Source organism: Hippopotamus amphibius, chromosome 10, assembly GCF_030028045.1.
Source record: "Hippopotamus amphibius kiboko isolate mHipAmp2 chromosome 10, mHipAmp2.hap2, whole genome shotgun sequence".
NCBI classification, from domain to species: domain Eukaryota; kingdom Metazoa; phylum Chordata; class Mammalia; order Artiodactyla; family Hippopotamidae; genus Hippopotamus; species Hippopotamus amphibius.
In genome coordinates, this window is record NC_080195.1 from 69,905,563 (window position 1) to 71,019,007 (window position 1,113,445).

Genomic DNA, 1,113,445 nt, shown 5'->3' on the forward strand with positions numbered 1-1,113,445 from the left:
GACAGACTTGGCCTTCATGGTAACTTGCCACTAGCCTACGTTGGGAGGAGGAATAGATGAACTTTCCATGGCTGCCTTCAGAGTGGAGGCCATAGGGTCTGGGATGTCTCGTAATCTGCTCAGAGCTGATTTGCATGAAACATTTCCTTAATTTACTAGACCAAATGTGGGCATGGTCTCAGACCAGATCTGAGCTCCCCTCTCCAGACCACCTCCTGGGCTTCTCATCCTCCAACAGCTTGTTGTCAAATCGTCAAAAGGCTTGTGACTGAGGGGCTCACTGCTCAGCTTCAGCTTTTCTCACTCTGAGTAGAGCTTGGTTTATTTGCTAAGTAGCCTTTAGAGGCCAGAAAGATTTGCATTCTTGCCTTTCCTGGATTAAAGCAATGATCTCAGAGGGAGTTTATTTGCAGTGGGAAAGACATAATACTTGAAAGGGCGGCAAAATTGAAGACCTGCATCTTTGGCTCTTCACTCTTTTTATTATATGGTTCACAGGTGCCTGGCAGTCATTTGGTCTCGCCTCTCCTCTCGCCTCTACCAATCACTTGCTCGGTACTCTGCCAGCATAAAAAGCTCCTGACTTTGCCAGGCCCCTATAAACAAATATGGCTGAACTGACCGGTGTGAGAGTGATTGTCCTCAAGAGGGAGAAGGGGTGCATAAAGCCACCACACAGAGGGTCGATCCCCATTTGCACCTGCCAGCTGGAAAAGAGATGCTCCAGTCTCATCTAGGCTGGGTTCTCAAACTGACCACTCTTTTAAAATAGTCCCAAAGCTGAAAATTCTTACAAATTGCATTAAAAATGTAAGATGGGACAAACCTCTACTTCCTTGGTGGTCTTTGCAGACAATAGAAGGATGATGCCCACTCCAAGGCAGAACACTCCCGTGGCAAAAAAGCCAGAGAGGATTGCATTGGCTGAGAGCTGTAGCCTGTAGGCAGGCAATTGCTGCTGCTTCACAGCACTGTTGTCTGGCAATCTGGATGGGCAGTCCTGGGATTTCCTCTTCATTTCAGTCCTGCAGGTGACTCAGATATATTTTTGAGACATTTATAACATTACTGCTCTTAGTAATACCACATAATGGTTATACTGAGAATTACATGAATCTTCCTTTGCAGTTGCAAAGTCTTTCTGCTTCCTGGAATTATTTCTTAACAAGACCTGATATTCAGCAGGAGCACAGCTCCCTTCAATCAGACTTTGCTAGGTATATTTCACTTCTGCTCAAAAAGCTTGTTGTGCTAAGTGGCATGCCTAGGAGTAGCCCCCAGCAGGTCTGTATAACCAACATATGGCAACACTGGGAAGCAGCTGCAACAGGTTATTTCCGGGATGTGGTAACTAATTCAAGGCAAGCCCTTTCTAAAAGGGGCAAAATGGATTTATCTTTAAGAACTTGCCCAAATCGTTGGAGATTAATACAAAAAACAGAAGTGAGTGGCTGTCAGCTTTTCCCAAATGTGGCTGTCCCTTAACATGAATATAAACTAAATTGGGAAAATGCTCTCAGTAGCTACCGTTGCTATTTGTGATAATGAGGGAGAAGCAAACAGGGATTGTAGAACACAGATGTCTAATCTCAGTTGTTTCCAATATTTTCATCCATAAGAAAGACTCTGGCAGAAAGCGTAGATGAAAAACATCTCCTCCTAACCTTTCCCCAAGCACACACTTTGAAGTAGCCCACATGAGGCAAGAGAAAAGAAGAGCAAAATAGATAATCACTTAAATGTTCAATATTGCAATATGGCATTATTGGCTTGGTTTGTTTTTTTTTCTTCACGTATTACAAATCCACTAACATCATTTCCATTAGGCTGTTAATAATTACTTCCTCTTTAGGATACATTTAAGATGTAGATGTGGGGTTTAAAAAAAATTAGGTAGCATGTAAGTTTTTAATCTTCCTTTTTTTCTTAACATTCAGCAGAGAAACCATGCTGGACTATTTTTGTATTAAAGATGACAATGACTTTGGCAAATCTACCTAGTTTAAAAGAATCCAAAACAAATGCAATTACTTACACTGGGAGGTTTCCAATTCAGAGCCAAAGCTTCCCCTTGCGAAACTGGAAAAAAAACAGAATACCAATGGGAATTTTTCAGCAAGCCATTTGAATCTGGCTTGGAGGTGGTGACGAGTACAGCTGTTGCTATCAGACAGATCTGTGTGAGAAGACGGCAGTGAACACTTCTAGTTCACATCTACTATTTGTTTTACTAAATAAACATGGTCAAGAACTTGAGTTTAAAAGGCAATTAACAGCCTGTGAGATTAGATTATGTGTGCAGAGTTGGCCTACAAAATATTGGATATGTTTGTGACCTAGGTACTTGTTCCAACGTTGGGTGAGATTACAGTACATAGGTAACACCTACCAGAAGGGTCATTACAGTAACAAATCAAGAACAGTATTTCTCAGGCTTTTTATAAAACAACAAAACCAACCTAACCCAAATCCCAAACTAAAAGGTGCTTCAAGCAGTATATTAGGGTTTTCCAGAGAAACAGAACCAATAGATATGTATGTATATATAGACCTATCATGAAGAACTGGCTCATGTGATTATGGAGGAGGCTGGCAAGCCGAAGATCTGCAGAGCTGATGTTCCTCCAATTTGAGTTTGAAGGTCAAAAGCTGCTGTAGAACCAGGAAGAGCTGAAGTCAGTTTGAAGGTCATCAGACAGGAAGAGCTGATGTTTCAGTTGGAAGGCGGAATTCTCTCTTACTTGGGGGAGGGTCAGCCCCCAAAGGGGGTATAGCTTGAATGAATTATCATTCTGTGGTGGCTTTCTTTCTTTTTCCTCTAACTTGTTGAGCTTGAGCCGGGGTCCTGCAGGATGGAACTTGAGCTCCTATCCTTTGAATCCTTATGTGTGGCTTCCAGCCCACAGAGGCGCACGAACAGCAAGTCGCTGGTGTGTGGAAGCATGTGATCTGCTGGGGTGTGATGTGCTACACTGTACGCTGCTAGACTCATTTAAAATTTCACAATATTTGAATGTTGAATTTCATATACCAGTAATGGCATTTGTTTGCTTTATTACCTCATTTGTTTTAATATGCCTAACTCCCCAAACAGATAACCATGGTGTCCTGAAGTGAACATGGGAGATCTGGGTTCTGCTTCTGCTACTTAAAGTACTGTGTGTCCTTTCTGAGATTCAGTTTCATCATCTGTAAAATATAAATAAGATGTTTCCTCCAGAACTATTTTAGTGATTAAATGTGACAGACTATATATATTCTTCTTAGGAAATTTAAGGAGAATGACAATTATATGCAATGTGGAATCCTTGACTGGATCCTGGAATAGAAAAAGGGCATCAGTGGAAAAACTGGTAAAATCCAAATAAAGTCTGCAGTTTAGTTAACTGTATTGTAGCCATGTTGATTTCTTAGTTTTGATAACTGTACTACAGTTATGCAAGATGTTAATACTAGAGTATGCTGGGGGAAGGTAATATGAGAATTCCTTATACTGTTCTTGCAACTTTTCTGTAAGTGTAAAACTATCTCAAAACAAAGAGCTAAATAAATGAATAAGACAGTTGTAGTTACATTGTTGTCTTTTATTCCTTTACAGAGTACCCCACATACTTGCAGCTCTCTCCACCAGTACCACCACCACCCTTCACACTGGGACCAGGCATCACAGTTTACAAATCTGTTCCACACGTACCATCTCATGCAGTCCTCAGCAATCCTGCAAGACAGTCTTCCCATTTCACAGCTGATGAAACTGAGGGTCAGAGAGGGAAGGGGCTTGCCTGAGGCTGCCCAGATGCTTTTTCCCTTCTCTTGTACAGTCACATCAGAGGCCAGTTGGTGAAAGAAAAACTCAGTTTGCTTAACAAACGTCACACACAAGCCAGTGATACTTTATTACACAAGGGAGTTGGCAAAGGACAGATTCACTTTTGTAAAAGAATCCCCACCTAAGATTCCCAGTGATCCATCTGGTGATACAGTCAACTTAATAAAACAATAGTTGCTATTTACCAAGTGCTTGCAGTGGGCCAGAGCCATGCAAATCCCACCATGAAAACAGGAATTTTCATTAGGATCCAGACTTAGTAAAGGCCCAGCTTCAAAGATTCTGACTTGCATAGACTGAGGACTCCCATTTCCAGAAGTTCAAAAACCTCCTTTCTTATCTAAGTGAGAGAAAAGAAAAAAAAAAGTTTAAGATCAAGAAAAAATGGTCTTGGTGAATAAATTCAACCATCTGGATTCCCTGGTATATATGCAGCTGTTATGGCCGGAATCAGGAAGAGCAAAACCTTCATTTTATTGAGAGTTAAAATACTTACATAAGTAAAGGAAGAGGTACTATATAAGACATCAATTTCATTAAGATGTCCTTTTGTTTGTAGCCATTCAAAATAAAATCTCACAGAAAAATCTTATACAAAGGTGTTTCAATATACCCAAAGTGTGCCTAGACAATACACAATATTTTAATACAGGATAACTGCTAATAAAGACATCATCACAATAAAAATAAGTATGGGTTAAAAGGGTTTTTTGAATACTATTTCTCTTTCATTATTATAATTAGAAAACTAGTGGTGGCTTAGATTTAACATTATAACTGAAATCATCAAACATGAGCTCACGTGTCTGACATCAAGTTGGTTAAACTAGTTTTAAAAAACCAGTCAGTTCAGGGGACTGTGTGTGTGTGTGTGTGTGTGTGTGTGTGTGTGTGTATGTGTGTGGTGTGTATGTGTGTAGGGACTGAGAAAATGGTTTTTAGCCTAACTTGCCAATCAATTATCATCAGGTTTGGTCATTCTGAGGATATAGTTGTATATAGTAAATTAATTCATTCAGCATGTTTGGAGGAATGATTGCAAGCCTCTTTGATAGTTACTGCCATGATTTATTGCTGGTTGGTGACTGGCAGCCATGTTTACTACTACACAACCCTATTCTCCCCAATAGCTACTTCTAAGCATCAGGCTAGACTGAAAAATTAGCCCCATGATAACACAGTGGGTGGCAAATCAATTTTTCACATGATGATGATAATGGATTACTTTCATAAATATATAATGAGCTAGCACTGTTCCCACAACGGTATTCAATCAGTCCACTGAGACATCAAAACAATTTCCCCACTCCCCAAAACCAAGATAGCCCTTTAATTTAAGTAAGTGGGTTTTGGGTATGTGGAGATGCAAGCAATGAGAATGAGGCCAAGCTGGTGCCCCCCACCTCCAAGTGCACTTATAAGGATGAAAAGGCCAAGATGATTGTGTCTCTAAAACAAGGTACAGGGAAATATGCCAAGTCCCCCAGATCTTCCTGTTTCTCAAAGGTACAGTATGGATGCGGTCCCCAGCGGGGCAGAGGCCACTGGTCATTTAATGAAGAAACAAAGCCGATTCCTATAAAACACATGGAAAGGATACAGTTATGTGTAAGTGGTGAGATGGCCTCTATAACTGTCGTTACTTCAGAGTTAAAAGAAATCATTTCAAAGGCCAGAATGTGCTGGCTCCCCATGTCAAAGACTTTATTGCTGTGTTTGAACTCAAGTTCAAACTGAAAAAAAAAAAAAAAAAAAGATTAAAGGCAATTGCTAGATTGCTGGTTACATGGTACCTCGGGAATGTCCATCATCCTTCTCAACTTCTGATCTCTCCAGTTCCAGTCAAAAACCAGAAACTTTAGGGGGTTCAAATTAAGGCCACCTAAAAGAGACAGGGAGAGAGTTGCTACATTAAAGAACTCATGACATAAGCTTATTAAAATGATTTTTTATTCCTCTGGTTGCTTTTTTGCCTTATTTGCTCTTTTCTCCCCGGCAACTGATCTCTGCATATTAAGTGCTAGCCCTGTCTGATGGAAAACAAATGCAACACTCAGAGACTTACTCTCCTTACAGTCTTATCACTGACTCTCAGGGAAGCAGGGAAGCTGCTCTTGCTAAGCTTGTGAAATGCTCAAGTGTTGACAAAGAATCAATCCCAAACCTCCATTTCACCAAGCCCCAGAGGGTAAAGTCTCATCCCCGAGGGATTTGATAAGATGTATCCTGCAGTTTGGGATAGTGACCCTTCAGAGGAGTTGAGTCCAACAGAGTCTGCGTGACTCTGAGGAGGTGAGTCGGCAGAAGGATGAGGACAGGGTTGGGAGGTTAATTTCAGGCAGAAAAGAAAGTTAAAATGAATGGGCTCTATTCAAAGTCTGCTATCCTTTGAGGAGACTGGTAAACCACTTAAGGACTCATTCCTGCTGTCTTCCTGTCTATCTAGAGACAAGTATGGAATGTGGGGTCAGAGGGGACCTCAGAGGTTGTCTGTGCCTCAGAGGTCTCAGAGTTGGGCAGTTAGTTTTTCCCACTCCCCATGTTCTGCCCACTGCCCCAAGGTGTCACACTTGGAAACATAACGAAGCCTCACTTTATCCTGCAGCACTTCCCCTCAATACTGGTTATGTCAATGATTTCCTCTCTGCCCTAAAGATTTTTTCATGCTTCTTATAACTATAATGCCTCTTATTTAAAACTCTCTCTGTAAATGAGAAATGATATAAGTTAAGAAAGACAATGGGTTGACAGTGTTGCCTTAAAAATAATTGCCTGCTGATCGGACAACAAACAGGCATAGCCTCTCTGGAAGGCAACTGGACATTACATAATAGAAGCTTTAAAATGCTTACTGTTTGATAAAATAATTCTCCTTCTCTGACATATCCCAATAAAACATCAGAAACTTAAGCATAGTTACTTATAAAGATGATCACTGTGCATTACTTAAAATGGGTAAAAAATTAGAAACAACCCAAACACTCTACCATAATAGAATTGCTAAATACCAATATAACTTGGGGTCAATATCCAAAATACATAAAGAACTCGTACAACTCAAGGGCAAAAAAACCCAAATGATTTGATTTAAAAAATGGGTAGAGGAACTGAATAGACAGTTTCTCCAAAGGAGACATCCAAATGGCCAACAAGTACATGAAAAGGATCTTGACATCACTAATCATCAGGGAAATACAAGTCAAAACCACAAGAGCGATCACCTCATACCTGTGAGAATGACTGTTACCAAAAAGGCAAGAGATAACAAGTACAGGCAAGGATGTGGAGAAAAAGGAACCCTTGTGCACTGCTGGTGGGATTGTAAATTTGTGCAGCCATTATGGAAAACAGTATAGAGTTTTCTCTAAAAATTGAAAATAGACCTACCCTATTACCCAGCAATTCCATTTCTGGGTATATATCCAAAGGAAATGAAATCACTGTCTTGAAAAGATATCTGCACCCCCATGTTCACTGCTACATTACTTTCAAAAGCCAAGACTAGGAAACAACCTTAGTATCCACTGACAAATGAATGGATAAAGAATACATCTCGCACACTCACACACACATGCATATTATTCAGTCATAAAAAGAAGAAAATCCTGCCATTTGTGACAACATGGATGGACCGTGACAGCATTATACTAAGTGAAATGTCAGATAAAGACACATACTATATGAACTTATTTATATGTGGAATCTAAAAACAAAAACAAAAACAAACTCACAGCTACAGAGAATAGATTGGTGGTGATTGTCAGAGGTAAGAGGTGGGAGAATAGATGAAGGTGGTCAAAAGGTGAGAACGTCCAGTTACAAGATAAATAAGTGCTGGGGATGTAAAGTACAGCATAGTGATTATAGTCAACAATACGGCACTGTATATGTGAAAGTTGCTGAGAGTAGATCTTAAAAGTTCTCATGAAAAGAAAAAAAATTCTAACTAAGTGAAGTGACTGATGTTAATAAAACTTACTGTAGTAATCATTTCATATATATCACACACACCAAATCATGTCATACACCTTGGCCAATACGTTATATGTCAATTATATCTCAACAAAACTGGAAAAAGACTCAATAGAATATTATACAGCCATTAAAAATGAAAAATTAAAACTATTTCATGACAAGCAAAGTTCTCATGAGATATATTAAGTAGAGAAGACAGGTTACAAAGTTATGATATGCAGTATGATCTCCATCTATAAAAAGATATAGATAAATGCACAGAAAAAAGACTGAAAGGAAATATATCTAATATTAATGGACAAGAGATTATCTCTAAAGTGACTTATTTTCTTTTCTGTACCTTTTTGCATTTTACAAAGGCTCTTATAATTGAAAAATTCCCTTCTTATTATATAAAACAATACAAATTCTGTCTATAAATGTACTGATCCCAGTGTTATGGAATATCTTTTGACGTTTGGAAACGCTACTTAATATATCATATATATAAACATCTTAAGCCATAAACAGCTACATAAAATGAGCTATGTGCCATTTGTCTTGCTTTGTTAGACTTTCAGTTCTTAGAGTTCTCTTTAAACACTTTGTATGTAGCCTAACATCTGTAGTCGATAAATATCAAACCATTCATCCAATCAGAATCAAAAGTAAGAGTTATTTTCATTAGTATTATAAAAAAATCAATAGCTCCTTAAATGATTTTTCCACTCCTTAGATGAAATAAGCCTTCACAGTGAGTTTTCACAACTCTGTGAAATTTCAACAACCTGGACAACTTCGTTTTCTCTCTCTCTCTTTTAAATGTTAAATATGGAGAAGAGAGACCCTGTTGCCTGGGGGGCCTAGTGACACTCATAAAACATGTGGAAACCAGGAAGGGGCTAGGTGAGTGTTTGGCCAAGAGCTGTGGGAGAGGGACGGCACATCCCTGGCCTCTCCGGCTGCCCAGCCAATCTCTCCCAACTCTGTGTCTCACTGACGGACTATGAACACCTCTCATCTGCGCCTTCACTTTCAACATCCTAGGGCAACAAGGCAAAAATCCAGCCTATCACTGGGCAAGGGCCTTCCTCCCAAATCTGACTTTCTTCCCAACTGAAGCACAGGCTACCGCAGCCCATGAAGTCTCCAACCAAGAAAGGTGGTCTCTTTAATTAAAGTAATAAGTAGTATTTGTTGAGTTCTTAAGGTGTGACACTCAATGTGTTTAGCTTTTTAGTGGCATAACAATCTTTTGAGGTAGGTGCTAGTACTATCTCTGTCATTCAGATAAAGAAACAGTTTTAGAAAGGTTAAGAAACTTGCCAGGTCACAGAGCTGGTAAGATGCCAGACCTGGGATTTGCATCCAGAGATGTGAGTCCGTCATAGGGACTCTTAACCTCAACATGTATTGACTACTTATTGTCTCCTCTGGATGTAGCCCATGTATCTGCCTGCCCGCTTCTGATTCAGCTCTTGTCCCATTCCTGAATGCTTTTCTCACATCTCCATACTTCAAAGATCCTATTTTAATCCTACCCATACTTCAAAGATCAGTTAAAGATCCTTTCCACTGTAAAGCCTTCCTTGCAGATTCAGCCATCATAGCAATCTCTCCCTCATTTCAACTCCTACAGGACTTAGAAGCGCTTGCTTGGACCTTGACATTTACTGCCTCATGTTGTCAGTCACATCCTATGCACATTTATCTCTTCAACTGGATCAGGAGCTCCTTGAGGGGGAAAGGCTCTGGAACCAGGAAGGCCTAAAACGAGAGATCTTGGGAGGGGCTACGTGACCCAAGCCTGCAAGGATGCTATGAATACTAAATGAGACATGTGAGGGTGTCCAGCACAAAAGGGAGTACAGGTAGGAACTTAAAAAATATTTGCTTCCCTTCCTTGTCTGGGACCACCAAGTTTGCTACTTCCTTGTGATTGCACAGACCTCTGCATATAGTGGGTTCACTTACCCAAGGTTTTCATCTGGAGAGAAACACCAGTATTTTTAGCTCTTGTTTGCTTCCTTGCAAATGACCATCTCTATACTGAGATACTATACTGATGAACACATTATTTTTAGGTACACAAAAATCCAGGAATAGCTCCAGTTATAAAATAAAGTTATTAAATGAGTAATTTGGAGATGAGTATTTAATAGCAATCTTTATTCTGTCTGGCAGGTAGAACACGTACTAAGATCATCAGCAGGTCAGCAGGTTTTTAGGCTACTGGCTTTGAGAAAGTCAACGAACTATAAAAACCTGTTGGTGGATGCTGTCTGGAATACTTTCTGGGTAAAGCACTAAAAGAGAAATGCATTCACAAGAACTGTTCTAGAAAACTTGTATTTCATCCATAGAAACTGCATTTTTGTTTCAACACATTTTCTATACCAGCCCTCAAATGAAATGGGAGTCTTGGGGAGCTAAGACTCAATTAAGTGAGAGAGAACTACTCAACACATTCTGCTATCCAAATTCCAGAGCTGTAAATCGGTGAAATAGATTGTGAACCAACTAACCTGCTTAAAGCAACTGGAATTTGAATATATTTAGATGGGCACTTGCACTGCAGTTTGCCACAGTCCTTATCATTCTCTATTGCACTATACCTGCTGGCTGGCTTTAGACACAAAAGGCGAAGTTTCCAACTTCTGAATTAACAGAGGTCTGGTTTCACTACATCACACATGTGGTTTCTCAAACTCACAAGGGGGTAAGGCAGATACCCAGCTCTGAGTAGGAGTATCACTACCTCTTTTCATACCTTGTTTAATGAGTTCTTTAATCCTCCCTGGAGTTCCTACACCCAGGTGTACCACACGCTTCTCCAGCAATTTTACTTGCTCCTGGACCTATTCCAAAATGGAAGAGAACAAAGAAAAGAAGAGTCATTAGAAAGTTCAATCATAGCCCAATTGAGAGCATTTAATCTAAAAGCTGAGAAAGTTAAAAAGCAAATGGGGCTACTCTTATTTAGGATCAACTTCCAGGGCAAAGAAGGTTAACATTAAGACAGAAAAGCATCTCCCTAGAAAACTGGTAAATCTCCAAAGAGTCCAGGGGTCAAACCTCAGCTTCTGTACAGAAATCTCAGAACACAGAGGAATGGTGACTGTTGTGGGGGCAGAAGCAGGGAATGCAAAGAAAATCAGAATGGTTGTTAAATATGCTACATGAGGAAGGCGTCAAAGAACATGCTTGCTAAGGACATAAGGAAAAGAGGCTGAAGTGGAAAAACTGAGGTCTGGAAGTGGCCCTTAAGGATTACTTCTACTCCCCACCAGGAACCACAGGCCCTTGCTTACCTTTATGTGTTTTGCAAATAATTTCATAACTTTGCTGTCTCCTCTGAATGCGGTCATCGACCTGATGAAAAACAATAGATTTACACATAAGAAAACTCACTCATTCAGGGCCATGTGGACTACTTATTACATCTTAAGTATTATATCATATTTATTCACAAGAATATGCACATTTATGTGTGTATATATGTGCATATATATGTGGATATTCACACACACACAATTCTGATTTTCAGGTTAGCCCATCTCTGGAATGAAAGTGGGGTGGCCTTTAATCAGGCATGCATCTGGGTGGGCTTCTCACTCTCAGGCACAAGGTTAACTTTACTTGGCTTCCTTGATTATTGACACATGTGGATTTGTCCTTCACTTGTGTTAAAATGGAAACCACAGTCCCAAAATGGTGTCACTCATGCTAAAAGCCCATGATACCAAACCCAGATTTAATACTTCATCTAATTGCAGTTTCAACTTCTCTCAGAAATGTAATCTTAATCAACTAGTCTGGAATTTCTATTCAAGCACCAGTAAGGTAAGCTGTCCTGTGGGCCCTCTGCACCCCAGAGGAAGATAAAACCCTTGCCATTTCCTTCCCTGCCAAAAGAAGATGTCCTTGCCTAAAAAGAAGTCTTCCTTTTCTTTTGTTAATGGCTCCCTTGCTCCACCCATTTTCCATTTTTTTTTTTTTGGCTGCACCTTGCAGCATGTGGGATCTTAGTTCCCCCTGCATTGGGAGCACAGAGTCTTAACCACTGGACCACCAGGGAAGACCCTCCACACTTTTTCCTATAAAAACGTTCATTTTGCACAACCCTTGGAGTGCCCTTCTAGTAGCTAGATAGGATGCTGCCTGATTCATGAATTGTTAAATAAAGGCAATTTGATCTTCAGATATACTTGGTTGAATTTTGTTTGTCTAACACCTATAATACAAAAGTTCTGTATTTTAGGTTGCCAGCAGAGAATTTATCTTCAAACTCTGTAGTATAGTTCTCATAAAAAATTTGGTTGTGAGAAATATCTTAGCAGTGATGTCAGCCTGCGCTCTACAGAGCCCAAAGGCATGTACAAAGGTCTGTGTGTGGCTGCCCTAAGGGGACAAGGATAAGCTGGCGGGGGGAGCAGGAGGGCTTATGTCCTTCATTCAGCGCAGTCCCCCTACTTTTATTGACTTTGCAGAGTGAGCTTATCTGTAAAAATTTATATGTGGAAATGCTTCAGGTATAAATGGGTATAAAACAGGTATAAAAGAACTATCTTCTAGTTGATGTTTGGGAATAGAACATGGAATACTGCTCAGAATATTACTTTCCTTTATATATCATTAATATACTGAGAAATATTACTGACCAGTAAGAACAAATGAATTTACAAAATAGTGACTCATGCTACACAAATTCTGTTGTGTAAGTCTGAACTTACACATGAGCTTTCTCCATGGCGAGGTTAACTAAGAAGACAATTTAGGGGACATATTTAACATAACTCATGGTTCTCAAGAAAACAGACATTCTCACAAAAGTTAGAATTATTCAATATTAGCCTTTATGAATAGGGTTTGTTGTACCTGCTCAGAAATCACCTTCTGCAAATCACCTAACCTTGAAATGGATCATAATATTACTGAAGACACAGAAAAACACTGAGAATTGGCAAATGAAGTAGGACAACACAGTGCTTCTATGCCTCTCAGAAAGGCATTTATGTAAGGTAAGAACTCAAATCAATGTGACAACTTGTTTTTAAGAGGCCACCTCCAGGCCAAATTCTTTGCCATTAGTGTTTGAATCTGAAATGACTTCTGTGGTGGTAGTTTTTAAAACACTGAAAAGTCTATGTGAACTCTTAATGATTTCAGAATCAGCAAGTATAGCTGTCCAGAAGCAGGTGGAGTCCTTAAGATCAATTCTGTTTAGAGCAGAAACAGTTAAAAGAAACACTTTCGTTTTACTGAGATTGTATGACATACACTTTAACGTGTACGCCTAGCAGGAAAGAAGGATTTGAAGGACTATTTTTTGTTTGTTTGTTTTTTTGGCACACGAGCTTAGTTGCTCCGTGGCATGTGGGATCTTCCTGGAGCAGGGATCGAACCTGTGTCCCCTGCATTGGCAGGCAGATTCTTAACCACTGCGCCACCTAGGAAGCCCGTGAAGGACTATTAACAAAGCTTAAAAACCCACTTTTCTAAATTCATGCTCAGATTAGCTCATTTAGAAAAAATAGATGCTAAATAACTACTGAGAGTCTACTTTGCACGTTAGTCTATTTGATAAAGTTCCTTTATCTTCAGGACTTGGAGTTTCCTCTGTTTTGCCTCCAGTTAAAGCCTAGAGCAGAGCCTGGCCTGGGGAGAGGGTGAGTCCCAGGAAATCCCATTTTACTTTGACAGCTCTTCTCTGAAAGCTGAATGTTACTACAGATCCAAGGGAAAGCTTTTTGTTTACTCTACAAATGCTACAGTAAATGAACAGGTATGTGAAAGCACTTAGTAAAGCACCAACAAATTATCTTTAAAACATAATTCTTACATATAAATTTTTGGTCCACTTGGCATTTATCTTGGTATAAGAAGTGAGATACAGAATCCAGCTTAACTTTTTCAGATGGCTACCTGGTTGTTCCAATACCAGTTATGAAATAATCCATCTTTCCCTACTGATTTGTCACTTTGCCATATCCTTCACTTTCATATGCATATGGGTCTATTTCTGAACTTTCAGTTCTGCTCCACTGTTCTGATCTCTCTGCCACACATGTGCCCATTCCATACTTTTTTAACTATTGAGACTTTGTAATATGTTTTTTTAAAAAACAATCTGATATATTCTATTGGCATCGTATCCACACTAGCATTCTTTTTTAGAATTTTGCCAGCTATTCTTTCTTCTGTATTTCCTCATATGAACTTAGAACTAGTTTATCTAGTTTAAAAAACAATAGTATAGGAGTTTCATTGGGAATCTGTGATATTTGTAGATTATTCTAGGTAAAACAGACATCTTTACACTGAATCTTCCTATTCAACTATATGGTATGCCTTTCTGTTTAAGATCTTCTGTGTCCCTTATGTAATATTTTCTGTCTAAATTTTGGCAAGCGTATTCCTTGGTGTTCTATTTTTTCTTGTTACTATTTTAAATTAGATCTTTCCTTTCATTTATTTCTCCCAACTGGTTATTGCTTGCATAATCTCCCTGCTTTACCCTTGCATGTTCTCCACACAGCTGCAAAGTGATCCTGCAGAATGATTATTCAGATCGCGTGACTCCTCTGCTCAAAATCCTCCAATGACACCCCATCTCAGGGCCTTTTGAACCTACTGTCCCCTCTGCCTGAAGACTCTTCTTCCAGATATCTGCTTGGTGTTCTCATTTACTTTGTTCAAGTCTCTGCTCAAATGTCAGTCTCCTAAGAGAAGCTTTCTGTGACTACCCTTTTAAAAGTAGCCCCCATCTTCTTCTATCCGTTTGCCAAGCTTTATTTTTTTCCTACATAACTTTATCACTACTTGACATTATATTGTGTATTTATTCGTTTATTGTCTGTCTCCCTCACTGGAAAGTAAGTTCCATGGGAGAGCGGACTCTATGTATTTTTTTCATTGCTGTATCTCCAGCATATAGAACATATCAGCTTGGCAAATATCAGTTATTCAGAAAATATTTACAAAATAGAACAGGTAAAGCTTCCAACCTAATGAGCTCCAGGGCTCGGGTGGCAGAGCTACAGATAATCAGCATCAGGACTGATTTCTTCTCACTGTGATTTTTCCGAAGTTTCACCCACTTAGGGCAGACTGCAAAAAGACCATAAGAAAAATGTTACCCTAAATATAGCAAAATAAGGCCTCCAAAGTTGAATATTCTCCAATTACTTCTTTGTTATTGTTTAAGTAAAAAAAAATATAATAAGCATTGTTTAGAGCACATTCTCTGGTTATTCTAGATAGTAAATTAAAATGAAACATCATTAACTTACACCACAAAACATATAATATGCCAAGTAGCTAAATGTTCCCAGTTTCAGGACTAAGTTTGTATGAGATAAAAAAAAAAGAAAAAAAGAAAAAGAAAATTTAAAAAGCTTGTAATAATACATTTTCTATATTTTAATTTATGTTTGATGCTTAAAGGCAGTGTTGACTAAACAGGAAAAGAACTGACTTAAAAATGCTATATTTTAAAGGGACACAGCATAAGATATAAAATGGAAATGATATTAAAATAGCAAACATTTATTAAACACTGACGTTATGCTGAGTACTTTACATAATTTTTTTTTTAGTTCTCATAATCCAGTGAGATTGATTCTATTATTACCTACATTTACATTTGCTGAATTTGAGGCTAAGAAAGGTTTATGAATTTGAGTGTCATTAGAATTGGTTAGAATTTGAAAAAAGAATGTTAAATCACCATATCTAAACTATTTCATTGTTGGTCACAATAAATGACTACCTAGCATGAATAATCCAGTTATTACTGCCTACATACAGTCGAAAAGATCAAATTAGATTGTCTGTGCAATTGCCATGGTCTGAGTTCTGAACATGGGAACAGAATTTCAGAATCTCAGAGATGGGTTCAAGATCACATAGCCCAACTTCCTTGTCTTTCATATAACAAAATAGAGTCCCAGAGGAGTCCTCAGCGATTTGTGTCAAGTCAAACAGCAAATTGATGGGGCACCTGGGACTAGAACACATAATTCTCTGGATTCCAGGAGCAATACTTCTAATGTGTTGTAAAACAAAAACAAGACCAAAACCCAAATCCCCAATACCAGAGAAAAACAAGAATAAATTTAAATAAATAAAAACTAATATCAAGATGGACCTAAAAAACCTTCATTTAAAATCCATTTAAGATGGAAACTTGATTTTAAATGCATTTTTAAAAGTTTTTATTTTAAAGAGGTAGACCTAATGTTTTAGTGGAAATAGTAAAATGATTAATCACTTTTTAAAAAGTGAGTTTACTTACTTTCTTTTAGATATGATGAAAGACTGTGAGTCAAATCATTGGCCTTGAGGAAGCAGGAGTCTAGAAATATGAGAAACATGCTTTGTAGAGGATTTTGCAAACACACATACTCAAAATAGATTACATGTGAATGGTGTATTTTTTTAAAATTTATATTAATTAATTTATTTAATTTGGTTGCATCGGTCTTAGTTGCAGCACTCAGGATCTTGTGGCTTGCGGGATCTTTTGTTGAGGCATGTGGGCTTCTCTCTAGTTGCGGTGCACGGGCTCAGTAGTTTCGGCATGCGGGCCCTCTAGCTGTGGTGTGAGGGCTCTAGGGCACGTGGGCTTGGTTGCCCTATGGCATTTGGCATCTTAGTTCCCTGACCAGGGATTGAACTCGTGTCCCTGCATTGGAAGGCAGATTCTTAACCACTGGACCACCAGGCAAGTACCGTGAGTGGTGTATTCTTGAACAGGCTGTACAACAATGAATTGGGGACACATATTTTAAGGTGTTGTCTAGCATTTAAAACAACAGCAGCAGCAACAATAAGTAAACTTGTAGCTGTCCATCATTTGAGCAGTGAAACAGAAGCTTGTATCATTCAATGGACTAATGAAGCATCTTTATTTTCAAATCTATGGAATAGAAAATATACAAAGGCAAAGTTGAAGTAGCTAACGAATCTATGTGGAGATGCTCAAATTCACTAGTCATCATGGAAGTGCAAATTAATACAAGATGAGATAACACTCTGCACACACGTTAGAATGGCAACTGTTAGAAAGATGTATAATACCAAGTGTTGCTGAGAATGTAGGATAATGGAAACTCTTTGTGAACTGTAGGTGGAGGTGTAAAGTGGTACTGCTATCCTGGACAGAAGTAAAAATTAACGTGTATATACCCTATGACCCCAGGATTACATTCCTGAGTAAATAATGGAAAGAAATTCTTGTATAGTCTGTAAAGAGACATACTCAAATATATTCACACTAGCATTATTTGTAACACTGGGGAAGGAGAAGCAGCCTAAAGGTCCATATAGGAGAAAATGGATGAGCAACATGTGGGAGATGAAATCACTGGAATACTATGTAGCATTTTAGAAGCAATGAGCTAGATGTACATAAAGCTATACAGGTATCTTGAAAAAGTGTTAAGTGAGGAAAGAGAATGAGAGGTTCAGCACATCATTTAAATAAATTGTAAAATGTACCCACATGCAACAATATGACATATTTTACAAGAACATATGGACATTTAAAAATGTATAGTAACACATTATGCCTATGGATAAAGGAGTTTGGAGTGTGGATGGGGAAGAGCGGGAATAATGCATCAAAATACAACATTAACACAACACAGCAACACAATGAAAGACAATGAAACAAACTACAATAAAATATAGGGGCCTTGCTCAACCAATGATGCTCACGGTCTAGCAATTACGTAGTATTATTAACTCTGTACATAAGATGTATAAAAAAGTAACATCATGTTTAGCATACTAAATCTTTATGCGAGAAAAAGTCTGTCTATAAACACAGCAGAGTGTTAGGGAGTAAACTATTACTAAATTAAAGAAAACTTACTTTGTGCTCCAGCATATATGAGGGTGAGTCAAAAATTATCTGCACTCCGGTTACATTAAAACATTTGTTGGCTGCGCTGTCTTATCAGCACTTTCCATTCAAGGCTACTGTCTCCCCAGTCACTGCTGTGCAGGTGTGAACATGTTACATCAGTTCATTTGTAACTGCAGTGCGAGCAAAAATGGATGCCCCACGTGTGATCTGCATGAAAGAAGAGCAGCGTGCAGTGATTCGTTTTTTGTGGTCTGAGAGTGTGCCTGATGCCGTTATTTATCGAAGACTTTGTACGCAGTATGGAGAAAATGTTTTGTTGTGCAGAAGTGTGTGTGAATGGACAGAGAAGTTCAAGGAAGGTAGCACAAGTGTTAGCCATCAAAAAGGAGCCGATTTACTTCTAATAAAGTGAAGACAGAGGTGCATTCAGCGGCTCGCAGCTCAGCCTAAAACATTTTTTAATGAGGGAATACGAAAGCTTGTTGACAGGTGGACAAAGTGTATTGAAAAGTAAGGAGATTATGTCAAAAAATGATATATTTCTCTTTTCTAAAAATTAATTAAAATAAATTCTACAGCCAGAGTGCGGATAATTTTTGACTCACCCTGTATAACTCACAATATGTGAGTAACTAACTTCAAAGATATTGCCCCTATATTGTTGTAGAGCCTTTGGTGGTCTTTAAAACTGTAATCTCCCAAGCCTGGATATGATCAGACTCACCTGGAGAACTTAAAAAAAGATACAGATTCTTGGAATGGACTCCCTTTTGCTTAGTGAGTCAAAATTCCTTGGGGCTGGGCCTGGGAATTTGCTTTTTAAGCGCCTGGGTGATTCAGTTGTGGCTAGCTTACAGGCATTTAGCACTGATCTAAACCACACTGCAGTTCTCAGGAGGACAGCTGAGTTAGCTCTAAGCGATTCCTGCCTCAAAACTCTAATTAAGTTCCCATGTGTATGACATTAACAATGTACAGTGCACAGTATTAATTGAAAAGACATGTTCCTGCCCTACAGACACAAACAACTTCAAACCACAACCAAGTCAGACTCTCAGCAAACTAAATAGGAACAATATTTTATTACTTATATCCATCTTATATTTATGCCCCTTCCTGAGACTGTTCCAGATAACCCATGGTGTGTCCCTCTTCTCAAATAACAAAAACCTCCTCTGTGTCCTTGGTCCTGACACAGTAGTGATGGGCCTTTTCTCTAAAACTTTCCTACGATGCCTTCGTTCACTGTGGCTCAGAACGGCCTAATTTCTTAACTGAAAATGAAAACCTGTTCCTTTTTGGCTATAACAGTATTTTTTAACATATTTTAAACATTTTCCCCTATGCCAACTATGAGCACACATTCTTGCCTAACTATATTACTGAACTCTAATGGTGATATAATATAATGTAAACTCACTATGGAACTCAAATGACTCCTTAAAGGTTTCTTCTGACTTTTGACTCTCTACGATTCTAGTAAATTACGATGTTCCATGAGGTTACAGAGTAGCAGTGGTCCCATTATCTTACAAGTCCTTCTTCAGGTGAAGGTAAACTCTAACAAAGAACTAGAAAGGAAAATTGACCACTGAGTCACAGTAAAATCAAACTTCAGTTAAACCTTGAAGTTCCTGAGGCAGAAGAGCCAGAACCTAGCTTTTCTCCCGAGGAACTGCTGTGCTGAGAAGAGTGTTCTCTGTTGTTGGGCTTTCTAATCTCAGTAAGTAGAAAACTGCAGAACTTGCTCATGTGGAAATGAGTTCCTTAGGGTATTCTTTTTGGAAAAGGAACAGACAGGGGTACTGATGTCTCCAACCCAATATGCTTTAAAAAAAAAAAAGCACCACACATCCTTTTATAAAAGAATTATAAAAATTCAGGGTACAAGCTGTTTTTCAGCTTCTCAAACCTCTAGAAAGCATAAAGTTGTAATGGAAAAAGGAAATCAAGTGACCCCTGACTTTCTCCAAAAGCAGTGTTAGATATCTCTAGTAGTCTACAGATAGCGCATCTGAAGCAGTGGTGCCCAAACCTTTTGTGGTTTGATTTTATGACATCTTTTCTTCAATCTCTATACAAAAGAGTAACAGGCTATATCATTGTTTTGAAATTAGAATTGGTTTTTTAAAGAATTTTCCAATATCTTCTAACTTAACTATAAATACTCTAAGGCAGTAGATCTCAAGTGATAGTAGGCTTAAGAATCACATGGAATGAGGTGTCAGCCTTGCTAAAAATGCAGAATTTTGTCCTTGTTTTAGATGGTTTACTGGAAAAGGCTTGGCTGGCACCCAAAACACTACCCTAAAAGCAAAACCATGACTAGATATCCATGATAAGGGCAACAACAAAACTAAGATGCTATTAAAACTAAAGTTCTTATCTATAATGAATGAGTAAATTAATTACCTATATATATTTTTATACATTTATTTATTTATTGGCTGCACTGGGTCTTCGTTGCTGTGCATGGGCTTTCTCTAGTTGTGGTGAGTCGGGGCTACTCTTCATTGTAGTGCACGGGCTTCTCAATGCAGTGGCTTCTTTTGTTGCAGGGCAGGGCTCCAGAGCACAGTCTCAGTAGTTGTGGCACACAGGCTTAATTGCACTGTGGCATGTAGGATATTCCCGGACCAGGGTAAAAACCTGTGTCCCCTGCAGTGGCAGGAGGATTCTTAACCACTGCGCCGGCAGGGAAGTCCTAAATTACCTACATTTTTAAATGTGTGCTTTACCTTTATTTTTATTTAACTTCTATCCTCATTAAAGATTTTTATTCATTGAAGAATCTTCACCCTGCCATGTACATCTAATCCCTTTTGCATAAAAAATTACAAATCTTTCTCTTAGATTGAACAAATACCATTTAGCATCGAAAGAAGAAATCTTCCAACAGTTAAACTATTAGGCTGAGGAAAGAAGTACTAGCACGTGGAAAATATATTAATTAAAAGAAGAACAACAAGGAAGCCTGGTTGTACCTGGTAGGGTTAGTTCTTCTAATTCAATCACTGAGTGAGTGCTGCTGTAATGGTCCTTCATCAGTTTCTGTAGGTCTTCAGGTGTCCCTGGTTTTGGCTCTGATTTTGCAAGAACATCAGTAATTTTCTTCTGATGACAAAGAAGTAAAAACAGGAAGACAGATTTTAGAATGGCATTTGGCTTAGGACAGGTTGATTCCTCTGGCATTTAAACTGTAAATAGGTGCTGGTGATAGCTGAGTGTGAATAGGAATTCTAATAAATACACCTGAGAAAACTTAAAAGATACTTCTTAGACAGAACTACTGCTTTGAAAAATGAATGGATGATCTGAAAGACTTCTTGTAACTCCTGGTCTCTGACTTCTAGAAGAACTAAAAACTTTGCAGGAGTCTATAATGGGGTACTCTTTTCTGTTAAAAGCCAATAAATCTTGTCGCTTCTGGAAACCCTTTTTAAATCTCAGAAAATGTGTATTCCTGGGAGAGCAGAATTTTGAGAATTTCTTGCATAACCTGGTTCTTAAGGCACTGAGTTTCAGTTTGGATTTCTGGGATTAAAGTATAAGCTGCAGCAGTAATCTCAGCAAAGGAGCACACTAAACAGGGGCACTTAAGACCCTCAATTCTCAAGTCTTGGGAGAGAGATCGTGAATTGGCCCTATGGAAAGCAGAACAGGAAATACTTTACAACATCTATTTTGATTTGGACTTATTTGTGTAGCATTTACTGAATGCCTGCAATGTACTAGGATCACACAATTGTTCATTTAACTTTCATCTTAAACTTTCCCTCTTATTTCTTTCTAATATTTCACCCAAAATCCAGAAACAGCCCTTCCTTGACTTCTACCCTAGCTTTCCCCCACCACTCTCCCGCCCCATGTCCATACTACCTTTCTTTTTATACCACTGCCAAGAACAGTCAAAGTTCTGTCAAATGAATTCACTTGAAAAAAATATGTCATCAGTGGGCACATTTTAGCATGACCTCAGCCAAGGTTAAACTATCTTGCTGGAGTTCTGACCTTGAGCCCCAAGAACTTAACACTCTTGAAGGCCATTAGTGTGCAAACTATCAAAGAGAAGTTAAAGTCATTTCTTTAAGGACTTGCCAAACCTCAGCCAATTTGGCACCTCCCACCTTCCTATTTGGCCATTTGCAGGCAAAGAAAACATATGCACACACACTCTCAGTTTTCTAAAAACTTGCTGTTAAGTAATTGGTTTGAGTCCGTCTTCTTTCCTCTAATCCTAATCACATTTCCTCTGCTAACTACAGCAGTAGACCCTTCTTGGCAGGGAGAGAATTACACTGCTGTTTTCACAACTGTGGTGGAAGGTCAAAGCTAACCACACTTTCTTCAGGCTGAGCCATAAGAAAGTTTGTAAAGGAGCAACAGAGTTTTCCCTATGTTCACAGGCAAGTCTTAAAATGCAAGGGGAGCCTTTTGCTTTAAATATGGTTTGAAATTAGAGTCAGAAATGCCTTATACTTGCACTACTTTCATCTGCTTATTATTTTCTTTTTATTAATATTCTAAGACATAAGGTCTTTAAAAAATGAAACGGGTAAGAAAAGAAGGTTGGTAGATTTCTTTTCTTGGACAGAACCAGAGAGGCCAGAGGGCAGGATAGCTCTGGGCCCCTTCTAGAATTAGAAACCCCTGTCTGACTTCTAACCACAGTGAAAACACAGGGTGGGTAACAAAAATGTTTGGTAATCCACAAAGCTGAAATAGGAATTAGAAGAATTTTTTAGCTCCAACAGAAACACTTATTACTAGTGACCTTAGGAAAGTCACCAAACCTCAATGAATTTTACAATCTTTGTAACTCTAAAGTGGGGATTACAATAATTGCCTCATCAAAGTACACTATATAACAATGTGATGGAAACCATGTGGGGTGCATACCATTGTAAAAAATTATTTATATTACCTTTTTCCTTTTCCTGGTCTTGGTGGCATCTTCATTTGCTTCCTTTGGTTGTATCAAGAAACATTCTTTAGGCTATAAAGAAACATAAATGAGAAAACTTTCATCTTAGCATGATGAGGTGTCAACTAATGGTATGAATCCCAAAGTATCAATACCTACTGTCATGCATGTATTCTTCAGAGTATCTTGGATTAATATGGACTGAGAAATGTTGGAAAACCCACTGAAGACTATTATGCAGGGGCTGGGCTTAGAGAACTTGTAAAAGTGAGAAAGTGCAGATGACTTAAGACTGGAAAATCTTTGAACAAAGGTCAAAATGTGTGAGTGAGTGTATATATGTGTTCGAGGTGGTGGTACAGGGTATAAAGATGGAAGACAGTGGCCAGGTTTGTAAAATACAGGCAGAAAGAGATGTGATTAAAATTAAGATGTAGTAAAAAAGTTTTTGACTAGGATGACTGGTGTTTCCATGAATTAGCAATGTATGAGTCTGTATTTCCAAGTCACTGACTTATTTTGTTATCCATTCCTTTCCTCTTCTCAATAGGCATAGAACATCTGAAGCAGGATATATTTACTTATATTTTTATAAAACAAGCTGCACCAAATGTCTTATCTATAGAAACTACAAAATGAATGTTTCTCCTAATGGTCTGACAAAAGCCTCAATAGATGGCATCCTGAGTAATTGATTTTGCCTGTTGCCTTGACCCTTGGAGTACCCTATACAGTTTAGTGCTATTTTTACCCTAAGGGGTTTTTTTTTTTTAGTGTAGAAAAACAGGATATTTGGACTTAGACCTTGATTTATAAAATAGAATGCTTCAGATTCCATATTTATTAATCATAAGCGGTTGTATAAAATGTTTCCTGTATTGGATCTTTTATGCAACATTTTCAAACAAGTTGCCAAGAAAGATATAAAATATAAGTGAAAACTTATTCTGACTTTTTCTTGATTAAGTTTCCATTCCAACTAGAGATTACTCAGTTTAAGCCTGTAAACTGGTAAACTACTAATTAAAGCAATCTTGTCTTCTCTGGCTCTGTTTAAAATGATTACAGATGAAGCTTTCTATTAAAGTTTGCAGATAGCCTGCAGGTTAAGAATGCCTATGGCCTGAAGCCAGAGAGATACAATGCTATATAATTTCTTCATGATACAGGGCCAAGACCAGCAGTTTCTAGACTCTGTTTCAGTTGTAAATAAGTAGATTCAAAAGGCTCAGGATTAAAGTAACATGGAAATCTTGAAATTTCAGCTGCTTCTCAGTTAAAACAAAAAACCTGCAAAGTACAACTGCATCACAGCTAAAGAAAATAAAGATATTATGACCTCTCTTATTTAGAAAGTTAAGCTGTCTTGTGGATGCAGATACATGCTAATTTGATGGCAATTAGAAACGGCCAAGGCCACTAATATGTCACAGAAGCTGCCATAGGGTCATAGAGTCCAATTACAGATCAGGCCAACATCAGCTCATGCTCCTATGGTAAAGGCCTGGATACAATTAGTAGATCCCTAGATCCCTCAAGGCATACTTCAGTGTCTTGTCACCAGTATCAGGGTTTGGGGAAAGCAAATGTAGAACCTGTTTCATTTTCTTATTTAGCAAATGGGGGCACCGTCTAAGAGTATGTTCAATGTGCAGGGTTGAATTTATGCTAGGTTTACAAAGCCAATTAAACATGACACAAATTAAATGTGGAAATGAGCTCAGTTATAAGGATATGGACTCTCCAATTCTGGAAGAAAAAATAAAAACACAATTCTAAATCATGTAAAAGAAAAAAAGAAACGGGCTTGACAACTGCTTTTGTCGAGGTCCTGTATCAGGTTTACATGCTGGGTTCAAATTCTTACATCATCTTAAAGGAAATGCAGTATGATACTTGTTTTTTGGGAGCAGTCACTTTAGCTGGTTGCAGCTGGGTGCTAACGAGGAGCAAGTTTATGGGGTCAATTTCCATAGACGTGATATGACTTTAGGAAGAAATACAAATCCCATAGTACTGGAAATTCCTAAACTTTGCCAGCTGCCTTACAATGCTGATGTTACCCTCAGAGAGACTAGGTAAGAAGATAAGGAAGACCCAGGGTAGGCCAACTAACCATTTCTAGAAACCGATTCCAACAGTATCTGACTTTGGCAAATAAGTAATATTTCTTTATGCAGTGATTTTTAAACATGTACCCTAAGTATGAAGTTAAAGATTTAGAAGACTCACACGTGCCCAAAAATATACCAAAAAAACGTATTAAGCTTTCAGTGAAGCAATTAATTGGGGCATGTTAAAATGTCAAAAATTATATCTTTTAAAGAATGAGTCGTCTGGTTTTATCCTTGGCAAATGATTTTCAAAACACTACTAAAATGAAAATAAAGGAAACTGAAAAGATATGTCTATAAGGACCAAGAAGCCAGGAGAGGGGACAACAGTAGTGGAGAGATTTCAGCAACTTTTTGGAAAATAGAAAGGGCTGAAACAGGATGGAAGCTATTTAGCAGAGGGAGAGAGACATCTAGCACCTGGGTTTCTAGACAGGTGAATGCTAACAAGTGTGTCTGTTTCACCCACCGACTCTGAAAAGGTTCAGCAGTGGGTGGCACAAGATACTACAGAGGGGAAAGGGCTTGAAAGAAAGAGACTGGTTGAAAGTTTATGTTTAAAATGATTAGCCACCTTCCTACTCCCACCTGGCTATATCTTCTGCCCAGACAGCCAAGCAACTATCCTATTACTGATTCCTCTCATCTTGCTCTTCCTGACAGAAGACTGGAGATTTATGCTCTGGAGAGAATAAGACCAAGAAGCCTAGCACAAGGGAGACAGGGTAGAGGTGAAGGTTCATTTCCTTTTCCTGTCTTTGTTTCAGGATGTCTCAAGCCAGGCTTATATAGTGTAGGCAGGACACTACTGAACTGTTCTCTGGAGAAATAAAATGGCCTAAGAGAAATGCCATAGAGAGTGACATTTGGGGGTTCCATAGTAAAAGTCCAGCTTTGATATCACATCACCCTACCAAGAGGTCCCCTAATTAACAAGCCCCACGTATGCACAATGGTTTTCCATCAGCTTTTTAGTGTGTCTCTCTTTAATATGAATACACAGCTAAGGTTCATCAGACGTCTAAGGAAAGTCTCCAACATGAGAGCAAATACACAACAAAAAGAAAAAAGAACCCCGAGGAAACAGAGACTGTACTTCAAAACAATTGCAATTAATATTCTCATAAAGATAAGGGAAGAATTTTCAGCCATGAAACAAGAACAGGATGCTATAGAAAAGGAAAAAAATTAAGAAAATATTTAAACATTAAAACAAATAAGAAAGCTGGAATCATAATGTAGGAGGAAAGCTTGAAGATAAAGTAGAAAAAATCTCCCAAGAAAATGAAAAACGATAAGAAAAAAATGGTAAGAAAATTAGAGAATCAACCCGAGAGTCAACATGACAATAAAAGAAATTACAGAAAATAAGTCATATAAAACAGTGGTAAAGAAGTGATAAAATATATATACACGCAAAAAACTTTCCAGAACTGAAGGTAACTTTCTAGAACATGAAACTCCAAACTGAAAACCCATTAAGTATACAGTACAATGGATAAGAAAAATAATCACACTAAGGAAAATCACTGTGAAATTTCAGAACATCCTGGACAAACAAAAGATTCTAAAAACTTCTGAAAATAAAAACGGTAACATACAAAATACAAAAGGTCAAAGAAAAGAATGGTGGCAGACCTTGCAAAAGCAATAATGGATGCTAGAACTCAGTGGAACAAAGCCTTCAAAATTATAGGGAAAATTTATTTGCAAATTAGATTTTTATACCCAGAAAAAATCAAGTTAAGATGAAAAATTTCAGATTTCAGTAAACATTCTCAGATACTTAAGGTCTCAAAAAATTTACTTCCTACCCACAGATACTCAAGGCTCTATTCCAGCACAATAAAGGGCTAAATCAAGAAAGAGGATGATATAGGATTCAGCAAATAGGGAGACCAATCCGGGAGACTACTGAAGGGTCAGTAAAGAGACGTCTCAATTGTTCAGCAGACCTAGAGAATAACCAATTCAGAGTGGAATAAAAGTGTGGAGATAAATAATAAAATAATAAATAATAAAAGTCTGTAGGAAAGAACAATAACTAATCTACTTGAGCATATGGAAAATATTATTCATGGGCATATGGAAGAGATGTCAGAACACATGGGAGCAATTAACAATAGGAACACAGCAAGCTAGGCAAATGAAGAAATGAGGTAATTATTAATGCCATGAAAATAAAGTTTGTATAAGAAAGGAGGCATGATTATAGCTTCTCTTTTTCTCAGCATTGAACAATGTGTCCATGGTCATAATAATGAAAGAGTGACAGCTGTTTTAACCAAAATGTATTATTATGTTGGCAGAGGAGGCAGCAGTTGGAGAGGGAATAGAGCATAAGTGAGAGAACTATGTCCTCATATGCTACCTCACGAAGATAATGTCAGACATTGGTAAATCAAGAAACTGTAGTATAAAATATAAGGTAGCAAATAAGAAAAACAGCTGAAGACTGAGGGTGGTGCCTCTGCGGAAAGACCTAGATAAGAGTAGGGAAGGGGACTGCTGTTTTTCCACTAAAAATCTTTAATAGTGTTTGATTATTACTTTGGTAAAAATAAAAATATTTAAATTGTCATTTTATAACAAAAACAAGCATGTTTATTGTAAAAATAAAAACAACTTAGAAATGGCTTTTGGGTTTGGTCAAAAGTTATTCAATACACACTCACCAAAATGTCTAAAATTAAAAGACTGATAACTCCAAAAGTTGACAAAAATACAAAGCAAGCTGATAGTGGGAGTGGAAAAATGGTACAATCATTTTTGAAAAGAGTCTAGCAGTTTTTATAAAACTATGATTCAGCAATTCTATTCCTTTGTGTTTACTCAAGAGAAATAAGAATATATGTTAACAGAAAGACTTGTACATGAATGTTGATTGTAAATTTATTCATTATAGGCCCTAACAGAAAATAGCCACAGGTATCCATCAATAGAAGAATGGATAAACTGTGATATATTCATATAATTGAATATTACTTAGTGTTATGGACTGAATTGTGTTCCCTGTAATTCATATGCTAAAGCCCTAACCCCCAATGTGACTATATTTGGAGATCGGGCCTTTAAAGAGGTAATTAAGGTTAAATGAGGTCATAAGGATGGGGTCCTAATCCAATAGGACTAGTGTTCTTATACGAGGAGGAAGAGACACTAGGAACATGCATACACAGAGAAAGATCATATGAGGACACAGTGAGAAGGCAGCCACCTACAAGCCAAGGAGAAAAGCATCAGGAGAAACATGCCAACACCTTGATCTTAGAACCGTGAGAAATAAATTTCTGTTGTTTACACCACCCAGTCTGTGCTACTTTCTTACGGCAGCCCTAGCAGACTAATATACTCAGCAAAACAAAACAAAAAACAAAAACAAAATAACCACTATCATCAACATGGATGAATCTAAATAATATTGTGCTGAATAAAAGAAGCCTTGAAAATACCCTGTACGGTTTCATTTGCATGAAATCCTAGAAAAGGGAAAACTAATTTCTGGGGAAAAAACATCAGAACAGTGGTTGCCTCAGGGGCAAGGAGTTTGAAATGTGATTAACAGGGAGATGGCATGAAAGGATTCTGGGGTGATGGTAATGTTCTTTACCCTGTAGGGGTCCATGTTACAGAATTCTATGAATTTGTCAAAACTCATCGAATGGTACATTTGACATTTGTGTATTTTATTGTATGTTAACTTTACCTTAAAAGAAAAAGAACTTTAAAATAAATATTGAACTTTTAAAAATAATATGTATGCTTGAAGCATCTGAGGGGAGTGTACTGATTTTGCAAGTTACTTTGAAATGTGTCAAAAATAAGGTGATTGATAGATGGATAGTGTCTGAATACACTGTTCAAAAATTTTGGACACAGTCACAGTCACATGGAGATCTTTAAAGGGAATTCCCTGGAGGCCCAGTGGCTAGGACTCTGTGCTTTCACTGCTGAGCGCCCAGGTTTGATACCTGTTTGGGGAACTAGGATCCTGCAAGCTCCAGGGTGCAGCCAAATTAAAAACAAACAAACAAACAAACAAAACAGTAGTCTTTAAAGAAATTAAAGGTGTGCCTCACAGATTCTCTCAAACATGAGTCTAGGAAGCTTTAAGGGGTCTTTCCCTGTAACTGTCTCAGCTGAGGCCCAAGGTACAGAAGGGTTTATCTGGAAAAGATTTGTGGGTGTGACTTCTGCCTAACAGAGTAAATCCCCAGAAGAATCATAGGAGACTCACACAATTCTTAAAGCACTTATATATTCAGAAACTGAGAGGGTCAGAGATGAACCCTCAGAATTCTATTGCCAAGAAGCAAGCTGAAAGGGCTGCTTAGTTGCAAATACATGGTACCTTTCATTTAAAGAAAAAGGGAGGATGACTCAGAGGACAGAACAAGAACACAAAGAGCAGAGCCAAGAACCATGAGACCCTGGGCCTTAAGACTTAAGAAACTCCTAACACTTTCTGAATGTTATGGACCAATGACTCTTTGTTCCTCCTATTTGAATAGAAATGCCTACAGAGGTTATCCAATGCTTGTCTCACCACTTGGTGTTGGGTACGTAGGGATGAGATAACTTTTTTCTTTAGTTTCATAGGTTGAGAAGAAATATACTCAAAGAGCTATACTTAAAGGTCTACACCCAAGGAACCTGGACTACACCTGGACCTGATCTAGACAATGAAATTCTGGGCACCAAACTCATGCTGTAATGTCATGAGATTTTTGCAAGCCTTGGGAGGGGTGAACATATTCTGCATATGGGAGGGGGCCAGAGGGCAGACGGTGGTAGCCAGACTCTAGGATAGCTACCAGTGATCACTACCTTCCAGAGTTCATCCTCTCCTCTTGGATGTGGACTGGATTTACTGATCTGCTTCTAACAGAATATGGCAGAAGTGATGTGATGTCCGTTCTGAGATTAGGGTATAAAAAGACTGTGGGTTTGGTCCTGAGTGCTCGTGATTGTTCCCTCTTGGGTCACGTGGCCTGAAGGAAGCCAGGGGCAATGTTGTGAGGCAGCCCTGTGAGAGGCTCACACGATGAGAGACTGAGGCCTGATAACAGCCACCGGAATGAGCTTCGAGGAGCATTCCTCACAGTGGAGCCCCTAACGCCCAGCTTACAACTGGACTGACAACTGATGAGAGATGTAGAGCCAGAGGATGAATTTAGCTATGCCTATGAAGTAACAGAAGCTGAGATAGGAATCTTTTCCGTTTTTCCGTTTTAAGTTACTAACTTTGGGGGTAATTTGTTATGCAACAATAGATTTTTTAAAATTAATTAATTAATTAATTAGCTGCGTTGGGTCTTCATTGCTGTGCGCAGGCTTTCTCTAGTTGTGGCGCGTGGGAGCTACTCTTCACAGTTGCTCTGCGGCATGTGGGGTCTTCCTGGAGCAGGGATCGAATCCCCTACATCGGCAGGTGGATTCTTAACCACTGTGCCACCTAGGAAGTCAAACAATAGATTTTTATTGCATAAAGGAAAACAGAATTGAGACACTAGCAGGAAAGGAAGAAGGTAAATCAGAGAGTGAACAGGACACAGTCCTCTTTTCTCTTAATCAAGAATAATCTTGAAGATAAAGAGTAGGAGAGATATTAAATGATCAATGTGAAAATAAAGAATTAGTAAGAGGACTTCCTAGGTGGCACAGTGGTAAAGAATCCGCCTGACAATGCAGGGGACACGGGTTCGAGCCCTGCCCTGGGAAGATTCCACATGCCACGGAGCAACTAAGCCCGTGCGCCACAACTAGTGAGCCCATGTGCCACAACTATTGAAGCCCACGCACCTAGGGCCCATGCTCCACAACAAGAGAAGCCACTACAATGAGGAGCCTGCGCACCACAATGAAGAGTAGCCCCCACTCTCAGTAACTAGAGAAAGCCCATGTGCAGCAATGAAGACCCAACGCAGCCAATAAATAAATAAAATAAATAAATTTATATAAAAAAAAGAATCAGTAAGAAAATACAGTAGTGAGAGAGGTAAGCAAGGAGGGAAAGGGATAAGTACTCTTGCTGAAGATTCTTTTATGATCCAAGGAGATAAACAAAAGGCTAGCTTAAGAAAAAAGAAATCCAGTGTGGTCTCTGAGGGGGGAGACGATGGCTCATGGAACCATTAAAAGGCTACTGACATCATGGAGGCATCAATGAAAAGTCACGAAATCCCTCATAAGGGATTATATTCTGGGAACCATAATTACAAAGTCACTAGGGCTGGCTCTGAAATGACTGATGTTGAGGAGGGAAGGGAGTGATGCAATCTCTAGGAGTAGGGGAATTCATCATTTATTTTGGAAGCAGTATTTGGAAAAAAAAAAAAAAAAAAGGAACTGCTGGCAAATCTTTATACTCAGACTATTAAAGAGGCCAAGGATGATTATTTAGATGTGAAATGGTTGCTAGAGATGATGTAGTTGCAAGGGTAAAAAACTTTTATAAAGTTATAAATCTGCTGCTGGAAACACTGGACAGATGGGAGGTGTGGACTCAGTAGTAAAAATGTGAGGCCCAGCTATGGCAAAGGGAACACCATCTAACTGGACAGACACTCTCACCTGGTGATATGCATATTACTGCTAGCAGCATAATGCCAGGCAGTTCCTATGCAAGCATTAAAAAACAAAACAAACCAACAAAAAACAGCAAACAACTGAGCAAATCTGAAAAAAACTCAAAACTTAAATATAGTAAAAAATAATTTCTTTTTCTTTTTTTTTGATCCAGAAAAAAATATAATTACTATTAAAAAACAAATATTTGGTCACACGTGCCAAATGAATGATGTGCCTATGGCTGTGCTAGGTACCACAGTGAACACAAAAGAACCCTGGCCCTAGAGGTGCTTATGGACTAGTTGGAGACGCAACCTCTATGTGCATAAACAACTAGAAAAGGACTCAAGAAAGGACAGTCGGCCTGACAAAGAGGCAGTCTCTGGGGTGATGAGTTCCAAGGGAGAAGAGCAGTGGGAGACAGAACGGGGAGGCCACAGAGGAGCCCAAAGGACTGTGTGGTATTAGGGCTGGAGGGGGAGAGACTCCCAGCTCTAATGTCAAGGTGGGGGACCCTTCAAGGAGCTGAAGGAGGGACAATGGTCACAGGGCTCCAAGAGGCCTCTGCCGGCAGCAGTGCCAGGGACTGATGGCTCACAGCTGGGATGTGAAGGGTTGAGATGGGAAGAGTGGTAAGAAAGCTGGGATACCATCCATTCCTCCTTTTCACAAATGAGTGCCAGTTTGGGGACGGTTCTGTGCCAGGTGCAGTGAAGATGCACAGAGCGGTACAGCCCGGTGGGGAGACCAGGGAGGTACATGGATAACACTCAAACAAGGCGAAGGGGCACAAGGAGATTCCGGTGTGAAGTCTCTGGCCAGGGCAATGAAGATAGGCTTGGAGAGAGTGATTAGGGCACTGTGTCTACCTAGGACTTTGATTTTTTTTTTTTTAATTTGTATTTATTTATTTATTTATTGGCCACACAGCATGCAGGATCTTAGTTCCCTAGCCAGGGATCGAACCCGTGTGCCCTGCATTGGAAAGGTGGAGCCCTAACCCCTGGACAGCCAGGGAATTCCCAGGACTTTGATTCTTTAAAGCAATTTGTTAGTGAAAGAAATCAGAGCAAGATGAAGGTGGTTAAAATGAGCAGCAAAATCTTAACCTTTTGTGATTTTTTTTTTCTTAGCAGAAAATAGCGGTGGCATTTGACCAACAAACTATTTGATGACATGGTAAATCCCATTTTCCCAAGTTGAATGAGGAAGGACAGGTGGAAAGGGAAATGGAAGCAGTGCCATCCTCAGGGTGTGGCTTAAAGGCAGTCAAGTGGGTCAAGACTCCCGGTACCCACCTCTCTGAGCTTCAGGTTCTTTGTAAAACGGGGCAGCTGTGATGACTGTGAGTCATGGTGCCTTACACAGTGCCTGTGGCGAGTGCTCAATAAATGGTCTCTACTACTGTCGAAACTGGGGTTGCTGAAAGGTAGGTGCATGCTCATGGAAATGAAGGATGTATTTAACTTTTTCTTCCTTGATCTTTCTCTTTTCTTCCTGTGGTTCCCTGCCATCTATCTAACTTGCTGGTTGTGGGAAAAGAAGACTCAATGAGGAAGGAGGTAAAAAATAGGCGGAAATTCAGCACAGCGAATGCTCCGCCATTAAGAAGACAGTAAAGATGCAGGCTTGGGTGAATTTATTAATGCAAATTTATTCTTTCACCAAAGAGTCCAGAAAAAGTGAGGAACAATCAAAAAGAAAATCAAGAGAGAAAGTAAGAAAAAAGAAAGCCAATGGGGGTATAGAGAATATTTGGAAACAAGTTCTGTAGGTAGGCACTGATTAGAGGCAGAAGTCAAAGAAGGCATGACTATGGTGTGGTTAATGGAGTAAGTTAAGATTAAATCAAACCCCATGCTGGTGAAATAAATTGAAAAGCTAAAGATGTTAACCTGTAGGTCTTAGAAAGAATAGTTAAAACTAAAATTGAGTTAAATATTTAATGGCTGGAGAGAAAACCAAGACTGATTATACATTAAATACACATATCTTTCCGCATTCCCCACCTCACAAAGAAAAAATAGCAGGTAAAAGACTTGAAGTATATTTTACTATAATTATCACTTCAGTGCTTAGTCTTTGCCAACCACTGTTCAAAGAGCTTAACAAGTGTTAATAATTTAATCCCTACTGTAACCCTGTGAAGAAAAGACATGTATTGTCACCATTTTACCAATACGGAGACTGGGGCACAGAGAGTTTAAATTGCCCAAGGAATCACAGCTTGTAGGTAACCACAATGCTAAACGGCTTCTCACAATTATCCTGAGTCTGGTCACAATCTTTGGGTAGAGTCACCCTCTAGTGGAAAGAGTTTAGGGTCATCTACAATAAGAATAAGACCACAAATCGTTACTATGAAGAAGATGGTAACTTTGGACTGACAGTAGGTAGTCCTTTAAAAAATCACACAAGGTTACCAATTAGGTTTGAGGCACACATAATGTGAAAAAGGTGCAAATGGATGTGAGTGGCCAGTAAGAAGATTAAAAAGGCAATAAAAGGTCATAAGTCCAGGGAGCAAAGTTTATCAAATGGCCACTTGTGATAATATGAAGGAAGCAACTCCCCAACAAGAATTCACACAACAGACATGATGCTAGGTAGACATGTGGCCCTGGGAGCCTGCTCACAGCACGGCCTGGCACTGTAATCTGTGCATCGGTGTGGGGGGTCATCTTGCACATCTTTATGCTACCTGTCTTCTCCTAGGAACTATACCCAAAGGAATAAGACTGGGTCTTTGGTAAAAATGTAATACGAGAATCTAAGATATCATTATTGGAAAATACATTTATATTGTAAAAAAAAAAAGTAGGGGGAAAAATAGACCTTGCTGTTTGTAATTAATGAAGCATGGCTCTTTCAAAGGCAGAAAAGGTAAAGGCTTCCCTTAAATCCCACTAATAACTGGTAATGGAGCACAGGGAATGCTGTAGAGGGGTTAGAAGAGGCTGATTTCAGAGCCAACAGTTGTGACTCTCCCACAGTGACTGTCACCTGTTTGGTTTTCTTTGACAGGGCAGGTACTGGAGCTGTCTCCTGCTGCGTCATTTCTGTGTCTCCTCCTCCTTCACCATCTGAGGCTTCTAGGAAACAAAGTTTAAAAATTAGAAAAGTGCCTCTCTCTGGGAATGTAAATTGATACAGCCACTATGGAGAACAGTATGGAGGTTCCTTGCAAAACTAAAAATAGAACTACCATATGACCCAGCAATCCCACTGCTGGGCATATACCCAGAGAACATCATAATTCGAAAAGACACATGCACTCCAATGTTCACTGTAGCACTATTTACAATAGCCAGGACATGGAAGCAACCTAAATATCCATCAACAGATGAATGGATAAAGATGTGGTATATATATACAATGGAATATTACTCAGCTGTAAAAAGCAATGAAACTGGGACATCTGTACAAACATGGATGGACCTAGAGACTGTCATACAGAGTGAAGTGAGTCAGAAAGAGAAAAACAAATATTGTATATTAACACATATATGTGGAATATAGAAAAATGGTACAAATCAACTAGTTTGCAAGGCAGAAATAGAGACACAGATGTAGAGAACAAACATATGGACACCAAGTGGGGAAAGTGGGGAGGGTTGTGGGGGATTGAATTGGGAGATTGGGATACCAAATTGTACACTCTAAATATATGCAGTTTATTGTCTGTTAACTGTATCTCAATAAAAGTTCTTTAAAAAAAAGAAAAAGAAAAGCACCTCTCTCTTTCTCCCATTGCTAGCGTAATCTTGGTACCACCTTTTTAGAAGCTTCTATCCCTTGACTCATTAATTTCACCTCTAAGAAGCTGAATTTAAGAAAATGATCAAAAATGAAGATAGAGATTTAAGAACCAAGGTGGCAGTGTTATTTGTAAGACTGCAGAAATGAAGATTATTTAGATGGTTAAATTTGAGAATGTTTAATAGTGGAACACACACTGATTTTTACAGATTTTTAAAAAAATAAATTTATTTATTTACTTATTGGTTGTGTTTACTTCATTGCTGCACGCGGGCTTTCCCTAGTTGTGGCGAACAGGGGCTACTCTTCGTTGTGGTGCTCGGGCTTTTCAGTGCGGTGGCCTCTCTTGTTGTGGAGCATGAGCTTTAGGTGCACGGGCTTCCGTAGTTGTGGCTAGTGGGCTCTAGAGCGCAGGCTCAGTAGTTGCGGCGCATGGGCTTAATTGCTCTGAGGCATGTGGGATCCTCCCAGGCCAGGGATTGAACCTGTGTCCTCTGCATTGACCAGCAGATTCTTCATCACTATGCCACCAGGGAAATCTTGATTTTACAGATATTAAACTCCCCATTTTCATATAAGAAAGTTACAACTTACAGGGACGAAGTAATTTGCCCTAGGTCACACACCTGGGAATCCTATTTGAGTCCTCACAAGCGACATGGCTTGCACTGAGAACTAGCCAGCTCTTGACACTTGTGTGCTGGTCCCAGGAGTAATGTTAAGAGAGTGTGACAAAAGGATTATAGATAATGAGAAACTCTTATTTTGAATTTATAAAATCTTTCAACACTGGAAAAAAAGTAAATTCTTACTCTAAGAATCAGAAAAAATAAAAGTTTTAATAATTTTTCTGTTAAAAAGCTCTTTTAAAGAAACACGGCAACCATAAGTTTCTTATTTCCCATAATGCCATACTGTCTTCCAGATTTTAGTGGCTGTTCTCTTTGAACACATTTTTGAATCTTTGAAAGGCTTTACTCACTCCCTTTGAGTTTTTCTGTATATCTCAAAGCCCAAAATGTGAATTTGTGAGTAATGTTGGTCAGAATTCATATTTAGGTACAAATTAACTAGTTTGGTAGTCCTGAGCTTTTAAATCTTTACATTCTGTGATGGTTAATTTTATGTGTCAACTTGATTGGGCCACAGGGTGCCCAGATATTTGGTACAACATTATTCTGGATGCCTGTGTGTAGGTGTTTTTGGTTGAGATTTACATTTGAATGGGTAGACTGAAGAAAGGAGATTGCCCTCCCTGATGTGGGTGGGACTCATCCAGTCAGATACGGCTGGAATAGAACTAAAAGCATGACCTCCCCTGAGTAAGATAATTTTTTCTGCCTTTGGACGTGAATTGAAACACTGGCTCTTCCTGGATCTGGAGGCTGCCAGCCTTCAAGCTGGCACTACACCATCAGCTCTCCTGGTTCTCAAGCTGTCTGACTAGGACTGGAACTAAACAATTCACTCTCCTGGTTCTCCAGCCTGTCAATCCACCCTGCAGATCTTGGGACTTGACTGTCTCCGTAACTGCATGAGCCAATTCCTTTATACACACACACACATACATATACACATACAGAAGGGGAGGGGATAAATATAGATAGACAGATAGATATCTATTCTCCTGTTGCTTCTGTTCTTCTGAAGAACCTTGATTAATACCCCTACTTTTAACAGTACAGCATGAAAATAAGGACTCTACCCAATGAAGCAGTAGCAGGCAGAGGATTAAATGGGCTTTTTAAATGAGTGATTAAGTTGGCTTTAAAAAGTATTTATAGAACTGCTTCTGGGAAGAGAGTAGTAGTAGTCATATTTTCCCCTATTCCTCCTGCTAAGTACAGCTAAAAATCCTGACCATTATATACAAAACAAACACAGGAAATCTCTGAAAGGTGGTGAGAAGTCAGACGTGATGGGGGCCCAAGGAACAACACAGTGGTGTGCTCCGTGGGTTTTCTTTTTGCCTCATTATCTCAGACTTGGAGCTAAAGAAGCTAGTCACTTGGAAATGCCAGTGAGAGCAGACAAAAAAGCCCCAACAAACGTCTCCTCTATTTAACATGATGACCAGGAAAAGGACAGCCTAGCAAGACTGAAAACCTCTAGACAGTAAATACTTGACTCCAGCCAAACACAACAGGAAAGCTGTTTCCTTTGCTGCCTACACCAGCAAAGGCTGAGTGGGGAACCCAGACTTCCACCTTTGTCAGGCTGTAATGAGGCACCCCAGCTCCTCCTGCACCTTCCATCAGGATGGTGGTGTCAGAGGTGATCGAGTAGGGACTGAACCCCTGAAAAGATTTTCATCCTTGAAGGGTGGTAACAAACCTTGTTCTCTACCTTTACCGCCAGTGCAGTATCAATGGAGAATACACTGTGAGCCTGGACTTCCACCTCCTCCTGGTAGTAATGAAGGGCACCTCTCCTTTCCCACTAGGGTCAGAAGAAGCCTAGTAGAGAATTAGGACTTTGCCTACTGCCCAGTTTAATAAGGTCAACACCCACACTAGTGTTTTAGCAACCACTAAAAAAACTATACAAGGAGATATACTCAAAAATACTAAGACAAATCAAAACAGAATTCTAAAAATGTTCAAGTAACCCACAGGAAGGCAGGAAAGATAAACAAGAAACAGCAAATAAACAGAAAAGACACAATAAAATGGCATATTTGAATCCCAACATATTAACAATTACATTAATGTAAATAATCTAAACACACCAACTTAGAGACTGACACAGTGGATTAAAAAACATGACCTAACTATATGCTGTTTACAAGAAACAACTCAAATATAACAATATAGCTAAAAGGAAAATGATGGATGAAATATAACATGTAAATATTGATAAAAAAGCAGGAGTTATATTAATATATTATACTCTATTAATTAATATAAGATTAATTATATTAATATCAGATATTAATTACATTGTATAGTATTGTATTATATCTGATATTAATATTAGACAAAGGTTGAATAAATTAGTTGTTTCTTTAGCCTGTGATGTTTTTTGGTTCCAAAAAAGAAAACTGCTTTTCTGAAGTGAGGATGCTAGTTCTGTGATTTCCATTAAAGCAGTACTAAAGGGACTTCCTAGGTGGCACAGTGGGTAAGAATCTGCCTGCCAATGCAGGGGACATGGGTTCGATCCCTGCCCCAGGAAGATACCACATGTCGCGAAGCAGCTAAGCCCATGCGCCACAACTATTGAGCCTGTGCTCTAGGGCCCATGAGCCACAACTATTGAGCCCATGTGCCGCAACTACTGAAGCCCACGCACCTAGAGCCCGTGCTCTGCAACAAGAGAGGCAACCGCAATGGGAAGCCTGCACACCACAATGAAGAGTAGCCCCGACTCGCCGCAACTAGAGAAAGCCTGTGTGCAGCAACAGACCCAACACAGCCAATAAAATAAATAAATAAATACATACATTAAGTTTATATATAAAAACAAACAAACAACAGTACGGGGACCCAACCTAGCCATCCTGGCTCCAGCATCTAGAGTCCTCTAGAACTGCTGGCATTGGAGGAAGTTAAGCTAGGCCTGTGCCACTCAGTCTCAGTGGCTGATTCAGCCCGTGGAGTGGAGTCACTAAACAGTGCCACCTTGTTTTCAACTCCCCGAGGATCTACTTAAAAAAAAAAAAAAAGATACCATCAGATGGGGTTGGTTGAATTCTTCCAGAAGTGGAGTCAAGTACACTGTTCTTTTTCAACCCCAGGCAAAAAGAGCAAAAAGCTAAAATTAAAAGTTGCACATATCTTCTCTTTCCTTCAATCCCTGCCTTTGTCCTCTTTATGAAAAGTATCAGAAATCCAATTTCTCAGCAATTTCCTTAAGCTTCTGCATAGTTGCTTGCATGAACTTCTTCTAGGCCCTAGGGAGAATACTGGCAATGAATCATACAGTTAATTTTTCTTAAAAAATTTGCAGAAGAATGACATATGGTGATTAAAATCAATACAATAGACCACTGTCTATTTCCACTCATAATTCACCTCTGTCCCTATTCCCTAGTGAGTGGTTAGAAGGAGATGGTTGGACAGACATTGAGTTTGAGTTTAATGATATTATAAAGTTCATAATCATAAAGCCTATAGTTAAATTATTGCTAGCTGTCCTAGTATAGAAATACTTCCAGGAATATTCCTACTATCCTGTGCCAACTCACCAGACATCTGACACAAAGTGTGCAGGGCTACAGGTTGTGGATTGTGACACAAACATGACTGTAGCCCCCCTTTCCTTACAACTACGTGGGAAGTGGAGGAGAAAGCAGGTTTGGGATGAATGAAACCAGAAACTAGTCAATGGAAAATTCTTCCAGTCATCAAAAATGTAAAACTGTAAGCAGAAAATTAGATTTCCATTTTGTCTATTCAAAATGGAAAGTCTGTCCTGTAGGAATAGAGTAGATGCTACATTCTACAGTTTAAAAAACCCATTTTTTTCTTATCTGATGGGGAGGAGTAAAATAACACTTTTCAGAATTCCTGTGTTTATAACAGTCCTGTTGTGATTTCTTATTTACAACAATTTCTTTCACACCTAATTTTGTATTGGTAATTTTGTATTCTTTTTTAAAGAGAGGGCCCCCCAAACTGCGAAAGCTTTAGGCCTCACAAAAACCTAGATCTGCCCTGGCTATAGACCTGCTTAACTCTCCTATAGTTCTCATAGTTTCTCAACAGAATGAACTACTGAAACACACAACCTGGTGTTTCAAAAGCACCATGCTAAGCAAAAGAAGCCAGAATCAAGAGGCTGTATGGTACGTGATTCCATTTACTTAAGAAACTGGAGAAGGCAAAACTATAGGGATAAAAAACACAGATCAGTAGTTACTGGGGACTGGAGATGGGAAACTTCCAGGGGTTGTTGGAAATGTTCTATATCTTAACTATGGTAGTGGCTACACAACTGTATGCATTAGTAAATATTCATAGACCCATACACAAAAAGGAGTTAATTTTACTATGTAAATTATATACTATATAAATTATACTTCAATAAGCCTGACTTTAAAAAATGATAGAAGCTAACTTTCATCAAACAATTTGTAACACTTGCCCAATGTCACACAACTAACAGGCAGAGCTGGGATTTGAATCCCAAATATTTTAACGTCAGAGTCCACAATCTTAACCCCCACACTACCCTTGCCTGAGAAGATGCTGCTTATAGCCAAATGATGTTTCCTTCTATTCTGTTTGCTAAGAGGTTTATTGTTTTATTTTAAAATCATAAATAGTTGTTAAATTTAATGCAATGCCTTTTGTTTCTGCATTTACTGAGATGATTATATGGGTTTCTCCTATAATCTGTTAATGTGGCAAACTGTAAAAGTAGGCTGTCTAATGTTAAACCATTCTTGCTATTCCTAGGTTAAATCTCTATTGGTCATGATGTATTTCTTTTTTTAATAATGTTGGTTTTTATTTTGGTTACCATTTCATTTAGATATTTATTTACACAGCTTTCTTTTCTAGTATTGTCCTTGTTTGGTTTAGGTACTGAGGTTATATTAGCTTCATAAAAGAGTTGGGAAATGTCTCCTTATTTTCTGTCCTCTGAGATAGCTGTATATGTATAGTTAAGATGATCTGTTTCTTGATAGTTGGTAAAATATGTTAGTAAAGGCAGTGTAGTATTGTTTTGTGGGTAGGTTTTAACAAATGCTTCAATTTTGAACAGTTATATGATTATTTAGGTTTTCCTATTTATTTTAAACTCAGTTTTGGTAGATATTATTTTTCTAGGTAATTGGCTATTTAACTTTTCAAATTTATTGGAGAGGTGTGATCATTATATGTAGCTATGTCTTTTTCTTTGCTTCCCATTTTTTATTTGCACCCTTTTTTTCCTTGTATCTTGGAAAGGTCTTTCTTTAAAATAATAACAACAACTAGGTTGTGTATTATAGATGCTTTCTATTGCTTCTCTGATTTCTAGCACACTAATTAACATTCTTTACTTTCTTTAGGTATACTCTATTGAGTTCTTAATTTTTGTAGTTGGATATTTAGCCCACTAAGTTTTTCTCTTTGTGATGTAAGCATTAAGGATATATATATATATTTAATTAATTAATTAGTTAATTAATTAATTTATTGGTGGTGTTGGGTCTTCGTTGCTGCGCATGGGCTTTCTCTAGTTGCGAAGAGCGGGGGCTACTCTTTGCTGTGGTGTGCGGGCTTCACATTGTGGTGGCTTCTCTTGTTGTGGAGCACGGGCTCCAGTAGTTGTGGCTTGGGAGCTCTAGAGCACAGGCTCAGTCGTTAAGGCGCAAGGGCTTAGTTGCTCGGAGGCATGTGGGATCTTCCTGGACCAGGGCTCGAACCGGTGTCCCCTGCATTGGCAGGTGGATTCTTAACCACTGCGCCAACAGGGAAGCCTGGGATATATATTTTCTTAACACTTTATAACTTAACCTGAATACCATATATTTTAAAATTATAGTATTTTCATTACCATTTAATTCTAAGTATTTTTAAGGACTCTATAATGACTTTTCTTTGATTTCTGAGTTATTTAGAAGCGTACTGTTAAATTTCCAAACAGATTTTTTTTTTTAAATTGGGCTATGGGGGATGGGCTGGGAAATATCTCTGCAAGTTATGCCCCAGTAGGGAACTGTCCATTCTAATTTTCCTGGGAGAGCTTCTGGAGCTTTTTCTTTTTCTTGGAGCCACTGCTTTTGCCGGCAGCAGCCTCTTCAGGTCCACTGCTGAGGGGCTCTTCCTTGGAAGATAATTTTCTTTTTCTTGGGAACCCTCTTGTTTCCTGACTCTTCAGGGTCACTAACTGGCTCCTCTTTAGGAAAAGATTTCTTCCTCTTGGGAAGACGTCCACTGCCAGCTGTCTCTTCAAGGTCACGACTAACCAGCTCCTCCTTGGAAAAAGATTTCTTTTTTTTGGGTTTGGAGGAGACAGATGGATCTTCCATTCCATTCTCCTGAGGAGCCTCCTGGGGCTTTTGCTTTTTCTTCTTTTAGGGTCTTTCACGTGTCTCCTCACACTCCTCCGGGGTACTACTGCTGTTTTCTGACGATGCCAAGGCAACTGCAGCCAGCCTTTTCTTTTCCTTCTTCAAGCATTTCTTCTCCTCCAAGCAGATTTTTTAAAGTTACCTGTTTGGTATATTGCGGTTAGAACAATGGCTTGCATACCAATTCTTTAATATTTGTTAAGACTTGCTTTATTTTCTAGCACAGGGATCAGTACACTTTTTAGGTTTTTACAGCCACATAGTAAATAAGTGTAGGGTTTGCAGAGCAATATGGTCTCTGTCAGTAATTACTGGATTCTGCTGTTGTGGAAAAGCAGCCCTAGACAATATGTGAATGACTGGGTGTGGCTGTGTTCTGATAAACTTTATCTATAGAAACACATCTTGGCTGGATTTTGTTCATGGGTCATAGTGTGCCAGCTCCTGACCTAGTACATAACTATGTATGCATATATGTATGTATGTATTTATTTTTACTGAAAATAGTTGACATGCAATATCATGTTAATTTCAGGTGTACTACCTAGTACTTCGACATTTACACACATTACAAAATCATCATCATGATAAGTCTAGTAACCATCTGTCCCCATACATAATCAATTAGAAAACAATTTTTTTTTGACTAGAATATGCAATATCTAATTGTTAGGTGCACAGTTCTATACATGATTACAGATAAACTTAATTATGTTTTTCAAATCTGCTATGTTTATGCGTTTTTATGTTTTATCTATCAATTATTGACATGTATATTAACACCTTTCACTCATTTGAATTTCTCCATGTTTTCTAGTAATTCTATCAGTTTTTGTTTACACATTTCATAGGTATGTTAGGTGCATGCAAGTTACAACTGTTACAACTTCCTGTTGGTTGACTTTTCATTTTATCATTATATAGTGACCCAGTTTTAAAAAAATCCATCTTGTTTAACTTAGTTCACTTTCACTTATTTGGAGAGGGGTATTCTATATTTCCAGAGGCGGTCAGCTGTTCTTTGGGAAATCTAACTATACACACTGAAAACTAATGTTGGAGACACAGCTGTACTTCAACCGTCTAAAGTGTTTTGCTAAAATTACTCATCCCTAGGAACCAGAATGTTTTATTTGGTCAGGAGAAGCAAGGCTGGGAACTACTCTTCAAGAACCATGTTCCCAGCTCATTAAGGGACTCCCACCAGCATCACTGAGAAAGAACACAATTCCCACATCCAAAGAACAGGATCCTGTGAAAAGTGAACTCAGTGAAGGCCCTAAGGCCATGCCAGCAAAACAACACAGGACAGGAGGACGGGAGAGCACAGGAGGAGAGAGCAGGGGAGGGGAGGGGGGAAACAGAAAGAAGTGTAGCCAATGAAAGAAAAGGGCTCTCAATTCTGACTCCACTTATACTAACAGTGGTCATGCAGTGAAGGAAGCTCCATCCTTTATTGCTTCTGCACTCTTTTCAAAATAATTACTACCGGTATGCCATGACTGAAAAATAAGGGCTTACACTCCATTAGACAATGCCAGAAAAGAATCATACAACTGTAAGTGTACCTCTCATTTACCCTTACTGTTTAGAATACCTACTCTCCCTTTATCTTTGTCATCTCCACTTTTCTATCAAAATCTTAGTCCCATCCTCCAAAATTCAGCACAAGCTTCGCCCTCTGTAAGATCTTCTAAAAGTAGAAAAAAGATGATTTTAGGGCTATAATCTAGCAAATAGTTGCAAATTTCACTGAGAAAAGAAAATGCTGAGAAAAAGAAAACAGGATGTAGTGTGCAAATGAAGTATTAAGTGACCAGCAGCAGGAGGAACAGCAAACCCAAGGCCAGGTCTATTGTGTCCAATCCAGGGCACCTGGTTGTATTGAGAGGGCTGTTCAGAGAAGCCTGGGCAGGCGCAACCTTTAGTTTCCTGACCTTTTCTGGCCACACCGTTCCTGCTCTGGGTACAGGGACACCGGACCACTCAAAAGTCTTCTGTAGCCTTGTGGTGGGTCATCAGGCTTTATATTAGCATGGCGTACGCCTTTCTGATTCTGTTTCATTTTTCCTAGGTACCATCTTTTGCTTTTTGCTTTTTTATTCTCATATGTAGCAAGAAACTGGGCATGATCTACCTTTTCCATTTCTCAGGCTCCTTAAGATGTCCTCTCCCTCACTCCAAAAGATTTGACAAAACAAGTATTTCTGAATATAAGTCCCCCGTGAGTTAGTTCTTGCCATCAGAAGTTTTTTTATCATTCTGAACTGGAATAGGGAGTAGGTGTGGGGGTGGGGAATCCCTTTTCCCATTGAATTTTGCTGTTTCCAGTGGCAACTGCTATAGCCTGGTCTACATTCCAATAATGCTGCTATTTTCAGAGCTGAAGATGTCCCTAGCAACAGATCCAGACTTTGCTTATAAAATATGTTTCCAGTTCCCACAGGAAACTTTAAAGTTTGAAAATTTGGAATAAGATGGCACAACTCTGAACTGTTGTCACTTTATGGGTCCTAAAACTCTGAAAGAAGGTAAAGTACTAAGACCATTAACATCTTCTCAAAAAACATACAACAAAAAAAAACAACAAATGAACACATGACTAAAGAAAAATATTTCACCTTCTATCTGTGGGGATCTAAACGCTACATAATTTGTTGCCAGTTACATGTCAGCAATTGTAATGTACAGAAATATCTAACCACTATGTTGTATACCAGGAACTAACATAGTGTTGTAGGTCAATTATACTTCAAAAACAAACTCATAGAAAAAGAGATCAAATTTGTGATCACCTGATGCAGGGGGTGGTGGGAGAGAGAACTGGATGAAGGTGGTCAAAAGGTACGAACTTTCAGTTATATTAAGCAAGTATTAGGGATGCAATGTACATCATCATTAACATAATGAACATTTCTGTATGTTATATATGGAAGTTAAGAGCATAAATCCTAAGAGTTCTCATCATAAGAAAAAATATTTTCTTTTTCTTTTAGTTTACATCAATATGAGATGATAGATGTTCACTAAACTAATTGTGTTAGTTATTTTGTGATGTACGTTAAGTCAAATCAGTATGCTGTACACCCTAAACTTATGTAGAGCTGTAACGGGGCTTCTCATTTCCTCCCCTCTGCCTGGAAGAGGTGTGGACATGACCCATCTTTAGCCAAGAAGACCTGAGCTGTGTTCTGATAGCAGAAAAGGTTTACTTTTCCCTTTTATCCTATTTTACTTTTAGCCTAAGGGAAAAAAAAAATAGACAACTCAGCTTTGGCAACAGGACTTCAACTTTAGCCTTGAGTGTTAGAGCTTCACCCTTCTTCCTTTCTAGTTTATTTTAAATGTTGGAACATTTACATATTTGGGGGCAGTCTTCAAACTGTGAGTAATTTCAATTTAACCTTTTCTGGTCAAACTTTGCAGCTGGAGTTAGGTGAATAGAGTCATGGATGCTGGCAGTGGCATTTTGGGTCTTATTAGAATTATGTTTATTGGGTGAGCATACTTGATACATTCGGAAGCACTGCTATATAAATTCTCCATTCCTGGAATAGAAACTAATAATAATGATAATAACTCTTACACAGTCCTTATTTTCAGTAAGACAGTGTTCTAAATGCTCTACACATATTAACTCATTTAATTCGCATGTCAATCTTATGAGATGGGTACTGTTACTATAATTTCTGTTTTACAGAGGTGGATATGGAAGCACCTGCCCAAGGTTAATGTGAGAGAGCATCAGGATTTGGATCTAGGCAATTTTGATTCATTTTGCTCTTAACCATTATGCAATACTGCCCCTCTAACTTAGAAAACTAGGTGGCTCTCAGGTGGTACTAGTCTTTAAGCTGGGTACTGGATCCACAGGGCTTTGTATGCAGAGCCCAGTTTAACAATAAGGTATGTTCTTACATGTGAATAACACTCATCTAACTGGGGCAGAAGCTGCTGCATGTGGTGAATGGCTCCTCTCCTCCAAAACAAACAAACAAACACACCCAATTAGTCTAGATGTCTGTTAGTAACTCTCCCCCCCCACCCCTGCCTCCATCCTACATTTTAGCTGCGGAGAAAAATATACCCTGATTTGCCGAGGCTAGTCCTGGTTTATGCTCGTCATTCCCACGTCCCATCTGATTTACTACCTGTCTTGTTGCAGGGATCCTTTAATATACGCATATGCATTACTACTCTGCAAGTCTGAGAATGGAAATGAGGTCATCCTCAGGTTTATATAACTCTGCTCTTTGCAGCACAACTGTTAACAGCTCCCAGAACAGCACTCTGTGCACAGTATAGAGGAGTGACAAAGGAAGTCACTCCTAGAAGTCTTAGATTCTAGTTCCAACTTTTGTGATCTTGGGCAAATCATTTATGCCACAGTCTTCCCATTTGTGGAATGATGAAGTCATACTGCTATGATTCATGATTCTCTTCTGGTTCAGGCCAATTTCTATTAAGAATGCTGTATACCCTGTACAAGTCAAAATTTCCAGAGTGAGGTGAAATGTTGAAGTACAGAGGTAGAGGGTAACATTTAAAAAAATATAGATGAACATGGCCCGTTATATGCGTATGTGAGTTACGTCATGTCCCCTGAACAGAAATTTCATAAGGAAAAGGCCTATGAGGCTGCAGTTAGACCATCTACCTACTCACCCTTGATATAAAGTGTGAGTCCAAGGAAGAGAAATGTTACAATGGAAAAACACACTGTTTCTGTTAAGACTGCCCTATAGACTTCACAGAGACTTCAACTACCTATTAGATTACTTAATGTATGCCTTTAATGTGCATCTTGTGAATTGTTAAATGTGGGTGTAATGTTCACATGCCCTGCTTCAGAATGCTTAACTTTCCTGCCCAGCTTCTCAGTGGAAAACTCAGATCTTAACTGCCTTTTTGTGTAGCTCAGGAAAAGGTACTTTATTGCTTTATCCTTAAAGTTTCCTGCTGGTAAACTAGGCTTAAGGATATTAACCTATCAACTAATTACCAACTGCATAGGAAATACACAGAGAGGGGTTTGTGTTTGGAATGATCTTCAAGAATTGTAACTCTGAGGTCTTACATGATAGTGCGGTATAAAGTTGACATAAAGCTGAGATATAACGGTCTAATGGAGTAAATAAATAAGACTAAAACATGACTTGATTTGTCAATACTATACTATCAATTTGATGGGGTCATCATTAAAAATTTTTTTTACCCTTTTCCCTGATATAAAGTAACCATACTAATCATGGTGATTTTAGAAAATAAATAAAAGTAAAAAAACAAATAAAAATTTGGCACTACCATAAAAAGATGGCCCCACTATAAGAGATACATCCTTATAAATTTGATACAGTTATTTCTACCTTTTGTTCTGTCTCTCTGTGTATATGAGTTTATGTATGTATATATACACATATACATACCTGGAATTACATGTTGTATATAAATACTTTATCTTTTAATATTATACCATGAGCATTTTCCCATGTCAATAGTCTTGAAAAACATTTTTTTAATAGGTTTTCTTTCCCTCCCTTTTTTTTTTACTTTATTTATTTACTTATTTATTTATTGGCTGCGTTGGGTCTTCGTTGCTGGCACGGGCTTTCTCTAGTTGCAGCGAGCAGGGGCTACTCTTTGTTGCAGTGCGCAGGCTTCTCCTTGAAGTGGCTTCTCTTGTTGTGGAGCACAGGCTCTAGGCACATGGGCTTCAGTAGTTGTGGCACGTGGGCTCAATAGTTTTGACTCGCGGGCTCTAGAGTGCAGGTTTAGTTGTTGTGGCACACAGACTTTGCTGCTCCGTGGCATAAGGGATCTTCCTAGCCCAGGAACTGAACCTGTGTCCCTGCATTGACAGGCAGATTCTTAACCACTGCACCACCAGGGAAGTCCCTTGAAAAACATTTTTAATGGCTATATGACCAACTGTTGTTTGCCAACACTATGTTTAATTTGTTCTTTGATCATTACTTAGATTATTTCTAAAAGTTGCCTTTGTAAATTTATTGTAATAAAGACCTTTATAAGTTTTACGCATTTCTGATTAGAACAGAATTCTAAAAGAGAAATTACGTTGTAACAAAGTATGCATATTTTTTAAGGGTTTTAACAACTTCTAAACTGTTTTTCAGATGGTTTGAGGTCAACTATAAAGTCATCAACATGTATAAAAACACCTGTTTTCATCACACTACATCAAATACTGAATTTTTAAACATGGCTAAGTGGTAAAAATAATATTGCATTTTAATCTGCATTCATTTGATATGACCAAGAGTAAATATTTTGCTCTTTTTATTAGCTATGTGTATTTCTTATATGAATAGAATGGTCTTAACCTTTATTTGTCAAGAAGGGTTTTAATGGTTTCTTTACCAATTTGTATAAATCTTTTAATATTAAGGTTAATTTAAGAAGTTGTTTTATCTTTCAATTTTTAAAATTATTTTTGACCTAGAGATGCTTTAAATTGTAATGAGATCAAATGTATCATCTTTTTTCATTGCAGTTATGCTTTGCAAAGTTCACCCTACTCTAAAGTAGATACTTTTATCTAGTTAAAAAAAAAAATCACTATTTTCTTTAACATTTAATTTAAATCCTATAGGGTAGCAGATTTTGTTGTATGGTATAAAGTAAAGCTCTAACTTTATTATCTTTTCAAATATTTAATCAATTGTCCTAACATCTCACTGAAGGATTCTTCTCTCCCTCATTACCTTACTGCAGCACTTTCATTTAATCAAAACACAAATCATACATATGTTCGGGTCTGCTTCCATTGATCTGTCTGTGAGTCTTCTACGGGCACCATACCATCATATTATTTTAAAAAACATACTGAAGTTTCTTTTTTATTTTCTACATGACTATCCCATTGGGGTGCAGGGAGTAACAAAAGAGGGGGTGCCGGACTCAGGCCAAAATCTCTGAGAGAGGTAGAAAGCACCAGGGATGGACAGAGGTCAGCAAGAATGTCGGGACAGAAGTTAAGCTGTTTGTCTCCAAAATTTCACTTCACACCTCTGTCACTCAATAGCTGTTTGGCTTTGGGTAAGTTAACTCACCTTTCTCTGCTGTGATTTCCTTACATGTAAAATGAGGTTGTTAAGAGGTTAAATGAGTTAGTGTAAAACTCTTAGAAAAATGCACAGCTCATAGCAAACATTATTATCAGTTAGTTATTTGAAGCTATCTTCCACTTCCATCATGCCACTGAAATTACTCTTCTAAGGACATCAATGATTCCTTAATTGTCAAATTAATATGGGACAGGGATTAAAATTACAGGCTCTCTAGAATCAGGCTGCCTGGATTAGAAAAATACCTCTGCCATTTAAAGCTGTGTGACCTTGGCAAAATCACTCAGTCATTCTGTGCCTTAATTTCTCCATCTATAAAATGGGAATATTAATAGTGCCAACCTTATGAGGTATTACATGTAGTCTTGACATAATAAATGTAAACTGCTTAGTGCACAGTCTACCACACAAGTAAATTCTCAGGAAATGGTAATTACAACCATCATCTTACCTGATTGTCTTGGGGCATTTGACACTGATGTTGACCCTCAACTTTCTGACGCATTTTCCTTTGTGTTATGGTTTGGTTCTCAACCCATCACTTCATGTGCTTTCTTCTTTTACCTATCCTGTAAAATGCCGGCATTCTCCAAGGTGTCCTCCACTTACCCTAATCTTTGGTGACCATACAGTTTCTTGGTGTTCCTTCTTTTAAGCCAAGAGTTGGCAAAACTTTTATTAGAGGACCAGATAGTTAATACTTTAGGCTTGTGGACCCTATGATCTCTGTCACAGCTACACACTGAATGATGAAAGCATTCATTGAAAGTACATAAATGAGCAGGCATGGTTATTTTACAACAAAACTTTGTACACAAAAACAGACAGTCAGAAAATGGACCATAGTTTTCCAACTCTTCCTCTAGGTAGTTGTTACAGCTCAGGTATGCCTGGATTAGACTACTCATCACACTGCATCTATCCTCCCTCCTGGACTGTGGGCTACCTGAGAGCCCAGTGTCCTTCCATTCTTGCATGCTCTGCATGCAGCACACAATCGGGCTGATATATTAAATCAACATCTGCCGAAACACTGAATGAGATGAGCATATAATATCAATCTTAACAGTTAAAAATTCTGTAAGGAAGAAGGCATTTCTTCCATGTGAACCCTTCAGTAGCTACCAAAACAAACTATAGAGAAGACCTCATGGCCTGTAAAACACACTGAAATGCCTAGTAGAATTAATCTTTCTTTCCCAAATGTGAAAGGGAAATTCAGGTCCAGGAAATTCATAATTTCAAGGACCAAGTAATATTGCAGACATCAAAATAGAGCTGTCCAGCATGATCTATAAAACAGGACACACTTTATAGGAATTGAGAAACAGCTGTTTCCCCATTTCTGTCTTAAAAAGGGGAATAGGCTACAGGGCTCAGGGGTATATGCTAAGCATATGGAAAGAATTTATTTGCTTAAAGAAATGTGACATGGAGCTGGCAAAGTGCTCAGTTTGTAAGAGATAATGTCCTGGTGGGTGAAATTAAGAGGATAAGAAGGATATATACAGAGTCATTTCAGCATTGTGATTAATGAAAAAGGAAACACCAATAAACACTGAAGGGAAAAAAAAGAAAAGTAAAGTTGAAGCTGAAAAGAACTGAATATGCTCTAGGGAAGACACTAGCTGCAAGAACCAAATATCACTTGCAATAATAATGACTTTAGTAAAATAAATTTTAGATAAAGACGACACTGGTTTAGGGGAAAATATGGAAACCAAAACTCGAGTCACAAGTAACAATGTGAATATTGAGTTTCTCTAAATATAGTGTAGAGAATACTTATAGACCTAAGAATACCTGGAAAATATATTAAAGACTCTAGGGAAGAAGTTTAGACTTTTGGAATATCTTTAGAGTAGGTAATAGACAAAGAAGCATGTTTAACTTTTTCCTTTTAATTTCCATGTTTAAACTTAACCAGTAGTAATATTTTAGTATAATTAAACATTTGCTGAACTCCTTTTATGGGAGATTACTCATTCTGTGTGACTCAACATATTCTCTCAGGTGGCAATTACCAGGCAGCACTCTTTAGAATTTTGTAAAATTATAAAATCATTATCGCTGTGAAAAAAGGACCTAAGATTTTCTTAGAAAGAAACACAGTTAATGTTAATTTTCTTCAGCTTTCTACTTCCTCCTGCCTCTTAAGAATTATGAGAGTATTCATTATGTGGCTGCATGGACATTAATTCAGTCATCCTTCAAGTATTTAATGAGCACTTGCTATGTATCAGGTACTGTGCTAAGCACAGAGGAGGCAAGAGGAATAAGATACAGTCCTTACTCTGAAAAGCTGACAATATAGTGAGAACAACAGACGTGTGTAAGCCATTAAAATGCAATGTGATGTTATAGTGATAGAGAACAGACATAAAGTGGTCAGGGACTTGGGCTGGGGGGAAGGTAGGACTGTAAAGGGAGCACCAGGGAATTTTCTAAGGTGACGGGACTGTTTGCATTACTGATGGTGGTGGTGGTCATACACATCTGTAAGTGTGTTAAAATTCACAGACCTGTATGTCAGAAGAGAAAAAAAGGATAATTTTAGTGTACAACAATTTAAAAAACAAAATGAAAAACAATGTGACGGATGCCTGACAACTGGAGAACAGATAAATAAACTGGTATATTCGCTGGAACACCATTCAGCAATAAAAGGAATTGACTACTGGTTAAGCACAACAACATGGATGAGTCTCAAAAGTAAGAGTGAAAGGTGAGTGAAAGAAGCAGAATACAACGAAACATGGCCTATATGGTTCCATCTATATGAAATCTAGAGTAGGCAGCATTAACACAGGACAACAGAAATCAGATCAGTGGTGCTTCTGTATGGGAGGGTGAGGGTGGGGTAGGGATTGACTGGGAAAGGAACTCAGGGAACTTTCAGGTGTGACTGAAATGCTCTAGGTCAAAACTGATGGAACTTCAGATTTGAGTTTCTCAATACATGTAAATTATATACCTCAGTAAGTAATATGCATTTAGCTATCTTAGCTTGTCTTGCACAACACAGAATTGCTAATTGTGTTTAAAGTCGTAAAAAAAATTAACAACCTTTCTACCATATGTTAGCATTTTCTCTTTAAAATAAATTAAAATTTCTTTTGATTTCTTAATGAAATACACACAATATCCAGTAATAAACCTCATGACAAACATAATTAAAATGCAGGTGCAGAGTATGCAGAAGTCCGGGGACAAGGAGGCCAGAGCTCTGCTTTCTGTTGGGGTGAGGGTCTGTTACCAGGGAAGGCATTCAGAAAGAAGTGAATCTCACTGGGATGCTGAAGAGAGAGTAGAAGTTCAATGCAAAGATCAGGAAAAGAAAGGCTTTCCAGAACAACATGTGCAAAGTCACAGATGTGAGAGGGCTGCAGTATGTCCTTCTGGGTGAGGTGCACACAGGGGAAGTGAAGCTGTAAAGGAGAGGTGGGTCCAGACTGTAAAGATTACTCTGTCCCCTCCCCCACCCTCCAATGCACCCCGTGCTAAGTACTTGATGTGGACTGTTTAATGTAATCATAACCATCTCCATTCTTCAGAACTGGGGCTTGGCAAGGTACAGGGCCTCACCCAGGTCCCCTGCCCAGCAAGCATTCCACACAGATAGCTGGGGCTTTCAGTCTCTTGCTCAACAGTGTGTTGCCTCCTATTTGCCATGCTAAGGAGTCTGGCCTTGACTATGATGCTGATGGGACCTAATGGAAGCTTTTGTCTGTCCAGAATCTGCTTTAAAGAGGTAACTGGCCTCTGACAAGAATGGATCATTTCAACTGTGGTTCTTAGTCTTTTTTTTTCTGCCTCAATTCTCTTGAGGAGTACTTTTAATATCATTAGTAATGATGGCTAGCCAGTGATCATCAAAGGCTGTCTGTCTCCATTCCCCTCCTGCCCACCCCAATTCTACAAACACTGCCTTTTGCCAAGAGGTTCTAATTTTGGAATTGGGTCAGCAACTAGATGATCATTCTATAAGTCTCTGGGTGGGAGATGGTATACTCTTGGGATCCCCCAAATGGGAACATGTATGGAGTGGAGGAGCTGGTACTAGAGAATTTTGTGCAGATGTCTAAGATCCTGAGGTAAGTAGATTTGCTGATCTGTTATTTTCAGGTCTTCCTGATGATCTAGATTTCTTGGCCCCTGGACCACGTGAGTATGGAACTCTGTCAGGCTTGGTGGTTTTAGAGACATCCTTGAAGACAGGACATTGCCTTGGTGGTGCTCTAAGGATTATGCTTCTCTGCTGAGGGGACCCCAAGAAGGCTCTCAGAAGAAGCCACGCCCTGATTTCAGGACAAACACTTCCTAGGAAGCTCCATCTATGGACGGAGATGAAGACTGAGTAAAGGGCTTGGCACTGGCATTGGAGAGTTGCCTTAATTGATAATGGATTTAAAATAATCATAACAGAGGGGCACAGAGCTCTGTAACCTGTCAAGTGTGTTCACATTCCTTATCTAAAAATAATTTTGAACCCGACAAAAATGCTGGAGGTCAGATGAGGAAACTGAGGCTTAGGGAGGTTAAATTGCTGACACTTGCACAGTTTGCCTGCCTGCCTACTTTTTTCCCTTAGTTTTCTCCCTTCCTCTCTGCCTAACTTCCTTCTTCCAGTTTTAAAAAATATCTAGCTATTAGAGTTAACTATGGGCCATCTTATTCTAGAAAGGATTTAAGGCAGCTTACAAGGTTACAAAAAAAAAAAAAAGATAGTATAAATTAACAGTGGGAGTGAATATGAAAGAAAAATAAGAATTAGAACTGAAATCAATCCAACAGTTACACTAAAGATGTTATAATGACATATATCTGCTATTGATGGGGCACAAATTGGATTCCGAGTTTCTAGTTGCCAGTGTGAAAAAAGGAAACATTATTATTCAGAGTGGCAAATGGCTAAAAACAATAATAGCAACAACAACAACAAAACAATTCCTCAGGAGAAGTACAATTTTGTGTTCTTAATAATCACAAGTCAAAATGCACAGCAACTTCCTTTGATAATTTAACAGCTTTGAATTAGGCCTAAAAGATAATTCTAGTTTTCACACAAGAGAAACTACCATGTCATATTTTAAAGAACATGAACAGTAGACCATCTCTTTGAACTGCTACAGCAAACTCCATTTACAGAAACCAAAGCAGGTGAGACCCCAGTGAACTCATTAGTTGTTGAAACAATTTCAAGACCAAGGGAGATAGGCAGGGTGACTACTTCCACATTTGCTGCAGTGGAAGAGAAAAAAGCCCACCTACCACGCTACCGGAATAAATAGGTCTTTATAGAGATATTTCATCTTTTTTGTAAATTGTTTTAATTTCATGATTAGGACTTGGTGGCAAATATTACACAATCTTTCTACATCTTACGTCTCTAATGATGACTATTCCGGAGCGCTACTTTCTATGTTGTACAACTTGCTGCCTTCAGGCCCCAGGCTCAGGGTTTATTTATATTGGCTATTTTATACTTTCTTCACTCAACCCTCCAGTTTCCCTTACTTTTATGCCAAGGAACGAGCACAGAGTTTTTCCTTTTTATAATTTATATATGCAGAAAATATATCCAAGTCAGGAATGACCCTTTCATCCACAGGAAGAGTCTGGGGCCACCTGACTCATTGACACGACAAGCCCAGAAATAGAAAAAGCGATCTGGCTGAGAGACAAAGACGAGTGGAAACTTCTAAGCCAGCATACAGCTAAGGTGCTATGTCATACGAAGTTAATTCTCTGAGGTCAGCGATTAGAGTCAGGATACAGCCCAAACATAATTCTACCTGCTAATTACTTGACCCAATATTTATTTCATTGAGCGAGATGCCCAGCCACGACTTCCAAGTGAGGGCTTGAAGGCAGAGGGAAGGAAGCAGACAGCCAGAGAAATAGCAACTCCTTTCTTTTACAAATAGATGTGTATCCCAGGCTCCTAACTGAAATGACTTTCCTACCTTGTTAAGTGAGAGATCAGACGTGTCATCCTCCTCCCTTCTGAGCATGATGAGCCACGTGAGATCAAGGAGCTGCTTAGCAAAGTGCGTAAGATGCCTGAAGAAACTGAGCTGTGTTCTCTCATGAGAAGCCTGGAGGCGAGATGGTAACAAAGCCACCTTTTATATGAGAAAGAGGAGAAAGCCAGGCAAGAGCAGAGTGGCTGGAATGGTGTAGGTATGCATCTTTGGACTTCTGACGACGTATATTCTCCCCGATAAAGACATTCAGAGTGGCAGTAAGAAGGAACGCCACTTGCCAGATGGAAATGTTGGATTAATGACAGTACCAAGAACAGGAATGACTAAAACACAGGGAGTAAATTAGGACAACAGCCCTTATTTAAAGGAGGTGTCAAGCAGTGCCCAAAGGATTGGTGGGCGTGTGGAAGAGTAGAATCTGAAACAGTGGATCTGAAAGCCAGGACTTGCCCATGTGAGACTCAACAACAATAGAAATAACAGCGTCAGCAGGTGCTGTCACCTTACACCGAGTGACTGCTCTGTGCCAGGCACTGCACCAAGAGCTTTATGTCTATGACCTTGCTGAGGAGTGCTGTCGCCTCCCTTCCCTGGTGGCCCTTTGCCATTTGGGGCTTTTTTTCCCCTTATGGGATGTCCTTGATGTTCAAACAAGCTAATGGCACCTGAATAACAAAGCCGGGTGGTGAGGACTGTAAGGATGGGGAGGTATCTACCGCATCACTGGTCTGCTGCCGACCCTGAATCACGAGGCTGCTGAGAGGGTCAGGGTCACCAGGTGTGCGACCTGGGGGCCGATGGGAAGGCCCAACCTCCCCAACCTCTTGCTTTCTCCCATCGTTCCTATTTCTTCCCCACAATCAACACACGGTGAAAGAAAAGAAGGGAAAGGCTGATGCCTATGGCTGAAGTGTGTAGTTTAATGGCCAGAAACCAGACTTGTCACATGTAATCAAATCATTGTAGTGTTGGTGACAGAGTTAAGACAGTTGAAAAAACAGTTGCTATTACAATTTCCAATTTTCAAGTTATTGTTGGGGCTGAAATTTCTCTCACCTCAGGAGTTTTTATTCTGGAAAATCTCCAAAGCACACTTTTAGCCATATTCGGGTAATTGAAACATGAAAAAAATAGCAATGTTTTTCAGCCATATTAAACTCTAACCAGATGCTCTTAAAAACCTTTTTGCACATACATAGCACCTTTTATTCTAGAGGAGAGACATTTTATTTGTCCTGAACTGTATCCACCATAGACTGAAAATACTAACAACTCTTTAAGAACCATGGTAACCCACTGACACATACCATCTCCAGAGAGGAAGTAAAGAGGACCCCATCGACCTTTCTAATTCGCCCTCTCCACTCACACCACTGGGAATCCAAGTCAAATCAATTTAACATTTACTGAATACTTTCTGCATACCAGGAACAAAGCTGAAGAACAGTGGAAAGTTGGCATGAATTTAACCAACATGCAAAGTGAAAATGACATGTAGGATTCCTATAAAGAGTATGAGGGCCAGGATCCTACCTGAATAGCTCACCTGATTGTTTGGCTCATCTAAAAGACAGTGCACTTCTGGCATCTTCTATTAACCACTAGGCAAAGAGAGAAACGACTTGGGCATTTGGAGAAAAAGCAGCGTGGAGAAAAATTAATGAGAGATTGCCTAGAGTCCATGAATTCTCAGGTCACCACCCTCAGGAAAACCCCAGAGCATGACCCAGCAGTACCTTGCTTGCTTCCCCACTAACCATTTGACCCCTTCCATTCTCTACATGAAGGCCAGAAAGACCTTTTAAAAATGTAAACAGGACTATATAACCTTCCAGGTTAAAACTCCATAGCAGTTTGCTTTTATACTTAGAATTACACCCATACCTCCCTACCACAAACCACAGGCCCTGCCATGACTGGGCCTCCCCGTCAGCCTCTCCTGTTCTCCTTGGCCCACTACACCCCAGCCACACTGACCTCCTGGGGTTCCTAAAACATGCCAACCCCCTTCTCGCCTCAGAGCATTTATGTTTATTGTTCTCATACCTGGACTGCTCCTCCTGGTCTAGATCCTTCATAATACTCAGGTCCAGCTTACATGTCACCTCTTCAGAGGTCTTCTCTGACATCCAAAGTGGGCCCTCCCCTCCCTCTCCATTCTCTGCCACTATCTTCTCTTACTTTCTACCACAGAGATATCACAAGCTGTAATTATCTGAGTAATTTGTTAACATTTAATTTATTTGATCCCTCCCATAGACTTTAAATTCCAAGATGGCAGGAACCAACAACATCTGTTCTTTTGGTCATATCCTCAGTGTTCGGGATAGTCTCTGGACACAGCAGAAAGGCAGTAAATAATGGTTGAACGGATGAATGAAGTGAATATAACTGCAAATAGTAAATTAAAAAAAACAAGAGAAGGGGGTCATTTTTTTATTTTATGTTTTTACTACCATAAATACTATTATACTACTGTAAATCTTGGGTTTCTGTTTGAGGTTTTTTAAGTATTCATTTTAACCAGGACCACCCTGACTGAACTTAAGAGGCTAAAAGAATGGAGACCCAACTTATGGCTACAATTAGAAAGTTTCAAAATGATTGCTTTACAACACCAGGTTTGGCATACAATACATTTTGAATAAGGGAGGATTAGCCATTTCTCATTTAAAGATATTTGTGGTTGAAAACAGAGCTGCTATTATCTATGTAGAACAACGTTTCTTAAGAATAATTACAAAATAACCTTAAAGTCAAGCACCAGAACACTAAGAATGGAGATAACACAATGTATTCCTGGAAAGCTATTGTGAGGCTGGTCCGAGTGGAACATCCTTGTCATCCTGCCATTTGGCCCTGGCCTGGGATGCTGAACAATGAGTTGCCTGGAAACTCAGAAGTACCCTGGGTACAGGCCCTCCTCCCCAATCCTGCCAGTGGCTAAAAAATAAGATCTGGAGTCTTCAGACTGTGTTCCCTCTGGTTCTTTGGCCCATAAGAACCATGACTGGTCTGACCACACAAGAAAAAAAGGCCTAGAATTGTCTTCCTGTGTAGGGATGTTCTCTGGGGGCCCGGAGTGGGCCCTGGCTACTCATCTACTGGATGCACAGCAGTAGATCACCTCCTGATTTGCTCAACCCTTAGGATCAATCTTTCTCCTTGATTTCCTCAGTGTGTTTAATTTTTTCTGCTAGGACTCTAGGTGCTCAGCACCTAGTTTATCTGGATGGCATTCAGTTTTCTTGCATAATTCTTGTCTTTCCATGTCTCCTGCTCCCCATTCCCTAGCTGCTGCTTGGGATCTGGCCCCAACTCAGGCAGCTCACTTGGAATCACACTGCAGCCACCTACTCAGATTCTCCCTGCGGGGTTGAAATACCCCATCTGTAATGTATGCTGCTGGTCCCCATGCTGGTGCAGCCTCACCCATTGCTCATCCCGACTCCACCGAGGTCCTAGCATCTTTCATCAGTAAAGTGCATAGAGGTGACACGAGTAGCCCCCTCAGCTCACAGGGATAACCTTGCTTAAACCGAGGGATGACTTTGGGGAATCTGTGATACAGTGGCTTCTTTAAGGCTTTATGTCAAGGAGAGGGCACCCAGTGGTCTGAAATTTAAACCTGAGTTACACAATTTTCATGAATAAAACAAGAGGCTAAAGTTAGATGAGCACCAAGTTTCTTTTCAGGAGAAATATACCAGAGTCCCACAAAGAGGCCTTCCGGTTCCAAATCCTGAAGGTTTCCCACTATACCTCCCTGACCATAATTTTTCTGCTAAAATGCCTCTGGTGCCTCCCCACTGTCTATGGAATACAGTGATAACATCTGGCATCAAAGCATCAAGGCTCTTAACATTTTGGACCCAAATAAAGATTCCACTTTACCTAAGACAAAGCTGGACACCACACCCCTGTCCTCCAGGCATGGGAGCAGCTTGCCATTGCTGAGCCCACCATGTGGTCTCCTGCCAGCATGCCTGTGCTCACATCATGTCCTCTGCTGAGAATGCTCTCCTTCTTATCCTTCTCCTGGCAGAAACCTACTCCTCCTCCCCCAAGACATTCAGTTCAAATATTTCCACCCCCACCTCCACCCATGCAGCCTCCCTGCCCTGCAGTTCACTTAGACTCAGACAGCATTATGTTTACCCTTATGTTATAATGTACAGCCCATTAAAATTAGAATTTTGATGTGTGCCTCTCCTACTACATTCTGAGTTTTGCATGGTACGTTGTGGGTACTCAGTAAATATATGTTGAAGTAAACTGAAAATTGTGTGCTTATACTTGTATACCTGTCCTTTATGTTATTAAGACAAAAGTTACTAAGCCAAGATTTGAGCTGAAAAATTAAACAAGCTTTCTGCTGATATAACATGTCTTTAATAAGATATGTCATTAGAAAGGAAAACAAGATTAGAATGAAACAACACTTTAAAGAGAAGAAGGACTGAGAGGGAAGAAACACTTCTAACTCATGTATTTTCCTATTCACAAAGGAACTTTCTAGCCAAGGAGAAAACGTTGGTCCAATCTGAGATGTTGCTAGAATTATTCCTTCTCTCCTTTTTCCTCTAGTTTTGGGAGAACTAGTACCCATTTCGAAAAGTAATGGGGATGCAAAAGTAAAGAGAGCTATGCAGTGACATATACCAACACAGCTACTGAGTGATGATACAGCTATGCCAAGAGAAAAGCATTACATAATGATGTCAAAATAGGACACTTGAGGAATGTCTTAGAGCTAAAACAGCTGTCACCTGATATTTTGGCACTCCTGAAGTATATGAAGAAACAGCCTGGAAACCAAAAAGTACAAATTATTTGTAACAACAAGATTCCTAAGTAAAAAATATGTTTTCCTCATCTTTTTAAAAAAGTTAACCTGTTAGGATCATTTTCACTTTAGAAAAATATGAAACCCTAAAATATGTATAATTCTAAAACATTGCCCACAGGTGGGTTTCGAAGGAAGAGCGAGCCATCCCTCCCTCATACAAGGTTTTCCTAAACAGACCTGTTTACCTGGAGATACTTATCTATTTTGTGGATTACCCAGACCTCTTTTTTTTCTCTTTCTCCCCTTTTTAAAAGAATTTTTTTTTGGAGTATAGTTGATTTACAATGTTGTGTTAGTTCCAGGTATACAGCAAAGTGAATCAGTTATACATATGACCCAGGCCTCTTATTATCATGTATAAATCAGTAATCCCATCCTTAGGGAAGATGGAGAGGATAATATGTGAAATTTAAATCTGTAAATTTTGCTGCTGGTAAATGTCTGTTATGAAAAAGTTTAAAAGCCTGGAATTTAAAAATGACTGACAGGTTTAATATGTGTGCTTTCTTCTTTCTTGACCTTCTGACTCATTGAGATGCTGTTCTAAAGTTGCTTTACTCTAGGGTTGATTCTTTCCTCTGTCCACTTGCTCAAAGTGGTTGGATGCTTGGTCCATATGATACGTATTTATTGTGCTCTGACTGTGTGCTTGGGGCTGGGCTACAGGGTTGGAAGGTGCACTCTGCTCTAGGAACTGCCAGCCTAGTGGGGGAGAGACAAGTATGTTGCAGTGCAATTGAAGTGGGATTGAGGGTAAGGTGCAGTTGGTACTGCCTTGGGAGTACCAAGGAGGAACATAATCCACATGGCGCGGGGACAGAACAGTGGGAAGGATGAGTCTGGAATCTGAGTCAGGAAAAAGTGAGGCATGCCCAGGGAACACTGTCTCTGACGTCCTGTGACCCAGCTCTGCTACTGAGACCCCTGCATTTCTTTTCACAATTCACAGAAACAAACAAAAAATGAGTTCAAACCTCACTAAATTTTTAAGAACTGATATATCTTTCAAAATCCTGCAGACATCTGCAGTGATAACCATTACTAAGAGTTGAGCAAAAGGCACTCAGTTAGGTTTTCCTGTATCATTTTCAGTCATCAATTGACATACTCACAGAATATTAATACTTAAATAGAGCCAAAATATCTTTCAGTGCAAAACCTGCACAGAGGAGGAAACTGAAGCTCAGGGTCAGTGAAAAAATGACCACTAAAAGACTAGGAATATGTTTCTTCCCCCTGCTATTTCCCTTCTTTACTTGGTTGCTTGGTCACCCGAGAGTAGGTGGAAATAGGACCCTTTACAGAGTCTGTTCTGTTTATGTACACATACAATTCCATCAGCTGTCTGTTGTACCACAGAACTACGACTCAGCCCAGCTTTCCTCTCTTTCCTTCCCTGCAGATACCCATTTGCAGTAGACACGGTGACAGGAAGGCTCTAGGAAGGGGAGAGAATGCCTATCCTTGGGGCTCAGTTTTAAAAATTTAATTGACTGGCTAATGTTAATTCCATGGACCCAAAGAAACTTTAATCATGATGGAATTTATGATAATTATTTTTGAGGATATACACAAGAAGAAACAATTACGTTAGTTCTGGAAGGAGGCCTAGTGGATACTGTGCAAACGGAAAATTAAGAATTATTAAAACAACAAACGGCTATTATTTCATAAAGTTGCTTAAATGTCAAAAGTCTATATTACTAGTATAATTTTAACTGAAAAGCTGTCCTTTAACTCTTTCAAAGCTGACTGAACAAAAAGTGAAAAGTCTGATTTAGGCCCACTGTGCTATGTCAGAATCCCTTCAATATGCCACGTGAAAAGGGAGACTTTGATAAGGAAGTTACTTCTCTGTAGTCATAAATACAATACAACAGCAATGCTGTCTAACCGAGATACATACAAACCAGCTACATAATGTTAAGTTCTCTAGTAGTCTCACTAAAAAGTAAAAAGAAATGGTAAAAATAATTTTTAAAAATTGTGGTAAAATACAAATAACATAAAACTTACCATCTCAGCCATTTCTGAGTGTATAGTTCAGTGGTTTTAAGTACATACATTCAGAGTGTTGTGCAACCATCATCACGATCCATCTCCAGAATTTTCATGTCATCCCAAACAGAAATTCTATACCCACGAAACAGTAACTTCCTGTTCTGCCTCCCCCAGCCCCCGGTAACCTTATTCTACTTTCTGGCTCTATAAATCTCACTATTCTAGGTACCTTATACAAGTGGAATCAGACAGTGTTTGTTCTTTTGTGTTTGGCTTATCTCACTTAACATTTGTCTTCAAGGTTCATCATGTTGTAGCATATATCAGATTTCCATTCCTTTTTAAAGGCTGAATAATATTCCACTGAAGGTATATATCACATTTTGCTTATCTATTCATCTGTTGTTGGACATTTGAGTTGCTTCCACCTTTTTGGCTACTGTTAAGGTAAAAATAATTTTAATGTGTTTTACTTAACTCAGTATATCCTAAATACTAACATTTCAACACGTACTCAATATAGCAACAATTAATGAGATATTTCACATTTTTTTGGTAATAAGTCTCTGAAATTCAATGTGTATTTCATAATCATAGCACAACTCAACTTGAATTAGCCAATTCTTGTACTAACTAGCCACATGTAGCTAGCCATTAACATAGGAGGGCTTGCAGTCAAGATTTGGTAAATCATGACTCCTCCTGGAATACATCAGAGTGGATGATTCTACTTTATTGGTTCTCACACAGCCCAAGTGTTCAGAACCGGGGCTCTGAAGTCATACCAATCTAAATGAAAATTTCAGATCTCTAATTAGCTCAGTGATGTTAGAAAGGGTGCTTAATATTTCCAGATGTCAGTACTTTCATCTGTAAGGTGGAGAAAAAATACTACTTCTCCCATAGGGTTCCTGTGTGAATTAAAATTAAGTAACACAAAGTGCTTAACACAGTGCTGCCACAAAGTGTTACTAATAAGTAGTAAGTATAATAAAAACAATCCACTAGATAATATAGTCACAAAGGCAAGTATCATGTCTGTCTTTTTTTTTTTAATTGTTCTTTTCTCGTGGGCTCCTCACTGTCGTGGCTTCTCTTGTTGCAAAGCATGGGCTCTAGGCACGTGAGCTTCAGTAGTTGTGGCACATGGGCTCAATAGTTGTGGCTCATGGGCTCTAGAGCACAGGCTCAATAGTTGTGGCATACGGGCTTATCTGCTCTGTGGCATGTGGGATCTTGCTGGAGCAGGGCTCGACCTATATCCCCTGCACTGGCAGGCGGATTCTTAACCACTGCCCCACCTAGGAAATCCTTCATGGCTGTCTTTTAATGTGCCCTACACATAGTGGGCACTCAGTTAATTAAGTGAATTAATATTTGAACTTTTCTTTCAGTCATTATAAACTTCAACTTGTTTGCATGACATCTTCACAGAAGTAGCATAATGATTTGCCATGAAGATACAGATGCCTTGAGGTTAGAAAGAGTATGAGATTCTTCTTTTTATCTTCCTTTTCATTAAGAAAACATTATTTTTCTTCCCTCTCCTTGAGGGCGTAGGGCTGATGAGGCTTAAAAGACTGTCAAGGAGGAGGAAGCAGCCAGCAAGTTGGGAAGACTGGTTACATGTGGAGCAGTGAGCAAATAAGTGAATACTCTGAGGATGACAGAGACCAGGTTATCTTCACTGTTGGGGGAGGCAGTTACAAACATGGAAAGGTTCAAAGCTAGAATGCTTCATGGGCTTCCCTGGTGGCACAGTGGTTAAGAATCTGCCTGCCAATGCAGGGGACAGGGGTGTGAGCCCTGGGCTGGGAAGATCCCACATGCAGTGGAGCAAATAGATCCATGCGCCACAGCTACTGAGCCTGTACTCTAGAGCCCTCGAGCCGCAGCTACTGAGCCCACATGCCACAACTACTGAAGCCTGCATGCCTAGCGCCCATGCTCTAGAAGAGAAGCCACCTCAATGAGAAGCCCACACATTGTGACAAAGAGTAGCCCCCACTCACCAGAACTAGAGAGAGCCCGTGCAGAGCAACAAAGACCCAATGTAGCCAAAAATAAATAAATATATATATTTTTTGTATATGAATATATAAATAAAAAGAAGGCTTCATGGTGTTAGATTAGAACTGGAGCTATCAATTTGATCTCTCTGGTATTTGACAGAGATAGAGCAACAGATATGGCTGTGAGTGTATGTCTATTTCCTAGTTCTTTTGGCTGAGAGGGCCTAGAGGCAATGAGCACACCCTTGTCCAATGAGCACAACCAGTGCCCAGATCTTGGTTTCCATATACTATTTTCCGCAATGGACCCAGGTCTCCTTGAAGATGTGGCTAATTCCAGGGCTGGGTAAAGAAAGTACAATATGTGCATGGAACATTTTCTTGTGCTAGAAAGTAAGGAAGTATTTAGAAAATGATGAGGACTTGTCAAAAGGACACAAAAGCCAGGTGAAGGAGCTTCCACTTGCCAAATCTGGGATCATTTGAGCATCAAAATAAATAATGATATTAATGGATTATAAGTCTCTGGATAAAATAGGAATCTGTAACTGCATATTGATATAAATAAATACAAAAATAAATAGGGGAGAAGGGAAAGCTCTTCCCTACAGTAGAAAGTTTACTTAGGAGCAATATATTTACATAGTCTCAAATTATCCCAGAAAAATACCAATTGCAAAGGGAAAAACTGTATCTTTACAGTGGAGAAATCCAGCAGATACCACCTTAACAAAGTGGGGATGGTATGGACCAGCTCCATTTATGTGTCTCCTCACATGATTAACTAAGAACAAAACAGCATTGCTTCTGTTGTATTCCTGCCAAAAAATGCACAGACTCAGTCTCATAATAAGGAAATATCACGCAAACCTAAGTTGAAGAACATTTTACAACATGTTCTCTTCAAAAATGTCAAGTCACAAAAGACAAGGAAAGACTGAAGAACTGCTCAAGACTGAAGGAGAGTCATGACAACTAAATGCTACATATAATCCTGGACCAAAAGAAAGAAACAAATAATCCCCCTCCAAATATTATTGAGACACCTGGTGAAAAGTCAAATGGGAACTATGGATTAGAAAGTAATACTGTAACAATATTAATGTCCTGAATTTGATAGTAATACTATAGTTATGTAGAAAAGCATAGTTACTTTTAGGATAACACTGAAGCATATAAGCTGATTCAGAAAATACACACACATATATAAACACAAGGGGGTGGGTGGGAAGAGGGAGAGTGGAGGAAAAAAGGGGGAGGGGAACGGAGCGAGGGAGGGAGAAGGCAAATGTGGTGAAATGCTAAAAACTGGAGAACCTGAGTGAGGAGGATACAGTAGTTCTTTATAATTCATGTACCTTTTCTGTAAGTTTGAAGTTACTTCAGTGATAATAGCTAAAAATAAAGAGCATAGGTTTTGCTGTGACTCTGATCCAAGTTTGAATTCCAAGTCTGATATTTATCATTCATGAGATTCCAGGGAAATTATTTAATTATTCTGAGCTTTAGTTTTCTCATTTGATCACCAATACAGGACTAACTTAAAGGGATGCTGTGAGGATTAAATAAAATAATGCACAGATTGAGCACCTGGCTGGTGGTGGGTTTGCCTGGTACAGGACCTGACAGCTAGCCAGTGAGGCGGTACATACTTGCTGAAGAAATGAACAAGCTCCTTCCTCCTGCCATCCCCCCCCCCCCAATCAGAATAAGTGATGCCACTTAGAGAAAATTGGATTCTTCAAATTTTAGCAATGTAAAGTATGAGATTTTTCTTAACACCTGAGTAATGTAAACCAGAAACGTTCAATAAGCATAATAAATACCATCATGCATTTGAATGTTGCTCTGAAGTTTCCTCAGCACTTTGCACTCATGTCTCATGTGACACTGAATGGAACAGGCAGGCATTCAAGTTAAAGTTCAACACTGTTAATAACAGCGAATCTCTGCAGTGCCTTGGGTTATGACTGTCAAAGAAGAGGGCATGCCCTTGTTACTTAAATCTCAAACAAGGCTTGCATCAGTTCTTGGTTGCAGGGTACAAAATGAGGTGCAGTCTAATGTCCATCTGGGCATTTGTTCTTGAGATGCTGGCAGTGCTGTTTGTTTGTGGTTGACAGTGTATCTGGGGCAGTGACAAGGCAGAGAAGGGGACCCAGGTTGTGCCTGGGAGGTTTCTTCTCTTGGCCAAGATGTGCACATGAATTTGAAATTACCCAAGAGGGTGGTTTCAGTGTTGCCTGCCAAAGAGTGGTGTCTCCTAATCTGGACAGCAGCTGCTGGGCACAGGCATGCAAACACACACGCAAACACACACACACAGACACGGAGCCTATACCTGCCTTTACTTGTCTGCTCTGGGCAGATGGCTCCTGGCTTTTGGGTCGCCTCATCCTGCAGCTCAGTCCAGTTAGACCCTTTCTTCCGTGGAGACTGGCAAGCTGTGGGGTGAGGGATTCTGCAAGGTCGCCTGTCTGCAGAGTATGAAGGACACTGCCCGGAGAGGGAGGAGGGTTATATTTAGTGTTTGGGCCCAGTCAGTGTTGGGCTACCCACTGTCTCTCCTCTGCGGAACTGTCAGGGGTCCCTGGTTGCAAGTTTTCCGTGGCTTTGAAGCCCACAAAACAAAAACTGAGAGAGTGTCCAAAAAGAAAAGAAGAAAACGTTGTTGGTCCCTGGATTCCACTATTGGATTTTGGTGGGGATGAGAAGAGAGGACCACCGGGTGTGATCAAGCAAAGGCACCTGCACGGTAAGGTAAGTGTCCCTACTGCTACTGAGAAGAGGCTTTGGGGATGTTTCTGTGTTATCCAACATCCGGCAACTGCCAACACTGCTCTCCAGGAGCAGGAGCTTCTGGGTATTATGCAAGGGAATAGAGTAAATCTCAGGTGTGATTAAGGGCTTATGAAGGATGATGACTTTTAGGCTAATATGAATAAGAGCTGCTTGCAAAATAGAGGAACTATCCTGACAGTAGGTATGTTTCGATAAATTGATAGGTATGAAAGAAGACCAAAATAAAATCTTAAATTGTTACCCTCTTTAGAATAAGACAACAGGTCAAAAATTTTTAAAAATGGTTTGGGCAAATGACTTTCCTTGTTCATAGCTTGATATTGTAAAGTGATGTAAATGATTAATACATAATTTCAAAATCATCAAAAATGTGATAACAATGGAGAAGTATACTGGAAAGGCTAGACTGGGGAAGAGGAATTCCCTTTTCTATGGAAAGACAGAAGAAACCAGCATCTTAAAATGGCAACTAGAAGTATTCTTTTTTCTTTACTTTTGTTCATTTTCTTTGATGTTAAGATTTGATGAACGGGGGCCAGAGGCAGATTATTGAGGTAGGGTTTTGGAAGGTCTTGGAAGATACCTATCACCCCAAAGAACATGATTGGATATCTATGGCACAACAAATCTCAATGTCAATGGTAAATGATGCCAGATTGCTGCCAAATGATACCAGAGAAAGTTCTGCTCACTGTACTTGCTCAATGGGAGTATTAGTATTTAGGGTGGATGCATAGTTTTGAATACAGATCCACATTCAAGAGAGAGACTTGTTCAGCTAAAATTCTTGTGACATATTCAATCACTCTCTTTTCATTACAACTGATGATCACCTATCTTTCTTCAATACCTATGCAAGTCTCAGAAAGGACTGCAAGAAAAGCAATACATACGCCATGTTCCATGTATGTATTAGGTTTGTTACAAAGGAGGCCAGGGGGTAGGGTACTACTGGAGAAAACTTCTCCAAACGGTGGCAAAGTTTCTCTGGCTGCAACTAAAAATGCTTTTCCTATGATGACACTTTCCAGCATATCAATCCTCTATCCCTCAAAACTAAATATTCCAGGTAAATATATCTCTACATTTATCAGTTGATGCTGTTATGAAACTCACATTAATTAAAAATCAGCATAAACACTTTAAGAGCTCTTTACTATTGAAAATTTCTAAAGGCAGCAATAATATTCACGGGCTACTTCTACTTCTTTAAAAGAAGTATGTAGGGCAATTAAGACAGGTCTACTTTTAGAAGAGTTTTTCAGGTAACTTCCCAAAGCAATATAGAGTTTGGGTTCTTATAATACCCCGTGCAAAAATACTCTGTAAAAGTTCTGGGATGAAGAAAAGTATAGATTATAAACAAAGAAGTGCAAAAAAAAATTTTTTTAAGAGTTTAGCTTCTGTTAAAGTTCATATGTAGTTGTCTTTTCTGTTTCAACTGCTATTGAAGTAAAAAATTTGTTAGCCTAGAATTGGTTTTAGGTAGTAGCATTGTCATTGGAGATGGAGATACTTTACTGTGGCTTCAAAATGGTGATACATTTGCCTACTGTAGGAGACAGATGTTGCAGTGTGCCAAGAGTTTGGCAGGTCCAGGGATGGGGAAAAACTAAAGTAAAGGGCCCTGTATTCTTCAGAATAGATTCCATGTTATTCTTTGTCCTAAAGTAAAATTTTCATTACTACTGAAATACATGCCTCGCCTCTTCAGTATGTTACATTAAAAAACATTTAAAGAAAAAAATGTTAGTTGCTTTTATTTGCCTTAGGACAGAACTAGTGGCCACCAGCATTTAATAGCCATTCATACTGAGCACAGAATAATTTTTTTTGTTTCATTATAATTAGGTAGAACACTTTTATAGTAAAAGGGCTTAATTAGTTTGCTCATTTGTTCATTCATTCAACAAATGTTTACAAGCGCCTACTATGTGCTGGGTTACTGGGGATACAGCAGTGAATGGAGCAAATGTGGTTTCCACATGCTCTGAGTATCGAAATGTTCACAGAGAGGCTGATTATTAGTGATTTGAACCTTTATATTGTTCAAACTGTTTACCATGGTATTTTCTCCTTTATTTCTAATTAAAAGCAAAAGACCATAAAAATTTTTTTCCTACTTAAAAAAGTTTATTTAGTGTCGACAAGACAGGGAGACAATTCCAGGGACCAAATAATCAGATTGGAATATACATTTTAGTGCAAATACTTGAGCCTTCTTTGAGGGATGTTGACATTTCTGTTCTAAACTATAGAAGACAGACAAAAGGCTCACATACTGTTAGCCTGCTCCTTCAGAACTGGGTCGGACAAGAAGTCCCTAAGAAGGACATTAGAGCAAAATTTGTATTATAGCCTCATAGCTTTCTGGGGCTCAAATCTGATGAAAGTTCAAGATGTTTCTGTCTAATCTGTCTGACCAGAGGCTACAACTAAAAGAGTGGCAGTACTGCGTTTCTCACCTGGGTTGAGGAAATTTTGTATAATGGCATTAATCATAACAACAGTGTCATTTTACCCAGCAGGTGTCCAACAGTGTTTACAGAATTTTCAAATATCAGTCACTCACTTGATCCTAAGGTGACCCTGTGTGATAGGAAAGGCAGGTATTATTCCTTGTTCAGCAGATGGAAAAACTAGGTTTTTTAGGACCAGTCCAGCTAATGTTCTCTCTAATGCACATTCTCATTAAGTACTTTCTCAAATGAAGGACTAGAAAAATTCTGAGTTTTCAACATAAGCACTCACAGTTCTGGCTACTGTTTGAAGGTGGTAGCAGCCAACTGGAAACTGCTGATAGGAGAGTTTCAAGCCTCCCCATACCCCATCCTCTTCCTGCCTCCATTTCCCTTCTACATACTCACCCTACAGTTCTTTCCTCTGGCCCTCAAAAAAATCAGTTTAGTTCCTAAAAGAGATATAAGCTACTACTTTTTTCTTCTTTTTAGGAAGGGAACAGGTTAGTATAATTGTATACTCACGTACACGTGAATGCGAATGGAATTTTAAACTGCTTGTTAGTGTCAAAAGCCTGGCAACATAAAAAGCTGTCAAATTAGATTAGACCAATTGTCTACCCAGTCCAGATCCTGCTACTGGTGGAACATAAGTGGGCCCTTGAGAGAAGCAGTGTATCATGGGTAAGAGAAAATATCACAGGAAAAAAATTCTTTATGAGGGAAAATGGTAAGCTGAGAGCTATATCAACTGAGATATATCAGTTAACTGAGAACTATATCGAGATAGGCAGAGCTGAACAGAGCAGTCTTGAGTGAGTGAAGAAGGCCTTCCTGGTGGATTTTAAGAGAGTAAACTGATCTGTTGGTAACTGAGATACTGAGGGTAACAGTGCGTAGCGTACCACTCACACTCAGGGTACTGTCTGTTACTACTAGCTGTGATCAATCAAATACTTTATTTCTTCCTTAAATTTTTTCCTGGAATTTGTTGTGCACCTATTTAAGGTTTATTGTAATTGTTTGGAGGCTTTTAGCTACTTTTCTCTCATGGCTTGGAAGGAATGTCTTAGATCTCCCTGACGGATCTAGGGGTGAATCTTTGACTAGGGAAGTAGAATTCAGGGGAGGATAGGAGTGTGAACAAAGCAGAGGCTGCTTTTGTGCTTCTTCTAGGGGCTGCTGCTCCAGGCCCTGAAACAGAAAGAGACAGAGGCAGCTGCCTCTGAGCCATAGTATTAAACTGCCGGGTTGTAATCAGGGACACCAGCTCCTTAGTTTTCAGCTGCTCCAAACATCTTCACACGTAGCTATTTTAAGAACCTTTGCAGTTGATCAGGGAGCATGTGGGGTTAAGCCTTGTGTTTTCCATTTCAGTTTTAGATACTAAGCAGGTGCAGCTGGCAGTTCAGAATTTAAAAACTTGTATTTCCCTCCAACCAATGCAAAAATAGCTTCATATTAGGGGAGAAAATGATATAATTGAGATGGAGACTTATTTCTTAAATAAAATTAAAAGTATTTAGAACTTGAATTTTTTAAAAAATCACTCACATTTTCCATCATAATTCTTGTTTGGCAAATTTGGCTAAAAGTATGAAAGAATAAATAAAATCATTTGGCTGCAGTCAGGACAATATTTGTGCTAGTGCCCATTAATCTAACCCTATATTCTACTTATTATGCTTGGAATATTGCTGACAAGGACACCTTTGTATATTAGGGACATTAAGGATTGTCTGACAACATCAAACGATGATTTATCACTTGAACTTTGACAATCAGAGAAAGGTATCCTCTAAGACTCACCCCACTCCCTGACGAGATAGAGTTGAAACAAAAGTGCAGGCGATATAAAACAAAAAATTCTTTCTTTAAAAAATCTCTTAAGCTAAGTATCTGTAAATTCTCTAAAATTTATACAGGTATATATAATTTATACAGGTCCTGGGCAAACCAGGGCAGTAGGTCACCCTGAATGAAGAACACATACCTGAAATGATCAAATTATAGAGGCTTATTGCTGTAGAGGATTGGGGTATAGAAACCAGGTGCCCTAATTCTCAGTCTGGCGTTCTGTATACATGGCGGACTCCTTGTTTAGGGAGCTGGGTGGAGATGTTTGGTCACAAGATTCACTTGCTTATGGAGTTTCACCCTTCCTAATACAAGAGGAGATCTGAAGGCACAATAACAGAAGTGTCATCTTGAAGCTTGGGAAGTTCAAGTTTCCCAGTGAATTGGCCCAGTGTCCCACCGAAAACAACCAAAATCAAGACTCCAAGATTATACAAGTATTCCATAGTTATATCTTTTGTTTAAGACTTTACAAGGGCAACACATATATGTTCACACAAATTCAAGGGGAAACAGTGCACAAAGCATAGTCTGCTGAACCACTAGAATAGAGTAAGAACAGAGTAAGGGCTGTCTGAATATATCAATATCAAACAAAATCCCAGTTAGAAATAAACCACTAAATGGATGTATTTCATTATCCTAGATTTTCAGTGACAGAAAAATAAAGAAATTTTAGGGTAGTAAAATAAACAAAGGGAAAAAAATCCTTAGAAAATAAACCAATATGGTCTGCTGCCCTCATTTTACAGATGAAGAAATCAGGCCTGAGGAAGTTTTCCCAAGGACTTAGAACTAGTTAGTGGCAGAGAAATATGATTGTTTTTCTGAGATAGTTAAAAATGATCAACCTACAGAAATTCAACTCTCTATTCTTGTGCAACAATGCCTGTCAAAATTGCACTGTCTAATGAAAAAAGCCACAGGGCAAAAAAAACATGCAAAAAACTTCAAGTAGCTGCCTCCAAATGTACATAGTCGCCTGACAAATACAAAATTACAAGGGAATATCAGCTGATTTTAGTAACAGAGACACTACTGCATGTCCAATATCTGTTGAAACCAACAGGCACCACTGCTGCACCACCATAGCCTATACTCAGTATGGGAGGGTATCACAAAAGAAGATGACTCGGGCCACATTTGGAAGGGGCATATACTTGTTCATTTGTTTACTTATTTATGTAACAAGCAAATGCCAGGCAACCCAATTTTGATCTCAGAATTATAATATAGTAGCACTGAGATACCGAAACCACTAGAACAGAGTAAGAACAAAGTAAGGGCTGTCTGAACTGAATATATCGATATCAAACAAAATCCCAGTTAGTACTAAACCAGTAAATGGAAGTACTCATCATCATAATGCATAAGAGCATGGATTTTTCCAGATGGCACCATGGGTTTTAATTCTAGTTCTGCGTGATCTTCAAAAAGCTGCTTAACCTCTCAAAGCTTTAAGTTTCCTCAATCATAAAACGGAGATAATAATTGTACTTGCCTTTCTGGGAACAATAAATGAGAAATACAAAGTGTTCAGTACAATTTGTAGCAAATAATAAGTGCTCAATAATCAGGAGATAGTAACATCATTATCAATACTATGGAAAACCCCCACCGTGGTGTTACAGATTGGGTCTAACAAAATTCAGTCTTGAAAATGTGCTATGTCAGGTCTTTCTGAGAAGCTGATAAATGTTACAAGACCCAGAATACACACAGACACAAAATTTGGATCCCCTGGACCAAATTAAGAAGTCTTGGGCTAGAAATGTTACCTAGAAACCAAGGGAACTGGCATTTGAATGATGTGTTTTCTTTGGGACTGTGAGAACCACTGCTTTAGACACTACATGCTCACAGACAGATATGAATTTAAAATGCTAAATTTTGTGGTTTGGGCATTAAAAAAAAAAAAAACTCCATAAAGTTGATTATTAAAAGGAAACCACAAGTTTCTTTGACCTATGTTAAACAAGCAGGAATATGCTTTTCCCTTCCTTGAGATTCTTTAGCCATAAGTAAGCCACTTTTTTTTTTTTGCAATTCTCTTGTTTTCTCTTCCCATAAAATTTAGATCATGTAATGTAAGTTCCAGCAAAATGTGATAATTTATGGGCCCACAGCCCAGAGGATTTTGAGGAGACAATGAAATTCCTAAATGTGTGCAAATTATTCCAGAATGGGAAATGACGCTTCCTGTGTAGCAATAATTATTTATGTAACACTACCTTGGGAGAATGTTAATGGTAGAGCATTAAATTACTCCTTTTAAAACAAAGCACTTCTACAGGGTTTTATATCTTCTTTCCTAATTTGGAAAGACAGCATTTGTACACACAAAATAGCAAGTTTTACTATTTTACTGTTAAGTGGCTAGGTCAGGTTTCAGACAGACCAACCTGTCAATTGTGTGGAAGCAAAGCTCCAGTTCAAACCATGACAGAGTTGTGGAACCTTCACTCTTAAAGTAAGCAAAGTAACCAAATTCCAATACCAAAAAAGAGCCAAAAGAGGCCATAATGCCTACCGAAGGAAGAAAAACTTTAGTTTGCCTCAAATTCACATGCACTTAGTAATTTCCCCAGATGGCATCATAAAACTGCAATCATGACCTAAATAATCTAAGTTATTTCAGCAAGTAATTCTATTATTATGTTCCCATCCACATCTGGATAGTTCATTTGTAAAAGGCAATTTCAGTTGAAAAAAGAACTCAAAAAGTTCAGCTAGGTCTAGTCTAATCTGTATATACACAAGGATTTTTTTTTTTTCTTAACAGTATGGAAGAACATAAAGATTTTCACCTGTACTTGCAGCACTGAAACAGTAGTTCACTCTGAACTGGTAGCTACAAATTTACTTCTCTTGGCTCTGTCACAAAATCCATAAGAACTTAATGCTTTCAAGGGTAGATCAGATACATGTTAGTGGCAAAATGCCAGTCACCATTTTAGTGGGGCTTTTGCATTTCAACTCACTGCCCTAGTGAGCAGAAAACATTTTCCTTAGAGTTTCCTTCAGCATACTTCTGCTGTCTTACTAACTTTTAGCAGTTTTTTTAAACAGCAAAATAATCTCTAGTATTTCAAAAGTTCCAAACATGTGAAAACATACTATAGGGATCAGAGTATCAGCCTGGGATTAGTGGAACAGCCAGTCAGATACCACCTGAATGAATCAGATGGTGTTTAACTCCTCTAAAGGATTCCAAAGGAAGCTCGCATTCCCATCAGGAAGGTAAGCAACATGCCCTAGACATGCAAGGGTACAAGCTTCCAAAACTCTCACAAGGACACACAGTTACAGAAGATGATGCTCATGCAGGAAAGCAGATTTTTTTTTTTTTTTTTTAACTAAGTGATCATTCTCTAGCTCTCTACTGTTCTTTGGGTAAAAACTCAGAGTAGGGCATCTTGGAAGACCCCTCCACCAGGTAGCTCTAGATCCTCTGTCGCTGTTTCTCACTATCTCCACCAGAGTCCTTGCCCCAGCGGTCCTACTGTACCTTGCTTAATCCCGAGATTAATAAATCTGTCCAGATGGGAGGACTGTTGGAACAGATCCAGATAAGCAGACATGCAGAATGGGTGCAGCCTAGACTGGCCTAGAGGAGGAATGAGATTCCACAAAGTCTGACATCACCGGCAAGTGTACATCTCTGGTGGTATTCTGCAGTCTGGAAGCATGCACTTCTGCTTTTAATGGTATCCTGACTGTCCTGACTTGTTTCTATGTCCTTATGATGAATCAACCTCTTGTGATTTACTGAGGTGATGTCTAGGTCTGATTGTTCCATTAACCCCAGCCTACCACTGACAGTAATTTCATATTTCCTGCATATCTTATGCCTAGCACACATGGATATGTTAATTGAAACCATAGTATATTCTGACTGCCTTGGTTTCTAGACTCCCAAGCACAACTCTGTTCACACCAATAAATGAGTTTGATGGTGAGAAACTATGTGAAAACAAATGACTTTCAAGATGAGTTTTATGTGAGAAAGAGTGAGAAGAGGAAGCTCATTGATAAAAAGGGTTTTGTTTGTGGAGAAAGGGGAGCGAGAACAGTAGTTAAGTATGGGCTTCTGCAAAGGTAACTAATCTTCTGAAATATCTCCTAGGATTCTATCATCTTGACCTAGCAGCTGTTTTTCATTCCTACTTTCCAAACTACCTTTGTGTAAGGATTAATGACCTTCCCTCAGCCCATTAACTCAGACCATCATTAATCTCCAGGAAATACCTTGTCAGTACTGCTTAAAGGATACATGAGAAACGCTGTGTTTCACATTAAAAATGGTTAATTGGACAGCTCTTTACCCTCTTCAATGATTACTGAGTCTTCTTGGAATTCCCTTTGCCCCAGAATTTGTTAATATTTTAATCACAGTCTTACTTGTAAGCTGTGAAGTTGTTGAATAGAAACTGCAATTGATCCAAAAGAAATGCCTTCCTGGAGAGTAAACTGAGTTTTCAAAAACTCATGTAAAAAGGATGTTACTAAACTAAATTCTTATAATTCATATGTGTTTTCTGTACTTGGAAACTGAACGTTGCCAACCCCAAATCTACATTATTGGTCAGCTCCAATTATGGGCTATTTCAATTTTAATCTTTGGTCAGAGAATACATTATCTACTAAATCAGCTTTGTAAAAAGTCTAGAAAAATTGATATAAGTATAAACATTCGTATACTTTTAGAGGAATGTTTATGAGACAATATTTCTTGTTAAATGTTCCTGTGGACACTCCAAGAAAAGGTTAAAAGAGTAATAGCCATAGCCAATTATAGCAGGAAAGAAAACTCATAAATGAGGTTTCCTATAAATACAAATTATCTCATAAGGAAAAAGTTAAGTAAAGGCAGATATTTTAATAGAAACAAGTGAGGTTTTGCCTGTTGTAGAGAGAAGTGATGACAGAAGCTGAAAACATAGAAGGAAAGAAACAAGGATGCCAATGGCTGGGCAGTGAACTAGCTATGCTAAACACCATGGCTCCGCCTCTGAAGTGAGGGAAAAATAACAGAAGTGATTGTTTTCATCCTCAATTTTCCTGAATTTCTCTTCCACTTGAGGAGAGTTAACAAGCTGAGGGCACTGGTGTAAATCACCAAAGCAACAGGGCCAAAGTCACTGCCACTCCTGAAAAATGGGAAAAGGCCCTCAACACTAACACTTGGATTCCTGGTTTTTGCCAAAGCAGGCCTTGGTCAGCCAGCTCTGCACTAAATTCTTCTCTGCCTTGGTCACTGTCCTCTGGGTCTTGAGAAGACCGGCCTGTGCTCCAAGCCATTGTTCTTTAAACAAAGCTCTGACCGCTAATAGTTTTGTTTAAAAGTTTATAAACTGGTAACCACATTGCTACATCTCTCTGGAATATCTCAAACAAAATGTGGTTCAAATTTCTTGTTAAAAAAAAACCAAACAAACCCAAAATAATAATAATAATAAGTTCAGAGTTCCTGAATAAACACATAAAGACAGCCAATGTAGTCAACAGGCTTTGTGTGACCACAGCTATGTCATCTTGGTCTTCTATTTCTTGCTTCAGGCAGAGGTCAGTGTGGGCCATTCAGCAAAGGAGCCCCCAACCAGTCCAGAAGCTTAGAAGCTGCCTGAGCAAGCCCCCACCCTGCCACTTGGCAGGACTGGTGGTGGGGTGGGTAGAGAAGCTACCTTCAATAGAGCCTGCCCTCTCCTACCCAGACACACAGACAGCAGTTATCCTCATTTCAGGGAAGAGAGAAGCCAGCTCTTTGCAGAGGACAACTAGGAGCCCCAATCTGGTAACTTGACCTCTGGGCCTATAAGCAAATAAGGGGCACAAATGCACATTCTACTAATTGAAAACCTCTGCATTAATACAGCTGATTAAACAAACTATGGGAATCTTGGCAGGGTCCTGATCATGGCTTTTATTAGTAGGGGTTGATCTTTATGCAAAGATCCCCCTCAAACACACAGGGTACAAAGATTTTTTTCTTTAGGGTAGATGAGACAGAACCATCTTAGTGCAACAATTTATTTGGACAAACATGCTTACTGCAAAGCCAGGCAGGCCAAACCCAAATGTTTTCCTGTTTAAATTTTCCAGCGGCATTTTGTAATAGCCACTGGAAGTGACCATTCTGGAGCTCCTAATACAGTCCACGCTGGTAGCCAACATGTATCTCCGCATCCCAACTTTGGTCCTTTACTGCCCATGCCTCCTTTTTGCTTGACACTCAGAATGATTGCTGTCACCTGCCTGATCAGTGCTTCCAATTTTCCAAGAAAGGCCAGATTCAAGATTTGAGGGAAAAAACCCTAAAGACTCTAGATCTCTCTTTACACAGAGGGACTCATGCTTAGAGTAGATTTTGTAAACACTGAAATCGCTATCCTATCACTGATTTGGCTCCCTGTCAATACCGGTGTAGCACTTCCCAAAGGAGCACCAGCAGCCTTCAGAAAGGATCTGCTCTGCTCTGCTCAGGACTCAAGGTTCCACATGTGTCTTTCTGGCTGGCTCTCCCCTGTTCCCTCTGCTCTTGCCATTCTGAGCTTCTGCCATCTCCATGGTCTAAGTGGGCCCCTCTTAAAGGGCCACTTACTTTGCTCATACGGCGAGATTTCTAATCACCAGTTGCTTTTTTGAAGACTCCTAGCCTGGGATCACAGAGTGCACAGGAATATACAAAGGCTGGGGAAGGTATTTCACAAAATATAGCTCTATGCACCCTGGTCAGTTGGTCGGCTCCCTGTTTACAGCACTGAGCACCCTGAGCCTCAACCACACACATCTTCCTCCTCCACTGGCACCTGCACCGCCATGAACAGGAGGCATTACATTGCTTTTTCCTTTGAACTCCCCTTGCCAATCTGTTCTGCCCTGACAGAGCCTGGACGTAGATGGAAAGGCTATTTTTGATGAGAGGGCTTAGCAACATTCCCTAAACAGAAAATATCTCTCCTACACACTCAAAGCATTATAGAACACTTTTTATATATGTTAGTCCCTGATGCCAGAAAAAGAAGAAAGCTGGCTTTGTGAGGTGTCACCTTTAGAGGCCAAGTAAAGAGCTAACAAATTCAGAGGAATCACAGTGTCCCTGGGTTCATTCTTTCAGTCCAACACCGAGTAGCTACTGGATGCAAAGCACTGTGGGGTGGGGGGGGGGTGGTGGGTGGTGGTAGAGAATGGAACACAATCCTTGCCTTTGAAGAATTACTGGTTTAGTAAAAGTAGAAAAAACATAAAAACTATAAAACAGTGTAGAATATGAAAAATGTCGCAACTGAGGTACAGATAAAGTGCTGGCATGATTTAAGGGAAAAAGAAAACCTTCCACCTGTGAAGAAGTAGAAATCACATTTACAACAAGGATCCAATTTCTTCTGTAAGCATTCTACGCGAAGCACAGGCTTTTAAGGTTACTTCCACTTCTCTTTCCTTACTATCCCCTTTCTGAGGGCATTTCTTTATCCTCTCACTGTCCCAACCCCTCCTGTGATGAAATGAATCAGATGGCACATGTGTTACTTTGAAGGGCATGTTTATTTTTACCGCAATCGAGAATTCCAGCAGAAGCACTTAACTGAAAGCAAGGTTGTGAGAGTCATAACTTTTCTTCAGTTACTTATTCACCTTCTGCCTTTTCTTTCCTTCTTCTAACCTGACCCCCCTCACCTGAGGCCACTCTTACCTGGCTGCAGAGAGGGACTGCTACTCCCCTCACGTGTCAAAGTTTAGTTCCAGAAAAGTCTCTGGTCCTGGCCTGGGCCCATAATCAATGTACCGCCTTTCCTCAAGGGACATAGGGAACTGCTATTTCAGCTGTAGCATTAACTGTCCCCTAGTAAAGGAAAGTAGGACATTTAGCTGTGCCATGATGGTGAGGAAGGAAAAAATATTTTCTTCCCTAGACTCTGTTAAAAAGCTATCTTGGACAGTAACTGGTAACTGCCACCTGGGAGAGGCTGATACATGTGTTTGATTTGCACCATAGTCTCATGAAAATTCCAGTTTACACCACACAGCTCCAGAGGTCCCCAAGTACGAAGTGGCCAAGGCACCCCAATAACGAATTTGTTTCTACCCTTCATGCAAGTGAGAGGTCATCCCACACTTTCTTCTCTGCTCTCTATTACCTGGGCTATAAGACTGACCACTGACACTCAGGAAGCTAAGCCTCTTCAGACCATACCACCAGGAGTGGAGGAGTCAGGAAAGGCTGACCCTCTCTGCTAAATGCCTGGGGGGATTCTCTTCAAAAGACATCAGAACACCTTCACAACAGCTCTCCCCATGGGACACGCAGCAAGGCAGCTACTAACCTCACCAGGCCTCAACTCTGCAAGAGGTCTTAGTGATGTCAGTCCTCACAGCCCTGGCATTTTCAGCCACCAGCAAAAACGCATGCCTCTCTGGTCAACAGTCCTCTCATCGACTGTATTTCATTCCCATGTGACTCTGCTTCCTCCCTCGGATTCTTCGCTTCTTCTCTGATTTCCCTACAAATCCCACCCATGGTGCTCTCCGAATCTCTCTGCAGACATGTGGAGCAGTGCAAAAGCACAGCTTTGCCGTCAGGCAGACGTGGGCTCAGAGATTCGAATGTGGACTTGCTGTGTGACCCTGAATGATGCACATGGCCTCTTTGTACCTTGTGCCCTTATCTGTAAAATCCAGATGACAGTAATTAGTTTGTAGAATCCTGTGAGGACCAAATGTACAAAACAGCCAAGTATAGTACCTGGCACATCCCAGGTGCTCAGTAAATGACAGCTATTGCTATTACTGGAAGCCCCACGTGCTTACCCTTTCACATACTCTTCTTCCCTCCTCCTGTTCCACCTGTTGTCCAGCTCTTCCCCCAGGACTTACACCCTTTCAGCCTCTCAAGAGAAGACTGTTCATACTCCCACAGCCCAAGCCCTAAGCCGGGGGCAGTACCATTCTCCAGGCTCCACAGTGCTGCTTCCAGGCCATTCCTTGTCATTTTCACATCCCTTTCCCTCGAGGCTCATACCATCTGCCCATGCCACACTTGTCCAATCCCCAGTTAGGCTATTTAGTGACTTTTCCTCATCATTTCACCTATTTAATAAGGACTCTGGCAACTGGGTCAAACTTTTTTCCTCTTAATTCCCTCCCCATTGTGTGTAGCCTCAACTTGAACATAGATATCTTTACAACAATCTGTCTTCAGAACTTCTCAACTCCAAAAACAGTTTGCACATTCCACCTCAGCAATCCAGTCCCACAGTTACACCTGGAATATTCTACCTCTGCACACCTATGATGCTTTACTGTACTTAAGTGGTTCCCATGTCTGTCTCTCCTTGGTGAACTGTTAGTTCCTCACCAACAGAGATCACATCTTTTTTGATTGTTTTATCCTTATCCCTAGGACAGTGTCTGGTACACAGTAGGTGTTTCATAAATATTTATGGAATGAATAACATGGTATATTTGTATAGTTTTTTAGAGCTTACAATATGCTTCTCTATCTATTATCTTATTTGATTATCACTTTAGGAAGGCAGAAACATTACAATTTCCTTGTGTAAATATGGAAACAAGGCTCAGAAGAACTAATGACTTACTCAAGGTTACATGGTTAGAGCACAACAAATACCTCTATGTTACCTCACTTAGAGGCCAGCTGGGGATTTTCCTACCATCCTAGCAATAAGAATAGCCCTGTTCTTCCTTGCCTTCCTTACCCTGTGTACTTGTTTCTTTTGAAAGCTTAAGAGAAAATTTGGAAAGATGATAGCTTATTCATCTTATGTACATATGAACAGTTCTGAGAAGAATATGCATCTCTGTGTTCCCGAGGGTCTCCTGCCATCAGACTGTACATTAGAGTCTCAGGATCTTCTTAAAAGAATTATGTAATGTTATATTTCATTGCCCCAGTGTGAACACTAACATGATAAACGTTCAGTCTGTTAACAACATCATGTAGATTTCAAAACTGGAAAATGCAGAAACCCAATCATGCGTACTGTGATTAATTCAATCCTGGATTTAAGCTTCCCGATAAAGTCCACAAACTGACAACTCAAAACTCCTCTGGGTTACCAATGAAAAATGATCATTGGCAGAAATCTGAAAACTCTCTTTTAATACATAAAGATGAGCTCTGCAATTGGCAAAGCATAAACAGCTTCCTGAACCACTCTATGCCACATTCCATACACAGCTGAATCCAATAAGTTCTTAACTAAAATCTGATTTACAATCCCAAACTGCGAAGTATCTGTTTCAGGTAGCGAATGAAGCCTTTCTTATCTGGGTCATTTGCTATCTTTAAAGTGCTTTCCTAGTTTAAGGAAGTCATTTTTAAAAAGGGATTATAGCTGTTTCTTTTTGTGGTAAGTTTCCACTCCTGTATGTGGCAATGATTTTCCTGAAATTCAACATTCTTTAGGAAGGTACTACTGTGCCAGACACTGAAAGGGATACAAAATATGTACAGTACTTCCACGCTGAAAACTACAAAATGCTGATTAAAGACATCAAAGATCTAAATCAACAGAGATACATACTATGTTCATAGATTGGGATACTTAACATAGCAAATATGTTGGTTTGCCCCCAATTGATACACAGGCTTAATGCAATTCCAACCAAAATTTCAGAACATTTTTTTTGGATATACACAAGATAATTCTAAAATTTACACAGGAAGGTAAAGAACCTAGAAAGCTAAAACAATGTTGAATAAGAAGAAAAAAGTGGGAAGTTACCAGTGTACCTAATTTCAAGATTCATATAGCTGTAGTAATCAAGACTGTGTGTATTGGTGGCGGGATAGACTCATAGATCAATGGAACAGAACAGAGAACCCAGAAATAGACTCACACAAATATGCCTGACTGACTTTTTAAAGTTAATTAATTAATTAATTAATTAATTAATTTTTGGCTGCTTTAGGTCTTCATGGTTGTGCACAGGCTTTCTCTAGTTGTGGCAAGCGGGGGCTACTCTTTGTTGCGGTATGCAGGCTTCTCAGTGCAGTGGCTTCTCTTGTTGCAGAGCACAGGCTCTAGGCGCCCGGGCTTCAGTAGTTGTGGCATGTGGGCTCAGTAGTTGTGGCTTGTGGGCTCTAGAGCACAGGCTCACTAATTGTGGTGCATGGGCTTAGCTGTTCCCCAGCATGTGGGATCTTCCTGGCCCAGGGATTGAACCCATGTTCCCTGCATTGGTAGACGGATTCTTAACCACTGTGCCACCAGGGAAGTCCCTGCCCCGCTTAAAGGCACAAAAGCAATTCAACAACAACAAAAAGATACACCGTTTCAATAAATGGTCTTGGAGCAATTGGACATCCAGAGGAAAAAAAATGAACCTCAACCTAAGTCTACCACCTTACACAAAAAATTAACTTAAAATGGATCATGGACTTAAATATAAAATATACACCGGTAAAATTCTTAGGAAAAATAATAGGAGAAAACCTTTGGGATCTAAGACTAGGCAAAGAGTTCCTACACTTGATACCAAAAGTGCAGTCAATGAAAGCAAACATGGATACATCATATTCAATCAAAACGAAAAACTTCCGCTCTGAAAAAAAAACCTTTTTAGAGGATGAAAAGAAGCCCCTGCACCACAACAAAGAGTAGCCCCTGCTCACTGCAACCAGAGAAAGCCCTCGCACAGCAGTGAAAACCCAACACAGCCAAAAAAAAAAAAGAATATTGAGATTGGAAACAAAATTTGCTAACCACACATGTAACAAAGAACCACTGTCTACAATATATAAAGAATCCTCAAAATTTAACAGTAAAAAACCATACAATCCAAATAGAAAATGGGCAAAAGACATGAACAGACATTTCATCAAAGTGTATATACAGATGGCAAATAGGCACATGAAAAGACATTCAACATCATTAACCATCAGGGAAATGCAAATTAAAACCAAAATGAGGTACCACTACACACCTATCAGAATGGCTAAAATGGTGACAACAAATGCTAGTGAGGAGTCAGAGAAACTAGATCACTTGCATTGCTGGTGTGAATGTAAATTGGTATAGCCACTCTGGAAAACAGTTTGGCAATTTCTTAAAACTAAAATATGGCCCAGGAATTGTACTTCTGGGCATTTATCCCAGAGAAATGAAAACTTAGGTTCACAGTACAAGTTATACACAAATGTTTATGACAGCTTCATTTGTAACAGCTAAAAACCAGAAACAATGCAAATGCTCTTTAACAGTTATACCCACACTACAGAATATTACTCGGCAAATAAAAGGAACAAACTATCTAGACACACAACAACCTAGATAAATCTCCAGAAAATTATGCTGGGTGGAAAAAGTCAATCTCAAAAGGTTATATATAATTCCATTCATATAACATCCTTGAAATAATAAAATTATAGAATGGAGAACAGAATACTGGTTGCAAGGATTTAAGGAGGTGGTGCAGGTGGGGGGGAAATGGTTGTAGCTATAAAAGGTCATCATCCTTGTAGTTAATCTTTACCCCTAGGTAGTAGTGAATCAGTGACTTATTTTCTTCTTTTGGATTATCTGACTTTTTCTACACTGAACATTAATTGTTTTGGTAATTAAAAAGTTAAGGAAGATATCGGCTATAAGCACAGAACTAAGCTCTAATGACTAAGCTGTCCAACTTGGAATACTTGGTTATATATCAGATCAGGGGTCCCTGTTTTGATTTTGAGATTTTAAAGGGTCTAGTTTAAAATGAGCTGTCCTTTCTTTTTCAAATTTCACATTTCAATTTTTTCAATTCAGTATCCTATTTCTTCAGTTATCCATTAATGACTAATCTATTAAGGTACTTATGAAATTGCAGAGAGTCCTAAGTTATGTACTTTCAGCATTAGGCTAGACCTATACATAGAGAAAATTATGTGTATCTAGGAGAATAAAACATTTATAGATAGCCAAACTAAATGGAATTTGACCAGAAAGTTCTAGTAACTTGGAGTGAGTTTGTCTCAGGAGAAGAATGAAACTGTGATTCTAATACTGAGGTAACAGATTTTTCTGATACTTAGTGGATTAATTCTAAAAGATGCTGAATGCAGGCAGGTAAGTCAGTCCCGAGGACAAGGTAGGAATTCTTTCTGAAGGGGGAGGCTAAGAATAATAATTGCCACAGGGCTTATTAGATACCAGGAAATGTTCTAAGAGCTTAACATTTATTGACTCATTTAATCAACTAGTAGTCTTCATACTGGGGTACTAGGCATACAAACATTTTAGAAGATGTGCATATGCAAGGGTATTTTAAGGAAATTAGTCTCCAGATCTTAACCTTCATTTGTACTTTATTTTTTAACTGCTTGAGAATCCACCTTGCATTCATATCAGTCCTTTCTCTTTACTAAAAGGCAAACTCCTCATCCAAGACAAATATTATAGTTCATTGCCTTGGACCCCATTGTCTTTGGAGTACACAAACTTCCTTGGATCTAAAACACGTTGTGATTAGCAAGAGTCCTGTCTACTCACACTCATTTTTATAAAGTGTGAAGCTTAGTCAATATTGAGATGTTCTGAATTCTTAACAACAGACAGAGAAGAATAGGTAAAGGATACGGATTTTTTCACACGTTATATGTATGTTTTCTGAGAATGATAAGTAATTCAAATACAGAGCTAAAAACATATGAATACCCTTTTTCATTTCTTTCCAATTTCTTTTGAGTTACTCAGCAAGGTAGGTCAAACTTATTTTTTCAAATTGTGTTAATTATTTCAGCCATACCAATTCTCATCATTTCATGTTATACTCCTTTCTACATTTACCAAAAATATGCTTTGAAACCTAGGATGAAAAGTTTTAGATTTCAACTTGAAAATGTGTGGAGATGTATACAGTTTTTCTTAATTATTTTGGGAGTACATTTTTCAAGACCTCTATTCATAACAACTCTATGAGGTAGATATTAATATCTTCATCTCCACTTTACAAATGTGGCACAAATGAAGCCCAGAGAGGCTAAGCAACTTGCCCTAGAATACACAGCTATTAATGGTCAGAGTTAAGATTCTAACTGGAGGAATCTGGCCCCAGAACCTGAGCTCTTCACCACCACACATACTATCTTGAGTTTCAATTAATATTAACTCAGGCCTGACATGGAATTATGTACCTCTGATTCATGAGAGGAGATACTGAAAAAAGACTGTCAATGAAATGTTGGAAAATGTCCACAAGGAAAAGTTAAGCTTGTACCTAATGATACTGGTAGAAAATTGTTAGTTTTCCAATATTATTTTTATTCTCTTTCAGAGACAGCAGAAACGGGAATTTGGGATACTCAAGTGGGTTCAAATACAAGGATTATATGGGAAATTGAGGAGCCAGTATGTTTTTCAAACACGTCAAGGCTCCTAAATCAGAACATATTTATACATCTAGTGACAGAATAACTTACGATTCCCTACCATACAATGCTAAGTATCTTTAAAACTGGATGCTCTTTCCTTGTTACATACTTTTCCACACTGTGCTTCTTCCCTTACAAAACATGAGGTCTTTCCAATAAAATTCCATAAAGTTTATTTATTAAAGCATTTTGTTTTAAGGGAAGTAGACACACATGGACACACACACACACAAATCCGCCCCACCCCGGCAAAGACAGGGTTCCAAGAATGGCATTTTCCAAATGACCATGGGTTAAAATTACTTGTAAGCCCAAGCTGCTTTGTAAATGTTTAACCTCTACACTAAGTTCAAGTTTTCTTAAAGTATACTTTAGACATCATGGGATGGAATGAAGCAGGCCAGGCTGGGAGGGTTGGAGACACCACATTCTCAGGGTAAGGCTGGCCTATCACACCAGCACACCTGCAAAGAGCTCCTCAGAGACTGGTGGTGAGACAACCTGTGTGGTTCCTTTAGAGAAGTTTCCCTCAGCATTCAGATGGGCTAATGATGTAGATCTCATTCTTCCCTTTGACATAACTCATCCTCAGGGTGAGGCAGGGAAGGCAATGGGAAACGCTACAGAGAATATGACTGCAACTCCCAAACGGTCTGCTGTGGGTTTGGAAAGGCTGAGGTTGGTAACACAGGCAAAGAGCCCAGGCAGGGGATCCTGGAACAGCTTTACAACCTACCATCCTGGAGTCCCTGGGCAAGTCCCCTATCTCCAGGGCCTGTCTTGCTCTCAAAGTCTATGACTCAGAAAATCTGAGGTGGAACTACTTTCTCTAAATTTATTAGAAAATGTTACAAAGTAGAGAAATAATCTCTTCTGTCAAAAACCACGATCAGCATGACGGAATCACATGCTTGCACTCCCAGCTGCACTTTTCCAAAAGGTGTTTTCAATTATTTTCAGTGAGCTAATGTTCCCTAGACTATCTTAAAGTCTTAGAAGAGCAGGACAACCAAATTTGAATCTTGAAGAAAACAAGCAAACAGCTGCACAGTGGACCGAGGTGGACACGGACACCTGGGGCTGGACTGGAAGTGGCCCTCACAGAGTGCTTCCCAATCCTGGGAGCCACTGGCCTGTAGCAAGCGCTCCATGAAAGGAGCTCAAATGGGGCAACCACAATGACAAAACAGAGCAGAAAGAGCTTTGAGAAAAAGTGAAAGTTTTCTGTGGCCACATGCACCTGTACTTTTATTATGAGAAACACTGGCTGGCTTTGGGGTGGGTATAGAGTAGGGAAGACAGTGTGCGACTTCTACCCTCCTTGAATTTTATTTAGAACGAGGAGACCTTAGAGATCATCGATTTAATTCCCACATTTCACAGTTGAGGAAATGTAAAATGAAGGACTAGCTGACTTGGCCTGGGTCAGCTAGCCAGCTAGTTAGCAGGTGGCTAAATGGAGACTAGAATCCAGGTGTTTCTACTGCACTTGCCACTTAAAAAGCCTGTCCAAATCTTCCTCAGTTACGCACTGAGGGTCTTCTTCAGATTACTAAGGAACAATGAAGTCTTACTTTATACAAATGAAACTGATATTTATTACTATAAATAATACTATACATATTACTTCCGTAGAGAGGTATCTTTCCCATCAAAGGTAAGATATCAAGAATATGATTGTTATAGAAAACCATATAAATAATCATAATGAAGAATGCTTAATTCCACTCTGTCAAACGAAAGCATGATTATTTTAGAAATGTTTCCTGCTTCATATGCTTTTTGGTTGACATAATGCTTTGACCTACAGGTAAATGCGGAAAAATCTTCATATCTCCATCTCCTCTTAAAGGCTTTTAATTAGGTTACTTCATTATTTGTATAAAGTTAGTTAAACAAGATTTAATTTTTAAGAAATTGGCCATTGTTAAGTAGGAAAGAATTGGAAAGTCACGTAAATTTCCTGGATGGTTTAGCTTGTGGACATGTATACATGTAGTATGAGGCAAATGTAACTGAAGCCCAGTAAGTAAAATAATTCCTGTAGGGCAAATGTAGTCCCAAAATTGGAAAGCAAATCAATAAAGTGACTAAGTTACTTCAAGTCACCAAAAACAAGGGTTAGATATTGGAATGTATTAACAAAGTAACTGTGTCTAGATACTGTTAAAAAAAAAAAAAGGAATGAAGAGAGTCTATCATCATCCAGATATTCAAAGGGTTAAATCACAAGCCACAGCAGTTGCCCACCAACAGGGCAGGGCACCCCAGAAGGGAATTCAGGTGGAAAAACACAGGATAAGGCATTCACTGCTTTGAATAAATGGGCCTGCAGATAGTCAAGATGCATATCTCAGGAAGAACTTCAATGACAACAGAGTTTTGCATCTTCCCATACAAAGAAAAGCACTAAAATCATCAACCTGAGATATCTTTTCTTTGTGAATAGCTGTAACCTTTTACATGCTTGACTACATGCTTTTCCTAGCCAAAAAAATTCATATACTTACTGGGGCTGCTCCCCTAGCTCTTTGGGACAGTTTACTCTGAGCTACTGAGTGGCTGTCTCCCAGGCTACAGACCTAAGTAAGACCCTGAATAAAACTTAAACTCACAACTATCATGCTGTGTGTTCTTCTTTAAGTTGACAATACCTAATGTTAATTACATCAGGCAAATTTTTAATCTGGAATGCTTTACTGGCAGGAAATGGATAAAATGGTCCTTGATGTGCTTTCTAATATTGATGCTTTGCAGAGCAGAATGGCTAAAAAACAAAAGAAAACAAAACCCAACCAACCAACCAACCAACCAACCAAACAAACAACTGGCAATACCAACTGTTGGTGAGGATATGGAGCAACTGGAATTCTCATACACTGTGGGAATACAAAATACTACAGCCCCTTTGGAAAACACTAGGAAGTTCCTTATAAAATGTTAAACATAATTCATAATAAAATATAATATTACTCTTAGAGAAACAGCCCAGAGAAATAAAAGTTATGTTTACTTAAAAACCTGCTCATGGGGACTTCCCTGGTGGTACAGTGGTTAAGAATCCGCCTGCCAATTCAGGGGACACGGGTTTGATCCCTGGTCCAGAAAGATCCCACATGCCACAGAGCACTAAGCCCATGCGCCACAACTACTGAGCCTGTGCTCTAGAGCCTGCAAACCACAACTACTGAGCCCATGCGTTGCAACTACTGAAGCCCCTGGGCCTAGAGCCCATGCTCCACAACCAGAGAAGCCACCACAATGAGTAGCCACCACTTGCCACAAGTAGAGAAAGCCGGTGCGCAACAACGAAGACCCAATGCAGCCAAATAAACAAATAAATAAATAAGTAGAAAACAAAACAAAACCTGTTCATGAACACTTATAGTGATTTTGCTCATAATTACTCCAGCAGGAAACAACCCAAATGTCCTTCAGCTGGTGAATGGATAAGCAAACTGTGGTATGTCTATATGATGGAATATTACACAGTGGCAAAATGGAACAAACTATTGGTATACACAACAACCTGGGTGAATCTCAAGTATGTTTTGCTAAGTGAAAGAAACCAGATTAAAAATGCTATTATTCTATTCGCATGACATTCTGGAAAAGGTGAAGTTAGAGAAGGAAAAAACAACGTGGTTGCCAAGGATTAAGAGTGGGGCTAGGGGTTGATTTAAAAAGCCAGCAAGAGGGAATTTCTTGGGGTGATGAATGTGTTCTGAATTTTGATTGTGGTGGTGGTTACATCATTGTATGCATTCGTCTATATCACAGAACTATACACAAAAAAGTGAAAAAATGGGTTACCCATTGCTCTTAACTCTGCAGTGATTTTTATTAAATATTTAGAGGTTCTACACTAAATGGTTGTAATCATCCATAAGAACAGACACCATATTTTGGACTGTAGCCTGCTCAGTAATACATTAAAATTAAAAAAAATTATTTAAGTTGAAAAAAAAGTACCAAGTGTGTCAATTAGGAGTCAAGTACTAAGTGGTAAAAATACAGACGTTAATAGGATTTGTTTTGTGCCTTGTACACGGTTAGAACTAGAAAGGGCTGTACAAATGGGGAAGCTGAGTCAATGGTATTTCTCTGTAGCAGCACCTGAAATGACAGTCAATGCTGTGGATACCCAAGCAAGGCAACGTTGTGGCTTTCCCGTTCCTTTCATCTGTGGTGCTGACAATGACTCTGAATTGTTCTGCTGTTCAGCTCAACAGGTTAACTACGTGAGACTGAATAAAATAAAGCAGCCTGTGGCTGGTTAAAGATTGCCTACCCCTGCCAGTATTCTGTGTGCTTTATGCAGGTTTGCTGCAGAGAGGTATACACATTTATTTCATTAAAAGCTGTTTTATTACCTGGGGGAACCAAATGTCACGTTTAGCCCTCTAACACGAATCGTATTTTATCCAAATGCAGATGCACTTTTGAACTATGGCAGCCATTTGATTAACTCGTCTAATGACTACACTCATGACCTTCTTTATTCAATGTAGGGATCTTTATGCCAAAGAATCTAACCTGGAGCTAAGTGATTCATTAAAATCCAACTTGGGAGTATGTTACTCTTCACGAAAAAGTAACCTCCTCTGTTCCTGCTAGTGGAGGTCTCCAGAGAAACACAGAATGCGTAAGAGACACACGTCATTTCCTTTATCTGGAGGCTTAGGAAGGGGGTCATCAACACGCACAGCTCTGACTCTCCGGTGACAGACAAAAATGACGGAACACCGAGGTGGCTGAAGAATACTTCAGAGGCACTTCAGTTAGAGGAAAGGTACTTAGTTCCCTCACGAGGGTTGCAAAGCCTGTGTATGAGGATGTTATTTGCTCCCATCGTAGGGCTGTGCTGACATGCAGGACAGAAGAGGACCATAGAGGGGCCTCAGTGATAAGAGAGGAAGGAATAGGTACATTTTTGCTTCTGAGACAAAAGGGGAAAGAAGCTTTGGATTGACATACAGTTTTGAGAAATTATAAATGCCTAGAAAAAGCATAGCCCCTAATGGGCAACATATATTTAAAAAAAGACTCTGCTATACAGTAAAACTCAGTCATTTTTCCCCAAGTGAGGAAACATAGGAAGAAATGAATTCTTAAAGAGAACTCACAACATCATCTGTCTTGGTGTGAAATAAGCTGTCCCAAAATATCAATGTTCTCTTCAGGCACACAGTTACCAACTCTGCCTGCATAGTAGAATCACCTTAAATACTTTAAAAAATTCCACCACCAGTGATTCTAATTCCATTGATCAGGGTTGTGTCCAAGCATCCATAGTTTTAAAAGTTCCTCTTGTGATTCAACTGAGTGGTCAGTGCTGTGAACCGCCTTAGGGGATATGAGTTGGTTATTAGGAGGCTCAGCTGAGACCTTCAACCATCCATACACATTTAAAGGGGTGCCACAATTCAACAAACTTGACAGAAAAACCTGTAGCTAAAGAAATGGACATGGAATAAACTTCTACATTATGAAATAATTCTTGGATTAATTCCTTAAAAGTGGTCCTTCATATAGTGGCTACTTTATAATTCACTAACTTGAGGCTAAGCTGGGGTTAATTGGGGATAGGTGTTTTAGCAGCCATATTCCAGCTAGGCTAACAAAAGGGAAGATATAACTATGACTTGATTTATAAATATTCTGTTTTTATCTGACTTTTTAGGAATACATCTAAGTGGAAAAAGTAAGGTCAACCTGTATATCCATATGCTTGTGCTTATATATAAGCGATGATTTCTCTAACTTATGATTTTTATAATCAAATCCCTTGCAAATATAGAGTAAAACCACAGCAGTTCCTATTTATAAAGCTTCCCTGAATAGACACAGCCACCATAAGGTTTTTATTTCCCATTAATATCATGTTGTCTTCCACTTTTTGGTGGATGCCCCTTTTAAACAAACCTTTGAATCTTTGAAAATCTTTACTAATTCTCTGAGTTTTTCTATGTATATAACTCAAAGTGAATGCAAAATGTGAATCTGCAAGCAACCTTGATAAGAATTCATATTTAGGACCAAATTAACCAGGTAGGTTGACCTAAGCATATCACTGCTGGCATACTTTTTTATTATTTAAAAAAAATGTATTTATTTATTGGCTGCATTGGGTCTTTGTTGCTGCACACCAGCTTTCTCTAGTTGTGGCAAGTGGTGGCTTCTCATTGTGGTGGCTTCTCTTGTTGCAGAGAACAGGCTCTAGGCAGGAAGATTTCAGTAGTTGTGGCTCGTGGGCTCGTGGGCTCTGGAGCACAGGCTTAGTAGTTGTGGCACACGGGCTTAGTTGCTCTGTGACACGTGGGATCTTCCCGGACCAGGGATAGAACCTGTGTCCCCTGCATTGGCAGGCGGATTCTTAACCACTGCCCCACAAGGGAAGCCCACTGCTGGCATACTTTAAAGAGTGTAGCATGAAAAAAAAAAAAAATCTCTACCTAATGGGATAGTGAGAAAAAGCAGGTGGGAAAGTAATGGGGCCTTTTAAAAATGGGCCATTCAAAAGGTTGGCAAAGTGCATGAGATAACAATATGTATGGAGCTTTTGGTTCACATGCAGAATCTGGAAGCCCAGATATGAAGTGCATGAGGTGGGTCTCATGGTCCAACATTTTTCTTTAAAACTGAGCACCTTTCTGTTGTCGTGAAGTAACTAGAATCTTAATGCAAGTATTATTATTATTACTTTATGAAAGGAAGGAGTAACACAAATTACCTATGACTTCATGAAATGAACCTTGTAAACCAGCTGTAAACTTCACAATACATAATTTTTATAACTATGTTCATAACCTTAATACTTTTGTTCAAAAAGCTACTGTAGATCATCTATGGCAAGAATCAAGGAAATGATGATTAAAAATTTTTTGTAAAGTTGAAAACAGAACTCAGTTAAGACTAATTATTCTAGTACCCTTTTTACATGTGACAGTAAATGTAGACCTCATATTACAAAGGAGATAAGAAGCATGCTTCTAAGCAAATAATATTTTCTTCTTGGTAAAAATCATCTGCTTTTTATGGCATCAGAGACAACCATCAAATCAGGCAGAAAAAAAAAATTCACAATGATTATGACAGTCTAAAACAATGGTTATAAAAAAAATAAAACAATGGTTATGAAATTTTGGTGTGCACCAGAATCACCCAGCGAGTTTGCTAAAATACAGATTTCTGGGTCTCACCCCCATAGTTTCTGGGGTTGGGCCCAGAAATTTTCATTTCTCACAAGCTCCCAGGTGATGCTAATACTGCTGTTGCAGGCAGCACACTTTGAGAACTGCTCATCTACAATAATCCTTTTGCAATGAACTAGTTGGTAAATATCAAAAAAAAAAAAAATAGCTACAGGTTCAAGCACTCCTGAGATTCAGTAAAAATCCTTTCCTTGAATCATTTTCTAGACAACTTTGACCCTGTTAGGCACTGACCGCGAGTATATCTGACCCTGAACAATAAAACCCACACATAACTTTTTAAGAGATTTAAACTGCTGCTAAAGAATTGTTATTTCATAAACATACCTAGTCAAATGTATATGTTCTAAATTACTAGATTAAACTGGAACTTTTCTAAACATTAAATAAAACCACAAGGGCAAGAGTTCTCCATTTATTCTTCTTTCAAAACCACAGGCAAGCCAATTCTACAGATTGTGGAATGTATGATAGGTCATTCTCACAAAGTAAACCCCAAGGGGTGAATTATCTCTTCAAACTAGGTGGTGTCTTAAGTCAACAAGAGTAAGTCTCTGAATATCATGCTGACAAGCAGATTTTTGTGACACTTATGGACCTCACAGAAATAGAAACGTAACAATAAATTTAAACAAGGGCATACAAAAATGAGTGTTTGTGTGGTGTCTCTAAAGTTTCCCTAAAGGAAATTCGTTGGAGTTTGACTATAACTAAAAAGTGGCTACCGTGGGGCACTGTGTTTCCCAGAGCCATGAAACATTTATGCCATGTCGCTATTGAGGGCCTTCATAGCTGGCTCATGTCTCACCCAGATTTTACAGGCCATCTTCTCCAAGGTGTTTCTGGCAATGAATAATATTTTACTGACAGAAAAGAATAAAAACCATTAACCAATTACCAGCCTTCAGTGGTATTAACGAATGAGTTTTCTCACCTATAATGATAAAATTTTTTTTTCTCCCTAACAGTATAGAAGAACTCCTTTAAGTGTCTGCTATACTGTATTTGTAAATTCTTGCCCATGAGTTATATAAGTACTAGGTAGTATTTACTTTTTACATGTGCAGTTTCAGTAGGTTAAACAGAATAAATACTATTTTATGAATTCTATGTGGCATACTTTATTCTATGATATAGGGCTCCTTAGTTTAACAATAATGTTCTTGGCTTGTTACAAACAACATAATGAAGCATCAAGTGGTTCTGGTATTTTGTAACTCCATTCTAAAGATTCAGTGGAACTAATAAAGTCTAGAAGTGTGCCATCGTTGGGTAATTATACTTTCAGAATACTATGCAGTACTTTTTGAAGAAGGAGAGGGACTATCATAAGTTCTTTTTCAGACAGCCTTACGTCTAAATATGCCAGGCCACATACTCTAAAATAGTGGTTCTCAGTTGGAGGTGATTTTGTCCCTGGCAGACATTTGGCAATATCTGGAGACATTTTAAATGGTCACAATGGGAGTGCACTGCTCACTTCTGGTGGGTAGAGGTCAGGGATGCAGCTACACATCCTACAATGCACAGGACAACCCTTCACAACTTAGGTATGTCCAGCACAAAATGTCAGTAGTGCTGCTGCTGAGAAACCCTGCTCTAGAACAACTAAGAGAAGATACTAATAATAAAAAGAAATGATGTAATATAGTAACAGAGCCAACTTGACCATCCTGCTAAACATTCTATTATTTTCTTGTGTTAATGTATATAAAATGCTCACTTCCTAGAGAACTTCTGGTGACAGTCACACTAATAAAATCAAACTACACTGGCAATGTAGGCTGTAAGGACGCAACAATTACGTGCAGAAGCCAAGCTACAAGAAGATCTCAGTCTGGAAACAAGGAATCTTCATGAACTGTTAAGCCATAAGCTATGCACAGAGAGATCTTTCTACACAAATATATATGAAAGATAAGGGGTGCCAAGTACTCTTCCAAGGGGTTAACATTGAAAAATAAGATTAGTCTAAACAAGAGTACGACTTGGGCTTTCAAAGAATACTGTTAGGTTTCCAAGGACCTACATTAACTATCAGTATATCTGTTGTATGATAATACAAGGTGGTATATGACTTGCTTAAAATGAAAGGTCATTCACTGTTCTCCATTGCTATTGCTGAGAGAAAAGAGAAAGCCTTCTTTAATTGCACCAATGTGGATTAAGACTGGTAGAAGACAGGCAGAGATTGTGAAAATGTCAAAATGTAAATTATTCTAAAGAATCTGCATCTCCTAAAAATGTTAAGAGCAGAAGAAGGACTCTTGGGTGGTTTAGGTAAGATTCATCTTAAGAGCAGATTATGGACCATGGAAGTGGTTTGAAGTCCCACAACTTTTTTCTAAAATTAAGGAGCATCAAATGAGGGTCTAGAATATCAGCAAGATTAATGAATAAAACACTGGCTACTGACAGCACCTAAACAACACCTTCCACATACAAGATGCTCAATAGACATTTCTTGAATAAATAAGTGAAGAATGACAGAAATATGTGAATTTATCTTTTGCAAACAAACCTAAAAGCAATCCATATTCTAAACTCACATTTTAAGACAGCAATATGAGCCAGTTTCAAGTGGACTGGTTTAGTAACCATGGTAGGAACGCATACATATGTATCCCAAAATAGGACCAAGCAAGAAGATTCAGTCCATGCCTTACTCAGGTAATGAACAGCGAAAAATGATAGCATTCCTCATCTATTTTCACAAGTCTTCCAGCTCCAATGCAAATAAATAATTGGCTGATTTTGCCCAAGAAATGACATCAATTCTAATTACTCATAAACCCATATAGTCTTCCTGCCACCTTAACCGCTTCTTGCCAGTGGGGGAACAGGACAAGACATCTACCTGTCAAATCTCACCCGTTTCAGCCTTTCTAGGATTGATAGGAGGAAATTTAAGAGGGTTTCCCAAAATGTGGCCCACAGATTACCCCATCTGCATGACCCTCAGTACTAAGTTCATATTCCTGGGCTCCACTCTCACTACAGAAATGGAATTGTCCAGGAATTCCTTTCAGGAATTTGCATTTTGACATGTTTCCTGGTGATTTCGATGAAACTCCCTGTAAAGAGAGTCTGTTCAGGGAGAGTCAGAACCCTAGAATTAAAAAAATATTTTTTCCGCTATATGCTAGCTTATGAAAGCTTTAAGAATAGTGGCTAACTTATTTTAGCAGAAGGATGGAGTAAAGATTAAAAAAGACTGCGGGAGACCCAAAGCTGAGACTATGAATTTTGTAATGCATTTAATTTCTCACATGGTTGCTTGATCCATCCGCTCTAAGCTTCTACTCTGTTTCTTAACATACCATGGGAATCTTTGATGGAGATTACATTACACAATATGGGAGTTTATTATACTTTAATAATATGAAAAAAAAAAGAAAGAAAAAGAAAACCACATCCATGTCCATTTTATTCTGTGTGAATTCTTTTTAAATTATGGGGATATCAAACCTTGGTTTTTTTTTTTTTTTAAGGTTAACATAAGGGTAATGAGCCATAGAAGTTGTAAAATGGCAGCAACTGCTTCAATCCAGGCTTCCTCAGGGAATTAATTTTTGTTCTGAAATGTGAATACACATATCTAATATTTTGGGAATTCATATAATCTCACTTAAAATAATAGAACCCCAGACTTCCCTGGTGGAGCAGTGCTTAAGAATCTGCCTGCCAATGCAGGGGAGACGGGTTTGAGCCCTGGTCTGGGAAGATCCCACATGCCGGGAGCAACTAAGCCGATGTGCCACAACTCCACTCTAGAGCCTGCGAACCTAGCCTGTACTGTAGAGCCCGCGAACCTAGAACCGGTGCTTGGTAACAAGAGAAGCCACCGCAATGAGAAGCCCGAGCACCGCAGTGAAGAGTAGCCCCCACTCGCCGCAACTAGAGAAAGCCCATGCACAGCAAAGAAGACTCAATGCAGCCATAAATAAATAAATAAATAAATAAATAAAACCCCTAAATGAAGAGAAAATAAGAAAAATTTGGAAGACCTCATTCCACACCCTTAAACCCTTATAAAGAGTTTTAATAACCAGAAGTGACACTGGCTCTATCTATCCAAAAATTTTTAAAAAATTTACTTTCTTGCTTATATGATAAAATACTTCTTTTGATTTTTTCATGAACTACAAAATAAATTCTTCTATAAAATGACAACATAAACATCACCTCAAATGTAACCAAGGACATAAAGAACTCCAAACACAATACTCATACAGTCAGTCAACAAATATTTACCAAGCAACATTGGTAAACTAAAGATGACCACAAATTTTTGCCATTCATCCTGTCAAGAAGTGTTGACTATTTCCTTTCCCCTTGGATCTGGGCTGGCCTTGTAACTGTTTTGAACAACAGAAAGCATCAGTAATGACCTTCAGCCATTTCTGGCTATGTTAGCCTAAAATGGCTTGGTGCTTTCACTTTTGCTCTCTTGGAGGCCTATCACCACACTGTGAAGAAGTCTGCTCTAGATTGCTGGATGCTGAGAAGACCATGGAGACAGACCTTGGAGGATGAGGGGCTTTTTTGTGTGTTTTTAATCTCAGCTAAATTCTCAGCTGAATACTGCTTCAAGAGATCATGGCCACACCATGTGGAGAAGAGCCACTTAGCTAAGCCCAGTTAATAAATAAACTGTTGTTCTAAACTACTTGGAGTGGTTTGCTATGCAGCAATACAGAACTAAAATAACCACTATATACTACATTAGTTGCTGTTCTAAGTCTTAAAACTAAAACAGAAAAAAGTAGACAAGGTTTCCATATTTGCTCTGGATTGATCAACTGTTAGCTAAAATAAAAATATGTTAATATGAAAAGCTGTATTTCTATTGAGCATTTAATTTCAATAAGAACTATTATTTTCTCTCCAATATACTGAGACTTTGAAAAGTTCATTTATTTTCTTTCTTTGGTTGTTCCAACTGAGAAGTGGGACTAAATATATTAACACCAATATAATGTTCATATCCTAAAATGCTGAGATGAAATTATCAAACTAGTATTTATTATTATGTTGAAAAAAGCCCAATTCTAAGTTATAAATAGAATACTAGTTAATCTTTTAGCTGGCCATTTATACCACTGACATTTTCTTTTAGAGTCTGAATAAATGAAACTAGGTTTCCACAATCTCTAATTTAATAATTCCCTATTATTAAAAAAAATCCATATTCTTCTTTTATATATATATATATTTATTTATTGGCTGCACTGGGATTTCATTGCTGCATGTGGGCTTTCTCTAGTTGTGGAGAGCGGAGGCTACTCTTCATTATGGTGCGTGGGCTTCTCATTGCGGTGGCTGCTCTTGTTGTGGAGCACGGGCTCTAGGCGTGCAGGCTTCAGTAGTCGCAGTGCATGGGCTCAATAGCTGTGGCTCGCAGACTCTAGAGCACAGGCTCAGTAGTTGTGGCACATGGGCTTAGTTGCTCCGTGTCATGTGGGATCTTCCCGGACCAGGGCTTGAACCCATGTCCCCTGCATCGGCAAGTGGATTCTTAACCACTGCACCACCAGGGAAATCCCCATATTCTTCTTAATAAACTTATTTCATTCTGTGTTATTTACATATCAACTCTTGGGGATAAAGGTTATCTTGTAATTCCTCTGCCTGGAATGTTATTCTCTCCTTTCATTTAGCTAAATCCTCCTTACCTTAAATACACACCACCTTGTATTAACTTTTTACACAATATACTCCTTGAAGGCAGCATCTAGCCGTGGTCTAGTAGCTAAACACCTACATGTTTAACTGCTTTCATTTTTTAAGTCTGGTTGCTGCCCTGAAACACTCCAGTGATAACATTTCTGCTTCTTCAGATTTTAACAGAGAGACAATTCTGGTAATTTCCTAGGGGTCTGCTTCTTAAAAATACCATGCATCACCATGTGGGAGCTCACAGGGTAATGGCAAAGCCTCTGCTTGATGGTGTGTTGTCATTTGCTCCCATGAACCTATATATATCTGTGAACAATGTGTGAAATGTCTGGTTTTCCCAAGGTCTTTGCATGTCATATAAGAGCTATTCCAGCATCCACTCTTCTTTCAAAGGGCGCAAATTTCAAAACACAGCTGTCTGTGACGTTGGGACACCTAACCAGAATTTTCAAACAAGCTTATGTAAGCATACCCTGGCCAGCCTTGTACTGAAAGGTCTATGTGAATGAGAGTTTTGATTTCTCATGTGGAAAAGGGTCTTCTGGGAAGAGACATCCCCTGTCTGAGCCATAATCTGACGAGTACCCTTTGTATTTTATCCTCAACTGTACAGGGCATAATGCTGGGCAAGAAACAACAGCAGACCTGTAAAACGCGAAGCCTGCGTAATGCCCAGGCTGCATAATGGTCTCAGGAACAACTTTATTGATGACCTGGAAGCTTGAGTGGACAGTACATTAGTAAGTTCCTCAGATGACACTAAATATGGAGATAGTAGGGGAGACAGAGGTAAGGCCAAATAACATTAATGGACCTGTGGAGATTATGGGCAGTAAAGCACACTATGAGTTTAGTCTTGCAAAATACAACCAAGTGCAAGTATCCAGGAAAAAAATAACACAGAAGACTGACATTCATTGGGCAGATGGAACCTCAAATACATGTCAAAAACAACTAGATAGATGTTATAACCCAAAGAATAGATAGGATTTTGCTGTGTAACAGAAATGGCAAAGTATAAAGCTTATAACAAGCTGCCCATCAGAGGGCCTCAGCAAATGCTGATGGTGGTAAAAAGCTAGTAAAAAAACTCAGTTCTTGGGTACAAGAGTGTGAGTACCTGGACTTCAGCTTGGATGTAAACAGTCTTTCAGGAAGATGAAAAGCACCTGAGAAATTTGAGGGAATTTTTCTTTTTTAATAGAAATAAGCGTATGATGAGAGATTAAAGAAATCAAACAGACAAAATTCTGCTGAGCAATGACAAAAAGAGGTATTTAACTCTGATCAAAATTATTGTTTACATTTTAAAGGTTTTCCAGATGAGATCATTAACAAATATTTTTTTTAGTTATACATATGGCAGATGAAAAAGTGAATTTACAGGAAGCATCAGCCCTGCACAAAGTCATGTAATTGAAAGAAGACCCAGGATCACAGAATTTTAGAGATAAGGGATGTAAGAGATGATCTAGTTTGGTGTCTTCAATGTGAGGTCTTAGGGCCACCTAATCCAGAACTGCCTGGAGAACTTGTTAAAAATGATTTCTCAGCTCCTACTCAGCCCTCCTGGATCCTAACACTGAAGGGGGATTGGCCTGAGAAGCTTGCAGAGTTTAAGGGCCTTTTTTTAAACTTTTGCAGAGTTTAAGGAAACTGAGACCCAGAGAGGTAAGCTGCTCAAGGTCAGGGACTAGTTAGTTCTAGTTTCTGGTCCAAGGTTGTTATCACCACTCTCAGGTGAAACTTTCCCAAATCTATAAATTGCCTTTATTTTCATATTATGTAATTTTCTGAGAATATAATTTATATTCTAGATGTCGCTTCAAATATAAAGGAAGAAAAAGGAAAGAAAATAGAGAACAAAGATTGGGGTAGGAGATAGAAAGGAAAAACTCAGAAAGGCAGGAGCAGGAGTCACAAATAACTAGTCTCTGATTAAGATGACATAATATCTACATGTGTGAAGTTAAATCATGGTCTGAACAGAAAGGCCTTCCATCCACTCCACAGCTAACTAGCCCCCTACCCCCCAACGAAATACTAAGTTATATGAAAAAAATCAGAGAAACTGGCCCTAAAAGAAACCTGAGGTTAATAAGTGGGTTTTGCTTAATCCCCTGGGCCTTGTCCAAGTTCATCTTGAAAGAGATGGACGTGAGATGGGTAAATGGATATGCTCCCTCTGGGCCACCACACAGCGATGGCACTATGAGGACTTACTCTCCAAATCCTAAATTATTTCTAAATACATATGTAAAACATACAAAGACAGAGCCAGACGATGTGCTGTATTCAAAGGTTTTTCTTATAGTTTCTCAACTCTCACAGACTTATTGTTTTTACAACTCAAGAACTACTGGCCAAAGTTTTAAAGAAATTAAACCAAACCTCTCATCTTCCTATTCCCATAATCGCATGACAGTTTTAGAATTCCCCCACCTTTTAGATTCCCTGATTTATACTGGCTTTTAACTTCTGTCTTCTTTCACTTTGACTATCAAGAAAAAAAAATTACGTTAAAAATATAACAAAGCTTCCATGGAAAGAGAACTTAGAAAAGGAAGAGAACCTAAAAAAAACTGAAATCTTGGCCTCATTATCGTAAACCTTTTGCTCCCATGGAGTGAAGGTCCTGGGGATAAGAAGGAGATTGCGGCTTGTCCCTGTAACTATTTCTGTGGCAGTGATTGGCATGTTCTGGATAGTTCTCCCGTCTCATTAGCAGCCTTTTAATTGAAAAGTGATCATGTTGCATTGATATGGCATCTTTAAGCAAAAGCCGGCCAGGGAGTGTTCCCAGGTTGGCCATTTCTTGTTTGACAGTTTCTAATCCTATAATGGGAATCTGGGTCTTCCCCCAAGGCAAACCAAAACAAAAGAGAACTAACATCGATCAATAACATATATCAAGAAAAATATAATAGGTTAAAATAGCTTTATATAAATACAGCTTTATAAAATAAATCCTTATTATAAAAGAGACCCTATATTTGACATGCATAGAAAATGAGATTAAAAAAAAAAACTGGAAACTGAGCTTTAAAAGAAAGATGTATTACCAAAGCACAGTTTTTATTAGTTTTCAGAAAAAAGAAAACTCATTTTATTACAATTTGCCAAATTTACTGTCTATAAAATGGATTTGGGAAAAGATTTCTGGAACATGATAAAAAGAGCTATAGAGAAAATAGTGGAAGGAAGATTATGCATTCAAGTTACATTTTAGAGTGCAAAAGGCCTCTGGAAAACAGATTTCCAAGAACATACTCATACAAAGGAAGAAGACCCTTGATTTCTTACAAAGGCACAACTCTGACATCTTGTCTGTTCCCGGAGCACAGGGAGCAGATTCAGTAGCAGAAATCTTTGCCTTACATTTTGGAGCAGCCTTGGGAGAGCAGCAGAGAGCTCTCCGCAGTCTGCTTGGAGGGCCCAAGGGGGCTTTCCAATTTAGAGTTCTGGTACTCTTCTGCAGGATAAACAGCTCCAGATTCTTCTTTAATGACCACAGCATATCAGCTCCTTTTGAGGTTACAGCATACATAAACAGGATCTGCCTCATATTTTCCAGTTGTGGAGGAGGGAAGGCCAAAAAAAAAAAAAAAAAAAAAAAGCCCCCACAAACCTTTTCCTGCAGTTAACCGTGGAAGATGACTTGCTTTCATCCATATGCAAGACTGAAAAAAGGAAAGAAAGGAGAACCACAGAATGGAAAATGTTCCCAGAAAGGAAACAGGAAAGGCATTACTTCCTCTGCGTGTGAGAACATCAGTGGGCAATCAGAGAGGAGAAAGGTAATGCTGAACTCCAGGGTTTTAAAAGAAAAGGGATGCAAGCTTAAGAAAAATGAGTAGAAAGGGTTCTAAATAAAGTATTCTTGCTGCCAAAACCCAGAGACATCAACTGGGGGGTCCTGCCCAGCACGTGTCCTGCTCTTCACTTTGAATGTCAAAGTTAACAGTAGCTGTCAGGTTAGGGAGACAAGTAGGCTATTTCCCAGGATCCCCTGAAGGATCAGCTTGGCACTGAAAACGTCTTGGCCTTCAAAAAACCCTAACAAAATGCGCCAACTGAGGATATTTGCTCACAGAACTCCCTTTCTTGCACCCTGAGCCCAAATTCCTTACTTGGTTTGGAAAAACCTCAAGATTTTTGTTTTATTGAGCTAGGCCTTCCAGTCTCCCCCCTCCCCTCCCCTAATATTTTCTAGAAAGCCTCAGAGGAAAGATACTTCATTTGTATTTAAAGGTGTACTTTAGTGATGTGAAAGCTTGCTTCATTTTTCTATCGGTCAGTGGTCAGCAAACTTTTCGACATCATTCAAAACACAAAATGAGAGTCGACAAAATGAGAGCCACAAGAGAAAATGAGAAACCTGTTAGTCAGGGTCAAAGGTAAAGGAGAAGCCAGCCAGAGACAACTCTGTTATCAGAATCCCAAGCTCGAGTCAAGGAAAGTTCTCAGAGCCATGGTCAAGTTTGAGTCTGGATTTGGAAATGCAGGGAATCAACTAGGACAGGTGGCTACTGAGATAACTGTCTCCCATTTCTAGGCACATTCCACTCCCAGCTAAATAATCCATGGGTTTGGGGAAATAACAGCTGAAGGATCTTGGCATATGATATTTGAAGTAGCTAAGATCAATGGACCTTTAATTCACGGTTTACTGCCAAGTGTTTTGTCCTAAAATATGGTCCATGCAACACTCAATAGAGTGGTAAGTACAACTTGCTCGTCTAAAACAATGACAGTCCTGAGACCATCAGGGATGACAGTTTTATCCTGACACATGCTAATTAGCCCACCACAGGAAAGACTAGTCCTATCAATCTCTGCAGGTAAGAGTTCTTTGTATTTCAGTTTCAGTCTGTGGATCAAGATATCAAATTATAAAAATGCAATTAATTAGCTGAAGTGGTAAAGCCCTCCTGAAAGCACCTCATTGATAGATCATTGGTTCACACCTGGGAAATTATGCAGTTGGGTGCCCCATAAGTGTGACTCTTGAGAACTTTAATCACCTCTCTGGATTGAAAGTTGTCATAAAGATTCTCTTGTGAGGAAACCAAGAGCCAATCGCAGCTAACAGAAAAAGAGACCAGGGCAGGAAAAAGAAGACAGGAGGGAAAGCTAGACATGGATCATCTGGGGTGGAACAGTCTTGGCCAGGATAGGTGAAGCAGAATGATAGAAAGGCCTGAGCATGGACCAAAAAGGTATGTTCAGGGTCGGCCTCCAGGGCCACCAGCCCCAGCACATCAAAGATGTGGTTTGGCTCTGGCTGGAATCAGGAGTACAAAGACCCACACCTTGGGATTTTCTGAACTTCCTCTATCCCTTCTCCCAAGTAAGTTTCAGTGAATGCTTGGAAACTGGGGAAGGTTTAGGAAGAGGCTGAAACAATATCGACTCTGACTGCTTTGCTCAGGTGGGGCCCCAGCTACAGCAAGATGGGAGAGGTTGATAGCCTTAGCAGGGACTAAACCCCTACTGAAGCAGTTCTCCCCCAGAGAACAGGAGGTCATGATCCCTATTTCTGACTTTCTCCTGGGCCGATAAGTTTTTCCATTATATCCAGCTAGTTGTGTAGCAAGTGCAGGCTTTTAATTAAAAGATGGAGTAGGTGAGAGGAAATCAGGATAAAATCTATTTTTTCTCTACTTTCCCAACATAAATTGATAGTGATATGTCTAAACTAGGGGCAATTAGAAGGACTTGACATAAAAAGGAAGTTTAGAAATGTTAGTCCAACCAGTCCAACCAATAAAACGAGTAGTTTCTCTTTAAAAACCAAAGTTTCTTAAATCTGAAAATGGGGCATTAGGGACTTCCCTGGTGGTCCAGTGGCTAAGACTCTGTGCTCCCAATGCAGGGAGCCTGGGTTCGATCCCTGGTCAGGGAACTAGATCCCACATGCTGCAACTAAGAGCTCTCATGCTGCAACTAAAAAAAGATCCTGCATGATAACGCAGATCCTGCGTGCTGCAACTAAGACCCGGCGCAGCCAAATAAATAATAAAAATAAATAAACACATTTAAAAAAAACAGGGGCATTACATAGGCGAGAGTTTAATGAGCAAAATCACACAGAGAGAAAACCGCAAGTTTTGATGGGTTTGGGGCAGCATCTTATTACAACCCCATATATTCTCTTAGATTGGCACAATTGATCTTTAGGTTACATACCTTACAATGTACTTAGGTTGAAGCTTAAACAGATTAGGAGAGTAAAGCAACATTATTTAAAACTCTAGTCCTAAGAAAAAGCAGAGTATTTGAAATCAGTACTAGTGTGAGAAACTATTTTTAAATCACTGTTTAGAAGAGAGCAGACACTCTTTTCTGATGACTTATTGGTTTTACTCTTATCACATTCTTTTAGCATTATGTTGATCAACCTCCCTCAAAAACTTGCAAGGGAAAAGCAGTGATCCCCGCCCCCCCATCCCTACCCTAGCCAAAAACTAATTTCAATCAATGTCCTAGAGCAACATTTAATATTTCTTACATTAATGAGATTCAGATCCATGCTCTGGCCATAAGAGGGGTGAGCAAAGAGCATCTAGAGTTAGCCATTTGGTAACAATTATGCAAAGCCATGGCCTCTTTTATGCGCACCTTATGGCAATGCCACGTGCGCATCCATAATCAAATGCTATTAATTTTTAATGTGTGAGTTTCTATCTGAGGATCAAAAGAGTTCAGAATTGTGTTTGAAATGAGGGAAAAAACCTCCTAATGTACCACTGACTTGAATTACCTTCTCACATCAGATTTTTTTTCTTTAAAGTTTGCCAAAATGAGCTGGAATTTCTTTATAGCTATAGAGCCCTCTACAGCTCATGTCCAGGGCAGACATCACCTCTCAGTCTTAGGGCAAACGCAAGCTTTCTCCGAACGTACCAAGCGGACTGGTTTGCCACCCCCCCCACCCCCCACCCCAATTCTGAAATTTCTGGCAGAAAAGAAATCTGTCAAAACAGGTTACTTGTATTTTTATTGGTTCCTCCAGACCATGACGACATTTCCTGAAAGGCAGTGCCAGGAAACTATTAATGTCTGTGAAAAAGAAGTGAAAGTTCTTATGAGCATAAACTGTCTGGTGCCCCAGGAGACTACAGCCCGAAGGAACCACTGGTCTTAGACTGCGACACCGATTCAATTGGCTGATACGCTGGCACTCCAAAATACCACCATCAGAGGACAGGAGGAAAGTGTCTTTCCAAAAAGAGAGGTCTGGGAGACACAACAGGCTATTTCATCTCCCTTTCTCTTAACTGCTTGCTTACCTAGAGTATATAAGCAGGCAGCTAATGACTGGCTCAGTCAAGGCTGTAACACCAATTAGTTAATTCATTCAAGTAGTTAACGGATCCCTTCCCAAGCAGGAGGGGTAATAAGGCCCACACCTGGGAGAGGAGAGTGTGGCCTTCTCCACAAATGGGAAGAAAGAGTCCATTCTAATAGCCAGGTGCAGAAACAGAATTGCACTTTTTTTTTACAGTACCTCAGCAGTTTTGCTAAGGCTAGAGTTACACTGTGTGAGCACTTCACATGGCTGATCTTAAAGGAAGCGGAAGCTTTACAGAAGACTGGAGACTATATTATTAATGCCAAAATCATGTGGGTACTTGCTAAGATTATAATTGGGTTTGTGGAGCAAAAAGGCAGCTCACGCCACTGTCATATCCTTCTATTTCACAGCGCCACCTGCTGGGTGAGGGTGGAAAGAGCGGAACCTTGTTTCTTGGATTGATAACCTATGAATTCAAAGAAAGAAGAAAAGTCTTCACCCTTTCCACTGTACACAAAATACTGTGCAACAGTGCTCTTTACGGTGGCAAGTTCACAAAGAAGGGGAAAGCTCTGATCATCTTTGCTGCTGTCCTAGCCACCCACAGTCCAGTGATGAGTGTTTTCTTTGAAATGCACAAACATGAAACAGGAGCATTAAAATCAAGAACATAAAATATGAGCCTTGCATGTTGTTTAGCTACATGCCTGTCTTAATAGCCAGGTCAGCTGAATCATGACCTTTAAGAGCTGGATGGTCATTATTGTAAGTGTCCTTTACAGATGAAATTAATTATATTTTCATAATTAACCCTCTTCAGGAGAACATTTAATATCTGGCTTCTGCATATTAAATACCTAAACTCAGGGCAGCTAAGAAAAAACTGTGGCTAGAGAAACATTCACTGTCACATAAAGCATTAGCTTCCATACCTGGAATGTTAAAAAGAAATTAACTCATATCTTAAGCATTGTTCATTCAACCTTGAACAGAAACGTTGATATCTCCTTGCTGAAGAAGCTACAGGCCCAAAACACCTCATCAGAAACTTTTAGGCCAAAAGTATTCCAGAATTTTTCAGATTTTAGAAAGGTAAAATCGTACATACATGTATTATATAACACTTCCAGAGGGTTCTTGGGCAGGACCCACTAATCAAACAATATTTCTGCAGTAAGATATATGAATATTCACAGCCAATGATTAAAGACTCCATAGACTTGTGACAGTTCAGATCAGGTTTTGTTTTCAAATGAGTCTGTATAAAACTTTGGGGGGGGGGGTTTGAATTTCAGAATTGAGGATAAAGGATTATGGACCGGCACAAGTCCGTCTTGATTTTAATAAGAAAAGAGGCAAAGCAGTAGAAAAGGATTCTTTAGAAGGCTGAAACCCAGGTGTTTATCTTTGTTATTTGATTTTGGGGACATTACTTAATATTTTTATCCTTGGTTTTCTTACTTGTTGCATTGTAGTGGGGATGGTGGTGGGAGTGTCAGTGGATGGGTGTTTCAGGATAGGTAGGAGGGAATCAGTATTCATTCAATGCCTACAAAGTTCCAGTCCTATGCTCACTGCTTCTGGTTCTTCAGTGTTATAAATAATGTGATAAACAGTAGCTAAATCTTTATGATACATGTCCCTTATGATTTATTTGGGATAAATACCTTAAAATGTAATTACTGGATCAAAAGACAATCTATAACTGTCTGTTTGACCGGTCTGTCTGTCTGACCATTGTCTGCCCACCTGCCCATCCATCCGTCGGTCCATCCATCCACCCATCCAGGTTTACGCTACCATCACAAAATTGCCTTAAAGGTAGTTTACACTCCCGACAGCAGTGTGCAAGAGCGCCTATTTCCTGTGCCTTTGTTAATGACCATTAACAAAAATTTTGCCAATTTGAAATGTGAAAAATGGTATTTCTTTGATTAAACATGCATTTCTCTGATTGCCTTGCATTTCTACATAGGCTCCAGCTAATCGTTCACAATTGCATGAAGCAGTTATTCCTAAATTTCCATCATTAGTGGCAGACCCAGGTCTCTTTGACTTCAGAGCTTATCGTCCTTCCAGGACTCCCTGGTGAGTTTTAAACTGTATTGTGGAAGGGTTTGAAAGGGACCTTGGAGGCAAATTTGGTCTTTGGAACACAAGGGCACAAATAAGTTGCGCGACAGCTTTGACTGTATCTGTTCACTATGTCGTGCTTCTATACAGCGCTTCTCTACTGTATTAAGCCTAGAGGCTTCCTAGGTGGCCGACAAAACCTCTTTGAAATAGCAGCCCTCGTGGCTTAAGGCTTGGGGAGAGAACACAGGGGATGTATTTTAAATTACCACTCATCACCACTCAGAGCACAGTACACAGTTTTTAAACTAGCTAATCATTAACCAATTTATTAACCAAAACCAGTATACTACTGACTTGGATAGCCTAGATAATTTTGTTAATTCTAGACGTTCCTCCCTCCCCATATGGGCTTATGTTGGCGTTAAGTAAACCTGTATTCAAATAACACATCTGCAAAACTCAGATGATATGACAGAATTTTAGATAAAGTGACTTCAGGTCAGACTTTATCTGCAAATTACCCACTGTTCTCAGTCACATATACCCATGGAGGAATGGGGTGATCTAGACCCAGGAATTCGACAGACATTCAAAAAGCCTTCATTTTTCTTACATATAAAACCCTCACGAGGGTCTTAGCTACTAGCTTTCCAAGGTATGAGTGTCACATTCTTTCTGTACTCTGACCTGCCCCACAGGAGAGGCACAGATAACTTGTGAAAACGCTGAGAAAGAGCAACAAGGTAAAGGGTCAGTATACATCAGCCTGAACAGAAACCCTCCACTGTAGGTCAACTGTGAGCACTGGAAATTTCTCTGTTTCACAAATGCAGCCAGCGCTACCGAGGTGCAAAGCTCCTACATTTAATCAGACTGGGAGTGTGCCTCTTGGTGACCCTGTGATGGATAACCCAGTCACAGTCCAGGCTTGCTCTTCTGTATACAAGGCACACTAGAGCAGGAAATCTGTGTGGCATACACATCTTCAGGTGTCTCTCTGAAAAAGACAAACAGATTTCTCCTGAAACAGAATATCCTGAGAGAAAACAAGAAACGACTGGCTGTAAATATGTCAAACAAAAATCTTTAACTGTGACCCAGGATTTCAGGAGTTCGTCTGGCCTCAGGTTGTTTAAGAAGCACAGCCTTCTGCATTATCCTGGCTTTAATCCCCACTGTCCAAGACATCACCATCCAAACCATTTATTTAGTCTGTTTTCAAGCTCACCGCATGGCAAATGACTGCCTTCATGAACAGAACAATTCAGTTCTATAAGAATTCTTTGCAACTGAGAGCCCTGCAGAGAAAAAAAAAAAGTGTAACTGTCATCTAAAACATACTGAAATTTCTGTAAGTGGTGTTATAAATACGTGACTGTCTCTCATTAAAAGAGGAAGAAAAAAACCCACAGAGAGCTACAGAAGGCATTTCTGAATCTTGCAGACATAGTAAAGCAAAATCATAATACCCCCATGAGCTCTTAGTTATCAGAAATCCCAGTTCGAATTTAGCCACTGACAGGTAAAACAGAGGATAATATCTTTCTGAGTAAAGACTATGTCTCTAACTTCTCATACCCCTTACAGTAGTGGTTTTCAAACTTTGGTATGCATCAGAATCATCTGGAAGAATTTTAAAAACAGGCTACTGGACCCACCCCCAGAGTTTCTGACTCAGAAGGCCCACATAGGGCCCAACAAATTTGCATATGTAACAAGTTCCCAGGTGATTCTGCTGGTCCAGGGACCACATTTTGAGCACCACTGCCATATAACGCAGAGCCCACTATTAGGCAAATGGTAGCTGGAAAATAAATGTATATTAATTAAATCAAATTCACCTTCAAAAATGTTTTCTTCCCCACCCCAAATTTAATATGTACTGACATGCTGGTGGACTGCTTTTTAGAGGGCATAATAATTACCTGGAGAGTCTTGTTAAAACATAAAAGCTTCTTAAAACACACATTACTGGGCCATCCCCCGCCCCCCACCCCATTCACATTCAGCAGATCTGGAGTGGGCCTGAGAACCTGCACTTCTGATGCTACTGCAGCCAGTTCTCAGACTACACTTTGAGTAGCAATGGGGCAGCAATCCACTTTCAGCTGCCACTAAACATCACACCAAGCCGATTTCTTGGTGTAGAGCTCAATTACATCACTTTCCATATTCTACTCTGTCATCTGGGCTCATGGTTTTCAACCCAATCAGACTTACCCTAAAGTCTTGGTCCTCCTTGTACTGAACACAATGCTTATCAGTGTTCTGCTATGCACACAGGCGTGTGTGTGTGTGTGTGTGTGTGTGTGTGTGTGTGAGAGACGTGTCGATAGATTGATATATACTGCGTACATGAGTAGCAAGAGGAATACCTATTTGTTTGTTTATTTAGGTTTCTTTTTGCTCAAATCTGCTCTCTACCAATCGATTTACCGTGTGTAAATCTAACCGCTGAATTTCTTAAAAAATTAGTTGTTTGGCAAAATCAGTCTTATATGGTAAATGGCAACACGGAACTTATTAAAAGCATTCTTACGTATGAGTGTGATTTGCCAACATGCCCTCAATGAATCTGAGGCTAAAGAAAACCAGCAAGTGGAAATCACAAGTTCCATTAGGACTGTAAGCATTTTCCAAGCCCTCTGCCAGAGTCTCCCTTCCTCCACTCCAGGGCCTTTTATTCCCTAGAGTGCCAAGGGGTTTTTAAGTTCTCTGCATTTGATATTGGGCTGCATATGTCAAAACATAAAGAATGAAAACTGGCTTATACCATAAATTAAGCCAATAACTTACAGCACACTTAATCCAGCATGGTGCTGGCAAACACATACACCAGTTCCACATCTGATGAGTGGCTTTAATGTTAAAAAGAAAGTGTGTGTGTGTTTGTATGTGTGTAATGGTAGGGGTGGGTAGTTGAAAAGAGACAGGCAGTGGGCCTGGGGATCTGGTGACAAATTTGTCCCTTAAGATATACAGGAAATAGTCTGAAGTTTTATCTACTTAGTAAGGTAAATTGCAAAGCAGAAGCTCATATAATGTTTACTTTGGTATATCCTCTGTCTTCTCAATCTGCTACATTCCAAACACATTCTCAGAAGAAAAGAAAATCCTGTAATTATAGAAGAAAGGAGAGTCCTGGAAGTTTTTTAAAGCTGACTAAAATTCATTTTCAAAATCTCCATTCCTTAAAAAAAAAAAAAAAAATTCCATTCTTCTGGGATCTCTGAAATCAGAAATAATAAAACTAAACTCAAACAAACAAACAAAAACAAGGGCTCTACCACATGCTTCTAGAAGGTTGAGGTTTGAGAGGAGGACTAGAAACAACTTTTCCAGCCTTTAGTATGAGCATTCAGTACTGGCAATGGTTACTTTCTACAGTATTGATTTGTGACAGTCTTGGGGGGAAACGTGGAGAGATTTTAACATTTGATTAGGTTTCATCTCCATACTTCAAATAACAGGACAAATCAGTTTATCTCTTCAATTGGAACCCTCTTTACAGACAGAAGAAATGAGATGCTTTTCAAAATTTGTTTTCTCACTGTGCCCTGAAGTCCAGAGTTCTGATGAGGTTTTATGCAGGTTGACTTCTTCTCTTATGACCTTGTAAACTAGAAAAAAAAAACAACTAGCTAATCAAGTTTTTTAAAATGAAAAGTCAAACCCCCCAAATTAAAATGATCCTTAAAATAACTTCTAAAAGACTGTCAAACTCTGGACAAGAAAGTATCCATCTCTGCACATTAGTTGCTAGCTGTTCAGGGTAGAGTAGAAGCTCAAGAGCCTTTAAATTTTGTTTATGAAGTTCATTAAAAAAAAAAAAAGTGTGTGTGTATATATATATATATATATATATATATATATATATATATATATATATAAATTCGCCCAGAGAAAACTAAAGTCATCATTCTTTGAATTACAGTAGTAAGCTATTTGGATAATACAATAATGATAATAATAATAATATAGTAACAATAATTACACTCATAGTAATAATACAACTATTTGGATATACAGTAATAAGCCATTCAGATCCTTACTGGTTGACTGAAACCATTATTAAGGATGAAGACAACTTTATATTTTAATTTTATTTTTTTCAAAGATTTCTTTGGTTTTTTAATTTTATTTTTAATTTATTTTATTATTATCATCTTTGGCTGTGTTGGATCTTAGTTGTGGCATGCAGGATCTTTGTTGTGGTATGTGGGATCTGCTGCAGCACTCGGGCTTCTCTCTAGCTGTGGCGTGCAGGCTCAGCAGTTGTGGCACGTGGGCTTAGTTGCCCTGTGGCATGTGGGACCTTAGTTCCCTGACCAGGTATCGAACCCACATCCCCTACATTGGATGGTGGATTCTTAACCACTGGATCATCAGGGATGTCCCGGATGAAACCAACTTTAAAATTTTCTGTTAAAAAAATTTTTTTTGACTGGGAAGACAGGGAAAAAGGAGAAGAAATACCAGATGAGGGCACTGGTATTTCAGCAGTAAAGAAAACAAGGTACTAAGTGGTAAAATAATAACAAAGAATCATTTAATCTAGCTTGAAGTTCTTTTGATTTTGGCAGCAAGCTCTTCAAATTCTATTTTGAAGATGCCTGAGAACTCCTAGAATCTTAGTCTCATGACTCAAAAGGAAACACCTATTTTTATGCTCCTCTCCTGTTGAACAAACTGCCTACTGGCTCAGAGAGATTAAACGAGGTGCTCAAGGTTACAGGACTAGAACCAGGTTTCATGATGTTTAGTCTGTCCAAGCAACTGAGAACGGGGAGGCCATTTACGGCAGTAATCTAGCCTGGAGGGGATGAGGCTTGGATCAGAGTGGTCGTAGGGGAAATGCTGAGGAACCAGGACAAAGCTCCTTCAAGTGACATCTCATCTTGGAAGAAGACTGGATTTCCTCAAGCCTAAGATACATGGCTTTTAAATTTCTTTTACAGTTTAAGAATTTTTGAGGTCACGATGCAGCCTACAGTCAATGTTAAAAGACAGGCAGAAGAGGTGATGTAGCTGTCAGTGCCCATGCAGGTGCCAACAACACAAATCTCCAGGAAGAGACAGTGGCATTTTGAAGCTTGGAGGGGCTGGTGTGACTGTGTGAGGGGCTGACTGCAATGCATGCTGTGGCACAGAGGACAAGTGAGGAGTAACAGATGCTATGACTGGAAAGGTATTACATTTTTTGTGTTAAAAGACGACAGGATTACCACAGATAGTGGACTGTTCCAGATCTCTAAGTACTATTAGGGAGGCAATACAGATGGTTAAAGTGAGGAAAGGCAGTAGTAAAAATAAGTAAATTAAGGGCCTCAGAAAATTAACACCATGCATGATCAGATCTGGAATAACCAAGAATTGCCTACATCGACCAAACATTTGGATTCCAATCTCTAAGAAAAATTGTGTAGCGTCCTGAACCAGCTATGAAGATGTTCAAAAGTCCACAAGCTTGGCCCCACCTGAGACTAACCAACTCTGAGTGTCTGAGGTGGGGCACAGTCCAATGATATACAGGGAGAGCCCATCATCTCACAAGCACACTGTGTACTTAGGGACAACTAATTTTTGGTACGTTAGGTTTATCTGCAAGACTACTATATATTTTAATATCTAAAAAGGCATGCCTTCCCTTTTCTAACAGCACCTTTCTGCTTTCTATGTGCACATCTATTAGTCACTTAAGTAAGAAAATTTTGCTAATAAATGTTAGGGCAAAGTGTGTGGTTTCTGACTGTGGCTATTGCTGAGCTATTCCTGATCAACTCGTGTATCTAATGAGAATGTAGTTCTGCACCTTCCCATGCCTGTTTTAGAGCCACACAGGTCTTGCTTGTTACATAGATCTCTATGGATCAAAGAGATGCTCCATTTCTTTTTAAAACCCGTTTTTCTTTGTTTGTTTGTTTGTTTTTTTCCTTCCTCAGTGAGAGGTGGTGGCTGAAGTTTTTTCCCTTTTTTCTTCCTTGGTGAAGGTGCCATTCTAATTTGGTCCGATTTCATTTTCCTGTTCTGATTTAGGGCACTGGCATACTTTAAAGCTACCTTGCTAGAGGGAGGCTTCTTCTCTTAGAAGCGCATTAGGTGGAAGCTTTGGGGATGTGTTGCAGAGAGGTGGAAAAGGAAGTGGAGTGGAAGATGGGAAAGCACTACCGCAAAAGTCTGCTGATGGTTTCTTCTTGCATGCTACTTTACCCCTTTATTCACCAACATCTTTTAGTTTCTAAAACAACAGATCAACAAATCCTCAGTGGCTCCCTAAGACATAGAAACTAAAGTTCAATCTCTTCAGGCTGGCATTGGAGGACTTCCACCACATGGCCTCAGTGGGTCTCCCAGATTCCTCACACACTTCCTCCAGTTACCTCACATGCCTTCACATGCCTGGCACAGCTGAGGCCACAGTACCTGGAGCCCATCTTCCTCCCATCTCCTCAGTCCTTATTCTCCTTTCTCTGAACTCCTCTAACAGGAACTGTCTGTGTCACTCATTAGGGCTCTTAGTCATACTGGCCGCATTTTAAATTAATGATTTCATACATGTATGATTTACCTCACTAACCAGACCAGAACTCCCCAAACTGGAGGCCTATGGGTTGAATTCAGCCCACATACATGTTTTTTTTGGCCCACACAATGTTTTTGAAGAATCTGAATTAGCTGCCAGCATTTTTTAAAAAAATCAGGGGATGGCACATAATAAAAATCTGGATTTCTGACTTCTCTTGACAAGCTGGAAGCTCTGACAATGCTGGGCCAGCATTCCAGGATGGTTCCAATCAGCTGGAGCTGCGTAATGATGATCCCTTCAGAGTGATGTATCCTTTCCACTTCGGCAGAGCCCCAATCACTCCTCTGTCCTGGGCTTGGCCCCTTCACGCTCTCACAGACCTTCCTCCTGCAGTCGTTTAAACTTGCAACCTCTGAACTACACCCTATATCCTTGGAAGACACGGTCTTTACCTTCATCTCCTCACCTCCTCAGTGCTTAGCATACTGATATTTACATAACAAGTGCTGAAAAAACACTTCCTGAAAGGAAGGAAGAAAGACCAGAACTGAAGGAGCAGATGAAAGTGATGGATCAGGGAGATGAGGGTTAAAGGAGGCCAAGGGTAAGGACAAATGCTGAAAGTGTTTTCCAGTGCCTCAAAAAGGATGTGAAATGAAAGACCTTGCTCCTTTATAGCTTCAAATGGCAGTGATTTTTAAAGTTCTTTAGAAAATTTAGAGGTATTTCATTTTCAAAATGATAATTTCCCAGAAGCGGAACAAGAGCAACAACTTAGATTATCTACTGAGGCTCTTCGACTCTGAGTATACTTTATTGTGTCAATAGTGAAGTGAGTCAGTCTGTCCTTTTTTAAAGAAAAACCACAAAACTTTAAGCCATATTTTGTACTGCTGACTAGGTAAAAGAGAAATTACCCTAAAGGCTGCCTTCACTTCACATCCATCTACAAAATCTCAAAAGAAATACACTGTAAGAGATGCATGTTACCAAGGACGTTTTCCTGAACTTGCACCAAATCCCTTCTGGGTGTCATCCAATCTTCCCTTTTCCATTCAAATAAGAGTGAAGTTCAGAAGGTTAGGAAGAGCAGGGTTCCAAAATACTGAACACATGATTCAATGACTGAACTTTAAGTTAAACTTCACAGATGAAACTGTGGCTCCAGAGGAGAAGTCAGGCCTTAACTCAGTGTTCTAACACTGGAGGTTTTACAGCTTCCCCCTTCTACTAAAAAGCCTCTGAATTTTATTGCTGAGGGAAAGGAGGGAAAACCTGTCTTACTGACCTGCTGATGCCTCTGGGTTTGAGGGTATGAAGTGAACTGAGCTGGTGCTGGGGAATTCAGAAAAGAGGTGGAGAGACATCAACTTGTCCACTATGAGAGTTTGTGTGTGAACTAGAAGTTTGAGGAACTAAAGCTGAGCAAATCTTTAGATTTGGGATGTGAGTATCTCAAGCTGCTTGGACAGAGAAGAGATCACTAATGGGAAATTTGTAGAGGCATCCAAGAACAGACATCTGCCTCATTTGACTATTTGTCAACTATTTTTTGTCTGCCTGCAGAGTTGACCTCATTTTTCATTTCAAGAAATTATAACTTAAAACCCATACCCACACAGAAGCATCAAATTATGGAAAGTTTCATTCTGTAGGCAGCGGCTTATCACAGTTTCTAATCTGCTCAATGTCCTGTGCAGTATCCTGCGAGACAGCGGAGTGTGGTGGGTTATAGCATGGGTTCTGGGGTCAGACAAGACTTAGATTGGAGTCCTAACTCTGCCAGTCAGTGGATCTGGAGCCCTAGGAAAGTCAGATAACTTCTTCCAGCCACAGTTTTCTCACCCTCAAAAGGAGAGTAAAAATAGTACAATTGCATGGGATTATTTTGAGGTGTGAGTGAGAGAGTACATGCAAACTACTTAGCAGAGCACCCTGCAGAGAGTCAGCCTCCAATAACAAGTTATTTTCATCAGGAAATGTAGAAAAATTTAGATGGTCAGTCGGGTGAAAGATCATCAGGATCTTTGAGAAGTACATAAATTGGCTTGGCATTGTGCTCACAGATCGTAATTCTAAACAAGGTTGAGGTCAGTAACTCCTCTCAGAAGAACTTGGGCTCTGAATGATTTTTCCAGTAGGAGGGCTATTATGCTGAGCCGGCCCTGCTCACACCTCTGCCCTCTGTGATCAAGCACGTGCATTTCTGAACCAGCCGGACAAGCGGGGGCTGCTTTGCATGAAGCCAACTGTCCCATATGGGGCCTGATCCCACAGCCTTGAATTTTAACCAGTTCAGCTAACTGGTAACAGACAACTAAAGGCATGCTCCCTACTTGCAGAAGGCCTGCAGACTTTTACGGGGACACATCACGAAAACTTTAATAAGATGCAGAACACAAAATGCATTTTAGTAATACCCAAGAACATGTAATGTTTCAGAGTTTTGGAAAAACCACAGCTACTCTGCCTATTCCAATTTATAAGCAGATTCTACAGCCTGAGAGGTCTGGGCTTTCATTGGCCTTTTTCCCTGATGATGTAATGAGTATCTGAAACTGACAAACCTAAAGCTGGACGAGAAGCTCAGAACTAGAGATCACGTCATCTTTCCTTAAAGTAACATCTAACTTCCTGCTTGCTTTCTTGTAGAAACACTGGACACTTGAGGAACGTAGAGTCGCAGAATATTAGAACTAGAAGAGTCTTCAGAGTTTATCTAGCCCACTGGAGGAGCAAGGAAACCATGTGATACACAAAGATCATACAGCTAAATATTGGCTCTGCCAGTACCAGTTTCCCTGACTCCAGGTCCAGAACTTTCCATTAAAATTGTCACCCTGAGCCATCTAAACATCAGTTCCTCTCACAAAGTTATCCTGAAATTGAGGGACAAACCACTTGTTTATTTTTTTAATGGTCTAGTTGTATGGATGTCCAAAGGAGATATATATTTATAGCTGCCTATGAACACAACATTAGCTGTGTTAATTATATTATGCCACACCTGTTAAACTCTAGCACATAAACCAGCAACTGCTAGAAGCATTTCTCTCTTAGATGCTAAAATGTTAGCATGATACCTCCATTTAGCTCAACTAGAATATACTATGAATATCCCTTATCTTTGTATCACCAGCTAGTAAGCACTCAGTAACTGCAATTTATTTATTTTAATATTGAGTTACTTTTGTTTAAAACAGACATTCCTAGGTTATTAAACAAAAGTTTCTAAAAAACCTTTCACAAAAATTTATAGAGTAGATGTGAGGTCTAGAATATTTAATAATATTTATGGAAGTCAGTGATTTGTCAGTTCCTCAGTGAGAAATGTTGTGAGGAAATCTCAGAACTAAGATTTATCACAGTAACCAGAGTCTTGCCACACTTTCAGCCAGAAATAATTCTTGGTACCCTAACATTTTTCTATTTTAAATACACCTAAATAGCTTTCCTTTCTATGCCCTGTCTTTTTCTCTTTAAGCCCCAGCTTAAGATCTTGGTCCACCATAGCTGACACTCATGACCTACGATTCACCTGGTACCTACATATTACCTTGGGCAAGTATGAATCTTCTTATATTTGTGTCTTATATCCACAACCAGACCAGTCAGGATCTCCTTCCTTGAATACTGTCTTAGTTCAGGCTGCTCTAAGAGAATACCATAGACTAACTGAGTGGCTTATAAACAACAGAAATTTATTTCTCACAGTTCGGAAGCCTGGAAGTCCAAGATCAGGGTGTCAGCATGGTCAAGTCCTAGTGAGGGTTCTTCTCTGGATTGTAGATTGCTGACTTTTTATATCCTCCCATGGTGAAGAGCAGAGAGAGGAAGCAATCGCTCTCATGATTCTTATAAGGGCACTAATCTCATTCATGAGGATGCCACCCTCATGACCTCATCTAATTCCAATTACCTCCCAAAGGTCCTACCTCCTAGTATCATCACATTGCAGGGAGGGAGTAAGGGTTCAACAAACAAATTTGGGGTGGGGGAGCACATCACTCAGTCTATAACAAAGGTCTGAGACTAAGCCAGGGCTCTGCACACATGGGTTGTCCAGGATACAATCTATCCTATGAGAAAAATGAGGGAACTGTACAGATAATCTTTAGACTCCTTAAGGGCAGTCATGAAAAACCTAATACTATGTTGCAGAAGGGTAAAATAATTTAACAAAGAACAAGCAAAAATGTATACAATATTGAGAACATTCTAAAATGTTAAGGCTAGAATTTTCTTGAGTTACATAATTCTCTTCTAAATTTTTGGGATAATCACAAAAATTACCCTTCTCTCAAGAGTGTCTGAGGACTAAAGAAGTGGGAAAGGAAAAGATTAAAATGTAAAAGAGATTAAAATTAAAATGAAATTAAAATGAAAACAAACATATCAAAATGCTAGCAGTGGTTATTTCTAGGTGCTACAGTTATGGGTAATTTTGATTTTTTTCTTGCATCTTTGTGTATTTTCCACATTCTCTACAATGAACATGTGACTCTGACAAGCAGAAAGAAACTCCAAGAAGCTTTAAAATAAAAGTGCTTAAGTGTAGACCCCTGAATGCTCAGGGGAGTGAGAGAATTTAACAAGATTCTTACTCTCTGTACCAGGTTGATTAGTTCCCCTCCTCCCTCCATTCATGTTCACTAAGAACCTGTGAATGTGACTTTATTTGGAAGTATGGTCTTTGCAGATGTAAACAAGATGAGGTCATACTGGATGAGTGTAAAGATGAGGTCTTTAGGATTTCCAAATATTTAAGGAGAGACAAATCAGGGTGCTTCTAGCAAAAGTTTCTAGACAGGCCTGTGCTGTGATTAATGAAGTCCAAGCTTAAGAGAACTATAAGGCTGAATTTGAAACTAATTTCCACTTTTGAAAATTTCAGTTCTTGTAAATGAATTCAACTGTAACACCAGAGATGGTGAGGAAAAGGGTGGGAAGACTATGGAAGGCTATTCAGAGGCACTGTGATTAAAGGTGTACCTCTCACCCCTGAGCTTGAAGGATATTGGTGGAAATCTGCCAAAAGGTGTGCAAAACAGAGGGAAAGGAAACCCCTCCTTTGCTACAGTGTGTTCAATATAGTTTCTTTGAAAAACTCGGGAAGAAAATTAAGGTTAAATTCCTAAGCCTTGGGCCAGATGCGACAGCTCAAATGCCAACACGGGTGAGTCAGGTAACATAAACAAATGAAGTGGTCCAGTCCAGAGAGGTCCCCAGTGTAGGCGAGAGCCCATGATGCTCTGTCTGAAGGGACAGATGCAGAAATGTGGGCTTAGTTGCCAAATCTGAGTTTTCAAGAAAAATGGATTTATCTGGATTTCTCTGTGAAATCTGCTATTGTTAGTAACTAATTACATTTCTTTAAAAAACCATTAAGTAGATCAAAGAAAAAATACATGGGGAGGAACATGGTGCCTGAGCTAGTTTGTGATTGTTTCTCTGGACCCCTTCCTCAGTACAAGTGCAACTTTGGTTAAGGAATGGATTTAAGCACACAAATATCTGACCTTTGGCCAGTCCTGGGAATGCTAGGGACACTCAACTGGCAAAAGAAAACTGGTATAATGAAACTCTTCACAGCTAATGCCTTGGGGAGAATATTACACAAGTTTAAGTAAGCCTAATGTCTGGATGTACAAAGAACAAAGTATAGAATTTGGGAAGAAGTTAAGTGTGGGCCAGAGTCAATGCCTGAAAACCCTTGCAAGCAATTTACTTTGATTCCAGTAGGAAGCTGCATTTGAATACTGGAGCACAAAACCCGGCCTTGAGGGGCAATTTTATAAAATGATATAGAGTCAGCATGCGCTTACGGCAGTGACCTGAGAATTGATTAGTTAGAATTCATTAGCTGTGACTCTGGATACACAGGTAAGAGAGATATTATAATGAAAACAAATATCCACGTTCTAAGTGGATGGAAGCTCAAGACTGCTTTGTTTCAGATTAGAAACATAAAAGTGCTTAAGGGCAGACCCCTAAATGCTCAGGGGAGTGAGAGAATTAACAAGATTCTTACTCTTTGTACCAGGTTGATTAGTGTGCCTCCCTTTCTCCCTCCATTTGTGTTCACTGAGAACGTGCGAATGTGACTTTATTTGGAAATATGGTCTTTGCAGATGTAAACAAAATGAGGTCATATTGGATGAGGGTGGGCCCTAATCCAGTGATTGGTGAGAGAGAGGGAATGTGGACACAAATACACGTTGCAGGAAGACAACCAGGTGAAGACAGAAGCAGATTTTGGAGTTACCACCACCACTACCCAAAGAACACCAAGGACTACTGGCATTCACCAGATGCTACAAGAGTCAAGGAAGGATTCTTCCCTAGAGCCTTTGGAGGAAGAAGCAAGGCCCTGCTGACATCTTGATTTCAGCCTTCTAGCCTCCAGAACTGCGAGAGAATAAATTTCTGTTCTTGTAAACCACCCAGTTCATGATAATTTGTTATGGCAGCCCTAGGAAACTATGTTTTTTTTCAAGCCACTTCTGGAATCGGAGGCTTGCTGTGGTGAATTATACAATGACTTATAATTATGCCCCAAATTGGAGCAATATGTAGGATATAAGAGATAAAGGCACAGGAAGCATTCTGTCAACAGAGCATGAAAACCCTCATTTTTGGAGGGAATGGAAATGATAAATAATGACTAGTAACCAAATGGAGAGCAAAAGAACTTCCAGTTCCAGTGGTGTTATACATAGCATTTATCCCACAGTTGAACTAAGTTAACTTCATTTAGGGGAAATTATACATTATAGATTTAAAAAATATCAGTCATCTTATCCTTGCCCAACTTAGTTTCCTTTCTGTGAAAAAAAACCCAAGCTGTAGAAAATAACTATGAGACATTTTAGGTTCTTTATGTATCTAAAGAACATGATTAAATATTAAGTTACTTATAACTTTGTCCTACTCCATAAGCAGAAAGTTTTCCCAATATACACTTACTTGATTTTTGGGGAGTGGTGCCTTTCATTTTTGCCTCTGAAAAATTTAAAGTATAGTTATTTTGAAATCTGGTTATGGAAATAAACATAGTATTGATTTATCCATGGGTTCGCAGTGTTAATACTTTTTCTTTGGTTTTATATCTTCATGTCTCAGATCTCTTTTTTCCCATACGAGCCTGTAATTACTCATATAGCCTAGAGAAAGGAAGGAGAGGCTTCATCTGTCTCTCTTAAAGATTCAATTAATAAAGCCACAATAATAACACAAATGATACCATAAGGCCTACTGTCCAACTAGATGCACTCAGTTTTAGATGGATACATACACACATCCACATATCACCACCAACTATCATTACCACCACCACCAGACCTTGGATCAAAAGCCTCCCCTACAATTTTGGTACATATAAATGAACTTCTTTTCAAAGTGCTGTTCATTAGGAAGGGTATTGCTCTATATCATTGTTGGATGATTTCTAGACAATGGATGTCTGCTCATGTAAAACTCCAATGGAATACATTACCACAGCACACATGAGCCATACTCAGTTACATATCAAGAAAGTTTAAACACATCTGCTCAATACAAGTGTACGTCATATGGTCCTGGTCAGCTCTGTGGGAGCTGAACTCTCAGATCACAAGTTACGCCCACTGGTAGCCTAAATAACATGACAGACAACACATATGTCATGATAATAATATTTACTACTCTTGTTTTAAAAGATTCTGGATTAGTCTAATTGTATAGCATACACTGAGGTACAAAAATAAGCTTTTTATTTATTTTTTAATTCATTATCTTTTTTTCTTTTTTCAAACTAATTTTTACAGGAGTATAGTTGCTTTACAATGTTGTGTTAGTTTCTACCGCACAGCAAAATGAATCAGCCATACATATACATATACATCGCCTCCCTCTTGGATTTCCCTCCCATTCAGGTCACCACAGTGTATTGAGTAGAGTTCCCTGTGCTATACAGTATGTTCTCATTAGTCATCTATCTTATATATAGTATCAATAGCGTGTATGTGACAATTCCAATCTCCCAATTCCTCCCCCCACCCCCTGGCGACCTTTCCCCCTTGGTATCCATACATTTGTTCTCTACATCTGTGTTCTATTTCTGCTTTGCAAATAGGATCATCTATACCAAAAAGGAGGTTTTATTTTTTTTAATTTGTTTATTTTTAATTTATTATTTTTTGGGGGTACACCAGGTTTAATCATCTGTTTTTATACACATATCCCCGTATTCCCTCCATCCCTCGACATCCCTCCCCTCGAGTCCCCCCCACCCTCCCCGCCCCAGTCCTCTAAGGCATCTTCCATCCTCAAATTGGACTCTGTTATACAACAACTTCCCACTGCCTATCTGTTTTACAGTTGGTAGTATATATATGTCTGTGCTACTCTCTCCCTTCATCTCAGCTTCCCCTTCACCCCCCGCCCCCCCAAACCTCGAGTTCTCCAGTCCATTCTCTGAATCTGCGTCCTTGTTCTTGTCACTGAGTTCATCAGTACCACTTTTAGATTCCATATATGTGAGTTAGCATACAATATTTGTCTTTCTCTTTCTGACTTACTTCACTCTGTATGACAGACTCTAGGTCTATCCACCTCATTACATATAGCTCCATCTCATCCCATTTGATAGCTGAGTAATATTCCATTGTATATATATGCCATATCTTCTTTATCCATTCATCTGTTGATGGGCACTTAGGTTGCTTCCATGTCCTGGCTATTGTACATAGTGCTGCAATAAACATTATGGTACATGTTTCTTTTGGGATTATGGTTTTCTTTGGATATATGCCCAGAAGTGGGATTATTGGATCATATGGTAGTTCTATTTGTAGTTTTTTAAGGAACCTCCAAATTGTTTTCCACAGTGGCAAAAAGGAGGTTTTAAAAAAGATTCTGGATTATTCTAATTGCATAGCATATACTGAGGTATAAAAAATGAGCTTTAAAAAATTGCAACAAAACAGAAGGTGGGAAAAAAAATACTGGGGCTGACAGAGAATGATTAACCATTCAAGTTTCTGATTTGTGGAAAGGGTTTCATCAGCCTCAACATCTGTTTTGATAATAAGGAGATACGTGACAATTTAAAATTAAATTTACACTAATAAAATATCACTTATGTGTGTTCTCTATATTGAAGGTAGACATAAGATTGTTTGCAAGAAAGGATCTTGCTGGCTAAAACATTTGAAAACCATGAGTTTTCTGGAGGGCATTTCAGAGCTGACTCTGGACCAAATTCTGACTGAATGCTTTCATCCACAAGAAACCACCGCTATGCTCCAAGAAATGAGTCTCACAGAGGCATCTTCCAGGGTCATAGGTGATAATTTAACAAGACCTGGGGGGGAATTTACAGAGACTTTTCTAAAAAAAAGGAAAATCATGAAAACATGCTTGATCTAATTTGGATTTATGCATAATCAGATAAACATTGCATTTTAGCATTAAAACATGGTTAAAATCAATTTTAAGAGATTTCACATTTTCATACAGAGCATTTCACATAAATCTAATAAAGATATGCCCTTCTCTGAAACTGCCCAAGCTCTCTGTCACTATAAGCTCCTAATACATTAGATGGTGCTCAAGAAACGCTGGTAAATGAATGAACATTTGCTCCTGAACACTGCCCTATGATGCCTTTAATAATTTCATTCCACAGGAAGAGTCCGGGTGATCAAAATAGCATGTTCTTTTTCACTTAGGCCAATAGAAAGCTTAGAGCTAAATCTGTGATTTACTTCTAACAACCATAAAGGACGATAAAGTATGTTTTTCGGTTTTCCACTCTTATCTCTGGCTTTATATTCCAATTACTCCAATTCCCTCAACTAATTATTTTATTCTTCTGTATCGCATGTTCTCTGGAAATGAGGTATAAATAGACTAATAAATAAAAAGAAGAATCTTTCTTAAAACCATAACACCTTACTAACCTCTCTTATAACACTGACTGATTTTTTAAAAAGCTCCCCCCAAATGAACCCTTTCTATCTTTGGTAAATTCTGGAAAGCCCTAGGCTTTCATGGCAAAGTGAGAAAAGCAATGGCCTAACCTCTGATCTGTGTTGGGTCTGCCTGTCCTTCAAAAGAGGGGCTATTCCTCTGAGGTAGTACTAAATTAAACAAGAGACTGATCCATTTGCTACCGCGCCTTATACTTGCCACTTTTCTAGAGTGTAGAGAAGCTACATGTTCCCAAAGACTTAACTTTAAATACTAGGGTGAGAAGGTGAAAGAAACAAATGAGGAAAGAGAACTGTTTGTGTCAGAGGCAAATTTCTACAGTTCTTTCCCACTGAATTTAGACATCAACTTTATTTTGGCCTAACAAATTTATGCCTAATTTTTGATGCTCTTTTATCCTCTTTAAGACGTAACCCATTTAGGTTTGAAAATAGTCTATTGTGTGTGTGGTAATTTTCATTCCAAGACACAAACAAAAGTGCTTTTCAACAATTGTCCATGTCCATATTTAAGCAATTAGTTTAGACCATCATGTCAAGCCTTATACAATTCTGCGCAACAGATTTTCTTTAAAGAGGAGAATACAATTTAAGAAGCTGAAAGTAAGTTTAACCAGGAGAAAAACCCAGGGCTAGACAGGAAATTCCGGAATCCCAGTCTTGTCCATGTACAGGAGTTAAGAAACGTAAAACCCACCTGGACCTGAAGGCTTCCTTCAGCTGAGGTGTCAGCAGGGTGGAATGGATTCCTGACTTGGGTTTTGTTTTCCCTCTCTAAAAGGCAGTCCAAAAAAGTAGTGCCAGAATCATCTGGCACCTCTTTTGCCATGCACAGTTTCTCTCCTCACACCCCATGGTGGGATGTGTCACAATAACTTTGCACCCACAGATATGGCTTCAGGGTGGCCCCTGAAATGGAGTGAGCTGGCTGTGCTGGAAGCTTGCTTTGGTTAGCTGCAGCTGCGGGGAAGAGTCAGCTCCACTCTCCCTTCCTCCTCTTCTCCCCCTCATTCCCTCCACCCAAACAAATGCTTCAGGCAGCTGCCACACTGGAGTGATGGCAATGCCCAAGGTTCTGAGGGTGAGGGAAAGGGAGAGATAACGGGTGCTCTGTGATTAAAGCATAACCAAACAGGGATGAATAAGTGAGCTAACTTTATCTCTGCTGCTAGTTTTCCTGGTAAAATTGAGACCATGGAAGAAGGTATGTGGTCCAGATTTGTCTGTACCCTTCCACGAGGGCTGCTTAGCAGAACTTGGGATCCTGCCGTTTGAGAGAAGGACAGGACAAGAACGGAGGAAGACGACGCAAGCAAAAGTAGACATGGGGGGGCTTCCCTGGTGGCGCAGCGGTTAAGAATCTGCCTGCCAACGCAGGGGACATAGATTCGAGCCCTGGTCCAGGAAGATCCCACATGCTGAGGAGCAGCTAAGCCCACGCTCCTAGAGCCCGTGCTCCGCAGCAAGGGAAGCCACTGCAATGAGAAGTCCGCACACTGCAATGAAGAGCAGCCACCGCTCGCCACAGCTAGAGAAAGCCTGTGTGCAGCAACGAAGACCCATCACAGGCAATTTAAAAACAAAACAAAACAAAACAAAAAAGTGGACTTGGACTGTGGCTAGGCAGTCCATACATCCCAGTTTGCCTGAGACAGCTCCATATTATTAACTGTGTCCCTTTCTACTCTCAACAGCTCTGACCCAGTGTTTCTTAAGAGGGCATACTTATGCTGTAGGGGGCCAATTCTTCCTTTCAGGAGACTGCTTTGCTCACTGTAGAAAACTTAGCAGACTTACCTCTGTCCACTAAATGCCAGCAGCATACCTCCCTCCACCCTATCATTTTTCGCCCACCCTGTCATTTTGACAAGCATAAATGTCCTCCCTCTTTTCAAATGCCTTCTGGGGAGAGTAGTAAAGCCCTCATGCAGAGCCACTGAGTCTTCTCTCAGTGAAGAAACGAGTAAGGTTAGGCTAAGAGAAGTGAAATGATTCGATTAAGGCCATTGCTAGAAAATGACCCAGGAATTAATTGTTTCTCAGTTTTATATACTGTGCTATTTCCAGGACAAAACCCCACTGTCCCATGACACACTTATAGTTGAATCACTGTCTGTAGAGGCCCAAACTGCAGGGAAAGAATTTACATGTGGTAATACCAGTGTTTTATTTGTGACCACTTATTCATATGCAGTCAGTAGTTTCATAGTCCTTGCTAGTTTCAGAGGTTATTAATAATAATGACATTTTTCAAGGAGGACTTGTACTTAAGATTTTTAAACACAACATTTGGAGCTAAGTCATAAAAGCTTTCCAGAAAAGGAGAGTAGTGTTGTCATTATTTTTTAAATAAATGAAGCTTAAAGAGGGATTAACAGTTAACAACAATGGCACCAATAAATATGCTTTCGAAGAATCTTTTCTTCAAGGGATTAAAAATCTTTTTTTTCTTCTAAAAATGTTTAAGGATATAGTATTTTCAAATGAAGCCAATAACAACACCTTACCTACTACAGTTCTTACTAGTTTCACTTCCTTAATAAGATTTAATCCTGAAAATAACCCTAGAAGGCAGGAAGAGAAAGTATTATTCCCATTCTGCTGACCAAGGAATTGAGGTTGAGAAATTTTGGTGGCTTGCTAGAGGGTCGGACCTCCAGTCCAGCATTCTTATGTTATACCTTGGAAACTCAAGTCAGGATCACTGTTGAGAGCTAACAATTACACTTACTTAAATAATTCCGCCTCTTTCTCCAGCATTTAGAAGAAAATGTTATTTTTTCCTCCACGTAATTACTCATGGTCATTTGTAGTTGCTAACAGCAGGACTCTGAACGTTGGGGAACAGGCACACTGGGTCACCTGCACACTCACCACTCACTGAGCACTTACTTTGTGTCAGGCCCTGGCTTAGGCACTGAGGCTGCAATGGCTCATCAGACCTGGCCTTGCCTTTGATGGGTTCAAAAATAGCTTGAGAGCACCTTTAATATTTTTGATCAGAGCTGACTCACTTCTATTACCTTGAGCAGATATGGCCAAATGGTTCATTGTGACTGGCTGGTTGTGCCCAGGCCAGGATCCTTCCCTAGGATGCCAAAGTGACCCCTCTTTCACTAAGCCCTCCCCTCACAAAAACTCTCAACGACAACCAGCTGTAACATCAAACCCAAACCCAGGGGACACAGTCTTTGTGCAGACAAGTTCTAGAAATAAACCTATGGTATACCAGTTGGACTACTACTGCTACACTGAAAAAAAAACCTGTTTATTTGGTTTTGGTGACGACATTGAGAAGTAGATGAAGAACGATTTGACACTTCTATTTACACTGCCAAAGAATAATAATTTTCAATTTCTCTTTTTTAGACATATTTGTCGCAGGAGGAGGAACAGAGTGCCTAGAACTAGACTTCTATACAACTCTAAAGTAGTTACTGGGATCTAAATTGCTGTAATATCCTGTTCTGAGCAGTTTCAAATATTCTAGAGATTAAATTCATAGGCTTATCAGTACTCTGGAGATTTGATTAGCTTGTTACTGTGAATACAGACAACTGTGCAGCTTTGGGGATAACCCCACATGTAATAGTTCCTCACCATCCCCTAGCCTCTCCATTCCCTCTTCTTAATAAATAAATAAAGCAAGCATGTGGCAAATATGTTTCTGTTTTTCCACCAAGAACACAGATGTGACAGCTTCTTCCCCTTCTCTCTCTCATCCTCCCCAGCTCTGTCTTCCCCCTCCCTACCAAATGACCTCATCCCTGTGCAGAAAGGACACCAGCTGCAGGGAGGGTCTGCCTCCACCAAGCGGGGTCATTATCATCATTAGTAATGCCAAGAAGCCCAGACAGCTTTGTCCACATGTGCAGTGTGTTATAGCTCTGCGGTCTTCCCACATCCACAACCAGGCTGCTGTCTGGAAATGGAAAGGCTTTGCTTTCCTAAAAATAATGTTACCAAAAGACCATTTAGATATTTCTTAACAAATCCGCCAGTGACTGTAGCAACAATAAGGAGAACCTGCCAAGATGATGAACCTGGTGGCAGCCTCAAAAGTCATTAGGGTACAAAAGTCCCATTTAAGAAAAATGAAGACACGTGATTTTTCAGGGTGAGAACTGTAAGAGCTAGTTTGCAAGAGGAGGGCTGCCTAGAAAATAAAAATTAGAAAAAAAAAATTCTAACATACTGGCAAAGTAAAAGCTAACGTTATGACCTCTATTTTTACAGGCATATCTCTACAGATTCATGTTCATTTCTTCATGCACTCACTCACTCTTCTTCATTCTCCTGTCTGGCAGTGCCAACTCATTCCAGAGAATGAGGCTGTGAGGTTTTATTGGACACAGTAATAGCAATTACCGTATACTGAGTGCCTACTATAAGTTGGACACAGGGCTATGTGCTAAATGCATGCCTCTCAACCTCTTTGCACAGATAGATCATTATTTCCATGTTACAGATGAGACAACTGAGGCTCAGAGAGGCTTCCTGGGCCCTCTTCGAGAAGCATGTGCTCTTTCCAGGTGGTCTTGTCCATACTAATAGTTTTAAATATCATCGATAAGCTGTTATCCAATTTATATCTCCAGCTTAGACATCTCTTCTGAGCTCTAAATCTGCTCTTATAATTACCTGCATGACATCTTCATTTGGATGACTCAAAAGCATCTTAAATCAAACGTGTCCAAAACTGAATGTGGGATCTACTCCGGCCCCCTGTCTCACTCCAACCCCAGGCTAGGCTCTCCTCCAAAAGTTCTCACATCAGGAAGTAGCACCTCATATCAGAAACTGGAAGTCATCAGTGACACCCTCTTCTTATGCAATGCCACCAATCCAGGGAGCCACCAAGTCTGGTAAACTCTACCTTCTAAATCTGTCTTGAATCCATCTATTTCTCCATTGACAGCCACCATCATCTCTCACTTGGAAAATATCATTAGCCTCACTGGGTTCCTTCTTGCCCTCCTCTAAACCACTGTGTGATGAGATAAAGAAAATTAGAGTCAAACATGAATATGACCATGTTTAATATCCCCCCCCCCCCCCACAAAAAAACTTTTCAATGGTTACTCGTTGCTATTAGAAAAGACCAAAACTCATCAGTGCCTACAAGGCCCTGCTTAATCTTGGCCTCCCCCACTTTTCTAACTTTCCATGTTCCTCTCATTCACTGGGTTCTAAGAGTAGCTTGTCTTCTCTCATTTCTCTTTTGCACCAACTTCCTTCTTGACTCTGGTCTTGGAGGCCTGGCCTTCAGCCTGTGATGCTCTTGCACTTCCTCTTTATCTGGCTAACTCCTACCTATTCTCCTATTCTTTGAGCCCATTCCCTGCAATTAAATTCTCCACGTGTTTCTTCTTCTTTGTACTTACTATGGTTGAAATATTTATTTGAATGCTTGTTTTTCTTTGGCTTGCCCGAGTGGAGTATAAACATGATGAGGTAAAGAAAGACCATGTCTGTCTTGTAAACAACCGTATTCACCATGCCTAGCATAATGCCTGGAACATGGAAGATGCTTAATCAATACCTGTTAAATGAATAGATGATGCAAGTAACCTGCTCAAGGTCACAGGATCTGAACTCAAATCTGTCTGTCCTAAAGCACATTCTGTTTGTAAATCTTGCAAAGCACAAAAGAGTACTTTATAAATTCAACATGTCATAATCAATTTTAGGGGTGTAAATTTCCCAAGTGTCAAAGTTCTGATTGACTAAAATGGGTAGATGTATGGTTAGATGGTTGAAAGGAATGGGGTCTGAGAGTGTGGTGGGATTGGGAGGAACCTATCTCCCATAGTATATGTGACATAAAAACATCTACTGGCCTTCAGTAGTCATAATAGAGAAATAAGAATATGGATGAGAGAGAGTAGATATTAGAGATTGCTGAGCTGCCACAAGCCTGAACAAAATAAGATTTAAAAATCAAGGGAACAAATCTTTAATATGGCTGAAAAGAGCAAAGGCAAAGAGATTTTGAAAAGACAAAATACAATCTTTTATGAGGAAAGAAAAATTAGTGAAGGTAGTTTTTGCATATATCTTTTCTCCTTCCTCGTGTGTGTGTGTGTGTGTGTGTGTGTGTGTGTAGGGCGTGGTGCAGATAATGCAGAATGGGGTGAAGAATGGACTATTGGGAATACCTGAAAAAAGCTTCTTTGAGCTTTGAGGACTGGGGAGTAATTCTTTTTCATCTGAGACCTAAGCTATTTGCCTCTGTCAGTACTATTCTAAAAACATTCTCTGCTGGGTAGTCTGGCACTGACCCTCAGATGGAATGAGGAGAGATGAGTACAGAAGAGTCTGACCAGCACAGTCTAAGTTAGGCCCTTATTCCTTGATTCTGTTCATGCAGTCCAATTTTCTTCTAAAAAAAGTGCAAGACTTCACATTTTCCAACAATGAATGTGGACTTGTTACATTTGCCCTAGTTGTCAAGGTCTGGGAACTTTCACTTTGTTCCTCTCCTTCAATCCATTTATTTTCTTGAACAGTCCCAGCTTCTCACAAATTCTCAATTACTAGGAACTTTAAAAAGTTTCTTTCTCATGTTGCTGTCCCTTTGTGTGGATGAAATGGTAATAACAATTAGGTTATCAGCTTTTTGGCAAAAGGGAAAAACAAAAACAAAACAAAACAAAAAAACCCCAAAAAACCCTGTTCTCCACTTCCTCCTCATGTTCTCCATAAAAGGCAACAAAATTCTTCAGTAAATTCAGTATCATTCAACATGGCTGGAATTTTTCTGATTAATTACATACTCTGGTTAATAGTGCCTGAACCACACACGGAGTCCCACTTTTCAAAGAATTAAAATAAAATACACTTAGTAGTAAAATGATAGAGGATTCTAACATCTTTCTTTGATGAATCAGAAGGTGCACAAGGATCTTGTAGTTTTGAACAATTTGGTCATTTTATTGCATGGTGGTGCTTAGGGGCTGGCTAATGAAATATTAGATAAGAGTTCACAGTATCTATTACTGGCTGGTCACAGAGCCAACTGTATTTGTTATTACCTGGTTTTCTACTAGAAAACACAAAAAAATGAAGCTTCACATTGAGTTAGACACTTACAGTACTAAGTTCTTCGATCAGATAATTCTGTTTGTTTCAAAGCTTTGAGGGTGTTTTCTGATTTCAGTGACTATTTTTTTCCCTCCAGTGTCATATTTTTTGCCCTTTTCAGCTCCTTTAATATTTAATATAACTTTAAAGACAAAGGTCTAGCATTTCTGTTGATCTCACATTTTAGGAAAGGATCAAGATCCTAAGCTTATGGCAAAAGAAAAAGGGATGCGAAAGGAGACCCATGTTAGAGGAAGAGGAAGTGACAAAGACAATGTAACAGAGAACAGAGGAAGGAATGGCTCATGCCCTCACAGTTCGTGAGCAGCAGGCCATGCCTTTCTATCAAATCTTTCCACGGCCATTATTTTAAAAATCAAATTGTAGCCGAGGCCAACATATGAGACACTATCATTTTGAAAGAAGAAAAAGCTGAGAGAAACCAAGGCACAGAATGAATTATTCTTTCTCTGAATTTTACAGTTTAAAAAGATCCCCAGAAGACCTAAAACCATGCCATAGCCGTAAAATACTCCATTTCACCCCATAGCTGGGCTGTCTGCACTCACTCCCCACTCCCCAAAACGAATACATACAACAAGTTCTCTTTTTTTGTAGGGCAATTGTTGATTAATGAATCATCTTTCCTGTAATTTTTATTTTTTTGTAGACTTAGTTTGGCTAGGTTCCCTGGCATTCCTGTTGAGGTATGTAATGGAAAATTTGACCTCACACTCTTTGCTTTTTTGTAACATCACAAAACACTGATATAAGAGGGTTACAAAAAAGTAGCCTGGAAATGAAGGGATGCACAGAAAAAAGCTCAGTGTGGAAAGGAACAAAGATACATTAAATCATCTGAAAAGTAAATATTTAGCTTCATAGACATGAAGTTACATTTATCTTCAAGAACAGCTCACTTGTTACAGCTTAGGATGTCACAGTGTTTCCATCATAATTCTGCTTTTCTAAAGAGATTATAAACCAGACATAAAAAGCCATTCTCAAAATTAAGTTGGAACACAGGCAGACCATTTTGTAGATTCTATAATTTTTTCCCCAAATGGTGATTTAGGGAGGGGCAGACAGAATAAAGGTGTCAGTAAGTGATTTCTTACATTTAGTCATATCTGAGTTGAAATAAAAGCTTGGCAATCACCCTTCTGTGATCACATCCAAGAGTCTATGGAAAACGTAACAGGTCATACAGAGTCAACTATGGTTCTGTGAAACTTGGGATTTGGCAGTAGAAACATGCTTTAGGATGGTTCTGTCAGCAGAATTCATAGTGGAATGAACAAAATGGTTGTTAAAAGTGTATTTTTACATTTTAAAATAATGAGACTATACTTTTTAAGATGAGACTATACTCTCTCTCCTAAGGCAAAAGAACTATTTCTTTAAATGCATAACCCAAACTCAAGAGGACACCGACCCAGCCACACTGACTATGACCTGAGAAATAATCAATGTGACCAAGATGCGAAAAAGGGTCCCATATAGCGCCAGCACCAACCTCTCAAAATGCCACAGTACCCTGGTATAGGGCATCCAATGAGGTGTTTCATGATAACAACATATGGTGATGTGTATACTGTTAACCCTCACAGTCCCATGGTTGTCAGAATGCTTGTACAGAGTGTTCAGTTTATTAATCATCTAGATGTGCTGAAAAAAGGAAGAGGGCAAAGAGTAGATGCAGGGAAGGCTGTACAAATCACTACTTAGTTACTCAGGCTGCTGGAAAATGTGCAGATGCTTCTTGATGTTACCTAAGCTGTTTCCAAAACCACTGTCACATCTGTGTACTCTTCCCTATAAAAATGCAGCATTATTAACTGGAACTATACAAATAATTCTCAGTGGAAAAAGCTTTAATATACCACTTATGGGTTGGATGAGTAGTCTTTATTTGAATAATAATGATTTTTTTTTTCTTTTAGAAGAGGGAGTTAAACAGGAGAACCACAAACTATGCAAATAAGCCACAAGAGAAGAGTTTCTCTTTGTTAAATTTTATGTTGTAAGTGGTAACAGATGGCTACCTATTCCAGAGACTGTCTTAGGTTCCTACTTCTGACTTTGGCAGATGCAGGGAGGAAAAAAAAAAAAAAAAGAAAAGAAGTATTCAGACAGCTTGGAGTAATTCTATTTATCCACTTATAAAATGCAGGTGGACTGATAAAGAAAGCTTTTAACTACAAAGAGAACCATTAGGGAAAAAAATTATTACGTGGCATTTAATATCCTGTTTAAGGGAAGTATGAAATCTTGGTTGAAAAAAATTGGTGATATATAAAAATATCATCTCCAGGGAGGATGTTCTTTTAGATTCTTTTGGATTCCTAAAAAATTTTCTAGGTCTTATTTGGTTTCTGGCTTCCCTATTTACTTACACTAATCTTACATTAATTTGAAATAAATTTTACCCCTCTACTTCCCATGGGGGTATTAAACCATATTGGCATTTTGGTAGAACTCCACTGAAATCAGCTTTAGACTTTTCAGCTCTTTAATATTCCCGTAGCAGGAGAGTCTTGTGTTCATTCGTAGGATGTACTCCTGTGACTAAGAACACAGGAAAAAAACACTGACCAATTTTTTGAGATCAAGTTAATAAGTGAATCAGAATAATTGAATCAGATAAAATGCATAATGGTTTTCATCATTACAGTGAAAGATCTGGGAGTGTCTCTGTTTTTGATAAACTTTTTTTAGACGAGATTGGGCACGTTCAGGGTGGTATGGCTGTAGACTGGGCTTAGTTGCTCCACCCTGTGTGGAATCTTGATGGATCAGGGATTGAACCAATGTCCCTTGCCTCGGCAGGCGGATTGTTAACCACTGTGCCACCTGGGAAGTCTAAATTATCTTTTTAGAACAGAAATTTCAATAGCAATAAAACAGGGGTGAAAAGTACCCATTTCTTACTTTCTTCTATAAGCATTACATTTAGGAGTTTTCCAATATCTATTAATGCTGAAATTAATCACCCTGTGCCCCAACACCAAATTCTCATCTCCTTACACAAACAATTTTGTGTGCATGTGTATCTTTTCAGAGACGTTTCATTCATATGCAGGCAAAACCATATACTGTATATATATATTCTTTCCTCCTTTTATTACATGCAAATGGTAGCATTCAATATACACTGTTCTGTACTGTGCTTTTTGGACTTAACAGTATACCTTGGAGATCTTTCCACATCAATACAGAAAGACTTTTCCAGTCTTTGTTTATGGAAGCACTGTATTCCACCAGTATTAAATGTCCTTATGGAAGTACATTTAGGTTATTTCCAATCTTTTGCTATTACAGACAATGTCTGTTAATTTTTAAACTAAACCAAACCATTTATAAGAAAATACATTTGACTGACTAGTTTTGCTTGTTTCTACTTCCTACCCCCATTCCCTATGAGTAGAAAATGGCAAGAAGAATTAGAAGAAGAGGTAAGATGGGGTCTTGGCTAATCAGCTTTTGGATAATTGAATATCTTACTCTTTAAAAAATTCTTTAATTTTTTAATTTATTTAATTTGGCTGCGCTGGGTCTTAGTTGCAGCACGCGAGATCGTCATTGTGGCCTGCAGGATCTTTTAGTTGCAGCATGCATGCAGGACCTAGTTCCCCGACCAGGGATGGAACCCGGACCCCCTGCACTGGAAGCATGAAACCTTACCCACCGAACCATCAGGGAAGCCCCCTTACTCTTTTTCTTTTTGTGATTAGTAAAGTAATATTTTTAGGATAGGCTCAAAATAATAGACTCATTATCATTATTCTTATTATTTCTGTAAAAGTTACATTTTAATGAGAGGAAGATAGAAAAAAGAGAAAACTCAAGAAGCTCACAGCCAGTTAGTGGAAAGAGCAGCTTCCTTAGAGCCTGGCTTCACATGTCCTAAAAAGCTACTCAGGTAACTGGGAGAGAGAAATCAGAAGTACAGTCTCAGTTCTGCAAAGGTCTTACTCTGTATTGTAGAGCAAGATATCATCACCCTTGTTTTCTTCAAAAACATTTAAGCCCATACTCACAAAGAGCTCTATCTGAGGAGCTTTGCAAAGCAAGCCAGCCAGTTACAGCAACTCTTAGCGGAACAGAGATAAAATAAATGCAGCTATGCCTCTCTTTACAGATGGAGGATTGGGAAACTATTTTTATTACATTTTTATAAATTTTATAATTTTAACAGAAAAATTGTTTCTGTTGAATAATTTCTGAAGCAAATTTGTTGGGAGAAAAATGTTTATATTCCTCAGTTCATCTTTGGGTATGACTTTTAGATTTCCGTATTTTGAGTTGGCTTTATTTAAAGTGAAGATAACTAACTCTGGGTGTCTGTGTCTGTGTGTATGTGTATGCATATGTGTACAGTTGCTTTGTTTTAGCATTTAAAATTTTTAAATTTTGAAATAACTTTAAACTTAAGAGAAAAGTTGCAAGAATAGCATAAAAAACTCTTCCATGTTCCACTGAGATTCACCAAGTGGTAAAAATCTGCTACTTTTCAAATTTATTCTCTCTTTCCATATATACATTACTTGTTTTTCTAAGCCATTTGAGTTGCAGACATCATGTCTTTTTGCCCCTGAATATTTCATAAGAACAAATGTAATCATTGAGTTTATGACAGTACAATAAAAATTAGGAGACTTACATAGTCACATTATTATTATTTAATCCACAGACCTTATTTGAATTTTACCAACTGTCCCCATAATGTTCTTTCTGCAACTTTTTTCCCAGTCCAGGATCCAAACTGGGAACACACATACATGTACATTTTCATATCTCTTTGGTTTTCTTTAATCTGAAATAGATCCTCAGCTTTTCTTTGTGTTTCAGGTCACTGACATTTTTGAAGAGTATCTTTTAGTTTGGGTTTGTCTGATATTTCCTTAACAGTAATTATGCATTTGGGGGAGGGCAAGAATATCATGTCTTTATCAATGTATAACATCAAGAGGCACATGATGTGGGACTTCCGTGGTGGTGCAGTGGGTGAGACTCCATGCTCCTAATGCAGGAGGCCCAGGTTCAATCCCCGGTAGGGGAACTAGATCCTGCATGCATACCGCAACTAAAGATCCCGCATGCCGCAACTAAACATGCCGCAATGAATATCCCATATGCTGCAACTAAGACCCAGCACAGGCTACCCCCCCCCCCAAAAAAAAAAAGAGAGAGAGAGAGGTATATGATGTCAGTCTGTTTTATTATTGGTGACTGTAATTTTGATTACCTGGTTAAGGTGCGACTACCAGGCCTCTCCACGCTAAAGCTACTATTCCCCATGGCTATTAGTAAGTAATTTGTGGAGAGATTCTTTGAGATATATAAGTATCCTGGTCCTTACTACCTTTTAATTTCTAGTTTTAGTATCCACTGATACTACTTCTTGCTTGAATCAATGTAACTATTGGTTGTAAAATGGTAATTTTCTAATCTAAGACTCATTCCACATTTACTAATCGCCATTCTACTATAAAAAAAGCTTTTCCTTCTTATGCATGTAGATTTATTTATTTATTTATTTATTTGGCTGTGTTGGGTTGTTTTTGCTGTGCGTGGGCTTTCTTTTTAGTTGCGGTGAGTTGGAACTACTCTTCGTTGTGGTGCATGGGCTCCTCATTGCCATGGCTTCTCTTGTTGCGGAGCATGGGCTCTAGGTGCGTGGGCTTCAGTAGTTGCAGCACATAGGCTCAATAGCTGTGGCTCATGGGCTCTAAAGCGCAGGCTCAATAGTTGTGGTGCATGGACTTAGCTGCTCTGCAGCATGTGGGATCTTCCTGGAGCAGGGATCGAACCCGTGTCCCCTGCATTGGCAGGCAGATTCTCAACTACTGCGCCACCTAGGAAGCCCTACATGTAGTATCTTTTAAATTTATTGTCACTACGGACTCAGACTTTTTTAAGTGAAGCAGTTGATTTACGATATTTTGTTAGTTTCAGGTATACAGCAAAGTGATTCATACACACACACACACACACACACACACAAGATATATACATATATCACATTATTTTCCATTATAGGTTATTACAAGACATTGAATATAGTTTCCTGTACTATACAGTAGCTCCTTGTTGTTTATTTTATACATAGTAGTGTGTATCTATTAATCCCAAATTCCCAGTTTATCTCCTCCCCATTTCCCCTTTGGTAATCATAAGTTTGTTTTCTATATCTGTGATTTTATTTCTGTTTTGTAATTAAGTTCATTTACATCACAATTGGCATTATTTCATTCTTATTTATGGCTGAGTAATATTCCACTGTATATACATACTACATCTTCTTTATCCATTCATCTGTTGATGGACATTTAGGTTGCTTCCATGTCTTAGCTATTATAAATAGTGCTGCTATTAACACTGGGGTATCTTTCTGAATTAGAGTTTTTATCTTTTCTGGATATATGCTCAGGAGTACGATGCTGGATCATATGGTAGCACTATTTTTAGTTTTTTTAAGGAATCTCCTATACTGATTTCCGTACTGGCTGCACCAATTTACATTCCCACCAACAGAGTAGGAGGGGTCCCTTCTCTCCACACCTTCTCCAGCATTTATTATTTGTAGATTTTTTGATGATGGCCATTCTGACTGGTGTGAGGTAATACCTCATCATGGTTTTAATTTGCATTTCTCTAATAATTTGTGATGCTGAGCATCTTTTCATGTGCTTGTTGGCCATCTGTATGTTTTCTTTGGAGAAATGTCTTTTCGGGTTTTCTGACCATTTTTTAAAAATTGTGTTTGCTTTTTGTTTTTGGATATTGAGTTGTATAAGCTATTCACTCATAGACTTATTTTATTCAATGGGTTGTACTCCATTATTAGTAATAATTTTGTTGCTCAAGTTGTTCCAGATTTGGCTAGCAGGAGTCCTTTCAAGGGGTTCTTGTGTCCTTTTGACATGTCCCCATCATTTTCTGAGTATCTGCAAACTTCCTGGCATGAAAAGATGTTCCAAGGCTCATCCTGTTTTATCTCCATCAACCATGCAGTCAGCCATTTATCCAAGGAGCACTCGTTCCTTTTAGTGGGAAAGGAGACTTAAGAGCCAAAAATCTAGGTGCTATGTATGCTCGTTGCTACTGGATTTCATTGCTTCAAGGCCCTGATAGTGTGAATGGAACTAAGAAATTTTTCATGTTTTAAAAAGATCTTCAGAAAATCAGTTCTAGGGAGTCACATTATAAAATTGTTCTTTAGATTTTTGCCATGTTGAAAGCTGGTTCAGGAGTTTTAGTGTTTGGGTCTATGTTACAATGAACATACATTATAATTAAAACACACTGACTACTAAACAGTATCATCCCAGATGGATCTGATGAGATCTCTGAGACAAGGACCATGTCTCTCATTTTTTGAATCTCAAAGTCCAACAAAGTTCAAATCACATAATAGGTAATCAATAGAAATTATATGATATCTGGGATTTGCTTCCTAAGAATCCAGTGTGGAGGAAAAAGTATAGATGTAACAAAGGTGACCATAAGTTGATGACTGCTGCAGCTGTCATGGTCCCCCCCCCCACTCTTCTCTATATTTAAAATTTTGCATAATAATGAAACAATTTAAGTGGCAATTTGTGACTACATGGATGGACCCCAAGCGCATTATGCTAAGTGAAATAAGTCACACTGAAAAAGACAAATACCATATGATCTCTCTTACATGTGAAATCTAAAAACAAATAAAAAAGGCCCAAACCCCAAGCTCATATATACAAAGAATAGATTGGTGGCTGCCAGAGATGGGGTGAGGGGAGTAGAAGAAATGGGTGAAAGGGGTCAGTAGGTAATAAATTAATGAATGAAGTTCAAATGTGTAACTTAAACGTAAGAAGCACATAGAAATTTTAGCTGATGCTTATATTTTTAATTTATTCCCACAGACATGGCTCAAGACCACTGCCCTAGTTCTCGGTAGGATTTCCCGAGATACCCTTGGCTCAGGAAGAAAGGAGAACTAATGATCACAATGTTATGCAGTTCTAAAATCTCTGTTCATAGAAACTCCAGAATCTTTCAGGCATTTTTTTTTTTTTTCTGGAATCCCAACAGAGTGACCCCATATATAAGCTCGAATTCCAATCCCTGGAATTCTAAGTACATATGACAGGAATAGGGCAGGTTGTCATTCCAATGTCATTCCTAGAAATACATACCATAACTCCTTTCCATCCTATTTTAGCTAATGGAGTGGGTAAGATGTGTAACCAATTCACATATATTCACCATGGTCTTTTAATTAAGAGGTTAACAGATGTTCAGCTTTTGAGTAAAAGGGAACCATGCTTTTTGCAGGAAAGTTTCAACATTTCCCTAAAATTTGGGGGCAAGCATTAAAAATTATTCTGAAGAATATGGCCATGATCTTTCCTTGGCATTTTATTTTATCTGTTTTTGGTTACACAAAACTCAAGAAATTCACTTTAATCCCATAAATACAATTGAGGCTTTACAAACGTTGATCACATCAAAATACTCTAAGATGGACTTCCCTGGTGGCACAGTGGTTAAGAATCCGCCTATCAATATAGGGAACAGGGGTTCAAGTCCTTATCTGGGAAGATCCCACATGCTGCGGAGCAACTAAGCCCGTGCATCACAACTACTAAGCCTGTGCTCTACAGCCCAAGAGCCACAACTACTGAAGCCTGAGTGCCTAGAGCCTGTGCTCCACAACAAGAGAAGCCACCACAATGAGAAGGCCAAGCACCACAGCAAAGAAAAGCCCCCACGCAGCAATGAAGACCCAATGCAGTGCCCCAAAACAAAACAAAAACCCGGCAAATACTCTAAGATTTATCCTTTGATTTTATGGGTGTTAGAACAAATACTTTTCCAGGTTACTTAGATCTCTCTAGTTTTATAAACATGTTTTTCTGAGGCACTGAAGGCCCATGACCCTGCCACACAGCTCAGAATATCACGGTCTAGAGTTGCACCATCCATTAGAGTAGCCACTGGTCACATGGTACCAAGTACTGGAAATGTTGCTGGTTCACATTAAGATATTTTCTATGTATAAAATACATAGCAGATTTCAAAGAATTAATAGAAAAGGAGCATGTAAATATATCATGAATAGTTGTTTTGAAATGACTACATGTTGAAATTATAATATTTTGATATAACAGGTTAAATATAACATTAAAATGAAAAAAAGGGATGACAAAAAAGCTTTCTCCCAAAGCATTACATGACAGTGATAGGAAAAAAATTAATGAAACAATTTAAATGCAATCAAGAATACTTCTGGGACTTCCCGGGTGGCACAGTGGTTGAGAATCCACCTGCCAAGGCCAGGGACACGGGTTCGAGCCCTGGTCTGGGAAGATCCCATGTGCCATGGAGCAGCTAAGCCTGTGTACCACAACTACTGAGCCTGCGCTCTAGAGCCCGCAAACCACAGCTACTGAGCTCACATGCTGCAACTACTGAAGCCTGTATGCCTAGAGCCCGTGCTTCACAAGAGAAGCCACCGCAATGAGAAGCCTGTGCACCACAACGAAGAGTAGCCCCCGCTTGCCGCAACTAGAGAAAGCCTGCGCACAGCAACGAAGACCCAATGCAGCCAAAAATAAATAAATAAATAAATTTATATATGTAAAAAAAAGAATACTCCCTTCTCTGAATGAAAAAAGTTTCTGCCTCTTCTATGGGTCAATTTCTTTATCAATTCAGTGTGGTTAAAAAATAGTCAAGGCATTTGCATTACCAGAAACCAGAGGCAGTATAAGGTTCATGTGAATGCCTTTTCATTTAAAATTTAAGAAAAAAATTTTTATGGAATGCTCATTCATTTATGAATTTAATTTTTTCAATATATGTGGTCTAAAGGACTTGAAAATGTCTATGATTTTTACTGTCAAATCACTAGTCTAATCATCTTGGAAAGCACTAGCTTGAAACATAAATAATTTGGATAGTCATTCTGAATATACATTTATGATATTAGATCAACCTCTAAAAAATAAAATAAAATAAACAGGCCTTAGAACTTTCTGCAGAAAGATAACCCAGAGCATTTTGCTAAACAAATATATGAAGAGGGTTTTTTCTTGACATCCCAAGTTGTTTTCTGATCCTTAACTGACAGTCAAAACATTAAAACAGGAAAGTAGAAAACTGCAATCATTGAGATACCCTACTCTAGGGGGAAAAAATTAAAATGTGTTTATATGTTTACATATATATATACTGCTCACTGACGAGAAGGCTGCTTATGTAACAGAAAGTCCTGGCTTGTAAAGCATGCCGCTCCTCCCCCTTAGGAAAACTGACACTCACATTCTTTATCAACATTACTTCAAGAAAGTCTCTTTTGAATTGAGGGTTTCCCCACCATAAATCTGAACTCACTGACTTACCTAAATAGTCAATATTTTCTGTCAAATTAAAAAAAAATGTGTGTCTGCTTAGTTTTACTGATAAGAAAATATACTTAAGTGACCAAGAACAGTCAATTTAGATGGGATTTGAGACCCTAAATCATTTTCTCCTTATTCCGGCAACAGAAAGAACCTTTTAGGGTTATTGAAACTAAATGACAACCTTTTAACCAATGTTGATTTAAAAGGTGCAGTCCTTACAAAAGCTAGTGTGAAAATGCTAGTGAATTCTTTCCATTATGTCTGGGTACAATCAGAATGCTCAGATTCTGTAGCCTGCACATTACAAATAAATACAGACGAAATAACTTCGTATTGCTGCCATGAGCATAGATTTTCTCCAGACAGTAAGTGGTACATTAGCACATATGTGTCTCCTGGCTGCAGCGTTTTTTCTCCCTGATTTCCTGGACATACTTGTGGGACAGTCTAGAAAAATCAATGTTGTGATACATACAGATCAGGAAATTATCTCTTGATGGAGTCTTGTGTCCCTAATCACCAGCATCCGGTCTTGCCAATGTCAATGGATGATGATACAAAATTACTTTTTCTTCCTTAAGTGTATTAATGGGTTATTAATGCAAGCAAAATAAAGCATGGCAGGGTGAATAATAGCAACCATATTTCTTCAACCAAATATCCATACTGTATGTCTGGTTGTGGTTTCAAAGAAATCTGGATTAAATAACATGATTCACATTTGAAAAGGCTGCTAAAAACTGGGTTTTGGTATCATTCAGTCATACATAAAACAGCCACTTTTGCACTGTATCTCCACATTTAGGAAAAATGAAATTGTTTCCTCTGAGACAGGTATACTAGACACTTGAATTGTGAACACAATTCATGGAAAGAATAAAATTTAGAGGGACAAGAACAGGGCTAAGTCACCTCATATTCTCAATATACCAGGGATTTTTATTTAATTCTGATCTGTCAAAGAGGCACTATCCAAAATTCATTAAGCTTTCCAGTTTTCCTACTGAATATCTGAAACACTCTCATTGTAATACCTGCTTTCCAGGTTACTGAGTAAGAATTCAGGGTATAGCAGTTGAGGGGCAGTGAAAATTTTGGTGCAGAGAAGTTAATATGGAGCTCAAGTTAAGGAAGAGCTCAAGTTAAGGAAGAACTCAAGTTGCAGACAGTGTCTGCAGTGGAAGTTTTACAATGTTACAAACATTAGTCATGACCTTCAAGAAGATAACAGCAAGCTCTAGGAACTGTGATTTTCAAAGGGGATGTGGGAATGAAGGTTTTGATGGAAGCTTTCCAGAGCTGCAGCTGCTGAGCTTGTGGGTTTTTCATTGGTTGTCACTTGATAGAGCTAGGGTGGGAGAATTCTTTGAGGGCAAGTTCAGACAGTGAATAGTTCAAGGCTGCAGCCTGCCTAGGAACTGTGAGCACTGAATGGACACACAAACCATAAAGGTTAAAAGACACAATTGGTTTTATTTTTCAAGGTTTTAAGGGGTTGAAATCATTCTATTACTGTACAATAACCATGCAGAGTAAAATTAACATGAGGTAATAACAGTCAGCAACAGAACTGAGGATGGTTTTTCCAAATTCTGTTCTATTTTGCCACCATCTCTCATCATGGTAATGGTACAGTGGAAACAGCATAAACCTTTGTGTCAGGGAGACACAGATTCGGCCCTGCTACTTTGTGTGCATGTGGCTGGGCCTCAATTTCATCTTCAACCCGAGAGTAATACCTACCTTGCAGGGTTGTTGTGAGAATTAATGAGATAATTTATGTTAGGTGGTGGTAGATAGCAGTAGTGGCTCAAAAAATGGTAATTGCATTACCATGATCATAAAAATTGATGCTCCTTTGTTATAAATAACTACACTACCATCTATGCAATTGTTATAGGTGAGCTGACATACGGAGCAAGAAAAGCTGTATTCAACTGCATGTAAATCATTCATACTATTAAAAAAAAAGGTCCTTTATGGTTTTGAGTTTATAGGACTTTTTAATTTAAATTTTATCAGTATAGCTTTTATGTCATTAAAATAGAGATTTTTATGGGTTTTTTCAGCATAGTAGAAAACATATTCTATGAGAGCTTTACAATGTCATGAATTAGCTTTTGCTAAAGAGGAATATAGTTAGCTGTTTCCTCCCTGCCTCAGACAGATTACACAATGATTCACCAATAATGAAAATCACCAACTGCCATTCCTAATAAAATAGTCTATTGGAACTGCATACCTTATGACAAACTCCAAGTCACATGTCCTCTTCGTATTTCTGCCTTTCTTCTCTAAGGCCAGTTAAAACCTGCCTTTCATAAATCTTAAGAGAGTAAATCAAAATAGCCAATCTGGAATTTGACTAAATACCAACCAAGATTACTTAAAATAGAATCAAGGGTCAGGACATCTCTGGATACGAATACCTATCTGTCATTTCCTCTTTGACATTTAAATCACCTGTCCTTCAGGTATCATATTTTGTCTCCTCATGTTTTAACACCTATGGTCTTCCTTGTATTTCATTATTTATTCCCCTAAGGTAGGGGTTAGCAAACTGCGGTCAATGGTTCAAAATCCAGTGCACAATCGGTTTCTGTATAGCCCACAAGAATGATTTTTACATTTTTAAATAGTTGGGGAAAGAAATCAAAATTAGAATAATTTCTAATGACACGTGAGAAATATCAAATTGAAATTTCAGTGACCATAAATAAAGCTTTGTTGGAATACATCCATGTTCATTTGTTCACGTATTATCTGTGGCTGCTTTTGTGTTATAATGATAGAGATGAGTAGTTGCTTTAGAGACTATAGGGCTAGCAAAGCCTAAAATATTTACTTTCTGACCTTTTACAGCAAAAGTTTGTTGATACTGCCGTAGGGGGTCTTTCTCTTGGGAGAGAGTGAGGCAAATACACATAAGCTTGACCTCCCTGTCCAGTCAGCCTTGGAAAGGAAATAGAGCCTAGCCTGACTTTTCAGTAAGGGTGGAATGGAGCAGTAAAAAAAAAAAAAAGAACTGGCATAGGAGGCAGGAGAAGTGGGTCTCAGATTTTGTTTTTATGGTGGTTCTGAACAATTATGTATTCAACTTTCCTAGTCCTGTAACATGGCTTCACCCTTGTTGCGTCAGTTTCTTTTGAGAAAAAAAAAAAAAAGTCCTTCACTGCTTTACTGGTACACCATGTAATATGGGAAACACTACCCCCATCTCCTCCCTTACTCCATTTCCCAAATCAATCCAGGGTTAGTGGAAGCGAGGAGAATAAGGTATCCTCAGAGGACTACAGGATGGAAGTTTAAAACCCAGTTTCAAACCTATGGAGATGAGCCCTCAGTGTGACCACATATCTACAACAATGAATAATTCACCCTGGTCTCTACTATATAATGGCAGTACTTAGGGCATATGAAACTGAATCATTTGTTTTCTGGAAATTCCCTATTATAAATATGACTGTTAACTACATAGTCTGAAAATGTCTATGTTTGGGAAAATACCTTCTAAATTATAGCAGAAAAAAATAGGATCTAAAGCTGGACAAAGGGATGGTGATGGAATGGACAGATAATTTTATATTCAGAATAGAACAGTATGCAGAGATATGTATATTCACATAGATATTATCAGATGGCAAATACATCTCTAATCAGAGTTCCTATCTCATGTATTTTCTACTGCAAAGCAAATCTACACATTCGCATTCCTAAGCCAAGACTAGGCTATACAGTTGCACTGTAAAGAATTTTACCATAATTTATTTTAAAAATAATTTTTATCTTATTGGATTATGAAATAACTAAAACTTTTTACCATTCTAAGTCCTTGCTATAGGGTAGGAAAGCTGATTGATTTCATTGCCATAGATCTCCATTTTGCTAACTATACAGCTGATTTATATTAGTGTGGTAAAAAAAATTAGCAGTTATTGGATACTGGTATAATGTAGAAGGTTAAATTAGTTATGGGTACAACGATTACTCATCATTAAAAGTGGTGAAGACAGTTTGGAGTCTTGGCCTACTTTTTGGTCACACTGCATTACTAAATCACTTTGGAAAGGTGCTCTCAAAGGGAAAACAGGTTGAGAAAAGGCCAGAGTGAATGAGGCATGCATGAATGAGAATGAACAATAATTTTTGTGAGTCTGGAGGACAAATAATTACTCTACTACAAATATGATTAAAATTATCTAAACTCATTAAAATTAGAGTTGGAAAAGCTCCTAGAGGACTTTGAACCCAAATTTCCTTCATGGAAAATTAACATACATGTCAGGGAGCCATTGTCCAACTTCTGCCTCATCATTCATTTCTGGTGGCAGTCAGCTTCCCTCCCTCATCCATACCAACTCACTCCGTTTTGGTACAACTCCAATGACTACACAATCAAAAATGCACAAGAAAGTAGATAAAAGAATACTGAAATAGAAAACAGGAGTTCCAAATCCCAACTTCAGCCTACATTAACTCTGGTTGTGTGACACTGAGAAAGTCTTTGGTGCTTTCTGGACCTCAGTTTCCTCATTGTAAAACAGGGTCTTTTCCAGTTCTGAATTTCTCTGTGTCTATAATGTCCATCTCATGCTACAGAAATGAAAATCAGCTGTAAGAAAGCTAGAAAGAGCTGCAGATTTTCTTCCTACATTTTTTATGTATGACACACCTCTATATGGGCTGCCTCCGTATACTCCAACACTTTCTAAACTTCATCCTAACACTTGGTCTTTACCTCAGCTTTCCAGATTACCTACAGCTTGATTTTGCTTTGACTATTGATATCTCAATGTTACCATGACTCAGAATTTGCCCTTTATAGTTACTCAATAGCCAAGACTGAGCTACAAAACCTCCCATGTGGCTTAGTTTGGTTTGCAGAATTCTGAAGTTAAAAAACAAAAACAAAAACAAAAACAGGGCTTCCCTGGTGGTGCAGTGGTTAAGAATCTGCCTGCCAATGCAGGGGACATGGGTTCCATCCCTGGACTGGGAAGATCCCACATGCCGCGGAGCAACTAAGTCCATGTGCCACAACTACTGAGTCTGCACTCTAGTGCCTGCGAGTCACAACTACTGAGCCCACGTGCCGCAACTACTGAAGCCCACGTGCCTAGAGCCCGTGCTCCACAACAAAAGAAGCCACCACAATGAGAAACCTGAGCACTGCAATGAAGAGTAGCCCCACTCACTGCAACTAGAGAAAGCCTGTGTGCAGAAACAAAGATCCAATGCAGCCAAAAATAAAATAAATAAATAATAAAATAAAATCTTTAAAAACAAAAACAAAAAACCCCAAAGAAAAAAACCATGAGAAATGTTTTACTGTTCTTACACATAACTAAAAAAATTCTTCGATCTTCAGTAGAATGTTAGTAAGCTGTTCAGTATTTGATTTCATTCTTCTTTATGATGAGAACATACAGGCTGGAATAAACTTTGAGCTCAAAGAAATGTTACACTTTTTATAAAAATGACAATGTACATTTGGTACAGTCTAAATATATATACAGTTTTTTCAGAAGCAAAAATGCTACATACTTTAATATGATAGTAACTTGGCAAAGGGTGAAAATGCAACAGTAAAATGAATGACTATTTAGCATTTTATTTACGTAACTAAAGTGGATACAATTAAAGAGACTGAATGTGTCTGGGGAAACTTTCTTTACTAAACAATCATTATAATGCAAATCTATAGTGTTCTGTATCTAAAACAAAGTTTATTTTTTGTACAAATAAATATGTTTAATTATTTAAGATATTTAAAAATTAACATTTTAGTTATAACTGTGAAAAAAAACAATATTTTTTTAGCTACTTGAGTCCAAAACCGATTTTTTTTTTTGAAAAACAAAAGGAATGGAGTCTAGGTGATAAAATGACTGCTAACAATTGACAGACTTATTTGAAAAACATCAACAGGACATAAATATGTCATACTTCAGTAGAAAGTTGCATTAAAGATATTATCATTATGGGACTTCCCTGGTGGCACAGTGGTAAAGAATCTGTCTGCCAATGCAGGGGACATGGGTTTGAGCCCTGGTCCAGGAAGATCACACATGCCATGGAGCAACTAAGGCTGTGCGCCACAACTATTTTTTTTTTTTTTGGGCACACGGGCTTAGTTGCTCCGTGGCATGTGGGATCTTCCTGGAGCTGGGATCAAACCCATGACCTCTGCATTGTCAGGCGGATTCTTAACCACTGTGCCACCTAGGAAGCCCCATGCGCCACAACTATTGAGCCCGCATGCCACAGCTGCTGAAGCCCACGTGCCTAGAGCCTGTGCTCTGCAACGAAGAGTAGCCCCCACTCGCCGCAACTAGAGAAAGCCTGTGTGCAGCAACGAAGACCCGACGCAGCCAAAAATGAATGAATAAATAAATATTAAAAAAAAAAGAAATTACCATTATGAATAGCCTACCACTTTTCTCCTTCACTCCCTACTCTAGTTTCGCTTGATCTCTTCCAAAGCATCAAACCTGTTTCTGCCTAGGTGTCTTTATATATGATTTTCCCTCTGTTTGTAATGCTCTGCCTCTTAACCACTGCTCATCTAACTCTAAACTCTGTGTTGTGAAAAAGCAAGCAAAATTGTTCAAATGTTTCCTACCTTCAGAGGTTTGAAAGTTCACACAGGAAGCTGAACTAATTCACTTAACATTCTCTAGTTTCTAAACAGTGTATCAGGAAAGACAGTGTTGAGGCAGAAAATAATAAGCATGCATTAAATTTCAGCAGGGTGGAGTAGGAGGACACCATGGGTAGGGGTGGAATGGAAGAGCTCTTCTGCTGTTTCCTGAGCAGGGCAGGTGTCATGATGCCTGTCATGAAGTCTGTCCCCAAGCTACTAGGTCCAGCTGAAGAAGTGCTCACCCTTCTTCTTGACCCTGGGTCAAAGAGGGTGTAGGCTGGGTTTGGCCCACTGAAGTGTTTAGTTTGGCCTGAAGTTGGAAAAGATTTTTTTTTTTAAAGATTCATTCATTTATTTATCAAACATTTATTGAGCATCTACCATGTGTGAGGCACATTTTTTAAATGCTAAGTATACAACACGGAACAAATACACAAAAACATACAAAGTCCCCACCTTTTTGGAATGTATATTCTAATGTGGAAGACAGGTAGTAAACAAGAAAAATATGTAGTATTTTAAATCATGATACATGCTAAATACAAAGCCAAGAGGGAAGAGAAAGGGTGTGTGTACGTGTGTAGGGGGCTACAAGTTTAGATAGTGTGGCCAAGGAAGGCCTCATGGGGAAGGTGACATTTGAGAAAAGGGCTGGAAGGGATGAATGGGTCATGGAAATACCTGAGGAAAGAGCATTCCAGGCAACGGAACAGCAAGGGTGAAGGTCACAACGACATAATGAGCTGGTGTATTTGAGGAACAGGCAGGAGGCCACTGTGGCTGCATAGATGAGGTCAGAGAGCCTCATGGAGCACCGGGAGGCCTCTGGTTTTCACTCTGAGTGAGATGGGAAGCTGGAGGGTTATGAGCAGAGGAGCAGCATGATCTGACTTATGCTTCTAAATAGATCCCTCCAGCTGTAAGAGAGAAAAGCATGGAAGGAAAACCAGTTGGGAGGCTACTGCAATAATCCTGGAGAGAGATGATGGTGGTTTAGGCTACAGTAGTGCAACAGGAAATCACTAACAAGTGATCAGATTCTGAATATATTTTGAGGGTAGAGCCAACAGGATTTCCAGATGGATTAGATGTGGGTTTTGAAAGGAAGAGAGGTGTCAAGGACAACTCCAAAATTTCTGGCTTGGGCAAGTAGAAGAAAGGAGTTGCCAACATTTAAAATCAGAAGATTTAATAATCCACACTTCCAACTTCTCTCAAAATACTAGAAGATATGGTCAGAGGTATATCTGCATTTTTCACAACACAAAAATCAGCTGGCGCTGGGAAGCAGCTGTCCCCTGGAGAGAGGACACTGGCCCTTTGGTGCACTTTAGGTCTCACTCCCCGTTGTCTTAAACCTGGCCTTTTGTATAAACTGCTGTTTGGACCTGCTGCACGCAGCTTGGGTTTGGGACCCCTGCCCGAAGTTCTCTCATAACTCCACTGTCATAAAAGTACAACATAAACTTGCCCATAATTCTAACTGAAGAAAGTAAGGTTTTGACAAAGCATTTATTTAAAAACATGGTATAAACAGGACATCTCTTATTCTAGTTTTCCCCTCCATAGTGATTTGACAGCAACCTGGGACAGGGGTCTACCTTCTGTCGCTCTTCTCAGTGAAAAGAGAAGCTCCTTGAAGAAAACCCTCTGACCCATATCTGACTTCAAGTCTAGATCCCACTCACTTGACAGTCTATGTGCCCAGTGCCCAGTACTGAGGTATAGTTCTGAACCATACTGGGTCGAGTACCACATCTCCCTATACCCGTGATTTCTAAATAAGGGTACTCTGAGGCACCTAGGTTGGGTCAGAGGGGTATTGGCTCCAGGCTGGTGCTATCACCAATAAGCCCAGTGACCAGCAAATTACTTCTCTTCTCTGGGCTTCTGTTGCTCATCAACAAAGAATGGAGATGGACCACAGTAGGGCTTCTCCAACTCTAACATGCATATGAATCCCCTACTGTAGATGTTTATTCAGCTTCACTTACAAAAGGGTCATTGGCTTAGAATAAAGTGCCTGGTAACAAAGGCTCTGTGGAAGACCTGATATATTTCCCTTTAGCAAATAAAAATAATGTGAACCTCAATGTCTTGTTTTGCTTTGTCGATCAGGAAGCTCAGAGCTAAAAACAATGTTCAATAATAACAAAAACAATAAAGCTAACTCAGGGAGTTGAGTACAACATTTTCCCCTTTCCTTTATATTCACCCTAATGGTTTTGATTTTATTTTTAGCTGCTTAGTTTTAAGTACATTTTGACTCCAGGCAACATCAAATCTTTCCAGATAGGGGGTGGGGCAGGAGGGAAGCACTGGAAGGAAGGGGAGGGGAAAAGGAAAGTGATTAAAAAAAATCTTTCCTACTTGATATTAGAAAAGTCAGCATATACGGTTTGTGAAAGAGCTCAAATAGTATAAACCTTATTGCCCTGCCACAACCCCAAAGCAGCTTTGTCTCACAAAAGCAACCACGAACAGTACAGGTCTGTAGACTGGTGAGGAGAATAAGTCCTACCAGGAAAATTCTTCCGCACAACCTCTCTCTCTCTTACCTAATTATGGTCATTTAGATACAGAAACAATAAATCTCATGACCTGGATTAACTCCCTATAATAAAGAAGGATCATTTTTGATACCAAGGAGAATTTAAAGAAAAACATGTGCTAATCAGTAACCCCAAAAGCTGTGGGTAAAATAAGCGTCAAGACAGATACTTTGTGGTAATAAATCAAAGTGCACTTTATAAACCTGCATTCAGCCAGCAGCCAGACAAGCACAATGAAGGGCTATGTTATCAGTCTTCCTCTGGTGTCATAGAAAAACTCTGGCTTGGGAGTCAGGACATCCAGCTTGGCTTCTATCTAGTTTTATGACCTTGCAGAAGTCCTATAACCAGCCCAGGTCTCATTTGTAAAATGAAGAGAAAGTGGAGAGTTCAGGTTCAGAAGTTCTCACACCTTACAGCTCCACTCACTCAATTTCATCCCTTTGTTTAACTCAGGAGAGAGCCCACACATACTGAATTCTGGAGGCTAGAAGGCTATTCTCCAGTGAGCCCCCTGCAACTTCTTCCAACTGTTTAAAGAGTTTTGTTTTCTCCCAAACCCAGTAATGCCTATTGGACCTGCAATTAGAAATATATAATTTAATCAAATATTATGTAAGTTTATGAAATATGACAGTGAAAGGCAGGTGCTATTTTCTACATGAAGTACTCTGAATAGTTTGAGAAGACCTGATAAAGGCAAATCACTTAAAATGGCTCTCAAGGCAGGTACAGGTCAGACAACTCTAAAAGAATGAATTGTAAACTGTGAAAGTCTAGGATTCCTTCTAAAGTCTTTTTCTACTTTAACAAAATTGAAATGAGAAACCATAGAAAAATGCAATCACTAAGGTATAATTAATGCAAGGAAAATGTTAGGAAATTATAATCAGCAGAACTATTGATATAATCAAAGAAAAGACCTTGGTTCTACATCAAGGTTTCTACAATAGGAAAATGCATAAGAACCATGGTGAAATGTTACAGAGGCCCCATGCTCTTATTTAAAACCAGATGAGATAACATAGGGAGAGCAACTCGATGATGGGTGATAACTTAGAGGGCCAGGATTGGGAGGGTGGGAGGGAGTCGCGGGAGGTAGGGAGTCGCGGGAGGTAGGGAGTCGCGGGAGGTAGGGAATATGGGGATATACGTATAAATACAGCTGATTCACTTTGGTGTACCTCAAAAATTGGCACAACAGTGTAAAGCAATTATATTCCAATAAAGAGCTTAAAAAAACCCAAAAAACCCCCCAACCCCCCCCCAAAAAAACAGATGAGATGGGCAACAATGATACTGAAACAGCTTTCCAGGAAGTGGTTAGGGAGGAAGAGGGAAAGTGGAGGATGGGGTTAGGGTTGTGGGAGGGAGGGGCAGACAGACATACAGACACTACTTTTGGCAGTCTGGCATGTCCTTGAATCTACTTCTGCAGAGAGTCATAGGTTCATGTCCACTAAGTTCCCAAGTAAAGATTTCTTTAACTACTAGAGTTAGTAGCTAAACTCTGCCCGAGTTCTCAGTTTTTTTAAAAAATATATATATTTGATAAATTAATGAGTAATAATGTTTGTTGAATTTACCTGGGCAATGGGCATTGAGAACAAGAACCCAGGATGCTTTGGTTTTATAAAAGTAAGGCATGCAGAGTATGAGTAGTCCTAGGTAGAAATAATAGTTTTCAACTGCAAGACCAGGCCTATAATTTTCTGCAGCACACCATGACATCATGGCTTATATGAGGCCAACTCCATAAATCAAGCTTTACCTAATTAGAGATTCTTTTGCAGATCTACATTATTAGAGCAAATAATTAAAACTGCCTAGGCAATAATACAAGCCAGATTTGTTTACAAAAATCTGCTTTTCCCCTCCAAAACTCTTTTAGTCTCACTACCACTTACAGATCTTTCACATTTAGTAAATTATAGACTTAGAGCATTTCTTTTAGTCTGACTTCACTTTCAAGGAATTCTTCAATTAACTTTACGTTGCTTTAAGCTGTTCATCCAACGAGAAAACAATCTGTGGTTTTTGACTCCTTTGCGTGCCAATGGCTGCCATCCATGTTTGACTTTCAGACACACTGTCTCTTGAGAGCCAGGCTCTGTTTGCATAAAACCAGCCAGTTGTCATAGCATTTTGACAAGCACTATAGAAAAACAAGGAACAGTACTCCATAGTGGCTAAACTGGGAGAATTACCACCGCAATGGTGACTGCACCGGGGACACACATGACATCCACACCCAACCACCTGGCCTGAGCCAGAAGGTAACACATACTCCACTTTCATCTGTGAACTTTTCATTTTCAGGCTCCATCTCTTTACCATCAATTCCTTCTTGTCCCTTCCCCTCTTCTTCCAAAATGGCTAAAACACCCAGCAACGCATGGAAAGGTGTGGCTACTCTAACAACAAGCAAAAATGCCAGTGGAAATCTACAAAGCAAGAGATTGCACTGCCTTTCCAATGGCTACAATGCGTCCAGTGTCAGATCTTCAGCCAAATACAGTGTAATAAAAAAAGAAAAAAAAAAAAAAAAAAGAGCTCACAGGTGGGACCTTAATCCCAAACTTTGAATCTTCTCAGACTCTGGCATAGCACCTCAATTTTCTTTGCTTCTTAAGGCTCACTGATGTTTTTAAAGAAGTACAAATAACAATTGGGCAGTGGAAAATAACCATGGGAACAAATGATGAAAACAAATGATTATCACTGAAGAAAAAAATCCTTCGGTTTTCTACCCATTAGAGCTGAGTCAGGCAGAATGGAATCTCTCTCACTTTTCTTTCCCCTGTGTTTGGCCAGTTTCTGGGTGTCCCTCACCTATGTCTGTCCTACGGAAACACCTGTGAAGCCAACAGAATAATAAACTGAGAGTGATATTGTGAAGGACGCTTGAATACCCAGGCTCAACATAAGATGCACAAGAGATATTTTTTCCCTAAATCATGCTCAGTGCTGTTCCTGCAACAGGATGTGCAACTGTTGAAACTGCAGGTCTTTCCAAAACAATAGAATGAACACTCTGGCAGAGCCAGGCCATAATAAGCATGCAGGCTGAGCTGGAGGGACAAGAATGAATGCGCAGGCCAGGTGAAGCTCAAGGGCTTATAGCAGACTTGGGAGTGGTTCAACATGGGCTAGCATGGGTGGAAGGACCTATGGAAGGTCTACGCTTTTCTTAAGAACAGAACAGTACCTTGACTCCCTCTTAATGTTACTGCTTCTGCACCTGAATCAAAAGATTTGTAGGATTTCTGAGATACCTAAAGTTATTCTAATACCATTCTTTCTCCCTGGTTTTCCTTCTCTATTTTTATTTAAAATCCCCATGTGAATTTTTTCAAGTTTTTTCTAAATTAATTTTTATTGGACTATATTTACTTTACAATGTTGTGTTGGTTTCTTGCGGTACTGCAAAGTGAATCAGTCATACATATACATATATACACTGTTTTTTTAAGATTTCCTTCACATTTAGGTTATCATAGAGCATTGAGTAGAGTTCCCTGTGCTATACAGTAGGGTTCTCATTAGTTACTTATTTTATACATGGTAGTGTATATATGTCAGTCTCAATCTCCCAATTCATCCAATCCTTCCTTTCTTCCTTGGTAACCATAAGTTTGTTCTCTACATCTATGACTGTATTTCTCCTTTGCAAATAAGTTCATCTCCACCATTATTCTAGATTTTAGATATGTGATATTATACAATATTTGTTTTTCTCTTTCTGACTTATTGCACTCTGTATGACAATCTCTATATCCACCCATGTCTGTGCAAATGGCACTATTTCATTCCTTTTTATGGCTGAGTAATATTCCATTGTATATGTCTACCACATCTCTTTATCTATTCCTCTGTTGATGGACATTTAGGTAAAAATGCCCATGTGAATTTTATTATGGTTTATTTCCAAGCTATTACAGCTTCTTTATAGAAAAAGAAGATGGGTATAAAATAACTGTATCTGTCTCATGTCTACTCTTTTTCTCTCTTTCTCCCTCTGAAAAACAGACAGACAGACAAATACAGACACAGACAGAGACAGAGAGACACACACACACAGAGAGCTAGCATCCAGGCTATTATTCCTTCTCCATTAAAAAGATAAGAGTTTTGGGGGCTTCCCTGGCAGTCCAGGTTAAGACTCCGAGCTCCTAATGCAGGGGGCATGGGTTCAATCCCTGATCAGGTAACTAAGATCCCATATGCCACACAAAAAGATAAGAGTTTTATAAAGTATCAGATATTTTTTCTTTAACTTGCAAATCATTGTTTCTACAGAATTATCTTTTTTTTAAGTCTGTTCTGAAATTTTAAAAATACAAACCAAAGATACCTGATACAAAATACACTAATCTGTCCAAAGCGTTGCTTCATGGACTACCAACGCTTTTCTAAAATGGGGTCATAATGTAAATCTTGCTTCAAAGAGCTCAACATAGCTCCTCTCCAGCCTCTTTGTTCTCTCTAATATTTAGATTCTACAAATAAAACAAAATATTATAGGAATTTTCTCTGCAATGAGGCAGTCCTGAAATTTGGAAAAGGATTGCTTTCTCTTAAAACTTCTTGCCTGATCCTGTGCTCCATTAGCTTACTTCTTGAAGTAAAGGTGGAATTATACTTGGAAGGAAAAAATGAACCAAGAGGGATACAGTTGAGGGTATAAAAACGTTAAGTCTCACTTCTTAGAAACTCCAAAGAAGAATGCACTTATTATGTATAAGGAGAACTCTAGAGTGTATCACCAGAAACTCAAGTACTTTTAACAGTTTTGTTCGATTCCCAGAAAAACAGTGGCAAAGGGATGACTGTGTTCTCAAGTTCTAGGTGAGAGAAGTGAGCTGGGAAATTCCGCATTAGGATCTGAGGTGTAGGTAATCAACAGGCCTTGAAAAGTAGAGCATAGTGACACAAAGAAAACCCTAAATTATTCTACTTTTTAATAAAATAGCTCTTAGTAAGTAAATAGCAACATGTTTAGTGGCTTGGTAAGTTTTAAATTAAATCATTAAAAATAAACAGTCTTAAAACACTTTAAAACTATGTGAAAAAAATTGTTATCAGTTATTATTTATTTTTAACCTGATGTTCCTATGTTCCTTTTTTTTTATTTTTATTTTTTTTATTTTTTTGGGGGGGTACACCAGGTTCAATCATCTGTTTTTATACACATATCCCCGTATTCCCTCCCTTCCTTGACTCCCCCCACCTCGAGTCCCCCCCACCATCCCCACCCCAGTCCTCTAAGGCATCTTCCATCCTCGAGTTGGACTCCCTTTGTTATACAACAACTTCCCACTGACTATTTTACAGTTGGTAGTATATATATGTCTGTGCTACTCTCTTGCTTCATCTCAGTTTCCCCTTCACCCCCCGCCCCCTCCCATACCTCGAGTTCTCCAGTCCATTCTCTATATCTGCATCCTTGTTCTTGTCACTGAGTTCATCAGTACCATTTTTAGATTCTGTATATGTGAGTTAGCATACAATATTTGTCCTTCTCTTTCTGACTTACTTCACTCTGTACCTATGTTTCTTTTGATGAGAGTCGGGTGAGAGAGGCTCCTTCCTTCTAATTTACTTCTTTATATCTTTTAGGCTTTGGCAAAAGATACCACCCCATCTGAAGCTCTCAAAAAAAGAATGGCCAAAACAATGTTGGGCCTCACATGCTCTATCTCAGGCCTTCAAAATACCCAGAGCTTAATAAATCAATTCTGTTTCTCTGCTGATGGCATCTAACTTCCTTTGGAAATTCAGGGACTAAGGAGAAAATATTTTGGCTTTCTAGTGTAAACTTGTACAGATTTTGAACTTACAACTTCTGGCTATAAACTTGTCTTTTACCAAGAAGCCACAGTACTAGACCATAAGTGAGATAATCCAGCTTTTAGAAGATCTGCAAATGATTTACTTGAAGAACAGCAAAGTGAATTGCAAAGAATTATCTGAAATAGGAAAGAGGGTGTAAAAGCAAAGAGAATAAGTGAGGATACAAAGTTTTTAAAAGGTTGCATAGGGGAAATGAAGACATCAAAGCCACATAATTTTAGAAAATAAAATTACAAGGTACATGATACACTAGCAAAGTTCTCGATTATAGTAAGGCTTTCTAGGAAATAAGAAAACTTTATGGCTATTACCCAGAGTGATTACTGAATCAAAGATATTACTCAGAGAGTAAAATTGCATATAATACATAGACATTTCAAGCCAGTTTCCTTATGCCACGTTTCCCCTGCCCTTAATCTCATACTGGCCACTTCCCTCTAACTGAAAACAAAACAAAACAAAACAAAAAAAACCACTGTAGCTTTCTGAAATTCACCTATAAATTCCAAGTGAATAAAAAAAAAATCAAATGAAAATAAGCCATGAAGATGATAATATTATGAAAATTCTCTTATTCTTTAATGTTGCAATAACAGCTTGAAAGATTATACTCCTACAGAACGTAAATGACACTCTTACACAAACACTCATCAGCTTACCTTTATATTATTTAAAAAGAGAAGACTTTTAAATAGAAAAGGGATGGAAAGATAGTCAAGCGCTACACTTATGAAACCTAGAAATAATTTTAGAGAAAAAAAGGATCTTTATTTAAGCAGACCAAAACACCACAAATTAACTTTAAATGGCAGCGAATCCAAGGATTCTTAGGTTTCTTTATTAATTGACTCTTCAGAAAAGACCTTAGTATACATATTGTTGGTAACACAAAGTACATATAGAGGAATTTCACTCTTCGGTTACTATGGTGCTTCTTGCTCTCATATGGTAAGGTGGGTGCCAGGTAGATTTGAGCACATAAATAGGACAGAGGGTTAAAGAGGATAAAAAAGGTGTTGAAGGGATGCGATAAGCTAGCAGTTACTAATAATGTACAGGTATGAGAGATAATTGCAGTACAGGTATGACTAACATATATTAACCTCATCTAGCTTTACTGTTTTAACCTGTATCAGAGCCTCAGAAACCTTTGCTGATGTAACACATTAGTTGTTTCAGCTCCGTATAACATACAGACTGAGTTGGATTTCTCTCCAGCACTTGCTTCATTTTCAGCTTAACTGGTAATCAGAGCCATAAAATTTAAAAAATATTTTGTAAATACTGCTTTTGAATGATAGACATTTTTAGGACATATTTTGACAAAGGAGAATATCAAAATGAACCTTCTACAGAAGCCTATTTTAAAAATTGAAGTATATTTTATTTATAATATTATGTTCATTTCAGGTGCACAGCATAGTAATTCAGTATTTTTGCAGATTATACTCCATTATAGGTTATTACAATATAATTTGTTATAATTCCTTGTGCTACAAAGCATATCCTTGTTGCTTATCTATTTTATGTACAGTAGTTTGTATCTGTTAATCCCACACCTCTAATTTGTCTCTCCCCCGAAAGTCTTTATTAAGAATATAGTACATATACACACACACACACTCACAAATTGTGAATCTGAAAAATGAATACAAATCCATTTAAAGGTCTCCACTGCAGCTTAAAATGAAACCAAATCTCAGGCAAATATGAAATGGTTCACAAGGAAGCTGTGGACTATAATTAGATGAGAACACTCAGATTAACATTTCAGACACACTAATTCTCACTTGGTCACTGGATAACAAAGACCTAGGTGTTATAAAACCTGAATCTGTTCCTACAAGCACTGTTAAGAAAGGGAATGAAGGAAATGTGTGCTTCGTAAATTTATGTGTTCTGCATATCATGTAGAACAACTCAAGAGATTCAAAAAATAAGCAAAAGGATAAAAAGGAGCCTTGAGCAGCCACAGTCTACAAATTTCATGGACTTTACATATTAAAGCACCTCTTAGTGTGCTTTTAATTTATATGCACATTTGTATGAATGGTTATTTTAGCATCACACTCACAGAAGATTAGAAGTATCACATTAGGGAGGAAGGTTCAGAAAGGTGCCCTCATAAGAGTCTGCCAGTCTTCACAGCCAGAAAATCAGAGAGCTGTAAGAAGCTGGCCCAATAGCCCCAAAACACAGCAATCAGAAGCTGTATAGTAAAGCGGTAAAAAGATCTATGTATCCAAAAGAGCCTGAGAGGACCATCACACGTAGGAGGTGCTAAACAAACACACGCTGAAAAGACGTGAACTGAATGATGACTCTGAGTCACGAAAAAAAGTTTAAATATGGTTAGCATATGTTCTTTTAAGGCAAATAAATGGAAATATTTTAGAAACACTTTCACCTAAACCAGTTAAAATAAAATATATATTTAAAGGCCTCACAATGTGGTTGAGATGATTTTACACTTATGGTACCTCCGCTCATTTATCAGATACTTAGTGAATGACTACTGTGTACCTTCACTATGACAATCGTCATAGGTGCAAAAATGAGCAAAAGCAGGTAGTCCCTAAATTCATGGGGCTTCAGCCCAGTGAAGGCAAATAAATGGGAATACTGAGGCACAGGGCATTTAAGAGCCAAATGCTCCTCTGTAATGTCAGTCACAGCTGCAGCAATTTTTACTTCAATAAATCTCAGCATTCATTTTCAAGGACCAACAGAATTCTAGAAGCAATGAACTTGAGATTGAGAATATTTTAAAAATATTTTTCAATTGTTTAGAAAGAACTTATTTTAGAAAAGAAACAAAAAGAATATGGTCATTCCATTTTCTATTAAATTTAATTTCAAGTATTTTCTGTACACTTTAATAAACTTTATTGACCTTGGAATGGGACTGCTGTCAGAATATGCTTAATGGATACAGAAATCAATTCACCACTGGTGTCTTAGTCTTGATACCAACTCATTTTATAGTTATTAGCCACATAGGTTTGCCTTTTCTGACGGCAGTTTAGCTGAGCTGAAACTGAACTGAGTGTATGAGATACTTAATTTGGCTTTGGGTGGGGAATTGGAATTCCTCTTTCAGCGTCAGAACTTCCCCGGTCTTCGCAGTATTAGGAAGGACTCTCATCTCCAGATGCTCCTGTCCTTTACTAAGTGACATATATTCTTCAAAAGGCTTCTGATTTTCTCTAAAGTTATAAAACAATATACTAAAATGCGGGAATTTTCTCTGGATGACCAATTTCTTTGGAAATACAAAGAATATTTTGTTTAGTTTTGAGCTTTTTATGACATTAATGAGAAACTAGAGAGATTCTCAGGAAGAAAAAGGGAAATCAGCATTGAAATTAATTTATTTTTATACAATTCATATCTAGCAGACCTTATGAATGGTTGACAAGATAGTAATTCTACCAGTCGCCTTTCTAATAAAAGGACCAGAATGAATTTTTAAATATTTTACCCTTTTGGAATATAGAAAAGATGAAGGTGTTAAAAATCCAACTAAAGTATAGAATCAACCAACATTTTGGGTTTTTTTAAATTGTTTTTGGAATACTTTGAGTCAAAGGATACTATTCATTCCTGCTCCTCACCTACTGCTGCCCTCACAAAGGTTTTCAAAAGAAATCTAATTTAGGTACATGATTATTGGCATAGGAATAATCAGAGTCTCAATATGAGAAAGCATCTACACAATATCATATGTTGCCAAACATAAGGTAGCTGTGACTAAAATGAGAAGTTCTCCATTAAAAAAAAACCTCCAATATTAAAATATTAAAATTTGCATTTAAAAGTCTAATACGAATATGTATGTATCCATCCATTCATTAATCAAAACACGGTGCTTTGCAGAGCATAAATGGTCATCACCCTATGTATTCTTGGATCTGTGGGGTGAGGCCTATCTCTGGGTAGAGACGGGGCAGCCCTCTGATCTAGAAGGAACTTTGCTTTGACCACTAAACTTTTTAAATAGAATGTCAATATCATCCTTTCACTGTTTTATCCTATATCCAAGGATTGTGACTTCTCTCAATCAGCAACAATATATGCCAATGTTCCATGGTCTCAATAGGATTTACAACTACCAGGTATTAAGGTTAAAAAATTAAAACTGAGGAGAGGGAAGAAAATAGAGGAGTAGAGTGAAAGGAATATGGCATCCAACTGGTTCTCTGGGTATTTAAAGTTCTATCTTTTTATCAAGTTAATCTTTAGAAGAAAACATACAAAAAATTCCCAGTCAAGAAGCACTGGAAAAGTCATAATGCTGGGAACAGGGTTTTTTAGGCTCTGGTTGCTTGTTATTCAACATGTACCTAGTTCTACAGAAAGAAAAACATTCCCCCAAGGGGAAAAGAATTGCTAGAATTCATGACCCACCTACCTTTGCAGAAGGTGTACCAAATACAGACATCCGTCTTACTAGTGAAAAGATCCAGAATATCAAGGAGAAGCCATTTGATATTATGATGTGCCCCTTTGTCCCTCTCATTATGCTCACTTTTGGAGGCTTCGATCTTCTATTATTATGAACTGTAAGCCCAGGTACCATCTCTGTGTCAGAGAATCCTGGTTTTGTACTTCTAAAATTATATATTTTTTCTTCTATTTAATAACTGTGTTTTAAAATGAACAAATTCTGAAGACTTAAAACTCTGATTCAAAAGAAAAGCTCTCGGGCTTCCTAGGTGGCTCAGTGGTTAAGAATCAGCCTGCCAATGCAGGGGACACGGGTTCGAGCCCTGGTCCAGGAAGATCCCACATGCCGCAAAGCAGCTAAGCCCATGTGCCATAGAAATAAATAAATAAATAAATAAATAAATAAATAAATAAAAACAAAAGAAAAGCTCTCTGATGATACAGAACCCTTTTCCCAAGATGTATTGCAGATCAACATTTTGACAAATGTTAGATTTTCACCAAATACAATCAGGAAGTCACTGCTTTAAACTTGGTTGGATTTTCTGAAGTAAGCCCAATACTTTCTAAATACAATTAAATATAATAACTCTTCTAGTTCCTGAAGTTCTAATAAGCAAAACTGATGAAAATAGCTATAAAGAAGTAGGTTTCTTTCAGCAGTGTTTTTTTTTTTTTTAAACAGAGAAATATATTTAGTTATATGCCTTTCCCCTTGTTTCCTAGTTTCTCTCTCTTTCTCGCTCTGGCTCTCTCTCTCTCTCTCTCATATTTTTTGTCTTCAAGACAGAGCATACTCCAGAGGTCAATGTTGTGGGAAAATACAAATTGAGAAATCACAAAAACCAAAGTTTATATCATTTGATAAAAATAGTAATACTTTACCAAATGGAAAATTCCATTAATGAAACATCACTCCAATCAGACGACTTACCTAAAAACAAGAGTATTAGAAGAAAGTGAGAACTTAGTATTGTATTCAGCCCTCGACAGACTAGATTTCAAAAGACATGGCAGGTATCTTAAACTGATGGACTGCCCAAAACAAACAAAGTATACCAGGTCAGGAAACACCAATGTCTTCAGAAATGGTAATTAATGTTAGAAAGGAAATGGCAAACAGGGAGCAAAAGCAATGAAGAAAGGAAGTGGTATTTACTTTCAAATCACTTGAATCATATATATACATTTTAAGAGGCCAGTTTTGAAAATGTGGACACATATGTGTATAAAGGCCATGGTTAAACTGTGGCCATATACGCATATTACTTTCTCTCCCAAGACCTCTGGTTACCACCTTAAAGAGAGACTGCCAAAGCTGCAAGCTTTCAAATAATTTCACCTCATATGACTCAAGAAAAAGGTGCCACTGTATCAAGTGCTACTGTAATTTCCTCTTGATTTTCTCTCCCCCTTAACACTTAGATGTTTTGGCTGTTTGCTTTTTTATTTTCCAAAGTGAACACTGATGTTCACGAAAGGCGCCAGATTAACAACCAGGGGAAATTAAGGGCTTGCTCTATCAAGAGAAAGGGCTCAGTGTAGTGGAGGTGATGAAAGTTTCGCCTATACTGTGCTTGCCTATGTATGTTAGTCCTGACCCATGGTCACCCCAGCGCTCCAGTTTTCACGGTCCATTAATGCCTTTGATTACTCACGTTGCTAACAGGGGCAGGCAATCTTGTTCCTACTTTTAATGCTATCATTATTATTACCACTACTGTGAGCTCTAACTTCCTCAGAGAAATTATGTCGGAATCTGTATTAGCCATCATTTTGTTTCAGGACAACAGGATAATAAAATGAACTGAAGATGAATCTTATTAAGTAATATTGCAGGTTTGGTTAAAATCCATTAATTTCTTCAAACAGGAGGCAAAGTCTTGAGTGGTCAAATTGAAACAGGCCTTGCTAAGTTCAGTCACCTGCACTCAATCTGAATTCCCATTCAGGGACATTCTAAAAACTAATGGCCACAGATCTTTTATTTTTCTTTTGAGTCTGCCATAAACCAGTCAACTTTATTATTCATTAGCAACTATAGTAAAGGTTTGGTGGATGTTGAGGCTAAAACTATCATTATATATGAGATCTGGAAGTCAGTGTCAGTCAAACAGAGAAAAAGATCTTTCTTGTGTTTATAGGTAGGTGTTCCAGGTTTCTGAATTATCTGAGTATTTTGTAAGTATTGATCATTAATTAATCTCTCCTATATTCAGGGATCTAGAAAATCATTTTGGTCCATCCAGTCAATTACCCTACAACTATTTCATGTTGGTACTCTCTGTGCTATACTAGTTCTTCATGCAAAATATAAGGGCCAGAGTAAGACAGTAATGCTTTTCCTATCTATAGTTTATAACAAGAAGGGAAGCAAAGCCAACAAACACATGCAAAATATTAATGTAACAATGAAGTAATACACTGACTGCTGCTGACAAACAGACCAATAATTACTTGGTCATTATTTGAAATGATCGCAGTATTAATCCCACCGTCTTTCCCTTTTTGTCAAAGACCAAATTCTTTGTAGCTAGAGCAGATGTCCATTTGACATAGCTAGCACTTCCTATAATTCCTAATCTCTAGAGCTGAAGATTGAGAATTGCAGGGTGCCAATGGCTACAGCAAACACATGGTAACAATTAGATGAAGGGTGCCCTAACTGCATCTCATATGGAAGTCTTGGAAAAATTTTAGTTTGGGAACTTTGTTTTTTCCTTTGCCATGCGCAGCCTTTATCAAGTGAGTCCTTATGGTATTAAAACATTTTGGCACTAGCTCAAGTCTATGCTATTGCTGGCAGGGGATCTAACCGGGAAGGAGGGGTGGAGTAGTTACCTCTATCAGGAAAGACCTTAACTTTATGGAAAAGCTCTTTCCTCCCCACTGCTTAAGTAGCTTTACTGAAAGACTTAAACCCAGATGTGAGAAAAGAGATTATCTCCAAGAGCAGCAGCAATTTATTGTAATTATGTTAGTACAAAGATTAGGAAGGTGGAAAATATTATGCTAACTTAGTACATGAGAAGGGCAACACCCTGTATATAGGTCCCGTAGCAAGGTTGTGCTAGAAAAATCAACTAACCCCTAAATCCCAAGGAGGCCTCAGTTTCCCAAATTGCAAGAGAATCAGAACCTAACTACTTATAAAACCAATAAGCCCATGGTAGGTAATAATCAATGGGTGGGAGGCCACGAGAATCTGCTCACCAAAAGATATGAACTGATATCTGCCTCTGTTCTCTCAGAGGCCAGCTCTTGCCAACTTCCCATTGCCATCAAACGACTAATACATGTATCCCAATGATTCCTGTCAGCCCTATATTACAAGTCATAAGAGTGGCAGTCAAAGTAACAAGGCCCATTTTTGCCTGCACAACACTCTAGCACTTGTCTGATTTAAAGCCCTTTGGAGACTGGCCTTGTAACTAGAGCAAAATCTGTATTACATTCTGGGCCAATTCTAGGCCTCACTGTGCCTCAACCACACAACCGAGAGTGTATTTTGTCCCAAACCCCTTTCCGCATTGTATAATTGATCTCTTTTTGCATCCTTCATAGTTTCGTTTGTCTCACTGAACCACCTTTCTATGGTGGGAGATGTATAAGCATGAATTTTCAGAATTTGATATTTCATACGAAATGGATTGCTGAACACAGCAAAAACTTTCTTGTGGACGTGTCACTCTGCTCTACATGGTCTTCTAGTCAAATGAAAATTTCAGGCAATATGACATTTTGACCTCAGTAAAGGTTCAATCTGAGAGACTCAACTTATTGACTCTCATGGTCATTAAGAGAAAAACAGGAAAAGTAACAACGCCTTTAGAGTAGAAAACAACAGGTGATTTCTTCTTTTCTTCCCATTACAAACATCTGACAATAGCCTAATGAATGCCAAGGACACAAGAAACATAGCGAGTCAGGGCCACAAAATGGTATAAACCTCATGTGAAAAACACTAGCTAAGTCACTAAGAAAGCCATTAAATACTGAAAAAGTTATGAAGATGAATATGCTCAGGTTCTGGACAGAGTACATAAAACAAGACTAGACAAAAATACTTTAAAAACAAGTTTGTTTTTTGGTTTGTTTCTCACAATGCACATTAGCGATAGCTCAATTTTAAGAGCTTGCAGTGGTTTAGTAATCAAACAGCTCAAGACAATGCATCATGGTTCTACCTATCAAGAACGCTTGCTTACTTTGGCTGACATGTTGCAATTATTAATTTGGTTATCTGATTTAAAACAGAGTCAGGCACATTTGCTCTTAGCTTTAATTTCTTCACTTAAGTAGCAAATTGTAGGAGTTACTATGCTAAGGGCTGAGTGCATCTCAAGTTGGAATTTTCTTACGGGAAGAGAAGTTATAAGATAAACAAGCTGAATTCTCATCATTCCAAAGCTAAGTTTTAATAATATAAAATTAAAAGGGTAAAACTAAAATGTCTGGAATTCGAATGATGCATTCTATGACTATGTAGAAAAAATATTTTTTTACAAGGAGCCTTTATAGCAGAAAATTACAGAGGATCACCTCCTGAAAAGGGGTGAAAGGAAGGACTCAAACTGATCAATCTGTGGGTAGCAGTGATGATGATTACAGGGAAGGATGAAAGAAGCGTGCTGGTGAATGTTCTCAAAGGAAATACATAACTTGAGGAAATTTAGAGATTATTTAGGGAAATGAATTATACAAAGATAAAAATCAAAGACAACAAAAACAAAATTTAAATAAGAGCCAAAGAATAGATGAGAGCTGAGGAAAAGATTAGTTTGGGTTAGTTCCTGAGGTTATCTCAATAGGACAGTGGAATTGGAGCCAGCCTCTCTTACTGCCCCTCCCCTAGCACTTCCCCAATATGCCTACATCCTACACAGTTTATAACCACAACTAGTGGTTTTACCCAAAGAGCTATGGCTAAGGGCTTTCTGGTTTAAGGTTTTAGGTCTTTTTTTAGAAACTAGAAAACCTGCTTCCCTCTTTTCTAAACAACTTCAATTCTATTTCCTATCAAATTACTTTTTTCTTTTCTACTATTCTCCATTCTAGTTCTGGTGTATCAGGGTTGAAAAAGCAGTAGTGAAGGTGGGAATGAATGGAACACAGGTGGCCTGTGGAAAAAGGACTGTGAGTAGGAAGCAGCTGTACTTTGGAGGCAAGAAGAACAAAAAAGAATTAGGATCTTCAAAGCTAAGGAAACCTTCTCCCTGTGTTCTTCCCTCCTTTCACCTCTTCTCCTTTTTGGGAAATGATATAAATTTCACAGAACATACAGCTTTTCTGAATTCATAACAATCTGCTTTTCTTCATACCCAAGTGTGTTTAACTTATTACTGCTGCTAACTTTTTGCATGTATTTTGTATTAAAACTTTTCTCCTAAGAGTTTCAAAGAGGTTTATAAATTTTCATTAAAACAAATAAGCCTGGGCATATTTTTATATTAATAAAATTTAACTTTAGAATAATGAGTATCGTGTTTGTTAAAATGATACTTTTCTAGAATTTGGTTTATTATACTTCACATACATTTCCTAGACCAGGGTTTCTGAAATTTTAGGCTTCATGAGAATCCTCAGGGGCACTTATTAATATGCATACTCTTGAGCTACATCTGATCATGGATTTATATTTAGTTGGTCTAGAGTGCGGCCCTGGAATCCATATTTTTAAGAAGCACCCAAGGGGATTCTCATACACATACAGTGGAGGTATAGGGGCCCCACTGAGACCCTGTCCTAATTGGGGCATCCTAGCCTCCCAGCTTCAACTTTCCCAAGGCAGCCTATTTCTTATTTATTTATTTATTTATTTTTTGGGGGGTACACCAGGTTCAATCATCTGTTTTTATACACATATCCCCGTATTCCCTCCCTTCCTTGACTCCCCCCCCCCCTCGAGTCCCCCCCCACCCTCCCCGCCCCAGTCCTCTAAGGCATCTTCCATACTCGAGTTGAAGGCAGCCTATTTCTTAGGGGCAGCAGTCAAGCATTTTCCTGTAGTACACACTGAAGAGTGAGTCAAAAATACAAGGTGAGCAATCTGAGAGAAAGAAAATGATCAACAAGATTTCACTTTTAACAATGCATGCAAGGTGCTATTAGTTACACAAACGCAGGAAAGAAAGGGAGGTGCCCCGGCTTTAACTCCACTTCCTTTGATATGATGAGGTTTGGTATTATGAATGAGCGGCTTTTCTATTCATGAGAGTTGAACCTTTACTGGCTCTCCAGTTATGTATGCTGCATTCTGGCACCCTTTTCCCCTGACTCCATGAGAGCCTTACAGAGCCAGCTTTGATTTCCCAAATAGCAAGCAAATTGGAACCTAACTACTTAGGAAAGCAATTGTGTGAAATGAGGCTATGAGAAGCTGCTTGCCCATAGACACTAATGACTCTCCTGCCTCTTCTCCTTCAGAGGCTGGCTCTTGCCCACCAGCACCACAGGGGGAATCTCAGATAAGCTCAGAAGCCAGAATTCTTCTTGAGGACACCATGTACTTCTGCTTCTAACCTCCAAATCCTACTTTTTAAGTACTTCTGTCACCCAGCCCTGGTACTCAGACCTCAATTCTGTGACCCTGTGCCCTGTCTTCCTGCTGAGCCATTCTTGGAGTCATGATATCTTGCAGACTTCTGACCTAATATCAGATGATGTTTAACTTCTTGCATCTTGCTTCGGACCTTATGGTTGATCACAACAATTCTCTCAAAGGTCACCAGTGGCTAAACACAGTGGGGTTTTCTTAATCCTCTCTCTCTCTCTCCACCACTCTGTTGAGTGACCCAATCACACTTTTCCTTCCATTGATTCTCCTCCCTTGGTTTTAGCGACAACCCAATTCTCTTATGAATACAGTGAGCATCTGATCTGCCTGGTATTAATACTTCCAATCTGGCACAACACACAAAAGATGAAAGACATAGTCACCAGTATATATAATGTTGTTGAACCCAGTTTCAGCTCTGCCTAATTATGTGCAAGCCAATGTCAACCTAGAGGAGTTGCATTTTACTTGGGGTTCAGATTTTTTAAAGAATACATAGGGGAAAAAAAAAACCCAAGTTTTGTCAAAATTACCTTGAAAATTACCCCTAGGAAGGCCCCATGCTGGAAGCCAACATACTGTCTTTCAGTAGGCACAGCCCAGGTGGGTTTTTCTTCCTGTGTTGGTATAGATTACTATGTCTTTGGTTGACTACAAGATGGACTAGTTGGCGTGTATTTAAGATGCAGGTTATACAAAACAGGACAACTGAGCAAGGCAAGATACTCACCCTGAGAGAGAACACAGGAATAGACATGGACTGAGAAAAAACAATATACATCTCAGGTTCACTCCTGGGCATAGACTCATTGAATATAACTTACAACTGAGTAGACTTGTCTGCACAATGTAAATTATTATTCCTCCTCTTTTTATATCCATTTGCTGAGCAGATGTAGTTGAATTCATGTAAATTTAGCATCTACATGATACAACTCCATCAAAGAATTTGAGTGGTTATTTCAATAAATATACATATACCTATTCTCTTGACTTCCAGTATCCCAAGGATAAAGAACAGAGGCAGATACTAGATCAAGTATGAATATCAACTAGAGAGAACTGGACATTTTTCTTGCAAAAAACTTTTTGATTACATAAATCAAAGATATTTGGGATGTAGTGGAAAAAGTACTGCACTTGGTGTTGAGACCAGGATTCCAAACCCAATTCCACCACATGTTAGGTGAACTGGGCCAGTGTCCTCACCTCTAAAATGGGTAGAAGTAGTAACTGCTTTGAAGTCTGTAAGAAAAAGCATAAAGTATGCATCATAGTCACTGACATAGGTAGGCACTTGCTACAGGTTTGTTTGCTGTGAATATGTTGAACTAAAGCTGAGAGACAAAACAGCCATGTAAGGAAGAAAACTATCAGCGTTGACATTATGGGGCACGTAGTAACTACTACGTAAATATTTAATGAACCAAGTTGAGAGAGATATCAAGACGATTTGACCAAGTCAATACATAATTTTCCTATTCTAACATTCTTTTATTTTCTCCACATGGTCATTGGTACAAAGTCCACTTATGGCTTCATAAACATGGGCTCAAAACAAAAGTGCTTCTAATCAGATTTGGCAAGAAAAGAAGAGAAACATAGGGTGAGGTAAGTGTGAGGCTAAAGTGCTGAATAACAGGGATGGCAGTGCCTCAGTATATGAGTCACACAGACACAGAGCAGTACACAGCTAGAGATAATTCGCAGGTAAATGCTGCATGAGCCATTATGTCATCCCTCCTTTGCCCTTTCTTCATCAATCATGTCGCCTGGACTCTGATGCAACCTAGCAAGAATGTCTGATTTGCAGACAGCAGAGAGGGCCTTAGAACACACACATACTCATCACAGAGAGCAACATGAACCCAAATGAAAGCTGCTGGCATTTCCTTTTGTTTAAATCATGCTTTAAATGGGAAGTCTTATGGGTGGGATGTGTAACTATAGGTTAAGCCATCTGGTCTGAAAACCTCAAGGACTAGGCTTCATCATTTCAGACAAGCCACTCCAGGTCTATAGGCCCTTTCCACATCTGTACAATTAGATGGTCATTAAGGTCCCTCCCAATTCTGTAATTTCATCATTAAAAATTCAGACCAAACACACCCATTCAATAGGCAGATAAACATTTAGTTGTCTAAGTCAGCTTTATTTATTCTCAGCTATACAAGTCATTCAAATATTTGGCTACCTTCATTCCCACTCTGAATTACTGAAAGAGTGTGTAGCTATGTACAAATTTTGTTAAAGCAGGAAAAAGTGGTAGGTAGGAACTGGTGGTTCTAGAAAATGTGTATGTTCATATCTGAGGTTATAGGGATGCTCTAGTCTAAATCACAGAAGTGTAAAAGCAGGTGGCCAACAAACACATGAAAAGATGCTCAACATCACTAATCATCAGAGAAATGCAAGTCAAAGCCACAATGAGGTATCACCTCACACTGATCAGAATGGCCATCATCACAAAATCTGGAAACAACAAATGTTGGAGAGGGTGTGGAGAAAAGAGAACTCTCCTGCACTGTTGGTGGGACTGTAAGTTGGTACAGCCACTATGGAAAACAATTTGGAGGTTCCTTCAAAAACTACAAATAGAACTACCATATGATCCAGTAATCCCACTCCTGGGCATATACCCAAAGAAAACCATAATCCCAAAAGAAACGTGTACCATAATGTTTATTGCAGCACTATTTACAATAGCCAGGACATGGAAGCAACCGAAATGCCCATCAACAAATGAATGGATAAAGAAGATGTGGCATATATATACAATGGAATATTATTCAGCTATCAAATGGGATGAGATGGAGCTATATGTAATGAGGTGGAGAGAACTACAATCTGTCATACATAGTGAAGTAAGTCAGAAAGAGAAAGACAAATATTGTATGCTAACTCACATATACGGAATCTAAAAATGGTACTGATGAACTCAGTGACAAGAACAAGGATGCAGATGCAGAGAATGGACTGGAGAACTTGAGGTTTGGGAGGGGGCGGGGGGTGAAGGGGAAGCTGAGACGAAGCGAGAGAGTAGCACAGACATATATATACTACCAACTGTAAAACAGATAGGCAGTGGGAAGTTGTTGTATAACAAAGGGAGTTCAACTCGAGGATGGAAGATGCCTTAGAGGACGGGGGCGGGGAGGGTGGGGGGGAATCGAGGGGGGGGGGAGTCGAGGGAGGGAGGGAATACAGGGATATATGTACAAAAACAGATGATTGAGCTTGGTGTACCCCCCCAAAAAATAATAAATAAATAAATAAAATAAAAAAAAAAAAAAGAAGTGTAAAAGCAAACGCTCATCAGGGGATATAATATATTAACACCTATTTTTCTGTTGGGGCAATGGTTTGAACAATAAAGAAGAGTCACAAGGGATGCAAACAAGAAAAAGGTACAAAAAGGGCATTCTAACTCCCAAATAATTCAAGATGGATGTCATAACCCTAACGCTAAACCAAATGCAGGGCCAGTATGTACATGATTTACTCAAGAGCTATCACTTTGTGAGTTCACACACCACCAGTCCAAAGGAGGCACTCATCAGAGACCAATCCAAAGCAAAGAGGAGGTGGCTGGCTCCTGGTAAGCCTGTTCTGCCATAATGCTTTCCACCTGTCATGGCACCATGTCTTTCCAAACTGGCCAATGCAAACACTTAAAGACCTATCACTGCAAGATTTTTGATGCAATCTCCAAAGAGGAGCATTTCCAACAAAACTTGGGATTGGGGAAAATACACAAGACCAGTGGAGATGAAAACCAAAGGTCTTGTACTGCTTCATTCACAGCCGACACTGTGTGGGGTCCCCTATTTTGCATGCTGAGTGGCTGGGGCAGGGGGGTCACCCGACTGCACCTGGAGCAGCATTCAACAAAGCGCCCAGCCCTTTAATTGTTCAGCCAAATGATTTGTGAAACTTGGCAGCAAAGACAGGGCAGACTGGTTTAAATTCAAAGGATCCAACCTTCAGGTATTCTGAAAATCCTGGCCACCTCAGTGACAAGTACTGTTCCCCTTTGGAGGGGAGAGAATAGAAAGGAAGAAGATGTGACCTGCCTAACAGGAAGATGGTACCCAGCTAGATGGAACATGCCTCCCCACTCCTTTCCTATCCTATCACTCATCAATGCTCTGTCAGACTTCCTTGCTAAAAAAGCAAACAGACATATACAGTCCACTCTTTCTTTAGCTAGAAATGTAAAACCCCAGAACCATCAACACATTTTTAAACACTGGGCTCATGTGGTTTATTCAGATTGTTTACTGACTGTATAATCTTTTTGGTCAACTAAGGCAGAAGTCAGCCAACTTTTCCCCCAAAGAATCAGAGAGTAAATATTTTAGAATTTGTGGGCTTTATGTTTTCTGTTGCAACTACTCACCTCTACCATTACAGCACAGAAGCAGCTATCGACAATAGGTAAATGAATGAGCATAGCTCATTATTTATAAACACAGGTGAATGGTTAGATTTGGCTTGCATGGTTCACTGATCCCTGGGATTCCAAAGAGCTAAACTGTGATAAAGTGAGAAGGTACTACCGAACATATCACCCCTTAAAACAATTTAAATCTAAGCCTCAATTTTGGGAGAACTCACTTTTAAAATAACCTTCATTAATGGTAGGTATAATAAGAACCCATTTTCAGGATGTGTGTGTGTGTGTGTGTGTATGTGTGTGTGTGTAAAATACAGGGTGATTCAAATGAAATTGAACATTTTCAAAAACTTATCACGCAGTAACTAGGTTTTGTTTTTTTTTATGAAAATGTAGTTTGCACTAAATCATCAAGTTACTCTTACAGGTGTCTTGCTAAAGGGCAACTCCAGGCTTTGACTGTATGTTTATATACATCATAGTTACTGAGTAATACATTTTTGAAAGTATTCAATTCTGTTTTATTCAGCCTCCATATTATTTGTGTACACATTACAAAATAATTTAAATGATAAAAACTGAACTATAAACAGTGGTTACACCTGGAGAAGAGGGGTTAGAAGTTTCACTTTTAGCAGTGTTGCTTGAATTTTTAACAAGCATACAGTAAGTTCCCTACATAAGAACAAATTCCATTCCGAGAGGCGTTCATTAAGTCCAATCTGTTCATAAGTTCAACACAGTTAGCCTAAGTACCCGACTTACACAATTGGCTATATAGTACTGTACTGCAATAGGTTTATGATACTTTTCACACAAACAATACATAAAAAACAAACACAAAATAGAAAACATTTTTAATCTTACAGTACAGTACTTTGGAAAGTACAATAGCACAGTACAACAGCTGGCATCAAGTGAACAGGCAAGACGAGTTACTGACTGGAGGAGCGAGAGGAGGTGGGGAATGGGAGAGGTGAAGGATGGTCAGTGAAAGGAGAGGCAGGGCAAGCTGCAATTTCACTCACGTCTGACGTTGATGGCGCAGCTTCTGGCTCCTTGCTGGAACTAGATGCATCTTTGAAAGTTTGCAACTTGAAAGTTCGTATGTAGGGGACTTACTGTATGTTACTTACTGAATAAAAAGGTGTTTTGTTTTTCTTTTGTAAAGAAGTGGTAAGGGTAGGCAAGCTTTGGCACTGCAACTTAAAATATCTACTGAAGGCCAGCTGCGACTCTCTTCTAATAGTAGATGCCAACAAATAACTCATGAAGTTCCTAACCTAGTAAGAGGGACAGATAATAAACGAACAAACAAAAATCCATAAATATAGAAGTTATTTTCAGATTATGGTGTAAATGCACTGAGCCACAGGGTAATGGGGAAGGCCCACCAAAAAGGTGACATTTAGGTAGAGACCTGAAGGATAAGAAGGAGGCAGTCATGTAAAGTTAATTCCAGGCTCAGTGTAAGGTTTTCTGGCCTGAACTGTAGGCCAAATCCTGGTTAAACATTAAAAACAACTGCGGCACTTTCAAAAATAGTGATGCCCGGGCCCTGCTGCAGGTCAGTAACTCTCCAGATGTGGAGTTGGGTATTGCTCTCCCTTTTTTTAAAGCCAGGACTCAGAACCACTGTTCTAGAGTGTACACTTTTATGTCAGCATGAACAGAGGCCTTTAGAGATCAGAGGGAATAAAACCATGGGTGAAACTGAACTATTAACTTTTAGAATTGCGTGGCGCTTTTTTGTTGTTGTTGTTGTTGTTTGCTTGTTTTACTCTAGTAAGATTAACTGGATGCATTGTTCAGTGATATGATGAAGGCCTTGGGATTCTCCCCTCACCGTTGAGCAAGAGACCACAGAAACACACAGATATTTTAATTGGGACCTTTTGCCTGAGCCTCTGGCAAACTGTAAAGCAAATGAACCATCAAGTGACAGACTTCTTTGATGTATTTAGTAAAGGGCTGACTGAAAAGGCTAGGCCCTGAGCTCCTCCCTGAAGGCTAACAGATTCAAAACTGGCTGAAACAAAAAAAGAAGTTCCCATGGCAAGGATTTATCCTATACAGTGTAAGGATATATACATTCTCATATTCATACACCCCCATTCACCCAACTCTAAAATAAAGTTGGTAACAGATGACAAAAAGAGTAAGGATCACTGGAATTTGTCGATCATCTTCTAAATAATTTTAGGCAGTTGTTGCAATTTCCTTTCATTAATCTATCCATCTGTCCATTCATTCATCCAACACACACCTACCACTGCACACCTACTCTGTACTTCCCACTGTGGTACGTGGGATATACATGCCTCCCATTCCAGTGGAAAACACAAGCAATAATCACAAAAGATTGTAATATGTGCTATGAGACAGTGCTCCTGTTCTTCCTCCCTGTTATTTCTGTGCCTTGCTTCTCTTCTGCAGTGCAGAACTTACCACACTTTCTATAATTTGCTTAAATATGTTTTCTCAACTAGAGATCCTTAAAAAACAAGGACTGTTTTACTCTGTATTCTCAAGGCCAAACATAATTCATGGCATAAAGTAGGCATTCAACAACTGTAAATTGAATCAAATTACATATACTTGATCAAATCATATTATTATACAATATAGACATATATACAGTGGAAGACGTGCCTATGGGAGCCAGGGAAGGCTTCAGAGAGGAGTTATATCTGAGAAAAATCTTAAAAGATGAACCAAAAATCTTCTGGTAGAGGTTTCCACTGGTTGTGTGTTTGGATTTTGTTCCAAAGGCAATGGTGAACTACTGAAAGTTTTAAGCTGAAGGGAAAGATAGTGTGATAGAATCAGATTTGGTTTTAAGAATCACTTCTCTGGAAACAATGTGGGAAGTGAATGGAAGGCTGGGAAAGCAGTAAGTCTGGGGGCAGGGAGGGTGAATAGGGAGGCTGTGATATTGCCTTGCTGGCAAAGAAGAATCCAGAGCAATTCAGGATGTTGAACTAACTGGCAGGATGTAGCTGGCTGGACTTCATGGCATGTGTTTTGTGTACCTACCTCACTTCTGAGTTCATCTATTTTCTTGTGCTTATTTCTCTTTTGCCCAGATCCCCTCCTTTACTACCACTGTGAGAAAAATTATTCTGTCCTGCCTTACTATGTATATTATTGAACTAACTTAAATCTTTTGTGAAACACGGTGGAGACATACAAATATCCAACGATTAGATGCGGTGGTTTAGGGAGAGAGAAGTTTTGGCTTTCTGCAAGGATGACAGAAGAACGGTGGGGCTGTTAGCCAAAGCATGGACTAGTGCAGGAGAGCACTGGTTTGGGAGAAGATAATGAGTTCCATTTGGGCATTCAAGAGGAGCTGGCCAGAAATCAGCTGGAAATAATGGCTGGAGCTCAGAAAGTGTGAGGCACAGGTTTGGAAACTGGCAGTGTACATGTCATTGCTGAAGCCAGTGGTGTGCTATTAAACTACCACTCAGAAAATAAAACAAAAAATTCCCTCCTCCCCAATTTGTAGCATTTGCCTGTTTCTGTGGCATACATACTCCCACCCTGGCCAATTTCAAACTATCAAGATAATGGTCACTGAACAAAAAGTGGAAAAGAGATGTGCACAACTGGTTCTTAGGAACTGGCTCTAACATATCACTGGCTGAAGCCAAAGATGGACAAAATTATCCAGGGACAAAATGAAGAGCAAGAGAGCTGGGAATAAAACCCTGGGAAGTATGGACATTTATGAGACAGAAGATGAGCCATCAAAGCAGCTTATGAAAAAGCAGACATAGGAGTAGGGAGAAAACAGGAGCAAAGAAGTTATAGAAGGCAAGAGAAGAATTAGTTCAAGATGGATAGATGGTCTACAGTGTTAAATGTTGTTAAAAGGTGAAGTAAGATAAACAAGGGCAGAAAGTATCCACTGGATGTGACTAAAAGGATACTGGAGGTGACCTGAGTGGTGAGAGCCCAAGTGCTAAGATGCAAAAGTCTTAGCAATGTTTTTAGGTTGAGTGGATGCTGAAGAGAAAAGGGGAGGCTGAAGATACACAGACAAGAAGGCCAACTTGAAGTTGGCTGTTCTAGAGTAAATCAGTTGCTATGGAATTGAGATTATAGATTACAGATGAAATGAACTCACCTTAGGTAGGAGAAAGAACCCTTCTTTTTCTGGAAATGGGATACCAAGCGATTATTAGGAAGATTAACAACATTGAGTTTTATCTCTCTTTAGCCCAAAGAAATCTCAATAAGTTATATGATCAAAAGGCATCAGGAGATGAAAGGAACAAGAGGATAACAAAAGGTCTGTACAAGCTACAAGAGAATTAAATTGTAAATTTAATTGTAAATAGGCTGCACTTTTTCCCTGGAAAAGTAGCACCACCCACAAATCCTACTTCCCTTGGAAACTATGGTTGATAAATGTCTAATTAAAAGATGAACATTCTTTGGATATGTATATAAATATAGCTCCTCCCCTCCAATTAGAGAATATATTTAGAGACTATGTTGGTACACATACATTTAAACACGTGCAAAATGGATTAAAACTCATCTTATTTAAAGATGTTTTCAATGGGCTACCATGATAGAAAACATTATTAAAAAACCCCTTCAGATCTAAAATAGGACTATCTAGGATAGATTTAACTTTTAGAAATAGTTTTATTTTATGGAATTAAGCAATTTTTCAGACAAACAGATCTTGCTTAAATACTCTCACTCTTTTTTTGGATTACATACTCTTTCAATAGTGCAGGATAATTCTGAATTTCCATACAAGACGAACTGGTTTCAACTCTATTGTCTAGCAAGAACCTGGAGTGACTGGTCTGCAAAATTTTATTCAATTTGATTTTGACTCATGATGTGGAAAGCCTGAGCCCACATTTTCGAAACAATTTGCCTCAGGATTACATTACATTTAATTTACATTTTAACACGGTTTGTGTAATAAGAGAGTGACATGAGTTAGCTTATCAAATATTAGGTATTTATGAGATATCAAAACTCTGTTACCTTATGCTATTCTTATTCAATCTTTTCATAAAAATTCTCTAGTGTCATAGCTATGTACAAAGTTTTTAATTATTAACAAATCTATTCTAATATTCACTTCAGAGCAGGTAACCATAAGGATCATTGGAATGATATATATTTTTGAAGCACCTGTGTTATCTCCCTGCCACCCTCCCCTTCTTCATCCCCCACTGCTCCCTCCACCGACTGTAAGAACTACTGGTGAGCTGATCCCTGGCAATTTTGAAAAAGCTCCCTGAATATTCTGATGTGTAACTAAGACTGAGAACCACTGGGTATTTGAAAGAACAATGGACTTGGAAGACTTAAGCTCAAAACCTGAATTTGTTATTTAATAGTGACATGTGGTTCATTTTCTCAATAATGTATATTTGTTGAGGATTAAATAAGATAATATATGATATCACACATATTTTCAACAATGGGAGTATTTCTTGAAATAATTATTATATTCCTAAATGTATTCCTTTCATCATTATTATTATTTTCTTCAATAAATTCCTGTTTATTCCTAAAAACCTCACTGGAGACATTCACTGACTGTTCTCAGCCTTCAGAGAGGCATGTGTCCCTACAAGTGGACATCACAATTCACAAACTGGTGGATCAGCCATTTGAAATGGCATCCTCTCTTTAAATAAGACATGGGCTCCTTATTTGTAAATGAGAGTAATTTTCTGCTGCAAAACTAATGAGTATATTTAACTTTTATTGAGTGTTAATGTGGGGGTGAATGATTTTCTTGGTTTTGCATCAGAAAAGCTGTGAACTCTGGAGTGTCCTTTGCCCTTAGGAAACTCGTAGACCAGATTATGTGTGTCTTTTGCCATTTGGAGACATTTCTTGAGCACTCATATTTTTAATTCTCTAGACTCCCTGCCTTTTATTTCTAACCATAATTTAAGCTCCTTGAGGGAAAGGGCATGCTTTATATTTTTTCCAACTTCCCTCCACTCATAGAAGGAATCAAATATTTATTTATTGGATACAAATATTAAGGAAAGCTCTCGGCCTTAGCGCCATCTTCTGAGAAATCTCCGCGCCATGAGAGTGAAGTGGAGGAAGAAGCGAATGTGCAGGCTGAAGCGCAAAAGAAGAAAGATGCGGCAGAGGTCCAAGTAAACGTGTACATTCATGGAAGCCACAAGAGCAGAAACAAGGGAAGCCAGAGGCCAGGGATGCTGGTACAAATTGTTGGGCTGCATGCCTCCTGTCTAGAACCTGTTTCAGGGGATGTGGAACATCTATGGCCATTCTGATCACCTTGACCACCTCTGAGAGACCCACCTTGCTCATATCAAAACGGTCCCTTTTGGTCCTCTGCCCTGGACCTGTGACACTCTGGACTAGTTCTGTTCTCAGTTGTGGCTGAATGTAACATGTGTACAATAAATCATCTCTTTTGCTGTCTTAGCTGAAGAAAAAAAAAATTAAGGAAAAATAAGCATTTGCTCCCCCCACCTTTGTTATGAAATTCCAGAAAGGTACTATCTTTTACAAACTTGGGTGGACTTTTCTTCTTTTTTTCTTTTATTCTCCCTTTGAGCACTTGATGGGAAGTGGGTTCTCAGCTCTCTCTGTATATTAGAATCACACAGATTCTGATTTAATTGGTTTTACGTAGAGTATAAGCATTGTTATTTTTAAAAGATTCTGCTGTAATTCTAATTGTAGCTAGGAGTGAAAACCTATAGGAGCACACAATTAGGTGTTCACTAAATATGTACTGATTACATTTGAAGTTGAGAGGTGTGGTTGGGAATTAGGGGGATAGAATACTCAATGTTCACCTTGTTATCTCCTCAGCCCTGATGGTAACAGCTCTCAGGGTAACTCTGTTGGGAGAGTGAGCGGGTAGGTGAATGGATCAGTGTTAAGTTCTCTAATATGCTATGGTTCAGCTGTGATTATGGGTTCAAGTCCTGATTTGGAAACCCAGGGTCTTTGCCTTTCTCTCTTCTTTGACCTCCTTCTCCCACCTCCCAGTGGAAATGTCATTAGGGCTGGAACTTTCTGTTTTGTTCATCATTCTATTTCTAGGGCTTAAAACAGTATCTGGCATGCAATAGCTACTCAGAAAACATGAGTTCAATATAGTTCTGTTTCTCTCACACATAAACATACAAATACAAATAAAGAATTGCAAAAATAATCATTTTATGATATTTTAAGACCCAGCCTGCTTAATAGGACATTCAGAAACAAAGCACTGGCATTACTACTTTTGTTGGGTATAATTATTTCTTCTACTAGCAAGAAGGTGCTAGATGCTTAGAACTAAGGGAAGAACTACTCCAGTTTCTTTACCTGAAATCTTAATATTGACTATGAATAATATGAGTTTTGCTAAAACCAAAAGTAAAAATTTATTTCCACTTTCCTTTCTATCACATTAATGCCTAACCTTTAATATTAACATATCAATAACATATTAGTGTATTAAAACATGATTACCTTACTCTTTGCACTTTAAATGTTTTTCTCAGGAAAAGATATTAAGGAGAATAAACTGATGAATATTTTTTAAAAACTGCTTTGAATGTAATAATTCCACAATTAAAAAAATGTTTCATTATAAAGGCAAAGTGCCTTGCAGGAACAGTGAAATGCAGGAATAGGAGGACTAAGAGAACAGGGTCACAGCCTGGATCACAGAATGCAGTTGCAAGCTGGAGTCAACTGGAGAAACTGGCCAAAACAGAAGTGCTGCAGTACTGGGGCTCCAGAAGAAATAGGTTTATTAAATATGAAGAGATGCTCTTCTTATCTAGGGAATTTCCCCCTGTTTCTCCCCTCTGGTCCCTCTCCTAGCCCACTTAATTGCCTACAGTCCTAGACACATGGCCAGGAGTCCCTCAGAAAGCAGAGCAGAACTCAGGACTGGAGCCCATAAGGCAGGAACCTGAACACCTGGCTGTTAATTTCCGGAGGCTCACTTCGGAATTTGTGAGCTTCTGAGCCACAAGCCTCACTTAAACTGACAGTTCATTTATCTCCAAGAAGAGTATAATGATAATACTCACTTCATACAGTTGTTGCTAGATAATGTATATGAAAATGTTCTGTAAACTGTGAATCATCAGGTAAACGTTATTCTGTTAGACTGAAGAATTTCTTGAGAAAAAAAAAAATCACTGCTAATTTTTCCTTCATAGTCCACGAGAAAATGTACCTGTGCTAAAGGTGTAATTACAGTTACACCACATTTCTAACAATCCATACAAAAATCTGGAAACACAGAAAGTTCCCAATTACTTGGTACTATGAAACAAGTTTTGATAGAAACCAAGATAGATGCTTTTAGCCAGGAAAATGAAGGCACCTGTCAGATTTAGGACTAAGGCACAAATTACTGAGTGGAAGAACTGGTCCCAAGAATGAACAACTGGCCATTAGTGGGAGTTAAAGTGTATATGTAACAGGCGTTTCTGTAAAAAGTACAGAGCTAATCCAGACAATTCCACTTTTCCATGTTTCAAGGAAGCAAATAGAAAGGATTATTTTTGTTTGTTTGTACTATCTAGCAACCAGTCAGAACTGAACTAAAAAATAGAAATGGCTTTTAAAGCAGTTTTTCTTACAAGAGAAACTCAGAAGATTGAAATTTCAGACTTTCTAAAAAGAAAAAAAATATGGTTTGGATTAAAATCAAAGACCTCATAACAATGCTTTTAGTTTTTATTCATTTATTGTAGGAATAAAAAAGTTGAAAAAGAACAATAGTAAAAACAAGCTTATTACAAACGTGTACTGACAAACAATGAAATTACAACTCATCTTTGCATTCCGGTATACCAGTTCTTTTTTACTTTGATTAGCAAAACATAGATATTCTTCAGAAAGAGAATAATGATCTGGGAGAATACGACCCTCAAAATCTTTTAAGAACCCAACAGGAGGGGCTTCCTAGGTGGCGCAGTGGTTAAGAATCTGCCTGCCAATGCAGAGGTCACAGGTTTGATCCCAGCTCCAGGAAGATCCCACATGCCGCGGAGCAACTAAGCCCGTGTGCCAAAAAAAAAAAAAAAAAAAAAAAAAAAGAACCCAACAGGAAGAGAGATTAGTGGCTCTGTTTTAAAACTGTGTGCATTATTGTTTGCCAAATCAAGTTAATGAAATGTTTATTGCTAGAGTGTTATTTCTAAGTTAACAAAAGCATTTTTGCTGACTTGCTCATTGGTCATAAGCATGCAATTTAAAATGGAATTTCAAAATACTTTTATTACATGCACCCATGAAGAGAATAACTGAGGTCTCAAGACTGCTAAGCTAATTCTGACTTTCAGCTCACGTTAATAATAGAATTGTTAGTCTTGTCAAACATGTGGCTTCCCGTTTTAATAAGATTAAGGCCATAGGGTTCAAGCTTCTTTAGTTTAAATCTCTTACACCTAAACATTTCTTTGTACACTCCCCCAATATATTCTTGCTCTCCCAACTGGAGCAGCGTTTCTCAACCTTGGCACTATAGACATTGTGGATAATTGCTTTTTGTAGCGGGCTGCCCTGTGCATTGCAGGATGTTTAGCAGTGTCCCTGGCCTCTCTACTCACTATATGCCACAGCAACACCCAATCGCAGTTGTGACAACCAAAATTGCTGCCAGACATTATAAAAGAAAATTTAATATCTTATAGCAATTAATTTTTCTGTGAATACATTTCTTGCTGTTGATTTTGGTCCATGTGCAATTGTATCTCATGAGGTCCTATTAGTATCAAAACTTTGTGATACAAATGTGTTCTGGGGTCACAATGGTTTTAGCCTTCAATGTGCTTCATGAATGTATGCAACAGGGCCTTAGAAATGGCCTTTGAAGCAAAGCTTTTCTTATGATTATAAGAGACACTCAGAAGGCTGAAGGGAAATTTCAGACATTTTTATTTATTTATTTATCTATAAATTTATTTATTGGCTGCGTTGGGTCTTTGTTGCTGCACGTGGGCTTTCTCTAGTTGTGGCATGTAGGGGCTACTGTGGTGGTGCATGGGCTTCTCATTGCAGTGGCTTCTCTTGTTGCAGAGCAGGGGCTCCAGGCACACGGGCTTCAGTAGTTGTGGCACACAGGCTCAGTAGTTGTGGCACACGGGCTCAGTTGTTCTGCAGCATGTGGGATCTTCCCGGACCAGGGATCGAACCTGTGTCCCCTGCACTGGCCAGCGGATTCTTAACCACTGCACCACCAGGGAAGTCCCCAGACTTATTTTTAAAAGTACAGTTTGGCCAGTTTACTTTCCTGGGACTTATTATCTTACTAAACAATAAGTAATATCTTACTGTTCTGAAGCAGCGTTTCTCAACCTCTTTTTTTTTTAAAATAAACTATGACCTCCACTAGGATTTTTCACTCAATTCTCTCCCTACTCCAATTAAACCAAGTCTTACTGAGCTTTAATTTTGGTAGTCCATATTTTACAAAGAAAAAGACATACTGAATATGCTATCTCTAAGTACATATCCTGCACTCCCACCTCCTATAGCTTCCTTGTGGCAAACCCTTTAAATATTTATATTTAACAAGATTTATCTTGTCTCCACTAATTTTTTTCTTCCAAGATCAAACTCCTCAGTTTATTTAATTCTGGAATCCTAGTTGTACAAATTCCTTATCACTGTGGTCATTCGTTTGTTAACATACCTTTTAAATAGGTACCCAGGTCTAAATGTGTTATTTCATAGGCACATTGAATTAAGGGACTATTTCAGTTTTTATTCTGTACACTGTGCCTTGGGCTGGTGTTTGGCAACACAGAATGTCCTCAATAAATATTAGCTGTATATATGATTTTAACTTAACGTCTCAATCAGGCAGGATTTTGAGTAAAAAATAGGTTTTTCTGTTACTACTATACAAGTCTTTCCTTTTTACACACTGGGATCCCTACCCTGTAGTGGTTAAAGTGGTTGGCTAGAGAAAAGGTTCATTCTTTCTAACACACACCCAAAGGGGGAAATTCTTGGCAAAGATACTGAGAGTAGAAGCCCCTTGCAGTGACCAGGGATAGAGGACAACTGACCACATCAGAAATTTATAAGAAAGTTAAAGCAAGTGATACAATTTCACAAACCTTTAGAGTTCACAAAAAAGTTATCCAGGACTCATGAGCTAATGCAGACTAACTGGTGCCTTCTGTTTCTGCTCTGCCATTATCTATCAGTAATAAATGGTTTAATCCTAAAAATATATTATGTGGTTTTCATTCTTGGCTCTAGATTACTGGTGGAGAAGACAAAATATAACCTTTAATTTGGTCTGATAAGACATCCTACATAATAAATAAATGAATTGCTACTAGTAAAATTGCACTCAAAGAATGCATTTTTGGCTCCCAAACAATCACATTCCAATTTCACTAAAACAAAACAAAAAATCCCAAGAAACTGCTTAAGCCAATTTGTGATGTACTTCCAGAAATGTGGATCAATCATACCATATCTGAACATTTGGTAGAACTCAGTTTTATGTTACCCTGTGCTTTATACCTGAACACGTGCGCACACACACACACATCTCTTTTTTATTCTGATTAACGTATCACAGAAAACAAAACAATAAGAGAAAATCTATTAGGCAACTGATTTATATAATGTAGTATAGGATTTTTTCCCCTTTTGGCCTTCCTCCAGGCTATTCAGACCAAATCCACATTCTTATTTCTTTTGGCAAGTTGTTCTACATTCTGATATTATTCCATCAGATGGTCTATTCTCCTTTATATTCATCCTCTGATTTTACTTTCCTCAGTAACTACTGTAGATTCACACGGAATACTGGTTTGAACAGTTGGGAATGGAGATTCTATGTGAACAATGGGATGCTTCAACTTCCCTACATCAATACTAGAGAAATCTTTCTTGGCTAATTCAATAATTCACAGAAGTTAGAGAAAAATGTCCTTGAGAAATTCTTTTCAAAAGGCTCTAAAGGCAAGTGAGATAATTGCTGTAAAAAGGTTCTGAACTGTCTGAAAGGCATTTTTGATAAGTTCATTATTGTGTTTATCCTTCCTCATGGACATAGAGCAATGAATTCCCTCATATTTGTAGAGTGAGTACAAAAGCTCAGCTAATATGGGGGTACTTCAAAGACGTCCGCCCTACACATTCTCATACAGCACTATATGTATTACTTTGATGTAAGAGACTAAAAAACGTGCTTAACACAGCTGCCTTCAGCTGCAAGCCAACATTACATGGATTTATTTATTTTTTATTGCTGCATAAATTACCATTTCATAGGGTTGGGTTGTTCAATTGTCATCACAAATTTTATAAGCATATTTTTGAAAAACGAGGAAGGATCTTTCTATGAAATACTACATATGGCATTAACAGAGTCATACAAATGAATGGTAGTCTGGATAGTTCCATGGCTACACAATTTAATGTTTCAAAAATAGTTTTAAAAATCACCTGAACAAAAATGTGCACTTGCTCATAAACACAAGGCCTCAGATTAAATTGGTGGATGCAAAATGTATAAGTATGGCTGGCATAAGAAAAAACATGATACAACAAAGAACTGTTAATATTTATTCTTATCATTAAAGAACATATACTAAACTACATATATCAAAACACTTCTGTGGGGTACTATCCCCAATTTCTACATGTCTTCACAGGAATAGAATCTTTTCAACTAGACTAGTATTATCAATTAGTACTAGAATAAAACATGGAGAATGAATTGCTCTTAAACACCACTGGCCTGAGCACTCATCTCTGATTTCTGATAAAGTATGAAATGTTCTGGATTCTAGAAAGGATGAAATGTCTAGAACAAAAGCCTTAATTATCTATGAGGCATTTTAGTGCAGGATATGTTCAGATATGAAATATACATTTTATGTATTCTCAAACTCTTTAGTTTCTATGTAGCAATCTCCTAATAGTAGCAGGTTCAGAAACATATAGGAAGAGCCAAGGCTCTTCAGTTGTCTTTTCTGTAAAAAGTGAAGATATCTGCAGTTCTAATTAATGAGCTCACTAAAGAATTCATTAGCTCATATAAGTTTACTAAACAAGGAGATGAGAGAGCCTTGATTAACCAGCTACAAAGCTGTATTCAGAACTCTTTGTTCTTGTAACACTTTCATTTTTTCAACAGGACCGATTTGAATGCTTATGTATTGGGCACTGCTGTAGATGCTTCATGTACATTTTTGTACATCATGAACAACACTTACGAGAGACATAAGGGATATGTCAACAAAAGAGAAAAATCTCTACCTCTATGGAGCTGATATTCTAGTGGAAAAAACAGACAATAATATAATAAGCAAATAATATTGTAAGTAAGAAGGTAGTAAGTGTTATGGGAAAAAAAGGAAGAGAAGAGCAGTCTGAGAAAGGACAAAGTGTAAGGGTGGGTTGGTCAGGCAGACCTCACCAAAAAGGCCAGCTCTGAGCAAAGCTGGAAGGAGTCAAGAACATTAGTTGAGTTGTTCTAGGGGACAGAAATCTACAGAGTAGGGAGTAACTGGTCCAGAGGTGGGAATACACATGGCATGTCTGCGGTTTTTTAAGAGAAAAGGATTCCAATAAAAATGTATTGCAGGGAGGGAGGGGATATGCGGCGGATAAATGTATAAATACAGCTGATTCACTTTGGTGTACCTCAAAAACTGGTACAAGAGTGTAAAGCAATTATATTCCAATAAAGAACTTAAAAAATGTATTGCAGGTAAAAACTCCCTATTTTATTTCTAGAAATACCATAATATCCCACTTATGTAAATTATGAACATAGGTCTTTATGCATGAAGAATTATCTAGAATGAAGCTAACTAACATCTTATAGGAGGTTATTTCTGGGTAGTGGGTAGTGGATGGGTGGTTTTTACCAATTTCTTTCCATTTCTCTGTACTGTTTTACTGTTTTAAACTAATGATCACACTGGATTTACAGAAACAAGATTATTTAACAACTACTGCAGGGACTTCCTTGGAGGTCCAGTGATTAAGACTCTGCACTTCTACTGTAGGGGGCACAGGTTCAATCCCTGGTCAGGGAACTAAGGTCCTGCAAGCCATGTGGGGCGGGGGAGGGGAGAGAGAGAGAGAAAGGAAGGAAGGAAGGAAGGAAGGAAGGAAGGAAGGAAGGAAGGAAGGGAGGAAGGAAGGGAGGAAGGAAGGAAGGAAGGAGGGAAGAAAGGAAGGAAGACAGAGAAAGAAAAAAGAAAACTATTGCAAAGCATAAAAGCATAAACTTCTATTTACGTATATTTACAAATGCCTAAAAGGGCATACTGCATTTGTCAGGAAAGTACAATGTGAAAAGCATTATGCTTGGCTTTGGCTTTGTAATATCCTCTTATGTACCTTCACTAGTATTTACACCTGTACATATATGAATAAACATCTATACACATTTTTCCCTCCTTTAGGTGAAGATGAGAAAATAACATGGACTTTAGAATCAGGCATACCTGGTTTAAACCCCAATTCCAACCAAACTGCACAATGTTGGACAAGTTATTGAAATATTCTGATTTTCCACTTTGGAAAGTAGGGATTTGCACATTCATTAAATCTGTTTTAAATGTCAGTTATGCATTATTGAGGGTGCTGGGAATACTAATGGGAATGACCAGGGAGACAGACACACAGACGAGGAGCTAAGGCAACATGACAAATGCTATGACAGATATGTGTGCCACAGAAGTCTGGATGGAGGAAGGAGCATTTGACTATTCTGAAATCATTTAAGGAAGGCTTCACTGAAGAGGTAACATTCAAACTTAGTCCTAAGGATTAAGTAGGAGTAGGCCAGGAGGCTAGGGGCAGAGTTAGGGTTGGGGCAGCAGAGGCAACACGGTTAAATGTAAGGTGGTGTGAAAGGACTAGGGTCAGGTGTCAAAAACATACAAGCACCGCACCCCAGCATATAGTGCTTGTTAGGCTCACCAAAGCAACGCATGAGACAACGCTCTAACAGTATACCCATGCAAACGTGAGAGGTCATTTGTTTTCCAAACCTTGGGGTCCTTTCGCCTCCTCCCTCACCCTTATATCTCCTTAGCAAGCCCACTATCTCTTTGTTCTCACTATTCTACAAAGTTCATGCCTTCATTATGCTTCATTCGGTTGGAAGGGTTGCAACTGTCCAGCAAACATAGTATGTACTTCACCAGTATCAAATGCTTTCAAATACCTGACTCTAGCCTACCTAGAGACGTTGGAAATGTCACTTACTCTCTCATGTCACTTGTAACTAGTAATGCAGAAAGAGTAACAGTGAACACCTACCAAATACCAGGCAGGGTATGAGGCCTGTCCCATTTGAGTCTTACAACAATCTTAGGAGAATGGTACTACTATAGACGCCCAATCCCTCATCCATAATTTTGAGATCTAAAAAGCACTGAAAGTCAGTAGTTTTTCCTTAGTTTGCAATAAATTCATTTGGATAAAACCTGAGTTGAATGTATATAAGGCTATGTATCATTTTTATTCCACTTATAAATTCCCACATTGTCTGCTGTGAAAACACAAATGTGTTGGTTATGAGACCTTGTTGAGGAAATTATCTAACACATCTAATTACTATACAATATAATCTTTCTGAAAAACATCTGTTAAGAGTTTCACCTCTTATCATGGATGAGCAAGCTGAGACACAAGAGAGGTTAAGTAACTTGTCCAAAGTTACAATGTTAATATTTAGTAGATCTAGGTCTCAAACCCAGGCAATCTGTCTCTAGCTCCTACACTCTTAACCTTTTAGTTAAACTTGCTCTGAGTGTCCAAAAAATTCCAAAGGTTTCCAAAGACAGCTTTAAGGTATTCTAAGTCTCACTTTATTATCCTTACTGTTTCATCTGAAGTAGGCTTCTCATCACTTATAAGACATACTCTCTGCTTTCCAACTTCTAAGTAATCTTTGCTTAGAATTCTCTTTCCTCCAATGCTCCCATCCCTTCAGGTTCAACTTCAATGCCAAGTTCGTCAAATAATGTTCTGGTTTCCCTCAACCACAATTGAGTTTACTATCTCACCCTTATAGTACTCTGTATTTCTTCTTTTCAGGCACTAGATAAATTCATCCTCATATGAGGGTGAGTCAAAAATTATCTGCACTCTGGTTATATTAAAACATCTGTTGCCTGCACTGTCTTATCAGCACTTTCCATTCAAGGCTACTGTCTCCCCAGTCACTGCTGTGCAGGGATGAATGTGTTATATCAGTTCATTTATAACTGTGGTGTGAGCAAAAATGGATGCCCACGTGTGATTTGCATGAAAGAAGAGCAGTGTGCAGTGGTTCGTTTTTTGGGGTCTGAGGGTGTACCTGGTGCCATTATTTACTGAAGACGTGTGCAGTATGCAGAAAGTGTTCTGTTGCAAAGAAGTGTGCATGAATGGATAGAGAAATTCAAGGAAGGTCGCATAAGTGTTAGCCATCAAGAAGGAGCTGGACGCCATGGCTCCTTCCACGTCCATGGCTGATGACAACATTGAGCGTACATGTGATATGATTCTGTTGAATAGATAAGTGACAGTGGATTATGTGGTAAATCATTTGCAAATCAGCCATGGCTCTGCCTATGAAATAATCCACGAACGACTCAGGTTTTGAAAAGTTTGTGCTGAGGCCTGAATTTCGGATTAAATGTAGAGGACTGCTGTCCCAGGGCGTTGTGCTCTTGAATCACAATGCACGCCCACACACTTCTGCCTACACTGTCAACACTCTGCAAAAACTTCATTTTGAGGTGTTAAAGCATCCTCCCTATAGTCCTGATCTTGCTCCATCGGACTTTTACCTGTTTGGTGCCCTGAAAGCAGCCCTAAGAGGACAAAAATTCACTTCTGATGAAGTGAAGACAGCAGTGCATCTGTGGCTTGCAGCTCAGCCTAAACCATTTTTTTAATGAGGGAATACGAAAGGTTGACAGATGGACAAAGTGTATTGAAAAGCAAGGAGGTTATGTCAAAAGTGATGTATTTGTCTTTCTAAAAGTTAATGAAAATAAATTCTACAGCCAAAGTGACTCATCCTCATATAATAGCTATTTGTGAGCCTGTCTCCCAACTAAATTGTGCCCTCTTTCAGAGCTGGCAGGAACCATGTCCCATTCATCTTTATGTCCCCATAGCACTGGACCAGTGCAATGGTTATCATCATTGTTCCATAAATGTTGGCTGTAAGAATAAGTCGCTAACAATATTTTAATTAATGAGTTTTGTATTGATGTATATAGGTGATGTTTTAACACACACAATGACAATCTTTCCCTTTTTAAAACGTTACCATCATCAAGTGGAATTTTCATGAAGAATTTTTTCCTGTTTCTCATGAGATTGAACTAAAACAACAATAACAAAAAAACAGGGAAAGAAAAATAAACCATTCTACTTATAAACATCTAGACTCCAATGCTCGCTCATCACCTTGAACTTTAGTTCCCACAAAGAAATTATCCTGTTAGGAAAGTGAACATGATATAACATCTTTAGAATCTTTCCATTCTGATGAATTTGGTTGGTAGAGGGAATTACTGAAGGGAACATTTCATATTTATATTTTATTCTGAGTATACAAATTCTAAATGCTTTACTATTAAGAATTTATTTCTAATATTTTCCAGATAGGGCTTAACAAAAGTATTTTCTTTTGAAATGTCTATTTCTTATTTTATGTAAAGGATGGCTGTAGGTAGAATTATGAGCAGCTACAAAATAGAGTATTAATCTTAAAGAGGACCAGCTGACATAATAACTTGCACATGGAAATTGTGGCCTGTTTCTATTTTTCTTGCAGTTTTTCCTTTTAGGTTAATAATGTATATATGTATATTATGTGCTTTGAACTGGCTTTCTAGCAATGGTAATGGAGTCCTCTTATTCTTTTCACATTTGTAAATGACTGGCTAGGATTAGGGCATTAAATAAGCTAAGTTAACTGTTCCATAAAGAAACCCACCCAGAAACCCAGTTCTGATCTCAGCAGTCTCACGTGCCATTCAAAAGATTCCATTCTATTATTTTTCTAATAAAATTTGGAAGTTAAATAAGTTTGGTTAAGCCATACTATTTGTGATGTACATTTTAGGGCCTCTATACGAAAGTCAACTTTTTTGTTGTTGTTGAAATGTATTTCATGGAAACACCAAAGAAGAATTTTATTCCTTTTAAAGGCAAAATCCCATGAAAACAAATCACTTAGGTATATTTATTATCTTCCTTAGCATCTCTCCTATTTGATCCATCCACCTCCTCTCCAACTCTACTTCGATTGCCTATAGGCGCTCATCATATCATGCTGAGCCACTGGAATATATCCTTAATTTGCTTCCCTGCCTTGGATCTCTCTACCCTCCGAAGTTGTCCTCCACTTAGATGCTAGGATGACTTTCCTAAAATGTGAAGCCATTAATGTTATTTTCTGGCTTCTCATTGTCTCTGGGATGGTCAGCTGCATTGTGTGACTTACCCTCTTTCCATGCTATGCTGCCTACCTGCTCATCTAGCCCTGTGGTCCTTATAAGGAAACTGTACAGTTCATGCCAGGTTGCTTCATCCCTCCGTGCCACTGCCCATGCTGTTCTCTCTATCCAGAAAACAAGAAATAGCAGGAAATGTCAACATTTAACTAGCTCTCTTGACATTTGTTGATTGGGGTTGGTTGGTGTGGAGCTTCTGGTAAACACTTTATCTCAACTCAAGAGGTCCAACCTCTGGCTCCCCTGGATTCAGGTCGTCATCATCATGGCAACTTATGTTGGTCCCTATCTCATATGAAAACTCATCAGGATAACTTTCATTAGTGCTTGTAAGCCAGGCATTTACTTAGAAATGACTTTCAGGAGAAGCCCACCAGAAATAACAGATGCCATATACACTGTTCTTCTCTAAACTAACCCAGGTTTTAGTATTTAGTACAAGTAATTCTGAACTGCCCTACAGTAACAAATCACACTATCATAAAAATACTCAGTTTTTAAATTCATTTAACAAGGTTTCACAATGTAGCCAGGTTGTTTTTTTTTTTAATCATTATTTGGGAAAAAAATTAGGCAAATTTTTCCTATGGAAAATGTTAGCCAAATGTTAGAACATTTGCTATAGCCAAATGCTCTACAGCAGAAAGAAATTGTCAAATTAAGAATGAAGTTTCTTAAAAAAGTGTAGAGTGTCTTCAATTTATGCTGCATATACCAAATAACAAGGGCCAATCTTTTGAAAGAAATATGACTTCTCTAAGTATACATTTATTTTTATTATTACCATCTAAACCTAATGAACTTTAGCCCTATAAATCCAGTCTCTTAAGATGAGAAGATTTCAAATGTGCTTTATGCAAAATATAGCTTTCTATGAAAGTGTCCATTTTGACTACTTTGTGATGTTTTATATCAAGGATAAACCACCAGCTGACATTCAGAATGAAGATGTCTAGAACTACAGAGGAATACCTGACAGCATGAAATGCAATGTGCCTTCCTCTCCTTTCCATTCTACCATGTTTAACAAAAATAAAACCAATAGGCATATTTCAAAAGTGAATAATTTTAAAGGCCTTTCAAGTCCTGGTCATCCATAGTTTAATTTAATATGATTCTCAATGACTTGGCTTTTATGAAATGCTATTTAAAAAAAAAAAAAGCCCTTTGCTTAATTTCATCATCCTAGAAATATCATTTTTCTATTTAAAAAAGCCCAAGCCAAAAACTATAACCATTAAAATTAAATACTATTCCTTACGGACTTTTCTTCTACAGCAAAGATTTTGACTGTCACTTAATAAGCACATACAATGCTTACAAGGCCTCAACTGTGAGCACCAACACCCATGACCCGGGCAGGGAATGCCTACAACTAAGGGAACATGTCAAGCTACTTAATTTTGCAGGCCTTGCTGCTCAGTGCCTCTGGCACATAGTGAATGTTCAGTGAGAATATGTTCAATGAAGAATGAATGAAAATGTCCACAGTAGCAAGTGGAGGTAGTGGAATGAATAAGACTGTTGATACATACAATATCTTAAATTTACTCAGAAAAGAAAATAGGAACAGACCAAAACAAACCTACTTTTGACAATTATGCTACAGTCATTTGGCCTTTACTTTTCAACCCCTAAAGCACTTTTAAAAATATTTACTGTATTAAGTCTCACTGCATCCTGAAGGGTAATAAAAACAATTATCACTTAAACTGCAAGTGGAAAAATGGAATTATAGCTAGAAAAAAGAAAGACTGAAAGACACACACACAGAAACATACACTGTACAAAGGAAAAGAAATAAAATTTCACAATGAATTCAGACTCCACTCTAACATTCTAACTACCAGTACAGTTCATGGTTCACGGTTTGAAACCCACACTCTGGAACCAATCTGCCTAGGTTTGAATCCTGGGTCTGCTCTTTATTAACTGTGTTATCTCACATATACCATGTGTCTGTTTCCCTCATCTGATTAATAGGGATGATAACAGTATTGACTTCATAGGATTAATATAAGAATAAAATTAAATAATATATACGTAAAATGCTAAGAAAAGTATGATTCATTGTAAGTTCTATTTAAGTGTTTGCTAATAAACAATTATTATTCTTTCCATTAAATCAGTGAAAAGTAAATTTATTTTTTGGGGCAGACATATTTTACCAGTGGAATTATTTCTTGAAAACCAAATATTATGCAGAACCCCAATAAATAAACAGATAAAAGCAGTTTTGATTTAAAAAAACTGTCTCATACATTTAAATGTACAATGTAGTTTTAAGTTAATCGTGTTCATAATGAGGATGCTTTGGCATAAAAATTTATAATTTGTAAGATGATAGTTACACACTTCAATTATCCTCAACCTCCATTCTAGTTATTTCTGTATTTCTTTTTGTTGCACAGTGTCAAGAAAAGTTTGATTTACACAGCTAAATAGTTTCAAAAGTTTTTTTTAAACCCTTCAGTGAAATTGACCCAAGGTCTTGAAACAGGAATAGTGAGAACTTTTTTCGAAGAAGAATTATTAGAAACATATAAAACTGCTTACATTCCTTATAATAAATCAAGAAAAGAGCAATCTGTGCTAATCACATAAAGTCATGATGTCGCACGCTAGCCATTCACTTGTTACTGCATAACCAACTGGTGTACAGGGAAGACAGGTGTCACTGACACTGCCTGGCATTTAACTGACTTCTGTGTATATGTGCTTGCAATAGTGAGCCCTGCCTTTGCAATTTTACATGTGTAGACAGGAACAGGGCTGAATTTGGATATGCAAAGCCACACCTTTCCTAATCAGTGCCATGCGTACCAGAAGTTCAAAGATAGTGTGAAGTGGTGGCAGGAATGTCATGACGTCTGAAAAAAAAAAGTTAACAGAGCAATACAGTTACTTAAGTTGATAGTTCTCCAATGTGACTTTCGTATATAAGACATTTTAGTGTGATTTATCTTATTATTTTTTGACAGTTAAAATATTTATAAAATAAAATTTGAATCACGTTTATGGAACTCCTGAAGCACATCTGTAGAACAATTTAAAAACCACTAGACTAGGATTCTAATTCCACCTAGCATACAGAAAGCTGGAAAGAGTATCACACTCACCCTAAAAAGAAGAAAAAAAGTAGACTAAAACGTAAAAGCATAACTTTACTTGAGTCCAGAGAGCTCAGGTAACAGGATAAACAGCCTGAAATCCAAGAAGGGACAGGTTCCTCAAAGGGAATTTGGAATCTGTAGACTGACTCACTTGTGGCAGAACACAAAGCAAGAAACACCAGGCACTACAAGCAGTTAAGAAGAATTCAGCTAAATATTTAAGAGATTGCTAAAGGATAAGCATAGGCTAGAGTGAGAGTTACAGGACTCTTGGACTCTTGGGAGCTGCTATCACAAGGACATTCAAACCCACTCTCCACCAGGTGCTCATGAGAAAGATGGAGAAGGGTGGGAAATCAGAGAATATTTCTGAACAGGAGAGAACAAGTCAGAAGAAAATGGTCAGATTTTTTTCCCTCAAATAATTAGACATAAAACAACAGGTCCAAGAAACCCAGAGAACCCTGAGTAAGATAAACAACAACAACTACAAAATCATATATTCAAACTACTGAAAACTAAAAATAAAGAGGAAATCTTGAAGGCAACCAGCAAAAGAAAAGACAGTATACAGAGAGGAACAAACATAAGAATTGTACCAAACTACTTCTTGACACAATTTATGTAAGCCAGAAGACAATCAAGTGACATCTTTAAAGTGCTGAAAGAAAATCATTGGGCTAAGACTGTACTTGGAGTCAAGCTTAGATTCTGCAAGAGTCCTACTAGTAATCTGGCTGCAGTTTCCTTGAGGAGTTACTTTTCCCAAGTTCATGGTGTCTATATATTTGTCTTAGGCATGGCTTAACAATTTACCTAAAACATCCAATAAACAGACACCACCATATTACCATTCAATTCTATTCGATATGCATGATTTCTGTATGATTGTTGTTTAGTTATAAGTAGAAATGAGTAGTGTCTGTAGGTCACAGTATCTTTTTACTCTCCTCAAACAGACTAACAACAGCACATACTTATATAGCCTCATTATGTTCTACTTTCTAAGTGCTTTATACTTATTGAAAGAGACACTGTATTACTGTTTGCATGCTAGCCCAAAGAAAATATGCACTAATGCATGTTGTTGATTTTTCTAACCTTTCTTTTTACTGCATATTTGACTTCCACACCTGAGTAAGAATGTTACTTTTGGAATGACTTTGAGTCTCAAGATAGCTGAAATGTCGCTTTCCCTAGATTATACCACTCAAAATAGAACTTTCTTCCTCCTCCATGTCTCCTGGTATTGCAGTTACTTTCTATCTGCTTACTCTACTCTATTTTTTTTCATAGCACTTACTACATGACATATAACATTTTAAATATATTTGCCTATCCATTGTCAGTCTCCTGTGCTAGAATGTACAACAGTAGGGACTTTGTTTCTCTTGGTCACTCATTGCTGTATCTCCAGCACTTAGAACAGTTCCTGGAACTAGATGGAATTCATTATGTATTTGTTGAATACATGTGCAAATGAATGGGAGAATACATGAACAAATAAGCAAAATCCCTTTTGCCTAAGGAATCTGGTAAACTTGGGGTGGGGAAGAGCAGAAGTAGGTAGAAGTTGAATCCCTGCTATGTGAAAGGGGGTTCAATGGCTTCATCTAAGATGTCCAGCACAGTCCTTGGAGTATTAGCAGACACTCAATATTATTAATTGTAATTACTGACTGCTGTTCTTATCTCATGAACTCATCTCAACAAAGCTGTAAGGATGCTACCATTTTCTGGTTTTGCAAATTCAAAAAAGTCCAACAACACGCCTATGTTTCCAGAGCTAGGAAGTGGTGGTGCTGAATCCACCCAGGTGTGGCAGGGAGCAGAGCCCATACCCAGAGGTGGAAAGAGAACACTGAAGTGTTCATTGTCCATTTCCTTGAAGCTTGCTTCATGTGCTCATCACTTCGTCTTGCTTCCTGAGGGCTAAATTATGATCTTTAGTTGAATAAAATCGAATGAATTTTTATTATATATCATAAAATAATTGGCTCTTTCCTCCAAATTTGGGTTCTTATTCTTGTTTCTAACTTGTTTGACCCAACAGTGATAACTCTAAAGTCAACAAGGTAAAAAAATGGACTTTATTAAAGTTACCAAAAAAATTCAGTTAATGAAACCCTCTAAAAACTGCAGGTCCGCACCGTAATAAATCAACCTGTGCTTGAAAGCACAAACTGTATATACTGGCACCCGATTCAGCTAAGATAAAAATGACAAGTCCTTCAGTGATAAATTGTCCTCTCCATATTATCCAATGGAAATATGCACATTGTCCAATACCTACAAGCAATTAGAAGGATTGAGTTTAACTTTCAAATTAAAAGGCCATTAAGATGGAGCACAGTCCCCCAATTTGTCTCTGAAAAAGCTTGGGAGGAATATGGTACATTTTCAGATTTCCTTTTATCACAGAGCAACTCAGCCAGCTATTGGAACTGCAGACTATAAGAAACTATGGAATAAAATAAAATGAGAAACTATGCAGGATCTCTTCAAAGCTATTTAACAACTATACATTATCAGTCAAGGAGAGCTAACCTTTGAGCACATCTGCTCGCTACCTCCACCCTAGACTACAAAACCAGGCCTAGGAAAAGAGGTACTGAACATCAGACACAATACCTGCATCTCAAATCTCTGTCTTCCTCACTGCTACCAAAACTGGGAAAGATGTGTACTCAAAAAGAGGTTTAAGTATAAGTCCATTTATCTCTCATCAAATGTGTAGTGTGTTCATTATCTCCCTTACCATGGTGGGGTTTTGCTTTTCAGTCTATCAGTTACCTATAGGATGCGAGTATGAATTCTATAAGGCCTGAGGGGAGATGTTGATAAGTTCCATATAATAAAGCAGATATTAGATGTCAATACATTTATTTATTTATTTAAAAAAGTTTTTTTTAATTTCTTTTTAAAAAATTAATTAATTGGCTGCGTTGGGTCTTCGTTGCTGCGCACCAGCTTTCTCTAGTTGCAGCAAGCGGGGGCTACTCTTCGTTGTGGTGCTGGGGCTTCTCATTGCAGTGGCTTCTCTTGCAGAGCATGGGTTCTAGGCACGCGGGCTTCAGTAGTTGTGGTACGTGAGCTCAATAGTTGTGGCTCATGGGCTCTAGAGCACAGGCTCAGTAACTGTGGAGCACAGGCTTAGTTGCTCTGCGGCATGTGGGATCTTCCCGGCCCAGGGCTCGAATCCGTGTCCCCTGCATTGGCAGGCAGATTCTTAACCACTGCACCACCAGGGAAACCCTCAATACAATTTAAAATGTCAAAATAAGCAAGATAAAAGAGAAGAATTTACATATGTATTTGTATATTTTAGATTTGTTTTTATGAATATATTATGGTTTAATATTTATAAGGAGAGTGAATTAATAAGCATATTGAAATGGGATTTGCAGAATTAAGGCATTAAAACAGACCGTTTTTGAAATGCACACATAAAAATGAGTGTCTACCCACTGTCCTCTTATGAAAAAGGAATTCTCAAACCAGTATTTAAAATTTATTACCACACCCACTAACTCCTATAGAGACCACAGGAAGAGAGAGAGAAGTTTTCTTTCCTTTATGCTGTGTCTACATAATGCTCCTAAATTCTCATGAATTTCATTGCGTTCTAACACAGATCTTGAAATCCAAACGTCAGCTTTATCATTCAGGTAGACTTGTTTTGCCCTTCAACCTTCTCAGTAATTGTCATTCCATCCTTTACTCTTATAGTTCTGCACCTAATTTTGTGAATAGAGAAAAGGGAAGCATTTAGTGGTTTCTACCCCAAATTCTTTGGCCTGTTTCTGGCTCTCAGCTTTTATTGCCAAAGGCGTGAAGATCAAAAAGATGCTCTTTGCTGAAGTGTTTACTGCCTTGTAACATACCCTCTCACAACAAAGGAGTTCTTTATTTACATGAAACATGAAAGAATAAGTTCCAAAGTAAAAGGCCTGCATCAGACAGATGCAAGTGATAGAATTTTCTTGCCCCACATGCAAGAAAATTCACATCATTAACATTAACATAAAGAAAATCTAAATGTTCTCCAGAGCAAAAATTACCTCTTGGGGAGGGGGTGCAGCTATGGTTTTCTTATGGATTTCCTTGGCTTCACCCATGCCTTCAATCTTCCCCAACAGGGTGGTGACATGGGCTCATTTCACAAGCACAGAAACATCTCGCGACAGCCCTGGAAACATGAACCATTATTTACACTGGAAAGAATGACTGGGAGCAGCTGTGCCCAGCAGCAGACAGCTCTAGAGGCAGAAAATGGGGCTGTGTCGCCAATCTGTTATTATTGTAATAGCTAATGGAGAGGAATAAAATGGATTACCAGTGCTAAATCAAACTGGGAGGTTTCTGATGCTGTAGCAGGACATTGGCTTCTCACAGTTTATGATATCATCAGGCTTCTTGATGAATTTACAGTCTGGTAATCCTGCCATGGCATTAGTTTTCCACATGCAAATCCCTGGAATATAAGTCAACTCAGCAAATGAACAGGACTAGGGAACTCCATTGGGTCAAGTTTATTTCAACCTCGGGGAAAGCTAAGACTGGTTGTCTTCCTATTTCTTACCACATTTATGAAGCCCATTAAAAGACTTGTTTGAATGACATATTTTTCCATGCTTTGCATATTCATCAATACTTATTATGTCTCTGCTATATTATTCTCTTCCTGACAGAACCGGATCCCTTCTCATTAATAACATTCACATTGATTCACTTACTGCTTAGCTGAACTGTATTATTTATATTTTACCATTTTACCCATTTGTCCACTATATTCCTTGTTGGTGTGCTAGTTATATGCCTAATCCTCAGTTTCCATCTAGTCTACATACACCTAGGCCAGGAACTAGGTCTATATAATTAAATTTGTACAAGACCCACGGAAAGAGTATACAAGTGGCTTTCTAGGATGACTTAAATTCAGTGACCCCAATGTGATCATTCATTCATTCATGCTAGCGTAAAAAAGGGAACAAAAAGTGTTGCTCATCATCCAGATATATGAAGGGTTGAATCTCAACCCATTGTGCCCTGAGGGGAATTCAGGTTGGAAAAAAAACAGACTGATACATTTCATGCTATGGATAAAAGGCCCTTAGATAGTTAAGATGCATATCTCAGGAGGAATTTCAATGACCCAAGATTCTTGCATCTTCCCACACTTAGAAAAATACTAAAATCATTAACTTCAGATAACTGTTCTTTGTGATTAGCAGTAAACTGTCTCCTCCTCTACCTCTTTGCAAGAGCTCCTCAGAGGTATTTGAGAGGCTGTTTCCCAGGCTGCAGTCCTCAGTAAGAACCTGAATAAAACTTAAACCGTCAACTTTCATGTTGTATGTTTTTCTTTCAGTTGACACTAGGAAGCCACTCTACCCCCTTTTATGGGAACGATGTTGCAGGGAGAGGGCTGCTCTCGGCAGCTGGAGCGTTACTGGATGCCGTAGACCCTGCCCCAGACCTTTCATGTTTCCACAGGGTGAGGCCCTGATGAAGGCCCCTAGCCCAAAGCTAGAGCCCACTCCGGTTCCTGTCCCCACACTCTGTGACTGACTTCGATCAAGGAGTGGTCACAGGATAGATACTGATGGGGAAGTGGCAATTTTGGAAGTCAGTCTCAGAGAGATCAGGGGATGCAAACATATTTCCATCTGCATTCCCTGTGAAACGTGGTTCCTGAATCCCAGGCCTGTATTTCTACCTGGATTCTAGAGACAGCTAGTACTCAACATATAGAAAAAGAGGATTCCTTCCAAATTGACTTCTTTTCTTGCATGGTGATCTTAGTTGTTGATTTCAGCAACCCACACTCTCTCAGACACCAAAATCTGCCAATTCTGGCTGTTAAATATCTTGTGAATACACCCCTCTTCAGTCACATGCCTAGGACCATTGCCAAGTCCTTTTCCTTCACATGGATAATTGCAGCAGCTTCCTAACTCATTTTCCTGCCTCTAGTCTTTCCCCCCTTTAACTGCATCCTTACATTTATCTACAGCTGATTCTTGAACAACATGGGGGGATAAGGGGAACCGACCCTCCCCAAAGTTGAAAATTTATATTTAACTTATAGTTGACCCTCCATATTTGCATTTCCTCCATACCCACATTTCTACGACACTGGATTCAATCATGTGCAGACTGTACTATTTATTACTGGAAAAAAATCCTTGAATAAGTGGACTCGTGCAGCTCAAACTGTGTTGTTCAAGGGTCACCTGTATAATTTGTTCCTGACATTTTGCTGCTTAAAATCTTTCTTATGGTTGGCTACAACATGGAGGATAATGTTAAAGGTCTTCAAAATGGTAACAGGTCCTTTAAGACCCACCCCAGCTTCTGGCTTAACCTCTATCACTCTCTCTTACAAACTCTACCTCTTCCACTGTCCTGACAATGTCCCATATAAGAATGTCTTGTCATTTCCTGAATGAACTCTGTTCACTGCTCTTTCTCAAACTCCTGTGACCCTGTATGTAAAATGTCTAGAATTCCCTACCTTGCTTGTCTACTAGTAAACTCCTGCAAGGAAACCAGGGACATATTAGGTTTCAGTTAGGCAAGGGGATAAGAGAAAGTAAAGTATTCTGCCATTAAGAAGTTTGAGAGTGAAGAACACAATAGAAAGGGTGGGGAAGCACAAAGCATGTGGGTATCAGACTTTGTGAATGACTAGAGAACCATGTTCATTTCCTTTGCGGCATTTATCTCAGTTCATTATACACTTGGAAGGAGTTCAGTCTCATACATCTCACACTCTGTTAAGGCTTAAAGGGCAGTGGGGGAAGTGTGGGCATTCCCTACTCAGAAATAGACTGCAAGCTCTGGAGCCAGACTACCAAGGTCAGAAACTGGACTCCACTACTTATCAGATGACCTTGGGCAAGTTACTTAAGTTCTGCTAAATGTGTTTAGCTGCTAAATGGTAATCTACTTCAGAAGGTGCCTGTGAGAATGAATGAGGTAATATATATACAGTATGAGGTTGAACAGTATGATATTACCATTTTTATAGGTCAAAATGCTCAAATAAAAGCAAGTGCATATGGTTCAATCAAACATTTAAAACAATGCCTAATGAACTGTACACACCCCAAAAGTGTTATTATTTCTCCTCACAGATGATTCTAAACCATTTGTCGAGGTTTATATCATCCAATGGTCTTTTCTCATTGATGTCCTCTTATTAGTCTGGTTCCTTTAAAACAAGATTAGGCTACTTGGCTACAATCTTTAACACATCACTTGTCCTATCACCATCCTGGGTGACTTCAGTATCCATCTTGTCAACTTATCCAACTCCTCACCTTCTTCACCTCCAGGGTCACCCACATCAAGGTCATACCCTGGAATAAATCAAGTGGTGCTGCTTCCCATCCCATATCCAAAGATGATGACAATCTCCAGTCCTTCCAGTCCTCTCCTGCCTGTGCTTTAACTACTCTTCTTCAGTCTCAGGAGAAGCATAGTTTCTTGACCCTCTCCCGGACTCAATGCTTTACCCAGCAGGCACAGCATGGCCCATCACCTTAACCACTCTCTCACCAACAGCTTCGACCACATTGGACCTCTGTCCTTTTGCTTCAATTGTTTAACAAAACCTCAATACAGGATCAATTCAAAAATATACTTTCTATATTTCATGACACAGTTGTTAAACACAGTTGAAGAAAATCAGCTTTCAGACTGATGCCACTATAAATTTACAGCCCTCAATCTCTGCTCAACCTCTCACTCATCCTTGCTTAGCTTGCTTTTACTTTAACTCAGCAACATTTCAAAACTGTCATTATGCTCAAGACTCCAACGAAAGCCACATCTCTCTCAGCAGATGACATCATCTTCTACTTCAATGAGACAATTACATACATTATCTCAGCATTCTCCCCTTCCTAGATATCTCTGGACCCATTCTTACACTCTTTCTTCCTGTTCAGAAGATGACGTATCCCTACTCTGGTTCAAGGCTCTGCTCTCCACATATGGCCCCAATCTTCTTTAATCTCTCTGAGGATCTTGTTCTATCAATTATCCCCACCCCCTTTCCCTAAATATTCAACCTCTCACTGCCTATTTGCTTTTTCCCCTAAGCCCAGAAGTCTACTTAAATCTTTCATCATATTAAAGTTAATTTTTTCCCCTTCTTGAACCTGGGATGCCGCCTAGGAACCATCACCTTCCTTCTCTTCTAATCCAAATGATTTGAAAGAGAGGTCTGTGCTCAGTATCTCAACTTTCTGACCCTTCCCATTTACCTCACAACAAACCACAATCTGACTTCTGCCCTGGCCATTGCACTGAAAACTTCTTTCATGAGCCTACTAACGAACTCCTTAATGCCATCCCAATGGACAAGGGTCAAATCTCTGTTTTTTCTGCTTTTCCTTTCCAGTCTCCCTCATGGGTTCCTCTTCTTTTGTTTGCCCTTGAATGTTTGTATTTCTCAAGGCTTCTCCATTGGTACTTTACTCTGCTCATTTTACATACTCTACTTAAACAATTTCATTAGCTCTTGATTTTAAATATCAATGATAAGGGGTGACTTCCAAATCTGTATTTCTAGTTCAGATTCTCTTCCAATGTCTGCCACATTTATTTACTTGGATAGTCCACAGGGACTTAAACCTAACATTCATTCAGTTTTTCGAAAAATATTTACTGATGACCCACACTTCATACTATTACTCAGTAGTAAATAAGACAGCAAGATAGACCCTTTATCTTAAGCCTTGTTTCTCTTTATCACCTCCAATTAACCTTTAGGCCATAATAATACCAAATTTTCTGTAGTCTGCCATTTTCTGTTGAAAGAAGACTAAACACTGGGGGCCTTTGGACATGCCAATCTTCCAGCCTGGAAGTCCCTTTCCATGTTCTTTTCAATTTTTAAGACTTTAAGGGAAGTCTTTCCCTCCAAGAAGGCTCCAAGAAGCCTTCTCTAAATTCCCAACCTGGGCTAAGTGCCTTTGATCACTGCACTGGTCAGGATGTGATAATACTATGTATTTGCACCTATCTTCCCCACTGGATCTCCAGCGCAGGAATTATGTCTCTCCAATGAACATGCTTGGTACCTAAGTGATAAATGTTTGGGATTATTCAGCTAAATGTAATCTTTCCCCTCTTGAAACACCTGAAATACTATGATGCTTTTCTAACTCTCTCCAGTATGGCTGCATATCTCTACTTATAAATCTCACTCCCCTCTCCTTGTTAATGCCCATATAACTTTCTTGAGCATGCTGTGCCTCTTTCATTCTCTGCACTTCTCAAAATCATGAAATGGGCACTCAGGAAACAATGGTTGAATTGAGCTGAAATGAACAGAGAAAATACTCCCATATTATCATCTTCTACCTCTGGAACCCTTTAGCAGCACTATGTAGTTCCAGGCTAAGATTTCCCAGGTGTCTTTCTGCCACCACCAAGGTCTAAGAGTGTTATCAAACATGTTTTGACTGCTCTTCAAGCTCTGGATAAGTTCCAAGAGACCACTCTGATTATACATAGGGAATCTCCCATCCACGTATACAGACTCACCGTATTTTCTCAATTCACGAAAGAAGAAAGATGGAACTCTTAGTGGAATAAAAATTCATTTGACCACTGGATCACTATGTACCATACGTCCTCCTGCAATGCGTTAAATTCAGACTCATGACTTAAGTTCATTTCTAAAAAATGAATACTTATATTTATTTCTCACAAGAAGCTTCATTCTCAATACGTATAACATGCTTTGAGCTCTCTGTGAAACGAATGATGTAAACGCAAGACATTATTACTAACATTCTAGATAACCTCATGAGGTAAGTATTAATGTCAGAGGGAATATTATTTTACAGGGGAGAACTCAGCTGACTTGCTCAGAGTCAAAGCAGTGGTAAGAGCCAAGAACATACTCCAAGAGTTCTGTGCCAGACCTGTTCCAAGCTTTTCAATAAGTGTTTCTTATGGTGTGAAGAGAGTCTAAGAACTTTATCCTTTCGTTTTTGGACTGTTTTTGCCCCATCTCTCTTTCCCTCTTATCAATTTTTCCTCCTCAAAAGGGAACCAAAAGAGAATGCAATGGTCACCTAGCAGCCATCCAATCCCCCACCTGTGCAGCATCTGGTGTAGGACAGAGTGTCTGTCAGGCATACTCCATCTAACTTCTTATCCATGGCTCCCAATCAAGGCAGCTCAGAGTTCTGCCAGCTTGAGTTAGTTCAGTTCTAGTAAATCACTCTATTGTCCAAGTATAGTATGCTCCACTGAATTCATTCTTCAGTTACCTCTCATACAGGTGGTCTGTATAACTTAACAGAGATCCCACTCTCTAATCAGTTTTTCAAATCTGACACACTACGTTTATTAGGACAATTCTGACTAAGTCTCCAAACTATTTTGATGGGCCCTGCACAATAGCAATCATTTATGGAGAAGCAGAAATCTGGTAGACTGAATTATATCTAGTTCCATGCTCTAAAACCTTATATAGCTAAAAAAAAAAGTCACTGTTATCTGGAAGGATGCATGCCTTAGGTTGAGAACGAGAGGGGAAAGAATAAGAAAGTGAAAAAAATAAAGAAGATGAGGGGAACAAGAATTTTCTTGGTAATAAACAGAAACAAAAACAACAAAAACTGATAACTTGTTTCCTATATTTAAGGAGAGGTGCAGAAAAGTGCTATAGGTGATCAATGATATGTTTAGATTCTGGGAGAAGGGCATACACATCATTCATTTATTTATAAATTATTAAGGACTGATTATAATCTATGTACTGGGGATACAAAGATAAATAGAAATGTAAACTATCACAATTCACTGAGATAACAGCTTTAATTGCCATCAGGCATATGTACACTCAATGGAAACAGAGAGGAAGAAACTTGAAAAGTCATTATGCCTTCATTTTGTCTTTTTAAACCTCAGTTCAGGTAGGCAGCATAGTCTAAGATTAAGATATGTAACCTTGAAGTGACAAACTTGGTTTCACTGGGATAAATACCACATTCCTCCTTCCCACTGGTTGGCACATAATCATAACATCCACTGGTGTGCTGGCAAATGGTTAACAACTGGCTCTCTGAGGAAAAAAATCCTGATCTGTTGCATCTGCTGATTTCCATGGTGCAAATATTCCCATGATGGCTGATTTCAAGCTACCAACATGACATCACTGAATACAGATCTGGGAAGAGAACAGGCATAAATAACCTTGAGAGCACAATGTAGTAAAATAGGAAACAATGAGTTTTGAGCGCTTATTATCCCTGTTTTCAAGAACTTGTCTATTTACTTGCAATCAAAATAATTTAACTTTTAATAATGACTGCGTTTAACAAACAGCTCACATAATTCTTAAAAATTTAATTGTCGTGAGCCGGTAAGGACCAGCTGCAACATGCCACTGGACTCACACCCTTGCCATGCCAGGGGGCAGGGGTCGTGATCCAGATCCATGTTTATTAAAAAGGTGTGCCTCATTTCGCTTCCTCCTGTCCTCTTCCCATCCTACCCCAGACCAAGACAAGAAGCAACTATCCCAGGTTCACTGTGCCCCTCTCTTTGCCCTCTTCTCTGCTTCCAATGACCTTCAATAACTTACACCACTCTCCACCAGGAAAAGATACCTCGCATTCCAGTGCTGAAATCTAACAGACTCGGTTTGGTGATCACTATTAACTTTATACACATTCGGCAAATGGGGCTATTATTATTACTGCTACTCAATGCCCTTCCTTCTATATTTACAGTTTGATTCGAGACGCTGCCATATTTAAGTGGCATTTTCAAGCTTTAAAGTATTCTTAGTATCAGCAAATTTTCAGTCAAGGTGGGATGGAAGGTGCAGAAGGAAAGGGCCACTGGCGAGGGGGCCTACTTCACTTCAAGAGATCTGTCCAGAGTTGACCACTTCAACTCCCAGCCCCTTTCAAGCTCCTAAGCCCAGCCTCTGCAGCCTGCTTAGATGCCCTCTCAATCTACTTGTGAGCTAAAAAACAATTTCTCTGTGGACTTATTTACTAATAAATTGTGAAAATTTTATGCAGCTGTTTTAAGAGATATTGTGAAGAGATGTCTCTATAAATTTCTATAAATAAGCCACTTCTCTGTTAAAACACAAAGGTATCCAGAAAAGTACCCAAGAGACACTCAGAGCTGCAAATTGATTATTTACCTCAATTCTAAAGGTCTGGAAAATCAGTCATGACCTTCAAAGAACATGGTGCTACATCCACAGAACACACACGATGCTGGAAGGAGCACATGCCACACACCTGACTGAGCAATACAGATAAATGCAATAGCCTGCACTGATAAAAAAGTATTCCAACCTTCCTTCCTTGATAAAAAAAATTATAAAGAACACAAGAAAGAAGGTCATGAACTGCTTAGCCTCGAGAGAAAAATAACTGACTAATGTATTTGCTGTTTCACAATTTAAGGTTATATCCTGTATCTCATGGTGGGGACTAAGTGATATATTTGGCTACTAGGATTTAAATTTCTTCAGAAAACATATTCTCTGGGACCAATGTAATCTTTTGAGGTATATAACAGAGAAACTGGGTCCCACAGAGCTAATGTTAACTTAGGGATGTGGTTTCCAACTGTTGCTGGAAACTCAGTGGATGAGAAGTGTATGAAGACATGATCCCCTGGGCAGCCTGGTGGTGCCTGGGCCAGTGAGGGTACTCCTTGCTTCAGTTGCTCTCCAAAAGCCTCTGTAGTTTATACCTTAATGTCCTGAATAAACATCACCATTTCTCTGTGAGCCATATGCGGAAATACAGGCTGGGAAGCACTAGCTTAGGGAAACTCAACTTCCTATGGTTGCCAACACAAACAAAGGTCACTGCAAGAACTTGACACAATGAGCTGTGTCAGTGTGACAGGGTGCAAAGAGCACAGGTGAGAATAAAACTTGGGTTGTGGCTCAGGCTTCCTCACTACCTAGCTCTGAACCCTTGGCAGATCACTTTACCTGTCAGGACCTCGACTGCTTCAGCTGTAACGTAAGCTGATGGGCCTAGATCCCTATGACTATGAGCACTGTAAGCCTCATACTGGGCTAGGTGCTGCAGTGGAAACTTAGGGGAGACACAGACACTGCTGCCCCTAATCTCAAGAAAACTGTAATCCAGCTAGAGATAAGATTTATTAATAAAGATAAACAGTAATCAGTAAATACAAAATCTAACTCAATTGTAATGAGTTTGGAGGCCTAAGAATTATTATTGCTTGTAATACCTCAATGGCACTTCCTACTGGGCATATAAATCTATAGAGTAAATTTGCATCACAGACTACTCTATGACCTCTGATTTTATTTAGTCACGCAGCAGAATAATCATCATGTTCAAATATTCAAGTCATGAGCTCCAAGATTATAAAGTCATGCGAACTTAAAAGATCAGCTTCATTTTGGCTGTACCTAGGAGCTCTGCCCTGGCCTATTCAACATTTTCATTATGACAAACTTTAAGTTATTAACAAATTGATATATGTTCAGATAACACTGACCAAGGCAAGTATGAGGGCTGAGTCCTCTTCTGAAAAAAAAAATTTAAACATCCTGCTCATTCAACATTCTTTACTATTTTTCCAGTCCTTTCATGCAGTTGCTCCTACCTCACTTCTTCTATCTATCTATCCATCCATCCATCCATCCATCCATCCATCCATCCATCCATCCACCCATCCATCGCTGTGTTGGGTCTTCACTGCTGCACGCGGGCTTTCTCTAGTTGTGGCGAACGGGGCTACTCTTCATTGCAGTGTGCGGGCTTCCCATTGCAGTGGCTTCTCTTGTGGAGGAGCATGGGCTCTAGGCATGTGGACTTCAGTAGTTGTAGCATGTGGGCTCAGTAGTTGTGGCTTGCAGCTCTAAAGCACAGGCTCAGTAGTTGTGGCGCACACGCTTAGTTGCTCCACAGTATGTGGGATCTTCCCGGACCAGGGATGGAACCTGTGTCCCCTGCACTGGCAGGCAGATTCTTAACCACTGAACCACCAGGAAAGTCCCCCCACCTCAATTCTTTTTGGACCCACAGAGACCCTAATCCCTTTACTCCTCCACTAGATCCTTACGCATCAGCCTGCTTCTACTTTCACTTCTTTTCCTATCTAACATCGGCTCGATGGATCATCTCTTCAACCTCTCTGTTAGTTACCTTCATCCCTTCTGTCCCCAAGAAGTACTTGTCTGCACATACTCAACACAAGATCAATTAATTTAACAAAAAAATCACACATATTTGAAAACTGGGGCAACTGTACATTCATAGTTGCCAGCACTGCCTGGCCTGGCAATTCTGTTTCCTTAGAATTAAGGGTATTTCAAAACTTCTCTGGTTTACTGTTACCCTAATTATCCTACTCTCCCTTGGCAGCCCAAACCCTCTTTAAAAGTGGCAGGAGGCAGGGAGATCAACTGAGGTTGCAGGCAGCCATATCTGCTAGTAAAACACAGGCCAACCCCTGAAAGCCATGAGGAGAGAGGTCTCCTCCATATAATCATGCCTGTGGGTAAGGTATGAAATGTGGAACTATGAATATTTGCTTTATTTATTCTGGTTATGACCACACCAGTGAGTGTGTGGTTGTGACCATCAACAGTGGGCAGGAGCCATTTCTAAAGATGTTTTTAATTTTGCAGGCTCAGTGCACTTCCTCTATCTAGAACTTAAATCTTTCCCCAGATGCTCTTAGGGCCTGGAATCAAATTCTAGTTCTGCCATTTAGCTTTCTAACCTCTGGTAAGTTACTTAAACTCTCTGTATCTAGGGATAATACTTAACTCATAGAGTTAATGTGGGCATTAAATCTGTTAATGTTAAAAAGACCAAGCTCATAGTACTGTAGAAGTGTTTGCTATTATTATTGTTGCTGTCCTATGTTATAAAAGTCACCCAAATTTTCTCAGTCATAAGAATGTTAAAAATGTATTATCTCTTTCTTCCTCTTGTTCCTTTAAATATACTGTTGATAGAGAAATGGTCTTGCTACTGAGAGAGCCTCGTATCTGTCTAATCCTAATCACTGACTACATTCTTTCTCTAACAGCAAACCATAATATGCAAGGTATTTCCAAACCTATATGACCTCATACAGAACCTGTTCTGTTTCCCACAGCTATTGTGTAACCAAGAGAACAATAAATATTCTTCCTAATCAGGACTATCCATCATTCTCTTCTCTCCTGTAATGTCTGACCCATCCCCCCATCCTACCACCTGTCAGCCCTGCTTTCTGCTCCAGCACTTTTGCATCTTTATCCCCACTCACCACCTTCCCATTTAGAGCCTTACCTGGACAGAACCACCCTCACTTCCCTGAACTCCCCATGCACTCTCTCACCTTCAGCCTTTCCAGCAAGCTGGTTCCTCTACCTGGAACACCGTCCTCACTTCATTCATCCTGCTCCCTTGGGCAACTCACACTACCCCTCTGGACTTCAATTACATGCTGCTTCCCCAGAAACCTTTCCTTGACAACCTCAATCTCCAATCACCGAGGCTGGATTTGGTGCCCCTCCTATAGTCCTTATCACTCTATTATCAATTAGACCAGAAGTTCCCTAAGGGCAGGGATCACAGCCTACTTTATCCTCACTGCTTCCCTAGTTTCTAACTGTGTCTAAGATATACATAGTTTGTACTCTACAAATGGACAAATGAACTAACATAGCAGTTTCACAGACCTAGGGATATGTGACACCTAAAAAGGGGATAGGGCAAGATCACTGTCATTGTCTTCAAACATCTGCAAATATCATGGAAGGAGAAGAACATTTCTTTTATGTAGCTTCAGAAAGAGACATCCGGACCAACAGTGCAGGCTCTGGGGAGCCACATTTTAAAACAGTACAACAAAGAACTTTCTAAAATGTAGAGCATGAGATACTTTAGTCAGTATTTGGCTGCATATAGCTGGACAGGTTTATACAGGAGCTGGCAAAGTGAACTCGTCACAAAGTTGAGAATCTGACTCATAAAATTATACTTCGAGCACCTGGGGCATGCGTGTGTAGGATAAGAGTCATCCTGAATACATAAAAGAGAAGATCAAAGGTTATATATTAATGTCACAATAGGCCTGCCACACCATGGGGTACCATGCAAAGGAACAGTCAGAGAAGTTTAAATAAAACAAAGTAATACAACCCAAACCCAGCATTCCAGCACAGGGGACAAGACTGGCAAGGGGCAAAGCCAGGTCCCCTGGGGCATTCTTCACACTACCTCCCTCATTCTGGAGGAGGCAATTTAACTTTACAACTTTCAAGAAACTTCCCATTAGAAGTGGTTTCGACTTTAGATTTATTGCATTTTCCAAGATTACGTCATTTGGGCTGTGCATAATCCAGAGGCACTCAAGGGGCTACGCTGTAAACTATTACAATAAATATTAATGAATATTGTGCCTGATAAAACCTGCAATCTGCACACACGCACACATGCACCCACACAAAAAGGGACTTTTCACCTTACATGGTTACTTTAAAAAAGCGACTCTTTTTACGTTCCACTTTGTTGGTCTGCCAAACACACAGAGTACATCTACTTTAAAAACACCAATTAAAAATATTAACAACACAAAAATATATAAACAGTGGTTCCAAGCCAAGGGCACATAAATTGACATGGATTCAGACAGTAAGTAAACACAAAATGGGTAACAGAAACTACTACAACATCCAAAAGAAAGCAGGACCAATAGCCCTAAATGTAAACGTGATCCTCCCCACCTCCATCCCAGCAATCCAACTCTCCCACTGCAGAGGGCCAGGTAGTGATTAGGAGGCAGGCAAAATGACTGAAAGAGGAAGGGACAGAGGACGGGGCCCAAGAGTGATTGGGGCGAGACCTGCAGGAGATGGGGAGAAAGGGGGAGGCAATCTCATTTCACACTGTAACCTCAGACAGCCCCACAGGCTTTTTTATTCCTTACCAGAAATGCTGCATTCCAAGTGCTCAAAACCTCAAACACCAGGATGGCGTAATTGAGAAGCAGCTGTGGAAAGCGGGCTGGGCTGGGAGTTACAGTCTTTGGATTGATATTACTATCATTATCATCATCTAGTTTCTGTCACTTAACTTTTCTAAGCCTTAGTTTCCTCATCTTTAAAATGGGGATCCTAAAACCTACCTCAATACATCCTTGACAGGAATAACTAAAACCAGGTATGCAAAACTGATGAATCTAGCTAGAAAAACACAGAATCCCTCAATGATTCTGTTTGTCTGTTCAAAGAGAAAAGAACTACTTCCCTCTCTGGTACCTGGCAGGTTGAGCTACCACTATTTTTCCAAATCTGAATGCAGCCCAGATCATGGCGAAGATCATCAGTAAAATATTGAGAGGCGTGATGCTGTACACACTGAAGACAATGTATGAAGGAAGGAGGGAGCCAAGGAAAGATGAAAGGTGAAAGAAAGAACTAGGCATAATCCCAACACTTCTTTCTGCAAGAGGAACAGAAATGCACCCTCAAGGCCATTCCCCTGCACTTCCTGGGGGTAGTTTGAATCTTATTCCTACCACAATGAATGAGCTTGAGGTCTCAGCCAGACAACTGTGCTCATAATCTTACTGTTGGATAATTCTAAAAGAAATTATATTAATACAATTATTTCCTTTAATTGTTCTCTACACAATGACCCCATACCCTCTGGGAGCTAATTTGGTAGCTCACTAGAGACTTACTACTACTCTGTCTTTGGAGTCTGTTAGAAATAAAGTGTCTTTATCAAATCTAATTTTGCTTCTTCCATCTCTAAAGCCTCTTTATGGGCTGTAGCATTCTGATCTATGGATTACTAAATTCAATTTATCAGTCTGGAAAAGAAATTTTATATGTGGAAAATCAAGGCTCAGTAAAGTCCAGAGAATTGATACAACCCTTATAATGAATTAAAACTGCCCAAACATTTATACAATGTATTTTAAAAAATTATGATCACATCCTAATATGCTTTCTAATTCTATTAGATTTATACTATTTTTTAAAGCACTATTTCCCTTTTATTGAATTATAGTTGATTCACAATGTTGTGTTTGTTGCAGGCGTACAGCAAAGTGATATACACACACATACACACATACCTACTATCTATATATCTATATCTATTCTTTTTCAGAATATTTTCCATTGTAAGTTTTTACAAGATATTGAGTATAGTTCACTGTGAATAACATATTTCAGTAATTTATCTGATGGAAAAAAATAAAGGATCATATGTTTATTAAGGCATGATAATTTGCTATACTATTACTCATAAGATCTCAGTAATGCAGAGTTCATTATCCCTATCTTACAGATAAAAAGACTTGCTTGGGTACATCTGATGACTTCCCACTACCTTAAGCATAAAGTAATGACTCCTTAAGATGCTATGTGAGTCCCACCCAGTATGGCTCTCTCTCCAGTTCATTCTGACATCTTCCTCCATCCCTCCTCAGCCTCCTCTGCCTCCCTCCTCCATATCACAAGCCTTTCCATAACCTGTAGTCCCTGATCTACTCTCAGTAGGTCAGAGTGAGCCTCTATACCTCACTCTGCTCCCAGTTATTTTCTTCCCCAGGATAGACAATGAGATTCAAATGAAGCTTCACTTAAGTATTTAGTGAAATGCTACCTCAGTCTAATTGTAGATGCCCCATGACAACTTCCCTTAGAGACCCCTCCTACCCTTCTGTGGCACATCCATCGTGGCACAGTTCTTCTTGGTTCAAAAACATCTCCATTCTCTGTTAACTTCGGTGTTGGATGGAATCCTATGGAGGCGCTTCTCTGCGGGGACTTAGCAACACACGCTTTCATGTTTGGTGTGACAAGCCCTAGTTCTATACATTCATAACTCTGCCCAAGTCGGGGCAGTGAAAACACTCTGGGTAGCTGATTATTTCCTCCTTTTGTTATTATTTCCCAAGTTCAAATTAAACCTTCTTCATTCTACTTCAAATATCAAACTCATAGAGTATAAGGGTAAATGAGATCAAAGGGGCATATGACTCAGTTTTGTAAAAGGAAGAGGGAGAGTGACAGGCAGGCTGACTACTGTAGCTTCACTTTCAGGCCAAGGACTGAATAGGTTTGCAGAAGTTCATGGATGGCCCCAAAGTGGAGTGAGGGGGGATTCCAACTAGATGTATGAAAAAGTGATTAAAAGCACTGCTTTGTTCATTAAAAGACTTCTGATGTTACTACAACACAGAAACATGAGGATCTTGTATACATGTGTAAATACATAAATTTTGTGTTGGTATTTCAAAAAAATGTCATAACTATTTGTGAAAAACCAGAACATTCTGGCTCCAAGTCTTGGTTGGGTTGGCTTTTCTTCAACTAGATACTTTCTGTTAGTGCTTAGAATGTGTGGAAATTGGAACTTTTAAGAATCGACTGCTATGCATACAATGCATGTGATTCATTCACTACTTCTACTGCTTTCCATACTTTCTCACTGGCTTGGCCTTTTGCATGTACCAACATCTTACTGCCAAATGAGAACACCCTGATGAATATTTTTCAGTCCACTCCTCTGCTTTATACAATATCTTCTGTTGCATACCACCTAAAAAATAAACTTACAAATACAAACACGAGTATTTTTATTCTTACAGAGGAGAGTATGTTAAGGGGAGAGGGGTGAGTGGAAAATGACACCAAGATTTCTAGCCTGGATAGCTGGGGAAAAGATAGAATAATTAAATCTAGCTAGAAGCTTGGGCTGGAACATGAAGACTAAGAGGAGGTTCTTGGATCTGGAAATTAGGAAGCCACTGGTAAGGACAGAAGCTGCGTGACAAGTAGGGGGATGGGAAGTTAAGAGACTAACAGAATGAGGTAACACAATGTGAAGAAGAAGATAAACCAGCAGTTAGCTGTGGGAGCAGTGAAAGCAAAGATACTAGAAAAAAGGACAGCTGGACATGTTATGAAGTTACAGAAAGATTATCAGCAGTGAGAAAAAGTAATATGTACAACAAGGGAAAGGAGGTATCTGAGGGGGCAAGATTCCAGAGGTGAGGCCGATGATTCAAAGCTGAAATGAGGGAAATGACCTGGAAACCAAGAGGAATATTCTTTTAAGACAGAAAGATAAGAAAATGTGTAAAGAAGGGGAGAGGCTTTGGGGGCAGAGGAACAGGGCAAGAGAGGTGAGGGAGTCAGTAGAAAGGAGGCAGTGAGAAGAGTGAAAATTTTAGATTTATGGAATGAGAATGAGATAGGAATAAGGAATAAGACAGATTCCAGCAACAAGGAATGAATGGATCTATTATTAATAGTAAGGGCCCACCAAAGCTGGAAGCTTAAAAACATGCTCTTTAAGTCAGTCAGCCAGTCAGTCAGTCAGTGGGTCCACGAATATTTACTGAGCAACTCTGAAAGCCCAGGCACCACGTAGCCCTAGCCAAGAAGGACTCTAGGATCCAGCCAGGAAGTCAGGCAAGTAAACAAATCATAAGGCAATGTAGCAAGCTCTATGTTAGAAGTCCATGGGAGAAGGGGGAAGATGCATTTAATCCAGGGGTGTAGATTCCTGGAGGGGGAGTTGCAAATTATTAAAATAGTCCTATCTATAAACTGTGAGAATGGGCCATTGGGAACTCCATCTCATTACCCTGCTGGATATACTAATGAGGAAGGTATATAACCATACCCCATGTGAAATCAAGTAATTCCACACATTAGCACTGAAGGATCTTGACCATCAAGGGTTGAGGATGTAATTTTCATAATCACCAATAAGTTAGACAGGCAAGATCGATAGAGCTCCTCAGGATTATGATCAAAACAAAAACTTTCACACACCTTCCCAAGCAACAGAGTGTCTGGCTATGGCTGAATATCTTGTTAGAGTTCTCAAGCTTTGCTGGGAACTACTCTAGGGAACTGGCCTCCTGATTCAACTTGGGCTACTAAATTCCGGTTTAATAATTACTCGTATTCTATTATCCCCTGGAGTCAAGCACAAAACAAATATTTTCTTAAATGCCTTTGCTAAAAAAATCAATTATCTGGGTTTTGCTTCTATCTTAAAATGCTGTAGGTATCTTATCTTTCCATGAGAGATAAATACTCCAAAATCCTCACTGTTTATACTCCTTGTCATTTACAGCTCTGAAAACCAGTCTTGCACTCAGCTTTACTAATGGGCTCTGTTCCGTCTTCTGTGGGAGCATACCACATCTTTACTGTGGAGAGGACTTGAGGTCTGACTTAAGATTTCTTAAGAGAAAAAACAGCCCTCCATTGCTAGAATAGTACAGTTACAGAATTGGAAGGCACCTCAAAGCCGCTTGTGTAATTGCTTAGCTGATGAAGGATGAATTACCCAGCGTTTGATCTAACTTTTTGTTTTAAATAAGAGAAGACACCCTTTCGTTTACCATTAATATAATACAATCTTTGTAATGGTGAAATAGATAGTGGAATAGAAGCATTTTTCTACTCAAAGTGATTCTGCCTTTGCTGTGCTAAACTAATTATAGCTAACATTTACTGAGGGCATATTATGTGCCAGGCACTATGCTAAGCACTTTTCAAGAATTACCTCATTTTAGCCTTACAATAATCCTAAGAGATTGGTGCCATATTGTTCTTATTTTACGAGGAAATTAAGGCTTAGAGAAGCCGAGAGAGTTCCTGATTGTGCCCTTAACTGATGTGTGACTATCACCAGGTTACCTAACCTCACACATCTGTGAGTAAACTGGGAATGATTACGAAACCTACCTCACAGGGTGGATGGGAGGATTATGTGAGATATTGGCCCAAAGCACATCTACCATGAATCTATTTTTCCTTCTTGGAGGTACTGTGGGGGTATTAGAAAGAACCTGGGCTGTGGAATCAGAAGATCTGGGCTCAAAGACCAGCTCTGCTTCTAGGTAAGTTATGTGATATTGGGCATGAGCCTCAGTTTCCTCACCTATGAAATATGAAGACCAATACCTCATGAAGTTACTGAAGGATTCAGTGAGATGATCCCTCATAAAGAGCTTAACTAGCCTAAGGCTGCTACAAACTGAGATGCCATTTCCTTTTCCTCTTTAAGGGTCACATAGTAACTCTCTTAAGCTTACAACAAAACTAAGGAATGCAGCTTCTAAGAAGACTGCAGGGGAAGTTTAAGAGACCTACTATGTGAGAAAGGACGCATTGGTTAACCAAAGAGCAGGTCAGTGTGGAAGGTGTGCCTTGTTGCCTTCTGATTCCGGCATGGGCAAATTATTTGGGCATCAAGGAGGAGACAGGAGTCCCCATAAAAGGGTATAACTGAACAAGCTGTCTAATTGTCCACGTGGACTGCTTTGCTTGAGGCAGTTCTCTCTCTACATCAATGGAATTCCTAGGAAGGCTCTCACTGTGATTTCATATCTATGAAAAGTACATTCCAGTAGACATTTCTACTGGAATGAGTAAGAAGTGTTTCAAAGATATTTATAGCATCTTCCTATGAGCAGGACAATTGAGACAGTCCTTACAAAAACATGAATAAAGTCACCTTAAAAAGACTGGTTGGATTTGATATATTCTTTTGAAATGTAGAAATTTTGGACCCTACTCAAAGGTAATATGGTCCACTGTGTCATGAAATAGACACAGATCAACTGCCACCTTTCTGGGACACAATTTTCATACAACTCCAATCTAGAAAAAAGGAGGTAAAGACATCTGTACTTCGAGTGACTCTCAAAACCTCTACACCCAAAACACTACTTCACACCTTAGAACCTTGTTGGTTACCTGATTTCTCAGTCCATGACAGATCTAAAAGCAAAAACCAGATATAGGGTGGAAGGTAGAAGAGGTAAGAGGAGCAAATAAATGACTGACTACAATATGATATAGAGGAGGCAGAAAACAAACAAAAAATATTATTTAATACTTCAAAGCTGTTCGTATAACTAACACTGAACTTCAAGTGGGGTGTTTTTTTTTTTCAAGTGAAAAAAATCACATCTACAGGAGACCATGGTCTATGCAGTATCATGGCTCTCACAGCCTCTGGTGGTGCCTGTGCCACATCTATATCTTCTATTTAACAGCTTCAAAGTTGGCCCTAGATCTTAGGCACAGTTATACATATCTCACAGGAATAAATAATTCCTATTCACATATATAACTCTGTGAATAAATTTCATCTAAGGGGGTGGAGAATCATTCTTTCAGACTGACTTATTCATAGGTTCCCTCATGATTGCCTCATAATATCATCTAAGGCAGGGGTCAGCAAAATAAATATTTGGTAAATAAAGTTTCATTGAAACACAGCCATGGTCACTCATTTGTACACTGTATTATGGCTGCTTTCTGGCAAGACAGAACTGAGTAGCTGTGGCAAAAACTATATGGTCTGCAAAGCCTAAAATATTTACTACTTGGTACTTTACAGAAAAAGTTTGCTGGCTGCCAGTGTTAAGGGCACCTGTTGGACCAATTAGTGACTGAATGTCATTAAGAAAGAGATGTTATACAGTCAAACTCAATATGGTGGGGTGTATGTGTGGTGGGGGAAGTGGTCAGGAAGAAACAGTGCCATATAAGTAATGGCTTCATTGCTTTTTCCCATATTTCTCCATTTTTATATCCAACAGCTTTGTAAACATATGAACTCTGCTAGGTTAAGTCTGTGTGAATTTTGCCAGAAAGACTGGACTAAAAATCTGGTCATTTGATGATGAAACAAACTCATTCATTCAACACACTGAGTACACACTATGTGCAAAGTACCAGGAACATAATGGTGAGTAAACAGACTATGTCAGTACTCATGGAACTCACAGTCCAGTGGGGGAGGCCAAAATTCTCTAGATAATATGGATGTATATAAAATCGCTACTGTAATTGGTGTAAGAAAGAGGTTATGGTAATAGGGTCATGACCTAGTCAAAAAGGTCAGGGAGGGCCTCCTCAGGAAGTGCTACTAGAGCTGAGGGTTGAGGGCTGAGTGGGAGGAGTTAACTGGGTGAAGAACAGAGCGAAGGTGTCCAAGCAGACAGCACAATGCAGGCCTGGAGGTGGGAGGGAAAACGGTGAGTGAAAACTACTAAGAGAAGGCCAGCCTATTCGGAGCAGAGAGAGAAAAGAAGGGAGGAGTACAAAGTGAAATTGTGGGCCAGATCAAGCAGGGCCTTGGAAGTCCTATTAAGTTTTGAGTTATTCCAAGGGCAGAGTTAAACCTAGCAATCCCTGGGTAATATTCTTTCTCCTTTGGGACCCTACTGTCTTCCTGATCAGTTAGTTTTTTCTCCTTTCCTTTCTTCTTTTTAAAATCCTGAGCCAAAAAACACTCTGTTTTGAATATTCACTTGTCTTCATCATATTCAATGAGCAAATAAAAAAAAAAGGCGGGGGGACAAGATGATAAAGAATTTACTTGTACATCTTAAACTAATACAATGCCACATACCAACTATCCCTCAAAAAAAAAAAAAAACAAACTAGGAAAAACAATAAAATAAGTTGAAAAGCAAAAACAAGAACTTACTAAGCAGCTTTTTGTGAATACATTAAATATGTATAAAGGGAGTTATGTAGGCTCCTCCATCCCTCTTTCTGTCTGGGGAGGTGAGTGGGTATTAACCCAGCCATGGGCTGCTTCCTGTTGGGAACAGCACATTTTTTAACTTTAATTATACTACTTGATGAATAGTACTTTGTAGCTGAAAGGCAAGGAAAGGCACCAGGAGAGAGTAAAGAAAATTGGAGGTAATACAGAGAAGTGAAAAAAATCCTGGAAACAAGACATATGAACCATGGCTCAGCCACTTAATAGTAACTGTATGATCTTGGGCAAGTTACCTAACTTTTCTGAGTTCTGGATCCCCCTTTTGTAAAAATGAGAATAATCAGGTATCCATCACAGAGTTGTTACAAGAATTAAATAAGATAATGTAAAGGTTTCTAACACCTAGCAGAAGATAGATATCATTTTCTTCCTTTCCTAATAGTAAAGTCTATTTCTAATATATATTATGGGACAGAGAAACCAGGGTAAGTGGGATTAGAAGATATAAATAAGGAAGTAAAGGTGGAAAAAGTCTTATCTGTAGTTATAGTATGGCTTCCTTGTTGGTTTATAGTGCTTTGTAAACTTTACTGACTTTTGTTCTCTCATCTAGTGACTCAAAATGACTAATACCTTAAAATGACCTGATCCTCAATCCTCCTAAACAGGTCAAAAAAAAAAAAAAGACATCACGTCAAAGGTAGAGATGTACCTTTGATTATGGAATTAAAAGTTATTATGGCTAACATACAATGACATATTTGAGAATATTTATAAATTAAAAAACAGCAACAACAAAACTCAGTCTAACACCTCCCCCTCTTCTTAACATGTGTACATATGCTGCACACCGGCTGCTAAGAATGTCATTGGTAATCATTGTGATTGGCTTTAAGTAAAGATTAGCAATATCAAAGGAAATAATTATTTCTACATATGAAATCAGTCTTACTCTGATTCTCAGAACTAAAAATAAAAATTATGCTTTAGACATAGAATGGCTTAAAGAACCACTACAAATGTCTTATTGTGCAACTCTAACCATCTTTTAAGTGTGTTATACCTTTTTGATTAGGAAATGCTAACATAAGCACCATGCAGTTCTCTGTACCTTTTAGGAAAACATTAAGTACTCTGAAATGTAGCCAAGTTAGTGCTCTGAGAAGGTGCCCAAGGTTGCTATTGGATTGTTTGTTTTTCATTCCTTCAACTAATTAAGGGCACAAGAGAGTGAAGTGGGCTGTTTAAGGTGGTATTATGGGTGGAAGCATGGACAGTCATGGATTTCCGGCTTCCCCAAATGAAGACTCGAACTATGCCGTACAGCTGAGCATTTAGTCAAAGCTGAATGACAAAAATCTAAAGCAAATTTAAATATTTAAGCAAGAAACCAGTTGTCAATTATGGAAGGTCTTAGTTAAAGTTATCTTATTAAAAACAAATAAACTGAATAGCACTAATAAGTCAAAACAGAATTTGGGGAAACAGCCTAAGGTTTCTTCTTACGCCTAGCCTTAGCATTTGTAGAACCAGGAGCTTACAACGGCAAAATTTTCTTTACTTATATCCTTGGTAAACCACTCTGGCCACTTTCTCAGTTTGGGAGAGACTTTTCCATGCTTTCACATTTAGGAAATCTTGCTTCTAACTCCTTGAAATTTACTCATCATAATTTATATTATCAGGTGGCATTCAGCTAATAACGGTGTCAAGGGAAATAAAATGGCACAAGACTTCTGGATACATTTTGAAAGAATTGGCTATGTGTTGTAAGACCACAGAGTTATGAAAAATGAATGCTCACAGACTGCATGAGTGCTTGTCAGAGAGGCTGTACAGCTAGGGTGCCCTCTCCCCAGTGCCTGCCGGGGAAGAGCTGCGCAAACCCACCTCCAAGCTCTTCCCACTCTAATGATGTTTTATGATTCTGAGACTCTTTTCTAGACCAGTTTGGTCCTTCTCTGCAGGTCCTAAGCCATATAACAATTTAATTTTTCGTACATTGCTTGGTAACCATGTTTTATGCACAAAGTGCTGTCTTTTGGTAACAAGGGATATTAAAATGAGGACACTCACTCCAAAGATCAGAAATAGAATGCTGTTGTTTTAAACGGAAAAAATATTTCTTATATTACCACCACCAGTATCTAATCAGCTTTGCTTCTATTTTGTTTGAAATATACTCCCAAAGTTTGATTCTCATCTTTGGAATTCAAGTCTACATAAGGAAGTAAACTGTAAACACAATAACAGCTTCTTCCATAAAGAGAAAACATTTGTAAAAGTAAACATCCTTCCACTGCTAAAGATGAATTACTTGAGCAGGGAGGGCTGGGGGGGAAGAATTGGAAGATTGGGATTGCCATATATACATTACTAATAAGAAAAAAAATACCAAATTGTACACTCTAAATACATGCATTTTATTATATGTTAACTATCTCAATAAAAATTCTTAAAAAAAAAAGATGAATTACTTGCATACATATTCCAATTCTTACTTCATTTCCAAACTGTCAACTTTCAAGGCCTGAAGAGGTGGTACAGTGGTCTATTCTAACAGTATCTAATTATTTCTATATATATTTTTTATCTTCTTAAAAGTATTCAAACATTTTTCATATTTTTAATTTGGTAAAGGGGAAAGAATTCAGAGGGGAGATAGAGTAACAATTATGAGTTGTGATTAAATCCCGCAGAGGCCAAAATCATGACTTTAAAACACAAACATATTTTTCTGAGCCAGATAGTTCTCATGGATTCCAGCCAGTTTCATAAAGTCCAGACAGTGGTCAAGGTTCCTTGTTAGCTCTGGATCCCTTCTGGATCCGTAGGGTACATGTCTCTAAAGTGTAAGTTGGGGAGGAGGAAAGGAAGGACTCAAAAGAGGATGAAAAAAATAAAAAAGATGGTAAATATCCAGAAATAGGAGAAAGGTTATTAATAATGGCACCTTCATATAATGAAATTCTATGCAACCATTAATAACTGTGGTATGGAAAAATGACAACAAATAATATTCCCCAAACAACAAGCACATTATAATAGATACAGCAGAGAAGAAAGTATGGAAGAAACTACACAAAACGATGAAGAGCATGGTTGGATTAAGGATGAATTTTTTTAAAATAAATTTATTTGTATATTTATTTATTGGCTCTGTTGGGTCTTCATTGCTGCACAAGGGCTTTCTCTAGTTGCGGCGAGCGGGGGCTACTCTTCCTTGTGGTGCGTGGGCTTCTCATTGCAGTGGCCTCTCTTGTTGCAGAGCACAGGCTCTAGGCGCGTGGGCTTCAGTAGCTGTGGCACATGGGCTCAACAGTTGTGGTTCGCGGGCTCTAGAGCACAGGCTCAATAGTTGTGGCACGTGAGCTTAGTTACTCCGTGGCATGTGGGATCTTGCCAGAGCAGGGATTGAACCCTTGTCCCCTGCACTGGCAGGCAGATTCTTAACCACTGCGCCACCTAGGAAGCCCAAGGATGAATTTTTTAATTCTTTACGTTTGTTTCCCCATTTTCAGTGCTTAACATGTATGCTGCTTTTTAATTAGGACATTTTCCCCCCTCTTATTTAAAAAAGAGAAATGTTGACAGAAAAGGAAGAAAAACAATGCAACAATAATAAAGAATAAATCACTCACAGCAGAAGGCAGGCATTTGTTAGTGCCTGTGCAACAAACGTGCTACATCCCTCTGATGGAGAAAAGTGTCTATGCTTGGCAATTTGGTGTTTTATATTATAGAGCTAGCAAACTTCTATTTTAGAAACTATAGCCAATATGCTAGAAGAAGCACTCTCTACTAAAGGCTAAAAATAAAAATACTCTGGATCCAGGCCTCAGCATGTAGCCACCACTAACTTAAACTGCAATAATTTCTCACCTGAAAGTAATTAGTGTATGGTAACTTGTACTGAAGAGAGTAGGGTGGATGCGTGAACTCTCTTATGACACTACTAACAACAACAAAAAGCACCCTTTATAATTTTTAAGATCAACATTTTGAAAGATCAAATGTCTTCAGCCCACTCCTTAGCTGCAGACATGAAACCATGTAGATCAGGAAACATAGTGCTAAAAGGTTCAAAAACAAGAAAACAGGAGCCTCCTGTTTCGCTGTTATGAGAAAGAGGTTCAGACTACTCATCCTTTCCAGGATAACTGTTTTTCCGTAACAAAAGTTTCCTAATTCCCCACTGATAGCAGTTGTAGATTTTCCTATCCATGGACTGAACAAAGATATAACCACAAAAGCCTGCAACAAATTTGGAAAACATTCAAATGGCTTGTATGCTATCAATCACAACAGTCTCCATTCTGGAGACACATCACACTCAGTTTCTCACATTGCTTTTGGAAGATGACTGGAAGGCCCCTTGGACAACTCTGAAAGTTCCTAGGGGTTCTGGGTTCACAGGTTGAGAACCACTACTGCAAAGCATATATTCCATAAGGGCCAAGGCCATAATCTCTTATCTTTCCAATGGTTATCACTAGAAATACAGCTATTAACCATCTTCACACACACACTAACAAAAGCAATACAGAATTTCATGGTGAGGTGCTAAGCAGAGGAAAAGAAAACAGCCATGAATGAGTCACATGCTGTGGACCCCGAAGTGTGCGTGGCACTTCTGAGGGGGTTCTTCTGTTGGCTCTGTGACAGAGGTTTTAGCCAAGGAGGTAGGGACTAAGAAGCCTGACAGGGTTTCTTTTCTAAAAAGTATAGGGTAAAGTTGCCTTCTTTTTCCTTATAAAGCCTTCCTGTGTCAACAGGCTACCCGCCTCCAACCGCCCAGCAAAAACAGGGGCGGCCCCTAAATGCCAAAAGAATAATTGTCTGGGCTTTGCATGCTGAAAATGACTTGGCAAGCTTTCCATCTTGCAAAGAACACAAAGAGCTTAGTTTAGTCTGTGTGTAAATGCTTTACAATCATTACCAAAATATCCAAAGCAAAATGCTCAAGGGAGGGTAATGATTCTTTGTCTCTCCCCCCACTCCCCTTAACTGTAAGCTCTGACATCCATTTATTTACATATAGCTCCTAGCAGAAGCCACCCTCCTTGGTCAATACGAACTCTTGCCTGCCTTTAGGCGCTTTCGAACAAAGTGTATGTGGAACCACACACAGTGGGCAGAACCCTCAAGCTCAATCTATCCCAGTCCCACATACTCTGGAGTGTCTGACGTCCAGATATACTCAATGGGACTGGGAAGGGGGTCTCCCCTAATTAAAGAGCACTGGAAATGCACGCCTTCATAAAGGTTAACAGGGCTAGGGGCTTGGGAAAGGGCTTGGTGGACCCTTCTTAGAGGACACAAGGAGAGCCCTGATATCAGTTAGAAGAACCCTGATAATTGGTTTGATCCAAACTCACAGAATCTAGCCCAGGCCACACTATCTAGGCCAAGTGTTCACCTTGCTACATGTGGTCTTCTTGATGCTTCTGGATGCTCCTTGATGCTTTCTGACTTAAGCAGACCTCCTGCTCTGTATAACTCCCTACCACCCAGAATGAGTGAGTAATGGAGAACAGTGAAGGAGCATGAACTTGATTCACACTGTGCCCTAATCTGATAGATGATCAAGCCTAGGTATTTTTTCTTACTCTCCAGTGCTCTGTATGTTCTCTTCCCTCACTACTTCATGATGCAGGTCTTTGGTGAAAGGGCTCTGGCTTTTTTTGATTTTGGCAGTATAGTCGAAGTTACACCATGATGGCTGAGGAGGTTTCTCTCCCACCTTTAAATAGATCATTATTCTGAATGAGAAAGAAGTCAGGCAATAGAACACAAGCCTGCAAAGACTGGGTAGGTTCTAAAGCAGGCTAGAATTCCTGCTCTGCCATAGTGTTCTGTGGCTTGGGGCAGACTGACTTTACCTCTTTCAATTTAAGTTTCCAATAAAGCATAGCTTAATAGTGGTATTTACCTGATAGGTTGTTTTCAGTATCAAAGGGAACAGTATATTTAAAATGCTTTAGCAGAGTGCCTGGCTAGGAAGACAGTAAGTTGTTTTTTTTGTTTGTTTGTTTTTTTGACAGTAACTTTTATGTTGCTGTGGTATTAAAGAAGATTTTAAAAGCCTTGGTTGGTGAAAGAGGCACACCAGTAAGAGCTTGGGTGAGCCTACCCCTTTGAATCAGCAGCCTTCGTCATCTTGTTCGGAATAGTTATGGCCAGTTTGGACCAAGAAGCCAGTCACTTCATGTTAAGTCCCTCCAGACTGGCAGGATCATAGTTCCCTATCACCTCTCTGCTAAATAACAGGCACTGGTTTCTGGCCAAATTCCAATTCTTCAGCTTGCCAATCTCCATCTTGGCAAGGAACAAAATAACACACTCTCCGAAAATACAGGTTTAGCACTGACTAAAAGAACTCCCCTTGCCTTCAGTGATTTAAGGCTGAGTAATATATTCTCCTCATGATGCTAATAAGGCTAAAGTTCATTAGTTATTTTCTTATCTCACTTGATGTCCCAAGAGGGAAGGTATGTCTGATGAACCAAAAGATAAAATTGTATCATTATGTCTCTACCAAGATTAAGTTATGTGTTCCTGTCATATGTCAGGCACTGGGCACAGCATTTTATACATATGATCTCAAATCCTCCCAACAACACTGCGAAGACACTGAGTCCTGAAAAAGCGAAGTAACTTGCCCCAAACTGGACAGTGTGTAGGGATGGGGATTGGGCTGTAACTTGGCTGGCTAGCTCCAGAGCCTGTGCTCTTTTCCCTGCCATATACCATACTGTCTCCTGCGTTTTTGCTTACATTGGGATTCTAGAAAACAACCAGTAGCTTCATGACACCAAAGATTTGACATAACTAAAGTAGATGTAATATTAAAAACAAAACAAAAGCTCTAAGTTATAAATCCACTTGTGTCATTTTGTCAATAGTTTTCATGTATGAAGCTTATTCCGAAAATGTGTCATGGCTGACACATTTGGAAACGTCTTCAAAATCCGTTCAAAGGCCACATACAAAAACCAATCTCATTATTTTAAGGTCACAACTGGTTCTTTGACCAAAAACAGTATTAGCTGACCCAAATCCTGACCTGATTCACTAGATTTGGTTCCAAAGAACTTTTCCCTGTTGTCAGAAGTCAAATTCACCTTCAATGAACCAGATTTTGTCACGGCTGAGGAATATTTCGAAAACAGAAAACTCCAAAAGTAAAGTTCCAGAATTGTTCTGAGCAGTGGCAATGTTGTTAAAATGAAGTCACAGCAGCCCTCTGCTCTTTGAAATCATTTTCTCTCTTGGCTCTTGGGACACAGCTCAGTTTTCTGCTTCTCTGTCTCTGCTGGACACCCAAAGATTAGTGTCTTCTTTCTCTTTTCTCTTCCTCACACCTTTTGTCCCCCCTTTAAAGAGAACCACTTGTTAAAATGTTTATGTATTCAGCACTATGTCACTAGTGCTATTTAAATCTTTTCTCATGAACATTTCCAATATACAGAAAGTAAAAAGAATACAACAAAGACAATGTACTCACCTACCCCTCAACAACCCTTAATACCTTGCCATACTTATTTCTCCCCTACCCTCTGCCTTTATTTTTTTCTGAAACATTTAAAAGTAAAGTCCAGGATATCACATCATTTCACACTAAGATAATTATGTATCTAGAAAAATAAAAAGAAAAGGACATTCCCTCACATAAATATGTCATTAACACATCTAACAAAATTAACAGTGACTTTTTATTATCATCTAATACATAGTATACACATTCAGATTTCCTTGGTGGTCTCAGCCGTAAGGAATGACTCGATATTTGCCACACGCTGTTTTTCATCCACCTTCAACCAGTACATATGAGCCAAATACTCTTTCCTCCAAGGCTCAACTTACCTCTTAGGTGCTTTCACTAAGTCCCTTTGGCAAAGTTAGACATTTCCTCTCAAATGCTCCCAAAACACTTTGTACATTGGACATTATAGTATTTATTGGTATTTTCTATTTAGTTTTGAACCTATATTTCTACCACACTAAACTGTGAATTTCTCAATGTCTCAGTTTTTTCATCTGTAAAATAAGGAGAATAATACCAACTCCACGTGTCTGAATTTTTTAAAAACATATAAAGAATAGAAATCATGAATCGTATTATCTGGCAGATAATTAGAGCTTTACAAAAGTTAGTTTCCTTCTTCTCCCCTAATAAGAGAAAGTGTAAATGTGTCAGACTAGTCTCAAATGCCGGGGACACAAGGAGGGGATTGTTCCCCAGTACAGGAAGATAGAATGAGTAAGGGAAGATGTGGGAAAGCAGAAGTAAAATGGCCACAAGGTCAAGTACTGCCCTGGGACTTTACCAGTTATAACATTTTTTCTGTAACACACAATCTCTCTATTCCAGTCACAGGTCCTTAGATAAAAGAAGAGAAAAGAATGATATCATTTGGAATCTATAGATAGTAACTCTTGATCTCTGAGTTTCTTGTTGACCTCTGAGCTCTTTATTATGCTAGGTTGGTCTAGCCAAGAGGAGGCCTAAAGACACTCAGTGTGACCTATTATCAATTAATGGGTGACGAAGAGGTTGAGAAAGCCGACAAAAATTTGTGGGAGACTTTGGGTTCTCTAAAGATGCATTTTTATTTTAAGATTCACATCTTTCTAGGGCTGGAAGAATTAGGGGTTGGCCTATGAACATGCAGTGTTGCTATGGAAACACAGGGGTAGGCAAGAGATCTGGGTTCCGGTGCTGGCTCTGGGCATGACCACGGGCACACCAGTTAACTTCAACAGGCTTCAGTTGCAGAATAAGGGGATTGGAGGAAACTGGCTCCAAGATCCAAAGAGACAAAAATTCAATGAGAATAGAAAGGTTAAGTGACTGGCTCAGTATCACCGTGCTTCTAAGAAAAAACAGAGAGCAGAGTTGGAAGAAACATGAAAAGTGATGTAGTTTGAAAACTGTTAAAAGAATCATAAGATTTTCAAGACCTCTGTTCTAGTGCTGGGAGTGTGGCATTTTAAAATGCATTTAAAAGCTAACTTGGACTATATGAAAATAATTTTCTTCTTCTGTTCTATTCCACAAAGATCTGGAAAACATTCCCAGCCCTGTGTCAACCTTAAATGAGAAAAGAATCTTTAAAGAGCCACTGATTTGTAATGGAAAACTTGGATAAATCAACTATTTATACTCTGAGATTTTTATATTTCTTTTTTGTCCTTTCTTCAGAACACACAGCTAAGAAAAGCCATGATGTAAGTCTGCTCTATTAGACCCCACTGGCAGGCTGTTTATTCTGTACTACAGACTAGTAGCTTCTCTGACTATAGCCCTTCGTGGACAAGCAACCAAAGAACACATTCAAGCTTAAAAAGAAGTGCAATTGTTGATTAATCTAGCATGAGCCTGGAGAGAAAGGGGTGTTAGAATGCCTAAGTTTTCATTTCTGGTCCAAGGTTTATTAGCCAAAGTTATTTAAGCTTTCTGAATCTCAAATTCCTCATCTTGAAAAAACAGGGTGAATAATTACCTATTTACTGATATAACAAGCAACACACACATGAAAGGTATTACAAGCACTCACCTGATAAACGAAACTGGAATAAGTCTTCATTAAATGCCTACTATCAAATGTCTTGATCTATACTTCACATTCCAAGTGAGATCCAATATCAGAAGACTTACTGAGATCTTCCCTAAGTATATACTCTTACCATTTCACTGTTTTAGTTGGGTTTAATATCTGGGAAATCACGCTGACTCCATGCATTTCTTTAAGAAACACCTGGCCTAATGAAGAGTAGGTCTAAAGGGGTATAATCAAAGTGGTGTGTGAGGTGGTGTGTTGGGTGAGGGACACTAAAAACCACATAGTATGAGGAGTTGTGGTTAAAGAAACTGACAGTGTTACATCTGGAAAAAAGAATAGAGCTCTTTCCACTGAAGGACCACAGTGTGGCAAGAGAAGTAGACTTGCTTGACTTAGCTCTGGAGGCAGAAGAAGGTTAAATGAATAAACATCCTGGGAGCTGGATTTCACAAGGAAGCACTTTCAGACACTCAGAGATGGAGTAGATGAGCACAGAAAATACTTAGTGCCTGGTACTATAGGGAATGGATGAGATGACTATGCTGCCTTCTGAACCTCATATTTGATTTGAAAGTAACTTTGACTTTCTCTTAGGACTCAGAATTCTTAAGAATATGGGCCTGAATCAGATCCCCAAGTTCTATTCCCCTCTCTGAAGCCCTATCCATGCCCTCCCTACAAGTAAAAACACCATTAAGGGAATGTTTCAATGATTTTTACTGAAAATGGAAGAAAAAGATAAACGGGGCAATTGCTAAATTAGGTTATCTGGTTTCCAACATGTCTTTTTTTAGCCATCAGATAGCTTTACTGCAGCTGGCTGAATTTAGTGTCTTCAAATGTGGGTGACTAGGGCAATAAAAGGAAACAAACTTATTTTGTCATTTTAAGAGAAACCAAATAAAAATACTCAACAGGATTTTTTTCCCTAATGTGGCCATGCAAGCACAACCTGGCTGATTTGCAACTGAGCACTATTAACATCTATTTATAGCCAGTATTTTCATAGATGAATCACATTTACCATAAGACAGTTAATATTAAGGGCTCAACCAGCTCTGCTGAGAACCCCATAATCTTACTACATCTCTTTCCATTCCCCTTCCAGGGAACTAAGTTACAGCTTTATGGTTCCTTGCAGAGAGAGGGGGACCCAAGTGGAGCCGAGAGCCTGCTCCCTAAATTCGGCAAGTGTGGGATGTTAAACACATTCAAACTTAAGGCACTGAATCACTTCCAAGTTTTTCCCTTGGTGAAGATCATCCTACAGTTAGCACAGACTCGCTCTGCATTATGCAGCCATCTTGCCATCAAAACAATTCATCCCTCAAATTTCCTACCAAACAAGTTTAAATGACATTGTTTTATAAAATGTCACATACATAAAAACAGGACTAATGACTGCTCAAGGTGCTATCAAATAAAAAGGAGGAGTACAGCGGATGTTCAGCTGATTTTACGCATGTGAGAGTGTATTCGGGGAGGTGGGGGTGAGAGACAGCCAAAAGTCAGGGTATTTATTATAAAGGTTTTCAAAATTCAGGGACATTAACTGGAATTTTCTAGTAAGTCTCGGGGATCCAGTGTCCATTCTCCACATGCATGCACACACTGAACTCTGTGTAGGTACCAGCACTACCCTGATATTGATATTAATTTCTCTGTCTTTGATGTCTCCTATCAGAGTCCCCACCCTTAGTTTACCTTTACCAAGCCCTTTCCTACAATGTTTACTACAGGCTAAAACTCTTTAAGATTAAAAAATAAACACAAAGCACAAACAGTGCTGGGCATGTGGTAAGAGGTCTATACATATTAGCTACTTCCACACACTCTAGCTACTTCTATTAGATTCTCAGGACCATTCTTCTGAATTTCTAGCCAGTGGTTCACAGACAATTCATCTTTACCATGAGGCAGATCCTACTTACAGCCAATCAGCTCTGTTGAAAACTGTGTGATTCAGTTTTTCAAATAAACTCCTGCTGAGGTACAACTCTGCTGACAACTGGGGAGACAGACATGAACAACAGGGGCCCTAAGCTCACAGAGCATGAACAATAAACCCATTACCAGGTACCATTATCTCCATTTTACATTTGAAGGCTGGCAGCATTGTCCAAGACCACAGAGTTAACATACTGGAGCAGCAATGTAAGTCCAGATCCATCTGATCCCACAATCTCATAGTCTTTCTATTATGCTATGCCCCCAGCCCAGCCCCCAAGATGCCAGCAAAATGGCTGAGAAAAGTCACTTTGTGGCTTTTAAAGTTTAAGAATAACAGTACATTCAGTTAAGTTTCTACACATAAATAATGCATGAAAACAAAACATCTTTATTGAGTAGACCAACTGCTGAAAGGGCCAGGGAGTTGTGACTTCATATTATTCAGATTTTTGTGTAATTCTGGGTAGTCAGAATTAACTGTACTCATATCAACAAAAGGGACATTAGTCCAGATACAAAAATAAGCTTCCACAAATAGGCTAATATGATAACTGACATGGTAGGTACTTCATAAATGTTTGTTGAATAATTTAATGTTGAACCAGGGTTTTTTCCTTTACTATGTATGCCTTCTTATAAGACCCTAAGCAGATACAGCATGATTTGCTGGACTCTGGAGCCAGAATGCCCAAGTTAGGATCTGGCTCTGCCACTTTCTAGCAGTACAAGCAGCAGAACGACCTTCAGCAAGTTACTAACAGCTACAAGCCTCAGTTTCCTCTTTTGCAAAATGGGGATAAACAACAGTTTTTGAGAAGACTAAATGAGTTGATTAAAAGAAAGCATTTAGAACAGACCTGTATTGGTAAGCACTGAATTTAAGCTATCATTATTATTACTTTCTTCTTTAAATTGGAGTAGTTTTGACTGGTTACCTCAATATCATAGTAAGTGATAGACCTAAAACAATTTCTTTCACTGAACCTTTTTGAAGTTCTTTTATACAAGCAAAATATCCTCTTTCCACCATTCAAACATGAAAATAAACAGGTACACAGAGACTAAATTATGTCTAAATAGCACCCAATTATGTAGAATAAGCAGTTTTTGCTACACAGATTAGTAAAGAACGATTAAGAAAATTCAATGTTTATAGTAAGGAGTATAGGGGCATGTATGCTGGGGGGAGGTGGTAGGCAGAAGAGGCCTCAATTGACATTTGGCCATTCCCTGTAACTAAATTAAGTAAATAATTGCAAATTATCTACTTGTCCTTCTTCTGTATGAACACATCCTTACCAAGATACACCACAACTTCAACCAGCTTAAGCCAAAGAAAAACTGACCGAGGTCACCACACAGGAAAACAAAGCAGAATCTGCTTCTCAGGGCCAACTGCACTGTATTTGCTAGATACAGGACAACAGAGAAGCAGAGAATTCTAAAATGGGAAGTCCCGGGACCTCAGAGATCATCTGGTCTCAGGCACAAATCTTGCAGTCAGGGGGACCCATTGGGTAGAAAGGAACAGGGTAGAGGTCAAGGGAAAGAACCCCTGGTCCTTGTTTCATCTTGAAAGACCTCGTGGGGCCAACCTAGCCTAATATCCTCATTTTACAAGTGACAACCAGAGCTCATTTCACAAGTGACGACCAATTAAAAGCAGAATTGAGACCAGAAGCCATGTTTCCTGATTCCCAGTCTATCGCTCTCTTACACTCCTAAAGGCTGCCATTCTATGGCTCTGAGAGTCACAGGTAATCAATACATTAGGCTGTGTTAAACTTCACAGCTAAGTAGGTTTTCTCCTTGCAAAACCATCACGCATTCTGTCACTACTGACACTTTATGAAAAGAGTTAAGGCATCATTATTGGGTATAAACAAAAGCAACTTTCCATTCCTTTTTTTTTTCTTTCCTTTGTAATCTGAAAATCCCAAACCACTGTTGCTATTACAAAATTTTTCTTTTCCTCAGTATGCACCCCTGAGCCAAGCACAGATCCATTAAAAATTTGCCAAGAGAAACAATGAAGTCACTGATAATACAAAGCATGAGAGTATCATGAAATTCATGTCTTTGTTTTCTTCCTCTCGATACTTAATTACTTCTCATTACCAATCATTTTGTGGTTGTTGGCAGAAGGGCAAGGAAACGCCACCACTGTAAACATGTGGAGACACACACTCCTCAGTAGACCAGAAGTCTGCACACGATGGGTCTGTTCACAAAGCCAATGTGAGTGCCAGCAAGAATGTTGATGCTATTTTCCCTAGCCCCCAAAGAAGACTGGTGGTTTTAGAAAAACGCTAATCAATTTAAAAAGAATAAACACAGTATAAAAATGTTTCAGGTCATTCCTTTTTTATCACTTATAAATATCATCATTGGCAAGTGATCTGTGCTCTCCTGGCAGATTTCACTCAACTTGGGGGAATATAACCAATATTTTATTATAACTATAAATGGAGTATAACCTTTAAAAATTATGAATATTGTACACCTATGACATATAATATTGTATATCAACTATAGCTTAATTAAAAAAAAGAATGAGTTGAGGGAAGACAGAACATATACAGAGATCCATTCAGTTTTCTGTAGCAGTTCAGGGTTGCCTTAAACTCAAAGAGCACTACTTATGAGCAATGCTTAGCAAGCTACCCTGCTGAATAGAAACCTACATTATCTTGGAATTCTGGAAGGTATACTTTGGATAAGATTAATGGTGGCAGAGGAATCCTTATTGATTAGTAGCAGAATACAAGTTGATTCTTATCAGTAGGCTATTGTTCCACATATGAATATGTGGGTAAGAGGAAAGCACAGGAATGCATCACAGAAATAGTAAAAATAACCTTACGCTTCCAGGAAACTAAAAGAAGTAAAGAACCAAATATATTTTACCCCTCTTTTAAAATAAACTTTTATTTGATTTTCACAGACATCTGAATCTGTAAGTGTGACAGACCTAGAGTTTTTCAAAGATGACTGCAGTTAACTCTTCTCAGTCCTCTGCAATGTGACTCTGCAGCTCCTTCCATGGAGAGGTGGGAATCTATTTCCCCACTTCCTGAATTTGGGCTGGCCTTGTGACGTTCTTTCACCAATAAAAATGAGGCCTTGGAGTCTCACATTCTTGGGATGCTGCCCTGAGACTGCCATATGGGGAAGTCTGGTCTAGCTTACCAGAGGCTGAAAGCCCAAATGGAGCAGAGATGAGATGATCCAGCCGAGATCTAGGCCAACTAGTTGACAGTCAGGTATGGGAGTAAGCTCATCATAGATCATTCACACCCAGCTGAGCGGCAAGATGACTGAAAATGCAGAGTGACTCACACAATTTTGAGCCACTGTTATTTAGCAATGTTACCGAAGTTGTGGGATAGGCCACAAAATAGAAGAAGTAAACCATTCACTTTGTTGAACAGCCATTAGGTATGAAGTACCAGGTCAGAAACCCCATGGGACACATGAATGGAGACTATTAATATGTGATGGAAGACACAGCTCTTTCATGTGAGAATATATCTGTAAATAAAGTGGTATACAATATTTATGTTTCAAACATATCTAATCTACATTAACAACTTTCCATTATTCCTATAGGCCAGAGCAACGATATTCCTGAGGTGTTCAAGACAATCCAATGGGGTGGGAGAAAAATAATCAGATATCTTTTTTTTTTAATTAGTATTTTTCCTTTTTACTTGCTGAATATGTTTTTGTAAGGTACATAGCATATATTAATATGCTAGTGTATGAACATTATTTACAAATACATAAATACACATAATGGGGTTTTCCACAATCATAAATCCTATACATCCTCAACCTTCCATCCCTACATAAAAATGTACTCTTCCTATGCCTTTGCTTTTCTCAAATAAATAAATCCTTCCCTGGCTGTGCAGGGGAGAGTCAGTGACAACTACTGTCACAGATCACTGTTCATCTATACTGTAATTATTGATAAATAATCTCTTCAGCAAGGCTATAAGCATTTTTCACATATGGTGTCCATATCCATTTCAGACAGGGTGTCTATAACCATCTGTCTTTGGCAGTATAGTATAATAACACGAGACATGATTTTTAAGAGCACAGGTTCTGGAGCCAGCTTGCCTGGATTCAAATCCCAGTTCTGCCACTTATTAGCTGTGCAACCTTCATCTGTTCTTTGTTGTAGGTGGAGTTAATAATATTTCCTACCTCATAGGGTTGTTGTGAGAATTGAATGAGTTAATAAACATAAAATGCTTAGAAGAATGCTTGCATGTTGTAACTGCTCAGTAAATATTAGCTACCATCATCATTAGCACCACCATCACCACCATCAATGTCTATCTCCAGCACCTGGTAAAGTAAATGTGTGATGGTGGAGGGAAGTAAGAAAGAACATGAGTTGTACAGAAAACATATATGTGACTTGTTTACATTTTGAAAGTGAATGTTTTAAATTTCTCCAGATGGACAATGTAACTTTAAGGCAGGGTGTCCCCCTGGTATCACTTGATAGTTGGTTTGTTACTGACAAATAAAATACGTAAATACTAAACACGTAAGGCAGTAAACACCTTCAAGTTCTGCTTTTACATCCTGATTGTTATGATGAGGCTACTGAACAATTCTCAGATGAAAATTATTGCTGGGATTATTTCCTTTAAGCATTGTCTTTTAACTGGGATCACTCCTTTGGTGAAAATCATCAGTCACAGGTTTACTGTATATCCATATGTAGCATTTAGATTTCTGTGAATATCCTATAAGATGCAGACTCACAAATTCATATCTTTTAAATATACTATTGATAATCTATGCTAAAAGAAAGGAACGGTAGCAAGAATCATTATATACCCTAGGGGAAAGGGGGTCATGGAGATAGCCTCTTAATCCCCCTCACTTCACAAATCAGGGCACTGCCCTCAGAGAGGGTCACTGTCTTAACTAACTCCCACAGCCGATTTGTGACAGAATTCTTTTCACATGACTTCTGTCTAGTTCAGTGCAATTTTTATGACTCCAGATTTACAAACTATTTCCATAAACCTTACACTTGTATTACACTTGTATTGAGAATGTATCACTTGTATTAAGGGAAGTAAAGAAGCCACACCATAAAACCAATTTATGGTGCACGATACACAGTAGGCCTTCAATAAATGCTTATTGAAAGATGGGTGGAGAGATGAATGGAGAATTAGCTGGTTGGCTGTGAAGTCCTCACGGTTCCTAAACTGTTCTACACTCAGGTTTCTCATGTGGCGCCAGCAAGCTGGGACTGGTAAGAGTCACTTCTTAAACAGAGTATCCATGAAAGACACAAAGTCATTCTTTCAATCTTCTTTCCTTTCCTTCTGTATTCATGGCTCACAACTTATTAGATGAAAGAGACAATCAAATAAACTTGCTTCAGTTCCTAAAATTTCTTTCTAACTATAAAGGTAATACAGAATCACTATAAAATTGGGGGGAATAAAAATAAAGTTAAAAATAATGTTAATAATAAAAGCTAATGTTTATTGAGTGATAATTTTGTATGAGGTATGTTGCAAACATCTGACGTGTTGACTCATTTAATCCTCACAGCAACTTTAGGTTATAAATATACACTACTATCATCCTCATTTTATAGATAAGAAAGGCACAGAGGTATTAAGTAACTTGCCCAAAGTTTTATAGCCAATAAATAATGGAGTAGAGATTTGAACTCAGGCAGAGTGGTTCCAGAGACCATGGTCTTAGCCACTCTTTTATACCACCACTGTTCAAATTCTGGTTTCCAATGCAAACTATAAAGAAAAGACTGATTTAAAAATTGATAAACTTGACTAAATTAAAATGTAAACCTTCTATACCTCAAAAGATGTGAAGTGAAAATGTAAGCTAGAAGACCAGAAAAGATAACAGCAAAACATATAATCAATAAAACAGTAATTTATAGAATATGTAATGAATTCCTACAAATTCATAAGAAAAAGACAACTAATACAAAAGAAAAATGGGCAAAGACTATGAACAAGCAACTTATGAAGAAACTCAAATGGCCTCTAAACTCATTAAAGGATGCCTGCTCTCATTAATTATAAGATGCAAATTAAAAAGTCAGATACTATTTTACTTATCAAATTGGTAAAAATTATAAATTCCATAATAGCAAGTGCTGATGAAGATATGGAGCAACGAGAACTCTCATATTCTGCTGTAAATTGGTACTTCATTTAGAAGAGCAATAATCCCTAGTAATGCTGAGAACACATGTACAGCACAGTCCAAAAATCCCACTGCCGTAAAGAATACCACCTGAAGAAATGCATGTACACAGGGAAAAAAATGTACGAGAATGTTCACAGCTGCATTTTTTTCCCCTAATACTACAAAAAGTAAATTATTTAAATATCCAACTATAGTAAAATGGATAAGTAAATGGTGGACTATTCATATAATGCAATAGTATATAGCAGTTAAATATGTAAAATAAGTAAAATGGAGCAAGGAAGAATCTCAAAAATATAGGATGAAAAACATTTTCAAAACGATACATTTAATATGCTACATTTACATTAGGTTTGAAAATCTGCAAAGCAATACCATATATTGCTCAGCAATATATACACACGCATTAAGAGTACAAAGTATAAAACATACATGGGAATAATAAACACCAAATTCAAGATGGTTACTTCTGGGGTAGGGTGGGTATAGAATGGGTTAAGGAAGAGTAATACAGGGGTTTCTACTGTATCTATAATATCAATATTTCACTTAAAAAACTAGGGACTTCCCTGGCGATCCAGTGGTTAAGACTTCACCTTCCAGTGCAGGGGGTGTGGGTTTGATCCCTGGTGGGGGAGCTAAGATCCCACATGCCTCCCGACCAAGAAACCAAAACATAAGCCAAAAAACCAAAACATAAAACAGAAGCAATACTGTAACAAATTCAATAAAGACTTTAAAACTGTTCCATATTAAAAAAAAATCTTAAGAAAACAGTTTGCTAATGTTTATAGTACATCAAGATTTTACAAATCTATGTGGTAGCATGCAGTGATTCATTACATTTCTATACTTTTCTGTATGCTTGAACTTTTCCGGATTTTTTTTTTTGGCTGTGCCGCGCGGCATGCGGGATCCTAGTTCCCCAACCAGGGATCGAACCCGTGCCCCCTGCAGTGGAAGTGCAGATTCTTAACCACTGGACTGTCAGGGAATTCCCCCCAGATTTTTAAAGAAATATTATTACAAATGAAAAGCAAGGTACCAATTATGATGAAAATTTCATGATTTGTAGGAATGAGTAAAATTAACAATCTGCTTGAAAATCATTGAAGTAAACTATAAGTTCAATTGATATTTTCTCTTTTCATCAGAAATCTCAAAGGTGCAACAAATTATCTTGCTATGTAAATTAATTTGGATAATTATATAATCAGATGTGGAGCCAATATGTTCCTCAAATATTATTGTATATTGTTTTCATATGGTCAACTACTAAAGGCACTAATATTCTTATTTTGGAGATAAGGGTCCTAAATATAAAGCCTCGACTTATCAGAGGACAGTTCTGGAATTTTAGCAGAATGTCAGGGATACAGCCAGGGATCAAGCCTTCATTCCTTTAATATTAGACTTTACCATCATAACAAAATAATCCAAAGTATTTTGTAATTCTGATGCTTCTGTCTTAAAGCACCAAAAGCTAAGAAATTTAAAAACTCTTTTTAAACTTCCACAAGGGAACACTATGTGAATCTGCAGAAAGTTACAACAATCAGCAAATTTACCATTTTACAATTATGTTAAGTACGTCTTAAGTAAGCACTTAGGCCGAGGTTGGAGGTATGACCCAGGTCCCTGAGGTGGAAGGCCTGGCGTATGAAGTTCAAATACAGTCTGTTTACCCACGGACATAAGTGGCCTTAATCAAAGCAGAACACATATTTTAAAATGTTGATTTTAAAAACAGAAGTGTAAATAAGAGTGTGATTTATGAATCTGCTAATGTCCTTCTCTGCTGTAGACTTCAGAAAGATTGAGTCTTTGGCTGTGGTAAATATAACAAGAGTGCAGACTTGTCAAAGCAGTAATAGGTGCTCTTACTAAAACTCCACTTCCACTAAGAGTTACAAATTGTTTTCCTTCTTTCCAGCCCTTAAAGAATGCGTTCCAGAAGCAGTAACACAGAGGGCTCAGCCGAAAAGCAATTTCCAAGACATAGTAAAGACCACAATTTCCAAGAGCCTGAGGACATGAAGCAGAGACAGCAAAACAAAGACCCCACCAGTGAGTCGGATGCAATCCTTCCATATCCTAAGTCACACAGTGGTAATGGCCACCAAGGAGAAGACCTCTCAAGAGATGACCTATTATTTCTTCTCAGCATTCTGGAGGGAGAACTGCAGGTCAGCTGGGTTAGAATTATCCCCCTCATGCTTCAAGGGGAAGGCTGCTTATGAATTTTGTGTGCAGGCTGACACAGAAATAGATATCCGTGCTTCATACTTGTACGTACATGAAAGCAAAGTGTAAGTACACATACAGAGAATTCTCTTCTGGCAACATGAGCAATTAATCACATTTAAAAGGGCTGTCATTATGACATGAGACTGGCATGCACATTGCGAAAGGTCACATCCTCTGCCCATGCTGCTCACAAGCTTCAGTGTACAGGCACGTATGGGTAACAATCATAGCACATGATTTCTGTATTGGTTTAAATAACAATAGGTGCTTTTGTACTTCACATGAACCGGTTCCTAGACTTGCCCTGGCATTATTAACCTACACAAAAAACTAAAAACAGCTGCTACACATATAGGAGAATCTTATTTCCTATCCCTGAAAATGAAAATGCCAGTCCATTGAACAGTATCATGTTATCTGCTTGTCGAACACAATAAAAAATGTAGAGTCCCCCGGATGTTGTATAGTGCTCACTTTTAAAAACATTATTACTGTATAACTAGATTGTAAGAAGGATGAAGTGAAGGGACATAGCTTTGCTACCTTTTCTAAAAGGTGCTATAAGCAAATATGATTTTATATTTGAAAGAGAAGAGAAAAACACTATACACAAGAAATCACTTGCAGAGACTGCTGGTAGATAAAGTGAGCTTTCTGAAATGCTTTTTGTTCCTACAGGCTCGAGATGAAGTCATATGCATTTTAAAGGCTGAAAAAATGGACTTGGCTTTGCTGGAAGCTCAGTATGGGTTTGTCACTCCAAAAAAGGTGCTAGAAGCTCTCCAGCGAGATGCTTTTCAAGCAAAATCTGCCCCTTGGCAGGAGGACATCTATGAGAAACCAATGAATGAGGTATGTATCACATCAGGGGTGTACACCTAGGGAGGTGGAGTAAGCTCACCAGCCAGTAAAGCACTAGGCCTGGCAGGTGAGCAGGACATGTAACTCCTTTTTTGATTATTTATAGTTGTATGTTTAAAATCTACTCCAGGTAGATAAACCCTACATCTTCTACAGGAAAGAAAAGGAGAATAAATCATAGACAGGATGTTCCCACTAGGTTTGTTTCTTGACATCAGCCTAAAACCTAACAAAAACAAGAGAATTCCTCTCTTTCTCGCTTCCCTTTTCTCCCTCTTGTACAAACACAGACACACACACACATACAAATACACACAGAGAGACACAGACACCCAGACCCAGGCCCCGCTGCCACGGGTCTGCACTTCTTTTGGGGATCGAAGGCAATAATAAAAAAACAGATAAAGTTTAACCATGGAGGTTTATTTCTTTGAAAACACTCAAGTATTATGTCACAGAAATTCTGAGCATGAATGGAAATGATCTGAAGAACTGTCCAAGAAACAGAGTTTTAGAAAGCATACATTGTAGATGAGCATTTATCCTTTTTCCTTCGAAAGTTTAACGGCAGTAGAGACTTTTCGCCCACCAAGTATACCCAGCAATGAAAATGGCAAAGATGAACAGTCTCAACATGGTCACCACTGCATAAGGATACAGTACTGCTTGCTCTCTTACTTGCTGACATTTCTGAAACTCCTTGGCATCCTTATTTTATTCTTCTATTTTCCTCTGAGACCTCAATGGAAAATTTCATAACTTTTCATTTTTATAAAAAGGAAACAACTAGGAGCATAAGTTAAGGCTAGAGAGAGTGAAAGCAAGTTTTGGACAAATTTCCCCCACATACGCTCTGGCAACCTACCTCAGGACTGACCTCTAATGTCCTTGCTATTCTTGTCTTGGGTGTCTCATGAGAGAAGCCTACTGTCTTGCCAAATTGTGAAGGAGTTTGGTCATATGGATCTGTTTCTCTGAAGGGTGAGGATGAGACCACCCAAAGTCTGTTGATTGCGCTTTAATCCAAATTTTAAACAAAAGGAGCCAAAGCCTCATTCAAGTCAATAGTGTTAAAACTGTATCCTGGCTCCCAACACAGTGATTGTAAAACAGCATTAAGCACAAATTCTCCAACCAGTATAAATGCTAATGCAAATTAATGATCACTGAACATATCCTCACAAAACTCCAAAGACAACACAACCTCTCAACACTTCATTGTAAAATGAAACAGAATAATTTCAAACTTATCCTGAAATTAGTAGGAAAAAGTTTTAGTTACAAAATAATTCTATTGTGCACACGCAAAATTGGAAATACCCTCTCTGCAAATGCTTGCAATCCTAACTCTGCAAAGTGTCCCTGAAAGTTATTTCAGCAGAATTTGGCCTTGCTTTTATAAATCCAACCTTCCTTGATTACTCAACCAACAGCTACACACACACAAACACACACACGCACTTTTATTTCCACCTCCATGATTTGCACAGTTTTCTTCTCTTGTCTACTGCCTCCCCCTTATAGATTTCTCTCTCCTCAGCTACCAGTCTCTCCAGCTCCTTGAAGCCCATATAACTGTATCTACTCAACAATCTGGTTGACTACCCTCTTCCTCAATCTAGGAAGTAATGGGTAAGGGGGGATATCCAGAGAATAAACAATAAAGGGAAATTCTGACTGGGGTCCCTAGATAGGGCTGAGGAAAAGAAAGAAAGTGGGGTGTTCCCACTAAGACGATACTGGGGGGCACTCTAATTACATTAGGATAAGGTATGCATGCTAAAAATTTACTATTATTTTGTTTTCTTCCATCCTCCTTTTATTTTCCTTATAATGTTCTTTTTAAAAAATGTAAAAAGTCTCAATCACGTCTAGGGTAAAGTAAAGGGGATTTATCTATTCATAAGGCAAAATACCTTAGAAAAATAAACTGTTCTCAGCTACATCACGTTAGGAACATTGACTTTAGGTGAAGGTCTGCAAGCTAGAATAAAGGATATGGATGGGGAGAGAGGGAGGAAAAAACTCAAGAGTCCAGAACAGTTTTAACCTCCTATTCCTTTCCAACCTACGGTTCTATACTAGAAGTTACCTTAAAAGAGATACTTGAGTTAATGGCCTAACATATTCTTAGTTCTTCCAAAAAATATATCAAGAAAAATATAAGTTTGGATTTATCAAGGTGCTATAATAAAAGAATCTGCATAGCTTATTAGCATTATCTTAGGGCAATTCTTAAAGTACTGATTTTAAGCAACTGTATAGTTTAGCATTTAAATTTCATTTCATAATTTTCATTGTATAAAAATAGTTGTGGTTCCTGTCTTCAGGGTGCTTAATGTCTAAAAGAGTGACAGATAACAAATGATCACACAAAAAGTATATAATACACACTATGTTAATTTCTGTGGTAAAAACCACAAAGCACCATGAGAGAGTAAAATGGGGGATCAAAGCTAGACAGAAGAATCGGGAAAGACAAGTTCCAGAGAATGAGTAGTGGTTACTCAAGTAGAACATAAAGAAATTCCATTTCCAGTAACACTGTGGATGACATATCATGAAATCACTAAAAAATACACAAAAACATTAGATAAAACATCTAGCATATTCTTTTTTTTTAAATAAATTTATTTATTTATTTTATTGGCTGTGCTGGGTCTTCGTTGCTGTACTCAGGCTTTCTCTAGTTGCGGCAAGCGGGGGCTATTCTTCATTGTGGTGCGTGGGCTTCTCATTGTGGTGGCTTTTCTTGTTGCAGAGCATGGGCTCTAGGCGTGTGGGCTTCAGTAGCTGTGGCACATGGGCTCAATAGTTGTGGCTCGCGGGCTCTAGAGCACAGGCTCAATAGTTGTGGTGCACGGGCTTAGTTGCTCCACTGCATGTAGTATCTTCCTGGGGCAGGGCTCGAACCCGTGTTCCCTGCACTGGCAGGTGGATTCTTACCCATTGCACCACCTAGGAAGTCCCTCTAGCGTATTCTTTTTTGTTGTTGTTGTTAATTTTATTTATTATTTTTTTGGGGGTACACCAAGTTCAATCATGTTTTTATACACATATCCCTGTATTCCCTCCCTCCCTCGACTCCCCCCACCCTCCCTGTCCCAGTCCTCTAAGGCATCATCCATCCTCGAGTTGAACTCCCTTTGTTATAGAGCAACTTCCCATTGGCTATCTATTTTACAGTTGGTAGTATATATATGTCTATGCTACTCTCTCACTTCATCTCAGCTTTCCCTTCACCCCCTGCCCCCCCAATTCTTGAGTTCTCCAGTCCATTCTCTGCATCTGTGTCCTTGTTCTTGTCTTGTCACTGAGTTCATCAGTAGCATTTTTAGATTCCGTATATGTGAGTTAGCATACAATATCTGTCTTTCTCTTTCTGACTTAACTTCACTCTGTATGACAGACTCTAGGTCTATCCACCTCATTACATACAGCTCCATCTCATTCCTTTTTATAGCTGAGTAATATTCCATTGCATATATATGCCACATCTTCTTTATCCATTCATTTGTTGATGGGCATTTAGGTTGCTTCCATGTCCTAGCTATTGTAAATAGTGCTGCAATAAACATTATGGTCCCTCTAGCATATTCTTAAGTGCATGGATGGGCTTTACATGGAGCTAGAGAAATCCCGAAGCCAGGAACTAGCTTTTGGCTCCACATATTTTGAAACTTTCTCTTCCATAATCCACAAACATCCAGTGCTAGGAACCAAAGGCATATTCATTTTGCAACATAGCCTCTGGCCTTTCTCTTCTGACAATGGCTGGGTGAGCTGGCAGACCCAGAATGCTACCAAGATTGACAGTAGAAAGGTAGATTGTGAGAGTGACCTGAACCTCAGTAGATGACCAAATAAGAATGAAAGAAGACTATCACCATTCAGGGTGACAATAAAACAAAGAAGAGCTTTCAGAAGAGCCTGGCAGTGGTAATGCAGAGACATAGGAATCATGCCCCCATTTCCAGTATTTGCGATACTGAGGCATTGTGAGAATAAGCAGTTTCTATTTTAGGATTCTAGTATTATCCAGGAAAACCAAGTTTCAGTAAAGACAGGGAAGAAGATGGAACATTTTATGAATAGCATATTTGGTTACCTTCGATCTACTAAAACAGCCAAATAATTTCTCTGCTGTCTGAACTAGCTTTATCTCTACCCGTATATTCAGTGTAATCAAAGAAAAAGAAAATCTTCAAAGAGCCAACGAAAAAGAACAAAGAGAACCAAAATCATAGCTCAGAAGGAAGATCAAACCCCCAATTAGGGTGGTCTGTGACTCAGGAGCTATTAAAACAAAGGTCATTATTCTTTTCTAAACATGTATTAAACGACCAAAAGCAAAAAGATTGACAGTCTCTCTGTTCTTCATTCTCTTTGACCACGGGAGAATCCAATCTACTGGATCACACTGGACTTCCTTCGTCCTAGGCAAGGAGGTGGATTGTGTTAGGGGTTACTGGTAGCATATGACATCAGGGAGGCTAAAATGATAAGCAGGAAGCTTGTCATTGCACGGTAACCATTAAGGAGTCATCTTTTTAATCTTTCTGCCCCTGACTCTCCTTAAAGTGACAAAGTCTTCCTGTTTTCTTCCCCAAGCTTCATTCAATCTGCAAGTAGGGATAGATCAAAAAGGGGCAGTGGCTCTCTGATAGTCCCGTAGTGCTTAATGATATACCACCTAATTACTTCGTGTGTATATCTTATCTGCCTAGTAAGAGTATAAGCATTGAGACTTTAAAATTCTCTCATGGCAACTATCATAGTACTAAGTACATATAGCATAATAGACACTTAATAAATAGTCGTTGCCTTGAGAAAATTGTGGCAATACAATTGATTTTAGAAATCAAGCCCAACCACTACATTTATAATCGAAAAACCTTAAGTACAGAATGGTTAAATGGCTTGGCCAAGGACACACACACAACTGGTAGAAAATGAAATGAGTTCAGTCAAGCCCAGGTCCATCATTTGATCTATCAGGAATGAAGAAGAGACTGAATTGAGAACCACTGAATTGAGAACCACTGGCATATTTTCGAAGAGGCATTCTGGGTATGGAGAAATAAAGGCACACAATAAAACTTCAAGCATAAGCTAAAACATCTCTAGAATCACTTACACTTTCTTTGGGAACCTTCCGTCTGCAAGGTCACTATTCGACATCTTTCCAATTCCTGCTGTTGACAAACATGAGGCACCAAACAGCATGCAGTAAATACAGGCCATCCTTCAAGAGTGATGGAAGGTGAGAGAAAGAAAACCCAGAGAATTAGACATTTCACTGATGTGAAGGAACAAACAATTCTACCCAAGAGTGATCAGAGAAAACTATAAAGGAAGAAAAGGAAAAGTTTTGGGTGGAAGGGGAAAAAGGTTTCTAAGTCCCAGCACCGAAAAAAGCAGTCTTGAAGCACCGTGGTGTGTTCTAAGAACTACCTGAAGTCTGGTGTGGCTAAACGCTGGGTGAGAAAGCCAGGAATGAGAATGCGGTGGAAGTGTCAGGAGGCCAGATGGTGAGAGACCTTTTGGCTCTGATCCCACTGGTGGAAGATCGAGCTGTCACTGATGAGAACAGGCTGCAAGGGAGTGAGGCTTAAAGCAGGGAGAGGTTATAAAAGAAACAATGGGCAATGATTCTTTCCTACCCTCCTTCCTTGTCCCTACTAACAAACAAACAAAATAAAGAGGAAAAAAACACAATGGAAACCAACAGTAGATTAACTAAACCTTCTCTTTTCTCTTTTTGGGATGAACAAAGTTTAGTATTTATGTCCATACAACTACAAGAAGCTATCTGAGGAAGCTTCCTTTATGAAGCCTCCCTTAGTCATTCATTTATGCTTTACTATTATAATCATTCATTTATTAATTCTAGGGCCGATCCTGTGACAAATTAAATGTTTCCTTAAGTCAAATGTCAAGTTCCCCAAATTAAGGCTGATTCTATCACTATTTCACTCTCAAATTCTAAAAGCAGTTGAGCACTTCCCTGGTGGTGCAGTGGTTAAGAATCTGCCTGCCAATTCAGGGGACACGGTTCGAGCCCTGGTCCGGGTAGATCCCACATGTTGCAGAGCAACTAAGCCCGTGTGCCACAACTACTGAAGCATGCACTCTAGAGTCTGTGCTGCCCAACAAAAGAGGCCACCACAATGAGAAGCCTGCGTACTGCAAGGAAGAGTAGCTCCTGCTCACCCCAACTAGAGAAAAAGTAGCCCCCCACCCCCATTCAACACAACTAGAGAAAAGCCCGCGAGCAGCAACGAAGACCCAACCCAGCCAATAAATAAATGAATAAATATTAAAAAAAAAAAAAAAAAAAGCAATTGATTTGAATTTCCCTTATAATGCAGTCTAATGTTTGGGCAACTGGAAGAAGTTTTCAGAGAACTGTTGTTGCTTGAGACCCAGAACAATTAACACTACAAACTCCCTCTCAGAGGAGGGTTTTTAGTTAAAAGTGACTCTGCCAGCAAGCAATACAATTTAGCAAATTCAGCTTCCACAAAAGGATTGGTCACATTAATTAAAAATCATCAACACCTGTATGACATAATGAAGTATTTTGTGTGTGTTAAAGCACCATTATAAACCCATATTGGAAAACCAGACAACCAGCCTAAGTGTTTAGAGGTCTGTTGGGTTCTGCATGCTGAGACACCTTTATTCTCTTCTACTTCTGAAGAGATTTGGCCATTTTTGTGCTTTGGATTCCTAGTTAAGTATGTGCTTTTTAAGGATGTACGATTTAAACTGGCTTCAAATTCAGAATCACAAATTTTCAATCTTTTACGATAAAGGCAAAGGGCAAAAACAACCAATATTATCAATTATAGTTTAATATTTAACTAATCTAGAAAATCACATGCTTTCAAAACCATGTTCTTAAATGGATTTTAATTTATCAGTGGTCAAAGATCCTGAGCCATTTTTGTTTTAATCAGTCTACTTCCCTCTTTCTTGATTCCTTGCTTGCTTATGTTGTTTTCAATCTGTAAGCATATACTGGGCACCTACTATAAGCAAAGCACTCTATCAGATGTTAAGAATTTAACAAAAATAGAATGTAGGCCTTGCTTTCAGGGAGTTCACAGTCTAGTGGAGGAGACACAAGTAAATAAGACACAGGGTAATTGTGTTTTATAACAGAGATATAAGTAGGCCATGGAAACCAGAAAGGCCTTGGGGTTTATACTGGGTCACATTCGCACCCTATACCAACACAGAATTGACTAACAAGAATTTGAAAAAAATACACAAACACCTTCATGCATAATACACTGAAAAAAAGACCATGGATCCAAGAGACATACTCGGGCAGAGTACTTTAGGGAGGGCTGTGGCAGCAGCGATCAGCTAGGGGAGTGGCAGAATCAAACACTGCAGGGATTCCTTCACTTTCCATCATTCCTCTGATACGGTTTCTCTGGAGGGAAAAGGAAGTGACAGAAAGAGGGTAAGGAGAAATTGTTCAGATATCTACAGAGGCACCAATTTTTCTTTCTGGTTAAAAAAAAATGATGACATGGGAATTAAGATCCCACAAGCCATGTGGGACAGCCAAAAAAAAATGATGACAGTAAGAAAGTTACATTTGTGTTGAAACACATCAAAAAGTATCAACAAGAGTAATGATAAAAATTAAACAAGGAAATCAGAGACCCATAGTTGAATTAGTTTGTTAAAACTTGGACATTTCTAAAAGTGGGAGAGATGGCAATATTATGAATGATTTGTACTTAGACTATTAATGTATTTTCTTTTGTAGTTGGACAAAGTTGTGGAAAAACATAAACAATCTCACAGACGAATCCTGGAACAGCTTTTAATGGTAGAAAAATCTCACAGGCAAACCATATTAGAGTTGGAGGAAGAAAAGAGAAAACATAAAGAATACATGGAGAAGAGTGATGAATTCATAAGCTTACTAGAACAGGAATGTGAAAGGTAAGGCTACTTTGGACAAGACAATGACCTATTCTGCAAATTCTTACTAACCTCTCACTACGCACTAGGCATTATACCAAGGAATACAGGGATACGAGGTGAATATGACAACCTCTGGTCTCAAAAATATCACGGTCCAGAGTGAGGAAAAGGATATGTTTAAAAACAATATCAATACAATGTCAGAATAACTGGGTGTGATAGGACTGTGGAAACATAAATGCTGGGCACTTAATTCTTCAAGGGAGTGCCATGTGAAAGCTGCAGAGAGGAGGTAACGGGTCTAGTGCCTATGCAAACAAGAATGGAAAACATACAAAGGCAGGGGCAGAAATAAGTGTCACAGCATAGAGGTAAGACAAGAGTATGGGTACTGAGGGAACTCAAGCTTTCCCTTGGCTACAGCAAGGGGTATGAGAAAAGGAACCGGTAGCCATAAGCAGCTGATTTTATACTGTTGGCAAAAAGGAGCAAATGAAAAATTATGAGGAGAATGAGTTATCAGGGATGCTTTCTTAAGGAACCACTAAGGAAAGATGGAAGAAAGACAGGAGGAGCTTTAAACTGGGGGCAGGTATGTGTTCCAATGGCTATAGGGTTAGGGAGGATGGGGTGTAGCAAGAATTATTTATGAGGTATAGTCAGTATGAATTAGTGACTAATGTGACTAGAGAGCAGAGCAAGAAAAACAGGAAGTTATACTCCTGGTTATTCACCAAGGTACAGAAAGCAGGAATGGAGCACAGCCTTTCGTTGTTGCAGGATTTCTGATGGGGGAGACGGTTCAAAAGGGGGAGGGGGTCCTGTTCTAGACAAGTTGAGCATGAGGTACCCGGTGTATTCCAATGTCCAGTGGGGAGAACGATATGTCTAAATAGACAACCCATGGTTAGAAAAATAGGTCTGGAAAAGGTTGGGCTGCTGATGTGTATTTGCAGCCAGTGATAGCTGAAGCTATGGTGTTACTGTGGTGAGGGAGGAGAATTTTGAGATGGGAACTCTAGAAAACATAACCACTCATAAAGTTAGGGTTTTCCTCCATAAAAATGGATCAAGAAAGGAAGCTGAGAAGGAATAAAGAATGGTGGCAGATCAGAAGAACCAGAAGAGAAAGAAAGCAAGGAACCAAGCCAGGAAAGACTTTCAGGAAAGAGTGAGCAGTCAAATAGCACCAGATAATATAGAGAAGGATGAGCAAACGTCCCAAGCTGGCAACAAGGAAGACACTGAAGAACTTAATGAGCCCTTTCAATAAAACAGTGAAGGCAGAAGCCACATTGCAATACTTTGAAGAAAAAATAAGACATGAGGACACAGAAGCTTAAAATGTGAACTAGTATTTAGAGAAGCTTGGTTACAAAAAGGGAGAAAATGGTTGGTAAACATTTTATGACCACATGGAAAGCAGGTTATTTTACTCAACTTTGACCCTCTGTTCTGAATCACCTTAGAAAGTATGAACATCCATATTAAATTGAAAGAACAATGACTCCTCTCTATTAATACTGTAAAGACAAAAAATAACCAATCTTAGCAATGTCAAATTTTTACTGGATCTTCATTTCACTTTTGTTATTCCATGTATACTCCTCTTATGAATTACAGAGCTAATGATGCTAGATTCTAACAATCACAGAAAAATACAGAAAAAAATAATTACCTGGGAGCTCTCTTTTCTAAAATACTGGTAGTCTCAACTGTTTTGTTTGACTACTTACAATTCATATTTTAACTAGGTAACCAAAGTTACATGATAGCTACTCTAACGGCAAACTTTCACTTCTTTTCAGTGCACTTCATGGTAGACAGGTGGTCAGAGCACTAGAGAATCAATGGCCCTCACATCAAGTTTCTTTCTCCACATTCATCAGGGATTTGTTTTCTACTCACTACATAGAGGGGGTCTTGTTGCCTTGCCCCTCATGAACCTAAAGTATCTTCGGGGGCATATTAAAGGAGCAAAACAGGCCTGGCACCAAGGGAAGATGTGACTCAGACATTACAGTATAAGAGTTGTTATTCAATGAGACGTCATATTAAATATTATTTCGAACCCCTGTGGCCTGGCACCTGTGGCCTCTTTTGGCCTCCAAAACTTATTTGGTACTAATTTATTGAACACAGACACTTCCTTTTATCTCTCATTATTATGAACATTTATTGACCATGGTCAGAATGCTGCCTGCCATAGAATAAAGAGGTACTGGCTGTCCCTGCCCAGGGGGCTTAACCACATTAGTAGAGAAGGCAAGAGGACACAGATTTAGGGTGGGAATGTGGAAAGCTGTTGGTAGTATAGTTCTAATGTTCATGGTTGTTTCTCTATTATCTTCTGGAGGAAAGCTGAAGAGGGGTATCCAGAAGTAATGCTGTAAAGCTGGGAGGCAGATGGTGAAGATTATTTACATCAAGAGAGAGCAAAGAGGAACACTGAGAAATGAGAACAAAAGAGCAGTAGGCATAAAGGCCATGGGCTAGAGGAAAAGGAAAATAGTGGGATGAATGTAAATTGTACACCATCAGTGTATTACGAATGGTATTTCTACATGTATCAAAGTAGTTTAAGACGGAGAATTTAAAAGATCATATTTTTTTAGCCATAAAGGACACAAAATTTTTTTTGTCTTGAAGAATAATGAAAGTAAACAAACCATTACCAAAAAATAGGAAAAAAATGACTGGAGTGATTCTCATTCCCTGTTTAGCCATTCCAGAAGATATGGGAATATTCACCTCTTTCTGTTTGCTCAGGAACAGCTTCCAGATGGAACTCTTGGGGTGTGAGAATGTTAAGCCTAGTCTTGACTCACATGATACACAGACAATTCTGCTCCACCTGTAGATCACAATTCCCATATCTTGGCACTGTTAGTGCACTGGTTCTTCCTGCCCCCTCTGCTTGTAGCAGGGAGACTGTGGGCCTCATGAGGCATAATTGACTTCCACTTGCTTTAAGGCCATGTGGATAAAAATACTAAATGAACACCATCTAACAAAAAGGAAATGGGGAAACTAATAATTTCAGGTAAATTTATATAGAGGAGATGCTTACACAAGACAGTAAAATACCACTCGTATCTCATTCTCTGACAACAAATGACAGAACACAAACCTAACTTTAGTGAGAGTACTTCCTTTCAAACATGCAGCCACTCCTCACAACAGTAAGACTAATTTGTTGAGTCAAAGAATAATGTTTACTTCCTTCCTCAAAGTGATGTAAGCCACTCCCTAGTCAGTGACCCTCAGTACAAAGAAACAAAGAAAGATATCATAACCCCCATAAAAGTGGTTTGAGTGAATATAGCTATAAAGAACTATCTGATTGAAACTCTGAAAAAACACTGTGAAAGTCTAGTGATCCTATTTTTAGTGTTAGATAATATCTACTTGGAAATAAAATAAAAATTAAGAAATACATGACTGAGATAGTTAATGAGACCTTAGAGGGTGTAATAATAGATTTCAAATTGAGGCTCAATTTCTGTGTTTTCTTTGGAGAATTCATTTTATGTGGAAAACCCTAAAGGAGACTGATGTCACACATTGAGTTTGGGCCAAAATGTTTGCCAAGTGATGTCGTTGTCGTAATCAGTAAACAATTGGCTTTCCCACTGCAGGAGGGTGGGGGCAGGGAACAGCTCAGGAAACCCTGTTCCCAAGCATGTTAATGCAAAGTTTCCTTCGCTGTAATCTGTGCAGTTTGGTCTGCCCATAAAATAATATTTTATCCTCATTTCATGACGACTTTCTGCTCACTGACCAGTTTCAATGTGCGAATATATGTGTCACTGATGACCTGAATTATGTACTTGGCTGAATTACAAATAGCGTCTATGTGAAAGGTTTTATACAAAAGCAATGCCAGTAACTTTTGGCCTTTCTGAATGGCTTCACAGGAAAGCCAAAACAAAAATCACTTTTAGTCAGTGCAATTTTGCAAAATTTTCCCATAAGTGAAAAGCCAATTTTGTCTGTACTTTCAAAAAAGCTTGCATAATTTTTATTTTTTCAGTTCAATGGGGGAAAAGGCTGTGAAGGAAAAAAAGTTTCCTTTTTTGAAACCATGCTTTCTTTTTTAGAACACTAAAACAAACCATGTATACTAACCATATATATTACTGCATTTCTGGCCTTGAAACAACCACTGAAGTGGGAAACAAATATTGTTATGGCAACTCTGTCTAAAAATGAGGCTTCAACTTGTGGATTTTTTTAAGGCCTTAAATTATTTTTCATAATATCTTGGCCAAGTAGGTTGGTGCTGATAATTCTGATTTTATAAAACAGGACTTCAAATGGTAGCTTCTCGACAGCCACATAGTAAGGAAGGAGTCACAAGCAGAATTAATTTCTCGTTCCTGTCCTGCCCAGGTGTGATTAGACAATAATGGCTCGGGGGCAGAAGGGTCTTTGCAGGAGAATCAGCAGGGACCCAGCTTCAAAGGTTGTTGTCTTGACCACACCTTGGGCTAAGTCCTTAGTAAAGAACAAAGCGTTTCCACCTTTCCCTTTAGCTGAAGCAACTTGATAAAGAAAGATTCCCATCATCAACTCTTTCCTACTATGACAGGCCTGTTTTCTAGATGGGTATCAGGAAAGGTGAGTGAAACACTAAGCCATATTTGACCCTTCTGTTAACTAAGTATATTGAAATACTTTCGAAGGCTTCTCTCAAAAAACATCAAATCTTCTTTCTAGAGGCTTTGGATACACCCTTGAAATATAAATATATAAACGAATGAGTGTATTAATCTACTTAATCTTTTAGTTAAACTAACTAGCTAGCTATTTAGTGCTGCTTGCCACTCATTCACTCACTAAAATAAAAAATAAAAAAACCCAAAACCAAAAACAAACAAAAACACCCCCCAATTAATGAAATGCCTGCTACCTGTCAGGTCTGCTAGACACTAGGTGAAGGAGGTAGCTGTGTTCATCACTGACATAAAACCTCAATTCATTTGTGCATGTGTAAAACAGAGACACCACTGTAGACTTTATGATTTGATACTAATGCTTCTAGGGCACTATGAGATCATGATGGGTAGGGAAAAAAAAGGCACCAGTATGGTACAAAAACATAATACATGAATACTCATGAAAATAAAACATTCAGGAGGGCTCAATAAACACATTAAACTAGAGTACTTTACTAGAGAATTCAATAACTTGCAACAATTGCCATTGAGACTTTCAATTTCTTTGGTCTTAAATCTCAGCTTTTAAGAATATCCCATGAAGCATAACACAGTGGGCATAATGTTTTTTAAAAATAAAGTCTACTTTTTAAAAATCATATTTGGAAAGCCAGCAGTTTTAAATTTCATGCACACTAAACTATTGCTGTAGAATGCATTGTACTCAAATGCAATCATTTCCTTTCAGTTTTCTGGCAAGGAGTTATATGTATTACATATTCTCAAGGCTATGTCTTGCAAGTAGTGAAATGGATGCCAGATCTCCACTTGACCTTGTCATTGGTATCCAGTTCTTTGTTAGAACAAAATGGAGACCACCTCAAACACATATGTTGATATCATAATTCTACAGAGAATCACAATGTAATCAGCCTAGTATACATATACCTCAAGACCTAACATAGGGTCTGGGTAGGGATGCAGAGTGATTACCTCACAAGGATACCAAGAAACCCATTTAGGACTGCATATCATGACTTAACTTTCAACAGATGTCACAAAACCATACTCTTGTAACTGCACAATTCAGTGGTTTCCATACAACACCATTTAATTATAGAGGTTAAAATTCGGATACAGTGATGACACTATTTAATTGCTTTCCCTTCCCAGAAAGCTGAACTAAACTTTACAAATAATTTTGGGTGTGTACTTGGATATACAATGATAAGTGAATTTACTGCTCACAAAAAATACTACAAATGTTAAAAAGCAGTCTAAAAGAAAATATAACAAGCACAGTGAGGGATGAACCGGAAACTTGGAGACAGGGGACTCTGGTCTGCAGACTGGATCTGCAGCTAGTGTGTAACTCTGGGCAAATTCCATTTCTCCAAAATTGTATGTAAACAAATAGGACAGGCTATATCACTTGTGCGTCTCTTTCAGATCTAAAAATCTGTGATTACGTGATTGTTACAAATAAGTAACTTTTACTTCAAGTCTATTATTCTAACCCACACTATCAAAAGAGATCAGTGAGAATGACAGTACCTCAACCACCAACTTCAAATCCAAGTCTGTATATCCATTCTTAAAGGATATCTAGATTTAGGTGTGTCCTATTGCTTCCTGAATGTCACATATTCAAAATCCAGGTGAATTTACAACCTTTCTATTCCTGTTTATTCTACCACATTGAATAAATCTATCAGATAATCATAAAGACTACAGAGATCTCTGAATCCTAAATTTAAATGAGAAAAGACCTAGCAATCTAGACCAACCCTCTAATTTTTGAATTGTGAAAAGTAAGGCCCATCAAGACTCAGCTAGAAACTCCCAAATCTTGCTGCTAAACACCTGTAAAGCCAGACCAGAAGCTAGCTCTCCTGATAACATATTCGGCACTGTTCTCCCCAGAATCATTACTAGGTGCTCAAGCCTTGTGCTTGGTATTGTGGGAGGTCCAAAGAAATTTAAGGCATAATTACAATACAACTGAAAAGAGAAGACGCTCATAATGTAACCTATAGATTATTCAGGTGTTCATTCTGTGGTACTGTCACTGCTGTTGCAACATTATGAAAGGTCAGTCAAAAAGGATATTAAGGACTATAATTATCCAATGGCCCACATGGCCCTAGGAGAATGCAAGATATACAGTAAGCCCTGGATAAATATATCTAACTGGCTCATAGCTACTAGCTTAACAGCCCTATAAAACAGGAAGCCAAAGACTGAATGTGGAAAGGCAACCTCAAACTTTTGTTCCATCTAAGTATAAAATATAAAGAGGAAGAAGAGTCATTAAACTATATCAAAATGGAAAATTTTGCCACATAAATGGAAACAAAGGTAGAACATTAGAATTAAGCTGTATCCTGAGTTTGCAACTTGTAGGTAAACTTTCCTGGCAAATATATATTATTCCTCATGAGAAGATGAAGCCAAACAGCTCTGGCCAGCCATGAAAATGGGAGATGCCTGGCACAAATGATGAGTAAATATCATTGCACAGAATGGCCTTTCCTTGGAAGGATGTAGCGTATTGGAGTTAAAAGCATAGACTCTGGAGTCAGAACCAACAAGAATTTGAACCGTGGTCCCATCCTCTCAGCTGGTCCTACTAGCTATTTGACCTTGAACAAAGGACTTAGTCTCTGTAAGTCTCAGTTTCACCATCTGTTAAAAAAATGATATGGATCTCACAGGTTCTTGCAATTAGTAAATTTTATAATGCATAGGAAGTGCTAAGTATGGTGTCTGACACTCAGTAAACACTAGCATCTCTCTCCAAATCTGCCTTTCTTCAAATCACTTAATTTGCATACTCTGTACCACTGGGCACTTTATGGACGGCCGGGAAGGCACCTGATTTGACCCTATGCTGGGTGCTAAGGATGCGATGATGAATAAAAGCTTTCAAGGGATGTACCCTTCAGTGTGGGGACCAAAGACACAAAAACAACTGCAATGTTGTATTGTAGATGCAACGACAACTGAGAATACAGAGCAGGCACAAATGAGGGATCACTCTCTAGGCCTGGTTGTATCTTACTTCCTTCAGAGTAGGGGTACTGCTAAATGTCCTCATGATCTAACATTCTAACACCGAACTGGACACTATAGTACAGAATAACTTTTTTATTTTTTAATTTATTTTTATTTCTAATTTTTTAAAAAAAGTTATTGGCTGCATTGGGTCTTTGCTGCTGCGCACGGGCTTTCTGTAGTTGCAGAGAGCAGGCGCTACTCTTCATTGTGGTGTATGAGCTTCTTATTGCGGTGGCTTCTCTTATTGTGGAGCATGGGCTCTAGGCGTGTGGGTTTCAGTAGTTGCGGTACATGGGCTCAGCCGTTGTGGCACACAGGCTTAGTTGCTCCATGGCATGTAGGATCTTCCCGGACCAGGGCTCGAACCCGTGTCCCCTGCTTTGGCAGGCGGATTCTTAAACCACTGCACCACCAGGGAAGCCCCTCAATAACTTTTTTACCCCCTAAACCCTGATGACCTATTTCCCCCTTTTGGAAATCATAAACAGAAAGGTTAATGTAATGATATTATGAAAAGCACAGCCTACCACATACTCAAAGTTAAGACTCACCCATAATGATGGTTTTTAAGTGCACCAAAAGACTCCACTGTTCCTTGGGCCTGTCACTGTCACAAGATCCCCACACTAATCACATCTTCTTGCCTAAAGGGATTAAGTGGGCTTTTGATTTATTTTGTCCACATCTCCTTCTGCAGGGCCAAGAGCACGGAGAAGTATAATAAATATTTGTTGAATAAGTGACTAAAATGCAGAAAACGTTGTTACACTAATTATTTTCCATTAATATCTTCTCATAAGTTAGCTTCTCGATTAGGTCTTTTCACTTAGCCCAGCTTTTGAGAACAGTATATAAAACAAGTCAATTTTGATAGGGGAAGCAAAATAAGGTTAAGAGCTTTGGGATTATCCTAGAGACAGCAGATATAAAACAAGATGGGTCCTTCATCAAGGCACTGGAGGAGAGAATGATCCAAAAATGGGATTTTAAAGTTAAAAAACATCAGAAACATTAACTATTAAAAAAGCTAAAAATAACTCAGTTCATACTTTGAATAGTTTTTGTATACTATTTTTTTCTCTAACAAAAACATCATGAACTTTTTCCTAAATCACCAACTATTCCTCAACACCATAATTTTAATTTTTATTATTATTTTAAAATTATGATTATTATTTAATATTTACTTATTTGGCTGCACTGGGTCTTAGTTGCGGCACAGGGATCTTTTGTTGGGGCACGCAGGCTCTTCCTTGCTGCACATGGGTTTCTCTCTAGTTGTGCCACTTGGGCTCCAGAGTGCACAGGCTCAGCAGTTGCAGTGTAAGGGCTTAGTTGCCCCGTGGAATGTGGGATCTTAGTTCCCCGACCACGGATTGAACACATGTCCCTTGCACTGGAAAGCGTATTCTTAACCACTGGACCACCAAGGAAGTCCCAACACCATAATTTTTAAGTACGTGAATACTACTGTGTCATACAAATGTAATTTACTTAATAAGTTCCCTATTGTGGGCATTTAGATTCCTTCTAATTTTTCACTTTTATAAAGAACACTATGATGAATAGCCTCATACTACAGTTAATTTTTACACCTTCCTGATTGTTGCCTTAGAATAAACTTTTAGATGTGAAGTTGCTGGGTCAAAAGTTATAAAACTTTTAAGGATTTTGAAAACTGTAGCTAAATTGCATTCTATAAATACACTATTTATACTGTCACTAGTAATGAAGGAGAGAGTACCCATTTCCTACTTTTTAACTTTGCCTGGGACTAATCTTAAATCTGACCTCATTTAAAACATGCTGTTAAAAAGTATGTAAAGTGAATGAATGTTCATAACATGATTCAGACTTTCCCATTGACTTGGGCTTTGGTTTTAGAGATGTGCTACTCCTGACAAAAAAAATTCTAACATGTCATCAAAAACATACTCAAACATAACATTTTCTTGCCACTGTCAAAATAATTTCATTATATTTCCTTTTCTCTATCAAATTCAGATTCTGATGGCCAACCATCACTGTTCTTCCAAAACACTGCTTCTGTTGCTCTTTCTCAGAAAGGTCTGAAACCTCCTCCCTCTGAATAATCCCACACAAGCCTTAGAGTCCAAGTTCAGGATCCTAGTTCCCCTTTCCCACTACATGATGAATTTGGCAATAATTCATAATGCTTATAGTACTGGCCTTACATAGATAAGTTTGATTTGTTTAACACTGTGAAATCCAAAGTTCACGTTGTCAAATTCCCCCTTTAATAATGTGGTTGGTTAGGAGTATGTGAGACTACCACATCAATTTCTCCTATTTAATTCAATTTCTTCTCACCAATTCTCACTTCCTCACGTATCCTCCCTATTTATCATGCATAATACATTATGCCCATAGCATTTTCCCATTTATTTCCATGACTTCCCTAATGACAGCATGAAATATTTGACATGACTGGTGAACAGGTACTTTATATCTTCAGAAGATGTTTCAGAAGAAACATACATGCAGGATTTATGAGACTGAGTATGTGTTTTCTTCAAAATAAGTAATTTCTACCTCATAGTTTGTCCCTTTATATCATGCATTTTTTTTGTTCTGAGTACATATGACATTCAAGGCATTTCATGCCATTAATAAACAGTGGAATGAATATGTGTGTGTGTGTGTGTATACACGTAAAGAAAAATACATTTTAAACATATATGCAAAATATGTATCTTTACATGTATATATAGATATGTAAAGAAAAAATTTGGGAAAAAAGAGAATCACGTCTGGCTGTCACAGCACTGTTTAGTAAACATTTCCTTCAAAGATATATGAGAGATCTCAAAATGCAATATTTATCAGTAATGCTGTTAGTGAGGACCAAATATAAGTGGCTATTAAAAAGACCATTTCCCTGTGGGGTGCATCTGTCATTTACTTTATGTCAAATTACTTCTTACTCTAAACAGATTTATCGATTAATCAAAACTCCAGCTAATAATCTACTCAAGAACACTCCAGCTGTTTTACAGACATACTTACAAACATAATAGCATTTAGCCATTAGGACAGCACTTAGATTAAATGAATGGTCTTTTTATATGTTTATTTGTGGAGACAAAGATGGAGAACTCCCATGGCTTCTTCATGTAGCAGAATTCAGTGGCTTACTCTCACCATTCCTTTGAAGGATAAGATTTTTATCAATAAACAAAGCAAGAGGCACAAAATAAAAATGTTGGAAGGGGGAAAAAATCACTCCTTAATTTTCATGTGTGTTGAAATCTAAGCAAGGCATGCCTCAATGACAAAGCAGAGCAAATCAGATAAAACTTCATCCTGAAAAAAAAGCCTCTGGATGGCAAAAAATGAATTCTCTTCTAGACTGGAAGGGTTTAATCTTGAAACATGCCTCCTTGTCTCCTCTGAATAAGCCTGAATTTTTTCAAATTGATTTTATTTTGTTTGTTAGGGAGCATGTCGGGCAATCACTTAGTTTCCACTTTCAGTTCCAGAAAGAAGCCTCAGGAATCCAAAGAGGTTTGTAGCTTCAGAATGAACTTTTCTTGTACCATGACTGAACGCTCACAACTCACCAAATCATACAGAGAATCAAAGAAAGTTGGTTAGTTTCTTTGGACTGTAGATATACCATACAAAGGTGAGAGAGAAAAAAAGTACAAATATACAATCATAGACAATTCAGATGAACCTAAATTTCAAAACGTTTCAGAAACAGTGTTCAAATTCTGCTTTTATTAAATGATGATAGCTACTTCATACTTTCTTATAGATGCTGTATTTATTAACAATTATTTTCATTTAAAATATATCTGATAAAGAAGATGTGGCACATATACACAATGGAATATTACTCAGCCATAAAAAGGAATGAAATTGAGCTATTTGTAGTGAGGTGGGTGGACCTAGAGTCTGTCATACAGAGTGAGGTAAGCCAGAAAGAGAAAAACAAATACCGTACGCTAACACATGTATAGGGAATCTAGAAAAATGGTACTGATGAATCTAGTGGCAGGGTAGGAATAGAGATGCAGACGTAGAGAACGGACTTGAGGACACCGGGGGGAGGGGAAGCTGGGACGTAGTGAGAGAGTAGCATTGACATATACACACTACCAAAGGTAAGATAGATGGCTAGCGGGAAGCTACTACAGAGCTCAGGAGATCAGCTTGATGCTTTGTGAAGACCTAAAGGGGTAGGACAGGGAGGTTGGGAGGGAGGCTCAAGAGGGAGGGGATATGAGGATATATGTGTAAATACAGCTGATTCACTGTTGTACAGCAGAAACTGACACAATACTGTAAAACAATTATACTCCAACAAAGATTAAAAAAAGAGATTACTTTTAGCTCTATGTGGAGAATAGATTGCAAAGATATGAAACTACCTTGTACAGACTTCTACTGCTTAACAAAATAAACGTGTGGTGTTTTCTTTAAATAAAACGTGTAAGTCAGTGTTAAAAAAATAATAAAATAAAATAAAATATATCCGAAACATAAAAGGGTATGCGGAGGAAGGGTGTTGCAGCCTCAAATGCCTTCAGGGGCCAGCAGCGTAGGGTAAATGACAGGAACAGGCTGGGTGTATACAATAGAAAACAGTGAAGACCTTGAAAACCTGCAATGCTCAAGCCCATCTAATTAGCTTTCTAAATAATTACTTCAGTGTTACCAATAAACAAGAAATAGGCCCTATGATGCAGGTGATCCAGAAATGAAGAAGCAAGACTTCAGGAGTCCAGCTCTGAGAACAAGGTATGTATGGTGAGGAAAGGGAACCAATATTCTCTGGAATCTTGTAACAGAAGATGTGTACTGAATCAGAAGAATAAGCACTGGGCACTCACACTAGGAAGTATAGGTGAGGTGGACAAGCCTGTTTATCATGGATTCTTTTCTGCCTTCTCTTTCCTACTCGTGTGTAAGCTCCTCGAGAGCTGAGACATCTTGTTTTGTTTATCTCTGTATCCCTAGCTCCTTGAAGAGAGTGCCCAATGGATATTTATAGAATAAGTAAATGTATTACTCTCTCCAAACACAGTCACTAACATGAGCTCTATAAGTGGTAGCAGCAGCTATAGGGACTTCAAAGGAGCTGTTTGTTTTAGTAGAGACCCCTCCTCAAAGGTCCCCTGCTTTTTTTTTTTTTAATTGAAGTATAGTTGACTTATGAAGTTGTGTTAGTTTCTGGTGTACAGCAAAGTTATTCAGATTTTGTGTGTGTGTGTGTGCATTTTTTTTCAGATTCTTTTCTGTCACAGTTTTTTACAAGATACTGAGGACAGTTCCCTCTGCTATACAGTAGGACCTTGTTGTTTATCTATTTTATATATAGTGATATGTATCTGCTAATCCCAAACTCCTAATTTATCCCTCCCCTCTTTCCCTTTGGTGACCATAAGATTGTTTTCTGTCTGTGAGTTTGTTTCTGTTTTATAAATAAGGTCCCCTGCTTTTTGATGGCAAGAATAGAAATGTGTTATTCTTTGTTTGTGCTTCTAAATGTTTTTATACTGATATATATGTCACACTGTTGAATTAATATAAAAACATTAAATTTCTTCAAGTTCTATACACACATACACACACACAGATGCACGTACCACGCATTATAAAACAAACCAGAATAATAAAATGACAAAGGTGCAACCAGCAAAATCAATATTGTCAGAATTCTGTATAACAAACAACTTGCTTTCATTAACAAATAACGTACAGGGGAAAGATACAGAGGGGAAATTTTAAGTTAAAAGAAATTTTAACATTTCCATAAAGTGTAAAGTATGATCTTATTTGAATCTTGATTTGAAGACACTATAAGAGAGAAAAGGAGAGAGAGACAGACTATATGAATGTCAGGAAATTTGAACACTGTGATATTTCATGATATGAAAGAATTATTCCCCATGTTTGGGTATGTTAACGGTATTGTGATGTATATTTAAAAAGAAACCTTATCTTTTTTTTTTTTTTTGGCACACGGGCTTAGTTGCTCCGTGGCATGTGGGATCTTCCTGGAGCAGGGATCGAACCTGTGTCCCCTGCATTGGCAGGCGGATTCTTAACCACTGCGCCATCTAGGAAGCCCCCTTATCTTTTAGACATATATTCTGAAAATATAAAAAAATGAAATAATAAGATGTTTGGGATTTGCATCAAAATAATCCAAATTGGGGAGCATAGTATAGGGGAGGCAAAATAATTCCCCCTCTACCCTTTTGCCTTCTTGGCTGAGATCCACTTAAATAAAAGACAGGTTAACAAGAGAAAACCAAATAGAAGTTTATTAACATGTATACCTCACGTATATATGGGAGATACCCAGGCAAAATGAGTAACTCTATGAGATGACCTAAACTACAGTCTCAAATATTGAAACTGTCTTCAGCTAAAGACAAAAGAAAGAAGAGGGGTGGGGAGTGGGGAAGCCGGTAGCAAGTTATGGGAAGTTACCAGAAAAAGCACAGGTAAGGTTGTTATGCAGATTTAAGTTGGTGCCTTCTCTGCTGGTAAGATTCTCCTGTGATTTAGTCATCCTTCTCTTCTTGGTACTAAGAGGGAGACACCCTTATAAACCTCTGTTTCCTTCATAAAAGTAAATTTCCCTTACAAAAGAGTAACTCTACTCTTGTCTTCAGAACTTCTTCTGTACCTGCTGTTTATCAAAATAATCAGCTCAAAATAACTTTTATGTTAAGAGACATATTTGGGGTGGCATAATCTGCTACCCTTCAGTAGGGTGGTAGAGAAGAAACAAGACTGGCCAAGAGCTGATAATTACTGAAGCTGTAAGAAGGACCCATAGGAGTTCATTTACTATCATCTCTACTTTGATATGTGCTTGAAATAATTAAAAAACAAGTGAACAAAAAATAACACAAGAAAATAGAAATTTTAAATAAACAGAAAAGTATAAGATGAAAATTAACATCTTTCTCTGACTTTACCTCACTTCCTACTCTCCAAAAGTAAACTGTAATTAATAGTTTTCTGTGTATATTTCTAAAAATTTACTGTAAGCATCTACCAGCAATTCGTAAAGGAGATCTTCCCAACTCAAAAAAAAAAAAGTGGATGCACATTATTTCATTTTAGAGATGCAATTCCTTTGGCCAGGCTCCATGTATGGGCTTTAGATTGTATTCTTTTTTTATTTTATTTGCTACTAAACACTGTCCAGTTAATTGACTCTCAGTAACTTCAGATGCATGTTAATTCCAAACTTCTTTCAGAAATAAGTTACTCCTTGGTAACTTTGTGTTTTTTGCATAATGAAGAACTAAAACCCACAAGAAAGGAGGCCTTTGTGCAGGACCCTAAAGACAACACATAAAACTATAGCGGGGCGGGGGACAGCACTGAGATGACATTTCCAGGGTCAGGTCCACAGACCCCACTCATGTACTTGTTAGCACCTTCCCCAAGAGGTCTTCAGATCTCCTAGCAGGACAGCGCTATAAAAGCTACAGAAGCGGGGATCTGATGCAAGAGCAGCATCTCTGGCAGCTCACATGACATTTGTACTTATTCGTAGTAGTCGCCTGATGAAGTGAACAAAGTGACCACAGAAGAATCAAAGGTAACAGAATTCTAAAAGCAAAGCCCACATATACTTTCTTTATGCTGTCCCAAATACATGGGATGCTCCTTATTTGGATAGGGCACTTCCATTGAGGGGAACAGGACATGATTCATGAACTCCAAATTTTCCCTGGAAAGTTTCTGGGGAATCAGAAATAAAGCAAAATAAGAGGTAAAACTATTATCAACCTGTGAGCTATTGCCATCTATGGTCACTTTCTTCTTCTAGAAAAAATGATATAGTTTTTTTCTTTTCCAAACTACTTTAAGTTTTACAATAAGGCTATAAATCTCAACAGATAATGGTTTTAATACATGCTAATACAGCTTACAGGTGGAATAAAGTTTCTCTTCAAAATATAGAACTAAGATAGCACACAAGGTCATCATAAAAACTTAGATCTAGGCACAGATCAAATAAAATCAATGCTTTGCTTTTTAGAAAACATACCAATCTCAGAACATTTTTACTTTGGAAGTTAAACTAATACAGTTCTCCAAAGAACATATACAAATGGGCGATAAGCACAGGAAAAGATGCTCAATATCATTAGCCATCCGGAAAATGTAAATCAAAACTATGAGATATTACTTTACACCCACTAGGATGACTATAATAAAAAAGATCATAACAAGTGTTATTGAGGATGTAGGGAAATTGGAACCCTCACACACTGCTGAGTAGGAAAGTAAAATGAAGAAGCTGCTCTGGAAAATAGTCTGTCAGTTCCTCAAACAGTCAAATACAATATTAGTATAAGACCAGCAATTCCACTCCTAGGTATATATCCAAGAAAAAGGAAAACCTATGTCCACACAATAACTTATACATGAATGTTCATAGCAGCATTATTCAAAACAGCTAAAAACAGAAACAACTCAAATGTCCATCAACTGATCAACACAACTGTGGTATATCCATGCAATGGACCACTATTTTGCAATGAAAAGAAACCCTGTGTCCATTAGCAGTCATTCTCCATTCCCCCTCTCTGCCCCCTGGAAACCATTAATCTGCTTTCTGTCTCTTTGGACTTGCCTGTTCTGGATATTTCATAAAAATGGAATCATAATCATACAATATGCAGCCTTTTGTATCTGACTTCTTTCACTTAGCATAATGTTTTCAAGGTTTATCCAATTTGTAGCACCTATCAGCACTCTATTCCTTTTTATGGCTCAACAAAACTGAAGGGTCCATATGGGTAAAACTTGACTGATCTAAGTAATCAATATGATAGATACAAAACTATTAATGATAATGGATATCTCTCATGAGATATAGGTTAGCTATTTTCTTAGAATTTTACAAGGAAGGCCTTTTAATGTCAGATCACACTCATGAACCAAAGTGCAAAGACTTGAAAATAAGCTAATTGGGATATTCCAAAGGGAAGTGACCAAAGGCAAATGATTATTTGCTGGGGAAAAACAAAGGAGGAAGCATTTTTGTTCTACATAGAAGAAAAAAGAAAAAGGACAATGAGGATATCTATCATTCATTCATTCACTCATTTCACATTCATTTAACCTAACACTATGCATGGAACAAGGAACTGGGAAAAAAAACAATAAGACATGGATGCTGTCTTTGAGGTCCCAGTAGAAAACATAAGTAGGATGAGGTAATTAATTGTGGGCTGCAATAAAAGCATGTATAGCGGCTCAGGGATCCCATTTGAGGGATGGATTAGTTCTGCATGGAGGGAATGGGAAAGCATCCCAGCAGGGAGCAATCAGCTTGAAGGCTGAGTGGACTCTTAATCAGGCAGCGAAGAGGAGAAATGGTATTCCAGGCAGAAAACTGTACCGACAGGTACAAAAGACTGAAGAAGAGGAGTTTGTGGAATTAAGTCTGTTGAAGACGGGTAGCTTAGGGCCAGGGTATACAGACCCTATGTGCCATTACTCTAGGATTCCCCTTTATCCTGAGCCCAAGGGAAATCTGTCACACAAAAAAAGCTCAACTTGCCATGGGTGATTTGTCAGAGAACATATGCCATACACAAAGCACTGTGTTAGGTGTGTTCAGAGTCAAGTTTGGAAAGAATATATGTAATAACAATATTAACAACAACACCCAGAAAACTACTACTATAAGGAAAACACGAAAGAGGGCAAAGCTCTTCAGAAATGGATTCCATGCTACCCACTGCTGTACTACTTCCTGATAAAGATTTACAGCAAAATGGGATAGGAGAAGTACATGCTCATTTGGCTACAGTAAATGGAAAAATAAATCTCATTCCATCCTAAATCCCAGAAAGGGAGACGTGGGTGTGTAATGTGCTATCTAATCCCTTTTGCCTGGCCTAAAATTGGCTAATTACTGCAACATTTGAGTAAATGGCACAGAGATATAACTAACTGGAAAAGAGAAAGGAACAGGAGCATCTATTTATTTTAACTGTATCCTGAGCTCTGCCAAGAAGACGTTCCAGTCTCCATCCCTTCATCCTTGAAAAGAGCTACTTAGCTAACCTTACTTAGAGAATATCACTGTCTTTGGCCATCTTTTGAGTTTGGTCCCAATTTTCTTGAGCAAACTTGCTTAAAACTAACTAACTAAATAAATAAATAAGTTCTGGGCTGATGTTTCCTTCTGCAAAATGGGCGGAAATAGTCTTCCTACCTACTACCTTCCTTGCACAAGAGCTAATTAAGAAAAATATGGGCAACTATTTGGGTAAAGAATTTGAGATTTATGGATCAAAAGTGAAATATTAACCAAATGAAGTATTTATTTACATATGGGGATATTTTGAATTACAGAGCATTACTTTTATCAATCCAAGGGCTAACTACTAATATTTCCCAGATAACCTTTAAAAATTACTTCCTTTAGAAACCATAAACAAAATGAAAAGACAACCCACAGAATGGGAGAAAATATTTGCAAATGAAGCAGCTGACAAGGGATTGATTCCCCAAATATACAAATAGCTCATGCAGATCAATATTAAAAAAACAAATAACCCAATCAATAAATGGGTGGAAGATCTAAATAGACACTTCTCCAAAGAAGACATACAGATGGCCAAAAAGCACATGAAAAGATGCTCAACATCACTAATCATTAGAGAAATGCAAATCTAAACTACAATGAGGTATCACCTCACACTGGTCAGAATGGGCATCATCAAAAAGTCTACAAACAACTGGACTTCCCTTGTGGCGCAGTGGTTAAGGATCTGCCTGCCAATGCAGGGGACATGGGTTCAATCCCTGGTCTGGGAAGATCCTACAGGCCACGGAGCAACTAAGCCCATGTACCACAACTACTGAGCCTGTGCTCTACAGCCTGCAAGCCACAACTATTGAGCCTATATGCCACAACTACTAAAGCCTGCATGCCTAGAGTCTGTGCTCCACAACAAGAAAAGCCACCGTGATGAGAAGCCTGCACACCGCAACGAAGGGTAGCCCCTGCTCGCCACAACTAGAGAAAGCCTGCACACAGCAAAGAAGACACAACACAGCCAATAAATAAATTTTAAAAAAAAATCTACAAACAATAAATGCTGGAGAAGGTACGGAGAAAAGGGAACCCACCTACACAGTTGATGAGAATGTAAATTGGTACAGCCAGTATGGAGAACATTATGGATGTTCCTTAAAAAACTAAAAATAGAACTAACATATGATCCAGCAATCCTGCTCCTGGGCATATAACTGGAGAAAACCATAATTTGACAAGATACACACACCCAATGTTCACTGCAGCACTATTTACAACAGCCAAGACATGGAAGCAACCTAAATGTCCATAGACAGAGGAATGGATAAAGAAGACGTGGTACATATACACAATGGAATATTACTCAGCCATAAAAGAGAATGAAATAATGCCATTTGCAGCAACATGGATGGACCTAGAGATTATCATACTAAGTAAGTCAGACAGAGAAAGAAAAGTATCATATGATATCACTTACATGTGGAATCTAAAAAGATGATACAAATGAACTTATTTACAAACAGACTCACAGACTTCAAAAACAAACTTAGGATTACCAAAGGGGAAAGGTGGGGGAGAGGGATAAATTAAGAGCTTGTGATTAACATATATATACTACTACATATAAAATGTATAATCGACAGGGACCTACTGTATAGCATGGGGAACCCTACTCAATATTCTGTAATAACCTACATGAGAAAGGAATCTGAAAAAGAATGGATGTATGTATATGTATAGCTGAACCACTTTGCTGTAAACCTGAAACTAACACAACATTGTAAATCAATTATACCCCAGGATAAAATAGAAGTTAAATTTAAAAAAATCACTTCCTTGCAGAGTGGCAAAGAGGTACTGGATACGGTAGTATGCCTATGCCACCTCACCCAGCCTAACAACTGTAAAGACATGTATTTGTTTATTTTGAAAGCTCTTAGTGATAGGAAGATTTATTAGAGAAATGAAACATTTCACCTCTAAAAGCTCAAAGAACTCTATTTTTGTTGCATTAGTCTCGCCAGGAGAATTCTGAATGTTTGCTTTCTATCAGTCGACAGTGTGAGTCAGCCTGTCCCAAACCGGTTTTCTAACCAGAAAACTGAGAAGTCTGATGACACATTTAGGTAAACATGCTCACTGGATGAAGTTATTTAAAATTTTATAGTTGTTTTAATCCTCTGTAAGCCTCTGAAATCCATATAGGTTTTTAGACAAGATTTAAGTTCATATGAGTCAAAGAGTAGAAATTATATATAAACCAACTCTATTAAGAATTCCATGGATTCTGGATAACTAAGAATGTCATGCTTGAAAGAGCAATGAGGATAATCTGACCCCAAAATGAAGTCTTTAACTGTTAACTAATCAACCTTATTTCTAATTAAAACTTCAGCTCTAAATACAGGTCTTACCACAAAGAAAGAAATTTCTCATCTGTTCTGGTCAGATGACGACAGCTCTTTGTTGACAGTGATAAATGAACTCTGACTGTGAAAGGTTTACTAAAGTGAGAGTTGTAGACCACGACTCTCATCACCTACTCTCCAGGCAATCTGAGAATTCAATAGGCAGTTAAAAGCAAATGGTACCAAAATGTGGCAAAATATAAGTCAGTTATCTAAATTAACTAGAACTGATAGCAACAGTGTTATTATAAGAGCTAACCAAAATTTGCAGTGTGATGGATTTTTTAATCCACGTAGATCAAAGGCATATAACACATGAGCCACGTGTAGAAAGCACTGACTATAAACCTATACAGGGATTTTTTTTTTTTTCTTTTTTTATCCTGTGGAGGGTTGGTGCCCCAACCCTGTATTATTCAAGGGTCAACAGTATATTCCTCTTTTGACACCCTATTTTTAGCCATAGTATTACTTCTTTATGCAAAGAAGACTCCTCAGGTGAATCGACCCATTCTCTTGTTCTGGAGAGTTTCTTCTTTACCTAAAAAGAAATCTTGCTCTTGCCACGAAAGAGTGTTTCTGCTCTAAAATTTAACTTTCAATTATTCACTGTTACCCTGGGGAGTAAATTCATAACAAATAACTAAGGTACAAGGGAGTGGCTCTAAAACATTTTGATGCTGTGTCTCTCACTACTCCTAGTCCCTCCCTCCTGCTCCAAGGGTTCCACATTACTCCTCCACTGATATATGAAACACACACACACACACACACACACACACGCATACCCCAGAACTCACTTTACCTTGAAGGTAGCACCACCAAATCCTAGGTCAGATTACCTCTGCTCCCTTCTCTGATGTTAGACCAGACAGAGAATTTTATAAACAGAGACCAGAATTTGAAATAGGTGGCTCTCTGCATTTCTTTTACCCACAGTCTCAACTTCAAGCTCCTAAATTTTGACACATTATCTACTTGTGTAAGAAACGACGCTTCAATAGAACATTCAGTTCTTAAACATTTCCAGGAAATCATTTCTTTGTAATACTCTCTTACACCCCCGCCCCCCTCCCCCACACAGTAATAGTCCCTCAATAATTTTTAAAAAAAGCAGAGTGGCTAATTGGTAAATTATTCATGAAGAGGAACCGGGATCAGAGTAATCCCCCACAGACCTTTAATTAAATGCCTGAAACTAAGAACTCCATTAAGAGAAAGGCCACACGCATCCACATACAACATGAATCCTTTTTTTTTTTGGTAGAGAGAGTAGATTCTACTTTGCACATTCTATACAAAAACAATGCAAAGAAAAATTCTTTATAAAGAATTTGATAATTAGTGATAATATTAATAGTAACAACAATAGTTATATTTCACTGAATGTTTACCGTCAAACACTGTGCTAAGCATATGAGATGAATTATCTCATATAATCCTCATAACAACCTTTTAAAGTAGATGCTGTTATTGTTCACCTAATATTCAGATAATCAAACTGAAGCTTAAGGACATTACATAACTTTCCCAAAGTTACACTGCTAGTAATTGCACAGAAGAATTAGAACTCAGGTCTGACTCCTGAATCTGAGCTCTTAACCTTTCTCTGTCAGTGGTTCCCAAAATTAAGTAAGTGATCAGAGCTGCCAAGGGGAACTATTTAAAAGTACAGATGTCTGGGCCCAACCCCAAATATCCTGAATCAGAATCTCCAATTGGGGCATTTGGAAATAGGAACACAATGGCATCTCAAACATGGTTTAAATGTTCTTTTAAGATGCCAAGAGAACCCAACTGAAGCCAGTTGTCACATAGTTGTCTATGTCAAATCATCAGCTTTGAAAAGAAAATAGCATCTCTTTTACCATGTGAACCTCTTACTATATAGCAGTCAGAAAGGTCTTGTTTGCTGAAAGGTCAAATGAGGCCATGGTCACACTATGTCAGAAATTAGTATCAGGATAGCCAGCTGCACAGGCTGTTATAGAAGGTGAAAATGATACAGCACAGCAAATCTGCTGATTCAGAACTGCTGATTCAGAACCTCATCAAAGAGAAGGCACAGAACCAATGTGGAGAGAGCTTAAATTCCCAGCTAGGCTACACTCATTACATGACCAGCCTGACATTTCTTAATATTAAATATACAGTTTCACCTCCTGAGAAATTCACTTATTGTCTAGTTTATTTATTCATTTATTTCAAAATACTTACTGAGCGCCTACTATGTGCAAGGCACTAGACCAAAAAAATGATCCTTGCCCCTCGGAAGCAGAAAAGCATTCAGGTGGTAGAAAAAGAGGTGACAGAGACAGAGATGTGGAGAACAAACATATGGACACCAAGTGGGGAAAGTGAGGGGGGTTGGGGTGGGGTGAACTGGGAGACTGGGATTGTCATATACACATTACTAATAAGAAAAAAAATATCAAACTATACACTTTGGATATATGCAGTTTAGTGTATGTCAACCGTATGTCATAAAAGTTCTTAAAGAAAAAAAGAAAAAGAGGTGAGCACTGATTAGGGGATAGGATTAGGCTTCACAGAAAAAGCAGCATTTGAGCTACCTTTATTATTTAAATAATTTAAAATATTTAAATACACTTAACTGAGCTCTACTCTATGAGATCATTCAGAGTGTTGTCTTCATCTGCACGATCAAAGGTGAAACCCTACTATGTCTCTCTTGCAGAGCATGGGAGATGGAGAGGATGGGGAAGAAGGGTAAATACATAAAAAGTATCTTGCTTTCCAGTTGGAGATGACCATCTCTTCTATTCACATTCCACGGATCCAATCCAAACTCACAGTCTTGTCTCATTACAGGGAAAGCTAGAAATGTCTAGCTGGGCAGCCATATATGCCCAGGAGGAAAAAAAACTAACTGATGTTTTAAAGATAACTAACAAGTCTGCCATAATCTTAGCACAAACCACTTAACCTTTCTGTGCCTCAGTTTATCTTTATGATCTTTAAGAGGGTAACGATTTCTTGAAAAGGACACAAGAGCACCAATCATAAAAGATTAACAATTAGACTTTATTAAAATTAATAACTTCTATTAATCAAAATATAACAATAATCAGATGAAAAGGCAAGCCACAGATTGGGAGAAGATACTTGCATATGTATAACCAACAAATGACTAACATCCAGAATATATAAAGAACTCCTAAAAATCAATTAAAAAGAAAAGACTGGCAAACGAACATAAAAAAGGACAAGACTTAAGGACACTTATTTGGATATCCAAATAAGCATGTGAAAACAGGGAGTTCAGCATTATTAATCACCAGGGAAATGCAAATTAAAACTATAATGATACCACTACAGCCCTACCAGAAAGGCTAAAAATAAAAGGACAATATCAAATATTGAAGAAGCAGTGAAGCAACTGGAACTTGTATATATTTCTGGTGGCAATATAAATTCCATTTATATGAAGCTAATTTCCATTACTATGAGAGTTCATTTGCATGAAGTTCAAAAGAGCAAATTAAACTATGGTAATAGAGGTCAAAATGGTGGTTACTTCCTGGGAAAAAAGTGGGTATCAACTGCAAGATGGCACAAAGGAGGCCTGCTGCAGACTTGGATCTGGATAGTGTTTACACAGGTATATACATATTTAAAAACTCATCAATCCGCACATTTAATATTTGTGCACATTTAATATTTGTGCACAATAATAAATATACCTCAATAAAATTTTGAGAAAATGGAAAAATAGTGCTTATAAGTTGTGAAATGAGGTATGCTACACATTCTAAAGATGCAAGAGGTAGAAATGACTGGACTCTGCAACTCTTATCAGCCTTGGTGACAAGAAGATTGGTTCTAATAACAACTGGTTCTAACAACAGCAACAACAGGAAGGTTGGGAGAGGCAGATGAATTTGGTTTTGGAATGCTGTGCTTGAGAAACTGAGGAGACATCTAGGAGTAACTGCACACATGAGACCAGACAGAACTCAGGCAAGCAGTGGCTAAAGACAGAGATTTGGGAGTTCTAGCATGGAGAGGTAAATTGAAACAGCAGGAGTAGATTAGAATACCTAGGGGGAAGTAGTATAGAAAGCAAAGGGCTAGACTGCCCTAGCAAATGCCTACACTCAGAGGGAAAAAAAAGGGAAATGAATTATCTAGGAAGGTAGAAAAGCAGCAGCTTACGACACAGAAAGAGAATTTAAAGAGCACAATGTCTTAGCAGCCAAAGGGAGAATTTCAAGGAGTGGGTAGGTAGCTAACTGTATTAACTGGCCTAGAGAAGCAGCAGAGAGGATGAAGCTCGTTGGACCTGATGATGAAGTCACCAATGACCTCCTCTGAGAGAATAATTTCATAGGATGGCAGGTGCTGAAACCAGATTTGAAGGAATCAGAGAGTGTGGTGAGGATGTAGACACAGTGAATGTAGCAATATTTTTTCAGGAAGTTCATCAGGGATGGGAAGGGAAAAGAGAGACTGTTCACTTGTAGAAACAGTAAAATTGAAGGAAAAGGGCCTACTGAGATTGAAAGATGATGGAACAAGAAAGGACGAATAGAGAGCCAAGTCCCAGAGACAAGTGGGCAGGGAAGGCAAGGAAGAGAGAGTCACTACAGACACTGATGAGGAGTTAAAATAAGCATGAATCTCAGGCTGACTGAGAAGCCAGGAGCAGTCATAAAGAAAAGGAAAACAACTGCAAAAGAAAAGCACAGAAACCTCTAAGCTTCCTAGGTTTGGAATAGGAAGATGTGGAACTAACAAAAATTAATGTTTGGAAGGTTCTTTGACCTCATTTTAATGGAATAGCCTATGTTAAAGGAGCATGTTAAATATATTTTTAAAAGGTCCTATTTTACATAAACAAGACAAGAAGACAACCCTCAGAATGGGAGAAAATACTTGCCAATGAAGCAACTGACAAAGGATTAATCTCCAAAATGTACAAGAAACTCATGCAGCTTAATACCAAAAAAGCAAATAACCCGATCCACAAATGGGCGGAAGACCTAAATAGACATTTCTCCAAAGAAGACATACAGATGGCCAAAAAACACATGAAAAGATGCTCAACATCACTAATCATTAGAGAAATGCAAGTCAAAGCCACAATGAAGTATCACCTCACACCAATCAGAATGGCCATCATCAAAAAATCTAGAAACAAGAAATGTTGGAGAGGCTGTGGAGAAAAGGGAACTCTCCTGCACTGTTGGTGGGAATGTAAGTTGGTACAGCCACTATGGAAAACAGTTTGGAGGCTCCTTAAAAAACTAAAAATAGAACTACCATATGATCCAGTAATCCCACTACTGGGCATATACCCAGCAAAAACCATAATCCAAAAAGAAACATGTACCATAATGTTCACTGCAGCACAGTTTACAATAGCCAGGACACGGAAGCAACCTAAGTGCCCATCAACAGATGAATGGATAAAGAAGATGTGGCACCTATATACAATGGAATATTACTTAGCCATAAAAAGGAATGAAATGGAGCTATATGTAAAGAGGTGGATAGACCTAGAGTCTGTCATACAGAGTGAAGTAAGCCAGAAAAACAAATACTGTATGCTAACTCATATATACGGAATCTAAAAAAACATAGTACTGATGAACTCAATGACAGGGCAAGAATAAGGATGCAGATGCAGAGAATGGACTGGAGGACACAGGGTTGGGAGGTGGGGCAAAGGGGAAGCTGGGACGAAGTGAGAGAATAGCATTGACATATTTACACTACCAACTGTAAAATAGATAGCTAGTGGGAAGTTGCTGTATAACAAAGGGAGATCAACTCGATGGGTGATGCCTTAGAGGGCCAGGACAGGGAGGTGGGAGGGAGTCGCGGGAGGGAGGGGATATGGGGATATATGTATAAATACACCTGATTCACTTTGCTGTACCTCAAAAACTGGTACAAGAGTGTAAAGCAATTATATTCCAATAAAGAGCTTAAAAAATAATAAAAGATCTTATTTTAATTTGGTCATTGAAAAATACCAGTGCTAAAAAAAACTGCCTTGATAAAAATGAATTTTTACCAGGCAGGTTCTACTATATACTTAAAGTGGTTATAAATACTTGATTGGAAAGCAATGTTTTTCTCTTTCTACTGAAAGATCTATTCCAAGATTAGGAACAAAAATACCAGCAAATGATGGAAATAACAAAATGAGCACATTCTAATGGTTAAACAATCTGGTCTATGGTCCTTACAGACCTTTCTTTATAGTGAGAATAAAAACCACACACATCATTAAGAGCAACAATAACAAAAACATTCATCACCCTTACTGCTGCCAGAAATGCAAAGTGCTTGTCTGAAAACTGGGCAACTCAAACCAGGTAAACAGATTAAAGCCCACTCAGACTCTGAAGTAGGAGCATTTGCTTGGAAAAACAAGATGCATATCTCAATAGTTACTTATCCTGGCCAAAGATCTTGCTTAACTCATTTAGCTTTGGCTTGTTTCTGTTACTTGAAGCCATACTTTTTTATTAACAAATTAAGAGTTTTTCATTTATGACAAATTAGTACAAGCAAATGAAGCAGCAGGGATGAGAGCTTTATTTCATTACTTTAGCCTGGGAAATAGCTGCGTAGTTTTCTGTGTGAAGCATCTTAGTAAGAACAGAAGCAAATATTTTTTTGGGTCAGGTCACTGATTCAACCAGCCCAGATCCCTGTCTGTTAAGGGATCTTGTAAGGGCCTTGTAAGGGCCTGTGAAGATGCAGTCTTAAAAGATGAATTACTCTTGGTGGTTCAGTGGTAAAGAATCTGCCTTATAATACAGGGGATGCAGGTTCTATCCCTCCCTAGTCAGGGAACTAAAATTCCACATGTCTTGGGGCTACTGAGCTCACGTGCCTCAACTAGAGAGCCCATGTGCTGCAAACTAGAGCCCAGGCACTGGAACCCGTGTGCCACAACTACAGAGCCCACAGGCCCTGGAGCCTGCACACCACAACTAGAGAGAATTCCGTGAGCTGCAACAAAAGATCCCTCACGCTTCAATGAAGATCCTGCATGCCACAACTAAGACCCAATGCAGCCAAAAATAAAATAAAATTAAAAAATAATAAATAAATCTTAAAAAAAAAAAAGATGAATTACTCTTGATAGCCAATTTGTCAATTTTGGACTTCATCTGTAAGTAATTCTTCTAAACCTACTTCTTTTTTAACCCACCTAACCAATATGGCAAATGCTTTAAAACAAGCACATGTACACACACACACAGTGCTTACTATATGCCAGCTACTGTTTTAAGTGCTTTTCACTTAGTCCTTAATCCTCATAACAGTCGTACGAGATAGGTACCGTTATTAGCAGCATTATATAGATGAAGAAACTGAAGACTGGGAAGATAAGGTGCCTAAGGACACAGAGTTAGAAATGGGCAGGGAGCTGAACTGAAACCCAGCAGTTTGACCATTTGTCTATATTCTTAACCACAAGGCCATATCGCCACTAGTGCAGACTCCAATTCTAACAATTCTAGGTTTGGGTAAACAAGTGTGTTCGCCTTGCCACACTGCTTATGATTTTATACATTTTAGTCATATCCTTTTTTCTTCCAATTTTATTGAGATATAATTGACATACAGCACTGTGTAAATTTAAGGTGTACAGCATAATGATTAGACTTACATCATGAAATGACTATCACAGTAACTTTAATGAACATCCATCTCCTATAAATACATTAAATAAATAGAAAAAAATTTTTTTTCCTAGTGATGAGAAGTCTTAGGATTTACTTTCTTAACAACTTTCATATATAACATATAGCAGTGCTAATTATATTTATAATGATGTACATTACACCCCTAGTACTTGTCTTGTAACTGGAAGTTTCTATCTTTTGACTATCTTCATCCAATCCCCCTCCTCTGGTAACCACAAATCTGGTCTCTTTTTCTATAAGTGCGTTTGTTTTTGAAGTATGACTGACCTACAACACTTAGTTCCTGGTGCACAACACAGTGATTTGATATTTCTATATATTTTTAAAAGATCACTATGACAAGTCTAGTTGTCATCTGTCACCAAAGATATTATGTAATTATTTACTATATTCCCACACTGTACATTTTATACCTGTGACTCTTTTATTTTGTACCTGAAAGTTTGTACCTCTTATTAATCTCCCTCACTTATCTCACCTATTTCTCTCCTCCCCCCACCTCCCTCCCGTTTGTTCTCTGTATCTGTAACTTTGTTTCTGTTTAGTTGTATCTGTTCATTTGTTTTGTTTTTTAGATTTGACACATAAGTGAAATCATACAGTATTTATCTTTCTCTGTTTGACTTACTGTACTTAGCGTAATACCCTCTAGTCCATCCATGTTGTTGCAAATGGCAAGACTTCATTCTTTTTTATGGCTGAGTAATATTCCATTATGTATATACACCACATCTTCTTTATCCATTCATCTATTGATAGGCACTTAGGTTGTTTCCATGTCTTGGCTGTTGTAAATAATGCTGCAATGAACATATGTGAGTACATGTATCTTATTGAATTAGTGCTTTCTTTTTCTTTGGATAAATAACCAGGAATGGAATTGCTGGATCAAATGGTAGTTTACCACTTTGTTTGCACTTATGTGAAACCTCCAACTCAGGCTAAACTTTTTTTCAGGACAGGTAACTAGTATGGCAGAAAATACAATGTTTGGATATGCTACATTTTAAATAAAAAATAAGATCATGCTATTAATTTAATGTGAATTCCATCCCATTCTGTTGACTTGTTAGCCCTTTCTGGCTGTCCAGTTTCTTCCATTGATCAAAACTATAGTTTTCAGATGCAGCTTGAATTACCACTCTTCACACCATTTTCCATCTTAGAATGGGCTAATAGCTAGATACCCTTATGTATCAGGATAATTTCCTTAGGAATGATAGTCTATCACCCTATTATAGAATTACTCTGAAGGTACTTAATTTTCACTACCTTTTCCATGTCCTCTCATGGAACTGCACCTAAGAAATTGGTTATCACATAAGAGATAAGTATGAGTAGAAAGTCTGTTCAACAAATACCTTTGAGCGCTCACACTTTCCTAGGTGCTGAGTGTGCCACAAACTGTCACGAGTAGCCCCATACCTCTGGCTGTCAGGAGACCATGCCTCCAAATGCCTACTCAAAAAATGCCACAAGGTACTGAGACTGTCTTGGTTACTAATACTGAGTAAATCATACTGATGAAATGTTTCCTAAAAATGTCTAATCTAACATTATAAATATCCTCATTACTTAGGAGGTCGGTGAAAGCAAGCCAATCATTTAAATAAAATGATTGCTCCTAAAAAGTAAAATGTAACTAGCTTAAACTGATTCTTAAAAAGCATCATATTCATATAACATTGGCAGACAGACCACAGGAAATTAATGAAAATGTTTTGTTTTGTTTATTGGTATCATATATAATCAGTAAAACATATATATACACTACACGCAAAACACTAATGCTGAGCTCTACTGGGGACAAGATATTTGGGACTACTTACACAAACAAATACATAAATCTTAAAAAAGTATATATGTATATTTATGTATATATGTATACACACACACACACACACACACAGACAACTATTCTTAAGCTTGTTGGAATCTGTGCTACTTACCGACAAGATAATATAGAGAAAAATACTTTATCCATTAGGTATATCCTGTCCAGAGTTTAACAAAGAAAAAAATGACTTGGCTGAGAGTGAAGTTACACAAATTGTTTAAGCAAAAAGACCGAGCTTTGCTTGACTGTTTAGCTTTAGAATACACACCGCTGGTATTTAAGCGGCATAAACTACGTAGTATCATTGTCAGCGCAAATCACAGGTCTTTATGTGCAATAAACTTTCCCAAAGAACATCTGGCTAATAGTCAAGCAAAAGTACATAATTTAAAACACTCAATCAGTTTCTTCTGAGGCATTTTTGTTTAGTGTTTAATAGCTTCTCCAGGGACAGAAAAATTACAAAAGTGAATTGTTTTGACATGAGCTAAAATGAGTCATCGCTTGTCACTACATTTTTGAGGATTTGGCATTACTCTTCTGAGACGATAAACCATAAACATTTGAAAAAAATATCAATTTTCCTAAACAGTTCAGTAAAGTCAGCCTACTCTTCTCATTGGAGCAATAAACTGGTAACCCTAAAGGAAGGCACAATCCTTTTCCCACTTGTAGCCATTTTGTTTTTTCCAAACATTTCCTGAACATTTTCAATGGCCATGTAAGGCCCATGACTAAAGCAATGGTAAGGCCTAGTTGATTTTTTTTTTTTTTTTTTGGTAACAAGTTAAAAGAATAGTATATACAATGTAATCCCTGGGTAACTTCCAAATTCATTGTTACTTAGTATTTCCATGAACTATTCCTTGAATACAAAAGAAGGAATTCTTAACAAGAATTCACCCAAACTGCCTTAAGTTTCGACTTCTGGATGCTCCAACGCCCAGATCCTACTACCTCCATGCCCTGCTCCCTCAGACATGCTCTCCGGCCTAGACAAATTTCATTTTCCTTTAGATCAATGGACCTAAAACTTTCCTAGATATTAGAATCACCAGAGGAGCCTTTAAAAAATCCCAATGCCCAGGGTGCACCAATTAAGTTAGAATCTCTAAGACCTAAGCATCAATAGTGCTGAAAGCCCTCCAGGTAATTTCAATGTGCAGCTGTTTGAGTATCAATGCTTTTAGACTTCCGTGGGAGAGCAGAAAGAGGCAGGGTTAGGCAATGATCAACACCTTTGGTACTTAATGGTTGTTTTGATTTACATTAAATATGGAAAAAAAGGTTGGACTAAATAACTGTTACGAAATTATAGCTTATTCATAACAGAGTTAAGAGCACAGATTCTGGAGCCAAACTTCCTGGGTTGAATCCTGGTAATTTGTAACCTCTCAGACTCAGTTTCTTCATCTATTTAATGGGAATAATAGTAGTACCCACCTTATAGATTGCTATAAAGATTAAACGAATTAACCTATGTAAATGTAAAGTGTTTAGAAGAGTACTTTACACAGAGTTAGCACCAGGTATGTACTAGTTATTAATATCCTCATTATCATCATCTTTGTTATCCACCGTTTTAACATAGATGAGAGTTGAATGATCTCTCCTAAACCTAAAAGAGCTGAATGGCTTTGATTTCCAGAATTTAGTCACTGTGAATTTTAAGAATTGCATCACCATTTTATGTACATAATATTTTCAATTTTAACTAATTCTTTATTTTAATAAGTATTTACTGAGCATCTACTATGTGCCAAACACTGTTCTAGATGTCCATTAAATTGTAACTTTTCAAAACGGTTTCATGCATTCATATTTATATTCCTAAAATACTGTCAAGTTAATTCTGACCTTAGAATTAATAGGGTTTGAAAGATTCAAAACAACCAGAACACCACAGATGGCATCTGGAATGTATAAGAGCTATATGGGATCTAAAAAAATGGTACTGATGAACCCAGTGACAAGGCAAGAATAAAGATGCAGAAGTAGAGAACTGACTAGATAGAGGACACGGGGTGAGGGGTGAAGGGGAAGCTCGGATGAAGTGAGAGAGTAGCACTGACATATATACACTACCAAATGTAAAATAGATAGCTAGCTGCTGCATAACACAGGGAGATCAACTCGATGATGGGTGATGACTTAGAGGGGTGGGACAGGGAGTGTGGGAAGGAGTCGCAGGAGGAAGGGGATATGGGGATATATATATAAATACAGCTGATTCACTTTGTTGTACAGCAGAAACTGGCACAACAGTGTACAGCAATTATACTCCAATAAAGAGCTTAAAGAAAAAAAATAGGGCTTCCTAGGTGGCGCAGTGGTTAAGAATCCACCTGCCAATGCAGAGGTCACGGGTTCGATCCCAGCTCCAGGAAGATCCCACATGCAACTAAGCCCGTGTGCCAAAAAAAAAAAAAAAACAAGAGAAAAAAAGAAAAAAAAAAGAGCTAACTAGTTGAATACTTCCTATGTATAGGTGCTACTCTAAGCACCTGTAGGCTGTAAATCATTTAATACTCATAACAACCCTGTAAGGAAAGTACTCTCACTATCCCCATTTTATAGAAGAGGAAACAGAGGCACAGAGAACTTACAAAACCAATAAATGAAGAACTTAAGATCAAATGCAGGGAGTCTGGCTCCAGAACCTTGCTCATCATCCTTGGGATGTTAATGTGCACTGGGGAAAAATACCCTGAAGGTGAACTATGGTGGAGTCACAGTCAAGACGGAAGTGAGAGTCCAAAATGTCCATCATAATAATTTTAGGAACAGTGCACCTCATATGTTATTCCTCACACTTTGTCTTAGAAATATTTTGTTAAAAGAATGCAATAGAAGCTAGGAAACTGCTAGGAAAAAAGCAACAATAGTAATCACAACAGCTACCACATAGATTTCACAAAAACCTAAAAACTTTATATAGAATAACTTTTAATTGTTTTAATGATATAGTCAATATAACTTATAGACAACTTCTTTGTAGAAAGAGTTACTTGGAATATTTCTTATATGATCTTAAAATATGTGAATCCTGGTTAAAAAAAAATATGTGATTTACATTTTTAACTCTAGGATGTTTGTAATGCTCATTAAGGCTAAAAGGATATAACAGAGTAAGAAATCACCAAAACACCTGCAAAGTGTAAAAAACTGGTATTGGAAACCAGCAATCTGCTTTTGAAAACTATAACCAAATGTTCTGTTCAAAATAAAACTGAACAGACTTTTTATATGATACAAAATAAACATCAACGGACACTAGAAACTACTTTCTCTAAAAAGATATTTTTTAGATGAAAAGAAATGAGTTCCTAGTTTAGGCCTCTAAATAAATGCACACATAACATCTCTATTTAATTTAACCAAAGCACATGTATTGCAGCTGTCTCTAACGCCCTAGATACAAAGGAGTGTTTGTATTTTTTCTTTATGCATATTCAGCCTTTTTCAGGTGATCTGAAATACCAAGAGAAATCTGATTTGTATTAATATTAATAATCATCTAATAACAGATATCTTGAAATGTACCTAAATGTCTATGAAAGCTTCAGACTCAGTGTTCATGGAATATACCTCATTTAATTGTACTTTATTCTGACATTCTTGTGTAATAATCCAAGTCATATTAAAACAAAGCAAAACTACTAGGATGATAAGAAAAATGCATACATGTTTATGTGTGAGTATATTCATGTCAAAAGTTGATCTGCAAGAAATCTGTCACTATAGAAGAAAAATTTTGTTTAGCTGATCTCCCTAGGTTTCTATTTTTAAAGGAAGAGATTTTGAAAATGATGAGATTGGACGTAAAGAATCAGAGCAAACATAACCCCTGGACGTTGTGTACTTCCATATAAAACAATTTATTTGAAATACCTTTCATTCTATATATACCCATACCATACCTCTAAAAATAATGCTATCTACAGTATAGAAATACAGTTTCTTTCTCTAACAACATTTTTAAAATGTCTAAATATACAACAAAAATAATGTATCACATCTAAGCTCTCAAGCAACCAAGACTTCTTTTGAATGTTTCCTTCTTTTTGAGAGTCTAAGTTAGATTAAGTCTATTAGGAAATACATTTTGATGGCTATTTCAAGGGATAAAAAACCCAATATTAGAAAAATAAATACAACATTAGTATCAGGAATCCAAATTAGAGTCAGGATATCTTTTATTAATACCATCAGCCCTCAATTATTCATGGTGATTAGACAACAAGGAATACTTTATTTAGTCATGAGCACTGGATACTTCCATGGTGGTTTGTTTTGCCATGTACCCTTAAGCAGAAAGCTCTGACACACTATAGGGGTGTCTCTTACAGAATTCCCCTATAATCTCCATCACTGATTCTAGACATCCCCTTTCTGGAAAAGGCAAAATAAGAGAAAGTGATATGTCCAGAAAATAGGAAACTAAATATAACCAGTTCAGAACCTCATTGCTTCCCATTAGTCTCAGAAACAAAATTTTGGTTTTCTACTTTCACTGTTCTAGATTTCTCCTCAAATATACATCACCTCAGTACTCCACCAAAAGGCATCCATTATCTTGGTAATGACAGATTAGCAAATCTTCAGGGAATATAAACGATCCAAGATCTAAAAAAGTACTAGTACAGAAAATTCAAAATTTGGTGTCAGGCAAATGAACACAAATTAGTTGAGATATAGAAAGCCAAACACCCAGTTGTGCCCCCACCTCCCTTTTAATTTTGTATGGAACTGTACTTATTGCCAAAGCTGTAGAACTGTGGTCAACAACCTTTTTTTTGTAAAGGACCAGGTAGTAAATACTTTAAGCTTTGCAGGCCAGACAGTCTTGTTGCTACTATTCATTTCTGCTGTTAGAGCAGAAAAGCAGCCAATAATATGTAAACAAATGGGTGTGGCTGTGTTCCAGTCAAACTCTATGGACACTAAAATTTGAAATTCATATAATGTTTGCATATCATGCAATATTATTCTTATTTTCCAACTATTTAAAAATATAAAATCCATTCTTAACTTGTAGGCAGTATAAAAATTGATAGTGGACAGTCTATAAAACTTAGTCATATCTTCTCTCTGCCATGTCTTGCTTTATTATACATATAAATATATATAGAAATTTCTGACTACAAACAAAACACTTTGTTTACATTACCTTCTTAGGTATCCATTTTTAAAGCACGAGACCAGACATTAAAAAAAATATACCATTGATACCAATCATAATAAAACAGGATAGTGGGAGAGAAGGATAATTGGGTTCTGCAGCACTGACACATGTTTAAACCATATTTACAGATATATACATATTAGTAAGTTCTTTGTTCATGCTAATATTATTTATTGTCAAGGCCCAAATCAATAATAACACCAACGGATTTTTTTCCCCACAACCTGAACAACTAAAGTCTTATTAAGAAGTTAATTAAATCTCAGACACACAAAGGCTAGTATTATCCTTTGCCATAATCATTTCTGAGCAAACAAAGCAAAAAATAAAAAAAATTGTTCTGAGAAACAAATTATGTCTCCCTCCAGTACTTTTCTCTAATATAACAGCAGACTGTAATTAAATTTTAGAGACTTAAAAACACAGTTCTTGTTCATTAGCCATGTATGATATAAAATTGGAAATGGGCTTCAGTGCACTTAGTATACATTGATTTCTTTTTTGATGTTGAGAAAATTACTTTTTCAAAGTAAATCATTGTGATTTCAGTTTGTAGACAGTAAATATTGATTAATGTGAAACCAAAACAACAAACACTTGCCCTTTAGGTTAACTTGTGAAATCTCAAACTACTGAGCAAAGGTTTAGTTGCTATGGCAACAAATAAACATTGTCATTGCAGAATTATCATTTAAAAGAAAAGCATGCCTGAAGACAGTAATTTGAGGGCCATTCTTCTATTGTCAGGCCTTCAAAGTGACTGTTCATAAGTGCTTCCCCACTTTTCGTTTTTTGCTACTTTAATAAAAGGTCCTACTTTCTGACTAAATTCTGTCTTTCCCCTTTGGGAACCTTTCCCTCAAGACCTCTGTATGGAGTGAGAACCGCTTGAGGTGATGGCCATTTATGAAAAAACAAAACAAAAACCGTAGACAACATATACATTCCACACAGAGAAATGCTGTACTAATGGGGCATGCAGGCTTTTTAAAGTAAAATAGCCCCTCTATGGAAGAGCACACCAATTATGCAGCTAACATTAGTGCAACAAATTTTCCTTTGCCTTCCTATTGCCATATGCCTGTCATTTTCTCCCTACAGTTTCCATTCACTGTTTCAAACATATGTTGCCACTTAGTTGCCAAGAAAGGAATCTCTGAACTACCCCCTTTATGTATGATGAAATGGCAGACGGAGCGGAGTCAGAGACAGCACCATTAGTGGTTATTCACACTTCTGTTTTCTCTTAACTTCCTTTTCTCTAAAGTTTATTCCTCATATGTTAGGAAGGATGTGTAATCATAAAGACATCCGTGACTCATACTTTAGAATATGGAAGCACAGCAATTCCCTGTAGAAGAAAATGGTTCTCTCTTCCACTGAGCTGCATGCCTCTGCTACAGAAAGCCTATATTTATAGCTTAGAGCCTGACAAACACAGGTGAGGGGCTCCTTTGTCAAACCCTCACCAACTATCAACATTCTTTTCTTTTCTAGTAATTACTGCTAGAGTTTACCCAACATTTAACCACAGTCTTTGAATAAGGCACCTGTTCCATGGGTTCAGGTTGCTAGGTGATCAACTGCCCTCAGTCAAGAGGAGAAAACACCATAGAGATTAGTTAAGAGGAAGGGGTTTTCCACTAAAGATGAAGGGAATTTATGGAGATAAAGTGGGTAAGTCTGATGTCATAGTACAGTAACAAGAAATGAATGCTATTTCAGTCTGTATTGATTATCCTCTTTTGGCTTACTGAAACCAATCTATAGGCCAAGAAACACTGCCATGGATTAATAGTTATGTTACTGTTGAACTAAAAATTCCTTAAACTATATCTGGCAAACACTACCAGGAACTTGGCCTCTTCCGGAAAAGGAGGCAAAAAAATAAGCTCTTGTCCATAGCAGAAAGGAAATACAGTACTGTGAAGCACCCACAAATACTACCATTCATATGTTATGGGATATGGTAAAAAATAAAAAACAGTCCTGCTGAGCGACAGCCCACTAAATCTATGAAGCCAACTGCAAAGCTAGTTGAATTATGATTCATTCTTTAAAAGGGGATGTTTTCAGCTTTTCCAGTCATGAACATGGGTGACTGCAAGTTGCTTAAAAGAACATGTTGTCATGCTTGAACCTGGGAGAGCTAAGAATAAAATATATTAAGCTTAACCCTCCAGGCCACATAAAATACATACAAGCATTCTCTGGCTTATGAACACCTGACTCGTGAACGTTCCCTCTATACAAAAAGCCAACCTACATTCTGCTCAAAAGGATGACACCTGGAGGGTAAGAGTATTTCCAGAGCTACTTAATTTTCCTCAGGCTAGTTGGCCAGGGGCTGCATGGATATGGCAGGGAGGTACTCACCTGGAATCCAAAGTGGGAACCTGGGACACATTTACTAATAAATATCATGTTTTATGTAAAACATAGGCTCCCAGCTAGTGCACAAAAACTAGCTGACCCAAACTATAGTTTAAATTCTATACATCTGCAAGAATATTGTTCTCTACTACATGCTGTAATAATCACATTACGTACAAATTTGTGAGCTATGACTGCTCTACAGTATGACCATACTATCACACCTACCTAAGTACAGGTTTTCAGCTTTCTTATGGGTTTAGTAATTCTCCTGTGCTAATCTGGAAACCGACTCTCTTCTTAATAATTTAATAACTGTTTCTATGGGGAAACATCTTACAAATGAACCTTTCAAATAATCTTTTTGCAAGATGGGGAAACTCCTAACATTTTGAAGATTAAAGTATTCACTTTCCTTCTTGCTATATGAATACAAATTGCCCTAAAATCTATATAAGTTCAGCATTATCCCATGTTTTTTCCATGAGCAAAAGAAACCATAAACAACACAGACTTTAAAAGCATAAAAAACAAAAAAAACAAGAAATGGTTATTCATAGAAAGAAGAAATCAGCACATGAGCACACAAGAGTAATGTGGATAGTAAATTTGCCCCCCAGCCCCCTCTGGGGCCAGATCTGACACCAGACCAGCTCCTCCTTAGTGACTATACATTTTATGTGCCCACAGCAGAGAAGCAAATTGAGTGGAACTTTACCTGAACTCCTAAGTGCCACCTTGCCTCACACCTTTTCAGATGCGTAACTTCTTCCTCCGCATGGAAAAGGCACTTCATTTATGTACCTTGTGTAATTCACTTAGTTTTTAACCAGTATATCTTTTCTGCCATATTAATACTCCCTAACCAAGTCCTAGCTGTAAATTCACTGAAACAAGGGATCTGCCTTAGTTTCCACCATGTAGCACAAAACTTTGGATATAACAGCACAGAGGAAAGGAACTAAGTTTACCGGAGCCTATTATATGCTGGTTCTATGTTAAATGGCTTTCTTCCCCTCAGATTTGTCTCACTTAACATACCAGGTACTTAATAAATGAATGCTGAATATCTAGTCACCCAGCTTCAATAGAAAGAAAACTGTAAAGAAATTGACAGAAACATCTGTGGATTCAGTAAAGAGGGAATCAGATTTTTTACCTTCAAAATGCCTTTGGGGTTGGTGGTAAACTCTAACTATAAAATATCTATGTACTCTATGAGGAATGTTGGTAAACAAAAACTTTTTAATTAGCATGGAACTCTACTTCTATTTTACAGAGATAAGTATAAATCAGTTATCTATAAAGAGTTGTGGAGAGTCTACAAAATGCAAAACAATATTTTTGGGGCATACCATCCAAAAATACCTAGATTCTGAAAATATTGTTACTGGAGATGGAGATACTTGAAAGCAGAAGGATGTGTCTTGAGACTCCCCAGATTTCCTCATAGGAACACCCGGAGAGGACAGACACAGAGCATGCTGCATTCACCTAAGCAAGGCACTGCCACTCCTAGTCACCACTGCACATCCCACCCACTCAGCATCCTTTGAAAACAGGCCACAGGCTTTGTCTGTATGAAGGCTGACCAAGGCCATGAAACATGAAGACCTGACTTGGGATGAGGGCTGCAAATCGATACACCCAATGGTTAAGGACTTCAAGTCATTATCTCCTGAAAATCATCTTCAGAATCTCATTCCCCCAATTCTTAGCTGAGGATAAAGCAAATACAATACAGTGATAAGGAAAACACAGCACACACCCAAGCAGCTACTGTAATAAACACTTGCACACATGCATACACTCACATCTATCTAATGGTATACAAACAGAAATAATAGTTTCTATGATATTTAATACAAATCACCAAATTATATAAAAAAACAATGATCTGGCAATAAAATATGGTAACATCCCAACAAACAGCCTTAGGTAGGTGCCTTGTTTCCCCCAACTAGAAAGTTTAGACTTTATCAAAATTAGAAAACACTTGTCAGCAGAACCCTCCATAACATTTCTAATCCATTGAACCTCTTCAATTTTGTTACTACTTTGTTTCTATTCCAAAACTAATTTCCATTTTTAAGGGTAAAAAGAATGATAGTGAGTTAAGAGCAAGGGAAACTCTGGGGAGACGGAAAACAGGTAAACTGATTACATGAATTTTTTTCTAAATCATAAGTATAGCAAGGTACACAAAGAACCCAAGCTGGCTTTTGCTTTGAGAGCATTTTTTGAACACTGTGAATTTAAATTTACTTTTCATGGCATCATAGGGCAAAGAGGACAAAGCCCAGGGTCCTCCCAGCCCCACATAAATTTAGATTTGCAAAAAGCTGAACCATCAAAAGGTGACTAAGAAACAAAACTAACCTCCAGGAAAGATAAGGAAAACTACTTTCCTTAAACTATGGCATTGGGAGAAAGGGAAGAAATAAACTCCACTGAGAATTTATAATAACGAGCTACCCAAGATGAGAATTTGCAGCCCAAATTCACACTACCTGGGTGGTCCAAAAACAAAAAAAATTAAAAGCCTAGAGATTCTGGGCTGACAATACCCGGTGGCACCTGGCAAAAACAAATGTAAATCCTCTCTAGAGAAAGCCACCTTCAACACAGGGTTCAAATTCCCACATATAAAGTCTAAGATGTATGACTTCATATTTTAAAAAAAAAATCCAAAAACACACTAGAAAATAATGCATAATGATTGAAAGCCAGAGAAATCAGAACTGTTGATATTTAAAGACCTCAGATATTTAAATTATCAGAGAGCATGTAAAACATACTTAATGTTAAAGATAAAAAAGGGGATTGAAATTTCTAGGTAAAAGAGTAACAGACGATAAAAGGCCAAACAAATTAGGAAAAAAAGAGAAAATTTTGGAAGTGAAAACTGTAACTGTAGATCAGCAATGAGAATTAGTGAACTGGAAGAAAAATATGAAGAAATAATAAAATGCAGCTTGAAGAGCTAAAGAGATGGAACAAGTGAAAGAATAGTTAAAGGATATGAAAAACAGAGTAAGAAGGTCTAACATGTGTCTAAGTTTTAAAAGGTAAGGAAAGAAAAAATTATTCAGAAGCCATATTTGACAAGTTAACACTGACTGAGAATTTTCTACAAGTGAGGAAAGACACCATTCACACACATAGGACTCTTAATGAAGCCCAGAAAGTATAAAGCAATCTATATTTAAGTATATCATAATGAAATGGCAGAATATCAAAAGACAAAGGAAAAATCACAAAAGCAGCCAGAGAGAAAAGGAATGACAATTAGAATGACTTACTTTTCAACAGTAACATGGGAAGCCAGAATTCAGTGGAATAATACTGTCAATGTCCTGACAGAAATGGTGTCAGCCTAGGAGTCTATACACTGTAAAAATCTTCCTAAGAACAAGGGTAAAATAAAGACATGTTCAAATAAATAAAAAAAAAAAGAGTGTGCAAAAAACACACTTCCACTAAAGGAATTTCAAAAGTATGTATGTAGATTGAAGGAACGTGACCCCAGATGGACATATGGAACAAAAGAAGGAATGACGAGCAAAGCAGGTGGTAAGCATGTTGGTACACCTAAAACAGCACTGACTGGAGAACAGCGGATGACAACATCTTGTAAAATTTAAAAAAAGAACTAAAATATATTTCAAAAGCAATATAAAAACTGGGAGGGTATGCTTAAAGTGTTCTGAAGTCCTTAAAGTTTTTGAAGGGTTAAAACAGTGATTAGCTTTAGACTCTGATAATTTAACTTGTGAGGCAGAATGTACAGGCTAATTAATTCCAAACAGAATAGAAACAGTGTATAACTTCCAAGGCAGAGAGAACAAAAATGAATAAAAATAAAATCCAAAGGAAGCGAAAAAATGAGATAAAACAACAGCAAAAAAGGCAGTAAAAAATAAAACCATCAAATGAGATGACAAAAGTAAAACCAAATACATCAAAAATCACTGGAACACAGACTAAAGACTCACGTTAAAAGATAAGACTGTCAGACTGGATTAAAACAATTCTAACAATAATAATTATTCCCAACTATATTCTGTTCATAAGTTACTCACCAAAACAGAAGAATATAGCAAAACTGAGAGTAAAAGTTTGGAAAAGAGACATCATCATGCAACCACTAACCAAAAGAAAGGTTATACACCTATGTTAATATGAGACAAAGGGGACCTTAAGATGGAAAGCGTCTATAAAGACTCACTGTATAATGTGAAGAGATTCCATTTCCTAGGAATAGTTTGAACTTACATGCGCATAAAAAATATGGTCTCAAAAAAGTAAAGCAAGAATTGACAGAAACACAGACTAATCCACCACCACAGTGGAAGAGTCTAACACACCTCTTAAGTCATAATAAATCAAGCAGATAAAACTCAGCAAGGTTACAGACGATTTTAACAACATAATAAGCAAGGTTTATTTGTAGTGAGAATGCTGTTCTTAACTCCTACAGAATATACATTCGCTTTAAGTAGATAGCGAACTTGTACAAAAACTAAACACAGTGGGACCATAAAGCAAATCGTAACAAATTTCGAAAGGCAGATAACAACTGACCATATTTTCTGACTACAATGTAATCAGTGACAAAAAGATCTCTCCCTCCTGCCCCAAAATATATGTTTAAAAATTAAGAAGCACAACTTTAAATAACTCAGGAGCCAAAGAGAGGGATCAAAGCCCAATAAGATCATGTGGAGAAAGGAAACAAACTAAAGTTCTTAGCAAAACTATTTTTTGTAATGAAATTTATGAAATCTCAAAACTGACCCAATGAAGACAATCAGAATTTCTTTTCCTTGGAAGATGAAAAGTGAAGATAAAAGTGTCTGTCTCAACAGAAATCATTCTGAGAAGATTCTTTTCTCAACTTTACGTTCCACAATCAGTAAATAAAATTGCCGATAGCTAAGTAGTTAAGACGGTGAACCTAAAACATAAAGAGCCTCCTTCCAGTGTCAGTAATGGATCAAACAGGCACCTCTGCAAAGGACATCATCAAAACAAACAAACGAGCAAACAAACCAATTCATTCACTCATTCAGGCAGCCATTCATTCATATTCATAGTTTGTGTGTATGATATAGGCAGCCTTGGGAGATCTTTACCCAGCTACCAACTTTTTCTCTGGGGAGAAGCTTTGATAAATCATAATTACTTGTCAAGTAAATGGTTTAAGAGAGACATTCTTTGAGCAGCCATTCTAACATTTAATGAGACTCAAAGAAATCCTCCTACTTAAGTAAAACATTATACATCTATCTTATTTTCATTCTCAGAAAAAACCTTTAAAATTTTTCAGTAGAAGCTGCTCCACACCCTCACTTGTCCATGGATTATACCTAAAAGAAGCTTAACATATGAATGTATAACAAGGTTGGAGTACTTCTAATTCTATGGATACTGCACTTCAGTATGTAACTGAAAAGAAACTTTCGAACAATGCCACTTACAACTGCTTTCAACATATTACTCAACTGCTCAAAAGCTTCCAATGTCACCCTACTGTCTACAACATTAAGTTAAAACCCAAACCCCACTGCTTCAATTTTAAGACCCATTTACAGTCTGGCCCCACCCTATGCGACCACTCTCTCCTCCAGGGCTACAATGTACACCACTTGCACAACTGTCTGCAGGGGCCCTGTACTGCTCAACAAGAGTCAGTCAGTGACTACAGTCAATCCAGAGTCCCTTTGCTCTGCCATTCTCCTTCCTGGAACTACTTACTCACCTTTCAAGGTCCAGATGAACCTTATCTTCTATTATGAAGACCACCCAGATATATTTCTAAGTCTAACTGAAACTTCTGTAAAAATTCTTACTTCACCAAACTCAGCATCCCAATATTAATTGGTTTTTGGCTTTTGTTCATTTGTTTGTTCTATCTACCCAACATAATTTGGGCAGGGTCATACTTTATACTCTCTGCTCCTCATCACCATGTACTCAGCCTAGTGATAAATACTCACAGAAGGTGCTCAACAAATATATGTTGAGTGCTTCTTAAAAGAACATGGTAGATGCAGACTACCACGTCTGCATGTAGATGCCTAACTCCTGTATAACCATAAATCATCACAAGTCCCCCTCCCCACAGTATGCCCTTTGACATCCTACCTCCTTCAATTTAGGAGGGAAAATGTAATATCTTTTTCATCCACTCAATTCCATTCCAATGAGCAAATATTATGAATTTCATCATATCTTCTCACTGACACTACCTAATTGGAGAACATAGGCCCTTTTATCCTATCAGGAGCATAAAAATTCTTCAGTGTTGTACATGCAAAAGCCATGCATCAGCTGCCAATCCCCCTCCCCCCAATCTTACTACTAATATATTGGCATAAATGACTGATGTTAATCCTCACTCATGAAAAGTGTTATTAGTTGTTGAAGGTCACCATGACTGGACAAAAAGATAACACACACGGCCTTTGGGAAGCAGATGCCCATTCCTGATCTAAAAAGTTAAATTTTATTATCCTTCATTTCCTCTTGTAGTTGTTAGTGAGCATACATAAAAGCCTGAAGGTGTACTTGTGTAGTGTGTGTGTGTGTGTGTGTGTGTGTGTGTGTGTGTGTGTGTGTCTGGTTGTGAGCAAAGATGAGGGAAGAAAGAGGAAGAGAGTTAGACATCTGTTCCACAAGGTTTCAGCAAACAACAGCCATAGATAGAGGATGGATGGATGGATGAATAGTCTGATTTTAAGCAAAAGTCAGTCAGTACCTATCGGAGGTGAAGCAAGACCTAAGCTATTTTCGTATTTTGAGTCTACTGATATGCTAAAAAAATAAAATGAAGAAATGTCAATGTAAGTTTATGAATGCATGCTAATTTCAAATACTTGCACTTAGCAAAGAACTTTTAATTTTTGTAATGAAAGGTAAGGTAATGAAATATAATGGAGCTATTCATAGGATTTATTTGAAAATTGACAGCACACTCTAAGTGGCACAGACTAGTAATGAGACAAATAAGCAATCTTATGATAAACTTATCACTTCTGTCAATCTTAGAGTATATCAGCATTTGGAGATAAATCTCAGAGTCCAAATTTGAAGTCACTCAGAGTCAACACCAGTGACTCTCCAGATTCCCGGTGTGAATAAGTGAGCTGGAACATGGACATTCTGGTATCACTAGAGCAGGAGCCATTCATGGTAACTGAAAATTGATTCTATGTGTTTCAAAACTCAGCTGGATCAGTTTTCATTAGAATTGATTATATTTGAAAAGAAATCAGCTCTATTTTAAGTTATGTTTTGCCAAGAGGCAAGCATTAGGAGGAAACTCTGTCCCTCCTCAAGTCCTCAGGTCGTCAGAGCGCTATCATGATAAATACTTGCATGATTAAATACACCCCCATGGGGAAACTTCCCTAGCAAATAATACTTGCGATCAAGGAAATTAAAGAAATGATTAAATGGAAGAAAGAACAGTTTCCAGATCAAGACAATCAGTATCATGTTGATTTAAAAGTACAAGGTCAAAATCTATCACTGCAAATAGCACTGCAAATAGGATCCCACAGCATCCTATACACACACACTTGCCTCCATGGATATGAAACAAATGGCACATAAAATGGACCAAAAGCTAACAGTCAATGAGTGGGAGTAGTGTACATGTGATCATCATCTCTTTTTCTTGCTGGATCCAAAGCACTTCTTTCCAGTCATTTCTTCTTTCAGCAGGTTTGTGGAATACCCACTCTCTGCAGGGTATTGTGCTAGTCCTCACATACTTGTAGAATATCATAGAGCAGGAAGGAGGTTTGCAACATCAAGGTAGAGGGCTGGGCAGAATAATCACCTCATATTAGGCTCTCAATAAATGATAGCAATTCCTTTCCCTTTCCTTCCCTCCCCTTCTTTGAACCATGAAACTTAAGTGAGAGGGATTTTGAGAATATATTTGATAAGACTCTTAAATCTATGTCATAATCTGAAAAGATAAAGTTAAAGAACTTACAGATTCAGACGTTGGCAATAAATGATAATAGTTTAAAACATAGTATGGTAGTATTTTTAAGTGATCCTTTCAATGTGATTTCTATTACTGTTACTGCTGTGTTGATGCTTATAAGTGCCATAAATAATTAAAGAGGCAGAGAAGAAGACAGGAAGGAAGAAAAAAAGAGAAGAGGGAAGCGAGGGAGGAGAAGACAAAAGAGAGAGAGAAGAAACTGTACAAAGCAGAAACACTTCAAAGTTCTGCAGCAGAAAAGGCACCGCACACTGGCCAGAGCTTTGCCCCATTTGCAAGTCCCTGTACAGGCTACTGCACAGCTTGAGTTTCAGTTATACAAACTATAAAATGAGGGAAGCTGACCAGATGATCTCCAGTGAGATGATCCATTCTCACTCTACTATCCCATAGTGCAAGCCTAATGAACTAGGTGGCAGATAAGAGAGATACAAAGTCCTATGACTCCAGGCTTAGTACTGTTTACCCTCAAGACCAAAATCTACTACAACACATTAAGTGTGATTTCTACCAGAGGTTGCTGAAGTCAGTCTGCACTTCAAACTGTGGTACCACTCTTTACTTGCTCTGTGATCTTGTACAGGTTGCTTCATCTCTCTGTTTCTCTGTTATCTATCCCACAGGGTCATTATGTGGATCAAAATTGATGTTACATGTAAAGCACACAGTTCATGGCATCCATTAAACAATAAATGTGCTATATATTATTGTTGTTATTATAACAAAGATATAATATAAACAAAACCAACATAGGATAGAAGTGATTAACCCAGATTATCATGGGAGCAGCACATGATGAAAATACTGTGTGTGGTTGTTCATTAGGATATTGGTGATCAGTAAGCTCAATGACATAGTAGTTTGATGTGGTTGCCTAAAATGCTGAGATAATTTAGGTTTACACACACACACACACACACACACACACAGAGTCTGTAAGTCTATAAAGGGGAAGATGATCCTAACATGTGGAAGTAACTTATTCACTCTGAGCACCAAACCATTAGACACAGGCTGTGAAAGGACTCAAATAGGAACAGCGGACAATTGAGGACAAACTGTCTTCAAATATTTAAAAAACTGTCATGCCAAAGCAATGTATTTGTTCAATATGGCTTCACAGAAAGATCAGGAATGTCAGTGAAAGTTAGAGGAAGCCAGTTTTTAGTTCAGAATGGAATGGATTTGTTGAGAAAGTAACAAATCACTTGGAGCTGTTCAGCTCTGACTAATGACAACTGGACTGTGTATGCACCAACTCCTGGAAGAAGGTTGAAATTCTCACTTGAGAGAGATTTCAATTTCAGGGTGAACACAAGACTTTTGACCTCCCTTCCAAACCTGTATTTTATGATGTAGATTGGATGCCTAGTGGCGTAAATTATAAAAGGATTTCTCATATACAGAATAACCAATTGGGAAGCATGCAAGACAGTGGTGTTAAGTGATAACACAGAATTAATATTAAAAGCTCAAATCTCGCCATTAAATTTTTGACCAGAGTTGTCAACCCATTACCAATCTTGGTGGCTTGAGTTGATTACCAGCAATATACAGATCTTTAAAAGAAATGCAACAAAAATATTGCATTTTTAATCCATAAAGCAGATAACTTGCTCATTAATATTCCAAATTAGTTCTAGGTACATTACACTAATATTAATTAGGATTTCAGACACATTCATTTTGATAGTTCTAATCACACTGTTTAATTAGGTATTTTTGATTTTTCATGTTTCCCAGCAGAGATATGCAGACACATGAAACATAGTGGCTGGATTGGCAATTTACTGTTTGACCTTGCTTGGGACAAGTCCTTTAATCTCTCCAAGCCTCAATTATCATCTACTTAAAAAGGGAGAATGAAGAGTGGTAATAGGCAGAGTAGATGTTTTTTAGGGCCTTTACACTATAAAATGTGATTTTATGAAATGATCATCCTTCATAATAAAATTCAAAGCACATTTGTTATTTATTAATTTGTTCACCATTTTTCCCAGTGGAGACATCTTTAGCCATAATGTAGGGAAGTGAAGCATTTAGTCTATAACACTACCACTGACTGCTCTGTGAGACAGTTTTAATCTGTCCTTCTGGGGTTTGGAAAAAGTTGCCTGACCAAAAGGATTTTACAACTAGTAGCCACCTTCACATCAAGCAATAATCAACTATAAATAATGAACAAAGCAAAATCAGGGACAGGAAGGAAGATCATAAAATATCTCCTTCATAAAAATAACCAAATAACTGTAGAATAAACCTCTTACTTTTTTTTTTTTTTAACTTTCTAAATGCTTTATTTCCTTAGGTCTTCTAGATCCATTTCAATAAGTTTATATGATTAAAAGTTTATACTCATGTATTGTTATATTTGAGTTTCCAATGATAAAAGAAAACATAAATTCAACTTACCCTTACTTGGTCAACTATTCCAATAACACCCTAAACTGTTCCAATGAATTACAACTAAAAAACCTGTTCAACTGTACTTTGAACCTATAGGTCTTCCTCCAAAAATATTTAGCCTGAAATCAGGCTCCACAACTATATAGAAAAATCTGTCAGAGTAGTTTCTTTTAAAACACACTACTTAAAAAAGACATGGAATACAAACTAGTTTACAAGGTCCCTTTAAAAAATGGACTGAACAAAGTATTGAGAACAATCTGTACTGGCAAGGGACAAAGAAGATGACCTAATAGGTCTTTTCCGTCTAATTTTTGTGATTCGAGGATTTTTTTTTTTTTATACTCTTGCAGCAATACTTGTGAGTTCAACAATTTCGCAAAACTATTATTAGTTGTCAAGGAAACACAAAATGTTTGCAGGAATAAATAAGCAAATGGACTGGACCTAAATAGCAGGCTTTTCCTGCTTCCCATTTAATAATCTTATGGTGATGTCATATTATCAATTCCTCATTCTCTTCAAGTCATTCTGTTTACCTACTGGTATGCTCACTAGAGGCCCATAGGCAACTCACAGCATCCCACATAAACCAAGAACAGGAAGTCTCTGATCAACAGAAGAGTCTCCATTAAATATGGACTTCCTTATTTCATTTGTTGAAGAAAAAACCATGGTGGTGTCAGCAGGTGGCTTTGTGACCACCATTTCTAGGGAAAATATGCAAATACATGCTTTTAAATGACCCAATGTCTACAGAAAAGCCAGGAACATAATTAAAATAATATAAAAAGTTAAAACATAAGAAATAAAACACAATTACGGTCCACAGCATAAAAACAATTATGCTTTACAAATGCTTAGAAAAAGACTAAAAGGAAACACAGTCCATGGAATTGTTACTAGTTGGCAGTATTCATGTGGTAGAACTAGTTGTAAAATGTCTTTTTGACTTTTCTGCATTTTCCAAATTATGACATGGGCACTTAACTATTTTTAAATTAATTTTTAAAGCCATAAAATAGCATTCACTTTAATGTTAATAAAGGGCTTCCCATTGCCTAACATTACCACTGACACTGTTGCTATCAGCCCAAATTAACTCTCAAGAGGATTGGTCCCTTTCTAAAATCAAAGTCAGCTAAAGTATGAATCGGAATAGTTGAGAAGCCTCTGGAAATGTCAAGGACTAGGAGGCCTGGGACAGGAGATTTGGGCTGCAGGTGATAGTGAGACAGTCTATGTGTAAATTCAAGTTCACTGCAGCCCATTAACTGCTGGTTAAGGCTCTCAACGCACAGTGTAAGTACTGTGCTGCCTCGGAGGTGGTATATTTCATGCGGGCATTTATGTGTACAAAGAGAGGTAGTTACCACCTGGGGAACAGAAAGAAGAGTAAAAGGAAGAGGTAGGTTAGAAACTGTCTCTGGCATGCAGAGAAGTTGCGTTCACCCTTAGACTATCCTTTTGGTTCCAAGTTCCACAGTTGCCCACCTGTGGTGCTCAGTCCCTTTAGCCTTCCTACTAAATTGTGTAGCAGCAGAGAAGCGATCAGCACCACATCCATGGCAGGCTTGCCCAATGCTCAGAGGCAAAGCCATTTTGCAAGACATCTGCGTGTGAGATGTTAGAATGTTCTGTCAGGAGGAATATCTTAGAACCAAAGATTCACACTATGGCCAATCCAACTGCAGCCTGATGCAATGCAGGACCACAGCATTCTGCTTCTCTCCATGCCATCCTGGATCTATCCCCACTTTGTTCAGCTTCACCTAACAGGACCATGACCATAATAAGAACTGTTGTTTTTCTTTGCCTGTTATAGTGTTTCCACATATACTCTTTTAGAGGCAAAGGAGCAAACGTATCACATGCAAAGTTAGTGTTACCATCCCAAACTTGCAGCAGAGCTTCTAGAGAGCGGTGCGTATCATCCCTTACCTGATGAAAGAACCAACAGTAAAATTGTGGGTGGCTCTAGAAAAGGTTCAGCTAATTATGAATACTGCTTCTCTGGCACTTATTCAGATGACTAAAAGACTTTACCAGTCACAAGAAGAAATAAAGGCAGTGAGACAGGACAAGAAAGAAAATAAGAGCAGTCACTTCACAGAGAAAAACTGGCTCTGACCTGCTTAGTAACATGTTAATGGTATTTTAAAACAGTTAAATAATGATGACACTGTGGACAGTACTAATACATTGGTTGCTGTGGTCACTGTAATAACCTCCTGGCAATAGCTTGAACTATGGGGAACTGCTGATATTTAACTGTTTTTGACTACCTAATGAAAGTGACCTCATACAGTTCAGTTGAATCGATGCATCCTAGTTTTCAGCCTTGTCCTCTACAAAGCCTTCTTCCACATTAGAAAGCAATTAGCTTGGTAGAAAAATTCCCTTGTACCATTTCCAAATGATAACTTAAAGCTATTGCTGATTTAGATCATAAATTCAGCTTACTAATTGCAGAAAGGACTTTTATTTGCAGGTATACTTATTTGTAGGAAATTTCTGATTATAAAATGAGAAGAGTCATATAGCAACTGGACAGTAAAATTCTCAGTAAAAAGTAAAACTTTCTCTGCCAACACTGAGGCACAATGGTCATAACTCTTTTCTTTTCATAATAAATATATATCAGAAGCTAAGAGAACAAAAATTATATCACAAAGAGAATGTTGATGGGAAGAGGAAAGGAGATAAAAGTCTACTCATTGACTCATGTGGCTGGTGGAGCACAATGCCAATGGCTGGCTGGAGTGTACAGTACAAGACCCAGTGTGCCCTTGTGTCAGTTAGATAAAGATTCCCCTTCTTCAAGACCTTTGACTTTCAGCTGTTGGAAAATTGTTATAATATTCTAACTTTATTAGCACATGTTGCCAACATCCTCAAGAAAACTATCTTAGTAAATATACAAATCCATAATGTCTCCAATGTAGGCAACACTCCCTAGGTTATTCAGCACACAATCAGGGTGGCTCTGGTGTGTGGCCTATGAAAATCGTGAATTTTAGTTTTCCTAGTTCAATACTCAGTCTTGAAAATAAAGATATAAACTTCTCGATTAAATGAGAATACTTCTAACAATGGCTCTGAGAGATTCAGAGCAAATCCTTAACAGAAGACAAGACTGAGGCTGTATATACAAACACTGGTTCAAATTTTTGCTTTCACTACTTTACTAGCAGTGTGACCTTGGTCAAGCAATTTTATCCTTCTAAATGTGTTTTGCCATCTGAAAACTATGGATACAACCACCTCAAAATGCATTATGCAGATTAAATGATGGAGTGCATGTACAGTATTAAGCACAGTGACTTGTCTGAACTAAAAGCTCAACAAATGAGAGTTATTATTGGTTCCTGAAGAGAGTAGTCACATACCATGACCTCAGTTGGAATGCTGAGTCATAGCTGGTCACAGACCAGTGCTTCAGAGAGTAACAGCACAAGCAAGGAACTTGGGACTAGGAGTAACCTTTTCTCTTGCTTCAAGAACCCTAGACAAGTCTTGTAGCCATTTAACTTCTCTACTCTTCAGTTACTTCGGCTAAAGAAAAAGAGGAAATAATGCTGACGTATTTTACAGGGAAACTAGGGAGTCAAAAGCATGAACATAAATGCAAAGCATGAGTACAAAACTATAAAAAAGAAATAAAAGGTAGTGTCAAATGCTAGGAAGCCCCTGTATCCATCAGAAGGGAAAGGAGGCAGAAGAAGTTGCAAAAATGCTAGCTTTGGGTTGAGGTACACTATGCTACCGGAGCTGAGATTCAGGTGTTTGTGCTTCACGCAACTTTCATAAGTTATTTTATCTCATCTGTAACAAATCAAAGCTAGTATAAAAATCTCAAAGGATGTTTAATAAGTACAAGGCAAGCATAGGAGACAAAAGATTTAAATGTACTTCACAAGTGTATTTAACAAACCAATATCTAAAATGTCAATACAAAACTGCAAATCAAATATTAAAATTTAAATTCGGCTGACAAGTATGGTCATTCACTTCTCTTAAAACACTATATACAAAAAGCAGGGGTTAGTTTAATACGCTTCTCAGTAGACAGGTAGAGTGATGAAGAACTGTTAAAGTGAGCCCACAGTTTAATAAAGATGATACATGCTTATTTTTGTGCCCTGTATCTTTTCTCCACGCCATTTCTGCTAACCATAAATTCTCTGCAACCAACCTTTCTCCACTCCACACTAAAAAAAAGAAACAAGCGGACTATTTTGTTATCTGACAAAACACATGGAAACAATAATTCTACAGACATGTACATTATAATAGGAAGCAATCCTATTTTAATGTAATTTTTAAAATTAAATACTCAAGTTATTGGAAACTCACAAATGAGGCAGTCACGTCTCTAATTTACTTAGCAGATTAATATAGTTGGCTAGGACTTTAGAGATTACTTCGCTTATTGATATGCAAAGCACTTAGGGTGCTAATTCTCATTTACCAGAAAAAGTATTTATACAAGCAAATCTGCCCCAGAGTAAAGGGTAACAAGCTTAATTCAATCGTATTTGATCAGTTTCTTTTTTCTTCTCAGGTCTTTTTGATTTTGTTTTATTTTGTGTGCTGGTAGGAGAGAACAGATGAATTAAAACTGGTTCTAAAATTCTATTTTTATACTTTGTCTTGAAAGTACAGCACAAAAAATCACATTTCTTTAATAAATATTTTCCCTGCCAAATAAACTGATTGGTTTTAACTACTTTCGTTAAAACGCAGGCACGCAGAAGTGAGGAACAAGGAGGTTCTCTCAGGAAAAACACTGAAAAAAATAAGATTTCATCTGGCCTTCCCATCATCACTTGAAGAATTGTTTGGTAGTTACATCATCAGGAAATAAAATACTATCCTCTGAGGACCCCTACTCTTTACAAAGAGAAAAGAGAAGTTTTGAAGTCTAAATCACTCCCGGAGATGTCTCCAAAAATAAATAAATAAATCAAAGCGCGCAAGAGAGAGACTTCTGGCTTCCCTCTCCCACCTTCTCCCCCAGCAACCAAAAAACAAACATAACAAAAACATATTTACAAAAGTATAAATAAGAATAACATGATGTGTATTTAAGAATCCCAAGCAATAACAGAAGCTTTAGAGCCCCAGAGGGAGAAAAGTTACAAGCAGATCGACCATGACCCCCAATGACTCCATTAGCCCGGCAGGAGGGCGCCAGCGTCCCCGGCCCGCCGCCCATTCCCCTCCGCGGGGAGCCCGGACCGACCGTCCGTTCACACGGTCCGAGCGTCGGCAGAGCCGCGGCGCGCTATAGCGCCGCCGCCGCGGGTCTGGCTGTCACCGGCGCCCCCGCCGCCCGCGCCGCACACGCGGAGCGCCTTATAAGGCAGCACAGTGACGTAACGCCCCTAGGCCGGGCGCGCTCGGCGCCCCGCTCGCATTGTTCGGGCGACTCCCGGAGCGCTCACAGCCCGCTCACAGCGCCGCACGACTGCGGCCCCCGCCCGGCCCCCGCACAAGCGACTCAGGTAAGCCCGGGAGAGCCGCTCCGCTCCAGCAAGGGGATTGCGGTCTGAGAGCCAGGCAGTCTGTGGGTGGCTTTTAAAGTTATCAGCATCACGAACTGCAGACAGGTTTCGAAAAGAGCGTCCAATGAACTCTAGGTTCAAAACCTTTCCCAACTCACACAAAACTTAAGTTTTCTCCGACAGAGAAAACAGATTTGGGATTTAATTTTATAGAGAGGTGAAGGATGACTATATATTACAGACGCCTTCCAAGTAAGCTGTACACTGTATCTTGCCTGTATTGAGAAATCTTTGGGGAAAGGGTGGGGGGAATATATTGTAATATAACAACTCTATCTCCTGATCTCTCTCCTAGGACTCAAACTCCTTTAAGTCTTACAAGAGCACAGTGCGAAACACTACCACAAGGTAGTGGATTTGTTCCCCACCCAGTGCCCTCCCTCTTTTGTAAATCTTCATATGAAAGACTAGAAAACCCCTATTAGGAATACATCCTGTAATTAGGATGAATCTAACTTAAAAAGTAAAGCACTTTTTAAGCTTCAAAAAAATCCTACAAACGCTATTGTCTTAAAAGCAAATGTTAATTATTACAAGAAAGTAACTATCACAGTTTTGATTTCTAACTTTTACTTCAACTGCAGTCAATGGGTAAATGACAAACTGCACTGCAAATTAAAGTTAGTTTCTCTACAGTAACATGTTGGACAATAGTTTATTATGTAGAAATACTAATTTAAAACGTAGAGCCTACGGAAGAATTTTGCTAATTTGTGGCATTTTGAACCATAATTTGTCACATCTAAACCCTGAATAGACTATCGCTATAAATGAACCCTTATAGTATGATAATTGAACCACTAGCAGATGCTGAAAATCGTAATTTTACTTTACTTTTCAGAATAAAAATCAGCAGAGGAATTAAAAATAAAATATGCTTTGTCAAATTTAAAACACTGGAATAGGAGATGAAAAAAATGATTTATCACTCAAACTTTATTTGGTCTGAACATATGTTGTAAAACAAAACTTAAAAAATGTGTGAAAGAATTACTTCCCTTTTAAAATAGTCTCTATGTTTTACCTATCATTTGAAACATAGTTTTTTACCTGCTCAAAATTCAGGATATATCCATATTTCTAGTAATTCCTGTGGTTGAATTTTTTTTAAAGTATATGACATTGGTGCCTGCCATTTTTGCTTCAGAAGAGTTTTGTTTTGTTTGCTAATTTTGTTTGGAGCAATGCAAGGCTTTGGTTTTAGTATTCTAAAAGAAAAATTATATGTTACTTGGCCTGAAGATAGGCTTTATAAACTGCAGGTTAGTATACTGAGAATTAGGATTTCCTCAAAACTATTATTTCAAATCTAGAGAAGCCTACCATAATGAGAAGAGAAAGGGGGCAACACCCAGGTTACTGTGGAGAAGTACAGAATATGCAATAGAAAAGTTGTTTATTCGATATAGGCTGTAATTGGAAACTGAAAAAATTCCTGTCTTGGGAAAAAGGTATTCCACTCTTTTCAATCTAATAGAGGAGGAGGGAAACAGAAACCATCAATTATTGTTTCAGCTATATCCAAAGTACCATCTGTACCATAAACTATAGCTCAACTGTTGAAAATCATAACTTCTATCAAAGCTCTAACAGCTGTGTTTCCCAGAGTGTGCATTTTATTTTTTTAAAACAGGCAAGCATCAATTAAAAAAATTTTTTAAATGAAACACTTCAATATTCCAGACTTTTTTCCATTTATTAACGTTAAAGCATAGTTCAAAGAACAATCAGCCATTAAAACCCTCTTTAAAATTGAAAGTTAAAAAAGATTTATCGTGGATGCATTATCTCACAGTGAGCTCTCAAAGTGAGCATTTCTTAGTCCTTGTGACAGTTTATATGATGGAAAAAATGTTTTGGATTGAGTGAATGTGAGTTTTTACATCTCCAGATAAAGCATATGTTAATTTTATAATTAATAAATTCATTTACCTTTCTATGGCAATTAACCTTACCTGTTAAGCCCTGGTATTTTTCTGATATTTTCCTAATGTTGTGATGGAGTCTATAGTAACAGTCAATATGAAAATACAAATCAAGCTTAGAGCTTCTCAATTTTCAAGTCCACTTGCAATTCCCATTAATCTGCTTTCTCAAAACGCTGTGAATTTTACTTTAGGGTTCTTTGCTACCTCTTCCCCTCCAGAAAAGTACCTTTGGTAATAAATGGATTTTGAGGTAAAAAAGTGAAAATGGGGGAGAAGAAGAATAAAATTCCAGTACTTCTTCTTAGGTCATGTTCTGTCTATATCTAGTGCTTTAAGGCAAAGTGAACGCTTTTACAAGGTAAATAGAAAAAAAAAATGTATCTATTTATCTATATATCTATCTATATATAGATAGATATATATACAGCCTCCTATTAAAGGGAAAAAGAAAGGGGGGGCAGGAAGGGAACTGTTTATGAGAGACTGGATATTGTGAAGTAATAAACAGAGGATGTAAAGCAATATTGGTCTCAACCTGCTTCAGGAACTGAAGTCTGTTACCCACACTGCCAGTCACTATCTTTGAAAAATCTAACACAACTTATCCTCTTGGGCATATCATTAATTTTAAATGACTTTTAGAGTTTAATTTGCATTTGACTGTGAATTTAGCTCCAATATAAACTGATTTAGTTTCTGTAAATTATGTTTAAATAAGGATTTAAAGATGAGACACTGCGTATGCAGTGAACATCACAAACTTTCAAAGAAATATTTCTATGGTTGCCTCTGCCATCACTACAGTCTATACGGGCTACCAATTCAATCACTTATGTTTAATGTGTACTGCAAAGACTTTAAGAAACTCCTCTGGCTAGTCAGTTTCTACTTTGAGTGTGAGGTGCACTAATTCCTAGCAGATCGTCACCAACATTGTTGTAAACCCTCCTACATTCCTTTTCTTAAAAACAGAGTTGAGATTCTCTCTCCCTGGCCTTCTTCAGCACTAACATTACCTCAGACTGGGAAAGCTAGGCAAAAAAAAGTGCAGGGACTCTCCAAGGAAAGTTGCTTGGTTCTTTTTCAGGTATTGGAGAAGGACTCCCTTTTCATGCTTGTTTCATGAGATTCTAATTTAGCAGATTAGATAGGACAGCAGCAGTTTTCATTCTGAGCCCAAGAACAGAGAATAACACATTAGCAGCGTTCTTTCTCCAGTCTGACCATCCTCACATTCCTATGCCCTACTGGTTCCAAAATAAGATTAACTCTTAAAGATACAATTACTATTTTTTAAGGACTAGCTTAGGAAATGATATGTTTGTGTGGGGGGAAGGGTGAGGAGGTATGTAGAGGAGAAGTACGTAAGAGTATCTATCATTGGGACAGGTAGAAGTGCAAAAACCTTGTTTCTGTTTATGATAAATACTGATTCTAGCCTAAAGGACAGTTATTATCAATAAAAGAGAGTGTATATTATGTCAGAATAGCAAACACTCAATCCCACAGATGTGAGTTTGAGAAGTGCCTTGATAAGTTCTTTATGGACAGTGGGATGCCCCAGGCCCCAGAGTGCGTACGTGTACACACACACACACACACACACACACACACACACACACCTGACAGGGAATGTTCACAGAACTTTATAGCTGGAAGAGGCCTTGGAGGCCATCTGACCCAAATGCCTCACCTTGCAGAAGAAACTGATGTCTACAGTGTGACTTACCTCAGAGACACAGAGCTACTCAGAGGCAAAGCCAGGGCCCCCTGCATTCTTAGGCTACAGACTTTGGTTTCTCCTTAAATTAATGGTAGGAAATGAGAAAAGATGAGAACAGAAGACCCAGAAGACGCCTTGGTACTGTAGGTGTTAATTTGGATATAAAATCCATTAAAAAAAGGAAGTAGAAAGGTTCAAAGTTCTTGTTAATAAGTACAAGCAGTAAAAGAAAAAGGGAAAGGAGGAAGGTGAAAATCAATACAGTTCAACCAGGCTACAACAACAGAAGTACGGTGATAAAGAGACGACAAAGAAAACAAACAATAAATGTACTTAAAGGTCCTCTGGGTGGCAAAGCTCAATCTCTGCCTAAAAGCTGAGAGGTGCCCTGCAAAGAGGGTATGCTCTATATAGTTAAAGCCATTTAGGTCTGAACCACTAACTTGACAAGTGACCTCTTCTCAGTGTCTTCCAACTAAACATTCTGCATTCCCTAGACCTCTCCAGCTAGCAGGTTCCCTTTCAAAACTCGAAGTGACTCGATACCTTTAAAACAACCCTCCCAAAAACTTCAGAGGAAGTCACTGTGGGCCATAAGCTCCTGGTGATACTGCTTTATTTTCTTTCATATCATGCATTGCTACATGACATTAAATTACACATTAACTGCTTATTCGTTTATTGTCTGTCTCCTGGACTGTAAACTCCTTGAGGGTCAATTTTGCTACCAACTTTATCCCTAGCATCTAGAGAAAGATCTAGCTATAGTTAGTAGGTATATCACCAGGCCAAGAAGGTATTGGATAAATTTATGAACAAATTACACCCTGGAAGCTTCCCATTTGGTAAGAAAAGAGTATTTCTGGAAACAGTGGGTTAGGAAGGGGCCCTTCTTCTAGATTTTGATCAGGAGCCCAAAACAAATCTCTGCCACTATTTGAAGTAACCACATAGAGTTGACTTACAAACACAAAAACCAGAAAACAAATTAGGCTCAGATGAAGTCAAGGCAGTGAAATCTGCTTTTACTGTGCAGTATGTGTTGTGTAGGCAGACTTCAAATCAGATGCTTCTCTGTCTACCCACCTCCATCTACCTCACTTCAATGTCCTCCCCAAAATGAGAATAAAGATGGTAAAAGAGTACAAGGTGAATTGCCCTGGGGCACAGAAGGACAGGAAACAAAATATGAAAGAGCAGAGTGTAGTGCTTTTGTCCTTAATGAAGGGTATTCCTGATTTTCCCTAATCTCTGTGCCTCAGCTGAATACCTGGAAGTTGCACTCATAGGATCCAAAATTTGTTCTTGCAGTAACTAGAAATTAGCAAATTGTCTTTCCCAAGTATATACTTTGATTCCAAAGTTTCTATGGGTAGTCCAGTGCATCTGCCAGGTTTTACAGAAAAGGAATGATTTTTCTCTAGTTTCAAAGTTAGGCAACACCAGTGTCAACCTGTGAAGCCAGCCTAGGACTTGTAACTCCTCATCAGCACCAAACATTTACTGAGTGTCTACAGGGCACTGTGCTAAATACAAGGCAGGACAAGCCCAGCAACTAAGTTCTCCACACACCACGCCATGTCACTAACACAGCTACACCTACTGTCTTGATGACAAGGGCTCAGATCATCAGCAGCTCGAGCACAATGGTTTCAATCATTGATCACTGTCCTGTTTCAGTTCTTTTTTAATGAACTGTTAAAGCAATATAGATAATACAGGTTAGCTGTACATAAAAATTAAGTAAAGATAATGTGGGACTGGTTAAAAAAAAAACCAAACCACAAATGTAGTCAACCTCCAAGCCTGTTTACTAGTGACACTAAATTGATATGGACAAATAGTATTATCTCAATGCCAAGACTGAAGAGTAGGAATAATGATTCGTAAATCAAGTTCTACTCTCCTTGGCTCTGCCATCCATTCTCTGCGTAAGCCTCCTGTAGCCTTGGCTTCCATAAACCTAAAAAAAGGAAACAATGTCATCCACTATAAGTATCTCTCAATACTGGGTAAGGACAGAATAGTGCACAATAACCCCTGAGGGAACTCTGATCAAGTAGAGCCAAAGACTATATAATAATACAAGCTACTGATCATATCATTACAGAGATGAATCAGCTAAAGAAAATGGGAAGAATGTGAGGATACAAGTCCACTCTTAAGCCAGAGGCAAAATTCACATAACTATAGCCCTTAAGCCTGTGAGAGCTCGAAATCATCCTACCAAGAGCAGCCTCAAAGATAAGGTCAGACCTTCGAGATGTGCAACTCTGACAGGAGTAAATCTGCTAGATTTATCGTATCTCATGGCCCACCAGTCTTGGAACAAAAGTTTAAAGGTGAACTAAGTTTTCTCTCTCTTTTTAAAATTCTTTTTTAAGTGATTCAAAACAAAAACAAATCTCTGAGCAGAAATCATAAGAGGAATGTAAAATATTCATCACATTTGGGCTGACAAGACTTAAGTGACTGTTGCTGTCACATTTGAAGAAAAGAACTGCTTAGCCTAAGAGCTTGGGGAGAGCATGAGAAAGTTCCTTCTTGCTGAAGACAAAGTGCCTGCAGTGAGATGCTGTGCAAGTCCCTTAGCCTTGGCTCATTAGTTAGTTAACTGGGAATGGCGGAGGGCGTGAATCACTCTGTGGAGTTCTGTGGAAAGTAATCCTTTGCTGCTAATGAGAAGACTATTCTTTAAAAATAGTATCAATTCATTTATTATCAAGATAGTTAAACACTCTTTTTATTAAAAGAAATACATTATGTTTGAGGTTCCATATTATCCTTCAGGCTTTCATACAACTGCCTGTATGTGGCAGGCTGAGATCTTTTAGATAAAGATGAGAACAACTTTGTTAAGTGATTGGGGTTCTGCTCATCTCCCCTAAAATTATCCCTCACAAGAATCTTCTTACAATCCCATACAATTCATTGGGCTGAGCAAAGATGCAAAGAATCACAGGCAAAGTTAAGATTCTCTGGCTAGTTTTCCCTCGTCTGGACTTTATTTAAATTTGTCTCCAAGTGAATTCACTTCACTGAATGGTTCTCCCTCCTCAAAAGTGACAAGAACAAGTGAAACAAAACTCTACTTCTTCTGCTCTAATAATAATTAGAGTAAATTCTGAGAACTTTAGGCATCATTCAGCCTAAGAGGGAGTTATGCTTCCCTAAGAAATGGGTCTTCTCACCTCTCAAATCATTTGGTCATCAAATATGTACCAAGTACAGACCTATGTGGAGGATACAGAGGTATCAGATTCTTTAAGGAGCTTACACTTAGTTCAAGAGCAAAACTGATATAACAAATTAGAAAGTGGTATAAAACAATACAGCATATTCTGTCACAAAACTGTAAGGGCTATGGGGACTCAGAAGGGGGAAGCTGCCAGGGTTAGACAAGTTAGGAAACATTCATGGAAAAGATGGAAAATGAAATGTAAATGTAGCATTCCAAAAAAGGATGGCATATTTATTCCTTGGAAGTCTACTGTGGAAAGGTAATCTGAGGTAAAAAGAGAAAGAAGGCTTGACCCAGCATCAGAACACCCGAAGTCTGATTTTAAATTCCATCGTTCGACCTTTAAAACAACCTGGACTTCCATAGTGATTTCAATCCTTAAAATGATGATTAAAAGTGATGATAAAGCAGTTGGCACAATGCCAGACCCACAGCAGACACTCAGTAAATGGTACCTATTGCTCTTCTGGATATTATGCTAGTCTGCCCATAAGAATGATGCTTCAACATCATCTGGTGCTATTGGGTTCCAGCAGGCTGAGGCACAAGGGGTTGTCTCAGGGCCAAAGAGAAGGTGCTTTGTAGAATGCATTCCCAAAGAACTCATGTTCTCTTAATCCAGCCATAAAGTGAAGTAAAGGATTAAGCTTATTGGAGAAGATCCATGTCTCTAGTGCTTAACTTCAGCCACTCTGAAAAGTGAGGTTATCCTTTATCCTAATTTCCCTGCTAGAAAGAAATCCCTCCTATGTGAAAGCCACATGAGCTTTCCTAAAGAAGTCTTAGTCACCTGAAATAAAAACAAGTTTCTGAGTAAAGAACCAAGGAGAGTAAAAGGCTTAAAAGCTAACCTGGAATCTGCCTGTTTTACCTTGAAACTCCTACCATGCTGGAGAGGCACACATAATAACACAAATAGGTGAGACAAATCTTACAACATGGGCTAAACAGCTTATATTAGATCCTAGCCACAGACAATGAAGATTCCCTTTTAGAAACTACTAGTCTAAATACTAAATACTTCTTCCTAGGTGCTCATTTTCAGTTTAATTATACTTTCAATTTAGCATAACATTTTACGTGTCAGACACTAAAAAGATTTACTTCTGTACTTTTACAGCACACTTATAATCTTGAACTACAACATATGCTTGATGTATAAAGAACCAAAAAAAATAATCTGAATCCCATGAAATTCCAATTAAGGTTCCTGTATAGTTATGAACCATTGAGACTTGACGAGTTGTAAAATCTCTTCTGATAGAACGGAATATACATTTTTGACATGTGAATTTGTATACAGTACTATATAGGAAAGAAGGGAGGGAAAGGATTTTAAAGGTTGGTAGTGGTTTTTATCCTGTGGAACTGAGATTTGAGGATCATTAAAGGCTTTGTAAACCTTACGGATGAAATTGTATTGCTTTCCCTGTGTTGCAGCTGAGGTAACAGGTAGATGAGGCAAGGTCACAGAATTAGGTCAATGGCAGATTTTGGTCCAACATTCCCTGTCCATTGAATACATGGCTCTTCTGATGTTTGAGAATCGGGAGTTTTGCTTTTTTCTTTGTTTAGCTGTGAATGAGTGAACTTTTAAAAGTGAGGGAAAGTGAAGTTAGTGCTTTTTCAACAACATTTTTTCAACTACTGCAAACGTGAAATAGTTTGCCCTCTCTCAAAATTCAAATCTTAAAATTAATTAAAATTCAAAAGTAAGATATGATCAGGGCAAAAATGGATGGGTATTCATATAGCACGCACACAAGGTATACTATATAGCCTTTTCATCAATTCTGCTACAAACAGAATTTCTCATACAGATAAACATAACAATGGGTAAAACTTTTGCTAAGGGATAAAATCAGCTGCAGACAGGCCGAGGGCCAAGGGAAGTAAAGTATTGAGTTATCGCTCTCACCTCTAGCAGGCCTGTTACAAACCACTGTTAACATCTTGAGATGGAATTGCCCCCTACTACACAAGCTAAGTATTCTCTAGAACACATTTATCTTAGAAGAACCCAACTTAGAGAGAGAAAATAGGATCAAACTCTGTGTTCATGCTATGTTCTCAATGCTCAGAAGTGGCAGAAAAGGAAAATGTAACCCAAATGCTCTAAACTGTTAGGGAAAATTAAACAAGGTTAGATTTACCAAAATAGTTTTAATTTTTAAAACGTATGCAAGAGGACATGCAAAGATCACAAGAAAAATGGTCATTTATATTCCACCAGATTTTAGAATAAAACTTTCCCACCTATCTGTAATTAAATTTTACATATGGCCCAAACTCTACTTCTCCAAAACATCATTTAGGAAACAGAAACCAATCACACTCAGGAACTAGGAAAAGTAAGTGAGGGTAGATGCAGGATGTTCACTGTGGTTCATGATCTAATTGTTTGCTAAGCAGGCAGTCAGACCAAACGTCAACCTTCATCTTCCAACTGCCTTGACCTCCAAATACTATTTAATGGTATTAAATGTTCCTACTTCCTTTGTCCTTCTTATTTACTGATTTACTACAGCTAAAATGGAAGGGGAAAAAGAAGGTAGTTCTCTAGGGATCAAAATGTTTCACATTTTACACTCTTTGGGCTCCTATCTAGCCCGTTTCTCATGGCAAATTGTGTGACTTAAGTAGTCACAATAAAACATAAGCCTCTGTTGTTGTGGTTTCTAAATTTCTGAAGTCTAAATTTCCCACTAACAAGTTAGGAAACGTTTGGTTTCCCAAGCATACCATGTTAGCCACTGCCTCTGTGCAGGCAGCCAGACTACAGGGAGGTGAAAACCAGTGAACTCATCTACTCTGGCACATGACTGCTCCCTGCTTTGTCCTTTTATGTTAAATCTACAAACTGAGCACCAGTGAATTAAAGTATGAAAGCCAAATAAAAGAGGAAAGACTTTTCTTAAAAAAAGACTTACAGGAACTAGGAGCTTAAAAAAAAATTTTTTTTTTTTTGGCTCAGAGTAAGATTTGGAAAAGGATATATTTTTTGTGACTTTTTAAAAAAAGAATAAAAGAAAGAAAAACAATGTACCAAAGAATAAGTGTTAAGAGAAAAGGATTATACTAATCCTCCAAAATACCTATTTGCAATATCTGAATGAAAATAACCTGTGATCTGGGAAGAGAAAAAAGGGATGAAAGGAGATTAAAAACAAAATTCTGTAGCTACATCAGAATGCTTTTCTAAAGGTTCTATTTCTGTTTTCCTCAATGCACTGAAATACAAAAAGAACATCTAAATATAAATGGACTTTGCAATAAAAGAAATACATATAAATATGCTTAATAAGATAAAACACAACACACTTTTAAGGGTATAACAGCATTATGCCCTTGAAGTCTGTCTGAGAAAAGACTGCCTGTTAAAAATATTTTCCGAGAACTTTAAGTTCCTTGAAATGTTCTACGGAAATGGTACTTATGACAAACCCACCTCCTCTAGGGAACATGAGATGTTATTACTGGCAAAGTCACAATTTTTTAAACCATCCAAAAATAATCATAAATTTATGCCAAATGACTAAACTTGTTTTGTTATTACAGTGATTAAGAGAATATTTGCTAATGTCTCATGATCAAGCTCAAAGTAGCCATGGACGTACAGAAAATACAGTGACAAAACAGCGGATTGCAAATGGTAGTCATTTTTCTGTGCCTTTCACAGGCAGAATATTACAGCACACAAATTCTCTGGAGAGTATGGTACATGAGATATATGAGATAGGAGGTGTGGATGTATGTCATGGTAAGAAAGAGGAAACTTCTGAGGTCAGTACTCTGTCTGGGCTTTCTAACATGTAGACCGGTTACGCTGAAAGAACACATGCTTTGCAGACAGTGAATTTTTATTCTGGTTTGGTTATCTGCTATTTGGTAATTATTTAACCTCTCTAAATTTTAGTTTTTTGGTCCTTACGTCATCTGTAAAATAGGAATAATACTTATCTCATAAGGTTATTTTGAGGATTAAGTAAGATCAAGTGAAACAGAGCAGACCCTCTCACTATACTTGTTTCTTTTTCACTATAAGCTAAATCTCACACTAGATGGCAATTGGGAATGGGAGTCTGTGTTCCAGTACCAGGGCTACCATAACAATCGCCTTGCATGTTATTTAATCTTCCCGGGCTTCAGTTTCTTAACTAAGAAAATGCAGATGCTACACACAGACATTATAAAAACAGATATAAATCAGTTAAGTTGTTGTTATAAAATTATAATCAAATAATATTACTATTACAATTTATCAATATTAAAAATTCAAAACAGCGTAAGTATATGACTCCTGTTTCTCTATGTTACTTCATCTCAAAAATCCTGTAAATTTTAATTTTTTAAGCATGAAGTTGTAAAGATTTATTTAGCAGCCACGCTGACTTTTATTCCCTTTTCCTGCCCCTGCTTAAGAGTCTGATCTAATAGAAAGATCTCTGGGACTTCCCTGGCGGTCCAGTGATTAAGACTTCATCTTCCAGTGCAAGGGATGAGCATTCAAACTCTGGTCAGGGAGCTAAGATCCCACATGCCTTGGGGCCAAAAAGCCAAAAAATGTAAAACAGAACTAATATTGTAACAAATTCATTAAAGACTTTAAAAATGATCCACATCAAAAAATCTTAAAAAAAAAAAAGATCTCTAAGAAAATGTTTAACTGTAGAAGTCAAGGTGAAGGATGAAGAGTGTTTATAGTAAGCTATTTTTTGTATAAAAAAGAGAGAGACTAAGAATATTTGTATTTGCTTGTTTACTCATAATGACACTATAGAAGTACATGTAAGAAACTAATATCAGTACTTATAAGTTGGGGAAGAGGAACTGGCAGATGAAGGATGAGGTGGGACCCTATACATTTTAATATACATATTTTGAAATATATATTATATATTTAGGAATGATAATCCAAGACTGAAATTCAGACTTGCTTGAAGAGTTAAAACTGAGCAAATAAACTTTGTATAATACAAAGTTAAGTATACAACATTATAAAAACCTCAAATGACTTCTTTCTCAGATAATTTGGGTATCCCTCAACCTGTGGCTTGTATTTTTTTCTGAAATGCTCAAAAAACATTATAAAATATCCTCAATAGTCTTCTCCACATTTTCCATTATGGAAACTAAGCCCAGCAGTAGCATATACAGAAAAAGACTGTAGGCTGTGCCAAATCAGTCAGCCCACCCCACCTCTAAGTCCCCAGGTAGACAAGTCTAGGAGCATATTATCTCAGCAGAGAAAGTCACTGCACATTTACACTCAAGGAACAAAGAAGAGAAAGATGAACAGAAAATCAAAGAGGCTTTGGGAGAATCAGCTAAGAGCATTCATTGTGATATGCTGGCATTTCACTGGATAATGCACATTCAAAGCATCGTTCTCTTTCAGGAAGGGAGAAGAGCTGTGGTGTATATCTGTGAGCAAAAGAGAAATGGAAAATACTGATCCCAAATATATATAGCAGCAAACAATGAAGAAGAGTTATGAATGTCAGAGACAACTAATACAAAGAGATTTAGCAGAAGTTTTCAAAAAAATCAGCTATGTCCTAGAAAGTTCCTTAACTGACAATACAGCACTAAAGAAGTAACAACATATAATTCAGGCTCTAAGTAATTATCGTGGTACAGATTTACACGTGCTGTCCTTATTGTCACTCCCTTGTTGGTTCCCATTTCCTCTCCTGGGCCTAGACTGAGCACCTTTTTAAGTCTCCACCTGGCCCTTTGATTTGAGTATGCAGAGTCTCCTAGCCCAGATTCCATGGTCTCAAAATGAAAATATTCTCCTTGTAGCCTTACTCCCCAAGCTCTGTGTCAGTGAGCTCTCAGACTGACCTTTGTCTCAGTTTCTTTGTTCTTTTTCCCCCTTAAAAATAAAAGATTTGCCCCAATCCTGGTCCCTCTCCTCAATTTGAGGATTTCATAAGCTCCTCTTAGGATCCAGTTTCTCTGCTAAAAGCTCCCAAACTCCTTATAATTAGTAGGTCATTTGACGATTTGCATCTTATTAATTCACTTCCTCTGACCCTTAGGGAGCCAAACAAGATTGTTCAGATGTTGCAGAGCTCTGACTCACCGTGCCCCATTTTTACTGTATATTCCTCTGACACCAGCTAATGCCTTCTCCATCACTTCATGCCCTAATCCTTGTTTCACAGTGAAGGAAAATAGCAACCCAGTTTTCTGGATCTGGACCCATTTACAGTGTCTCTAAATGATCTCAATGATGATGACAGTATCTTCAGTAACAAGGACATAAAGCAGACACAGATTTATACTCATACTTGGCTAGCAGATGCCAAAAAAAGTGTTACTGTTCTTCTAGATCTTGCTGACCAAGTCAGATGAATCAAGCATTACATTATGACTATGGTATGCTGTAGCTGTAATTTTTTTTAAAAAACCTTTAACTTGTGAGAGAAATAAAAAGAAGCAGCATACATAGAATAAAAAAGACTAGTCATAGCTATTTTTATGAGTGCTCCTAAAAATTAGACTAAACAGTGAAAAGTCCCATTGAAAAAGCAGAGAGTAAGCAAGGAAACTTAAATTACAGGCCTGATTACCAAGAACCTATCTCAACCTAAGGAAGCTTTCTAACAAATTCCATGTAATTACTTGGGAAACTGCTTAGAATTTTTTATTTTACCATAAACATGGCTGCTTTCAATGCAATGCAACAATTAAAATTACATATTAGATAAAAACTGCTTAAAGATAGAGGGATAGCATCATAATCAGATTGTCAAAGTCTAGCCATAAAAGCAGATATAAAAATGAATAAAGCAGTGTATGTAGTTTTCTGTTTATTAATTAACATGTTAAATCAAGAGGAAAAAGTAATGCATTAAACTAGTGCTGGAAGAATGAAAGCAAATATAGGAACTGAGGCCCATCAAGGTGAAGTTACACGGTTAGGACTAGAATGAAAGAGACACTCTTTCATACACCTTAAGAAAAGACCAAACAGGATTTGGTATCATCACACTATTTGGTTGTTGATTGGAAACTATTATGAGTTATGACCAGAGTGACGTCTGGAAGTATACAGGCAGATTTTAATAGAAAAAGGTAAACTGACAAATAACAGGCACAGTACTTTGCACATAGTAGGTGGTCAATGTCATTGCCTCATAAAAGTCTGAAGTGAATTAAAGGTCAGCTGACCTGCACAGCACTGTGGATGAACCCATTTAAGAACCAGGTCACTCAGTGGTTTCCATGCCCTTATTTCAAATTGTGATTTCAAACAAAACATGATGTCTTATGGAGGCAGTTTTGTCATTCAGGATTTTTCTAAGAACTTGGAAAGAGGTATTTGAAGGCAGGGAATCTTCCATTATCTATGATGGGGAGCAACTTGTCGTTTGTTTTATTAACGATGTAAACACTAAAGCAGTGACTAGGCCAGAGAATCTGGGGACTTCATCAGTATGAAGCAAAGGGCTCACTCAGTAACAGCCTGAAAAAGGTGATAGCCTAAGCCAGACTTCCAGAGAAAGACATATTTGCCTTTTATGCTTCAACTGTCTATCCTCAAGATGAACAGTGATTCTCAAACTATGGGCCCTTTCAAGAGGTCTATGAGGTCAAAGCTATTTTCATAATACCACTGTCTTTTTCACTCATTCTGTCACAAGCATACAGGGAGTTTTCCAAAGGCTACATGACATGTGGTGATGTCACTGCTCTGACAGCTGATGGAATGTGTGAAACAGATTTGAGAATCCAGCTGCCTTCAATTAAGCCAGGCATTACAGTTTGCAGAAATATAAAACAATACAACCCTTCCCACTAAGTTTTTGGGTTAGAAAAAGTTATTTTTCCTAAAAATGTTATTTATGTTAACATATAGTGGGTTTATTATTTTTAATGAATAAGTATATAAATATTTTAAAATATCTTGGTCTGAATTTCTAATACTATAAGTATTGATAGACATAACCCACACAATCAAAAGCTCTTAAGAGTCCTCAATAATTTTTAAGAGCATGAAGGAATCATGAGACCAAAAAGTTTGAGAACCACTACCCTGGAGGCTTTCTTGAGTCGCACTGAAATTATAGGCTCATTGTTTCCCAAAAGCCTACAAACTATGAAGAACAGGAAACCCTCCCTGTTCATTTCAGTATAGCCCCAGTATAATATTCCTTTGTTGTTTGCAAATTAAATGAACAGAAGTGTTGCCATATTCATGACATCAAAAACTTTAAAGTGGGACTTCCCTGGTGGCGCAACAGTTAAGAATCCGCCTTCCAATGCAGGGGACATGGGTTCGAGCCCTGGTCCGGGAAGATCCCACATGCTGCGGAGCTACTAAACCCATGTGCCACAACTGCTGAGCCCATGTGCTCTAGAGCCCGTGAGCTGCAACAAGAAAAGTCGCTGCAATGAGAAGCTCGCACACTGCAACGAAGAGTAGACCACGCTCACCACAACTAAAGCCCGCATGTAGCAACGAAGACCCAATGCAGCCAAAAAATAAATTAATAAATAAGAAAATAAAGAAAAACTTTAAATTCAAAATCCACATAGTAAATACAGTGGACATTTGTCTTCTAAAAGATGACAGGTGAGAAGCTAAGCTGACTATGAGGTTGTTCACTACTACCAGAAACAAAACAATGCCATTAATGGCTTGTGGAACTGGTTTTATTGCTTGATAATCATGCTAAGGTTATTTATTTGGGCCAACTGTCTGAAAAACTGGGAAAGTATCTAGAAAAGGAGAAACATAATTGATGTGTTAGGGTGGTCAGATCATAGATGAATATTTCCTTTTCAGTTTCATTGTTGTTGATGTAATGTTGCTTGTGTAATAAACAAACATATTTGCCCAGCAGAGCTCTGGCTCTGAGCTAAAAATAAAAAGGACAACTCCTTTGTCTGCAGAGATGAAATAACCAAAGGAGAATGAGGGGCTAGGATGTGGACATTTACCATTCATCTCCCTTCTCCTCAAAGAAGCAAGCACATACAGTTCTAATGCAGGGATCTGAAGAATGAAGAACAGTCTCAATTCTTTCCAGAGGCCAGTGTACTTGCAGAACACCAATGGGAAAACAATTTACACCTAATTTTCTTAAAAACATAAAACCATGTACCTGGTAAACACCAGAGCACCTTCTTTTAAAAGTGAATAAAATTACTTAGGACAATACCACAGTATTTCCCACAGGAAAATGTTCATTCATTCATTCATTCATTCATTCAAAAAACCATTCATTTGGTACCTTCTACATGTAAGGGTTTTGTAGTAGACAATATAGAAGACACAAATGAATTAGATATGTGTCCTCTTAAGAAGTTTATATTTTAGTAGTATTAATTGTAATGTACATAAATAAAACAAAAATCAAAAGTGGTGAGAATTATATATAAATTATTATGGGTATGACTGGCATTAGAGCATTTAGACACACCATCTGTTTCATATGTGTTATATGACGCATATTACTAACACTCAGTGTCTTACATAGAGGAGATAAAATCCAGTCACACGTGTGCTGACATGCATGTGTAAATAAAAGCTGAAAAGATGCTCTGAATGTATAATTTGTAATAAGGAACCAGCATTATGGTTAATACCAAAGAACACTCAAGATGACGTGATTACGTATGAAAAAACAAGGAGCTGGCATCGCACATAATAACGGTGACAAACTAGAGTAAGTTACAATAGTTCTTAGCCATATTAGAAACTTTAAAGAAGAGCTGTCATAAGCCACTGCTGTAAGCCAGTTTGGATTTAACCATCTCATATTTATGTACATTAAACCAGCTTCTTACAACCTGTTTTACTGGACAGGATTCAATGAACGTTCTTATAATCCTCTCATGTCAGTACCTGAACATGAATAAGAGCACTCCAAGATGGTATTCTTCAAACTGGAGTACATATACTCTTGAGGGTACACAAAGAATTTCCAGAGGTACAAACACGGAGAGCTTTAAGGGAATCAATGTCTACATCTGCAGTTCACACACATGCTTTCCGAAACTGATCTGCCAGAAGAAAAGTGCTTGTGCTCTTCAAGTTTCCTTTTCTAACAACCCTTTCAAAAGTCTTCTTCTTACTTAACAAAATCTTACCAAATGTATCTTCCTGGGTGGGAAACCCCTCTGGAGCACAGACAAGGGAGAACTATGGAAATAGTCCTCATAGAGTCCCCTGAGAACAGAGCAGCAGCAGCTTCAGACCCAACCAATGGATGGAAATAGGCAAATAACAGTGCCTGTTATTGCATCTGGGCACAACTCAGGGTAAGCCCTTGTGCCTCATCTCTTTTAGAAGTGAAATGATTGCCAGAGGGATGTGTATTTATACATTTACTTAAGTTGAAAAATGAGCCAGACTTTTCCTGAATATCTGATTTGGTTGACTGGTTTGCCAGTGATGACTTTTAGATTATATGGCAGATGTGAATATATATCTTTTGCAGTTATTTAAACCCTGAATAAAAAATCCTAGATGCCAGCTTTAAAATGTGTGAAGGGGTACTTAGTTAAAAAAAATTCTTTTAGAACAAATTACCAAAAGAGAATTAAGAAAATCCCATTTGCAGTAGGATCAAAATGAATATAATGCTTAGGAATAAATTGAACCAAGGACGTAAAAGATCTGTAGAGTAAAAGCTATAAGACATTGAGGAAATAAAATGAAGAAGATACAGATCAATGGATTGATGTTCCATGTTCATGGATTGGAAGAATTACTGTCGTTAAAATGTCCACAGATTCAATGCAATTCCTATCAAAATTCCAATGTAATTTTTCACAGAAATAGAAAAAACAATCCTAAAATGCATATGGAACCACAAAAGACCCTGAAGAGCCAAAGAACTCTTAAGGAAGAACAAAGCTGGAGGCACCACATGTCCTGATTTCAAACTATACTAGAAGGCTATAATAATCAAAACAGTTGGTACTGACATAAAAAAGACACAAAGACCACTGAAACACAAAGGAGAGCCCAGACATAAAGCCATCCATATATGGTGAATTAATTTTTGACAAAGGAGCCAAGAATATACAAGGAGGAAAGGATAGTGTCTTCGATAACTCGTGAATATCCAAAAACAGAATATTCACATGCAAAAAAATGAAGCTGGACTCCTATCTTACATTATACACAAAAATCACCTCAAAACTGATTAAAGATTTGAACCTAAGACCTGAAACTAAACGTTCTAGAAAAGAAATATAGGGGGTAAGCTCCCTGACACTGGTCTTGGCAATGATTTTTTTAATTTGACACCAAAAGCAAAGGTAACAAAAGCAAAAATAAGCAGTTGGGACTACATTAAATTAAAAAGCTTCTGCACAGCAGAGGAAAACATGAACAAAATGAAAAGGTATCCTATGGAATGGGAGAAAATATTTGCAAACCACATATATCTGATAAGGGATTAATATCCAAAATATACTAAGAACTCAAACAATTCAATAACAGAAAATCCAAATAACCCAATTAAAAAATGGGCAAAGGACCTGAACAGACATTTTTCCAAATAAGACATACAGAAGGCCAACAGGTGTATGAAAAGGTACTCAACATCACTAATCATCAGGGAAATGCAGATCAAAACCACAGTGAGCTATCACCTCACATCTGTGAGGATGTCTATTTTCAAAACGACAAGAGATAACAAATGCTAGGGAGGATGTGAGAAAAGGGAACCCCTGCACAGTGCAGATGGGAATGTAAGCTGGTACAGTCACTATAGAAAACAGTATGGTGGTTTCTCAAGAAATTAAAAATAGAACTACCATGTGATCCTTTGGTATATATCCTAAGGAAATGAAATCACTATCTTGAAGAGATATCTGTACTCCCATGTTCACTGCAGTATTATTCACAATAGCCAAGGTATGGAAACAGCGTAAGTGTCTGACAATGGATGAACGGATAAAGAAAATGTGACGTGTATGTGTGCATACATACAAATGTATTTTACATATATAAATATGCAAATACTTTACATATGTAAATGTATATGCCCAAATATGTAAAGTATATTTTATACAATGTATATATAAATGTATAAATATATAACATAATGTACACATATATTGTACATTATATATGTTATATATATTATATCTATGGTACATGTATACACACACATATATGTGTGTGTATGTATATATGGTGGAATATTATTCAGCCTTTAAAAAGAAGGAAATTCTGCTATTTGCAACAACATGGATGACCCTAGAGGGCATTATGCTAAGTGAAATAAGCCAGGCAGAGAAAGACAAATAGTGCATTGTATTACTTAAATGTGGAATCTTAAAAAAAAGTTGAACTCAGAGAGAGAGTAGAATGGTGGCTGCCAGGGACTGGGGGAGATGAAGGAAATAGGGAGGGGCTAGTAAAACTACAGTATAAGATGAATAAGGTCTGAGGTTATAATGTATAACACAGTGACTACAGTTGATAATACCGTTATTTTACAATTGAAATTTGCTAAGAGAGTAGAACCTAAGTATTCTCTCACACACACACACACACACACAAAGGTGAATATGTGAAGTGATGGAACTATTAACTTGGTGGGAATCCTTTCATAATTCATATATATGTATATCAAATTATCATATTACATACTTTAAATATCTTATCATTTATTTTTCAATTATACCTCAATAAGTAAAAAAAAAAGCATTTGCTAAAAGAAAGTGCTATAATTACTCTTTACAGGAGCACATTAATTGTACATAATAGAAAATTATTTTATGAGATATGAGCAAACATTTGAAAACCACTGCTCTATGAGATATGAACTAAAAAGAATGTAAGCACAATGATAAACAATTTTTCTTTAGGCTGATACGTTTCTCTAATACACAGAGTGAGTGTTCTTTGAGAAAGACACTTAAGATGTGGACCAGGTCCATGAAATAGTCTGTGTTCTTTGTTGGAAAGACAGTGTGGTATGGGGAAAGAGAACAGGCTCTGCCCTTCCTGACCTTTCTGACCCTCAATTTTCACGGCTGCAAAATAGAGAATAATCTGAAACCCTATAGGCATACCATGAGAATTAGAACCAATAGTTGCAGTACAGACTTAGCTCAGTGCTTGGCAGCACATCACTGGCACTAAAAGAATGTCAGCTATTTATACAGTCTCATATATTTTAGTCTTTGGGCTGGAACTAAAGTTATTTACTGCCTTCTTTAAGGTGAAAATTTAGCTGCTAACCGAACACCTATGATATGCATTTTAAGTCCTTTTTCCCTGGTAATGATGACAGATTTTAGATTAGTCATTAGTCCTACCTGATGTTCTCTGTGAGGAAAATGGATGGCCCTGTAGGTCAGGAATGCAGGCTATGCCCACAGTTTGGGGTATTATCAATAATGAACAATTGGCTGAGTTAATATTCAGCTAGAATACCACTTCCAGAAAACATCTGACACATAAATAGTAAAGCCTTAGTCAGTCCTGGCATCACCTGGGAGCTTGTTCTAATGCAAATTTTGAGGCTCATCCCCAGCCTACAAAATTGGAATCTGGCATTTAACAAGATTCCCAGGTGATTCAAATGAACCGTAAACTGTGAGAAGCACTGGTAAAGAACAGGCTATGAGCAGGGAAGACACAATCACCAGGTGTATATGTGACAGGTGGGAAAGCTGAGTAAGGCAGGACCATAAAGAGTCTAACTTCTAATGACAGACTGACATATACACATGTCTATAAACACACAACACACACAGGCGTAGATCAGTGTCTCTTAACTGGGGGTGATTCTGCACCCCGAGAAGACACTGGGTAATGTCTGGAGATATTTTTGGTTGTCACAACTGGGGAGATGCTATGGGCACCTACTGAGTAGAGACCAAGGATGCTGCTAAACATCTTACAAGCCCCCCCCCCATAAAGAATCAGTTGACCCAAAATGTCAATAGTGCTGACATTGAAGAAACCCTAGCACAGATTATACAAACATATTAATTGGAAAAGGCACAAAGGCATATTAATTGGAGCTATTCATTGGAAAAGGAGCAATAATTTGACCTCACAGTTCTGAGGGGAAGAATTTCATATGTGAAAATCTCAAGGTCTATGCTGCTTTTAAGATTATGAATACCGTGGTTAAAAGCTCTCAAAATCACTTATCTGCCATACTAGCAAAACCAGCGTCAATGATAATCTGTATTAGCATATAAAGTCAGTCACCATCAATGCCTAAAAGCTGTTAATATACAAAGAAAAATAATGGAGACAGAAAATTGTTACTATTTGGTTTAAAACCCAATCCTACTGAAGAAGGAAGCTTCCTTAGGATCCTTGAACTCCACACCCTCCTTACCAAAAAGATACCAAGTCTGCAATTTCAACGATCTAAAAATTACACAAAGTTTTTGCTAAGCTGTGGCAGCAAAACTTCTTATCTGAACTCATTTGGCAGCAAAACCTGAATAGATGTGAGGCTATTTATTATCTTAATTATCCCACTTAGTGTAACTATTGACATGGTTCACTGTAGAAGTATTCAGAGGTTTGCTTACGAGGTGGTGCCACAAGCCTTACTGGAGCTGTTATATAATATATGGCGGATGCTCCTTACTGCCTTTCTAAAATTTGAAAACTCTACAATTTTGGAAACATTTGGCTTCAGATGTTCTAGACAAGTGATTGTGGACCTCAAATGACTAAAATGCAGTCAACACTCAGCAAAATGTTGCTGAAAACATTCACATATATATTTGAAAGGAAAAAAATACACTTAGTTGACTATATGTGTGTATATACACATAAATACATACACTTATATTACACACTCACATACATATATACACCCCTGCATTAGTAATTTGCACTGTGATAGTTAGCTTCCTTGTTAAGGGCACTGTGCACAACAGGCCAGGCTTGCAGCTTCAAATCTTGTAAGACCAGCTAACTTTACAAAGAAACACCTTTCTTCAAGACTACAAACTAATCTCAAACTTTATCCTCCAAAATGCTTCTAGATATAAGGCAAGAAAGAGTGAATGATTTAGGATAAACACATTTGCCATACCAGAAGAAGTGCTGATTTCAATTCAGTAGCATAACCAGTGTCTCTCTCTCTTTTTTTTTTTCTCTCTCTCTCTCACTCACATACACAACTCTGCAATGTGTAATAGCATTGCAAGCATCCAACTGACTCTGGAAAGGTTCCATCAGGGCTTCCCTCCTCCTGGATTCACACTGATTGATGGTTGGGGGTGTAACTCTTTCTGCATATAAATTCCTATTTTCCTCCCTGAAAGGCTTTACCTGACTAGCCTAATGATTGTCCTAAGGTGTGCTCCTGGGATTGGCCCAGGGGAATAGCGGGTTATTAGGAAACAAGTAGTAAGGAAATGCTGAGGGCAAATGTATTCAAATTGTCAGTTTTATGTGTCTAACGTGTAAGATGGGGCTTGGAAACAGATGGGGATACCAGCCGATTTTCAGAAACTATGAAATAGATAAATGAACGTGCGCCATGCTGAAAAAGATGCATCATGCTTGCTGCTGAAAACACTGAACACAACGGAAACAACTGAAACTTCTTCAAAATCTTTTTTGCCACTTATGGCAATGCCAAGAATCACTGATGACCATTCAATTTTTTTTTAATTTATTTATTTTTTATTTATTGGCTGCACTGGGTCTTCGTTGCTGCGCGCGGGCTTTCTCTAGTTGCGGGGAGCCGTGCCTACTCTTCATTGCTGTGTGTGGGCTTCTCATTGCAGTGGCTTTTCTAGTTGTGGAGCATGGGCTTTAGGGCGCAGGCTCAGTAGTTGTGGCACACGGGCTTAGTTGCTCTGTGGCATGTGGGATCTTCCCAGACCAGGGCTCAAACCCATGTCCCATGCTTTAGCAGGTGGATTCTTAACCACTGCATCACCAAGGAAGCCTGACCATTCAATTTTAATGTTCTTTGCATTATACTCTAAACAATCTTCCCTCCCTTGTATCCTAAGAAAACATATCTTCTTCTCATGAAAAGGAAATAGCACATGGTATTATTTAATAAGTTGAAAAGAAATCCTGAAAAGTTTTTGTGAAACTGTTCTCTAATAAAATTCTAGGAACTGTGATGTAGAGAGGGGAAAATATTTTGCTGCAGTATTGTTAAATACCATTCTAATGCTAAGGTGGAAGGAAGAAGCACTCTGTCAAAGTTTCTGTAACTACTTTGCCACCAATGCAGTTAACCCATGGGCTCTGCCACTGGGTTGTAAAGTCCCATTACCTTTCAGGAGGGAGCTGCCGTATTTCTCTTCTCAGGTTCCCATGTGTCTCAAATAGGGAGTGGGACAGGGTCAGAAGCCATGGGCAAGCCTCTTGCTAAGACTGTGGGTGAGATCATCAACCACCCCACCCTGGCATCCAGACCAGCTTCCTCAGAATTTCATAGGCCACAGCCCTTGGGCCAGCCTGTCAGGTTCGCAAAACAGGAAAAACTCAAAGTGGATCCTCCCCATAAAAAAGTTTGAACATTCTTACATTATACAATTATTTTAAACACGTTCCTCTTGTGTAGTGTAATTACAGAAGAGCAGTTAGAACCTCAAAAAGGACTCTATTTCCAGGAATACCCCAAGTTAATTTCCTTGTAAAATGTCCTCTCAAATCCTTAAACAACTTTTAAAAAGAAAGTTCTGTGGCAAGGATTAAAGACATGCATTGGATAATTAACTCATTCCTAGCAGAAAAGATATATTAAAATAGCATGAATTCTCTATGCTTGATCAGAAAACAAACATTTATAACTTTTCATCCATGACATGTCCTTTAGTTCATTTCTTCAGGGATTCCATCTTATTTTAGCTTCTGTATAACAATATTGCAAAGCTGTAATTACATCCTCTATAATCAGCCCATTCCCAGTGTAATTAGGAGTGCCACAAATTTAAAACTATAACCTCAATTCTGAGGGAAAATGTGTGGAAGAGAGTTTACATTGCATGTAAAATGTCCTCCTGTTTTGTTGACAAATTCAAAATGTAAAGAAAACAATAACATGTTATCAGTCATCATTCAAGAGGGACTCATTATGTTCCTGATAAAGAGTTTTTCCTCCATCATTTCTAACATCTGTCACTCATCAAGCTCTTCTGTATCAAATCCCATCTCTTCCCATATGTTATGAAAACTCTAAACCCCTTCAGGTGCCTGTCAGTTCCTCTCATTAAACTACCATCCGCTGTGGGAATAAAGATATATGTGAATTGATTCCTGACACAATGTCAGTCTAGTGTAAACCAAATTTAAACTGGCAAATAGGTCCATCAGTAAAGTGCCTAACTTCTAAGCAATGTGAATAAATTTTATCTTAACTACGAAATCAGGACATATCACCAAACATTAATGTATCACATTATGATGGTTCAAGCAAACCATTAGATAAATACAGTAATAGCCACATTAATAAAACAGATCAACAGCAACAACACTTAAATGCTTATTATGTGCCAGCACTGTGAGAACCTCAGACGAATTATCTCATTTAATTTTCACAAATGGCCCCTGAGCTAATACAATTATTGCCTCCATTTTTCACGGAGGAAACTGAAGCCCAGGGGATGTTAAATAACTGCCAGGTTAATTAGCTGGTAAGAGCCAGTCTTGAAGCTTGGTCCAACTGAATCTCAAGCTTGTGCCTGTTTTTACAACCTTCAGGCTACAATATCCTCTGATTATATGTTACACAAGCAATTTAAAACAAATATTCTTACCCTTACTCTTATACTAAGGCTCTTGGTGAACCAATCAATGAGGGGCTGAAGGAAAGCAGATAGTGAAACCAAAAATTAAGGCATCTGTTTAATCAAGATTCTCTCCCCACCCCCATCAAATTCAGAACTCCTTTCCATATACTGTATGAGTTATTACTGTCTTTCTAAATTACATAAATGTTTACTCACAGATGATAAGTTACTAAAGTACCAATTACAAAATAGAATGCACTCCTGTATTTTTCAGATTAAAAAGGTTGATTGACCAAGAAAGTCAGTCCCAGGAGAAGAAGGAGCAAGAAAAAGAGAAGAGGGTCACTGCCTTGAAAGAGGAGCTGACCAAACTGAAGTCTTTTGCTTTGATGGTGGTGGACGAACAACAAAGGCTGACGGCACAGCTTGCCCTTCAAAGACAGAAAATCCAAGACCTAACCACAAGTACAAAGGAAACACATGCTAAACTAGCCCTTGCTGAAGCCAGAGTTCAGGAAGAAGAGCAGAAGGCAACCAGACTAGAGAACGAACTGCAAACACAGACCACAAAGTTTCACCAGAACCAAGAAACAATTATGGCAAAGCTCACCAATGAGGACAGCCAAAATCGCCAGCTTCGACAAAAGCTGGCAGCACTCAGCCGGCAAATTGATGAGTTAGAAGAGACAAACAGGTCTTTACGAAAAGCAGAAGAGGAGCTGCAAGATATAAAAGAAAAGATTAACAAAGGAGAATATGGAAACTCCAGTATCATGGCTGAGGTGGAGGAGCTCAGGAAACGTGTGCTCGAAATGGAAGGGAAGGATGAAGAGCTCATAAAAATGGAGGAGCAGTGCAGAGATCTCAATAAGAGGCTAGAAAAGGAAACATCACAGAGTAAAGACTTTAAACTCGAGGTTGAAAAACTCAATAAAAGGATTATGGCTCTGGAAAAATTAGAAGATGCTTTCAACAAAAGCAAACAAGAATGTTACTCTCTGAAATGTAATTTAGAAAAAGAAAGAATGATCACAAAGCAGTTGTCTCAGGAACTGGAGAGTTTAAAGATAAGGATCAAAGAGCTAGAAGCCATTGAAAGTCGGCTGGAAAAGACAGAATTCACCTTAAAAGAGGATTTAACTAAATTGAAAACATTAACGGTGATGCTGGTAGATGAACGGAAAACAATGAGTGAAAAATTAAAGCAAACTGAAGATAAGTTACAAGTTGCTGCTTCTCAGCTTCAAGTAGAGCAAAATAAAGTGACAACGGTTACTGAGAAGTTAATTGAGGAAACTAAAAGGGCACTGAAGTCCAAAACGGATGTGGAAGAAAAAATGTACAGTGTAACGAAAGAGAGAGATGATCTAAAAAACAAACTGAAAGCAGAAGAAGAGAAAGGAAATGATCTCCTGTCCAAAGTTAACTTGTTGAAAAACAGGCTTCAATCATTGGAAGCAATTGAGAAAGATTTCCTAAAAAACAAATTAAATCAAGATTCTGGTAAGTCCACAACAGCGTTACACCAAGAGAACAATAAGATTAAAGAGCTCTCTCAAGAAGTGGAAAGACTGAAACTGAAGTTAAAGGATATGAAAGCCATTGAGGATGACCTCATGAAAACTGAAGATGAGTATGAGACTCTAGAACGAAGGTATGCTAATGAACGAGACAAAGCTCAATTTTTACTTGAAGAGCTGGAACATGTTAAAATGGAACTTGCCAAGTACAAATTAGCAGAAAAGACAGAGTCCAGCCATGAACAATGGCTTTTCAAAAGGCTTCAGGAAGAAGAAGCTAAATCAGGTCACCTCTCAAGAGAAGTGGATGCACTGAAAGAGAAAATTCATGAATACATGGCAACTGAGGACCTGATATGTCACCTCCAGGGAGATCATTCAGTTCTGCAAAAGAAACTCAATCAACAAGAAAACAGGAACAGAGATTTAGGAAGAGAGATTGAAAACCTCACTAAAGAGTTAGAGCGGTATCGTCATTTCAGTAAGAGCCTCCGGCCCAGTCTCAATGGAAGAAGAATCTCTGACCCTCAAGTATTTTCTAAAGAAGTTCAAACAGAAGCAGTAGACAATGAGCCACCTGATTACAAGAGTCTCATTCCTCTGGAACGCGCAGTCATCAATGGTCAGTTATATGAAGAGAGTGAAGACCAGGATGAGGACCCTAATGATGAGGAGTCCGTGCTGTCCTTCAAATGCAACTCATCTACTCCCTGTCCTGTTAACAGGAAGCTATGGATTCCTTGGATGAAGTCCAAGGAGGGCCATCCTCAGAATGGAAAAATACAAACTAAAACCAATGGCAACTTCGTGCAACCTGGAGATCTAGTCCTAAGCCATACACCTGGGCAGCCACTTCATATAAAAGTTACTCCAGACCACGTCCAAAACACAGCCACTCTTGAAATCACAAGTCCGACCACAGAGAGTCCTCACTCCTACACAAGCACTGCAGTGATACCAAACTGTGGCACCCCAAAGCAAAGGATAACTATTCTCCAAAATGCCTCCATAACGCCAGTGAAATCAAAAACCTCTGCTGAAGGCCTTATGAATTTAGAGCAAGGCATGTCCCCAATTACCATGGCAACTTTTGCCAGGGCGCAGACCCCAGAGTCTTGTGGTTCCATAACTCCAGAAAGGACAATGTCACCTATTCAGGTTTTGGCTGTTACTGGTTCAGCTAGCTCCCCTGAGCAGGGACGTTCTCCAGAGCCAATAGAAATCAGTGCCAAGCATGCGATTTTCAGAGTCTCCCCTGACCGGCAGTCATCATGGCAGTTTCAACGTTCAAACAGTAACAGTTCAAGTGTGATAACTACTGAGGATAATAAAATCCACATTCACTTAGGAAGTCCTTACATGCAAGCTGTAGCTAGCCCCGTGAGACCTGCCAGCCCTTCAACACCACTGCAGGATAACCGAACTCAAGGCTTAACAAATGGGGCACTAAACAAAACAACCAATAAAGTCACCAGCAGTATCACTATCACACCAACAGCCACACCTCTTCCTCGACAATCACAAATTACAGTAAGTAATATATATAACTGACAACCTTCCCTTATTCGGTTTATACTGCTATTATTGCAAGGAACTCCGTCCTTTTTAATTATCCCTCCACATCCCTCAAAAGACTGACTGAACTTGTACTTTGGGAAGGTTTATGCATGAACTATCCAAGAGTATCTGAAACTAACTGTTGCCTGCATAATCATATCAAGTGTGCACTTACTGTATATCTTTTCATTTACATACCTGTATGGAAAATATTTAGTCAGCACCTGTATAAACGCATCTTTATGTATTTCATTTTCCATAACTCACATTAATTTGACTGCAACTTGTCTTGGTGAAATACTTTAACATTATAAAGCAGTAAATAATTTGTTATTTTTACCATTGCTTGCTGAATTTTCTTTTGGTCATTTTGTGTTCTTTTTTTTGCATGTACAATAGAATTTTATTTCCTGTTCATAATGTCTATTAATTCTTCCTTAAAAACAAACAGGACCTTCCCATTTACAGTCAACTTCTGATCACATATTAGAGGGGGGAGGAGGAAGTAGTTGAAATAAATAAAATTTTATGGCTCCTTGATTTGAAAGATCTCTCAGGAGCAACTTACCTTCATGCTTGAGATGTATCTCAATATTCCTGGTACCCAGCACAGTGCTTAGCACATGTTAGGAATTTAGGAACTTAATAAATGTTTACTGACAATCACTGAATAAAATAATATTAAAAAATTTGCTTTTTTGTGAGCACATATGAGCTGATGGTGAAAGTAAGAAGCTTTGAAATGTGGTAGGAAGCCAGAAAAAGCACATTTGGAAATACAAGTTACCTTGACAATCAAGAGTTGACTGTATTTCCACTGTAGATGAAAATCCCCTTAAAACATTTATGTCTACATCCAAACCTGGAATTAGCCGCTAAGACATATGCTCTTGAACACTCTGCTTCAAAGCAAAAATGTCATTCTTGTTCCTTTTTCCTATTTGGTTCACAAAATAGTTTGAATTACTTCAGGTAGGTGCTTCCTACCTTGCTTGTTTGTTAGTGGGTTGCATTCAAAATCTTAAACTTAATTGTGTTGTTTTTTTCAAACCTCCCAACAAGCAAATAAACACCAAAGATAGTTACAAATATAAGTTATAGAAAAAGCATATTTAAAAAAAAATACAGTATGTTAGTTGAGGGAAATTTCTTCTGTGATTATCGTTGCACCATTTTCAAGGTAGGTAAGAAAAACTCAATAATCCTAAAAAACCCAAAAAACCCGCATCCTAGGAATTCTGATTCTCAGCTAATGGGACTCTCAGCATAATCTGTACTTCTATAGCAGAGAACAACAGCTTTCAGAGGAACAGTTTAAGTTACAAATCTGGTCCCCAAGCCACATTCCAAAAAGATGATTTCAGATAAAGTAGCACATTGCCATTTTCCCTTTTCCAACCTCATAACTGTTAATTTAGTGTGGTAAATTTTATTGCCAGTTATTTTAAACACAATTCATTTAGATACCCAGGCAAATTGTGAAGATCTTTAGAAGTAAAGGGAATCTTTCACAATTATCCTCCTTTCCCTGCAAAATCAATTTCATGATAGCAAAGCAAGGATTTGTTGACAGAAACACTTCCATGGTGATGAACTGCAACACCAACGCTGTGGGCTTGCATCATCATTAAATAAATTTGGATGAAAGCTGAGGCTAGTGATGAATGAGAAAGCTTCTGTTTAAACACATTTATCTTGGGAATCGGCAGTGACCCAACTGTATTACAAAATACATGATGGTCTAAATGTTTTCCAAAACTGTTTTTATTTTTAAGTCACCTTAGGTTAGAACTTCAGAAGAAACTACATACATCATTTTAGATCTTTCAAAGTAGACATGGATAACTTTGCTGTGTGAGATGTCTTTCTAGATAATAATCAAGAGAGTACATATAATGTTTGGTGGGTAGTGATCAACTAACCATGAAATAATAAACAGAAACTAGAAAGAATTAAAGAACAAAGTCTTCCCAGCACTTTCCAAGTTTTGTCCCATAATGACACAAACAGAAAACACACTGGATACAATGGATAAAGAGGCAGAGATGATCAGCTGAGGGACTCCTGTCATCCCCAGGTTCTTTCTGGTTGCCCCAAGTATTGAGGGAAAGATCCATTTTTGGCACACCTGTAACTTACAGAGTTTGAGATGCTCTAGGCTATTCATTAGTCAAACTGTTTTGTAAGGATTCAATTTAAGTGAGCCAGAGCAATTTTATACAGTAAAGTTAACACCACAAGTCCTGTCCTCCACGATGATGATGCACAAATTCTCATTTCATCATCTGCTCCAGATATTAACTATAAATAGGCTTCCCAAGTAATTAACATTATTGGAAATTTACTGGACTTTCAAGGAACTGAACCTTTTTAGAGGTTCCTCTACTAGGACTACTTCAGTATAATGACTCATTCACATCAAAATTTAGGAACACTGTCATATTAATAACATATATAGATTACTAAAAGTGCTACTAATTAAAGTTTATGGTAAAGAGAGCATTATCTCTGAAAAAAGTATCTTCTCTTTTCCATAAAATCACACAAAGAATGACACATTCTAGATTTTTGGCCTTTAATTTCAAAAATAATTTTTAATAACTGTGTGTGTGTGCACGCGTGTGCGTGTACGTGCACGCATGTGTGTGGGGGGGAGGTTACAATACTTTTCTTTTTTATTCACATAAAATCACAGAAGAACCTCGCAAACTAGGAAGGAGAGAGGAAGTGACACTGGAAAATCTTCATATGAGATATATGAAAGTGGAGGGTTGTATTCTTGAAAAAAAGAAGGCCCTTGAGAGGCTCGCTGAAGACAAGATTGTTTCCATAAACATCTGAAAAAATATCTTCCTTTCACTTCATTTCATCTGAAGTCCCAGTTTCAGAACCAAGATTCATTTTACTCACGTCTCCCTAACGCTTTAACTTTTTGAGCTGCAGCATTCTATTGCAGACTTGAATGATTTTACCACATTCTTCTTCCTTTTTAAGAGCATTTGCAAAGCTTTCCCAAGGATGCTGCTGCTCTCTGGGTCACCCTTACCAGAAGGACAATGTGCATTACTTCAGTTGGATCTTTACATACAAAGGAAAGTCTATAAAATGACAGGATTATATAAACTCTACTTAGAAGGTTTCTACAACTACATTTCACAATGTCAGGACATTAGGCATGGGGTCTTCATGACACCCAAAGGATAATTAGGTTGTACTGTGAGATGGCCATAAAGGGGGTATTTAATTTAAAATTCTTAGACTTGTAGCCTAAGCATTCTGTGATCTTCATTGACTAAAATATAACTCCACACAAAAACATATTTTTAATAGCTTCTTTGATTCTGATTCTTTACAAAGTGAGCTCCTTTTAAACTTGTTAGACAAAAGCAGGGAAAGAGCTTTAATAACACTCTAGTTTCCCTACATTTTGGTTCCTGTTATTGTTTTCTCCTCCAAAATAATCATATTGCTTTGCAATCCTAAGAGGAAAGATAATCAGGCAGTGATGCATGCCCAAAACATTAGGATCAATGTTTCTCAATGTAAAATCCAAAACACATGTATGAGAATCCCCTGATGTCCTACCCAGCTATTAAATAACAATCTCTGAGGGTAGGGCCCAGGACACTGCATTTTTTAATAAGTTCCTCTGCTGATTCGTATGTACCTAAAGAAGGAATTTCATTGTTTTAGAAATTTCTATATTGATAAACACTAGCAAATATGTTCTGACCCTAGTCTTGCTCTATCAGAATGAATTACCCCTGTCTCAGGAAGTGTGACTATTCCACCCTCTAGTGGCTGGCATGACGAACAGAAGGCTCCAGGTTTTCTTTTTATTCAAAAGACAAGCTTAATAAAAACTGCCATTTTATAGGGTGGGAAGGTTCCCAGTTTTATAACTGCAGCAAAGCATAGATGCCTGAATCTTTAACTGAGCAGCAGCAGGCTATCTGACACTTACAAACTCTGTTTCTCTCTCAGATCCCAGGCCCTCAACATAACCCTACAGCATTTCTTGGGAACGGTCCAGAACACACATTAAAGACAGCAGTTTGGATGAGCCAAAACAAAGGACTTCATTCACCTTAGGCCACAGTGAAGCAAATGCAAGAAAGAACAAGGAAGATAAGTGGTTCAGTAAAACCCCCAAAACTTAAACCCCCTTAAAATTCATTTTCATTTAGATTAAACTCCAAGTCCTTTCCTTTCCAATTGATGGATTCTTCCACTGTGCAGTCAAATACGTCAGAGCAGGCATACCCCAAAGGCAATGCTGTAGGGTAAAGAATACTTAGGGCGTCCAGCAAGTTAACTGGCCAACATACTTCTAAGTACTTTTACAATCTGATAATGAATTAACACTGTTCATATGGCAGCACATACAAATCTGTCAATATTCTATCAGGACACCAGGTTTTCACAACACTTAGAATGGTGCCATAAAAATGTAATCTGAGCTAACCGTTAGCATTGTAGTCAGCAAGTCCTAGTGATAATCCTCTTGTGGCCCCATTTTAAAGTTTCACTTATTTTTTCACAATTTATTGGTCAAGAGAAATAAAATTTATCTAATTATTTGAGATAATTATTTGCAAGCCTGACATTAGTTTTCTTACTTTAGTGAGCTCCTTTTTCCTGCATAGCCAAATGGTTCTGTATGATATTTTTGTAAGGTTACATAAAAGAGACCTTTTTTTTTTGACTATTAGTTTTTTTTGTTTGTTTGTTTTTAAAGGCTAGTCATCTTTGGATAACCAGCAATAGGCCCTACAGACTTATAAAGGCTATCTCACTCGCTGCCATTATTTAGGCCTCTCAAAGGGTGGAGTGGGTTTACTAACTGACATAGCACTCCTGCCTCAGTAACACGCACAGTGTCTCAGCATGCAGTCAGTGTCTTCCCTTCAAAGCACTACATGGACACAAATGATCAATCCACTGATCATGACAAACTGCACTGGGTGGGTATTAAGGAGACAAAAGATTCACTGTCCTTCAAAAGCTTCTTATGTCTGGTATGTAGAGATGAGAATCTTGAATTTGTCTAAGTACAAGCCGCAAAGCAACTTAATCTGCACTGCAGTTTCACTGCATAAGGCTTGTTTCCACTAACTTTACAGATCGGCCCAGAGCATGTGCATATTTGAACATTTATATTTGTATTAATACCTTGTACCTTTGTCTCTTTCAAAGATACCATACTATAAACCAGTGTTTTCAGATGACCTTTCCATTTCTCACATGCCTTTAGGAGAAATAAAGAGAAGTCTAGACAATCAACCAAATTTGCCTTAATGGGGGAAAAACAGGTATCAGCAGGACTCCCAAAAACTTAAGAAATAACCCTTTACTGTTTAGACCTTTCAAAGAGTCCTCTCTGAAGAGTTTCAATCCTGTCTGTATTAGCCTATAACCACCACACACACAAATGTCTTCTATTAGGATACAAGCTCTATTCATTCCTCAACAAATCACCTACAAGAATGAATCCACGGATATTTATGAAGCACCTAATAATACTCACTGTTGTGCAGGACAGCTATTAGGTATTAAGATTTAGAATCTAAGGCAGGAGTTGAGGACTACCTTTTAAGGTAATTAAAAGCACAACACAGAAAAGGAATTCTGTAGATAACAAGCACTTACAGGAGTTTCAGATTACTCTGGGCAGGTTTCAGGGGTCAGGTTTCAGAAACAGATTAGATCTGACTAGAGGAGGGGTCTGGGGGGAAAACGAGGAAGACTGGGATAGAGAGAAGACAAAAGGCATTCCAGGAGGTGCTAAGAGCAGAGGTGTGGAGGCACCCAGGAGAGCAGAAAACCAGCATTCTAGGAACAGTGAGCAATGCAGTGTGGCTGATGTTGAGATAGCTGGGGCAGGGGTAAGGTGCAAAGGGCACAGTACTGTCAGACCATGAAGGGCCTTGAATACCATGCTAGGGAGCACTCTGTCCTCAAAGGTTTCTGGGCAGTGAGATAAGAGAAAACTAATCCTTTATAAACTGTCATTTTACTTCATAATAACCCTATAAAGTGGGTATCTTCACAATTTTATAAATAAAAAAATTTAAATCCTGTAAGGTAAAGAAATTATTGCAGGTGGCTCTGTTTGTATGACAAAAAAGAGACATGAACATAGGTCTAATTCCATTGTCCCATTCTCTCTCCATGGCAACATACTGAGACGTTACCTCAGTGCAAGGGGGGAGCATAATAAATTGCATCTAATCCTCTCCACTGCCCAGGGACACAGATAGTGCGCCTAACATTACCTGCCTGCACTCTGCCTCAGAAGTCTGCTGCTTTAGCCAGAACACTTGGAACAATCCTACATATACACAGGGCTTTCCCCTGCCTCTTTCCCACTGCTCTACGTAGATAGAATTCTCTTCTCTCATCAAGTGATCTACACTGAAAGGTCTGGCTCAAGCCTTACCTTTTCTGAAACCTTCCATGATTACCACAGATGGGAGTGGCAATCTGCCTCGCCTTGCAATTCCTCCCCTCTCCAAGGCCACTGTTAGGTTAACAAGAGATAATGAATGTGAAAGGCCAAGCCCCACACAATTGCGCAGTTGTAGGCTGCAGTCCAAGTCCACTCATTCCTAAAGCAGGAGTCTATAAGCACATGCAAAAATTCTAGGCATGAAGAATTAGTTTGGACAGGCTATCAACTCGTGAAGGACAGAGGTACCTCATGGGCCTCAGAGGTGGCTGGAGGATCAAAATGAGTGAAAATGACCCATAGAAGCAGCATCACAAACATGCACATCAAAGCTTGTAAGTAGGTGGCCACCTTGACATTCCTGACAGTGACCCAAAACCTCCAGAAAAGGCAATCTAGGGATCAAGGTCTAGCCATCAAGAAGATAAGCACCACCAGCTTAGCCCAGAGGTGGGACTTCTGCTTTTGCAGAGCCCTAGAAAATCCTCCTGGGATGGTATACCCTAATTTAGGGTTTCCATTTCTCAAGCAACATCATGACTTATAAGGAAAGACTTATAGTCCCAAAATCACTTAAACAAACAAACATTGTATAATTTTTGAGCTCAGGGGGAAAAGTGTTAGGGTTCAACTTTGTCATTCTCTAAATTCTGCTTCCAATTCAGGATTAAATAACTGTAAACCGAGGGAGCAACAAAAACAAAATTGCCATTTTAGAGGAAAATCTTCAAACTGGTCTCTAATTATCTCTCATAACAATGACGTGCATATAAACACCTGCTTCAATGCAGCCACTCAAAGCAATTCCTCAAGAACTAAATACCATCCTTTACGATTAGCGAGTTGGCTGGTTTTTTCCCTTCTCTTAAAAAAAAAAAAGCTATTCCTTTTCTGTTCTTTGCCTTTCAATGTTGTTCTTGCCTGAATCCACTGATATTAATCAGTTTTGAAGCCTCAGAAAAGTATCATTTTATAGAAAGAGGAATTAATGAAAAACTGCAACAGATCCCCAGAGTCCATAAGAAACATTTAAACACCTGACAGTCCCTTCAGGGCAGCAGGGATCACTGTGAGAAGGATAATCTCTCTCATAATGACAGACATAAGCAGCACAATATTTTTATATAAAACTTTATTCTGATTATAACAGTAATACATATATATTATAAAAATTCTGGAAAATACAAATGCTGCTAGAGCTGCTGATTTTAGCTTCTAAGAAGGGTAATGAGAGGATTAGGGAGAACAATGGGCAATTACTACTATTTTTTTAGGCCATTCCATCAACTATGGCCCTATTCCAGGCATTCTTAGACTGCCAATGAGGAAGGAAATGTGCTATAGGGGGACTATCCTGTAATTACTGAATGCCCCCATGCTAAGGAGTGGCAGATCCTCCCACAGAGTGCAAGTTTATGTAATCTGTCTGTTCAGCCCAGACAATGGTCTAGAGGCCAGCCTGATCACTGCAGGAGAGGGGCAGGATTTCCCTCCCCTCAGCTAGCCAATCAATGCCTGGAAAATCATTCAATCACTGTGCATTGTTCAAGTACTGGAAAGAAATGTCTCCTTAGAGAGCTGCTCTCAGAGCTAGTTACACTCTCAGTTATTAAGAAAGGCACCCTTAGAGGGACTGTGGGCACAGGATAGGGCCCAACAATACTCACCTCGGGCTCTGGGAAAAGGATATAGAAGTACCCATGGTGGAAGAAGAAAAATGTGGCAGATGAAGAGGAATTACATTTTCTCCCTGGGCTGTTGCAGCCACTTGAATGGCATCAACAATTTTTCTATGACGATTCTCAAAGCAACATCTTCAAGTTTTCAATGCCTACCAAACAGTTTCGCCTGGAAGGGCCAACCTGGCATGTGCCCACATCCCAGGGCACTGTCACTCTTTGATTGCTCTTTGGATTGCTTTATCTCACTTCTGGTGAATGGTCCATCACCTTCTTTGTTGCCCAGAGTCAAAATCTGGGTCCCATTCTCCACTTCTCTGTTCATCCCCTAGATCCAGTCAGCCACTCTGCCCGGGTATTTCTTCCTCTGCCTGCTCCCTTTTATTTGTGCTAGTACTCCCCAAATCCAGACCTCAGTACAGATGCTACTGTAAAATAGTTAATCTACTGCATTCAACCCCTCACCTCCAATCCAATCTTCACATGTGGTGCTGATGATCTTTCAACAACACTGTCCTGATAATGGCAATTCTCCAGGCCTTCCCTTCAAAACAGTACTTACTTAGCATTTACATTACTGAGTGCCCCAAGTCTAAACTTTCTATCAGGACTCCATCTCTCACCTCATCTCCGTTTGAAACTCTGGACATAACCCGCACCTTTACCAGGACACAGTACTGACCATCCTCTCACACACCATCAGGCCTTCTAACCCTATCCCTTTACCCATGCTGTTCCTAGGGCAGTAATGCTCTTCTCTCTTTGTCCCCTGTATTGAAATCTTACTCCTACCTCAAGTGCCAACTCCTCTAGAAAACTATTTTTCTCAATCTTCCTGAGTTTCCAAAACACTTCTGTTTGTACTTTTATTATAGCACTTCATTTTGCCTCATTATAGTCGTTTGTTACCACTCCTATACTATAATCTCTTGAGAGCAAGAATCAGCTGTCATTTATTTTTGAAACTCATATCAGTTTCTCAAAATGTAGGCACTGATCACATTTATCAGAATTACCAAAACTCCATAGATTTCTACATACCCACACCTATGAAATTCAATGCAAGGAAACTGCATCTTAAGCTGCCTGGGTCATTCTTGGGCTTATAAAGTTAAGAACCACTGTCCTACATTATTCAGGACTTAAATACTGCTGGTAATAGGTGCTCAACAAAGGTGTGCAGGTCTAACAACACACCTGGTAGCCACAGTTGGCTTGCAATTGTTCTTTTCATATAGAATCACCGAATGTCAAAGTCAAAAGACTTTATAGTTGGTATAACTGCTTCATTTTGAACAATTAAAAGATAGAAAAAGACAGGAGAGATTAGAAAAGAACATGTTTTCAAGTGAACTCTAAAAAAAGAAAGAAGGAGGAGGGGAAAGAATGTAAAGGTGTCCTTTTCTGGGCTAGAGGTGGTTAGAAACACAGCCCAGTAATTGACACTGCTTGGTCAGCTGCCACAACTGCTATGCTTAGCAATGTCTCCAATAATTAATTGGAGGGATGGGAGAACAAGGGATAAAGCAGAAAAAGAAGAAAGGTAAAATAAGCAAAGAAGATAAGTTATGATTATGATCAAGAAATAGGCACCTTAAGAACAGATATAAGGAAAAAGACAAAGATAATAATGTTGACACAAGTAACAACTAACACAGATCTGGCACTCACTTAGGATGTGCCAGGGACTTTCCTACACAATATCTCTACCCACTAAGGAACATGCAAGTAGGTAGTCTGATTCCCAAATAAGGGTTACAGACGAGGAAACTACGGTCTGCACAGGCTAACTGGCTTACTCAAGGACACCTAGGTGGTGCTAGAACCAGAATGGAGACCCACTCAGGTCTATCTGGCTCCATGGTCAGTACTCTAGTCACAATCCAAAGCTGTTGTAAAATATAAGCCAGCTAATGATTTTAAAAAATTACATGGGTGCAAATAAGGGAATGAGAAAGAGGGGAGTGGGTACCAAAACAGAAGAAGAAAAAAAGCTAAGGTGAAAAACCTGACAGATGAATAAAAACAAAGGGGTAAAGAAAACAGTTCAAAGTTAGTATATTTTAACACTCTATTTCTACATGTGATGCTATGCATCTGGATACAAAATGGAAGCAACTAGGTTAGGAAGGATATTTGAAAACTGTATTTCAATGCTTATTCTTGGATTGCCCTCACTACCCATGGTGTAATTACTACAGAGAGACTGGGAGGTGACTAGGTACAACCACAAACCATGTTACATTATAAAATTAAAGGCATCAATGTCCTCTAGCCTTCACCTCGGAAACTGGACAACTCAAATATAAACCAGAGCACTGCAGCTCTATTTAAAACCAAATGTTCTCTCAGAAGAGGTTAGTGGGAATGAGCTAATGAAACTAGTTTCCTTTTGAAGGACCCTTTGCCATAAAAAACTATAAAATCTTTAGTGATAAAGTTTTATTGTATAATGAGGAAGTTCTGAGAAAATCAAGAGAAAAAAGCCAAAGCAGCATATGAAACTCTGGGATATCTGCCAGATTCATTATCTGTTGTTTCCTTTAAAAAATATGTGTAATAAATAAATTACCAGTGATTTACCAAACAATACAAAAGAAGGCAATAATATTTCAAAGATATTTTTTCTCAGTTTAGCATTTCCTCCTTTTCATCACCACATCCATCATCATTACTTATGTACTTTCCCATTAAACAGAGACAAAAACAAAAATACAAAACACTGCCATTCTGATAACATACAGCCTTGACCAAGCATTCCACAGCTGGGTCCCTAAGGGAGTCAGGCAGCCCTGAATCCGCCCCCTCCCTGCACCACCCCGATGACCACAAATGAAAACGACCCACGACTCAGGGTCTTTGGGAGTCTTTCAACCTCTAGAGCTAAAGGTGTAATGAAGGGCCCTGAAGTCCTGGAGTCTTAAACAATATGTTGCCAATACATCTCCAAAAAGTTCAAAGCACTTACAAAATTAATTTCACTTAGAGAAAAGGAAACATCCTGACTCCAGCTGTATAACTAGGATCTGAGAGCTTCCTCATAAATGCTGATTTTGTTCTGATGTTTGCCCTCCATGATAATGTGAAGGAGCACAAGCATCAAGCAGAAATTAGGTTACAGAATTCAGATTTTAAATAAAACATTTTCACCTCTCTGTATTTCTTTTGGTCACTAAGGCTCACTGCCATCTAATGACTTGCTATAACCACAGAGTCTTATAGATAGATCCATTTCTTTTAAGAACCTATAGACCAAACAAGCCAACATTTTAAGAATTTAATGAATACTCCTTTTCCCTCTATTGTTTCCTAAATTAAAGCAAGGCTTCTGCCTTACTAAACTCAGCATCTTTCAGAACTGTAATCCATTCCAAATCCCAATCTCCACATTGAACTGAGTTAAATGCTAAAACAAAAACAAAAACAAAAAAAACACTTTTCTTCTATGAATGAGCTTTCCAACTTGTTTAATCTCCTCCAAGACATCTGCTTTCTGATGAAACCCAGGAGCCTCCAACTCTTGAATAGAACATTCACTGTGTGGTCTTAAAAGAGGCAAATGCATGGACTCCTCTTGCAATATGCACTCCAAATTTGGATAAAACTTTCTTGGAGTGATCTGACATAATGTTCTATAAAAATGATCCAAGAGATGACACATTTTAAAGCTCTATACCTCATTTACTGAAGCATGTCCAAGAATAAAATTCATACAAGAAAAAAAAAACCATAGCATCATTTTTTTAAAAAGATTTGGGAATGACATTTAGAGTTGTCCTGATACTACAACTAGCCTTTGCTGCCATCTAGAGGTAAAAACTATATAGTGAAATCAAGCGTTATCAAGAAAACCAAAATTAACTTGCAGCATTAATGGTGTAGAAACAATGGGAGCCCAATAACTTTCAGGCAGCTGACCCTACCAATGACTACCATTCCAAGCCATATTGTCTTCACCAACACATACCAGTATAGCTTGTAAGAAACAAGCCCCATCAATACTGTGTTCCGTATCAGTTTACTGAACAGATTTCAGTTCTGAATAACTTGTGGTGCTCATACCACAGTCCTAGACAATGTGAGTCAGTAGATTTTGAGATGGGATCTGGGCATCTGCAGTGTTTCAAAAGCCCCCCAGGTGGTTCTGATGAGCATCTATGACCAATGGGACATGAAACCCTGGCCTTCCACACTGTTGAACGTCCCACACCCAGGCAGGCCAGAGTTCCAGGTGGAAAAAAACCTTAAAGCTTACATCTAAATGACATTCAACTATGGCAGTGTTTATCAAAGTATGTCAGGCTGACCACCTGCATCAGATAAATCAGCCTGCGAGTTTATTAAAAATGTGGATTCCTGGGTGCATTCATAGACAAATGAATTAGTTTCTAGAGGTAAGGCACAGGAGTCTACAATTTAAGTAGGATCCCAACATAGACTTTTGTATACTAAATAGAACAACCAATCTAAATTCTGACAAAGTTAAAGGACATCACTGAAACTTATCTTGTAAAGGCTATCATTAATGCTGTGGTTACAAGATCAGCTGATTTGAATTATGATTTCAAATGCAGCTGCTATTTACTCATGGTTTGGACAATATGCTGATGTTGACAGAAATGACCTGATCTCTTTGGTGTTTCCTTCCTTTTTTATGCCTTAATATAACTTAGTGTTGCTTATTTATTTTTTTTATACCATTATTATTACTTTTTTTTTTTTTTAGACTGTATTGGGTCTTCATTGCTGCATGCAGGCTTTCTCTAGTTGTGGCAAGCAGGGTCTATTCTTCGTTGCTGTGCGTGGGATTCTCATTGTGGTGGCTTCTCTTGTTGCAGAGCATGGGCTCTATGCATGGGGGCTTCCGTAATTGTGGCTCGCAGGCTCTACAATGCAGGCTCAGTAGTTGTGGCGCACAGGCTTAGTTGCTCTGTGGCATGTGGGATCTTCCCAGACCAGGGATCGAACCATCGAACCCTGTTTCCTGAATTGGCAGGTGGATTCTTAACCACTACGCCACCAGGGAAGTCAGTGTTGCTTTTTTAAATTGTATACTTAAAGAAAACAGAGAGTATAGAAGATATAAGAAAAATAAAAAGCACTATAACTCCATTAACCAGAGTTAACCACTGATAGCACTGGTATGTTTTCTCCTAGTATTTTCTCTTCAAATATACATAGTTAAAGCATGTATATAGTTTTAAGTCCTGTTTTTAACATTTCTGAATAAACACTTCCCTAAATCTTGAAAAGCATCATTATTTAAAGACAGCATAATATTTTCATGTGTTTATAGTATAATTCATTTACTCTACCCTGACAGAGACTTAAACTGTCTATTTTTGATTGTTATAAATAATGCTAAAACAAAGAGCCTTGCCTACATCTCTGGTTATTTCCTGGCAGGAGAATAATATCAGAGTATCAGCAGCTCTCATTTGCTATGTTTGGGATTAAGTATTAAAAAAAAAAAGTCAGTAAGAACACTAAAGCCTAAAACTCTCCTAGTGCCTAGGCATGGAGACGACTGTACCAAAATAAAGCATACTCCCCATATAGTTTATCCTTTATTGAAGGACTCATATTTTTTAGCTGAGTCTGTGTAGTATTTATTTGAAAATCTAAATATGGTTGCTATAATAGTTATGGGGGCATTTAAAATAAGTGAATGTTTACATAAAGAGACCAAGGGACTTTACTGTACTTTATCGGTATAATAAAAATGTGGAAACAAATTTCTATAGAATGAAAAACAATATAAGAAGGGTTTCCAGAAGGACAGTATTAGAACCTATGATGAAAACTACAATGCATTTTTAAAAGATTTCTATTTTTTAGCTCACAGCAAGGAAAGGATGATGTAACAAAAAAGGGGGAAATCATCACCATCATCATCATTATGGATTATAGTGGGAGAACTGCAGTTAACTGAGACCTTTTTCCCATCTCTTTACCAACAAGTATTCTTAACCAAGCATATTTTTCCTAAATAAATGAAAACAAGGGTATATTTCTAAGCAAACATGAACTAAAGCCTTTACTGTTTCATACTCCACAACCCACTTTCCCCGTCCAAATCATTCAACCTATCTGTGATTCCTCTCTCACCCCTCATAGGTTAACTGTGGACAAATATTAATACAATTCTACTTTCATAACATGTCTTCCCCAACTTAAATCCTTACTATCCCCGTACTACATACACACACACTGTCTACAGAATCAGGTACAATTTTCCCTATCTAGCCCCAGTCTACATTCCCATTCTGCTTCTCAAATACAACCTAATTTAAAGTCATTCCATTTCTCAAATATATCCAATTTCCTACCTCAGGGACACTGCCAAAAGTATTCCTTTACTCTGGAATGTTCTCCCATTCCTGCTGTTAAAAATCCTAATAGTCTTCTGAGGCCCAAGACAAATGTTACTTTTTCAATGAAGCTCTCTTAGATCCCTCAGTTGAAATTAATCTTTCTCTGGCAATCTCATTACCCTTTGAGATGAATTTGGGACACTTCTCTTGTTTATCTCCCACTACACTATGATTGCCAAAAAGCAAGAAATGTAACCTATTTATCTTTGTATCTAACATTTTCTAGACTTGAGGGCCTTGTACACAGCACACACGTAACTCATGTTGGCAGAACTGTTTAACTGCACTTTTTTTCTTCAACTTGACAATCTGATGTGTCCCCAGAACCTAGTGTTTTCAAAGAAGCCAAAATCTCCAAGCTGATTCTATGTCCTGAACAATGTCTGCTTCCCCACCAACTGTACCATTAACTACCTTCTGTTTTTCTGTTTAATTCAAGATCAAGGAGGTATGCAAGCAGAGAATCCCAACAAGGATCCCTAAACCAAAATCTACTGGCATCACTAAGCTTTCCCCTAAAGCTCCCCCAGGGGCTATGGATAAGACTGGCTGTGGGAAGCTACACATTATAAGAACTGTCACCTCTAATACTTTCCTCCACATGGGAGGGAAAAGGTAAGTCATGTAAATGCACTGCCTGGATACATTCACCTACAGAAATATCTGGAAAGCTGGAGTTACTAGAATGGAAGGACAAAGATGAAGGGCCATCTCTCCAGGAAATGGTGAAGCAGCAAACTAGACAGATGGTTCATTCACAGGTTGCTGGATCTGGTGAATAACATCCTGAAAGAACAGCACATCTGCAATTATTTTACCTATATGTGTATATGCATATACACACAATCACAGGCCCACACAAAAACACAAATCCTCCCAACTCCTCATCCTACTTGTAATCCAAACCGAAGTTGGACTAGCTATCATTAGCCTGGAATAGGACTGAATTCATTAGAACAGTTCGAAAGTTTTCCGGTGAGCCCAAAAGTAATTCTTCATGTCACGGAACTCTGCTAAGAAGCTGTGGTATCAAGAATTCCTAATCTGCTTCAAGAAAGATTATTTCCATCAAAATGGCAGGACAATTAAAATCATACTTTAAGTTCTAAAAATATGACTTCTTTATGACCAGGAGTACTTCTTAGTCACAAGGAGGAAAGGAACAAAAAAATGAGTAACAGCTAAACACATCCTTTGTATGGCCTACTTGATAATCGCTGGTGTAGCGTGCATACTTGGCTGCTGGCACTTAGTCCTCTGTCCCACTTTCCCTAGCAAGTTGCCCCTCCTATATATACCAGGCCATGGAATCTCATTGCTAGGCTTGTAAAGCAAACCATTTTAGATAGTATCACTGCTTTCTATAGTAATCAGGACATCTGAGAGTCAAAGGTCACTAACACTGAGATCTTTTAGGAAGATATGAATTACTCTCTTGGATATTTAAAAAAAAAGACAATTTATCATCTCAAAGAACATTCTTTAATCACATCTGAATCAACACTATAGAGAAATCAGTTGATTCAAAAGAAGTTTGGGATCAGGAGACTCAAATTCCAATTCTAGTTTTTCACTCATTTGACACTGAGCTTGGCATTCATTAGTCTAGGCCTTGAATTTCTAGTATATAAAACAGAAAAGCTGAATAATTCTTCAGGTCCCCTCCAGTTCTCATCATCCATGAGTATGTTCAATTACGAAACCAAATTCAACCTGTCATCTACAAGGCACGGCTCAGGTCCCTGGCAGTAAACTAAAGTAGTTCTTTTCTTCACACTAAAAACTCACTGAATCAAGAGAAAGGTGTGTCTGTAATTTAGTACGGACACAATGATATTTTAAGACAAATAAGGCATTTTTGACATGGGAGACAGTTATACCTCACAAAGCTTCAGTCAGAAAAAATACATTCTACAAAAAGCCTGACCAAAAAAAAAAAAAGAGCATGACCCAAGGTTTTCTGTGATTCTGCACCAAGAACTGGATGCATAATCCTGGAAGAACTCCTCCTGGTTAAGGACAGTGCTTTAGCTGGCTATCCTGGGATGGAGTCAGCAGAGCAGGAGCAAAGGGAACTGCCATTCTCCACATTCATCCAGCCAAGCCCGCTTCAATGCACTAATGTCACTATACAAATGTCCCTGGGGCCCACTTCAATTTCAAGGAGGAGGAGAAGGAGCTGGAAGCCCAGGTAGCGCTGAGCTATGCAAGCCAAAGAGAGGGATGATGTGTAGCAGTCAGCCAGCTAGTGGCATAGCGGGAAGGTGGGGAGGTTGGCTAAATTAAAAACACAAAATGGAAAAGTCCAAGTTAAAGGAAAGCAGTAAGAGAATAATGGAAGGAGTGGACTACAAAAGAAGATGATGACCCTCTGACATGAAAATAATATAAGAGAGACAGTTCAGAAGGAAGTTCAGGGCAGTAAAAGGTGGATGGTGCAGTGGGAAAATGTGTAGGGGGCTTAGGGCTGTGCCTCACATTAGCAGGTGATACTCAGCAAACAGAGAATGAGTGAATGAGGGTGAGAAGGGCCATTCAGTCAAGATGTAAGTGAGAAAATGAGCTAAGAGATGGCAATGGTATATGATACGGTCAGGAAAAGCAGTTAAGTTCAAGAGCAAGATAAAAGAGACAAGACATTGTATAAAGAACTAAAATAAAGGACAGGAAAATAGTGACATTTCTATGGCAAGCAGCAGAAACCCATCTTTAAATGGTAATACAACTCTAATCCCATTAAGACCAAAGTCTTTAAGATAACAAAATCTATTCTAACAAAAACCATACTTATTTTAAAGCAATATGTAATGCAATAAAAATGCATAAACAACTTAGAATTGGGATAAGTTCAACAAAATTGTGTTTGACCCATAACAAAACCAAAATATAAAGAATTCTGCCTCCTGAGCATAATCCTGTTTCTGGAGAAATATGGTCCCTCCAAAGATAAAAATAAAAGAAACTAACCTAATAATTCTACAGTGATTTTATTAAGTTAAATTTTTAAAAGGAAGCAGATAAAAATCCAAGTGAACAAAAACACATTCAAACACAAAAATTTTAATAACCTGGTACTTGTATGCTGGAATCTTTCCTTAGCCCTTCATTTATTTAGCTCCAATGATTTCTGAACTAATCTCTTTGTAACTTTCTAGAATAAAGTATCTGATTTTAACAGGAAAGTGACTGATCTAATATATAACTGATAATTATGAACTGAGTAATGGAGTAACTCTTGTAATGGAATAATTCTCTCTGGGACATGTTCCAAATTCCTGCTTTTGAGGACATGTGATATAACACTTGGGGTCTGACACTGAGTCTGGGTCAGAGGTCTATAAACTACAGCCCACAGGCCAAATTCAGCCCACTGTCTTTGTGTATGGTCCTGCAAGTAAAGAACAGTTTTTAAATTAAAAAAACTTAAAAAAAAAATATTTTGTGAGATGCGAAAATCACATGAAATTCAAATTTCATTGCCTATAGATAAGGTTCTATTGGAACAGAGCCACACTCATTTGTTTACATATTTACTATCTGATCTTTTTTATGCTACAATAGCAGAGTTGAGTAGCTAAGACATTGACTGGCCAACAAAGCCTAAAATATTTACTAACTGGACTTTTACAAAAAAAGTCTCCTGACCTCTGTCTAGTGTGAACTAGACTAACAAGGTACTCAAGAGCTTAAGAAGAGCTTAATCAACCTAATTTTTAAAAGCAATGCTAGCAGTTTAAGAATGCAATTAAGAATTCAATGAAAGCTGATTGAAAATGGGGAAACTATATTTCAAGCTGTTTGTGATATATCCAGTAAAATGTATACTATGAATGCACTGAAGTGTTCAACTAAAAACATCAGATAAGAACGGGTCAAAGGATCTGTGCCACAAAATAAGGTAATGTGTTACTGATGAATCTGAGCAGGGAAATGGAACTATTTCTAGGCCTTCCAAATTCCTGGTATTTTTTAAGATAGCAGAACTACTGTAAATGTTATTTAGAGAAAGATGTGTAAATCTGTGCCTTTAAACATTCATAATTCTTGTCAAGAACCACTTGTTTACTCATTTGCAAGAATCATAGAAATTGTATACAGTAAAATAAAACTTGGTCTATTTGTTACATAGTCCTCAAGTACAGAACAAAAATGCTGTTCCTCTCCCTCTCCTCTTTCCTTCCTCTCACCTTTTAAATTTCATCCTACCCGTTTTTTTGCCCTTAAACATCTGTCTTAAAATAATATCACTTGCATTTTGACTGAACCATATCAATGTATAAATACCATAAGTAGACTGTTTTTTCCCTCTAACTTCATAACACTGTCTAAAAGAGAGCCAAGCATGAGAGCTCAATAAATGATTCTGAAAACAACATGCTCTGAAGTTGATCCTCTGTTGTATGTTATCAACATCTACTACTACTATAAATATTCCAAGTCTGAATTTCATATGTAGAGGCAATGCTTTACAACATCTACTATGCATAGCTGCCTATAGGTAAAATTAATGCTACAAAGGCCTAACTTTGGTGTGAGAAAAAACACAAAAACTTATTTAGGTTTAAAAAATCCAACGTGTTCCCCTACTTCACCGTTTCCAGAAGGAATTCAGCATAGATAAAGCAATGTGATTTTTAAGGATAAAATGATATTACAACAAAAATATTTACAATGTTTACTTCAGCAATCTCAAACAAAATAAACATTCACATTGATTCTAGGTGATGAAAGCTGTCACCAGCAGGAATTATTAGCTCATTCACAAAGCAAAAGTCTGCTGTCCTTTCAAACACATAATTTCAAAACATAATTTAAAAACTAAACCCAAATATGGTTAGAATAAAATGTTAGTAGGCACAGTTGTAAAACACAGACTTCTAATGTATTTTCAGAAAGAGAAAAGCAACATCTGCCAAGTCCGGTCAAAAACCTGAGCAGGATTTTGACAACTCTTAAAATAGACCAAGTTTCTTTAGACATGGAAATCCTATGTTAAAGTCTCCAAGATGTGGCTATGAAATAGTAACAATTACTTAATGAACAAATTCTTAATGAGTACCTTCTAAGTAACCAGATACTACCATAGGCCCTGAGGATACAGCAAAGAACAAGATAAACAAATCTCTGCTCACATGGTGCTTACATACTAGTATGGAGAGACCATAATAATTTAATAAGGAAAATAATAGTTGGTGATAAGTGCTCTGATGAGAGTTACTGTAACATGATAACAGAAGTAGATAGCTCTACACTGGCTGAACAGGAAGGGCTTCCATTTTGCTGTGTTTGAACTTGGTTCTTAATGTCAAGAAAAGGCCAACCATTCAAAATTCAGAAGGACAGCCCAAAAAGAAAAAGGAACAGCTACTGCTAAGGGCTAAGACAGAATGTGCTTGGCCTGTTGAGGTATACAATGAAGGCTTGTGTGGCTGGGACAGCATAAACTAGAGGGGAGTAAGTAAGTTCTAGCAGGTACCAACCATGATAAGCAACCTAGGTTTTATTCTGTGTGTTGGAGGGAAGCCACTGATAGGTTTAAGCAGGAATGTGATCTGGTCAATCACTATGGCTGCTGACTGAAGAACAGAGGGACAAGATGAAAACTGGGAGCCCTGTTAGGAGTTTACTGCAGAGGTTTAGGCAAGTGAGGATAACAGCATAGACTCTGATGGCATAAACGAACGAACAAGCAAAAAAAAAAGGAGGAAAAAAGATTCAGGATATGTTTTGGAGGCAGAGACAAGACTTGATAGATCAGATGTAAGGGGTGAAAGAAGTTAAGAAATGAATAAGTCAGAATATGCCTAGGCCTTTGTGAAATTGGGCAGTTGGTGATTTAATTTACTGAGATAGGAAAGTCTGTAGAAAAAGCAGATTTGGGGAAAAATTCAGGAGTTGAGCCTCATTTACATTTGACATTCTCATCAAATAAGACTTAAGAAGACAGCCAGACCCTGATACCAAAATCAGACAAAGACGTCACAAAAAAAGAAAATTACAGGCCAATATCACTGATGAATATAGATTCAAAAATACTCAACAAAATACTAGCAAACAGAATCCAACAGCACATTAAAAAGACCATACACCATGATCAAGTGAGGTTTATTCCAGGAATGCAAGGATTCTTCAATATACGCAATCAATGTGATACACCATATTAACAAATTGAAGGATAAAAACCATATGATTATCTCAATAGATGTAGAAAAAGCTTTTGACAAAATTCAACATCCATTTATGATAAAAATTCTCCAGAAAGTGGGCATAGAAGGAAACTACCTCAACATAATGAAAGCCACATACGACAAATCAACAACCAACATCATTCTCAATGGTGAAAAACTGGAAGCATTCCCTTTTAGAACAGGAACAAGACAAGGGTGTCCACTCTCACCATTATTATTCAACATAGTTTTGGAAGTGTTAGCCACAGCAATCAGAGAAGAAAATGAAATAAAAAGAATCCAAATTGGAAAAGTAAAATTGTCACTCTTTGCAGATGACATGATATTATACATAGAAAATTCTAAAGATGCTACCAGAAAACTGATAGCACTAATCAATGAATTTAGTAAAGTGGCAGGATACAAAATTAATGTGCAGAAACCTCTTGCATTCCTATACACTAACAATGAAAGAGCAGAAAGAGAAATTAAGGAAGCACTCCCATTTACCACTGTAACAATAGCTAGGAATAAACCTATCTAAAGAGGCAAAAGTCCTGTATGCAGAAAACTGAGACACTGATGAAAGAAATCAAAGACAATACAAAAAGATGGAGAGATATACCATGTTCTTAGATTGGAAGAATCAACATTGTGAAAATGACTATACTACCCAAAGCAATCTACAAAGTCAGTGCAATCCCTATCAGATTACCAATGGCATTTTTCACAGAGATAGAACAAGAAATTTTATGATTTGTACGGAAACGCAAAAGACCCTGAATGGCCAAAGCAATCTTGAGAAGGAAAAAAGGACTGGAGGAATCAGGCTCCCTGACTTCAGGCTATACTACAAGGCTACAGTGATCAAGACAGTATGGTACTGATACAAAAACAGAAATATAGATCAATGGAACAGGATAGAGAGCTCAGAGATAAACCCGCACATATACGCTCACCTTATCTTTGACAAAGGAGGGAAGAATATACAGTGGAGAAAAGAAAGTCTCTTCAATAAGTGGTGCTGGGAAAATTGGACAGCTACATGTAAAAGAATGAAATCAGAACACTTCCTAACACCATACACAAAAATAAACTCAAAATGGATTAAAGACCTAAATCTAAGGCCAAACACTATAAAACTCTTAGGGGAAAACATAGGCAGAACATTCTATGACATAAATCAAAGCAAGATCCTTTTTGACCCACCTCCTAGAATGGAAATAAAAACAAAAATAAACGAATGGGACCTAATGAAACCTAAAAGATTTTGCACAGCAAAAGAAACCATAAATAAGACACAGACAACCCTCAGAATGCGAGAAAATACTTGGCAACGAAGCAACGGACAAAGGATTAATCTCCAAAATATACAATCAGCTCATGAAGCTCAATAACAAAAAACAAACACCTCAATCCAAAAATGGGCAGATGGCTAACAACACATGAAAAGATGCTCAACATCGCTAATCATTGGAGAAACGCAAATCAAAGCCACAATGAGGTATCACCTCACACTGGTCAGAATGGCCATCATCAAAAAAAAATCCAGAAATAAATGCTGGAGAGGGTGTGCAGGAAACAGAACCCTCCTGCACTGCTGGTGGGGATGTAAATTGTTACAGCAACTATGGAGAATAGTATGGAGGTTCCTTAAAAAACTAAAAATAGAACTACCATATGACCCAGCAATCCCACTACTGGGCATATACCCTGAGAAAACCATAATTCAAAAAGATACATGTACCATAATGTTCACTGAAGCACTACTTACAATAGCCAGGACATGGAAGCAACCTAAATGGCCATCAACAGATGAATGGATAAAGAAAATGTGGCACATATATACAATGGAATATTACTCAGCCATAAAAAGGAATGAAATTGAGTTATTTGCAGTGAGGTGGATGGACCTAGGGTATGTCATACAGAGTGAAGTAAGCCAAAAAGAGAAAAACAAATACCGTATGCTAATGCATATATATGGAATCTAAAAAACGGTAGTGATGAACCCAGTGGCAGGGCAAAAATAAAGACGCAGACATAGAGAATAGACCTGAGGACATTGCGGGGAGAGGAAGCTGGGATGGAGTGAGAGAGTAGCACAGACATATATACACTACCAAATGTAAAATAGAAAGCTAGTGGGAAGCAACTGTATAACACAGGGAGATCAACTTGATGCTTGGTGATGACCTAGTGGGGTGGGATAGGGAGAAGAGGAGGGAGAGGATATGGGGATATATGTGTAAATACAGCTGATTCAATCTGTTGTACACCAGAAACTGCACAACACTGTAAAACAATTATACTCCAATAAATATCTGAGGGGAAAAAAAACCCCAAAGAACAAAGAAGACAGCCAAGTACATGAGCCTTAAGCTGTAGGATCAAGCATGAGTTCCGTTGTTCTCAAAGTCCAATGGTACAACCTGCTTATTTGCATCTCAGAGTAATCAGTGTTCTTTAGAAGAGTACACTCTGGGAGACTAAGAATTAATAGACAATTTGATAACAATGATGTAAATAAACAAAAGGTTTATACACTATGAGCCTCTTTAAACTGATAAAGGATTATTATTTTAGAGATGAGATTCTTATCATTGATAATTAGAATAATTAACTTCAAGAAATTTAAGTGCACAGACTGGTTTCTGACTGCCTGTCTTTGAATCTCAACCTCTCCACTTACCAACTGAATAACATTGGGCAAATCACTTAACCACTTAGTTAAGTGATTTCCTCATCTAAAAAATGGAGATAATCATGGTATACTTGTGAAGATTAAATGAGCCAGTACAGGTAAAGCAATCAAAACAGTATCTGGCATAGAATCACCACTTAACAAATGCAAATCAGTACTGTTACCTGCAATCTCCCTGCACTGTACACAAAAGTGTCTTGACACTTCAGTTTTCTAGTTAGATGCTTGGTAAGAGATGGCATCAAAGATTCAAAATAAGCTAGGGAAGCATATGAAAAACTCTCCTCAAAAGAAGGCGAAGAGTGTTGCAGATTGCTAAAAACATCCTCTTTAAAAGTAAACTATATATGTGCCAGTCATTCCTAAATCTTCAGCTCCAACCCTGGAGCTCCAGACTCATATACCCAGCTATCTACTGAACATTTGACTTGGTAATTTGATAGGCATATTATTGGAATAAAAATGGAAAACAGAAAAAAAAAACAGAAAAAAAAAAAAAAGGAAAACAGCATTCTCTTTAGTAAGTGAAGGGCCAACCGACCACTTCCAACAGCAGAAACTCTCTGCTCTGCTCCATAAGTCAAGAAAACCATGATGTAACATTCAGCTTCACACTGAGAAAGTGCCCAGTTTGGTTAACTACATGAAATCTCAGGCACTGCACAAATGTTTTGCAATCATTGTTTACTACAATAAATGCAGTATTATGTATTATTATAAAATAATTTCTTAAGGTAGGCAGGGAATAAAAAAATAAGTGAAATGAAGTAAAACAAAATTAGATATCATTAGATGATTCCTAGGCTCTGTTGCCTGAGGCAGACTGTGCTGCACACACCTCAGCAGAAGCAACTCTCAGTTGTCTTATCCTGGGCCATGACTCCAATGATGACACCAACAAAGTGACCAGACATCTCAAGTGGACACCCCCAGCAAAATACTAAGAGCATGGCCTTCTACTCTCAAAACTGTCTAGACTGGATGAGAAATTATATGCCTGCCTACCTGTGTATATTATCACCAAAAATCCTGTAGAATGCATTCACTCGTTCAGCTAATATCTACCAAATTCCAACTGAGTGCCAGGTTCCATGTTGGGCTCCAGTACAATGCAGGATTCTAGTACAAGCATACCTGGGAGATATTTCAGTTTGGTTCCAGACCAACACAATAAAGTGAGTATCACAATAAAGAAATTCACTTGAATTTTTTGGTTTCCCAGTGCATATAAAAGTTATGTTTCACTATATTATACTCTATTATTTGTGTAACAGCATTACATATAAAAAGAGTACATACCTTAATTAAAAAATAATTTATTGCTAAAAAATGCTAACCAATGCAGGGTCACCACAAACCTTCAATTGTTTTTTGTTTTTTTTTTGGGGGGGGGTACACCAAGTTCAATCATCTGTTTTTATACACATATCCGCCGTATTCCCTCCCTCCCTCGACTCTCCCGCACCCTCCCCCGACTCCCCCCCACCCTCCCCGTCCCAGTCCTCTAAGGCATCATCCATCCTCGAGTTGAACTCCCTTTGTTATTCAGCAACTTCCCACTGGCTATTTTACAGTTGGTAGTATATATATGTCTATGCTACTCTCTCAGTTTGTCTCAGCTTCCCCTTCACCCCATCCCCCCAAATCTCCAGTTCTCCAGTCCATTCTCTGCATCTGCGTCCTTGTTCTTGTCTTGTCACTGAGTTCATCAGTACCATTTTTAGATTCCGTATATATGAGTTAGCATACAATATTTGTCTTTCTCTTTCTGACTTACTTCACTCTGTATGACAGACTCTAGGTCTATCCACCTCATTACATATAGCTCCATCTCATTCCTTTTTATAGCTGAGTAATATTCCATTGTGTATATATGCCACATCTTCTTTATCCATTGGTTTGTTGATGGGCATTTAGGTTGCTTCCATGTCCCAGCTATTGTAAATAGTGCTGCAATAAACATTATGGTACATGTTTCTTTTGGGATTATGGTTTTCTTTGGGTATATGCCCAGTAGTGGGATTACTGGATCATATGGTAGTTCTATTTTTAGTTTTTTAAGAAACCTCCAAACTGTTTTCCATAGTGGCTGTACCAACTTACATTCCCACCAACAGTGCAGGAGAGTTCCCTTTTCTCCACACCCTCTCCGACCTTCAATTGTTAAAAAAAAAAAAAAATGCAGTATCTGCAAAGCACAATAAAGTGAAGTGCAATAAAATAAGGAATGCCTGTAGAAAAATGACAGGTTTCAAAAAGCAATAAGATGTATGCAAAAAGGGTCGTATGTAGATCAACAGCTTTAGTAAAGGTCTCTGAGTTACATACCACATCTAAGAAGTCATGAAAATAGCAAAAACATAGCTCCTTTTCCTTGACAATAGGTAGATAGCTGGATAAGTATCATATACAGTCTGTGTCAGTGTTTGGGCATCCGTGCGTTTGTACAGTTTGCTCTTAGAAAATGTACAAGATTCATAACCATGAATGTTAAGCTTTTGTTGCAGACAGACGTAGACTGTTGAATAAATGACTAAATGCTGCATCATCTTGCCACAATAAGCACGAACTGGGAACAGGTGATAAGGAACGATGTTTACTTTCATAGGCAAGTGGCGTAACACAACAGGAATAAAGGCATTACTATAACTATCTTTCCTTTCTCTGACTTAAGGCATTATTTCACCTTTGGCTTTCAAAACAAAATATAACTCACACATTTTAGGCTGATCTTTATTTACACAGATAGGATTAGGAAACCTGAATTGGTGCAGCTGTGATTTCTTCTGAATTAGAAACATTATTCAGATTAGTTACACAAATCACCAGTAAATAAGCAGATCTCAAGGAAGTGTATACATTCACCTATCTGCAAAGCAGTTAACAAAGCAAAGCAAATTTGACATAAGTTTAATGTCAAAGCTCAGTCTTACAGCTAGAAGGATCCTAAGAAGCAGGGTGATCCCGGGGACTCCAACATATCTTGATGGGAATCCTGGCAACCTAGATGAAAAAGGCTGTAGAAACTTTACAGTTCTAACTAGATTCAACCTTTAAAACTCTTGGTTGGTAAACCCCTTAAAAAGGTGATCTCTAAGGATCCCTCACTTTACAAATTATGACACTGAGGACCAGAGAAGCCACACAGTAACAGTGGGAAAAGTGTGACTCTAAATCAGGTACTCTTGACTAACCTCTTCCCAGATCTCTGCCTTGCTGTGTTCCTAAGAACATCAATTAACTTTTCTGTTTTTCATTTAAATACTAAGGTAACGCTTACCTTTTAAGCATATTGTGAAAATTAAATGAATTCATATTTACGAAAACATCTGGCACATAGCAGATACTCAATACATGTTAATTTCCTTCTTTCCAAAGGGCGACTAACTTGAGAGACACATAGCTGGTGAAGGGCAAGAAAGAGGACTAGAATCTAGAATTAAGATCCTCTTCACCAGTTAAAAAAAATTTTGACTATTTCTAAATTGGCCTTTATCCTTGAATCATACCATAAAATACAAGCTTTTTTTTTAATATTTGGCTTTAAGATTTACTTATTCATTTATTTATTTATTTATTTTTGTCTGCGTTGGGTCTTTGTTGCTGGGCACAGGCTTTCTCTAGTTGTGGCAAATGGGGGCTACTCTTTGTTGTGGTGTGCAGCCTTCTCATTGTGGTGGCTTCTCATGTTGCTTTGGAGCGCAGGTTCAGTAGTTGTGGCACACGGGCTTAGTTGCTCCGCAGCATGTGGGATCTTCCCAGATCAGGGATCAAACCCGTGTCTCCTGCATTGGCAGGTGGATTCTTAACCACTGCGCCACCAGGGAGATCCCTAAAATACAGTTTTTAACACCTCAGTTATGAGGGGCAGGGGTTATTAAAGTAAATGCGAAATACCACAGCCCACAAAAAAAAAGTATTTGAGCCTTCAAGCACACGTATACTTTTGCTAAAAACAAAGCCTCAAAAGAGAAAGTTTAATCAAGGAAGTATTATATTCGCAACCTTTTTAAAAATGCCATCTGTTCTGTCTGTACCTGAAGCCTGCCCTTCTGGAAACAATGCGGTAGTAGAATTTTGTTGTTTTAAATGGATATTTCACAACTCATATTTCAATATTAATGACTACAGCAAATATGTATAAACTGTCAATCATGTGCAGGGCCCTGCGGATTCTACACGCATGAATCAGGCTTTCGCTTTATCCTAAACAAATCTTAGAACCTAGTAAAGAAGAGACGCAGATTATGAAGAATGATTTTTAAAAAACAACTGTATATTAAGCCACGGGACTTGAAAAGTTCAAAGCCAGCCAGTAGTGAAGAGTTATTTAATGCTATCTACTCAAGGATAAAATGTTCACTGCATTGGCAGCAGGTACACATGGCATAATAAACATTGTCTGAATTGTGTTAACTGAATTCTAATCTTGTTTCTGACACCAACTAGCTATGTGAACTTGTCACGTTATTTGACATCTTTTGGTTTCATGTTCCTCATCTGTCAAATGGGTGAGTTCAAGCAGATCTCCAAGTCTCCTTTAGGCTCTAAAAGACCGAATTACATGATGGTGATATCATGACGATAATAATGACAGCAAGAAAAACTAAAGCTTTTATTTACTGCGCACGTATTATGTACCAAGCACTGTGCTGTAGTGCGTCATTTGTATTATCTTCATTGAATCTTCACGACAATCTTATTAAGTTGGCATTACCCTTATTTTACAGATGAGGAAAAGGAAGCGGGACGGTATTAAGGGGCTGGAGTCGCGATCTGAAGAGCAGTCTGAACCTAATCCGAGAGTTAACCGCTATGCCCAAACTCCCCGTCTCCACGAAAACTGTCTTATCCTTTAAGAAATAAGGAAAAACAAAAAACAGTCTGGAAAAGGGTCCTTCCTGACTAGAGGGCAGACCTGAGTTACCGGCACACCTGGCTGTTTCACGTGTTAGTAAGTCTCTCGCTCCACTCGCTCCGCGACGCTCACGTGCGGGTGTGCACACCGCGGGGCAGAGGCGGCGAGCGCCAGAAGCGGCGCCCGCCCGGCCTTGGCCGCACGGAAGGCTGGAGGGGGGAGGAAGGCGCCGCAGGAGCGCGGGCAGAGCGGGTACCTGGGCTGCTGGCTGCTCCTGCCGGCTGGTTCTCCCACCACTCGTCTCCAAGGTCGTCTGCCATCTCCACGTGGGACTCGACACCGGCGCACCACCAGGGAAAAGCGGGCGCCGGCCGGAACTCGCAGTGCCTCAGAGGCGGGCTTCCCGCGTTACCACACGCGGCGCTTCTCCTCAGACACGTTCGCCTCCGCCCCGCGGCGATGACGTCAGAACCTCCGCCCTCCTCTCCCCGGCAGCCGCGTGCAGCTCGCCGCAGTTTCTACACCAGAGCGGAAGGGCGGGATCAGTCTGGAGGCTTAAAGGAAACCCCCACAAAAGCCGAAAGAAAGGAAGGCACAAAAATGTGTCTTCTTTTTTTAAGTGCTTCTTTTAAAACGTTTTGTTTAGGTTTTATTTTTGCCGAATAGATATTGTCGAAAGCGGCACACGGAATGCTAAGACAATTTTTTTCTCTGTTCGGTTTCAAATGACTTGAGTCGCGGGAGAAGACCAAAGCACGTGGTTGTGTTTTCGTTTGTGTGTCGGTGGTTGGACGTTGGTGTGTTTGTACTGTTTGCTTTTTAAAAAACGCGCACAAGAAGTCATGACCGTGAATGTTGGACCTTTGTTGTAGATGAGGGTACTGCTCTTTTTATACGATATGAGGAAAGAAAATGTTGTTTGGTCCAGAAGGGCTCGCCAAACGACAGACCCGAGAAGTCCGGAGAGTTTAGAGTCGACTTCCCTGCACCCCCTTCGGCTGCGTCCCCCCACCCCGGGTTCTGTAAAACAAGGGGAAAAGAAGTGAGCCCGTTGCTGCCTAAGTATAGGTAAGAGACCTACAGTGCTTGTCTCACTCCCTTAAGTGGCAGAGATGGGCAGGGAAAACCTGCTGGGCGCCGAGTGATGGGGCCAGTTGTGAAGTAAGTGTGGACCATACTTTTCAGGAGAGTCACTGAGGTGAAGATCGTACAGAAATGCATTAAATACACACGATGTGCTTGTCACTATGCTTGGAATACTGGTTGAAAGATGAGTAGGATATGATCCTGCCTTCCAGGTTTCATGATTCAGGTAGAGGAGCTACAACTTGTAAGAATAAAGGTCTAAGCTAATGATGAGGATACATCCTAAGAAAGGACCGAGACTCTTAATCTGATGAGGGTAGGATTAGCCAAATGTGAAAAATTACTAAAAATCCTCCTCACTAATAGGTGCTTTATAAATGCATTACTGGTTAGACTTTATCAGTGCACCCTAAACGCCCTAAAAGGGGAGCTGTTAGATATAAATGTGCCAAACATAAAAATCTGTAATCATCAAAGTAATGTGTCTTTCATGAGGAAATGTAGACGGCAAAAATTATGGTGGTTGATTGAAAAGTTACATAAGGAATACCAGTGTGGAAGAGGACATGCCATGACCAGTAAGCATATGAAAAGATGCTCTCATTATTAATCTGAGAAATACAAAAAAGACTACAATGAGATACTCTTTTTCATTCAGTAAATTGACAAAATTAAGAAATCTGACAGTACCAAAATCTGTACAGTATGTGTGTCAATGGGAATTCTTAAACATTATTGCAGTGAGTGTAAATTGGTATAGCCACTTAGAAAAGCAATATGGCAAAATCTTGTAAAGGTCAACATAGACACTTCATGATCCAGCAATTTCTACTCCTAACTACATACATTTGGGAAACTTGCATATGTGTGCCAGGAGATTATAAAAGAATATTCACAGCAGTACTGTTAATAAAGCAAAGAAGTGGAAACAACCCAAATGTTTTATATAGGAAAATGGATAACTAAATTACAATATAACCACACAGTTAAGCAGAGTTAATGAATGAACACACATAATAACATGGCTATATTCTGGAAATATAATAGTTTAAAAAAGCCAAGTCTCAGATACCATTTTGTAAAGTTCAAATGCAAGGAAAACTAAAAAATTTTTAGGCAAAAAATATATACTTGGGGGGACTTCCCTGGTGGTCCAGTGGTAAAGAATCCATCCTGCAATGCAGAAGACACAGGTTGGACTCCTAGTTGGGGAACTAAGATCCCACATGTCTTCTGGCTATTGAGCTGCGGCGCCTCAACTACAGAGCCCACGTGCTCTGAAACCTGCAGGCAACAACTAGAGAAGAGAAAAACCCTCATGCCACAACTAACAAGAAGCCCACAGGCCACAACGAAAGATCCTATATGCCGCAACAAAGACCCAACGCAGCCAAAAAATCATAAATAAAGTAAAATGGTAAAATAAAGTAAAATAAAATAAAATAAAAAATACATATGTGATTTTAAGTTAAGAATGGTACACACAAAATTCGGGATAGGGGGAATTCCCTGGTGGTCCAGTGGTTAGGACTCTGTGCTCTCGCTGCAGAGGGCCCAGGTTCAATCCCTGGTCAGGAACTAGAGTTCCATAAACCGCAAGGCACAGCGCGGCAAAAAAAAAAAAAAAGATGGATTTGTTGGGGAGAGGAGGTGTCAGGGAGATGGGATTAGGGAGAACAAAGGTAAATGTATGTAAGTTATTGGCAAAGTTCTAATTCCGGTAGAGTGGATGTGCATTTAAGTATTATGCTTTATAACTTATAGGTTTGTTATATATATTTTTTGTGGTATCAAATGACACATTATTTGTATAATTTAAAATATAAGGGAAAAGATCCACTACACAAAAGAGAAATTTTCAGTAAAGTGCTATTCATTCAGAACTTATTAAGAATTCCAAATAATGATCCTTTATCTCAAATGACACTCAAGACTGCCACTTTGAGTAGTAGGGAAAAGTCCTACTACTTTTCACATGTGAGTTCACTTTCCTGCTGTCCCTAATCTTATCACAGAATCAGTCTTCCTCTTGGCCCTGGATTCCAGCCACCTCAGATGCTGGTCACAATTCCTCAGTTGTTAACCTATGCTTCTGACTTACCAGCTATAAATCAGAGGTTCTCATGGACTCCCTCCTGGGGTTCAGTCACTTAGCAGAATAGCTTACAGAACTCAGAGAAATACTTATATTTACCAGCTTATTATATAAAGAATACGGATGAACAGCAAGATGAAGAGATGCATAGAGTAAGGTACAGAAAGGTCCCAAGCACAGGAACTTCTGTTTCCACGGAGCTGGAGTGTGACAGTCCTGGCATATGGATTTATTCACCAACCCAGAAGCTCTCTGAACCCTATATTTTTGGAATTTTTATGGAGGCTTTGCTTCGTTATGTGGGCATGATTTATCATTAACTCAGTCTCCAGCCCCTCTGCCCTTCCCGGAGAATGGGGAGTGGGGCTGAAAGTTCCAAGCTTTTAATCCTGGCTTGGTCCTTCTGGTGACTAGCCCCCATCCAGGAGCCCACCAAGTGACACCTTATTAGAAGAAAAGACTCTCCTACCACTCAGGAAACTCCAAGGAGTTTAGGAGTTATGTGTCAGGAACCAGGAGGCAGAGACAATGCTCTTTTAATCATACTGTCCTCTTCTTCCATTATGACAATAACATTGATGCCCTGCTCCATTTTCCCTTGGCCCATGCCTGAGCTTCTTTGCAGCTGTGGTAGACTATTTCCATCATGCTGACAACTTCCCTCCATGAGCATCCCTACTGTCTGCTTTTCTGGCACCATGGGAGCTTGCTCAGCCCAAGATTCAATGCAGTTAATGTTCCCAAGGGTAACCTCCAACCAAAGGGGAACAGGTATTAGTAGATAATGCACAGATTCTCTGTCCTTTGGTGGCACAATTCTGAAATATGTTTCACACAGTTTTTTAAAGAGTCCCCGGACAGACTATTGCCTTTTCTGTTTTTCATGTGTCTTTTCTCCAGTCTCTCACTTGTGCTTCCTGAGATCACCTCCCAAATAATATACATGCACCCAAGTCCTAGACTCAGGGTCTGCTTTAGAAGCAACCTAAATTAAGACAGTTGGTATTGGAAATACCCTAGAAAGCAGACCCTCAAGACCAAATTTGGGAATCAATGTACTCACTGATCAGATGGTAACAAGGACATAATTGGTAGTGGTAAGAAGAATGGTAACTGCTGGTATACTGTAGCATCACAATGACTAAAACACAGTCACTCACCTGTGGTAGATTAGAATGACATACAGGCAGAAGGGGAAATGCTGGCTTGTGCAATAGCTTTAACGTTAAAAGATATAGGGCAATTGTAATTATAAAGATCGTGGAGTTGGCTGGCTGTTATTATTCTGAAAATGTTGAGAAAACCGGAAGTCCTTCCTGGCAGTGCTTGAACAAGGCCCTTCTGCAACTACAGACCATATTGTGCTATATATTTAGGTCAGAATTTAATCAAAAGGGTAGCAGAGCTACAAAGAGATTGAATGCATAGGCCTATATGTCACCTATGCTCAAGTCAAGTCCTCAAAGAAAAGGAGAGGGACTCCGAGACTGAGATAGAGACATTTGGGTAGATGTCCTTGAGGTCCGGAACGCCCAGATTCCTGAGCCTTCTGGGCCGACAGAACTGGCCCCTTCTCCCTTGCTGGAGGAAAACGGCCTCTTATTACCTGGAGACCGTTCAAGGCCTCACTGTAGTCAGTTGCCTCACAAGAGGATGTTTGAGCCCTCACCTCCTCTCATTGCTTCTTCACCAATAAGTAGAGTTAGTTCTCAGCATAGACAGAGTAGAAAGTACAGCCCCTACTATAGGAGAAAATTATTTATTTACAAGAAAGTCTACAGGTTTATATATATTTGTAAATATATATTATGAATTTCATAAGTTAATGCATCTTGAAAGTATTGGACCAGCAGTGTGTAAAGCTGAGTAGAAGAGAGGGTGTTGATGTGGGGACACTCCCCAGTGGCCAATGGTTTAATGTGCTGTGAAGTCCTAACATCCTGTGTGGCTAGCTTCTTAAAGCTTAGACACAATGGTAACCTTTAGTAAATGAGATGGAGACATTGGCACTGCCTTGGCAGATTACTAAGAAAAGGGTCAGGAGACTCAGCAGTGGACTTTAGAATGGATTTATTATGTGAGATCAGAGAACCTACCAGCTGACTGTCTTTCCTAGGAGGACCCAGAGGACAATTCTTTCACTAAAGCCATAAGATTGCAGTAGTGTGTGGGCACTGACTTAGTTGAGAGACTCAATGGTGACTGTCCTGTGTAGGCCAGAGGTGAGAGTAGGAGATGCCCTAGTGTCCATGAGTACGATAGAATTCCAGAATAGTGAAAGCAGTTGGCAGCACTGAACCATCAGAAGCAAAGTGAATTTAATTACTGGTCAGAGATCCTTGAAATGTAGGGGATCTGTGGTGTTCCACAGACCATGGGTTCTGAAGGGCAAGATAGATAGAAAGCTAATGAGGGTATTGATTGACTTACATAGCAACAACAACAAAATCAAGAGCTGGTAAGCAGAAGGCAGATTTTAACTGCCAAAATGGAACAGCATGATCTTTGGACATGTTTCCAGATATAAGCCAGTTCTCAAACTCAGGAGTCCATTGATTAAAGGGGATCTGAATCCCTCTGAGGAAGTTCTCTGCAACACAACCAGTATGTACAATATGTACTCATACCTTTTCCCAAGGAAACTATGGCCATTTTTCAGAGTAATTGTACACTGGGGAAATAGGAAATACCCAGCTCTTTCAAGGTATGGACACAGGGAATCCAAACTGCCACCATAACCCCCTGTTAGAGTGGGGCATACAGGGGCCAGGTGAGAGTCCTGGCCTGAATCTGTTTCATGGTGGCTTCAATGAGTTCATCAACTTGTGGTCATATCTCCATTTGCTGAGTTCATAATTGAGATGGATATACTTAGCAGTTCGTAGGACCATCACATTGATCCTCTGACCTGTAGAGTAAGAACCATTAGGGTAGGAAGGGTCATGTGGAAGCCCCTGAAACTACCTTCCCTTTCCCTAGCCCTTTCAAACATAGTAAACTAGAAGCACTCTCTCATTCTAGTGGAGTTGCAGAGGCTAATGCCAACCTAAAAGATTTAAAGGCTGCAGGGGGTTTGGTTTACCAGTGTGGTTCTCCAAAGCCAGATAGACCATGGCAAATGATGGTGGACTGCTGTGAATTTAATCAAATGGTATCTTCAAGCATAGAGGATGTACCAGGTGTATATCTTTGGTGGAACCAATCAACACAGCCTCTAGCACTTGCTTTGGTAAATGTGTTGTATTCAATTCCTGTTAGGAAAAATATTAAAAAAAACTTGGGAAAAATTGAGTTCCTATTCATTCAAAGTTGTGAATATTTTCCTATGAACACTCTCAAGGCTAGTAAACTTTCCTGATCTTTATCATAATATAGTTCAAAAGGACTATGATTATTTAACTCTTCCTCAAAATATCACATTAATCCATTTTATTGGTGACATAGTATTAATTGGATCTGGGGAGCAGGAAATGACAAGTACTGTGGATGCCCTATGGAAATACATACATGCCACAGTGTGAGATATAAATCATATTCAGGGCCCTGCAATATTGATCACATTTTTAGAAGTCTGTATATCTGAGGCATGCCTGCGTATCTCCTTCAAGGGAAAGGAAAGGTTATTGCATCATTCATCTCCTGCCACCTCCTACCTATGCAAGAAATAGAAAACAATATTTGGTGCACCTGTTTAGATTTTACAGCTAGCCTATGTATGCCACCCTTGGAAATACTGCTCTAACTCACTTATCAGTTGAGTCAAAAGGCTGCCAGTTTTGAGTAGGGTCAAGAGAAAAGAAGCCTTGGCAGTGGATCCATGCTGTAATACAAGCTGTTCTTCCCCTTAGTTCGTAATGACATGGCAGATTCTAAGGTGCTAGGTAAGAGTTAATGATGCTGTGTGGAGTCTGGCAGGACTTGAAAGGAGAATCACAACACAAACTCCTAGGGTTTTAGAGTAAGGTCGTACCTTCGGTAGCCAAAGCATTCAAAAAGCAGCTACTGGCATGATACTGAGTTCTAGCAGAAACTGAGCATTTGACTATGGGACATCAAATGATTGTATTATCAGCGCTGCCCTTCTAGACCTGGCTTTTGTAAGGCTTGGTTCACACAGCAACAACCCACTGGAAAATAGAAATGATATACATGGGATCACATCTAATCAGGTCCAGAAGTCATAAGTAATTTACATGAACAGGTGACAAAGATCTCTGTGTCTTGTATTCCTCACGCACACCTATGGCTTCATGAGGCATTCCTTGTGACCAACTGATGATGTTGGAGGAAATATTCATGACTGGTTCAGGCTTGCTGTGTTATTGGAGCTGAAAATGGACTGCTACTGCACTACAGTCCCACTCAGGGAGAGGCTCTAGAGGACCGTGGTGAGGAGATTCCTTCTAGTGGGCAGGGCTTCAAGATGTACATTTAGTTATCTCCTTTGAATAGAGAGAGAAATAGTCTGAGCTAAGCATAAATACAGTCTTGAGCAGTAGTGAATTGTGTGGTTGAGTGGGTCAAGGGCCTGGAAGATATAATATTTGGAGTTCAATAGCAAAGAGATCTGGGAAGAAGCATATGTAGGAAACTGGGGAGTGGGTGAAAGTGTGCGGATCTTTGTGTCCCATGTCCAGGTCCGCTAGTGAGTATGCACTATGGATGAGACCTTGAATATCCAGGTAGACATATCACAGATTGTCTACAGATGGCCACGAATATCTCCCATCCCATATACTCTTCTAACAGTGTGACCTTGTGTGGGGCGGTCTGGTTCCCTCTGAATCTAGGCAAGCATTTGTCACCTCTGCTGATAAAATATGGTAGGAAAGATATCCTGTGATCTCTGCGGTTGGACCGTGAAAATTCTATGCATTTCCACCTTGCTCCCTTGGGATGCTCACTTGGAATCCAGGTGTGTTACAGTGAGAAAGCCCAAGGTAGGCCACACAGAGAAACCACATGAAAAGGACATAATGTAAGTATTCTGGCCCACAGCTCAGCTGAGGTCCCTGCTGACAGCCAGCATCAACAGGCAGACCTGTAAATGAAGATACTTCCAAATGATTACAGGCCCCAGTTGTTGATCCCCCTCCAGTTGTAGCCCCACACATCTTGGAGCAGAGACAAACCATCCACAGTCTGTCCGCAGAAGTGAATTCCTGACCCACTTTTCTCATATGAGAAAAAAACCTGCTTGTGAAACTGTTGTTTCTCTTCTGGCCACAAGAGGGAGACTTTGTTCCTTGGGGACCTACAAGTTGTAGAAACCATGCTTATTCCCGTCTCCAATGGGCAGCAGGGTATCCTGCCTAGAGTTGCAATGAATTTTCCATCTTTCTCCCCATAGGGCCTGGTGAAGTCAGATGGCTAAAGTAAAACTTAGTTAAGAATATTCATAGACTTCATATGTATGAGCTCTAAAGATCCCCTCATTTAGAAGAAGAAACATCTGATCTTTAACTTTACCTTTGGAACCAGAAAATTGACATGGAGATTGCATGTTTAGGCTTGAAGAAGAAAGAGAATTCATTCTAGTTTGTCCTTTGGAGTCACTGGGTGAAGGTGGATTGTCTGCCTCCAGCAGTTAGGCCTTAAGCTCGTTAGAAGGTCATATCCACAGAAGTACAGGAGGTGCAGTAGGTGGCAGCCCCCATAATGGTCTGCGGAACTTCCCAGGGAGAGGCTGGGACTTGTAGTTTCTGGACCACCACTGTGGTACTGCTGACCCATTTGGGTGAACGCTGTGGTTAACTTGGAGGTAAGGGAGGCCGCCGGAAGTCATTTTCAATTACCTCCTACATCTTGGATTAGTCCTATTAATAGATGTTTCTCCTCTAGTTTTATTTTTTAGATTATTTTTATAAATTGTAGTAAAATACACATAGCACAAAATTTATCATCTTCACTATTTTTAAGTGTACAGTTCAGTGGTGTTAAGTACATTCACATTGTGTTGTGCAACCATCACCACCATCCATGTCCAGAACTCTTTTCATCTTGCAAAACAAACTCTATACCCGTAAAGCAATAATTCCTCATCCCTTCCTCACCCCCAGCACCTGGAAATCACCCTTCTGCTTTCTGTCTCTATGAATTTGACTTCTCTAGGTATCTCATATAAATGGAATCATATACTAGTTGTCATTTTGTTATTGGCTTATTTCTCTTAGTGTAATCCCCTCCAGGATCACCCATGTTGTAGCATATATCAGAATTTCCTTCCTTTTTGAAGGCTGAATAATACTCTATTGTATGGATATACCACATTTTGTTTATCCATTCATCCATCAAAGGACATTTGTGTTGCTTCCACCTTCTAGATATTGTGAATAATGTCTCTATGGACAGGAATGTACAAATAGCTGTTTTGTCCCTGCTTTCAGTTCTTTTGGGTATATACTCAGAACTGGAAATGTTGGGTCACGTGGTAATTCTATTTTTCATTTTTCAAGGAACCTCTATACTATTTTCCATAGCTGCTGCCCAATTTTACTTTCCCACCAGCAGTGCACAAGGGTTTTGATTTCTCCATATCCTCACCAACACTTGTTTTTTGTATTGTATTGTCTTGTCTTGTTTCATAGTAGCCATCCTAATAGGTATGAGGTAGTCCCTTTAGTTTTTAAAGCCAGCTGCCCTCATATCTCCTAAGGGATAAGGATGTCACCATGACACCTGTCAGTAAATAGTCTTTTGGTAGCTGGCTGTCTCTGTTGTCTCTGGTATGGACAACAGCTAAGAAGTAACTGAGGTCATGTCTCTCTTTTTTGAGGCAAGCTGATATTCTAAACCCTCACTGGCAGTTGTTTGCTTCTTAGGCAGCTGAGAACTTTTATCTCCTGCCTGTACACAGTATGGTGTAATAGCTCAGAGCACGGACTATGGAGCTAGATGCCTGGGTTAAAATCTTGTCATTTATTAGATCTTGAACAAGTTACTTTACCTCAGCTTCTTCAGCTGTAATATGGAGCTAATAATAGAGTCATTATAAGGAGTAACTAAGTTAATATGTAAAAACACTTAAAAGCATTTTGGTACATGGTTGTCACACAGTAAATGGTAGCAGTTGTTACCCCTCCATAACACACTCTACAACTTCCTCCACCCTCCCAAGTGTACCAGGTAGTTACCACTATCACCTTTGGTTTTACAGGTGCAAAAGCTGAGGTTTCGAGAAGTTAAATAATGGACTCAAGATATCATAGCTGTTAAAGAGAGTCGCTGAGATTTGTTCTCTGAGCCTAGCCCCAGAGGTTTCTAACACGTTCTATATTGATGACTCTGGTTTGACAGAACAAGTGACAAGGACAGCATTGTCCTTGGTGAGGAAATGCAGCTGTTACTAGTAGGCAATTAGAGCCTGGTAAGCGTTCCATTAGCTTTCCCCAGTGTGTCTGTCACCCACGAATGAAGAGCAGATGTGAACGTTGCTGCCAGCCACTCACTTGGGAACTGACTTGGCCACACTCATTATAAAATTAATTTTTAGGTCTTGGTGGTTTTAACAAAACGTGAATTGTAGGTCTCCACAAGAGTCATAAATTTTAATTTAGAAGTGCTTTTGAATTTAATAAAAATCTATTTTTACTTGCATTAATATAGCAAAGGAAAAAACCTCTGGAAAGGTTTGGGATGCCTCAAAGGAAAATTCAATTAGATGGTTCTTGTGTCTCAGTAACACACACGAGAAACTTCTGAATAATTTGTTAAAATGGGATGATGTGCCCCAGTTTTTAAATTCAAATTCCAATGCACTTATCACCAGGACTTAGCAAAAAATATTTTTCTAATAATAAAAGTCATTAACAGCTATTTGACATCATAAAGAATAACTTATTTAAGCATAAAATTGATCTGATACAAATATTGGTTTTGAAAATGGAAAGCATAAGAAATTCTTTGTCACTCTTTGCTGGAAGAAAGGTAACCCTAAGGCTACTCCATGGAGACTTTCCTTTTCATGATGTGGGATGAGCATGACGTTTGCATATTAGAGTCACAGAGACCATTAAGGAGGAAAGCTTTTCTGAAATATAGTAAAATATGATTGATTTACACTCTTTGTTGGCCCTGTGTCTTTGGAATTCATTGTAATTCCATGTGGATTGGGATGACATTTCCTTTTGCTATGTCTGTGATGAAAGGCTCTGTTGAATTCCTGCAGCAAGTAAGGGAGGAGATTTTAAAGCAGCTTAATCATTATTGTCTGCAAATGGTGCCACTCATTTTGAGTGAGTCTTTTCTTTCCTTCTCATTACGATAGGCCACCGGGTCTCTCTCCAGGTTCATGGCTTTACCCTTCGTCTTCCTAGCAAATGCACATCTGGAACACAGGCAGATCCCACAATTCTACATATACACTGAGTGTCTTTTCTTTCCCTGCCTGGAGCAGGCTCTGCTAGGGGACTGCCTGTTCCTGTCAGTGGCACTGTCCCTGTTTTCCAGGTGTATCAGTGAGAGGAAACCACCTTTGAGTCAAGCTTCCTTCTTCCTCATAAAGGCATCCTGGGATTGTCTTCAGGTTCAGTTCAGTCTTTCATTGTCTCTTCAGTTTTCAATTCTTCTTCATTCCATTTCCTAGCCCGTGAGAGAGCTCCATTGTTATGCACTCCTTAAACCCTAACACCTGACCTGAAATCTGACTCACTCTTCAGACTTGGTTAGGCTCCCTTAATCATCAACCCATCACCCCATTCCTGGGTTAAAGGTGTTCTAATCTCATTAGTTGCTACTTGTATCATACCTTCTCCATAGAATCATCAAAGTAACTTTTCTAAAATGCTTATGTTCATACCATTTTCCTGCTTAAGGACCTTCAATGTCTTCTTATTGCATATTAGATAAAATATAAATGTATCTTCCCTGTATGTAAAGCCCTACATCACTGGGTATTTCTTTGGTTATTAAATGTTTCCTTTAGTAGTTTTTGAGCATTCTGATCTAGTCTGGCCATTTCCCTTCTCTCTGCCACGCCCCCCTTTCTGACACACACAGACACACACACACAGACTCTCTCTCTCTCTCTCTCTCTTTCTCTCTCGCTCACACACACACACACACACTGCCCTATGCTCCATTCATCCAAATTCTATCAAATTAGAGATGATTTCTTTGAAAGTCATCTTCTCCAAAAAACTACCTGAGATTAGGTTTCATCCCTCAGTAGACTTCTAAATAATCTTGGAACATACAATCTTCTGTAAAATCTTGGAATCCCAGAGCTGGATTCAGTCACACCTCACATCGAGTTTAGCACTAACTCCCACAGCAACCCCGAGAGATTCATTCTTCCCTTCAACCTGGAGCTGGACCAGCACTCTATGATGAGCTGTGGATCCAAAGATGAAACAACGAGGTGCCTGCTCTCAAGAAGCTTACGCTCTTATCAACAGGGCAGACAAACAGTTCAGTTACAAAGCAGGAAAAGTGAAGGGACAGAAGATTGTACCAGGCAGGGTGGTGACTAAATCTGGGCAGTAGGGAAGGAGAGGTGATGCTTGTGCTGTGTCTTGAGGGGTGAGGGGGAATTATACAGCAGACAGGTCAGAGAAGGCATTCCCAGGAAGGGAGCAGCGTGGAATGGCCTTTCTCTTCCTGAACTTCGCTAGCACCTATGCATCCAGTTGGCCTCACACCACCCTTGTTTGTATATCACCTGGAAGTCAGTTTGTTTAACAGATATCTTGACATCCTCCAAACAGAAGATACTTTTAAAAAGAATGGTCATGTTTTCTGTTGCTTATGTGCTCCTCACATTGCCTAGTAATATCAGGTGCCAGGTAGGGGCTCCTGTGTGGTTTGTTTTAACATAAAGGGATACTATAGACCCATTGTAATAATGGATTTGTCCTGCTTGGTCGGCATTCTGAATTCCGACCATGTATTCCTCCTTGCCTCTGTCTCCTGTATCTATCCTTCCACTTACTTTTGTGACCACCACTGTTTGCACATGAGGTGACTGGTCCGTGTTATAGAAGAGCCTTTGGCCATAGAAGAAAATAGAACTAGTTGGGCTATGTGGGAATGGGAGCTATGATCTTGAGCTTCCAGACCGATGGGTTTAAACAGGTGAATTAACCAGCCACAGACTGCTGCTACGTAGTTGCTTGTTGAATGATTCGAATAATCCCTTTGCGATAGTTGAGACATGATAAATTATGATCATTGTGTGCTTGGTACGTCATCACAAAAGAATTCTTCCCTGATCAGTGATGCTTATTAAGACCCTTAGGTTCTTGAAACAGGTCTGCTTCTGCTCTAAAGCTCCACTCACCACTATCTCCCCTCAAAAATTTTGGCTCTGCTGTGGCAAAGTGTAACAGAATTGAATACTTGAAGGTTAGTTTCTTTGTGGGAGAAGAGATCTGTGGCAGTTTATCTTTTTAGGTTGGATGTGACAGATGCAGCAGCTAATTGTTTCCTGAAATCTGTTCTTCTTCTGTGCTAATAGAACCTCTGATTTTTAGCTGGACATGTGGTTGCCCTGAGTAAATATTGCATTTCCCACACTCCCTTGCAGCTGATTGTGGCCACGTGACTAAATTCAGGGCATGGGATGCAGGAGGGTGATCTAAGCAACCACTAGGTTGAGTTCTTTAAGAAGGAAGCGTGTTCTCCCCTTCCTGATTTTTCCTCCTTCCTTCTGGCTGGAATGTGGCTGTGGTGGTTAGCTCTCCTGCACCCTGGAGATGAGGGCCGCACCCTCAGGGTGGAAGAGCAACAAGATAGAAGGAAACTGGGGCCCTGACTGGGGCTGCCACATGAGCCCCAGCCTGTTTATGCTTGCAGCTGTTATGTTAAAGAGAAAGAATTGTCCCCATGAAGCTAGGATTATGTTAGGTCTCTGTTTCAGCAGCTAATTAACACGTTGGGGGATAAACAGTTATGAAGTTCAGTGTCAGCTGGGTGATATGAACAAGATGAGAAACATACTTTTAAAGGTATTTAATAAGACTTTTTTCCAAATCAGTACAAAAATTTAAATACAAAAATGATTTGCTATTGACATTTCTCAAATCTGTCATGGAAACTCAAAGTTACCAGTCTGTTCACCATTCATGGTATTTTGTAAAATATTTGAAAACAGTCACCCACTATAGACATTCTTTTCCCCTATGGGATGTCATCTTGCATTAAAACTCTGTATTTAAATAACAATATTGTCAGTTTGGTCTATTTCACATGGAAAAGTTCTGGTTAATTTTGAATTAAATAGGGATTGTAGTATTATCCCTAGACTTTAGAACATGTGTTTGTTTCATCTGCTTTTACACTAAATGTGTTAACATGATGTGCAGCACTCAAAAGGGAAACACAGATACATAGATTATTATTTAAAACTCTTCTTTAAATTAAATGGAGTAATTCATGTAGCTCTGAGATTAGCACCATTGTAGAATACACAGTATCTGGCATAGATTTTGCTCCTCCCCTATCTAAAAGTTAGAAGCATATGCCTGATAATACACACATGTGCGCACGCACGCGTGCACACACACACACACACACACAACACACACACAGGCAACTGAGTAACAACCTATAAATAAGTTGGAAGATATTTGAAAAGTGAAATTTGGTTTTGACTAAAGAGGTACTTTATCTCTTGGTGGAAATAAAAAGCCCATACATGTACAGATAAATACAGTTTTATAAATCAGCTGATCTGGCTTGCTTCGAAGCCATTTCAACGCAGCTATTTAGCAGACAGAGCCCAATGGATCCATGTGGCTTTCATAGCCATCGGCCCAAAATCAGCATCCTCAAGACCAACCCAAAGGATATTTGGCCACATAAATGCTGTCTGCTTTGAAAATGAAGGTTGGGTGGGATATATTTTTGATGGGAAAAGTTTGTCATATAATTAGCCATGAGTAAGAAACCATGTGGTAATGAACTCATTTCTCTTTCTAAGAAATTGAGAAGAAATGGTGCTCGTATACCATATAGCGAAAAGACAGATAGTAGGCTGAGGAGAATACTCTTGATAGTTAAAATGATTCAGATTTGACATAGACACAATTCCATGTGTGTTTATACCGTATTTATTTGTGTATTTTCCAATCTGTACCTATCCCCTCATCTCCTCACTCTTAATTTTGAGGAGTAGATACAAGACTCTACCACCACAGTCCCACATTATTTCCCCCAGTGGCTTATAGTATCAGCAGCAGACTCATAGCCAACTTGAAATGCTTTGTCTGTGTTTTGAGACCAGATTTGCATGTGTGAAGCAATTAGTATGTACCTAAGTGAAAACCTGGAAAAGTGTTTATTTTTCTCTTTAAATTTGTATTGACTCTGTGGGGTGACATAAAAAGCATAGGCTGTCATTGCCCTTTCACATTCCAGATGGCTCTTCCACAGGTTGCTTCCTGCATTTTTAGTACCTAAGCAGGAAGTAATACATCCGTTTTTTAACTTAAAACTTCACAAATTATTTTTTCAAAAAAATTTATTTTCCTATGTAATCCTGAAACTTCCCCCTCTTTCCCCAAGTAAAGGATGGCTTGGATTTAGAAAATTCACTTTGGGACCTAAGATGACACACCGGTTTATATATATACTGCATAGGGAAATTTCTTTGAAATTCAATAGCTACTAAAAAGTACCAATATCCCCTTCATGAGTGAAGCCTCATTGTAGTCATTTGTGTGTGTAGGCAAAGGAGGGGGATTATTATGTGCATGTAAACACAGTTAAGAACTGCTATTGGTAATGAACATTACACAAAAGTGGAAAGCTATGAGGGGAAAGCATTATTTTTTTTTCTTGTGACTTACAGGTGTTCATATTAGTTGGGTCATAGTGGAAATTATATGGAGACAAGAAGAAAGAAAAAATAAATCACAGAAAAAAAAAAAACACAAAAAAGAACCCTCGAGGAGTAAATGAGTTACTTCCTGCTCATGTCTCCCAGCTGGGTTGTTAGCTTCCGACAGGGCACTGTCCTAGGCCCTACAGAGGGGTCTCATCCAATGCTAGGCACAGAGAAGGCATGAGTAAGTACACTGCACTTGTTCTTCTAGGGACACTAGACACGCATTTCTGAGTAGAACTCTTGTAAAAGACACAGCCTCTGACAGGGGATAAATATCCCTTGGACTAAAGCCCTACCCTCGTTCTCTGTCCACATCTCACTGGCGAAGAGCACTGCAGAACTCCCCCACATCCCATGGCAAAATATCTGCACAAATACAGAGGAAATTATGCAAGTAAATACGGTATGTAATTGTTATCATTGATATTTCTTTAAGCCATATTTATATTTTAAAGTAAACAATATGAGTGAGTGACTTTCATTAGCTATGCTCTTTCATACTGAAATACTTTGATCTGAATAAGCAGGTTATCATGGAAGCACATAACATAAACAGCTAATATGATTCCAGTGGGTACAACACAAGTGTCAGTACTCAATACATAAATCTATCCCATCATTTTCAATTACAAGCTGCTGTGCAGAGCACTAAACATGCATCTTAGTTTTTATTTGTACATGATGGTTCAAATTTTCACTTAAATATAACTTCCCAACTATATAAATGTTTTGAAGCAATTATGTTCCTCATTTGGATTTTTTGGTGCATCATTTTCTTTTCTTCTATTAAATCTCTCTCTTTTTTTAAATTTTTTACATGGGATACAATAAATATCCTGAAAAAGAGGAATGGACGTACTGCCCGGCATAGAGTCCTGCAGCCTGTTCAGAGGGCATCTGGAGGAACACCCGGTCTCCGGGCCGGAGCAGCAGCACCGCGCTCCCGGACGCCTGGTCCAGGAAGCCCTTCTTGTACTCATCATATGTGTACATCATGGGCTCGTTGTTCTTGAACAGAGCAACCCACACGTTGCCCCCCTTGCAGTGGACGTGGTATGCAAAGTAGTAGACCCCAGGGACCTCGCAGGTGAAGATGCCCGTCTGCGGGTTGTAGTTCTGTCTGCCGTTATAGAGCAGTTTGTCAAACTTCACGGGGGCCCCCACAGGTGGGAAAGGTGCAGTCAGCTCAGCGGTAAATGCAGGCATCTCATAGGCTGGCCCTCCATTCTTGCCTTTCTTAGCCCCATAGGCGTGGGGGGGTTTTGCTCCATCAATTCCCAGCCCCATATCTGGCAGATACTCTCCATGGGGTGATGGTGTTGGGGCCATCACAGCTGGGGGCCCTGGGGGCCCTGGAGGGCCAGGGGGCCCTGGAAGGCCAGGCTGGCCTTGGGGACCGAGGGCACCAGGCTTCCCTGGGGGGCCATGAAGTCCTGCTACTCCGGGCTTCCCTACTCCAGGGAACCCAGGAGGCCCTGGGAGACCCGGTTCCCCTTTGGGGCCAGGAATTCCAGGCGGTCCAATGGGGCCACTCGGGCCTGCAATCCCTGGGATACCTGGGGGGCCCTGTAAACCCTGTTCTCCTGGGATTCCTGGCTCTCCCTTTGGTCCAAGCAGCCCCGGGGCACCAGGGAGCCCCGGCAAACCTTTTAGCCCAGCTTCCCCCTTGGGCCCTATGGGACCTGGCAAACCCCTCATGCCAGGGGGCCCCACTTCACCAAGGAAACCTGGCTTTCCTGGGAAGCCTTGAAGCCCTGGCTCACCCTTGGGACCTGGTGGCCCCTGTGGCCCCACAACCCCACCTTCTCCTTTGGGTCCGGGAAAACCGATAGCACCTGGAGGGCCCATGGGACCTGGGATTCCAGGCAGGCCTGGCTCTCCTGGGGGACCCCCCAATCCAGGGGCGCCTACTGGTCCTTTCTCCCCTCTTGGTCCCAGAGCCCCAGGAAGACCCCCTACGCCCCTGTCACCTTTGGGTCCTGGGAAGCCTGGTTTCCCTATCCCTGGAAGGCCTGGGGGTCCTGGCAGTCCTGGCAGTCCTTGCTCCCCTTTGCCACCTGGAAATCCTGGCTGCCCAGGGATCCCATCCTGGCCTGGTTTTCCAATTCCAGGCATCCCAGGAGGTCCTTGAACCCCTGGGACCCCAATAGGGCCTTGTGGCCCAGGTTCGCCTGGAGGGCCTGGCTTTCCCAGGGGACCCTGGGGCCCAGGGAAGCCTGTCACTCCTGGTTTGCCTACTCCTGGAAGTCCGACAGGGCCGGGAGGGCCATGCATTCCTGGAGGACCCTTCAGGCCTGGCAAACCTGGCATCCCGAAGCCCTTCTCTCCTTTAGGGCCCTGAAGGCCTGGAGGTCCTGGTGGTCCTTTGGGTCCTCGCTCACCTTTGGCACCTGGTTGCCCTGGTAACCCTGGCCCACCTGGCTTCCCAATGCCAGGAAGTCCGTGAGGCCCTGGAGGTCCTTGCGGTCCTGGGATCCCCATTGGTCCGATCTCCCCTTTGGGTCCAATTTCACCTTTTGCCCCAGGCATTCCCATGGCTCCCGGCTTTCCTGGCATTCCAGGCATACCTGGCTTTCCAATTCCTGGATATCCCTGTGGCCCTGGTTTTCCTTTGATTCCAGGTATCCCTTGACCTGGTAAACCAGGGGGCCCAGGTGGTCCTCTTGGGCCAGGCTCTCCACGGGGACCTTGCTCCCCCCGTAAACTGGCTAATGGTATTTCTACTGGGAGAGGAGAGAGAGAGAACGAGGGAGGGAGGGAGGGAAGGGGGGATGGAGTGGGAGAGAGAGAGAAAGAGAGATTATTATTGATCATCCTTCACTTTGCTTCAATCATTAGTTCTGACACATTTGCCTATTATCGAGAGAAAGACTAGGAATAATGTGCTCGTGTTCTAGGACTGTATTGTCAGTACTTAATGGACAATCAAGCTGATAATTTCTTTGCCATATTTGAGATATTATTTTGAGAATTGATATCTGTGGCTGCTTTTATCAGCGTTAGTTAAGTAAAAAAGCTAGAAAGTAATGAAGAAACATTTTTCCCAGTACAAACTTGGAGATTTTATGGTGTGTTCACTGTAAAGAGTTCAAAGAAGGATAAAGAAAAATCAAAGTTGCCTATAAGCCCACTACTCAGAAATAATCTCTTGACATTTATATGTATTTCCATCTCATGTGTTCTATATACATATGTAGGTATGTATATGTCTGTGTGTATATTTTAAACGATGTTGGAGTCATTTTTATTTTTTCTATTTTTTCCCCAATGTTATATACTGTATTTTTCTAAGTCCTTGAATTTTAAATATAATAATATATGGCAAAATAATGTTTCCTCTTGTGCTGAAATACAGTATGATGTAGAGGATGACAGACTCAGGGAAGAATAGAAGCATTTTATTTTGTGTGTGGTTTAATAACATCTTAATCATCTGTCCTCTAGAGTCAAATCGATTTGTTTAATTTCTTTACTATGTTGTAGTAAGCCTCAAATATTAATTCTTTAATTTAATATGTTATTTCTCACTTGCAAATTTGGTTTTTAAACAAAAGAAGTGAATGAAATATTTTATGTTGATAAGCAGCGCGAATAAGGAATTAAGCTAGGATTAGAAGCAGGAAGCTTAGTTTCTCTTCTGGCCTTAAAATGAGATCTTGACTGGGCCACTTAAGCCATCAGCATCTCTGCTTGCTTATCTGTGCATCAAGAATGATACACCCACACTACAAGATTAGATAATAGATGTGAAAAGCGTTATTCTTTCTTGTTATACAAAGCACATGTTATTATGTTGATTACGTTATGCCTTGCAGAGAAACACAACTCTGGATCACCCATGCTACTGGAAGTAAGGAGTAAGATAAAGAAATGAAATTCGTGGTCCCAAAGTCTTACACTAACGATTAGTTACATCTTAATCCTGACCATTGTATTGTTCACTGCGCTACTGTCAGGGGAAAAAATAGAACTACAGAACTCATGTTTTTTCCAAATTCCTCGGTTGCGATCTGGTACCCATCTGAATAAGTACAGGAAGTTTCAAAATCCAGGCAGGTCATTCAATAAAGGAAGGAAAACAAATGACTGAGATAATCCCCTAAGTGGAATATCAGCTCCCAAAGAGAAGAAAATTGGAAATGCTTCTTTTATGCCAACAGATATTACTATCGTGCAATTAAGGTGTGCCGTTTCTAAGCCGGAACTATGTAGCTCCTATAGCAAGGCAGCATCTGGGGCAGAGTCATGTCATGTTCATCAGGAATACCTAGTGTCTAGCACGCACCTGGAGTATACGCTGTGTTCATACTTAGATTTTGCTGAATGATCCACTGTAGCAACTCAAAGTTTTTAATGGTGCTTTAGCATTTATTTAGTGCTTACCTTAAGTCATCGACTCAATAATCCTACTTTACAAACTAAGAAAAGTAGTTTCAGAGAGGTTAAATGACTAGGTTTCTCTCATTTCTGACCTCTAGGCACCCAGGCCTATTAGCACCAAATGCAGTAGTTCCCTGGAAGTAGAGCTTCCTGCTTTTGCAGGGACCATTGAGAATGGCCTCCACTTCCTCAAAGGGAATTGCTACTTTGATTGCAATTCCTTTCTTGCGAGTGCTAGGTTTCCTAGGTTTCTTATAAATCAGCTGAGTTTAAAAGAAAATGTCTCTTGGGAATCCCCTGGCAGACCAGTGTGTAAAACTCTGTGTTCTCACTGCTGACGGCCTGGATTCAATCCCTGGTTAGGGAACTAAGATTCTACAAGCCATGTGGTGTGGCCAAAAAAAGAAAAATTTAAAAAAGACTTAAAAAAGTGATACACATTTTGCAGGTGTTGAATAACTTAATGAATATGCCTAGAAAGTAATGGAGAGATTTTCAGGTATCATCTTTAGATGCAGCCTGTACTCTTCAGGCTCCTTCTGTAGATTTATTGATTGACATGTAGCAACTTCATTAGAGCAGTCTTAAAAACACATTTATTTTTTACAAAGTGCTTTCATATGATTTTCCTTTTTAACACAGAAGGTTCTATCATTGTTCTCCTAGTTCTGAAGACTGACATCACTTTTTTTTTTCTCCACTTTATCCCTCAACATTTTGGCTCAGAGCTGACACAAAAAGATGCTCATTATGTTGCCGTATGTTTGAATAAAGAAATAATAAGGGAATAAACTGCTTGTTATTAAATATGTTTTGTGTCATTTGATGCTGTCAAAATAAGAAAGCATAACATAAAATGATAATTTTGTCTTTCTTTAAGACGAACTTGTCAAGGATAGAGTTTAGAACACAGTAGGAAATGAATGTCAGCCACGCATGCTAAAATAAAAATGTCAAAAATTTAGCTCTCCCCACCCCCAACTCATTGTTTAGGATTTTGGAAAGCTGCTGTTTTACAGCAGTCCTGAAGTGTGTTACCTTTGCCTTTCTTGGGAGCTGCTTCCTTGCCCATCCTTGGTGCCGGCTGAATTTCCTTCATATATTGGGGTAGATGTGGATACTCCTTGCCATACTGCATATGGGGCAGCTCCTTGCCCATGCTGAGGCCATCTTTGCCCAAAGCCATGTGAGGTACTTGCTGGCCCAGGGGCTGGTATTGCGGAATTTGCGGTGGAATCTGAGGAGGAATTTGAGGTGGCATCGGCTTGATTCCATAGTAGGCACCAGCTTGGATGAGCTGGACGGAGCCCAGAGAAATGGTAAGCAGTACTCCCAGTAGCTGCAGAGGGGCAGGTGGCCCAGCCATCACCTGTGGAGGAAGGCATGCACCAACATGGTGAAAACCAGCAGGCCAGGTGACCAGCGTTTACTTAGAGAAAGAGCAGAGAAAAAAGGAAAGGAAGTGCAGTCTTCATCAGCAGACCTTTATGAGTGGAAGACAAATGGAAAGATGTCACCTTTCAGTAGAAAACAAGCAGACAAAACACAGGAAAGAGTAAGCACTATCAAATGAAGGCAATTAGTGGGATTGTAGGCTATGGGAAGACTGCTAGTTGTCCTTGAACATGACCTCTGCCTTCTTCCATAGCATAGGCATCCCTAACTTTCAGCTGGAACGGAGCAAGCCTAGAATGAAGACATTTCATTTAGATGTGGCCATGTGACAAAGTTCTGGCCTGCTGGGTGTAGTTGTAACGGGTGCAACTTCCAAGAAGTCTCCTTAGGGGGAGTGAGCGTGTTCTTCCCCTTGCTTCTTCCCACTGGCTGGAATGTGGGCATATTGCCCAGAAATGGGCCAGACACAGTGGACCATGGAGTGAAACCTGGCATTAAGGATGGTAGAGCAACAAGCTAGAGGAAACCTCAGCCTTGGTTGAACTTGGAGGCACCATATATTAATCCTTAAGTTTGGAATTTGTCTACGCAAGAGATAAAGATTTATCTTCTTTAAGCCACTGTTATTTTGTGTGCCACACATTTGGACTGAACTTAATCCTAACAGACAGAATAGATTCTCCAAAATGAAGCAAACTTGGTGGAAAGTCATACTTTGTAAGTGCTGAAATTCTATTCTACTGTAAATGGAAACAGTTAATAATTTATAGGCTTTATGCCGGAGGCAGTAATTTTTCATATATCAGATGTTCTTTGGCTGCTTTGGTTTGGTCATAAACATGTGTAAAGGTTAGAGAGCAAACAAGAACAACAATAAGAACTGAAGACATCTTCTGAATTGGAAAGAAGGTACTTCATGTGACAGTCCCAAAATGTAATTAAAAAAAAAAAATCACCATCATAATTATGTACATACAGGGATACCAGTTCTTTCTTCTAATTATGTACTATGAAGTCATTTGTTTGGAATTAGGTTAATTGGACCTAGAGATCATTAAATTTTATCTTTGTACTATTATGAAAGAAAGGAGTTTACAAAGCAAATTTGTTGTATTAATAAGATAGAGATGTTTAACTACTCACACAAATAAACTTTTTTTAAGCCTTTTAATAGTATCCTTTGCAAATTAGTAATTAATAGAACAAATATAAATGGGGCTTATCTCTTTATAAAAAACAGCTTAAGAAGATGTGTGTTTGGAAACGCCCAGGGCTGAAGGCCCAGCAGCCCAAGGAACTGCAGTTTTCACAAATTCCTCTAGAGGGCAAGTGTGGTACACATCAAAATCTGCTCAATTATTCCGAGGTCCTAAAACCACACAAAGACTTTGCTCCCACATCTTATTGAGGGACTTAAGGAAAATCTGAACCCTAAGTGGAGCGTCATCATAATGCTGCAGAGAGAGAGAGAAAGAGAGAGAAGGAGAAAGAGAGAGAGGGCAGGGCGGAGGATGGGGGGGGTGGGCACTTGGGGGTATGGAGAAAGAAGTGGCAAGTTTCTCACAATTTTTAATGTAAATGTCTTCTGGAAAACTTTGAGTAAACTTGTGTCTACAAATAATTTAATTTCCATTCTCCTGAGAGTTTGTTTTCTTTGCCTTACTTAATTCTGGATCATAGTTTTCCACTTAGAAAATGTGTGTTGACTTTGCAACATTGTATTCAAGAGTAATGCCAAGAGTGTGAACAGGCTACAGAAGAATTGGTTAATACAAAGCACCTAAGAAAATATTTAATAAGAATGTCTACCATGAAATTCACTGCATTACAATTTTTCTAAATATACTAACTAATCATTTTTCCCCCTTTGGGGGGAAAATGAAACATCTGTCAGCAAAATGATTTATAAAACTTTCTTCATTTCATAAATTAGAATAGTCTTCAAAAAGTATTTGTTTTAAGTGTACTCGAAATGGGAGAAGATAGAAAGCTGTTATTTTATGTCCTTATATGAATAATTAATTGTTATAAACCATTTGGAAAGAGCCACAAAATTAATATTGATTTATACTCAATAATCAAAGTTATTTTAAATGGAAAAAAAGGATCGGCTGTGTACTCAACAGTAGTTTATTGAGTACTTACCAGACACAATGGGAGACCCACCCAGGGATTAAAAAGATGACTATAATATGGTCAATAGACCCTGCCCTCAAGGAGATTATGCTTTTTTAGCAGGAGTGACAGATGTGTAAACTATTAATAGGTAGCAAAGGATATCAGGAAATAAAAGTAAATTTTCCACTCACTTCTGCTCTTTAGTATCTAAAATCCCTTCCCTTTGAAGCAACAACATTTCCCATTTTCCTTCATATTTTCCCAGAGATATTCTATGAACATGCACGTATAACACACACCCATTTAAGACAGATTACAGCCTGTTCTACACACCACTGCTCCTTACTTTTTTCACTCAGAAGACCAGAACTTCATCTTAGTTTCGTGTATCTTCTTCATTTGTTAAAAATAAGACTCGATTGTTCTCTAAGCCCCATCTGTCTCTAACATTCAATGTCTGAGGCAGTGAGCTGACCGGGTAACCCGTGCTAGGTACAACGTGGTAATACCTGGTGATGTGTAACCTGGGGTTTAATTCTACCTTTGGGGGTTAATGTGTTTCATTATTAAATCCTAAACTTGGGGTGATAATAGCATGCTTAGTCCTTCACCCTTCTTGCAGTTCAGTGGATGTGTTGGATTTACTTAATAATCTTCAAACCAAGACAGTCTAATGCAACACTGGAAAACTGGAAGTGCGCAAAATGCTTGGAAGAAGACCAGTTGAACACTAAAGGCCCACTGGGATTCTGCTCTACTATAGCTATTTCCTCTCATAGGCTTGGCCTTTCTCTCCTGAAAACTACCTCTGTCAGTGTGCCATCTGCCATTTCTCTGGATCTTTATTTAAATAAACTTCAATCAGTTTTAGATTGAATATTTACGTAGGGGCCCTGGTTAGAATTTACCACTTGACTTATCCTTATTCACTTCCCTCGTCCCTGAGAATATTTTTGGTGATCAAAGTGGTGTGGAGGTTCTCCTCAAATCACTCAAAAGAATGTCAGATTTGTGTAACACTATACAAACACCTGGTGGGAAGAAGGAGCCTCAGAATTCCTGCTGGGGAGAAATGGTGGTAGTTTTCTTGCCTTCTTTTTTCTTTTTCTAAGGATGTAGGACACAATAATGCTGTGAGTTCTATCTGATGTTTTCTTGACTTTCTATCTGATAACTGGTATGTGGCATGTATGTGCTTGAGTACCTGTGAACATAAACATACATACTGCATGCGGACACTGGATCTTTGCCAGCCCGGCCGGCTTAGTGATGAGTGTCATGTCACACAGGAAGTGCCTTGTAGAAGAAACCAAATGGCAGCAGTTGAGTTGTAGCTCTGCCATTCTCTGTGTTTATGACTTTCTGCAAGTCCCTTTTCTTCACTGAGCCTCAGTTTCCTTGCTTATAAAACAGAAATCATAATCTCTGTCTCTCCCACAGCTCCATTCAAGGGCACAAATGATAATATGAATTCTTCCTAAGCCAAAAAAGCACCATTCCCATTTAAGTTGTTATTAATGGAGTGTGACCAAAAAGACAAATCAAAACCAACTGAAACGTCAAAGACATTCAAAGAAGGATACTAGCCAAAGTAAATGTGAGTTAACTGCAATAATGACAAACCTAACATGAATAAAACAATAATGGCCATTAAAATGTACTTGTTAAAAATGGCAAAAAGAACAGCTGAACCAAGACAGTTATTCATTCTGGGGTCAGAGTTGCCCGTCCTAATCATTTTGAATAGCCCTAAATGGTTCCTTATATTTGGGCAGGGCTGCAGAGACTTTTGGTTTCCTCATGTGACTTGTAATGAATATAAGAGAATAACGTGATATATATTATTTTAGACACTCCTCAGCATTTTATTTGTACGTTGATCCTCATGAGATTTTGGCTTACTATGTGAAAGAATATTTAAGTATTTAAACCTTCAATCTTTACCCAAAATCCAACTTGCCCTTTCACATGGGACAGCTTTCCCTTTCCCTTTCCCAGCGTGTCTGTGTTTGTGTATGTGTATGCGCGTGTGTCTGTGTTGTGTGTGGTATGGACAAGCCTCTCTCATCTGCTCCCAGGTGGCCCTCCTCTGCGCCCCCTACTTGCCCCTTGCACAGGGTTTGTTGTTTCTCAAGGCTTCAGATTCACCACACCTAAAACAAGGGGAAAGTCAGGCAGCACCCTACTCCTCCAATATCCACCAGAATTGTTTTCTTGCCTTTCCCATGCCACTCAAAGAAAACTCTCTTCTGATTGATTGTATTTCTCCGGGAAATTCATTCACGAGATACAGATATTTATGGTGCACTTACTAATTATTACAAATGGCTCTGGGAATTAGAGAAAGAGAGGTAAATTAGAGAGGTGAGTCCTTGATCTCATTGAACTCACATTCTAGTGTGGGGAGACATGCAATTAACAAGTAAAAAATAAATTTTGTAATCTCAAATTTAAGTGTTGTGAAGAAAAAGCAGGGGAAAGGGCTTGAGAATGGCTGGGAGTGGCAGATGCTGTTTTGGAAGGGCGGTGGTAGAAGACATCTCTAAGGAAGAAAATTTTGGATAGAGGTGTGAAGGCTGAAAGGTTTGTTTATCTCTCAAGACACAATACTGGGAAAAAGAGTCTTACTAATTACTTGTAGCTGTAGGTACCGTTCATTAATGTAAGCCCCTGTTTCAAGACTGTTCCTCATCTATGTCAGTCCTCATTTTGACCTCTTTATTTATGGTATTCTTTTTTTTTTTTCTTCTGGAGGATTCTTATTATTTTTAAACCCCTCTCCAGATTTCAGCCCTACTGCACTGGTTTGCTGGGGCTGCGATAACAAAGTATCCCAGACTGAATGGCTCAAACAACAGACATTTATTTCCTCACAATTCTGGAGGCTAGAAGTCCAAGATAAAGGTATTGGTAGGGTGAGTTTCTTCTGGGGCCTCTCTTCTGGCTTGTAGGTGGCCATATACTCCCTGTGTCTTCACATGGTCTTTCCTCTCTATGTCTGTGTCCTAACCTCCTCTTCTTGTAAGGACACCAGTCGTATTAGACTAGGGCCCACCCTAGTGACCTCATTTTAACCCAGGGTCTTTAAAGAGGAAGTTAAGTTAAAATGAGGTCACTAGGGTGGGCCCTAGTCTAATATGACTGGTGTCCTTATAAGAAGAGGAGATTAGGACACAGACATATAGAGGATCCAATAATCCCACTACTGAGCATATACCCAGAGAAAACCATAATCTGAAAAGAAACATGTACCATAATGTTTATTGCAGCACTGTGTACAATAGCCAGGACATGGAAGCAACCTAAATGCCCATCAACAGATGAATGGATAAAGAAGATGTGGCATATATATACAATGGAATATTACTCAGCTTTAAAAAGGGATGAGATGGAACTATATGTAATGAGGTGGACAGACCTAGAATCTGTCATACAGAGTGAAGTAAGCCAGAAAGAGAAAAACAAATAATGTATGCTAACTCATGTATATGGAATCTAAAAAAAAAAAAAAAATGGTACTGATGAACCCAGTGACAGGACAAGAATAAGGACGCAGATGCAGAGAATGGACTGGAGGACACGGGGTTGGGGGGCAGGGGGCGATGGGGAAGCTAGGACCAAGTGAGAGAGTAGCATAGACATATATATACTACCAACTGTAAAATAGATAGCCAGTGGGAAGTTGCTATATAACAAAGGGAGATCAATTCGATGATGGGTGATGCCTTAGAGGGCCAGGATGGGGAAGGTGGGGGGGAGTCACGGGAGGGAGGGGATATGGGGATACGTATATAAATACAGCTGATTCACTTTGGTGTACCTCATAAGCTGGTACAAGAGTGTAAAGCAATTATATTCCAATAAAGAGCTTAAAAAAAAAGATCCTATCTCCAAATGCAGTCACATTCTGAAGTGAGGGGGAATAGGACTTCAACACATGATTTGGGGGACACAACTCAGCCTGGAACACCTACCATTCCTCCAGACCAACTCAATTCCTACCTTTTCTGTAAAGTCTTCCCTACCTACCTCCTCAAACACCATTATTCTGATAGTACTATTGAAAGTTTAACACAAAGTTACATGCAAATTTAATCAATCTTATGTTTTTTTCCTATTATTTTTTGTGTATTAGACCTCAGCATGATTGTAAGTTTCCTGAGAACCAGGAAAATGTGTGATATTCTTTTGACCTCCTCAATATTTATTGATGAACCCTTATAATCAAAACTTGTAGTGTTGATAGGGGCTTTATAAAATATCTAATTCAGCCTCACTTCCCATCTGGAGTTCTTCCTACAGCAGTTGTTGATAGAAGGCCTTCGTTTTTCCTACTTGAATATTAATAATGACGGCAACATTCATAAGGCAACTTACTACCTTCTTGCACAACTTTTGTTGCTATTTTTATTATCTGAGCAGCTTGTAGGGGAGACGCACCTGTTTTGATTCATAAATGGCAGTGCACATGTAGCTTACTTTTAGTGAGGGATGGGGAAGGGTGCATTAAGAAATATATCCCCAAATTGGCTGAGGTAAAAAATAGATGGTCACATGATCTTTTATCGCCATGCTAATAAGCCCACCTTAGAGTCATCAAACTAGGGACATAAAACTTTGTTTCATGATTTATTGGTATTACAGGACACTAACAACTCTATAAACTAGGTTGGTTAACCCTGCTCAGGTTATGGTTTTATTGCCCTTTAGAGTATTAACCAGTTTTGTATCAAATTTAGCGTTATCTCAGCATACTTTTTTATCCACTCATTACAATGAAAGGCCCAGATTTTTAATATTTTATTTCAAATTGACTTTGTCATCATTTAAAACTTTGACATGTTTACTTATAAATGAGAACTGTTTTTACCATTTTGAGAATTATGCTTTGATGGGGACACAAATTAAACAAAAACATAAATGTATGGTGTGTTGGATGGTATGGAGGAAAACAAAGGAGAGAATGCGTAAGGATGTTGAGGTGATGCTCTTTGAAACCCACTTTACCATAGAAACTGAGCCTTCTGTGATTGGGTGCGCCGGCACCTGGGTTTTAAAGGAAGATAGTAACAACTCTAAGCAATAGAGAGTATGGAAAGTTGGCCTTCTGGGGGATTCTAGAGGAGATTAAATGTGATTGCTGCATGGCAGAGAGTTGGAGAAAAGATCTCCAATGAAGGAGTAGTCAAGAAAGGAAAAAGTCATTTCAATTGGCTTTTTGTGTTTATAATAGGATACATATTGTAAATTCCCTTCTTCATCTCCTCAGAGATGAAGAAACTCTAATTCTTCTGATGATACCTTCAGAAAACCTAATTCTTTGGGGGGAATGGATTTTGGGGGGTAGGTAGAAGAATGGTTCAGTGCTGTTTCTTATTAGCATTGGGCAAAATCAGTGACTGTATTTGAGAAAACCAGAACCAGAGGATGGTTAAGGGAGGAAAGACAATAAATATCAAAGTTATAATAATATTAGCCACGTTTTTGAGCACTTACTTTACGCCAGCACTATGAACATACTTCAAATACATATCATCAACCCTTTGTCCACTTACTCGGTCTTTTTAACAGTAAACTCTCTCAAATGATATTTCCCCATCCTGTATTTATATAGTTGATTATTTTACTGAAATTCAAGACTGTTGCATTCCAAGTTAGAAAGTTTAAATTCTTATTTGAAAAGACAAGCATCATTTGATATCACTTATATGTAGAATCTAAAAAATGATACAATAAGCTTATTACAAAACAGAAATAGACTCACAGAGATAGAAAACAAACTTATGGACTTCCCTGGTGGCACAGTGGTTAAGAATCAGCCTGCCAATGCAGGGGACATGGGTTCGAGCCCTGGTCTGGGAAGATCCCACATGCAGCAGAGAAACTAAGCCCATGCACCACAACTACTGAGTGTGTGCTCTAGAGCCTGTGAGCCACAACCACTGAAGCCCGCGTGCCTAGAATCCGTGCTCCACAACAAGAGAAGCCACCACAATGAGAAGCCCTCGCACTGCAACGAAGAGTAACCCCTGCTTGCCACAACTAGAAAAAGCCTGGGCACAGCAACGAAGACCCAATGCAGTCAAAAATAAATAAATAAATACATTTATAAAAAAAAGAAAAAGAAAAAAAGAAAACAAACTTATGGTTACCAAAGGAGAAAGGAGAAGAGGGGATAAATTAGGAGTTTGGGATTAGAAAATACATACTTCTATGTATAAAATAGATAACCAACAAGGACCCATTGTATAGCACAGGGAACTGTACTAAATATCTGGTAATAACCTATAATTGAAAAGAATCTGAAAAAGAATATATATATATAAATACACAAATTATATGTGTAAATTATATATGTATAAATATAAACTAAATCATTTTGCTGCATACCTGAAACTAACACAATAATGCAAATCAACTATATTTCAATAAAATTATTAAAAAAGTAATTCTTACTTGATTATTGTTAGGAAACATCATCAATACATTGGATAACAAGGTACAGATCTAATTATACTTCCACTTTTCTCCATCTTGTCCTCCAAATTGTTGAAATAAAGAATTTCCCTATTATATCGGATAAGATCCTAGACTGGATCCCTTACTTTTTGCTTTTTGGACTAAGGACACAAGCTTGGAAGGTATTAATGAAGTCAAAGGGAATATGCTGAGATGGAGCTCAAAGAAATTAAACCATCAGATATTAGTCAATCAATCCAGTGAAGGCAGTGGGCAAAAACATCCTATAAGCATTCATTAGTTTTAGTCAATTTTCCCAATTACACCTCTTAGGACTGATACTTCTATAAAACTGAGCTTGAATATGTCCTTCACTGATGAATCCTGAATTCTGCTATAGTTAAGAGGAGCCAACAACCCCACCAACTAGCTATAGGCAGAGCGTGACCTCTTGGGACCTACAGAACTTGAGACGTCAATTAGGTTGTGTCATCAACTCTAGAAATGGGCCACCCACGTACCCCTCTGAAATGGATGGCCAACCACCACATTCCAAAAGTTCTCCAGAAGAGATTTCATAACATTCCCCGGTAACCAATTGCAGGATCCACAGACCTACATTTCCTAATATCTAATCTGAATCTTTCTTGATGAACTTTAAGCTCATTTCCTCTTTTTTATTCTCAAAGGAGGTGGGAAACATCTGGAGAATATTTTTCTTAAAATAATAGTTCACATACTTGAAGTCTGCAATTAACTCCTTTTGTTTCTCTAACTGGAGTCATGTCAGCTGCCAAAGAGTTTATAAAACACTAGAGAGAACCCCTAAAAGGAAAGTTCTAAAGTGGAATCCTTTTTTGTTTTATTTAGCTTTTCTTCCCGTAATATGAAGACATCATTGTTTGCAGAGCACAGAGCATCTAAATGCTGGTTTTGACCTCAGCCAGGTCACCTACCCTGGGTGGGCATCAGTTTCCTCATCTGCAGAACAGGGACATTGGCTAGATGACCTCAAGGTCCCCTGTAGTTCTAAAGCACTATGGTAGCTGTGAACATGAACAACGAATCCACACTTCATGGACAAATGCTTTTATGAATGTACATGCTTAAGCCTTTTGGATGTCATCTCACTTCCAGTGACTTTTCAGTATTTCACCCCCTCCCCCCTCGCCTTCTTACAGGTGGAGATGGAACAACAAGGGTTTGAACAGCCCCCCTGAAAGTATTCCCTTGATGAAATAAGCTGTATGTGACCAGAAACCAAAGAAAGAGCCTAAATAAGAAATAATGTTTATGGGTGAAAAAGTGATTTATAATTTTTTTATATTAAAGATTGACTAAAAATGGAAGCTTACTGAAAAATCTTTAAAAAACAGCTACAAATGATAAAAATTTCCTACAACGTATAGGCTCAAAATGTTCCCCAGAGTCATTCAGCAAGTATTGAGGTATGCCTCCTGCCGTAGGAATGATGAATACAAAGTATGCACCTTGGGAAGGAGAATTAGGTGGTGAATAGGGAACATGTAGCTGTTTTTAGAAGCTATAATGTTCATTTTGTAAGAAAAATGGAAGATCTGAAACTTAGAGGCAGCTCTATAGTAAAGTAGGCAAAGACGAGGGCTTCCCAAGAATAAGGCTCTCCCCGTTCCATGGGGCCAGTGATGTGCAGCAAGAAAAATTCCTTCCTGATGTGACCCGAAAGGGCTGGAGAGAACTTTACCATTCACATGGGCATCTTTCTGCCTTTTCTGCACTACTACACCTTGTGTAAATGACACAATGTAAAATAAAGGTGTTTTCAGGCCTTTGCAAGGGAGAGATGTGTGAGGAAGTCTCATCTAATGTAATCCATTGAACTGGACATTGTAGAAAATATTTGCTTAGAGTAAATAACTATAATGTATTTTGTAAAATATAATACTATGGACATGGAAGTATAGACTTCCATTTATAAGACATAAGTACTAGGAATGTAATGCACAACAAGATAAAGCAATTAACACTGCTGTAGGTTATACATGAAAGTCATTAAGAGAGTAAATCCTAAGAGTTCTCATCACAAGGAAAATTTCTTTTCTTTTTCTTTTGTTTTGTATGTATATGAGGTGATGAATGTTCACTTTGTTGTGATAATCATTTCATGATGCATGTAAGTCAAATCATTATGCTATACATCTTAAACTTATACAGTGCTATATGTCAATTATATCTCAGTAAAACTGGAAGGAAAAAATATAAATTTCATGGAGCATCTGTTCACTGCAAACACTTTTATTTCATCTTGAACTCTTGTGCAGACCAATGAGATTACAAGTGAATTTCAACCAAACAAAATTCAGCAATGTCCTTGTCATAAGGAAATATGGTAGTTGTGGTAGAAGTTGTTCTTTGTAAATAACATGAACGAATTGAATAAAGTAAAATGATAAAATTATACTCATTCCCCAAATACCTAAGGTTGAAGAGACTAGCAAGTTTAAACCAAGTTAGGTAAAAAGACAAAAACACATAACTTGTTTCCTGAATGACCTTTATCCAGATCCTGAACTTCAAGAACTTGGGGTCATAGGGTAGCCTCTAGATGTGGGAGGGAGTGATAAAGAGTAGGAGATGGCTTGCCTTTAGACTCCAACTTTTCCTGAGGAAGTCTGTCATGTTAGAAGCTCTTGCTGGGGACTTCCCTGGTGGTGCAAAGGTTAAGAATCTGCCTGCCAATGCAGGGGACACGGGTTCGAGCCCTGGTCTGGGAAGATCCCACATGCTGCAGAGCAACAAAGCCCGTGCACCACAGCTACTGAGCCTGTGCTCTAGAGCCTGCGAGCCACAACTACTGAGCCCACATGCCACAACTACTGAAGCCCGTGTGCCTAGATCCCATGCTCTGCAACAAGAGAAGCCACCACAATGAGAAACCCATGCACCTCAACAAAGGGTAGCCCCAGCTTGCCACAACTAGAGAAAGCCTGCACCCAGCAACGAAGACCCAAAGCAGCCAAAAAAAAAAAACAAACAAACCTGTGAAATCATGTTAAAAAACATTATAGAAAAAAAAAGAAAGAAAGGAGGTCTTGCCTTTTCTGTAATTCTGTGTGTCTTCTAGATGCTTAACTGTTGCTCAGCATCTTACCCAAGAAAAGTTGAGGGATCAGGTGACACTCAAATGAGTTAGTTCTGGTCAAAGTTTTGAAAATTGAGAAAGTTGAAATAGCAGGCTTAGTTCCCAGCCAGCATGGGCACTTCCTGGAAGCAGGATGGAGAGTCCTTTGTCACCATGGATGTTTCTCCCAATACCTTCCTAGGATGGTGGCAAGGAAAGACTGAAAAGCACAGGAAGGTGTCTTTGCCCCATATTGATTGGCACTTAGTATTTACTCTATCAGTATATCCAGAAGATTAAGCAAGCAAGCCAACTTCCTGTGCTAGCATTTTCTTTTTATTAGCAGGCTATTATGGCAGTAGACTGTTCATTTTCGTATTTTTATAAGAAACTGTGAAACAAACAAAAATTTCCTGAACCAAGCAACAAATCCTAGCCTTGTGCATCTTCCATAATACTAAAATATTTATTAATGCCATTACAGTGTGGGTGCATATGTGTCTTTGTGGATTGAAAGGTGAGAGGCAGAGGACGTGAGGCAGCCAACTGATTTCTTTTTTCACTCTTGAACTGGTGATTTGGGGGATGCAGTTGTTGAAGTTTTATTTAGCTAAGATTACTTGAGTCACATAACCTTGAATGACTTGGTGTTAAAAGTCAAGCTCTAGAGTTTCTATCACACATGGGCAAAACATTAAATCAAATCAACAGCACTTGGAAATAAAAATAATTAATAAACTTCCTGCAAAATTGCTCCCCCTCCCCCTGCCCACACACACTCATACGGCTCATCTCCAGTCAGAACAGCAATCCTACTAAAGTTGCAGTATGTACCCCTGGAAATTTCTGAATTACATAAGAGCTAAAAAAACGATCTCAACAATTTCTTGGTCAGTAAAAATGTGAAGTTGTTCTTTCTCTGTTGCATGGTTTAAGAGTAGCAGAGATCATTCCACAGCACTGTTCCCAAGACTGAATTTAAATACAAAAAAAAATTTAGCTCTCAAGCTGGGGCTAAGCCGAAAACGCCAAGCTGTGATAAATTGTCAGCCACAGAGAGGGCAGTCTCTAAATCCACCACTTTTCAACCACAGCTCCATCTAGATAATTAGCCCGCATGGTAACATCCTGCCCTTTGAACACAGGCAAAGCGCTGAAAGCAACCAAACCACAGCTATCTTGGTATTGGAAGTTCTGCTTCTTTCAGGGGTGGAATTTATTTTGAGGGAGAAAGAGATGGATGTGCTGTCTGGGAGGAAAATCATAAGGTTTTCACAGTTAATCCACCAAACATTTTTCAGAGAAAATGGAAGTGGAGAAAGGAAAGGACAAAGAATTATGTAATAAACGCCGGTTCTTGGAGATGCCTAAGTGAACGAGGCTGGGAGTGTGAAAGAGACTTTCCTTTTTTTCAGCAAACCTCACTACAGGGCACAACGAATTCACAAAACAAGTTATTGCACGGATAAACATGCTTCACGAATGTTATTTCTTAGCACTTAGTGGGAACAGGAAACTGAATTGGCGAGGAGAGATGGGGGGTGTGTGTAGCCACTTCTCTGTCACGATATACTCCTGTACTCTTCAGGGCCTCCACTTCCCAAACTATAAGATGAAGGGAATGAATTAGAGGGGGAGGGAGCCCAAATACCTGGAGGAAGCAGGAAGACGGAGCAGTGAGTAGAGTTGGCTGGCCAGAGTTTGCAGTGAACTAGGGAGCATTGCCCTGTCCAACAGGGCGGTAGTTGAAGGACTCACTTTTGTGCCTGGTTTAGGCAGGTTTTCCAAGTTTTCAAAAGAAGCCACAAATTGGGACATTTTGTGAAACCTCTTCATCCTGAAATTTTGGGTCGATTTCTTAAAAAATAGTGTCTGGTAAAAAAAAAATGCCTCTCTGTGGGCAGAATTCAACATTCAGGCCCTGGGTTCCTTGATATCAGATGGTTTCTAACATCTCTCTTGTTCGAAAACAACTGTACGGGGGAATTCCCATGCCTTTATTTGTTTAAATGTCTAACTCCTGGCATTGTTTCTCTCTCCCGTGTCAATTGATATGTTTAGTTATTAGATTTAACAATCTTATTTTGAATTTTAGGCACTACTGTGTTAGTGGCTGGCGATATATAAAAATAAGTGAAAAACAAGGACTTTCAAGAAGTTTTTAGGCAACTGTTAAAAGTTAGATCTTAATCTGGTGAAAGTGCTTCAATAAAGACAAAAAAGACTTTAGCCTGGATGGGGTATGTGGGTGGCAGGATTGGTGAGACACTTGAGGGACAGTGTTAGAACTAAGTTTCGAAGAATAAATGGGAATCGTTTAGCAGAGTAAGAAGGGAATTGGAGGTGTTACCTAGAAGCAGGCATCAGCAGCCACAGCAGTTAAAGAGCAGCTGTAGGGGATAATGGTTAAGAGCAGCAACTCTGAGCTAACCTGCCTGAATTAAATCCTGATTTTATCATATACTAGCTCTGTGATCTCAGGCGAGTTCCTTAACCTCTGTGCGTCCATTTCCTCAAGATAAATTGGGGATGATGATAACATGGTCTGTCTCATGAGGTTATTGAGGACGTGAAGGGAATTAATACAGGCAAAATGCTGAGAACAGTGATTCGGTATAGCAAGCATGGTATTGGTAGGTGTTAGCTATTATTTAAAGAGGGAGATGCAGCTGCAGTAGAGGGGATTATGAGCGCATAGTCCACCACGCTTAACTGCAGTCCTATTTTTGAAGAATTTGAAAGATTATGATTTTTGTCTTCACTTTGTTCCAGACCTCTTATGAAAACCAGGCTGCTCATTGGTCCCCTTGCCTGAGATACCAAAGGCAGGTCAGGTAAAGAGAGTTCCCAGGAGGTGGGTAACAGGTAGAGTGTCTGAGTTCCCATGCCTCAGTGCAGCCTGTGGCCCACCTGCTTGTCATGCGCAGGCATTTGTTCAGATGCTGGGGCCCTTCCCGCTCCTCTTCCCCCAGAGAACTGGCCGCTCTGCAGCCTGGTTTGTATTGACTGTGAAGGCCTCTGACTTTAAAATTCAGAGAACCAAAGACATTGCTAGGTGGTGACAGCAGCAGGTTGGCCTTGTCGGAGCAGCTGCAGGACTTAGGCTCCATTTTACTGTTGAAGGAAGTGAGATCCATGAGTAATAATAGCTGTACTTTTGGGTCAGGAAAATAATCAGCTTAAGATCACTTTTTTTAGAAGCTTGATCTTTTCGTACTATTTTCAGGGACTTGAGGAATAATAATAATAGTGGATAGTTCACATCTATTTCGTGTTTACCATATTCCAAGAATTGTCTCTGAGAGATTCATGTCCCACTCCCCCCGCCATAGTTCCTTGCTTAATTTAACACTATGTTGAGTTTTGTATCTGAAAAAACACAGACTCAATTCCATATATGCTTCTTTTATAGTTAGTGCAAAGTAGTCACTTCTAACCAAAATGCCAAATAAATCCCAAATCTTTTTTTAGCCACAAGCATTTATTTAAATAGAAAATATTAATTGTCCCTCCAAATGAAGCAGATTTGTAATGTATTTTATTTTGAACAATGGTCATAAATTCTAGGGCTGGTTATGGGAGATGGGAAGCTCCTTGTAAGAGACCCCAGGGCTCTCTCAAGTGTCTGGAACCCTGGGGTCAGACCTTTATCTTAGGGAATTCTCTGCATCTAGCTCATAACTGTGTACAAAACAGGTTTTATAAATGCTTGCTGAACAAACATGAATATGTGAAGAGCACCATATTTTCATCCCATCTCCTCCCGACTTTTCTAAACATTTAAATAAGATCTTGGGTGGCGGGAAGGCTGAGAGAGCATTATGGTTTCTGAATATTGGATCAACGTGACTCTTCACTCTGTTGTTTTCATTCTCACTCCTGATTTCGTGTTCTAGTGTCTGCTGTCAACTCACAAGAAGGAAAAATCCTACATGAGAGCCTTTCTTCCTTAGAAATTAATTAAGTGCTCTTTTTGATTTGAAAATAACAAACTTTGTAAAGACAGGGAAGGGCTGGTTGAAGGTAACGTAACGTTGAGATTGGTGATAATTGCCATTCATCGCAAGATGCTTGTAAGGGTCTCTATGGCTGCTCTAAAGGTCTTAGACTTGGCCTGAGCTGAATGACAGGATCACGGAAGCATTTTTCTAAATCCCCAGTCTTAAAATTCAATTTAGGACTCTAGACCGCAAGTGAAAAATCTCTGAAGTTCTCACCCCCTTAAAAAAGTAATCTCTGAGACACCATTTCCTTGTTTGTAAAACTGAGAGTGTCAGATTAAATGATCCTTAATGTTTCTTTCAAGTCTAAAAACCCACTGTCCTTGGCTCTACCCACTCCAGCCCTTTTTTGTTCTGTCCTAATTATGCCAGACACTAGAAAGAGTCAGGCAATAGGCTGTGGAATCAAGTATTAACATGAAATTGGATGGAGGGTGGGAAGGAGGAGGAGAGATGAACATGTGATGATTTCATACTCATGTGAACTCTTCAGCAACACTTTGCAAAGTCCCACGATTCTTTTCTCAATGATTGCCCGTTTTGTGGGCCACGTCCTTGCCATGTATTTCTGTCTCCTCACCGTGGAAACCAGCCAAGGACACATTACTGACCACCTGCTCACCTTCTTACACAAGACGACTCCCAAGACTTATTTTCTTTGCTTTCTCCTCCTGCCGGTTTATGGCTTTCCCTTATGTAGCAATAAAACTCTTGGAGAGTCCTCTTAGGGATAAATTAATGCCACAAGTATATTTCCGTTAGCTACCCTTTGATGGTTCTGCTTAAAAATAAAGGGGGAGTTGGGGCAGCTTGGTTCTTATTGAAATTTTCCTTCCCTTTGCTTTAACATCACCACTGCTCTGAAACTCTTAGTTACACTCCAAGGGAGTTTTGCTAACAATAAAAAAATGTCTGGGAAATATTGTCAGAAGACAAACTTACCATCTTTCAGTATTTTTTTCCCCCCCCATTGGAAAGATATTTATAAAGAGGCCCAGCCCGGCTTGTGTGAGTTTTCCTTGTATTCCTTCAAATATTCAAATTTATAAATAATAAATAGAAGGGGTGTCTGAATTCCAGAAAGCAAAGCACTGTCTTGTTCTCCACCCTAATAGCAAACATTACGGATTGGGTATCACGATCCCATTTCAGCTTTGTGTAGTCTACAATTTATTTTTACTTTCCCCACATTTTGTTTTATATTTTATTAATTCATCTGAATCTTATACTTAATCTGTGTCTGCTCTGGAACAGAACATCCTATGGGGTTCAGTTTCCCCTTCTCACCGTCCTAGCCCTGAGAGTTGGACAATAGGAGCGCCTGTCCTGAGCTCGACACTCGCCTGTGTGTGGCCTTGGCTAAGCCACTCAGCCCTTCTCGGCTTCTAGCTTCTCTCCTGTAATAGAATCTGGATATCGAGGGGAAAAAAATCTCCAAAGAGAGGGGGTTTCAGCTACTGTTATGGAAAGTACCACTAAAATAAACTATTTTTCTTTTTTCCTTCTTTTGTTTGGTTAAGAAGTGACCGGACTGAGCAGTCAACATGCAGTGAGGACTGGGGTAGGGCCACCATGACCATGACCCAGTTCACTGAGCCCCTCACCACACACCACTTTAATTTTCCTATTTACTCCATTCAACAAACATTTTGTGAACCACCATGCTAGGAACCGTGAAGGATCCAAGCACAACTAGGATGTCACTTCCACTTCAATGGCAGCCCAAGCCAAAGACAAAGTCTGAAAAAAATGCAAAGAAATTGGTCTTGCTTCCTCGCTCGGTCCTGCTTCCTGTTTACCCTCTTTTCTCTTATTCTTGCTTCTTCCCTTTCCTTTGTCCTTTCCCAACTCTACCCCCAATTCCTTTGCTCTTTTCCAGGTTTCTGATTCCTACCTGGTATTTACAACCTCATCAGCCCATTTCGGACCCGAGTCTGAATAAAAGCTAATGTCTTCAAGGACCAGAGTAGGCACATGAATCAAATCATCTTTCCTCTTCACTGGATTCGAGGGCAGGGGTCTTACAAGCGAGGAAGAAATGCCACGTGGGAGGACTAGGGTGGCGTTAAAAAGCTCCTATCCCTGCCTGGCCCTCAAATACCTCCTCCACGGGTCTGCTAAAGGCCGCAAATTTCTGTTAAAGTTCCAGAGCCTGGGAAAGCTAATACATTCCAGAGGTTTTTATGACCAATGTCCCATCTATAATGTAAAACAGACCCCAAGGCACTGGGACTCAGGCAATTTAGAAGAATGGGGCCTGGGGCAGTTTAGGGGCTCTGGGTGGATTGCCCTGGCTGGGAATGGGTAGATAGTAAGACGGAGACACAAGGTAGGAGGTACCTTAGGGAAATCAGAGGCATGAGATGGAGGCATGAAGCTTAGCCTTGCCACGAAGACTCTCTAGCGGCTCCTGGGAAGAAGGGCTGGTCATGATGACATGATGAATTTCTGTCTACCGCATCCCCACTGAGAGGCAAGAGCTCATGTATTCAGGAGGGATCCCCTCCAGCAAAGCTCCACAGAAACTGACTATAGTCCAGCCCTAAAGTGCTTGAGATGAACAATCTTGGTCATTTGCAAGAGTCAGACCTCAGCCCTCCCTCCCCTCATCATGCCAGGGCAGGGACCGATGCTTCTCAAACTCCTGCCATCAGTGCACTGCTGTATTTATCTGGCAGTGCAAGGCTAGGCCCCCATCTTCCACATAGGAGAGGTGCTGATGCTCCCCTCAGCCACGATTGATGAGTATCCAGGAGGGGGTTGGAGCCAAAGTTCTGCCACATCATCGAGCTATTTGAACTCAGCCTCTGATCACACCAGGGGAAGGGCTGGTGCTTCCCTAGTCACACAGTTTAAATGCCGCACAGGCCAAGAGGCAGCTTCTTCTCCAGGAGTCTGACTTCCAGGCCTGCTGGATCTTTTGTGCATGACCCTCGCCTGGAATGGGCCAAGGACAAGGGGGGACCCTCACACCAGCTACTGCTCCTCTCTCTGTAAAATTTCCCTAAAAAGACTGCTTGGTCATTCGCCTTTGTGTGTACAACCTCCAGATCCTCCCCCAGCACTCCACTTGGGGATTAGAATTCTAAGATACAAAGAATGCAGAGAAATGCTTTCACCCATTAATTACCTAATTCATTGATCCATCCATTCAACATTGTTCAGGGCTTAGCAAGTGCCAGGTGCTGTAGACACAACAATGAGTGGAGAATGAGGTCCCTGTCCTGGAATGACTCACTGTCTGGAGGGGTTGGCTAGCTGAGCAGCTGACTGCTCAGACTTCTTCCCTGGGTCAGTTTCCATCTCTGTGAAATTAGTCAGAGGGAAACATTCAACTCCTGTTCATGTGTGTTGGGCTGACCAACTCACTTGGAGGATCATTGCCAGCATTTTTACAATCTCACGCTGGCTACCCTCCATCTTCCAGTGTATGATTGGGCTTCCTCTGCACTCTAGTCCTTGATGTGTATCCACAAAAAACAAACATTTTAATATCAGTCTCAACAAGACTTGCAAAGAATGCAAATGGAAGACATTGCATAGCGAGCATAACTTTTGAATTATCTCTATGAGCATCTGGCCTTATACAGAAGCATATTAAAAAAATAATGAGTTATCCATGAGAAGTCTGAGGCAGGCAAAGAATTCCTAAACTTACGTATTATTTAGCATATGATAACATTCTGAATTTTTTTACGGGAATCGGATTCTCACTGCTGAACTCTACTTGTTCTAGCTGCTACCAAAATCAAATGATAAAACATTTTCACAAACGTGAAGAAAATTCCTTTTTCTATATGTTTATCACCTACACCCCCCTACCTATTCATCTTCCAGTCTATCATTTCTCTCCCCGTTCACCTGTAGTTATCAATGTGGACATAGTGGTTCAGAGACACAAAGGTTGGTTATTTGCTTGGTTCTGAGTTCTGATTGGGTAGAGAAGTGGGTATTTCCAGCACCTGTTAAAGGAACTTTTGGATTGAACACAAAAAATGTAATTATATATTACAATTTACGAGACTTTTCCTTCTAAGAGCTCAAGTTACTATAAAGTTACTTTTAAAATAATGATCCTCAAAATAAAGATCTTTTGTGACTAGAAATTACATGTAGCCTGAATTTTAATTTTCTTTGTGTCCTGTCAGATTCATGACACATAAAGGTGTAGACAACAATCAGAGCAGAAATGTTATACTGAAGTTGAGCAAAATCCTATGAGAAGAGGGTTTGACTCATTCCTGGCTACCACTGACCTTAACATCTGGAACAGTCTCACTGTGAAATGGAAACCAGACATTATCCTTTGCCCCGACACTGGCACTACCAGGGGTTAATTGAAATCTTGCTATTAATTCATTGAACACATATTTTGTAATGGCTTAGAATGTTTTAGGCACTCACTCTATTATTAATAACAATATTAAGAGTGAAAAACCTTGAATAAATGTTTACCCAGTGCCAGACACTGTGCTAGGTGCTTTACCTAAATTATCTCATTTAATACAATCCCAACAACTCTGGGAGGCAGGTGCTATTATATTCATTTTGCAGACATGAAAATGAGTGCCCAAAGAGGAATTGTGTGTGTGTGTGTATTTTGTATCCTGGCTTTTGTAAATGAGGCTGATAGCACAGTTCTTTTTACTGCTGAATACCACAGTTTATTTATCAATGTTCTCCTTTTCTAAAGAAAACTTTTATCTTATATTGGAGGATAGTTGATTTACAATGTTGTGCTAGTTTCAGGTGTACAAAGTGATTTAGTTATACACATACATATATCTATTCTTTTTCAGATTCTTTTCCCATATAGGTGATTACAGAGTTCAGTGTGCTCCTTTTAAAACCACATTTTTGACTTCCCAAACTTCTCACCTGACTTAAAAAACTGCATGTGGACTCTGCTAGCAACAACCAGGTAATTTAAGAAACCAACACTGGAGGGTACGCACGACTGACAATGGTGTCCTTGGGTTACTCCTCCAGGATAAGGCATTTGTCTTTTAATAAAGTTCCCATCACCTCCAGGAGGAACCTGTGATGAGGACGTCCAGGAGTGTGACGGTCACCAGGGAGATCTTTGGGGGAAGGTGGCCTCTTGCTGCCTCTTGGATTACACCAGAGGGCCACCTCATCCCCAGAGAGGGCGCAAGCTAAGATGTGGAGCACTGGCCTAATGCCACACTTCAGGACCATTAGCAGCTTCATGGTTAGCGTGCTGGGATACATGAATGGAAACCACAGAAGAGGCCCTGGCTCACTCAGCTGTGCAGGATTAACATAAATCACAAACCCAGCTTGATGAGCTAGAAAGGTTACAGTTCAAACATGCCTGTTTTGTAGAATGCACACTAGGCTGGAGTATTAATTTCAAATAGAGTTTACTTTGCCTAGTACCTATTTGCTCAGACTGTATTAAAAGATACTTTTTTTTTTTTGCCTCACCTAGGTAATGATGGTCATTATGGACCCCTGAGCTACTAAATGTTCCCAAATGACTGAATCGTTACATTTAACTAGTGATGCTGAAACTATACTTCTAGTTAGAATTAGCATATTATGTTATAATTGTTTTAAAGTTGATGGGACTTCCTTGGTGGCACAGTGGTTAAGAACCCACCTGACAATGCAGGGGACATGGGTTTGATCCCTGGTCTGGGAAGATCTCACATGCTGTGGAGGAAATAAGCCCGTGCGCCACAACTACTGAGCCTGCGTTCTACAGCCCATGAGCCACAGCTACTGAAACCAGTGTGCCTAGAGCCTGTGCTCCGCAACAAGAGAAGCCACTGCAACGAGAAGCCTGCGCACCACAACAAGGAGTAGCCCCTCCCCGCCACAACTAGAGAAAGCTCTCGTGCAGCAATGAAGACCCAACGCAGACAATAAATAAATAAATTGAAAACATAAACTTATTAAAAAAATAAAGTTGATGATCATTGTATGTATAATGTGATAAAGGAATTGTTCTTTTGACTCCACTTAACCTTATTAGAGTGTGAGTCTATAAATATCATCATTGAAAAAATGTAAATCAGGGCATCGTATGCTTCTGCTGAAATCCCTGCAATGTCTTCCTATGATTCTTTGCATAAAATCCAAACTGCCTTCACTGCTGTCAGACCTTGATCTCATCTGGTCCCTGCCTGTCCCGCATTCCACCTGTACCTGATGATTAAGGGCCAGACACGCTGACCTCTTCTCTTCATTGAATTCACCAATTTGCTCCTGCCAGGGCCTTTGTACAAGCTGTTCCTTCTGCCTGAACGGTCTTTTCCCAGTTCTGCACGTGGCTGGCTCCTTTCCGTGTCACGCACGTCTCAGCTAAATGCCATCCCCCAGAAAAGCTTTCCTTGACCGCTCTGACTGAGGCAATGTTCCAATCTGGTCATTCTCTGTCACACTGTCGCATTCATAACATCTCTCAAAAGCTGAAGTTATCTTGCCCGTTTGCTATACCCATTGTGCATTCCTCCTGCTACGACGTCTATATGCTTTGTGAGAGAAGGAACCTGGCCTGCTCCGTTCAACCTGCTGTTTCCTAGAGGCTGGCCCGTAGTTCATGCTCAGTAAGAATTTGGAGAGTGGCTAATTGAATGGATGAGACCATGGATGGTAATCATTGTTCTCAGGGTATGGTTCTGTGTCTTGTGTGTGCCTGCATGTGTACCCCTCTTGGGGGAAGCACGTTGCTGTTCTCTCTTTTGTTGTCACCCCTGCTACCGGGTAGCACATGGCAGTACTTTGGCTACTTTAATTTCTGTATTCCCTAGGGCTTAGCACAACATTTGGTACATAGTAAGTAGTTAATTCATGTTGTTGAGTGAATGGATTAGTTTGTAGGCAATGTTGATGAATGAATTGCTTTAAAAAACAGCCTTTGCCATGTTGGCATATGATCCGATATCATGAGCATTGGTCTCCAGTGAAGCTGCAGTCTCACCAGCCTCCCAGAGTCCCTGCTGACTCATCCTTCTTCTCCAGTGGGCATAGGAAGGGAGGGCAGCCTGCCAAGGAGGCAGATAGCAGCGTGGCTGCCCTTCCTGAGAAGCCTGGTTGACCCAGCTTCCCTGGTAAAATGATGGCAGTCTGCAACAGGGGTTAGCCCCATGGTTCTATGTTCTGGGAAGGGCTGGGAGAATAGGATAAAGACTGACAGTTATTGAATGCCCACCATGTGCTAGGCAGTATGTTAGGTGCTGGACATTTACTGCCTCACTTAATTGTGACAACACTACTGTGAAGAGTTATTGCTTTTATTTTTTAAAATAACTGAGGAGCCAGAGATTCAGAATATTGAGTTACCTGCCCAACTTTACATAGATGATAGTGGCAGAACTAGGGATTGCAACTTCTTTCTGACTCCAGATGCTGTGTTCTTTGTACCACAGGCACCATAAAAGCAACCAAATAGCAACAAAGTCCCCTCCTGCATGATTCATTTGGGTTAATAAAGCCCTCTTCTGAAACGCAAATGCTCTCAGATAGAATTATCCTATTAAGTCATTCACATATTAGTGTTAATAATTTTGAGATGAACTTTTACCTATTCTCTAATAGACGTCATTATCTCATGAGAAGGTACAGGTTTAGAATGGAGGGCTGGAGAATTTCTGAGAGGATGACCCCTCAGGGAGCAGACCTGGGTGGGGTGAGAGGCTCTGGGCAGTGAGAAGGGAAAGGGTGGTGGTCCGAGGACTGCACCAAGCTGAGTCTACCTGACATTTTGCATCAGGTATTTGGAAGGCAGTTTGCTTGGAAGTCTGGCTGGTAGGCTGAGTGGAGGATGGTAGGCGTGAGACAGAGCATGGCAGGGTGGTTACATGGATGGGATCTGAACCAGATGCTCAGGGCTAAATACTCCCTCTGCCACTCACCATCTGGGTGACCCTGCACAAGTTACTTACCTCTCTGCACCTCATACTCTTTACCTATAAAAAATGGTGATAACTAGTGTTATATATTACACCTGGGTGTTGTAAAGAGTAAATGAAGTTTCCCTGTATACAGTGCTCTGAACAGTCCCTGGAGTTAGTGATTCATAAATGTCAGCCCTTGGTGTGCAACTCCCCATACCCCCTGAAGGTCTCACTCTGCCATCAGCCAATTACAAGCTGTGAGTTTCATGTGGTCATTTTAGTACGTGTAGAATCAGACCAGATGGTTTGGGGACAACTGAGGGTTTAAAAAAAAAAAGAGCCTTTTTTGGAGCTGCTTAGCTCTCTAGAGTTTGGGTTTGTGGGGTTCCTCATATCCAGGAATGTAGTACCTTTCTGGCTAAAATCTGCCCTTGCAACTCTACTATTAATTTACTTTAAGGTCACTCATTACTTTTTCGGTTTGAGAAAAGGAAAAATTTCAACTATTTGAAATACTTAATAATAGTTAATCTCATTTGAGATGAGATTATGTGCCAAGTTCAATCAATTTTTAGTTATGTACAGGTGAGTTTCCCATTATATTTTACAAATTATAACCATCTCCTTATATCATAATCAAAAGGAGAAAGGGGCAACATTCCTTTCACAGAGCCTGGAATTTGAAATTATTCTAGTGTTGGTTTCTCACACTGATTCTGAGATATGTCTTATTATTATCATTAATATTATCTTGCTTCTAGCTCCTTTGTTTTGGGACATCTGCTTTGCCTTTTGTAGCAAGCTGCACTTTCATACTTTGCACATTGTAATTCTGAGACCCAGTGGCAGGATGCATTATACATTGATCTGCTTTTTGATAATCAGTTTAAACGGTGATGATGGACTGCAATATATCTGGGTTGGAGCAAAATGTTCATCCTAATGAAATATAACTTTATGAAAGAAACACTCCTAATCCTCTCAAGGACTGAGCCAGATCATCACAGGGAAATGGGAGGGATTTGAGATTTCTTTTTCTCTCTTTCTTTTCTTTCGTTGTTTCTTTCTTTGTTTCTTTCTTTCTTTCTCTTTCCTAAAAACATGTTGTGTCCACCAGCTGTTACCAAAAGCATTATTAAAAATCATGTCAGCTCAGAGTTATTGCTCCTGAAGAAAAGATAAATGTATTTATTTTTAAATCTGGACATATGAAGGTTTAAAAAATATTGTTGTAGAGTTCTCCTGGCTACTTTTCCTTAGCTCTTTTCCAAGTTTTGGGCTGGAGAAACTTAAAAATGTCTCCATGCCAAAGTTAAATATTAAATGAAAACCTTGTGTCTGAGGAGCTCCAGGATTAATAAACTGTGGCGAAATAGGTAAGATCTCAAATCACCAGAGAAAGAAATTTCTAAAGGGAATGGGGTTGCATTGTAAATGGTGTTAGTTCTGAGATGTGGCATAAAACCCACAGGGAAAAGATGGACCATGGCTCATTTCCGGCTTGGAGGAGGCACCATCTCTTTGAAGTTATCGAGGTACTTACTTATTGTTGAGCAAGTACATAAAAAATATCTGAAGGAGTTAAATAAGTTAGTGCTTTACACAAATGTGCAGTGTGATATCATAAGAAAGCCTCCCTCCTTGAGAGGACATCCTCTTTAGTATCAGTAGCACTGGCTTCCTAAAGTCAAATCCAATTATCATGGTGAATATTAATTTTAGTAGGACCATATTTTTCCTCAAGATTTATTATCTTTTCTCTCAAGGAAAACACTGGGGGAAAGTGAAGTATAGTTGAAAGTTTATACAATGAACCAGGAATATAAAAGTTTAGTTTTCACTTCCTAGTTAATTCTAGTGATAATTTGTTTCCCAGCCTTGAAGGTATGGATTGGTCGAGCTGTTTAAGTTTCAATTCTTCCTTCCCAAGCGTGCTGGCAAAGGGGCCATGTACTGAGAGGGACCTGCAAGGGACAGAGAGCCTGTGGGCCGGGGATTCTGAACCACCTGGATTTGGAACCTGGCTCTGCCACTTACCAGCTGTGTAACTAAGGAACCTCCATTTCTTAGCCTGGAAGGTGGGAATGATAATTCTTATTGGGGTCATATTATTTAACAAATATCTTACAGTGATTTGGTAAGTAGCAGAAACTCAAGAGGGGGTGGCTATTATGATAAGCATTTGTATAGCTTTGCATTTTTGCTATTACCATAGTTCCAGGATCCAATAGGGTATTAATATATCTTTCACCGACCAATTCTGGTATCTTAGGCACATCCATAAACAAAACCATCGTTAAAAGAAACAATCTGTCCTGGGTTTGTTGAGCTAGTATCTGATATTTACATATGCTTGCACTGAATGATGTTTGAAACACTTTCCTGAAATAAAAATGTAATTTTGATAATTTGAGTAGGCATCAGAGGAGAAATCTGTTATGTTGGACTGAGGATATTAAGGTATTGAGGGTATCTAGAGGAAATAAAATGAGAGGTTAATAAATTAAGGAAAAGCTATAGCAGGCTAATGAGGCTGTGTGGAGAAATATACAAAAGAAATAGGAGGAAACTATGAAACCGTAAGATTCTTAGACTGGAAGCCAAGACCATGGATACAACCAAAAGGAGTGAAAGGACCAACTGAACATTACTCTGGTTACTTTGCCAGCAGGAACCCCTGCCTTACGCTAAAGATGTTACAACGAGAAGCCCACGTGCCAATGAAGTAAATAGTAACTAGAAGTAGTACCATGAGTGCTCCAAGCTTCACCGTGAAGAACGGCCTGGGGGGCAGTCTGGGAAGGGTTCATGCAGCAAAGGTTAAGATCATGAAGGAAGGAATTCGGGATCCAAGAAGGACTTACACTGGTGTGTAGGCTTTAGAACATTTTGGATACGCAGTCCTGACATAGTTTCCTCTGGCTTCACTGCATAAACAAAACAATATATGCTTGAGGATCCCCATTGCTCTATCTGTCCCACTAGGTACACTTTGCTGAATGGATGTGACACTGGTCTGGGAATTGTGCAGTTTATTCCCCCGGTGTCTGTTGGTGTGACTTTGACCGGTTGTGGCAGACCGCAGCTGAGAGTGTCGTCCCTACTCCTTAAATTCTTAGAAGCGTGAAGCCTGCTCAGAGGAGAGAGGAAGCTGATGGGTCAGCGGATTCTGCGATAGCCAAGACCCTCTCTCTGGGAACCATATTTTCATGACATAACTTATTATGTTGCCTACCTGCAGCAGGTAGTACATTCTATCATTGCTGGTTTTATTTTGTTAACTATTATTATCAATAAATGTTCTCTTAACCATGAAGAAAAAATATGGTTGACCACTTTATCAATCCCCCAAAATACAACTATTTTAAGTGCTGAAAGAAACCATATTTGTTCTTAAATTGTGGGATAGTTTGGCATGACAGCTAACATTCATGGAGAACTTACTATTTGCCAGGCAGAACTGAAAACATTTTATATCGCTCAATTCGTTTAATCACCTCGTGTTGATTAACTTATCTAAACCTCAGAAAATTCCCCCTGATATGGAAGCTATTACATAATCATTCCTATTTACCTGTGAGGAAACTGGGGCATAAAGAGTTTAAATAACATGTAAAAAGTCCCACGTACAGTAGTAAGTAGCTGGATTGGGATTTGAACTCAGGGAGGCTGCCTCCAGGGTCTAGGCACTTAACTATTATACCATATCACCTCTTTGAATAGGAATTTTGAATATAGAACAGACTTTGGAACATACATAAACTTTCTATATTAACGCCCACCCACAATGGTTGAATTTGAAATTTTTAGGCAAATGTTATTCTGCTGTTTATATTCATTGAGTTTCCAGATTAAAACTGAGAGTTATTGAAAAATATGGCAAAACTTTATTTAAAAACTTCTGAACACCTCTTATATGTAAGGTACTCTAATAAGAACTGAAAATAAAGAAAAGTAAGACAAAACCCCTAGTCTTTTGTGAACCTTAAAGACAAGAGAGTAAGTAAATTTTCAATCCACAAAGTTCCTCTTAAAAAAATAAGTCCTGTTAGCTGTTAAGAGAATTTGGGGCTGTTCTGGGTTTTTGTTTTTTGTTTTTTGTTTTTTTAGTGATGCAGTATTCAACAATTTATCTTAAAAATGACTTTAATAATTTTGGCATCAGTAAAAAGCCATTGCTAATACACAAATTGAGAAGGGCTTAATACCAAGTCCTTGGTTCCACATTGCACTTTATGGTGACGGCCATGGGAGGCTGTTCTCATCCTCAGCAAACAGAAAGTCCCAGGTCAGCCAAAGAGACACCTACTCGTTCAGGTCAAACCTCCAACTATTAGGGGCAAGTGCATGGTTGCTTGGTGAAGCAGGGCCGAGCTGAGGGTGAGCAACAGCTGAGCTGGCCAATCCCTGGGTGGTAGACCATCCCAAGAAGCAGTAGAATGTGTTGCTAGTGCACAGACTGTAGTGCCACATTGACAGTGTCCACATCCCAGCTCTGCATCTTATTACCTACATGATCTTGGGCAAGGCTTTTTTTTTTTTTTTTCCAAAATCTTTTTATGCCTCACTTTCCTCCTCTGTAAAATGAGGGTAATAATAATAGCTACCTTGTAGGGCTTTTGTGCAGGTTAAATAAGTAAATGTAGGTAAAGCACTTAGAACAATGTCTAGGACGGAGGAAGTGTGATGTAAGTATTAGCTGTTTTTACTGTTGTTATCATTACTAACAGGCAGGAGTGGATCCAGGGCATTAGAGAAGTAGAAGCACAGTCTACCTCACTTGAAACAAACTAAACCCAAGGAACCCGCCCTTCCCTCCCTCCCATCTCCCGGAATACACTTCTCTGGCTCTTTCTTGTTTCATCTTCTAAGGGAATTTATGACAATGAAATATGTGCTTATACCCCCTCCTCTTAATTAATTTCCATATTAGATAATAATCATTGTTAATGATGTCTACTTTGGAATATGTAACAGATTCTGTTTCTTCATTGGCTTTGGACCATGGAAACTGGAGTTGGAAATCAGATGACTGTACCCGCAACTCAAATAGCAAATTGCATAATCCTCACTGATATTGGTGTGCAAATGCCTTGCCTTATGAGAAACCATGGATCTTGAGCCTCTAGTTCTAAATATTCTTCTGAGATGCCTTTCACTGTTACTTGAAAGCAATGGATAAAAAGTGTCCAGTATAAGGTTAATTCTCACTTAGCCATTACAACAAAGGGGACATTAAGTCCAAGTACTACTTAGATCAGGCCAAGAGGGGCCTCTGCTCTGACCTTCTTGAAGCTGTGCCTTCTCCAACTGCCATGGGGTGAGGAGCCCAGGGATGGTGCTCTCCAGGGCCCACTCTCCTCTAGACCATGATCTGGGTACACAAGACCCTAGAATTCTCTAACCAGATGATCTTGAGCTCTTTCTAGTGACTTCACAGGTTTTTTTCTCAGAGCTCAGTCTCCTGAGATGGACTGTCCCCCTGGGGTGTGCACCTCTGGGTCCAGTGTGGGGCCAGGACGCAGCTGTTTGTTAGGGGTTATGGATGGGGATGGCTGTGCAGATGGGGTGTTCACATGCCTGGGTGTGAAACCTCTTGTGGTCCATGGCTGAGCGGGAGGTGGGAACAAATGAGTCGGGGGTAGGCTGACCTCCCTGTGCCTCTGCGTTCCTGTGCAATGCTTCAAGGAGTCTGAGACTTCCAAATCTGCATGTGGCCTTTCAGGTTGCTACGAATGTATATTTGACAAGGCAGAGGATAGAACATAAGGTATTAACAGTTTGTTAGCTAGATCCATAACTTTATATGTATATAATACATATTATATATATATTTCTTTTTAATGTGGACCATTTTTAAGGTCTTTATTGAAATTGTTACAATGTTGCTTCTATTTTATGCTTTGGTTTTTTGTCTGTGAGGCATGTGGGCTCTTAGATGCTCAACTAGGGATCGAACGTGCACCCCCTGCATTGAAAGACAAAGTCTTCACCACTGGACTGCCAGGGAAGTTCCCATCCATAACTTTTAAAGACTTAGATGTATGGTATGAGGGCCTCCATTTGTACTTTTGTCCAAAGCATCACAAATGTTAGGAGTGGGCCTGATTAACATGTACACATAAAAAATTCCATGCTAAAATGTCCATGATTTTCGTTGCTGATACAGAAGTGCCCAAGATACAGAGCAGACTGTTCAAAAGCAAAAGCCAAGGAGAACAAACTAAATACCAGGGATGGCTATCCATTATCATTTTTATTCATCTTTTTTAATCTTGCAAATGAGATTTCTGGAAAGGGAAATGAGATCACAATTAATAAATCAAAACCAATAATGGGACAGTTTCATTGGCAGAAGAAAGCAGAGGGAAAATCCTCAGACATCGGTTGTACCAAACATGGTATGTATCTGCTCTCTGTCAGCGAAAGCTTGGTGTCTGAAAATTATTGCCAGAATATCTGGAATTCTTAATAAAAATTCCAGGAAACCTGGGGGCTTCTGGGCAGCATATGTGAAGTTAAGAGGAAAGAAATATTTCATCTTCGGTGAAAGTCTCAAGAACAAAGAACAAGGTGTTAGCAAGCTAGCGGAAGGCGTGGCTGAGCGAGTCTGTTTTCTTCTCTCCATGTTTCTTATGTTTTCTCTAAATGTCTGAAGCGAAAGCGTTTTGGAGAGAGGAGAGTCCCTCTTCCTTCTCCCCTCTGAGTTCCTGGGGGAAAGTTGCCTGTGCTCACTTGGCGTGGTGGTGTTTCTGGCGTGCACACAGCCGCCAACCACTCCTGACCCATCTTCAACACAGGCTGCTGATTTATTCCTGGGCCACATGCGAGGACTAGCCAAAGCTAGTGCAGAAGAAACTTAGTCTTAGATCTCAGATTCTCTCCATTTGGATTTCAGTCCTGAGGACCAACTGGGGACTTCTTTGATGAGCCTCTTCCTTTACAGTCATTGTGGCCTCTGGCAAATCACTGAATCTCAAGGAGCCTCAGTTTCTTAGGTGTATCATGAGAATAATGACAACCTGATTGTCATTGTCATTGTCACATACCTTAGAGGATCATTGTGAAAATTGCCGACACAGTGCCTAGTTTACAATAGACGCTTCCTGAAATGTTTTGGAGCCTCTTCCAAATTTAATGTAGTATTTTTAAATTGGTCTACAATTATATCAGACCCATTCTGTTTCTTTTTGTATTTAAATATAACTATTATGTAAATGAAATGTAAACTATTATTTAAATGAATTCAAATTATTATTTAAATACATTTCTACCCGTACCCCTCCCCGAGTTTATTCCACCACTGTCTCTACATACATGTCAGAGGTAAAGTTCTGGAGAGTAGGTCTAAGGAGAAAGGCCAAAATGAAACTAGAGGATGTCGTTTGATTATTTTCTGCCTGTCTTCCAAGGAACCCTTGAGTTAAAAATGCATCTGCCTCCCATTTCCTGCAGAATTTGCTTATTTGAAATGTTCAAGAAATCAATTGATCCTACTTCAAACAGACTAGGTTTTGCTGGCCACGTAAAAGACCAAACCCCTGTTTGTGTCACTCTCAAGTCTGGACTTCACAAGCAGCCAGTTCCTTTCATACCTTAGTAAAGGACTTCTTTTTGGCTGTGTACTCTCTGTGCTGAGCCAAGTGTCAGGCTGGGAATTGAGGCAATAAATCTCGGTGATTCTTCATATTTGGAATTTCTCCTGTTGCTTTTGATAAGGCAATGATAGTCTCTCAGCTCTATGCATGTACCTCAGAGAAATTTGTAATCCAAATCATGTTTTGCTCACAAAATGGAAATGAAACGTGCTAAACCTGGCTTTGAGTTAACCCAGATGGTTTTGAAGTCCTTGGTAGTGAACATAGAAATTATCTTTGTTCTTGACTGATTGCCCTTGCAAAATTTAAAAATGAAAACAAATTCCTCTCTATCTTTTTAAAAATTCTGATGAAATCTTTCTCAGTGGGGGTGGGGGTGGGGTGGATGGCAGCAAAATTCTTCCTAGGTTAGGGTCTTTGCCTTCCTGTAGGAAGAACAGGCCTCACTATTGGTTGCACGCCTTCCTCTGCCCCTTCCCACATCTACTTTGGTACTTCCAAGTTTCACACTAAGCCTCAAAGACCAACTGAAGTGCATGTGATCAGGGATCAGCAACATCTCCCAATGGAAAGATTTTCCCATCATCTATCCACATTCTCTGAGATGGCTAAGGAAGCCAGTGCACGTCTGGCTAACTCCCTGCGTGATCATAGTGAAAAGATATTCTCAAAATAAAACAAGGATTTTAAAAAAAATGTTTCTAGTTGATTTTGTGTATGTTCTATCCAACAACATCCCTGACAACACTCACTGTCTGGCATTTCAGTGGAAGTGGTAAAAATGACTTGGAACAAAAAGCTTCATTCAGCAGCAATACCTTGGCCCTAGCTATTGTTTGCCTGAAACCCGTTACCATAAATGAAGAGGGGGAGGTTGATTTGCTCATCCATGGTCAGAATCCTGCTGGGGTTTGGTTGGCACTGATATGACATCAACTAGCTAGTGGTGTTTTTCAAAGGACCCATGGTTTTGAACCATACCACGTGAGAAACCCATTTAAAATGAGTTTCTTTCTCTCTCCTGAGTCTGCAGTCCGTTTCTGATTTTGATTTTGTTGGCACAGGGTAAAATGGTCAATGATTCTGATGCATTTACCATTTGGAGTGAACTGGTCTGCCCATTCTTTTTACTATCAAAGCAATCGGCTTGAGTTTCATTGATTTAACTAGCTCTTTCGGTGTCATGTAGATACAGCTTTTTAAACTAGTAAAGCAGAGTCATTGTGTGGCTAATAAAAACATTGGTTAATCTAAAAATCATGTACATTTAATCTTGGAATGTGTGTTTTACTTATGTTTGAACATGGGTGTGTCTGATGTCCTAAGAATTCATTTCAAACCAAATATTGACACCGTAGAGTGAAAAATCTTCCAGACTTTCCATTTTAACCCTTACTTTGTTCTTTCTTTTTCTCATGTCCAATCTCTGACTTGGGACAAGGTAGACCAGGAAAGCATTTTCAGGAACATTTTTGGCTTAGAAGTATAATTTCTTTCACTTTTTACACTTATCATTATAAATTTTGGAAGCTCTGAGAGAACAAAGAAATTACATAGCAAACACAACTCCTTTACTTGGCATTTACTATGCATTTTTAACATACATTCATTTAAATATTTAAATATTTCCTAGGTGTCTACTGTGAGTCAGGCATTAAAGATACAATGACAAATAAGACCTTCAAGATTTCTATTCTCGTGGAGCTTATATTTTAGTGAAGGGAGTTAGACAAAAAAACAAACCCGATAACTTCAGACAGAGACAAATACTGTAAAGACAAGGAATGGGATCTTGTGCTGGGATGGGCATGACTGATGCTGCTTTAGATAGGCAGTCACGGAGGGTCTTCCGGAGGAGGAGGCAGTTGAATGTAACAAAGGAACCAGTTGCAGTCACGTGCCACTTTGTGCAGTGTGTGAGCAGCGTGCCTAGCAAGTACCAAGGCTAATAACAGTCCTTTATTGTGAGGATTAAATGAGTTAATATGCGTAGAGCGCTTACGACAGTGCCTGGCATCCCTGAATGCTCACTGCTTTTCATTCGACAGATAGTCATCGAGTACCGACCAGGTTCCAGCCTCAGTGCTAGGTGCCGGAAATTAGAGTTGGGGACAGTCCTGACGTTAGGGACTTGCTCCAGACTCCAGTGCAGTGATTCTCAATGTGCAGAGCATCTACATCTTACTCATTGGCCTTCTTTGTCCCCAATCTCTTCCCCCATGGAGTCTGACTAGATAGGCTTGGGGAGGGGACCAAAAAACCAAATTTTCTACAAGCTTGCTCCAGTTGATGGTTAGGCCCACTAACCTACCGCATAGATTGTGACTAATTGGTTCTCTTCAATATGGTACATGTTATAGCATCAACTATAAGCAATTGCCCCAGTGTAAGAAATACTTCATACTGCTCAAGAGTAGCTCTGCCCAGTCTCTGGAGCCATAAATATCATGGGATTCTGTTTCACAATTAACATCCTGTAATCCCTAGGCCTAATTTTTTTGTTGATCTTGAGCTGGCTGGGGATGTTGTGTGTTTTGGATTAACCTGCTTTTGGCCATGGTTTGGAAGGTTTGCCTGACACTCTTAAGTGTCATTTAAAACCTGCCGGGGGGTGGGGGGGCGGGGGGAAGGCTTTTACCTTTTAGGAAGAATGTGCCAACCAATGTTTGCCAACGGCTCTTGTATCCTGGAAGAAATTCTGCTTGTAAGTAGATTAGCCTAACTGAAATTCCTCCCCTGGGCGCCTCCCCGTACCTATTTTTAAAGTGTAATGTCACCAGAAAGGGAGATGGCAAAGATTTATTTTCTCTCCCCTTGGCTTTCTACTAGAATGTATCCTATTCATTTTCTCACTTTAGAATGACTTACACACATTTCTAAAAGGTCTTAGAGTCAGTGATCTCAAAGAACAGATTTATGCTGATCTACTTGAGCCTGAGTGGTAACAGCCTCCAAAATCCAGACCAAATTCCAGGCAAGCTTATGCTTTAGATGTGTGAGGCTTCTGTTTTCTCATCAAACACTTTTCTAAAAGGATGTTTCCTTTTTTGTTTCTTATTTTTCTCTCTTTACTAGCTTCAATCCATAGCTACTCAATAGCTATGGCCAGATAGAGTGATGGCAATGGAAAAAAGGCTGCCCTTGAGCTTGAGGTCAGAACTGGTAAGGGTGAATGAACTGATGTAAAAAAAAAAATTTTTTTTTTTTAAAAGACTGAACAGATGTAAATTTAAGGCAGATAAGAATCTTAGAATTGAGTGAGTGGTCAAAAGAAATCAATTTTTGTGTTTGCCAGCTTGTCAATTATTCAATTTTTTATTTAACTCTTCAGTTTTATGATCCTCTCCCCGCCACCCTGACAAAGACTATGAAGACTGGGTGAAATATGTAGACTGATAAAAACTGGTGAAACTCAAGATAAAGTTCTGTTAATGCCAATGAATGTTATAAATATGCAGGGCGATGAGCACCCAACGCCGACACCAGAGGAAAAGAGTACATTAGACAAGAAATTCTCCCCCAGAAAGAAAATATTCTCTTGTAATTTTCATTAGATTTCAGCTGACAATATAGTGTTTTACATAAAAACAATTAGAAAGAGAAGATTCCTTTCTACTTGCTATTTTTTCCTTTGACTTAGCAATTTATTCCAGCTTTTCTTCATTCATTCAACAATGTTTTGCTGAGTGCTAGCTGTGTGCCAGGTACAGTTCTAATTGCTGGGAGACAGCAATAAAGAAGACAGAAAGGCCCCTGTCTTTATATGCTGTTAGAATGTCATGTCTTCATCTATAAAAAAATCATAGCTAATTAGTACCCGTCAGACAAGCTAAAATGTTGAAAAGGAGGCACTCTCTGAAAAAGTGGGGACCTGACAAAGGAACCACATTTCCTTGGAATTTGGTGTCCCTTCAGTTTTTTAAGTCTCTACATTAAGTCAAATAATCCCTGTATCCATTTTTAAAATACTATTTACTTAGTTTTGGTCCTATCCAGATTTATGATGGTTTTGGCTAAGTCTCTGTACTTTCTTGCTCTTAGCAATCATCTATGGGCGATGTGATGACACTGTCCCCAGATCTTTGCAGCCACACTTAGTACAACACAGCGGCCTGGAAGTTCAAGGCTCTGGTTCCCACAAAAGGGCCATTGGCTCACAAACCGAGCACATTTCTCCCCTGTTTCCACTGTAACATTCTTTCCCAAGAGTATAAATCTCAGGCCGATATTTAACATTCCTTTGAACTGAACCATGGACTTTTACCTTGTACTTCTTGAAAGAGTGGAGAGCTAGGCTTCCATTATGCATATTTATAAACATGTCCTAGACAGAAGACATGATTTTATAATTCTCTAGTCATGGGTCTTTGAAACTATTTTACAAAAGAACATTTTGAAACATCACACTGGATCAGGCTGATTGTCTGTTTCAGGATTCTATCTCAGAGTGGGAGTCCTTGGGGTGGTGGAATATCACGGTTGCTAAATGTGGCTCAACCTTACAGAGGTGCTGACATATCCCAAAGCCTCATGCATTAAAAATTCATTTCACTTTAAAAAATTAATTCTGAAATCAAATTAACTAACATGATTAGAGGATTATAAGCTTTGAAAAACTAATTTTACCCCAGGCTTCCCTATTTTGAAAAATGATATTACCACTTATCTATCTGGTTGCTCAGGCTCAGAGTTCAGCAGATGTTCCTCTTTTTTTTTTTTTTTTGGCATCAAACATGTTGAGAGCTTATGTAGTCCTTTTAAAATTTAATATTTATTTTGATAAATGCGTACTATTTTAAGTTTAAGTTTTGAGGAAAGTTATGGTTATATGACGTTGCATGGGTCACAGAGAATAATGTTGAAAACTAATCCTATTTCCCTAAAAAATAGTTTCTCAAAGTTACTGCAGTTTTTAAAGTCTGACCTTACTTGGACAGCAGCAATCTTCCCTCCCTCTTCCTTCCTTCCTTCCTTCCTTCCTTCCTTCCTTCTTTTCTTTCTTTCTTTCTCTTCCTTCCTTCCTTCCTTCCTTCCTTCCTTCCTTCCTTCCTTCCTTCCTTCCTTCCTTCCTTCCTTCCTTCCTTCCATTCTTTCTTTCTTTCTTTCTTTCTCTCTTTTTTCCTTCATGGTAGAAAAAGATAACATAAGATCTACCCTCAGGTTTTTAAAGGTTATAGTACAGTGTTGTTAACCATAAACAAAATGCCCTTCAGCACATCTCTAGAATTTATTCATCTCGCATAACCGACACTTTTTAAAAAATATTTATTTATTTATTTATTTAGACTGCCCCAGGTCTTAGCTGTGGCATGCGAACTCTTAGTTGAGGCATGTGGGATCTAGCTCCCCTGACCAGGGATCAAACGTGGGCCCCCTGCATTGGGAGTGTGGAGTCTTACCCACTGGACCACCAGGGAAGTCCCTGACACTTTTATACCCACTGAACGGCAACCTCCCATGTTCCCTCCCCCCTCCCCCTGGCAACCGCCATTCTATTCCTGCTTGTGTGAGTTTGACTATTTTAGATGCTGATGAAACGTTTTTGATATCAGCAAGTTTTAGGATCTCTCCGTAAAAATTTATCCCGAGTCACTATTATTTAGGCACCATCACCATATTTTGAGAATTTTATTTTAAAAGTAACTTTATAGAAACTTGAGCTCTTTGAAGGAAAAGTCTCATGTAAATTGTAATACATAACTACATTCTATTTGTTCAGTCCAAAAGATCCTTTAACAGGTGCTGGAAATACCCATTTCTCTACCCAATCAGAACTCAGTGCCAAGCAAATAGCCAACCTTTGTGTCTCCGTACCACTAGTATTTCAGTTTGATAACCATCCTGTAGTGTTTGGTTTACTGAGGTTAGAAATGGTTTGGTAACTGAGAAGTCTTAGATAAGGAGTTAAAAGGATTAGCAGTGACTGGGTTTTTAAATTCAAGGAGATCTCTGATAAAAGAAGTTTGGAGTGAAGGGGGTTGGACCTCAATCCACCAGCAAAGATTCGACTTTTCTGCAGGAGTGCTTTGGTGAGGACTCTTGGAAGGCAGAGATATTCAAGGGTGCACAGTTCAGGTACGTGAGTCAAGTGCAGCACCCAGGAAGAGAAGTGAAACATGGATCTCCCTGATTGAGCTCTTTACTTCTCTGCACTCCCTATGACTGTTATTATTACCACTAGCCCTTTGACCAGGAGATCAAACCTGCTGTTCTGTCTCCTTTCCCACGTGCGGGACAATTTGAGAACAACCAGTATGGTTACTGCCCATTATCTCCCTATTTGATCTTGTGATCACATTCACTGGAGAACTCAAGCAGTTACTCAAAAAAATTAATCTAGCTTTAAAGAACTTCAAACCACGTGAACCACATTTCAATTTTGTCTACTTTATAGGTGAAGAAAGTGGGGCCCAGAGAAGTTAAGCAACCTATCCAAAGTTGCACAGCAAGTTGGAAGTTGATTCCAAATTGGTGCTCTTTTTGTTGCATTATGGTGTCTTTGTGTAGGTAGAAATATTTCTTTAGTTGTTACACATGAGCTGATTTCATTTAGAAGAATCAGAAAAAATTAACTGCTTCAGTATATATTTTATAAAAGTTTTCAGACCCCTATCTGGGAACTGGTAACTATTCACAGTTAGTGCCCCTTATCTGTGGGGGATATGGTCCAAGACCCCAGTGGATACCTGAAACCTCAGATAGTACCGAACCCTATGTACTATATTTTTTCCTATATCTACATACATATGATAAAGTTTAATTCATAAATTAGTCAAAGTAAGAGATTAACAACAATAACTAATAATAAAATAGAACAATTATAACAACATGGTATAATGAAAGTTATGTGAATGTGGTCTCTCTCTCGCAAAATATCTTACTGTACAAAGTCAATGTCTTTTCCATCTTAATTAAGAACTTATACACTGTGGCCGTAATTTTTGCAGCAAAACTAGCATGGATTTCTTTTTCCTTCTTCACAACTTCACAGATAGAAAATTTGCTCTTACTGTAGATCTTAGCAACCTCAGCATATGAGTTTTTTCTTTCCTTGTTAAGTCAAGAACTTTCCCTTTTTTCACCTAGAAGAAACACTTTGTGGCTTCTCTTTGGTATATCCGAATTGGCGGCATCACTGCTCTGGGGCTTTGAGGTCATTAGTAGGCAAAATAGGGGTGACGTGAACACAAGCACTGAAATACCACCACAGCTGATCTGATAACTAGACCAGCTACTAAGTGACTAACTGATGGGACAGAGGGATGAGTCACATCCCAGGTGGGTTGGAGTGACGGGACATGAGATTTCATCATGCTTTTTAGAACGGCATGCAATTTAAAACTTATGAATTGTTTATTTCTGGAATTTTCCATTTGATGTTTTCAGATGGTGGTTGACTGTAACAAACTGCTGAAAACAAAACCATGGTAAAGGTGGGACTACTGCGCAGGTACCAGTTGTTTCCATTATCTGTGTATTTAAATTGCTGTTATAAGAGAGGCTGGCTAGAGGAACATCTCTCTAGGAGCTGTCTAGGTACAATCCCAGCTCTACCACTCTATTGGCTGGGCAACCTCAGGCAAGTTTCTTAATTTCTTTGTACATTTGTAGTTATATTTCCAGCCTATAAAGTGGGCGTAATAATTGTATCTATCTTATTGGATTGCTGTGAATAACTGAACATAGATACAGTATTAGAACAGTGCCTAGCACATACTAAGTGATATATGCCTATTTATTTCTACAGTGCCTAGGTACAAATGTAAATAAGACCAGGGTACATTAAAGCTTGTTCTCAGAAGTTCTCATCTTGAACAGTTTTGTAGAAACAGTAGTTTCCAGAGGAAAGCATTATTTCATTCTGTAGCCTCTAGATGCAGTAATTCAAAGCCATCAGTAGATGGCAACTGTGATCCACTGTGACTTCAGAAGCAGTAGGTTTAACAGATGGATCAAACCCTAGAATTTGTTTCAATGCCCTGCAGCATTGTGAACTCGGGCTGTCCCTTGCCCACAAGGTGGACCGTTAACAGAACTGTTATGGTCAGGAAAGTCTGCCTTCCGTGGCCACTCTTGGGACTCACCCACAGGCCCACAATCTTCCTGATGGCAGCTTCGCAGAAGCCTGGGTTTACCTGCCTCCACCTTAATGTGAATTTACTCTCTGCCAGGTGGTGACAGGACAGTGTCAGGATATCCTGTGTTAAGAAGATTAATCACTGGTTCTCAAAGTGTGGTACCCGCACCATCCCCCCGCCGCCACCAACCGCCCCATAGCAACCTCAGCATCACCTGGGACCTTGTAAAAATGCAAATTCTCGGGCCCCATCTCAGACGTGCTGATCAGGAATCAGTGTTTTCATAAGCCCGCCTGATGATTCTGATCCCTGCTGAAGTTTGAGAACCACTGAGATGCACGGATGCTTAGCATCATATGAATGTTGGCATCGAGTGGGTCCTCAGAGAATATTTTGCCTAACTCATTTATTTTGCTAAGAAGGAGAGGGAGTCCAGGGAATTAAATGACTCACTGAAAACCCTAGGGTTAGTCCTGTGGCAGAGCCAGGGCGCAGGGCTGCCAAGTTGTATCCCCCAGCTTTTCCCACTATACCCTTCACCCCCTTTCCCCTTCAAAACTGAGGCCACTAGACACACATTCTAGCCTGATAACTACTCATGAAGAAACAAAATCACTTATTTATTTATACAGGAGTTAGTTTATTTATTTCAGTAGATGTTTCTACAGAGATACAAAAATATGTGTGTGTGATGCATTTTCACTTCAGTGTGTACATGTGTGTGTGTCTGTGCGTGTGGGTGTGAGAAGGGAGAAGGGAGAAATCAAGTAAAAAAAAAAGTCATATCTCAATCCCTAGAAGAGGCATATTGCAGGGCACCCAGGGAAATGCGTGAATGCAACGAAGTCAGGAGCAGGGATGAGGGAAGACGAGTAAGAGAAGGAAGCTTCAGAACTGGACTCTGGCTGATGGGTTCACCAGGGGAAGAGAAAGAACATTTGAAAAGAGGGGTCAGCATGTGCGAGGGCATGGGGCCATGACACCGTGAGGGGAATCTCAAGGGTTTGGTTTGATTGAGGGGAAGGGTGTGTGCAGAGGAGCCACCATGTTTTAAATGATAATATCACTATGTCGGACGACTATCTGACACTTAGTGAATGTTAACTATGTGCCAAGTACTGAACTAAGCATTTTACATCTATTATTGATTCAATCCTTGAACAGCTTTGTGAGAATCTACTCTTATTCCTATTTTATAGATGACAGTAGAAGTACCTGCACTGTTCTATTTTCCTTAACATCAAGGGTTACTATTTCAGTTTCTTAGACAAACTTAGAAAAAGAGCCTTAATATTTACTTGTTCCAGGACAATCTCCATAATGTGTAGTATGTATTTTGGGGGGGATGAGGAATATGTTTTTAATACATATAATTTTTTTATAAGCGCATTTTTCATAAATGCATAAAATGAGGAGGATTTTGACATCCTTTCTTTTTTAAGTCAAGGAATGAATGTCCCATTATTCTTTGGTCTATCAGCCAGTGTGGAAGCAGCCAATTTCTCGTGCTAATAGACGATTTGTGTCTGAAAGTGGCAAAGAAAGCTCCTTTCAATTATTGTACTCACTGAAGAAAGGAAGCTGAGTAATGAGTGAGTGATCTGGTCTGAAATCACTGGCTTTGTTATACTTTTGGTTTTTACTTTATAGGCATTCACTGTGAATGTGCTTTTCATATATTATATATTAGTCACTGTTAGTATATTTATTCCTTGCACAAGAGTATCCACAACCAAACTATCAGGTTCTGGTAAGATTTGAAATACCTAGTCCTTCCTATGTAAGCTTCCAGAAATTCCTGGATACTTTGGGATATTTTTCAGTGATTTCACTTTTTCCTGAGAAAATAATTTTTATACTCCTTAGTTTTCTCATCTGTAAAATATTGGTATTGGATGAGATCATTTAGAAGGCCCCTTTCAGCTCTAATGGTCTGTGGATTTATGATTTAATGATTAAATGGCACAAGGAACTCATTTCTGAGTTTTCTTGTAGTAAAATTTTAGTGTTGTTGTCATAAAAGAAGTAAGCTGACCAAATATTTCTCCATGAATATTTGAAAGAGATGCCTAAAACAGCTCTATATTTCACTTTTTAGGATCACTAAGACCCTATCCTGCTCAAAGATATGATTATATAATATAGTCTCACATGACATTTTATACTCTCAAGGTCTAAGACTAAGGCCAGTTTTAAGTAGACACCATTAGAGATGACTGATGGTCAGTTTGTTCCACGGTGAAGAAGCGTACTTTACATGCTGCTCTGCGTTTCTGATTGCTGCAGTAACAACTTTGAGCTTCAAGAATACAACCTTGATCCTTATACTCGTTCACAGCTGAGGATAAAATGCTTTCTCAAGAAAATCTAGAAAACCCAGTCTAGCTTTTACCCTCATTGTCTAGAGAAACTGAGTCGTCCACAGGTTGCTTTATCTTGAATCAAAGGAAGGGCAATAATGCCTAGAAAGAAGAACCTATAAAATATATTATTATTTTTAAATTTTGTGATTGAGGACAAATTTTGCATGTTATGCCCCCCTCCCCAACAATAATTTTTGCCTTTCTCATTTGCAATCAATTTTGGAATTGATTACAATAAATTTTCTATTCACTTATTATAAAAGCAATCCATGTTCATTCTGGAATTATTACAAAAATATATAAATAAGGACAGAAATGTCTAAATTTCTGCTACCCAGAGTTGGCTACTGTTAATATTTTCTTTTTACTTCTTTCCAGGTAAGCATGAGCATTACAAAATTGGTAATAAGTTATGTATTTAGGAATCTTTATTTTACAAAAAGTACTAATTTGTAATTAGCTTACATACACAATTTTTGATGTCAACCTTCAAAGGTAACATATTATTTTTATTGTATAAAAAGTTATAAAACCCTTTAGTTTTCACTGTTTTGTGATTTTCAGTGCCATTTTGATTTAGACCCCCTTTTTGTTTATTTGGCTTCATTTCTTCTTTTTCCAGAAAATATTTAAGGTAATTTCAGCCTACTTTCCTCCAAGTGGGTATAATACATAGAGGAAAACAAATCTCTGAAACTCACATTATATACTTTTGTTTTCTTTTGTTTTACATGAGACCCTTGCTTTATAAATAACAGGTAAGTTTTAACACACTGGAGAACATTGCTGTAAAGATTTCTATCGTAACATAAAAAAAACCTTTAGAAAGTAAAGAGTAATCCCTCCTTCATACAATCCTGTTTATAAACATGTATTTTTCAAAAACATGTTCACAAGTCTACCAATTTGTGTTCTCTTTAAGGGCAGAGCTCTGATCTTACTGCCTAATATTCCCTCAGATTCTAATACTGTCTCTAATACTAGCTCGCATAGTGACTTCAAACAGCATTGAAGTAAGAGGCAGTAATGGTTAAGAACTTTGGTTCTGCTCTCTGTTGCTAATCTTCAAATCCCTACATGAGATAATCTTGGTCTAACTCAGTATAGTGCCTGAGACCATATAATAAATGCCAAATAGATGTTAGTTTTCAGTATTCTGGGCTCCTGTTTTTTTACTATATATTTTTTTTTCTCCTAAATATGAACCCATTTTCCCTGAGAACTCAGATTTTTCAAAGCAGAAATAAGCTACTTCTTTAGGGATTATATATAAAATATCTTAAAGAGTTGATAAGGGGGATAAAATATACTATATTTTATAATACATTTATATATAGTCTATTTTACATTGCCTATATCACTTAATAGTCCAATGTCTCATCACTCATCATGTTTAATGGGGACACATTTTAAAATAAGGTGTGCTGCAGAGTCATAAATATAATTTATAGTTCTTTCCAAGGTACTTTTACTCAAAGCTTTTCAAGCGTTCAGCAAGCGTAAAATGAGACCTTTTAATGAATGAGCCATTTGAGGCATCAGCTAACAAAGTCTGACTTTTCCCCTGCGTATGGAAGATGGGTGACAGTCTTGAATCCCAGACCTGTGCTTCTGACTACTTTCTCTTCACTAGTTCTTCTGATCAATATGGACTCATTGGAATGCAATAGAAGTTTAAGGAGAGATTGGGTTTGTTTTTTTTTTGGAATATCATGATTGGCTTTAATTTTTAATCGGTATTTATCTTACATGAAGGGAACACTGAGCACAACTGGTGCTCTGTTAGGGTGGGGTAAAGGGAGAAATCAATATTGAATTAGGCAAACATGTTTTCCATAGTGCACTTTTTAATATTGTTGATTCTGATAGAACAAAATGTAAAAGCATAAGCTTCCTTGTGTTTGCTTTTTGTTTTGTGCTTTCTTGTGTAATGCCGCATATTTTTATGTACCAAATATAGTAACTTTTTTATGTGCTAAAAAATTTTTTTTCTAGTAAAATTATTTTATTTAGTTATAACATGAATCTCCAATGGCTTGAATAAAAATTTCATGGTCTTCAATTGAACTGTATGCTACTTTCTCTTAGAATGTCCCATTTTTCATTAAAACAATTTCTAAACCACTCTGTATGTTCAACCTTCTGTCTAACACTCAGATATGGATTTTTGGAAAGACCACAGGTCACCAGCTCCATGAAGTGGCACACTGGTCATCGTTTTGGAAAATCCTCCAGGAATTTATCCAGAAATATACGTTCATGAAATTCTGAACCATGTGTTGTAACTGAATTATTGCTGCGAATCTACATTGCTCTATGTTTGACAGAGTCTTTGGAAACTGGTCTCAGCCACATCAAGACAGGTGCATAAAGAAGTCCAGGACTGTGAAATCCATACTGTGGACTCTGAACAATAGAATCCTCTAGTCCAGTCTGACCAACAGAAACAACGTGGGCCATGTGAGTCACTTTACATTTTCTAGTAGCCTCATTAAAAAAGTTAGAGACAGGTGAGATAAACTGTAATAATGTAGGTTAACTCAAGATATCAAAAATATCGTCATTTTAATGTGGAATCGATAGAAAAATATTAATAAGATAGTTTATTATTTTTCTGTTCAAGGTCTTAGAAATTCTGTGTGTATTTTATAATCAAGTACATCTCAGTTGGGACTTGCCACATTCCAAGTGCGATATCCCCACACGTGGCTCATGGCTACCATATGAGACAGCTCAGCTTTGGAGGCACCACAGCATGGCAGTGTGGGGTAGAGAAAGGAGACAAAGACCAGCTTGGAATCATCATATATGTCTTTCCTGGCTCTGACATTTGATATTGAGATGACTGTGAACAAGTGATTTAGTGTCTCTGGGTCTCAAATTCCTACTCTCTCTAACAGGGGTTGTTAATAACTGCCAGACTCCTCTTAGGAGGCTGGGAGGAAGGCTAAATAATATATTGTATTTGCAAGTGCTGTGTAAGATCATAAAGCACCATACATATGTAAGGCATTATAACTCCCTTTCATTGTAGATTTACTCTCACAACTTGCCCAAGGCCACCGTCTCAGTTGATAGGAGAATCAAGGATAGATCTGGGGCTTCTGACTTCTAGCCATCTGCTTCAACTAAAGGCTTGAAAAAAAACCCCAAACGTTTTTATTTTTAAAAAATGAGGAAGGAAGAGAGTGGCAGCAAGAAGTAAATTCCATATTAAATGGTTAGGGTCTTCTTGGCCACTGTCATAATGGTCTGCAGTAAAATTATACATATAGGATATTTATATACTTATATATCAGCATTACAACCATCAAGGATTGGACTTTATTGCCGTCATATAATACAAAACCCTACGTTCTTCAATGTTTCAAACAACTTCTAAACTGAACTGTGGTTTCCCCACTCTATTTATCTCCAAAATATAGTACAACCACAAGAAAGCCCTTCCGTACTGGGCTTGATTAATAAAACAGATACAGATCAATTCAGCGGGTTTCTCCATGGATATTTTCGGTTACAGATGTAGCTCATTAATCTCCATGTGTGAGACACCACCTCTTTAGTGTGAATCCAAGAGACACATTAATCTCTGAACAGAAAGTGGAAATAATTCAGTTTGATTCACCATATTATTTAGTGCTTACTGGGAGTAAGACACATCAGGTATTTTAAGGAGCAAATGGAGTTCGTTTCTATGATAATTGTCACTTAGAAATATGTTATTCAACTTGAGGAAAATATGGAACCTACCAAACTGTCTATGATATATGATTCAGGAATATATATTTTTTGAAAGGTATAAAGATGATCAGAAAGGAAATTCCAGATTATCCAAAAGATAACTTAAAAAGTTATATTCTTTACTTTTGGAGGGCACACAGAGAATTACTTATGATCTATTTCCCTAATTGTAAGTCTATTAATAGTTTTTATATTTAAATTTTGGGTCATTTTCTACATTTGTTTCAAATGAATTCTTCCTAGAACTTAAAAATCACATAAAATATTTAGAGTTGTATACTATGTGAAATTAAGCATAAGCCAAGTTCATTTTCACTGAGAAGACTTGCATTCAAGAAGTTCTTTATCCCCTTTCAGTCAAAATTCCTTCTTAAAAATGACTTTCATCTGGTTATTTTTTGCTAGAAAACTATCATAATATAAGTTCCAGTTCTGCCTGAGTTGATGACTATGTTTAATAAATATAATTTTTATTTTCACTTGCTGCATCATTGCTGTTGACCACTGAATGAAATCATTTATTGAACAATCTTTACATTTTCTTGCTTTTGCACCCTAGTTTAAAAACAAAGTTTAATCTTTAAAAGTTCAGTAAAATGTATTTTTTGATATTTCCATCATAACTTTACAAGCAATTCCTTTCCTCTGCCCTATAATAACCACCTTCTGCATTTTTATGATTTAATTTAACATTATTATTGTAATTTTTTACTGGGTGAGCCCATCAGTGACTTTGGCAGCAATATTTTGTTCCAAGAAATTCAGAAGCAGCTGAACTCTAGTTGGTTGCAACAATTATAAGGTTTCTCTGAATTGAGTTCAGAACCTTACCCTGACATTATGAATGTAACACACGTCATGCCTCCTTCTTCAGCTTCTCCAAAATATGTGATTGGCTTGAGTTCTAAAACCTGTTGCTTAAATAAGCATGTATTTTTTATTCAATGATTTTGCATTATAAATATTTCATTTGATTAAGATCTGGCCATGATGGAATGCAGCCAAAATAATTAGTGGTACCCGTAGTAAAATGTGATACATTAGGAAAATGAATAACGTATTTGCATTTCTCCAGGAACTCTGAATGGGTTCCTTCTAGACAGGATGTGGTCATGTGGCATTAACTATAGGGCTAGATGCGGTTTCTTTTTCAAGTGCACCTCCAGCAAGAACACAAAAATCTGAGAAATCTTAACTGTTCATTCTTTAAATTACTAAATAAAATTAAATAGACTATAAAAAGCCATTGTACTATTAAATATTAGGAAACATTGAGTCGTGTGTCCAAAAGTCACACTTAAGACCAGGCAAGGGTAATATGCATAAGATGGCTGTGGATACTATGAGATAATGTCTACTCGTCAGAAATGGATGGTATTTTTTTCCGTCGAAGTTCAAAAGTTAATAATGTACTTTATATTTTAATTGCTTCTACTGAGAGCTCTATTAAGGAATAAAAGAAATTCTATTATTTTCCCCTGTTGATATATTCAATATTGTATATGAATAAAACCATATTTGTTATATCATGCTCTGTTTCATACATCCTAGAATGTCTCTAGGAAAATTTAGTGCATGTCACTGCAGTCATCTGAAAGGAATCATTTCTTCATTACAACTCATAACTTAAAACTATAAAGCATCAGCCAGAAAAAAAAAATTGGCCCAATTAAGAGAAATTTGATAATGGTAGAAAAGCACATACAGACATGACTGGGAGATGATAAGATTATTTTAATTTTCCCATTTGCACTGGAATTATTTATTTTACAAATCTCCAGATCTTTTATTACTTAAAACCCTCTGCTGAATCATGAAAAGAAGCTCAAGTTAGCAATTTTCCTCTGCAAAATCTAGCTGCTAGCATCTGGTGAACACTTGGATACCTAGTCAGGTCCTATGGAAATGATTATTTTAAGACTGTATTCAACATGCCTGGGCTTAAAAATCAGCTCGAATCACACTCTGCACATGTATTTTACTCTCGGGGATTTTAAAATCTGGCATTAGTAGCACTGGTCTCAAGGCTTTTGCAGTGGAGAAGAAGATGGGAGATAGGAACTGCAGGCAGGCCGGATACCCCAGTGTCTGCTAACAGCCCCTGTGCTCCCCGAACAGCAACAATGAGTTCCGCCGCCCGCTGCAGCCGCGGCGCCCACCAGGGCTTCTCACACTTACATTTACGCGCCCGCCGCCTGCGGAATCGAGGACCACCGTCCTTGCTTGTGCCTCTCTGCGGCAGGTGTCGGGCTGCTTTCTGTCTCTTCACCAGATGCTACTCCACTTCCAGAACAGTTTCTGAGGTAGAAAAAAAAAAGGATACTTTTACTCAACTGGAAAGAAAACAAGAAGCTGGATTATTATCAAAGTGTATTGTCTTGGGATCAAAGGAGAAATTACATTATAGCAATGCGTAAATACACAGTTCAATAAAAGATGCTGTTATTGACCAAAATGCAAGTGCACATTTAGTTGGTATTAGAAATCTTTGTGTGCTGATGAGGAGAGAGAATAATTTTTTTGTATTTCTATGTGTGCAAATATCACTTATTTATTTTTACGCAAACTATATATAGCTTTTGTCCAAATAAACTTTTTTTTTGTATATGTTTATTGCTTTTCATGGTTATATTGTGTGCTAGGTTCCCATTAATTTAATTTCCATTAATACAGATTACAGATAATTTAGAAAAGTCGCTACAGAGGAAGGAAATTCATGAGGAAGTAATACCTCAAGGAGAAAAGTTAGGCTTATTTAAGAAAAGTGATCTCTGCCATCAACACATTTCCATCCAATCTGCATACAATAGTATTCAAGTTAGAAATTATTCTCTATTATTTATCAGATCAGATCTGGTAGAGCTTTAATTCAGCAATACTTTCAGGTTTTCATTTGAGCTTTTGATGCAATTTAATTAGTTGAGTATATTTTATAAACCATCTGTAATTTAGACTTTTTATGAGTCATATGGGACTTCTCCCCATTTAAACTGAATTTCAGAAATTTAACTGTGTTTTGCATAATAGATAGTCTCTATTTTGTTTTGGTATATTTCACAGAGACTTGTTTAGGAAATATTATTTATATTTGTTGTTCAAAAAAGATTTAAACAGGGAAGCTTAAAACACTTAGATAAATAAAAATATTTGAAAGCCAGGATAAGTTGATGAGGAAATAAGTGCAGAATTGGGTATCCAATTTAGAATTTCTGCAATGTGATATGTGATGTATTCTAGAGCAGTACTATTCAGTAAAACTTTCCATGATAAAGGAAATGTTCTCTTTTTACACTGTTCAGCATGGTAGCCACTAGCCACAAATGGTTATTTAAGCGCTTGAAATGTGGCTAGTACAATTGAGGAACTGAATTTTTATTTTATTTAATTTTAATTAATTTTGATTTAAATATCTACTCATGGGTAATGGCTACTGTATTGGAGAGTATAGTTTTGGACTTTACCTATATTCTGTGTTCAACACAAAATGAAGAAGTACTTGAATGGTTCTAGCTGCTGAATGTCTATAAAACGCGGGTGTAGCCAAGACACAAGGCCCAGCCTCTGACATGTGTACTTGGGCTTGAAGTGTGGACCCAGCAGTATTCTGAACTTTGGCTCAACTTGTGGATATTTAGACATAAATAAAGTTTGGGCTAACCATAGGTGATTTGAGAAACTTGTTTCTGGAAAGCCATGGAATCTCAAATGATCTTTGGTAATAAAGTTCAGACGGTAAATGGACTCAAGGGCTTGACTTTTCCAGTCCACTGCTTGTGTGGTATGACTAGCAGGTAGTGGAGACAGATATGGAGGAGATACTCCACAAATACAGTTGCTTCCACGAAAAAGAAACTCCCCAGATTCAGACTAGATCACTAGTCTGAACAGGCTGGTAAATACTTTTGAGCCTCTCCCCAAATCATTCTTCACTAAATATTCACTGAGCACTGCTATGTGCAAGGCACAATGCTTAGTGCTGCAGATAAAACGTTGGAAAAAAAAAAAAGATACGACTTCTGCCCTCATGGTAATTAACTACATTAGAAAATAAGATTTTTTCCAATGTTTTCTTCCAATTTTTTTTTCTGGATATGGTGAAAATAACAGAAGAAAGATACACAGGATAAATAGAAACACTGAAGATCACGATTATGTGTGTGTCATACATCTTATTCAATTTACTTCTTTCTTCACAGCTTTCACATTTCCATACTTAGATGACAAAACCAGTTTTTGAAATGCACTATTGGAAACAGAGAAAATAACTGAAAAGATCTCAATTTAAATTTTGAGAACATGAGGTGACCATCATCATTTAGCAGTTATTGAGTTTTTATAATAGATGTTTACAAGGAGTTCTTTCCTCTCTATTAGCCGGAAGAATGTCCTTTAAAATAATTTCTAATTAAACTAATTATGGGAGGACACCTTTTTTTTTGCTTTGCCATTCAGAACACTGTAAGAAAGAGTGTTACAGTCACATTTATGAAATGAATAAAATTTTTCAACATTTGAGCAACATTGCAACACCGGATGGGAACTACGAGCTACACAGACCAAATGTAGCTCATTGCATGTAGTTCATTTTGGAAGAATGAACCAGAAATGTGGCAAAGTACTAAGCAAGAACTATTAGTCACACTTCTTTTTTTTCCCCTCCACCCAGCAACTACATAATTAAATGTATGGTTAACCTGAATTTTTAGATGAATTTTCCAATGTATCACTGATGGAAATTTAAGGATGAAAAGGATTAAGAATTATATTAAATAAATGCAGCCAGAATACATAGTAAAGTATCTAAAGACCATAAAGTCATTTCTCCAAATATAGTAACTGATAATGTCCTTGATTTTGTAGACACACTTTGAAAATAATTTTGAAAAATGAATTACAAAGCAGTGGAAGAAATCACAAAGAATAAGAAAGAGAGAAATTAATATAAGTACTTAAAAACCAGTTGCTTATTAAAAACATTATAAACAAACTTAAAAGGTGAAGTGGAATTTGTTTTATTCTTTAAAATGTTTTATACCCTGTGGAAGTTTGAAAACAGCCATCCTCTGAGTTCCCTCCCATTGAAACTGGAAGGCTTGTGACTGCTTTGAATAACAGAGCACAGTGGAGGTGAAACTATGTAACTTCTGAGGCTGGGTCATAAAAGGCCAGGAAGTTGCTGCCTTGTTTCTGGAATATCATCCTTTGGAATTCTGAGCCTCCAATTAAGAAGTCTGACTACCCTGAGGCCACCCTGTAGGAGCAGCCACACTTAGGTGCTTCAGTTGGCAATTTCCATCAGAACTCAGCCTTCCTTCTGTCCCTGCCATGGCAGTAAACATGCAAGTAAAGCCATCTGAGGCCCTTCAGGTTAGCCAGTCTACCAGGTGACTAACCTATGAGAGATAAAAAGCTCCTAGTTGAGACCCATAAAATTGTGAGTTACAATAAAATGTTGGTTGCTTTAAAGTCATTACATTTTGATGTGGCTTGTTATTCAGCAATAGAAAACCAGAGCATAACTGCTTGTATGTGTGATACTTTACAATAAAAAATTTAAAATTGAATGTAAAAGGCACTCTGGGAAGTTGTTTGTAAAAACTGACAAAGACAGTCTTAATATCCTTTCTAGAGAAAGAGCTCTTACAGATCACCAAAAAAAACCCAAAACACTAACATCGTATTAAAAAATGAGCACTTAAATGAACATAAAATTCACAAAAGAAAAATAAAAAGGCTAAAAACCATGTAAAAAAATGTTCAACCTCATTAGTAAGGAAATGTGAATTAACCAATGTAATTAAAATTTTGGTTATCAAATTGGCAAAGATAAAAAATAATATTAAATGTTGGTTCGGGTAAAGTGGGAGTATACGTTGCAGAAACTTTCTGGAAAATAATATTACATGTCCACAGTTTAATGCAGTGAAGTCGGTCATTCATTTAGGACCTGTCTTCACCCAGGGACAAGGAAAAACCAGAAACTTCTATCTCACCCTTTAAACTGGGACATTCCAACCTACACAATTACCTGCAACATGTCTCAGCTGAAAACAGCCTTAGCTTAGGCCAAGTTTGAAGTACGGAAAAAATACAATGCAGCTTTTCTCTTTTAGTCCAAGCTCTAGCTTTTGGCAAGACTGTTGTAGAAGATTTCTAATTGGGAGGCAGAAACATCTGCGGTGAGGAAGGCAGCTACTGAAGGAATTCCAGGTGCATGGGATTGAGTTTGCAGAGCTGAGTGCTATCAGTTTCCTTTTCTATTGATATCTTCTTCCTTCAGAGCAAACTCAGAGATAAGGATAGCAGGGTCTTCCTCCTTCAATAAACTCAGGTTCAGATCTTGGCTCTGCTTCAGCCGGTGAAAGTCCTTCAGGATACCATCATGTCTGCAAAGCTGCTGGCCTGGGACAGAGAGACACAGTAGCTTTGTATTCTGGTTTGCAACACCAGGGCTGGCAGAACAAAGCATGAGGACTGATGGAAGCTCAGGGAGCCTACCTGGGTCTCCTCGGTGATGTCACTAACAGCGAAGGAAGTTGTAGAGTGGAATGGAGATCCAAAGCAAGGTAAGGGGGGAGAGAACTTTGGATTTTCTGGAGCTAAGAAATCTGTTGTTAATGAAGCCGAAGCCGCCATGAGTTTAGCAGTCTGGGGGCGCAGGTGGTGCAGCTCATCCTGAAGCTCCACGATGCGGCTTAAGGGCTGGCAGGACTTCTTCAAGGCCAGGAGCCTCCCCTCGGCCTCCTGCAGGCGGGGCCCTGAGGCATCTCGGTGCACGACAGTCAGAGGGCTGGGCTTCCAGGGGTTCCTCTTCATCTGCAGAATCCAGGCGATGTCAGCCAGGGTAGGGACTGGGGGCACAGCCCTCAGACCCAGGTCAGAGATGTTGTGCAGCGTCTCCAAGGATGTCGGGGTACGTGGCTTCGGCCGCAGGTTTGTACCCATTCTTCTCGCTACACTTCGAGCAGCCCCCCGTGGCTTGTTTTGCCAGATTGAGACGGTCACGTTGGCTTCCATTCCCCACATCTCAGCTGGCTCCTGCACTTGAAGGACAAGGCAGACACAGGCCAGCTCTGGGGGCTCGAGGAGGCGGGAGGCTGACTCGTTTCACATCGAACTGTCTCAAGGAACACCGGGGTTCTCCTCCTGAGACCCAGGCTCTGGACTCACTCCCCTCATGGCCCCTCCTACCACAGCCTCAACCGCCCTTACCTCCCCTCCGAATTTCCTTATTAACAACACTTGCATGGTTCCAACTGCATTAAAAATGTATCTACTCTTGCTCCACTCTCCGCAGCAGATGCAGCGAACTTTGAAAGACTGAATCAGATCATGCCATTCACCTGCTTAACACCCCCACCCCACAGCGCGCCGTAGAACCGAGATCAGACCTAAACGGCCCCTCCGGCCTCCAGCCCCCTATGAGTCTCACTGGGCCTACTTCCCGATTTTGCCCGCTCTCCCCCTCGCCCTTTATTTTCCAGCCACACTGGCTTTCTCCTTATGGGAAACATCCTGCTGGTCCCCGCTTTCAGGCTTCTATTCTTCTGTGCCTGGCATGCTCTTCCTCCCGAACACTGCATGGCTGGGCTCTTCACTATTGAAATCTCAGCGTCACTTCCTCAGAGAGGTTTTTCTTGACCATCTAAACTAAAGTCAGCCGCTCATTTTCATGCATCTCTAATCTAATTCTCTTTCATCGCACCGTAGTCCTTATATGTTCCCTACTTAATCATACATTTTATTCATTGATACATTCATTCAACACCAACCCTTCCTCTTCCCCACTCCTCCCTGGGAGCAGGGAACTTGTTTGTTTTGTTCATTGTAACATGCCTTGCAACTGGAACAAGGACAGGCACGTGGTAGTTGATCCATAAGTACTTGCTGGACACCTTGAAGATACTTTTTTGTACTTTTGAAACACAGAACTTAGCAGTGCAGAAGGAACAGCATTTGACACCATTAAAAAAAAATCCCCAGACATCGTAAGTTATATGGGCATTTTTCAAAGCTTTGATGGTTCTGATTAAAGTACATTGCTTCAATTTCGAAAAAAAGAAATACCCACAAGCAAAATGACAAATACGTAAAATTATTTCGGGAGTGTGATGAGAGTTCCCCTGTCAAATCATATACTTTCAAAACTAGACCCCGACTCAACAGGCTCCTTGCTTTGAACTGAAGGATGTGCACCTCCCACCAGTATTTTGATTGCTGCTGAACATGTGATTTGTTTACTGGGTAAGGAACAAATCTTACTGAAAGACTCCCCCTTTCAGCACAGACAGTGTGGAAAACAGGGCTTCATCTTTTGAGGCTGGTTTAACACGAACCTCTGGAATGAGGAGATATCTTAATTGCTCCATTGAGTGGATGAGAATGAAAGCTATTCCTCTTGGTGTCATTCACTCTGCTACTGCAGGAACCTTAGTGGCTGGGTCTCCGTGGCCAACTGTGATCACAATATTCTACAGTGATGAGATCTGTTTCTATAAAATTCATGAGAAAAATCTGAATTGCTATTTATAGATGTGTCACACCATTTCAGAAATGATATAACATTCAGACATTCAGGCACAAGTTTTGATATGTGTTTCAACATACCCTATCCCCACCAGTGTTGAATTTCCTCCACAGCCAGGCAGGCCACATTCTTATGATGCTTGAAGGGATGAGAAATACACATTTATTAAACATGTCCTTTGGGCCAGTCTCCTTGCTAATTATGTTATCTGTACAGTCTCATTTAATCCTTACAACTGTGCAGCACGTGAGTAAAGGTCATGAGAAGATAGATCCTATTCTCTCACACCGTATTCAAGAAGATTGGTACATCAGGGATCAGCAAAACAAAGGAACAGCCTATGCTCATCCCACTGACATTATCCCAGGGTTTAGTTTCAAGTTTTTCAAGGGACACTATATTTTACAGTATTGATTCATGGCAGTTGTCTGGAACATGGAAAATGTTCATTGATTTAACAATGTAAGTAAATTGGGCACAAGATTTCCACAGGAACTGTGCATTTGAGTGGTTTAGAAATGCCATGGCTTTAAAAGGACAATTGGGTGAGGTACCTTGAGGTTCCTGGAAGCTATTCTAACAATCCCATGGAGTGGTGCATCTGATTTGGTTTCATTAATAATGTCTGCAGAGCTGGAGGAAGGGGTGGGTGGGCCATTTCCCCTTCTCCACCCATTTGAAGGAATGCCTTCATCCTTCAGCTGATTTTTACAAAAACTTAAGGTTGTCTCAGATAAAACTAGGATTGTGAAATTCCATATCTACCAAAACAGGATTAATTCTAGTCTGTGAACAGGTCTCCTCGTATTATTGGTTTCTGTTAATAAATTGCTTTGATGTAAGCTCTTAAAAAAAAATTCTAATGACTACATCCTGATAAATTAGGAGAGAGGAAAAAAATCTCCGAAGGTTATACTAAGCCACTACTGAGGGTCTGGATTGTGGATAACTGGCCTTCTTCTAAGTACATTGCAGTTAGAGAGACATTCATTTTCCTTTGTTTATAAGACCCACATTGTGGTCACATAGGTCAAAGAAGCCAAGTATAAATGATCTGGTAGAAGAAAGGATTGAAAAGATCTAAAGTATATCTGAAAGTCCTACTAGTTTGGAATAAGGAAGGATGAAGTGAGAAATTAATTACACTTCAATATGCAAATAAATTTGAGAAACAGTGACTTTAGTTTAGAAAACTGGGGAGCAGAAGCTTCAATGGTTGGAATATAAAATTAGGCCCTCATAATGCAACTTAAGAAGACATAATTGACAGGAAGTAGTCAATGAGATTTTCATTCTAGGTATATCCTCCTGACACTTTTGCAATTGATAGAAATATATCAAACATTTCCTAGAAGTTCCTCGTCCTTGCTGAGAAATTATAGCCCTTTTTGGATGAAACTATCAGATAAACTTTCAGACAGGATAAAATAGTAAGAATATGGTAGTGATTCAAGGCATGGTCAGAGGTCTTCTAAATAGAGTTCAGGAAAAGGACTAAGTTTTTTTTTTTTCTATAAAACTTATTTTCCCCATTTCCACTGTCATTTCTCTGGTGATTTTTTAAAAAATAAATTTATTTATTTATTGGCTGTGTTGGGTCTTTGTTGCTGCACGTGGGCTTTCTCTAATTGTGGCAAGTGGGGGCTACTCTTTGTTGTGGTGTGCAGGCTTCTCATTGTGGTGGCCTCTTTTGTTGCAGAGCATGGGCTCTAGACACAAGGGCTTCAGTAGCGTGGCATGCAGGCTCAATAGTTGTGGCTCACAGGCTCTAGAGGGCAGGCTTAGTAGTAGTGGCACATGGGCTTAGTTGTTCCACAGCACATGGGACCTTCCCAGACCAGGGATCGAACCCATGTCCCCTGCATTAGCAGGTGGATTCTTAACCAATGCGCCACCAGGGAAGTCCCTAATGCTATGTTTTTGTAAGGTTGGTATTCAAGGAGAATAGTGTATGGAGTCCCTTTTCAGTTATCCAGATATTTCACATTATACAACAATGCTTAATTTGAACCAACAAGTGCAAAGCAAGTGAATTCCTTTTTTTGTGTGGGAAAACATTCAGAAGCCTTTCTGAAACTTTGAAACTGTTACTAAAAGTAATTAAAGTATGTGGGCCAAACGACTGGATGCAGAATGTCCTGCTTGAGCAGTGGAGGAACTAAGGGTGCTGGGCGTGGAGACCATGGGGGCATAGGCTACCGTGGAAACAGAATATTGACCCTCTCTGGGGGCGCAGCCCCTTCCTCACTTGCACACCTCATATCACCCTGTTTGGCCCCAGAGGATGGCTGGTTAGCCAGAGACGGGTAAGATTCCTCAGGGGAGGAACAACCTAAGACAGGCACAGTCGCAGAGGGGCCAACAGGGGTGGGGCACAGACCCTTAATCCTTCTGAGAGAGGTCTCCTGCCCCCAGGGCTGCTTTGCTCTCCATGCCCAGCTCAAATCCACACCCTGCTCAAATTGGACCCAGGAGGCAAACAAAGATCATTGCCCCCAGTCATGTGAGGCCTTTCTTTGTTTACTTCAAAGATAAACTTGTTTGTGGGACTAAACTGGGAGTGTTAGACCCTTAGACTATGCCAAGAACTCAATAAAAGCAATGTGGGATCAATCAGCCAATCAGCGAGGCTCTTGATCCTAGAGGTCTTGAATCCCCCAGTCCCATCTTTCTCTTAAATCTGTGTCTGTGTTTTCTTTAAGCTTGCGGCATCCGTCACTCACCTCGAGTCGCCAAGCTGGTCTCAGCATTTTTGGGCTGAATGTATTTTGACATCCTTGCATTCAATCATCTTAACATTTGCATTATGATCCATTAGTATATTCATCCATATAATTAAATAATTGAGTAATTGATAAACATCATACCTCATCTAAGATGACCTGTGAAACAATTTGCTTTGGGCAAGTTTCAAAAAATGCCTTGAGTAAGTAAAATTTGAGTTAGTTTCACCTCCAGTTAAAAGTGGATTTATTCTTATAGAAGACTAATTGATGGTACTGATTCAGTAACAGCAAACTAGTTAAAATGATGCCCCATATAATCATTTTATGTACCTTTGAAATAAATGTGAAAAGAGTCAAGTGTACCTTAGTAGTCACTTGTCTGTGGAATAACTTTGATGCAGACTGTGGTAGAAGGAAGCAGGAGGAGAAAAAATGTGCTGTGTGTGTTTGGGATATGGCTGAGGTTCTGAAATACTTCAGAATCTTCACAGGCAGAGAAAGATGGCAACCAGTCTCTCAGGACATCCGAAAGTGGTTGAGCTGCATTTTTGATGGGAAAATAATGTTTTTGATGATATATATATATATATATACATATTTCTTTTGCACTTGAATGTGAGAGTTCCTCTTACCCCCATAACAATCAAACATATTGCCCATAATCCAAGGTCAAGTTGGGTTTCCAGGGACAGCCTTCTTAAAAAAATTGCTCTAATTTAAGCCATAACTCAGTAGCAATACTGATACTTATTACTTATTGAGGATGTCTTACATGACAGGCTCTGCGTTAAGCATATTTACATATGTATTATATTATTTAGTCCTATCCATGATTCTACAATAAAATGGTCTTCTTGTATTTAAGATCATTTAATAAAAATTTGAATTAACTCATTACACACACACACACACACACACATATACATTTTAAAGATAGAGTTTTAGACTTCCTAGGTGGCGCAGTGGTAAAAGAATCCTCCTGCCAATGCAGGGGACACGGGTTCAAGCCCTGCCCTGGGAAGATTCCACATGCCACAGAGCAACTAAGCCCATGCGCCACAACCATTGAGCCTGTGCTCTAGAGCCCGTGAGCCACAACTACTGAGACCTTGTGCCACAACTACTGAAGCCCACGCGCCTAGGGCCTGTGCTCCACAACAAGAGAAGCCACTACAATGAGGAGCCTGTGCACCACAATGAAGAGTAGCCCCCGCTCTCAGCAACTAGAGAAAGCCCATGTGCAGCAACGAAGACCCAACGCAGCCAATAAATAAATAAAAAAAAAAAAAAAAAAAAAAGATAGAGTTTATATTTTGCTCCCCTCTCTCTCCCCAGCACATAATGAGTGGCTCATAATTGGTACCTAGGAAATATTTTTTGAATTAAAAGAAATGTAACTTCCTGGGCTTTTCCTGAGGGAACAGTGTTTATCAATCTTTTTGTCCTTGATGTAGGGATGAACAGGCATTGGAAATTTTTAACCCAACTAAGAAATGCAGATCGACTTGTCTCTGTCCTCTTGGGTCACTGAGGAAGTCTGGCATAAAGTAGGGTTGAAGGGAGGTTGTGGGGTGGTATTGGTAGGAGGGGGAAAATATGGATTCTGGTGAAAATATCTGGGTTGTAAACATAAAGAAATAAGAAAGCCGAGAGACTATGAACTTGATAGTTTTCTGTGGTGTGTCTGAAATCTGACAGAGGATGCTCTGAGAGCACCAGCAAGACTGGGCTTATACACAAGAGGAAGGAGGGTCGGGGTGGGGGGCAAGCTCCCAGATGAGTGCAGTCTTACTTTCTGTGCATTTCAGACCCTGGTTTATTAGGTTTTCCAGTTGCTGATTGAACCCTTGTGCGTACTGCTCAGTTCCTGATGGCCCCTGACAGTTCTTATGGCTTTGGCGTGCTGCGTGTAGGAGGATCATGGGATGACATAGGGTCTAAGAACCGAGTCTTAGTCTTCTCCCTCCAGCTTTGATTAATCCATGGAGTTTATTGATTGATCAAGCATCCAGTCATGCCAGGAGCCATCACTGTCAAGCACACTGTTGTGAAAAGCATATTAAACGAGACTCCATGCCTCGCCTCCAGGAGCTCACAATGAAAACCAGACAATAGATGTGGTGAACAGAGTGGGGCAGACAGATGCACAGCTGTGTAAACAAAGAAGCACAACAAATTAGAGAATTTTGGTATGAACTGTGAGGAGTGCAAGTGCTCTGTGCACTGGAAATGAGGGGAAATTCTGCAAGTTGCAGAGAACTTGCTGGAGTCTGTGTGAGGGTAAGGAGCGAGCAGGTGATGGTAGTGGTGGAATTATTCTCCTTTCGATTAGGAGGGAAACACAGGTATAACTCTGAAGGCACACGTACTGCTTCTTAGGTCTAGATAACTTCTAAGAGATCTGGTTATAACCTGCCTAAAGAAGGAAATTAAAAAGTGTGAAGCAGGGCATAGCCTGCCGGAGAGATTTCATAAGCCTTCTTTCCATTGGAAACCAGGCTAAAAAGAAAATAAAACCAACCCAGAGTGTATCATAATTGTACATTCCTCTTATAATCAGCTAGCATATGCCAATTGATTTTCCAAGGAAATGATTACTTTGGGTGACTTTGTTTTTTTTTTAAAGGGACAACACTTTTCACCCTTGTCTAGCACTTGTCTTTGCATTTTGCACATGGTCAGGAATTAACCTAGATTTACAGAATTCAGCTGAAAGCAAATTCCAGGCACGTCTCTACCTCCACCACCCTAGGCTGATAGTATCTCTTTTCCCTTAAATATATCCAGATAGGGAATTTAAAAACCTCTGCAGGAATATTTCCAGGGTTAATAAAACCGTCACTGCCAATAAGATCTTTCAATCTAACTTAAATTCCTTTAGTTGTAATTTAAATTCATTTCCTCTTCTTTCCTCATTAGAGACGAGGGCACTACCCCTGATAGCTATTCTCCTGAATACAGCTGTTAAACACACACCTCAGGTGTCTTTCTTTCCTGGACACAAAGGATTTCTATTTCAGATGTCATCTATACTTTTTTTCCCCCTTTGACTTCTGACTTTTTCTCAAGGTAGGATAATCTGCTTAGATCCCTTAAAATTGTACATTTCCATAACTGATTTCATGAAGTTCATTCTACAAATATTGACATGTCAAGATTCCCATTTCTCTAGTTCCAATCAGGTCTTATTTATTAAGTCATAAAAATATAAGAGAACATTGGACTTTGTATTCCATGTTTTCTTGGAATGGGTGAGATGATAGGTCTCAATTTATTAATGTCCACTTCCTAGCTCTTAACCCCTGGGGCAAAAATTTACCTCTAGATATCGCAGTGGGTGGGGGGAGTATCTTATTTTTCACAACTATACAGTGAGAAGATGGACAAAATATTTTTAAGGTTTTACATACCTTTGATGTTCAGCAATTCCATGACTAAATTCTAAGTATCCTTTGGCCCAAAGGAGCAGCTATTTTCCCTTCACTACCACTCTTCTTACAGCAGTGGAAACCCTATCTGTGTCAATGTGTGTCATTCTATGACTGGTTTCTAAAGCAAGAATCTCTAAACTCTAACATTTTTTTGAAAAGTGAGGTATAACTTACATATTTTAATATAAGTCCTCTTGGGTACCTACTTCTGCTTATAGGATATATTAATGTTAAAAGGTATGAGTTTTTGCATATGCTAAATCATTTTTCAGTTTATTATTGCCTGAATGTTTTTGCAAGGCCACTGATATCGTATATGAGTGTTTTCATTCAGTTGCTTTTAGTCCGCTGGAAAGGAGTCTGTAATTCTCCATCTTCTTTATCCACATGAATATGTTTCCCATTTTTCATGCCCTTTTAAAGCACATACTAAAACAAGCATATTGAGAATATGATGACACATAGGGTTCTCTTTAAAAGACAATTCTCTTATTTCAAACACTTAAGTAGCATGGACTTTTTAAAAAAAAATTTACATTATTGAAAGAATTTTCAAAAGTAGGGCATAGAAAAAGGTCCATGGCAAAAATATTTTTGGGGTGGATCTCTTTCTCCAAGTGATTATATATTGAGTGATCAATTTTCACTTCATTTCCTTTTAAACTTCTGCTGAACTTTGAATTAAGCATCAAAAGGCACATCAGGGTTGGCCACAGCACCTCCCTCACTTAAGAAACTGCGTCTGCTGAAATCTTCTCAGGGATTTTATAAGGTAGGTGGATACTTTCTTTTGCCCTTTGGCGTTTTCATGCATTAGCCTGGTGTTCCCTTGCTTGACTAGAACAATATTCTTGATCAAACCTCATGGCTAATTAAACAAGGGAAGTCTGGATTTAATCATATTCCAGATATCAAAATGGGATGAATATTTGTATAAATTGAGCCACTCTTCTTCTATAACCAGGTTGTCAGCAATTTATTTTCTTCTTCAAACAACAAATCTATCTGGATTTGCAGCATTTCCTTTGCCCTCCTGTGGGCCTCACTGGGCCCCTCTCTTCTCTCTCAGCCCTCTCCATCCAGGCTGTGATGACGGCTTTTGTACCAACTGAGCACAAAGAGAGTGCCCAGGACTTACTGGCCGGCTGACTGGACAGCTTAGCAATCAGCTGACATTTTTAACAGTCCTTTTCATGGCTTTGCCCCATCTTGCACCACATAACTCACATTGCATGTCCCTGAGTAACATTTGCACTTTTCACCCAGTAGGAGTACCTCCTGGCTTGGTGTTGGAGTTGATGGTAAGCAAAGGGCATGGCATGGCTGTGCTCCCCTATCTTTAGTGCTACTCCCTAATTCTAAATGGCTCTGACAGTGTTCTCTGCTGCGCCTTTCATCTTTTTATCCCTTTCTTTTCATCCGTTTCCCATTCCTCCTCTCCTGCCCCTTGTTTTCCTGTCTTCCCCTCCCTTAACCCTCTCACTACACTGAAATCACAAACAAAGCAGTGAGGGAAAAGTAGGGCTAAAAGAATCATGATGCAATCTTTCCCCCCATTTGTTTGGTTCTTTGAAATTCCTCACCATCCTTCTAAGGTTTTGACTTAAATAATCTGCCTTCCTCCCCGGTTATATTTTATTTTATTATTCTTTAAGCTCTTTATTGGAGTCTAATTGCTTTACACTGTTGTGCCAGTTTCTGCTGTATAACAAAGAGAATCAGCTGTATTTATACATATATCCCCATATCCTCTCCCTCCCATGTGACTCCTTCCCACCCTCCCTATCCCACCCCTCTAAGTCATCGCCAATCATCAAGTTGATCTCCCTGTATTATATAGCAGCTTCCCACTAGCTATCTATTTTACATTTGGTAGTGTATATATGTCAATGCTACTCTCTCACCTCCTCTTGGGTTTTAATTTCAAAAACAGAAACTGCTTTTTCTTAGCTTATAATCCAGTACTAGGTTCCAGGTTTTGAACACATAGCCTGCTTTTAAAGTTTTCCTAATACCTTAACCACTAAGAAGTTCATTCTGCAATGATAAACCAATTCACACATGGCTCAGTGATAGAAAAGACTGTTTGAATTTAGGTTTTCTCAGGTAATTATGCCAACTGACATGACATATTTATATAAAAGGATGCTTTCTGGTGAATATAAAATTCCCTTGAGATATTCTGCTGAAGATCTATGTATCATTATTACCCTTATGTATTGTTATCACCTTGAATTCTAGAAAGAAAAATTCAGGTTAGCTGGGGGACCACCTAGGAAGCCCAGAGTAATATAGTATACATGCACAGTAAAAATTGGCATTAAGAACATATTAAATGGAAGGTCAGTAGGATTCTGAAACTTTTTTGTTCCACGTCTTGCCATTTATCTCTTTCCCTGAAAATTCTCCATCTGTCATTTAACATTAGAAAATAACATAAGGTACACTCATTCTGAGGTTGGGTCAGCCATGTACAAAATGTTAACCTGCCTCTCTTGCTATAACCTTACTAGAGAGACCGAGCAGTTGAATCACAGTATTGTATTGGGAAGGTAGCCAAATGGGAAGTTCTGTGGCAAAAATAACAGATCCCCTTGGATTTACTCCTGATAAGAATTGTCTACACACAGGCTTTAGGTTCAGAAGATTCACAATAGCTTTGGTCTTAGAAATCACTCTAACAAAGATGGTCAAAAACAGGCCTGAATCTGAAAACCATAGTAATAATAACCCTAGCAATGTCAACTTGCAAACAGGCAAATGAATAGCAAAGTTAGTGTAGCTCAAAGCAAGTGGTAGAACTCTGAGAACCCAGGGAGATGCAGAAAGCCACCAGTCATCATTCTAAAGCCATTTAAATGGCCCCATTGCCATTAGGATGGAGTCCACATCCCTGGTACTGCACTCAGAGCCCTGTCAACCTCCGTGGCTCCTCTCTCCCCTTCTCATTTCATCTATGCCAAACTCTACACAGAAAAAAGAATGACCATACCCTCTCAGCTGCTGGATTTGCCATATAGGGTGACTTCTAATTTGCAGGTTAACAGATCCTTCATGCCTTAGTCTGGATGCCATTTCTTCTAGAAAGCCTTGTTGTTTCCTTGAGCTTGGATTAGGTGTTCCTCATACCTTCTCCCAAACGCCCTGTACTATCTTATCAGAGCAATCAACCTGTATCAGAATTGCCTGTTGACTTCTCTGCCTGCTCTGCATGGCCCCTCTTCTTCCACTCCCTACCTGAGGGTTAGGACACCGTCTTGCTCTCTGTTTTATTCTGGGGGCGTGCTGCATTATAAGGTTGTGGTGAGGAGTAAATGAAACCAGTCATTCATTCAGCAGTTATTTACTCAGCGCCCATGTGGGCTAGGAACGCCTCGTGGTGTTTGAAACATATCAGTGAACACACACATTTTTACAAAATTTATATCTGCTAAAATATGTATAAACTGCTCAGCATAGTACCTGACATAAGTATTTAACAATGATAGTCACAGTCATGATAAATAACTAATATTTACTGGGTACCGACTATGTGCTAGACACAAAGTGTTTTCCCATGTATTATCTTGTTTTAATTCTTACAACAAATCTCCGAGTTAATACTGTCATCTCTCCTACTTCGTAGAGGAGGAAAGTGAGGCATAGAAATGTTAAGTGACTTGCCCACATGGTTACCAAGTTGTGAACCCAGAATTCAAACCCAGACTGTTTGACTCTTGAATCTGGGCTTTTAACGTTTTTATTATGTTTATTTAATATTCTGTCAGTATTACCATCAGTGTCATTGTCATGATGCACTCAATAAATACATGTTACAAGAAAATAAGCGAGGATGAGAAATCTTTTCCTAAGATGTGCCAGTGTCACTTCATGCTTATATAATGAAGCTGTGGCCTTCTGGTACAACTAAGTGTGCAATTGATTTTTTCAATAATTTTTTATTTTGGCCCATAGAGGTTCATGTGATTCGTCTTTCATCACATGGATTCAATTTTTACCCCACAAAAATGTTTTACTTCTAAGGAACGTATTTCCAGAAATTGATGCTGCACAAGTGGAAACTCATTTAAAAACAGCTATCAGGGGCTTCCTAGGTGGCACAGTGGTTAAGAATCCGCCTGACAATGCAGAGGTCACGGGTTCGATCCCAGCTCCAGGAAGATCCCATATGCCACGGAGCAACTAAGCCCGTGTGCCAAAAAAAAAAAAAAAAAAAACAGCTATCAGTCACCTGGGAAGTCTCAGCTGGATTGTCTCCACATTTCAAAGAAAGGATTGTAGGATGGGATTAGGAGCAGCCTATTTGCTGTCCTTTCCTGCCCTCCCTAATTAGTTCTAATTAGTTCCAAACCTGGGTCAGACTTGCTGGTTTTAAGTTTTTGTATTAGCTTTTGTGGATTCTCAGAAGTTTATCAAGAATGGTTAAAGAAACAAGAAAATGTTTGTTCTCCTCTCTGCCCCCTACCCAGTCAACTGAGTGTTAACTGAATACTTAACTATGAGTTCATCCATCACAGTGTTCTGCTCCACTGCAATTAGATAAGCCTAAGGCATGGTACTTGTCTTCAAGGGGCCATAAGTCTAAATGGGAAGATAATATGTACACAAGAAACAATGCGGAGAACAACATACCAGTAATAATTGTGTTCTCCGCTGTGGACCAGCCTTGGGGACTGTAGGAGTTCCAAAGAAAGGGAGATTCATGAGGCCAGACAAGTGAGAGATTATGTCATGGAAGAGATGGAAAATTAGGTCTTGCAGAGTGAATAGGAATTGGATAAATAGACAGGAGAGGGAAGATCATTTTGCATACGGGGAAAGATTTGGCAATGGAATAAATATTTGTGGAATTATAAAGAGACTGGTCTGGCTAGAAGAGAAGAAACATTTTGGAGATTGATGAACAATATGTGTCCATGTAGTAAAGGGTCTCCTTGAATAATACGCAGAGCAATAATAAAATATTGAGAGCTAGATGAGCTTTTAGAGAATATATGAATTGGGCAATTCCATCCACAAAAAGTGATCTCTCTCAGATTTATCATTGGTTTGTAATACTGGACAAGCTAAACTCTCTGAAAAACCAGTATTTGTTAAAAAGTATCAGAACCATCAATGGAGTAGGAAAGGTTTTAAGTTATGAATCTAATTGAGACTTGGTCCTCTTCTGATGTTAGCTCTTCACTAATTTGCATGACCTTGTAAACGCCACTTGTCTTAGCTGGGCCTCAGTTTTCATATCTGTGAAGAATGTGCTGAACCATTTCATTTCTAATGACACTATGAGTTCTAAGCCTTGTGACTTTATGATTCTTTTCGCATTTTTGCTCCCGTGTGATCTTTTATGATGGATAAACTAGGGTGGATTTTTCAGACTAAACTCAAAGCAGCCTGAATTTCTGTTAAATGGATTGTTCTAAGAGGTATATTGGCTATGTCATGCCTTTGTGTGGTCATGAACAGTCCAAGATCAAAGATTTTAAGCCTTGCCAGGCATAGGCTGAAGTGAAAAATAGTGTTCAGTCAGTTCCTACCTTTATATAAATGGAGCGATGTTGTCGATGATAATGATATTTGCTTATTTTGTGCCAGGAATTTTATGTGATATATGTATTATTTATATCATAGCCCTTCATGTATCTTCCCTTTACTGTGCAAAACAAAGAGGTCTGATGACTTTCCCAAAGTCACCTAACTCACCAGTGGCAATGCTGAGATTCAGTTCCGGGAGTTCCAGTTCCAGGGCTGTCCACATACAAGCCTACACTTATTTATTTATTTATTTATTTATTTATTTATTTATTTATTTATTTATTTTCACTAGGAATGTCTCCTTGCTCAGTGAAGGATTCAGGGGCATACGTTGCTAAAACTTAACATCGGGGCTGGTTCCACATACAGCTGGGAAAATTTGGAGCACATAGGAAAGATGAAAGAATTAGGCCCCTTAGAAATAATTAGGATTTTTGTGTTGCTTATTATGTTTAGGCCAGAGAGTCAAATACCATGGCTGGAATTTAAAAGGGACTGAACAATCTTATGACTAATAATAGCATTTGCAGTCATGAGGATTGAGGCAAAAAGGGAGCAAAGAGTAAGCTTTAAGGTCAAACATTCAGCGCCAAGGGGGTAGCAAAATACTTTTCTTCCTAAGTTCAAATGTCGTGCAAAAAAACGCTGAGGGTTGACTGCGACTGTGGCTGTGCCATTGAGAGGGCTTCTGAGGGGAGGATAAGTCATCTGGTATGACAGGAAGACCACCTACTTACTGTACATTTTCTGTCTGCGTTCCTACTTTTTCTAGCATTGTTGACAAGGTGTGCTGACTGAAATTCTTATTATTTATTAAGCTTTCTTCTTGTGGCACATTTTAGAGCACGCATAAAAAACCCCACTGTCATTATTATTAAAAGAATCTATGCATTATTTTCATGGAGTTAATGAATTTGCATTTTGGTTCTAATCATTCTGATGGAATGTTTGTCTTAGAAGTAATTTTTTCCAGTGCCACTCCCTGGGTGCTTATTCAAGAGGCTGGTCTGATGGATAAACTTTCACAGGCTGAAGGAATTCAGATAAATAGGGTGCTTCCCAACCAACATGAGAATTAGAATTCTCAGGGAAGGCTTTTTCGTATGTTCACACACCAATCAGTTGTAGTTAATAAATCTACTAAGAGAATTATTACCCTACTCTATACCAGGCTAATTCTGGCCTATAATTCCCAGCCTATGTATGCCAGGGTGTGGTAAACTGATGTGACACACCAGGTTTAATTTAGATCCCAAGGGGTATCACCTAGTAAGTAAGTAGTTTGCTGACTGCAGATTCTTCCACCTTTAGGTAAAAGGGGTTATACTAGTATAAAGTGTTCTTATTTTAATAAAGGCAATCTGAGAAGTGCCTCAGAGTGAACGCATAAGACCTTTTAATTCTCATAGACTCCACGAAATATGAAAATATAATAGGCTGTTCAGAGGAGTAATCTCCAGGAATTCACTGATCTTTGCAGATTGTTCTAGAGAGTAAACATTTTAGATCTCAAGCCTAACCCTACTTGTAGCTTTCCCATTTGCTAATGACTTAATCAAGTTGCTCATTTTAAGGAGCAAAGGAGGACTGCAAAATCAGAATGCGAGCCTTTGTCTGTTTTCTCAGATACTAACGAGAGTTATTTTCTTTTTGCTGACAGTTTACATATCACTGGCTCCAACAAGTTTTTGCTTGGTTTGAGATACAGGCAGAAAAGATTTGCATTGCAAAGCTGTCATTACAAATGCCAAGGGCTGAAAGCATAAATAGCTTCTTGCATCTCAAGAAAATAAGGATAAAATAAGTAACAGTTAACAGGACTTCTTCTACCTAGCTGGATTAGGATTATTCATAGGGAAGCAGTCTCAGAAAATGGCTTTAACACCTACCCAGTGGTGTAAGCCCAGTACGTCAGAGTCATTCTTGATTGTCCTCTTTCCCTTATTTCCCGTATCTAAATCATCATAAGACCTGTCAGCTTGCTCTTGAAAATGTGTCACTGATATGTTCACTTCTCACCCTCTCCACTACTAGTCCAAGCCACCATCATTTCTCATTTGTTTATTGCAATAATCTCTTAAATGTTCTCCCTGTGACCACTCTTTAACTTTGTCTGCTTTGATCTTTGCTATATTCCTGAGCCTAAAATCATGCTTAAATATTCGTTGACTGACTGAATGGATGGATGGACGGATGGATGGATGGAAGGAGAGATGAATGATGGATAGACGGATGGAAACAGATCCCTGGGACTATTGCCAACAAACATAAAGGGAGCTGCTTATAGGCGGCCAGTAGGATGCAGATGTGAGTTTAAGTTGCAATAGCCCCAGAATGAAGTTCAGTTCCTCAGACAGATTCCGTTTCCTCATTATGTCTGTTGAAATTTTGAGAAGCACTGGACACTTCCATCAAGAGCTCCATGAGTCATTTGTTTCCTTGAGAATCTGTAAAGTTTATGGGATTGACTTTAGAACCTGCTTTCTTCTAGCCAGCTGGTCCTAATGCTTATGCTTTACTTTCACAGTGCAGGGTGCCCCTGGGGGAAAAAGAATGTCATTTTACTTTGAGGTGGATCAGATTTTAGGAAGTCCAGTAGAGCACGAAGTTGAAAACAGATGGTCTGGATACAAAAAAAGACAGAGCTACTTGCGTTACAGCCACAATGGTATGGTGGTGGTCTCTGGCCCACTAACAGTAAATACATGTGTTTTCAGACGTGTCCAGGGAGAGATGTCAGGGGCTCTCAGTTAAAATGTGAAAGTCTGAATTTGTCATCGAAACATATCAATGGTTAGACTCTCAGTTGGATGTGTTTTCCATTTGCCTGATTTTAAGTGTTAATCTAGAGATACATCCAGACTGCATTTTTTTCCTCCCTCTTCATCAGAGCCACAAGCTCCAGCATTCTGTTTTTATACAGGAAACCAGCTTAAGTAAAATAGCTTCTCTGCATAAGATAAATCCTCTAGTGGCCAGTCTGGGGCAAGCTGTGTTTTAATTGTATTTTTTTTTTCTTTTCACAAATCCACTCCCAGAGCCTATAATACTCTTAAGTGGTAAGTCAAACAATTACAGTAGCAACTTGATTCAAACAACACCACTGCTCCTTGAGAAAAGGATTAAACAGGGTTCCTGGGCAGCTGTCTGGCAAGGTAGTTAGCTCACAAGAAGTTGCCCGGTGCCTAGGATCAATGACCAAAAGAATGCTTTAGAGAGAAGGCACTGAAGGTCTTAACTCATGCAGGACGTAAGCGTTTATAGCTTTATTCCATAGAAGCTTGTGGATTCTGTTCTAGGAGGTCCTAAACCAATTGCCATTTAATAAGCGTTAGCTTTAGTGTTTTCTCTCTTCCTTAGTCCATTTCTTCAGGAAGCATCTGGCATCTAGCAAGTTCCTGGGATAGCAAACAAAGAAGAGATATGTCCTGTTCTCATTCCATCTTAAAGCTTAAAGAGACTGCAAGTGGGGCATGAGAAGATTTTGAACGGTGGAAAGTGGAAGGGATCACTCTTGATTAAGTTCAATGTGCTTTGTGATATTCATTCTGGCTCTATCCTTACTGTTTGTGTGAACTTGGGCAAGTTACTTGACTGTCTCTGTCCCTCAGTTTCTTTATCTGTAAAATGGGGACAACAAGAAGTAACTTTCAAGGCTATAATTGGGATTAACTGAAATCATGTTTGCAAAGCACATAGCAGAAGGCCTGACACAGAAAAGGGCTCTATGAATGTCAGCTGCTATTATCCAAGTTTTTATTCCTATTTTCTTCTTTGCTCATGTTGAACAAATTGTTCTCAGTATTGTTAGGATTTTTCTTTCTCAACATTTGAGCCACAGAGGCATCCAGATTCTCCTACTGGGGTGACCAACTGTCCTAGTTTGTATGGAAGGAGGGGTTTCCAGAGATGCTGGACCGTTAGGGCCAATACCAGGAAAGACCTGGGCAAACCGGGCTGGGGGATCATTCTACCTTTGGAAAGATCCCATGTCTGATTCCCATTTCCGTGAGGTCCTCCTTAGGCCAGGCAATCCTTCAAAAAACAGTCACTCTGAGGCTCTTTGAAATCCACCTTGTTTCTGGAAAATCTTTGGATCTTTTCCCTTACATCATCTCTGCAGACATGGGGTAAAAGGCAGTGCCAAGGACAGCGGGCTTCTCTAAGCATCTTTAGCAGCTTGGTTTTCAATTCAAGACATAAACCATGGGCCTGGATATCCAGCAGGCTGGGAGGTGGACCACGGAAAGGAATCAGGATAAACTGAAATGACTTTTGCCACTGGCTTGGCCAGTACACCTTGCCAAGCGGTTTTCCCCTCAGCTTTAAACAGATCAGTGTTATAAGGGGAAATGTACTCTGTATGTTACTCATGACTTTACCCTCAATTCACAAAAATGCCATCGTCTCAGAGAAGTAGAGTTTCCAGAAATCGTTTGGGATCTTTTCCCTTCAAGAAGTACCACTTGAATCATCACAAATAACCCAGTTTTTCTTCATGGTTCATGGTGGAGATAATAAGATCTGATTCTGGTTTTGGCCCCAAATGGTCCTAAGTGAATTCTCTCCTAACCTTTCAAAATTTCTCATTCCGAGGTATAACTTTGTCCCTTTCCAAAGAGTATAGATTTTCTGTTTTGTTCACTTCTACGTTTACCTGAATTTAATAGAGGTTGACAAAAACCTGACAGGCTCAAGTATTTTTATTAGTGGGGAAAAAAGTCACAAACTGAGAGCATTACTTCTATTTATTGATAGCATCAAAAAATTTTTTTTAAACCAGCCTCAGTTTGGAGACATTAATCATTAAGATGGTAGATGGGTAGAAAATATTATCCCCACTTTGCTGATTTTCTCCTAAAAAACATTCTGGTAAAACAGAACCATACTACTTAGCTTACTCTTACAATTTTCTCTATCCCATAGTCTCTCCCACTACTCAAAAGTAAAATTCACCTGTTTTTCCATGACCTGATCAATTGCCTCTAAGCTCTGACGTGGTTCAGTTTGTCAGTGGTCTAGGACCAGACAGGCCTGAAGTTCTTTGTCATTTATCAGTCAGGGGCACCACCCCTACCTCCCCCAGGTATTAGGTCACCTCCATTTGTTTGTCTGGTGAGAACTGGCTTCCTTTTCTGAGACTGGAAGCCAGATTGGTTCAATACTAGAATAGGAACCTGGAACTGACATTGGTTTTGCAGATGTGCAAAAAAAATCCCAGGAGTTTTGAAAAAAAGAAAGAAGAGGGAAAGGGTTTTGAGAGGAGAAGAGAAAGGGTTTTTAGAAGACTGAAAACAAAGCAATTAATCATATGGTGGCTATTACACTTGTTTCTATTGAAGTGACTCACTTTCCCTGCATTTTCAGACCATAATTCAATTCCATTTTTTGTAACTACTGAATAACTGTCACAATTTTTTAATTTACTTTCTCTTTTTTTGTTGTTGTTTCTCAAAGTCAGAAGACTTTCAAATTGCCTCCCTGTCCTAAACCAGAAAAGGAAGTTATTTCATATGTGAGATAATGAAGTGGAAAAGCAATGTCGCATTACTGTAAAGATTTGAAATTTGAAAAATATAAGTCCAGAAAAGAGTCTTGTAATTTTCACAATAAATTGCCCTGGGCAGCCAAACTTTCTCGGGACCCTCCCCTTCATCATTTCTGGTTTGAGGACAGATTTGCCTTTTGGTACCCAGGTAGAGTTCCAAAATGGTAAATTTCACTTCCTGTAGGTAAGGTCCTGGAGTGGGGCCAGAAATTACATAAGAAAATATAGTATTTTTTTCTACCTCCCATTCGCTCAGTTTATTGAGAAATTATGACTTAATGGCATAAGTTTTCAGGTTTTTAACAGTGCAGGCAGCATGGGCCCTGGCTGCACACAGCCCTGATGTTAACTTTACCACTCGCCATTTGTGTGACTGTGGGCTAGTTGCTTAATGTCTCGGACTCTATCGTCTCACCTATCAAATAGGAATAATAATAATATCCGTGCCTGGTAAAAATGTTATTATACCTGTGCCTGGCACAAATATTATTACTGAAAGTCAACAGACTGACCATTCCTCCTGACAGTAGCTGACCAAGTAGATTAAACTCTTGGAAGCTCAGTGAAAACCTCTTCCTTTATGCTTGCATTTCCTTGGCGTCAGTTTATTCAGTGCTTTTTGGGATTTTGTTTATGGGGCACTGAAAACTTAGTTTAACAACGTCCTTTTATTTGAACATAAATGAATTCATTAAAAGAGTTATAATTTTTTTACTTTTCTCTATTAAATCCTCCTACTGGTGCTTGGAGAACACGTGGAGGTAACAGCTGCTTTATTTTGTTTTATATGTACACTGGCTTTCCCTCTGTCACAACCTGTTCCTCTCCCATGGATGCCACTGTTTTTTGGGCGGGGTAAGGAGACAGACTATTTGGGGAGTAGCCCAGTTGAAGTCTGGGAAATATCCCAGTTTCATAGATAACAGTGCTTTACTCTGGGATTCCTAAGTCATCTTTTTTGTTTGTTTGTAAGAAAAAATATTTATTAATGATTGCAAGACAAAGTATAAAATTATGTAATTTTTACAATGTGCTTCTTTCATAAAATCATAGAACCCTATTTTATTTTATATTCTATTTTTTGGTTTCAAACTTTACTACATAAAAAAAAATGAAAACTTCTCTTGATCTTCTATTTTGTTTTTTCTTTTTTTAGTTTAACATATAACCCAGAATTTTCATTCTGGATATGATGTTTTTAGAGAGTTAAATAACCAGGCTCTTCACACACATGAGAAGGGAATTGGGTGTGTGATTAAAAGGGATTTCCTTTTGTATCACTGTCTCTCTTTAACTGAATTTTGATATAAAAGTTCTTTGTGTTTTAAGCTTTTGTTCTTGAAACTCTTTCAAAAAACATTACAAAAAAGGCTCATCTTTTGGGCAATAATTAATTATTAATCACCAACAATGCCTCTGTTTTTATTCAGTACATTCATGGAACTCACACAGGTCAAACAGACCGATGTGAGGTCAGATGCAATATGGAAAGAGGTGAACATTCTGTGGGTTCTGGTTTTTGACTAAATTCTTCATACAAACTTGTTTTAATTGCTTTATCACTTTATGCTAAACGTGGAGACAGATTAATTCAAGAAATTCCTTGCAAAGAAAAGTTCTGAAAAATTGATTTGCTTCAATTTAGGTCAATAAATATTTAGTGAGTGCCTCCTATAAGCTAGAAAGTGCCAAGGTCTTAAAACTCAGCTATGTCTCTGACCTGATGGAGCTTATGATCCCATGTAGAGGATGGCTATTAAACAAGTCAATCAGCAACAGGATGAGGGGGTGGACAAGGGCCAAGGGGGGGATAGAGCATGGAATTAACTCAGGATAGAGCAGAGGTTCTGAAACTTTCACATGCTCATGACTCTCCTGGGACTTTGTTACAAGGCAGTTTTCTGGGCCCTTGTCATTCTGACGCAAGTGGTCCACAGGTCGCACTTTGAGAACACGTGTATAGTGGATCAGGAAAGACTGCCTTGAGAATTGAAGCTCAAACAAGGTCTAAAGGATGAAAGGGAATTGCCTTTCTAGTTGGTGGTTAGAGGAAGATGTGTCCAGGCAGACAAGAGCAGAAAGAGATGGGCTAGAGATGGGACAAAAGGGACACAGAAGGGTGGACCACGTTCCGCTGGGAGCCCTAAACCCGGTGGCTGCAGGGAAAGAGTCCTTGTTCCTTCACTTCTGGGTGTTGATCGCAGAAAAATAACATTTCTTTAGGGTTGCTTTCTCAGGTGAGCATGGACAAAGCAAGGCGCAGTTTTTTAGGCAATACTTCCTAATACCCAAAAGGAAAAACAAACAAACAAACAAATTCCAAACAGGGGAGAAAGAAAAGGAAAGTATGCACCCCGGGTCTAATTTCACCCTCAGACTATTCTTACCACAAAACGGAGGGGTTGGAAAATGCCTTCCTAAGCAGAATTTGGGGGTATAATTAGAAAATTATCTCCTCTTAGAACATTTTGTGAAATTCTGCCGTGAGGTGTCAACAGGTCTTTGCGGTGCTCTCTCCAGCAGAGATCGACTGACATGTAAAATACAGCAGAGTTCCAAAAAAGCCACTGTAAAATCTCAAGTATGTGGAAGGAGTTTGGTATGCTTGCCAGTATGGTTTTTCCAAAAAAGAAAAATTCTGAGGCGATCAAAGATGGGCGGAGGAAGTAGGCTCTAGCTTCAGGCGGAAGGTTTTATCATCAGAATAATTCAAGCTGGTGACTTTTTGGCAAGGCAAGTCAATCGGCCAAGTGAGAGGAGTAAACATCTGAGCTTTGGATGCGAGGCAGAGAAATGGAGACGCAGCGATGAAGGAGAAATGAGGAATTAGGGACAGCCACTCCCCCAGAGTTAAGTCCCTTACCGCAGACTGTCTATCTTAAGGCCTCTGGCATCTTTTTTAGTTTCCATGTCTAGGACAGAACTTGCTCAGTGCTTCCTCAGATGCCTGCTCACCGCACATCGCCAGCAGCCGTGTCTTTGAGAAAGAGTTTGCAGAAGATGGACCGGCAGCGCAAATAACACTTCGGTTTTCCTTTCACTTTTTTTTCTTTTTTTTTAAATGGAAAGGCAGGCAGGATAACCCAAGGAGAATAGAAGTTCGAAATGGTGAAGAATGGGGTGAGGTGGATATTGGGGTTCAGAGATGAGAAAATAGCTCCGGAGTGAGACCCTTAGGGTTCAAATCCTGACGGCACCCCTTACTAGCTGTGTGGTTTTGGGAAATCACCTGACCTTTCTGTGCCTCAGGTTCTGGGTCTGAAAAAATGCAACAGTATCTACCTCATAGGGACCTTGGGAGAATTAAATGAATGAAATCGTAAAGCTCTGGGAGCAGTATCTACACATAGGAAATGCTTGATAAACGTTTATTATTTTATTAAACATGTGCACATGAATGTAGACTACCAGGCTTTTAATTTAATTGTTTTTATTTATTTTATATTTTTCTTACTTGATGGCATTTTTCTCCAATTTTCTCTCTAAGAATAATGCCTCACGTTAGGCAGGGCCTGGGCAGAATCACACAGATCCTTTGACTTTCCTGCACCCCTGCCTAAGGCATCAGGACCAGAATAAAACAGAAGCAAGGGACAGCCCAGTGACCTCTTCCTGAACACGCTTACTAGGCTCATCAGGAAGGTAATTACTCACTTATCTTCTTGAAGAATGATGGATTGTTACAGGCAGAAGAAAGGAGGATAATGTCTACCTCGCTGAAATTTTGAGGCTTTTTGAAGCGAATATAAAGTGAAATGTGCTTTCCAGTTGGATGTAAAATTGAACTAACACCGGGTGCCATCTTGAAGCTTGAGGACCTGGTTATTCTGCCCACATTGCTGCATTGTAATCCTTCTCCTCAGGCCTGTACAGCTCTGCCCCTCAGTGTCAGCAGTGGTGTGAGCAGCGGGTTCATTACGTGTGTGTGTGTGAGAGTTTTTGTGATTGATCATGTTTCCCTTGCCCTGTGGCCTGATGGAAAGATCTGGGCCCTATCTGTGGCCTGCCTGTAGCAACTACACAGCCTGTCATGATGCATGCTGGGATGCACCCTTTCTGCATATTCCATATCACTTTTTTACCCTTAGTTCCTCTTTGATTCATATTTTTCACTTATTTTTAATTTATTTTGTCTTACTGCATTTTCTGTGTCATTATAAGCTGACCTAAATCCTTTTGGAAAAAGGAAAGCTAAACGTTTAAAAAAACACATATGATATAAATCAATCCAAGGCATTGATCTTCAGCAAGGTTGGTACAGATCCTGGCAGCTCTCTTATTTAAATTTAGCTCTCTTCTGTGATACTTTATATAAGAATATACCTTTTGCAGTGATCCCGAGAAAACCTGATATTACTCGTGAACAGCAAAGTCTATATACCTTTCTTAAGTAGTTACTGAATCTACCATTGCAGAAGTATAAAGGTTGGGTCTGAATTAATTATTTGGAAATGACATGAAAATATGCACATTAAGGTAACTGAATTGAGATAACTTGTGTTCTATAGAAAAGGCAGCTGACAAACCCCAGATTTACCAGTCCCAACCAGACAAGGAGTCAGAAATTTTTATTATGGACAAATATAAAAGTCATTTGGTAAGAATACAAAGCCATCAGTCTGAAAATGTGTTTAGAGTTTTGGAGTTCTAATCCTGGAATTCTAACAGGAAATTCTATCTGGAGAAAAATGCCGTCAAGTAAGAAAAATATAAAATAAATAAAAACACACGATTAAAAGCCTGGGGTTCAGCAGTTTTTCTCCATTTTAACTTGGGAAAAGGACCATATCATATATGGTTGAGCACCGTGTGTTTTAGAAAATGACTCTCAACTTCCAACTCTCTTTAGCTGGGCTCTAGGTAAGGAAAAAAAGAAGGAAGAGAAAAAACAAAACAAAACAAAACAACAAAACCCACTCTGGAAACAAAGCTGATTTTCACTGAGAAAATTTCCTCTGCTCTTTCAAATAAGATCATGTTAGGAAAACAGAAGACCTGAACCGGAGATTAATATCCTTTCTGACTGTCAAGAGTTCACACTGTCACTGTTTTCCAGTGCTGAAGAAGGCAAGTGCAAACACAAATCTGTGTGATTTTTGAGGCGGGAGGTGGGGTGGGTGGGATTGTTGGGAGGACAAGACTACGTTGCCCTTTGCTTTTCTTTTTTTTTTAATTTTATTTTATTTTATTATTTTTTTTAAATTTTTTTTGGGGGGTACACCAGGTTCAATCATCTGTTTTTATACACATATCCCCGTATTCCCTCCCTTCCTTGACTCCCCCCACCTCGAGTCCCCCCCACCCTCCCCGCCCCAGTCCTCTAAGGCATCTTCCATCCTTGAGTTGAACTCCCTTTGTTATACAACAACTTCCCACTGACTATTTTACAGTTGGTAGTATATATATGTCTGTGCTACTCTCTCGCTTCGTCTCAGTTTCCCCTTCACCCCCCGCCCCCTCCCATACCTCCAGTTCTCCAGTCCATTCTCTGTATCTGCATCCTTGTTCTTGTCACTGAGTTCATCAGTACCATTTTTAGATTCCGTATATGTGAGTTAGCATACAATATTTGTCTTTCTCTTTCTGACTTCACTCTGTATGACAGATTGTAGTTCTATCCACCTCATTACATATAGCTCCATCTCATCCCTTTTTATAGCTGAGTAATATTCCATTGTATATATATGCCACATCTTCTTTATCCATTCATTTGTTGATGGGCATTTAGGTTGCTTCCATGTCCTGGCTATTGTAAATAGTGCTGCAATAAACATTATGGTACAAGTTTCTTTTGGGATTATGGTTTTCTTTGGGTATATGCCCAGTAGTGGGATTACTGGATCATATGGTAGTTCTATTTGTAGTTTTTTAAGGAACCTCCAAATTGTTTTCCATAGTGGCTGTACCAACTTACAGTCCCACCAACAGTGCAGGAGAGTTCCCTTTTCTCCACACCCTCTCCAGCATTTGTTGTTTCCAGACTTTGTGATGATGGCCATTCTGATTGGTGTGAGGTGATACCTCACTGTGGCTTTGACTTGCATTTCTCTGATGATTAGTGATGTTGAACATCTTTTCATGTGTTTGTTGGCCATCTCTATGTCTTCTTTGGAGAAATGTCTATTTAGGTCTTCTGCCCATTTGTGGATTGGGCCCTTTGCTTTTCTAAAGTGTGTACATATTTTTCCTGACCTAACACTAGTTTATTTACCTGTCACTCAGTTCACTGTAGTTATGATTAAGGATCGTATAATTTGGACTTTTTCCTAAAATGCCTAAGACTTTTATGAAGATGTAGAACAGAAAGAAAAAAAAAATAAAATGTGTGCTGACAAAAATATATTGACATTTTAAAACAGGTATTATTAATTATTTATTACCATACTCTATGTGGGGAATATGTTAAAATTGGGTGAATTGAATAAATAAATATTCATTTTATTCCTCTTTTACTTTGTTTATTACACCCCCTCAAAGGGTCATACCTGGGGGCAGAGTTTATTCATCCCCCAAATCAAAACAAAATTTCCCTGCTTCTTAAGAAAAAGTGAGTTTTTGACTTCTTCCAACTTTTGAAACATAAACCATGTTCTTTATTTGCAGACTGTTATGTAAATCAAGTGATCTGCCTTGTATTACAGTTTTCTCAACCACTACTGTGATAGATATTTCTCTTGGGACTTTTATAAAAATGCCATCGCATGAGCTTTTCCCAGCATGCAAATAATTCAAGTACAAAGAAAGGGAGAGAAATAAATAAAATCAAGTGGTGTGCAGCCCTTTCTTCTGAACTTTCATACTGTCCTTAAGTTAAGGAAAAGGCAGCATGCAAATTGGAATACAGAAAAAATACAGGAAACCCTCTATTTCCAACCAGAAGAGTTCCCAATGGCGTAAATCAGTAGTTGGGAACTCAGAACATAGATTGCCTATAGAAACGATGGAGGTTAGGCTCCGGGCTGGTCCTCAGAGGCCCACTTAATTCATAACAGGAGGCTCTATACATCTATTAAGTGAATAAATAAGCTCTTGCAGCGAGTCAGTACATCAGAACTACCTCGGGATTCTAATGGGAAACCAGGTTTTGGAATCAAATAACTCTAGCATTAACTTGCCTTATGGGGGAGAAGCAGAATAACATGTAGATAAAGTTGTCCTCTGTTGAGTCCTGCCTGTCAAATCTGGAAGATAGCACCCCTCCTACGTGACTTGCCAGGCAACTCTTCCACATTTTCATATCTTCTTTCCCAACCTCCCAGACAGCTAGTACCTCATTGCTGTCCTAAGCTGCCTGTCAGGGACCTTGCCTTGGACTGTCACCCTATTAATGGGATTGCCCGGATCAGCCTTTCTTCTCTCAAATCAGTCAAAACTTCTGCTCTTTAGGGGCCTTCCAACTGGGTGAGAGGGGGAAAGTCCCTTCACACTGCTAAAAGTATCTATATGCACTTTACAAGATTCAAATGGGGAGTGCAGAAGTTTAATAATATGCCGTAAAATGACCCAGGTCTTTCATAGTCTGGAGGGCTCCGAGAGAGAATAGGAGAACTCTGACTGGCAGGAGGGAGTGAGAGCTGAGGCAGGCCAGGGTGCTCGGGAGCTCAGCCCAAGACTGCTCTCAGCTGCCCTGTGTATTCAGCACTGTTATTTACCTCTCTGCATTTTTTTCTCCTTCTTAATATAAGATATATAAGCCTCTAAGATATATAAGCCTTGTCCTTCTGAAAAGGTTGTAAATTCTTTGAGTGTAGGAATACCCTATATCTAGTTACTTCTTTACCTTTCCCTTCAAAATCTTAAGGCACTGAACAAATTCTCTTTGAGCTAAATTGGGTTTTGGTTATTTGGTGGGATTCATTTAACTGACTTGACAACCTCTAAAAAAATGAATGAGAAAAAAACACCATGCTTGAGTATAATATTTATTACATAATTACTTGTATATATGTCACTACATTTTTACATAATTATTTATGTAAACATTTTACATAATTTTGTAAAAAGATGGCTTTTTACTAATACTACAAATTCTAGGTTTGAAAGTTCTAAAACTCTGGCACATCACAGAATAAGCTATTTTAGTTATGTTTCTTTGTGTTCAAAGATGGTGTTGAAAATACTTCATGGTAATAGCTTTCTCTTTGAAGGTTTGGCAACTGGGCGTTTGATTTTTAAAAGAATTGTAGAGGAGAATTGACATTATAATAACAATTTTGTGGGGGATTTCTTTTTTTTTTCTTTTTTTTTTTTTTTAGTTTGATGTAGTCCTATTTATTTTTGCTTTTGTTTGTCTTGCCTGAGGATACATGTTCAAAAAATATTGCTAAGGACAATGTCAAAGAGTGTACCACCTACGTTTTCTTCTAGGAGTTTTATGGTTTCTTGTCCTACATTTGTCTTTATTTTATTTTATTTTTTAATTAATTAATTAATTTATTTATTTATTTATTATTTTTTGGGGGTACACCAAGTTCAATCATCTGTTTTTATACACATATCCCCATATTCCCTCCCTCCCTCGACTCCCCCCCCCCTTCCTCTAGTCCCCGCCATCCTCCCCCACCCTCCCTCAACTCCCCCCACCCTCCCCGTCCCAGTCCTCTAAGGCATCTTCCATCCTTGAGTTGAACTCCCTTTGTTATACAACAACTTCCCACTTGCTATCTATTTTACAGTTGGTAGTATATATATGTCTGTGCTACTCTCTCGCTTCGTCTCAGCTTCCCCTTCACCCCCTGCCCCCTCCCAAACCTCGAGTTCTCCAGTCCATTCTCTGCATCTGCATCCTTATTCTTGTCACTGAGTTCATCAGTACCATTTTTAGATTCCGTATATGTGAGTTAGCATACAATATTTGTCTTTCTCTTTCTGACTTACTTCACTCTGTGTGACAGACTCTAGGTCTATCCACCTCATAACATATAGCTCCATCTCATCCCTTTTTATAGCTGAGTAATATTCCATTGTATATATATGCCACATCTTCTGTATCCATTCATTTGTTGATGGGCATTGAGGTTGCTTCCATGTCCTGGCTATTGTAAATAGTGCTGCAATAAACATGATGGTACAAGTTTCTTTTGGGGTTATGGTTTTCTTTGGGTATATGCCCAGTAGTGGGATTACTGGATCATATGGTAGTTCTATTTGTAGTTTTTTAAGGAAACTTGTGGAGGATTTCTTTACAAGTTTTAAGTAATTGGAGAAACCTGAGTTGTCTGGGAATGAAGGTTGAGAATTACTGAGGAGTATCAAAAGAGTGGCCACAGAAGGGAATCTCAGTCCTTTTCATGTTCTCCTTGACTTTACACTATTCAGGCAAATAAATGTGCAAGGCCCCCTTCCAGTATTGCAGTTGACAGTTTAGGCACCTGCTATAAACTTACTATTATGTTCTGCTAATAACTCCTATATTTCTGACTTGTAATATACTTTTTTTTTTTTTTTTAACAATTGGCATAGCTAGTTATTTCTGACTCACTGTCTACAAAGTGCAATCCAGCCCATGAAATAATGGAAATTGAACAAAGCAGAATGATGCTTCTTCCCCCAATTAGGACTACCCCTAGTGGTCACCAGCCAATGATATTTGCACAAAATTTTCTTGCCTCAGCCTTTGACATCTTTCTTGAGAAGTGAGAATGTAGAGGTTAAAAGCATGACCTCCGGAGCCAGCTTGCCTGGGCTGTTATCCTAGTTCTGCTATTTAGCATCTGTATGACTTCTCTCAGTTTTGTCATGCAAAATGGAAAATTGTACAAATCTCATAACACATAACTGAATTAATACAAGCATCTGTTTTTGCCTCTTTAAAGCCTCATCTAAACAGAGCAGCCAGGATGATTTTTTAAAAACATGAGTCAGATCCTATCACTCTTCTACTCAACACTTCCATAGAATCCCCATCTTCATTAGTGTGAAAGCCAAGGTCTGATGATGCTTTACAAGGATCTCCATGGAGCTCTCTGGCTTCAGCTTCTACCATCCTTCCTCCTGTTTACTAAACTCCAGTCCCACTGGCTTTCTTACTGTTCTCCAAATGCACCAATCATACTCCCTGTTTAGGACATTTGCACCCACTGTTCCTTCTGCTTTAAATACTCTTCTCTAGAAACCTTCATAGCTCACTCCCTTGTTTCCTTTAGGTCTTCATGTGAATGTGATTTTTACACTGAGACCCTCCTTGACCATGTCTGTAAAAAAGCAGCTTCTGGTTCAAGATGGCAATGTGGGAAGATCCTGAACTCACCTCCTCTCACAGACACACTGAGTCTACAGCTACAAATGTAACGATTTCCTCTTGAAAAATCTAAAGACTGGCTACACATTGGGCAAACCAGAAGAAAGCCACATCAAAGCAGATAGCAGAGGTTGGGAGAGATCTTGCCATAAACCTCACCCCTGGCACAGTGACCCACAATTGGAAGGAAACTCAAAACCTGGAGCTTCTCCCTGAGGTTCAGACCGCACAGCAGGCACCCAACTTTTAAGACATGCACTTGAGAGATGATCCCCCCAAATATCTAATTTTAAAAACCAACAGGGCTTATATCCCAAGACCCACAAGATAGTAGTGATCTGGGAGACAGCTCTTAAAGGACCAGTGTACTTGGACTCACCTGCCCCAGGGCCCCACTCAGAAGTAGCTGATCATGCCCAGACTTGAAGGAAGCTCATCTACTGTATTAAACCCTCTCATTTCTATGAGCCTGCTGGAACATTCTCTGGACAGAGTCTGGCAGATGCCATCTCCACACTCTCCCTTTGCCATGCTCTGGAGCTCTAGTGCCTCCCAGAAGGGAGCCTTTACGTATGTCTTGTGCCTCAATTTTTGTGGCTGCTGTGCAGGGGATGGATGTCTCTTGATCACTTGGCTCTGGAGGCCAGGGGAGCTTGTGTTCCTGGTCACATGGGACTATAATAATCAGTGTCACCCAGCAAGGAGCTCATACCCCTGTCTGGCACCTTGAGTTTTGTGACTGCTGCCAGGGGACACCTTTACATCACCTGGCTCTGGTGGCCAGTGGGTCCCACAGGATTGTAACCAATTGAGAAAGAGTTCTTAAATAGCTACCACCCACAGGGCACAGCAAGAGGCAACAGACCTAGGAGATTGGTCTTTCTGTGAAGGAGGTCTTTTAGCTAATCTTCATGATTGTGTTTAGAGGGGCAGGCTTCTAATAAAACATGTATCTAGGGGCTGACTGTAATCCTTTCTAGAGACCTTGCAGGGGGTGCTATCTTCACTTTCACTCTCTGCTGTGCTGCAGAGTGCCAGTGTTTCCTGCCGGGGAGATTTACATGTGTCTGGTGCCTGGTTTTGCAGCTGACACCCAGGAGTCGCCCCTTGATTGCCTGGTTCTGGTGGCTGGAGGAGCTTGCATTCTGGAGTCCCATGGGACTATGGCAATCAAAGGGATGGTTCTTGGCAGGCTATAACCCCTGGAGCACAGCTCAGAGAACAGACGGAGGTATACTTTTCAGTCTTTCTGTGAAGGACACCATTTTTCGTGTCCTGGAGCTTCAGACTGAGGGGCAGGTTTTAGGTCTGGCACATTTTTAGTGACCTATGGAGCTGTTCTTAAGGAATGTAGGCTGTGAATGCCATCTTGGCACTCTCCTTCTACCTCGCTCCAGCTCACCAGTATCTCCCAGAAAGGAGCTTTTTGTGACTGCAGCCCAAGGGACACCTCCAGGTCACTGGACTCTGGTGGCCAGCAGGGCTTATACTTGTGGCCCCTCAGACCTGCATATATTTACATGTTTTTAAAAGCAGCTGCCTGAGGGCCTGACTTCCTGTCAGGCTGATCTAGATGTTGAGATCTTTCCCTTTGGGACACCAAAAGGTCTTGGCATGTCTTCAACCACTGGGAGCTGTTAAAAAATCTATTAGGTTGCTTGGCAAGCACAGATGTTTGAGAGATGACCAGGAGCTGGAGCAGGGCTGAATGAATAGAAAAACTCATCTCCAACACGAGGCTACTCTTTCAAGACTGAGAAAGGTGGTTGTTTTATCTACTGTATAGAAACCAACAGAGTCAAACAGAGAAATATGTTCCAAATGAAAGAACAAGATAAAACCTCAGAAAAATATTTAATGAAATGGAGATAAGTACTGTACCTGACAAAGAGTCAAAAGTAACAGTCATAAATATTCTCACCAATAGATGAGAAGAAATTCGATGAGCACAGTGACAACTTCAAGAGAGAGATGGAAAACATGAGAAACTACTGAATAGAAGTCACAGAATGGAAGAATACAATAACTGAATTGAAAAAATACACTAGAGGGGTTCAACAACAGACTAGATGAAGCAGAAGAAAGGATCAAGGCAGTGGAACTCACCCAGAACAGCAAAAAGAAAAAAGAATGAAAAAAGGTGAAGATAGCTTAGGGTGCTTATGGGACAACATCAAATGGACTAACATTTGCATTACAGGGTTCCTAGAAAGAGAAGAGAGGAAGGGGCAGAAATCTTATTTGAAAAATTAATGGCTGAATTTTTCCTTCCTTGAATAACTTTCCCTTCCTTGAATAATTTTCTTCCCTAACTTGGGGAAGGAAACAGACATCCAGATCCAGGATGCCCAGAAAGTTCAAAATAAAATGAACCCAAAGAGACCCACAAGACACACTGTAATTATAATGTTAAAGGTTAAAGTCAAGGAGAGAATATTAAAAGCAGCAAGAGAAAAACAACATTTTATATACAAGGGAACTCCTATAAAACTATCAACAGGTTTATCAGCACAAAATTTGCAGGCCAGAAGCTAAATGCATGATATACTCAAAGTGCTTTAAAAAAAAAAGCCATCTTTAAAATCAAGAATACTCTACATGACAAACATATGGACACCAAGTGGGGAAAGCTGGGGGTTGGGGTGGGGTGGGGTTGGGGGTGGGATGAATTGGGAAATTGGGATTGCCATATATATATTACTAATAAGAAAAAAAAATCAAATTGTACACTTTAAATATATGCAGTTTATTGTATGTCAATTGTATCTCAATAAAAGTTCTTAAAAAACAAAACAAAAAATAGATAAAAAATTATCTAACAAGGCCATTAAAAAAAAAAAAAGAATACTCTACATGGAAAGGTTATCCTTCAGAATTGAAGTAGAGATAAAGAGTTTTCCAGGTAAGCATAAGCTAAAGCAGTTCATCACCACTAAACTGGCCTTACAAAAACTATTAAAGGGACATCTTCAAGCCAAAAACAAAGGGTGCCAATTAGTAACAAGAACATATATGAAAGAATGAATCTCACTGGAAAAGTAAAGGCACTGAAATAGTTACTTATAAAAGCTAACATAATCGTAGTAAAAATGACTATGACTGTAATATAGGCATACCTCATTTTATTGTGCTTCACTTTATTGTTCTTCTCAGGTACTGCATTTTTTACAAATTAAAGGTTTGTGGCTCTGCATTGTGCAAGTCTATTGGCACCATTCCTTTCATGTCTCTGTGTCACATCTTGGTGATTCTTGCAATATTTCAAATGTTTTAATTTTTATAATACTTGTTATGGTGATCTTTGATCAGTGAGCTTTGATGTTACTATTGCAAAAAGATTACAACTTGCTAGGTCTTACATGATGGTTAGCATTTTTTTTAGCAGTAAGACTTTTAAAGTAAGGTATGTTCATTGTTTTTTAAAGACATAATGCAATTGCACACTTTATAGACTAGAGTACAGCATAAACATAACTTTTATATGCACTGGGAAACCAAAAAATTTGTGTGACTCACTTTATTGCAATATTCACTTTATTGTGGTGGTCTGGAACTGATCATGATATCTTCAAAGTACATCTGAAGTTAATTAAGGGATACACAAGATACAAAGATGTAAAATGTGACATCAAAAACATGAAACATGGGATAGGGGACAGTAAAAACATTGAACATTAGAATGGGATCAAACTTAGGTTGTTATCAACTTAAAATAGATTGCTATAGAATATAACTTGTTTTATGTAAGCTTCGTGGTAACCACAAAGCAAAAACCTATGTAAATACATAAAGGATAAAGAGAAAGGAATATAAGCATACCACTAAAGAAAGTCATCAAACCACAAAGGAGGAGAGCAAGAAAAGAAGAAAGAAACAGAGAGGAAATACAAAAACAGCTAGAAAACAATTAGCAAAATGGCAATAAGCGCATAACTGTCAATAATTACTTTACATGTAAATGAACTAAATTCTCCAATCAAAAGACACAGAACAGCTGAATGGATAAAAAAACAACACTTGTACTTCCCTGGAGGTGCAGTGGTTAAGAATCCCCCTGCCAATGCAGGGGACATAGGTTTGATCTCTGGGCTCGGAAGATCCCACATACTGTGAAGTAACTTAGCCCATGCACCACAACTACTGAGCCTGCACTCTAGAGCCCATGAGCCATAACTACTGAGCTAGCATGCAAGCCCTAGAGCCTGTGCTCTGCAATAGGAGATGCCACTGCAATGAGAAGCCTGCATACCACAATGAAGAGTAGCCCCTGCTCACTTCAACTAGAAAAAGCCCATGTGCAGCAATGAAGACCCAACACAGCCAAAAATAAATAAATAAATAAAACAACACTCATCTATATGCTTCTACAAGAGACATGCTTTGGATGTAAGGACACACACAGACTAAAAGTGAAGGGATCAAAAAAGATATTCCATGCAAATGGAAACCAAAAGAAAGCTGGAGTAGCTATACTTAGACAAGAAGACTATTAATAAGTGACAAAAATGATGTTACATAATGATAAAGGGGACAAGCCATCAAGAAGATAAAGCACTTGTGAAAATTTATACACCCAACATAGGAGCACCTAAATATATAAAGCAAATATTAAGACTTAAATGGAGAAATAGATACCAATATAGTAATAGTAGAGGACTTTAATATCCCATCTACATCAATGCATAGATCATTCAGACAGAAAATCAATAAGGCAACATTGACCTAAAATAACATGTTAGACCAGATGGCCTTTATAGATATTTACAGAACATTCCATCCAACAGCAACAGAATACATATCTTAAGGGCACATGGAATATTTTCCAAGGCAAATCATGTGTTAGGCCACAAAACAAGTCTGAATAAATTTAAGAGTATTGAAATCATGTCAAGCATCTTTTCCAATAACAATTGTATGAAACTAGAAATTTTTTAAAATTTATTTTAAAAAATTTAATTAATTTACATAATTTTTAAAGGTTACAATTACTACAAAATATTGGCTATATTGAAACTGGAAATTAATTACATGAAGAAAACTGGAAACTTCATAAATATATGGAGATTAATCAACATGTTACTGAACAACCAATGGGTCAAAGAAAAATTCAAATAAGAAATCAAAAAATACCTTGAGACAAACAAAAATGGAACTGTAACATACCAAAAGTTATGGGATGCAGAAAAAGTAGTTCTAAGAGGGATGTTCATAGCAATAAATGCCTATTTCAAGAAACAAAGGTAGTATTAGATAGACGACCTAACTTTATGCTGCCAGGAACTAGAAAAAGGAAAACAAATGAAGCTCAAAGTTAGTATGTGGAAGGAGATAAACTACAGAGCAGAAATAAATGAAATAGAGACTAAAAAGACAATAGCATAGATCAGTGAAGCTGAGCTTTTTTTTTTTAAAAGATAAACAATATTGACAAACCTTTAGCTACACTCACCAAGAAAAAACTATCGTCTCTCTCAGATTTAAGCTAAGACACTGGGAATAGTGTGGTGCCTCATCTGATGCTCAGAATCCCTCATGGTGGAAGCCATTGGTGTGTGGTAGGCCTGGGGAGGCAGACAGAGGTCTTTCCATCACACTTGAAATGACATTGTGGGGGAGACTTCCATGCATGGTTAGTGGCTTAGATCACCTCATCCTTCACTTCCAGGCTCACTCCTTCTGAACAACAAAAGTATTGATGGGGCAGAGGACAATAACGGACCCCAATAATACCAAAGCGGTTTCCATTTAATGCTCTCATTCTTCCATGTGAAGCTGGTGTAGTGAAAAGAGCATGAGATTGAGAGTTAGAAGTCCTGGCCCTGTCTCTAATTAAGAAATATTAATATTTCACTGCAAAGGACCTCAGTCACACATGCATGGGATATGATTCCTCACAGTCTTTCCGATCTGAAATCGATGATTTCTAGAGTTCTATAATTAAGTGGAAGTTGATAGCTGAGATTTTTTTTTAAGGGGAGGGAATGTATGGTGGGCGTAAGTTTTTGTAGATGTTATTGGTTAATGGTGCATGGGATTCAGATGTGGACTGTGGAAGGATCTGGCAATTCAAGAATAATCATCAAACTTCTATTTAAAGAGGACAAAATTGAGAGGATAATGTGTATCACTTCTGCTTCATCAATGTATCCAATTTCCTTTTCTGTACTAGAGCAGGTGGAGTTCCCAAAAGTTAAGGAGAATGATGATCCTTTGGGATATGTGTTGTATCCTACTGACAGTGAAATACTCTACTGCCTAAAGATATGCTTCTCTTTCTTTGTTAAGGAGAAATCTCACCTATGACGTCTACGGGTAAAACTTTTAAAGGGAAAGTTTGTACTGTGTCCACCCATACTATGCTTGGCTCTGATCAGCACCATTATTTTTCTCCTCTTATGTTTTAAATGGGGTGAAATTTGCAAGCAGCAAGGAAAACACAAGCACAAGATCTTTCACTATGTATATGTTTTTGTGAAAGGTAAATTGAAACCAAATGAATTCAAGGCTGATATTTTGCTTAACAGACTAAGCTAAAAATGAGTGCTGTTTCCCAGTTCCCTCAGCCAGGGCCTGGCTACGGTTTTGGTTTTAGATGCTCTCCAGTGAGTTTGTCCACTGGTCCTCACAGAGGGAAAGAGACTTATACTATTATCTGAATGTTTCTCTTGTTTTGCCTTTCTTCTTATAAATGAGTTCCTTCTGAACTCAGGAACCAGATGCAAAATCATGAAGTTACGGGGGAGAAGAGTGAGGAAGCCTACACACGGGAAGCTACTAGAAATTTCTAAGTGGAAGACAACCCACATGTCTGGAGACATGGGACTTTCAAGTAAACAAAATGTGCTCCAGATGCTCCTGTTGAATGCTTACTCTAGGTCCTTCTCTGTCATCAATTCTGGTATTTCCCTTAAACGAATATTTGTATTCTGAGCTGGCCAGGTAGCAGCAGTGCTATCTGTATCGGGGGGACCTACAGTTGGGTCTACAGAGGGTTATGTGTTAGGAAGTAAAGAACAAATTGCACAGACATGTATCCACAAATCGTCCCAAAGAAATTGGCCTCCCTGATGTAAGCAGCTGCGCTGACTCTCTGGTATCTCAAACCTCCTTTGACTCTCTGTTGTCAGTGAAAATTCATAACCCTCATTGTTAGAACTGTGTATTTTTCAAGCTAGAGTCACTTCTAGGTGCTGAAAGATTCTCAAACCTCCTCTCTTGTGCCAAAGCCTTTTCAGTTAACTCCCTAAAACATGCTCTCATCTCAGCTTCCCCGATCTCTTCAGGGAATGCCAGCATTTAAAACAATTTGCTTGTTTTCCTTTTAACTTCCTAATCTGACTAATTTAATTCTGAGTCATAAAGCTATGAATTTATTAGCAGATCTAATCATCCCAAAGGTTTCCTCTTCGCAGCTACTCCTTTAACATCTCCTGTAGTTAACACGAAGCATTTCATACCTCAGAGAGGCACTCAGGTTTTTTGTGTGTGGTTTTAAATTTTTGTCTATTTCAGGCAGAGAATATAGCAAACTGATTAAATTACTACACAGTACATTTTTTAAATAAAAAAAGAAAACTAAAAAAGTGGAATTGAGAGGAAGATGGTGAAAATATGACAAACAGATCTGAAGGAGTTATGTGTAAATCTGTCACATGAATTCCAAAATAAATACCCCTATTTCTACCTTGGTTACCACCTTAAGGTCTACTAGGCATAATCTGGTGTGAGCATGGCTGGTTTTAGTTTCTGTTATGATGGTGGAGTAACCATGTGACCCTGGGTCTGAAGAAAGGCTGCTCATGGTCTGTGCAGGGGGGCCTCCAGGCCTAGTCTGTGAGCTGCTGCCTCCTGCAAAAAGGCCTCCAGCCCCTCAGGGTACTGTGCCCCCTGTTTGTCCCCTTAGAAGGCTTTTTGGATATTCACTCAGGCTTGCTGTGGATTCCACCTTTAGCTTCCCTCTTTGAGCCTGTTTCGAAGCTCCTCCCTGACTGAGCTGCTTGTTGGCTGCTCTGGGTGAAAATACCCCAACTCTCAGACTGTTTCTCCTACATCCAGGCTTCTTGCAGTGGGTGTCCCTACCAAGTACAGATCCTTCCTAGCCTTGGGGCAGGACCCACACAAGCTTTAAATCTTGTTAATCTTGGCATTTGGAGGAAGAAGTTATTCTTAAGTGTCCAGGAATGTGCTACAGAAGTTGAAACTCTTGATGTTTGCTCTCTCTGTTTCGTTCAATTCAGATGTTAGGATAAAACCATATTTAGGATTCTAGCGCGTATTATTAATGAAAAAAGACCCTTGTTTGTATACTGACCTAGCTGGTGTTCCTTAATTTGTTTTATAATTTTTAATAAATATTGAGTGATTCTCATTGCCAGGCAGGAGGGCAGGTACTTTGGATATAACAGTGAACATGACATGACCTATGGTTCCTACTCTAACAGAGCTTCTGTTCTGCAGAACATGTTTGAAAAGGAAGGAAACCAACAAATAAATGAAATGATTACAAATTGTGGTAGTGCTTTGATGGAAGCAAATACAAGTACAGGGGGAGAGGGAGGGAGAGAGGGAACAGCCAGCTGGTCTTATGATTTTAAATTATCTTTATTTTTAATTTTTTTATGGAGAAACTTGACTACTAACTGCAAATCTCACTCGTAAGTAGTGATGTGAGTTTTCTTTTGAGATTTATTGATACAAAAAGTAAGAGGCTATTATAATTCAATATCTTAGGGCTTATACTAGTTTATTATTGAGAATACTTTTTTCAATAATTTTTCAATGGTTTTGCTTACAAACCATCCTATTTTCTTCTCCTAATCTTTTTAGATTAACCTGGAGACTACTACAATGAATACCTCTTTAGTAAATTTTTCTTTTGGTTATATGTTGAAATGATAATATTTTAGACACATTGGGTTAAGTAGAATGCATTACAAAAATTAATTTTACCTATTTACTTTTTAAATATGGCTGCTGGAAAATTTATAATTACTTTTGTGGCTCTCATATTTCTGTTGAAAAAACTGCTATAGAATCTGGGTATGAAAATTTGTTTTTTATTTTGGATAGATTGTGGTTTATGATGTGTATGCTTAACAATTATTACTAAAAAAAGAAAAGATAGAATTTGGTTGGAGAGCTTGTTAATTATATCCCCTAATATCTGTTTTTTATAAAGATCTACAACAGTTTTTACTTCTGCCAACAGTCAAAAATTTCTTGAGAAGAGCAAGTATGCATTTTGATCTATTCTTTGCTTCCCATCCACAAGCTAGATGTGGATGGGAATTATCTGTATTATTTGCATTAATTTGTATTATTTGGCTAAACTTTGTAAATCACCTAATGTCATCACACTGAATGCTGCTGATCTATCAAAAAAAAAAAACCTTGTAATTTTTTATAATAAAAAGAAACTAAGAACAAGAATTCACCCAATTTATAAAGATTTACAGACAGCAAGAAACTAAAGAGTGAGGAAGATACTTGAGATTTATCAAGCATGAAAGAAATACTGAAATTAACTTTTGGTTTGATGCCTTTGTATTGACAATTCTCAGACGGTAACTATGAGGGAGAAGACAAAGAAAAGATTGTTTCCAAAGGATAAACATGGCACCATGCAGCTATATTTTCTTCATTTTGAATATAACCCCTGAGACTTTTTGATTCTAGGCAAAACCCAAAATAGTCTGGAGGCAAATTGAAGAAAGTATTTGACAGTATTACTACAGTCAAATACAGTATGCTCGATTATTCTTTCAAGTGGTTTTAGTCTTCTTCTTGACTTTGGAGTACTAATCTCCCTTGTTTCTAGGTTACCGTTCAATGGGAATAATAAAGAGTGGGAACAAAATGGAAAATGAAAGATTATCCCAAGGTGAAAAGAGACACTCATCACTGGGGAACATACAAATGCCCACTATACTCAATATTCAATTAGTGAAATTTGTTTAATGTGACCATATATTTTTTATTCTCTTTACCTATATATCCATCCATTTCTTTGTGGTTACTTGAGATAGATTTGGTTCTCAAGCTGCAGAAGGTTTCAGTTGTTTTAGACAAGGCACAGTGCTGGTTGCTAAAGGGATTATTAATTAAAACTGGACTCGTGAGCATCCTGGATCATGGACTCATGTGGTTCCTGCCATTGTTCATCATTGAATTACTCACTGTTGGCAGTGTGTGTGTGTGTGTGTGTGTGTGTGTACACTGCTGGGGGGATCAGTGGTGAGAGAGGGAGGAAACAGGATAGTAAGCATCTGGCCTGAGTCTAGAGGTCTTCCTACCACCTGGAAGAGGAATGAGACACCCTGTAACACGATTCCTCTCTAAGAACCTCCAGAAATAACATAATTTCATTAAAAAAAAAAAAAAGAGTCATTTTTAAACTAAAAAAAAAGTCTTTTTCAAGAGAAGAAGAGCACTGCTGTTCATTTGTTATAACATTAACACTTGGCAATTTAATCACATCATTTTGGAAACATTCTGGTGAAACAATACAATCAACGGCACTGGAAAAACTAATGACAAAATCTATGTTCTGCTGCTAATTAGCTGTATAGTTTCAGGAAATCTGCTTTACCTCCCTGGGCCTCAGTTTCCTTCCCTATTGAAAGAAAGGGCTTGGAATACCGGAACTTAAAAAAAAAAATTAATCCTTACTGCCAATTCTGTCATGAGGGTGGGCGTGGTGGTGACGATAGGTAAGATGCACGCGGTCTGAGGTGCTAGGAACTGAGTTAGAAAACCAGGGTATAATATTAGTTCATCTAGGGATCTGGGTAAAATGCAGACTCTGACTCAGTAGGTCTGGGGTGAGGCCTGAGTTTCTACATTTCTAACAAGATTCCAGGTGATGCTGATGCTTCTAGTCCCTACAAGGCTCTAGATGATTATTTTTGCCAACCTTCTCATTCTATAGATGGAAGTGGGTCATAAACAGCAGAATGATTTGCTCAAGCTCACCCAGCAATCAAGTAGTGCACCCCGTATGAGAATTCCTGGTACCATGATTGTTAGTTTGATGACGATATCACTTTCTACATCACTCATATTGCTTCCAAAGCGAAAACTCTGATAACATTTGGGCTTTACATTTCTAAAGAGTCACTCTCGGGTCAATGTTTTGGCCACACTGTCTCATTACTTTCACAGTTTCATGTCAAACCATATGCAGTAGTTGCTAGGAAAATCAAATTTGACAAATTAACTAATCTCCAATTCATGGCCTTAGTCTCCAATTAGAGGGACCCTTGCATGTTTATGTACTGTGCATGGAGAGGAAGTAAGGGTCCACTAAGGAAAATATCCTGTTTGCTGAGTGCGTGAATTGTAACAACTGTCCGTTAATGCTCTTCAGGTGATATCAGCTTCAGCAAAGATTGTTTTTAGATTATCAGGGCCCACATTCTGTGGAGCTTTATGAGTTAAGATAAAAGAAGTTAATTACTTCTCAAAGCAAAGAAGTAGCCAGTATAAACCATGCAATAGCCCGTAAAAGAATTTCCACATTGTCTTTCATGTTTGTTTGTCATTCACATCCAATAATGTTTTTTGAGTCTCTGGAGGTGCAAAGTAGTGATTAACAAAGTTAATCCAGAAAAGACAGTCTGCATCTCTAGATATTTTTAAAATATAAGATAGCATGCAGTTAAAAATATCCATTATCCTAAAGTTTGTTCTTTATCTCAGGAAAATAAAATTTTCTCTAATCCAGATTAATCAGCATTTCCCAAAATATGTTCCTTTGAATATTAGTTCCATGAAATGCTCTTAGGGAAAAAAAGGATTTTTGTCATTAAGTTAATTTAGGACTGCGTGCTTAGTGTATATTTCTCTTAAGTTTCACAAAGCACAGTAAAATATGAAAGTTTCTGAGAAGTCTTACAATAAGAAATTATTTTAGTTTTGTTTAACAGCGTTTCCTCAAATTATTTGACTATAGATCTCTGCCAACCTCCCTCCCTACATTTTTTCCATGTAATGTCTACTGAGATCCTATAGAATTAATGTTCTGTGAAATACACTTTTAGGAAATCCTGGTCTGGATTTTTTTCCCCAATTTTTGAGTTTGTTTTTTCTGTGGTTATCTGGCTGATGTCATGTATTAAACATATCAGTACAAACTACCTTGTAATGCCATTTTTAAGGGCATATATCTTTATTATCTATTTTAAAGGAAAATGAAAAGGAAGATGTCTAGGAAAGAGTGTGTAAATAGTAGCTTGAGGTTTTCCCTCTGATTGTGAGAGCTTTCGGCATCTGTGAGCAGTTTGGTTTGCTGTACTTTGGGGATGGTCCCTCATCTGTGAGGAACTTGAGTAGGTGGGAAAAACCTCTTTAGATCTAGAAATAAATATCAGACTTTTGCTGATGTTGGTTGCCTCCAGGAAAATGTTTCTTAAAGTGTTGTGTGTATATCTGATGGTGAGATACTTTTAAATGGCATGTGGATAAACATGAAACTCTTTATAGTTATGTATTTAATTTAGTGTATTTTAGAAAAATTATAATAGCATTATAAAAATGATTTCACATAAATTATTGTTAAAGTAGTATTTATGTTTGAAAAGCACACGTTGATTTAAAGATAAATACTGAATAATTAATGGTAAAAAGAAATCGTGAAAGAGGTATACAAATGACTAAAGTTTGGGAATCAATGCCTGGGGGATTAACCAAGAAGTGAGTTTTGAGCCTGGCCTGTATCCCTTCCGAAATACCATCACCACTGTGTTTGAGAACCATCATAGTATAATGGAAAGGTTGCAGGATGTAGGCTGAGATTATGCTCTGTGGAAAGAAAGATAATAAGACATGGGTCCCGCTGCTGAAGAGCTCACAGCTTTTGTAAGACATTGCATACTAAGGCACCACTCTCAGCCTGATAGCCAAAGCATCGAAAACCTCATAACCCACACTGGACTCATCACATCGATGAGTTACTGCAGTAAATTTAGCCTACAGTGCTAGGATATGAGACTCACGTTTGCTCCCTTCAGATTAGTCATCAGTCTATACCTCCAAATCTTTTGCCTTGCATGAACTATTGCCTTTAAAGAGGCAATTATAATAATTTGGCTGCTTTCCGTTAGATGAGTGGTTCTCCACTGAGGGTACTTTTTTTCCACCCATGGGACATTTGGCTATGTGTAGACACATTCTTTGTTGTCACCACTATGGGGGCAGTGCTTCTGGCATCTGGTAGGTAGAGGCCATGGATGTTTCTAAAATTCCCACAATGCACAGGACAGCTCCCCACAATAAAGAAATACCAGGCCCAAAATGTTAAAAGGGGCCGAGGGTGAGAAACCTTGTGTTAGAATGACACAGGCAGGAAGAATTGGACATAATGACTGCAGAACTCAATCACAAAGGCTCACTGGGCATATCTGAACACTTTTGTTGTTGTTGTTGTTCTTTTTTTATGCTTCCAGTGCGTTTTTTCTTTTTTCCAGAGAAGAAGTAGTGATGACACAGGAAACTACCTGTGGTGTGCTGAATACTGGAGCCTCCAAAATGTCCAAGTCTTTATCTCTGGAATCTGTGAATATATTATTTTACACAACAAAAAGAATTTTCCAGATGTGATTAAGTTAAGGATCTTGAGATGGGGAGCTTATCTTGGATTGTCTGAGTGGGTCCAATCTAATCACAAGGGTTTTTTATCTTTAAAAAGGGAGGTGGGAGAGTCAGCGTCATGTAAGAGATATGATGATAAAAGCAGAGGTTGGAGTGATAGGACTGAAAATTGAGGAAGGGCCTGTGAGCAAGGGATGCAGGCTGCCTCTGGAAGCTAAAAAAGGCAAGCAAATGGATTTTCCCCTCTAGTTTCAGAAGGAATGTAATCCTGCTGACCCCTTGATTTTAGCCCTGTAAGGCTTTTTTGGACTTCCGACTGCCAGAACTGTAAGATATTAAACTTGTGTTGTTTTATGCCACTACGTTTGTGGTATTTGTTACAGCAGCAGTAGGAAACTAATACATTATCATCTGGCATGCTTTGAGAATGGATATGTATTGCCACATATAGTGTAAACAGGTTTCAGATTTTTACTGTATTAGAACACAAAATATAGTTAATCCTACAGCTATTTGGAACATTTTTTCTGTGAGAGTATTTTTTCTCCGAGAGAGGCACTTTGGGGATTTGCATGAGGGTGGATGATCATACTAGTGAAGAAGTGCTGGTAGTGTAACAGCTGGTTGATAAAATCTTAAATAAGCCAACTTTCTCTATGCTGCCTTCTTTTACAGGCAATTTATGGGTAAAATAATTCATCCAGTACTTTGGAAGATGCAGAGTGTGAGGAACTATTGTGATAGTGGCTGTACAATTATTCTTGAACTCTCAAAAATTATAAACATTATAAACATTTGTTATGCTCTCACTTGAATGGTTTTTTTTTTTTTCTTTAATTTGGCTGCGTTGGGTCTTCATTGCTGCACATGGGCTTTCTCTAGTTGTGGCGAGCAGGGGCTACTCTTCGTTGTGGTGCACAGGCTTCTCATTGCGGTGGCTTCTCTTGTTGCAGAGCATGGGCTCTAGGCTTGCAGGCTTCAGTAGTTGTGGCACGTGGGCTCAGTAGTTGTGGTGCTCGGGCTTAGTTGCTCTGCGGCATGTGGGATCTTCCCGGCCCAGGGATCAAACCCACATCCCCTGCATTTGCAGGCGGATTCTTAACCACTATGCCATCAGGGAAGTCCACTTGAATGGTTTTATTAATTTTTACAAGAACCATATTAAGTTAGTTGCTACCATGAGATTATTATTATGTTTCTCACTGAAGCCTCTCTAATAACTGCTTTTCAGTTGGAACCCTGAATAAGAATGGTATCGAGTTTTTTTCTGGCCCATATCCTGTATGTTTGTTAGCAATCTGGTGGCATGCAGGGTGCCGCACGGGGTCCTATACAGTCAACACCTAGTGTGTGTGTCCACTGGTGTGCCTTTGTACGCAGCTGCAGCCACCTGCTCAGGCACAGCTCCCCACACCCACCCTCATCATACCTAGTGCAGGTCCCTCATCTACCCTCTCCATCTGTGAAGTGTGAAAAATTCAGAATTATGTAATAGTACACACATACACACAGACACATGAGCAGGATAACTAGCATTTGCATAGTGCCTGCTAGCTCACACAGTGCTTTTTACCTCTGTTGTCTTGCAGTCCTTAGCAAGGAAATTTTAGGCTGGGAAATTTTAGGCTCCATTTAGGGGTACATGGTTGTGAAATTTTCAAAAGTAATACCTCTGGGAGATTTCTGTTCCAGCATTTGATAAAGAAAGGGGATAGTATTAAAATATTTATTAGAGGCAAAATTATTTTCTGTAATATTGAAAGCAAAAAAGACAAAAATAAAAACACTTGTATGGTTGAAAATGTTGCCAAGTCCCCAGTTAAGTATCTCGCATGGGTAAGGTAGCCTGACTATTATATCCATATTTTTTTAATCACAGAAAATTGCCTTGGTGGATGAATTATCACTTTTGTTAGGAACATTTATTACCATATTACAGACTTAAATAAGCAAAATCAACATGACCTGTCTATAGGCTTTTAGTATCCGGAGATAAATTCTACATGTTTGGATTGAAAATATAATCTTTTACTCTATGTGGAAAGCCATCAGAAGAATTATAGCTGGAAAACCAAGATAGGAGGATTTTTTAAGACTTGAAAATTCTACAACATAGAGAAAAGGGAGAACAATATACAGTGACACAGAGTATGGTATAGATGGTACAGGGATGAGTTAGTCTCATTTCTTTTCTTCATACTGATGCACTTTTATTTGGCAGATTTTTAAGTTCATGAGGAAACTGAGAAAGAAAAATTAGCAAAAATGGAAATAATATACTAATTTCTTATTTAGTAGAATATGACTAAATTATTATTTCATGGTTATGCATATAAAATATAATACAAAATAAAAGATTGAAATGTATGACATTTGAAAGATATTCATATTTTGGACACACCATGGCTATAAAAAATTCTTATTCTTCCTTTGCACCACTTTTGATGATAGTAAGACAGTGTTAAGGTGCATCCCCCTCCATCAGCTTTTTATGCTTTATTTTGTATTATTTGCATTTGTCTTCTTACTAATTGAGCTTACAGTGTAGTTGATTGACATCATTTTTTCTTAGTTTTTATTACATTAAGATTAAATTTATTTATTCCTTAGAGTGAGACATGAAACTAGTCTATTAACATTTTTTCAAAGATGGTAAAATTTGTGAAATACTCAGAAATACTTTCTTTATAAATGGCATAATTCAGCTGTAGGTATTACTGGAGAAACTGGGGAGAAAATACTGCCTTTTATTCTCTCCTTCATTTTGTAGTTACATCAACAAACAGGATGACAATCCAGTCCAAAAATATTTCCATTTCTTTTGAGAGTGAGACCTTGAGGTCCACTTGAATTCTTACACTGACTCCCCTTCCCAGAATCTTTCTAAATTTTGGCAACTTTTTGCAATTAGGTAATGGAAGCACAATTCCCGTTCAGAAAATTATTCTACAAAGTGCCAAATTCAGATATTATAAAGAAAATACCCTACACTACCTTTGGAAATGATCCTATCATTAAAATAATACTGACAATTCACAGATAGCAATGGGAAATGGGTGGTTGAGATCTGAAAACCCTCCATTTCAGTAGGAAAAAGAGGTACAACTGGTTTAAACCAAATGACAAACTCTCATTAACAACAACAAAAAACAACCAAACAACTACTAATTCAATAATGCTTTACGTCTACTGGTCTATCTTTTCACAGCTTTTGGGCTCAAATGCTTATAAATGATCAACAGTGTGCCACCCAACTCCTTCAGGAAGGCAAGCAAAGAGAGAAATCTGAATCTGAATCCTGACTTGAACTTAGTAGCTGGATAGTATTGGGCAGTTTGTATAATCTCTCTGAAGCCCCATTTCTATAGATATAAAATGGGAATAATGACCTCTGCCTTCCAGGATTGTTTTTAGGATTATAGAGAATGTATATAAAATGTCTAGTGCAGTCGTATTCACCCAGAAGGTGTTCAATGCACAGTGCTTAAACTTGAGAAGACAGCACTTGTATTCTCATATTCTAAGTGTGGTCCCCAAGGCATGTTTGGCTTACATCACCCGATACTGAAAGCCTGAGTGAATTCAGACCTGATGACAACTTGGTATGGTCGCAGGACCTGAACCTGTCTGACTAAGGTTACTTAGTCAATCCACTTAAAAAAATTAGCTCATTTCAGGTCTTGGCCCCCAAACCTGGTTTCATGAAATGTTTGACTTTTCAGCCTATTCTTTTGATCACAAAGGGGCAAAGTCACAGACTCTCCTAGTCGACAGTCACAGCACTTGTGCTTGGCTGAGAGAATCCACTGATGTAAAAACAATGTTTGCAACATGACAATACTGGGTTAAATATTTGGAGTCTTCTTTTTATATGAGCTTGTTCGAAGCACAGTCAGGGTAACTGGAAAGAATCATATGATTGGAAGGATTCCCGCGAGTTTGTTTGGAATCACTGAGTCACTGAAGCTCAGGCTGGAAGAAACCATGTGGTCCTATCCACCTGCTTCCCAGCAGGACCCCCCACTTCCTTTCACAAACCAGAATTTGTCCTGTCCCTTAAGAGCTTCTGAGAAAGGAGTTCTGGAGGTTTTAAACAATCATGAAAAACGCGTATATATTGTGCCTATTTATAGCTCTTCCCAAATCTAAACAAAAAATTTCCGTTTTCAATGAATGGTCTATCAACCTTAATATATGAAATGATTCAATTTATATGTTCTCTCCTGTGATTTTACTCTCTCTTTTCCAATCAGGAAACATTTATTTATTTATTTAACAAATATTTTATGAGTGCCTACAATCTGCTAGGCTCAGGGCTTGGTATGATTTTGGTAAATATGGAAAAGAGCAAAGGATAAACTTTGTCTTCTAGAATCCAGAGTCTCACTGGGGAGAAGCACACATGCAAGAATAATTAAAATATGATAAGCTCTGTAATAGAGATATGAAAAAGTCTATGAACATACAAAGGAGAAAGGAAATAATTAAAAAAGCTTGTGCTTTTTTCTCTCTGAGCTTTTTCTGGAAAACACATCTTTCATTCAGAAGATAACAATTCTCTATTCTTCCTTTCTGCAGTTAGAAGCGTATTTCACAAAACTTAATGTCAGAAGGTTCTTCCTCTGTTACCTGAGTCCCTTGTGCAGAAGGGAGAGTGGGAAGGGAACTGGTGCTGATTGAGTGGTAACCACAGCAAAGTGGGAGGTAGGTAGTATTTTTCTCATTTTCGAGATTTCATTTACCACTGAATTTCTGATGTAAGTAAGTGCTCAATGAATAGTGTTGAATAAGTGAAAGAGGAAACAACATTAGAGAGGTTAAATGACATGCCTGAAATCACAATGCTGGTAAGTTTTTATATGTTCTGTCGTCTTCACACAACTCTAAGCTATTTAAACCTTTTCCAATGATTTCAGAGTGGATGGAGACGGAGAATGTCAGATTATATTTCTTTGTATAAAGGGTCTTCCTATACTTGAAGGTCAAATCCAATAGCTTCCCTTTCTTTTTGCATAGCTATTGCATCAATCCTAATGGTGAAGAGAGCTAGCTCTGGAGTCTAACTTTTTGGGTTCAAATCCCAGCTCCTCTGCTTGCTAGCTACTTAACAAATGGTAGTCTTTCCATCAATGAAATGAGAACAACAGTAGCATTTCTCTCACAGAGCTGTTGTACTGATGAAAGGATATAACGAACGTAACATGCTTAGTGTGGAGCCTGAATGTAGGAGCCCTTCATGCACATGGGCTAATATCTGTCCCAAGTGTCAAAATATCCTTGAGCGGCAGTGACAGTCTCCCTCAGTGACTTGTTTCAGAGACCCAACCAGGAAATTCTTCTTTGCATCTAACCCAAAGTGCCACTTTCTGCTGTAATTGAAGGCCGTTTCCTAGGGTTCTAGTCTCTAAGGAAATTCAGAGCAGCTGGTCTTTCATATTCTTGATGACTTTTATTAAGCCAGCCACACTTCAGAGTTTTTGTTTCTAGACTAAATACACCCCCCAGTCAGAAACTCTTCCTACATAAATCTTTTTTTTTTCCTCCCTCTAATCTTTCTGTCTCCTTTGGACCCTTAAGGAACAAGGCCATTGGTGTAAAAATTTTGCAGATGGAAAATACAAGAGATTTTTCTTTGCAAATAGAGTCTACAATTGCTGACCTAGAGTTATTGGAAACTTTCAGCCAGAGATAGGTGATTAAACAGTTGCTAATGAAATAACTCAGGGATGAAAATTTCTCTGGATATTAAAAATACACCCCAATTCATATTTATGTATCTTTTATCCACAGTAATTCATATTGTAAATGTGTAATGTGTTGGCCTATTTTTCTTACTATCTCAAATAGAGATTCTGACTTGGCCACTGCCATGCCAGAAACAGATTGAACCCTTCTACAAATATAAACCAATTTGCAAAAAGAATAGAATAATTTTGGAAAGACCTGTGCAGATAATTTATCTCATGTCTCATGACCATATACCAAGTTAGTGGGAGTAAAGTATTTTGACTTCAAGGCTCTTTCTTTGACATCAAGAACTGCCTTTTATGTTGCTTTCAATAAACTAATAGGCTACTACTGATACATGAAATGAAATTGCCTAATAATGACCTGAAACTATGTCATACAAAGATAGAGGAAGACCTTCCATAAGGTTTTGAACAAATATAATTTTCCCACTTTCTGGGGTTATAAAAAGCAGTTAGTAATAAAATCCTACAAAGAGAATATAGGTGGGAGGGTTGCTCTCTCATTCTCCTTTTCTTTGTTATTATATAAATGTCACTTCCTACATGTCCAGCTTCTGTCTGGATTGAACACAGAAAAGGGAAGTTGGTAGTAATATTATTTCATATTCTTAAACTGATCTCCCTTGGCTTTTACAATTACCTAATGACTGTTTTTAAGCACGTCTTAGACTTAGAAGATTGCAACCTTGGCTCAGAAAGGAGCAGTCTTATTCCTCAGGCTATTTTCTTAAGCTCTGAAAGCTTTAGTGAAATAATGCATTATTATGTCACATATGGTGCTCATCTCAGATGACTGCTAGAAGCTGCTGACTTCTATATCTGTAAGAGATATCCATATGTGGTTAGAGTGAGTTTGTGTGTCAACATTTGTATGGAGAATGATCTCCTGTGCTTTTCATTCCCCAGCGTTTGGAAGTAGTGGGAGAAAGAAAAATCTAAATATATCTTTAAGTATAGGACACTCAGATATGGGTCCTAAGGAGTTGGTTTTTGAATGAATTATCCTGTATTTTCTAATGTGAAAAACACTATCCAATGGATTTTTGTTATTAAAATGTTCTCTTTCCCAATGAGCTCTCCTCAAAATTGTAATTACTAGTAACTGTTTTGATGGAGAATTTGAACAATTCTGCCACATTATTTTTTTCTTTCATTTTGTTTTGTTTAATTTTTATGGCATTATATCAAATCAATAACACTGGTTATCATATGTCAATCAAAAACTCTGGCAGTAACTCCTATCTTATCTTAATAAACAAGGAAAACAAAACAATTATTACTTGATAAATGCTATTTGGTTAATAAAATCATTAAAGTGTGAAGTCCCTGAGGGGAAAAAAACAATTTTTAAAAAGACCTTAGTGATGACCAAGGGAGGAACCCTGGCCCTGACTGTAGTTACGTCTCCAACTGTCTTCTGCCACATTATTTTTAAGCACACAAAGGGAGGAGTGAAAAAAGTCTTCAGAGGCAATCTAGCTGCAAAAAAACAAAAAAAAAACCAGAAAAACAAAAACAAAACAAGCAAAAAAACCAACAATAACAAAAAAACCCCAGAACAATGGACATCCAGTTTATTCTTTGAGAGAACTTCTGGATACTCAATGTGCTGACCTCACCTGGTCTCAAATCTTATTTTCTAGATGAGCATAGTGCTGGCAACAAACCCTTCTATTGCAAAAGTGTAAAATGATTCCTCTTTCATATTCACCATTGTCTTCTCTTTCTTAAAAGTCTCCTCTAGGCCAATGAGGAAAATTTCATCCCAGGCAATTACATTACATGATGTATTGAATCCGAGTCAGAATGGCCAAACAATGGTTGAGAAACAAACCAGCAGTTGTTTGAGAATATCACTGGCCAGTGACTCAGTCCCCAACATTTCAGACAAGTTGTTTTGGGAATTATATGGCCTCAAGCAGAGAAAGCAAACTTGTTCACCCACATGTTGAGGGGAAGCAAGGAATATGGTAATTTGTTCCCCTGTATGTGTGTTCCACCCACTCCTACACACAAGTGGGAGTGAGAGATGGGGATTTTGGCCCAAAGGGTGGAGTCATACTCGTCCCCCTCATTTCCTTGTAAGGATGTTGGGGAGACCAATGAGATCATGTCTGTGAAGTAGATTGACTGGAATGTACTCATGTTGTCCAATGTAAATTATTCCAATAAGAAATTTTTTTTTTTTTATATTTCCCTTTTCTTTTCTCACAACTCTGACAAACCATTGGCAACCTATGCAGTTTGTCCCATATCCTTAAGTTCAAGTCCCTCTGCCAGCACACCCTGGGTAATTCATTTGTGGTCTGTGTGTAAGTGGCCAAATCTTAGCTCTTTGTCTTGTAGAGCCTTCCCATAGACAGCTGGATCTGTTCTGAGTGAGGAACTGTATGGAAAAGTACAAAGGAAGACTTGTAGTTGGCCATGCTGTCCAGAAAATTCATCATAAAATCATATAATGTTGAGTTCTCTAGACCTTGCCTGAGATGGTGTTCAGAAATCCTCTATTCAAAACTGCTTCTCTAGACACCTTGTATGTTTCTGTGTGATACCCGATAAGATGTCCTGCATGAAGAAGCTATCTGATTACATTCTTTTAGGAGAGCCAGAAAGACCTTTGACCATCATGTATTAATTTATTTCCTTTTGGTACTCTCCCTCTAAGACATAAAACCAATTTAAAACCAGTGGCTTCAATGGAAATTTCCTAAAGTCCATTTCTATTTTCTGATATTATCAAGGAATCACTTGTGAATGTTCAATAGCTGTGATATCCTACTTTTAAGAAATGCAGCAGCTAATAGAAGAGAAAAAGAAGAAGAAAGATTTGGGGATTGGTTTTAGAAAATTACTATCAAAATTTAGTTATATTTACATGGATTTTGGATCTGTGTTTTAGCTTTTGTCCTATCAAATTACTACTCTTAAAATAGTAATTTCTTGATGTCTGTTCTCTAAATTCCTTTGCACATATGTGATAAGCTAATGTTTTAAGTGTTATTGTAAATGGTATCTTTTTACAAGTTTCATTTTCTATTTGTTTAATGTTTGTATATAGAATTTAATCACTTTTTGGATATTGGACCTTGTATCCAATGGGCTTGATATATACATTTATTAATTCTAATAATAAATAACAAAAATTATATTTTCCCTTTCCTCTTCTTATGCCTTTTATTTCTGTTTCTTGTCTTATTGCATTGACTGGGACCTCTAGTATAATTCGGACAAAAATGGTGATAGTGGGCATCCTTGCCTTGTTCCAAAAGTCACAGGTAAATATAATGTTTGTTATAGGACTTTTGTAAGTACACTATCAGATTAAAAAAGTCACCTTGGTTTACTATGTACTTTTATTATCAATGGGTGTTGAATTTTATCAAATGCTTTTTTGAAACTATTACATTTATTATGTGACTTTCTCTTTTTTTCTGTCAATGTGGTGAATTACATTGATTGACTTTTGAACCATAAACCATCCTTGCATTCCTGAAAAAAGTCCATTTGGTCATGCTAAGGTTGTTTATGATTTTTGCATCTATATTTTGCTTTCTTGTAATGTCCTTGTAAGGTTCTGCTGGGCTGATAAATAATAGGAAAGTGACTCTTATCCCTTTTTTCTATTCTCTGGAAGTATTTGTGTTAGATTAGTGTTATTTATTCTTTAAATTCTGAAATAATTCACTGGTGAAACTATCTGGAAAACAGAGTTTCTTTATAGGAAGTTTTTTAAAAAATAGGTTTAATTTCTTTCATAATATCAGAAAGTTCAGGTTTTCTATTTTTTTTTTGGTGTCAGTCTGGTAATAATTTTATATAAATAGTCATATTTACTAGCACAAAGTGTTTCATAATATCTTTTAATAATCTTTTAAATGTCAGCTGATAGTTTACAATGCTATTTCTACAACCAATGATAATGCCAAATACAATGATCAGTTCTTGAAGTTTGCCAAGCCATTTCCTCTTATCATATAAATTTATGCAGCTAAATGAAATGAAATAATACTGACATGAATCACACACTTTTTTTTTTTAATCTCTGTGACATCAAATGTTTACTATGAAATGTTTAATATGAAAGTATTTCTTCAGCCACAGGGGAATAGTTATACTTGCTAGTTATAATGCTAGTTATACTTGTTTTTGGATACTTGTGGCTTGTGTAAACTGAGGCATACTGTCAAAAGCTCATAAATATCACCTTTCAGTTGCCTTTTGTTCTTGAGGTTATTATAAGGATGTGTTGGTGATTGATAGATTCTCTAAATAAAAAGTCTGATGTTCAATGGGGGTGATAAGGAAAGTTTTTAACTAAAATACTTCTGGTGTCAAATATTTCAACTTCAAGCCATATAGCCTGGTAATTCTGTCACAAAATTAAGCATGTTTAGCTTCATTAGTTACTGACTGGGTGACTTGGGTGAGTAACCTAATTAACTTGTAGTACTCTTTTCCAGGATATGAGGTGGAGTTAACATGATTTTCCCTTTGTGTATCACTGATGCTCATAGCAAATAATGAAATATTGTATGTAGTGCCTCCAGGGAACCTCCAGAAAGAAGGTCTTAACCTATGAAATTGATAGAAGCAGTTCAGATCTTTGATAATGATTTTTCTCTGGGTTAAAAATAAAGCATAAAAGGTAGCAATGGAAAGAGATCTCTGAGGAGCTTCAAAATATCAGTTGACTATGGCCATAGCTCTCTATGCCATTGTGAAGCATCAAATGGAACTGTTCCAGAAACTGATAGTGGAAGCACACTCTTCCTCAGATGGTGAATGGAATGATAAAATCAGAAAGAATAACCAAACAAAAAAGACTTTTCTCTCATTATTCCTAGACTGCCTTTGTAAGAAAGTGAATTTTGAGCTGGGAGGGACTTCAGAGGTCATTGAGTCTGGTGCCCTGACATTCCCCTAAAAAAACTGAGCTCTCCAAGATTAAGTGACACCTATAGTAGAGAAATTAATGCTACAGATGTGTCTTGCCTTAAGAAAAACCAGGTTCCAAAATTCTAAATGTGAAAACAGATAAACTAAAGGGTCATTATTACTTTAAAAAGGAATTTTATTATTCAGTAAATAACCCTCCGAAGCTTTTATTAAGCAACAAATTCCCAGTGAATTCAAGAAGTGATTTAACTTGCAAACACTTGATTCTCATGCAGAGTTTCAGCAACACGTTTGCTGAGGGTAGCAAGGTGTGCTAATATTCTTTCCGTGACTGGCCAGTGTGAGCTCAGTCATATGCCTGGGTGTTTGCCAGGGCACACATGACCAGGGACAATTTATGGCATTTTCCCAGGTGCTGAGGTATGTAGATGTTTTTGCTTTCACTGAACAAAATGTGGAGCCTGGGCTGTACAATTCAGAATAGAGAGGATAGGCCATGAACTAGGGCTGGAGGGCCTTTCAAGTCTGAGGCAGTAGCAGGATATTGCTTTCCTTCTTGTCAGCCACACCTTCAAGACTTTTTTAATGGATACAATACATTTTATCACAAAGGTATATTAAAAATGGAACAGAAGTTGGGTGGAGTAGCAATACCACAGCTGAAAACCTTCATCTCCAAGTTGACAGGGTGGAGTGAGCAAGGAAGGCACTCCTTGCCAAGCCTGTTTATCTTGGCTCACAGGACCCCCAGGGGTGTGTGAAGGCCCCCTCTGGCCACTAAACTGAAGTGTTCTTCTTTTGCCTCAACTTCTTCCATTCCCAAGGGATTTCCTGTCCACAGTCTCAACAAAGGGTTTTGATTGAAAAAAAAGAAAGGGTTATGTAGATTCAATACCTTTAAGGCATCCATTCATGAAAAAAAGCAAGAGATCATGAAAAGAGATAGCATAGGATAGATTTTTTTTTTCTATGTGCTTCAAGATATTGTGCCTTGAGACTTTTCCATAAAACTATGAAATTGTTACGCTAGGTTATGCTTAGAAACACTCTCTTAGAGATGCCTGTGCAAAAAGCCTAATGGAAATTTGAAATATAATGATAATAATTAACATACATTGAGGGCTGTTCTAAATGCTCTCTCTATATGAATTCATTTAGTCTTCATAACACCCTATGTAGTAGGCATTGTCCCATCCTCATCATCCCTGCTGTCCAGATGTGGAAGGTTAGGTACACAGAGGTTAAAAAGTTGCCCACAGTCACACACTTAGTAGTAAGTGGTAGAGGCTGGATTCAAACTCAGCCAATCTGACTCTAGAACTGGGAATCTCAACACCTATGCTCTGCTACTTCTTTAAAATTGAACATAAGATAGATTTTAAAAGAAATTTAAAATTTAAAAGAAATATCCAAAAACCAACAGTTGTCTCAGAATCAGAATAAGTGTGAAACAAAGGTAGAAAAAAAATAATACTGAAAAACCAAAAAATTTTTTTCTCCTTAAATATTGTTGTATAAAATTTACTTTCAAAAAAAATTTACTTTCATATAAATGTTAAGGACTAATAACAGGGAAACTTCAATTCAATGAATAATAAACTCAAGTTATTTACACCAAAGGCAAAAAACTGTTTTTAAAATTCTTATAAAGAAATATAAAATGATTTAGGCAGATTCATGGGTGGTGGTAGTCTCATAATAGATTTTGAAGGGAAGGAGGGTGTCTCTAATATCTGAATTTGAAAATTCACTTGGCCTTTTTTTCACTAGAAAATTCAAGCAGTTTTAATCAAGGAGGGCAACCAAGTCCTTCTCCCTTATTTTTTGGTGCCAAAGTAAGTGATACTAAACTATGTGTTGCCCATTCAGTAACCACATGTAGTAATTTTGATGGATTTATGACCTTGTATCATTTTTCACTACAAAGGGTAAATGTTAAAAAGTCCACCAAAAATGGAAGAGTCAACCAATGTGAAAGTTTGATAATTCAAAGAAGTGAATCTGTTTCTTACTTGTAAAGCACTGCTTTAATAAGATATCTAGCTACAAAAATCCCCAAATTTATTTTTTTCAGCATCAAAATTGATTTCTGGGAAGATTGGCTGACTAAGCAGATGTAGAAAACATATCTTCTAACTCGAAATGTGTAGTAATGCGAGCTATAATATAAATTAAGAAATATTAGCTACAGAGCTAGGTTCAAAAGCCAGAAAGGGAAATCTGTTAAGTAGCAGGAAATAGAGGGAACTGAAGTCATTGTAATGAATGGTGGTTGACGCCAAGCAGGGCAAGGGTATTAGCATGTATGGATATATGCTTTAGAAGCTAATGTCTAAAGCACTTTGTACTGTGGGGAAATATATCTGGGAATGGCCTGATTCATGAAAGGAGATAGAAGTCCAGAGACAGGCTTGGGATATAGAATGGGGACATGGCTTGGAAACAGATCATCTTCCCTGTCCATGGCAGAAATTGGAAGTCCAAATCCAGGCTCCCCATGGGATCCAAGTTTGAATAACCCAAGTAGTGCAGAAACACAACTAGAGTCTAACCCAAGAGATGGGTTAAACAAAACCTAGATAAACTGAAGGCATAAGGAAAGCACTCAGAATGAAGGCCAGAGAGAAAAAGAGATAGAAAATATAAGAGAATTTAAAAAAACATGGAAGATAGGAAAGATTAGTTCCAATATACATCTAATGGAAGTTCAAAAATCTTCCTTATAAATCAAGGTAATAGTTATTTTTTATACAAAAGAAGAAGCAATGCCATCTTCATATAAGAAATTTAGATACTGTAGCTAATTATTAGAGAAATGCAAATCAAAACTACAATGAGGTACCACCTCACACTGGTCAGAGGTAAAAAGTTTATAAATAACAAATGCTGGAGAGGGTGTGGAGGAAAGGGAAACCTCCTACACTGTTAGTGGGAATGTAAACTGGTGCAGCCACTGAGAAAAACAGTATGGAGAGTCCTTAAAAAACTAAAAATACAGTTGCCATATGATCCAGCAATCCCACTCATGGGCATATACCCAGAGAAAACTCTAATTCAAAAAGATACATGCACCCCTATGTTCATAACAGCACTATTTACAATAACCAAGATGTGGAAGCAGCCTAAATATCCATTGACAGAGGACTGGATAAGGAAGATGTGGTACATTATATACAATGGAATACTACTCAACCATAAGAAAGAATGAAATAACGCCATTTGCAGCAACATGAATGGACCTAGAAATTATCATACTAAGTGACGTAAGTCAGAAAGGGAAAGACAAATACCATGTGATATCACTTCTATGTGGAATTTAAAATATGACACAAATGAACTTATTAATGAAACAGAAACAGATTCACAGACACTGAAAAAAAATTTATGGTTACCAAAGGGGAAAGGGGATTGGGGAGGGATAAATTAGGAGTTTGAGGTTAGCAGATACAAACTACTATATATATAAAACAGATGAACAACAAGGTCCTACTGCATAGCACAAGGAACTATATTTAATACCTTGTAATAAGCCATAACGGAAAAGAATATGAAAAAGAATATATATGTATAACTGAATTTCTTTGCTGTATACCAGAAACTAATACAACATTGTAAATCAACTATACTTCAAATAAAAAAAAAGGAAATTAAATATTGTATTAGAGAATACCTTTCTTTTCAATAGGTTTTCTGGAAATGTGGAAGTTTAATTTTTCCTGCTCTGAGCTGTAGAGGCTCCCTATGGATTAGTTTTCTGACCGCCTCTGGGGAGCCTTTGAGGAAACAGTTCCAGTTTACCTGTATCTTTTCTCTTTAAAGGATCTCAGGCTCTAAAGTGGATAACCCCATATAATTCAGTTAATGTGTTCTATAGAAGACCACCAATTGAATACCCAAAGTTCCCAAAGTCCTTCTTTTTTACTTTTGTAGTAGATTTGGGAGAAATGGTCTAGATAATTGAATACTTAATCCTCTTAAAACTTGGTGTACATAATCAAGAGCTTTAACTTTTCTACTTTAAAACACCCTCTCATCAAAAAATTAAAAAATGTTTCTGAACTGTAAAGCATCAGAAGAATTGTCTTTTCTACAATACTCTCGAAGAAGATTTTGATATCACATACATCTTAATCATTACCTTTAGTTTTTCATGTTTAAAAAATAATTTAACTCTTATTTCTTTTAAATCATCTTCCTTCCCCTGGTTCATGCTCCATATTCTTTTTTGTTTTTGTTTCTGTTTGGTTGGTTTTTGTTTTAGTTTTTTTTAAGTTTTTTCATTTTATATTGGAGTATAGTTGATTAACAATGTTCTGTTAGTTTCAGGTGTACAGCGAAGTGATTCAGTTATACATATACATGTATCCATTCTTTTCCAAATTCTTTTCCCATTTAGGTTATTACACAATATTGAGCAGAGTCCCTGTGCTACCCAGTAGGTCTTTGTGGGTTATCTATTTTAAATATATTAATACATGCTCTATATTCTTTAAATTTTTTTTCCTCAAGGATTTTGTTTGAAGACTTGTAGAAAATTGATAAAAGGGAATTACACATTTTAAACACTCCCTTCCCACCAGTCACACAGACTTAGATACAGACACACACACACACACACACACACACACACACACACACACACGGAGAGATTGGGTGTGCCATACTGAGAAGGAAAGAGGACAGACAATCCAGCATCTCCAGAGGCAGTAAAAAGAGGGTGTCTTCATGATAGATTTGACAGTCCCCTGCTTTTTCTCCAAAAGCTGATTCCGAGTGGGTTTACCCATTAGCATGGGACAATAGGATGATTAAATTTGACTAACATTAGGCTGACTTTATATGAATGAAAGAATCGTAAGTGTATAGTTCCATTCAGTGCATTTCAGGCAATCATATCTGACATGCAACCAGAGATATGACCATCATTATTCAAATTCTTCTTTGGTTCAAAAACTTCCTATAATAGTTATGACAAATTTTTTTTTGATAATTATTGCTAATGTCAGAGTGATAGTACCTTGGCTTTTTTTAAAACCTCATTTGAAAAATAAACTCTTCAGCCGAAATATAAAACATGTGCATATTTCAGACCAAGAGAAAAATGCTAAGCCTGATATAAATATGTGAAATATAAACAACTCTTTTTTTGGATCCTGGAGGTGATGTATTGTTTTTGAGTCAGAAATTGTATAGGAGTTTGGTAAGTTAGAGAAAAAGACTCTGGAAAACTTTTTTTCCTCTGGAATGAAGTGAAAGAATTAGTTGCAAAAATTCCATTACTACCTTATATGTCTGTAAAGCTTTTTTCTTTCTTTCTTCCTTTCTTTCTTTATTTCTTCCTTCCTTCCTTCCTTTCTCTCTTTCTTTCTTTCTTTCTTTTTTGTTTCCCCAAAGAGCTGGCTGGTATCACACCATAGCAATTCCTCTTTTATTTTCACTTCTATGAATAGAAATTAGAATTGAAATCTAACTTTCTGTTTCTTTTCCAGTAGGTTCTGGCTGTCTCTAGAATTCTTTTTACTATAAAACATACTTTTCCTCCATCTATCTCCCAACACTTGTAATTTTATCTTTCCTATTTTTCCTAAAGATATGGAGGTTCACTTATATGGTTACTGTTTGGCATATGCGAATGGAATCTCATTTCTACAAAGTGCTACAAAGACATTTCATTAATTTGTTCAACACTTATTGAATATCTACCATGTGCTAGGCTTAATATCTCTGAGCCTTAGTTTCTCCATCTGGCGTCTTCAACTCTAAAATTTGCTAATCCTAAGCAGACAGCATCCTTCCCTATTATTTGATATTGTGCTATTCCAACTCACCTACAAAGACATAAAAATGTGCTTTTCAATCCCTCTGTGCTTTTATAGACCCTACACCTGCCTGGAATGACCATCTTTCCTTCTTCATTGATCTGACGATTCCTCATCTGTTAAATTTCAACTCAAATGATAGCCCAGCCTCCTTAGTCTGGTTTAGAGCCTATCTCCTGTGCTCCCACTGCCCCTGTGCCTTTCTCTTTCACAACATTTACCATGTTTTACTATAAAATTCTGTGGTGGATAAACTTTAAAATGACCCCCAATTATCCCTGCCTCCACCCTGTTAGCAGATTCTCACTGTTGCCTTTTTGACTTGCACACTTTGATAAAAGAAGCAACCATACTGGCGACATATACCATGTGGCAAGGGATTGAGGGTGGCCTTCAGACAAAGGCCAGCAAGACACTGAGGACCTCAGTCTGACAGACCACAAGGAACTAAATCCTGCCAAAACCACATGGCCCGAAAATGTATCCTTCTCCAGTTGAGCTTTCAGATAAAACCTCCCATCTGACTGACACCTTGGTTGAAACTTTGTAGGAGACCCTGCAGCAGAGGATCCAGCTAAAATACTCAATCTCTGACCCACTGAAGCTGTGAGATAAAAAATGTAAATTGTTTTAAGCTACTAAGTGTATAAGTTATTTGTTACACAAAAATTTACCTATCAATTTGTTTACTCTCCCGTTGGATTATAAGATTCTTCAGACTGAGCACCCTGTCTTTTTTCACTTTCATATCATCAAAACCTAACACTATGCCTGGCACAGAGTAGCTGCTTAAATATTTTTTGAACAGTGTGCTGAAGCAAGCTCACCTTAGTTTCCCATTGCTAACTTTGCAATCTTCATTTCATTCAAGTTCTCGTCTCAGATTTTTTATGTGAAAAATTAGAAGGTCAGACTTAATATAGCTCAATTCAACTCAAGTAGTTTCCATATCTCAGTTTTTCTTTTTAAAAGTAAGTATCAGTGATATGTATTATATTTTAGTAGATGACTTGATCTTCAGTGGACTTCTATATTCTGATATATTTTTAACTCTGATGTGCAAAAAGTAGGTATAGCAAAAATGGTGTATCTTTGACTTTTAGAAATGAAGACCCTACTTAAAAAAACCCTAAAGGATTAAATAGTGAGGATGCAAAAACTGAACTCATGAAAAATTGAAATCAGTTTTAAAAAGGGCATTTGATGACATGTAGCATGACATTCAGCAGCTTTCTTAATTAAGTGGGCTAAAAACCAGATAACACAATTTTAGACAGGAATTTCTTTTTCCATGCTGACAGGAAACATTTGTTTTGTTTTAGCCAGACGGTCTAAAAAATGCTATTTATAGTAGCTTTGCCAAAGTGAAAAAAAAGGTCTACAATTTCTCATTCATTTCCATTTTTTAAAATTTGCTGTATTATCTTCTCAAATGTTTCTTTCTTTCACTGAGTGTTTAGCTGATAGGAAAATCATGATTCAATTATTAAAAAACTGGTGAACAGGACATTTTTCATTTTCTGGGCCAGCACATATGGAGAAGATAATTCTTAGTAAGCACATGAGAGAATTCTTGATGAAATCAGTTAACTATCAGTTGGACCCACCTTTCCTTCCTTTCTACTCTCTTTCTTAAGTGTTATTTCTCCAAGTCCAAAGAACCTAGGTACAGACGATATTGAAATTTTGTTATTTAAAAGAAGTGTAGAAGATGAATACTTTCCTTTCATGTGAGACTTGCGTTCTTCATCTGTCCATCTACAGACTTTTCATTCCTTTTATTTTTGTTCTGTACAGATACCCCTTAAAACACTGATTGCAAGAAGGAATTAACATTCCTTGTGGTGTCCCGTTACAGTATTTTTGTATCTCCCCTTAAGCATATCCTGTCCTATTATTTCCCACCAGAAGAGAGGGACAAGAAACAATGATCAAATTCATTCTGAAATACTGACAATAAATTAGAATTGAAGGGAGCCATGCCAGACAGAGAAAATCTCTTTCTCTCCCAATATTAAGCAATAGATGGTCTCCTAAGGGAGGCTGTATCATCTTTATTTGATAGAATCTTTAAAAAAAAAAAGTTTGTTTAGCTAGAATATTTTTGGAAGGAAAAGTCAAAGAAGATGAAGCTAACTGATAGTTCTTTTTTCTCCACCATTCACAATACAAAAGTAGTCACAAAATATTGAAGTACACTATTTTTTATTCTTTATAAAACCAGCAATAATAATTTACTAATAATGCCTCTTGCAATGAAATGAAATGGTTCCATGCCTCAGAACATAGAACCTGAAGGAATAGTTTAGGGTGCTCAGAGCTCATTTAGGTGATAGCATATTATAGCAATTAGAGTTAGGGCTTTAGAACTAAAGAATTGAGGGTTTGGATTCAGGTTCTATTTTTGACTGGTCAAGCCACATCTTATGTAAGTTACTTAACCTTCTGAATCTGTTTCTTCATCTAAAAAATTCAGATTATAATTGTTTTGTATAGAGTTATCGTGAATACAAAATAAAATAGTAACATGATAAATGCTCTCCATAGAACCTGGTACAGAATAGAAAACAAATGGACAATACATTAGCCTGGCCTTAAATTGACAGCTGAGGAAAACGAAGATTAGATGTTAAGATCTCCCAAAGAATGTGTGGTTAATTACAGAAATTCTGCTGGAAGAAACAAGATTTCTTCCATAAACTGAAAGTTTTGTTTTACATCCATTCTTCAATTAAATTGCCATAGCATTTGTTTGAGAAAAGTAGATTCCCTTATTACTGAGAGAGCAAGGAAAGGACAGAGAGGAAAATTGGTTTACATAGCGACGTGAAGCAAATTTCAATGGAAAGTTGAAATCAACAAAATTAGATTAATCCACCCTTCCCAATAAATTTCCATGGTGATCTTAATTTTTGTTCCCTGAATGCATATATTACAGAGGGATGCACCTAATGTGTTAACTGAGTATCCAAGAAAGCTGGTGAAACTGTGAATGTGAAAGCAAAACCACATGGACCACCCTCACTTTTTCTGAGTTGTGGCAAAGAGAAAACTCAGTGGCAAGGCCCACAATATGAATTGAATCTCAAGGAGGAGGATTCTTAAGCATCTGTGATTTGTGGCAAAGTGTTTCTGTTTTGGGACCCTGGTGACATTAGGTTTCGGTGGTCAATGAGACATTTAGAAGCCCAAGGTGCTTGCAGCAGAGATAAAAACATTATCAAATGTTTCTGTTTTACAAATTTCTTCCTAAGCATGTATTTGACTAAAAAAATATTGTCCTTGTTCTTTCTTCACATGGGAGATTCTCTGATGATTGGAGCATTTGTGGAACCCCAGCCCTGAATCCTGTAAAGTTTGGAGTGGGGTTTAGAAATTCCTGCATGGGTCTGAAGTCTGTGATTTCAACAGAATTTGTAATATGATACCCACAAGTTTTTTGTCAGGAGCTTTCAGGTTGAAGTCTAGAATTTCTAGTCAACATCTTGAGTACCTAATCCTGTATCAAGAATTTAATAAGCATTTATTGAATGTCTCCATAACTGCTTACAGAACAAAGCATATACCAGGCCTGGAGAGAGGTGTAAATGTAAAAGACGGACAATCATTTTTGTAGCAGAAATAACAGGATGTTGATAGGACTTTTCTTGTTACATTGAAGTTGATGTGTAGGATCTCAGTTGGAAACAAAAAGGTGGTAAATCTAAAAAGATTCACCAATTTCTCTTCACACCTCAATGTGGCCTTACTAAGAGATCCCAGATATACCAGCCCCATGGCAGCCATATTAACATTCCTTAATCCCTCCCCCCTCCCCCTTCCCAACCCCATTCTATCTGAGAAAGTACAAGAGGATGGGGAGGGTTGGGGACTGAGAACATCAGCCTGTGAGGGAGTGTATGTTCATGGTGAGAAGCTCTTCCTGGGGGAGGGAGGGAGATGGTGGGTGCTTTCCACTCCTCAAAGCCAAGTGAGAGGGCGAGGCCAAAAAGGTGGGGGGCTTCAAGAAACTCTCTTAGGAAAGTTGAGGATTCCTGCAAGAAGGGAAGCCTGGCACCCTGGATTTCTAATCTGAGAAGTGGGAATACTGAGGAGGATGAAAGGACATGGAACAGCTCCTATTTCCATTTTTGGATGTGGTGAGGATGTGTTAGTTTCTTGGGAGTCAGGTGGACTTCACAGAAGGTAGCTGTTACCCAGCAAAGATGCTTTAATCAATAGAAAAAGCACTTCAACAATAGGAGGTGAATTTAAAAAAAAAAAGCTGGTTCATTTCTTCTCCCTCCTCATACCCTAAACACTTGAGGAGCTAGGCCCCCATAAAGGGGAGTGAGAAAAGGTACTAAAACCAGAGCTTGGTCATTCCAGCATCCACACCACGGTGCTGAGCTGGGAGGATGAGTGGAAGAGCAGAGAGAGAGGAGGAAAGATTTGCACTGGATTTGAGGTTGAAGTTTTAAACTGGATTGAGCCTTTCATTGTTGAAAGTGACCAGTAAGTTACAGAGTCTACCCAAGATGTCATCAAAGGACAAAGATGATTCAGAAGAACCCGTCTGAGCGCTGTCATTGGAGAAAAATAACCTTGTATAGTCATTCGTTCAATAATAGTAGTTGAGGGCCTATGTTGTGCCTGACACTGCTCTAGGCGTCGGGGAGACACCAGGTAGGGAACAAAATAAAAACCCTGCTCTTTAGAGCTTGCATTCAAATGGGGTAAGACAAACAATATATAACAAACAGATAATACTATAGTGGCACATTGGATTCTGTATAACCATATCCTTTCTATGGTGGGAAGATGTACTTATAATATTCATTCAGTGTGATAGAATTCTCTGTAGATCCCATGGATAGACTCAGCTCTGGGGTTGCTGCTATATGCAGTGAATATTTGGTAATTAGAGGCAGACCTTTTTATTTTGGAGCCTCCAAATCAATGAACTGTGATGAAATGTCCATTGTATGCCACAAATTGTGCTACAGGAATTTATAGAATTGAGGCAGGATTAGCAAAAACCTTAACCAATTGTTTTTTCTTAGATGTAAGAGGAAATTTTAAAAAATAGTCTGTATTTTTAAAAATTCCAAAGAAACCTGGCTTCAATAAGGGCTACAGGTATATCCTCTTCTGTGGGAAAAAAACCTCATTATCTCCATCCCCCCCTTTTTTTTATCAAGCTTGTTTCCTCTAAGTGTAGATTTTCCATGATTTCAGAAGTCAATTATAGGAAAAAATTGACGGTGGGCATTGCTGGAAAATATGATGTCAAAGAGTCAGACATCAACTTACATTGGGATTTAGTAAATTTATAGAGCTTATTGCAGTGAAAAGACAAAACAAGGTACCACCACTACCACTTGGATCAGAATTCCTTCTAAAAAATGTTACAAAACACAACTGTATATTTGTTTGAGCTCTGCAGGTCAACATAGAGAAACATTATGGGGAGAGGAAACAAGAATTCTGAGGGGACTTCAGAGAAGCCAGAGCCCTATCACCTTGGCATATGCTGTGCCCGAGGAAACGAGCAAACACGTACTACAAAGACTTTCAAAGGGACACTTTGTGTTTGGTGTACTGGCTGGTAACAGTGAGGAGCTGGCTGTGACGCATGCTGACTCTGATGGGGAAGGAATAAGTATTTCTCATGTGCTCAGACCTTGTGATCCAGTATCTGACCCCTTTGACACCTGGACTTGGCAAAGTGGATTCTCCTACACTGAGTGAAAACATGGCCCCATCCAGGAAGCTGGAAAAATGCTTCCCCGTCAGAGATGCCACTGTTTCTCTTCACTGAGCAGCTGACCCACAGGGGCTTGGGTGCTCCCTGCCTGAGCCTTGCCCCTCCCCAGCAGTCATAAACACAACTGAAAGACAGAATTCTTGGAAAGCCAGTGGGTAGTGGCAACATTACCGAACTCATGACTTCAAAGCTGAGTGGATGCAATTCTGTGAAAGGAAGTCTTTGGAAAACCTTTAAGTCTGAGTTAGGGGCCCCTAACTCAGAGACCTGGGCTCCCCGAGCACACTGCAATTCCTTTGCCAAAACACATTCCACATTGTCTTATAGTTACATGTTTTCTTGACCTCCTTCAGCTGAATAGGGACCTTGTTTATTCTGTTGATCAATGAATCCCTAGGGCCTGATATAGTCCTGACTCACAGTGGGTACTTAATAATTACTTCCTGATTGAATAGAGGAATAAAGAAAAGCTCTGAAAGACTGACACAGTTTGTGGGCTTCAACACTGTTATGTGGGTCTGCAGTGGCAGCTGTCCTTCCCATAGTAATAGCAAAGGGTGGCGTTTTGCAGAGGCAGAGTGACCCACAGGGGCTTGGGTACTCCCAGGTCGCCTGATTATATAGCAGATCGTCCACATGCCTGTCCTCCAAGCACACAGCTGAGATCAACGGCCTCTGTGTTCAGATCTTTGTCTAGGAGAAGTGCCGGTTGGCTATTTTTAGGCTCGGTCAAATCTTGTTGTGACGAACAACATGCATGTATGAGCCAGATAGGAATAAACATGGACCAAAGGACTGCATATCTGGAATTTACAGAAACATTTAAAGATGAAAACGCAAATGCCAGTGTGGTTAAGAACCTAAGGTCACATAGCCAGCTAGTGCCAGAAATGGAGCTCCTTCTGGCTCTCTGGACTCCAAGTGCAGAGCCATTTCCACTCTGCTGCTGACTCATAAGCCCTTTTTGGGGGGGAACATATAAAATATAACTGTTTTGCATCTTGAAACCTGAAAAGTATTCCAACAATTTTGGATCACCTGATTGTTGTCATTCCCATGTCTCTCCAAGGCAACCTAATTATCTACCTTGATGAACACTTACAAAGTGCTTTAAAAGCTTACAAGTTGCTTGCTGAAGTTTGCAATAGTTATACATGCCTGTTGAACATGTTTCAATCAATTCAAAAGTGTGGAGATAAAAATTATAAGTAGTGCCCACCTACCCTCCTCACTCCCCACAATTTTCCAGAGAGTAACCCCAGTTAGCAGTTTGATGTGTACCATTCAGCCCTTTATATATTCATATAGGCACCCACTTATATACACATATGCATATGTACATGTGTATAGGTCTTCTAATAAGAAAAAAACAAGGCCCTTGTTATGTGTTGATTTGTGTCCCCCCCAAATTCATATGTTGAGCTCCTAACCCCCAGTACCTTAGAATGTGACCATATTTAGAAATGTTTGCTGAAGATGTAATTAGGTAAGGTGAGGTCATGCCAGAGTAGGGTGGGCCCCAATCCAATATGACTGGTGTCCTTGAGAAAAGGGGAAATTTGGACACAGAGAGAAACATGCACACAGGGAGACTACTACGTGACGGTGAAGGGGGAGACTCGGGTAATGCATCGTCTAGAAGGAAAGGAACACTAAAAATTGCCGGTAAACCATCATAAGCTAGTAGAGAGGCATGAAGCATATTTTTCCTTACAGCCCTCTGAAGGAACTAACTTTCCTAATGTCTTGGTCTTAGCCTTCTGGCCTCCAGAAATGTGAGACAATACATTTCTATTGTTCTAAGTCATCTAGTTTGTAGCATTTTGTTATGGCAACTCTAGCAAACTAATACAGTCACTATAAGCATGTTGTTCTGAAAATTGCTTTTTGACTCAAAACATAGATCTTGGACATCCTTCTAAGTTATTAAATTTATATATACAACATTTTTCAATGATTGCATGGAATTCCATTCAGTAGCTGTTTTCCATGTGAAGGATTTGCATGTTTTCTGTTTTTCATGATTACTGTAACACCATTATTCTTTTTTAAAAAATGGTGGTAAAATACACATAACATAAAATTCACCATCTTAACCACTTTTAAGTGTACAGGTCAGTAGTGTTAAGTACATTCATATTGTTGTACAATCAATCTCCAGAACTCTTTTCATCTTGCAAAACTCTCATTCTATACTCATTAAATAACAACTCACCATTCCCTCTTCCCCTCAGCCCATGGCAACCACCATTCTCTTTTCTGTCTCTATGAAGTTGACTACTTAGATATCTATTTAGGTATATAAGTGGAATCATACAATATTTATCTTTTTGTGACTGGCTTGTTTCACTTTGCATATGTCTTCAAGTTTCACCTAGGTTGTAGCATGTGTCAAAATTTCCTTCCTTTTTAAGACAGAATAATATTCCATTATATGTGTATACCACAGTTTATTTATCCATTCATCCTTCCGTCAGTGGACGCTTGGGTTGTTTTCACCTTTTGGCTGTTGTGAATAGTGCTGCTATGTAGCAAACATGAATGTAAAAATATATATTTGAGACTGTGCTTTCAATTATTTGGGGTATATACCCACTCAGGTGGAATTTTCTGGGTCATGTGGTAATTCTATTTTTAATTTTTTGAGGAAGTGCCGTACTGTTTTCCATAGTAGCAACACCATTTTTCATTCTCACCAGCAGTTCACAGGGTTCCAATTTCTCCACATCCTCACCAATATTTCTTATTTTCTGCTTTTTTTTTTTAAAATAGCCTTGTTGATAGGTGTGAGATGGTATCTCGCTGTGGGTTTGATTTGCATTTCCTTAGTAATTAGTGGTGTTGGGCATCTTTGTCATGTATTTGTTGGCTATTTGTGTATCTTCTTTGGAGAAATGTCTATTCAATCCTTTGCCCATTTTAAAACAGGGTTGTTTATTTTTGTTCTTGGGTTGTAGGAGTTCTTTGGATATCCACCCCTTATCAGACATATGATTTGCAAATACTTTCTCCCACTCCAAAGGCTGCCTTTTCACTCTGTTGATTGTGTCCTTTGATGAACATCAGCATTCCTATATCTTAGAACAACTTCGAAGTTCAACTTCAAAAAGTTGTACCAATTTAGACTCTTACCAATAGTGTACAATCATTTCCCCATCTCCATTCCCTTGTCAGCAGTGCATAAGAGATCCGTTATTAAAAATTGACATAGACATGGACAGTAAAAAGGATATTTTTATACACAGCTATTCTGTTCTTCAAACAGTAAAAGCCTGTTACATCATGCTTAGCTATTAAACAAATTTGGGTCAAATCATGTCCCCTGGAACTTTAACACATACACACAGTAAAAACCTATAATTCAGAAATTGGTCCTGCCCCCAGCCCTAGGGTAAAAAGCTTTTACTTATTTTTACTAAAAGCTCTATAATTAGTTCTTTTACATCAGGTGATTTACTTTATTTAATGGTGCCATTTTATAAATTGAGTAAATAAATCTGCTCCAGTTCATAGCTAGAGAAATTATAGAAGCAGCCAGTGTGCCAGAATGATTCAGTGTGTACCAAGGGTTCAATCTCATCGGCCAGAATCCTTTCCAGTGCCAGCCTCACTGCACCAACATAGACTTCCAGTTTCAGGGGCTGGAAAGACCATGCAAAATGTTTGACACTAGGAGGAAGGATGACGATATCCCACAGATTTAGCAGGAGTTGTATCACTGCAACTGAGAAAGGGACCTGGCCCAGGAGGATATCTCCTTTGTAGTTATATTAAAAAAAATTATAGGAAGATAATCATGGCCTTAGATCTTTGGGTCAGAGGGGCACAAAGGTAATGAGGTTCTCCCCCTTAATCTTACCACCTGTGTAAATGCACATGAGGTCCCCACACTGACATGAGGGAGGTTATACAAGCCATACATATTTCCTCTTCTTTTCCTACTAGAACTTTCTAGCTAGAGCACTTGTGAGAGATGAACCATGCTTGTGGATGAGCACTTGTCCTCCTTTGTGATTCCATGTAGGGACACAAGTGCCTCACTGCTCCTAAGGTCCTCTACTGCAGTTCATTAGAAACCAGAGACGTGGAGCCGGGTGTTTCCACACGGCTTCTCTAGTTTATTGGCTCTATTTACTTGTAAAAATATGTTTAAAATTACACTTAAAACTTTTGATTCAAATGACTTTGGGGAAGTCAAGATGTATTGTTTTTCCTGCCCACATCACATACGTTCTGGTTTACTGGGGACTTAAGGTGCTGTGCACTGACGTCAAATGGCTGTGATAGAACAGGGTCTTGGGAGAAAGGTGAAGAGTAATCTTAAGCTATAAATAAGAGAATAGTAACAAAAATCAGTGTTTATCCTGGACGCGTGAGGATGACAGATTACAGGCATGACCATAAATGATAAAACTATATGTAAAACCTAAAGGGAAACATGAGACTGCTTGGAGCATGAGATCAAAACAGGAAATGTTGGTTTGAGGTGGACCTCTTTTCCTCAGATAGAGTTTTCTAGATGTTTTTTTCAGTCATCCATATCTAATTATTTTTCTTTGACAATAATGCAAAATTGGAAGGGGTTTTCAAACCACAGGCTTAGCGGGGCTAAAGGGGACATTTTTGTGTTCCTCAGAGGAGTGATAGCTCACAATGAGTTCTTCCTGGTTATTATTAATCATGAGCCCTTTGTCCAGGTCATGGACAAGGCAACATTGCTTTGTTGAATGTTGGTTAAATATTCCTCTGTCCAGACAGAATGCAGAGATGGATTATACTGGGCCATGCCCCAAACAGGAGAAGGGAGGCCACAGGGAGAAGCTGAGTGGGAGTTACGACTCAAGTGCCGTGAAGGGACCACCCCCACCCCATGCACATGACGCTTGTTGGAACACCAGCTGTGTATTAACTCTTTACGGATGAACCAAGGCCAAGGTGGTTCACACACTACATGGAGAGGAACCGGGGGCTCACAGTACTGAGCCAGACACCACCAGGGAAGGGTATTTGCTTCTCACTCTTGTTCTCTCTACTCAATCAGCTATTGTGATTGTCCCTCCTTCCGGCCTAGGACCTTGAGCTGTGTAAGTATCCTTTGGGATGCTGGTTGAAAGTGCAGATTTCTGGCCCCAGCCCATGAGATTCTGAGTCGGTAAGGCTAGCTGGGGATGTAGAGTCACGATGTATGTAGTTCTTACACGACACTCTGATCCTCTAGGGAACTTTGCCCATGATGAGCGTGAGGGGGACTGGCTGGGCTCTGTGACGATCAGATTTTGCTTGCTGTTCTTGGGAAGCGCCTCTCCTAGACCTTTTCTTCCCCCGCTTACACTGCTGGTTGTTAAAGACGTCTCGATTTCTGACTTCTTTGACCAGACTTTTGACCACTCACTTTTTCCAGAACACTGATTGATTCTTGAATCTGCTGCTTTGTCTCTGATATCTGTGCTTCTCTGATTATCATTATTTGTGTGTCCTTCACTCATTCTTTCATTCAACAAATATTGAGTATCTGCATTTGGTTTTAGGCTCAGTGCTGGGAACTGCTTAGTAAGACAGACTCAATTCAGACCATCACGGGGTATGTACCCAGCCAGCAGGAGAGATAGTCAGTTACGGTGAGAGTGTTAGATGCCACAGAGGGATGTTGGGGCAATGTGTGAGCATAGAGCAGGGCCGTCTAATCTAGTTCTGAGGTTCGAGGAAGCCTTCTGGGAATGCTTAGGGAGTTGGGAGGTGATGAGAAGGCAGGGTGTTCCAGGCAAAAAGACAGAACAGTGTGAATGAAAGCCCTAAAAGATAAGAGCAATGGCACTCTCAGAGAAAACCGTGGCTGTATGTAGAGTGGAGTTGGTGACAGCAGGTAGTGTGGAAAGGAATGGAGATGGAAAGATGGACAGGGCCAGACCATGAAAAAAAACCTTGTAAATCCTGGATGGAGTTTGGATTCTAATTTGAGGGTCATGAAATACCTCTGAAAGGTTTTAAACAGGGGTGAGTCACAATCCAATCTGCTCGGAGAAAGAACACTATAGCTGCAATGGGCAGATGGTGCAAATGGTTTGGAGTGAAGTCCCCAGAAGGCAGGAGGGGTGGGATGAGGAGCACCAGGGAAGGTGTTAGGGGAGAGACTTAGGAAGAGAAATGTCTGTAAAAGAGGGAGGGCACAAAGGACAGAATGGCCTGTAGGTAAGACGCGTGTTTAGTAACAGTGAGCTGAGACGGTTTCTATAGAAACTTCCTCCCAGGAAGAAAAAGAGTGAAGACACTTTTGAGATGTCCTTAGAGCACTTTAGGTAATGAGATTTTAGTACTGAGATAAATTCTTCAGTCGGGTGACATGGAGAAACAGCCAACTGCACGATCTTATCAGTCAAAGAATGACACTAGCCATTTAAAAACGTACCAAAGTGAATATGTATCTTTTTCAGACTGTGAGTGTTTTAAAGAATTAAAACTAGGAACAGAGCACAACTATAAGATACTGAGAAGTCAGAGGTGTACCAGGTCTCACAAATGAATTAACATACAGGAAAGCCCTTCATACACTAGGAAGCTGTATGTTAGATTGTGACAGACTTTAAGAAGGCAGCTTCTAAAAAAACAAAAAGTATGACATCTGCTCAGTATTGGGAAGTAATAAATTTCAGTGTCAGAAATCTTGAAGTGAAGACCCTCAGTGAACCTTCAGCTTTCTGAATGAACCATGTAGAACGTTTTTTTTTTTTTCCCTGAAGGATGGACCCAGCTTTTCTAGGCACAAAGCTACACCGTTTTCCCATTTGTCCTAAAAGTAAGTTCAGAATGAGAACCCATCTTGAGGCTTGAATGAGTAAGATGTGAAAAAGAAACTCAACTCAGAATTTCATTGAAAGGCTAAGTTCAGCCCCACCTTTTGTCAGAAAGTTCTAACAACGGAAAAGGGCTCCAATGGGAGCTGTATGCTCAAGGGGCCTTTTCTCACAAACTCGTAGCACTGGACAGATTTGGACAGATTTGGAATGTGCCCTTCTTTCTACTAAAGATGTTTTTCCACTCTCGGTCTTCCAAAACCCCGAGTTCAAAGCTTCATGACTACTTTTTTATGCGGGAGCAAATTGACCACAATACTATTAGAAAAAGACATGAGTCAGAGTGTTTGGCTCTTTGTTTCTCTGTTGTGTTCTTTGGAAAGGAAAGATTGTAAGGAAAGAAACTGGGGAAAGAAAAACTGACTTCCTTTGCATCTTTTTTTTTTTTTTTTGAAGGGTGTTTGCTTATAAAATAATATCTCCAAACCAGGCTATTATTGGGATTTATATTAAACATTTTGAAGTTTTGAAACAGGAACAGCCCACCAGACCCTCGTGAGCTAAGCTTTTGTTTTTCTCATTATACAAATAGATAAATTGAGTCACTGAGCAGTGAGGTAATTTCCCTGATTTCAGTTATATTAGATGAAAAGAAAGCATGAACTCAAGTTTTTGGATTCCAGGTAACCACTTTGATCATGCTTTTATAGGAAGCTGACAACCAAAAAGTTAATAATCCGTTATACTGCACGTTCAGGGGATGAGGTTTTCTAACATAACAGGAATTCTACTTCATATAATTTATATACCTATGTGCACATGTGCGTGCATACACACTCACACAGAGCAGAATGACCTCAACTTTCCTGAGTCTTCAGAGAATGAGACATTATGGATAATTAAAATTTTTCCTAATAGCCAATATTTTACACCCCTCGGGGCCAAAATATGCGTGCTTTGATATATTTGAAATACAGAATTTCCTTTCTTCTTAAAAGATACTATTAAACATGTCAATATTTATATTCAGCTGTGACTCATTGGTTCCCCCAGGAGCTTCCAGAGGCTATGCAACAATGTATCTGCTCAGTGAATGCCGCACACCTTAGAAATTCTTATCATTTTACAGCTGCCTTTCCTCCTCCTGTGTTGCTAGGCTTTCATGATTCTATTTCTTCCTGCTGTCAATGCACTTACTTGTTGCAACCCCTTCCCCTTCTCAGATCAGGTACTTCAAGTTTGTTATGTTCTTAGGTCTCAGAGAAGCAAGTTTGTTAGAGTTATTTGCAAAGTAGAAGTAAATAGGCTTGAAGTGAAGACTCCCAATTGCTTATGAATATGAACCTTAAGAACCACCGTCTTTTCATCTCTGAGCACTTTTGACTTACTTTTTGTCCTCAGTTGTGTTGTGGAGGGTTGAAGTTTTCAGAAGTTGGAATGCTGGATAAATGAAAAGTTACATTAAATATGTTTTAATTCTGAAACTCAACTTGGAATAATTTATTTTTTTCCAGCGATTCAGATAGTATTCATCCAACCAGCATTTATTGGAAAGCAAAGTGCCTGACTCTATTCCAAGGCCTTAGGATTTCTCAGTGTCCTGGGGTCATCCCTAGGACACTCACTATTCATTATATCTTGCTGGCAACAAAATGAAGAAGATTTCATAACAATTTTAGTTGAAAGAATACCAGATAAAAGACAGTTTACTGTGTTGTACGTTTTTATATACGTGTGTTGAATGTCTGAAATGTGTCTGTTAAGGTGTTGACTTGTTATGTTTTTGCCACCTAGAGAGTGGGTTGGGGCTTGAATCCTTGACAGTGGTCGAGTGAAAGCTGTTTGCTGAGTGAGGATGGGCGTGTTGTGAGAGGACACTGGCCCCAGGGAAGGCTCAGAACACCTTGACCAGCATGAAAAAGGCACAAAAAGTGGCCTCCCCTGTGAAGAAAAATAAGAAAAGGAGTTCTCACATTCCTTGTGCATTTATGCTCCAAATGGTTTTTTATTGGTTTCTATGCCTTTCAGCTGCTAATCCTAAATGCAGGTGAAGCCATCCTTGATGGCGTTCAGCATAGGGCTTGGCACACAGTGGGTCCCCAAAAGCTATTTGTTGAATGAATGAATAGGTAAGGTTGAGATTAAAGTCCTAAACAAACAAAATGAGGGCAACTGAACTTGAGTGACAAGGTCTTTTAAAATTCTTATGGCCCCTTTCCCTTCGTCTTTATGAACATATGCTTTCTGTGCTTTCCACCATAGCTTGTAATTTTCCTTATTCTAACAGTGGGATTCTTAGAGCCATTTTTTGAGGGAGCCTGGATTGAAAATTTTCTTGATAATTAAGGCATAGAGATAAGAAGGCTAGGACTTTTTAAAATAGGAAAATGGAATTCACGGAAGATAGGACTCTGATGTGCTGACTTTGAATGCTGTAGGGACAATATGCATGACTTAAGAAGGTATATTACTTCTGAAAAAGAGTATATATATTGAATATATATATATATATATTCTATATATATATACACATATGTATATATATGAATCACTTTGCCACACACCAGAAACTAACACAACATTGTAAGTCAACTATATTGCAATCAAAAAGAAGGTATATTACTGCATCAAACGGTTGACCAAGAGGCACATGAAAAGATGCTCAACGTCAATAATTATTAGAGAAATGCATATCAAAAATACAATGAGGTATCACCTCATACTGGTCAGAATGGCTGTCATCAAAACACCTAGAAACAATAAATGCTGGAGAGGGTGTGGAGAAAGGGGAACCGTCCTGCACTGTTGGTGGGAATGTAAATTGATACAGCCACTATGGACAACAGTATGGAGGTTCCTTAAGAAACTAAAAGTAGAACTACCATATGACCCACCAATCCTACTACTGGGCATATACCCTGAGAAAACCATAATTGAAAAAGCCACATGCACCCCAATGTTCATTGCAGCACTATTTATGATAGCCAGGACGTGGAAGCAACCTAAATGTCCATTGACAGATGAATGGATAAAGAAGTTGTGGTACATATGCACAATGGAATATTACTCAGCTATTAAAAGGAAAGAAAGTGGGTCTTTTGTAGAGACGTGGATTGACCTAGAGACTGTCATACAGCGTGAAGTAAGTCAGAAAGAGAAAAATGAATATCATATATTAATGCATATATATGAAATCTAGATAAATGGTACAGATGAACCTATTTGCAAAGCAGAAATAGAGACACAGATGTAGAGAACAAATGTATAGACACCAAGGGGGAGAAGTGGGAGATTGGGATTGGCATGTATACACGGCTATGCATGGAACAGATAACCAGGGAGAGCTTGCTGTATAGCACAGAGAACTCTGCTCAGTGCTCTGTGGTGACCTAGATGGAAGGGAAATCCAGAAGGGAGGGGATATGTGTATACATATAGATGATTCACTTCACTGTACAGAAGAAATTCGTACAACGTTGTGAAGCAATTATATCCCAATAAAATAAATGCAGGGGCCAGGATGCATTTGGGATGCTAGCAGCCTCAATGGCAGTGTACAGGGCATAGCCCTGTAAAGCTCCAGAAGCCTGCGGGATGAGCTAAGACCTTAGATGAGGCACCCAGGACAGCCATCCTTGTTCTGATGATGCAAAGCTGCCTACACATGATATACATTCCATGGCGAAGGGAGGGAAGTGGCCTTGAACTAGAAAGGGATTATGCAGTCACAGAAATCTCCTCCATGGGGGAACTGGTGGGGGCACTGATGTTGTGCCATTTAGTGCAAGCAAATAAACAAATAACAACAGTAGCAAAACAGAAACAACCCCCTTTCTCTCAAAAACCAAAAATCCTCCAAAGACCAAAAAGATAGATGAACCTATAAATAGCCCACAATGCCACTATGAGAAGCTCATGGAAGCACCCTGGAGTAGAAATCCAGAGTTCATCAAATGAACTGCAAGGCAAAGAGATCCTTAGTGCCCTTATTTGCATTATGTAGAAAGCAATATTTAAGTAAGCATTTAATAACTGTCAGTCATTATTACCAAGTAACTGTTAATGAGTACCTTCTGAGTGCCAGAAGCTTTCTCATATGTTATCTTATTGAACATCATAACAGTCCTGAGAGGTAGCCTTGTTTCAGAGCAGAGAAAACGAACACTGGGTGAGTGCCACTGTCTCACCCAGGGTGTCTGTGTACTGGCAGAGGCAGTACATGACCCCATGTGCTTCTTATGCTAAACTCAGTGCTTCTATTTATGACAGTGGCTTCTCATAGATGATTTAAGATGTTTCAGGGGTTTTTTTCCCCATTAATGACATGCATTTGGGCATTAATTAAAAGGGGGATTTTAAAGTACTCTCTACAAATTATAGGCAGGTTTGAAATGAATCATGTGTTCTTTAAAATCATAAACTGTACAGAAAACAACCTACAAAACTATTCTTGCTGATTATTAGTGGCGTTTCTTATGTTGCTGGTCCTTCTACCATTGCAAATCTGTTTGTCCACAGATTATTAATAGGGTGTTGTGAATAGTTCTTTGGGGGTAAAATGTCAATGATATAGCAGTTAAAGAGGAGAGCTCAGATTCTGATCTACTGGTTTCATATTCTGGTTACTTTACTTCTAGCTATGTGACTTTGAGAAAGTTACTTAACCTCTCTTACATCTTTTCCTGTCGCACAGGAAGGTGATCAGGATACAATGCAACAACATATAAGAAAAAAAAGCTTTCAGCATTCTGCTTGGCACAAAGTAACCCTTCAATACACACTAACTGCTATCATTGTTGGGAGTCTGGGGTCTATCTCCTTGGAAAGCACATTCTCAATCACTGCATCTGGTTTACTAAATAACCTCACAGATCATTCAGCTTTCCTTTGCTGCAGTTTCTCATCTATGCTGCCAGGACCATACCTGGATGTGATATTGTAAGTCTCAGCCTAGATTAGTAGAAAGAAGAGGACTTTAGGTATAGGACGATCCAGGTTCATATTCCAGCTCCAACACTTACCATCTCCATGATGTTGTGAAATTTACTTAATCTTTATTAGTCTCCCACAGCCTTGTGTGTGAAATATAGATAAAAATCTCTAATTCAAATAAAGGAATGTATAGAGAATATATGTCATACACTGTAAATTTCTCTACAAAGGTTAATTATTATTAACATCATCACTACTTTCATGTTTAAAAGGCCCCAAATTAAGATAGATACTAACACTCTCTTGCTCATGTGGTGATAATGAGTTCTATTTTATAAAAACAAGATACCAAACCTCTCCAGTGTCCTTGCTCTGTTGCAAAGGAGTCATGAATTCTTTCTTTAGCCACTGGCTCCTGTCTGCAGATCAGAATTTTATTTATATGTATTCAAATGTGATTTAAACACATGGTGATTCTTTGATGGCTAAATACAAAAAAAACTTACAATTGAAATGTTATTGCTATCTTTACCATACTCTAGGGCTTGCTTATCCTACAATTTGTAAATATTTTACAAGGCAGAGGAAAATACACACCCATAACTATTTCTCTATGTTGTCTGGCTGATGATGGCGGGGAAATTCTTTTATTTTATTATTTTTTAAAAAAGTTTTCATTGAAGGTTTTTCCAGTCACTCCAAATAAACTTAGCTGTGAATGGAAAAGATACAGCTGACTGCCCTGGCTTTGTCCACGTCGCTTCTGCCCTTGTCCGGCTCTTCACTGAGTCAGAAGGAAGGCATGCGGTGTGGCCAACCTCTGAAATCATTAAACATCTCCCGTAAACTGTTACTGTTAGAGACACACTCTGGTTTATTTTCTGAAAGCTTATTAATAAGTCAGAATCTAATCTGTAGCCAGGCTGTTTGATCACTTTGCTCTTGGCTTTGCCAGACACAGGATTTTATTGCATGGTTGGCCTGTTGGCCTGATGATTCCTGAAGGGCTGTCAGTAAGCCAGCAAGTGCCAGGGGCACATCACTGTCAAATTCCAAAGACCTGAGACCTCCCCTGACCTGCTGGTAGAGGTTTAGCCTTCTGCAAAGAGCCTCAGGTTGTTCACGAGAAACAGAGACAAAAATGCTCTGGGAAAATCTATGACTGAGAACTACCTTATTTCAGAAAGCGATGGGGCTTCAAGGGGAGAGAAAAGCAAAAATCTGGTGGCTGAACTTGTTTCAGATTCCCGAGCACAGTCTTTCTCTGTAGAAAAGGTCATATTGAAAACTGAAGCAATTCTATATCCCAGAAGGTCTCAAACATGTTTAAGAAACATTTAAAACACGTTTTTCCCCACGAAGGGAAAAGAGAAGAGACTGTAATGAATAATGGGACTTTCTCTTTCAGAGACTCGGTTCAAGTCATTCTTCATCTCATTTTGTTTGTATAGTGATAAAGGACCCAGGGAGTGATACAGTGTCATTCTGAGTGAGTTTAAACTGTTAAAAAAAAAGGCAAATACAATCTGTATTATTTTATTAAAATTATGTATATAGGGGAGAGGACTTCTTTAAGAGACTGAGTTTTAGAGGCAGACCCAGTAGTCCAGCAATGCACTGAATGCAACATTTAAGAAATACTACTGCAGTCATGGCATTCACTGGGGTACAAAAAAGCATCTTATTCAATTTTTTTAATAGTTTATATGCTCACTGAGGATACAAGACATAGCACATGAGAAGTTAAATATTCTGTGTTGTCCAGTACAGTAGCCTCTAGCCACATAGCTACTTAATTTTAAATTTAAAGAGATTACAAAAACATAAAAGAAAAAGTCAGTACCTCAGTTGCACTAGCCACATGTCAAGTGCTTGGTTGTCATATATGGCTGGTGACTACCATACTGGACAGTTCAGATATAACACATTTCCATTATTGCAGAAAGTTCTAGTAGACAGCCCTGATTTCTTCAATACAGGGTACAGGCAACGCATAGGTGACATTTATAATAACTGCTTATCGGTTGAGAGTAGGGAATGATCAAATGCAGGCTGCAATGTTTAGGAAGACCTTAATAGGACCTTGAATTTATGGTTATTTTGACAAGCATAAAGGACAGCGGGGGTTATTCAGTAGAGAAAAGAGAAAAGAATGTTTGGGGGAAGAATAGCCCAACTGGTTTAGGTAAAATTCCTGGTGTAGAATGGAGAGGGACGAAGATGGAAACCTGGATTAGGGTGAGAGAGACAGAGGGACTCGCTGGCAATATAAGATGTTTATTGTTTCCTAACGCACTGAATCGTTTTGATCAGAGTACTGACAGTCCTGGGACAGTGGTACCACCCAGAAAATAATTTTTCCTCATGTAATTTGGTATACAGAAGTCTCATATTTAATAATAGCCTCCCAATGGGAGTTCATCCTGTGCCTCACAGGTAGCTACGGAGTTGAGCCTAATAACACCATGTGCGCGCGTGTGTGTGCACACGAGAACGTGTCTCTTGCCACAATCTATGGGGACAGAGAAAAACATATTTAGAGCCTTCTCATTCACCGTCCCTGAATTTTGTTCCCCTGTCCCTTTTAATTTTTCCTTTTTACGTTCATTAAGCTCCTATTGTGTGCTAAGCATTGAAGATGCTGAGATAAATAAGACAAGAATCCTGTAAGGAGCTCACTGTCATGCAAAAAATTAGCCAATGCCATTACAGCGTGGTTGTGGCCATGACAGGGCTGTGCACAGAGTCCTAGGGCGCCTGGGGAGGTGCATATGCAGCCAAGACAGGCCAGGTACAGGCAGGTCTTTTCAGAGGGGAAAGTTCCTGATCTGAATCTTGGAGGAGTGCAGATTAATTCAGTAGATCAAATGGGGGATGCTCCAGGCAGCGAGGGAAGATCAAGTACAAAAGCAAAAAAGTACAACAGAATGTGACCACGTGGAAAGAGCTAGACCTTGTTTCCTCTTTTGTGTTTGGCACAGCAGAAAGGAGGGGCTCGAAGTATAATTATTTTCTGTATACAAGCTTCCCCTGCTTTTCCGAAATCAGAGCATTCCCATGAAGCCTTTCATAAGGCAAAATGGCGTAAAGCAAAGAAACAAGTACCTCAGGATACATCTTGTTAATGGATGCAAAAAATAAATCCAGATGAAGCACAGATGCTCCCAGACACAGTTCAAAAGCTATGGTGGCTTGATGCTGAGTATAGTTCCTGGGGAAGGAGCTTGGTGGTGCTGCAAAAGGGATGCTGAAGGCTATTTTTGCTTTTTTTCCCCATAAAAGTGAAAATCCTCTTTGGATTTCTTTAGATTAGCAAAAACAAGTACTCATATAGGTCTTTCGTAAAAGTGAAGTGGCATAGAATGAACTTTTGGAAACTGGGGGATACCTGTACACCCTCAGACAGGTGAAGCAGCAGGTGTAGACAACACAGACTTTTGTCTAGGTGACTCGCGTGGCTTGGGGTGTCAGTTAAGTAGTCTTCACTCTCAGCACCTGAATATGGAATACAATAAGAGCAACGCCAAAGAGAATGACCTGCGGAGCCGGATTCAAGTTTGTTTAACACACCGTAGTGCCTTTGTTCTAGTCTGTTTCTCATATAGTCATGGGAATTTCTCCTGCCTGAGAAATGACATGTTAGCTTGTCACTCTTTTTCCCAGACTCATGCCAAGCAACTTGGGATCACTTGGGGAGAATTTATGGAGAAACCTTAGCCCTTATAAGTTACCCTAGGGAGAAATGATAGCTTTTTTTTTTTGTTTATTTTTCTAGTTACACAGCCCTTACTTCTTTGGCTCCAAAATGGCAGCATGCTTTTAGGAAAAAAATACAAAAAAGAAAAAGAAATTAAGATCACAGTATTAAAACAAAAAACAGAGCCCGTCGGCAGTGTCTAGGAACAGAGCCACTGGAATTCTCTCACTTTCTTTATGAGTCAGAGGCCGTGACATAGGGAGTCGATATTTTTTTCTTCCTTTTATGATATGACGAGACCCCATGAGAGGAACACAAAGGAGCAGGAAGACTATCGAGCTTGGAGTGTGACCTGGGTGGGAATCCTGACTCTGTTATTTCTAGCTGTGTGACTCTGGGCAAGTTGCTTGACCAAATAGAGGCTCTGTTTTTCTCATCTTTAAATTGGGGATGATAATACCACCCTTGTAGGGTTGATGTAAGGAACAGAGATAATGAGAGCAGTACAGTGTCTGGTCCTGTTAGACATTTACTAGATAGTATCTATTATTATAGCTCATAATGATGAGTTTGAGTTTCTCCCTTGGATGACTGTGAGCTACTTATTTTCTTAAAGAAGAAGGTGCTACCCTGCATCCTTTTGGGATACTGGCCTCCAGGCATTATCTTTGTAAAGGGAAAAGAGAAGTAGCAGAGTTGGGCCCTATGAGAAAACAGTCAGTTTGATGGGGGCAAGAGGTCTGAGTGCCATAGGTAAACCAATAATCCCTGATGTAGCAAGATATACTAGAATATCAGGAATTAGCTCCCTATCGATGGTGAAAAAGTGAATGCGTAAGAAAGATGTTTGGTTAATGATCTTGGTTAATTAGTGGTGGTTACAGTGAAACAGAACTAGCAGCTCAGAGATTGTTGAGCTAGTTCATGAAATTATCTAGGCTCCTTGTTTAGTGACTTATTGCTCACTGTTGGCCGTTTCTCTGTTTGTAAACACAACATCCAGACGCTGGGAAAGATGCAGGAAGGAAGAGATCTTTTCAATCTATCCGATAGTCTCCCTTCCTCCTTTCCTTCCTTCCTCCCTTCCTTCTTTCCTTCCTTCCTCCCTCCCTGCCTCCCTTTCTTTCTTTTTCTGTCTTTCTTCCTATCACTCCCCCTCTTTTTCTCTCTCACCTATTATTGTAACAAACAAATTATTCTGACATTTCTGCTGTTATTATTATAAAGAACTAAGTCATGGGACCAAGACATATTCATCTATTTCTTCTGTTCCCTTTTCAATTAGGTTTGGAAATCACACTGGGATTGTTTCTTATTTTATGGTTTGACATAGCACATAATCTATACAGACACTCCATGTGTATCACATATTAACTAGCAACACTGCAAATACCATACCCCAGGAGATCTTGAAATAATGAAGTAGGACAGTGATTCCTAAACTGTTCCCAAGCTGTTCCATAGAATACCAGGCCCGAGAGATGCTCTCAGGTTGGGAAGATCTGTCATCAAATAAGTTGAGGGCACACTATTTACTGTAACTTTTTTGAAGAATGAAAATATACAGAGCACATTAAGGTCTTTGTGAAATCTTGCAGTGAGCAAAACTGGTTATATTCTTTCACTGAGTATTTCTAAAATTTATTTTACCACGAAACTTTTTCTGCATAAACACGTTAATATCCCAGGTATTATTGCTTGGGAAACACACTTTGGAAAATGTTGAAGAAGTGGCATTCAGAGATTTTATACAATATAACAGTCATTACTAAAAATATCTCTCTCCAGTTAAAATAGAATTTTAAAATCACAAAACTTTTTTTCTGTGTGAGGAATTATCTTTTGACTGTGTCAAAATCTGGGTAGGAACATGTAGGCCTCTTGAGACTCAAGTCATAGTTTAATTAGTGTTTCTTTTCCTTTTTCTACTTACCCTTGACCTTATCTGGCCCCTTGAGACGTGCAGAATTGTCCTCTGTGCTCTAAGAAACAAAAATGCTCTTGTCCATCTTGGAAAGTTACATGCTTATTTGGAATTGTATTCCATTTTGACTTGGTTCTGTGTAAACACCAAGAGCCATCTCCAGGTGCTGTGAATACAGTCCATGTACTGTGTATGCTTAAGTAGCACCGTTCTGTAAAATACTTGGCAAGACCTCAAGGGTCTCTAAATGGTAAAGAGAGTGGTTATTTGAGAATTGTTCTTCTATTTAAGAGAGATAAATTAAGGCACACAGATGGTCAAGGCCCCAGAAAGAGTGAAGGTGTTCTGGGAATTAAAATACTGAAGGTTTTCTGGAATGGGGGCTTCTCGGGCCACTCGCATACCAACTTCACAGCTTCATCTCTATTGAGGTCAGTAGTAGCCTTAGAGAGAGGATTGCTCTGTTTTCCTGTGAATGTCATAATTTTTACAAAGCAAGCAGCCCTTCCCTGGTGTGCCAGGGATTGTTTTTAATGGTTCTGATTGATCTCTATCCTCCAGAGGGTTTGGAATTATGCAATTGTCTCAGGTCTTAACAAGCCATTCCCACACCGCTGCGCAATGGAAATGTTCAACGGAAAGGTATTCACTTCGGTCTAGGCAGGGCTCTGGCTGCTCCTGGGGAGACCGGGATCCCGGAGTGAAGATCCTGGGCCATCTCGACTGGAGAAGGCTGTTTGGCCCATTCCCGCCTCCCTCTTTCTTGTGTTTCCCTTCCCCTCTCCTGGTGACCAGGGGCTGGTCCTGGCAGGACATCGGGGCTTCCCTTTGGAACCCGTGAGATCTTCCTTGCCCTCTGCTCTCTCTGTGCTTGTCTCTCGCTGACCCCCAGCTGCTGTGGTTTATTTATTACTGAGTTGAGCATTTAGTCTTGAGCATTTAGTCTTGGCTGGTGGTGGCCTTGGAAAGAACATTTTCTAAGATTGCCTTGGTTTTCTTTCAAATAAACTTCTACAAGCCTGGACATTTCTGGCATTGCTGAAATGCAGGTCGATTTATTTGTAAAGGCTTAAACTGGGAATTTTTTTTTTAAAAAAACCAACCATGTGATACACTTCTGTGCTACATGGTAGCCACTTGTTGCGAAGGACACCTGGTTCTGCCTTTTATCAGAAAAATGCAAATCTAAAGGCTCCCTTTGGAGAAAAGTCAGTTTTCTATCCTGACACTCAGCCCCCTGGCTCCCTCTACTGGTCAACAACCTCCCTGCCCTCATTTGAACAGCAGGGGACTGGAATCAACTGGGAGCGAGAAGGGGAACTAGACATGATGTTAGACTAGGGATTGTGGACCCAATAGCATATTTTTACTGCAAATCCCTCATCCTTCCAATCTCAACAGTCTTGGCCACCTAAGCCACAAATTCCTAGCTCCACTTAGCGTCTCCCTTCATGTAGTCCTTGGCCTTATCTTGTGTCTGCCCTTTAACAAGAGGCCACTTGTCTGGATTTATAGCGCACCACGACCTCTGGACTTTAAGACACGATGATTGTTAAGTACAGATCTTTAAAGAAATATACTAATGTAGAGCCATCACTTTGAATTTGTGAGTCAAATTTAGATTTGTCTTTAGCGTGCACGTGGCATGATAGAGGAAGATCCTAAATGGGATGAGAGCTGACAAAATATCTCCCAGATGGATTGGGATTGTCATATATACATTACTAATAAGGAAAAAAAAAAAAAACCAAAACAAATTGCACACTCTAAAAGAAAAAAAAAAAGAATCCTGCTAAATTAGTTTTTTGAGAATACCTACCCTTGGAAATTCTAATATCTATTCTAAATATCGAATCAAACTCAGCATCCCCTCTACCCCAGCTGATATCTGATCACCCTGGCCGGCCTTCAGCCAGAATCCCCCAGACTTGATGTCTCCTCTTAGCACTTCTCCACCCACCAATGCAGCACCCCGCCCCCCACTTGCTCCTTGGCTATAAATCCCCACATGTTCTGGGTGTATTTGGAATGGAGCCCAGTTCTATACTGGAGTCTCTCTTCCCCTGCTGCAATAGTCTTTTTGAATAAAATTTATCTTTACTACTTAAAAAAAAAAAAAAATCTCCCAGCCGCCCTGGACAATGCTCTTCAACCAGCTTAGAAGGTATGCTGTCTGCCTGTTGACCTGATGGCAGCTGTGGCTTAGCCACCCTGCTGCTGGGTAGTGAAATGTCTGCACAAACCAGCCATAGTGGCCCTAACACATGAAACCTTCATGATGGCCCAGAAATTCAGCAAAACGGCTGTTTTATCTAGCTAACAGAGAGGGCTGGAGAAGCTCCCCAATAGGCTGATGCATTTCATACCCTGGAGAGTCCAAAACAGCTGACACCCACACCCAGGCCCATTCAGTGAGAGTTGGAAAACTAGTACGTGAAGTGACTAATTGTCTTGAATCTCAGCACATCAAATGATGCCAATGCCTAAATATCCTGAGATGTAAACACATCAAAAGAGCTTAAGAAAGACAGTCTTCAAGAAAGACTTACTTAAAAGTATGTTTTCACTGTGATGCTTCGTCATAACATACAATAAATCAACTTCAGAAACACAAGGACTGTTTCAGAGATACGCAGATAATTGTCAGGCATCCTTTACAGGAAAGTGAAGAAGCATCTGGGGCAATACCTGTCCACTTCTCAGGATTAAATTCTTTCCAGAAAAGATACAAGAATATTCTTTTCTACCTTTATCATTTTCCACATTGGGGTAACTTTATATATGACTAAAATTGTATTGTTATCTCAGCAGAGAACATTGTGATGACATGACATCCACGTAATTAATACTCTGGGTCAGAGTCAAGTCTAAAATGAGGTCAAATGAGGCTCTTTCCTCAGTGGAAAAAATAGATGTAAAGCATATAAAGCTTTTGCCAGTGTGAAGCACTCCTCAAGTGGTGTTATACCGAAAGAAGCCTGACCCAAATAGGATTTCGCCTCCCAAACATTCGAGTTGGTCTTAGCTCAGGCAATCATATTAAAAATCTCTTCTCCAGCACCTCAAAAGTCTCCAGAGTTTCTCCCTCTTCTGTTTCAGAGGAATGGACCCTCTTAGCTGCACTATCCTCTCTCTATACTCTTGGCACCTTGAGGACCCCTCCCCGGTATCATAACACTTCTCATGCCTACACCCCCTCAACCAGTATGTCCCTCAAAGTTTCCTCTGATGGTCCATTATGCATATTTTACCCTTTCTGTCATTAAAGACCCAGTGATTATAGGATGCTAAGTGATTATATTGGCAACACACTGTCAATGTGGTGGGAGAAGAAGGTTATGCTGTAAATCATCACATAAAAATAATACTTTTGTTCTGCTTCATGGAAATTGGAATTTGATCTTAAGCCTGCTGCAAAAAATAGTATTATTTCTAGAACTCAGGCAAATGTAAGGACTAGTAAAAGCACTGCAGGCAGTGAAATGGCTTAGCCATTGATAAGGCGAAATTAACTTTCCTACATTTCCTAAAGCACGAGGGAATCTTAAATTTGATATACTTGAGATTTGAGTCTCTATAAGTCCCTATAGACTCATAAGGATTTTTATGGAAGGAGTTAAGAAATATGGATATTTATACTTACACTTTTTTTTTTTTTCATTCATTCACCCACTCAACACCAAGCAGCTATTACATATCAGACCTTGGAATGAAGAAAAACACACAAGGTTCCTGTGAAGGTGACAATGAGTGATTTCACTCTTCACAAGGGATTGTATCAATGTTTCCAAACATTCTGCTGTAGAGGTATAGCTGCTGCTCCAACCTCTACCAGGTTACAGTTTCTGAGAACCCTATATTTTATGTTCCAACAGAATTCTCAGCATAGTCAGAGACATCTTAGATAAACACCATATAGGGGAGGCATATTATAGCTATTCAAGATAGAGAGCTGATCAGAGAGTTTGGCTATACGAACTCCAGCCCTGCTTCTTCTACACATGTCTGGGTGACCTTAGGCAAGACATCAACCTCTCTGACTTTTCTCACCTGTAAAATTAACTTTAGTTAAAATTAGCTCCAAAGATCCTTCCAGCATTTATAATGTGTGATTCCCTAAATAAGTATATAAACCCCAAGAAGTTAGAATAGGGCCTAGATAAATAAAAGCACTTAGAAAATTCGTTTCAGTTTGGAAGTATGTAGCAAGTTTAAATTCTCTCTCTTCTAGGTATGTGAATTAAGGTTTAGAAAAATATAAAGCCTTTTTATTAGTTGGAGTGAAAATTTATATCCTGTTTAAGAGAAGTATGAGACTTTTGATAATGAGAAATGCCACAACTATGAGTGGCACTCCAGAAATTCGATCTATAAGAATTGAAAAGAGATTTCCTCCACTGAAAGAAAAAAAGGAGATAGCACAGATCTGCAAATCCTGTGCTGAAGGAGAGAAGGACAGCTTTCATTTTCCAGGAAGGACAATGGAAGTGAGCCCAAAATTAATAGAGGAGAGTGAAAGTGGACCATCAGTGTGTTTTAATATTTTACATAATCAGCTGTAGTGTCCTGAGGTGCTTTTGCTGTTATGTTACATCGAGAAGTTAGAATTCATTATTCTTTTAGCTGATTACTCTGTGATCAGTTCTTGGGAACATTTTTGTTTCAGTCATTTCAATTTGATTCCATGTGATTTCAACAGCTTTATGGATTTGTGTTCACAGGGTCCCCAGATTATAGACATTCCGACCTTGTGTGACCCTCTTTAGCCCTCTTGCTGCAAATCTATTTGCTTGAGGATAGACTGTAAAGAACCTCCTTCCTCAAACAGCAAACGTAGTTACCAAAGTGATAGTGGAATGTCTAATTAGTGGCTTCTCTGCTGGTGCTGAAATGTGGTTAATATTCTTTCCCAGTCTTCACTCCTTGGGTCTCTGCAAAGGGGAAGTTTAGCAGAGCTCTAATTTAGTGCTATGAGATATATACTGATGTTTATGAGTTCTAGGTTATTGGAAGATCTTTTTCATTATATCCTTAGCATTTTGTAACAACCTGTAAGCTGGCCTTTTTCTTTCTTTCTTTTTTTCTCCAATTAAAATTTCTAGATGCTTCAGGTAGTAAGGTGTTCTTTTTACACAATGTTAAAGTGAAAGATTCTCTAAATTCCATAGGGCATTCATTCTTTTCTTAACCTCCTTGCTCTCTCTCTCTTTTTCCCTCAATAGCTAGAACAATGAAACTCTCAGAAGACTGCACTCTGGTCTCAAGACTATCCCTTCTTTGAATTATGCATGTGCATTTCTGTTTATGGGGGCCTGGTGGAAGAGAAGAAAGCCAAGGCCTGAAGCAAGATATGATTTTCAGAGGGTTACTTGGAGGACCAGAGGTTGGGAAAAACAGCTGCATCTCATTCGCACAGCAAGTTGCCATATTAGAGTGGAAGACCACGGAGAGGCAGGAGTACACAGCTGCCTCTGACTTCTAACTTGCCAATAGTTACTGAACATTGGGCCCTTTGGGAGAGTTAGGGGTGGATTGGTTGATGTAAACCACCCATTAGTTAAAAATATGTTCTGAGGGTTTTTATATTCACAATGTAGCTTTTAAAATTATAACTGGCAAAGTTCTATGGGTTTTAACGTGGGGCAGACCTGAAGTCGTTTTGGTCTTCAGAACTGAGCCGTTCTCTTCTGTTTGGGAAAGGCACAGCAGAGATGGAGCTTAGCTTATTAGTGGAAATACTCTCATTGATTTAAGAAAAAAACCAAGAGCAGATATGGATTTTTGCTCTTCAGTGTCTCCCCATATTCCACATAATAAGAGAAAGGAAGTTGCATTCAAAACAGGGATTCTGATCTTTCTCTTCTGGGGTGCTTCCTAGGAGTGATTCTCCCCAGCTTTCCTCTCACTTCTCTGTTCCTCCCCATCCTCCCCTCCTTGATTTTTGTTTCACAAATGGAATTAAGGTGGGATATACCTTCTGATAATGGAAAGAATATTGTTTTATAATTTTAGGGATAGCAGAAGATCTAAAACGAGTATTTTCCTAAGTGTCGCAGGCCCTCAAAATCAGCAGAGCACCTTCCCCATGTCTCTAGTGAAACAGGCAGCCACTTATCTTTTCTTTTAAGAGAAACATTAAAAGAGTCATTCAAAGCTTGCTGGAATGGTATTGGGTAGGTATGGCCATGAGCCCAATCCAGGGGCAGCTCTATAATGGCATCAACAAGACTCATGCCTCCACATCTTGTGTAAAGGGGGAGTCATTGCGGTAACTCCACGAAACCCCACTACTGACTTTTCTATAAACTAAAGAAGGAACGTGTGGAGAAAGTATCACTTTGCGTGTCTGGTAGAGACCCCCGGGAAAGTTAGATCATGAGCCGTGTAGGGTGATCTCAGCCAGTTATTCAGGGTATTGAACGTGATGGCACGTGGGGAAGGCAGTTACTGTTAAATGGTTCATAGCTGGTAGAGTGGATTAACTGCCAGGAAAAGCAGAAGCAAACCCTGGGAGAACACGTTTCATCCCCAAAGTTAGGAATAACAGGGAGCTCTTTTACACTGGCAGCACTTTTTTTTCCTCCCAGAAAAGATAACTTTCCTCCAGGGGAATCTGGTGAATGAAGCAGTGTATTTTCACCCTTGTGATGATGGGCATGAGTCCGGCACTAACATAAAAGAGGAGTTAGCTTGGATATACCACACACTTGGTTTGGCCTGGTCCCATACCTGTGCTCTTGTCATGGTTGATTACCCACTTACAGCAAATATGAAGCAAGCAGTCTGCACTGTGGCTCGAGATAAAAGGTATTTTAATATGCTCAGGTCACATATTATCAGGGCCAATGGTAATTTTATATCATTTTCTTAAAGGAAACCGCACTCCTAGCAATAATTTTTTCCAATGAAGCCAAATTTCACATGACAGAAAGTTTTACATAAAACTATTTCTTTCGAATAATAGCATTGAATCCTCTCCGTGCCAAATAGAAATTTAAAATATCTCTATTATTTCTTTTGATATGCAAACAATAAGGAAGAAACGTTTAGATTCTATTTTCTTTAATGGTGAAGAATTTTTTACAGCTTTGGAGAGTTTTCCCTTCTCAAGTGAAACAATATAAACAAACCAAAAAAAAAAAAAAATAAAGTAAAACTTTTCCTCTCTTACTTTAAGAACCTTGAGGGCTGAAATAGTGGTTTGGTTTCCTGACTGCCAGCTTTGGTTTGCTGTCTCTAAGCAGTCTTTTGCAATTCCCCAGAGGAAATATTTGAAGAGGCTTTTTCTCCCACATGAGAGAGTTTCATCCCACACAGCCCGCAGATTCTGATGGCAGACTTCATGGACCAAGTGTCTGGTTTTCTGGAAGTAGCTGCGGAAGACGTTTTTCCTTTCACAGGTGCACAACACTCATTCTCAGACCTCAGAAACCAGAAGGTAAAGACTGAAGTCTTTAAAAATGAGGGTAGCTTAAAGACTCGATACCTCTGTGAGAATCGGGTGCCAAACAGGTCAATTTTTACTAGAAGAGGGAAAACAGGGTGACAAGCAGGGATCAAACTTCCAAAGCCTTCTAGCTGATCGTTCTTTACAACCCTCTGGTGTAAACAGAAGTATTGGATAATCTGGCCTATATTTTTCTCTGACTGTGAAACACATTGAAACACTTTATGTTTAGGTGTGTGTATAGAAATTCATGAAGTTCTTTTATACACTTTCTTATTCCAACACAATTCTCATTTTAGGACGTCTTGAAAAGATAGCTTTGTGTTCTCACCTTGTTCCCCAGCTTGTCAATTTGGATTTGTTCTTTCCTGTCTACCAGCCACCTGATTACAGTCTCTGTGCAAAGGGCACCCGTTCACATCATTTTTTCCAAGCACTTAAACCTGGAAAGATATTTTTTAAAGGACTCACAGAAGCTGTCTTGGGGGTTTGGAAAACATGGCAAAATTGTTAGCAGACCTTTGACTGTGCTATTTTTAGGAAACTAACTGTGTTCTTTCAAAGTACATTTTTGACAATGGGACAAAATTTTCCTTGCCCCCACTGATATGTGAAATATTTACAATGAAAAACGGTCAGGAAAACACCCCAAGCAGATATACTTTAACCTCGGCAACAGCCAGCAACAGGGAAAAAGTGATTTAAAAGGAGAAAAGGTTTTGCAATATTTATGCTGCTGTTTCTGCCCAAAATGAACTTTTATTTTACCGTTCAAACAGAAGTTTGTTTTCAAACCAGTTGCTGGTTTAAAGGAGCAGCTGATCTGGCATCTGTAAGAATCAGCTCTACCCAAACAGTAAGCATGTTGACCGGAGGAAGCGTATTCCCCCGAAGCAACCCCTAGTAGGTCAGATGCCTGCAGAAGTGTTATCTTACCTTGAGCACGTAAGATCCAGGAGAGAGGCTCGGGGGCTCCCACAGGAGAGGACCGGGAAAGTGCTCTGATCCGCTGCTGGTAACATGCACTTGGCTTTTATGGGCAGGTGGGAGGAGCTGCTCCTCATAGTAGGTGGGCAGAGAAGGAGCGGGCAGCTCCGGGAGGGGCTGGACACTCTTCTCTGGGGAGGGGCGGGGAGGGCAGAGCAAGGAACCCGAAAGAGGGAGGAGAGGTGGGGAGGGAGGGGATGCGGGAACGGAGGAAGCCGTGGAAACGGGAGAGGGAGGGAGAGAGCGAGAGGGGGGAAATAGATACAGAGAAAGGGATGTAGCCCACAGACAGGAAAAAAGGTCGGGGAGAAAAAGAATAGGAGACAGAGACAGTCAAACGTGCAAGATATGGAAGGAAAGGGGAATTGGATTATTTTCCGTTTTGTGTCACATTTTTGATGGTGGGGGGGGGATTTGTGGGTGGCCGTGATAACACAAGGTGTTTTCTGTGAAGTAGAAAAGCTGACTAACGGTTCAGGAATATTGAAGGGCTCAGAGGCGAGGGAAAGGCGGGGAAGCCGGACGTCGGAGTAGCACATCCCACGCCCCGGGAGGACGCGGAGCAGGCGGAGCGCGGGGCAGAGGCCTCCCCCGCCGGCCACCGCCCCGCCGCCCGAGGCGCCCCGAAGCCCCTGTCTCCCACCAGCGGCTGGCAGAACCCGGCCCTGCCCTCATCACCCCCGGCTGCGCTTTCTGACACGTTCTCCTGGTGCTGCGCCTAGTGAGCAGCATCCAGAGCCCCTCGTGAGACTCCTACAGCATTAAGGTAAATCCAGCAAAGGTTGGAGAGGATCAGCGGAGACTGGCTTGTGGAGAAAGGAACCTCGAAACCAGCCTCGGTCCTCCAACATCTGCTTATGTAATAGGATTTCAGGGCTCTCTGCCCTCTGGTTATTTTCGGTATTTTAGAAACTCTCCTTCCTAGCCATTGGAAAACGTCTTGGTGCCATAGCTCTCTCTCTGTGTGTCTCAAACATTAAGAGAGGATTCAACCAACAAGAGGCTGAAGGATCAGGCCGAAATTCTTAAGAAATACATTCAGAGGAAGAAAAACAAACTCCTTTAGCTGCTGAGTGGTGACTCACTTCCTAGCCCAAGCTTGATTTTTGCCACCAAAGGAATTAAAACTTAAAAAGAGAACCTGAGGGATGAGAACCCTTAGAGAAGCTGAAAACCCTAGGGGATGAGGGGTACTGACAGGGGAAGGGAGAGGCAGGGAGATGGATGGGTGGGCCTGAGTAAAGGAAATAACTTTTACTGAAAAAAAAAAAAAACAAAACAACAGTGTTCATCACAACCTTATGAGGTTAGGTATGATTCATATTGTGTAGAATTTTTTTTTTTTAAGAAAGGAATTTCAAAGGGTTAAGCAACTAGCTCAAGCTAACAAGAAGGGGAGCCACAGCTGTTGAGCTTGGAATGTGTGTGCACTCTGTACATCGGGTACACTTAGCCTGGTCTCAGGTTAGGTCCTGATGTTTGTGTGTGTGTGTGTGTTGGGGGTATGGGGTGGAGGGGGGGTTACCAGACTCCAAGAGAAGGAAAAATGATGGCCAAGAGCAGGATTTGTTGACTTGGGTACTACTGACATCTTGGGCCAGATAATGCTTTGTTGTGAGAACACTTCCTGTGCGTTGTAGGATGCTGAGCAGCATCTCTGGTGTCTACCCACCAGATGCCAGTAGCACCCCTTCCCTGAGTTATGAAAATTGAAAATGTCCCTACACATAGCCAAATTGCCCAGAGAGGGGTGCAAAAATCCCCTCCTCCCTTTAAGAACCATTGGTTTTAAAAGGTCCACAACTATAAAAAAGGATTCTAAAAAAATCCATTAAGAAAATATCCCATAGTAGCATTTGGATAATAGTAATATTAGCTGCCATATGTGTTAAGGTTACACTGGTCATAGTTTTTACATATTCATATTCCCATCTGTCTGCCTCTGGACTTCAAAGCCTCAATTGCTTTCTTTGTAACTAAGCTTATTCTCAACTGGCTACACCAGGGAGTCAACAACTACAACCCCATGTGCCCTGGGTATGAAGGAGGATTAATGATATATGAGATGAAAATTTTAAGTTCTTTATCTATAAACAGACACAGATTTGACATTAGAACAGTTATTCAGATGTTACTCATGATGTTTCATGATGCTGATTATTTGTCTTAATAGTTATAATTTTTCATCTCTAGACCCCTTTCACAAATAGTATGTTTGTGTTTTGAGAATGTGGCTAAACCCACTGAAGGAAGTCTATGAAATGAACAAAACTTGTTACCCAACATAGAAATAAAACTACATGGATTGTTCTGGGGCTGACCCCTGAAATCAAATGTGATTTTACAGGGAAGGTACCACTTCTGGAACTTTATAATTTAGCAGAGAAATGTTTTCTGGGCAAGCTAAATAGGACCCAGTTGGAGACATGTCTGGGTGATAAATGCATTAGTAGATATCCTCATCAGATTACAGCATATCATCTTTTCAGTTCTGATTTAATGCCTCCAGACATTCCAGATCCATCACATAGTTGTGGAAAATAGAAACAGAAAAGGCAAGAAAAGCACATTCAAAGGGAAGGCAATTGACAGCTGTATTTTCTTTTCCTTTTTCCTCCATCACTCCCTGCTTTCAAACCTGAATATCCAGCCACTGTAACAAAAGAGCTCCTTTCATTTTGTTTGGATGGTGCTAACGATTAGTTCATTTCTCCAGTTCACACTTGCCTGAATCTGATTCAGTAGCGGATCTGGACAACAAGTCAGGAATCCAGGAATGTGATCTCTTTGCTGACTCTTAGAGTGCCCTTCTAGAATCTCTTGAAGGTGACTGAGGTTTGAAATGACCTAGTTTGGTCTTTTGTGGAAAGAAAGGAATCCAATGACAACATACTAGATGGCTCTGAAGTTTCCATTGTGTGAATGCAATAACAGCTACAAATGATTACCTTATTTTAAAGAGCTTTGAAAATGGAAACTTTTTTTTCTTAGTCAGAATTAATCAATTAACAAGTATTTATTAAGAGTGGATACAGACAGTGTGGGGTATTCAAAGCAGAGGAAAACAAGACTGTAGATCTACTCTCATGGAAGAAAAAAAAGCATTCCTGTTAGTTGGGTAGCAAAAAGATTTCAGGGAGGAGTTGGCATTTGAGCTGAACTGTGGAGAGTAGCATTGGAATAGATGAGTGATGAATAGTAGGACAAGGGAAGAAATATATACAACTTGGGAAGACACAGGAATATGTGGAGAATGGTGAATGGCCCGCATGACTTAAGTGAAGGGTCTGCGTAGCAGAACAATGAAGCTAAGAAGCAGGAAAGGAGAGATGGAGTCAGCCTGTGGAAGGCCTTAAATGTCACCTCAGTAGTTTGAACTGTATACTCTAGGCAATGAGGAGTCATTGAAGACTTTTGAGGCGTAGAATGGCATGATGGAAATGGCATATTATTAAGAATTCACTTTTCTTTGAATAGGCTCTTTATAGTAGCTCTGCATCTAAGTGCTTGCCAGTATGTCCAGGGCCATTAGCATACTTAGAAAGAGAGAAACCTGAGTGTCTGTGTCCTGCAGACTTGCAGATCCGTGTGAGGTGGCAGAAATGATGGTGGTTCTAACCCAGAGTGTCCCTACAGTGTCCTGGGTGATTGTAAGAAGATGGGAAGGCAGAATTCTCCCAGGATGTGGTCAGGATGATAGATGGGATTAATGTGAAGAGTGCTGCCTGCTCTGTGTGTCAGAGGAGCCAGTCTTTTCTTCACCTATTGTAGCTTTAATGTTATCAAAGAGTATCAGTCCTGAGATAATAGGTCTGATGTAGGGATCCTTGAGTTTTCAAGGATTCCTGGATTAGGAAACAATGAACCCTGGCATTAAAAACTATGCCATCACATTTATGTTTTTTTTTAATGCTTTTAATTATCTTCTATGTGTTACCCTTGGCAAATTTCAACCTTCAATTTTTCCTGCCACTCCCAAGTGTTTCAAAATTGCAAATGAACATGGCTTTGGGTCTAAACGAAAATCACTGACGATTTGAAGTTTGATGTACAGAAACTTGCTCTCCATCTATCCAATGACCCATCAGTCAGTCAGCCTAAGCGTCTGTTGAGTATCACCAGATATGATCTTGGACTGCAAGGCACTTTATAATTGCCAGCTCTCCTAGGACATTTAAAGTGGGGTTTTATTTACAAAAATTGAAAAGGCTCACAGCACAGAAGAAAGGCACACCTCTCCTGCATTCCAAAGGAACCTTGGATTCTGTGAGTCACTGTTTTCCTGTTGGCCTGGATGGTAGAGAGCTGACGGACTCGGGTGATCCCACAGATGACTGCCTCACAGCTCCCGCTGGCTTTATAAAGAGCACTGGAAGCAGAGTCAGGAAATATGGGGTTTAGTCCCAGCTGGGCCACTAACTACCCATGAAAGCTTGTGGCAGATGTTTTATCCTTTTCGGATTCAGTGTCTGTATGTAAAATAAGGAGGCTTACCCAGACATTCTCTAAAGTTCTTTCCACCTTTCTGATGCCTGCTCTGTACTAGTTGGTAGGTGCTCCTCTTACTCAACATCTTCATGAAGTCAAGCTGACGTTCAGTGATATATGTGCTCAATTTTAGGCACAGGAGTAAGAGCTCATAGTGCATTAGTCCAGCGTTTGCTATAAGGGGAGCACATGCCAACATTAAACCTTGTCTGTATTCTAGGTACAGAATCCCCAAAGATGGGGTATATCATTGTCACTTAACTAGCCCTTAACTGTAACCTTTGTCTCTCTAAGTCTCTGGACTTGGCAGAAGTCTCCCAGGTTTAGCCATCAGCCTCTAAACCTCGAGGCCTTTTAACTTTCTTCTCCTGAATCAAGCAGTAATTCTCCTTTTGATCGATGGAAATGTAACCATACTACACAGAGCCCCAGTTTCTGAAAATTCTGTTCATTGTGCCAGATTTATTTGATGTCCAAATTTGATTTCCTAAGAAGCTCTCTGCTCTTCTCCCACTGTGAATTCTTCCCTCTCCCTAGTGCTTCACCTCTTTATTTCTTTAATGAGGAAAATTTGGTTGCCTTTTTCAATATAGACTAAATTATTGTGGTTCATTTTAGTTTCCCAAACCATTAGACTTTTACTAGGATCTCTGAACCTTTTTCCAGCTCTTACCCTCTTCATAACCAATGGCACCTAAAGTCATTCCATTCTTTTTCTATTTGTTGAAAAATTTCATTGTAGGAATTCTCTCATGGGGGCAGTGCAATGGAGAGGGAGAAATATAGTCCAGGGAGGTTTTTTTTTTTTTTTTTTCTTACTCAAGAGTGGAAAAGTAAAAGCTTTCCAGAGTACTAGAGAAATATATTCACCCTTAACATGTTCCATCTTAGATCCTGTCTAAAATATGGGAATGTCTTGATCCTAGACTTCCCTTGCTGAATAATTCTTAATCCTGCTTTATCTTCTGTCCTTTACTGTTTCTAATCGTGGTTTACTCTCTTATGCTCTTAGTAATATTTACCTCGTGTTCAACTTCAATAAATCCCATATTTCCTGCTCAGAATTATATCTTACACAACTAAGATTTTCATGAAAAACTCCGATTTAACAGGCAAAAATGTTTACCTGAGATGAGAGGTCTAACAGGTGTCCTGGCCTTAGACTGGCACGTCCTATCCCCAAATCACCTTGCTTTTTGCCCTCACAGCAATCACCCTAAACCCAGCAATAATTATGTCATGTCTTCATTCAGACACCTTCAACGATGCCACACTATTTGTAAAGAAAATCTATATATTATACAGCACAGGAAATATAGCTAATAGTTCATAACAACTATAAGTGAAGTGTAACTTTTAAAAATTGCGAATCACTATGCTGTATACTTGAAACATATAATGCTGCAAATCAACTACACCTCAATAAAAAAAATCCAACTTTGTATTTAAGACCCCCCCCTCCAAGATTCAAGCGCAGTCTTCACTTCCAATTTCATTTACATATTGTGCTTCGGTCGGGGGGAAGCGATTTGCTTTCCACAACACCTGTGCCCTCAGCTCTCCATCTCCTGTGTTATGGTCAGTGGAGCACCTGTTGCAAGATCAATGTGGACAAGTGCTCCAATCCTTTAATCCTTCAAAACCACCTTCTTTAGGAAATGTTTTCTCATCCTTTTTCTGAACCTCCCAGGGAAATTCGTACTTCTCTTATGACACTGTCCACTGTTTACTGTTTTATACATATGCTCACTTATTTTCTCCTCAAATTCATTGCTCCCTGCTTGAAAGCCTAACCTTTTCCGCTGACACTTGGCCCAGCATAGAATAGGTGGTCATTATATATTTGTGAATTGTGGAATTTTTTTTTGAAAATAAATCATTAAATCCTTTCCTACCTTCCTCTATTCCTAGTCCCTTTTATTCCATTTGACTAAAAAAAAATTTTTATTTTAGAGCTGCTAGTATGATTCTGGCAGGGTCATAGAAACTGGGGTTCAAAAGACCAATATAGCTTGGTTTCCAATTCTGAGGAATTTAAACAGCATTATTGGAGAGACAGAGATAAATAGGCAATTTCCATTCAATATGTATATTCTATGGGTGAACTAAGTACTGGACACTACGAGAGCTCAGAGAAGGTCCTTGCTCATGAGGACCTTTGAGGTGGTTACTCTGAATGCTAGGTGTACCTCAGGATGGCATCAAGAAGCACACAGAAAAGGACAGCTTGGTCCTTCTCTGTGCCTGTTGAGGGGGAAATATGTTTTGTGGTTTTGGGTGTGGGCTCAGGAGGGTCAGTCTGCATGTTGGCCTCAACACTGAGGCTTTCTGCCTGGTAATTTAGTCAAGGTGCGAGGGTTATTTGAGTAGATGTGTTTCAGTATTGCTTTGAAATGAAAAATGGCCTGAATACACTCTCCTGGTATACACCATCACACACTGAGAGTTTTGACTGACTTTATGAACAATAGGCTGTACCTAATGCTAAACGCACTTAAGAATTGGTGCTACGTGTCTTTGGATGCTCTGTGATGGATAACATCTCAGGGTATCTGGATCTATCTATTTCCTTTAAGGCAAACATCTTCCAAGATAGCCTTTGAGGGCCTCTAGGATGAAAAGGGGGACAGTTTAGAGTTCTGCCTTGCCTTCTATATAATTCATGAATTTATTTCCTAAATGTGGACATATAATGGTTGGCCCTTGTGATTTCTGCTTAGGGCCACCATATGGTTTTTGTGAGCACACTCAGTGTGCCAATACCATATCTATTCATATCTGGTAGTCCACTTGTTTTCCTGGAAGGAAAGTCACAATCTTGGTGTTTCACTCTATGCATAAGGAAGTAGGCAGGTCTATTTGCAAGATAACATTAAAAACACTGCAGCTATAGACATGTGGTTAGATGGGCTTTAGATCACTATGTAAGGGAATGGGAAGAGAAATGGCCTAGGAAGCGATTTCTGTGCAAAATGTGGCCAGATCCCATGGAACTCTTGTAACTTGTTATGTATAGTTTTAGTTCTATTGGATCTTGAGGAAGGTGTCTGTGCCACGCTATCTTGGTTTCATCTTATTTTTCGTATCCTCATTTCTTCCACGTTCCAATTTCTTCATTCTCTTAGTTTTCCATTAAATTTTATCTTGTTGTATGTCTTTTGCATCCTTTCTGGAACCTTCACTTTTATTAGACATTCGGTGCTGGATTTATTACCAGAGAGTTTCAGGTGGGTACTCAGATGGCATCTGGCCGTGTGGCACAGGAAGAACACTGTTCAGGATCAGATGGACTTCTGCATTCCCCGCTTTTTCTACTACTAGACCAAGAGGGTTTCCTACTGGACATTTCTGAAGATAAGCCATGTTTATATCAGCATAAATGGATATTACTTACTATTGTAATTTGTGTAATCTTGTCTTCACTTTTGCCTTCTAGATTATAAATTTCTCAAATTGAGAAGTGAAAAATTCCATGAGCTCCTTGAAGCAGGAAGCAGTGTTGCTCAAGGTACCAGTATAGGGCCAGCTATACTAATAAATACTTGTTGATTTATTTCCATTTCGAGACTCTGAAGATGACACATCTTTAAAATCCATGAATATATTTACATCTGACTATTTCTCTTTATGACAAAAGTATTTATGGGCATATGTATAAAAAAATAGTGAATTGTAGGTTTTTGGGGCCCTCTTTTTAGGTCCCAACCTGGGTCTTAAATTTTGAAAGAGAATTGAGTATCACTGGCTTTACTCAAAAAATAAGAAATCCCACTTTTCATGCTGTTAGCATAGGGTCTCACGAGGGGAAGGAGTTGGGCTGTTACTCATTACCACTTATTTTTGGACCCTCTGTGGAGACTGGATATCATGAGCATTTGGTCCAGGTGAGAATCTAATTCTCTCTTCCCTCTGAATAATAGTAATGCTCTGTGGGACTCCGGAGCCTTGGAATATTAATAGGTGTTATATGTATGAAAAAGTACTTCCAACCAACTTATGTTTCAGAAATTCTGAATTATTAAAATTGGATAGATTTCTCTATTGCAGGGCTATTCCAAGCCTTCCATGACTAATGTGCTTTTTCAAATTCTAAATGGTAGACACATTATACATAGTGTTTTCTATGATTACAGTGTTTGACTACGAGACCAACCCACACTGAAACCTCTTCTGAGGGACTTCTCACAGAACTAGTGCTTGGTGGGCCCTAAATTGGGAAACCCTGTCAGAGAAGTTGCCACATCCCCACCACTAGGACCAACACCAATACCAACATCGCTTCCTTGTAAGTACAGATAGCACTTGATGCTTTTCAGGGCATTTCCACGGGTATTATTTCATTTTCATTAGCTGTGGTTGGGGTATGGCAAGTATGAACTTTCAACCTAGTAGATGAGAAAAGAGACACGTTATCCCAATCGTTGCTGCCTTAGTGTGTCAGAGAATTTTTGAGTTGCATAGGCGTAAAGAGAACACAGGTCCATGGCGAGCATCCTTGGAATTATAAAGAGTAAATTTTTTTTCTGTTTTTTTTATTTTGCAAACATTTTGCTCCCTTTTAGTGCTCTGCCCAGAAGAAACTCTTCTACTGCATGAGGTGATACCCACATGATTTCAGACACTGTCCCATGTGGAGGGTAATACCTGGTTTGACTCAGTGTCAGTATGCCAAATTCACTTGCCTATGCAAAAAGGATTGACTCAATATTAGACCATAATACAACTGGGAGAAAATTAGAGGAAAATGTTGAAATTTGACCAAAGCATTTCATTTATAGCAGAGAATTCTGTACAGATTTGTTAGAAATTCTGAACACAGACCACTCACTGGGATGCTTTAGAAACTTCCCTCTGTCCCCAATTTGTATTTGGAAATTCATATATTTTTGATGTGTGTAATCTGCACTAAATTTCCATAACTGTGGGAAGACATTCTGGAACCTTTTAGAAACCTTGAAAATGTTGAAGTATGTGGGCCGAACGATGGGATTCAGAATGTCCTGCTTGAGCAGTGGAGGAGCTGAGGGTGCGGGGCGTGGAGACTAATATCACCCTGTTTGGCCCTGAGGGATGGCTGGTTAGCCAAAGACGGGTAAGATTCCTCAGAGGAGGAACAACCTAAGACAGGCACAGCCGCAGAGGGGCCAACAGGGGTGGTGCATAGAACCTTCCTTATATCACCGTGTTTGGCCCTGGAGGATGACTGGTTAGCCAGAGACGGGTAAGATTCCTCAAGGGAGGAACAACCTAAGACAGGCACAGTCGCAGAGGGGCCAACACGGGTGGGGCACAGACCCCTAATATCTGAGAGAGGTCTCCTGCCCCCAGGGCTGTTTTGCTCTCCAGGCCCAGCTCAAATCCACACCTGCTCAACTCGGACCCAGGAAGTAAACAAAGATAATTGCCTCAGTCATGTGAGGCCTTTGATTGTTTATGAGTGTAACCTGAGAATGTTAGCCCACGACCTCAATAAAAGCAGCCTGGGATGAGTCAGCAGGGTTCTTGATCCGAGAGGTCTTGAGCCCCCCGGTCCCACTTTTCTCTTCAGTCTGTGTCTGTGTCTTCTTCAAGCTTGCGGCATCCGTCACTCACCTTGAGTCGCCGAGCTGGTCTCGGCACATAACTGTTTATGATTTTCTTCATTTGACATGAACATGAAGCTACTTTCACTGGGTGGGTGTAGACAGCATGTTGTGGGCAAGCAAAAGTTAAACAACAATTATCTAAGTCTATAGACGTAGTTTAGCAACCAGTTTTCTGTTTCTTGTTTTCCTTTGAAAGGGCATTTGGAGAGAGACAGAGAAGAAAGGGCTTGTGGTAATGGGAGTGAGCCTTCCTCTAAAAAAGGCATTCCTTTGTATACCTAATCCATTTTTCCCATGTACATCCCTCTTCCTTTGAAACAAAAGGCATTAGTATTGTATAAAGGGGGTGAGTGGTACCAAAGAGACTCATTTCCTGATGTCCCAGAATGGCACAGATTTATGCAAAGCCATTAAGAGCATAAATAAATAAATAAAAAGTAATCAAAGTAAAAAAAATACCTAAGAGCAAAAGAGTTCTTTCACTGTAGTTTAGGCAGTTGAGCAGTTGCAGGCTGAGTGGCCACACATCTTTGTAGAATCTGCCCTGGCACCGGAAGAGACAGTGCAGTGTAGAATGCTGAAGGGCTAATCTAGGGCAGGGGCCCTGACATTCTACAGATCTCCACCATGTCCCTGCTGAGAGATCAGGGTCAGCTTGGCTATGATGCTTGTGTCATGATCAGTACCAGGGTAGTGGGCCAAGGGGCCCTCTTGAACCTTTCAAGACTGAGGGGGTATAGCTGGAGGAACCAGGCTAAAGCTTAATCTGTTAGGGAAAGCTGAGGGTCCAACATTGGTGTCTTGCTCTCCAATATATTTTCATTGCCTACCATGGTGCCTGGAATACAGAGTCAGGTTGTTCAATAAGTATTTATGGGAAAATATGGATTGATGAATGAAAATGACAAGGGTACCAGGTAAGAATACCAAGTCTGATGGGGAAAGACAGCATGGACATTAGGGTGTTGTGCTAAGAGTCTGAGAAGGCATCAAAGATGAAAAGATGAAACCTCATCGTGCCAGGTTTTGGATAGATTAAAATTGAGATAGTGTTGGAAACAAAAACGGAAGGAGGCCAAGAGTGTGTTGAGTGTGTGATTCTAGCCACCTCATTAAAGGCTAGATGGAGTGGTAGTAAACTCCAGATATACACTCTCATGGTTGTCTGTTAGCTGCAGTTCATGCCGGCCATATACTTGTTAATGATTCCACAGTATGGGACCGGTTCTTGATGACTCGTGTTTATAAAATCCCCAATTATGTAAACCCCTTTAGATATCGATAAAAAAATGTAGGAAGACCCAATGGGAATTTCCAGCTTGTTTCACTTCCTGTGTAGATAGTGTTTGTAGGTAAGCAGCACTCTCATACACAGATGCACTGGAAACAGGAATGTATGGCATGGCAGGGAAAACCAGCATCAATTTAAAGTTTAAACAGAGACAGTTTACATTAGTAGGGTAATCACTGTGGATATCTGGAAGATCTCATAATTTAAGTGGCAGGCTGAATTGATTCTTTCTGGTCCTTGTTTATCGATGTTTGTCAAGCCCCAGAGTAAGCTTCAAGAAACAGGAGATTTAAGACTTGTGTCGTTCTTGTCAACTATCATATTGCATTAGTAGTGGTTATAGCTCTGGTTTCTATTTATACCATGGGACTGATTTTAGCAAATTCAATGTGTGGCAGTTTGCCCATTATTTACATTGTTGCTTTGAAACATACTGGTAATGGAAAATGAATGGCTTGATTTTCCAGAGATGAGAATAAAAATGTCTGGGTTATCGTGGGACTGACCATGTACACACTTCATTTGTCACCATCTTATTAAATCAATTTCCAAAATGGAATTGCCAAACTTCTTGGCATGTATGTCTCTAGTCTATATATGGGAATCATTAGACTATGTAAATGCTGCCTTTTTGTAGTCATCCGTGCTTTATGTTCATGGGTGGAGTTAGTAATATACATAAGTCACAGACAAAGTCTTAGAAAAAAGTTCTTTGGACTGGGGAATAATAATTTTTTTTAAATGTGTTTGCTGCTTCCATATGACTTTTTGTTTATGTTCTGGATTACAGCCATTGCCACCATTGTGCAAAAGCCAGAAAGAAATTTAATCAGGTGTTGCCCACAGGGGTTGTGGTTTATTTTAGTTTTCAGTTTCCACCACATTTTACTAAGTCAATGGACCCAGATGCAGCATACCTCCACTGGAGGGATCTAGGGCACACAAGTTCAAAAACATCATTTCATAATTAAAGCATGGTTCTATCTCTTTAGATTTCTTTGAAGATAAAATCTCCTTTAAAAATGATCCTACTCTCCTAATTAGAAGTTCCCCCAATTCTTTTCCACAAATATTATGTCTAGTTTTTGGTTTCCTGAAAAACATCTGCCCAATAATCCTTTTCTAAACATATAATTAATATAGTTTCTTAAATTTCCCTAGCTTTACGTCTATTTGCCAGTATGTTTACCCCTTCAGCTTGGTAACAGAAATTCTGAAAAACAATGACATTTCAGAGTACATTTGGGAAGAACTCCTATGTAACGCTCTTCCATGTTTTCTTCAATGTCTAGTCTTGCACCTTTCCTGGCTGCTTCCTTGGTTGTCAACTTTTTTCATTCTTCTCCCTCTTTATTGCCTTTTGTATACAGACTGTTGTCAAGCCGTATTTATTTGGTCAACATTTCATTCACCCACCCATTCATTCAGCTTGTATTTATTGAGCCTCTACTTTGTGCATGCCAAGGGGTAATCTCAGGGCATCGTGGACACTGCTGTCTACAATATTCCCTGCCACAAGCAAAGTACAGGCCTAATCATTTCCCATTTAGACTGTTGAACTTGCCCTTTAGGGGTCTCAGAACAAGAGCCACTGAACACAAGGCTGGCCTGCTATAGTTCAGAGTACATTAAAATGAAGTCATTCTCCTGTCCAGTCCCACACTCTTGTTTCTTGATACTTTGACTCTTCCTCATTCTTAATACCTGGCTACTATGGTTGGCAGAATAATGGCCTTCCAAATATGACCACACCTTAATCCCCAGATCCTGTGAACATGTTACCTCATGTGGCAAAAGAGATTTTACAGATGTGATGAAGTTAAGAAAGTTGATATGGGGAGATCATTTCTGCATTATCTGAATGAGCCCAATATAATTACAAGAGTCTCTAAAAGCAGAGAACATTTCCTTGCCTGTTCAGAGAAACAGACGTCACAAAAGGAGGGTCAGAGGGCAGCGACCTTGCTGATTTTGAAGATGGAGGGCGGGGTCCATGTGCCAAGCAAGGCAGGTGGCTTCTGGAAGCTGGGAAACGCAAGGAAGTGGATCATCCCCTTGAGCCCCCAGAAAGGACCTGCTGATGCTTTGATTTTAGACAGTGAGGTCCAGGTCAGACTTCTCATTTAAAGTCTGCAGGATAATAAATCTGTGTTGTTTCAAGCCACTAAATTTGGGGTAACTTGACATGGTGGCTTTGAAAACTAATACAACTCCCTTCACAGCCATGGGGTTTTGTACTTCTCAGATTGACTTTTGGCATCTCCTGCCTACTGGCCCCTCTATACTGACCACAGCTGACCATCTTCAGCCCTTCTTGGATCTCAAAGTGAGGACATCATCCATGCCTTGATATCTGCTACCAACTGTGCCTTCCTCAGCTTTTAGTTTCCTTTCTAACAATAGTTTTTCTGGACTTAACTATTTTTCTCTCCTGTAGTACTTTCCTCCTTCAATAGACCTTTTACACTAGACTAAGTTTCAAAGCTTTGGATTATCTGGCCCCAAACTATCTTTCCGATCCTATCTCTTCCAGTTCCTCATGGTCAAGGCTGTTCCAGTTAAAGTGTACTTCTCCCTAATTTTTGCACGTTATCTTGACTTTAGAGACTTGAACCAGTCAGGACAGGGTAGGTCAGGCTGTAGAAAAAACAACCTCAAAATTTTAGTGACTTATAAAATACCCACGTGGGTCTGTTGAGAGCTCTGCTCCACAGTTCCTCGTGTACCTGATGAGCAGCTACCATCTGAGCACTTGCCGGCCGCTATGCAGCAGAAAGGAGCTGCACAAGAGGTCAGCAATTATGCCCAGTCCAGATGTAATACCTGTCCCTTTGACTTTCAACCTAGCTATGTGGTCCCACCCAAGAGGACCATAGAGTATAAACCTATCATTTATGTGGAAGACGCCCATTGCCATCAGTCTATAATCCTCTACCAGACGACTGGGGAATAACTTCACATCTATTAAGTCTGTCCACAGCTGTGCTCTCCTGCAAAAGAGGTCTCTTGGGTGCACCTGGCCATGGAATGGTCAAGTGGTTATTTTACTGTGTCCTCAGTTTATACCTCCAATGATTATAAGAACTTTAATAAGGGGAAGAAAATGTTTGTTTACTCAATCACACAATCATGACTTTTACTCCGCTGAGTGCAAAGTGGAGTTGGGTGCTTGGGAACTGTAATGATGAACTAGACATACTGCAGGGTCTGTCCACACCGTGTCTACTATAGGCAGGGGCTCTGGGGTAAACTGCTCTCCCCAGCTTTGGCAGTCATACAGGAGGTGGTCAGGAAGTCAGTTGGGACAAATCAGGGAGTGCATTGGACTTATTAATTTTGTCCAACGTTTGCATAGGCTTTTGAAGAAAAGTCTGTTCCAGTTTACTTCACAACTTCTGAAGGAAATTGCAAGTATGGATTTTATGAATTTGAAAACTATTTAAGGTAGTTTTGTGCTAGAGTGGAAAAAATACATACTTTGGAATTAGGCACTGCTTTATAGGATTCCCAGGTCTGGTCTATATGACTGTGTAATCTTGGGAAAATTACTTAATTTCTCTGAAACTTGGTTTCCTCATCTGTATAGTGAGTAATAGATTCCTCAAAAGATTAATGAGAAAACAGGAAGTGCACTTATGCTGGTATCCGGCCCAACTAGGCTCTAAATAAACATTGGTTTCCTTCGGTCCTCCTCATGAGACTGAATGGCTACTAATATTTCATTTCACTTTGTATTAGGTAATATACAGCACCATTAAAAATTGTTTTATAAGCATCGCTTTGCGTAAGTTTGCCATTTTATGTAGTTTGCTTTTTTTTTTCGTTCTTTTTGTATTTTTTATTGTGGTTTAATCTACGTACCATAAAATTCATGGTTTTAAAGTGTGCAATTCAGTGATTGTTATTGTATTCACAAAGTTGTGCAACCAACACCACTATTTAATTTTATAACATTTCATCACTCCCAAAAGAAAACACATAGCTTAGCAGTCACTACTCATTTTATCCTTCTCTAGGCCCCTGACAACCATTAATTGACTTCCTGTCTCTATTGACTTGCTTGTTCTAGACATTTCATGTAAATGGGATCATAAATATGTGGCCTTTTGTGTCTGGATCCTTTCACTTATCATAGTGTGTTTTTTTAAAATTAATTAAATAATTATTTTTGGCTGTGTTTGGTCTTTGTTGCTGTGGCTTGTGTGCTTTCTCTAGTTGCAGCAAGTAGGGGCTACTCTTCATTGTGGTGGCTTCTCTTGTTGCAGAGCACGGGCTCTAGGTGCGCAGCCTTCAGTAGTTGCGGCACATGGGCTCAATAGTTGTGGCTTGCAGCCTCTAGAGCTCAGGCTCAGTAGTTGTGGCACACAGGCTTAGTGGCTCCGCAGCATGTGGAATCTTCCCGGACCAGGGATCGAACCCATGTCCCCTGCATTGGCAGGTGGATTCTTAACCACTGCGCCACCAGGGAAGTCCCTATCATAGTGTTTTTAAGTTCGTCTGTGTTTCAGCATATATCTGTATGTCATACTACTTTTACATTGCCAAATAATATTCCATTGCATTATGTACCACTTTTTATTGACCATTTTTCAGTTGATGGACATTTGGATTATTTTCACTATTTGGATATTGTGAATAATGCTGCTATGAACATTGATGTACAAGTTTTGTGTGGTCATGTTTTCATTTCTCTTGGGTATGTGCTAGGAGTGGAGTTTCTGGGTCAAATGGTAACTCTATGTTAACTGTTTGAGGGACTACCAGACTGTTTTCCAAAGCGGTGGCCCTATTTTACATTCCCACTAACAATAGATGAAGGTACCAATTTCTCCAAATCCTAGTCAACACTCGTTATTGCCTATCTTTTTTTTTAAGCTCTTTATTGGAATATAATTGCTTTAGACTGTTGTGCCAGTTTTTGCTGTACAACAAAGTGAATCAGCTGTATTTATACATATATCCCCATATACCCTCCCTTCCACAACTCCTTCCCACCTTCCCTATCCCAGACCCCTAAGTCATCACCCATCATCGAGCTGATCTCCCTGTGTTATGCAGCAGCTTCCCACTAGCTAGCTATTTTACATTTGGTAGTGTATATATGTCAAAGCTACTCTCTCACTTCACCCTGGTTTCTCCTTTGCCACCCCCCCCCCCCACCCCATGTCTTCAAGTCTGTTCTCTACAACTGCATTGTTATTCTTGCCCTGTCACTGGGTTCATCAGTACCTTTTTTTAAGATTCTATATATATGAATTAGCATACGGTATTTGTTTTTCTCTTTCTGGCTTATTTCGCTCTGTATGACAGACTCTAGGTCTATCCACCTCATTACATATAGTTCCATTTCATTCCTTTTTATAGCTGAGTAATATTCCATTGTATATATATGCCACATCTTCTGTATCCATTCATTTGTTGATGGGCATTTAGGTTGCTTCCATGTCCTGGCTATTGTAAATAGTGCTGCAATAAACATTATGGTACAAGTTTCTTTTGGGATTATGGTTTTCTTTGGGTATATGCCCAGGAGTGGGATGACTGGATCATATGGTAGTTCTATTTGTAGTTTTTGAAGGAACCTCCAAATTGTTTTCCATAGTGGCTGTACCAACTTACAGTCCCACCAACAGTGCAGGAGAGTTCCCTTTTCTCCACACCCTCTCCAACATTTGTGGTTTCCAGACTTTGTGATGATGGCCATTCTGATTGGTGTGAGGTGATACCTCATTGTGGCTTTGACTTGCATTTCTCTGATGATGAGTGCTGTTGAGCATCTTTTCATGTGTTTGTTGGCCATCTGTATGTCTTCCTTGGAGAAATGTCTGTTTAGGTCTTCTGCCCATTTGTGGATTGGGTTATTTGCTTTTTTGGTATTAAGCTTCATGAGCTGCTTGTATATTTTGGAGGTTAATCCTTTGTCCGTTGTTTCATAGGCAATTATTTTTTCCCATTCTGAGGGTTGCCTTTTAGTCTTGTTTATGGTTTCTTTCACTGTGCAAAAGCTTTTAAGTTTCATGAGGTCCCATTCGTTTATTCTTGATTTTATTTCCATGATTCTAGGAGGTGGGTCGAAAAGGATGTTGCTTTGATGTATGTCATAGAGTGTTCTGCCTATGTTTTCCTCTAGGAGTTTGATAGTGTCTGGCCTTACATGTAGGTCTTTAATCCATTTGGAGTTTATTTTTGTGTCTGGTGTTAGGAAATGTTCTAATTTCATTCTTTTACATGTTGCTGTCCAATTTTCCCAGCACCATTATTGAAGAGGCTGTCTTTTTTCCATTGTATGTTCTTGCCTCCTTTGTCAAAGATAAGGTGCCCATATGTGTTTGGGCTTACTTCTAAGTTCTCTATTCTATTCCATTGATCTTCCTTTCTATTTTTGTGCCAGTACCATACTGTCTTGATCACTATGGCCTTGTAGTATAGTTTGAAGTCAGGAAGCCTGATTCCACCAACTCCGTTTTTCCTTCTCAAGATTGCTTTGGCTATTCGGGGTCTTTTGCGTTTCCATACAAATCGTAAGATTTCTTGCTCTAGTTCTGTGAAAAATGCCATTGGTAATTTGATCGGGATTGCATTGAATCTGTAAATTGCTTTGGGTAGTACAGTCATTTTCACGATGTTGATTCTTCCAATCCAGGAACATTGTATGTCCCTCCATCTGTTTGTGTCGTCTTTGATTTCTTTCATCAATGTCTTAAAGTTTTCTGCATACAGATCTTTTGCCTCCTTATGCAGGTTTATTCCTAGGTATTTTATTATTTTTTTTGTTGCAATGGTAAATGGGATTGTTTCCTTACTTTCTCTTTCTGCTCTTTCATTGTTAGTGTATAGAAATGCAAGAGATCTCTGTGCATTAATTTTGTATCCTGCTACTTTACTAAATTCATCGATTAGTGCTAGCAATTTTCTGGTAGCATCTTTAGGGTTTTCTAGGTATAATATCATGTCATCTGCAAAGAGTGACAATTTTACTTCTTATTTTCCACTTGGTTTCCTTTTATTTCATTTTCTTCTCTGATTGCTGTGGCTAAAAATTCCAAAACTATGTTGAATAATAGTGGTGAGAGTGGGCACCCTTGTCTTGTTTCTGTTCTTAGAGGGAATGCTTTCAGTTTTTCACCATTTAGAGTAATGTTGGCTGTTGGTTTGTCATATATGGTAACTTCCTTCTATGGCCATTTTCTGGAGAGTTTTTATCATAAATGGATGTTGAATTTTGTCAAAAGCTTTTTCTGCAGCTATTGAAATGATCATACGGTTTTTATCCTTCAATTTGTTAATATGATGTATCACATGGATTGATTTGTGTATATTGAAGAATCCTTGCATTCCAGGGATAAACCCCACTTGATCATGGTGTATGATCTTTTTAACGTGCTGTTGGATTCTGTTTGCTAGTATTCTGTCAAGGAGTTTTGCATGTATATTCTTCAGTGATACTGGCCTGTAATTCTTTTTTGTGTGACATCTTTGTCTGGTTTTGGTATCAGGGTGATGGTGGCCTCATAGAATGAGTTTGGGAGTGTTCCTTCTTTTGCTATATTTTGGAAGAATTTGAGAAGCATTGTTGTTAACTTTTCTCTAAATGTTTGATAGAATTCACCTGTGAAGCCACCTGGCCGTGGGCTCTTATTTATTGGGATATTTTTAATCACAGTCTCAATTTCAGTGCTTGTGATTCGTCTCTTCATATTTTCTATTTCTTCCTGTTCAGTCTTGGAAGATTGTGCTTTTCTAATAATTTATGCATTTCTTCCAGCTTATCCAATTTATTGGCATATAGTTGCTTGTAGTAGTCTCTCGTCATCTTTTGTGTTTCTGTGGTGTCAGTTCCTTCTCCTTTTTCATTTCTAATTCTGTTGATTTGCATCTTCTCCCTTTTTTTCTTGATGAGTCTGGCTAATGGTTTATCAATTTTGTTTATCTTCTCAAAGAACCAGCTTTTAGTTTCATTGATCTTTGCTATTGTTTCCTTCATTTATTTTTTGTTTATTTCTGCTCTGATCTTTATGATTTCTTTCCTTTTGCTCACTTTGGGGTTTTTTTGTTCTTCTTCCTCTAATTGTTTTAGGTGTAAGGTTAGGTTTTTTATTGGATATTTTTCTTGTTTCTTGAGGTGGGACTGTATTGCTATAAACTTCACTCTTAGAACGGCTTTTGCTGCATCCCATAGGTTTTGGCTAGTGTTTTCATTGTCATTTTTTTCTAGATATTTTTTGATTTCCTCTTTGATTTCTTTAGTGATTTCTTGGTTGTTTAATAACATATCATTTAGCCTCCATGTTTTTGTATTTTTTACAGTTTTTTTCCTGTAATTGATGTCTAGTCTCATGACATTGTGGTCAGAGAAGATGCTTGATACGATTTCAATTTTCTTGAATTTACCAAGGCTTGATTGGTGACCTAAGATGTGATCTATCCTGGAAAATGTTCCGTGTGCACTTGAGAAGAAAGTGTATTCTGTAGTTTTTGGATGAAATGTCCTATAAATATCAACTAAGTCGAGATGGTCTAATGTGTCATTTGAAGCTTGTGTGTCCTTATTTATTTTCTGTTTGGATGATCTGTCCATTGGCATAAGTGGGGTATTAAAGTCTCCTACTATTATTGTGTTACTGTTGATTTCCCCTATTATGGCTGTTAGCATTTGCCTTATGTATTAAGGTGCTCCTATGTTGGGTGCATAGATATTTACAATTGTTATATCTTCTTGGATTGATCCCTTGATCATTATGTAGTTTCCTTCCTTATCTCTTGTAATAGTCTTTACTTTAAAGTCTAATTTGTCTGATATGAGTATTGCTACTCCAGCTTTCTTTTGACTTACATTTGTATGGAATATCTTTTTCCATGCCCTTACTTTCAGTCTGTATGTGTCCCTAGTTCTGAAGAAGGTTTCTTGTAGACAGTATATATATGAGGGTCTTGTTTTTGTATCCATTCAGCCAGTCTGTGACTTTTGGTTGGAGAATTTAATTAATTTACATTCAAGGTAAGTATTGACACATATGTTCCTAGTACCATTTTCTTAATTGTTTGGGGTTTGTTTTCCTTCTCTTGCTTTTCCTGCCTAGAGAAATTCCTTTAGCACTTGTTGTAAGGCTGGTTTGGTGGTGCTGAATTCTCTTAACTTTTGCTTGTCTGTAAAGCTTTTGATTTCTCCACCGAATCTGAATGAGATTTTTGCTGAGTAGAGTATTCTTGGCTGTAGGATTTTCTCTTTCAAGACTTTAGTATATCCTGCCACTCCCTTCTGGCCTGCAGAAGATCAACTCTCATCCTTGTGGGTTTTCCCTTATATGTTGTTTGTTGCTTTTCTCTTGCTGCTTTTAATATATTTTCTTTGTGTTTAATTTTCATTAGTTTGATTAATATGTGCCTCAGTGTGTTTCTCCTTGGGTTTATTCTGTATGGGACTCTCTGTGCTTCTTGGACTTGAGTAACTGTTTCCTTTCCCATGTTGGGGAAGTTTTCCACTATAACCTCTTCAAATATTTTCTCAGACCCTTTCTTTTTTTCTTCTTCTGGGACACCTATGATTTGAATGTTGGTGTGCTTAATGTTGTCACCAAGGTCTCTGAGACTGTCTTCCATTCTTTTTATTCTTTTTTCTTTTTCCTGCTCTGTGGCAGTTATTTCCCCCATTCTATCTTTCAACTCACTTATTCGTTCTTCTGCCTTAGTTATTCTGCTGTTTATATCATCTAGGGTATTTTTAATTTCAGGTATTGTGTTGTTCATTACTGTTTGTTTGCTCTTTAGTTCTTCTAGGTCCTTATTAATTGTTTCTTGTATTTTCTCTATTTTGTTTTTGAGATTTTAGATCATCTTTACTATTATTACTCTGAATTCTTTTTCAGGCAATTTGCCTATTTCCTCTTCATTTATTTGGTCTTGTGGGTTTTTATCTTGCTCCTTAGCCTGCAAAGCATTTCTTTGTTTTCTCATTTTGTCTAATTTATAGGATTTGCTATCTCCTTTCCCTATGCTGCCTAGTAGTAATTCCTCTTGTTTCTATTCTCTGCCCCCTGTGATGATATTGGTCCAGTGTCTTGAGTAGGTTTCCTGATGGGAGGGTCTGATGCCTGCTTTCTGGCATGTAGATCTGAGTCTTTTCCCTCTGATGAGCAGGGCCGTGTCAGGTGGTGTGTTTTAAGGTAACTGTGAGGTTAATATGGCTTTAGGTAGTCTGTGTGCTGATGGCTTGGTTTGTGTTCCTGTCTTGTTTGTAATTTCATGTGAGGTATCCAGCACTGGCAGCTGCAGGCAGTCAGGCGGAGCTGGGTCTTAGACTGTGATCGAGACCTCTGTGAGAATTCTCTGCAGTTACTCTTCCTTGTGGCTGAGGACTCTCTAATGGTGCAGTGTCCTGGACTCGGTGCTCCCTCCCCGGAGCCTCCTACTTGACTTCGGTTGAGGAATCCAGACTCTAGAGGTTGCTTGTCCCAGAAATGAAAGGGATTAAAAAACACTATCCAAGCCCCAGACCAATGGTAAAAGTTTAAGTGAAACAAATACTGAATCAAGGAAATATGTACACACACAAGAAACACAAAAACAGAACCCAATAGAACTGTCTGTTTTTATTATAACCTTATTGTCTGTCTTTCTGATTATAGCTGTCCTAATGAGTATGAAGTGCTATCTTATTGTAGTTTTGATTTGCATTTCCACAATGACTAATGATGTAGAGCATCTTTTCATGTGCTTGTTAACCTTTTGTATATCTTCTTTGGAGAAATGTCTATTTAAAGCAGTTTCCTTTCTTTTTATACCATCTCTTCTTGTTTTAAATTTTCCTGTTTTTTCATTATATTGCTAGACTTTCTGACTACTTCCAGTTGGACACAGAGGTGGTGTTTAAGTCAGGTACCAGTTCCTTAGCTGAAAGCCGTTAAAGGCAAAAACACTGAACTGTAAGCCTGAGATCTGGGGCCTAGCCCTGCTTTGCCACACCTGTCTGTGAGACCTGGGACAAGTAGATATAACCTCAGCTTCCTCATCCTGTTCACAAGTTAATTCTTCTCAATCTACAAAACACAGTATTGAGCACCAACTATATATCAGATGTGGTGCAAGGTCCTAGGAAACATAGATGAATAAGGCTTGGTTTCTTTGCATGGTACCCTTTGACATCTAGACATATTTAAATGGATATTACAATATAACAAGATGCAGTCACAGGGAAGAGAATCAAATACTGTGGAAGCTCTGAAAAGGGGGCAACTTACTCTCTCCAAGGCCATCTGAAGAGGCTTCAGGGAAAAGGGTCTCTGAAGTATCTTCCTACATTAAAATTCCCTGAATCTAGGACATCCTTCCCTTTAAGTGTACATGTTTTATTGTATTAAATGGAGAGATTATATTGCTTATCAAAACTTGCAAACCTACAGTAATTAATATTTATTGAGTTCATTAGAAGAACGAATAGAGTGCTCGCCAGTTCTTGGTACTCTGGGGTAGAACCAGGCTTTATTTGTCTTTGCATCTCAGTTCCCAGTGTATGTTGGATGAACGGAGCATTTTAGAAAGAAGGGGAATTTACAAACTACATTTTGGATGCCTCAGCTATAATTTTTTCTTTTATATTTGAGCCCCCAATAATAAAAAGATTCACTTTTAGGATACTTTAATCCTTAATAGGAAAAATTCAGCTTCCTAATGGAGAGTTCTGTGATGCTCTTTGTTTACAAGTAGTTATGACTCCCTCTTACCTGGTTCCAAAGTTCCTTACACATTTACCCAAATTGACTACAGGTCTGTTCCTTTTCCTCCAATGTTGCAAGGTCCTTTAGAGTTAAAGATTTAGGCAGTCTGTAGATGGAGGGAAACTTTGGGATCTTTTAAAATTCCAACCCTTAATTTTATAGAAGAGGAACTGAGCATGGGTTATGTCAGTGAGTTTAGCAAGTCCGAGTCCAGGACCCAGGCATTCAGTCTCCCCTCCTCAACAGGTTTCCTTTCTCTTTCACATCTTCTTTCTCTCTTCCAAAAAAAATTAACATGTTAAAATTAAATAAGTGGTCTGAACAAAAATGAATCTGTAACATATTTTACATTGACTGGAGGTGTGAAAGAAAGTATTTTGAGCTCCTAAATTCCTTGATAGACTTCAAAAAAAGTCTTCCTTAGACTAATTGTATTAGTCAGCTAGGGCTACTGCAACAAAATATCATAGAATAGTTGGCTCTAACAACAGAAACTTATTTTCTTGCATTTCTGGGAGCTGGAAGTCTGAGATCAGGGTGCCAGTATGGTTAGGTTCTGGTGAGGGCTCTCTTTCTGGTTTGCAAATGGCTGCTTTCTTGCTGTGTCCTCACATGATGGAGTGAGAGATCTCTTTCTTCTTTTTCTTCTTATAAGGCTACTGATCTTATTGGATTCCCTTATGATCTCATTTAACCTTAGTTACCTCCCCAAAGCCCTATCTCCAAATGCAGTCATCTTGGGGGTTGGAGCTTCAATATATAAATGGGAGAGGCAGGGAGACACAATTCAGTCCATAACACTAATGGATTCATTCTTTAGTGTAACATTTTCCTCCCTCCCAACCTCACTTTCTCTCACCCTTTCTCCCTGACTCATAGGGAATATTGGGGATGAGGTAATTATAATATTTTGGAAGAAGTCTTTTGACTGAGGAATATTTTTTTGTGTGTGTATGTGTGTGAGTAATAAGTAAAATAAATGTTACTCTTCTCTAACCAAAGTTTAAATATTGTTTCCAATCACCCCTTGAATTGCTAGCAAGGAAAAGAGTTAAATCAGGGACCATAAAATTTATTATTGGAGTAACTGAGCATTGACTCTGTTATTATTCAAAATGTTCAAACAAGATCTGGCTTGGATGAATATCTGTCAGGGATAGGCCAAAGGAGATTCCAACACTGGGTGGGAATTGGAAAAGATAACCTTGGAGATTATTTCCAATTTTAAGATTTTATGATTCTCAATAGACCATTGGATCGGTTTGAGTTTTACCTCCACTTTCCTACTGTACACCCTTGAGGCAGGTGCTAACAAATAGTGAAATGTCCCCACATGCAAGTAGCAGGAGGGTGCAAGGACAAAAGCCAGGTTTCTGGGAAATCTACTATCAAAACTGAGAGTCCGCTGCATCATTAATGTTGGTCAATGAGTAATGATGATTATGGAATATTAATACATTAGTGTTGGAAAGGGAAGCTACTATTGCCGCCCAAGCAGCAATGGTTAACAAAGCGAGAGCAGCAGAGAAACAGCTGCTGGTGAAAGAGGGCCTTGTGTAAAAGGGATTGCTAACATCTTTTATTATATTTATTCAATATTTTGATAAAAAGGAAACGTAAGGAACTTTAATGACCACCTTTGAAACAAATAGCAGTGGCCATCTTCCACATAAGTGATTGGCTTATACATTTCCAAAATGGTAGATGTATAATATTTCACAAATCTATGAAGTCCTTGGGAAGGGGTGTCATGTTCTAGAAATATTTCTGCTCCCACTCATGCTGGGAGCACAATATGGGTTACTTATTTCCTATATTTATTTAAAAAATTTCCTTTTCTTGAGTGTATTTTTGAGAGCTCTACTTAGTTACAATTGGCTACAATACCCTGCACATATTTATAGTGTACATTTTGATAAGCTTAGACATGTACACCCATGAAACCATCATCATGATCAAGACAGTGAACATACACATCACCCCAAAATGTTTCCTTATGCTCCTGTGTAATCCCTTTCTCCTGCCTCTGTTAACATAACTTCTCCCCAAATAACCACTAATCCTTCTGTTATTATCAATTAGATTTCATTTTCTAGGGTTTCATATGAAAGGAATCATACAGTGTATACTCTTTTTGTATGGCTTTTCACTTGGCATAATTATTTTGAGATTCATCCATGTTGACGTGTTGTTGCATGTGTCTATAGTTCATTCCTTTTCTTTTTTAATCACTGGTTATTACTGCTGAATAGTACTTGGTTACATGGATATACCAAAATTTGTTTATTATTCACCTATTGATGCTTTGTGTTGCTGCTAATCTCGGGCTATTGCAAATAAAGATACTATGAACAATGTGTCTTGTTCATAGTGTACATAGTTCAGTGAGACTTGAGCTATGTACAAGTCTCTGTGTGGGTCTCTATGCTTTATTTTCTCTTGGGTAAATACCTAGGAGTAGAATGGCTATATTATATGGTATGGTCTTTAAATATGGTGTATTTTTGAATTTTTAAGAAATTTCCAACCTATTTCTAAAACGATTACACCACTTTACACTCTCATTAGCAGCAGTTTATGGGTGTTGCAGCTTCTCAATATCTTTACCAACACTTGGTATGAACAATCTTCCTAATTTTAACCATCGTAATAGGTGTGTAATGGTATCTCATTGTGGTTGTTTTTCACTTCCCTGATGTTTAATTATGGCAAACATCTTTTTACGTGCTTATTTGCCATCCATATATCTCCTTGGTGAAGTATCTGTTCAAATCTTTTGCCTATTTTTAAAAATTTGACTGTTTGTTTTTTAAATTGGATCAGAGGTCTTTCCATATTCCAGATGCAAGTTCTTTATCTGATATATGCTTTATAAATATTCTGTGCAATTTGATTTGTAAAGTTATGAATATAGTCCTAAGCACTTTATAAATACATAAAGCAGTACTTTAATACTTCAAACTAAGTTTATGAAAATAATGCTGAAGACAAATGAAGATTAGTGCTATCTTAAGCAGATAGAGGATCAATGAGGGGGGTCAAGTTAAGCTTTCAGGTTCTCACTTGATTACTTTTGGTTTTTCTACTTGCTAAACTTTGCTCATATGTTTCTTCTTAGCATGTGGGGAATTATCTGTCTTACCTATATAGGACAGGTAGAAATGTTAAACATAATTTTTTGTTATCACAGATTATCTCATTTTCTTAATATAATATTTAAATTTTTATCATGGTAATGCATATGGATGGTTAGATAATGTAATATTTGTAGACAAGGCTTATAAAGATCATCAGCAATTCTCAGATCTATCCCTCAATTATCACCACACTTGGAGACAACACTTTCAACTCTTTTAGAAAGATACTTCATCTGGTAGTTGCTTCTGTATTACTGAATTATAGTCTTTATATAGGGTTATCTATTTTAGCCTTTATCCAATGATTTTCTCTTATGATAAAGGAAAATTTAGGTCTTTTACATGCCTGCAACTTTAGTTAAATCAGTAGACAGTGGTCATACTAATAATAACACAAAATAACAATAACAAAAATAATGCAAATATTTCCACTGTTCTTTTACAGTGTATTGTGGGTACATATACTTTCTTGTGCATCTCTATTTCTTCTTGAGTTGTTTATCTTTATTTTATGCTACACAGTTTCCTTGTACCGTTTCTTTCTACTTTTCATTTGTTCTATCAGATGATCAAATACCCATCAGTATATTTTCCTGAATGCTGAAACATTTTAACACACAATTTTTTTTTTCTCTTTTGGGACCTTTCTAGACTGATTATTCTCCAAAACTTCTGCGTAGCTGTTATGCTGGGTTTTACCTCCATATTAGTTTTTCTATGTTCAGTGTCCATGTCCTGCATCTTCTCTTTTCCTCTTTTGCTGGAGCATGTTCTCTAGCAGCTTCTCAAAGAAGGATGCAATGAAGGCAGAATTTATTTTTCCTCATCCTTGATTGACAGTTCAGCTAGATATGGAATTCTGGGTTGAAAATAATCTTCCCTCAGGACTTTGAAGGCATTTTCTTACTGTGTCTGATGTACTGCTTGAGAATTTGGATATAATTCTAATTCTTTTGCATGTACCAAAACCCCCGCTTTTCCTCTCTGTAAGTTTCTGCACTCTTTATCCTGGATGCTTGTAGATATTTGTGTTGATATGTGCTCTATAGGTCTTTTCATTGTGTGAGCATTTAGTGTATTTTCTTAATCTATGGATGCATGTCCTGCTGGGGAAATTTTCTTGAATTGTCTCAGTGATAACTTTTCCCCTAATTTCTTCTGTTCTGTGTTTCTGGAACTCTCACTTGTTAAGTATTAGAATATTCTGAACTTATCATTCTGTCTACTCTATTTTTCATTCTTCAATCATTTTATTCTTTTTTATTGAGGTATAATGGACCTGCAACATTATTTTAGTTTCAGGTGTACAACACAAGGATTTAATATTTGTGTATATTGCAAAATGATCACCACAATAAGTCTAGTTGACATCTGTCACCATACATGGTCACAACATTTTTTTCTTGTGATGAGAACTTTTAAGATTTACTCTTAGCAACTTTCAGCCCATTTAATGTTTTTTATTTTATTTTTGAGAGATATCTTTGATTTATCTTCTACTCCTTCCACTGAATTTAAAATTTTGTCCATCACGTTTCTACTTTATCAGAGTTCTTTATTATTTTTGGGTTGTTTCTTTTTTAATGCTCCCTTTCTGGTTGAATTAATGCCATTTCTTTCTTACCTTTTTGAGAATTTAAACTTTGTGATGATTCTTTCTTTTGTTCCCTGCATTAACTATTTCCTTGGAGTCCTTAGCCTTTTGAGCTTTCAGAAACATGAATCAGCTCAGTTTTCAATTCTTGCTGATCTTCCTGTAGCAGATGCTGTAGGTGCCACACGGGATTCCCTTTAATAGGTTGGTGCTTGCACCACCCAGCTTCAGGGGGTGTTATTTTGCTAATGGCTTACATCTGCAGCCTTCTTTAGAGGCTGCTGGCCTGATAGAGTACTGGAATGACCTCTTGATGGCACAATTTAGGAACTGATGACACCTGCAAATGGTGGACACTGTCCTTCAGGATCCAGGATTTGCCCTAAACCAGTGACCTTTTTGTGTTGTATTGTCCCTAGCAGGTAGCCTACAAACATCTGGGACCTACGGGAATGTATGGATAATCCAGCTCACCATCATTATGTAACCCTTGGTTCTGTGTGTCTAGCGATCCTGGTTCCTGGAAGGGGAATTCTTCCACCTGGGAATATAATAAGAATCCAACTTAATTTAAAACTACAGAGGCCACATTATGGCATTCTGGGATCCCCATTCCAGTAGACCAGCAGGCAAAGGAAGGAACTGCCATGTTGGCAGTGGTTATACCTGTACTGACATTTTAGCACATTTTTGAAGAGAAGAGTAATATGCACGTGGCCAATCTTATAAGGAAGTTTAAGCTCTTGGTATATAGAAATTCAGGTTTATTCTTTATTTTCTATTTCATGTGCCATTTCCACTAAAGATATTAAAGATTCCATTAAAAACTATTTAGATGAAAAAACAAAACTAGAAATTGTAACGCTCTAAGTTTTAAACAAGATTTTCAGAAATCCTGAGGAACAGTGTGTTGGGGTGGAGTCATTCATTTTGCTTTTAGTTTAGTGTTTCCAAGAACCATTTCATTTAATGGAGGGACATGTATGAAATGATTTGAACAGGCTTACTAATCTCTGCTAGAACAACAAGTACCAACACTTTTATTAATGAGAAAAACAAAGTCATTAGGGTTATACTTATATGCCTCACTGAATTTTCACCAAGTTTATCCAGTTCATTATTGTTTTCTTAAATTGTTTAATTACCATGGTCATACTTCTTGACTTATAACATGTGTGTGTATGTGTGTGTGTGTGTGTGTGTGTACATATCATTTATGTCTATGTGGTATATGTATCTGTTTCTATGTCTTATCTTATCTCCCCTAAAGAGTTGAAGGCAAGAGCTATGCCTTCGTTATCCTTCTATCTCTCCAGAGTCTGATACTTGGTAGATGCTCAAGTGGATACTGGTTTAGAACAAAATAAAACAACATAGAAAAAACCTAGCAAATACTTCTGTTTGAGAAATTTCTTATAGTCACCAATGACTTGCAAGTTAGTTGTGTTATCTCTCAATCTCTAATCTCCTGTAGGTAAATAAATTGCCTCCCTTGCATCTCGTAACACTTTCTTGTTGCAAATAAAATTGGATCCGAAATTGTGCACAGCTGGTTTGAGTACCAGGTACAAAAGCCCAGCTCAAGTGAAGTCATTCTTGGTGCAGCTGGTTCACAGTCATTCAGTTTCACTTCACAGAGGCACAGTATTTATGTTCTTCCTTCCACATCTGCAGAACTCCTTTTAGAGTCAATGAGAATTACAGGCTTTTATTTAGCACACTGGAGACACTGTGTGAGATTTTATTTTGTGCTTATGGTTTTTTTTTTCCTTTTATTGCCAGAAGACAGGATTAATATTTGGGTGATATTTATGATATGACACAACCAGTGTTACAGAATTCACATAATCAAATAACTTTACAGTTGGAAGGGACTTTAAGTGTCATTTAGTTGAACACCTACCAGCCTATTTTACACATGAGAGAATTGAGGCTTAAAGACCTTAAATTACTTGATTAAGTATAGTTACTGGTAGATGCAAGATTGGTGATGTCACCTCAGTGCAGGCATATTTTAGGGAACTGACATTCAGTTCTCTGATACAAAATTCACTTAACAAATTAGGTTATACTAGATTTCCATTGTAGTCAATATCTTAAACTACTTTAAATATTTTAATATTTAGTTGATGTTTATAAATATATTAAATATTTAAATAAATATTTTAAAATCTCAGTTAATTGAAATATTAGAAGTTAGTGTTGTCCATTTAATTAGTTTTTGCTAAAAAATTAAGGGGCCAAACTTTTGATATTGAAAATTATTCCAGCATTCATCAATGTTTGCTACTACTTTGTGTCTGCACAAGGTCATGAGGCCATTTTAATCTTAAGGCAATGAACAAAGGCTCTCATTGCTCCAGAACAATTGGTGTGATTCTGGAATTGATTATGTAGAATGAATGCAAGAAATCATTCTGAATATATACTGAACCCGGGACATACATCTATGGAGAAAAATTTTAGACCAATTCCTTGTGTAAGTTTGTTAATTTTTCTAACAAAAAGTTGACCATGTTAAAAAAAATGTTTGGATTATTTGAAAGTAAAAGTTAAGTAGGTTCTGCTAATTTACTAGCTGTTCTAAATCTTAATGAATGACTTTTGATCATGCTTGTGCCCCAGAGGGTTTTATCCACAGCCTGATATTCTTTAAGACCTCACTCATATGTCTTCTGTTTGTCAATATTAATCGCTTTCTCAAACATCAGAAATAGAAGATACTGGAAAGTCAGAAAGGCACTAGCAATTACCATATCAAGAGCACCCTATGTCAAATTCAAAGAAAGCAAAAAGTGTCTTGGGTTAAAGTCAGTAAGAAATGAGGGCTACAGGGGCAGGGAACCCAGGCCAGGAAAATGAGAGACGGTTAAGGGTTCAAGGGTCCAGGCAGTATCAGGAGATATAGCATTAGTAATATAAACCAAGGGTTTGTATAAGAGGTTAAGGATTTGACTCGATCTGAAAAAAGTGGGGCCACACACACCAGAAGCAAGAATGAACTTCAGCATAGAATAAGCATTGAATGGAGAAATGTGAAGTAGAGGCTGCTCTTCCTGTCTTTCCGGGATATATCTAGTCCAAGTCAAATGATAAGACACTACAATAGATGAAGGCAGGTGCGTCTGAGGGCTGAGCAAGATGACTTCTAATATAGGGACCGTGCTCTCATTTCTTCTTGAAGTCCCTCTATTCTGCACATTGTAGTTGTTCTACAAATTCTTATTAAGTGAAAGTTGTGTGGATGAAACACAGACACATACACACATACACATACACACACACACACGCACATGCTTGCTTTGAAAGGACCCTGGACCAGACTTAAGACACATGTGTTTAGTACCGAATGGATTAGCTTAGGTTAGATATTTGGTTAAAACTGCATGCTTTACTTGTCTAATTTACCAGAATTGTTATTGATCAAAATATGAGTTACCATCTTTCAATTCTTATACAGTTCTGAAGCTTCCCCATCACAGACTTCCTGTCCAATGCAGCTCTGTATTCACTGAAGTCTCTGCTGACTTGTGTGTTACTTTATGACTCTTTTGGGATTGTTGATAGGGAAGATTTCCCAGGACTTACAAGGTCAGTGAGAATTTGAACAATTAAAAGAATGAAAGGATTCATTAGCTTTCTCTTTAGAGTTTGCCTTTGTGGAAAACATTAGGAAGATGAGACATCAGTATTTTCTTTTCTGTTTTTTTTTCTATGTATTTTTTTTTTAATCCTTCACTTTATTTATTTATTTATTTAGTTAGTTAGTTAGTTATTTAGTTAGTTAGATATTTCCTGGCTGCACTGGGTCTTCGTTGCTGCACGTGGGCTTTCTCTAGTTGCAGCGAGTGGGGGCTACTCTTCATTGCAATGCATGGGCTATTGCGGTGGCTTCTCTTGTTGTGGAGCTCGGGCTCTAGGTGTGTGGGCTCAATAGTTGTGGCTTGCGGGCTCTAGAGTGCAGGCTCAGTAGTTGTGGCACATGGGCTTAGTTGCTCCTTGGCATGTGGGATCTTCCCGGATCAGGGATCAAACCTGTGTCCCCTGCATTGGCAGTCAGATTCTTAACCACTGCACCACCAGGGAAGTTCGAGACATCAGTAAGTATTTTCAAAGAGCATAGGGTTTTTTAACTAGAGGTGACTATGTAAGTTCATATGGAAATGTTTTGGGGTTATGATGGTATAGAATTTAAGTTGTCATTGCAACTTAGTTGGAAGCCCCACGAACATGTGAAAGCTCGGCAGTTGTGATAAGAACTGTTTTCATGTTCTACTCCTACCACAATAGTGTAGGATGACTTGAAAAAATTACTTTACCTCTTTAAATCTCCATTTCTTTGTATGAGACATGCCACTTTTAGACTAAAGTTTTAGTCTCCTCTTTAGCTCTGTTCATGATGTATATTTTGTTTATCTAACAAAGTTTTGGCAAATAAATGTAAATATTGACTGATCCTGGCCCTCACAAAGCCATTTGGTTCTAAGAGAGAGAAGTGGTCCCATGGATTGGATAAACAAGAGGAGAAGGATATGGGTGAATAAATCTACAAACTGAGCATCTTGGTGATGTGTATCATAAAGGTGATCTGCTGGGCTCTGGACATTTGATCGCATACACAATTACTTTCAACAAGTACAACTGCAGGTGACAAAAGTTATGTCAACATCTGAGTTAGGTGTAGATTAGCAGTGCTTAATTTCTTAGGGAGAGCTGATAAATGATACACAATGGAAATAAGGTCAACAGGAAGGGTATCCAAGTAAACTGGAGTGAAGTCCAACCTACAGATTGTTCCCAGCAGAGGTGTAAGTGATTCAGTTGTAATTGGCAGGGAAAGTATTTGCTCTCTACATGAGAAGAGCCAGCAAGGACAATGGAAGGGACCTGACAAAAGAAATGAGACATTCCCAAAAGATGGAAAGAAGGCTATGGTCATGTAGCACAAGCAGACCCCCTCCTATTATGTTTTATATTATCTTACTGCTTTTTTTTCCTCAAAAACAGCTTTCTTTCTTTTTTTTTTCTCTTCTTTTTGTCTTGCTTTCACCTCTTGAAAGACTTGAGATTTATTATAGCCTCTGTAAACCAAGGAAAACTTGTACTTGAACCTTTAAGTTGGAAGATTCTTACTCAGAGGCCCCTGAGAGATTCTCACAACAGAGCTGCTTCTGGGGACTTGGGAAATGACCAGTCTCTTTGATTTCCTGGGGAAAGCCACCACAACAAAGTCCTCAAGGTCAAAGCTCAGCTTTACACTGCACAAGAAATTGCAAATTTTGACTTTTTGGTGGGTTCACAGAGAGGTCATCAGGACTAGTTCCTGCACACATAGCCAGTAACAACAGACTTGTCCACAATGAAAAAAAGGGAAAAAGAGAAAAATTGGCATAGTGTTGCAAAGCCTTTGTGGATGAGTTTAAAAACTTGATGAAATGATTGATCAAGTGGCTATACAATTTGATTAAATGGATCAAAGAGTGGCTTGGAGTGTAACAGAAACATATAAACTTAGGTATAGCAAGGTAATATTTCTCATTTCTGTGACTTTTGCGATATTAAACTCATAGACTTGTTGTTGTTTTCCAAGGAGAAGCACAGTTGTCTGAGGCCTCTTCCTGTGTTCCCTTTGCCCCCAAATGTGACTTGATGTCCTTCTGTTCTCTCGACTTTCTTTTCACTCTTCCCTGATATTTCAGGCAATAGTCTCAACGAACCTTGGAAACCAGGTCCAAGCCTGCATAGACAGACTGTCTGCAAAACTCATAATTTTGTTGCCAGTGCAGGTCATCACTGTTAAACACGGGCTCTCTCTAGATCTGGCAAAGCATCACAGCTATCTCTGTGTTTGGAGAACCCAGGTTGTCTGAAAGGAAGCATTGTTCATTTACAGCACTCCGTCCAAAGCATCCTTACTTGGGAAGGCTGTACCAGGGGTCACTAGACCCTTTCCAACTACATCTCTTGGGCAGGAGGGTAGAAGTTTCCTAGGTAAGAAAGTTAACATTTTACCCTAGAAGAAATTCTTTATCTTCTAAAAATATGGGGACACATTGGAAACAAAAGAAACTTTTAATTCAAATACAGTTGATAAATATAGTTTTATAGTAGTGAGGAGAACTTACCAACACAAAACTAAGCTGAAAAGTCCTCTTGAACTGGAAAGCGAGCTACCTATGAAAAAGAGCTGTGCACGTTCACATGGCTGGATACCCATTGGATGAAAGTCCTTCCTGCCTCCCAGTCACTTTAATGTAAGTTATGGGGAAAAAAAGTCTTTGCATTTGATCTCAGTTTTCAGCCTTGGTATTTTAACGTATCACTGTTTTTAATGCAAACATTTAAAAAAAGTTTAAACCCTGTTTGAGACCCTGGAGCTGTAAGCTCATTTTGCATTGGTTAGGGACTGAAGACTGTGAATCCTTGGTTTTGTTTTTCCTTTTGGTGGTGCTGTGGTAAACTGTTCTCCATAGTTTGGACTTTGGGAGTTGGCCCACTGAGCTCACGGCAGATAGCGCTGCTGGGGAACACATGGGACTGCTGAGAAGACCCTTCTGAGGGTCAGTTTGGAGGAGCCACAAGAAAAAAGGGTGAGGGTTAACGACTCCCTTCATAAGGCTTGCTGGCAGTGGTATTTCACCTCAAATGGAAATTTCAGAGGTTTCTGTACCACTCGCAAGAGCATTCCTGGAGTTGAGAAGCAGAAAGTTAGACCAAGCATAATGTAGTGACTCTGCTGAACACAGCTCTGTCTGCAGGAACTCATCGTCATCATCAAATAGCATTTACTAAAAGCCCACACGCATATGGTGCAGAACAAACCACATTAAACAAGCAGGGTTGAGTTGCTGTTCCTCTGGAGGGCCACAGTTTAAAACACAAAAAAATCAACTCTTGCTTCTATTAAGCTATGTTCTGACAATCCAAGAACACTGAGAAAGGAGATTGCTTACATAATAACTAATATTAATATGAGTAATGGATAATTAGTACCCTAAATACAATGCCTATTATTAAAGGTATCGTTAATTAAGGACTTTGTGTGAGGTCCATTGCTATTTGCTTATGTTATTGCAAAATGATCTTTATTGCAACTTAATGAAGTAGGTATCGTAAATATACATAGTTTATGAAAGAGACAAATGAAGTGTAGACAAGTTAAATAATTTGCCCACGAAAAAAAAGCTGCAGGATAGCAGAGCCAAGACTTTAACTTGGGTTTATTTAAATCCAAAGACCATGCTAGGCCATATTGTTGCGGGAGAATGGAGCGTGAGAGAATGGTCGCCGCCCCCCTCTCGGGTGAGTCCCTGGGATGGGCCGCCAAGTAAGGGTCCTTGGCTTCACTCAGGAAAGAATTCAAGAACAAGCTATAGTAAAGTGAAAGCAAGTTTACTCAGAGAGACGTACTCCCCATAGACAGAGTGTGTGCCTTCTCAGAAGGTGAGAGTCTGCCCCAGAACATGGGGTGATTAGTTTTTAGGGACTGGGTAATTTCATAGGCTCACTAGTGGGAGGCACACTCTAACTATTTTGGGGAAGGGGTGGAGATTTCTAGGAATTGGGCCACTGCCCACATTTTGGCCTTTTATGGTCCGTGTTGGAACTGTCCCGGCTCCCGTGGGTGTGTCATTTAGCATGTTAATGCACTACAGCAAGTGTATAATGAGGCTTAAAGTCTACTGGAATTTGAATGTTTCACCTTCTTGGATCTGGTAGATTCTAGCCAGTTTTTGTTGTACCCTGTTCTTCTCAAAGGCTGTGTCATTCTTTTAATGGTTGTGCCCTGCCCCCCTCCCTTCTGTCTCAATATTGCCTGTTCTCAGGAGAGTGGAAAGTTGGCCTTGAAAGTTCAGAAACCACCTCATTTGACTCTTTTTATTTAAAATGGTGTTGTTTCTACCATTAAGGGGGTTAAGAATTTTCTTTGTCATGAGAAACAGGAGAAGTGGGCCTGGTGGCCTTAAGAGTCTGTAACTAGAGTAGCTTACATGCCAAAATGGATGAAGAAGACTGATCTAGATAACTGGTCAGAATCACCCAGGCCCCAGAATTTTGAAAAGCATGCTTCTGAAATCAAACAGGCCCTATGGGTCCCTCCTGGGTGCAAAAGCCTTTCTATGTTTGTAGGAAAAAGGCTTCAGCCTTCTAGACGTTCCCTGAGTTCCAAATGGCAGATTCAAATAGTTACTAATCAGGGAAATGAGGGAATGCAGAAACAAAGGAAAAGCAGTCAAACCCAGTTCCTCCTCAAGGACGACACATAACAATATATCTTTGAGTTCTTCTGCAGGAACTAAGGCCCCCACCCAGGTAGACGATGGTAACTTCAGGCTGAGCACAAGATTCCTGGAGCACCACCCTGGTACATCACCACCAACCAATCAGGAGAAGGTCACACACCCTGCAGCTCTCCCTCCGTATTTTGCCTTTAAAAATTCTTCCCTGTTTGGGTCTTCTTGAGTGTGAGCCCCTGTTCTCCTAGCCTGGCCCTTTCAATAGTCCTTTCTCTGCTCTGAACCCTGACATTTCAGTTTGTTTGGCCTCAGTGTGCATCAGGCACATGAACTGGGGTTTGACAACACTTTCTACAATAATCCATGCTGATTAATAACCCTCAGGTGGAGGATACATGTATATGTATAACTGATTCACTTTGCTGTACACCTGAAACTAGCACAACATTGTAAATCAACCATATTACAATTCAAAAAAAAAAAAAAAAAAAAAACCACCCCAAAAAACCCAAACCCTCAGATGGGAGAGAGGAGGAGTCAACTAATTTCAATCTGTTTTCTTTGCTATTTCTCCTGCTTGGTGTTCGCTGAACTTTCTGGATCTGTGGTTTGGTATCTGAAGTTAATTCAGGGGAAATTCTCATCATTATTGTTTCAAACATTTTTTCTGTTCCTTTCTCTCTTCTTCTAGTATTCCCATTACATGTGTGTTACACCCTTTGTAATTGTCCTTGGCTATTCTGTTCTTTTTTTAAAGTCTTTGCTCTGTTTGCTTTCAGTTTTGGAGGTTTCTATTGAGACATCCTCAAGCTCAGAGATTCTTTCCTTAGCTGAATCCAGTCTCCTAATAAAACCCCTCAAAGACATTCTTTATTTCTGTTACAGTGTTTTTTGTTTTTTGTTTTTATCTCTAGCATTTCTTTTTGGTCCTTTATCAGGATTTTATCTCTTGGCTTACATTGCCCATCTGTTCCTGCATGTTCTCTACTTTATTCATTAGAAGACTTCGCATATTAATTTTCAGTTCCTGGTCTAATAATTCCAATAGCCCTGCCATGTCTGGTTCTGTGCTTGCTCTGTCTTCAAAGCTTGTTTTTTGCTGTTAGGTATGCCTTGTTATTTTTTCTTGGTCGCTGAACATGACTGTAACAGGTAAAAGGAACTGCTGCAAAAAAGCCAGTGGTAGCTGCGCGGGGGCGAGGTGTGGAGGAGGGGAAGTATTCTGTAGTCCAGTCGCTGGGCTTCAGTCTTTTGCTGAGCCTATGCCTCCGGCCTGTGACCCTCACAAGAGTTTCCCAGTTTTTTTCCTCCTCTCTTAGGTGGGGCAGGATGGCTGGAGTGGGCTGGAGTGGGGTATTTCTCTTCCCTCAAGTCACGTAGGCTTTGATAATACCAGCAGGCGAGGCTTTGGTTAACTAGTTTCACCTGAGGGCAAGCCTATTAAGAACACAGCATTATGGGATATCTCAAGATGGTTCCCTTTCTCCTTCCCTCTGCTGGAAGCATGCCAGCGTTTTTCTCTGTGTTCTGAGGAAATCTGGTCGGGCCTCTGGAGGTAAACCCGTTACTGGGTTTTCCTGGAGATTTTTGTTTGACTTTAAGACTTGTCGGAGCTGAGCCGCTATCAATTCATCAGTTACAGTTCCCGGCTTCCTGCCCTGCACTTGATTCTCAAAGGTAATTCCTTATATTTGCCTGTCTCTCTAATCTTGGGGGCCGTGGTTTGCGCTATCCTCTCCTCTGTTACGGATACAAGATGAGTTGTCCATTGTTGTCTTTTAAGCTTTTCACTTACTCTTAGAATGGGACTGTGGCTTCCAAGCTCGTTATATAAGGCATCAGAAACCAGACCCCATCCCCCACTCCCTCATCATACCACTGAAAGCAGAGAGCTGACTGAATAGTGGGTTGGTTGGTGTGATTGCACAAAATAACATACATTTTGGAAACCAAGACCTACCACCACTACTGCTGTTTCTGCCCGTGGGTAGCGGCATGGAAGGAAGGTAGGTGAACCTTTGTGTAAGTGCAACAGAGCAGCTTTAAGATGGGGATTGATTCACTGGTGGGGCTTTTGTGCAACTTCAGAACACACCTTGTGCTTAGGAGAGTTTCTTCCTTAGCCAGTGTTTGGTCCTATTTTTACTTACTGGTGGCTATCTAATATTATTTTTTCCATTTGTAATACAGTTAATTCTCCTGCCCGTTCATTATGAACATCTTTCCTGATAATTTTAATATTCACACTCCCCTTTTGCTTGAACTTATTGACCTCCCCATTTGTAACATCATTTTTTCTCCTACCTGATCATTATACTGACGTTCATGGACATCTTTTCCAACTACTACTTTGTTGTTGTTGTGGAAGTATGTAGTGGGTGTGGTAGTGTGTCACTTAGATTCTTCCTGCAGGTCTGGGGCCCCTGTTCCCACACCTGCAGGGAGTAATGGCTGCAGGCATCTCACAGCTGAGTATCTCTTTGGAAATTGCTATAGAATAGATACAGCTTCTTTGCTCAAGGTTATACCCTCTCCCTGGAGACAGCTCACAATTAAATAATTGGTCTATGTGGGTGTACCTTAAAGACTCGGCCTCCTTGCCTTAATTCTAGAAAACTCTGAAGGACCATTCTAGATCCAGGGCCCCCTGAAGGATTGGCTAAGACCCCTGTTAGAACTGCACTGCAGAAGTTCAGTTTCTCCCTTTGCCCAATCCTCCTTCCTTACTCCTTTACAGGTGTTTTTCAGCCTCAGAATCTGTTTTTTGGGGAACCCAACTTAAATACTAGTTGGCGTCAGAAGTGGTCTGAGGATCCAGACTGTGCAGTGGAATTTTGAAACTGGATTACCTGCTGTCTGGAGGGCAATGAGAACCCCATGCCTGGTGGAGGGGTGCTGTAGCAGGGCAGTTAGAACTTTCACAAGTGGTGAACCAGGGTAGGATCCAGTGGAAGGGAGTGCCCTGCCAGGGGTAATATCTCAGGCATTTGAGAGGTTCTGGTAAAGTGGATGCTGGCCCTGGTTAGGAAGTAGTAGGACCCTGAGACTTGAAATGGGGACATCTGTGTTTGTCTTCAAAAACCTTGAGTCTTCAGATTTGCTAAAACTCTGGGCCCACAGAAGTGGCCCGCTCCACACTATTAGGTACTAGTCCCCCTTGCTGCTTGAAGATGACACACAGGCTTTGAGAGACAACACACACTCCTTTCGATTCTATCCTTACCTTCATTTCTGGACACTGGTCCCAGACCTGAGGTTAATTCACAATATAAAGCAGTCAAGGAGTGCTGAAACTGCTAAGGGAGCAAAGAGACTTAAACCCAAGGAACTATTTGGCCAGGCTAGTATGTATTGGCAGGAACCAGGAGTGTGTGTGTGTGTCCTTAGGATGCTGGATCAGGGCATGGAGGCAGCCCATTAGGTTGGTTAGGGGAAAATCTGTCTCCATGAGAGCACTCTCCCAGGTTACAGGATTTAACACACTATCAAGAACCCAGGGGATGGAGTGAATATGCCGCTAAGATGGTTCTTGGAGGCTTGGGAGAAATGATGGCTCATATGGAGTGAAGTAGAAATATCAGGACTCCTATGGCAGATGGAGGAGGCAGGATCAAAAGACTGAGAGGACAGGGCCTACCAGAGTGGATATCTAAGTAAGGCTGAACACCAGCTGACTCTGCTCTGTGGGAGAGCCTGAACGACATATTATTTATCTAGGTGATGAAAAATCTGCTTGTGAGAGGTATATCTGCATGGTTGAGAAGCTAATTGGTAGCTGTCCTCTTTAAGTCGAGGCTGGTAAAAAGACCAGGTGGTAGCGCTTAACCATAATAAGCAAGGTGGGTGCAGTTACCATAATGGATACCACAGTCAGCATGGCAGCCAGGGGACCTTGCTGCAGAGGGCTCTGGCCCTGGTTGAAAAATACTCAGCGTTCCCAGGGGCAGAATAGATGGGTAGCCAATGAGGATATTATTTAATTTACACAAAAAAATCAAGAACGGATGATCAAGATGCGGAAGCAGACACCCAATAAAAGTTGTCCTTCCTGGACCCATTGACACAGAGAGAGCCCTGGTCTCTAGAAGGAAGGACCCCGAAACACGAAGGCAAGTGTATACAGCAATCATTGCCTTGGTCCTTCCCCAAAGGAGCTTGACTATTTACTCAGATAACTTCACTGGGAAAAGGGTAATAACCCTACATTTTGAGGACTAGTGGACACAGGGCCCAAATTGACACTGATACAAAAGTGTCTGAAGAATCATGGTACTTTTTAAAAAAATAATTTTATTGAGATATAATTGGCATACAATAAACTGCATATATTTAAAGTGTACAATTTGATATTTTTTTATCAGTAATGTATATATGGCAATCCCAATTTCCCAATTCACGTCTTCCCCCCACCTCCTCTTTCCCCCCTTCGTGTCCATATGCTTGTTCTCTACATCTGTGTCTCTATTTCTGCCTTGCAAACCGGTTGATCTGTACTATTTTTCTAGATTCTGCATATATGAGTTAATATATGATATTTGTTTTTCTCTTTCTCACTTCACTCTGCATGACAGTCTCTAGGTCCATCCATTTCTCTACGAATGACCGGATTTCGTTCCTTTTTATGGCTAAGTAATATTCCATTGTATATATGTACCACATCTTCTTTATCCATTCCTCTGTTGATGTACATTTAGGTTGCTTCCATAACCTGGCTATTGTAAATAGTGCTGCAATGAACACTGAGGTGCATGTGTCTCTTTGAATTATGGGTTTCTCTGGGTGTATGCCCATAGTGGTTTTGCTGGGTCATATGGTAATTTCATTTTTATTTTATTTATTTTATTTTTTTGCTTTTTAAGAGCTTTTATTGAGATACAGTTAACAGACAATAAACAGCATGTATTTAGAGTGTGCAATTTGGTATCCCAATCTCCCAATTCATTCCCCTCCAACCCTCCCTGCTTTCCCCACTTGGTGTCCGTATGTTTGATCTCTACATCTGTGTCTCTATTTCTGCCTTGCAAACGGGTTGATTTGTACCATTTTTCTATAGTCCACGTATATGTGTTAATATACGATATTTGTTTTTCTCTTTCTGCCTCATTTTACTCTGTATGACAGTCTCTAGGTCCATCCATGTCTCTACAAATGTCCCAGTTTGTCTACTAACTTTGGATTTTGTTTGCTCTTCTTTCTCTAGTTTCTTTAGGTGTAAGGTTAGATTGTTTATTTGGGATGTTTCTTGTTTCTTGAGGTAGGATTGTATTGCTATGAACTTTCCTCTTAGAACTGCCTTTGCTGCATCCCATAGGTTTTGGATCATTGTGTTTTCATTGTCATTTGTCTCTAGGTGTTTTTTGATTTCCTCTTTGATTTCTTCAGTGATCTCTTGGTTATTTAGTAGCGTATTGTTTAGCCTCCATGTGTCTGTGTTTTTTACAGTTTTTTTCCCAGTAATTGATTTCTAATCTCATAGCGTTGTGATTGGAAAAGATGCTTGATACGATTTCAATTTTCTTGCATTTACCAAGGCTTGATTTATGACCTAAAACGTGATCTATCCTGGAGAATGTTTCATGTGCACTTGAGAAGAAAGTGTAATCTGCTGTTTTTGGATGTAATGTCCTATAGATATCTATTAAACCAAGCAGATTTGTTGTGTCATTTAAAGCTTGTGTTTCCTTATTAATTTTCTGTGTGGATGATCTGTCCATTTGTGTAAGTGGGGTGTTAAAGTCCCCCACTATGACTGTGTTACTGTTGATTTCCTCTTTCATAATTGTTAGCATTTGCCTTATGTATTGAGGTGCTCCTATATTGGGTGCATATATATATATTTATTTATTTTTTTAGAAATGAAGACTAATCTTTCTCCTTAATTTTTTTATTTATTTTTTAAAATTTATTTATTTAATTAATTTATTTATTGGCTGCGTTGGGTCTTCCTTGCTGCACACAGGCTTTCTCTAGTTGGTGCAAGTGGGGGCTACTCTTCATTGTGGTGTGCAGGCTCCTCATTGTAGTGGCTGCTCTCATTGTGGACCATGGGCCCTAGGCACGTGGGCTTCAATAGTTGTGGCACATGGGCTCAATAGTTGTGGCTCATGGGCTCTAGAGCACAGGCTCAATAGTTGTGGCACACGGGCTTGGTTGCTCCATGGCATGTGGAATCTTCCCAGGGCAGGGCTTGAACCGGTGTCCCCTGCATTGGCAGGCAGATTCTTTACTACTGCGCCACCTAGGAAGTCTGTATATATATTTATAATTGTTATCTCTTCTTCTTGGATTGATCCCTCGATCTTTATGTAGTGTCCTTTCTTGTCTCTTGTAATATTTTTTATTTTAAAGTCTACTTTATCTGATATGAGTATTGCTACTCCAGCTTTCTTTTGATTTCCATTTGCTTGGAATATCTTTTTCCATCCCCTCACTTTCAGTCTGTATGTGTCCCTACGTCTGAAGTGGGTCTCTTGCAGACAGCATATATATGGGTCTTGTTTTTGTATTCATTCAGCCAGTCTGTGTCTTTTGGTTGGTGCATTTAGTCCATTTACATTCAAGGTAATTATTGATATGTATGTTCCTATTACCATTTTCTTAATTGTTTTCTTTTTGTTTTTGTAGGTCCTTTTCTTCTGTTTCCCACTTAGAGAAGTTCCTTTAGCATTTGTTGTAGGGCTGGTTTGGTGGTGCTGAATTCTCTTAGCTGTTGCTTGTCTGTAAAGCTTTTGATTTCTCTGTGGAATCTGAATGAGATCCTTGCTGGGTAGAGTATTCTTGGTTGTAGGTTCTTCCCTTTCATCACTTTAAATATATCATGCCACTCCCTTCTGGCTTGCAGAGTTTCTGCTGAGAAATCAGCTGTTACCCTTATGTGATTTCCCTTGTATGTTATTTGTCGTTTTTCCCTTGTTGCTTTTAATAACTTTTCTCTGTCTTTAATTTTTGCCAGTCTGACTACTATATGTCTTGGTGTGTTTCTCCTTGGGTTTATCCTGCCTGGGACTCTCTGTCCTTCCTGGACTTGGGTAGCTATTTCCTTTCCCATGTCAGGGAAGTTTTCAACTATAATCTCTTCCACTATTTTCTCGGGTCCTTTCTCTCTCTCTTCTCCTTCTGGGACCCCTATAATGCGAATGTTGATGCGTTTAACATTGTCCCAGAGGTCTCTTTGGCTGTCTTCAGTTCTTTTCATTCTCTTTTCTTTATTCTTTTCTGCATCAGTGATTATCACCATTCTGTCTTCCAGGTCACTTATTTGCCCTTCTGCCTCAGTTAATCTGCTATTGGTTCCTTCTAGTGTATTTTTCATTTCAGTTGTTGTGTTGCATATCTCTGTTTGTTTGCTCTTTAATTCTTCTAGGTGTTTGGTAAACTTTTCGATCCTTGCATCCAGTCTTTTTTCAAAGTCCTGGATCATCTTCACCATGATTATTCGGAATTCTTTTTCTGTAAGGGTGCCTATCTCCTCCTCTTCATTTAGTTGTTTTTCTGGGGTTTTATCCTGTCCCTTCATCTGGTACAAAGTCCTCTGCTTTTTCATTTTCTCTATCTTTCTGTGGCTGTGGTTTTCAGTTCCACAAGATGAAATACTGCTGATACTGCTTGATCCTGCTGTCTGCCCTCTTGTGGAGGAAGCTATCTAGGAGGCTCATGTGTGCTTCCTGATAGGAGGGACTGATTGTGGGTAGGGCTGGGTGGGCAGAGCTCAGTAAGACTTTAATCTGCTTGTCTGCCAATGGGTGGGGCTGTGTTCCCACCTTGTTTGATGTTTGGCATGAGTCTACCCAGCACTGGAGCTTACAGGCTCTTTTGTGGGGCTAATGGCGGACTCCAGGAGGGCTCACGCCAATGAGCACTTCCCAGAACCCCTGCCACCAGTGCCTCTGTCTCCTCCGTGAGCCACAGCCACCCCCCACCTCTGCAGGTAACCCCCCAACACCAGCAGGTAGGTCTGGTTCAGTCTCCTATGGGGTCACTGCTCCTTCCCCCTGGGTCCTGGTGAGCACAATTTTTTGTGTGCCCTCCAAGAGTGGAGTCTCTGTTTCCCCCAGTCCTGTAGAGGTCCTGCAATCAAATCCCACTGGCTTTCAAAGTCTGATTATCTGGGGGTTCCTCCTCCCATTGCTGGACTCCCAGGTTGGGAGCCTGACGTGGGGCTCAGAACCCTCACTTTAGTGGGTGGACTTCTGTGGTATAACTGTTCTCCAGTTTGTGAGTCACCCACCCAGCATTTATAGGATTTAATTTTAACATGATTTTGCCCCTCCTACTGTCTCATTGTGGCTTGTTTGTCTCTGAATGTGGGGTGTCTTTTTTGGTGAGTTCTGGTGTCTTTCTGCCAATGATTGTTCAGCAGTTAGTTGTAGTTCTGGTGCTCTTGGAAGAGGGAGTGAGCGCACGTCCTCCTACTCTGCCATCTTGATCCTATCTCCTCTGATCAACACTTTTTGAACTACAGCCCTTCCTCATTTTTATTTTTTTAAGGAACCTCCATACTGTTCTCCTTAGTGGCTATATCAGTTTACATTCTCACCAGCAGTGCAAGAGGTTCCCTCTTCTCCACATCCTCTCTAGAATTTACTCATCGTGGTACTTTCATCAGAATGGGATTGTATATGGACTGGTAAAAGATGGAGTCCTGGCCCTAGTCTAGCTCACATGGACTCTCTAGAGCCGTGGAGTTGCCCATTGTTAGTTCCCCCAGTCCCTGCATGAACACCCATACATGGTAGATGGCAGAATACACATATTGTGTTCTGAGCCTGGGTTTAGAAGAGTGAGCCAAAACAATACACATCTCGGGTAAAGGGGTGGTGACAGATATGAATGCCACAATTAGAGATTTAAAGAATGCAAAAGAGGAGTTCCTTATCACATCTTCACTTAATTCACCTGTCTGCCCCCATAAGAAAGAACTGGATCCTAGAGGATGACAGCAAATTCAGTTAAGGGGTGGTTCCAATTATAGCTTCTGTATCTTTGCTAGAGCAGATTAACAAAGCACCTCAGGTACAAAGCATGTAACCACTGATCTAAAAAATGCATTATTTCACATACCTATTATGGATTAGAAGCAGGTTCCCCACCCTAAACACAAGGTATTTCTAGAATATTTGAAGCCTGAAGTTCATTGAGGGTAACCATAGCAACAACCCTCTGAACACACTCTTCTCCAAAGAAGATATGCAGATGGTAAATAAGCACAAGAAAAGATGCTAAGCTTCATCAGTCACAGGGAGATGCAAATCAAAACCATAATGAGATATTATTTCATATCTAGTGGAATGGCTAAAAAAAAAAGTAACAGTACTAGGTGCTTACCAGATTTGGAGCAACTGGAACTCTCAGGCACTGCTGATAGATATGCAAGAGTCTATTGTTACTTGGAAAACAGTTTTGTATTTTCTTATAAGTTAAACATATGCTTACTGCATGATCCAGAATTTATTCTAAGTATTTATCCAAGAGAAGTGAAAACGTGTTTTCTGAATGGAAATGTTTGTAGTAGCTTCATATTTGCCCCACACTGGAATCAACTGAGATGTCCTTCATCTAGTTATGGGATAAAAAAAACTGTGGTACATTCGTACCATGAACTACTACTCAGCAATGAAAAGAATGAACTGTGATTCACAATAACAAGGATGGATCTCACATTTGCTAAGTGAAAGTAGCCAGACCCCAAAGGTTACAGGCTGTGTGATTTCATCATATGACATCTGGGAAAGGCAACATGGATGGAAAACAGAGCAGTGGTTGCTGGTAACTAGGGTTTAGGGTTAGGAGTTGACAATAAGGGGGAGCAGGAAGGAAATTTTGCTGTAATGGAACTGTTCTCTATCATGATTGTGATGCTATTTTAGGGCTCCATTTACTTTTCAATACCCATAGAAGTATATACCAAAAGTGAGTTTTACTGTATGTAAATAGAAAAATTAAAAAGAAATCCTCAAACCGTAAACAAGTTGAAGTGACCAAAGGAAAATTTTGACAAGTCTCATTAGATAAAATTTTTAAACTTTAGTAAAATTCTCTAATATTATAAAACCTCATAAAAATAGAGATGAACAATAAACTGTTAAAATATTTGCAGTAAAAACAATAGACAAAGGATTAACACAATTAATATTTTAAAGTTGAATATATCAATAAAAGGCATGATGTAGAACCTGAAAATTTTCAGAAGAGAAAAGCAAGTAGCTGTTAAACAGGATAAAATATTTTATTCTTACAAGTAATAGAAATGCAAATTATGAGAACATGTAATATTTCAAACATCAAGTTAAGATAGGTTTACGAAAGATAATATTAAAATCTGGTGAAGGCTGCATTTGTGGGGCTGTAAATTGGTGTAAACTTTTTGAAAAGGAATTTTGCAAAATATGTCATTAGCCTCAAACATATTCTTTTTGTTGTTTAAGAACGTTTCCTTCCTGGAAATTATTCTAAAGAAGTAATTATATAATTATCTACATATAACTATATTACATATATATAAAAGAAATCACAGATGTATTTATATACACACAGAAATACCAGTGGAAGAGATGTAATAGAATACATTTGAAAACAATCTAATTTTTAACAATAGAAAAATGTTTAGATAAATTTTGGTACATTGTTAAATGGAGTATTATGGCGGTATGTAGTGTTGATAAGCAGCACCTTAGAGACAATGATGACATGAGGCAGTCAAGATAAACTAAATATTACATGATGTCATAACACACAGACATAGACCACCAATATATTAAAAATGGTTATCTCCACTTGGTGGAGTCATGAGTGAATGTTATTTTCCTTCTCTCTTTTATATAGTGCAACCTCTTTCGAAAGAGATTTAAAAATTTTTCTTAATAAGTACCTGGGAGTCTGAGGAATCTTTTATTTCTCTCCATTAGCAGCAGAGACAGAGATGAAAGGCAGTTAAATAGGAGTAGCTTTCTTCCCTGATTTTCCCAGGAAATGCCTGGTCCTTTAAATTAACCATTTGGCTGCTTTGGCTAGTACAGAGCAAGGTCCAGGGTCCCTTTTCCGAAGTCGGGAGCATTGTTATCTCAAATTCAGGAAAAGATGGGTATAGAGTGTGGGACTGAATTGTTTTCTCTAAGGATATGAAAATAGAAAATATCTTAAAATTGTTAAAATCCTTCAACCCATCAATCTCTATCTTGGAAATCTAACCCATGGGAATGAAAGCACTGGCATCTAAAGATACCTATGCAGTCACTTCTGCTATAATGCTTTACTTTGAAAATATGAATTTGTTCCAATGCAATTGATATATCAGGGAACACTTTGAGCATAACATGAATTTTGCTTTGGCTTATGCACAATTTCCTTTGCAAAAAATACTAAGGGATGGCAGGAAACTGCACCCAGCTGAACCCAGCTGCCTGGGAAAATACAAAACACACCTCACACATCTCCAGCTACCTTAGTTCACTGTATGTGTTAGGAGCCACACCCGTCTACATCTGGTGTTATGACTTTCCATCTGATTCCAGAGAACCCTCCTTCCACCACTTTACAATAACTCACAAGCAACAACCCTTCTGATGCCCATTTCCTAAAGCAGATTTCAGGTCTTTTTCAAGGTTGAGTGACATATCTATTGTTGTATTTATGTATTTCTTAACCATTTATTGTGTGAAATTGTGCTACCATTTTTTAGGGTCCCAGTTTTTCAGTATATTGCTTTCTGGGGGGGGGGATTTTTGTACATTGTACTCCCTAACCCCATGCTTTCCAGAAGCCCTGTGGTTTTTATTGCACAATTTTGCATAGCCAGGTGATTTTTAGGGATGCATATATCTCATGTTATAGCAGAACTTAGTGTGGAAGACTGTTTATTGTAGCTTTTTTTTTGTGTGTGTGGTGGCCCAAAACTGGAAACAAAGAACCCTCAATAGGGACATGATTGAATAAAGTGGGTTTATTCAATGGAATACTGCACAGCTTTTCAAAGAATGGAATAGTGTTAGAAAGATTTCCACAGTATTGTGGAGATATATTTTTTGAGCACCTGCTATATGTCAGGCATGATGTGATTTTAGTACTCAATTTCCCGAAGTGTAGGATGCAAAAATAAGTGCAATGGGATCATTTAAAAACAAACAAGCAAAACCGGACAAAACTGTGGGCGATCACGACTTCCTAATTCGTTGCAGGATCCAGACCCATAAGTAATTCACTATAATACAAATCAGATGACGACCTCAAAAGTGACCTCAAAAGCGCTGATGAGCTTCCCCAGAAGACAAATGTGCTTGAGGAGTACGCCTGAGGGAGAGACACTGTTTTGACTTAAACTCTAAGTGTTTTAGACCCATTGAGGCAGAGGAAATGCACATATGAATAACAACAATACAATGAAGTATGTAACAAGTGCTAAATAAGAGGTGTACATTAGGTATCCTAGCTTTTAAAAGGTTCTGTTTCCAGCTGAAGACTGTAGGAAATCATGGAGGAGATGGATTTGATATTCTTTAAAATTATAGGTGAAACTTTAATTTTTTTATTTTTTAATTGTTTTTTTATTTTTTATTGAAGTATAGTTGATTTACAATGTTTCGGGTATACAACAAAGTAAGTCAGTTACACATGTATTCTTTTTCAGATTCTTTTCCATTATAGGTTACTACAAGACATTGAATATAGTTCCCTGTGCTATACAGTAGGTCCTTGTCATTTATTTTATATATAGTAGTGTGTGGGACTTTTATGTCAAAGATTTAAGAGCAGGGTAACAGAGTTTGAGGGAACAAAATAAATATTTTAAACAGTAATAATCTAGGGAGATTGGGGTGAATTGGGAGATTGGGATTGCCATTTATATATTAATATGTATAAAATAGATGACTAATAAAAAAATATCAAACTGTACACTTTAAATATATGCAGTATTGTATGCCCAAAAAATGGTAATAATCTAGAGGGGTTTGAGTTTAGGTTTATTTTATAAACATGTGAGTATCAACTCAACATAATAGTTGAGTACCGGGCCTCCCTGGTGGTGCAGTGGTTAAGAATCCGCCTGCCAATGCAGGGGACACAGGTTTGAGCCCTGCCCCAGGAAGATACCACATGCTGCGGAGCAACTAAGCCTGTGCACCACAACTACTGAGGCTGTACTCTAGAGCCTGTGAGCTACAACTGATGAGCCCCTGTGCTGCAACTACTGAAGTCCATGTGCCTAGAGCCCGTGCTCTGCAACAAGAGAAGCCACCTCAATGAGAAGCCCGTGCACCACAATGAAGAGTAGCCCCTGCTTGCCACAACTAGAGAAAGCCTGTGAGCAGTAATGAAGACCCAGTGCAGCCAATAAATAAAAAAAATATAAAAAAATAAAATAGTTGAGTACCAACCAAGAATCACAGGTGAAAAAGTCAATTCAGCTAAACATCTAGGTCACATTCTGATTTCAGGAAGAACAATTAATTGCCTCACCTATATTCTGTCACAGAACTAGTCAGAAGAACCACTAGAGAGCTCCAGGAGGTTGGCCTTTGGAGTTCTAGTTAGGAACTATACTTTATTGCCTCTAACATTGAGCAAGGTACTTCACCTCTCTAGGCTTCTCATCTTTGAAGTGAGGATTTTGAACAAGATGGTCTTGACCTTTAGGATCCTGCAGTTCCTTGACAAATAAGTTTCCATCTTGTTTCCAAGAATTTGTCGGAATCATGCTATTTTGTATCTGCCCTTCAACTTTACTGAAAGATGTGCTTTTCAGATCTGCACTTATTTGGTGAAGAATAGTTACCAAATGGAGTGTCTTCTTTGGGTAAAAGCAACTCCATGAGCTGGCACACTGTAATGTATGGCTCATGTTTACAAATTTAATACATCCTCTTTGCAGGAAGAGAGCACAACTAGTTGGTGTAATTTATGACATATTCACTATAACTATTTAGATATTTGGGGACTTTTTCCCCTTGAAGTGTCACAGTGATTTCAACAGTGAAAATTCTTTACATGCAACCACGAATACCAGTCCTTGGTTCCTCCCAGTGGCCGCAGAGATGCATGTACTCAGATTTCCTTTGTGCCGTGATATCTCTAAACCTGCCCCCCCCCCCCCCCCACCATTTCCCATGCACAGCTTTGAAAAAGATCTTTTAAGGGATGAGAAGACAGAAATAAAAACGTATGAGAATCTGAATTACAAACAACTCACTAAGTGTACACATGGCTTCTTATATTAAGGGAGCAAGTTACAAAATGTCAAGTGTGATATCTTTTATGGTGTTGGTGGGCAAGGAATGGAAGGAGCCTTTAATGGAAGAGCAAGATCCTGCAACATGTTTTAAAAGGTCATAAGCAAGTTGCTAATAGATTTATTTTCTGAGTCTGTCATGTTGAAGGTTAGGATTTGGCTTGTTAACCTAGTTTCCTTTTCTATTGGGGAATTGTAATAGGTGGTCTCCAAACCCTTCAGCTTATCAAGTTTATGATTCTATGATCCGCTATAGACTGCTTCCTTCCAATAAGTCATGAATTTGTAACGGATAGAATACTTGTATATATGTGAACAGATAATTTCTTTGAATTTAATATTTCAATTTAGAAATCTAGGAGCTGTTTAAAATTTGGTTTTACATACTGTAGTTCGCCCTGAATTCTTGAATGATTCAAAATGCACTTGCCATTCAAAACATTTTCAAAATGACCCCTCAACTGAGGAAGAATTTATCACGAAACACATTGTGAAGCAGACATAAAATTACACCTATGCTGTAACAAACGTTGAAAGGAGGGAGCAGTATGTCTGAGCTAGCAAGTTAGGATTTTTATTTCTCCTGGTATTATTTTTAGAGACTTACAATTGATTGCTTTGACATTGTAGTTCATGTCTTTTTCTAATTCTTACTTAATTTATTAGGATACTTTTTGAGGCAGAAATAGTCTCTCAATTTTAGAGTTAAAAGCCAGTTCCTGATTACACAATGTTGCTGTAAGAATAACTTTTGAATCGGAATGTAAGAGTATGTAGCAGTAGCCGCAAACCAAAGAATCCTCAAAATGCAATCTCTTCTTGTCATTGTGCCAACTTCTCACCCCAGGATAGGAGAATGCTGGGATAGCTTACTTTCCCCCTGTGATTTCTCTGGTCCTTTTTGTTTCTCTTGGGCTTTTTCCTCCATACAGATAGTATCTGATTGAACACTTTGTTGACTCTTGTTCTCATTTAAATGGTGGTTGAGGATTGGCTGCTACTTCCCATGGGACCCAGTGCATGAGGCAGCAGCTCCATTTCAGACTGAGTCAGTTGACTACCCTGGTGGGAAAACTAGAAGAGGGAAGGACACATTACCCTCGAATCTGCTGCCTCGTTCAAGGAGGAGGGCTTCTCCTCAATTATTTTATATTGCAGCTTAGTGATTTGCTTTGTCCAGGCCAGCTTGGAAGCATCTCATGATCCCATTAATGTTTGTTTTGATTTATATTGGTTTGAAAGACATGTTGAAGCTTGTAATTTTTTTCTGCTAAACGGTTGTGTGTTTGCATTTCAGCATTTTACTGACAGAATTGTCATATAGCCTGAGCCAAGTTTATTTGGTTCTATTGCTTTTGATTTCACTAATGCCAATTAGAGGGCGTTCCAGCAGTTATTGCCTTGTTTTTAAAAGCAGTTAATTGTTTGTCAGAGTTCTGATCATGCCTGGAGGAAAGTCTTCTGCAGTAGCTCCAGAAACTCTTGTAAATTTGGAATTTGAAACACGAGTTTTGTCTCTGGACTCAATCGCTGAATGTTCTGAATCAGAGTTTCCTCTTTCTGCCTCAGTTTCTCCATCTGGAATATGGGAATGTGGTGCAATATAGGGATGGTGTTGTAGTAGATCATAAATTTAAAATAATTAAAAGGCCTCAGCAAATCCTTCACGGTCCATTTTTTAAGATGCACATTTGAAGCAATACTTAAGTAAGAAAAATTATTTAAGAGGTTCATCCTGAAAAAGCACCATGGGACTATATAAGCCAATAACCATGCATGAAACATTATCCTAAAACAGCCAGCAGCAAACTCTATAGAAAACATAATCAAGTATAATGCACGTGAAGAATTCTCATCAGACAAGTGAATTAAATGGCAGATGGATATATAAAATCTTGGTATGAGGGGAAATTTAAAATCTAGTTCACATTTATTAATGCTAAGGAATGGAGTTTGTGGCTGAATTTTTCACTGATTTGGATTAGTGCAAACACACAGTACCTACATTCCTCTGCTTTTCCAGTGTTTCTCATATGGAGAGGATATTTTGTCTCGGATATGAACAGAAGTATCGATACATGAAGTTTGGGACTAGACATGTGGACCTTGTTGTTATACTGAAATCTTTACAGGAGTTCTGATACTCTTTTGGCTATTTCTTTTGCATGTGCTTCGATTTCATGAGCCTTCCTGCTTCTTGATCTGACCTTTTCAGTACCACATTAAACTGTCAGTTTCTAGTGCTTATTTGGAACATTTTCAGAGTGAGCATATGGATTTTATAGTAAGTCTTTATAACACCATACTGACTTCTTGGTAACTTTTTCTCATCATCATATTATTTGCATTATATTGAATCATGTATATTTTGCTGGGCTAGAATGAGATTAGGATGTAATATAGAGAATGTGTTTTAAAACCATTTATGTAAAAATGAGACTCTGGATGAATGCCACTGCAGTCTAGCTTTTGACTGGCAGGATATGTTACATACACTGCTGGCATGGAACATAATTCGAAATGATTTAATAGGAAGAATAAAACATCTTTACTGAAATCCAAGGGGCAAAGGAATACTTTTCACAAGAATTTTCTAGAACTTGAGCAAAGAACATGAATATTTATGTACATTCTTATGAAATACATAAACTTATTTAATTTGAGCTCTCCAAAAATAATTTAATAGAATACATGAAACAGATAATTCCCTACAGTTTAAGGTCCTAAACTGATATAATTATGACTTCTCTCCCAACGCTTATCTTTGAAAACAACTCTAGAATTCTAATTACCAGGAGATCTGTTAGGAACAAGGAGACCACAGATTTCGGTCTCAATTCATTCACACTTTACTCAGTGCTGGATTGAGGCAACGGAAGGTCTGCCCAAGGACTGAGCAGTAGTCATGTCAGGACCCATCAACTGATGAATGGTTGGTGGAACTCAAGCAAAGATCATCAAAGGACCCCCACCAACAGGTAATGCATTTACTACGATTTCCTGCAAAAGTGCTTTATAATTGATAAACTGCTTTCACATCTATTTCTCCTTTTGAGCCTCACAAAACCCCTCTTGTCTAGTTAAGGCAGATGAACACATTCCAATTTTGTAGGCGGGGGAATTCAGGCTCAGAGAGACTAAGTAACTTGCCCGAAGTTACAAGGTACTAAGTGGTACTGCAGCTCAGTTACAGTGGTACAGTGGTACTGGAACTCTAAGTCCAGGGCTCGATCTCTAGAGGGTACAAGTAAGATAAGAAGGGGACTGCATCTTCAATTTGTGGAAACTATTGCTCTTTCTCTTTTTATCTGTGGTTAATAACAGACTGATATATTCTGGGCCATCTTCATTACTTAAATACTGAAGATGCTCAACATTCTCTTTAGTGCTGCCTGCTGACATGGCTGCCTTCTGCTTTTGGTTGAGGTCATTAGTAACACCATACGTGCTAGGAAAAGCACATGGCAGCTTTCAGCTATAGAGTGCAACTCCTCTGGTGAAGATAGCCCCTGTTGTGTTTATTTTTCATACAAATTATAGGTTGTTGCTTAGTTAAGGGAACATATGAGGAAGAGAAAAGCCATTGGCATGGCAAGCTTTTCTTAAGCACTTCCCCTCTCCTCTTCCTGCCCTTCCTCTTCTCTTATCATCTCCTCTCCAAAACTTCTGGCCGTGAAACTAAGTGGGTAGACTGGCAAATGCTGCCTGTGGAGTCATAACCGCTTCCCAGATGGCTCCTTAAGTCTTGATCATTTCTGCTTCAGCTTTTGACTGCGTTAACCTTCCTACTATAATCTTGATTCCCTCCAATGACCGCAATTCTGACTTAACCACCTCAAAATGCCATTCCATATAACCTTGGAGAATAACTCTTAATTCCTCAGAGAAATCTTACCTCTGCCCTTCTTGGTCAGTTAGCATCTTCCTCTGGTGGGCGGCCTCACAGACTGTAGGAAAGCCACAGCCTTCTGACCTAATCTGAAAGGGAAATTTCCCAGAAAGAATTAATGAAGGAAAGTGAACCAGGAAAGAGAAAGAAAGAAAATGACTCTAAATGACAAAAATAACCAGTTAACAATTCTGTGGTCACACAGCTGGTTTTGGTCACAGAAATTTAAAGATGGGTATTGTCCAGTTTACAAATATTGGTGTGTGTATGTGTATGTATATATATATATATATATATATTTTTTTTTTACAGAAAAGGTCTTTATAAATCTTTTTAGAACCCTTCTCTTTTAATTATTCATGAATCAATAGTGCACAAAGTTAAAATGTACGTGAAGGCAAAAGTAATTGATTTATTTTTCTTGGGCATCCAATTTTTATTACCTAATTATTGGTCTACTAAGTGCCAACCACTGTGTACTGCTAGGAGGGGTGGTTTAGGGGAGAGAGGATAGAGGCTGGTTCTAACCCTCAAGTAGCTACATTAAAGGAAGATAAGCATAGCACATTTAAAACAGGTTCAGACTAAATGATGTGTTAAGGCTGTGAAATTTTACAGACCACAGAGAAGGGAGATAAGTTTCTGTAAAAAGAATGGGCTTTTCTTGAGCTCTAATAAAGTTTATGAAATTGACCAGACATGGCCATTTTCCTCATTTCATTGAGTCTTAAAATCCCCCTTATTTCTTCTGCTTCTGTCAAGAATTATTTTCAAATAAGGGTAATTATTTGGGGTGTCTGAAATGGAAAGTAGAGAAGATTCTGCCCCTTCAGCTGAATAGGTGTCCTGAATGCCAGGCAGCTGAGGGAGGCTTCTGCTCTGATCTCTGATCAAGCTGGGTGAGATATCACTTGTGATCACTGTTGAGGAGATAACATCTTGGGACCCATGTTTCATTGAGTTCCTGTCAACCATCATGCTAGGATTCTCAGCATCAGCTGGATGCCCCAAGTATAATAACTGAAGACATCTGGCCACATAATTTAGAGACCCTTAGAAAAGCAGAAACTTTTCCCATTAACCTCCTGGGTGCATTTTGTAGGCTGTTTTCAGTACAAATAGGGGTATCCTGGCAGTTGTGAAGATATCTTGAAGCTCCCTTTTCACTTCAGTCAATAGTTTGACAAAGTTTTTGTTTGTTTTTTTCAAAAAACACATCAAAGGTGAGAAATCACTTGAATCACTAAGTAAACTAACTTAGTGTAACTAAAAGTTACTAAAATGATATATCTCTAGACACTTCATTCTGTCTCCAGAGTGATTAATTAGTTATTATAGACTCCATGCATGTTAAAAAGACGGTGGTTATTTTTAGGACTTTAGGATTTTTTTTTTTAACAAAAAGCCTGTGACTTCCCTCAAGGGAGAAAATAATAGAAAATTGGAATTGTCTTTCTTAATTCTTTGACTTGTGCAAGATATATTTTATACCCAACAACAAAGACAACCAGAGTCATCTTTATATGTGTGTGTGTCTTTGTGTATATCACATACACCCCCAAAATTCATTATGAGGAAAGACAAGAAAACTGGTTAAATATCTACATAAGAAAATATCAGGGAAAGTTTTTCTGTTTTCTTTAGGTGGGGGGATGCACATAGTAGCCTGTTACATAAATAAAAAGAATGCTTAGACCAATGGATTTTTGCTAATCTTTATCTGCCTCAGAGAAGAGGAGGACTTTTTGAGTGCAAACATATTTTGTGGGGTCTTTGTTGAAAAAAAAAAAAACAGTGGAAAGAATGGGATACTTGGAAAATTCATATTTTAAACAGTTGGACAAATACAGCCAGCTCATTTTTTTTCTTCCTGCCAAGCCATTTCCATTTAGGATTCAAAAAACCACAGTTTGATATTGGATTTAGGACCAAATTTTCAAAGAAATACATTGCCAGGGAAAATGCATGGAATTCCCACTGATAATAGCATAAAACACAAAAGGATGGAATCTGACCACCCAGTGTGGTCTCTTCTTCTGTCATATCAGGTAATCAGCTGACAGCTGTCTTTGTATTGATACATATTAAGTGTGTGACTAGATTGTAACTACTTGTGGATAGGTGCTTGATTGATTTCTCTTATCTTTTCTAGCAATTCAGAAAAGGATACTCAACAGATACTCAATAAGCATCTGTAGAATACTATATTTAAGATATTTCAGTGAGACTGCCATGGTCTGTGTTAGTAGGGTCTGCCAAGAAGCAGGTCTGCCAAAAAGTAGACACCAAGGCAGGATTAAACTTGCAAGAAAATTTTAGGGGAAATGCCTGTGAGCAAAAATGGGGAGGAAGCTGGGAAAGGCTGGGAGAGACATCAGAATGTAATGCAGGTCTGACCCCAAATGAGAGAGAGAATGAGAAGGAAGGAAGGAAGAAATGGTGGGAAGGAGGGAGGAAGGAAGGAAAGAAGAAAGGGAGGGAGGTGGGTGAAAACATCTTAGACTGAATCGCAGTTCTCAGAAAAGTTTGGTGAGGCCGTTGGGGAGTCCTGAAGCCAAAGTTTCTTATCAAAGGAATTTCACATCTTCCAGGAAAGGGTGTGACTTAGTATCCTTCTTGTACTCAGTCACTGAGAGTAGCTGGTGGAAAATGTGATCTCAGAGCAAAGGCAGGGTTGACATTTCAGAGTGTGGTCCCTGGGGCTCTTAGTCAATTACACTCCCTACACAGGGAAATCTGAGAGGCAGATTTTCGGTCACCACATTGTCCTTGGTCAAAATTTGTGTATCTCTTCAGTGACAAGGGAAGTTTTCCTTCTTGGATAAGATCTATTGGTGGCTGTGACGATTAACTGAGATTATGTATGTAAAGGGCTTAGCATAGCATATAGTTTTGCATAATAAGAAGCAGCTCTTACCATCATTAATAGCATTGGGTTGGCCAAAAATTTCGTTCTGGTTTTCCATAAGATGTTACAGAAAACCCAGATGAACTTTTTGGCCAATCCAATATTACCTGCCGGAACTCATTGTGTACTAAGCATACTGATTGGCACTTTATATGTAGAGGGACATCCTAGAAAGAACAGAATGGAGTTCAAAATCGGGATGGGGCACTTATCAGCTGTGTGACCACATTGAACAAGTTATTGAAAGTCTCTGAACCTCAGTGTTCACATATGTGAGATAGAGATAAAATATGCACAGCAGAGGGTGGTAAAGGGATTAGAAGAAATGAAGTACTAGTGCCTGGTACATACCAGGAATGCCATATATGGTTCCCGTTATCATTTCTAAATATCACAGCCCGGCAAAAGTATTGATCCTGAGAGGCTGACCTGTATGGACTTGATCAAGAGAGCTCTCCAAGCCCTCAGGCTTCCTTTTTGCTTTGGTGCAGAGGAAAGCCCTTGCAGGAATCTATGTGAGGGGGATGACAGTGAGCTCAAGCATATATTCCCCTCACTACAGATAACTCAGTTTCATTCCTTTTTATGGCTGAGTAATATTCCATTGTATATTTGTACCACATCTTCTTTATCCATTCATCTGTTGATGGGCATTTAGGTTGCTTCCATGTCCTGGCTATTGTAAATAGTGCTGCAATGAACATTTTGGTACATATTTCTTTTTGGATTATGGTTTTCTCTGGGTATATGCCCAGGAGTGGGATTGCTGGATCATATGGTAGTTCCAGTTTTAGTTTTTTAAGGAACCTCCATACTGTTTTCCATAGAGGCTGTACCAACTTACATTCCCACCAACAGTGCAGGAGGGTTCTCTTTTCTCCACACCCTCTCCAACATTTATTGTTTCTAGATTTTTTGATGATGGCCATTCTGACCTGTGTGAGGTGATACCTCATTGTGGCTTTGACTTGCATTGTATTTGTAGTGAGGTGGATGGACCTAGAGACTGTCATACAGAGTGAAGTAAGCCAGAAAGAGAAAAACAAATACCATATGCTAAGTCATATATATGGAATCTAAAAAAATGATACTGATGAATCCAGTGACAGGGCAAGAATAAAGATGCAGATGTAGAGAACAGCCTTGAGGATACGGGGTGGGGGGCAAAGGGGAAGCTGGGACAAAGTGAGAGAGTAGCACTGACATATATACACTAGCAAATGTAAAATAGCTAGTGGGAAGTTGCTGCATAACATCGGGAGATCAACTCGATGATGGGTGATGACTTAGAGGGCTAGGATAGGGAGGGTGGAAGGGAGTCGCAGGAGGGAAGGGATATGGGGTTATATGTATAAATACAGCTGATTCACTTTGGCGTACCTCAAAAACTGGCACAACAGTTTAAAGCTATTATAATCCAATAAAGAGCTTTTAAAAAAAAAAAGGGTGTATTCCCTTGGCCTCTTCCCTGTGAGATGAGACGTAACTGTGTCCTGCTACCAAAACCCAACTCTCCTACTGGATTCTGATTAACACTTTCTCCCTTTTATCCTCACTCCCACTGGTGGTAAAATCTCAGCTGCCTCCAGCTTCTTGAACTCACCTTCATAGCTCCCCTAAACCCATTTGTGAATCATGCCTCTGGAATACAGCCCCGCTCAGAATTATCCTATTTTGAGTATGTCTCCACTTTCTTGTTGCGACCGCCAATGGATTTTAGCCCCCCTTTCTTCAACCCTATACCTTTTCTCTGTGAAATGTGAGCACTACATGTTATTTCAGTTAAAAAAAAAAAAGTAACCTTTTAAATAGGGAAGATGAAAAAGAAGAGGTGGTGAAGTAGTCCTATACAGTATTTTGTATCTAGCACCAAGATAATTGATTTGATTTAAGAAAAACTTACAAGTTCTTTCAAAGAAAATTACATTTGTAAACAACCATGCTGAACCTTAGGGAGAGAATTGTGGACAAGAAATCCTTGACTGCTGAACCCCTGGATGATTAAGGGCATATTCCTTACTCTCTCTGACCCTCAAATCAAAATGTAGGCAAATGTGTGACTGGGATCATTTTGGCTGCAGCAATTCTGGTGAAAAAAATATTGTCTATGGAGGGAGTTTTCATCTTTTGCTTCTTGGATGAGTGCTTTAAAATTCTTGGTCAAAGGACAGATGTATTGGGGCAGATAATTTTGTCTTCGACGTGTACTTGGATTTCACTTAGAAGGATCATTTGGCTGATATTGAGGACATTGCCAGGCAAGATCATAATGATTCCTGTTGAGCCCTTAGGGGGTGGTGCGCGGCAGGGAAGCCTGGTACCAAGGGAGGAGGGTTTTCCTGTTTTTCCAGCTGGTATGAAACCTAACAGCCCTAGAATAAAATAGTTTGAAATCAACAGCCCCAGGTAGAAAAACGTTATTAAAGAATGGAAAATCAGACAGTGTCGGTGTGAATGTGAAATCTCTAGCCAGCAGACAATTTCAAACAGATTTGCAGAGGATTTTTCAAGAGCTACTTAGATGAAATTCTGTGTTTTCTTGGACCTCAAAGACCAGACACGAGGTCCATCTGATACCTGTGGATTCAAGACAGATGACCTGTTCTCACTCTCTGCTTTCTGGGATTGAGAACAAGCAAAGAGAGGTTTCTCGCTGGGTGGCAGATGTCTTCCTAATGGTTAAAGGGAAAGTTTTGGCTCCTGGTTGGGTGGGAAGTGGCCACACACCACCCTGATTAATTATATTATAGCGGAATGTGAGTGAAACTATGTAACTGAAGAGAAATTGGATTGGCCTTGCTTTCTTTCTTGGGTAAGAAACTCTGAGTGCTCAGCAGCTGAAACAATAGACGCCAGGAATTACAGGAGAGTAACAGTAACCTGACCCTGAGAGCTCTGAACGGCATGAGGTCTTCCTTACTTCTTTACACACCCCTGGCCTGCTTCATCCCCTGCTGTCTTTATTCATGCTGCTATTAATCTCCTTTTTGAAAGAAAAGACAGACTGCAGAGCACAACACACTTCCTCATCACTACAGTCCAGTCGCTCTCTTTAGTCTTGGGTTCCAAAGACACTGAGCACAAGGTCCTTTCTAGATACATAGGAGATCAAGTGGGGAGGGGACTTTCCAGGGAGGTTGTGTTTAGATATTCTTGTTCAGTGCTTACTAACTATACTATTTGGGCCAAGTCTCTACTTCTCTGAGGTTCTTCTGTAAAACAGGGCTGTTAACTCATCTCGCGTGATCGCTGTAATGAGTAAATGAAGTGATGTCTGTAGGCATACTTTGTGAACTGTAATTTACCAAGTAAAAATTAGTTGTAATTACTGTGGTCTATGTAAGAAAAACACTTCATTCATTTTCAGTTTGTCTGTTTCCACTTTGTCTTTTGGATAGTAATCACTTGGGGGTGATTTACCTTTGTGAAGTTGATGCGTTCCTGTTTATTAAGCATCTGTTTTGTGCAAGGCCATGTGCTGCATGCTATGGAGGATATAAAGTTGACGAGAACATGGTTCTCACCCTCCTGGATTGCGCAAACTAGTCAAGGATTTAAGACACTCGAAAGGAACCACTTTCCCCAGCACAACCTTTTTCTACACTCCATAGGGTTGTCATTGTGGAACCCTCTCCCCTTTCCTCCCTTTATCTGTTTCCAGGATATTAGTTGGAGTTCCTTGATTTTAAGCAAAAGACATGAACTCTTGCTGAGGTGAGCAAAAAAATTGGACTTTGTGTGGGGCATTAGGCAGTCAGCAGAGTTAACAGGAAGTATCGCAGTATCTGCTTCTCTAAAAGCAGAGCCTGAGATAGAGATTGAGGTGCCCATGATTCATTGAGGGTTTGCTCTTCAGGAAGACCTGTAAGGAAGGAGGAAAGCAGTATAGGCAAAGGCGAGGTGCTAAACAAAGATGTGGTCTCAGGTAAAGTCTACGCTTACTTTGGAAGTGTGTGTTTTAGGCGAGGAGGCTGAACTTTCGTACCTCCCTATCAGTCAATTACTGGCTGCCTTGGGGTGGGGGATACAGAACCCTCCCAGACATCTCCGAGTGAGGTGTCCCAGTCAGCCCAGGGCAATGCTCTGGAGAAAAAGCTGCTAGATGCAGTGCACACAGCAGCTGGGTAATGAATACACTGACTGGTAAAGGGGATATGGTTAGGGTACCACAACATCTACTAAAGGAGGGCAAGGAGGTAAGACTCAGAAAAGATCCAAACCCAGAGAGCTCTGGAGGACATAGTGGGTCTCAGTATCAAGAATGGTATTGGAATGAATGAGCACCAACAATTTCCCCATTATTGGAACACTCTGCTTACTTCCAGAGTCCAAAAAGAGGGGCTCTGATTGGACATTGGAATAGAGAAGTTCCCTTTTTCTGCAGGTCACTAATCTGAGAACATACAAAATTGGAATTGAAGGGGATCAATCAGCAGTAGGAGAGAATGAAGGCATACTTAGGAGGGTTCAGAGCTGAGAGATGGAGTCTGAGGTTCAATATATTCATGCATGGTTCCATCTATGATGAAGGCAGCATCACTCCTAACTTCCCAGTTAGCCAGTAAATCTCCTTTTGGCTTAAACTACTTGGGGTAGATCTGTATCACTTGCAATGAAAGAAACTGTGCCAGGCAGACTGTTGGTCCCCTGATGTTACTCCTGTGAAGATGTTACGTTACATGGCACGATGGATTTTGCAGATGTATTGAGGTCACTCATCAGCTGACCTTAAAATAAGGAGATTATCCTCGATTATGTGGTCAGGCCTAATCTAATTACATAACCCCTGAATAGCAGAGATCTTTCTCTGGCTCGTAGCAGAAGAGGAAGTCAGAGATTTGAGCTGTGTTGTTGGCTTGAAGATGAAGGGACCACGTGTGAAGGAAATGGGGATCTCATTCCTACAATAGCAGTGAACTGAATTCTCCCTCAAAGTGGGGTCTTCCCCAGAGCTTCGAAGATAAGATCCCAGCCCAGCTAACAGCATGATTTCTGCTTTGTGATCCCTGAGTAGAAATACCTTGAGACATGAATTTCTGACCCACAGAATTGTGAGACAGTAAGTGGGTATTGTTGTAAAATACTAAGTTTGTGGTTGTGTAGAAAACTAATACATGAGCCAAATTAGTGGTACTTTTATATTCAATGACATTTATGGAGCTCTTGCCTTGTGTCCAAATGTCTAGAGCCACATGGACACAAACACTAAATAAATACTAAAAATAAGTAGTTATACAAAGTTCCTCTCAGAGACTTTATGGCCTCTGTATAAAGAATGTTTGCTCCAATGGCTGGGACCATGTCTGATTCATCTTTCTGTCTCATGAAACCTTCTTGGCACACAATTGGTACCAACTCCTATTTTTCTTACTAAACTGAATAGCTTTAAAATACACCTAGCTAGGGACTTCCCTGGTGGTCCAGTGGTTAAGACTCTGAGCTCCCAATGCAGGGGCCTAGTTCCCTAACCTGGGTTCCACCCCTGGTCAGGGAACTAGGTCCTACATGCATACCACAGCTAAGAGTTCGTATGCTGCAACAATAGAGCCTGTGTGCCACAACTAAGACCTGGAGCAGCCAAATAAATAAGTAAATTAGAAAAAATACACTTGGCTGAACAGTACACAGCGCTAGGGAGTAAAAAACTAAAGACTTAAGTGTGGGCTGGAAGTTATGCTTTAGAGAATCCTTTCTGATTCCTGGTTTGGCCTCCAATTTGTTAGTGAAGATGAAAATAAAATCCTTTAAATGCTTAGGCTTTTTTTTTCTCCCTTTAAAATATATAACTCTTATTTTGGTTCTGGAACTAAGATTAATTATGAGTCTTGTGGCTCATGGTTCAAGTGCCCCAACCATCAGCATATGTGCCAGGTGTAAGGCTGGGAGCAGATTCAAAAATCAGCAAGCTCAGGGTATTTTATATCTGCTTCTCAAAAATGTAATGTAATTATTCTTAACTAGTGCTTTTCCCTTAGTGACTTGTATGAGTGTTCCACATATAGTTACCAAATATTTGTTCCCCCGTAACTGTTTGAGATTGCAGAGGCAGGACCAGGATACCCTGCACATTTTGATACTCCAGGGTGACGTTCTCCCATATGCCAGGCAGGTGTCTGAAGCCTGCTTCTTCATTCCTTTGATCTCCACTGATCCTAGTTATCAGTGTCTCTCCTGAGGCTTGTTCAGGGAACCCACAGATGATTGGTCCAAAATATGACTAGTGCATACTTTGCACTAAATCCAGACTGTCTCCTGACTGGCCTACTTCCCTTCCTTTTACTGTCATCTCTAGGTTCGGAACGGGGATGCACCTTAAATGACCCCACGCTTCCCTTCCCTTATGATTCCTGTACTTGTGAGGAAAGTACTCTCAAATTTTGATAGGATGGCTAAAGAGCATTTCACATTTCAGAACTGGGAGAGTCTGGGGTTTTGGTAACTTCGATCCATAGAACGTATCTGTTCAAAACCAAATAAACAAATGAGAGAACTATTCTATCATGACTGATTCTGTTTCTACAGATGTGCCGTTCCTGAAGTACTGCTGTCCTTGGAACCATTGCTTCACATCTGAAAAGGGGCAATAGTATTAAGTAACAGCTTGGGTCTCTCTTTGACATCGTCCCTTGAGAAGTGTTAAATGTTGCCACTTTCCTGACAGTTCAAAAGCTAGTCATGTGGTTGATATTTTACCAGTGAGATAAATGTGGAAAAATGTCACTTTTCCCCTAATTAGTTCTGTCAGTACAAACTTGGCAAGAGATAATAGTAAGGAGATATTGGCATTTTGGCATGTTCATATTTACTTCTGTGATTTAGGATTATAATGACTTTCATGTATCCTTACAGTGACCCTGTCTGGCTTAGAAGTTCTGAAATTATAGTGTCAAACCTCTTTCTTATTCCTGTAGACAGAGGCAGCAACACTCACCAAATACTGGAGTTTTGATCAGATGCAGCCACACAGCAATGAAAAACATTTTATGTTAACCAACTGATGTTAGTGACTTATATGGAAAAATGGGTTGTTCATTTCCTTTTTCTGGAAAAGATTTTGCTACATAATTTGATTTGTTCTTTTTTTTTTTTTTTTCCAATTCTTCACTGTGTTTTACATGATCAAAGGTATTGTTTTCAAATCTAAATAAAGGGAGCTGGTTCTCTTTTCCTGTCTTATGATCAGAGAGCCTTGGAACACATGTACGGCCATGGCTTTTTACTTTTCTGGTTCAAATTACTAGAATTCAGGACTTAGCCTTGGCATTCTATTAATAGAAAAAAACCAATGAAGAATTAGTTCCTTACTGGTTTAAAAACATGTAATTTTTTTTTTTTATGCATGATGATTCCATGAGGGAAAGAAGGTAACAGACATGCTGGTTACGCTAGGAGAATAAACTATAACAATAATAATAGCTACTGTTTATTGACTGCCTAGTCTATGCCTGCTAATTATATGAACAATATCACCTTCTATTTCTGATAATATGGTGGGCCAACCCTCTCATTGAAAACTACTAAAAATGCTATGTAATGGTACTTAAAAGCATCATTGAGTAAGCAACAAAGAAAGGAATTATCTGGCTAAAATCTTGGTAGGTGAAGACAGAGATCCAGAGAGCTAAGCTAGCTCTAAATTTCACTTTCACTCTGAGGACTTTTGTTGATCCTAATAACCTTCAGCTTCAATTTCCTCATTGAGTTATGAGATGGGAAACAAAACTCAGGTGTGCAGTCTAATAAAGGAGCCTCCTCCTGAAAGCTGGGACAAGAACAATGTACTGTCAGTATAAAGATGAACTGTAGATGCTGCCCCTCCACTTGGAGAGACGAATACAGGGAACATATGAAAAAGATTAAGAGACACAAAGGAGAGAATGAGATATTGCATATAAGTGTAATTTTAGTTTCATAAGGAAATAATAAAGAGAATGGGAAGCAATATCCAAAGAGATGATGGCTGAGAATTTTCCAGAATTATTGAAAGACATAAATCCTCAGATGCATAAACCCCAAAGAATCCAAGGCAGATATTAAAAAAGAAATCCTAACCAAGACACATTAGCTTGAAACTAGAGAACATGAAAGATGAAAAAAATAAAATCTTTAAAGCAGTGGGAAGGAATAAACTGGTCACCTACAAAGGAATGGTTGACATCTGGTTTCCTACAGCAGTAATGGAAGCTAGAAGCCAGTATAGTGATATCTGCAGTATGCTAAGCAAAAATAATTGCCAGTTAGGATTTCTTAACCCAGTAAAACTATCCTGTAAAATCAAAGGCAAAATGACATTTTGAGGCAAGCCTGAACTGAGTTTACTTCCAAAATATTATCACTAAACTTATTTCTAAAGAATGTATTTCAGAAATGATGAAAGTGATCCTAGATGAAAAAATCTGAGTTTCAGTAAGAAATGGTGTGCAAAGATAATGGTAAATTTAAATAAAGATGGGAATGAGTAGGTTAAAGCTGAAATACTGAAATCAAGGGCAAAACTAAAATATTGGAAATCGATAGAACTAAAGTTGGGAAGAAAGCAACTGAAGTTGAAATTGCATTGTTTGAAGCAGGAGAAAACCAGCCTGGCACACAACTTTTAGTGTGAATTAAATTTTTAAAAAAATTCTGTTAAAATATAGATGCAACAAAGTAAAAAAAAAAAAGAAAAGAAAAAGAAATTGTGTTGTTTGAGAGGAAGGTAAAGATGTTGATTTTTATGGTATACATGGTAGAATTTACAGGAAGACCAATATAAGGATAAAAATAGAGTATACAACTTCAAAACTAGTAAAGGAAAATAAGAGAGAAATAATTTTGAAAGGGGAAGAAATGGGAAGTAATAGGAGTATGGAAAAGGCAGAATAAATAGAAAACACCAATTCAGATAGTAGATACAAGTGTGAATGTCAATAGGTACAAAAAAAGGTAAATGAAATAAATGCTCCAGCTAAAATATAAAGATTGTTAGACTGGAGGAGGATTGAAAAATGTATCAGGCAAGTGTAGCCAAAAGAAAAATGCTGTAGCTATCTTAATATCAGACAAAATATGCTTTAAAGGAAAACGCATAATTAGATAATCTCTTCTTAGTGATAGAATATTTAATTCACCAGGAAAATATAATAATTTAAAATTTGTGTGTACCTAATATATCTCAAAATGAATAAAACAAAATTTGACAGAACTAAAAGAGAAATGAGTCCACAATTATAAAAGGAGGTTTTAATGTGCCTCTCAGAAACTGATGGGACAAAAAGAAATCAGTAAGGAAAGTGAAAATTTAAATAATGATTAATAATCATGTCCTAATGGAAAGGTACATTAACATGCCCCCACAACAGGATATGCATGTTGTGTAAGAACACAAGGGACATTTGAAAAAATTGACCATAGAGCAGTCTCAATAATTTTTAAGGTCCCATATTGTTCTTTGAGCACAGTGCAGTTAGGCCAGAAATCAATAACCAAAAGATAACCAATGAAACTCCACATATTGAGAAATGCAGTAGTATATTTCTAAGAAAATCATGAATCAAATATCATAAAAGTAGAAAATATTTAGGATGGAATGATTGTTAAATACTACTGTCAAAACCTATGAGATTCAAATAGAGCAGCAATTAGAAATTTTAGGTTTTAATGATTATATCAAAATAGGAACATAGATTGAAAGTCAATGAGTGATACACTCATCCTCAGAGGATAGGAAAAGAAGAGCAAAGTAAATCCTAGGAATATGGAAGGAAGGAAATAATGAAGACTTGGGCTAAAATTAACATATTTGAAAAATGAGCATTGAATAAAAAGGATGAACAAAAACAGAATTTGGTTGTTTGGAAAGACTGATAAAATTGACAAATCTTTGGCAAGATTAATCAAGAAAATATGAGGTGTCCCAGCTAAACAATACGAGGAATGAAAAAGGGGATAAAACTGCAAGCATTAAGGAGATAATAAAAGGATAATATGAACAGTTTTGTGCCAGTTAATTTGAAAATTTGTATAAAGTTAACAAATCCCTAGAAAAATACAGCTTACCAAAACTGATTCAAGAAGAAATAGAACACATGCAAAGTCATCTAACCATTAAGAAAACTGACAGGTAGTTAAAAATCTTACCATAGAGAAAACTCCAGGCTTTACATGGTTTTGCCATGGAGTCCAACCAAATATTCAAGGGACAAATAATTTCAATTTTACAAAAACTATTCCAAAGTAGAGTAAAAGAGGGAATATTTCTCAACTCATGAGGCCAGTGTAAACTTGATACCAAAACCATGATGTGGAGAAAACAAAGGAAAATTGCAGGTGAATCTCATTCAGGAGCACATGTACAATAATCTTAAACAAAATATTAGCAGAGCAAATCCAGCAATGTCTAAAAAAATGTCATACCCAAGCTGTGTTTACTTTAGAAATGTGAAGTTTTTTAAAAGCAATGCAAAAATCAACCCTATTCTTCACATTAACAGATCAAAGAAAAAAATATTGTTGTCAATAGATGCTGAAAAATGGTTTAATAGAACTCAACATTCATTCATGAAAAGCAGCACACTAGAAATAAAAGGGAGTTTAACTTGATAAAGAGCAACTATTGGGTTGGCCAAAAAGTTCATTTGGATTTTTCTGTAACATCTTACAGAAAAACCTGAACGAGCTTTTTGGCCAACCCGGTTAAAAAAAAGCCTACAGTAGAGAGCAAATTTAAAAGTGAAACAATGAATGTATTCTCTTCAATATTAGCGATAAGACAAGTGTACCTATTTTTACAATTCTATTCAATGTTGTGCTGAAAAGTCTAGAATGTAAAGTTGAAAAAAATTAAAAGGTTTTAGGATTAAAAAGTAGTAAACAAAATTATCAATAGCATATATGATTCTTTGCATGGAGAATTTTAAGAACTACAGATAATGTATTAGAATTAATAAAAACTTGGCAAGTTTGCTATACATAAATTTAATTGCATTAATTAACAAAAATAAAGTTTAATGATACCATTTATAGTAGCATCAAAAATATAACTATCTAGGAATAAGTATAATAAAGATGTGAAAGGCCTTTTTGGTGGAAATTATAAGGATATTATCATTTGTCATAAAGGTAAAGCAATTTACATAGATGCTGGAAAGTGGAGATGGATATGTACGAACCTAGGCCTGCCCAACTCCAAGATCTGTGTTTTCCCCAACATGCTGGCCCTGATTTAGGGGCCTTCCAGGTGTGCTCAGTTCTACATGACTTCTGGGTCTTGTCCCACTTCCTGGCTAAAGAACAGTGACTTGTGTCATCTCCAGGGTCTTAAAGACTGGCTGCCATGACCATTCCTTCATCTCAGGTTCTCTCAGGGTCCCCCAGGTTTGGGATATGGGCATTGGCATCTGGTCCATGGGCAGGTACTCCATCCAGCTGCCTTAACACATGGTCTGACCTTACTGGAAGAGGTTCTGCCCAGATGAACTGGGGGACATAACCCAGAAATGTAAGGGAGTTGAAATGGGATCAGTTTTGACCAATGAGAGACTATATTTGGGAAGAAGCTTACAGTCAATAGCTTGCCTTCCTCCTCCACCCTCTACAAGGGGCTTTTCTATTCAGACACTCTAGAGATGTCCCTCCTTTGTGACTGAGCAGCCAGCTGTGTTTTCTTATGAAGCTGTGGCCAGATCAGTAATGTACCACTTTATACGTGTTCCTCCTTTTCCCTGACTCACTTCCTTTTCCTCTCACTCTTGCCTTCCTGAGATAAAAATTCTCAAAGCACTAAAGCTTTGCCTTGGGGTCTGATTTCCAGGGAACGTGGACTTTGATATCCACTAAGGCTCAACTTCTCCAAAATTCAATTAGGGATCACAACCTTTTAATAGGCTATAAAATCATTTATAGTGCATTGCTATCAGCATTTGTAAACACAATGAAATAGAAAAGAAACAAATCATCAGATTGTACCGTATGTAATGAGAGTAAGTACCCGTTTCCTGAATCTGTTATTTTAGTTAATGTGTATGTGTTTGAGGATGTGAATACATGTACATAGAATTGTGATGTTAAATTTGTATTTTACTGTGTGTCATGGTCAAAAAAGTTTGAAAGCCGTGGTCTAGGCAGTGGCTACATGGAGTAATAAGCTTATCTTATAACTGTGATTTCTGTTTGCACATTCACAAATGTCCTATCTGTGGGAGTTTCTGGTCATCTAATTCCTTACTTCAACAAGTACTGAAATGTTTAAAGAACCCTCATATGATTTCCTTACGTATGGTCAACTTACATTTGCAGTGGCCGTGTTAGAGAAAGAGTATCTTGAAATACTACTTCTTTCCTTGGAGGCTAGATGGCTTGCCTTATTTAGAAAAATAAAGGGAATTATCTAGTGAATGAAATTTTATTTAATGTTGCTGAATACCTTGTGAGACTATGGTTATATAGGCAGATCTATTTTTCTAGTATTGATAACAGTCATTGATAATCCAAGTAACCAAGATAACACGCACTGTATTTTTGCTTAATGATGTTTTTATCTTTGAAAACTATACCCACTCTTCCAAGTGCAGTGACTTATTTGATCTCCTTGAAACATCCTGATTTGAAGACTCCAGTGTGGAAAATGCAAGTCTCAAAGCTGTGCACGTATTTTCTGACTTTAAAAACAAACACCCAAAGCAGGTTTTAGTTTGCATTGTGTGTACTGACTTAATTTATTAACTGAGAACAGCTGCTGAGTTGTTCTTGGTGAAGTATTCTGAGATAAAATTCTCTGGCAAGACACATAAAAGTAAAAATGAAGAAAGTTTGTGAAGACGCAGAACAATCTTAAGGTATGACCCCAAAATCAAAGAAATGGCAAGTGGTATCTTAATTCCTCTATGATTCTGTGAAATCTACAGAAAGGCAATTTGAATGGATTCATACTCTGTTCAGAATTCAAGGATATGGTTAGTTGCCAAGACCAATTGAGCTGCTTTTAATTTTACAATGATTCCTGGGTAGCCAACTGATAGACCTAGCTTTCTCATTTGGTAGTCATAACACAATTATTTTTACAATCACTGCCAAACCTACTGAGAATTTAATGCATTTGGAAGTCTCTGAAGAGAGATTTTGAAGTTCATTCTATCCACACCCAGATGGTCAGATCATTAAAGCCTGGCTAAGACAGAGAGGTTGTTTATTCCTTCTCCATGTAATTGCTGTACAATAAGTAGTAAGCCCCACTCTATGTCCAGATAATAACTGATTTTTTATTCAAATATTAGTGATATGCTAATTCACAAGTATTAATGATGTGCTACAAAAATTTAAAGAGTAATGTTTAAGGGGAAGAATGAACACTGGTTTCATTCTTGCAGAGCTATTTCAGAAGGTATGCATTGACCAAAGGAGATTTGATTCAATATTCATTATTCTTGCTCTGGAGTCAGTAGTAACAAAGGTCAAATATCATGTGAGGGGAATGCATTTTGCAGAAGCAGCCCAAGCTAGGACGGCAGGTCTGTTGGTCATCTTCACATCTGTGCAGAAGTCCTGTCACGGTCTGCTTTTCATCTGGCGTGCTTGTTGATCACCTTTGTGGCAGATTGCATTACCTTCCATGCATTCATCTAATTTGCCATATGACTGTTCAGTTTCTCCCATTAAAGGTCTACAGTTATTTTCCCACCCCTTGACTTTGGGATTGGCCATGAGAGTTGTTTTGGCTGATAGCGTCAGGTGCAAGTCCACTGTGCCAGTTCTGAGTTTAGGCCTTAAGAGACTTTGCGTGTATCCACTTGTTCTCTTGTGCTTCTGTTATATTCATGAGAAGAACATTCCCAGACTAATGCTAGTCTCAGGAGAGGGTTGAGAGACACGTGGAACAGAACCATTCAGCCAAGTTCAATCTGGATTAGCTAACCTCCAGTCAACCTGCACAGCATGAGCTAAATAAGTACTTATTATTGTATGCCACTGATGTTTTGTAAATGTTTGTTATGCAGTATTATTGTAGTAATGGTTGACTGACAGACCTTCTAAATTCACTTGTGGTTTTTCAGTAAAACTCTTGGCCATGTCAGATTTTAGAAGCTTATCTTTATCTTTTGGATTAAATAAGGAATTAAATTGAAGCTCTGGCTTTGTTCTTGAGCTCTAAATCCACGTATACACCCTTTCTGGAGCTTATTGGAACTTCAGCTAGAGACCAATTCCAAAATATATGTGTTCAGCTGCTTTGGCCAAGACTCTGTCTGTTGTTAGTCAGTTTCTGAAGATCATACCTTCACTATTTCTTCCCTCCACCCCGCCCCCCCCCACCATGCCTGAGATTACAGGAGGCTTCACTTTGGAACCCAGCTGAGCTATAAGAGCATTCAAAGACACCATTACCTCAAATAATTTTGACATGAAGTCACTGTTGGGTACATGGAAAATGTTAAAATTATTAATACAATTCTTGCAGGAGAAACCTTTTTCCTAGGTATTCTTTCTGGAATTATCTAGGAGTTTATTGTGTAAAAATCTAAGATCACAATCACTGTGCTGTACAGTCCCTACCTCATATTAAGTTCATGGCTTCTCACCAAAGGAACTCACAAGTGAATGCATATCTTATCCAGCCATAGATATGATACTTCAATAAACATGCCTGGAAAGGTCCCTCTCCATCTCCTGAGATCTCTGTAGCTGACAGGCTGCTGCTGACATTTCCTAGAACACGGTTCACCTCTGCTCTCCCATCAGACCGAGGTGAGCAAGTTTAGTGGTGGGATAGGATATGTCCCGGGGTCATAATGGCCCCTCTTGAATACTTGGGAAACATCCACATCTCAATTTGATTTAGTATCTTGGGGCCCAGAACAAGCTCTCATCATCAAGACAATGTAAGGATATGAAACTAGGGTAATTTTATTATGATGGAGGCTTGGAAATTCTAGAGAAATTTGTTCCTTAGACTCAGGATGGAAAAGGCACTGTCATACTCACCATCCCAATGCTGTGCTCATGAAAATTCATATTCCCTACCTATACTTGAAGCAATCCCTTGAACGTAAGTTTGTAAAGGTCTTTGGTTACATTCAGACAAGCCTTTGGGTGTTCTCAGGAGGAGAGGTCATTCCAGAGGAGACCTAAAGAAAGCTAAGCCAGTGCCCTGTAGTCCTTTCCCATGGCGAGCAATCTAATCACGCCCCTCACTCTAGGACTGTAGACCAACTCAGCTACATCTCTGCAGGTTTTAGTGCAGTGGTTCTCAAACTACAGACTACTTCAGATTTACCTCATAGGGTACTTGATAAAAAGTTCTAATGCCTCACTCTAAGAGATGTATTGAATCGGAATTTTTGGATAGAGGCTCTAGAACATGCATTTTTAACAAGCTACCAGAATGATCTTGATGCACAGAAAATACCCTGAGACATAAACCTTATTTATCTGGGTTTCCTGAAGCCTTAGGCCTCCTTTGATCATATTTGTCAAGCTTGTGGGGCCTTTGAATTGTGTTGTGGCCAATCAACCAACAAACATTTCTGGGCATTTACTATGTTCTGGCATGTTCTAGGATCCAGTGATTCAACAGTAGACAGCTGAGGTAAGGCCCTTCCCTCAAGGAACTGTCCCTGCAAAATGCCTTGATCCACCAGTAGCGGTAGTTTCTAAATCCAGATCCAGAGAGTCCTTAGAGTCCCTGAAATGAATAAAATGCACCTCATCCCTCAACCTAGAGATGGCCAAATAAGGCCTATTCTTTTAACTGGACTCATACCACTGAGTCCTTGAAACTGTAACTACAGTCTCATCACTCTTGCAATGATGAACCTAGATTCTCATTTTCTGAATTCCTCTAAATATGCTCACTTAACTGAATCTACTATTACACTTGAGGGCAAGTGTCCATCTGCTCACTTAGCACTGTTTGGCATAGCCTCAGCTGAAAACATTGAATCTGAGAAAGCCACTGGTTGTAGAAAGTGTTTTTAGTCTAGGAAGTCCATGCCAGCTGAGCTCTGGCTTACTTCCCCCTAAAAATATATACAAAAATATGCTAGACCTGAACATGAGAATCTGCGAAGAAGCTTCAAGTGTTTTATTACTATGGTAATAAAGGAGAAATATATGTTTAGAATTCCATTTTGATAGGTCCTGAATTTCTCTGTGAGTGAGGACAGGTAGTATGAAAAATCTAGTGACTTCTCTGCCACAACTCAATACTCTGTATTATACCTAGAGAAACCAGTGTTCCCAAACGAGAATACCTTTTAGAGTACCTTCTAGTACCTATAGAGTCTTAACTGGCTCCCTAAGCTTCCCCACCACACATGGCCTCTGCAAAATGTAACATTCCTTGTTTCTGAACCACATTCCAACTCAGTCCTCTGGATGCTCGTGAGGACTTTAGAACCTGAGATGGTAATCCCAGAGACTGTATAAAATATCGCAGAGAACATGTCATGAAATATGCTCAGATAACTCTAGAACTGCTAGCTCAGGCTTTTATAGTCTTTCCAAATAGTGCTGGAAAAGTCAGTCTGTCCTCTTGGAAGTTTATGGAAATAGCAACAGAACTTGATGAGGCCCTAAAGGCAGTGACGTATTCCAGGAGACCAGCCTAGCAAGTTCAACTCAGATCAGGATAGACTCTGAAATGCTGATGTGGAGTTGTTATTCCTTTCCTACCCCTTCTGTGATTCTAAGTGTACCCAACATCTGAGATTTATTAGATTAACAAATGTTAGTGAAGAGTCTTTGATCTGCAGATGCTGACTAAGACTGGATGTTTCCTGTAAATCTCTACTGATTTCGTTTATCTACAAATGGACCATGAGAGATCTGAAAATATTGCAGAAGACAAATTTAATTGTTCAGCCAGACTCTGATATTAAAAGCCATGATGAGGGGGGAGATCAGAGAAGCAACTTCTTAGCTACCAACTTCAGTTCCGCAGTAAGACCACAACTGGGAACTGGGCTGGGAAGCCCCAGGGAAAGGAGCTGTCCCCAGTTTTGGTGCTGACAGCCCATAGCTCCTTTGCCCTACAGAGAACAGGAAGAAGTGTGTTAATAGGCTGGTGGTCTGGGTGAATTCCATCTCGAGACACATGAGGAGAGAAAAGAACAGGAGGGGAGGGGAAGAGAGAAGAAAGGAGTAAAGAGGAACAATATAAAGATATAAATCTGAACTGGGTAAAGATGTCCAGTTTGGCTGCTGTGTTTTTAGCCCCTTTGTAGGTAATCACAAGAGAATCCCAATACTAATTTGACTATATGAAGGAAAGCAGATACAACCTGATCCTGGGATTTTTTTTGCTATGTTTCCAGTAACCCATTGAAGAAAACATCATTTTGAGAAGTTAGAACAATTGTAAAGCAAGTTTAGTTACAACTCCACAACCTCAGGCTACTGTTTGGTTTAAGAAGAGGGGTGAAGGTTGTACAAAAAGATGCAGGCACTCAGACGTTTAGAAAAAAGAAGCCCCAAACCAGCATAATCTTTTGTGTCTCAATTGGAGATACAAGTCATGCTTCTATTAAGCAAACTCATTCAAGCATATCCAGGCTAATATCTTACATCTGCAACCATTAAGTGCTAATCAGGGGAAAGAAAGTATAAAATCTTCTGCTGTTAATGGAGAGTGGTCTCAAAAAATCCTATGGATGGTGCCCTGGAATGGATGATACCAGTCCTTGCTTTGATTTCTCTTTGTTTAAGGTCTGTAGCTGTCTTCTGTATACCAAGTCACTTTCCCCACCAATCAGACTTAGAATTCAGGGTGATACGGGGCATCTCTTCCCACATATCTTGTCGCTGCTGAAGACTTACCTGCGTATCTATTCCCTGCTTGAAGCTTCACCTTATGAGCACTGGACACCAGATAGAGGTGGGTCTCCACCCCACCCCCAAAGATTATTCCAGTCTTTCCTGCCTCTTGGTCGACTATCTGGTGTCTGTCTTTGTGCAGACACATCATAACAGCAAGTACTGCCTGTCTGGGTCCTAATGTTGACTTCTGCCTGGCATCATTGTTCTCTATCCTCTTCTTTTCTACCCACAAATTCCTGTCACAGGTTTAACTCCCATTTCAAAAGACCTTTTAAAACAAAGAACTTTGCAAGGTAGTTTTTTGTAGTTGTTAGGACAGACAGACTCCAGAGCTAGACTGCTTGGGTTTAGATTTTTTCTCTGGCCTTGATTAGCTGTGTCTTTGAGCAAGTTACTCAAACTCTCTGTTTCAATTTATTTGTATGTAAAAGAGACAGTAATAATAGAGCTTACCTCATAAGACTGTTTTAAGTAATAACTGAGATCCATTTCCTCCTTTATAAACTAGGCCAACAAAAGCATAACACGTTTTTATATGCTAATTGCCTTATGTATATCTTATCTTTTGATCCTCACAACTTTCTGTGGTATGGCTGTTTTTATCCCCATTTTATATTTAAGGTCAGAGAAATTGAATAACATTTTAAAGATTAAACACCCATCAGATTGTACAGGTAGGATTTGAACATAAGCCTCACTCCAAAGACTGAGCTTTTGACTTTGCTATATGACTTTGTATTGGCTAATTGTCCCCACCCAGGCCCATTTTTGCATCTCAGTTGGAATCCCAAGCCTTTATGTCACCTAGTCGTGGTTTGCTCAGATTCCTGTTAGCCCCCATGTTGTGTGACTTACTTTGCTATGGTAGCTTAGATAGAGGGCATTGATCACAGCAGAGAGAACATTATAGAACAATGTTCCTTTTTCTTTCCTGCTGAGTTCAGTTCATTCAAAAGAGTAGTCACCTAGTTGGTAGTCGTAATTGTATGGGTCAAGAGGGCTTCTACTTCACCCAAATAAATCCAAATGGGTGCATGAAGGTGCCATCCTGTGTGTGCAGTGATGTTCCTCCAGAAACCCAGTGGGAGTGCAGATGAGGTATGAAAAAAAAAAGGTAAAAAAAATTAAATGGGAAATGAAGGAGAATTCTGAAAGTCAGAAAAGGGTTTTAACTTAGTAGAATGCATTGAACCACTTTGAAAACATTCTATGAAGACTTGAATTAGCACAATACAAGACATTTTAAATATAAACTTCATTTTAAATTTGGAACAAAAACAAAAATAATTGTGAGGGCACTTCCTTGCAATGAAATCTAAAGGATTGGCAAAGATTTGTCCTAAATCACTGTGAATTTGAAAAAAATGCCACAAGGTGTGTGTGTGTGTGTTACATACAGAATATTTGTGTGTCCTGGGCTCCTCCAATTCATGTGTTGAAACCCTACCTTCCAATATAATGATATTAGGAGGTACAGTCTTTGGGAGGTAATTAGGATTAGTGATGAATTCATGAGAGTGGAGCCCTCATGAATGGGATTATAAGAGACCCCAAAGAACTCCCTTACCCATTCCATCATGTGAGGACTCAGCAAGAAGTCGTCAGTTTGCACTAGACCTTGACCATACTGGCGCTCTGATCTGAGACTTCTCAGTCTCCAGAACTGTGAGAAATAAATGTTTACTGTTTAAGCCACCCAGTTTATGATGTTTGTTAAGGCAGCCCCAAAGAACTAGGAGTGCGTGTGTGTGTGTAAGAGTATGAGTGTGGTTTGTTTTTGAATCCCCTCTGTCACAAAGTGGTGTGAGAAGCCAGTTTGAAAATGAGAACGTGGTTGTTCCTTTAACCCAGAGGAGGTCCATAATTGCTCAGCTACTTATAGTGCTTTTTTTGGACCTCATATTAGACCTTAAGTGCTTTAGAAGCCTTGAAGGGAAAAGGAAACCTTGGAACTACTCAAAGATCTGAATTGCTTTGCTATCTAAAACTGTGCTTAAGAGAGACATTTATAAAAACAGTAAGAGGAATTAATCACAAGCTTCCATTAAAAAAAAGCGCAGGTAGCTAAAAATAAAACTACCACAGAGAATAAATAGAACTTTTCAGATGAAATGAGTCTCTCCAGTTCCTCCCCACTGAACGAAGCACTCTGAGAGAACGCATAATTCTGTCACTGTTACTGTTATTATTAGGTACTTGCCTCAACCTAAGGAGTTATTAATCTTTTGTCCTGTACAAGATACATTGCTATGTGGTTAAATGGCATAATACTGTGGACCCTTGGCTGCTGGTTCACAGTGCGGCTTTTTATTAATTATTTCATGATGCGTTATTCAAATGAAAGAGCTAAAGCTTTTAGGTGACACACGTTTCCCTCTTGAATTCACAGAAATAAATTTGTGACTCCTTTTTAATATTTGCATCTCCATGAAGAGCACGTTGATGTATTCCATCTTAGTGTTTCTTCCAAATTTTTGATGTAGGAGAACATTGTCTAAAATACTTCCTGCTTCCTTTCTGCACCCCTTTTATTTTTTAACTTTAATTTAATTTTATTTTTTTGGCCGCACGCAGGCTTTCTCTAGTTATGGCGAACGGGGACTAGTCTTCATTATGATGCACTGGCATTGTGGTGGCTTCTCTTGCTGTGGAGCATGGGCTCTGGGCATGTGGGCTTCCGTAGTTATAGCACATGCGCTCAGTGGTTGTGGCACGTGGCTCTAGAGCGCAGGCTCAGAAGTTGTGGCACATGGGCTTAGTTGCTCCATAGCACGTGGGATCTTCCCGGACCAGGAATTGAACCCATGTCCCCTGCGTTGGCAGGCCGATTCTCAACTACTGGGCCACCAGGGAAGTGCCTGCACCTCTTTCTTATATGGATCCACTGCCTTCCTCCTTAACTGCCCACATCTGGATCCTGAAGTGTCCTGCATTTTCTGGCAACCTGGTGACTGTATTTGATTCGTCTGAGGCTATTCTAGTTTATGCCGGTGCTGCAGTCAATCTCCTACAGCTGTTTCCTCACCTTCTTCTCTCTCTTTTTTTTTTTCTTCTCTTTCTTTAAGTTGCAGACACCTTCCTTCCCTGTGTTCTCAGCTGATGACCTTTCTTATTATTTCACTGATAATTAAGAAGCAAACGGGGCAGGGCTTCTCTTTTCTACCACCACATCATATCTGTCCCAGTGTTTTCTGCTTGCCTTCCTTCCTTCCTGATTAACTGTGCCATCCCTGTTCTAAAGCGAAGTCCTCCACTTGCACATTGGTCCCATTTTCTTTTGTCTAACTCACCTAACTCAGACCCTTCTCTTGCAAGTATCCCATTTCTCTCCTACATGAATTCCTCCATTTCTACTGGATCTTCCTATCAGTACACAAGCTTGTTGTCATGACTCTCATCTGAAAAAGACAAAAACCCTCCTTCGATCCCCTCATCCTCTTCTAATTTCTTCCCCATTTCTTTACTCCTTTTGTAGCAAATTTCCTAGAAAAATTGTCTATTTTTGTCTCTCCTTCCTTTTCTCTCCTTTCCTTTGAGCTCACTCCAGTGAGGGTTTGTCCCCATCATGCCAGTGAAACTGCACTTTTTAGTGTCACCGATGACCTCAATGTGGCCAGATCCCATAGAAAATTCTCAGTCCTCACCTTGACCTTTTAGGAACAACTGAAACAGTTCATCACTCCTTTCTTTTGAAACATTTTTATTTCTTGGTTTCTAGGATGCCTCAATTTCTGATTATCCTCTTTCAGACTTCTTTGCCTGTATTACTTCTTGTTGGGGAAAATTCCTTTGCTGATTCTTCTTCCACCACCCACTGTGAAACACTGGAATGCCCTAGGGCTCCCTGGACCCCTTCAGTTCCCCATGTATGCTTATCCTTTGGGTGACCTTATGGTGTTCAATGGTTTTAAGTGCTATCCACTTCTATCTCCAACCTTAATCTCTCCCCTGAGCTCCAGACACTTTTATTAAACTGCTTACCCAACATTTCCATTTGAAAGACCAATATACAGCTCAAATGCAACATGATGAAGACAGAATTTTTAATTTTCCCCACTGAATCTGTTTCTCCCAAGAAAGTCATCACTGTCTACCCGGAGGGCTTAAGACAAAAACCTAGGAGTCATTCTCGAGTTCTTTCTTACTATGTATACCTACCTAATCTTGAAACTTTTCTTGTCACTTCTACTTTCAAAACATCACCTAAATCCATTCATTTTTCACTGTCTGTATTGCCATTGTCTTAAGTCCAAGCCACCGTCAACTTTCTCCTTGGTCTTACCTCTCAGGCATTCATTCATTTAGCAAATATCTATAAGACCCCAACGTGTGCCTGGCACTATTCTTGGTACTGGTTTTGCAGCAGTGAACAAGCCAAATAAATTTCCTGTTCTCAGGGAATTTAAATTCTGTCCTAAGGAGATGCCTCCTTATTGGCCTCCCTGATCTTTTCTTTCTCCCTCCCCTCTCTTTAGTCTGTTCTTCATCTAATAGCCAGAATAATCTGTTAAATCTAAGTAAGGTCAGCCCTCTAGTGTCCCCTCCGACCTCACCTCTGCTGTTCCCCTTCACTTCATTCATGCATCCCCCCCTCACCTCTGCCAAAGCACACTAAGTTCATTCCAGCTCCCTGGATTTTGTACTCACTGTTCTCTGCCTGGAAAGTTCTTCCCTCAGCTATTTGTGTGGTTTGCAACCTCACTTTATTCAGACTCCGATCAAATATCACCCCAGAGAGTTGCCCTGATCACCCTCTCTTAAATAGCTGCCCTTTATCACCCTCTGTCCTTTGACGTTTGTTTATTTTCTTTGGAACATTGACCACTAGCTGTTATACTATATGTTTATTTTTTTAATCTGTATTTTATTTTCTCTGCCTAGAATGTAAGCTAATTAAGGTAAAGATTTTGTCTTTTTTGTTTCCTGTTCTTTTCCCAGCACGCAGAATATTGCTTGCAATATGGTGGGCGTTGAAAAAATATTTGATGTATAAATGAATTAATGAATAAAAAATTATATGTTAAAGTGGGGAAAAAGTCCATTAAACTTGAAATCAAGAGAGCTGGGTTAATAACCCTGGTTCTGTCATTGACTAGTTATGAGACATCTGGCACGCCACTTTGACCTCTTTGCGTCCCAGTCTCTGTATAATGAGAAGTCTGGACTGTGAGCCTTAAGATCCCAATTCTAACATTCTCAAATTCTGTGCGCGTGGTGTCTTCACTCTAGAGACCAACTCCCACATCTCATTTGGCTCAAACAGGATTAATGGCATTTTTTCTAGAGCTGCTGGGAAGTAGACATAAGCTTTTTCTTTTCCCTGTATTCTGTCAGGGTTGAGATCCCGGCCAGGAGGGGAGTCACAGCATTTGCATCTGCACAAACATTGCAGTCAAGAACCTCCCCAAGTTGTCTACTGAAGGGAAGGAGCCAGAGTGGGGAATATCACAAGGGAAGAGATTCAGTGGAGCTTTGATCATAAAATTCATTACATTTGCTTTCGATCACAATGCATACTCACTCGGGTCTGCAATCACTTACTCTGTTAGGCAAAAATCCTAGTGGGAAAAAATAGCATGTGTGCACCAGTCCATCTGTGTGAGCCCCTGCCAGAAACATTTATGAATCACTCGTCTCCTGATAGACAACTTGCTTTCCTAGTTTGCAATCATATTTCCCACAGATGTTGCCTTTGAATTAACCATTGTCTCATTTTGAATGTTTTCTCCTATCTGAGACCATCATATGGGCAAATCTCCCTTGCTATGAAGGCTGCCAGTACTTGCTCAATGTTAAAGGAAGGAGACATCTGGGGCAAGCCAGGGAGCCGGAATCCAGAAACAGGGATAGACACTTCTCCACAAGTTTGGAGTTCGATATTTCTCAAATTCTGGCATCAGGGATGTTTACTCTCAGGTTATGCAAAGTCCCAGCTTGGGTTCTGGAAAAAATGAGCTGACTACTTTGCCTGAAAGGAGTTTCTTGCTAGTTCCTGGGGACCTCTTGCTTTTATTAGACCATATCTATGTTGTGTTGTCTATGCTGAGCAACGAAGGTGTCCCTCACTGTATGGAACCCGTTGCTGTTGTGGCCTTTATTGCATGGCGATTTGTATTCTGTTTTACATCAAATCTGCTTATAGCCATCTTGTCTGGATCTCAAATGTTACTGAGAACATTTGGAAGGTAAATAGATTTTCTCTTGGTCATATTTAGACGTTAGCATCCTATGTTTCCAGAAATGTATTACCTTAACTTTTGAGTCACTCTGCCATTCAGCCTCTGTTGCTTCTTCATGAACGTCAATTAGATTTTCCTTCTCTTTTTTTTCTTTAGACATAAAATATTAAACAAAACCCTATAAAGCAAATTTTATTCCTTTTTAAACACTGTGCCTGAATGTGCCAATGGTGTGTTTAATTTTGGATACATGGGCTTGAAGTTAAATGCAAATTTTAATTTCCTTTATAAAGGAGCTGATGAAAATCCATTGTGAAAAGGTTATGAGAAAAATCTTATCTTATAATTGCAGCCAAGATTCAAGCCATTATTTAAGACGTGAAGCATTTGGCAACAAAAAGATTGTTGTCATTAAAAAGGAAGCCCAACACATTACTCCTGGGCTGAGAAAAAATAATTTAGCTGTCGTTACTGAAGGAGCAACACAGGAAGATGGCAGAAATTAAAATGAGCAGCTTTATGTTGAATAGTGTAATATATATCTTTTTCACCTAAAAAGCAGAGACAAACATTTGGTGATTGGTTAAAACCTCTTAGAGAAGTAGAGATTCACTTATTGGTTAGTGTCTGACATTTAGCTAAGTTTGTATTCCCCTAATGCATATAGCTAAGAGAAAGCCAGTAATACTTTACCACAGAGGTAGTAAAGAGATAAGAAGCTCTTTCTCCCTATATTATTAGCAGCCTGAGGTCTGTAACTTAATGAAATTGTTGCCAAATTGTTAGGTATTCTTATAAAATATTCATTTTTGGAAAGAAGGGTTAGAATGAGGCTACTGAGGTCATCCTGGTGGGCTTACCTTAGCCTTGATGAAGAGAGAAATGGGCACTGGAGATCTGCGTAGGTAAGTATTTGGAAGGCTCTACTATTTTTGGTAGACGTCCACTGTACTTCTCATCAGCTCCTTCCAAATAGTTCCTCCAGATGTTCCATCCCTTGATGGTTATCCTGAATCACTTCCTAAAATTGTTCTAGCTGTCTCTTTTCTCATCTCCTCCCAATGCAGTTATTTCTTTCTCTTCTCAATACGAAAGAAAAATCGATGCACATAACTCCAAAGATCTTCTCAATTGGGTTTCTTGTTCTAACATATTATCTCAGGAATATACCTTTTCCTCGTCAATTATGCTTGCCCTAAGCTTGCATTGCACTTCTGTGTGACTAGACTATCTTCTTCCATTGGGGGATGAGAGGAAGTGAAGAAAGGGATGGCACTTAAGCCATAAAGGAACGATTAATGGAGGGGCTATTTTCAAGGTTGTGGGCAAGGTTAATGGAAACCAACCAGGGGTGGGGAAGCACCTCAGTCTCACTAGTTCCCCATCCTCTGATTTACTACTGGTACCTCCCATTGACCACAGTCTATCGGAAGCCCAAGGGAATGCCTTAATAAAGCACAGAGCAAGGTGCAAAAGATTGATTTGCGTATCTGGATGGACATATAGAGAATATTTAACACATGAATTACCTCTAGAAAACTGTCATTTTCCTCCTTTCCTAGTACTCTTTGGGGTGCTTTCTTATTCTGTTAGCTGGTGTCCTTAGCAATCCAAAACTAACACTTGTGTGAGTTTTAAAATGAATCAGGGAGCTGACACATTGAAGTAAAGGAAAAGAATCAAGGGTTCTAGTGTGTTCACTTTTCGTTCACAAGCTTAACAAACCTAAGTAGAACATAGGAAGGTAAATCTGCTGCCCTGTATAGTCTTCTCTTGTGGTACTAAGTGTGGTATAAATTGGGAATAATGAATAATAAGTTGTGAATTTTTCAGGGCAAATGCAGGTTACTGAGAGCTAATCATATTAACATTTTTAAAGCTCTTTATTGGAATATAATTGCTTTACACACTTGTACCAGCTTTTGAGGTACCCAAAGTGAATCAGCTGTATTTACACATGTATCCCCATATCCCCTCCCTCCTGCGACTTCTTCCCACCCTCCCTGTCCTGGCCCTGTAAGGCATCATCCATCATTGAGTTGATCTCCCTTTGTTATACGGCAACTTGTCACTAGCTATCTATTTTACAGTTGGTGGCGTATATATGTCTATGCTACTCTCTCACTTCATCCCAGCTTCCCCTTCAACCCTCCCCCCCCCAACCCAGTATCCTCCAGTCCATTCTCTGCATTTGCATCCTTATTCCTGCCCCATCACTGGGTTCATCAGTACCATTTTTTTTTTTTTTTTAGATTCCATATATATAAGTTAGCATACAGTATTTGTTTTTCTCTTTGTGGCTTACTTCACTCTGTATGACAGACTCTAGGTCTATCCACCTCATTACATATAGTTCCATTTCATTCCTTTTTAGGGCTGAGTAATATTCCATTGTATATATATGCCACATCTTCTTTATCCATTCATCTATTGATGGGCATTTAGGTTGCTTCCGTGTCCTGGCTATTGTAAATAGTGCTGCCCTGAACATTATGGTACATGTTTCTTTTGGGATTATGGTGTTCTCTGGGTATATGCTCAGTAGTGGGATTACTGGATCATATGGTAGTTCTATTTTTAGTATTTTAAGAAACCTCCAAACTGTTTTCCATAGTGGCTGTACCAACTTACATTCCCACCAACAGTGCAGGAGAGTTCCCTTTACTCCACACCCTCTCCAACATTTGTTGTTTCTAGATTTTTTGATGATGGCCATTCTGACCAGTGTGAGGTGATACCTCATTGTGGCTTTGACTTGCATTTCTCTAATGATTAGTGCTGTTGAGCATCTTTTCATGTGTTTGCTGGCCAGCTGCATGTCTTCTGTGAAGAAATGTATGTTTAGGTCTTCTGCCCATTTGTGGACTGGGTTATTTGCTTTTTTGGTATTAAGCTTCATGAGCTGCTTGTATATTTTGGAGGTTAATCCTTTGTCCGTTGTTTCATAGGCAATTATTTTTTCCCATTCTGAGGGTTGCCTTCTAGTCTTGTTTATGGTTTCTTTCGCTGTGCAAAAGCTTTTAAGTTTCATGAGGTCCCATTTGTTTATTCTTGATTTTATTTCCATGATTCTAGGAGGTGGGTCCAAAAGGATCTTGCTTTGATGGATGTCATAGAGTGTTCTGCCTATGTTTTCCTCTAAGAGTTTTATAGTGTCTGGCCTTACATTTAGGTCTTTAATCCATTTTGAGTTTATTTCTGTGTATGGTGTTAGGAAGTGTTCTAATTTCATTCCTTTACATGTAGCTGTCCAATGTTCCCAGCACCATTATTGAAGAGGCTGTCTTTTTCCATTGTATGTTCTTGCCTCCTTTGTCAAAGATAAGCTGCCCATATGTGCTTGGGTTTACCTCTGCATTCTCTATTCTATTCCATTGATCTTCCTTTCTATTTTTGTGCCAGTACCATACTGTCTTGACCACTGTGGCCTTGTAGTATAGTTTGAAGTCAGGAAGCCTAATTCCACCAACTCCATCTTTCCTTCTCAAGATTGCTTTGGCTATTTGGGGTCTTTTGCGTTTCCATACAAATTGTAAGATTTCTTGTTCTAGTTCTGCGAAAAATGCCGTTGGTAATTTGATAGGGATTGTGTTGAATCTGTAAATTGTTTTGGGTAGTACCGTCATTTTCACTATGTTGATTCTTCCAATCCAAGAACATGGTATGTCCCTCCATCTGTTTGTATCGTCTTTGATTTGTTTCACTAGTGTCTTATAGTTTTCTGCATACAGGTCTTTTACCTCCTTAGGCAGGTTTATTTCTAGGTTTTTATTCTTTTTGTTGCAATGGTAAATGCGATTGTTTCCTTAATTTCTCTTTCTGCTTTTTCATTGTTAGTGTATAGGAATGCAAGAGATTTCTGAGCATTAATTTTGTATCCTGCTACTTTACTAAATTCATTGATTAGTGCCAGCAGTTTTCTGGTAGCATCTTTAGGGCTTTCTATGTATAATAAAATGTCATCTGCAAAGAGTGATGATTTTACTTCTTATTTTCCACTTGGTTTCCTTTTATTTCATTTTCTTCTCTGATTGCTGTGGCTAAAACTTCCAAAACTATGTTGAATAATAGTGGTGAGAGTGGGCACCCTTGTCTTGTTCCTGTTCTTAGAGGGAATGCTTTCAGTTTTTCCCCATTGAGAACGAATTTGGCTTTAGGTTTCTCATATATGGCTTTTATTATGTTGAGGTAATTTCCTTCTATGCCCATTTTCTGGAGCGTTTTTATCATAAATGGGTGTTGAATTTTGTCAAAAGCTTTTCCCACATCTATTGAGATGATCATATGGTTTTTATCCTTCAATTTGTTGATATGATGTATCACATTGATTGATTTGCATATATTGATGAATCCTTTCATCCCAGGGATAAACCCCACTTGATCATGGTGTATGATCTTTTTAACGTGCTGTTGGATTCTGTTAGCTAGTATTTTGTTGAGGAATTTTGCATCTATATTCATCAGTGATATTGGCCTGTAATTGCCTTTCTTTGTGACATCTTTGCCTGGTTTTGTTATCAGGGTGATGGTGGCCTCGTAGAATGAGTTTGGGAGTGTTCCTCCTTCTGCTATATTTTGGAAGAGTTTGAGAAGGATGGGTGTTAGCTCTTCTTTAAATATTTGATAGAATTTGCCTGTGAAGCCATCTGGCCCTGGGCTTTTGTGTGTTGGGAGATTTTTAATCACAGTCTCAAAATTTCCATACTTGTGATTGGTCTGTTCATATTTTCTGTTTCTTCCTGGTTCAGTCTTGGAAGAGTGTACATTTCTAAGAATGTATCCATTTCTTCCAGGTTATCCAATTTATTGGCATATAGTTGCTTGTAGTAGTCTCTCATGATCTTTTTTTTTTAAGAACTTTTATTGAGATATAGTTAACAGACAGTAAACAGCATTTATTTAGAGTGTACAATTTCATATCCCAATTTCCCAATTCATCCCCCCCCCCAATCCTCCCCGCTTTCCCCACTTGGTGTCCATGTGTTTGTTCTCTACATCTGTGTCTCTATTTCTGCCTTTCATTTCCTCTTTCATAGTTGTTAGCATTTGCCTTATGTATTGAGGTGCTCCTATATTGGGTGCATATATATTTATAATTGTTTTCTCCTCTTCTTGGATAGATCCCTTGATCTTTATGTAATGTCCTTTCTTGTCTCCTGTAATATTTTTTATTTTAAAGTCTATTTTATATGATGTGACTATTGCTATTCCAGCTTTCTTTTGATTTTCATTTGCATGGAATATCTTTTTCCATCCCCTCACTTTCAGTCTGTGTGTGTCCCTAGGTCTGAAGTGGGTCTCTTGGAGACAGCATATATATGGGTCTTGTTTTTGTATCCATTCAGCCAGTCTGTGTCTTTTGGTTGGTGCATTTAGTCCATTTCCATTCAAGGTAATTATTGATATGCATGTTCCTATTACCATTGTCTTAATTGTTTTCTTTTTGTTTTTGTAGGTCCTTTTCTTCTCTTATGTTTCCCACTTAGAGAAGTTCCTTTAGCATTTGTTGTAGGGCTGGTTTGGTGGTGCTGAATTCTCTTAGCTGTTGCTTCTCTGTAAAGCTTTTGATTTCTCCATCAAATCTGAATGAGAGTTTTGCTGGGTAGAGTATTCTTGGCTATAGGTTTTTCTCTCTCAGGACTTTCAGTATATCCTGCCATTCCCTTCTGGCCTGCAGAGTTTCTGTAGAAAGGTCAGCTGTTATCCTTATGGGTTTTCCCTTATATGTTATTTGTTGCTTTTCTCTTGCTGTTTTTAATATTCTTTCTTTGTGTTAATTGTCATTAGTTTGATTAATATGTGCCTCGGTGTATTTCTCCTTGAGGTTATTCTGTATGGGACTCTCTGCGCTTCTTGGATTTGATTAATTACTTCCTTTCCCATGTTGGGGAAGTTTTCCCCTATAACCTCCTCAAATATTTTCTCAGACTCTTTCTTTTTTTCTTCTTCTTCTGGGATGCCTATCATTTGAATGTTGGTGTGCTTAATGTTGTCACCAAGGTCTCTGAGACTGTCTTCCATTCTTTTCATTTTTTTCTCTTTCCTGCTCTGTGGCAGTTATTTCCCCCATTCTATCTTCCATCTCACTTACTCGTTCTTCTGCCTCAGTTATTCTACTGTTTATACCATCTAGAGTATTTTTAATTTCGGTTATTTTGTTGTCCATTACTATTTGTTTGCTCTTTAGTTCTTCTGAGTCCTTATTGACTGTTTCTTCTATTTTCTGTATTTTGTTTTTGAGATTTTGATCATCTTTATTATCATTACTCTGAATTCTTTTTCAGGCAGTTTTCCTATTTCCTCGTCATTTATTTGGTCTTGTGGGTTTTTTTTCCTGCTCCTTTGCCTGCATGGTGTTTCTTTGTTTTCTCATTTTGTCTAATTTATAAGATTTGCTTTCCCCTTTCCCTATGCTTTTTAGTAGTAGTTCCTCTTGTTTCTGCCCTCTGCCCCCTGTGGTGGGGTTTGTCCAGTGTCTTGAGTAGGCTTCCTGGTGGGGATGTCTGGTGTCTGCTTTCCGGTGTGTGACTCTGTTTCTTTTCTCTATGATGAGCAGGGCCATGTCAGGAGGTGTGTTTTAGGGTATCTGTGAGGTTAATATGGCTTTAGGTAGTCTGTGTGCTGATGGGTGTGTTTGTGTTCTTGTCTTGTTTGTAATTTCGTGTGACATGTCCAGCACTGGCAGTTGCAGACATTCGGACAAAGCCAAGTCTTAGGCTCTGATACAGGGCTCTGTGAGAGTTCTCTGCAGTTAATCTTCCCTGTGTCTGAGGACTCGCTAGTAGTCTAGCATCCTGGATTCAGTGCGTCCTCCCCAGAGCCTCCTACTTGACTTCTGATGGAGTAGCCCAGACTTCAGAGGTTGCTTGTCCCAGCAATAAAGGGGTTTAAAGTAGATTGTCCAAGCCCCTGACTAATGGCAGAGTGTTGAGCCAAACAAATACTAAGTCAAGGAAAAACATACATGTATAAGACACACAAATACTGAATCCAATAGAACATAAGGCACTAGAAAGACCTGACAGAAGAACCCCAGTATGCCATCAGACAATCAAAGAGAAAACCAACAGAAATTCAAAACCAAAAAAAAAAAAAAAAAAAAAAACAACCAAAAAAAAGACAAAAACAAAAACACACAAACACAAATCCAGGGAGATATTTATTCTCAGAATGAATTCAGACAGTTATACTTAGAACTATGATAAAGGTAAAACCTAATAATAAAAACCAAAGCTGTTTGTCATCTGGAGAATAAAGCAAGGAAATGGAACAGACTGATAATATTGCTTATAAGTATATTAAGATAAAATAAACTAAAAAAGGATAGAAGACAGGGTAACAGAAGAGCATAGTGTGACTGGAGATATGAAAAGAAAAAAGAGAAATAGAAATGTATAAAAGATAGAGATGAAAGGAAGTAGTAGAGATACAGTCAGAAGTACAAAAAACTTAGCTAGAAATAGAAATATACAAAAAGGCTAAAAATAAAAATAGAATAAATAATAGAATAAAAAATATGTTATAAAACGTGTAGATCCCTTAGGACTAAGATCGTAATTAATAAAATAAAACAAAAAATTAATTAAAAAAAACTAGAACTGACCCCAGAATGGACCAGATCAATAGAATTAATAATAATATTTCTGTTTCCTTGGGGTCTCAGCTGTAAGTGTCCTTCTACCCACCTTGGGCTTTTTGTATTACTCTGCGACTGGCAGAGCTTCCATTATTGTTCATCTGTAAGTGCCGGTGTGTGAGGAGAGAGAGGGTACAATAGTGGCTCCTTCCCCTGGGAGTGAGTGAGCAGTGGCACCCTGCCTGGGTCACGGCAGCTTGGGCAGCTCAGGCTGAGAGAGCTGACTCCAACTGTGGCTCCTCCCCCTGCTATGACTCCACCGGGGTGCCCTGCCTGAGTCACGGCGGTTCAGTCAGCCGTGGTGGTGCCTGTTGTAGAGGGATGCCTGTGGCTCGGGTGTAAACAGAATATCTCCAGAGCTGGGCCACTCTGTGGGTTTTTGGCTCTCGGCTGCAGGCACTCTAGGCCAGCCCTGCCCAGGGGCTTTTGTTATCCCTGAGTGTGTTAGCCAGGCCCAGAGGGGTCCTCCCTTTTTCCATCGCAGTCACTGAGAGAGAGGCTACACCCGCAGCTCCTCCCCCCTGTTTGTGAGTGAGCAGTATCCAGCCACTGCCATGGCTGCCCAGCTTTCCTTGGTAGGCATTCTCTGCTGCGTGTTTCTTCCCTCCTGTCCTCTCAGTCCATCTCCCCACTGCCAACAATGTTTCTCTCCCTGAACCAGTTCTCTGGTTCCCACGTTGCAACTCCCAGACCCCTTGTTCTGCTGTGAACCGATGTCTCAGTCCAGACACGCTGAGCTGTGGTGCAGACACTCTGTGTGTTTCTCAGTCTTTCCCATCTGCCACAGCTCAGCCACTTCACCCTCTTTGAACAGTCCCAAATGCCTCCCTTCTGACCCAGGGAAATTCCCCATTGGAGAAGGGGTTTCTCCACCACATAAGGGACATGTCCCCGAATTCGGCAATCTTGCCTCTGTTGCAGATCCTCCCACCCTAGAGTGTGGGGCCCGTCCCATTCCTTTCTTCTCCTCCTCTTTCTCCTTTTTCTTTTTTCTCCTCTGTCCTACCCAGTTATGTCGGGATCTTTGCAGTCCTTTCTGGTGTCTGAGGTTGTTTGCTGGTGTTCAGCTTGTTCTCTGTGGGAATTATCCTGTCTTTTGGTGTATTCCTGATGCATATGTGGAGAGGGATGCATTCCATGTCCTTCTACTTTGCCGCCATCTTTCTTCTCCCTAAAATTTTTATTTTCATTACCATGGTTCTATTTCATTTAGGATATTCCTTCCTTTTCTATATTTACATCCCTACCCCAATCATCTTTCTATTTTCATTTTATATTGTCACATCCATTTAAATTAATACCCTATTTTTCCTGACATTGATAAAACCACTGTTGTAATTAGCTGAAAAACTATCAGTATGTTTCCTTCATCCTCCTTCCAGAGTAAGGGAGTTATAGGCTAGTTTCTTAAAAGTATGGGAATTCTTGGCCACATTAGGGAAATATTGTAAAGATGGACTATTTATATATATGTATATGTATATATATACACATATATACACACACACACACATATGTATGTATGTGTATATATATATGGCCCTATATAACCGCTTTTCTGAAACTTCACCCTGGGGTAGATTATGGAAACCTCGGAAACCTCCTTCATCTTGTGGAGGATGCAGATACCCTTCCAAGCTTGTGAGTGATGCTATTTCTGCTCCCTAGATTCTCTCTTCCCTGAGTCCTCATGCCACTTCTTCATCAGACGATCTCTGACATTCTGTGGGGTTTCATCTAAGTGTCATTTTCTTCAGGGAAGCTTCCACTGATTTCCAAGACTAGGATAAATCCTTTTTTGTGGCACTTACTATACTATAATTAATCTCTTATATATGTCTTTTCCTCTGGTTCATAGTCTCCAGAAAGGCAGGAACAATAAATGTCCTATTCAGCACTGTATGTCTCAACATCAAACATATAGTAGACACTCATTAAATACTTGCTGAGTGGAAATTGAATCTGATATAGCCAAAGACCAACCAAGCCACAACCAGGGTGGTTTGGAAACTGAAGAGCTTTATCAGTCACGGTAGGCCACCCCACACTGTCAGTCTTTTCAACAAAGTCTTCTTTATTTTCTTTTTTAATAGCTTTTTTGTTTGTTTTTTGGTCAGTAGCAGGTTTAAAAGTAGAATTCTGCATTTAGCTTCTGTTATAGTGGAATTGCAACCTTACTGCAATTTACAAAAGTTCCAGATTTTGGCAAATATGTTTGCCTGCTGCATTTTTCTAAGTATTTATTTTGGGAAGAGGTTGCAAATTTAACTTTCTTTTCATGGTCCCTTTCTTGCTTTATTTTTGTCTGAAGGAAACTGATATGAAATGAACTGGAAACTTTAGCATTCTCTTTGTTCTTTTTTAACTGTATTATTAAAACAATGTGGAAAAAACACTGGACTTGGACTCAGAAGCCCCAGATTCCAGGCCCTGATCAATCATGTTTTCTCATCTGTAAAACTGAGATAATAATAATACTAATGGCATAGAGTTGTTGTAAGGGTTAAATGAGATGATCCACATAAAACATTTAGTATAGACCTTGGCAAATGAAAAGGGCTCACTCTACTGAGAGTGGAGGTGGTGATGGCAGTAGTGATGGCAATGATAATAGATGCTAAATTAACACAGCTGAACACTTGTTATTTTATCTACATCAAAGGTCATATAAGAATGAGGAAAACTATGTGAGAGCACTTTGTAAACTACTTAACTCTAATGTACAACATTAATAACAGTAGGAATGGTAGTGAGAAATCATGGTAAAAATAAATGTTGTATGTGTATTTAACCCCTATTCCAAATAGCATTTATTTCTGTTCTGAACATACTATTCTGTTTTTCTTTCTGTTTCCTTACTTGGGGAATCAAGAGTAATGATTGAGAATAATGGAGTTTAAATGAGCTGGCAAAACACTCATCAAATGCTTTATTTTTCTAAACGTTGATGTATCAGTTTCAAAACCTGAAAAGTTAATTTCACAGGCTTTTTTACCTATGGTGTCATGAATGCCAAGAAAGTTGTTCATCTAACTTTACATTTGTGAAAAGTAGCATTGAGTTGGCAAACAAATAGTGAACTCCTTCTGAACTGAAGGAGATAAGCTTGCTATAAACTTGCAAGTCATTGCTTCTGGTTTGGTTTTGTTTTTCAAAGAAAAAAATGTTGGGTGCTTTCATTCTTACCACAAACAGCACTAGTATCCAGATTGCCAGCTGTGTTGGGGTCCCTAACAAGAGTGGTTCATTGCATCCTCGTGCTAGTAGTTTCCGTCCCGGATGCTCTTGCAAGGAATTTTTAGGCTTAATAGAGTTTTAATTATAGATAACTCTTCCTGTTGAAGAAAGAAGAAAGAGGTATTTTCAGAGAATTTAAGTATGTGGAATATTCTGTGGATAATCTCAGAACTTCAACTTTCGATTTCATCAAATCTGACTTAACAGAACTTCTCTTTCTTGCCTCTTTGATTAGCAGTGTTAATGAGAAATGAGTATGTGATTAAAAGAAAAAAGATAAAAACAAAATATGGAGTACTGAGAATTTATAATCAGCCTTTGAAGGATTTTGAACTTGACGTTATTCAGTAGATGCCTTCTGAAAAGTTGTCTGTTAATCAAAGTCATAAAATATTGGATATAGAGGGTGCCTTGAAATCCATGAGTTAGCCTCCTTCCTTTGCCAAGGCAGAAACAGATCGAGTACTTCAGTTACTGACAGGCACCCCTTATATACGAATAATATGTTTACTATGCTTTTCTGTATCTCTCTTACTAGGTCTTGGTTATCACATAAACATTTATCAGCAATAAGTTTAATCAGTGTTGGCAAAATATAATTTTTTTAATAGTTTATTTATTGGCTGCATTGTGTGTTCATTGCTGTGGGCGGGCTTTCTCTAGCTGAGAGCAGGGGCTACTCTTCGTTTCGGTGTGTGGGCCTCTCACTGTGGTGGCTTCTCTTGTTGCGGAGCACAGGCTCCAGGAGCGTGGGCTTCAGTAGTTGTGGCACATCGGCTCAGTAGCTGTGGCTCAGGGGCTCTAGAGTGCAGGCTCAGTAGTTGTGGCACACAGGCTTAGCTGCTCCTCAGCATGTGGGATCTTTCTGGACCAGGGCTTGAACCTGTGTCCCCTGCATTGCAAGGTGGATTCTTAACCACTGCGCCACCAAGGAAGCCCAAAATATAAATGTTAATGCCTTTTAATCAGCTAGGCTTTTAGAAAACTTGGGCTGAAAGCGAGGAATAATCCTACTTAGCTCTAGAGATGAATGGTGCAGCAAGTTTTAAGAATTTTTATTCTAATTAATGATGGTGATAGAAATGGCAATCACTTTCACAGTGATAGAAGAAACTGCAAAGTCATGTGTTGTGTGGGCACATGCGTGTGTGTGTCCTGACCTCACCACGTTTCATGTTCCCAACTTTCTTGTTACCTTTCTTTGTAACTTCCGTATTATTTAGCAGTAAACCTGGATGAAAGGCAATGTGTCAGCTACCAAATGTTACCAGAGCAAATAAACCATACCACTAAAAACTGCCCATTAGTATTTCCTTGGTGCATGAGGAACTGGGCATCTATTCAATGTGTCCTTCCTAGATGCCCTAGAATGGATTGAAATGGACCAATCCTCTCTCATAACTAAAGCTTTGGCCATGGGCCTGACTCCATTCCTTCTATTTCCTTTTACAGCCTCCTGATGAAAACTATGGGATTTGGTGCCCTGAGGACTGAGAGGGTTACGATACTTCTACTGCTAGCAATTTAGATCAAAATAGTTGGAATCTAAACATTTAGTATTTTTTTTAAAGGTCATTTAGCCACTTTGCCTTTAATTTTAGAACAAATTTGTGATGAGTAATCAAGGTGAATATTAAAATGGATTTTAGTAAATGTAAGAAGACTTGCATTTCAAGAATTATGTTCACATAATACCTACTTTTTGGATTTTAGTGCATACAAGTGATTGCCCTAAAAACCTTTCCAGGGACAGATACACATCCACTATACAAGGAGCACTGTAGACACCACTGTTTGGTTTCACTCGGGTTCTTTGCTCAGGCTTTCCCCCACACCTCCATAGCCTTTCTGCATGACGAGAACTCTACCAGACTCTTTTTGAGGAGAGCTTACACTATTCCAGGCGATAGAACATAAAGAAGAATCTGTGCTGTATCTTTGGATGGGGGCACAGTAAACTCCAGCGTGGGTGAGCTTCATTTTGCTGGACATTCCCAGTGTGGCCTTCAGCCCGCTCTTGATGGATGGTTTTTCTGAGAGAGAAGAGTGGCTAGTGTGACTCCTTAGCTTAGGCAGCATGGGGAACTCATTCAGATGACCTTGAGATATGAGGGGAGGTGTGGAGGGAGGCCTGCTCTGGTTTCCAAGAGGATCCTCTGTACCAGACAAACAGGAAGGATTGTTTTCTAATATGTCTGCTCCTTCTGGTCATGTGCCCCTTCTCCACCTAAAGTCTCTCCCCGAGCTTGCTTAATTGCTATTCTTTGAAAAACATTTTTATTTTTCTAAGATTCTGGCCTTTGCCCATTTTTAGTGCTAAAACGCCTTTCTTTAATAAAATGATGGTGATAATAGATGGTATTTCTTGTTTTTGACAGCCCGCTTGGCAAAATTGGCACTTGGCAGGCTTCTGCCAATTTCCCACATTGTTTTTATGTTTATTTAACTTACTGGTCATTGAATTCCTAGTCTGGAATACCAGGGTGTGCAGTTTCTCAAGGGCAGGGTGGCCAGGAAAGCTTGTGGAGATCTTTCAGACACTGTAGATAGGGTGGTCAAGTGTATCAAGGGCCAAAGGAAGGGAGGAACAAGCAGGTACTCGACAGGAAAGAGGTTAAGTCAGAGGAAATGAGGTCAGGCAGCAAGGAATGGGCCTTGCAAACCCCAGAGCATGGCAGGTGGAAGAGAAGCCAGCTTCGAGGCAGGGTTGCAGTACAGGTGCATGCCAATAAGGGCACAGGGTTCTTTCCCTGAAGCACGTGGGTGGTCCCAGGCCTTGAATGGACACCACGTATGTCAGAAGCCTGAAACCCACCCCCAGCCTTGTCACAGTGGCAGAAAGATGAGTATTGCTAGGGGCTTCTGCTGTGGATAAGCCTATGTTTCATTAGAGAAGGAGCTCAGATTCAGTGTTTTCCTTCAATTTAGAACACACATGGAGGGGCAAGCTGTGGGATTTTGTGTGTTGGCAGAGTGAGGGAACTGTGATAACAGCATCCCAGATTGCCAGGACAAGGGGAAGCTGGCACCTTTCCTAAACCTCCTGAGAGTTAAGGGAAAACAGGATGGTTAGAGAAGAATACGGTAAATGAGAAGTTGGTACAATTTCAGCTGACTGCACCCTCATGATCTACTTCTTAGTCTAAATGTTTTCAATTATACAAGGATAAACTGACTATATTCTTATTGGGAAGATTAAAATAACACAGAAATACACAGAGTAAAAGTGTGAGAAAAAATACAGGGAAAATAGGTAAACATGTAAAAAATATTATCCTTATACTCATTTATATTTTTTCTTTCTATGCAAAATGTCAAATGTCCTTCTAAATGGAAAGTGTCAATTTCCTCTAAAAAGTCTTACCTGGTGTCAGTCACAATTAATAGCACGTGAGAGAAAAGCCCACTTACCAGCATCTTCACCTAAACCAGATACTGTTACTGTTTGTAACTCTTGCATTCAAAAGTGATGGATGAAAAAACAGATAATATATTGCTGTTTAAATGTGCATTTTCCTGATTAGTAGAGAGAGATTCAACACATTTTCTCATGTTCAGAGTCATTTGTACTTCTTTTGAAATTGCCTGTATAAAATGACCATTTAGTTTTCCAATGTCTTATGTAGCAGTCAGCTCCTGGTAATTAAGTTTTATCAAAGAACAGAATATGCCCTCTTCTTTGACTTTACCTATCTACCTACCTATGCTGTGAGATAAAGATCTTGATCTTGGATTCAGAAAGCCTAGGTTCAACTCTTGGCTCTCCTGCTTACTGTGTGACTTACCTCCTAGAGCTTCTTTAGAACTTATTTCATAGAGTTATCATGAAAATTTAGTGAGGAAATTCCATGTACAGGGCTTAGTACAAGATTTGGCCCACTATATAAATGGTAGTAAGGTATTCAATAAGAGGGAGTCCAGATAATTATAAAGACCAACTCCCCTCCTCCACTCCAGTCAGTACGATTCCTCCTCTTTAACCTCAAACTCATATCAGGTATAGATACTCTGAGGTTTTTATTTTGAGTTGACCTGAATTAGCTGCAATTCCTTTTGAGATATCTGCACATTAAGTAAGTGCTCACTTTGCACTTTTGTAAACAGTTTAGAAATTTGAGAATATACTACCAAGTTAAAAGATTTGGCAATTGTTACTGTGTGGGAACTTGATTGAAGAAAAGTACAGAATTAACCAGAATCCAATAATTATTCTGAGTTGTAAATTATGAGAGCAATAACCAAAGTGAATGAAGATTTGAGTATATAAAAAAAATGAAGTTCCACAGTTTTCTGCCAGAATATTCTAGAGAATCATTTGTCATTGTCAATAATTGTAATAATATGGAAATAATCGTATGATTAAATATTACCTTTATAGAATGGGTTATGGCTAAGGTCATTTAATAAAAATAGAAGTTGGTAATTTCTCCTAAGAATTCTATTAAGAAAATATTGCTACTCAATATTATGAGAGAAAACATGCAATGTTTCTTCTTTTCCTTATTACTGAATTATAATGTGCAAAACTGTAAAACATTACATAAAGGGCTTATAAATGTCACTCCAGTCTCTTACCAATAATTTTTATTTTATGAAACTTGAATTTCTATTAAAATGCCATAGGTAGAACTAGGAGTGTACAATAATAATCTTGATAGCTCCATGCTCCAGAGACTTTTTTCCCATTGATCTCCACAGCTTGCATGGGATTTTTGGGAGAAAGCAGATGTTATGTCCTCTTGGTGGACATCAAATGCATGTGATCATGAAGGGACTTGAGTAAAAGCACACAGAAGCCAGGCTGGTATCATAATCTAAGCCCCTCAGTTCCCAGAATTGGACCTCTGGAGCTCAAACAAAAACAAGGGTTGAAGCAATTAGGTTGGTGATTACCTCAGCTGCCCAGCTTTTTGCATCTGTAAATGGTACATGCATCAAGCTCTAGGAAAATGAAAAATTATAAAGTGTTGGGATTCACTTCTAACTCTTTGGGGCCTTTCCTCGTTATAATCGCATATATTATTGTGAATTGTTTAATATCTATTAACCTTCAAATTACTGTAGAATGGAGGAAATCAGGTAAATGGACACATTTATATTACGAGGAATTTATTTTCTAGATGGGAAGGGGGTGTATCAGGGACATGCCTAGTGTGAGACCAGCACTGAGAGAAACCAGGCATCTGTAGGCTAGATGGATAGGAAATCAGTAGAGACAAAGCTTATCTTACTGGCCTGACACCATGAGCATCAACCCTCTTGGTCTGGGGATTGATGGTTTAATTTGGATCACAGGATGAGGTGCACCATGGAAATCAATACAAGCCTTTGCATCTCCCTCGTTACACCAGAGTTTTGACTTTGCCTCTCATATGTGCTGCTATATCATAGATTTGATGAGCTCCATGAAAATTAGATGAGATATTATTTAAAAAGAAAAAGAAGTGGGGGGAGGTTACTTCCCTGGCGGTCCAGTGGTTAAGAGTTTGCCTTCCAATGCAGGGGGAGCAGGTTCGATCCCAGGTTGGGGAGCTGAGATCCCATATGACTTGTGGCCAAAAAACCAAAACATAAAATAAAACAGAAGCAATATTGTAACAAATTCAATAAAGACTTAAAATGGTCCATGTCAAAAAAAAAAATCTTTAGAAAATAAAAAAAAAAAGATGCGGAAAAAGTATACAGAGGGAAGTGTGTTAAGAGAGGTTTCCTGGACAAATATAGTGAATCTTGCTACTCAGAAAAGAAAAATAACACAAAAAGTTGAAATGAAAGATGCCTTTTAATTGAAAGATGCCTTTTGATGTCTTAAACTCTTTGTATTACATAACACTACAAAATAAACATCGTCATGATGTATATTTGACCCAAGTTGTCACAAGTGAATGACACAGCTGTAAGAAAACCAAACTTCCACACACTCAGCAAGGCCCAGGTGATGGTGCTGGTAACAACTATAAAGAGACTCCAGGGCACATGGTGCTGGGTTTCCAGGGCATCGCATTGCATTTTCACTGCAGTCCAGAACCCTCACCAGGGGCTAAGTATACCAAGCCACTGTAGGAGATCTGCTGAGGGTGAGACAGTGCAAATTGTAGCTAGGCACCATAAAACGATGGAAAACGAAGTATGTGTCGAAGACCTGGGTCTCAGTCTCAGTTTTGTCCTTCAGTAGCTGTGAGATTGTGGGCCAATCATTATACCTTTTAGTGTCCCAGCTTCTTTGCTTGTGAGACCAGAAGATGGGACTAACTTGTTTCCAAAGTCCCCTTGTAGCTCTAAAAACATTAATGATTTGCTAGTTTTAACAGGCAATAATTACCCTCTTTCTTTTTTCTGGAAAGACATCTATGCTGTTCATTTTAGAAGTGAAGGGTTTAAATGTATAATGCTTTCTGTTGGTTTATTCATATGTACTTTTATTTCAGCAAACAAAGAAACGCAATTGGCATTTAAATGTAACATCATTGCAGGTATAGTGTTCATCTTTCCTGAGGCTATAGTTCTGTAAAAATGAAGAATATTCTTTGATATCTGGGATATGACCAAAATTCCTCAGAAATAGGACAGAACAGTGCTTAGCCTAGTTGCCAGAAGATTGGCTTTCATTAAATGCATAATATTTCTGGTGTTTTTGATCTCAAACTCCACCCTGCTGCAAAAATGCAATTTGGGCCAAATACCACATCCAGGGATGAGGTAAATTTAATCTGTTTTTGTTCTGGATGAAATACAACTGATATATTTTTTACTATTTTGGTGCAGTCTTCAGTGGGAATCATTATCCTATTTAATTGACTATATTTTTCAAAACCATGTTGGCAGTAAAGATGGTATTATGAAAATAATGTCTACCAAAGTAAATCTTTGTAATAAATAGTTGGCAGATATAAATTATAACGAGAGCCTCTAATTTATTTGGGGCCCCTAATTTATTAAAAATGCTTTAAAGAGATATCATCTATATTATATTTTACCATTTTCCCTCAAGTCTACAATTTATGTCAGGCTTATTCCAGTTAGATTGAAGCAGACATTCCGTCTTCTCTCAAAAACGTAGTGTTCACAATCTTCCCTGCTCCCATTTAGGCGTTCATCAAGTGTAATGTTTATGTTTTCAGTGAACGTACAATCACTGAAAATCCTCTCCGTGATAGAATAAAGATATATGTGTATGCTATAGTAACAGATAATCATATATGACATCCACATGATACGTAAATATACATGACTGAATTTACTCCACCTGTGAAGTCCAGAAGAGAAACTGGATATTATAGATTCCTCTGGGAGTAATTACCGGTATGCAAAAGGCAGGAGGTTTTTAAACCTCTGAATTTGATGTATATTTCTTTGTTTGGCTTTCTAAGCTATAGTAAGCAAGAAAGGCACTATGATCTAATGGCTAAGAATCTGAGTGCTGGAACCAGCCTCGGTGGATTCAAGTCATAACTGTGCTATTTTTAGTTCTGGGACCTCAGACATATGACATACTGGTTCTCTCACCTATAAAATAGGGCTGATACTGATATCTACCAACTGATTTATTGTGGCTTATTGTGGGGATTACATAAATTAGTACATGTGAAATACTTAGAGTTGTTTGGCACATAGCAGGCACTCAACAAATATTAGATACTATACACAATTAAAAAAATCCACCTCCACTAAGAAATACACATTTGGGAGCTGTTTTCTTTGTCCTTCTGTTATAGTACATTATTTTGGAGTCTTTTTTTTTTTTTTTCCTTTTGGTGTTTAGAGGACCTTTTGTCAAGAATGAAAATTGTGACCTAATTTTGGTAAATGGCAAGATGGGAGCTGTATTTTGGATGCTTCTCTCCTCAAAGATTCTTCATGGCTTGGTTCCTGGCCTGTCCCTTTTGTTCTGAGGGCTTCAGTTTCTCTATGCAACAAAAACACAGAACAGAGGTTAGGACCCCAAGTTAATGGTGGCCCATAACACTGAACACCTTGACTGATAGATTCAAAAGCTTTCTCCTAGCAATTCAAGAGTGCCGAGAATGAATGAGCCAAAAAGGAGGGTTATGGCCCTTTGCAAGCCCGTAAGGAGTAGTTCTCAGTCTGTGCTTGTCAAGTCTGAGGGTTTAGAAGACCGTTTTGTGGTACAGCTGAATCCCCAGTGTGCTGTGTTCCCAGGGAAGAAAACCAATAACAACAGATCCCACAACTCATACCATTTGCTAAATGGGCTTCCTCACAAGTGGGGCTCTGGGAGGAATCTCACAATTTCCTGCTGCTTTGTCTCTGAAGGGTCAGCAAAGAGAATTGTTCTCATTTCAGCTGCTTTCATTTCTTGAGACTGTGGAGAGTGTGGAAATGTCTTTGCTTTTCATTTTTGCTTCCATTCCAATGTTTGCTTTTATCAGCTTTATCTTTTGTGTTGCCCAATAGCCTTCAAACTTGACATAAATTTGAAGTCAATTTCTATATTTCACTGGTTTGGAGTTTTTACATGGAAAAATTCTCATAGCTATCTTTTAGTCTCTAAGAATACAGAAAAGTGGAGGAGTCATGGTGACAGTGACCAGAATAAGGCAGGACGTCCCAACAGCTCATGTGCTGCAGAAATACTGTAGATTCATATGGTTCATGCCAGAGTCTCCAAAGAACCACTTGTTTTCTGATTTTTAGTAATACTAATATTTTTTCATTGAAATGTGCTTTCATGTGACTCTAGAATAAACAGAATTTAATAATTACCTAGAGACCAGATTCTGGTTTTTGACAGGATTTTGCAATCAATTCCTTGAAACAAATTCTGTCTGACAAATACTCGTGTTCTAAAGACCTAATTCGCTACATTTTTGAAGCTCAAGATGGCCCAGTTTCAGCCTCCAAAATGGAGAAGTTGATATTCAATAAGCCCTTGACCCTAACCAGCAGATCTTTGATGTTAGCTTTAATATTTTGGGGTCCCATTCATAAGTTGAATGAATCTCTTTGGCTTGTCAGTTTACCCAGCAGAGAAAATACTTGGAGTCTGAAAGACTTGAACTAAGGCCTGTCTGGGCCTTAGGAGTGTAATATTAATATGATCTGAGTGTCCACACTTCTTAGATACCTAGTGTCCTCTTCCTGAATCAAGAAGCCACTGAGTCATCATATTTAAGAAATTAGGGTCATTATGTATTGATAACCCTGAATTTTTTTCATTACATAAAGATTTAAAACATCTTTATGATACAAATAATAAAGCACAAACTATAAAGTTTGAAAAAATTATTTCTAACTCATGTTATAAGCAAAAGTTTAATTTCTTAAATGCAGAGTTTTTAAGTCAATAAAGAGAACACAAAAAACCCAAGTGGAATATGGAGAAAGAATGTATTCAGTTAATTTACAGGAAAAAAAACCCCCAAATGGCCATCAGTATAAAATTTCAAAACATCTTTTTCTTTCTTTCACTTTGGAACATTTGAATTTTGAAGTCTTAGAATTTCAAAAGATAGAGAAGATGGTTAATCTGTGAGTTTTTTTCCCACATCCTTATTGGATTATAATTGCTTTATAATGTTATGTTTCTGCTGTACAACAAAGTGGAATAAGCTGTATGTATACATATATCCCCATGTCCTCTCCCTCCTGAGCCTCCCTCCCACCCTCCCTATCCTGCCTGTCTAGGTCATCACAAAGCACCAAACTGATCTCCCTGTGGTATGTAGCAGCTTCCCAGTAGCCATCCATTTTACATTTGGTAGTGTATATATGTCAGTGTTACTCTCTCACTTTGTCCCAGCTTCCCCTTCCCCACCTGTGTTCTCAAGTCTGTTCTCTGCGTCTTTATTCCTGCCCTGCCACTAGGTTCATCAGTACCATTTTTTTTTTAGATTCCATATATATGTGTTAGTATACGGTATAACCCTGAATTTTAGGGGAATTCCTATTTTCTTAATTGAAATACATTTGACATATAAATTTGTACATTTAAGGTGTACAACATGTTAATTTGATACATTTATATATAGAAATATTGCCATTGTAGTGATAATTGACACCTCTAGCATGTTATATAATTGTGCTTTCTTTTTAGTGGTTGGAATAATAGTTCTAGTCTCTGTAAGTTCGATGATTATAATACAATACTGTTTATATTCACTATACTGTGCATTAGCTTTCTAGGGCTTATTTACTACTCATTGTAAGTTTGTATCCTTCCACAGGTGATATCATACAGTATTTGACTTCCTCTACTCACTTATCTTACTTGGCATAATATGTTTAATGTCCATCCATGTTGTTGTAAATGGCAGGATGTTCTCTTTCTCATGGCTGAATTATATATATATATATTAAAAAAGATGCGAGAGATATATATCTCTCTCGCATCTTTTTTATCCATTCATCTGTTGATGAGCTTTTAGGTTATTTCTGTAGCTAGGCTATTGTGAACCATGTTTCAGTACACGTGGGAGCGCATGTATTTCTTTGAAATACAGCTTTCATTTCCTTTGAGTATATACCCAGAAGTGAAATTGCTGGATCATATGATAGATCTATTTTTAATTTTTTGAGAAACCTCCATACTGTTTTCCACAGTGGTTGAACCAATTTACATTTCTACCAACAGTGTACAAGGGCTCCTTTTTATCCTTCTTCTCCTGTCTTCTTTGTGATAGTCATTCTAACAGAGGTGAGGTAATATCTCATTGTGGTTTTGATTTGCATTTCTCTGATGATTAGTGATGTTGAGCACCTTTTCGCGTACCTGCTGGGTATTTGGATATTGTCTTTGAAAAAAATGTCTGTTTCCTTTCCTGTTTTTTAATCTATTTGTTTTTGTTATTGAGTTGTATAAGTTCCTTATATATTTTGGATACTAACCCCTTATCTGATACATATATAGTTTGCAAAAATTTTCTTCCATTCTGTAGGTTGCCTTCATTTTGTTGTTTCTTTTGCTGTGCAGGACTTTTAAGTTTCACAGTCCCATTTGTTAATTTTGCTTTTGTTGTTTGTGCTTTTGGTGTCATATTGAAAAAAAAAAAAAAAATGCCCAGACCAATGTCAAGGAGCCTCTTCTCTACCTTTTCTTCTAACAGTTTTATAGTATCAGGTTTTATGTTTAAGTCTTTGAACCATTTTGAGTTATTTTTTGTGACTGGTGTTAGATAGGGGTCCAATTTCATTGTTCCACATGTATTTATTCAGTTTTTCCAACACTGTTTGTTGAAGAGACCATCCATTCTCCACTGGGTGTTCATGGCTCCCTTGTTGAGTGTTAGTTGGCTGCATATGTAAGAGTTTAACTCTGGGCTCCCTGGACTGTTCCATGGGTTTATATGTCTATTTTTATGTCAGTACCTTATTGTCACTATTACTGTAGCTTTGAAGGATAGTTTGAAATCAGGAGACATAATACCTTTGGTTTCGTTCTTTTTCCTCAGGATTTCTTTGGCAATTTGGGGTCTTTTGTGGTTCCATACACATTTTAGGATTGTTTTTCCTATTTCTGTGAAGAATGCCATTGGTATTTTCATGAGATTACAAGGCCTCTATAAATGGATTTAGATAGTATGGTCATTTTAACAATGTTAATTATCCTGATTCATGAACACAGGATGTCTTTTCATTTGTTTGTGTCTTCTTAAATTTCTCTCTGCAAGGTTCTGTAGTTTTCTTTGTATAGCTCATTCATTTCTTTGGTTAAATTTATTCTTAGGTATTTTATTGTTTTTGATGCCACTGTGAATGGCTAGTTTTCTTTATTTCTTTTTCAGATATTTCACTATTAGTGTTTAGAAATGCAATTGATTTTTCTGTATGTTGATTTTGTGTCCTGAAACTATACTGAATAGTTCCAACAGTTTTTAGTTGAATCTCTGGGATTTTCTATATATAAAATCATATCATCTGCAAATAGTGACAATTTTACTTCTTCCTTCCTGATTTGATGCCTTTTATTTCTTTTTTGTGCCAAAAGTCTTATTATTTACTACTCAATATCTGAGAAGGACCAGAGAAATGATCCTGAAAATTTCTCCTTTTGTTAGGTGAAAAAACCAAGCCTTTCAAAATGATGGCAATGATTTTTTTTTTAAATTCCTTAATTATATATATTTAGGGCTTTGAGATTACCAGGGGGAAGGTTTAGTTTCAGTAAAGGATAAGGAGTGTTTGAAGAAAAAAAGTGTTATAGAGGAAATAAAGAAACATAAGGATATTAATAAACTCAGTGAAAGCATAATATTAGGGCTAGGAGAGGGAAAAAACAGGGTTACATGAGACCAAAATCCTTACGCAGGAAAGTGACAGGCATTTGGGTCTAGATTCTAGAGCACTCATAGTTCTTAACACAGGATTCTATAAAATTATCTGAAAGTGTCCAGTGATTGGTACATTGTAGATGTTCACTATACCTTTGCTACATTCCTCTTGCTTTACCACTGCCATCTACCATCAAACACATTTCTTGCTTTTTATAAATGCTCAGTAATGCTTGAACTAGGGGAGAAGGAGTGGGTAGAATTTGAATGGGCAGATTGGATGAAGAGGATGTTGAGAGGAGTATGAGCACAGAATTGAGCAAAAATCAGGATATGTATGGGTAAGAGTACATATACCAATAGGGTAGGGAAAGGGAGGAATACATTTGTAGAAACTACTCAGATTCTAAAAGAAGTCCAAGCTGCTTTTTGGTTTTGGAAACTGAGGGGCCTTGGAACTTCAGGAGTTCTGGGATTCTCTAGTATTGTGTTATCTGTGTATATCATGGATGCACGCCCATTAACCGTTGTAATGGTGTAGAACTCTCCAAGACATAGATTTAGCAAAACCATTTTTGTCCCATTAGTTTTCATCCAGGATCTAGTGTTTTTTAGATGCCGGAGGAGCTGAGGTTCTGCTTATTTTAATGTGACGTAAAGAAAGTATACTTCCTAGTGTCATCTTGCATGCTGGTGTTCTGAAGACTGAAATAGAAAGAGAATGTTTGAGTCATAGCCATAACCGATGGTTGTTTTCCAGTTTCCTCTCTAACATGTGCTCATTAATGTGCTGTGATAAAACATATGGCTATATAGTTTAGTGTGGTTACTTGTTATTAAAGAAGCCAGGGTGTTTGAGCATACCCCAAACTTCATAATACATAATGGTCCCACCCTACGTTCCTGCCTGGTTTCCTCTTACTATCCATGTACATTACGTTCCAGAAATCAGACTAAACTTTCCCTTTTATTCTCCAAACATGCCTCGGTGGCTTTGCACCTGCCATTGTCTCTTCTTGAAATGTCCTTTCCCTCTTCTATGACTGGGGGTCTACATCGTATTCTTCAAAATTTATTTAAAATTTATCATATTATGTAGGAACTTTCCTGACTTTCTTGGGCTAAATTAATGAATTGCTTCTTTGGGATTATAAGCTCTATATCCTCATGATATTTTTCTGGCTCTTCTAGCTCAATAATATGCCATTGGAATGTATCTAAGGTAATTGTCATATTTCTTTAATGCCGGTACTTATTTAATGTGCTATTTCTAGGGAAAACATTGTATTTAACATAGACACAATTTTTAAACCAAGTATTTTATTGTTAAAAGCGAATCTACATTACCACTTCTCTTCAATATCTCAAAGTTGAGTCTTTGCATTTTTCACATTCCTAGTCCAAAGATTCTTCAGGATTACCTTTGTCCTTTGGCAGTGGTTTTAATAGCATGACAACATTGTTTTTCATAATCCATGCTGGTAATTTAGGCAGTATTACCTTTAGAGTTTGATAAAATAATTCTGAGATGAGTTGAAGAATACCAGAATTTTGTCTTAATTTCCTATTTGATTAAATTTTTTATTTTATTATTAATTGAATTACTTCACTGGAAATTAAACAACTTCCTTCAGAGGTTGTCTGAAAGCTTTAAAAGGCCAAATATTCATAATTTTCCTGATAGTCTGTTGGTATCTATGTATTCCCAGTAAACTCTTTTAGTTTTGAAAGTTCTGTGATCTTTTCAGAATTTGGCAATTTCTGCTGCCTTAATCGCATGGCCTGTCATGTGCCTGCAGTTGGCTGCATATAGAACTTTTATTTTAAGGCTGCATTATAATTTATTCTTCTTGTAGACAGTAAAAGCAACAGCAGTTCAAATTTATGGTATGCCAATCTAGCTTACTTCACTCAGTGTGTGGTAAGTCAGTTAGAGAAAGAGAAATATCGCTTACGTGGAAAATCTAAAAAAAATGATACAAATGAACTTATTTACAAAACAGGGACAGACTAACAGACTTACAGAATGAATTTACGGTAACGGGGATGGGGGGACGTGGAGGGGGGAGGGATAGTTAGGGAGTTTGGAATTGACAAGTACACACTGCTATATTTAAAATGAACAACCAACAAGAACCTATCCTATAGCACAGGGAACTCTGCTCAATATTCTTAACCTAACTGGCAAAAGAATTTGAAAAAGAATAGATACATGTATAACTGAATCACTTTGTTGTATACCTGAAACTAATACAACATTTTTAATCAACTATACTCCAAGATAAAATAAAAAGTTAAAAAACCCAAACAAATTTATGATATTGTCCAACAAATTCACCCTCATGCTCTCTGTCCAATGTTTTATTCTTTTAATTTCTTTGCTAGGAGGACATTTAAAGAACATATAGTGCTTCACAAGGATAAAAGGGAAAATGCAGGGATTACAGAAAGAGGCCAATGTAAAAATCCTAAAATATTAGGCAATGAGTTCCCAAGATTTCTTCCCCTTAACTCTGAAAGTTACTGGGAAAAGGCTGGGGGGGGGGGGGGGGGCGGGGTTGTTTGTTTTTTTTTTTTTTGTTTTTGTTTTGTTGTTCTTTGCTCTTGAAAATGTAACAGCAGGAGCTGAGAAGAGTAAAATTTTTAAGTTTTTGAGAGTTGGATAGGCACCCTCATTTTAATAATGAGGAAACTGAGAGCCGCAGAGATTGAGGCCTTGTCCAAGGTCATCTAGGCAAGCTATCCCCAAAACTTGAAAATTTTCAGAGGCGGGTGCATTGGCTTGGCCAAAACAGAGAGGATCAGGTTTTATTTAGTTTTGGGAGCATAAGAACATTGGTATGTGCTATTGCTTTGGGGGTAAAGATGTGCATATTGGTTACATCTGCATGTGCTTCTAAACACTCCCATACATGTGGGTATGCATCGCAAGTAACATCGATTGTGAGATATATATGAAATGAGCTCTGTGTTGTAGTATTTAATTTTAATCCCGTATCCCACTTAGGTTCTATTTTTAGCTGTATTGCCTCTGGCCCAACACATGCTTACTGAATCAATTCAGATACCAGATTTGTAAGACAATAGCCAAGAAGTTTTATCAGCATTCCTTCACCTTTATAATATATTGTCCATAACAACAAAAACCTGGGAACAGCTTATTTCTTCATCAGGTGGAGACTTTAAAAAATGAATTATGACAGACTCTCCAATATACATTCTTAAGTAAAAAAGAAACCAAAGGAAGAATAATATGTATATTATGCTTGTGGGCATTTAAAAATATTCACTTGTATGTATGAAACATTTCCCTAAGTATATACTAAGATAATTAAAGATTCCCTAAGATAATTAAAATGGTCTCTGTGGAGAGGAACTGCAGGTATAAAGTGAAAGAGAAACTTTTTATTATATATCATTTATACGATTTATATAATATGCCTTTTTTTATTTTTAAGGTCTTTATTGGAATATAATTGCTTTACACTCTTGTACCAGCTTTTGAGGTACACCAAAGTGAATCAGCTGTATTTATACATATATCCCCATATCCTCTCCCTCCCGCAACTCCCCCCCACCCTCCCTGTCCTGGCCCTCTACGGCATCACCCATCATCGAGTTGATCTCCCTTTGTTATACAGCAACTTCCCACCAGCTATCTATTTTACAGTTGGTAGTGTATATATGTCTAGGCTACTCTCTCAGTTTGTCCCAGCTTCCCCTTCACCCCCCACCCCCCAATATGCCTTTTTTATATTTAAAAATAAACAAACACATGCATTGCCTATAACATATTTCCTATTAAGGGCCTTTAAGTGAAGTGTGGGAAATGGGGCTAATTTTTTCTTTTTCTCTTCATTTTTTAAAAACATACTTTGGTTATTGTACCTAGTCTTTTGTCTGTTTGCTTTCATATCCATTTCTCCCCCTTCCCCTGGATTTGCATTCACAGAGTAGGACACCATGTAAACCTTGCCCATTGGCTTCCATTTAAGTTTGGCCAGTGGGAGGCATAGGAAAGATAATAAAGGGAAGGAGTAGGGAAGAAGCTAGGGTCATTCTCCCATCCCTCTGCTCCTCCTGGTGGCTTCTCCAATTGATTCCTTTCTTTGGCTTCAGCTACTTCCTTAGTGCTAGCTTCCAATAGGCAGTCCGGTCAGAGTTTCAGTGTCCTTGGGGGCCCCAGGTCTGAGACTCTAAGAACACCACTCCCTCCCTTTGTCTTTCCAGCCTGGGGTGATTAGCAGCTTTGTGCTGTTACTAAGTTTTAGTCAACACCATCCCGTTTGCTCTTTCAGTTATTCTAATTCCTTCACAATTTGTTCTTCTTCTATTAAGTTCTCTGTATTTGATTATATGACAGGACTCTATTTTGCTAGTTGGACCCTGAAAAAATTGCTATTGAAAATGAGATTTTTCCATCTCCTATAATTTCAAATTGGTTGTTATTTGTACATTGGACAGGAATTAATTTCATATATAAATGTTATTATTTGTAACCTTATTTATTTCCTTATCTTATTTTTGAAGCTATTTCTAAAGACTTTAATCTGGTGGCCTTGCCTTGGGTATTAGAGCCAAGAACCTTCAAGGTGTCAATCTCCTGATCTGGCTAAATCAGTTTTGATTTCCTGTTTAAGTGCTTGAAAATATTTCCTTTCTGTTTGCATCAATCTTAATTTATTATTATTATTTTTAATTGAGATATAATTGACATATAACATTGTATAAGTTTAAGGTGTTCAATTTAGATTAATTTTTATTATAAATTTCTAATGTTGTGCATTGTGGTTATAAAACACTGCCTATACTATTTCACTTTGGGGGAACTTACTGAGATTTTCTTTAGGGACTATTACATTGCCAACTTTAATACCTTTTCCATGTGCCTTTAAAATTTACTTCCTTCAATTTTATTTATGTGTGTATATAAACAACATCCACATTATTAATTATATTTTTAGTTTTTTCTATAATGGTACTTATTTTTAATCAACTGTCAAAGACAGATGATTAAAGTGTATACTTTTTTTATTACTATTATTTTATGTCTGTTTCTTTTTGTATTTTTTTAGTTTTTGCCTTGTGCATTTTGAGGATATGTTATTTGGTGCTTAAAGATTCAAGATTGTAGATATTCATCATAGACTGCATACTTCCTCATCATGAAATCCCTTTCTTAGACTAATTTAACACTTTTTGCTCTGAATTCAAACTTTATTCTTTACGAACACAACCTGGGAATGTATTTTCCTCTAATATAACTTTAAATTTTTTCTAATTTGTTTTCTTTTCTTCATAGAGAACATCATTTATGTACATGTGGGATTTTGTTTGTCTTCCATATCTAATTTCTCTAAAATTCTTTAATAAGTTCTAATTCTTTATTCTTGCTCATTTTATTTAATTTTCTTGAGTCTGACCTCCATAAGTCAGTCTATATTTTTGGCAGTACCTATTATGAAAGTTTCTGCTTCTGAAGTGGTCTTTATATCTGAATAAGTCACATTTATTTCTTCTATCTCCTTGCTGAATTCTGCCAGCTCATTATAACATCCTTCTATTGGCTTATCTTCTTTGAGCTATTCTCTCTTGTTCTAAATACTTTTTTTTTCAAAAAGACTCTATTTTCTTTAATTTTTCAATGTCGCTGAAAAGTATTTGAGGAAGTCATCTATTTCTTCCATAATTGTTACATGTGATTTTTGTGTACCTCTTTTATTTTACTTTTAATTTTTTTTCTTACATTATCTTATATATTGGCTTTATTCCAGTTCCTTTCTGATATTTTTCTCATCTTTAAATGGAGCCATTCTTTCAGGACTAGCTGTGTGCTGAACACCAGCCTGAGAAGGACTGGGGGAGTAAGCTGAATGAGTAAGCTGGGGCAGCAGCTAGTTTTATAGTTCACAATAAAACTCAATTCTCTTTCTAAAATTTCTGCCAGGGAATAGAATTTTGCTTACTTCCCTCAGGGATGTTCAGTTTGCATGCTGTGCAGTGAAGCAATGTTTTGGGAATTTGTGTTTGTTAATTTTACTTTGCCAGTTTTGAACAGCACCCAGTTTTCACCCACTGTCTCTCTTTGCTATATTGCCACCCTACTAGTTGCAAACATAGTGTGCTTGTCTTATTCCTCATTTGGTCCTGCGTTGCCTGTCACTCTCCACAACTTGCTGTTTCAAATAAGAAATCACTGGTTAGGCGCCTTAGGGCTGTGTCTCCTTCCTGTGTAGAATTCCATGCCCTGCCTGAGGTCTGTTAAGGTATGCATCTATTATGCTCAGTTGAATCCAAATCTTACTGTATTCCTCATAGTTTTTCATTTGGTATTATAGTAGCTATTATCATTTAAAATGGAATTTCCTTCTTTTTGTTCCTTATTGTTCTTTTCAGCCAGTTTCAGAGAGGATAATAGAGGTAGAAGCACCTTTACTTTGTAATCTCTAAGTGTATCTCTGTAGGCCGGTGGTGTCAAGCATGTTGTAACACAGATTTCTGGGCCTACCTCAGAGCTTCTGATTCAGTGGGTTCAGGGTGAGGCCCTAGAATTTGTATTTCTAACTAGTTCCCAGGCAATGCTGATGCTGGTGGATCATGGACCACACTTCGTTAACCCCACCTCTAAGCCATTTATTTAATAGTATGGTCATCCCTGGGCTTACCTAATGGGAGATAGATTTGAGTCCCATTTCAGTTGAAATTTTGCTTAATTATTTATGTAAAAAAGGGAATCGGTATATGTTTGGTAATATTGCTAAGGACTTTCTGAAAATTTAGTGAAAACATTTTAGGCTATTGACTCAGTGGGAACAGTTTTGTTCATTTTTTTTCTTCAGAAAACTAGTCAGTTTTATTCCAGATTGACCTCAAGTTATCTAAATGTAATTAATGTATGGTCTTATGGCATACGGTCTACATGAACATGCACTTCTTAGCTCTGAACATCTATCCATAGATAGCTCTGAACTTTCCCATAGATCTTTGACATATTGAAATGAGCTTTGCCATGTAGCTAAATCTGTTCTGCCTGAATGCTTTTCACTCTGGCCAATATATTTTCAAGTTTGACATTTTGATGGCTTTTTCATCTCTATCTCAATTTCCCTCCCTTCCCCAACATAGGACAGAGACTGGCCTAGTAAGTGCCCTATTTCATGTGGCAGAAAACCTAGACACATTTGAATCTCTATGATTCAGATTCATCTGGAGGAAACTATAGGCTTGATAGGGGTAATGAATTTTTTGATAACATGTTAGTAATGAAACCTCTGTAGCTGTAACAATCTTAACTGAGTGACTCATTAAACTTGAAAATTCAGAAACTGCCTCAGGAAACATAATTTAATGTTTTATTTGTGGTCGATGGTCACTTCTTTCAATGGTGTCATTTCTGCTGCCAAACTATAAGCTGCTGTACAGAGTTCAAACCTGAACCTGTGCTGGGAGCCGAAGGATAATTCGGGCGTCTGTTAATCTCCACCAGAAGTGCCAGTCTGTAATAATGGGAAGCTTTCATCAGAGCTGGAAAATATTATAATCTCCTTTCAAAAGAAATGTAATGATGGGAGGAGGGCAGAGTGGGTCCTAATTTCAGCAGAGGTTCCAGGAGCATTTATTGAGTTTAAACTGAGTTCAGAGCCATGTGCCTGGGAAAGCTATTTGAAAATGTGCACAGTTGTCAGAAAGGTCAAAAGAGCAAGGAGGTCATAGCACTTTCACACTTTTGTCCCTTTATAATCCTTGTCTAATATACACAGCCCACAACTATATATATCACTGTAAATGATTTACAGAAATATCCATTAAGATCAAGAAGAAAAAGAATTAAGAATAAAGTAGGAAGGTGGCTTAAAAAAATCAGCCAAAACAAATGAAAAAAAAAGGTGATTAAATACCAAGACGACAACTGTCAGTCCTTCTAAAATATCATTGTTCTTGTGGGGCATGACCCCTGGTTTTTGACGTAGCTGTAGTGTAAGTGCTGCCCTGTGTTTCCTGCCATGCTTTCTCCCTGGCTAGCCCTCACTCCCTCCATCAGTAACACAGGGGATTCTTTTTCCTCTTTTTTAGTGAAAAGCTGCTGTTGTACTTGATCAAATTGGAGGCTAAAGGTTTACAGTGACATGATATTCATAACTTCTTCCACTGCAGAGCCTTTTAAAATAAATTTTTATTGAATTGTAGTTGATTTGCAATGTTGTGTTAATTTCAGGCATGTAGCAAAGTGATTCAGTTGTACATATATATATTCTTTTTTTACATTCTCTCCCATTATAGGTTATTACAAGATATTGAGTATAGTTCCCTGTGGTATACAGTAGGCCCTTGTTGGCTATCTATTTTGTATATAGTAGTGTATATATTTTAATCCCATACTCCTTTTTAATGTATCATTTCAGCAGTGTGTCTTTTGCATTTCCTGGGAGGGCTAGAGACTTCCCAAAACATGGCCATAAAATTTCTGCTGGTACCTAGATGAAGCCTGAGCATCAAGGTTGTCTGCTTTAAGTTCCCACCTGCATATTGTCTTTTCTCAGCTGTGCCATTATTTAATAGAATCCTGTTTATTTTTCCCACTTAAAACATAATACTGTTCATAATAATAGCAACTGTTTTACTTCTTATTTATTATCTTTAATTTTCATAACACTTTTAGTAGTACAGGTCTTTATATGAAAAATGGACTTACTCACAGTCCCAGAGTAGACCCTGGTATGATTTTTCAAACACCCCAATCCAAGCTGCGTAATGGAGGGTGAGCCCACGTAAACCTACTGAACGAAAGCTGTCCAAAGTTTAAGCAGCTAATTTTGTACAAGTGAACTGACTTAGGGTTTAGGATAGGAACATCTGACTCCATACAGGGGCTGACCAGTTGAAAAAGTCCACTGTCCTTACAAATGTCAGGGATTTGACCAGGGAAGTAGAAAGCGGATTTAGCTTGGCATGTGAAGCTGCCGACTGAAAACATTTCAAGTATGCAACCTAGACTTGTTTTTCCCCCCAAAAAAGGACTAATATGGAAATCTAGGCTCACAGAGACCCCTCCGGAAGTTCCTCACATTACTATGAGTATCATTCTTTCTCATAAGCTAAATGTACATGCAGCTAAGGAGTAAAGCATTCTAGCTATGTGTTTGTTAAAGATTATGCCTTCAGTGAAATTTTGCAGCATCAATGGGAATAATAATAACAACAACAACAAAAAGAATTCACTGAATCAAAGTGCAGCTACTAGTCTGTGAGTGGTAAATCTCACAATTAACCGACTAGTCAAAAGCTAGGGCCAGTTGGCTTTACAAGGCCTGGGTGTTCATGATACTGTATATAATTAACACAGCCAGGAGTAAGTTATAAATATTGGTGCCTTCATTTTAAAAAGTGGAAAAGCATACCAAGAAAAAGGAAATCCGAGCATTTCATGAAAGCCTTGTAAAATATCAATATGAAAATAATTATTAGGCCCATGAGTCCAGAATTAGCTTCTCTTTTCCCAGGTGCTCTTTTTACTTTATAGTACTTCTCACAGCAAGAAATTTTGGCAATAAGAGCATTTGTTCACAGTAAGTGTACTTAGAATTTCTCCATAGAACTTGGGTTTTTATGAAAAATGAGCACACATAAAAACAATGACAACAAAAATCCGAAAGAGAACTGAGAAAAACGTGAGCACGGCAATTCCTTTAATCCCTGTGGCTAAAGTAAATGTGATTTTTAAGTGACTATCAGACATGCTGATATTCTGTGACCCCTCAGGGTTCACTACAAGTCTGCTGGAGCAGGGGTGAGGATAGAGGCCTGGCCTTTCTGCCTCCCCAGGTGGCCTGGCTTTGCCCTTCCATGTGAGCCCACAGCTCTCTGTATGTAAAGCTGTATTAGCATTTACCACTTGTATTTACAAGTTCCTCTCTCTTTATGCAGGAACATACAGAGGTCAGAGGCAGCGTCCCCCTTCTCCTCAATCACTCATTGCTGCTGAGGGACTTTTTACGTTTCTTGAAATCCTCTGTTATTTTTGTTTCATTTTGAAATGGGAGGAAGATGAGGTAGGTTTGAGGAAGGGAAGAGGGAATCAGTTCCTGTGTGCAGTTCCTGTCCTTAGAGAAGTGAGCACCAAAGAACTGGTTGTTCCAGCTTTGGAGAGCCTGGCTGGTGGAGCCTGCTTGGAGCTCAGGTAGAAGGTGACATGCAGAGCTGGGGAGGAGTTCTCTTGCACCCTGCAGACGGGAAGCCTGGGGGCTTCTGGAGGCAGCTCCCTTGACAGGCAAGTTGGAGTTCTTAGGTTTAGCGGTGCCAGAAGTGAGGTTTCTCAGGCCTGGGTATATACTTCCCGGGATAGCATGCTGCAACTTTAAGCAGCTAAACTTCACTCCCCCTCCTCCGTGAGGAGGGGCAGAGTGGGGATAGCTTCAGACACAGAACTTCAGACGGATCCGCCCACCGTGGACTATGCCTGTCTTTGCTGTGTTCCGGGGACCTGGGTTGTTCTGATTAAAGGTAGCATAGAGCGAGTCTGCAGTGGAATTGGGGAATATCATGGCTGATAACAGCCAGACTTGCTTCTTCTCCGTCATTTTGGAGTAAATGATGAAGAAAGAAAAAGACCTAGATAGTAATCTCTACAGAGGACAACACTGAAGCCGGTGGAGGCCCATGGGGAGAGACTTCTTTCCTCCCCCTCCTCTCCTTTCTCCTCCTTTCCTCTCTTTTTCTGTCCCCTCTTCTCTTCCCTTCTTCCCTTCTCTCAGGGTTTTGGTTTCTAGAAAGCCTCTGTGAGGGGTTATAGAACATAGTGGATTATAATTCTTGTCAGCTTTGATTTAAACTATTTATGTTAGTCAGTATCCAACCAGGGAAATAGAAACCACTCAAAGTATTTTTAAAAGTGGGAATTTAATAGGGCAAATAGGTTATATATATGATGGGAGTTCGGAGAAACCAAATAGGACATAGAGTGGCAACCCAGAGATTAGCAACAAAAGAAACCATAACACGAGAGACAAAGGGGAGTATTTTTTAAAATTTGAGAAATAATTGACATATCACCTGTGTAAGTTTAGTGTGTATAACACATTGATTTGCTACATTTTTATAGTGCCATAGGACTTTTATGGGATCCCATAAAAGGTTGGGGAACTTGAACTGCAGTGGAACTTTGAACTGCAGCTGGCATTTCCAGCCATGAAGCTGTGCAGGAGATGTAGCCCGAAGTAGCAAAGTCCAGGCTGTTCCTTTTCTCCTGCTTTCCAGTCTCCCTACTGATTGCTTCTCCTTGACTGAAGTCAGAGCTGGCCTAGAGCTCTGGGAATGCAGCCTGCAGGGGGCAGCACCTCCTTGTTTCAGAGCTGCCTAGGGTAGGTGAAGAATTGATTTGAGAGCAAAAGAGACCAAGAGTCAGCCCACTCTTCTTATAGTAGCCTTCTGGGTAATATGATGGAGGAAAATACGTGTGTGTTGTGGGTGGGGTTTGGAGGGGGTGGTCTGAAATTGAGAGACATTCTTTACTTTCCTGCCAGAAGACTTGAAGTTTATGCTGGCTTGATAATCAGCTTTCAGACCAAAAGATCATATTCAGCGTGAATTCATTTCACAGACTTTAATAAACATTAGAATTTGCCACCAGTTCAAATGAGCTTATCTAAGACCTCATTCCAAATGAGTAGTAGTAGATAAAACTTTATTCTGAAATGTACAAATAGTCAAACAGTTCAATCGAGTGGTGTTCAGAATTCACACTGAAATGGTAATAATTATTTCTCATTATAGTAATCATGGAAGAATTAAACTTAGAAGAAGCAAATGTATTTATTTTAATTTATTCATGATGTTGTCACCAGGGATGGGCAAACTTGTTTGGATAATACAAATTGGATTAGAGGTTTAACATAAAAACCAACTAAGGGCTCAAAATGTTTAATTAACTTTTTCTTTCCTTTTTCATTTTTCTGTGTCTCTTGCTTTTTCTGTTTTCGGCCAAGAGAGACAGTACTGAAATGTCATTAAAAAAAATGTTGATTTTGCAGTATTTTTCTGCCCTTGGGAACAGGAAATACCTAGAATTCTACTAGTAAGATGGTTCTTATGAAATTTCTTGTGTAATTTTTATAATGAAGGGGATTAAATATATTTGGGTGAGTATCCAGCAATGGGAACTTTGTCACTCTGGTGCTCCTGACCCATTGACATCTTCCCAGAATGTTCCCTCGTCCATGTGTTAGGGAATTACTTTTAAGATCAAGTAATGAGTGTAATTTAGTCTGCACTGGTTTTGGATTTCATGTTCCTTATGAATGTGAAACAGATCAAATAGAGGACACTTGAGAAGTAATGAACTCCAAAAATAATATCACTGGTGTAACGAAGAGGCTGAGCAAGTGACTTTTCAGCAGCACTAAAGTGGCATCGGTATTTTCTTCCCTTCAGGAGGAGGCAAGAGGGGGCTAAGCAGTGAGTGACAGTCCACTCTCCTAAGACCTCCCAGGCTACCTAGACAGCAATTTGCTTGCGTGGTAAACTTCTGGTCATCTGAACCATGGATCCACTCAGCAATGAAGTTCTTTAAATAATGTCACCTAATGGCCCAAATTGACAAGTTACGCTGTTCTCTTACCTTCCTTGAATCATGGGAAAGAATTATGCTGGGTTTTAGTATTTAGTTACTTAGGATGCATGTCTTAGGTTTACTTTTACACTATCATAGGTAATTTGATTGGCTTAGTCAACATTTGAGAGAAAATGAAAGACCAATAGTCACTGCATGCCCATTGTGTTGTAGTTGCTATGTGAGGTGCTTGGCAATGCTTAGGAGGAAGAAAAGACATTATTCAGTTGACGAGTGGATGGCTTGTCCGTTTCAGCCACAGGCTGTACTCAGTGGTCAACACTGGATGCAAATAAAGGAGGGCAGCGGTTATGTCTTAGTGAAGTCAGCATGACTCTGGAGTCAGGTAGACTGTTGCCTGTTTATTATCAAATCCATTTCCTGTCTTGCCTCTGCTCCCCCTGCTGTGTTGCAGAGAAGCTGTTCTTGTTATTTCCAAGACTTGTTCACCTATCAGCTTCTCCCTGGTAGTAGCACTGGGAGCCACTGGCAGGAGACAGAGGGGAATAGAGGAAAGAATAATTCAGGGTACTTATCTCCACCTCTCTGATTCAAGGATATCTTTATTTTTTTAATTTTATTTTAAAAATTATTTATTTATTTATTTATTTATTTATTTATTTATTTATTTATTATTTTTTGGCTGTACTGGGTCTTCATTGCTGCATACAGGCTTTCTCTAGTTGTGGCGAGCCGGCGCTACTCTTCATTGCAGTGCATGGGCTTCTCATTGCGGTGGCTTCTCTTATTGCAGAGCACAGGCTCTAGGCACCCAGGCTTCAGTAGTTGTGGCTCGTGGGCTCAGTAGTTGTGGCTCGATGGCTCTAGAGCACAGGCTCAGACGTTGTGGCACACAGGCTTACTTGCTCTGTGGCATGTGGGGTCTTCCCAGACCAGGGATTGAACCCGTGTCCCCTCCATTGGCAGGCAGATTCTCAACCACTGTGCCACCAGGGAAGTCCCCTCAAGAATATTGTTGGCAGTGACTTTAGTATCTTTAGTGTCTTTCCATGGCCCCAAATTCTACTCTCTGAGCTAGCTGGGTTCCAGCTTCTACTGTGTCTTCAGTTCCTGAGCTCTGGTTACATCACTCCCTCCTTTTGTTCAACCAGTTCTGGGGGTGATAGCAGCCTCTTGTAATTGGAAATTCCTGGTTGCCTCCCCTCTAGTGTATACTCTTTTGGGCTCTTCTCACAGCTTGGTGACACCCCATGATAAACTTCCTCTATTGAATGACCAGGTACAGGCATTGGTCTCCAGGTTGCACCATGAATGGTGCTGCACCGTAGGTAAAGGCTACGTCTGCCCCACCATGCGAACCCATTTGGGCAAGTCATTTAACTATCTGAGGATGTTTCCTCATCCATATTGTAAGTCCAATAAGGGCCTCTACAAATTGTAATGGAGCTCAAATGAGAGTTCTATCATGACACCTAGCACAAGGCAAGCATCCAATAAATCTTAGCTCTTAAGCCTATGATTTAAAAACCAGGGCACTGTTCTCTAAACCCTCCAATACAGAGAATCCTATGGAAACAAAAGCATCACGACTGTATGAGTAAAACATCCATTTAAGAGGGTGTGTGGGTTGTTGGAAAAGTCATGGAATACAAATTGGAGTTATTTGGACATACTGTCTATGGAGAAGAGCAGACTATCTAGGAGGAAACGATGAGACTAGGGTGTATTCCAGGGAAAGAGTCAACTGGGAGACAGAAGTTGGCTAGAAGACCTTAAGGCGTGACTGTGGAACAAGAAGAGTGGGCAGCAAATAGTTATAAAAGCTGAGGGCGCATAAGGATAGCTTCTGGCTGTGGGAACCATCCGCAGATTAATGCAAATCCACAAGGGAAGAATACTCCCTGTGTAAAAGAAAGCAGAGTTGCTTACCCCTTTTTGCTGCATAGTTTTTCTAATCTACATGGAACATGACATCAGAGCTCTTCTATAACATATTTGCTGATTGGAAATGGGCAGCTACTTCAAGGAGAAAACACATGTAAGCTTACCCCAGTTTACAGAACCATATCCAAAGAAAATCTTAGTCATCCAAAGCTTGCTTGATTTAGGTGTGTTCTTAACCTCCTTTCTTTTACTGAAAATGTCATGTAGGGAAGTATAGTTTATTAATGTGATAGACATGATATTTGTGATATAATGTATTCGTTTGTCTAAGATTGTGATGAAAAAATATTTTGGCTAATTTTAGTAAATGTGTTTAGAGTGTGACATGACCTTTGAAGATAATAGGTGTTCAATTAGTGCTTGTTGAATTAAACATGTATTAAGTACAAATATTGGCAACATGAAATGACACATTTTCCAAAAATCCCACAGAAATAACACACTATGAAATAAAGTGAAACATAAATTGTGATATAAGTGTAAGATGTACTTTTATTCTAAAAGTACCTTGTGTATCATTACAGGAGTTGTTGGTGTTAAATCATGAGTCATAGTTTTAATCTTGTGAAGAAGAGAGTGTCAGGTATTTGTATCTTTGGTTTTTATCTTAGTAAACCATGGTACAATGTGGGGGTTCTGGAAAATACAAATCCACAGTACACTTGAATCTGCTTTGGATGATAACTGTATTTGGGTAGAATACAAATAGCCTAGTTTAAAGGTATTGTGACAGACTTTATTATCTACACAACAAAGCATATAGATTGAGTCCTGCTCTCCAGAGGGCTTGCCCTTTCTCTGGCCACTAAGATCAAGAAGATACACTGCCCCCCCCACAAGCTATCTCTCAATATCTTCAAGTTAAATTTGTCCTCAAGTTATAACTGGTACCAAGGAGGTGCACAAGCAGGTGCTTTGGGTCCAGTCCTTGACAAGGGAAAACCCTGTTCTTTGTGTGTAGGGATGGATAGTACTTACTTTGCTCCAATACCATGAGGTTCACCTGTTACCTTTGCTTTTGAGGAATACTGGAGGAAACATCATTCAGTATGGTAATCACCATGAGGGTACACTCTTCAAGAATATTGAAATACTTAGAAATACAGGTTTGCGGATAAAGACATGGAAACCTGAAGTCAGAAGAAAAATTCCAATGGTTCTGTCTTATTTACACTATGGCTAAGGTTAATAACATTCAGTTAACCACCATCTTATGTAATCTTCCTTTAAATGGACTGATAATTTTTCGTAGGACTCTTTTGCTAATTCTCCCTACCTTACCTTTTTCAATATTCCAAATAAAGTTTTCTTGAAAAAGGGGATATTTTAATATGCTGCCTAGATACAGCTTGGGGAAGACAACACACAAAGTCCTAACTGAAAACAGAATGGTATTTCTTTTAAATATACCAATATGCTTGGATTTTCACTTTCAATAAGATTTCCCTGAAAAATAAATACAGTTTCAAATAGCCACTCTGAATATCCTAAAATGCTCTAAGACATTTTGGCACCATTGAGAGAAAATTAATTTGTGGTTTATTTAAATTACTCTACATGAGGAGAAAACAGCTCAGTAAATGAATGGAAACCAGTTTTTTAAAATGTTTCTTATTTGCCTAATTGCTTCCCCAAGGAGTAAATAATAAACAAAGAGAGAGTTCATGAAAGATAGAAGACATGCTTATGGCCATAGGGCTTCCTTCCATGCTTTCAAAGCTTTATACTTTGTTTTTTGAACCCATCACCTATACTACTCCATCATTATGTACATTATCAAAACACAGTAATCACCCATTCCCTATTCTTTTCACCTTCTCCTACTCTTTTTCAGAAAAAGAATCTTTATTAAGCATTTTATGGGCATAGAATACTGTGGATTCAGAGGTGGGATGTGAACAGTACACTGAAAGAATAGAGTTGGTTTTAAAAAGAAATTAGGGGCATTGGAGAGTCTTTGGGGAGGAGGGAAAATGGAGGCATGTCCAAGAAACAGTTCATCAGTCTAGCTGGAGTGAAAAGAAGTAGTGGAAACAATGAGGGGAAGATAGGTGGGGGCCTGATTGTGAAAGCCCTTGACTGCCGGGCTCGGATATCACTCTGTAGGCAATGGAAAACTGTCAGTCGTTTCTAAATATGAACATATGCTCAAGAGTGATTTGGGAAGATAAACACATTAAAGTGCAAGTTCTGCTGGTCTAAGAGAGACCAACAATAAAAGTGGCTTAAATAAGATTAAAGTTTATTTCTCAGTTTATTAACAGTCTACGGTTAAGTAGTGTGGACTGGCAGTACGGTTCCACAGACTCAGGCTCCAGGACCCTTCCATCATCTTAGTCCACAATTCCTAAGCTTGTCCTGGTCCACACAGTCCATGACAGATTGCCTTCACTTTCATGTGTTGCTGCAGAAGAGGGGAATGGGGAGGGCAGGTGCCCAACTAAAATACAGTTTTATTAATATAAAAAAAGAATGCTAGGAAACAAGTGTCAAACTTGGTAGGCAACAGGATACAGAATGTACTAGAACAGGGTATCTAACTTTGTCTCTTTAGGCTTACATATCCAGAGTTCTGAACCACATGTTCCCTGGCCCACTGGGGGATAATTAGACCATTCCTTGGAGAGGTTCTGGTAACGAGATGTAAAATGATGTATGGAGGAAGTCGCTGACTCAGTGCCAAAGGTCTTAGATTTAAGTCTCAACTTATAGTTGAGTGACCTTGGGTATGTTACCTAAACTTATTGAATCTCAATTTTATTTTATATATATATGAGGTTACAAATACTTTCTCTTCTTGTCACAATGTTTGCCATAAGAATCAGAAAACAACAAAGTACTATCACTGTCTTGCTATCAATATAGGATATAGATGAATCTTTGTATGGGTTTGTGTGTATGAGATAGATAGATTGAAAAGGAATCAGGGAATAGTATCATCAGGGAAGAAGCAAGAAAATGAAAATGATTATGACTGTGGTCTCTATTCATTTATCTCCAGTGTGTGACATATGGCAGGCTCTACACATGTCAGTTGGGGTTGTTTGTTTTTTAAACTGCAAGTTTTACTTTAAAACATCACATCCAAATGCTTTTAGGGAAATTATATTTATTTGGAGTTTGTCATGCATTTCTTTGTCTCGTCTCCCTTTATCGACTCTCTAGAATAGACCACGTTGTAGAGATAGTGTAACACTTCTGTAGTTTCTCATATTATCAGAAAAACATCTAAAAGTGTATCAATATTTTGAAAATATACAACAGTTGTATTTTTCATTCTTTTAAAAATCATCTTTTCCTGAAGGCTTCCTGTCATTAAGTTTAGCTATGAAAAGTGTTTTTATTTTTTTTGGTTTGTTTTCTGTTTTTTTGTGTGTGTGTGTGTCCTGGGAATGAGTCTCAAAAATGACTTTGTGAGTCCATGGTAATAGAATGGTTTTGAAATCTAGTTTTCTTGAGAGGGAAGAGGATTTATAAAATTTCTAATTCTCCCTCACTAAAGATATCAGCAACCAAGCCAGGCACACTTGCTTCATAGCATTTTATTATAAGTCATTGTATAGAAATGTTGGAGTCTGTTGCAAGGAAAGTTCCCATCAGGGTACTTAGGTTTTTTGTTTTTCTGTTTTGTTTTCCCACGGAGACAGGGAGGTAGGAGGAAAAGAAACAAGAAGTCAGATATTATTGTCCTAATTTTCCTCTCTCGGAAAAAACCCTAAGAAATGGAAGTGAGAAGCAGAAACACCCAGATAGTTTTGGGAAACTCCTGGTGTAGGGGGGCTTGTTCTTTACTTCCCAGACAAGGAATGTGGAAGCCAGCCCCTTAGAGAATTTGTTTCTTCCTGCATGTATTGGAACGTTATGGTGCTAACCAGGTAAGTACTGCCTGTCAAGGCAGATAGGCTAGACTTGATGTGCTCGTAACCTATAGGCTAGGTGTGGCCTTGAGGGGATCTAAATATTTCTGTATGCCTTGGGGAGGAGACACCTAAGCACTAAATCAGGACGAGGAATCAGAAGAAGTTAAAATGGTGCCATGCCAGGGAGCAGTTTCATCTCAACAGGTGTCATAAAAGGATTCCAAGGGATAAGATCAGATCAAGCACAATATACTACAGAGGGAAGAAAACAGCAATGAAGGACATGTAAGACTCCCCTGCACCTAGATGCCACCTTTGGAAGGTGGAGCCGGGTTGGGGGAACTAAAAAAGTGAGAGACTTACAGTTGACTGAATTAACCCAAAGGAAATAATTTTAATTTGGAAGAGAAGATTTCCTCCCCCCCCCACCTTAATCAGGGTTCTAGAGAAAGATGAGATGAGTTAGATATAATAGCAAAAGGTGTAGGGTATATCTGGGTTATTGCATATATATTTCAGTCCTACTACAAGTACTTAAAATATCCAATACTATCTCAAAGTGAATGTTGATGTTCACTGGCATTTAACATTTTTGCTACTTTAATCAGTGATTGCATAAAAAAGAAGCCATTGATTCCAGAACTTTCATAACTTTTGAATTTCTTCTTGACTAGGTAGGGTGGAGACATTTAAACCATTCAAGAGAAATCCAACTGGCCTCCATGAGCACTTGTCAAAGAACTTGGAACTTCCACGGGAGGTCGGTGAGCATCATGTGGAAGGAGTCGGAAGGAGCAAGAAGACGTCTGTTGCCAGTCATCAAAGGTAGGGCCTGGAGACTGCGCCAGGGCACCCACTTCATTTGCCTTTGTGCCTGCTGTTTGGCTTGGCAAAAGCAGGCTCCTTTGCAGGAGGGCAATGGTTTCTACATTGGTCCACAGACTACAGGGATGTGGACTCAAAAGAAAGGAGGATTGAGTTGTTCTGGCTAAATACGTTTGGTTCATTTCCCTGAGACCCCCACAAACACAGTGATATTTTCACAAGAATGAAATGAAGGCAGTGACAACAAAGACTGAAGTGATAACTGCCGTCTGAGTCGCCAGTTAGTATAATATTTACTTGTTAATGCTTCTGAAATGGTTCTGTGAAGAAGGAAAATTCCAAATAAGTCATCTAATCTATCTTCCTGGTGGTACAGGATCACCACCTACTATTTATGAAGGGTTAGGTAACAGATTGAAAATTTTCTAAGTTATGAAGGAAAAATAATTTTGGGTAATCCGAAAGGAGACACTTGGAAGAAAGTGTCACCGTTGGGCAGCCTTGTCCTAGAATTAAATGCAATTGCCAAGAAACTCATAGTCTAAAGAGATAGTCAAGGAACATACACTTAGAAGTCTTTTGGTATTTGAGCATTCATGTGTCAGAGTGTTAGCAAATATCATTGTGCCAATATTAGCCTAGATGCTGGGAATGTAAGAGTTTGCTCTCTAGCTGGGATGATGAATTTGAATGATTCATTTGAGTGAAGGAAGTGCTAAGAGAAGGGCTTACAGAATTCTAGATGAGCATGAAGGTGTGATGATGGGGGAGTAGTGTTATGGAATCAGAGAAGGCTTCGTGGAGCAGGTAGTATTTGTGAGACACTCTAATACAATGCCATATGGAGTCACATCTACAATATAGCAGATGCTTTAATGGGAAGGCAGTTTTTAGAATTTTCTTTAAAAATAAATGAATAGATCAACGGGAGGAAGTTTCTTTAGTATTTTACTGAAGTTGACCTGCAGTGCGGAGATCAAGCCATTTTTAATGGCTTTAATAGGATTTTCTTTTTTTTAAATAAGATCATTAACTTTTTATTTATTTATTTATTTATTTATTTATTTATTTATTTATTTATTTACGGCTGTGTTGGGTCTTTGTTGCTGTGCACTGGGCTTTCTCTAGTTGCAGAGAGCGGGGGCTACTCTTTGTTGTGTTGCACAAGCTTCTTTTGTTGCAGAGCACGGGCTCTAGGCTCATGGGCTTCAGTAGTTGCAGCATGTGAGTTCAGTAGTTGTGGCTCACGGGCTCTAGAGTGCAGGCTCAGTAGTTGTGGTGCATGGGCTTAGTTGTTCTGTAGCATGTGGGATCTTCCCGGACCAGGGATTGAACCCATGTCCCCTGCATTGGCAGCTAGATTCTTAACCACTATGCCACTAAGGAAACCCCTTTAATGGCTTTTAAAAGATTTATTTTGATCATCGCTAAGGTAAAATCAGCTCTACCAAGTTGCCTTGTGCTGATCGTTATGCATTGGGAATGATAATTGTGAAAGCGAGGGTCTGCTGGAGCAAAGGTGGAAAGAAAAGTGAAGTTTGTGAGAGACGCAGCCTATTGACTTCAGTTTCTTGTACCCTTCCTTTCCTGGCCCCTTCACCTCTTCCCCTTGACCACTGTGGTGTCTATTTGAGGTTCCTTCATTCTTCTTCTCTCCTCTTGCTGGGTAGGAAAGACACAGACAAACTTACTGGCATTCAGCTTTTAGAACTTAATGGTTTACTTCTTCTCTGGGAATGCTGTTTGTTAAAGAAATTTATAGGAGGAATACTGTGCTTAATCAAAAAGAATGATAACATTTCTAATATGAAGACACTTGGATGGTAGGTAGATATATATGTGTATATATATATATTTTTTTCTTTTTTTTTCAAAGAAATGTGATTGTCACAACCACCTCCTTTGCCTGGGTGTCAGACTAACTCTGATTACAACCAAAACAATATTCCCCCAAAGGAATTTTAGGATATTTAGTTGTTATAAAGACAGAGCCCATACGACTACAAAATCCTAGCCATGGTATTATTTATACTTTAAAAACTCATGAAAGAGATTTTCTCACTGCTTGAGACCTGCATAGATATGTGAAAATTCTACATTTTTGTTCCCAATGTAGATTTGAGTGATAAGGGCAAAAGAAAAAGGAATAATGGGAAAAAAAATTTTGTACATATAAATATACCTGTCTATAATGTGTATGCATGTGTATGTATATGTGTGTTATACATTACACAACATGTTGTTATGCTAAATGGTGTTGATTGTGTTGCCAAGAAACATAAAAAAGTCTAGAAAATTTTCATTCAGTTCATTATTATTTTTAATTTGGGTCTACCACTGTCATTTTCCACCCCCAGAACATGTATGTAAACTTTTCAGCTTCTGAATTGGTTGTTTGTTTTTAGCCATTTAACCAGTTGAACTCTCTGGACCCAGAGCAACCTGATTCTGGGATGATTTCCTGAAAGAACTTAATGCTGATCCCTTTTTAGAGAAGGCATGTGATTAATTGTATTGATAAGATTTCAGTGGTTTTCAGTTTCCCTTTCATGTATGTGTATCCCTATACATTTTTCTTTGTTATTTCAGCTTATTATCTTGACTTGTATGCAGCCTGTCACACTACTCATGACAATTCTTGTTCATCTTAATTCCCCAGTGATTATTCTGGAGAATTATTCCTATATTGATCAGTGTTGAGCCCAGCTATGAAGTACACTTTTTTCCCCTTCCACATTTATTTTTCCTTTTTCAATTCTGCCAAAACTCTAGATGGCTCCCACAATATCTAATGAAAAATCCTTGTCTTATTTAACATTGTATTTGTTTATTACTTTCTTTTCAGTTGCTTATGATTTCCTATGAATGTCAAGTAGAAGAAATGTAAAAATTTTAATATCTCTGCAACTCATAAAATCTTAAAATCTAATTTTCACAAAATTCAAAAGCAACCAAACTGTCCAAATGCAACTTCTTGGAAACATTTCCAAATTGATTCCAAATATTCTTTTGTAGCTAGGAGTCCCAGTTCCCTTCACATATTTGTTAATTTTCCTCTTTTCCCCAAGTTTCAGACAAGTGAGAGTTCAAACAAGAATCATGATCATTGACATACATACTCCTTAAGCTGGATGAGACCTTCACAGTTATTTTGTTCATCTACTTATTGCATTTTTCAATCTCCTTTATATACATGCTCTCCTGGGGATAACCCTGGCTTATTCTTGAATGCCTCCTTCAGAAAAAAGAAGAATCACTAACTTTCGGAGCAAACATTCCATATATGAACAGCTATTCAGAAATGTTCTCCTCTCAGGACTTTTCTCCCCTTGATCTTAGGGTTATAATGCCTTTGGAGTTATTTTGAGCAATTCTGGTTCCTCAGTTACTTGTAAAACTTTCACTATTTTATGTCAGCAACTGCAGGTTCCCAAAGTCTGTCTTTCTTCCCTCATAGGTCCATCCTTTCCCATTTTCCTGGTCATTGCTTACTTTATATGGATGAATACTACTCTTAGAACATGTTCCAGTTTGTAATCTTGCCGCAAATTCCAAGGGTGCCTCAATAGAACTATTGTCTTTCCTCATTCTAAAATGAAAAACATTCATCAATATATCTCAAGATTGCATGTTAGGAATTTTGGACATCATACTTCCTTGCTGACTCATATGAGGCTTACTGTTGACTTAAACCATTAAGCCATGTTCTCTTCTCTTCATGCTAAGCTCTGTATCCGTCACTACCCAGAACTCAAACTTGTCTTTGGTCTTCAGTGCAGGACTTTAAATTTATCTCCTTTAAAACTCATCTGATTATATTCAGCCTGACTTGGAAAGATGTTTTTAGTCTCTATTGGTCATAAATCATTCATAATCATTTATGAGTTTATAATCATTTGCAGCTTTCTACAAATTTAGAAAGCCTATCTCCTGTATTTTTATATGAATCATTGATAAAATTATTTGGGATGAGAGAATCAAGGCAAACTCTCTGTAGCTTTCCATTGACCCATTGCATGTATTTCTTCAAAAATTACAAATGTAACTAACTGAAGGGTCATCTCATCCCCATTTTCCCATATTATCAACTAAGCTATTTAAAGAATATTTTGTAAAAAGCAGACATCACATGTTCTATATCTACTACAATTTTTTTGGCCTGCTAGAGTAGGAAAAGCAGGTTAATATGGTGTGACCTATTAATGAACTCATGCTAACTCCTAGTAGAAACTGTTGACTGTCTGTGTCCTCACCATGTCTCCCTATGTTGGAGTCTTGTTGGCATTGATGTGTGTTCAGAGTCCTTTGATAAGTGCTATTTCCATCTCTTTCTCTGTTTTGAACTAAGCTAATTTGGTGGGTCTGCAATCCTCTGGCTCTTCTGCTAGTCTTCCCATTTCCTCACTGGCACACCTCACGTTTGCATTTTTCATAGCCCTCGGGGATGACGTTCCCTCTAACAGAATCATAGGTTCTTGTTTAGAGAACAAGATATTCTATTAAAATTTATTAAAACATTGAATGTTTCAGTACCCTCCTGCTAGTGTTTGTAGCATAACATTCATTCTGGAGAACATTCTCAACAGAGAAGATGGAGATCAAATAAGAGGTATGAGCTTTTACCATCTCTCCATTACCTCTTAACCCTAAACTGTGGGCTTCAAAATTAGGCCTATAGCGCTTCAAAATTCACTGTTAGGAGAATGAAAAGACAAACTAGGAGAAAATATTTTCAAATCACATATCTGATAAAGGACTTATATCCAGAATATAAAAGAACAATGAAAAGGCAACGATAAGAAAATAACCCAGTTAAAAATGGGCAAGAGATCTGAACAGTCACTTCACCAAAGAAATATATGGATTGCAAATAAGCATATGAAATTATGCTCTACATCATTAGTCATTAGGGAAATGCAAATTAAGACCACAAGAGATATCATTGCACATTTATTAGAAATACTTAAAGAAAAACACTGATCTTACCAAGTGTGGGCAAGGTTGTAGAGAAACTTGAACTCAGTACACAGATGGTAGAAATGCCAAGTGGTTCAGCCACTTTGGAAAGCAGTTTGGCAACTTTTATAAAGTTAAATGTACACTTAGTATACAGACCTAGCAATCTCATTCCCTAAGTACTTATTCTAGAGAAATTAAAGCCTAAGTCACACAAAAACTTGTATGGGGATGTTAATAGTAACTTTATTTGTAATTGTCAATAACTGCAGACAACCCAAATGGCTCGCAGCTGTGGTCTAACCATGCAATGGAATGCTACACAGCAATTAAAAAAAGAATACACTATTGATATATGTACAAGATGGATGAATCTTATATGCATTGCACTAGTGAAATGAACCAGGTTCGTAAGGTTGACTCCTATATATAATTCCGTGCATATGACATTCTTTCAAAGGCAAAACTGTAAGAGCAGAATAGGTTGCCAGCGGCTGGACAATGAGGGCGGGATTGACTACAAAGAGGCAAGGGAGAATTCTTTTGGGTGATGGAACTGTTCTGTAACTTGATTGTGGTGGTAGTTATACATGATCATGTGTATTCATTAACTCACAGAATTGTAACTACAAGGGGTGAATTTTCTGGATGTAAATTAAACCTTAATTTTAAAAAGTGGATGTATAACTTCTTTGTTCTTGTTATTCGAATACATTTCATTTTTGAAAAACAAAGCTGTTTTAATTTTCCTAACATATGGTGAGCCTCAGCCAAAAATGTCATGAATAATAGCTGGACAAAACTTCTAGACTGACCATTTTGAACTCTTTCCAAGCTCTTCCCTCAAGGACTTCTCTCTCCTTAGAGTTTTGCAGTATAGATCTGATTGTAGCCTTCAGGATTACAGTCACCTGTTAAGAATGGCTCAGAATCTTTACTATTTCCCCCTTAGGTTAATATAACACAAACCTAACAGCTAGAACCTTTCTGTGATTTTTTTTCAAGTGCCCCTGAACCCTAGTCCCAGTTTAATGTTTGGGAAGGGCTCAGCAATGATGAAATACACATAAATTAAATATGTCTGGAATGACCACATTTTCCTGGTACTTTATGGAATCGTGAGGTTTCAAAAACCACCAGACCAGATCAGATTTTCCTTGTTTGTCAATGAATATGAAATGTGGGGTAGAATCATAGAATCACAGAATGTTCAAGCTGGAAGAGTCCTAAGAGTTCATCTAGTCCAATTCTTTATTTTACAGAATCAAAAGCCTCATTGCCTGTTGGCCATTATCTGGTAACTTCAGGCACTCTCTGATCTCACATTCCTTGGGTTCCATCCAGACCCAGGTCTGAGATACACTGTGCTCCTAGAGAAATGCATTCCACTTGGATAAAGCAAAACAAAAGCCCAGCCACCTATTCTACTAGCAGACAGGAGTATAAATATGCAGTTCTGAGGGTGCATCAGCGATCAGCTATGCTGCGGTTCATTAAAATGAGGCTTGTTTAAGTAGCCCTTGGGTTTTTCCCCCAGGTCATGCATTTGGGTTCCTTTACGGTTTTTGTTGGTCCCAGTAGATAAAGACTTTTGATTTATTTTGTTTTATGTATTTATTTGTTGAAATGTAATTGGAATTCAGGCTGAATATCTTGGATGTAGGGAGGTCTGAGCCCCTTCAACACCTATCTTCAAGTCTACTTTACCTCATTTGTCCTCAGAAAATTTCTGTGAAAGGAGTTCAAGGCTCTCTCAAAAAAAAAAAAAAAAAGAAAAAAGAAAAAGAAAAAAAAAGAAAACGCACAGTTAGGTTTTCTGCTGCTCTTGGCTTCTCAAAAATCAAGTTTGTGGCAAAACTACAGAACCGCCAAGGTTTGGAGTTCTCACTGCTGAGGATGAGTGGGTGATATTTGAGAAGGTAGGCCACTCTGCTCAGTTGTTTATTTCCCTTCCTCTCCAGGAGTTTACTAGTAGAAGCTTCTGGGTCTTCAGTGTCATTTACCTTTTTGATTAATTTCCTTGCAGTGATATCTCCCAAACATGAATTGTTGCTTTTAGTTTTTACCTCTCTCTTAATAGCCAAATGCTGGAGGTTAATCCTGTTCATGCTGTCCTTCCTCTCTTTTGTGGACCAGCTAAGTCCCTATCCCTGGGCATATATTTCTCCTTGAACTGAATTGGCTAAAGCTCTGGTGTATGAGATCTCTGGTTGCTGAGAAAAAAACATGTATTTTGTCTCCAGGGTACATGGAAGAGCTAAATAGTTAAAGAGATTGAAGCTCACAGTTTTTCTGTGTACTGTTTTCTTCCTTTATCTTTTTATTTTGAGACTATGGAGAGCTTCCTGTTTGACTAGAAAAAGTCTCATTAGGGTGTGCATGAGGGCCTGGACAGAGTTTGCCAGAAGAGCGCCCATATTTCTCTGGGATGCTCTTATCAGCAGTTTGGGAAGCTGGTTGACCATGTACTTTTCTGAGCTCCCTTTTGGAATTCTTCCTTGATGCACTCCTCTAATGCCTCTCCCGCTCTGGCCCGTTGGTCAGAGCCCAGGGCATGCGAACGTCCTGTGGGCAGCCCTTGTGAGTAATCCCTACCGTTCTCTCTCACCCAGGTTCAAGGCCCCATCTCACGCGCCAGAATCGTATTCCTAAGACATGGACTCATTTTCTGAGTTCTTTTAAGGGGCTGGTTTAATCTGATAGGTAAATGGGAGGTAAGAAACACTTGGAGATTTTGATAGCCGCCATTCTAGAGGCTATCAATGTGCTATTGCTTTCTGACTTCAAGGAGAGTCTCTAAGGGCAAAGCTGGGAGAGCTGAGGAGGGCATCCCACCTGGTGGGAAGCTCCCTTGGCTGCCTGGCTTGGAGCCACCTGTAGGCAGCCTTGTTCCAGCGCAGTGAGACTTAGACCCTGCTCTTGAACCATGTGTGTGGCTTTCGGTGTTTATTCGGCTTCTCATGGCTGCATGGACATCTCGTTATCCTGGGCTCCCCGAGGGCATCAGCAGTGGTGGGGCTCTTCTGGTTAATGTTGCTTGTGAATAAGCCTCCCAAATCATGGAATGGGACAAATTCCCATTAAGAGAACAAACTTATGCAGTATTTATCCAATTCCCAAAGTCACTTGAACTAAATGTTGACTCAACCTTAGGGAAAATGAAAGTAGAACAAGAAGCTGTTTTATTAAACATTAAGAAAGTTAAAAAGTGAAAATTAAAGTTAAAAAGTAGCTGTTTATTAGCATGTTTGTCTCCCTTCCCACCTCCTCATGAAGAAAGGAGCAACATTTATTATGACAGCAGCACATGCTTAGATGCAAGGGACTCTATCTAATGAAAATCCTGGGCTCCACGCTGAGCTGCTGGGAGCATCTTGAGTGGCTCAGACCCAAGCCTTCGAGGCAGGCGACGGACACCCTGGTACTTAGTTTGCGGTGGAAGATCTGGAAAAAGCATTTGTTACATATTTGTAACCCTTGGCTAATAAGTCCCAGTCGGCAGAGGCTGAGCTGAACACCACACAGGCAGCAGACCATCAGCTCGCTTCTCATGGATGCAAAGATGTCAGCGGAATCAGGCCTGGTCTTTTCATGTAAACTGGCAGCTAATTTCCCCCCTAATTAGTTACAACACCACTAATGCAAAACAAAGAATTTTGTTATTTTCGTACACAAAATAGTGTTGGAATCCTAGAATTTTTTTTCTCAATGTGTCATTAAGCTTTTTTTTTAAAAAAAACAAGCTTGAAGGTCAGAACATTCAGAGATTTTCTAGTGGTGACTGTCAGTTACTCATGCTTTCAGGGCTTCTTGAAAGAAGGTGTGGACTTCCCTGGTGGCTAAGTGGTTAAGAATCCGCCTGCCAATGCAGGGGACACAGGTTCGAGCCCTGGTCTGAGGAGATCCCACGTGCCCTGGAGCAACTAACACCATGCACCACCGCTATTGAGCCTATACTCTAGAGCCTGTGAGCCGCAACTACTGAAGCCCTTGTGCCACAACTACTGAAGCCCCCACACCTAGAGCCCGTGCTCCACAACAACAGAAGCCACACAATGAGAAGCCCATGCACCACAACGAAGAATAGCCCCCGCTCACGACAGCTAGAGAAAGTCCACGCACAGCAACAAAGACCCAACACAAATTTATTTACTTATTTATTTATTTAAAAAAAAGAAAGAAAGAAGGCGTGATGACAGAAGGATATGCTCCATCTCCCCCATGTCCTGTCCCTATGTTATAATAACTACAATCACATTATAGTTGTTAGGTATTGTTGTATTGCTGTAATTACTACCAATGCAAAAAGTTGGTATTTTGGAGTTTGCAGAGTTTGGACATATACAGAATCTTCAGTGGAGGTCCTTACTAGGATTAGAGGAAAGAAAAGACATTTACAGGGTAAAATTTGAGAATATTACTGCTTGGAAGGGCTTTAGGAGTCTTTTAGTCTAGCAGTTCCTAAACTGTGTTCAGTAGAATACTAGTTCTGAGAAATGATATTAGAAAATAGTGTTCCAAGGTCACATATGTTTGGGAAACATGGAAGTCTATTTCTCTTCCTTGCAGTACAACTTAAAATATTTATAGTCCCTGAGGAGTCCTAAAATGAAAAAAAAAATACTTTAATGCAGAATCTCCCACTTTTATTTGATCATGCAATATCTCAATATCTCTTGCCCCATGTTTTTTAGGTTTTTTTTTTTTTTTTTGTAACCACTATGGAGCCTGAAGCCTAAAGGTTGCACAGCTAATTGGTGGCAGACTCTGCTCTCATGATTCTCAGGCTCCAGATTATTACATAACTTCCTAATGTTTGTGACTTACGCCCTCTGTGACTCACAACTGAGGACTTGTGACTGGGCCATGTGTCTGTGGTCTGTGCTCTCTAAGATTTTAGTTTGCTAAGTTATTCTTCTGAATCTAATGATGTTCAGGTGATTCCCCAGACTAAGGAGGAGGCGACAGCAGCCTCTGCATGGGGCTTATTGAAGAGCTGCTGAAGGTTGCAGTATGTCTGAGCTCCTGCATCTGAGAGGGCTTTGGTCCTGCTGCCCACAGATGAATGCAGGGAAAGACCACCTGGCCGTAGTCAAGGCCAAGCCAAGGCAAGTCAATGAAGAGGTGACATGTGCCTTCAGAGAAGTTCTTTTTTCATTTTATTTATTGATCCCTTCACTTTCCCGGTAACTTTTAATAAAAATTCTGCTCTGGAAGCTTTTATTCATACTAAAGTGTAAATGATTGATAACTATAATTAAAGTGTTACCTATTACACAGGGATTTACATTTTAACCTAAACCTCATGCTAAAGAAGGGCTTTCTTCCCTGAGAGTGCATCTTGAGGAAAGTGAGTAGGTTGGAGAGAATTTATAAGCGGGTACATGGAATCTGAAAACCATGTAAGGTAGATAAATGCCTAGTCTACATTTGAATTTGAATAAGGATAGCCTAGGCTCCAAAAATACACATTTCGAGTCCTACCCAGTATAATACACATGCCTTCACATTTTATTTTAAAATTTCTCATGAGGCACCTCTTTTCACAGGGTGGATTAGCCTTGGTGGGTCCTTGGACAGCTGTGTGACTTGGCTGTTGTACTACTTAAGGAGGTGAGTGAGCACGCTCAGTGCTGCTCAGTCCTACACACCCATTCATTCTGTAATTGTGAGCAGCTGTCATGTACTAGGCCTGGGGTGAGGACCCAGGGACACAGAGAGACCTAAGTCATGGCTTTTGCCCTTAAGGAGCTTTATTTGCAAGAGGAACCATTAACGTGTAAACAGATAACTTAATTTCTATAATGGAGGTATGTATCAGCAATGGTGAAAGTGGGTCTTCATGTCAAGGTGTTTTGAGCTCTTTTGATAAAGTTAATTCTATCTGATACACACTTCTGTAGAACTCCAATTTCATGCTATTCTTCTGGCCCTTAATTTAGGCCAAAGTCATGGGTAGTGCTTAAAACATAGATCCTTTGCCTGCATGATGTGTGTGTGTGAGGTAAAAAAGCTTACCCCCCGTCATAAATGGCACAGGCTTTTAAGGGTATGTGTATGTTTAGATTGGTCTGAAGTCTTTTGTTATTGGAGAGAAGTAACACATGAACTTAGGGAAAATTATGGTTTTGAAATATAGTAAGAATTAGTCAGCCAGCAACTTCTGAGTAATGTACATTAGGGAAGAAAGCCCTTTTTATTTATTTATTTATTTATTTATTTATTTATTTATTTATTTATGCAAAAGGGTAGCATTTAGTGAAGTCATTAGGCCCTGACATTTTAGTTATCTTCTTTGAAGTTAATCCATGCAATGAAGATACCAACATATTACTCAAGCACATCAAGCAGAATTGACACGGGAGGAGTCATCTTAACTTTATTCACTGGGGCTTTGTGGAGCATCTCAGTTATGTGAAATTCTGGACGGGGTATCAGGTGGTGAGCAGTGCCCCCAGGAGTTATGCAATGTGGGGACAGTACCCTGTCTATAAGTGTCCTGGTTTACTTTGTGTCCTTCTTTCCTTACAGCACTTAGTGAATTCGTAGAGCATTGGGTTAAACAATAGAACTGCAGAGCTATAAATGACATGGACTCTCTCTGAGAAGCAGTAGTGGAACAGTTTAATGCTCAGTCTTAGAAGCAGACTATGAAATGCGGAAAGCATCAGACTATGAAAAGCAGACTATTTCCTATGAAATGCAGAAAGTAATATCCAATGTGTTGTAAGATCACACAGGCGAATTCTATGAGTTTTAGAACCTGGCACAGTATAAATGTACACATAAATGTAAATTATTGCTGTCCCTCCATTTTAAAAAACGTTTACAAGTCAGCAATGTGAAGTGACCTGTCCAGAGTCTCATGACTGGTCAGTAACAGTCAGAATTAATTTAGTGCTGACCTTATCAGAGCCCTGGGATTTGCACAATAGAGTTTTATATTTTAAGCCACCTTTCAACACATCCATAGAGTAAGGCTTCATTTGGGGTTCTGTTTCTTCTCCTCCTACTGCCTTTCATTCTTACACTGTGACATACTTTTTGCATACATTTCCATAGTTTTGGCATGGAATTTTGAACTCTTAGCCTTAATATTGTTTTTCAAAGCCTGTTGTCCATAGAGCCACACCCACAGTGCATTGTCTCATTACTTAACCCAGATCCTCTGGAATCCCACTTTCCGTTTATGTCTGTGAGTGTCCCTCTTCTGTGTGTTGGGTTTTCTTCTAACACTCCTCACTTGTGCCTCCCTTCTGGAGTCTCATGTGTGCAGACAGCCCGCTGTTCCCCGGGGGCTGATGTTCCCTGTCCCCGCCATTCCCCCGGGCCCTCGGCCAGCGAGTGTACGTGCAGGAATAGGAAAGCCCAGCCCTCGTGCCTCTACTTGGGTCAAACTCTGAGGCGTAATTTATAATCCAGAGCTCCCTTTAGGGGTCAGGCTGGAGACTGGCTTTGCCTAAAGTCCCACCTTTGCTTGGCTGCTCCCTCTTCCCTGTTCAGCTTCCCCAGGGTCTGCCTCTGGAACCCCAGGCATGCTTTTACTGACCCGCTGTCAATAAAGAAGAGCCTTACTTGACAACAAGCCATCTTCTGTTTTACATATACATTTTCTCATTCTACAAACTGTTTATAGAGAATGGAGTGACCCGCTGTTTCAATGAGATCACATATGTAAAGCTGTTTGTACCCTGTAGGAGCTATAGAAATGTGCATTATTATTACCCCAATATGTAATTGCAGGTCAGGTTTCTCTTCCCTAACTCAAAGTTACAGCAAAGTACATATCACAGTTTCCTTTTCTCAGCTTTCAACTGCACAGGAAGTTTCTATTTCTATTTGAAACCCTTTGGTTCCTCTGATGCCCTGCCTTGCTGCTGATTGTGTCAGGCTAGGGTGTAGTGTTCTCAGAGTAAGGGCTGCAGGACCAGATATTTAGCGCATCTAGGGCTAGGGGTAGAGCGTGTCATGCAAAGGTTGTAGATTATACTTTTTTTTTGAAATACTTAATATACTTTTATTCTTTAATTTATGATAGGGCTTACCATGTGAAAGTATGTAACAGTATGAAGTACTTCATTCCAATTGTCAATTGTTTTTCTCATCTCCCTTCATATTCAGGATAAAGGATAATTGAGTCCTTAATTTGAAAACAACAAATGAACAAAGAGAAGCTGACTACAACACTATTTCTCTGTTACCTGTATCAATATAAAACTTTGTCCAGTATTCCTGCTTCATGCCCTCATTTAATGATTGCAATAGCAAATACTTTTCTGTTAAAAAGTTCAAAAGAAATTAAGAAGTTTGTTTTTGCTGAACATTCTCTGTGGTTTCTGCAGCCCCACAGCACCTTTCCTCATTGCATTTGTAATGGTTTCATTGGGTTTCATTGGTATGGAGGGTGGGCTGGACGTTCTCTGCTTGCAGGCAATACTGGCCCAGCCTCTGTTCTCTAATGCCATAACCCATCTTGTGTTTTTGAATAATAAATGTGCTCTGTAATAGCCGCTGCAGGAGTAGATGCTGAAACCCCAAGCCAGTCATTTTTTCTTCTATATAATAATGGTTCTAATATTCACAACCAGTGACTGAGTTCAAGGTAGGTCCTTCTACTCCCAGCCTACCACCCTGCGCTTCCCTGACCATCACCAAGAGCTACAGATTGCAGAAATTCTAAGTGAGGTTGAGGGTAACTGCTTCTCTTCCCAGGTGGCCCACTTCAGATTTTCCCTCTGCTTTAGAGTTGTTTGGGAGAGATTTGCAGACTACAACAAGCTGGGGAACCATGACAAGATGCCATTGTCTTGGAAGTCCCAGGCCCACCCCTAGGAGTGCCAGGCCACCTGGACTTGGGCAGAGGGCCTGCTAAGACTACCAGTGACCCTTAGCATATGAGCAACTCCCAGCCCAGTGCAAGAGGTTTTTCTTTCTTTCCCCGTCTTTATCCAGTTGTAAACTCTGTACTCTTATTTGAACAATTGCTATACTTGTTCTCAGTGAACCAAAATGCAAGGTTCCTGAGTAATCCATTTGGCACCAATTAAAAAAAATCATTGTTGAAAGGTGTAATTCTTACATTGGTGAAAATATGAAGAATGAAATGATTCTATTTCTGACAACCCTAGTTCATCTTTTCTCTCATTTTGAGCTTATGATTCTGGCTTTAAATCCCAGATCAGTGTTCCCTGCCAAAATGTACAGTTTCTGTTTGTGCCTGAATTGCTCAGAATAGTTTTTTCAGTATAGTAGAGAATTCCCTTATTTCATCCAAAGGATTAAAAGACCTCAGTGTGTATCTTGCTGCTGAACTACAAATCCTTAAAAGCCAGTTTTGATTTGCTGTGACTTATCTGAGGTTTTTCATGGCCTCCAACTCCACCCTTATTTTGTGCATATTCTCAGAAGCCAATGTTTTAGGAGAGTACACAGACCATGAACACTACTTGGATGGCTTTGTCTCACAGCCCCTGGGCGTCCTGAAATCCTCACAGAAAACTGTTTTTCAACTGCATGAGTAGATTTTATTGAATTAGGTTCTGATTTCTTGGTGAAGAACCTCATCTGTATTGTATTTGCCATAAGCAATGCAACTGACATGCTTTGGACACATGCACAGACTGTAGACTGTGATATTGGCTTTTAGGTAAGTCAGGACTGAAATATCACATTTGCCCACAGAGGCATACCTGACTTCAAACTCTTGGCACTAAAGCTTGATTAATCAATTAGAGAGATGGTGGCCAGGGGACTACAGTCACTTGTGGACCATTGTGGGCAACCTGAAGCCATAAGCCAAGATGTAACCATTTCATCCTTGTTTGCACTTTCTCATATGAGTTGATAGAAATTCATTACGTTTCATCTAGTAGTCCAAAGTCATATGCAAATGCCTCAACTATTGCTCATGGTCGGCCTAATGGCACAAGATTTCTGCTTGAAAGAAGGGTCAATAGACATTTCTGCTCCCACATGTAGGTCTAGGTTTAAGGCTGCATGGGGTTGACTTCAGGGGGGCCTGCCCCACTCTGGCTCCTTCTCTTTCTCTATAAGTTTATCATGGATTCTGGGAAAAATAAGCCTTTCCTCATGCTCAGCAACACCACTGGGTCTTCAACAGCAAAGCACTGCTCTCTCTGCTTAGTGAAGTGTTGAGGGAGGCAGAGAGGAAAGATGGAAGGCTGTCCTTGGAGACACTAAGCCCTGTATCTAGTTGGAGTCCTTAGGTGAACTTCTACTACTGGTGTTTCCCTTGAGAAGAGTGAGGGTGCTGGATACCCTCATGCAAGAGGCAAGATGGACAGTGGAGAAAGATAGATATACTCAGGTTTACACTCTGGTTCTACCATTTGAAGCTCTTAGACCTTGTGCCACTTTCCCAGCATCTCTAAAACGAGGCAAGTGATACTTACCTTATAAAGATACTAGGATTAAAGATTGTATACATAGAGCATGAAATTTTCCATTGTGGTGGCTATTATTATTACCTACCCCATGTATTTGTGTTAGAAGCTGTATACATCTAGGTAGCGTCATCTACTGATTTCTTGGTGTGTCTGTCTTTGGGTAACTGATGTTTCTCTTACATCATCTCCTATTATCTTTTTTTTTTTTTTTTTCCTATTATCTTTAAAGGGAGAAGTGCACGCAAAAATGAATTGAAATGCAATTCTTTTGCTTCTCTATTATTTGGAGTTTGGTTCAGCCAATATTTTTTTGAGCTCAGGTTATGTTTATTAAGTCTACCTTGTGCCAGGCAATGTGCCATGTGCTGGGAATACAAGAATGACTGGGTGCCTCTGTCTGCCAAGTGCCATTAATTCTGGTGGGAGGGGAAACAGAGACAGACACAGAACATTTGAAAGCAATTCGATCAGAGCTATGCACAGGGTGTGGCAGATACTGTTAGGTGCCTCCCCAGTAACAACTTCTTCTTTATAGTTGACAGAAGCCTAATTTTGTTCAGGCTGGTAGGGTATTTAGCTAAATTCTCACCTCCCTAGGTTCCCTTCATGCCAGCTGTGGCTGGGTGATGGAGATCTGATGAGTGGGACACACAGAGAGGTGTGATGGGAATTCCGATGGACATGCTGTCCAGACAAATGGGGATTATCACAGAGGACACCAGCCTGCCCTCCTTTTCCTACTATGAACATGAGCATAATGCCCAATGATGCAGCAGCCATCTTAAAAAAATAAACTTGTATCTATTCAAGGTGTATCAAAACATCATGATATACACATCTACATGGTGAAGTGATTATTACAATAAAGTTGATTAACATGTTGATCACCTTACACAGTTACCCTAATTATTTTTGCTGTCAGAGCACCTGAAATCTACTCTCTTAGAAAATTTCCAGTGTATACAGGGCAGTGTTATTAACTATAATTATCTTGCTGGACATTATATCTAGAGACTTGTGCATCCCACATAGCGGCAACTTTGCACCCTTTGACCAATGTCTCCTCATCCACCCCTCCTTTCCTGCCCTTGGTAACCAACATGATACTCTCTGCTTCTGTGTAGATGCCACATATGAGTGAAATCATGCAGTGTTTTTCTTTCTGTGTCTAGCTGACTTCACTTAGCATAATGTCCTTCAAGTTCACCTATATTGTTGCAAATGCCAGAATTTCCTTCCTTTTTAAGGCTGAATAATATTCTATTGTATATACATATATACACCACAACTTCTTTATCCATTCTTCCGTCAGTCAGCAGCCATCTTGTGACCATGAAAGAGAAAAGCATGAGGGAAGAGGTAAGAGAATTCCGGAGATGGTAACCCTGATGTAATTGAGCTTCTGAATCAATGCCAGCTGCCACCTAAATCCAAAATCTTATTAGGTGAGAAAAATACATCTGTAACTGTTGGAGCTGCTGTAAAGTAGGTTTTCTGTTACTTGCAACCAAAGACATTCCTAAGCAAGACAGCTTCCATGGATGTGAAGATAAGAGGTGATCTTTCTTGCAGAATACTAAGTAGTTGAGAGGAAGGGCTATGGCTGCAGGCAGAAAACCTGCCCTCCCTTGCCTGGGAAGAGTGCTTGGCAAAAACCTCTTACTTCTCAATGAGGAGCTTCTCATCTGCCACCTATACTTCAGAACAGGACTCAGGCTGTAATCCAGAGAGACAAAAAAACTTGGACAGAACTTCTTCCTGGGAGATTGCATTCCAATCTGAGACACATTCCCTCAAAGTCTTCCGTGAACTAAAGACAGTCTGTAAGCAAGGGCCAAACTAGCCAGGAGGTCACCTGAGTGACCTTGTGTGCTGAGGGGCCTAGGTTAGGAACTCATAGTGTCCTCTGATTTAGATCACACCAGAGCCCTCCACGGTCTACATTTCAGGTTAAACCCTTGCCACGTTTTTCAGAAGCAGGGCCTTAGAAACCCTGACTGTGGCCAGATTCACAGATACGCAGCTGCCAAGACTAACAGATTAGTAGACAGTCTTTTTGCTGCCCTCGCAACTCCCAAAGAGATACCTGCTTTTTCCAGTAATTCACTTTTCTCTCTCTGTCTCGCCCTTTCCTTTCTCAGACACAATTTGAGAGTCTCACAGATGGCTTTGGGGAAAATAACTGCTTGTTCTCAAACATGCTATTGGGAGACACATTCCTGCCCCCTCCCTTCCTCTCGCGGTGTCCTTGGCCTGCCTTGGCCCTGTCTCCAGGAGTCATGATGCTGCAGCCTTGCTCTGCAAGTCCCCATAACTTCCAGCAGTCCTGCTGGCAGCCTGGGCTGCTGGCATTTACATTCTTCTCCTAAGTAGCTTGGCGAATAGGAGCCTTTGCCTCTCTGTTTTAAAAGCCTGGCTTTTAGTTTCTGGGCTGAAGGGAACATTCAGTGTTGTGCCCGTGAACACACAGACCTCAGGGAATGCTTCCTCTCCTCCCTCCCACACCTACCTGTATCACCAAGGTGTGGCTCAGGGTGCAAAACCAACCACCATGGAGTAAGCTGGTTTGAACTGGAGCCCCATTTATGGGGAGTTGAGGCAGGGACAAGTTGGGTTCCCATAAGTTATGAGTAGGCACAGAAGGGCTAGAAGAGAAGGCTTGGGGAGCCATGAAGATGCTGCTCCTATGATCCAAAATAAGGTCAGACACAGTTTGAGTTCCCAGGTGTAGTTTTGATGGATTGGAGACAGATGAGGAGACCAGGGACCTTAAAGAAATCCTTTTAAAGTTAATCTAGATGTTGTCAAAAATTCAAATGAGTGTTGGGATAAAAGGTAAGCCACATCTGACATTCAGAAGAGACCAGGGATGTATTAACATGGTCTTGTCTTTGGCTTTCCAAAGGCCCTGTTATAAGTGGCAACTGTCCCTGATTAAGATGTATTTCTGCTTCTGCCCTACATTTTACTTCATGTATCCTTCTGAGTTTTAGTTTCTTCACTGGTAATTTGGGGATAAATATATATATGTGTGTGTGTATATACATAATACATATATTCTTCTAAGGGCTGTTTTGAAGCTCATATGAATTGATGGTTTTGAAGGAACTTTATAATCTTACAAGTTAATTTCTGTTTTCCTTCTGTCCTCCCTCCCTCCCTTCCTTCCTTCTCTCTTTATCTTTCTCCCTCTTTGTCTCCACCTCTTCTTCCCTTCCACTAGAATCAATACCCAGGAACCAGAACCAAATAATAAAAGTCAGTCATAAAACAAGAGGCAGAAAGGCAAAGCCTAGGGAGACACAAGTCAATACCCCTTCCAAACATTACATTACTGGGTGGAGAGGGAGCTGGGCTGCTTAAAGCCTTAGCCTGTGGTGTATTTTTGGTTGCCTTTGTCTTTGTGGACTTTTAGGGAACTAATCCTCTGCTTTCAAACTCCACAGGGTAGACACACTCCAAGTATTTCCTTCCTGTCTCTTCTTTGGGAGGGAGACTAGTATCCAAATGTGAGAACAAAGACAACTGGATATCAGAGAATGGGCGGTGCATTCTCTAGGAAAGCTGAGGCTGCATATACTTAGAACTTACTATTAGGGCTTCAGAGTTGATAAGGGCACATGGCTCTAATGTTCATCAGTATCCACTTCTGGATACACAAGGACTGTAATCCCATGCCTTTTGAAGTCAGGCATTGCTTAGAAGTGACTAGAGGTGGCCAATGAAACATGAGCAGGAGTGCCATGTATCACTTATAGTCCCTATGACTGGGGTGGGATTCTCCTGCTCTCTCCCTCACTGCCATGCTGACCAAGGGGGCTGCATCCTTAGATTGTACAGTGCAGGGGGAACATAGACTCTGCAAGCCTGGATTGCAGTGTCATGAGGGACAGTTGTGCTGAAGAGTATCCAGACTGCAGAGGATTTGGGGTAAGCAAGAAGTCAACCTTTGTGGTATTGAGTGGAGTAGCAGAGCAGCATAACAGCTTACACTGAACAGTATAGGGCATGTACAGAGAGGACTTTTGCTCTTCCCTTGGTGGCTTTCCTTACACTCTGCCTACTTCTAAGCAGCCAAACCACTGCAGAGTGTCCCACTTCTCTTTTGTTTTTCTTCTATCCTAAACCCAGAGTAGCAGCTGTGTGGAGGGTTGCAGCTGTTGGAACTGAAGAGGGGATATGACTGCTTCTCTTCCCTTTGGAATCAGTCTTGTCACATAAGTGGTTTACACACTGGTGGTCTCCACAGACGCCAGGCATGTATTCTCAGGTGCTTCCCCCATGCTACACGCACCCCACCCCGTCTCCATCCCAACACATAGACAAGAGCCACGGACCCCCCACAGAGCCGGGAGGTACTGAAACACTTCAGGAGGCCCAGGTTCAGTTTGGAAACTGGCAGACCTGATGTGCGCCACCCACACATCCAGCTGTTGCAGAACTGATGTAGCCACAAGCGAAGAGAATCTGCAGAACTATTTCCTGGAAGGGAGGATGAATGTGGTTTTCTTTTTTTTTTCTCCCAGAGTATGAAAATAGTATATCTCAAGTGACTTAGAAAGGGACAGTATGCCTGAAAGGTAGTTTAAATTATTGCTGTGAGTTTTCTTGCTATAATGTCTTCATTCTGCCTTTTTATCAATTATACACCATCCCTGAGACTTTTAGAATTTGTATCACTGTCTCAAATGTGAATGTTATTTTGATTTTTATTTAATTGGGTATAATCATATTTTAATGTAATTTTCCATAGAATTCATTAAAAAACCTATTGCCATATTTTAAAAATATGTAAAATGTAATACACGTGTAGATTGATTAAAAGATGTTAGGATTTTAAAACTTTTGAAATCTAAAAATGGAGCTTTTAAAATATATTACCAAAACATACCTTTCCAGGAAAATTTTGGCCCTTTATTACTTTTTTCTGTCTTTACCTGTACAACAGGGTAATGATAAGAAAAAGTATTAGAATATGCCAGCATATCTAAGCCATTGGCTGTTAAGAAGTATTGGTGTTCATTAAATTAGCTAAAAATATTTAAAATGACTCTAGTAAGCCAAACTTACTGAAGTAATTTTAAATTTTTTATTCATATTTATCCAAGAGTTGGGAAAATTTTGTCAGGTTTGTTTTGTTTGAACTTACTCCATTTAATAGGTTTTAAAGATTTTTATTTCCTCTTACTAACTAAATTGCATTTCTTTCTTTCTTGAACAAACTCTTAGCTCTACATTTCTGATCTGGAGAAAAAAATCTAAGTGGAAATCAAAGGACAGGGACCATTCTGAACTTGAGTATAACAAATTACAATTTATACGAGGGGCGATAACCCAATACTGATTGTGGTGATAACAGCACACCCACTGTGGTGGAGTTTGGTTTAATCCTTGTTTATATAGAATTGGGAGAAGTAAATGCCCATCTCTGTGTCTAGTCCTCGTTTACTCAAATTTCATCTTTGGAAATTCAATCCTGATTCTTTAGGGTACATTCCAGGTGAAAATTTATCACAGAAATTACGTTAAAACACAGATTTTGGCCAAACTTTACCTTAACTGTGCGCAAACAGCCTTCGTGGCTTTGATAGGAATCCTTGCCAGCACACGTGTGGGCAAGATTTGGTTTGGATCTAAGTGGGCGTCATGCACAGAGCTGGAAATTGCTCAGTTTATTAATGAATCCTCAAATTATTCACTGCAGGCATCTTTTGCCTGGAGCTGCCAGTTGAGACTGATAGCCCAAAGCGATCCTGAAATCTGTGAAATGAAGCACCCAACCATTTAGGCTGGAGGAGAGTCAAAGTGCAATAATAGAGTATGTCTCCACCTCTGTTTACCCTTGGAGAGTTTCCCAAGATTAGTACTTGTCTGAAGACTCTAAAGGAAGGATTATCTAGCTTGTCTCAATAGGAAGACTTCGTCTTGAAACTGTGATCTTTGGAGGCAGCTGAGACAGGATGGGAGGGGGAGGAGGAAAATTAAATGTCCTCATAAATGCAGCCATTCCTATCCCTCTTCTTAGGTCTCCTTATGTAGATGACTGTCCATGGAATTATTTCTTCCGCTGGTTTATTTTTCAGTGTCATAGACTGCAATACTTATTGAAAGCTTATTTGCAATCAGCTGACAATGAGCCTTTGAATGTTTAAGTAATAATCTTAATTAAGAGCAGTCCACACCAAAATTTCATTGATTCAAAAGGACTCCATTGACCCATGGCATTCAGCATCACTTGCTGAATTGGGATAACGTATTTAAAGTAAGTTTACCCATTAACATAGGCTAAGTTATCTAACTTATTCTTGGTCAGAACTCTAAAATTTTAGAAGTTTTAAACATTTGGTCACATTACATGTCTGTTATAGGTTGGTTTTTGTGTGGGGGTGGGGCAGGGGAAGATCTGCTCATTGTCTTCCATTAGGAAACAGGATAGGAGAGACGACATGTCCACACTGCCAGATTGTCAAGTCAAAGAGAAAAAAACCCAAATCAAGGTGGAGCACAGGTCATACACTAATTCTTAAAGGTTGCTCTTGGAAGTAACACACATCACTTCTGCTCACATTTCATTGGCCAAAGTTATTCACATGGCTACACCTAACTTCAAGGGTAGGGTATAACCCTACAAAAATTTCCCAGGAGGAGAACTAAAAATATTTGGTGAACACTGTAAATCACCACCAAACTGAACTTGAATTCATGCTAATCCACCTAGACCCAGCAAATGCTGAGGTGCATTTTAATTAGGAGTTCATCCAAATCCTTGTGTCTCACAGAGACATCTAGAGGACATCTAGACTTCAACCTGTGCTTTTGGAAAGTTGACTTCTTCATAGGCATGAAAATGAGCTTAGGTGTAGCAGCAAGGTATAAAGGGGCAGATGATCAGCCAGCACGCAGAGTATCACTCTTTTGGGGGTGAGTGTGTCGAAAGGGGGCCAGAGAATAAACATGTACAAGAAGATAACTATGGTATAGTGAAAAAGAAGACAGACTTGAAGTCAAACCAGTTTTAAGCCCTAACTTGGCAACTTACTGGCTAATTATGTGTCCATTGTTTATCCTCTAGGAGTCTGTTTCCCTGCCCTGAAAGATAAAGAATCAAATGGATATTACATACAAAGTACTTTGTGACTCATAAGTACTATATAACTATCATAGAAAGAATAAGTTATTTGAGCCCTGGGCATGCCTGAACTATGTCCAAATTTTAATAAATCCTCGACTCTGTCTCAGAAAATAGAAATAGTATTTGGCATGGCATCAACCCATATCATTTTTATATGTCAGCAACTCTAATTCTAAACCTACAAAGTTTAATAGTAATAAAGATCATACTTTATAATGCTTTACAGAATTATTTCACACCATGACATCCAAAGCCCATATCAGTTGCCATCACTGAACAGAGAAAAAGACTCTTAAAAAATGAGGTGAGTAACAAATAAAGTAACAGAGCAGGTAACAAATCCTGAACAGGAAATGAACAGAACAGAAAATGAAGCCTCATTGGAGGAAGGCAAAGTAAAAAATAGGGAGATGTAAGTTGCTATATCTTTACATGGGTTATGTATAAGCCTATATGTATGTACAAATTCCCCTCTTTATTGCATCACTATATTTTGAATACTTAAGGACTCTTTGCTCTTCCAAAAAATAGTATTATGGGCTTATTAATTGAAAATTTAGGTTCTGTGTATTTTGGGGGTCATATTCAAAGCTTAAAGTCTTTCTTTGCTGTCTTCCTTCCCTCTCTCCCTCTCTTTGTTTCTTCTACATTTATTAACTATAGCTTTTATGTTTCAGATGAAGTACTGGTATTAGGGAAGTCAATGTTCTTATAATATTTTCCCTTCCCTAGAAGAATGCAGAAGCTAGAGAGAGTCATGAGGTGGAGGCTGTAATACATGTATGAATAGAATGCTGCAAGAACAGGAAAAAAGAAAGTGTCTGTGTTCAGGAGTTCAGGAAACAATTCACACTGAAGGTGATATTTCTCCCTATAAGAAAGAAAGGCAGGGAAAGAAATTATAGGTACAAGAAACAATTAGTGCTAAATGAGAATTAGCATTATGCACCTTTAATGTCAAGTGATTTAAAGTAGTGGAAATGCAGGATGTTTGGGGAGAGGTGAAATTACAAAGATAGGCAGGAGTCTGACTCTTGTGGTCTTCACAGGCCATGGCCAAGGAGTTTATGGTGCACCCTAAGTGGACTTTAAATAGGGTGATGAAAAAAAAGGCTAACATTTTTATTTATGGCATATTCACATTACCTACAATTAGAAAAAGTATTGTTTACTCTCAAGTTTATGAATCTGTGAATTACCATATTAATCTGTTTATTAGTATCTAAAATTAACTACCTACTTTGGTTCATCTGCATGATCAAGATTATACCTTCATCAAGTAGCAAATCTCCTGTCCTGATCTTAAAGTCACTTCATGAAAGTACCAGTCCCTATTAGGGAACCTCTTCCACATACCCAGTATTTTAACTCCAAAACATTTGAGTGTGATTCATTTCTTAGAGTTGTGCTTGATTTTCATGTAATCATCACAAACACACAGACATAGGGAATGTTCCTTGAGATTTTTCCATTGTGTAACCCAGTGCTGAAAGTTTTCAAAATGAATAGAGCTGGCATGCAATTTCTTTCCCTTTCTTATGCCATCTCAGTATTGCTAACAATCTTAACAAGCTTATTTTTGATAGTCAATGAGTCAAAAGCTCTATAGTCTTTTGTTAAGTGAGTTCAATTTGTCCCATGTTATGATGATAAATGCCTTTGGAAAAAAGCATAAACTAATGACCATGATCCAGAATGCATTAGCAAGCTGGAAACATTTTGGTCATTGTAGCTGTATGCTTTAAAAACAAACAAACATAAAAACAAATCCAAAACATCTCAGTTAATACATGCTCTCTTTTTTGTAACTGTAACATTTATGCAGGCTTTTTAGGCTAGAATAGGTTCATGGTATATTTAAATTTAAAATAAGCTATAGTAATGGGGCATTTTATTTGGGAATGCAGCTATAATCTTAATTATATGATTGACTGTAATATGTCCTTTATATTTCACTGAAGATGGGTAAGACCAATAAGAAAGGTAGTGCCTTCTATAAGTGAAATAACCAATGATTGTCCTTGGATTCTGATGTCTCTGGGACACTACATGAGATTCTGTAGAAGGGTAAATAAAAAGCAAAACTTGAAAAAATGGTCATTAGACAAAATGAGTAGAAAGGAAACACTTGAGAGTGAAGTTTTAGTTGAGTATATGCAGGATCCAGATAAAAATGCTGTAGGATGATGAAAAAAGGACTAATATAATTTATTCTTGTCTGTGTAAGCTGTTTACTATAGCTTTACCCTGTTCATGTTAAACTTTGGTTTCTTCTGGTCACAGCTGAAATGCAAAATGGTTAATTCTTGGCATTTGAAATTGTAATTTCAAACCAGTCTTGGAATCTGGTTTACCATAATAGATGTGGAAAAATACTTGGCTAGTCAGTTCTCTCACTCCCCCAACCCTCCTCACTACTCTCTCCTCTCCCCACCCCTGCCACCTAGCCATGGAGAAAGAAGATAAAGCCTCTAGATTGAAGGGGAAATTTCTGAGGTGAGCTGATTTTTTTCTCTTAGGGATATTTGCTGGATCCTGAGAATTTTTCCCTTTGGGGAATTTAACTGATTTATGGCATGATTGCAGATTGGGCATAATTTAGGCATTAACCCACTTCCTGGAAAAAAATAAACTAGCAAAGTGTTATTGTTGTTTCAGCAGTCATAGGAGGCTAGAGAGACAAACTGGAAACTTTAGGGACTTCCTCAAATGCTTGGTTAATTTACCCCATGTGACATTGGCTCAATTCTAGAGATCTGCAGCAGCATTGGAAATAGTGAAGGAAGTCCAAAAGCTTCAAAAAAAGCAAAGTGAAATCTAAGCCATACCAGGGAGAGTGGGCCTGCCTTAGTTACTTCATTAAGTCTCTCAATCAAGATATTTGCTAGATTATTTAAATGCCTAGAATGGAGGCTGATTAGCTGGGCTGGAAACTCATGAATAACATAAGAGCTAGAAATCCTGAAGTATTTCATGATTGAGGATAAAGAGAACAATTTGGCTCTGTCAGTAAGCTTCAGATGGCCATTCCCAAGGAAGCAGGGGGAAACAGACATAAACCGATTCTTATTCTGCAGTCCAACTCTGACCCAAGTTATTTACTGATTAGATAGAATGATCAGTCTCTTACCTGAGATGCATAACAGAGGAAAGGGGGGACTCTTTCTGGTTAAAGATAATATCATTCAGATTCTCTTCATTTCTTTTATACTCAATGTCTGACACACAATAAAATATTACTATACATGCAAAAAGACATGAAAATATGATTGATGATCAAGAAGAAAAAGATGGACTCTAATAGGAGACAATAGATGATCCAGCTTTCAGAGTTACCAACCAAGGTCTTTGAAATAAATATGATTGATTTATTAAATAAATTAGAGAAGAATATGGGAAAAATAGATGAAAGTATGGAGAATTTCTTCAGTGAATTACACTCTGTTAAAAAAAATAACATATAAACAATCTAAAATAGAAAAATATAATATCTAAAGTTAAGAACTCAGTGAGTGTTCTTGAGAGTAGATTAGGGAGAGAAGTATATAGCACATGTAAATTAAAAGACGAGTTACTAAAAATATACAAAATTAAGCATGTAGAAAACATTAGAAAAAGGGTAAATGAAGATACGTAGGATGATCTAAGGTCTAACAGACATATAATAGGAGTCACAGAAGGAAAAAGAAAATGGGAGAAATCACTATTTAAATTTTCAAAAACTGATGAAAGATGTCAACTGAGAGATTTAGAAAAGTCTGGGAATCTCAAGTTGAAGATAAACAAAACCATACCTAAGTATATTATAAAATCTGAAAATCAAGTACAAAGAGAAAAAAGTTAAAATTAGTGCCTTAAAAAAATTACTGAGAATGACATCTAACTTCTCAACAGAAATTATGGAAGCTAGAAGACAATAAAATGACATCTTTAAAATTTTGAAATAACTGCCAACTTATAATTTTATACAAAAATATTATCCTTCAAAAATGAAGATAAAGATAGATTTAGTCAAATAAAAAGTGGGGGAATTTGTCACTAGCAAGTCCAGTTTTGTAAAACTAAGTGGACTTTTTTCAGGTAGAAAAATAATTCCAGATAGAGTGTGAAAATACAGAAGGAAATGGTGAACTCCAGATGAGTAAATATGTGGGCAAATAAAAGTGACTATTGAGCTTCTATATAAAATAAGAATTGTAATGTCATAGATATATGTCATATATACTGAATAAATATACATATATAACATATATCTCAACCAAATTACAACAGAAATATGTCAAAAATTGTATTGCTGCAGTTAATGGCATGCTTAGAAATTGCAGCAATAAAATTTTTGATATATTTCTAGTATAACTCAGTTCAGAATTGTTTCCCATTTCTAGCTTAATTCCACTGTGGTCAGAATATATTCTCTATATAGGTGAACTTTGAACAACATGGGTTCGAACTGTGTGAGTCCACTTATATGTGGATTTTTTTCAATAAATACATACTGCATGATCCATGGTTGGTTGAATCTGTGGATTCAGAACTGCAGGTATAGAAAAACTCCTGTAAAGTTATACATGGATTTTTGACTGTGTGGGTTGGCACCCCAAGTCCCTGCATTGTTTGAGGGTCAACTGCATATTGGAAAAGAAGAAAGACTAAAAATCAATTCATTTAAACTTATAACTCAAGAAGCAGAGAACAAAAAGCAAATAAAAGCTAAGAAGAACATAAGGACAGAAATATTAAGAGCAGAAATAAAATTAAGAATGAAGAAAAATCAACAAAGTTAAGGGTTAGTACTTGGATAAAATTTGTAAAATTGATAAACTTATGACAAGATTGATGAAGAAAAAAAGCAATAAATTTCCAGAAATGAAAATGTACAGATCATAATACATCAAATGAGATGATATTATGAACACTTTCTCCAAAAAATTTGATAATTTGGATGAGATGGATTAATAAGTCAAAAACCCAAAAACAATAAATTTTTCATAAGATGAAATAGAAAATTTAAAAATATCAGATATGTATTTTAAAATTCTGATTCTTAATTAGAACATTCTCATAATTAAATTCTTAGGCCAAGATAGTTTCACTGGTGAATTCTTCCAAACATTTGAGAAAGACACAACAAGAATACTGTACAAATTCTTCCAGAGAACAGAAAAAGAGGGAACACTTTCTAATGCTTTTTAATAGACATGTCTGAGTTCTTTAATTGAGAAAGACATAATAATAAAGAAAAATAAAACCAAATTTTTTCATTAACATTGGTGCAAAATTAAGAAAATATTAACAAAGTCAACCCAGCAATACATAGAAGGGATATTATATTGCCACCAAGAAGAGTTTATTTTAGATACGCAAGTGTGATTTAATACTAGAAAATTGCTGAATATAATTCATCACATCAACAGACAAAAGAAAAACAAACGAATTTATAAGCAGATTTAGCAGTGCCCCTAAATTCAAGGTTAGTATGCATAATTTTATAAATATTACCATATACCAGAATAAAATGAAAATTAAAACATTATCATTTATAACAACATAAAAAGCCATATACCTAGCAACCAATGTAATGAAAATTGAGCATACTTCTGTAATCAAACTACAAAACGTCAATGAGTGAACTTACAGAGAATCTAAACAAATGGAGAGCTATTCCATGTTCACGGATGAAAGACTCAGTATTGTCAAGATGTTAATTCTGCCTAAATGAGTCTACAGATTTAGTGAAATCCTAATTAAAAAGATCAACAGGTTTTTTATTAAATGAAAAGTGGAAATGCAAGGGCCAAGGATATCCAAAGCATTCTTAGAAAAAACCTTAACTGAAGGACTTACCTTGCCAGATATTAAAATTTGTTTATGAAATTATAGTAACTAAGATAGTTTGGCTTTGGTAAAAGGATAGACAAACTGATGATTGGAGTAGAATAGAGCATCCAGAATTAGACTCACATATATAGTAATTTATGATTAAGAAAAAAAGTATGAAAAAAGTGCAGCAAAGAAAAATAGTCTTTTCAATAAATGATGCTCTGTGTCAATTGGCTATCCATATGAAAAAATAATCAAATTCAGATGGATTATACATCTAAATGTAAAAGGATAATAATAAAGCTTTTAGAGGAAAAGTCAAGTGATAATCTTGATAATCTTGAAGCAGGAAAAGACTTTTAAACAGGGCACAAAAAGAACTATTTCTAAAACAAAAATAATGATAATTCAGTTTATATCAAAATTAAGAGCCTCTGTAAGAGCCTCAAAGTACTTGTATCCAGAATAAAAAGGAACTCTTACAAATCAATAAGAGGCAGATAAACCAATAGAAAGATAAACAAAGCTTGAGCAGAATCTTTAAAATAGAACATATTCAAATAGCCAGTAAATTTAGAAAAAGTATCAACCTCATTAGCTGTCAGGGAGGTGCAAACAAGAAGCCACCATGTGACAATACTGCACATCTATTAGAATGTTTAAGGCGGAGGGATGGAGAATACTGAGTGCTGGTGAGGATGTGAAGCATCGGCCTCATTGCTATGAGGCACTGCTGGTGGGGATCCAAATTTGTATTGCTACACGCACATTGGAAAACAGCTTGATGATATATTATATCCCACCTACATATATAACCAACAGAAACATGTACACAGCTTCATCAAAAGCCATGACCTAGGTGATCTTAGTAACGCTAAGTAGCAGTTCATAGGAGTAAAGAGCTGAAAACTCTGAGTGCCTTCAGGAGTAGAATGGACTAATAAATTGTGGTATCATCACAAATCAGAATACAGCATAGTACCATGCTACTGACAGGTCTTACCCCTGTGAACTCCTTCAGAAATATGTAGTTGCTTCCAGAGTGTGTCTAATACCGTCAGAACACGTTTCAGAAAGAAATGAGGAGCCCAATCTGTGTAACTCCATGGAAGGCTTGGTACACTTCTCTGGTCAGGGGTTTGGCTGGTGAGAGGCAATGTTCCTGTCATTTGTCGATTCAGCCTTTGTTAATCCCATGTGGTTCACCAGTATCTGAGCAGAGTTTGGCTTCATGTCAGCTGGGGACACAGGTGGTGCATTCCTTCAGTGTTGTTAGTCCCTCCAGCCACTTGAATGGTGTTTACTCAATGGTTATATTCAATGAGATAGAATTAAAGTAAGTTTAAATCCTGAAACTTTTTTTTTTCCCCTTTGGATTGGGAGATAGGGCTGGAAAACATACCCACCCCCCAGATGTTTGAAGAAAACAATCTGGTGTGAGGGGTCTTGCATTAAAAATCTGTCCCTGAGGCTGAAACTGCTATTTTGGTATGCTTTAATGTGGCATCTAACATGCAGCGAGAAAAAAAAAGAAAGAAGGGAGGGTTGTTTGTCTTCTGTGACAATGATTTAGACATAAAACCTTGATCGTTAACTTCATCTGCAGTCAAACCAAACTTTTGTAGTGTCTTTTTAAGGGCCAGGCAATTTTACCACCAAATAAAATATTTTTCTTTTATCCACATTACCATACTACTGACACGTCTTCGCCACAGAACTCATCATTCAGCAATGTGTAGTTGTTTCCAGAGTGTGTCTAATACTGTTGAAACATGCGTTTCAGGAAGAAACAAGAAGTCCAGTCTGAGTGACGCTGAGGAGCGTTCAGTACACCTCTCGGTGCGGGGTTTGGCCTGTGAGAGGTGATGTTCTTGTCATTTGTCAATTCAGCCTTCATTATCCTCACGTGGTTCACTGGTATCTGAACAGAGTAGCTTCATGTTAGCTTGAGACATGGGTGGTGCATCCCTTTAGTCATAGAACACCCCAAAGTTATCAGTCCCTCCTGTCACTGATGTTTTGACACTAAAAAAATACTCAGTTTTTAAGAACATTAATCATATTGACTCTTTTGTGTTTTTTAAGTGTATTTTTCACAGCCCCTGGTCTAGGATGGAAATGTCACTACCGGGCAGCAGCAATCAGACTTGGCTAATTTAGCAAAGTTGGGAGAAAATAGTGCTGGTGGCCAAGTGAGTTGCCCGAGTTATGAAGAGCTGGAGCAAGTCCTGATGCAGGCAGGGTTAGGTTCCTGCTACTTACCATTGTTTCTGGCAACACGGCTTGTTGTGGCTGCACAGGGGGCCTCTGGGACTCAGGAATCTGAGACTACAGTGGGTGAGGGGAAGTCCAGGTCCTCCCAGAAAGGAGATGTCTCAGAGTAACCTCATGCGGCCTACATGTGCCTGGCCCCTGTACCAGTTTGCACTCAGCTGGTGTACCAGTTAATTCTTCCCAGTCTGTATGGAGTTCCTTGGCTTCCAACAGGGAAGGCACAGTCAGGACATTGGGGCTATTTATCATGATTTCAGAGCAGGCTCAGCTGTCTTCACTTCACATTTATTATATAACTCCCACAGAAGAAAGCAGATCATGTCTCCAAATAGAGGTGGGGGGTGGGGGGAGGGGAAGACACAGAGGAGGAGAATGAGTGCTATTTCCAAGTAGAACATTATTGGCTGAGAATCACATGAGGTCAAAGAATTTTAGAGTTGGAAAGCTCACAAATATAAAATCACCTGAATCTTTAGGCTCAAATAAGTGACTTATCCAAAGTCATAGCAATAGTTAGCTATGTCAGGATTAAAGATTTTTTCAAAGGTTGAGTTTTCTGTTTTCCTTTCACTCTCTACCTACCTGTAATTACACCAAACACCTACCTGCAGGTTTTAGTTAAGAAAATATTGTTCTCAAATCCCTATAATGTACTCATGCTACTAAGATTATGTAATATTGAGTAAACTTTTTTTTAATGCTTATTTGTTACATCCAAGGATTGTTTCCTTTTGGCTGCAGCAAATCCATCATTCTTGAGTTTCCCCACCTTAAAAATTAAGGAATTTTCTTCTCCTTTCCTCTGTTTTCCTGGCAGCATCCTCAATCGAAAACAAACAAGCTGTTAATTGTGAAAAAAAAAAAGGGAGAGAGAAAAATCTTCAAAAATTGTGTTTAGCTCCATCTGGCCTTAGAAAAACATGGGAATTGGTGATCAAGTAAATTCAGCAGGATGGCTGCCTTTCAAGGGAAACAATATCTGGATATTTCTATGTCTAGACCACAGAGGAAAAATGCTTCCTTGGTAATTAACCCCTTGAAAGCAGAACAGGCCCACGTGGCTCTAAGAAACAAAGATAGAAAAGAGTTAGGAAGAGCAATCGCTGAAGGTTCAGCCTACAGTTTGCCTTGTTGGTGATATGTTTATAAAAGCTTGTTCACTAGTCTGTATGTGAGTGTTTTCAATCCAAAGTCTATGTAGCGTGAAGAATGAGTAGGGGATGGTAAGAAGTTATTTCTTTTCTTAACCAGCCAATGGGTGTTTTTCATTTTACTGTTCCCATTTCACTCCCCATTTGCATACCACTGCTAAGGTCCTTCCTCCTGGAGCAGGAACCCTGTAGTTCAAGCCTTAAGGACATTTTCACTGAGAATTAAAAGATGAGAAGTTTACTTAGACAAGTGGTTTGTCTGGGTACTAGAGGGGAAATTTATGTGAATCCTGGTAGAATTATGAATTGCAATTCAATTTGATAATCTCAGTCTTCATTTGTAAAAGCTGGATGTGGGTTGATGTATTGATTCATCATTATCCACCTAGATAATTTATATTAAAAAAATATTTTGCAGGCAAAGGCTACAGAGTAGACCAGATTGCAATGAAATATTTTGAACTTCTTATGTGCATATTAAACATTAGCATTCGTAGTAAAGGAAAGGGTTCCTTTTACATTCAGGTTTCCTAAGCATAATTTGCATATCCCTTCCGTAAGGATTTATTATACGCTGATGCATACTCACAGAGGTGTTTAAAATCATGGGGAGCCGAAGAGATAAACACAGTGTTTACTTCTGAAATGTAGTCTATATGTAGCAACAAAATACACACAAAAACCAAATATACACATTATCATTAATATCATATAAATGATATAGCAGTGCTGAGAAATACACAGTAGACGCATGGCTAGTATGTGCTGAAGATAGTTGGAAAAGGATTTTTAAAAGCTTCAGTTAATTGACAAAATAATGGTACAAAGAATGTTGAAAGAAAAAAATAAAATCACTCAAACTAATCTTCTAGTTTCATTTTTTCACATTCCCTTGCAAGCCTTTTCTATATTCAGGCATAATTTTAGAAATCTCCAGCGGAGCACGACTGCATCCCTTATGTAGCTTTGCCTTCTTTTCCAGTCTCTTCCATACCCTACGCCTTCTTCCTCCCTCTTGTGAAAGCTCCCCCACCCTTTCTCTTCATTGTGGGGCCTTCAGCTTTTGCCTAGAATCCTCTTTTTTATCACCATCCTCCACCTTCCCTCCTTTCACTTCTCAAGCTCTTGCTCACAATTTGAAGCTTTGGGATTGCATCTTCCAAGAATTCTTCCTGAAACTTTTACTACTCCTCCTCTGTCATGTTTCTTTGTATTTTCTTAATCTGACTTCTTCCCTTCTCCCACAGATTGTATTAAATGCTCCTCTTTGGTAAACCTATAAAAATCCTTGACAATTTTAATCAGTGTATTGGCCATATTAGATTTTAATGATCAATTTCTGTCTCCAACTATGATGTGAGCATTTTGAGAGGAGGAATCATATCTTATTAAAGGAATCATAATTATTAATATTCTTTAGTGTCTGTATCAATAGAAAGTGTTCCATAAGTTTTGTTGAATGAACCAACAAAGGAACTTCATATATAGTACTGAATTAAAAAATACAGAGACTCTGCCCTCAAGGAGTTTATAATCTAGCAGATAAGATAGCACACAAACATGACTACAAGTGTGCTAATGCAATCAAGGAAACAAAATGAGTTTTGAGATAGAGAATAATAGAGCAGATTGCTTTAGTTGAGAGATTTTAAATGTTAGGTTGGAATGGAATCCAGTGTGGTTGGTTCTAGCAGAAAGGGAATTTATCAACATATAAAAGATGGCTCACAGAGTCTTTGGGAAAATGAGGGAGCCAGGAACAATATGCAGTCACACTACAGGGGGCTGCTCCAGCAAGAGCAGCTAGTCCTTGGCTCCCAAACTACAGCTTTAACAACCCCCCACTTCCTCAGTGATACTCAGGATGGGCTGTCAGGGTATCCACAATTACTGCCCTGAAGGGCTTGTCACCTCTGTCACCTGCTTTCAGGAAGATGTGTTGTAGTGAAACCAGTTCCTCGTGTTGTTCCCTTCTCAGTCGAAGGCTAACTCTGGTGCAAGTGACTGGCAGATTCTGGGTCACAGATCTGCATTCCAGCTGCCATTACAGCTGGGAGGTTGAATTTTGATATCTGCCTTGAAGAGACAGGACTTATAATATGGGAATCTCCTACATTATGAGAATTTCCATTAATACAAAAGAATAGTAAAAAGGTGCTAAACAGCCACAAATGTATCTATTGTCACTGCAGGTCAATAAAGAGCTATCTGAGAAGGTAACATGAAGGTTACCTGAAGGATGACAAAGGACTCACCAGGAAAAATAACCAGAGGTTAGAAGAAAATGTAAAATGTTTTATTTATAGCAGGGAAATTCACAGCAGCTTCCAGAAACTGAAAGAATTCTGTATGGCTGAAGAGTGGTGAGTGATGAAGGGGGGACCTGTGATGAGATTGGAGAGGGTACCAGTGAGTAAAAGCCTAGTGGTAGATGTGAAAGAGTTTGTATTCAATTCTACGTTCTATAGGAAGCCCTTAAAGATTTGAAGCCAGGGGTGTGAGATGATCCAATGTATACTTCACAAAGTTTAGACTGACTTGTGTGTGGAGATTAGGTTGAAAAAGAGCAAGAGAGGGAATAGAAAGACTAGCAAGGACTCTCCAGGTGAGAGATGATTGTGGCTTAGGCTGGAGTGGTGACAGAGGTTAAAAGACAGATAGGGAGAATTTGAGATATAATTTGGAGGTTAAAATGTTTGCACTTAATGCTGATCTATGTTGTGGGTGGCTGGTAATAAGAGGATATTAGGAAGGACTCCTAGGTTTCTAATTTTAGAACTGCTGGATCGATTCCTAAAAAGGGGAAGAATAGAGAACGATCATATTTGGGGGAAGAGGGTGTTGGAACATTGTGGTGGATACTGAGATTGACCACCCAGATCCCCCTTTAATGAAGAACTTGTTGTCCCAGCTGTGAGAGTGCTGGCAGAAGATGACCTTCACCTGTCAGTCCCCTTAGGTATCCTTTCAGAAATCCACATCACACAGTGTCACATTGCTTCTGGGAGTGTTGGAGCATGCACATCAATGACTGATAAAAAGCCTGGCCATCTTGCTCCCAAAGGGGACAATCTTTAAGGTGCATCTAGTTCCACAGCTCCTCATGGGCTTAGCCAACACTTCTGTTGGCACTGCTTCTCCCTCTTTTCATGCCTGCTTTCTACAAGTATTGATTCCAAAAGCATCTGGTAAGCATCCTGCATGCTAAACGCTGTCTTAGAATCTGACAATAAGGATCCCATCACTGGTGGTAGTTAGAGCACAGAGGGCCCTGGCTCAGCCATCTAGTTGTTGAAGGTTTTCCTGGTGGTGCGTTGGGATGGCATAGCAGTGTAAGGGAATCCATTAGTTGGTTCCATATAACAGACATTTGAGAAACATGTGGGAAATGGAAAGTAAAATAATAAAAATTGGGTGGCTATTGCTAAGCTCAGTTGATGCTCTGAATGCAGATAACAACAACAACAACAAAATGAGCATTTTAGAGGGCTTCCTTGGAGTCATACAAAGAAGGTCTAACCTCTTGTGAGAGGAGAGTGGGGAAAACAGAACCTATCTGAGAGTCAGTTGGCTGAACCCCAAAGAAGGAAAGGTTAAACTTCTATTCAGGGCAGTTCTGCTCTGCCAGTCAGTGCACTGGTAAGGAAATAATAGGATCTTGATTCATTGTTTGGGAACATCTGGATTTATGATATGGTGGTATAAATTTGTGACTTATAAGCATATAAATAACATTTAAAACCATGGAAGTAAATATTCTCACCCTAGTGGGTGGGAGAGGGTAGATATAGAAAAAAATGAGCTCAGGACTGACCTCCAGTCTTAAAGTCCAACTGCAAAGGTTCAATATTGAAAGATGATCTTACAAAGGAGATTGAAACAAGTACTAAGAGATCAGAGGAAAACTGAGGAATGTGTATCATGGAGACCAAGAAGAGAGTTTCAAAAATATATGAAAAGAAAGTGAGGAAGTATATATAATGTTGCTAAAAGGTGAATAAATTTCAAATATACTTTACTAAGTGAAAGAAATGAAAGGCTATATACTGTTTGTTTCATTATGACATTCTTGCAAAGACAAAACTACAGGGGTAGAAAACAGATTAGTGTACTAGGGGTTGAACATGAGGGTGAGTTTACTGCAAAGTGATACAGGGAATTTTGACGGAAGTGATAGAATTATTCTATATATTAACAATTGCTGGTGTATGTTTTTCTTAAGACTTGCAGAACTCTGCTACAACTGTACATATTGTGTGTATCAGTAATTTGATGTTTTTTAGTGCTGTATTAAAATCTATTGTGTAGATATATCACAATTTTCTTTAACCCATTCCCTACTTGACAAATTGTGGGTTATTTCAAGTTGTTGGTAGTTTGTGTATACTTTCTAGGGTGAACATAAGGAGGTTACTTTGTCATATGGTAATTGTACACTTAACTTTATAATAAACTCCCAAACTATTTTTCATCCTGAACTACTTTGCATTCCCACCAACAAAATATGATATTTCCAAGTGCGTTGTCATTCTCCTCACTTTATATCATTAGGTTGAAAAAATTGTTTTAGTTGTTGTAAGAAATGTTGAATGGTGTCTTGTATTTTGCGTTTCCAAAATGGCTATGGGCATAGTTTTGTGTGCTTATTTGCCATAAGTTTGCCTTCCTTGGTTATGTCTGTTTTGCTTATTTTTTTAATTGGATTGTTTATTTTCTTAATGTTGAGTTGAGAGTTCTTTACATAATCTAGATCTAAGTCCTTTATCAAATATGTGATTTGCAATATTTTCTCCCATTAGCTGTTTCATTCTCTTAACTTTGCCCTTTGAGGAGCAGAAGTTGTAACTTTGATAATATTTACACTGTATATAAAATTCTTTGTAGATAGTATTTGTCTTTTGCATTCTAAAGATGTCACTCCATTGTTTCCAGCTTTCATAGTTTTTAATGAGAAATCTGCTGTAATTTTGGCTAAAGTTCTTCTGTATATCTTTTTCTCTGACTTCCTTCAGGGTTTCCTCTGTAGTTGGTTTTCAGCCAAAATCATTGTCAATTTCTTTTTAAAAAGCCTATTTGACTCGAGGTGGGGGGAGTCAAGGAAGGGAGGGAATACGGGGATATGTGTATAAAAACAGATGATTGAACCTGGTGTACCCCCAAAAAATAAAAAAAAAAAAAAGACTTAAAAAAAAAAAAAAGAAAAGAAAATCTTTGTTAGCCTTAATGTTGAAAGCACAATCTATAAAAGAAAAAAGAAAAAAGAAAAAAAAAAAGCCTATTTGGTGTTTTTGAGCTTCTTGGAATTACAGTTTTGTAGCTACCAATAATTTTGGAAAATTTTCCACATAAGCTCTTTATTTCTTTTTCTGTTCTTTCTGTCTTCTGTTTCTAACATTTCTTTATTTTTGTAAATTTTATTGAAGTCCAGTTGATTTACCATGTTGTGTTTAATTTCTGCTGTACAGTAGAGTGACTCAGTTATATATATATATATATATATATATATATATATATATATATATATATTCTTTTTCATTATGGTTTATCACAGGATATTGAATATAGTTCCCTGTGCTATATAGTAGGACTTTTTCTGACATTTCAGTTACACTTGTTTAGAATTTTTGGTTTGCACCACAGTTCTGGGGTGTCCTGTCCTTTTCTTTTTTTCTTTTAAAATCCATTCTCTTTAACAAACTTATGGTTACCAAGGGGGAAGGGGGTTGGAGTGAATTGGGAGATTGGGATTGACATACATACAGTACTATGTATAAAACCAATAACTAATGAGAACCTACTGTATAGCACAGGGAACTTTGCTCTGTGGTGACCTAAATGGGAAGGAAATCTAAAAAAGAGTTGGATATATGTATATGTATAACTGATTCACTTTGCTGCACAGCAAAAACTAACAAAACACTGTAAAGCACCTATACTTCAATAAAAATTAATTTAAAAATTCAGTCTCTTTAATTTTTGCACTTTAGTTTGGGTAATATTTATTGACTTCTCTTCATGATCATTGATTCTTTCCTGAGTTATGTCAGGTTGACTGATGAGCCTTTTGAAGAATTCTTATAGTTATGATGTGGATTTTTAATTAGCTGGTGTACTGAATCTAGTAATCTTTTCTCTATCAATAAATATTTAAAATAGGATTGTTTTAATAGTTTCTTATCATGTACTTTCCCATTTGGAGTTTGTTATTAAGCTTTTCCTAGCCTCATAAAATAAATTGTCAGTTTCCCCTCCTGATTCAGTGAAGCAGTTTGTATTATATAGGTATTACTTGTTCCATGGAGGTTTTTTTTTTGCACTAAATCTTTTTTGTAAAGTTATCATATTCTGATGTTATTGTGGGGAAAAGTTTTTTTTTTTGGTGAAATTTACATAATATATAGTTAACCATTTTACAGTATACTATTCAGTGGAAATTAGGATACAGTTCAATAGTATTTAGTATATTCATAATGTACAAATACCAGCTGTTTTTAGTTTCAAAATTTTTACCTCATTCCATAAAAACACCTTATATACCATAAGTAATTACTCTCTAATCCCCTCTTTCCTTATCTCCTGGGAAACTTTAATATGCCTTATATCTTGATAGATTTGTCTATTCTGTGTGTATCATATAAAAGGAATCATATGTGACCTTTGTAATACCTGACTTCTTTTACTTTGCATAATGTTTTTGAGGTTGATCCAACTTATAGCATGTATCTGTACTTTGTTTCTTTTTAGAGCTGAGTAATATTCCATTGTTTGAATATATCAGTATACCACAATTTGTTTAGTCATTTGTCCATCGGTGAACATTTGGGTTATTTCTACCTTTCAGCTATTATGAATTATGCTGCTCTGAAAACTTGGGCCCAGTTTTGGTATGGACATATGTTTTCATTTCTCTTGAAGTGAAATATATCTAGAGGTGAAATTATTAGTCCATATGGTAATTCTGTGTTTAACTTTTTGAGGAACAGCCAAACTGTTTTTCATAGCAGCTGTACCATTATATATTTCTATCAGCAATCTATAAGGGTTCCACTTTTCCACATCCTTGCCAATACTTGTTATTTTACATTTTCTTGATTAAAGTCATCCTAGTGAGTGTGAAATGGTATCCCATTGTGGGTCTGATTTGCATTTTATTAATGATAATGATGGATACTTTTTCATGTGCCAATTGTGAATTTATAGATCTTTGGAGAAATATCTGTTTAAGTTCTTGCTCATGTTTTTCTGTTTTTAATAATTTATTTTCTAATTTAAAAAAATTAAAAATTGAAGTAAGTAAAAAACTTGATTTACAATATTATATTAGTTTCAGGTGTACAACAGTGATTCAAAATTTTTATAGATTATACTCCATTTAAAGTTATTACAAAATAATGGCTATATTTCCCTGTGCTTGACAATATATCCCTGTTACTTATTAACTTTATATATAGTAATTTTTACCTCTTAACCCCCTACACATATCTTTTCCCTACCCCCTTTCCTTTCCCCATTGGTAACCACTATTTTCTTCTATATATCTGTGAATATGTTTCTGTTTTGTTATATTCATTCATTTGTTTTATTTTTTATATTCCACATATTAGTGATAACATACAGTATTTGTCTTTCTCTATATGACTTATTTCACTAAGCATAAATACCCTGCAGTTTCATTTATGTTGTTGCAAATGGCAAAATTTTAGTCTTTTATATGGCTGACTAGTATTCCATTATATGTGTGTGTGTGTGTGTGTGTGTGTATACACACACATAACATCTTCTTTATGTGTGATAGATACATATTTCTTCCATATCTTGTCTATTGTAAATAATGCTGCTGAAAACATAGGGGTACATGAATCTTTACAAATAAGAGTTTTTGTTTTCTTTGAGTATATTCCAGGAGTGCAATTGCTGGATCATATATTTGTTCAATTTTTAGTTTTTGAAGAACCTCCATACTGTTTTCCCTAGTGGCTGCACTAATTTACATTCCAACCAACAGTGTACTAGGGTCCCCCTTTCTGCACAACCTTGCCAACATTTCTTATTTCTGGTCTTTTTGACAATAGCCATTCTGACAGGTGTGAGGTGATGTCTCATGGTAGTTTTGATTTGCATTTTTCTAATAATTACTGATATTAAGCATTTTTCATGTGCCTATTGGCCACGTGTATATCCTCTTTGGAAAAATGTCTATTCAGTTCTTCTGCCATTTTATAATCAGGTTGTTTGTTTATTTGTTTTTAATATTAAGTTGTATGAACTGTTTATATATTTTGGATATTAACTTCTTATCAGTCATATAATTCTTAAATATTTTCTCACATTCAGCAAGTTGATGAGTTTCTTTGTGGTGTAAAAGCTTTTAAATTTAATTAGGTCCCATTTTTTAATTTTTGCATTTGTTTCTTTTGCCTTAGGAGAGAACTCCAAAAAATATTGCTGTGACTTATATCAAAGAGTGTTCTGCTTCTGTTCTCTTCTAAAAGTTTTATTGTTTCCAGTCTTACATTTAGTTCTTTAATTCACTTTGAGTTTATTTTCATATATGGTGTGAGAAAATGTTCTAATTTCATTCTTTACATGTAGCTGTCTAGTTTTCACAGCATCACTTATTGAAGGGACTGTATTTTCTTCACAGTACATTTTTGCCTCCTTTGTTGTAGGTTAATTGACCATAAGTTCATGGGTGTATTTTTTGGCTCTCTATTCTGTTCCATTGATCTATGTGTCTGTTTTTGTGTCAATAGCATTCTGTTTTGATTACTGTAACTTTGTAGTATAGTCTAAAGTTAGAACGAATGATAACTGCAACTCTGTTCTTTCTGAAGATTGTTTTGCCTATTTGGGATCTTCTGTGTTTCCAAAGAAATTTTAAAATTATTTGTTCTAGATTTGTGAAAAATGCTATTGATATTTTCCTAGGGATTGCATTGAATCTATAGATTGCCTTGGGTAGTATGGCCATTTTAACAATATAAATTCTTCCAACCCATGAATATGGTATTCTTTCCATCTTCTTGTGTTATATTCAATTGCTCTCATTAGTGTATTATAGTTTTCCAAGTACAGGTCTTTTATCTCCTTATACTGATTCATAGGAATTTTATTCTTTTTGTAAGTAAAGAATACCATTTGTGATTGTAAATGGGATCATTTCCTTAATTTCTCCTTCTGATATTTCATTGTCAGTGTACAGGAATACAACAGATATTTGTATATTAATTATTAATTATGTATCCTATAACTTTACCAAATTCATTGATCAGCTCTAGTATTTTTTTGTGGCATCTTTAGGATTTTTAAGTATACTATCATGTCATCTGCAAACAGTGACAGTTTTAATTCTTTCATTCCAATTTGGATTTCTTTTATTTCTTTTTCTTGTCTGATTGCTGCAGCTAAGACTTCCAGTACTATGCTGAATAAAAGTGGTGAGAGTGAGCATCTTTTTATTCCTGATCTTAGAGGAAATACTTTCAGCATTTTACTGTTTATTATGATATTAACTGTGGGCTTTACATATATAGTCTGTATTATGATGAGGTATGTTTCTTCTATATCCACTTTGTGGAGAGTTTTTATCATAAAAGGATGGTGAATTTTTTTTAAATTTCTTACCTCTATTTAGATGACCTATGATTTTTAGTCCTCAATTTGTTAATGTAGTGTGTCACATTGGTTCATTTGCAGATATTGAATCATCTTTGCATCCTTGAGATAAATCCCACTTGATCAAAGTGTATGATTGATCCTTTTAATGTATTGTTGGATTTGGTTTCCTAATATTTTCTTGAGTTTTTTGCCTTTATATTTATCAGTGATATTGGCCTATAATTTCTTTTTTAAAAATATCTTTGTCTGGTTTCGGTATCAGGGTGATGCTGGCCTTATAGAATTAGCAGAAACATTCCTTTCTTTAGTTTTTGGAAAAGTTTGAGAAGGATAAGTGTTAACTCTTCTCTAAATGTTTGGTAGAATTCACCTATGAAGCTATCTGGTCCTAGACATTTATTTGTTAGGTTTTTTTTTTCCTATTGATTCAGTTTTATTACTGCACTTGGTCTGATCATATTTTCCATTTTTTCCTGGTTCAGTCTTGGAAGATTGTACATTTCTAGGATTTTGTTCATTTCTTCTCAGCTATTCATTTTATTGGCATATTATTTTTCACAGTAATCTCTTATGCTTTTATTTCTGTGTTGTTGGTTGTAACTTCTTTTTTATTTCTGATTTTATTGATTTGTGCCCTCTTTTTTCTTGATGACTGTCTTAAATGTTTGTTGATTTTGTTTATATTTTCAAAGAACCAGCTCTTAATTTCATTGATCTTTTCAATTACTTTTTTAGACTCTATTTCATTTATTTTTGCTCTATGTTATGATTTCTTTCCTTCTACTAATGTTGAGTTTGTTAGTATGGAACTAAATCACTAAGCAAGCAATGCCCGAGTGGCTGCTCAGCTTAGGCTGGGGCATGCACTGGGGCAGTCACAGGAAACTGACCATAGTCCTGTGCAGTTTCAGTCTGCTTTCTCTGCCTTGTTTTGAGAGTAAACAGATATATGTGAACTCTTCAAATGCAGAGTCTAGGTTTCTTACAGCCTTCTTTTTAGTCCCACCAGTTTTCTAACCAGCTAAGGAGACTTGTCTTCCCAGTTTTGGACCCCAGAGCTGGGTTGCCCAGTATGTGGCTCCAACTGTTCACTTCCTAGGGAGAATCTCTGCCTGTGTAATCTCCTTACTACTATCTTCTTTGTCCTTCCCGGGGCACAGGTCCTGACCTGATCTCTTCTCTTCCCTTCCTCCCTCATTCTGCATGGATTTTTCTTACAGCCTTGGTTTTAGAAGAATCTTTCTGCAGTTCTCTAGTTTGTTTTCAGTGAAAATTGCTCCATATGTAGATATATTATTTATGTGTTCATGGGAGGAAGTGAGTTCACATCCTCCTACTCCACCATCTTGATCTCTCTTTCCTTTGCTCATTTTAAAATTGTGTTGCTTGTCTTTTTGTTGTTCAATTGTAAGTCAAGCTCATAAGAAAAAAAAGAACAAAATGGTGGTTACAAGAGGATGGGCGGTAGGAGGATAAAACTGATGTTATTTAAGGGTACAGACTTGCAGTGAGTAGTAAATAAGCCATTGGAATCTAATGCATAGTATAGTAAATTTGCACAACAATATTTAATGGGATAAATTTTGCTACAATGGCAATCATATTATATATTACAATATATAAATGTATCAAAGTAACACATTATACACCTTAAGTTTACACAATGTGATGTGTCAAATATATTCAATTAAAATTATTGCATTTTTATTTAAATAAACATTACCACCGTGAACATTAAATAATACACTGAAAGTCAAGAGATTTAGATTTTGGTCTTGAGTTTGTCACAAATTCCACTCTGGAACAAATGATTTTGCCTGTCTGATGTTAGAGTTCCCATTTATGAAATAAGGAGCATTGAGTATAGAACTCTGAAGATTCCTTACTGCTACACAACAGTATGGCTCTATATGCGTGTGTGGACAGCTTTGAGAGTTTTTTTTGTTGTTCTTTTTGTTTCAGTAATATATCTAAATAGCAAAGTCAGTGTCATCCAGTGACAAGGGCTTTTCCATCATTCTCTTTTTTGGGGCGGGGGCACTGAAACTGTGCCCCTTATTCGTTCAGTTGTTTTCTTCTATTTCCCTCACTAGATACTTTGTTTTTACCCTTTGCAGCAAAAATTCTTGAAGTTTCCCTTATTTTAGGTGTCTCCAATTCTCTACCTCTCTTTCTCTCTTAAACTCATTCCAGTCAAGCTGTCACTGCCCCCAATCCTCTGAAATTGCTCTTACCAGTATCACCAGTGATGCCCACACTGCTAAAAGCAGTGGTCTACTTGCAGTCCTCATTTTACATGACCTATCACAGTGATCATACTGTTTTTCTTAATATATTTCCATCTCTCACGTTATAGTTCGCAACATATTTTTGGAGTTTTTCCACCTTATTGGTTGTTCTTTCTCACATTTCACCACCAGTTTCTCCTCATCTCCCAGTCTCTTAGTGCTGGAGTACTTCAGTGTGTGTCCTTGGGCCTCTTTTCTTCATTTACATTGACTCTCTATGTAATCTCATCCAATCTCATGTCTTTAAATACTGTCCATATGCTGAAGACTTCCAAATGTACAGCTCTGGACCAAACCCCACTCTAGAATCCTAGTCTCATATATACAACTGCCTACCTGCCCTCTTTACTTGGATGGCTAATAGATGTCTCATACTCAACATGTCTAAAGCAGAACTCTTGTTTGTTCATTTCATATCTGCTTTATTTGCAGCCTTCCCCATTTTGGTTAATAGCATCTTTCAAATTGCTTAGACTAGAGCTGTAAAGGAATCCTTGAGCCTCTCCTCTCATACAGGATAGCCATCAGGAAATCCTATTGGGATAAGCCTCAAAATACATGTAGTGTAACTACATATCACTTTCTTTTCTACTTCTAGGGTCTGAACTATCTCTCACCTGGATCATTACAATGGCTTCCTAACTGGTTTCCCTATTTCTGTCTTTGTTCCCCTGCAGTTTGTTACCAACATTGAATTCAAGGATACCAATTGAAAGTATAAGTCAGGTCATAGCACGTTTTGCTCACAATCCTCTCATGGATCCCCACTTCCCTCCAACAAAGTCACAGTCCTTAAAAGACCAACAAAGCAGCTACATGATCTGGCCTTCCATTACTTCCCTGACCTCATCTTCTGCTGCTTTTGCCACTGGTCACTCTGTGATAGTCATACTGACACTCTTGATTTCCTTCCAACATACCAGCATGCTCTCATATTTGCAACTTTGCCTTAGCCATTTCAGTATCTGAATTATCCACAATACCACTGAATTTTCCTTACTGTTATTTGGTAGACTGCTTTTTATTATATCTTTTTTTTCTTCTGGCTCATTGGCCCATGAAAAGCAGTGTCCCTGCTAAAATGCCTTTATTTTTTAATAACACTTTGGATCATTGGGTATTTAACTCAGACCTTGTATCCAACATCTTTCAGAAACTTCTGTGTATTCCCTTTCCTCAGTTATAATTACTTAAGATGATCCTTTTTAGGGAAGGACTGGGGAAATTACTAAAGTATACACTTGCTGTTGTATTATAGTGTCCTTCCTCAAAGGACCTGACTTCTCCCCATCCCCACACCCTTTTTAAAACTAGCATGCATCTTCCCTACCCCAGTACTGTAAGATGGAGCCTTGTTCATTCTCCTTCAATACGGTATAGTGCTTAGCTCACTTGGAGCTTTTTATTCAACTTTATAAAAAAAATGAAAACATTAGCATTAAAAACTTGTCTTAAAGGCTTTGCCCATAAGGCATAAGTTATTCTTTTAAAGAGAAATTAAATTAATACATAAATACAAATTACTTAATTTTCATTTTATGATGCATTTGTGAGTTGATATCTTACATTAAGTTTTAGGTCTTTCTAATGACAATTGAGAAAATGTAATTTGCATTTGTTCTTCTGTTTCCTGTGACCCCATTCACACTCTTCACTTTCTTCTCATTTTTTATTTTATAAATATATTAGCACGAAACATATACTGACTATGGGCTTAGCACAGTGCTAGCCTCAAGGAACACTGCTAGGCCCTGGAATGTTGATATACATCTGGACAAAAACATTCCTTTCCGTAAATTCAACAGGTTGGCAATTAATTTCTGCAGCAGACACTTGTACAAACAGAATTCCTGAAGGAGTGGGTACAATGTGTCTGAGAGACTAATGATAGATTAAATACATAAAGTTTAGCTATTTTATTTTGTATTATTGCCTAATGCGTGACAATTTAACAAAAAACCAACAAAGAGAAATACACAGACAGTAAACCGTGAAAGAATATAAATAGCCTTTATACCTCTGTATATATGCTTGAGTAGGAAAACATACACAGAGAAGAATTCCATAGTTTCCAATGCTTGATGTTTAATCTGTGAATGACCCAGCTAGAATTGCAGAAGAAAAACAAAAAGAACCAAAATATAGGAAATATTTTGTTTCCCACCCCCCTGTTTGGGCAGAGGAAAACAATTAATAATAAACACATCCAAAATGTGCACTTTTAATTAATATAAAATTAGATTTTTCTTTGTCTCTGTAAATAAATGAACAATAAATATTTTAAAACTATAATTTTGAATTGGCACTGTGGTAGACAGAATGGTATTTCCCCCATATGTCTGTGTCCTAACCCATGTGACCTGGTAACGTGTTTCTTATATTACATGGCAGTGGGACTTTGCAGATGTGTTGGAGGTTACATGCTATAAAATAAAGAAATTATCCTGGACTATCCAAGTCTTCCCAGTCTACTTAGATGGGTCCTTAAAACAGATAACTTTCTCTTGTTGGAAGCAGAAGAGACATGCAGCACAAGAGAGGTGGCAGAAGGAATAATCAGAAAAGAATCCAAATGTGAGAAGGATGCAACGTGCTTTTGCTGGTTTTAAAATACAGGAGCCACCTACAGAGACGCTTCTAAAAGCTAAAGGCAGGACTTGGCTGACAGCCAGCAGATTCAAAAATTTAACTGAATGTCTGTCTCTAGACCAGCTCATAAAACCTCAATTTAATATAAATCATGCCTTGAGTGCAGCACTCTTATTTTGACCATGTCTATCCATTCTACAGACCATAATTTTCTCTCAGTAAATTCATACCAAGTCTCACTATGTCTTTTTCTCTCAAGAGCAACAGTTTTTCTGAAAGAGGTATTGGAGAGCACAGTCTCTGTTAGAAGTCTGCTCAGGTAGTAACTCATAGATACAAAAAGAACTTCACCAGAGGATATAATCTTTCAGTGTTCTGAGTTGAACAATAATTACTTTTGCATGAGAAGTTTATTGATCAGGTATTTATTGACTACCTATTGTGTGCTAGGAATTACCTTAGGGGTTGAGGAAACAAAGCCATAATAAGATACTGTTCAGGGTCACTTCCTTCATGGAGGATAGTCTGGATGAGAGAGACATACAAAGAATAAAAACTTAAGAGAAGGAATGTATGAATCCCTTGGGATTGCTTATGGAAGGCTTCTCAGAGGGTATGGGTATTGCATTCCCACTAAAGGCTGATAGAGGAATAACCCATGGATAAAGAGGATTTGGATTTGTTCCGGTTAAGGTACAGATTATGTTCAAAGACAAGCAGAGGAGAGGTGCTACAATCAGCTCAGAGTTTCTGAAGTGTAAAGTATGAGAGAAGGAAGTGCAAGAGAAAAGAATAGATTAGTAGGAAGATGCCAAATCGTGACAAGTCTTGTGTATTATGCAAAAGACTTGATAGGAGCTTGGAAATATAAGCTGAGTTCTTATAAGTTTAAAATTCTGGATGTTCTTGTGTATGCACATATACATGTGTGTCTATAACCATATGCATGTGTTAATGATTGGGAACAGAAATAATACAAAGTCTGAAAGCAGGAAGGAGAAAGGAAGAGGACAAAGTTAAGAACTGAAATCCGGATTTGAAGGAAGATATATTTTCTGAATCAGAGAAGCAATTCAGGGGAATATGGGATCAGAAGCAGACTTTGATTAGACTCAGTGCAAACTAAAAGAGAGAAAAGATCCAAAGTCAGTTATGAGAACTTGCTCTACATTTATCATTTCCTGACATGGGTACAATAATGTATGCAGTATGTATGTAACCTCAGGGAATGACAGCTGCTTGTGACCATACTCAGTAAATTTATATAGCATTATATATTCATATGTTCATATTAGACTCATTTAATTTCCTTTTTTTAATTTCACATTAATATAAATGCTGCTCTACAGAAAACAGTAGACAGTGAAGTCAATACTCAACTATTCAAGCTGATAAGCAACCTCCTTATTTTCAAAGATGGTAGAGTTTTACGACTTTGTTTGAATGCAAAGCTTGGCTCCTGTTTATTTTAACACTTAAGTTAGATTTAGTATGCCAGAAAATCAAACTATAGCTGAACACAGTTAAACTGTTTGAATACGATGATTTATACCATCTGACCTAAAACAGCAAACTAAACACAAAAATTATAGCCAGTCAGGACAGACATGCTTATGCAAAAGTAACTTACCTTCTTATCATTCCAAAAGCAATTATTTCTTAGTGGACAACCTGCCACTTCCCCCCACCCACCTTGGGGAGGGTTCTATAAATGTGGTGTATTACCTCAGTCTAACATTCCTGGAAAACAAAGGAGCTTTTTATTCTCTGAACCCAAATTTGAGTGCCTCCTTTTTGAATCAAGCCCCAAAGCAGCTAGAATCGAGACAATGGCAGAGCAGACACAAATGGCCTTCATTCAGTAACTTATATATTTAACTTTAAAAGAGAGTCCATCAGCAGGTTTTTAGGTGTTAAAAAATACTGCTTTTCCTTCCCACATGTCCCTCTGTCTAGAAATTTAGAGAAGAATCTTCATCCACTCTAGCACTTCCTAGAGACAGCTCCTGCCAGTTCATCTTCTTATTGTGATCTCTGCCAACAAGGATGGGTACTGATCAGAATGGGTAACTTGGTTCCCTCAGGTTTGGCAACCCAAAGCCATCCCATGTCACTCTTCTTTTTCCAGAGATATATCATTTGTAAAAATATATCTCTTTTTAAGTTTGGAATGAAGGGAAAGTGAGTGGAGGGAAGGTACTAGGAAGAGGAGGAATTAGAGAGGTTTGGTTGGCTGGCAAAATTGTAGCTTTCAAAGAAATGGGACTACTAACCATCATGTTGTGAGGCTATTTGCTGATATCATGATGCCAACGTGTGTTTGGGTATTCTGCCTTTCTAATCATCATGCTTCTGGAAATGGTATGGCACTTCTTTCTGAGTTTTCAACCATGTTTCCATTTCTAGAGTGAATGATCTTGGAGCTTCACATTTCTGAGCCTCCATTTCATTACTTGACAAAAACAAATTGGAAAAAAAAAAGTCTCATATTTTTTCCAGCTCTGTGAGTTTTTGTCTAACTGTAACCCTTAAAACTGATATCTTCAGGTGCTGAACAATATTTCTTGAGAAAGGGATAAAAGTTTATATTAGCCTTCCTCCCTCCCTCCCTTCCTTCCTGATGACTTATATATCTACCAGGTGTCAAACATTTTATCAGCTCTTTCCTTCTTCTGCTTTTTAAGTTTATACCACATGGATTAGTTTGTTTAGGGCTGCCATAACAAAGTACCATAGCCTGGGTGGCTTAAACAACCAAAATTTATTTTCTCACTGCTGTGGAGGCTAGAAGTCTGAGATCAAGGTGTTAGCAGGGTCGATTTCTTCTGAGGCCTCTCTCCTTGGCTTGTAGATAGTCATCCTTTCCTAGTGTCTTCACGTGGTCTTTCCTCTGAACATCTTTGTGACCTAATTTCCTCTTCTTATAAATACATAAGTTATGTTGGATTAGAGCCCATCCTAATCACCTCTTTTAACTTAACTACCTCTTTAAAGGCCTTTTTTTCCAAATATGGACACATTCTGAGGTAGTTGGGGTTAGAACTTCAACATATAAAGTTTGCCGTGACTCAGTTTAGCCCATAAAACCGCATGTAGATTCTACACCTTTTGTATATGTCAGGGGGTCTTAACTGAGTCCAAACTGAATACTGTTTGTAAAAATAGTGGAGCTGTCAACTCCCAAGAAAATCTGTTTGAGTGTGATATGTGCAGAGATTTTTGTAAATGGTGCTGACATAGAAAGTATGTGTGTACAGGAGTGTCTAAAAAGGAGAAAAGATGTGTCGACTGAAAAAACATGCACAACGCGTGGGTTGTGAGTTGTTTTCTTTGGGGCCGAATGAGGATTATAGCCCAGGAGATAGCATTTCAGATAGCTCTGAGAAACTGCTCCAGAGTAATGAGGGGAAGGTTAGTGTATATGATTCTGGTGAAGGGGGAGCACATGCAATCAAACACACGTTTTTGCAAAAGGTTGCTGCTGGTCACGGGGAGCAGACGTCACCCTGAAAGATGTTAGGGCTTTGCTAGATATGAGGAAATGCAAGAATTGGGCTCATAAAATCTTCTCCTAAAAATATCTAGCTATCTGAAGACCTGTTCTGCCAGTTTTTTCCTAGGGCACAGAGTGCCTCATTCCTGATCTCCACCCTGAACTTCTTTCAGGGTGTGTAGAAGGTCAGTGGTCACAATAGCTTGTGATTTAATCCTTGCAGAGGTAGATGGCAAGTGCCAACCTTTAGTTGGCAGGTGGATATAAAAGGAATGCGGGGGAAAAGACAAACTTTGTCCTTAACCTGTCCTCAGTCCCGATCTAGTATTATTGAGCCCAGAAATAAGAATTACAGGCTAAAACTGTGTAAGGCTTAGATAAACTCATCTTCTTTTGAAGCCATGGAGACAAAAAAAAAATGCATCATATTCTTAGAGAAATAGTTTCTCCTTCACAACATCTCCCCATATCTAACCTGATCACTTTGTCACAGACCACAGGACAGTGTTGGTAAACTTGATATTTAGTATAGCCGCAGGAGCAAATTGCTATGCATCATTGTGATGGAGAGAGGGAACTGAAAGAAGAGGCAGCACTGAGGCTGCTGGATGAGGGTCACATTTGTTAATAATCTCCTACTCCAACATTTTTACTCCCTTTTTAAAATATTGGCTATTAAGTGAGTATAACTGAATTGAGTATAACTTTGCTGTACAGCAGAAATTAACACAACACTGTAAATCAACTATACTTCAAAAAAATCTAAAAAAGATTAAAAAAAAGAATATTAAGTGAAAGATGTCACCTCCACATTCTGTGGAGCTACCAACAAACAGACAATACCTTTGTGTAATTTAACTTATCCACTCATTCAGCATTTTCTTTCAGTCATTTATTACACAAGAATAAACTGAAATCCTATCACATGGTAGACTCTGCTTGCTAGAGTTTTTCAAAACGTATACTTTTAATGTTAGTAGTTTCCTTTTAGAAAGGGAACAAGTATTTAGATATTTGGGAATTTCTAGAACCTGTCTTTATTATTATTAAAGAAAATTCTAAGTTATTTCATTTCTAGACACTGAAAATCAGGAGGTAATATACATAAACCACAGAATTTGTCCTGACATCTTAACCATCAACTAAATAGCAGCAGATCAAGCCTCAGAAATCCAGGCTGGATTTCATAGCAGGCAATTACCTTATGATGTAACTGATGGTACATAGGTATTAAAACTTAGAGTCGGACAATTCAATAAAGGATGACTTGAGGGGAAGAAATTTTACTAAATCTCTTTTAAATATCCTAGAATGCCTTCAAGTGAATATTGAATGAATAATATCTTTTCTCCCATGTTCTTAGGTGAGTACGGTTTTTGTGGTCACCTGATACTAATAGAAAGTAAATAAAAGTAGTTAGATTTGAGACAGACAAGGCTTGATATAAAATTTTGTATGTTGCAAATGCATCGAGTAGCAAAATTTTAGAAATATGAGGGAAGATATTTTCTATAAATGATAATGGGCCTCTGCTATTGGAGATGTCAGTGAAAGTCCCATTTTTCCAAATAAGAAAAAAATGGAGTGTAAGTTCCTTTCATATCTTGTTTTGAATAAGATGCCAAAAGAATTGACTGAATATACATAATATGAATATACAGTCCTCTAAAAAAGATTCAGATACTTCTCAAGAAGTGAGAGCTTTTAAGAAAGGAAGTGATTTCAGAAGCCAAAATTTAATGAGTTTGGGCATTCTAAGAACTTCCATAAATTGAATATCTGACCATAAAATTAGGATGTTTTAAAATTTGACAACTAATCTATGTTAGAATGAGTTATGGATGTCAGACCTAAATAAGTGGATTAGATTTGAGTTTGCTTTGAGTGAGATTCAGCACATTGGACAGGGAGGCCAGTGTTATCTGGAAAGGTTTCAAACAGCCAACTTTTATTTTGGAATAAGAACTAGAAATATTGAACCATTAAGGTAGATAAAGGAATCATCAGTGAAGAAAATTATTTCAGATAAAAGAGGCTTCATTGGGAACAGCAGAGTTTTTACTAGTGTATACTCAAGTAACTGACATTTTCATTAGCTAGACTGTAATAGAGAACTACATACACTAGCATTTTTCCAGATTTTTTTGTATAGTTCTTTCCATATTCTTTGTTTTGAGCATACTTAAATTCTTTAATCTGTAGTTTTATGTCCTTCAATTCTGGATATTTTCTTATTTTCTAAATAATTTACTCTTCATTATTTTCTCTTTCTCTCACTTACTACTTTTTGATTGCTGATCCTGTAATTTTCATCTTTTTTATTCCACTATTCCTCTTTGTTGCATTTTAATTCTACTTTCTTGGTGATCCTCTTACCTTATTTTCTACATATTTTACTTTTTTTCCCTTAAGTTTCAGCTATTTGGCTTTCATTTCTGAGAGTTTTCTTGTTTCATTTTTCCTCTTTTTGTAATGCATGTCTTTATTTCAAGGTTACATCATCATCTTAACTATCTGAAGGTATTAAATATTAATTTATTTAAACATTTTTCTCTCTGTATCATCTCTATTTCTTCTGAGTTACTTTTGTTCGAGTTGTTTGGTTTGCTTTGGCCTTTCTCTTCCATCTTGGAGGCTTTCCTTGAATGTGTGTTGATCTTTGTCTTTGGCCCGAGTAAGGAACTAAAAGGCTGATTGGAGTTCTGTGTGCATGGGTGGGGCATGCCAACTGGTGAGCTTCCTTTAAAACAATTGGATGAAAAACTGATGTTTCCACTTCAGATGCTGCAAATTTCTGTGTCTGTATATCAATTTTCTGGCTCCTCTAACCTATCCTGGGGGCTGTGGACCCTACTGCTGATGCTCAGGAGGCAGATATGACAAGGAGGCTGGAGTCTCAGTAGTTACTATGAAGACTTACACTTAATCTCCTCCTCATCAGACCAGGACCTCATGCTTGCCCTCTTTTGTTCTTAGAATTTCAGTCGCTGGCACCTCGTTGACTCAGTTTCTCTGTGATAAGTTTCTCCTGGCTCTGGAGTTGTAGAAGGGAGGCAGTCATCAGATACTGCAGGTTGGAGTGGACACCTGGGTCCTAATACAAACATGGGGTTTGTATTTCTGTTTCTTGACTCTTGTTGTTTTGTTATGACTTTCAGTAGAAGAAAATAGAAAGATCTCTATGTCACCTTCTCGAAACTGGAAACCTAATGAGATACTTTATAACTCTGAAGATAAAATAATAGAAATGTTTGGGGGAAAGAATATATGAATTTAAGAGTAGGATAGTTTAATGCTGTCAGCTCATTTTATAGGCAATTAGGCAATAAGTATGTGTTTAAATTGTCCTGAAAATCCAAACAGGAGACTTGATTTTTGATCTGACATCATACTTCTCATTATTCTTTATTTTATATTAAAATGGTAACATACTTTATATTAAAAATGGTAACATATATTAAAAATGGTCTTAATAACAGAACTTCCATATTTCACTAGTTATATCACAAATGTACCCTGTTCTTCACAAAATTCTATTCCCCTCAAACTTTTGGATTTGCCATGTCCTCACTTTTCCTCAGTAGACGATGTCACTTTGTACTTCCCAAACCATCAAAAGTCTCCACTTCCTCCAACTTTGTGCCACCAAACCTTTGCTCCTCCCTTCTTACTATGGTGAAGGAAGGGTTCTTTCTCCTATCTGGGACTAAGGCCTCTGCCTGAATTTCATCCTTTTGTGCTTCCTCAGGACACTGCTCCTTTTATTATTTCCTCCTTTTACTTTTTATTGCCTACCTCTTATCAACATTTTAACATGCTTTAAGTCTCCATCTTAAAGGATAACCACCTTTCTGAATTTCGCATTTCCCTCCAATTACTAACTCAGGTTTCCTCTCACTTTCACAGAAAAACTTCCTGAGTCTTCTACAATCACTCTTTCCACTTCCTCACTTCTCACTTCTGAACCTATTGCAGTCTGGTTTCATACTCATCACTGTACGGAGACTATTCGCATTGAAATAACAACTTTTTAAATGGTTTCCCTGTAGCCAAATACAATGGACATTCTTTAGGCCTTACGGTAGTTAACTACTCTTCAGTATTTAGCACATCACTCCTTTATTCCAGAAACACTCTTCCTTTGGTTTTCATGATAACATAGTATCAGTCAGGTTGGGTTAGCTTATGCTACAGTAAAGAACATCCTCTATATCCATAGCACATTGACTTAGGGCTGTGATCTGCCTTGTCCTCCTTATTCTTGGACACAGGCTGATGGAGCAGACAATATCTGGAACATGGCCAGTTGTTACAGCAAAGGAAGAGAGAGAACGTAGTAAGTCAAATACTAACCCTTATATCCTCAATCAGGAATTAACATATGCCACTCTGTTCATGTTCGATTTGCCAAACAAGTTATATGACCCTACCATTCTCCAAGAGAAGTGTACACTTACTAAGCGCTTACTGAGAATAATTTGAAAAAGCACTAAAGAGAACCATCACCACCTTCTACCACAAAACTGCCTAAAATAATCAAATCTAGGCGAGCAATATAAACCAATATACACAATATTTGTAAATGCCAATTCAGCCATTTTGCCAACTGAATGAATTGATCATGATTGAATGATAGCTACACGTATCAGGAATAAATATGGTTCAAATAACTACATAGTTGTACTGAAATACAAATATATAAATTCATCCATTTACTTGATAAAAACTTACGAAATATTTCTTTTATTTTTACTAAGTACTTACCATCTACTTGGCACGGTGCTAAATGATGGCAATTAAAAGAAAGCATGATAAAAACGCAAAATACTGTATAAATCTTATCATTATTGATTCTGCCCCATCAATGATTTCCTTTACACTTATAAAAAGTAGATTTGAAAATATAATTATTGTTGCCTACAAGATAAAAATTTGAATATCTGCAAGCCTAAAACAGCTATTAAGAGAAGAAAGTAGAACTCTTTTAGTTCAAATGCTTCTTGACTATACTAGGTAGTTAAATACATTCTGGCTCTCAGAAATAGGTGAATAAGATATCTCTACCATTTATCACCTAGATCAAAATCTTGCCTCAAATTAGCAAACTTATATTCTTAAAAAAAAAAAGTTGTCAATTTTCAGAGGGAGTACAAGGACTTCTTTTCAAGTCTCTGGTGAAGTTATTAACATTTTAAAATTATTTAATTTAGTCATTTAATCATTTTTAATTAACATTTCTAATCACTAAAAAAAATGTTGCCAAGTAAACATTCACAAGACTGGGGCTTCAGAATGACCAGGCTTGCAACCAGCTAATCCACATTTGGAGCAGCTATCAGAAGTTCTAGACCAGTTCCACATAATAAGTAGGGTCCGGAACCATAAACATAAATGCTGAGACACCATTTTGCTTCCACTTATTTTACACACTTGCTCTTTTTTCTAACAGGAAACGGCATGTGGACAAATGAGATAATAGCTGGAAATGTGGAGCCCTACCCATTAAAGCAGAGAGCACTCCAATTGTAAAAATTCTTCAAAGTTTCTATTAAAAAAAAAAAAAACAAAACAGGATTTTTCAAGTGCTTCTCAAAAACATGCTGAGATGGAAAGAAAGTTAGATGAAAGATAGTGCCTGGGAGCAGACAGTAACTCAGAATTCTAGTTATAAAATATTTTTAAGGTGGAAAAACCATGCTAGCACTTCCCAAATCAGGCCAAATTCGTTTTAGCTTATGTAGTTGTTTCCTACTGAGTCAGTGCACTATAGAAGGCAGAAACATCCAACACTTCTGTAATAGGTCAAAGACAAGAATGTGTGGCTGGAGGAGAGAGCTGAGGCTCACTCTAGCAAGGCAGTACTGCTCCAAGGATCATTGCACATGGAGCCCTTAAAGAGTGACTGGTTTTTATCTCAAGTGTAGGAAAAATATATATGACTCAATTTACATGGATATAAATTCATTTAAACAAGTCTGTATTCAGTTACTTTCTGAAGGTTCATGATTATTTTAGTTGGATCTTTAGGGCTACAGGTGCCCTTCAAATTAAGACTTTTACAAAAGTGAAACATTGACATTTATTAAATAAAAAGGGTAAATTGAGTTACAGGATGCACGTATATCACAAGGAAATGCAATTGTTATCAAGATGTGGTGTGATTGTAACATTAAACTATGTCCATCAGCGTGCCCTTCAGTTCACTTTGTCTGAGAGTTTCTTGAAGGCTCACACAGGCATTCTAGGCAAAAAAAAAGGCTTGTCTGCTAGAATAAAGAGCGCTCTGGCTGACTTCGCTACCAAGGCAAGTCCGTGGTCTCACATCTATCCTTTATTCAGAAGTATCCCTGGCTCTATTTTTATACAGCTCTTCAGGAGATCATTATAGCTGACTCAAGGGAACCAGAGGAAAGTGGCAAATATCCCACCTAGACCTACTTCTTCAGTTATTCCATTTGAGGGGGAACGTGCAAAGGCATGATCTCCTGTTGAGACTTGGCCCATGATAAGTAGAAGAAAATATCCATATTAGGAAAGGGAAAGTTGTTGCAAAGCCCAAGTTAAATATGACACCCTTCCTCCCCTTAGGTTCCCATTGTGGATATGCATGCTTGACAGAGGGATTAAAACATCCCTGGTTTCATCTGGCTTAATTTGGCACATGTGAACACAATTTTTCTTCTCAATGTGACTGCTTCTCTGGCCCAGTTCCAATGATCTCATAGTGGAAATTTTCAACATTAAAATTTGTGTGTCTGAAATTTTTTAGAGATTTAAAAACTTTGTTTATTTTAAGATGAAAAGTCAACATGAAATAAAATGCTTACTAGCAATTCTATTAACAAGTTGAACTGATATATATGTATAATATAAATGATATAGAAGTTCAGCCTACAGAGCCCCTATCACAAAGTTTACATTCAAAACCTCTTTGTGTATGTAAGATGGCTTTTCTGTAGAATGGACGCTTAAAATGTGACCGGCCATGCATGCTGTCTACAAACTGAACATACAAATGAAGTGAATAACGTCAAAATGTATTTCCAGCAGTTCAAGACAAAAAATGTTTCCAATAATTCAATAGTATGTAAACACAGTATGTACTTTAAGAAGATATACAGCATGGTGGTTAAAAAGACAGACTGCTGCTGACTATTTTTGTGTCCTTGGGCAAGTTATTTTACCTTCTATCCCTCGTTGTCCTCTTCTGTAAATAGAGATAATGGAACTACCCAGGTTTATTGTGAAGATTGATTGAGTTAACATATGTAAAAAGTGCTTACAGCAAGGTCTGGCACATGGTTAAGATTCCATCAGTTTTGGTTGTTGCTGCTATTGGCCTATTGCAAGCATTGCCCCAGGTGCTATAGGGCAAACAAGGGTGAATGAGTGGTAGTCCTTACCTTCAATATACAGAAACCTGAGAGGCATGCAGTGTTATAATTCAACGCAGGCTGCAATAAGAGCTCCAACAGAGATGCAACGTGCAATTGGCAGTACACAGGAAGGACGGGTTTATGACAAAGCTTATACAATTTTTTCAGGTCTTAAATAATGAGTAAGATTTTGACAAGTAGAAGGAGACAAAGAGGGAACCATCAAACATTCTAGGCAGAGGAAACAAACAGGCTAAACTTATGAAGACAGGAAATAAAGGGACAACAGCCATTCCAAACTGGCTAGAATTTAGCATATAGCATCAATGCAACTGACACTCTTTCCTGTGCCTGGTGCCCACCATGGCTAATCTATTTCAATATTCTTCCCTGCTGAGCCTGATTTGCCACAGAATCCTTCTTAACATAGAGCTCAAGAAACAGCTACCTCTTCACCAGTTTGGCTTGGGTAAGGCAATCTGTTTACCATTTCAGTTACATGTGGTGGGGTGGCATATTAATAGATAAAGCTGAAAAAGTGAAAAGCAATGATGACTACCATATATTGAGTATTTGTTATGTACTTTCATATGTTATCTAATTTAATTCTCATAAGAAATAAACAAGGTATTTTCTTTCCATCCTGTACGAGACTGAGAAAGGTTAAGAGCCATTTCCAAGATCACTTAGTGAGAAAATGTTGGTCAGGATTTAAAACCAGGGTTTTTAAAATCGAAAAGCTGTATTCTTAATCACATTATGATATTGGATATCATTTAAAATAACAAGGAGATAAACTGAAGTTAATCTTGAGCCAGCCCTTAATTTCATGTTAAAAAATTTAAAAGTCTATTCCTCATGTGTAGGGAAGCTATGAAAGGCTTTTGAACAGAAGAATAGCTTGATTAGGTGTGTGCTTTACAAACAGAACTCTGGTGGCAGGATGACAAATGATGTGTTGGCAGTAAGGAGATCAGAGATGGGACCATCAATTTGTTGGGAGCGAAATGGGGATATGAGTGGAAAGGAGGTAAGGAATCAAATTCATAGCTTCAAAGTGAAATTCACAGGACTTGACTATATGGAAAGAGGTGACATTTCTGAAATTTTGAGTGTGACAATTTGACAACTGATATGGGTAGGAAGAGAGTGAATAAAGTTTGAGATATTGGTGGAATATACGAATGGGGATTTTTTTTTTATCAGATTGATTCTTTCAATACTCTTTGTATAGATAAGGTTTAACATGTTAAGATATTTTTTTCTAGTCAAAAAATAATGGACACTATATTAATGAACCTCTGAACATTTTTAGGCCATATCAAGAATGGGCACATTTCTCAGTTATGTTAATGTGTGTGTGTGGATGAGAGAGAGAGAGAGAGAGAATAGTGTTATAGGACTTAAGTTAAAATAACTGTTTGATATTATCAGAGACATACTTCAAATTTCTTATTAAATCATTCTTTATAAGCAGCAAGGTAGATTTATTATGTCGTTGTCATTCTTCCATGGTACAGAATCCTTGCCCAGTCAGAAATAAACTCAGTGCCAGGGCTCTCAGCAGTCTGACCTACTTAGCTAAGTTTTTTTTATTGGGTTTGTAGTTGAATTCTGCTGAGAAGGTGTCAGAATGTTAGCTCCTGAGGCTGGTAGACAGTAGATTACTCAATGTTGTTGGAAAGCATGCAGGTTAGTAAAGTGCAATTCCTGCTTCCCCTTAACCATATGGGAATTCCTTTAACTCAGTAGAGCATGGCAAATTGTGAAAGGTGTTTATGTTTTTATTCCATCTTTAAACATCAGTTAGAGTTTATGCTGTAGTGATACCCAGGAACTTTATCATTCTAAATAATATTTCAGTGTAGCAGGTAGGTGATGCATGGATTGCCTTGTAGAAATTTACTTTAGTAAAGTAGTCAACACAGATGAGGAAACATTAAGAGGAGAGCAATCCTACACTAAAACACAAAGCAGCAATAGACATGAAAATATCCGATGGTGAGAAAACAACACCCACCAATTTTTATACTGAAATTAAAGTGTGGTCACTAATAAATTTTATTTTTATATGACAGTTACTAATATTCCCAATAATTAACGATAACATTTTTCATAAAGATAATTACAATCTTTCATACTTCAATGAGAATAAAAAGTGATTTGTTTTTCCTCATAGGAAGCTGTTAAACAGTCAGTGGTAAATTGCATACAAAAAGTTTAACATGTTCCTAGACACTTACAACTCACTATTCTTAAGGAATTTAGAAAGTAATAAAGTCATGGGAGACATAAGCATGAAGGCATTCATATAGAATAGTAATTAAAGAGAGTTGGAGACAAAGGAGGAAAATGCTTATTTATAGGTGATGTGAATATTCATTAGAAAGAAAAAGTTCGTCTAAAAACAACAGGTCCTGATTTACAAGCTAAAAGAAGAGTTAAAGAAAGGGGTAGTCATTCACCTCCTGGAGGACCAAGGTTTGGAAATTGATCCATGCTTGCTCTTAGTGCCATTGAATTTCTGTGTAGTATCAGCATAACTTTAACTGAAATATCCTTAGTTTAGAAAACTGAAGCAAATTAATGACTAAAGATTGAGTAAAATGTGGCTGGCAATCATTTTATGAACATCTGTCTTTAGAGGACTATGATTACTGATTCAAAATTGCAGGGAAAAAGTGACAAATATCAGGGTCTTGGCTGTAATTTTCATATTTGGGTTGGGAGCCAGCTTCCTCAGAAATCAGCCTGGTAGTTCCCTTTCCCTCCTCCCTCCGTGTCCTTGGCACACAGAACCCATGCTTGTCCCTGGAGTCCAGCTGTGAAGAATTTCAGGGAGCCCTCTCCAGGGGTGCCAGCCCCAGGAAAGTTCTCCGTTGCAGATTTCTCCCACACTCTCAATGTGGCAAAGCTCACCATGGGACCATCTTTTTATTTAGACTTTCCAACAAATGTAAAAATACTTGGCATGCTCTTTCCATCTTTGCTACTATTCATTTAGTCTTTGCCTCTGAAAAGTATTGCTAAGAGGAAAGTTTCCTGTGTTTATTTTATTTCTAGTATGACATCTTGCTTTGAAAATGTTGAGTGTGTGTATAGGCAGGGAATGAAAAAAAAAATAGCCTTCAGTTTCTCCTTCTTTGCATTCATACACAAACTTAAGAGGCAATTCAGAGTAAATGCTGAAAATCATGAGCTTATAAGATCTTGTGGAGAGAGTTTACATGCTGTCCCAGTGATAGGCGTTCTGTTGCACTTTCAAAGACAACTGAATAGCAAACAACCTTTGCAAGAGACTTAGTAAATCATTAAAACAGCAACAACTAAAACTGAGGTATGAGTTTTTTCTTTATTCAGAAATTAGAGAGGAGATTAGTATGCATTTTTTTCATTGTTATTGTTGGAAGCAGTAAGAGGTGCCAGAGAGTTTTTTGTTTGTTTTAAATGTTGATGCCCAAGTGGTTGTCTTCAATTATAGGTAACAAAAGAAAGCATCAGATTTAAGGTTGAATAATTTTATGGGAATGAAGGACATGGATATCTTGATGTGGGGTAAAGGGAGGAGATTATCATGGGCTGACTTATCCCTGGGGTTTTGACATAGTATGTACACCAGAAAAAGCCACTAAATGGATATAAATTTAAGCCTGGTGAGACAAAGGCAATAGCAAGTCTTCCAGTTCCACCTAAAATTGCCCCACTGTGACCAAGGAGCTTTACATTAAAAAAAAAAAAAAAAAAAAGCTATGATCTCAAAAATTTTAAAACTTATACTTGTAGAAAAGTAATGAATTTTAGTGAAGAGAAACTCGTAGCTTAAGAATGTGACAACGATGATAAGGTACTGAAAAGTCAGTTTCCCTATGGCAGTTAGCATGGACTCTATAATGAACTAAATACTAAGAAATTTCATTTGAGTTTTCCAGACTGTGTGCCCAGATATGTATGACTGAAGCGTATTTTCAGAAAGCTATAAAGCAACCATGTTTCTTGACAAGGACTGATAGTCTGCTTACACATAAAATGTAAAAAAAAAATCTGAGGACTTCAGAGAATAAGAATAGCATTAACTTTCATATCACCATTCACAGTGAGGGAGAATGAATTGGTGGTAGGGAAACAATTAACTGAAAGTTACATTGGGTCAAGGCTCATATTTTTAATCTAGGATTACTGTATTTTCTTAAGATATAATTTCAACTATATTTATCAAAGAATATGCCAATATTTAAAGTCTTTGATATATTATTTCAAATAATGAAAAATTTATCAAATTGTACTTATTTTGAAAAAATATTGAAACAATAAAATTCCAAGACGGCAAAATAACTCTGCTCACTTTGTAGACATCAAGTCTGTACCCCCTTGTTACTGAAAGATCCTGTCAATAGAGTAAGGAAGGAGAATAGAACTTAGCTTCAGAGCGCTGAATGATTTATAGGAGTAGTAGGTGATATCTTCACAGAGAACCTGGAGAAAGTAGAAGACAGGTTTGCCAAAGGAGGGCTGTATGGGCCATGCCACGGGAAACCCCCATACCAGAAAGAAGACATGAAAAGGGGTTCTGGACATGAAAGCTAATTTTGGAAGGAGCAGGACAAGAACATTAAAGACGAGTATTGTCTCCTTTGGAACTTTGTCTAGTCCCGGTGTTAGTGGTGCCTAGGTTAACATTAAAGGAAGCCGGAATAGACTCTGTTACCCACATCGTGGTTCCAGGTAGAGTTGGAAAAGGAAGACACTAATCCCTGCCCTTCCTTCACGGCTGAAGAGCCTGGACAACCATCATTCCCTGAGCCCTTAAAACTGTCAGACATGGTGATGAACCCTTAGTCCTCAATCTTATTTGATCCTCACACCAATTTAAGAGCAGTGCTTAGTACCTCTCCCCCTACGCCCCACCCCTCCCTACCTGCCGCTTGCTTTTAACAGATGATACTGAGACTCTGATTTGTTAAATGACTTCAAGGCAAGCAAAACAAACAAACAAAAAAACAATGAAACTGGGGTTTAACCCTCAAGCTGTTGGACTCCGAAGCTCTTCGTTTATTCTGGAGTCTTGAGACACAGGAACTCCTATCAGAGAAATGCCTGGAGAACTTGATGCTGTTTGGTCTTCAGGCTCTGTGCTCAGCCCAGAGCAGCAGCCCTCTCTAGTGGAGGCAGGAATTGAAGAAAAATTGCTGGGATTTTAGGACTTCCTGCAGCCAGTCTCAGGTCCTTCCCTTCTATTTTCCCTCATCTGATTCTGAGATGCAGATATCCAACTTCTGCTCCAAAGAAGAAAATGAGATTTGGAAGGAGAATGTTAGTCTTAAAGAGGCAAGGGAATGAATCCTGGTCTAGTTTCTCCATCTCTCCAGCTTCTCACTCACTTACTAGTTCCCAGCAGCAAAGAGCATGTAAAAAAGGGCAAGACTTGAAGGGACAGTGTCTCTTCACTGTCTGCTTTGTTTTCTGTTGCCCTTGAAATTCGTTGCATCTTTCTCTAGCTGTGACATAGCCCTTTAAAAACAGACTACTTGTTCTTGGAGCTTGGAAGGAAAGGTGGCCAGACTTCACTGTCAGGTGCATTAATTATCGTATCCTATAAGGATGGCTAGACTGCAGTCCTGATTGTGACATTCGCTGCTTATTAAGTGAGGCTTTTTTTTTTTTTTAAATCAAGCCCCTGAAATTTGTTAGGGCAAAGATAATTTAGAAATGACGCAAATTGGAATGAAGCTACTCTAAAACATGTCTTAACGCAGAAGGATTTTTCTTTTTCTAAAGCATCCAGTACTTTACCCCGCATAGATAGGGTGGTCAGTCCTCCTCCCCCCTTGTTACTCTCCTGCCCTGTCTATGAGCACACTGACTAACCTTTCCCTGGGACCTTGGCACACTCCTCAAGTAGAGAAGGTGATGTGGAAGGATAAAAACATTACTCAGACACACTTTATGAAAGTTTCTAGCAGTTGGCAATACTCAGTCTGAACTTTTTGTTGGATTTTGCCATCATTTTAATCACTTTACCATCACTTGCAGAAGAGAAGGTGTCTTTGAAAGTGCCCTAATTAGGGAAAGCTTGAGAGCCAAGATTAAGTGTACGTTTTCATTATTTCACATGTTGTCAAAGTAACCAGTGTAGTGAAATGACAGCATTTTGAAGAAAACAGTTTTGTGCAAAGCTTTTAATTAAAGTAGGTGGGCATTTAATTGCAATTATTTATATTTGATGTTAACCTTTTTTATTGGCTTTTTATGTTTACACAGCAATAAATAGAATATATGTGAGTTCATTGCATCCAAACTTTTAATTTCCTACGACTATTTGCCAAAGCCCTTGTAAATTTCTGTCTTCGGCAAGAGTGTTTCACCCAAGAATTTTTGGACTATATACTGTATTCTTTATGTTTATTTGGCTGATTATTTTACTATAACTTGGTCTCATTTGCAAAAAGTTAACTCACACATAGCATGCTAAAAGAATTTTCAGTGTGTTTATCGATCCAAGTAAGCTTAAATATTCTCTGTATGATGCTTGACACCCACAAGGATACAGCACTTGACTTTGTACTGATTATTACTACTGTCATTCCTTTTATTTACTTTTTTCATTTTTTATTTTGAACGATGTCAAGGCTGTGGAAAAGTTACACAAAAGGACCCTTTAATCAGACTCTTTAATTGTTAACATTTAGCCACTTGAGAGTTAATTGTAGGCAACAGAACACTCAGCCCAATACTTCAACATTTCTCTCCTAAAACAAGAATGGTCTTCCACAAACCACAATATAATTATCATAAGAAAATTTAATGTTGATATAATGCTTTTACTAAATACAGTTCATATTCATATTTCTAAAGTTGCGCCAATAAAATCCTTTGTAACTATTCATCTCCGCCTTCCAGGATTTAAAAAAAAAGAGTCATGCATTTTATTTAGTTATCAAATCTCTTCATTCTCCTTTAATCTAAAACAAGTCCCAGCTACTTTTTTCTTTCACTATATTAACATTTTTAAAGAGACTGGATCATGGTTTTGCACAATATTGCTAAAATGAGTATTTTCTCATAACTAGATTCAGGCAAAGGACGTTTTTGGCAGGACAGCAGATGTGGTGTACCTTTCACAGAGCATCATATCAGGAAGTAGATGAAGTCAGAGTATCCTAGTTTGGGAAATTAAGCTTGGTTAAGGTGGTGCTGTTGGATTTCTTCATTCTGTAGGTACTCTTTTCTTTTGTGATTAATAAGTACACTGTGGGGTAATATTGTGAGAGTGTATAAATATTTGTTCTCCAACGATCTTTCCTTCAAAGGTTTTGGTATCCATTAATACATATTGCTTAAATCAATCATAACTTTGGTGCCAGCAAAATTTTCCAAGTTTATCATCTTTCTACATTTATTAGTTATCATTTTTCTCTAAAGAAGAGCTTTTCGTTCTCCCTCTCCCCAACATTTGAAATTATTACTTTTGGGTATCATTATGAACTAGTGGGTTCCTTTTTAATTCAATGTATTAAAATTTATTTCACTCATTATTTGTTATAATGTATCAACTATTCCAAATTTGGCCAGTGGAAGCTCCACTAAACTCTGTTATCCATTTCAGCTGTCCTATTCACTTCATTATTAGAAATACACTTTGAAGATAATTCAAAATAATTTTTAGCCCACTTATTAAGGCAGAACTGCAACTGCTGTATTAATTTTTACCTGTGAAAAACATATAATGGCTCATCTTGAACATTTAAGAGCTTGGAAGCTGTTACTCCCATCTTCACAAGAAAGAAAGATGAACATACTGAAAACCAATGACTTTTCTTGGTCACAGCAGAGAACTGAGGTCTCAGGTTAAATTCTATCCTCAAACCAAACAAATTCGGAAAGTCATAACCAACATCTGCCTACTTGGAGCAGAAGTCACTGGAACCTTGCTAAACTTACAGCAAAAATTAAGTGGTAGTTTTAATGAATTGTTGGATGCTGATTGTGGACTAGCATGAGAGTGAGAAGCTCCTGGGGGACACAGTCATAGGGGAGCCCTCACATTTTTATGGTGTTTACTTCCAGGAACCCTATTAAATCCTCTTGGTAGAGTCAAGAAAGATGCCTTGTGCCTTTTTCAGGGGAAGGCAAAAAGTAACAATTTTAAAACTCACCCAGAACATTCACCATGACAAAAGTTCATCCTCCAGGCTACAGTAAGTCCCCTACATACAAACCTTCAAGTTGCAAACGTTCAAAGGTGAGAACGTGCATTCACATGTCCAATCACGTAAGTTAGTTCTATTTGAGGAGGCACTGCTAGTTTTTGAAGCAGAGGACCCAGATGTAGAACGAAGGTTGCAGCAGCCGTTCAGAAAGCAATCTAGTGCTACCATGTCATCTATGACGAGAAAAAAGGAGCTACTACCCAGACATCGCTAGATCATTTTAATCAAGAGAGTAGATAGAATTGAATCCAGTAAGGAACCAGAACCTGTGCCATCAGCGTCAGGCGTGAGTGACGTTGGAGCTTGCCCTCCACCTCCTACTGCTGATGAGCCTTCAGCTCTACCATCTCCCAGCTTCTCTCTTCTTGCCTGTTTACTCGATGCCAGCCCCTGTATGCTAGGTGCTGTACTGTACTACTGTACTTTTCAAGGTACTGGACTGTGAGGTTAAAAATATTTCCTGTATTTTTGTGTTTGTTTTTATGTATTATTTGTGTGAAAAGTATTATAAACCTATTACAGTGCAGTACGATATAGCCGATTGTGTTAGTTAGGTGCCGAGACTCATTTTGTCAGACTTATGAACAAATTGGACTTATGAACACGCTCTCAGAATGAACTCATTTCTATGTAGGGGACTTATTGTATAAGACTTTACCAGAGTCTTATCCCATTTGGGGAAGGGCACGTACCCACTCTGGCTCTTTCTAACCATCTTGTTTCACCTAAGGTGGGAAGAAAGCTAAGAAATATTGGTGAAGTTGACACAGGCTGATTAAAAGACTGAGATATCATTTTAAAATTATTGAATGCCCTTTCTGCTCCACAACGTACACCTCACACCTCTCCCCCTGCCACACACACCGATAGGACTCCAGTATAATAACAGTGGGTTACAGCTGAAAGGGCTGGAAGACACAGACTGTCTCTGAAGAGTTCTTAGGGAAGTTCAAAGACAACAGGGGAGACAAAAGTAAGGACAGTATATGTATTTGAGGCCTCTAGTATGCCAGCTACATAAAACATTGAACACAGCTCAACATCTAGATAGATTAAACATAAAACCTCACACTAAAGGCCTATATACCCTAGTTCTTGTTACCCAATACATATCTAACTTTCAAAAAAAATTACAAGACATGCTAAATGGCAAGAAATAAATCATATAATGAAAATATCCTCTCCTTAAGAAAATATTTTCACCTTTAGTCGAATTAAGATGGAATTGCCCCCAAAATTCCTCCGTTATGTTTGTGTTGTGAAATCCTGTATGTAATATATGACTGATTTCTGCCTATAAAAATCAATATGGGGAATCATATAACATGAAGAGAAACTTAGTGATTAATCCAGCACTAGAGCAAATAAGAAGTACAATTAAAGAAAGATGATTAAAAAAGACATCAATAGACCAGAAAGCTGACTATTTTCCTTAGGAACAGAGAAAATAAAGTGAAATATTTGCATTGAAGGGACCTGCTGGTTTTATGGTCACATCTGCTAACCAGTCTGCATCCTTGGCTCACAGAGATCCCCATGACTACTGAAAAAAAAAAGTGACTCTTTCAGAAACATTTCCCCTTCGTGTAGCCTAGCATATTTCAGCAGTCTGTGTTCCCAAAACTCGCGGTTGAAAAACATTCAACCTCATGCCTACATTTCCTGAAAAGAAGATCAGTCCAGAGGTGATTCAGTAACACATGAATCTTGTTCTCCAGACAAAAATATGAAATACGAATCAGAAAGAACACTGGCATAAAAATGACAGAAACCTCATCACGTTGAGTTGGGAAGTCAGTCTTGTTATTCGTAAACAGAGATTGAGTGTTCTTTGGCATTTGGTGGTGCCAACAATGGGCTAGGTGCTGTAGAGAACATAGAATTAGACAAAGTTCTTGCCCAAGGGACTCGTAATCAAATCAGACAAACCAGACACTAACACAGTCCAGCAGTCTGGAGTGGAGCAAATTGGGTTTATATGGGGAACATAAGGTCACTCTGTCCATAAGGATCCTCTATTTCCCTCCAACAAGGTTGGTCTCTTGTGTTATGTACATTTGGGAGAAAATCTTAACATACTTTCGTATTACTTCCTTTACAACGTCACCCAGGAAATCTGTTTTGCAAGAGAGTACAAGTGGGTTTTCATTGTCATGTGACAGGGTTCAGAAAAAATTCTGCAAAGCACGTGGCCTGGTTTACAGGAGAAAGTAGAAAAAACTCAAAGGTCAGAGTCACTAGAAGGGGAAGCCCAGTTATGTAGGAGAACATTGCACAGAGAAGCCTGTGGGGCCAGATTTCTGCTGAGCCTGTGATATGTATCAGTTGTTTTGTGATGAGTTCATTGTCACCTCTTCTCTGCTACGAGCAACCTTGACAAATGAGCAAGGCTGCTTGGCACCAGGCAGCCTGATTTAAATTGTCAGTTGTTTACAGATTTCTGGGTATACCAATAGGCCAGCAATTAAAACCTTTGGGTCCATGTGCTATTCCCAATGTGGGGCAATGGATGTCCCTGTTCACATGGGGTTCTGAATTTTAAAACAATTGCATGCATATAAAAATCAACTCAAGTGTGGGTTAGAAAATTTCCTATATCCTCTGCCAGCAGTTAATGCTTACCTCTATCATAGAACTTATGATCCTTGACTGTCTATAAACCATCCTCCATCACCTAGGTAGTATTTGGCACATAGTAGGGTTCCAATAAAAACTTGTATATTAATAAATTCCCCAAAGTATGTAAACCAGCTCTAACTCTGGATTTCCTTTTAACTCCCAAAGAGAACTCAAGTGTGATACCTTTCAAAGATCTTCACAGAGTCCCCAAAACAGTTAAGTTTTTTTTTTTAAGAGCTTAGGCACCCCAGCTTTATATTTAAGTATACAGAATGATTTCCATAGTTAATTAGGTAGACTCATGAGTGGCCACTCCCAAACTTGCATCTATTCAATAGTTTTGTGTATCTATTACAAGGTGTGCATTATACACACAGAATTATGTCACTCTATTATTTTGTGTATATATTACTACCAATGCAATTTGAACTCGGAATAAGAGCATTCCTGGTATTTAAGAAAAACCTTTGTGAATTTTAAAGTCATGTGGTTTTTAGGTAATTCTGTTTCTTTAAAGTTCCTTGAAGATTTGTAGATTTTAAAGTAAAGTTCCTTGTAGATTTTAATAGAGGAAATAACTTAAAAAAAAAAAACCCAACACTGTGTGAATATATAATATATTAGAGACTTGCTTGTAGCAAGAGCAATGCATTCATACCCAGACTGTCTTGGAGTCAATCAACTGGTGATAGAAGGCCAGAAGGAGCATGCCCCAAATGTCATGTAAATATGTTAGTCCTAATAACTAAGCCAAACCCAACATTGCTGAAGCTAGAGTGAATTAAAGGACCTGCCACATGTATGTGGGTTATCTTCGATCCCCATAAAACAGTCTGGGAAAAGTTTGGCTTTCTGAAGAAATAAAATAATTCCATAATGGAAATATTTCTTTGGCCCTCTGATAGGCTGAGAAGGTAGAGGTTCTAATTTAAACTTAAACTAGTTTCTCATCTCTAACATCGATAGGCTGAGAAGGTAGAGGTTCTAATTTAAACTTAAACTAGTTTCTCATCTCTAACATCATGGGGAAATGCTATCTTGGGCTAGGTTGAGAACACTTTAGAAATTTGCCCGTTAATGAGCAAGCACTCCATTTTAGTTGTGTAGAGAAGGATATATTTTATGCACATACTCTTTCCTAGGAAATAAAACCTATCAAAGAATTCTGTAATTGTAACTTGATTTCAGAGGTCAATTAATCTACACTTGGTACAAATTAGAAAATTATGGTTCTGAAGGTTGAAGTGACTTACTCAAGGTCATGGCTCCTGAGTAGTGATACTGATCAAAATCCTAGGTCTTCTGAATCCTATTCTGTGCTCCATCCTTTAAAGGGTTAATAATGTTTTCTAAACTTTTAATTTTTGTGATAATTGTATTTGTAGGTCCTTTTCTTCTCTTCTGTTTCCCGCTTAGAGAAGTTCCTTTAGCATTTGTTGTAGGGCTGGTTTGGTGGTACTGAATTCTCTTAGCTGTTGCTTGTCTGTAAAGCTTTTGATTTCTCCATCGAATCTGAATAAGATCCTTGCTGGGTAGAGTATTCTCAGTTGTAGGTTCTTCCCTTTCATCACTTTAAATATATCGTTCCACTCCCTTCTGGCTTGCAGAGTTTCTGCTGAGAAATCAGCTGTTAACCTTCTGGGAGTTCCCTTGTATGTTATCTGTCGTTTTTCCCTTGTTGCTTTTAATAACTTTTCTCTGTCTTTAATTTTTGTCAGTTTGACTGCTATATGTCTTGGTGTGTTTCTCCTTGGGTTTATCCTGCCTGGGGCTCTCTGCACTTCCTGGACTTGAGTGGCTATTTCCTTTCCCATGTTAGGGGAGTTTTCAGCTATAATCTCTTCCAACATTTTCTTGGGTCCTTTCTCTATCTCTTCTCCTTCTGGGACGCTTATAATGAGAATATTGGTGGTTTAATGTTGTCCCAGAGGTCTCTTAGGCTGTCTTCAGTTCTTTTCATTCTCTTTTCTTTATTCTTTTCCACATCAGTGATTATCACCATTCTATCTTCCAGGTCACTTATTTGCCCTCTGCCTCAGTTAATCTGCTATTGGTTCCTTCCAGTGTATTTTTCATTTCAGTTATTGTGTTGCATATCTCTGTTTGTTGGCTCTTTAATTCTTCTAGGTCTTTGGTAAACTTTTCTTGCAACTTTTTGATCTTTGCATCCAGTCTTTTTTCAAAGTCCTGGATCATCTTCACCATGATTATTCGGAATTCTTTTTCTGGAAGGGTGCCCATCTCCTCTTCATTTAGTTGTTTTTCTGGGGTTTTAGCTTGTCCCTTCATCTGGTACAAAGTCTTTTGCCTTCTCATTTTCTCTATCTTTCTGTGGCTGTGGTTTTCAGTTCCACAAGGTGAATTACTGCTGATACTGCTTGATACTGCTGTCTGCCCTCTTGTGGAGGAAGCTATCTAGGAGGCTGGTGCATGCTTCCTGATGAGAGGGACTGATGGTGGGTAGGACTGGGTGGGAAGAGCTCAATAAGACTTTAATCTGATTTGGTGGGTGGAGCTCAGTAAAACTTTAATCTGCTTGTCTGCCAATGTGTGGGGCTGTATTCCCACCTTGTTGGTTGTTTGGCCTGAGGCTACCCAGCACTGGATCTTACAGGCTCTTTGGTGAGGCTAAGGGCAAACTCTGGTAGGGCTCATGCCAATAAGCACTTCCAAGAACCCCTGTCACCAGTGCCCCTGTCTCCTCGGTGAGCCACAGCTGCCCCCCACCTCTGCAGGCAGCCCTCCAACACCAGCAGGTAGTTCTGGTTCAGTCTCCTATGGTTCAGTCACTGCTTCTTCCCCCAGGGTCCTGGTGAGCACACTTTTTTGTGTGCCCTCCAAGAGTGGAGTCTCTGTTTCCCCCAGTCCTGTGGAGGTCCTGCAATCAAATCCCGCTGGCTTTCAAAGTCTGATTCTCTGGAGATTCCTTCTCCCATTGCTGGACTCCCATGTTGGGAAGCCTGACGTGGGGCTCAGAACCCTCACTTTAGTGGGTGGACTTCTATGGTATAACTATTCTCCAGTTTGTGAGTCACCCACCCAGCATTTAAGGGATTTGATTTTAATGTGATTGCGCCCCTCCTACCATCTCATTGCAGCTCCTCCTTTGTCTCTGGATGTGGGGTGTCTTTTTTGGTGAGTTCCAGTGTCTTTCTGTCTTTCAGCAGTTAGTTGAAATTCCAGTGCTCTTGCAAGAAGGAGTGAGCGCACATCTTCCTACTCTGCCATCTTGATTCGTGTCCTCTAATTTTTGTGATAATTGTAGATTCATATGTGGTTATAAAATTATACAGGGAGGTCCCATGTACCATTTATTCTCTTTTCCCCAGTGTAACACCTTGCAAAACTATAGCGTGATATTACAACCAAGATACTAACATTGATGCGGTCAAGATATAGAACATGTACATGATAACACAGATTCCTCATGTTGCCCTTTTATAGCCACACTCACTTCTCTCTCATCCCCATCCCTTCCTTAATTCCTGACAAACAATTTGTTCTTAATTTCTTTAGTTTTATTATTTCAAGAATGCTATATGAACGGAATCATACAGTATGTAACCTTTTGGGGAGGATTCTTTTCACTTAGTGTAATTCTCTGGAGATTCATTGATGTTGTTGTGTGTATCAATACTGTGTTCCTTTTTTCTTTTTTCTCCTGTGGATTATGTGGTATGATTGTACCATGGTTTGTTTAACCATTCACCTACTGAAGGACATCTATGCTGTTTACAGTTTTTGGTTAATACGAATAAATCTGCCATAAAAATTCAGGTAGAGATTTTGTGTGAATATAAATGTTCATTTCTCTGGGATAAGTACCCAAGAGTGCAAATGCTTGGTTGTATGGTAAATGTGTTTTTAGTTTTAGAAGAAACTGCCAAACTATTTATTGTAGTGGTTGTACCTGCCACTATGATATTTTTATATTCCTACCAGCAATATATGAGTGATCCAACTTCTCTGTATCCTTGGCAGCATTTGGTGTTGTCACTGTTTATTTCATTTTAGCTATTCTAATAGGTGTATAGTGCTATCACATTGTGGCTTTAATTTGGATTTCCCTAATGACTGATGATGTTGAATTTTTTTCCATGTGCTTATTTGTCATCTATACATTTTCATTGAAAGTGTTTTTCACCTCTTTTGCCCATTTTCTAACTAGATTTTGTGTTTGTTTGTTGGACTGCTGAGTTTTGAAGTTCTTTATATATCATAGATACTAGGCCTTTATCATACATGTGGTTTGCAAATGTTTTCTCCTAGTCTGTAGCCTGTCTTTTCATCCTCTTCACAAGATCTTTCACAGAAGAAAAAAGTTAACCTTAATGAGGTCCAATTTCTTGGTTTTCCTTTTATGAATTGTACTTTTGATGTGAAATCTAAGAACATATCCATAAATTCAGCATTTAGCACTTTTGTGTGTATAGTGAAAACACTTAAGCTCTACTCTGTTGGTACATTTTGAGATTGCAATATTGTTAACTATAGTTACCATGCTACAATGGTTGCCAGAACTTAATCACCTTTCATAGTGAAACTTTGTACCCTTTGACCAACATCTCCCTATTTCCCCCATTTCCCCAATCCTTGGCAACCATCATTCTACCCTCTCCTGTTAAAGAGTTTGAATTTTTTTTTTCTACGTGTGAGATCATGCAGTACTTGTCTTTGTGTATTTGGCTTATTTCATTTAACATAATGTCCTCCCATTTCATCCATGTTGATGCAAATTGTGGGATTCTTTCTCTTTTAATGATGAATAATATTCTATTATATGCCTATTCCTGGGCCTGTAGCGCACTCGGGAAAGACCACCAGCCACCCCAGAGCCTCCAGCTCTGCTCAGGCTCCTTTGAGGAGGCACCATCCCACATCCTGCCCCATCATAAATATACCACATTTTCTTTATTCATTCATCCATTGACAAATGCTTAGGTTGTTTCAGTATCTTGGTTATTGTGAATAGTGCTGCAATGAACGTGGGAGTGCAGATATCTCTTTGAGATACTTATTTTGTCTCTTTTAGATGTATAGTCAGAGTAGCATTGCTATATAATAAAGTAGTCTATTTTTAATTTTGTGAAGAAATTCCATACTGTTTTCCATAATGGCTGTACCAATTTATATTCCCTCCATTACTGTACCAGAGTTTCCTTTTTCTCCATGTCCTCACCAACACGTTATCTTTTTGTTTTTTAAATAATTACCATCTTGACAGGTGTGAAGTGATATCCTGTGGTTTCTATTTGCATTTCCCTGATGATTAGTGATATTGAACACATTTTGTATACCTAATGGCCATTTGTGTGTCTTCTTTTGAGAAATGTCTACTCAGGGCCTTTGCCCAAATTTTAATCAAATTATCTTTTATTTTACATTTTGCTATTGAGTTGTAAGAGTTGCTTATATATTTTGAATATTAATCCTTATTAGATGTATGATTTGCAAATATTTTTTCCCATTCTGTAGGTTGGCTTTTTGCTCTGTTGATTGCTTGCTTTGCTATGCAGAAGCTTTTTAGTTAGATATAATCTAGCAAAAACTCATCTATTTTTGCCTTTGTTGTTTGTGCTTTTGGGAATATAGCAAAAAAAATCATTGCACAGACCACTGTCAAGGGGTTTTCTCTATGGTTACTTCTAGAGTCTTACAGTATCAGGTCTTAAATTTAAGTCTTGAGTCCATTTTAAATTGATTTTTGTATATGTTGTGAGATATGGGTCCAATTTCACTCCTCTGGATGTGGATATCCAGTTTTCCCAACAGTATTTATTGAAGACTGTTATTCTTGGCACCATTGTTGAAGATCAGTTGACCATAAATATATGGATTTATTTCTAGGCTGTCTTTTTTCTTCCATTGGTCTATGTATCTGTTTTTATGCCAGTACTGTACTGTTTAGATTACTAGAGCTTTGTAATATATTTTGAAATCAGGAACTGTGATGCTTCCAGCATTGATCTCCTTGTTCAAAGTTCTTGTTCAAGACTTTAGCTCTTTGGGATCATTTGCAATTCTATATGGATTTTAGGATTGTTTTTTCTATTTCTGTGAAAAATAGTGTTAGAATTTTGATAGGGATTGTATTAAATCTGTAGGTGACTTGGGGTACTATGGATACTTTAATAGTATTAGTTCTATCAATCCATGAAAATGGGATATTTTTCCATTTACTTGTGTCTTCTTCAATTTCTTTTATGAATATTTTATAGTTTTTAATGTACACATTTCACCTTGGTTAAACTTAATCCTAAGTATTTTATTCTTTGTGGTGCTATTGTAAATGTAATTGTTTTTGTAACTTCTTTTTTGGATACAACATCGTTGTATAGAAACACAACTGATTTTTGTAAGTTGATTATGTATCCTGCAACTTTACTAAATTCATTAGTTCTAAGATCTTTTTGGTGAAATCTTTAGAATTTTCTACATATAAGATCTTGTCATCTGCAAATAATACAGTTCTACTTCCTCCTTTCCAATTTTGATGCCTTTTATTTCTTTTCTTTCTTTCTTTCTTTTTTTTTTTTTTTTGGTCCAATTACTCAGGCTAAGACTTTCATTACCATGTTGAATAGAGGTGGTAAGAGTGAGCACCCTTATTTTGTTCCTGATATTAGAGGGCAAGCTTTCAACTTCTCATCATTGTGTCAGATGTTAGCTGTTGGCTTGTAATATAGGCATTTCTACATTTTCTAAGTTTCTGACTTCTTTAGTCTCAAGTATGGGATATATGTGATAAAAATAAAATCTAAGAAATTCACTACTGTGTTATTCCTTCTGTCCTGAAGTCCCTAGTCATTTTCTTTCTTCTCTCCACCTTTCAGTCTTTTAACATTATTTTATATATATTGTACAGGAATTTTAGTTGTACTTAGTGGGAAGAATGATAAAAAGAATATCTACCTGGGATTGGAAGTCCTGCTCCTTCCTTTCAAAATGAGGCATGAGGTGGCAGTCACCAGTAGTTGTTGGATGAAACAATAAGTGTATGACACCTCTATTATTAGCAAACTGAACTTAGGAATATGGAAAAATTGGGTCCATCCTAAAATGGACCAGCCCTTCTCAGCCTATTCTCCCTAGGCAGTTGCTTTATTTCAAAAAAATCAGATTCCATGGGGGTGGGGCCATGTCTTTTACTTCTTTGTGGTTCACTCATTGTCTACCACTGCTATAAGCAGTGTAGTGTAATGGTTAAAAATAAGGCTCTGAAATCAGTCTGCAAGGGTTCCAATTTGGGCTTAATCATGTAATAGGCAGTATGAACTTGTGTGAGTCATCTAACTTCTCTAAGTTTTCTCAACTCTAAATAGAGTTAATAATGATATCTGTCTCACCAGACTGTGTAGAAATAAATGGGATAAAGCAGTCAGCACATATCATAAGTGCTGACGTATCATGTGTGCAGTAAACATTAGCTTGTTATTAATGCAATATACTAATATATTATGTATAATTAATGTAGAAACATTAGTAAAGACTTGTTGAATAGATCTTGTATATTTTCCATTATGCTTTGGTTTTAAGCATTGCCTTGTAATGTATTTAAACTTTGTTTGGTATATCTTCCACAGATAGGGAACTCACATAATCTTAGGTAGTGAAGACTCTTCTGTGATATGTCACCATCTTCTCCACTGTGTCATTTTGGTCAACACATCCCAACTGTATGGTTGGTAGTGAAAATGGATTCCATTTGTTTCCTAAAAAACAAAGACTTTATCAGAAAGGAAACCATTTTTATATACAAATGAACACTTTCTGATAATTCAAGTAATTCCAGACAGACAAGGCAAATTTTTATACTTATAAGTTTCCAGAGGAGCTGTCTGTGCTACTCACATTTATCCAACTTTCTCTCTCACTTTGGCAGCATAGACCTGATTCTAAACATACCATGAAATAAGCTGTACATTTGGCTCAAAATTTATTCTATGCGGTCCAAAATGGAGTCAAAATCATTAACTAAGTACACATTGACTTGGAAAGAAGGAGGAAAAGAACTCGAGTAAAAAGTGATTTTTATTGCCAAAATCCGAGTTCTCTTTCAGTGGCTGCCACAACCTCCCTAACACCCAAGGCAAGCAAGAGGCAGGTGTCTTTTACACTCTAGGTGTTAGCGATGACATGAATTATAGTGGGAAACAATAGAGCACTTTTTAAAGTTCTGGTTGGTTTAAAAAAAGGAGAAATGGATTTTCAATATCAAGTCTTAAAATTGTTCATTTGCTGGTCATCCTATTGTTTCTTGCTCCTTTGGTTTTAAATTAAATCTTGTAGTTAAAATAGTAGATTTTCAAAATACTCTCATTACCATTATGTTTCTTTTTGTATGCTTTCAGTATATTGGTGTCTCATTTTATCATTTACAAGGGAAGAAAATGTCCCAGAAGGCTAGGTGACTTTCCTTCACAAGCACACTGAAAACAAGACAAGGAGAATTATTTCCAGTCAGTGCTGTAACACCATATTCTCTAATGTGTTCTTTCGGTCAAGCTAATATTTTGGATAAGTCATAATGGATAAGAAAAAATTTGATAGTATACTATTATTGTGCTGATAAGACAAAGGAAATTGGATGTGGTATAGGTTAAGCAAACAAATGTTGATAGTACTCTAAATAGATATCAAAAAATTAACATTTTTAGGATGTTAATTTGTTTAATTTCTATTTTTTATTGCAGTATAGTTGATTTAAAATGTGTTAGTTTCTGGTGTACATCAAAGTAATTCGTATATATATACGATATCTGAATATATATATATATTCAGATTATTTTCCACTATAGATTATTACAAAATATTGAATATCATTCCCTGTGCTATACAGTAGGACCTTATTGTTTATCGGTTTTATATATAGTAGTATGTATCTGTTAATCCTAAACTCCTAATTTATCACTCCCCCCACCCCCATTCCCCCTTGGTAACCGTAAGTTTGTTTGCTATGTCTGTGGGTCTGTTTCTGTTTGAAAATAAGTTCATTTGTATAATTTTTTTAGATTCCATGTATTAGTGACATCATATGATATCTGTCTTTGTCTGACTTACTTCACTGAGTATGGTAATCTCTAGGTCCATCCATGTTGCTGCAAATGGCATTATTTCATTCTTTTTATGGATGAGTAATATTTCACTGTATGTATATACCACATCTTCTTTATCCATTCATCTGTTGATGGACACTTAGATTGCTTCCTTGTCTTGGCTATTGTAAATAGTGCTGCTATGAATATTGGCATGCATGTATCTTTTCAAATTAGAGTTTTCTCTGGATATGCCCAGGAGTAGGATTGCTGGATTATATGGCAATTCTATTTTTAGTTTTTTTAAGGAACCTCCATACTGTTCTCTGTAGTGGCTGCACCAATTTATATTCCCACCAACAGTGGAGGAGGGTTCACTTCTGTACGCACCTTCTCCAGCATTTATTATTTGCAGACATTTTGATGTTGACCATTCTGACTGGTGTGAGGCGATACCTCATTGCAGTTTTGATTTGCATTTCTCTAATAATTCACAATGTTGAGCATCTTTTCATGTACCTGGTGGCCATCTGTATGTCCTCTCGGGAGAAAGGTCTCTTTAGGTCTTCTTTCCACTTTTTTGATTGGATTGTTTGTTCACTTGTTTGCTTGTTTTGATATTAAGCAGTATGAGCTGTTCATATATTTTGGAAACTAACGCCTTGTTGATCACATTGTTTGCAAATATTTTCTCCCATTCTGTAGGTTGTCTTTTCATTTGTTTATGGTTTCCTTTGCTGTGCAAAAGCTTGTAAATTTGATTTACAAGTCCCATTTGTTTATTTTTGTTTTTATTTCCAGTGCCTTGGGAGACTGACCTAAGAAAACATTGGAACAATTCATGGCAGAGAATGTTTTGCCTATGTTCTCTTCTAGGAGTTTTATGGTGTCATGTCTTATATTTATGTCTTTAAGCCATTTTGAGTTTATTTTTTGTGTATGGTGTGAGGGAGTGTTCTAACTTCATTGATTTACATGTGGCTGTTCAGCTTTTCCAAAACCACTTGCTCAAGAGACTCTCTTTTCTCTATTGTATATTCTTGCCTCCTTTGTTGAAGATTGACTATAAGTGTGTGGGTTTATTTTGGGGCTCTCTATTCTGTACCATTGATAGGATGTTAATTTTTATGCCATTATGATGCCTTTTAGGTCTTATTTACTTCTTATTTATTTAATTTTTTTCTCCATTTTTACTGAGATATAATTGACACATAGTACTGTAAAGGTTTAGGGTATACAGCATAATGATTTGGCTTAGATACGTTATGAAATGATTACAGAATAAGTTTAGTAAATATCCACCATCTCATATGGATACAAAATTAAACAAGTAGAAAAAAATTTTTTCCTGTGATGAGAACACTTAGGATTTATTCTCTTAACAACATTCATATATAATGTAAACAGTGTTAATTATATTTATCATTTTGTACATTACATCCTGTGTACATCTTATAAGTGGAAGTTTGTCCCTTTTGTCTACCTTCATCCAATTCCCCTTCCCTCCACTCCCCACCTCTGGAAACCACAAATCTGATCTCTCTTTCTATGAGTTTGTTTGTTTTTGAAATATAATTGACTTACAAAGCTGTGTTGGTTCCTATTATACAACGTAGTGATTTGATATTTCTGTCCATTTCAAAATGATCACCACAATAAGTTTAGTTACGATGTCACCATACAAAGCTATTACATAATTATTGACTATATTCCCCACACTGTACATTTCATATCTATGACTCATTTATTTTGTAACTGAGAGTTTATACTTCTTAATCTCCCTCACTTTTTTATCTCCTCCCCCCAAACTCCCTATCTTCTGGCAACCACCTGTTTGTTCTGTGTTTTTATGACTGTTCCTGTTTAGTTATGTTTGTTCATTTGTTTTTTGTTTTTAGATTCTACAAATAAGTGAAATCATACAGTATTTGTCTTTCTCTGACTTATTTCACTTCTCATTCTCTAGGTCCATTTGTGTTGTTGTAAAAGGCAAGATTTTATTCTTTTTTTGTGGCTAATTAATATTCCATTGTATATGTATATACCACATTTTCTTTATCCATTCATCTATGGATAGGTGCTGAGGTTACTTCCATAAGTTTGACTGTTATAAATAATGCTGCAATGAACATAGGGATGCATATAGCTTTTTGAATTAGTGTTCTTGTTTTCTTTGAATAAATACCTAAAAATCAAATTGTTGGATCATGTGGTAGTTCTATTTTTAATTTTTTGAAGAATCTTCATAATGCTTTCCAGAGTGGTTGCACCAATTTTCATTTCTACCAACAGTGCATGAGGGTTCCCTTTTCTCCATATCCTCGTCAACACTTGTTATTTGTTGTATTTTCAATAATACCCATTCTGAAAAGCATGAGATAATATCTCATTGTGGTTTTGATTTGCATTTCCCTGATTATTACTGATGTTGAGCATCTTTTCACATCCCTGTTGGCCATCCATATGTCTTATTTGGAAAAATGTCTATTCAGATCCTCTGCCATTTTTAAAAATTTGGTTGTTCAGTTTTTTTGATGTTGAGTTATTTGAGTTTTTGTATATTTTGCATTTTATTGGGTATATCATTTGCAATATCTTCTTCAATTCAGTAGTCAGCCTTTTCATTTTGTTGATGGTTTCCTATGCTGTGCAAAAGCTATTTAGTTTGATGTAGTTCCATTTGTTTATTTTTGCTTTTGTTTCCTTTGCCTGAAGAGGCATATCCAAAAAAATATTACAAAGACAGATGTCAAAGGGTATACTGTGTATGTTTTCTTCTAGAAGTTTTATGGTTTTAGGTCTTACATTTAAGCCTTTAATTCATTTTGAGTTTATTTTTGTATATGGTATAAGAAAGTAGACTGATTCTTTTGCATGTAGCTCTCTGGTTTTCCCAATACCATTTATTGAAGACTCTGCCTTTAGCGTATTGTATGTTCTTCCCTCCTTTGTCATAGCTTAACTGACCATATAAGTGTGGGTTATTGCTGAGAACTATATTCTGTTTCGTTGAACTCTGTGTCTGTTTTTGTGCCAGTTCCAAATTGTTTTGATTACTGTAGCTTTGTAGTAAAGCTTCAAACCAGGGAGTTTTTTTCTCTTCATTAAGAGTGTTTTGGCTTTTTGAGGTCTTTTGGGTTTCCATACAAATTTTAGACTTGGTCTTTTTCTGTGAAAAATGACATTGATATTTTGATAGGGATTGCATTGAATTTGTAGATTGCCTTATGTAGTATGGTCATCTGAACAATATTAATTCTTTCAATCCATGAACATGGTATATATTTTCATCTGTGCAGTCTTTGATTTCTTTTAACTTTCTGTATCTTTCTGAATACAGGTCTTATACAATCTAACCTCCTTAGTTAGATTTCTTCCTAGATATTTTATTCTTTTCAATGTTGATATAAGTAGGATTGTTTTCCTAATTTCTCTTTCTTAGTTCAGTTGTAGTATATGGAAATGCAACAGATTTATGTATATTAATTTTCTATCCTGCTACTTTACCAAATTCATTCATGAGCTCTGGCACTTTTTGGTGGTGTCTTCAGGAATTTTTATGTATAGTATCATGTCATCTGCAAACAGTGACTGTTTTTCTTCTACCTTTCCAATTTGGATTCCTTTTATTTCTCTTTCTTGTCTGATTGTTATGACTAGGACTTCCACTACTATATTGAATAAAAGTGACAAGAGTGGATATCCTTGTCTTATTCCTGATCATAGAGGGAATGCTTTTAGGTTTTCACCATTGAGTATGATGTTAGCTGTGGGCTTGTCATACATGGCTTTTATTATATTGAGGTATGTTCCCTCTACATCCAGTTTGTGGAGAGATTTCATCATCAATGGATGTTGAATTTTGTCAAAAGCTTTTTCTTCATCTATTGAGGTGATCCTATTATTTTTATTTTTTCAATATGTTAGTGTGATTGATTTGTGGATATTGAGCTATACTTCCATCCCTGGGATAAATCCCATTTGATCATGATATATGATTCTTTTAATATATTGTTGAATTTGGTTTGCTTATATTTTGTTCCAGACTTTTGCATCTATGTTTATTAGTGATATTGACCTGATATTTTGCATCTATGTTAATTAATGATATTGACCTGTAGTTTTCTCTTTTTAAAAATATGTCTTTTCTTTTGTTATCAGGATGATGCTGGCCTCATAGAATGAGTTCAGAAGTGTGCTTCCACTTCAATTTTTTGAAATAGTTTGAGAAGGATAGGTATTAACTCTTCTCTAAATGTTTGGTAGAATTCACCTGTGAAGCCATCTGATCCTAGACTTTTGTTTGCTTGGAGGTTTTTAATTGTTGATTTGATTTATTTACTGGTAATTTGTCCATATTTTCTAAATCTTCTTAATTCATTATGAGTGATTGTACATCTCTAGGAATTTATTCATCTAAGTTGTTCATATTATTGATGTGTAGCTGTTCATAGTAATCTCTTATGATCTTTTATATTTCTGTGTGTTGGTTTATCTTCTACTTTTTCACTTATTTTTTTGATTGATTGATTGATTCATCTGTGTTGGGTCTTTGTTGCTGCACATGGGCTTTCTCTAGTTGTGGCAAGCAGGGGGCTATGCTTCATTGGGGTTCACTGGTTTCTCACTGCAGTGGCTTCTCTTGTTGTGGAGCATGGGCTCTAGGTGTGTGGGCTTCAGTAGTTGCAGAACTGGGGCTCAATAGTTGTGGCTCATGGGCTCTAGAGCACAGGCTCAGTAGTTGTGGAGCATGGGCTAGTTGCTCCACAGCATGTGAGATCTTCCTGGACCAGGGATCAAACCCATGTCCCCTGATTGGCAGGCAGATTCTTAACCACTGTGTCACCAGGGAAGTCCCTTTCACTTCTGATTTTTATTATTTGGTCTGTCTCTTTTTTTCTTGATGAGTCTGTCTGCTAAATGTTCATGAATTTTTTTCTTATTAAATAAACAGCTCTTAGTTTCATTGATCTTCCTTAAAGTTTTTAGTTATTTTTAATATCTATTTTCAATATCTTAGTTATTTTTGATACCTATTTCATTTATCTGCTCTGGTCTTTATTATTTCTTTTCCCATACTAAATTCTGGGTTTTTTTTTCTTGTTTATCTAGTTCCTTTATGTAATATTAGGTTGTTTATTTGAGATTTTTCTTGTTTCCTGAGGTAATCTTATATCACTATAAAATTCCCTCTTAGAACTGCTTTTGCTAAGTCCCATTGATTTTGCTTTTGTTTCCATTTGACTCCAGGTATTTTTTGATTTCCTCTCATTTCTTCAGTGACCTATTGGTTGTTTAGTAGCATATTGTTTATACAACATATGTTTTTCTGTTTTGAATTTTTTTCCCTGTAGTTGATTTCTAGTCTTATGGCATTGTCATCAAAGATGTTTAATATGATTTCAGTCTTAATTTACTGAGACTTGTTTTGTGGCCTAGTATGTGATCTGCCCTGGAGAATGTTCCATGTGTGCTTGAAAAAGAATATGTATTCTGCTGCTTTGGAATGGAATATCTGTATGTATCTGTTAAGTCCATATGAACTACATGTGTCATTTAAGGCCAGTTTCCTTATTGATTTTCCATCTGGATGATGTCAGTGGCATGTTAAATTACCATGCTATTATTGTGTTACTGTCCATTTATCTTTTTATAGTTGTTAATATTTGCTTTATGTATTTAGGTACTCCTATGTTGGTGGCATATTTTCTTACAACTGTTATAACTTCCTGGATTGATTACATACTTTATCGTTATATGATATCCTTCTTTGTCTCTTGTTACAGTCTTTGTTTTAAAGTCTATTTTGTCTCATGTAAGTATTGCTACTCTGGCTTTCTTTATGTTTCCATTTGCATGAAATGTCTTTCCATCCCTTCACTTTCAGCTTTGTGTGTGTCTTTAGATCTGAAGTGAGTCTCTTGTAGGCAGCATATATGGATCTTGTTTTTGCATCCATTCAGCCACTCTACGTCTTTTGATTGGCACATTTAGTCTGTTTACATTTGAAGTAATTATTGATAGCTATGTACTTTTTGCCATTTTGTTAATTGCTTGGGGATTGTTTTTGTAGTTCTTATTTGTTTCTTCTTTTGCTCTCTTCCGTTGTGATTTGAAGATATCTTTAGTGTCACATTTGGATTCATTTCTTTTGTGTAAGTGTGTATATGTGTTATAGATTTGGGGTTTGTGATTTTCATGTTTATAGATAACAATCCATGTATATGTGATTATTTTAAGTTGCTAACTCTTAAGATCAAATGCATTTAACCAGTCAGCATTTTTACTTCACCCACGCACATTTCTGTTTTTGACATTGTATTTTACATCTTTTTGTTTTGTGTAATCCCTTAACTATTTATTGTGGATATAGATGATTTTACTACTTTAGTCTTTTAATCTTCCTACTAGCTTTATAAGTAGTTGATCTACTACCTTTATATATATTTGCCTTTACCAATGAGATTTTTCATCTTGCAATTTTTGTATTTCTATTTGTGGCCTTTTCTTTTGCTCTTAGGGAATTCCCTTTAACATTTTAAGCAAAGCCGTGTTGTGGTGCTGAACATCTTTTAGCTCTTGCTTGTCTGTGAAACTTTACATCTTTCAAATCTTAATGATATCCTTGCCAGGTGGAGTATTCTTTCTTGTAGATTTTTCCCTTTCATCACTTTAAATATATTGTGCCACTCCTTTGTTGCCTGCAGAGTTTCTGCTAAAAATTCAGCTGAGTCTTGTGGAAAGGAGTTACCTGTACATAGGTGCTTTGTCCTTGCTGCTTGTAATATTCTTCTTTAATTTTTGCCATTTTAATTACAATGTGTCTTGGTGTGGTCTTCTTTGAATTAACCCTGTTTGGGACTTTTCTGTATTCCCTGGACCTGGAGGTCTGTTTCCTTTCCCAGGTTAGGGAACTTTTCAGTTATTTTGTCTTCAAGTATATTCTCTGCCACTTTTATTTCTCTCTTATCCTTTTGGGACCTCTTTTTTTTTAAACCTTTTATTTTGGAGTATAGTTGATTAACAATGTTGTGTTAGTTTCAGGTGTACAGCAAAGTGATTCACTTATACATATACATGTATCTATTCTTTTTCTAATTCTTTTCTCATTTGGGTTGTTACATAATATTGAGCAGAGTTCTCTGTGCTATACAGTAGGTCTTTTGGGACCTCTTAATGTGAATGTTGATACACTTGATATTGTCTCAAAAGTCTGTTAAATGCTCATTTTAAAAAATTCTTTTTTCCTTTTTCTGTTCAGCTTGGGTGAACTGCTCTTCTAGTGTGCTGAGTTTTTTTTTTTTGTACCATCTAATATACTGTTGATTCTTTCTAGTATATTTTTTATTTCAGTTATTGTATTCTTCATTTCTGTTTGGTTCTTTTTTATATTTTCTAACTCTGTGAAACTTCTCAATATGTTCATCCATTCTTCCACTCAGTTCTTTGAGCATCTTTATGATCATTACCTTGAACTTTTTATCAGGTGAATTGCTATCTCTGCTTCACTTAGTTGTTCTTCTGAGGTTCTATCTTATTCCTTCTTTTGAGACATATTCCTCTTTTGACTCATTTTGCCCAATTCACTTTTATTTCTATGTATATGGTAGGCTGGTTACATTTCCTGGGCTTAGAGATACAGCCTTATGTAGGAGACATCCTATGGGGCCAAACAGCACACTTCCCTCTGGTCACCAGAGCTATATGTTCTAGTGGTGCCCTCTATATGGGCTGCATGGATTCTTCTGTTGAGATGGGATGACTACTGTAAGCACTCTAATAACTGCTCCAGTTGGTGGGTGGGGCCAGGTCCTAGCATGGCTGGCTGCATGACCAGAGAAATCCTGGTCCTGATGCAGACCCAACTGGTAGGCAGGGCCATGCCCTGAGTTGCCTGGCTGTAGAACCCTGGGTGGTTTTGATGCTAGTTCAGGTCCTCTGGTGGGCGAAGTAGGGTCCCATGGTTCTGGCTGTGGGACATGGAGTCCCAGAGTTAGTGTTAGCCTACTTATTGGTGGGGTCATGACCTAGAAGCGTCCTGGGGCTGTTGTTGATCTGCTGGCTGGTGAGGCTGGTTCCTGACATGGCTAGCTAGAGAGTGAGGTGTGTCCCAGAGCTGATGCCAGCCCACTGGTGTGTGGAGCTGTGTCCTGGGCCCTCTGGTTCATATGGTCATGTCCTGGGGTGACTGGCGGTTGAGATGGTTGTATGGTAGGCAGCCTGTGGGTGGTTGTGACTGTGTCCCCACCCAGATAAGTGCTTGGCCTGGGGCCTCACCAAGATGCTGACTGGCTGGTGGGTAGGGCTGGATCCTAGTGCCTATATGATAGAGGGAGTATTCCAAAATGTCATTTGCCAGCACCAATGTCCTTTTGGTAGAATGAGCTCCCCAAAATGGCTGTTGCCAGCATCTTTTTTCCCTGGGTGAGTCCCAATTTCCTGCTGCTGCTAAGGGAGGCTCTCTAAGATCAGCAAGTGGGTCTGCCCCAGGCTTCTTTCAAAATGCTGCTTCTGCCCTGGATTGCAGAGTGTGTGAATTTGAGGGAATCCTTTAAGAGTGGAGTCTGTGTTTCCCACAGCCCTTTGGCTTTCCTGAAAGTAAGCCCCACTGGCCTTCAAATCCAAACATTCGGGGGTCTCATCTTCTTGGTATGGGGCCTTCAGACTGGGGAGCCTAATGTGGAACTCAGAGCCCTTGCTCCTTGGGGAAAACCTCTGTAATTGTGATTATTCTCCCATTTGTATGTTGCCTACCTGAGGGTATGGGTCTTGACTCTACCATGTCTTGGCCCTTCCTCCCTGTCTTGTTGTGGTTCCTTCTTTATATGTTTAGTTGTAGAAGATCTCTTCTGCTAGTCTTCAGGTTGTTCTCATTGATAATTGCTCTGTAAATAGTTGCAATTTTAGTCTGCCTATGGGAGGAAGTGAGCTCAGGGTCTTACTACTCTGCCATCTTTGCCACTCCTTCCCTTTCTTTTTTAAATTCAATGATACTCATAGCAAAGAACTGATATCATGTTTCTAAGTGCAAGAAAATATTAACTTAAATTTTTTAAATGAATAGCAACATATCATGACTATTTTATTGCCAATCAATGTATATCTATATTATGATTTTCAGTGGCTACAAAATATTTGCCATAATTTATTTAGCAAAATCTCAAATAATGGACAGGCAAGTTTTCTGGGGACAAAGACTGTTAGAAAAAATTTCTGAAATGAGATACTTATTTATATATATTTTTGGAACTTCTTTGTTATTTTCTTAGGATAAGTTCCTAGAAATGAGATTACTGGATCAAACAGGAAGCATTTTTAAAGTGTTTGGCACATGTTGGAAAATTGTCCTCCAGAGAGTTTATATTTATTTATGCTTCCAACAACAGTGTACAAGGGTACCTATTTCCTTGTACACTAATATTATTAAATGTCAGCCTTCAACTTTTATTCCTTGCCAAAGTGTTGAGTGGAAAATAATAGCATATTGCATTAATATAAAAGTTTCTATTTTAATTCTAAAATTATATTATTTGTTCTTTATTTGATAACTGTTTATTGCTCTTAATAATTAAAGCCTGCAATTCATGTTTGACTTTTGGGGGTAGGTTTCTAGACCTACACATACTTTAAACATAGAACAATTACCTTTTTTAGCTCCTCAGTTTTTTCAGATTCAAAATATCCAATAGAGTCTTTTTGTGGAGAAAACTTATGGTTATTTAGACCAATTGCTTTGTGCATTGGGAGAAAAAAGATTAGATAGTAAAATAGTAATTTCATGTCTTTTTTATATTTTATTATTTATTGAGAGCTCAAAGTTTCAGATGCTGAATTAGTCTTTTCACATGAACCATCCATGGTTTCCTTAAACAGTCTCATGTACTGTTAGTAAAGTATCCCCACTGTAAAAAGTGTTATGATTGTAAGAGATAAGACCATAATCTGAGTCCAGGTTTTCATGGGAGCCAGTGTTTGAATTACTAATCACTACAATATGCTACTTTTTTCTAAAGTGGTCTCATGCTAATGATGATATGAATCGATTCTCTCTTGATGATGGAAGAATGAGATAATTAATGCCATTACATGGTACATCTGGTAGCAGCATTTTATTTCCTCACCAGAAAGTTAAAGAATGAGAGAGGAGGCGATTGTCTGCTATTTTCTGCTTTCTTCAGTTCCCTTTCTTTCTGCCAGGTTTCTGTTTAACCCAGTCATGCAGGGCACAATGGTTTGTGTGAGAGCTGATACTCTTCTTTTCCCATGGGCACTCATCCATCCCTGCTCTGTTTCTCTTCATCTCATCCCAGGGTAACATTTAGTCTGCCAGGCCTAACTCATTACTCACCCTGGGGCTGTATATTCTCCAGAAGTCAGAGCACTGGCCTTGTAGTTATGTGGTCCTTGGCCTCTACCCTCTGGGACCTGAGGATGAGAGGCTGTGTCATATTGGGAAGCATTAATCCTGCTGCCTCTCAAGCCACCAGTCCTGTTGTATTAGACCACAAGCCCGGTTTTCTCCACATTCTGTAGAAAGCAGTAGCACACCAGCCAGGCTGTGGTGTGGCTTCTTCTGGTTGTATATAGACTCAGCACCCATGAAATAGGTACATAACGGTTCACAAATATCTCCAAATATTTCTTACAATTTATCCTTTATTTGTTTTCCTTTACAGTAATAAGTTTTCCAGTGTACGAGTCTGGATTTCTAGTAGCCCTTGCAGGAAAACATACATTTCCCCTCATATCTTCCCATCTTTAAGCCTAGAACAGAAAGGGGATTCTGTGTAGCCAGAAATATATTGATTTACACAAACAAGAGAGACTTTGTTCTTTTGCTCATTTAATAAATATTCAATGAGAACTGAGTGTATGCCAGGCACAACTCAAGACATAGAAGGGTGAACCAGGCAGACTAGATCCCCCCTTCACAAGATGGCATTGGGGTAGGGAGGCAGAAATAAATAACCAAATAAATGAAATTAGCAATGCATGCATGCTGTGAAATAAATGGAAATAGAATGTTGCAATAAAAAGTGATGGGTTCGGGTAGTGGGAAAGAGCTACTTACAAGTGAATGTCAATGAGCATGTGATATTTGAACTGAAACTGAGTGACTAGGAGGGACCAGATATGCAGAGATCTGGAGGCAAAGGCCCCAAAGGAGGGAAAGATTTTGGCCCATCCTAGAAGGATAATGTGGCAAGCACATAGAGAGTGAGGGATGAAAGAGGGAGAAGTCATAGATAAGGGCAGGGTCACATCATGTAGGACATAATGCGCCATTTAGATTTTATTCAAAATTCAGTAGGGGGCTACTGAAGAGTTTGATGTGGGAGTTTGAAAACAATCTGTTCCATATTTTTAAAGCATTACTCTGGCTTTTGTGTAGATTATAGAGGAGCACTAGTAGCAGAGAAACAACCAGCTGGGAGACTTTTGCAGTCATCAAAGCTGGAAATAACAGTGACTTGGACCAAGGTGAACATAGTATAAAGAAAGAGAAATAAACAGATGTGTACTGTATTTTTCAGGTGGATCCAAAAGCATTTGTTGATGGATTGAATGGTAGTAGTGATGGTGGGGTGAAGGAAATAGAAAAATCAAGGATGACTAGATTTTTCACCTTAGCAATTGGGTATAGTGATGACATTTACTGAGATGAAGATTCAGGAAAGAATAATTGTCATGCAGCAGAAGTTAAGGCCTCTATTAGGCAGAATTGCAATTGATATGCCTTTTAGGTGTCCAGGCAAGAATGTCAGTCATGTAGTTGGGGTAAATGAGACACAGAGTAGGGGAATCATCTTTTAATTAATTGTACCTTAAAAGAAGAGCGCTTCAAATGAAAGTATGTATAGTTTTGTATGAAGAAAAAAACTCAGTCTAACATCTCTATTTCTGTTGATAATGACATTTTTCTCATCATCCAATGCCTTAATCTGTTCAGGCTGCTATAGCAAAATGCTGCAGACTGGGTAGATTATAAACAACAGAAATTTATTTCTCATAGTTCTGGAGGCTGGGAAATCCAAGACCAAGGAGATCATAAATTTAAAACACTTCATTAAAGAGTAAAAAAGTAAAAATAAAACCTAGGTGGGGATTGAATGAAAGAAAAACAATGAGCTTTGGAGACAAAGTTAGTATGGATTTTGTGAGTTTTCGCTAAGAAAATGTGTATAAAAATCCTTTATACCTTGTAAGGTAGCACCCTAAATCATTCTTAGCATTAGAAATTTATGAAATGAAACACTTGGATGTCCATATAGCAAATGTTAATGGCTTGGATGTCTTGGCCACATAGGACATTTTCTATGTAGTCTGAAATCCTTTCATTTCTAATCAAAATTGTTAGAACTAAAGAACTGAAGTTTATTGTTTTTGAATTAATGTTTCATTCTATTCCTTTAGATTGTTTTGTTCACCTTTTTTGAAATAGAAGAAAAAAAGATGCACAAATGTGAATTAGTGACAAGTATGTTCAATCTATCCCTAAGTATGCATCCTTAGACTCTTTTCTCAATCAATCCACCAAATGCTTTCAACCAGCATTTGAATAAGCCTATTCAAAATACTGACATGTTGCACCCCTTGAATCATGGCAATTCACACATCAGCTCAGCCTCTTTGAAGTTTTTAGCAGAAACCAGAGAAAGCGAAAATATCATGTTTCATACTTTGTTGTTTATTCCCAAGAAATGAAACACTTAAGAATTTAGATAACATGTATACACGCTGCCTTGAGTTTATGCTGACAGTTTATGTGAGGTGAAAGAAAAATATACATCATCTATGTGAAGAATGTATACTGATACTTGAGCAATGTGCAGCCAGACAAAGCTTGACATCGTGGGCCAGATAAGTCAGTGTCTTGCAGGAAACCCTAACAACATCTACTGCTCTGAGGGTATTTCATTTTCACTCTGCTGCTGTTGGGCTCAACAATCTCTTAAAAGTTAATGCCCTTCTTCAGAGCTGGCAGAGAAATTGCTGATATTATAAACAGTAATTTTTTAATATATTTTTTTAAAGTGAATCAGCTGTATTTATACATATATCTCCATATCCCCTCCCTTCCGTGACTCCTTCCCACCCTCCATATCCAAGCGAAGTAATCACCCATTATTGAGTTGATCTTCTTATGTTATGCAGCAGCTTCCTACTAGCTATTTTACATTTGGTAGTATATATATGTCAATGCTACTCTCTCACTTCGTCCCAGCTTCCCCTTCACTCCCCACCCCATGTCCTCAAGTCTGTTCTCTACATCTGCATCTTTATTCTTGCCATGTCACTGGGTTCATCAGTACCATTTTTTTAAATTCCATATATATGAGTTAGCGTACGGTATTTGTTTTTCTCTTTCTGGCTTACTTCACGCTGTATGACAGACTCTAGGTCCATCCACCTTACAAATAACTCAATTTCATTCCTTTTCATGGCTGAGTAATATTCCATTATGTGTATGTGCCGCATCTTCTTTATCCATTCATCTGTTGATGGGCATTTAGGTTGCTTCCATGTCCTGGCTATTGTAAATAGTGCTGCAATGAACATTGTGGTACATGTTTCTTTTTAGTTTATGGTTTTCTCAGGGTATATGCCTGGTAGTGGGATTACTGGGTCATATGGTAGTTCTATTTTTAGTTTTTTAAGAAACGTCCACACTGTTTTCCATAGTGGCTGTACAAATTTACACTCCCACCAACAGTGCAAGAGGGTTCCCTTTTCTCTGCACCCTCTCCAGCATTTATTGTTTCTAGATTTTTTGATGATGGCCATTCTGACAGGTGTGAGGTGATACCTCATTATGGCTTTGACTTGCATTTCTCTAATGCTTAGTGATGTTGAGCATCTTTTCATGTGTTTGTTAGCTATCTGCATGTATTTTCTGGAGACATGTCTATTTAGGTCTTCTGCCCATTTTTGAATTGGGTTATTTGCTTTTTTAATATTGAGCTGCATGAGCTGCTTGTATATTTTGGAGAATAATCCTTTGTCAGTTGCTTCACTGGCAAATATTTTCTCCCATTCTGAGGGTTGTCTTCTTATCTTGTGTATGGTTTCTTTTGCTGTGCAAAAGCTTTTAAGTTTCATTAGGTCCCATTTGTTTATTTTTGTTTTTATTTCCATTATTCTAGGAGGTGGGTCCAAAAGGATCTTGCTTTGATGTAAGTCATAGAGTGTTCTGCCTACATTTTCCTCAAGGAGTTTTATAGTGTCTGGCCTTACACTTAGGTCTTTAATGCATTTGGAGTTTATTTTTGTGTATGGTGTTAGGAGGTGTTCTAATTTCATTCTTTTACATGTAGCTGTCCAATGTTCCCAGCACCACTTATTGAAGAGGCTTTTTTCCATTGTATATTCTTGCCTCCTCTGTCAAAGATAAGGTGCCCATATGTGTGTGGATTTATCTCTGGGCTCTCTATTGTGTTCCATTGATCTATATTTCTGTTTTTATGCCAGTACCATATTGTCTTGATCACTGTGACCTTGTAGTATAGTTTGAAACAGGGAGCCTGATTCCTCCAGCTCTGTTTTTCCTTCTTTAGATTGCTTTGGCTATTTGAGGTCTTTTGCATCTCCATACAAATCATAAAATTTCTTTTTCTAGTTCTGTGAAAAATGCCACTGGTAATTTGATAGGGTTTGCATTGAATCTGTAAATTGCTTTGGGTAGTATAGTCATTTTCACAATGTTGATTCTTCCAATCCAAGAACATGGTATGTCCCTCCATCTGTTTGTATCATCTCTGATTTCTTTCATCAGTGTCTTATAGTTTTCTACATACAGGTCTTTTGCCTCTTTAGGCAGGATATACAGTAATTTTTAAAAATTCGTTATAATACACACCAGTAGAGTTGATTTCAGGTTTTCAGTCCTGTGCCTAAGGGACAAAGAGAGCTTTCAGCAAAATGAAATCATAAGTACAAATAAACCATGATATTTAATTTATAGATTTTCTGAGGGTGTGTTAAGTGTGAAACACTTCACGTATATTTTGATGAGCTGTTTCTTCTTATGGTCTCCTGCCTGCTCTACCTCCCACTATAGAGGTATAAGTCAACTTTTCTATCATCAGATTAAAGAGGAGAATTAAATTCATCACTATTGGTGTAACTGGCTCTAGGTATAAAAATTATCTTTTAATTCTATCACAAATGTTCTCTTTTAGTGATAGCTGGAAGAGGGCCTATGAAAAGACCAAATAGAATTAGCAAGTTTTCTGCAATTATTCTGGAGTCCAAAAGGAAATAAAGAGGAAAATTTTATTTTTATGGAAGTATTCCATATTCTAAATGAAGAAGAAATAACAGAGTTATTATATCCCTATTTTGCAATGTCTAGCAAGTTAAGAGATCTAGGTAAAGATCATCAATGACTAGTAACATCATTAAAAGAGAAAAAAAAAAAAAAACCCTTCACACTGCAATACCTCTGAGGTATTTTGCCAAAAAATTTAATTTGAATCTGCTTCTACCTCTACACCTAAATGATATTTGACAGAGAATATATGGAGCAGAGAAACATGTTAAATTGACACCATGGGGATGCAATTAGCAGACTCCAAACTGCAAAAACTATACAGAAAAAAATCTCTACTCTCTTCAATAAGTAAATTGAAAGGAAAATATTGGGAAATTTATAGATCTAAAGGAACTAATATTGGGTCATAGAGACCTAATTTGGATTGTGATTTAAGCAGATGAATTATTTTTTAAAAATGCAAATGAGGAAAATTTGAATACTGACTAGAGTTTTTTTTTTTTCTTTTTTTAAATTGAAGTATAGTTGATTTACCAAATGTTACTTTCAGATGTACAACATAGTAAATATTTTTATAGATTATACTCCATTTAAGGTTATTATAAAATATTTGGTATATCCCATGTGCAGTACAGTGTTTCTTTGTAGCTTATTTATTTTGTAAATAGTAGTTTGTACCTTATCATCCCCTACCCCTGTCCTGCCCCTTCCCCCTTCCTTCTTCCCACTGGTAACAACTAGTTTGTTTTCTATATCTGTAAGTCTGATTCTGTTTTGCAATACAAATTCATTTATGCTATTTTTTAGATTACACATATAAGTGATATCATACAGTATTTGTCTTTCTCTGTCTGACTTATTTCACTAAGTATGATATTCTCTAGGTCCATCCATGTTGCTACAAAAGGCAGAATTTCATTCTTTTTTATGGCTGAATAATATTCCATTGTATATATAAATAACACTTCTTTATCCATTGGTCTGTTGATGGATACTTGGGTTGCTTGGCTGATGTAGAGTGCTGCTGGGAACATTGTGGTGCATGTATCTTTTTGAATTAACATTTTCTTTTTTCCAGGTATACACCCAGGAGTGAAATTGCTGGATCATATGATAGTTCCATTTCAGTTTCTTGAGGAACCTCTGTAACGTTTTCTGCAGTGGCTGCAACAATTTACATTCCCACCAACAGTGTACTAGGGTTCCCTTTGCTCCACATCCTCTCCAACATTTATTATTTGTAGACTTTTTCATGATATCCATTCTGACAGGTGTGAGATGATATCTCATTGTGATATGCATATCTCTAATAACTAGTGATGTTGAACATCTTTTCAAGTGCCTATTGGCCATCATGTATCTTCTTTGGAAAACTGTCTAATCAGATCTTCTGCCCTTTTTTTAGTGAGGTTGTTTGTATTTTTGATATTGAGTTGTATGAGCTGTTTATATGTTTATATATTTTTGATATTTGTCCCTTATCAGTCATATCATTTGCAAATATTTTCTCACATTCAGTAGGTTGTTTTTTGTTTTCTGAAACATTTGTGGTCCTTTGAGGTTCATGTTTCTTGTGAAGATTTTCAAATTAAATGCAGACACCAACTGGGTAAGAAAACAGGTCAAATGAGGGTAATAAGCTTCATTTGTATGATTTATATATTTTTTATTCCTGATTCTTCTCATTTATTCTGAGTTTTATTAATATTGTTAGTAAATAATGTGAGCAGAAGTCAGCATTGCCAATTAAAACCACAAATTCTCCATGCAAACTGCTGAGGATTGAATGATGTCTCCATTCCTACTAGCTTTGTGACTTGGGACAAGACATTTAACATCTTTGTGTCTCAAATTCTTCATCTATGAAGTGGGAATAATAGTATCACCCTTATTTAGGATCTTAACAAGTGATTGTGTTGGTTGCGTAGTGATGAGACATGTGATTCTAGAGCCTGAAAAATTCTCAGTGCCTCTTCTATACAGAAGGAAGCCAAGCAGTCCCATCCCCGGATTGCTTTGTCCAGGAAAGGTTGAAGCTTCTGCATAGTCTCAAGTGTTTCCTCGAATGTGGGATCCAGAAGAAAAATCTGGAGCATTGGCATAAAGCAGTTCACTGACTTTCCAGCTGTAATACATTTTCATTTTCCTAAACACACAGCAAGCACCAAGGGAAGAATGCACTGTATATAAAACCAGTCTCCCTGAGCTGTTCATTATTTATAAACAACTTAACATGGACTTACATACTTAGTTTTTTAAGAGCTTTTATTGAGATACAGTTAACATACAAAAAACTGCATATATTTAGAGTGTACAGTTTGGTATCCCAATCTCCCATTTCATTCCCCCCCCAACTCTCCCCACTTTCCCCACTTGGTTATACTTATTTCTTTATGTGTGTTTTATATTTATTGGTTTATTTAGATGGTGTTTGGGTTAAGTCTTCAAATTTAGCATTCTGAAAAGTACTTAAATATTGCTGACAGTTAAAAAGTTTAGTTCTCTGCTCAGTCCTTGACCAGTTCACATGGTTTGCTGGTTAACAGCAATGCATGATTGTTTTCTTCTCCTTCATAGGTAAAGCTGTCCTACTAGTTATCAGCAATGGGGAAGAGCAGGCAGTGGTGCTTCTAGGTATCAGGGACTCATTGGTTATCTTTGAAGGCTTCAGTGATTGGGATCTAAGTTGAATTGAATTCAGATATTGAAGTTAGAGGAATTAGTTTCTAACTTTGTTAATTCTTTAGTTCTAGGAAGTTGATGTGTCAGTGATTTCTTATTGACTAAATAGTGCATAGTGAAAAATTGGATAAATCACATCCAGCACATTAAATGTTCATGGAAGAAATCACATACTTTGCTTTTGGAAGTCACTGGTATTGCAACATTCCAACATCTTATAGTTCTTGCCATAGGCACACAGGAGTTTAACAAACATTTTGGTTGACCTGATGATGTCTCCATTACAAAGGATTAACAGAAATCCTTGTCCTGAAAAGTTATATTGTGCAGGCTCCATAGATCAAACTTAGAAGATGGTGAGATAATTAAAAAAAACCCAGCTCTTCTGGTTATTCATCCACCGGAGGATCAGTTTAAAAAGAAATTCAGGGTTGGCTTTATTGGAAGCATACCAACTCATTCTATGATTCTAAATATTATGACATTTCTTCCTCACTTGTAAAATTGGAAGAGATTTTCTCAGGAAGAAATAAGTGAGTAATTGTCTTGGATCTTTAGAAACAATTATGAATTACACTGAAGGCAGCTGCAGTAATGTAAAACTCTTGGACGTTTGAGCCATTTCTTGTGCAGATCCCGTTTTCTCCAAGCATCTGCTTGATCACACATCCAAGAACTCTCTTGGCTCCAAGTTTCTTTGCCACTTGAGTAATTTTGAGAGATGGATAGAGGTCTTAATTCACTCAAAAGTAGATTCAGTAGTGATGTTATAGAGAAGGCTATAGTGCAAAATCCAAATACCACCCTTCTAGAACCATAGCACTCATTGCCTTGGGTTATAAAAGTATTGGTTATTAATAGCTCTTAGCTGAGTCTTTCTCTGGGCATTGGCCTTGGCTAAAGGATCCACCTCACCTGAGGTTGTACTCCCTTCCCTGGGTAGCCTGCATCAATAATTATTGAGCAGGTACAAAGACCCAACCTCATTGCCTCCACTTGGGACAACTCTGAGGGGCCATTCCCAGTTCTAGAACTTCCTAGAGGACTGGTTGGGTCCTCTGGTAGAAGACTGCATTGCAGTTCAACTAGTCCCAACTTTACCTCCCACAAAATATTGTCATCTGGTGGGTTTTCCAGACATACAGAGCGTATCTCCTCTAGCCTGTTCACTTCTCTCTGCCTGTTGATCACTGTCTCAGCTGTTTGTCACAGTGGTTCTAGAATTACCACTTTATTTAGAACAGGCTTTTGCTTTTTCCAAGCTTCCAAGGATCATCCTAGCAGTGTCTTAACACTTTTTGCCTAAAATTTTGCCAGCAAGTCAAAGCCTATGTCCCAGGAGAGTGGCAAATAAACTCTCATTTATCCAGCTTTGTGTTCTGCCCCCGTGATCCAGGACCTCGGGAACAAATCTCTTGACCCTTGTTAATATATGTTAATAAGGCCTTACTGATCCTTTGGCATATACTCCTTTTCCTTCTTAAGCAGACCTTGTATTTCCCTGGTTCGGTTACATTGTAAATTGACCCTAGGTATTGGTCTAGTGGTCAGGAGAGGTAGTGAAGAGATCCTGAAAGGAATGCATATTGTCTTGCAAAGCACAAAAGGAAGCACCAGGGGGGTATGGACCACTTCTGTGGGCTCAGAGGGATCAGAAGGATCTAGGAATTCAAGGATTTTGATAAATTGACCCAAATGGCCCCATCCCTAAATTCAGGATTCCATGCTTTACCAGTAGGCTTTTGATCTTGGTGTATCAGATTTGCCACAGTTGAGAAGTCAGCTTTCTCTAGAGCTCTACTCCTCTTACAAAGTTCTTTTCTTTTTTTCAAGCTGCAGGAATCGAGTCTCTTTTTGTGCTACCAAGAAGGCCCTTTGACTTTCAGACCTCATATTTAATTAATTATTAATTACTGTCAACACGCCATTAAACTGGCAAATGTGTTATTTTCCACCTCTGTAAATATATGAGCTTTTTGATAAGATGTGTATGCTCCAGAGGGTAGGAGGTATATACTCAGAAGAGTCACAGACTGACACATCAGTGAATTTCACAGTGGTCAGGAGAATGCCTGTGTATCATCTTCATAATAAGAGAATTTTTACAACTCATATGTCCACCACTAGGAAGGTAGCACAATGCCTTGCAGGCCTCTTTAGGTACAGGAAGGCAAAACATTATACACTTGGAATTATTTCTTGAATCCATTTACCAAGTAACATAAATGCTACCTGCTTTTAGTGAGGCTCAAAGAAGACAAGTTCAGCTGTAATATAAACAGCTCTAATATGTGGACCATAATGTCCAGCAGATCTTATGTTATTAGTTTTTTATGATGAGGAAAAATACTATGTTGAACTTATGGGCCAGCTGATATCAGATAGCATCTGTCATCGACTACTTCACTGCTGGGACAATAGGCTCATGACTGGAGTAGCAAGGATGGCAAGATGACCGTGCAAGGGCCCAAACCATCTGTTCCCACTTATCAAAACTTATCTAGCTACTGCCCCTTCTAAATATCCAACCTGCTAGCAAACGAATCTAATACTGAGCCCCCATCACTTGAAAGGGTACTCAGGCAATTGATAGTAAATTGATTATATTGGGTCCCTTTTACCCTGGAGAAGGCAGCATTCATTTTGTCATTCCTGCTGACATAGGCTTTGTCATCACCACTATTCGAGAGCTACAGAATATTAATCTGATGACCGGATAATCAGATATCCCATATAACATCAAACCAGACCCCAAATCCCACCTACAACAAAGGGAGTGTGGTAATAGGTCTTGTCACATGGCAGCCCCCTGCCCAGAAGCTGCCAGCCTAATAGAGTGATGAAATGGCCTTTTGAGTATGCAGCCCTGGTACAAGCTAGGTTATGTTACTCTGCAAGAATGGGATGTCACCCTCCAGGATCCACTACATTCCAAGTCAGGGGCCAACAAACTGCAGTCCAAGCACCATATCTGCCCTATCACCTTTGTTGTTAATAAAGCTTTATTAGAACACAATCATTCTCTTTCATTTACATTTGCCTATGGTTACTTTTATACTGTAGCGGCAGAGTTGAGTGGTCATGACAAAAAATATTTGTAACACCCGAAATATTTACTGTTTAGGCTTTTATAAAAACAACAACACATGCTGACACCTGCTCTAGATCAATGATTTCATATAGTGTTATGTCCCTAATAGGTTGAATAAACTGGTTCATGAAACAAGGTATGGAAATCAGAATAGCCCCACATATCATCACTTCCAGTGACACACATGCAGGAAATATATACTTTCCAATCCAACAGCTTTGATGCTAGAAGCTAGAGGGGGTAATGATTTCATTGGAATATAGTAAAAGTCCCATGTAATTTTAAGATATGGCTGTCATCCAGTTACTTTCGGTTCCCCATGCACAGAGATCAGCAGGAAAGGGTAATTGACCCTGAATACTAGGGGAAAATAAAGTGGCTATTATGCAATGGGAACAGGGAAGAATATACTTGGAAGCCAGATGATCCAATGGGGCATTTTTGGCATGGCCCTGCAGCCCTGCTTAATTTTGATGGTAATAGTAAAGTCTAGTAATCATGGCCTGAGAATGTCATGGTGACCAGGGCCTTGGATTCCTCATAAATAAGGGTCTGAGTCACCCACCAAGTAAGCCACTTAGACCAGCAGAAGTGCTAACTAAGGCTGAAGGGAATCTAGAAGGGTTGGTGGAGGAGAGAGATGCTGAGCATCAGTGACTGTCTAGAGACAGCAATATGGGACCTGTAGTTTATCCCATTAACCAACCCTTGTATCGTTCCCCAGGAAAAAAGACCAGTTTTAATGCTGAGAAAAGCTGCTCCCAGATGGGAAGAATTTGCAGTAGGAAGAAAATGGATCTAAGTGGCATAATGGGGGATAATTTCTTTCTTCTCTAACATCTCCAATGTTATTTCATACCATTCTTTTCTCTCACTACATTCCAAATATATGCATCTCCTTTATCAACACCCCAAGGCTTCAGACTTTTTGGCCATTGGATTTTTTTAATTCTTTCTGCCTGGAATGCTTTTCCCCTAGCTTTTTCCATGGTGGTCTCAATTTCCTCCTTCAAATCTCAGTTTAGATGTCACCTCCTCTGAACAGGTTTTGCCAGGCCATCTTATCTAAAGTGACCTCCCCAGATTATGTTCTATATTATCAGCCTGTTTAATTTATAACACTTACCACAGTCTATTGATTATGTTGCTTATTTATTTATTTGTGTCTTCCCCCCCTAGAATGTAAGTTCTATCCTGGCAGGGAAGTTGTCTGCCTTTTCGTTGTTTTCCCAATGGCAGATAGTGACAGACATATACCTAGGGTGCAGAAATAGTTGATAATTCACTTAATAGATAAATGAATTAAGAAAATTAAGGAGATCTGTGCGGGAAGCAGAATGATTATTGTTAGTAAGTACCCCACACTGTGATGTTGATGCAAATTCCTTATACCACATTTTGAGAAAGAGTTGTTTAGTGGTTAGGAGGTTTAAAAAATGACTTTTACTTATTTCTTACAAAATATTTTGATGATAATAATAGTCTGCAATTTTATTGACTTGTCTGCCATATGTCAGCTCTGTGCTTACTTACCACTATGTGTGTATTGCCACATATAATCTTACAACAACCTTATTATTGTTTCCATTTTACTGAAGTTGAAGCTCAGAGTAGTTATGTACTCAAAGTTTCTACAGTGGTGAGGAGATTCAGAACCAGAACTGAGGTCTGTCTGATCCCAAAACCAGCACTTCTTTGTACACAAGTACATGAGTGGCTCCCCAGATCTGTGGCTCAGAGTTGATTCAGTATACTGTTCTCTGGTCCTCTTCACTTTTTTTCTTTTTTGCCTTGTCACTAAACAGGAAAGAACTCATTACTTCTGGCAGATGGCAGCCAAATAACACCTCTCTGATGACAAACTGACTGCCTTTACTCTAAATAACACATAAATCTTAATGCTTAAATCACCCTTTCAACATAGTGCCAGGAAAAAATACAGGGGAAATGACTGAATATATCAGACATAGTCATAAATCCCTTAGTGTGGAGAGGTTTGAAGCTTTCAAAAATGGAAAGGATATTTCAGGCAGTTAGACATCTTGCTTGAGACTGCTGTTTGAAAGATGATACCTTCTCAGAAAAGATAGGCTTGAGGCTTCTCAGGTGATATTTCAAGAATTCATGATGCTAAATTGAATTGGAAAGCTTTCCAAAGCAGAATTTCCCTAGACATTAATATTCATTCTCCTATTTGTCATCATTAATATATATTTGTTTCATAAATGTACACATAGTAGATGCTTTCTAATAATGATGACTGACTACTCCCAAAAGATATTCTATTTTGTTCTTAAAGCTGTTTCCTCCCTACCTGTTGGACTCATCTTTATCCTGAATAACTGTCCCATTGGAGAACATAGAGCATGACTTTGTAGCTGGATTTTTATCAAAGGAGTCAAACAAAATAAAAAGTCATAGAATTATTAATTGAATTTGGGACTTAAACTCAAGACATTATCTTTTTTTGGCTTTTATCACTATGGTAGTGACAGAAACTAGAAAAGGAGAAATGGAGGTTGACTGTTAACTCCGCTGTTTAGAAATAAAAGTAGAAGCAACATACCAAAGAAGCTTTCATTTATTTTCTAAGAAATGGAGAGCAATACATGAAGTAACTTTTGTTAGTTGAATTTTATAAACTTTTAACTTAGTTCTTTTAAAAGGCTACTTAAAATGAATTTACTTTAATAGGTACCAAAATTTCATATTTAACAATGAATGAAAGATTTGTTGAAATTTATATTGAAAAATAAAACTAAAAATTATAAAAATATATTTGTTATAGGTAATATAAGTAATATAATTAGGTTATTAAATTAAATATACTTCAACCTATGCTAATATTAGGAAGAAATAAAATGTAAATCAAGTTCTCCTTTTTTTTTGGTGGGGGGAATCAGGCAAAGCCATTTGATATAATGTTATGATATCTGTTACTCTACATTTGACATTTACAGACATGAAGTGTCATTTTTACAAAGAAATACCGAATCTTCATTAATTTTTCCCAGTGGTCTTTTACAATTTGTTATTCAAAACCATTTTCTTTTAGAGTATTTATTCTGGCATCATCCTTGCCTTTATTTTCATCTGTAAACTGAACTAACTCTTCCAGGTCGTTATTTTGTCAATAGCATTACTTGTGATTCTTCAGCTTCTTTTTCTCATACTTACAGGATTGGGTAGTCATCCATAAACTGATAGGCTGGTTTCCTAGAACAGGCAACAGATTCATGTAATTACTAAACAGAGAAAGGTTTGTGTGGAAACTAATCTTTAATATTCTTATGCTTTGACTTTTGCTTTCCTAAAGAACAACATGTCTGCAGAGACTTAGTGATTAAGATTCATAGAATAGAGGAGTAATTTAAAGAAAATGCTGTGGAGTGAGAAAACATCTATTAGTCAGCTCAGGCTGCCATAACAAAATACCGCAGGCTGGGTGGCTTAAACACAGAAATTAATTTTTTTAGTTTTCGAGGCTGGAAGTCCAAGACCAAGATGCTATCGGGTGGTTTCTAGTGAAGCTTGTCTTCCTGGCTTGTAGATGGCCCCCTCCTCATTTGTTCTCACATGGCCTTTCCTCTCTGCCTTCAGGGAGAGAGATCGCTGGTATTTTTTCCTTTTTTATAAGCACCGAGATCCTATCAGATTAGGCCCCAACCTTATGACCTTAATTTAACCTTAATTATCTCCCTAAAGGCCCTATTTCCCCAGATAGAGTCACATTGTGGATTAAGGCTTTCAACATATGGATTTGGAGAAGCACATAACTCAGTCCCTAGCAACATGTGCTCATATCGTAGCTCTATTGCTTCCTTCCTGTTTCATCTTGGACAAATTATAAGCATCCTTTAGCCTTAATTTAATAACCTGTGTGATATGGATAATTACTCAACTCATAGGATTTTTGACATAGGTTAAAATAGTGTATACCAAATATAAAATAGATAACATAGGGAGATCAACTCGATGATTGGTGATGACCTAGATGGGTGGGATAGGGAGGGTGGGAGGGAGGCTTAAGAGGTAGGGGATATGGGGATATATGTATAAATACAGCTGATTCACTTTGTTGTACAGCAGAAACTGGTACAACAGTGTAAAGCAATTATACGCCAATAAAGTTCTGAAAAAAAAAAAAAAAGGAAAAGAAAAGAAGAAGTGTATTTTAAGGACTCAGCACAATTCCTGGCATAGAATAAGTCCACAATGAATATTGGTTGTTGTTGTGGGTTCCTGTTGATTCCTTAGTACTGATTAACTCTGAAAGTTCAAAAGGATTGACTCCTTTTCTTCATGGCAGTGAGAAATGGGGAAGCTGGGTTTGTGGAGAGGGGATAGAGTGTGGAAAAAGCTACTAGGAGAAGGGAAAAGCAGACTGAGTCCCTGAGACATTGAGCAGGAGTAAGAAGAAGGAACCTGTCCAAGGAGGAGCCTGTCCAAGCAGGAGCCTTGGTACGTAGTGACCCAAAGACATATGAAGTTTCCGAATCTATCTGTCTTTCCCAATAGGCTTAAAGCTCAAGGAGAAAATGGCCATGTTTTACGCACCTTTGTATTCCTGACATTATGTGACATTGTACTTTACCTACAGTCAATGATCAATATGTGTTTATGGAATTTGTATGGTATTTATTTAGTTAGTTATTATTTAATTATGATCAACCTATCTCTTTGTCTAACCAGTATTTTGGGGGTCCAGCCACCACAGATGATTAATTGGATCACCCAGACTATTCTGAAGTATCTAGGTTTGCTGGGGTTTTAGAGAAACACAATTCTTTTAGTCTAACTCAGAAACAATCATGACAGTTCTTCAATTGCTTAAGAGGAATGTTGAGATGGATGTGCTATTCTACTGTACATAGAAAACAAAAATCATTAAATAAACACCCAACCTCTCTTTGAAGTCATTCGCTTCTCAGCCTTGCTTTACTTTTTTTTCCTATTTGTTGAAACTGGTGTATTTTAGAGGGTTTTCTCTATCATTTGTTCTTTTGCTCATCTTTGCTCTTCTGTGGTTTCTTTTTTTTTTTTAAAGAACTTTTATTGAGATACAGTTAACATACAATAAACTGCATATATTTAGAGTGTACAATTTGGTATCCCAATCTCCCAGTTCATTATCCCCCAACCCTCCACGCTTTCCCCACTTGGTGTCCATATGTTTGTTCTCTACATCTGTGTCTCTATTTCTGCCTTGCAAACCGGTTGATTTGTACCATCTTTCTATACTCCGCATATATGTGTTAATATATGATATTTGTTTTTCTCTTTCTGACTCACTTCACTCTGTATGACAGTTTCTAGGTCCATCCATGTCTCTAAAAATGTTCCAGTCATTGCTTTTTATAGCTGAGTAATATTCCATTGTATATATATACCACATCTTTTTTATCCATTCATCTGTTGATGGACATTTAGGTTGCTTCCATGTGCTGGCTATTGTAAATAGTGCTGCAATGAACATTTGGGTGCATGTGTCTTTTTGAATTATGGTGTTCTCTGGGTACATGCCGAGTAGTGGGATTGCTGGGTCATATGGTAACTCTATTTTTAGTTTCTTAAGGAACCTCCATACTGTTCTCCATAGTGGCTGTATCAACTTACATTCCCACCAGCAGTGCAAAAGCATTCCTTTTCTCCACACCCTCTCCAGCATTTACTGTTTGTAGATTTTCTGATGATGCCCATTGTAACTGGTGTGAGGCGATACCTCATTGTAGTTTTGATTTGCATTTCTCTAATAATTAGTGATGTTGAGCAGCTTTTCATGTGCTTCTTGGCCATCCGTATGTCTTCTTTGGAGAAATGCCTATTTAGGGCTTCTGCCCATTTTTTGATTGGGTTGTTTCTTTTTTTGATATGGAGCTGCATGAAGTTTATATATTTTGGAGATTAATCCTTTGTTGATTTGTTTGCAAATATTTTCTGCTATTCTGACGGTTGTCTTTTTGTCTTACTTATAGTTTCCTTTGCTGTGCAGAAGCTTTGAAGTTTCATTAAGTCCCACTTATTTATTTTTGTTTTTATTTCCATTATTCTAGGGAGTTGATCAAAAAATATCTTGCTGTTATTTACATCGAAGAGTGTTCTTCCTATGTTTTCCTCTACGAGTTTTATACTGTCTGGCCTTACATTTAGGTCTTTTATCCATTTGGAGTATACTTTTGTGTATGGTGTTAAAGAGTGTTCTAATCTCATTCTTTTACATGTAGCTGTCCAGGTTTCCCAGCACCACTTATTGAAGAGGCTGCCTTTTCTCCATTGTATATCCTTGCCTCGTTTGTCATAGATTAGTTGACCATAGTTTATCTCTGGGCTCTCTATTGTGTTCCATTGAACTATATTTCTGATTTTGTGCCAGTACAATACTGTCTTGATCACTGTGGCCTTGTAGTATAGCCTGAAGTCAGGAAGCCTGATTCCACCAACTCCAACTTTCCTTCTCAAGATTGCTTTGGCTATTCAGGGTCTTTTGCATATCCATACAAATCATAAAATTTCTTGTTGTAGTTCTGTGAAAAATGCCATTGGTAATTTGATTGGGATTGCATTGAATCTGTAAATTGCTTTTGGTAGTATAGTCATTTTCACAATGTTGATTGTTTCAATCCAAGAACACGGTATGTCCCTCCATCTGTTTGTGCCATCTTTGATTTCTTTCATTAGTGTCTTATAATTTTCTGAGTACAGGTCTTTTACCTCCTTAGTTAGGTTTATTCCTAGGTATTTTATTCTTTTTGTTGCAATGGTGAATGGGATTGTTTCCTTAATTTCTCTTTCTGATCTTTCATTGTTCGTGTATAGAAATGCAAGAGATTTCTGTGTGTTAATTTTGTATCCTGTAACTTTACTAAATTCATTGATTAGCTCAGGTAGTTTTCTGGTGGCATTGTTAGGATTTTCTAGTTATAGTATCATGTCATCTGCAGACAGTGACAGTTTTACTTCTTCTTTTCCAATTTGGATTCCTTTGATTTCTTTTTCTTCTCTGATTGCTGTGGCAAGGACTTCCAAAACTATGTTGAATAGTAGTGGAGAGAGTGGACATCCTTGTCTTGTTCCTCATCTTAGAGGGAATGCTTCCAATTCTTCACCATTGAGAATGATGTTTGCTGTGGATTTGTCATATATGGCCTTTATTATGTTGAGGTTGGTTTCCTCTATGCCCACCTTCTGGAGAGTTTTTATCATACATGGGTGTTGAATTTTGTCAAAAGCTTTTTCTGCATCTATTGAGAGGATCATGTGGTTTTTATCCTTCAATTTATTGACATGGTGTATCACATTGATTGATTTGCGTATATTGAAGAATCCTTGCATTCCTGGGATGAACCCCACTTGATCATGGTGTATGATCCTATTAATGTGTTGTTGGATTCTGTTGGCTAGTATTTTGTTGAGGATTTTTGCATCTATATTCATCAGTGATATTGGTCTGTAGTTTTCTTTTTTTGTAGTATCTTTGTCTGGTTTTGGTATCAGGGTGATGGTGGCTTCATAAAATGAGTTTGGGAATGTTCCTTCCTCTGCAATTTTTTGGAAGAGTTTGATAAGGATGGGTGTTAGCTCTTCTCTAAATGTTTGATAAAATTCACCTGTGAATCCATCTGGTCCTGGACTTTTGTTTGTTGGGAGATTTTTAATCACAGTTTCAATATCATTACTCATGATAGGCCTGTTCATATTTTCTCTTTCTTCCTGATTCAGTCTTGGAAGGTTATACCTTGCTAAGAATCCATTTCATCCATGTTGTCCATTTTATTGGCATATAGTTGCTTGTAGTTGACTCCTATGATAATTTTATTTCTGCAGTGTCCTTTGTAACTTCTGGTTTCATTTCTAGTTTTATTGATTTGAGTCCTCTCTTTTTCTTGGTGAGTCTTGCTAGAGGTTTATCATTTTTATTTATCTTCTCAAAGAACCAGCTTTTAGTTTTATTGATTTTTGCTATTGTTTTCTTTGTTTCTATTTCATTTCTTTCTTCTCTGATCTTTATGATTTCTCTCCATCTACTAACTTTGGGTTTTGTTTGCTCTTCTTTCTCTAGTTTCTTTAGGTGTAAGGTTAGATTGTTTCCTTGTGATTTTTCTTGTTTCTTGAGGTAGGATTCTATTGCTATAAACTTCCCTCTTAGAACTGCCTTTGCTGCATCCCATGGGTTTTGGATCATTGTGTTTTCATTGGCATTTGTCTCTAGGTATTTTTTGATTTCCTCTTTGATTTTGTCAGTGATCTCTTGATTATTAAGTAGAATATTGTTTAGCCTCCATGTTTTTGTGTTTTTTACAGTTTTTTTCCTGTAATTGATTTCTAATCTCACAGTGTTGTGGTCAGAAAAGATGCTTGATATGACTTCAATTATCTTGAATTTACTGAGGCTTGATTTATGACCCAAAATGTGATCTATCCTGGAGAATGTTCCATGTGCACTTGAGAAGAACATGTAATCTGCTGTTTTTGAATGTAATGTCCTATAGACACCTATTAAATCAAGCTAATTTATTGTGTCATTTAAAGCTTGTATTTCCTTATTAATTTTCTGTGTGGATGATCTGTCCATTTGTGTAAGTGGGGTGTTAAAGTCCTCCACTATTATTGTGTTATTGTTGTTTTCGTTTTTCATAGTTGTTAGCATTTGCCTTATGTATTGAGGTGCTCCTGTACTGGGTGCATATATATTTATAATTGTTAACTTCTTTTCTTGGATTGATCCCTTGATCTTTATATAGTGTCCTTTCTTGTCTCTTGTAACATTTTTTATTTTAAAGTCTATTTTATCTGATATGACTATTGCTACTCCAGCTTTCTTTTGATTTCCATTTGCATGGATTATCTTTCTCCATCCCCTCACTTTCAGTCTGTATGTGTCCCTAGGTCTGAAGTGGGTCTCTTGCAGACAGCATATATATGGGTCTTGTTTTTGTATTCATTCAGCCAGTCTGTGTCTTTTGGTTGGTGCATTTAGTCCATTTACATTCAAGGTAATTATTGATATGCATGTTCCTCTTACCATTTTCTTAATTGTTTTGGGTTTGTTTCTGTAGGTCCTTTTCTTCTCTTATGTTTCCCACTTAGAGAAGTTCCTTTAGCATTTGTTGTAGGGCTGGTTTGGTGGTGCTGAATTCTCTTAGCTGTTGCTTGTCTGTAAAGCTTTTGATTTCTCTGTGGAATCTGAATGAGATCCTTGCTGGGTGGAGTATTCTTGGTTGTAGGTTCTTCCCTTTCATCACTTAAAATATATCGTGCCACTCCCTTCTGGCTTGCAGAGTTTCTGCTGAGAAATCAGCTGTTAACCTTCTGGGAGTTCCCTTGTATGTTATTTGTCGTTTTTCCCTTGTTGCTTTTAATAACTTTACTCTGTCTTTAAATTTTGTCAGTTTGACTACTATATGTCTTGGTGTGTTTCTCCTTGGGTTTATCCTGCCTGGGACTCTCTGCACTTCCTGGACTTGGGTAGCTATTTCCTTTCCCATGTTAGGGAAGTTTTCAATTATAACCTCTTCCAATATTTTCTCGGGTCCTTTCTCTCTCTCTTCTCTTTCTGGGACCTCTATAATGCGAACGTTGGTGCATTTAACAGTGTCCCAGAGTTCTCTTAGGCTGTCTTCAGTTCTTTTCATTCTCTTTTCTTTATTCTTTTCCACATCAGTGATTATCACCATTCTGTCTTCCAGGTCACTTATTCACCCTTCTGCCTCAGTTAATCGGCTATTGGTTCCTTCTAGTGTATTTTTCATTTCAGTTATTGTGTTGCATATCTCTGTTTGTTGGCTCTTTAATTCTTCTAGGTCTTTGGCAAACTTTTCTTGCAACTTTTTGATCTTTGCATCCAGTCTTTTTTCAAAGTCCTGGATCATCTTCACCATGATTATTCGGAATTCTTTTTCTGGAAGGGTGCCCATCTCCTCTTCATTTAGTTGTTTTTCTGGGGTTTTAGCTTGTCCCTTCATCTGGTACAAAGTCTTTTGCCTTCTCATTTTCTCTATCTTTCTGTGGCTGTGGTTTTCAGTTCCACAAGGTGAATTACTGCTGATACTGCTTGATACTGCTGTCTGCCCTCTTGTGGAGGAAGCTATCTAGGAGGCTGGTGCATGCTTCCTGATGGGAGGGACTGATGGTGGGTAGGACTGGGTGGGAAGAGCTCAATAAGACTTTAATCTGATTTGGTGGGTGGAGCTCAGTAAAACTTTAATCTGCTGGTCTGCCAATGTGTGGGGCTGTATTCCCACCTTGTTGGTTGTTTGGCCTGAGGCTACCCAGCACTGGATCTTACAGGCTCTTTGGTGAGGCTAATGGCAGACTCTGGTAGGGCTCACGCCAATAACCGCTTCCAAGAACCCCTGTCACCAGTGCCCCTGTCTCCTCGGTGAGCCACAGCTGCCCCCCACCTCTGCAGACAACCCCCCAACACCAGCAGGTATGTCTGGTTCAGTCTCCTATGGTTCAGTCACTGCTCCTTCCCCCAGGGTCCTGGTGAGCACACTTTTTTGTGTGCCCTCCAAGAGTGGAGTCTCTGTTTCCCCCAGTCCTGTGGAGGTCCTGCAATCAAATCCCGCTGGCTTTCAAAGTCTGATTCTCTGGAGATTCCTTCTCCCATTGCCGGACCCCCCAGGTAGGGAAGCCTAACGTGGGGCTCAGAACCCTCACTTTAGTGGGTGGACTTTTGTGGTATAACTGTTCTTCAGCTTGTGAGTCACCAACCCAGCATTTATGGGATTTGATTTTAATGTGATTGCACCCCTCCTACCATCTCATTGCAGCTCCTCCTTTGTCTCTGGATGTGGGGTGTCTTTTTTGGTGAGTTCCAGTGTCTTTCTGTCAATGGTTGTTCAGCAGTTAGTTGTAATTCCGGTGTTCTTGCTAGAGAGAGTGAGTGCATGTCCTCCTGCTCCACCATCTTGATCCTCTCTGTTCTTTGTTTTCTATATTAAACATTTTTTTCTCCAAGATATTCCTCCAGGTTGCTCACTTTTTTAGTTTTCCTCTTCCTTCTTTCTTTGCCAAAACTATAGGTATTAAAGATGGAAAAGACACATTGCTCATCAAGTCCCTCTCCTTCTAGGGTTGGATATTCCTCTTTAATAGAGCAGTTTTTCCACTTAGCTGAAAATGATTCAAGTGATGGGGTTTCCACCACTTCCTGTGAATGACTCTTTCACAGACTGACAGATCCCGTTACGTGGTCATTTTCTCCCGTATGCTTTGCCTACATTTTTCTTTGCTCTATTTAATCCCATTTCTCTTAGTTATACCCCTTTGGATAACTCAAAGAAATTCCTCTCCCCTTTTTGTTCCATAATTCTCTCAAATATTTGCAGATGGTTATTATTTCTCCTTAGTCATCATTTGGCCCAGCCATTTGAATTAGGTCTTTCATCTTTTCCTGTTATCCAGTGCCTCTAGTTTTTCAATTTTTTGGTATTTCTGTGCCAAACTTATCATTTAAAAAAATGCTCTGACTGCTTTGAAATGTAAAGGTCCAATCTCAGCATGAGACTTTTCTTTCAGAAACTTCAAGGTGAAAGCCACACACCTTGGGGTTTCATGTATCTATATTTTCAGTTGTAACATCAAGCAATCATGCTTCTTGATTCAAATGTTCCTGCTTCAAATTCTATTTCATGAAACCTTTTCATAGCACTTGGCATCTTTAGGGGAAAGGACCAATACTGTGCTGACAGAAAAGGATACTTCTGCCACAGAACATTTAGAAATATCCTAAAAGAGACAGACTGTTCCTCCAAAAGAGGGGTACGATTTTTCCAAAAATAAAGTTTTAATTAAAATAGATGATTTTCCTTTAAAATTTTTTTCAAATCTAATTTATTCACCCAACATGCTCTCAGATTTCCAGGTTCATTTGTGGCAGAGTTCCTTACTCGCCACTGCTGGAAATACCATTTGAACATTGTGTTCTGAGATATAGATTGTTTAGAACTGCCGTATTATTTTATTAGCAGTATAAATAAGGATGGTGTGAAAAATACGTACAGAAAATATCAAAGGGCCCAAGGTCTGCAGAATTCCTGAACATCACAAATTCCCTGAGTCTCCTTCGTCTTGATCTCCTGGGTGGTCATTGAATGAGTGTGATGTCCTTTTCCCATATTTAATGCATTTTTCTTTTTGTCAGTGACTATTGCCATGAAATGTAATTACCGATTCTTTCTTTTTCTTTTATTCTTGTTGCTGCACACTCTTAATATTTTGCAGTGCCAGTTGAAGCTACGAGGGTAAGTGGTTAACAACATTTGCTTTGTTTCCTTATCTTGGAAGTGATGAAAATGTAAGATAGATGCTTGTTAACTTAGAATGTCTTCAGTATAGACCTGTTGGGATCATAGATAGAGGCCAAATAATAGTGTAAAAATACATGGGTTTTGGAGCCAGATGGACCTAGTGTAGAGACTTTTCTCTGCCTTGCTGTGAAATCTAAAGCAAATACCTTCTCGTTTTCTTTTTCAAATGTTCTTTTTCTCTCCCTCTGAATTGGGAAGTATGACTAATGATTTAATATTGATTGCTTTTTTAATCTTTACAATAGTTATCTCTACAGAGTGCATCAGAATTAAGTAATGTTATGATCCCCACCCACTGTATTTATTTGGCCAGTCCTGCCCATAATCCTTACAGAAATCAGACCTTTAGGGTGGTTATACTTTCCAAAACAATTCTTCACCTGTCTTCCAGCTCCTGAGTTTGCCGAAGAAGTATTTTGCTTCTTTGCTAATATATTTTCCCCCCAACAGAATGTCCGTTTTATGGCATAAATTCATGCTTACTACCTGTACTATAATTTTCAATTACCTTAAAACCATTTACTCAGATTTCACTGTGACTACCACCAGATTCGTTGCTCACAATTGCCTTCTGTAAACACTTGTTATGTCTAGAGAGTTAGCACATAATGATCTCGGTGAGGGTGCTTTCTCAGTTTATCACTTCAGCCAGAATACATGGAAAGAGAAGGCATGTAATTTTTGAATTCTTGTGAGATCTGATAATGAGAGCTATCTTGGAAAAGGATATGAATCTTTATAATTGTACTTTTCTTTTTGTTAACAAATCCATAGCTCTCTCTCTTTTATTATTTTCCATTGTAGTAGATGGAAAATCTGATGCTCAGTGGGTGGCCTCCTGGAAGTGCATGATCCAGAGGAAAGTAAGGTGGAAGCCACAGTGTCTTTTATGACCTCCACAAGGAGTGAATACCAGGGGCAGACTCAACTGGAGCCACCTTGGAGGCTGGCTACTGCAGTAGTTTACCTCTTTGTTTAATTGAGATTTTAATTGACATAATTGTAGATTTATATGCAGTTGTAAAAGACTGTATAGAGAGATCCAGTGCATGCTTTGCCAAGTTTTCCCCAATTTTGCATTTTAGAAAGCTATAAGTATAATGTTACAACATTGACATTGATATAATGTACCAATTTTATTCAGCTTTCTCAGTTTTCCTCCTACTCATTAGTGTGTGTATATGTGCTTGTGTGTATTAAATTCTATACAATTAAATCACATACATTCGTGTATCCAACACCTCAGTCAAGATACTGAACGGTTCCAACACCACAAGAATTCCTCCTTTGTGGTTTTATAACCACACCTTCCTCCCTCTTGTACCAACTCCCCTCCCCAAACCTGACTTCTGGTAATCACTAATCTGTCCTCATTTTACAGGCAAATGATTAAACAAACTATAGTATGTACATACCATCAAATACTACTCAGCAATTTAAAAGGAATGGACAATCGATGTAAACAACTTAGATGACTTTTCAAGGAATTATGCTGAGTGAAAAAACCAAGTTTCCTTCATATTCTCTGTTTCTTCTTTCTTTCTCTTTTTTCTTTTTTTCTTTCTATTGATTATTTCTCTTCTGTTTGAAGAGCCTCTTACAGCTAATTTTTTTTGTTTGTTTGTTTTTGTTTTTTTGTTTTTTGGCACACGGGCTTAGTTGCTCCGTGGCATGTGGGATCTTCCTGGAGCAGGGATCGAACCTGTGTCCCCTGCATTGGCAGGCAGATTCTTAACCACTGCGCCACCTAGGAAGCCCACAGCTAATTTTTAACAGTAGGTTTGCTAGTAATAAATTCTTTTACTTTTCTCTCCCTTGAGAATGTTTATTTCCCCTTAATTCCTTAATAATAATTTCTAAAGATATAGAATTTACTAATGATCCTTTTTTTCCTTTTAGCATTTGAAAAATATTGTGTCACACCCTAATGGCCTCCTGATTTCTAATGAGAAATTCACTGTTATTTGAATTGAGGTTCCTCTATAGATAATGTGTAGTTTCTGTCTGGTTGTTTCTAAGGTTCTTTTCTTTATCATCAGTTTTCAAAAGTTTATGATATGTCTTGGTGTGGATTTCATAGTTTATACTTTTAGGGGATTTGCTCAGCTTCTTGGAACTATAGCTCTGTGTCTTTCATCAAATTTGGAAAATTTTCAGGCATTATTTACTCAAATATCTTTTTGGTCCCACTTTCTTTTTCCTCTTCTTCTGGAATACCAATGATATGAATGTTGATTTTTCTTATTGTCTCTCAGGTCTCTGAGACCCTGTTAGTTTCTTTTGGTCTATTTTCTCTCTATTGTTCAGATTAGGTAAATAACCAGCCTACTGTTTTGTCCTCAGGTTCATTGAGTCTGTCTCTGTCATCTCCAATCTACACTGAGCCCGTTCAGTGGGTTTCTACTTTTGTTATGGCATTTTTCCGCTCTATACTTTCCATTTTGTTTGTATTTTATAATTTCTGTTTCTTTGCTAATATTTACTATTTTAAAATTTTTAAAAAGAATTTGTAATAGGTCGTTTGAGTAATTTTATGAAATTTCTTTATAATTGTTTTCAGATAATTCCAACATCAGATTCATCTTTTTTTGGTTTCAGTTGATTGTCTTTTCTCATTCAAGTTGCAGTTGTCTTCGTTCTTGGTATGGTGGATGATTTTCTATTATAGTCTTGATGTTTCTTGTCTATTATATCAGAGGACACTGCATTTTAATTAAATCTTTTATTTTTGCAAGGAGTTCCCTGTTTAGATTTATCACATGATTTATCACATGAGGTTTGATTTACTTCATAGGCTGTGATTCCAACGGTAGTTTTATATTTAGAGCCTATGTGATATTATTTTGGTCTACGTGGTTGAATTGGTGATGTTGGGGCATGTGTTGCTTCTCCCAGTGTTGCATGAAGGTGGAGAGGGATGTCCCAAGATGAGTCTGCTGAGTTTTTCCTGGTGGATGAGGGCTGATACCTCCTGATTGTCCTGATATCCCTGGGTGGGGATAGGAGAGTCCCAGGCCTCTGGGAACAGTGAGCTTCCCAGACCAGGCTGAGTCCCTTTTGCCAGTTCCACTTCATGTCTACTGCAGAACAGGAGTGTCATGCTCTGCAGGGAAGAAGAAGGCTCCCCCAGGCTCCTTGTTTTTGGTGTGGCTCCCAATCCATCCCCTTTACCTAAGGAGTCTGGCTCACTTGATGTTGCCGGAGGGACTCCTGTTCAGTCCAGGGAAGTGATGAGCCTACCTCAGCTGCCTTCTTTTGCTAGGTGGGGATCAGGAAACATTGGGCCTCTGTTGGGTGGGGCTATTGCTGTGTCATTCCTCCAGTCCTGAGCTCCCAAACTAGCTCATCTTCTTCTCCCCATGTTTTAGAGTTCTTTCTTTGTACCTTATACCATTTCCAGGGTTTATAGTTGTATTTGCCAGAGAGGAGCAAAGAAAAACAGGTCTACCTCATCTAGTAGTGTACCTTTTAAATCTCCAGCTTAGGTAAATTTTCTTTGATTCATTTATTCATTCATTCACTGAGCACCAACTGTGGGTCTGCACCATTTTAAGTATGGGCAATGCTAAAGAAGTACAAGATTCCTGTCTTCGTGGAGTTGCATCCTAATATTTCTTTGATTATCACTTTTACCACATTATTTCTTTTTCTTCTTTATATCTCCTATGTTTTCACCTATGATTTTCCTTTCTTAGTATTTTGTGATTATATATTTAAAACTATACAACCTAATTTTTAGTGGTATCCAGCTTATTTTCAAATTACCTGATTAATTTTAAAGTTTTTTGGTCACAAAACTGTATGCGTGTGTGCTCTAATTTATCTCCTTAATAAGACTTTGATCAGAGTTTCTTTCTGTTTCTGCCATTAGTTATGCTTTCACTATTTTCTTTATTTGATGCTGCCATCTTCCCACAAGCAATCACATCCCCTTAAATGACTATTATTGCTCTTATCAGTAGGTGTAGATAGGACAGTAAATGATGGCAGAAGGAGTTTTTCTCCAGGAAGTTGGGGGCGATATGTTTGGCAAATTGAAGTTTCTCTGTTGAGGCATCTCAGAGGAAGATTTTCTAATTTAGTGAAAATAAGGATGGCTTGCAATTTCTCTCTGGGGCAGTGGCACTAAAGAAATGGCTTGCTTTTTCCAGAGCTGCACATAGCTAAGTGTATTTTTACCATTCCAGTAGTTGTAATTTAATGGATGGCCAGATCCCCAATATGATTCCCACCCCAAGATACATGGAGAATTGGGGTTTTGTTTTTGCAGAGAAGCAGCCCTTTTTCCAGGACACTGGGCTCTCCGTTATACCATGTGTATATACCTCATTCATGAGGCTATAAGGTTTAAGATATATCTGCATTCTTGTCAGCCAGGATTACTTTGGTGGTTGTGTCCTCAACAGGGAATGGTCAGGGAGAGTACCATCTAATTGCCTCTGCCAATTGAAGGAAAGAGAGAGGAAAGAACTGGAGCACCTGTGTAGGTGATGGCTGAATTCACATTGGAATGGATAAAGAGTTACTAGCAGAAAAAAAAAGATGAAGGTTACAGTAAGGGTGAGGAAATGGAGTGTGAGTGCCTATATGGACAAAGGTTATATCATTTGTGTTTAGAGCATGAGAGGAGGAGACACTTAGGGAAAAACTTACAAGCATGGGGGTTACTGAGACTGCAAGATGTAGAAAAAGGGATATAACTCTTTACCTTGATGTATGATTAGAAACTCCTCCCACCCTGGAATTTTCTTGAATGAAAGTAATGTATACTTAATCTTTAAAAAATCATGTCTAAGTATTGGATCAAAGTTTCTCTGAATACAACACTTAGTCGGGATAAGGCCACCCAGTGACTAAGTTTTATGTAGATTAGAAGAGAGGCCCTAAATTCATAGGTAAAAGTTGTAGATTTTGGAGGTAGGCAGTATTTGTTTAAAAACCTGGCCTGATCACTTACTTACTGGATAATAAGGAACATATTTAACCTCTCAAAGCCAATTTTCTTTCTGTTAAATGAGGATAGCTTCCTATGTGTTTTGGGATAAATTCTAAAGTCCCAAACATACTTTGAAAAGACTATTATAACATGGCCACTGCCTCCAACCTCCTCTCATTACACACACCCACTCAAGGAAACCAGGACTCCTTTTAGTTCCTTGAATATGCTATAATCATTCACTTGGCTGTAATCTTTCTAAAGGATGTTCCCATTGCCTATAAATCACTTCTCTTTTCTCTCCTCTCCTGCATAACTCCCATTCATCCTTCAGGTCTCAGCTTAAACATCATTTTCCTCTGTCTTCATGTCCCTTAGTCTAATTCGCCTTCTGTTCTCCCATAGTGCCCTATTTCTTTATTATAACATTCAAAACACTTTCTTCCAATTATCTGCTTCTTTTCTGGTTGGGTTCTGTCTTCCCCATTGGTTAGGGACTGTCTCAGTCTTGCCATTATAGCTTCAGTATTTAGCAGAGTGCCTGTCATATATTAAGTACTCAGTAAACATTTGTTAAATGTATAAACAAATGAGCAAATGATGCATCACCTAAAATGAAGTAAGTGTCCACCTAATGGCATCATAACTGGATCCTCTCAACTTCATTATTGGCATGATTATATTAGCCATTAAGGTGGCTGTAAGAAAAGAGACTGCTAGAGTTCCCTTAGTCTCAATACATCCTTTATTACAGACTTTCAATTCTACAAAGTAAATTAAAAAGCATCATATTTTTCATTTAACACAGATAATAACCCACATATCATGTAGGGAGTCAGCAGCCCTTTTGCTAAAATTTATTCCATATGCCATGTCAACAATAAGTCACACACCAATATTTTCTAGTAGAGTTAAAAGAAAACCTAGCAGTTACTTCTAAACACCATGAAATCGATAATGTGGAGAGAAAAGCACTGCTTGTCATACTTAAAATCCCAGGAGTCAATCAGATTTGTTCTTACCATATAATTTTTCCTTCACAATCCTTCCTGTCTACAGAGCCCACACATATGAAAGAAAAGATTTCTTTTTTGTAGCAGTGTACAAAATAACCATAGAAAATTCTGCTGTTTCCCACAAACCAGAACTAAGGTAGCTAAGTCACATTTATCAGACTACTGGGTAAGTTGCCAGGAGTCAAGTACTTTCCAACTACTTAGCTGAAGGGGAAAGTTCAAGAGCCCACCAAATCCTCTCAAGATATAGGAAAAGTAACAGATGAGGACAGTTCCTGTCAAGGTTACTTTTGTTCCAGCTCATCAGTCTCACTGCAGAATTAAGAAAGATTGAACAGCTCCTCCGAAATCTAGTGTGAAGAACATGATTTCTCTCAGGACCATTAACCTTTGAATAATTTTCTGGCCAAAAAGATGGATCTGGACATGCCAGACAAATTCAAATTAAGAGACTGCTGCTTAAATAAAGAGAGCGAGAACCTGGGTATATTGTGAGCTGGAAAGTAGCTTACACAAGCAAGGGACTTCAGCTTTCTTGCCGACAGGGGAGCTGGGAAAGACTTCTAAATTGGGTGATAAGAGCCCATGACTACAGATCCCATGTAACCAGGCTTTGACATCCAAGATGATTCAAAGGTCCACTTCAGTGAGAGTACTTAAATCTCAGACTCACAAGTATCTTTTTAAATTATTGTTTGCCTTCTATCTTCCACACTGTCCTGTAAGTTCCATGAGATCATGGGCTATCTGTGAATTCTTTGCCACCACAGGCTTGCAGTTTTGTCAGGTCTACATCCTGAGGTGAAACTCTGGTGTCCTCATTTTGTCCTTGGCAGGCTGACTTGGGGCCCAAGGCGCTAGTGCTCATCTCACTCTCTCATGTAAAAACTGTTTTTGCAGTCCACAGTGGTTACAAAAGAAAGCTTCAAGTCTTCCCGTTACATTAAAGCTCTGACTATCCTTCCAAATGGAGGGCGTGCAATGTCCTCTCCTTTAGCAGAGACACAAACCACATCTCTGTACTGTTTTCAGTCTCTCAACAGTGAGGGGATCAAACCAGGATGTTTTAAGAAGTGGATTTCATTTATGAAGTGTCCTTCTTTGGACCATCTCTTTCTTTATTTTAGGTCTTAATGTTAACAGAGGTGAATATTATTTTAAAATAGCATATTCTTCAGACAGTACCAAGTGCTGGAGCCCGTGCGGGGTCATAGGAGGAACCTTCCCGTAGCAGTAGATTGCCTGTAGGCCATTCTAGCGAGAAGAACTCACTTTAAAAAAGTATAGCTTCCTCATATGGTCCAGAAATTCCACATCTAGATCTATACCCCAGAAAAGGTCTCACACAAGTCTGCAGAGGCATGGTGTTGTTTGTGGCGTTGAAGTATTACAGCCACACCTGGTGTCTGCCTCTAGAGGCTGTGATTTAGAGCACATTATGGAATATATGCAACAAGAGAAGAAATACTTAAAGGACACGTGCGTAAATTTTTTAAAATTAATACTGAGTATTGAGTGAAAAAAGTTAGAAACATAAGATATTCGCCATACCATGCATTTCCCTCTCTCTCTCCCCCCTCTCCCCCCATACATACACACACACACACGCATGCACACACGCACACATGTGCACGTGCGCATTAGTCAAAATAGCTATTCTACGAATGCAAGAACAATTAATCAAAAACACAGTAGGATGGAAGCCCATGGAAGGGCAAGAGTAATAAAAGTGTGAAATTGTGATAAATGGAAATTTAAAAAATAAAGAAATGAGATGGGTTTTGCTTGAACCAATGGGGACAACATATTATGAAAGAATAGAGTGAACTCAACCAGAGTTCCTCTCTCCACCTGAACAATATGTATAGATACATACATACATACATATATATTCACATACACACACGCAAACATATGTACATACAGGCAGGAGTTATGATAATCTTAATCTTAAGGCTCTCAGCCTTCTAAAGTCATCTGCAAGAGTCAGAAACCTTTGCAGAAACCATAGGTGTCTAATGGGGGTTGGAGGAGGAGGTAGCCCAAGAATAGTTCACAAATAAATGTTGCCTAAAATCTATTTTCTAATCTTGCCTTACTCGCTTCCTCTATTAAACTCCCTAGGTCTCAATTTTCTTATCTATGAAAATGAGCAAATCAATACCTGTTGCATGGGTAGGTATTAATGAGATAACACATGTAGGAAGAGCTTACCATAGGGTTTGGCACCTAGTGAGCGTTCAAATAATACAAATTTTATTTCTGCTCTCTTTCCATCCCTCCTTCTTCCTTTTTTTCCCTACTTTTCTCCACTGCTTAAAATGAAAAGCTGACCTGTTTTCTTAAATTGAGTTAATAATGATCAACTTTCAAATACGACTATATTGCACCCACTGTGCTCCAAAAGCAAGGCATGGTATCCTAATGATCGTGCAATTTGATGCTAATGTTATATCTTTCTATATGAAAAAACTGAGGCTCAGAAAGACTAAGAAACTCAGCCAAAGCTTATCCAGATACTATCCAGAAGAATTTAACCATACTTTCTCAACGCTCACAGAGAAACAAAAATGTGTGAGTACATAATTCTTTTGAGGTATAATTCTCACACTTAGCTACTCTATGTGTGGCTAAGAGAGTGCCATTAAATGGATACAGTGCAACAGTGAGTTTTTTCCTTACTTTCGAGTGGGCCAACAGTGGCCACAAGTTGAAAAAGGCATGAGTCGAGAGAGATATAGGAAGGAAAGAGACAAACACACCTTTGCATAATTGTGTAAAATGTTGACTCAGTTGTGAGCAGTTTATGAGTGAATTACGAATATATTCCTACTCCTTTCATGGGTTTAGACTGTACAATCTCTGAGAATAACTTACTTGGCAGAGACACGCTAACATGGCTCAACACTTACTCACTGGCCAATCAAAGGAGGAAATAGATTCGTCTGAAACCCATGCTGATAGACAAAACCTAAAGAGAAGTTGCTCGAAGGAGCCATGACCCCCCTGAGCTGGGTTGCAGAACGTCTAGCAGCAAGTCTTTCTCCCTCTAGGTTATTTTGTGGAACCTGAAGTGTGGAAGTCATTCCTATTTAGCAGAATCTCCCAGATGATTGCTTTAAAGCTGTAGTTCTTATCCCTGGGTGCGTGTAGGAATCACCTGGGAGCTTTAAAAATGCTAAGGCTTGGGTTCCACCTTGCGGAGATTTGGATTCAGTGGCCTGAATATCAGTATTTTAGAAGCTCTGCATTAGAATTATTTGTCTAAAGACCATTGCCTTAAGCCTGTTGTGCTTGTGCAGCCTTGTCTGATGGCACCGTGGGAAAAAGAAAGGGTCAGGACAGTACTGTGTCTCACCCAATGTGACTCTTCCCAAGTGAGAAGCAGTAACATCCTCCCCAGTGGAGGGTGTCCTGCAGTTCTGGCCAATGACCTGCATTAGGGAGATGGAAAATGGTCCCAGGCCAGGTGGAGAAGCAGTTTTGAGAAGCACAGAGGCTGAGGAGCGCTATTCAAGGAGAGAGAAGTCAGGAGCCATTTTCAAATAAGTAAATCTAAAAATTCTGCTTTTTTCAGCAAATATTAGAAGGAAGCTGAGGCAAAGTCAGAATTCAGTCTCAAAACCTGGGCTCATTCCACTGTACCACAGTCTTTTTCCATGACTCATACCCCAAATCTCAAATATGTATGTATTTCAAATATATATATATTTATTTCAAGCCCAATGGCCAAGCGGATATACTCATTTGCTTGTAACCTCTGAGCTTTTTACTGCCTCTGAGCTCATTTCACACCCTTACTTAATGCCTCCCTTCTCCGCTCCATTCATTAAGGTATAGATCAAATTCAACTTCCTCTTAGGTCTCCCCCAAATATCCCAGTCCACATTGCTCCCATCCTGATATCACATCTTACTTTCAACTGGTATCAGATAGACAATTGTTACTTAATGTCTGCATGTGCTTAAGTTCTATTTCTACAATTAGATTTTAAGTTTCATGTGAGTAGGAACTTTTTTTTGTGAGTCTTACATTCCTTGGCAGAGTGCCAGGCACATAGTGGGTACTTCTGAAATATATGATCAAGTGATGGATTACAGATATTAATAATCCTCAATCTTTTCAAGGGAAGAATAAAAAAAACAAGACAAATTCTCAACAGGGAAGATGATAAAGAAATATTATGATAAATTTGGTAAGTGAAACTTTTTAATGAGAGCGGCATCCTTTCAATGCACCTGCATTCAACAAATGTGTAATCACATCATAAGCGCAAGACACTCACCCCCAACCTAACATTTAGATATGGCATCATTCTTTCCTATGATTCAGTTAGATTATTTGACCATTCAACTATCTATGACTATTTGTTCCAGGATTTTCCTTCCTTTTTTTGAACCATCTCCTTGATCTTCCCACTTGTTTGAAATCTGTGGCTTCAATATATTTTCTTCTTTACTGGAAATTCTAACTCTAAATGTCCCACTGCAAATCTGGAGTTTGAAAGAGGCTTCTGGGGCATTGAGATAATTTTTCCCTCTTTTCCAAGAGCCAAGTTTCTTCCCCCAAATTTTCCCAAATGCCACAGCCAATTATGACCTGAATACCTCAATGAATTCCAAGGAAAAATGCCACTTTGCTCAACTGACCTCATTGTTGGGACTGTCTTGCAAAAGACTACTTGAACATTTGTTTTTCTCCTTTTAAGAAAATTCTACCATTAGATCATTTAAAATAATTTGCTATTACTCCAGTTCTTTTTAGCTACAATTTCAGAAGTTTGTTTTGTTTTGTTTTATTTATATAATACTCTTGCTAGATTTCACTACTCTCTTTTTATTTAGGAAAACTGAGAAGAATAGCTTCATTAAGCCAGTGAAGGGTATTGTGGATTCAAGACTCATACACATTCTATGATAGATCAATGAAAGGTTGGCCATGGTTCAACCTACATGGGAATTTTGATTACACAACATTGGTTGTCAATTTTAGCATGCATCCAAATAACATATGGACCTCTTTCAAAAATCTGTGTATCTGGCCCATCCCCCTGAGATGGACTTAGAGAACCCTGCATAACATCACTTAACAATTTTGCCCTTTTTTTTATTGGAATATAATTGCTTTACACTCTTGTACCAGTTTTTGAGGTCCACCAAGGTCAATCATCTGTATTTATACACATATCCCTGTATCCCCTCCTCCCTCGGCTCCCCCCCACCATCCCCGTCCCAGTCCTCCAAGGCATCATCCATCATCGAGCTGAACTTCCTTTGTTATACAGCAACTTCCCACTGGCTATCTATTTTACTGTTGGTAGTATATATATGTCTATGCTACTCTCTCACTTCGTCTCAGCTTCCCCTTCACCTCCTGCACCCCCAAACCTCGAGATCTCCAGTCCATTCTCTGCATCTGCATCCTTATTCTTGTCTTGTCACTGAGTTCATCAGTACCATTTTTAGATTCCATATATATGAGTTACCATACAATATTTGTCTTTCTCTTTCTGACTTACTTCACTCTGTATGACAGACTCTAGGTCTATCCACCTCATTACATATAGCTCCATCTCATTCCTTTTTATAGCTGAGTAATATTCCATTGTATATATATGCCACATCTTCTTTATCCATTCGTTTGTTGATGGGCATTTAGGTTGCTTCCATGTCCTGGCTATTGTAAATAGTGCTGCAATAAACATTATGGTACATGTTTCTTTTTAGATTATGGTTTTCTCTGGGTATGTGCCCAGTAGTGGGATTACTGGATCATATGGTAGTTCTATTTGTAGTTTTTTAAGGAACCTCCAAGCTGTTTTCCATAGTGGCTGTACCAACTTACAGTCCCACCAACAGTGCAGGAGAGTTCCCTTTTCTCCACACCCTCTCCAACATTTGTTGTTTCCAGATTTGGTGATGATGGCCATTCTGATCGGTGTGAGGTTATACCTCATTATGGCTTTGACTTGCATTTCTCTGATAATTAGTGATGTTGAACATCTTTTCCTGTGTTGGTTGGCCATCTCTATGTCTTCTTTGGAGAAATGTCTATTTAGGTCTTCCGCGCGTTTGTGGATTGGGTTCTTTGCTTTTTTGGTATTAAGCTGCATGAGCTGCTTGTATATTTTGGAGATTAATCCTTTGTCCATTGTTTCATAGGCAACTATTTTTTCCCATTCTGAGGGTTGCCTTTTAGTCTTGTTTATGGTTTCTTTCACTGTGCAAAAGCTTTTAAGTTTCATGAGGTCCCATTTGTTTATTCCTGATTTTATTTCCATGATTCTAGGAGGTGGGTCAAAAAGGATCTTGCTTTGATGTATGTCATAGAGTGTTCTGCCTATGTTTTCCTCGAGGAGTTTTATAGTGTCTGGCCTTACATGTAGGTCTTTAATCCATTTTGAATTTATTTTTGTGTATGGTGTTAGAAAGTGTTCTAATTTCATTCTTTTACATGTTGCTGTCCAATTTTCCCAGCACCACTTATTGAAGAGGCTGTCTTTTTTCCATTGTATATTCTTGCCTCCTTTGTCAAAGATAAGGTGCCCATATGTGTTTGGGCTTACCTCTGAGTTCTCTATTCTATTCTATTCCATTGATCGTCCTTTCTATTTTTGTGCCAGTACCATACTGTCTTGATTACTATGGCCTTGTAGTATAGTTTGAAGTCAGGAAGCCTGATCCCACCAACTCCGTTTTTCCTTCTCAAGATTGCTTTGGCTATTCGGGGTCTTTTGCGTTTCCATACAAATCGTAAGATTTCTTGCTCTAGTTCTGTGAAAAATGCCATTGGTAATTTGATTGGGATTGCATTGAATCTGTAAATTGTTTTGGGTAGTACAGTCATTTTCACTATGTTGATTCTTCCAGTCCAGGAACATGGTATGTCCCTCCATCTGTTTGTGTCATCTTTGATTTCTTTCATCAATGTCTTAAAGTTTTCTGCATACAGATCTTTTGCCTCCTTAGGCAGGTTTATTGCTAGGTATTTTATTCTTTTTGTTGCAATGGTGAATGGGAGAGTTTCCTTAATTTCTCTTTCTGTTCTTCCATTGTTAGTGTATAGGAATGCAAGAGATTTCTGTGCATTAATTTTGTATCCTGCTACTTTACTAAACTCATCAATGAGTGCTAGCAGCTTTCTGGTAGAGTCTTTAGGGTTTTCTATGTATAATATCATGTCATCTGCAAAGAGTGACAATTTTACTTCTTCTTTTCCAATTTGGATTCCTTTTATTTCTTTTTCTTCTCTGATTGCTGTAGCTAAAACTTCCAAAACTATGTTGAATAATAATGGTGAGAGTGGACACCCTTGTCTTGTTCCTGTTCTTAGAGGGAATTCTTTCAGTTTTTCCCCATTTAGAGCAATGTTCGCTTTCGGTTTCTCATATATGGCTTTTATAATGTTGAGGTAATTTCCTTCTATGCCCATTTTCTGGAGAGCTTTTATCATAAATGGATATTGGATTTTGTCAAAAGCTTTTTCTGCATCTATTGATTTATCATATGGTTTTTATCCTTCAAGTTGTTGATATGATGTATCACATTGATTGATTTGCATATATTGAAGAATCCTTGCATCCCAGGGATAAACCCCACTTGATCATGGTGTATGATCTTTTTAATGTGTTGTTGGATTCTGTTAGCTAGTATTTTGTTGAGAATTTTTGCATCTATATTCATCAGTGATATTGGTCTGTAATTTTCTTTTTTTGTGACATCTTTGCCTGGTTTTGTTATCAGGGTGATGGTGGCCTCGTAGAATGAGTTTGGGAGTGTTCCTCCTCCTGCTGTATTTTGGAAGAGTTTGAGAAGGATAGGTGTTAACTCTTCTCTAAATGTTTGATAGAATTCACCTGTAAATCCATCTGGCCCTGGGCTTTTGTGTTGGGAGATTTTTAATCACTGCCTCAATTTCCGTACTTGTGATTGGTCTGTTCATAGTTTCTATTTCTTCCTGGTTCAGTCTTGGAAGATTGTATTTTTCTAAGAATGTATCCATTTCTTCCAGGTTATCCAATTTATTGTCATATAGTTGCTTGAAGTAGTTTCTCATGATCTTTTGTATTTCTGTGGTGTCCGTTGTTACTTCTTTTTCATTTCTAATTCTGTTGATTTGCACCTTCTCCCTTTTTTTCTTGATGAGTCTGGCTAATGGTTTATCAATTTTGTTAATCTTCTCAAAGAACCAGCTTTTAGTTTTATTTATTTTTGCTATGGTTTCCTTCCTTTCTTTTTCATTTATTTCTACTCTGATCTTTATGATTTCTTTCCTTCTGCTCACTTTGGGGTTTCTTTGTTCTTCTTTTTCTAATTGTTTGAGGTGTAAGGTTAGGTGGTTTATTCGATATTTTTCTTGTTTCTTAAGGTAGGACTGTATTGCTATAAACTCCCCTCTTAGAACTGTTTTTGCTGCGTCCCATAGGTTTTGTGTTGTTGTGTTTTCATTGTCATTTGTTTCTAGATATTTTTTGATTTCCTCTTTGATTTCTTTAATGATTTCTTGGTTGTTTAATAGTGAATTGTTTAGTCTTCATGTGTTTGTATTTTTTGCAGTTTTTTTCCTGTAATTGATATCTAGTCTCATGGCGTTGTGGTCTGAGAAGATGCTTGATATGATTTCAATTTTCTTGAATTTGCCAAGGTTTGATTTGTGACCCAAGATGTGATCTATCCTGGAAAATGTTCCATGTGCACTTGAGAAGAAAGTGTATTCTGTTGTTTTTGGATGGAATGTCCTATAAATATCAATTAAGTCGAGATTGTCTAATGTGTCATTTAAAGCTTGTGTGTCTTTATTGATTTTCTGTTTGGATGATCTGTCCATTGATGTAAGTGGGGTGTTCAAGTCTCCCACTATTATTTTGTTACTGTCAATTTCCCCTTTTATAGCTGTTAGCATTTACCTTATGTATTGAGGCGCTCCTATGTTGGGGACATAGATATTTACCATTGTGATATGTTCTTCTTGGATTGATCCCTTGATCATTATGTAGTGTCCCTCCTTGTCTCTTGTAATAGTCTTTACTTAAGGTCTTATTTGTCTGATATGAGTATTGCTACTCCAGCTTTCTTTTGACTTCCATTTGCATGGAATATCTTTTTCCATCCCTTTACTTTCAGTCTATATGTATCTCTTGGTCTGAAGTGGGTTTCTTGCAGGCAACATATGGAAGGGTCTTGTTTTTGTATCCATTCAGCCAGTCTGTGTCTTTTGGTTGGAGCATTTAATCCATTTACATTTAAGGTGATTATTGACATGTGCGTTTCTATTACCATTTTCTTAATTGTTTTGGGTTTGTATTTGTAGGTGTTTTCTTGTGTTTCCTACTTAGAGAAGTTCCTTTAGCACTTGTTGTAAGGCTGGTTTGGTGGTGCTGAATTCTCTTAACTTTTGCTTGTCTGGAAAGCTTTTGATTTCTCCATTGAATCTGAATGAGATTCTTGCTGGGTAGAGTATTCTTGGCTGTAGGTTTCTCTCTTTCAGGACTTTCAGTATACCCTGCCATTCCCTTCTGGCCTGCAGAGTTTCTGTAGAGAGGTCAGCTGTTATCCTTATGGGTTTTCCCTTATGTATGATTTGTTGCTTTTCTCTTGCTGCTTTTAATATTTTTTCTTTGTGTTTAGTTGTCATTAGTTTGATTAATATGTGCCTTGGTGTATTTCTCCTTGGGTTTATTCTGTATGGGACTCTCTGCACTTCTTGAACTTGGTTAATTATTTCCTTTCCTATGTTGGGGTAGTTTTCCACTCTAACCTCTTCAAATATTTTCTCAGACCCTCTCTTGTTTTCTTCTTCTCGGATGCCTATAATTCGAATGTTGGTATGCTTAATGTTATCACTGAGGTCTCTGAGACTGTCTTCCATTCTTTTTATTCTTTTTTCTTTTTCCTGCTCTATGACAGTTATTTCCCCCATTCTGTCTTCCAACTCACTTATTCGTTCTTCTGCCTCAGTCATTCTGCTGGTTATACCCTCTAGAGTATTTTTAATTTCAGTTATTTTGTTATCCATTGCTGTTTGTTTGTTCTTTAGTTCTTCTGAGTTCTTATGAACTGTTTCTTGTACTTTATTTTGTTATCGAGATTTTGTATCATTTTTCCTATCATTACTCTGAATTCTTTTTCAGGCATTTTTCCTATTTCCTCTTCATTTATTTGGTCTTGTGGGGTTTTTTCCTGCTCCTTTGCCTGCATGGTGTTTGTTTCCTCATGGTAGTCCAAAGTTCTGTGGTTGCTTGTCCTGGTGATAAAGGGGTTTATAGAAGAGTGTCCAAGCCCCAGACTAATGTCTGAGTGTTGGGTTAAACAAATACTAAGTCTAGGAAACACATACATATATAAGACACACAATTACTGAATCCATTAGGACATAAGGCTCTGGAAAGACCTGACAGAAGAACCCCAGTATGCTATCAGATATTCAAAGAGAAACCCAACAGAAATTGAAAACCAAAACAGAAACAAAAGCAAAAACAAACAAACAAACAAATAACACCTTACACTTACAAACACAAATCCAGGGAGTTATTGAAAGCTAGGATCAAATATGAAAAAGAGCTAGAGTACCACCAGACAGAATGGATATTCTCAGAATGAAATTAGACAATTGTACTAAGAACAAAGATAAAGACAAAAACCTAATTTTAAATGCCAAGGTGGTGTGTCATCTGGAGAATAGAGCAAGGAGTCTGAGCAGATTGATAGTGTTGCTCATAAGTATGTTAAGATAAAATAAACTAAAAATGGATGGAAGAAAGGGGAACAGAAGATCATAGTGTGCCTGGAAATATGTAAATAAAAAGAAGGGAATAGAAACGTATAAAGGATAGAGATGAAAGGAAGGTAGGAGAGATATATGGTCTGTACTATCAAAAACTTAGCTAGAAATATAAGTATATAAAAAGGCTAAAAATAAAAATAGAATAAAAAATAGAATAAAAAAAGGTTATAATATGTGTAGATCCCTTAGGACTAAGATCATAATTAATTAAAAAAAAAAAAAAAAAAAAACTGGGACTGATCCCAGAATGGACCAGTTCAATAGAATTGATACTAATATTTCTGTTTTCTTAGATTCTCAGCTGTAAGTGTCTTTCTACTCGCCCTGGGTTTTTTGTATTATTCTGTGACCAGCAGAGCTTCCTTTATTGTTCATCTGTAAGTGTTGGTGTGTGGGGAGGGAGAGGGTACCATAGTGGCTCCTTCCCCTGGGAGTGAGTGAGCAGTGGTGCTCTGTCATTTCAGTTGGGCTTGGAGGTGCCTGTTGCAGAGGGACGCCGGTGGCTCAGGTGTAAACAATGTGTCAGAGTTGGGCCTCTCTCTGGGCTTCTTTGTTCTCAGCAGCCTCCCTGCTGCTGGTGTTCCAAGGGGTTTTAAGCTAGCCCTGCCCGAGGGCCTGAGGGTCCCTGTTATCCCTAAGTGCCTTAAGTGGCCCACAGGAGTCCCTCCACTGCCCACTGCAGGCACCGAAAGAGAGAGAGAGAGGCTATGCCCGCAGCTCCTCCCCCCCACCCGTGAGCCTGCAGCATCCAGCTGCCATCATGGCTTGGCAGCTCTCAGGGGCAGGCACTCCTCGCCTCAGACCTCTTCCCTCCTGTCCTCTCGGTCCGTCACCTTACTGGCAACAATTTTTCTCACCCTGAGCCAACTCTCCAGTTCCCATGCTCCTGCTCCCAGACCCTCTGTTCAGCTGTGAATCGACGTCTCAGTCCGGGAACGCTGAGCTGTGGTGGGGACCCTCCGTGTGTTTCTCACTCCCTCCCGTCTTCCACAGCTCAGCCGCTTCACCCTCTTTGAGCCATCGTAGATGCCTCCCTACTGGTTATGTCGGGATCCTTGTGGTCCTTTCTGGTGTCCCAGGTTGTCTGCTGGTGTTCAGCTGGTTCTCTGTGGGATTTATTGCATCTTTTGGTGCATTCCCAATGCATCTGTGGAGAGGGATGCCTTCCACATCCCTCTACTTCACCGCCATCTTTTCCCCCAACAATTTTGCCTTTTAAGAAAACAAATGGGCTTAATAAACTGTGAGCATTATTCTTAACTCTCCCAGATCTCTCTGCCCCTTCTGCTGAAAATAAACTAGGTGTTATAGCGAGGGAGAATGTGTAACGTTTGAAGAGTTCCCACTCAAACTCCAGCTCTATTTAGATATGAGTGCTTATTGTGTTAGGTTTCTATTAGATAGTAAAGAAAAAACACAGCTCTTAGAGTAAGAAAGGAAGTAAAAAGGTTATGATACAATATTCTCATGAATCTTCAATTCCTGGCTAAGCAAACAAGTGTATAGACCTCTTCAACACAAGAACAGTTGTTCAATTGCCTGTTGTTTTCTCTCCACCAACAGTATGATTGTCAACTATGTGCAAAACTCCTCTGGGAACACCCTGTTACTAGGAAAACTGGCTCTGCTTACAGTACAGGACTGTATTCACTCATGTCAGGAGGCTGGAGAGTTTGGGGTATCATTTGTTTATTACTTAATATCTTGTTTAATAAGATAAAAGAAGAAAGAGCAAACCATTTGGTTTTTGCTCTGTGATGTCCTGAAACCTGTGTTTCAATGGGGTTAGATGACTCATAGTAAGACCTAGCCCAAAGAGGGTCTCATTTAGGTCCTACAACAGCAAGACGAGGTGCCAAGATATCTGAATTTTTTAAAAGTGCCACAGGCGAATTGAATTTGTCCCAAAGGTTTAAAACCTCTGCCTAGAATCACGTGAGGAGTTTGTGAGAATGCGTGCTGTCTTGTGTTTTAGTTGAGAGCTGCCTGGTAATGGAGCCCAGAGAGAAGACTGCCATTCCCGAGACTCACTCCTTCATTTCACAGTCATTGTTGAGGACTTCCTGAGTGCAGGCATTCTATTAAGTGCTGTTACATTCACAGCCCCTGAAGTCCAGGGGCTTACAGTCTAGTATCTTTCCCTTGGACAGTATTAGGGAAATGACACTGTTACTTAGTAACAAGTCATTGAACCTCTGGCACCTCATTTTCCTCATTGGTAAAGGAAGGGTAATAAGGCCTTCACAGCCTTATTGTAAGTATTAAGTGTGATCACATATAAATATGCATAAAAAATTTAAGGTATTATTTCTATTGACTGTCACTCAGATTCTTTTTTTTTGCTTGTTTTTAATTAATTTATTTTTTTGGCTATGCCGGGTCTTTAGTTGCAGCATGCGGGATCTTCATTGCAGCATGTGGAATCTTTAGTTATGGCATGCGGGATCTTTTAGTTGAGGCATGCAGGCTCTTAGCTGCAGTGTGCAGGTTCTAGTTCCCTCACCAGGGATTGAACCCGGGCCTCCAGCATTGGCGGCATGGAGTCTTAACCACTGGACGACCAAGGAAGTCCCTCAAATTCTTTTTTTTAACCTCTTTTTCATTTTGTTTATCTTTTCCATTTAGTCAGAGACATTTTAGCAATTGCAACTCCATTCTTGGTTCACCATGCAGACTGTAGGAAAGGAGTTAATATTTAGTCCTAGTTTTTTATTCTTGCTAAAGTGGGTATCAGACTCCAAGAATGCTATAAAAATATTTTTTAAAATAAAAACAAGGTTTTAGATAGTATAATGTTCGCCATCACTAAGATTCTATGATGAATTTATCTTTATGATCTCAGAGACTTACTTTTAGCTACATTAGTCACGGCTTTGGAAACTGTCTCTTGGCTGTGGACTGTGTTTAATTCAGGGTGAGCCACTTTTATCAGCTTCCCATCTTGTACAAATTACTTACCCCATTTGCATGGTCTCCTTACTTTTGTGCTGTAGAGCCCCCAGAAAGATGTGGAGGATATTATGATGCTATTTTGATATGGATATTATTTGTTACAAATCCAAAAGGAGTACAAATCTGGAGTCAAGAACAACAAGGGTGAAAGAGAAGATAAAGAGTTTTATCATGCTGACCTTCATCTAAGATCCCACTCACTTTATACCTCTTCTACAGCAATTTTGACACTTTTTAACTTGTACTAAAATTATGTATTGTATTAGCTTCCTATTCCCACTAGAATAAATAACTACAAATTCAGTGACTTAACACAACATTTTTTAGCTTACAGGTCTGGAGATCAGAAATTTGCCATGGTCCTCTCTTGGCTAGGATCAAGGTGTGAGAGGGGCTATATTCTTTTCTGCAGGTTCTAGGGGAGAAATCATTTCCCTGCCTCTGCCAGCTCCTGAGGCCACCCACATTCTTTGGCTCATGACCCCTTCCATCTTCAAAGCCAGCAACAATGATCTCTCTGATCATTTATTTCGCCCTTTCTGATTTTAAGGAATCATGTGATTAGGTTGAACCCACCCAAATAATCCCGCATAATCTTCCCCATTGCAATGTCTATAACCTTAGTCACATCTGCAAAGTCCTTTTTCCCATGTAGGGTAACATATTCACAGGTTCCAGAGATTAGGGAGTAGACAACTTTGAGTGGCTATTCATCTGCCTACAGCATGTATGCATGTATTTCTTCTCCTAGATTGTAAGCTTCTTGGGGCCCGAAATGTGTATCTGACCTGTTGTTGGACTCACCACAGAATCAATCCAAGTGTACTGCATACAGCAGAGAGTTCAGCTGGCTTTGGTGAATGATCCAGCAGAATTCAAAAAATTTTAGATTCACTGGAGCAAATGGCAAACTCGTGGGGTTTCAAGAATTCCAGAAAGAATGACTATTTAGATATTTCCAAATCCACTGGAAAATTCATGAACACTTAAATAATTTTGTAAGTATAGGATTACAAAAATTATTTTTTATCTTCATGCTTATCCATGACTACAGTTATGTGACCATCTTACATATTCCAGGATGCTCTGATGGTGTTGCTTTCCAGCTGGATTCCTGTCTGTTAGTAGAACTTATGCCTGTGTGTTTTGCAGTGATGATAAGCAAAAGTCAACAATTAGAAATCAGGTGCCACAGGAAAGACTCAGTATTGCCTATCAGATGTCAGCCATAAAAGGGTCAAGGGGAAATTAAATATTATAGGGCTGGCTTGGGTTCTTGCCCTCGGCAATTAACTTGCTGATCATTTGCAATGTTCACTTCTTGTAGAATTGAATGTGATGTGTTGCTAGACTCCCCAAAGGAGTAGCTTTTAAGAAATGTGTCTTATATGGTTTGCATCACACAGACTTCTGCAAGTTGTGCAGGGCAGCTACAGACTCTGAAATCTATAGCTGGCAAGAAAAATAAATATTTCCGTATTGCATTTAGCAATTGCTATGTATTAAGGTAATTTTGTTTAAAAATTATTAAGGGCTTTGTAGCAGAAAGACCCTAGTAAATTACACAGAAAGGATTAGATGTAGGGGGTGGGGTGGAGCGGGGGATATTGGATATGCAAGCACAGATGGTCTTGATCAACTCAGAACACTCCAGAGCCAAGAGGGAAATGTATGTTTTGTGTGGTTACATATGTTGTAAAGAAAATTGCCCCTGGTTCTTTCCTGTAAGAAAGTACAAGGAGGGAAGAGAGGGGAGAGAACATGATCATGCAGGGAAAGGTGAAGCAGACACAAGAGCTGCACATGTAGCAGATGTCTGGCAAAGGGAGAAGCAAAGAGAGGGCAGGAAGATGGGAGCCAAATTTCTTCCCTGACGTGTTTGTAACCAATGAGAGGAGGGATCTTCTGTGTCAAGGATCAAGGGCACAGGGTGGGTATCTGTTCTATGGACATTTACCTTGGAATCTAGGTGTAACTCCCCAACTACATTTATTGGTTTGCAAACAGATCATCTTCCCACAAGGAATAAGTTTATACAGAGATGTCTCTAATCTACCCAAATCCTTTCTTTTCTCCAAGGACCTCAGATACCTGGGAAGGGCATGGGCAACCTTAGTTATTCTGAACTCGTTCCAGATCTTACCTCACATAATCCTAACAAGTATATTATAAGATAGGTTTTACAGTGTTGCTCCATTTTATAGATGTGGAAACCTAGGCACAAAGACGTTAAGCAACTGGCTAGTTGCAAGCAGATAGTAGGTCCAGAATGCCCACTTTTAACACTTCCCTGCCTCCATCAACACTCTATCGTCTTACTTCTTTAGACCAATGAGCCCCTTGCGAACAATAATTGTGGATTTTCATTTTTGTAGTCCTCATAGAACCTGTCAGAACATCTATCCACAAAATAGATGTTTCATTTTATAACAAATCATTTACTTAAGGTTCCATATCATTTGTCAGAAACTGGAGAAAGCCCAATTCTTATATCTCTGTTAACAGAGATGTTTTTGAAGAAGGACAGCAAACAGTCTCAGCAACTCCACAGCCAAACTGATAGCAAACTGGGGAACCAGTCAGAATGCAGCAATATCTTTAATAATCCACAGCTCTGGTGATACATGACAACCCCAGTGATATTCTGCCGTGTTCATGGTTCTGTTTCCCCTCTGCCTTGTTCTCTACTTATTTCTTGCTGCCTTCAGGCTTTTACCCTTTGGTTTTGCTATCTGTCTTCTTTTATTTTTCTCCCAAATTCTTTTCCCACTATTGACTCCAACTTTGTACATCCCTCCATCAGATTCCAAGTGACAGATATGATGGGATCAGTCATTGGACCATTTTGTTGAGTAGAGTTCTCCAGCTGGACCCTTTCCTGGACCTTGCCCAGTCTATAGACGACTGCCTTTGGGTTGGGCATACATTCTTTGGGGGTGGATGAGGAATTATAAGATATAAAGTACAGCTATCTATGGATGGAGAACCACCCTGAAGGGAGCCATGAACTTGGAAGGGACTCCAATGTTTCTCAGAAGCATATCTCATTTGGTTTGTCTTATAGAGTCATATTGGAAATGGGCACAGTTATATCCCCAAGAATTTTAAAATCTAAGAAAATGTGATATCCCCAGCATACATAACAAGACAATGGGATAGTCCAAGAACAATTTTGCAAACAGTACTTGGAGACCTAGACTTTAAAATTGCACTAAGCATGCTTTGAAAGTGTTGAGATGAAACTTGGATGATTTATCCTTCTTCAGAATTCATTTATAGAGTCAGTCAATCAAACTTCAATACATGGTAAAAATAAAAACCAAAAGCCTCCTGCAACATATCGTATATACAGTTATTCTAATTTCCAAGGGACTATGTAGCTTTTTAAAAATCACAGTCCTAATGATAAACATGGTATTCAGTCTCGGCACAATATAAATCAAACTCATTTAAGAAACTTAGAAAGCACGGAAATAGTTACAAAGAGCATTCTTTTTTGTCACAATCTTAAATTTGCAATTCCCTGTTCCCTTTCAGAATGCCATATGGAAAAGAAACAACATTTTAAATGGGTTTCTAAAGAACTACATTTGACATGAATACCAAAAAACTTCACAAAACCACTAAATATTTGGCTAGCAGAGAGTCTACTGGAGGTTTTAAAAAGTCTGAAGACAAATTGTTATGTTAAGAGAAAAAGTCTTCAGACCATGGCTGACCTATCAACTGACCAATAACTTTCCCCACCGAGCATTTAAATCACCCAACCTTCAGAACTAGAGACTTCCCTAATTAAACAGCTTTCCCCCCAGTGGTTTGGAATGGGTCAGTGTATTGCTTTGGTTCCTCAAGCGTGAGCATGCATAAGGTCTGGTCTGGCTCGTCATCCAAACCTCTTTCCCATACATCAAGGATCCAAAGTAATTTCACCAGACACTCTAAAGTGCAATTGCAATTTGCCAATTTCCATCTCACATACCTTCCTAGAAAACAGAGATCTACACACAGTCCATAATATGTTTGCCCATGGACTCAGACGTGGAGAGATCTTTGGCAGATGTCTCAGAAACCCAGGAATGGGTATACTGCTAAATGAAGCATCTTTCATATTGGGCATTGGTGAACAATTACAAAATTAAAATAATGGAAAAAAGGAAATTGTATTTGGGATTACAGTCTGAACCTTTTTGAAAGGGCATCTAGTTGTAAGAACATAGTGCGTTCAGAACCAGTAGGTGACAAGGTGTTACAGCAGTCGGGGTATAGTGGACTTTCCTGAAGCCATGAGTCCTTGCAGAATTTTCATATAAAACATCTTTGCATTTCAAATTTCAAGTCAGCAGTTTCAGTAAAATTGTCTGTGTCAAGAGAAAATATGTCAACGGTGGGTTCATATCCTGATTTCCTTGGACTTTGCAATGATGAGAATTCTGCTGTTCTCCTTAGAATGCCGGCCAAGACTGAAACATGCTTGTTATAGAATTTCAGATGGTAACAAAGCCAGTCTGGTTTATTCATAACAAGTGCTGTGAGAGTTGAAGACATGCCACTTTAACTGAATGGAGAAAAACGGGGCATCTTTCTGAATATCAGTGGAGAAATCTGTAAATACTTAGCTGTTCTTCAAACTGAGGTCGTATGTGTGCCTTAGACTTCATTCTACTTTTTATGAAAAGAACTGTTTGTCTTTTGGGCATAGAGAGAACAAGTTTTCCTACACCCCCACAGATTCTCTGTTTTTCAAAGCCAGGTCAATATTTGTTGGTCACTCTTATTCTCTGACTTAATGGTGGCTGCCTGGAGTTGAGCTTCTTTTTTATGCTCATGTGTCCATTGATGAAAGCTATGGCTCAGCAGCGGGCCAGAGAACAGGAAGGTCAAGGTCACTGTCAGATCCTGCCTCTGTTCAGCTACTTAAGCACCAGCCTTGTTCCACATGGATCGCTGCCCTCTGTCTCTGGGGGTTGTTAGTACCCAGCTTTATTGGCCTGCGGTGTAGCTGACATTTCTAGCACTGTCATCTTTCGAAACCTGGCTGTATTTCATCTGGTTAAGAATATCCATGGTATGAGAAGACTGTAAGCTGAAGCTAGTACCTAGTAAATGGCAGAGCCCCACAAATGTTTGTGGAGGATTACATGAAGTTTATATGATGGCTATTACTTTTGTAAGCCTAGAGGGGGATGGAACTTGTTCCTTAGGGGAGGACATTCTTGTCGTTTAAGGCAGTAGTGTGTAGCCTTGCATAGTCACGCACAGCATAAAGACACTTAATGAATCTGGTAAAAGACAGTGGGGAGGAGAGCTGAACAGTGGGATGGGAATGGGAATGGATGGAAAGTTTCCAGAAATAAATTTTACACTGGTTCATGGCTACTTCTCTTCTCCCAGTCAACCTCTCATCTTGAACTGAGCAAAGAGCCCCAGAGTGGAGGGGAGCAGTGAAAGCAGATCGGTGACTTCATTCTGCATTCTTTCCAAGTGTTTGACAAAGTGTTCTGGAGATATAAATACATGTCTGTGTGTGCAAGTCTCTAACAGCTGCCAAGGTACAGGAGTATAATACACCTTATTCTATATTTCAAAGCTAGATTACCTGTCAAGGCCTCTTTTCGTCTCTCTCATTCCATGATTTTATAGCTCTGTGTGTCTTCAGTGCTCTTTTTATTTCATTCATTTGTATTCTTCATAGCATTCTCATGTTCAGTACTGTTATTTCTGTCTAGGAAATGAAAATTGGACTTGGGAAAACTATGACTTGGGCAATTCATCCCAATAAACAGGGATAGGACCAGGAAGCACGCTTAGAAGTTTCCAGAACACATCCTGTTGTGTAAGCTACTAAACCCCAGAATAACTGCTTTTTACGCATCCCTACTTTTCATTTCATTTGTGTTCATTCAGGATCTCTCTGTTGTGTGGCCCCACTGGCCTTTGGCTATTCTGAAGTGGAAAATCTTAAGCATTGTTGATCTTTTCGAGCTTGGCCAAGTGTCTCTGGGGAGTGTTCTAAGCGAATAAAGTATGTCCTGTCATGTAATTGTTACTGAAGAAGAGACAGAGGACTTGAAGCCAGGAGTTCCTTGCCGTCCATGAGCTCCATGACCTGGCTGAATCCCTTGGTGCCACAGATTCTCCATCCATATTCTCTGCCTCTCCTAATCTCACAGGGATGCTACGCAGCTAAATGCAATGAAATTGTCTTGACCTGCTTGGATTTGATGAGCTCTTAGTTCTCTTCCAGTTCTGAAATTCTATAGCTCTTTACAGTGGGTAGAGAAGTTGAAAAAGAGAACCAAGAAGAGATTTTTGATGATCTATGGTTTTTATTCCTACTGGTAAACAAGTGATGACAGTTTTTCAGCTCCTATCTCATGCTTGTCAACAACAGTCATTCAGGTGTAGGAATTTTATCGCTAGAGGTATTAATTGGGGTAAAAATCACTGGTCTTTTCAGTCCGGCTACCAATGCTGTAGTTTCCATGAATAGTGTATGCTTTGGTTGAGGATTTGCAGCACTATCTCGGGCAATTCTGTACTTTCTTCAGGAAAATAGAGTTGTCTTTGTTTCTCAGTGTTAGTTTACTTCATTCTTTTCTTCCCTCCTTCTTATATTTCCTCTCTCCCACTGAACTTTCTTCCTCTCTCCTTGTGCAAATGGCTCTTTCCACTTCAGTTCAGCTCACCTATAAGATCTGTTGTTTATAGATCATTGACCTCTTAGTTCATATCCTTACCAAATGGGAACTGGATAGCTTAATCAGGTCTTTGGATGCTCCTCCCTCTTCGGTTATGGGTCCATTCTGGTTGGAATCAGCTGTAGCAGGAAGGCGTGGGGGGCCTTCCACTCAGGGACCATAACCAGCGCAGACCATAATAGACAGATCTACTTGGTTTTCAATCTATAATAAAAGAGCTCTTCCACAAAGCTAATACCTAGCTTCAGTTATAGATGATAAACATTGTACCTTGCACACACACTATATATAGGGTCAGGAAGTCTTTGTTCATGATCCCGGCTCTGCCTTTCACAGACTGTGTGAATTTATTACTTAACAGTTTTACCATCTGTAAAAGGGGGACAAGATGATAATAATACCTTCTATCCACCTCACAGAAGTGTTGTGAAGAAATTATGCCAAAAATGTTTATAAGTTTGTGAGTTAAGATGCTATGCATTTATATATTTATGTATATTTAATATGTTTTTCCAGTTTTGAGACATAATTGGCATAAAACACTGATTAGTTTTAAGTGTACAATGTAATGATTTGACATACATATACATTGCAAAATGATTACCATAAGTTTTGTTAACCTTCATCACTTCAAATAGTTACATTTTTTTGTTGTGATGAGAACTTTTAAGACCTACTCTCTTAGCAGCCTTCAAATATACAGTACAGTATTGTTAACTATAGCCACCATACTGTGCTTTATAGTCCCCAGAACTCATTTATCCTATAATTGGAAGTTTGTACCTTTTGACCACCTTTACCCATCTATATTTTTAAATTTTTATATCTTTAAAATTTGTTCTATCTTCTAGAAATCATACTGTATATAAAATATAAATCATACTCTGTGCTCTTAACCCCTATTTCACCATTTGATTGTTCTGTTTACTTCTTCCACACACCTAGACCAAGGGGGTTTTCTCTAATAGCATCTAAAGAATACTTGCATTGTAGCTTCTTCCTCTGCTTTTAAGCACTTACATTGCATGCCTTTATAGCATATGTTTAAATGTTTACTGATTTATTTTCTGTTCCTGATTTTAGATTTGAGCTCACTGAGGGCAAGGTTTTTAGCTGCCTTCTTCATTTCTGTATCCTTGGTACATAGTATTTTCCTTGGCATAAAACAGATGCTTAATAAATATGTTAGTGAATATTTATGAATATGAGTGAATGTCCAATGAATAATAATTAATTGCTAACTTCTCTCCCTGCTTCTGGTTCTATTCTTGGGCTCAAGCAAAGTATTTTTATAGAAATATCAGCATGGACTGAAGCAGTAAACCAAAGTCAAATTATGAGGGTGAGTTAAAAATTATCTGCACTCGGTTATATTAAAACTTCTGTTGGCTGCATTGTCTTATCAGCGCTTTCCGTTCAAGGCTATTGTTCCGTTCACTGCTGTGCAGGTGTGAACATGTTACATCAGTTCATTTGTAACTGCGGTGCGAGCAAAAATGGATGCCCCACTTGTGATTTGCACAAAAGAGCAGTGTGCAGTGATTCACTTTTTGTGGTCTGAGGGTGTACCTGGTGCCATTATTTATCAAATTCTTGCTGATTCGTCCCACTGATTGGGTAGAGAATATTGCAACAGCAGGATTTCTCTTTGCAGTGTTCAGCTGGGAGCAAACAGTACTGCTTGACTAGGGCTCTTTTCTTGTTATTGGGTCACATTGCTGGTATGGAGATGATTCTGGGGATGTTATTCAAAATAGTTAAAATAAGAACGGCAGAGGCACATCAATCAAAATGAAGGTCTGACCAGAGTGGACAGCCCCTCATCCCTAAGAAGAGCACAGTGAGTTAGAACCAGGATGGGAAGATGGACATGCTCACCACTAGCAGCCCAAGCTTTTATCCTAAGCTTCTAAACCCCATCTTAGCATAATCATCCTATTCGAGAGGCCTCTGATGAGTAACTGCAGTTTGTCCTGTTACAAATATCTAATTGCCTTTATACTTAAAATTACATTAAAAACTCAACTCACATAGATTACGGTGCTTTCACCCCCAATTCTCACCTTATTCCCCAGATATTCTAATTAAAGATTGACCGTTTCTCAGAAAGGTATACCATTTGGACAGCTCTCATACTAACTTCCCTTTGTAAGTATGTAGATACATGGCCCGAGCCTAGCACGTGACCTCAGTGGGCTGCTCCCGTAGGCTTGTGAACCGCTCCCGACCCCTGCTCTGAGACGGATACACACTTAGAATTTCCCTTTTGTTAAACTTTAGGGCTAGCAGACTCATTCCTTTACCGTTTTTTATCCTTCCCCTCTTCCATCCTGTCAGCTGTCTACTCCAGATCACGTCTGCTCACAGTATGCTATTTATAATTATCATTTTAAAACCCCTGAAGCCATTTATTTATTCATTTATTTGCTTATTTATTTATTGTCAGTGGGTATATCAGAACTGAATTATAGTTAGAATAAGAAATATGTATTTGATTTTTTCCCTGTTTGGTACTCTGCTAAAAGTCCTCTTATGAGAGAATGTCAGAATGCTTCAAAAATAAACGATAAAAATTAAAAAGGAAAAGTGAAAGAGCAAAAAAAGACAAAATCCTATCCATAGTGTAATAAGTAAATCTAGTTTGTCTGTACTGAGTTTCTAAAATTCATTCTTGCTTCCTAAATGGGTTGAAATTTCTGCTCAAGGAGAAACAACAGGCAAACATGACACACTGCCCCTCTGCCTTTTGGTTTGTATCTCTCTTCCCCTCTGCTACCCTTGAGCAGGGCCTCATCTCTCTTGTATTTTATTTGTATACTTTTTCTTATCACTCAGGGTGACTAATTTCTGCCTAATCTCTCCAATGAATCTGGAAACATTTGTGGGGCAGAAGGAAGTAGTCAAGTGAGTGTAGACTTGCCCCAGGCCCTCCTTTCCAGAACACCAAGGTGGAAGATGGCTGATACCCCCTCCCACCCATCCATTTATCCCCGAGTGACTGTTGCCTACTTCCTTCCCTTCAGAGCTGTTCAGATGCTGACTTCATCTCTATGGAAACACCTTTGGATGGGGGAAGGGGAGCACCAACTCTTCCCAGCCCCCACTTTCCACCTTGTCCCTGGACAACTTGCGGTGGTCCTGGTGGCATTTCAGTGGAAACAGATGTTTCCTCTTTCTCAAATGTTGAGTGTTGCTATACGATCTGGGCTTTGTATGTTATATCACTACCCAGGAAGCCTTCCTTGGACATTTCAGAGCAGTCGACATAAAGCATGATATTATAATACAGTATTACAACTGAGATCTCCCACTGGACACAAGCTCTTTAAGAACAGGTTTTATTTTTATTTTATTTTACTTCATTTTATTTTATTATCATCTTTAAAATCGATTTTCCCAGCACCTATTCTAGAAGTTAACTCATCCTAACTTCTCAGTAAATATTTTGACTCTGTGAACAAGTTAATTGCCCAATGTATGTGAATATAAGGATTTTCTACCAGTTCAGAAAAACTCTTAATACTTGCTGCTCTTTGTACCTTGATGATGGGGATTTTTTCCCTTGTCTGGAAGGTGGTGGGGATAAAGGGTGGGGCAGGGACTAGATACCTGTTGTCTATCAGCCATGTAGGACTAACTAAGATCCAAGACATAATGAAAAAAGGAAGCTCATGGGGACAGATAATACAATTTGAAGTTGTGCATTCATTCATCAAACCCTAGCACTCTCCCTAACGGGGCAGGGCCAAAAGGACGTAGGAGAAAGAGTAACAACAGATGATTTCTTTTTTATTCCCTTTTGCTACAAAATGTAGCTGAGTAAAATATAAATCAATGAGAGGTTAAGACATTTGCTCTAAGCAATTTAATCCCTATGCTTTGCAGTTCTATCAGCAGTTGTGGAAATTCAAATTTTCAGTTAGGAAGATTAGAGAGAGAATGAGATTGAGGGTCAGATAAACTGCAGTTAATATCATGTGGAGAATGAAAAGGTGATTGAAGGAAGCATTTTCAGTCTTTAAGCCACAGTTTCCTCATCAAAAGTCATAATGACAACTGTTTTTTCTACTTTATTAAGATATTATGAAGACATATGCAAGTAATCTATATGCTAAGAAGACTTTTGAAAAAAACTTTGCAAAACATTATGAAAATGTAAAGTATGGTATGGCATGAGGCTATTATCTTCTATTTCAAGTCTAACTGGGTATTCCTCTTTCAGCTGAGTATGTAGGTGTGAACTTTCTGACTTTTCAGTAGGACAAAAGGGAGTACAAAATTTCCCTGTGAAGAAAAATAATAGCTGAGTGATTTAACGAAACGTGGTTATCATATCTAATGTTTTATTGCTTTCCAGCAATGCTGCACTTACAGTTATCTCTGAAAATCTCAGGATATTGAGTAAATTTACCTCATGACACCTTCAGGGAGAAAGAAGCTGTAATACGCAAGAGCCTCCCTGGCTAGTGGAGACTTCAGATAGAAAAGCAGCGAGATGTAAAAATAGGACACAGACATACAGACATAGCTGCAATATTTTGACCTAAGTTGTCAGCCTGTGGATGTGAGGTCTCCTGAACTCTCTAAGATAACCATTTCCTTACTCTAAGAGATGGGAGGATCAGGTCAATGTTATCACATCAAATATTCTACCGCCTCCAGGGTGCACTCAAGCTATTTGTACCCTACTTGCCTTGGATTCTTTTACCCAGCAATTGTGGATTTCCAATTGTGACGTACTACGCTGGTCTGTTATTCCCAGATTATATTGGTGTCTTGGGGAAGGTCAGCCCTGTGGTGGTAGAAACCAGAAACAATAACAAATACTTCATAATGCTCACCACCAGACACTACTAGCAATAGCAGTGAATACTTATATGGTACTTACCAGCAGGCCCTATGCTAAACATATGACTTTAATTCTCACTGTAATCCTATGAGGAACATTCTAGAAGTATCTCACTTTGCAAATATGGAACCTGAGTCACAGAGAGGTCAAGTAACTTGCCCAAGGCCATATATCTAACAAAGTCAAAACGTGAGCCCAGACGTCCCAGATCCACATTTTGGGTTAATGACTTACTCTCTGCTGAGAAGTGTTCAACTCTGGCAGTTTGAATAAATAAGATGATTTATTAGTAATTGCTTAGGTTGTCAACAAAGATTGCTTTCGAATGCTTTTTCGATAGGAAAAATCAAAGATGACTCTGTAACAATGTAACACAATCTATGCTTCTTTTTTGAACACCTGTTATGCTTAGTATGCGTATCATACTGTTTTGCTCTTTCATGTGGGTAAATTTTGCCACTCTACTAGATTACATGCAAGTCGACAATAGTGACTATGTTTTAAACTTCAATTACGTACACATATTTTTAGCCATTTGTCCATTTACAATTCCTGTGTGCATAGTGCAGGGTACAGGGTGGGCACCCATAAACAACATTAAATAGTTCAGTCACATTTTTTTTTCCTTCTCTTTTGATATATATACTTTTTGTCTCCTTGCTCTGAGAGTATTTACAGGAGGTAAAGTTGTCAAGAATTGTCTCCACTGAACGCTGTATTCACCCCTTTGATCCGTGTTCTCTTCCAACTGAAGTGAGGAATCATTAGCTGCCTTTAGAAGCTGCACTAATCAGAGGAGAGGTAGCTTAAAAGCCAGCCTTGGGATGGTGGGGGTAGAGTGGTCTGGACAAGCCATGATGGCATATATTTCTTACATGTGAGGGAATCAAATACTGAAAGATAAATACCCCCTGCCCCAAAAGAATACACCACACTATTGTTTAATAGTTATCAGGATGAGTGCCTGAGTACATGGGTCTCCTTTTACCCAAATCATTAGTGAGGTTGGCATATGGCTCATGGAAGCCTAACTACTCCAGATACTCATTTTAAATATGAAAAAAAGAGGAATTCGCATGGGATCTGGAATTAAAATGACTCCTTAAACTATGTTCTTTCCCCAGGCACACTTTGTCTATGCTCAAACTTACGTGGACTGGCAAAGGAAAATATAACTCAAACATAATACAGGAAAGTCTAAAGGTATTCTGTTTAATAAGCTAGGAGAAATTCCCCTTGATTTCCTAGGTTTTATAAAGAAAAAAGAAAGGATTTTTCACTAATGAAAAAAATGAATTATAAGAGGTTGAAGATTAAAATTGAAAGTTTATTCTTCCCTTTGGGCTTTCTTTTCCTTATTAGTGGAGGATAAAAAAAGTAATTTTTAATCTCTTGTATTAATAATTTTACCCTAGCCATACTTGGTTAATTAAAAAAAAAAAAGCCAAGGAAGTATGGAAAATCTAGCTTCAATTTCTCAAATTAATCTTGTTGTAATAGTTGGTAAGATAGAGTACAATTAGGAATACAAAATCTTGTAAAGAACTTCTAATTTGTCATTTCAAGATTACTGATTCACTTATTAAATAGACATATTTGTGCTAGACACTGAGAATACAGCAATGAACTCCACTTATTTTAAGCATATATCCCAAAGTACCAATTAAATGTCAGCCAAAGGAGAATTAGGTTGAGAGGTAGAGGCACTAAAAAATACAGGTTTCTGCCAGCCTGTGTTGATACTTTATATTCCTTATAACTTCCATTTTGGAAGTCATTTGATTTAGTTGAGAATACCCTAAACTTGACAATGTTTTATGGAAGGGAGAAACAACAGGCTGCTTTTTGAGGGCTCACCTACTATCTCAACACAAACACGGTCAGAGAGGATGGTAATGACCCACACTGCATAGATGAATGGAAATGGAGGAGTAGGATTCAATCCTCATGACTTCAAAATCAGCCAGACTGAGCCAGAAGTCTCTTAGGCATACCCAACAAAGCATATGCAAGCCAGTGCTCTCCCACAGGGCAGAGACGTGTGATTTTAAGTACGCTTAACGTAGCATCTAGGGAACTATAATCATATGATTACTTTGGTAATTGGAACGAGCTTTATTTCACTGCTGAAGATACACTGGCCCTAGATCAAGAGAGCTTGTGGATTATGAGGGAGAATGGAATGCTGTGGAAGTATTTAGCTAACATTTTAAAACTAACTCTTAATTAAAAGCACTTGTGATTGCTTTAATACTGGTATTTGTTCTTGGATTAATTCTCTATTGCAGCCCTAACCAAGTAGCCCAAGTAAGTGTTGTAAATATGTTTCTATACCAAACAGGGCCCCATGCATATACTTTATGTTAGATTTTTATTTATTATTTTTCATTATGTTCATTCATTGTCTCAGGAACCAAAGAAAGAGAATTAACACTGCGTGGATGTCTACTCTTCCTTTGACTATGCTACAGACTACCCGATCATTCCAGAAACAGATCAAGCAAAGGTTTAAATGGGTGCCCTTCTCTTTGCTGAGATTTTTTTCATCATAAGCACTAATTGGATACTTCTTAAGAAGTGAAAATTAATATCAACTTGATTATCATGATTATGATCAATTTTTTTTCATCTTTTGCGTGTGTAGAAATGGGAGATCTGGTTTAACTCTAATAGTAGAAAGAAGGCAAATATACAGAAACATTCCTTGGTAGCTCCCCCAAATACTTTCATTTACATTTCTTATTTATTTATTTGTCTAGAGTAACTGCAAATATTAGAAGTAAATAAGGTGGTTTGGTTCTTCCGCTCCTAATTGTAAAATATGTTTTTTACATATTTTGAATGAATGAAAGAAAAGACATTAGAGTACAAGGTCAGCAAACTATGGCCCTCTGGCCAAATCCAGGCCACAGCTTGTTTTTGTCAATGAAGTTTAATTGGAACACAGCCACACCCATTTTCTCATGTATTGTGTGTGCTGCTTTCACAGTAAAACATCAGGGTTGAATGTTTGCAACAGAAACCTTGGGCTTGCAAAGCCTAAAATATTTCACTATCTGGACTTTTACAGAAGTTTGCAAACTCCTGCATATAGAAAAAGGAAGAGAGCATAGCAGTCGAGCATAGTTCTGTATATATCAAACATCACAGCATTCAGATAATCAAGGAAAAAATTGTAGATGGCTCTGAGGTTAATTCCTAGGACTATTGATGTGAGTAATAGTTGGTATCTGGAGTAAACTTCTGAGGAGGAAAATATAGCCCAGACGATTCTTGAATTCTGGATAGAACCAGTCAGAGAATCTAAAAGATGAGAGGTAATAAGGAATTTCAGATGGAACTTGCTGAATACAAATAATAATTATAATCTAGTATTTGTTCATTTTTACTGTGACCACATGTAGGTAACAGATAAACCTGGAAATGATGTTTTATTTTTGGTATTTTCAATTTCAGGTGTCACTAGTATTATCAGGTGGAAGGGAAATCTAGAACTGAAAAGTAGCATTCCGTGTGTATAGAAGGGACGCTAGTCTTAGTGTAGCTTATTATCAAAAGAAGGGTATTATTCTTTTATATATAGCTTGCCGAATTTTTACCAAGAATGGATATTGAATTTATCAGATGTTTTCCCTATGTCTATTAAAATGATTGTATGGATTTCCTCCTTCTCTGTTAATTTGGTAAGTTATATTGATTAATTTCCATATGTGAAATCAATATTGCTTTCCTGGAATAAGCCCTACTTGTTCCTGCTATATTATGCTTTTTATACATTATATGATATTCAAATATGTTAAAAATTTTTGAATCTATTTTCACAAGAGATACAGCTCCGTAGTTTTTATTTTCTTATAATATCTTCTTTTGGCTAATGACTTGGTAAGCATTCCCTTCTCCTTTACTTCAGAAAGAGTCTGTGTGGAATTGGTTGTATTTCTTCCTTAAATAATTGGCAGAATTTACCAGTGTAACAATCTTCCTACCAGTTTTCTCCATGGGAAGATTTTGAATTATGAATTTAACTTCTTTCACTTGCTTCTTTCATCTTAGTTTTGCTAATATGTATCTACCAAGAAATTATTCCATTTCATCCAAATGGTTGAATTTTTTGGCATTGAATTATATATAATATTGTTTTATTATCTTTATATCTGTACTATCTGTAGTGATGTCCTTTCTTTCAATCCTAATATTGGTAATTTGTATCTTTTCTCTTTTTCTTGAAACTAGAATTTGTGAATTTCATTGATTTTTTTTTTCAGAAACTCAGTTTTTAGTTTTATTAGTTTAAAAAAGTTCCATTTCCTTCATTTTTTTGCTTATCTTTATTCCTTCTTTCTTCTACTTACTTTAATTTGCTCTTTTTATTTTTATTTCCTTTTTATTTATTTTTTATTGATGTATAGTAGATTTACAATGTTGTGTTAGTTTCAGGTGTACAGCAAAGTGAATCTTTTATACATATACATATATCCACTCTTTTTTAGATTCTTTTGCCATGTAGGTCATTACAGAGTATTGAGTAGAGTTCCCTGTGTTATACAGTAGGTCCTTGTTACTTGTAGTTAACGATTTTATGTATATTAGTGTGTAATGTCAATCCCAATCTCCCAATTTATTCCCCCCGCCCTTTTTTCCCCTGGAAACCATAAGTCTGTTTTCTGCATCTGTGAATCTATTTCTGTTTTATAAATAAGTTCATTTGTACCATTGTTTTTTAGATTCCACATATAAAACAATATCATATGATATTTGTCTTTCTGTGTCTGACTTCTTTCACTCAGTATGACAATCTCTAGGTTCATCCATGTTCCTGAAAATAACATTATTTCATTCTTTTTTATGGCTGAGTAAAATTCCATTGTGTATATATATGTACTACATCTTCTTTATCCACTCCTCTGTCAATGGACATTTAGGTTGCTTCCATGTCCTGGCAATTGTAAATAGTGCTGCTGTAAACATTGGGGCGCATGTATCTTTTCGAATTATGGTTTTCTCCTGATATATGCCCAGGAGTAGGATTGCTGGATCATATAGTAGCTCTATTTTTAGTTTTTTTAAGGAACCTCCATACTGTTCTCCGTAGTGGCTGTACCAATTTACAGTCCAGCCAACGGTGTAGGAGGATTCCCTTTTCTCCACACCCTCTCCAGCATTTATTGTTTGTAGGTTTTTCTGATGGCCATTTTGACCTTGCTCTTAAAAAAAAATGTTTTATAAATTCTTGAGGCAGATTATTGATTTTAGATCTTTTATTTTATAATATAAACATCTAAAGCAATAAATTAACCTAAAAAAACGAATTGTAACTCACTGATTTTGATATATTGTTTTCATTTTCACTCAGTTCAAATAATTTTCTAATTTCCTTTGTGATTTCTTCTTTAATTAATGGTATGCTTAGAGGTATAACATTTAACTTCCAAATATTTAAAGATTTTCCCGATAGCTTTCTGTTACTACTTTCTAATTCAATTCTATTTTGGTCAGAGAATATAATGTTTTTTTCAATTCTCTCCAATTTATTAAGACTTATTTAATGTACCAGCATATAGTCTATCTTGGGCAATATTTAGTTTTCAATTAAAAAATGTATATTCTGTAATTATTGGATGGAATGTTCTAAAAATGTCAATTAGATCATCATTTGATAATGTTCAAGTCAATATTTTTTACTGATTTTCCATCTACTTCTATTAATTGCTGAGAAAAAAGTGTTGCAATCTCCAACTATAATTGGGATCTTGTCTATTTCTCCTTTGTTCATTAAATTTTTACTTCATGCATTTTGAGACTTTGTTATTAGTGCATATACATTTAGAAATATTATTTTTTGATGAATGGACTCTATCATTATGAAACATTCTTCTTTATCCCCAGTAATATTCCTTATTCTAAAGTCTACTTTGTAGCATTGACATATATACACTACCAAATATAAAATAGATAGCTAGTGGGAAGTTGCTGCATAACAGGGAGATCAACTCGATGATAGGTGCTGACTTGGAGGGCTGGGATAGGGAGGGTGGGAGGGAGTTGGGGGAGGGAGGGCATATGGGGATATATGTATAAATACAGCTGATTCACTTTGGTGTACAGAAAAAACTGGCATAACAGTGTAAAGCAATTATATTCCAAAAAAGAGCTTAAAAAAAATAAAGTCTACTTTGTTTTCTATTAGTTTTCCTTCGATAAGTGCTTGTGTGGTGTATTTTTTCCATCTTTTTACTATTAATCTATGTTTTATATATTTAATATAGTTTATTGTGGACAGAATATCATCAGATCTTTTATTATTATCTGATCATCTGTGCCTTTTAATTAGTGTTTAGCCTATTTGCATTTAATATAATTATTTATACCTTTGGTTTAAATCTACCATATTATTTTTGTTTTCTGTTTTATTTATTTGTTTATTTTTCTCTTCTTACTTTTTACATAATAATTGAATATTTGGAACTGAATATGCCATTTTATTTCCACTATTGGCTTATTAGCTGTACCACTTTGTTCAATACATTATATTTTCTTTAGTTAATTATCTTTGTAAAAAAATTATAAATTAGAAAAAATATTTATTTGAAATTTCTGGCATTCTTTGTGTTTTTTACTTGCAATTTTGTATTATTTTCTTCATGCTTGATGAAATTCCTTTAACATTTCTTATAATACAGGTCTGGTGATGATGACTTTGCTTTTTTTTTTTTTTTGGTCTAAAAATGTTTTAAATAACATATCCGCTAGATGTAGAATTCTAGGTTAATTTTTTTTCTTTCAACCTTTTAAAAGATGTTGATCCACTGTTTTCTCTCCTCTGCTTTTCTAATTAGAAGCTAATGGTCATTTGAACCATTTGTTCCATCATCCCATGTAATATGTCATTATACTCTGATTGCTTTTAGGATTTTACCTTTATCTTCAGTTTTCAGCAGTTTTATTATGACAGCAGTTTTATTATGTGGTTTTCTTTAGTCATTTGGATTTTACTGATTTTTTGAATCTGTAAATTTATGTCTTTACCAAATTTGGGAACATTTGGCCATTATTTTTTCAATATTGCTTCGTCCCATTCTTTCTCTTCTATCCTCCTGGGACTACCATAACATGGAAATTAGACCTCTTAATATTGTCGAACAGGTCCTAGACACACACACACACACACACACACACACACAAACACCAATGCAAATATACATTCCCTCTCTGTTCCTCAGATCGCAATTACTCAATTCATTTTTAATGTTAACTTGTGTTTTTTTCTTGTTCATCTCCATTCTGCTGTTAAAGCAACCAACACAGTGAACTTTTAAATTTCAGATATTTTATATTTTATTTCTAAAATTTTCTTTTGATTCTTTTTCATAGCTTTCATTTCTTTCCTAAACTTCTTTTTTTCATTCATTATAGCATTTTTTTTCTTTTTCTTAGCATAGTTGTAATAGCTGCTCCACAGTACTTGTCCAATAGTTCTACCTTGGGGGCTGTCTCTTCTGATTTTCTTTACCCTTGAGAATAAGTCATATTTTCCTGTTATTCCATATGTTGAGTAAGTTTAGATTGGATCCTTGGGATTGTTCATATTATGTTGTGGAAACTCTGGATTCTACTGTATTAGTTCAAAAACAGTTTATTTTGTTTGTTTTTGCAGGCAGTTACCTTGGATGGACTCAGACTGCAAATTATGCCTTTTGGGCAACAGCTTAAGCTTCAGTTCTTTTAATTTTAGCTAAGTGGCTTAAAGTAGGCTTCAAGCATTCACAGTTCATGGGTCACCCAAAGATTCTGGCAAAGTGTATGCACAGAGCCTGTGGCTCTCCCTCTCTATGCTCTCTTTTTCTGGATGCCCTCTCACTTTCTAGCAGCTGTACACTGACTATTCAGGCTTGGAAGATGGTGTGTTTCCTGTTGAGTTTTAGCCACTTCACATGGTGCCAAGTATAGCTTGCTTTCAAGCTAAATGTTGTATAAAAAATGTCTTTTTGTCCAAGTTCCAGAATCTGCCTGCTGTTTTGCACTATCCAATTCTTTCAAGTAATTTCTTTTGCATTTTGTCCAGAGTTCCAGAGTATACGGTTATTATCTGCAGGAAAGTCAACCTAGTAAGAACGTACTTGTCTATGCCAGAAGCAGAACTACTTCTCTGCATGTCAGGGCTGGTACTCAGTAAGACACAATGGGAACCCTATGCAGACCTTTTTTTCTTCATACTGCCTACTTTCAGAAACTTTGTCCCAAAACTTCCAGCTGTCTCAGCTTTCCCAGTTTTGATCTTCACCTCCTCAAATCAGGGAGGCCAACTGAATTCTTTCTGCATTCACCCACCCTGTATTCATGTTTTGGTAATTGGCTCCAGGCAGAAAGGCAATATAAATGTAGAGCTCACCTTAATTTTTCTTATTCTCTTAGGAATACCAGTCCTGCATTTCCTGTCTTCCCAAGTCTGAAAGCAGTTCTATATATTTTGCTCAGTTATTTACAGCAAGAGGTTAAGCTCAAGTTTTGTTATTTCATCATGGATAAAAGAAGTTCTAAGTTCTGTGGATGTAGAATATTTGGAAAATATATAAAAGAAAAAATAAAATCATTTTAAAACCTAACCATCAACAGACAATTGATGTTAACATATAGACATATTTCCTTGGCGTTTGTGCAGTTTGTTTCTAGACTTTTTAAACATTATAACATAATAAATATATGTGTGTATATATATTATATGTGTATACATAATAATGTAAATATAAATATGTATAATTATTATATGTAATATATTATAATTTAAATATGTATAATTTACATAATATTTATATAAAATTTTAAACAGTTAATAAAAGATCATTTACAGATCCTATTTAGAAGATAATAGATCCAGGCAATGGTGACAACTATTTGTTCCTAATTTTTTGGTCTCTTTTAATTAAGCAAAATTACTCAGGCCAGTTAGTATGACTTTGACTATGTAAAAAACATTTACTGAAGATACTTGGCAAGGTTTTGCTCTGTGTAGCTCTGTTTTATGGAGATGGGTGAGGAAAGTTTCTCTTGGCCAAATGTCTCATGCAAATAGTTTAGATACTTTTTGTAAGTGCTAAATAAAAATAGCAGAAATATTGTATTTTATTATTACAAAAAATAACAGGAGATTCCAGCTCAATGCTGGGATAAACTATTTAGTAGTAGACACAGGACCTGGACTTGACGAAGGAGTGGAATCCAAAGGGAAAGTTAGGAGGGAATACTGCAGGGTGAGCTTTCCTCCAGGGCTGCAGAATTTAGCCAGCGACACATAGGCCAACTGAAGTAGATTGGAGTGCAAAATATATTGCAACAGAGCTTTTTATGTTTGTCCTTCAATTGCTGATTTATCTTCTGCCTTTTTGAATTCCATTCCTTTCTACTTTTGATAACGTATTTTAATTTTCTTTCTCCTTTCCCTTTATTTCCTTTCCCCTTCTCTTTCTTCTGTCTTTTTCATCTCATCTTACATAGGCAAGGCATCACAGATTTTTTCTCTTAAGCTTTTCTGCATCTACTTAAAGGAAAACATCTTCTTATATTTTAAAGAGGAGACCAAGAAATGTAATAAAAGTTTTGTTCTGTTTCTGTAATATGTTGTTTTCAGAGGTTTATTCTTCTCTTCAGAATCTTAGGAAATTTATCCTTTCACTTGTGTTGTTTTCCCATAAATCACATTATCATCTTTCTGTTTACCTCTCCTTAAACAAGGAAATCTATATCAAGATTTAATGTTTGTGAACAGGCCAACAGGTAATTGAATTGCCTTTGTCTCTACGTTTTCTCTACTTACATGTTACCCTCTTCTCAGATCTACAACCAAAGGCAGGTGATGAGTATGAATCAGTGCAATTTCAACTGTCTTTCAGTTTTGCTGGACTGATTTTGGACTTTTTTCCTACGTTTAATATATGGCTAAGTGGATAGAGTACATACAAAGAAAAAAATACAATTCTATGTTTGCACTGTTACAAAGGGGCTTAGATTCTCAATGGGGCTTAGATGACAACTGTGGTTTTCAAACCGTAGTCATGAACTAATCGACATCAGAATGTAGAGCTTTAGGCCTAATCCCAGGTCACCTGCATCACAGTCTTTAGTGTGGGGAAGAGGAAGGCCTGTAAACCTACATTTTGAACAAGTTCTCCAGGTAAGTCCTGCACACACTAAGAACATCTTCCACGAAACTTTACTTGTAGGGACTCCACTACTCGGAATACAACTCAGTACTGCTTGTCCATCCCTGCTTCTCAACTCAGTGTGGCCTCTCAATAGATGAGATGTAGACCAAGAAATACTTATGGCTGCAGCTATAAAAAGGGCCTACATTTGGCCATCTCCCCAAAAAAGCAGTATGACAGAGGAGAAGAGGCTGCTAGGTCTTCTGTCTTGTAAGGTTTTTGTGCCCTCCCTACATCGATGAACAGACAACAGGGAGGACTAAAGAGATTATTTAATTAGTTTTTTAGTGAATAGATTTGCTTTATTTCAGTTGCACTACATAAACAGTCCACAGATTGTAATTTTCTCTTCCATTCCTTTGGTCTGAGAACTAGAGGAAATTCTACCCAGATTGTGACTGTGGTGCTGGGAGCTTTTTCCCTTTTTTTTTTGGTATCTGCATTCTCAATTTTCATAGGGGATGAGAAGTGGCTATGTTAGAGCTTATTGGCTAGATGCCTTTCTAAATCAGAAATTCTGATAGATATATAAAAACGTTTGCTTATATTGGAGTAGAGTTGTAAGAAATTCACCAATATTTCTTGAAACTTTGCTCATATTCAAAGTCTTTTTAAAAATACAGAAAATATTAAAAATAATATAACAAAGTTATACCCATTAATTAAAACTGACACGTTAACATTCTGCCATATTTATTTAATCAGTTTTTACAAAGTAAATAAAACAAAGCTGAAGATGAAGTTACTTTTGCTCCCCATACCTGTTTCCATTCCTTTCCAATCTCACCACATACAGCCAATGTTACACTTTAAATGGACGTCGTCATAATCTATTTATTTAAAAAATATTTTATGTATCCAAAAGCGTATATGTATTTACGCACATTTATATACAAGAGCAATATATAATGTTTTATGTAAATTTGTATTAATGTGATTTATTACATGCTCTATATTCTGCCAGTTGTATTTTTTCCCCTCAAATTTATGGCTGAGATCTAGCCATTTTGAGGTAATAATAGCTGTTTAATTTCTTTTACTTACTTCATAATATTCCTTTCTTTGTATATTCTCGTGTTTATCAACTCCCTGATTGCTTCCAATTCATAAAATTTACAACAGTTCTGTAATACACATTATTGTTTGTTTCCTTGTGTGCATGTGCAAAAATATTTTTAGGCTGTAATCTTAGAAGTGGAATTTTGGGAGTAATGGGGTATGCACATTTAATACTACGAAACATTATCAGGGTTTTTTTTCACAATTTTTGAATCACTTCTTACACCTATCATTAAGGCATGACATTTTCTGTTTTTCTAAATCTTTGCCAAGAGTCGATAAGATCAAACATTTAATTTTTGCCAATATGATGAGGGAAAACAAATAAAAAGCCTTACTTGCAATAATTTTACCTCCACATGTGCTGGCTCCCATATTTAGTAAACTCATGTATCCCAAGTACCTAAAATAGTACCTGAGCTCAGTAGAGCCTCAATAAATATTTTGTTAAAAAAAATAATAATAAATAAATAAATAAATATTTTGTTGACTATATTTACTCATGAGGTTGAGCATCTCCTAACATTTATTTGCCATTCAAATTTCTTTTTTGTATATTGCAATGGTTTGTTTCCTTTGCCCATTTTTGTATTGAATTGTGTGTCTTTTTTTTTATTGAGTTGTGAAGGCTTTTTATATATTCCAGCTACTAATTTCTAGCTCTTTATCTTGCAAACATCTTTATCCTATTGACCCTTATGTTTTTTTTTAATTTAACAGATTTTATTTTTAGAACAATTTTAAGTTTAAAGAAAAGTAAATGGAAAGTAGAGACTTTTTATATACCCTCTTTTTTTAATTTAATTTTATTTTTATTTTTATTTATTTTATTGGCTGTGTTGGGTCTTTTTTACTGTGCATGAGCCTTCTTTTTAGTTGTGAGCGGGGGTACTCTTCGTTGTGGTGCACAGGCTCCTCATTGCCGTGGCTTCTCTTCTTGCAGAGCACAGGCTCTAGGCACGTGGGCTTCAGTAGTTGCAGCACATGGGCTCAATAGTTGTGGCTCACCAGCTCTAAAGCGCAGGCTCAGTAGTTGTGGCGCACGGGCTTAGTTGCTCCATGGCATGTGGGATCTTCCTGGAGCAGGGATTGAACCCATGTCCCCTGCGTTGGCAGGCAGATTCTCAACCACTGTGCCACCTAGGAAGCCCTATATTGCCGAGACCAGCTCGGCGACTCGAGGTGAGTGACGGGTGCCGCAAGCTTGAAGAAGACACAGACACAGACTGAAGAGAAAAGTGGGACCTGGGGGCTCAAGACCTCTCAGATCAAGAGCCCTGCTGACTCATCCCAGGTTGCTTTTATTGAGTTCTTTAGCTAACATTCTCAGGTTACACCCATAAACAATCAAAGGCCTCACATGACTGAGGCAATTATCTTTGTTTGCTTCCTGGGTCCGAGTTGAGCAGGTGTGGATTTGAGCTGGGCCTGGAGAGCAAAACAGCCCTGGGGGCAGGAGACCTCTCTCAGATATTAGGGGTCTGTGCCCCACCCCTGTTGGCCCCTCTGCGACTGTGCCTGCCTTAGGTTGTTCCTCCTCTGAGGAATCTTACCCGTCTCTGGCTAACCAGTCATCCTCCAGGGCCAAACAGGGTGATATAAGGAAGGCTCTATGCCCCACCCTTGTTGGCCCCTCTGCGGCTGTGCCTGTCTTAGGTTGTTCCTCCTCTGAGGAATCTTACCCGTCTTTGGCTAACCAGCCATCCTTCAGGGCCAAACAGGGTGATATTAGTCTCCACGCCCCGCACCCTCAGCTCCTCCACTGCTCAAGCAGGACATTCTGAATCCCACCTCTCGGCCCACATACTTTAACATTTTCAAGGTTTCAGAAAGGTTCCCGAATGTCTTCCCACACTATATACCCTCTTAATCCCGCAACAGCTGCTCATATCATTGACATCTTACATTAATGTGGTACATTTATTATAATTGATGCACCAATATAAATACATTCTAATTAACTAAAATCCATAGTTTACATTAGAGTTCACTCTTTGTGTTGCACATTCTATGGATTTTGACAAATGTATAATGATATGAATTCACCATTGCGGTATCATATCCAATAGTTTCACTGACCTCACAATCTGTGTGCGCCACCGATTTATCCCTCCCTACCTCCTGGCAACCACTAATCTTTTTGCTGTCTCCATAGTTTTGCTTTTTCCAGAATGTCATATAGTTGGACTCAAACAGTATGTAGCCTTTTCAAATTGGCTTCTTTCACTTAGCAATATACATTTAAGTTTCCTGCATGTCTTTTTGTGGTTTAATAGCTCATTTCTTTTACTAATGAATAATACTCCATTATATACACATATCACAGTTTATTTATACATTCATCTATTGAAGGACATCTTGGGTCCTTTCAAATTTTGGCAATTATGCGTAAAGCATTAATTTGGCAATTGTGAGTAAAACATATGTGTGCAGGTTTTTGTGTGAAAATAAGTTTTCAGTTCATTTGGGTAAATACCAAGGAGCACAATTACTGGATCATTAGGTAAGAATGTGTTTAGTTTTGTAAGAAGCTGAAACTATCTTCTGAAATTGCTGTACTATGCCTTACCTTTTAATTTTTATCATGTAGAAGTTTTGAATTTTGATTTAGTCAAATGTAACATTTATATGCTTTATGATTTTTGCTTTTTAAAAAAAATCCTGCTATAAAATCAAAATATTCTATGAAATCTCTGTGGCTAATGATGTTAAATTGTATTTTTGTATTAATTCCTTGACCCTTTGCATTTTCAGCCTTCTACATTTTGTCCCCAATCTAATATTCACTCTTATCTTCAAAATAACCCATCTACTCAGGCAAAACAAGTCTGCCTATTGACTCCAAAATGAGTCATGAGCAGTCCCACCTATATGCTTTTATTAATGCTGTTCCTCTGCCTGAAGAATTCATCTTTCTCTATGTCTAAGTTCAAGTTCTTTTCCTTCTTCAGACCTGAACTAAGTTCAACTTCCCATTGTGCCCTATTCTGATTTCCCTTCATTTGCTCTTAAGAACCTTTCCATATTTTTCAGATTTAAGATGTGATATTCACATTTTGGTCAATAATTTATAAATATCTTATTTACCAGTCTAAATATCAGAAACAACCAGTTGTGGAGGAAAGTACAGCATCCAAGGGATTTTCTAGATGTATTTTGTGTATGTATATATTGTAGGAACTCTTCATTTCTCATACTTATCCTAATTTATTCCTCTATTACAAATCATGTGGTGTTCTATCTATCTTGGAAAAGCGAAGCCCAGATTTTATTCCTTATTAAAAAGTTATGCTTGGTTCAGACATTCATAAGATGAAATAATAATGCTTTGTGGTTGCAAAACATCTTCCATCTAATATCCATCACTACACAGTGCTCAGTGGATAGGAATATTTATATTTGGCCAAAAAGTTCATTTGGGTTTTTGTAAGATGTTATGGAAAACCTGAACAAACTTTTTGGCCAACTGTGTGTGTGTGTGTGTGTGTGTGTGTGTGTGTGTGTGTGTGTGTGTGTGTGTGTATGTGAGAGAGAGAGAGAGAGAGAGAGAAATATCACTGAAGTACTCTGGGAAGCTACAGATGAGCCACAATAGAGCAACAGCCAGCATTGCTATTCTGGAGAAGATTGTATTCTTGGCCTGGGTATAATATACTACTTTCAGTTTAGATCTGATCTGTTCATATATCCCAACAAATTTCCTAATCAAGTTCCAGTCTTCAGACTTTCCCTACCACAATCTCCCCACACCCAGACTCTGCCTTCTACCAGAAAGATTGGAGAGATATGGAGCCATGCTATCCATAAAGTGTTTATCTGGGTGGGGAAAAAGATGATTCAGTAATATCAGTATGCTTGATATTCAGCCAATTTTCCCAGCTATGATAGGCTTTTCTAAAGGAATGTATTGTTGTAAAATTTTTACAAATATTTATCAAAACCATTCTGTTTTCTCTAAAATGAAAAGGATAGTGATCTACTGCCACCCATCTCCCCCCACCAACAGAATGTCATGGGCCTGGGTAAATTATGAAGTTGAAAAGATCACATCCCTTAAAATATTGGGCACATTTTCTTAGACAATAAGAAATTTTGGTGAAAGCATAAAATAGACCACAGTCAGAATGACATGAATGACATCATCCACCAAGGTCAAAGAACTTGAAATATCACAGAGCAGACTCTAGCCTTCTCCAAGTTTTACTATTATTCTACTGTTTTCCTCTTGAAAAATGCATGCCTGATGATGATAATGGTGATTCTTTTTAGAGAGGGAGATTACAAGGATTACAAATATTTATTAATATTAAATAATGCTTCATATTGATAGGCTTATTGCATCATTGGCTCTTTTGCTTATTTTCTCAAAGTTTTAATTTTAGTTATTAAAATTTCAAGAAAAAAACCCATAAACAGAATATCATGGAGTTACATCTTCACCTGAGTTAGGAGCCAAACTGGAGAATGTAGAGGATGAAATATTTAAAAGTCAAAATTACCCTAAGTCTCTTAGGAGGATGCACATTGAGGATCAACATAGCATCTCTTGAGTAGTTCAGTTCATTTTTCTCCAGCATTGGAATGGGTTATTTATATTCCAGTCCAGCACCAGATAAGGCAGTTAGCTTGTATTTAGGTTGTATAAAAATTGTGTTTTAGAACTATGTGTTTATTACACAATCTAAATCTACTAAGGATATATGCTAAATCTAGTAAGGATTGCATTTTTTTCCACAGTCTTAATCTAGTAAGCAGAGATGCACTGTGAGTGATGCTCTGAAACTGAAACCAACGGAAGGAATGGCAGAGTTCAGACTTTCCCGTCACCCTCATGCTATATAACATGTTATTACTGAGTGGAAGAATAGATGGAGTTGTTGAGTTTGGGTTTGATTGTTTTGTTTTGGCTACTTGTAGAGTCTGTATAGTAGTACCTGTATAGTAAATTTGTATAAGTTAAATACTTAAATTTATAACTTTATAAAATTGATAAAATTGTCAGCAAAAAATTAGGAGACTAAAAATCTTCATTTGATAATCACTGTCTGCTGTTGACATCCAACAACTGAATATATGTCTCTGTCATAAGTTGGCTTGAAATATCTTGCCTATAACCCACCTCTCCAGCTTACCCTGCTAACTTCCTCTCATACCATAAGCTCCAAAAATATCAAACTACTTTCTGCAGTTGCCAAAAAGGCTATGGCTTTCTAGTCCTATGTGCCTTTGTATGAGCTTTTTCCACTACTTAGAGTTCTGATTCTTTCTTTTTATCTCAACCCAAGCCCATCTGGACAAATGCTACTCATTCTTTCAGAACCAAATCAAGCCTTGATGCCTCAGTGAAACCTTCCTTGATTCTGTATTATCATTGCACTCAACGTGTACTTCGATGGGTGCATTTTTTGTGCCAGATTTATTTTTATGTCTGTCTCTTCAATTAGATCATCTCTTTAAGGGCAGTGTTTGAAATATCCATCTTTGTATCCTCTGCATTAGCATGAGTTCAGTGGCCACTCCAAAATATGGTTATTCAATGAATAAATAATTCATAAATATTTATTCTCAGGATATAAGGAACGAAAAAAATGGTGGAGGCTGAGTCGTTGTGGGGAATCCAAACTCAAATACTTTTTTTCTCCCAGTTTACATTGACTCTCTCCATGCTTTTACATGTTCACACCTAAAATGAAAGCCTGGCTATAGAATCCCCATAGGATTTGACGTATATAAAAGAAGAGAAGCCGCCATGTGTTTTCCAAGAGCATTCCTGGAGAGTTATTGGTACTTTTGCTGCAAATCCTCCACACTGTTTGGATGTGCCAATGACCTGACAGTCATCTTCTCTATCAGTTAAAACTGCACAGTTGAACTAAAAATTCAATAAAAAGTTAATTTCCCACTTACACTGGATGTAAGCCCAGTACCACTAGAGAATCTGGAGTAGGGAGGGAAGATCTGCTCTCTCCTAAGATCTCAGGAAGGTGAAGTAGACTCAATGAGCTTACTGGATTTTGAAGATAGAACATTGAATGATGAAGGGAAGATGTCTTCCCACCCTACATCTTCTGACATTTCCCATCACTTTATAAGCTAGGATTGTAAAGTTATATTGGTAGAGATGGCTTAATTTCTTCCTAGCCATTCCTATAAGTATTTGAAATTGAATATATTTTTATTCACTTGAATTAAAAAAAAATAAATATTGCTAAAACAAGAGTATACACATAACTAGTATTAAAATAATCCATTCTAATTGTAGAATATTCTAATGGAAGGTCATTTCAGAAATCATATTCTTTAAAGCTTCTATTGGCATCTAAGAAAAAGGAACAGGCCTAAAGAGCTGTTATCACTTTGCTTAAGGTCACCCAGCCATATTTTAATTTCTGGACTTCAGCCAGTTCCTTTGAGCTTCAGATCAGTGTTCTCTCTTTTAAAATGTGATGAAATTTAGGGTGGGATTGAAATAAACTCTGATAATTTGGTATAATAGAAGATTATTAAAAATAATTTTAGGCCATAAGTTAGAAATGATACACATTCTCTTCAGAGTGTATGTGTATAGATAAAGTTGACTGAGGTTAGAAATACTATTGGTGTATAGCCAAAGGAAAATTACTATTAAGTGTAGAGTAGTGTAAGCTAAATAAATGTATCCTGTTAAGAAGTCTAGATCTTCAAGTGGCTCAGTGTCAGCTATGATTTTTAAAATCCTTTTTAGTAACTCATTGTTGAGTAACACATAAAGAGAAATGGCCAAAATTAAAAATAGATGAAAGTAATATTCCCATGAAGATATTAATTTTTTCCCAGTTAATAACTATTCTTGCTAACACACAGAAATTCTTTGCACATTTAAGTTATGTGGAATCTCTCTACCCTGGGGTCTTAAAATCCTAGACTACTACATAGATGATTATAATTTAGGGCCATGAGATTAAAGTTCGTTGCCTTACACACTTAGAGAATTTTATCCTAAACTTGCCAACCAAGTTAGATATTAATCTATTGTCTTAGCAATTGCCTTACAGCCAAGAAGTACTGTGTTGATTCTGTTCCTAACAGCTGGATTCACCACATGAAAAGTGACCAAAGGAAATAGTTCATGTCTAAAAAATGTATACAAAAATATTAAATTTATTAATTTCTTTTAGAAGTATGTGTAAACTTGATATCAGTTAAAATCGTCAGTGGAAATTTCTTTTCATGTTGGGCCAGTCTGAGGAAAAGTTGATGACCAGCAGTCTTTTTTCTGCCTTCTTGTACCCTTCCACATCTCTAACACCTCATGCCACCCCAGAATTTCTAGAAGCATGAATTATGGAAACTTACCAGAGCTTAGTTTCCTGCATTAGTCCTTTTATCAAGACTTCTACATCCCACATCAGACATACTTCCCTGCATCTCACCTACTCAAAGTTCTGGTAGTAAAATAAAAATTGTTCTTGAATTCTTGTATTATTTTCTCATGAAATTCTCATGTAAGTTTACATTTAACCAAAGTTTTAGGGAGGTACAATCCCTTTATCCAAAGTGGTATAGTCAATACCAGTGATTTCTGACAGGCCAGAGGGCATAAGGTATATTTGGAATGTCAATTGCTCTTAAATCAGACTACATAGGGAAATCCCTACCTGAGGGATGTTGCATTGTAATAGTCAGGGTTCTCCAGAGAAACAGGACCAATAGAATAAATATATATATCAAGATTTATTATAAGGAATTGGCTCATGTGATTATGGAGGCTGAGAAATCCCCAGATCTGCAGGTAGCAAGCTGGAGACCTGGAGAGTTGATGGTATAGTTCCAGTCTGAAAGCCTGCAGGCTCAAGACCCAAAAAGAGCTGGTTTTTCATTTTGCATCTAAAGGCAAAAAAAGACCAATGTCCTAGCTCAAATAGCCAGACAGGAGGAGTTCCCTCTTACTCAGCCTTTTTGTTCAATTCCCATCTTTAATTGATTGGATAGGCCTACCTGTATTAGGGAGGATAAACTGCTTTACTCAGTCTACTGAGTCAAACGTTAATCTCATGTAGAAACAGCCTCACAGACACACCTGGAATAACATTTGATCAAACCTCTGGGCACCCTGTGAGCTCATTCAAGTTGACACATAAAATTAGCCACACATGTTCAAAGGATTAGTTTGTTTGTTTGTTGTCCCCCCCACTTTTATTAAGATATAATAACATATAACACTATTAGTTTAAGGAATATAATATGATAATTTGATATATGTATATATTATAAAATGATTACTACTAGATTAATATCCATCACTTCACATAGTTACAATTTTTTTTTTCTCAAAGGATTGGTTTTAATCCGTCAGATTCTAGAGAGCAGAACTGGGAACAATGAGCAAAATTCATGGGTGGCCCATTTGGGATCATTATAGGAGAAATTTATAACTGTTGCAACCCCATGGAAAAGAATGTTTTGTAAGAGAATAAGCTTCTATATCTTCAGGTTAAAGCTGATTTGCAATGAATGCTTTGAAGAGTTTCCTGCTTTGAGTGAAGTTTGGACTGCATGCCCACCTGAGATCCAGAGAACTGTGATAGGCTCAATTTTTGGGAGGCCAGTCTTATTTTTATTTGATCTCAGCCAACCGTCTTTTCTCCATATCATAGCCAGAGGAATCTCTTTAAAATGCTTATCTGATTGTGTAGGTGATTTGTTAAGTTCTTCCAGGAGAGGTTGACAAGGGAGTAGGGAGGAGGGAAGTCAATCCTACCTCAGCCTGACTCCAGGGTGGGCTAAAACAGAAATTACATATCAGAGCTGATCCCATAAGCTATGAGCTACCCTGAAACCCCAAATCTCCTAGGCATTCCCAGCTCTCTGCACCAATGGGCAGAGCAGCTCCAGTCACCCAAGAATACTCCCCTGAAGCAAGATACAGGAGTAAGCATTTGGGAGCACAAAACAGAGGAGCTGGGGGGTGCATGCACAAAAAGAAACCATAAAAGGATTCTGAAGGGATCTAGATAGATAATCAACAGTGTTCTCATGATGTTCATTTTACTCTGGAATGGTCTGTGGCCTCAAATGATCTATGCCCTCAAGTGTCAATTGTGTTGAGATTGAGAAGCCCTGCAGATCACATGAATGGATCAATCAAGGAAACAATCAACCACTCAAAATCTCACTATTAAAGACAATTCCCATATTTCATTTTACAGGAAAAAATTCTTCCCTGATAGTCTGGCTCTTTATATGAAGATCTCATTTGTTTATTCTAGAAATATGTATCAATTAGAATCCCTGAGCTATAAGGAACTTCTATGTTACTAAGTTTTCTTTTGGGTTTTGTTTTGTTTTTTTCAAACAATCTGATAGTTGAAAAAACTTGAGAGGTGGGGAAATGGATTCCATTCAGTTCTGTGTTTTTCTGGAACAAAGCAATAAGAGTAAGATTAACGTCTTGCTGACTGTTTAACTGCCAACATTGCCACCTGCTATCTTGAGGCAACAAGCAGCTTTGTTGGCACCCTTGCGCTTGGTGAGAAAACCAAGGAATGATGAATAGGCAGTCCCCAAAATCAAACACGGTGCACAGCAGTGGCTGGCACAAGATGAAGTACTTGCTAAGGAAATAGAATGGCAAGTTGAAGCTCCCAGACCATTGATCAAATTTGTTTGTAGCCAACAATCAGTGTTTTGCTTTTGGCTGCTAGACTCTCACTACCCTTCCTGGTTCAAAAAGAAGCCAAGGACCCTTCATCTGTTTATACAGACCATGTGTAACTACAAACAGAACTGTACAAAGTCATTCCTTTGGAGCCCAGGCATTCATGTACTTCCCCTCTCTATAAGCCAAGAAATGAACGTGTTCACTGTTTTTTATTGCCCTGTGGGATCTTGCTACAGATTTACTAGTGGTATGACTTAACCTATATTTCCAACCTGCAGATGGAAGAAAGTTTAAAACCAGTAGTTCCTGTTATTGTTAATAGAAACTGGGACTTTTCTGACCCCATTCATGAATGTAGAAAGACCTCTCCATAGACTTATCAATTTCACTTTACAGACTTAACTGAAAAATTGATTAGCCCACAGAGTGAGTAGTCATACTTTGTAAGGTACGTCTCTGTAGGTAGGAAAACTCAGCATTCATAGTTGTTAAATATAAAAAGGCTAATATCAGTAAGGGAGAATATGTCTCCATTGTAACTCCTTCCATGAAAGTTTCAAAATAAAGACTATTTCTTCAGAAGGTTTCGAGTCCACCAATTAATATAATGGATATTGCATCATTTTCCCAGTGCTCTCTGGCACTTCTAGATGACTTGTCAATTCTTCTGTGCCAAATCTGCAGATTTACATAGTTCTTTTATTGCAGTTATCATACTGTTTTATTATTGCTATTATTTATTGAAATGTCTTTTTTTTGGATTTTTTAGACCCTTGAAAGCAGTGACTTCTGTCTTATTCATTTACTTAGCTGTAGCTGTAGTAATTATATGTTGTAGTATACATATAATAAATGCTCAGTAAGCATATATTAATGATGAGTGAATTAACAAATGAAAAATATAAAGATTTTCAATCTTTCAATAGAAGATTGAAATTAATTCTCAAGCTCCTTTACTGCCTGTGGTAGACAGAATTCTAAGATGAACCTAACATGTCACCCTTATTTAATCTCCTTCCCTTGAGTGTGGATGGGACCTGTGAATATGATGAAATATCACTCTTGTGATTATGTTATGTATAGCAAAAGAGGTGACTGAAGATGTAATTAAGATGAGTAATTTTAATTACAGATTTAAATACTGCAGATTTTTATTTTAATTACTGAACATTTTATAGATGTACTTAAGGTTACTGAGCAGCTGACTGAGTTAATAAAAATAGAGGTGATCTAAGTGGGCCTGACATAATCCCATGAGCCCCATGAATTTGAATCTAGAGGTCAGAGACAGAAGTCAGAAACTGGAAGCAGCAGAGACATTCTTCTGCTGGCCTTGCATGAGCAACTGCCCTGTTATAGAGAGGGCCATGTGAACTTCCTCCAGAAGCTGAGATCAACCTTCCTTGACGTCAATCAAGAACACAAGGACCTTAGTCTTACGATAGCAAGAAACTGAATTCTGTGCGAGGGCTGGGAATTTGCATGTTTTGTTCACTGATATATCCTCAGAGCCAAGAACAGTGTCTGGTACAAAGTAGACTTTTCATAAATATTTGCTGAATGAATCAGTGGTTTTTCAACTGGACTAAATTGCTTGTTATACGCTATTGCGGTACTGATTGCAGTTGTAAGGAGTAGGGAAAGTGTAAAGTAGAATCATTTTCCTTGAGGAATTTACATTCTGTTATTTTTATTATAAAATAGAGATTAACACATAGAAGAGAACAATCTGAGCAATACTGCTGTCCTTCCCCCGGTAGCCTATTGAGGCTATAGAGGCAATATCATGAGCGTTACCATCTAACTTGAGTTTGTACCCAGGTTCAGTGACTTACTGGCTGGCCTTACATGGACAACCCCAGTTCCTTATATGTTGATGGGGATAAATAATACTTACCGTGTAGGGTTGTTGCAAGGTTTAGAAGCAATACACACACACACACACACACACACGTGGAGTGTTCAATAAATAGTAATGTTATTTTTTGACTGACAATGAATTCTGGTGTTTTATTCTTCATATTTTCTTATCCCCTTAAATAAAATAAGTTTTTAATGTGAGTAGGCATTGGTTGATTCCTTTTGGAAATATTTATATGTGTTGTTTTAGATCCATACCTAAAAGGTTTTCTTTATAATAGGTGTCCATAAATGTTAAGTTAGAGGTCAATCCATATGGAACACGCACCTTAATAGGTAATAAGTAGGTGCAATGTGGAGTAATGGGGGACATACTGGACTAGGCGTGTGGAAATGTGGATTCCAGGCTCAGCAGCATGACCTTTGTAAATGATACCACTTGCTTCTGCAGAAAACTTGAATAGTTCCAAAATAAAAAAATTCCTACACTATGACTTGGCCCTGAGATTTAGTAGACCTCACTCTGACCCTACTTTGTCTGTGCCTTTCCCCATGAGGCAATGAATTTGTGGGCCTTAAGGGATGTGCCCACCCGGAACCTGCATCTACCTTTGAGATCACATTCAACATAGCTGGAATCCAGGTCTCAGTATTTCTGGTCGAAGTAGGCCTGAGTCCACTTCCAAGGCCTACATGGTCCTTTACCCTGGGTTGGTCCTACATGAGATGTCTTCCAACTCCATGGAAGCCACTTCCCAAACATTTTTCTTCCTCAGAGCTTGCTAATGTTTTCTCTGCTGGAACACCTTCCCAACTTTCACGTTTCCTGATTTGCCAATCAGAATGAGTTGCTTATTCCTCAACTACACATGCTTTGTATCTCTGTGTTGTGTTTTGGCTACTTAGATTATAAGCTTATGGCAAGCAAGTGCTCCTTGTTAATGTTGGTATTCTCTACAGTTACGTATTTCAGGGCTTTGCACTCAGGAAAATTCTGGCAAATTAAAGAATAGAAATTTTCTGAGCCTTAGTTTCTCACCTCTAAAAAGCAGAATCTTACATAGATTATTTACAAGGTTATTTCCAGGTCTAGCATTTTCAGTGCTGCATGTGAAAATCTTATAAGATTCTAGTGACCAGAAAAATAATATTTAAATGCATAGTATCATAGACTTCTAGAAACTATTTAGACTCAGAAAGTGGGAATCAGTGTAGGAATCCCACCTTCAACATCCTGGAAAGACAATCACCAGCCTGACTTGAAGATATCCAGGAATAAGGAATTCACCATCTCATAAGTCAGCATTTTACTTTGTTTTTCCTTGAAATGAGAACAATGAGAAAACCTTTCCTTATATGGAGTCTAATGCAAGCATTCATTTATCTAGCCCAAACATTTCCAGTTTTGTGTTGCTATTGTAACATGGTATCCAGACATCTTCCCTTTCCTGTGGTCCTCAACTGAGAACATTCCAATCCCTAACTGCGCTTCCAAATGTTGTATGACTGGTACTGAAGACAGTGGAATTAGGAATGCCCCTGTCTAGGTGCTTTTTCATCTGTGAAAACATCCCAGTGTAACAGTTTCACTATGTTGTTTTTGCTTGCAAGAGCAACACACTATTGGCTCATACTGAGTTTATAGTCAAGTAAACCCTTTAGATTTTGTTCATACAAATTACTGTTAAGCCAGGTGTCTCTTATCCTGTGAGATGATCTTGGAGTCCAATAATATCTTACTGGGTTCAGCCCAATATTTCAACCTGTCATAATATTTTTAAAACTTGATCAGTCATCCATCATATTAACTGTCTTTTTGCAGCTTTGTGTTGGCTGTAGATGCTATAAGCAGGCTCCTGTCTTCATTTAAATTACTAGGAAAAGTGTCGATTGAACACAAGGGACCTAAGTATAAAACCCTGCAGCATGCCACCAGAACACTGTTTCCCAAATTATATTCAACAAGATGCTAGTTCTATGAGATGCTACCAAAAAAAAAAAAAAAAAATGGAAAAAATTTCCACAATCAGATAAGTTTGAGAAATGCCACTACTATATGCCCTTTCTTGGGAAGTCACAGTGCATATTGTACGTTGTAAAGTGCAATAAAGAGAAGTCCTGTTTAACTGTGATTAATCCAACGTTTCCTAAGCTTATTTGTGTAAGGAAACCTGGTTGGTAGTTGTCATTTTGGTTTGTTGGTTGGTTGGTTAGTTGATTGGTTGGTTTTAACATTCTGCTGTATTCCTGGTTCATGGAAAATACTTTTAAGATACACGCCCTTATGACCTCAATAACATGATTTAGAATTTTACTATGAAGGACCCAAATTAGTAGGTATATAGTTTCTAAAATTTATTTTACCCTTTGTGAACTTTAGGATGAGGCTTTTTCCTCTCTATACTAGTCAACATGATTCTTTAAAGATTGCGTGATTGCAAGTTATTTTAACACTCTGAGCTACATAGATCACCCCATTAATGTATTTTTCTTAGTCTATCTTGTGCCTCATTTTTCTTCTTCATGTTTCTTCTTTTTTCAGCTTTAAAGTAATATATCTTGATATAAAAGTTGGAAGCAAAACATTAAGAGTTGAGTCTTTACTAACATTGCTCTGTCTCACCCAAGTGGACTTGACTCTTCACATTCTTCTCAATTTGAGAAGAGCAAATTGTAATTTTTTAAAAGTTATTTAAACTCTATATTCTATTTTTTGTACTCCACAGCCAATTTTGGACTTTGACTCACAGTTTTAATGGGTTTATAGCACTTTTGTTTTCATTTTTGGTTACACACTGTTTATTTTGTCTTTGTACATGTCTTATTAAAATGTGATCTCATCACAGACAGTACCTAAGGCTCTATTTTTTTTGTTTAAAAAAAGATAATCAATGACTGTATTATCAGAGTGTCATTGTTATCCTTCCATTTCTCTGAAGCAACCTTCCCTTTTAGAATCTCTGGCCATGTGGTCATACCTAATTTGTCTTATACTTTTTGAGATGTGCTTTCCTAAAGTCCTGGGTAGATGTCTGGCTGTCTCCCAGCATTCCTTTCCACAGCTTTATTATTAATTCCAAGAACATTGTTCACATTCTCCAAAGTTATCACTCCCATTGGCTCAATCAGTTTGTCTTGGTTGCAAGGAATTTAGTTTAAAGTAGTAGTTCCTCTTGCTTACTTCTGGACTGATTGAGAGTTGAAATTATTGTCAAAGTATATCAGGTTAATCAGCTAAGAATGATCTCCTCATTAAATATATAATAAGTGCCTACTACGTGCCAGGCAGTTCTTGCTGGAGGGGATATGGCAGAGAAGAGGACAGAAAGAGGAGGCAGGAGACATAGTAAACAAACAAAACTGTATGTCAAAATAATCTCAGCTAATGATAGGCTATATAAATAAAATATCATAATACAATACAAAGTTATGGGTCAGGAGTATACCAATGTAAATTAGATGCTCATGAATGGCCTCACCAAGGAAGTAACATATGAGCTGAGATCTGAATGCCAAGAGGGATCCAGACATAAAATATCTCTGATAGAATATTCCACACAGAGGAACAGCAAGTGTAGTAGTCCTAAAGTGTGAATGTCCTAGGAAGAGGAAGAAGGCCAAAGGACTGAGCTTAAGGAATAAGACATGGAGTGGCAGGAAACAAGGTGCAAGAAGTCAACAGAAGATGGAGAGGCAAGTAGAGATCAGATCGTGTCCCCTTGAGGATAAGGAAAGTCATGTAGGAATGACCATGTGAAGTTTCAATCACAGTGGCAACATGATCTAGTTTACATTAAAAAAAATAACTCTGAGTCCAAGGTGAAGAGCAGATTTGGGTGTGACTGAGTAAAATGGAAATAAAGAGCCCATAAGGGAACAATTGGAGACTTCAAGAAGAGGAAACTGAGGTCCTCCTCATCGCCATAACTCAACTGTCATTTTTGTGATCTTAGGCATGGATATGATATATGTCTCCCCTGATTGACTGAACAATGTCTGGCATGTTCCTCCAACTAGATTAATTTTTCATATCTTTCTTTTTTTTTTTTCTTATTAACATTCTGTTCTTCATGTCTCTCTCATCTGGGTCAAGGCTTTTCACATAGTCCATGCTTTCTTGACCTCTGATACTATCCCATTATCCCATCTCTCAGAATTAGTTTTTCTTTGAACTAGATGCTAACACTCTGGATGCTCTATTTGTGTTAAGAAAATATTATAAAAGATACCCCTGGAGTCATGCCATGTAGAGGCCCTGAACATTGGCTAAAACATATTTCAACCATGAGTCATGTACCATGTTCTACTCATATTTTATACTTCGAAGAGGTTCTTTTGAGTTTCTCAAAATTATTAAGATGTTTCCATTTTAATAGTTGTGTTTTGGATATGAGGAAGGAAAGAAACTGTTACTTAGAGAAGTCTGGGGAAGAAGTAACATATCTGGGTTCCTTATTCAAATTAGCTAACCAATTTGGTATGGTAAAACACTTCAAGTGAATCATACGACTTCAATAATGGAAACTCTGGTCACTAGGCAATAAACACTTGTTTCAGATCAGACACTGCTTCAAACCAGCCAAAGCTCATCAGATTTTGTATGAATATATTAGTTAAGCACCCGATTTTCAGGCTCCTTCTCTCTTTCTTCATCGTTCCACTGTCCATAGGGTAATACTGAACTGGCATAAGGATCACAGTTCCTTTATGCTTATTTGACTCCAGAAAGAAGCTGAAAGATAATTGGGGGTCAAGTCTATTTGCTTTTCTCTATTGTGTCTGGCTCCAGGATCATAGTATCAGTGAGCCTGCCTGCTAACTGTTCACCATTTCTATTGCTAGATGAAGTTAATGGTCATTCTCCAAACTGCCTGGGACAGTATTTCTGAATGGAATTTCACAGCTATAATGGGGAAGAGAAGAACGTGTTCTCTGCTGTCGCCAATAACATTTTAAAAAAGGAATTTACATGTCTGTAAAATAAGCAGTCCTAAGACAGTCATCTCTATGGTGTATCAATAAAAGAATTAATAGCCCTTATCACCACACATATTTTTAATGTGCAAAACAGAGGGATTATGAACTCTTAGGGTATAGCCCAAAAGTTTCCTGCAATTTATATCAATCCACTAACATTATAGCTCAAGAAATAAGAATGTTGATACACTCTTAAACTTTATTTCTGGGTGTTCTCTGATCCTGTCTCAACTATGATACAAAAATAATGACATTGAGACTTGGATTCCATTTCAAGTTCTGCCACCGGAAAGCTGCAAGAATTTGGACAGATAACATTATCTCTTTAGGCCACAGTTTTCTCACTTAGAAGGAAATCCTGCTATTTGTGATCACATGGGTGGACCCTGAGGGTATTATGCTAAGTAAGATGTCAGACAAAGACAAATGCTGTGTGATCCCACTTACAGGTGGTTGCCAGGGGGTGGGGGAAATGGGGAGATGTTGCTTAAAGAGTACAATCTTTCAGTTATAAGATGCATAAGTTCCAGAGATCTAATGTATAGCAGGGTGACTATAAATAATACTGTATTGTATACTTGAAAGTTGCTAAGAGAGCAGATCTTAAGTGTCCTCACCACACACACACACACACACACACACACACACACACACACACACAATAACCATGCAAGGTGATAAATGTGTTAACTAACCTTATTGTGATAATCATTTCACAATATACACAGATCAAATCATCAGGTTGTACACCTTAAATTTATACATGATTTGCCAATCATATTTCAATAAAGCTGGAAAAAATTGAGTAAACAGAATAGAGGTGTTGCATTAGAAAATGAGCCCAAATATCACTTCCATTCTAAAGTTACATTTTCTTGTATCAAGATTTTTCAGTAAGACAAAAATATGATAGAAGTTATTTTGTGTCTATTTTCTCCTTTTTTTTTCCCTGGCGCAATGGAGGTCCCACCGCCTGAAATGAAAACCTCGGATTCTACTGAGTTTCTTTCTTTAAAATTAGAATTTGTCCCTCGTTCCATGTTTAGCTCTATTTCCTCTTCTGAGAAAAAAGTACTTTTCTCTCTCCAGCATTCCAGCATGTCACACACCAAAAAGTTTGGGGTAGGGGGTGTATGTGTGTGTGGAGGAGACGGGGAACTGGGCACATCTGGAAGAGGGAGCAAAGGATAGATGACTACTTGTAGCTCATGCAGGAAAAGCTAGATTTATATATTCCTTTGTGTCTACACTGCAGCTGTCATGAACCAACTCTAAACTAGGAAAAGAAAGGATGCCACTTTGAGTTTAGATTTAAAGAATGAAATATATGCTACTATTTGAGGTTGCAGATTTGCTATCACATAATCATCACACATTCAGAAGGAGGTCAGCTTCTGAGAGTGGACCTGTGAACTTATCAGTGAGAAGAAAAGAGGAAATGAGTGGTAGACAAAACCTTTGTTTACACCTGAGTTTGGGGGAATTAACCAGTCTGTTTACGATAGCCAACTTTAATCAACCACAGTCATCTTTGCCATGTATTTATCTGATCATATACATTTCAATGTGACGCAGCTTTCATTAAATTAACTAGAAAACAATGTCTCATTTAAAACGTGAGGTGTGGGTAAAATAATTTGTGAGTGATGTGGATGGTGGAGAAACAGACTACTTGGATATGAAATCAGTAGATCTGTCCATAAAATGGCACTCATAGTTTTTCACATATTTTAATGAATTTTATACTATAATGAGGCAAATAGAAGCAGGATTGATGTTTCATAGTTTATATGGGTGATTTCCTATATCATCGTGCTATTTTTTACATGTGAGTGAGTGTGTGTGCGCGTGAGTACACATGTATATCTGGAAGTTAGGCAGGCTCATTGCGATATTAGGTTGGGATATACACAGTTGATTCTCATTATTCATGACAGTATGTTCCATAAACTAGCCATAAACCCTGAATTTGTGATTGCTGAGCCATTGTTCTTAGGCGAAATACCAGACGAGTTTCCTGTGATTGTCTGGTGGCAACATTTTTGTCAACCAGTCAATACCTGAGCTCATTTAATATGTGTTTCTGTTTAAAGACATCTTAATTAACATGTATTGTTGTTTCATTAACATTGAATGCAAGCCAACAGCACTATCAGTTATGCCTGGGCAGAGCTTATCTAACACACATATTTTCTCTACGATGCACATCACAGCCTTCTTGCACTTAGGGACAGTAGGGGGCACTTCAACATGATGCTCAGGGGTTACTTTAAACAGCAAATCACCAAAAACCACAAAATAATAAAAAATGTGACATTAAATAGACTACAAAAAGGACCCAAGAGGAAAGTGTTACTTTGTTCAGTCTCAGATGGGAGTGTATGTGCTGAATGACTCAAATTTTTAATCACTATGCATGTCCATGAATGACAATTAAAGTGCTTTGAGTGCTGGATTAGGGTTGACAGGCATATTTTAGTGAGTAGGCAAGCTTGCAAATGAAGAGTCTGTGCATAAGGAGGATTAATTGTGCACGCGTGCACGTATATATATTGTGTGTGTGTCTGTGTAGATCTATATATAGATATATACAAATGTAGGGAGCATAGAGGGCACAGAACCCAAGATGTGACATTCACTCCCTCAATCTCAGTCAAGCAACTGATGCCCTGTTGAATGTGTGTCTGTTCCAGTTATCCACTGTGTCTAAAAAATCACCCAAAACTTAATAGCTCAAGTAACATCAATAATTTATGTTGCTCACAAATCTAGAATTCTGTGGGGTTTGTTGGGAACAACTCATCTTTACTCCACAAGGCATCTGTTGGAGTCTGAAGGACCCATTGTTAAGATGACTCACTCTTATGACTGGCAAGTGGGTTCTGACTTTTAGCTTGCCACCCCATAGAACCGTGGGACAGAGCCTTTGGTTTATCTCCCTTTGGGCTCCTCATGAACTGATAGGACTTCCTCACTGCATGGTGGCTGGGGTTTTAAAGCTACTGCAATGTCACTGATATTACCATTTAGCCTAAACAACAAGCCATACTACTTTACTGACTGTAATAGTATTTATTCCTTATGACCATTTCTGAGTATTACCTTTCCCTTAATTATTTTCCTAGATCCACTTATTATAATTTACAAAGCATATACCCGAATATCAAGAAGACTGGAAGTGAGCCTTGTAGCAAGCCACCCCATCTCTCAATAGTCATGGTGGATTGGGAAATATCTCCAGCTTGCTAGAGCCAGGAACATTGGACTCTAATTCAATGCAGATATGCTACTTTTCTATAGGCATGTTGAAAGGGAAATATCTATGTTCAGCGATCTCATTGCAGGACATATGAGTTTAATAAAGGTTTTTGACATGCTAATGTTCCAGACGAGTTACCCAACCACAACCTACCCATTTAAAAAATGTAATCTTTGATGTAAAGTTCCAGGCTACTCTAGAGTAAGGGGGAGAAATAAGAGGTTTATATTACAGTTAGGAAAGCCCTTGAGATTTGAGAGAAGTTAGAATAAGCAAATTAAGAATGTAAGATATTAGTGAAGAAATAAATTACAGGAGGAAAGAGAATCAGGGAAACAGAGCAAGAGTCTCTGAGAATTTAGAGTACAATAGAAAGAGGAGAAGAGAAGAAAAAGAAATACTTAGAACTTTCTTTAAACTGCTTTAAATATATAATCATCGACAATATCTCATTATCTACAACATTTCTAATGGGTGAACACACTAAAGTGAAATTAAATACTTAAGACCATTTAGATTAAATTAGTGGTCATTAGCATCCCAAGCTTAAGAAGGTGCAGATGAGAAAAGTCCATGAATATGAGGGGCTTGCTCTTTGGAAGGGAAATCTCTTCAGTTTTATTTAGTAGAGAAATAATACTCACGGGTATCAAGTAGGAGAGATCTGTTTCAGAATAACTTGGAGATTTCTCCCTTTATTGTGGTCCTTAATGAGGCAAAGTCCGGATGAGAGGAACATTTTGTTGGCTTAATTTCATTCAGAAATCATTAAAGTCAAGTTGACTTAACAAGGGTTCTTAAATAAGCTAGTGTACACACCAGTAATTTGGAAATGATAGTGTTATTTATTATACTATTCTTTCAGCTCTTCACACGTTAAACTTTTAGTACTCATGGTAAATGTTTGTCCAAGATATACTGTGACAAACAAGAGGGAAAGAGAAAGAGAACAAGATGTGAAATAGAAATCAGTCTCAAGTTACTCTCTAGTTAGATGAGCAGTGGGTCCATAAGTTTGTAATGTCTATCATAGTAACCACAGTGGAAGTGTTCAAAGATGATAGAGGCACATTGATGGGAGAGAGAAAGTTTTGAGAAGAGCCCTAGAAATACACTAATGGATGGAGAAAGACTGGGATTTAAGGAAGAGAGGAGGAATACTTTAAGGCAGGCATAAGTAGAAAATGAAGACTTCAGGGTTATACTTGGGTTCAAGCCCTACCTCACTGTTGTCTGTGTCTACTCTGGTTAATTGTTTAACTGTATCTGTTTCTTCTGTAGATGTTGACATTTATATATACCTCATGGGATCTGAGGGGAGGTTAAGTGACATAATGTTTATAAAGCACCTGGCACATAAGCCCTGATCAGATTTTATCTTTCTCTGAAAACATACCTAGGCTTATTGGCACTGGCTTCTGAATAACAATGATCCCGTTTCTGAGGCTTCCCCTCTATGACTAGCCTAGTTTCAATGAGAAATATTGATTTTCCTCCCAATTTTACAACTTCCATGTGTTCTAGTCATTATTAAGTGTCTGTGCATGGGGTATACCATTTACAGTTTTCTTCCTGAGGTCTTCTTTAGGCTAGTTGGAATGCCACAGAATTAAAAAACAGATGTTGTATACTTGAAAAACATAGCAACACTCTCATTCCTCTCTTATGTCGGACTGTCTTCACTTTTGTTTACATAAGGAAATGCGTTAGCAAATTTTAAAAGGGAATATTTTGGAATTAGTTTCTGCACAATGAATCTTTGGGTACATGGACATCTGTGATGTAAAATCTCCTGGCTTTGTTTCAGAAAAAACATTATTGTTTAAAGGCCGTCATTTGGAATGCAATTTAAAAACTTTTATTCGGCAGCTACAGAATTATTCACAGATCCTGAACAGAGAAATGTAAAATAGACATGTGATGCTCATCTTTTTCATACGTTTACAATAATCACTTAATAATTAAATCTAGAAGTAGTGTCGTCTGTGTTCCTTGATTTCATTTCATATTTTTCCCTTTTGAATATCATTTCTTTCTCTGACTCACAGTCTGTTTATTATTACTTATTCTAAACTTCCTTCTATAAATCTCTCATTTTTAAATTATAAAAGCAGGTGTCCAATATTTTTCTTAAAGCAGAAATTCTTACATTTAATCATTTGTTTAACAGGTAATTACTGGGCCAATTATGAGAGCTTGGCACCCTGTCAACTTCTTTGAATACAACGGTGAGCAAAACCAGTAGCGTCCCTACCCTTAAGGAGCTTAAAAATATTGGTAGAAATAGAAATTAATGAAATAATTACCAAAGGTAATTACATCTGTAATAGGCGATATGAGTAATAATTGCAGGATGCTCTTGAGAGCTTAGTAAAGGGAAGTGATCTAGTCAGATGTTGAGAGATGAATCTGAAAGAAGGATACAAGTTAGGTGAAGAGAGGACAGAAGAACATACCAGACAAAGACCTTGACATCAAGGAAGGGAATGTTCAACACAAGGATGGATAGGCTTGTGTTAAGGATTTGTTCTTTGTCCATAAAGCTAAACGAAGCTTTGGAAGAATTTTAAAAAGGGAGTAAAATGAAGAGATTTGGATTTTTAAAGGTCACTGTGTCCAAAGTTGCAAAAATGGAGAGGAAGAAGTTGAAAGAAGATTGAGGGAAATGATAATGTTCCTGAAGTGAAGGAGGTGTAGATTACTAGTGATGGGGAGAGGTAGACAGATTGAATTGGTGAAAGGGAGGGAAGAGAATGTTTCTTTCATTTATTTTTCTCCATTGTTTCTCTTTATCCACTTACTCCTCTGCCTTTCTTCTTCTTATAGGCACTCATCTAAACTGTTTTTGCTTCTTTATGGCCTAGCAAAATATGAAATATTGCTTTGTAAGCATTATTCTTAATTTATGTAAATATTGTAATTTGGATTTTGTTTAAGATTCTATTCTATTGCCATATACATCTAACTCACTATTTTAGTTATTGCATAGTTCTCAACGGTGTGTTTCTACTCTCCCACTGAAGGTCACGTAGAATGCCTCCAGCTTTCCACCACCCCCAGTAATGTTGCAAAGAATATCCAAGTATACCTTCACTTGGGGACCCATGTGGGAATGTTAGAAGGCTTGCAATTCTGCTACTAATGAATTGGAGTATTTCTTTATAGTGTTGCTGTTTTTTTGTATTGTATTTTTAAAAAATTGTTGTTCATATCCTTTTCCATTTTTCCTGTAGAATCAATGTCTTTTTCTCATTGATTTATAAGTATTTCTTGTATAGCCTAGGTATTAATCCCTTGTTGGTCTCATTTAATCACCTGTCTCTTCACTGTATTAACAGTCTTATCATTAAATATATTTTTGTATATAATTACACTAATCACTGTTTTAGGAGAGAGTTTTGGGAAATGGGGCATATTTAACAATGACTACATTGTCAAGAGATTCTGTAAGGAGAGGGCTAAAGTGATCATGCAAGGTGAGATGGAGTAGTACAGGCAAAAGGTATGGGATTTTGAATCTCAGTTTTCTAACATGTAAAATAAGAATATTAATACCAGATCTATTTACCTATGTTTGTGAGGAACAAATAAAATGATTTTGTAAACTAGAAAGGTTTCAATAAATGTTTGTAGGTTTTATGATAACTACTATTAATTCTTGGTCTGGATCTACTATTGGATTTCAGATGATATAAAGATTTGGTTAAAATTTAAATGGTACAAATACAAGGTTTATGTGTGCTTTTAATTCTGCTTGAAGTAGCACCTCAAAATTATATTTAAAATATGTTCTCACTAACAGTATTAACCAGATAATTTTTGAGAAATATATGTGGTCTGAAGTTATAGAACAAGGAATCTGAGTATTCTTGCTCAGAAATTGGGAATTTACAGAATAGCAACACTTCATAGCACTAGATTTACTTCTGAAATACATATTGCTGAAAGTAAATGCTTTAGTAAATTAAATTATTTTAAAATGCAATTGGTAGCTTGTTAATTTAATGGAATGAAACTTGTAAATTCTTAATTTGAATGACAGTTGTCTATCTAGTAAACCTGAGTTTTTCTGTCAAAACCAATATTGCATAGATTATGTTCCTGAAAAAAAGCTGTATATTCTTTTTTAAATTTTTTATTGATGTACAATATTATATAATTTTCAGGTGTACAACACAGTGATTCACAATTTTTAAAGGTTATACTCCATTTATAATTATTATAAAATATTAGCTATATTCCCTGTGCTGTACAATATATCCTTGTAGCATATTTATTTTATACATAGTAGTTTGTAGCTCTTAATCCCATACCCCTATCTTATCCTTTCCCCTTCCTTCTCCCTCCTGGTAACCCTTAGTTTGTTCCCTGTATCTGTGAGTGTGTTTCTTTTTGTTATATTCAGTAGTTTGTTTTATTTTTTAGATTCCAAAGATAAGTGATATTATATAGTATTTGTCTTTCTCTGAGTTATTTCACTAAGCATAATACCCTCCAAGTCCATCCATGTTGTTGCAAATGGCAACATTTCGTTCTTTTTTAGGGTTGAGTAGTATTCCATTGTGTGTGTGTGTGTGTGTGTGTGTGTGTGTGTGTGTGTGTATGCCACCTCTTCTTTATCCATTTACCTATTTATAGACACTTAGGTTGCTTCAATATCTTGGCCATTGTAAGTAAAGCTTCTATGAATATTGGGGTGCATGTATCTTTTTAAATTAGTGTTTTTATTTTTCTATGGATATAAACCCAGGAGTGAAATTCCTGGGTCACAAGGTGGTTCTATTTTTAGTCTTTTGAGAAACCTCCATACTATTTCCTACCAATTTGCATTTCTACAAACAGTGTATGAGGATTCCCTTTTCTCTGCAGCTATGCAAACACTTGTTTTTGTGTCCTTTTTAATGATAGCCATTTTGACAGCTGTGAGGGGATAGCTCATTGAGGCTTTAATTTGCATTTCTAGGATGATTAACACCTTGAGCATCTTTTTATGTGCCTGTTGGCCATCATATGTTTTCTTTGAAAAAAGTTCTATTCCAGTCTTCTGCCCATTTTTTAGTTGGGTTGCTTGTTTCTTTAATGTTGAGTAGTATGAGATGTTTATATAGTTTGGTTATTAACCCCTTGTTGGTCATATCATTTGCAAATATTTTCACCTATTCAGTAAATTGTCTTTTCATTTTGTTGATGGTTTCCTTTGCTCTGCAAAAGATTTTAAGTTTAATTAGGCCCTATTTCTTTACTTTTTCTTTTGTTTCCTTTGCTTTAGAAGACAGCTTCAAAAATATATTGCTACGATTTATGTCAAAGAGAATTCCATCTATGTTTTCTTCTAGGTGTATTATGGCTTGTGGTAAACATTAAGGTGTTTAATACATTTTGAGTTTATTTTTGTATATGGTGTTAGAAAATGTGCTGCTCTCATTCTTTTATATGTAACTGTCCACTTTTCCCAGCACCATTTAATGAAGAGACTGTCTTCTCTTAGTTGTATAATCTTGCCTGCTTTTTTGTAGATTAATTGACAATAGGTGTCTAGGTTTATTTAATGGCTCTCTATTCTTTTCCATTAATCTGTGTGTCTGCTTTGGTGCCAGGACCATGCTGTTTTGATTACTGTAGCTTTGTATTATAGTCCAAAGTCTGGGCAGATTATATCTTCAGCTTTGTTCGTTTTTTTTCCCAAGATGGTTTGGTAATTTGGGGTCTTTTGTTGTTCTATACAAATTTTAGGATTGATTGTTCTAGTTCAGTGAAAAATGCCCTTTATACTTTGATAAGGATTGCATTGTATCTGTAGATTCCTTGGGGAGTATGGACATTTTAACAATATTGATTCTTCCAATCCATGAATACAATGTATCTTTCCATCTGCGTCATCTTCAATTCCTTTTATCAGAGTCTTATAGTTTTCCAAGTATAGGTCTTTTACCAACTTAGGTAGGTTTAGTCCTAAGTACTTTATTCTTTTTGATGCTAAGGTAAATGGGATTGTTTCCTTAATTTCTTTTTCTAATAGCTCATTGTTAGTGTGTAGAAATGAAAACAATTTCTGTATATTAATTTAATCCTGCAACTTTACCAAGTTCATTGATGAACTCTAGTATTTCAGTGGTGTCTAGGATTTTCTATGTATGGTATCATGTCATCTGCAAACAGTGACAGATTTACTTATTCCTTCCAATTTGTATCCCTTTTATTTATTTTTTTCTCTGATTGCCATGGCTAAGACTTCTAATACTATGTTGAATAAAAGTTATGAGAGTGGGCATCCTTGTCTTATTCCTGATCTTAAAGGAAATGCTTTCAGCTTTTCACCACTGAGTATGTTACCTATTCGTTTGTCATATATGGCCTTTATTATATTGAGCTATGTTACCTCTATACCACTTTCTGGAGAGTTTTTATCATAAAAGAATATTGAATTTTGACAAAAAAATTTTCTGCATGTATCAAGATAATCATACTGTTTTTTCCTTCAGTTTGTTAATGTGGTATGTTACATTGATTGATTTGCAAATATCGATCAATCCTTACCCCCCAAGATAAATCCTGCTTGATCATGGTGTATGATCCTTTTAATGTACTGCTGAATTTGGTTTGCTAACATTTTGATCTGTATTTTTGCATCTGTGTTCATCAGTGTTACTGGCCTGTAATTTCCTTTTCTGTGTAATATCTGTCTGATTTTGGTTTCGAGGTGATGCTGGCCACATAGAATGAGTTCAGAAGTGTTCCTTCCTCTGCATTTCTTATGCAATAATTTGAGAAGAATAGATGTTTGGTAGAATTCACCTGTGAAGCCATCTAGTCCTAGACTTTTGTTTGTTGGCAGTTTTTTTAAATTACTCTTTCAATTTTATTACTGGTAATTGGTCTGTTCATATCTTCTATTTCTTCCTGCTACAGCTTTGGGAGATTGTACAGTTCTAGGAATTTGCCAGTTTCATCTAGGCTGTCCATTTTATTGGCATATAATTGCTTGTAGTAGTCTCTTATGACCCTTTGTATTTCTGTGATATCAGGTGTAATGTTTCCTTTTTAATTTGTAATTTTATTGATTTAGGTCCTCTCCCTTTCTTTCTGGATGAGTCTTGCTAAAGGTTTAAAAATTTGATTGATCTTTCAAAGAAACAGCTCTTAGTTTCATTGACTTTTTATACCATATTTTAGTCTCTGTTTCATTTAATTCTTCTCTGATCTTTATAACTTATTTCCTTCTACTAAATTTGGGTTTTGTTTATTCTTTTTAGTTCCTTTAGGTGTGAAGTTAAGTAATTTGAGATTTTTTTCGTCTCTTGAGGTAAGCTTGTTCTGCTAAAAACTATGTTCTTGTTGCATCCATAAATTTTGGATTATTGTGGTTTTGCTTTCATTGGTCTCCAGGTATTTTTTTTTATTTCCCCTTTGATTTATTTAGTGATCCATTGGTTGTTTAGTAGCATATGGTTTGGCCTCAACATGTCTGTGTTTTGCACCATTTCTTTTTTTTTTGTAATTTTAATTTTTTTAGAACTTCTATTGAAATTTAATGGACATACAATAAACTGCATGTGTTTACAGTGTACAATTTGATATTTTTTTCTTATTAGTAATGTATATATGGCAATCACAATCTCCCAATTCTCATCCCACCCAACTCTCTCCCCCCAACTTTCCCCACATGGTGTCCATACGTTTATTCTCTATATCTGTGTCTCTATTTCTGCCTTGCAAACCAGATGATCTGAACCATTTTTCTATATTCCACATATATGCATTACTATACAATATTTGTTTTTCTCTTTCTGACTTACCTCACTCTCTGTGACAGTCTCTAGGTCCATCCATGTCCCTACAAATGTCCCGATTTCATTCCTTTTTTACGACTGAGTAATATTTCATTGTATATATGTACCACATCCTCTTTATCCATTCATCTGTTGATGGACATTTAGGTTGCTTCCATGCCCTGGCTATTGTAAATAGTGCTGCAGTGAACACTGGGGTGCATGTGTCTTTTTGAATTTGGTGTTCTCTGGGTATATGCCCAGCAGTGGGATTGCTGGGTCATATGGTAGTTCTATTTTTAGTTTTGCAAGGAACCTCCATACTGTTGTCCATAATGGCTCTATCAATTTACATTTCCACTAACAGTGCAAGAGGGTTCCCTTTTCTCCACACCCTCTCCAGCATTTACTGTTTGTAGATTTTGTGATGATGCCCATTCTGACTGGTGTGAGGTGATACCTCATTGTAGTTTTGATTTGCATTTCTGTAATAGTTAGTAATGTTGAGCAGCTTTTCATGTGCCTCTTGGTCATCTGTATGTATTCTTTGGAGAAATGCCTATGTAGATCTTCTGACCATTTTTTGATTGGGTTGTTTGTTTCTTTGATATTGAGCTGCATTAACTGTTTATTTATTTTGCAGATTAATCCTTTGTTGATTCATTTGCAAATATTTTTTCCCTTTCTGAGGGTTGTCTTTTCGTCTTGCTTATAGTTTCCTTTGCTATGCAAAAGCTTTTGAGTTTCATTAGGTCCTACTTGTTTATTTTTGTTTTTATTTCCATTAGTCTAGGAGGTGGGTCAAAAAAGATCTTGTTGTGATTTATGTCAAAGACTGTTCTTCCTATGTTTTCCTCTAAGAGTTTTATAGTGTCTGACCTTACATTTAGGTCTTTAATCCACCTTAAGTTTATTTTTGTGTATGGTGTTAGGGAGTGTTCTAATTTCATTACTTTGCATGTAGCTGTCCAGGTTTCCCAAAACCACTTATTGAAGAGGCTGCCTTTTCTCCATTGTATATCCTTGCCTCCTTTTTCATAGATTAGTTGACCATAGTTTATCTCTGGCCTTTCTATCCTGTTTCATTGATCTATATTTTTGTTTTTGTGCCAGTACCATATTGCCTTGATTACTGTAGCTTTGCAGCATAGTCTGAAGTCAGGGGGTCTGATTCCTCCAGCTCTGTTTTTTTCCACTCAAGATTGCTTTGGCTATTCAGGATCTTTTTGTCTTATTACAAATTTTAGGATTTTTTGTTCTACTTCTGTGAAAAATGCCATTGGTAATTTGATAGGGATTGCATTGAATCTGTAGATTGCTTTCAGTAGTGTAGTCATTTTCACAATGTTGATTGTTCCAATCCAAGTACATGGTATGTCCCTCCACCTGTTTGTGTCTTCTTTGATTTCTTTCATTAGTGTCTTACAGTTTTCTGAGTACATGTCTTTTACCTCCTTAGCTAGGTTTATTCCTAGGTATTTTATTCTCTTTGTTGCAATGGTGAATGGGATTGTTTCCTTAATTTCTCTTTCTGATCTTTCATTGTTCGTGTATAGGAATGCAAGAGATTTCTCTGTGTTAATTTTGTATTCTGCAACTTTACCAAATTCATTGATTAGCTCAAGTAGTTTTCTGGTGGCATCATTAGGATTTTCTAGTTATAGTATCATGTCACCTGCAAACAATGACAGTTTGACTACTTGTTTTCCAATTTGGATTCCTTTGATTTCTTTTTCTTCTCTGATTGCTGTGGCAAGGACTTCCAAAACTATGTTGAATAGTAGTGGAGAGAGTGGACATCCTTGTCTTGTTCCTGATCTTAGAGGGAATGCTTGCAGTTTTTCACCATTGAGAATGATGTTTGCTGTGGGTTTGTCCTATATGGCCTTTATTATGTTGACGTCAGTGTCCTCTATGCCCACCTTCTGGAGAGTTTTTATCATAAATGGGTGTTGAATTTTGTCAAAAGCTTTTTCTGCATCTATTGAGATAATCATTTTATCCTTCAATTTGTTAATATGGTGTATCACATTGATTGATTTGTATATATTGAAGAATCCTTGCATTCCAGGGATAAACCCCACTTGATCATGGTGGATAATCCTTTGAATGTGATGTTGGATTCTTTTGGCTAGTATTTTGTTGAGGATTTTTGCATCTAAATTCATCAGTGATATTGGTCTGTAATTTTCTTTTTTTGTAGTATCTTTGTCTGGTTTTGGTATCAGGGTGATGGTGGCTTCATAAAATGAGTTTGGGAATGTTCCTTCCTCTGCAATTTTTTGGAAGAGTTTGATAAGGATGGGTGTTAGCTCTTCTCTCAATGTTTGATAAAATTCATCTGTGAATCCATCTGGTCCTGGACTTTTGTTTGTTGGGAGATTTTTAATCACAGTTTCAATATCATTACTCGTGATTGGTCTGTTCATATTTTCTCTTTCTTCCTGATTCAGTCTTGGAAGGTTATACCTTTCTAAGAATCTGTCCATTTCTTCCAGATTGTCCATTTTATTGGCATATAGTTGCTTGTAGTTGTCTCTTATGATACTTTTTATTTCTGCTGAGTCTGTTGTAACTTCTCCTGTTTCATTTCTGATTTTATTAATTTGAATCCTCTTCCTCTTTTTCTTGATGACTCTTGCTAGAGGTTTATCAATTTTGTTTATCTTCTCAAAAAACCAGCTTCTAGTTTTATTGATTTTTGCTATAGTTTTCTTTGTTTCTATTTCATTTCTTTCTGCTCTGATCTTTATGATTTCTCTCCTTCTGCTAACTTTGGGTTTTGTTTGTTCTTCTTTCTCTAGTTTCTTTATGTGTAATTTTAGATTGTTTATTTGGGATTTTTCTTTTTCTTGAGGTAGGATTGTATTGCTATAAACTTACATCTTAGAACTGCTTTTGCTGCATCCCATAGGTTTTGGATCATTGTGTTTTTGTTGTCATTTGTCTCTAGGTATTTTTTGATTTCCTCTTTGATTTCCTCAGTGATCTCTTGGTTATTTAGTAGTGTATTGTTTAGCCTCCATGTTTTTGTCTTTTTTACAGTTTTTTTCCTGTAATTGATTTCTAATCTCATAGTGTTGTGGTCAGAAAAAATGATTGATACAATTTCACTTTTCTTGAATTTCCCAAGGCTTGATTTGTGACCCAGAATGTAATCTATCCTGGAGAGTGTTCTATGTACTGGGGAAGAAAGTGTAATCTGCTGTTTTCAGATGGAATGTCCTATAAATATCAATTAAATCTATCTGGTCTATTGTGTCATTTAAAGCTTGTGTTTCCTTATTAATTTTCTGTGTGAATGATCTGTCCATTGGTGTAAGTGGGATGTTAAATTACCCCACTATTATTGTGTTACTGTCGATTTCCTCTTTCATAGTTGTTAGCATTTGCCTTATGTATTGAGGTGCTCCTATATTGGGTGCATATATATTTATAATTGTCATATCCTCTTCTTGGATTGATCCCTTGATCATTATGTAGTGTCCTTTCTTGTCTCTTGTAACATTTTTTATTTTAAAATCTATTTTATCTGATATGAGTATTGCTCCTCCAGCTTGTTTTTTGATTTCCATTTGCATGGAATACGTTTTTCCATCCTCTCACTTTCATTCTATATGTGTCCCTAGGTCTGAAGAGGGTCTCTTGTAGACAGCATATATATGGGTCTTGTTTTTGTATCCATTCAACCAGTCTGTGTCTCTTTCTTGGAGCATTTATTCCATTTACATTCAAGGTAATTATCGATATATATGTTCCTCTTACCATTTTCTTAATTGTTTTGGGGTTTTTTTGTAGGTCCTTTACTTCTCTTGTGTTTCCCACTTAGAGAAGTTCCTTTAGCATTTGTTGCAGGGCTGGTTTGGTGGTGCTGAATTCTCTTAGCTGTTGCTTGTCTGTAAAGCTTTTGATTTCTCCATTGAATCTGAATGAGATCCTTGCTGGGTGGAGTATTCCTGGTTGTAAGTTCTTCCATTTTATCACTTTACATATATCATGCCACTTCCTTCTGGCTTGCAGAGTTTTTGCTGAGAAGTCAGCCATTAACCTTATGGGATGTTCCCTTGTATGTTATTTGTTGTTTCCCCCTTGTTGCTTTTAATTTTTCTTTGTCTTTAATTTTTGTCAATTTGACTACTATGTGTCTTGGCATGTTTCTCCTTGTGTTTATCCTGAAAAATACTGCTGATACTGCTTGATACTGCTGTCTACTCTCTCATGGAGGAAGCTATCTAAGAGGCTTGTGTGTGCTTCCTGATGGGAGGGACTGGTGGCAGGTAGGGCTGGGTGTTGCTTTTGTGGGTGGAGCTCAGTAAAACTTTAACCCACTGTCTGCCAATGGGTGGGGCTGCGTTCCCACCCTGTTGGTTGTTTGGCCTGAGGAGACCCAGCACTGGAACTTACAGGCTCTTTGGTGGGGCTAATGGAGGACTCTGGGAGGGCTCACACCAATGAGCACTTCCCAGAACCCTTGCTGCCAGTGCCCCTGTCTCCTCTGTGAGCCACAGCCACCCCCCACCTCTTTAGGCAACCCTCCAACACCAACAGGTAGGTCTGGTTCAGTCTCCTATGGGGTCACTGCTCCTTCCCCCTGGGTCCTGATGCATGCACTACTTTTTGTGTGCCCTCCAAGAGTGGAGTCTCTTTCCTCCAGTCCTGTGGAAGTCCTGCAATTGAATCCCACTGGCCTTCAAAGTCTGATTCTCTGGGGCTTCCTCCTCCTGTTGCCAGACCCCCCAGCTTGGGAAGCCTGACATGGGTCTCAGAACCCTCACTGCAGTGAGTGGACTTCTCCAGTTTGTGAGTCTCCCACCCAGTGGTTATGGGATTTGATTTTATCGTGATTGCACCCCTCCTACCATCTCATTGTGGCTTCTCCTTTGTCTCTGAACGTGGGATGTCTTTTTGATGAGTTCCAGTGTCTTCCTGTCGATGGTTGTTCAGCAGTTAGTTGTGGTTCTGGTGCTCTTGCAAGAGGGAGTGAGCACACGTCCTTCTACTCTGCCATCTTGAATTGTCTCCTGCAGTTTTTCTTGAAGTTGATTTCTAGTCTCATACTATTGTGTCCAGAAAAGATGCTTGATATGATTTCAGTTTTGTTAAATTTACCAAGCCTTTTTTGTGGCCTAGCATGTGATCAGTCCTGGAGAATGTTCCACTTGAAACGAATGTGTATTCTACTACTTTTGGATGGAATGCTCTATAAATATCACTTAAGTCCATCTGGTCTAATGTGTCATTTAAGTCCACTGTTTCCTTATTGATTTTCTGTCTGGATGACCTAGCCATTGGTAAGAGTGTTAAAGTCCCATACTATTATTGTGTTACTGTCAATTTCTCCCTTTATGTCTGTTAATATTTGCTTTATGTATTTAGGTACTCCTATGTTGATGCACTTATATTTATAATTGTTATGTACTTTTCTTGGATTGATCCTTTAATTATTAGGTAATGTCCTTTGTTTTACTGTCTATTTAGTTCAGTGTAAATATTGCTAGCCCGGACTGTTTTTCTGTTTCCTATTTCATGGAATAACTTTTTTCATACACTCACTTTCAGCCAGTGCATGTCTTTAGATATGAAGTGAGTACAAGATTAGGCAGCATATAAAAAGGGTATTATTTTTGTATTCATTCAGCCACTCTATGTCTACATAGATGTATGTTTATTACATTTAAAATAATTATTAATATGTATATTCTTATTACCATTTTGTTATTTGTTTGGGGGTTGTTTCTGTAGGGTTTTTTTTTCTTCTATTCTCTTCTCTTGTGATTTGATGACTATCTTTAGTGTTATATTTGGATTCCTTTGTCTTTTTTGCATGTGCATCTCATATAGATTTTGGTTTGTGGTTACTGTGTGGTTTATATGTATGATTATTTTATGTTGCTAATCTCTTAGTTTCAAATGCATCTTAATAGTCCTGCATTTGGTCTCTCCTCCCCTTAAGATTTCTGTTTTTGACATCATATTTTACATCTAATTGTTTTACCTGTACCTTAACTGTTTATTGGAGGTATAGATGATTTTACTACTTCTGTCTTTTGACCTTCCTACTAGCTTTTTGCATGGATTAATTTCTACCTTTACTCTATGTTTGAGTTTATAATGAGCTTTATCCTTTTGTAATTTTCATGTTTCTAGTTATGGCCATTTCTTTTTTGCTTAGAAAAGTCCCTTTAACATTTCTTGTAAAGCTGATTTGGTGGTCCTGAACTCTTGGTTTTTGCTCGTTTGTAAAACTTTTGATCTCTTTATCAAATCTGAATGAGAGCCTTGCCTGGTAGAATATTCTTGTTTGGAATCTTTTCTCTTTCCTCACTTTAAATATATTATGCCACCCCCTTCCAGCCTGCAGAGTTTCTGTTGAAAAGTCAGTTGATAAGCCTTATGGGAGTTCCTTTGTACATAACTTGTTTCTTTACCCATGCTGTTTTTAATATTCTCTCTTTATCTTTAATTTTTGCTATCTTAATTACAATGTGTCTTATGTGTTCCTCTTTGAATTAATCCTGTATGGGACTCTCTGTGCTTCCTGGATTTATATGTCTGTTTCCTTTCCTAGGTTAAGAAGGTTTTTAGCTATTATGTCTTCAAATAAGTTCTCAGACCCTTTCTCTCTCTCTCTCTCCTCCTTCTGGTACCCCTTTAATGCAAATATTTATGCACTTGATGTTGTCCAAGAGGTCTCTTGAACTGTCCTCATTTATTTTCATTCTTTTTTCTCTTTTTTCTTCAGCATCAGTGATTTCCATTACTCTGTCTTCCAATGCTAATCTGTTCCTCTGTATCATTTAGTCTGCTATTGATTCCTTTTAGAGTAGTTTTCATTTTAGTTATTGTATTCTTCATCCCTTTTTGATTGTTCTTTATATTTTCTAACTCTTTTTTAAAAACTTCTAACTTCTCACTCTGTGCATCCAATCTTCTCCCAAGTTCTTTGATCATTTTACAATCACTATCTTGAACTCATTCCCTATGGATTGCATATCTCCCCCTAACTTAGTTCTTTTGTTGCTTTATCTTGTTCCTTTGTTTGGAATATATTCCTCTGTTGCTTCATTTTGCCTAATTTGCTGGTTTTATTGTTACATAGTTTGTATGTTGCTTATGTGTCCCAATTTGAAGAAGTGGCCTTTTTTAGGAGACATCCTATGTGTCCCAGCAATGCACTCCCCTCTGGTTACCAGAGCTATAAGCTCTAGGGGTGCCCCCTATTTGAGTTGTGTGGCTCCTTCTGTTGTGGAAGACTGAGTACTGTGGGCCATCTTATAGGCTTGTTGGCCCTGGATTGGTTGATTTCCTGTCTGTGCTTTGTGCAGAGACTGCTGGCTACTAGTTGGCGGGCTGATTCCTGAAGCAGCTGACTACATGTTACTAGGGGGCCCCAGATGGTGAGCCTATTCAAGATTCAGGAAACATAGCAAGTGTTTCCTGCCCTGTTGTGGGTGAAGCCTAGGTCCTGGGGCTCATGCCAGACTACTGGTATAGAGAGACATGTCTTGGGGTCTGGTTGTAGGACCCAGGGGTCCTGAGCTGGTGTCAGATTGCTAGTGAGTGGGGTTGGTCCTTAACATAGCTGTCTGTGGGGTCTGGGATGTCTCAAAGCTTTTGTTGGCCTGGTATTGGGTAGGGCCAAGGCATATCTGGTCCCAGGGCAGATCCATCCTGCTAATGGGTGGGCTGGGTCTGCAGTCTGCAGTGTGCAGTTGTTTTGTGGCTGGTATCCACACTCTGGTGGATGAGGCTGGTCCTGTGGCTAGAGAAGGCCCTCTGGTGGGCAGGGCCAGGGTCCAGCCAGTCCCAGGCAGTCTAGCATGCTGGTGGATGGGTCAGATCCACAGGCTGTGGGGCTACAGTTGTCCTATGTCTAGGGTCTGCCCCTTGATGGGTGAGGCTCATCCCAAGGATAGATCAGTCTCTCTGGAGGGTGGTACTAGGTCCCAAGGAATTCTGAGGCTGGTACTTGCTCAGTGGTGGGTGAATCTGGGTCCTGGTGTCTCTAGCTGGAGGCCCTGGAGGTCCCAGCTCTAGTGCCTATGCACTGGTGTATGGGACTGTGTCCTGGGCCCTGTAGTGGGCAGGGCCATGTCCAGGGGCTGCTGTGGGCTCACGGGGTCTTAAGGCAGTCCATCTGCTGGTGGGTGGGGCTGTGTGTACTCCCAGCTAGTTGCTTGGCCTGAAGCTTCCTAGCACAGGTACCTACAGGATTTTGACCCAGGGCAGCGCTGGATCTTGAGTCTAATAAGCTCATTGGAGGATTTCAAAGTTGCATCTGCCAGCTCCAGAGTCCATAGGGTAGAAGTAACTCCACAAAATGGCTGCCTCTGGTGGCTATGTCCCCAGGGTGAGCTGCTGTTACCTCCTGTCTCTCCAGGACACTTGTCTAGGTCTGACCTAGGCTCCTTTAAAATTACTGCTTCTGTCCTGGGTCCTGGAACATGTGAGATTTTGTGTGTGTCCTTTAAGAGTGAAGCCTCTATTTCCCCTGGCCTTCTGTGACTTTTGCAAGTAAGCCCCACTGGCTTTCAAAGCCAAATGCTTTGGAAGCTCATTTTCCCACTCTGGGCTGTGGACTCTGATGTAGGTCTTGGACCCCTCACTCCTTTGGGAGAACCTCTGCAGTTGTAATTATTCTCCCATTTGTGGGTCACCCATGCAGAAGTATGGGACTTGACTATGTCACAACCCTCACCCTTCCACCCATTCATCTCATTGTAGTTCCTTCCTTATGTCTTTTGTTGTAGAATATCTTTTCTGGTAGCTTCTGGTCTTTTTCACTGATGGTTGTTCTATAAAAGCTGTCATTTTAGTATTCCCATGAGAGGAGATCTTTCTACTCCACCATCTTTCCAGTCACCCATATATTTTAATTTTTTAATTTTTTTAATTAATTAATTAATTAATTTATTTATTTATTTATTTTATTGGCTGTATTGAGTCTTTGTTGCTGCACAGGGGCTTTCTCTAGTTGCTGTGAGTGGGGGCTACTCTTCATTGTAGTGCATGGGCTCCTCATTGTAGTAGCTTCTCTTGTTATGGAGCATAGGCTCTAAGCACGTGGGCTTCAATAGTTGTGGCACACAGGCTTAGTTGCTCCATGGCATGTGGAATCTTCCCAGAGCAGGCCTTGAACCCATGACCCCTGCATTGGCAGATGGATTATTTACCACTGTGCCACCAAGGAAGTCCCCATATATATTTTTTTAACTTTTTAATTTTTTATTTTTTACAAAAAACTGCATATATTTAGAGTGTACAATTTGGTATTGCAGTCTCCCAATTCGTTCCAACACCCAACCCTCCTTGCTTTCCCCACTTGGTGTCCATATGTTTGTTCTCTACATCTGTGTCTCTATTTCTGCCTTGCAAACCGGTTGATTTGTACCATTTTTCTATAGTCCACAGATATGTGTTAATATACAATATTTGTTTTTCTCTTTCTGACTCACTTCACTCTGTATGACAGTCTCTAGGTCCATCCATGTCTCTAAAAATGTCCCAGTTTCATTGCTTTTTACAGCTGAGTAATATTCCATTGTATGTATGTACCACATCTTTTTTATCCATTCATCTGTTGATGGACAGTTAGGTTGCTTCCATGTCCTGGCTATGGTAAATAGTGCTGCAATGAACATTGACGTGCATGTGTCTTTTTGAATTATGGTGTTCTCTGGGTATATGCCCAGCAGTGGGATTGCTGGGTCATATGGTAGTTCTATTTTTAGTTTTGCAAGGAACCTCCATACTGTTTTCCATAGTGGCTGTATCAATTTACCTTCTCACCAGCAATGCAAGAACATTCCTTTTTCTCCACACCCTCTCCAGCATTTACTGTTTGTAGATTTTTTGATGATGCCCGTTCTAACCAGTGTGAGGTGATACCTCATTGTAATTTTGATTTGCATTTCTCTAATAATTAGTGCTGTTAAGCAGCTTTTAATGTGCTTCTTGGCCATCCGTATGTCTTCTTTGGAAAAATGCCTATTTAGATCTTCTGCCCATTTTTTGATTGGGTTGTTTCTTTTTTTGATATTGAGCTGGATATACTCTTTATATATTTTGGAGATTAGTCCTTTGTCTGTTGATTCATTTGCAAATATGTTTTCCCATTCTGATGGTTGTCTTTTCGTCTTGCTGATAGTTTCCTTTGCTGTGCAGAAGCTTTGAAGTTTCATTAGGTCCCATTTATTTATTTTTGTTTTTATTTCCATTATTCTAGGGGGTGGATGAAAAAAGATCTCGCTGTTATTTATGTCAGAGTGTTCCTCCTATGTTTTCCTCTAGGAGTTTTATACTGTCTGGCCTTACATTTAGGGCTTTTATCCATTTTGAGTTTAGTTTTGTGTATGGTGTTAGGCCGTGTTCTAATTTCATTCTTTTACATGTAGCTGTCCAGTTTTCCCAGCACCGCTTATTGAAGAGGCTGCCTTTTCTCCATTGTTTATCGTTGCCTCCTTTGTCATAGATTAGTGGACCGTAGTTTATCTCTGGGCTCTCTGTTGTGTTCCATTGATCTATATTTCTGTTTTTGTGCCTGTACCATATTGTCTTGATCACTGTAGCCTTATAGTATAGCCTGAAGTCAGGAAGCCTGATTCCCCCAACTCCAACTTTCCTTCTCAAGATTGCTTTGGCTATTCAGGTCTTTTGCATTTCCATACAAATTGTAAAATTTCTTGTTGTAGTTCTGTGAAAAATGCCATTGGTAATTTGATAGGGATTGCATTGAATCTGTAAATTGCTTTTGGTAGTATAGTCATTTTCACAATGTTGATTCTTCCATTCCAAGAACATGGAATGTCCATCTGTTTGTGTCGTCTTTGATTTCTTTCATTAGTGTCGTATAGTTTTCTGAGTACAGGTCTTTTACCTCCTTAGTTAGGTTTATTCCTAGGTATTTAATTCTTTTTGTTGCAATGGTGAGTGGTATGTTTCCTTAATTTCTCTTTCTGATCTTTCATTGTTGACATATAGAAATGCAAGAGATTTCTGTGTGTTAATTTTGTATCCTGCAACTTTACCAAATTCATTGATTAGCTCAAGTAGTTTTCTGGTGGCATCATTAGGATTTTCTAGTTATAGTATGATGTCACCTGTGAACAGTGACAGTTTGACTTCTTCTTTTCCAATTTGGATTCCTTTGATTTCTTTTTCTTCTCTGATTGCGGTGGCAAGGACTTCCAAAACTATGTTGAATAGTAGTGGAGAGAGTGGACATCCTTGTCTTGTTCCTGATCTTAGAGGGAATGCTTACAGTTTTTCACCACTGAGAATGATGTTTGCTGTGGGTTTGTCCTATATGGCCTTTATTATGTTGAGGTCGGTTTCCTCTATGCCCACCTTCTGGAGAGTTTTTATCATAAATGGGTGTTGAATTTTGTCAAAAGCTTTTTCTGCATCTATTGAGATGATCATGTGGTTTTTATCCTTCAGTTTGTAAATGTGGTGTATCACATTGATTGATTTGTATATATTGAAGAATCCTTGCATTCCAGGGATAAACCCCACTTGATCATGGTGGATAATCTTTTGAATGTGATGTTGGATTCTTTTGGCTAGTATTTTGTTGAGGATTTTTGCATCTAAATTCATCAGTGATATTGGTCTGTAATTTTCTTTTTTTTTGTAGTATCTTTGGTTTTGGTATCAGGGTGATGGTGGCTTCATAAAATGAGTTTGGGAGTGTTCCTTCCTCTGCAGTGTTTTGTAAGAGTTTGAGAAGGATGGGTGTCAGCTCTTCTCTCAATGTTTGATAAAATTCATCTGTGAATCCATCTGGTCCTGGACTTTTGTTTGTTGGGAGATTTTTAATCACAGTTTCAATATCATTACTCGTGATTGGTCTGTTCATATTTTCTCTTTCTTCCTGATTCAGTCTTGGAAGGTAATACTTTTCTAAGAATCTGTCCATTTCATCCAGGTTGTCCATTTTATTGGCATATAGTTGCTTGTAGTAATCTCTTATGGTGCTTTTTATTCCTGTGGTATCTGTTGTAACTTCCCCGTTTCATTTCTAATTTTATTGATTTGTGTCCTCTCCCTCTTTTTCTTGATGAGTCTTGCTAGAGGTTTATCAATTTTATTTATCTTCTCAAAGAACCAGCTTTTAGTTTTATTGATTTTTGCTATAGTTTTCTTTGTTTCTATTTCATTTCTTTCTGTGCTGATCTTTATGATTTCTCTCCATCCACTCACTTTGAGTTTTGTTTGCTCTTGTTTCTCTAATTTCTTTAGGTGTAAGGTTAGATTGTCTACTTGGGATTTTTCTTGTTTCTTGAGGTAGGATTGTATCGCTATAAACTTCCCTCTTATAAATGCCTTTGTTGCATCCCAACGGTTTTGAATTGTTGTGTTTTCATTGTCATTTGTCTCTAGGTATTTTTTGATTTCCTCTTTGATTTCTTCAGTTATCTGTCAGTTATTTAGTAGTGTATTGTTTAGCCTCCATGTGTTTGTGTTTTTTACAGTTTTTTTCCTGTAATTGATTTCTAATCTCATAGCATTGTGGTCAAAAAAGATGCTTGATACAATTTCAATTTTCTTGAATTTACCAAGGCTTGATTTATGACCTCAAATGTGATCTATCCTGGAGAATGTCCCATGTGCACTTGAGAAGAATGTGTAATTGGCTGTTTTTGATTGGAATGTCCTATAGATATCTATTAAATCAAGCTGATTTGTTGTGTCATTTAAAGCTTGTGTTTCCTTATTAATTTTCTGTCTGGATGATCTGTCCATTGGTGTAAGTGGGGTGTTAAGGCCCCCACTATGATTGTGTTACTGTTGATTCCCTCTTTCATAGTTGTTAGCATTTGCCTTATGTATTGTGGTGCTCCTGTATTGGGTGCATATATATATATTTATTTTTTTTTTTTTCAGAAATGAAGACTAATCTTTCTCCTTTTTTTTATTTTTTTTTAAAATTTATTTAATTAATTTATTTATTGTCTGCGTTGGGTCTTCCTTGCTGCACACAGGCTTTCTCTAGTTCGTGCAAGTGGGGGCTACTCTTCGTTGTGGTGTGCAGGCTCCTCATTGTAGTGGCTGCTCTCATTGCGGACCACGGGCCCTAGGCACGTGGGCTTCAATAGTTGTGGCACATGGGCTCAATAGTTGTGGCTCACTGGCTCTAGAGCACAGGCTCAATAGTTGTGGCGCACGGGCTTGGTTGCTCCGTGGCATGTGGAATCTTCCCAGGGCAGGGCTTGAACCGGTGTCCTCTGCATTGGCAGGCAGATTCTTTACCACTGCGCCACCTAGGAAGTCTGTATATATATTTATAATTGTTATCTCTTCTTCTTGGATTGATCCCTCGATCTTTATGTAGTGTCCTTTCTTGTCTCTTGTAATATTTTTTATTTTAAAGTCTACTTTATCTGATATGAGTATTGCTACTCCAGCTTTCTTTTGATTTCCATTTGCTTGGAATATCTTTTTCCATCCCCTCACTTTCAGTCTGTGTGTGTCCCTAGGTCTGAAGTGGGTCTCTTGGAGACAGCATATATATGGGTCTTGTTTTTGTATTCATTCAGCCAGTCTGTGTCTTTTGGTTGGTGCATTTATTCCATTTACATTCAAGGTAATTATCGATATGTATGTTCCTCTTACCATTCGCTTAATTGTTTTGTTATTTTTTTCGTAGGTCCTTTTCTTCTCTTATGTTTCCCACTTAGAGAAGTTCCTTTAGCATTTGTTGTAGGGCTGGTTTGGTGGTGCTGAATTCTCTTAGCTGTTGCTTGTCTGTAAAGCTTTTGATTTCTCCATCGAATCTGAATGAGATCCTTGCTGGGTAGAATATTCTTGGTTGTAGGTTCTTCTCAGTCATCACTTTAAATATATCATGCTTCCCTTCTGGCTTGCAGAGTTACTGCTGAGAATTTAGCTGTTAACCTGATGGGAGTTCCCTTGTATGTTATTTGTCATTTTTCCCTTGTTGCTTTTAATAACTTTTCTCTGTCTTTAATTTTTGTCAGTTTGACTACTATATGTCTTGGTGTGTTTTTCCTTGGGTTTATCCTGCCTGGGACTCTCTGCGCTTCCTGGATTTGGGAAGCTATTTCCTTTCCCATGTTAGGGAAGTTTTCAACTATAATCTCTTCCAGTATTTTCTCAGGTCCTTTCTCTCTCTCTTCTCCTTCTGGGACCCCTATAATGCGAGTGTTGGTGTGTTTAATGTTGTCCCAGAGGTCTCTTCGGCTGTCTTCAGTTCTTTTCATTCTTTTTTCTTTATTCTTTTCTGCATCAGTGATTATCACCATTCTGTCTTCCAGGTCACTTATTCGTCCTTTTGCCTCAGTTAGTCTGCTATTGGTTCCTTCCAGTGTATTTTTCATTTCAGTTATTGTGTTGCATATCTCTGTTTGTTTGTTCTTTAATTCTTCTAGGTCTTTGGTAAACTTTTCTTGCAACTTTTTGATCTTTGCCTCCCATCTTTTTTCAAAGTCCTGAATCATCTTCACCATCATTATTCTGAATTCTTTTTCTGGAAGAGTGCCTATCTCCTCTTCATTTAGTTGTTTTTCTAGCATTTTATCTTGTACCTTCATTTGGTACAAAGTCTTTTGCCTTCTCATTTTCTCTGTCTTTCTGTGGCTGTGATTTTCAGTTCCACAAGATGAAATACTGCTGATACTGCTTGATTCTGCTGTCTGCCCTCTTGTGGAGGAAGCTGTCTAGGAGGCTCATAGGTGCTTCCTGATGGGAGGGACTGATGGTGGGTAGGGCTGGGTGGGTGGAGCTCAGTAAAACTTTAATCTGATTTGGTGGGTGGAGCTCAGTGACACTTTAATCTGCTTGTCTGCTAATGGGTGGGGCTGTGTTCCCACCCTGGTGGTCATTTGGCCTGAAGTGACCCAGCCCTGGAACTTACAGGCTCTTTGGTGGAGCTAATGGTGGACTCTGGAAGGGCTCACGCCAATGAGCACTTCTCAGAACCCCTGCTGCCAGTGCCCATGTCTCCTCGGTGAGCCACAGCTGCCCCCACCTCTGCAGGCAACCCTCCAACACCAGCAGGTACGTCTGGTTCAGTCTCCTATGGGGTCACTGCTCCTTCCCCCTGGGTCCTGGTGAGCACACTTTTTTGTGTGCCCTCCAAGAGTGGAGTCTCTGTTTCCCCCAGTCCTATGAAGGTCCTGCAATCAAATCCCACTGGCTTTTGAAGTCTGATTCTCTGGGGATTCCTCTTCCTGTTGCTGGACCCCCAGATTAGGAAGCCTGTCGTGGGGCTCAGAACCCTCAGGACTTCTGCAGTATAACTGTTCTCCAGCTTGTGAGTCACCCACCCAGCATGTATGGGATTTGATTTTAGTACGATTGCGCCCCTCCTACCATCTCATTGCAGCTTGTCCTTTGTCTCTGGATGTGGGGTGGGGTTTTTTTGGTGAGTTCCAGTGTCTTTCTGTTGATGGTTGTTCAGCAGTTAGTTGTAATTCTGGTGCTCTTGCAAGAGGGAGTGAGTGCACGTCCTCCTACTCCACCATCTTGATTCTTCCTCCCCCATATATTTTTAAATGGCAAAAACAGAGCAATATTTCACAAAGTGTATGCTACAAAATACATTTTCTCAGTTACTTTAGTAAAAGCTATTTTGAAAGTTTCCATAATCAAATAAATTTAGAAAAATACATATATATTTTGATAATGCAGATTTCAGTTGTAGTTTTTTATTTTTTTTATTTTTGGGGGGGTACACCACATTCAATCATCTGTTTTTATACACATATCCCCATATTCCCTCCCTCCCTTGACTCCCCCGCCACCCTCCCTCGAGTCCCCCCCCCCACCCTCCCCTTCCCAGTCCTCTATGGCATCTTCCATCCTCGAGTTGAACTCCCTTTGTTATACAACAACTTCCCACTGACTATTTTACAGTTGGTAGTATATATATGTCTGTGCTACTCTCTCGCTTCATCTCAGCTTCCCCTTCGCCCCCCGCCCCCTCCCAAACCTCGAGTTCTCCAGTCCATTCTCTGCATCTGCATCCTTGTTCTTGTCACTGAGTTCATCAGTACCATTTTTAGATTCCATATATGTGAGTTAGCATACAATATTTGTCTTTCTCTTTCTGACTTCACTCTGTATGACAGACTGTAGGTCTATCCACCTCATTATATATAGCTCCATCTCATCCCTTTTTATAGATGAGTAATATTCCATTGTATATATATGCCACATCTTCTTTATCCATTCATTTGTCGATGGGCATTTAGGTTGCTTCCATGTCCTGGCTATTGTAAATAGTGCTGCAATAAACATGATGGTACATGTTTCTTTTGGGATTATGGTTTTCTTTGGGTATATGCCCAGGAGTGGGATTACTGGATCATTTGGTAGTTCTATTTGTAGTGTTTGAAGGAACCTCCAAATTGTTTTCCATAGTGGCTGTACCAACTTACATTCCCACCAACAGTGCAGGAGAGTTCCCTTTTCTCCACACCCTCTCCAACATTTGTGGTTTCCAGACTTTGTGATGATGGCCATTCTGATTGGTGTGAGGTGATACCTCATTGTGGCTTTGACTTGCATTTCTCTGATGATGAGTGATGTTGAGCATCTTTTCATGTGTTTGTTGGCCATCTGTATGTCTTCTTTGGAGAAATGTCTATTTAGGTCTTCTGCCCATTTGTGGATTGGGTTATTTGCTTTTTTGGTATTAAGCTTCATGAGCTGCTTGTATATTTTGGAGGTTAATCCTTTGTCCGTTGTTTCATAGGCAGTTATTTTTTCCCATTCTGAGGGTTGCCTTTTAGTCTTGTTTATGGTTTCTTTTGCTGTGCAAAAGCTTTTAAGTTTCATGAGGTCCCATTCGTTTATTCTTGATTTTATTTCCATGATTCTAGGAGGTGGGTCAAAAAGGATGTTGCTTTGATGGATGTCATAGAGTGTTCTGCCTATGTTTTCCTCTAGGAGTTTGATAGTGTCTGGCCTTACATGTAGGTCTTTAATCCATTTTGAGTTTATTTTTGTGTATGGTGTGAGGAAGTGTTTTAAGTTCATTCTTTTACATGTTGCTGTCCAATGTTCCGAGCACCACTTATTGAAGAGGCTGTCTTTTTTCCATTGTATACTCGTGCCTCCTTTGTCAAAGATAAGGTGCCCATATGTGTTTGGGCTTACTTCTGAGTTCTCTATTCTATTCCATTGATCTTCCTTTCTATTTTTGTGCCAGTACCATACTGTTTTGATCACTATGGCCTTGTAGTATAGTTTGAAGTCAGGAAGCCTGATTCCACCAACTCCATTTTTCCTTCTCAAGATTGCTTTGGCTATTCGGGATCTTTTCCGTTTCCATACAAATCGTAAGATTTCTTGCTCTAGTTCTGTGAAAAATGCCATTGGTAATTTGATGGGGATTGCATTGAATCTGTAAATTGTTTTGGGTAGTACAGTCATTTTCACTATGTTGATTCTTCCAGTCCAGGAACATGGTATGTCCCTCCATCTGTTTGTGTCATCTTTGATTTCTTTCATCAATGTCTTTTGCCTCCTTAGGCAGGTTTATTCCTAGGTATTTTATTCTTTTTGTTGCAATGGTGAATGGGAGAGTTTCCTTAATTTCTCTTTCTGCTCTTCCGTTGTTAGTGTACAGGAATGCAAGAGACTTCTGTGCATTAATTTTGTATCCTGCTACTTTACTAAACTCATCAATGAGTGCTAGCAGTTTTCTGGTAGAGTCTTTAGGGTTTTCTATATATAATATGTCATCTGCAAAGAGTGACAATTTTACTTCTTCTTTTCCAATTTGGATTCCTTTTATTTCTTTTTCTTCTCTGATTGCTGTGGCTAAAACTTCCAAAACTATGTTGAATAATAATGGTGAGAGTGGACACCCTTGTCTTGTTCCTGTTCTTAGAGGGAATTCTTTCAGTTTTTCCCCATTTGGAACGATGTTGGCTTTTGGTTTCTCATATATGGCTTTTATTATGTTGAGGTAATTTCCTTCTATGCCCATTTTCTGGAGAGCTTTTATCATAAATGGATGTTGAACTTTGTCCAAAGCTTTTTCTGCATCTATTGAGATGATCATATGGTTTTTATCCTTCAATTTGTTGATATGATGTATCATGTTGATTGATTTGCATATATTGAAGAATCCTTGCATCCCAGAGATAAACCCCACTTGATCATGGTGTATGATTTTTTTAATGTGCTGTTGGATTCTGTTAGCTAGTATTTTGTTGAGGATTTTTGCCCCTGTATTCATCTGTGATATTGGTCTTTAATTTTCTTTTTTTGTGACATCTTTGCCTGGTTTTGTTATCAGGGTGATGGTGGCCTTGTAGAATGAGTTTGGGAGCACATTAAAAAAAATCATACACCATGATCAATTGTAGTTTTTATTATGTTATTATTCATTCTGAAAACATAATACAAAATGTGATAAATTATATAAAAATTTCCCATCTTATTAAACTTTATTTCTGGATTCATCTAGGGTGAACAGCATAGCCTGTAACATAAACTATCCTGACTTTTGTTAACTAATTATATTAGTTACTAAGAAGGCATGTTAAAATTTTTCACTATCATTTAGAAACTGTCTTTTTAAAAAAATTCTATCAATTGTGCTTTTTGTATTTTGAATCCATATTAAGTGCACTTAAATGTAAAATTATTTTATCTTTTATTGGACTGACAGTTTTCTCAGTATAAAATGTCCCTCTTTACCTCTAACTGTGCTTCTTGCCTTAAAATCTACTTTGCTTTTTTCCTGGTTCATGTCTTCATTGTAATTTTCTTATTTATTTATTTATTTATTTATTTATTTATTTATTTATTTATGTATTCCTGATAAGCAGTAAAATTGCAGTTGTATCTTTATCTAGTCAGTAGCTTTAACCATTTAATTAAACTTTTAATTTCATTTATATTTACTTTATTAACACATTATATTTTATATTTGCAGGCTTCAATTTTCTTTTTGTCTCACATATTTAGGATTCTTTTTCCTTCTTTCTTGCATTATTCTAGATAATGATTACTTTTCATTATTTTATTTTCCCTCTGTTTACTTGCAAGGTCAATCAGTCAGTCTTCCATCTATCTATCTATCTCTCTTTGGTTGTTACTCTAGAGATCACAATATGCAGCCCTTAATTAATCACCTAATACAAAATGTTGATTTTATCTAAAAAAAAAAGAGAATACAAATGAACTTATCTACAAAACAGAAATAGAGTTACAGATGTAGAAAGCAAACGTATGGTTACCATGGGGGGTAAGGATGGGTGGGATAAACTGGAAGATTGGGATTGACATATACACACTACTGTATATAAAATAGATAATTAATAAGGACTTATTGTATAGCACAGGAAACTCTACTCAATACTCTCTAATGGCCTATATGGGAAAACAATCTAAAAAAGAGTGGATATATGTATATGTATAACAGATTCACTTTGCTGTACACCTGAAACTAACACAACATTGTAAATCAACTATACTCTAATAAAAAATTTTTTTAAATATCGATTTTATCATTTCCCCAATAATGCTAAAATCTGGTGAAGTTCTTGTTCAATATTTTATCCATTTAGTTGGATATTTTATTTTCTCATTATTGAGTTCTATGCATATTTCTAAATTTACTCTGGCTGCAAGTCTTTTATCAAATATGTGTTTTGAAAATATGAGGCTTGTCTTTTCATTTTCTTAACTGTGCCTTTTGAATAGCAGACATATTTACTTTGAATGATATTCTGTCTTTTTTTTCTTTATGGTTCATATTTTCTGTGTACTAAGAAGTAAAATTGCCTAACATAAGGTCACAGAATTTTCTTATAAATGTTCTTCTAAAAGTTTTAAAAATTTACCATATGATATCACTTTTATGTGGAATCTAAAATATGACACAAATGAACCTATCTACAAAACAGGAACAGACTCACAGACAGAGAACAGACTTGGGGTTGCCAAGGGGGAGGGGGAGTGGGAGAGAGATGTATTGGGAGTTTGGGGTTAGCTGATGCATACTACTGTATATAGAATGGATAAACAACAAGGTCCTACTGTATAGCACAGGGAACTATATTCAATATCCTGTGACAAACCATAATGGAAAAGAATATAAAAGAGAATCTTTATATATATATAAACTGAATCACTTTTCTGTACAGTAGAAATTAATACATTGTAAATCAACTGTACTTCAATTTTAAAAAGTTTGACTGTTTTACCTATTTTATTTAGATCCATTTTATATAATTTCTTGTTTTTGTTGCAATTAAAGGTTAAGGTTCATATTTTTCATGTAGATATCCCATTGTTCCAGGGCCATTTCTTTAAAAGAGTATTCTTCCCCCATTGAGTTACCTTGGATTCCTTGTCAAAAGTTATGCGTGAATCCATTGTGGGCTCTGTCTTCTATTCCATTGATCTCACTATGCCAATATCACATTGTTTTCATTAGTGAAAATTATTGTAAGTATTGAAGTCAGACAATTTGTCTTTTTCAAAATTATTTTGGCTTCTTTAAGTCTTTTGCACTTATGTATATTTTTGAGAATCTGTTTCTCTATTTCCAAAAAGCATGCTCTTTGAACCTATGGATTAATTTAGGGAGAAGTGATATATTAAAGAATTCAAATCTTTTGATGTATGGTCACAGAATACCTCCCCATTTGTTTAATTTCTCTGCAGCAATATTTTGTAATTTTTGGTCGACAGCTCTTGCACCAGTTTAGCAAAGATATGCCTAGGTTGCTTTCTTTTGCATTTATCATACTTGAGGATTTCTGAACTTGTTGAATTTGTGGTTTATTGTTTTTTGTTACTTTTGGAATATTCTTAACCATTATATCTTTGAATATTCTTTTCTGCTCGGTCCTTGCTGTCTCTTTTTCGAGATTCTACTTATAAATGTTTGAAAATTTCATACTGCCCCACTGCTTTTTTTTTGGGGGGGGGTACACCAAGTTCAATCATCTGTTTTTATACACATATCCCCGTATTCCCTCCCTTCCTTGACTCCCCCACCCTCGAGTCCCTCCCACCCTCCCCGCCCCAGTCCTCTAAGGCATCTTCCAACCTCGAGTTGGACTCCCTTTGTTATACAACAACTTCCCACTGACTATCTATTTTACAGTTGGTAGTATATATATGTCTGTGCTACTCTCTCGCTTCATCTCAGTTGCTTTTTTATATTCTATTCTTCTTTGTCACTCTTTCCCCTCTGCTCTTCACTTTGGATAATTTCTATTTATCTGTCTTCAAATTCATTGATTCTTTTATCCTATGTGTTGAGTATACTGATTACTTCATCAAAATTATTTATAGCTTGTATTGTGCTTTTCATTTGCACTATTTCTATTTGTCTTTTTTGTTAATGTCTATCTTTCTACTGGTATTCTCCACCTGTCTAGGCATGTTATCTACCTTTGCCACTGTCTTCTTTAACGTATTAAAGGATTATCTTCAAAGCCCTTGTCTGATAGTTCCAACATCCAGGCCATCTCTGTGTCTAAATTTGTTCTCCATTTTGTTGCTTAAAAATGGAAGATAATTTTCATGCTAGTTTATGTATCTCATGATTTTTAATTGAATGCTGAACAATATGAAAATGACAAGAGTAGAAGTGGAGGTAAATAATATTTATGTCCGGAAATAGAAAAGCATTTTCTCTGTCAGATGCTAGGGTTGAGATTGAATAAAGCTCAAAAGTAGTTCATCTGGGTCTGGGTTTTATAACTGTTATAGTCACATTTAGCACACCACAGGCTTCAAATTCCTCTACTAATGGACCTGCTACTTTGTGCTCAGTGTGAGGCTGGAGTACTTACAAATCTTTCTCAATGTTCTTGTTCCCACCTCAGCTTTCAATAAGCCTTACAGGTCTGTGCAATAGAGCGTTGCTCTCCATTCTCTTGTTGCTTTTGACTTGGTGCTAAGCTCAGGTGTGTGTTCCTGATTCTCCTGCTTAGGCAGGTGCCTTGTGCCTGTGCTCCAAGGGTGAGATTCATCAGTCTTTCTGCCTCTCCCTCAGTGGCAGCCTCTACCTCTTACTCTTTGTATAGTTACAGCATGGGTAAGGTTTTCTTCCCATCCTCCAGTTGGCATTCAAACACTGTCAATTTCATGAGGGACCTTGGGTGCAAATGAGTTCCCTGCTTTTTCCTAGATGGCTGCACACCTGTGCTTTATATCAGTACAGGATTCTGGGCAGGACTGGGTATCTTTTTCTCCACTAAAAGCAGATCTCTTTTGTTTATTATCAGTGCAAATTTTTATGGGCAAATTTTCTACCCTTGCCCCAGTGGCAGCTGACCTTTCCTGGGATGGGATGAATGAGAGGGTTATTTACCCCTTGAACAGAGACCAATAGCTTTTCCATCATTTTAAAGCAAAATCAAGTTGAGGGATTAACTGAGGGTTTTGCTTCTTCCCATTTTGCAAATAACTTGCTCTAATGAGTGAAAGGTCAAGGATGTGGGTTGTGTTGTGTGCCTATCCCCTTGTGGAAGCTGATCACCACTTGGTTCTTGTACAGGGCGTGGAGTGTAGATGGGCTTCTCTAAGGGCTCCTGTTCCACCCTCAAACTTAGGCAGGTCCTGAATGCTTGCACCATGAAGGGCAGCTCTCTTCAATTTCTTGCCCTGCCTTAATATTTTTTTTTTGAGCGCATAGAAGAAACCTGTGTATAAAACCAGCACTTGTTTGCAAATTCCTGTTGTATCTAGGATCCCAGAAATTGCAAACTGTCATACCAGCCCACCCATGGTTTTAAAAAATTTGTTAAAATTTGGGTTGATTTTTTTCCTTACCAACCTTTATGAGTATAACCTCTTTATCCTGTTCTCTGCGAAAAGTGAAAAGTTTGTGTGTCCTATTTCTAAGGGCCATTTATCCATGATAATCTAGTTCCCCTGTTGCCTGATGACCTTATCCAATGGGCAAAAACAAATTTATGATTTTGTAGATTACTTAGCCTTTTCTTCACTTCAAGTGAAAGGGAATATCACCTTATATTCAACACTTGCTAAGCTGAAATGGATCTCCCTATTTGCCTCCATTTACAAAAAAAAAAAAAAAAAACTTTACTTAACTAATTAATTTTTATTAAAGCATAGTTGATGTACAATATTATGTTAGCTTCAGCTCTATATCATAGTGATTCAGTATTTCTACAGATTATACTCCATTGAGAATTATACAAGATACTGGCTATAATTCCCTGTGCTATACAATATATCCTTGTTATTTATATATTTCATACGTAGTAGTTTTTCTCTTAATCCCTTGCCCCATCTTGCTCCTTCCCCTTTCCCTTTCTCCAGTGGTAACAAGTACTTTGTTTTCCATATTTGTGAGTCTGTTTCTGTTTTGCTGTATACATTCATGTTTTATATTTTTAGGTTCCACATATAAGTAATATCATATAGTATTTGTCTTTATCTGACTTGTTTCACTAAGCAGAATATTCTGTAGGTCTACCCATATTGCTACAAATGGCAGAATTTCATTCTTTTTTAAGCTGAATAATATTCCATTGTATATATACCATATCTTCTTTATCCATTCATCTATTGATGGATACTTGGGTTACTTCTATATCTTGGCTAGTATAAATAGTATTGCTATGAACATTGTGGTGCATGTACCTTTTCAAATTAATGCTTCTCATCGTTCCCAGACATATACCTGGGAGTGGGATTGATGGATCATACAGTAGTTCTATTTTTAGTTTTTTGAGGAACCTTCATACTATTTGCCGTAGTGGTTGTACCAATTTACATTCCCACCAAAATGTGTGAGGGTTCACTTTTTTCCACATCCTTGCCAAGATTTCTTATTTGTAGACTTTTTGATGGTAGCTATTTAGCCATTCTTTTGGATCAGAGGCGATATCTCATTGTGGTTTTGATTTGCATTTCTCAAATAATTAGCAATGTTGAGCATATTTTCATGTGCCTGTTAGCTATCAGTATGTCTTTAGAAAAATTTTTATTTAGGTCCTCTGCCCATTTTTTGATTGTGTTTTTTATATGGAGTTGTATGAGCTATTTATATATATTTTGGATATTAACCCATTACTGGTCATATCATTTGCAAATATTTTCTCCCATTTTTTAGTTTGTCTTTCATTTTGACAGTGATTTCCTTTTCTGTGCAAAAGCTTTTAAGTTTATCTAGATCCTGTTTGTTTATTTTTTTCTTTTGTTTCTTTTGCATTGGAAGACAGATCTAAAAGAATATTGCTGTGATCTAAGTCAAAGAGTATTCTGCCCCATGTTCTCTTCTAGGAGTTTTATGGTTTCTGGTCTTACATTAAGGTCTTTAATCTATTTTGAGTTTATTTTTTATATGGTGTGAGAAAATGTTCTAACTTCCTTCTTTTACCTATAGCTGTCCAGTTTTCCCAGCACCGCTTATTGAAGAGACTGTCTTTTCACCATTGTATATTCTTGCCTTCTTTCTGTTGATTAACTCACCACAGTGGCATGGGTTTATCTCTGGACTCTCTTTTCTGTTCCATTCATTTATATATCTGTTTTTGTGCCAGTATGATGATGTTTTGATTACTGTGGCTTTGTTTTCTCAAGATTGCTTTGGCAAGTCAGGGTCATTCCTGGTTGTATACAATTTTAGAATTATTTGTTCTAGTTCTGTGAAAAATGTCATGGGTATTTTGATAGAGATTGCATAAAATCTGTAGATTGCTTTGGGTAATATGGTCATTTTAATAATATTAATTCTTCCAATCCAAAAGCATTGGATATCTTTCAATTTCTTTCTATCATCTTCAGTTTCCTTCATCAATGTTTTATAGTTTTCAGAGTAAAAGTCTTCAACTTCCTTGGTTACATTTATTCCTCGATTTTTATTCTTTTTGATGCAATTATTATTTTTTGCTTTCTCTTTCTGATAATTCATTATTAGTGTATAGAAAAGCAACAGATTTCTGTATATTAATCTTGCATCCTGCAGCTTTGTTGAATTCATTTATTAGTTCTAACAGCTTTGGGGTGGAGACAAGTTTTTCTATAGATAGTATCATGTCATCTGCAAATGGAGACAGTTTTGCTTCTTCCCTTTGAATTTGGATGCTTTTTCTTGTCTGATTGCTGTGGCTAGAACTTCCAATACTATGTTAAATAGAAGTGGCAAGAGTGGACATCATTGTCTTGTTCCTGAATTTAAAGGAAAGGCTTTCAGCTTTTCAATATCAAGTAGGATGTTGTCTGTGGGTTTGTCATAAATGGCCTTTCTTATGTTGAGATATGTTGCTTCTATACTCATTTTCTGGAGACTTTTTATCATGAAAGGATGCTGAATTTTGTCCAGTGCTTTTTATGTATCTATTGAGATGACCATGTGATGTTTATCTCACCTTTTGTTAATGTGGTTTATCACATTGAGTACTTGGCAAATATTGAACCATCCTTGTGTCCCTGGAATAAATTCAACTTGACCATGATGTATGATTCTTTTTATATATTGTTGGATTCAGTTTGCTAATATTTTAATGAGGATGTTTGCATTTACATTCATCAAAGATATTGGCTTGTGATTTTCATGTATTGTAGTATCTGTTTTGGAGACAGAGTAATGGTAGCCTCATAGGATGAATTTCGGAATGTTCCATCCTCCTCAGTTTCTTGGAATAGTTTGAAAAGGATAGTTATTAGCTTTTTGTTTGTTTTGCAGTATTCCCCTGTGAAGCTATCCAGTCCTTGACTTTGTTTGCTTGGAGTTTTTAAATTACAGATTCAATTTCACTACTAGTGATCAGTCTGTTCAAATTGTCTGTTTATTCTTGACTCAGTCTTAGCAGGTTGTATTTTCTAGAAAATTGTCCATTTCTTCTAGGTTGTCCAATATGTTGGCTTATAACTCTTTGTAGTGTGATTTTTTGGTATCTCTGTGGTATCAGTTGTTATTTCTCCAATTACCTTTCTTATTTTTTGGGGGGAGGGGTTCTCTCTCTCTCTCTCTCTCTCTCTTTTTTTTTTTATATTGTGCCTGGGTAAAGGTTTATCAATTTGTTTATTTTCAAAAAAAAAAAAAAAAAAAACCAAACTCAATTTCATTGATATTTTCTATCATTTTTTATCTCTATTTTGTTTATTTTCTTTCTAATCTTTATTATTTCCTTCCTTCTACTGACTTTGTGCTTTGTTCTTCTTTTTCTAATTCCTTTAGGTGGTAGGTTAGGTTGTTCATTTGAGATTTTTTTTGTTTATTGAGGAAAGCCTGTTTCACTATAGTGTTCTCTCTTAGAACTTCTTTTGCTGCATCCCATAATTCTGGAGTGTTGTGTTTCCATTTACATTTTTTTAAGAACTTTTATTGAGATACAGTTAACATACAATAGATTGCATATATTTAGAGTATACAATTTGGTATTTTTTTTCTTATTAGTAATGTACATATGGCAATCCCAATCTCCCAATTCCCTCCCAACCCTCCCCGCCTTCCCCACTTGGTGTCCATTTGTTTGTTCTCTACATCTGTGTCTCTATTTCTGCCTTGCAAACCAGTAGATTTGTACCATTTTTCTATAGTCCACATATATGTGTTAATATACGATATTTGTTTTTCTCTTTCTGACTCACTTCACTCTGTATAACAGTCTCTAGGTCCGTCCATGTCTCTACAAATGTCCCAGTTTCATTCCTTTTTACAGCTGAGTAATATTCCATTGTATGTATGTACCACATCTTTTTTATCCATTCATCTGTTGATGGACATTTAGGTTGCTTCCATGTGCTGGCTATTGTAAATAGTGCTGCAATGAACATTGATGTGCATGTGTCTTTTTGAATTATGGTGTTCTCTGGGTATATGCCCAGCAGTGGAATTGCTGGGTCATATGGTAACTCTATTTTGAGTTTCTTAAGGAACCTCCATACTGTTCTCCATAGTCCATTTACATTTAACTTGAGGTATTTTCTGATTTCCTCTTTGACTTCTTCATTGACCTGTTGGTTTTTCAGTTGCATGTTATGTAGTAACCACATGTTTGGTCTTTTCCATTCTTTCTCTCTGTAGTTGATTTCTAGTTTTGTACTGTTATTATCAGAAAAACTTCTCAATATAATTTCTCTCCTCTTAAATTTGGTGAGGCTTATCTTGAGGCCTAGCATGTGGATGTGGTCTATCCTGAAGAGTGTTGCATGTGTACTTGGAAGCATGTGTATTCTGCTTTCTTTGGATGTAATGTCCTATAGTTATCAATTAAGTCCAATTGGTCTGTTGTGTCATTTAAGACCACTGTTGCCTTATTGAGTTTTTGACTGAATGATCTGTCAATTGAGGTCATTGTGGTGTTAAAGTTCCCTACTATTATTGTATTACTGTCAATTTGTTTCTTCATGTCTGTTAGTGTTTGCTTCATATATTTAGTTTCTTCATATATTTAGTATTGGGTGTCTTTCTTCTTACTAATTTTGCTTTTTGCTTGCCTAATCTGATGTTAATCTAATGTATTGAATGCTTGGCTTTAAATATTGTAAATTTTTTATTTCTAGAATTTCCCTTTTTTCTTTCTCTGTTGAAATTTTCTATTTTTTTTTAAATTTCTTCTCAAATTTTATTCTCTACTCATTAACATATTACTCACAGGTGTTTGAAGTCCTTGTCACTGAATTTCGTTATCTGGATCATCTGTGACTGTTTCTATCTATTTATTCTCTTGGTTTTTGGTCATTTGGCCCTGTGTCTTTACATACCATCTTTTTTTTTTTTTAAACTAAATTCCAGATATCATATAGATCAAATTATAGAGGCTTCAGATGATTATTTTTTCCTTCAGACAAAATTCACCATTTCCTCTGCTAGACAAAGTGGGGACTAATCACTTTAATCCTACAAGGATTAAATTTCATAGATACTGGATACAATTTTGGTCAAACTAAGTTTGCCTCTGATAATTGGACATTGCCTAATTAGGAGTACCCTATTAATCAGGCACAGCTCTCCTGTGTTTTCAACTGAAAGCCAGTTCAACTGAGAGTATGTTCACCAGATCTCCTTTAATGCAAATTGCTGTCACTTTGGAACTACGAGTTTGCCAGAATCTCTGCTCTGCTTTTCAGGGGCTTTTTTGTTTGTTTGTTTTAGCACATTTGCCTCCTACCCTATCAAGGTTCAGAAATCAGCAAATGTCTTGAGGGGAAAATCGAGTGCAAGATATCACTTGTGTTTAACATTGTCACTCTAGTGTGTAAGACTCTAAAATCTCTGCAACAGCTGTTCTCTGTTCTCCTCTTCTCTAACAGCATACTTCTGCCATGGCAAAGCTCAGATTCTCAAGCTCTTACCCACACACAGATTGATATGTACTCTTAAGAAAATAAGCTGCTGAAGACTGTCAGTTCATTTCTCTAGAGTTCTCTCCTCTCTCAAATTTTAGTCACTCTTCAATGATTCAGCCTCTCTCTTGATGCTTTAAAATATTTTAAATTTCATCTAACTTTTCTGTTTGTCCTCACTGGAAACACTTAGAAGTTTTGAAATGCTCCATTACGTGCTATATATTATAATTAAATTATATGCTAGATTATGCTTTAGTATCTCATAAAATATTTTAAATAACATTTAAGAACCCAAACTTGGGAGAAGATTTAACTTTGCAGGATACTGCCAATACAAGACTTAAATTATCTAATGAAGTATTACATTATACATATGACTAAATTCACACAAGCACAAGCAATGACAATTCATTAAAGTCTACTTTTGTAAATATTAGCAAGAAAATTTCTTTTGAAATCCATCATAACGTAAATAACATAACAATTTATTATAATATAATATAATAATATAATTTCTAATAACAGAAATAATATAAAATGTGTTTTATTTTTCAATGGGGAAATATGGTTTTATTGGTACTAAGACACACCATTTTCTAGTCCTGTTTTAATATTTTTGAAAGATCAATAAATCGCAGTGTTCTCTCTTAAAACAATAAGTTTCAGTAGAGTTTGTCCTTTATGGCATTCTTGCTGGCCTTGATTCCCTTCCCATTGACAACTCATCCCTAAACATTTACTTTTCAGTTTGTGTTGTCTCTCTCCTTTTCCAGATACTTCTTCAAATGTCTTTAAATGAGTTAGAATATGATCCAGCATTTACCCAAACCCTACTCAACATCCTTATTTGTGACAATATGATTACTACATATCTTTAATTTGAACCAGGAATGGCAAATGAATTTCATCTTGCATGGTAATTCTAATCAAATCGAAGAAATGTGTTAAGCTGTTTGAAAAGATTCTAAAGGCACATCCAAGCCCAATCTGAAAATATACCAATATAATTTAATGAGGTCTGTCATGCATTGGAAGTAGGAATAGTAACAGACAATTTCACTGGAACTTGAGTACTTAAAGTTGGTCACAAAATTAAAAATTCAAAAAGATTTGTCAATTGACTATTGACTAGTTGAAATTTACTGAAAACTCATTAACCCTGTAACTAAAAAAAGACTTCTGGTTTTATTAATAACTATTTTATTTTAAAAAGGATTATTCTGTATGAGTAGTTCACTGAACTCCTCTGTTGACCTCTTGTCTTATTTATCTTGATATCCCACTGTAGGACTTGTTAATGTCTGATGGCAAATGCTCACTGATTAATTTTTACTGAATTTAATTGATTTTATTTTAATGTATAAATAACCTAAATCATCTGAAATTTTTATTACTAGTGTTTTACAACAATTTTATATTTAACAAAGAATATAAGTAAAGACCTAGTTATAGAGAAAACATTTTAATTGATGTAATGTAAATGAAAGTGGAGTAGGTGGAAAGAGATGTAAAATATCTACTGTTTAAAATATATTTTGAGTGATTATTAGGTTCTTCCCAACATATGGGGGAAAATAAATTGCTAATTGAAATTCTTAAAACAGGGTTTTGAACTATAAAAAGAGCTACCAGAGGTGCTCTTAGGTGATCCTCTTATTGAGAAATATCTTTGAATCAGATACCTGAGAGATATCAGCTTTGGAGAATTGTAATTACTGGGTGCATGTTTGTTTTTAACCTTGACCTCTATCTTGGTCTACACATCAATCCAAATATTCTATCTTAGAACTGAGTAAGAGAGTAAATTCTGATATCCTGGATAATTCAATTTCATTCAAGTAGTTTACAAAAATTTAATTAAGTCCCAAAGGGATTATACAGTGGAGTACAGGGGTCCTGCAATTTTAATGCACCCAAACTAGAAAACATATGTACACAAACAACAAGTTAGTTAACTATCGGAAAATGTTTTATGAAAGTGTTGCAAAATATGGAGTTGTGTGCTTTCAACATTTCTGCTAATATTTGATAATGAATTCTTTACTAAAAAGAGTATCAGAAATATGTACTGTTTCTTCAGTCATATATTTCCAGAAGTCTCTGTGGGAGCATTTTATGCCTCTCTTTTGCCTTCTCTGGTTTTAAAATAAGCATTTTACATGATTCCATTTTATCACCTTTCTTAGCATATCAATTATACTTACTTTTTTTTTTTTTTACTTTTAAAAAGTTGTTAGTGATTGCCCTAGAGTTTACAACATTTATTTTTAATTAAGTCCGCCTTCAAATAACACTGTACCACTTCACTTGTAATGCAGAGGCCTTATAACAAAGTATGCCCAATGCCTTCCTCTCATCCTTTTTTGCATTTCTTTCATTCATTTCACTTGTCCAAATTCTATAATCACTCAATACATTGTGACTATTATTACTTTGAACAACTATCTTTTAGATCATTAAGAATATAAAAAAAGATTTTGTTTTACTTCAATTTCTCTCTAATGCTCTTCCTTTCTTTATACAGATCTGAGTTCTGACCTATTATCATTTTCCTTTTCCCTGAAGAATTTCTTTTAACATTTCTTACAGAGTAGGTATGACGGTGGTAAATTCCTTCAGTTTTTGTCTGAGAAAGTCTATTTCTCTTTCATTTTTGGAAGGTAATTTCACTGGATATAGGATTCAAGGTTGGTAGCTTTTTTTTCCTTTAATATTTTAAATATTTCTTTCTACTTTCTCCTGCTTGCATGATTTCTGAAGAGCTCACTGTAATTCTTGTATTATTTTTCCTCTATAGGTAAAATTGTTCTCTTTTCCTCTAACTTCTTTCGAGATTTCCTTTGTCTTTCGTTTTCTACAGTTTACATGTAATATGACAAAGTGTAGTTATTTTATCTTTTTTTCTTGGATTTTCTGTTCCATTTTTGTCATTATCTTTTCTCTTTGCATTTCAGTTTGAGAAGTTTCTGTTGACCTATATTTAAGCTCACTGATTATTGCTTAGACTGTGTTCAGTCTGCTGATGAGCCCAAAGGAACTGTTCAGTTCTATTACAATGTTTTTTACTCTTTTGATTCTTTCTTAGACTTCCATCTCTCTGTTTGCATTACTTACATGTTGCTGCCTATTGTCTACTTTTTCCATTAGAGACCCTAACATATCCATCATAGTCATTTTAGTTTATGTCTGATAATCCCAACACCTATGTTATAGATGAGTGTAGTTCTGATGCTTGCTTTGCCTCTGGTGACTGCGGTCTTTCTTCCCTCTTAGCATGCCTTGTAATATTTTTTGAAAGCTGAACATTATGGAAACTGAGGCAAAGAAACCTTTAGTGTGAGCTTTTACGTTGATGTGGCTAGGAGCTGGGCTCTATGAAGTATTTGCTATAGATGTATGTGCTAGAGGGTTCAGATTCCTCTGATGTCCTTTTTTTCCCTCTCCCTGTTCACTTTGAGCTTAAGTACTCTTCCTCAGAGAGTCTGTGTCTTGCAGCTCTCGTATCTATTTCCCAGTTATTATACTGAGCCCTGTTTGCAGGGTAATGATGTGTGGGAGTAGAAGTATTCTTTAACCTTATGATTAAATCTCAGGTTTTCAGTGCATCTTTGTCCTTCATTGTGGTGACTCTGACCTTCACAGTGTTTCTTTGCTTTCTCTCTCCCTAAGTGAGACAGTGAAGCTAGAGGGGGCTGGAGTGGAAGCAGTGCTATTACTTCAGATAGAATAAAATTCTGGTAAAATCTTTTCTCCTGAAAAAGATGGAAACCCTTTGGATATATTTCATAATGATCACTCTTCACCTATTTCTGCCAAAGCTGTGAGGATATTTTTCTTGCCTCTTCATCAAGACAATCTAGTGGGGTTTCTGGAGGTAAAGTCCCCCAGATTTTGCATCCACCCTCATCTAAGGCTGCAGCCCTCAGGGGTTTCTCACTCTCATGCTGATCCACACTCAGCCTCTAGTAGTAAAGTTACTGTACAAGTGTTCCTACCAGTTTATGGCTTCAGTAGCTTCTGCTCCAGGTAAGAAGGTCTTGGCTGTGACTCTCTGTGCTCACTTGTCTTTCCAGATTTTAGGGTGGTTTTCTCTGTGGCACAGTTCTCTGATGGATCCAAGAAAAGCCACTGATTTTCAGTTTGTTCATTTTTCTTTTGTTGTAAGGACCGGAGTGACAACTTTCAAGCTCTTTTTATCTTTTCACGTAGGAGCCCAAACCAGAAATCTTGGGGAAAACATTTTTTTACACAAGCATTCATAAAAAATAAGTTAAATGAAGAGGTTCTTGACCTGGAGATAGTGCGAATAGAAATAAAAGTGAATTCAGAATTATTTCCATTTTTTCATCCTATGTATCTTTGATTGCAATATGCATTATAACTGTTAAAATAGTAACATATATCATACATTATCTCAAGCTGATGTGAAATTGCTGGTATAAAAAAACTTACCTAACATTCTTGGCATTATTAGGAAAAGAAAAAAATAAACCAGGGAAAGAAACTTTTTTCTTTAATCAACTCAGACTCTGGGTATAAATTCAAAACAAGGTCCCTACATTTATAAGTACTTGGCATATAACACAGGATTTTACTTTGTGTTTCAATAGTATAAAGTGTGATTTTTCAAAAGAATTGCATCCCAAGGCATATTGGGCTATTTTATGTACAAAGACTTAGCCATTCATCTGTATGCATTTTTCATATGACCTTTAAATACAAACACCAAAAAAAAAAAAGAGAGAGAGAGAGAAAACCTTTGTGTTCTTTTAGTAGTTATCTCTACTTTGATCTAACAGTTATACCTGGCACATAGTAGGTACTCAATATATATCCAATGAATTGATTATTTTGATATTATATCCAGTGTTCCAATTTTAGATTCAACTTTCTTCCTAAAAAATGAAGGACAAGTTCACATTTTACCTAAAAATGAGTCTCTTCTGACTCCAAATTCTCTCCATCACTTAATAACAGATGTCCTCAGCTTGTCCTCTTCTGAATGCATATTCTCTTCACAGTCTTATTTTACAAAGAATCAACTTTAGGTGCAGGAAAGGATTTGCTTTCTTTATTCTAAACGATAGGTTGAAAAATTATTCAACTGGGATTGATCTAGTCAGAAGTGTTAAGCTGATTAAATTCATCTTTGGTAACATTTCAGCAGTCTTTCTGCACTATTTCCTACTGGCTGTACCTCTTCTTACAAGCATCTCAAGACCATGGACCTTTATTTGGCCCAATAATTTAGGTCTGATCTGAAATTATTAGTCATATCTTCTTTTTCTCTCCAACAGAGGAATTTATTCTGTTTTGTTTATTTGTGTGACTCATCTCAATTAGGTGTTGGGTGGAAAGAAAACAGCTTAAATTGACTCTGACATATAAAGGATTGAGCTTTCCAAGATCCATTTGCTCTAAAGGAATAGGTGGTTAAAATTAAATGAATCTCTGATTGAGTTTTAAGGGGCTATTTGTCTAGTGAAAATGGGATCATTAAAATTCCATCCAGAGCTGAGGCCAAGGTTGGGAAAGAGATCAAAACCGGGATTGGAATTAGGATTAGTCCTAGTTCTGGTCTCTGCTCTCCCCTAGAATGGGACAGCCCTGATGTACATAGAAAAAAATGCTATATCCATGAATTGAGCAGATGAGGCTAGAGGCCAGACAAGGTTTGGGGCAGAAAGTGACAATGACTAGAGCACTAGGTACATTACCAATATTAGGTGCTAAATATAAGTAACAGATTAACAGAAGCTCCTGAAGAAACCAACAGTCTTTTAAGTGATCTAGAAGCCAATTTCTTGTCTTGTCTTCAGATTTGGCAGAAGAGAAAGAAAATCAGTACTAACTGAGAATCATTTTGATTTATTAAGATTTGATGAAACTCTACCAACTATATGGGTGTAAATCTGCTAGCAGTTGAAGAATTCTTCTTGATGAAGATAGCTGTGAATTCAAATTCATAGTCTGTGACTCCACTGCAACAGAAGAACATGCCTTTGGTAAACACCACATATTACATGTTCTGTTGGATTCAATACAGTTAGATTTCCTTGTGTCAATGCTACGAATCAATTGTTCAAGAAAAGTTCATGTTATGGAAGAGGAGAGGGAAATGCCTGCATGGTTAAAAAGAAAAGAATAATATCATTAAGAAGCAAACCAGAAAGAAGTAGAAATAATCTTAAGATTGTTGAAAACATATTTTTGAGAAGACCCCAAAACTCCTTTGTCCTTTTATGACTTTGTGGCAGGTCCATATTTTTTTCCATGCACTTTGAGAACCAAATTCATTATATTCTTTTATTATAAAAAAAATGGTTTTGCAATAATAAGACTTGACCAAATCAAACTGCCAGTAAAAGACCTGTTAATATCAACTAACAAAGCAAGGAAATTGACATAAGCATCAAAATTAGAAACCAAAAACTTTATAGCTTTCAGTTATTGTCACTGGGAGGATATCGTAAACACTTGAAATTTGGGTACCTATGATCACTTCAAATCAGAGTCAGCAAAGACTTGCTGCTAAAGGAAAGCTGAATTTAATATTTTCTAAGGTTTAAAATAGGGAAACCAAAAAGAAATAATAATATACTGTTTATATTGTATAATAAAACTTATAATAAAACACTCCAAATAAATTATTTTCTTTGTATAATGCACATTCTGGTTCAGAATGAGTTTGTCCTTATTGAATCCTTTTTGAGTAAAGAAAATTCTCTGCCGTATTTATTTAAAACCAAAAAATTCTATTCAACTAATAAGGAAGCAAGCTGATTAAGCCACAAAATCATAGTTTTTTAAAGCCCATCAGAGAGTTGAGAATGCAAATAAATAGAAAACATGTATATGTATATCTGTGTGTGTGTATATATATATATATTATTTCATATTTACTCCCACTAATTTCTTCTTCAGTGCTTTTTAATGTTTCTTATAAATTTGGGCTCTCTTATGGTATCACTTTCTTTAGGCTAAATAGTCTATTTTATTCTATAGTGCAGATCTGTTGGAGAAAAATTTTTCAGCTTTTAACTTTTGTCTCTCTAAAAGTTTCTTTAATTTGCCTTCATTTATGAAGCATATTTTCATTGAAGATAGAATTCTAGTTTGACAGGTTTATTTGTTTTCTTTCAGTACTTTCAGAACACATATTTTCCAACAATAAGCCATCAATCTTTTTGTTTCCCTGTGTGTAATTGTCAGAGTTTTTTTCTGACTGCTTTTATGAATTTCACTTAATCCTTGGTGTTCAGAATTTTAACTATGTTATCTTTAATTATGGTTTACTCTGTATTTACCTTGTGTGGTTTGCTGAGCTTCTAGGATATATAGGTTACTATCTTTTATCAATTTTGGAAAATCATAGCCATAATCTCTTCAATTTCTTCTATACCATTTACTTTCTCTATTTCTTCTGGGATCTGTTACATGTATGTTAAACTGCTTGATTTTATTCCCACAGATTTTAAATGTTCTGTTCCATTTTTCTCTTTTTCTCTTTGTAGTTTGATTTGAATAATTTATATTTTTATTGATTTTGGTGATAAAACTAGAATATTTATTCTTGAAATACATAGAAAAAGACCAAAATAAATGAAAACTGTATATACCATGTTTATGGCTGGAAAGCAATAATATCAGAAAGTGTCAATTCACCCAAAATCAATTTATAAATTCAGAGCAATTCTATAAAAAATTCAAAATTTCTTGTGACTTAAATTGATAACTAAAATTCAAATAAAAATGCAATCAGTCAACAAAGGCAAAAGAATTTTGAGAAGGATATGGTGGAGGAACTCACCCTATCAGATATCAAGATATGTAAAAAAAGCTATAGCAATTTAATAATAAAAGCAGTGTGATATTGATGCATGAATGGAAAATCAGGCAATGGGACAAAAAATAAAGTGCAGAAGTAGACAGAAATATTTAGATCTGGTAGATGACTAAGTTTCTTTTTCAAATCATTGGATGGAAGTTGGGCAGATGATTAAATGTTGTTTGAATAATTATCTATAAGCAAAAATAAAATTAGGTTCTTAGTTTATATTATTCTCTTTAAAAATCTATGTGAACTAAAGATTTAATGTAAAGGTAACACTGAATTTTCTAGAAAATTTTCAAATATATCTCTATTATATCAGAAAACAGTTTTTAAAAAAATACAAAATGCATAAACCATGAAAGAAAATCCTGTAAAATTTAATTACAGTAAAATGAAAACACCTGTATGACAAAAGACCCAATGAACAAAACTAAAAGGCAAACTACAAGTAAAGAACACTTATTGCAGTGTTTCACCGACAAAGTACTCATATATGGAATCTACAAATGAATCCTACAAATCAGTTAGGAAAAGATGATTCCATAGAAAGTAGGTACAATATATGAATATAACGTTCACAGAAAATTAAGAAACAGATTTTTCAAACTTACTGAAATGAGGAATGGTTGCATGATGATGGGAAAGATCTTATGTAAAGTGGAAGATTGATGATGCAGCGGAAAGTAGAATGAAGTAAATGTTCCAGAGTAATCAGGAGGGCATGGGATCCTAGAGCCCAGATGGAAGGAATGCTTCAGGTTGGAAGGCTACCATCTCTTCTAGAAGCATGCACAGAAGGAAAAAATGCAAGCAGATTCAGGTGGGTTTGTGGATTGGGCAGTCAGAAAGTTAGCTGATTCTTTTCAAGTGGATTCTCTCTCTCCCCCACTCCCCCCCCCCACCCCGTGTATGTGAAGTAAATGGTAATATCATCAGCTAAAAGTAAATAGTTAAGGTGTGAGGTTGAAGTTTAAGAATAGAAAAGAAAGTTTGAAATAATTTTTGGAGAAAATCAGAAGGCAAGCTGACCAGAGAAAAAGATAAGATTCTTAGATGTATCTTCCAAAGCAGATGGTTGAGTTCATATATGATTAGAGTTTTCCGAGAAAAGAAAGGCAAAAAAACTCAATGGTTTTATCAGGATAATTACTGAAATTCTAGAGCATGCAATCTGATCTGAAGGGGGAGGTAAAAAAGTGATAAGAAGATAGAAATAGAAGAGGCAATGAACTGGCGAGGCCAAAAAGAGTAGAATAATGTCCACATATGAGTAAACTAGAAAGATTAGAGGTTATGATGGAAGTGAGCAGTTTGTATGGTGGCATGTTCTAGAATGTAACAGATGGAGAAAGTTATTGATTAGTATCTAGGGTTTGGTAACTTGCCACATGAACATTCAGTGGGTTGGAGGAGAAAACCATGAGCCTGAGGTCAAATTCTTAAAGTATATGGGGAAATGACTAGGAGACAGGTAGAATGCAGTGATAAGAAAGTAGAGAGGGTCATACAACATCTGGAATACTCTCTCCTAAAATAGAGAATTGTGATATAAACATGAAGCAGTCACTTCTAGGGGTCTTCAGGAATAAATATATGATTGAAAACTATGTTCTGAAATATCATATGTACAGAAGCAACAGAGAATTTTATTTATTTATTTATTTATTTATTTATTTATGCAACAGAGAATTTAAATTAAAATATAAAAATTCCACATAGGGTTGAATATGCCTCAGCACTATAGAGAATGAGACCAAGAATCTAATCTATTCTTCTTTTAGTTATTAAAATTACTTGACAGATCCAATACCCAGCTGGAGTCTTCTACTGGCTTGAAGCAAGCAAGAGTTCTGAGTGTTTTTTGTCCAGAAGAACTTGGCTTGAGATAATTTTTGGCTGTGCTCAAAGTTGAGTAACTAGGACATGAAAGAAGGGCTTCTCAAAAGACAGCCCATGAGCCCAGCATCCTGCCCTAGGCAATGTATGTCCCAGTCAGAGTCCTACTCAAGAATTCATGTCATTAGAAGTAAGCGGTTTGTTCTTATTGAAAAAGACATTGCTAGGAAGGATGGATCAAAGAGTGTCCAAAGAAATGAATCAAGGTATAAAATCTGGGCGGTCTTCAGGGTTGATTTTGTGCATAAGACAAAAGAAGCATTTATAAAGTGGCAGAGCATTTGTGTAGGGAATTCTTTCTGTAGTCCGGGGGCCATTCTGGCATAGCAAGGAGATCACTCAGCAGCACTGGGATTTGAATGACTGTATAGTTTTTGCCAGGAAATATTTACTGCATGGTCTAACACTGTCTATTCCTAAATTAGGACAGGCAGTTACCATAAGTCTATGGCATTAATAGGTTTCTTTTGGGGAATAGTGTTCTAGAATTGTACTGCTTAATGGCTTACCACTGAACATGTTCCCCAAGGAGATTACTTGAATGAAAAACTAAGCTTGGTTCTGTGAAGACCACAAAGAACAGGGCTCCAATTTCAATCGCATCTCAACATTTTATCCCACATTGGGTTTAACAGCTGTTCTCCCCGATCCCAGCTTTGGAGCCATACTTTAGCCCAAAAAGACTAGCAGGGAGTGGTTTTAAGCCAAAAGCAGGGATTATGAAATGTGTGTGTGTGTGTGTGTGTGTGTGTGTGTGTGTGTGCGCGCGCGCACGCACGCACACATGCTCACACATGTCCATGTGTGTATACAAGTTCTGTAGACATGATTGCCAATTTCAATAAGATGTACTTTGTCAAACCACCCATATTTCAGTGTCCAGAATATCTTACTGCACGTAAAAGCCATCAGATAGACTATCTTATGGCTACAACAGACCTAGAGGGTTTTGACTCAATGTCCTCACTTTTGAGATGGGGAAACTAAAATCTGGTGTGTTTAGTAATTTGCTCAAAATCACAGAGCTAGACAGTAATAGAGCCAAGATTAAAACTCCAGTCTCTTGACTTTAAGTCTAGAGTTTTTTTTAGCAATACCAATTTATCTAGGCTTAACTCTGTGTTTTCCTCTTCTTAGCCTTTGCTTCTTTCATGGGATGCCTTCATTCAATTCAGTGCCCTTAGACCAATGCCTACAAATTCTTATTCTTTTAAAGCATAAAAAAATTTAGAGAATATTTTAAGGAAAGCACATGTACCCACCTAGCTCTAGCAAATGGAAATATTATGCTTTGCCTGTATGTCCTTCCCTTCCCCTCACTTCCTAGGGATAGATTATACCAAATTTTGAGTTCATTATGCCAGTTCAAGTTGTTATAATCTCTGTCATCTGTCTATCAATCTTTCAATCATCTCTCTATTTATCCATGCACATCCATACATACACATACTCACACAAATATGATTCTGCATCTTTATTTTGTTCAATATTAAGTTTTTATGATATATCTTAACCCTATGCAGTATTCCATTGCAGGGATACACTGATATCATTTATTCATTCTTCTGTTAATAACTCAATTTTAAAAATCTTTCATAATATACACAATGTTCCAATGAACATACTTCTGAGTATCTCTTTGAGCTCATTTGCAGTAGTTTTTTGAGGCCTCCGAAGTAAAATTGCAAGTTCAAGGAGTGCATGTACATGTGATAGGTAGAATAATGGCTTCCCAAAAGATGTCCTTGGAACCTGTTTATATGTTAGAACTTACATGCAAAAGGATCTTCACAAATGTGATGAAGGTTAAGGATCTTCAGAAGGGGAAATTATCTTAGTTTACTCAGGAATGCTCAATCTCATCACACGAGTCCTTGAAATCAGAAGAGGAGGCAGAATAGGTCATAGGCTACCACCTGAAAAGAATTCAACCAGCTGTTGCTTGTTTTGAAAATGGTGAAAAGGGGGCCATGCACCAAGGAGTAGATGGCCCTGAGACGCTGGGAAAAAAGGCAGGAAAAGTGGATTCTCTCCTAGAGCCTCCAGAAAGGAATTCAGCCTAGCAGAGAGACACCTCGATTTTAGCCCAGTGAGACCGAGGACAGACTTCTGACCTCCAGAACTGTAAGCTAACAAATTTTCATTGTTTTAAGCCATAAAGTGTGTAGTAATTTGCTATGCAGCAATAGGAAACTAATACAGCATATTAAACTTTACTAATGCTAAATTTCCCTCCAAAATAGCTATACCAATTTCTGTGCTCACTATAAATGTATGAGAATCCCTGTGATCCCTTAACCTTTATAAGCCTAGATTATTGCCAGACTTTAAAGTTTTGTCTGCTAAGTTTGGAAAAAAACATAGTTTTAATTTGCACGTGGTTTTAATTTTCATTTTCCTAATTATTTGTGGGGTTGAGCATTTTAACTTCTGTTATTGGTCATTTGAACGTTCCTTTTCTTGAATATCTTGTGCACATATATTGGGCTTTATTCATATTGCATCATTCTTTTCTTATTTGTAAACATTTATATATTCCGAATATAAAATCTTCATTGGTGAAACCCATTGCAAATATAAATTCCCATTCTGTGGCTTCCTTTAACTTTGCAGTATTTTATTAAATAGAAAGTTTTCACTGTAATATAGGCATATATATCATAGTTTTTACTTAATGAGTTTTGCATTTTAGGTCTTATACCTCCTTCCATCCTCAAGATCATAAATATATTCTATATTTTCTTTTAAAAGTTTTAAAGTTTTGCTTTTCATATTTAGGGCTTTCAAGTATTTGGGATTTTCATTTGGATACATAGTCGTTCTAAAACTATTTATGAAAAATTCACTCTTTTCTCATTGATTTTAGTATAACTTCTCTCACTTATCTCTCATACATCAGTATATCTATGAATTTCTGGGCTGTCTTTTCTGACCCTTTGTTTATTTCAGTTCCTGCTTTACACTATTTTAATTACTCCAGCATCAGAATATCTTGATATTCTCTTTTTTTTTTTTTCTTATTTTTCTTCTAAGTTTCTTACTTAATCTTGGACTTGTATTCATTTATATGAATTTCAGGATAAGCTTGGCAAGTTGCATTAAACACACACATACATTCCTTCTGGGATTATAGTTGCAATTGGATAAAAAAAATGTAGAATGAATTAGAGTGAGCTGATATCTTTTGGATATTAGGTCTTTCATCTGTTATCATAACATAACTTTCTATTTATTCAGTGCTTTTAAGTATCATTCAAATTTATAGTTTTCTCTGTCAAAAGCTTACTATACAGCTTTTGGTAGGTTTGTTAAAAGATGCTTTACTGTTCTTTATTATTTTATTAATAAACACTTCACTGCCATTGTTTTACTCATAAATGATTGTCCATATGTAGGATGCTATTGATTTTTATATATTGATCTCATATCTAGCAAACTTGCTGAATATTCTCTCATTAGTCCCTATTATTTGTAAATTTTCTTGGATTTTATAACCAGTATTTTCTCAATAAAGATAATTTTGCTAGTTTTTGTACTTGTTATGCATCTTACTTTCTTTACTTACCTTATTGTTTGCCTCCGATTTCCAGGCAGTGTTTGTTAAAGGCAGTCAGAGGTATCCTCTTATTGTTCTTGAGTTTAATTGGAACACATCTGAAGTTTCACATTTCATTGTGGAGTGTTACCGTAGATAAGGTTCAGAGATTTTCCTATTGCTGATTCGCTAAAAATTGTCACAAATGACTCCTGAAATTTATTGAATTTTTTACATCTAACTACAAGATTTTGTTTCTTTTGTTATTCCTGTCTGCTTTGGGTATAAAGCTATGTTTGCCTCATAAAACTGGCTGGGTAGCTTCCCCTCATTAGCTATTCTCTGGAACATTTTTATATGGTTTGAATTATTCCTAGAAGGTTTGGTAATTTTTAGATAAGATTGTATAACTTATTAAATTTATTTTAATAATTATTAATTCTTGCTCAATTTTGCTAACTTACCTTTGTCTAGAAAGTTGTCAGTTTCATCTAAATCTACAAGTTTATTGGCATAAATTTCTTCACAATGTTTTTATGATATTGTAAAAAATTTCATGGAAATATAGTCATTTCCCTTTTTACCATTTTTATTCTCTTTTTATTCATTGAAATCCCCTAACATTATTATGTTTTGCTTGATTAACAATTTTCACATTATTATTAGGAATCAATTCTTATAATTCTCTCAATTACTAAAAAGTTATGCATATATTTTACTATAGATTGGGAACTATTATGTGTCCTCTAAACATGATAATTTATTTTATCCTGAAAACAACTGTATGAGATGAGGGCATCATTTCCCTGGTTTACAGAAGATGAAATTGAGGGACAAAGAAGTTACAAGAAGTTAAGAAGTTCATGAAGCTAGTAATTGGTAGAGCCCAAGATTTAAACCCAGTCAGTCTGACTCCATTGTTCACATTGGTCTGACACTATACTGCTACTGCCAGTTTTGCTTTGTATATTTGAAGATTATATTATTAGATATACAGAAGCTTATGCATGTTATAATTTGTTATAGAGTTATTCCTTATATTGTGCATTTTCTCCCATCATTTCCATCTATGCTTTTTGGCTTCAATTCTATTTTGTATAATATAATTATTTTTATAAACCAGTTTCCTATTGGTTAGTATTTGACTAGTTTTGTTTTTCTTTTTTCTTTTTTTTTTTTAACCATTCTGTGCAGTTTTTTCCTTTTGCTGGTTTGGACACCATGCACTATATATATTTTTTCAGTTGTTACTCTTTTAACATATATGTTTACATATCACTTCTTCTAACAAAGGTGACTATTTTACCTTCCTTCACAACACATGGACCTTAACTCACTTTAAGTATCATTTAAAATCCCATTTTTTTAAATTTTTGCAAAGCATTTGTTTTATCTTCTTAAAACTGAAGAAAAAGTTAATCAAATATTTTTGAAGCAATTGCATTTATCAATAGTTTAGTAAAATCCATGTTAACATTTGGTTTTGCTACCCCTTTCCTTCCCTGTAAGCTTATTGTTCTCCTTGCTGAAGAATCTTTTTTAAGCATTTAGTTAAGTGAAGGATTTGTCTGTGGTAAACTTTGAAACTCCTCAGATAGTTCAATATGTCTTTGATTTGCTCTCACTATTAAAAAAATAGTCAAACTGATCGCTTAGTTCTGGAGTAAGTTATTATCCCTCAGCATTTTGAAGATGTGGCTCCAAATTTTACTGGCCTCTCCTGTTTCTGGTGACAATTATGAAATCAGTGTAATGATTATCCAGTTTTAGATAATCTATCTTTTCTCCATGGTCACTTTTAAGATTTTCTCTACCCTTGATGCTTTGAAGTTTCATTAAAACATATCTAGACCTGCATAGGTAAGTAATATTTTAAAATCCTGCTTGCTATTCAGATACACGTTGATTTGATGACTCATGTCTTTCTTCAGTTTGGAAAATTCTGGAAAAATCTTAATGGAATGAAAGAAACCTGAAGTCAGAAGACAAAAGTAAAGATCTGATTCTAGAACTTCCAGGCTATGTGATCCATGGAAAAGCACCTACTCTCCCTGAAGCTCAGAGTTCTCTCCATCCCATGGTTGTGATAATAGTCAAATGAGGAAATAGATGATAATAATAATTGTTAATATTAATCAAGAGTTTTCAGGAAGCCAGGCATTGTGGTAATCGATGAACACACATGTACATGCTCACACACGCACATATCTTTGTTTAAGCACTCCAACATTACTATTTTATTCATAAGAAAACTGAGGTGGAGCAAAGCTAAATACCTCCCCAAGGAAATGTGAAAGTATAATATAAAGTAGAAAACAAAGTTATTGACATTTTATCTTTCCTACTCCATTGAAAGCTACTGGAGAAATAAAAGACTCTGTCTTTACATAACAGAGACTAAGCAAATGTTTGAATGAATCACTGACCTTACATGTCTACAGACGATTCTATGATGCACAGAAAAATATAACTTAAAAACTTTTAGGATTTCTATTCATAATAATGAAATTATATTCTTCTCATGTCTGCTACACACTAAAGAAAGATGTCTTAACTGTTTTTGTATCTTCACTACTTATGTGGTGCCTGGTACATGTTTCAAAGAATGATGCAATTTTGGTATAGGTACTTCATACATAATTCAAAAAATATATATCTAAACTGTATATAAAGATTTAGGTTTTACTCCCAATCATGCTAGGATTCTTAAAAATAAAAATATTTTGAATTTTTGTCATTTTTCCTAATGGTGGTATAAAACATATAACAGATGATTTGCCACCTTAAGCATTTTTAAGTGTAGAGTTCAGTAGTGTTGAGCATATTCACGTTATTGTGCAACAGAACTTCCAGAACTTTTTCACCTTGCAAAACTGAAACTTCATCTATACCCATTAGATAACAGTTTTTATTTCCCCCTCCCTTCTGTCCGTAGAAAATACCATTTTACTCTGTTTTTGTGAATTTGACTACTTTAGATGCCTCATTTCCATTTTGACTGCTTAATAAGTATGAAACATTTCAGGTAGTACCAGTGGAAAAAGTACATCAGAGGACAAATGCTTTATGATGGAAACATGTAAATCTCACTTTCATCCCATGTGGCCTCCCCAACCATGAGGAAAAGAGAGAGGGGGATAATAATTTCTGGTAGAAACCTGCTACCTAATTTAAAGCTGAGGGGAGCCCTTCCTTGAGTAACAATTAAAAATAGTCTTCTCTTTGAAACATGAATCACTGCCTAGAAGACCATGTAAAAGAGAATTTCTATATCTTCTCGCCTCCTTTTCTTTAATTTCTATTTGTAGGAAGTTGAAACAGAAGTATTATTGAAATGTTAAGTCTTTCCGCCTTGGGGATTTTTTTAAAAAGGCAAGTCTGGAAAACTTCAAATTTTCCGCAATAGCTGAGTGAAGGCCAAATTAAATATAAATTAGGTTTATTCTCTTTCTGGATTGCTCCATTTGTATTTTTTGAGGTCAAAATGGCTTTCCTTAGTCATAAACAAATTCTACTTTGGAAACCCCTATTTAAATCTCTAAGTGCTCTAAAAAGCCTCACACTGTAGATTAAGAAAATACCCAGGTGGCCCAGAGGGGCCATAAAAGGATTTAAATTTAGGAGTCAAAATATTATCTTTTGGGGAGCCTCTACGTGGCACCCGGAAAAAACCCACCTTTGGTTTGGCTCAAATCCTCCAGAGAGGCTTAGGCATTATAGAAGTCCTCATCTATTACCTTAGAATGCAGCTTCGGTCATGAATGTAATAATGTAGCTGTAAAGGGTCTATAGGGCCTTATGTCTCTGGGTTTATAGTTGAAAACAAACATCTGCTCTAATTTTTCCTTTATTTTGTTATTTCTGAAATAGGAGATTTCAAGGGATTTTTTCTTATTTATTTAATATATATTCATTGAATGCCTACAGTGGTCAGCACCTTTATTAGATAGCATGCCAGGCACTGGGAAGATACACAACACCCTGCCTTCATGAAGCTTCAGTGAGTTTATTTGATCATCATGTGATTTAGAGACTCAAAAATATGAGGTTGAATGGGATTCTCAAAAGCCACCTAAGCCATTCCCTTACCTCAAGAAAGGATTTAGTGAAATATTTTGTGACAGATTTGGTATTTGTCATGCCTGAGGATCTTCAGAGAGGGGATTTCTCCAACCTTCAAATAAGACTCAATGTTCTTGTATGTGGTAAAATACATATGTAGAAAGTTTCTCACGCAAGCCACGGTAGAGGCTTGGTAATAACATTGCTAAACAAAATAAAGGATGCCCAGTTCAATTTGAATTTTACTGTAAGTATGACCCAGATATTGCATGGGACATACTCATCCTAAAAACATATTTGTTGTTTACCTGAAGTTCAAATTTAACTGGGCATCCTTTAATTTTATTTGTTTCATCTGCTAACTCTATGTGGTAGAGAAAGAAGGAAGGTCAGGCAGAAATGAAAGAATTTAATTAATTAATTATATAACAAAATAATTCAGTAGAGGTCAAACACTAATGACTTGGATTACAGCACCATCAGCAATGTACTTACTTTGGAACTCCTTCCTGGCCGGTTCTCTTTACATAGAGATGACATTGGGATAGGCTATGCATTATTGGCCCTCACAGTTTCATCAAAATGATAGATGATTCAGACTATTTACTTGTAGAAGAACCATATGTTTTAATGGGGGCCACTTTGGGACTCATATATCTCTGTGTATCTCTACTAAACTCCCCCTGTGAGATAAGTTGACAGCACAATGGAATCCACATGGTATACAACTGGACTTGAATTTTTATCATGCTGTTTCATAAGCTTGCTTTGGAGTGTGCAGAAACTCTATTAAGATCTCTGTGGTTTACATTCTGTGTCTTTGAGTTATACCAAAAGTTGGCAGATGTGCAGAGAATAGAAATAACTGCTCTGTAAGCTCTGCAGTGGCAGGGACCGGGCCTGTTTTGCACACCACCACCAACTAAGTACCCAGCACAGTATTCTCTAAGGATTGCTGGATATATGAAAAAAAGAGTTCTATCTCCCAAATACCTTATGGCCTTTACTTTAACTAGAAAAGTGCAAATTGTATGACTTTCACAAAGGGCTTCCACTTTTATAGATAAGTCTCACACAAAAAAAAAAAAAAATATATATATATATATATATATATATATATATATGTATATATATATATAAAATGTGCTTTCACCATCTTGAGATCTTTCATTTTTCAAAGCGAGAAAGTCAATAATTATTTTTATTAATTTCCCCAAGAAATGCATATCAAAAGTTTAATTTGTATTGTCTCCCTAACTAAAAAGGCAAAATTTCATTGAAGTATAATTTACATGTTTGTTTATAATACTTCTCAAGATAACACAAAATCCAAATTGGGCCTTGAATATTGTTAAAAGATAAACTGAAGTATATTAAAAATGTCAAGAATTTATTTGAGCAAAAATCAGTTCTAATCAGGAAGCACCAAACTGGAAGTGATTAGGAGAACTCTGCTGATAGGAGTCAGGGAAAGACACAGAGAATGTACAGAAGCAAAGAAGGATGATTGGAATGGCTATAGCTTAAAGCCTAGTTGGCTGTTTGTGATTGGCTGTCCTTAGGTTTTGATTTTGTAACCTTTAAGCACTTACAGGTTTAGATTTTGGTTTGCTTACATAGGCCACCATGGCATTAGAACCACCTCAGTCTAGCCTCCTTGTTTAATTAATTTAACAATATCTTGATTCTCCATTAAAAATGCTAAATATCAGATCTAGTATATAAAAAGGGTAACTCTGTGGTATCAATCCTAAATGGAATCAATGAGTATTCCAGGTAGAATATTCTTCTAGGTCATTCAAACAACATTGTGACTTTTATGATGAAGGAATGGGCACCCAGAGAGATTAAGTAGCTAGTCCCAGATCACATAGGTAAAATTAAAACTCCATCCTGTTTATCTTCATTCTGAGTCTCTGTTCTTTTCACCACATCTCCATGTTTTTCTTTGGAATTCAAGACCTTTTTGGCTTAAATATAAAAATATGTAAATAGGTTCAGAAATGACAAAGAGCAGAGGTGAAAATTCTGATATTCCCTGTTTTTGTATTAGTCTTTAGACAAGCCATTTAAAAGTTTGCATTAGCATTGTTTTTTTCATTTTAGCAACCTATATAATGGACTTTGAGGAAGCATTTACTTTCTTACAAAGTGGAAATAGTACCTTATTCCTTCGAATTGTCTTGGACATTGCCTAAATGTCATGAGGTGAGAACAATGTAGGTTCTCAATTCGGCATGCTGGTAGTGTTACCCTCTGAGTTTCCTCTGGAAAGCCTGAGAATCAAATGTCTAGGCTGATTTTCAATCCAGAAGCTCAAACGTCAAGAAACTTGGGGCAGTCACAGCAGCCTGAGGAGATGGAGTAAAACCAGCTGGGACATGCATAGTCACCCTGTGTCCATCAGATTATACACCAGTTCCAGCTTTTTCTCTCTCCTGCCAGGATAAGAATCAACTCATTTTTTCCCACACTACCTTCTCACCAAAACCTCTTTCTTTTTTCAACTTCTTTCTGGCCCTGTCTTGGTTCTATTTTCAACCAAATTTCTTTCCTTTTCCTCTGTTGCTGAATTTTTGGTTAGATTTTATAATATAATTATCCTTTATAACTTCATTTTCTTTTTAACTCTGAATGGGCCAATTGGACTAGACACTTATCTTTGATTCATTCATGCCATAAACAAGTACTAACCACTCATTGAACATAATATACAAAACAAATGGGAGATAAAGGTTGCACTCTATTGCACAACCTCAGCCAGCATCATATAGTGGTCCTGCTAGTAGTTGGAGGTAAGAATTTAGGCATCTGTTCTGCTGAAGTTGGATTTGATCTTCCTGCACTCCAAATTCTAAATCAAAGAACCTTGATATTATTAAACAGAAAATTATTAAGTAACTCTGGTGGTCAGGTGGCCAAAGTGGAGCCTTTATATTTTATAAGGGCTGCCCTGTCTAGGGACCAGCCTGGCATGGAAGTAGATACTACCTTTAGCATTAGAGATATACTCATGCCCAGGGTGACAGTTTGTGGGCTATGCCTAGAAAGCAGTAGCCCAGGCCAACTTAACAATAAAGCAGGCAGCCCATATCAGGGACCATAAAACGCAAACAACAGAGAAAGGTAGATATACTAGCGAAGGTACGATCCAACCATGAGGCTGAGGGGTTCCTCTGGTGGAGAATGGAAAACCAAAAAAATCTCCTGGGAGACGTGCAAAGACATACAAATACAAGGACATCTAGGGCTACCAAAGAGTTTGAGGGAGATTCCTAAATCTCTTGATTTCTTCTATTTTCTTTTACCAACTGTAAGAGTCCCAGCCACCTTGATCTCTGTACTATAAATAATAGGATCCATTAGTCTTTCTTCTCCACCTGCAGTCTTTTCTCCATCTTGTAGCCAAAGTGATTCTTAAAAAACAAACAAACAAACAAAAACAGCACACAAGTTTGATCATGTAGCATATACTACTCAGTCTCTTTCAATATTTTTGCATTTTAAAGCAAAATTCCTAAGAGGTTCTTAGTGGTGGAACTTTTAACCCTACATTTTCAACTTCACTTCCCACCAACTCTCCCAGGTTCTCTCCAGTCTCATCACCAAACTTTCCGCCCTACTACTTACCAGACTTCCTCCTGACAGAGTATTTACATAAATGATTGCTTTGGCTAGAATGCATCTTCCTCCCATCTTGACCTGTTAACTACTCAACTACCAGTTTCAGTTCAAGTTTATCTTCCTTGAGGAAGCTTTTCACAAGCCCCCTGGCTAAGTCAAATCCCCCAGTCAAGGTTTCCATGTACGTCTCCTTGATAACATTTACCATGACTGTAATTTTACTTCTCTTTGTGTGATCATTTGATAAATGTCTGTCTCCTCTACTAGACTGCAATGTCTCTAATGGTAAGAATGGTCTTTTGGGGAACCTTTATATTCCAAATGCCCAGCACAGAGCCTGGGGCATGGTGGTTGGTCACTATATACCTGTTGAATAAGTGTGACTCTAAGAAGTGGAAACAGCCTGCTTTTAATTGTTTCTTTTAATGAACTTTTGTTGTGCTCTTAGTAGTTAGCACGCAGAAGCTCTTAGATCTCCAGATTTCAGGGATCAAGCCAAATAAGATGGGAATTCTGTGAAGTGGAGGACTCTTCTACTGAGTGACTATGACCCAAAACTGAGGATAGGAGTAGCCAGCCTTCCCACCGCCATAATTTCCCCCACAGACTTCAAGTTGAAAAGATTTCTGTGTTCCACCAAACTCACCACATGTATTAAATAATAATTCGGTTTTTTTTTTTCTTAAAAGACCCCCGAAATAGCCAGCTGGAGCTATTAGCGTAAGATCACGGTGTTCCTGTGTTGAGATTCTTGCAAACCAAAACAATGATGTGAAAATATTCAATTCATGTGATACTTCAAATTGTATTAGAAATAAACCTGCGCTTTTATTTTTGTGTTTTAAGGACTTCTAGAAATCTAGGGCCCTCAGGTTGGAAACCACTGCACTCAATCCCATAAAGACAGGACAGTAGAACTGGGGTGCTACTGCTGTGTCCCTCATATAGGATTGTGACCCAGGATATTTGTTAATAAAGACATTGGCTTTATTACAATTAGCTGAGACATCAGTGTAAGGCTATAGACCGACATGATGTTTTAGGCAGAAGCACCCAGCTGAGGATAAAGCAGACAGTGGTCCATGTCTTCACTAAGACATTTTTCAAACCCTCAGCATGGCCAAGCTTACCCTTTCCTTAGTTATAAACTGGTATTGCAGTCTGAGAGTTACATTTAGTAATAATTCCAGACATGCATGACTGGTTTCTTAAAGCCAAATAAGTATTTAGATAATAGAAGGAACAAAAGGTCAGGCTCAGGCCTGCCAAAGCTTGACGGTGATACATGTTTTCAGGAAAAGAAAGTGATTTCCTTTCTTCGACTTTGAGACGGTATCTTCGAAGTCTTCACTTACTATAAAATAATAGCATATCATCTGCATGGAACACGAGGAAATAATTAAAACCTGACCCCAATTTATATTACAGCAGTTGGGTGAACACAAATGAAATTTTATATATAACGTGCTTTCAGCTTCCAGCAGGAAGGTTTTACTATGAAACCTAAAGAATGCTCACTCTAGGTGTTTCTATAGGTGAAAATTACATTTAAATCACATTTACTCCCTTTCTGTGAAATGTGCAGAAAATTCTAGTTGGAAATTGAACAGATTCAAAGTGATCAGAGAAATGCTGCTATAGGTAGTCCCTAAAGTGCTGGTACGACAGGTGGGCATAAAAATCTTGCGCTGACTACAGTGAAAGCTGAGACTGTGGCTAAGAGGTTCATTTAAGGTGAGTCAACAGTAGAATTCCTCTGCTCAGATCCTTTTTGAATTAAGTGAAAAATAGCGCTATTATACTTGTCTCCAAAATGACCTTTAATACTATTCTCCTGCACCATTCAAGCTACACTCACCACTAAATTGCTCTTTAAAAAACCACTAAAGTGTAGCTCTGTCTAAAGGTTAGTGATGCAAACCTATACCATAACATTGATATACAAACATTTTCAGAAAAAGATGGATAAGTCTTCATCAGCAAGCAGGAAAAAATATTTATGGTAGTATTGTAAGTGCATGGAGTACAAGTAACAAAAGATACCCCTTCATTTTACAGTAAGACCAGTTGAAGAAGAGCCGTGTTATGACTCAGGACTGACTTTTCCTTTAATCTGATATTTAGACGTTGAAAATGGTGCCAGCAGTTTTTATAATGAGGTTTGTCTGCTAATAGTTTTAGATAGAGTGTTTATTCTTTAGGAAATAAAAATGGAGACAGTGAGAGGGGGTGGGAAGCCCTCCCCCACCCCCCACTCTAGGTGTTTCTGTAGGTGAACATTACACTCAGATCACGCCAAACCTGTACTTCCAGCATAGGATCCAATGCAGGATCTACTTCTAGCCAATGGATTGATGAGCCAGTAGTGAGATGAGAAGCCCAAGGGAAGCTGCAGCTTCTGGGATCTGTGCCAACTCTCTCCAGCCACAGTGTTTCCAATGGTTAAGGGGCACTTGGGCACCGGTTGCTCTGGAATGTAAAATGAAGAGTTACCAGCCTACTTGCAGCCTATTTGGAAATATATTTGCTTGGACTTTCTGAATATCAATGACAGGAAATAATCAGCCAGAAGGCCCTTATTAAAGCATGTGCCACTTTCCAAATATTGTGAGGCTTTAATGGCCAAAATAAGGTTTTTTTCTTCTTGGTCCCTACAAATTCCCCAGAAAGAGAGACCACTCAGGTTCATGGGCAAGGGGCTATTCTTCCTAATTTGTATCGAAGCCCCTCATACTGTAGGAGTGAGAACAGGAAGGGAACTAAGAAATGGCAAAGTGACCTCCCTGACAATTTTTCATGGAAAGTCAAAATGTATGTGAGTCCAAATTACCAGAGAAAAAAGGAAAGGAAAAACAGGGACTATGTTTATGATCGGCTGAAATATATTTCCCAGGGCTTAAGCTGGGGTCCTGCCCACATACAACCTTTCAGGGTGTGGACAGAAGCAGGGGTTAGTTTAGGAAGGAAACAGAAGCTTACCTGTTCCCCAGTGATTTACATGAATGAATAACCCAAAACAAACCAGCAATAAAAAAATAGCCAAAAGCCACATTCACATTTGTCTGGGAATTCGTGTTGGAGAATGGCCTTTTGGAATCGTAACAATGAAATGCTAACATTTTGATCATTTTAATCATCATTCATAAATCTTGCACAGTTTTGCCAAAGTAAATATATTTGCTTCGGGTTAAAATGTACCAATTTTGTACTTTGAAATACTGTTTTCCTTTTTTTCCCCCAAAAGCCAGATAATCAACACACAGGAATTTGAACACAACGAAGAGTACCCTGGGCTTCGGGTCCAAAACTATTTGATATTTAAAATGATGGATTTCATTTTACCTCCCAGATTTAACAAATGTCAACATCTTGCCACATTTATTACTTTATTAATAGGAAGAAAGTGTGTAGCTGAGGCTGATGCCTCCCTCCCATGTCATCCCCCTCCCTCTTTTCCTAAAGAAAACCATGAGGCCACGGAATCCGGCACATGGCTAAGGGGAGCAAGTGGTGTACTGTAGAACTCCACGTGTGCAATGCAGCAGCCCAGTAACCACCACACAGAGCATCCACCTTTGTTTTTGACCGTTCACTGTAGGTGTTTGTATCTTTACACAATATTTCATATGCTTTCAGAGCTTTTAGAATGTTTACAAAGACACAAAACTGTGCATCTCCTTCTACATCTTGCGTTTTAAAAAATTATTGTAGAGCTGGTGATTGCCTGCCCATTAACTTTTTCCTCCCTATTCCTTGCTAACAAAGCCCCAATTCTGTTGAGGTTTCCACTCAGGAAAAGAGAACGTTTCCCCATGTCAAGGGTAGATAACAATTAGTATAAATAATCGTGGTAACATTATCCCACTGTGCAGGGCCATGTGACATAATTCTAGTGAATGAAATAAGCAGAATATGGCTGGGAAGTGTCTAGGAAAGATCTCCTTTTCTGTAAAGCACAGAAATAAATGGCTTCATCTTGTGCTGGATGCTGCCATACCTGAATGTGACCTGGGCAGCCATCTTGCTGCTTAGAGGAAGCTGGCTTGATGATATGTCCATGTAATGATGATGGCAGAGCAGAAACAGGGGTAAAACACAGAGAAGCTGTATTAACCAGTCTTCAGGCTGTTTTTTTAATATGAGCTTTTTACATATGCAGATGCATTTCTCTTTAATAAGCCATATTGATTTTATTTTTATTGCTTTCAGGAAAAAGCATCTGCTTTTTCCAATGGTGGGAAATACAGATTTTCTTTAATATTTTAAATCCCTGGATAGTTCCAATGTATGAATATTTATCCATTCCCCTATTAATTCTTTTGCTATTACTAACAATGTTGCAGCAGACATCCTAGCTCAGGTCTCTTTATGGGTATTGTATAAGTAGAATTGTTGGGTCATGTCCGTAGACTATGTACATCTTCACCTGTATTATGTATTTCCAAGTTGTTCTCCAAAGAACTTGAAACAACTCATGCCTCTGCAGCAGTATATAGGAGCGTCTGTTTCCCAACATCATTGCCCTTTCCAACTTTTAAGTTTTGGCATTTCAGACTTTCAGATTTTGCCTTCATGATGCAAGGTATCTTCCTGTTGCTTTTATTTGCGTTTCCATGTTTACAAATTCCATGTTGAGAAACTTTCAAAGTATTTGTTAGCCATTTAGGCTTCCCGTTTTAAAATTAACCATTTAAGTCATTTATATATTTTTCCATTGGATTGTTTGTTTTTTCTTGGTTTTTAGAATTTTTTTAATAATCTGGACTTCAATTCTTTAGCAGTTATATGCAGAAGATACTATAACCATCTTCTCCCAGACTAGTACTTGCCTCTTATTTATGGTATCTTTTGTAACACAGGCATTTTTATACTTGAATGTAGTCAAATGTATCAATTTTTTCATTTATGGCTTGTAAATTTTATGTTGTCTTTAAAAATTCTTTCCTAACTGAGGTCTTAAAGATATAACCCTACATTTTCTTAAAAATTATTGTTTTGCTTTTCACACTTAGATTTTTCATGTATCTAGTCATCTTCATTTTGTTTCTGTTTTTACTGAAGTGGAGATTTCTAAGGTTTCTTCTGGTCTAAATCAGTTGTATAACTTAAGGTAAGATCAGAGAACAGAAACCATGCTGGGTATTTCAAGACAGGGAATCTAATATAGAGAATTGGTTACCAGGTGTTGAAGGAGTAAAAGAACAAAAGAAGAACACTTTTTTTTTTAACTCAGAGATAAGGAAGCAGATATTAGAGAACAGAAGGGAAATATTGGGACTACCAGATCCTAGAAACTCAGAGGAATCCCCTGAAGATTGTGTGCTCAGATCTTTAAGAGAGGAATCCCAGCTGGCTCCTACTGGAACCTTCCAGGGGCATAATGAGGCTGGCTGAAAGAACTAGAAAGGAGTGAATTACCTCTTCTGGGCTGAACTGCTGCCACCTGGGTGAATTTCTACTGCTAGGACAATGTTAATAGAAAAACAAACAAACAAAAAAAAAACAAAGTTCTCTCTCCTTCCTGCATTTCAGTTTGTTTCCATTATCTCCCATTGGCAGAAGCTAAGCAAAAGCCAGGTAGTAAAGTAGTCTGGAAAATATATATTACATTTTCCTAGCTACAGCTTTACTGAGCAGAGCATAGCAGAATGGATTTGAATCCAAAAGACAGCACAGGTAAATATATAGCCCATTAGTGGTGTCCGTAGTGGCTTTATGCACCCAAGGGAATATGGGGGAGGAAAAAACAATTCAATTTTGCTGATACTTAACAAGGCTACCTAATTTAGAGTTTTCACACTGGTGTCCCCACTCAACCTACAAAAGCATTGTTGAGTTCAAAGATAAGTGAAACACTTTTACCAAAGAACCTGTATTCCAAAGTTGACCTTCGATAAGTTATTGTTGATAATATGCTACCTAATGGATATTTTCTTAAAAATAAATACCATTAATTTCAAGATAAAGGTGACATTTTAGCAACAAGCGATAAAGAGCTTTCAAAAAAGCCTCTTACATAAAGAGAATTTGGATGGGGGAGAATATGCCTATTATGTTAATTTGTTGGCAAAATTTATGTTTATCAAAAGTATCATCTACACAAATAATAATCTTGAAATTAGAATACTTTAGTCAAAACATTTTCAAATGAAAGATTCTAATGTATTTTGAACCAATGTTCTAAAAATATAAAAATAGACTTTCTCATTTTTTAGGAACAATGGATTGACATTAGAGAATATAAAACTTTACCAGCTGAAGTTTGTCAAAGACCATTGAGAACTAGTGGATGAAACTGACAAAGGAATCTCAAGATTTAAATACAACCAATGAAACACTTTTTCCATTTGGACCTATGAGTTATTTTTAGCAATCTTTTCAAAACTAAAGCAGATATTAGCACCAAATGTAAAATAAGCTGAACCTAAAACCAGATTTTTGAATCACTAGAGCATAACATATTAAACTAAAATTTTAATATAAGAAAGAATATTTGTTTTCAACAAAAAAATTAACTGAAAGCAAAGCACTTATATTGTTAGTAAATAAAAATATAAAATATTCATTTCACTTTTATTTTTAATTTATCTTGCTAATAATTCAAATTTAAACCTATTAGTTCAATAATATGTAGATAAAATTTATGAACAAATATTCTACAGCGGGTCTGTTTGAGCAAATCTGGTTATTTTCAATCTAATGAGATATGTGGTAGGATGTATAACCAAAACTGGACAGAACTGTTAAAAGATAAACTGAGGCATATTAAACATGTTGATTTAATTTGTGCAAAAACATCTATTTGAATTGGGCAGCATTCAGGCTAGAAGAGAAACAGGAGCTCCAAGGAGCTGTACAAAATGGAAGACTTTTTTAGCCCAAAGGGAACAGGAACAAGGAAATTAAAACTAGGCGAAAAAGCCGGTTGGTTACTGCAAGGCCACTTTCCTTTAGGGGATGGCAGGGTCTATCAGGCAGCTGACCTAACTGGTGCTAACCAGGCAATTCCTGCTTGACTGGTTTAAGATTTCATTTCTGGAAGAGCCAAATCTGTAAATAAGTCTTGGTTTGGTAACATGGGGCTAAGTATAAGGAACTCCATTTTGGGTCTGTTGTCTTATTTTTAACACTACTCATCTAAGCAGTTGTGATCTTAGACTCGTTTTAACTCCTAAATTTAAATTATATAATCTCCTAAGAGATATCCCAAACTATGTAGACTAAGAGTTTGAAAGCTTTTATTTCCTAAAAAGTTGCAGCATGTAACATATGTTTTAATGATTGTAGGATTAAATACTCAAGAAGTTTTTACGGCATGAAGTGCTTTGATGACTGCGTGACTGACATCCAACCACTAGTTCATCATCCTTTATAAAATTTGTCATAGTCTGTATAGTTTTCTAGATTTCTCTTCTGTATCTATATATAGACATATACATATTTATGTCTATAAAATTTAGTTCACAGAGATTATGTAACTTTCTAAAAGTCAAATTCCAATCTATTAGAAGAATGTGCATTTAACTTCATATTATATTCATGTTCCCCACCTAATTGCATATTTGTTCTTAAGTAGCTATCCAGACATGAGCCAGTCACTCTGCCTACTTAGGTTCAATCTCTGCATTTGTGCAACAAAGGGGTTGGCAGAAATATCAAAGGACCCTTTCAAACTTCAAATATTTGATACGATATAGAACACTAATCTAGAATAGGGCTTTTCAAACTACTTCATTAAGTTGAAGAATTCTAGTGAGCTGCCTTTCAGAGTTTTAGTGGCTGGCAGTGTTCCCAGAGAAAATCTGGCTGCAGTCGATGCACAGATTTTCACCTCGTCCAGTTGAAAAGATACTCCAAAGCAAGACTCCACCACTGTTGTACGTTCCTGAGGGCCAGGAGAGGAACTTGCAGGACTGATCTCTGAGTCCTGAGGAATTGTTTCACAGTGCCCTTAGATGCCGTCTGGGGCAGGCAGCATGTGGACTTACCCTGTACACTGCAATCTGTGTCTGCTTCCGTCCACTTCATCTGTAGATTGTGTTGCTAGTCAGCTTGCCTATTTCCTCCACCATCATGAAATTGTCTCTGGTTTTGAGGCTTGTACACTTGAAGGGTATAGATCTAGTCTTCCTTCCTGTCTTTCTCCTCAGGCTAACAATACCCCTAAGGGTTCTTTGAAAGAAAAATAACATGACCATTTGGAATATGTTTGTTTTGTGTCTGCTCCACCAGCAGCCGGCACTGCCCCAATCCTGCAATGAGAGTTTGGAGTCTAAGGCATGAAAAACAGCCCATAAGAATTTCAGAGACTCATAAAGTTTGTAAACTAATGATCTAGGCCTTTCATTTTCTTTGGAAAGGTGGCAACCCAAAGTTGCATGGAGCCAAAAGGAATTTTTAAGACAAAAAAAATGCTTTTATTTAGGCTTCATTTCTTGAAATGTTAGACAACTTGTCACTCTCTGGTAAAAAAAAAAAAAAATCAAAAAGACCTCTGTGTATGGGATGAAATGGCCTTCACAGGGGTAAAAATAAGACAGTCTGATCCATAATGGGGTAGAATGACATGGCTAGAAAGCAATGGCAGACAACAGTTGCTGTGAGGGGAGACGGGACTGAATGGAGACAGGGCCAAAAAGACAAAAGAGAAACAACTCACTTGGGAGTGGTTAGAAGTCTTTTGCTTTCCTGTGCAATGCAGTGGAAAAACCCAGAAGCACTAAAAGCTTGGGAGACGGATTTAGGTTGAGAAATCTATGAAAGAAATAAAGAAGAAGAGCCAAGCAGAGTCAAGCTCTAGGACAGCCTAGGTGATAAACCAATGTCTGTTCACAAATATCTCACCCATTGCTTTGGAACTTGAAATGTCTGCTATGAGTCATATATTTGGGTGGTGGCGTTATCTCTAGATTGCAAACATTAGACATTATATGAAAGAAAGGAAGTTTTAAACAGAAAAACATGGATTAATTTTTCAAATTATTTGCTACTTTGGAGATGGAAGAGTGAAGTCCTGAGAGAATCTAGTACAGGAAGGAGCCACCCAGTCACTTACTAAAATATAACCTGACTTAATTCTCTTAATATCTCTTATCACACTCCAGTAGTTTACCTTTTTTCCTTTTTTATTCTCGTCTTTTATTCTTGACTCCTCCCATTCATATCCACAAACCCAGAAGCACGTATTGTTTCTCACTTTATACCTGGTGCCTCTGGTACATTGCCAAGCCCATGGTAAGCTCTGAAGAAATATTTGTTAAATGACTGATTAGTGAATAAAACAAATGAATGAATGATGCAAGGAAGGAATAACGTAGGAGAGGATCTAGAGATGTGTGTTGGTGTATGTTTAGAAAGATAAGCTGAGGTAAATTGCTGGGAACACAGGCAAGAAGAGAAAAGTGAGGAGTTTGAATAAATGGGGACCTAAAGTTAGAAGAGAAAGAGAGTTAGCAAAAACAAATTTCCCACTTTCCCCAAGGTCAACGCTGGAGATAAATATACTTAGTATGCCCTAATCTGGGGTCGGGGGAGGGGTACGATTCCTATATTTCAGAACTATCGAAAAATCCTTGGAATGAGACACGAGCAGAGCTGCTTCTGTATTTGGCCTGGGCCTCTACCAAAAACATCCCGTTACTTTGTAAAAAATATTACAGAACTGGGTGCTCTGAAATGCCTGTTTTTAATTTACAGAAATAACAAGCGTTTTGCTTAACTCCATGGTGGTCCTTATTAAGCAAGTGCAAGCACTGATTGCTAGTGAAGCCCTGTCTATGAGCCGTGGTGGTGTTATTCATGGCTGACTCCAAAGTTCCTGTATAGAAAATAGGCAAAAAGGACCCTTGAGAATTAAAAAATGTAGTAACAATTTCATCATGTACTTCCTTCTTTCAAGTAGGAAAGGAAAAAGAAACTGGTTTGGAAATAATTTACCTATCTTACCTCCTAAGAGTTTGAGTCTCATGAAGGGATAGAGATAACAAAAATAGCTCTAAATATTTGTAATCTTCTACACTTATAAATTTGCTTGGTTTGTTGCTGCATTTTCTTTTTCTTTCTCCCTTCCCTCTCCCCTTTTGTGGTTGTTTTGTTTTGTTTTGTATACCAGAAGGAAGAACTCCGGGATTACCCCAAAGCAAGATGAAGGCCCAACACACACTCCTCATTTTAAGGGAAATTCTGTGTGTTTCTATCCATACTGTTTTCTCTTCAGAATTTAATCTTTGCTATTTCTGTGTTTCAAGGCTAATCAGTCTCCACCTAATTTTAAGTGGCATAATCATCCAGGAATATTACCTAATATTTTATGGAGAAAAAATTTAAGAGAGGAAGGAATATTATTCATAGGGTTGGGACCCGCTTAAGGGTCAAACTCTTTTTTGTGTGTACTGTCATCACATTTTCCAGGGTTATCAAAAGGGTATTGTGATTACTGCAGTTTGGAAATTCAAGGGTCTCCAACTATGTAGTGTATCATACACTATGTGAGATAGATGTTCATTCTTCAGAGACACAAAGAAGTCTTTCTTCTTTAAAGGCTCATGACTGGTTCCAATATTTTGAAAAACACTTCACCAGAAAGTCTTCACTAGAATGGGGACAATTTCTAGAAAGTAAAGTAGGAAGAACTATGTTTATTTTTGTTTGTACTTCTGACTACATATTTATGTATAACTAGAAGGAGTATAAATGTTAGGGTATAATGGTCAAGTGAGCAATTTTCTGGAATGGATTTAATTCTATTCAAAATGTTTTGTTCATTCCACGGCAATACCACTGGACACTGTATCTGGTAATGTCCCTGATGCTTAATCTAATGGAGCTATGTCAGTCCCTACCATATTTGGCCTAATGAATAACCTCTGTTGACACACTTGTTTATTACCTAAGTCCTGATAGACTCCCTTTCCTGAGCTTCAGAACTACCATTTTTTAATTCTTCCTCCTTTTCCTTTACTGGCTGTTCTTTTGCTGGAGGTTAGTCTCCTTTGCTGGGTCTTCCTCATCTTGCTAGGGCTTGAATGCCTCAGGGCTCAGTCTTTAAACATTATCTCATTATTTCACTCACTCTATTTTCACCTAAATGTCATCTTTCGGTCTCATGGTTTCAAATACATCAATGTCTCTTAAATTCGTATCTACCTTCCCGATCTCTCTTCTGAGCTCCAGATTCTCATATCCAGCTGCCTCTTTGAAAGAGCCCCTTAAGTGGCTAATATACATCTCAAACTTGCCATGCCTAAAATGAAACTTTTGATCTTCTGAAATACACTTTCCCAAATCTGCCCCTTCCCACGTCTTCCATATCTCAATAATAAACACTACTCCATCCTTGCTCTTATGAAAGGCAAAAACCTTAGAGTCATCCTTGACTCCCCTCTTTCTCTCATACCCTACATTCAGTCCGTCAGGAAATTCTGCCAGTGCTGCCCTTTGAGTCCTCCCACCCTGGCTTAAGTCTTTGTCATGCCTCACTTGTATTCTCTCAGTAGTATTTATATGGGTTCCCTTGTCCCCATACTTGTTTCGATACTGGATTTGACAGAGTGCCTGAGTGATACTTTTTAAAAACTAGGTCAGGTCATGTTTTCTCTGTTCAGACTTTACTAGTGGCTTCTAACTTCTGCATGAAATCTAAATCCCTTGTCGTAATCATGACCATCGAAGTCCAACATGATCTGGCTCTTTTCTCTCTCTAAAACTCAACTCCAATCACATCTTCCTCCCATCTCTCCTCTCCAACCCTGCTGATGAGCCCCGCTCTCTCTGCTCCAGGTAGACTTGCTTCCTTGCAATTTTTGAAATCAGGCTGATTCCACATTAATACCTTTGCCCCTGGGGCTCCCTGCAGTGCAATGCTCTTCTACCAGATGTCCACATGGCCCACTGCATCATTTCCTTCCAGTCTTTTTTCAAATGTTATCAAAAGGCAGTCCTTTCTGCCCTATTTGAAAGGAGCACAAACCCCCTCGCTATCCCTCTCATTGTCTGTACCCCTTAATTTGCTTCATTTTTTTAATTTATCATCACCTGTGCATTGATTTTTTTTTTAAATTAGTTTGTTTCCTGTCTCCCCTCACTAGGAGACAAAAATTAGCAATATAACACCACGAGATTTGTTTGGCTCATGGCTTTAACCCCAATATTAAAACATAACCTGGCACATCCCTGGCACTCAAGAAATATTTGATGAGTTGAGTTGTATTAGACCGTATATAAAATGTATATTTATTTAAGAACTTTCAAGTTATAAAAAAGATAAAATTTTAAATTCTGAGTTTATAATTAAGCAAAGTCAGTTGGTGGTTAATAATTCATGTATCGAATAATTTATGACTTTAGAGTAAAAGAAATCCTGACAAGGATTTTTAGCATGGAAAGATCAGAGTTCAATTTTGATCCTGCCTCTTACCAGCTAGTTAACACCTTTGGAAAGTTACTTATTTTCTTAGAGCCTTAGTTTTCTAATGTGTTAAAACAGGTGAGAACATTGGTCTTGGTTGTGAAAATTTTTCGTATTTATTAAAAGTTGGCATGGAATAGACAGCATTAGCAAGCAGCAGTAGTAGAGATAGTAATAGTGTCTCCCTAAGTCATAGAGTAGGCAAGTGCTTCTCCTCTAGAAATTAAGCATTACGAGAGAATTTCAGCAAGATATTTAAGTGGCCTTCCCCAGGATCCCTGCCTGGACTGAGACCTAAAATAAAGAGAAATGCTGAGGAAAGCAGCATGGTGCCGGGACCGCTGAGGCCCATGCAATGCTGGAACCCTCTGCAGGCATAAGCGTCATTCCAGGGTAGCCCTGGAGTCCCACTGTAGACCTCCCCCCCGCCCGCCCCCCATTCAGGGAATACTCAGGAGACTAGCTCACTCCCACGGTAATGCCAGAGTTGACTGCGACGGATTTGGAAATCTCCTACCACAGAGAGGATATAATCTCCGGGGAGAACAAGAACTGACTCAGTCCTCCAGTGCCTCTCTGGGTTAACTCAGTGAAGAATAACTGACTGAGTAAATGAAATAGAGCCTCTGCCATGTACACCCAGAGTTATCAGGAAATGCTGCTTTCCACAATTCTTCTTAAAGTGAGTGCTGACTATTCCTTTATTTCATTTATCATCATTGCTTCCCATCGTGGTCCCTCTTTCTCTTCCTTTAAATTCCCACCCTACCAATAAAGAGCAGAAGGCCACAGCCCAGCACATCACCAACGTATACCATTTACTTACTTACTTACTTACTTATTTACCAATGCATACCTTTCAGAATGTGTCTTTTTCCTCTGTTAGACAGGTAGACATATTGGAAGGTAATATGTAAAATGAAGAAAAATAGAGATCCTTAGCTGATAGTCAAAGAAACAAAATGCTCCTCATTCTCTTGACCTTTTCTTTTCCCTGGAACAAAGTACCAGCCTTAGTCAGTAAGTGTTGATCTGTTCTAAGGGAAAGGCCAGAGGAGTTCCAAGGTAACCATATAAAACTCTGTTCAGGGAAAGAAGGCAGAGACATAGGTGTTGTGGTTTGATCTGATTTGAGATGGGGCTTGGGTGTATTGGTGGGGAACCATTCATTTAGCAGAGCTCAAGGAACCATTTCATCGAGTATAAATAGCACTGGCAAAAGTCACAAAAACTCCCTGGAAGGGCTTACCACTGCCGCCTGCCACCCCAAAGCCAAATACTTTTTAAAACACACACACACACAACTGCGATTATAGAGTTATGACTTACACAGCGATGCTTCATCCAGTCATTTTACCTCCCTGAGCCAGTCACTGGAGGGCCAAAAATGTTCCAACTCCAGGGCGATGTGTAATGCTGCTTTAGGCTTCGTAGGGCTGCCCAGGGTCACCCTTGTCCGGGAGCCAGCCCAAACTTCACCTGGCCAGAATCTCACAAGAATTAATGGTTTTTAAGAGAAGGTCACTGGCAGGACCTTAGGAAATGAGAGCCCAAGACGTGGAACTAATTGTCCAACAGAAAAGATTTCACATAGGGAAAGAGGTACTTCCTTGTCTGGCTAGTAGGATATGTGGAGGGAACAGAGCCCAGGAATGCTCAAATGTTTTTGAAAGTCCTTTATGTGGTTTGAGTTAGGTGAAAGAGTTTTTTGTCTCTGGTCACTTAGGATTAAATAAATTTCTACAAAAATTTCATTTCTTTTTTTTCTTCAAAGAGGTTTTGTATGTTTACTGGAACTTTGTACCAAGAGAAAATAAAAGAAGCACATATGGAAAATTCACTGCAATTTTTTGGTTAAAAATGGTAGCAGGAGCGTCTTTCACTAATGGATAGCATAAGTATTAATTTGCTGGGTCGTACCATATCCTATTAGTTACCTAAATGACAAATAGAAACCTAGTTTTTCACTTAGAATATCAAAGTTACTAATTAGATGGCAAGCTCCTTGAAAATAGGGCAATCATCTGACTTTGTATAACTCTTCCATTGCCTGTCACAATGCATGGACATACTAGATACCCAGTGTATCTTCCAGAAATAGATTGCCTAGTAGGAACATTAAATCAATGTATACAAAATCAAGGTCAAGTTCTTTTGACATGCTAATACCCAAAAGGAAGAAGGAAAAGTCCTCTTCATTTTTTTTATTCCACAAAAATATCTAGAGTACCCATTCCATGCCAGGCATCGTGGTTGGGGTAGGGGCTGAGATAAAAGCAAGGATGGCACAATTTTTGCCTTGAAGAGTGTAGGGTCTGATGGGGTGGGGGGGGGGGGAAGAGTGAAGTGGGAAAGTAATATATATTCACCTAAAATTATAATGCAATGTAAGAAGGCCTACCTTAGAGATATCAAGACAATGCTGAGGACTTCATAAAGCTTCTGCCTGAAGAAAACGGGAAAATCTTCATAAAGAGTTTACCTTCGCTCTTGAAAGAGTATTGAAAGTGTGTGCTTATTTAGCAAAACCTCTTTTATCTACTCTGTTTCCTTTCCACCAATTTTATTCCCTGTTTCCTTTTTTTGAACTGGCAAAGGAAAGCAAGGAAAGGCGGCATGCTGCATCGCACTTAGGAATTTGTCATGATCTGTTTGTAGACTTACCAGACACCAAATAGCCCAGGATACTACCATTTTCTGAGACTTCTAATATATTGAAAATTTTGATAGACCAAAACAGCGTTCTCAAAATTGTATGCTATTTTCAAATATTTAATAAACTAATCTTTTAATGCAAAAGTGCCATGCAATATAATTGCAGTACTCATAAGAAAAGTATAAAAGTTATTATAAATATTTACCCATAGTCTTCTCCAGAAAATGAGGCCCAGCACAAGTTTAACATTCAAAGATGAGTGTATGTATAACCTCATTTGAAGATTACCTAAAAGTTTAAATTTCACATGCCTGTATGAATGTGAGGTATCTGATCTATCATTGTGATAATTGTAAGATTCACAGAGAGACCTAGTGTGCAGTCTGAAGAAAATTACCTTAAGGCAAGGATTCAAGTATAATTATAATGCCAAATAATTCCAATAAAAAACTAAACTGAAATTTACAAAGCTTTGGGTAGTCAATGGTACCAACAAATGACTTAGGCCAGGAATATGGTATCAGAGTAGAGGAGGCATGCTGAGTAGAAGATACTAGATTAGTATGTAGTATACATGGTTGGTAGTACAACAGCTTCTTAATATTAGCAAAGAGAGTTCAGGGGCATACAAATAATACAGTACCCGCAGTTTGTATACAATGTCATACTTCTCTACTCAGTTGGTTAAAACAATAGGAAAAGAATGGAGAATAAGTGGTACAGTATGTACTATTCCCAAAGACCTCACAAGACTCCTAATGATTATATCTCTTCGGGAGATAGAATAGACCTCATCACATCTAAGTGCCACAAGGAGCAATGTCTACTCTATAAAGGAAAAGATCTGTATCACTAAACTTATTTCTCACTTAAGATAGAGTCTTTACAAAGCTTTGCTCTTCTGGGGGTAAACCATACAGTCTTCCAGAAGCATATTTGACTTTAAAAAAAAATCTCTTTCTAACTTGCTGTTGGTCAATTCACCAATCTTTTGCAAGAAGAAAATGAATTAGTTTTTATTTCTGTGTAAAAAATTATCCCAAAACGGTGGTTTAAAATAATACACATTTACTGTATCAAAGTTTCTGTGGACAAGGACTCCAGGCATGGTTGAACTGGGTGCCTTCTGGCTCAAGGCCTTTCATGAGGCTGCAGTCAAGGTGTCAGCAGTAGCTGCCATCATTTTAGGGCTCCACTGGGGAAGGACTCGCTTCCAATCTCACTCTCATGGCTGTGTTGGCAGACATCAGGTTCTTGCTGGCTGTTGGCTAGAGACATTGCCACACAAGCCTTTCCTTTGAACAGCTCACAATATGGCAGCTGGCATCCTTGATAGAGGGCTGGAAGTGGTGGGTGTGGGCCTGAGACTTAAGTCACAATCATTCATAGTCACCTAATCATTCATCACTTTTGCAGTATTCTCTTTGTCAGATGTGGTAGCCAGCCTGCCCTCAAGGAGAGGGGATTACACAAGGTCATGAATACCAGGAGGTGAGGGTCATTGGGAGCTGTCTTAGAGTCTGCCTATCTCCCACAAAGAAGTAGAAGTAAGATATGAATGATGTTCTAATTTATTAGATTAACACCTAAACAGACCTTGTGAATTTCTTCGTAACTGTCCATCTGGATGCATTATCCCCTCCCTCCAAGTTATATGAACTGTTGACATACACAGTCGTTTGAAGAGGAGGCTGGTCTCTCCATCATGTCATCTGTGAAAGATGGGACCTTTCAAATTAAATCCATGCATTCACACACTGACCTAAAGACACATGTGTACAAACAAATTATATTTCTAAATGTAATTACAAGAAAGTAAAAAAGTGCTAGACTGTAGTTTTCGTGTTTACACTATTCTCTAAACACTATTAAGTGAACTGCTGAAGAATGTACACCATGGTGAAAAGAAAACTTCATTTTTCACAGTTCTTGGCCTCTCTGTGTTTATGTCTGGAACCTAAACACTGAGCAATTTCAAGTTGTTGCTTCTTATGTCCCCTTTAATAAACATAGAGGGGTGTAAAAATGAAGAATATATTTTCTCAGTTTTATCCTGTTTCCCTGTTCATGTCCCTTCTATTACTCCTCCCTGTCTGCTGATGCATTCACCTCAGTAAAGTTCAAAGAAATTGAGCTTCTATTGTTCCACTTGAGGCAGTTTTAGAAAAATGAACTTGCTTTCTGTGCGAGATTGTTTTCAGTGGTAACAATGATTTTATTAATAAATAAGAAATACCTCAGTGATAACTTGACACCTGTGAAGTTTCAACTTTTAAACTCTCACTATAAGCCAATGCACCAAAAGGAATTTTAGATCCTTTAACAATAGCAAAAGATACTTTTTCACCTGCTTCTAACTCAAACATAGTTTAACACATTTGCATCATTTTTTTTCCAAAAGAAATATACTTTTGGATACAACTCAGATGTACACAATTTCTGCCAAAAGGATAGTTTTCCACACTACTTCACACAACTTAAAATAGAGTCTGAATGGTCTTGAAAACATTTTGAGGAGTCTACATTCCCATATTTTCTAATTCCAAATTCTGAGTTTTATTTGCATACTAGACATATCTGATGGATACCCCACAAGTATCTCAAACCCAATATATTTCAAAAGGAACTCATCCTCCTTCCCCAAAATATCAACTCGTAGAGCTATATATGGATAATTAGCAATTATTTCATAATCCCAGCTCCCTTAATTTACAGGGGAAGTTCAAGGAGACCCAGAGAATTTAGATGACTTGCTCAATGTATCTGGGATTAGAGACCAGCTAGTGTCTCCACTTGGTGCTTCATTTTTTTCAATTCTTCTGCTTTGATTCATGGCACCATGAAAGGCTCCTACTTGCCTCAAAACATGGAAGTCAAATTTAGCTCCTCCCCTTTCCCATAACCACTCACTTGCCAAGTCTTACTACTCACATCTGGATGCTGCTTTTATTCCTTCGTCACCATATCATTTAAGTCTTTATATCTTATCTGGCAGTATTGAAACTGTCTCCTAATTAGTTACCTTGACCTCCATCCAGTCTTTACCCACTCTAGGCTATTCCAGATGACAATTAGAGTGATGTCTTCCTTAAACACAGTTTTGATCATGTCATGGAAAAGTTCTAAAACCTCGAGTGTCTTCCCATTGTCAACTAAATAAAATACATTCTCTACCTCCTAGCATTCTGGGCTCTCCATAGTCTAACTCCTAAGAACATTTTCAACGATATCTCCTAAATTTGAGTAGCACATTCTTCTCTGGCCAAACTGGTACATTCTATTTACAGAAAATACCCCATACTCCTTCATTTGTGTTCAAATTATTTCTTCTGCCTTAAATATGACCTCTTTTTCATGTGAAATCTTGCCCATCAACCCAACTAATGTGAGAATTGCTTTATCTGAAACTTCTGGCATTGTTTCTCCCTTGCTTGTGGCTCTTATATTCTTTCTAGCTTTAGATGTCTATAACTGTAACATCTATTTATTTATCTATTGAAGTATATTTGATTTACAATATTACTCTAGTTTCAGGTGTATAGCATAATGATTCAATATTTTTATAGATTATGCTCCATTTAAAGTTATTACAAAATAATGACTATATTTCCCTGTGCTGTACAATATGTCCTGTTGCTTATTTGTTTGATACATAGTGGTTTGTATCTCTTAATCCCCTACCCTCATCTTGCCCCCCACCACCACTTCCCTCTCCTCACTGGTAAGCACTAGTTTGTTCTCTATATTTGTGAATCTGTTTCGTTATATTCATTAGTTTGTTTTTGTTTTTTTTTTTTTTTTTGATTCCACATATGTGATAACAGAGTATTTATCTTTCTTTGTCTTACTTAATTCACTAAGCATAATACCCTCTAGGACCATCCATGTTTTTGCAAATAGCAGAATTTTGTTCTTTCTCATGGCTAATGTTCCATTATATGTATATACTGCATCTTCTTTACCATTCATCTATTGATGAACACCTGGATTGCTTCCATATCTTAGCAATTGTAAACAATGCTGCTATGAACATTGGGGTGCATGTATCTTTTCAAATTCATGTTTTCATTTTTCTGGATATATTCAGAAGAGTAGAATTGCAGGATCATATGGTAGTTCTATTTTTAGTTTTTTGAGAAACCTCCATACTGTTTTCCATAGCAACTACATCACTTTACCTCCCCCAAAACAGTGTGTAAGAATATGCTTTTCTCCACATCTTTGCCAATATTTACTATCTGTAGACTTTTAATGATAACCATTTTGACAGGTGTGAGATGATATCTCTTTGTGGGTTTGATTTGCATTTTTCCAATGATTTACAATGGTGAGCATCTTTACATGTGCCTGTTGGTCATCTGTATACCTTCTTTGGAAAAATATCTATTCAGGTCTCCTGTCCATTTTTAAACTGGGTTTTATGGGTTTTTTGATGTTGAGTTGTATAAGTTGTTTATATATTTGAATATGAACCCCTTTTTAGTTGTATCATTTGCAAGTGTCTTTTCCCATTCAGTAGGTTGTCTTTTCGTTTTGTCAGTAATGAAGGTTTGCACCTTTGTTGTGCAAACAATTTTAAGTTTAACTAGGTCCTGTTTGTTTATTTTTGCTCCAAAAAATATTACTGTGATTTACGTCAAAGAGTGTACTGCCTATATTTCCTTCCAGGAGTTTTATGGTTTCAGGTCTAATCCATTTTGAGTTTATTTTTGTATATGGCACAAGAAAATGTTCTAATTTCATTCTTTCACATGTAGCTGTCCAGTTTTCCCAGCACCACTTATTGAAGAGACTGTCTTTTCTCCACTGTATGTTCTTGCCTCCTTTATCATAGATTAGTTGACCATAGGTGTGTAGGTTTATTTCTGGGTTCTCTTTTCTGTTCCATTGATCTAGGTGTCTATCTTTGTGCCAGTACCATGCTGTTTAGATTACCATAGCTTTGTTGTATAATCTGAGGTCAGGGAGCATGGTACCTCCAGCTTTATTATTTTTTCTCAAGATTGCTTTGGCAATTCAGTGTCTTTTGTGCTTCCATATAAATTTTAGGATTATTTTTTCTAGTTCTGTGAAGAATGTCATGGGTATTTTGATTGGGATTGCATTAAACCTATAGATTGCTTTGGGTACTATGGGTATTTTAACATATTATTTCTTCCAATCAATGAACATGGCATATCTTTCTATTTCTTTGTATCATCTTCACTTTCCTTCATCAGTGTTTTATAGTTTTCAGAATATAGGCCTTCCAGCACCTTCATTAAGTTTATTCCTAGGTATTTTATTCTTTTTGATGTGTTTTTTTAACAGAATTTTTTTTTTTGCTTTCTCCATCTCATAGTTCATTATTAGTATGTATTGGGTTGGCCAAAGTTTCATTCAGTTTTTTCCATAAGCTAGCTCTAGTAGCACTTGTCTTTACAAGTGCAAAATTATCAAAACAGTTTTGTTAGATTGTATGTGACAGCTGTCATATCAGCATGCCTTTAAAAAAAAAAGACATCAAAATTGGTGAATTTTTGTGTAGCCATTTTAATATTGAAGATGGAAGAAAAAACAGCATTTTGGCATATTATGCATTGTTATTTCAAGAAAGGCAAAAACACAACTGAAATGCAAAAAAAGATTTGTGCAGTGTATGGAGAAGATGCTGTGACTGATCAATATGTCAAAAGTGGTTTGCGAAGTTTCGTGCTGGAGATTTCTTGCTGGACGATGCTCCATGGTTGGGTAGGCCAGTTGAAGTTGATAGCGATCAAACCAAGACATTTATTGAGAACAATCAGCATTATACCATGTGGGAGATAGCCAACATACTCAAAATATCCAAATCAAGTGCTAAAAATCATTTGCACCAGCTTGGTTATGTTCACCGCTTTGGTGTTTGGGTTCCACATAAGTTAAGTGAAAAAAGCCTTCTTGACCATATTTCTGCATGTGATTCTCTACTTAAATGTGATGAAACTGTTTCACTTTTAAAACAAATTGTGATGGGTGATGAAAAGTGGATATTGTACAGTAGTGTGTAATGGAAGAGATCGTGGAGCAAGTGATAATTTCTATGATAGTTTGTTATTAGTGCAGAGAAAAATAACAGATTTCTGTATATTAATTGTGTATACTTCAATGAAAATAAAAACAAAAATTAACAAATGGGACCTAATTAAACTTAAAATCTTTTGCACATCAAAGGAAACCATAAACAAAACAGAAAGACAACTGTCAGAGCGGGAGAAAATATTTACAAATGAAGCAACTGACAAAGGATTAGTCTCCAAAATATATGAACAGCTCATGCAGCTCAATATCAAAACAACAAACATACAAAGAGAACAAACAACCCAATCAAAAAATGGGCAGAAGACCTAGACAGACATTTCTCTAAAGAAGGTATACAGATGGCCAAGAGGCACATGAAAAAATGCTCGACATCACTAATTATTAGAGAACTGCAAATCAGAACTACAATGAGGTATCACTGGTCAGAATGGCTATCACCAAAAAGCCTAAAAACAATAAACGCTGGAGAGGGTGTGGAGGAAAGGGAACCCTCTTGCACTGTTGGTGGGAATGTAAATTGATGCAGCTACTATGGAGAACAGTATGGAGGTTCCTTAAAAAACTAAAAATAGAACTACCATATGACCCAGTGATCCCACTACTGGGCATATTCCCTGAGAAAACCACATTTTGTATTTTTGATGTCATATTTTATATCTTCATGTTTATCCCTTCACTTTTCTTGTAGTTATAGTTGATTTTACAGTTGTTTGTCTTTTAATCTTCATCCTTGCTTGCTTAAGGGGTTGATCCTCGGCCTTTACCATATGCTTGGCTTTACTAGTGGGATTTTTCCTTTCCTATGGCTATTCACCTCTTCCTGTAACCTTTTCTTTTCCATTTATTGAAGACCCTTCAACATTTCTTTTACGGTGGATTTAATATTAATGAACTCTTTCAATTTTTGCTTTTCTGATAAATTATTTCTCCTTCAATTCTTAATTATAATCTTGCTGAGTAGAGTATCCTAGGTTGCAGATTTTTCCCTTTCAGCACTTTAAATACATCATGCCTCTCCCCTGGCCTACAAAGTTTCTGTAGGAAAATCAGCAGATAGCCTTATGGGGGTTCCCTTGTATGTGACTCTTTGTTTTTCTCTTGCTGCCTTTAGGATTATCTCTTTAACTTGTCATTTTAATTATAAGTCTTTCTGTGGATCTGTTTGAATTCATCTTGTTTGGGACCCTCTGTGTTTCCTGTACCTAGATATCTGTTCCTTCTTCAGGTTTGGGAAGTTTTCAGCCATAATTTCATCAAATGCATTTTCGACCCTTTTCTCTCGCTCTTTTCTTCTCAGAGACTCCTATAATGTAGATATTCGTATACTTGGTATTGTCCCACAGGTTCCTTAAACTTTTTGCATTCTTTAAAACTTTTCTTTTTGCTGTTCTGACTTTGTGGCTTCAATTATTCTATCTTCCAATCACTTATGCATTTTTCTGCATCACCTAGTCTGTTGTTAATTCCTTCTTGTGTGTTTTTCATTTCAGTTATTAAATTTTTCAGTTCTGATTGGTTCTTTTTTATATTATCTAGTTCCTTGTTAAAATTCTCACTGTGTTCACCTATTTTTCCTAATTCAGTTAGAATTTTTATTACTAATGTTTTTAACTCTTTGGTAAATCATTTATTTCCATTTCATTAGTTGTTTTTTCAGGGGTTTCTCTTGTTCTTTCAGTTGAAAAAAATACCTCTGTCTTCTCATTTTGCTTAACTTTCCCTGTCTCTGTAATTAGGTAAAACAGTTACCTGTTATGATACTGAAAGGGCGCCCTTGTGTGGGAGCCTCCCTATACTGTCTGCATGTGCCCAGTGGCTTTGGTGGGAGTGCAGGATCCAATGTGAGCTCAAGTCACATTTTTCCCCAGGGTGTGATGGCAGCTATCATCTTGGTTGGAGGTGGAGGGGCTAGAGCTGGAGCCAGGTGTGAACTGGGGCTTCTTCTCTACTCAGTGGCCAACACTGCTCTGTTGGGGGTGGAGGTGGGTCTCCCGTTGCTGGAGCAGAAGCCTTGAAGGTCATGTCTGAGATGACTCCATTCCCTCTAAGTGTGTGCTCTCGCCCGTCCCAACACCAGCTCCCTCACCCCAGAGGGGAGCAGGGCTGGAGCAAGAAGCACTGTAGTGGATGCTTGGCCTGGGTCTGAGCGTGAGCTGTGGCAGCCCAGGACTCAGGCAGAGTCCCAAAGTGCTTCTGATGTGCTGCCTGCATAAGCACCAGTAATGACCACCCCCGGCCCACTCAAGAAGCTGCTCCAGGTCTGGGCTGGCACAGCCCTTCACAGCTGAGCACTCCCCTCGGCCACAGCAGCCCTCACCCTAACATGGAGTTGCGCCTCAGATCAAGTGGGGCTTGAGCAGGCACTCAGCGTGAGTCTGAGTGTGGGCTGTGGTGGTCCCAGCGGCAGTCAGAGTCCAGGACTGCTTCCGCTGTGCGGCCTCCATAAGCGCCAGGAATGGTTGCCCCCACCCCATTCAGGTGCTCTTCTGGGTTCAGGCTGGCACTGTCCCTCACACCTGAGCACTCCCCTCAGCTGTGACAGCCCTCACCCTAGTGTGGAGCTACATTGCAAAGCAAGCAGAGTGGACCAGGCACTCACCTCAGGTTGGGATGCACTGGAGTGGTTGCAGGTAACCAGCCAAGGTCCCTTGCAGTTTCAGTCTGTTTTTTCTGCCTTTTTTTATTATTAATTTTTATTGGTGTATAGCGGATTTACCGTGTTGTATTATTTTTCAGGTGTATAGCAAAGTGAATCAGTTATTCCCCATATAGGTCATTACAGAGTATTGAGTAGAGTTCCCTGTGCTGCACAGTAGGTTCTTATTAGTTGTCTATTTTTATATATAGTAGTTGTATATGTCAAACCCAATCTTCCAATTTATCCCTTCCCCCTTGGTAATGACAAGTTTGTTTTCTACATCTGTGACTCTATTTCTGTTCTGTAAATAAATTCATTTGTACCATGTTTTTAGAGTCCACATATAAGTGATATCATATGGTATTTGTCTTTCTTTGCATAGCTTACTTCACTCAGTGTGACAATCTCTAGAGTAAGCGTGTGCACACTTCATCAACAGAGTCTGGGTTTCTTACAGGCCTCCTCTTAGTCTCACTGATTTTCTAACCAACTAATGGGACTTGTTTTCCCAGTATCAGACCTCAGGCATGTGGCTCAAACTGCTCACTCCCCAGGGAGGATCTCTGCCTGTGTAGCCCCTCCACCCTCTTCTGTGTCCTCTCCCAGGGGCACAGGTCCCAACCTGATCGCTTCATTTCCCTTTCTACCCAATTCTGTATGGATCTTTCTTACAGCCTTGGTTGTACAAGAGTCTTTCTGACAGTCCTCAGTTAGTTTTCAGTGATAATTGTTCCACATATAGATGTATTTTTGATGTGTTCATGGGGGTGGGTGAGTTAGTTCTGTATCCTCCTACTCTGCCGTTTTGGTCTCTTCCCCCCTACAACTACTCCTTTAACCTTTACTATATTATGAGCTTCATGGGGACAGTGACCACTTGTTATTTAGCTGTGTACTTCCTCTGTGTGACTAATATGGTTCTTATCCCTAACTCAATAAAGTTTTATTGGATTTATAAACTCAGCCTATCTATGGGATGAAATCTAAAACTTTCAAGATAAATGGCTATCAACTGCTTTTTCAAGCTCCTCCATTAGGAGTGCTGTAAACTTCTTATATAGCTTTCTTAAAAGCCTTCTATGAAGGCAGTTATTCTTTGCCTCTATCTTATTTGTGGCTTTACCCAGGAGAAGGGAATGAGGCTGAGGTCTGCAGATGAGTTGACAAGCCTAGAGGTGTTACAGGACTAGGACACTTAAGTACTTTCCCCCACTTAATCTTGTCATATTAAGTCACATCAAGGGTAGCACTGAAAGAAATGCTAAGCAGCTGTTTATGTTCTATAGGTTTGGGGTTCAGTTTTACCACCTGTCTAGTATGGTTCTCCTACATTGAACACTCAGCCTCTCAGCATTTAACCAGAGCTTTCAATCATTAGGACAGCCCTTCTTGGGTCTATATTCAACCGTGACCCTGCCACATGATCCGCTGTTCCAAAAGAGTAGTCAGTTTTGTTCCATAAAATCTGATTGTCTCTACCCTCAGGGCAAGTAGAGAGTACTCAATCACCCATTTTTAATCTTTTATGTTTTGCTCTTCAATCCACAAATAATCATTTCTTTTTTCATTCCTTTTATTTCCCAAAACTTTCATAAATTTCTGAATGGGAAGCAATAGAAACTGTCACATATGCATTTTTAAGATAAAAAATATGTTAAATATTCTTATTGGAGGCCAACAATTATATCCTGTCAATAGCATTTCATGAGCAGGTCATCCAGCCAAGCCACAAGCAAGTCTTTCCTCATAGGTTTCACCCCATTATCTGGATTTAGTCAAAGTAGAATAAATGAGGTTGAACTGTCCAAAATGTTATACAAGCCAGTGAGAAGAAATAAAAATGCTCCTAAAATTAGTACAATTATCCAAATTCAAACATGGGCTTAACGTCTGTTTTAGTGATGTGTTATATTGTTGGTCACCCTATGCTGCTAAATATATTTTGTCTTGAGCTTTGAAGCACTACTGAAAACTATCCCACAATGATTAGATGCATTATGAATACATAGCTAACTTCAGCTGGGCTTCAACACTGCTCAACAACTCCTTTCATTTTTAAATTACCACTGTATTGAATTACCTACATATAACACCTGTTTCAAATGTTTTACATACTCTCAGGGCCCCATGTAATCTTCACGTCCTATACTTATACATCAAATTACCTCACTATTTACTTAACTATGAGGCTCAAAACTTTAATATAAATACTCTTAACTATAACTTTAATAGGAATCTCTCCAAGTTTTCTTTGCATGGTTAATGCTCTTCACAAATATTCAGTTCCCTCTCCTTCAAGTCACCTGCTAGGAGTGTACTTTCCCACCCTTTTTGAACCAGGCATGGCCATGTGAATTGCTTTGGCCAGTGAAATGTGAATGGGTCCCTTCCAGATGGAAGCTTTAAGAGTAAGTACAGGATGCGACACATTCCCATTTCTTCCGCCAGAGCTCTTGGTACAGCTCCAGATTCTGGCTCCTCTGTCCTGCAAGTCTTGAGGTAGAGGTTGAGGTGGAGCGGAGCCACAGCCTACGCACACGGACATGAATGAGGAGCAAGAAAAGGCCTTTATGGTATTGCTCTACTGAAATTTGGGGGTTGTTTGTTACCTTAACAAAAATTCTCAGAGTGGTATCAGGGACAATGATGGAGTAGGGAACTCTGGAAGCTTATCCCCAAAACAGTGAATAAACTGGCAAGGACTGTCAGAATCATCGTTATCAGAACTCTGGAAACTATGGCAACTAGTGCTTAATCAAGACAAAATTATTTGAGTGTCAGTATGAGAGCTTTGTGGCGTTTTAACTTACCCTGTCCCCATTCCCCACTCCCCAGTTCCGAGACAACCTTGGAGACAATAAGCCACATTCCTTACACAGATTCCTGGTACCAGGGACAGCAGGACAGAACTTATTCTCAAACAGTTTTGGCTGTTTCTCTTGACTTATCTGCTGGCTCTCTGAAGGACCAGCTCAAAGGGCTTGCCTTTGTTTTGCCTAACTCAGAAAAATCCACACCCTGAGGTGGCTGCTTGGGGGCATTTGTCAAAACCTTTTAAAGGCAAATGACTTAGCAGCTGCCACTGGGACAAGAAACAACAGGGCAGATAATAGACAAACTGAAAAGCTTGGCAGAAGATGCTGGGTAATAAGACAATTAGTAGAAGCAAGACATTTTAAAAATTCTAAATAAATGAAATGATATCCTGGGTTTATGGAGTGGAAGACTTAGTGTTGTTAAGTTGACAAGGCTCCGCAAATTGATCTACAGGTTCTACGTAACCCCTAACAAAATTCAAATTCCCTTTTTTGCTAAAATGAACAAGCTAATTCTGAAATTCATATTGAATTACAAGGGACCCCACAAATAGCCAGAACAGTCTTGAAAAAGAAGAGCAAATTTGGAAGACTCACACTTCTTGATTTCAAAACTCGCTGCAGAGCTACAGTAATCAAAGTAGTGTGGTATTGGCAAAGATGGACATATAGATCGATAGAATAGAATTGAGAGTCAAGAAATAAATTCATACATTTATGGTCAACTGAATAACCACATGCAAAAGAATGATACTGAACCCTTACCTCATACTTTATAATACTCAACTGAGAATGGATCACAGACTTAAATGTAAGAGCTAAAATCATAAAACGCTTAGAAGAAAATGCTAGGATAAACCTCAATGACCTTGGATTTGGCAATGGATTTAGATATGACACCAAAAGCACAAATGTCAAAAGAAAAAAATAGATAAATTGGACATCATCAAAATTAAAAGCTTATGTATCAAAGGACATAATAAAATGAAAAGACAACCCACTAAATGAGAAAAAAATATTTGCAAATTATATATCTAATAAGGGTCTAGTATCCAAAGGGACTTGAATAGACATTTTTCTGAAGAAGATATATAAATGATCAATCAGGACATGAAAAGACGCTCAACATCATTAGTCATTGGGAAAATGCAAATGAAAATCACACTGAGAGACAACTTCATACCCACTAGAATGGTAATAATGATAATAAAATGGAAAATAACAAGTGTTCATGAAAATGAAGAGAAATTGAAATGAATGCTCATAGAAGAATTTTTCATAATAGCCAAGAATGGAAGCAACATAAATATTAATCAGCTGGCAAGTGGATAAAAACAATGGAATATTATTATTCAGTCATAGGAATGAAATGGTGATACATTACAACAACATGGATGAACCCTGACTATAACATGCTAAGGGAAATAAGCCAGACACAAAAGGCCACTTATTATATAATTCCATTTATATGAAATGTCTCAAATAGGCAAATTCATAATGGCAGAAAGCAGATTAATGGTTTCCAGGGATAAAAGAGAAGGAGGTTTGGGGGACTGACAGTTAATGGGGATGGATTTCTTTTTAGGATGATGAAAATGATCTGGAATTGGACAGTGGGGATGCTATTACAACACTGTAAAAGTACTAAAAACCACTGAGTTCTACACTTTAAAATGATTAAAATAGTGAGTTTTATATTAATTTTACCTCAATAGAAAAACAAGTTAAAACAAACAGAAAAAGGCCTAGTCTACCCTGATTTATACTTTGCCTATTTTTGTCATCCTCCTGTCGCACAGAGAAATTCTCTTTCTTTGCAAAGCTACTCCCTTGGCCAGTGCCTTTGTATCATCCCTGCCTGTCCCCTTGTGCCATCAGCCATTCCTCATTTCCAAATTCTTCCTTCAGCTGCTTCCCCTAGACTTACAAACATGCCCAAATCTTCTCTATTCCAAAAATAGGAAAAGCCAAAACAATCTCTCTACTTTATTCTTCTCTGAAGTTATTCTTCCATTGCTTTCCTTCCCTGCACTACCAAAATTTTAAAGGCCAAATCTATATTTTCTCCATCTCTTTCTCTGCCTTTTCATTAGTCCTCAACACTCTCCTGGGCTCTGACCCTTTGACTAATCAAATGAAATGTTTCTAATATATTGGTAAAAGTATCCTTCTTACTTTTCAGTCTCTATTGATAAAACTGCAGTGTTTGAATCTATATCCCCCTCCTTTAAATGCTCTTTTCTCAGCCCTCATGACACTGTGCTTGTCCATTTTTTCCTTGTCTCTCTGAACTATTCTTCTTAATCTCCTCTGCTGACCTCTGTTTCTCATCCTTCTTTTAAACAAAACTTTCAGCCAGGTTCTGTCCTTAGCCAGCTTCATGCCTCCCCAACTCCCTTCTGTCATGGTCATATCATTCTTTAAGAACTTAATAAAAAAGTATCTTCTCCATGAAGTCTTTCCAAATCCCCTAAATTAAGTTAAATTTTTTACTTCTGTCATAATACTTTTCACGATGTGTCCTTTCATGTGTTTTGTGGTCAAGTGCATGGTTTTAGATAGTGGGATTTGGTTCTTTTTTATTTCTGTGTACCAATTACTTCCTATTGTAGTGTTTAGTATATATAGTGCTGAATAAACTTTATTTTCCTCAATTCTCAGAAATGAACAACTACAGGTTACAGCAATATTAGACTTTAAGTCACTGAACCATATTAGACATGTGTAAAGATAAATTTAAGTGATTTCTAGTCACTCATCCACAAAAGGCTCCCTTGAATTCCCTGAAAGTGTAATCCATGCAGATGCATGTGATCTAGTATCTGATTGATCAACTATGGGTTCTATTCTAACCCTGCTCTTTGAGGATAGGATTATAGGCATAAACAAGTCGGAAGTTATTCGCATCCTTCAAATCCTTTAAAACCACTAGTACAGAAGACAAGGAAATACTGCTTCAGGAAATCTGTCAGAGATCTAAACTTGAACGCTGTAGTAGTCTTCCGGTAGTCTTCAGAAGTATTCACCATCCATGTCTTCAAGCAGTGTTATTGAGTACTGAGGGGGATGGAGAAAATAAATACACGAATAAGGTAATTTTGAAAAGTGATTGTTGCTAGGAGGAGCTCAAAGTTGGATAAAGGAATAGAGAGGGATGGAACAGAAGATACATTATCTTATGTGATCAAGAAAGTTCTGTGAATGTGACATTTAGTCTGAGACCTCAAAGCCTACAAGAAGCCAGCCATGCAAAGATCTATTGATAGAATTATCTTAGTAGAGGGAGAAACAGCTGTAAAGCCTTAAGACAAGAAAACTTGGCTAGTCCTGTGCCAGGTCAGGAGATCTTAAAGCTGGAGCATGGTGGTGGTATGGGACTTGGTGAGTGGAGCACTGGGGCACGGACAGGACTGAACCAGGTCTTGGAGGTCACAGTGTGGTGTTTGTTGGGCTTTTATTCTCTGAGCAAGAAGAAGCCACTGGAGGGATTTACATGGGTGAGAAATATGATCTGACTCATCTTTGTAAAATATCACTTGGCTGCTATGTAAAGGTGGAATGAATAGATGTGAAGTAGCAGTTAGAAGATGTGGCAGACCAGGAAAGAGATGATGGTGGCTTAGACAGTCATAACTGTAAGTGTGAGGATACAGTTACAAAACATCTGAGCATATTTCCTGATTTCCCTTTTACCCACTTCCTTCTTTACATCGTTCTTGTGCTTGTCTTTCACTGGGCTAAGAATATATAAGCTTTTGCCCTTAACAAATGCCCTGGGAGTGCTCCTTTAAACATAAAGACCTTCAAAATTTAAACAGAAAGAAAGGGAGTAACAAGGAGACATGCATGTATTACATTTCCTTGAGATCTGTTGATCTGATTTCTGTAGGCACTGGGCACATGCGCCAGAGATTATTTTCATGACTGGATTACCGCCTCATAAAATACAGGCACACTTATGTATACAATTACGTTTTCTGCAATTACATCTTGTTTATAGCTTACAATGAAAGACTGTTCTTTAATTGTGTTAACTGTGGGTGTTTGTCATTTAAAGCAGAAAGAAAGAAAACAACAGAAAGCATCTACTTTGTCTCAACAGCTTTGCTCTTTGGCACATTTCTAAAATCCACATATGCTAATATTGGTATTAATTACTTAATACTAGGATACTTGTCAGAACCAAATACTTTTGTAATTAATTATTTAAAACACTTCAAGCCCTAAAGCATAAGTAGAAGTATGAGTAGTTTGAAAATTTTTCTGTGATGTTTTCATTTTTTAATCAATGCTTTTAATAATTAATTTGCAAAGAAACTGTTTAATAACATTCAAATAGCCTACCAATGTGTAAAATGATTATTCACTATGATGAAGATCATTTATTAGCAAATTAAACACATTTCAAGCAGTTACCATGTGTCTAAGACATTATAACTAGAGGAAGACACAACAAATACACATACGCTTGTTATCTCTAAAGTGTATAACAGCATTATTTCCAGCGAGAATATTTTTTCAATGCAATAATCCAGTTTTTGCTTGAAATACATCAGTATTACAATGGATAAAATTAAATCTGAGATTCTCACGCTCTCACGTGCTCTCTGTCAACGTTCTCCTCAGCCAATGCAGTAACTACCTCAGATAGATTAGAACGGAGAAGGAAATCTCTGCACTCAGCCATAACAATGGCTCTGACCCTCATAGACATGATTTTCTGGGATATGACCACCCCCACACCGCACCCCATGTCTTAGCTGCTTCTTGAGGTTGTACACAATATCCCTCTCAGCTGCGGTAATGAAGTTGAGCCGTTTACTGTCAGAATCTTTGTAAGGAAGTCTGTGAACCTCCGTTATGATCATTTGATCACCATTGGTAGTGAAAAGTTGTGGCTGGTTTCTGAAGTCTTTCTGCAGACCATCCTCTCTAGGTATGGAATCCTGTGGCATTCATGAGGCTACTTTAAATTTGGTCATTAAGTATAATGTTGGTAAAGGACCTGTGATGTCAGAACAGCGCCGTCTGCACATACTACTATGTGTGCTGGCGTGCTTGACTGCATTCAGAAAGCTATCGCAGCCCTGGCATCCACACAAAGAAGATGAAAATAGTTGCTCCATCTCCCAGCAAATGCAGATCAGCAAGCATGATGATGAATGAGTCTGGCCTGTCCATTTTCTACCACAGATGATTCTAATTGAACTGTAGCAGATGTGTAGCGTTTACTTCATGAATTAATTCACAAGCATAAATTTACGCTGGGAAATATGTACACCTCATAACCACATGATATCTCTGATAAATTGGCAGCCTTTTGCCTTAAAATCTATATATCTGATGATAACATAGCTACCCCAGCTCTCCTATAATTAGTTTGCCCAATATATCTTTTTTTTTAACATCTTTACTTTTGGTCTTTTTATACCCTTGTATTTTTTGTAAATACCATATAGATGGATGTTTCTTCATCCAATCTGACAATCTCTTTTAAGTGTGAGTTTAGTTCATTTGTATTTGCTGTGTGTGCTGATATTTTTTGACTTTACTCTCTTCTTTTTTTATTTCAGTTTTCTTCACCTTTTCTTGCTTTTATAGCCTTATTTCTTGCTTTTTTAACTGTGACTTGAACAAGCATTCACTGTTCCCCATAACAGGAACTTTCTCACACTCTTGTCATCTTTCAGACCCCTCCTACCCATTATCTTGTTGATATTATCTATACTATTAATTGAATCATTATAGAAATACTTCTTAATTTTGTTTTTTTTTTCAGCTTTCAACATTAAAAAATAATTACAAACTCTTCTGAGACTTCTGACTACCTTATATCTTGTCTCCTCTAATATTTATGTCTCTTCCTATATAAGAACTTCTTTCCAAAGAGTTTTAAATGAGTCATTCTGTAGCAAATTTTTGAGACATTGTGTGCTAAACTGTTTATTTTAGATATTTACATTTGAATAACAATTTTTATAAATATTTAAGTATTGCTCTATTGTCTTCTTGCATTCAGTGTTTTGCAGAAGTCTGGCATCAGTCTTTTTTTTTTTTTTTCTTTTTTTATTGGACCATTGTTGCTTTACACTGCCATGTCAATTTCTGCTGTACAGCAAAGTGAATCAACCATATGTATACATATATCCCCTCTTTTCTATATTTCTTTCCCATTTAGGTCACCATAGAGCACCAAGTAGAGTTCCCTGTGCTATGCAGTAGGTTCTCATTAGTTATCTATTTTATACTTAGTAGTGTATATATGTCAATCCCTGTCTTCCAACTCATCCCCTTCCCCCCCACCCCCTGCAATCCCCCTTGATATCCATACGTTTGTTCTCTACATCTGTGTCTCTATTTCTGCTGCGCAAATAAGATCATATATACCATTTTTCTAGATTCCACATATATGTGTTAATATACGGTATTTGTTTTTCTCTTTATGACTTATTTCACTCTGTATGACAGTCTCTAGGCCTATCCACATCTCTGCAAATGACACAATTTTGTTCCTCTTTACAATATTCCATTGTATATATGTACCACATCTTTATCCATTTCTCTGTTGATGGACATTTAGGTTGCTTCCATGTCTTGGCTATTGTAAATAGTGCTGCAATGAACATTGGGGTGCGTGTATCTTTTTTGAATTATGGTTTTCTCTGAGTATATGCCCAGTAGTGGTAATGTTGGGTCATATGGTAGTTCTATTTTTAGTTTTTTAAGGAACCTCTGTACTGTTCTCCATAGTAGTCGTAACAATTTTCATTCCTACCAACAGTGCAAGAGCGTTCCCTTTTCTCCACACCCTCTCCAGCATTTATTGTTATTGTTTGTAGATTTTTTTATTGTTTATAAATTTTTTGATAGTGGCCATTCTGACTGGTGTGAGCTGATACCTCATTGTAGTTTTGATATGCATTTCTATAATAATTAGTGATGAGCATCTTTTCATGTGTTTGTTGGCCACCTATATGTCTTCTTTGGAGAAATATCTATTTAGGTCTCCCACCCATTTTTTGATTGGGTTGTTTGCTTTTTGTTTTGTTTTTGTTTTTATATTGAGCTGCATGAGCTGTTTATGTATTTTGGAAATTAATCCTTTGTCCGTTGCTTCATTTGCAAATATTTTCTCCCATTCTGAGGGTTGTCTTTTCATCTTGTTTATGGTTTCCTTTGCTGTGCAAAAGCTTTTAAGTTTAATTAGGTCCAGTTTGTTTATTTTTGTTTTTATTTTCATCATTCTAGGAGGTGGGTCAAAAAAGATCTTGCTGTGTTTGGCATCAGGCTTGATTCTTATTTCTTTGCAGGGGATTCCTTCTTGCTCTAAAGGCTTTCCAAATATTTTCCTTATCTTTTTTCTTCTTTTTCTTTTCTTTCTTTTCTTTCTTCCCCTCCTCCTCCTCCTTTAAGTCCTCCTCTTCTCCTTCACATTCTGAGATTTCACTAATATTTGCCTAAGTTTGTTACTTTTTCCTTTTGTCTCCTCTTTGGCACCTATGAAACATTTTAATCTAAGTTTGTTCATCTTTCTTATTTTAGAAAATATTTATACTGCTCCATTTTTATTTCTCTCCTTCTAATCTCCTATTATCTGGATTTTGGTACTTCTTTCCACCACATCTTTTAACTTACCTTTTTAATTTATGGTTTCTTTATTGTTCCCTGCTTTAACCTCAGAGATTTCCCCAAACTGATGTTCCAATTCACTAACATTTTTTAGTTGTGTATTATTCGATTATTTATCTCAATCATTGTGTTCTTTTTTAACAATTAGATTTTTCCTACCTGATATTCTCATTTGGTTCTTTTCTATGATTTTGTTTTCTTGTTTCATGTTTTTAATATTTCCCCTTATCTCTTTAGTATAATTAGTATTCTTATCTTGAATTTGTGGTATATCTGTTCTTATACTCTTGCTATGTATTTGAATTTGGAGTTTTCCTTTGAGGTAACCATCCTCTTCACATGTCCTGTTATTTTGATCTGAGTTCATATTCCTCTGAGGCTATCTGCTCCTCTGTCAGTGTGCTCTGGGAAGAGCAGGAAGTCATACCCCAGAGTATGTTAGCTCTATAAATTCAAGAAGAGAGAAGGGGAGTGTCAAAACTCATCTTAAGGTAGAGCGTCTTACAACTTAAGTAGTTACATTTGTTATCATCTCATCAAGCAGCTCCTTAGGTCAGGGTTTCATTTTTAAACCTAGAAGGAGTAATATTATGGGGAGGAGGAAGTGTCATTAGATGAAAATGTAGCTGGTCTATGGAAATGGATGAGTCAATGTTAAATGTTAATCAGTGCCCACCAGTTTATCCAGCATTCACCTCACCAAGCCTTCTGAGCTGCTATTTAGATACTACAGCAGTTTCAACAGTTGCCTCAGATTTCTGCAGAAAGGGGGCAGACTATGACTATTTCAAGGCAACAGCAAGGTAAAGGCAAGAGAAGACTATAAACCACTTCTCAATAACACAGGCTCACACTTACAACTACTGCCTTTTACCCCATACTATAGCCATCTCCCCACATCATTTAAAATAGCCCTCATTCTCTCTCGATTGATTAACCTTTTCAAATGAATTAAGTCCATGTTTCCCTCTAGTTTCTTGAGTGTTAATTTGGAATAATGAATTTACAAGCCCATGGTAATTACTCTATTGATAGGAACAGGAGGTTCCTCAGAATAAGGGAGGAAATGAAGATACTACAAATACCCATTAATAGGGCAATGGTTAAATTAACTGAGATATATTTATATTATGGAGTATTCTCTCTCTGTTTAAAAACACAGGTAGATTTAAATATATTAATAGAAGAAGAGGACCATAATGTTGTAAAATAAAACAGGAAATACATATATATATTTGATGAAATATATATGATATCATTTTTGTAATATCTTTATGAATATGTGTTTGTGGATAAGCATAGGAAAAGTCTGAATGGATATACAGTTAGTGAAAATTGTCAAAGTGGGGTTAAAAGTCAGAAGAGACATTCAGCTTTTGCTTTACATATGTTTAACTTGTTTGGATGCTTTCTAAGTATTTACGTTGTGGCAGTTGATAAATCCACACAAAAATGGAGAGGGTAGGTTCTTACAACCAGACTGGAAAGAAGCTTTAGATGTCTTCTTACAGGATGCTCTTTTATTCTTCCTATATGTTCTATATATCATACATGTCTCTTTTCTGTCCCTTTTCCACAAAAGCAACAACAACAACAAAACCAACAAACAACAACATCAACAAAAAACCAACAACCCTCCCTGTGCTCTATCCTGGGAAATTGTCAGTTTTTGATAATTTTTATTAAGCAAATAATATATCAGTAAATGATACATCAGTAAGTGAATGAGTGCATGAAATAAAAGTGGAGAAGCTGTATTACATAAAATCACAGTTTTTTTTCTTTGATTGGTTATTTATATAGTTATTCCAAACTGAAGATCAGTCTCACAATTTTTACCTCCCAGATAAAGTAAAAACACCATGCTCATCATTATTTATGCACTAATGTGGAGGAATCCCTCTAGATACAACCAGTTTCTCCTCCCTTCTTATAACTTCCTCAGAGCAAAGTTGGAAATCCATAAAATTATGCAGTCGCATTTCTCTAGGTATCTCACTTTTGTAAAGGTGTACGTCTCTGTATTCACAGCTATTCATAAAAAATGAATTGGCCACAGAAATAAAAGCAGGATGCTTTTTCAATAACATAAATTTGGAAACATAACAACCAGTTTTCCAAGTATCTATTGAAAGGGGGTCTATTATTCCTCCAGCAGTTTTAATGCAGATGGTATCATTTGAAGTTAATAAAATTGTTGAAACTGGTCCACGTATTGTTGGTTGATAATTTCTTCATGACCATAAGCCAATGACAACTAATCAGACTTTTGAGATCTGAAAGGTCTTTCACACTAGAATGTTGTTTTTAATGATCCATTAAAAAAAATTGCACTGCTTATTTGCCTAAAGGGATTGTTTATTAAAATCCACAACCTGTTGAATTTGGAAGACTTGGCAAGACACTGTCTTACCATAGCACCCCAAATAGGGGGGATGCAGTATTATTCAAAGCACAAATAACCAAATAGTCTAGCTCATTTATCATTATGTTTAACTGTTAAAATCTGTTTGTACTTTTAAATGCGTACTATTGGCAATGAATTCAAGTAAAAGGAAGTGTAAATGAAAATGCGTTGTTTGGAATACTAAGGCAAGCAGCAGTGTGAAATTCAGCCTTGGATAGAACTGGGTTCATATCCTAGTTCAACCAGGATATGGTTCAACTAGTGACTTAAGTGAAATTTACTTAACTTCTCTGCATGTCAGCTTCTCATATGTAAACTAAAGATAACAATGCTTGCTCCCTAGAGTGGTAGAATAATAAATGAAATTATCTTTATAAATGCTTGGCACATACTGGGCACTCCAAGCATGGCAGTAATTGTTTTTCTGTCTGTCGCCAACTTTGCCTTTCTTTATGCCTTGCCAACATGTACAAAGACTTTGCCAGATTTTCCCATACACCCTCTTCTTTAAACCAAACTTCACTCCCCTAAGAGAGACACAGGATGCAAAGTGACTGAAATCAACAATTTGTTCAACATTTATTGGGATTTGACACCTGCAGCCACTTGTGACAGCAGTCCTGGTGCTCAGAGGATACTGACTGCTGGACCGAGAACAAGCCAGGTCCAGCATGGCATCAAGAGAAGGAAAGTGAGTCTCAGGGGAGGCTATCCTGCTTTTCCAGCTGGCTGGTGATCAGCAAGTCTTACCTGCTGGAGTGTTAAATAGGGAAAAGGTAAAATCTTTAAGGTCAATAAGGCTCAATTCCAAGGAAAAATAGAAAAACTAGTTTCTTTTTTTAAATTTATTTATTCTAGAAGGAAACATAAAATAAGTCTTTGTTTCTGCTTTATTGAATGCAGCCTAATGTACTGCCTGGCTCTGGCTCTGGCTCTGGGATGTTATGTTTTTTTCATGGGAGCCCTGAGGGAAAGCAGAACTCATTCCTTTCCACAGGTACACCTTCCTATTTAAGGCGAAAACAACTAATAATTGTGAAATAGCTCAACTGTAAGATGAATTTAGGAAGCCAAACTGTTTCTATACTTAAATTTAGACACTGCTTGTTTGAATGTATGCATCTGTGTGTGTTTGTGTGTGTGTGTGTTTTCACATTGTTTCAAATAAATTAGAAAAGAAAACATAATTTTTCCATATTAATTCATTTTTGGTATTTTCTACAGAAAGACCCAATTAACTATTGCATTTCATGGGGAGTGTACCACAGACGGCTTATTGTTAAGAGCTCTTTCTGCCAAAACTGAGAGAATATTTTTACCAAATACATAGTAGAAAAAGTTTAACTCTAGAAAATAATATTTACAATAAATGCATATCCTGACTTATCAAGACTTGCTATCTACAAGGATTTTCTAGAGACAAAATGATGAACAATTAATATATAAAAGAGATAATCAACAAGGACCTACTGTATAGCTCAGGGAACTCTACTCAATATTCTGTAATAACCTATATGGGGAAAGAATCTGAAAAAGAATGGATATATGTATAACTGAATCACTTTGCTGTACACCTGAAACTCACACAACATTGTAAATTAACTATACTCCAATATAAAATAAAAAGTTAAAAAAATAAAACAAAAAATAAATAAAAATTAAAAAAATAACCAAAGGTCTACTTTGAAAGTTAACTTGGCCCTGAATCCTGGTCTACTTCACTCAGAAATCTCAGGATATGACCCTGCTTAGTTTTGGGATGATCCAATGAAGAAAGGAAAAAGTGAAGATGTAATTTACCACATTTGCATTCTAAGAGAAGAAGATCAATAGCCTCAGGAAAAACAATTAAAATCCAATATCCATTTATGATAAAAAATAAATTTTTAACAAGCCAGGTCCAGAAGAAAATGTTCTTAACTGACAAAGAATATCTGCAAAAAACTTCCTGCCAAAATCACAGTTGAAATATTGAAAGTATGTCCTTGAGTATCAGTGACAAACCAAGAATACCTATTGTCCCACTCCCTTCAGCATGATACTGGAGGTACTAACCAGTACAGCAAAACTAGAGAAAGAAATAGAATATGTAAAGATTTGAAAGCAAGAAACAAAATATTCTTTATTTGTAGGTATTATGAATTCATAGAAAGTCCAAAAATTTCCCAGAACAAATTGTTTGAATTAATGACAATTTTTCAAAATACTAGATAAAAATATAAATATACAATAGTCAAACATATTTCTATACACTAACAATCAAGTAGCTGACAATTTTTATAAGGATATTAGCAATATCAGACACATATACATTCCTTATTTTATGTCAAGGATTGTTCTATAAAGGTATGTCATAATTTAAAAATATGTATAAATTCATGGGCACGCCTCCCTTTGTATCCTTCTTCCCTCAAATGTGAGCTGGACGGCAGAATGGGACAGAAGTGATGCTCTGTGATTCTGAGACTAAATCGTAAGGATAGCTTCTGCCAAGCTCTTCCTCTCTAACATTTGCTCTGGAGAAGCTAGGCACCGTATTGTAAGGACAATTCAGCATTGCTGGGAGATGCCCACAGCAAGAGGAACCAAGGCCGCCTGTCAACAGCCAGCACCAACTTGCCAGCCAGTGAGAGAGCCAGTGTAGCCCCAAAATTTTTTTTTATGTTTTATTGAAATATAGTTGATTTACAATGTTGTGTTAATTTCTGCTATACAGCAAACTGATTCAGTTATACATATACACATTCTTTTTCATATTCTTTTCCATTATGGATATTGAATATAGTTCCCTGTGCTATACAGTAGAATCTCATTGTTTATCCATCTTATATATACTAGTTTGCATCTGCTAATTCCAAACTCCCAATCCAACCCTCCCCCACAACACTTCCCCCTTGGCAAACACAAGTCTGTTGTCTATGTCTGTCAGTCTGTTTCTGTTTTTTTGTAGATATGTTCATTGTGTCGTGTTTTAGAGTACACATATAAGTGATATCATATGGTATTTGTCTTTGTCTGGCTTACTTCACTTAGTGTGACAATCTCTAGATCCATCTATGTTGCTACAAATGAAATTATTTCATTCTTTTTATGGCTGAGTGATATTCCACTGTATATATATATACCATATCTTCTTTATCCATTCATCTGTCAGTGGACATTTAGGTTGTTTCCATGTCTTGGCTATTGTAAATAATGCTGCTATGAATATAGAGGGCCATGTATCTTTTCAAATTATAGTTTTGTATGGGTATATGCCCAGGAGTGGGATTGCTAGATCATAAGATAACTCTATTTTTAGTTTTTTAAAGAATCTCCATGCTGTTTTCCATAGCCCCCAAATCTTGATTGCCACATCATCAGAGACCTTGAGTAAGGTCTCCCAGCCAAGCCTCTCCCATTTTCTTGATCCACAGAAACTAGGAGAGAGAATAAATGCTTATCATTGTTTTAAGCCATGAAATTTTGCAATAATTTGTAACAAAGCAATAGATAACAATTCATGTTGTGTAGTCTTCACAACATCTCTATAATATAGAGACCATTACTATGGTCAATTTACAGATGAAGCAGGAGAGGCAGAGAGAGCTTAAGTAGCATGCTCAAAGTTACACAGTGGAGATGTGTAACAAGTAGAGATGGGACTCAAGCATAGCCAGTCAGTTCTCAAGTATGTGCATGTAAGTGTGATACTACACTACATCACGCTTCCCCCCGAACTCTCATACTTTATATTTTACTCAGTCCTCCTTTGCACTTTGTATCTCACTCCTGCAGATTTCCAGCCTCCTGATCCAATTGAGCTAAGTCATTCTCTAGATCTACGGAGCCACTGCCAGCTGGAACCTCTCATTTCTCTTGCTTGGATCTGCCTTTCTTGGACCCCATACCATCCTCTTTGTTCTGAGAATAAAATTTCCTCTTCTCCAAGATGAAGGAAAGACAATACCGATTGTTAGTTAGCCCGAAACCCAAGTCATAAACAGGATACCTCAGAACAGGTTTTAAACCTATTCCAGTCAATCAGTGGTAGCTTCATTTAAGCATTCAGGCCTTCCTTTCATAGTTACCCAGTCGGCAGGTGCTTCACTTCAGCATGCTTCAGGAAGTCAGCCAGCCCCTAAGCTTCACCTTCCTCGCGATCTGCATAAAGTCTGCTCTTTGCTGTGTTCAGAGACTGCATTCCATACCCACAATTCTTACATGCTTAGCAAGTAACAAATTCATCTTCTTTACTTCAGATATAGGTAAAGGGTGGTCTTTTCCTTTGATATGTCTTCACCCTCTTGAATTGCTAGAGTAAATCTTGAAATAACTCTTAGCAAGAGTGTGTGGAGAAAAACTTTGAGTCATCACATGTCTGAATATCCCTTCTTCCTGACTTCTTATTCAATTGGTAGTTTGCCTGGGAATAGAATTTGAAGTCAAGTATCTCATTTTTCCTCAAATTTTTAAGAGATTACATCCAGTGGTTGCTGGTGACAACTATGATGCCAATATAATTCACGTTCCTCTTGAAGTGATTTTTCCCCTCTGAAAATTTTCAGAATCTTCTTTCAATTTTGATGTCCTGATATTTTAGAAGAATTTTTTAGTTGCCAGTCTTCTTTCATTTTTTGTTAACTGTGCTACCTGTTTTGTGAACCCTTGGAATCTGATGACTTGTATCCTTCTTTGGTCTTCATATATCACATCGTTTTTCTCTTCTGTTTACATTCCAGCAAATCTCCTAAACTTTATTCACCAGCCCCTCTGCTGAAAGCTTTAATGTTTATAATCATGAATTGCATGTGTCAATTTTGCTAGGCCCCAGGATCCAGATATTTGGTCAAACCCTAGTCTAGGTGTTGCTATTAAGGTGTGGTTCTTAAATGAGATTAACATTTAAGCTAATAGACTTGAGTAAAGCAGATTGTCCTGCATACTGTCAGTGGGTCTCATTCAATCAGTTGGAAGTCTTAAGAAAAAAGACTGAGGTCCCCCCAAAGAAGAGGGAATTTTGTCTTCAGACTGTCTTTGAACTCAATCTGTAACATCAACTCTTCCCTAGGTCTTTAGCCTGCTGGCCTAGGCTGAAGATTTTGGACAAGCCAGCCTCCACAATTGTGTGAGTCAATTCCTTAAACTAAATCTCTCTCTCTCTCTCTCTCTCTCTCTCTCTCTCTCTCTCTTTCTCTCACTATTCCATCCCTCCCCCACCCTTTTGTTGTTTTTACTATTTTTTTTTCTCTTTCATGCTTCATTCTTCTAATATAACTGTGGTTCTTAGTTGCCCATTTGTATTTATGAAGGAAAAATGAAATATATTGGTGAGTTTCTAATGAGTATAATATTTCTTTTTTACTCTCTGACGAGGCTTAGCTCAAGGGTACAGGCGGTGGCTCTTTCTCAGAGATGTGCAGGTATTTAATACTGTGTTTCCCCTCCATCTCTCTCTCTTCTCCCACTGGGCATCCCAGTATAGTTCCCTAGAGTAAGAAGGAAAAGGGGCCCTCTGATTGACCATGATTACGTATCCTCAGTCTTTTGCCCTCTTCTTATCGACACTGACTTTTGCAATTAAAAAGCTGAGAGTATGAATTTTAAATTATCTAATTGTGCTATAACAACATTTCTTTAAGGCAATGAACAACTCATGGCCTATTTTGGTTTTTTTGTTTAATTTTTATTTTATATTGGAGTAGTTGATTCACAACATTGTGTTACTTTCAGGTGTATAGCAAAGTGATTCAGTTATACATATATCCACTCTTTTTCTGTTTCTTTTCCCATATATGTTATTACAGAATATTGAGTAGAGTTCCCTGTGCTATACAGTAGGTCCTTGTTGATTATTTGTTTTATATATAGCAGGATGTATATGTTAATCCGAAACTCCTAATTTATCCCCACTCCCCACATTTCCGTTTTGGTAACCATAAGTTTGTTTTCGAAGTCAATGAGTCTGTTTCTGTTTTTTAAATAATTTTCATTTGTATCACTTTTTTTAGATTCCACCTGTATTTGTCTTTCTCTGTCTGGCTTACTTAGTATGATTTTATCTGAGTCCATCCATGTTGCTGTAAATGATGTTATTTCATTCTTTTTCTATGGCTGAGTAAAATTCTATTGTAAATATTTACTACGTTTTCTTTATCCATTCCTCTATTGATGGACATTTAGGTTGCTTCCATGTCTTGGCTATAGTAAATAGTGCTGCAGTGAACAATTGGGGTGGATGTATCTTTTCGAATTATGGTTTTTCTCCAGATATTGATATGCGCCCATTAGTGGTTCTTGGCCTATTTTGCATGCTAAGAGCCGTAAGCCATTAATAAAGTATTATTGGGAGCAATGGCAACAAAACCCACTAATATTTTATTAGATCCAAGTATCCTCCCAACCACAGCGCCTACACACCAGAATAAAATAGAAATAGTCTAGTCTTCTCCACTTCACCTTTCTGGCATCTAGTTCTTCCAATGCTGCTTCTTTAAAAAAATGCCTATTTGCAAAATTTACAATTGTAGTGTTGTTGGTGGTCACTTTCTGGCCAGACTTATGGTGGCAATAAACTATATTTCAAGCTTGATTTTCCTTACTGGAAATGCAAGAGCATCATCCAGTGGCAGAATTGTAACTGCAAAATTTTCAGTTTACATAGACTGGATACTATTTCAACACAGAGGAAAATATATATCTTCCTGTTCTAATTACCCAGTGATATTTCCAGACAAAATAGTAGGGAATTTGATCACTGCTATTTCTCATCTTCCTTTAAAACTTCCAGGCCCAGTATTTCCCTAATGTCCTAGCTCTGCCTCCTGAAGACTCATGCCTTCAAGACCTAAGAGAATAAGAATGGGCTGGTATTTCTTAGTTATGTAGGTCATAAGTAAATTCTGAGAGCCAGGGCTATAAGAAAAGAAGGTCACAAAGACACTAACCCCTCTAAAGAATTGTTATTCTTTCTCCTAAAAACAACTTCTTAGCATGTTCCTCAGCACACTCAAAGTAAAGCACAAAGCCACTTTTAAGCAACATGATTAGTTTTATGGTTGTATCTGTAAGTCTCCTATTAAAAAGTAGTTTTGCGATACTGATGAACCCAGTGGCAGGGCAAAAATAAAGCCGCAGACATAGAGAATGGACTTGAGGACATGGGGGGAAGGGGAAGCTGGGACAAAGTGAGAGAGTAGCATTGACATATATACACTACGAAATGTAAAATAAATAGCTACTGGGAAGCTGCTGCATAACACAGGGAGATTGACTCAATGATTGGTGATGACCTCGAGGGGTGGGAGAGGGAGGGTTGAAGGGAGGCTTAAGAGGGAGGGGACATGGGGATATATGTATACAAATACAGCTGATACACTTTGCTGTACAGCAGAAACTGGCACAACAGTGTAAAGCAATTATACTCCAATAAAGAGCTGGAAAACTGAAAAAATAGTATACTTTTGAAGGTGTGTATGTGTGTACGCATGCATGTGCACATTTAAAAATTCTCTATTATTATTGTTGGGATAATTATTTGTATTTTAAAGTTTTATTTTGGTGTGTTTAATACAATCATAAGCAATGTTTTATAAAGTGTTTTATAGTAGATTCTGCTGGAAAACACCATTGAGCTCACAAATCACTAGGCCTCGAAAAGAAACAATACATAGCTCCTCTGCAAATTTTCACTAACCTCGCTGTAATCTAACAGTATTTTCACCTAAACTCCCTAATGTAAAAGGAAACATGTACATTGAACCATTTGAAACTCATACAGTTTTCTCAATCTCACCATCAAATTCCAGCCTGCTGGCAAAGTTTACAGTCACTATGTACTGGGTCGCCACTTTGGTAGAAGTTTAAGGACTGGGGGCAAGATATTTTTGGCAAAGACAGTCTTGTTTCTCTGAGACTTGTCCTCTGGTTTTCCTTAGTAACTTCAGTGTAGCAGGAAAGAAATTTTAGAACTGCTGGGGTTGCAGAGTAAGGATGAAAGCATAGGAAATAGTACAAATGTCTATTCTAGCCAGCTAATTATCATAAATATTTTTAAAAACAAAAATAGTCTACTGTTTGTAATTTCATGGTTTAAAACATAATGTAGAGAAGAATCAAGATGGTGGAGTGGGAGGACGTGTGCTCACTCCCTCTTGCAAGAGCACCGGAATTACAACTAACTGCTGGACAACCATCAACAGAAAGACACTGGAACTCACCAAAAAAACCCACCCCACATCCAGAAACAAAGTAGAAGCCACAATGAGACTGTAGCAGGGGCACAATCGCATTAAAATCAAATCCCATAAATGCTGGGTGGGTGACTCACAAGCTGGAGAAGAGTTATACCACAGAAGTCCTGAGGGTTCTGAGCCCCACGACAGGCTTCCTAATCTGGGAGTCCAGCAATGGGAAGAGGAATCCCCAGAGAATCAGACTTTGAAAGCCAGTAGGATTTGATTGCAGGATCTCCATAGGACTGGGGGAAACGGAGACTGCACTGTTGGAGGGCACACAAAAAAGTGTGCTCACCAGGACCCAGGGGGAAGGAGCAGTGACCCCATAGGAGACTGAACCAGACGTACCTGCTGGTGTTGGAGGGTTGCCTGCAGAGGTGGGGGGCAGCTGTGGCTCACCAAGGAGACAGGGGCACTGGCAGCAGGGGTTCTTGGAAGTGCTTATTGGCGTGACCCTTCCAGAGTCCACCATTAGCCCCACCAAAGAGCCTGTAAGCTCCAGGGCTGGGTGACCTCAGGCCAAATGACCACCAGGGTGGGAACATAGCCCCACCCATTGGCAGACAAGCAGATTAAAGTGTCACTGAGCTCCACCCACCAAATCGGATTAAAGTTTTACTGAGCTCCACCCACCCAGCCCTACCCACCCATCAGGAAGCACCCACCAGCCTCCTAGACAGCTTCCTCCACAAGAGGGCAGACAGCAGAATCAAGCCGTATCAGCACTATTTCATCTTGTGGAACTGAAAATCACAGCCACAGAAAGACAGAGAAAATGAAAAGGGAAAAGACTTTGTACCAGATGAAGGGACAAGATAAAACTCCAGAAAAACAACTAAATAAAGAGGAGATAGGCACTCTTGCAGAAAAAGAATTCAGAATAATCATGGTGAAGATGATCAAGGACTTTGAAAAAAGATGGGAGGCAAAGATCAAAAAGTTGCAAGAAAAGTTTACCAAAGACCTAGAAGAATTAAAAAGCCAACAAACAGAGATATGCAACACAACAACTGAAATGAAAAATACACTAGAAGGAACCAATAGCAGATTAACTGAGGCAGAAGGGTGAATAAGTGACCTGGAAGACAGAATGGTGATAATCACTGATGCAGAAAAGAATAAAGAAAAAAGAATGAAAAGAACTGAAGACAGCCTAAGAGACCTCTGGGACAACATTAAACACACCAACATTTGCATTATAGGGGTCCCAGAAGGAGATGAGAGAGAGAAAGGACCTGAGAAAATACTGGAAGAGATTATAGTTGAAAACTTCCCTAACATGGGAAAGGAAATAGCCACTCAAGTTCAGGAAGCACAGAGAACCCCAGGCAGGATAAACCCAAGGAGAAACACACCAAGACATATAGTAGTCAAGTTGACAAAAATTAAAGACAGAGAAAAGTTATTAAAAGCAACAAGGGAAAAACGACAAATAACATACAAGGGAACCCCCATCAGGTTAACAGCTAATTTCTCAGCAGTAACTCTGCAAGCCAGAAGGGAGTGGCATGATATATTTCAAGTGATGAAAGGGAAGAACCTACAACCAAGAATACTCTACCCAGCAAGGATCTCATTCAGATTCGACAGAGAAATCAAAAGCTTTACAGACAAGCAACAGCTAAGAGAATTCAGCACCACAAAACCAGCCCTACAACAAATGCTAAAGGAACTTCTCTAAGCGGGAAACAGAAGAGAAGAAAAGGACCTACAGAAACAAACCCAAAACAATTAAGAAAATGGTAAGAGGAACATATATATCAATAATTACTTTGAACGTAAATGGACTAAATGCACCAACCAAAAGACACAGACTGGCTGAATGGATACAAAAACAAGACCCATATATATGCTGTCTCCAAGAGACCCACTTCAGACCTAGGGACACATACAGACTGAAAGTGAGGGGATGGAAAAAGATATTCCATGCAAATGGAAATCAAAAGAAAGCTGGAGTAGCAATACTCATATCAGATAAAATAGACTTTAAAATAAAAAATGTTACAAGAGACAAGAAAGGACACTACATAAAGATAAAGGGATCAATCCAAGTAGAAGAGATAACAATTATAAATATGTATGCACCCAATATAGGAGCACCTCAATACGTAAGGCAAATGCTAACAACTATGAAAGAGGAAATCGACAGTAACACAATAATAGCGGGGGAGTTTAACACCCCACTTATGCCAATGGACAGATCATCCAGACAGAAAATTAATAAGGAAACACAAGCTTAAAATGACACAGTAAATCAGCTTGATTTAATAGATATCTATAGGACATTACATCCAAAAACAGCAGATTACACATTCTTCTCAAGTACCCATGGAACATTCTCCAGGATAGATCACATTTGGGGTCATAAATCAAGCCTTGGTAAATTCAAGAAAATTGAAATTGTATCAAGCATCTTTTTTTACCACAATGCTATGAGATTAGAAATCAATTACAGGAAAAAAACTGTAAAAAACACAAACACACGGAGGCTAAACAATACGCTACTAAATAACCAACAGATCACTGAAGAAATCCAAGAGGAAATCAAAAAATACCTAGAGACAAATGACAATGAAAACACAACGATCCAAAACCTATGGGATGCAACAAAGGCAGTTCTAAGAGGCAAGTTTATAGCAGTATAATCTGACCTCAAAAAACAAAAAAAAATCCCAAGTAGACAATCTAACCTTACACCTAAAGAAACTAGGGAAAGAAGAGCAAACAAAACCCAAAGTTAGTAGATGGAGAGAAATCATAAAGATCAGAGCAGAAAGAAATGAAATAGAAACAAAGAAAACAATAGCAAAAATCAATAAAACTAAAAGCTGGTTCTTTGGGAAGATAAATAAAATTCATAAACCTCTAGCAAGACTCATCAAGAAAACGAGGGAGAGGACTCAAATCAATTAGAAATGAAACGGGAGAAGTTACAATGGACACCGCAGGAAAAAAAAAAGCATCATAAGAGATTACTACAAGCAACTATATGCCAATAAAATGGACAACCTGGATGAAATGGGTAGATTCTTAGAAAGGTATAACCTTCCAAGACTGAATCAGGAAGAAATAGAAAATATGAACAGACCAATCACAAGTAATGAAATTGAAACTGTGATTAAAAATCTCCCAACAAACAAAAGTCCAGGACCAGATGGATTCACAGGTGAATTTTATCAAACATTGAGAGAAGAGCTAACACCCATCCTTCTCAAACTCTTCCAAAATGTTGCAGAGGAAGGAACATTCCCAAACTCATTTTATGAAGCCACCATCACCCTGATACCAAAACCAGACAAAGATACTACAAAAAAAGAAAACTACAGACCAATATCACTGATGAATTTAGTTGCAAAAATCCTCAGCAAAATACTAGTCAACAGAATCCAACAACACATTATAAGGATTATACACCATGATCAAGTGGGGTTTATCCCTGGAATGCAAAGATTCTTCAATATATGCAAATCAATCAATGTGATACACCATATTAACAAATTGAAGGATAAAAACCACATGATCATCTCAATAGATGCAGAAAAAGCTTCTGACAAAATTCAGCACCCATTTATGATAAAAACTCTCCAGAAGGTGGGCATAGAGGAAACCTACCTCAACATAATAAAGGCCATATAGGACAAACCCACAGCAAACATCATTCTCAATGGTGAAAAACTGTAAGCATTCCCTCTAAGATCAGGAACAAGACAAGGATGTCCACTCTCTCCACTACTATTCAACATAGTTTTGGAAGTCCTTGCCATAGCAATCAGAGAAGAAAAAGAAATCAAAGGAATCCAAATTGGAAAAGAAGAAGTCAAACTGTCACTGTTTGCAGGTGACATGATATTATAACTAGAAAATCCTAACGATGCCACCAGAAAACTACTTGAGCTAATCAATGAATTTGGTAAAGTTGCAGGATACAAAATTAACACACAGAAATCTCTTGCATTTCTATACACCAACAATGAAAGATCAGAAAGAGAAATTAAGGAAACATACCACTCACCATTGCAACAAAAAGAATTAAATACCTAGGAATAAACCTAACTAAGGAGGTAAAAGACCTGTACTCAGAAAACTATACGACACTAATGAAAGAAATCAAAGACGACACAAACAGATGGACATTCCATGTTCTTGGAATGGAAGAATCAACATTGTGAAAATGAGTATACTACCAAAAGCAATTTACAGATTCAATGCAATCCCTATCAAATTACCAATGGCATTTTTCACAGAACTACAACAAGAAATTTTACAATTTGTATGGAAATGCAAAAGACCTGAATAGCCAAAGCAATCTTGAGAAGGAAAGTTGGAGTTGGGGGAATCAGGCTTCCTGACTTCAGGCTATACTATAAGGCTACAGTGATCAAGACAATATGGTACGGGCACAAAAACAGAAATATAGATCAATGGAACACAACAGAGAGCTCAGAGATAAACTACGGTCCACTAATCTATGACAAAGGAGGCAACGATAAACAATGGAGAAAAGGCAGCCTCTTCAATAAGCGGTGCTGGGAAAACTGGACAGCTACATGTAAAAGAATGAAATTAGAACACGGCCTAACACCATACACAAAACTAAACTCAAAATGGATAAAAGCCCTAAATGTAAGGCCAGACAGTATAAAACTCCTAGAGGAAAACATAGGAAGAACACTCTGACATAAATAACAGCAAGATCTTTTTTCATCCACCCCCTAGAATAATGGAAATAAAAACAAAAATAAATAAATGGGACCTAATGAAACCTCAAAGCTTCTGCACAGCAAAGGAAACTATCAGCAAGACGAAAAGACAACCATCAGAATGGGAAAACATATTTGCAAATGAATCAACAGACAAAGGACTCATCTCCAAAATATATAAAGAGTATATCCAGCTCAATATCAAAAAAAGAAACAACCCAATATAAAAATGGGCAGAAGATCTAAATAGGCATTTTTCCAAAGAAGACATATGGATGGCCAAGAAGCACATTAAAAGCTGCTTAACAGCACTAATTATTAGAGAAATGCAAATCAAAATTACAATGAGGTATCACCTCACACTGGTTAGAACGGGCATCATCAAAAAATCTACAAACAGTAAATGCTGGAGAGGGTGTGGAGAAAAAGGAATGCTCTTGCATTGCTGGTGAGAAGGTAAATTGATACAGCCACTATGGAAAACAGTATGGAGGTTCCTTGCAAAACTAAAAATAGAACTACCATATGACCCAGCAATCCCACTGCTGGGCATATACCCAGAGAACACCATAATTCAAAAAGACACATGCACGTCAATGTTCATTGCAGCACTATTTACCATAGCCAGGACATGGAAGCAACCTAACTGTCCATCAACAGATGAATGGATAAAAAAGATGTGGTACATACATACAATGGAATATTACTCAGCTGTAAAAAGCAATGAAACTGGGACATTTTTAGAGACATGGATGGACCTAGAGACTGTCATACAGAGTGAAGTGAGTCAGAAAGAGAAAAACAAATATTGTATATTAACACATATCTGTGGACTATAGAAAAATGGTACAAATCAACCGGTTTGCAAGGCAGAAATAGAGACACAGATGTAGAGAACAAACTTATGGACACCAAGGGGGGAAAGCAGGGAGGGTTTGAGGGGGGAATGAATTGGGAGATTGGTATACCAAATTGTATGCTCTAAATATATGCAGTTTATTTAAAAAAAACAAAAGAAATTAAAAAAAAAACATAATGCAAAAGATTCTGAAACCATCGATTCTTAAGAAGATTCAGCATAGACCCCTAATCTTCTCCTTCAGTTACCCTGATGCTCATGTCTTGGGCCAAGAATGAACAATGCCCACGTTTCAGCAAAAGCCTGTTTAAAAACATGGCTGTGAACTTTGCATTTTCACTTTTATACAGGCCTATGATCTTGGGAAAATTCTGGGTAGATAAATGCATGAATGACAGGAATCCCTTCATCTTCCTCTGGATCTTATGTAATTCTAGTCTTTACTTGCCTTTTCATCTTCATTCTTTTGCAGAATACTTGAGATATTTATTTTGCACACACGAAAAATCATACGTCAGCTATGAAGTTGGTGTTCACATTTGTGACAGCCAATCTTCCATATGATTCCTATTACGAATGAAATCCTCATATCTCCTAAAGTTGCTGGCATGTCAGTTTTTCTATTGGAGACTCTCAGAGGTTCAGTCCCGAATGCATAACAGTGTGAATTGTGGGGAAAACAATACATTCTCTTCTTGCTAGTTTCCAAGCAGAAAAGAAAAACAACATTAAATACTTCTGACCTTCAGTTATTTGCAAAATCACTGGAAATAGAATAGGATTAAAATAACCCCTGTGTTCTCCCCCATTGCTGTAATGTCAAATAGGCATACGTGCTCCATGAAGACAAGGCAGGGAGCTCATGGAAGTTTACAAGACGCTGCTCCGTATCATTGTTTCCAGCCTCCCTTCCCCTAGTGACATTACTTTTGCGGTTGGCTTGCGTTTTCCCATTTTAACATAGAATCTCCTGACTCAATCCTTTTGTTACTTTCTCCTTTGTAAATCCTCCTGAAAGGATATATACCTATTTACCACTCTGTGAGGTTTTCACTGTTCTCTTTTCTAGAAAATGTTGTTCTTGACTTCACTACCGAAAATGGGTCTGTTTGCTGAACTATTGGACTGTTTGGTGCAATAAAGAGCAGCTAGCATATTACTAAGTCTGTTATGATCCCATTTTAAAGATTCATGGGTAATTTATTTCATAAGAACAATTGCAACACATAGCATTTAACATTTTGATTCTTTTCTTCACTATTATGTAAATTATTTTATTATCACTTATTTACTTAAAGTTAGGTCCCTGTAGAAATTAATTTAGGAAATGACTCTCTTTGGAAGAAAGTAATAAAATGTGCATTACGATGGCAGTATTTTATATCCTTACATCTTTTCCTCAAGTATTTGAAGATTTATCCCTAATGGTCACTTCACTGATGTTCATAAAATTCTTAGTTATCCGTTATTTACTGAGTAGCTACTATGTGCTATTCATTGTCTTAAGTACTCTGTAAAATCTAGCACAAATATTTTTCCTCCAAATCATGGAATAATTAGGTGAGAAGTTGAAAATTGTAGAATCAATCCTGTGCAAAGTAAAAGAGATGCACAGAATCAGTTGTATACAAAAGAGGTACATAAAGAAGTTCTGGATAAAAAGCTGTATGGTGAATGTCAAAGTAGCCAATGGATGGAGCTTATTGGATGAATTTTTATATTGAAAGCATTTTAATAAGGGTGTTGGTCTAAAAGAAAAAAATTTTTTCTAAAATTCTTCCAAGCCTGAAATTACTGGGACCACCTAAGAAAAATCAGAATTCTCCCCTGCCTTTCTTGGAAATCTGATGAAGTACAGACTTTGATGAAATATCTTTGGCAGTGTCAATGACACAGGCAATTTTTCAAGTTGAACTGGAGATGAGTCAGATTAAAAATAAATATAGCATGTATGCCAAGATATCTAGGCCAAACTACCCATTTCCATGTGCAAACAATAGGGTAGACACAGTAGATTTCATTTTTTAAGTTGTTAATTGAACTGACATTATAGAAGACCTCATTGGCTATGTCTTGTTATAAAAAAAGTATTTGAGAGCACCAAAAAATATGACAGTTGAGCAAGGGAAAAGAGCCTAAATAAATGCCCACATGCTTCTTTTACACTGCTGTATTCAAATTCAGGGATGTAAATATAATTGTTTGTAATTGGATGATACCTAATTTTAGTGAATATTAGTTAAGGTTTCACAGTTTTTGGTCAAATGTGCCAGCCATCTGCAACAGAACTTGTACTAAAAATTTTGGCCAATGAGTGCATACACAATAGCTTCCTAAGTTAGCAGTTTTATTAATATTTCTCATTATACTTTATACAGTCTTTTCCAATTACTTCCCCAATTATAAACAGAGTCTGTTACATATTCATTAGAGGAAGTAAAATTTGAGCTGAAACCTGACAAGTGAGTGAAAGATGGAAAATAGCCAAGCAAAAGAGAAAATGATATCTACACAAAGAGAAAGGCATATACAAAAAACAGATGACACAGAACATATTATATCAAGAAATTGAGATTAGTTAAATACTGCTGGACTATAGAGTTCAAATATAAGAAAAAATGATTCTGGGTCCAGCTGAGCATCAAGAGAGAGAATGCAGAGAGATTTATAAGACAAGTTAGGGAGTTGGGACTTTATCTTTTAAACCATTGCTTTCCTTTTAAGTGACATGAGCAGATGTGTATTTTTAAAAGATCATTCTGGATGATGTGTGGAAAATGCACCAAAGGTGAAAATGATAGATGTAGGAATGGTAGTTAAAAATATGGTGATGGTAGTTCCCTGAACTGGGGCAGCTAGAATGTCCTCTATATTTTTCCTTCTTTCCAAAGAATGAGCAACTAGAGCCTGGGACAATCCAGCCTTGACCATGGAGACCACAGCAATGCCTTATGGAATGGGAAGAAACCTGGGCCCCTGTAGCAAAGCTTCCCACCACTAAAGTATTTACCTTAGACTGTTATGTGACATTGAAAAAATTTCTTTGTTCTTTAAGTGATTGGACTTTATAGGCCCTCTTTGTTACATTAGCTTAATTTTCACCCTTACAAATACTAGAGTGGAAGTGATTGCTCAAGGAGGGTGTATGGAAAGAAGTGAGAGAATCCAGAAACATCAATAATCATGGAATGAGTAGAGGAAAAAGAACATCAGAGGGTAGTGAGCTGTTAGTAAGGGAAGAAGGAAAATTAGAAGCTAAATGAAGAGTATATTTCAAGAAGAGTGTCAAATGGTAAATGGTAAGGCAAAATAGGAGCTGAAAAGTGTCCACTGGATTTGGAAATTAAAAAGGTGATTGATGACTCTGTTGATGGGATGGAAGAGATGTGACGGGGGAGTTTAGTATATTACCAAAAGAGGGGTAGTAAGAGACTACAGAAACTAAGCAGAATGAAAAGGACATATGACATGGAGATAGCTTTTGGATACAGAAAAAATGCAGTGTCAAATGGCACAGAAAAGCTCTGAGAGTAATTGATTGATTTAACCAAAAGAAAAGAAACGTGGGATGAGAAAGAGGTATATGTATATGAATTTTATTTTCAGTAGTTAAATTTTAGATTAAGAGAAGTTCTAAGAAACGTGATATAGTATGACATAGTAGAATGAGTTATGTAACAGTTGTGTCACTTTTTAAGTATATTTGGAAACTTCTGCTCCTATAATCATGCAAACTGTGATTTGGTTTCAGAATTACCCTCCTACTATAAGAAACTATCAAACTGGATGAAACAGCATTTCAGTTGTTTCTGGTATGACCAAAATGCAGAGTAACTGTGATCCTTGAGAAGAAGGGAATATGAGCTTTACATCTGCCCACCTTTCTTAGTAGGGAAACTTTTATGACTGCAGCAGAAGCTGGTGATGCCTAAGTGGAGATAGCACACCATGAACTGAAGAGGAAGACATAGGAGTTTGGCTCTGCTAGTGTGGCAGAAATTTGTGGGATTAAGGTGTCAAAGAGGTAAAAATGCTACAGGGAGGAGGCAGTAGTCTACATGGGCATTACCCTCGGGTCATTGGCCTGAAGAATTGGCTCCACATGGGCAGAAAAGACTCTTAAATATTTAGTAGAGAGAAGCTGCTATTGAGATGTGAATAAAATCATGTTACATACATTTTATGGATACATTTATAATGAAAGTATTAAAATATGATTGGGAAACATATACACCAATGTTTGCCTCTAATATAGGAGAAAGAATAATAGACTTGAGGTAAATGAAAGCTTTAAATACATCCACATTTTTTTCTTTCAAATTAAATGACCTGAATCACTGTAGCAAAATAGTTTTTAATCTGGTTAAAATGAACATATCTTCCTATAAGTTTTGGTGTACTTGAAATATTCCCTAATTTAAAAATGTAAAAATCAGTTTTGAATTTCTTTTATGGGTCATGACAGAGTGACAAATATTGGACATAGCCTTATGCTGTAAACAATTAGAAACTGACACAATATATGAAGCAATTGCTTTCAAACTTTGGACAATAGGCAGCACAGTATGTGATGACTGAGAGAAGGAAAACAAGCAAAGCTTGCCCTACAATTGCTCCAATTTTCTACCTAGAGGCAATTTCTCAACCACAGGTACAGGGAGGAGGAGGAGCACAAGAAGAACCCAGTGGCCTCACTGAGCTGAGGGGATGTAAATCACAGTTCAGGAAGACTGACGTGGTTGAAAATTGTAGAGCAGAGTTTCATAAAGGAGAGAGAGATGCGTAAAAAGAGCTCCAGAAATGGGCATACAGTTTCCTTGAGTGTTTTCTGAGTTTTAAGCTGGATATAATTATAGTGAAATTCCACAAAGTCAGGCAAAAAACAGCTGGGAATTATAAGCTGAACAATTCCCAGAGCTTATACAGGAAGAAATTGAGCTCTGAAGTCAAACTGAAGAGCCCTTGGAAATAAGCCAGGTCTTCAACGAAGACCCGAGAGGTATGATACCTTGAAATTAGAGCTCAACTAGCCATGGATACCAGAGTGCAACTCTAGACCTGCCCTAGAAAATCTTAAAAATAGACCTATAGTCCAACAAATAGTCCAACTTATCAACAAATAATTTAACTTCCTGTCAGGACAAAGTGCAACTCTCTTCAAGGAAGACATTGAAATCTGCATGCGTGGACACAAAATATCCATGCAGTTCAACATTCAATAACAAATTACTAGACGTGCCAAGAACCAGGTAATAAATAAAAATTTTTTTTTAAAAGTGTCAGGGCTAAGAAGACTAAAAGAAGAGGTTAAGAAAAGCTACTATGTGATATTCAAGTATTTAAAAGACAACATGAACATAATGAGGAGAAAAATAGATTGTGGGAAAAAAAAACACATGGACTATCTAGAGATGAAAAATACGTGAAAAAAATACAGTGTTAGAAACGCAATCTTCACTGACTGGTATCAGAAGGTTCGACACTGAAGAAGAAATGATCAATAAACTTAAAGCCAATAAAATATAATCTCTCCAAAATGAAGCAAGAAAAGAAATGTGCCTGGGAAAGAAGGGGCAGAGAGAGCATTAGTTACACATGGGACAATACCAAGCAGTGTTACACACACTCACACCCACATACACGCACACACAGAGACAAAATCACACAGTGGCAAATCATAATCCAATTGCTGAAAACCAGTGAGGAGACTTGAGTAGTATTTCTCCAAGGAGGGTATACAAATGGCTAATAAATATATGAAAAGATGCTCAACATCACTAGTAATCAGAGAAATACAAATCAAAACCACAGTGAGCTCTTACCTTACACCCAGTAGGATGGTATATTTAAAAAAAAATAGAAAAAAGCAAGTGTTGGCAAGGCTGTGGATAAGTTGGAACCTTTCTGCATAGTAGATAGGATTGTAAACTGGTGCAAATGCTAAGGAGAATAGTATGGAGGCTCCTCAACAAATTAAAAATAGAACCACCATATGATCCAGCAATCTCACTTCTGGGTAGGTATCCAAAAGAACTGAAAGCAGTGTTTCCAAAAGATATTTGCTTACCCATGTTCCTAACAGTATTATTCACAATAGTCAGGAGGTAGAAGCAATCCAAATGTCCACTGGCAGATGAATGAATAGACAAAATATGGTGACATAGACATATAATGGAATACTATGCAGCTCTTAAATACTATGTAGCCTGTTACCTGCTACAACTTGGATGTACCGTAAGGACATTATTCTAAGTGAAATAAGCCATTCACAAAAGGACAAATACTGTATGATTTCACTTATATGAAGATTCCAGAGTAGTTATATTTATAGAAATAGAAAGTAGAACAGTGATTACCAGGCCTGGGAGGAAAAGGAAAAGGGCAGTTACTGTTGAATGGGCATAGAGTTTCAGTTTCACAAGGTGAAGAGTTTCTGGACATCTCTTTTGCAACAATATAAATATACTTAACACTACTGAACTGTATACTTAAAAAGGTCAAGGTGATAAATTTTATGTGCTTTTCACCACAAAAAAAATTGAAAAAGTTAACATCCATTTATGAAAACTCAGCAAATTAGGAATAAAAAGGATTTTTTCAACTGACAAAGAGCATTTATTAAAAAAAAAAAAGACCCTAGAAATAACATCACACATACTTAATGGTGAAAGACTGAATACTTTCTCCCTAAGATTAGGAAAAAGGCAAAAATATCCCCTTATACTATCACTTTTCAAATTTACACAGGAGGTCCTACCAGTGCAATAAAGCAAGGAAAATGAAGAAAGTCTGTGGAGGTTGGAAAGGAATAAAACTGTGTTTATTCACAAATGACATAATTGTCTACCTATAAGTGAAATCTCCTTAAAAGCTGCTAAAACTAAGTGTTGAGATTAGCAAGGTTACAGAACGTAGAGACAATATGTCAAAATCAGCTTTATTCCTATGTACTAGCAACAAAGGATAAGAATTGCAATTAAAATACCATTCACAGTAACTTGAAAAATATGAAATAAGTAGGGAAATTTTTGACAAAATATGTGCAAGTCCTGTACATTGAAAACTACAAAATCTTATTGAAATTTAAAGAAGACAAATTAAAAAAGGAAATATACCATGTTTGTGGATTGGAAGATTCAATAATATTATGAGAATTCTCCCCAGATTGAAATACAGATTTGATGCAACCACAGTCAAATCCCAAGAATTTTTTTAGAAATTAAAAATCTATTTCTAAATTTATGTCAAAATGAGAGAAGCTTTAATAGTCAAAACTATCAAAGCTATGAAGCTACAATGTTCAAGACAAAGCAGTACTGGTATAAAATTAGACATATGAACCAATGGAATAGAATAGAAAATTCAAAACCAAATCTGTACACATGTGCTCACTTTCAACAAAGATGCTAAAGTAATTCATGGGGAAAGGAGAGTTTTTTCAACAAATTCTGGTAGAACAATTGGATACCAAAATGGAAAACAATGAACTTTAATCCTTATCTCACACTATCTGCAAAAATTAACTCAAAATGAAATATAGATGTTATTGTAGAAGCTAAATCTATAAAACTTCTCAAAGAAACCAGAAGACAATCTTTGTGACATTGAGATAGGCAAAAGTATTTTGGTTAGTGGCAGAGATACCCTGTCCTATAATGTGTATTATGAGTTTTAGAAAGCGACGCAACTGATTTGTTTAATTGACTTTATTTCCTGCTATGCTAGAACGTTCTTGATGTGCTAGTAGCACTGTCTTCTAGTTTGCCTTGTCTATGACTCAAATTAGCGCAGTCTCTTTCTGCTAATGGAGCAAAGCAGTCTCACCCACAGACTTCATTAACTCATAGCTGTTTCAGCTTGTAACTGTCACTAAGAAAAATGTAAAAATGTGGAAACTTCAGGAAATGCAATTTTCCCTCACTCTGTTGAATGCCTTTCTATTATGACCATGGAATCAAAGAATCACAGCGAGTGTGGCAAAGATTCTATCTTTAGCTTAATTTGGGGAAGACATCAGTGATTTAAAAGAAAAATAGGTACTTCGACGAACTTTTTTTTTTTTTTTTTGCTTTACAGTGGTATAAAAAGTTATTACCTTGTAATCCATGTAGTCATGTCAACAGTTACTTTTCTTTAATCCAAATGAATGCCATTAATATGTTACCAAAAATGTTTGTGCACTCCATATATTATGGGATTCATATGGCTGGAGCCATATGAATGAGCTCCCTTAAGTACTAAATATTTATAATAGCCACATATACAGTCTCTTCTAGCCCTTAATATCTTTATTCTACAGTTTGTGATCTAATCTGTATTTCTCATGTTGCTATTTTAAATGTTTTCTTACATGCAGGACATACTGGGGCTGGAAAACATCTGGTCAATGTCCTCTAAACAATAATGTCATTTTTAAAGACTCATAGTCAGGCCCTTGCCTATCGTGCTTTCTCCAAACCAAATAGTCCTAATTCCTTTAATCTTTAATCATACATCCAATTGCCTAGGCCTTTTCTTAAGCCTCAACACTAGATATGAGACAGTTCCAACCATGTGTTTAGATCAGAAATTACAATTCCCCTTTAACTTTTATTAGAACCAGTTTCTCCAGAGCATGCAAAAATACTCCCCATGCCTCAGTACATTAGATAAATTCTTCTGAAGTGTACAGAGGGGTGCTCTGTCATGCACCCAGCTGTTCCTCTTTTTATTACCTAGCGTCTAGCCAATTGATGAATCAAACGGACACTGCTTATTACGTGTTGTCTATGGGAACATACTTGAGGATGGATTAACCAACTCCAATTCAAGCTTTCCCCTGGATCGTATTCCTTATACAAAAAAATTACCGGGACCAGGTGGAGGAATCATCTTTGAAACACATTAGGGAATATAGTTTTACTTTAGAAATATAATTTTCTTCCTGATGAAATTCATTCATATCCTAAACAGAGGTGAGCATCTTTTAAGATACACAAGATCAAATCAGTATTATTAACTCTTTACCTAAAATAAATCATTGTGCTGCTAAAATGAGAGGGTAAATACTAATTTGCAAATTACATGTTCTATGTAATCTGTGTTCTTCTACAAGAAACTTCTCCAGGTTCTCTTGAATCAAATGGAGATCATACTAGGCAGAGAATCAAGAGCCTGAGAACAAGGCTGGCTCTCTCAAACCCGGATAAACCAAGGTTGGGTATTGGATTCTGCAGAAATCCTCCCCTCTCTGTCCAAAGAGATTCTCCTTTATGAGTCTTTGGATATATATATATATATATTTTGGTAATCTTCTCAGTACTAAATACATGAACATTAATTTGGATTAAAAATACATTCTGTTGCCTTCATGAAACTCACTCACATGTAGATAACTCTGGTTCTGATAAAAGTAAGTGCTGATATTTTGATAACAGTTGGAACAAAGTGATTTTTAGTAGTAGAAAAATATAGTAAAGTTTTGGAATGTAATTAGAACTAGTAACCATACAAGTCAGTCCAGACAACGTGATGTTCAACAAGCACAAACAAGTAGAAATTGAAATAGCTGTACATCTAGAAAACAGTGTTCAAAAACACTTCAGCTGAAGTGATTGCTTAGGATATGAATCTAACCTAATCTAATCTTGACGAGGCCAAGATATAAGAGGATGCTCTATAACTGGTACAGGCTTGAACATTTTTTAATAATTACTTTGGATCAAACGCAGTGCTTTTATTATCTGTAGCTTCTAATAATTTAAATCAGTCTCTAAGCAACTAATGTAATTTCTAGGATTTTAGACATCATTGGCATTGTGGAGGCAAATTATATAACTGAGTAAATTTTGCCCTTTCATGTTTTTCAGTAGGTCCAGTCTTTATAGCAAAAGTTAGTGTTAATAATCAACTGCCATAAGCTTGCTTTTTCAGAGGATAATAGTTTCCTCTTATTTTTGTAACAGAATAGAATTTCAGTTGTTTGTAACAGCTATGTGGAAACCGTAAGTATTTTAGATGAAATGAATTAAAATGAAAAATCATCTTGTAATTATTGTCGACCTACCTTCAGAGGAGACCCTGTCCAAAAAAAAAAAAAGAAAGAGAAAAACGCCAATGTTATTTCTTTTTTATTTGAAAATTTTAAACAATGGAGAAAAATCAAGATATCACTAAAACAAATACTCATGAAATCTGAAGCCAGAATTTTCATAATGTTCACACTTTGTTCTTCAGATATTGTTATTATGAAAAATAAAATGTCTGATGAGATTTAAATTTCCTTTGTTTCCTTTGCCAGCTCCCTTTCCTTTCTGTGTGCTCAGAAGCAACAACTGTCATTACTTTAGTGACTATTCTCCCAGCTTTTATACTTTTGCTACTTTTCATTCATAGGAATTTTAAAAATTTTATTAGTTCATTAATTGTTGGAATTGTGTTAAAAACTGTTGTAATTTATCCATTTATTGGAATAAAATGACATGTTTATTAAATTAAATCTTCCAATTCATAAACAAAATTTTCTCCTTTATTCAGGTTTCCTTTTGTGTCCTTTAATAAATAATTTTCTCTATAATGTTTTGTAATGTTTTTGTTTTATTTATTCATGGCAGCTGTAGATTTTATTGCTATTAAATATAGGATTATATTGCTACATTTTCTAGATATTTTAAGATGAATACATATGAACAGTAGTGATTTTTGTCTGTTAATTTTGTATCAACAGTCCTACGAAAGTCTTTTCCTAATTTTTAGATTCTCTGAAATTATCATCTAAAAATGACAATTTTGCTTTATTCTTTGCAAGTCTTAAAACTCTTATTTTTTTTGTCTTGTTCATTGGCTATGATATCTAGCACTGTGTTGAACAGTAGTGAGTTTAATAGAGTTTTATTGGCTTATTTGAAGGTATTTCTGATAAAGATTATCATTAACTGTAATGTTTGATATAGGTTTTTGGTAGATAGCTCCTTTTTGAATTTAAGGAATTTCCCTTTAATTCCTAGTTTACTACGATATTTTTAAATTACAAATTAGTATTAAGTTTTCCTAATTTTACTGCATCTATTGAAATGTCAAATGACTTTTCTTCAGTCTGCTATGTAAAGAATCGCATGGAAAGTTTTGATGTTCTGTTCTTGAATTCCTGGCATAAGCTCAAATTAGTCAAAATGTATCGTGTTTAACCATAAATTTTTTTTTGCAATGGAATCATCTTTGGCATCAGCTGTTCTTTGATGTTTTTCTAATTTATCATTTTTAATTCTCTACTTTTTTATTTGATAATTTTTTCTTCCAGTTTATTGAGATATAACTGACATACAGCACTGTATAAATGTAAGGTGTACAGCATAATGATTTGACTTACATACATCATAAAATGATTATCACAGTAAATTTAGTGAATATCCATCATCTCATATAGATACCAAATTAAAGATATTAAAAAATTTTGTGTGTGTGGTGAGAACGCTTAGGATGTACTCTTTTCAGAACCTTCATATATAATATACAGCAGTGTTAATTATGTTTATCATGTTGTGCATTACATCACTAGCACTTATCTGTCTTATCACTGGGGGTTTGTCGTACGTTTTGACTGACTTCACCCAATCCCCACTGTTCTCAACCCCGACCTCTGGTAACCACAAATCTGATAACTTTATCTATGAGTTTGTTTTATGTTTGTTTGTTTTTGAAGTAAAATTTACCTACAAACTTATGCTATTTCATACAGTATTTATCTTTTTCTGTCTGACATTTCACTATGTATAATATCTTTCAAGGCCATTATGTTGTTGCCAATGGCAGAATTTCATTCTTTTTTATGGCTGAGTAATATTCTGTTGTGTATATATACCACATCTTCTTTATTCAGTCATCTATTGATGGGCATTCAGTGTGCTTCCATATCATGGCTATGGTAAATAATGTTGAAATGGATGTAGGAGTGTATATATCTTTTCTAATTATTGTTCTTGTTCTTTTCTGATGTATATCCAGGAATAGAATTGCTGGGTCATAGAGTAGTTCTATTTTTAGTTTTTTGAGAAACCTCCAGACTGTTTTCCATAGTGGCTGCATCAATTTACATTCCCGCCAACAGTGTAGGAGGGTTCCCTTTTCTCCACGTCCTCGCCAACATTGTTATTTGTATTCTTTTCAGTGATAGCCATTCTGACAGGTGTGAAATAATATCTCATTGTGGTTTTGATTTGCATTTCTGTAATGATTAGTGATGTTGAGCATCTTTTCATGTCTCTGTTGACCACCTGTATGTCTTCTTTGGAAAAATGTCTATTCAGACCCTCTGCCCATTTTTTAATAGAGTTTTTGTTTTTTCATGTTGTGTTGTATGAGTTCTTTGTATATTTTGGATATTAACCCCCATCAAATGTATTGTTTGTAAATATCTTCTCTCATTTAGTAGATAGGTGGCTTTTTCATTTTATTAATAATTTCCTTCACTGTGCAAAAGCTTTTTAGTTTGATGTAGTTCTATCACTTTGTTTTTGCTTTTGTTTCCCTTGCCTAGAGAGAAAAAAAAATCACTAAGACTGATGTCAAAGAGAGTACTACCTAAGTTTTATGGTTTTAGTTCTTACATTTAGGTCTAATCCATTTTGGAATTATTTTTGTGTGTGGTGTGAGAGAGTAGTCCAGTTTGTTTTGTACGTAAGTGTCCAGTTTTACCAGTACCATTTATTGAAGAGGCTGTCTTTTACCCATTGTATATTCTTGCCTCTTTTGTCGTACACTAATTTCCCACATAAGTGTGAGTTCCTTTCTGGGCTCTCTATTCTATTCCAGTGATCCATGTGTCTGTTTTTATGCCAGTATCATACTGTTTTGATGCCTTTTTTTCTAGTATAGTTTTAAATCAGGGAATGTAGTGCCTCCATCTGTGGTCTTCTTTCTCAAGACCGTTTTGGCTATTTGGTATCTTTTGTGCTTCCATACAAATTTTAGAATTATTTGCTCTAGTTCTGTGAAAAATGCCATTGGTGTTTTAATAGGGATTGCATTGAATCTATAGATTGTCTTGGGTATTATGCTCATTTTAACAATATTAATTATTTGAATCTATGAGCACAGAATAGCTTTCCATCTGTTTGTACAGACTTCAGTTTCTTTCCTCAGTATCTTATAGTTTTCTGAGTACAGGTCTCTTACCTCCTTAGATTTATTGCTAACTAGTAGACTTTTGGATGCAACTATAAACAGGATTGTTTCTTAATTTCTCTTTCTGAGAGTTCACCATTAGTATATAGAAATGCACCAGATTTCTGTATATTAACTGTATGTCCTGCGACTTTACCAAATTCACTGATCAACTCTAGAAGTTTTTTGATGGTGTCTTGGAGGATTTTCTATGTATAAAATCATATCATCACCAAACTTTTTTCTTTCCATTTTGAATTCTTTTTATTTCTTTTTCTTGTCTGATCACTGCGGCTAGGACTTTCAAAATTATGTTGAATAAAAGTGGTGAAAATATGTATCCTTGTCTTGTTCCTGATCTTAGAGGAAATGCTTTCAGCTTTTTACAGTTGAGTATGATGTTAGCTGTGGGCTTATCATATATGACCTTTACCATGTTGAAGTATGTTCCCTCTCTACCTACTTTGTGGAGAGTTTTACTATAAATAGATATTGAATTTTGTCAAAAGCTTTTTCTGCACCTATTGAGATGATCATATAATTTTTATTTTTCAGTTTGTTAATATGGTGTATGACACTGATTGATTTGCAGATATTGAACTCTCCTTGCATCCCTTGGATAAATCTCACTTGAGCATGGTGTATGATCCTTTTAGTGTATTGTTGAATTCTGTTTTCTATTATTTTGTTGAGGAATTTTGCATTTGTGTTTATCAGTGATATTGCCTTGTAATTTTCTTTCTTTTTTTTTTCTGTTATCTTTCTCTGGTTTTGGTATTAGAGTGATGCTAGCCTCATGGAAAAGGTTTGGAAGTGTTCCTTCCTCTGTATTTTTTTGGAATAGTTTGAAAAGGATAGGTATTAACTCTTCTCTAAATGTTTGGTAGAGTTCACCTGGAGCCATCCTGGACTTCGGGTTTGGGGAGTTGTTTTATTAGTGATTCAATTTCAGTACTCGTAAATGGTCTGCTTATATTTTCTATTTCTTCCTGCTTCAGTCTTGGGAGATTGTACCTTTCTAGGAATTTGTCCATTTCTTTTATTTTTTTTTTATTTTTTATTTTTTTAATTTTAATTTTTTTGGGGGGTACACCAGGTTCAATCATCTGTTTTTATACACATATCCCTGTATTCCCTCCTTTCCTTGACTCCCCCCCCTCGAGTCCCCCCCACCCTCCCTGCCCCAGTCCTCTAAGGCATCTTCCATCCTCGAGTTGGACTCCCTTTGTTATACAACAACTTCCCACTGACTATTTTACAGTTGGTAGTATATATATGTCTGTGCTACTCTCTCGCTTCGTCTCAGTTTCCCCTTCACCCCCCGCCCCCTCCCATACCTCGAGTTCTCCAGTCCATTCTCTGTATCTGCTTCCTTGTTCTTGTCACTGAGTTCATCAGTACCATTTTTAGATTCCGTATATGTGAGTTAGCATACAATATTTGTCCTTCTCTTTCTGACTTACTTCACTCTGTATGACAGATTGTAGTTCTATCCACCTCGTTACATATAGCTCCATCTCATCCCTTTTTATAGCTGAGTAATATTCCATTGTATATATATGCCACATCTTCTGTATCCATTCATTTGTTGATGGGCATTTCGGTTGCTTCCATGTCCTGGCTATTGTAAATAGTGCTGCAATAAACATGATGGTACAAGTTTCTTTTGGGATTATGGTTTTCTTTGGGTATATGCCCAGGAGTGGGATGACTGGATCATATGGTAGTTCTATTTGTAGTTTTTTAAGGAACCTCCAAATTGTTTTCCATAGTGGCTGTACCAACTTACATTCCCACCAACAGTGCAGGAGAGTTCCCTTTTCTCCACACCCTCTCCAACATTTGTTGTTTCCAGACTTTGTGATGATGGCCATTCTGATTGGTGTGAGGTGATACCTCATTGTGGCTTTGACTTGCATTTCTCTGATGATTAGTGATGTGGAGCATCTTTTCATGTGTTTGTTGGCCATCTGTATGTCTTCTTTGGAGAAATGTCTATTTAGGTCTTCTGCCCATTTGTGGATTGGGTTATTTGCTTTTTTGGTATTAAGCTTCATGAGCTGCTTGTATATTTTGGAGGTTAATCCTTTGTCCGTTGTTTCATAGGCAACTATTTTTTCCCATTCTGAGGGTTGCCTTTTAGTCTTGTTTATGGTTTCTTTTGCTGTGCAAAAGCTTTTAAGTTTCATGAGGTCCCATTCATTTATTCTTGATTTTATTTCCATGATTCTAGGAGGTGGGTCAAAAAGGATGTTGCTTTGATGGATGTCATAGAGTGTTCTGCCTATGTTTTCCTCTAGGAGTTTGATAGTGTCTGGCCTTACATGTAGGTCTTTAATCCATTTGGAGTTTATTTTTGTGTATGGTGTTAGGAAGTGTTCTAATTTCATTCTTTTACATGTTGCTGTCCAATGTTCCCAGCACCACTTATTGAAGAGGCTGTCTTTTTTCCATTGTATACTCGTGCCTCCTTTGTCAAAGATAAGGTGCCCATATGTGTTTGGGCTTACTTGTGAGTTCTCTATTCTATTCCATTGATCATCCTTTCTATGTTTGTGCCAGTACCATACTGTCTTGATCACTATGGCCTTGTAGTATAGTTTGAAGTCAGGAAGCCTGATTCCACCAACTCCGTTTTTCCTTCTCAAGATTGCTTTGGCTATTCGGGGTCTTTTGCGTTTCCATACAAATCGTAAGATTTCTTGCTCTAGTTCTGTGAAAAATGCCATTGGTAATTTGATCAGGATTGCGTTGAATCTGTAAATTGCTTTGGGTAGTACAGACATTTTCACGATGTTGATTCTTCCAATCCAGGAACATTGTATGTCCCTCCATCTGTTTGTGTCATCTTTGATTTCTTTCATCAATGTCTTAAAGTTTTCTGCATACAGATCTTTTGCCTTGTCCATTTCTTTTAGGTTGTTCATTTTATTGGCATTTAGTTCTTCATAGTAGTCTCTCATGATCCTTTGTATTTTTGTGGTGTTGGTTTTAACTCCTCCTATTTCATTTCTAGTTTTATTGAGTTGGATCCTGTCCCTTTGTTTTTTGATGAGTCTGGCTAATGGTTTATCAGTTTTCGTTTACCTTTTCGAAGGTTTTAGTTTTATCTTTTTTTTTAACACTTTCTTCATCTCCTTTTCAGTTATTTATGCTCTATTCTTTATGATTTATTTCCTTCTAATAACTTTGGGTTTTGTTTATTCTTTTTTCTCTATCTAATAAGAAATATGACAAATTCCAAAATGGCACTTGCCAGTACCAATGTCCATATGAAAAAAAGAGGTCCCTGAAATGGCTGCTGCCAGTGTCTGTGTCCCCAGGGTGAGCCTTAGCTGCCTTTTGTCTCTTCAGGAGGCTCTCCAAGATCAGCAGGTGGATCTGACCCAGGTTCCTTTCAAATTACTGCTTTTGGCCTGTGTCCCAAGGTGTGTGAGATTTTTGTGTGTACCTTCAGGCACTGAGTCTTTATTTCCCACAGTTCTCTGGGTCTTCTGAAGGTAAGCATCTGCTGGCCTTCATAGGCAAATATTCTGGGGACTTATCTTCTCAGTGTAGGATCCCCAGACTGGACAAAGTGATGTGGGACTTAGACCCCTTGCTTTTGGGTGAGAACCTCTGCAATTGTAATTATCTTCCTTTTTGTGTGTCACCCACCTAGTGGGCTCATGACTACACTGCATTGCTGCTGCTCCTACCTATCTCATTATGGTTCCTTCTTTATATCTTTAATGATAGAAGATCTTTTCTGTTAGTCTTCTGGTTTTTCTTAACAACAAGTTTCTTTGTAAATAGTAATTTTGGCATATTCTTGGGAGAAGGTGAACTCTGAATCTTCCTACTCCAACATCTTGGTCACTCAGTCCTAAGTCTCTACTTTTAATCTTCATGTTTCTTTTGAATTTACATATCTCTCTTATAAATAACATAGTGAATACAGTTTTGTCTATTGTAAATAATATAGTGAATATTACAGTTTTATCCTGTCTTATAGTTTATATTTTACTGGTTTCACAGAATCAATGAAAATTTGTTGTTATTATTGATATGTTTAAATTTATTTGTCATTGTATTCTTTTTTATTTTAATAAAAAATGGTGGTTTTTTTAATCTCTTTTTTCTGATTTCTGGTTGTATCTGTTTTCCTTTTTTTTCCTGCTAAGTTAAAAGTTACAGCTTTTATTTCTATGCTAGCCCTAACCCTAACCTTAAAGTTTTAAAACAGAAGTAGCTTCATATTTTTCTGAAAAAGAAAAAATTGTTAACATTTTATTCTCCTCCTAAACAATACAAGAATCATAATTTGCTTTTTAAGTACTTCCAGAAACCCTATCTAAAACTTTTATTCCACATTCCTAGATGTATTTTTTGGTTAATAATATATTCAAGTATTTTTGCTTGACTTTTCTTCTTGGAACTCATTCTTTACTCTGGATTAACATTTTTTCTCTTGCTGAAAGAATTTTTTTAGCAATTCTTTAAGAAAGAGACTGTGCATATAAAGACTTTTTAACTAGTGGATTTATTTTTAATGGACGTATTATTACATATTAAGTGTACAGTTAGGTGAGTTTTAGAAAATGTGTAAACAACTCTTCAACTAAGATAAAAAACATTGCCAACACCACCCCACAAAGTTCCCTGTTACTACTTTCCAAATAATTCTTCTTATTCTCTTAGGAAGGCAATCATTAATATGATTTCTGTCCCCACAGATTAGCTTTGCCTATTTATCAATAGTTTTGCTTATTTTTCAATGCCTATTCTTCATATAACTGGAATCACACCATGTATTTGTTTGTGTCTGGCTGCTTTCACCAAACATAATATCTTAGATGTTTATCCATGTATTGTTGCAGGGGAATGAATATGGTAAATTTTTAGATCTTTTCTCCTGTTGATGAATATTGGATTGCTCCTCTCACTGAGATCCATAACTTACATCATTAGCCATACAAGGCTGTATTCATAAATCCAGGGATTAGGATGTGGACATACCCTTTTGAGGGTCACTGTTCAGCCCACTACCTATCCCAAGGTCACAAAGATAAGCTTTTTTTTCTTCTTGAAACTTCATAGTTTTAGCATTGACATTTAGATCTGCAAACCATCTTGACTTTTCTGTGTGGTAAGAGGTAGTGCACGTTGTCCATTTTTTTTCCATATTGGTATTCAATTGATCCAGACTATTTGTTGAAAATGCTTTATTTTTCACATTGAATTGCATTGGTATATTTGCAACAAATGGATCTATTTCTGGACTCTCTTTTATTTTCCATTCATCTGTTTAGCTATCCTTATGCCAAGTCCACATCATATTAATTACTATAGCTTTATGGAAATCTTAAAGTCAAGAGTGTGAGTCTTCTAGCTTTGCTCTTCCTTTTCAAGATTCTTTAGCTCTTTCAGGTCCTTTATATTTCCATATAAATTTTACTACCAGATTGTCAGTTTTTACCAAAACTAACAAAGCTTCCTAGAATTTGGACTGAAGTTGAATCTATGGATGAGTTTAGTTCAATGAAACTATAGCTCAATTTAGAAAGAATTAACATCTCTAAAATATCATCTTCCATCTAATGAACATGGTATATTTCTCCGTTTAGATCAGTATTTAAAAATATCTCTCAGCAACATGTTTGTGTTTTTTAAATGTAATAATCTTCAATTTCTTTTTAAAAATTTATTTCTTTTTATTATTTTCATTTTTTAAGCTCTTTATTGGAATATAATTGCTTACACTGTTGTGCCAGTTTTGTTGTACAACAAGGTGAATCAGCTGTACTTATACATACAACCCCATATCCCCTCCCTCCCGCGACTCCTTTCCAGCCTCTCTATCCAGCTCTCTAAGTTCTCTCCTGTCATCAAGTTGATCTCCCTGTGTTATGCAGCAGCTTCCCACTAGCTATCTATTTTACATTTGGTAGTGTATATATGTCAGTGCTACTCTCTCACTTCATCTCAGCTTCCCCTTCGCCCCCCACCCTGTGTCCTCAAGTCTGTTCTCTACATCTGCCCTGTCACTGGGTTCATCAGTACCATTTTTTTAGCTTCCATATATAGGAGTATGTAATATCCATATATATACTGTATTAGCATGTGGTATTTGTTTTGCTCTTTCTGGCTTACTTTGCTCTTAGAAACACAATTAGTTTTTATATGTTGACCTTGAGACACTGCTCAATTCACTTTTTTTTTAATTAAATTTTTTTATTTACTTATTGGCTGTGTTGGGTCTACGTTGCTGCACACGGGCTTTCCCTAGTTGTGGTGAGCGGGGCTACTCTTCATTGTGGTGCTAGGGCTCCTCATTGCTGTGGCTTCTCTTGTTGCCGAGCAAGGGCTCTAGGCACGTGGGCTTCAGTAGTTGCAGCACATGGGCTCAATAGTTGTGGCTCACGGCCTCTAGAGTGCAGGCTGAATAGTTGTGGCACACGGGCTTAGTTGCTTCGCGGCATGTGGGATCTTCCTGGATCAGGGATCAAACCTGTGTCCCCTGCATTGGCAGGTGGATTCCTAACCACTGTGCAACCAGGCAAGTCCTCAATTCACTTATTGAATCTAGCAGAATTTTTATAGAATCATTTAGATTTTCTGAAAATAAAACTTTACCTCTATTTCCCTTGATCTTTTCCCTTTTTTGCCTAATTACATTGTCTCAGACTTCAGTACAATGTTGAATAGAAGTGGTAAGAACAGAGCTGATTCAGTGTTTTAACATTCAGTTCAGTTTGGTGTAGATTTTTCTCAGATGCTTTTATCAAGTTGGAGAATCTTTTTTAGTTTGCCTAGAGTTTTTGTTTTTATCATAATTGAGTGTTAAATATGGTTATATGATTTTTTCTACTTATTTTGTACATATATTCTGTACCTCTTCTGTACCTGACCATGTGATTGTTTTTTATTCTGTTAGTGTGGTGAATTATATTGACTGGTTTTTCGTTGTTAAATCAAACATGCATTCCTAGGATAATCCGTGGTTAGTCATATCATATTATCCTATTAATATATTGCTGAATTAAATTTGCTAATATTTGGTTAAGAAATTTTGTGCCTATGTTAATGAGGGCTATTAGTCTATAGTTGATTTTATTTTGTGGTGGCTTTGTCATCATTTAATATCAGAGTTGTGCTGGTCTACTGGTCTCATAAAATGAGTTGGGACGTGTTCTTTCCTCTTTTACTTCCTGAAAGAGTATGAGTAAGATGGGGGCAGAGGGGTTCAAAAATCAATTTCTTTACCAGTTTTCATTAGTTTAATAACTTGTATTTTTGAGGAATTTGTCTGTTTCATCTACATCATCAGGTTTGTGGTCTTAATTATGTCCATAATAGTCCATTACTATCTTTCTAATTACTGTAGGATTTATAGTCATATTGCCTGTTTTATTTTGGATATTTATACTTTGTGTGTTTTTTCCTAGCTCGGTGTTGTTAGGGTGTATCAGTTTTAATAATCCTTTCAAGAACGAACCTAGTTGGAAGGATTTTCTCTTTATTGCCATATAAATAATTTCCATTCTCTATTGTTTTCTTCTGTCTGTTGATATTGTGCTTATGTTGCTGAGATCATTGATTTTAGAACTTTTTGATTTCATATGCTTTACTATATATATTATATATCTTACAATACATTGTTATTGATTTTGCTTCAGTCAAGCATCTTTCAAAGAAATTGGGAAAAATTGAAAAGAGAAAGGTATACCTTTCTTAATCTTCTCCAGAACTCTTCACTTCTTCCTGTAGATTCAACTTTGCAATTGGTGTTGTTTCTCTCTGTTTTGAAGAACTTCCTTTAATATTTCTTGTGGTATAGTTATAAGTGATAGCAAGTTTTCTCAGTTTCTGTTTGTATGAAAATGCTTTTTATTTCAGCTTCATTTTTTAAGAATTTTTTGGTGAATATAGAATTCCAAATTAGCTGTTTTGGCTCACTGACAAAGGTCTCGTAATATTATAATATGAAAAAAATGGGAAAACAATTCAAGCTGTACCTCTTAAAACTCCATCTTTGCCTTATCCTTGTGCTTGGAGTTTTCAAAGAAATACAGATCAAGAGACATAAAATGCTATGAAAACTAAACACAAATCCTAACATGTTTCTTTGTAGTTGGAGGGCTTATGGAGGTAAAACTGACTCATGAAAGACCATGTAACAGCTTTAGAGATGATCAAGAAGATGATTAAAGGACTGGAAACAAAGATCACATTAAGAGGTTAATAAAGCTGGAACTATACAACTTGATGAAGAAAAATACTCCACAGTCATTTCATGCCAGTCTTTTAAAAAAAAATTTTTAAGTATAGTTGATTTACAATACAATATTAGTTTCAGGTATACAACATAGTGATTCAATATTTTTATAAATTATATTCCATTTAAAGTTAGTACAAAATGTCTGTATTTCCTTGTTGGCAATATATCCTTGTTGCTTACTTATCTGATACACAGTAGTTTGTATCTCTTAATTCCCTACCCCTATCTTGTTGCTTCCCCATTCTCCCCACTGGTAATCACTAGTTTGTTCTCTATATCTGAGTCTATTTTGTTGTATTCATTTATTTGTTTTATCTTTTAGATTCCACATATACATGATAATATAGAATATTTCTCATAATAACCTCTACGTCCATCCACATTTTTGCAAATAGCAGAATTTCATTCTTTTTATGGCTGATATCCATTGTGTGTGTGTGTGTGTGTGTGTGTGTGTACCTCACATCATGTTTATCTGTTGATGGACACTTGGGTTGCTTTCATATCTTAGGTATTGTAAATAATGCTGCTGTGAACATTTAGGTGCATGTATCTTTTCAAATTAGTGTTTTTGTTTTTTGATATATATCCAGGAGTAGACCTGCTGGATCATATGGAGTCCTAGTTTTAGTTTTCCATAGTGGCACTACCAATTTACATTCCCAAACAGCATATTAGGGTTTCTTTACTCCACATCCTTGCCAATATTTGCTATTTGTAGACTTTTTGATGATAGTCATTTTGACAGGTGTGAGGTGATATCTTATAGTGGGGTTTTTATTTTATGTTTTTATATTGGACTAGAGTTGGTTTACAATGTTGTGTTCATTTCAGGTATACAGCAAAGTGATTCAGTTATACATATACATGTATCTATTCTTTTCCAAATTTATTTCCCAGATATTAAATAATATTGAGTAGAGTTCACTGTGCTATACAGTAGGTCCTCGTTGGTTATCTATATTAAATATAGAAGTGTGTATATGTCAATCGCAAACTCCCAATTTATTCCTCCCCCAATATTTCCCCTTGGGTAACCATGAGTTTATTTTCTAAGTCTGTGAGTCTGTTTCTGTTTTGTAAATAAGTTCATTTGTATCTTTTTTTTTTAGATTCTGCATAAAAGCCATATCATATGATATTTGTCTTTCTCTGTATGACTGACTTAGTATGATAATCTCCAGGTCAGCCCATGTTGCTACAAATGGCATTATTTCATTCTTTTTTTTTTTTTTTATGGCTAATATCCCACTGTATATATGTGCCACATGTTTTTTATCCATTCATGGACATTTAGGTTGTCAATGGACATTTAGGTTGCTTCCATGTCTTAACTATTGTAAATAGTGCCAGTATGAACATTAGGGTACATGTATCTTTTTGAATTAGTGTTTTGGTTTTGTTTTTTGATATATTCCCAGGAGTAGAATTGCAGGATCGTATGCTAGTTCTAGCTTTAGTTTTTTGAGGAACCTCCATACTGTTTTCCATAGTGACTGCACCAATCTACATTCTTACAAACAGTGTACTAAGGTTCCTTTTCTCCACATCCTTGCCAACATTTGCTATTTGTAGACTTTTTGATAGTCATTTTGACAGGTGTGAGATGATATCTTACTGTGGTTTTGATTTGTATTTCTCTAATGATTAGTGATGTTGAGCATCTTTTCATGTGCCTGTTGGCCATTTGTATATCTTCTTTGGGAAAATGTCTGTTCAGGTCTTCTGCCCATCTTTTAATTGGGTTATTTGTTTTTTTGATATTAAGTTGTATGATCTATTTATATATTTTGGATATTAACCTCTTATCCGTCGTATATCATTTGCAAATATTTTATCCCATTCTGTAGATTGTCTTTTTCTTTTGTCCATGGTTTTATTTTGCTTTGCAAAAGGTTTTAAGTTTAATTAGGCCCCATTTGTTTATTTTTACTTTTGTTCTTTTGCCTTAGGAAACAGATCCAATAACATATTGCTACAATTTATGTAAAAGAGTGTTCTGCCCATGTTTCCTTCCAGGAGTTGTATGATTTTCATTTAGGTCTTGAATCCACTTTCAGTTCATTTTTGTGTATGGTGTTAGAAAATGTCCTCATTTCATTCTTTTACCTGTCGCTGTCTATGTGCCAGTCTTTATTTATTTATTTATTTTTTGGAGTAGAGAAAGGTTTATTGATCAAAACAGTGCTGACTGAGAAGATGAGAGACAAAGGTTTGTCTCCGATCCGTCTTCCTGACTGGCCAGGACACAAGGTTTTTAAAGGCAGCATTTGGCATAAGGGTTTCAGGGAACATGACTTTCTTCTGAATGGTTAGTAGTGAGCCCAGTCTTTAAATATATAAAGGGACTGTATTCAGTGAGTGGCAGCCAGCAGTTTGCAAACTCAGATGTGCGTAGAACAAGATAAAAGGGGTTTAAACTAAATTAGGAGGGACTTAATTTTGCTTGGAATAGTTTCTTAGAACCAAGGAAGTTGTTATTGAATAAACCTTCTTCTCTGAAAGACACGAGAGTTTCTTCGTATTTAGAGGACTCTGCATGCTGCTGAAGGAAGAGATGCACAGTATGTATCTTGAGGGTTCCTCTCACAACTTTCGATTGTCAAAACTTCAATAGATGGACTATCCCAAACCAAGCTCTCCCTCCCTTTATATCTTCTCATTTACCCCACCTAAGAAAGCCATCTGTAAATTTTACATTTGTGAGAAATTTTTTTTTCTTCAGATCTTTATTGGGGTATAATTGCTTTACAACGTTGTGCCAGTTTCCACTGGACAATGAAGTGAATCATGTATTTATACGTATATCCCCATATCCCCTCCCTCTTGAGCCTTCCTCCTATCCTCCCTATCCCACCCCTCTAGGTCATCACCCATCATCTAGTTAATCTCCCTGTTCTATGCAGCAGCTTCCCACTAGCTATCTATTTTACATTTGGTAGTATATATAAGTCAATGCTACTCTCTCACTTCATCCCAGCTTCCCCTTCCCCCCTGCCCCATGTCCTCAAGTTCGTTCTCTATGTCTGAATCTTTATTCTTACCCTGCTGCTGGGTTCATCGGTACCGTTTTTCTAGATTCCATATGTATGTGTTAGCATACGATATTTGTTTTTCTCTTTCTGAGTTACTTCACTCTGTGTGACAGACTCTAGGTCCATCCACCTCACTACAAATAATTCAATTTCGTTTCTTTTTATGGCTGAGTAATATTCCATTGTATATATGTGCCACATTTCTTTATCCATTCATCTGTTGTTGGACATATAGGTTGTTGCCATGTCCTGGCTGTTATAAATAGTGCTGCAATGAATATTGGAGTGAATGTGTCTTTTTGGATTATGGTTTTCTCAGGGCATGTGCCCAGTAGTGGGATTGCTGGGTCATATCGTAGTTCTATTTTTAGTTTTTTAAGGAACCTCCATACTGTTCTGTGAGAAATTTTTAATATAGCAGTGAAGCCTTCTGTGAACTACATTTGTCATTGAGACAGATGAGACTCTAGTTTCTAAACAGCCATTCAAAGAAAAAAAAAATAGCTGCACATAAGGAAATAGGTGTAAACTCTCATTACTGATATTTTTACTACAGAGTCTTTAAAATAATTTATCTTCAATTACATTTTTTTCTAAAGACTTACATTTTAGACTTTGGCATTTGGTCCAATTCTGTATAATTCTGAATTACAAAAAAAAAGTAGAAGTATTAACTGACTGGTATGTTGTAAAAATCTTTTTCTAGGATTCAAGGAACAGATTGATTGAATTGCTTTTTAAAATAGGTATAAAATCTTTAAATCCCTATTCTGCCATAGCTTTCTTCACAGAAATGACAGTAATCTGACTGAATTTCTTAACTAAATTATGCAGAATCATCCATATCAAACAACACTTATTTTATTCATGGTATAGAGAAGCAGCCTGGCAGGGTTAGGCTCACAGTATACACAAAGACATCTAAGTTAATTTCTATGCCTGGGGTTCCTTGCTAGGTCCTCTGGCAGAGGCCTGGTTAGATCCCAGGCCTCTTGATTCCCACATTAATAAAATTTCTAGTAAATCAGGCTGCTTCTTTAGGTATATGTCTCCTACAGCTAATTCACCAATACTGGGTGAAGTCACTTAAATGGTTATGTAGCCAAAGTAACTCTGAAGGAAACTTCCCTGGGGAGGTTTCAAAACTTGTCTTTTAATATTCATTGTTCCTTCTGAATCCAAACAGGCTTGCTCTGAAAGTATTCTTTTCATAATCATTGGTCTTCAAAGCATACCTATCTTGAAATCAATACTTGTTTAATAGCTTAAAAATATTTCTAATAAATTGTTTTGTGAGGAAAAACATTATACAAGAAAATGTAAACACGCAAACACACACAACACATCTCTGAAAAAAGAAAGCAAACGAAAATATTGACCATGCTCATCTCTGAGTGATCATATTTTGAGCAGTTGTTTTTTCCCCGTTTCCTTGTTTAGCTGTAATTTTTAAACTCCAACAATATACATATATTACTTTCATGAGCCACCCCCCCCAAAAAAAATCAAAAGGCTCTCATATCAATTTTCTTGTTATTTTGATTGGGAACATAATTTAAAGTGAGAGTGCTTGAAACCGCCTTAGCATTTTGTAATTCAGATCTAGACAGCAATGAGCAGCTAGCATTTGAGGCTATCAGACAGCTTGCCTAATTGTAAACATTATCCTAAATATAATTTTACAATGAAATGATTTGCTTCTTAATACTGCTCAAAAAATGCCCTCAAATATTAATATCTTAGTAGCTAAAAAGCTACTCAAATTTGACATCCATTATATTAAGTAATTTGGATTAAAAGCACTACATTCTGAAAGAAGGTTTCATTTTTATTAGGGCAAAAAGCAGCGTACTTAAAAAAAAAAGTTCTTAGTTTTCAATGTATAATTATAATTCTATTGTATAAATGCCATCAGTTTGTCTCTAGATTGTAATTACTCACTGTTTCATGATCTATTCAAATGGTTCAATCAACACTCTTTCACTAAGGAGGTAAAATCATGGAAATAAACCCAAAGTATAAAAGGAACATAAAACATTATTTTTACGTTATGGTGCTGGTTAAACATGTTTTAGGAATAGATGTCCTTCTAGACTCTCTTGGTGTGTCAGTATATAACCAATCACCCTTAGGACCTATGACATCCTCTTTAAATCTAACCTAACTTTTAATCAGTAGTATAAGCCCACTTACTGGTATTTGGCTTTCAGTGTAAGACAATGTACCAGAATCTTGTTTAATGTGGATTTTAATATTCTTAAAGCAAACCATAGGTATAGCTCAATTTGAATGGCCCCTGCTTTGCCTAAAATCATTGAGGCTAGAAAGAATGTTTGTAACAATTTAAGAACTCCAAATTAAACTCTGCCAATTATTAATAATCAATTTGTAGATCAACACTGGGACTTATTTTCTCTGGAACCAAAACCTTCAACCCTATAGCACTTTTTATCTGATTTAATTTTCATCCCATTAATCATTCTTATTGTTATTTCCTGGATTGTTCTCTGTATCTTTTCCAGTTGAGGCTCTCTGAAATTATTCCTCTGTTGTTACCACCATAGCTCAGCTGTGGAGAGGGCTTCATATGACTGGAATTCTTAGGCCTCTTGGGTCTTGCTAAGGAAGGCCTAAAATCCCACTGCTCCAAATACATTTCCACTCTGTTTGAAAACTGGTCCCTTTGTAATCTGGAGACTTTTAGAGGTAGGGAAGGAGGGAGAGGTAAATGTTCCCAATGCAGTGGGAATAGTTAAGGGCTGAATTGGAGAAATGCAGTCCCCAGCATAGTGTTGATCTGGGCTCTGGTGTCAAGATTTTATCTAGGAATATGAACATCCGGGCCTCGGGAGATATCAGCGTGCATTTGAATCATGAATAAACAACCTTTCTCCAACCAGGTCACTGCTGGCTATATCAATAAAAGCCTTGTCAATGATTACAAAATCATTCTCTGACACCTGTTGGCCAACTATCTTCCCCAAATAGGACAGATTTAATCACTTTGAAAAGCAATGCCATTCACGGATTATAGTAAAAATGAGATAGGCAATTTCTAGCTGTTTTTCCCCAAAGACAGTCTCTCTCTCTCCCTTTCTCTCTCTCTCTCTCTCACTCTCTCTCTCTCTCTCTCTCTCTCTCACACACACACACACACACACACACACACAGCTTGTGTAGAGCACTCTCCTGCTTCCTGGCTACCCATGAGCCTCACAAGAGGGATGCTGAGAAATGATTTCACACATAGCTGACTGGACTCGTCAATATCAGTGACTGCTATTCAGACAACTTTTAAAATGCAAGTGTTTTTCATGGTGAGAAATATATCCTCCTCTTAACAGGCCTTTTCTTCGTTAACTCTAGTTATTTTTGGCAGAGCCCAAAGGATGCATATATTTTAAAGACAAGAATTGGGGAGGAAAGGTCAGACTTACAGGTGTGTTGCTGCCACAGAGCATAGATGGGAGGCAGCCTAGGAGCTGGGGGAGGGGGACCGTAGTGGGGGAGAGATGCCAGTGTGGCTCCACCCCCTTAGGCTTCTGCCCAGCCCACCTCCCATCTGATGTAAACATGTCTGGTAGCACACTCAAATGATTTCAGTGCTTTCTGTCAACAACTTAGTATTCACAGAGTATGAGAGTGAACCTTCCCTTCTTCCCTCTGCACTTAGCGGTTAACTTGAGAAAAAAAAATATAGTCTTTGTTTCAAATGTCACTTTAGGAATATCAGGGAATTCATCTGAACAAGATGTGCTTAAATATTACCCACATTTAAGTGAAACAAGTGTGGAAGTCAGAGGGGATAAGGAGAAGTTATAAAAGATTAAAAGCATTAAAAATTATTGGAAGTCGGGTGCAGTCTGGATCTGAGGTGCTGCGAAGTCCCTTCCAACTCTGAGATTCTAAAGCTTTATCACCTATATTTACATGGTATATCAAATTTACAAAGTACTTTCACATATATTCTCTTATTTGATTTTTACAATAACTTTAAATCAAAACACATGAGCCCCACAGACAAACTGAGGCGGAGAGATTTTGGATGCTTTTTCCAAAGTCACCAACTCCTTGTCATGGTTGCATTCTGATTACGATCAAGGTTTCCTGACTCCCAATCCAATGTTTTATGGCCTTTAATTCACACAATACTCCATGCAAAGATATGAGATAAGTTATATCAACATATTGGAAAGCCTCTTGGCTAAGATAGGGTTCTAAATGAGCAGATTTGTGCAGATAAACTCACTAAAGCTGCATTTATTCTGTTGCCTTATTAGCATGCCAAAATGTGGTGGACACACGGTCCCTGCCTTCAAGAATATTAGCTATTGAAGGTAATAGAATTATAAATTCTTTACAACAAGTGTAAATTGTTCCCCTTCCACTTACATTCGACTCTTTCAACAAGCAAGGGGAACATGTACTCCGGTTCCAAGTGGGGTTGGTTTATAGTTGGGATACAAGAAGTAGTAAAGAAGGATGGAACCTGGTCTCCTAAGGCCTTAGGGAGAACTAGGACATCATTACAGTAATTGCAACCACATCTTTTTTGTGTGCAGGATCCACAAAAGCTGGAGAAGTGAGAGGGCATCTCTGGGCAGATGCAAGCACGTCTCCTGTGTCCAGGACTCCACTCTTACCACCCTGCTTCTTTCTCTGGTTGTTTCTTTATCTTCCATGTAAATCAACCTGTCTCTACAGGTTTCTCTGTCTCATATCTTTTATTGATTAGAGCTGATTATTATTGCCTTCTTGGGTAATATTATTATCCAAACTAATATAATTACCTTCTTTTATTTTTCTGAGCTATTCTACTTTTGACTTACCTCTGCTTAGAAGATCAGTTTGCATGTGCTAGTTACCAGGACAGACTTACTGGGGGCTCTGACCACCTTTACATATAGGTCTATTGCCTATATCTTTGGGTCTTGTCTCCCATCCTCAGCTTTTCCAAAGGTTGTGCAGTCATGTGGCACAAACCATAGTTACCATGAGCAAGGACTTTATCCCAAGGATGGGGGCAGGATAGTAGTCAGAGACCTCTCATGTGCTACACTGCCTGGCATTCCTTATTTTTTTAACTCTTAAGTTTCTAAATTTTTTTTAATATTTCATTTTATTTTGAGGAGTTCAATTTATTGCTTCCTGTCTATTCTCTTGGACCCATTTTCAAATAAACATATATAAATATAAACATTTCCATAATACTTCAGGCAGTAAAAAAGTTAGATAGCAGTAATAACAAGATCAAATAAAGTCCTCTTATCTTATGCAATCAGAACCAGTAATTGGTTAGTCAAAAAGTCCTTTAGTGCGAGGAATATTTTTTGAATGATGTATTGTTTAAAGATCATATTTTAACTTAATACAGCTAAATATCTTTTTTTTGGAGTGTTCCATAGTAGTCCATGTTGTTTAAAGACTGTCATTTCTAATATGACATCTCTAATTTCCAACTTTGACTTCTTTAATGTAAAAATTTAAACGCATTTGCAAACTCATATTGGTGCATAAGTCTTAAGATTTTGAGAATATTTCTCAAAATATTCTCCCAATCATTCATAAATTTCTTGTCTGTACCTCATTTAAAAAGAAAATTTTATTTAGAAACACAAGCTTATCATGCCTTAATCAGAGAACTGAACTTAGTTTTGGTAGGAATAACTTTATTTTCCATTCATGTTTCATTCAGTTATATATTTGAATGCATTTAAAAACTTAAAAATAAAATCATTAAAAATAACATTAAAATATTAAGTAACATAAGACAGCAACAAAACTAATTCTTGATAAGTCTGTAACACAACTGATGGGCACAGAAGTACCAATATGGCTTGGAGAATAAAATAGTCTTCTGGTCATGAGTGTTTGCTGTGCCATGAGCCTCAGTCACTGTGACTTACAGAGAGAAAAGAGAGAATCCATTCATTTAGCAAGTGAGCTAAGGGGTTTTCCTGAACGCATACTCAATGTGATTCATGATTTTACAACGTGTAAGCTGTAAAAAGATTTAAAATGGAGAAAAAATTCTATTGGTGAATTTTAAATAGAGGTGATTTCCATTAGAAAAATACAAAAGAACACAGAATTAAGATTGGTCATTATAGATACATAAGCAACAAGAAACAGAAATAGAAATAGGCACTTCCTCAGAATACACAGAAATAACATCCAAGTGAATGAAGTAGAAGTAGACTTCTGTTTGCCACAAATACAAGAAGCAGAGAACATGAAGGAGTATTTTATAACAGACATTCTTTAAATGCATTGGGAAACCAGAAATAACAGGGAACAAAAAAAGATAAATAAGTAGCAAGTACATGAGCTGAGGCGTATCCGCTCTTGGGGATGTGCTAATCTTGGGTTTTAACACAGGCTGGAACAGTAGCAGAGACACCAGAACTCAAAAAATCAAGGAGTTGGAACTGAGCCCACCAACATAAGTTGGAACCCGAAGGGCCTGCACTCAAAAGGTTAAAAAGAAAAAGGAAAAGGAGACCCTCCTGACATGGGGTGAATATAAGGAAGTTTACTTTAGTCTGGATTTTGAGTGGCTAAAAGGAAAATCTCTCCATGTTGGGGCTGTACCAAACATTGTCTGGTTTGGAAAAGAAATTACCATAAAAATTGCTCTTATACCAGTAATTCTTCTAAGAGTCATGAAATTAAAAAAACACAAAAATACCCTGATAGGTCATGGTTTCAACCTAGGCTGCACAGGATTCCCATGAGAATGAAAATGAGTTTACAAAGCAATTATAAAATAAAAGGAAACAATCCACCAGGAATGAGACAGCATACACACCAGGAGATTTCAAATCCCGATAATAGCAGGAAGTAGAACAATCTGACAGAAATTCTGAGACTTGAAGATATACAAAAAAAAGGATATAAAGGCATAAAAAATAAGATATAGTGACAAATGTATATAGAGGTGGCCAGATGGATAAATATGTGTACATCAAGTATAGTAAAATGTTTATAGTTGAATATAGGTGGTGGTTATACAGGTGTTCAATGTAAAATGATTTCTTACCTGTTTGAAGTTTTTCATGGTAAAATATTGGGAGAAATATACTACAAACGAAGAATGTCAAGATCTGAAATGAATCAACCAAACAACTATAAAAGCTATATTTATAAAACTGTTTGCAGGCATTAGCCATCAACAAAGGACCACAATAAATACAGAGGACCACAATAAAACTGGAATATGCAAGTCTGGGAACAAATAAGAACCATCTCACCAGAAGTATACAACTCAAATGATAAAAACCAAAGTTTAACATAGAGCATTGGCAGTGGTACTCAGTGTGGTCCCCTGACTAGCAGCATCACCATCACCTAGAAACTTGTTAAAAAGCAAGTATTCAGGCTCCTCCATGACCTACTGAATCAGCAACTCCAGGGCTAGGGCCCAGCACTCTGATTTAATACACTCTCCAGGTGATTCTGATGCTCTCTTATTCATCGGAGAATCACTGGTTATAGGGAAATAGAGCGTCCGATATAAGGTAGCTAACAAAAAATTAATTAATGATAAAATTAATGATAACACCTTAAGAGAATTCCCTTTCAAGCACAAAATGAATAGTATTATCACTTCTTTCAACGGAGTACTTGCAAACAATTTTACTTTCTACATTCAAAATGTTGAATTTTATTGTCAAACTATTAAAACTGAAAAGGAAGTTCAGCAGAGTCATACTGGATATAGGATTAATATGCAAAGTTGTATAAAATTTAAATGTGTTTCTACAAGGCAGAACTATTTTTAAAATGTAATTTTTTAAAGATACATTTATAATAAACATAAGGTTCCTATAAATAAAGGTAATGAAAGATATGCAAAAAATTTATGAAGAAAATATATAAAATCTTATTGCAAATCATGGAGATATCTATGAGAGATATCTTACTGAATGGGAAGATTCAATATCACAAGAATGTAGTGCCCCCAGAACATGTGTGTGTGCATATGTATACATACATATGTTTTATATATATATGTGTATATATATCCACATATATCACATATGAATATGTCTCTGAAATCTCAGGTAATTCCAATCAAATTCCCAAATATATATATATATATATATATATATATATATATTTTAAGAACTTTTATTGAGATACAGTTAACAGACAATAAACTGCATATATTTAGAGTGTACAATTTGGTATCCCAATCTCCCAATTCACTCCCCCACAACCCTCCCCGCTTTCCCCACTTGGTGTCCATATGTTTGTTCTCTACATCTGTGTCTCTATTTATTGAACCCATGTTTCATGCATAGGCAAGCGGATTCTTAACCACTGTGCTACCAGGGAAGTCCCTCAACATTCCTTCTTGAAATGGGAAGAACTCCAGAGGTCCTTCCTTCCTGGCTATTAGATAATGGTCACAAACAAATTCTTTAGCTAGACTCTATTTGTTCATAAATGTAAGCAAGAATACCTCACAGGATTATTGTAAGATTCAAATAGATAATCTACATGGAGTGCCTAGGAAAGTGTCTGGATTTGATCAAACTTAGGCCCCCATCCCTTCCTTTGTCCATCACAAAGAATAGATTATAGATATTTTTGTAAATAAGAAAATCTAGGAATATTTTCCCTGAATAAAATGTTTAAAATATATGCCTGCAGCTTCTAGATGTGGTGGAAATACGACAAGTCAAAGGGACAAATTATAGTGACTGCTGACAAGTTGGATGTTGGTGATGCAGGGAGACAAGACTTAAAGAGCCTCTGGTTCTTTTCCTTGAACCAGAAAAAATAAAATAAAAAGTGGTCACAGAAATGAGGAGCTTGCTAAAATGGTTACTTTGTTGATGAAGAAAGTGAAGAGTTTGGTATGAAGAGTGCAAAGTAAAAAATAGATGATTTTAAAATCTAATATTTTGTTATTTTTTTTGTAAATTTATTTATTTTATTTATTTATTGGCTTCATTGGGTCTTTCTTGCTGCACACAGGCTTTCTCTAGTTACTACAAGCGGGGGCCACTCTTCATTGTGGTGCATGGGCTCCTCAGTGCAGTGGCTTCTCTTGTTGCAGAGCATGGGCTCTGGGCGCGTGGGCTTCAACAGTTGCGGCACACAGGCTCAATAGTTGCAACTCACAGGCTCAATAGTTATGGCGCACAGGCTTATTTCCTCCGTGGCATGTGGGATCTTCCCAGAGCAGGGCTTGAACCCATGTCCCCTACATTGGCAGGTAGATTCTTAACCACTGCACCACATAGGAAGTCCTAATATTTTGTTATTCTACAAGCATGTTAGATAAAGCTGCCAGTCAAGAAGCTAAACAGATTGTAAAATCCTATAATGATTAACAAAGAGAGTTTAGAAATGTTCCTCAAAGCAGCAAAAGCTGGGGCAGATATTTAAAATTATGAATTACGTATCCATTCTGAAGGGCAGAACATGAAAGGACTAAGGGCGGAGGACCCACCAGAGACAGAAGGACCTAGAAGGAGGTAGCAAGATAACAGAAAGCAAACTATTCTTCTTCATAATTTAGCCTAGAGCTTTCCATAGGAGTTTATTATTAATGCAACTGAGCCCTGGTGCAAAGTGTAAAAGCAATACCACTAACAGGATTCTCCCCACACTAAGAATATTGGAAGCCATATGTTATGGGTTGAATTGTTTCTGCCCAAAATTCACATACTGAAGTATTAACCCCCAGCACTACAGAATGTGACCTTGTTTGGAAATAGGGTTATTGCAAATGTAATTAGTTAAGATGAAGTCGTATTGGAATATGGTGGCCCCTAATCCAATATGACTAGTGTCCTTGTAAAAAGGGGAAATTTGGACATAGATATGCACACAGACAAGATGTGAAAATGAAGGTAGAGATTGGGTAGAGATGCCGTGAGCCAAGAAATGTTACATTGCTAGCAAAGCTCCGGAATTAGGTGAAAGATATGGAACAGATTCTCCGTCACAGCCCTCAGAAGGAACCAACCCTGCTGACACCTTAATCTTGGACTTCTAGCCTCCAGGATTGTGAGACAATAAATGTCTGTTGTTTCTGCCATGCAGTTTGTGATAGTATTTTGTTATGACTGCCCTAGCAAGCTAATATAGATTTAGCTTTTCTGGCAATATCCCAGTGCCGACTAGCATTGCTACTTGCTGTAAAGAACTTTGTGTCTTCTTAAAAAGAAGAATTCTTAGATGTAAATGGAAGAATTCAGAGAATACTTAAGAACAGATATTTTTCTAGGTTTTTAGGGAAACCTAGTGAAGCTGGGAAGCAAGTGATATGCAAAGGAATGCCTGTGTGCATCCAGTGAGCAGGCTAAAAAGAACAGGAAGGATCCAAAGATGTTGGATTGGTTACTTTCATATAAGTAAAAAATGTCAGCTTGTAGTATATCATAATAAAAAGTAATACATATAATTAATTTTACAAAAACATTTAGGGAGGAAGAGTTGACTATTTTGTTCTAGCCTAGGGCCCAAATATTCTGTAACTGATAGAATTTCAGAATAGTAAATGACTTTAGATAGCATCTCATCTTATAAATGGGGAAGTAAGAACAAGAAATACCAAGGGGCCTGTGCCGTCGTGATGCTGGCCAAAGCCAGAGGCCTTTTGTCAGAGACACTGAAAAGCAGTTGAAGTCCTTGAATTGAGCCAGAATCTGTCCCTATACATCGCTTGGAGTCAAAAGCATGCTGATTCAAAGTATGGTGCCTGAAGTTAACCATGCCAGAATGCTAATGAAACTATTTCCACAGCAACTTTGATCTAACTTTATAAACCACTGAATCATCATGACTCTAGAATCCAGCTGGTTTGTGCAATTCTTTTCGGTTCCTAACCTGCTTATGGGAATGCTAAACTTGAGCAATGAGAGCTTCTAAAGCTGATGAAAAGACTTCGCAGACATGGTATCTGGGAAGGAACAACATCTGGGAAGTTGTCTCATTATTAACTGTGTTTGCACACTTTCTGTTTTCTTCTCATCATCCCTTGAAGATTAAGAACTATGGAGTAGAATATATCATAGAGAGTCAAACCCCCTCGATTTGCAAATAAGGAGAAGGAGACCCAGAGTGATTGTGCTTTGCCTGAGATTATACAATGAGTTTTGGAAGAACTGGGCTAGACCAAGTTTTCCTGATTCCTAGCTCAGCTGCCTTTAAGTAACAGCACACTGCCATCCCAAGGAAGACTCCATGTATGTTTCTTGTTCAATGCGAAGTGAAGCAAGCATCCCTGCCTTGCTACTGATCACTTTAGAAATGGATAACTCTTACATATGAAGTATAGATGGTAAACAATGCACGGTCATTCTACAAGCTTGGCCAAATCTTGACCCTTTATGCATTTCATTATCAAAGCCCAGCTTACAGAAGAAATAGATTCTCTTCCTGTCACTTCCATTCAAGCATATTATGTTTCTGCATAAAAGTTTCGGTATACTGATAGGTACCATGAAAATATACAAACGAATATAGTAGATAAACTTGTGCCAAACATACATTTGGCCTTGCTCTATGGTTCAATGTGTTTTCAAGGTACTCTAAAAGCAAAATAGTTCTTTGGAGCCCAGCCAGAACATATTTTTAAACCCTCTGTGCCAAGATCTCTGCAATTCAGCTACTAACTGACAATGGTTGGCAGTCCTGAATTCATTCAATCCAAGAGTACAAGGGCCCCACTTTCAATATAATGTCTGGCTCAATGCTGTGATGCAGAGCTAGCAAGAATTCCACTGAAGTTAGTAGGTCACACTCCTCTCAGTGTGGAGGGGAACAAGCAAAACCAACAGCCAGAGTCTACGGAACTTAAAACTGCTCCTTATTTATTTTTTCGGTGACTCTAGTTCCAATTACTCAAAATTTATGTAGATCATAAATTTTGAGGCCTACAGAGCATTCCTAGAGTTTTATTAACCTTTGTTATTCTAATTGCTTTTCTTCCACATGTCTGTATTTCAATTAGATTGTAAGAGATTAATTGATAGCTTCATAAAGTGCAAACATCAAAAGGAGAAAAGGAAACTGATTCCTGCATGGCTATTTAGGCTAAAACATAATCAAGTTAACAGTTCTACCAATGGTAAAATCTAACCCTAGTTTAAATGAAACAGATAGCTTTTCAGTAATAATAAACTTTTTCTGAGCATCTTCATTTCTCCCAATGTTTTCCAAGGAAAACATTGCTTTTGGTTAGCTCATTGGATTTGCTGCTCTTCAACACTAGGCCTATTTCTGCTTATCCATTTTTAGATTTTTCTACTTTCAGATGCCTGAAAATTCTTAGAGAAACAAAACTTTTTACTCCATGAGTAGAGATTAAAGACTTAATACATCTGAATATACTAGGCTACTCAATAAATATTGAATGAATGATGTCACTAAGGGAAATACTTTCTACATAAATGGTTTACAACTTAACTCATTGGCTAAAACTATTTGATTTTACTGAATCTGAATTCAAATGTAACTATTTCTTGCTAAGAATCTAAAAATGTACACTGTCACAATTTTTTAGGGATGATGAGTGGACCTTTATACACATTGGAACAGAAAACAACAGTGTACAAGCCTCTCTTCCTACAGGGAAGCTTCCAGCTGTTGTGGGAATACAGTTCTGAAATCCACCTGATAACCAGTAGAAGAGCCACAGCTTCCAGAAAGAATTTCCATTTCCAATATTAACAATTTTGAGCCGAATTCCCCATTCCCACATTTAAATAAGACAGTTCCTCACTTACTGAATTCAGATAGAGAAGCAATAGTACCTCTAGGAGAAAGAATATCTTTGAAAAATATTCTGGCCTCTAAGTATTTCCTATAAAAATAGAATCCCTTCCCTTTAAAATACCTTATATAACAACACTCGAAAATGTTCATGGCATTTCTCTCTGTGTTTGATTTTTCTATACACAGTTGTTTTTTTTTAACTGACCTAGTCTTTCCTAAAATTCTAGAAGCCAGATCCTGTCTAGAACAGAGTTTAAATCTCAGCAGGGTTCTCTTTTCTGAGGGAAAAAATATTTCTTGCCATTCTTGTTTCATATTGGGGGAAGGTGGCCAGGAATTTTCACAGGTAGAGTCATTTGGTCAGCTTGCTTAATTTCTGGAATCAAAATATGCCTTCACTGGACTGGGTTGTGAAGGTGATATTTGTTCAGTTCTCACATTTGGGGTAAGCGGATGCCCCCACGTAGGAAATGTGGATGTCTGTCCAAGAGGTGTGGGGGCGTCTGCCACAACTTCCTTTGTAGAGAGTTTCTCTCACTGGGTGGAGGCATCTGGAATTCCTCAGCTTCCTTATGAAAATGTTGATGTTTATTCAGACTTTCTGAATCTTGACAACGATGGACCAATGCCTGTGGTCACCTATGTTTCTGGATGAGAGGCTGGCAGCCCTCAGGACCACTACTTATTCTGCTGTCTGCGACACATCACCAGAGATTGAAAAACAGACTGGTCAAAGTTAAGTCCAGATAGACAATGTGTAAATGTTTAGTCTGAGGGGTTTTTTTTTATCTTTGTCTCTTTCTCTTGACAACTTAAACTCACCCTCCTAGGTTTGTTGGTCCAGCTTGGTCCTGACAAAATGAGATGTAGTCTATTTTTCTATATTGGCCCTACAAAAAGTAAGACTCCTTTCTGATGTGAATATGCAGAGAAGTTGTGAGAAACCTAGGACAACTGAAAGTGGTACTGATTGTACCTTTTAGAACGATAAGATATTCATTCAAGATATACTGCATAAATCATGCTTATAATTAAATATGCATCATATTTACACATGGTATTCTAATATCCCAGTGTACTCCAATCCCAGGCTTCTCACCATGATCCTTGAACCCCACGGCATGTCTGTGTGGTAAAGAAAGAACGGACAAAGAAACACCTGCAATTAGTCTGAGGATGTCCGTGGCTAATCCCACTGGACCTGAATGAGTTTCTGTAGTTTATTCATTCCATAATTTGACAAGGTTCACGTCTAAAATCAAGCCAGTCTTTTTCTAGCTGTGCTTCTACAGCTACAGCAGAATTGGAAAATATACAGTTGTAGGCATTTTTAAAATTTTTTATTTATTTATTTTTATTTATTGGCTGCGTTAGGTCTTCATTGCTGCACGTGGGCTTTCTATAGTTGCGGAGAGCGGGGGCCACTCTTCACTGCAGTGTGCAGACCTCTTACTGCGGTGGCTGCTCTTGCTGCTGAGCACGGGCTCCAGGTGCACAGGCCTCAGCAGTTGCAGCGCGTGGGCTCAGTAGTTGTGGGGCAGGGGCCTAGTCACTCCGAGGCATGTGGGATCTTCCCAGACCAGGGCTTGAACCCATGTCCCCCACACTGGCAGGCAGATTCCCAACCACCGTGCCACCAGGGAAGCCCAGTTGTAGGCATTTTGATATCATGGTTTAATATGACCCTCTGTGAGCATCAGACCAGCCAGCCAGACCAGTTTAGCTTTTCCAGGTAAGGGTAGAAAACAGTCCCCAAGTGGGAAACTCTATGATGGAGATGATTTTGTAATTCAGGAGCTATCTGGGAACCAAAGATTTAAATGAAGCACTTGAATGTACCCAGCCTTTGGGTATTCCATAATTCTAGTCTAACTGTGCAGATGTCTTAGAGTTAAAAGATAAGGCATAAAATCTGTTTGCTGAAAGACAGATGTTTCTAACTTATTTAATATCAGCACATCAAGGAAGAAATTACTGGAACCTCTTACAGTTGCTTACACTGGACAGCAGCCAAAACAAAACATGCATTATTACTGGGTAAACCGTTGTGTATCTAAGTGGACTGATTTTTAGATAGAATGCATGTATAGACTCAGCATCTGGAAAACTTTTAATAATCTTCAAAATCTTGGTTCAGTTTTTAACAGTGGACTAACCACAGCTATTGAAATGCTTGGACTGCACTTCCACAAAGAATGTTTTAGGTAAATTAAGGCTAGCATCGTCAGGACTTCACCTCAGACCTGGCAGTGCTTCTCCCAACCAGCAGGTGTTGGAACTAACAACAGAATCAAGGAGGTAACGATTGACAGGACATCTAAAAATGAAGTTGACATAGAGCCACCATCCTCACTGGTGTGCTTGGTGAAACGCCCAGTCCCTGGACACATACATTCCTACCCGTGTTTCATTTCCCACTATTTATATACTTAGTTTAAAAAAAAAAAAAAAAAACTTGATATGTGAATACATATGTTTACAAGGTTTTCTTCATTCTCAAAATAATGTCAATATAATTTCTTCAATTACGTTGAGAAGGGAAAAAAATCTATGTAGACAGTTGGAATTTTTGTCTTTCTATTTATATTCATATATTAATATGAATGAAAAAGAGAAATTTTAAGGAACTGGCTCATACCATTGTGGACACTGGCAAGTCTGAAATCTGCTGAGCAGGCTGGCATCTTAGAAATTCCAGCAGGAGCTGGTGTTGCCGTCTTGATTCCAAAGGCAGTCTGAAAGCAGAAACCCTTCCTCTTCCAAGGACCTCCATCTTTTCTCTAAGGCCTTCACCTGAATGGATGAGGCCCGCTCACATTGTAGAGGGTAATCTACACAGAGTCTACTTACTAATTTAAATATTAATCACATCTAACATACCTTCTCAGCAACATCTAAACTGGTGTTTGACCAAACAGCTGGGCGCCATGGTCTAGCCAAGATGACACATAATATTAATCATCACACTATCTCATGCACAATTCAAATTTTTGTCACTTAAATATGCTCAGAGGCATGTGTGGCAAACTACAAGCCTACAAATACATAAAACATGAATTATAGGCTTGTCATAAATTATTTCAATTCATAATTCTAGTTGTCATTGGCTCCTTATTAGACTTTGCCTAAGAAGGATAGTATTTGGAAGTTATCCTTAGGCCTATAGAAACGCCAAAATAGGGCAGCTAATTGAAACCTAAATCAACACCAAAAATAAATTTTGCAATAATATAATGAGGAAATAAAGAATTCAAATTTCCACTAAAACTAAGCTCAATATGGAAACAATAGTGATACTTAGTTCAAACTCAATTATAGGTTTTTGGGTTAGAGTTGATTACCACTCTCTGGAAAGGTCATTAACTTTATGGTAAGTTTCCAAAATAAGCAATAGTTTCTGGGATAAAGGGTGACATTCTCTGATGGGCAGAATCTGCCAGTTTAACTCTGAAAATTAAAGATGGACAAATACTGCAACCAGATGGCAATCTGGCAGCCCATTTATATAGTATCTCTTAGGTGTGACATAGATCCTAAGAGGTTTAAGACCAGAAAGAAATTCATGTCATGTGGTTGTTCACACACATAGATTCTAAAAGATAATAAAAATTCAAACCCTTTTTTTTTTTAAGATTTATTTTATTTATGTATTTTTATTTTTGGCTGCCTTGGGTCTTCATTGCTGCACACGGACTTTCTCTATTTGTGGTGAGTGGGGGCTACTCTTTGTTGTGGTGTGCGGGCTTCTCATTGCAGTGGCTTCTCTTGTTGCAAAGCACAGGCTCTAGGCCCTCAGGCTTCAGTAGTTGTGGCACACAGGCTTAGTCGCTCTGCGGCATGTGGGATCTTCCCAGGCCAGGGATCAAACCTGTGTTCCCTACATTGGCAGGCGGATTCTTAACCACTGGGCCAGCAGGGAAGCACCTCAAAACCTTTTTTAACTTTTTCCCAAAGACTCACCTTTCATTCACATAGAATCCACTTCAGATGACCATCTAGTGGTTTACCTCGGCTCTCTAGTTTTCCTTTTTGGTGTGCGTTTACTCTTTCAAGCCAATTCTCTTGATCATTTCTTCCCATCCCAACTCCTACCCAGGGTCCTGGATTTACCTTCACTGAGGAGCATCTATAAGATGGGCCTTCCCTGGTTAATAAGTTACACTTCTCACATATACCATCATGCCAAAAATATCTCTGATTCCATACTTTTTTTTTTTTTACTAAATATTCACATTCTTACCCCAATTGGGGAATGAAAGAGAAAACTCTGCCGTTTCACATGAACTTTAAATTCTGTCTTCTAGTGGCCTAAAGATGTACAACATACGAAGATGAATTTGTTGCTATTGAATTGATTAAGTTTTTATTATAATTATTATAAAGCTGTAGGAAGACCAAGGTTTCTCAATGTTTAGAACAAGATGTTTTTTCTATCTTCTGTGTTATTTTTCTACCTCAAATGTAAAAGAAACAAAACAAAAACAAAAAAAAATGGAGAGACTGACTGCCTTCACTTTAATAATCAGAAAACTTTTTTTCCTTTTCTCTGTGAGTGGTTAGGAAAGAACCATTAGGACATCAGAAAACCACTGAGTTAAGAAAAAAAGCAAAGTAGATTCTTCTGACACTTGCTCTATGGAAGTGTTTTGTTTCATACCTGATGTTTTTTGGTATGCTATGATCAGTCATTGATGACCAAGAGTCTTTGGTCGGGAAAAGTAGTGAAATAAAAAATATTTGAGTTCCACTCTTTCCAGCATCATAAAGCTCACCTCATTAAGAAAGAAGTGAAGGTTTCAAGAAAGCAGAAAGCAAAAAGGATAAAAATGCAAAACTTCTTTAGGATAAGGATACACCTTTTCCACCATTTAATTGTACTTTGTCAAAACATTGGCCCTCATGGAGCTACTTCTACGCTATCTAGTACACTGTTGCCTTTTAGGAGGGTGAACATCCTGCTTCTTTGACACTTTAGTGCCATGGCCTCAAACTTTTTTGATCACATGCCTCTATCAATAAAATTATTGAGCACACACCCACAGTGTATGTATATGTACTTATAAATTATACAACTCTACCATCTTATGATATACATTATGAAGCTACATAAACATAATTTTAAGTGAGAAAAATATTTAAAAGTTCTCATTTTTTTCCTGCACCCTGGTGAATCATTTTGTACCTCATAGGGAGGATATGCAGCATCCCATATCCTCCACTTTGCAGATCATTGCTTCAGTAAAGATCTCCCTTCTATGGGCATTTTGCTCCCAGTCAATTTCTCTTAATTTTAATTTTAAAAAATCTGCACCTTCCTACCCCTCAGTCCTCTCCCCTGAAGAGCCAGGTTACATCATTTCATTCTCTAAACTACCACATAAATCTCTGTCACCATCAGTTTTCTAATTATACCCTTAGCAAGGCCAATCCCTTATTTCTTCACCAAATGGGTGGCTCTATTTCAGACTGTATCCTCAACCTTGTTGCTGCCCTAGATAGTATTAAACACAATCTCCTAAAAATCCTTTTCTCCCTTGATTTCTGCCTTACTCTGCAATCACTGGCTGCTGGGAACTCAAACCACTCAAGGCAGCCTAAGTAACAGATCCCATAGGCGGGTACCCCTCTGGACCTCTGAGCAACTAACTGGAATCAGAAAGTTGCAACCTAAGTTTCTTTCTCAAGCACCCAATGCCCACTGACTATCTCATCACTTCTCCTCAGATCGGTTTTTCTCTGCTTTAGCACTGAATGGCTGTCCTGATCCTGGATCCCCATGGCCTCTAGAGCAAAAGCCCAGTAAAGTGACTAGAGCATCTCATTACAGTTACATCCATCAAGAAGAGGGAATCTGCTTGACCCAGCTTGAGTCTTATGTCAAGTCCTGATTTCCAGTCCGCTGTGGTCAGGAGTTTGAGGTCTTCTGAGGGGGCAGACTCAGATTGCGGTGGGGCTGGGCATGTTCCCCAACATGGCGGCAGGGAGGATCTGATTCGCATTTCTAGAATAGCTTCTGTGGCTCTCCTCTCTAATATTGTCCTCCCTCTCATGCCCTTCCTTTTTGCATTCTTCCACAGGCTCCTTTTCTTCCACCCAGTGTTTAGGGTGTTTCCACGTTCTGTCTGTGATTATCTCCCCATTCTGCATACTCATTCCATTCACCTGGCTTCTGTAACCACCCAACATTGATTGATTTACACCTCATAAGGCACAGCACCCCATACCCTCCATACTTCTGTCTCCAGTTCTAAATCTGTCCTGAGCTTGAGCCCTGTCGATGCCTACCTGCTACCTCTGTCTGATGCCCTGCTGCCCCGATAGCCCAGGCTGAGCTCACCATCTCCAGCCCCATCACTAATTTCCCAAATATCCCATCCCTAGGGTCACCATCCCTATCCTGCCACCAAAATCTGAGGGGAGTTTAATTAGATTCCTGCTTTTGTCTGGATTATATGTTGGTTCTCACTTGAGATTTCTTTTGAAACGTAAATTTCTGTTGCTTTAAAATATATGATAAACCATCACAGTATTCAAAATCCTTCTGCTTAAAAAACAGAGTGAACTAATATTGATTAACTTATCATAAATGAATTTATCATACATCTTCCCAAATAACAAATAGCTGTGGACAGGGCCTCCCCACCACCCAGGTCATTGAGGACAGTGATGCTAGAGGATGCCTTGGAGAACCGTGAAATAGTATCTCTCATTTATTATTCACCCCAACCATAGAATATAAGTATTTTCAATATTCCCATTTCACAGGTAAAGAAAGATACTGCTCTGTAGAGAGTTTGAATAATTTGTGCAGTACTACAGATCTAGTAAAAGGCTACAGGAGGATTTTAACCCATATTCCAGAGCCCACGCTACTAGTCATGACAATATGCTTCCTCCTTCTATGTGATGGAATGTGGCATATAGTTGAGAATATAGGCTTGGAAGAGATACAAAATTGGTATGTTTTGTATACCATGCTTGGGCCAGTTATAAAAGCTCTCTGTGATTCCTAACCTATACAGCAGGAATAATAGAGAGCTGGGGAAGGGGGTGCTTTATAGAGTAAATAGGACTGATAGATGTCAAGTGGTGAGCAAAGGGCCTGACATATAGTTATCTCTCAATAAATGGTACTAGTTACCCTAAATGAAGCTGTGTGGTTGAGGTGTGCACAGCATGAATTACAACTCTGCTCAGCCACTAGCTCTTTCGGTTACCTTGGGCAAAATTCCTTAACTCTCAGGTAGTTACATTCCAAAGATGCTTATCAAATAAGATAAGGTTTCCAGTGGTGAAATGCCAGTAAATGTGCTGGGCAGAAGGACCTTAGATCCTGTGATACACAACAGGCATTGATAGATATTATTTCTTTTCCCTATTCAGAAGGTGATGTAAAAACAGTAGAACCTGGTCACAGTGTCATAATGGGATCCAACAGTTCAGCTGGGTAAAATGTGGATGTATGTTTACTGCATAACTGCAGTGTTGCTGTAAGGTTAATGAAACAACAGTGCGCCAGCTGTGAATGTCAGAGGTGGGATTCCCGATTCAAACCCGGTTTGGGTCTACCTAAAAAGTGGAGGTTATCCATTTCAGTTTAAACATGGAAAGCATTTTGGCTCTTTGTGGTTAATTAGGAACTCCAAGATGGTGACAGTGTTTCAAGAGTCTCCCACATAGTTGGTACTAGTTTTGCAAGCTCAAACCTGAAAAACTACTACAAGATAATAGCGGAGTGCAGAGGTCTACCCATTATCTCTCTGGTTCTGGAGGTTGTTTTCCCTGATATTACATATCCATTACCTGCTCCTTCTTCCAGAAGATGAGAACTTTTAGTCCACCCCACTTTGAGATCAGGGTGCTATAGCCCAATTTGAGTTAGCTAAATAGATCCTTTTTCTTCTTAGCAAATTTAATGTTTATAATACAGCACTATTGTCTATAATGACTATACTACGCATTAGATATCCAGGTCTTATTTATCTACAAGTTACAAGTTTATACTCTTAAACAGCACCTCTCCTATTCTCCCAACACCCAGACTTTGTTAATTACCTTTCTACTGTCTGTTTTTACAAGTTCGGCCTTTTTAAGATTCCGCATATAAGTAGTATCATTCAGTACTGGTCTTACTCTGTCTGACTTTTCTCACTTAGTATAATGTCCTCAAGGTCCATCTGTGTTTTCACAAATGGTGGGATTCCCTTCTTTCTCATGCCTAAAGAATATCCTGTTGTATACATGTGTGTGTGTGTGTGTGTGTGTGTGTGTGTGTGTGTGTGTGTGTATCACAACTTTTTTTATCCACTCACCTGTTGATGGACATTTAGGTTCGTTCCCTATCTTGGCTGTTGTGGATAATGCTGCAATAAATGTACGCGTGCATATGTCTCTTTGATATCCTGTTTTCATTTCCTTTGGGTATATACCCAGAAGTGGGATTGCTGGTTCATAAGATAGTTCTATTTTTTATTTTTTGAGGAGCTTCCATACTGTTTTCCACAGTGGCTGCACCAACTTACATTCCCACCAACAGTGCACAAGTGTTTCCTTTTCTCCACATCCTCACTAACACTTGCTAATTCTTATCTTCTTGATACTAGCCAGTCGAACAGATGTGAGGTGATATCTCATTGTGGTTTTGATTTACATTTATCTAATGATTGGTGACATTGAGCACATTTTTATGTACCTGTTGGACATTTAAATGTGATACTTGGGAAGATGTCTATCTAGTTCCTCTGCCCATTTTTAATCAGATTGTTTGTGTTTTTCTGTTGTTGTTCTTATTAAGTTGTATGAGTTTTATATATTTTGAATATTACCCTCTTATCTGATATATGGTTTGCAAATATTTTCTCCCATTCTGTAGGTTGCTTTTTCAGTTTATTGATCATTTATTTTGCTGTGCAGAAGCATTTAATTTTGATGTAGTCCTGCTGGTTGATTTTTGCTTTTGTTGTTTGTGCTTTTGGTGTCCTGTCCAAAAAAATCATTGCCAAGACCAGTGGAGGATCTCCTTCCCTATATTTTCTTCTAAAAGCATTATGGCTTTAGGTCTTATGTTTAAGTCTTTGATCCATTTAGAGTTAATTTTTGTGAGTAGTGTAAATAGGGGTCCAGTTTCATTTTTCTGCATGTGGTTATTCAGTATTCCCAACACAGTTTGTTGAAGAGACTATCCTTTTGCCATTGGGTGTTCTTGGATCCCTTGTCAAATATTAGTTGACTGTATATGTGGGAGGGTAATTCTGGGATCTCTATTCTATTCTGTTGATTTACATGTCTATTTTTATGTCAGTACCATACTGTTTTTACTATAGCTTTGTAGTATAGTTTGAAATCAGGTAGTGTGATGCCTCCAGCTTTGTTCTTCTTTCTCAGGGTTGCTTTGGCTATTGTGGTCCCTTACAAACTTTAGGATTTTCTTCTATGTCTGTGAAAAATGCCACTGGAATTTTAATAGGGATTGCATTGAGTCTATAGATGGCTTTGGGTAATATTGACATTTTAATAACATTAATTCTTCTGATCAACAAACATGGGCTGTCTTTCCATTTGTTTGTGTCTTCTTCAATTTCTTTCAACAAAGTCTTATAGTTTTCAGTGTAGAGATCTTTCACTTCATTGGTTAAATTTATTGCTAGGTATTTTATTATTTTTAATGTTGTTGTGCATGGGGTAGCTTTATTTCTTTTTCAGATGTTTCATTGTCAGTTTATTGAAATTCAACTGATTTCTGTACATTGATTTTATATCCAGCAATTTTACTGAATTCATTGATTAGTTCCAACAGTTGTTTTTTTTTTTTTTTTTTTTTTTTTGATTAAGTCTTTGGGATTTTCTATATGTATATAAGATCATGTATTCTTCAACAACAGTTTTACTTCTTCATTTTCAATTTGGATGCCTTTCATTTCTTTGTCTTGCATAATTGCTCTAGCTAGGACCTCCAGTACTATATTGAATAAGAGTGGTGAGAGTGGGCGCCGTTTGTCTAGTACCTAATCTTAGAGTAAAAGCTTTCAATTTTCCTCCATTGAGTATAATGTTAGCTGTGGGTTTGTCATGCTTGTCTTTACTATATTGAGAAATGTTCCTTCTATACCCAATCTGTTGAGGGTTTTTATAAGGAAAGGATTTTGTATTTTGTCAAATGCTTTTTCTGTATCTGAGATAATTACATGATTTTAATTTTTTATTCTATTAATGTGGTGTGTCACATTTATTGATTTTCATGCATTGAACCATTCTTGCATCCTACAGATACTTGGTCATGGTTTATAATGCCTTTAATATGTTCTTAAATTTAGTTTGCTAATATTTTGTTGAGAATTTCTATATCATCTCCATCAGTGATATTGATCTGTAATTTTCTTCTCTTGTAGTATCTTATCTGGTTTTAGTATCAAGGTAATGCTGGCCTAGTACAATGAGTTTGGAAGTGTTCTCTCCTCTTCAATGCTTTGGAAGAGTTTGGAAAGAATTATCATTAATACTGCTTTAAATGTTTGGTAGAATTCACTGTGAAGCTGTCTGGTCCTGGGGTTTCCTGTGCTGGGAGGTTTTTTATTACTGATTCTTCTCTTTACTTATTATTGGTCTGTTCATATTTTCTGTTCCTTGATTCAGTCTTGGTAGGTTGCTTGTTTCTAGGAATTTATTCATTTATTCTAAATCATTTAATTGCTCATAGTAGTCTCTTATAATCCTATATATTTCTCTAGTATCAGTAATGTTTCTTCTTTCATTGTTGATTTTATTTATTTGAGTCATCTCTCTTTTTTTCTTTGTTAGTCCAGCTAAAAGTTTTTCAAGTTTGTTTAACTTTTTTAAACCCTCATACTTTTACTGATCTTTTCTGTTATTTTTCTGGTCTATATTTTATGTATTTCTGCTCTGCTCTTTACTATTTCTCTTTTCATGCTAACTTTGGTGAATAGATTCTGATGAGTATAATATAATCAACCTTTCTGAAGTGGTAGGTCCAGGATGGATTCTCATTTTTATAGGAATATCTAGTTGATATTCTCCTTGCTTGGAGAGAAAGAGAATATCCTCTCAAAACTCTTTCCATAGATGTAGTTAAATATTATGCTACCCAACCCTTTAATCAAATGATAGTAGCATTTAAAACATCCTGTACTTCAACATTTTTATTATCTAGATCCTTATCTATGGTACCTAAATAACAATTTATTTTTACAAATTCAGTGCAGCATGGGTAACTACCCCATTCAGCCAGGATACAGACTTTCTACCCAAAAGCCAAAACTGCCAGGAAGGCATATGTGGCGGAAACTTCTAAGTACCAATATAATATACATTTTTCCCATCTTCTTCACAAACAGAACCCTGATTTAATTCTAGGCAGCTATATGCCCAGCTTAAATTTACTTTCCCCAGCCTCCCTTAAAGCCAGAGATGGCAGAGGTAGTTAAATGGATGTCTGGGAAATCTTAAGGAGCATTGATTCATCTGGGAAAGAAGACTTTTTACCCTTTTTCCTTTTCCCCCTTCTTCCTTCCTATTACCTGGAACTCAGAGGTAATCACTGGTACTCCAGCACTCATCTTACACCAGAAGCAGATCTGGAGCTAAGTTTGGTGTCTTAGTTAACTTGGGCTGCTGTAACAAAATACCACAGACTGGGTGGCTTAAACAACAGACATTTATTTTCTCACAGTTCTGGAGGCTAGGAAGTCCCAAATCAGGGTGTCAGCATGATCAATTTCTAGTGAGACTGCTCTACCAAGCTTTTAGGCAGCTGCCATATTTCTTTGTTCTCACGTGATCTCTTCTTTTTGTGCATGAGGCCCTAGGGTGGGAGAAATATTTAGGTATCTCTGGTTATAAAGACATTAATCCTATTGTATGACAGCCCTACTCTTATGACCTCTGTTAAGCTAATTACCTCTTTATAGGCCTTGTCTCTAAACACAGACACATTGAAGATTAGGACTTCAGCACATCAATTTGGTGGTGGGCATTGGGGGAAGGAACACAATTTAATTCATAACAAATGAGTAGTAGACTCTTTTTAGAAACTTATGACACTGTATGTGTCGTAAAAGTATAGCCACTGTATGGCGGCCAACATGAAGCCACTATACATCTATAGACTGCCTATACATCTCTGAATTTCCTTTACCAGAGGCCAAAAAAAAAATCCACTATCTTGTCTGAGTCGTGTATTTTGAATTTCTAATGTATTGAATCAAACCTAATCTCAAATGATATAGTATATATGTATGTATTCATTTAACCAGAAAAATTTGAAGAGGTACTGTGTCCTGGTCACTATGCTGAGTGCTGAGAAGCAGAGATAAGACAGATCAGATAGATTCCCTGCCTCTGATGAACTCAGATTTATGGAGGAAACAAACATAAATATATACTTTAAATTTTTAGTCTTACAGAAAGTTCAAAAAGAGAAGGGCAACAAAGTATTCGAAGAAATCTTAACTTGGAAGTTTGGGCAGAACTGCCCAGAGCTAAGATGTAAATCTGTCCTTGAAGGCATGTGGAATTTCAGGAGTTTAGAAAATAAATGTCTGTTGTTTAAGCCACCCAGTCTGTGGTGTTTTGTTACGGGAGCCCAAGTTAACTAAGACACCAAACTTAGCTTCCAGACATAGAAAAAGCCAAGGAATGGAGGCAATGGTCATTGGACTGTGGGAAGTTAGATTTTGGGGATTAACCTCCTGGCAATAGGACACACTGAAGATTCCATTAAAGACAATAAAGGTGATGTTAAAGAGTAATGTTATTAAATTTACATTTTGGAGAGATTGTTGTGGAGGTGGACTGGAGACGGGGGACCAGGTAGAGGATCATTATAGAAAAAAATAATACTAACAAGAGATGAAGAGAATATGAACAAAGCTAAAGGACAACATATTAACTCCCATCCATTTTAGTTTCAATCCAACTTGTCAAATAAGCTGTGAACCATCTGCAGATTAGCCTGCATGGACAAACAGACTCCAACTGAGCATTGAAGCAAAACTTACCCCGTTAAACAGTATTTCTTGAAAAATGTTTTTGACTAGCGTCATTAGGCATATGCAGAAGAAATTTGGTGATGTTATCAGGTGGCAGGCCTCCTGAGCATCCCTGTGACAAGTGCAGGCCTCCTACTTGCTGCCAACCTTCCTTAGGTCTTTGGCTTTTCTCCATACTGACATCTCCCTACCTAGACCAGTGGCCCCAGGAGGGTTGCTCTGCACCTGGGCCTGGGAACTTGGATCTACTCTCTTACCTTCTGTCTGCTCCTCACACTCCCTTATTTTCAAATGGATCTCCTTAGACGTGATACTGTGTCTCCTTGGACATGAACTAATGTTATTGCCGTCTTGGTGTCAAACTTCTGAAGCTAGATAAATTATCCTGTGTTCCTGGTATAGCACTCTACGTAGGTGTTGATACTTATTTGATTCTGAACTGTGAAAAATGTTATTGTTGGCACCTCTCTGGGAGTGCTGTTTTTACTCCTAAAATATCCCCCTCAATGTGTCCTCCCTTTCTTGCCCACATGCACTCCTCTCGCATTAGAGGAGGCACACATTCATTGCTTTCTAGGAAATGAAGCTGATAAATGGGAGCATATCAAAGGCAGAATGAAGATAAGTTGATGACAGATTGGTTAGAAAGTCAAATTGCAACAAAACACGAAAAGACTGGCTTTTCTTTGACACCAACGAGGGCATATTTTATTATATTTCTTAGAAAATCACAAAAAGCAGCACACAAATACAATGTATTTGTAGTTCTTTGCCTTTCCTCATTTATTGATTAAGCATGCAACTTTTTTTCTTAAATTTAAAACTTGTTAATCACTTTTGGATTGCAGATTTATTTTATCTGAATATCTCCTTAATGTCTAAATCCACACATCAATTACACACACACATACATACAACACAATCCATATATGATTTTATTTGAAGTCAGACCATGTAAAAGATAAAGGTGGGAGACTCCAAAGAAAATGTGATTTCTTTCCAAAAATTCCACTGTGCTCTGATTTCAAATATTGACTTTTTTTTCTGGAAATCTCCTGTTGTTTAAATTGTCTACATACCAAGGGTTCTCAGCTGGAATACTCAAAATCAGGGACATGTTTCTGTACATATTTTTTAAATTCATTCACATGTTGTTTGAAAGGCGCAATAAATCAATTTAAATCCCTCCATAAGCTCAAATGCCCCTATGAACTTTTCTTTTGAATATAAACCATAAAAAAAATCAGAATTATAAGATATGATTAGCTAGAAACATAGGTAGTTTTAAAGCTTCCTCGGCTAGGTAGGGCTCAATTTCCAACTAGTTAATACAAATTAAGAAAAATTGAATGACCCAACACAAGAACATGCTAAGAATATAAATAAAATATTTAAGTTAATGTATGTAAATGGCTAATAAAATGTGAAAAAATGAAAGAAAAAAAAAGAATATAAACCATAAGGATATACTTTCACTTTATTCACTTTTTCTATTTTCTATGTTTCAAGAGTTCAATGTGTGTTTACTTGCATTGTTGATTTATTTATTCATTCACCCATTCATCAAGCATATATTGGACATCTACGTGGCAGATCCTATGTTGGGAAGTGTGGCGATACAAAGATTAATAGATTAACCTTATAGAGATTAATATTAATAGAAATTAATAATTCTCTATGTTCAAAGGGCTCTCAGTCTGACAGGAGAGCTAATATTATCCCGCATTTTTTCAGGGCTTTGTAGTTTGCAAACATTTTCAAATGCATTCTTACATTCAAAATGTCTTTATAACAACTTAATGAATTAGGCAAGGTAGGTATTAGCTCTGTTTAACAGATTGGCAAACTGCATCATCTATCATGAAGTCCTACTTTATACTTATTGACCATGACAGTGGGTTTCAACCCAAATACAATGAGAATCATCTGGGAAGCTTAAAAAGATGACCAGTGCCTGGGCTCCCTGTCCAGAGATTCAGGTTTTATTGGTCTGGGGTGGGACCTGCACATAGGCAGTTTTTTAAAGTTCATGAGATGATTCCACTGTGCAGCCAAGGTTGAAAAATATGACTTTCATTTTACTGAACTGTTCATGATTCTCCTTGGACAGCATACTGTTTCCCATCTCTGTGTCTTTGCTCCTTTATCCCTGCATTTACTACTTATATATTGAAACACACACACACACACATACAGCCTTGAACTATGTCATATTCATCTTTTAAGTCCAGTTCTTAGTGCAGTACCTCAGGCACAATAGGAGCTAAATAAGAGTTTCTTGAACTAATGTCAACTTGATCACAAAATATGCTAATTTATGTTATCGCTTCTACCTCTCCTGGTCCCCTCATCATGGTCTCCCTTATTCATCTGATCAGGTCACCTAGTTCAGTTTTGTCCCTTACTCACTGAGGACCTGGGTCATTTCCTGGGTCAAGGCAAGAGGACAATTTAAGTGGCTCAAAATCATCCCTCCTCACTCTTTCCCATCCTTCCATATCCCAACTCTCTCGACCCATTCTACATTTCACAGAAGAGGAAGGGATGTGTTTACAAATGGGACCTCTTAAAATCAGAAATTGTTAGTTTAACCTAGGAGGAAATGCTAGTCTTGACCTCCAGCTGCCCACATCATCCAGCCAAAAAGTTAGTGTCAGAAACCTCACCAGATCTTCATTAAAACACAGTTGGTCCCACTGGCCCTTACAAATACACCCAGATGGATCAAAATTCACAAAGTGAACCTAGTTTAGGCCTTAACTCTGAACTCTACAACATCCACCCAATTCTCAGGAAGTTTATGTCTGAATAGTAGATCATATCAGCATATTTTTCTAACAGGATTAATGTTGTTTCTAATAAATACAAAATCAAGATCTTTTATTCTGCAAACAAATTAAACTACCAGTATCTCTAAAACAATTTCTAAAAATTAATCCCATAATAGGAATAAAATATAAATGCTGTACACTAGTTTCTGGACGTAAAACTGACTACTTCTTTGGTTGTAAATATCAATATTTACAAATATCACTAGGATAACGTTGTTAAAAAATTATCCTATTGATTTTGCAAAATTGACATATACTACATATGTATGTAGTATATCTCAATATGTGGTGTGTGTGTGTATATATAGTACATGTCATGTGCACTGACAGAAAACGAGATCTCTGAATTAGAGAACAGACAGATTATTCTCACAGAGCATTTTAGCTCCTGTTCCCCAGAGAGCACCCGGATGAGGACCAATTTTTCACCTGGGTATGCATGGGATTTGCATCAGAGGAAAGGAACCCTGAAATTATGACTCAACGTTTATATAGGGCAGCTGACACATCTACCCCTCCCTCCTCCTCTCCAAAGAGAGAGAACTTCACTGTGAAATGTAACCGCATTTTCTCTGGGGGATGGAAGGGACGGGCTCTACCCTGGAATGTAAACAAGTGGCTCTGGGGAGGGAAGTGGCTAAATCTCTCTGGAGCAATCCATAACCTCTATCTTCCTGCATTTATGATTCAATCATAAAGCCCAACTATGCAAAAATATGAAAATATCCATGGAGAATTTTGTCCCAAGAAAACTGTGTACAGGTAGACCAGCATCCTTACTTTCTTAATGAAGCTGGTATTTCATGAATTTCCACAAATTCTAGAAGCCAGGCAAGAAGTAGCCACATATCCACTCAATAGTAACAGGTACAGCAGCATCTGCAACTAGGTCATTTTCCCCACACCTGAGATCCTGGACCAAGGCTTGAGAAAGCCTGGTCTTTGTCTGCCAGATTATTGAACATTCTGGATTTAGTGGGACATGGAAGGAAAATGGTTTTCTATTTTGCTAACACTGCTTTCCCTATGCCAGGAGGAATTTCCATTTCCTGTCTCTTTGTGAAATCTCAGTTTCCATAGTCACTTTCCATTTTCTTGTCACTTTCTGTTGTCAAAGAGTCCAGTTTAAATTAATCATTTCAAACTTGAACCTCATATCCTCCTTTCCCCCAGCTCGACTTTAGCTTTGGCTTGAAGAATACAGAATGCATAAGGAACATGGGGACATGGGGTGCTTTTAGAATACCACCTTGGCCCCTTTCTGGGTCCCTTTCACTTTTGGCTTGTTGGGAAGAGAAATGGAAGGTCAGAAGCGGCTGTTTCCTACCTACGTCTTGCTACAGTAGTCTCCTCTTTGAGATGATCTTGATTTGATGGCTCTCTAGTGGGCATGTAAATGGGTTCTTTAGAGGACTCTTATGGGCACTTCTAAATGCACAGCTTCTGCATAGGAGACTTGTTCCAGCTTGACCCTTTCCATCTCTATCAGCAATTTCTTATAGTGATCTTGCTCCTGCGTTGTCCTTGCCTGGAAGACCTTCGATCCACAGGTACTGCACCCATCTTGCCATGACAAATAGAGGGAGTGAGGTGAACTCGTGCTCCACTCCTGTCCCCTCCCTCAGTCCCTTTCCCCTCTCTCCAGTCCGTATCTCTCTAGTTCCCTTTTCTTTGATCAGTTCCACACAGGGGACCTTTAGTAAGTTTTCTGCCTGGGCGTAAAACCCACCAGATAATAAGATGCCAGGCTCCCATTATGGTTGACTCCTCCAGTCTCTAGAAGTGATTCTTTCAGATCTCGTGATTTGGGGACCACAAGGAAGCACTATTCTACCTCCTCCATGGAGGGGAAGGAAAAGTTGCAGCTCTTTCACCTTAGACTCCAGTCATTCTCAAATTTCTCTGGTCTGCTCATATAGACTGATGAGCAGGGTACATTGATGTTTGAAGTAAAAGAGCCAGTTTGGTCACCTTTTAACAAGACCTAATGAGGTCTGGCCCCAATAGGATTCATTCAATAACCTTATTAGAGAATTAGGCAGGCTAACCTCTTCTTTTCTTCTTGTTCACCTAGTTGTTCTACATATGGTAATTTCTAGTCTTATACTTTGCTTCTGATTCAGATCAATGCTCTCTTTTTACTTAGGTCACCTAATCCTTTGCCTTCTGTCATTCAAAACTTTCTCAAAGCACATTACTCTTCCTTAACTAAGTAATAAATTAACTTTACGCTATCTAATGCTTAAAGTGATTAACATTTTCAATAAAATTTTTTTCTAAAAAGTGATTAGCACTAAAGAATGTTCCATCTGGAAAGGACTGTCATGAACTCAGTCAAATTCTCTCCATTAACTGGTAAGAACAAAAGGTAAAATTCTCTATCCAAGGTTGACTCAATTAGTGACAAAGATGGAACCAGAATCCTGGCTTCCTGATTTCTGAAAGAAAAAATTTCCCCAGGACATCACAATGTTTCTTATGCCCAGATTAACATGCCCCAACAACAAAATTCACATGAACTGAAAACAACCAGTTAATTACACTTATTTGATGACATATCCAGTGAGTACCATGACCTTTAAGGGGCACAAAAAGATCATCACATACCACTAATGGTCAAATAGTCACTTTCTATATTTTATAATGCCATAAGCCATGTGTTCTGTGAAGTCAGGCAGGGTAAATACTCACACTGTCATACTGAAAATTGGTACATTGTGTTTGGGATGCACTAGGGAAAGACACTGTTGCACAAAAGTGTGTATTCAGAAGAGATAGCAAGTTTGGATTAAGACCATAGAAACCAAGTTTCTGGGCAAAGTGTGTCATTTTGCAGCTGCTTCCTGCATCTGTAATAACCTCCCTACAACTGACCAGTTTAAGCTGGAGGTGTCAGGATGTAACCTGAGAGTATGCTTCATGATGACTCCTCTGGGGGTGCTGGGGAATTTTAGTACAAGCAATCACTAAAATATCTATAATAAGCTATTGTAAAAGATACCAAGATCAGTAAGCAAATAAGAAGAACTATGCCCCAAAACTATTTTTCTACAAGCTTCAAGAGGTTGAACTCACTTTGCCAAAACATTTATGGGAAATACACTTCTCTTAGGAAAACTGAGGTGTGCATATTTTTCAGGAATGTCTTTGGAAATATTTAAGGGAGAGTAACCTTGGCACTAGGGATAAGGAGTCCAGCCCAAGAAAACTAATTTATTTCTATTAAGTGGACATCCCAAAGTCCAAAATCAGGGAGACGCAGGGCAGAGGAAGGGAACTGTGTATATAGAATAGGAGATTTATAGAGTGTTTATATTTGTAGTGATATGATTCCTCAGCCCAGCTTCCCTATTTGGACTCATTTGTTTAACTAATTTTGAGGTCCTAACTTCTGCCAGTAGTGGGAATATAAGAATATTATACAAGACATGGTCTCTACCACTTAGGAATTTATTGCCTCTTTGGGAAATGAATGTGTACACCAATCACTGCAGTGCAGGCGACACTCATAGTAATGCCTCCTGCATCTTGCTGTGTGTCTGTCTTGTTCCTCGGGTATGCTTCTATTTTCCCACTACAGGTTAAGCTCTTAGGGAATCGTGATTGTGTTTTATTGATCTTTGAGGCCCTTGTAGTACCTGGAATAAGGCAAATATATCATGAATAAAAGGGATCACTTTGTCTGTGAATGAAGTTTTATAGTTTATGAAAAGCTTTTAAGTCCATGAAGCCACTTGGCTAAGGGTTACCAGAACCCTATGAGATGGGCAGAGCCTATATGTTTGCTTGCATTTCACAGTCAATGAAAATCACATTCAGAGAGCTCATAATCGTTTCCAATATAATAAGTGGTAGACAAAGTTCAATCATCTGTTTTTATACACATACCCCCCAAAAATAATAAATAAGTAAAATTTTTAAAAAAAATTAATAAGTGGTAGAAATGGGGCTATAGCCTATCTTCCCATTCCCTCTGTTCTTCCTACAGCCCTGTGCTGACTCCTTAGTATGTGATAAGTGATCTGTGTGATGAATGTTTGGAAAAGAGAGAAGTCATGTGAGTAATCAGAAAGACTTCATGAAAAAGATGGCATTGAGCTTTGAGTTTCACTTTGGGACTTCTATATTATTAACTCTATTTCAGCTAACATACGCCTTTGCCATTTTATTGGGGTTTTGTTCTGCATCATATTGAAGATGTTATTTTTAGCTTGAAAGCTTCTAATGAAAAAAGATAATTTTTTGTATATGGAGAATATTATTCTGAATACCTGTTGGTAGTAAATACTTGGTTTTCAACTCCTGGGTAATTGCCCACCTTTAAATTTGAAGACTTAGATGCATATAATTATACAGCCAGAAGTGACTGTAGAAATAATGTAGTAAAGTGGTCCCTAACATTTTTGCCAGCCTTTTTATGAGCCACCCCCACCAACAATCCCCCCTGTTTTAAAATATTTTGCCTATTTTATTTAATCCAAAGCCAAAGAAAATATGGAACCAGTCTTCAAGGAACTCACAAACTAATGAGGGATATAATCTGTAAATAAATAAGTGTATAATAAATATATCCTCTGCCTATCTTAATCTCTTTTAATCTTCATCCCAGTAAATGGTGTCACCATTCATCCAAACACCCTTGTCTCAAGCCTAGATTCTAGACTTGATTCCTGTTTCTCTCATAGCCCACACGCCACCCTTTAGAAGTTTACCAGCATGACTCCTGCACTTCGTGAAGATATCTATTCAACTATCACCTCCTTATAAAGACCTTCCCTGACCTCTCAATTTAATGTATCCACCCTCCCCAACCTCTGTCACCTTTTATCCTCTTAAATTGCTTGCTTTCTATTCCTGGCACTGTCACTACTTGAATTGTACTATTTCAACCTTTATTTATTATTTGTTTATTTCGTACTAGAGTGTATAAAAAAAAATCCATGAGGGTAAGGACTTTGTATTATTCTCTGCTGTACTACCAGCTTCTGGAATACATAGGAGACTCTCAATACCTGTTTGTTGCACAGATAAATAGATGGATGAATGTATGAACAAATGAGTGACTGCATGGATGACTGCATAAGAAAATGATACAGTGGGGGTACAAGGAAAAGGAATGAGTAATTGTACTTGAAAGAAAAGCTAAAGATAGGTGGCAATGAGCTTGGCCATGAAAAATGAGTAGAAGTTAACAGGAAGAGTAGAGAGGGCACGCACGCAGTGCTGGCTGAGGACACTGACAAGACACGGGCGTGTGTGTGGATGTTTCAGTGAGTGGTTAGCATACAAGCTGTGGACCAGACACACCAGGAAATGAGGTAGTGTGTTAGGCTGAGGCCATGGATTAAAAGGCCTTGTATATGTGCTTGGCATTTGGACTTGCTCTCTGGGTAGCATGGAACAGATTTTTAAACCAGAAATATTGCGATGGGACCTGTGGTGGCCATGGATTGAATGCACTTTACAGAGGAGAGGAAAGGAGACAGTTTAGGACATTTTTATAATGCTACCAACTGTGAATGAGTGATATCTCTGAAATAAAATGAAATGATGGGATTAAGTGGCTACATTTGGGGAAGGAGAGAGATGAAGAAAGAGCGATTCTGTAATGCCTTTCTTAGGAATTGTGAAGCGGGTGATGGGTTCATGAAAATAGGGAAGTCGGAAGAAGAGGCAGGGAGAGTGAGGAGAGAGATGAGTTCAGTTTGAAGCAACAGTACAACATGTGGCAGTTGATATGTGTCAGGTATTGGGTTGACCAAAATTTCCTTCATTTTTTGAGTAAAAATAAAAGACACATTTTTCATTTTCACCAAGAACTTTACTGAACAATGTATTCACTCTTTTGTTCCACTACCTTTTGCCATTTTTCAGACAACTTCATAATTCTGTCTTCCCAAAACTTTTTATCTTTTCGAGCAAAGAACTGTTCCAGGTGCCTTTTACAGTCTTCCAGGGAATTAAAACTTTTTCCATTAAGAGAATTTGGTAAAGACAAAAATAAATGCAAATCTGAAGGTTTAATGTCTGGTGAATATGGCGGATGAATCAGAACTTCCCAGCCAAGCGGTAACAGTTTTTACCTGGTTATCAAAGAAACATGTGGTCTTGTGTTATCCTGAAGGAAGATTTTGCTTTTTCTGTTGGCTAATTCCGGACGTTTTTCATCGAGTGCTGCTTTCAGTTGGTCTAACTGGGGCAGTACCTGTTGGAATTAATCACTTGGTTTTCCGGAAGGAGCTCATAATAGAGGACTCCCTTCTAATCCCACCATATACACAACATCACCTTCTTTGGATGAAGACCGGCCTTTGGTGTGGTTGGTGGTGGTTCATTTCACTTGCCCCACAATCTCTTCCATTCCCATTTATGGTACAGTATCCACTTTTCATCACCCATCAGAATTTGTTTTAAAAATGGAAAGTTTTTGTTACTTTTCAGTAGAGAATTGCAGGCAGAAATATGGTCAAGAAGGTTTTTTTTGCTTAACTTATGTGGAACCCAAACATCAAAATAATTAACATAATCAGGCTGGTGCAAGTGATTTTCACTGCTTTATTTGGATATTTTGAGTATGTCAGCTATCTCCTGCATGCTATAACACTGATTGTTCTCAATTAATGCCATGATTTGATCACTATCAACTTCAACTGGTCTATCCAACCGTGGAGCATCGTCCAGAGAGAAATTTCCAGCATGAAACTTCACAAACCACTTTTGACACATTTGGTCAATCACAGCCCCTTCTCCATACACTGCACAAATCTTTTTTTGCATTTCAGTTGTGTTTTTACCTTGAAATAATAAAGCATAATATGCCGAAAATGTTGCTTTTTTTCTTCCATATTTAATATTAAAATGGCTACACAAAAATTCACCAATTTTGATAAGTTTTTTTAATGCATGCTGATATGACAGCTGTCACAATACAATCTAACAAAATTGTTTCTAATGAAATTAAAGACAACTAAGCGCTACTAGAGCCATCTTACAGAAAAAACTAAATGAACATTTTGACCAACCCAATAGTTGGATATTTGTTTTTGAAGCTGAGAGAGAGAGAGATTCACCTTAAAAATAAGAGTTTGTGGTCATAAGAGTATAGGTGATAGTTGACTCCATGAAACAAACATCATGAATTAATCATTAATTTTGCACCTTTAGCATATAAAACAAAACTTCTAGTTAGAGCTACTGATTAGAAACCAATGCTAACAAAACCGCTGATAACTTAACAAAAAACAAAGAAACTCGCATTTTTAGTTAGCCTTTGGTGAATATATTATTTCTGAATTTTTTTAAAAAACACACTGTCAATAACATACATTTCATATTCTTCGTGGACATCTGGGAGAGAGGAAGTCAATGGCCTCCAAGTTAGGAACCAATGGCCTAGTCCAGTTTTTTAGGGAAAAAAAAACTTCAAACCCTCGAGCGATATATCAATTTAACATTAATTTTTATCTTGAAATTGGACATGCAGGCTCCATGGCCATGGAAACTCGTTGGATCATTTTTAGGACTTCCCCTCAGCTCATTTACAACAGTAAAAGAATATGGGCTGAGCAATGTTTTGGCCTAAAGACCACTAAATTCTGGCACAGCTGCCATCCTATCTTCACCTGTGTCCCTCGTTCAGAGGATGGGGGAGATATACTGAAGGCAAGGACAGGACTGTGGGAGAAAGGCACAAGAAGGCAACAAACAAATTTTGCAAGTTCTTGTCATATGAAGGAGACGAAGCCATATTAGGAACCATTATCCCCAGTTTTAGAGAATATACTTAGTTGTCAATTTCGCAGAAGTAAGATAAAAGAATCCTAGATCAAGCATTTAAAAATGGGATCTCCTAAAATCAGAAATTGTGCAGTTTAGCTGAGGAGAAAATACTAGTCTTTCTTAAAGATTAAAACCTTATTTGAAGATTATTAGGAAATTATACTTCTGCATAATTCTTGTATCTACAATATTTTTTTTAATTTCAAGTTAATTTATTATTCCCTGTTATTTAGTATTGTCTGCCCAGCAACATTAAACATGATCCCCACACCACCACTCTGTGGCGACTCACCATGTGAAAGGTGACATTAATTACTTAGTCACACCTGTAACATGGGCATTTTGTTCTGGGCATTTTAAGCACCTTTCTCTCAACTTATAGGAATTCAAGGTATTCAGAATTTCATTTTCTAAGATTTCTACCTTTAACTCTAAATTACTTTTCCTCTGATATAATTACTAAAGGCTAGTTGTTGAGAAAAGGTGTAGCCCAAACTGGTTAGAAATCCTGTTCTGGCATTCCCTAGATGAGCTTGGACAAAGTGTGTAACCTCTGTAAGATTATTTTCCTCATTCATACCCTAAGGATAATTCATCCATATAGTAAGGTTGTTTTGAAGATTGAATGAGATACTTCAAGGAAGGTCCTTAGCTCCATAGCTGGCATATAAAACTGTTCAAAAAATTCAAATATATTGTTTAAAATAACTTAACTGAAACCCTAAATAAGAAAGACCAGCCAGCTTAAAATTTTCAGTGTACACTTGAGCTTTAAAATTGGAGTCTATAGCCTAATTGGTTTCATATTCTGATTCAATAAATAACAACAAACATTTATTATGTGACTATTATGATTTACCTGTAATGTCTTTTTAATCCTCAAACAACTCTATGAGGGAAGTTATAATATTAGGCCAGTCTAACAGGTAAGGAAACTGAGGCACAGAGAGCTTAAGTAACATACCCAAAGTCACACGTGTGACAAGTACCAGAGCTTAGATTCAGAGGCAAGGCACCGGGCTCCTATCTTTTTAATCTTCTTTTTCTATTATCCAAAAATCAGAAAAAAAATGAAACAGCACTTTTTTTACCCCATAATAAATAATTGGTTATGTCAAAGAATGTTTCAGAGAGGAAGAACAAATGTGAAATCAAGGAAATGCTGACATAAAAGAAAGCAAAAAAGAAAGAGGCAATAGAGAAAGACAAGATTTCCCAGGGTTAGCCAAAGTTCTCCATTTGTAGACTTCCTAATATAATTAGGAAGATAATGAAAGCTAAAGGCAGAAGAAAATCAGTCACTTTAAAACTGAAAACAAACAACAACAAAAGTCTGATTTAAACTTTCAAAAATGGGTTTTGCCAGCAGATAAATCAATATCAGGGTAAATTTCCCAATTCACCCATAATATTTCATCACTGAATTAGGAATAAAGACACCAGGTTTTTGTTCCTGCTCTGTGACTCAGCAGCTCATCACACAGGAGGGAGGGAGGTGGAAAGTATATGAGGGAGGAAAATGCCCAGTGGGAAAGAAATAATAGTATAGGGGGTGGTATAAGGAATCTCAAAGCCAAACTGGCTGAGAACAATGCTTCATAGATACATCAGCGTGATTTTCATCATGGAATGGGGAGCCAAAGACTGTCACCTGACAGGTATCCTTTATGACTGCAACAAGTTTCTAACTTCCTCCCTTCACTTCTTTTAGGACACAGATACAATCACCTTAAAGAAAAGTTAAGCAAGAAAGGAAAGAAAAAATTCTTTCATAGCATGCCGCCATTTGCATATTTCATTTATAAAGTGAGCAGGCTAGTTGAGATAATTTCTGCAGTTCTTTAAAGTTCTATCGCTCAATGATAACTTGAAGAAGGAGTTACATGCTGGGTATCTCTCATAAGGGAAAAAATAATGAGAAATTTTTAGAAACTACATTTATGCTGTAAAGATGTTTTTGTAATTTGTAACAGTGAGAATTTGAAAACAACTAAAATATCAATAAATAAATGTTGAATAATCTACAGTATATCCATATTACACACTGTTACCTAGCCATTATTTAAAATTTCGGTTATGGTAATGAAGAGGTTGTATATATAACATGGACAAATGATTGACTAAAAATAAATGACACATGTTAAAATTATAAGAGGTAATTCACACATTATATACTGTGTAGAGCAAAATAAATGTCAAGAAATGCTTTAAAAAATAGTCATAATATCCAAATAGTCATAGTATCCAGGCCTCATGATATTGTGAAATGGGTTAACTTGCAAGTTTGCAACCTTTCATTGCTGGATTTTGGAAAGTGGTCTATGAATCAGGAATCAAAAACTACCCATGGACATTTGTACCAGGAATCTCATCTTTGGGAATTTATCCTAAGGAAATAATTCAAGAGAAGAAAAAAATATATATACACTAAGATATTCATTCCACCATTATTTATAGTGTCAAAGAAATGGAAAACCAGGGAGCACTAGGATTTGGATGGTAGGAGAATGGTTCAACTATGGTGCAACAAATTGATAGAATATGATGCCCATTAAAATGATAATTATGAAGATCAGCATATTAGAAAAATTTGAGGCATCATTAAATTGAGAGGACACAAAATAGTATCTATTCAGTGATCAGCTTTGTATCTCTATTGTCAAGTTTTACAAAGGAACATAAAATGGGGGAAAAAATGACAATTTTATACACATATCAAATCATCACACTGTACACTGTTACACAATGTTCTATGTCAATTATACCTCAGTAAAGCTTGGGGGAAATAAAATGCTATATGAAAAAAGGCAAATATAAAATTTTATGTACTACATCATCATAATCATGATTGAAAATGCTTAGTAAAAAAGATTGGCTAGAAATAGACTAGCTCTTACTGTTGTCATTGGGTAGTAGGAATATGTTTTCTTTTTTTTTCTGCTCTTCTAATTTCTGATTTTCTACAAATGTGTTATTTTTATAAAAGTTAAAAATAAAATCTCGTTGGGAATTTCTTTCTTCCAAATGTATAAACTATTTTATATTGCAGCCAGCACTGGGTAAGAGAGAACAGGCAGGCCCTGTCCCTGGTGACCATGAGCTGCACATACTAGAAGACTTGCCTAGTAAACTGTGGACACAGTCATGTCACCTGCTTGTATGCAGACTAACTGAATTGCAATAGAGAACCTGGAGATCACCTCCAGTCTTCTCTCATCCTGTGACACTTTATTATTTGTTAGTGGTAAGATTCTACTGATGGAATCCAAAATCGTTTCACCGGACATCACATGTCCTTCATGACAGTAAAGAGTGCTGGGGTCATTCTTTCCTTCAGTGTAATCTAGGCTATGTCTCTATTTTTAGCCAATAATACAATCCAAATTCATTAGTGCCACACCTTGCCTTAATATAAGCAAATATACAAAGCAACACTTGCTCTTCTTCCTGTGAATTTGTTTTTACTTTTAAAAAGCCACTTCTACAGACTCACAGATAAAGAACAAACTAGTACTTAGCAGTGGGGAAGTGGGGAGGAGCCATACAGAGGTGGGGGAGTGGGAAGTACAAACTCTTGGGTGTGAGGTAGGCTCAAGGTTGTATTATACAATATGGGGGATAGAGCCAATACTTTATGATAACTGTAAAGGGAAGGTAACTTTAAAAACTGCATAAGAAATTTTAAAAATTGACAAAATAAAAATTAAAAAAAAAACACTTTTGGCCTCATGAGAGAAAAGCACAAAGACAGCAGAGGCTAAACTTTGCCACCATTCAGACGTTTGAAGAGCTTTCAAGCCATCAACTTGCAGACCTCAAGAAATATAATGAATTTCAATAGAAAATACCATCAATCACTAATTTGTTCAATTTTTTTAGCCAACTCCTTTTACCCTCTAGACGACAAAAGAAGTAACTCCAAGAGGAATAGGGTGATGTGAATATATAACCTCCGGTCTCAAAACCACATTCCCTGACAGCCACTGGGGGGTCATTTTAAACCCTACGCACCAGTAATCTCTCTCTTGGAAAATCTTGCCTGGGCATCAGTCAAGCAGCAGGAGATGGTCTCTGTTTGCCTAAGCAGAAGCTTGAGAGGGAAATCAAGGACTCTAACAGCACACTGCCTCTGCCCACATGGAGGGGCCTTCTCAGACTTAGTGCAGGCTGAAATCAGTTGCCAAGAAAAGCCTTCAGGGTTCAATTAAGAGCAATGAGATGTTGGAAAATACTTAACAAAAACCAATCTCCCATACCAGCATAAAATGTGAAAATTCTGGACACTGTAGGCAATATATCCTGCCAGATCCTTCTGATTATGTTTGGCGTATAATTGGAACTTCTTCACCAGAAAAGTTTGGCCCTCTTTTGAAGGCGGAGGGTGTACAACACTCCAAAGGTCTACCCTAAATAACCCAGGTTATAAGAGAACAGGAGTTATTTTTAAAAAGAAATAAATACCTACTGAGCAAATATTTCCAAACCCATGGCTATAAGACCCAATTTCAGGGATATCTTTGGGATGATCATCTTTTTTTTTCTTAACAGACTTGGATTAACTGAAAATCAAATGTCTTGAAATCATAGAATGTTAGAACCAGAAGCAATCTTAAATATCAATTATGCCAACCTCCTCATTTTCTCATGAAGCCACTGAGACATAGTGAGGTTTCATTGATGACCTAACATAATACAGCTTGTCAGGGTCAGATTCATTGAAATAACCTCTCACACTTTGAATACAACTTTGAGATTCTCAAGCACTTTTTCATCTAATGGCTCATTTGATCCTCAACTATCTCAGAAGCATGATGGTTCTTGTATTTCTGACACCATTTCAAGCAAAATAACATATCACTTCAGAGGGAAAAAGAATTCAAAAACTGAAAAATGTTCCTCTCAATTCAGTTTTGTGGGTACATTTATAATAATGTCAGGAGATTCTATGTTCTTATTTGTGTCCTGTCTCAGAATCATACCAGGATGGATGACCACCTAACCGTGAACTCTGCTAAAGTAGGAGGGATTCAGGTTTTTGAAAGGAAAAACCCTTATGATTTGTATTCATTAAAGAACAAAATAGAATGCTTACCTCTAGAAAGAGGAGCTTTTTAGAGCTGGGTAGATACTCACTGGTGGTTAAGAGTTGAGGCAGTCTTTTCTGAAATTGGGGGTGAGGTCCCTTCAGTTCTTGGAAGTTAGGATTCTTTGGCTTTACTTTCTTCAGTTCAATAGGACAGTTTTTATTTTCAGCCTTAATATTTCTCAGAAATCTTCTGATTCTGAAATTCATTAAAGTCTGAATGCACCTAAAAGTTGACTAGTTTAGCCATGATATTATCTATCAAGTGCAGAAATTAAATTGGGCCTAGCCTGAGACTCACTCTAAGCGTGATTAATGTGACTCTCACTCCCTTCCCACTTCGTCTCTGAGGACTGATGTGGGAAGTAGGACCTACATTAATGCCTAAATAAATAGAAACTATCTCCCTACGTTCCACTTTTTGAGCATCATCATTTTCATAATGTATGGATTAAAAACATATTTTAATCATGCTTAAATTAATGTCTTTAACTTTTTCCCAAATAAAATAATCACATTCTCCAATGCCCAGTTAAACTCTTTTCTTCTGAAAGCTACTAACTAAATATCCAGCTAGAGTAAACCAACAACTCTGTGCTTTGCATGGCAGTGGAACTTGAACGTACATTGAGTCAGACTTGAATAACCAGGGAAATTTAATGAAATTAAGTACAGATGTGGAATTACAAACATTCATATTTCTCAAATCTGGCACAATATGGTATGTGTCTTTCAGCTTCCCTGGTTTGAGAGGTTTTGCTATCACCACTCCATGTTAACTCATGTGAGGTATAATTGGTCCAAGGCTCACATTCCTATCAGTTGTCTTTTTTGGCCTACCTGTCTTTAAATATACCTCATAAGAAATAATGATACAGGGTATACAGGCTGAGGGACACAACAGAAGTTTCACATTTCACACTAAGACTACCATTCATGAGAAGCTTTTCAGTCTATTTTATTGTCCAGTAGATAAACTGAGAGGTGTTTTGTTTTGAGGGGAAAAAAAAATGGGTCTTTATCATACTCCTAAATTGCAACATCTGTACTTCTGTGTAGGCTAGATAAGTCTGTCCAAGGCCAAAAACAATGACAAAAACAAAAATTAAATTATTCCATAGAAAATACCAAAACCCATTTTCCTCCTCTCAAATTCATACCTGGACCAAACTGTAAATGTTAAACCCAGAGGCAATCTATCTGGAAAGGAATCTTTAAAAGCACATCAGTAGCATTCCCATTTCATTCTTCCAGTTGAACTTGACTCAAGGCATTTTGAACAACCTAGTCAATTATCCTTTCCACATGATAAATGCAGAAGCATTCTCCTTTCTGTATTTCTCCCTTCTACATTTCATAGTCTGTGACTATTTTTAAGATATTTCTAATATATAGTATTGCTGAGGGGAAAAAGAAGAAAAGAAGATGAGTACAAGGAGCCTCATGGTTACAAGTGTCTACATTATCTCTTACTTGCTCTTCATTTTTGCACATAAGTAGTTTGACTAGACTGCAATTACAATGAGCATTACATGTTCTGATCCCTCTGTTAATCAATAACATATTATATTACCTGAAGTTGGAAATAGTTCCAGTTACAAAATCTAATACTGGATAAAAAAAATAATAAAGAGAAATAATTAAATCTCCTGTTACATTGACTTGGATTGGAGATATTTCCAAATTCAAAAATCTAGTATTGAACAAAAGCTAGTGAAAAGAGAGATTTAAAACTCTTCCTGAATATAAAATTAGGATATTAGGTGAACTGTGCAACCTACTAAGAAAACAAGTCCAGACTGTTGTCAATTTTTATCTATGTAAGTGCTTAAGCACTCCATTTTAAAAGGAATCCAACCTTTAAAAAAATAAAATAAAATAAAAAGTAGGGGGAGGCACATAAAAGTAATTTAAATTTTTGAGTTTTTCAAAGTGTTTCCAAAAGACTCATAGTATACCTAGCAAAATGCCTCTAAAATCTTCACCCATTTTTCTCACAATGCCCCACACTGAGCAAATTCCGTTGCCCCAATTTCCTCTTTTCATTTTACAAGATCCCTGAAAACGTTCCTTCAAAACACAACAAACTTCACTTACTCCTTTTGGCCTTACCACATCTATTCTTTTCTCTCATAAACAGGATACTATCCGTATACAATAGAGGAAGGGCTGGTACAAGTTTAACTTTTAAACATTTTGTAAGACAATGCCTGTATCCCTTAACAAGCCTTCCCAAAGAAGATATGCTACTAGCTGCTGAGACAAACTCCCATTCAGTCTTTCTGAGTCCCCACAATCCTGTGGAAAGTCAAACCAAGCAATTTCAACTCACACTACTGGCACTGACTGTCTAAGACTTGAATTTCAGGATTTCAAAACAAGGTTTTGGTGCCAGCTTGTCCCATGGCGGGAAGAAAAGCAAATGAAGCCACAAAGACGTGCCAGTTTTAATTCGATTTCCGGCTCGGCAACCCAACCCTGGTATGAAAATAAAACCTAAAACCCAAATCTCTCCTGTAGTAACCAACAAAAAATGCCCTCTCCCACTTCTTCCCCCAAAAAACAAGCCTTCAGAATTTTTCCAAACCCAACTGGTGGATGTAATCAGCTTCCCAGAAGGAGGGCTGTGAATCACTATGTCTTTTCAGGACTATACAGCATGGTAGGGATACTTACCCTCAGTAGCAAAATGTATGTGTGCGTACAGAAATGAACAAAGGGAATTGAGTTTGGGCTTGGAATAGAAAACTCTAATCCTAGACGGAATTTGTATCTAACTGAATCTAACAGTTTTAGCAGGGCCTCTTGGGTAGAGATGCTTTCACTTCTACCCTATGCCTCCATAATTGATTTAACATGCGTTGGAATGGGCGCTAAAATCCTGAATCCTGAACTTAGACTGGTTAACCAAAACAGAAACACCAACACAGGATACAACGCAATGCTGTCAAGTCCAAAATATACAGGACATAGGAAAACTAAGGAAACACAATAAAGGATTTATCCCGCCTTTGGGGCAGGATAAAAGATGTGTACTAGTTTCCTAATAACAGGGTCTTTTCATTTTATGTGCAAATATTTTCTTAACAAAAATTCCAAGAACGAAAGTAACTTCACATTACTGTGACTTCTTATGTGAAGTGTGTTTACAGGAGGAAACAAGGAAATAGCACATAACTGAAAAAGAATGGTTATTTAGATGAGCTCTGATAAGTAAATTTGAACTACTTATTAGCCATAGATGTTGGTGTGGCAAATGTTCACCAGTTCCAGGACTCTATTCTTCTGAGAATGTCCCCATATCCTTTCAATTTCAAGTGTAATTTTCAGAATGTTCCTCACTTAATTCCCATTAACTACTTCTCGTACTCATTTTTTCCCCTAGAATTTGGCTTTAAAGTGACCCTCATGGTCACAGTCTTCATTTGGAGGGAGCAGGTGGGTAAAACAGAGTTGAGGATAAGGTAAGCAATGGTTAGGAACAATACAGCAAACCAATAGGGATTACACAATCAAAAAGCTGGAATTTCCCAGGAATCTAACTTGTCGATGCTCTTACCATGCACTCAGAAATAAGCCAGCCAAAAGTTTTAGACAAGTGATATAAGCAAAATAATTGAAACTTTTAGAAACACAGAATTGGTATAAAAGAATGTACATTAACCAATCTCCTTATTTAATTTATCAATTCCTTTTTGTGTTAATCTAAGCATTCTTATCGCAACAGCTTTAAGATAATGTACTCTTCCTTATTTTAAAATACTTATGTGTGTGTACACTTATCATCTGGATTTAACTTTCAAAATTAAAAATAAAATGGCCAGTTATTTTACCAGAAAAAAAAAAAGAGTTTATTTGGTAATGGCAGAGGAATTGCAATTCAGGACATGCAAACTATAGCAAATCATAAGCAAATCCAGAGAAGGATATGGTTACTTTATAGAGAAAAAGGAGAAAGTTGGGAGGGGCTTCTGTGAACAAAACTCTGTTGTAAGAAAACAGATGTTAAGGGTGGTGACGGTTTCTCATTGGCTGGGCTGTTGCTGGGTGAGGAGAAAATCTTCCTTCCTCCTGCTGGGGTAGTAAAGTAAGCTGCAGCAGAAGGTATATGCATGAGAGCTCTCCCTTCAGGGCTTCTGGACTCCATTTTAAGTGGAGTTTTCCTTTATTAATTTTCACACAGTGTATTCAAGATTGTGCCACCCTTGCTCTATTTATCCTTTTAATTCTTATTTTCTTATTAATGCTAAAGTATTTTAAAGAATCCTAGATATGTCATTTCATCCCAATGTATTTCAGTATGCATCTCTAAAAGTTAAAACACACACACACACAACAGTGACAACAATCCCACCTTTAAAATGCTTAAAAATAAAATATTTTAAACAAATAGAAAAAATAAAATAGACACATATGTAGTCAACCAGCAAGAGAAAGTAGTTATCAACATTTGACCTTACTTGCTTCAGTTAGGTTTTTTTTCTTTTGTTCCAAAGAAGTAAATCGTTACGAATACTGTCAAGTTTCTCCTTTTTTCACTAGTTTTTCAGTGTATACTGTCTCTTAGCCAGGATTTTAAAATGCTTTATAGGGACTTCTCTGGTGGCACAGTGGTTAAGAATCTGCCTGCCAATGCAGGGGACATGGGTTCAATCCTTGGTCTGGGAAGATCTCACATACCTCAAAGCAACTAAGCCCAAGTGCCACAACTACTGAAGCCCACAGACCTAGAGCCTGTGTTCTGCAACAAAAGAAGCCACTGCAATGAGAAGCTCTCACACCACAGCAAAAGTAGACCCCAGTCTCCACAGCTAGAGGAAGCTCGCATGCAACAACAAAGACCCAACATAGCCAATTAAATAAATAAATAAATAAATAAATAAATGTATTTAAAAAAAAGAATCCCAGATATGTTAAAACACACACACACACACACAATAGTGACACAATCTCACCTTTAAAATTTTTGATAATAAAATATTTTGAACAAATAGGAAAAATAAAATAGACACCTATGTAACCACCAGCAAGACAAAATAGATATCAACATCTGGCCTTACTTGCTTCAGTTAGGATTTTTTCCTTTTTCCAAAGTAAATCTTTGCAAATGTTGTCAGGTTTCTCCTTTTTCACTAGTTTTTCCAAGTGTATACTGTCTCATAGCCAGGATGTTAAAATGCTTTATAAACCAATCCACCCCAAATTTTCACATAACATCCACAATTGTTTTAACTTTTTTTATTGAAGTGTAGTTGATTTACAATGTCGTGTTAGTTTCAGGGGTTCAGCAAAGTGATTCAGTTATACATACACATATTTTTTTTCATTCTTTTCCCTCATAGGTTATGACAAAATATTGAGTATAGTTCCCAGTGCTATAGAGTATGTCCTTGTTGATTATCTGTTTTATATATAGTAGTGTGTATATGTTAATCCCAAACTCCTAATTTACCCCTCCCCCTCTTTCCCCTTTGGTAACCATGAGTCTGTTTTGTATGTCTATGGGTCTGTTTCTGTTTTGTATATAAGTTCATTTGTACATTTTTTTAGAATCCACGTATAAGTGATATCATATGATATTGGTCTGGCTTACTTCACTTAGTATGATAATCTCTAGGTTTACTTCACTTAGTATGATAATCTCTAGGTCAATCCATGTTGTAAATGGCATTATTTCATTCTTTTTATGGCTGATTAATATTCCATTGTATAAATATACCACATCTGTTTTATCCATTCATCTGTCAATGGACATTTAGGTTCCTTCCATGTCTTGGCTATTGTAAATAGTGCTGCAATGAACACTATTTGGGATGCAACTTATAGTTTTCTCTAGATATATGCTCAGGGATGGGATTGCAGGATCATATGGTAGCTCTGTGTAAGACTGGATACCATAAAACTCCTAGAGGAAAACATAGGCAGAATGCTCTTTGACATAAATCACAGCAATATCTTTTTGGATCCATCTTCTAGAGTAATGGAAATAAAAACAAAAATAAACAAATGGGAGCTTATTCAACTTAAAAGCTTCTGCACAGCAACGGAAACCATAAACAAGATGAAAAGACAACTCTCAGAATGAGAGAAAATATTTGCAAATGAAGCAACCGAAAAGGGATTAATCTTCAAAATATATAAGCATCTCATGCAGTTCAATATCAAAAAAACAAACAACCCAATCAAAAAATGGGTGGAAGACCTAAATAGACGTTTCTCCAAAGAAGACATACAGAGGACCAACAAACACATGAAAAGATGCTCAAAATCACTAATTATTAGAGAAATGCAAATCAAAACTACAATGAGGGGTTTCCCTGGTGGTGCAGAGGTTAAGAATCCACCTGCCAATGCAGGGGACACGGGTTCAATCCCTGGTCCAGGAAGATACTGCATGCTGTGGAGCAACTAAGCCCTTGCGCCACAACTACTGAGCCTGTGCTTTAGAGCCCATGAGCCACAACTGTTGAGCCCATGTGCCACAACTACTGAAGCCCGCACTCCTAGAGTCCATGTGAAGAGTAGCCCCCACTCACCGCAACTAGAGAAAGCCCATGTACAGCAACAAAGACCCAACACAGCCAATAAATAAATACATACATACATACATACATACTACAATGAGGTATCACCTCACATCAGTCAGAATGGCCATCTTCAAAAAGTTTACAAATAATAAATGCTGGAGAAGATATAGAAAAAAAAGAACCCTCCTACACTATTGGTGGGAATGTAAATTTGTGTAGCCACTATGGAGAACAGTATGGATGTTCCATAAAAAGCTAAAAGTAGTTATAATCTTTGTCACTGGGTCACTTCTAGAAATATTTTCTAGAAGAGCTAGACTGTTCCATCAGGCTTAGTTTTAATTATTACACATTACCTGAATGTTTTAGGTTACTCTTTGTATCTTACCCCATATATGAAAACCATAATCTCTCTGGTAGATATAGAAGTAGAAATAAAATTAATTTATAACAGCATTAATCTACAGAGACCACTGTTTCTTTTTGCATTAAAATTTAGATAAATTTAATTGATCTTGCCTAGAACTAAATGAACTCTAAAACAAAATAAATGCAACTAATTTACTTAATAAGGTATATACCAAACCTGAAAGACCTATGTGGATCATGGTGATGGATTTATATAAACCAACTTCAAGATAATAAATGAGATAGGATTATTTTCTCATGTATAGTTTCCTCTACCTAGTGTACCTCCTCATATATCTTTTATCTGTCTGACCTTGTTTATTACATAAGAAATAATGTGAGAGGAATGCAACAGGAAAATAGGAAAATGGGAGTTATGTCTTAGGATGCAAGTTACTTAGGAATTTGAGGTTTTTTTCAATTTTTTTAAATTGAAGTATTGTTGATTTACAATGTATTAATTTCTGCTGTACAGCAAAGTGATTCAGTTATACGCATGTATAACATTCCTTTTTTATATTCTTTTCAATTATGGTTTATCACAAGATATTGAATATGGTTCCCAGTACTATACAGTAGGACCTTTTTGTTTATCCATTCTATATGTAATAGTTTGCATCTGCTAACCCCAAACTCCCAGTCCTCCCCTCCCCCACCCTTGGCAACCACAAGTCTGTTCTCTATGTCTGTGAGTCTGTTTCTGTTTTGTAGATAGTTTCATTTGTGTAATATTTTAGATTCCACAGATAAGTGATATCAAATGATATTTTTCTTTCTCTAACTTCACTTAGTATGATAGTCTCTAGTTCCATCCATGTTGCTGCAAATGGCATTATTTTGTTCTTTTTATGACTGAATAGTATTCCGTTGCATATATGTACCAAATCTTCTTTATCCATTCCTCTGTCGATGGGCATTTATGTTGTTTCCATGTCTTGGCTATTGGGAATAGTGCTGCTATGAATATAGGGGTGCGCATATCTTTTTGAATTATAGTTTTGTCCAGATATATGTCCAAGAATGGGATTGCAAGATCATATGGTAGTTCCATTTTTAATTTTTTGAGGAACTTCACATACTGTTTTCAGTAGTGGCTGCAGCAACTTACATTCCTACCAACAGTGTAGGAGGTTCCCTTTTCTCCACACCCTCTCTACCATTTATTATTTGTAGACTTTTTAATTATGACCGTTCTGACTGGTGTGAGGTGGTACCTCATTGTAGTTTTGATTTGCATTTCTATAATTATTAGTGATGTTGAGCATCTTTTCATGTGCCTATTGGCCATGTCTGTATGTCTTCTTTGGAAAAATGTCTGTTTAGGTCTCTGCCCATTTTTTGATTAGGTTTTATTGTTGTTGTTGAGTTGTATGGTTGTTCATATATTTTGGAAATTAAGCCCTTGAAGATTGCATCATTTGCAAATACTTTCTCCCATTCCATAGGTTGTCTTTTTATTTTGTTTATAGTTTCCTTTGCTATGCAAAAGCTTGTAAGTTTGACTAAGTCCCATTTGTTTATTTTTACATTTAGTTCTATTGCCTTGGGAGACCTAAGAAAACATTGGTATGATTTATGTCAAGAAATGTTTTGCCTATGTTCTTTTCTAGGAATTTAATGGTGTCATGTATCATGTTTAAGTCTTTAAGCCATTTTGAGTTTATTTTTGTGTATGGTGTGAAGGTGTGTTCTAACTTCATTGATTTACATGCAACTATCCAACATTCACAGTGCCACTCATTAAAGAGACTGTCTTTTTCCCATTTTGTAATCCTGCTTCCTTTGTCGAAGGTTAATTGACCATATAACCTGTGTGGGTTTATTTCTGGGCTCTCTATTCTATTCCATTGATCCATATTTCTGTTTTTGTGCCAATACCACACTTTTTTGGTTACAGTAGCATTGTAGTATTGTCTGAAGTCTGGGAGGGTTATGCCTCCTGCTTTGTTCTTTTTCCTGAGGATTGCCTTGGCAATTCTGGGTCTTTTATGGTTCCATATACATTTTAGGATTATTTGTTCTAGTTCAGTGAAAAATGTCATGGGTAATTTGATAGGGATCATGTTAAATCTGTAGATTGCTTTGGATAGTATGGCCATTTTAACAATATCAATTTTTCTAATTCAAGAGCATGGGATATCTTTCCATTTCTTTGAATCATCTTTAATTTACTCTATTAATGTATTATAACTTTCAGCATATAAGTCTTTCACCTCCTTGGTCAGGTTTATTCCTAAGTATTGGGTTGGCCAAAAAGTTCATTTGGGTTTTTCCATAAAATGTTAGAAAAACCCTAACAATTTTTTTTGCCCAACCCTGTGTGTGTGTGTGTGTGTGTGTGTGTGTGTGTGTGTGTGATTTTAAACAGTATTGTTTTTTTACATTCCCTTTCTGATATTTCACTGTTAGTGTAAAGAAATGCAACTGATTTCTGAATGTTAATCTTGTATCTTGCTACCTTGCTAAATTTGTTTATGAGTTCTAGTAGTTTTTGTGTGGAGTCTAGGGTTTTCTATATATAGTATCATGCCATCTTCATACAATGATAATTTTGCCTCTTCTCTTCTAATTTGGATACCTTATTTCTTTTTCTTGTCTGACTGCTGTGGCTAAGACTTCCAGTACTATCTTGAATAAAAGTAGTGAGAGTGGGCATCCTTGTCTTGTTCCAGCTTTAAGCAGGAAGGCTTTCAGCCTTTCACCATTGAGTATTATATTGGCTGTGGATTTGTCATTCTGTTGAGACATGTTCCCTCTACACCCACTTTAGTAAGATCTTTCATCATGAATGGATGTCACATTGTGTCTGATGCTTTTTCTGCATCTATTGAAGTGATCATGTAGTTTTTGTCTTTTGTTGATTTGGTATATCACATTGATTGCACTGCATATGTTGATCCTTGTGATCTTGAATGAATGTCACTTGGTCATGGTGTATGATTTTTTAACGTGTTGTTGGATTTGATTTGCTAATACTTTGTTGACAAATTTTACCTCTATATTCATCAAAGATATTGGCCTATAATTTTCTTTTTTGGTGGTATCTTTGTCTGATTTTAGTATCAGGGTGATGGTGGCTTCATAGAATGAAAAATTAATATCATTCCTTCTCAAACTTTTCCAAAGAATAAAAGAGGAGGGAACACTTCTAAACTCATTTTTACAAGGCCAGAATTACCCTGATATCAAAGCCAGACAAGGATGCCACAAGAAAAGAAAATTACAGACCAATATCCTTGATGAACATAAACTCAAGAATTCTTAACAAAATATTAGTAGGACTTCCCTGGTGGCTCAGTGATTAAGAATCTGCCTGCCAGTGCAGGGGACACAGGTTTGATTCCTTGTCTGGGAAGATCCCACATGCTGTGGAGCAGCTAAGTCCATGCACCACAACCACTGAGCCTGTGTTTTAGAACCCGCAAGCCACAACTGTTGAGCCTGCATGCCGCAACTACTGAAGCCTGTGTGCCTAGAGCCCATGCTCTGCAACAAGAGAAGCCACTGCAGTGAGAAGCCCACACACCACAACGAAGAGTAGCTCCCACTCACTGCAACTAGAGAAAGCCCATGCCACAACAAAGACCCAATGCAACCAATAAATAAATTAAATAAATAAATAAAATTTATAAAAAGAAATATTAGTAAATTGAATTCAACAATCCATTAAGAGGATAGTATAACATGATCAAGTGGGATTTACTCCAGGGACCTAAGGATGGTTCAACATCTGCAAATCAATCAATGTGATATAAAACATTAACAAAATGAAGGATAAAAATCATATAATCTTCTCAATAAATGCAAAAAATACTTTTGACAAAATCAAATATCCTTTCATGATAACAACTCTTAACAAAGTAGGTATAGAGGGAACATATCTCAACATAATAAAGGCCATATATGACAGGCCCATAGCTAACATCGTACTCAAAAGTGAAAAGGAAAAGACAAGGATAACCACTCTCACCCTTTTATTTAACATAGTACATAGTGCTCTAGTCCTAGCCAGAGTGATTAGGCAAGAAAAGGAAGCAAAATACATCCAAATTGGAAGTAAGAAGTAAAATTGTCTATTTGCAGATGTCATAATAGTATATATAGAAAACTCTATGAACTCCACCAAAAAACTGTTAGAACTAATATGTAAACTCAGTAAATTTTCAGGATACAAAGTCAGTATACAAAAATCAGTTGTAGCATGTGAAAGACAAATTAAGAAAACAATCCCATTTACAATGGCATCAAAAATAATAAAATATGTAGGAATAAATTTAACCAAGGAGGTGAAAGATCTATAAATTGAAAACTGTAAATAAAACAATGAAAAAAGAAATTGAAGGAGACAGAAATAAATGGAAAGATGTTTCTTGCTCATGGATAGGAAGAATTAATATTGTTAAAGTGCCCATACTACCCAAGTCATCTATAGATTAAATACAATCCCTATTTATCTTCCAATTTTTCACAGAAATAGAAAAAAAGAATCCTAATATTTGTATGGAACCACAAAAGACCCCAAATAGCCAAGGAATCTTGAGTAAGAAGAACAAAGCTAAAGCATCACACTTCCTGATTGCAAACTATGTGACAAAGCTAGAGTAACCAAAACAATGTGGTATTGGCATAAAAATAGATGAAACAGAATAGAGAGTCCAAAAATAAACCCCAGCATATAAGGTCAAACATATTTAAAAAGGGAGTCAGGAATGCTGAATGGGGAAAAGATAGACTCTTCAGTAAATGGTGTTGGGAAAATTGGATAATACATGGATAATACAAAAGAATTAAACTGGAACCCTAAATTATACCATACACAAAAATCAAAATGGATTAAAGATTGAATGCAAGACCTGAAACTGTAAAAACCTTAGAAGAAAGTATAGCATGTACGTTCCTTCATATTGGCCTTGGCATTGATTTTTTTGGCAAAGCGAAGCAAAGGCAACAAAAGCAAAAATAAACAAATGGGACTACATCAAGCTAGAAAGATTCTGCACAGCAAAGGAAACCATCAAAAAAATGAAAAGGCAATCTACTGAACAGGTGAAAATACTTGCGAGTCGCATATCTAATGAGGAATTAATATCCAAAACATATAAATAACTCACATAACTCAATAGCAAAAAAACAAAAACCACAATTGAGTTTTTAAAAGGGCAAAAGAACTGAATAGACATTTTTCCAATGTAGACATACAAATGACCAACAGGTACATGAAAAGATACTCAACATCACTATTTATAAGGGAAATGCATATCAAAACCACAATGAGATATGACCTCACACTTGTTATAATAGCTATTATCAAAAAGATAAGATAAAAAGTGTTGATTAAGTCATGGAGAAAAAGAAACCCTTGTGCGCTGTTGGTAGGAATGTAAGTCGGTGCAGCTACTATGGAAAACAGTATGTGAGGTTCCTCAAAAAATTAAAATGGAATTACCATATTATCCAGCAATCCCACTTCTGGGCATTTATCCAAAGGAAATAAAAACAGTATATTGAAAAGATATCTGCACATCCATATCTATTGTAGCATTATTTGTAATAGTCAAGATATGGAAACAACCTAAGTATCCAGACTGTAGGATAAGGAAGATGTAATATGGAATATTGTAAGCATCCTGTTCATCTGTGAGAAAGAAGGAAATCCTGCCATTTGCAACAGCATGGATGGACCTTGAGAGCATTATGCTAAGTGTAATAAGTTAGAGGAAGGCAAATAAGTTAGAGAAAGATTCTTATATGTGGAATCTAAAAATGCTAAGTTTATAGAAACCAAGTCTAGAATGGTGGTTACCAAAGTCTGGGAGGTGGAGGAAATGGCGACATGTTGAACAAGCAGTACAAACTTCTAGTTTTAAGATGAATAATTTCTGGGGATCTAATATACAGCTTGGTGATTATAGCTAATAATACTGTATTGTGTATTTGAAGAGTAAATCTAAATGTTGTTACCGTAAAAAAAGTGATATCTATGTGACACGTTAGAGGTAGTAGCTAATGCTATGATGGGAATCATTTTGCAATATGTAAGTGCATCAAATTAACACATTGTATACCTTAAACTTACACAAGGTTATATGTCAATTATATCTCCAAAAAAATGGGGTTAAAAAGAAATAGAAGCTTAACCTGAGGACTACAATAGCCTTCAACTTACATGTACTTATAAAAAATTTCTTTGGGAGATGGATCACAGCTTTTATTATATTCTCAGAGAAATGTATATCCCCATAAAGATTTTAAAATTGCACTGGAGTTTAGGGCAAATATCTAGATTAAAAAAGGTTTTAAAAAAAAGAAAAACCATGTTTCTGTATCAGTTACTCAAGACTATAGAGCAGGCCCATGAAAATAATCCTTAACCAGATTTTAAAAATAAATGTCTCCAAGGTAAGGTTGGAGAAAACATAGATGTCTCAAACAAAATTTAGAAGGAATAAAATTAAAGAAGTTCAGATTCTGCAGACAAAACATTCAGGCTAAGTGCCCTCCCCATCGCTCTGGACTTCCAGCTGTTTTTGGATACCTGTCCCAAGCCTTCACATAATTTTTTCCAATGGAATAATTCCACAAGGACAAAATTAGAAATGTATTTATTATTTTCCTTGGAAGATTTTTTTTTTTACGTACAATAAAACTGAACCACTTTTAAGAGCAGCGTGTACTACAAGCAAAACGCTCAGATAGCAAGATTGTTTAGGAACACCAAACCCTGCCCCCCCTTTTTAATGAAATTTAAATTGTTATCAAATGAGAATAACTTTCTTTAGTGTGACAGGCTGCTACTCAGCCAACCTCTGGAAAGGTTTGGAAACTTCAGAAGATCATTTCTACCCTGAAGCCGAATGTATCTTGTGCATTACCAAGGCACCATAGACTAGGAAAGAAAACGAGTTATTTATACTTTGGAGAGCCATTTTACATGGGATTCCACCAGAGAATTTAGGAAACTATCCACTTCCATGCTCAAGGGAGGAGTATGTAAATTATATCTTTCACTTTTAAATAAAATTTAAAGACATATTTAGAGTTAGTTATTTGTTAGACCTGTACATTTATTAGGTCCTGTTTACCCAAGAGATTTTTCATATTGTCCTATAACACAGGGCATTTTTATTCAATTGCATGCAACTCAGGGTTTTAATTAAATTTTTCTTTCATAATGAAACCCCCCACTTTCCTATAAAACACATTCTTGAGAAAGGTTGAAAGTTAAATGTCTGAAATTTGATCAATAGACATATACAGTATAATTCTGGCTCTAATTCCTCTGCAGTCTTACCAATCCTTAGTATTGTCAGTCACCTTAAATTTGCCAACTGCAGTAAATTAATATCTCTTTGTGATCTTTATTTTCATAATTAATTATGAACATTAGCATCTTATTATGTATATAAGCCATTTGTATTTACTCATTTATGGAATATCTGTTCAAGTCTTGTATTCTATTTTGGTTTTTTATTATTATTTTTGAGTTCTTTATATATTTTACACAACTGTCACCATGTTGCGCAATTCTAAGAAGTACATTCTCAAATCCAGAGGCTGCCATTTACTTAGGATACAACGTCATTGTCCACCTTGAAGTTGTGCAATGCCACCATTCTAATTCTGGATACCAATATTTTATCCATTTTAAATGTTACAAGCATTCTCCAAGTTTGTGGCCCATATTTCTGCTGTGTTTATGGTGCCTTCTGATGCACAGAAGTTCTTAATTTTAATGTTCCCTACTTTCCCTTTTTTCATGCTTAGTGGTTTGTGTCACATTTGAGAAATCCTTCCCTAGACCAGTGTAAAGATATTCTCTTACACTTCCTATGAATAGTTTAAAATTTCACATTTCATATTCAACTCTTTTAATCCCTCTCAAATTGAATTTTGTGCTTTGTCTGAGGTAAGATACAATTTCATTTTTTCCATATGTAACAGTTGATCATTTTTCTAATGATATCTCATGTCACTTAGATCCTATATCAATTTTTCATATATGTCTGATCTGTTTCTGGGTTTCCTGGTCTGTCTGGATCAGTATGTCCATCTGTGCCCAATAAAACACTAGTTCAATAACTGTATAATAAATATTACTGTCTAGTAGCATAAATCTCCCCACTTTATCCTGCTTCTAGAATGGCTTGGCTATCTTGGGCATCCACTTTTCCTTATATATTTTAGAATAAGCTAATGGTGTTCCTCAGAAAAACCAGTTGAGTTTTTAGTAGAATTGCATGAGATCTATAGATTAATTCAAGGAGAATTGGTATCTTTATTTTGAAGTTCTGAAGTATTTCCTAAAAAGTCTTGCAAATCTTTTGTTAAATTTATTACTAAATACTTATTGTTGCTATTGTAAATATTTTCTGTAGATTGTCTTGGGTGGTATGGTCATTTTAACAATATTAATTCTTCTAATCCATGAATACCATATAGCTTTCTATCTGTTTGTGTCATCTTCACTTTCTTTCATCAGTGTCTTATAGTTTTCCCACTACAGGTCTTTACATACTTAGGTAGGTTTATTCCTAGGTATTTTATTATTTTTGATGAGATTGTAAATGGAATTGTTTCCTTAATTTCTCTTTCTGGTGGTTTGTTGGTAGTGTATAGTAATGAAACAGATTTCTGTGTATTAATTTTGTATCCTAAAACATTACTGAATTCATTGATGAGGTCTAGTAGTTTTCTGGTAGAGTCTTTATGATTTTCTATGTATAGGATCATGTCATCTGCAAACAGTTGCAGGTTTCCTTCTTTCTTTCCAATTTGGATTCTTTTTATTTCCTTTTCTTGTCTAATTGCTGTGGCTAGGACTTCCAATACTATGTTGAATAATAGTGACCAGTGAGGGCATCCTTGTCTTGTTTCTTATAATAGATGAAATGCTTTTAGCTTTCCACTGTTGAATATGATGTTAGCTGTGGCTTGTCATATATGGTCTTTATTATGTTGAGGTATTTCCCTGTATACCCAATTTGTTGAGAGTTTGTATCATAAAAGAATGTTGAAATTTGTTTAAAGCTTTTTCTGCATCTATAGAGGTGATCATATGATTTTTATTCTTCAGTTTGTTAATGTGGTGATTCACATTAGTTGATTTGTGCACCATTTGTTTTCCTTGCAAGCCTTCCCTCCATTCACTGAAAATCTATCATTTCCCTTCCCCTCCAGCTTCTTGAAATTTATGCTCTGCTCATTGCCTGTTTAATACATGAGCAAATGAAGTATCATGTCTTCTTTTAAATTTCCCTTAACTCTCTCTCCAGGTATTTCTCTTTTGTTTGAACTACCATGACCTTTACTTTAATTTTTCTTATTGTTATTTGACATACTTTCCTTCATATTGCAGTTAAAGGTGAACATATCTTATCCTTCACACTAGAACATAATCTACTGTGTTGAGGGATTGTGTTTCACTCATCCTTGTTTCCACAGAGCATCTAGCTTTACATGTAGTATGCCCTCAAAAACAATTCTTAGAAGCATTTGTAGATGTTTGACTAAAAAAAAATATGAGGTACAAAGAGATAAGGTTGTATGGATGACTGGTAGGGACTTAGTAAAAATTTGAAAGTCTTCCCTTCTTGGTGCTAGTTTAAGGTGAGCTACACCCTAAAGTTGTTAGAAAACACAAATTCTCATGACAATTTGCTCACTTAAAATAATACTCAGAACAGTAGTTTGAATTCAATTATATTGACTGTGACTCATCTGATCTTTTTTATGGAAATCAATAGCTAAGAAAAATGAATATAAAAAAATGTAAACAAAAATGAGTGATGTATCATGAATATTAGGTAGTCAGTCACAGTCTTTGCTTCATTTCCACTTTTGTAATACGTAAACAATCATCCTATTCTAAGGAGTAAAAATATGAATTCACAAGGTAAAACTTAACATCCTTCTGTTCATTATGTGAAAGACCCCATCTAAATCCTATGTGGAAAAATAAAAAAGATAATGGGTAATATTAATTCCCCATTTCAAGACTTTTATATTTATCTTCATTACATGTGTAATTTTAGTGGTTCCTTTTTATACTTTCTTGAAAGGTATACTTTTGTTCTGCAGGTACTGAACACTATTCCATTACCAATATGGACATTTACTAGTCCTTAATGATACAATAACATGGAAAATTCTTGACATGTTCTTCATCAATTAAATTACCTTTTATAAACATCTAAATAATTTCTAGATCATATCAATGAAAGCATAATGTTTCAAATAAGGTCCAAAGAATGGGAAAAAAGAAATCTTGGTACTCTTGGAAAATATTTTTTACACATGAGAATATTAAGAAAATTTCATTATGCTTTCAGGATGTTTTTTAAAATGAGTCTTATTTCTGTTGGGCCATGGAGAAACCACATTGTTTATATTTTTAAATACTTAGAACACATGTTCAGCTTAATTATCTTATCATGGTAAACTAAGACCTCTTTAATTAAACCTTTAAGCAAGAAACAGTGTCTATCTATCCCTCTAGGTTTGATCTGATTGATTAGAGTACCAAGACACAAAAATGTGTGGCAAATAACAGATGTGAAGGAGTAAGAACTGGGAGAGATACTCAAATAAAGACAGTTTTCCATGAGAAAGAAAACAATGACTATTTTTACCAAGATCAAAAGCCATATAAGTTTTCTATATGGTTTTCTGCTTTCTCCAACTGAAATCAGATAGGGACAGTGTTTAAACACTGAAAAGCCAAATAGATGCCTTTTCTATGAAAGCACTGAATGGTTGTTAGAATTAAAGCCTAAATAAAAGACTTTAGGAATTTTGCCTCCTAGTGGAGCTGTCAAAGTTTTAAAAGCATCTGAGATTGGTACATAGACCCACTTTGAGTAAAATACTTAGAATGAGCTAATTCTGCAGAAGCATGAAAAAACATAACTATATTAAGCAAGGTTTAACAGTAATTCAGACTTAGTGAATACAGAATCAAAATGTGTCTAGGTTTTTCTTTTAAACTTATTTAACCCCTACTCTAAACATGTACTTACTTTATTTTTGTGTATCTGCACTTGCCCAGTTCAAGAAAAGTACTATTTTCAGAAGAATTCAGAAGACAAATGATTTGGGCTTCTTAACCACACTTATAGGAAACCAAGGTGGTTCCACCAGAAGTCCACCTGGAGACAATGTCCTCTTCTTTTTTTTTTAATTAATTAATTTATTTATTTACTTATTTGTTGCATTGAGTCTTTGTTGCTGTGCACAGGCTTTCTCTAGTTGCAGTGAGTGAGGGCTACTCTTCATTGTGATACGTGACCTCCTCATTGCGGTGGCTTCTCTTGTTGCAGAGAACAGGCTCTAGGCACGTGGGCTTCAGTAGTTGCAGCACACAAGCTCAATAGTTGTGGCTCACAGCCTCTAGAGCGCAGGATCAATAGTTGTGGTGCATGGGTTTAGTTGCTCCATAGCATGTGGGACCTTCCTGGAATGGAGATTGAACCCATGACCACTGCATTGGCAGGTGGATTATTAACCACTGCGCCACCTAGGAAGTCTGACAATGTCTTCTAATAGCAGCACAGTGCTTGGAAAAAAAATAACCAGAGTGCTGGTCTAACAAGTCTGAACCTTTCAGGAATCGGCACACATCACAGGAAATAGCAATTAATTAGGTTGCATTACTGTTTACTTTTCAAACAAGAAAAAAAGAGGGTGATTCCTAAAGTCTCACATGGGAGGAAGAGCAGCTGTGCCCCAGTCAGCATTTCAGATTGGAGTTCACCAGCCCTAGTTCATGTGCTCACGAGAATGGCTCTTAACCTTGGTTTTGTGTGTCATTATCTGGGGGAGATTTATTTTTTTAATTTTTATCTTATAGTTGATTTGGTTGTGTTCATTTCAGGCATCCAAAGTGATTCAGTTATACATACACATATATCCATTCTTTTTTAGATTCTTTTCCCATATAGGTCATTACAGAATATTAAGCAGAGTTCCCTGTGCTATACAGTAGGTCCTTGTGGATTATTTTATATATAGTAGTCTGTACATGTTAATCCCAAACTCCTAATTCATCCCTATCCACAACGTTTCCCCTTTGGTAACCATAAATTTGTTTTTAAAGTCTATGAGTCTGTTCTGTTTTGTAAATAAGTTTATTTGTATCATTCTTTTCTTTAGGTTCCAAATATAAGTGATAGCATATGGTATTTGTCTTCCTCTGTCTGACTTACTTCACTTAGTATGATCATCTCCAGGTCCATCCACGTTGCTGCAGATGGCATTATTTCATTCTTTTTTTATGGCTGAGTAATATTTCATTGTATATATGTACCACATCTTCTCTCTCCATCCCTCTGTTGATGGACATTTAGGCTGCTTTCATGTCTTGGCTATTGGAAATAGTACTGCAATGAACATTAGGGTGCATGTATATTTTCGAATTATGGTTTTCTCCTGATACATGCCCAGGAGTGAGATTGCTGGATCATATGGTAGTTCTATTTTTAGTTTTTTAAGGAGCCTCCATACTGTTCTCCATTAGTGGTTGTACCAATTTACATTCCCACCAAAAGAGTGTAGGAGGGTTCCCTTTTCTCCACACCATCTCCAGCATTTATTGTTTGTAGAATTTTTGATGATGGCCATTCTGACTGGTGTGAGGTGATACCTCATTATAGTTTTGATTGGAATTTCTCTAATAATTAGTGATGTTGAGCATCTTTTCATGTGCTTTTTGGCCATCTTTAGAGAAAGATGTATGTATGTATGTCTTCTTTAGAAAAATGTGTATTTAGATCTTCTGCCCATTTTTTGATTGGGTTGCTTGTTTTTTTGAAATTGAGCCATATGAGCTGTTTGTAGATTTTGGCAGTTAATCCCTTGCCAGCCATGAATGTTCTCTAAGGATCTTTGTAGACAACAGTCATGGACTAGTGAGAAACAAAGGAGAAAGACAATAGTACGTCACTGTTAACTGTAACTGACATACTGGTTTGGTGAGAAATAATCTTTGAGGACGCCCCAAAATAATTGGGATATACTTGTGGTGTTTATGAGGTCCTATTACAGGAGCAGGGATTAAAATTTAATGTGACCTCTCTTTTAGACAATAGGGAGAACCAGATCATACAGGTTCTACATAGAAAACACAAGGGAAGACATTCAACAAGAAGCTTATTTCAGAGATTTATAAGATTCCTACTACTATAACTAACATAATAAAGGGCAGTGTATCGTTTTAAAGGTGATCTGAGGGACCACAGGACTGAACTGGCTTCTCTCATTGACTAAATAAGTATAGCTGTCTTCTCTTACCATTTTACCTGTATCACTCCCAAAACTGCCCTCTATTTTGAAAAGAAATTTTCAGGTGGAGATTGCTCTTTGGCCAAAAGTATGTACTAGTTTCACTTCACCACCCAGATAGAAATGCCAAAGAAGTTATCATGCTCCTTCGGTACAAAAAAAGAAAGAAAAAGAAAAGAAAAGAAAAAAGAAAATATAGCCATTGCTCCCTCCCTCAAAGACCTCGCAGTCTAGATGTAGAGAACATAATGTTAAAGCGACCTGTATAGTGAGGTAAGCTTGATGTTAATTATAATAAAACATTCTTCCAGGTTCTCTGTGACTGACTTGTACAGTGTAGGTTTGGGAATATTAATATTTGTGGTTCATGAAAGATTAATACAGTACACAAAATTGGGGTTGACTGATAATCGTTGGCCATGTTGTTTATAAGATTATGACAAAAGTGGGTTCAATATCGTGACTGCAAGTTTTTAAGTATAGGTTTTATTATTATTCGGGTATGATGAGGCCAACAGATCAAGAGATGACTGCCACTGAGAAGATAGTTGTCACTCATGGGTCCCACAGGAAGGGGGCATGCCACACCATAAGGGAAGCACCAGGTCAGTCAAGAGGCAGAGGAGTGAGGGGGAAACATGGACAAGAGCCTTTCTTACGGCTTCTGCAGGAAGACAGGGTAAGCAGGCTTAGAAATGGCCAGTTTGGATATTTCAGGAGGCTCTGGGGCATAGGGGCTGTCCCTACTTGTCTAGTACCTAATCTTTTTTTTTTTATTTTATTGAAGTATAGTTGATTTACAATGCTGTATTTAATTTCTGCTGTGCGGCAAAGTGACTCAGTTATACGTATATATATTCTTTTTCATATTCTTTTCCGTTACGGTTTATCACAGGACGTTAAATATAGTTCCCTAGTTTTGAGGTGACTAGGACAGATGGATAGTGGTCCAGGAGTGTGAGAGCCCTCTAAAGGAGGTGGTTAAGGGTTTGACCTCTGGATTGGTTGGTTTGCATATGAAAGGCATGCTGGAAGATTTGCCTCTTTCTAGGAATTAGCTAACCTTGGGAGGAGCAGTCCCTTTGGGTCAGCAAGGCCCCAAGGTGTCAAAGCATCTGAACATAAATGATTAATATACTATGTTAATCTATTCCAAATTGGTAGGAATTTCTGGACTGGTCATAAGGTTAGATTTGGAACTAAACCTACCCAACTGGGGCAGTGAGACCTGGAAAACTAACTCCAGGTCTAAAACAAGCAATTTCGCAGTTTCGGGCTTGCTGAAGGACTCACCACATATCAATGTTATTTTTAAAGGTAAGAATGAACCTGAGCTGGAATAATAGAAAGGTAATATAGAAAGACTGCAGTAACCTTCCCACAATCCTTGGCTTTAGTCAGACCTTTGTTAGAGTACTGCTTGTGCCTGATTTAGAGCTTTACTGTCCCCACCCCCAACCCAGAGGTAAATGGAAAATCCATCAATTGCCAAAGAGCATCCAAACAAAGACAGGCTGGGAAAATGGATCGACTATCATCTGTACTAACGGGGAAAAGAGTTGGCAAAAATATTGTCATTTTGCAAAACAGTTTAAGCCATATATATATTTTTTTTTTTGAGAATGCTCAAAGTGGTCAGACAAACGTGCACACACCACCACTCTTCTCTTTGCTGAGATCAGACTCTCTTTTCCTCACACCTATTGCTCTCAGCTAAGGTTCTGGAAAAGTAAATTCGGGAAGAAGGTACATTTCCAGTTATGACTTTTATAGAAGTAAAAGTCTGTTCATTGATAACTGAAAATTAGCTCACTCTCTCTGAAATATTCACAGTTGAAACTTTAGAAGACAAACCTGAGGCACATTGTTGAATAATAGGCACCTACTTTCAATATCCCTCACCCTCTTGTTTTTCCCCATGGCCCCAGTGTACTTACAACTGCCCTGGCATGGTCTGGCTGGGTCACATCCTTCCCTGAATTCCTGACCACTCCATCCGTGCCAAGTTGCTCTCGCCTCCTTGTTACTAAATCTGAAGACTTGAATGTGCCACCCTGTATCTATCCTAGAGTCATCTGACAAGGACAGTGGGTTCCCTATAAGGTGAGCAAGATAGTGAGTCAGATCCTTCCCAGAACTTCTGTGTAGAGAAGAAAAAAATGAATGCCAGGCAGATTCACTCCTTGAGTCTACACTCCACATGACACTGGCTCCAGTACTCCTGTGCATCTGTGATACATATTTTAACCAATGCATTAATTAAACAAATCATCAAGTGGGTGTGGAGTCCTGTGTTAGGCTTCTTGGAGTATATTAAGAGGCACAGAACCTAATCCTGGCTTTAAGAACTTTAGAATTTAATTTTAGAAACAATGTCATATCCATGAAAAGTTATCAATATATAATATCAGTACAAAAAAAGCCCCAAGGTAGTTCTTAATTAATGCCAGTTACGAAGAGCAGACAACATTTGTGGGCACAGTGATCTGGGAAGATGCCATGGAGGAGGCAGGAAATGAGCTAGGGCTTTAAGAACGAGTAGGATTTGAAGAGGCAAAACCAGATTCAGGGCATGGGGCAGGGAAGAGAACAAGGTATATTATAAGAACAAGAAGACCAGGCCAGGCAGAGCACAGCTCACATGGAACAAAAGTATATCCCAAAGTTTTGAAGCGAGGCTGTAAAATGTCCTGCGTGTTTGTCATGTTTCTGGAAGGGTGGGGGAAGCAGGGATTAGAGCTACCATTATAAAAGTGGGCTTTGGGAAAGATTTGTTTCATGATACCAAAATCTCCAGGTCTCCCTATTAGATCCAAGTACCCACTCTGCCCCTTGAGATACCCAGAAATAATCTAGCAGGTGCCACATTCCCAGCCTTCTCTGTTGATTGCCCAGTGGGACAGAAGCCCCAGACATGTAAGCAGTGCCAGGCTATCATCCCTAGAAAAGTCTGTACCTCTTTTTCCTCTAACCCCAGACCTCGCCTTCCTTTCCCTTGTCGTCAATGGTATCCTCAGGAGTTTGTTTTTTTTTTAATTTATTTATTATTTGGGGGGGGGGGTACACCAAGTTCAATCATCTGTTTTTATACACATATCCCCGTATCCTCAGGAGTTTTTTGAGGAAAAAACTGTGTTGTATCCTCAGCCTCTTCATTAATGTTCCCTCTCTTTTCTTGTCTCCTGTAAGACTGCTTCCTCTGTGCCCCTTTCCAGTGGAAGTTGCATCTTCTGCATCACAGCCTACCTCCCCTACCCAAGGGTTACAAGGTTGCGAAGACCAGCTGGTATCATCCTACAAAGGCCTTCCAAGGCTCTTTCAAAAGTGACCCTCTTGTTAAAATAGACAGAAAGATCATGCACACATACATGCATGCGAACATACGTACACACGTAGCTTCCTCCTGAGCCTTATGCCGCTGCCGATCAGCCACACCCCTGCCCGCTCGTCCTTGCTGTCATCAACACACCTGCCCAGCCCCAGCCTCATTCACTGAAGATGCTGGTATAGGCTCCATCTTTCCCTTCATCTCACTCCTGCCATTATCCTGATTGACTTCAATATCTTGTCATTTTCCTTCTAAAAATCATTCAGGGTTTCTCACTGCTCACAGTTCTGAGCATGATCTATGATCAGAAGACTGGCTAAATCAGTGCATCTCTCAACCTTGGCAGTAGCCACTGGCTAAACACACTCTGTACTCGTCCATATTGGCCTTCTTTCTGTTCCTGGAATATTCCAGGTTCATTCCCACTTCAAGGTCATTGAATGTATTGGGCTTCCTTCCTAAAATACTGAGACTCTCCCATCTCCCAAAGCCTCCTACCTCCTTCCTTCTACAACCCTAATTCCTACTTATCCTTCAGCTCTCAATCCAAACAGCCTAACCACAGGTAAACATTTCCACATTAAACTCAGCTCCCAACACACACAGACTACAGTTGAGCAATGATTCTCAACTAGGGAGAAAATTTGCCCCCAGAGGACATTTGGCAATGTCTAGAGGCACTTTTACTTCTCACCACTGGGGAGGTGCTACTAGCATGTGGAGGGGAGAGGCCAGGGATGCTGCTAAACATCCTAAAATGCACACAGTACAGCCCCCACCACAAAGAGTTATCCCGCACAAAATGTCAATAGTGCCAAGTGTGATAGACACTGCGTGAGATCAGGGTAGCCCCCATACACGTCTGTTGCAGTATTTATAGTATTAGTCATTTAGTATCTGCCTTTGGTGTCTATCTCATTCATCATTAAATCACAGGTACACAGCAACTGGAACACGGTGTTGACCAATGACCATTATGGACAGAACAGAGAGGAGAACTGGCAAGAAAAGAGATGGGGGAGAGGAAGATCAGTTGGGGAACATTCAGTAATTCAATAATGTGGAAAGTTTGGACCAGAATAGTACAGGTGGAAATGGTGAGGGTAAGTGCAAGGAAAGAATTTTTTAAGAAAGATTCAAAAGAATAGATGAATGATTAGATGGGAGTGAAAATTGAAAGCAAAATGTCAGAAAAAAAAAATAGAGACTTGGGCAATCTGAAATGGAACAAGCAGAAACTGTTTTCTTTTTAATTGTATTATTTATGGTCCATTTATATAAAAAGTTATTTGAGATAGTTTAAAATCAAAGACATATAAAATAGAACATTAAAAACAAAGGATTAAGTATCAAATTATGTGAGCAATCAAAAGATAGATCATTTTTGCCAGCAGTTTAAGTGCTGCAATTCAACGTAAAATATAAATCTGAGTTTTCTGAGAGCCAAGGTGCAAAGCAAAACATAAACATGATTGGTTTCCATCTTTGATGAGCTCGTCACCACACTTCATGCTATTTTCTCCAGAGTTATTTTGTTATTAAAATTTTTAATTTTTGTTATTTCTTTCATCAAGAAAGACAAATTTTCCAGGAACTGAACTCTCATAAGATTGCATCCAAGTAATGTTTAAGAAACATTAAATTACAATGCATCATGTTTTCAGTATTAATCTTAGGGAGGTATTAAGGACCTTTCAGGCAACCCTTTTTATATAAGCATGATTAATTAGAGAATCACAGTGCTGTGAAGATGTCTAGTGATTGTCAGCTATGTGAGGGGCTGCTCGTGTGGGGGATGTTTTGAACTATGCACGTGCCCTCTCACTCATGGGGCCAGTGAGACAGTAGTCTTTCAGTGGATAAGTGTATTATCACTAGAGGTCTGTGGCAGTGTGTGGTGGTGAAACAGAGAATTCTCTTTCCACCAGTTTGTACAATTCTAAACACAAATTTTCCTATTAAACTCAGATACTGTTTTTCTAATTTGCTTCTGGGTTTTAAAGGACATTTCCTGTAATAAATTACATTTCCTGTAGTCTAATGGGAGATGTTACTGATGGAAGAGTATTGCACATGTGAACAAAAGACTAAGCGATGTCACCATTTCTTGCATAGGAGATACCATTTTGATCTAGTTAAAGCATAGGGCTTAGATTCACTAGATCTGAACTCAAATTCTATCTCTGCCATTTTTTAGCAACTTCGCCTCTAATAGAGAATAAGTGATACCTAGTACCCAAGGCTTTTGAGAAGTAGAGACAACGTATAGAATGTTCTCAGCAAAGAATCCATCACATAATAGGTGCTCAAGAAATTATATTATTATCAAAAAAGAATGAAGTGAATATATTAAGATATGAGTTATTTTTTAAGTCTCTAGAAAGAAAAAGTATTGAATGAATACTTGTCCCTTTCCTTCTCTACTCTAACAGTTTATGATAATCTTTGATCTGAAGAAGGAATTGAAACAATTAGGTAGAGTCATTATTAAAGATTTGTAGGTCAAGCTGTGACCAACAGAAAACAAGTATCTTGGATATTGCTAAACCATGACAATGTGCAGCACAGGCAGATCAATATTTACAAAGAGCCAGCAACAATGTGGTGATCTGATTTTTATCATTAAGCAGGCTGTCTGAACATTGCAGTAATCTCTTGATCACTTCTCACCATAGTAAATGTAGGTTTGGAACAAAAATTTTCCCTTTAAAAAGTCTCTAAAATTAGAGTATTCTAAGTCTATAATCTGAGTATTGGTTGGCACATTGCTGACGTTTAGAAAGAATGCAGCTGCTAAATATCACGTGCAGTGTCTCAAGTCACCATTTTGGGGGATGGTTTGCATCATGTCCTAAGGAGAAAAGTTTTGGGAAAATAAAATGTTCTTTCTTCATAACTAGAGCAGCTAGTAAAATTCTAAGCCCTTGAGACAGTTATCTCTCATTGGTTAAGTGCATTGTCAATAGATGTCCTTTTGGAGAGGAAGGGTTGGGGGTGAGGTGACGTGGGAGCATGTTGGGAGATGGTGGAGGCACAGAGAATTCTTTTTCCACCAGCTTGCATGTTCTAAGCCAATATTTTATTAAATTCAGATGTTATTTTTCTAATTTGCCTCTAGATTTTTAACGACATTAACTCCAAACAGACATTTAATAGCTCCATGAAAATAATAATAAAATTGAACAGAAGGGAAGTATTTAGTAAGAAAAAGTTGGACTCAAATTCATTTTCCCAATCCCCTTCTTCTCTTTCACCTTTCGTGTTTTGCCATTGACAGTAATTCCACTGTCCTAACAATGAGAGCCATGGGGACAAGTCAAAATATAATGATCTATATTTATTTGGGTAACAGCTGGAGGAAAGACAACATCCCATTTGAAGTTCATTATTAATTGAGATTAGATCTGAACTTTCCCAGTTAAAACTGATTTATGTGAGCTATTCTACCTTCCAAAATCAGCTTCACAAATTTATGATACTATTGTTTGAGAATAGACACACAGTTTATTGAAACACTTCATTCTAACCCTGGGTTGGATTCACATACTTTTGTGCACTAATTGCTCATTGGTAGGCAACAAAAACATTGAAGCTTAAGAATTAGGCATTGTGGTTTATGGTCTGCCTATCCATTCCCGTGTTCAGGACAGACCCAGGCATATTCCATGGATCCAGTGTTCTCCTACCTCATGACAGCTATCCCTTGACTGCCAGGGTTACCTGCTAGGGTCTTCCCCCCAAGCCACCCCTCTTTGAGTAGTGTTGCATGTTCCAAATGACACCACTGTTCTCTCTTTCCCTCCAGTAGTGCCTGAGGGGATTTCCCTCCTGAGCTTGAGTGCACTGGCCCCAGCATACCTCCAAGGTACCACTCACTTCACGATGCTGTCATCGGATCGATATCCACATGCCTCTTTAGAATATGAGTTATGTGAGGGCTCATATTCCCCTGCCTCAGGTAGTACTTAGAACATCAAAAGGGCTCATTATTTGTGGAAGGAAGGAAGAAAGGGAGTATGGAAGAAAAGGATCTAAGGGAAGAAGAAAAAAAGGAAGAAAAGGTTCTAAGAGAAAATACAATCCTAAATAAATATTTGCTAAAATAAAAACAACTTGTGACCAACTGCAAAAGGTCAAAACCCCAAGGAATTTTTGTACTTTTAAAATACATGTGGTAAAACAAAAGATATACTCTTAAAGATAAAATCCAGGTCCTCTCCTTCACTGGTAAAACAATTATTCAAGATCAGGAAGCCCCTTGAATGTCCCTTAAATCACCTCATATTTAGGACCCTAAAGTAAATGAGTCCAAGTAAATGGGACCCTGCCTATACTCCCCATTCACACTTTTCTGTAATTCGGTTTTCAGAAAGCTTGGAGAAGGGGCCTATATGGGCTTTGATTATTACACAGAGGATGGGAACTAGCAAAGTCCTAAATGAAGGTAACAAGGAGATGAGCAAGTGAATGTTGGAAAGTCAAACTTCAAATCAGTGGAACTGCTCTTGAGATGTTCTGGAAAGTGAGGGCTCTGAGTTCTCTGGCGTTCCACCACATTTATCCTTCTCATGCAGTCTCAGAAAAAGAGGTCTGTCTGTCCTAAAGATAAGATTTCCGCTTGTCCCTTCAATCCCAGCTCTTCTCATCTCTACGAATGCCTCTTTCCTTCAGTTAACACTTTGGGAAAACTCTCGTAACCTCCCTCTCTAAACCATCCTATTTCTCCTGCTTTCAAACACTCTCAGATCTCTCCCATCTAAAAATGTATTCTATGTAGCTGTTCCTCCTGTCAACCCACCCATCTGCCTAATCCACTTTTTTTTAACCAACCATTTCTTGTAATTTATTAACCCTTCAAATATATTGTAATCAATCTATGAAGTCAGCAATAATATCACTCTAAACAAATCCAGATATCTCAGTCGAGTAATATTTTACATCGACTATTCTCTTCTACCAGAAGTCATTGTCTTGGCTTTCCTTCCTTATTTCTTCTACCTCACTAACCAATTAATCTTTGTTTCAGTTCTCTTCTTCCTCTGTTTCCCTCACTGAAAGGATGATATTCAGGCCTCTCTTTCTCTTCCTGTATGATCTGCAACATCCTAACATTTACCTCTTGCCCAACCTTCAATTACTGTATATTTGAATCATAGACTCACTTGTCTTAGACATCTGAAGATCTGGGCGAACGGGGAGTAGTGGAGGAACACTAAGAGGAGTGGTATGAAGTGATGTGTCATGAATGAAAGCGTAGTATACGTCTTTATACTTGTCATTCCTAATGAAATTGACACTGATAATTAATGTCTCCTGCTCTGTACCAAATGCTTCATAAAATATAATGTTATGAAGGATAAAATGAAAACTACTCAGATGTTTCTTTACACAGCTTGTGCATATTAGAATATTAGATGCCCGGCCAGAGTTCCTCATTTTGGGTGCTTAGAGTCATCCTTGAATCCCCTTCAAAGTCAATGGGCTCTATTCCTTCCAATGTGCATCAGATTTCTCCCATCTTTTCCATGTTTACTCTTTACACCTTAGTTGAATCTTTCATTACCTATTGCACCTATTGCTTTGATTGTGTCAGTGGCTTCCTCTCCTGTGTTCTTTTTCTTGTCTTTCCATTTCCAAACCAGCCTCAGAGGCACAGACTGATTTATCTCTTTTAGAGAGATGCTTTCCACATTTTGCCCCATCTTATCAACTGGAAATGGCCTGTTCCCAGGTCTAAGCTGAAGGTATTTCAAAGTAATATCACTTACAATTTGGAGGAACAAAATTTGTAGATAAGGGAAAATGTCTTAGAACATTTGACAGACTTTCAAAATAAGCTTATAGATAAGGTGAAGAAATGTAAGCTAGGTTTTGGTAGAGTGAGAGGGATTTGTTTCTAACTGAAAAGACCCTGTGTTTCAGAGCTTGTGTTTGGCCTTATCCTAGTCCATGTGTTTATCAGTGACTCATATGAAGGCAAAAATGTGCTTATATCATCTTTAGAAAACCAATATTGTGGACAGAAACAGAATTCGAAACATTCTTTCTGGGCTTGAAAATACAACTAATTTGTGAGAATAAAAGTAAACTGGACTTCAAATAATAAGAAAATCAATTGCACAAGTTCAAGAAAGAAGGAATGTGGATTAACAGCAGCACTCGTGAGAATATAAAAATTTTAGTTGACAGTGAGCTTACTGCTAATATAGACCAAGAACGTGACCTAGATAATGGAATCTAAACCTATCTCACAGAAGATGTAAATGTTTAAATATCTCACAGATGTGTACATATGATGAATATGTGTATAAAATAAAGAAGGTATTGACCTTTCAAAAAGCTTACGAAAAAGTAGGCAAGTGCAGTTGTCATGATTAAGGAATAATTTCTGACAGTTGAAGAAATGTAGCACATAAGAATGAGCAAGGCATGGGTGTTATCTATTTTGGCCAAAGTTATAAATTTTATTCTCAGAGCAAGATTTCAATGTAACTGAAGCTGATAAAGGCTATTTTTTCCAAATTCCTAAAAACCTGACTTTTGTAAAGCCAAACATAATGAAACAACATAGCATGGTAGAGCCACTCAAAAGCTGAGCAAGAATAATAATATTCCCATTGAAGATGGGCTTCCTGACCTCCCTCCAAGGGAAAAACAGTAGAATCTCTCATTCAAAATGAGGACTTAGTTGTATGGAACTGTACCTTCTGAATATCATTTATCAGTGGTGATGATGTGAGAATTTGGCACAAGTCAAATGAATAAGTATTTATTGAGTGCTTAAAGTTCCCTGCCTTCAAATAAAAGACTTGATATTTTCAAAGTTTCGTGACAGAATGAGACAATGTGCTGTATCAGGGGAAAGCTTCCAAGCTATTTAATCTCCAGCCAAGTGTATTCCAAAGGATGTGCCAAAATATGGCACTAACAAAGACAAGGATCTGGGTTTGACTGAAATTTTGTATTATAAAATAGAGATTTCTTAGAAGATAACTTAGTAATAATAGTATAGTAACAATAGGTATACATCTTGACCCCAAGCATCAGAGATGATGAGTAAGCTTTAAATTGATGTGCCAACTCTGCTTATTTGGTAGTGGCTGCTAAAAGTACTATGATGAGAAAGATTCTGAAGCTGAGTCTAGCTAATCAGGAAAAAGTATCACATCAGTCATATCTGATATGAATGGGAAATCAACAGCATATTTCCTATGGCAGTTCTAAACATATAACATGCTGGTGCCTAGTGAAATCTACAAGCACCCAAACATCCAAAAGCATCTTCTCTAAGTTTTCCCAACCAAGCTAACCTAGTTTAAAAAATTAAAAATAAATATCATGAAAAAGGATTTGACCTATTTATAATATAAAATTTATAATATTACTTTCTCTTGAAATGTTCTCTCTCTCCCATCTCCATCACCCATGCCTACTGGCAGACATCTCTAACTTCCACTAACCCAGCTAGAGATTTTTTGGACTGGGGATTATGCTCCTAGAGTTTCCTGTCATGCTCCATCCAAGTAGGTATTTCTTATAGCTCCATCACCCCTCTGAAAGTGTTCTCTAAGAAGATTGCTGGGTAAAGTGATCTCCTTAAGACTTACTTGAGGGACTTCCCTGGTGGTGCAGTGATTAAGAATCCTCCTGCCAATGCAGGGGACACGGGTTCAAGCCCTGGTCCAGGAAGATCCCACATGCCGCAGAGCAACTAAGCCTGTGCGCCACAACTACTGAGCCTGTGCTTTAGAGCCCACAAGCCACAACTGTTGAGCCCATGTGCCACAACTACTGAAGCCTGTGCACCTAGAGCCTGTGTTCTGCAACAAGAGAAGCCACCGCAATGAGAATCCTGCGCACCACTACGAAGAGTAGCCCCGCCCCCTGCAACTAGGGAAAGCTTGTGCACAGCAATAAAGACCCAACTCAACCAATAAATAAGTAAATTTTTTAAAAGACTTACTTGAATTTAAAGAATACTTAAAATTTAGTTCCATACCCAGAACTCTTCCCCCTTTTAAATAATGACTGCCTTTTGAAAGACATTGCTTTTCCCCATCTGCCTCTCCCAATCTTATTACTTAATCTAAAGGAATTAATCTAATAATGGAGCTTTAGGGTTACTTCAAGGCAAGAAGAGACTTAGAATATTTTTCTTTTCCTCCCCTACATCTTTTAAACTATACTCAGGTCCCCATAAAATTCCCAAATAAAATCTCAATATAGTAACTGGAATGTAACAGGTGTACCACAGCATTGCTTCCCTTGCCCTGTTCTAAACACATGCCACTCCTATGACTAATATGAGCAAACCATAGATTATGTCAATGAAAAAGGCCAAGCAAGAAAAGTCCCATCTGGTAGGTACTATCTGTTACCTCAGCTTAAAGGGCAAGTCACTGTTTTAATGTAGCCACAGGAACGTGGTAGTAACTAAAATGTCTCTGATACATCTGTTTGCTTTGTGAACCCTTGTATAAAACATGAACTCAAGGTGAGATACTCTTGATTTTCTTTTCCACAAGCCAAAATGACATTAACATACCTGTTGTTTTATCCTCCTCAAGAAATACATCTTAACATGTCTATTGAGCTACCTTCACGGTCACTAGGGTCCTTTCCAAGGACAGGTACCACTCTGGCTGCCACGGGAGCAGATATGGTAGGATTCTAATTTAGTGCCCTGACATGGCTTCTCTGAAAACCAGTTCACCAAAAAGCAATTTGTTATGCTTCCCAGCTTTGTTTATTTGCCAAAAACATGTTTAAGGATATTATTTTTAAATATATTCAAAGAATTTGACTATACATTTCTTAGGACTATGTGTATTCTTGAAAATTGATATACTATGTTCAGGAAGAATATTTCTTAAAATAACTTTTTATAAATTGAGTAAAATTGGCAAATTTGGTGAACTCATTTGGCATTTGATCCTTTATCAAATGGGCATTTGGTAAAATTGGCTTGTGTCAGATTGATTTGGGATGAATTAACGTGCTTCCATACAGCAGAGACTGTTCTGAGAGGATAATATAGTGCTGAACCAAGATAGAGCAGCGGTCTCAGCCAAGGAAGATGATGTTCCCTAGTGGACATTTGCAATGTCTGAAGACATTTCTGTTGTCCCAACTTTTAAGGCTGTGGGGGAAGGGCCGTTGGCATCCAGCAGGTCAAGGCCCAGGATACTGCTCAGCATCTGACAATGCACAGGGTACTACCAATATCCCCTGCCCGCCATCCAAAAATTACCTAGCACAAGATGCCAATAGTGCCAAGTCTGAGAAACCCTGAGATATGGAAGATGCCCTCTAACTCTCTCCATCTCCACAACACCTGGGGATGGGTGTCCCCATTGCACAACCTTAAAGGTGAGAATGATTTTATTTCAGTTGACTGGTTTTGGAGCCTGGTGAGTACTTAGAATGTGGCAATGGACAGGAAATAGATGCTGAGCAACTGTGTCAGACTCTTGAGATTGACAGTCTCATACAACTTTTACACATCGGACCCCAAGGGAAGCATGTGTAGAAGCAAGGCTGTAAAATCCAGAATTCTCTATGATATACTCTCAGTCTCCTCTGACTATATATGGCTCTTTGAACAAAAATATGTGTTTCCAAGGGTTTAAGAGGAAAATAGGGGTCTCTTTCCATGCGCTCCCTCCATGTCATTCATAATATAAATCTCCAAAATAGGAAGGAAACCTGGGAAGGAAGTGGAAGTGGCTCAGTTTCTCTCCTCTCCTCTCTTTTCTCCCTTCTCATTCCTTCCTCTATAGATCACGTAATTCCTTTCATAAAGAGGAATATCAGGCTCTAAAAGAGCTTACAGATTGTTCTAGCCAAAACACAGAACCAAAGAAACAAGGGGAAAAATAAATAGAACATGTAATTACTAGGAACACAGTTTGGAATTGTTTTAAACAGCTCTGCTCACTCAGAAGAAAAGAATGTCCCTATTTCCAAAGCCAAGAGTGTGCCTGAACCCCTGATCGCAGTGGAGAGCCTTCACCAGGGTCTGTCCAGTAGGTTCTGACTACTGCAGGTAGAAGAACCCATACAGTCCCCTTCCTCCAGAGACCAGCTTGTCAGTTCCTTCCCGTTACCCAACAGGACCACCAGTTGAAAGTGGCCGGAGAAAAGAAACCTGTCTAGTATCTTGGGAGCAATTTTCTTCACTGCCCAGGTGTCAAAGAAAAGGGATAGAAACAGAAAGATGATTTCATGATGTTAGTGGAGAGAACAAATGGCTTGACTGACTAGGAGAAAGTCCAGTGCCTCCCTTTACAGGGTCCAGAAACCCCAGAACACCAGGATTTCAAGCTTAGAGGGAAATGGCCAGACAAGTGTAGTAGGATAAATCAATTGATCAAAGCAGGAGACAGTGAAGTCATCCTGACCTGTCTCTAGCCTGTCTGAATGGGGGAACAAAGAATGCGGCAGAATGTCAGAGCTGGAAAAGACTGCAAAAATTGTCTGAATTTAAACTCCTCATTTTGGGGATGAGGAAATAGATCTCTAGAGGCTAAGACACTCATGTGTTGTCACACGCTAGTAAAAATCATAAGCAAGCCTCCCCACTTCCACACTAGTATCCTTTTGACCCCATTACCATTTTTGAACATATAGTTACACTCCACGTGCACTTGACTAAGTCATCTCCCCTATTTTCACCATGGCTATTTTGTAGGTTTGACAATATTTGGGGTCTAACACATGACAGTGTAAAGATAAAATATCAGGTAAAAGATATTAGCAAATTATATATGCAGTTTACTCAACGACATTCCATAAAAACATATCCAAGTTATTGACTTCATAGAAAACATCTAGGAATTTAGTATACAAATATTTTCGACTCTTTTATGAGCTAGTCTTCACATTAGCGCACTAGTGGCCTTCAGTACATGGTGTTGGTGCCTTAAATCAATTAAAAGATATTTTTTAAAAGGAAAAAGTGTGATGTGAACTCTGCAAGACAAATGCGGCCATATGGAATTTATTGTTTAGTTGAGCAACTGATAGTGGTTGCAACATCTAAAATATTGTGAGAATGTAATTATGACTGGGGTAAGTGTAGACAATCCAAATTGAGCCAAAACCTTCAACACACACTCATATAATCTTTCTTTAATAGGACTCATGAGACTATCCCCAGACTGCCACCACATGTTCTCTTGGGCATGATCAAGTGTCAACTGCTCTCTTTTTCCAAATTCATTCAGCTCTCTAAACAATAAAATTTAAATATTGGCTTCCCAAATTTTCAGCTGCCTTATTATTACTTTCAAATGCCATTTCTATCCAAAAATGATCAGATTAACTTGTAACTAAATGTGTTCAACAAATTTGTTCACTGTCAAAATTCCTACAAAAATGTTGCAGAAAGGAGTGACAAAAGAATCACAAATTTTCTTAAGTATTTTTTTTTAAATCAACCAACTTATTTTCTTTGAGTTCTGGAAAAGTGGCCAGTTTACCTTGGTGTCTTAATTAACCTATGACAATTTTTTTATATATCTGCATTCTATTGCTTTGTAAGATATAGAAATAAAAACTAGCATCTTTGTCGTGATCCCCCAAAGACCCAGAAACCCCATCATTTCAAAAGCATCCAGAATACTTCACAAAACTGTAGTAGAGGTGCCGATAACACTCTTTTCAGTAGCAAGATCAAGTGTTAGATACAGTCTCAGGCAATGGACAGTGGTTTCCAAGAAAAGATCAAAGAGATTGAAGTAAATTTTTCTCACCAACATTGACCCACTCTACTTCTCATGCCTTCTCTACAATAACATGGGAGCTCAACTGGCTAAACTAAGTATGTAAAGTCTTTTACTGACCTATAAGACACTATTACAGTCTTCCGTGCAGACGTCCCTAGATACAGAAGGGCATTTAGAATTAGCTAGCCTTACAGATACTTTTAATGATTATTGTCACTGTGACGTGTGGGGGCATATAAAAATTAGGCCAAGTAAGAAAATAACATGGACCCTGTTCTTCATGATTATCCAGGTAATGTCAGGTAGTTTGCATGCCCCTCAGCATGATGATGGCAGTCCCAGCTCCCTTGTTGTAGCTGAGATGTGACATGCTCCAGAGTCCCGCTATGCCATCAGGCTACAGGACTTTGCCCGAGACTGCACCCTGGCTAGGTTTCTTCCCCTTCCTGGTCCTGACTCTCCCACTTCCTTCCTAGTTTCCCTGTAAGACTTCCTAAATAAATTACTTATCTACTAATTTTCAACTCAGGGTTTGATTCTGAGAAACCAGTCTAAGACATTGGCTCACATTTTAAGAATCAGTAGATTTCACATAATCCAGTTCTGGCTTTCCTAGGAAAGATCTGGCTTCATGGAGCCAGGAGCCTCGTGTGCCAAGAGTCAGTGTGATTGTTGCAGTTCACCACTGCCTTCACCAGCCAGTCCCACTAACTTCAGTCACCTACCTGCTCTATTGGCATTTGGGTTTGCTACTTATTCACTGGGCCATAAGTTCCATGTAAAAGGCAGAATAATGGCCCCCAAGATGTCCGTGTCCTAATCCTCAGAACCTGTGACTATATTACCTTACAAGGCAAAAGAGACTTTGCAAATGTGACTAAGGGTACGGACCTTGAGTTGGGGAGAGTACTTTGGATTTTCCAGGTGGTCCCAGTCTAATCACGTGAGTTCTTAAAAGTGGAGAACCTTTCACAGCTTTAGTCATTAGGAAAAGGTGATGAAGGACAAAGAGACAGAGAGATACCGCATTGCTGGCTTTGAAGATAGAGGAAAGGGGCCACGAGCCCAGCCTTTGGACCTTGGGAAAGGCAGGAGAAGGGATTCTGCCCTAAGGATTCCAGGAAGAAATACAGCTTTTCCAACACCTTGATTTTAGCCTAGTGAGATCCATGTTGGACTTCTGACCTACAGAACTGTAAAGCACTGAGTTTGTGTTGTTTTAAGCTGCAAAGTGTGAGGTAATTTGTTAGAGCAGCTATAGAAAACTCATACCCTCCATGAGGACAGAGATTATGTCTGTCCTGGTTATCACCATTTCACCACTGTCTGCCACATTGCCTGACACATAAAAAGCATTAAATAAATGTTTATTGAATTAATCCATGACTATAACTCTTCTAAGTTTTAATGAGTAAACCTTTAGTAAATAAATTAGTTCCCATTTGCTCTTCACATTTACAATGAATGCAGAAATCTATATTCCAACTCAATATCTTTTAACACTGAGAAGGAATTATAACCTCTTCCACTGAAATTCTCTAATCAATACAGACTGTTGGCTTTTTTTTACTCTTTGTACTTTTTCAAATTCTGTGTTGGTAAAATGATCAGAACAGACTATGATGTTCCAAAGACTAAAAAATGTAGAAATCTCTTTCCAATAGAATAGATAACAGAATTGTATTTCAGGATGAATCTGCAGGGCCCAGGGGTATCAAGGAGCATGAGGGCTGTTTGGTGACTTGATTTGACATGGGTAATCTGGAGTAAAGGCATATATCTGAAATAGGTAGAAGCCTGCCAACATTTTTCATGTCAACAATTGCTCTTTAATTCTTCTGTAGTGAGAGTGATACAGGAAGTGGATATCTGGTAATGAAGTGATTAGGGAGGAAAAAAGATTACTCTGACTTGTAGCATACAGAATTGTCTCCTCTTACTATATTTCACATTGGTTGTAAACTTCCTGCGGGTAGAACTTTATAAACTAAAACTTTTAGCACAATGTCTTGCACATAGTTTATAAATTGCTAAATTTCATTTTCTCCACATTGACTTAACAAAATGATGGCCAAGGGATAGCATTATTATTATAAGGACTGGAAAGACCATGTCTGACAAAAATCATGCTAACATGAACAAAAGATGTTAAATAGTACTTTGAAGTAAAACCAGATCCCATTTTGGACAATGGCATTGTAGCAGACAAACACTAGTATAGGAATATTCAGAAAAAAATCCCTGTGGGAAATATTGGGAATGACATGGTTTCAGCTGTCCACATGCCAGTGCTAAGAGCATAAACACGAACTCAAAATCTTTTAAGCAGTGAGGTCAGTGCAATCATGTAGAGATGGTTCGGAGTTGGTAAGGTGAGATCTCTGCATAGACGTTTCTGATAGAATAAAATAGAATGTGAAAAACATGTGAGACAAGAGGAAAGAAGAGTAATAACATTTAGTATAAAACATCTTGATAAAAATTAAGATATAATTGATAAAAACTATATGTCCCATACATAATCTCGTAAAATACTCTGAAGTAGGAATTCTTATTAATGACTTTTCCTTAATTAAATTACTCCAGGGGACCAAATAACTTCCAGATTCACTCAGCTGCTACATGATGCATCCAGGAGGCCCCTCAATATCTCTAACTACAGATTCTCGACTTTTCTGTACATATTCCGTGTAATTTGAGAGGGTACCACAGAGCGCCTAACCAGACTGAGAATATGGATAAATATTGGTTGTGAATCTGTTGAATGAATAATAGAGGCACTGAAAGGATAAGGCCAATGAAATAATCTCTGATTGTATGATGACCTCTCTTTTTTTCTCCACTGCTTAGCCCTTTATCACAAAATTAATGATCCTGGAATCACAGAATTAATGTGAGGTAACTACGAACTGAGATGTAAATTTGCATGCACCAGACCATCAGGCTGGTTTTGAAACTTTGAGAAATACAGCCACCTGTTGGACTTACTCTGGTATCGCAATTCTGCTCACTATTTGTTTTTCAACACTATTTGCAAAAAAGACTGGGCGTTTTTGTTTCATGAACAAAACTTGAAGCATAAATAAAAGCCTGGTTGCCACTGTTAGGGGAAACAAATGTGATAAAAGGCTGTAGACTCCCTTATTTGGTCTGTTGAAAAAATGGAGCTCTGTGTTAATAATGTGTTTTTTCTAGATATAGTCTAAGGAAGCAAAAAGAAACATCCATTAAAAAATGGTGAATAAATAAATTTTATAATCCCTTCCCTCACAAAAAAGAAAAAGTAAGAATTTGTTGTTTGTTCACTCCACTCCAGCACTGGCCTCTTGAGCAGGGGTTGGCAAACTTGTAAAGTTTTTCAAACAGTAGGTTTTGAAGGCCACAATGTTTCTATTGCAACTCAGCTCTGGTGCTGTGGTACAAATGAAACCATACATAATATGTAAACAGTGTGTGGCTGTGTGCCAATAACTTTACTGACAAAAACGGTGGACCAAGTTTGGTTCATAGGCTAGGTTTTCCAATACCTGCCCTGGAACATGGCAGGGAAACACCCACTTCGAGGCCTTTGCCCTGGCTGTTCCCTCTGCCAGGAGCACTCTCCCTCCAAATACCCACACACGTTACTTGTGCATTTTTCACAAGTCTTTGTTCAAATATCATCTTTTCAATGAGACCCCTACCCTAATTACTCCATTTAAAAGTTCATCTCTCCATTTCTCCTGCTGTATTTTTTCCATAGCACTTAGCACATTCTAATATATGTATTATGTTCATTGTTCATGATCTATCTCTTCCCACCAGAATGTAAGCTTCACTATGAGATTTGCGTTTGATTTGCTTATGAAATATCCCAAGCCCTTAGAACAGTGCCTTGCATATAGTAGATGCTCAGTAAATACTGATTGAATGAAAGGATGACTTGTTATCATTTGCTCAAGCAAACAAAAAACACCCTAGCTTTGTTTAAGAAAGTGACTCCCAAAGGGAGTAAATTGAACCAAAAAACAAGCGAGACTTGCACATAATTTCAAAAAAAATTTCTAAAGCTCTGCTTTTCTCACACGTGAAAGTGATAGAAACACTATTTTTAAAATCAGTGAGAATATCAATGAATATATAGCCCAGTACAGTTCCCAAAACTATATATAATTTTACTTAAGCCTTAAAGTACCCTTATCACATAGACAATCTCATCCCTACTTTACAGAGAGGAAACTGATTCTCAGAAAAGTCAATAATTTGTTCACAGTCACAAGGTAGTATGAGACTGGGCCAGAATACAGCTATCTTGATTTCAAAGCCAAGTTTATTTCCCCAACAACGCAGCTGTCAGCCAACCTCACCTCATTCTCAGCCTGCGGAGAACTCCTCTCTCCATAGCTGAATTAGCCTCAGCAACGCCATAATCCCTAGGACAAACTTGATTTTAAGTAAAAGGGATTTAATGAGCTTTGACTCAAATTTGTAAAACTCAGCACCATTCACTTGAATTAAAGAAGGTGCTAGATTATCCTCCCCCATTCTGATAACTTTGGCTTTGTTTTGATTCAGCAAACTGATCCCCACCTCTAATCTAGTTGGTTCTTAGCACCTGTACAGTTTTGCACACTCAGTTCCTCATCCTCGGCTGGAGACATTACTAACTCTTAACAGCCCCCTTCCCAAGATATAGACTCCTGCTCACTGCCTGAGCCTCTGCTCCCTGCTAATAGATTTTCTAGGTTCTCTTTCCCTCTCTGGATTTTCAAACATCACCCACTTCTCTAACCCACTTCTAAAGAATTGAGATTGGAGAGAAAATCTCAGTTCTTTGGAGAACCTTTCCCTCAATCGTAAGCATCAACTTTTTCCCTGTATCTCTTCTATATGCTGTCTATGGCGATAACCACTGCATATCATATTCTCCTCTTATGCAAGTTCAGGTGTCCCCAAAATGCCTACCCCAAAATAGGATTCAGTGTATAAGGCGTAAAAGCCATACTCTGCTTCCTATTGGGGAGTTTTAGCTAATGTGTTACTAGTTAGAAGCTCTTTTGTGAGGTAAGACTCCCAAGTAGGAATAAAGCTGAATATGGTTCTTGCTATACTATCTCCTGACTTATTACCAAAGAAGAGAAGGTTGAACAGAGATTGATAGCAATGACAGCAGAGTGGAAGAGGAAAACTGAGCTGTAACACAGAGGAAGAAATAATGAGGCTGGGTGAAAAATTGAAAACAGCAGTGAAAGGTCACAGAAAAACAGAATGGGTCCACAAAATCTCCAGCCTGTGTGATTGGAGGAATTGTGATGCCACTGATATGAGAAAAGGAGTGATTGCAAAGTGAAGTAAATATGAACCTGAGGATAAATTCACTTGACAAATGTAGATCACCATAGAGGCAATGAAATGTAAATTAGGGTCTTCTAAAATATAGCATTATAGAATTTTTTTATATTTTAATTTTATTGGAGTATATTAGATTTACAATGTTGTGTTAGTTTCAGGTGTACAGCAAACTGATTCAGTTATACGTATATTCATTCTTTTTCAGGTTCTTTTCTCACGTAGGTTATCATAGAATATTGAGTAGAGTTCCCTGTGCTGTATAGTAGGTCCTTGTTGGTTATCTATCTTATATATAGTAGTGTGTGTGTGTTCATCCCAAGCTCCTGATTTATCCCTCCCCGCCACGCTTCCCTTTTGGTAACCATAAGTTTGTTTTTGATATCTGTAAGTCTGTGTCTGTTTTGTAAATTTCATTTGTATCTTTTTTTTTAGATTCCACATGAGGGATAGCGTTTGATATTTGTCTTTCTTTGTCTGACTTACTTCACTTGGTATGATAATCTCTAGGCTCATTGAAGTTGCTGCAAATGGCATTATTTCATTCTTTTTTGTGGCTGAGTAATATTCCATCATATGTATACACACACACACACACACACCCATATCTTCTTTATCCATTCATCTGTTGATGGACATTTACGTTGCTTCCCTGTCTTGGCTATTGGAAATAGTGCTGCAGTGAACATTAGGGGGCATGTATCTTTTTGAATTATGGTTTTCTCCAGATATATGCCCAGGAGTGGGATTGCTGGATCATATGGTAGTTCTATTTTCAGTTTTTTCAGGAGCCTCCATAGTGTTCTCCATAGTGGTTGTACCAATTTATATTCTGATAGACTTTTTTAAATTGCTTCCACACTTATTTAGTGTCACACAAAGCCATCTGAGGTGGTCACATGCAATATATTCATCCCCTATTTGACAAGTGAAACTGAGGCCCAAAGAGGAAAATAGCTTAGCTACAATCCCACAGACCTCGAGCATGAACTCAGTTCTCAGAACTCCTCATCCAGTAAGCTTTCCACCCCATCATTTGGCCTTCCAAGCCAACTATAACAATTGATAACTTTATCTGAATGTAATTCAGCTAAAGTCATTCCAGTCAGTAAAATACAGAGAGAACTTGGCCAAGTGACTTCTTAGGTCAGAACCAGTTTATAATAAAAGCTACAGGTCATAAACCTAAATTTTAAAGACCCTGATATTTTATTTGATGAAAGAGAGCATAAAATAGACATGGAAAAAAATATTGTGTCAGTATCACAGGATAGATGGGTCAATCTGTCTTTCTCCAAGCATTCATAAATTCCTATTAACTTCATTAAACTCCATGATCAAGGGGCCAACCTCTGTACTTTTCCATCACAAATAACCAAAACATTCATTTTTTTGCATGATTATTTCATTTCAAATGTCAGTGATATGAATGATTATCTTTAAAATGGCCCCGTTAGCTACATCTTTAAGCCAATATTTGCTGGTACTTTTATTTAATTTCCAAAGCGATGAAAATATTTTGCTCTCTGGAGTGTTTCTAAAAAAGATAATGATATTTTAGAAATAAATCAATACTTTGTTCTTACATAAAAATTTTCACCTGAGAAATGCAGCATGTCTTGGTTTTGTTTTTTTATTGCACTGACCTCTGCTTATTTTGGCCAATGGGAAGTGCTCTTCTCACTTTACCAAAAGAGAAACCAGGTCCAGGACTTGTGTAATGAAGCAATGAATTAATGACAGTTCTTAGGAAAGGAATCAGTACATTTGATTTGAAGGCTTAAACAAATTTTTCATGCCAGGATATAATCCCTGTCCAACATGAAAAGTAGTCTTCCCACCCCAGGGTCAAAGACCCTGGAGAAGTTGGCATTCTTATGATATTTTGGTAGACAGTCTTTCTTTTCCATTATATGATCCTAAACATTTACAGCTTAAAAAAAAAAAATGTTTCAAGGTACTTAAAATAATGAAACCCCCACGGCTTGGGAAAAAATTCACAAAAATTATTTTCTAACCAGTGTTAAGCAGATGCTCATTGACTATAATTTTCTGTTTTTACCAAAGAGTTTCCTGCTGACTAGGAGAATGTTACCACAGATAGAAACAGGAGGGAGGGCTAGCCTGGGGAGAAAGACGATGAATCTTGACTTGAACAGGGTCTCTCCTGACCAACTCTTTTTCATTCCATTTGGCCTCTTTAAAAGTTTTTTTGCCTCTATTGCCTTCCCTTCCTGTCTTTTTCCTTCCCTTCCTTGCTGAAAAAAAAAAATCCAAAGTCATTAGATGGGATTGAACAAAGTAGATGTCCATTCAAGAAGGTAGGGAGCAGAGCGGCCCAGTATCAGAGGGCAAAAGGGTCATCCACACACAGAATCAGGTCCGTAGGAGCCATCGGAGCCCAGACAGGGTGAGGAAAGCATATATGTAGGGTAAGGGAGTGGGGCTGACATAGGGAATCAGAATCCCAATGGAGGTTGGGAGGCTGCTTAATGTGGACTGTCATAGTTTGAAAGGAGTAGAGAGAGTGTCCATGCAAGGGTGACCCAGCATGAGATGTCAGAGCCCAAATAGGCTGAGGAGGTCACCCTGGTGGGAGGGCAGCTCAGCTCAGGTTATCACCAAGCAAGGTGAGGAGGACCTCTCTGCAGGGGTACCCCAACACAGGGCATAAAGTTTGAGCAGCGTGAGAAGTGAATCCACGCAGGAGAGCAGCCCAGGGTTATTGGAGCCCAGCATAGCAAAGAGAACATGCACATCAGGGACAGGACCTCAGTGGTCACAGTGGTAATGAGAGATTGGATACAAGTAAGAGGGCTGAGATAGATAGATGATAGATAGATAGATAGATAGATAGATAGATAGATAGATAGATAGATAAATAGATGGACAGATAGACAGACAGACAGACAGATAACCCCACTATATAAAGAAAGGTTTCTCACTGTCAAAAAAGGGCAGTACAAATATGGAAAAAGAGAAAACTAGGATTAAATCCTGTGTGATTGGATTAGAATTGAAAACAATGACAGGTGATGGATGAATGGATTGATGGTGAGATAGAGAGAAAGAATATATGACATTTAATAAGTACCCAGTAATTTATGTTCCCAAATTCCCTTAAACTTTTTGAATGTTTAGGTTGTAAGGAGTATATCATACAATAGAAAGAATGTGGTTTTTAGGTCCAGGTTCAAGTAACATCTACGTTCAAAATTATCTCAACTACTGAGTGATTTTATGTAATAGTGGTAAATCCTGTGGGACAGAATAGAAACAAGCTACAAAATATCTTTTAATTCCTTTAAGTTGGTAGCACTCAACCAGGATGGATTTTGCACCCCAGGGGACATTTGGCAATTTCTAGAGACATTTCTGGTTGTCACAACTGAAGGGTGCTAATGGCATTTACTGAGTAAAGGTAAGGAATGCTGTTAAATACCCTACAATGCACAGGACAGTTCTCACAACAAAGAATTATTGGTATGGGCTGAATCATGTGCCCTAAAACTTGTATGCTGAAGCCCAAAGCCTCAGCACCTCAATGTGACTGTATTTGGAGACAGGGCCTTTAAAGAAGCAATTAAGTTAACATGAGGTCATTAGCATGGGCCCTAATCTAATCTGACTGGAATGCTTATAAAAAGAGGATATTTGGACAAACAGAGACACACCAAGGATGTGCTTGCACAGAGGAAAGACCCTGTGAGGACACAGCGCGAATACAACCATGTGCAACACAAGGAGAGAGGCCTCAGAAGAAATCAAACCTGCCAACACCTTGATCTTGGACTTCCAGCCTCCAGAGCTGTGAGGAAATACATTCCTGTTGTTTAAGTCACCCAGACTGTGATATTTTGTCATGGCAGCCCCAGTAAACTAATACAGTTACCCAGCCCAACATGTCACTGGTGCCAAGGTTGTGAAACTCTGGTTTATGAAAGAAAGAAACAGTCCTGAGAAGAACTTCTGTGGGGGTGAAAGACAACCTGGCTAATATCCAGATTTAAAATGGCAAACTGAAGGAGAGAGGGGAAATAAATTTGCCTCCCCACAAAAATTAGAAAAAGTTATTCAGTGGAAAAAAATCATTCCCTTGACTTTATATGCTGATGGTCCTGTGCAGTTAACATTCTCTCCTCTGGGCTGTAAAGTCTCTGAAAAGGCTATTTAAAAAATAAAATCAGTCTGATTTGGCGCTTAGGTATGTTTTTACTTCTTTGGATATTTTTTCAATAAATCCAAATTTGGAACACCCAAGAATTTGATTTCTATGTAGATTTTCTCAAAACATTATTACCCAGAAGACTTACGAAGCCTAGCCATCACTTAATCCCAAAGTTACTTTCTCACGGTTTACAAAGAAGGAAGGAATTTTCCTTGATCCAATATATTTATTAGAGCGTTTGCAAAAGTTCAAATGTATGATACAATTTAATTGTTCTCTTTGTTGGCACAAAAATAAACTCAAAATGAATCATAAAGATACAGCTGAAATCTAAAACTATAAAACGCCTAGAAAAATGCATAGGAGAAAAATCTTGTGACCTTCAGTTAAGCAAAAATTTCTTATTCAGGACACAAAAATCACCAACCATATAAACAAAAAATGGTTAAACTCCAGAAAGGTTTTTACAGTCTTGCTCTTTAAAATGTTTTATTAAGAAAATTGAAATGTAAGGCACTTGAGACTGGAGAAAAGTTTAAATACATATATCTGACAAAGAACTTGTATCCAGCATGTGAAAGAACTCTTATAACTCAACAAGTTTTGGCAAATGTACATAACCTTGTAATGACCTCTCCACTCAAGATATGGTACACTTTCATCACCCCAGAAAGCTCCTCTGTGCTCCTATGCCGTTGGTTCCTCTTAACCCTACCACAGTCAGACACTGATTTGATTTCTATCATCATAGGTTGGTCTTATATGTTCTTCATTAAAAGGCACCTGGGCAGAATGACTGACATCAGGTTGGAGAAGGACAAGAAAAAACAAAATGAACCTAGAATATCTTGTTGTGATAGACACTCAAGAAGTATTCAAAGAACAATGGGTCTTGTCAAAAAGATGAAGAAGGTAGATTGAAGAGACTCCCACTGGCAACTTTGGGAGAGCTGGGTACCAAAATTCATAATGATAATACCTTAAAGGTTATTACCATTAAGCTAAACAGGAAAACTAAATAGGATATTTATTTATTTACATCCTATTTAATTTTCCTGTTTAGTTGAGCACATTGAAAATGATAAGGAAAGAGGTATTTATATAGATTTAAAGTGCCTTCCCGCAAAATGTTTTTTAATTATAAAGAGGGAAGAGTGTAATGTTACAGTGGAGAAGCGTGGCAGATACAACTGTGGTCAAGTGACCAACGTAAACATCATCACTAAAGCAATAAGTTGAAAATGTTTGCCATGTAATAGAGTTTATGAGAAGACTGCATCTTCTGTGACATTCCTGCTAAAGATGCATAACCTGGATCTATTCCTAGAGGTGCTACCATATGCATCACGTCAACTTGAATTTTTGCTGATATGAAAATGTAGCAAAAATCTCTGGCGTCTCCTCCTAGGTCAGCAGATACCCTGTACTCGTACGTAGCACTGGCTAATTCTTCTCATTGTACCACTCACCCCTTCCTGACATAAGGACCTCTCCATTATCTCATACAATCTATTTCCTGATCATTTTTACATTTTTAGATCTGCTGCGCAATTTTTAATTAGAGCACTTCCCACTTCTTCAATAGTTGGATAAAAACAGATAGTAACATAAATATCAGTGGAAGATTTTATGTGGCGACTAATCTCCTATCTTTTAAAGGATCAGGCCTCTAACAAGTACAAATCTTCCACCGGATAGTGGGTTATAAGCGTCTGGCACCCATTGGTCTGTGACTCAGTTACTGGCTGACATTTCGGTCTCTGAACTCATCTAGCAAGTGGCCTATAAATTATAATTTCTTGTAAGCCTCTGAAGTAAGGAGAGATTAGATAGCACTTGGAAACTGAGCGCATAACCTGCATCTTGGTCATGTTTGGTCCTGCACAGAAGCTTTGCAGGAAACTCAGCCACCTGCGGTCAGTGTAAAATGACAGTGGCAGCTGCTGTCACAGGAAAAAGAAATGTGTCTTTCCTTCCTGGACTTCAGAGCCTTCTGGGCCCTGGCCACTTGTGAATTCAATTCATAAGCTCACTGTGTTCCTTGGGCAGCACACACATACTTGCTGACGTCTGTAAGGGTTGTTAGTAGCTCAGCTTCTCAGCCCTTTGTCTTTATTTGAGAAAAAAACTCTAAACTCCACTCTTAACACCCCTATTAAGAGAAAATCATAACTTCGGTCTCTGGGGTTCTCTGCAGACCTGGAAATGATGATCCCAACCTGGGAAGCTAGTTCTCCCTGATGGAGCAAAGGCTGTAACAGAAAAAAATATACGATCTGATTTTAAGCTCCAAGATGTACCTAAATCTTTAAACATTCCATCTCTGCTAATCTATTTTAGAAATGGAGTGAAAGAAGCGAATCCCTGAGACTAAGATGAGTCTTATGCCACAGAGCCCAGCTAACTCACTACTTTAGGAGCCATGTCTAATGTTTTATTGTAAATTTAAGAATGTTGTGTCATTGTTCCACTGTCCTTTAAATGAAATTATGCCATTTAATTATTATTCATCCAGCAGGGTGTATTTTTAATAATTATATTCCAATATAGGCTCATTTTAGGACAAGAAAACCCATAAAACAGATATCCTGACCCTATCAGAATTTGTTGGGAAAAGAGCTCTGACTTTATGGTCACCCGGCTTCATTCATTTGTCCCCATGTGGCAAGATGGCAAGAATGTGCCTTCCGGAGGCCCACACTCCTCTCCTGGGCAATACGCTTATTTACAACTGAATAGCTCGTAATTAATAATCCCTAATATACAAAGAGCAGTGAAAGTCTATTAAAAAAAAGGAAACTGATAAATTCAGGGAAAGGGAAATATAACTGGCCAGAAATATATTAAAAACACTAAAACTAATAATTTTAAAAATGCAAATTAAAGAAATATGTCACCAATAATAATAGCAGAAAAAATTATTCAGTGATAACATCCATTGGTAAAGATATGTGAAAATAGGCAGTGGGAGTGAAGCTAGTAAAATCTCCGTGGCAGGCAAGGAGATTTGGTATTTGGTATTATCTTTTAAAAAATAACATGCCCATTGACCTAGCCCTTCCATTTTCAGAAGTTTATGCTATAAACTCTCATATACGTACGTTGATATATATGATTTTATGTATATATGAAATACATATATGCATACATAAGCTAACTGCAGTTGTAATTTTTTAAAAATTTGAAAGCAAACTAAATGCTCATTGATAAGAAACACGTTAAATACATATTCATATGTAGTATAATATATACATGAGATATAACATATTGGCATGGTCCTATGTTAGAAAGCTATGCTACCATGAAAAGACCAGAGTAGATCTAAAAGGAACAGTCTCTCTCAGGTACATCGAGATAAAGAATATATTTGGATAAAAATTGGATACATACACCTACACACGCTTACATTAACATAGAATATTTATGGAAAAAGCCACAAGAAACTTCACAGTGGATGCTTATGGTAAGGGAGAAAAATGGTCTGAGCTATGAGGACAACTTACTTTTGTCATAACATACTCCTTTGAACTATTTGAATTTTTTATCGTTTATATGTAGTACTTCAATTTAAAAATAAATGCCTTGCAGATACAGAGAATGGACTGGAGAACTCGAGGTATGGGATGGGGCGGGGGGGTGAAAGGGAAACTGAGACGAAGAGAGAGAGTAGCACAGACATATATATACTACCAACTGTAAAATAGATAGTCAGTGGGAAGTTGTTGTATAACAAAGAGAGTCCAGCTCGAGGATGGAAGATGCCTTAGAGGACTGGGGCGGGGAGGGTGGGGGGGACTCGGGGGGGGGGGAGTCAAGGAAGGGAGGGAATATGGGGATATGTGTATAAAAACAGATGATTGAACTTGGTGTACCCCCAAAAAAATAATAAAAAATAAATAAATAAAAATAAATGCCTTTGTTGTTGAAATTTTTAAAATAAAAATGTGAGAAATCTAGTGATTTTGTAATGGTTACATGTGATTAGAGTATCCATGTCTCAAATAAAACAATAGGTCAGAATGTACATTCAGATAATCAAAATTTTTTTAATAAAACCAGGTCCACTGGGTGCCAAACAGCAATCTACACATTTAAGTGAAACATCATCTCTTGCAGGTCATTTTCTCATCTTCCAAGCTCTGTGTTCCTCAGGGACAGTCTCTTCTTTTTGAAAAGCAGTGCAATACAAATATGTTCTGACTTAATTTTTTTTAAAAACTTGTGGACTCCCAGTTGTATTTTTTTATTCATGTATTCTCTTTTCTAAAAAAAAGAAAATTAATATTAAACAAGGGAAGGATATTACATCAACAGTGTTCATTTTATTATCAAAGAAAACTACTTCTTTTAATAATACAGATATTGAGACAGGTTCGTATTAATAGCCATTTGGGTTATCTTTAGTTTAGGAATGACCTGATTAAAGTACTATGAATATTATTATACAAATCCTTTTGTGAACATATGCACTATTTTTGATACATCCTGTTATAAACTGAATGCTTCTGTTTCCCTACAATTCATATGTTAGAATTCTGATGGCACAGTGGTTGAGAATCCACCTGACAATGCAGGGACTGGGGTTCAAGCCCTGGTCCAGGAAGATCCCACATGCCACAGAGAAACTAAGCCCATGCATCACAATTACTGAGCCTGTGCTCTAGAGCCCACGAGCCACAACTACTGAGCCTGAGTGCCACCACTACTGAGCCTGAGTGCCACAACTACTGAAGCCCACGAGCCTAGAGCCCATGCTTCACAACAAGAGAAACCACCACAATAAGAAGCCCGCACACTGCAACAAAGAGTAGCCCCCACTCATGGCAACTAGAGAAAAGCCCGCACACAACAATGAAGACTCAACACAGCCAATAAATAAATAAATTTTTAAAAAACGTGTACCATTGCTACCCCCTTTAAAAAAAAAAAAAAATTCTAACCTCCAAGTGATGGTATTAGGAAGCCAAGGCCTTTGGGAGGTGATTAGGTCATAATCACCTCTGAAAGGGTAGAACCCTCATGAATGGGATTATTGCCTGAAAGAGGAAAAACACTCTTGCATTTCTTCTCTTTCTACTACTCACGCTAAATACTTCTGTGACCAGATGTGTGCGATTTTTCCCACACCAAGCAATTCTCCAATTCTCTAAAGGATATCAACTGGACATCCTACAATTTAACTAAATCTGACACTAACTACCTGGGAATAGCATCAGATCTCACAGGTTAAGGGCTCCGTCCAAGGACAGTGGCCCCACTTCAGATGCCAACGCAAATCCCAGGTTGTCACATGTGCTTCTGACCAACCAGCTGTAAATCAGAGGTTTCCATGACCCCCTCCTCTTGTGCAATTAATTTACTGGAATGGCTTGTAGAATTTAAGAAAACATTTTATGTGCTAAATTACCAGTTTTTTATAGAAGGATGTAGTGCAGGAACAGCCAGATGGAAGAGACACATAGGACAAGGTACGGGGGACGGGGAGCCAAGCTTCCAAGCCCTCCCTAGGCACCCACCTTTCCAGCACCTCCACGTTTACAGCAACCAGGATGCTCTCTGAACCCTGTACTTCAGGGATTTCTATGGAGGCTTCATTTCGTAGGCATGGTTGATTAAATCATTGGCCATTGGGGGAGTAATTCAACCTCCAGCCCCTCTCCCTTCCCAGGAGGTTGTGGGGTGGGACTGCAAGTTTCAACCTTCTAATCACATGATTGTCTTCCCTGGGAACCAGTCCCCAAACTTAGGGGCTTTCCAAAAACCACCTCATTAACAAAAACTCAGGTGAGGTTGAAAAGGGCTTGTTTTGAATAACAAAAGACACCTTCATTGCTCTGTCACTTAGGAATTTACAAGGACTGTGGGAGCTTTTTGCCAGGAACAGGGAAGAAGACCCAAGACATCTTAATGTAACTCATAATATCACAGTGCTCTTATAAGAAGAGACACAGCTGGCTCTCTATTCTCTGACATATGAGGATACCTCGAGAAAATGGACAACTGCAAACAGGAAGTGGCCCCTCACCAGACAATGGATCTCCCAGAACCTTGATCTTAAATTGCCCAGCCTCCAGAACTTATGAGAAATACATTTTTGGTGTTTAAGCCATCCAGTCTACGGTATTCCATGATAGCAACTTGAACTAAGACACATTCCAAATTTAATGTACTTAAGGTCATCAGTATCATCTCTCCTTCGTTTTAATTCTTCATTTTCCTGTTCACCAAGATGATGAAATTATTTTCCACAATATTCAATCTCTAGAGTCTTCTTTGATTCCTCTCTCTCTTTCACTCTCTGCATGCAATGACTCTTCAAACACTCTTCTTCCCGTTGCAGTTCCTTCTGCTGTATAACAAACTGATCTAAAAATTGGTGATATAAAACAACAACCATTTTGTTTTGCTCACACTTATGGGGGGTCAGAAATTCATGAGTGGCTTAGCTAGGTGGTTCTCACTTGGGGTTCCTTATATAGTTGCAATCAGACCTCAGCTGATGCCATAGTTATCTGAAGGGTTAGCTGGCCTGGACGTTCAAGACGGCGCACTCACATAGCTGGCAGGTAGGTAGGCATCTTCAAAGCACCTACGTGTGTCCTCTCCAGCCAGGTGGACTCAGGAGGGTCAAATTTCCTATCACATAGCTGGTTTCTTCCTGAGCAAGCATCCCAGAAGCAGGGAGCAGAAGCCACATGGCTTTTTCTGACTAGTTTAAGTCTTTTGCTGGTTGTTACACATTGACTAGGATACCACTGACTTAGATCTTCCTGCTTTGCTTTCTACATCTGTGTACATGTGAAAAGGGCTTTGAAAAACCATAAAGTGTTTCAAAAAAGTAAGAAAATTTTTAAAATAATGATTATAGGGAAAAAAATAGGTCTTATCTCTGTGATAGGATAGCTTACTGAGACCTCAATGTGTGTTTAGATTTTTTTTGTTTTTTTAATATTTATTTATTTACGCCAGAATACATGGGTCCTCGTTGCAGCATATGGGGTCTTCGCTGCGGCATGCAGGCTTCTTAGTTGCGGCATGCGGACTCTTAACTGTGGTAGGCATGCAGGATCTAGCTCCCTGACCAGGGATCAAACCCGGGCCCCCTGTATTGGGAGTGCGGAGTCTTACCGACTGGACCACCAAGGAAGTCCCTGTGCTTTGATCTTGTATTTTTTTCCTCTTTGTTTCCATCAAGGTAGCCCCAGTCTTCTGGTCCTTTGGTTCAGGGACATTATGGGACCAAAGTGAAATTTCCTGACAACTTGCCTCTTTCTTTCATTTTCAAAAGACCAGCCTTTTTGAGAAAATTGTTCTAGAGGATAATGAGGGAAAAACCAAGCACCTTTTGAGGAGTGAGTAGGAGAACAGGAGAAAGGGAGGGACGCATGATACTACTGACAAGCTAACATGTATATGTCCGGAGATGGCAAACTACAGCCCATGGGCTGGTGCCTGTTTTTGTAAATAAAATTTTGGGGGAATACAGCCATGTCTATGCTTTAACGTATTGCCTATAGCTGCAATTACAGTTGCAACTATAGAATTGAGTAGTTATGACAGAGACCTATGGCCTATGGCATATTTACTATCTGAAAAATTTTACTCCTGGTCTGTGTGAACGGTACCTCCTAGAGTTTAGTACAAAACCCACAGAACCATGCAACAGCCCTAAAACTACAGATCCCTGGCAAGGATATCATCCCTACTGAGGCTGGAAACCACTTCAATGACATGTGAGCTTCATAGGATCATATTCATGGGACTTGTGAAGGAAAATCAAAATAAATTCAGTATTGCTAAAAGCTCTCTAAAACAGAGCTGGGAGGCCATTGAGGAGGTGTGACTTACACATGTCTCAGCCTAGATGGAATCTAACCTTTTTACCTGATAAAGTTGTCCAGAACACCTGCCAGAAACTCAAGATACTTGCCGGACCTTTACCTAAAATAACTCATCACAGTCTACTTATTGGACCCCTACCTAAAACAACTTGTGATTCCTTAAGGACAAATATTTTCTGACTGGCATCAGAATCAATCATAGTTCTCACCAGGCAATTTTTAACTAACAACCTTATGGCTTTTTGTCTTTATAAGCCCCCAACTCTTTCTCTTCCTCAGAGCATTCTTTCAGGTTTACCCAAACCTGTGTCTCCTGATTGGAATTCTTAGGACCCCAAATAAACTCTTTATTTGCAACCTCCTGTATTATTTTTTTGGTTAAAGACTATATACATTTTAAAAGAGGATAAAATCATGACTCTCACACAAATACAAAATGAACACATCAAGGATTTTACTTAACTCAATAATTAATGAGAGAACCAGTAAGCTATAAAAAACCAGTTCAAGTGGAAATTGGACTTCCAGAGATATATATTCTCCATCTGACAAAACTCACTTCCATCGCCATGAGCAGGAATCATTTGCTTAGCTCTGCACAGGAAACATTTCCATTATTATTAGTGTACTACAGGTTAACTTCTATCTCAATGGAGTTGTAAGATAACCTAGTCAAAGACAACCAAAAGCAAAGACAACCCACATGCATGAGCTTGCCAGAATGCCTACCACATTAAACTTTGCACAATTTTCTCCTTTGGGACCAAAGACCACAATCAAGTCCCACAAATATTTTGCTTTTTAATTACCATTGGGACCTTCAGATACCCCACGGAAGCTGGATGATGACTAAGATTAAATGATTTGCCAAGCAAGTGTCTGGGTTTCAGATTCAGAATACCTTTGATTTAAAGAAAATAAATTATGTTGGTATTTCTTATGCTTCTGAGTGTCTGAAATAAGATTCATATCTCTCGTATTCAGGTTCCTTGAGAACAGAGACTTTGTCTGATCTACTTCTGTTTTCTTAGGCCAGATACCAGATAAATAGGTGGTTGGTAAGTATTTACTAAATAGATAGACTAAATGCTAAGGAATAAGAGAAAATTGGATATTTCACATAGTTTAATAAAACTTCATTGGGGGAAAAACTTCTAAATATGGACTGTCTCTCACGTGCAGTATTCTGCAGGTTTATGGTATCCTATGTGGGAGAAATAACAAGAAGAATCTAAAATGGAAGCCCAGAGGTTGTAGAGTGAGCCTTGGATCTGCCTGTTTTCTAAGAAAACTGATAAAGGAAAAAGCATGTAGCACAAAATTATTTTCTCTTGTAGGAAAAATTTTGTGCTTCGCTGGAACACTGTGCATTGTCTGGGTCCTAGGGAACACTTTCAGGATTTTCTGATTCTAGTCTTTTATTGTCCTTGAGCTCTTTTACAACTCTGTAAATTGAAGATAAGTAGTAACAATGCAAAATAATTCTTGTCTATTGACATACAAATTGTGTCCTGTCCAGTTGAGGTTCCATTCATTTCCCTTCCCCTCCTGTGGGAAAACCAATTTTCTTAAACCAGTTATAACATTTGCCTGGTACCATCATTTTAAGTAGATAGGGTAGGAGGTCCTTGGAGAAAGAGAACTAGGAATGGCTTTCTTGACATAAGAGAAGCCACTTTGGCCTAAGCCTTTTTGTGATCTAAGTCTGGCCTCAATGCTTGCCCTTGAACAGGTCTCGGTAATCAGTGTTCTTAAGGGAAGTAAGGGAATGCAGGAACAGAGCAAAAGCAGTCAAGAAACAACAGTTCAGCAAAAAGACAGAGTCCTGGTTCCTCCTCAAGGGATACACATAACAATCTGATACATCTTTGAGCAGGAACTAAGCCCACCTGATGTTGACCCTCCTGACTTCAGTCAACTAAAGCTTGGACTCTGTAGACCTTTGCCCCAATTCTACGCTGAATTCTCCTCTGCTCAAGCCCCTTCATTAATATGCTGTATGCTTAGCTTAAAACTTCCCCAATTTTGCTGTTCAGGGAGACACTTCTTTGGGAAAGATCCCTGGTGTTCTTCTTACTTGCTGCAAGTAATAATAAATCCTTCCTTCTCCCAGTCTTTGGCTTAGTGGTGTCTGTTGGCTCGACACCCACCAAGAGGCAAATCCAGCCTTTGGGTAACATCATTGGTTAATGAGCAGAATAAAATCTTTAACATTTATTCATTTTTATCTCTTTGAGAGTCATGATTTTAACCTTTTTTGAAAATTAGCTTTTAACACTCTCCACAATAGTACTAGTTTTAAGAGAAAGTGAATATACAACTCAAAACAGAGGAGGGGGAAAAGAAATAGTGGAAAAAGGACACCAAGCTTTTAAAACTAATTGAGAGTTGAGTTTGGAATAATCATTAGTGCGCTGTAAGGATGCATTTAAACATTTATGCACATAATATATGATACAAGCCCACTGGGATAATAACAGTATTCAAGTAATACTCTGAAAACTGCCTGTAAATACATTGTTTTAATTATTTACCTCGCTGCCTTTATCAAAATGTCCAGATGAATATTAAGAAGAATCTAATCTAAATATCAATTTCCTTTTCTCCTTTATTTACATGTGTTTCCTACTTCCTCCTCATGTTAAATATCAATGCAAAAATCACACCAGTGTTAATATGCTTAGATATTATAGGGCTCAGTTATCCTCCTAGAGTCTAATAAGGCATCTCCTCTGGGCTTTCCCAGGTAAGTCATTGGAACAGCCCACTTCCTCCAGGACTTTCTGACTTAACATTCCTCAGAAAACAGAAATCAGTGGGATAGCCTGAAGTTTAGGTCACAAGGATCTTATTAAGTCAACTGAATTTGATACCAGATTCCCATCACTTCTCAGCTCTGAAATACATCTGCACTGTTCATTCTCTGGGGAGACTCACAGGAGGGTCTCCAGGGATAAACACTGCAAGAGCTGCTTTCTAAAGTGTAATTAGCTAGGCTCTGTGGAAAATAAAACACACGCTGGGAGAGAAATGCTCATTTGGTAAATAAATGCAATCTCTCCCCAGACACCAGGGCATTGTTTGGGGAAGAAAATTTCAGAATTGAATATGTGAGGAAATAAAAGATGATTTCCTTGGAGATTTTTTCATACTCTAAAAACAATGTGATATGTGCAAGAAAACACCAAATGTTACCCTAGAATACAGAAACAGCAATCCTCGTTGATTACTTCTTTTTAAAGCTGCCTTGATGGGGGGAAATAAAATTACAGGCTTTCACCAGTAGAGGGGAATACTGTCCTAGGAAAAAGCACAGAATCTCTTCATGCTCATTTTTTTTTTCACCATAATTCTTCTATGGTATAAGCAAGAGACGAATGTTTCTACCTTGTTTTTCTCATTTATAGAGTGTTTAACCGCAGGGACATTGCTCTCATATGCCCAGAGCATAATTGTTTTGTGGGAGCAGGAAGGAGAATGTGCAAAGCTGTGAGACCAGAGAAGAATCAGCCTGGGGGCTGTCAGGGGTAGGGGACCTGTGAGGCTGAGTTACAGAGCAGCTCCAAGTCCTTACATACGCACAGCTCACTCCTTCTTCAAATGCCCCAATCCAAAGCTTATTCAAGAATCTCTACAGTTCCTCATTGGCTCCTCGCTGTAGGAGACTATTAGCCATTGTCAGCCAAAAGAAGCCTCCAAGGATGGGTATTTATAATTTGTCCTTCAGGAACTATAGATGTTTAAATGTCTTGCTGTTTTCCACTTAATATCACCATGCCTTACATAACGCTTTTTTCCCCAGCATTTCTAACACTGCAAAACATTAAGAAATTGATTTCATGAAGGGAACCTGTATCCTGCAGTGGAATTATACAGGAGGTGTCATGGTGCTGAAGAAATGAGAGGGTCCGTTTCCTTGTGAGACGCTAGGACTGAGAAATCTCCCTGCCAGACCGGCTTTAAAGCCCTTCCCATAGTCAGAGCAACCAGAGACAATGTTAGCCTTGGGAAAAGAAAGTGGAGACTCTTCAGCAGAACACCAGGATAGCACCCTCAGCTTAAAGAGAGATGCTGAAGCCTCACATCATCCAGCCATTGTCAGAGCTGAAAGAGAGAGAGAAAGAGGGAGGGAGGGAAGAAGAAAGGAAGGAAGGAAGGACGGAAGGAAGGGAGGGAGGAAAGGAGGGAGGGAGGGAGGAAAGAAAGGAAAGGAAAAAGAAAAAAAGAAAATAACAAAAAGCCGTCAGGTTGGAAACTCTTAGGAGGAAGCGGTCTGACACTAGAAGCCATTATATATTCTTATATTTTATTGTATATACATATCAAGTAGCAGTTCAGGTCCAATTAAGAGAAACCACACAGGGGTTTTTGTTTTGTTTTGTTTTGTTTTTTATTGATGTGTAGTTGATTTACGATGTTGTGTTAGTTTCAGGTTACAACAGAGTGATTCAGTTACATATATATTCTTGTTCAGATTCTTTTCCATTATAGGTTACTATAAGATATTGGATATAGTTCCCTGTGCTACATAGTAGGTCCTTGTTATTTATCTATTTTATGTATACTAATGTGTGTTAATCCCAAACTCCTAATTTATCCCTCCCCTCCTTCCCCTTTGGTAAGTATAATTTTGTTTTCTATGTCTGTGAGTCTGTTTCTGTTTTTGTAAATAAGTTCATTTGTATCATTTTTTTATATTCCACATACAAGTGATATCATATGATATTGGTCTTCCTCTCTCTGATTTACTTAGCATGATAATCTCTAGGTCCATCCATGTTGCTGCAAATAGGATTATTTCATTCTTTTTTATGGCTGAGTAATATTGCATCGTGTATATATACCACATCTTCTTTATCCATCCCTCCATGGATGGACACTTAGGTTGCTTCCATGTCTTGGCTGTTGTAAATAGTGCTGCAGTGAACATTGGGGTGCATGTTTCTTTTCATATTATGGTTTTCTCTGGATATATGCCCAGGAGTAGGATTGCTGGATCATATGGTAGCTCTATTTTTAGTTTTTTAAGGAACCTCCATACTGTTTTCCATAGTAGCTGCACCAATCTGCATTCCCACCAACAGGGTAGGAGGTTTCCCATTTCTACACACCCTCTTCAGTATTTATTGTTTGTAGACTTTTTGATGATGGCCATTCTGACCAGTGTGAGATGGTACCTCATTGTATTTGTTTTGTGGAGTTTTTTTTTGTTTTTTTTTGTTTTTTTTTTGGCTGCATTGGGTCTTCGTTGATGCACACAGGCTTTCTCTAGTTGTGGCAAGCGGAGGCCACTCTTCATTGCAGTGGTTTCTCTTGTTGCAGAGCACGGGCTTTAGGCGCGTGGGCTTCAGTAGTTGCAGCACATGGGCTCAGTAGTTGTGGCATGCAGGCCCAGTAGTTGTGTCGCAAGGCTTAGTTGCTCTGCAGCATGTGGGATCTTCCCAGACCAGGGATTGAAGCCATGTCCCCAGCATTGGCAGGCAGATTCTTAACCACTGTGCCACCAGGGAAGCCCCCTCATTGTAGACAGCCCTCCAGGCACAGTCAGAATACAGGTGAGATTCGATTAGTGGCCAGGAATGCCTGTGTGCTGAGGGAGTGAAGGTGCCTATAGGAACAAGAGACCTGGAGTACAGGAAAGCAATCACCTAAGTGGGCTGGAGCTAGGAGGGTGTGGAGGGGTCACACATTCTGGGTTCTTGGCTGGGGCAGAACACAACCCTATGTTTTCACACACACACCCCTGAGTTTTCAGTCTCTGGTAACAAGAGATCCCCTTCAGCCTGCTATGTCCTTCTAGCGCCCTCTACTGAGAAAGCCTAATATCATCCTTGCTGTAAAGGAGAGATGTCCGTGGAATTCCATCCTTTATCACAGAGCAGATATTAGAGAATAAATTTGGAGCTGAGAGGTAATAAATTGATAAGTGGTACTTGTGAATAAGAAGCTGTATGTGATTAAATACCAAACATTGGTGTAATGATTTGCAAAAACAAATTTTTGTATTCCTAACGTTCTCAAATCAAGAACCCCTCCAGGTGTTGGTTAAGTAGATTCTTGGACTGCATGGACTCTAACTGATCATTAAAATTATGATTCTGGGGTCTAGAGTGCCAAGTAAGAAGTCCCACCACAGCCAACTAGATAGGGAGCTCCATTGTGCTTTCATAATATCTAATGTCACAAAAACCCTGTGATGCAATTATTAAAATCCCTGTGTTGCACATACAAGAGGCTGGTGAGGTTCAGGGAAAGCTAAGTCCATCATGATAGGGACAGAAAATATCTCATCAAGGAAGAGTCAAAAGGGCTTCAAAATATTTTTAGTGTTTATTTCTGTTTCTTATAAAAATTGAAGACTTTCTAAACATGAGGGGATAAAATGATCCAGGACTAAAGGCAGAAAGAAAAATAATCAACAGAGGGAAAGTCTAGCAAGATGAGGGCACTGGGGGAATGGTGAAGAGGCAGGTTCTGGAAGCGGACTGCAGGGGTTGAAATCAGGGTTCTGCCGCTTGCTAGTGGTTCATCATTGAACAAGGAGTTTAATCTCTCTCTGACTCACTTTCCTCACTTTTAAGATAGACATGATAATCATAACGTGTCTCCCAGACACATGTCGGGAGGCTAAATGAGTAAACGTCTGTGAAACATTCAGCACAGGGCCCAGCACAGAGTCCGTGTTATGAAAGTGAGGCTCTTCTTAGGATTAACTTTGCAGAGCATAAGTAGCAGGCAAACTTGAGAGCAGGATTTTCAAGGGTGAAACCAAAACCATCTTAAATTGGAAAGAGGAGGACTGTCACAAAAATGAAAACTGATTAGAGAGTCCACACCTCTTAGACATCGTGACGCATGAGGCTCCTCCCATGAAAGGTTAGTACAGGGTTTTGGGGGAAGTCACATTATCCCGCACCTCCCACAAATTAAGACAGCACGTCAGAAGATATGAGGATTCTGTTACTCTCTCAGGAAGGTCAGAGCGGACGTGGCTAGCGGGTGCCTGCTGGAGGGGGCACCCCCTAGAATGGAATGGGATGCCGTCAAGCTTGGATAAGAAACTTTACAGTGCAGATTCTTTATATGAGTGAGGGTGGGAGGGTTGGTTGATTTTACTTTCTTGGCTCCTAATGGCTTTTGAAAACCTAACCTTATTAAGAATAAACGAAAGAAAGCTGTCAGAATAGGTGACCGTGTGCATCCTGAGCCAGGAGGGGACAGTCATAGGAAATGGCCAACCTGAGTGTCTCCAGCCTGAGGAGTAAAGGGTAAAATTTAACGGGCATCCAGCAGAGGCAGTCTCCTGTAGTCCTGGATTGTGGGCATTTTATGATAAAATTGTTATCCTTTTATCAGCCCTATTAGGTATGTTTTTAAAGCCCATCTTTTATTGTTGATACAATTTACAAGGCTTCTTACTAGGGGTTATATTTTGGGTTTAGGACTGAACTTCTCTCACACAGGAAAACTAGGCATCTGCAGTTCTTATCAAATAAATCCACCCCTTTATTGATCCCAATGACCAGATTATTTGTGTTCGTTTCTGCTTACTAAATGAGGGACTTATGTCCAAACATTTTGTGTCTAGCATTTAGATATTTTAAGGTAAACATACTCATTTCTAAATATTTCTATTCATTCTAAGAATCCAGTTGTTTCAATTGGAAATTTCTTGGTGTGTCCCCAACTATAATGATACCTTTTACTTTGAACTTCTATTGAATGATAACACAAATGCACACGCTGCTTGTGAAAAATAATTGGAGTTGATCATGCTTTCTTTCTTAGGCGGCCTCATTTTCTAGGAAGCAAATGAGTGGAATACAGGTCCTGCCCTTAATTTTCTCAATCCAACATGCTTGAAATGATTGCATAGTCCTGTGTTCCACTAGGACAATTCCATCAACTGTCTTATTCCTTATTGTGTAGGGATGTTAAAAACCAGTATTTTTTTTCTGGTGCATGTCTGTACATCTATGTTTGTTCATTTCCGTTTTTCAATTTTCCACTAAAATTCCAGTGTCTTAAACTTTTAAAAATTCTGCCCATTTATTTTATATCCTAATAAGATTATATATTAATAATCTAATGCACATTATACATATTAAAATAATCTGATTTCTTCCCACATTGTGAGGAAAATATAAAAATGTATGTATATTTGATCTTGTTTCATTAAAACTGCTTATCTAAGGGATCATCCTTTGGGATAATTAGTGGATATTACATGTGTATATAACCCTGATAAATAAATCACAGATACTAATAGGAAGTCCAAATCCAAGACCCTACTATTCATGGATTCAGCTGCCCTTTGTTTACCAAAATAGTAAATTTCAATAAACGGTATTCATTATTATTCCATAAACTCAAACTCTAGCTAAAGACGGGGCAAGGCCGAGGGCAGCAGGAGGCACAATTACTCGGCCTGAGAGCATTCTGTATCTTGAGCACGTCAGCAAAGAAAATAGCCTGACAGTTGTTGACAGCATGATGACAAGGCACTAGAGGAAAAAGTGTGAAAACAGGACTCCAATGAAGTAGAAGAGGAAGTCAAATTGTCGTGTTTTTGTTGTCGTTGTTGTTTTGCTGTTGATTTTAGAAGCTTGCTGCCCATCCAACCACCAAGGCTTTGGTTTCCCTCTCATCCCTCCTTTCCCACAGCCTAGGCTCCTTCCACCAAAGTGAGAACCACACTATCTATACCTCCGCCTCCTCCTAGTTTATCTTTCCTAAAGTCTCACAACTGACATGTGTCAAAACAAGAGCCAAACTCAGTTCTCCTGGGCTTCAGTGTTCTCAGATTAACCTTTAGGTCTATCACATAAATGCCGAGGGTGTGGCTGGCCTGGAAAATAGAATTCGAATAGCGCCTGAGTCGCTTATCTGGCATGCCAAAATCCAAAACCTCTGAAAACCATAAGTTTAGAGTAAGCCTCATTTGATGTTAAGTCTGACCTGAACTGACATGAAGATATCTACTGCCTTTATTTTCTCCACTTGGTGTGAATACTCATACATTTCAGCAGAGAAATGTTAATGTGTTTTGTTACTGTTCTCATCCTCTTGCTGTGAGTGTCCTACCGTGTAAGTAGGACAGTCACTTGGGGCCCCACACTTAAAAGAGGCTTGCATTTGGCTTAAAGCCCTGTTCTCACGATCTTGAAATCTTTAATAATTTTTGAACAAGAGGTCTTGCAGTTTTCATTTTGCACAGGGCCCTGCAAATTATATAGCTGGTCCTGAGTACAAGCACTGAAGCGTCTTTCTAAAATCTGAAAAGTTATGAATCACAAAACACGTCTGACCCTAAGGCCTTTGGTTAAGGGACCTGAACTGCTACACTACCAATATTACTGCTCTTATTACAAACAACATGGATTGAATGTCTCCGGTAGGCAGTTGCTCTCCTAAGCACTTTCACATGTTAAATATAACCTTGTGAGGTACGTATTACTTTCTTCACTTTAAACAACTGAGTAAAGTAAGGCTTAGCAATTTACCCTGAAGTTTTCTGAGTCACCCAGATGGTAAATGGCAGAGGTGGAATTCAAACTAAGGTCTGTCTGACTCTGGAACCCATGAAAGAGCATTTACTTTTCTTAAAGGTAGATGCTCCAGAACTGTTAGGGTGAGCCATATGAGATTGTCAATATTCACTCATTTTGATGTAGAAAAACAGCAATTCTCATCCGGTTCTATCTAATAGTTATGAAGGACTACTTATAAAACATAAGCTTCCTTTATTTTTTTTTTAGTGTAAAACCACGATTAAACTAGTCCTTCTGCTAAAATAAATAAAAGTTTGCAGTGAAGTCAGAAGGAAAATTTATGTATTTCAATTTAAACCAAGTTGCATGTCTCATCCTGTCTCACCAGAGATGACATCACTGCTCCTAAATGGGGAGGACTGGTCACAAGGGAGACCCTGTTTTTATTGTGATCAGCTGCAGACCATCAGCAAGGATGACCTCATCTGCAGCTGAAGAGGTTTGACCTTTGCCCCCTTAGGCATGTGAAGCAGAAAAAAATGCTTCACAGTCCAAGGAATGTAAAACACACAAGCATCCTTCAGCCTGGCAGAGTTTATCAAGCAAGTGTTAAGTGCAAATGGTCAGACTTGGACATGATGTAAAAGCAATTAAGAGAAAAAACAGTGAGTAGCCTGGGAATTGGGTGGGTCCTTTGGCATTTCTTGGAAATATTAGAAAAAATATATTTTTCACTTTCCATTAGGAAAAGATAAGAAATGAGCCTTTAAAAAAATTGTGCTTGTACAAATTTTCCATAAAGAGATGGTAGAATTTAAATTCTTATTGTAATCAGCTTCCATGAGAATATCTTAGACCTAATCAAATCAATTTGGTCTACCAAAGAATAGGTTAATTGCCTAGTTTTTAAAAAGTTGTAAGAAGTGCTTTTTAGCTAAAATGTTTAACTGTCGCAGTGACAGTGAAGATTCCATAATAAGAATCTGTGTTAGACACTCACACGTTCCGGAATGTGTGGAAGTTCACTGGGGGGAGTTGTCTATTGAGTATTCTTTTCCAGTCCTGCCTACTTGCACTGAAAACTTGCACACAGAAAAGCTTCCAGTGTTACAGATTTCCTTCTTTTCAAAAACTCCTTAATAATCAGAAATTGTTTAATATTTTAGGATTTTTGACATGTATCCTTCAGTGTAGCACTCGTGCACCACGACTGGCAGCTCTGAAAGTCAGTTTAAAGGAAGGGTGCACTTGTAAGATCAAAAAAGATTGTTCCCTTCTGACTGTTATTCAATATCTTCTAAATCAAACAGCCTGTGGAAAGCAGATTTTTTTGTGTTTCATTTGCAACTAACTAGAGAGATGGAAGCCTTCCAAAAGAGTGCTGAAATCTGAAACATGAGAAATATTTCATCCAAGTTAAGAAGGCAGTTCATTACCCTAATTTTAAGCTGGGCAGTTACCCAACTAACAGGCCAAGTCCTTTATGTTTCCTGAGTGATTCTTATCTTACCTACTGCTTCCCACTCTCCAAGTGAAATGAATCTCATTCCCTCAAGGTGAGAATCTGAGAAGACCAATTGCTTTAAAAGAAGTGAGAAAAACAGCTGATGAGTTAGATGAAAATTCTGGGGAAATCTTCATGTTCTCTTTTAAGAAGAGGGAAACTAACGGGAAAAACAATACAGCAGGATGATTGTTTAGACCAGAATTTCTCAAGTCAAAAACATCTGATCATTTAAGTGGTTAATGTTGTAATTATTCCCTTCATTATTACTTTCTTGTGGTGCTAGTGGTGGTAGCAACATTGTCTGATATATTTCTATTTGCTAAAATCCTGTTGAAAGTGAGATGTCAAATTTGAAAAAAGTTCTTATATTCCAGCAATAGTTTTGGTAAGTGGAGATTAGGATTTCAGAGCATTTTCCTTGTATACCAAAAAAAAATAGTCACTACAATTTACCATCTGGGTCCAATAGACCCTTTTAATTTGCATATTATAAATTCATTTTTTAATATTTACAGAAGTAAACATAAAGAGAGTGTAAAACTTATTACAGAAAAAGAAGTTCAAAAAGGTATTGTACCTTAATGTTTCTTTTTTCCACTCTGTAAAGTTTATTGGATTTATAACTGGATGAAGTGAATGAGTATAAATTGTGGTTTATCCATGCAGCAGAATACTACTCAGCATAAAAAGGACTAAACTATCGATAAACTCAACAACATGAATATATCTCAGAAAAATTATGCTGAGTAAAAGAAACCAGATCAAAAAAATAATACATTCTATATGACTGCCAGTTACATAAAATTCTTAGAAAATGCAAACTAATCTCTACTGACACAAAGCAGATCAGCAGTTGCATTGCCTGAGGGTGATGGGAGGAGGCAGGGAGAGAGGGAGGTGAGGGAGGGATTACGAAAAAGCAAAAGAAACTCTTGGGAGTGCAGAATATGCTCATTATCTTGATTGCAGTGAAGGCTTCACAAGTGTAGACTCGTCAAAACTTACCAAGTCGTATACTTTACATGCAGTTTATTGTATGTCAATTATATCTCAAGTTGCTAAATTTTTTTTAAATGAAATTAGGCATGAAAAAGAAAAGGGCTAGGTCATGGAGGAACAAGGACTTGCAATCAGGTCTCTGACACTAAAACCCGCAAAGAACAAAAGGATAGCTCTGCCAAATGTAGGCTTGCCAGTTAGAGTGGATACCTTGCCTGGAGAGGGCTGTCTGTGCATTAGGAACACAGGTCAAGGATATTTCAGTAAGGAAGGCTTCTAGGGAAGGACTATCAGCTTAGGGAATTTAATGTGAGGCCCTGTCTTAAGTTTTGACCAGTTTTCTCCTCTAAAATCATAACAGTGACCTTAATTCATCAGAGGAAAATAAATATGGATGATTTCATGTGGCTTTCCTCAACCAACATATGGTTATTAAACAAGTACGTCTTCAAGGATGAGGAAATAAACAGATACTACGATCTTGGAAGATTCTGGGGACATATGCACGTTCTCTTTTAAAAATAGGGAAACCATGAGGAAAAACAATATACCAGGATAATTGTTTAGACCAACTTTAGCATTACTGACATTTGGGGCTGGATATTTCTTTGTTGTGGGGGTACCCTGTGCATTATGAGGTGTGTAACAGCATTCCTGTCCTCTAACCACTGAATGCCTGTTGCACACCTCCCCCAGAGATTGCCAAATGTCCTTTGGGGCACAAGATCACCGCTGATTGAGAACCACTACATTAGATTTGCTGTCATGTTTGATATGAATTCAGAAATTATATATAAGCAAACAACGAATTTAGAAAAATTATTTGCTTAATAACAGAGGAGATTGATATCCTTAACATGCAAAGAGCTTTCTGCAAATCAGTACAAATGTACAGGTAGAGAGGGAAACATAAAACCAATAATAATTTTAAGAATTCCAAGTCAGCTTACCACTGGTAAGGAGTTTTGAAATTTAGAATCAGGGGTCCTCTTCGCTGTTTAATGTGTTAGCAAACATTTTCAAATCTTATTGCCTGCACTATACAGCATATCAGCCAGTAGTATAGCTGATAATTTCTCAGCCAACAAAGTCTGGTAGCATCAGATCTTTCCCTAGACTTCAAACAACAGTAGCCATAGTCTTTGGACAATGCTAACGCCCCTTATGGAAGATCACTTGGAATAAATTTCTTCTAAATGCTAATACAGCAAAATTGTTATCACACTTGAAATGATCTTATGTTTCCATTAATCAAATGAGATTCAAGTGGTCCTTCCTGATTGAGCCTGGACTGCAAAAAGCCCAGACTAAAAGAAAAGATCAATCATATACCCATGTGAATAGGATGTGTGAGGGTTATAATGTTATTTTTGTGGTTTGTTTGCTTGTTTGTTTTTTAAACCCAAATCTGGGGCTTGTCACTGTTTGTAAGGCTATTTCTGAGTTGCAAAAATTCTCTTCATGTTTTTCCCTATATTACCATGTTTTTCTCCCTTTATTCCTCCATTTAATTTTGGCTGCCACAATCAAACAGAAAGTGCTAGAACACTTTTTCCTTGCATCTGTAGTAGAAACCCTAGCAGCAGACAGTAACTGTTCCATGTCTATCAAATAGATGCAGCTGTTCTCTTTTAGTGATAACAATTTTCTAAATTTTTTAAATCTAAAGCTTTATTGTATGCATATATATAAAACATTTTGGGGGCTCATGGAGGGGTGTAAATAATGAATAAATTAACTAACTTGTAATTCTCCTGTTGTTAAAAATAACAGTAGATAGAAGTTCTAATCCTAAGAAGCACTGTAAATGTTTGGAGAAGGCCTCTAAATGTGGATTCTTCAAAGCAACATTTGTATTCAGGGCCACTGATAAAAGATATATTGTATATGTGATCATTCCAGACTCTTCCACAATGCAGAGAAAGGATTTATTTTCATGCTAATGTATGCAAAAAGATAAGTAATTCCTCCCCTTCTTCTCCTGCTAAATACTAATCACAAAGCTTAGATTCAATGTCAGTCTCTGAAAGCTGGTACTCAAAGTCACTGCTGGGGAAGAGAAAAGCTTTATGTGTCTAGCTGGGCCCATGGACAAAGCCAAGGTTTGAGTCAAATACAAGGGTTACATTCCAGCTGTGCAATCATCTCCCTCTGTGACCTCAGACAAATGATTATACTTCCACATTCCTATTTCTTCATCTATAAAAAATGTCCAGAAAAGTTTGGTGGAGGGGAGGAAGAATCTCAGTGTTCATACTCAAATTGTTATAATTAAACCCACAACATAACCCAGTCCCACAAACCTATACTAGATGCCATTATGTTATATCATTTGTCACTTAAAATCTGCTTGTATTCCATCTGGTACAGACACAAAGGTGATATATTATTTAACCAGCAAAATAAATCCTCTTAGAGTGCACTACTAGCATTGTTCTTTCCTTGCATTCTCTTAACTCCTTTAAAACAAAATGTTCTTCTGGGAAGCATGAAAAACATGACTGAATATACAGGATGTGAGACTTTTTTTAAGAGTGAATAAGTTTAATTTTAATCAAAATCCCAATTCTACTTTTAATATTATTCTTCATCTGAGAATGTGAAGGAAAAAAAGTTACTTGGATTATGCTCTTAGATAAATAGGAGAAAATTGTTTCTAGTCCTAGTTCTGTGAATAACTTCAGAAAGTTATGCCTGATTTATAGGAGAAACTATTATATAACCGATATTATATACATTTAGGAGGCTTTATAATAACATTGAAAATAATTATAATATTAAGTTAAAAGTCCTTTAGAAGGTTTTTTGCATTTTTAATAACTTAGGAAAGTGTTCAAATAATATTTGGTGAAGAGGCAAGAAAAGGGGTGATAATTATATATTTAGTATGATCTCAGCTGCTGAGACTAAAAATGCCAAAACTAGAAGGAAATCCAGCAAAACGTTAGCAATGGTTGTCTTAGCTATTGTGTGGGAATTGTAAATGATATTTTTCTCTTCTTTCAACTTTACAGTATAACATTCTCTCATTCAGTATAACATTCTCTCATACCCATATGTTATCTTATAATTAGAAAATAACAAACCATTTATAAAAGAAAAAAGAAAATACATGACTTCTATGCAAAGAGAATACTTTAGCTTTCATCCATCTGTTAATCCTGCAAATAGTAGTGACAGTTATTCCTGAGAATGCGCGATAAACTTACACATCCCCAATATTTCAGAACCCCGCACCTTGTAAAAATTGATTTCCAGGTATCGCTTATTTCCTCTGTTTATTAGTGGAGTCAAGTGGAGCGGAATTAGGGTTGGCAATGAGGGGATAATTGCCCTTGCCGCAGACCAGGAAGCCATCGACCCCACTGAAAGGTGACGGGGGCAGCAGTGACACACTGGGAGACACTCTGTTAATGGAGCCACAAAATAACTTCCTAAATGAGCATAAGTCGTGCCTAGCAAATGTATCCGCAGACCTCTGTGGCTTTATTACCCAGCCCTCTTCCTAGAGGAACCCACCCTCCTCTCCCACAGAGGAGTTATGAGCGGTCAGCTCTGGAGCTGCCACAGCTGCACACGTGCTCCGAAAGGGCTCTCCAGTGTCTTTCTGAAATGTGCACACGAAGCTCTTTCCTAGTGCAACTGTGACCCATTTCTTCATTTATTCTATAGTTATCAATTGCTCAGTATGTGCCAAACCTAGGAGACAAAAATACCTGTTTGTTTAAACATGAAAGTTTAAAACAAGCAAAATTTGACTCACTCTGGCAAGTAGTATCTTGAAGTTATAACTTGGAGTTAACCTCAAGGCATTATAGAAGGAGGTTGCATTTTATTTTATCGTATTTTATTTTGGTTTTTTATTTTTTGTTCTATTTTCAATATTTAATCCTCTCATCAAAGGTTGCATTTCAGAGTCAGGCAGATCTGGGCTTGAATCCTGACAGAAGAAAATAGTAATGGTTCGCCCTGGTTAATTTACATAACCTTTCTGAGCTTTGATTACTTATCAACAATGGAGCTAATAAGATTGATGACATTTAAAATCCCTGGCAGATCATTGCAATTCTCAATACATGTTATTTGCCTTTGTGGTTAGCAACATATACTTATTAACAATTAAACATAATAATAAAGGCATATTCCAACAAAAGTCATTACTACTTCAAAGGCACGCAGGAAAAGAGAATAATCAATTTCTCTGATCAGAGCAGTGTGCCCCTGAAGAACATTGATAGAGAATAGCCCATTAGTGCCTCAGTTACTTGTAATAAATGGAAATTATTCTAGACTTTTTAAGTTTGTTTTTATCTGTATCTGACAGAAGCACTAATTTCAGCATAGAAGCCCCCCAAGTAAGTTACTGACTCTAAAGTAAGTTATCCTACTAGAACCACCTCTCTGTGATCTAACTACTAGGAAACAAACAAACCAACGAAAATCTCTCATACTGTTGAACTTCAGCTAAAGCTAAACCAGCCAGAAATAGGCAACCAGCTCAACTAGCTTAAACCATGCTCAACAAGGGTACAAGGAAGAAGAGTCGCTTTGTATCCTCATTTGTTGTTTTCTGGATAGTAGGGGACAACCTAAGTGTTTCTGAATGCAAATAGAAGGGCTACTTTCTGAAATGTAAGAGAGAAATTCCAGGTCAAATATTCATTTTGCTGAAAGTGAGGGTACATAGAGGGATGGTATAGGAATGAGGTTTGGAGGAGGCTGTAGATCAAAAGCTGAAGTACTCGTATTTATGCCGTCATCATTTCATTTAAAATTTGTAACATATGCATGACCTAAGCGTTAGAGAAGTAGGTAAGATCACCCTGCAACAAAGGGGAAGGCAGGGTAGACACTCAATTTCCTGATTCCTAGGCCAGGGTTGATTCCATCATCTCATGCAACCTAACAGATGTCTTGCCAATGGACTAAGCTCAATATTTGGCAGACTAGAATACAGAAATTTGCTTACATTTGTTACATTGTTTTGTTATACAGTCCTGTAGCTGTGTGAAATGACTGTTTTGGTTGCACCTTTAGGGCTAGTATAAACAATAGATGTCAACAAAGTATTATGAAGAAATATACAAAGAAATCACATGTAGATATAATTATTAAAGAATCACTTAGGTGATGAAATAAATCATCAAGATTTCCCTTTCTAGAGAAAGGAGCAAACAGAGGGAAAACATGATTTACCACGCCTGTCTTTCTTTGGATGGCATCCCCTCAATCTTAAAATGAATTCTTTTACTTCCTACATATTTTCCTCCTTGAAACTCTTTGATATTCAGATTAACTAAAATGTGTGAAGCTCATTGTTTGCTGAGAGTAAAGGAGAACTCTACCTCCATTCACAGCTCTTCATCTGCTCTTTTTGAGCTGTATCTTAGAGCAAGGATATATCTGTCAAGACTTTTTTTTTTTTTTTTTTTTTTTTTTATTTTATTGGCTGTGTTGGGTCTTTTTTTGCTATGCGTGGGCTTTCTCTAGTTGCCGTGAGTGGGGGCTACTCTTCGTTGTGGTGCGTGGGCTCCTCATTGCCGTGGCCTCTCCTGCTGTGGAGCACAGGCTCTAGGGGCGTGGGCTTCAGCAGCTGCAGCACATGGGCTCAATAGTTGTGGCTCACGGGCTCTAAAGCACAGGCTCAATAGCTGTGGCACACAGGCTTAGTTGCTCCGTGGCATGTGGGATCTTCCTGGAGCAGGGATCGAACCCGTGTCCCCTGCATTGGCAGGCAGATTCTCAACCACTGCACCACCTAGGAAGCCCAGGACTTCAAAGATGCCATCTTTCTGCTCCTGCATACACTGTTTCAGTAGAGGCAGGCCCTGACTCTACAGCCTTCTTTTCCTCATAGATAGAATTACTTGATCCCCACTTGAAGACTCCTTACCCCCAATCTAAGAGACCAGTCCTGAAAGTGGGCAGAAAAGAAATAATGCCAGAAAAGAAATAATGCCAGTTCTAGCATTCACCCTTCTGTGATACTTGCTCCTAGTTAGGTCATAAACTTGCATTCCAGTCTCTAATTGTGAGGAATTAGAGGACAGCAACTGTCTTGTTTTCCTTTGTATCCTCAGAACCTAGTATACTGATGGCACACAATAGTCATTCAATAAGTGTTTGCTTACTGACTGACTGACTAATTGGACTGAACTTCTGCCTTGTTGGTGAAACCCAGTCACCACCAGTCTGGGGACTCAGTCCCTGTTCTGATCCCTGTTGGTTACCTTTCTAGTATTGTAGCTCTTCTAGAACTCAGGGCCCTCCCTATCTCACTCCTGGAAATTCACACACAGACCTTAATTCCTGCCCTTGAGCATCCTACTGCAAATTTTTGACAGGGGTACAGTTTACATAGCTTCTTGGAATCCCAAATGTCATCTCTCCCTGGCTTCACCATCACACTGACTTTGTGAGGTGCCAGGACACTGCATCAGCCTGCATAGAATCTCCTGAGGGCTATCTTTGCCTAGGCTATCACTTTGAGGAGTGTAATGTGTACTGCCAGATGTCTTTTGCTTATCAATTTCATGCAATAATTGATAAGAAAAATCACCTGCTTTTATAAAAATAAAATGATTTACATTTCACCACAGCCCATACCATTTGCCTATAAAACCTATGACTATCTAAATTATATCAAAGTTCCCTAAAATAATCTGTCAAATGCAAAAAAAAAAAAAGATAAGCAAAATAAATGTTATTTATCCAAACAGAACAATTAAGTCACCTCAGAATGCCCCAGTTTCCTTACTAAAGTTGTTTGTGTGTGCCTGTGTGTGTGTGTGGTTTTTGTTTGACTGAGTTGAACTGTCTCTACCCTTTGTTTCTTTCCAGTCTAAATAACAGATCAGTCAACACATTTCCTCATATTGAAAATTTCACTCTTATGCCCTTGCTTCCTCTTATTTTTCATAAAGTCAAACAATCTAATTGACTAAAACAAGTCAGAGTTTGGGGAGTTCCTTTTATTTTTAATTCACCAATGGCTCAATTCATCAAGGAATCTGTAGAGCCAAGTGTCTTTGCCTTGATACTAGAAACTTCCTCTGAGACAACATCCCAACTAAAAAAACAACTCTGCCAGCTCACTGCCTACAAACACTAAGATGAATAATTAGAGAAGTCCCCCGGAACTTGGGGAAAATCAGAGAAATTTGTTACCTTCACAAAATAATGGACAACATTGTCATCAGTTTTTCAGAATTCTGTCTGAGTCATTGAATAATGAATTGTTTTAAGAGCATTTTCACTGGCTAAGAGGAAGATGACTCATGGTTTCAAAGACAAGTTGGTGCCAAGGTTGAGGCAGAGCAGTGCTTCCACTTTATCTACCTCAATGCTCTTAAACTTTAAACGAGTTGTTTGGAAAATCTGCTTAATCTTCCTCAAAGGTCCACGTTAGCAGAAGGATCACAAGGTCATGTTTGTCCATCTCACACCACATCCTGCGCCCAACAATGGCCAAGTCGAGAAGTCCTCAGAGGAAAGGATGATGTTCATTTCATAACATTTTTTGTGAAGATTGCTATGAAAGACTCAAGTGAAAATATTTTTCTTCACCACATGAGAAAGTAAAGGAGATTAAATTTAACATTGAAGGATAAAAGGATGTTAGAGCAATTTTCTCCTTACCTTCAAGTGCCAACTCTAACTGGGTCACAAAGCGTTAGAACTGGGTCATTTTAGTTAGGTCAGATTTGCCATTACCTTGATTTGAAGTCCAGGGGAAGCAAACTATGTATTGAGTACTCATGCAATTATGGTAATATACGATAATTACATTTAAATTTACCTCCATGGCTGATTGATATAGAAAGTTGTGAGGAGAAAGATGGATGTAGTGCAATAGTCATTTGATTGCTTTTAATTGCCATAATGCTTCCATCTGTAGTAGAGCATAACTTTTTCTCAGACGTGGAGGAGGAAAAAGCCTCTTTTGCCCTTTTAAGGCAAAGTGTTCTTCACTGGGCTGGGGTGAGGACATATTCTGAAACACTTAACTGTGCCTACCCATGACACACAGCACAGGAATGAAACAACCGCAATTGATGATTGTACAGATGCTTTGTACAGATTTTCCAAAAGTATCATTGATACATTGTATATTTTTAAATACTTTCATACTGGTCATTCAGGGTAGCAAAATTTTGAAATTCACCTACTGGTTGATTCTTGGCCTTTACCCTTGAAAACATGCACCCTGGCTTCCTGTATGGAATCATGCGAATCAGAGGCAACTCCCTAACAAGTAGTTGATAGTTCCTCTCCAAAGAAAATGATTTGAAGGGCTGAACAAACAAATAACACCAAATCTCTCAATTTATACAGGAACAGGAAATGACTGAGTACCTTGTTGGTTCTCTAAAGACAGAGGCAAAAACTTAGGGTCGGGGACTTGACTTTTTCTGTGTCCCACCCTTTCCCTCATTGTTCCGAAAGAAAATCCTGTTAGAACTGGAAAAAATAATTAGGATAGGTATAGAGATGATCAAAAGACTGAAGTTAATTAAAAGCATGGACTTGTGAGAAAATAATAAAAGCGCTGGTCCAATGAGAGCAGAATAGCCGCATGTATCAAAGAATATAAATGGAAAAAAGAAAAAAACTATGCATAAGAATGGTATAACAAAAAAGAGTGAGATTTCTTAATAATGGCAATAGTTCAATTAGTGAACTCTGCTAAATGCTATACAAGCATTATCACTTTTAACCCCCACAACAACCTGGAAAGATAGATATTGGCTCCATTTTATAAATGAGGAAATAAAGGCATGCAGAGGTAAAGTAATTTACCAACACAGCTGGTAATTAGCGTAGCTGGAATTCAAACCCAGACTGTTTGAATGCAGAGCTTACGCTTTCAATCACAGCGCCATATTGCCTCTTAGTCTTACTTTTTTTTATACTAACAAGCTGTATTACAATATCCATCTGCTTCAAATTTTTTCATAAAATGCACAGTAATACATTATTTGTGTTTGTTTATGAGCTTGGACAAGGTAGAGCACGCTTCTGAAAAGGCAGGGTAGTATAATGGTTAGAGTTGATCTGAAGTCAAACTGAAGGGGTTCAGTTCCCAGGTCTGGTCTGCCCCTTGCTATCTGTGTGACTTTAGGCAAGTTACATGACCTCTCTGTGCCTTTTCTTCCTCCATGGTAAGATGAGGATGTGAATAATTCCTACACCATAGGTTTGTTACGAGAATTAACTGAGTTGTTATTGGTAAAGTGGTTAAAACAGTGGCTGGCACATAATAAGCACTAAAATGTTTTAGTTAGATTTTTTTCAAAGCCAAAGTGTTTTTTTTTTAATATATTTTTTAAATTTTATTTATTTTATTTTTTATTTATTGGCTACATTGGGTCTTCGTTGCTGCATGCAGGCTTTCTACAGTTGTGGAGAGCGGGGGCTACTCTTCATTCCAATGCACGGGCTTCTAACTGCAGTGGCTTCTTTTGCTGCGGAGCACGGGTTCTAGGCACGCGGGCTTCAGTTAGTTGCGGCGTGTGGGCTCAGTAGTTGTGGCTCACGGGCTCTAGAGAGCAGACTCAGTAGTTGTGGTACACAGGCTTAGTTGCTCTGCGGCATGTGGGATCTTCTCAGACCAGGGCTCAAATCCGTGTCCCCTGCATTGGCAGGTGTATTCTTTTTGTTTTTGTTTTTATTTGCTTTGGCAGGCAGATTCTTAACCACAGCACCACCAGGGAAGCCCTAGTTAAAAAGATATTTAAGATCTGAATAGGTTAAGGCAAAAAGTATTTAAACTTTAGTATGAATTGGCTACAGTTAGCTACATGTTAAGCAGCAGCTTAGCAACCGATACTGACTTTGTGTAGCCCATATTTGCCCTCTGCTAATTTTTTAACCAGAAATTTGATCTAAAAAGCCAACTGAATCTTTTAAAAAAGAAAACCTCTGTAAAGGAATTAAAATATGGTCATCAGCACTCAGTCCTTTTCCTCCTCTCACCAGCACTTTCTTCTCTGTTTGCCTCTATTCTCTATTCTTGATTCTGTCTGTGTGGTTGTTCCCAGTACCCACAGATCTCCCTTATCATTCTGAAGCTAAAAATCCCGGTGAAAAATATTCATATTACCAATATGTTCAACCAAGTCCAAAACTGACTTTCATTGGCCTGAATTGGGTCACATGATGATCCTGGAACCAATCACTGTGCACTGTAGCCGATGGACTGAATGTGCTGATTGGCTTATCCATACCAAGTGAATGGAAGGTGGGAGAAGGCTTATATCTTAAGGAAAATGAAGGTGTGTTTATGGGAGGAAGGTGTAGCCAACGCAAGAGAGACAAGACAATAAATCTCTACCATAAAAACAAATAATATTTTTGTGCCACAGAGGTTGTGATGGGAAATAAAAAACTTATTTACTTGGTTTTTTTGGCTGTGCTGTGCAGCTTTCAGGATCTTAGTTCCCTGACCAGGGATGGAACCCAGGTCCTGGCAGTGGAAGCGCTGAGTCCTAACCACGCTGCCACCAAGGAATTCCCATTGTTTATGTATTTTGAAATAATGACAAACTCTTATGCCAAGGTTAAGAAACTTGAATGATTTTGTTCCTATGGAGTTCTCCCCCTGCTGAGAAAAAAGATGTCTTTCATAAAAAGAAACTTTTTAATGTTTGTTTTCACATTTTAATTTTGTTAACCATTTGCAAATCTTATTTGGAAACTACATTAACCCTGTTCCTTTTAGTTCTCTTATAAAGACAAATGAAAGATAAACTCAAGGAAAGCATGAAAAGGCCAACTGACCTGTTGAAAGTGCAATATGGTTTTTGTTTTGCTTTTTAATTTTACCATGATGACTACTAGAAAAGAATCACTGAGATTTATATTCCTTTCCAACCTTCCCACCCCAGAGTGAGATCATAGCTCATTCTGTCCCATACATTTTCTTTACATTAATGCCCTCTTTCTACTGAAATGAACACATTAAATACACCCAGAAAAATTATAATGAATAGACAAAGAAACTTTAGTGTCAAAATTCATGTAAGAGAAATGTTGCTATTTTGCTATCTTCTTGAAATCAAAAGGAACAGTGATCAAAAGCCAGTTTTACTTTCTTTCTTTCCATGAAATCTTAGTATAGTTAAACAGAAGCACAAGATAAAAGTGGTATTTGGAAACTCCCTATATTCTATAATGTGGTTAATGTTGTCATACTGTCTTATCTAGGAATTTTTCTGTGCTCCTCTGAAGTGTCAATCATCACATTTTAAAATGTTTATCTTCTACAGTTGTTTACTTCATCCTTTTCCTAAGTCACTGGAATGATATTTCTAAAGAGTTACTTTAGATAAAATTTGGCATTGACCTTATTTTTTAAAATGTAGGCCATTTTACAGGCCATGGTGAATTCTTCACAGCACGAAACCGACATGACATAGCTTTGTGTAGTGATAACACTGGAGCCCATGAAATGTACTAAATTTCAATCTGCTCACATTTCCCTACTGGGGCTCCCTAATGAGTCTGCATTCCCACGTACACACATCTTATGCTCAAGTGAGGTGTAAGAATTGTTGAGCTCAGAGGTGTCAGTCCCCTGGCTCTGTTGTGTGTGTTATCTTTCCACAGGCAGGGCAGAACAAATATGCTGATATGCTTCTATAAATAGAGAAAAAAACTCATTCCCCAAATTCCCCAAACCTCATGCAATTCTGTGGGTGATTTAACCAAACCCAACCTCCAATTCCAGATCTTGGGGAGAAAAAGGTCGATTTAGCCCTCTTCTTTTAAAGAACATGATAGTTTAACAGCTTGCTCAGCCTCAGTTTCTTCCCTTCCATATGTCTGGAACCTCTGTCTTATAACCCTCAGGAAATGTCTTATCTAGTAAATTCTAACTTTCTGGGGAGATGAAAAGGCCAGAATCGGAATGATGTTCTGTGTGATTCTTCAGCATGTAATTTAGAGAAAGTAACTTGTTAGAATAACCATTAATTGTGTGTTGGAAATCCTGTCTTGCCTCTTCGTATTTCTTATTCAGAAAGAGAAGTCCTCAGGTCACTAGTAAGCTCTTTAGCAGGAGCATAGGAATAATGATGACTTTGAAAATTCTATTGCCATGATCTCAAAATAAGCATTCTTATACAAAATAGAAGGCTAAAATGTAAAAAGTCATTCTAATATATTCATTTTTAAAAAATAAAGTATCAGTGGAGGTTTGTTTTATGCATCACACAGTTAATAACTTTAAGGCTGCTATGTGAAAAACAATGTCTTTGTGCCAATGAGATGTCAGAGACAAACTCGAAGCAAAAGCAATTTAGGGAAAAAAAGAAATGGGCAAGGATGAAGCCTGTGGGAAGTGAAGAAGAAAAAGAAGGGAAGGGAAATGAAGAAAAGAGAATGAAAGGAAAGGAAAAGAAGTGAAAGGGAAAGCAAAAGAGAGAAAAAAGGAGGAGGTGAAAGACTATAAATGTAGCCTACATAAAAGTGCCCTTGACAGATTAAACAAGCAACTGTTCGCAGAGGGAGGGAATGCCTGACCATATACACAGGAAATGTGACATAGTTCTTGGACCTCTGTATAGATGAGGGAGCCAGAGATTTATTTCTCTAGGCCAAACCTAAGTAGTCTACATTCTTTCCACAGTCACATTACAATTCACAAGCAAAAAATATACAGTCACACCTACTTATCTTCCTTCCTGAATGGGAAAGAATAACTTCCTGAATAGCTCAGTTCAAAAAATATTAGGTGGGGTCTTGTCGAGCCAGTAGTTCATGTCGGCTGGGTAGGAGCAGGGGCTGCCGTGGTCTGGCAAGGAGTAAGAACCCAAATGCTCAGGGAGGAGGGTATTTATACATGGTGTTGTGGTTGCTAGGCATGGGGCCAGGAGATTGATCACGTGTATGGGTGTTGATCAAATAAGTAGATATACTGAAACTATGTGAGAACAATGGGGATTAGCATTCTCACTGCCATTGAAAGGACAAGCTAGGATGAATCCTGAGGTGTTGGGCTGAACTTAGAAGTATTGGTATAAACACATAAATTCCAGTTGATAGATGTTAGATAGGTAGGCAGGCAGGCAGGTAGCTAGCTAGCTAGCTAGCTAGCTAGCTAGCTAGCTGGGTAGAGATGTTGCGGTAGCCGGCCTCTAAAATAGCCTCCAGTTTTCCTGAATCCTGGCATCCATACCTTTGTGAAGTCCCCTTCTATAAATGAATAGCGTTCACTTGTGTAAACAATAAGACGTTATAGAAATGAAAGAGTGAGACTTTTGAGGCTAGGTCATAAAAGGCATCTGGCTTTCTCACTCTGGGGGAAGCCAGCCACCACACTGTGGTGACACTCAATCAGCCCTATGGAGACATCAATGACATGAGGAAAAGAGACCTCCTGCCAACAACCAGGCTCCACTTGCCACACATGTGAGTGAGCCCCCTTAAAAGCATATTCTGCAGTCTCAGTCAGGCCTTAAGAGGACTACAGTCCTGGCCAACATTTGACTGCAACCTCATGAGAGGGACTGAGCCAGAATCATCCAGCTAAACCCCTTCTGAATTTTGGGCTAAACTGTGAAGTAATCAATGTCCATTGTTTTAAGCTACTAAGTTTGTTATGCAGTAACAGATAAAATATACATATAGAAAGCACATACCTGTATATATTCCCTAGCTCTATCCATTGCTAAGGTCTGGGTGCAGTGACACTTTGAAACCTGTAAGCATACCAAATGCCCAGATCTCAGTTTCTAAATACATTTCTCCACTGAAAGAAACCAGCGCTCCTTGAAGAAATGGCTGATGTCAGGGCTAAAGCAAGGAAAAGTTAAAGATGAGTCTGAATATTTTATTAACAAGGAAATGGTCAAATTATTATAGACGCCGTCTTGAAAGGACGCCCACTGGCCTCTCTAAGGGAACTGATAAGTACATACTGATACAAATAAATAAGTGAAAAAATAAATTGGAAGAATAAATTCCTTACAGTGGAATGCCAACTAATAAATGCAGGAGAAATGGTCTAATCAGAAAATAACTATTTGGCAACCATCATAGCAATGATTAATTCAGCCATGAAACATCAATAGATGCTAAAATCAGTGAGTACAAGTTTGATAAAGAATGAAATGTTTACATAGTCTCAACTATGCACAAAATGCTTATTAATTGCCCTGAAGAAAAGAATGACTATTCACTGGAGAAATTTGGCAGGCATCACCTAAACAAATTGTTAAAATTAACATCACCAGCAAGGGGATAAATTGAAAACATGTACCATGTAATTGGATGCAACAAGAAAAACATAAAATCTTTACTATGGTATTCCAGCCATAGAGGAAGCGCAACTTGAATTCAATCTCAGGGAAACGTTAGATAAACTTAGCAATAGTCTATAAATTAACTCAGAAGAATTGACAAAGTCATGCAAGGCAAAAAAAATAAATAAATAAAGACTGAGGAATGGTTCCTGATTAGAAGGGGACTACGGAGATAAAATAACTAAGTGCAACACTTGATCCTGGATTAAATTCTTTTTACTATAGGAGACACTTTGGGACAAATCGCAAAACTTGAATGATATCTATGATATAGGTGGTAGCAGTGTATCAACGTTAAGTTCCTAACTTCAGTGGTGTTACTATGGTTATGAGGAAGAGTCTACTTATTTGTGGAAAATACACACTAAAGTATTTGAAGATTATAAGGCATCTTATCAAGCACCTGCTCAAATGGTTCAGGATGAAAAAGTTCTTCAAATTATTCTTCCTACTTTTTGTAGGCTTTTAATTATTTCAAAAGAAAGGGGGAAAAAAGAAATACACCACAGATCTGAAAATCATAGCCCGCGTTTGGCAGAGAATATAAAGGCAATTCAGAGACACACAATACTAAACGGAAATACACAGAAAGGGCATGTATAGCAGATATCATACACAGCTAATGTGCCAACAACAACAGCAACATGAAAGAGAAAGTAGGAATATGGGGAGTAGATGCAAATAGAGACGTCCACTGAATTACTTAGTGTCCCAAGAGGAAACAGATGGTGTGTCAAAATACAGTAATTTAACGGGGGTTTATTTGCAAAGAGACATTTGCAATGATGTGAATTAGGGTAACCATACATCCAAGGGTTAGTAATAGCCTAATGCCTAAGCTATTACGAGGGGAGGGAGTAGTACAGGAACCCAGGGAGAGTCATGCCTGCTGCCCTGAGAGAATCCACGACTGCCAGAGAGACACAGCTAGCTGGAGGAGACCTTGCAGGAAAGGTACCAGAGCCTCACTCCCCTTTCTCTCCCTCCAATCTACTGCCAGCACTTTCCATTGGCAAAACTCAACCAGAAACCCCCTGGTAACCCACTGGTGTGGTCTATATGAGTCACCCTGTCTGGGCAGAAGGCAAGGTGCAGAACAGCTGAGGGTCAGTCTGATGGGGGTCAATGGAAGCCATCGGGCCTGCCTACCTTGAACATATGAAATTAAGACCACCAATATTTAGCTCTGTAGAAATACCTATCAATAAGGGCTCTGTTTAAACTCTTTGGTAAAATTTCAGAAAAAGAGACTGAAAATTCTTTGAAATTGCAAGTAAAACAACCATTCCAACATAATTAGGTGGGTTATCCACAGTAAGGGACACAAAAAATCATTAGATGGTTCAACACTGTACAAAGAAGTACAGTTGAAAGAGAAGAGAATCTAGAAAGCAACAGGAAGGAACTATTAGCCCCATTTCCTATAAGCCCAACTGCCCACAAATCTTACCAGTTCCCTAGTGAGGATTATTGAAAGTAAATATCAAAAATTGGAGATACAATTTTGCTTAAATTATCCATTTGGTAAACTGCACAGAGTTCTTGTAACTTTGTGTAAATTCAGTCCTCTCCATTTAATCTTTTTGTTGCTGTATAAAGTTCAAAAGCCAAAAACTCTCCAGGTATATAAATCTGAATTGAGTAAATCTCATATTTAAATTGCAGTCAATTGTTTGTTTGTTTTTACCCCAAATTGGCAGGTAAAGGACTGTTCTCAAAAATGAAGCCTTAACAAGCTTTCTTCCTGACTGATTGTGCCAAACGTTATTTACAGTGCAGACTGGTGTAGAGAACCAGAACAGTCTGCAATCAGGTAAAGCTGTCTCATAGGTTTCCTCACATTTCAAAAGCATTTAACGTAAATAAGGAAAAGTTAGAGAAAAAAGTAGTGTTTTATGATGATGGTACCTTTGGCCTTTATGGTCACCTTAAAAGAGGCTTTACCCTTCATATATCTTTATTGTAATTTTATTTTCAAAGCAACACTGTGGAAGAACCAACCTATATTAGCCCCAATTTATATGAAGATATTAACTAAAATCTCCACAGCTAGTAAGCAGCAGAGACAGGATTCAAATGCTAATATTCTGACTCCAAATCTAGTGACTTTCCCATTATATAAATTTACCTAAAATTAAACCCAGAAGTACAATCAATCCACTTCACCTCTTTTCTATGATCACTTTAAGATTCACTGTACTGTTATCACAATGAAGAAAGAAATTTCCTCCAATTAAACTGAAGCAAGGAAGGAGGGAGAGAGAGAATGAGAAAGAAAGGGAAGGAATGTATAGGCTTGTATTTGAAGGGCATTCTGCTAAAATTCACTAACAGCGAGAAAGTGTTGCTTTGAAAACAAGGCTAAGAGCCACTGGTGGTCTGTCTTCATATTCTTTACTATAGCTCCAGCCCATGAATGGGTACTGGCTGGAATACTATTCAGGTAATGATCAGAAAATTCGGTTCTACTGCTTGGGAATGTCATTGCTAATACGAGACAGAGATGTACTGGGCGAAACAGTAGTGATACAAGTGGGAGAGTCAGGCATTTGTTGAATCCCTGGCCTTAAAGAAACAAAGATGAGAAAGTACGATGTCAGTCAGGATGGAATGAAATATATTTCGGCGATAAACAACCACCCACTTCCCCCTCAAAACTAGGGGATTTATTTTGTGCTCTCACTGCATTTTTATTGTGATTTGGCTGGGTCTCTGCTTCAAGTCCTCCTCACCCTGGGACCCAGGCTAGTGAAGCAACCTCTATCTGGAACTGCTGGTCATGGCAGCAGATGAGAAAAGAGTGCACAGCAAACTGCACACTTTTTATTAAAGAGTCCATCTGAAAGAAACAAATATCCTTCTCTTCACATTTCATTACCCAAAGCAACAAAGAACCAAAGCACATGACCACTCCAACTCCAGGGAAACAGAGAAGTACAAATCGGCTGGGAAAAAGAACTGCAAATATTTGTTGAACAGAACTAATGACTACCAGACCCTTTCCTGCCAGGACCTTGCTGTCTAATGCCTAGTCTTCTTCTCACATATGCAGACTCCCACAGTAGTTTCCAGGGACAGAGACAGGCAGGGCTCACCAACTACTCCACGTGCATCCTTTTGTTTCTCAGCCTTCCTTGCAGTTAGGATACAGCTGGGTGATAAGTTAAGGCAAACACGCCATTGAGTAGAAGTGATATTTATGACTTCTGGGCCTGAGGAGTTAAGAATTGGTGCTCCACTCCATCTTTCTCTTCCTGTGCCAGGGAAACCTCCAAAGCCAAGTGTTCCTGGTAGTGTAGCTACAAGATACTGGAGCCTCCATTAGCCTGGTTTCCTGAGTGACTGTGTAGAGGAAAATTTCTCTCATCGCATGAGAGCAAAATTCTGCTTCATATTTTAAGAGTCTACCAACCCTTTCTGGATATATAATGTAAATAAGATGAACCCTTGGTTGTATAAGTACTGAGATTTCAGCATTTTTATTGTGGCAGCTAGCATTAATTATCCCAATAAAGAAACTAACACCTGAATATGGGGTATTGGGGTAACAAAACCTAATATATGTGAATTTGCTTAGCGGGTAACGAACAGCAAGGGAACTGATATCAGAGACTGAAGAGAGAATGATATGTGCTTTGCAGTGGTCAAATATTTGGTGTAACTATCATGTGCAGTGACTTGGAAGTCAGCTCACATGAATATTCAGCCAGAAGTTTCAGAGGAAAATGATGGAAAATAGATCTTTAGTACTATGTATTGGTGGCTTTTCATTGCATTTAGCAAGGCATTGCCAAAAAGAAATGAACCCAGAAAGAACTGACCATTTGAAAGTAGGCTGGAAGGGAATTGTAGGGAAAGACTGCAAATTCAGGTCCTTCCAGGTTGGAAAGTCAAGTACCTCTACACCTCAAAAGGAAGAAACAGGACTAAAAACGCTTGGAGTGACAAATACCCAATAAAAACTCCTAGTTGATCAAAGTGCTTCTAGGCGAAGTGTAATCTTCCCGTTTTAACTCAATAGCCCTAAAGTAGTCTGGATAAAACAAGGTGGGGGAATGAAGCACAGAACTAAAGTAGATAGAACTGGGTTTCCAAAGAGTGAGGTTACTGGTACGTGAAATCAGAATCCTCCCCTTAAGGGAATAAATTGCCAAAGAAACAAGAACTTTGACCAAAAAAGCATTTACCTTAAAATCTCCAAACTTCCTTGATGAGAATAGGCTGAGACAGCTATTCAGCCCCCAAGGAGGGAATCTGCTCCCAAAGCTCACTTCAGATCCACTAAAGAATAAAGAGAAAAGGACACATCCTGTGAAGACCTGCAGACAGCGAGATTCCTCTAGAGAACAGAATCACAGCCCAATGAATTAAGGGAGCTCTCTCGCCCCAGATACTCACAGTGTCCACTCAGTGGGATTTCAGAACTTCAGCCCAGTGACTGCTGGCTCTCTCCATTGCCCACTCTCCAAAGGAGTGTGTCCTTTTTCTCCCATTGTTATCTATTAGAGAGTAGGGAGAGAGGCAGAAAACCTGTCCTTGTAGTTCTTAAGTCTCCAAACAAGAGGAGCCGCGTCTGGACCTGACGGCAGACTTCGCTGCAATGACATTCCCCCGATCACCGCTGCGGTGATACAGAGAAAGAGCAAAATTCTTCCTCATCTTTTAAATGTTTTGAGCTCTTACACTACTAGAATTTAAAACATTTGTGTTTTGATTTTCAATAATTTTGTTGGATTCAATTTAGATATGGTAGAGTACCAAGGTGGACTATCCCTATTTTGTTTCTCTAATCAAGAAGAGAAATTTTGTATAGCAATAAAAGCCAATATTTTGGATCCCAGCTGGCTGCTTTTAATAATACAGGCACGTATTAGGTAAGGGAAAACTCTATTAGGTAAGATTCCTTTGGTTACATATGACCACAACCCAATAAAAATTAAGCACAAAAGGAAGTAAGTTGACCCCTCTGGGTAGGAAGCACGCTGAGATAGGTCATGAACTTGGAAGAGAAGCCACAGAAATCAGTCATTCAGAGACAGGATCAGGGCCTCAGTGCTACACAATGTTTGTCTCCATCCAGTTCTTATTTCTGTTGTGCTCTGCTTCTCTTTGCGTATTGGCTTCTTTATTTTCTACTCCACGCAAGGTCTCTCCACACATTGGAGAGGATAGCCACTGACAACCCAGGTCGATATCCTTACAGTTAACTAAGTGGAAGAAAGTGATTGCTCTCCTACTGTAAGGTTCTGGGGAAGAATTCTGATTGACCAGATTTGACTGATATACGGACCCTTGTAAATAACTGTCCAGGTAGATATGGCATTATGATTGGCTCAGCCTGAGTCATGTGTTCAAGCATGCCTGGAAAGGTAGAGGACAGAAGTGCCATGATAATTTGGTGTCCTAGAACCATGTAAAGAGGAAAGGAATTCTCCCAAAGAAAGGAAATGCTGTAGCTATAAAGAGGAAAGTGGAAAACACGAGTGGGCTGAAATAAGAGCTACCAGATTCCTCTAAGATAACTTAGATACCAATAGCAATGCCCACCATGGTATATATTGAGAAGGCATACCTACACAGAAAGGCACAGACACTTCCATGTGGGGCACGTCTGACTGGTCAGTTCTAGTGGTTACCCAGTCTCTCTGTCAATTTCCCCACTGTGATTCACTCCCACTCTTCAGTAGAAAACACAGAACTCCTGGGACAAGTCCTGTGATCATAGTGATGTTCTGCCTCCTTCTCATTACTCTTCCAGGCTTGGGAGTGACCCCAGATTAAGTTCACATGCTCTCTTCAGCATTAAAAACCACAATATTTATATAAGCCACACATACATTATGATTAAATGATTAAATGCTTTCTAATTACCAGATACTTTCTAATACCTCCACCAGATTAATGTTTCTACAATGCCATTTTTTGTCACCCCTCATTAAAAAAAAAAAAAATTTTAGTTTCTCTGAATCTTCCCATATAAACCACAAATTCCAGGCCTTCAAAATGCTCTATAATCTAAGCCCTAAATATCCTTGCAGTCTGACCTTTTACTAGTCTTTTATTCATTCCTTCTTTCCATACAAATTAGGCTATTTCCTGTTTCTAGGGTACACATAATTTTTTCATCTTTCCTCATTCATTTTTGAAATCAACATATATTAGTTGCTTTCTTATGTGCCAGGTACTGTGATAAGTACCAGGGATGCAAAGATGAATGAAACATGAACCCTGTCTTCAAAGGACTCACTCTAACTATAGAAGAAACATACATTATAAATTGTCATAATTCTCTGTGAAGCATGTCATAGGTGAGGTATGAGGAAATTGCTAGACCAACCAATTGTATTGGAGAATTAGGGAAAGTTTCCCCTTGAAGATGATATTTAATCTGGGACTTGAAAGATAGTATAAGTTTACTAGGTGGAGGAATAAGAAAGAGAATTCCAGGCATAGAGAAGACCGTAGGCAAGAGTCTAACAATAGGGAGATAGGCAGCTTATTTAGGAAAACACAAGCTTAGTAGAAGCTTCCTTAATTAATGTTCACTAAAACAACACTGGAGATTAAACAATGCACTGATTTCCTTGTGTAAACACTGGCTGATGCATAGGGCATTGCTAAATGACTGCAGGTTAATATTATACCCTCCTATTCACCCATAGAATTCTATAGCTGCTAGTTGAGTTTAACATTTACTGAGTCAGTGGCCCCCTTTCCCAAATCTGTTGTACTTGTTATTATAATTACACAACTGAATTGTGTTACATAAACCAGGAATTTTCAACCTCGCACTACTGACAATTTGGGCCAGGTAATTCTTTGTAGGCAGAAGACTATCCTGTGCTTTGTAGGCTATTTAGCAGCATCCCTGACCTCTTCTAGCAGATGCTGGGCGCACCCTCCCTTAATGGCGATAACCAAAAATGTCTCCACATATTATGAAATGTCCCAAGGAGGGTGCCAAATCATGACTGGTAGAATTGGCCAGATTATAAAGGGCCTTGTATGTGGATTTATTTTCTAGGTTTGCAATGAGAAACATTTAATGTTTTTTAGTAGTAGAGTAACATATGTGGCAATGTGTTTCAGAGGATAAATTAGAAGAGGCGAGACTGGAGACAGGAAGACCTATCAAGGAGGTAATTGCCACAGAGCAAGTGAGATGTAACAAGATATGGATGAATATAGTGGCAGTGATATTCAGAGACAAATTGAAGAGAGAATTTTGGAGATAAACAGATGTCATTCACTCCACCTTCTCTTCCTCCCTGTGCTCACCTATTAAATCTAACCCAACTTCAAATTCAGCTCAAAACGCATATCCCCAGGTCAAACCAACAAAAATGACATGTCCTCCTTTGAACACTGGTACCTCATTATTTCAGCGTCTCTTAGGCAATTTTGTAATATTGTTGATTCAATGCCTAGATTATAAACTAGATTTTAATTTTAGATTATAAAATCCTTAAATACAGGATCACATTTTCTTTGTATTTTCTGTCTGCTCAGTGCCCAATACCATGCTTTCCATATAGCAGATGATGACTATTATTTATTGAGTGAATTTACGGAACTGTAGCCTAAATTGCTCCAATAGATTTACATAAGTGTCCCTTGAATTCTCTCTGTGAGCATTGGGGGAGTATGGGCTTAAATTAACCAGCACTGCATTCTTTATAGATCTGTTTCCCACAGTTCCTATCTATTCACATGACTGGAGGAGGTTTGTATTCATTAATCTTATAGCTTTTCTTATAAACCACTCCTTGGAGATACTCAGCAAAACAACACTCACGTGATCGCTTCAAAAATAAAAAGTATCTAGAGGCTAGATGCTATCAAACGAGTGACAAATGATATTGAATTATGTTAAACGAGACATGAATGAGTGTTAAGCAAAAACACCCACCTGGATTTTTCTCAAGGTCAATGCTTTTTCCTGCCACATAAGTCACCAAGATCATTACTCTATTCTCTCAACTATATTCTTATTCAGCCTCTCCCAGCTATCCTATTCATTTCCGTGAACATGTGGCAGGAAATATTAATTGTGAGCAAAGCTTTCATTACATATTAGGAAATCAGTTACCTGAGAAATAAAGCTCTAGTGATGGAGGTTAGGACAGATATGTAAAATCAAATTGAACCTTGGACATTCTTGTACATTAGAATTGTCTTTCTGCATCAATGAAAATGGCCAAATTGTTTAAATCAATGTTTTTTTTGAATATGTATTATGAGTTTCATACTCTACTGGCAAAGCAGGAAGTACAAAATGAACAAAGTCAAGATGTCTGCTAATAAGGCTCTTACAGGGGCACCAAGGAAACAGATATAACTCATATATATGGCAGCATGGGGCATACTGGTGGGATGGCTCTCCTGGTTACATCTGCTTCAAGCTCCTTTTTCTACTATTTCAACTTATGGACCACCTTGATGTTTTACATATGTTGTCTCTGTTCCATACCAGATAACCCAGACATCATAATCTATGAGATTTTAAAAAAATTAACCCCCACACATAACATCTTTGTGCACATTGCAGAGTATATTAATGGGTTGAGGTGACAGCAATGCTAAAAGAAAATAATTGAATATTAGATACACCAGTGTTTTAAAAGTCGCTTGGCTGTTTCTAACAATTTTGCTTCGGTCTCCAACCTCTCGCCTTCCCTTCAACTTCTTGCTTATTTGCTCTACCTTTCTCTGCTTTTACTCCTTTCTCAAAACCAAAAAAAAAAAACAGAAAAAAATTCAGATTCATACTGCTACTTTCTTTTTTAATGCAAAATATTCCCGCCTTCTTCTTATTTTGCCTTTTCTTCCAGACTCTTCTCAGGAGCCCTCATTTCACATTCATTAGGAAACTTTCTTAAACATATACAGTTACTTACCTTCGGTAAGTGAAGTTCTGGCACCAGCTGTTAGGATGATTGTTTTTTATCTGGTTGCATCTTCATAAGCAGAATCAAGTGCCAAACTACTGATAATCAAACGTAAGATTTCATAACTGAGAGGCCAGAAGGATAGGCAGAACATTATTCCAGTTTGGAAAGCAGAGATCACCTTTAAAAAGAGGGGGAAAAAAAGGCTTGGGGGAGAAAATTTACATGATCAGGAAAGTAAAGAAACTAAAGAGCATAATGGCTTTAAAGATGGGGCAGAATAAAGCTGAGAACCAAATTTGCACATCAATTTGAAATAATCTTGTTTTATTTTCATCAATTAATATTTACTTAGTACTAGTAACAATCAAAAAGTAATAATGAAACAAATAGTAATATTTACTATATAATAGGCACTGGGGTAGTTTCTAGAATTACAGAGATAAAGGAAGTACCATATTTCCTTGGCCCTTAGATGCATGTTTTCCCCAAAATTTTAATATTTCTGAAATAGGAACTTATTTTAACTTTTCAGCTATATTTTTTTTTCCCTGAACAAATGTTATTAAATAATGAGCCCTTAGACTCACAGAAATACGGTAACTCCTCATTCCCGAGGCTTGTTTGCAGTCTAGAGGATGTACCGCTGAAGAGGATTGAGGAAAAAAATAATATAATAAATGAGTTAAGGAAAATGCACCTGAAAGTAGCAGCTTAAGACGACTGGGGGTTGGTGGCAGGGAGCAGCAGAGGGCTAGACAGATGTGAAGTGTGAGCAGCTTGGCCCAGGGTTGTGATATAGCAAAGGAAAGGCAGGAATGGACGTAATGATAGAGGTTATTTCAAAGAATGAATAAGTCAATATCACTGAATTTTTGGATAACTGAACAAAAATTGAGAAATTGGTCAAAGATATTGCTAAGTCTTCAAATGTGACTGACCAGGAGGATGACCTTTCACTGAAAACTGTAGAGAATTCAGATTCAACACATGGTGCATTGAGTTTTGCTCAGACATATTGAATAACCAAATGGAACAACTCAGTGCATCATTGAAAATATATTACGGAGCAAAGATTAAGAAATAAAAAATGTAAAGTCCACGGGTGCTTGTCACAGTTCCTTTTCACTTTGCATTATTCTAATTTGTAAATGAATTTCTAGAAAATTGTTAATTTCCTTCCCTAATGTTCAAAATGATGATATTTCTGGTATACTGCTCGATTGGAGAAGATGTCTTTTTCCCAAGTAAAGAAAAAAGAAACACTTTCCCACAGTAAGACTGCATTATAAATAACCTTTAAATTGTTTAAAATAAAATTATTTATTTTATTACTAATATTTTAAATAATATCTAATTTATTCAAATATTTATTTGTTTAAATTATTATTATTATTCACTGGACACCTCTAAGTGCCAGGCACAGGATAGATGTTTTAGAATAGAATCATGAACCAAGTCTTTGCCAAACCCACCGACTGAGACTTAGGCAAAGTAAGAGGGGTTTTAATAGGAAGATTATACATGCCAGAACCAAGGGGGCTAACCATGGGTCATTTGTAACCATAAACTCAGGCAGTTCCATTAGCCTGGCAACAGCAAGCTGTCAGAGAGGGGTTTCTTTAAAAGTTTATTAGGATGGTACAAAAACCTTCTTCACTCTGTAAACATCAACACGAACAATTTTACTAGGAAATCCATCTCAAAGGAGAATACAGTTTAGCAGATGGGACCAAGCTAACCAAGCTTAATAATTCAAGTGCTAACATGAAAAGTTTTCTGAATGAGGGCATGCAAACCTATTTCTCTATCACTTGGCCCTGCTTTCTAACCTAAGTATAATACTTTGGCTTTGAATTTTTCTGGAAGCCTACAGTGTACATATTGGTATACAAATTCCACCACTCCCCATGACATATACCCATTAGATTAATCTTTTCAGGAATTATAGCACCAAGGATTTTAGTGAGACTGAATTGAATAAGTTCCAGAGAAAAGGCATGAATCAGCCCCTTGGTATGGGATTCATGTCTCCTGACCATTTCCTTTCTATGTCTACCCCAGTTTGGGGCTGCCATATAATGTTCTTTCCCTGATAATGATTTATCCAAATTATTGTTTGGCAAGGCCATAAGGTTTTATGTCACTGAGACAAAAAGGATTGTAATATTGGAGATAGGACACAGGTTATATGTCACTAAGACGAAAGCAATTGCAATATGGGGAATAAGCCATTCTTGAGAATGTAAATAATAAGACGGTGTTAATTTACAGAGAATATAAAAATCATTACATCCTTTTTCACTGGAGTTCTTTTGTTGATCATCTAGGGAACAAATCTTCTATTTCATGTTTGTATGAAAAGGACAGTGGTTTATATATCTTTTAATGTTTTTAATTTGAAAACAAAAGTGAAAAGTGTCTTTATGGTGTATAAAAACCTAGACTTTATGAAAGTGAGAATTATATGATTTAGGGACTAAGTGCTTTCTAGGGTAGTTAGTGGTTATAACTCTAATGATCGGTCTCTGAAAGAGAAGAGAAAAACACCTAGCTCTGATAAATGCTGTCCCTTATAATATTTTATTCTTATTAATAAAAATGCTGATATACTCAGACATTAACTTAAGCACTTTACGTGTGTTAAAACAGTTAATCCTTGTAATAAACCTTCACAGTGGGTTCATTATAGTTATCCCATCTTACAGATTAAGAAACTTTGTTTCTTCAAGTAACTTGTCCAAGGTTGTACAACTAGCAAGTGTCAGAGGCAGGCTTTGAACCTAGACCATCTGGCAGCAGACACCACACATTTAACCCACACTGCTAGACAGCCTGTCTACTCTAGTGATACTTTTTCTGCTGCTATTACTGCCTCCATAATACATTGTACCCATGAATTACCACTCTCTGCTTCTTCAGGTCAATCCATCACTCCAATGATACTTAACCAAGGACACTTTGGTGCGCTACTTCCCCTTTGGCTATGATTATCATAAATTGGTTTTAATGCCACCCAAACAAGAAGGCCTCTGTACTGGTCCATTTGGGCTGCCATAACAAAGTACCACAGACTGAGTGACTTAAACAACAGAAATTGATTTTCTCACAGTTCTGGAAGCTAGAAGTCCAAGATCAAGGGACATTAGGGTTGGTTTCTGATGAGAGTTCTCTTTCTGGCATGTAAATGGCTGCGTTCTTGCTATGTCCTCACATAGCCTTCCTTTTGTGCAGGCACAGAGAGAAAGAGGGCTCTGATATCTCTTCCTCATACAGGATTAGCGCTCCACTCTTATGATCTCGTTTATCCTTAATTACCTCCTAAGAGTCCCTATTGCCAAGTATAGTCACTTTAGGGGTTAAGGCTTCAACATATGAATTTGGAGAGAGGACGAACACAACTTACTTCATAATAACTTCCTTCTACCAAATATTCTTTCTTGAAATAAATGAAATCCCTCTATTGCAGGTGCTCCTCCTAGCCTATGCTTCAACACCATTTTTATCATTTATATCCACTATATGTTACTCTCAACTTTCAAGTTTTTCACCTGTTGGAATAATATAGTCAAAAGATTGTGTAAAAAGTTTGTATGTGCTTTAGTGTTTTCAAAGCACAATACATCTGTGCACACACACAAAATACACACCCATTCAGACACATATATATTCATAACTTCAAAATGGGGCCCACTCACTTTAACATTCAAATAAAATGATTCTGAGCTCCCATCCCACTTCTTGCAAGGATGTCCCTTTTCTCAGGGTCTCCCTTCCTGTGATAACTCCAAGGGATGGATTCTTTTGCAATTTAAGAAATAAAGCAATTTGGTTACTGTAATCTAAAGGAGAGACATCAGAAAATGTTATCAGACAACTGAGGAGTTTCACTGTTTTCCACCACTGCTATTAGAACACCGGTGATTTAGAAGTAGATTCTCCATGTTTGGTGTAAAAGAAGAAGCCTCTCTTGAGTATTATGATCAAAGTCATGCTACTATAGGTTGTGCCTCTCAATGTTTCAACAATTTAGTTCCCAAAGCTCTTTTCATGATATTCACAGATATCTTCCTTACTGAGGTCAAGAAAGTTAAATGACTTATTTGAGGTCACAGCACTAGTAAGGGACATCTGAACCTCAGTCTCGGGATTTCTGACACCCCACTGCTCTCTTTACCACAACTTCATGTTCTTTCTCTACCTTCATTGTGGGGTCCTGCTCTCAGTCAATCCTTCTGATAAATACTGCCTTTTCTCAACAAAATATTTCTCTTTTTTTCCTTGATATTATCTGACTATTCCCAACAATACCTACTAGTTTATCAAATTCTTCTTCGTTACATCTACTGCATTAACAAACCATCCCTCTGTAAGCAGTCACTGTTAATCTTGTTAATGTAAAAAGTCAGATTGGAAATTTCAAATAAAAATAAACTTCTAATAAAATTAAATTAACCAGCAAGCTAACATGACGGAAAAACACCCCACATTTGACATCATTGGTATGTGAGGTCTTCTCGTAAAAGAGCCCTCAGGCCAACATATCCCAAAGGACTAGGTCTGCATAACACCACACAGTGTCATCTACCCAAGCACCAATGTTTCTGCCTGAGGAAAGAGAAGATTCTGCAGGCCACAATTTTTACCAGGGAGACAGACTTCCCAGCATCTCCTGCGGGCAGTGTTAAATGCTTCTGCCTATTTCTGCACTGTGCTGCCTCTGACTCAAAGGTCTGTTATCAACCCTAAGGAGACTCTTACATTCCCTGCAATTATAATCACCATCTTTTTCAGACTCTAACCAAGAGCTTTTATGATTTCTAAACTTTTAGGCCAAAAAGTCTTACACATATAAACTCTAGACAACTTTTGAAAAGATCCCTAGATAATTTGGCTGGAAATGTTTTTTTCCCTTAAACATTTAAGTACAAGCAAGTTGGTCACCATTATAATTTACTCTTAGTTTTTACTTGTAAGACAGAAATGGATGTCTTCAGTGTTTGGCATCTTGTATATTGTAAATTACAGTGAATTTGCCCTCTTTTACTCATTTTTGCCTGCTTCTCAGAATCTAGCAGGAGTGGGAAGTAGTGGGGTTCTCACTTTTTTGTTTTTTAATTTCTAACTGACTTTCAGAAAATTATTTCTGTCTTAAACTGCTTTTAGTAGTGGAAAGTTGAAACATTAGTGTCCAAAGAGCCACATTATATAAATGCAATTAGTATTGTTTAATGATGGGATAATCTAAGCACAGGCCTGACCAAAGGCCTCCACTGTTAACCCCTCCGGAGTCCTGTGGGTCCTTCCACAACTGTTTCTATGTTCTTACTTTAATTTTATCTTAATTTATTTCACACAATAATATGATAGTACACATACTGTTTGGTAATTTTTCATAATTAAGTAACCCACTAATCATTGGGTTAGAATATTTTCATGATGACTTTATAGATGAAAAAATTGCAGGCTCAGAGAAGTTAAGTCACTTAATACCTGTTTGACTTTTAGCAGCTCAACTCCTGTCATTGTTTCCAGGCATCAAATGTTAATGTTACTTCCATATTACCTTTGCACATGACTTGTTTCTTGCTGAAGTGGTGGTATTCACTGAACTGTGCCAATCTTCTGTGTTCCTTTTAGGTCCTTGTATGATGTCTAGCTAAAATTAAAATATAATTCAGACTTTGAAACATTTTTCTTCAACCCTATAAGGTCAACTAATCCAAGTAAAACTTAACCTATTAACTGATTTAATTCAACTTAATTGCATTCAACAAGTATTAGTGAATATTTAATATATACTTAACTCTGTTAGGTACTGTTATTATAATGTGAGCGTTATTAATACCATGTTTTAAAAACTGAGACAACATAACTGAAGCTAGATTGTGTAGACAATTAGTACACCTTCAAAAGAATAACAGCACGAGAATATTTTTAACTTTTCTGTGGAATATCAGATCCCATTAACTCAGAATTTGGGAATATTCAATCCTAAAATTGACCAATGTTCTATGTGTAACATCTGTGAGAAAAAGGTTTGCCAAGCAAATTAATGTTAACAAAAATCCAAGAAAAACAGCAGCCTCTTGAAAAGGTTGTCTGTAAACAAGCACATGGTAGTATTGTTTGCAAAAAACTGCTGGTTGAAAACCTTAGACTTATTGATGTGTCTGAGGAACTTTGTGGGCTTCTGTTGTTAGCCACTTGTGTGCTGAATCTTCACAAAAGAATAGCATTGTGTTCATTTCAAAAGAGTCTATATCAAAACCTTTTAAACTCTTTCTCCTTTGCCTTCCTCTCCTCCCCTCTGATCCTCTACCCATTTGCCAACAGTATAAAATTATGAGATTTTTACCGTATTTATTTAACAAGCACCTTACTCTATATATAAATGATCCTTGGTCTACTTAGCAAATGCATTTTGAGAATGACTTATTCTATGAGGCCATGGGGTTACACTGGGGATAGTGGATGAAACTGACAGAAAGAGCATTTTAACTTTAAATGAAACTTTCTCATTGTCAGAGCAGTCCACAAATAGAATCAACAGCACCAGCAGAAACAAGTTTTCCTTTATGGGAGGTATTCAAGCACTAGGTGGAGAAGTTGAAAGGACAATTGAAACTTTTGGAAAGTGTTGAACTACATGATTCTTTTTTTTTTTAATTATTATTATTTTTTTTTATTTGTTGGCTGTATTGGGTCTTCATTGCTGTGTGCAGGCTTTCTGTATTTGCGGAGAGCAGGGGCCACTCTTTGTTGCAGTGCGCAGGCTTCTTACTTTGGTGGCTTCTCTTGCTGCGGAGCTGGGGCTTTAGGTGCGCGGGCTTCAGTAGTTGCAGCATATGGGCTTAGTAGTTGTGGCTCAAGGGCTCTAGAGCACAGCCTCAGTAGTTGTGGAGCTTGGGCTTAGTTGCTCTGTGGCACGTGCGATCTTCCCGGACCAGGGCTCCAACCTGTGTCCCCTGCATTGGCAGGCGGATTCCTAACCACTGAGCCACCAGGGAAGCCCCAAACTACATGATTCTTAAAGCCAAGAATGTATAATGTTGATAAGGATAATGACATGAGTGTGAGGAGGAGAAAAAGGAGGAGAAATTGGGGGAACAACAAATAACTTTGTAATCCTTATTAATAAGTTACTATACTCTGTGTTGCATGTGATTCCCAAGAATAGTGATGTTGTTCAGGGATATAGCACTATTGAACTGGAATTGAACTTTGCTACCTTTAAATAATTCCACTGAAGAAATTTGCTCGCTTTTAATAAATAAGGGGTTTTATTGCTCTAATTTCTATTATGTTGATGTATGCATGTGGTTTGGAGCTAGGCAAATGTAGATACAAATCATTGCTATGTGTTCTTAAGCAAGCTAACTCAACATTTATGGTCTCGGTTTCTTCACCTACAAAAGGGACATCATAATAACTGCTCTGACGTCATAGTGTTGCTATGATCATTAAATGAGAAGCATTTAGCACAGAGCCTGGTACACAGCATGTTAAACACTTAGCACTCTGTCTGACAGACACATAGAAAACATTCCATTAGTGATGTCTATTATTAAAGATAGATATTAAGTTAATAAAAAAAACTATCTGCCATACCTGGAGTTTCCCAGGAGGCCATTGCTTTCTAATATTCATCTTCTTTGGTGGGGAGGATGGGGAGGAGGAATTCTAATAATGAAACCATAGCTTCATGTGGGACTATTTTACTGAAGTATTTCCACTGAGAGATAAATTTTTTCTATGATGCTGTATAGATTTGCCAAAGGATGGCTCACTCTTCTAGCTTTACCTGAGGGTCACTGATTGGTTTTCAAATGAGTTATTAACTTTTTTATTTTTTAAAAATACAAAATCGTATTTTCTTATGAGCAATCTCCATATGGTATTAAATCAAAAACAGAATTTTCATAAACTCCAAACTTTTGCATTCCTAGAAAGTTAGCAAAGAAAGATGGTCAGTGTAGTGTGGAATTTCCAGAACATTTACATCTGTAATCGAAAAGATTTTAGATAAAAGTAATCACAGAATAAAGGTCATTCATTCTGATCGTAAAGAAATATTTCAAATTTCCCTTTCCTCTTTTTCTATGCATTTGCTGGTGTTTGTGTTTCAGGCACCAGTTTTTCTCATCTCAGTCATTATAATAAGATGTATACCCACAAATTCAAGGATTCACAACTGGACAAGAGTGAGCACCATCAATGTCCATTCATTCCACCTTGCTGGAGATGGAGAATGATTGATTTTCAGGCTTAATATATTTTCTTCATAGAGGTTTGACATACATTGGTGGAATAACCAATTTTAATAAAGGACAGAGGCAAGAAGACCACATACCCCCAGCATGCCTCTCATTCACCAGAAGACACCTTCCTCTGCATATCCCTTATTCACCACTAATTTTTTGCCTGGGCCATTTTTTTCTCATTCCTACAAATCCAAAAGGTCCATAGACATTTCCTATAAGAGTTCATCCTGACTAATTACTGCCTATGATTCAGCCCTTAGGAGTCTAATTCAAGCCTAGGTGTGTAGCTAAATTTTTCAATATGTGAGAATTTCTAATCAGAAAACCTTGTAGTAGCAAGGCTGCCATTGCAATCTGCAGCTTTTACTTTGAAACAGCAAAGCACAAATGTTTTCATTCATCCCATGCAAAATCAGCCTTTAATATTTGCAAGACTAGAGGGACAGGCTCCACTTTTATAGAAATGATTCACATATTTCTGTCATCTAGGGCATGCATGTTACTCATCTGACTTTCTTGGAGTCATTTCCCTAAATTAGCTAATTCATCCACACAGTCATATTCAGATCAGGACTTTTTTTTTATTAGAAAATTTCTTCCATCAGCTTTGCACCTTACTAACAAGTTAGTCACTTATGTCAGCATAATTAAAATGTATCATGCTGCTTTGTACACTGAGCAGACGATTCTTAAATTTACTTCCATATTTTTACTGTAAAAAATCAAAGAACATTACTATAAATTTGTAGTATATGAGGGCTTATATTGAAAAGCGATACACATTTGAAGACATCCAACAATAGCTAAAAGAGGAAACAAAGAATGACTTAATATCATTGAAGTTGTAGTTGGTTACCTCCAAAGGAACCACAGGAATCACATTTTAAACAAGGAATGATAAACTAACCTTTACTGCAAAGCTGTTTAGAAAGAGGACAGGGTACACTGGCATGTAGCGTTCTTTTCACAGTTCATTATATAACTTAAACTATAATAAGAACAAGATGGGATGTACAGCTATTTTGTGAGCAGAAAATTAGTTCTCCAGAGAAAACAGATTGTTTAGAATGTGTTGATATTGCTGTGATCTTTTTTTATGTAGAGAAAAATACGATTTTATTTTAGAATATATCTCTATGATTGCTTCTGTAATATGATTTTAAGAATATTCCTCATGCCCAAACTAGTGATAAAATACAGTGAGGCAAATGTGCCAGGAGGTACTCAACTTGGTGAAGAAAAACCTGTTCTTTGGCTCAAACTAGTACCTTTATCACACAACACTGAAGACAGTCAGCAAATCACAAGAGAACGAAAGAAGAAGAAAGGGGAGAAAAAAGACCTACAAAAAAATACTACCTCTCTCAAAGTGACAATAGAATAATAAGATTATAATTCTATTAATTTATGAACATAAATATATGTATATGAACTCCTTCAATAGGTTTATTTGATCCTGATGTTAGTGTCCCTTCCTCTCGAGAGATCCAGCAAAAGGCTTAGCCAGGTGTCGCTGTAGAAAATATATCCTGATCCTTCATAGATCACTCTGTTTTATCATCCTAATTTTTATGGTTGTTCATTTTCTCACCCTAGACTGAAAATGTAATAGCAGAATATCCCTGTCCTTCTCTGGACATGGTCAATATTCACATTCTAAGTAAAAAATGCCTTTTCAGTGCCTCCTGAAAATGTCTCCCAACTGGGGCAAACATCACTGGCTCTTCATGACTTCACGTAGCCCTGTCAGCTATTCTCCTTGGCAGCAACAGGTGAGATTTTACACTTCAAATATTTCACGCCTACTTATATGTAGGGTACAACTATATATGGTGTTACTAACTAGACTACATATTTCTCGTTGGAATTCTCCAAGACATCATTTAAAACTTTTTGTATTTTTAGGCAATAGATTTCAGATTTAAAAAAAAAAAAAAAAAAACACCATTTACATCTAAATATCCCAATTTATTTGATCTCTTGAATGTGATCACAGCAGTAGAATTTATAATAAAGTGCATGGTAGTGAAAATGTTAACATTTATCTGTGAGTTTAATCTATTGTTATAAAAGGCTGATATTTAAATACTATAAAATATAGAGAAATATTCTTGATGATATAAAAATACTTTTAAAGGACAGTATTTAATGTTATTTTTTTGAGAATCCAGCTTAGGTGGGGAACTATAAAAAATTTCTAAAGTCTCTTTCTGATCTAAAATTGTATGATTGTAATTTTAGATTTTTCTCCATTTTAAAAGTTTTTGATTCCACTTTGCAAGTTTTTTGAATTCATTCCCATCTTGCAATCTTCTCCAAGATTCAGAACTTGGATCGTGCAAAATCTGTAGTCATCCAAAATATTCCATCATTTCAGAGAAAGACAAAACTCTGAAAAAGTTCCTAGAGCTGATTTAGGTTTCACAAGGTTCTCAAAACTATGACTGGTCAGTGTCCAACAAGAAAGACTATTGTCAACTGCAAAACACTTCCTAATGTTTCATAAGCCATGGTGATGGTTGTCTGTTCATCCTCTGCTTAGAATGACTGTTAGGCCATGGTACTGGCACCCCCTTCAAAGAGCTTTAGAGAGCTTCCTACAGGAAAACTCTCACCTTCTCACAATCTTCTCACTTTGCCCCATACTATCTCCTCACCTCCTGGTCAGATCTTGCCTTTACTCAGCTCCTTTTAGCTTCCTCTCTGCTTCTCAGACCCATGCTTGCCCCAATAACCTGAAGAATAGATCTGCCGTCTAGAATTTTGAGCTATGGATCTTATCTTTTCTGATACAGTTTGTCGTGGCTCTGTCTTATCTTACTACCCAAGGAAATAGCCCTGACATCAATTGGCTTGAATGACATACCTTCAGGAGGCAGAAACAATTCATCTTATTTCACATCTCTTGCACCATACCAGGATTTGTGCTCTAGCTTCTTAACCATTCTCCTAATTTGAGGTTGTCCCTTTCCAATCTTTTCTCTGTATCTTTGCTATTAGCATCCTAAAACACTTCAACATCTCATTAAATCCTTCCATGATTCCATGCTGTTTTAAGATCTACTCCAAACTCCTAGGCCTAAGAGTACCTTACCCTACCCAATTAACTGCTCTCTACACCCCTTTTTTCCAGCCACAGCCGTCTCCTCACTCTCTCCAGAACATACCAAGCTGATCCTACCTCCCACTTAGTATGCCCACTTTGCCACTCTCTTAATCTTACCCAGCATTCAGGTCCTAGCTCAAGCTCACTTCCTTCATGAAACTTCTCATAACTGGTCCACATTGCTCTACCCCCTACTTGAGTACATCTAGCAAAGGGATTGCAAGGGTATGTTGTCTGTAGTATTCATTGTGATGCTTAACTAAATAGAATTGCCCTATGTTGTTACCTATGTTCATCTAATGTGTAATGTGAATGACCAGTTTTCCTAATGGTAGATTCCAGGAAGATAAGAACTGTATCTTAAAATTCTTTAAACTATTCATAATACTAATAAGTAAATACCTGTTGAAAAAAGAACCCAGAAATTCAAACGACTTTCAGGATTGTTGTCTAGTCATCCTTGGGTTAAGACAAAGAATGGGCTAGAGTATCTCATAAAATGTTTTCTCTCCCTGTATTTCTCAGATACTAGACTTTCAGGGTTTTGTTTACGGAAGTTATAATTAAAATTCATGTTTCCAAACAACCAGATGGACTATTATCTCAATGCATCTGCTATATTTCTCATTTTGCATGGGTTTTTAATTTCCATGAGTAATTTGATTCACACAAGTTGTCTTCTTTTCAAATACTTCTAACCTGAGCTCTGATCAAGAGGAGGAAGAATAGAATGATTAAGATTTGGATTTAAATCCCTGGTTTTAAATTTCAACTCTGCCAACAATGAGTTGCATATCCTAAGCAAGTAGCTTAAGCTTATTTTGCCTTTATTTCTTCATTTGTAAAATGGAAATATTAATAATAAGTGGATCTACTTTATTAGGTGGTGTTAAGGATTAAATAACATATACATTAAGCAGGAATTATATATATGTTAGATCTTATTTTTAGCAATCATTTCTCTGTAGGCCAAGAATCAAACATGGAGGCAATATGTAGATTTTGATGTGGTTCTTTTTTGAGAACAGTCAGCTGCTACTAATATTTTCCACAGTCTGATCTAATTCACAGTTTTGAAGCAGATTAATGATAATGAGCCTGATTCTTCCCTCAGTCACAGAAAGGGAAGGAAGTGGATTCACTTCATCCACATGATTTCAAAGTGCAGAGACAAGGGGGCAAGGCCAAAAAGACAAGATGAGAGCAGAGAAATGGTTTTCTGGCATTCTTTTGGAGGCTCCCCTTTCAGTGATGTGTCCAAGCCTACGCTTAAAGCATTAAGTAAATAAAACATCAATATTTCTCACTGCAGTCTCTGACTTGATTGTGTTTTATCTAACTAAACTGGCACATGGGTTAGCTGAATTTAATGAATGTGGCATGATTGATTGGTTGCTTTTGTCCCAAGTTCATTCAGCCATATTTTTGTATGGCCACAGAACTTGTCAGGATGGAAATTGGTCATTTAAAGCCAAATTTCACTCAAAATTTCCCTTGTTTTAGCAACCCAATTATTCTTTATAACTCCTCAATGAATAATAATTTAAGTGTTTTTGAAATCACAATCATTTATATTAACTATATTCAATTAAAAGAATACTAATTTGCCATGAAAATGTATTATTATCAGTGCTAGCATTTATCCATATGTGTCTTAAGTAACTACAGAAACAACATAAAATAAGTCTGAATGTAGATGCTGAAATATTGAGAATGTTGAATGTCGAGAAAGTTATTAAGGAAAAGGTTTACTCCAAACACATTCCATCTCCCCTATGGCTTCTCTTTAGCATCTTCATTGCTTCTCCAAGGTTCTCCCTGTATCACTTACTTATGGTTCCTCATAAGTCAGCAGGAATACATCATTAATGATAGATTTTACTTGTTTTTTGTTTTTGTTTTTTTGTGAGTTTTTTTTTGGCTGTGTTGGGTCTTCGTTGCAGCATGCAAGCTTTCTCTAGTTGCAACAAGTGGGGCTTACTCATTGCCGTGGCTTCTCTTGTTACATGGGCTCTAGGCATGTGGGCTTCAGTAGTTGTGATGCACAGGCTCAGTGGTTGTGGCACATGGGCTTAGTTGCTCCGTGGCATGTGGGATCTTCCCAGACCAGGGATCGACCCCGTGTGCCCTGCATCAGCAGGTAGATTCTTAACCACTGTACCACCAGGGAAGTTCCGGTTTTACTTGTTTTAAATCAAACATTTTAATGAACCATTTGGAAGGACATCAGTATCTAAATCCTCTGGTGCATTTTTTCAAACTGTATCTGAATTATTAGTTTTTTTAAAAAATCTTCATCAAATAGACCTAAGAGAATTATTATTTACACATCCTTTGAAATGCTGGGATTCAGTTCACTTCACTTAATATTGACTTTACAAAGCACTAGAAGGCCCATTTCTAATACTGAGTCGTACCAGTTTAGTCATGTGATCCTGAGCAAATTACCTAAGCTCTTCAAATCTCAGATTTTTTTTTAACCTATAAAACAAAATTTCTAAGTTGGATAATTTTTATACTGCCTTCTAAATTTATTTCCCTATTTTTTTCATAGGATAAGATCTCCAGTCTTATAAGAAAATAAATCATGTCTGTAAATTTCAATTTATCTATCCTTCTGCTGTTGCCCTGATTGCAGAGTTTGAGGTGACAAAATGAAAACTTTCCACTCTGAGGTGTTTTATTTGATACAAATTTATGATAGAAATGACAACCCCAGTATATTAACTTGATCATTGTACATAAAATAGAGTGGATACGCACCAAGTTAAATATTGATAATGTGCAATTCCCTCTTTAAAAGAAACACCTATTAAGAAACCTCATCTATAAATTCATCCTGTGGCTGAAAATTTATTTCATACAACCTAATTCAGAGTTAATGCTAAAGACAGTAAAGAGGAAGAGATTGGTGGAGTCAGGAACAGTAGTTAAAGCAATTTTCATGTTGCTGAAATGTAGCTAATAATATCTACTATAGTGGTTGAGTGTTCTCCAGGATACTGTGACATAAATTCAGTTGCATCATTTAATCTATAAGAAGATTAGATGAGGGCATGTGGCTCCCCTCTCTAATGGCAAAAGGAGAACATTCTCTGGATGCACTGAAGCAGAGATTGGGTTTTACATGATGCTTCTACTGTGGGAATAAGCAAAAGTTTAAATTTGACAGAAATCAGTCTGTTTGATGAAAATCAATCCAAAATCCTGAAGAAAATTAAGCAGTGGCCTTGAATGAGTACAATGCACTATGCTTCTTGCCATTCCTGTTTCCTTCTAAATATTTTGCCTGGTCCCTTGAGTTGGCAGAGTTTCCCCAAAATGGTGGCAAATGCCTGGAATGAGGCCGTTGTACACCAGAATTGTTCATTTTGCTGTTCTTCCTGTCCAAAAAGAATGTGGCCAGCCAGTCCTGGAGGCATGGGGCCTAGCAATCTGTGTTTTAAAAAGGCTCCCTGTGTGACTGTAATACACACTCAAGTTTGAAAACATCAACACAGATTTCATAGTTTCACCACACTTCCTCCCACACCCACCCCACAAGAGTAACAAGGCTTAAAATGACGAGAGAGATTAGATCCAGTTTCTAATTTCAGTTCAATTTTATTCAAAGAATCAGAAAGATCTGACACCTTGGTTTTTTATCCTTATTAAAATCCTCTAAAGCATCACTATTAAAATCTAAGCATTCTTTCCAAGTCTCAAATGAATAGACTATTTCAATAAATATCTGTTGATCTTAGCAACCTTCTCTTCCAGACAATCTCTGAATTAAAGAGAAAGGTGATAACAAACTTACTCTTCCATATTGAGAAGAACCCTAGCAATATGCCATCACAATATGAAAGGAAGAAAAAACTCTCGCTCTGTGCTCTCCTTTGCTCAGCTCAAAGTAGCAATAACTCCAGAAATTTTATCTCTTAGTGGACAAAGAACTATGTATAACAAAACTGAGATCTTATTTTTTCACCTATATGATAAAGACTAAAAAGAATGAAGACTAAAGCTGAAGCACAAATTCAGCTGCAAATAGATTAAACAAGTTAGAAATGTAGTTGTCTCCAGTGTAACAGTCTGGAGGCAGGCAGTCCAGAGCCCATGGTGCAGTCCCAGGTATCAGGGATTTAGACCCTTGCTATCTTGTTGCCGTTCCACATGTGGCTTTCATGTGGAAATTGGCGTCCAAAATGGTGGCAGATCCGTCAGCCGTATCTTCATTCTAAGCAGCAGGTACAAAGGGGAAAGAAGACCTGCCCTTTACTTAAGGAAAACATTCCAGAAACTGCACACACCATGACTTTTAGGTCCCATGATTTTTATTTATACATACCATTATTTTTAGATCCGCAAGAACTTAGTTATTATTAGAACTTAGTTATATTGCCACATCTAGCTGCAAGAGATGCTGGAAGAAGAAGCCTTTATTCTAAGCAGCCTTGTGTCCAGCTAAAAGGAAAAAAAGACTGAGGAGAATGGCTGTTGAGACTCTGTCACAAGTGATAATATCCAGTGCTGGCAAAAGTGTGGGGAAACAGGCTTTTCAAAAAAATATTGCTGGTAGGAATATAAATTGGTGCCATGCTTCTATGAACACTTTGGAAATCTGCATTGCTTTAAAATATGACCCCAACACTTTAAGGAACTTATCCTAGATTTATTTTCAAAAGGATATGTTACTATAATATTTACAATAGTGTTTTTTTCCTAATTGTGGTAAAATAGACATAAAATTTACTCTCTTAACCATTCTTAAGTGTACAGTTCAGTAGTGTTAACTAACTTCACATTGTTGTGCAATCTCCAGAATGCTTTTCATTTTGCAAAACTAAAACTCAATACCCATTAAAGAACTACTCATTCCCTCCTTCCCCTTTCCCCCTACTCTGCCCCCAGTCCCTGGCAACCACCATTCTACTTTCTGTCTCTGAGAATTTGACTGCTCTAGGTACCTCATATATAAGTGGAAAGATACAATATTTGTCCTTTTGTGTCTGTTTATTTCACTCAGCCTAATGTCCTCATGGTTCATCCATGTTGTAGCATATACCAGAATTTCCTTACTTTTTAAGGCTAAATAATACTGCACTATTGTGGCATATATATATATGCCACATTTTGTCTTTATCCATCAGTGGGCACTTGGGTTATGTCTAGGTTTTGGCTATGGTGAATAATGCTGTTATGATCATGGACACATGCCATACTTACCTTTTTTACCATAGTGATTTTAAGAGCACAGTTTTTGTTCTTACTACTTATTGATGGGAAAGTGCATTGCTATAACAATAACAAAAGTTAAATATTAATTAAATATTTGTATTAAATATATATTAATTCTCTCTAATCATCAACCCAAGACTAGCCATTTTGTTTAGGTCTGACATAACATCTGGTTGATCACATCTGGACAACATCTTATCAGGAATGTATAGATTTTATGTGTCTTGCAAAGAGTTGTTTAAAATAAGCCTCTACTTATGATCTCTACGTATGAAAGGCATTCTCATCAAAAGCTGAAGCTGATCTAAGCATGAAGTCATATAGTATTAGTATTATTGTTATTACTGCTATTGTTGTTGTTGTTAATCTCATACTGCTTTTGCCAGGTTTTGCTATCAGGTTAGTGCTAACCACATAAAGTGAATTGGAAAATGTTCCCCCTTCTTCTATTTTCTGGAAAAGATTGTGTAGAACTGATAAGCTTTATTCCTTAAATGTTTGGAAAAATTCATCAGTGAAAACATCTGGGCCTGGGGATGGGGGGTAGTCTAAATTAAGAATTCAATATCTTTAATAGTTATAGGATTATTCAAATGATCTATTTCATATTGGATGAGTTGTGGTAGTTTGTGCTTTTTGAAGAATTGGCCCATTTCAACTAAGCTGTCAAATTTATGTGTGTAGAGTTCTTTGCAGTATTCCCTTGCTATCCTCTTGATGTTTGCAGGGTCTGTAGTGATATCTCCCGACTCATTCCTGACTTATGTAGTTTGTGTCTTCTTTTTTTCTAGTATTATTACTCTTATTAGAGGTTTATTAATTTTATTAACCTTTTCAAAGAATCAGTTCTTTGTTTCACTGATTATTTTCTATTTTTCTGTATTCAAGTTCATTTATTTATATCCTTCTTTATTATTTCCTTCTTATGCTTTCTTTTGGGTTATCTTACAATTCTTTTTCTAGTTTCTTAAGATGGGAAGTTAGATTATTGTTTTGAGACTTTTCTACTTTCCTAAGGTATCCAGCGCTACAAATTTCCTCTCAGCACTGCTTTAACTAGATCCCACAAATTTTAATTTTAAGTATATATTTTAATTTTATATATATATATATTTTAATTTTCATGAAACTCAATGTATTTTTTAAATTTCTTTGAAATTCAGCAGCATGACAAATGCTAGGCTTCCAGGGTTGCTTGGTCCACCAACAATGATTTAGGTAAGAGATAAAATTATATAAAACATACCGACAATTATATTTTCATAACAGTATTAGGCTTTCCTTAAAAACTGGTCTATTTTCTGTAAATGTTTTTATACAAATTATCAAAGTAACAATTATAAAATGTATAAGATGTTGACCCATATTAAATTTCACTATTTGACTTATCTTCCCTACAAAAACATTAGGTTTTTTATATGAAAGAAAATATGAAACTTTGTTTCATGTGGTTCACCTAATAATTCTTATAATGTGATACATACAGTTCTTCTTTAATCATGGCCTTTCAATATCCCATTTCAGGATTTAGGATAACAAAGAAAGAAAAAAAATGTGTGATGCAGATCAGAGTCAGCAGCATGACTCAGAACCAGCTGAGGTCATAGGTCCCCTAAGTCATCCAGATAAGAGAGTAAATTCTTGAGAGCTAATTAAAAGAGAAAGATGAAGCCTTGACTGGCTAACTCAAGTTTTCTAGAGTATCCAAGAGGTCAAGGTATCAGAATGAGAAGAGAATGCCAAAGAAGCTGTCTCAGGTAAAGGCTACTTGCTGCATTTTGAGTTATAGATGACAATCTAGTATGTCCTAAAGGGGGTAACGTATAGACTCAGCTAGATATAAATCTGTTTCTGTGGCTTACAGTGTGACATTAGGTACGTCTGCATGTTTTCAACCTTGTCTATAAGACAGGGATCATAATGCCTACCTTGTAGTGTTGTTGCAGAGATCTAACTAGGTAACATGTTAAGTGCCTGGCGCAAAGTAGGGGCCCAGCATATGTTAGTTCCCTTCTTCATCAGTCTCTAAGGGAGTCATACTCTGGAAAACCTTAAAGTTAGAGAAGTGGTATATGTCACTGGTTCAAGCATGGACTTTTGAACCTCAGTGCCTATGTTCAGTTCTCATTACCATGTGACTGTTGGAAACATACAACCTGTCCATGCCTTGGTGTTCTTTCTATGAACCATGCAACAATACTGCATACCTCCCCAGGTTGCTGAGGAGATTAAATGAGCCAATATATGTAATGTGTTTAGTACACTGCCTGGCACATAGCAAGCACTATATAAGTGCTATTTTATTAGTAGTTTGAGAAAATTAATTGGGGTAGAAGAAAATTCATTTTGAAGGGAAACATGAATTCCTGAGGCAGAGGGGAAAGGAAGAGGAGGAGGAAGGGGGGAGGGGGAGGAGAAGTGAGAGGAAGGGATTAGAGGGAAAGGAGAAGGAGAAGAGAGAAAAGAGGAGCGAAGAGAAGGGGAGGAGAGGAAGAAGAGAGGAGATAAGAGGAACAAAAATATATATTTAAAATATTCCCCTTATTTTTCTAAGAAGTTGGTAGGGATAGTATAAACACTGTGCCAGACAGAGGCTTTCTACATGAAATGTCTCTGGTAATGAAATATAGAGTATTCTTGTTTGCTTTTGAAGGAAAAAAGGAGGTAATGAGGACAAGTGCAGAGAAAAAGACTTTCACAACTGATGAATGAGAATGTAGGTAAAATAGCAAAAGGAGAGGGAAAACAGCTATGCAGCTATGTCACAGACTTGTGGATTCCATTTCAGAGAACAGAAATTGTGAATGACAGATAATCACTTCATTTACTTCTCAGGTCTCTGGAGACAGTTCTTGAGGCAAGAGTATCTTTGAGGAGCTCCTTAGTGATTTTTCCACTTAATAGATTGAAGTCTTCATAGGACACATTGCGAAAATTGGTTTTGCTTTATCTCCTAGATGCATAATCTCTGGTTTTCTTTTTAATAATTGCTTGCAGCTAGCTTGCATGACAGCACTGAACACAAATACCACTGATGATGATGGATGGATGGAGGAATGCGGGTTGCATTGTACTGAAAGCGTAGCGCATTATGTCTGTATAATTGCTTCACCTCCCTTAGGATAGACAAAGTTCAAAGAAATGTGAGCATAGATGACTCACAGACATGTTCTGTGGGGTTACCCAGAATTCATTTCTCTAATTACATTAACCTTTTCTCCCTTCCTCACTCACTCATCACAAGTGCACTCGCTGTGCAGGGCATCGTGACAGGGTATTCAGCCACTTAACTTTCCCACTTTTATTTCTCGTAGCATTTTCTCAAAGACAAAGCACTTAAAAACACTGAAGAGGCAGGAAAACATCCATTTGAAATTGGGCTCTCAATATTTTTGCAAAACATATGATAAGGAGTTTAGGAGTGCCATTGTGAGTATTATTCTTTCAAATTTAATGGTAATATTGCACATTATTATATGCTAATACGAGTTTTAAAAAGCTTTCCTAATTTGATGCTTTCCAGTTAACAATTGTGTGGAAAACTGATTTTTGCCTAAAAACTACCTCTGAAAAACCAGATTCCTAAAAGAGCTTTGCTGGAACGGTATTCCAATTAACAGTATTTTCCCACAAGTGAGATGTTCAACACATGGTCATCCAGACACTTCTTGAACCTTCTCTTGCCTGGGAGTCCACTGCTTAATGAGGCAGCCCTGACTATTGTGGAAGAGTTTGAATATTTAGATGATTCCTTTCGGTCTTGAGCTGAGATATTAACCATACAGTAGACCATACCTCTTCCTTGTGAATATTCCTGGAATATCTGAAAACAGTTGTTGTATGCCCTCTTTGACAAGCTTATGTCTCATTTCATACAGAGTGGTCACTGAACCGAACATCATTTTGGCTAATATCCTAGACATCGTGAGTCTGATAATGTTGCCCGTGAACTCTGACACCAGATAAATGAAGTATTCCAGTATAATCTATTGGTCAGAATAGTTAGAATACAGTGGAACATTTACCTCCTCTCTGCTGAATCTTATTGTTCTTTGCCAGAAGTCTGGGGTTATGTTAATCTTTTCAGAAGCAGCTTATTCTCATTCAAATCCAGTGTGTGACCAACTAAAAACCCTTGTCCTTTTTCATATAAACTATTATACAATCTGTCCTTTCCTTACCTATTGTATTCTGCCCTTTTTTTTAGCAAATCTGAAATATCCATTCTATTGGCTTAATTATTACCCCATGCTGAGGGCAACAAAACAGAATGGCTAAGAGCATATACTTTAGAGCCAGTTTACTTGGATTCAAACCTTAACTCTATCCTTTCCTTGCCAAGTGGCCTTGGGCAAGTGATTTGGAGTTCCCCATCTATGAAATATGAATTAAATGAGCTAATGTGTGTAAAGTATGTAGAAGAATGTATACAGTAAGCGCTAGACAAGGGTTAGCAGCTATTATTTTATGTTCAGCTGTTTCTCCCAGCATTGCATCATCTGTAGACTAGAATACTGTGATTTCTATTCATTAATCCAAGTCATTGATAAAAATGCAAATAGAACAGCAGTAAGGACAGACCCACAGAATTCCCCTCAGATTTTCCTTTGAGTTCTAAGAGAAGAGTAGACATTTGTTTAGCTTTCTGTCTGGAATGTTGGAAGAGGCAGCTTTACACAATTATGGAGGCTCTAGAGATAGCAGCACAGCAGCTTCAGCCATGAGAGGGCCATAAATTACCCTCTTCCTCTTCCCAAGTCTTCCATGACCTAAAGTGGTATAGAGAACAGTTGAAAGTTTCCATGGGCTCTGAGTAGAATGCGGGGTTTAGGTGAGCGTGCGCTAGAGAGAAAGCAACATGATGTGCCTTTCCAGGGTTCTTCAGTGTGGGTAAGGGGTGGATATCAGAAGGGTACTGGGTGGATAGTCCGCTACTAAAGTTAGAATTTAGCTGTGTCTCTGTAGATTGTAAAGGCAGGGGCAGAACACAAGCTGGGTTGGTGCCTACAGACCATCCAATTGCCAATCGCAGCAAATCAGAAGAGTTACCTCTAAAACAAAAGGCTAGTAAGGAGCCCGGTAGATCAAGACCTAAAAGCAGACAGCTCCCTGCCCAGCGATGCCTTGAGGCAGTTGCATCATAGACATTCCTGATTACATTTCTTGCATACATGGCTTTTTCTAAACTATTGTGAAACCATAAATGGATACACTGCATAATTAAAGACCCCCACACACACACTCCCTAAGTTTCCTACCACCACCTCTTTTTACATGGTAGTGCTCCTTCATCCCATTACCACTATCAAAGGGTTCAAGGGCATTCTTTGTATTAGAGTGAAAAGCACCAATTATTTAACCACTGTAGATGAGGTGAAGTATACAAAGACATCGGTATCCAGTTATACTGAAATGGCTTTAACCATGAAACAGTTCCTTTAAGTATTCCCTATGATTCTTCGCCTTTTAATGTGGTATAAACTACTAGCTCTCAACTTCGAGGGTCACTATATCCATTCAGATATGATTATTTAAAAGTAACAGAAAACCCTATCCAAGTTTGTTTACATAATATTTATCAGTCACAGGAGGGGAAGTCAGATGGAGGGCAGGCTGCAGGACATGGTTGAACCAGGGGCTCAACAATGTCATGAGGACTCCAGTTCTTTCCATCTCTCTGCTCTTTGATCTACAATGTCAGACTCATCCTTTCACAATTGTAGGCTGGTTTCCAGACTGGGCCACATGCTTCCTCAGACTGTGACTTTAGTTGAAGAGCAGTTTTTCTCTCTTAAGAGTCAGGAAAAATGCCCACTGATGGGTACATCAGATTTATCTTTCTGTTCTCTCTAATTTAAAAAAAATTATTGCAAAGAGGCACAGGGTTATCCTTAGATCAAGCACACCTCCCTAGAGCAGATATTAGTTCCCAAAATGACCTTGCTGCTACACAGTGGGGGAGCCACAGAATGAGGGGGTTAACTACCAGGACTGCTCTTGCTGAATCTGAGAAACACAGTGGAGCCTGTTCCTGAGAAACACAAATATATACCAAAATTTTCACACAATTTCAAGGGGATCACAGGGCCTCCTGAAGCACACTTACACCTCCTCTAAGAGTCCATGGACCTCAAGGTTATAAACTTCTCATCTAAACACTGTCCCTGGGGTGCAGCCATTCTAACACTATGCCTTTCTTCTTTCTCTAGGCCCAGAAATTGCCACAGTTCTCCCTTTTATCTCCAGAGAAGCAAGGGCGTCATGTGTATGCCAGGATGCTGTTTGGTCTTAACCTGATATATGAAATCAACCCCTCCAGGAGTGCCAGCTTCATTCTTTCTCCTTCCTTCATTATGTGCTTTTCTCCACCTCTCCACACAACCCACAGAGCCCCACACACAGAGGCCCAGCTGGTTTTCAGATCACATGTATCCTTCCTTTCTCCTTGCCTTAAATTCTTTCTTAAAAATTGTTTCCTTAGTACCTACATTCTGCATCAAAATATCCCACATTCTAAAGTACACATTTATTAAGCATTTACTGTGGAGCAGGCATGCTAGTAGGCATTTTGTGTCCATTAAGCTGTAAAATCTTGACAACTTCACAGAAAAAGTATTATTTGCTTTGCTCTAAGGGGAGGAAGCTGCTGTACAGAGAGGTCTGTTAGCCAGGGGCGGAGCTGGGATTTGAACCCAGATTTTCCTTTGACTCCAGGTCACGTGTGCTTCCCACAGCTCCTCCGCATGCTGGACTTTCTATGCTCCCCTTAGGCCTGTCTCAGCCTCAGTTCTGGGCATGACAAAAAAGACCAAATTTCCAAAGAAGTCTTTGCTAAATACCTCTTAGTATTTTCAGTATTTCAGGTCTCACATTTATATAAAGCCATGAAAATATCAGTTCTTGATCCAGAGTTCATCCTTCAGTTCACAATGGCTATATGGGAAATTTCATCCTAGTTTCATAACTGATATTCTCAAAAAAAGGACTGTTTTTTTCACCAGTCAACAAAATTTCAGTTTTTTTCATTGCTTCTACTTCTTCTCGGAAGGTCTTAATTTGACCTAGTAATCTGAAATATTTGGCATGTGATGTTTGAGCAAAAGAACGCAATTGTTTTCTTCCCTGTTTTTAGCCCTAACTCTCTGAAGCTCTTGTTTAGTTTTCCTAATCTTAGTCATGGGGACCAATCGTCTTCTCCACATTCCAGCCAGGGGAGTGGATTCATAGACAGAAACAATCTTTCTACAATGCTGTGATTATGAAGAGAGACAGAGCTCTCCTTTCAAAGCTCCTTGCTTGAAGTAACCATAATCACACCGCAGTTCTGTCATGTTGATAAGAAAATCAAATACCTTCTTCTCCTTGAGTCAGAAAAAATATCCTGCTATTTATGATGTGTATAAATAACAGTTACAAAATTGAATGTGACACAGGTGTATGTAGGGATGAAACAGAAAACTGAAGCTTGGGTATCTCCATAGACCTGAGACTTAGGTTGATAGAATAACAAAGAGAAAAGGAGACTTTGTAGGTATATAGTAAAAGGACTGGGTAATATCAAAAGTATTTAGTAACTAGTATGGTACAGGCTTGGTACAGGGCCCTAGAGGCCTCCAGCCATACCAAGGCCATCCTGTTTAGATGCTGGAGAGTTGCAGAGGGGTTTGGTGGGGGGGTCTGGAGAGTCCTGGGGGAAGTGCCATAATGGTGAGGGTGCATTGGCTACTTATTTGCTGAATAGAAATATCTCATATATAGCTTCTGCCCTTAAAGGTGTGAACCTGCTGCCTATCAGCTTGGAGAAAGAGAGGTAGGTGACCAGACACCTGAGAGTGCCCAGGACAGTTTCAGTTTGTACTTGTTATTCCAGTGTCATTATCAAGAGCTCTTTCTTAGAGAGTCATATTTGGTCTATGTGACCTTGTATTAGAATGTCCATATGATATATCTCAAAGTGTCCTTGATTGGACAGTATATGATACAGTCACCCTAATAAAAGGACACAAAGACAAAATATGGTTCTCTCTGAAGCAAAAATTCACAGGCAGGGGAAGACCTTGGCATCCAAAAGGAGGAAAAAATGGTAACAGAGAAAATATCCCCACTAATCGCCCAGCAAAGACTGTGGGTATGTGGATGTCAGTTTTCAAGATAATCTAGGGACTCAAGGACACAGCCAAAGACAGCCCAGGATAACAGGGCTGCCAACAGATCCCACTGCCAAAGTTCCAGGAAAAATAAGAGCTGGAGAAAAGGCAAAATACACAGGGAAACTTGGCAAGAGACTCCTTCTGCTACAATAAGCAAAACAAAAGACAACCCAAAGAATGGCCTGGGCTACTTTGTATGGTCTTGGAGGCTGTGTACCACCCAGCAACAAGGGTGCCATTCCATAGACCACCATGCAAACACCACCCTAGCACTGAATAATACACAGACTACATGTGGTAGCCTCAAGAGTAGCTTCTCTGTGCCCACAGAGAATATAGTTTTTGATATGCACATTTTTAATTAATTACATTTCTTTTCTGAAACTCCTACAGTCTGTTCAATCATTCATATGCTTTATTCAGGTTATGTGCCAAGAAGTCCATGGTATGACTTAGTTGACAACCTTGAAGAAAAGGAATGTCTCCATCCTACCATCAAGGAACAAAGTATATCATAGACAGTATTTTAAAAATAAAGGAGATAAAGTGGTGAAAAAGGATTTATTAGAGATTCTCCCACATTGTGGAACAATTCACAAAATACACATTCTTATCAGTTCACAGACCCTATCACTTCCTTTGTATAATATTCTTTTGCTTGACAAGGAGTGCAATTAAAGACCATCACACGTTACATGGTGGGCAAGGTTAGTCAAGGGATTCCATTTATTATAATCATGACATCATTAAATCAGGCATCTTTCAAATCATCATGGAAAATAAATATAATACTGGTATATTCCAAACTCTCTCACAGACATTGGGTACAAATGAGGAATTCATTTACACTAATACCCACAAATTACAGTGTCTTCAAGTCCCTCCTTTTGTTGCTAGAACTAAATGGAGAAATAAAATTTTTCTCTGACAAAAGGGTCAGGGGTGGCTGAATTAGAATGTCAGTGAGGGCTCTCAGTGATCTGAAATGATATTTTTGACAGTCGTCAGGAGCTGGAAAAAAATAGTATAGTTTGTATGGTAGCTAGTAACTCTTAGGTCATACTTGGCACGTTCCCACCTTCATGCCTTTGTCTACACCATTTTCTTCTCTGATCGCCTCCTAACCTTTCAGCCTGCTGAAATCCTGTTCCTCTTCAAGGCCTCTTCTATGAAGCTTTCCAGATTCCTCCAACAAAATGCAATGTCTCCAACCGCTGCAGCTACACCTGTCTCATGGTATGTTTGTCTGTCATCTCTAATAAACTTCCTGAGCTTATGGGAGAACCATTCTTTATTAATATTTGTATCTTACTGTAGTATTGAGGAGAATATGTTTAAACATATTATAAGTTATTTAATATTCCTTTAATCAGATTAGGAAATAAGGAATAGCAGTCTCACTTTCATTCTATATTCTGCATCCGTGAAAGCAACTGTTGTGCCAATTTACAACAAAGTCTTTTCAATACACGTCCTCTTAGAATGTGTTCATGGTGGACCTACCTTATGTTTTGTGTCAGCAGGATTGCACTGCTTCCCTGCCTCCACACATACATATCAGTTAGGACTGCATTTGGTTGCAAATAACAGAAACCTGAATATGTAGACTTTACTAAATAGGGGCTTATTTTTTATTTTTATCCTGTAACATGGGCTTTAGGACAGAAGCCAGTGGCAAAACCTGGAAATAGAAGGATGGTACCTAGAATCAAAAAAAAGAAGACAATTTTCCTGAGTCAAGAGAGTCATGATTCTTTCATTGATACATGGTTAATTCATCAGATTTTTATTGAAAACCTACTGTGGTGCTGTCTACTGGCAAGAGACACTGTAATTAGTATAAAATAGTCCATGATCTCTAACAGCAAATAATTTAGTAACTTAGAATGTAAGCATGTATGTAGAATGACATTCACAGTTAAGTTAGGTCTGGATCTTAAGATCCCTGTGATCTTAAAGGAATGGTCTATGGATCACTTCACAGTGAGATTTAAGGAAAAAACTTAAGCTCCCAGAAGGGATTCTCTAAAACCTATAAGCTAGGCTAAGCGAATCTGACAGTGTAAAGCGATATTTGTGATTTCCAGTAACTCTTCATAGTTTGTACCATGCCATATACTCACGCTGTAGGGGAATGTAGGTGGACTTCATGCAGTTGGATGCAGCAAATCAGCTGAAAGCACAGAGGAGGGGAAGAAGTGGGGCAAGGAGAGACACAAGTGTGACTTCTGACTGAGAAATTGTCCCTTTGGGGGTTATTGTAGCGAAGGGTTATTCTAAGATCTACTGGTACTTGAAAAGCAATGCCATCAGGACCCAGTTTATTTTATCACAAAATTCTCATATGTTTTGTTAGAAAATTTCACAATTTTATGTTGCCAGAGTGGCTCAGTGGAAAAGAGCCGGCCACTTAATTTGGCACCAAGTCAGTTCATGTTCTCGCCCACCTAGTAAGTAGACTTAAAATGCAAACAGGGCACTGGGACCCCAGGGATATGAGATGAAAGTACCCACTGACCAAGCCTGCTTCACTGAGACCCTCAGCAGGCCCAAGACAAAATTTAAGTAGCATAGTACTGGCACGGGAGAAAGTTCCAGAATCTCAGAAAGTTTCAGAACATTTATTTTTTGGATACACATTATGGTTTGGTCTTTGGAATTGTGAAAGCAGAATGGTGAAAGGGCACTCGAGTCCTGCAGTTCAATATGTAGACATTCATTTATTTGCTGCTCTTGTCTCCCCACCTCCATTTTGAGCTCTGATTCTTAAATTCCAGCCCTTCTGCCTGATAGTCCCTCAATTTACAAAACTCTAGCCTTTGTCCTTATTGGTATATACTTTCCTAATTCTTCTAATGTCATTTTAACATCATTTTGAGGAGGGAATAAACGTTTATGGTCAATCCACCATTTTCAACTGGAAATCAATTTCTCAGATTCTTCAATCCCTTGCTGACTCCATTCAGCAAAGATGAGGAATGCCAGTACATTCTCTGAACACTAAATTCAACCCTATACAACTCCAGGACCTGGGCTTATGCACCTCTCAAAATATCCAAGACAAACTTTTTATGAACTTTTAGAAAATGCAAGAGAGAAAATAGACATTAACTAGCACAGTTTTCAAAATAACCATTTGTATTGAATGACAATTTTGTAACAAAAAAATAAAAATGCACTTTTATTATGTACTTGTTGCCTATTGGTAGCAGGCTTTGGAAAATATCTAGGTCACTGAGTGATATAAGCAAAACTGTCAGTAACATGGAGACAGTGTGGTCAAGCAGAAAACACACAATTGCTCACGAGGCAGGCTTGGAATCTGGATTCTTTCGTTGCTGTAGGAGAGTACCTCATCCTGGTCACTAACAGTCTTATGACGAATCACGGTGACAGGAAATTGTGTGCAACTAATTCCTACCACGAGAAAGCTATACCCACTGTGACAGGCGAGCTGCTTGCTGGAGACAGAGGGGCCCATTAAGCAAGCACCGCATCTGACCTGTTGCCGGGGTTTAGACACTGTCTGCAGCCTGGCTGGCTGCCCGTTGCTCCTGGCGGCTGTGAATCAACATTGTGACAGAGAGGGCACTGGGTCAACAGCATTCCATTAACAGATCAAAGTGTTTTCTTTTAGACTCTTATAGCAAAGGAGAAAGAATATGGAAGATAACAGCTTAGAATGGACACGAGCTTGGCAGAAACAGACATATAAGGATTTCTAAACGTACATCTGAAAAAGCCAAAGACCCTAATGAACTCACACTGCCTGGTAGTCAGAATTAAATCTTCTAGCCCAATGGTTCCCAATATTTTTCCCACCACTACTCAAAGGAGGCCACAGGTTTCCATCAGGGGCCTCTCAGAACTCTGGAAGCTCTAACAGGTGATTCCGTTGGTACTCAACCATCTCAGCAGAGTGGCTCATTTATTCCGCAGTCCAGAAGATTATGTCATAATTTTTATACAGCTTGTTTTTAAATCAGTTTGGAAGCCTGATGGAAAAAAAATTAACATTCATTGGGTAAGGGGTAGAATTCTGAGTTTTTAACATTTTTTGAAGAATATTTTACATTCTCAAGATATTATCAGTGACAATTCATATTGTCTTCTCCTAAATACAGTTTTCTTATTTATTAGCTATCTCAAGTCCATGAAGATAATTTTTAAAGAAAAATATTTAGAGGTTACTCACTCTACCTTTCATGAATGTTAGCCACCTCTTGTATTGATTTGGTTTGGGAAAATAAAGGTGGGGTTTATTTCATATGATGGAATGGAATGAGATTCACAACTATGAAAATGATTCTAGGACCAGGAAAAAAAAAAGCTTGATAGGTAAAGAAGGGCTTAAATTCTCTACACACAGAATATACAGACATAAATGTTGGGAAGTAACTTTCAGGAGAGAATATGTGATTACAGATGGGATCTGAATGTAATATATATATTTTTTGAATGTAATATTTTAACGTATCTTTAAACATGGCTCATTTATTTCATTTTGTTTTCCATTAAGACACAGATGGTGTTAAAAAATTTCATTCTGGGCCATGTTTAATTTCTCTAAATGGACAGCTGCCATAAGCACGTATGAATGGCTGTTGAGTTTGTTCACTAGGAGAGAATTTCTATTTAATTATATACATACACTACTGCATGGCTCTCTGTTGGGGATATTATTTTGTTGGTGATTTAATTAATTCCTTGCATAGGTGACTATCTAACAGTATCTAGAGTAAGTGGATATATTTATATTGTGATAGGAAGCACTTTGTTAATATTATTTTTATATGTGTGAATAATAGCACATGACGAAAAAGACCAAATTGAATCCTGAATTACCTTATGTCTGGTATTTGATTTAGGGGAAATAAAATCACTTTTACTGTTTCAAATCAAACAGCTAAACAAATAGTTAAATTTAGTCATTAGATGGGGCTGTTAATATTTGAGCATCTTCCAAATGCAATCTAGGTAAATAGGAAATGCATGATAGTTTGTTACTATATGACTTTCTGTGACTTAATAATTTATATCTTTTACCAAGGCCTTCTTTCACCCTCCATTTTAGTCAAGTCAGTCGTATCAAATATACTGATTACATTTATCAAAAATGAATCTAGGACTTCCTAAGTGGCGCTGTGGTGAAGAGTCTGCCTGCCAGTGTAGGGGACACGGGTTCGAGCCCTGCTCCAGGAAGATTCCACATGCCACGGAGCCACTGAGCCCATGCACCACAACTATTGAGCCTGTGCTCTAGAGCCCGTGAGCCACAGCTGTTGGGCCCATGTGCCGCAACTACTGAAGCCCACGCGCCTCGGACCCGTGTTCTACAAGAGAAGCCGCTACAATGAGGAGCCTGCGCACCACAATGAAGAGTGGCCCCCGCTCACAGCAACTAGAGAAGGTCCGTGTGCAGCAACGAAGACCCAATGCAGCCAATAAATAAATAAAATTTAAAAAAAAATGAATCTACGTATTCTCAGATCTACAAGTGGGAACTAAGCTTTGATTTAAAGGGATCATCAGTAATTAATGCCAGATACATGGTGAGAAAATAGTTTTATTTAGTCAAAATTCTATGAGCACTAGGCATGCACTGTCCTTCAAGATTAACAACAACAACAAAATACTAGCTAGGTCAGGGAAATTATATTCTGCTTTGTTTCTCTCCTGGGAGTTATCTTGGTCTGCAATCAATCCTTCAGAAAAATCCCTCACATTTTCACTTTTGTGCAGTATGTTAACTGTGAGCGAAATGATGGTGTATGTCAGTCAAATGTAAAGCATCACCTCTGTTGGTATTAAAACCTGATGATTAATGCAGAAGCTCATGGCAAGTCAGGTTAATCTGAACAATATATTATTTCCTTTCAGTCCACAATCTGTCATTTCACAAACCATGGTTAATAGAATGCCCCAAATAAAAGACCTGTTTAAATGAAAATGTATAATATATTCTGCATCTCATTTATATCTTATTGTGTTGAAAGGCAGGCTAACATTAGCTAGTCTGTGAATATAATATGAAGGAGATGATATACTTATTTGTTTTAAAAACCTTAGGTATTCCTTTTAAACACTGGATTTCCAAAGGCTTGCAATTATTTAAAATTTTAGTTCCTATTTTACTGACTTATTACATTTAAAAGATCTAAATTAAAATTTAATTAAAGGATCTAAAAGAAATCATTGAAAGAAGTAATATGCACATTAAAAATAATCCCTAATTCTAGTCTCTTGGATCTTAGAAAATAAAAAGTAGAATTATTGTATTTTTATTCACTTGTCCTAGTATAATAGATGTCAGCTACCTGGATGATTCCAAATCTTCTAGCTTGCTAAAATCACCCAGTCCTTTAATACTTAAAAATTGTTCAAATATCCTGACTTACCTAGAGATGGAATACTAGTCTCTCGTCAAGAAATGGGGAGTGGCATAGAGGTTTAGGTTTCGCCAAATCTCTGGTTCTGGGAGCCGCCTGATTTCTCTGAATTTTTGATCTCCGCTGTCATTTCACCCCTTGACGAGGCGGCCCTTTTCCATATAGAATCAATAAGCTCTACGGCCTGATTGTTCCCCACACAACTTGTGTGCAACTCCCCTTTTCCTAAAGTTTCACCCCATCTAGGCTGTGACTATAGCAAACTTAACGAAGAATTTGGGAGGAAGGCGGGGTGGGGGTGGCATAGACCTCAAACAACTAGAATTATTTATCAGACTATACCTTTCAAAGCATCTTTGCATTCCAACCACTTGGGGAATTTACACTATTTCTCACCTCTCCTTATCTCCAGTTTCCTTTCAAATGGCTGGCCACTCTTCTCTCCTCTGACCTCCCCCATCTCCTTCCTGATAAGATCGCTGTCCCCCTCCAAGGTTCCATTTGCTCCTTTCGCAGAACAGAACTGGAGCTCTTCACCCAGCCCCAGTTCATAAAGGCATTGCTGGGCAGAGTTAGCGGATGTGAAGCACAGCCTTTAAAGCACACTCCTGCTCAGCACAGACAATGCTCTGCAAGGGAGGAATTCTGTAGTCGTCAGTTTCCTCTCCCTCCTATAACAGGAAGTGATTTAGGGATTAAGGACTTTGAATTTGGCTGTGAGATGAAAGGGAGCAGCAGACAATGAGAATTTGGAAGAAATTCTATACCTTCTAGTCAACCTTTATGCATATAACGAGATCTCAATGCCTTCTGTTGCAGACAAGGAAACTGAGACCTACAGAGGTCAGGAGCCTTGCTAGAGGTTATACAGCACTTTCTAGTTGGATATAACGGTCTGGTCCAGAACTGTTTCCAGGAGCTCATGATGCAACTCAATTTCTCAGAAGCCAAACAGCATTTCATCTCCATATATTTAATTCTGGACTATGTTGCCAGCAAAGGTCCCAGGGGAAAGAATAAGGGCATATAGAGCCGGGGAGGCACACAGCTACTTACACACCTAAATCATATCATCACAAATACTCTGGTGTGTTCACTCTTCAATTTTCAGTGCTCTGCTAACCATTCATGTGTCATTAATTCTCTAATTTCTGGGCATGACGTTGATCTTATGGAGGGCAGTTTTCACTCAAATCCTTTGCAGCTTCCAACAGAGATAAAATACCAAGCTGAACGCTTCTTGTTATGACCCACAAGAAAGTGAATTGGTTAAACTTCTTATGTTCCTGGAAAAAACAAAGGGGGTGTGGTGGGGAAGGAGAGGTAGAAAGAGAAAGAGGGAGAGACAGACGGAGGAAGAGGCAAACGGAAAATGATCACAGTCTGCCACGTTGCTGAAATACGCCAAGAAAAAATACTTAACGTCATTATCCACTAGTAGAAATGCAATATCTTCTATAATAAATTATGTTCCTAACACTTCTGTCTTAAGTTAGCTATAATACCTAAAGAAACCATTTATAAATACTAAGGAAATAGGAGTAATAAACCTGAGAGCTACATTTGACTGATGTGGCTCACTGAAAGAAGCTTACAGGATAGAGAGAAAAATGTATCCAAACCACTTCTGTTCACAGAAAAGAACAAAGTCTCCTCAGCAGAATTCAGACATTCAGCAACAATCTTGGTTGTAAACACTGGTCCAAACAGTCAACAGGACAAAGAAAATGCTGCTGTGAAAACAGTAACCAGATCTTAGGGCTCTGGTCTTTGAAGTATTTCCCCAGAACTGCCACATTCTTTTTTCTCCCATTCCTCTGGAAGATCACAAAAGTAAATTCTCGTTTGTTCCCTCTTTCTGTTATCCTGCCAAAAATACACACTCACTGATAAAGCCTACCAGTGATTCATTACATACCATCCTCCCAAGGTTTCCAGTATAAATGCCATATTAAATGAGCCTCTTCTGTTTTATTAATGCATAACACACAGTTATTAGCAATGATGATGCCAGTGATTCTTACTGTATCATACCATTAAAACCCAGGTGTTTCTGTACAGACAGAAGCAAAGACACCAGCCCCCAGGTTCTTTTCCTCCATCTTATTTCCTTAGCAGTGGCTGAGCTGGGATTTATTTGGAAGCAGAAATAGTGGGATGTAATCTTTCTTTTCATATTTCTCCTTTTCTCTACAGATCAATTCCATTTTCTCTATTCCTTCACTCATTATCAATTAAGAGAAGAAAGAAAGAATGAGAGAAAGAGGAGGAGAGAGGACAAAAAGGAGAGGAAGGTCTGGGAATTAAAATTTAAGTTGAGAATCTATATGTATTTTTAAATTTCTTAACATGGAGTAAACAAACACGAATACATCGAAGTGATACACATTTTAATTTTTTTGTACTTCGTATAACCACCCCATGTATTCCTTTCCTAAAGCTGTAGGCTTCCCCAGAGCCTTGATCCAAAGCATTAATTCATTTACCAGTCAATGAATAGAGTCCACGGTGACTCCTGCAAGTTCTGGTGCACGTTAATGAACCCCTGTGCGATGAAGACACTGCTCAGTTGTGTTTTCCTTGTTGATTCTGTCCCCAGGGGAACCTCTAAAGCATGTATCTTTTTGAGACTCTGTAGGAAGGAGCCGAGACCCAGGTCTGCTTTGTGGAAGCACTTTAGCTTCTGGGGGTCCCTGGCTGCTATGATGATGGCCTCCTCCAGAACTATCCACTTTGGGTCCTGATTAGAATCCTCAGTTCTGGTCCGGCCCAGCCATCTGGGTCACGTGTGTTCATGGTCCTGGACGAGTACTGCTCTCCCTGCCTGAGCAGATGTCAACCCCCAAACATATCAAGTCCCAGAGACAAGGATGGTGACAAAATTGGCCAGAGCAGACACTCTACCCAGGCATTGTCCTAGAAGTAAGTGTCTTATATTCTATTGATGTGAATTCTTACAAGATTTTGGTCATCTCAGAGCAGTCTTCTGTCATCATTTTTGCAACTCAGTAGAATGAAAATGATCAGAAGTGGGAAGAAAATAAAGGCAGGAAGAGCTTCAGTGTTCTCCCACATCTGTGCTATACCTAGCATTCCCTTGTTCACACAGCAATAAGACTTCCACAGATGTTCTTTAGCCAGAGTTCTGTACTCTGAATTTCCAAGACAAAACCCAGGAATCTGAAGCATAAGAATACATATCGAAATTGTCAAATGATATCAGTCACCAAGAACTTTTGATTTCACATTTCTCTGTATAACTCTAATTTTCCCCTTCCTCCCTCATCCCCTTCCTACCACTGACCTCAGTCAAAACCTCTTCACCTCTGTATTGTCCACTTTTAATAGCCCTTTAAAATTCCAGACAGTCAGTAAAACAGGGATGAAAAAAAAAAAGGATGAAAAAACATCAGTGCTCCTACCTCTTGTTTTAGGTATATGTAGTCGGGCTCTTTTCATCCTGTGTTAACAAGGAGTAGAGGCACCTATAGCCCAGTTTTGCCTGTTTCAGGAAGGTTTTTATCTTTATTTTTTTATTTTTGCCTGCGTTGGGTCTTTGTTGCTGTGTGCTGGCTTTTCTCTAGTTGTGGCAAGCAGGGGCTACTCTTGTTTGTGGTGTGCAGACTCCTTAGTGCAGTGGCTTCTCTTGTGGCATGCGGGCTCTAGAGCTCGCGGGCTTCAGTAGTTGCAACAAGCAGCCTCAGTAGTTGCAGCATGTGGGCTCAGTAGTTGTGGTACACGGGCTCCAGGGTGCACAGGCTCAGTGGTTGTGGCACACAGGCTTAGTGGCTCCACAGCATGTGGGATCTTCCTGGACCAGGGCTCGAACTGGTGTCCCCTGCATTGGCAAGCAGATTCTTAACCACTGCACCCCCAGGGAAGTCGCAGGAAGGCTTCTATAACCTGCTAGCATACAGGTGAATCCTCTGCCTCTGGTGCAGTCCTGTGTGGTCAATAGAATGCCATTACTGTAATATGGCATTCTATTGTAATGCATTATTATAATATGGCATTATATCTTGCCATATTATATCTTGCTCTGTCCACCACCTCTGTGACCTCAAGGTTATCACTCAATGCCTGATGAAAGGAGCTGTCCAACAAACAAGACGGGTTGTCTCAGAGACACTATCTATCCCCAGAAGTCTTGGCGTGTGGGACCAACTGCCTGCCACATTAGTACATCATGTTCAACTGACCCAGCACCAAACTCATGATCGTGTCTTCTGCCTCCTCCTCCATTACCCTTCTCACATTCCCTTGTTGTGTGATAGGCACAACCTTCTACCTAGAAACCTGAGCATCTTCCTCAACTCCTCCTTACTCCCCACATATGATCAGTATGACACTCATAAATATTCCCTGGAAAGTCTCCCCTTTCCAAGCCCACTGTTACTGCAGTTCAGACTCACTGTCACTCCCTTTAACTATAAAAATCACTCGACCAGTCTCCAGACTGGCTCTTCCTGACCTCCAGAATTGCTCTTCCTCCAGTCCCTTCCTCACCTGCCTGTCTCGTTGAGCTTTCTAAAATAAAAATTTGATAATTT

At 38.1% G+C, this 1,113,445-nt stretch overlaps 4 protein-coding genes, 1 long non-coding RNA gene, 1 other non-coding gene and 1 pseudogene across 15 annotated transcripts in view; 2 read left to right on the plus strand and 5 right to left on the minus strand.

Annotated features, from left to right (window-relative positions):
• LOC130830476 (cell cycle control protein 50C-like) overlaps window positions 1-1,265 on the minus strand; it is a 25,597-nt gene extending 24,332 nt beyond the window's left edge. The window contains exon 1 of the mRNA XM_057697694.1: window positions 827-1,265. Coding sequence (XP_057553677.1) covers window positions 827-1,018 — 192 coding nt within the window. The 5' untranslated portion in view covers window positions 1,019-1,265. The remainder of the gene's footprint in view (window positions 1-826) is intronic.
• Window positions 1,266-3,875: 2,610 nt separating this feature from the next.
• Window positions 3,876-356,633, minus strand: CMSS1 (cms1 ribosomal small subunit homolog). Of its 4 annotated transcripts, XM_057696282.1 has the most exons (11): window positions 356,451-356,569; window positions 162,070-162,118; window positions 34,266-34,354; window positions 22,579-22,650; window positions 20,639-20,768; window positions 16,080-16,139; window positions 14,791-14,893; window positions 11,095-11,155; window positions 10,554-10,641; window positions 5,623-5,711; window positions 3,876-4,169 (listed from the first exon to the last, which is right to left on the minus strand). In XM_057696282.1, the coding sequence occupies exons 3-11, from the start codon at window positions 34,317-34,319 to the stop codon at window positions 4,086-4,088; spliced, it is 741 nt and encodes a 246-aa protein (XP_057552265.1). In that variant the 5' UTR covers window positions 34,320-34,354; window positions 162,070-162,118; window positions 356,451-356,569; the 3' UTR covers window positions 3,876-4,085. The 4 variants fall into 4 exon arrangements, with proteins under 4 accessions (XP_057552265.1, XP_057552263.1, XP_057552261.1 ...); XM_057696280.1 differs by lacking the exon at window positions 162,070-162,118 and having other exon boundaries at window positions 34,266-34,351; window positions 356,451-356,633; XM_057696278.1 differs by lacking the exon at window positions 162,070-162,118 and having other exon boundaries at window positions 356,451-356,633.
• FILIP1L (filamin A interacting protein 1 like) lies at window positions 66,433-356,085 on the plus strand. Of its 6 annotated transcripts, XM_057696270.1 has the most exons (7): window positions 66,433-66,718; window positions 237,924-238,176; window positions 238,916-239,089; window positions 246,885-247,063; window positions 325,162-327,937; window positions 342,905-343,080; window positions 356,067-356,085. In XM_057696270.1, the coding sequence occupies exons 2-7, from the start codon at window positions 237,934-237,936 to the stop codon at window positions 356,068-356,070; spliced, it is 3,552 nt and encodes a 1,183-aa protein (XP_057552253.1). In that variant the 5' UTR covers window positions 66,433-66,718; window positions 237,924-237,933; the 3' UTR covers window positions 356,071-356,085. The 6 variants fall into 6 exon arrangements, with proteins under 6 accessions (XP_057552253.1, XP_057552254.1, XP_057552256.1 ...); XM_057696271.1 differs by lacking the exon at window positions 356,067-356,085 and having other exon boundaries at window positions 66,433-66,713; window positions 342,905-346,811; XM_057696273.1 differs by lacking the exons at window positions 342,905-343,080; window positions 356,067-356,085 and adding an exon at window positions 331,949-333,990 and having other exon boundaries at window positions 66,435-66,718.
• Window positions 197,008-198,584, minus strand: LOC130829770 (uncharacterized). Its single transcript, XR_009047656.1, has 3 exons — window positions 198,065-198,584; window positions 197,790-197,917; window positions 197,008-197,465 (listed from the first exon to the last, which is right to left on the minus strand). It is a non-coding gene; the product is annotated as an uncharacterized LOC130829770 (long non-coding RNA).
• Window positions 356,634-358,786: 2,153 nt separating the features above from the next.
• Window positions 358,787-358,859, plus strand: TRNAE-CUC (transfer RNA glutamic acid (anticodon CUC)). The gene has a single exon. It is a non-coding gene; the product is annotated as a tRNA-Glu (tRNA).
• Window positions 358,860-370,307: 11,448 nt separating this feature from the next.
• COL8A1 (collagen type VIII alpha 1 chain) lies at window positions 370,308-520,905 on the minus strand. 2 transcript variants are annotated; one of them, XM_057696277.1, is made up of 4 exons: window positions 520,823-520,905; window positions 425,472-425,591; window positions 377,617-377,947; window positions 370,308-374,918 (listed from the first exon to the last, which is right to left on the minus strand). In XM_057696277.1, exons 3-4 carry the CDS (start codon window positions 377,942-377,944, stop codon window positions 373,012-373,014), a joined length of 2,235 nt encoding a protein of 744 aa, XP_057552260.1. In that variant the 5' UTR covers window positions 377,945-377,947; window positions 425,472-425,591; window positions 520,823-520,905; the 3' UTR covers window positions 370,308-373,011. The 2 variants fall into 2 exon arrangements, with proteins under 2 accessions (XP_057552260.1, XP_057552259.1); XM_057696276.1 differs by having other exon boundaries at window positions 370,308-374,921.
• On the minus strand, window positions 429,538-430,319 carry LOC130829769 (mitochondrial fission regulator 1-like; annotated as a pseudogene).
• Window positions 520,906-1,113,445: the final 592,540 nt, after the last annotated feature.

What these genes read in the sequence shown, in the direction of transcription:
- FILIP1L (XM_057696270.1), top strand. Translation starts at nt 237,934, where the DNA reads ATGCGTTCCAGAAGCAGTAACACAGAGGGCTCAGCCGAAAAGCAATTT. An exon ending in CTAGAACAGGAATGTGAAAG is followed by an intron (nt 247,064 to 325,161) that starts GTAAGGCTACTT and finishes TGTATTTTTCAG; the next exon opens with ATTAAAAAGGTTGATTGACC. An exon ending in CTCGACAATCACAAATTACA is followed by an intron (nt 327,938 to 342,904) that starts GTAAGTAATATA and finishes GTTTAATTCAAG; the next exon opens with ATCAAGGAGGTATGCAAGCA.
- CMSS1 (XM_057696278.1), bottom strand. Translation starts at nt 356,514, where the DNA reads ATGGCAGACGACCTTGGAGACGAGTGGTGGGAGAACCAGCCGGCAGGA. An exon ending in AGAAGAACTAACCCTACCAG is followed by an intron (nt 16,140 to 20,638) that starts GTACAACCAGGC and finishes TCATATTTCTAG; the next exon opens with ACTCCTGCTTCCTCAAGGCC. An exon ending in GGATGATGGACATTCCCGAG is followed by an intron (nt 4,170 to 5,622) that starts GTACCATGTAAC and finishes TCTCTCACTTAG; the next exon opens with ATAAGAAAGGAGGTTTTTGA.
- COL8A1 (XM_057696276.1), bottom strand. Translation starts at nt 377,944, where the DNA reads ATGGCTGGGCCACCTGCCCCTCTGCAGCTACTGGGAGTACTGCTTACC. An exon ending in AGCTCCCAAGAAAGGCAAAG is followed by an intron (nt 374,922 to 377,616) that starts GTAACACACTTC and finishes CTCCTCTCCCAG; the next exon opens with TAGAAATACCATTAGCCAGT.